The sequence below is a fragment of the Rousettus aegyptiacus genome, unplaced genomic scaffold, assembly GCF_014176215.1.
Source record: "Rousettus aegyptiacus isolate mRouAeg1 unplaced genomic scaffold, mRouAeg1.p scaffold_m13_p_9, whole genome shotgun sequence".
Taxonomy (NCBI): Eukaryota; Metazoa; Chordata; class Mammalia; order Chiroptera; family Pteropodidae; genus Rousettus; species Rousettus aegyptiacus.
In genome coordinates this window covers 54,551,678-55,705,110 of record NW_023416312.1, presented here as the reverse complement: position 1 = coordinate 55,705,110, position 1,153,433 = coordinate 54,551,678, and the positions used below count along the sequence as shown (strand labels likewise).

The 1,153,433-nt window shown below is 34.9% G+C and overlaps 2 protein-coding genes and 7 pseudogenes across 8 annotated transcripts; 6 read left to right on the top strand and 3 right to left on the bottom strand.

The window, feature by feature from the left end:
- Nucleotides 1-31,926: 31,926 nt before the first annotated feature.
- On the bottom strand, nucleotides 31,927-32,358 carry LOC118607734 (annotated as a pseudogene).
- A 182,939-nt stretch (nucleotides 32,359-215,297) lies between these two features.
- DIAPH2 (diaphanous related formin 2) lies at nucleotides 215,298-992,005 on the bottom strand. 7 transcript variants are annotated; one of them, XM_036226381.1, is made up of 28 exons: nucleotides 991,488-992,004; nucleotides 945,525-945,557; nucleotides 942,910-943,086; nucleotides 923,719-923,823; nucleotides 918,792-918,812; nucleotides 823,948-824,087; nucleotides 791,909-791,983; nucleotides 791,756-791,825; nucleotides 788,410-788,546; nucleotides 786,590-786,698; nucleotides 775,247-775,357; nucleotides 770,193-770,311; nucleotides 768,191-768,307; nucleotides 765,867-765,985; nucleotides 762,630-762,694; nucleotides 759,474-759,578; nucleotides 754,507-754,818; nucleotides 752,724-752,838; nucleotides 663,795-663,896; nucleotides 661,908-662,002; nucleotides 629,899-630,000; nucleotides 617,596-617,835; nucleotides 593,648-593,777; nucleotides 499,689-499,813; nucleotides 423,610-423,774; nucleotides 392,261-392,396; nucleotides 357,608-357,703; nucleotides 215,298-215,655 (listed from the first exon to the last, which is right to left on the bottom strand). In XM_036226381.1, the coding sequence occupies exons 1-28, from the start codon at nucleotides 991,617-991,619 to the stop codon at nucleotides 215,591-215,593; spliced, it is 3,318 nt and encodes a 1,105-aa protein (XP_036082274.1). In that variant the 5' UTR covers nucleotides 991,620-992,004; the 3' UTR covers nucleotides 215,298-215,590. The 7 variants fall into 7 exon arrangements, with proteins under 7 accessions (XP_036082274.1, XP_036082275.1, XP_036082277.1 ...); XM_036226384.1 differs by lacking the exon at nucleotides 215,298-215,655 and adding an exon at nucleotides 350,120-357,192; XM_036226382.1 differs by lacking the exon at nucleotides 918,792-918,812.
- On the top strand, nucleotides 470,763-470,881 carry LOC118607973 (annotated as a pseudogene).
- LOC118608545 lies at nucleotides 820,513-820,630 on the top strand (annotated as a pseudogene).
- RPA4 (replication protein A4) lies at nucleotides 820,712-822,430 on the bottom strand. The gene is given in 2 exon segments (XM_016164394.2): nucleotides 820,712-821,222; nucleotides 821,224-822,430. Coding segments are annotated over 2 exon segments (858 nt in total). The 5' UTR covers nucleotides 821,974-822,430; the 3' UTR covers nucleotides 820,712-821,114.
- On the top strand, nucleotides 989,370-989,488 carry LOC118608364 (annotated as a pseudogene).
- A 36,766-nt stretch (nucleotides 992,006-1,028,771) lies between the features above and the next one.
- LOC107520506 lies at nucleotides 1,028,772-1,029,294 on the top strand (annotated as a pseudogene).
- Nucleotides 1,029,295-1,071,506: 42,212 nt separating this feature from the next.
- Nucleotides 1,071,507-1,071,628, top strand: LOC118608463 (annotated as a pseudogene).
- Nucleotides 1,071,629-1,077,870: 6,242 nt separating this feature from the next.
- LOC118608024 lies at nucleotides 1,077,871-1,077,989 on the top strand (annotated as a pseudogene).
- The last annotated feature ends 75,444 nt before the right edge of the window (nucleotides 1,077,990-1,153,433 follow it).

Sequence of the window (1,153,433 nt, the reverse complement as noted above, 5' to 3'; positions counted from 1 at the left end):
CAGAAAAACACTTAACTCACTTACTTTGTGAGGTGGGATAAGAAAAAAAATGCATTGAGTTGTGCTGGAATAACATTTTCTCTACTTTTAGCACAATTTTTAGTGTGGTTACACTGTAAAGCATTACACTGGATTGGGAGGAGGGGGAATAGAAGCATACAAACATGACATGATGATGGCATGGTCCCTGGTCTCAAAAAAAAAACGTGTGGTTTTGTAGAGATGATGATCCGTACATAAGACAAAGTACTTTGGATCAAAAGGGAGACAAAGGCAGTTCTGAATCAAAATCTCTGATATAATGTAGAAGTGTCACTTGTAAATCCCATTGTAGTGACAGAGTTCAGCCTATTCCCATTGGCAAGCCATGTAAAATTGCAATGGGCTTATCAATTAAAGAAAATGATTCACAAGCTGTACTCTGGATTCAAACACAAATATTTATTTCTAAATCAATTGCACTTTGAAGAAAAATATAAATGAAGAGCTTCTTTTATTTTAAAACTTTATTTTAGGTGATGTCATGACTAAAATCATCAGAAATAGTCTTGAAAATATATATATATTCTTAACTCACATTTTACAACTCTAATATTTCAAGTGAAAAATTGGATGAAAGTAAGAAAGAAAGAGAATTCAGTGGCTTTTTGGCTGGAAAACTTTGGCACTCTTCCATGACTTGCCTGTTGCAAGAGCCAGAATTGGATTCAGGAGGAGCTAAAAGCTTCTCCATGCTGCTTCGGTGGCCCAGAGATCCTGGCTTTGGACAGCACCATCTGGACTTATGTGAATGACAAAGTCAAACCTCCCACAATGCATTTGCCCAGCTGGGCAAATCAATTTGAGAGCAAGGGCATAGGCTGTCTCTGAGGCTCCATCAGCTTTCTTCCCTGATAGTGTAGATAGCTCCAAAGTACCACTGCCATTATGAAGAGAGTAAAGTAGCCTTTCCTGTTGCCATGTATTACAAATAGTCCAATTGTGAGTTGCTTTTTTTGGCAGCTATAGTTATTCAGGTTCTTATTTCATCATCTCTTTTGTGAATCAATAAGCCTTCCTTGTATGTAAATCCTAACAAGTGCTTTCTTAGGCAATCCTTCATTAGAAGATTTTCCTGATTGTTTTATAAATCAGGCTAGGGAGCCTAAGCTGAGATCCACAGACTGTATTGTATCCCAAATCTCACTTATCACTTCAGTCTGTTAGGTATTTTAGTATGCACATTTTCTGTTTCACTACTCTTGACAAAATGTAAAGTTCTGAGATCATTGCAATAGATTTTGAAACCAAACAAAAAGGTCGTAAGCCTATATAGGAATCTATGCTTTCATGTTCCATGCCTTCAAAAAATTTTGAAGACCATCTCTAATACCACTGTCGTTTTGTTTTGAACCAAAGATTTCCAGCCGAAATCAAGCTGAGAAAGGAAGACAAACTATTGATACTGTTGCCTCTCCAGTGCAATGGATATCTGCTGATGATGTTTTCTTGTGTAATGAAAATAAAATGTATTCTTTTTCACACCTCTAATTTATTCAGCAAATAGAGATCAATTCTCAAATAAAGCAAAGGGAGTGCCAATGATCAAAAGTGGCATTAGCATGTAACATACTAATTTGAATTAATTTCCAAAAGACCTGCGCAAACTTCTTATACCTTGCTACATCAAGTGTGGACTAGTCCAGCTAGTTGGCAGGTCTCCCAAAATGAACTATCCATAAGCATTTTGAGGTCCTCAAATTGTCACCAGTTATGCCAGAGAAAGCTCTAAGAGACTTTCTCCCCACAGTTTATAAGATTGAATTTTCAAAAATTAAAATAAAAAAGGCTGCTCATTGGGTTTCTTACTCGAACTCACTTTTTGGAAAGTTGAGATTTTATTTTTAACCCTATTGCTCTTTTTGTCCTGGATTGGGCAAGAAAGCTCTAGTCAGTATACATGTAAATAACCTTGAAAATTTGGGGATAATGCTAGATATAATCACTTTATAAGAATGAAATTAATAATAATCAACACACAGACTAAAGTAAGGTTCATAGATAGATTGCATACATGGGAACGCTTGGCTCTAAAAAGGTTGGTAGTCCAAGATGTGCCCTCAGCATTAGGCTAGAACTCCATATAACTATAATCTAATCAATTGTGCTGCAATTTTTCTGAAGAATGTGTCTATACTATATGGTAGTTGCCTGTGTAGAGTCTATTAAAGGAGAACTGGATAGGAAGAAATTGCTTGTGTTAACTAATTCTGTCCAGGAAAGACAGGCACTATATATTGTAGTAATGATAATGATAATTATGGAATCATAAACATTATCCTTTATTGATGTCTAAGTGACTTAATATATGTGAAGCATGTAGAGCAGCGCCTGGCACAATTACATATTCACTGAGTGTAAGCTACAATTATTATGACACTGTAATAGTACAATAAAGCACTCCACTAAGCAATTTATAAACTTTAATTTAAAACTAAAATCTAGAGCTAGCCCACAACCCTACTGCTGTCCTCATCAACCTTCTACCCTACTCCCGCAACACACACAAATACCCATTAAAGCTGATCTTTCACCATCCATCTAATTACACAAGCTGGGACTAGGGACAATCATGGATGCTACATTCTCCTTCGCTCTCCAAATCTCATCCTTCAAGGTGTATTAATTTGATTTCACTTCGCTAATATGTCTAACACTTATTAACTTCTCTATACCTCCAGTGTCACCAGCCTGGTCAAAACCACCATTATCTCCTTCCTAAACCGCTGCAAATAGCCTTTTAGCTGGTTGCTTTGTATTGCTCCTTTTCCCATATTTAAACAGATTCTCCATAGATTAGCCAGAGTGATCTCTTCAAAAGCCAAATCTGATCACTGTCATTCTCTTTAATGACTTTAAATTGTTCTCACACTGCTACTAACTAAATTCTCAACTAGGTCTGTAAAACCCTGCTTATCTGTCCCCTATCTACCTTGTCAATCCCAAATTGCATCACTGCCACTTTTGTTTCACATGCTTCAGCTACACTGGCTTTCTTCTAATTCATAAAAATATGTTTAAAATGAGGACTTGATCTGGAAAAGCAGGGAAGTCCTCGGTTTAAGCTGTGGAACTAGAGAATAAGTAAGTGTTAATTGATGTCAGATAACATGCGGGAGGGGATACTAAGAGGAGGCTATTTCAGGAAAAGAGGACAAGTAACAAGAGAAATAAATAAAAAATAGATAGATAGATAGATAGATAGATAGATAGATAGATAGATGATAGATAGATACATAGATAGATAGATAGATAGATAGATAGATAGATAGATAGATAGATGATTGATAGATAGATGATGATAGATGATAGATAGATAGATAGACAGATAGATGAATAGATAGATAGATAGATAGATAGATAGATAGATAGATAGATAGATAGATAGATAGATAGATAGAGATAGATAGATAGATAGATAGATAGATAGATAGATAGATAGATAGATCGAACGAACCCTGGAGAGAAAATGAGTTTGGTATGTCTAAAAGAGAAAGAGAGTATAGCTTAAGTGTAATGAGCAAGCAGGAAAACAATACAAGTTAAAGCCAGACAGGAAGTTGGGGGTCAAAGTATGTTGACACTATACACCACAACAAGGAATTTGAAAGTGATAATGAATAAATGAAATAAATTATAAGACCTTTATTTTTTGAACTGATCTGGTTCTTAGTTCAAATTTTAAAATATAAGTTTCAGCCTTGTTTTACCCAAATATGAGTTTGTGTTCTTCACTAAGTCATTAATGAAGTCTGTTGGACCTGTCTTGGCAGACAGTAGCCAAGAGATACCAGGGTGCAGAGAAAGAAATGTGTTGCTGGTGGGATCTCAGGTGCACTGGCACAACTGTGTGAGACAAGAATTTTGCCCACATTGTCTGACACAAGCCAATTCTCTTCCTTTTTCAGCCAATAACTATTACTCAACAGTTGAGAAAACAGAACTAACATACAGCTTGCTTAGATCAACCAGTTGAAAAATGTACCTTTAAATTGCATTTGAAAAATAAAGTCAGATGGGGAGCAACTTGGGAGCAAAGAGAAATAAACAAGTTACGTATTTACAATTCCACAATGATGATGGATTTAAACAAATACATATGGGTTGAAGATTAGCAGGCTGTAAAAAGAAAAAGAAAATAAAAAGAAAGAAAAAAGAAAAGAAAAACACACTCCAAAGTTTCAAATGCAGATAAACAGACATAAAAATTAGAACATTTTGATTTGCTGATTTTCAAGATTTCTCAGAAGAAACAAGGATAAAGGAAAATATCTTTTTACAATATTTTCTGAAACACATCCCATCATTTTCCAAACAGATCTCTTCCAACAAAAGTTTGTGATAATATCGAATTATCCATATAATCAAGAAAGACCTTGTTTTCCGTATTTTAAAAATTGAGACTCCAAGGCACTGCATTTTTATGTGGCACCTGCAAGTCACTCAGACAGAACATGAAATGGAACTGAGGTTTCTTGATATCTAATCTACCCTGTTTCACCATTATCATGGAAAATTCCATGGTAATAGGGCTCCTATCCCATTGCTATTAGTACCTGCTACAAAGCATGTTACATAGTGCTTGATCAATAAATATTTGTTAAATGACTGTAAACCTCTCTGCCCCAGGCTTAGCAGTGTCATTTGCTCTTAATTCATTGTCTGGAGTTTCTTCCAACTACCAATAGAGAGCAATATAAAATTTGCCAATATCAGTCTCTTGGAAACTGAATACATAGTAATTTGGCAGGTTGCATTGTCTCAATTACACTTTAGAAAATAAGTTTCTTTTTAGACATCTGTTTGCTTAAAACTCTTGGACTTTCTTAACGGTAGTATTTAAAGATAATTATTTTTAGTTGACATTTTCAATTTTAACAAGGAATGAGCAAACCATGTGTTGTTGTGCTACTCTGTCTTTGCACTCGTATAAGGGAGGTTATAAACTCTGGCATCTGCTAGTAAGATGGAGGCCAAAATCAATCTCAGCTTGTCAGGTCACACCCTTCCAAATATTCACTTTCTACTAACTCCTGGCAGCCTTGAAGAAAGGTCTCACTATGTCCCATAGCTGGAGTCTACCTCATTTATGTCTGGAGAACGGATTTCTCTATCAAAATGGTTATCACTTAGCATATCTTCCAATTTATTAACTCCTGTTAAGAGTCAGTATATATTGACCTGCTATCAATGTACTGAACATGGTACCAGGCACTTTTACACACTTTGCCTTACTTAATCCTCTCAACAATTTTGTGGAATAACTGACACAAATGAATAAACTGAGACTTAAGTAAATGAGTAAGAAGCTTGTAACTTGCCCAAAGACATACAAAGGAAGATTCTAAGCTTTCAGAATTATTGTTTCCTTGGCGACTGTATCATTCTTCTAAAATTAAGTTTGTTGTATTCTTTTTGTATTAGTATAAAAGTAATGCATATTCATGACAGCCATATCTTGACATAGAAACAAGAAAAAAGGAAGAGGAAAAAATGGATGAAAAGCAGTCATCATAAAAATCATTTAGAGACAACTATTGATTAGGTCTTGCTATATGTCTTTCAGGGATTTTTCTATATATATTTTTACAGAACCACAAGGTAGGTAGTTCTATATTCCTATTTTGTCAATTAACAATTAGAATCATACTTTATGATAATAAAATTAGACCATATCATAATCATAATTGTTGCCTAATATTTCATTTCATTGCTATGCCATAATTCATTTAATGAATCTTCTTTTTCATATATTTTTATGCTGTTTCCAATGTTTTGTTATAACAAATCATGCTACAATGAACTTTATTACAACTTTTTTAGCCCACTTCCTTATTAATTTACTTGAGAGAAATTCCTAAACTGGAATTCCTGGATCAAAGTGCATGTATATTTTGAAATCTTTTTAATATATATTCATTGTGTTTCTTTTCTATTATTATTAGTTTCACGTATACAGTACATTTATTAGACATTTATATAGTTTATAAAACAATCCCCCTAATTGCTCTTTCTCTCCTCTGGCTCTCCACCTCTCCATTTACATTAATATTAACTGCATTCCATATGCTGTGCTTCCCAACCCCATGACTGTCTATCAACTACTAATTTATACTTCTTTAACCCTTCACCCCATTTTCCCAGCCCTTCAACTCTTCTCTTTTCTGGCTGTGACCAGATTGTCCTCTATATGGGGGAATCTGTTTATGATTAGTTTGTTCTTTTTTTTCCTTAGATTCTGTTTATAAGTGAAATCATACAGCATTTATCTTTCTCTGTCTGACTTATTTCGCTCAGCATAATAACATCTAAGACCATCCATGTTGTTGTAAATGGTAGAATTTTATTTTTTAAATGACTGAGTAATATTCCATTGTATATATGAACCATAACTTCTTTATCCAGTAGTCTGTTGTTGGGCATTTAGGTTGCTTTAATATCTTGGCCATTATAAATTGTGCTGCCATGAACATTAGGGATGCATATATTGTTTTGGTTTTCTTTGGATAAATGCTCAGAAGTGCAATTGCTGGGTCAAAAGGTATATCCATTTTTAATTTTTTGAGAAACCTCCAGACTATTTTCTATAGTGGCTGTACCAATTTGCAATCCCACCAACAGTACAGGAGGGTTCCCTTTCTCTACATCCTCACCAACACTTGTCATTCATTGATTTATTGATGATAGCCATTCTGACAGGAGTGAGATATATCTCATTGGGGTTTTAATTTGCATTTCTCTAATGATTAGTGACCTTGAGCATATTTTCATATGTCTATTGGCCATCCATATTTCCTCTTTGGAGAAATATCTATTCAAATCTTCTGTGTATTTTTTAATTGGATCGTCTTTAGTTGTTGCTGTTGAGTTGTATGAGTTCTTTATATATTTTGGATATTAACCTCTTATCAGATGTATCATAAGCAAATATCTTCTCTCATTCAGTTGGTTATCTTTTCGTTTTGTTGATGATTTCCTTTGCTGTCCAAAAACTTTTTAGTTTGATGTAGTCCCATTCATTTATTTTTTCTTTTGTTTCTCCTGCCCAAGGAGATATATCCAAAAAGAAATTACTATTAGCAATATTAGAGAGTTGATGCCTATGTTTTCTTCTAGAAGTTTTTGGTTTCGGGTCTCATATTCAAATGTTTAAGCCAATTTGAGTTTATTCTTATATACAGTGTAAGAAGGTGGTCCAGTTTCTTCTTCTTCTTGTTTTTTTTTAAATTTTTTTGCATGTATTTGCCCAATTTTCTAAGCACCATTTAATCAAGAGACTGTCTTTATCCCATGGTATATTCTTGCTTCCTTTGTCACAAATTAAGTGAGCGTATAGGTGTGGATTTATTTCTGGGCTCTCTATTCTATTCCATTGATTAATTACCTGTTTTTATGCCAGTATCATGCAGTTTTGATTACTGTAGACTTGTAGTACAGTATGACATCAGATAGTGCGATACCTCCAACTTTGTTCTTTTTCTCAAAATTGGCATAGATATTTGGGGTCTTTTATGGTTCCTTATAAATTTTAGGATTATTTGTTCTAGCTCTCTGAAAAATGCCCTTAGTATTTTGATAGAGATTGCATTTATTCTATAGATTGTTTTGGGTAGTATGGGCATTTTAATGATGTTGGTTCTTCCTACCCATGAGCACGGTATATGCTTCCATTTATTTGTATCTTCAATTTCTTTTTCAATGACTTATAATTTTCTGAGAACAGGTCTTTTACCTCCTTGGTTACTTTGATTACCAGGTATTTTATTGTTTTTGATGTAATTATAAGTGGGATTATTTTCTGAATTTGTCTTTCTGAAAGTTTATCATTGGCGTATAAAAATGTTACTGACATCTGAATATTAATTTGTAACCTGCTACTTTACTGAATTCATTGATAAGTTTTAACAGTTTTTTGGTGGAATCTTAGGGGTTCTCTCTATATAGTATCATGCCATCTGGAAATAACAAGAGTTTCACTTCTTCCTTTCCTATTAGGATGCCTGTTATTTATCTTTCTTGTCTTGTTGCTTGGCTAAGATTTCCAGTATAATCTTGAAAAGAGTGGTGAAAGTGGGCATCCTTGTCCTATCCATGATCTTAAGGAAAATGCTTTTAGCCTTTCCCTATTGAGTATGATGTTAGCTGAGCTTTAAGTTTGTCATATATGGCTTTTATTATGTTGAGATATATTCCCTCTAGCTCCTCTTTGTTGAGAGTTTTTATCATAAATGGATGCTGGCTATTGTCGAACACTTTTTCTGCATCTATTGATATGATCATATGATTTTTTATCTTTTGGTCTGTTAATGTTGTATATTACATTAATTGATTTGTGGATATTGTACCAATCTTGCATCCCAAGAATAAATCCAACTTGATCATGGTGTATGATATTTTTAATGTATTCCTGAATTCAATTTGCTAATATTTTGTTGAGGTTTTTCACATCAATGTTCATAAGAGGTATCTGCCTATTTTTTTTTTTGTAATGACTTTGTCTAGTTTTGGAATCAAGGTAATTGTGGCTTCATAAAAGGAATCAGAGACCCTTCCCTTTTCTTGAATTTTTGGAATAATTTAAGGAGAATAGGTATTAATTCTTCTTTGAATGTTTGGTAAAATTCACCTATGAAGTCATCTGGTCCAGGACTGTTGTTTTTTGGGAAGTTTTTGATTACTGATTCGATTTTGTTGGTGGTAATCTGTCGGGTTGGATTTACTCTTTCTTCTTTACTCATTCTTGGGAGATTGCAATTTTCTAGGAATGTGTTCAGTTCTTCCAGATTGTCTAATTTGTTGGCATATAATTTCTCTTAGTATTTTCTTATGATCCTTTGTATTCCTGTGGAGTCCGTAGTTATTTCTCCTCTTTCATTTTTTATTTTATTTATTTGAGTCCTCTCTCTTTTTACCATGATGAGTCTGGTTAAGGATTTATCGATTTTGTTTATCCTTTCAAAAAAATCAGCTCTTGGTTTCATTAATCTTTTGTATTGGTTTTCTAGACTCTAATTTGTTTATTTCCAGTCTGGTCTTTATTATTTCCTTCCTTCTATCCACTTTGGGCTTTTTTTGCTCTTCTTCTTCTAGTTCTTTTAAGTGTAAGGTTAGATTGTTTTTTTGAGCTTTTTCTTGTTTCTTGAGGTAGGCCTGTATTGCTATGAATCTTTCTTTTAAGACTGCTTTCACTGTGTCCCATAGATTTTGAGTCGTTGTATTTTCATTTTTCATTTATCTTTGGATATCTTTTGATTTCTTCCTTGATCTCATTGTTAACCCATTCATTGTTTAGTAGCATGTTATTTAGCTTTTATGTGTTTTTTTTCCATTTTTTGAAGGCATAGATTATAAAGCACAGACTCAGAAACACCAGATATATTTTGATTGCTTCAGGGCAATTTTTGTTACAATAAATATTATTAAAATGCCATCTCTGTAGAGAGACAAATACAAAAATGGCCAGTCTGCAGCTGAAGGCCCTTAGCAAGATGGACTCACTACCACTGGTGTCTAACACAACAGGATGCTTAGCATCATCTGTTGCCACAGGATTTTACATGCATCCTGGTTTCCCTGTCAATTCAGACCACTTAATTTAATTTCTCAATTAAGGTTATCTTATTTTTAAACTATAATAGCATAAATAAATAAACAGCATAGAATACAGAAACAAAATTTCTAAGAAATGCTTTTCGTGACCATTTCTCCCTCTCCATTTCCAGAATCAAACATTTACTTTGAATTCTGGTCAGCTTTCTCTTAGGTGACTATAGTCATTTCACAATCCTCCCAACATCCAAATGCATTCCACTACAATAAATCCTGTAGCTCAAGCAATGGCATAAATACCTAATCTCTGTTATATTACTGACATACAAAAGTGAGATATCATAAAGGAAAGTGGAAAATTAAAACAATCAAGATAGATGGAAGTTGAATATGAAAGAAGAAGTACGAGTTGAATCGGTAAGAGGGAACAAAGTTTGTGCTCACTCTCACATAAATGGTGTTCCATCTACTTGACTAGATGGCCTATCCTGAGGGGGTGGAGGAGGGAGGAAGGGAGGGAGGGAGGAAGAGAGCAAGCGAGAGAGAGAGAGAGAGAGAGAGAGAGAGAGAGAGAGAGAGAGAGAGATTTGATTCAAGTTTCCCTGTGAGGTTTCTAAGCTAAGACTTATTTAAGGAACAGCCAGAAGAACAGCTACTTTGAAGAAACAGCTTAATACTCTGAACTTCCCCCCCAACTGTGCTTCTCTCATCTGCGTCCAGGTCTCAACTCTCAGAGGACTCAGGCAACCTCTTCCATCACTGTAGCCAGTGCTCCCCTTCCATGCTTTGCCGCAAGAGCCTGCAGTTGATGTTAGCAAAAATATATATAAAATCAATCTAAATGGAAATAGCCCAGAAAATTTTCAGTATCTCAATTGTTGGAAAAGAAACTGAACACTGGCCATGTTTGTTTCTCTCCTTAGAGAATTCTTTCATTCTGAGTCAAAGGAAGGAGCAGGAAGGACACTGATTGGTTGAGGAGTTAAGCTCTGGATTTTCTTTATCACATTCTCAACAGTACTGCATATATGTATCTCTATGTCTAGTTTTGTATTTTGAAGTTTAACCCCTTTCTAAAAAATACAGAATAGCAATTAAGATGCTGGAGTTTTAAGTCAGACAGAAATGGGATTGAAACAAAGCTTCACCATTTATTAGTTATGTAGCCTAGTAAACATTTAATGCCTTGGAGCTTTAGTTTTCTCATCTGTGAACTGTGAATAATCATTGTATCTACCTCATATAATTACTGTGAATTTTAAGTGACATAAAATAAAGTATGTATTATAATGCCTGGGCCCAAAGTAGGCAGTTAATAAATTATTCATATTGCTGCTGTGGCCACTGCTGTTGTTATTATTACTGTTCTTATTTTCATAGTCACTAGTAACATAAAAGATGTCTTTTTTCAGGTCCCTTCTCCCATTGTATTGCAAGGACAGGTAATAAGTTTCTGACTTATTAGAGGATATATCATACAATCAACCATTGACCCTAGTAAGGTTGTTGATTCATTGTCCCAATATTGTATATTTGGTTGTGTTTGATTATAGTTTCTTGGAAGCTGCTTATCTTTTGCCCAGAACACCAGAACCCTAGAATATTGATTCATCAAATGTGTCATGAGCACCTGATACATACCAGGCATTCTGGGCATTTATATCCCCTGAATATAAAATTATAAGCAGGATGGACATGATCCCTATCCTTGAAGTATTTCTGGTTTGGTTTTATTTATTAGGAGGAGGGATTATGTCAATAGAGAGATAGAGTTGGATATGGTTAAGTGCTATGGTAGAAATTAACAGCAAAAACTAAAAAAGTAAAATCGTAGGAGAGTCTGAGTGAAATGACAGTGTCAGAAAAGCCTTTCTAGACTAATTGTCTCTAGACTTATGTCTTAAAGTATATATAGAAATTATGTAGAGAGAAAAGGGAAGGTTATTCTATACGGATCTAAGAACATGTGCAAAGATGTGGGTTATGAGAGACAAGAGCACATAAAGAAATAGCAAGTAGATCAGAATGACTGTAAAATAAGAAAAATTGGGAAAGAGGGAGGGAGAGTATGATTTGAGAGGTAAGTAATGGCCAGATCATGAACATCCTTAGAAATCATTTTAATGAGTTTGTTTATTGCTCAGAATAAAATACGAAGTTTTGAAGTGGTTTGAGCACCATGATATTAGGGAAGAGACTGTAGTGTTAGAGGGGGAAAAAATTGGTTCACATGCATACTAGTAAAGATGTCACTACAGAAACTCAGGTGAAAAATGGATGAGGCCTGAAAGTAGTGGCAGTGGTGTTAGAGAGGAAAGAACACACTGAACAGAATTTGAAAGTAAATCAAGAAGTTTAGCTATGTCATTTCTGATTATTTCTTGTGTTTTGGTACAGTTAACAAATACTTATTGAGCACCAACGCATTTTATTTATACAGAAATGAATAAGGAGCAATGTCACTGCTTATTAATAGAGAAAATGAGACATACACAATATGTCTAAGGTATGAGAGAAGGGCAAGAGTGGTGGTACAAGCTAAGTGGTACAGAAGTGATGAAAAGGCAGTATCACTTCTAGGTATGGTGATTTGTCAAGTCAGGGAGAAGCCAGGTGGAGATGTTGTCTAATTTATTTTGCGTAGACTAATGCATAAAACAGAATGTCAGGGTTTGAAAAAACTATTTTTTTATTATAAGAAATATTCTGGAAGATATAAGTAATGTCTTAGTGTCTCTAATAAAGAAAATATAGTATGGTAAGCTTATTATTACCAGGAGGTTGCTAGGTGAGTATGGAATCAGATTCAGGAGAATTAACTTGATAGTCTTATTAGCTATGGTCTAAATATTTGTGTCCCCCCAAAATTCATATGCCAAAAACCTAATGTTCCAGCTAATGGTATTAGGAGGTGGAGTCTTTGAGAGGTGGTGTTTGGAAATGAGGCCTTTGGGAGGTGGTTAGGTCATTAAGGTAAAGCCTTCATTAATAGAATTAGTGCTCTTATAAAAGAGGCCCCAAAGAGCTAACTCACACCTACCACCATGTGAGGACACACAATAAATCTGCAACACGAAGAGTCCCCCCACCAGAACCTGGCCATGCTGGCACCCTGATCTTAGACTTCTAGCTTCCAGAACTTTGAGAAAGAAATTTCTGTTTATAAGCCATCCAGTCTCTGGCATTTTGTTATAACAGCCTGGACAGACTCAAAAAGCCTTCCTGAAGCCATGAGAATCAACCACACAAAGATCAAAGGAAAAAGTGTTCCAGGAAGAAGAAACAACACAATTGAAGGCCATGGTGTGAAGTTTGCCCAGTGTGAACTGAAAGAAGCCTGACACACAGCTGGGGTGGAGAGAGTGATGGGGAGAGTAGTGAGAGATGGGACTAAACCTGAGAAGCCTTTTAAGCTATTGTAATATTTTAAGCTATTGTAATATTTTGGACTTCCCCCTAAAGGCAACTGCAATTTTCTGATATATTTTAAAGACTGGCCTGACCTGATCAATTTTTAATTTCAAGATTGCTCTGGCTGAAAGTTGGAGCAGTAATTAGAACGAAACAGGAGTGGAGGCAGGGAGACCAGACAGGAGGCTCTTGGCAATATTCCAAGCAAGGATTGACAATAGATAGTGACCGAGAATATGGAGAGAAATATTTATGTGGCAGAATCCATAAAACCTGGCTAGTGATTGAATAGGGAGTGTGGAGTGAGTCGAAGATGACTCTCATGTATCTGGATTTAGCAACTGTGTGGATAGTGATATTGTTTACTGGTATTGTAAGTGCCAGAACAGAAACAGACTAGTAGGATGGAAAAGATAATGAAAGAGTTCTGTTTGGGACAGGTTGAGAGTCAGTTGCATGTGTGACATTCAAATGGAAATGACAAGTTGGCAGTTGAATAAGCAGATATTAGGGCTCAGAGTGGAGGGTTAGGTTAGTGAGCTCTACTTGAGAGACATAGTTAATTACAGTCTTTTTAATTTCTTCTATAGATAGCTAATATTTATTTTGAACTAATCGTAGTCATTGTCTCTCATAGAAGATAATCTTATTTCATGCTTATGTACTGGTTTCTGTAATCAAGAAAGCTATTATGGAGAAGGTGGTATTTGATCTGGATGTCTGAAAGGCAAAGATGGCGATGAAATAGAGGGCATTCTAGGCAACGACAACAACAACAACAAAAAACTGATTGGTAAAGATGAGTCTTTCAAACTTACTATAGCAGAAGGATTATATATGTACACATTACTATGTGCCCAAAATTATGCTAGACCCTGGGACTACAAGTTGAATAAGGTGTGGGGTCTATACTCCTTTAAGGAGCCCTCCCTCAAATTCCAGGCTAAGTTATGAATGCTTCCTCTGTGTTTCCGGAGTACCGTCTGCTCAGTCTTGTGATTGCAATTCACTATATTATACTGAAAGAATTTGTTTCTTATATCAGCTTCCTCCACTATGACAAGAATTCTTCTTATTTTATTCACCATGTTATCTCCATGTCTAGCATTGTCACTAGTCCTAGTAAACACTCAGTAAATGTTCATTGAAATGAACTGAACTGCAACCAAAGAACTCACAGTCTTGTGGGGGAAACGTGGAAGCTAAAGCTGGAAAGAAACATATCAGAAAAATCTCAATGTCAAGAGAAAGTGTTTGGATTATATTGGTAGGCAATGAGGTGTCACCAAAAGTTTTGAGGTTGAGCTTGATTTTGAAACAATCAAAGTGTGTTTTGATAATATTGATATAGTAGCCACATTAGGATGCAATGGAGAAGGCAAGATGTTAGTCAAAAGGGTATGTAGCACAGCCCGCTGGCACATAGTAGGCACTCAGTAGATATTTACTGAGAAAATGGATTAAAGTGGGGTCATAAAATAAGGGATACATGCAGCTATTAGCTAAGGAATTGGATGCATAATTAGATACCAGGTAGCCCTCTAGAATATTTCTACCAGCAACAGCATTTTGTATATTTTATACTGCTCTAATATGAATCTGTTATAGCAGGGTCTCACTATAGCAGTATAAACTACTTTGTTCCCAAAATCTCTTTTTAAAAGTTATTTAAATGAATTAATTTTAAAGAGATGATGTTATTTTGCATGATTTCTTTGGGGACTTGGGTCATTCGGCTGCATGATTAATACTTTATCAGGAGTCTGCATGACATCAGGCAAAAGACCTATGCACTGAATGTTTCAATTTAGCAAAAAAGAAACAGCTTTAATTGTGATTATTATGTGTAAAATTTTCAGGGATAGCGGACTGGCTATTATTGATCAAAATGGGCATCATTCTGTTCTTTGTTATTTGGTCGTGGAGACTCCTAGACATTCACATTTGATTATAGCTGTTTCACAGCTGTTCTGCTTTCTCTTAACTCGCTTTCTGGTACCAAATATCATAAACTATCAGTCAGAACATCAAAGCATCCTATTTCTAGATTCTTTCAGCCCAGAAGCCCAGTGATAATAAACCGGATTATCTCTGTATCTAATTAATGTGTGGATCCAATTTTTGTGCTATATAGGCTTGGTTTTCCTAAGTCAAGCTTGTGTACCTATATTGCACTTAGCTGAGTTTTAGAACACTGCAATCAAACTGGCCAGTCAAATGGAATGGACTAATTGTATTTAACAAAAAACAATGGAAGAGAAAGGAATGCAAATTTCTCTTTTCATGAGAACCCACTGTCTTATGTAACTACTACATTCTAATGAACGTTGTAAGTTTTCATTATGAAGACATGGTATTTACTTGAAATTAGCTTTAACAAGTCAATACATCTATTCCACCTGAGGGTTATTTTGTGCTGAAAACAGATAGCATTATTTTTTCTAATATTGAAATAAGTGCTTCCACTGCTAAAACAAATGATTTATTTTGACAGAAGAAAATCGACATGTGTCTAATGCAGTTTTATTTTTTATAATTTATTTTATTTGCTTTATATAATTTTATCTCTTTCTTCATGAATAAAGTTAGAATTGGGTTTTTATTATTTTTATTCTGCTTAGCTCTTGTAATAATTCAGATAATTTTGCCTCAAACACATCTTTGCTGGCTTCTGTACATCCATAATGAGACTATTAACCTTAAGTGAGGCCAAGATGGAAAGTCACATGGCTGCTTAAGCTTTCTTTTGTGATTAGATTAGAACATGCCCATGTGTTCAGGCCCTAAAGGTAACCAGGAAGAAAGGGATTACTGAAAATCAGGCAGAGAGTTTACCTAAGAGAGTATCCAACTCTTTTAAACTAGAGAGTGAAAAGTAACTTTTCATCTTCTGTTCTATGCCCATGAGGTAAAATGTACAGTTGACCCTTGAAAGATCCTGGGGTTAGGTTACCAATCCCCATGAAGTCAAAAATCTGAGTATAACTTTTAACTTCTCAAAAATTAACTTCTAATAGCCTTACAGAGAACATAAACAGTTGATGAATTCATAATGTGTACTTTATATATATATTATATACTGGATTCTTACAACAAAGTAAACTAGGGCAAAGAAAATGTTACTAAGAAAGTCATAAGGGAAAATACATTTACAATATTCTTGAAAAAAAACAACTCATAACTCGAGTCTAACCAAAAAGAAACAGCAGATAAACACAATTGAGAAACATTCTACAAAATAAATACTTGGTTCTCTTCAAATATGTCAAGGTCATCAAAGACAAAGAAAGGTTAAGAACTGTCCCAGATTAGAGATGAAAAAGACATAACGAGTAAATTCAACAGGTGATTATAGATCAGATTCTAAGACACAATTTTTTTTTGCTAAAAAAGACATTAGTGAGACAACTAACAAAATCTGAATAAGGTTTAGATTAGGGAATAGTCTTCAGAGCCATTTTGAGGAAAACAAGACTGTTCTTTAAGCAGGATGTTTTTGTAGAGTCAGTCAGCCGTGGAGTCTGCTGACTCAGGAGGAAGTACACCTGGTGTGGGGGCGGGAAATGGAATGTTTTTTGAATAGCTACAGAGTTTCCATGATTGGTTGTTATTTAGAGGTGTTTTGCTGCTTACGCACTCAGTAGGGTATAAGTATGCATTGCAAAATAAACTCAAGGCTGCTGCAGTATTGACTGTGAGCCCTCCCGAATCTATCTCTTGTCTCTATCTTTTCTTTAATCCTCACTCCCCATCTCAGGTCCTGTTCGACCTAGGCCAGCGGGCTCCAGTAGAATAGTATTATATAAGTGTTAGTTTCCTGATTTGGGTGATTGTACTATGGATAGGTAAGAGACTATCCTTATTTTTAAGAAATATACATTGAAATAGGGATAAAGGAACATCAGATCTGCAACTTTTTCTTAAAACATTAGGAAAAATAAAAATGATATATTGATATATAAAATTCTTACACATGCCATACTTATATAGATAGATTACAAAGGTGGTAAGTGAAAAACATGTAAGGAATCTGAGCATCAGGATGAAGGAATGTGGGAATTGTTTGTATTATTTTTTGCAACTTCTCAAGTCTGAAATTAAGTCAGAATTAAAAATGAAAAATTAAAAAAATTTAAAATGTGAAGGAGGAAGATGGTGGTTCTGGGTCTTTTCAATACATCTGATATCACACACTTCTGTGTAGGACCAGCCCTAACATAGTCAACCAAAATGTCACAAATACTTTCTACTCTAAATCAAGCTCAAAGCTCATTATAAGGTTAATTACTCAAGTTGGCAGCCTGGCTTCTTAGCCCAAAGCCACTTTGGCTCTATATACATAAGGACTTCCAGTTAATTTACATTTACATAGCACCTTCCACTTTAGGATGTCTGTGTTTTAATTAAGCTCATTGTTTAAAACATACATGGAAGATTGAAACATAATATGTCTTTTTCACAGATGAGTAAAATGATTCAAAGTATAGCACCATTGTCAGCTAGCGAGCAAAAGTCAGTAACAGAATGACACGCAAGTTTTCTGCCTTTACTTTCTATATATGAAAAGAAACAGTTTTACAACTGGACTTGGATGGACTCTTCCTCTGCCGTGTCTTCTATGGAGCTGATTTAAAACCAAACCACCAAGAATCTAGGTATCCACATTTTTTTTAAGTGTGTTTGGCTTTACATGGTCTGCCATAATGTCTTTCCCAACTGGCCCGATATTCTCTCTTACGGATGCTGTAAGGAAGATTGCAGTGCTGAGTGGAAGGATGGGCTAGATTGCCTTAAAAGTCTCTTCAAAATATAAGATTTTCTAATTCTATGATTTAATTTTGGTGATTCGATTTCATGACTTTGGCTATCAACAGATGAAATTATGTAGACATTCTGCCTTCCATCTACCCTCAGATATATATCAACTCATCCTTATCCAAATTCATCACATCAGTCAATGATTAACCACTTATTTACAGGCGATATTCTACAAAGTTCTAAGGGTTCTGACTCACACATATGAGTAACAGAAGCAGCAGGAATTATAGTAGAAATGGACACATCCAGTTGTCATTGCTTGAGGACACTAAGAGTCTAATCAGCCAACTAACTCTCCATGTCCTGATTTCAAGGCCAGAAGCAACCTTTTGATTATCATTTCGTGTCCCTTATAGAATGAATGATAGAATAAGAATAGGCTTATAATCAAATAAAAATAACAATTATTGAGCTATTTAGTGCTTACTATGTATAAGGCTAAATACTTTACACATATTGACTAACTTTAATTCTCGCAGCAACCCTATTAGGTAGGGACTAACATTATCACTCTTATTTAACAAATGAAAAATCAAGGTATGCAGAGTTTAAGTAATTTTTCCAAGGTCAGGTAGTAAGTAATAACATGGGATTCAAACTCAAGTAATCTGGCTCCAGGCCTATAATGTCTATTATGTCGTAGTGCCACTGTAAGTATGTAGGCTACTTGATAGTTATACTACTTTCTGTAAAGTAATCAATCACCTAGCTGCTTTTAAAACTAAAGCCAAAAAACAATGTGTCTCCTAATAACTTACCAAATAAAACATCTTTAACAGGGTCTGAGAGATTATTATATCTCTTTGGTCAATTCATCTTGCACTCATAACTACTGTTCCAGACCTTATCCATTTCTCTTCAATCTCCATCATCTTCACCTCTCCCCTCACTCACAGAGGATGATGTCACCTTCTACTTTGAGAGGAATAAAAGCTATCATATGTCAACTTCGACATCTTCCCAACATCAAATATATCACCCTACTTCTGTGTGCATCCGGTCATCTTTCAGAGCTGATCCTCTCCTGTGTTTTGTGTCCTATCTCTCTCACCTTCATAGGAAACTTATACCATCAACTACAACTTTTCTATTGTATAAATTTAACTTCATCTTTTTAACTGAATCCTTCCTACTAACTTTCATATAGTCTCAGCCTGTCTAATAAGAACAGCTAAACCTTCTCTCAACTTCACTTCCCCCTCTAGCTATTAAGTTATCTCTCTTTTCCCTTTCTTTCCTACAATTCTCAAAAGAGTTGTCTATCTTTTCTGTTTCTATTTTCTCTCTTCCACTGCTTCCTCAATTCACTCCAATTTAAGTCATACCCACCTCACACTACCAAATCAGCTTTAACTATCACCAATTACTTCCATCTAACTGTAACCAAGTTTTTATTTCTCTAATCTGACCTTTAAATACCTTTTGATGCTGTTGATCACTTCTTTCTTATTGAAACGTTCTCCTGCCCTGACTTCCCTTAGATCATGCTCTCCTGGTTTTCTGCCTATACTTATAGCTGTTCTTTCTCTGTCTTCTTCGCCAACTACCCCTCTACCAGCCATTATATGTTCCTCAAGGCTGGTATGTACCTAGGTGAATATTTTTCTCTTAGCTTGTTTAAAATACATGTGACTACTGAAAGCAAAAATTATAGCTTTGTCTAGTGGGGTTTATATTGTATGTAAATATAGTACTTAAGACAACTATAACACAAAGGATGGTGGAGGGGAGGTGAATGGACCAATGTGGTTTCAAGGTTCTACATTTTTCATAAAGTTAAAGATGTATATTATAATCTCTGGAATAGCCATTAAGATAATACAAAGAGATATAGCTAAAAAAAACAATAGCTAAATTGAAATGGAGTTTGAAAATATTTAACTAATCCAATGAGAGGATAAGAAAGAGAATAGAGGCACCAGTAACGGAGAAGACCCAATAGAAAATAATAAAATGGTAGACTTGAGTGCAACAGTATCCATAATTATATGAAATATTTATTTTAATAAAGTACAATTTATCAAACTTTGCCTTTATGGATGTTTATTATTTGTGCTTCTCTAAGCAGTGTAGCTGAAAGATATTCAAGACTAACTCTGAAGCCCATTTTTATAGCCATTGTGCTGCCTTCCAGTATCTGTGCTCCAGGAGATCTATGCTCTCAATCTTGGTTAAAGAGAACTGTACAGGAAGTCTGCAAAAGAAAAATCCCAGCCTTCCATATAAGATAAGAAATCCCAAGGGTCTTTATAGACTTAAGTTTCTCCATCTGTAAAAAGGGTGTTGGATTAAATACACTCTAAGATCTTTTCACTTCATAAAAACATGATTCAGTAGTACTAAGAATATATAGGAATCCTGACCCAGAAAGCAGATCATAAAACCTGTTTAGTTTAGTATTCCATTCAACTAGTAGTCCAAAGGAATAAGATCTGATTCATTCTATAGAACTATGTATAAGGGATTCTGAAACTCCTCTGGATTTTTATGCAAAACTGGAGTATTCTGGTAATAAGCCCATAGGTTTTTTGTTTGTTTGTTTGTTTGTTTGTTTGTTTTGTTTTGTTGTTTTACTTTGTGTTCATTTATTACAATATTTTGCACTAAAAAGGGAGAATTTAGAGTTTTTTGTACAATTATTTCTTTTGAGGGTGATATTCCTGTTCCAACTTTGTAACGATGTTCTAGAGCACTCTGAATCTCCTTTGAGTATTTGAAAGTAGAATAAGTTTTCTTTGTTTTTTTCCCTTTTTTCCACTTTTCAAACTTTCATCTTCTTTGGCTCTTCCTAATAAAAGCTATAAGCATTCAGTACATGGACATCAAAATGATGCTTAAGAGGTACAATATTTCACAAAGTTTCTTTGTTATATAAGGATTTTAAAAATGTTTATTTTATTGTAGTGAGAATACTTAACATGATATCTACCCTCTTAACAGATTTTTAAGAGTACAATACAACTTTTATTAATTAAAGAACTGAAATGAAATGCTAGTGGCACATTGATGACTACTTCCCCAGTAGGCCTGCTACTTTAATAAATCAGAGATGAGAGACTTGATTTTTTCCCAACTTAAGTGATGATTTAGATCCTACTCTTTTCTTCCATCTAATTTCAGAGTTCTTGTGAGAATACTCATACCTAAGATGTGTAACCAAAATTTGCCTGGAACTCTCTTTGGTATGTTTATTTATTGTAGCAAAAATTCTGAAATCATTTATATGCACTGTAGGACTGAGCAAGTGAGTAGATGTGTTGATGTTGTAGGGAGTCAGAGTTATGACCATAGAAGAAGGGAAATGCAATTAATAGGGAAAGACAATATTGAGATTGGAGGTATCAATACGATATCTTATAAATGATACCACATTATAAATGAGCATATTTAGTATCTAGATCTTGATTTCCAAATATCGTTCCCCATTAAAAGTAACTATGACTTTTTGGAGAAATGGTTGATGTCAGGGTTAGGGAAAGAAAGACACAAGATGAGACTGAAATCTTGTTTTCTTAGAAATTAAGAAAGTAATAAAATACATTTATATATTTCACATATATTGTGATTATACACACACGCATTATATATATAGATATATAATGTATTTTATTACTTTCTTACTTTCTATATATATATATATACACATATATATGTATATATGTGTGTGTGGGTATATATATATATGTATAATGGCAAATATACATAAAATAGGTTTTATGATCTGCTTTCTGGGTCAGGATTCCTATATATTCTTAGTACTATATATATATAGGCAAGTTTTAAAATAACCAGCTTGAAAGGAACCCATCCCCCCATCCTGAACAAATATGGAACAATTTGAGCAACAAAATAAATAAGGAAATAAATAACCCATTGAATCAAATAGAAACATTAGTCCATAGTGACAATAAATAAATAGAGACAGACAGACAGAAAGAGAAAGACAAAGAGGTAAACAGACAAATAGAACTAATAAGTATGGAGAGAACGGTGGATTTAGAAAAGCACCATTTTGTAACCATAGCAGTAAAGATTGGTTAAGGTAAGAATCTTCAATTGATACTAAATGCAAAGTAGCAGGATGAATGAGAAACATGATATTTACATGGTATTAAAATGTCTCCCCATAGCTTGTTTATTAGTTGCAAGGGGAAAATAGTAATTATATATTTTAGAAAACAGATAACACATTGGTCAGTTGATCAAACTTAACCTCATCAATGAAGGCCAGAAGGTAAATGTATGCCTCTGGATGTGCTTCCCTTAAATGGGCTCAGCACTTCCCCTATAGTATGTAGAGAGGTCTCACTTGAATATAATTATGAGGAAACATCAGAGAAACCTAAATTGAATTACATAGTATTTTAAAAAAACTGACCTACATTTTTTTTTAAATGCCAATATCATGAAAACAAAGTAAGGCTTGGGAACTGTTTCAGGTTAAAGACTAAAGAAACATCACAACTAAATGTAAAACATGAGATTGGACAGAATTCTGTACAGGAGGGGGAAAATGCTGTAAATGAACATAAATGAGTCAGCCGACAACAGTAAAATATGCACCATAGGTTAGATAAAATATTTTATCAATATTAAATCTCCTGAATTTGATAACGGCACTGTACTTATATAAAAGAATTTTCTATTCTTAGGAAAGACAGACAATAGTTAAAGGCTTATGAGGCATATTCCCAAATAGTTCAGAAAAAAATGTTTACTTAAATGTGTTTGTATATACATAGAGAGAGAAAGAGAGAGACAGAGAAAGACAGAGGTAGAGACAGAGAGACAAAAACAGAGACAAATGGAGACAGAATAATAAAAGAAATGTGGCAAATTATTAAATATTAGTGAAGGGTAAAGCCAAGTAAAAGCTATCAGAAGTTTTCTTTGTTGTCTTTGCAACTTTCCTGTAATTTTGATATTAGTTCAAAAGAAAACATTTAAAAAATTAACTGGTGCTGTTATTTATCCTAATTTTAAATGATAAATAGAATATATTTTAAAACTTTCTTGCCCAGGAAAATAATTTACTGGGAAATTCTTTTGATCCAAATGTATTCATTTTATTTGCAGTGAAAAGAATGATGAAGTGAAATATGTGAAGCACTGAACACATAGCGATCCACTTAAAAGCAATCCATTAAAAGCTGAGGAAACATTTCCTACTAAGTAGAAGGACACAAACCACAGAACTTTGCTCCTGTGTGCGCGCGCGCACACACACACACACACACACAATCTATTTGTATATCATGTTGTTAACTTTTTTCCCTTAGTTAAAGTCACCGCCTGGATAAACTCTATTAATATTTTTCCTGTAAAACAGAAAGCAGAGCAATAGATTGGGAACCAAGAAGACCTGGGTCCAAGTTCCAGCTCTATCACTTAGTAGTCACATAAGTTTAACTCTCTAACTTCAGCCTTCCCATAAATACAATGGGAATAATGATATGTTCAGGAGCACACAGGTTCTCTGCAATTACAAGTATAGTTTATCCCCTCATGAAAAGTTATGTGAAGCTGGTAGTAAATGTTGGACTTTCACATCTACTTGTATTTCTGTTTAATCTGGTCAATCTTTAGAGTGGACCTTGTCTATAGGAGTTATATATTCCTGAGAGGATTTGAGAAGCTTCTTTCAAAAGTAGTAAATTCTTAATAATCAAATAATCAATTGCAATAAATTCATTAGCTTGTGCATATTAGGGTTATTTTACTTTTTGTGTCTGAAATTCTCCAAGTAATTATGGTGTTGGTCCAGAGAGTGACAATATAGAAAACAAATCTCATTTCCCTTCTGGAGCTTTCTTGAATACTGTTGAGATCTTTCTCTTTCATTTACTGACAAATACATTTTTTTCTTCCTGTTAGCTCTGCTGAACATGTCTTCCTATGAGAAAGAAGAAACTGAATTGTATTCCACCTAAGGCAGCAACAGTTTTGTCACTTAAACTGTGACTGCTGAATCTTGATTCTCAGGACATGGTGAGATAGGGTGGTAGCTTCCAGATTGCTGACTAGCTATTTTCAGACTTATAAATTTGCGGCACAACTAACTTGTAAATCAATGCTTGTATAAATGTATCTGACACCGAAACATAAAAATCTGTCTTTTTAACTACTGAGTCTTGTTCACCTTAAAATTATAATGTTCTCTAATTCTTTATCTTCTCTTCACATTTTCTGCCATTTATGAAACAAGCAGGATTAACTACTAGAGAGAAAATGAAATGTCGGTTATCAATAGCATTTATACACTTTTTTGCATCTTCAATCTCTTAGATAATTTTTCCATCAAAATCTTTGTCCACAGTAGTTTTCTTTAATTGTAACTATAGAGTTTTGTGATGGGGGAAAGCATAGTTTGGAATATTAAGTAGCAAGCTGGGGGAATGAGTGCTGTGGTTCTAATTCCTAACATCAGTGCTTCAATTCAGTCATCTGTAAAATGGGACTAAGGCTACAGATAACATGTAAGTAAAAATTCATGATCATATGCAATGTGATATAAATTCAAAATGATAAGAAATATGCCCTCTAAGATTCTTGATTAGAAGGAAGACTGCTGGATTCAGAAAGCCCAAGGTCCAGGCTAAACTAACTAGTAGATATCAAAGTAATACTCAAAATGCACCAAAGCTGTTATGTGACACTTTAACTACATGGTATAAGAATTAGAAGATGTATTAGTTTTCTCCTGCTGCTGTAACAAATTACCACAAACTTAGTACCTTAAACAATACTAAAATTATATTTGTTTGGATAAATAACCAATAACAGTTATAATGATAACAGTTATAATGATAAAAGAGGTATAGTTCATGATTCAAATAAAAAAAACAAATTTCTTAAAGCCCAGATGCTTATGGTATAATAGATAACACAGAGAAACTAGAAACAGACTATTTCTATACACACAAAGTCAAAATCATTATAGAACCACATCAGTTGTAACTTTAGGCAGAACTAACTAATTGGGGTCCTGGCCCACAACAACGAAAACATGGAAAAATCTTTTCCTGTCAGTGGGCAGAGTTATACCTGCTCAGTTTGACTAAAAGTTAGGGCCAGAATAGTTTAGAAAGGATACTGAAGCCACACATGGAGAAAAAATTCTATAAAAATATTTACATTCATAATCATAATTTCATGGTTCTGAGAAGAACCTGGGTTTCATGCATATATATTAATACTTTCCTCACCCACTATGAGACCTTACAGTTTGCATACCCTTCTGATCTGATAGATCAGAATGATGGATTAAAACCAGAGACTATCACTGAACAAGTACACACAAGAAAAGGAAAAAGCCAACACCTTGGAATTCCTCTCCCTAAACTACCCATATGGCTGGGCTGGCCTTTCAGTTTTTATACTTCCTATTTAAATTTGTCTAAACAGTTCTTGCTGAGGGGCCCCAGAGTCTGTAGAGCCATCAAATCAGCTCTGGTACACAAGGTGAGCAACTTGTACTATACATGCCAGGGTGTAGCAGACAATGGCTTGTCATCATGATGTAATCCTAAGGGGTTGGGGGACTTCATATCTGAGTTACACCAAGGGATGTGCTATGGTAGAAACAGTTTGTGTCCAAGTTTGTATTTTAATGCTGAAGTCATTACACCTGTAAGGAAGACAAAAATCTCAAATATTTTGTTTCATGTAATGTTTTGCTCCAGGAGTACTTGTTTTCCACTGATTCCACTCAGCCACATTGAAGGCTTTGTTTACACTGCAGTGATTAAAATTGATAGCAAAAATTGAAAAAAATGGGAACAGAGCACAGCATGGTAACTCTTCCAGGGTTAGAATTAATATACAGAGGTGTTCATCTTAACTCTATAGAAAAACTAGGTGTGAGTCAAACTATAATGATGGAAATAACTAGTTAATTGAGTCCAACAACTGATCTATCACTATCAAATTCCAAGTGGGTAAAGCCTGGGATTTTTCTCACAAGCTATGTTATTATAGGTATTTGAAAGACAACCTTTCTCCCTAAAATATATTTCTATCTAATTTTTCTAACATGTAGTGTTTATAGTACATTTAATATATCCTTGATAGTTCTTGATACACTAAGCTCTTCACAAAAATATGTTGTTTTTCCATAGACTCCTAAAGGACAGAAATAGAGAAGGTCACCTATTTCTTTACTCTGCTATTTCTTACACTGTCGTTTCTACTAATGTCTAGAATGTCATCTAAGCTGTAAAAGACTGGAATAATTTTGAAGTCACAGGTGAATCTCTGGCCCTTTCAAAATACATTAAAGTTCTTGATAACTGAAACAAACATGTGAATCAAAATTTCAGAAATGTAACCTATAGCACATCCTTACATGCCCCAAATGTTACCATCCCTTACAGGATTAGTAGGTTGCGATCTCTTAATAACAATTTTTTGATATATATGGCATATATATCAAGTACATACTCCTCATTCTAGCAGGGGGAGGCTATGGCCTGAGCAGTAGACAGTGAAACATTGTTTATTAGCTGCTTTCTAGTATAAGAAAAAACAATGACAGCAAAGAAGTATCTAAGAAAACTGTTGAAGGCAAGAAAGCAATACCTGAATGAAGTCAGGACGTTTCTCTTGGTAGTATTGCTTCAGCAGCCAGTTAGAGAGATGAATGCTTTTTCCAGAATATGAGTATCATTGGGTTTAGCCCTATAATCTTCTGATGTCATGGAATAAAGTAATTGAATATGTGCTATTAGACAAGATATAAGAGAGCATGGAAGTTACATCAGGGTTTATTAAAGAAAAACTGGTTTGAGAAAAGACAACTCATGTAAAAAAAAAAAAAGGAAAATACTTCAGAAGTAGGAACATCAATTTGAATGTCACAGAAACCAAAATTGTTATCCCTGAGAATAAAAATACCATTGATAATAAAACTTATTGTTTTGACTTTTCCCAGGATTCACAAAATGAGCTATTGTTATGTAAAAGCTCCAGGGGAAAATGCACACATCTGAACGACTCTCTATACCTCTCCTTCAGTTCTATTATTAACACTCTATGTAAATTTATGAGGACAGAGAAATAAGGCTTAGCAAAGCTACAGAGTGAATGGATTTGTGGAGTGAGCCCTACACTGGATGATTAAGGTAGAGTTGAGAGGGAGTTAGCTGCATATTTTCTAAAGGAAACTAGAAGTTAGCCAGGTGGAATTTTCTGGAACTTGCCTTCATTTTGTGACAAAGAATTATTCTGTTTTAAATAAAGTTAATATATTTGAATGAATGGCAATATTAGAAAGTGAACAAACTATTCCTCAAAGAGTTTTTAAAGAAGAACGATAATCTTCTATCATATTCCAAAAACAAATACATTTTATCCATTCAATAAAGACTATACAATGCTCATGAAATTGCAAGGGAAAATAACAATCTTGACAAGTACAAATGGAAAGGTAAAATGCCAAGCCTCTCTACAATTCTTTTCTTTTTCCAAGTGCTAGAAGAGTTGGCAGACATGCGCATGCAGGGCCCTGATAATAAACAAATGAACACGTTTAACCTCTGGGCCAGATGAGCTGTATGGAAGAGTCATGTCAGATTGTGTGATGTCTAGGGGAAGTCACGTAAGATGTCAGTACAAAGTAGGCTGGTATTCATCAACTATTAGATTATCTAGTTTCTAGAAAATGTATTACCATCCAATTAAGGATTTTCTAAAAAGAGAAAAAAATAAGATAATTTTGTTTCAGTGAGCTATTGCTTTTGGAAAGTGTATTTTATGGAAAGCAAAATTATCGAGTTAGGAGACATTTATGGTGATAATCTAGACAAAGTTGCTAAATTTACAAAGGGTAAACTGAGATCCAGGTAGGGAAAGTGATTTTCTCTAGAAAAAGGAAAAGGCCTTTCCATAGGAAAGCAAAGACCTACCTAACCATTGCTGGATCTACATGTGCTTGGGTAGAGCTTTTTGAGAATGTTCCGACTAGCCTTCCTGAATACTTTTCCAGATTTTCCTTCCCTGAAGACCTCATAATTCTTATTCACAACACAAAATAAAAGCTCCCTGACATTTCTACTCAGAGCATTTTATGAGGAAAGCAGAGCGGATGGTGTAGGTTATATTGATAATACAAAAGAGGCTAAGGTCAAATCAGGGGTGATTCAAATTTACTTATGACCTAATCTCATTTGAAACAAGGTGTGTTCTTCCCATCTGAGCATAGGGCTGTGATCATCTCCTTTCTCTCTTGTATAAAGTACATTTTGCTCAATAGCTATATTCCCATTTAATAATCCAAATTGCTAAATAATCCAGAGTGCTAAATTAAAGGAATTTCATCTGTAATGCTATTAATTATTTCTTCATCATGGAAGAATGCCACCCATAGTCTTAAGCTATGTATTCCATTTTGCTTTTATACTCAATGCTATTTCACTGACAGTTGGAGGAGAAATAGCCTTTCTATGGCAAGAAATACCTCATTCTGCTACTCACTAGCTGTGCAACTTTGGACAATATGCTTAGTTTCTCTGAGTTTCAATTTCCTAATGTATAAAACACAGTTCACAGAAAGAGTTAAATAAGATCATTAAGCAAAAATGCTTGCTGTGTAGTAGGTGTTGAATGTCTACCATAGTTGAATATGAATATTTGAGAAAGAATTATATTCTAATACCAAGCTAGAATAGGTTCATGGAGAATGAAATAAAATAGAAACAGAAAATGTTCTTATTCAGGCTCATAAGCTAATTTAAAACAACGGAGAAGCATAGTAATAAAAATATAAATAATGTAACCCTGCCCTGTACCATAAGCCTGGGTTTACCACTAGATAATTACTTGTTCCTGTATAAGATTATATGTGAATCAAGTATCTTAAGCTGGCACGGCCTTGGGTGCTTTATAGATAGCATGGGTATTAATGGATATTAAAATCATACATGCATATCCATACACACAAGTGCACATATACACATGTACTCATGTATAGGAGCTTGCCATGAGAAACTCTAACCTGATGCTACATTTGGTTTAAACTATGAGGTATTTTATTGTCTGTACCTTTTGATTCTCTACTTGCACCCTCTATACCAGAGGCTATCCTGTTTCTCAGTCAGTGATTATTGGTTTTAAGGAACATAAACCTATTTAAGCAAGCTTAAAGAAAAAGGAATTTAATATAAGCCCACAACAAGCTCATGGAAATCCAAAGGCAACCAATGAAGTCCAGTCAGAATCCTCAAAACTGGAAATTTACCTGTTAAGTCAGAAGCCATGGTTGTTCACTCTGTCTCAAAAAAAATCCTCTCTCATCTCTGCTTCTCTGCCTCCTCTTTCTCTTTCAACTCACTTCCTCTGTTTTCATATGGTCCAATTGAGCTAAAGTAACTACTTAGGTCAATCATCCATTCATTTTCTAACTAGATCTATGCATCTTATTTCAAATTTTTGAGAAAGAGCAGTGGTTATCCAATGGATTGGCATCTTGGGGTGTGTCCAATTAGGTGTTTTGGGGTCTGGGGATGTGGAGCACAAAGTTACTGAAGTACTTCATCCTTGTGAAAGGAACTGGCTATGCTAAAAGAAGTTGGGCAAACAACTCAGCATATCTTTGCTGCTCTCAAAGGCATGACTTTTTAGATGAAACAAACCTGGAAGCCATGAGTTTTTTTTTCCCCAAATGTAATAAGCCTAGAAAATATGGCATTACACACTTATTGGTTTATACTAACCTTGACACGTAAATCATCCTCATCATGGCAGTTACATTAGATCATCAATGAATCATTTTTACCCTAAAAACCTTCTAATCTAATATGTAGGATTCAGTAGTTCAAGTGGTCGAGTTAACCAATCATTAAAATATGTTGTATATCTCATTTTTATTCTCACCCACAATCTTTTCCTTAGGTATGGATTGACTTTTGGTGTTTTGCACTACCTTGCTTGCACAAGCTGCCTCCATAATAATTTCCAGCCTGGGTTCCTTTAAAATGGAATAAAGATTTAAAAATACCTATGAGAGGAAATGATATAATATATGAAATTTGCTTCAAAATAATTGCGGCAGTGGAGTAGGTAGGGTATAGCTGGACAAGATTGGACAGGTATGGATAATTGTTGAAGCTGGGTAATGAGAATACCATGTTAATTATATTAGACTCTTTAATTTTAGATATATTTGAAATTGCCATTAGGAAAGTAAAATACAAAGCGTGAAGCAGTCTGAATGTAGAATCTTCTTATTACAATTTCAGCCATCTTGTACTTTTTTCTCACCCATGCCTAATTTGACAGATTTTTTAGCACTCTGTCTTCATTGAGTCTTACAAAAGCACCCAGCCTAAATTTCATTAAATCAACTCACTTTGCATTCATATTTTGTCAGTTTATATAATATTTAATTAAATCACATAATTACATTATTACGTACAACTGGCATAAATTTGGAACATCAACTAATTTTCAGTAAGCACACAACTCAAATGGTTGAAGCAGAAGTACCTGAGCAAACCAGACATTTCTAACCACACTACTTCTAACCACACACTACTAACCACTAGTAGCTAGTATAACATGACCATTGGTCACTGGGTCTACTAAGTGTCAATTAGCTCAGCAAACTGATTAAGTGAAAGTTTGCTAAGAGAGAATCTACTGTATACCGTACTGATGTTGTTGTTATTTTTATATGTTCTCCTATATTTTTCAAACTTAAATTCTATTCAATTAATCCTTTTTCATAATCTCAAACTTGGGATAGTTGAAGACTTTCTGCTTGCCTCAAATGATCTTCAGGAGTGTAATGGAGGCAGTGGGATCAATTCTTTCAATTACTTAGAGTTGGCAAGCAAGTGGAGTGGGGATGTTTAATTTTCATATTCTTACTATTGTGTTTTTCTGCTTTCTCACAACTCTGTTTTAGCTGGCTGACTTAAAAAAATAGAAGTTAGGTTGTTTTATGGACATGGGCTTTGACAAGAAGCCTGATTACACTTGCTAAGCCTCATAGTAGAAATTTCGAGGAATTAACTAAAATGCTGAGACCAGAGTACCTTACCCAGAGAGACAAAAAATGAATGTACTAGCGGTCCCCAACTTAAAGTTTCTGCAATCACTTGTAGAAATACCTTGAGGAAGTAAGTCAGTTTTTATTGTACTATGCAGGGTGACAAAAGGTGATATGACATCATTTTATTTTTTTTAATAATAAAACTGTAGGGACCAAAATTCCCTCTTTCTCTTTCTCTCTCCATGACACCTTATAAAGCTGATTCCAGAATGAACTAGTCAAACTGCACATTGTGTTTCTTTTATTAAACTCATAGTTGTAGATGTTGGAAAGGGCTGCTTTCCCTTTGTTTAACCACCTTAGTATAACTAACTCATGAACACACAGGAGCAAGGTAATTTACTATTCCATTTTCCATCTTGGTTGTGCAGCAGCAGCATGCATTCTGAGTCACACAGAGTCCGGTCATCAGAATGTGTGCTGTAAGCTCAGAGGGGCTAATAATCAAATTAGGCTGCTAACAAATGGCAATTTATAATGCTGAAACTAATGAGAGGTCAAAGAACTAAACTCTGCAAGAAGTTTTAATTATCCTGTCCTTTGTGACTCCACAAGAACATTTTTAAAGGAACACTGTCACCAGTATTCAACTGGTACTTTTAGTTTCATTAAGAAGATTTATATGACCTATTACACAAAAGGGGAATATGCGCTTTCTTTCCAAGTAGAACAGAGATCTAAAATTTTCTTTTCAGGGCTGGAAAACAAGCACTGTCAGGGTTTGATGTTCAATTAGAATATCATTCGTGGAATCCTTTATTGCCCATAGCACTGATAGATGGAGAAACATGGAGCCTAGCTGCAAGGGAACACTAGCGTGAATAGCATATGGGAAGAGAAGAACTGTAATAAACAAATCAACTGAAATAGACTTTTCTGTCCTTGTTTTCTGTGCCACTTAGCTTCTCTTTTCTTTCTTTCTTTCTTTCTTTCTTTCTTTCTTTCTTTCTTTCTTTCTTTCTTTCTTTCTTTCTTTCTTTTTCTTTCTCTCTCTCTCTCTCTCTCTCTCTCTTTCTTGTTTTTTTTTGTCAGTTTGTTCTGTTTTATTGATGTTTTAATGCTCAGGCCTTGACAGCAAACTTCTGCAGTGGGTACTGTCATTCCTTGCACTGCTATTTCTTGGTCTTCATCTTCCTCTTGTATTTGTTGAGCTGGCAGCACATGGCACACATTTTCTTGGGCTACAGATACAGTAATTTGTACTTCTTGCCTTTGAAGAATTTCCTGAGATTCTTTCTCTGAGTCTTGTTAATAACAAGGAGAACACAGGTAATGTATTTATAAACAACTCAGATCTTGGAGAGATTGGATACCACACCACTTGTCACTTTGGTGACACACAGATAAGACAGCTCCACCTTCAGGTCATCCAACCGTTTCAATAGCTCCTCCTTGCTGCGAAGGTCTCAAGCCCCAATCTTGGCCCTGGCTGCACAAGCTGTTGCTGCAACCACCTGCTCCAAAGGAAAAAGCTTCTTTTCCTTCTTATTCATAATTCCCTCTGTCGTGTATACATCAAATATCACTACCAAAACCACCACACTCACAGATCAAAATGCTCTTCTTTTGGGGCTGCGTTTGAGAGGCTTTTGTTTATTTATTTGTTTATTTGGAGAGGAATGGCAAAATTGACTAACCGAGGAAAGCCACAATATGAACTAAATGTGGAACCTCTCAGGCAAAAATAAAAACAAAAAGCTGCTACCCTTAAAATCTAGAGAAAAGAATAATTCAAAGGCTTTGGAGACATTATCATCAATTGACTATGAACACTGCTGGTCTGGAAAGGCATTTGCTACCAAAGGTAACGTCTACACATCAAGTCAATTTAAGGCCAAAGAATGCATCTGGGCAAGGAGTTTTATCAATTACTGTATTGATGAAATAGCAAATGGAACACACACAAAAAATAGAGCATGTCCATATTATGGGCAGCAAGACAAATAGCCCAAAGCATTGAAGGATCTGGGTATTAAATTAGTTGCCCTATTGTTGAAAAAATGTCAAAGAATAAAAGCAAATCCAACAAAGATATTGGGAACACCTCAAATAACAAAAGCTCTCTTCCTGGGAAAGAAGATAAAATCTTGAAATTCTGCTAAACTTATCTTCACTTGTCATGCTTTACTGCTCCTTCAAATTGTTAGCCCATTGTTTTATGAAACAGTATAGATTAAGGGCTAAGAGCATGGACCCTAGAGTCAAAATAAATTCCAGTTCTATCACTTACTAGCCAGGTAGTCTTGGGCAGGTCATTTTTTTTCTTTCTAAGCCTTAGTATCCTCATTTGTAAAATTGGGATAATAGCAAGACAGCCAGAGTCCAGGCTTGAAACTAAACTGCCTGGGTTCAGCTATCTGTTGCACCATTTACTGGCACTGTGATATTGAGCAAATTGCCCAACTTTTCTGTGGCTCAGTTCCCTCCTCAATAAAATTGGACCAACTGATTGTCAGGACCTCACTAGGTCATTGTAAAAATTATAGAATATGTATAAAACACTTGGTAAAAGATTGATAAATATAACTCATTAGTACTTACCTTAGAAAGGTATTGAGAAGATGAAATAAGATAATGAATGAAAAGCTTTTAAGCTATCTATAGTAAATGCTCAATGAATGCTAACTTTTGTTATGTGTTTTGACTCGGCTACTAGCTTTTATATTCACAAAGGACAAGTCATATATTTTTTTTCATGATATTATAATGATTAGCACTGTGTTATAGTCAAATAGGAGTGACTCAACTATAGCAAAAAGAAAGGAACAAATCCTCATGTAAAAGTAGAAACTCAAATGTAAAAACTGTGGACTCAAGCCATGAGAAGATTGAGTTTATTAAAAATTGATGGCATAGGTCAAATAGCATAATTGAATTTGGCAAATTATAAATATCATCAAGAGATAATTTTGGGTTTGATTTCTTGTGTAGGGGAGGAAAAATAATGTTCCCTCTACCCTTCTGAGTTCTTGGCTGAGACTACCCTGTAATAACAGACAAATTAATATGAGAAAAAAATTAATTATGTACATGTACATCATAAGTATAGGAGCCCCCAAAAGATATGACACTCAAAAAGTGGCCAGATAATTGAGGCTAAGGAAAAGGATAGGAGTCTAGGGCTTCAAAGAAGGAAAAGCAATTCACTAGAAGGTGAGAAGAGCAAATGTTTGGTAAACAAAGTTTACCATCCAATGCAGGTAAGCCTTTTAGGTAAAAAAAAATCTTTGGTAATAGCTTTCTGGTACAGCCTCCTTTAATTTGTAAATTTACTTTATAGACATAAGTTTCCTTTCCAAAAGGGTGATTTCTACTATTTTCAGAGCTTCTCCCACACCTATAATTTCTCAAAATAATCTTTATACTAGGCATATTTTGGGACAATATATTCTGCTACTCTTCACTTGAAAATATTGATAACTACCATAGATAATTCAGTAAAAACAAACAAACAAAAAAATGGCCAAACTGATGATATTATTAGAAACAGCTAGTGGGTAGCTCTCGCACTTGAGATTTCTGTGAATCACCTACAAATTTCATTATGTCAATATACCACTAAAATCTTCCTTTACAATTTATTCATTATACGTATACCACTTGTCAGCACCTAGCTCATTGAGAAGGGAAGGTTTCTGTGGTGAGATGCCCAGTTGGAAGAATACACAAGAAGCTGACATGTGAATGAAATGGCAGGTGCCAACTTTATTGTGTGGAGTGCAGTTCTATTGGGGGAAGTGCAGTCTATTGTGGGGAGTGCACTTCTGCTTCTGCTCTTCTTCTGCTCCCCTTTCTTGTGCTCCCCTTCTGCTCTATAGGGGACTGCATGGCTCCACATATATCAGCATACAATAGCGGCATTCAGTCACACATGCTTGATACAATAAGCTGAGTTATGTTTATATATTTTAGGTGCCCAACTACACTAATGTAGCATTCTAAATCTGGGGTCCTATTCCTAGCCCTGAGCCTGGATCACAGGCAGACCTGGGACCCGCCAGGCCTGGGACACACACCAATTTACTGTTATTTACTTCATATTTTTTCTGCAAATTAACTTAAATTGTTTTTATTTATTGATTTGAAAGACTTTATGTCACTACATTACACTTGTCATAAATAGAAGGCAAGAGTGAAACCAATATATAATGAAAACAAAACAAAGTTTCTTAAAATCTAGCTAAATATTGCCTAGTGGGAGCTCCTAAGTCTGTGGATTTGAGAACTGCTTGTTGTGGTGGTTGTTGTTGTTGTTGTTGTTGTTATAAAGTTTGATTAGAATGTGTCAGAGAAATATTCAAGACAAATTTGCACCAAAGTGAAAACTGAAACAAATTTGAAGGGGAAAGCTTCCCCACTCTGTGATTCAGTATTATTTAACATCTATATACTTTGTTTGCCATCTGAAATAATTTTGTGAGTTCACAAAACACTGGCATAAATGATCAATAAAGAATGGTTCCTGGCTCTCCTAACATAGATATGGCAGTATCTCTTAGTGAAGGGGAATTTTCCACTCGAATTGTTAACCCTGTAATCAGCTCTGTGTTCTGCTTCTGTAAACATGCTTCCTTTCTGTTATCAGCTTCTTGTCCTGTTTCTGTAAACATGCAGATCCACCCTCCCCTTAGGAATGCTTTGTATAGATAACTGATGTATTGACTAAATACCTGTTTGAACTGCCTGTAACCTACGGCAACTCCTGTAGTCTGCAACTGGCTGAGAACAAATTAACCAATCGGCACATGCCAACTGTAACAGTGTGGCTATAGAAACAAAATTTCCCCTAAGTTAGGGGCCCAGATTTTCAGAGCACTAGTTCTTCTGAGACCACCAGCATAATAAAGCTAAGTTTCTCCAAACCTCCGGGTGCTGTTTGATTTCTTGCTGATCTGAGTTTTGAAATTTTTCTGCAACATTTCTGGAAGCCCCAGTGAGTTTCCAAACACACTGGCCCTTTGAGCCGCTGGACCAGTGGCTTGGCTGGGCCAGGGTGGAGGGACTATGAAACGAATGAGGAGGTGTGCCACCTGATGAGTATTCTGGGTTCTCTTTCAGGTAGGCGCCTTGACCCCCAGGTCGGCTGAGTCCCCAACCAGACTCATAGGAGGGATGGATCAACTCATAAGGTAAAGTTCCAGATCAGCCCTCAAACAGGTCTTGTCTCCGGACAAAAGAGGAACTTGATCACCTTCTAGTATTCAGTTTGAAGAGACAGGTCAGGGTCTTTCCAGTGGGGAAAAGACATCGGTGTCTTCCAAGGAAGGGAAGACATAGCCCAAGGTCTTCCAAGTTGTGGGGGGGAGCAATGTTTTAACCTGGTGTATGATTTTTTGAGTGAATGAGCAACTTGACCAGCCTACTGTTCAGGTACAAGTTTGTAGCTCCATGGCTGGGCACCCTTAAGGTCCCCTAAAGGCCACAGAGTTTGTATGGCCTCACTCTGTGGGTCCGTGGTGAACGGCATATGGTCCAGGGTGACATTGGACTAGTGTCCAATTGTGTACAAAGCTCAGTCCACTACAGCTAAGCATCATCTAAGCTCCCTGTTAGGGGACATGGCCAGATGAGCACCTGAATGGTCTCCTTTTTGGAGGCAGCATCCACCCTCGTTTTTCTTTGCATCACTGTCGCAGGGTGGGAAGAGTTTGGTCAACACTAAGAAAAGAGAGGAGAGCTCCATCACCCTCTGGAGGACAACCAAGCACCCTCCAAAAGTTAACAAACAGGTTAAGGAGTGTGGGGAGGTTGTATGAAAGAGTGAATATTGAGCGGCTGAGAAGTGGCCTTACCACAAAAGGATAGTTGAGCCCCCAACCGTATTTCCCTGGTGATCCTGATACGGTTTACGGTGGTACCACTAGATCTCAGTGAAAAGTCTACTCTAGTGGTCCAGGTCGGGGGGTTATACCAACCCACCAACGGTAAGAGGTGCCTGAAATATCCCTGTGAGTGATGTGGCCAGAGAAGGGCAAAGAAAATGATGTCCCCTCCAGAGATTCCCCAACCCTATTTCTCAACCCTTCATGTGCTGTGATTGTTGTCTGTTGCGGCAGACATGGGGAGAAGTTCTTCTAAGCCAACTGTCTTAAATCGTATGTTGAAAAATTTTAAGAAAGGTTTCTCAGAGGATTACGAGGTCAAGCTGAATTCAGGAAAACTTCGTATGCTTTGTGAGCTTGAATGGTCCGCCTTTGGGGTACGATGACCTTCAGAAGGGACCCTAGACTTCCCCACTGTTAGAGCTGTGTACCAGGTAGTGACAGAGACCTCTGGATATCCAGACCAGTTCCCATACATAGACTCGTGGCTGCAAATCACCACTGTAGTGCCTCCTTAGGCCCGGTTCTACACAAATAGGCACGGAAAGAGTAAAGTACTTGTGGTCCGACCAACTCGAGGAAAGAACAAGGAAGAGCCAGCAAAAATCATCCACCAAGGCGACCCCGAGGAAGAACCTACCTTCCCACCGCCGTATATCCCAATAGCTCCACTAACCCTTACACAGCCACTCTATCCCCAATTGCCAGACAGCCCTCCACCATCAGTGCCTTCACCACCTCAACAGCTTCAGTGACCACCCAGCCAAAGTCAACAGCATCTTTGCTTGGCCACTCAGCCAGCCCAGCCATGTGCGGCCCTTCAGATGCCCCTCTGGGAAACATGAGGCCCTTTAGAGACGAGAAAAGATAGTAAATTCCAGCCGGGCCGTACTGTCCTCTACTATCAGCCATTCAGCACAATCGACCTCCTCAGCTAGAAGCAGCACACCCCATCTCATTCGGAGAAACCACACACAATGACTGACCTGCTCACATCCGTATTCCAAATATATCAGCCTACTTGGGACAACTGCTGTCAACTCCTCTTAACTCTCTTCAATACAGAAGAACGACGATGGATTCTGCCAGAAGCGCAAGGATAGCTCCAAGGACAAGCACCAGACAGTGTACTGGACCCTGCAGTATGGGCTTCAGAGGCTGCTCCTGATGCTAAGCCCAATTGGGACTTCAACGTTGCAGACAGAAGAGAGTCTCTCAGCAGGTACTGGCAGGCCATACTGAAGGAGATAAAAGCTGGGGCTAAAAAGCCAACAAACATATCAAAAATGGCAGAAGTACTCCAAAAGCCAGAGGAATCACTCACAGAGTTCTATGAGAGACTGTGTGAGGCATTCTGGGTGTATACCCCTTTTGACCCTGAAATGAAAGAAAACCAACATATGGTCAACGCCGTATTTGTGGCTCAATCTTATACTGACATCCACCGCAAACTTCAGAAATTAGAGGACTTCACTGGGATGAACAGCCAGCTACTGGAGGTCACAAACAAGGTGCTTATGAACCGCAAATGGGAGGCCCAAAAGAAAGCTGATAAGCAGATGAAGAAAAAGGTGTTTCTGCTGGTAGCCTCATTAGGGAACCCAGGCCCAATGCAACAGGCTGCTGCTCCCTCGCAGAAAGGAGAAACCAAAAGAGGACCTCCACTATACCACGACCAATGTGCCTAATGCAAAGAGACTGGGCATTGGAAGAATGAGTGCCCCCACAGTGAGAAAATGCCTGAGGGACCAAAGAAGTTCGATCAACCTCGTAAAGTAAAGTACCAGCCTGAGCCAACCGACCAAGAGCTTATCGGCCTGGCTAAAGAACAGTCAGAATAGGGGTGACCAGGCTCTCTGATCCTAGGCCCCCAGGAGCCCACAGTCGCAATAGAAGTAGGAGGCCAATTAATGACTTTTATGATGGACACTGGCGCTGAATACTCTGTAGTAACAACATCTGTGGCTCCCCTCACAGACCGAACAGCAATTATTGTTGGGGCCACAGGGGGTCGAGACACCTGCTTGTTCTATAAAGCCCATTCATGTCAGTTAGGGGGCCACCTAGTAACTCATGAGTTTCTGTACTTACTAGAGTGTCCCCTTCCCCTTTTGGGTAGAGATTTATTAACAAAGCTTGGAGCAAAAATCACCTTCACCCCCAGGAAGCCCACCAGTCTCACACTGAAAAGCCAACCTACTCTAGTGATGACTGTGACTGTGCTCAACGAGGGAAAATGACGTCTCTATTATTCGGGAGGAAAACAGACAACTCTAACCAGTCTGCTAGAAGAATTCTCTACTGTCTGGGCATAAAAATGGCCCCAAGGTCTAGCCAAAAATTACTCACACATCATGGTAGACCTGAGGCCGGGAGCCAGTCCTGGCACACAGAGGCAATATCCAGTGCCATGGGAAGCATGCCTACGAATTTGGGACCACATCCAGTGTTTGTGCGATATCTAGTTGAGTGTCAGTCACCTTGGAACACTCCGCTCTTGCCAGTGAAGAAGCCTGGAGGGAACAACTACTGTCCTGTACAGGACCTTCGTACCATCAACAATGCAGTGGTCACCATCCATCCAGTGGTCCTGAACGCATACACACTCCTGAGTCTCTTACCTGCCCACACAAGCTGGTTCACCTGTCTAGATATCAAGGATGCTTTCTTCTGCTTCTGGTTATCACCAGCCAGCCAGCCAGCCTTTGTTTGCCTTTGAGTGGGAAGACCCACACACCGGGAGAAAGACTCAACTGACCTGGACTATATTGCCACAGGGCTTCAAGAACTCATCCACCCTGTTTGGCAAAGCACTGGCTGCAGATCTTCCTGCCTTCCCCAGAGAGATTTTAAACTGCACTCTGCTCCAGTACCCAAGGATGCTGCTGGGATGATACTACAGCCTTGCTGGCCCTGCTCTCTTCCATGGGATACAAGATGTCATGGAAGAAGGCTCAAATATGCAAACAGGAGGTCAGATACCTTGGGTTTATCATCTCAGAAGGACATCAGGCACTTGGACATGAGAGGAAATTAGCCATCTATTCAATACCTCAGCCAAACACTAAGAAAGGCATCTGCGAATTCCTGGGGGCAGCTGGATTCTGCTGGATCTTGATGCCAGGTTTCTCTGAAACTGCCAGTCCACTGTATGAGGGCACAGTTGGGTCTGAGAAAGACCTCCTAGAATGGGGCTTCAAACAACAAAAGGCCTTCAGAGAAATAGAGACTTTTGACCAGTGCCCCAGACGTGACACAAGAGTTTAACCTCTTCATACATGAGAAAAATCACACTGCACTGGGGGTCCTCATACAAACAGTTGGGCCATGGCAGCGCCCAATTGCATGTTTATCCAAATGGCTAGATCCAGTGGCTGCGAGATGGCTGCCATGCCTCCGAAATTTGGCTGCCACGGTAGTCCTAGTCAGAGAAGCGGACAAGCTAACACTGGGACAAAATATAAATGTAAAGGTCTCCCATGCTGTTCAATGAACAATCAAGGGCATAGGTGGCTGACCAACACCAGAATAACTCATTATCAGGGATTGCTTTGCAAAAATCCATGAGCCTCCCTCGAGACTATGCAAACACTGAATCTCGCTACGTTTCTACCCACTGAGGAGGGGCCTCCCGACCATGATTGTGAGGAGGTTACAGATGAAGTCTACTCAAGCAGGCCAGACCTGACAGATATTCCTCTTCAGAACCCAGAACTGGTATTGTTCACTGATGGGAGCGGCTTAGCCATGAAGGACAGAGCAAAGCCAGCTACACAATAAAAATCACAGATGAGGTGATCAGAGCTAATGCTCAGCCACAGGACTGGTCAGCACAGTGGGCCAAACTATTAGCACTCATCCAGGCACTGCAGCAGACTGAAGGGAAATGGGCCAATAATTATACCCACTCAAGGTACGACTTTGCTACTTTGCACATACATGAGACCATTTATAAAGAAGGTGGATTACTGATGGAGGAAGGAAAAGAAATCAAGAACAAAGAAGAAATCTTCCAAATGTTGGAGGAAGTCTGGAAGCCTTCCCAGGTGGCAATTATTCACCACAAAGGCCACCAGAGAGGAACCAATCCTGTCAGGTAGGAGAAACCAACTAGCAGACCAAGCAGCTAAGGAGGCTGACAACCAACCAAGTGCTACAATTGGTCCTAAGCCAATCTTCCAGGTTCTCCGGTCACCAGAATTGCCTATCCCAAAAATACACTAAAGAAGAAAAACAGTGGGCTTTAAGTGAAGGGAGAACTAACGGAAAGGAGGGCTGGTGGGAGTTTCCAGGGCAAAGACTCTTTATTCCCACTACACTGGCAGCTCAACTAGTAAAACAGCACCCTGAGTCAATTCACCTGGGTAAGACAACTTTAGAAAGCCTATTAAGCCACTACTATTTTGTATCCAAGCTCCTAACCCTATACACCAAAAGTAGTGCTAGGTGTGTGACTTGTGCACAAAACAACTCTGGCCAAAGGCCAAGGTCTAATCCAGGGGTGCAAACTATGCCATTTGAAGACCTAGAAGTAGACTTTACTGAGGTCAAGCCCTGCCAGGGCCACTGGTACCTGCTTGTATTAGTTTGCACCTACTCCAGATGGGCTGAAGCTTTTCCTACATACACTTAACAGGCACGAGAAGTAGCTAGGGTCTTATTGAGGGAAATTGTTCCAAGAGACGGGGTACCCCCTTCTATAGGACCTGACAATGGACCTGTCTTTGTGTCTGAGATAGTCCAGACTCTGTCCAAAGCTCTAGGAATAAAATGAAAGCTCCACACAGCCTACAGGCCACAAAGTTCAGGGAAAGGTGATTGCATGAACTGGACCCTCAAATCTCCTCTAGCTAAACTTTGGCAGGAAAGCCAGTTATAGTGGATCGACTTGCTGCCTTCAGCCCTACTCTGTGTGCGGTGCACCCCAAGGCCTTCAGGCTACTCCCCATTTGAAATCTTTTACAGGAGACCACCCCCAGTGATAGAGAAATTAAAAGAAGAACATAGATTAATGGCTGACCTAGAAATGCCCTGACATCTTTAGGCCTTAGGAAGGATCCTCTGCCACATCAATTAGGAAACTTTAGAAAGAATTCCTATTCCTTTAGGAAATTGAGTCCACCCCTATCAGCCAGAAGATGAAGTATGGGTTAAAGATTGGAAGACCGGGCCACTCCAGCCAAGCTGGACTGGCCCTCACACTGTTATATGAGCAACTCCCACAGGTATCACCCCGTGGATCCACCGCATCCGGGTAAAAAGAGGCATACCCCTGGGAAACCAGGAAACCTAGACTGAAGAGCCTCTCCCTGATCAGCCCCTCTGAGTAACATTCTGGAGGTAGCAAAAATCTACCTGATAACTTCGGCCCTGCTCTGGCCACCCCTGGAAGCTAGCCAGTTTACTCATGGCAGAAGCTTGAGGATCAACCATCTGAACTATCCAGATGTATTGTTATTATCTTGTAGCCCTAACCCTCTTTAGTATATTTGTCCTGCTGCTTGCTTTAGGTTTGGCCTCAGTAGTGCCCTCCAATTGGACTGAGTCAAAGAATCACTTTAGCCCTGACCTATTTAGCTTACATCTGGATTCTCTTGATTCTTGCATGTTTAAGCTAAACCTCTCAACTCTTAGAAACATGGGAAAAAATCTTATTTTATTAATTTTAATAGGCTTTTATACTCAGGTAATTTAAGTGCTAGTGTCTCTTAGTTCACCCTACAAGGGAAGTGTGGATACCAAATACTTCTATAGAACTTTTAATTTAGCATATCGTCTCTTAAACTTTTCCAACAGTGACTTGGCTAAAGATTGTTGGTTCTGACTATCTCCATCTTCTGCCCTTTACTCAGCTATCCCCATCCCCATCCAGTATTGGGCAACAAGCAGCATGACCGTCCACCCCAAGTATTGGGGAGGCTACCCGTTTGAGCTAATGAATATAGAAAATTTATTTGATTTCCAAATCACTCACATGACTAAAGGTACATTGACAGGACATGCAACTAACCTTTTAATGTCCTACAGAACCAACTTAACTCAAGAGGCCTCTCCTGAATCTCCAATTTGGGGACCAATATCAACTCGTACAGATCTTAAGTTTCAGGCACCTCTTTGTATCAAAAGAAGTCAAGACCCAAGAAAGAGTCGGAATTTAGGCTCCCTTGAAGATTCTCATTGCAATTATACTATAGAAATAGAACCCTCAAAAGATTGGTCTAATTTCCAAGTAGCACAGGCCATTCCATTTAAGAAACCTGTATGGTTCTCATGGAAGCCCAAAATGAAGGCTATAGGGTCATTAAACAAAGGTTCAGGTTACTGTCATGGGAGGCCAAATGACTGCTTAAGCATTTTACCTTGGGAATCTTACTCCGAACCCTCCCAAGAAGAATGCCTGCTCTTACCAATGTATGAAAACATCACTAAATGTGTCTTTATAGATACCAAGAGAAACTTTTTACATTGGGAAAAATAGAACCTGTGGAACACCTCAAACTAATTCCTATGGATCCCTCCAACCCTTCACAGGGTTGGTTCTAGGAGGGACACTTTCAACCTGGGAATCTGAAGACAGTAATAGACCAAATGATCACCTTTTTACCATTGAGATGAGTTTTTGCCTTAGAACTCCAGGTATGTTCTTTCTTTGTGGAACCAATTCATATCTCTGTCTCCCATCTAACTGGACAGAAACATGTACCCTGGTTTACATAGCCCCTAAAATAAACATTGCTCCCAACAACCAGTCTATAACTGGATCTAGCACACACAGGAAGTGAAGGAGCGATTCAATTAATTCCTCTTCTTATCGGCCTTGGCATCGCTACAGGGGTAGGTACTGGAAAGGCCAGCCTAGCCTCCTCCCTGTCTTATTACAAGAACTTATCTAAGGACCTATTTTACAGTTTAGAAGACATATATAAAAGCATTTTCCCTTTACAAAGCCAATTAGATTCCTTAGCAGGAGTAGTTTTACAAAACCAAAAGGGACTTGATCTTCTAAGGGCTGAAAAAGGAAGGTTATGCTTATTTTTAGAAGAAGAATCTTGTGTTTATGTTAATCAATATGGTATAGGTAGAGATGCAGCCAGGAGACTTATAGATAGAACCTCAACAATCTGCCAACAATTGAATGAATCATGGGGGTCTGGTCCAGAATATGGAATTGGGAATCCTGGCTTCTCCCACTTGTGGGTCCTTTCCTCATGCTCTTCATAGCTCTCTTATTTGGTCCCTGCATCCTAAACTGTCTTGTTGTCAGGTTTGTCTCCTCACGCCTAGAGTCCATAAAGTTACAGATGGTTGTAACATCCGCACCACCCTTATACCAGCCCCTAGGCCAGGAAAATCAGGAGGTTGAATGCCCTATAAAAATTTAAAGGGCATCAAAAGGGGGAAATGAAGAGGAATTTACCACTCAAATGGCTAACCCTGTAATCAGCTCTGTGTTCTGCTTCTGTAAACATGCTTTCTTGCTGTTATCGGCTTTTTGTTCTGCTGCTGTAAACATGCATATCCACCCTCCCTTAGGAATGCCTTGTATAGATAACTGATGAATCGACTAAATACTTTCTTGAACTGCTTGTAACCCATAGCAACTCCCTGCAGTCTGCAACAGGCTGAGGACAAATCAACTAATCAGCCCATGCCAACTGTAACAGCGCGGTTATATAAACAAATTTTTCCCTAAGCTAGAGGCCCAGATTTTCAGAGCAATAGCTCTTCTGGGACCGCCAGTGTAATAAACCTGAATTTCTCTAACTCTCCGGGTGCTTCATGATTTCTCACTGATCTGAGTTTTGCAATTTTTCTGCAACATTTTGGTGTAACTCTTGGTCATCTGCATCAAAATCACCTGCACCAAAATCATCTGCATCAGAAATACTTGTGGACACTTGTTAAAAGAAAGGGGAAGTATCTAATGAACCAGTATTTAATCTGGCCACTGGCACCCAGGATATTACATTGTTAAAGAACATCCTCAGATGATTTTTGATGCACAGTAGAATTTGAAAAGCAGGGCTATATTAAAGCAATTACTGAAGAAGGTGGAACCAACCCACTTCTATACCAGGTCTGTAGTTACAGACAAGGCAAAAGAAAAAGTTGAAAGGAAAATTTAGCTAAAGTAGATAATCTGCCCCAGATGGGAAGAATGAGACTCCAGCCTAGGAGGTAAGCACTGCATTTAATTGGAGTATTCTAATACCAGAATGAGGTTTTAAAAAAATCCAGCAATGAGAGAACAAAAAGATCTTTTAAAGAAAGGGATTGATTTACAAGAAAAGATGAAAGGAATTTAAAATGTGGCTTTGCTAAGTGATCACTAAGCAGGGGCATGATAATAGTTTACGAATGTTTGAATCGTATACTAAAAGGAGGAGAACAAAGAGGGATAATTATACATTAAGAGAATGTAATTCACCAAATTCTTATTCCATATAACTCAATCTAAGCATTCCAGCTCTGAATATTGTGTCCAACTTCTGCCCTAAAAGATATACTCTGACTGTCCCCTCCCCCAAAGAGGCCTAAGCATCACTCTAGTGTCTATGCCTTTGAGCAGATACCTCTAAAGGGGAGAAAAATATGCTACCCCCAAATATGGCTCTTTGGCATAAGAATAATTTTGACCCGGTTATTTTGGAGAGACTGCAGACACAGCTAGAAGTTGTCCATTTGTTAGTAAAATTTACATTTACAAAGAAAATCTCCATCTTTAAGAGTAACTCCCTTATAGGTATCAAGAGGAGGATGACTATAAATCACAAAAGAGTTTTATCAATGGAGAAGTCAGTGATTTAAATCTCCATAACAACATTTTACCTCCAGTTTTTGTGCTTTTTCCTGGTCAACTTCTGAAAGCTCTGTGTTGATCGAGAAGAAAAGCTTTTGGTGGCGAGACACCCAGTTGGGAGAATGCACGAGAGGCCAACATGTGAATGAAATAGCAGGCATCAACTTTATTGTGGGGAGTGCAATTCTATTGTGGGGAGCATGCTTCTGCTTCTGCTCTTCTGCTGCCCTTTCTTGTGCTCTCCTTCTGCTCCCCAGGGGACCGCATGGCTCCACATATATCAGAATATAATAGTGGCATTCAGCCACACATGCATGATACAATAAGCTGAATTATGTTTACATATTTTAGGCGCAGGCGCCCTATTACACTAATGTAACATTAGCTGTGAGCCTGGATCACAACCAGACCTGGGACCCATACATCCCATAACCCTCTCCCACCATTGTCAGTTATATTCAACATATAGACTCATTCCGAAGCATTTTCTATTGATTACATTGTTTCCGAATGTGAGTCACACTTTCCTACTTCTTTGCATGTCTATAATTTTTAATTGAACATTGTAAATAATACACCATGATAATTATATATTGTGTCATATTCCAAATATGGTTTTTCATTGCTCTAATAGGCCATTAAATTGCAAGAACTCAAACTTTAAACTCTGTCTCCCCCATAGTGGGTAGTCCTAATATATTTGCTCAGTTTTTATAGCTTCTTGCTATTCTTATTCTGACTTCCTGGAAGTTTTACCTGCGCCTTCACATCTTGGACTTCACTCAAGGATTTGGGCACAGTTTGTATTCATATATTGAGGGTCACCTTCTCTGTAGGCCTTTCACTTACAAGATTTCCTCCCTAAATTTCTCTACCAGCCTCAGACTCTGTCCCCTGATATCTCAAGCTGGTAAGACTTCAGTTTTCTCCCAACATGAGAAGGTTAAGGAACACACACAGATTTATTTTAAAGAAGAAAAGAAGCAAATTTGAAAATCTCCTAGCACACCTAGCATAGTTGTTTTTCAGGGGTACCTTCCTCTCTGTACCCTCACCGTTTGCTCACCAGATTTCCTGGTGTCTCCCCCCAAACATTCATAGTTCAATAGTCAACCAGCTTTAGGACAAAGTTTATGCTCAGATTTTGTGCCTCACTCATTGCATGATTCTCTTGCTTCCAAAATTTCCCCTTTAATTTTACTACTGCTTTTACAGTTTTGAACTATTCTCTGCTATCATAATGCTGTGATTTTTTTACTGCTATAGCCACGGTGTTAGGGAGAGCCATTAGGAAAGAAAATCACAAACTTGTAATTCTTCTTCCTCTGATTGTCGTTTTTCAAGAATAAACTTTTCTACTTCTTGTTCTCTTGGACAACTTCCAGTACTTCAGAATGTTGGGAATATATGTATTCTAGATTTCATAATTATTAATGGCACAAGGTTTCACATAACCACTTTAGTTTGCTGTCATTAATAAAAGTGTTTCAATAAAACAATACTTTGAAAAGGAATTAAAAGAAATTTGTGGGCTCAATGTATCATTAAGAATTTTGATAGCAAATTTGACAATTGGATATTTTTGTTTGTTTGTTTTCACTTATTGGCATCATGTGCACAAAATGTCAAGTCTATATTTGACTTTTTTCCCCATAGCCACAGAAAGAGCCAATTGCTAAGCCAGTCATTAGATTATCCCAGAGATAATCTCATGATATTATAAAAAAAGGTTGATTGCATCAAATCGGTTAAAATATAATTCATTAAAGCACATTGTATATACCAAGAAGCAATTATATGCTTCATCGGCTTATTAGCTCATTTGAAAAAAAAATATTAACTTGACTGAATTCTACAAATTTTCAGTATATACATAGAGAAGATCACAAGCCAATGTAATATCACAAAACGGGGGCTAAAAAGATGATTGCTTTAGAAGCTGAAGTGGTATTTTATATTTTCCTCTCTTAGAAAAATGTGCATTAATTTGGAAAGCTAATTGAAAAAAAAACATTTTAATTTAGGAGGAAAAAAATCCTTTAACTATTCTAGATCTATGTATCAAAGTGAAGTCCTCTTAGGATAGACGTTAATTTTAATATTTGTATTTTTCAAAGTACACATGTGTGTGCACACATGCTCACACACACACACACACACACAGCATTTCTTGATGTTCAACGACTCTGCTTTTCAAATTTACTGATTCCACTTGTGGCTAAAAGTACCATGATATTAATAAGCAAGTGTCACCTCTCCAAGTAGGTAGCAATTCAAAATATCATTCTTTAACATTTCAGATACATAATGCTTATTATCTCTTTAACAAGAATTTTCCCCCACTATTGAAAATTAAGTGCAGATTACAGTGAAAATGCATATAGTCCAATGCCTTGACTACTAATAAGAAAGGCAGCTAGTATGACAAATTCAATTTTACGTAAGGACCAGAATTTCCATTTGTGACCATATTATAGGCAGTCAAAAGATTAGACCATATAACCTTCCCCTGATTCTACTATTTCCTCAGGACTTTTGGAAAAAGAGCTTTCTCTTTTGTGTTGTTTCTTTCCTTGTTTCAGATTTTTTTCTCCACACAGCCAAAGAATTTCCATAATGAAGCCATGAAAAGAAAAGTTTGAAGGGGAAAAGAAATAGCTAATATTTTAAAATAGAAAAATAATCAATATTCTATTTTGCTTGATTTTCCAATACATTTCAGTAAAATACCTTCCCAAAATTTCCTGCAGTTTATACAGAAATAACAAGACCATGTCCATGTTGATTAATTTTTTAAAGTAAGCATACATCACAAGTTATCATATATTACAAAGTGAATCTAACTATGTGCCCGCCATTCACATAAATAAATAAAACATTACCACCTTCACAGAAGCCCCTTCATATTTTTCCTCCCAATTCCCTCTTCCTTAAAGGAAACTACTGTCGAGGTTTCAATCACCATACATAAGTTTTGCTTGTTTTTGACTTTTTTATTTAAATGAAGTAATAAAATGTATATTCTTTTTGTCTGACGTCTCTTGCTCAGTATTGTGTTTTGTGACATTTATGCTGTTGCATTTAAAAAGAATGTTTTCATTGTCATAGCTGTATAGTATTTCATTTTTTAATATGTCAGAATGTATTAATTTTACTATTGATGAACATTGTAGATGCCTCTGTTTTGTATTTTATGAATGGTGTTGCTATGAACATTTTTAAACATATCTTTGGTGAATATGTGCAGTAATCTGTAGGTTGTATACCTGGGAACAAAATTGCTGAGTCACAATGTAGTCTCATTGTTTTCTTTAGTAGATATTACCCTTTGGAGCAAATTTGAATGGTTATTGATAGTTTTTTAGGGAATGATTTGGCCCTGATAAATATAAAAAAAATCTTTCAGGAAGACAGCTATAAAACATTCTCTGATATTCAGGGAAGCATGAATAGAATAGTTAAATGATTCACATTCCTTCAATAAGCTTTTGGTAAGTAATTTAAGATGCCAAGCACTGTGCTAGGCATTGGCAGTATGGCATTGAGCAAACCAGTCTCCATCCTCATGAAATAACTTTAAATTCACTCTATTAAAATCAGTTACATTTAGCAGAAAAAAAAAATAGAAGAATATCTTTGTGACTTGTGTTATGGAATAAATTGTGCATCCCCCATCCTCCAAATTCATATTTTGAAGTCCTAATCCCCAACACTATAGGTTATGACTGTATTGAAAGACCTTTAAATAAATAATTAAGATAAAAGTTGGCCGTATGGATAGGCCCTAATCTAATATGATTAATGTCCTTATAAGAGTAGGAAAAAGAGATTAAGATACAGACATCTGTGCATACAGAGGAAAGACCACGTGAGAGCACAGTGAGAAGGTACAATCTGCAAGCCAAGAGAGAGGCCTCAGAAGAAACCAAACCTTGATCTTGCACTCGAACTTCCAGAGCTAAGAGAAAACCAACTTTTGTTGTTTAAGCCATTCAGTCTGTAATATTTTGTTATGGTAGGCCTAGTAAACTGTAGGGAATGGGAGCTATTGAATAATTTTGAGAAAGAGAATGATATAGTCAGCTTCACATTTTAAATAAACCAGGCTGGCTGTGATATAGAGAAAGGATTTGGCACATAGAAATACTGAAAGCAGGCAGATCAGTTAGAAGATGTTTACTATAGTGCAAGTAAGTTATGAAAAAATCCTGAGCTCATGCACTTGTAATAAGAATGAAAAGTAAAGGGAGGTTTCTGAGCCCTGTAGAATGTAGGTACATAAGTTAAAGACAGCTAGAAGGAAAGAAATGACCTCAGAAAAGGATCTATTAACTTATGAGGGCTTCAGAGTACCTTATTCTTGCTATCCTGTTTCAGTCATAAGGGAGAGAATCACTGCTGCTTGGCCCTACTCTAATTTCTATGATATGGATACATATGAATCCCATATCTATTTTTAAATTACATGGCCTCATGTTTTTCAGATGTTTCTATGAAATCCAGATGGCATCCAAATAACAGTGATTAAATGATCTACAGTTAGGATGACCATATATCCCATTTTGCTAAGAGATAGACTCCATTTATTCCTGATCTCCAAGCATAATTATTATAGTGTATTAATCATAGCACCTCCTTTTGTTCTCAAAAGTGCTCTGGTTTGGATGGTAAATTTTATGGTCACCCTAACTTATAATAGCTTTCTAATTTGACTGTCCTTCAGAGGGAAAAAAATGAACATAAAAAATATCAATAAACTTATCTTTTGCATAAAAATCAAGAGAGATCTGTTCATCTACAAAGGCCTATAAAAATAAAACAAAATGGAAGCTAGATAAAATGAATATAAATGAAACTATTTAATGACATACAATAGACTCGATTAATGGACTTGATCCCCAAATAATTATTAAGTTCTTCCCATTTACTTTTTCTTCCTTTTAATTAAATTTTGTGTAAAATTTAAACCCTTACTTTCTCTTGTTACTTAAAAATTTCAACAGCATGCCCCAAGGCCTTAAAGAGAATTAGGAGGTTCTGACTGGTTGCTAGATCTCTGACTGTTCCCCTTTCAAAGACTGATCCTTCATCCTATCTTCTATAATCCTGTGAAAAACCAAAGCAAGCTTGTTCAGTAGGATTCTTTCTGAAATATCAAGAATTCTGCACTAAATCATCACCTCGTTCATGCTAGGTCCACGTAAGACAGACAGAAGAGAAAGAAGCATAGCAACTTTGTTTTGTGGCACACTTTCTGTCACATCAGGATTGGTTTTGGATACACCCCAAACCCTGTTTTCACAGTTTGACCATAAAGCTAAAATATAATTCTGGCCTGTATAAGCCAATATACATGTGACAGACAAATAGAGTACCAAGGCAAAGAAGATTGGAAGAAAATTAAAATTATATTTTATTATTTCTATCCATCTTATTTCCATAAAAAACTAAGGAAATAAAATAAATATCAGTTTTAATGAATTACAACTGATGTTAGCAATAATCAAAAGAGGAGTAGCCATTATGTTGCCTTTTTTTATTTATTTGTTTTTACTTCTGTTACTAGATATATAGTTTTAAAATAAGAGTCCTGCAAACTCTTCCGAGGTTCGACAGCTCGAATAAGATACTAACTCAAAAGATTAATACTTGGCTCTTTTATCTCTGTAACAGTCTGATGCCTTCAAGCTTTCTAAAATGAAATTGAATTTGAATAAGGATAGCACTCCTGAGGTCTGTAAATTGTCAGTTCTCAAAAGGTTCCTTCTCTGTATTCTATATTCTCTTTCCAAAGCCTTTATGACAGATAATTTAGAACCAATTCTAAGTATAAGATGTAACATGCATGTCAAAAGTTTTCTTTTTAAAGGGACTGATGTGCTCCTCAATTCCATTAAATCTAAAAGATATGTACATAAACTTTATCCATAGAAGGTGTTTTGATATGGTCAGCATGGACATTTGCAGAGGTAATGAAAAGGGCTTCCTTCAGTGTCCCTTAAACCCAGCAGGGCCCAGAAGATGTACTAAACCAGTTACTACCACCGTCTGTTCTATCATTTATTGCATTATACTGTAATTTATCTATTTTTGTATCTCTCCTCCTAGACTCCATGAACTGCTTGAGGGTAGGGTTATTTCCTATTCATCTTTGTTACTCTGGCACCTAGCATCAAAGAAATTCAGTAAATTATTGTTGTATAAGTGAATAGGATCTTATTTTAATTTTGTTAGATGCTATATATAAAACTTAACACTGTGCCTCTTAAGTAGTAAGTTTTCAATAAATGTTAATTGTTACTTGCTATAATGGGGTCAGATGGAGCTGTGCTAAAGCGGATTCCTGCTGGCTATTAAATTTTCAGGAATTTGGCAAGTTGGATGTTAAATTATTGGTAGTTAGAAATAGCCCATGGTAAGAGTACTCACACCATGGAAATTGGCAAATGCAAAAATTCTGCGCACAGCACCACCTCCCCCAACCCCCACCACCAAAGCCAGCTGTTGAACAGTTACCAGCTCACCAACTGAAGTCAGATAACATACTATCCTGGGACTTGAATCCCTCTAAATGTTTCAATGTGCACGTATAATAAAGTCTACATGTTATGTGTGTTAGATTTGAGAAGAAAAAAAAAGGAAAAGAAAAGGGGAGCATATGGGGAAAAGCTGTTGTCCTCATACAATAGTCATTGTGACCATTTATGACACAGTCTTCCTAGTGGACCTAATTTCAGCCAAGAAGAAAGAATTGGCTGATGATCTAAAGAATGACAATTGAATGCCAACCATTAGTATCCCTCAGAAAAAAAAAACTTCACAAGTTATGACATTGACAATATAAAGTTTTTCTGTTTAAGTTCCCCATGATGAAGTACATTGCCTTGAAAATCTGTGAGTTCTTTGTGTAAATTAGGAGTGTTCACATTGAAGCTAGATGAAAATCTGCAGAGATATTGTTGCAGAAAAGTTGCAAAAATCAGATCTGCAAGAAATCAAGCAGCACTTGGAGAGTTGGAAAACTCAGGTTTATTATGCTGGCAGTCCCAGAAGAGCTAGTGCTCTGAAGATCTGGACCAGGAGCTCAGTTGCAAAATTGCTTACATAGAACTTATTTGGTGGGAGCTGATTGGTTAATTTGTCTTCAGAGGGTTACAAAGTGCAGGAGTTGCTATGGGTTGCAGCCAGTTATAAAGAAGGAGTTGCTAGGGGGTATAGGCAGTTTACATTTGTTGCTTTGACAGAACACACAAAAGAGAAGATGAGTCTTTAGTTAATTTTGGGTAAGGCCTATGCATATCTACAGAAGCAGAACAAAGAGCTGATTAGCCTTTTTGAGTGAAAATTCCCCTTCAATATTACAGAGTGATTTCTCACTAGCCGATTTCTCTCTAGCACAGGGGTCCCCAATCCCTATGCCATGGATCAAGACTAGTCAGTGGACTGTTAGGAACTGGGCCACACAGCAGAAGGTGAGCAGCAGGCAAGCAAGGGAAGCTTCATCTGTATTTTCAGCAGCTCCCAAGCACTAGCATCGCTAGCATCGCTACCTCAGCTCCACCTCAGATCATCAGGCATTGGAGTCTCATAGGAGCATCCGGTCCCTGGTGCCAAAAAGGTTAGGGACTGCTACTCTAGCACCTTGCTTCTCAAAATCTAATCTGCAGAACTCTACAGACCCACCCCAGACCTATTGAATTGGGATCTGCATTTTAATAAGAATATCCACTTATTCATATGGAAATGAAAGTTTAAGAAGGCTTTGCTCTACATCACCTCTAAAACCACACTTAACTCTAGGATTCTAGGCCTCTATCATGACTTGATGAAGACATACAATAATGCTTATAATATTTTTCAGGAAATAAAATGTCAGCATAAAACATCTCTACATTAAACTCCAAATACAAGTTCCAAAATAATCTCAATACACTTAATGATAGGCAAAACTCAGCAAGATGAAATTCAAAAGCCAAAGTATGACATTTATGTTTAGACAAATTCCTAAAACCAGGAGATCAGGCAAATCCATAGGACAAAAGGCCTACAAAAGCATTCAGGTGACTGACACACAGGCAATTTATTGCTTATTCTCCTGTCTCATATTCTGAGCTTTCTTCAATTGTTCTCATGGGTTTACATTATTTTGTGAATTTTCTGATGTCACTGCAGGAATATACAATGACTTCCTAAACTAGAACCATTTAGTAAGACCCTTAGTTATGAAGGTAACCAAAGTTTTGTCACCATGAAACTGCCTTTTTGGGATATTGATTGTAAGCTGTTTATTAAGAAACAAGACCCAGGAAGAATCTTGGCTCTTACCCCCTTCCTGCCAAAGAGATTTCAATAGAAAAATCTGCTTCAGGAAGGAAATATTAGCATGTCCACTTGAGCCTAATTTGAATTAAGAATGATAAATAGGAAGGCTTCAGGCAGGGGCCTGTTAACTAGATACCCCCTATGTCCCATTATTTCTGAGTTGCCTAGAAATAATTTGTCTACTTATGTGTTCTGCTTTTCCTCAACTACCTGTAAATCACCCATTCTCACTTCTGAAATCTAAGACCCGTTCCCCTGCCTTTTTTCCTTTGTCCAAAATGTCATATATATCCAATGTTTCCTCACTGTTTTCGGAATTTTCATGTTTATGTGAATTCCCCATGCACATGTATTAAAATTTGATTTTCTCCTGTTAATCTGTCTCTGCTGATTTTTTAGTTCAGCTAGAAGAAATTATAAGGTGGGAGGAAAAGTATTTTTTTAGACCCCATAGTTACAACATCTGCTTCTTTTGGGCTCTCCTTTCCTACCATTAGGCCTAGAACAGAGCTCTTTACTAAGTGGGTGCCCAAGCAATGCTACTGACTGACACTAGTTATCAATAGCATTTTAGATAGTGCCTTTGCTTCTATACTTTTTGGTTACTGCAAAATCTGTGACACGCAACAAAACAAATCCACAATATAAATTATTTATATTGATAAACAGTATATATGATTTGAATTTTAACAAATCAGTTAACAACTGATACATGGCTACAATCTCTGAATAATATCCTGCAACTACTATTTTCAGTTTAAACTTCATACTACAAACTATCAGTATTTCCCCAAAGTGATCAAGTTTATTGACCACTTCTGAGAATCCTTGCCTCTCTTCCTGATCTCTGTTGGGTAGAACAGATTTGGTGAATTTTCTCTAAAGGGTCAGAGACAGTAAATATTTTAGGCATCATGCGTCATATAGCCTCTGTCGTGGCTACTTAAAAAGAGCCATAAAATAGGCAAGCCAATGAAAGAATAAGCATGGCTGTGCTCCACTGAAACTTTATCTACCAAAACAGGTAGGTCATAGTTTGCTGACTCCAAAGTAGAAGATTCTATATCATAAGAAGCCAAAGTCTCCTCTTATATTTACTGCGGGTAAAAATTACTCTAGTTCACATAGATTTGCCCCCTTTTCAACACAGAAACCCATAAAGATCTTTTTTGTTTAATATAACTCAATGAGTATGATCCAGACATGTGTATAGGCAAATGTTGAAAATAATAAAGGCGCATCTGCACAAATATGTCTTTTTCCCCCCCATTACCCCTTCTTTCTTCTTCAGTCCATGTATAAATGCGAAGTTGTGTTCTATTCTGCTGATCTTTCTCAATCTGACTCTGGAGGAGTAGTCACACACTGAAATTCTTCTTTGGCTCTAATAATGGAGATGAGCAGGCCTATGAGTCAAGACTGAGCTAAATTGCCTAAAGTAATCTAGATTGAGAAACATGAAGAAATTTTTGCTTTTATTCCTCTACCAGTTATGCCAGAAGAGTGACCAGTTAGAGAAAGCAGCCTTGCCCTCTCGGGGGAAGAGGGGGCAGTGGAACTAACTAATTCCCTCTAAATCTGTTTAGTTCCAAGTCTGTGATACTCCTTCCCATGACACTACTCATACCAACTTATTTAACCAATTTGAAGATAATTAAGGGCTTGGTGGACACTTACAAAGGAGTTTCATGTGGTCCTATGAAAAACATGTTCTGGCAGCTTTGAACAGTACTACAATGAATTAGAATGTCAGATAAAGGAAGCTGGAGATTGTATCCTATTTTGATTTGGAGATGATATCAGAAAGGCCTTAAAGGTTCTGTTTCAATTTGCAAATTGAGATATACCAAAATCCAAGAAAGACAGTCTTCATCAGTGCAGCATTTTTGCAAGATTAATCCACAAGTTCAGAGTTTCTTTGACCCTTGTGGTGCTTGAGATTGCTTTGCTTCTCCCTGAACACTATGCAATAAAAGGAAGCTGATCAATGAAGAGAGGCCTCTGCTACATGTGAAAAGATAGCTATGGGAAACTAGAAAACCATTTTAATTAGTGGTGAGTATATCTAATATTTTTTCAACATTTTCAATTCAGAATATTTACTCCGCTTAAAACAAAACAAGGAGAGGGGAGGGGGACTTCATTTTAACTTTTGAAATTTTTAGAAACACTGATTTTTGGCTTTGCTCCTGAAGAGATGTAGGAGTTAATTTATTTATTTGAGAAGAGAGACCATACAGAGTCAGATAATCCAGCTGTTATAATTTTGAAGTAAGCATAAATGTTATTTAGAAGCATATTCACTTTGCTGTGTGCCTGCTAGTGAAAGATAGTAGTGAAATCCTCAGCAGAGGCACCAATTTTAGTAATCTTAATAAACCGGAGCCTGAAAACCATCAAGGAGTAGCCACAACTTCTGCAATATAAAGAGAAAGCAAGGGAGAAAACAATGAAAGACAGGGAAAATGTTAATATTCAGTTTATTCTTCGCAAGACATGCATCAACTATTCCCTCGCTTCTCTCTGTAAACATACAAGTGAACATGGGCTACTTCCCCTTTCACTAAAACTGGATGTTGAAAAGAAGCTTCAATCTCATTGACTAATTCAAGCTGTTTCTTTAAATTGAATTTTTTAAACATATGGGCACATAAACCAATCTATATGCAGAACAATTCTTCGAACAGCATGCAAACAATTTGAGATTACATGCTAGATATCACACAAGTGAGTTTTCACAGTACAAAAGAATTAATTCCTTATTAGGACACTTGAGATAACAATACTAAGGAATTGCAGCTCAACTTATTGCTCCTTCCAATTGCTATAGTTTTCTTAGTAGGAGTATAATACCCTCCTTAGCTTCTGGTTTTTTTCCCACCAAATAATTGCTCATGTCTACTTTTAAAAAAATGGTTAATCAATCTTCTCATTTATTTAGTTGTTCAACAAACATTTATTGAGTAACTCATGTATCTAGTATAATCAAAAACTGGGAATAGAGAGATAAATATGGCATATACCCTTTAAAAATTATATCTATAATAGGTATGACAAACATATAGAGAAACTAGTTATATCAAAAAAGAGAAAAAAGGAAATGCTCCCTAATTTGAGATTTATATTTCAACAACAAAATCTTCTTTTCATCACTGTATCACACATCGACCTTGTGTTTTGATTTATTTATGTGTATTACTGGGAAATTCCTCTTGTCAGTCATCTTTCTTGAAAAAAGAAAATTACTAAACCAGGGTCTACCATTGAACGTAGGGCACTGACCAGTAGGATGGTGCAGGTAGGAATGTGGAAGTGGTCTGATGGAACCTGTTAGCAATGATGTGTAAAGTTTGGAAAAAGTTGAGACCTGTAATATGTGTAGTGACAGGGGGGTAATAAACTAGTCGTAAATTATATAAATGTGTAACAGTCAGCACCAAGCTGATCAAGAAGGAAAGGTTCAATGATGAGGCTCCAAGGTGGAAGAATATACAAGAGGCAGACATGAGAATGAAATGGCAGGTATCAACTTTATTGTGCAGAATGCAGTTCTATTGAGGGGAGCACGGTATTGCGTGCACTTCTCCTCCCCTTCTTGTGCTCTCCTTCTGATCTCCAGGGAACTGCGTGGGCTTTTTGTCATATGTCAGAGAACAATAATGGCATTCAGCCACACATGCATGATACAGTAAACTGAATTATGTTTACATATTTTAGGCATAGGCACCCTACTACACTAATGTAACATTCTAAATCTGGGGTCCTATTCCTAGCTGCAGGCCTGGATCACAGACAGACCTTGGATTCAGCTGGGCCTCGCACCCACACTCCACCCCTACAGGATCACAGTGCAGGATCTGGACCAGAGTGCGACCCTTTGGGTCCACAATCTACTTTCCATTCTTGGAGTGGCTTAGCACTGCAGGGCATCACCCTTGAGGTATTCTTTACCCACTGTCTCTCTGGGTTCTGCTCAGCACACAAGGGACATTGTGACATAGTAACTTGTGCTTGTGCCCACATCAATGATAACCCCCATCATTTCACTACCTATTCCATGGCACAAGCTATCTGTGTACCAGGCATCGTCAGGGATGGGAGTCTGACCCTCTACATAATTACTCGGTATGTCTCCCATCTCAGCAGGCTCCACCAGGAGCTCTGCTTGGAACTGCATTCATCCCAATAGGGGGTGCAGGTAACTGGACAGGGGGCTCGCAGAGAACTGCACCCGCTGCTCCAGTAAGCCCCCCATTTCATCAGCATGGGGGACTGTGCAATTCTCATCAAGGAGTCTTCATTTAAGACTGCAGCCACCCCTCCAAGGGTTATGGGATTTTGGGCAATGATGGCCTCACTGGCCAGTAGGGCTGCATATCAGAGACACCACACTTTTGCACTTATTGAAGAATACAGCGCTTTCACGCTTTTCCACAATTGGGACTCAAATCCTATCAGTACCTTCTGGGACTTGTGCTTCTGTCACAAACCTCATCCAAACTCTGTATCATCCATCTGCACCATAAGCAGGAATGGGAGGGCTGGATCTACTACACAAAGAATTTGGGCTTGTGCTACAGCTTGCTTTGTAGCCAGCCTTAAAAGCCTCTTCTACCTTGGGGTTCCAATCCCATTGTGCACCCCATCACATTAGACAGTGCAGGGGTCAAAACTGTAGCAGTCCCAAATAGGTTTGGAGCTGCTTCACAGTCTCAGGTCTGGGATATACCTGTATCTTATCAATCACTACCTCTGGCATTACTTTATCTTACCTGACCAGACAACTTCCAAGAATTTGACAGAGAACCCAGGTCCCTGGACCTTGTCTTCATTGACTGCTCAGCCCCAGTCAGCAAGAGCTTCTCACAGGCTGGTCACTATTGATTATAGTTCTGTAAGACAATCAGAGGTTAGCATTATATCATCAGCATAATGATACAAGTACACTGTGCATGGTCATTTCCACATGGATAACTCTTGAGAAATGAGATCATGGAACAGGGTAGGGATAGAGAAAAATGCATTTGCCAAGTCCACCACATAATGGTATCATCCAAGTTCACGTGACAACTGGTCCATGATGTATGTGACATTCAGCATGGCAGCATGCAGGGGCAGTGTAACCTTACTTGGCTCCCGATAATCCATCATCATGAGCCAGGAGCCATCAGGCTTCTTCACTGGCCACAGGTCAACTGGCTCTCCTGCCAAACAGGTACCCCGGCCTGATCCCTAAGCAGGGAGATAATTGGCCAGCCATACCTCACGGGGTTGTGGATTTCCTGGAAATAGGAGTGAATTGCTGGTCAGGGTGCACCTGATTCCATAACACCAGCAGAACTTCATTAGGTTGCTGTTCTATCTTTCTGCAGCAGCCCCTGCCACAATAAGATCGAACCGTATTTACCTGAGGCTCACTCTCACAGCCAAAGGGGCTGGGTGCTGCTCTACTCCAGCCATTTAGCCACACCTCCATCCATGCACTGGCTGGTCTGGGAGTGCTGTGAGCAGTAGGGCACACAGTTGGGTGGAATACTCCTTGTGTTTCACTTCCACGTCCCCCAACCTAGCCATAGCAGACGTCATTTCATGAATCCACCTATATATGTAAGGGGCCAGCAGTGCTGCCATGGTGCCAAAAGTACTGGGCTGGCCAGAAGTCAAAATCAAGTCCTTCATATGGGTTATAAATACCTCTTCATTGGGGCTAGTGTACTGGGCACTAAACATTATCTGTCACATGCCCATTTCCTGAATTATCTGGACCAGATCTAAGTATGTGGTCCATCTGCTCACTGTCTCTGGCAGATCCCCCAAGTTGGCCCACACTGTCCATGCAGCAGACATGAGCCAGTTAATCAGGGAATGATTTCCTGCACCCCATACCTTACACGTCACATTCTGGAGGCACTTCCTGAGGGATGGTATCACTGTTATGGAGGCCAGCTGAGCCATCTCTTCCAGAGATAATTTGGTCCCTTCAGCCATGTCAGTCCACAGCCAAAGCAGCCACCCTGGAACCGTTTCTCTGGCTCTCTGCTATACTTGTTTTGTCAGGTCCCGGAGTTTTGTGGGGGTGTACTGGATCAAGGTGGTTTGCTTTTTAACCTGGGGGGGAGCCATCGGCTTGCCCCGCTGGGGCCAATGGCTGTTTCACTTCCATCTGCTGCCGTATCACCAGCCGCACCTGCTGTGGTACCGTTGGTGCGCTCCCAGACCGGGACGATGGAAGCAACCCATCAGGACCCTGCAGCATACGTTCTGATGCCACCAGCCACTTTTCCAGCACTTCTTCTTGACATTGCAGCTGCTGCACCTGCTGAGCCTGATCCTGAACCTCCAGGCTGGCCTGCCGCAGTACCGCCAGGAACATCCAGGGCACCCAACTTGCTGCCTCCGGGTGAGCAGTTGGGACATTCGGCTCCAGCAACTCCAGAGTTTTCTGGATGTCTTCCAGACATGGCTTCACTCCATCCCCAGTCCTCCGTGGGTGTTTGCGTAGCCAGATACATGGCCATGGGATACCACTGGGAGGCAGAGGGCTACATGTCCTCCGCCCGGGTTTCCTCAACCCAGGAACCATCCAGAATGCTGGAAGTCATACGCACCTCATCTCGCAGACTATGCAAAGTGTCAGGCAGAGCTGATTGAGAAGAAAAGGTTTGATGGTGAGACACCCAGTTGGAAGAATGCACAAAAGGTAGACATAAGAATGAAATGACAGGCACCAACTTTATTGTGCGGAGTGCAGTTCTATTTCAAGAAGTGTAGTTCTATTGGGGGGAGCGCAGTATTGCAGGCACTTCTCCTGCTTCCCTTCTTGTGCTCCCCTTCTGCTCTCCAGGAAACTGTGTGGGCTTTTTGTTATATGTTAGAGAACACATGTGTGATACAATAAGCTGAATTGTATTTACATATTTTAGGCACAGGCACCCTACTACACTAATGTAACATTCTAAATCTGGGGTCTTATTCCTAGTTGTGAGCCTGGATCACAGCCAGTCCTTGGACCAGCCAAACCTTGGATTCAGCCAAGCCTGACACTTACAGTAACTGATGCAGTACAGGGCAAATTTCCCCAAGGGAGGGGAGACCAAACCCTGTACTGAGAGAAGTAAAGGGTCCTTTGCTGGAGAGTGTAGAAAGAATTCAACACACATGCCAAAGTTAGAGTCAAAAAGAAAGTTTAGTAGAAAAGGGGTAAAACTCCACAGATAGAGTGTGGTCTCCTCTCAGAGGCAAAGAGTGAGAGGGACAGTGAGTGATAGACAGAGTAAAGGCACTGAGAGGGACCCAGAGTGTTCAGGGAACTCAGTTAATATGGCATTCTTTAGTTCCCATTTCCTTTGATATGGACATACAGTGAGGAAGGGGGAAAGTATGTAATGTTAAAAGGTAAGAATGTGTAGAGTAAAAGGCCTGCTGACAGTTCCCAGCCTTTAATCCTTAGGTTCCCCTTTGTTTTAGTCATAGGGAATGACTCTTGGTTCCTGTTTTCCTTTCATAGGTGTGGAGAATGGGTTGTTAGTAAGACAGCAGAAATCTTCCTTTGTTCTGAAGGTGTCTTCCTGGCCTGTCTGCAGGGCTGATCAACACATGGTAGTATCTGATTGTGACTTGATTAACAATTTTAATTCTCTTGTCTCCTCCCTGCATTATAACCACTATGCTATACACCTGAAATTAATATAAAATAATATTGACTCAACTGTAATTGAAAAATAAATATATGTATATAAAAAGATAAATAAATCAATAAATAGATAAATAAATAAATAAATAGATAGATAGATAGATAGATAGATAGATAAAAATTTAAAAAAGATAAGTGTTAAAAAAAAGTCGAGTCCTGAGATTTGTATATGGCATATTTATTAGTGCACAGCAAGAGTTTCAGTTGCTGATTCTTTCTCAGCTCAGTCACCTATACTTTTGCTGATGAGTATAGCCAATGAGGGGAGGAGAAGACAAGAGAAAAGAAAACCTCCTTAAATATTAAGATATTTTATTGTCTAATAAGTGAGTGCTATATAACCAGTATACACTGGTTAGGCATCTGTTCTGATTGCTCACTCGTGTAATATTGCTCCAAGTCTAGGTACCAAACTAACTATACAAAGTGCACAGAGATTTAAAAGAGAATATTTATACACACCGTGGAATATTATTCAGCCTTTAAAAAGAAGGAAATCTTGCCACATGTGACAGCATGGATGACATGGAAGACCTCATGTTAAGTTAAATAAGCCAAACACGGAAGTACAAATACTGCATGATTCCACATATATCAGGTATCTAAAATAGTCAAATTCATAGAAACAGAATGGTCACTAGGAGCAGGCGGTGGGGGTGAGAGAGGAGCTGCTGTTAAATGGGTATAAAGTTTCAGCTATACAAGATGAATAAGTTTTAGAGACCTGTTGTACAACATTGGACCTATAGAGAACAGTACTGTACTGTGTACTTAAAAGTTTGTTAACAGGATAGATCTGTTAACAGGATAAGATAATTTGACTTTCAGAAATTTTATCAACTTTGAGACTCAATCAGGGAAGAGTCAGCTCCAGAGATGAGTCTTTAAAGGTTAAATAGAAGGTAGGTTTGCAAAGGGAGGACTGGAGGCATTCCAGACACAGAGCATAGACTCATTAATAAGAAACATCATAATGAGTGTGAGCAAAAGTACTAGCATCTGACTGTAGATGAAGAGAAATAGGAGATGAGACCAGAAATGGCCATGGGTTGCAAATTATAACTTGCCTTATATAATACTGATGCAGGACAGGGCAAATTCCCTCAAGTTGGGGAACCTCAAGCCTGGCACCAAGCCTGGCTCAGTGCAAGAAAAAATTGAAACACACACCAGAGTTAGAGTAAAAAAAAAAAAGTTTATTAGAGAAGGGTGACCCTGCCTGACCATTTCTTGCTCGAACGAGTTAGTTCCTGACTGCCCTCCCTTCCCCTTCCCGGGACTCTTGGGCTGATGCAGCAGTCCAGAACCCCACTTCAATGATTAAGCTGGTTTCCTTATACTTTGGCAGACAATCAATATTCTCCTTTTGTTCTCTTTCCTTATATGGAATATCTATAGCGGTGTATGAATGCGAAAGTACAAGATTGTATAAAACTGCCTGCCACGTTAAAATTGGGGCTTAGTCTTTGGATAAGAATCCACTGAGCTGGTGCCAGCATCAATAAATGCTGCTCCCTGCTTATAGCCTTGGTGTCTAGTCTCTCTGTTCAAGAATCCCGCAAGAGTAATGCTCCATAGACAGAAAAAGCAAAGACAAGAGAAAACAAAGACAAAAAGCCAAGACTAGAAAAAAGCCACAAGTGTCAGGGAATCCAGTTTATATATTATTTGTAATATCTGTAAATTGTAGTTTAAAAACTTTGTTTATCCATTTTCCTTTGATAATAAAGGCATACAATGAGAAAAGATAAGAATATTTAGCATGAAAAGGCCTGCTGGCAGTTCCCAGTCTTTGAACCATAGGTTCCGTATGGTTTTAGTCATAGGGAATGAATGAGTTTATTTTATGTACATCACAACTTTTTCCATCTTCCCTTCACATTGTGGGAAAATGGTTTGTTAGCAATCCCAAGAACAATCTTCCTTTGTTTTGCAGGTTTCCTCCGGTCTGGCTGTAAAGCTGATCAGTATATTGCAGTCTCTGAATACAGCTTGAATTAACATTTTTGTTCTCTTATCTCCTCCTTACATTAACACATCATGGAGTTTGACCTTTATCCTAAGAACCATGAGGAGCCATTTAAAGACTTAAGCAAGGCAAATTGAGGGTGTGGTGGTCATGTGATCTAATTTGCATTTGAAAAGTTACTCTGGCAGCAGTGTAGAGAATGAATTCGATTGGGCAAAGGCAGGAAGTGAAGATAATTTTGAATACCTGAGAGCTGGAGTTTTCTTGAACGGGTACAGCAGAAGGAACAGGTTAAATGAGTTTTGAGAGGCCAGTAAGGGATAAATGGACTAAAGGAAATTGGAGTTGTCAAGGTAGTGACTGTTTCACTATAGAAAAGAGCAGCTGAAACAGGATTGAGGAAGAAGTGAGGTGCAAATTTTGGAGATTATAACCAGAGAATGAACTGTTGGAGTTTAAAATTTCTTAGGTGGTGTGGTTCAAAGTATGTGTGATATTGTGATTTATAACAAATATATATTTTGGTCTTCAATACAAGATTTCTGGCTCATAGCTCCTAAAACCCTTGACATTTACTAAGCAATAAGAGCAATAGGAGAATACTTTGTTATATTTAGTGCTTTGTCTTTGATTCAGAGCTTGTTATTTATAACAAGCCTCTTTCCACAACAACTGAGTTTATTTAATGAGGTAACTTTTTGAAATCCCCTAAAAATGGGGGGGAGAGCTGGTTGCTACAGGAACCAATCATGATTAGAGGGTTATAATTTTCCATCCCACCACTGATTTCTGGAAAAGGGAGAGACCTGAAAGTTGAATCAATCACCAATGGCTAATGATTTAATACATCATGCCTCTATAACGAAGCCTCCATAAAACTCCAAAAGGATTAAATTTGGGGAATTTCCTTGTTGGTGAACCAGAACACACCCTATGTGCCACCATGCAGAGCCACAAACTCCATGGGGACAGATGTTCCTGTGCTCAGGGCCTCATCCTATATATCTCTTCATCTGACTACTAGTTCATATCCTTTAATATTCTTTGTAATAAACTAGGCATCTTGTGAGTAAACTGGCGTCTTGAGTTCTGTGAATAGCTCTAGCAAATTAGTTGAACCCAAGAAGGGGATCGTGGGAACCTCTGATCTATAGCCAGTTGGTCAGAAGTGCAGGTGACAGCCTAGTGTTGTAATTGGCATCTGAAGTGGGGCAGCCTTTTGGGTCTGAACCATGAATCTGTGAAATCTGATGCTATCTTTGAGTAGATAATGTCAGAGTTGAGTGTAATTGTAGGACACCCAGCTAAAAACAACCATGGAAGTTGAATGCAGAAGTAGACATAGGAACAAAGTTCAAATCTGCAAGAGATTCGCAGTCCTGATTGTGTATCAGATTCACCTCTGGTTTTAGAAGGTATAGAAGCTGGGGCCCCTATCCTGAGAGATTCTGATATAGTAGGTAGAATTCAGGCATATGCACTTAAAAAAAAACTTTCACAGATATTTCTAATGTGTAAGCTGAGTTAGGAAGCCCTGAGCTAAAATTAGATAGATTATCCATATAAACCTTGAATCTCTAGATGACAGGAAAATCTGTAAGGATAGAAAACAGTCTTCACTGAATGTGAGGAAGTGAGCTGGAGAGTTGGAGTAAGGGGCAGGAAAAGGAGACTGATTGTGACATAGCCAGAAGGCAAGAACTTCAAAGGAGCAGGGGTTTTTACTGGAGGGTGAATGATTTAACTCATGGGGAGCAAAAGGTGAAGGTGTAAATCTCACCTCCCAACACTGACTTCCTTTAAACTGGTTCACATAGAACAAAGCTGTTTGCTCATCACCACTTCACCCTTGGCATTTCCAAATTTCAACTTCACTTTATTCTGTGAAAAAATGACTTTAAGGGATGCTCTCATATTCTGAAGCTCTACTTTCCACTTTTCAAAGCTCATTGCCATATTTTAGGTATGTCATTCACTTTGAGTTGACTATAGCTCCTGGGGAGAGTAAAGTGAATCCTGTGGACTTGAATCCAGAAATTTAAAAATATGTACTATTTTCTATAAAGTTCAGTAACCACTTTGCATACCTAGTTTTCAAGATATTTTTTGAAAGAGTATTAGGATGAAATCTTATTAGATAATGCAAATTAGATCATTTTCAGAAAAATGAACCTCTATAGAGTATAGTATGGAGTATTTGGACTAAAAGAAATTCCAAGTGACTATCTCTAGTAGTCATAGTAGTAGTAGTAGTAGTAATGAAGCATTACAGATAAATAAAGAGCATCAATTCTTGTTCATCTAGTATATTTTATTATCTTTTAAATTGCTTTCATGATAAGAGCAACACAAACTCCATGTAAACATATTGAATAATTCAGAGGTATCTAGAGTAAAACTAAATGTCTTCTTTCCATGACACCACTTTTAATGCCCCTCCCCTAGTGTGTATCTCTTTTCAGAAATGTTCCTATGCATTTGTAAAAAGAGAAGTATATATACATAAATATATGTTATGAATTTTTCTACAACTTCTCTTTTTGTTAGCAATATATCACAAATATTCTTCTATGCCAATACATAGAGATCAAACTCATTCTTTTTAGCATGTGATAGCATTTCATATTATGGATGCACAATGTTTTTAAACATATGACCCCTTATTTGGGTGCTTGTTTTAAATTTCTTCCTTTTATAAAAGTAATTCTTCCATTAACTTCCTTGTACACATATTTTTGTGTACATGTGTTAATATTTCTGTAGCATATATTCCTAAAAGGATCAAAGGATATGAATATTTAAAATGTTAATAGAGAGTGGTGTCAGAAATATGGCAGAGTGAGAGACTTTGCCATATCTCTCCCCTTGAAACAACAATAAGCTGAACATCTAAAACAACAACAAAAAAACCCACCCAAACTGCACACCAGCATGTCTGAGTGTGGGATCTGTGCATAAGAAGTACCACAGGTCAGAACCACAGGTCAGAACCCCAGGTGTCGGGTGGTGGAATAGTAGAAACAAAGAAGCTGCCTCTAGTAGCTAGAGCTCCCTGCCGGAGGGGCGGATAGGGGAGAAAGCACTGCGAGCTCCTTGAACAGCCCGCTTGGGAGAACTGGGAGCTCCATGCGACTAGTGGCAGGGCCCAGTCAACAGAGTAGAAAGCAGAGAAGTGCGAATGGCAGAAAAGCGGGGATGGCAGAGAAACAACAGTAGATTTTTACCTGCCATGATTGCAAAAATGAGACTGAGCCACAACCCACATCCCCCAACCCAGAGGGCCCCTCCCCCCATATCCTCTGAGACTGAACACTGTGGAGCCCCAGAGGAATCTGAGCAAACGCTACTGAAACTGTCACTAACTCTGAAAGGGACTGAGAATGAGGGTAGTGAGTGTGATTAAACATATATAAGGAAAAAAAAGACATTATTAAGGCTTTATATAAAACAGGGATCCAAGAGGTTTAGAGGTCACCTACTGGAAAGCAAAAGAAAGGAGCTTTTTTTTTTTTTTGGCAGCAGGCTAAAGAGAGACCTTTATGTAATAAAGCCTCTTTCTGGGGGAAAAAAGAACAGAATACATTTTCGTCAATGCCCAGAGGAGAAATAGTCCACTAACACCATGAACAGACAAAGTGACAAGGCATCTCAGAAAGGAAGAGAAAAGTCTCCAGAAAATAAACTTACAGACATAAATGTGCAACTTAAATGACAGAGAATTTGGAATGGCACTTCAGAAAAAAAACTCAATGAAATCTTAAACGACTAATAGTAACAATTTCAGAAATTGAAAAAACAACTAGATGGGCAGAATGAGTTCTTTAGCAAGGAGAGTGAAACTCTCAAAAAGAACTGAATAGAAATTCAGAAGATAAAATGAAAAATGAAACAGCAAGCTTTGGATGTAGAGTTGACCAAATGGAGGAAGGTATCAGTGATATTGAAGACAGAAATCTAGAAATAAATTAGAAGGAAGAAGAGAGAAACCAAAGAATGAAGAATAATGAAAGAGAAATACAAGAACTAGCTGATACCATCAGGAAAGGAAACTTAAGAATAATGGTCGTTACCGAAGGCGAGGAAAAGTGCCAGGGACTAGAAAGCATTTTCGGACAAATAGTGGGCGAGAATTTCCGAAATCTAAGGAATGAGCTGGGGCTTGGAATTCAAGAAGTTAGCAGAACACCCAATTATCTCAATCCAGAAAGGCCTTCATCAAAACACATTATATTAAAATTACCAAAAATCAATGACAGAATTCTCAGGGCAGCCAGGGAGAAGAAAATGGTTTTATAAAGGAAAATCCATTAGATAGATTATCATCAGACTTCTCAGCACAAACCTTACAAGCCAGAAAGGAGTGGAATCAAATATTCAAACTATTAAATGAAAGGAACTACCAGCCTAGAATAATGTATGCGGCTAAGCTCTCCTTTAGATATGAAGGAGAAATAAAGACCTTTCCAGACGTACAAAAATGGAGGAAATTCTCCACTACGAGGCCTGCGTTACAGGACATACTAAAAGAGGTCAGCTCACCTGAAACAAAATGATGAAAAAAAAAAGCATATTTAGAAGTAAGGTAACTAGCAGGCAAATAGAAACAGAGAGCAACCCTTTCTAAGAACAGGGCATTATAAGCTTAAATAATAAGAAGAGAATTGCTATAGCAAGGTAGTAATGAATGTCAGCATACATAGGGACAAATTGAGACAACAATGACTGAAAAGAGGAGGAATCAAAGATCCAAATTCGCAAAGGGCAATGGAAATAAGGCACACGGAGAAGAAAGTGAACAAATGTATATATACATATATAACTATCCTTTATACTCATAACAGTAAGCACATGCCAAAGATTCAGAACTGAAGTGTATAACATAAAACAAGAAGGAGCAGAGGGAGAGCCCACAAAAGCCAAACAAAATAAAGAAAACAGAAACACAAGGATAAGGAAGCAATGGAAACACCGAGCTACCAGAAAGCAAAAGACAAAATGGGTATAAGAAGAACTCATATGTCAGTAATCACCCTAAATGTAAATGAACTGAACTCACCAATAAAAAGGCACAGAGCTGCAAATTGAACCAAAAAAGAAAACCCAACCATAAGCTTCCTCCAGGAGACACATCTCAGCTCCAAAGACAAATATAATCTCAAAATGAAAGCGTGGAAAATGACATTGCAAGCAAATGGCATTCAGAGGAAAGAGGGAGTAGCAGTACTAATATCGAATGAAATAGACTTCAAAATAAAAGAAAGGTAAAGAGAGGTACTAAGGGACACTTCGTAATGATAAAGAGTATCATACACCAAGAAGGCATAACACTTATTAATATCTATGTTCCCAATCAGGGAGCCCCAAAATATGTAAAGCAATTGCTAACAGAACTAAAGGGAGAAACAGACCAAAACATTATTGTAGTAGGGGACCTAAATACCCCACTATCAGAAATGAACGGATCGTCCAAACAGAAAATCAATAAGGAAATAATATCCTTAAATGACACATTAGACCAACTGGACATAATTGATGTTTATAGAGCCTTTCATTCCAAAACAGCTGCTTATACATTCTTCTCTAGTACACATGGATCTGTCTCAAGGATTGACCTCATACTGGGACACAGAGATAGCCTCAACAGATAGAAAAGGTTTGAAATCATACCAACCATATTCTCTGTTCATAATGCTTTGAAACTGGAGATCAACTGTTAAAAGAAAACAGGAAAAAACACAAATACATGGAGATTGAACAGCATGCTACTGAAGAATAACTGGGTCAGAGAAGAAATAAAAAGAAATATTAAGAGATACATAGAAACGAATGATAATAATAATACAACATATCAAAACTTTTGGGGCATGGCAAAAGTGGTCATAAGAGGAAAGTTTATATCATTACAGGCCTATCTCCAAAAACAAGAACAAGCCCCAATAAACAACCTAATGCTTCATTTTAAAAAAACTAGAAAAGAAAGTAGGAAAAAAATAGCGTAGACGATAGAGGCTCTGTTCCTCCCTCTGGAGACCAAATTAAACTTGTGAGGGAAATAAGGAGCAGCAGCAAGGAAAAATCTCCTGAGATCTAGATGAACAAGTCACACAGCTGGGAGAAATCCAAGAAATCATTCTGCAACAGCAAAAGGTAGGACAGGGCAAGGATGTGGGGCTGCCTGGTTTCAAGCGGCTGAGACAGAGGCTATGGCAGCGGCAGTGGCAGCAGCAGACGTCTCTTAAAGGTGCCACGTCTGCAAGTGAATTTTCAGAGTGACAGACCTGCTTGCTCTGAGCTCCAGTGCCCATTGGGCTGCCCACAGGTGGCACCAGTGATTTCCAGGGACACATTGTCAGAGTGAGGGCCAAAGTGAGAGTCATTCTGTACAGAAGTACTGGCAGTATTCACTGTTCCCCATTGAGCCCTCCCGCTTCCCAGTGCATGGACACAGCACCGCCATAGCCCTAACATCATCAAACTGGATAACAGAGGTCACTCCGCCAAGAGGATTCCCTGAAACCCCGCCTTCCCTAACTCAAGGCCCCACCCAAGCCACATCCAGGTATATCCTCAGCAAGGCAGGTGCTCCTTGCTGACCAGTGCCTAGACTCACACTGGAAGCAGCTGGCCTCGGTTTCTGGTGTGGCCTTTTGAGGCAACTATAAGCATCACATCTGTGGATTGCTTGCTGAATCTTAACAGGTGGCCATGGATGGGTAGAGGCTTGAGCTAAGTTAGGCCTGCGGCTGAACCCCTCTCAGGACAGTACCACTGGACAGACACCTACTTCACAAATCCACACTAATAAGACCAGGAGACTTAGGAGCTTTGCTTAGTACATAGCAACAGACATGGAAAGGCAGTCAAAATGGAAAGACAAAGAAGCAGAAACCATATGAGAGAACAGAACAGAGATCCAGATATAATAAAGTCAAGTAATCTAACAGATGCGGAATTCAAAACATTAGTTATAAAGATGTTCAATGAACTTTTGGGAAGTGTAGAGAACTTCAACAAAGAGATAAACATAAAAATGGAAAATACAAAAGGGAATCAGTCTGAAATGAAGAACACATTATATAAGAAATACATTAAATGGAATAAACAAAGGAATAAACAAAGTGAATAAAGAAAGGGATCAAATACCTTATCTAGATGACAGAAAAGCCAAGCACATGCAGCAGAATGGCACGAAATAAGATGCCAAGACTAAAAATAATTTTAGGAGCATATAGGACACTATTAAGAGTCCAAATATTTGTCTGATCAGTGTACCTGAAGAAAATCAAGATGTTGAACAGCTGTTTGAAGAAATAATGATGGAAAACTTCCCTAACCTGATGAAGGAAATGGACATAAAACCCCAGGAAGTTCAGAGAATTCCAAAAATCAGGGATCCAAAGAGGCCCACACCAAGGCACATCATAATTAAAATGCCAAAGATTAAATACAAAGAAAGTATATTAAAAGCAGCAAGAGAATAACAGATGATTAGTTATAAGAGAAAACCCATAAGACTGGCAGCTGATTTCTCAAAAGAAACTATGCAGGGCAGAAGGGCTTGACACAAAATATTGGACAGGATGAAGACCCAGGATCTACAAACAAGAATACTTTATCCTGCAAATCTATCATTTAGCATTGAAGGACAGAAAAAATAGCTTCCCAGACCAAAAAAAAATTACAGGAAATGTTGGAGGGACTTCTTTAAGAAGAAAAAAGTACAAAAGACTCACTTCAGATTAAAAGATACACACAGACTGAAAAGAAGGGGAAGGAAAAAGATATTGCTTTGATGAACCTAGAAGGTATTTAGGTCAGACAGAGAAAAATAAACACTATATTATTTCATTTATATGTGTAACCTATTGAATAAAAATAACAAACTAATCAAAAAGACTCACAAATATAGTGGACAATTTGGTAATGGACAGAGGGAAGGGGGATTCGGGGCCTGGGAGAATGAGGTGAAAGGTTAAAGAAGTATAAATTAGTAGCTTATGGATGGTCATGGGGATGGGGAGCACAGCATAGGGTATGTAGTTAGCATTAATACGTTGGCTAGGTGGAGGGCCAGGGTAGGGAGGGAGCAATTGGGGAAGATCATTTTATGAACTATAGAGATGTCTAACCAATGTACTGTATACTTGAAACTAATTAAAATAAATAAATTTAAAAAAACTAGAAAAGGAAGAACAAATGTAGCCTAAAGTAAGCAGAAAGAAAGAAATAATCAAAATTAAAGCAGAAATAAATGAAATTGAAAACAAAAACCAAAAAAAAAAAAATAGAAAAAACAAATGCAACAAATTGTTGGTTCTTTGAGGTTAACAAAATTGACAAACCTGTGGCTAGACTCACTAAAGAAAAGAGAGAAAGGACACAAAGAAACAAAATCAGGGATTAAAGAGGGGAAATTACAAGAGACACCACAGAAATACAAAGGATCATACACGAATACTATGAAAAAGTATATAACTCCAAATGTTCTATTTAAGAAAGACTTTCTCGCACTCTAGATTATTTTAAAGATAGGTATTCTTCTATATTTCCTTTGAATATATTGTTGCAGGTTGAGTTCCCCAGTGTGCAGAATATGAGACAGAATTTAGCCTTTCGGATATTTATTAGGAGATGCTCTTGGGACCAATACCCATAGAAAATGGAGGTCAAGGAAACAGAAATTGTCAGAAGAAGAAGCTAAGCTGCCATGCTGGGTCAATGACAATGTCAGCCTGTCTCATGGGCAGCTCTGGGGCTAGAATGGCTATTCAAAATTTTATGGAGTTGGGCTGAGATGACCAGGCTTATGTTTTCCTGTCTTTCATCAGTTACTGGATGTGGGCTGCCCTGGGAAGAGATGTGACCCTGGTTGAGGCAGCTCTTGGCAGCTGAGAAAATTACTAAAGGGGCTGGCATCTGAAGACTGTCTACTGACAGCACTCAGAAACTGGAACAGTAAGTTCTTCATTGAAGAGACATCTGGATAGTACTTCATACTGTCTACCACATAAGTGTAGAGTTTAGAGTCTTTAATCCATTTGGAATTTGTGTTTGTATATGATATGAGGTAGACAGATGTTTGGATTTTCTTATTCAAACTGATAGTCAATTCTTCTAAAATTTGCTTGATAGCCTTTCATTTCCCAGTAAATTTTAAGTCATTTTTTTAAAACTCAGTCAAAACACTCAATTTTAAATCTACATATTTTTGGTGTTTGTTATAACTTAGATACGATGTGGGAATTTCCTATTAAGTTAGAGAAAAAAATAATTGTCTTAGTTCAGGCTACTATAACAAAGGACCATAAACTGAGTGGTTTTTAACAACTAAAAATATATTTCTGACAGTTCTGGAGGATGAAAGTCTGAGATCAAAGTGCTAACATATGTTTGGGTTCTGGTTGTAGACTGCCCCTAACTTATCATTGTATCCTCCTGTGGCAGAAAGAGAGAGGGCTCCTCTCTTCCTCCATTTATAAGGACGCTAATCTCACAATGAGGACTCAACCCTCATGACCTAATTACATTTTAAAGGCCCCACCTTCTAATACCATCCTATTGGGGGTTAGGGTTTCAACATAAATTTTGTGGGAAGTAGACGAGGGTGAGGATGTAAATATACAGTCCATAACAATAATAATAATAAAAAACAGAAGACTGTATCAAATCAAGGGCTATAGTAAAAAAGTATTCTCTCATTTAAATTTTTTAATCATTAAAGTCATAAATCATCAAAACCAGAAGGGAATATCATATCTATTTTCCAGTCTCTTCATATCCCAGATGAGAAAACAAAGGTCTGAAAAGTGGTAGGGGCAGATTAAGACCCAGAACATAAAAGTCTTGATTTCCAGACCAGTGTTAACTCTTCTATACTTGGTTGGTTGCTTCTAATATATCATTTTATAATGTAGGCCCTTGAGGTTTTTTAATATTTTTATTAAAATATTTGTTTATATTTATTTATACTTTCTAATATGTCCTCTAGTTGAAATTAAGAAAACAACATTTCTTTAATTTCTCTAATATAGACTCTTAACAAAGCTCAACTATCTTCTCCCATCCTCTAATCATTTGGGATTTGTGTAAAATTTTTTGTACTAGTCCCACTTTCATAGAAACCACAGAGTAGCAAGTAGAAGGCACACCAAAGGCAGATGATACTATATTGGCTTGTAAGGATAATTGTGAGTTTACTGATAAAAATCAATTTTTATCAGCTCACTTATACTCTATAATAAGGCCACTGTGACACTTACTGCTCAAGGCACATAAGTAAGAGCTAGTGCATATTTGATTTTAATAAATGCTGTCTGTGGGAAGCCTGGACAGGAAAGAACAGATGTTGGGACCATATGATAATAGTGTGGCAGGGTAAAAAAAAAACCTGTGCCTTTATGTGGCACACCTGGTGTTTATGATACTTTCGTAACTTTTATAACTACAGCATCTGGCCCTTTGCTGCTGTTCTTTAATTTTCAAATACCCAGGATCTTATGTCTCTTGCAGTGTAGACATGTCCATCAGAAGAAAAAAAAAGCAATAAATATATCATAAATTGAGAGACTACTGTTTCCCTACAAGGAACTTGTATTAAAATTGTTAGTGAAATCTAAAAATATGAGAAAACATTTAGATCAGCCTCCCAACTCTTACGAGGCAAGAAGGAGTCACTCAAGGATTGCTACATCATGCAACTTCACTGCCAGTTTTCCCGATATTTAAATTTATAATAAAGATAATTAATGAAGAATATCTAAAATACTTAGAGCACTATAGGCTCTAAGTTATGCTACTTACATTCTATTTGATCCAAGTGACGTAGGTTGAGGTAGACAGAAAGAATATAATTCGATGTAACACAAATTTGAATTTTGTTTTTCTCTGAGCTTTAGGGGATGTTCATGTGTCAATAGATAAAAAATATAAAATATTCCATCTAAATTCTTAGCTATTATAATGAGTAAATCAAATTAATAGTATAACTCACCCAAAAGTTGATTTAAAAAAATCACTGGCACACAGCACACACACACACACACACACAGTGCTTTCTGCCAAAGTTCATTTAGTAACTCTTTAACTTTTCTAGGGTCTTCTGGACTAAAACTTAGAAGAAACTTCGGAGTAGTAAATAAGATATAATTTCTATAGTAAGTCATACTTTCTGAAGGTGACATCAATTTTGGCAAGACACTCTTTTTTTCAGAAAACACACCCTACTTGGCTTATTGCGATGATGAACATGCTAGGGTTTGTCAGATATCAAACTTATATTAAAACTTTCATGAATTAGATAGATTTAAGTGAGGAGGAAATCCCTCAGATAACAACCTGAAACCCCTAAATCTGAGATAGAAAACACTCAGTGGGGTAATGGCTCATGGATTTCTTTCTCATTGAGTAGTAGCAACCTTTAACCTGGGCCCTTAGGAGCCCATTCCTAAGCATTTGGAGTTGGTTTACGGGATAAACAAGGAATGACAGACTGGGTACATGAAACAGGAAGAAAAAAGGACTAATTTAAGGATGCATTATCAGGCAGGTCACCACTATGAGCGCTCAATCATGTAGGATCACCTAATTTACCTCATGAAATCAATCCATGACCGTCTATCTAAAAGGAAAAAGTATTTAAGCATCAGCTCTGTTGCCCATTGGCTAAAGGTTGCTCAACAGGGTTTTAACTGTCCCCATCCTGCTTCCAGGTTGCTCCTACTTGGATGTCAAATGCCTTCTTGGAGCATCCCTTGGGAAGGAATCAGAGAAGTCCTGGGCCCAGAAGTGAGAGACATTTGCGGCTAGCCAAAGACAAGGCACTGCCTTGTGGTCCCTTGCATTGAAACTGGGCAAAGCCTATTCGTCACTCAGGTGTGACTGGGTAGGAGATGAAATCAGGGGATTTGAAGTAGTGCACAATAAATGTTCAATATATTCTATGCTGGGAATGCCAGTGAGAAATTATTAAAGTAGTTCAAACTGCTCAAACAGAAGAGCAATTTGGTTTTTACAGCTGTTATTTTTAAACTCCCCCACATAATTTAAACCTGACTGTGAAAGTTTGTTCTCCTTTCAATTAGTATTAATGAAATAATGCCACTGAGATTGGTTACTATGATAAGCACCATGGAACTTATGAAAAATGGATGTTTTTATTAGTATTTTATCCTTATTAGCAAGCAGATTCCACAATCATGCCATTATACACAATTTCGAATAAGCAGCTTCTCATAATTATGAAATATAGAGTTATGGAATCTAATTTAAATAATTCCGCTAATTCTCTGAGGTTTTTAAACACATTTGTGATTTTTTTCAAAACCAAAGATGATAAGTTTACCTTTCATAAAAGAAGACAATTTACTTATCAACAAAATCTTATCATATCATAATTACTAACATGTTTATTTCCCTTTCTGGCATTGATTTTAAATATTTTGAAATTTCTATTACTTAATTTTATGAATATGCTTCACAATACTTCTACTTAGCCTGTTTTCTAAAATTACCCAAGCATATTGCTGAAGTATTAAGAAAGCTGTGGAGGGTTGAGAGATTAATATCTGCCATTTATTGAATCCTCAAAATGTACTAGTCACTGTGCTAAACAAATGCTGTGCATATATATCATGTCACCAAAGAGGTGTCTTTATCCACATTTCACAGATAAGTAAAGAGAAGTTCAGAGAATTTGAGTAGTATGTCCACGGTCACATTGTAGTAATTGGTTTACCTAAGATTCAAACGAATGTCTTTTATTTCATCATTCTGGCTATTATTCAGCAGTTTGCAGCCTCTGATTTAGATGTCTGAAATGGCTAGGGTAGGATCTATAATTCTTGTATACTGAGTCCGTTAGAAATTTGGTCTTTTGGTAAGTATAGCCAAGTGTCTGGACGAATGTGTCAACTGCTCACTCCTTTGCAGATTAGAGCCATGGATACTCTGTCCAATTTGGCTGCCAGGTACTGTCCTTTCCCTTTCAGCTTCAGTCAGAGCACATTGCTTGGCTTTCCTTTGGTATATACCTAGAGCATTCCAGCAGCACGTTATTCCCAAGGTAAGTAATGCATAAAACAACCGTATCTCTTCATCAGTTTTTCATCATCCTTATAAATGTTAATTTTGAGATTTTTAAATAAAGTTTCTAAATACTATATCTCCAATTGCACTAACAATTTGAATTGTCTGATGTTGTTTGGATGTCTTCACAGGAATAGTCCACATGCCCTCTCGATTCACTTTAAACCCATATCACTCACATCCATATTCTTAAATGTTAAATTAAACGATATTCATTAAATTCATTAAGCTCACCCATTTTTTTTAACATATCCAAGTAGGTACATAGATACTTAATTAAATTATTATTCTTTATTTCTCATCCAGTAGAAATCATCCAGCCTAGGCAAAGAGAGTTCGAGACAATATTCCGGGTTCTTTATTTCTAGAACATGTGTGGTAACCACATGTAGCAGAGGACTGCTCCAGTCTCAGCAAATGTTTCTCTATAATTTTTAATGCTTGACCAAATTAGTCTGTATGGCATAAACTAAAACTACTGAAAAATCATGAGCTTAATTAATTGACAGGTAGAATATGTCTTTCTCCATATCCTAGTTCCTGATAGAGCAGTTCGTGTTCAAATGGGTCATCACACCAAGACAGAGGTCAACTCTTTCATCTTATTTTGCTTCAAGTTTCCAATTGACATATGATACCATTTAGTTGTTACAAGAATGATTAAAGCACTATAAAAGTATCTATAGTAATAATTAGCTAACTATACACTGGAAGAACAAAAGATACTTCGAAATTTTGCTTACCTAACTACTAAGCTTTACTCTGAGGCAGGTCAGGGTTCTTTTGCTTTGGCAGGTTGCTAGTGTCATATCCTTGATAGAGCATTGGATATACAGTGGAGAGACTTGAATTACCTACAGAGCAATTCCTGAATTGTGAAATTAAGATTCTTAGTGACAGATCCCAAGAGGAAATAAATGCTTTCTGAGATACTCACATCACTGTCTCAATTCCTTGTGTTGACCCTGACCTATGAGAAGCTATGATCAACCTATAAGTCAAGGCAGCCTAACTGTCATAACAATTAGTTCCAGTATCTGATTGACTATACAGAACAAAATTTTAGTTCTCATTCACCACACAGTTCAAAGCCTTCTACTAAGCCATTTAGGACCCCAGATTCCTCCCATTGTGTGGTCCACCATCCCATAGTGCATCAGAGTCCTCTGCTACATCCTCTGCTTCTGGCTGGGTGACAGAAGAAAAGAGAGAATATGGAAAAGCTTTGCCTGTTTTTAAAAGCTTTAGCCAAGGCATGACATGCATGGCTTCCAGTCACATTCTATTGGCAAGAACTAGTCACATGGCTCCACCTAAATGCAAGAGGACAAAGAAATATAGTCTGATAATATGTCCAAGAAAGGGAAGGAAATGGGTTGTACTTGACACAACCAACCACAACAATAAACACTTTCCAAAATGATGCACTTTCAGAGCACCTGTCTGTTTGCTTCGTAACACATCACATAATGCTGTTATTTTATTAGTTGATTAACTTGAGGTTTACCTGTTGTTGTTTTATTTTTTTTGTCTGCCTTCTCAACAAGAATGTCCTAAGGACATTGACCATATTTGTGTTTTCCACTATTGTAATCCCAGCTTTGGGCATAGTGTCTAGTACTTCATAAACACTTAAAGAGTTGTCAAACTAATGAATGATAATGCTATGGTAAAAGATGAGGGAACAACTATAATAATTCTTTAATTCTAAGATGTACTATCTAATGAATAACATATTTCAGAAGGGTGGAAAATCACCACCCTAATAAATAAACATATTGATAATAAGACATTCAGATTTCACAAACATTAATTTGAAAAATGTATAAAAATTAATGATAATTCTGCCCGATGGGCTCTGAAAAGTTAGACCGGGGATATGCCATTTGAGCTAATGGGAAGATGGCATTGTCAATTTTTTAAAAAAGTTAGGAAAAGACATTTTGGACATGAAGAAAAGCATGCACAAAGGCAATACAGCTTCCTCCCTTTGGGAATGATGAGTAATTTCATACAGTTCAAGTGAAAGGTACTTGAGGGGAGCGACTACAGATGAGTCTGGAAAGGCGGGCTCCAGAAATGGGGTGTCATTAACATCTAAGCAAAGATTGTCAGATTTCTGTTTCACACATTTCTGTTTTCATTCTGGCAGCAGTATGAAGGGCTAGACTAAAGTCAAGGAAATCAATTATGAGGTTCTTGGAATTGTGGGAAGTGAATGGAAGGGTTAGTGTTTGTTACATACGTCAGCTCAACAAAATACAATATGCAAACACAATATCAACTCTTCTTTATAAAGGATAATTACTATAAATTTAAGAAGTAAAGCAAACATTTGTTTTCTAGGATTATTTATTGTAGACGATTTCTCATTACCATATCAAATTAACAAAGCTACCCAATGAAAAATAAAAATTGCTTTGTTATATAGAACTCTTCTCTATAATGATATTCTTTCTAACATCTTATATTGAAACCAGTTTGTCCTCCTGCCTACTTTAACAATTAAGAACATTCCATCTCCATCATCTATTGAACTATTGCTTATATAGAGATGGAGTATTTTACCTTCTTTGTGCCCATCTCCATATGTATCCTTTATTAATTACTTTTTAATGTTTTGTTTTCAGATTTGAGGCATCTCTAACACGCTGTGGGAGAGGGTAAGCCCGTTCCTTGGTTCTTATAGCTGCTGGCATAATTAAAATGGCATGAAGCAGATTAATAGGAGAAATCAAATTTTAATATGTGCACATTGGGAATTCATATAAGCATGAAAAGTTCAAAAACTGTAAGGCAAAATGAGGTGTGTGTGTGTGTGTGTATATATATATATACACACACACATACATACATATATAGATATACATATATAGATATATACCTCATACATAGATATACACTATATATATATATATATATATATATATATATATATATATATCTTTCTGGATTAAGGAGAGGGAGGTAAGGGTCTGGGATTTCAAAGGGAGCTAGGCATTTCACAGGTAGGTGAGAAGAGTTAATGGTTAATAAAACAAATATTTACTGGGCCATCTTGAAACAAAGGGACATAGAGAGAACTTTGATCAAAGGGGCCTTACTAGATTTTTCCTTGTCTGTCACAACTAGTTCAGATTAAACTATAGTTATCTACACTAATAACTCTTTCTTATCACAGGCATTCTATTTTAATCTTTTAGGCACATGGCCAAATTCATCTTTTTTCTTTTCGCATCTGTACTATATTTTGGCTTGCATTTAAACAGTGGTTCCATTATTTTGTTTTACTTTTGTTTATTTAAAGAAAACATTTTTTCATAACATTGCTTGTCTCTTATGTTACATTTCTAAAGTTGTTTTGACCTCCTAAGTCAATTCCACCCATTTTTCTCTGACAGCTTGTAAGGCATTTTCTCCCACAAGATTCTGTTTCCCTAAAGTTTGTTGCCTTATCAGCAATAGGATTAGCTATAAAAATTAAATCAATAAGAACTATTTTTTTTTAGCTGTTCCCTTTAACATATGCTTTGCTTTATATGTTTCTCTCAATCAAGTAAGTACCATTGTGGTACAGTAATATGATGTCCCTTTTATCTTTAAAAATTTTTTCTTTGTTTTATAAAAGTTGGAAACAGCTTTTTTTCTCATTCAGGAGACAATGTTAGTAAAATCTCGATTTTCTAGTTTTCATTTTAGTGCACATGACATTATTATCTTTTTCAGTAGGTCTTAATATTTTGGATTCATTCTCCTTGCCCTGAACTTTTACTGAGATTTCAGCATTGTTAAGCCTTTATTCCACTCCCACATATCTAGCTATTCTTGGTCCACAATCATTCCACTTGGGGTCTAGCTCTGTTATTTTTTACTTAACCTGCGAGTATCATTACAAATATCCTTGCTTATTCCTCCTACTCAATTGCTCTAGCTATGTGAACTTGATTATATTTTAAAAAATGGTGATTTGCTATACTTATGGCTTTTGGGAAAGGAGATGGTGGTGGTGGTGGTGGTGGTGGTAGGGAATCCCTTTAAAATTTTTATTTATTTTAAGAGACATTTTATTTTTGTTTATTTTACAAGGTAGACAAGAATTGCATCTTGTGTGTAGTTTTTCTGCTCTCGATTAAAAGCAACATATTAGTCAATCTTGAAATCACTTGGAAAATAGAGGTTGTCTTAATATCCCCATTAGTGATGTGATCCACCAACATCTTCTAGTGATAAGAGTTAAAAGGGATGTTGCAAATAGCACCTCCTGCTTCTAACAGTTAGCAAAGAACCACCTCCTAAAACAATGAATATACTAAGAGAACACAATACAATCTTCTATGTTCCAACAGTATTTTTATGATATTGCCTTGGACAAGTCCTTGGCTTTAAAACTTTCAATTTTCAGGCAAATGCATCCACAGTATTCATACCCTGAACTGATTAATTGTTTTGATTCATATCCTGAAACAATAGCAAACAGAGATAAAATGTCAGTCACCAATTCAATTGTATTCAACAGATATTTATTGAGTGCCCACTATGTATCCCTAGTGTGATACATGGACTCCAGGATTTCTAGAGGATATTTTAATACTGATGAGGAATATAGAAAAAATCTGGGCTGCACTGTGCTCATCTAGAAAACCTAGAAGTTGTTGGAAGTTTTTAAAATCTTCAAAAACCTCTGAAAAGTGTATCTTAATTTTGCCTATATCTTTCACTTCAACAAAGATCTCCAACACTTGTGAGGGAGGCACAGAAAGCCACAAAAGACCTGTGAGCTACTTAGGTAACATAGCAAAGGAAAGTGAAAATGCTAATGTTTCCTGACTACCTCCCCCTTGCTAAACCTGTGTCACTCAGCTGTAGATAAATATGTGGAAGGTGTTCCCCTACTGCAATGGGATGTGTGTGAATTATTCATCACAGTCGTTTTGTTATTTGGAGCAATTCAGGCAATCAAAGAAATGGGTGGTTCTTATTCACTGGCATCTTTACCTCTCCTTCACAGACCATCACACCTTCACTCACACCTAACATGCATATACATAACCCATTTTTTTGCAAATACAAGAGAGAAAAAATTTTCTTCTACCCTCTTTGATCTCTGGCTGGGCCTAAGAATTAAACAGATTAACAGGAGAAAAGCATACAAATTTATTGAATTTTTACATGTACTTAGGAGTCTTCACAAGAGAATGAAGACCCAAAGAAGGGACCAGAGCAGGAAACTTTTATACCTTTTATACAAAGAAGCAATAAATTTGTGAAGAATTGACATGACAAAGGGGTTTGGGCCATGGGTAATAAACAGTGAACAATTTTGTTTAGATAGCATGCTGGGACCATATCCCTATCTCTGGTGATAAGTATGTCTTCTATTCTCCTGGTACAGGGAAGGTATCTTTCACATGGGAGATTTATCTCCTGCTTTTTGGAGGCCAGAGTGTCCTTCTTTCACTAGCTATTTTATAAGTACCTTTAATAAAAAATACTCAATGTGCTAAACAAAACAAAATCCTGCTACCCAGTGATAACATCTTTGACGTAGATGATGACCTTATCTTTGTAGGGGAGAAAAATCATTTTTACTCTACTTTTGAGTACTTGGCTAAGACCCCAGGTAATAAAATTTGGATTAACAAGAGGAAAACAAACAAATTTATTAACATGTATACCTCATGTATACATAGGAGATACCCGGAGAAAAAATAGTAAACTCTCAGAAATGGGCCAAGCCACCACCTTAAATATTATCTTTAGCTAAAGACAAAAGAAAGATATTATGAAATGGGAGAGGTCAGTTATAAGAGTTTACCAGGAAAAGCACAGTAATCAAAGGTTTGTTATGCAAATTTAATTTTCTACCCTCTCTACTGATAAAATTCTCTTGTGATTTAAAGTCAATTTTCTCTTTCTGATATTGAGAGAGACAATTACAAATGGAGATTTCCTCCATAAATGTAAATGTCCCTTACAAAAGGGTAACTCCTATGGTTTTGGAGACTTTTCTTTGTCTGCTGTTTCTCAAAAATAATCAGCTCAAAATAATCTTTATGCCAAAGAGGTATGTTTTAGGGTTACATATTCTGCTCCCTTCATCATTATGGTCTATAACAGCAGCAAGGTCCCACTAGGATATTTTAAGGGCAGTAGATACAAAAAAATAAGGATCAGAGAGGAAGAATATAGAAGACCCCACTCATGAAAGTAACTGACAGACTGGTTTGTAAATTCATGTGAACCAGTCCTCTGGGGACTCTTAGAAATAACTAGGAGAACATTTGTGGGTTGTAAGGCTGAGATCTTGCTTCACACAGTTGGAAGTTAGCAAGTCAATGAACATCTGGGTTACCTTCCCATACTAGTGTTAAAAAAAAAAGAAAGAAACAATAGGTCCACAATGGAGTCACTTGTGCTAGGCTCCAAGTCAGCAAAGCAAGACTTAATACTTAACCTAACAGCAGTTTCAACTTCTCAGAGGAATGTAACCTTTAACCAGTCAATCTGGAATTACCTGGTCAGCACTAGTGAGGTAATCTGCCTGATAGACCCCTGCCTTACCTCAGGTGACCTTGCCTGAAATAATACATTCATTGCTAGGATAACTCCCTTGCCCCACTTCCTTCTGCCTATAAAAGTCTTCCATTTTGTACAACTCTTAGGAGTGCCTTTCTATCCGTTAGATGGAATGCTACCTGATTAATGAATTGTTGAATAAAGCTGATGGGATCTTTAAAATTTACTCAGTTAAATATTGTTTTATTTTTTTTAACACTAACATATAAAGCATAATGTATAGAGAACTACAAATGAACATTATAATGCTCCAGTTTCAAAAATAATTTAGGCTACAAACTAACCACATTTTCAGAAATGGAACTCTTTAGTCACTCCTTACACTCCTTAAGGAACTCAAAACCCACCCCCATACTCAACCCCAAAACATAAGCACAAAAAAACTAATTTTGTTTAATTTAAAAGCTGCTCCCAAGACTGCATGGTCAGTCTGCACCCCCAGCACCAGGACAAAGTACACTTGCTCTTTTGAAACACTTGGTTTCTGTTACAAAATTAAACCTTTTTTTCTTCATGGTCTCTTGTTGCCTGCAAGAAGAAAATTCTTTCACCATTCAATTTTCAATTTCTCAGTTTCTTTTTGGCAACCTCCAAAGTCCTTATTTCATCCCATAACATTGCCACTTCCTCTTTCTTTTGCGTCCTTCAATCTTCTTTTTATACTTCATCCACTTCCTTGCTGGGAAGTGCCTGGTAACCTAATTTTTCTAGGAACAAAGGCTTTCTTTTGTTTAAAGAATTGCCCCTTGTTAAAATGTAAATTCCCTAGAGAATTTACATTTTAACAAGGGGCAATTCTTTAAACAAAAGAAATTAATTACACCTGAGAAAATTTGGTATTTGAGCAAAAAGTCCTGAAAAGTTTGTATGGGGAGTGGAAACTTGTTGCAAATTCCACATCATTTCTCAATTGCATCCTTTAGGGTAGAGTCCTTCATTTTGCTAAAGCCTTAGGACTTCAAATCTACACACACACACACTCTTTCCTTGCATATTTTCTTGAATTTCATGTCCTTACACATCTCTCCCAAGTTGTTCAGAGACAGAAGCATTTTCCAATGAACACAATAAAATATAGATCCTGCTAGTCCTAGTTGTTTTCTAGGCAAAGAGAGTAAAAACATTTTATGTAAGATGGAAAGATTACTGATTTCTTTATTAAGAATTTTTTTGTCACCTTTATGTAGTTACTAATTTATATCTTCAATAGCTACATGTGTACCTCAGAGATACCATGGGTTTGGTTCCAGACTACCACAATAAAGCATGTCACATGAACTTTTTGGTTTCCTGATGTATAAAAAATTTATGTTTACACAATAATTTATTCTATTGTGTGTTCAATAGCATTATGTCTTTAAAAATGTATTATATATACCATAATTTAAAAATATTTTATTGCTAAAAAAACATTAACCATCATTTGAGCCTTTAGCAAGTTGTAATCTTTTCACTGCAAAGACTCTTACCTGGATGTTAATGGCTGCTAACTGATCAACATGATGGTTGCTGGAGGTTGAGGTGGATGTGGCGATTTCTTAAAATAAGATAACAGTGAAGTTTGCCACATCAATTGACTCGTCCTTCCACAAACAATTTCTGGTAGCATGTGATTATATTTGATAGCATTTACCCACAGTGGAAATTTTTTCAAAATTAGAATCAGTTCTCTCAAACCCAGCTACTGCTTTATCAACTAAGTTTATGTAATATTCTAAGTTCTTTGTTGTCATTTCAATAATCTTCACAATATCTTCACCAGGAGCAGATTCCATCTAAAGAAACCACTTTCTTTGCTGATCCATAATAAGTAACTCCTCATCCATTAAAGTTTTATTATGAGATTGAAGCCATTCTGTCACACCTTCAGACTCCATTTCAGGCTCCACTTCTTGCAATTTTTACCAAATCTGCAGGCACTTCCTCCGCTGAAATCTGGAACCCCTCAAAGACATTCATGAGGGTTGGAATCAACTTCTTCCAAACTCCTGTTAATGTTGCTATTTTGACTCATTCGCATAAATCATGAATGTTCTTAATGGCATCTAGAATGGTGAATCCTTTCCAGAAAGTTTCAATTTACTTTACCAAGATCTGCCCGAGTAATCACTATGTATGGCAGATAGAGCTTTGTGAAAGGTATTGCTTAAATAATAGAAATTGAAAGTCAAAATATCCCTTGATCCATGGACTGCAGAATGGATGTTGTGTTAGCAGGCATGAAAACATTAATATCATTGTACATGCCCATCAGAGTTCTTGAGTGACCAGGTATATTGTCAATGAGCAGTAATATTTTGAAAGAATTTTTTTTTTCTGAGCAGTAAGTCTCAACAGTGGGCTTAAAATATTCAGTAACCTATGTTATAAACGGATGTGCTGTCATCAGGCTTTGTTGTTCCATTTACAGAGCACAGGCAGGGTAGATTTAGCATAATTCTTTAGTGCCCTAGGATTTACAGGATGGTAAATGAGCACTGGCTTCAACTTAAGATCACCAGCTTCTTTATAGCCCCTAACAAGAGAGTCACCCTGTCCTTTAAAGCTTTGAAGCTGGGCATCGACTTCTGCTCTCTAGCTATGAAAGTTCTAGATGGCATCTTTTTCTACTATAAGGCTGTTTCAACTACATTGAAAATCTGTTGTTTAGTGTAGACACCTTAGTTAATTATCTTAGCTAGATATTCTGGATAACTTGCTGCAGCTTCTACATCAGCACTTATTGTTTCATCTTGCATTTTTTTTGTTCTGTTCTTTTAAGGAAAGAAGCCATTCTTTCCTTAAACTTTATGAGCTAACTTCTTCTATCTTTCAATTTTTTTTCTGCAGCTTCCCACCTCTGTCGGACTTCATAGAAATGAAAATAATTAGGGTCTTGCTCTGGATTATGCTTTGGCATAAGGGAATGTGGTGGTTGGTTTGATCTTCCATGCAGACTACTAAAACTTTCTCCATATTGACAATAAGGTTGTTTTGGTCTCTTTTCATATGTGTGCTCACTGAAGTCACACTTTTGATTTCCTTCAAGAACTTTTTCTTTGCAATTACAACTTGGCTAAATGTTTGGTGTGAGAGGTCTAGCTTTTGGCTTATCTCAGCTTTCAATATGCCTTCTTCACTAAGTTTAATTGTTTCTAGCTTGTGGTTCAAAGTGAAAGATTCAATTCTTCCTTTCACTTAAACACTTAGAGTCCATGATAGGGTTAGTAATTGACCTAATTTCAATATTATGTATTTCAGAGAATAAGAAGGCCCAAGTAGAGGGAGAGAGATGGGGAAACAGCAGGTTGGTGGAGCAGTCAGAACACACACATACTTATCAATTGAGTTCACCATCTTATATGGGTGCCAATTGTAGAATCCCAAAACAATTACAGTAGTAACATCTAAGCTTACTGAGTACAGATCACCATAACAATATAATAATAAAAATTTTAAAAAATATTGTGACAATCATCAAAATGTTGTGCAATAGAGACACAAAGTGAGAAAATGCTGTTGGAAAAATGGCACCAATAGATCTGCTCAATACAGAGTTGCTGCAAACCCTCAATTTGTAAAACAAAAAAAAAACCTTAGTATCTGAGGAGTACAATAAAGTGAGACACAATAAAAATAGGTATGTATGCCTGTACACATTCTAGGGTTTCTTTCTACTGAAGAGTTTGATATGATCTTATTGTTCTAAAATTTGAAATAATAATAAAAGTGTTTTTTGGTAATTAGTGAAAAACTGTCTTAATACAGTCTTGAAATAATACCAGAATGACCAGGAAAAGGCCATCATCATGAAAGGGACAGTTCTTGGTCTAGTTTGCAGTAATGAGGACAAGACCTTAGTGGGGGAGCTTAAATTATACTGTTATGTTCTTCAGAAGCAGTGGAGTTGAGAGTAATCCACAGGAATTGTACATTTGTAAACAGAAGTAGGTTAAAGTAATTAATCCTATGTCTTGCAGCTCCAACGTTCTCTCCCTTAAGAGAAATTACCCAGAGTCCAAGGCAGCTAACAGCAAGGCACAATGTTAAAGTGGTTCAGTTCTCTCTGATTTGGGATCTGTTATTTGTTTCAATGTATGTTAATCTGTTTTGTGCAGAGCACATGTTTCAAGCCAAAAAGCAAGTATAAATTTGGTGTAACCTCATATCTTTCCCAGTCAGAGATATTGGAAAATGATTTTAAAGACATGAAGTCATATTTTTAAAAGCAGCTCACTGGAACTATTCAAAAAGCAATTAGATGACATCTTGTAGTGGGAGGGTGGAGCTTCAATAAAATGAGTGGGTGATTTCTCTTAGCACTTATTATATTCCTAGCTTCACCCTTGATGAAACAGAAGCATGAGAAAGAAACTGCCCATTACTGTTTTTTTATCTGGGGTAACTTTGAAGTCATTTTTGAAAATTTCAATGTTATTTAGGCTCCTGGAAAAATAACTGCATTTAGGAGCCTTACTCATATCATGTTAATCCTAGAATTAAATGCTTCATTCATTCATATGTTAGAAAACAACCATCATAAATTCATTCACAGAACAAAATAACAACAAAAAAGGTGGATCTGCAATCTAAGGCTTTGCCAGCACAATATTATGCATATTCCTTTATAGCAAATGTAGGGTGCTAATTATGTGCCAGGCATAGTGCTAAGTGTCCTATATAAGCCAACTCATTAAATACTATAAAATACTCTAACATAGGTATTTAGCCATTGCAATTGAAAATATGAGGCAATTGAGTCTCAAAGAAGTTAAATGATTTGCTCCATTAAATGGTGAAGCTTCTCCAAAGTGGTCCCAAAGCCCATGGAGTCCCATGTATTCATCATAGTATACAGCTTCCCGTGGACATAGCATACTTCCAAGGCACATAAATAAAGCCATATACCAATCTGTGGGCATTAGCATTAAAACTTCTGATCTGACACTGATTAGAAAGAGCCTCAGTCATGTGTGGAAGAGCAGAGTTGGAGTATACTGTGCCCGGAAAACACAGAATCTGTTGGCTTTGCAACAAATTGGAAAAACAGGGACTGTTAGTTCTCAAAGCTTCGTTTGAGGACGGATGTGACCTTGATCTCACTAATAAACCATGCTAACTTCAGTTTTCTCATCTATGACTTAGAAATGGAAACTCGTAATACTTTGAAACAGATCCAGATGATGGGAAATTTCAAGAATCTAGACTCTTATTCTTGAGGTACAAGAGCACATAGTTCTGTATGGAGTTAAATATATGCTCTATGTCAAAACATGGATTAAAAATCTATTCTCCTTTAGGGGTGAAAAAAGGCATTTACCAAGTTTTTCCTCTGCTACTAAATTTCACATTGATGGATATAGCTAAATAGAGCAATGAAAGAATGAAAAGTTCTGTCATTTCCAGGAGTAAACTTTTTGAATTTTCTTTGTTTCCAGACTTAGTCAAAGTTATAAAGTTTTAATAAATATGGAGCTAATAAAATAGTATTATTTTGAACTCTTGCATTGTTAAGCCTATTTTTTGTAATGATTAATGATAAATCATTTTGTAAAGCTTGGGTGATTTATCAACAGAGCAACATATTTTTAAAACAGGTGTTCTGGGAATTCAGAACCTCTGTAATACAAAGTTTTTTTTTTTTATTCTATTATTTGGGGTATTTCCAAATCACCTGCAAATAGGAATAAAAACAAGAAAAATAGAAGATATCTATCCTCAGCTTCTGTTATTTCCATTTTCGTGTGATCTTAATAAATTCAGCTATAAAAAAAAAAACGTGAACTAGAAGTAGAATCTAATTTCGAAAGAGATGTAGAAGCGTTATGTAAAAAAGATTGTGTAGCTTTTATACCAGTATTTTTCTTTTAAGTGTTTAGTCCCTGCTGTGTTATCTTAAAGGATTAAAAAAAAATGAGAGTAGCAAAACCGTGTCTGCACCAGAGCTCAGGTGTTTTTTCTTGAAAATGTGGACTGTTTCCGTGGAATTATATTTTAGAAGGAAGGGTATAAACTTTATTTTAGGTAGAAGATATAAGGTGATATAAAAAAGATCAAGGAGGGGGGAAAAAGAAGCTAATAGCTGCCTACTGAATTACAGTCCTTTGAATTCATAAAATAATAATTTGATAGAAAGATAATTATCATGACTGTACTTTTGTCTCATGATATTTTTAACTTATCTAAAAAGAAAGTGTTAACACAAATGACCAACAATAAAGAAATGCTTAAATTATGATATGCCAATGTGATAGAATATGCTGCAGTCATTATACAAATGTTTTAGAAGAATATTTAATAACAGAGAGATTGTTTATACTGTAAATGAATAAAAATCACAGAATACAGAACTATAAGAGTGTGAACTCAAAATACATAACTAGAAAAAAAAAGAAATGTTAATGTTAACGAGTATTTCTGGTGGTGGTTTTATCTGATCCTTTACACTTTTCTGTATTTCTCAAATATCTTACAATGAAAATTATTCTAACATAAGGGCAAGAATGACAAAATTCTACTTTTTATACTCTTTTTATCTCTCTTTCTGTCAAGGTATATGGCCCTTATACTTGAGAGTTTTGTAAAAACCCAAGCTTGAGACCTCACATTTCACATTGTTTAGCTTTCCTATGTAAAGAAATCCATCGTATTTATAATTACCAGATGTCAGTGTTCGTATAGCTGTTTATTTGTTCATTTATTAATGCAACATTCTCTTATTGAGGAACACAGACATAATAATACCTCACTGTGGAGGATAGTTTGAAGGAGGGAAAACTAAAGATGGGAGACCAATTAGGCAAGGAAAGATACATGCCTAAAACGGGGTGGTTAGTGTGAGAATGTGAAAAAAGGAACAAAGTCAAGAGATATCCTGAGAATTTAAAGAAAAGAGTTTGATAACTTTTTTTATGTGTAGTCATGCCTAATATGCACCAGATAGTCTGCTAATGTAGATTGTATAACAGTCAACAAAACATGCCTTCTCATTCCTCAAACCTCCAAGACAACCTCACTCACTCCTCCTCACTCTCAAATGATGGTCTGGGAAAATAGAAGCAACCAGAAGAGAACTTGATCATAATTCCACCTTCAAATCTACTAATCTCTCTATACCTTATACTAGGGGTCCCCAACCCCCGAGGCCATCGACCAGTACTGGGCCAAACAGCAGGAGGTAAGCAGCGGGTGAACAAGTGAACATATCCCTGGTGCCAAAAAGGTTGGAGACTGCTACATTATACCATATATTCTGCCTTTCCTCCTATTAAAATGGAAGACCTGTCTACCCCTTCATGAGTGTCCTGAATCTCATCTCATCACCTCTTCAAGGACATCAGTCTCGTAAATGTCCAGCTATTCTGCTACATCAAAATCCCTCTCTCTAATGGATGATTCTAAGCATCACATAAATATCCTGTTATTCTTTCATATTAAACAAACATTCCTTTGAGCTCAACACTCACTCTAGCTACCATTCCATTTCTCTACTAAAATTAATAAAAAAGGAAAGAAAAAGCCCTCCAGATAGTTATCTATGGTGATATACAGACTTCCTCTCCTTCCATTCTCTCTAGAAAACAATCCAGTTAGACTTTTATCCTGACAACTCTACCCAAAATGTTCTAGTAATTGTCACCAATGACACCACCACCACCACCAAGTTGTAAGATCCAAAAGCAAGGCCAGTTTCATGACATGCAATCTATGGAGTTGCACACGCTTTGAAGAGCTCAGTGCTTGGCTTAATGCTCTGCTGTTGCCATCCTGAAATTCTTAATAATTTTTAAACAAGGGGCCCCGTATTTTCATTGTTTCACTGGTCCTATATTGCTGGTCCTATCCAAAAGTCATTCTGAGCTTTTTTGTTTGTTTGTTTTTCCTATTTATCAGCATCATTTGGCTCAATTGATCACATATTTCTTTCTCTTTTTTTAAAAAAATAATGTTTTATTTTTCAATTACAGTTGGCACACAATATCAAAATAGTTTCAGGTGTACAATCCAGTGATTAGACATTTATACAACTTACAAAGTGATCACTCCAATAAATCTAGTACCCATTTGACATCATATGAAGTTATTACAATGTTATGGCCTCCATTCCTTATGTTATACTTTGCTTCTTAATCCTTTCACCTTTTTCACCCATTCCCTTAATTCCCTGTTATCTATAAATCATCAAAACATTCTCTGTATCTATGAGTCTGTTTCTATTTTGTTTGTTCATAACATAGTTTTATGAACACCATGTTTTTGATTCTCCCATATTTCTGGCTCTCTTTACCTGGTTAATCCTCATCTTTCTGACCTCTAAAACTTTGAGTATTGCAGAAGTTAGACAAATATATATCTTTGGGCCAGAACTCGCTCCTGAACTCTAACTTTCTATAAGCAATTGTCTACTTAATAGCTCTACTTGGATGCTCCATAGGTAAGATGACTCTCAGTTTGTCTGGGACAGTCATGATTTATAACTATCTTTTAGACATAGTCTTCTCTTTCACACTCAAAAGTATAATGGTTTGTACAAGAAATTAGATAGTCACCCTACCTAGATATCTCAAATAAAAAATGTTCAAAAATGAACTCCTGCTGTTCTCCCAAGCCTCCCACACTCTTCTTGATCTCAAGGAAGGATGTCAGTTTTCATGTAGGTTCTCAAACCAGAGGTTGACTTACTGCGTAGCTAATAAAGATTTCACATCTTTGTATTTCCATGGGTCCTTCTAAGACTGTAAGATCAGGTATGTATTTGTATATGGTTTTATAAAATTTATTAAGTAAGATATAAATTATTCTTATGTTGAGAAGCAAATTTGAAAAAATGATTTGGAAAATTTCTGTAAAACAAATGAAAATTTATTAGACTCTTGATTTAGCTGAATATGTAAGGTATTCTTTTTGTCATTTTTTGAAATTTATTTTTTAAAGCAGAGAGAAAAAATTTGGATAAAAATTAATGAAATACGAAGCAAAAGTGATAAAGATGAGTGATTAAATCAATCGAAATTATTCTGACATTGAGAAGTGAATTGAATCATTTTTTCCAGATTATGCCAAAAGCATTAATTAATTAAGAAGAAGACATAAATTTTGAATAGAAGTAATAAATAGGCTGTTCAATTGTTTGAGCGTCCAAATAGTGAAATGAATCATATGATATTTTTATGAGAAAGATTTACATTTTTTGCTGATTTGGCACAGTGAATTAAGAGTATTATGTTATTTTTCTGGATTAGTGTTATATTTGTGACATTTGACAGCTTTTTGAAAAAAATAAATTACTTATTGTTATATCTCATTCTGTAACAAGTGTAACTGTCTATTGCTACATAATAAATTACCCCCAAATTTAATAACACACATATTATTTCACATCTGTGGGTCAAGAATTCAGAATTGAATTCTGAAAAGAAAAACATGGCTGAGAGAGCGAGACATCCTCAGATCTCTCCCCTCGAAAAAACAATAAGCTAATCATCTAAAACTCAACAATAAACACCCAAACTGCACATCAGCATGTCTCAGCATAGGATCTGCACATAAGAGCTATCACAGGTCATAACCCTGGATGTTGGGCAGTGAACTGGGAGAAATAAAGAAGCTGCCTCCAACAGCCTAAAACAAAATAACAAAACAAACAAACAAAAATACACAATTAGGAATAAAGTGACTATCAGACAAATCAAAGCAGAGAAGTGTAACCTTTACAAAGAACAGGGCATTGTAAGCTTAGATAATAAAAAGAGAATGGCTATAGCAAGATAGTAATAAACGTTCAGCATACATGCGAAAAAATTGTGATAAAAATGACTGAAAAGGGCAGGATTAAAAGATCCAAATTTTCAAAGGGAAAAGGAGATAAGGCACACGGATGAGTGTGGATGAATGTGTGTGTGTGTGTGTGTGTGTGTGTGTGTAACTGTTACCCCCCAAATGGATGAATGTGTGTGTGTGTATATGCTTTTCATATTCATAATAGTAATCACACACCAAAGATTCAGAACTGAAGTATATAACATAAAACAAGAAGAATAAGAGGGAAAACCCACAAAAGCCAACCAAAATAAAGAACAAAGAAACACAAGGATAAGGAAGCAATGGAAACACCGAGCTGCCAGAAAGCAAAAAGACAAAATGGCTATAAGAAGACCTCATATTTCAATAATCACCCTATATGCAAATGGACCGAACTCACTAATAAAAAGGCACAGAGTTGCAGAATGGATCAAGTAACAAAACCTAACCATATGCTGCCTCTAGGAGACACATCTCAGCTCCACAGACACATATAGACTCAAAGTGAAAGGGTGGAAAATGATATTTCAAACAAATGACATTCAGAGAAAAGAGGGAGTAGCAGTACTAGTATCGAAAAAAATAGGCTTCAAAATAAAAAAGGTAAAGAAAAATACTGATGGACAATTCATAATCAAAAAGGGAATCATGCATCAAAAAGACATAACACTTATTAATATCTATGGTCCCAATCAGGAAGCCTCGAAATATGTCAAGCAATTACTAACAGAACTAAAGGGAGAAACAGACCAAAACACTATTGTAGTAGGGGACCTAAATACCCCACTGTCAGATATGGGCAGATCATCTAAACAGAAAATCAATAAGGAAATTAAATTCTTAAATGACACATTAGACCCACTGGACATAATTGACAAATACAGAGCCTTCAATCCCAAAACAGCTGCTTATACATTCTTTTCTAGTGCACATGGAACATTCTCAAGAATCTACCACATACTGGAACACAGAAATAGCCTCAACAAATATAAGAGGTTTGAAATCATACCAACCATATTCTCTGATCATAATGCTTTGAAACTAGAGATCTAACGCAAAAAGAAATCAGAAGAACCACAAATACATAGAGATTAAACGACATGCTACTGAAGAATTACTGGGTCAGGGAAGAAATAAAAAGAGAGATAAAGAGATACATAGAAACTAAGAATAATGATAGCAAAACATATCAAAACTTTTGGGACATGGCAAAAGTGGTCATAAGAGGAAAGTTTATATCATTACAGGTCTATCTCAAAAAAACAAGAATGAGCCCAAATAAACAACCCAATGCTTCATCTTAAAAAAAAAACTAGAAAAGGAAGACAAATGATGCCTATCATCAGCAGAAGAAAAGAACTAATCAAAATTAGAGCAGAAATAAAGCAAATTGAAAACAAAGCGAAAAAAAATCAAGAGAAAAATAAATACAACAAGGAGCTGGTTCTTTGAGGTTAATAAAATTGGCTAATCCCTGCCTAGACTCACTAAAGAAAAAAGAGATAAGACACAAATAAACAAAATCAGGGATGAAAGAGGAGAAATTATGACTGACATCATAGAAATACAAAGGATCATGCAAGAATACTATGAAAAAGTATATAATAACAAATTTAATAACCTAGAAGAAATGCACAAGTACTTAGAAAAATACAACCTACCTAGACTGAATCAAGATCTGGAAAATCGAAATAGACTAATCAACAGTAAAGAAATGGAAACAATCATCAAAAGCCTACCAAAAGGTAAAAGTCCAGGATCAGATGGCTTCACCAGTGAATACGACCAAATATTCAAAGAAGATTTAATACCTATTCTTCTCAAACTCTTCAAAAAACTGAAGAGAAGGCAATACTTCCCAACTCATTTTATGAGGCCAATATTACTCTGATACCAAAACCTGGTAAAGATAACACAAAAAAAGAAAACTACAGACCAATTTCTTTCATAAACACAGATGCAAAAATCTGAAATAAGATACTAGCAAACTGAATACAGCAATATATTGAAAAGATTATATACTACAATCAAGTGGGCTTCATTCACAGAGGTGGTTCAACATATGCAAATCGATTAATGTGATACACCACATAAACAAATTAAAAAATAGGAATCATATGATGCAGAAAAAGTCTTCAACAAAATACAGCATCCATTTTTGATCAACACATTTTAACAAAATATATAGAAGGAAAGTAGCAGAACATAATAAAGGCCATGCATGACAAACCCTCAGTCAACATTATACTTAATGGTGAAAAACTAAAAACCTTCTCTCTAAGATCAGGAACAAGGTAAGGCTCTCCACTATCGCCAGTGTTATTCAACATAACATTGGAGGTCCTAGTAAGTGCAGTCAAGCAGGAGAATTAGATATAAAAGGCATCAAATAGGAAATGAAGACATCAAGCTATCGTTATTTTCAGATGACATGATTATCTATATAGAAAACACTAAAGACTCAACTATGACACTAGTAGAAACAATGAGCAAATATAATAAAGTTTCTAGATACGAATCAATGTTCAAAAATCCATAGCATTCTTATACTCTAATGATAAAGTGTCAGAAAAAGAAATGGACAAAATATTTCTTTTTGCAATTGCAACAAAGAGAATAAAATGCTTAAAATAAATATGCTAAAACATGTGAAGGACCTATATAATGAAACTATAAGACCCTATTAAAAGAAATTGAAGAAGATACAAAAACATGGAAAGATATTCTGTGTTCTTGGATTGGAGGAATCAACATAGTTAAAATGACCATATTATCTAAAGCATTGTACAGATTTAATGGAATCTCCATCAAAATCTCATCTGTGTTTTTTAAAGAAATAAAACAAAAAGTCATCAGATTTGTATGGAAGCACAAAAGACCTGTAATTTCCAAAGCCATCCTGAGACAAAAGAGCAAGGTTGGAGGTATCACTCTGCCTGACTTCAAATTACACTACTAAGAGCCGGTAAACAGAACAGCATGGTATTGGCAACAAAACAAACACACAGACAAGTGGAACAGAATTGAGAGTCCAGAGGTAAACCCATATTTATATGGGTAAATAATTTTGTACAAAAAAGCCAAAAACATACAGTGGAGAAAGGAAAGCCTCTTCAATAAACGATGCTGTGAAAATTGGAAGACCACCTGCAAAAGAATGAATCTAGACTGTTGTCTATAACCACACACCAAAATTAACTCAAAATGGACTAAGAACCTGAATATAAGTCCTGGAAAAATAAAATGCATAGAGGAAAAGATAGGAAAAGAGACAACCATCCGAATGGGAAAACATAGTTGCAAGCAACACCTCTGATAAGAGCCTAATATCCAAAATATACGAAGAACTTACACGACTCAATAACACCAAAAATCAAATAATCCGATCAAAAAATGGGCAGAGGAACTTAACAGACACTTCTCCTTAGAGGACATACAAATGACCAACAAATATTTGAAAAGATGCTCAACATCGCTAGCTATTAGGGAAATGCAAATCCAAACCACAATGAGATACCATCTCACACCTGTTACAATAGCTAAAAACAACAGAACAAATAAAAAACATTGGAGAGGATGCAGAGAAAAAGGTATTCTCATCCACTGCTGGTGAGACTGCAAATTGTTACAGGCACTGTGGAAAACAGCATGGAGGTTCCTAAAAACACTAAGAATTGATCTACCATATGATCTAGCAATCTCTCTGTTGGGTATTTATCCCAAAGACTTGAAAACACATATCCAAAAAATATTTGCACACTGATGTTCATAGCAGCATTATTCACAGTGGCCAGGACATGGAAGCAACTATAGTGTCCTACGATAGATGATTGGCTAAAGACACCGTGGTGCATATGTACAATGGAATATTACTCAGCCATAAGAAGGGATGAAATATTACCATTTGCAACAAAGTGGTAACTCACGGACATGGGTTGTAGACTATTGGTTACCAGAGGGTAGGTGATGGGGAGAGGGAGGAGGTAGACTGGGTAAAGGGGGTCCAATATGTGGTGACAGAAAGAAATCTAACTATAGGAGGTGAACGCACAGGGTATATATATATATGCCTTACTGTTAAAGTGTACAACTAAAACTTATTGAATTCCCTTAACCAATGTCACCATGAAGATATATCTATACGTATATACGTGTGTATATATAGATCTATACGTATATATATGTATACGTATATATACGTGTATATATGTATACACACACATATACATATATATACATATATAATATATATGTAAATTTTAAAAATAAAATAATACATTTGTAGCCTTTGACTCAGTAATTTCATTTCAAGAAATATTAAGGAAATAAATATGCATAACGTTTTATATTCAAAATTAGAGAAGACTAGCAATATTCTCTGTCTTCCTCTTCCTTCCATTATAAATCACTTAGAAATTACAGAAAAACGTTATCATGAAAAGAGAAATCACCTGTAATTCAACTACCTGGAAACAGTCACTCTAATTACACTCTTCTTGGTGTCATTTTCTTCCAAACTGTAGTGTTTTCTATTTGAAGCCCTAAAAATTACCACATACTTAGCGGCTTTAAATAATACAAATTTACAATCTTGCAGTTCTGTGGGTCAGAAGTCAAATGAAGTCTTACTGGGCTAAAATCAACATATTGGCAGGGCTGCATTACTGCTCTAGGAGAGTATTTATTTCCCTTTCAAGCTTCTTGGAGCCATCCACATTCCTTGCCTAATGGCCTCCTTCCTCCATCTTCAAAGCCCACAGTGTAGCATCTCTTTGGGCTTTTCTTTCATAGATATCTCCCTTTAAACACAGCAGGGAAATATTCTCTGTTTTTAAGGACCTGTGTGATTATATGGGGCCTACTCAGATACTCCAGAATAATGTCCCCAACTTAAGGTACTTAAAGATAATCACAGGTGCACAGTTTCTTTTGCCGAGTAAGATAACATATTCACGAGTTTTAGGAATCAGGGCAAGGGCATCTTTGTCAGGGAGGGTGCATTATTGTACCTACCACATAAATGTTTTCATACATATTAAAAATATATTTTCTAAAATTGATAACATATAATTTTATATCTTACTTTCCCTCTACTTATATTTTGAGACTGTCTCCATGTCATTGAATGTTTGTTTTATTTTAATGTGACATTTTAACGCTGAATACTATTTGACTTTAGGATCCTACTGTAATTTATTTAACCATTTCTCTACTGTTGGACCTATAGGTTATTTTTAATATTTTTCAAAAGATAATACAGCACTGTTTACAAATATCTTCTGCATAAATTGTTGCGGATAATTGCAATTAACCTTAGGATAAATTTCGAGAAGTGGAATTATTCAATGGAATATTTTAGGAGGACATCTCTTGAGATAATCATATTGATTCTTTCATCTTCACCAGTCCTCTCTGGGTTCATGTCACTGTCATCTATGGACAGAATAATTACAATATCTACATAGCAGATTTGTTTTCTCTTTAGTTTTGCCACTTTCCATTCTGTTCTTAGATAGCTACTAGAGTGATTTTTCTGAAATGTAGATATGACCCTGTTCCTCTGCTTCATATCATCCCCACCATGTCAACTATTAAATAGTTCTTTATTACCTATAAGATAGACTCCAATATAAGATTGACAAAACTCTATAATATTGATATAAAAATTTGACCTGCAATCTAGGATCATCTTTCTTATGTACTAAAGTACACTCTAGTATTAACTTTATTTTTGGTATCTTTGTGGCAAACTACTTCAGGTTTTGTTTGTCTATATATATATATTTAATTTTGCCTTCATTCTTAAAGGAATCAGGTATGGAATTCTATAATTGATAGTTAAGTTTTTCATCACATGAAAGGCTTCACTCCACAGTTATCTGATTTTCAACACTGCCTTGATTTTCCACAATTTTATCATCATGTATCTAGGCCTAGATTTATTTTCATTTATTTCTTTTGGGGTTTGTTTGGATTCTTGAATCTGTGGATTGATATTTTATTATTTCTAGGAAATTCTCAGTCAAGATCTCTTCTGATGTTCCCTCATATATATATGTTCCCTCTGCCCTTGTCTTTCCCCTTATATTTTCGGGACTTCAGTTAAACATATGATAGAGCTTCCTACTTTACACTTTATGTTCTCATCTTTCCCACTTTTTATTTTGGACTCTCCAGGAGTACTATATATAGTTTTCTCTTATTAGCTATGATTATTTGTCCATCAAGTTTCAGTTTATTCTATTTATTTATTTAGAAATTTACATAATTTCTATTTCTTACTCAAATCTGTCTCAAGTAAACTTGGAAGTATAGTCACCCTATTGAAGAGGTCTCTTTTTTTTTTAATTAACTTTACATTGCAGTATAACATACATACAGAAAAGTATGGAGATTATAAGTAAATGACTTGATGAATTTTCAGACTCAGTACACTTTCATGATCAGCTTCCTCATCAAGAAACAGAACATTGCCCGCACTCCAGAAGCCCCTTTGTGACACTTTCTAGTCACTACCACCAAAGTAACCACTATCCTGACTTATAAACCAAGAGTCCCCAACCCCTGGGCCACGGACCCGTACAGGTCAATAGCCTGTTAGGAACCAATTCACACAGCAGGGATTGAGTGGTGGCCAAGCAAAGCTTCATCTGTATTTGCAGCTGCTCCCCAGCACTAGTATCACCACCTCAGCTTCCCCTCAGATCATCGCGCATTAGGATCATCTCATAGAATCACCAGTCCCTGGTGCTAGAAAGGTTGGGACCAGGGACGGAAACTAATCTAAACAACATAGATCAGTTGTGAATGTTTTGTATATTACATAAATGAGATTATATAGAATATATGCATTTGTATCTGGTTTCTTTTATGCAACATTATAAGATCCTTCTATATTATTTCATATGGCCGTAAGTTATTTTTTCTCCTACTATATAGTATTCAATTGCGTAAGTATATCACAATTTATCCATTCTACACTTGGTATTTAGGAAGTTTCCATTTGGGGGCCGGTGAGCAAATAAACACTTGTTGGTTGTAAACCTAGGGGAGGAATTGCTGTGTCATAGAATACGCATATGGTTAGCTTAAGTAGATACTGCCAAACCATTTTCTGAGGTGATTGTACCCATTTTATTCTCATGAGCAATGAATGAGAGTTTTACTTGCTTTATATCCTTGTCAACACTTTTTTTTTACTTTAGATATTTTGGAGGGTAGACTCATACATTTATATATATATTATCCTCAGTGTAGTTCTTTAGTGGCAGCTATAGGATTTTGTAGTTGATTAAATAGTTATTTAGGAAAATGTTTTTTTAAAATTATAACTGGTTCTGTCTTTTTCTTTAAATTTTTGTTTAAATTTTAGTTCTATCACGTTGTACTCAAATAATGTAATCTTTATTACCTTTACTTTTTGAAATTGGTTTTCTTTTAGAATCTAATATGTAGTCAGTTTTGTAAATGTAAAAGGGATGTTTGAAAGTAATATAGATTCTCTGTAGTGTTTTAAGTTTATGACAGCCTGATTAATATTTAAATCATTTATTTTTTTTAAACTTAATCTGTCTAAAATAGAAAGGACAGATTAAAGATTTCCACTTCAATTGTGTTTCTCTTATTTTCTTGGAGCTAGCACATGTAGTGCAGTGATTCTCAAATTTTAGCATGCATAAAAATCAACTGGAGTACTTGTTAAAATTCAAAGCTCTAGAATAGATCTGAGGTGATGCCAAGAGTTTGCATTTTTAGTAAGCATTCTGATTCAGGTAATGCAGGGACTAAACTTTCAGATACACTAATATAGTGTCTTAGAGGCTCTCAAGTCATAAAGCCTCAGAACCAAATCCCAGTTATGTCCTTAATGGTGAGAACCTTGAAGAAGTTATTGAACTTCTCTGTGCTCAGTTGTTTTTTTTCTGTAAAATGTCTACTAAATAGTTTTGTTCTGAACTTTAAATTAGCTAATTCAAGTTAAATTGTAGCTTAGTACCTGACCACATTATTTATCATTGTGTAAAGGCCCAGATCTCTTATTTTCATATACTATTTTATCAATGTAAAATGACTCTGCCTTATTTATTGAATTCAACTTTGATCATTATTGAGGACCACTTATCCATTTTTACTGCATTTTTCTATTATATTTTTGCCCGTTTAAAAATATTTCTAACTTTTAAAGTACTTTATTTAGATATTGCTCATAAGTTGCAGGTAATTGTTTTTCTTTCATTGATTCAATCTAAAACTCTTACTAGGGGAGTTAACTCATTTACATTTATTTGCTTTATCTTCTATAAGCTCCTTTTGCTTTAGTATTTTCATATTTTCATGCTGTTTACTTTGTTTTATAAATTTTTCTTTGCTTTTGTTTAGGTATTTGGAACAAATTAACCATCTTTTAATTTACCTTGTGTTTAAAAGTTGTACCTATATTTTATCTTATCAATGTTAAGCATGAAACAATACTTCTTGATTTCTCCCCTTCTCTTGACACAATGTCAATGCAAATAGAGCAGTATTTTACATAGCTAAATGTTGATAAGACTGATTTATAAACTTTGGATTTTAAAAATTTCAACCAGGAAATGTCTGGCCTTGTTTACCTCATTTAGTTTGTGTTATATTGACTTTTTTCAGCTCAAAGTTTTCTTCTGAACAATGTTTTATTTTTAAATTTTCCTTTATCTGTTCTTCATGTGACTGGAAATTTTGAGTCCTAGAGCTGTTCTCCATATCTTTTTACATTTTTTTTTTCTGTCCTGGAATAATTTTTTTTTAGTCTTTTAGGATTTGACTCTGACATCTAAACAAAATCAACCTCGTTAAATATTATTTTCCATGTCCCTTATTGTACTCAAAAGGCATTTGCTCACCCCTCACTGAAAATATAATTTGTCTCTGATGTGTAATGTATGTAGATAGAATGGAGCTAATCAAATCACAATAAGCATTGACTCCAATATACAGTTTCTAAGTGTCATAAGCACATCTTATCTTTATATCCCTTATTGTCTGCCTGATTAGTGGAAGATCTCTTTTTGTATAGATGCCCTGAACTTAGCATGGGCTGCCAGCAGAAATAAGGCCCACAGCTTTGCCTCTGCTTACTTCTTCTCCAGCTTCATTTTGTGCCACTCCATAATCTTATACTGAACTTCGTTCACCCTGTCAAATACTCTATCAGTCTACTTTGATTCCAGGTAACAGAAACACTGACTCAAACTAGCTCAAGTACTATGAGAATTAACTCAAAACTGGAGGTTCAAAAGTATGGCAAACTCTACATATAACAGAAATCAATACTGACTTAATTATTATTATAAAACACTTTAATTTATTCCAGTTTTGTACTAGGCTCACCACAGTTTGGTTTCATGTTAAGGCTGGTTATCCTCTGTGTAGCAGGATGATTGCCAATGAAAATAAAGGCTACCAGATTTTTTTAAATTATTCACATTCAACAGGAATGAGAGGAAATTCTCTCCTTGAAGCATGGACTAGGGCTTTTTCTTTAAGTTTTATTGGGCTAAGTTAAGTCAGGTGCCAACTACTGGACAAATGACAGTCACCAAGGGAATGCAACACATTGATTAGCTTGAACGAGTCAGATTCTCCTGAACACCCAGATGCAATTAGATATCTGAACAAAATCAAAATCACATTCAGAATAAGAAAAGGGTAAATAGATGTTGAAGAGGCAATAAACTGTATACCATGGATTCCACTTTCTTCCTCAAATCCTGATCTTTGCACACAGTTTCCTCTGCCCGGAATACTCCTTGCCTCCCTCTTTACTTAGCTTACTTTTACTTATCTTTCAGCTCTCATCTTAAACAAGATTTCCTGCCCAATGCAAACTGCATTAAAGATGTTGAAGGTTATATAGATTTTGTAGATTAAATGCAATTTTGCAGATAGAGTGAGAATAACTCAACAACGTTAGAATTAGTTATGTCTAGAATATATCTTAGGCTTTAGGCAGCACTGTACTCTATGGCTTCATAGGCTGGAGACTTCAATTGAATAATACCTCACTGACTAGGGCAGGGGGTCAGCAAACTATAGCCAATTGGCCAAAGCGAGCCCACCACCTCATTTTGTAAAGCATTATTTGAGCACAAGCACATTTATCTATGTATGGCTTACGAGGCTAAAATATTTACTGTGTGTCCTTTATAGAAAAGAAATATGCCATCCTCTGACTTGGAGAACACAGTGGGACTTTTTTTAGGTCTTCTCTAGCTCAGAGTTCCTACACCTAGGGAAACGACTTGCAATTACCTAGCCTAACAGTAAATAGGAAGGTAACAGTTTTGTTTTGTTTGTTTGTTTGTTTGTTTGCCCCTTTTACTTGCACTTGGTGAGCAAATAGAGAAGTAACCATACTCTGTATAACAATTGATGGGAGAGGGAGTAGGCAGGACTGGAGAGCATAAAAACACCCACGAGACTGAGAAAGCTGAGCAGCTCATACTTAACAGATTCCTCATATTGTTTTGTCATCAGCAGTTGTAGTCCACTGTGGAGAACTGGAAAGTCTATATATCTATCAAGGTTCATGCTGCTTTATCTTCTGTTTTCTTCAATAGTCTCTGAAGTAGTTTCTGAATAGTTGGTTTTTCTATACCTGTTGTCCTTAATAACTTTAAACTATAGATATGTAATCATCAATCGCATTATTGAGCTAAGTGTAACAAGATTTGTCTATACTGATGGCTAAAGGTCTTATGTAGAAAGTATTTACTTAGAAAGTTGCATTTGATTTCTTTTTCCAAATGATGAGCTTTTTGAAGGTAGGGATCATATTTTATACTACTTTTTATGTCTCACCTAGAAGGAGTAAGTGCTAGACTGCTCAATAAATGCTTGTGAATGTGAAATAAAAATAACAGTTTAGATGTGCAATCAAGCAAGATAGAATGCTGTGGCTAATTCATTGTTTTAAGGAGAAAAATAATTCATAACACTTCCTATATCCTGTAATTTTATGTGTTCTCTTATATAAAAGATGTAAGTGAAATAGTAATAAATCCAAAATAAAGCACAGATAAGGACTATTTATGGAAGATTATACCCTTGATCTATAGTCATAGCCATATTCACAAAAGGCTTAGAGACTTAATATGCTTGAATTGCCCTAACTAATAAGGCAACTCTGTGCTCTATTTCTTGCAAATGGCATGTTAAAAGAAAAAAAAGTCAGAACCTGTCAATATCAGAAAGCTTAAGGCCAATTACTCAAAAATATGCAGCCTTTTCGTGAATTCAAAAATGCTTAACTAAAGGTGAATTGTGATTCTAGCCTACAAGATTGGTTCATGAAAGGTAGTAAGGCTAGCATAATAACAACTCTATGATTGAATATGGAGCCCTAGTTGTACTTTGGTTCTTGATTCATTTGCAAAATACATAAAGCTAAAATGTGAATGTAATTATTCTTTTACCATGTACCAGCCACTGTTCAAAGCACTACAAGTGTAATGTTGAATAATACAAGTAAAGTCTATGGCTTTGGGGAGTTTATATTTTATTGGAGCAAGAACATGTAAGTAATAGGACACATTGTAATATAATCAAGTAATAAATGGTAGACCAGGTAAAGTACTGAGTGTTATGAGAGCACAGATAAAAAATATTCAAACCAGAGTGAGGGATCAAGCAAGGTCTCCCTGAGGAATTCCACTATTACCTATACACCTATAAATTAGTTGACGTTAACCCAGCAGGGAGGTAGGTGGAGAGTTGGTGACAGTAGTGGTGAAGAACATCCTAAAGAAAGGGAACAACAAATGAAAAGATCCTGAGGTAGAAACAATAGAGGAAAATATTGGAATTTTTGATGGAAAAGATAATTTTCTAGAAAAATGTGTATTTAACAAAAATAGTTCCAGAAACAGCATGACTAACATGAGATTAGGTTTAAGAGGTAAGCAGAAGTGATATTATGAACAGCTTTATTGATTGTGAAAAAAATTCTAAACCATGTTAACTAGTGCAATGAGAAGTCACAGAAGGATTTTGAGCAGGGTAATGGCATAAATAGATTTGTTTTCTTAAAAAATATCACCTGTTATTATATAGAAACTGAGGAGAAGAGATAGAGCATAGGCAAGATGTCCAGTTCAGATACAATCTACTTCTTCTCCATGCTTTCACTTGTAGGAATATTGTGCATTGTAATCACTACTACCTATGATTATATATGTATACATAAAAACAATGACAGAGAATACACCAAAATATTAACCATGGGATATTGTCCATGGCTTTGTTTTCTTTTTTATACCTATGATAGAGGTCAGTTAGTGATTTATTTGATCCTTTGAATTAGTCAAGAAAGACTGTTATGCTTCAGTAACAAACAACCCCCAAAACTATGACTTAAAACAACAAAAGTTTTTTTTTTTTGCTTGTGTTACATGTTCACCTTGGGTCAAATGGTAGATTTTACTTAATGTATGACTCATTCTAGGACTCAAGCTGACAGAGAAGTCATGATCCAAAGTATTACCCATTGTTGGGGAATTAACTAACTTCTAGAGAGATTCTACATAAAAGTGATGCATATCACCTTTCCTCATATTGAGGAGTGATGAATAATGTAGTCATATAATTGAAAAGAGGAGAATAAATTTTCATGACCCAAAGGTAACCTGTATAATGAGGAAAATTATTTACAAATCATATCTTTTAAGAGTCTAATATCCAGAATACATAAATCTTAAAACTCAACAGCAAAAACAACCCAATTAAAAAACGGCTAAAGGACTTAAATAGACATATCTCCAAGGACAGTATACAAAAGGCAAACAAAAAACATGAAAAGATACTCAACAGTATTAGTCACTAGAGAAAGCAAATCAAAACCACAAAGAGATAGATATCACTTCACACCCACTAAGATGTCTAGAATTTTTTAAAAGGAGAATTACCAGGGTTGGTGAGAATGTAGAGAAATTGAAACCCTCATACATTTCTGGTAGGAATGTCAAATGGTTCAGCTACTGTGGTTCCTCAAAAAGTTAAACATAGAATACCCCATCACCCGGAAATTCCACTCCTGGGTTTATATCTCCAAAGAATTGAAAATAGGTACTCAAATATGTATACACACATGTTCATAGGGAGCACTATTCACAGTAGCCAAAGGTGGAAACAATCAAATATGCATCAACTGATGAATAGAGAAATTTTGGTATTATCTATACAATGGAATATTATTAAATCATAAAAGGGAATGAAGTACTGATACATGCTATAAAGTGGATTAACCTTGAAAACACGCAAGAGTGAAAGAAGCCATTCACAAAAGGTCACACATTGTATTATTCTATTTATATGAAATATCCAGAACATGTAAATCTATAAGAGGTGGAAAGCAGATTGGTTGTTGCCAGAAGCTGGGAAATGGAGAATAATGGCTGAATGGATGTGGGGTTTCCTTTTGAGGTGATGAAAATGTTTTCAAAGTAGATAGAGGTTGTGGTTGCATGACACTGGAATGTACTAAATGTCACCAAATTATTCAATTTAAAATGATTAATTTTGGATAAATGAATTTCACCTTAAAAATTATGACAAGAGCTAATGACTACCACACATCTCTCTAAAAAATATGTTATAAGTGAACTGTAGAATATTTTGAAATATTTAAGGTACAAATAAATTTTAGAATATAAGTGACTCTTCGGGAACTATTTTTTTATGACCATAATTGCCATCTTCCCTTATTGTTCTTTCGTCTCCTATAAAAATATCAGATATCTTCCTACATGTTTATACATTTTAAATTGTTCTCTACACAGGTCAAAGTTAGCAATATATTTTGACTAAGTATCCACTTCCTGAAGATTAGGCTTTTCCTTGTCCCTCTGTATAGAGGCCAGGCTCGATTGCCATCTGAATATTTAAAAAGTCAAAATTAGCAGAATCTTTGTTATAATTTTTCAGGAAGAGCTATCTTTTGGTAGAGGTCAAAATTATTAGAATCCTCGGATCTTGTTCAAAGTGCTACTCTGTGTTTTTTTAATGACATGTTAGCCAGTCTTGAAAAGAAGCCATCAAAAGCAGCTAAGGAATAAAATTTAAAAAGTTATGTGTGCTTTCTTAAGAAAACAGACACCATTGCAATTTCAGACTACAGAGAGTTCATGCTATTCAGACCTTAATATGCTTGCTAATTAAGCATGTACTGATAGAAATCTGATCACCTAAGGTCATTCGGGAATGCATTTTCTGCCCAGAGGTGGTTTGGTGGTGTGGTCAAGCCATAAAATTCATTTTTTTTGCAAAATAAAATGAAAGGTATTTAAATTGTTATAACAGGTCAAAATAATTTATCTAATGGTTCCCCAACCAGTCACTGTCCCATGTAATCTAAGTTGACACTGCTGACAATGGTATTTTCTATATCAAACTTCTTTATCTCAACAAGTGATACACAGAGAATCATTCAAGTGGTATGGCCTGTTCAATATCTGCCATTTCATCTCTGACCAGCCTAATGCAAAGCATTATGGGTATTTGAGAGCAATGGGTCTGAAAGGGTGTAGATAAAGCAATAGGTGATTTTGTATGTGTGTGTGTGTGTGTGTGTGAGAGACACTAAAGGCATGAGGCTAGATGGGAACAGGCTATGATATGATCAACAAAGGGAAGAAAGTGAAAAGAGACAGAAAGGGAAGGCCTAAGAAATTTTTTGAAATTTTGAAAATTTTGAAATGAGATTCAAAATCCTGTTTCCACTCCTTGCTAGCTGTATAACCTCAGACAGTTACTTTACCTTTCCGTGCCTCAGTTTCATCTGTAAAATAGAAATAATAATGCTTAACTCATTTGGTTGACCTAAGGAATAAATGAAGTCAATTCACGTGAAATGCTTAGAATAGCGATTCTCAAACTTCTGTGTATGTCAGAGTTGCTGGGGGCGGGGGTGCTTGCTGAAACAGTGCTGGCTCCCACTCCTTGAGTTTTTGATCCATTCTAGGATGAGAGCTCGAGACTGCATTTTTAACAAGTTCCCAGATAATTCTGATGCCGCCATTCTGGGAATCACTCTTCGCAAACCACTGTTAGAATGATGCTTGGCCTATGGTAAATTAGGAATGACTGTTTTATAAAATTACAGCAATAACAATGTATTAAGCATTTGCTGTATGGCAGGCACTTTGGAGATTATTTTCTATGTATTGCTTCACCTAAGCATTACCACAACTCTCTGAAGAAGGTACTGTGTCCAGCACCTTATTACAGATAAAGAATGAACATCAAAAGGGGTTGGAGAAGTTGGCCAAAGCCCCATACCTTTTAAGTGACAGAGATGTGAATGAATTCAGTCTGCCTGACTCCAGAGATTATGCAGGTGAATGCTCAAATCTGTTACTGCCTTACATCTCAGTAGCGCCTCGACCCTGCCCCAGGTTTGGTTCTGTTTGCTTTGGCACCAAGAAAGTGTATAACTTGCTAGGCTATACTGTACCATTAAAAATGTTCTTGTTTATTCTTCCCCATTATCTCCACCTTATTTTCTCTACCTGCCAACCCTGATCAGGGAGCATTTGCCCAATGCTCACAGCCTATATCTGGAGTGCTCCAGTCTCATCTCTAACACAAATGTTTCCTATTTTTTTCATCAATATCTAGCTCACATGTCATCTTTAGAAACCCCTTCCTGATCATCTCTCTCCCTCTCTACCCCCTCCTCCTACCCTGCTCCCCTCAACCCAAAAGCTGATCACAGCCTTCTGAGCATATAGTAAGGGAGCTAAGAGCACTGGACTGGAATTGAATTCTAAACCTACTTCTATTCCTTACTAGCTGTATGACCTCAAACAAGTTGTTCAACATGTCTGAGCCTCAGTCTTTTCATCTCTAAAACGGTGATGATAATAGTGCCTACCTCAGGGATTGAGAAGATCGAATGAGTTTATCTACATAAAATACTTAACATGGTTTAAAGGATATATACTGTGGTACATAAAAAAACACTCAAAACAATAGCTATTTTTTCATGCCATCTTTACAACATAGTCCATATGTAAAGCCTATACCTTATCACATTGTATTATAACCATCTGTTTCCTTGTCCATGCCCTTTGCTGGGCTAGGAGCTCCCTGAGGATCTCTTTGTCTCCACAGTCTCTATACCAGTCATTCTCATAGTGTGGTCTTATACTGCTTATAACTTCACTGCTTGAGTTTGCCATGAACCCACATCATGGGCCTGAGTCAACTGTGCACTAGGATCTTGTTCCTTTGACTCTTGGACATGTACTTCCATCAGCTACCTTAGCACAGTATGTGATTCTCTAGTGACCCTACCCTATAAAGGGGAACTACTTTTTAAAAAATTATCTACTCTAGTGATTCTCACAGTGTGCTCTTTGGGCCAGTGGTATCAGCATCGCCTGGGAACTTGTTAGATCAGAAACTCTGGAAGAAGGATCCAGCAATCTGTGCTTTCCCAATGCCTGGGCTAGAGTTTGAGAATCACTGCTTTCTCCTGCTTGGTTTAAGAAATGTCTGATTTCCTAAGGGCCTACTGTCTATTTGCTTTCCTTTTTTTTTTCATAAGGCATCTTGTTTCCAAGATTTTTCTAGGGCCCACTCTAGTAACACCATAGTGAAATAGTTATTACTGGACTTGGACTTCATGTCAATGTTACAAAGAGAATAAAATAGAAATCTTAATATCGTATGTAACATTCTTAAACTCCTTAAGTGTCGAGCAAGCTGAGATTTTCTAAGACTGCCATTCCTATGAGAAAAATATCATTTTAACCATCCTTATTGCAATTAATAAAACATCTAAAGAATTAAGGAAAATAAGCCTCTCTCTCCAACAACAACAAAAAACATTCTTTATCGCTAAGCTAACACAGTTGCCCATTGATTTCAAGATATCTCTTAATCACATATTTAACTCTATTGAATTATACTGCCTGTTTATGCATACACAATTACTGACAACTGTAGAGAATTTTAAGTCCTTGAGAGGGTTCAAGAGGTAAATCCTTAGTGAAAAAACAAAGTAGCAACTTTATCAAAATATTGTAGATTTTCTTTCCACACTGCAGTGTGCTCATCAAAACCATTAAACCATGCTCATTTGCATGTGATCTAAGCATAAATCTAGGCTGGTGAGGCTACAGCACCTCATTTTTGGTGATATTTCAGAGAGTATTAAATGGAGAATTAGGACACCTGAATCCTAGGACAGGCCCTTCTGTGGACTAGCTCTGTGACCTTGAGCAAATCACTCTCTCTCTCTCTTTACCATATTTCCCTGGCTATAAAATACAGAGGTTTGAACTGGTGATGTTTAAAACATATAGTTGCTTTAAAATTTCTAAGTGCCCTGAAGGTCAAGATTTAGAGTTAAAGTAATAGTCAAACCTGAGCTCACGTTCTTGTGAATGAAACTACAGGTATACCTCAGAGATATTGCAGGTTTGGTTCAAGACCACTAATAAAGCAAGTATGATAAAGTTAGTTGTAATTGTTTTTCTTGTGCAGAGTCTTGTCTTTGGTTTGTAGGAAACATATGTGAAATGCAATAAAGTGAAGCACAGTAAATCGAGGTATGCCTGTATAGTAACATGACTTGAAACAAGTCTTATTAAAGGTTATGTAAAAGTCACTGGGGATAAGAATAGACATCAGAGTGATGGTAAAGATGGATTCTCAATGAGCTAAGCCTACTTCCTGAATACAGGTTGGACAATCACTAGTCCAAGGACCTCTTAGATTCACCCTCTCTGTTAAGGACCATCCACTCATGCTGTTTAATTTCTAAACCCCTTTCAATAAGTTAGGTGTCCAACATTCTTGGACATCTCTTTCTAGTGATAGTGTCACCAGAAGTTTTGAAAGTAGACATCCTGGGGACCATCTGGAGTTCTTTTGGATTTCCTAAGGAGGTTGTAAGGTTGTTATACCAATTTTCTCTTCATCCTTCAGGCCATTCTGCCTTACAGGCTGCTTCCATGTTAAAAGCCTATGGAGCCTGAGGAGTCACCAGTGTATGCCATTGAAGCAGGTGTCAGAATGATGAACTCTTTTTTCTCATATTCTTTAGTGAACTGCAAAACATTCTTTAGAGCATGTTAGGTATCTAACAGAATTCCAGAAAATATCTTTGAGTCTGGAAACTTTTAGATCATTGAGTATTTAAAGCCTTATATTGGTAAGGTATGAATATGAATTCTTATAATATCCATTCTTAATACATTTTCCCGAAACAATGACCAAAGTAAGAGAGAACTTCTGATTCACTCCCAAGTACAGAAGTAGTTCTATATTAGTCCATTCTCCATGAAACAGCATTAAAAAGCTTTATATTGATATTGCTAATAAAACTATAGTAGAGACATGTCAAAAATTACAATTTTCTGCCCATAGCAATTGGCTTATTCTGTAGAATTTTCTATTGCTACCTTAACTTCTAAATATTTGTTTGGGTACACAGTTGTATGTTTGATACTTCCTAATTTTGTGTGCATGATTTTGGATCATTACCCTTGTTTTACTTCTGGTTTTTATATTTAAATTCCAAAGATTTTTTAAAGCTACTAAATACGAAAACAGCTTCAAGATGAACATAAGCATCTGAGTACCCCAGGATCTGGCGGTTAGACAAACAAATACAGTCTAAGCAGATGCTTGAACAGCCAGGGGAGCCTTAGGCAGAACAGAGTACTCTGACTCCAAGAGATGCTGGCAGAGCACAGGGACCATCGTTTCCTAGCTTATAAGCAGCCTAATCCCCCAATGTTATGCCTCTAGCTTGAGGGTTTTTATTTCAGGCCTCAAAGTAGGTTCTTATAGCTTTTGCCTGGCTTCTCCCAAACCTCTGCCTAAAATGCTCCATCCTCCAGGAAACTATACCAATAAAACCTAATATGGAAGTACAGACTAGAAACAACGGAGGTGAAATCCCAGAAGTTCTAAAAACACTTCCATGAATTTTGAAATAAGTACTTCTTATTTATCAGCCACCTTACAAAATGTTTTACATGGATTATCTAATGTAATCCATACAACAGTTGAGGTGGTAGACACTATTATTTCTCCCATGATATCAACAAGAAAACACAGGCCAAGAGAAGTTAAGTGACTTTCCCAAGTTATCAAAGGTAAAAAGGGATGTAATTAAATAGTCAGATACCAGAATCCATGTGTCTAACCCCTACATGACACTGTCTGTGTGTAGCATGTAAGAGATGTAGTTGAGGGGGCCACTGGTGCAGGACCGAGAATGCTGAAGACTGTCCCAGCATGCTCTGTAGCACTCGAGCTGTGTTCATACAGTGACTATGCAGGGCACTCAATCCCAGGGCTGTGGCTCTGCAGTTCATTGCCCAAATGGTCATGTCACTGTCTCAAGATCATAGCTATGTTGGGAGAGGTAATTCTGCTAGGCACAACTCAGCTGATAAAAATCATTACAGTCAAAAATTGGCCTGACAGGACACAAGTCCAGGTGGAAAGAAATAAGGAAGGAAACAGCAAAGACCTAGATAATTTGAGGAGAGCCTGAGGGTCCATGGGAAGCAGAGAATAGCTTCTACACATCGTTTGCCAAATGCTCCTAGTGAAAGTCTCATTTTAAAAAATCCAGCCAACATACCAATGAACAAGTGAATAAGTGGTTGCTAGCAGATGCACAAAATCATTTTTAAAAAATCCTGCTTTTCTTGCACAGTCCCATCCTTAATGGCTGTTCTTGCTGATTCTATCCTGGCATGCCAAGATTGCTTCAGCGCTTGCCCTTTGAAACACAATTATCTTTCTCAGAGGAGTCCAGAGACTCTGGGTCAGGGAGAGTTCCACAGGCCACCAAGCTATTCTCCCCATGGTCAAGGAAACGGTGTAAACAGAAGTAAGTACCTTCCAGAGGTTTGAAGAAGATGCACCAGGAGGAAAGAGTGGGTCAGATGGGAAAATAATACTTCAGAAAACCCAAAGTGATAGCAGCTCCTCAGGAAGTCCAATGCCTTTACCTCATGTTCCATATAACATGTTGAACTTTGTTCCATGAGCATTAAATCTAGTTTACTTTAGTCATGAGTGCATGCATTAGTAGTTAGTGGCAACATGCTATTGCATTTTTATCTCCAAGTTTATCCTGTTTTGACCTCCTGGAGTATTTCCCCACCATCATTCTGCCCCAAACTCAGTTACGTCTGGAAAACATACTTAACATAGCCTGAACCTCTTTCCTGGAATACCCTGGCTCTCTGCCTTTATGGTATGCTCCATTCATTCACTTGTTGAGTGCCCCGCATAAGCCAGACCTGTACTGTAGTAAGGTACCACCAAGGCTACAAAAGGTAAATAGGCAGTCCCTGACCTTGAAGAGGAGAGAGAGCTGTCAAGACATGTTTTCCAAATTTGAATTTTTCCCAGCCTCAGGAACTGCAAGTACAGATGAGGCCACTTAATGGCAATGGCCCAGTTCTCTGCTGTTTAGTCCCACCTGCTGATGTAGGACTTCAGACTCTGTGCCGATCATGTTAGTGTTTTCAGCAAAAAGACTCTTGCACATGGCAGAGGGAATGCAGTTAGCATTAATATGATGGCTAGGTGGAGGGCCAGGGGAGAGAGGGAGCAATTGAAGGGATTGTTTTATGAATTATATAGAATCTAGCCAATGTACTATATACTTAAAACTAATTTAAGTAAATAATTTTTTTAAAAGACACTTGCAGTTTTTACTTATAGCCCAGCCCCTCCTCTCCATGGGGCTTAGACATGAGCTACATGGGGAGCTGAAATGGGAGGTAATTCTAAGTGGCACAGTATATGGGAGATGCAAACTCAGGTCTATTTGATTACAGGACCTGAAATCTTAATGACTATACTATGTCCATACATTAAGAGTTTTGTTTATTTGTGAAAGTGAACTTTCCGATGAAAATTATTTTATCCTTCCAGTTACACATTCCAAACTTGAGTTAGGAGTGTGGGCATAAGGGACACTGGAGAAAGCCACAAAAAGAGATTAAAGCCCCATGGCCCTATAAAGCCAAGTTTACAATCTCTCTCAGCTGTGGAAACTTAGAATTAGTTTTTTTACAAAGCACTTCCTCATCTGATGGTAGAGAATTCCCAGAATTTGCCAGCAGTAACACTAGACTGACAAGCAGGCTGTAAGCTACTGAGTACAAAGTATTCTATAGCCTTCTCTCAATGTATATTTTTAGATTATTTTTTGTGTAATAACGGTTGCTGAGCCTGCCTGCAGTTCCTTCTTGGAATACATTCTGCCCTATTTTTCTCCACTAACACTCTGGTTTCAAATTCATCTAATTACTTTCCCTTGCGGCATTAAATCAAGTTGGCTTAAAAATGGAGATGACCCAGTGAGTTTAATTATTCTCTAATGTGCCACACTGTGGCAATGGTGTGTTTATGGCATAAATAATGATTGCAAAGGACAGCAAGACTTTTTGTTGGTGTTTATTTTGTTTTATAAAGTCAGCCTTTAAGATTTATCTGAGTTTTAAAACTTGAGTGTCGTCTTTTTCAAGCGATGGTAGACTATAGCAAAGCTGTTCACGCGAAACACATTCAGAATCTTTTTTCGATATCTTTTTTAGAGAAAGAGAATGAGTGTGAATTTTAGGGATATTGAATCAGCTGACATGCCTATTAAGTTAGCTTACCCCAATGACTTCTTTTCCCCCCCAAATTATTGATATGTTGATAAGCATTGGTGCTATTCATTATGGGGTTAAGCTAGAATATAGCAACGTGTGCATTAAAATGAGAGAAAAACAGATTAAAGGGTAGGAAAATAAATTCTATTGGCCTCTTATTATTTGACTGATGTCTTTGAAAAATCAAAGTTTTATTTCTTTTCGAGACCTTCTCAATTTCCCTTTTATTTCATCCTGCAAAATAAGAATGCAATATGGCTTCAAAGATAAGATTCTCAATTCTCTCTAAAACAAGATGGTCATCTCTCAATTGCCGGGTATTATTTTTCCCCAAAATGCAGAAATGAATCCATAGTGAGAAAGGTTTTTCGTTTGTTTGTTTGTTTCTGTTAGCGGCAGATAGACTTTCTGGAAGGGCTTTGTTTACCTGCTTTACAAGGAAGTGGAACCAGTTGCTCTGAGACTGCTTTGAATCACAATGTATCATCAGGCTTTAGTACTCATTTTAGTTAGCACCCACTTTACACTGCAGAGCATGGCAAGGAGACTCTAGAGGTTCCTAGAAGGAGGGCCTCACTATTCAAGAGTAATTTGCTCATTTAATTTTTCATTTACCCAATCAAAACAGAGCATAGTGAAGGAGTTATGTGGAACTGAATCCTTTTAAGATCCTGAAACTCCACTGAGACCAAAGAGAACTGGAGTTAGGAGAAGGGAGGGCAATAGGGGATAGACCACATTCATTTGTGCTACACTCTCTGCTCCACACATCTCAGAGCCTGGCTACCTCTGCCATTCTGTGGCTCTTTTCCTATGATGCCAGAAATTCCCAGCCCTGACAAAGTCAAAAGAGAGAGAGAGAGAGATACTATGATACTGGGATTCCTATATAGATTAAGAATTCTTACAGATTGATAAGCCCTATGGAACAGCATTGTCCTGAAAATTGGAGACATGAGTTCTAGGTCAAGATTTGTTCATCTTTCACCTGGGGACTTCTGAGCCTCAGCTTCCTCATCCTTGAAATGAGAAGGTTGAATAAAAGATGATCTCTGAGGTAGCTTTCAGCTCTAGCATTTTGTAATATTTCTCTACTTCTCATCCTATTCCCTCTTTGGTCTGAAGCAAACCACTGAGTGCAAGAGACTGTCTGTTTCAGTGCCTCTGCCAAAGGACATTTAGGCTATACAAAGCACTGGGGCTCTGCACATATGACCTGAGCATATTACATGGCCAGATCCAACTTTATTTCCTCAGCAATGAACCATTATCCTCACTAAAACTCTATATAAATGTATCTATCCTCTGGGCCAAGGGCTTTAAGCCATGTTATGCCATTCTTCCATTCTGTTTCATGATCTCTTCTTTTTTGGGGGCAGGGGGCAAGGTAATGGGGGTAGTTACACTTTTTCACATGCCTTCAATTTTACAGGTATTTAATAAATACCTGCCAAGTTCCCACTACTGGACTGGAGGTCATAATGGGTTGAAGACATATACTGTATTATATGTATATTTATATGTGTGCGTGTGTGTGTGTGAGTGTGTGTGTGTGTGTGTGTGTGTGTATTATATATAGTCTCAAGAAATATAAACACACTCCTTGGGGGAGAGATGAGATAAATGTATATAGGCCAACCTTTGTAAGTGGACTACATCCAAGACAACTAAATGTCATACTATGTAATGGAGGGCGTATGAGCCATGGACCAGCAGCAAAGAAATAGGAGGTTTTAATGATTTAAGGAAGACTTCACCAAGGATTTAGGGTTACCACTGGCTCTTGAATGTTGGGTGGGTTATGAATAGGTTGAAAAGTGGGAAGGCCTTATGGGATGATGTTGCAACCTGTGGAAAGGTACTCTATTAATTAAAGTTCTTTTGGTTTCAGGCAACAGAAACCATGCAGAGCTTTGCTACTCAAATGTCATCCCTAGACTAGTGGTATCAGTATCATCTGGGAAATTATTGGACGTGAAACATCTTGGGCCCCACTATGGACCTTCTAAATCAGAATGTACAGTTTACCAAGGTCTTCAAGTGAGCCATGCACATTAAAGTTTGCCTAACATTGGAGTAGGGTAATTGTTCACAGCCTTGGATGCATATTGATGTCAAAATCCAGAAATACATAAATCAAGACCACCAAATCAATAAACAGTGTTTAATCAGAGTTCATTGTGCATGTAAGAACAGTTTGTGAACTGGGAGCTTTCAAATTCAGAATGATATGAAGCTGAGGTACATGAAGTTATAGGATGGCTAACAAAGTGAAAATGAAGAAGCAGTTTATTCTTTACAACGATTGGTTATTACGATGGAGGTTTCCAGACAGAAGGAAATTGGTTAAAGTGATTATCTCATACAATTTTTAGGAAGATGACTTATGTTTCTTTTAGGATTGTCAGAGGCACTTACAAGAAATAACCTAAGTTTTGCTAATGTTTATGAAATAAGATAAATTTAGTTTTATTTACATGGCTTAGATGGTTTGATACACTTGGGGAATTTTCAAGTTTGATCTGCATTTTGTATTTAATGTTAATATTGGGATCACCTGGGGAACTTTAAAAAAATACTGGGTCTCACTCCCATTGACCTTAAGCTACTTAAGCTACCTTCAATAGCAGGCAATGAAGGGGTGTGCTTATTGAAATGTCACTGGAATGTTTCTTGAAATTATTGAAGAACCAATTCAAGGAGACTAGGAACTAAAGTAGCTAGAGAGAAATACCAGGTACATTTTATGAATCTTCCCTCTAAAGCAGTGCTTCTCAATGTTAACATTTATCCCTAAACCAATCAGCTTTGGATAGAAGATAGGAGTAACTACTTTATATCCAGGCTCATTTTCAAAGAAGGATAAATTCTGAGCTAGGCGGCTGCTATACAATATGTCTTCTATAACCACCAGGGCAAAAATGAGCATGGAACATACAATCAAACAAGAACAGAGAGCAGAAATTGCTACCTTCCTTCAGTTGAAAGCTTTTTAGCTTAGATAACTACAATCATGCTCATATGTAATCTCATTCCTTCTTTGTTTCATTTGTTTTCTTTAAGATATTTTATAAGTGGTTAATTATTAAAATCTCTAACAGTACAAAACAATATACAGTGAAAAGTAAGTCTGCCTTCTACCCTAGATTATCCACCCCACAGCCTTCTCAGGTTCCCCACACAGAAACAGCCAGTTAAGTCTCTCACATTTGCACCTTTGCAAAGACTGAAGTTTCTAGCTCTGAGTTTGATGCAATAAGCCAACGTCATTTGGAAAGTGTGCTTACTCATATTATTATGGAGAGACTTTCCAGGAAATAAATTATATGTTAACCATTTGAAATAGAAACTTAAGTAGATCAAATTAACATCATAATACTACCTTAGCTTTGTATCATAGGACTTTAAATTTTACAAAGCACTTTTGTATGCATTATCTCATTTGATCTTCATATCGATTCTGTGAACTTCTTCAGGGCAGGTATTTTCCCCTAATCAGCAATTTCTGAGGTTCAGGGAGGTTATGATTCATCCCATAATCATGCTTCTCACCAAAATAAAAGGCCTTCTGAGGTAAAATTGAATTATAGTCAAATATTTATTCTCAACATTTCTCTTAGGAGCCCTCTTGCCCCAGACTGCAAAATCATTCTAGGGTGGGATATTCAACTGCTTTTTACCAACTAAAACATCCCCTGGGTTTTCCCAGGCCCAGCTACTATAATTGACTAACCAAGCTCAGGTAATGATGGCAATACTCTGCAGTTAACTAGAATTTCCAGGTTACCCTGCAGCTTCATGTCCAGGCAAATATCAATTCATTCGACAAATATTTAATCCTACTTTGTGCCATGCACTGTTCTAAACACTAGGGACACAGTGGTACACAAGACAGACAAGGTGCCTACTTTCATTGAGCTTATGTTTCATTGTGCAAAGAGAAGCAAAGAAGAAATGAATATGAATTTTAGAGGATGATGAGTGCTATAAATAAAATAAAACAGAATGATGGGTTATATGATAGAATGACTCATGCACGGCGCTAAGTACTTTAAATTAGAGAAGTGAGGAAGACTCTCTGAGGAGGTGACTTTTGGGCTGATAATTGAATTATATTACTGGAGCTGTTCCATTTGTCAGCTGTGTGAACCTCGGGCAAGTTAGTTAACTTCTTTAAGTATTAGTTTATTCCTCTGTAAAACATGGGTTATATATAGTAGTCTAATGATCGTATTTACCCATGGTGTCATTCTGAGACTTAAAATGAGGTAATATATGCAGAGAATTACAACTTTTAATATGTAAGTGCTCAGCAAAGATTAGTGTGGATTATCCATGATTTCACTTTGTCCTCATTAGCAATCCATTACACTGTGTCTATTTTTTGACTAAGAAAATTGAGATCAGGAGAGGTGAAAGAGGTGAAATGATATTGGATCAATATATTGATAACTTGCCCAGCTTATCTACTTGCAGTTAGAGAGTTATACTAGTGATGCTGCCTTTGAGAGAGTTTGGCAGGCTGAAGACATAGGAGATATATGGACAAGCAACCGTTTTATGCAGTTCAAATCAGAATAGGGCTTGCTATTCCATTTTCAGATTTCTAGAGGGGTATGAAGCAATCATTTTAATGATCTCTAGAAAGAAAGCATCGTTACAGGGGATCAGTGATACTAACTACAGCAGATATAAAGCAACTTCATTACATTAGTTGAAAGTGTACACCATTACTTGCTCTTGAATAAGTAGTGCTCATTCATTAAAGTGAATACTATCCTGTAAAATTCTAGCCTATTTTTTGCTTCTCCCAGTGCATTTTTAATTTAATAGAGTTAGAAAAAAATCAATCACATGTGCTCAAATCATTACATTTTTATATTCAACAGTGTCTGATATATAGAATCTATAAAACTTCTGTTATTACAAACTGATAAGGTGTTATGGTGCATGATAGTTAAACCAATGTTCACAGGAACGATTCACAATCCTAGGACAAAAGAAAAGCAAATTTTTTAGTGAAATAATTGCCTCTAAAGGGGAATGCTGAACGTGTCTCCCTATGCCAGTTATAATATTCCTATTAAAACCCCTAGAATCTGGAATCCTCTTCAGGACAGAATCTGGGTTTACTTTCATCCAGGTCTTTACTGACTCCTTGTCCCAAGTAAGCTCAGGAGCCAATGAGCTGATGGCTTTAAAGTGCACTATATACAGCAAAGATAGTCCCTTTTTGCCATTCCACTTAATAGCTAACACACAGCCCTCATTTGGGGCACTTTACATAGATCAACTAATTTATCATAGCACTCTCACAAGGATAAGTAGTATGTATTAATTTGTTAGAACTGCAATAACAAAATACTACAGAGTGTGTGGCTTAAACAATAGAAATTAATTTTCTTGAAGTTCTAGAGACTGAAAGTCCAAGTTCAAGGAACTGACAGGGTTGGTTTCTTCTGAGGCCTCTCTCCTCTGCTTCCAGATGGCAACCGTCTTACTACCTTTTTACATGGCCTCTCTTCTGCCTGCATCCTCTGGTATTTCTTCCCTTTTTTATAATGACAGCAGCCATATTGGATTAGGGCCCCACCCTAATGGTTTCCTTTTAGCTTAATCACATCTTTAAAGATTTCGGCTCCAAATACAGGTACATTCTGAGGTACTAGGAAGTCAAGATTTCAACATATGAATGGAGGAGGACACAGTTCAGACAATAATATACTATCATTACCTTTCCTTTCAAAATGAGGAAACTGAGGAACTAAGGGATTAGGTATCTTGTCCTAGACAACATACTAATAAGTGGCAGAGCTTACTAGAGATTGGACACCTGAGCTAATACAGTTTTACTCACTAGAGTACCTTGTGTGCCAGAAAGGTGAGGTTCCCTGCCCTACTCCTTGAATACCCCTTTGTAGACTGGTTTCTCTGCAGTTTCTCATTCTATGTAGGATGGAGGCAAACTTATGACAGTATTACTAACTGAATTTTATTATCATTTTGAATTTAGGAGATGAGGAGGGCAGGATAGCATTTATTGATCCAAAGAACAGTTTATAGTGAGTGAGCATTCCCTGGAAGAGAATATCTCTAAAGGACAGCCCCATCTTTCTTAAATCATAATGCCTCTATCTGGAATGCACCAAAATCTGTAAAGAATAGAACTAGGGGATCTTGGCTTCTCTCTCAGGTCTCCTAAAAACCTCTCGGTGGCTGGGTATGTTCTGCATTGGTCTCGCTTTTTTGTGTGTTCAATGAGAAAGAAAAAAGAAAAAGGGCAAGCTTTATCAGACCAGACAGCAAAAGTGACCTGAACCACCTGCAAACTGCTTTAGAGATGATATCATAGAGCTCTGTCTCACTTCTGAACAAGTCACATCCTGTCTGCTTGTTCTGAGCTACTTAAGCTAATCGTTACCAAATTTGCCTGCCTTCATTTTTTTCTGAAGAACTGCTTTTTATGTATTTTTTTTAAACTGAGATATGATTGACATTAGTTTCAGATTTATAATGCAATGGTACGATATTTGTATATATTATGAAATGATTTCCACAAGTTAACACCTATCACCACACATCATTACAAAATTAATTTTTTCTTGTGATGAGAACCTTTAAGATCTCTATTTAGCGATTTTCAAATATACAGTGCAATATTATTAACTATAGTTACCATGTTGTGCATTACGTCCTCAGGACTTATTTATATTATAACTGAGTTTGTACCTTTTGACTACCTTTATCCATTTCATCCATCCCCACCACCTCCATCTCCAGCAACCGCTAATCTGTTCTATCTATGAGTTTAGATTTGTTACTTTTTTTTAATGTTTCACATTTAAGTAAGAGCACATGGTGTTTGTCTTTGTCTGACTTATTTCATTTAGCATAATACCCTGAAGGTTCATCCATATTGTCACAAATAACAAGATTTCTTTTTTATGGCTAAATAATATTCGTGTGTGTGTGTGTGTGTGTGTGTGTGTGTGTGTGTAAAACATTTCATTTATCCATTCATCCATCATTGGAAACAGGTTGTTTCTATGTCTTGGCTATTGTAAATAATGCTGCAGTGAACGTGGAGATGCAGATATCACTGAATAATTGTTTCAAACAGAATATTTTCTTTTTCAAAATAGAAGAAGGAGGTCGAAGAGCAATATAGCTCCCAGTATGAAATTTGCATAAGTCATAAGTGTAAGAAGCCTGCTTGATGCAGGTATGCCAGCACCAATGAAGTGGTTTTGAGAAATATTTTTCAGTGGCTTCCAAGGGCCACATACCTCCAGGTTTGTGGGATAAATCCATGATTATTAAGTGCTTTGAAATGTTAAAGTTCTTTTAGATGTCTAAATGTTACACCTGAAAAGATTTTAAAATGGCCAACTTCCCAAACATTGACTTTTTTGAACAAAGAAGTCAAGAAATTAAGAAATTGCAATTAATAAAATCCATTTGTTAGCCTCAGAACTGGCTTTTTCTGGGTTGTGCTTCTCCCTCTGCCATTGATGAGAAGTAACCTGGCCAGTCTATTTTTGAATTTCCAAGCCGAAAGACTATTAGAGATTAGTCTAACTCCTTCATAAAGCATTGAGGAGCCATTTAATAAGCTCCAGAGGTATGAGGATAGTTTTTCACAATCACTGCCATCTCTCAAGTGCCTAGCACAATGTTTGGCCTATGATAGGTATTCAATAGGTAGTTTCAGATGGGGAAATGATTAGAAACTCCTATGGCTGAAAAGACCTTAAGAAAGGCCCTATGATAAATTCCTCTAACTTTTTAAAAAAACATATTAAATCCTCTACAAAATATACATTTATCCTGTTGCTGAAGACTATCAAAGAAGGAAATTTCAGTCTCTGTAGTAAAGTATTCCAAATACTAATGACCTTCACTGATCAAAAATCTCTAATAAATTCTCTATCCCTCATTTGCCCTATTCAAGTTGATTGTTTCTTTGAAGGCCAATGTTCAATTGCCCCTCTGTCATCTCTTTCTCTAGCTTGAACAAACTTTACCATTTAGTCATCTTTGTTTCTCCTTTAGGACTTGTAAGTTTCCTTGTCCTTTTTAAGTACTAAAATTATGCTGAATGTACAGAGGTGAAATATTAAAATAATTACAAAAGTATAAATGAATTTTAGATAAAAATCTATTTCAAATGCATATATACTCAGAAATGATAAGGATAAGGTTTTTTCTCTTTATTATGATAGTACTTTTGAATGGAAGTTGGGTTTGGCAAGTAAGGGAGAAGTGAAGAGGAGGTTTTTAAGTGTTTTTTCCATTTCCCATATGAATTTTTTTCAGTCTCCCTTACAGGCTATGCTTGACAATTCCCTAGGTGACTGCTATTTCAAATGCATCGTCGTGTCTGTTAGCTGAACTGAAAATTGTCACCTCTCTCTCTTGAGAGTACTACTGCTTAGTAAGACTGAAGAAAAATCAAGAAAATCATTTCTAATTACTATAGTACTGAAGCTGACCAGAAACATCACAAATCCAATCTTATTTTTTCACTGGTGTGGCAGAGCCTTAAAGCTGCAGGCTGCTTTCTCGATTAGCGACAATAGTTGATTTTTAAGACTATATTATAGCTTCTCAGAACAGGATTGTAAATTGTGGGTAAACTGGAGGAGACGATTAAGGAGGTTTCATACCTTAAAGATGAAATGTCATTGGATTTTGTTTATACACCTTGAATATTTCAGAAAATTGAATTTTCATTATGGCTTTGTAGCTTTAGTTTCTACGCCTCAACTCATTCCTATGAGAAAAATAATATGTGTAAAGCACAGTTTGCAAGCTAATACACACACTGAGATGGCAGAGTGGATGCATGGTCTGTCAGTACTGGGTAGCTTCTTGGCATCTTGGTTCTTTTGATAACATTATTTCTGATGGTTCCCTATCTCCAAAGAATACCATCACATGAAAAGGAAAATAGGTGTAGTCCTGTGAAACCACAAAAATATTAAGAAATTGGTTTCCCACTCTTTTTTCTTTGTCAAAATTATACATACACAAAGATTAGTCAGATAATACAATTTAATTCTATAATAAAATAATAGTTCTATAATATATGATTCTATAATAATTTGAAAAATAGTTTTTCTTTGACCTCCTCCATATCCTATATCTTGCTCATTGAAAATAAATCTATTTTTAGTGGTTCTTTTGATATTTAATGTCATTAGTCTAAATCAGCATTGTCCAGTAGAAATATCATGAGAACCACTTATATGAACTCTAAATGTTCTATTAGCAACATTTAAAATATTAAAACATGGTAAAATATTATATTTACACCAATACATCCAAAATATTATTTTAAGATGTACTCAATATTTAAAAAAATAACGATTTTACTTTTTTCATACTAAGCTTTTGAAATACAGTGTGTAGTTAACATTCACAGCATATTTCAAGTTGGACATTAAATTTTCATCAGAAATGTTTGATCTGTATTTAAACTCTCTATAATTTGGAAAAAAAATCACATACCCAAGTTGTTCTATATGCACTTAAAAGCTTTCCAGTAACTGAATTGAGTATAAGATCTTTACATTTTAGTTAAAATTAAATCAATTTAAAATTTCAGTTTCTCATGTGAATAAGCCACACTTCAAGTGCTCCACACTCGTATGTGGATAGTGCCTATTTTATTAGATAATGCAAGTCTAAATAATATGATTATATTGTTTCCTTGCTAGTTTTTAGTTTTTGATATACTTTACTAAGATCCTACTGTTGAAATTAAGATTCAACTCTTTTATCCCCAGCCTCACACAAACGTATAATCATATCTCTTCCCATCTTTCTGTCCTTCCCTAATAATGGCATCATTTGATTAAGTCAACGTTTATAGTTAATAGTTATCTTTCCCCCCCTTATATTTTTATATACGTATTCATTAATGTGTAAAAAACTACTTTAATACATTCAGACATATCAAATATTCTATCAGTTTCTCTTCTTGGCTAAAATATCTTCTATAGTCTTTAGAGTGCAATGTTCCAAGACTGCCTGGAGCCACCATTCTGGGAATTCTCTTTGCCTCTCTTCTTAGTTGGAGCCCATGTGACTTTTATTACCAGCCTTATTCTTTGTTGATTTTCTCCTCCAGTTTGGTGGAGGATATATTAGTTATTTTCTGGAAAAGTTTTCCATGGGAGAGAGAGATTATTTTTTTTGAGATTTTTCATGTTTAAAAATGTGTTCATTCTACCTTCACACTTGATTAATAGTTTGGTTGGGTGTAGCATTTCAGGTTGAAAATAATTTTCTTTTAACATTTTGAAGATCTGTTCCATTGCCTTCTAGCTTCTAATATTGTAGTTGAGAAGTTTTTGCCATTCTGAGTTCAGTTTATTCTCTCTGAAAGCTTGTAGGATCTTCTCTTTGTCCCAGGTATCGTGAAATTTCATGGGGATGTGCTTTGGCAATGCGCTCTTTCAATCTGTAGATTGTTGTCTTTTAGAAGTATGATTTTTTCTTGAATTATATCTTTGATTTTACTACATTTTCTCTGTTCTTTTTTGAAAGTCCTATAATTTCATTATGTTTTCATTCCTTTTTCTATCACTTTGTTTCTTAACTCTACATTCTGAAAGATTTCCAATGATTTTGCCTTTAAAATATCTTATTATTTGGGGTGTTTTTATTTCTGTTATATTTTATAATTTGAGGTTTTTGAAAAATTTCCTGGTTGTGTGTGTGAGTGTGTGTGTGTGTGTATAAGTAAAATTTGTTTTTGTTTCATGGATCTATATATATATATATATATATATATATATATATATATATATATATATATATATATATATCTCACTTCATAGTTTGTTTCTCCCTGGTTCCTTTTGTTCAATATCTATATATGTATTTGTTTGTCATTTCAGTCTCTGTGATTCATATTAGAGACTTCCCTCAAATGTCTGCTTATTCTTGGCTATCCGTTTATATTGAAGAATGAGGAACTAAAAAGCCAATTTATAAGCTCTGAGCCTGTATGTTTCATTGTATTCTGGCTGAGCCATTTCTTTGGGGAACCCTCGATCTCAGTATTTTAGGTGTTTCCTATTATGTTGGTTATATTCACCAAAGAAACACTTCAGATGTGCTGCCTAGGTAATGACGTTATGAGAGATGAGTGGGGAGAGAACACTAGGAATCTCGATATTTAATACTTTTTTTTTCTCAGCTACGACGGGTCACCCTTACACTGAGCCTCTATTTATCCTCTACAGAGAATAAATTCTCAATCTACTCTCAGTGTATGAGAAGGCTTGATCTCCATTGAATTGAGAAGAAAAGGGGATTTGGTAGATCTAATTGTTTTTTAATGTAAAGTTTAGAGTTGGACTTTCTTAGGGTTTTAAATCAGGTATTATTTGTTCATATGCTTTCCAGATTCTAAATTTTACTACTTTGGTCACCTTTTACTGTATGACTTTTAAAATATCCCTTTAATTTTTATAAGAAAGCAAAAGCTAATTTATATTTTTAATCAATCATCTTTAATTTGAAATCCTACATGCCATTTTGTGTGTGTATGTGTGTGTGTGTGTGTGTGTGTGCGTAACCATTGATTTTTCTCAGAGAAATGGTGTATTAAACCCTTTACCCCCTGAATTCCTAACCCAGTTTTTCTTTCATAAAAATTTTCTGCAAATCCCAAGCTGCCATGGTAACATCTACCATCCTGTCTCAGGGGTGGTACACAGTAAGGCAATAGTTCTTGGGTAAGAAAAGGTGACCAAAGACTGTACATAAATGATATTAGACAGAATTAAGTGATTTTCATATTGTATTCAGTTTTTAACTACATATATATATTTAAATTTTAGCTTCAAATAGGGAAACCAATGACAGATGCTAAAGTTGCTCCAATTCCATTCTTCTGAAGTAAGCTCTTTTAATTTATTTTTATCCTAAATCATTTTCAAAATGTCACCAATGAGCTCTACCCTAATAATTCTCAAGTACTACACCAGCATGTAGGTACTATGATGGTGGACAATATGTTTTGTTCTTTCACTTACCTACTTTAGACTGCGGAAAGAGTAAATCTGTTAAGAGACAAATATGTCTTTGCACCTTTCCCAATTTGTCTTCTATAATTCCAAATCTTTTATTTCTAAAGCTATCAAATTTTTATTTTCTTATTATACAGTGGTTTGTTTGATGACTTCCCCATAAACTCTACTTGCTAGATCTTCATAGTAGACTATAAAATATTCAAATGAGCTCAACATATTATTTGCTACTATATCTTGATGCTGTGGACATCAAATTGATTATTTCTGTGAATAATTACTCCCATCAACCTGAGCCCCATCTTCTTATGTACAACCCAAAATTAAAGGTGAAAAAGATGAACTAGTATTGCTACTATTTGTCTAAAATTATTTGAATTGTCAAATATTATCTAGGAGGGATTCTGGTGCTAATAAAGAGCTCCAGAAATCAACCATATGATGTTCAATATGTCTGAGGTAAAGCTTTAACCTTGAGTAGAAATTTTTTTCCATAGAATGTCTAAAAAGTATCTGCAGTAATAGTGGTCTATTTTGAAAGTAATCATGGAAGCTATGCTAACTCTAGAAGTATGTTACTGTACTCATTTCCAAAGAATTATTGGTCCGACTCAAAGAGTTTACAAAAACAATAATATTTCCAACACAATTCACTGTGTACTTGACACTCATTGGCTATTCTATTTAGCTATCTATATCAGAGTCAACAACAGTTGTGACTTAAGTGTTATGTTTATGGACCTATTGAAAGTAGATAGTCATTCCCATAAGTGAGCTAATAAGTCTTTCAAAAGATTAATCATATGTCCAATTTTATTCCAACTTATAGGCAGTCATAGCAAGAGTTGGAGGTTAAAGGTTGGTAATGGTGAGAGATGGTGAGTGGAGCAATTGCTAGAACAAATTCAGACTAAATTTTTGAATTCTATTGCTCATCTTCTTTTCAGCAATAGCTGAAGTTGTCTTTAAGATTGCAATTCATGAGACAGGGACAGATAGGAATATGTTTTATCTGTGATTTTTTTAAAAGACTTTTTAACTTGGATATAACACATCATGCTCTAATACTTTTTGATAACAAAAATGAACTATGATTTCCAAAGTTTGATAACTGAAAAATTGCAATTCATGCAGGAAATTCCACAGCAATTGCTCAATTGGTTTTGTCAAGGTTCACTTTGCTTTGGTCTCACTGTCAGGACTCAAAAGACAGAGAGCTCCTGTAATAAGGCCCAGATAATACCCGTCATCATGCTAAATGACTTGCTCCGAGTCATGAATATACTTTCTTTTGTGCCTTAATATCATCTTTTGCAGAGCTATCCCTGAAGAACAGATAAGTGTCTATGTGGCAAAAACATTGTTTTGGGATAAACTGTGAAAGGCCCATGGTATTCAGATCTACACCAAAACAGAGATACATCACAGCATCATGCTAAACACTATGTTATGTATACCACAGTGAGAAATGGTCTTTATAACAAATGCCACATCAGTAAAGTGTGTCATTTTACATAAATTGCCCATAAAAGATACACAAAACAAAACAAAACAAACAAAACAAAAAAGAGTCCAGATAAACCAAGAGCCCAGAAATGTTTGATTCACCCCAAACGGAATTTCCCTATGGCCAAATCCAGAGTCCTGAATGTGCTACTTACTATACAGTGCAGTAGGACCCTGATTCTTCTGATTCACCTTTGGAGAATCTTTATAATGTCTACTTTCTGACATGGAAAGCTATAGTGAAAGTATACTGCATGTGGTGTGCAGCATAAAGAAGGTTGCTCCTGAGAGACCATTTTGAATAACTGACAGGATATCTTTGGCTGAGTTTTGTTATAACAAATTAGGCAGCACCCAGCCCAGGGCCTGGTGGGTACTAATTGCTCAAGAAATAACATAGAATGGAGGAGGAGGATGGTGATGATGATAAGGATGGTGATATTAGTCTCACATAATCCAACCTGAAGACTTAGACATATTATGATACAATCTATATAAATTTTCTTACAAATATATTTTTAATGCAGAATGTTCCATCTTATGTATGAAATACTGGCCTTTTAAAAAATTCAGTTTTAGAAATATTATTTTGGCCATTCTCTCAACTAAATAGCTAAAAGCAAAATCGGGGAATTTTTGTGTAAATCAAGGGAACTGTAGTTTTAGCCAAAATGATGAAATAGTCTATTAGATGTAAATACTACCTTGTTTTATGTATTTTAACATATATTATATATATGCTATACACACACACACACATCCCCTTTTGAAGGTATCTCTAATTAGAATATATCGTATAATGCTTGGGTACATTTCTAACTTTTTTTCCCACCAAAGAGAGAAAGGGAGAGGGGGAGAGAGGGAGAAAGGGGTAAATGGAGAGAAAGAAAGAGAGAGATAGAGAGAGAGAGAGAGAGAGAGAGAGAGAGAGAGAGAGAGAGAGAGAGAGAAAGCATTAGTAAATGTTGTTGAGGACATATGGCAAATACTTGTGGAGAAGATAAGCTGTTGCTTCAGATAGCAAGGTGTGTTTCTCTCCTTATTCTTTGAGTAGGTTTAGAAAAAAGAAGTAGGGCTTGGAGAGTCCGAAGGAACTTGTTTCAGACTAGCTAGGCAAAGTGAATTGGCTGCCTATGAAAAGGCAGAGTAGGTCTCCACTGTGAGAGAAGTACCCTTGTCACATTGAGCTCCAGTATAAATACCTGGAGGGGGAGACCAAACTTGTAGGATGGCCTTTCGACTATAAGCTATGATTCAGAATAATATTATAAAATTAAAGATTAGTAAACTGTACATAAGCATACATTTTTTAACTAAGTGTATTGGGGTAACATTGGTTAATATAATTATATAATTTTCAGGTATACATTATCATTTGACATCTGTGTACTCTATTGTGTGTTTACCACCCAAAGTCCAGTTTCTTTCAGCTACCATATATTTGATCCCCTTTACCCATTTCACTTTCCCCCTACTCCCTTATATTTGACCCACTTTAACCATCTACCTACCACCTCCTCCTTCACCCTTTGCCCTCTGGTAACCACTAGTCTATAGTTCATCTCCATGAGTCTCTGTTTGTCATGTTCATTTGTTGCTTTTAGGTTTATATCCCACATATAAGTGATATGTGATTTTCAGCTGTTTCAGTCTGGCTTATTTCACTGAGCATGATTATCTCGAGGTCCATCCAAGTTGTCGAAAATGGCAGTATTTTACTTCTTCTTATGGCTAATATTCCATTGTGTATATGTACCCTAGCTTCTTTAGCCAATCATCTATCATAGAATGCTTCAGCTGCTTCCATGCCCTGGCCACTGTGAATAATGCTGCTATGAACATCGATGTGCAAATATCTTTTTGGATATGGATGTTCAAGTTTTGTGGTAAATACCCAGTAGAGGGATTGCTACATCGTATGTTAGATCAATTTTTAGTGTTTTGAGGAACTTCTATACTGTTTTCCATAGTGGCTGTACCAATTTGCAGTCCCACCAGCAGTATATGAGGGTTTCTTTTTCTCCACATCCTCTCCAACATTTGTTATTAATTGTCCTGTTGATTATAGCTATTCTAACAGGTGTGACATGGTATCTCATTGTGCTTTTGATTTGCATTTCCCTAATAGCTAGTGATGTTGAACATGTTGTCAAATATTTGTTGGCCATTTATATGTCCTCTAGGGAGAAGTGTCTGTTCAAGTCTTCTGCTATTTTTTGAGGGGCATACATTTTTTGAAAGACAAAACTAAAACAAAACAAAATCTTAAAAGCTATACACAAATTATCTGATAAGTTTAAGCAAAGATTTTAGTCATAAAATTTTTAAATAAAAGATAAGAATAGTATGCTAAACTTTTTCCTAAAATACATGTTTATAGTTTGTGTCGTATTGCTTGAACTATATGGCTGTGCCACACTATACCACTGCCTGTTGGCAACAAACTTAAATTAAGAATTTGCATTTTTTTCCAGTTAACAATGTGAATATTCCCCTGAAGAGCAGCACTGCAAAATTAGCACTTTGAAGGACCCAAAAAAAATCACACATATTTATCCAGGTACTTAGAGCCTATTTATGAGCAATTATTAGTCAACCTCGCTGTATAAATAAACTATAGTGATCCCTTTCTGCCATTTGCATGTATGTTTGTCTTGTTGGTTGTGAATTTGAGATAATTTGGCCCTGGCACATGTATTGAATCATTTTTTTTCAAGTGCTATACAGATTGCCAAGTATTGAAGAACTTACCGGTTCGCGTGTGGCTCACAAATGCTTTGATTAACTTGTTAATGAGACACATGGAATCTCATTATATGAAAGTTTGTCCTGATGAAAAACTCTTAAGTATATAATGATGAGATTGCACAAATAAGGCATGTTGGGGGCAAAATTAAGAGATATGTGAAACTTCTCTTCTGTGCCCTGCTTTCTTCCCCCTTTTTCAATACCTCAGATCTCCTTCAGTAGCCTTCTTTATCCAAGGACCTGTTCTGGTTCTCTCCTCTCTGTCTGGAATATAGCTTCTCACCCATACCTCACCTAGAGCCTGCCCAGGGCTTCTCTCACTACATTTCCCTAAGGCCCAGAATCAAATTGAAATTGATCTGTCCTGTATCTTCTCTCAAGCTTCTCAGAATTCTTAATGCAGAAGTTTCCAACCTGTCCACTGCAATGCATGTGTTTGATGATATCCACATACGTTACATGACTCCCATTACATACCAGGATTTCTGCAATTCCTTGTACATAATTTGTAATTCTTGCCCACTCAAGAAAGCATATTTGAGTGCAAAGTAAAAGTGGTGATACTATAGTGCTATTGTTGAATGTTCTGTAATTATTTTTATTTTACTCTTTAAAGAAATGTTTTAAACTTTAGAATTTTTTTAATCCATCATATTACTTTTGATACATCACAATTGCCCATGACACATCAATAGTCAAGATACACCAATATGTCAAGACACATGATCACTGTTCTGATGTAACTATGGTAACATGAGAAGGAAGAGAGTAACATTTTAATTATTGGGAGAGATGTTTGGACCTGATAAGGCCTTTTACCAGCTTTTAAATAGTACTAGGTAGTCAGCTTCTTGCTCTGCCAGTGCACAGCATCAATCTTTTTACTTTGAGGCCTTCCATCTTAGTGTGGTTGACAGCTATTAAGTTAATTACCTAGCACACTTTTTTGAAGAATTGACCCCTGTTAGATCTATTTGATTGTAGTTGAAGCTGTCAGAGTTAGACACTGTAACCTCAGCCCGTAGAAAGGTTTGTTGTTGAAGTAAGGATGAGATGAGCCAATTTGTATATGGAGATGACAAGGAAACCAGTTTCTTTATGGGTGGCTAGACAAGAATATGGGAATCCTGAGCACTGAGGTTGCCATGCTTTTTTATGATATGGATAAAAGCAGCAGCAAAACCTGGACTGCAGAGGAAAATAAAGAAAAATTTAGATGACATCTGAGTGCTTATTTTAGTTTTTTTCTTGAAGCCCAGTTACATTTCCTCCATGGGTTTTCTGAGACACTCATTTATCCTCATTATAATCCCCCCACCTTTTTTTTTCTTAAGGTACATTGAATTGTTATTCCATTCCTTTTTTTGGAGTTTTTAAAATGTTTCTTTCAATTACAGTTGACAATATTAATTTAGTTTCAGGTGTACAACATAGTAATTAGACATTCATATAACTTATGAAGCAATCACCCCTATGAGTCTAGTACCCACCTAACACCATACGTACTTATTATTGTATTATTGACTATATTCCCTAATTCTTAAGTGAAATACCTGTAACATAAATGTGTTTATAGTCCTTTTCTTAAAAGGAAAGATCTTCTGGGGTGTGATTTTAAGAATGTGATAAATTCATTTTATTGCTCTTTCCCATTTTCTTGACCAAAGGGGGAATAAAATGTTTATTATCTGTTTACATTACATTTAAAGATAATCATTAAAGGGGAAGGACCACGATATTTTTTGTATCAAGCCTAAAGCATCTGGCATGGCATTATACACATGACAGAACCTAAAAATACTTCATTGTGGTGTATTTGATTACAAAAGGGAAAAACTTAAATTAACTGCAGACTTAGAGAAGAACAAAATAGAGGAAAAGCTATGATCGGAGGAGGTTTGGTAGATTGTATTTTCCAAAAATAGCTGCAGCAATAACTCCTATCCTACATGCTCTCGAGAAAGGTGGCATTATCCCCTCAATATGTACAGTTTAGTTCCACTCCCCTTAAATCTGGCTGTGTTTGTGCCTGGCTTTCAATCAATTATGATGTAGAAATAATGCAACAGGATTTCTGAGGCTAGATCTTAAAAGGTGATGCAGCTTCTGCCTTATTTGCTGGAATAATAACTCTTAAAGCCTTCAGACACCCTATGAGCAGTCCAATAACCCCAAGCCTGCCACACTCAGAGGAAGCCCAAATTAGCCTATGCTAGTTCTCTACATGGAGAAGCACTGGAATTGCACAAAGAGAGAGATGCCTGGTCAGTCCCTTTTCTCCAACCCACCACTGTCTGACTCCAGCCACAGTCCAACTGCAACTGAATGAGAGACTCCATGCCAGAACCTTGCAGTTGAACCCTTCCTGATCCATGGAAGCCATAGGTGTGATAACAGTGTTTTCAAACTCTATGTTTTGAAGTGATTCATTATGAAGTAATAGTTACTAAAACAGGAAATGTAACCTCAAAATCTGCAGTTGGGAAGTTTGAATATGAACTGCATGCATAATCCTGAAGAATAGAAGGCCTCTAGCAGAATTCTATTTATCCATCTCCAATGAGATGGCATAATGGGAAAGCATAATGAATAGATTATAGATGGGAAGCACGATACCAAATCTATCCTAACTAATATTGGTACTCGCAGGATTTGGCTCCTGCCACTTCTTTTAGTCAGTTTTCATCATTTCCTGTTTTTTTGTTGTCATTCTACAGTCATTTGAAGGTTAGTGACAAACAAGGGAACAAAAACATTTGAGGATAAAACCTCAAAGCAAAGGAAATGAGCAAATGCATTATTCTTAGCTGTATTTTTTTTCCTTAAAAATAAATCTAATCTTTCATAAACATAATTCTGGACTGTTTTTTAGAGCAACGTCACTTTATTTAGTGCTTTCTGTATACCTTGCTCCCATATGTGAAATGTGGTGGTAATAAGTCAGATGATAGATTCTATGGTGAAATTGTTTTTGTTACTCAATGATTTTCAGTCTGTAGTGATGTGTAATCACAAAAAAAATATAGACAACTGAAGGGAAGGAAAAGGAATAAGAGAAAAATCAATTTAGATATAATGGCTTATTCTACTAACTTACTAACTCATTTAATAGTTACTATAAATTCTGGTAGTCATATGCCCTTTACAAAATGATTAATTCAGATAGAAGATTTCCTATGACATTCATTGTTATCCCTCTTTGCAGGGTGCCATGTAATGTGTTTTAGATAACTAGGGAGTCTAGAGAAACATTTACGGAGGGATTTGTGGATGAAATGGTGGCTTTGCTGTAGGTGATAGTGAGCAATACTTAAAAGAATTCCCATGCAACCTTCCAACTTTAGAAAGGAAAAAAAATCTTCTTGATATTTTTAGAAATTAGTATGCAGTTACCTACCCTGACCTTCACACTCATAGAAAGCTATCTATTAATTTTCAAAACAGTAATCTAGTTTTAGCTGTTACACTAAGTATATCTACACAGTAGATATAAGTTGTGTTCAATACCTTGTTTTTCCCAACTACATGTGAGGAAAACTTTGTCTAGGAAAATGTATTCTCTAGTGTCCCAGAACATGAAAGATGTAATTTGCCAAATGGCATCCTTGTGATCTGTAAGTTGATGCAGCTTCTCCAAGTGTGTAACTTTCTCCCTGGGAGGAATGAGAGCCCTTGGAGAATTTGGCTCATTAACAATGAAAAAAAAATGTGAGGTTCACTCAATGACTATGGAGCAGAAGTAAAATTTGGTTCTTTTGGAGGAAGTTTGAAATTGGTTTCTGATGACCCCTTTTCACAACTCTGATAGACTGTTGAATCCAAGAAGAAAACACCTTGAGAGTGAAAGTATGTATGGCAAACATTAATGAATACTAAACTAAGGTAGACTTGCACTGCATGGAAATTTAAAATGCAATGGTTCTAGTTAAAATTGATTTCTTCCAGAAAATAAGGATTGGTTCCATTTAAAATAGTATGTAATGGAGAAATTCCCTGACTTAATAACTATATTTCAGTGATAAATATACTCATCCATGAAGCCTGATGTCTATGGTCATTTCATTCTAACTGTCATTATTTTACTTAATTAGCATAGTTTTAAGAATAATCTGGCTAGAAAAGATATACACTGGCTCAGATAAGTTACAGTTGCCATATTTCTAAGCTAGCATGATTTCTTTTCAGCTTCAGCTTCATTTATTTCTTTAGAAGACCTTTTGAAACAAATGACTTAGCCTTGAATGACAGAAATAAGTGAAAACACTGTGTTTCCCCCCACCCATCATCATCTCACCTGCCAGGTAATTGTGTTTATCAAGGTGAAATTCACATAACAGAAAATTGAGCATTTTAAAGTATAAAATTAAGTAGTTAGTATATTCACAATGTTGCACAACTCTCACTTTTATTTAGTTACAAAATATTTAATTACTCTAAAAGGAGACTCCAAACCCTTTAAGCAGCAATTCCCCATTCCCCACTTCCTCCAGCCCATAGCAGCCACAAATCTGCTTCCTGACACTATGGATTTACTTATTCTGGATTGTTCATAAAATTTAAATTAGACAACATATGGCCTTTTGTGACTGTCTTCTTTCATTTAGCTTAATGTTTTCAAGGTTCGTGCACATTGTAGCATGTATCAGTACTCCATTCCTTTTTATGGCTGCATAATACTCCATTGTATGGTGTATCTTTATCCATTCATTTGTTGATGGATATTTGGGTTGTTTCTACCTTTTGATTATTGAGAACAGTGATGCTATTAACATTTATGTACAAGGATTTGTTTGAATACCTGTTTTTTTTTTATTTATTTGGCTATATATCTAGGAGTGGAATTGCTGAGTCATATGGTATTTTCATGGGTATTTTCCACAGTGGCTGAACAATTTTACATTCCTACCAGCAATGTGTGAGGGTTCTATTTTCTCCACATCCTCACTAACATTTCTTATTTTTGTATTCTAGTTATCCTAGTGAGTGTGAAGTGGTATCACATTGTGATTTTAGTTTGTATTTTCCTAATGGCTAATGATGTTGAGGATCTTTTCATGTACTTATTAGTCACCGTGTATCTTCTTTGAAAAAATGTCTATTTAAGTCCTGTGTCCTTTTATAAAAATTAGTTATCTATATCTTTGTTGTTGAGTTATAAGAGTTCTTTATATATCTGGATATTAGACCTTTATCAGATATATGAGCTCCAGGTAATTTTGAAAAGTACTGAGCTAGTTGTAACATTACACATCCTTAGTAACAGACAGTTGGTGGTAATCCTTCATGAAATTCCTGAACCTTCCTCAAAAGAAGAATGGGGTCTAGACCAATGTCCTGTCCTTATATATAGAAAAACGTAAGTGAAAAAGAGAATGTAGCACTTGCATCTCAGAATCTAATAAACATCCTACAATGAAAGGTAGATTGAATTACATATTTGCCATTTCGGTTCAAAAGAAAATGTCTAATTCACCTTTGCCCTGGGTACAATGGAATATGTTTGAACATGAATTGAATCCTTCTTACTTTAGAAAATTAGCGCAATGTAACCAGCTAGAGGAAAGACATTTTCTCATTCATAAGAGAAATGGTTGTAGAAACTAAAAATGTCTAGCCTAGAGATCAGAAAACTTGGGGGATATGGTTGCTGTCTATAAATATATTAAGGGCTGTCATGTGGAAGAGCAATTAAAATTGTTTTCTAAATCCTCAAATGGTGAAATAAAGACAAATGGGTGGAAAAACTTTAAGGAGACAGGTTTTCAATTCTCTAAGCAGGTAAAACTTTCTAATTGTCAAAGCAATCCAAGTCTAGAATGGGCTGCTGTGACAGGAAGTGGGCTTCACATCTCCGCATGCAGGAATGCATAGCTCTTGAGTCAGATAGGTTAGAATCTCAGCTCTGCAATACACATTAGCTGTGTGGCCTGACACATGACCTTAATCTCTTCAGGCCCTAATTTTCTCATACACAAAATGGGGATAATCATGGCTGCCTTATAGTAATGCTATGATGATTAAATGTTCACCCATTGAGTGCAAAGGTGAATAAAATCAACAGCGCTGTTTTCATGGTGTTTTCTCTTTCTTTCTTCCTCTCCTTTTCTTTCTCTCTACTTTTTCTGCACTCTCCCTCTCTCTCCTCATCCTCTTACTTCCTCTTTTCCTTTCTGATCTAAGTGTTCATAGTTAAATTTGCCTTATTAAATATGCATATAATGTAATTCTTTTCTATTATAATAATTAATTATGAGATATTCAAGTAGTAGGTAGATAATTCCTTCTCAGAGATTCTATCTCAGGAACTCAATATTGGGTAGTAAATAGGACTAAATAGCACCATCTCTACTTTCAACCTAGATTGTGTCAATAAGATGCAGATTTAAAAATCAGATGTTAAGTTTGTTTACCTCAGCAAAATAAACAAACAAACTGTTCTCCTTCTACTTCCTTTCCCTTTCCTTCCTGAACTATTCAATCCTAAAACCACCAGAATGGTCCAAGCAAGGTAAGCAACCATACTATGAGGGATAGAGGCAGTTAAAAGTCTTAAATTAGTGTATTGGAAGCAGAATAGGGTAAGAAGGGCATCCACGCATATGGGTGAACAAAAAAAAGGGGTGTCAGAGCAAAAGTAGAGTGAAGAAGTTGCCCTGTAGAGGGACAGCCCAGTAAGAGTTATCCCAGAGAGGAATGTCAGAACCTGAGCCCACTTTGGAGATAGTCTAGTAAGGTCTGTGAGAGCATGAGCAAGGTTAGAAGGAATCCATATTGGAGACAGTGGCAGCAGCATAGAATAGAGTTCATAGCCCAAGTGGGATGATAATATTTTCTCAGGAGAAGTTGTGGCACCAACAATGAGAAATTAGTACCTGCAGAAGAATTTATCAAATAAGCAAATACATTAAAAATAATGGGAACAAGTTAAGATATGGAAAAGGAAAAAAGTAGAATGAAGACTGTGGTGTTGGATTGGAATTAGAATTATTGTTGTGAACTCATGGTTATCAATATACATAAATGGGTAAAATTAAATACAAATGTTAATTTGTGTGTATATGTATATATAGTATATACATACATGTGTTCTCTAGTTCTGTCCATGGAGAGGGCCTGGGAACAGTGACAATGAGCACATCTACCATTCACATCTTGATTAATCAATGCCTTTTTCCACTAAAAGGAACAATGACTCTTTAAAGAAATAGCTGACTTGAGGGGTGGGGCAGGGGAGATACAAAGTGATCATAAAATGTTGTGCTAGAAATTATGAGTTGCTCGAAGAATAACGTAGACATATCTAAAGAACAAAGGAACAAATTTTAATGAATCTCCCATTGGTCAAATCTGGGACAATTTAAACATCAAAATAAATACTGAATTTATAGATGATATGATCCTATATGTAGATAATGCCAATGAACTCACAAAAAGACTACTAGGGCTAATAAAAGAATTCAACAATGTTGCAGCATACCAGATCAACTCCTTAAAAAGAGCTGTTTTTGTTTTTTTAATAAAAATAGCAATGAACAATTAAAATAGGAGTTTAAGAAAACAATTTCATTTATGACACTATCTAAAAGAATAAATGACCAAGGAATAAATTTAACCAACAAGGAGCAAGACTTGTACACTAAAAACTATACAATATTGTTGAAAGATATTAAAATATAAATAAATGGAAATGCATCTTATATCCATGGATTGGAAAACTTAACATCGTTAAGATGGCAGTACTCCTCAAAGCAGTCTGTAGATTGAATGCGTTTCCTATCAAATACTCAAAGGCCTCATTTTTGTAGAAATGGAAAAGCCTGTCCTAGAATTTATATAAAATTGTAAGGGCTCTGAATGGCCAAAATAAATACATAAATAAGTAAAAGGAGAACAAAGTGGTAGGACTCACACTTTCCAATTTCAAAACTTACTATAAATCTACAGTAATCAAAATAATGTGATATTCTGGGAAATGTGGCAGGGTGAGAGACAGCCTTAGATCTCTCCTCTTGAAACAACGATAAGCTAAACATCTAAAACTGAACAACAACAACAAAATACCCAAACTGCACACCAGCACGTCTCAGAGTGGGATCTGCGCATAAGAGCTACTACAGGTCAGAAACCCGGGGGTCGGGCAGTGGACTGTACAAATAAAAACGCTACCTATTGCAGCCTCTGCAGGAGGAGGGGGATGGGTGAAGGTGCGGTGACTTCCCTGAACAGCCCTGTCTGGGAAAGCTGTCAGTTCCACGCAGCTGGCAGCAGGGCCCAGTCATCATGGCAGAAAGCAGAGAAGCAAAACAGGACCACAGAGAAACAACAGTTGATTTCAACCTGCCTTGTTGCAAAACTGAGGCTGAGCCACAGCCCCCAGCTCTCAACCCAGAGGGAAACCCCCATACTCTCCGAGAAAGATCACTGCAGAGCCAAGGGGAATCTGAGCAAATGTTGCCGAAGCTGTCGCTGACACTGACAGAGACTGAAACTGAGGGGAGAAAGCATGATTAAATATCTACAGGAAAATAAAAAGGCATTATTTAGGCTTTATATAAAGTGGGATCCAAGAGATTTAGATGCCACCTACTGGCAACCAAAAGAAAAGTCCCTTCTTTTCAGCAGACTAAAGAGAGAATTTTATATAATAAATCTTTATGGAAAAATAGCAGAATACTCTTCCATTAATACCCAGGTGGAGAAATAGTCCATTAAACTCCATGAACAACCAAGATGACAAGGCATCTCAGAAAGAAAGAGAAAAATCTCCAGAAAGTAAGCTTACAGACACAGAAATATGTGACTTAAATAGCAGAGATTCAGGATGGTATTTCTGAAAAAAACTCAGTGAGTTCTGAAACGAGTCTTACCAACATATTCAGGAATTGAAAAAAAAAACAACTAGATGAGCAGAACAAGGAGATTGAAACCCTCAAAAAGAACAGAATTAGATATTCTGGAGATAAAAAAACATGCTGCAAGAGTTGAAAAATGAAATAGCAAGCTTGGGAAATAGAGTGGACCAAATGAAGGAAAGAGTCAGTGATATTGAAGACAGAAATCTAGGAATAAATCAGAAGGAAGAAGAGAGAAATTGAAGAATGAAAAATAATGAAAGATAAATACAATAACTAGCTGATACCATTGAGAGAAGAAATATAACAATAATAGGCATTACCAAATGCGAGGAAAAGAAGCAGGGACTAGAAAGCAATTTCAGACAAATAGTGAATGAGAATTTCCTAAAACCAAGAAATGAGCTAGAGCTTGGAATTCAAGAAGTCAACAGAGCACCAAATTATCTCAACCCAAAAAGGCCTTCACCAAGACACATTGTATTAAAGTTACTGAAAATAATGAAAAAGATAGAATTCTCAGGACAGCCAGGGAGAAGAAGACGGTAACTTATGAATGAAAACCCAATAGATTATACTTGGACTCCTCAGGGCAGACCTTACAAACCAGAAAGGAATGGCAGCAAATATTTAAACTATTAAGTGAAAGAAACTACCAGCCTAGTATAATGTATCCAGCTAAGCTCTTCTTTGGATATGAAGAAGAAATAACACCTTTCCAAGCATACAAAAATTGAGGGAATTCTTTACTACGAGGCCTGCACTACAGGATATACTAAAAGGAGTCGCTCATCTGAAACAAAATGGCAAAAATAAAATATACAATTAGGAATAAAGTGACTATCAGGAAAATAGAAGCAGAAGAGTGCAACCTTTACTAAGAATAGGATGTCATTAGCTTAAATAACAATAAGACAATTTCTATAGCAAGATAGTAATGAATGTTCAGTATACATAGGGACAAATTGAGATAACAATGATCGAAAAAGCGAGGATTCAAAGATCCAAATTCACAAAAGGGAATGGAGATTAAGCACATGCAGAATAAAATGGATGAATATATCATTACATATTTGTAATGATAACCACACACCAAAGAATCAGATAGAAGTATATAACAAAACAAGAAGAACCAGAGGAAAAATCCACAAAAGCCAACCAAAATAAAGAAAACAGAAATACAAGAACAAAGAAGCAATTGAAACATCAAGCTAACAGAAAACAGAAGATAAAATGGCTATTAAAAGACTTCATCTTTCAATAATCACCCTAAATGTAAATGGAACGAACTCAACAATAAAAAGGCGCAGAGTGGCAGAATAGATCAAAAAACAAAACCCAACCATACACAGCCTCCAGGAGATACATTTCAGCTCCAAAGACAAATATAGAGTCAAAGTGAAAGGGTGGAAAATAATATTTCAAGAAAATGGCATTCTGAGAAAAGTGGAAGTACAGTACTAATATCGGATGAAACAGACTTCTAAATAAGAAAAGGTAAAGAAAGATACTGAGGGACTCTTCATAATCAAAAAGGGAATCATGCACCAAGAAGACATAACACTTATTAGTATCTATGCTCCCAATCGACGAGGCCCAAAATATGTAAATCAATTACTAACAGAACTAAAAGGAGAAACAGACAAAAACACTGTCATAGTAGTGAACCTAAATACCTCACTGTCGGATATGGACAGATCATCCAAACAGAACATCAATAAGAAAATAACATCCTTAAATGACACATTAGACAAACTGGACATAATTGACATATACAGAGCCTTCAATCCCAAAACAGCTGCTTATACATTCTTTGCTCCTGCAAATGGAACATTCTCAAGAATCGATCACATACTGGGACACAGAGATAGCTCAATAAATATAAGAGAGGTGAAATCATACCAACCATATTCTCTGATCACAATGCTTTGAAAGTAGAGATCAACTGCAAAAAGAAATCAGGAAGAACCACAAATACATGGAGATTAAACAACACGATACTGAAAAATAATGGGGTTAGGGAAGAAATAAAAATAGAAATCAAAAGGTACATACAAACGAATGATAAGGCAGTACACCATATCAAAACTTTGGGACATGGCAAAAACTGTCATAAGAGGAAAGTTCATATCATTACAAGTCTATCTCTGAAAACAAGAATGAGCCTAAATAAACAACCTACAACTTCATCTTATAAAACTAGAATAGGAAGAACATATGAAGCCTAAAGTCAGTAAAAACAAAGAAAGAATCAAAATCAGAACAAAAATAAAGGAAACTGAAAACAAAACAAAACAAAACAAAACAAAAATATAAAATAATAAATACACTGAAGAGCTGGTTCTTTGAGAAGGTTAATAAAATTGACAAACCCCTGGCTAGACTCACTAAAGAAAAAGAGAAAGGACACAAATAAAGAAAATCAGGGTTGAAAGAGGAGAAATTATGACTGACATTGTAGAAATACAAAGGATCATGCAAGAATACTATGAAAAAGTATATAACACCAATTTAATAACCTAGAAGAAATGGACCAGTACTTTGAAAAATATAATCTTCCTAGACTGAAATAGGAAGATCTGGACAATCTAAATAGACCGATTAGCAATATAGAAATGGAAACAATCATCAAAAGCCTACCAAAAAGTAAAAGTCCAGGACCAGATGGCTTCACCAGTGAATTTTACCAAATATTCAAAGAAGATTTAATACCTGTTCTCTTCAAACTCTTCCAAAAAATCAAAGAGGAAGAAATACTTTCCAATTCATTTTATGAGGCCAATATTACTCTGATACTAAGACCTGGTTAAGGGTAACACAAAAGAAGAAAACTAAAACTAAAAATAAAATAATAATGTGGTGCTGGAATTATGATAGATATACAGACCAGCAGAACAGAATTGAGAGTCTAGCAATAAAACCATGTCTTTATGGCCTATTGATAGTCAAATAATCATCAAGTACATCAAAAGGTGCTCAGTATCATTAGTTGTTAGGGCAATGCAAATAAATCAAAACCTCAATGAGATATCACTTCATACTCACTAGGATGGCTAAATCAAAACAACAGAAAACAACAAGATTTGGTGAGGATGTGGAGTAATTTAAACCCTCATATATTACTGGTGGCAATGTAAAATGGTTTAGCAACTGTGAGAAACAATACAGGATTTTATCTGGGGACCATAGACATGTTTTAGAACAAGATAGAAGTGGTGGTTGCACAACAGTGTGAATGTACTAAATGTCACTTTGAAATAGTCAAATTTATGTTATGTGAATTTCACCTCAGTGAAAATCAACAAATAGTTTTCAATAGTAATGAATTATTATCCATTGAGTAAAATAGGAAGCCCTGAGTGTATGGTGATATAATTTTAAAAATAAATAAATTAAAAGTTTGATAGGATTTTTACATGGCTTTGTGTGCTTTCCTGTCAAATATTAATATGGTCATTGAAGATGCTTAAATTAAGAGAAAGTGGGTGATGAGTACCTGAACCTCGCTATACCATACATTTCTATAAACCTAAAATTATTTCAAAAAAAATTTCAAAATATGCTAAGGGGAAAAAGATTAAAACAGATGCCTGGTATACATTAATCAAATGAGCAAAATGCACACCATCAATAATGGAGCAAATAGAAATCACATGGCACAAGATAGGATACAGTGAGAAGAATGCAGCATCCACTTCTGTGCTATTCCTGCCCAAAATTTATAACCTGATCTTCATTAGGACAAAAAATCAGACATCCCAGATTGAGGGAGAAACTGCAAAATAACTGACTTGTAATCTCTGAAAGTGTCAAGGTCAAGAAAGTCAAGTCAAACTAAAGATATGTCTCAGGCTCAAAAAGGGTAAGGGTCATGTCATGACAACAAAAGGAAACATCTTATTTTGAACTGGATCCTCTTAGTCTAGGAGACATTTTTTGGGACAACCAGAAAAACTTGAATGGGTTATTGAGAAGTGATGGTAGTAATGAATGTACTGATTTGGGTGGTAATATTGTGGTTATGTAGGAGAATGTCCTTGTTTGTAGAAAATGTGCATTAAACTAGAATTATGGGATTTGAGGTAGCAACTTAGATGGTTCAGGGGAAAAAAAAGTTATTTGTATGGTAATTGCAATTTTCTGTACATTTGAGGTATTTTTTAAAAAATAACAAAACAGGTAGAAGCCTTAAGTCAATTTACTAAAAAAGCTATCCTTTGAGTGCATAAAATGTTTTTCTGCACTGTCTAACTTGTGAGAGTCAGATTGCAGTGACTGGCTGTGACTTGGAGAAACCAGTACTATCATTTATCCTAATCTTTCCTTTCTTGGAATAAGTCACTCATTACCAAGGAAGTGGAGGTGATGGGAGAAGTCAGGAAATCATGATCTTCAGTGCCTAAGGAATGAGCTACATGGAAGAGAGTGGCACAACCCTCCAATCTTGGCTTTGAAGAGAGCAATGATTAGAAGCTAGTGCTTACCACAGCTACCCTAATTGCCTTCTCCCCCCAGTGGCTGGACAATTTTCCTTACACTTTGAGGACAGCTCTGTTTAACAGCATTTAATGTGTTGACTCAACTGGTACCTTGCTATCTTACTGGCAAATCCATCCATTTTCAGGGCCCCAAGCCTGTTCAGTGTAGACTTATTTTCTTTTTAGTTGAGAAAGAGGGAGCTTAGCTTTTTAGTTAGCTTGTCAGAATCTTTTATTAGGATATGGGGTAAGAGCAGGGGACTTTAACTTTGAAAGGTAAGAGAGTCTCATTTCTTAGCATAATGACCAGGGAGCATAAAACAGCCCTGGAGCCACAACATAAAAGTAATGTCTATCAAGTGTGCAGTTAAGCATTGCCTAAGTATAATAAACTGCAGGCAACAGCATTCATCCAGCTACACATGGTCAGATTACTCCCTTATCCTTTTATATTACAGTATGACAAAACCACTTTCAGAGAGAAATTGGGGCTTCTTCCCAGCACTTGCAAAGTTATTATAAGCTTAGCCCCAGCCACGTGGGTTGCAACTACAAACACTGACTCTTTAAAATAAAACTACATTTAAAACTCTCTGCCTTTCTAACTTGACAAACAATCCATGCAGTCAATGGTGGCTCACATTGGTTCCAGTTACCATCCTTTTTTGTACCCTTATTTTATTTCTCATACTATATTAAGAGGTTTTAAAAAAAATATATCCTGTGAAAAGAAAGAACACAGTACTCTCTAAAATCTTTCCCCATTAAGATGCTGGTCCGGGATTGGTAGGAGTCTAGGAGAAGCACAAAAATTGTTTCGATGAAAATGGCCCTTCGAACTTGAATAATTATACCACACTAGCACATTCATTCTCATTTAAACTGTTTCAAAAGTGTGACTTGGTCCTTAAAGCACTCTCCTTGTATTAGATCAAATCACTTCTATACTCAGTTTAACAAGATGTTCTGCATCTTAATAACTAGGCCATATCAAGTCATGACTGAAAAGAATAAATCAGCAAAAACAAGATGTCACTGTTCCAGAAAACCAGAAGCCAGGTTGATGGGAATATGGACAAGTGTCATATTTCCTGATGAAGCCTTTGTTCTAGGAGAGGGATCTTCAAACTACAGCCCTGAAGCCAAAGCCAGCTTGCTACTTTTTGTATTTTATATTGTATTGGAACACCGCCACCCATTATTTTACTTACTGTATAGGGCTGCTTTTTTACTACAATCACAGAGTTAAGTAGTTCCTCACACAGACTGTCTGGCCCTCAAAGACTAAAATATTTACTATCTGGAAAGTGTGCTGACCTCTGTCCTAGAAGCCTCTGGCACATAGTATAGTTCTTCTAATGTCAGTCTGGGTCTCTGGCTCCCTGCCTTGCCTAGCGATGTCAGTCATATCCTCCTTCCCTACATAACTTCTTTAGGAAATCTCACCCAGCCATTAGATGGAAGGGGTAGCTCATGTGACTCCACCTACTGATCGCAGCCAATAGGGCTGAGGATGGAAACCTGGCCCAATTGCCATGAAAATTGGCAAGAGAAACCATTTTACCTGACATTGGTAAAGTTTAAGCCAAAGTTACTATATGGCAAACCACATTAATGTGCAACCTTATGTGATGATGGAAGAGGAGCTGTAAAATTTGCAGTGATGTTTCTATCTACAGAAAAGACAGAGCAGACATGCAGCTCATTTGAGAGACCTCAAGGCCAAAAAGAAACAGAAACAGACCCTCTTTCTCTAAATTTTCTAGTACCAACATCATCTGGCTGTCTTTCCTGTCATGTGGGGCCTACAAGGTCTTCTCTATTCCTTAACCTAAACCCTTTTGTCTAACCTAGCCTGAATTAATTCATGTTTTTGTGTTTTTTGTTTTTTGTTTTTGTTTTTTTTTTTACAAATAATTGACCCTAGACAAAAATACAGGTAGATACTTCTTATTGGTATATAGAATATTTATTGGCTGACTATCATATTGCAAATGTTCTAGATGCTCGAATATAGTTGTGAAAGAAACAAACAAAAACCCCTGCCCTCATAGAATTTCTGTTGTAGTGTAGTATGTATTTGACTAAATTGTCTTGCTTTTCTTTTCTCAGCATTCCCATTTGGGAAAAGGAAATAAAATAGTACCCATCTCATTTGGGTTGTCGAATGACAAAACTGAAACGATTTTGTAATGAGTTTGATATCCTTTATTCAAGAGAAAACAATCCATGGATTTGGGGAGTATAGTGACTCACAAGTAGTGGAACACCCTTCCTGAAGGATTTTGGGCAAGAGCGAGTCTTATAGAGCATTAGAAGAGGCACCAGGGAAACAGGGCATGATTATTTAGCAGGTCCTATTTTCTAGGGCAAGGTAACCTAGATAAAGCTGAGTTGGAGGATTGTGATTGGCATTAGGTTTCTTTGACAGATAAGAGGCTCTTGTAAGTACAGGCTGACTTACATTTAGATTTGTGACATGGGCCAGGCCCCTGAGACGGCCTCCATTTTGTGGGTACTGATATATAAATTAACTTTATCAGAGTTATGTGATGATTAAATGGAATATGCACATATGTATAGAAAGCACATGAGAGTTCCTGGCATTAGGTTTAGGTACAGTAAATGGTGGTGGTTGTTGTTGAAAAGAGAAGCTGAAAGGAAATAAAAGTTATTGCCAGAAGAAGTCTTGTGAAAGAGAGAAAATATGGGCAGGCATTGGTGCAGAAGTATAGAATCCTTTGTATCTTTGACTCTTGTAATCCAGAGAGTAATTATCATTCATCGCTTTGAGTGATGAAGGCAGATCAAGAATCCGCCTTCTCACCTTTCTTTGTGACTCATTTATAAGATTTTGCTCTTTCTTACAGAAAGGCCCAGAGAAATGAAGAGGGAGTTTAACTTTATTCAGTTACCCTCTGACTATGTTTGTGGATGATAGTTATGTTATGGATCCCAAATATCCCTGCCTGACAGAATGAGCCTTTTTATAGCCAATGTCATAACTATTTACAGAAAGGAATGCCAAACATAGGGACCAGAACTGGTTCTAAATAAAGAAAGCTTATTTTGACAGAACCTAAAAACAGTATTCATTTTAAGAATTTTCTTTAATATTTTGTAGAATGGACCAAAGGCATAGGCAACCATCGAGACCAGAGTGGTCTGTGGGTCAGCTGCTTTGGAATCACCTGAGAGAAAGGTGATTTAGAAAGTAGATTTCTGGGGTCCTCCCAACTCATCTATTGAATCAGATTCTCTATTGATGAGGCTCAGGAATCTGCAATTATAGCAAGCTTCTCTGGTATTAATTAAGCTGGCTAAGCTTGAGAATCACTGACCTGAAATGCCACCATCAAAGATTTTTCAGTTTTAGGCTTTCGCCCTTTTTAAAATGTAAATATTTCCAGAAAAGATAATACATTAAGATGTGAATGTAACTACGGTAAGTTAATTTGTATCCAGCTATCCCACATCACAACTCACAGAAAACATGAGTGGAATATGGAGAGAATGTATGATCAGCAAGGCACTGGCACCTGGTAGAGGCATCACATGGGGAGCAAGGGGAAGAGAGCACTGCTTTTATAATTTTTCCACAAGTCTATTCTGCCTCTAAGTACAGTCATCTCTCTTTTTCCAGGAACCCCCTCAGATAGTAAAATCCATGGATGCTCAAGTCCCTTTATATAAAATGGTGTAGTATTTGCATATAACCTACTCACATCCTCCCATGTGCATTAAATCATCTGTAGATTACTTACAATACCTAATATAGTCATGTATGCTTAATATGTTCTGAGATGTATGCTTAACATGTTAGGATATGTTCTGAGAAATTCATTATTAGACAATTTTGTCATCATGCTAACATCATAGAGTGTACTTACACAAACCTAAATGGTATAGACTATTACTGTAATTATATGTGCTATACTTTTACACAACTGGTAAGCTTGTTTACATCAGCATTGCCACAAACATGCGAGTAATGCATTGTGCTATGTTGTTACAACAGCTATGACACCACTGGGAATTGGGAAATTTTTAGGTCCATTATAGTCTTATGGGACCATTGTCATATACATGGTCTATAATTGACCAAAATGTTATGAGACACATGACTGTACAATGTAAGTGCTATGTAAATATTTGTTATATTGTATTATTTAGGGAATAATGACCAGAAAAAGTCTGTACATGTTTAGTACAGATGTAACCATCATAGGCCTAACTTCATGCTATACTTCACCAACGACATAACATATTTTTTTTTGTTGTAATATTTTTGATCCAAAGTTGGTTGAATCCACAGATGAAAAACCCGTGGATATAGAGGGGCAACTTTAAGTGGAAGCTCTTTGATATGCAGTGTCATTCAATCAAAATTTGCACTTGAGTTTGGGTCATGCCTATCTGACAGGGAGCATGTTACTGAGGATGATTTCGATCTTTGCTGTATGTATAAAAGAAGTCCTTTCTAGGTATGGCTGATCTAGCTCACACTTGGTTATGTGAGCTGGAAGGTGGAGTGGGAACCTTTATGCTCTCCTTTACAGGTATTTCCCAGGGAGTAGGGGCAGGGATCCACTATGCACAACTCAAAGTTCTTTCTTCCCTGGATTAAATGGTGACCATTACTGAAAAATCCCAAACCCTATTACTGCCTCTGCCTTCCCTAATGTTGAAGGTTTTAGGGTCTTGTTGTTTGTTTGTTTTTTGTTTTTTTTGTTTATTTGTTTGTTTTTAATCATTAGGGTTGTGGGGAGCAAGCTTCTTTTCTTTTTAAATGCTATCAAGCCAAGCCTTGTGGGCAGATCTGAATGATTATCAGGATTTTTAAATGGACTCTTCTAGTGTGTAGAAGGAACATAATTCCATATCTAATTTTAATTTGCATCCCATGGTCAGGCATGTTGTGTTAAAACATTTGTTAGTGTTTAAAGAGGGGAAGCTGATTATATTGATCCTTCTTGTATAAACTGGCCAAGGTAATCAATTTGGGGTTGTAAAATTTTGATGTTTAAATGCATTACCTTAGTATCATTAAGCACAGTCAATTGTCAACTCCATTAACCCATAGTGTACGGTCTGAATTTAAAATTCATTTCTAGAATGGTGACATAAGGAATGAAGTTTAGCAATTTCCATGCAAGGTAGATCTGCTATTCTCTTATAGGATATTTCCTGTGTTTGCTACTGAAATAGGTAATCATGGGGTCATTGGCATAGTCATAAATTGCCTTGCTGAGAATCTAACCTTCCTTCTTCATCGCATCTTGACTGCAATCATAAGAGAATTAGAAGATTTATATTAAGTTAGTGTTTAGTCAGTTAGTGTACAAGTAGGAAAGCATTAATAGTGGTATCTGTTGTTGCAAATCAACAAGCGATAAACACAAATTTTGTCAGCATGAAGCTACTGAAACACTGAGACAAAGGGCACAATGATTTCCATGGATCAGGAGATGGTTCATGGACACAAGGCTGTTTTGACATGGTGGCATCAAAATCACCAGCAAATCATTCCTTCCAAAGAACTTTCTCTGCCCTTTGCCCATGCAATAGATCTCCTCTATAAGGAAAGAACCTGATTAAATGCTATATCAGTTAGGGTTAGGTATAGCTGTGAGTGATAAGAAACCCTAATTAACAGTGTCTTAAACACACAGGATTTAATCCTCTCACATGAGAAATCTAGAGGTTGACCATCCAGGGCAGGTTTGGAAGTTCCATGAAGTTACTGGAATATAGGTTCCTTCCAGCTTTTAAATCCATCGTCTCCAGATTGTGTCACTCATGCTTATGACCCATGGTGATTGCTTAAACTCTGGCTATCCTGTCACCTTTCAGGCAGTAGGAAGGAAAAAAAAGGCAAAAGTGCACTATTTTTACTTAAGGACACTTCCCAGAAGTCACACATGAAACTTTCCCTTGTACACCTTTGGCCAGAATCTGACCATACTGAGGCACAAGGGAGATTGGGAAATATAGTATTAAGCATGCATTCTGCTAAAACTCAGGATTCTCTTACGAATGGAGAGAATAGATATTGAAAGCCAACTGGCTGTGTCTGTCCTGAGGTGCTGTGTATGTTGGAGGTGAGAAGAGACTGAGTAAAGTATTTTTCTTTTTCCCCTGCCATCGTGGGAAATTGGCTAAGGTAATCAACAATTCCATGTATCAACAACTCTCCATTTCTTCATATCGCAACCAATCTAAAATGTTTACAGTAACCTAAAGAAAATAGAAAAACATCCAGAAATATCCAAGAGAAAGGAAGGGAGCATATATGACATCAGCATTTCTCTTCTAAATGATTTCAAAGCATTTCATCTCACTTGCTTATTTTGTATAGCATAGCCTGGGCATCAGCTCTGTCTCATTTTTACTCTGGTAAGCTAAAAATGTGATTTTTTTTGCAGTGCGTTTGTTATTCTCATTAAAGCACACCAGTTGAGCTATTAATACTTTTAAAGAAAAATAACTTACCCATGATTCAGATACTCTAGAAGGCAGCTACCTACCTATCTTCCTATTGTACTTACCATTACAGATGTCCTGGTAGTCCATGAGAAGTCTCATGGAAACTCAAAGCTTCATGGTGTCCCTTAACTATGTACCTTGGTTTACAAACCCAGTTCGGGGTCATTGGGTTCCCCTGAAATTGAACGTAGTCCTTTTCTTAGGAATTCTTTTTTAGTAAATGAGAATTCTCATTTGTTTGGGAAGGTTTACTGAACACATCTTCAGAAATGAAGAAATCTCAAATAAGGCCGTTTCTCAACCTGTGTATTAGCCATGCTTAATGATTCATCCCAGACAGGCTTCACACAACTTTCTATTATATACTTCTTGACTTTCTCTTTGCCCATTTATGTGTGCTGAGGGAATGCAAATTTAAGTTTTACAGGAGCCTAAGCAAAATCTAATTGAGAAGGTAACTTTCCCGTAAATAATATACAAGGTAAAATAGAAATGATTTAAAAATTATCAGTGTCACATTCATTGATGTGGGTAATCAAGAAATGGCTAGATAGTAAAGCCTCATTATTTTGGGCCATAGTAATTCAGAATTTGTGATTAAATTTCTGCCCAGTTCCAATTCAAATTACCATTGCACTATCTCTGAATGAATGGTTAGCTAAGCAAAGTAATAGTGTAAACAAGATTGCATAGGGGTATGTCTCACCTCGGAGGGATCAATCTCTTTTTAAGGGCTTTGACACATTAATTATTTGCATGCAAATGACTTTTGCTCATCACAAATAAGTCTTATCTAGTCATTAAAACTCATAACAGGACTTTACTTGGAAACATTTCGTTACCAGTTTGTTACAATATATTATGGAAAATAATAAAACTGCATCTAATTTAAAAAATATATATATATAACTTAGACCCTTCCCAAATGGGGATCAACCATTCCTATATTTGACCTGTATCACTGGGATTTCCCTGTGTGTGTGGAGATAGAATTAGCGAGCCATAGGCTGAAACTAACCCATTTATAGATTATATAGATGCCACTATTTCTACAAATGGGCCAACCCGAGGAAAACATTTAGGATCATTTAAAACTACCTGAAATATTTATCAACTCTGAACAAGCTCAAGGAAGGCACTGGTAGGATATTTAGACTTTGATTCTAGTCCAACATGAAGTCGCAGCCAATGATATTAAAAGTATTAGAATCACATTGAAAGTTTTTCTTTGTTTTTGTTGACCTGATCAGCCCAGTCATAAATCAGAACAAAATATCATTTATAATACATTTATAACACATCAGTGGCTTTTTGGTAAAGTAGATCATGTAGTCCAGCTAGTGGATTTGTTATTGAAATCTCAAGAGTTAGTCCCCTTGGCTTAGCAAATAGGTTTACTGGGAAAGCAGTGTTTTATTTTAGTTAAGAGCACAAGACATCATTCGGACTGCAGTTTTCTGCTTTTACCTTAAGAATTTTATTAGTCTCCTCAATTGTAAAATAAGGAATATGTTTCCTACTTTAAAAAGTAAGGGCTTAGCACAGTACCTGGGAAATATTATTATAGCTGTCATTAATGTTAGTGATAATATTTACTGAATTTATGTTGCTAGGTCACAGAACTGAACAACTTTAAAGGGGGCAGATAGTCCCATTGGTTGTTAGTCTTAACAGGCTTAGCCAATGAAGTTCCTCATTCATTGGCCTTTCGCTATTGCATAGTGTTTAAACCTCAATTAACCTTTTAATTCATTGACACTACTTGAAACCCCATTATGAACTGTGTGTGAGTGTAACTGAAACGGTCACTGTGGGACCAATAGTACCTTCCAAAATAAGCACATGTGAAGTGTGTCCTCTGATTAGTGAGCGTAGCCACTATCCAAATTCCTGCCACCTAGACTCTCTATATGCCATGACATACTGTATACATATAAGAAATTCCCAAGCTTACTCCATTTCATTGATTTTGAAGACACATTTATAGAATGATTTCCCAACAGAAAAGCTACATACAGTATCAGCTGAATGGAACAAAACAGCAAAATGAGTAAAAGTCTGTCTAGAGTCAGTCAGCAAAGCACATTCTTTGTGATCTTTTACTGAATGGCAAGCCTTTCAAAAAGCGATGTTTATTCCTCCTCACCATCTTAATCTAACAACACTGAACGAACTATTCATCAATTTTTGCCTTCAGAGGTATTTATCATTATATTACCTACTGGACCAAACCCAGATGAATGTGAGGGATTAAAAGAATGAGATCAGTCCTTTCTCAGACTCTAGACATACAAATTAAGAGGTAGAATTCACCAGATGAGAAGAGTGGAACTGGAAGCTGCACTAACTGGTGTGTATTCTATGAGAAGTTAGATATTTCACAAGTGATTTGATGAAAATAATAAAGTACTGATAATTGGGTATGATTTAATTTATTTTAAGTAAAATCAAAGCAATCCTAATGATGTCATTTTCATTTAGTACTTACATGCCATTAATGCTTTCTTGAATGGCAGCTAGAGGGGCAGGGTTACACACAGAAAACGGGGTAATACTCATAACTCTGGGCATATTTAAAGATAAGGGACTAGAAGTCAACATCCTTTATCTTGTATGTTGCAACTGGGAAAAGAAAGGTGGTTAACTATTGTCTCAGTGTACTCTAAGGCACCTGCTGCCACTAGGCTTTGTCCTGCTTAGAGCTCCTAATTTCATTGTGTTTTCTTACCCTCTCATAGGCACTTCCAACTCCTTCAGGTCTAGAGACCTAACATCTGGACTTTATTCTTAGGGCTTATTTATTACAAAGCAGAGTATAAGAATACCATTCGTTTGTTTATTTCTCTTTTCTGTGCAGGGCCATGTATTTTTGGAATGCCCGTGGACCCACAATGGGATGTATAGATGAATTCATATTAGTTCAACAACTTATATCATGTTGATGTTTAGGAAAATTTTGGACAAAAATTATAAAAAATAGCCTTAGGTAAATGGTTCAGCTCAAACACACACATGTAGAATGACAGTTCCACCTATCCCCCAGGTCACATTATCACTGTGTAATAATGTCTACACGTAGAAGTATTAAGTTTTTCCAATTATGAGATGGGTTAGATAATATTGACCTCCCTTTTCATTGATGGGTTTTGAGGGCTATTAAATTAGCACTTTTTAAAGGGGGTTAATAAGTGCTAAGCAGTAATATAAATAATTTTTACTTAAAACAATGAATAATGGAATCTATGCTTCATTTATCATTTCTGGTACTACAGATATATCAGAGGAAGCTGGTCTTTTTTTTCAGCTTTCATGACAAATGTGAAATTCGGAAATAATTTTTAGGGGTTTTTATACCTTTCTACTCAATCCCTCATTAACCATTATGGTGGGTACCTGCTTGTTTGTTTTCTGTTTGCTCCCCAGCAATCTGTTGGGAAGTAATGGTAAATAAAAGAGTACTCTGATGAAACAGTGTAGGCCTGAGGTTGAGACTGGAGGTTAGGGTGGAAGAGATAAAGGAATGCATTTCTGGGTTCAGTCTGGAAACATAATTGGTAAGCCTGCAGTGAGAATTTCTAGGTCTAAATAAACTCTGACTTGATATTTGTTCCACTTTTCAGAATATACATATAGTCTTCCATCTATGCATGCCTAAGGCTCTGATACCTGTGCAATAATCACAAACTATTTTTCTACCATTTTTACTAGGTAGACCATCCAATCAAGAAAGATGCTGTGTTCCTCATGCTTGAATGATATGACTCATTGGTTGTACTGCAGAATAATGAAGCACTCTTAAGTGAAGGAGTAAATCAGCATCACAAATTCCTTTTCAAAATATTTTGACCCACACTGTTTGGATGGGATCTGTTCATATTACTGTTACTCCCACATCCTTAAAAATATTCAATATTGAGGTATAAAATAATACTTACAAAATAGTAATAAATCATAAAGAACTGTGACACAATAAACTGGTGCTTATACTGTTCACATAATTAAAAATATAAAATATGACCATAAACTTCAATTTCCTGAATGCCCTTCTCTGAACCTATCCCTTAGAGATAGGTAATTACTCCCTCGAACCACGTTTATCAATCCCTTGCATTTTTCATAGTTTTGTCACCTATATTTATATCACTATATAATATCTTTTCATTTTATATACTTTTGAACTTAATTTTTAAAAAGGAAAATAACATTTTCTTCTACCACTTGCTTTTTTCATGAAATATTCTGAGAATCATCCATGTAGTTGTATGAAGCTGTACTTCATTAATTTTCAAACATATGACACAACTTGCCAATTTATTCCAATTTGATGGACTTTTGATTTGTTCCAGTTTGGGGCTACTAAGGACAACAGTACTATTGACATTCTTGTCCACATCTTCAGCTCTGTGTGTTTTACCCATTTCATCATCGTGTTGTTTCTGTTTGCCTTATTGATGTGTAGGATACATACAAATGTGTGTTTTTGTGTGTGCGTAATCTAGATACTAATCATCTGTTCATGTGCTTTTCAAATGTCTTCCCCCAGATTATGGATTGTCTTTACTGTCTTTAGGATGACTTTTGATGAATGGAGTCCTTGCTTGGTTTTAACGAAGCTGAATTTCAACAATCTTTTTCTCTACATTTTTTACATTCCATATCATCTTTAAATATTCTTTTCTTACCCTGAAGGAATAAAAAAACTCTCTTATAAGTCCATTTGAAGACAGATTTTTTGACCTTTATGTTTAAGTCTTTAGTCAACCTGAAAAGGATTTTGTGTATATGGTATAAGATAGGAATCTAATTTTGTTATATATTGCTGTATAACAAACCACCCTGAAACTTAATCTATCGAAACAACAATATGTTATTATCTCCCATGATTCTGGGAATTGAGTTTCATCTGGGTTGTTCTCACATGGGTTCCTCTGATAGTTACTGTCAGATGGTAGCCAAGTCTAGAGTAAACTGAAGGCTTTTTCAGTGATATATTGGATGCCTGCACTGGTCTCACATCTTCTCTTCATATGGTCTCTCCAGGTGGCTGGCTTGACTACTTCACAGAATGACAATCTCAGGGTAGTTAATCTTAGATGTTGGCTAGCTTCCCCCAGGGCAAGTATTCCAAGAGACAGGAAGTGGATACTGCCATTTTCTAAAGGCTCAAGCCCAGAAACTGGCACTTATACTATTCTTTTGTTATAGTCTATTGTTCAGAAAAGTATCACAGCCCATCCAATTTCAATGAAAGGAGAAATAGACCCTACCTCTGGATGAGGGGGAGTTGCAAAGAATTTGAGACCATTTTTAAATGGCTTCGGGATCCAAATTTATTTATTTTTTCCCTATAAAAAACTAATTAATTCACAACACTTTGTGTGGAATCACTACCAACAAAAATACCACTTTATTTATTTATTTTTCAATATTTTAAAAATTTTTATCAAAGAAATGATTTTAATTATTTTTTCCCTGTCTATCTCATCACTCCCACCTCCCCCTTACCCTCTGGTAATCATGATTCTATTGTCCATGTCCATGAGTCTCTGTTCGTTTGCAAAAGATCAGTTTAAACTTAATTTTCAGGGGAGCTTTTTGTCCCCTGCATCCAACACCCAGTTTTGAGATAGGTGATTTTCTTAAGAATCCCTTAGTGTGTGAGCAGGAGTAGCTGTACTTCCAGTTCACCTTTGTACTGGGGACATGGCTTTTTGGAATCCTAGTTTCATACAAGAATAGGAATCTGATAGTAGATTTCCTACCTGATCATCCCTGGTCTTTATCCCTGGCCCCCTGTACCCCACAAGGTTATACAAATTGAAAGCTCAAATTCAGTTTTGTTAATGCCTGCTGAACAAGTGAGCTCACTTCTCTGGCTTCCAGTTATTGTTTTTTTTTTTTACCTCCTCTGCATGTTTCTTGACCACTTACTTATGATTAACTATGTGGGCACGCGCATGTGTGTGCACACGCGCACACGCACACACACACACACACACACACAAACAGCATTGTTGAGCAAAATCAGAAATTAATGAATGTTAGTGTTATAGCAATGAAAAGGGCTGGAGGAAGATAAGAGAATAACCTTGGAAGCTATACTTCAGGAGTGCAGAATTTAGAAGCTGCCATTGCTTCCTTAATCACTGCAATATGCTGATTTGTTTTGTTTTTGCACTGTTATTGTTAGAGAATATGAGATTTCTGTAGCTTACCCCAGGAAGACAGAAAATAGAACACACTCGTCCAATTGCAGTAGATAGTGAACCATAAGTGAATCATTACTATTTCATTGAATTTACAAATAATATTTTTCTAACAAGGTAGTACTTTCATAGAGTAGGGTTTCTTAAACTGCATTTCTTTTTCAATCATCATTACCAGCTAGATGTGAAAATCTAAAGCTGGAGAAAAGATAAATAGATAAGAATTTGTGGCAATTTGAAAGGGTGGTGTTTTGTATTATATTTTTTGTTCTGTGTGTTTTATTGAGAACATTTTTATGTGTTTAAAAAGAAAACCATTAAATTGTATGCTTCAAGGAAAGTCTTATTAGCAAGTAAGTTTTTAAAATAAAACAGTAGGCCTTTTCACATGCCCGAACCTAAAATGAGGTGATATAATGTAGCATTTGCTACGGTCTGAGTGTCTGTGGCTCTCAAAATTCATAGGTTGAAATTCTAACCTTCTCTAATTCTAATTGTTTGTTTGTTTGCTTGTTTGTTTGACAGGGGTGATAAAAGAATGAGAGAGTTTCTACTTCCTAAAATTAGAGAAGGGTGGGAATTTTATTTTTTTTAATTACAGTTGACATTCTATATTATTTTATATTAGTTTCAGGTGTACAGTGTAGTGATTAGACATTTATATAATTTACAAAGTGATTCCCTGATTAGTCTTTTTTTTCCAGAACAAGTGAACATTTATTCTATGATAAAGGTAGTATTTAAGTCATTGGGGAAACAAACTAATCAATAATGTTATTGGTACAATTGGGAAGCCATTGAGAAAACATTAGATCCATACCTCACACTCATATCTAAATAAATTCCAGACAGATGAAAGATTAGTCTTGTACCCACCTAGCACTATAAAAAGTTATTGCAATATTATTGGCTATATTCTCTATGATGTACTTCACATCCCATGACTATTTTCTAACTGCTAATTTGTACTTCTTAATCCCTTCCCCTTTTTCACCCAGCCCAACAAACTCCCCTCCCATCTGGCGACCATCAACATGTTCTTTGTAACTATGAGCTTATTTCTGATTTTTTTTTTATTTTACATGTAAGCAAAATCACATGATATTTGTCTTTCTCTGTCTGACTTATTTCACTCAGCATAATATCCTGTAGGTCCGTTCATGTTGTTGCAAATGTTAAGATTTATTTTTTTTCTTTTTTATGGACTGGCCTCCATAATTTACTTGTAATAGTTAAACAATTACCTTTTGCATTTGAACTGGAAAAAGAAGAAAGTCATTTAATTGCTAGGAATTTTTTTTTCTCATTATACAAAAGCCCTTTCTTCTTGGTAACATAAAAACAGATAAAAATCAACGATTTCATGCACAATAACTCATTTTGCTATTTAAAAGCTGAACTATAAATCCCAAATGTCCTCATAGCATACAAGCATAGGGCCTATTTTCAATATTTTTGAAAACAAAGAAAAAAGGTCTAAGTAAGAGTTGAGATAAGGGAGCTCTTTGTCCTCTTCCAATGTGTTATTTGTGATAACACAGTTGACCAAAGCAATGCAAATCTATAAGATGATTTAGTCATCTTCCTCTTATCTCTCTCCACCTTTCAAGACTTATATATTTACCCCCATATTTGATCTCCTTACTATATTCTTAAAAATGGCTATTGTCATGACAGAGTTGGGTAAATAATTCTGTCTTTCTGGATGAAAGAGAAAGAAAAACATATGAAACACATTAGTCTTGTTCTCTGGTTTGACTCCCAGCTGCTCCTGAGCAGTTCATAGAGAACTAACATGCATTCAATTAGAGAAGTCTGGAGTATTGGGAAGGTCACACAATTTCTGGCAGGTTCTTTACAAACTAAAACCAAGTAATTTATTCACGATGGTATCTATTTCAGTTGTGGAGAGACAGAGTAAAAGAAAACATCGTCTGAACAGTGATTTGGAAAACAGAAATTGTTGGGCTTTGCTCCCAACCTTAATGTCAACTACCTCTACAGTCTGAGTGCTTGTTTCAGTATTCCAAAGATTAATTAGCTTCTTGAATGCTTTGAAAGTGAAAATGTGCTAAATAAACATGGCAGATTGAAGTCAACAGAAAAAAAAAAGAGACTTGAATTGGGGAGGGATGCTGAAGAACAGTTATAGATAATAGATTATTGAATGTTGGTTCATTCTTACTTAGGAACAATAAAAAGAAAATACCTTTAAAGGATATATTGCCTTATGTAAGTCGAAGGAGGGGAGGAATAAGGTTAAAAAATGATCAGAAGCTAATAGAATATTGTGATTCATAACCAGCAACTAGAGGTGAGAGGCTGAGTAAGGACAAGGGTGAACCATATAATAATGTAGAGCAAGTCTCTGTGGCTAGAAAAATAAAACTAATTCTTCAAGAAAGGAAATAGGACACTGATTTTGGGAGGCACAGAAAGCAAGAGACGAGATTGTATAATTAGATGAACTTGCCCCAGAAGAAATAAATTTGGAGGAAGGGGAGGTAGGTGATATTAATGTTGTAGGCAGATAGACACTGTAATATCAAACCAAGGTTGCTGATCCAAAACACACAAACAAACACGATATAGTCAAAACTTCAGGGAATGATCAAAAATGAGATAGAAATTTTACAGCTGTAAGATAATAAGCCAGTAATAAATTGTTACTTATCGAGTTGAAAAGGATAAGAACACGGTAAAATGCTGAGGAGGTGGATGGTGAGAGAAAATAATGTGGTCCAAAATGCAGTTTCAGTCGAATATTGAAAGCAGGATTTCAAAGAGGTATTTGCATGCCCATGTTCATTGCAGCATTATTCATAATAGCCAAGAAGTGGAAGCAACCCAAATATCTGTCAGTACATGAATGAATGAATAAAGGAAATGTGGTATATACATACAATAGAATATTACTCAGCTTTGAACAAAAAATTTCTGCCATGTGCTACAATATGGATGAAACTTAAGAACACTATCCTAAGTGAAATAACCCAATAACAAAAAAAGACAAATACTGTATGATTTCACTTATACAAAACATTTAAAGTAGTCATACATGTAGAAACAGAAAATAAAGTGGTGGTTTACCAGGGGCTCAGAAAAGAAGAAAGGGGACTTTGTTACTCAATAGGTACAGAGGTTTAGTTTTGCAAGGTGAAAATGTTCTAAAATCTGTTGCACAACAATGGGAATATAGTTGATGCTACTGAACTGTACACTTAAAAATGATTAAGATGATAAATTGTCTGTGTGTTTTAATCACAATTAAAACTTTTAAAAGAAGAACGAAGGAGGAAGAAGCTCAAAAAACATTTGTATGTTGGTGCTTATGGACTTTCTGAGCCTGGAACATTACCATGATGTGAATGAGCCTGGGTTATAGGGGATACAAGACCACATAACAGTACAGTTAACCAGCCACCAGCCAACCTAGCAACCAGTCACAGACACGTGCATGAGCCACAGCAGAGATCAGTTAGTTGAGTCCGCAGAAGCACCCAGCTGAAAACAGCCCAAATTGTTGGCCTGTATTTTTGAGCTAAATAAATTGTTGTTTGGGGAAAAAATAAAACAAATAACTCAAAATTCTTCCACTTAGAGGGAACCAATCATGAATTTATATGTTGTGTGTATGTGTTTACGCACATAATAATATTCTGTCATGCGTTTGCACCTTTATTTCTTTAATCCCAATGCCTTATTGTGGGGGTATTTAGCTTGTTTTCAATATTGTGATTTTGAAAATAGCACTGAGATGAGCACTTTTTGGATATATTTTGTGTAAAACCATGATTGTTTTCTTAGGATGAATTCTTAGACATTGGATATCTGGGTGAGAGCTATGTAAATTAAATTACTCAAGTATCTTAAAAGCATTAACTGAGCACTTTTTAAAATGGAGGTGGATTTTCTTTTCACATCTGATCACTAAGTTACAACACTTTAAAAATCTAGCATTGTCTAACTGTAAAAAATCATTTAATTAACTACTTTGGGTGAGCAACTCGAGAAAGAAATCTATAGGCAATGAAAACAGATATTAACGGGGAAATTCTTATTACAAAGAGACACACAAATGCAACCTAAATAGAAAAAAAAAGTTATTTCCTTTTTAATATCTGCCTGGTCTACAAAATGTAGCAGATTTTTCAGTTCCTGTGGTAAAATGCAGTACACATTTGAGTGAGAAACCAGACACTAAGAGCTTTATATGTTAATAATACTATGAGATCCACTAAATTGTGCATAAATGCCCCCAAAACATTTGGTTTTATCCACACCCTTCAATAAATAATATTAGGGTCTATTTGTTATTCACCTTTATCTATCTTAAATGCCAGCCAACCTGGTAGTCCCATTCAGAGGGCCATTCAGATGAAGACTATCATTAAAATGACATGGATCAACATTTTTTTTAATTAAGTAAGGTTTCATTCTGTCTAAATATTTTGGAACTCAAGCAAAAAGAAATCCTTTTCAACTAAGAAGTAGATAGATGTTCAGTCCCTCTTACATCCTTCAATGCAAGTATGACCTGGTTCTTACACATGCCTGTGCATGGGAAAAACAAAGAATGAAATCCTTAGGTACACTAGAGTGCTTAGCTTGTGTGCAACATGATGAGTATAGACTCATATATCTGGATAAAGTTCATTAATGGATGACTTTCTAGGAGACTAATATTTTGAGGGTATTTCTATAAGCATAGAAGGTTTAGTTGCCATCAATAACATGTTTAGTAGAGTTTCAATAATTCTTGGCAATTCTGTGCACATATTCCTTTGAGAATTAGCAGAAATTTGAATTATTATACAGGCAAACAACAACTAGGTCGATCTCTAAGCCCCAGAACTTACAAAGGGTTGCTTAGGAAGTAGCTATTTCTATCAAGTTAGAGAAGCTTGGAAGTGAATGACACCATACTTCCACACAAGTGTCCCTTTCGAATTCCTGGAGTATGTATGTGTGTTGGAGGAGGGTCAGTATATGCAACTAGAAGGGAATCTCCAATGTTATAACAGTTGGGGGAAACAGTCACACTAAACCCCAAGAAAACTGTTTCCACTGCTATTCCCCGAACTTCACACACAAAGCGAATGATGAGAATGAATCATCTGAAGTTATAACAATAGGGCCAAGTCAGTGTGAAATTAAGCGTTGGGGACAAATTTAAAGATGCCGTTTTCAAAAGGACAAGTAGTAACAAGTGTTAGAGAGGATGTGGAGGAAAAGGAACCCTCGTACACTGCTGATGGGACTGCAAATTGGTACAACCACTATGGGAAACAATATGGAGGTTTTTCAAAAAATTAAGACTTGTTCTACCATATGGTCCAGTAATCCTACTGCATATTTACCCAAAAGACTTGAAAACATTTATGTGAAAAGATATTTGCACACTGATGTTCATAGCAGCATTATTCATGGTGACCAAGACATAGAAGTGACCTACAACATATGATTGGATAAAGAAGATGTGGTACATATATGCAATGAAATGTCACTCAGCTTTAAGAAGAGATGAAATATTTCCATGTGTGACAACATGGATAGATCTTGAGATAATCATGCTAAGTGAAATAAGCCAAACATGAAAAGCTGAAAAACACATGATATCACTTATATGTGGGATATAAATCTAAAAGCAGCAAACCAACATGACAGAGACTCATTGACAGTGGACTCATGGTTATCAGAGTGTGGGGGGAAGGGGAAGGCCATAGGGGTAAAAGAAGTCAAATACGTGGTGACAAATAGTTCAAATCCCTATTTGGCCTGGCCCTGACACATATAAACCCTCTTACTAGCAATAAGTTCAAGAAACATGATTTCCTCCTACTTTAGAAAAAATTTTTAAGAGATGTTTTGCTTTAGCATTTATACCTTAAATATGGCATTTAGCAAGACACAAAAACCTCTATTGCTGGTTCTCTCTCTCTGACACACATGTACACACACATATACATGTACTTTCAGAAAGAAGAGAAATTTAAGACGCATAAAAGTTTCTGTGGTATATAACCTGGAAACAGTAGATTTAGGTATTATAAATCTAAGATCTATGATTGGATTCTGTTTCTCCCACCCCCAAATTATGGGGCGGGTGTTTTTAACCCAATATTCTTTTTTATCTTTGAATTTCTCACTTGAGGAACGTAGTGCTTGGATATCCCTGAGATATCTTATTTGTAGATACAGAATAGAATGAGATTATAAGCAAGCAAATCTTTCAAGCACATAAATGGAAAATAAAAGTAAGATAGCACAGTAATTAACACAGATGAAAATAGTTTGTATTTTCCTAGAACTCCTCTGTGTGATAAATTGCCTTAGCTGGAAACTCTATTTTCAAGTTGTAAATCTTCATATGACTAATGACTTCCCTGTGCCTTGGAATGACATTAGAGAACAAATATTAAGATGCTGTTTTTATTTATCTATAAAATTACACCAGAGGAAAAGCATAAAACTATTCATGAAACTATGACCATAAGTTACTACTTGATGTCCATTTCCCCCCCATTAAATTATATAGGTAGCAGTAGGTAGATAGAAATGCAGAATGACTAGGGTTCATAGCCTGTCTTGTCAAGTGGTTAAAAGATTTCCACTAAAGGGACCAATTCATGGAAATATTTATATTAATTTGAATTTTTTATGTATTAAAAATTCAGTTGACTAAGAAGATCATAGCCATCATGCAAATTTCTTTGAAGAGTTCATTTGCCACACCTAAATTGGTATGTTTATTGTAAAATTTTTTTATAAGTGGATATCTCTGGCTTCTCACATGTCAAAAGTGCTTCAGCCAACTGTTAAACTAGAGAATGGTACACCAGAAAAGTATTGCTTCTATTGCTTTCCCTGGGCATTCAGTGTGAACTGCTCCCTCAGTATAAAAATTGCTTGAAGGAATTTAGCTAAGAACATAGAATAGCCTCCAATCATGTCCATGAATTCCTGGGTACCATTCACATTAAAAAAAAATCTTTAATAATCCACAGGCAAGCACTAACTCAATTCCAGCAGAGGCAGACAAAGTCTGGCTTTGATCCACAGGTCAGCAGTTGTTAAATCTTGAGTCTCATTACATCAGTCACCTCATGATGTGGAAGAAGTATGTGGGGCAAAAGGGCATTAACATATTATAGAAAATTTAAAAGTACAAAACTTTTAATTTTGGGAATTTAATCAGACTCTGAATGCCCACCCATCTGGGATGCTGTGAGGGAGATTTCTGTACTGGGTATATCCTCTGAGGACCATTCCAACTTTTTGATTCTATGACTAAGAGGTAGAATTATTAAATATGAATATTTGGGGCATAGTCTTATCCTAATGATTTCAGTACTTTTCTTACATAGATACTTGTATAAATTAGGGTTAAATACCCTAAAGAGGGAATGTTGGATCATATGGTAGATCAATTCTTAATTTTTCGAGGAACCTCCCTACTATTTTCCATAGTGGCTGGACAAATTTGCTGTCCCATCAGCAGTGTATGAGGGTTCTTTTTTCTCCACATCCTCTCCAAATTTGTTATTACTTGTTCTGTTGATTATAGCTATTCTAACAGATGTGAGATGGTATCTCTGTGGTTTTGACTTGTATTTCCCCAATAGCTAGCGATGTTGAGCATCTTTTCATATATTTGTTGGCCATTTCTATTTCCTGTAGAGAGAAGTGTTTGTTCAGATTCTCTACCCATTTTTTCATTAGATCATGTATTTTTTGCTGTTATCGTTACTGAGTCATATAAATTCTTTGTATATTTTGGATATAGGCCCTAATCAGAGGTGTTGCTTGCAAATATAGTTTCCCATTTGGATGGTTGTGTCTTGAACTTGTTGACGATTTCTTTTGACAAGCAGAAGCTTTTTAGATTGATGTAGTCCCATTCTTTTTTTTTTTTTTCTTTTTCTTCCCTTGCCTTTGAGGTCAAATTCATAAAATCCTCTTTAAGTCCAAAGTCCTTGAGTTTAGTTCTAATGTTTTCTTCTATGCATTTTATTGATTCCTGTCTTATATTCAGTTCCTTAATCCATTTAGAGTTAATTTTGGTGTGTGGTGATGGACAACAGTCTAGATTCATTCATTTTACCAGCATCATTTATTAAAGAGGCTTTCCCTTCTCCACTGTATGTTTTTGGCTTTTTTGTCAAAGATTATTTGCCCTTATAAATATGGTTTTGCTTCTGGACTCTCGATTTTGTTCCACTGCCCCATGTGTCTGTTTTGCTGCCAATGCCATGCTGTTTGATTATTGTTGCTTTGTAGTATAATTTGAAGTCAGGCAGAGTGATGCCTCCAGCCTCATTCATTTTTCTCAGGTTGGCTTTAGCAATTTGGGTTCTTTTGTGGTTCCATACAAATCTGATGATTTTTTGTTCTAATTTAAAAAAAATGCTGATGGGATTTTGATAGGGATTGAATTAAATCTATATAATGCTTTAGGTAATAAGGTCATTTTAACTATGTTGATTCTTCCAATCAAAGAACACAGGATATCTTTCCATTTCTTTGTATCTTCTTCAATTTCTTTTAATAGAGTCTTGTACTTTTCATTATATAGGCCCTTCACATGTTTTGTTAAATTTATTCCTAAGTATTTTATTCTTTTTGGTGCAATTATAAAAGGAATTATTTTTTCCACTTCTTTTTCTAACGCTTCATTATTAGAGTATAGGAGCATTGATTTTTGAACATTGATTTTGTGTCCAGAGACTTTACTGTATTTGCTTATTTTTTCTAGTAGTGTTTTTGTAGAGCCTTTAGGATTTTCTATATAGAGAATCTTGTCATCCTCAAATAGTGACAGTTTGACTTCTTCATTTCCTATTTGGATCCTTTTATATCTTTCTCTTGCCTGATTGCACTTGCTAGGACCTCCAATGTTATACTGAATAACAATGGACAGCCTTGCCTTGTTCTTGATCTTAGAGGAAAGGTTTTTAGTTTTTCACCATTAAGGATAATGTTGGCTGAGGGTTTGTAATATATGGCCTTTATTATGTGAAGGTACGTTCCTTCTATATTGATTTTGTTAAAATGTTTTGATCAAAAATAGATGCTGTATCCTGTTGAAGGCTTTTTCTGCGTCTATTCATATGATCATACGATTCTTATTTTTTAATTTGTTTGTGTGGTGTATCACATTAATCAATTTGCATACGTTGAACCATCTCTGTGCCCCTGGAATGAATCCCACTTGATCGTGGCATTTAATCTCTTTAATATGTTGCTGTATTCGGTTCACTAGTGTTTTATTTAGAATTTTTTGCATCTGGGATCATGAGAGATATTGGCCTGTAGCTTTCTCTTTTTGTTTTATGTTTACCGGGTTTTGATATCACAGTAATATTGGCCTCCTAAAATGAGTTGTGAAGCATTGCCTCCTCATCAATTTTTTGGAAGAGTTTGAGGAGAATAGGTATTAAATCTTCTCTGAATATTTGGTAGAATTCACTGGTGAAGCCATCTGGTCCTGGACTTTTACTTTTCGGTAGGTTTTTGATCATTGTTTCAATTTCCCTACTGCTGATCAGTCTATTTAGATTTTCCAGATCTTCTTGATTCAGTCTAGGAAGGTTGTATTTTTCTAAGTACTGGTCCATTTCTTTTACGTTATTAAATTTGTTATTATATACTTTTTCATAGTATTCTTGCATGATCCTTTGTATTTCTGTGAAGTCAGTCATAATCTTCCCTCTTTCATTCCAAATTTGTTTATTTGTGTTTTTTCTCTTTTTTCTTTAGTGAGTCTAGCCAAGGGTTTGTCAATTTTATTAACCTTCTCAAAGAACCAGCTCTTTGTTGTATTTATTTATTTTTCTATTTTGTTATTGTTGCTGCTCTTTTCAATTTCATTTATTTCTGTTCTAATTTTGAATATTTCTTTCCTTCTGCTTTAAGCTTCATTTGTTCTTCCTTTTCTAGTTTTGTAAGATGAAGTGTTAGGTTATTTATTTAGGCTGGTTCTTGTTTTTGGAGGTAGGCCTATAATGATATGAATTTTCCTCTTATGACCACTTTTGCCATGTCCCAAAAGTTTTGATATGTTGTACTATCATTATCATTTGTTTCTATGTATCTTTTGAACTCTTTTTATTTCTTCTCTGACCCAGTTATTCCTCAGTATCATGTTGTTTAATCTCCATGTATTTGTGGTTCTTCGCTATTTTTTTTTGCAGTTGATCTCTACTTTCAAATCATTATGATCAGAGAATATGGTTGGTACGATTTCAACCTTCTTATATTTGTTGAAGCTATTTCTGTGTCCCAGTATGGGGTCTATTCTTGAGAATGTTCCATGTGCACTAGAGAAGAAAGTATAAGCAGCTGTTTTGGATAGAAGGTTCTGTATATGTCAATTATGTCCCATTTGTCTAATGTGTCATTTAAGGATGTTGTTTCCTTGTTGATTTTCTGTTTGGATGATCTGTCCACATCTGATAGTGGGGCATTTAGGTCCCCTACTATGATAGGGTTTTGGTCTGTTTCTCCATTTAGTTCTGTTAGTAATTGCTTTACATATTTTGGGGCTTACCGATCGGGAGCATAGATATTAATAAGTGTTATGTCTTCTCAGCGCATGATTCCCTTTATCATTATGAAGTATCCTTCAGTACGTTTCTGTACCATTTTTATTTTGAAGTCTATTTTGCCTGATATCAGTACCACAACTCCTGCTTTTCTCTGAATGCCATTTGCTTGAAATATCATTTTCCACATTTCACTTTGAGTCTATATTTGTCTTTGGAGCTGAGATGTGTCTCCTGGAGGCATATCTGTGCCTTTTTATTGGTGGGTTTAGTCCATTTACATTTAGGGTGATTATTGACATATAGGGTTTTCTTATAGCCAGTTTATCTTTTGCTTTCTGGTAGCTTAGTGTTTCCATTGCTTCCTTGTCCTTGTGTTTCTGTTTTCTTTATTTTGGTTGGATTTTGTATGTTTTCCCATGCTTTTTCTTGATTTATGGTATATACTTCAGTTCTGAATCTTTAGCCTGTGGTTATGTTATGAGTATGTAAAGGATAGTCGTATATATATATATAACTGGTGTGTGTGTGTGTGTGTGTGTGTGTGTGTGTGTGTGTGTGTATCTGGTGTATATATATACTGGTATATACTGGTATGTGAATGTATATATATATATATATAGATAGATAGATATAGATATAGATATAGATAGATAGATAGATAGTTGTCCTTTTTCTCCTGCATGTACCTTATCTCCATTCTTCTTTGAGAATTTGAATCTTTGCCTTCTGCTTTTAGTCATTGTTATCTCAGTTTTTCTCTATGTATACTGAACATTCATTACTATCTTGCAATAGCAATTCTCTTCTCATTATTTAAGCTTATAATGCCCTGTTCTTAGTATGGGTTGCATTCCTCTGCTTCTCTTTGCCTGATAGTCACCTTACTCCTAATTACATTTTTTGTTTTGTTTTGTTATTTTGTTTTAGGTGAGCTGACTCCTTTCAGTATTTCATGTAGTACAGACTACGTAGTGGAGAATTTCCTCAATTTTTATATGTCTGGAAAGGTCTTAATTTCTCCTTAATATCTAAAAGAGAGCTTAGCTGTATACATTATTATAGGCTGGTAGTTCCTTTCATTTAATAGTTTAAATATTTTATTCCATTCCTTTCTGGCTTGTAAGGTCTGTGCTGAGAAGTCTGATGATAATCTAATTGGTTTTCTTTTATAAATTACCATCTTCTTTTCCCTGGTTGCCCTGATAATTCTGTCTTTGTCATTGATTTTTGATAACTTTAATACAATGTTTCTCGTAAAGTCCTTTTTGGGTTGAGATAATTAGGTGTTCTGTTGACTTCTTGAATTCCAAGCTCCAGCTCATTCCTTAGATGTGGGAAATTCTCATCCACTATTTGTCTGAAAATGCTTTCTAGTCCATGCTACTTTTCCTTGCCTTCAATAATGCCCATTATTTTTATGTTTCCTCTCCCGATGGTATCAGCTATTTCTTGTATTTCTCTTTCATTGTTTTTCATTCTTCTCTTTCTCTCTTCTTCCTTCTGATATATTTCTAGATTTCTGTCTTCTATATCACTGACCCTTTCTTCCATTTGGTCCACTCTATTTCTCAAGCTTACTATTTCATTTTTCAACTCTGGCAGTGTGTTCTTCATCTCAAGGAGTTCTATTTGGTTCTTTTTGAGGGCTTCAGTCTCCCTGCTCTGCCCATCTAGGTGTTTTTATGTTCCTGAACTTGTTGATATGACTTGTTTTTGAATTCACTGAGTTTTTTCAGAAGTACCATCCTGAATTTTCTGTCATTTAAATGGCATATTTCTATGTCTGTAAGCTTATTTTCTGGAGATTTTTCTCTTTCTTTCTGAGATGTCACCTTGGTTGTTTATGGTGTTTAATGGACTATTTCTCCACCTGGGCATTAATGGAAGTATATTCTATAGTTTTTCCAGAAAGATTTATTATATAAAGTTCTCTCTTTAGCCTCATACAAAGAAGACACTTTTGTTTTAGTTTCTAGTAGGTGGTGTCTAAGCCTCTTGGATCCCTGCTTCGTATGAGGCCTAAATAATGTCTTTTTTATTTTCTTGTAGATATTTAATCACAGTTGCTACTCTCAGTTTCAGTCTCTATCAGTGTTAGCAACAGTTTTGGTAACGTTTGCTTAGATTCTCCTTGGGCTCCGCAGTGATCAGTCTCGGAAGGTAAGGGAGTGAGAAGTCCTCTGGGTTGGGAGTTGGGGGCTGCGGCTCAGCCTTGGTTTTGCAACCATGGCTGATAAATATCAACTGTTGTTTTTCTGAGGTCCCGTCCTGCTTCTCTGCTTTCTGCCCTGATGATTGGGCCCTGCTGCTGGCTGCATAGAAGTCCTGACCCTTCCAGGCAGGGCTGTTCAGGAATGTTGCAGCACCTTCCCCCTCCTCCTCCTTCTGCAAGGATATCTGGAGGCTACGAGAGGCAGCTTCTTTATTTTTCCTAGTCTACTGCCTGATATCCGGGTTCCTGACCTGTAAAAGCTCTTATGCACAGATCCCACACTGAGATGTGCTAGTGTGCAGTTTGGGTGTTTTGTTCAGTTTTAGATGTTCAGCTTATTGTTGTTTCAAGGGAAGAGATCTGAGGATGTCTCTCATACCGCCATGTTTCCCAGAATTGACACTTTAATGAATTAGAAGATGCTTCCTTAAGTAGAGTGACAAGGTGTAGCCAGAACTCTATAATGAAACACCTGGGTGAACAGAGTGCAAAAGTCCATTAATTTGTCTATTTTATCATCTGCTTTATTATAATTCATATTCTATTTGATTAAAAATGAGCCTGGTAAGTTCTGGTGATGGAAGAGTTGATTGTATCAGCTAATACTCCTACAGAAAACAACTATAAACTCTAAAAATAAATAAAAACAGCTGCTATTTGAAGGAATTAGACAACAAAGCCTTCAGAAATTGTAGAGTTTTTGATCCTTAAAAAATAAAGAATCATACTGTTTGAGGATCACCTACATATATCTTTTCCCCTGAGACCAGTCACTAGCCGGAACATCATGGGGATAGAAGACAGATTTGTAAGCCCTGCTCCCCACCTATGGCCTTCCAGGATTTCTCCCTCAAATTCCAATCACTATAGGAGCCACAGATTCCATTTTTTAGCATAATAGACAATGACCTTCTTGTGTAAAGGGCAAGATAGTATATACTTAAGGCTTTGTAGACCACATACAATCTCGGTTACATATTCTTTGTTTTCCTTTTTGTTTTCTTACAAACTTTTACAAGTGTAAACACCATTCTTTGTTCCCATTTTTTAGCTTTATGGACCTAAAAAAAGAACAGAATTGGTTAGAAGTCAGTAATTTGCCTATCCCTGATCTAATACCTCAAGCAAATAAGACTGCAGTATCTAATGTGCACATAGTATTCAGATTCCCAGAAGGTGAAGAGAGAATGGAATAACAGAGCATTAGAAAACATAATCTTTAAATTTTTTCCAAATTTGGTGAAAAGCATCAATGTACAAATTCAGTGAACCCCGAGAAGTATAAATTCCTAAAATAAAAAAAAAAATCAAGTACTTCATAATTAAATTACCTCAAGCAAAGATACTTAAAACATCCTGAAAATAACCCTTTTTACAAAATTAACTCAAGTAGACTATGAAATGTTAAGGAAGTAAATCATAATTCCTAAACACTAAAAAAGAATACAAGAAGGCAAAATTAAAAATCTTTAAGAGGAATTTAAATGGAAATTTTTAAAATTAACCCAGAAAAAGATAGGAAAGGAAGAACAGAGAAGAAGTCTAATGGGACCTACTTAAAATAAATCAGAAAGCAAAATAGTAGATTTAAACCCAACCATATCAATAAATTACTTTATGTATAAGTAGACTAATCTCTCCAACTAAAAGGCACAGATTTATAGAATTTTTAATTCATTTTTCAGTTACAGTTGACATTTAATTTTATATTAGTTTCAGGTGTGCAGCATACCGGCTAGACATTTATATAACTTATGATGTGATCTCCCCCAATAAATCTAGTTCCCACCTGGCACTTTACATAGTTATTACAGTACTATTGACTATATTCCTTATGGTATATTATATCCTTATGACCATTTTGTAATTGTCAATTTGTACTTCTTAATCCCTTCACATTTTTCACCCAGCCCTTCAAGCCCCCTCCCATCTGGTAACCATCAGTTTTTTAGACTATTTTTTTAAATGTGACCTTACTCTGTGCTTAGACAGACATTATGTTTTGATGTAATGACAGGTTGAAAATAAAAGTATAGTAAAAGTTACATAGTACAAACAAGCATAAGAATGCTTGTGTCTGTTATTATTAGACTAAGAAAACTTAAAAAGAGGGAACATTACCTGAGATAAAGAGGAAATTTTTATACTATAAAAGTGTTACTACATGACGAAGACTGCAATCAAATCTACTTATGTAGTTAATAATATTGCTTCAGCAGAATCTGACAAAACTAAAGGGTGAAATAGACAAATCCAAAACCATAGTTAGATATTTCAATAACTCTTCTGAGTAAGTGATAGAAACACTAGAGAAAAAAATTAAGGTTATAGAAGGTTTAAATACCAATTGATTTGACTTAATTGATATTTTAGAACAACACACAAAGAACGTACATTTTCAAGTGTCTGTATAATGTTTACAAAGACAGACTGTATACTGGGTCATAAAATAAGTAAATAAATTTCAAAAAATGCAAACCTTACATAATATATTATTTAACCATAATGAAACTAAATTATAAACCAATAACAATATATACAGGAAAATGCCCAAATATTTGAAGATTTAAAAACATACTGGAGTTTATGGCATTTATCCATGTTTTTTTTAAACAAGGAAAGTTAGATAATATTTCAGTTGAATTGCAATGAAATTACAGCATATAAGCATTTATGGGATAAAACTAAAGCAGTACTTCGAGGAAACTTGATAGCTTTACAGGGTTACATTAAAAAGGATAAGAAGTTTAAAATCAACAATCTGAGCTTGCAACTTAAGCTAGAAAAAGAAGGGCTAAATTAATCCAAAATAATTAGAAGGGAGAAAATAATAAAACTAATAGAAAATTCAGTGGATTAGAAATAATCCAAAATGTGGTTCTTTGAAAAGATTAATACAATCAATAAAGCCCTACCAAAATTGATCAACATAAAATAAAGCACAAATTTCCAATATCAAGAATATAAAAGGGGCTATCACTGTAGATCCCTCTGGCATTAAAATAATAAAAATATGTTTTAGTTTCTTAGATACAGTGGATACAATTCTTGAAAAACACAGTTTGCCAAAATTGATATAAGAAAAATAATCTTTACTGAGGCAAGTCATTTATGCTAGGAGCAAATACTGTCTCTCCTTGCAAAGACCACTTCCCCAGTGTTCCAAAAATCAAAAACAAAAAACAAAATTTGCTATATGTATAGATTAGATTTTTTTGTAGAGCTATGTATCTCCTTGAAAAATCCACTACCCAATGCCCCAAAAGCATATATTTTGTATTTTGTAAAATGTTTAGGTGATATTTATGTGGGTATGTTCAACCAGGTCTCTCCTAGGATTACAAAGGTTTCATACTATTCATGGAAGTACTGCTTTTAAGGTAGAAATACTGGTCAGGATTCCTCTGCTTCAGTAGCTATTAAGAGTTCATTTTAGAAGCCTCTTGCCATGTGAAATTCTAGCCAAGGGATAGGGGAGGCATTTTGGCGCATGTGTTTCCTTGTCTCTAGTTTATATAGAGTTGAGTTATTTGTATGATGAAATGTGCAATTTTCTCAGCAGATAAAATCACTTTGCTTTCTCCAAGAGGGTCTTCATTATATTATCTAAAAGTGGTAGGTGTATATTTTTTAAAAAAAAAATTAAATGCCTTTTCAATAAAGGGGTTCCCAAAAGGGTCAAGTATTGTCAAATACACTTTACTCAAATCTTATTCACCAATATCCGTTTAAATGAAAGGTCTTATTTTAATTTGTGAACTCTCAATAAGTAGACACTATTCATTCTAATAACTAGTCACTGAGCACTAACTATATGCAGGGACTGAGGTAGGGAGAAGAACTGACATGCCTGTCCTTAAAAAGCTCACATTTCAGTAATGAGATTTTTTTTATTCATGAATATTAGGTTGTACCATATAATGTTACCATTTTTGTAGGTGAAAACCAATAGAATAATGACAATTTCATATGGATCAACCTTATAAAATCTGAAAAAAAAAGTGTTTAGGCCAATGTAGTCCAGAAGAAAGGTGAGATCACTTTCAGATGGGGTTGTAAGGGAGTGGGAAAGAGATGAAAAGTAGAAAGGTTCTGCCTTTTTGTGACTCATTTGTTTGTTCCTTTTGTGGTCATCATGAAAATGCATTGCCTGCCAATCCAGATTAGACAAATACTTAATTTGTGCTTCAAGGTGCAGAAATGTGAAAACAAGAGGAATGGTATGTGAAAGAGATGGTAGTGTTAGGCCACTCATAATCTTGGCCTGTGTGTAAGACATTATGTGATACTGAAATGTCTCTACTGAGAGTGCTTACTACCTGGGGTGAGGGATGAGGTGCTCTGCATCTGAAAACTAGAGGATCTTTGGGGAATACACAAAACCCTTAAAACTATAAATAAAAGTATTTGTTTTTAGATGGGAATGTTGCATGCATTTTGCGGGGGGGAGTGATGAGTAACATGAAAAAAGAATCTAATGCTCATCAGATTCTCAGAGAGTCTGTAACTCACAATAGCTTAATTACCATAGACATATGTGCACACAGACTTTGGACATGAGTGAGTATACTTGGAGGGAGTTTATGATCAGTGTCTTGATGCCCAGAGAAGGAAAAAAAAAGTCACTTTCAGCAGGAGGAATCAGTCAAAGTTATGGGAGGGAAGTTTGGAATCCAAGGTTAGGAGATTTTCTGTGATGGATTTGGTAAGAAGTATTGAAGTCTAGAAGTATGGCAGTATCAGGGCAAATAGAGATAAGACAGGTGGTGCAAGAGCTGCAGAAATAGAATTGGCAAGATTTGGCAACTTATTAACTGACTGGCCAAGACAGATGGAATATTCCAAGTTGATGCTAAACTTTTTAGCTTGGGTAAATGGGAGGAGTAATTTCCCATTTAAAGGAATCTTAAAGTGTCAAACATTTCTTTACACAAACTATATCTCTGTTTTCTTCTCAGTTTTATAAAGCTGGACTGACACTTCAGGTTTTTAACCCTTTATAATGGAAAATTTCAAACATATACAAAAGTAGAAATAAATGTATATGGAACTAAATTGTACCCATAATCCAGTTTCAATATTTATCAATATCAAAAGCCAGGTGCCCAGTTTAGGAACAACATAGCCTAAAATTAAATTTTCCATGGATAGAGTTTCTTCTATGATATCCCTAAAAGGGTGTGTAAAATTGTATATCTCTGTCCATTTGTAGATACACGCAGAGAAAGGATGCATAGAGTCTGATAGGTTCTATGACATGGCCCCATCCCATCCCCCACCCCCAATCACTCACCTGAAAGGAAGCCTTGCTTGTATAAAAAAGAGAATTTATTTAAGATATGCTCTCTGGAAGCTTGAATGTCAGTTAAGCACTACTTTTGGTAAGTTATTCTGATTCTTCAAAACTAGAGTATTAGAGAGCTCGGACACCAGATAAGTACATTCTCATTGAAGGCCAGGGAGGTCTGGAACATGGAACTATGTATGCACACAGAGGATATGTCTAGATGGGTGTGATCTATAGGCCTGCCTGTGAGCACTGGTTGCTTAGTAAGTATTGAAGTTGAAGGAAGATGGAGAAGAAAGCTGAACAAAGAGATGGTCGTCGATTATATATCATCCCCATTTATTCATTAACAAGTGTTTATGGACAATTTATTATGCACTAGGCACTAGGCTTGGTCCCAGATGTACAGAAACAGTCTCCACTTTTGTATACTTACATTCTCATTGGGAATACAGATGTCACACTAATTATCATAAAAATAAGAATATGTCAATAAACTGTGGTAACTACTAAAAATGAAAGACACAAGGAATAGCATGTACAAATGCTCAGTGTTGGGAATGAGCATGAAACTGTGTCTGCACTCTAAATCATGGCCACAATTAGCAGGACCTAAAATCTTAAGTGTAGCTGATATTCAGATCATTAGAAAAATCATGAGGAAACTTCAGGGGCATATAGGAAGAGGGCATACCCTGTGAACTTTTCTTTTTGAAAACTATGGGAGGCTTTTAAAGTTTTTAGCACACATATTGGAAGGAGAAAAAGTAAGTTGATGTGATCAGATCTACATTTAAAGAAGATAATTCTGCTTGGTATGAACATTAGATTTCAGGAAGGGGTACAAATGCATGGTGAGTGACCAGTTCAGTGGTCATTGTAGAAGTTAAGGTGAAAGATGAGAGATGATGGCTTATGTTAGGGTGGTGATGATGATGATGGAATAAACTGGATGCTGTGGAGTACCTTAGACCACTAAAAAATTTTGGCACAATCCATTGCAATGGAAAGTTTGAGCCTCACTATACATTTATATTAAGTAAAATAGTTTCCTGGTAGTTCAGCTGCTGAGCTAGGATTAAAGCTCTAGGACATGCCAAAAGCCACATAGTAAGTGGCCAAGCCAGGCCTTAAGCATAGACATGTGCTCAGGTGGCATATACAGGATAACCGTGGATTAATTCTGTAAAAACAGTTGATCAAGTAGCCCTATGTAGTCTTATCCTCAATCAACACAAGATATTGACTGTGCACTGTACAGAAAACAGAAGTATCTTACAAAAATAGCCTCTAGTGTACAAAGAAATAAGCACCACCTCAATATGTACAATCCACTTAATGAATACGTTCTAAATATCGAATAGATACTATTGAACATAGCACTTTGCTCTGCAGAATTGCCAAGTTAATTCACAGGGTGGATTTACAGAGGAGTCTGTTTGATAGGTGATTTCTAACTATTGGAATGGGAATATGCAGAAAGTCAATTGTTTTAGGTATAAAAAAAAACAATGATTCTCTTAAACCAAAAAAGTAGAAAATCCCTTGCTATCTCTCATGATTCATCATCTGCCATGGTGTTTTCATCTCTCTTTTTAGGATCTATATAAGGCTGCCATTAATGAATGGGTAATAGACCTTTAAGACTGGGCTAGCTGAATAACAGAATCCAAAAATGCCATCCTCTGAAGACTTTTAGTTTCTGGAGGAGATATATGCACAATTTATCTCATGAGCCTCATGAGGTCTACAGTAGCCCTCTGATTGGTTTGGCTGATCTTGCTCTGCCAATTCTCCAGAATCCCTGGTACCTTGAATGGGTTAGCTGACAGCCGTCTAACTTACCTCTCAGATTACCCACCACCCAGCTGCCTGTCTTCGATCTTCATCCTTTCCTGAATCTTGCCAGCCTCCCAATTCACTGTCTGCCATTTTTGCTGCCCGTTTCTTAGCACGTCTTAGTATCCTTCATGCAACATCATTGAAAATCCATGGAAGGACACCGCAACCAGTGGTTTTCAATCCTGTCTGTGTGTCAGAATCACTAAGTGTGACTTTTTACAAATGGAGATGCCTTGGCTGATTTTGTGTTAGAGTCTCTGGAGGGGGAATCCCAGGAATACACATGTTTAGAAAGCTTCACAGGTATTTTGGAAGCACTGGACCAATGTTTTGGCTTGTGTTCCCCTTAGAGGTTTCAGATTCCCGCAGATGGAAAAAAGGATCAGCATGTTGCACTTTATGCTCCTCTCAAGAATTTAGCATTCCCTTGAGTATAATATTAAATTAGAATAATAGCACTAACCCCAGTTAATGCTATTATAGATACAGAAGAAACATCATTTTCCATTCATGATAACAACTACCATTTATTGCAATCTTAGTATGTGTTAGTCACTATTTTACATATTTTTTTCACAATTTTTTAAATTTAATCTTTTAAATCCCATGAAGATTTAATATTATTTACTTGAGAAAAATGATGCTGAAGAGTTAAACAACTTGCCCAGGAGGAAGTGGCCAGTTAAGATTTGAACCTAGGACTGTCTGATGGCAATATTCATATTCTTAGCAATATGGCCATCATCTCATAATAAACAGGTGGCAGAATTGAGAACAAAACGAAGGTCTCTCTCCTCTTTTGGTTCTTCGGAGCTCACTGTAAGGTGCTTTAGAGTGTGGGCTGAACATCCCCCCTATTGTTGCTGGGGGATTTAGGGCAGATAAGACCTATAGTAGCTGCCCATAAAGAAGAATTTGATCTCACTGGTGAGTCTCAAGAAAATGGTTGTGATAGCAAACCTGAGGCAAAATCGTGTTTTGTACATCCTGACTCTTTTTAGGTTATTTCAGCTGTACCTTTCCAGTTAAAGTCTCAGCCACTTCCCCTATTTTGTTGTGATGCTGTTACTCACTGTGAAACTCCAGCTGACCTGAGATTGCCAATACTACAGGTAAATCTGCTGGCAGCAGCAGAGGTCCCTTGAGTCCATTCTCTTCCTGACCATGATAACTCCCACGGTCTTTTCCCTCTTTGTAAGCATCACTCTGTGTTCACTAGCACAGCCAGATACTTTTGTTCAGACCCAGAAGGAGTGGAACTATTAATTGTTCTAAGAGTCCTCATAATTAAAGGACTCTTATAAAAAGGTACCCCCTCCTTCACGGCTATTAAACCACTGGAATCATGGCAGAGTATTCTGCTAGTTGCAAGAAGTTGATGGATCTGCTGCAGAGTTCCAAGAAGAGGACAAGAAACAAAGGGATTTTTTTTAACAGTTGGGATTCCTGTGGAGTTATTAACATTTGTATCACCAGTTCTATTCTGCTTCATTCACCAGGGACAAATAATACATTAGTTTTGATCCTGATATTCAAAAGAAAGCCATAAGGTGACTAGTACAAAGGCTGCCCATTCTAAAAATCTTATTGGAATGCAGCACACTATTAATTGTTCTAAGAGTCCTCATAATTAAAATAAAATACTTGCTATCATCTTTATTTTTAAATGCAAGACTGTGTTTTAAACATATTCCGTATGTAATGCTTGCACCAAATACTTATAGTAAAATTTGTTTTTAGTATTTCTCATTGTGCAATATACTATTGTGTTCCACAGTATTATAGCCCTGATAAAACACATAATGAACACTTACCAGTCAATAGAAAGGATTTAGTCATTTCTGATTATCTATAGAAATCAGATTATAGCAAAGTGCTTCCTGAACAATCACATCTTAATGTGAGGGGTAAAGCTACAACACAGAAAATGGAGATTGTTCAGTCGGATGGACCATTCAGCCATAGAATGGCCCCATGCAAGGATTAGAGACCTCTCATTTGCCACCTTCTGAAATGCCTCCTTGATCTAGTCTGCACAAATAGAGACATACTGAAATAATTTGACACTGGCAAAGTGTCTGTCAGCTGTCTGAAGTGATAAATGAGGCATATTGAGTTTTCTTTGTCACATCTAGAGACACAAAAGTGGGAAGGGGGATTTTTAGTTAATCTTTCAGGGGAGTCTGGATACAGAGGCTAATACATTCTGAGCTGCATCGGTTTAGAGTGACGCAGCTGGAAAAGATGCAATTTTATGTATAGTTGCTTCTCTCAAGAAACACAGGCGTCTAATTGTCCTCTTCCTGCTATTTAAGTTTACAGATGAACATTACTTTTAAACCAAAGTCAAAAAAGAAAGTCCTATAAAGGCAACAACCCATAACCTTGACTTTTATTTTGTCCCAAGTCTGAAAAACAATTATCTCGAAAGTTTTATCTTTGTCTTCAGAGTTAATCACAATTCTTCTCATGACCATATTAGGAAGCTTTTGGAAATGCCACTTAACCTTCACCTACCAATTTTATAGCCACAAGAAAATAGGCACTATAGGTAGAGGAACCCACCCACTAAACTTGACTGCAGGCTAAATCAAAGTTCTGACAACCTCTGTAAAGGAAGACATGAGTTCTTAGCACATTATTCGATCTGAAAATTTTGATTCAGAGTCATCCTAGGAACCCAGGACTTTAGAGGCAGAAATGATTTCAGTGTAATAATCATAGATTAACTTTTCAAGGCCACTTTTTATTCCAAGTAGATACATGCCAGACTCCTGGTGCAGGGTGGACTATCTTCACACACTTTGGGTTCTATTTAAAATGGAGTCTTCCTGAAGTGAGTCCATGTTTCCTAGAAACATTTATCTAACTAACTCTTTTAACTTATTCTTACCGAAGAGATTATAGGACACTAGTCTCCAAAAACTTATGTTGTGTCAAATATCAGCATAGGTACCATTAGCAGACATCTATGACTATTAATTTCTATTGTTAATTGCCTACCCATCTGGTCAAATGTAAATTCTTCCACCATCTGTTGGGGGAATTTCTGACAGGAGAAAATGAATCTAGCAAACCAAACATTTTCAGCCTATCTTTGGACAAAAACATACCTCTTGTGTGGTGGTTTTCTCCTTCTTTTCTCCCCAGGTTTGCACATAGCACAATTCTGGTTTTGAAAGTAAAATACACACGCACACACACAAACACACACACACACAAATCAGTGACTGGGCTGAAGAAGCAGTATTTAGGACACTATATGCATTCAGCAAGATAGAGCTTTAATCAAACCCAAATATTACATTATCAGTGGCAATGAAATTTGCTCACAAAGCCAGGCACATCAGTGTTTCCACTCCAGGCTATCTTTTTCCTCCCACCTCCCTATTTTTTCCCCTTCTGTTGGCTCCTTAGAGCTGCAGTAAATTATGTGGTGAAATAGGATGAGTTTGAATATTGAGAGCATTAAGATTTCACATTCTGCAGCATAACAATGAACTGCCTTATGTTAGAATTCAAGCTTGTTAGTAAAGTTCACAAATATTATCATCTCCTGTGGTGGCAATTTCCTATCCATCCAGGAAAGTAGGTTTTACTACTAGACCCAATATCCACCATGCCTTGTGAGCTGCAGAAAGGGTCTCTTCACCACGATTCCATATTCTGCACTGCATGACCCAATTCATACTTGGACACGAGGGTATCAGCATCTGTAATGGATTGTATGGTAGTGTCTTTTGACTCACATGAAGGGAAAAGTAGTTCAAAAGGTAATTTTTTCCAGAGGTAAGGCTATTCTAAGGAAGGGGGCCAGTGCCCAGGCACAGGCCTGCAGGACTTGTCAACTGTGTAGAGTGCAGTGATGCCATATTCAGGTCTGAAAGAGAGGCAAACAGGAGGCCTTTCCAGTTACTCATGACTCCATTCAACAGCCTGTCTCTTCAGTAACCTGGGTAGCTACTGATTATCTCAGTTCCATGCTCCAATCCAAGCCTGATAATTTGGGGAAAGTAGAGTTGGAGCATGCATAGCCAGTTCTCAATCCCTTCTCTTTCCTCGCCTCTTTACCTAGAGGGGCTTAGAGTCTTTGAAAAAGCCAGAGAAGAAACATCCTACTTCCTAACCAATGAGGCTAAATGAGGAATTCTTTAGGGGTTAATTTACCCATGTTTGGAGTGAAATGAGAAATAATTTTTATTTTTTTTAAATATTAAATTTCCTAAGACAAAGTTGGTCAGCAATTTTGAGTCTATAGAAAAGGTTACCACTAAGCAAGTAGATTTTTTTCTATTGATTGTCACAATTAAACTCTAAGCCCCTGAAAGCCTGAAATTTGGCACATTTCAAATCTTTATTGAGGGCTAATTGCTACACCTAGTTAGGATATAGATGAAGAAAATGTCTTAAAATTGACAGAGAGATCAGAGATCAGAGGAGAGATAATATACTGATGAGAAAGATGCTTGCATTTTCCTAACTCAAAACTAGGTCTCTAATTAGGGTTTTGACAGGGAAAGTTAACCTCTGCAGGGCTCTGGAATAGAAGTAGATACTTTGATTTCTGATCATTGACCTCAACCTGAATAGAATGTTAACTGTGAATTCCTGCTCTTAGAGAAGTGAAACCTAAGGTAATACAGTGATAGAAGCAAAATATCTTTTTTATCTTCCTGGAAAAAGTGAATATTAGTAACAAAAATGATGCTTTCTCCAGAAGGAGGAATGAGGTTTCTAGGAGTATCTCTAAAAGAATAATGCAATAAGAGTCCCATTGGGAGTGGAGGTGGGGTCTCATCTACTTATTATGTACTACAGAATCTTTGAGAATGCCAAGAATATCACCAAAATTGCTATTTACAGTCAGGTCCCTGGGTCCCAAGGGAGAGATGAGGAAGGTGTTATAGGACTGAGTGGCTTCTGGGAAATTAGGGGCAGAGACTCTTGTGTTACCCTAGGATTCATTCCACCAAGAGAAGGATTTTGCAGACAATATCAGTTCCATGTCATAGTAAATGAGGAGAAATCAGAACATCACTTTGACTAGAGAGGCACTCAGTAGCAGCAGCAACAAAATTTTTCTCTGGTGCCTAGTTACTCCTCTTGATACCGTTCTACTTTTCTATTCTTTTCTCAGCCAAATTCCTCAGAAGAGTAGTCTATTCTAGATTCACTGTCTCCGTTTGCCTCCTTCCCAGTCACTTCTTGATCCCTGCATTTTGGTTTTCTTTCTAACCCCTAGAACCAACCTCACCACCTAAGCATGGTAACTGGTGGCTTGTGTGTCATAAAATACAAGTGCTCATTTTAGTCTTGTTTCATCTGGTTCAACCTCCCATCAGCGCTTGACCTTCTTCCTTCAAGTTCTCTATTAGTTTATGTTACATTGGTCTCTATTCATTTTATTTCTACTGATCTGACCACTCCTTCTCAAAAATTTTGCAAGCTTCTCTTCCTCTGCCAAGTCTTTAAAGGTAGGCATTCCTGAAAGATATCTTCTAGGCCTTATGCATTTTTACTTTCCATGCTCTTCGTAGGCCAGCTCAGACATTCACATGCCCTCAGAAATATAGCTTCATGCCTGACCTCTCTTTTGTAATTCAGTTCCCTTATCTGACTAATTGACATCTCTACTTGGATGTCTTGTGGATACCTCAAACTCCAAACTTGAACATTGAAATCATCTTTCTCCCCCAACCAGCCTCTTGTTTTATATCTCCTATCCTAATAAATTACAGCACCACTGTCCCCCCATTAAATTACCCAAACTGAAAACTGGATACCATCCTTGATTCTTTCTTTTCCCTGTTTTCCTATATCTTAATTGAATATATTTTGCCTCTCAAATCTTCCCAGTCTGTTCTATCCCAATGCCGCTAACATAGCTCAGGCCACCAACACCTAGAGCCTGCCTACTACAACAACATACTCAACTTCACCCCTTCATTCTTCCTTGCTCTTTTCCAACTGGTTCTGCCACATTACAGTGAGAGTGGTCTTTCTCAGTTGTAACCCTGATCATGTCACTCCCTTGTTTATATCCCATATATGGCTTCCTGTCACCGCATAATAGTCTAAAATTTTTATAATGCATTACAAGTTTTCCATTGTGTAGACTTTTCTTACCTACCCAGCCTGATCTCTTACCACATTTTTATCTGTGCTCTACATTCCAGTTATGCATACGTTGTGTTTTTTGTTGTTGTTATTATTGATGTTTTTCAAAAATTGCCAGATTCTCTTTCACCTGGACTTTCATACTTGCCATCTGGTAAGAATCTTTACCTCTACCCCACCTCTTTTGCTCCTAGCAAATGCTTTCATGATTAATCTAAAGTATCATTTACTCAGAAGGGCTGTTATGTTCTATTGCAAAATCTGTTTTCTCCTGCACAACATTTACTACACTTTTATGTAATTATTTGCTTGTTTTTTTGCTACACTGTAACCTCTGTGAGGGTGGGGATCTTATATATCTTATTCATCACTTTATCCCCAGTACCTAACACTAGCGCTCAACAAACATTTGGTGAATGATTGATTCATTATTTGAGGGAGTTACAGTAAAGGAGGTAGGAGAGAACTACTTATGTATTTGTCATCTTGGAAGAGTGGTTAATAGTCAGTGAGAAATGCAAAGCATTACTCAAATATTTCGTGTTTTTTTTTTCTGGAGGAAATGGTTCTAATACTTAGAAAATTAAAAACCTGAAAAAATAAGTCTACTTTGGATTAGAGATACAAAATCATTTTAATAATTGACCATTCAGGCTACCTAAAGACATTTGAAAATGTTATGGGCATGTGGTAGAAAGACTCTCTTCTAGAATCAAGGGCTGCAGAACAGGGATGCAGGTGGTAGAAGTAGATCATAAGTAAGGGGATAATGACACTGATGAGTGCCACTGTAACAGGTTGAGGACACCAGCTGTAGTAGTGGCAGAGAAATCAATGATGAGCACAATAGTTCTTAAAAGCAAGAATTACAGATGCTAATGTCATTACAGTAGAAACTAGAAGCTACTAAAAGTCTTTGGAAAAAGTCTGGTAATTTTTGGAACTACTTGCATTCTTCTGGAATGAAATTTTTGCTTTCATGACAAGAAAACAGTAGGAGACTTTTGGTAATTAGGATTCTTCTCAGGGCATTCTTAATTCCATTCCCCATACACAAACAGAGTGATCATTTCCTCTGAGTGAAGAGGGGGAGAAAGATGGGCCAGCCCTTCTTCTTTGCCTATTCTCTTTCTCCCTTTGAGCTTTCACATATATGACACCTTTTAACCACTCACTCCCCATCCTAGGTTTATGTCTATAGCTAATACAAACTTTTTAAAGAGAAATCTCCCAGTACCCAGTGAATCCTCAACTGCTGCTTACTTTATAAACTCCAAATGGAAAAGAAAACAAACAAACAAAAAAAACAAGCAAGCAAACAAACAAAACACTTCGGGTTGCAAAATAGATGCTGAAAATGGTAAATATACAGAAGAAAAATCAATTTTGGCACCTACAGATTTCTGACTGAGCAATATACTTTCCCTTTATCTGAAGGTATTTGATTTTTGGAACAAAAAAGTTCTAGAGAATTCAAAATAGCATATTGGGCATGTGTAATGCCATATTGTCTTCTGTACCTTTACAAAGACATGCTGAGATGTGTTCCTTTGAATGTTCACACATGTGGCTATTTGAATACATGAATCAAAAGGAAGAGGAAAAAGAAACAGAAGGGGAAAGACCTAGAGGCGATATTAAACACCAGGAAGCAAAATTGATCTTCTACCGTATTTCTTCCAGGAAGCTAGTGTGCTCAAAAACATTGTCCAGAGCAGAAACCAAATCACCTACATTTAATGGTTGGGCTCATCAGCTGTAAAGACCTTTCCAAAAGTTTCATAAAAACAAGAAAAAAAATTCAAATAATAAAAAATGGAAGGGAGGGTGACACATTGTAGTCCTAGAAAATTGCAGTGGCAGCCATTTGATGATATTCTACTTTTAGACCTAGTTTAGGATAAAATTGCTGCCTTACTTCTTAATTCCATATTATGATTGTACCCTTATTTATTGAATGCACTAATGGTATATCTGCCTACTTTTAGAATTATAATCAATATTTCTCCTGAAAAACAGTCATTTGTTAGTAGCAAATGTCATCAAGAATGAGAAAATGTGCTGCTTATTTCTTACACATTCGGCTTCCCCACAGCCATGAGCTAGTCTTCTGAGAAAGTAATGTATATTGGGTGTCCTGTTACACCATGATTCCACGTTAAAACAGCACTGAAAATCCTACAGTATGGGCGATTGTAACTATTATTGTAATCTGGATTTGCATCTCCCTCTCTGCTTTTCTTCTTTGTCTTCTCAAAATCTCTCTTGGTTAATGTAACTGTGTGTTTTTTTTTCTCCTCCTAAAGCTGTCTATTTGTGTCTTATTCTGAAACTTTACCTTAGAGTATATAACTGTCTCAATCTCTCTCTGACTATTATTCTCTTGTTTGCTGGCCTCTGTGCATTTATCTTTTTTTCTGTTTCCTTTCTTGGTGAATTTCTGCTCCCTCTTGGAGGACTGAAGGATAACTCACTTTCTCTGTAAAGCTTTCCACGACCCTCCCTCCCTACTCCATTTACTTGCCTCTCATAGCTCTTTCACATTGGACTGTAATCTGAAGTGAGAAGAGACAGTATAATCGACTAGGTCTGCTATCAGAGCCAGTCACACATAATATCTAATGTGGTTGATGAGCACTAGAAGGAACCCCTGATTAAAATGCCCTCTGTTCCAGTACTGCTATACTCAGAATTTCACTGTCAGCCTAGGCCTATTGCTACTCAAATGAGAAGGAAGGTGTGCTTCTTTCTGCCCACGGTCTCAAGCAATGGCTCTAAACCAATGGTCCATGTGATGGCCTAATAGCTTCCCTGGTAATTTGTTGGGTAGAGGCATATACATTTCCCTGAGCACATGCATCCTTTGCTCTCTGACACTGCACTTCTGTTAGAATGATGTGTCTTAAACTTTGCTGTGTATCAGAATTCTCTTGGGAAGCTTGTTAGAACTACAAATGCCTAGATCCTACCTCAGAATCAAACTTGGGGAGGGAGATGCTTGGTATTTGTATTTATAATAAGCTCCCCAGGGCATTCTGATGCTCAGTCAAGGTTGAAAATCAATCATTAGAGTAGAATTTCTGTAGGTTAAGCACTGATCTCCTCCTGGATCTCATTTAAAGTAAAAATAAATTCTAGAAGAGCAACACAGTAAGAAAAAAAATGGCTTGGCATAAATGGATTTACCATGAGGTTTTATAGGCAGGAAGGAAAGCAGTGACGTGTTTAGCACACGCCGTGTGGTCCACACTGTGCTTCATACTGTATGGCTATTAGGAGAACCTTCCATTCTCATGGCTTTCTGGGTAATGCTCCTTCTTACTAGAGCAACACTTCTGAATTTTCTTCCCACTTATACTCATTTTCATCTCATGAGTAAGGTTGTCAGGTAAAATACAGGATGCCCCATTAAATTTGAATTTCAGATAAATAATAGATGATGCAGGTAGTATAAGTAAGCCCCAAACACTGTATAGGGCTTAAATAATAACAAAAGTTATTATTTATTTGAAATTTAAATTTAATTGCATTTTCTATATTTTTATATGCTAAATCTGACAACTCTACCTATGGGAGAAGGAATGAATTATCTGAATAGAAGCATTGGTCCGTGTTTTGCAATTCAGTAGAACTAAGAGGACATTCTGGGTTAGTTTGCTCTACAGACCCAAATTCTCCTTTAGGTCAGTCATCTCAAAGACTAGATGCAGAGGGAAGAGAACTATTAAGACCATTTGGCTGCAAATCAAACTTATATCCTTGAGTTCACCCTTATCAGTAAAAAAGCTAATATTTTTATCTTCACTTGCCTTAAGCCTGTGCCTTATTTCGAAGTTGGCTTTGAAATCAAATATCTAATATTTCCTCTCTGGACAACCACAATGGTTATCTTATTTACTTTAATCTTAACAGTATCTTTGCTGTAACCCCTTTTTACAGTTAAAAAAAAATAACGGGTCACTGATATAGGCAATGCGAGGAGCAAAATTGAAACTTTCCAACACATAATTTGGCCTCAAGCATTTGATTGGGGCAGATATTTTCATCCCATTATAGTGAAATCGACATCTGAATCTGTGTTTTATTAGGCTATTTATGATATACTAGCCTTTAATCATGAGAAAAAGAAAAATCCTTCATACTAATGGTGCCTTTATCCAGTTTGACAAAAGGAAAAGTGAAGTATTATCCTTCACTCTCATCTTATGCTTTATGAATGCACAAATATATAAAGCTTTATACACACATATAAAATATATATAAACAACAGGGCCACTAACCAAGATAAAAGGCAGGATGCCTAAGGGAAAATTCCCTCACCTCAAACATCGATTAGAAATGCTTATTAGTGGTATTTGATTGACAGTTCACATGAATCCTCTTTAGGCTAGAATGCTTAAAGGCTGTAGGTAGGATGTAGTGCTTCAGAGTAATTTCTAGAAACAAGTGACCTTTGGAATCTAGCATTAGTCAGTTTTAGGAAGAGAAAAAGACCATAGGCAAAAGACCTGTTCAAGATTCATATTTGGATTTATTCAATGGCCCTTTATTTTAAGCCATGAATATAGGTTATGCATAAGTATTAGGTTTCTAAATAAATTAAGGGAAGGTAAGAATAAGCAGGCACTTGAAAAATGATTGCATGTTGACTCTTGAATGTGGATCTGAAAGTGACTGTGTATGTGTATATGTGTATCTGAATCTTTGAGTGATAATGCTGTTGTGTGTGTTCAGATGTTTCTATACATACCTGCTATTGCTTGACCATGTAGCTTGTGAGCTCTCTCTCTCCTCATCTATTATGGTACAAATAAAACAAAGACACCAGATGTCAGTCCTGCTCAGCTAGAGTCACTAATGCAAGTATCTTCAGGCTCGGCCAGTCAAATTATTAAGGTAGCCATGACCACCAAAACGGAAAATATAAAACATCAAAAAATATTGGAAAATTTCAGCCATACTAATTGGTGAGAGTTGATGTTGACATCGTTGCCATAGCCCCATTATCTTTTGTGCCAGGTATTACCCTTGCACATCTGAGTGCTGTTTCTCTACCCCCAGCTTTCAGATTGGGCCTCTTCACTGTCAATTCCTGCTGTACCACAACCAAGGTCACCATTTCCCCTTTGATATTTTTACATCGGATTCTCAATTATTATCTTCAGAAGTAAGCCCTACACCCTCCTCTTCCATTATCACTTATTTTTTTATCATCTTGTAGTTATTCTTCATTTTCTCTGTATTGAATTCTTTTCTAGTTATTACCAGATAATCATTTGCAAATCCCAGGCCTGTTGATGCTCATTGCAGAGAGTTCTCATCCTCTATGCCCACAACTGTGCAAATGTTAGTCCTTAAAGTACATGGCTTTTTTTTTTGCCTCAACTATAGAAAGCTCACTCATACCTCTGTTGCTCAAGCTATTATTCAAATCTATGTGATGCGAACATTCTGGCTTACATAGACCCTGACATAGTATTTCTTGCTGTAGTAAGAGAGGTTCTTTTAGCTGGCCTTGATTTTAAGCAGAAATAAAAATATCTTCTTAGCTAGGGAAGATTTTGTCCATTTCTTAAATGTCCTTATGTGAATGGCTTCTAGCCTTTCCACAGGCTTTGGGGGACCTGAGTCATAGTTTTTCTTTACTATTACATAATACACCATGATTCTTGAGAAAATTGTGAGATATCTTCTCCGGTGCCATCTGCCTTCCTTCCTGAATAATAATAGACACAAAGATAACTAAGCCTATATTGTTTACCAGATGCAGCTACCGTGCTAAGCTCTCCATGTGTATTATCTCATTTAAGCCTCAGCATGATCTTAAAATGTAGAATTTAAGTTCAGGGGTACAGATACCCTTTCTGGCTTATTTCCTGTGGTATCACCAGTGCCAACACAGAGCCTAACACACAGAAGACCCTCAAATTTGTTGAATGAATAAATGAAGTAGGTTCTATTTTTAACTCATTGTTTTACAAATGAAGGAAAAGAGTCTCATGAAAGTTAAGTGACTATCCCAGTGTCAGACAACTAGTAAATGATAGATCCATCTTACTTCAAAATCTGAATTCTTTGCCACACTACTGTGCCTCTTGTCAGTAAGCCTATTCCCATCCATTGCGTAGTGAACAACCCTATGAACTCCACTAGAGAAGCCCAATTGTGCTATCCACCTGAAGACATGCCCAAGTTCCCTTTATGACATCAAAAAGATCTACATCACAAAGGCCATCACCCCTTTCGGCTCATTTATTCTAAGAAATTTCTGGATTAACGTTCCTGTTCGGACCTTAAAGTTTCAGTCCAGTCACTTAAAGAGGTAAATGGGAGTGACAATCCAGGCAATATGACAAGACACTGAAGAAATATTTCTGGTCCAGGACATTTCAACAGGACCTTTTGAATCACAGCACATGGATGGCCTTGTATTTAGGGACGTTGTGAGGCGCAATCATGCTTTCACTACATTTAGCACATTAATGTAGAAATGTGGTGAATGAATCCCTTACTGGTGTGAATAAGGTAAGAAGTAATGCACTGTAGTAAATTATCACACACGGTGGGACACCACAAAGGGTTCTTTAGGAGTGCGGAGGATAGTAGTAGAAAGCTGGATCAGGTAAGGTCCCTACCCTTCATAAGCTTACAATTTAATTGAAGAGTTAAGGCAAATTAAGAGTGAAATCAATTCCATAATTCATGAGCTGTCTCAAGACTATCTGTGATTAACTTCCAGATGAGTAGCTCAGTCAATAGAGGCTGAGTTCAAAAACATGAGACTTTAGTGTCGACTGGGAAGGTATCATTGCTTATGAAAGTAAGTTGCTTCCTTACCTCCTGGTATCTGGCCAATCATTTTCAAAGCACTTACAACTTAAATAGTATCTTTTCTGAATGGACTTCAGAAAATTTATTTATTCGAAACAGTACTCTGTCTCTGTGTCAGAGAAAAGGGGTAAACTTCAGTTAGTGACTTCCCCTGTCTAGATTCTCAATCTCTCTCTCTCTCTCTGTATATATGTGTGTGCATATATATATATATATGCACACATACATATATATATACACATATATATATGCGTATATATATACACACACACGCACCACACACACACACACACATATATACACACATGCATACATATATATATTTATATTTATATATGTGTGTGTGTGTATGTGTCCATTTTAAAAAATTTATGGATGAAATATGCTTCAAAATAACCCAGGAAGTGGTTGGAAGAGAAAAATGAAACAAATTGACTATGGGTGGTTAATTGTAGAAGTTTGGTAATGATTATTGAGAGTTGTTTTCGATATTCTCTCATTTTTTGTATGTTTGAGTTTTTATTAAAAGTTTTATAAAACTAAAACATAAGAACCTATATTTGTGAAAGGCCTTCCAGGCAATTCAGATGTAGTTAGTTTGCAGAGTAGTATTTGGGAGTTAGACAAGATTATCTCTCAAATATTTTTCAGATGAGATATATTGTTTTTGTATGAGAACAATGACACCTTAAATAGGACAAATCAGGAAGTGCCCTCTTGATTAAGGATATATGTTAGTTTTTCTGGGGATAAATTTAAATGTAACCATCAAAGGTGGAGCAAACACGTGAAAAAAAAAATACAAACAGGCTAATACTCTGCATAAAGCCGAGTACAGAAAGTGGTTTCTTTTGGGGGGCAGCAGGGTGGAGATAAGAAATAAAAGTATTTCCAGTCAAGGTAACCAGTAAGTAAACAACCAAGAGGCTCCCTTTGGAAGGGTTAGTAACAGCACCATTCAAATAAAAACAAAGAGTGATGATGCTAATACCTCATAACATCTTTCTAAATGCATCTACATTGTCCATTTGAAGCTCATACCTCACTCATGAGGTCATGGAGGAAGCCAAATGAGATAATTTGGGGGAGGCATTTGAGGATTCCGGGAGGTTGTGTTAGTGTGGCAGGTTTTATCATTCTCATTCTACAAATGTGGCCATGGAGGTTCAAAGAAGTTGAGTCAAAGTTTCTTTTAAGCTGTTTTGATTCTTTAGATTAGTTGAACATATCAGGATTTGCAAAGTCTCAGAACAAGTTTCACCAGTCTAGACACTCTGTAGTATACAAAAATTTTGCTTAAACGAAGAGTGTAGAATTTGAAAACTCAGCATCAGATGCCAGATTTATTTGGTTAATGTAGGTAAAGTTTCTGTCTTAGAATGATAACTGCTAGAAGATTGAGTCTAGGGCACTATCCCAAGAAGTAAGGGAAAAGGTGGCACTGTTCCAGAAATTTGGACCGGTCTAACAGAGAAGCAAATTCACCAGAAGAGGTACATTTATTAAGATCTGAACGTACAAAGCTTGTTTAAAAGGCTTCTTTTGAAACATTTGAGAAAAGGCGTTTCCAGTTGAAAGGCTAAGTTAAGTGAGGTCTTGGGTATAGGTTTCCCTCACTAGGGCTTTGGATGACTGTATGCCTCTCTTCTTCAATTCCTAGGAGTGCCATTTTTCAATCAAATATCAACCTGGAAATTTACCTGTCATCTCACAGAATCATTACCAGCCATTCCTACTCATAAGACAGCAACACAGTGTTGATGCAGTTGATAGCAGCAAGTCTGAAGAGGTATAGTATCTCAACTATGAATTAACTTTTCAATTAATTGAGGGCTAAAGCTTTTCTGATGAGAAGTAAAATTGATCTTCCAAATATTATTAGACTGGAAATGAGGAGACCTGAGTTCTTATCTTAGTTCAGCCTCAATTTGATCTACATTAACATCTTCAGAAAATTTTAAAAGTTGATCCAAGTGTTAGACACAAGTTACAAGTAAGAGCGACATGTTACCATATCTTATTTAATGAAAGTTTATTGTAAATGAACAAGTCACACATGTGTTCTAAAGAACTTGACCATTGTTCATCATATAACAGTAAGCTCTTCTCTCACAGGAGTGTTCTATTACTCTATTTACTGCTCTGCTGTGAGGTTAATGCAGCTATTATGTCTCTGCTTCTACTTTCCCACTACAGACCAATGAGATGGACTCTTTTCGGTCTCAAATTGAAATTTCCCATGAGCAAGGATCTGGTTAGAATTCTTATGCCAATCCACATCATAAGTCATTGGTCAGCTCACATATACTGCCTTTGAGTCTAATGTTAAATCATAATCCAGTTATCTATATAGCAAAGTAGCCAGGCCATGTCGTAACTCATCATCCAGCTTCATTTATTACCTCATTTTTGGAAAATCTTCACACACACTTTTGCTAGAGATTGGAAAAAGAGAGTAAGCAAGGAATAATTATATTTAGTGGACATTCTCTAAACATTTATCAAGTGAATTTTTACCAAACAGGGAGATTTGTACAACAGATTGTTTTATTGAGAAACTTAAAATTGTATGCTGAACAAAAACTTTGAGTATTACCAAAGAAGGAAATTTTCCAATAGTCTTCCTAGTCAAAGAGACTAATGGAAATATGTTCAGAGGATAGGTTAAGATTATCTGTAAAGTATACCACTTTGAAAAGATATTTCTTTTCAAATTTTTCAGATAAACCTTATTTTTTGGCTTTATTTCATTTGCTAGTTGGAACTAAAAAGGAAAATCATAACACACGCACACACACAACTCAATTGAAAAACATTATATTAAAATAGCTTTGCAAACCTGCCAAAAGCTATGTAAATCACTCAGGATTACAGGTACTGCCAATAGCATCTAGACGTTGAAGAATGTCCCTTATATAGCATCAGTTAAAAAGACGGATAAAATAGCCACAATTGAAAAAAAATCCAAATAGAATAGTTGAGCAGATAGAGTAATTGTGAGGCCAATCACTTTTGTGTTCTTCCTGTGGCATGCCTCTTCTCAGATGGACTATAGGGACAACATGTGACATTCAAATCTTTGGAGATTTATGCTGAGTTAGAAAATCATTTGAATTGTCCAGTTGTTCTGTAGTTAGGGTTTTCACTGAGAGAAGCATTAGCCTGTTATGCCTTCATGAAGAGTCAGTTTATGTGGAGTTTACCTGTGCTGGAACCAAGGCAACCTATTACTCACTCTGAGGTTTTTTAAAATGTAGGTCTTTGATGATCCCTTAGCCAAAATGTCCTGAATTTTTTTTTGTGTCTATAATTTTACTGATTGACTCATAAGCCTACAGACAAAGAGTTAATATATTTCAACTCTTGGACCTAGATGTGATTTGAACTGAGGTTTTCCAGTTTGTTCAGGTGGCTCCTCTGTCCAATGCTGGCTCCACTTATGAAATTATTAACAGCATATAGTGCTAAGGAACAACCCATAACACATTACACTAGTCATTCATTCTCCATTACCATCACCAGCAATTTCTTTTTGCCGCTCCTCAATTTCACTTTAAGAACTATAATTGTATACATACCAGAAAGAGTGGGATAAGTAACTTAATTGACGTGCAATTGTTAAGTGGTTAGTGTAAAAGGCATTTGTTGGTTAAGGTGATAGCTAACAAGATTTGACCATGCTGAACTGCAACTTAATGACTTGAACAGGGATCCCACCATGACCATCTGATGCTTAGGGGAATTCAGTGTCATGCTTGTCTGGTCTCCCAGCTGAGGGAAATGATCTAAAGCTTAAGGATTAAGTAGGTAGATTTTGAATCCTATTATCTTGATTTCAGGTCTTCTCTTTAGGGACATTTGAAGTTAGGTCACTCACATACTCCTACAGACACAGTCAAGATAGTGTTTCTTTGGGAGGAAAGTAGAGAAGTTTGGGTCATTGTGATCTGCTCTGGAAAGGAACAGAAGAGACTTATCCTTCCATTGACTTAAATATTAAGTGCTTACTATATGGGCTAGTCACATATAGTAATATGTGATATGCTTTGAGCCCTCAGGAAGCTTACCATCTAGAACAGCAGTCCCCAACATTTTTGGCACCAGGGACCAGTGTTCCTATGAGAATATAATGCCTGAAGGTCTGAGGTGGAGCTGAGGAGGTGATGCTAGTAGCGGCTGCAAATACAGATGAAACTCTGCTCGCTCGGCTGCCACTAACCTCCTGCTGTGTGGCCTACTTCGTAAGAGGCCATGGACTGGTACCAGTCCATTGCCCATGGATTAGGGACCCCTGATTTAGAAGACAAGGTGGGTTTTAATCAAATAATAACACCAATAGTAGTGACAGTATCATCACACACTGAGACAAGTATTTTGAGGAAAAGAAAATGATTCTCTGAAAGCATCTAGCAAATGAAACTGACCTAGGGTAGGGAGTTTGGGAGGTTTCTCTGTGGTCAAGACATTTCAACCAGAATCCAAGATGAGTAGGAATTAACTAAGTGTGTGTTTGTGGGCTATGTAGTATGGGGAGAAGGAAATGCTGGGAATAACATTCCAAATCCATGGAAGAGCATATACATAGGCTCTGTAGCAGGAGAAAGTGGGGTGCGGTCACAAAACTGAGGGAAAGCTAGCATGTCTGAAGCATAGAGAGGAAGGAGAGCGATTCAAGATGAGGCTGGAGAGGTACTCAGGGTCAGACTGTTCAGAGCTTTGTAGACCCTGATAAAGAGTGTGGTCTCTGTCCTAAGATTAACAGGAAACCACTGAAAAGTTTTATTTAGGCAGGTGATACAATTATAATTTTATTTTTCAGATTATGCAGGTATATACATGGAGACTGGACTATTAGGCAGCAATAGTAGAAGTTGGGAGATCAGGTAAGAGGCTAGGGCATAATCTAAGTGAGAGAAAATGGTAGAAGAGGTCCTGAATGGACTAATCAAGGAACTTTCAGTCAATGAATAAATCAGCAAGGAATTACTCTGCATATATCTAAATATGCATGAGTAGCTCTACTCATCATCTTGTAGGGAGAGTCATCTTCAGCCTCCCGCCTCTCTTTTTGGAAGCTTGGCTTCCGTCCAATTATCAAGAATTCCAATGTAATAGAGCTGAGTTAATAAGGTGTTACGTTATTAAAAGTATTAGCATTTAAGGAAATCTGGAGAATTGATTCAAGTGCTGTTAACTAGTATTCTTGTATTGAGTACTATTTCTCAACCTGCGATCCAAACGAGTTAATGTCTCAGACTCCCCTGGGGGTTGGAGAAGTTGAGGGGAGGGACTTATAAAAAGTCAAATTCCTGGGCATTACCCCAAACCTATAAAATCCTCAGGTGCTTCTGATAAACATTAAAGTTTGAAAAGTGCTGATGGGGGTTAATTTGGAGATTGACTCTGAATAAGGCAAATGACTGTGACACCAAAGAAATAAGCAGGCATTCTAGATTAAGATAGTCCTGAGAAAATGTTGAGAAGTGAGAATCAGCCAGTTGACTGCAAGGGAAGAGTAGTCAGTAGATTGACTTCACTAGGGTACAGAAGCCTTCTTAAGAACACTTGGAATCACCTTGAATAGGAGAAGGGAGAAGAGAGGTGACTGTATGCCTATAAGGGCAGTCCCGCCAAGCCTGAGATACACTGCACGAAGCAGCTTCTATAATCCCAGAGTCACCGAATGAGGGGCCTAAAGGACTGCACGTTTGGAATTTCCCTCTTCCATGAAGTAAAGAAAACATTTATACCATTTATTTGGCACATAGCAATAATAGCTAACCTTACTAAATTTATACTATTTGCCAGGCATTTTGCAAAGCATTTTAAATGTGTGGCATCATTTAACCCTCAGAACATCCCCATGAGAGAGATACTATAATTATCCCCATTTTGTAGATGAAGAAATTGAGACACAGAGAGGTAAAATAACTTGATTACAGACACACAGCTAGTAAGTGTCTAAACCAAAATTCTGACCTAAGTCTATCACTTGAGGTTGCACCGTTAGTTACAGTGCTGGGTCATTCACATCAATTCTAACTTATGCCCACAAGCATCGATAGTTATTTAAGTCAGAGCACATTTGTTTTTCTGGACAACCATCTCCAATTATTATATATGATGGAGGCTTGGCCCTGGTGGTCCAAAGGCAATTCAGGCCATAATAAGGCTTGGCTGAGGCCTGGATAAGTACATAATTTCATACAGTGCTCCTCATGTCTTGCTTTGTAGATTGATGATGGTCCACAATGAGTTAAGTGTAGCTGTTGAGAGTAAGCATTTGAGAATATTACAATTTGACAGAGTGTTTTTATGTCTGTTGATGCTAACAACAACAAAAAAAAAATGGGGGTTTTTTTGGAATGCTTTTTAAATTATATTTCATAAAAGTATCTATAGACTGAACATTAAAAACAAATGAAAACAAAAACTGTAGTTCTTCACCCCAAATCGTTTGTGACACATGGGTCTAGTGCGTATATGAAAAATGTAAACAACTAACAATATGAAAGTATTTTCAAGTTCAAGTGTAGATGTAGGCTGACCAGTGGATCTAATCTGACCCTTAATTTTGAGATGGCATCCTCTTACAAGTTACAGAATCAACCCTCTTGAGGATTATTATGATAGATCACAGTGCGAAACCAGCCCTTTTTAAAAGTAGACTTAGATTCTTAGAGGTCATGCACCAAATTCTGGCAATTACTGTCAGTTTAAACATACAAGATGAAAAAAGGAAGTATATAATGAATCACACAGAGGCATATAGAACCTGAGCAGTAAAACTTCGATGGGGTAATAGACAAAATGGTGCGGGGTGGGTGGAAGAAAAGCCTCGTCATTTTCATTGACACTGTTCACAGTGTTGGATGTTAAAAAATCTTAAACACTTCCAATTTGTACTTTTGTAAAAACTGAATAAGACTCAGGGAAAATGATGCAGCAGCATTGAATATGCCTTCCGGTGGCACTGTCCATTCATTCATTCAACAAATATTTAATGTGTACCTATTACTTACCTGTCATTCTGCTTGACACTTATGGATACAAAGAGAATAACCAGATAACATCCCTGTCCTCGAGGTGACAGTCTACTGGAACAGACAACTGTTATTATAAAACTTGATAAGTAATAATAGAACAGTGATTATCAAAGGGCTATATCTTTCAGAATCAGGGTGGAAGAGATATGATTTGAAAGATTAATTTTATATTACCTTATATGTATCAGAGAAAAAAAATAAGCATATTGTTCTTTCAAGACAGAAAATAAAGATTGGTAAAAATTTGGCAGCTGCTAAACATTATAATTATCCAAACCAGGAGGCTGGACTCTCAATTGGATATAAGTGGGAACACCAGTGTCTTTGCAAAGAGCAGGAGAGAGGGAATAGATTGCAGGACATTCTAAATGTTTATCAAAAAGGAACAAAGGTTTAAAAAGGTGAGAAACACTTTTGAATCTAGGTGTAAAGAAAGACTTATGGGAACTATGGAGGCTTAAATGCTACCTGAATTTGGTGGGAAGAAGACAGAAACAATGCATGTCAGGTCACAACAATCTTTGATAAGGAGTCAGAGAAGAAATAAGAAGTGCAGGAGGCAGAGGAAGAAGGGAACCCCTGATGTCCCCCTTCTGAAGCACTTGGACATCCTCAGTAGTTCAAGAACAGTGTGTGCCACCTACAGCAACAGCAGTATTAAAAGCTGCTGCCCTTGAGGCATCTGGGATATAGTGCCATTAGAGCTAGAAGCTCTGGCTTTCAAATGCTGCTCTTTCACAAACAAGACTTGCTAACCTCCATAGACCTCATAGACCTGTTGGGGCCCCAAACAAGACTCTAGATGTAGAAGCATTTTGTGATCTTCCAGGTTTATGTACTTGTGTGTTCATGCCCTGTGAATCACACCTCATGATTGAGTTAACTGATGTATAAGGCACCAAGCCCCTCAGAAGGAAATTAGTGTATGAAAATATTAATAATGATGATTCACATTTGCTTCTGGCTAATTCCTTTCTTTAAAGGCTTAATAACCAAAGGAACCTATACACAATGCCTTCTACTCTTAGAAGTGGGCTACTTTGCCATGTTGTTAGCCACCAAGTACTGTTTCCAATTCAAAAGCAATGTTTTTTTTTTTTAAATCAGTGCTTCTTGCCGAAATCTGGAGATAGATACTTATATAAATGTTCTGTGCATACAATGATCGTCATCTCCATATTGTTTGAGGCAATGTACTAGATCATGATGAGCTATTGGTCACATCTGGTAGACCCCTTAAGGAAACTTTGAGATTGAAATCACTGGTGGAGCAGAGCTCACTGAGAGCAAAAGACGAAAAGTATAGTTTTATAAAAGTTAAATGAGACAATCACTCTCAGCCCAATGTCTTGTAATACACATGGTTCCTTACAATGCAATTCCACTCTTCTGGCTTGAAAGGGCTACATCTGTCACTAGAATCCCCTCCTCCTGATCAATGGCTCAGACCTGAGTCCTTCACAAAGCAAAACCAGGCAACAAGCCAGTTCTATCAAGAATAGAGGTTGGCAAACTCAAGGCAGGCAGGAGTGAGCAGCAATGGGCAAGGATCTCCAAGAGCAAGAGAAAATATTTCACATCAATTTAAGTAGTACTGCTATTCCTACTCCAGGTGCTTCCTGGAGATGTGTAAAGGTAAATCCACAGCAAAAGTCAGAAATGGCAGCCAGCAGGACTGTCCTGAACTGTAACCAGGGAGTAAGCAAAGTTGATCTCTGTATATCTCAACTACCATCTCCTTATCCTGGGCCCTCTCCTAGTCGTCTCAGCTTCCCAGGTTTCAACCAATTCCCCCTTCTCCTTCATATCCCCTGTCCTATGTCCTGTTCCTGAGTTTCTTCCTTAATTCAGTCTAGTACAGTCAGTTTATTACATCCAATAAATTAATAGTTGCTAATGAATATGCTTCTGGACATGGGATTTCTATTTTAAATTAAAGGAGTAATTAAGTGTTGGGGGTGGAATGAGGAACTGCTTCTGGGATTTCTCCCCAGGAATTTCATGGATAACGTGGGCCTAGGATTGCACTATAGGGCAGAATTTCCAGTCATTCGGGGGTACTATATAGAACATGGTGATATATTTTTCCTCTACCTTAGACCAAAAGAACTGAAAGAGTTAGTCACTACAATTCAACATACCAACATTAAAGCAATTATTGTAAATTAGCTTAATAATGCCTCCATATGTGTTCAGATGCAGGTTTTGTTTTAATCCTTTTGTCACTACCAAATAAATGGAGGCTTGTAAATACTGATAAACTTAATTTTTAACAAATTATCTATGCTCAAAGTTTCTGATGCTTTTAATTAAAAAAATTTCCTCGTTATATACAGGAAAGTGTCTGTGTTGTAGCAGTATGAGACATCAGGAGAGCATGAATGAAATATGGGAAGGAAGTGATGGCTAACATGTGGCTGTCTTTTTCATTTCACCCACATATTTTTTATTCTGAAGACAGTAAAATCTATGCTTGGCATGGCTGCTGACTGACTTAAAATTCCCTCCTTTTCATACCATAGATTTTAGACTTCTGTTTCTGGAACATTCCAGCAAGGAATCACTAAAGGAGTACTCCAAAAGATGGAGAACAGTGCTTCTCAAGCTTTAATGTCCACATGAATCACCTGAGAACTTGTTAAAATGCAGATTCAGATTCATTAGTCTGAAGTGATGCCTGAGACGTTTCATTTCTAACAAGTTCCCTAGGGATACTGATGTTGCTTATCCATGAAGCATATTTTGAGTTTCAAGGAACATTTTAGATACAGAGTCTAGATATGAGCTTTTTTTGTCTAGTAAGCAGTGAAAGATGAAGAGGCACTATCTGGATCAAGTGAAAAGCAAAGAAAACAAAAAAGAGGCAGATATGAGGCTGATTGCACTCATACCCCTCAGGGGTTCAAGTTGGTGTGTTTCAAGCTGAACAAACCAGAAAGGCAGTTGTTTTCTCAAGCTAAGTGAGAAAATATGTCTAGTGGTTAAGAGCATGGGTTCTGGAGCGTTATTCCCTGGGTTCAAGTTGTACCTCTATCACTTCCTAATAAGGACTTAATCATGCTACTTTACCTCCCTAAGTGTCAGTTTACTCCACTGTAAAATTTGAATAATAGAACCTATCTCAGGATGGTTGTGAAGATTAAATGTAATGAAGAGCATAATGCCTTAGATTTAAAACCTGTCATAAGTGGTAGTGCTCGTCAGGCTTGAGCTGATCTCATTTAAGTACTTCTGTGCTTCTTTAAAGTGTTAGCCAGCCATGGTAGTGCCATATCTGCTTTTGATGTGACTCTAAAAGCAACTTCAATTGTTTGAGACTTAGGAAAAATTGGTGATTTCGGAATTAAATAATGAACTTCTGGACAAAAGTGCGAAAATGGAAAGAAAAACTCCCTGGCAGGAAGTATGCTTATTTTGTGCTTTGACCCTTGTCACTGCTTCTGCCTACTTCTCTGGCTTGAGAATCATTTGAATGACAAAAGAATGATTTAAAAATAAAACCGGTTAGGGGAACAAGCTGTCATCTGTCTCTGGCAAGAGAAAATGTGGAATCTGGGCGGTTGTCCAGCCTAGGGTAGTCCAGGTGCAAGCGAAGAGAAGAGAGAGAAGAAGACCTGAAGAAAGACATTTCCAAGTCCATCAAGTTCACACAGAGCATCGCTGAGTTGTAGGCGCCTTCCTAAGATAAATAAGGGGCTTCTGATATAGTTGGAAAGATAATGGAGTAAAATACATGCACATACACAGGCAACCATGCATACCAAACTGACAAAGCTCCTGTGAGGACACCTGTTGGTTAAAGTAAAGAGTGTATCTCTGGGGAGTAAAGATTAGTCTAGAACAGACGGTTGGGTTAGACCGTGAAGGTCCTTGAATGTGAAATGTGTCCTGTGGGCAATTTGAAGTTAATGATGTTCTGATGGGAGTGGGAGATATCATGTGTAAAAGAGCATTTTAGGAACATTAATCTGGTAACAGTTTGAGCCATTCAGTTTAACAAACATTTACTGAGTTGTATGTATAGCAGCAGAGTTCAAGGTACAGAGATATGCAAGGAAACAGAAAAAAAAAAGAGAGACAAAATCTATATCCTTTAAGAATTAAAAGCCTTGTCAGGGAGATAGATAGGCTTTAAGTCTTAGTATGGAATAATCTCCAATATAGAGTATTAAGCACAAAAATATAAGGTATTAGACAGTTTGTTTAATATGCTGCCATTTGTTTAAAAAAGATAGAGGAAAGAAGTGGACATTTATATATGTATTTGTATATGTATTAGATGTATCTGCAAGGATACACAAAAGTTCTAATAACAACAGCTGCTTCCAGGGGAGGAAATTATGGCAGCTGGTGGGGAGAAGTGTCACTGTATGCATATTCCTTGATACTCTCTGAGTTTTAAAACAAATGAATGTGTTATCTACTCATAAGTCTTATAGATATATAGTAGAATGATGTGTATGATAGTACTGAAGAGGGAAAAGATGAATTTCAGGTGAGAGAAGTTGAGAAGACTTCTTAGAGCATGTCAGCTAAAGCTGAGTCTTTGGACGGTAGCATTTCTACAGGTGATGGCTTGAGAGGGTGTTATTTCAAGAAGAGGACAGAATTTTCCTTGAGCCACAGGGTTGTTTTGATAGGGGTGGGAGAAACTATTAGATCTGTGCCATCTAACATGGTAAGTACTTGCCACATGTGTTTATGAGCACTAGAAATGTGGCTAGTGGATGTGAATTGAGATGTGCTGTGATTGAAAATACTCATGTTTTTGAAGATAGAATATGAAAAAGAATGTAAAGTGTTTCATTAATAAATTTTATATTAATTACATGTCGAAAGGATAATATTTTGGATATATTGGGTTAAATTAAATACACAGCAGATCCTTGAATAATGTCATTTTGTTATAATGTTGATGAAAAAAAATCAATAACCAGTCAGTGCCTGTCTGTGTGGGTTTTCTCTGAAAACTTCAGTTTCTTCCCACATCCCAAATATGTGGATGTTAGGTTAATTGGCATGTCTACATTGTCTCAGTCTGAATGAGTCTGTTTTTTTTTTTTTTGAGTGGCTCTAGGATGGAAGGGCATCCTGTCCAGGGTGGGTGGGTCCTGCCTTGTGCTCTGAGCTGCTGGGAGAGGCTCTGGCCACCAGAGACCCTGAACTGAAATAAGCAGGTTGAAAAATAATGATCTTAGTTGTTTTTGTTAATATTTGTTAAATGCATATATAGCTCATATTTATTTCAATGTTTAATACTAAAAGTGCTTTGAGTCTTTAGTAGTTTGGCAATGTCTTTGTGACCAGAAATATGCCATAGGAACCTTTGTTTATATCAATTAGCCTTTGATAAAAATATTTTCATTATATATCCTTTTACTTAAAGTCAGAGTTTCCAAGTTAAGTGAGGATTTATTGTATTAAAATCAATACACTTGTCTCTGTTTAGTTTTTTTTTTAATGTAGTGGCTAGGTAATTTAAAATTATATCTGTGACTCATATTAGATTTCTACTGATCAGTGCTTATCTAGAAAATGGAGACTTTCAGAGAATGGTGAGCTAGGTCGGGATGGCTGCAGCAGAGGGTGTATGGATATGAGCGGGAGAGAAGGTTGGAAAAAGTGGGCCAGGCCAAATTATGGAGGGCATTGACTACTCAGCTGAAGAGTTTGGATTTTAATTTTGTATTTATTGGTGAGCCACTACAAGGCTTTGAGTGTGAGAATCAGATGATGAAGTGACTGCTTTGCACAGGGGTGAAAGTATAGTTGACCGTTGAACAACACGAGTTTGAGCTGTGTGGGTCCACTTATACATGGATATTTTTTCAATAAATACCTGCATTGTTTTCAGTCTATGGTTGGGGATCCACAGATGTGGAATGCCAACTGCATGCATTGATCTACACCATTTTATATAGGGGACTTGAGCATCCATGGGTTTTATTATACTCAGGCAGTCCTGGAACCAATCCCCTGTGGATACCGAGGAACAACTAAGTATTTTTTGGGGGAGTCAAAGTTATACTCAGATTCTTTACTGCATGAGGGAGTTTGGTGCCCCTAACCCCCGTGTAGCTCAAGGGTCAACTGTATGGGCAAGAAGAATAGTTACGACAGAAATCAAGGAGTGAGTTACCAGGGTCTAGGGTTGGGTGGTGGCTTTGAAACCAGAAAAAGTCTATGTAAATTATAGCATGAAGGGAGAATTGATAGAAATGAGTGGAGGTATGGATGTCAAAGATAACCAGAAGTTTTCCAATGCTTGTGATTAAAAGCATGTCAGTGCCAGGGATAGACATAATAAAGCCTTGAGAGGAAACTGGATGAGGATTGCCTGGAAGAGGAGATAAATTTTATTTGTGACTGTGTGAGTATGAGGTGGATGGCTGGAAGGTGGGATCAAAGGGATGAGAGAAACATAATTTTGGGTCTTAGTAGAGGTGATCGTGGTGGTCAGATAATTATAATGGTGATTTGTACTTGTATGGCATTGTAATATACAGAATGCTCTCATATACATTTTTAATATTATTATTACAGTAATCCGAGTCTTGAAGAGTTTAAGTAATTTGCCCAAGATTATGTAGTTACTTAGTGGCCAAGGTGACATGTTAAAACTCTATCACTGTTATTGCAAAAAAAAAAAAAAAAGGCCAAGGGAGAATGTAGAAAAGCCTTAGATTCTAGGCTAAACAATTTCAGTTCTCTTAAGCTACTACCTAATTTGAGGGCTGGACCCAGCCCTGGAAAAAGCATCTTAGATTCTCTTCAATTGTTTCGAGTATCATTTTTAGAGATGAAAAACTGAGGCCCTAGGAAGTTAAGTGAAATGTCAAAAATGTCTATTACTAAGATAGATAAGTGGAACTCAGACAAGCACCTATGGTAGATTGCATTATTGTTTCCACATATTCCTTTTTCCTCCTTGTTAAAGAGTGTGTCCCTGCTTCTGCCATGAGCCCTGGCGAATTGATGTGGGCTTGGTTATAGAACTTGCTTTGGCCAATGGAATATGAGCCAAAGTGATTTTTGCCACATATGGTCAGAAGTGGCCGAGTCATGGTGTGTGTCAGCCTTTTCTGTTCTTTTCCTTCTGCTATAAGAGTGGCATGTCCCAAATAATGGCTCCTCCTTCAGCCAGGGTCCTGGAATACAGCAGGCATATGAAGCAGAGCCTCAGATGACCTGTAGTTGCCAAATGGAACTTTGCGATGATAACTGAGGTTTGGGGATTGTTCATAAACACAGTACAACCTAGCCAAAGTTGACTAATATACTACCCCATTATATGGGCTTAATTATATTACAAATGCTCACTTTTCACCTGCTTAACTTCTTATCCTTTAGGTTTCCAATTATATATCATTTCTTTATAGAGGCTTTTGTTGACCACCTGGTCTTATTTAGACCACCTTCCCCACCATACACACATATACCATTATTTTCTCCTACAGTACCTATATTCTTTTCTTTGTAGGCACTTAACACAATTGTACTCACATATAGAGTTGTTTATCATTGGCATGCTCCACTTGACTATAAGCTCATGAGGAGCTGGATCACATCTATTTTGGCTCAATATTATATGGTGCCTCTCACATAGTAGTTGCTCAGTGGATATTTGTGAAATGAGTGATGAACAAATTAATAGCTTATTATTAACATTGTTAAAACCAAAAATGTGGGGGGATGCTGCCGTTAGGAAAGTAATACTCAGGGAGAACCTCCTGTGTGCAAGGATTGAATGCCATTTTATTCTTTTTGGTACCTCTCTTTCAAGGAAACTTTGAAAATAGTGGTACTTTTCAAATCCTTTACAAACAGATTTACTTGCAAACAGACTTCTGTAGCTTGGCAGGTTTCCTGCCTGATACCAGGGAAACCTTCAGTTAGACTAGAAGGACTCCTTTGAAAGAAAAGAGAACTGTTGCCATTGAATACTTAGTTTTATGAAGTAAGAGAGTCACTTGCCCTCCCCTCTGAGTGGTTGATGCAAAGCAGGAAGGAGAGGAAGAGAAAGACTACTGGGAAAAAGGAATTATGCACTGGATGTAGTGGATGCCTTGCTGCTCCAAGCCAGAAAGATCAGGCCTACTTCTCCTTACTTTAATCTGCCAAGAAACAACTCAAGAGGTGGCTCTAGACTGTATCACATTGAGCTGGCAATCAAGAGTTTGAAGGCTTTGTGCAAAACTATCTGCTTCTTCATGACAGAGACATACACACATCTGCATGCTCAGGTGGTGGGATGGAGGAGGAAGTAACAATTCTGTATTTTAGATCATGAAACCTCTTGTGTGGAGAAACCCACAAGATCCCACAACTTGAATTGTTGAAACACACAGTGACGCCTAATGCTGAGTGTATTGTGTCAGTGGGTGGAGTCAGTGACTCATGAGGTCCCTTCGCTATTAAGGAAACCCATTAATTCTGTGACCCTAAAGTTCCTGCCTTCTGTGAATCCAGAACACACAGCCAAGCTAGGTTCCTTAGGCAGGGCAGAAGAGAAGAAGCTTATAGGAGTACACTGCATTTTTAAAAAGTAAAAAAAAAAATGTAGTAAAAAGCAAGTGGCATAATTGCCATGACTTATATCCCATGGCATTTGATAATAACAAGGTTAGTACATTACAAATAAGTTCCACATTTACAACTCTGCCTTGATATTTACACTTATTAAATTGTTTAGGAAGGTGGTTCCTAGATGCTGGCAGCCCATATATAAAACATATTAGCATAATTGGAGTACAGCCAAATCCCTCAGTGTACATTACAAATACTTTTTAAAAGCTTGACCTTGGAGAAAAAAAACTTCCTCCTTGTCTTCAATCAGTCATTAGCTCCTGAAAGCACTGCTCTGAAATCAGCTCATAGTCATCCACAGTTGGGGGAGCTTGTCCTCAACACTGACCTTCAGCAGGCCCTCAGTTTCTAGGACAATGATAAAGGTATGTTCTCACCTGGATGAAGAAATTAGCTATGATTTTCCATTACCTGTACCAAACATTCCTTTTCATTTGCTTAATTCACCTAGAGTTGACACTACACATTAATTCATTGAGCAATTGCTTTGTGTAAAGGGCCAGAGATGAATGAGGCAAGTCATTGCCACTAAGAAACTTACACTTTAGTAAAGGACACAGACAACTAACTCTAGTAGAAGGCAGAATTAAATAGGGGCCATAATAGAAGTATGAACAAATTGCTATGGGAGCATAGATAACACAATTTTTTTTAATGAGGGATGGAGAATTAAGGCTTCAGGAAGGCAACATGGGTTTTTGAAGGATTAATAGGAGAAAAAGGGTAAAGTTGGGTGGTGAGGTCATACCAGACTTAACTGTTGTACGTAAAGTGGCATGAAAGGATGTTTGGGATGTAATCATATGTTTGTTTATCACTGGCAAGTTGCAATGATAAATCTGGCACAGCGTGGACGAAGAGATGGTGAAGAGGCTTGAAAGTTATATTTAAGTCTGCTTCTGGGACCTTTGACGCTCATACCAGTTTTGTTAATTAAAGGGAACAATCAAAAGTTTTTGAAGAGAGCCACAAAAGGCCTTTTTAGGAGGCAATTTCTAGCAGTGTGAAAGATGGGTTGAAGAGGTGAAGTACTGATACAGGGAGACTAACTTCTGTGCCTGTCTGGATATTAGAAGACAGGGAATAATACAAGGTGCTTCTGGCATTTTTAGCCTTAGAGACTGGGAAAACTGTAGTGTGCAGAATGAGATGGACAACCTGGATAAAAGCTGCAGTTTGTTGGAGAACATATTTGGTTGGGAATATACTGAGTTTAGTGTGTGAGCTATTCTTTATGGAAAGAAGGCAATTTTGGGGTTCAGAAGAGGTCTCAGTCATGTGCTGGTGGGAAATTGTCAAAGCCATGGAAATGGCTAAGATGATAGTGGAAGGAATACAAATGAATACTGGGGAGTCTGCCTATATTTAGGGGTCATGTAAAGACAACCAATGATAAAGGGGACTGAGGAATTTTCTGAGTTATGGGAAAAGACAGGGCTGGGTGTATCTGTGGAAAAGTGGGTGAAAACGGGATGAGGATTAAGAGGAATTCATAGGTTTTGGCAATTAGATGGTCAATGGCAGCCTTGGAAGAGATCCATGGAAGGTTGCCATTCTTTAATTGGATGGAGGGGACTTGAGGATGCTTGCAGAGTGAGAGGAAATGAGATGATGGAATGGAATAATGGATATGAAAAGTAAAAGTTCTTTCAAAAGTACAAAGCACCATAAAATATAAGGTCATAGCAAGTCAGCTTTTTATCCCAGATGCTCTGGAGTCAAAAAGGTCATTGACATCTAAAAGGCACTTTCATTTTTTATCATTATACTGAATTCTGCTAAGGAGCCTTATTCATGACCCCTTTCACTGCCCTTTCTTCCCTCCCCCAAGCACCAACATAAGTGCTACTAGTTGTTCAGGCAGGTAAAACACTTCCTTACTTGATTTTTGTCAACTATTATAGGCCGCTCTGCTATTATATGTCATGATTGTACAAAAACTGCTCAAAGAAAAAGTTCATAGTATTTAGGTATTTTTAACTTAACTCCCATTTTAATATTTGGGAAAGCGGAGGGATAATAACAAAAAGGTATTTGCAGGGAGTGGGGGTTGGGGAAGATGGAGCAATTCACAAACCAGTTCCTCTCCCAAAACAAAATAATAGGAGCTAAAACAAAGCCATTCAATGTCATATGTACCCAGTAATTGAATGTATGGAGAAGGGAAGCTTTATGGTTCTTTGAGTAGAAAGGTATTTAGCATAAAGGGAATAGACTAGGGCACAGTTTAGAAGTCTGAGAGATTCCATGGAAAAAATTAAAACAGGAAAATTTGCTGTTCTTCTAAAGTAATAATTGTTCAAGAATCTCTTAAAATATTAACCAAACCTGAACAAGCCTGATCCCATCCGATCTTGGAAGCTAAGCAGGGTCGGGCCTGGTTAGTACTTGGATGGGAGACCAGGTGCTGTAGGCATTAAAAAAAATAAATAATAAAGAGGGGATTGTAAGATGACAAGTTCCTTGCAATCTGTGAGGTCAACCAAGGGTTGCCTCACCTAAATATATATATATATATATATATATATATATATATATATATATATATACACACACACACACACACACACACACACACACACACACATGTGTGTGTATACACACACACACACACATATAATTTAACCAGACACTTAAGAAGTCCTAGCTATGAACTAATTAAAGCTTTCACCATAAATTTTTCTTTATTTAAATTCCTTTCCTGTCATTATGAGAGCAAACCTGAATCAGTATATTTTAATGTCCACTCAGTCTTTGTCAGTTTTTTGTTTCTTTTAATAGCTTTTCAGTGTTTTGCCTTTCAGAATTACTAAAAAGAAAAGAGAAGAAAATGGGAAAGGGAAAGAAAAAAGGAATAAAGAAAGGGGAAAAAAATGCAATCTAGAGAACTTCCCCTTGCCTTTATTACCATAATCACTATAATATTACTGAATAAGTTCTTGTGCAGAATCATGTTCTCATCTGCTCTATGTCTTTATGACTTGATGTTCCTTGTATATACAGCTTGTATGAACGATTCAACAGTACAGTTAATAGGCTTATACCAACTGTCAGAGCTACAGCTGTGCGTATCCATGGTATCACTACTGCAGAGATGAGCTTTCCTTTTTGTGTTCAATTTTTCTGTTAAAAGGATCCCATCAGTCACTTGGGTCTGCAACCTTGGTGTCAGATTGGATCCTCCCTCTCTTCATACCCTCAACTTCTAATTGATTGTCAGTTCTTTAGATGCCACTTGAATCTGTCCCACTGATATGCTAGTTTAGGCCCTCATTATTTATCAAAAGCATTTTTTGCAACAGCCCCCAGTAGAGATGGTCTTTTGTGACCTCTCCCCACTCTGTCCTACACAGAGCTTCCACCATCAACTTTGTTAAGTGCTCTGTATCATTTATTTCCTCAAAAATACCTCAGTATTTCCCTGCCCTTTATAATTCAAGCCTGAACCACACAGCCACTGCTGCCTTTCCTGACACATACTCCAGTTAAACTGTTCTATTCCTTGCACATGCATAACAAAGTTTGTACCTCTGTTCATGCCTTCCCTCCCCATCCTCAAAAAGACCTAAGTTCCATGAGACTAGGGAGCACATCCAGCTATCTGGGTTACTGTTATGTTCTTAGACCTAGCATTGTGGTTGGTGCACAGCAGGTGCTCACTGAATATTGACTGCATGAATAAAAGCTTTGCACTTCTAAGTCAACTTACCCTTTAAATTTCAGTTCAAATGCCACCCCTGCCAAAAAGTCTATACTGATAGATAGCTGCTTCCCACCTTAATACCTACCTCATTTCTCTGAGATTTTTTTTCTGAACTCCCAGAGGTCTTATCTATACCACTCTTATGACATTGATGAGTTTTCTACCACATTGAATTACAATGCTTTTTGTACCTGTGCCATCTCTCTCTAGACTGTGACAGTCCTCAAGGCATTAGCTATGTTTAATTCATAATTGTGTCCTGAAAAACATTATCCACTGAGTGGGCACTCAATGATTAGAATAGCCACACTGGAGGGCTTAACAAAGTAGAGAAGTTGAGGGTTTATTACTATTTCTAATCATATGATAATAGCTCTGTGCTTTGCTCATAGAAATCAAAAGTTGAAAATGCTGCCTGGATCTCAATTAGCCAAAATATCAATGAAAAGATTGGCTGAAACTCTATTAGCTACGATAAAAGGTCATCACGGCTAAAAGTTGAACTCTGGCCAGTTTCCAAGAACTAAGAACAAAGTCATGATTTGCTAATTCTTGAATTTGCAAGTTGTTTTTTTTTCTCTCTCTCTCTCTGCAATGGATACTAACTGTAATAATATTTTATTTGTAGCCATCGGGACCATAGACATCTAAATAAACTCAGTCTGTAAATGGGATCTTTGGCTATAGCTTTCTTTGTATTATAAATCAAAACTATACAGCAAGTTACATGCATTGCATATGTATCAATTTCCAGATTTCCACTTTCCTTTGAGCTCTTGGCATTAAGCTCAAAACTCCCTAGTTGTCAATACTGTTTCTCAGACTCCCTACTAAAGAATTTGGGTACTTGGGTCTCTGAGGGAGAAAAAAAACCAATGTATTTGATTCCTGGAGCAAACCATTCCAAAGGAAACAGTGATCTTGCTGGGTACTTTGGATCATATTGTTTATAGACCTGGTTATTCCCTTGTCCAGCCCTCTGTCTTCAAGTTGGCCCACCTATGATGAAAGATTCTTTTGAGAGCCCTTCAGAGAATAATTATCTATAATCCTTTATTACTCATTCTAGAGTTTTACCCTTCTGAGCATTTGAAGTCCATTTGCTTTTATTCTATAATCAAGAAGAAAAAAATAACTCTTTTTCAATAGAAAATTTCTCTGGAGGATGTAAATCACCCTTCTGAACCGCCTGGATTTTTAAGTTGTGCAAACTCAGGAAAGCACTGCTGAAAAATACTTCAAGAAAATCTCATAATTTCCACAGGTATGTGCGTCTTTGAATACATCCCATAATTTCCACCTGAGCAGGTCCTTATAGAAACACTCTTATACTTCTGTTCAGTTGAAGCTTCTCCTTATAGAACATTCTTACATCCTGTCTTGATACTTCAGTTTGTGCCTTTTCACTCATCCTTAATATCAATTATCATAGGCAGCACAACATTTAATGTATATCTTAACTTTATTGAATAAGTAAGTATGCATTACATATAGATTGCAAGTCATTCTTGGTCCTGTGAAGACAGGTGTTTATTCCCAAGGAAAAATGAGATCATGAATCTACAGTTTTGCTGCTACTGAAATACTTCCGGGTGGCTTGGTATGGGCACAATCTCCCTCAATACACATTCAGAACAGGCTTTGCTGTTACCTCTCCCTTCAGCTGAGGGATTCACAATATCTATAATAAATGTGTAAAGAACCCTTTTGCATCAGAAGTACTTTTGTGCCTATGTTATGAATCATATAAGTCATTTGGTAAAAGACTTCATAAAAGGGACAGAAGAGATACACTAGAGCTCAGAATTGGAACCAGTTGTTTTTTCAAGTTAATTGGCCATAATGGCAAAAGTATCAACTGAATTTTAGAATAGCTTGTTCAGCCATTTAACATCAAAGTATGTAGTAGCCTGTGCAGACAATAGCTTTTAGAGACGAACTTGAATTTGGCTTGAGCACCAAGGATGCATTTTAAAGAGTGAAAAGTACATTTATGTACAATGACTAGTGTAGTGAGCTGAATGGTAGCTCCCCAAAGGTATGTCCATGTCCTAATTCCCAGAACCTGTGATGTTACCTTATTTGGAAAAAGGATCTTTACAGATGTAATTCAGGGATCTAGAGATAAGGAGATTATTATGGATAAACTGGCTGGGCCCTAAATGCCATCAAGTGTCCTTATAAGAGGGAGGCAGAGGTAGATTAGATACACAAAGGGAAAGGTGATGTGTAACGCAGAGAGAAAGTTGGCCACAAACCAAGTAATGATGAGTCACAAGAAACTGGAAGAGGTTGGGAGCAGATTTCCCTCTAAAACTTCCAGAGGGAGTGTAGCCTTGCCAACACCTCAGTTTAGGACCTCTGGCCTCCAAAACAGTAAGAGAGTATCTGTTGTTTTAAGCTATAACATTTGGAGTAATCCGTTACAGCCGCCACAGGAACCTAATACAGATTTTGGTACCAGGAAGTAAGGTCCTGCTAATATCAAATACTTAGAAGTATGGAATTGCCTTTGGAGTTGAGCAATGGGTAGAGGCTGGAAGAATTTTGCTGCATATGATAGAGAAAGCATAGATTGCCTTAAATAGACTGTTTGTTAAAGGTACTTCTGATAAGGGCTCAGAGGCAACTGAGGAACATTTTATTGGAAACTGGAGGAAAGATGATCCTTGTTATATAATGGCAGAAGGGTTATCCGAATTGTCTCCAACAGTTGTATGGAAAGTAGAATTTGTAAGTGATAAACTTGACTATATTGAGCTGAGATTTCCAAGCAAAGTATTGGTGATATGGCCGAGTTTCTTCTTGAGCTTACAGTAAAATACAAGAGGAAAGAGAGAAATTGAGGAAAGAACTGTTAAGCAGCAAGGAACCAGCATTTCATGATTCAGGAAAGTTTGAGCCTATTCAGATTGTAAAATAAGCTAAAATTAGAGACTCACTATTTGAATAGTATGTTCTGGAGATAAAACCAAGGGTGTGGCTGGACAATTTTTGGCTAGTGCTGGAGAGATTAGGTGTTGACTAATGGATCTGTTCAACCATCTCAGAAGCCAGGAATAGAGATGAGGTTATCCAGTAAAAATCTGTGAGGACTCTTTCGTCTCACTATTGAATCAATGTGACATATGTGGGAGGTCCAAAGAGTTTTTGAGAACGTTATACCAGCAGAAATACTTCCACTTTGGCCTGAAAGGGACAGAGACAAAGTGAGAGAAAGTTGTCATACTGCCAAAATTTTACAGACAGGGAACAGGCTGATAAAATTGCATATATGTGCTACCTTTCAATATAAGGTTCACTCCTAGGGCAGAGCTGCAGATACAGTGGCAGAGGCCCAAGCATGGGAGCAGATGCAGAAGTGCAAACCATTGGCAGAGACTCAATCCATGGGCCAAGAGGGCAGAGCTACAGGCCTAAAGAGTGGAGCCCTGAGACAAGAAGGATTATTGTCAGGCCTGGAAACCCAAGGGGATTTTGCTGGCTGAATTTTGACAATTGTCGGGATAGATGTGTTCCATCTTCTCCTTTTTAGAATAGGAATGTCTATAATTATAATTCTATACCTGTCTACCATTGTATTTTGGAAGCAGATGACTTGCTGTTTTGTTTCATTGATCCATAGATGGAGAAGAATTTTGCCCCAGGAATTTTACTTATACCTGATTTAGATGATGTAGATAAGATGTCAGACTTTTAAACTGATGATGTTTGGATAAGATTCTAGACTTAGAGTTGATGCTGTAATGGGTTGAGACTTTTGAGAATGTTGAGATGAAACGAAGATATCTTGCACATGGGATAGACCTAAATTTTGGGGGTCCGGAAGACAGACTGTAGTGGGACAAAAAAGAGATATCCCCATCCCCAGAACCTGTGAATGTTACCTTATTTGGAAAAAAGGGTCTTGCAGATGTAATTCAGTTTAGGATCTTCAGATGAAATTATTCTGGATTCTCTGGGTGAGCCCTAGATGCCAACGTAAATGTGTTCTTATGAGAGGCAGAGAAGATAATGCGACCATAATTCAAGGAATGCCAACAGCCATCAGAAGCTGGAAGAGGTAAGGGAAGATTTTCCTCTAGAGCCTCTGGAGAAAGCACGACACTTGGTTTTGAATATCTAGCCACCAGGAACTTGAGATAGTAAATTTCAGAGTTTGTGGTAATTTGTTATAGCAGTTAAAGGAAACTAATTTAACTAGTAAACAATTTAAGGGTTTTGTACTTCCAAAAAACATTCTAAAGAAAATCTTCATAAATTAGTACTTCTCACATGTGGTAGTAATAAGCCTAACATAAGATGTTAGTATAATTTGCTCCTATATTAAAATTGTGACTATGGATTTATTTTGGGGTGATATTCTTCTACATAAAACAAAACTGCAAATGGCTAGAGCAGGACCATTATAAATCTGGGAAGCAATCCCCTGAACTCAATTACTGAAACTTCATGAAAGACCCTGAAAAGGCTTCATAATGTTTGTGAAAAGCATGTGGGGTTACTCTAAATACAAATATATAATTATCCACAACAGTACTTCATTTTCCCCCCACAAACTAAAAAATAAGGCAAGTTCACATCTGGAAAAGGTGATACACATCAGTGTTTCCACCTTAACCAGCTTGATAATATGGCATGGCAAATACCCCTAAATTTTAGTCAGGGTTAGTATTTTAAAATATCATTTTCCTATAGCCTAAAAATCTATCAAAAGACTAAAGCCATACCACGAATATTTCAGAAAAGACTTTGTGAAGTCCAAAATACACACATTAAGTATATATATAAATTAGTAGAACCTAAATCTTTGTTAAAAAACAGTGATATTGATATGTCTCTTAAAATCGTCTGTGTATGCCTATGTGTGTCTTAAGATGAGAAAAAAAACTGTAAAATCTCAGATACTATTATTCTTTTTGATTTCTCTATTGTAGCAGCTTCAGAGCTTTTTAAAGTATAATATCCAAGTAAGAGTGCACTGGAGGAAAAGGCAGCAGTTTGAGTCATTATACATCTATATAAAGGAGACTGTGAGCTATTGGTCACTTGTTTACTTTATCTCAAGTGGTGACTTGCCAAGCCAGTCTGTTCTTTCTGAATGTCTAGAATGTGCTTTGGAGGAGTAGAAATAAGATTCTCTAAGATATATACATATAAGAAATCTTTTACAAGAATCACAATCACCTGCATGGATTAGTTTTAAAATTGCACTCCAGAGAAGTTATACCACATTATTTCAATGCATATTTGAAAACAATAGACAAGTTAAGTATAACTCTTATTCCCTCATTGATTTAAGAACAGTGTAGGGCCTATTTTTCTCCTAGAGTTGTTTAGGGCAGCATCATTTTAATTTGTTAATATAAGGTAAGTAAGTATGATGATGACCGAGAAGTTCACTTAGTCACCGAGATGTGGAATTATTGTATCAGGAGCTATAAATATATACACATATGTACACATACATACATATAATTTCTTTTTCTTCTTCAGACCACCGAGGCAGAGTTGGAAAGGGAAGTAGAAATACATAAAACAATTGACCTTTTATTTTTCTGCTGCCTCCTGCAGAGAGAAATCTTTTTCTTCTCAGGTCCTCTAGAACTCTATTCCCTGCTGTCAAGGGGGTCATGGGAGAAAGAAGCAATATAAGAAATAAACCACAGAGATTAGGACTCAATATTTACCTTTAAAAATCTAAATAAAAATAATAGAATTTTCAGGTTCATCCCTAGCATAAACATTAAAATGTGAGGGTTTTTTCCCCTCAAAAATAGCCATTTAAAGTATTTTTATAAAGTAGATATATGTGCATCATTAGAAAATACTTCTTTCAATAAAGTTTTGATCACTTTCTCTAACTGCTTCTGTTAAACTGGTTTATTTTTAGCAATGATAAGTGCCTGCAATATCATGCTGAAAATGCTAGCTTAATGATAAATTTAATTTCAGCCAAAGCAGATGAAAATCCATCAGCTCTGACTTGAGATAAGATTCTAAATAACTTGATGGCAGTGAAGCAGTACTTTTTCTGAGATTCTAAAATGGCTTCTCTTACAGAGTTAACACACACATTTTCATTGGCCTTTTCCTTTTCTGTTCAACAGGAATCACAAGAAGACACTGAATAATTCTATTCTTTTTCTTGTTTCTTTTTTAGGGGTGTGGCCTTCAAATTTGAGTAACAGTAAATTTCTGATAGAATGAATGTTTTTGAAAGACTTAGAGCTCTTCAATTTCTTACACTTTTCATCATTATCGTCAGGTCGCTCACAATAAGAAAAAATATGCACTTTTACATTAAAATGGAGCACACATTTTATAATCCTGGTAATTGTGTTCATATTAGTAGAATTGTGGGAGGAGTCTTGCAATAGCTTTACAAATGCAGGCTGTTTCATCCGGCTTAGCTTGATCTTTGCAGAAATGCACTTATTTCCTCTCCATCCCTTGAGTGCATGTTTTGTTCTCAAAATGCTTGATTTTGTTTACTTAAATATTTTTATATTCTTTGGCATCAGGAATCACTTAGATGAGATAGCTCCATTGTGGCGAGAGCGTGACCTTTCCAAAGGTACTCGTCTGTTATCTGTAACAGAAAGAGGAAAAGAACCAAAAACATGGTGAGCTTTAGATCTCAGCTATTACCGGATGTCAGGTCAAAAGAGGGTTTCAAATAGTCCTGAAAAATCACTTCAAATGAATATGTAAATAAGTAACAAGGAACCCAGATCTGAGGAGTTCACGCTGCAGCTGCCAGGCTGAGTTCAAGAGTTCTGCAATCAGCACTAAATGACTTTCCTTGGTAAGTGAAGTCAGAATGATAAAAGAAACGCAAGGATTTCCTCAAGTACAATCCCCTTTGAAATAGCTGGTGACAACAAAATTCCTTGGTAAAGATGTTAAATTGAAAGGATCTATGTACAGTGCCTTTTGTTGGAAAGCACTTAAACTCCCCATGAGTTTTCAATCTGTATGTTGGCTACCTCTAGAGGACACCAGTGTGGGCAGAACAAAAACGGGTTTTATTTTTATTTTTTGCAATGATTGCAATATGTGGCAATCAAACCAGCTATCAAGTCTTTGCCTGATTGCATGATGTAAACAAATTCAATACATTATATAGTCATTATGTGAAATGAATAATGAATTGGTCCCAGTCCCCTCACCCGTCACAGTAAGAATAATCACTGTAGAGATAACTGTTGGCACAAAGCTTGAAAAGGTACATTTTAAAGCATTGAAAGTTGCTGGAAATAGTTTTAGCTTTAATAGGAAAAAGGTTTACAGCTCTGCATTGAGATGATCACTACTATGTTATTGTCACCTGTTTTATGTTCAGCTTAAATGCAATTAATGTGGGTGCAAATCCCTTTCTGACAAAAGCATAATATACTTAGATTCTCTATTTAGAATAAGACTAGGTACATAAAAATAATGACAACCACCAGCACATACATAAACTCTAACACTTTATACTTCTTAATTTGCTGATTTACACAACAACCCCAGAAGTAAGCCCGTTTCATTCTTTCCCATTATCTCTGCCTTAGTGAAGAAGGTTACACAGCAAATCAATGGTATGATGGGGGATTATGATGCAAAGTTAATGCCTAAATATCTGGCCTGCTTTGTTCAGAGGTAAATGTGGGAGTCTCCCAAACTACTACTCATTTCTTCCCTAATGATGATGTGAAAGGAACACATCCTGACTGTCTCATAGGAGGGTGGACTTTGAGAAGTGCTGACATTTTGCTATGGCACCTTTTCCATACGTGCTGGTGACTCTTGACTGACTCCCGGTAGTCTGGGGTCAGCACACAGCAAAGCTAACTGGCTTCCATGACCTTGGTCTCATTAACATCATAGTATGAGTACATTGAACCAACCAGCTATAAGCTTAAAGTACCTTATAATGCATTGTCATTGAGAGGTAAGAAAGAAAGAGGCATTTTCTCTTTTTAGAGATATATGTGAGTGATGGATTATTTGGGAATCCTTTTAAAGATACTATTTAAAAAGTTCATTATTTAGTTTGTGATATAGATCACAATTCAGCTAAAAATGTGAAGATAAAACTCCTAGATAAAGGGCTTATTACTTAGATGTCACTGGTTTGCATACAGATTGGTTTGGGATTTCTTAGAAAACATTTAAAAGTGAGATTAAAATATAATGGTTACCATTGCATTGCAAGGATATAAGCATTCAGTGTTAAAGCTATCAGCTTTGAGAATGATGATGCCATTCACTGAAGATTGTCCCAGATCGACAAAAGGTTTGCGCCTCAGTGGTCTTACACACCAAAGTCAAGCTGGCATTTGCACTCACTCCAGGAATGCCACTGGTACCCCCATACCATCACTCCCTGCCTACTGGATTCAAAAGAAGTACCATGTGCAAAAACTCAGCCTTGCAGGATTAAATGATGTGATGTGAGGATTCACGCCAACCTGCAACTTACTAGTAGCATTTGGTGTGAGAAAACTAACTTATAGGTTAAAATGAACTGAGGAAAGGACATTGAAACTTTTGGAAGGCAAGATAACTGTTGGTTTAGGGTTCAAATCTAGCTCTTGGCATATACAAAAGAGAATTATTCTATATTTTCTGCCTTCCTCCTCTTCCTTTCTTCCTTCATTTTCTCTCTCTCAATTTTTTGGTATCTAATTGGGTCCCTATATTCATGAGATAATTATAAAAGGAAGCAATTCTGTGAAAGTCATCACTTATGTTTTTTAAAATATTAACCTACAACCTTGTTTATGGAAAAATGCCATTAGAAACAATAGCAGCAATAACTGGTATGAATTTTGTGATTTATTTATAATTCTATTGTAATGTTAATACTATTTTAGCTACAAAATACATATTTATACTCTAGACTTGCATGGATCAGGCCACAAGTACAATTTAGAGAATAACATGTGCTATGCCTATACAACATGAATATATATGTGCATCTCTGTTTACATTCTAATAGTTTCCAATTGAAGGATGATGTTTCATGCTTAGATTCATGCCTTCGTTGAAGCAGAGATTGACAATCACTGAATTTTTTGAAATACAAATTCTATATTTATGGTATTAAATACTAATGGGTAAAAACCAGTGACTTGATCCTCATAAAATCAGAGCACATAGTTGGCATCAAATTGATGAGAAAAGAACAGATGTTAGATATTATTGCTGTTAGAGGTGATGGAGTAATTTGGTTGATTGTGAGAGTGACTGCATTTTCTATTTGGAGACATAGATGGAGGACACAGGTGCCCATATGATATAATTTGAAGGCTCCAGGATATCCAGACTGAACCAAATTCACTTTTCTATCCAGTCTGATTCTCCCAACACTACTGATACTAGAATAGTTTATATGGTGAAAACAGGGGCCTCTTCTCTAAAAAGTCAATAGTTTAAAATATATATATATATATATATATATATGATGTGGAAGGCTTTGTCAGTGGCTTTCCTTTCCAATATGCCTGTTGTCTTTTTGCAAATCAAAGAGAGACAGATAGGGGGAGGTGTCTGTGTTTGTATACTTGTTGGGAATATTGTGCAGTGTGATACAGGCAAAAGTATTTCATTAGAAGATGGGGATACATGATTTGTCATAATCTGCTACCATTTCAGTAATGTATGAGGTAACATGGTGAATAAGAAAGCCTAGAGATTCTAGTATATCGTTATGGTCTAGGAATTCATTAAGAGATTCTATTGCTTGCAAACACAAGGATCGATGCAGCAGTAAAGCCTCAGATATTAGTCCTAAGATGGACCTTCCAAATCCACCACAATTGGGTATGCATACCCTAACAGATTCTCTTTACTCACCAAAAGGCTAGTCTTGAAAATATACCCCATATGAAGGTGAAAAGATTATGCTATTACAGAGGTTGACCTGATTATAAAGTTGAAAAGAGGCACATAGTTATATGAAAGTATGCATTCTATGGGAGAAGGATTGCTAAAATTAAAACCATATTCTAATCTGTCATCAAAAGAATATAAAAACAGCTTCCTCATATTCTAAATGTCAGATTAACCAGCTCAAACCAATGTCAAAGTTTTCCCACTGTCTTAAGAGCGAGAAGCTTTATGCTTTTTCTGAGCACAAATTGATTTGACATTCATCATAAAATCTTCCCACATAAGTCCTACATTGAATGAATTAAACCCATTATTGCATTGCTCTAAAATTCATTTATGCCATCATTTCTTCAGCAACTGTATACAAAGCACATCATCCATGAAATAACTGAATGTCACAAAGTTTCAGGTTCATGACTAAACCTACACCACTAATTTCCTTCTTACTGAAAACTTTGTCAAGTGAAGTAACTGAGCAATAAGCATATCATAGATAAGGTTTAAACAAAATGTAATGTGAGATCAAAGGACTCAAGCCTGTGGTATGTAACTTGGGAATGTGCAATTAATCCTCTAACAAAAGTGAGTGTGTGCCAAAGGTACAAGGCATCTTGTATAGTGCATAAGCAGGTCAGGTTAAAACTGAAAAACTGATAAAAAGACCACGTCCATTATTCATTTCCGCCAAGGTTAGGTGTCCATCTGTTGTTTATGATGAAAGAACTGTTTCCTTCCTAGTGCTTCATAGGGATGTAGATGTATCAATATTGACCTAATACAAGGCACAATACTCTCCCAGCAAGGTAACATACAATAAGTGTGCCTGGTATCTACTGTACATTGTGTTACAGAAAATCCAATTTTAATGCAAATTAGTTGGCTAGTAAACAAAGTAAAAGAAACCCTCCATAATTTCCAAAGCTCTTCAAAAGTGAAGGTGTGGCAGACTGACCATCAACGGGTAGGTGTTGTTTCCAGCAAACTGAACTGGAATTATGACTGGATTTATGGACTTTAGGATAAGAATAACCAGAAAATTTTAGATTGCTTCAGGAAATGTCTATTGAGTAACTTCATTCCAAACACTGATGAAAGAATTTATTTTAGATTGTTATACTGATATCTCATATGAACTTCTTAAAATGTTTTCCCTTTTGTCCCATGATTGTTTGTGTTTTTTCTTCCTCTGTGATTTTGGAGATCCTGAATCAATACAACATCTTACTCATTAGAAATGATGAGAAGGTGGCAGCTGAATTAGGTTTAGGCTTAATCTCTTGGTGGAAGACAGCCAATTGCTGTATAAGTTGACCAGTCATTCTCTTCACTCTTACTAGGACAGTGTCTTTTTAAAAGAAAAAAAAATATGTTGAGTTCAAACTACATATACAACTTGGTGTTATAATTTTTCATTTAATATTTTATTGTAGAAATTTTCCATGTCATTAAACTTCTAAAACATGATATTGAAAACATGATTTTTAATGGCCACATACTCTTCTTTTTATATAAATATACCACATTTGGTTAACTATATCTCTGCTGCTGGACATTTAAGTTACTCCCTTTTTTTCTATTATAAAAAGCCTCACAATAAATATTCTTATAGTTATATCTTTACATAGACTATATGTGGAAGTGGCATTATTAAGTGTGCAGAATTAAGTCCAAATTGTACTCCAGAATAGTATTAATTTAAATCAAATTGGTAGTAAGTATATGGATTTGTCTGTCTTAACTTATTGTTGAGTATTAATCTTTTGAAAAATGTACTAATATGAAAAGTGACTAGTAGCATTTACTTCATTCTTCTTTCATTTCTTCAATTCTCAGTGATGTGGAACTTTTCAAATATTATCTATTTATATTTCTTTCTTTAAATGCTGGCTATGTCCTTTGCCCACTTACCTTTTGGAGTATTAGGTTTTTGCTTTTGTTTTATTTTGAACTCTACATATTAAAGATGGTTTCCAATAGAAATATTTATTAGAAATATTTTCCTTAGTTTGTTGATTGTGTTCTGGGCTTTTAGGAACATACGGTTCCATTTTTGTTATTTTTATGTAGCTAAATCTATTGATCTTATGCACTGGCATCTGCTCCTTCATTTTTAAGCTTAGAAAGTCTTTTTCTAGCCAGAGAAATTTGATAATCAATCAATCATTTTCTGCTTCTTTAAGGTTCCATTTTTTTTTTATATTTAGTTATTTAAATGATCTAGAATTTATCTTGCTGTACAATGTCAGATAAGTTTCTACATTGGTTGCTTGTTTGTTTGTTTGTTTTCCTTGCACCGAGGAAATGGGTTGTCCCAGCACCATCTGTTGAATAATTATGAATTTCTACACTGATTCATTATACCTCCTTTATTATAAGTTATCTATACTAGGGTACATTTCTGTTCCATTGACCTAAGTATTTTACCAACCATTTTAGTACCAATAGCTTCTTATTTCATTATTTATTCCTCATAATATGTTTTAATATCTGGTGGAGATAATCATTCATAATTTATATTTTCATTTCAAACATGTACTTTTAGGGCACATTTTGGCATGCTACATTATGCAATCAGCACAAAACATCTTAAAAACAACACAGCTTAAAAAACAAACCCAGTGGGTACTAACTAAGCTATCTTAGTAAGGCTAGGCAGATATTTATTTCTTGAGTATCAATGAGACAAGTGACACTAAAGTCCCTAATAATATTTTGAAGATTTCTCCTCAGGCTCCTCATTTCTCTTTCCCTGTCTTCTAATCACTTTTTCTGCTGGCTGACTACTTTTCTTCTGGAAATCCAGTATAGACCAGCACTAAGAAAAAGAGCATCATCAATTCTACATAGACATTTTACAAATTTTCTTATTCTCATTATTTTTGCCTTGTCAAAAATTTGAATAATTGGAATTAAGTATATATTTTTGTCAGCTGTTGATAAAGTCTAGTGTTTCTAGTTTGTAAATCTAATTTTCTAATATGTTTTATATGTTTTACAAAATTGGCTTCCATTAGACACCACAAGTATTCAATTATATCAAAAATTATTTTATTCCAACAGAACTATATACGAGGGTGCTATGAAAAAATGTATGTCTAGAAACAACCAATTACCTCCACCTAAAAGTTAAATTGTTTTAGCCCAATTTCTAATCTCAATGACATCACAATATTCTTAAAACTAGAAACAGGCAATATTGTGTAATGTGTATCCTTCACTATATGCAAATAAATCCATGCAAAGAAAACAGAAACCCGATTACTATGGTGGTTCAGGTTAGCAGAAGAGATGAAAGTATTTTAACAAGAATGGTGATAGAAAGCAATAATGTTAAAGTAGTTCAGAGGTTACTATGACTATAGACACACAACTCCCATTAACTGTAATTGGAGTTAAGCACATGTAATGATAACGAAATAGACCCCCTAAATGTCTTTCCAATTGGAAAATAAGGAAATATGTTCTAGGAAACAGCATGCTTTTGTGTGGAAAATACAGTATTCTAATTGAGAAGCACAAACTATTTTCACATTGATATTGTTCAGAGTATGAATGTTGGTATTTTTCCTATGCTTAGGGATGTAGATCTGATAGAGGTAACATCTACACAAAGAATGCTTCTTTTTCTCTCTTAGTGCTCAGCATTCATTATATTATTAAAGAAAAAGTCTCAATAGTTGCAATGGATTTATTAATTCAGTAGCTTGTTATCAGCATGAAACTCTGCTGTGCTAGGGGAAAAACAAATTATATTTTACAAAACTGCAGTAGTGAGATTAAATCACTTTTCTATATTTCACTTTCTTCTTATCCTCCCTGCCAGGTAGTAACTCTACTTTCTATCTCTATTATGAACCTCTTATTTTGCAAACTATCAAGTCTTGTAGTTATAAAAGTACGTTATCAAACAAACTCAATTATAGCGACTTTAAAAATAAAAGCACATAGCACAATAATAATGTTACTTCAAGGCATTAAAAATGTAATTTATATTAAGCTACGAATGTAGCAAATATGCAATATTTACTTTTATCTATCATAAACTTGATATTTTTATAATGTACAAATAACTTCTTAGAATTTTAAATGACTAGCATTTACATAATTGGTAACTTGATTACCTCAAAGGATTTTAGTAAAGCATGGCTCAGAAATAAAATAAAATAAGTATATTGTTCAGTATTTCAACTGCCATAGACCTTGCTATTGATTATCTTTGGACATAATGTCAAAGCTAGTGAATGGATTTTTTTTAATGTCCTTGATTTTGTACATTACCATGCATTATGTTTGCTGCTATACTAGGAAATGCAATTGGGCCCTAAGACACGTTTTCTCTCTAGGAGGTTGAAAGTCTGAGGACAATATCTGTGAATCTGAAAAATATGGAAAAAGCAACAAATAAAAATATAAATAGCTGGAAAAGCTCCTAACTAGATTATATATGTGAAACTTATATTGAAGAACAAACTAATAGAGAAACCATACCAACTATCCACTAAGGTATCTATCACAGTGGATTACACATAGCAGTTTCTCAGAAACTGTTTATTAAGTAATTATCCAGTCATTAGCAATGAATCAGGAACTGATCCTTCAATTCACTTTCTGCTATATTGCTTACACACAGGGAATATAATTTGCCATTAATTTAAGGAAAGGAAACCCACCCTTCATTCCTTTTCCTCCTTCCCTTCTACCCTTTCATCCATCCACAAATTCGACTGCTTTAAATATCTGCAGAGTACCGTAATAGGCACCCTCATAAGTTATTAGGGAGGAAAGTATAAATGAACAAACAACTATAACGTAAAACTATATGTCTCATAGCATCAGTTACAGTCTAAATCTGATTGAGGTTCAGAGTAAAGAAAAATCATATCACTTGAGTGCAGGAGTTAGGGGTCTGGGAAAACATCATCCCAATTAGGCCTTAAAAGACAGGTGAAATTTCAACAAGAAAAAAAAATAGAAATCTTGTTTTTATATATCTTATATTTTTGGTTAGGAAAAGAGGGTTCTAGTTCCTTATATTGCTATTCAATTACCATTTTTTTTCCTACTTGGAGGACATGAAAAGCAATGGATATATAAAGGCAGAATCAGAATGTATATACATATTTAATCTTTTTTCTTTTCCTAGGAAAAGGAGGAAAATAATGAAAGCAAATGCAATGAACTGGCCCGATTCATAGAGATAGCTGTTTCCATAAACATGTTATTTTAATTTTAATGATATTTTTAAAAACAATTTTGAATGATTTTCAGAGAAGACAGCAGTCTGTTTTAAGCAAAACAAACAAACATATAAAAAAAAAACCAGAAAAACACCCAGCTGAAATGTTGTCCTCTGGAATCATCTGGTTAGGTTCTGTTGTTTAAGCCTGGATAGCACTATCAAGAGTGGGAGACTAGATGATCAAGGCATACACAGATTGCAGTGACCTGGGCCAAAAGTACTTGGAAAGATGAGAGCTTGAGCAACAATTGGGGTTGGTGCAGATGGAGTAGCTATTAAATGAAAATGTAGATACAGGGTCAATTTATTCCTACCACCTGTCATCTTTGTGCCTTTCTACTCTATATATGACATAGATCCCTATGACTAAAAATATTAGGCACCGGCCATTTCTCTAACTTTGATCATATGATGAAAAATCCTCTGTCATTTTTTTGTGGCAGTTGTTTGTGATCTTCCTGTTTTGTTGCTGACATGCTGACCTAGAATATACTTACCTTTCATCTGCTTTTGTTTCTCAATCACTCTAAGACTATAAATCTACTCTTTTTGTTTTTAACATGTGCAACCTATCTCCTGGGTTTCCATCATCTTTCTGCTGATGGAAATTTCAGAGTAGTCAGCCCAACTCCCCAGCTTCAGTGGTCCCAGGTATTCTGGGGTTATATAATCTAGTTGATTCAATAGTAAGGCAAAAATAGCAGGCTTTTCCGTGCACGATGCCTCTATTTCCCAAAGGACTGGATCGCGGAAAGGTACCATTGGCTATGATTTTGAGGAGAAAAGATATTAATCTATAAGTTACAATGTGTAAGCCTGTAAACAGGTGCTTCCCATTAGTAGTGTTCCCCCTGCTAGCCTATATTTAATTACTTAACCAGTTGTATAGACAAAGGAAACCTGTATGGTTAATATCACAGACACTTTAGCAGCTGCCAGTGCCATTGTTTTAAACTATAAACTGTCCCTTAAGGTAGAAGCCAGTCAGCAACTATTTTATATATGAGCAATTATAACAGCATTAAAACACAGCTTCTCAATGTCATATTCCTAATCAACAGAATTTCCCTTGTAATTTTAGTTTCTAATGCAATCTGTGCACAACCAGAATGCAGGCCAAGTTTATAGATGAGTAAAAATGGCTACTAACTAGCAACTTACCTATAAATCTCAAAGACTCTTTCCTGATTTTCAAGCTTCCTGGAACAAAGCCAATCCTCACATTATCAGACACATGTATAATACGGATGATTGTACATTGATGTTCTTTGCAGCATCGTTTATACCAGTGAAAGTTTTAAATAGCTTATATGTCTATCATGGGATTAGATTAATAAAAGATAGAACTCACATATACTAGGACACAATTCAGCCATTCTAAATCATTATACAGATATACATGTGCTTGACAGAAATAGGTCCATATTAGAAAGTGAAAAAGGCAAGTACAAAAGAGTATATCATATTATTCTTGAAAAAAATATGATTTTTAGAACTTTAGAATGATATATACCAAAAACAAAACAAAACAGTGGATGTCTCTGAATGGTAGAATATTTTTTTTTCTTTTTATATTTTTCCATGTCTGAATATTTTGACACTGAGCATGATTAACTTGGTAAATTAGGGAAACAAAATAGGTAGGATGTAAAATTTTCAGTCTTTAGATATAAAGCACATACTGTTCTCAAAGGAAGAGCCGCCTAGGTTTCAAGAATATGTATTAATTGATTGGTAATTATACCACCACCAAGTATACAATAATGAGAAGAAAAAAAAAAGAAATCAGGTATCATTTTCTGCTCTGCTTAAATAAGGTCCATAGAAGTTTCACTCATCAGAAAGTAAGGCTTACAATAGCCTCTCCTAGAGGCCTCCAAGCCCAGCATCAGCAGTGGCTGACCTTGCCCTGCACTGGAACACCTCCCAAGAGGCACTTAATTGGTGGCCAGTTTCATAGCACCATCCAATCAGCTTTACAAACGACACACATCCAAGGGCAGACTTTGCTGGCACCAAAACCCATCTTAAGTGAATCCCGCTCCATGGGGTTAGTCTTGGCACAAAAGCCTGTTGGCTGTAGTGCCAGACTTTACAGCTAGTCAGCCTGAGGGTCGACCCCAATAGCAATCAAGGCTCAACTACAACAGAAGGGCACATGCAACCCACATGAGAGACACTCCTGGAGCCCCTGGCTCAGGTGACCAGGGAAACTGTGCCACTGGGTCCCAGAGGACACCTACTAAATAAGGCCACTCTACTAAGACTGGCAGATATAGTAGATTTACCTAAGCATAGAAACAAGCATAGGGATGCAGCCAAAATGAGGAGACAAAGGAGCATATCCCAAATGAAAGAACAGTCCTAAATGCCAGAAAAAGAACTAAATGAAATGGAGACAAGCCATCTACAAGATACAGAGTTCAAAACACTGGTTATAAGGATGCTCAACGAACTTGGTGAAGAATAGATTAACTCAGTGAGAACATTAACAAAAGATAGAAAACATAAAAAGGAATCAGTCAGAAATTAAAATTACAATATCTAAAACAAAACACATTAGAGAGAATCAGCAACAGATTAGGTGAAACAGAGGATAAAATCAGCAATCTGGAAGATAAGATAGCAGAAAACACCCAATCAGAAGAGCCAAAAGAAAAAGAATACAAAAAAAAAATGAGGATAGTTTAAGGAGTCTCTGGGACAATATCAAGTGTACCAACAGTCATATCATAGGGGTACCAGAAGAAGAAGAAAGAGAGCAAGAATTCAAAAACCTATTTCAAGAAATAGTGACTGAAAACTTCTAATCTAGTGAAGAAAATAGACATACAAGCCCAGGAAGTTCAGACAGTCCCAAACAAGAAGAATCCAAAGAGACCCACACAAAGACATGCCATAATTAAAATACCACAAGTTAAAAACAAAGAGAAAATCTTAAAAGCAGCAAGAAAAAGGCAGTTACCTACATGTAGCTGCCATAGACTGTCAGCTGCTTTCTCAACAGATACTTTTCAAGCCAGAAAGGATTGATACAGATTATTCAAAGTGACGAAAAGCAAAGACCAAAATCACTCTATCCAGCAAGGCTATCATTTAGAATTGAAGGAGAGAGAAAAAGTTTCCCAGACAAGAAAAAGCTAAAGGAGTTTATAACTATTAAACCAGTATTACAAGAAAGGTAAAAGGACTTCTTTAAGAAGAAAAGATAAAATATGTTAACCAGAAAATAGGGGAAAGAAAATAATTCTCACTGACAAACACTTAAAAGCAGTAGATCGAATAACTATAAAGCTAGTACAAAGGTTAAAAAGCAAAAATAGGAAGATCATGTGTAATTACAAGAATAAATTAAGTGATACACACGAACACACATACACAAATAAAAAAATAATGACAAAAACACAAAAGGGTGTAAGTAAAAATTGTACTGATTTTAGAATGTATTTGAACTTAAGCAAACATCAACTTAAAATTGACTGCTATGAACATAACTTTCTGTATATGAAACAAATGGGTAACCACACAAAAAAATCTACAAGGTATATACAAGAAATAAATAGAAAGGAACCCATACACAGCAATACAGAAAGCCATCGACATACAAGAGAAGAGAGTAAGAGAATAAGGAAGAAACAGAGAACTATGAAAACAATCAGAAAATAAAAATGTCAATAACTACATACCTAACAATAATGACTTTAAATTTAAATAGACTAAGCACAATCAAAAGACATAGGATGGCTGAATGGATAAAAAACAAGACCTGTACATATATTGCCTATAAGAGACCCACTTCAGCTTTAAAGATACACACAGACTAAAAGTAAAGAAACAGAAAAAGATATTTCATGCAAATGGAAAATAAAAACTGGGGTAGCAATACTTATATCAGACAAATTGGACTTAAAATGAATGCTGTAACTCCCCATAAACAAAAGTCCAGGACCAATAGCTTCACAGGTGAATTTTACCAAATATTTAAATAAAAATTAAACCTATCATTCTCAAAGTATTCCAAAAACTCAAGAGGATGAAACCCTCATTTTATGAGGCCACCATTACCCTAAATCTAAAGCCATAAAAATACATTACAATAAATGAAAATTATAGGCTGGTATCCCTGATGAATAAAGGTGCAAAAATCCTCAATAAAATATTAACAAACTGAACTCAGCAATAAATTAAAAAGATCACACGCCATGATCAAATGGGATTCATTCCTGAGATGCAAGTTTAGTTCAATATCCACAAATCAATTAACATGATACACCACATAAACAAAATGAAGGAAAAAAAAACATATGATCATATCAATAGATGCAGAAAAATTATTCGACAAAATCCAACATCTATTTATACTAAACTCTCAGCAAAGTGAGAATAGAGGGAACATACCTCAATATAATAAAAGCCATATATGAGAAACCTACAGCTAAGATCATACTCAACAGTATAAAGCTAAAGCATTTTTCTTAAGATCAGGACAAGACAAAGATTTCCACTTTCACCACTCCTCTTAAACATAGTATTGGAAGTCCTAGCCACAGCAATCAGGCAAGAAAAGAAATAAAAGACATTAAAATTGGAAAAGAAGTAAAATTGTCATTATTTGCAGATGATATATTATATAGGGAGAGCTCTAAATATTCCATGAAAAGCTAGTAGAACTAATAAATTCAGTAAAGTAGCAGGATACAATATTAATATTTGGTAATCAGTTGCATTTTTACACACCAATAATAAACTGACTCTATTCCTTATGCTGTTTTTAACATCCCTATGACTATTTTTATAACTGCCAATTTGTACTTAATCCCTTCACCTTTTTCACTCAGCCCCCAGCCCCTCCTATCTAGGGACCACCAATTTGTTCTCTGTATCTATGAGTTTGTTTCTGTTTTGTTTGTTCTTTTATTTCATTTTTGTACTCCACATATAAGTGAAATAATATAGTATGTGTCTTTCTCTGATAGATATGGTGCACACACACACATACACACATGAATCAGTCAACGATCCTCAAGCAAAATGTGGTTTGTACCTCTAATGGTTATCCACATTTTTTTATTACTAAGTTCTAAGTGTATGACCATATGAGTTCAAATCTTTGATCTGTCACTTCATAGCTATGTTTTCTTAAACATATTTTCCCCTCTGTGAACATGAAAATAGTATTTAAAGACCTACCAAATAGGATAGTTGCAAGGACTAAATGAGACGCTAATGTAAAAGGACCACAATGGCACCTGACACAGAATATGATATAAGAGTCACATTCTAAAGCTTTAGCATCAAGATCTTACTATACTCTTGAAAGTCTAGACAGCTTCATTATGGAGACTATAACATGTTTTAGCCACTTTTGTGACAATGACATAAGATGCAAACATGTTTATAAAAATCTTTTTCAGATTAGCCTATAAAAACATAGAGTTAATTTTTTTAAAAAGGAGGTAATAAAAATCGGTTAAAAAATTTATCAAGGTTTCAACTTCATTTTATGTCATCATGGGCTAGGGTATTTTTATACCCTTGGGAAGTAGTGAAAATCTTTTATAGTAATTTATTTATTTTTCTTATTTCTATCCAGTGGGTAGAGAAATGTTGCCAGGCTGCTTTCTATTACTTCTGTGCTTTAAGATTCCAGTTGTCTGGACAGATTTGTTCCTTAGGGTAGGAAGAGTTTATTTCTGGAGATTCTAGCCTGCTTGAATGATACATTTAGTAAAACTGGTCGCCTATGTTTTTTTCTTCCCTAGGATAGGAGATTTACCAGACAACCTGATGACCTTGAATTTGTTTTCCTATTCATTGGAAAGAGGGAGTCTTCCTTGCCATCATAACCAGGATCTGTATCTATGTCAAGTATATTCTCCTCTGCCCAAAAACTGGCCTGAAATTTATTTCAACAATCCTTTCGTGAACACTGATGATGTGCCTCACCTAGTACCAGAGATAAATGATCCAGTCTCATCTTTCCAGACAGATACTATGTAGTATTTGCGGCATTTTGGTTCAAAAATTAGTCTAATGAGATGTGTTAGGACTTCCTCTGTAGGCTGCTACTCAGTGAGTCAGTTTTAGAACTGAGATTATGTTTTATATCCCCTGATACAAAAACGAAGTCTCAGCCCTTTCCATCAAGATATTCTCACTTAAATGAGGTGGCATATAAAGATAATTAGAATATAGTTACAGTGAAAACTATGATCAAAAGAGCACAGAAAAGGAACACTTAGCCAAGCCTTAAAGGAAGCGTCTCTGGGAAGGCTTTCTAGAGAAGGCAATGTTACAGCTGATTCTTAAGGGATGAAGATTAATTAGACTGGAGGAAAAGTATATTCTAGGCAAAGGAAACACTGTGAGGAAAGGAAGACAAGAGATGAGGAAAAAAAAGTGTGGCTATAAGCAAATAAGTGTTGATTAAAACTAGGGGACTATGGGCTTTGGGGCCTAGAAAAGTAACATTCAGAACATGGATGGTTTCACATGCCATTTTAAACCTCTCAGGCTTTAGATGTGCAATAGGAAGTGAAACCGTTAAGATAGTTCAATTTGGTGATCATATTGTGGAAGGGCTTAAACAGGACAAGAATAAGGGATTAATTGGATATGTAGGATAGAGAAAGAGTTAAAAATCACTAAAATTTCTAGCTTATGATTTTGGAGACTAGAGGTCCTATCAACTAAGATAGGGTATATAGGAGAAGGAGTTATATTTAAGAAGATGATGAGTTCAGTTTGGGATTTTTTTTAAGTTGGAGATGCCTTAAAGATATCCATGTGGAGCTTTACAGCAGCAGTTAAATATTATGAGACCGAGGTTTAGGGGAGAGGTCTGGAAAGAGTATGAGAGACTTGGGAGATTTATTATATAGACTATAACTGAAGCCATCACCCAGGAAAGTATGTAGAGTGAGGATAGCAGTGGGGTGATGATCAATTCTGGGAAATAATGGTATTTAATAGATGAGTCCATGAAGAAAGCAGACAGCAAACATTTAGAGAGGTACAGAATAAAACGTTAGAGCACATGTTATACAAATCAAAAGTTAAATATTTTAAAAAATGGAATAAATAATAATATCACATTCTATAGAAAGATACAATAAAATAAAGACAGAAAACTACCAGCTTTAGAAATATGAAGGTCATTAGGACCATAATGAGAACAATTTCAGTAAGAGGAGCAGAAGCCATATTGTCAAAGGTTGAGGAGTAAATGGAAGCAATGAATATAACTTATACTTGCATTTCCCATGACCCTGAAAGAGGTGATATTATTTCCATAGAGCAAAAACAGGTATCTTGGGACATTTGACTGACATGCCTAACACCATTCTGCTAAAACAGTCCTGCTCATGTTTTTTTTGTTGTTGTTGTTGTTTTACTTAGGGGAGCAGCACTGACTAGGCTCTCCCCTGCTATCCCAGCAGAGACCTCCGAATGGACTACAATGGACATCTGACCTGCTCAAGGGCAGATAATGCATAGGGTGGCTAGTAATACATGCCATGCCTTGTGATGAAAGACACTATTCACATGGTAATAAACCGGTTGAAAGATAAATAAAAAAGAATGAACACACAGAGAAAGTGAAACCCATTTTGTTTCCTAAGGTTTCTAGAGTAAGTTTCTGTTCTAAAAGAGTCCAATATAACAAAGACATGAATTACATAATGCAATGCCTAATGTTGGAGCCAACTGCATTAAAAAAAATAGTCCATGAAGCCCAGTAGGCCATTATTTCAGGGTAAATTTAAAGTTTTGTGTTTCCATTTTTAGGTAAAAAATGTTGACATAAGCATAATCTGTGTCATTACATTATCAGCAACGAGTGTATTGTTCATGGATATATACATTTGTTTGTTCTTATATTATATGAAAGCCAAGCAACATCATGGTGTACTGAACTAAAGAAAGTTTCACAAAATATGATTAAAGAAAAACTTTCAAAGTTGAGTCATTCCAGAGTGTGATACTATTTCACACCATAGCATAGGTAAGCTGGACATAGAAGGACCTGTGACAGAAAAGTCAGTACCATCTTTATGGTGTGAGCAAATGTACAATGAGCATATAGTCTTTGTAGTCCCACTTGCAACTGTTCATCAGCTGTAAATATAGGGGTAAATATGTACTGATTTTTTTTCTGTTTCTGATTCCAGCCATGAATGGATGAGATATCCACATTATGAAAATTTCATTCCTAGCGTTATCATTATGTAAGCAAGACGACTTTACAAAATTATTGAGCTGACACCCTATTAAATCTGAAATTTGAGAGTTGCTCAATACCTGAGATTTCCTTCAATGTGGAGTCTGATGGCCCTGAGTTAGATGACAAAGCCTTAAAGTTATTAATACCATTTTGTCCTATCTACTTATACAATAAAGAGTCTCTGCATTAGTACCAATGATATTAAAATATATAACTAGGCCCAAGGCTAAATCTTTCTACTATTAAATCAAGCACTAAAAGACATATTAATGTCTTTATCTATTTCAGTTTTAATAAAATTGTTAAAGCATAAGGAATTTATGCCTATTTTTTATATTTGTTGATATTTAAGTTACACTATTAAAAAGAGTTTTAAGCTAATTACCACAGACACAAAAGAATTAGATTCCCATTAAGATGAATGCACAGATACTTTTACAACGACTAAAATTTGAGAAACAAGGCACTGACTAATCACTTTACCCAGACTTTCTTCTCTATTTAAGACATCTTTCGACCTATCTTCCAATCAGTCATCTCAAAGAAACCTTACTCCCCAGCTCAAAAAAGCTGCCATGAATTTAAAAGAATACTAACTTCCATACAGGCTGCACCAATTTACAATCCTACCAACAGTGCATGAGTGTTCCCATTTCCTCAAAAAATTAAAAATAGAACTACCATATGACCAGCAATTATACTTCTGGGTATTTATCAGAAGAAAACAAAAAAACATTAATTCAAAAATACATATGTACCCCTATGTTTTTACTGCAGCATTATTTACAATAGCCAAGATATGAAAGCAACTTAGGTGTCAATCAATAGATGAATGGGTAAAAAAAAAAAGAACACACACATGCGCACACAAAATATTGAATACTATTCAGCCATAAAAAATGAAATCTTGATATTTGTGACAACATGGGTGAACCTAGAGAGTATTATGCTAAGTGAAATAAGTCAGACAGGGAAAGACAAATACTACATGATTTCACTTATATGTGGAACCTAAGAGAACAAAACAAATGAACAAACAAAACAGAGGGGATGGGGTGGGAAGATGGGTAAAAAAAGTGAATGGGAATAAGTGTTATAAACTTCCAGTTATAAAATAAATAAATCACAGTGCTGTAATGTACAGCACAGGGAATACAGTCAATACAATTTTAATAACTTTGTATGATGATAGATGGTTACTAGACTCATCATGGTGATCACACATTATAAGTTATATAAATGTCTAATCACTATGTTGTACACCTGAAACTAATATAATGCCATATGCCCAAGTATACTTAAAAAGAAAACAAAACAGGACTAACTTGGGCCAACTCTAATTTGATGTTGTGAAAAAAGATGAAACAATAAAAGTTGTTATAAGTTAACTTCTAAAAGGGCTTTAGAGGGCTCGTAGATAAAAATTCACACTGTAAGATAACACATATGAAGATAAAAAACGAATAGATTAACTGTGAAGGATGTAGTTTAGAGAAATTAGAATATATGTGTAATAAATTTAGCTCTAAAATTTGTGGCAGCTAAAAATGTAAAAGAAATTTATAGATTCCATACTTTCTGTTTTTGTTTTATTTGTTTTATTTATTTATTTTTCCCCAAACCTCTTTCTAGCCAATCAGATTTTCCCCTCTTCTCTACTACTTGCCTTTTAATCTAGTTAGGCTGGCTTCATAACTGTTCCATGAACACACACCTATGCATATTCTAGATTTTTGCTTCTGTGCCCATGTCTGCCTTCTCCCTCCCCTCTATTAAAGTCTGCACATCCTCGAAAGCCTAGTTCAAGTCCCACCTCCCTGAATTCTCTGGCCTTCCATTAATCATTCTCTCCTCTGGACTCCAGTAGGACAAATTTAGCTTGATTACACAATTCAGCTTTTAATTTTAGCCAGTGTCATACTTTTCACTATCATTTCATGTATTGCCTTTCCAAGATGCTAGTTCCATGAGATCAGAGAATATTTCTCTTTTATCTCTTTATTAGCCTTCTCAATACTAAATGGATATTTAATATTTAATATTGGTTCTCTTTCTCTGAAGAAAACTTTTCTGAGGATTTATAGACATAAATGTCATTTGTTCCCATAGATCATGTAGAAAAATACAATTTCTATCAGTATGAAATGTTATACTATATAAATACATCCTTTTTTTCCTAATAATACACAGAGTGAAACACTATTAAAAATACAGGGTATGTATCATGATGACTATCTTTATGAATAGGCCTATTCTGAATCATTGTCACATTCCTGCTTTAAGGACTAGGATTTTTCTTTCAGTTTTTATTTTCCTTGACCTCTCTATAGCACATGACACTGTTGACAATTATGCCTTCTATGAAACTTTTTCCTCTCTTGGGTCGTTTATTACCACTCTCTTCATTTTAGAATCACCTCTATGTCTGATTCTTCCCTATTTTATAAGCCACGATTCTTTTTCTTGTCCCTTATATGTCAGTAATTTTCAGTCTTGCTCTTTCCCATATTATTCTATCCATTCCATGGGCCACTCTCCATGGGTATATTCATCCACTTGCAAACTTCAACTACTTTACTTCCTTTATGCTAATGAATCTTATTTCTACATTTCTTACACTCTAGGCTATAGCTTCAATCATCTTCTAAATATTTCTTCTGATTATTACAAAGCTAGGTCACACTCAAGATCCAAACTGGACTAATTTCCTTTCCTTTGATTCTATTCTCTCTGTTTCATGTTTCCTTATTTTGATAAATGGGGCCATGACACAGGTTAAATTGCTCCTCTCCCCCAGTCTTAAGTTGAAGCCTTAACCACCTATTACCTCACAATGTGGCTTTAGTTGGAGACAGGATCTTCACAGAAGTAACTAAATTAAAGTCATTAGGGTGACCTCTAATCCAAAATGACTGGTCTCATAACAAGGATAAATTGGGAGACACACTCAAAAATGGAGAATGACATGTGAAGAGGAAGGCAGAGATCAGAGTGATGATTCTATAAGACAAAAAATACCCAAAACTTCCAGTAGACCTAAGAGAGGAGTCTGAAACAGATCCTTCCCTAGCACCTTAACTAGGAGCATGATCCTGCTGACACCTTGATCTTGGACTCCTATCCTCCAGAACTATGATACAATACATTTCCATTGTTTAAGCCACTCAGTTTGGGATACTAGCCAACTAATACAGCCATCACATGCCAAACCATAAAAACAAAAGACAGAAAAGAAAAAAGCCCTAGGACTACCTCCCTTTTTTTTTTTCACCCTCACATCCAATAGCTCAACAAGTTCAATTGATTCTGACTCCTGAATCATTTTTGGATCTGTTTCTTCTTCTTCATCATCTCCACTGCCACTCCCTAATGCAGACCTCCTCCCATTGCGTAGGTTCATGTAATGCATTCCTATTGAATCTTTATTGCCTGTAGCCTCAACTCCACCTAATCAACCTTCCATGCTGTTATGAGATTCTGAAAAACAAGCTGGGAATGGCACATCATCACTCATGAAATAAAAAATCAAACTGATTATTATCCAGGCCTCTCATGACAATTCATATTACTAGCTTCTCTTACCTATATTTTAGCAATGTTGAACTGCTTCTCTTTCTTGAATATATCATGCTCTCCTATTGCCTCCATAAGTGCTGTTTCCTTTCCTGAAACATGATTCTCTTCCTATTTCTTTGCCTGCCCAAGATACTCCTACCCATGTGTTAAGATTCAGCTTTAGCTGTATACTGTGATTGTCCCATTCTGTCTGTCTTCCCGCACTTTACTGTGAGCTCTGGAAAGGCAGGAACTTCCATTTGCATCTGTTTCCTTGGTTTGTGGAATATAACAGGCACCCAGTAAATGAGTTTTGAATGAATACAGAAATGAGCATGTTCTTTTGTTTATGAACAGAGAAAGTAAAAATGTTAGAGCATAATAATCATGAATAAGTTTGAATGTATTAAAACTATTCTTTAGGTAAGTCAGTTCAACTTTGGTTGCCTTTTTTTGGTAGAGGGCTGGCCAGATCTGTCTTTCATAGTTGTTCAGGATATACTGCCAATCTTTTAATTTTCCTGTGTGCTTTGAAGCTTCCAATAAGAGAGTTCTATTGAAGACATGTTGGTTCAACAGACATTATAGGGCAGAATTAAATCCATCCTTCCACTCTTTAGATCTTAAAAAACAACAACGACAACAACAACAAAAAAACTTTAAGCCTGTCAACTCTCCTTATATACCTTGTAGGAAAATTAAAAGCAGTCAATTTGCTGCTACAGTCACATAGTGACATAAAAATAAAACACTGAATTTCTACAGAATGCCTAAGTGCTACTTTTTACTCCAATAGCCAAAATCATGCTTGATACCATATTATTTTATGAAGGGAAAGGATTACGTGATCCTCATCTATAGTAGGTTGCAGAGGTTAACACCCCTACCACTTAACATGCCCCCCACACTCTCACCACACACACACACACACACACACACACACACACACACACACACAATCCAGTGAGTTCAGTCATCTCATATTATTATCTCTGGGTGGCAAATACTTAAGTGCACTTTTATTATCTTTAAATGGTAACAAATCCATTCCTTATTCTACATATCTCCCTTTCTTCCTCCCTAGGTAGAGATAGGGCACCAACATAAACACACAGAGCTTAGTTAACACATCATAAAAAAAATGAATTGCCAAAAAATATTCAGTGCTTTCTTGTGAAAACAGCAGCAAGTCCCTTTGGACCACCGCAGTGAAAGTATTTCACTAAATCTTTAATGTGAGTTTACTCAATGGGACTGTGCATACAGGTGTAGGACAATTATTAGATTTGATATCTGAATGAGCTCAGGTTCCCCTTAGAGCCTGACTGCTTCAATGAGCCCATTATTTTGCTTCCACTGCTCCTAGAACTGATCAACTTAATTATTCTGACTAAGGCAACATTTAGGACATGAATTTCTGATTTGTTTTAAACCATGTGGGACATCTAAAAGTGCTTCACTTAAAAAAAATCACAACATAGAAGATATAGCTATGAGGATATGTTAGACACTTGGAAGTAAGGCAGGGCCAAGATCCATGCTAGGCACACAGCTACTGTTTTTCCCAGAATGGCTTCTCTGTTTAGAATACTCCCTGGGACCAGTTAAACCTTAGCAAATTCACACTCTCCTGGAATACTCAAAACAGAAGCATTAATTTGGCAATGGGGGTGGGAGCATGGAGGCAGCTGAAGTTAAACCTTGTGCTCCCTGCCATAATACATTCAGATTCTTAAAACAGCAAATGTGCAGAAGGGCAAATGAAACATTTTGCAGAACAAGCCAATTACAGAGCTTCTTTGGCAAGGTGATTAAGAACAAAAAAAGCCAGAAAATGGGACTAACTTTAGAGTTGATGTGTAAGGAATATGGTCTTTTACAGGTGGAAAGTTAAAGTCAAACTATATCTCTTAATGAAAAGCATGTCAACTTTGAAATATTGGATTTTGACATTAACTTTGGCCAAAGTGGTACATTAGCAATAGTACGTACCCAGGTAAGAAAAAGACACGCTATTTTGACACAGAAATACACTGATTCTGGTAAGTCACAGTTGATTTAGAATTGGCATGCTTTAAAGTAACTCTATCCTCACCAATTCTTTCAGATTATATCAATGACTATTAAATAATTACATGTTTACCTACAGGAAAAGAAGACGTAAAAGTATTACCAGTCTCCGAAATTTTACAGATGCCAGTTTATTTCTCATCAGTGAATGAATCTGTCCCTAAAAAGAATGCAAGTGACATCAAAATGGTCCCCTTTGCCCCTTGCCTCCTTTTACTAATGTTATGGAATGGCTGCTGAGCCTGCAATAAACATGTTTGTGTCTAGTCACATTCCCATCATTTTAAAATCCAATCTGATTCCTTAAAAAAAAATGAAGTCACAGGAGACAAGCGCAAGTCCCTGCTTGAAGGCATTCCCTGACATCAGCCTTCACTTCATACTTCTGCTCAAAATGCCTGATTTGACAAAACACACAGAAAGTCAGGAGACAAGTCTCCACCTCCTCTCCTAAACTGTCTGACAGGAGTCAATAATGATTCTTTCACATAGCTACAATTTAAAAATTTTAGATGAAAGTCTGAGGAGAAACTTTCTAGCTATTCCTTACAATATTTTATTAAAGAGGAGGTATAAAAATGCATTTGCCTTGGTGGGACTGTTCTCCTCCTGTGGTTCAACTCAATACATTTTAGCAGTTGGTAGTTTAAATAACAGAACTTACAGGCTGCCACGCACAGACGCTTTGCATGCCACATGAAAGCAAAGGATTCAGAGATGGAAGCAAAAATAGAAAGGAAAAAAAAGTAGCTTCTCTTTTACAAAAGAATTCCTTTAATAACAGCAGCTGGGAAAAATTTCTCCGACTTGTGTCCTTCTCCTACTATTTTACATAAAATGGCTACCATACTTTTCTTCCTAGGCTACATCTACTGACAGACTGTCAAAAGCAAATAACTTTCCCTCTTATATTGTAATAATCATCTACCGTATTTTTAATGCATTCAAAACAAATTTTCTTATTATATCATCACAGTGACAATCTGCTCTGTACTACCAATTAAAATGATATATTTTAAATATGACAATCATAAAAGCAGTCTATCCATAATTATTATTTTTAGGTTAAATAAAATATCAACATTTTTTATACATGTTTATGTTAACATTTGCAATTTAGTTTTCTGCAATATTTAAACGGAATTGAATTGATGGGAAAACTTAAAAAAAAGAGCAAACTTTAAGACTGGTTCTCTCTTGAGTGGGTTGTCATCCTTACTGCTCACCCTTGACCTTTACCGTATAACAGTAAAGAAAAACTCAGATTTGACATTAGCAAGATGGGCCCATTATTACCTGTCAGCTGTGTCTCTGTGCCCACCAACTGTTACTTACTCAATTTTGAACTTATACTTAATGATTATTTAGAAAGAAAGCATATCTATTTTTACACAATGTGCTGCAATTACAAGGATTAATAAATACAAAAGAATTCACAAGATTTTGACTGTGAATATACTGATTCTGATAAGTCACAGCTGATTCAAAACTGGCATCTTTAAAAGCAACTCTAAACTAACACCACCCATTCTTTCAGATTATATTAATGAGTATTAAAAAGCTATATGATTACCTACAGGAAAAGTAGCCATAAAAGTATTACTGGTTTCTAAAATTTTATAGATGCTAGTTTATTTCTCACCAGTGAATGTATCTGTCCTTACAAAGAATGTAAGTGACATCAAATAGGTCCCCTTTGCCACTTTCTTCCTTTCATTTTAAGACTGTAAATTGGTTAGTGTGAAGGAAGGGGTAGGATCAGTTTCTGTTGTTATATCTTGACACATATAAACTAACTACATATAAATTTGTGCATCTAAACTAATTTGGGGAGCAATGACGATATATCTTTAAATGCCAATTTTCTATAGCTTAAGGCTGGGAGTTTCCTCTCTTAGGAGAAATAGTTCAGAAAAATAATAAAATATAAGTAAAATACGTAAAGTTCCTTCCTGTTGAATTGTGAGAAACAGCTCCAATCTTGTTTCACACTTCCCCTATGTTGAAACTTCCTGGATTTAAAACACACTAAAGGGGAGGTTAGTTGATATTTTGCACCAAATGGTTACTTTCTCTAAGCATCTCCAGCTTCTACAGCATTTTTTGATGCATCATTACATTATCCACTCTGGCATTTGGTACAGTTTTTTCACTCTTAGTCTACCCTTTACCAAGACAGTGAAAACTGCTCACTATTTCATCATAAATCTGAAGATTGATTAGTCCCATATCTTCTCCTTCCTTGGCATAAACATTTCCAAAAACCTCTATCTCTCATCATAGGTTCAAGAAGGAAAGAGTTTTTTTTTTAATTGAAAGATATTTGACATGTAACATCACATAAGTTTGAGATGTACTTTGTTGCTTTAATACATTTATGTATTGTTATATGATTGTTATTATGGTGTTAGCTAGCATCTCTATCATGTCACAAAATTATCATTTGTTTTTTTTATTTTGTGGTGAGAGTAATTAATATCTAGTATCTTAGCAGGTTTGATGTTTATAATAAAATATTGTTGCCTATAATCACTATACTGTGCATTAGATCTCTAGGACTTATCTACTAGTTGCAAGTTTGTCTCTTACATAACATCTCTCCTATCCCACCCCTCTCAGCCCCTGGTTACTCCCATTTTGCTTTTTGTTTTTACGAGTTCAGTTTTCTTCAGATTTCACATATAATTGATACCATACAGTATTTGTCTTAAGCAGAAAAAAGTTTTGATACCACATCAGATCTCATTCACATAGGTCGATAAAGTGTTTTATATATCTATTTTAAAAAGAGCCCTATCAACTTGTATAATAGTTTGGAGATAATCAATGGAACACAGAATTTTAGAGTTAGAAGGGAATTTATGAATTATTAAAGTGAAGTCTAACCCTTCATTTTTTAGATAACGATACTGACTTCCAGAGAAGAGAACTGACTTGTCATAAATACTCTACACAATAAAGATATGAAATTGAGAGGCTTAAAGCAAGGAATGAGCTGTAAGTTAATGAACCATATAACCATAATTGTTATATCATTCATTTATTGGATAATATGGTTAAGCCTTTATAATTTGTATATTTATAGCAAAAACAGCAATAATATACCAAACTATGATCTTCTGATGATCTCATATAATAACCACCTGAAGATGTAATTAGAATAACAATATACTAAAAACTCCTATAATTCTATAATATGACATTTAGTAATTCAGTTATTTGGTAAGGAAAAGTTTACTGGAAAAACGATATATCCTATAATCTGTATTTTGATGGGCCTGAAAAATATTTACATTTTTCATTGTCCATAAAGTTCTTAAGGCAGAGGTCCCTAACCCCAGGCCACGGACTGGTATCTGGCTGTAGACTATTAGAACCCGGGCTGCACAGCAGGAGGTAAGCAGCAGGGAGCAAGCAAAGCTTCATCTGTATTTGCTGCTGCTCCCCATTGCTAGCATCGCTGCCTCAGCTCCACCTCAGATTATCATGAATTAAAGTCTCATAGGAGCACCAGTCCCTGGTGTCAAAAAGGTTGGGGGGCCATTGCCTTAAGGTACACATTTATACAAAGACCCAAAAAGAAAAGAACATAGTTGTTTGGCCTAGCACCTTGGTGAGATGCACTCTGGAATGGACAGTAGCTATGGACACACACACACACACACACACACACACACACACACACGTGTGTGTGTGTATTTGATGTTTGGCACCATGCTTTTATTAAAAGACACTAGACATGAAGTGGAAAAAAATGGCGTAGATGACAAAGGTTTTCTTCATCCCTCTTGTGACCAAATCAAAATTGGGACAGAAACACAGAGCAAACAGCAAAGAAAGTCACCAGGTATCTAGATGAACAGAAGCAATATAACTAGGGAGAGAAATAATTAATCAACCTGCAATGGTAGAAGGAAGGAAGGGGCAAAGACATGAGGCTGCCTGGTACCTAGTGGCTGAGTGGGACAGAGACTGTGGCAGCTGCAGATGCCTTTTAAGTGGCTGTGTCTGTGAGCAGACTTTCATGGTGACAAAATTGCTCACTCTGAGCACCAGCACCAAGTTGGTTGCTTGGGGAGCACCAGAGACTTACAGTGGGACACTGAGTTATTGGAGCGAGCGTTGAAGGTGAAGCTCTCTCCCAGGCAGAAGTGCTAGTGGTATCCACTGTTCCTCTGTTGAGTCCTCCCTGCTTCCCAGTGTGCAGACCCAGTGCTGCCATAGCTGAGAGGGCATCAAACTATAAAAAGAGGTTGCTCAGCCCAGAGGATTATCTGAAACTCCACCTTCCCTAACTTGTGGCCCCGCCCAAGTCACATCCAGATGTGTCCTCCACGAGTCAGGAACTCCTTGCTGAGTAGCAATAAGACACAAGCTGATGACACCTGGCCTCAGCTTCTGTCATGACCTCTTGAAGAAACTGTAAGCACATCTGTGGATTGCTTGCTGAATCTTAACAGGTGGCCCCGGAGGGACACAGACTGGTGCTAAACTTGGCTTGCAGCTGAACCCCTCTCAGGACTGGGCCACTGGGCACCTACTACACAAAACCATGCTAATAAGACCAGGAGACTTAGGAGCTTTGCTTAGTATATAGAAACAGACACAGAAAGGCAGCCAAAATGGGAAGACAAAAAGAAACCATATGAGAGAACAGAAAGGAGATCCAGGCATAATGGAGTCAATCAATCTCACAGATGTAGAATTCAAAACACTGGTTATAAAGACGCTCAATGAACATAGGGGAAGTGAGAACTTTGAAAAGAGATAAAAACATAAAATATTGAAATGGAAATTATAAAAGAGAAACGGTTCAGAAATGAAGAATGTATTATCTGAGATGAAGAAGATACTAAAGGGAATCAATGGAGTGAATAAAGAAGAGGATTGAATCACCTATATAGAAGTTGAGAAAGCCAAAGACATTGAATCAGAATGGCAAGAAAAAAGAAGCCAAGACTATAATAATAATTTAAGGAGCCTATGGGACACAATTAGATGTAAAATTACCCATTTCATAGGGATACCTGAAGGAAAAAAAGAAGTTGAAGAGCTTTTGGAAGAAATAATGATGGAAAACTTCCCTAAACTGGTGAAGGAAATAGATGTACCTCGGGAAGCTCAGAGAATCCCAAACAAGATAACCCCAAAAAGGACCACACCAAGATACATCACAATTAAAATGTCAAAGGTTAAATACAAAGAGAGAATCTTAAAAGCAGCAAGAGAAAAGCAGTTAGTTACCTAAAAAGAAGCATCCCTAAGACTGGAAGCTGATTTCTAAAAAGAAATCTTGCAGGACAGAAGGGCTTGCACAAAATATTCAAAGTGATGAAATCCCAGGATCTACAACCAAGAATACTTTATCAAACAAAGCTATCATTTAGAGTGGAAGGACAAATAAAGAGCTTCCAAGACAACAACAATAAGCCAAAGGAATTTATCAACACCAAGCCAGTATTACAGGAAATGATGGAGGACCTTCTTTAAGAATAATAATAAAAAAAACATGTATCCAAAACATGAATAAAGAATGGTAATAGCTACATTACTATCAACAAGTACCTCAAATGGAAAAGAATTAAGTGCTCCAACCAAAAGATAAAGTGGCTAAATGGAAAAGGAAACAAGACCCCTACATATGGTGCCTACAAGAGACTCACTTCAGATTAAAATACACACGAACTAAAAGGAAGGTGATGGAAAAAGATATTGCTTTGATAGACCTAGAAGGTATTGTGCTAAATGAAATAAGTCAGAGAGTGAAAGACAAATATCATATGATTTCACATACGCGTGGAATCTAAAGAACAAAATAAACAACAAAAATGGAAATAAACTCATGGAGATCATTTTTTGATGGCTACTAGATGGGAGGGGATTTGGGGGGGTTGTTGAAAAATGGCAATGGGATTAAGAAGTATAAATGTATAGTTACAAAATAGACATGGAGATATAAAATTTAGCATAAGGAAAATAGTTAATAATGTTATAATAAATATGTAAGGGGGAAGAGGAGTACGAGATTTAGTAGGGTGATCATTTTGTGTGTTATATAGATCTCTAATTACTATGCTATACAACTGAAACAAAAATATTATTGTATGCCAACTATAATTGAAAACAATTCATTGAACTGTACAATCTAAATACTAGATACTATTGTCTATTGTATTTCAATAAAGACAGAAGAGACACTAGACACGCATAGTTAAGATTGAAAAGTGAAGTAGGTAGGCCAGTGGTGCAATGGATAATGTGACTGTCTACCGATCAGAAGACCAAAAAGTTAAAAGCTCTTCTACAGGTAAATGCAAGTTATAAAAGTCACTGCACTACACTTTCTGGTAATTTCATCACGTTCCCCATCATTGATGGAGTAACTCAAAGCTACTGGTGCCACATTAATGTTCACTATCATTGTTTTTGTCAATCTTTGCTCTAAGCTTAACATTATTTACATACAGTATATGTTTTAGTATTTGAGACAGTGGTCTGTGTGCTGTATGGTTTTACTGTGAGCTGGGTATATTAATTTAGGTGGATTGATAACAAAATGTAATTCAAAGCCAACTGTCTGGTGAACAAATTAAATGAGGACTCTCCTTCATAAAGTGTCTGTTTCCAATTACTCTAGAATCTGAATGAGCCGTACATCATCAATAGAGGTATTTACAACTTGACTAGAAAGCAGTATCTGTTTTCACATTCATTCTTTGTGTTACTTACTGCTGGGTATCTTTGAAAATACTATAAAATACTCTTCCTTTCACTCATTTCAACTCTAATTCTTTTTCTGAACTATTACCTCTTCATCAAAGTTTCTTACTCCTGTGAGCAACAAACATAATGTGGTGAGCAAAAAGAGATGGGTTTTTGTGTATACATGGTTTATCTATGTGAATCTTATAAAATTATAGACCACATTTTCTATTTTTAAACTCTTTACCTTTTCTGCAAAACTCCTTTTCTGTTAAACAAGACAGTTTTCTAATTCACCTTTCTACATGATTCATACCAGCACGCTGTCCTGCCCCTCTACTTTAAAATATTGCTTATCATATTACGTAAAGCATTATACAGATTTAATACAATCCCCATCAAAATCTCATTGGCATTTTTTAAAGAAATAGAACAAAAAAAATCATCAGATTTGTATGGAAGTACAAAAGACCCGAATTTCCAAAGCCACCCTGAGACAAAGGAATGAGGCTGGAAGCATCACTCTGTCCAACTTAAAATTATGCTACAAAGCAACAGTAATCAAAACGGCATAGTATTGACAGAAAAATAGACACACAGACCAGTGGAACAGAATCAAGAGTCCAGAAGTAAACCCATATTTATATGGGCAAATAATTTTTGACAAAAAGCCAAAAACATAGTCGAAGAAGAAAAGCCTCTTAAAAAAATAGTGATGGGAAAATTGGAAAGCTACCTGCAAAAGAGTGAAACTAGACTGCTGTCTATCACCACACACCAAAATTAACTCAAAATGGATTAAGGTCCTGGATATAAGACCTGAAACAATAAAATGCATTGAAGAAAACATAGGAATGAAACTCAAGGACCTTGGACTTAAAGAAGATTTTATGAATTTGACCTCAAAAGCAAGGGAAGTGAAAGCTAAAATAAACGAATGAGACTACATCAAAATAAAAAGCTTCTGCTCAGCAAAAGAAAGCATCAACAAGGTAAAGAGAGAACCATCCAAATGGATAAATATATTTACAAGCAACACTTCAGATAAGGGCCTGATATCCAAAATATACAAAGAACTCATCAACTCAACAACAACAACAAAACAAATAATCCAATCAAAAATGGGCAGAGGATCTAAATAGACACTTCTCCTTAAAGAACATACAAATAGCCAACAAATACATGAAAAGGTGCTTAACATCGCTAGCTATTAGAGAAATGCAAATCAAAACCTCAATGAGATACCATCTCACACCTGTTAGACTAGCTATAATCAACAAGGCAAGTAATAACAAATGCTGGAGAGGATGCAGAGAAAAAGGGTCCCTTATACACTACTGGTGGGACTGAAAATTGGTACAGCCGCTATGGAAAACAGTATGGAGGTTCCTCAAAAGACTAATAATTGATCTACCATATGATCCATCAATTTCTCTACTGGGTATCTACCCCAAAGACTTGAAAATCCATATCCCAAAAGATATTTGCACACCAAGGTTCATAGCAGCATTATTCACAGTGGCCAGGACATGAAAGCAACCGAAGTGTCCTATGACAGATGATTGCCTAAAGAAACTGTGGCCCATATATACAATGGAATATTACTCAGCCATAAGAAGGGATGAAATACTGCCTTTTTGACAACATGGATGGACCTCAAGATAATCATGTTAAGTGAAATAAGCCAGACAGAAAAAGTTTAAAATTACATAATACAACTTATATGTGGGATATAAATCTAAAAGCAACAAATGAGCAGAACAAATAAACTGAGACTCATGAATGTGGACTATAGGCTAGTGGTTACCAGAGGACTATAGCTTAGTGGTTACTAGTGGTTACTAGTGGGGTAGGAGATGCAGGGAAAGTAGACAGGGGAAAGGTGGTCAAATATAGGTGGGTAGGTGGAGGGTGAAGTGGGTAAAGGGGATCAACTATATGGTAGCTGAAGAAAACTGGACTTTGGGTGGTAAACACACAATAGCATATACAGATGTCAAATGATAATGTACACCTGAAAATTACATAATCATATTAACCAATGTTACCCCAATAAACTTAATTAAACATTTTTTTAAAAAAGCAAAAAATAAAATAAAATATTGGTTATCATCTGGTGTACATTTCCAATCTCAATAGTATGCCAGCTTCCACAAAGAAGCTAGTACTGCAATCATCCCAATGCAGTCTTAATAATGTTATATTGAATCAGAGAACATTGTCATAGTTAACATACTTTATTGAACCAATCACCATTTGATGCTTCCATTTAGTACTTGTAGTTCATTTAAGCTTTTCTACACCTCACTTCAAAATTTTCCTTGTTTGTGTTGTATGCTGTATTATGTAGTGCTATGTTAATTTCCTGTTGTTATTGGTCAGCATGCCAAACTTATGCATTTCTTTAAATAAAACTTGAAAAAAATTTATCAGCTTGTTTTAATTGAAATCATTAAAGTAGTAGATAATTTTATTTCAAATTTAGATTCAACTTAAATTGTTGTTATCATTTTTAATTGCTTTGTATCAAATTTTTCGAATACCCTTATAAAGAAATTTTATAGCAACAATATACATTTGCTTAAATGATATCTTTGGCACACTTTTTTTTTAATAGATCTTCCTTAACAATATACTGCTTTCTAAAAAGTTATATGTTTAAAACTCTACTATGAACTATAACACACATTGTTCCTTCTTTTTGTTGGGAACTAGACACTCAAAAGGCACCATGGCAGAACAAATTAGCACTGTATTAAGCAATGAAGAGAACCACCTACTGAATTAATACCTAGTTTTTGTCATGCAAGAATAGAGATAATATTTCAGATCTCAGATGTTTACTATCAAGATTAAGTGAAATCTTCTCTGTAGATTGCCAGGCAACAATATATACAGTACATGGTAGACATTAAAACCATTCAGTTTGTTAGCTGCATATAAATCTGAATTTTAGCTGTGTGTGCTTAATAAACATATTTCAATGTATCAACTTCGGGGAGGAAAAAGAAACAACTATCAACTGACAGGTAAAGGTCAAGAATGAGAATTGAGAGGAAGTTAGAGAGAGTAAACAATAACAAGCTTATGCTTTCTGTGTTTATTTAGTGGGGGCAAAGAATTCATATTGTGAAAGGATTTAAAATGCAGATTGTAGGGATTTATGAGAAAAGATTTCCTCTTTTCTCATTACTATATAATAAACAGTCATCAAAAAATGCCTTATCAACTTATGGTAGATAATGAAGGGAACTAGAGCTTCAATTACATCCCTGATTTATAGATAATGTTGCGACATCACAAACAATGAACATAATATTCTACCACAATCTATTTGCAAAGATGTGTGTATATGTATGTGTTTTAGGGGTATGATGGTGAATCATTTTTCATCCCATTCTTTTTAAATTAGAATGCACTTAAATAACTGTTCTCGAAAGAAAATGCAAATGAACATTAAACTACTTATATTCCTTCAAATTCTCTTCCAATATGTGTCAACATACACACATTAATATAGATGTAATCAGTGTTTATATACTTTTATGTGATCTAACTCTTTTACTTCACAGTGTTTTGCGTGTACATTTCCATGAATTGTCATGTAACGGTACCACCATCAAACTGTTCCTGTTTCCTGAAACCTTACCACCTAACTTTGTGCTTAGACATTCTAGTAGATATATGTTGCTACTTCAGCCCTATTTTAATTTGAATTTCTTTACATGCTAATGAAAACTGTGTGTTTCCATATGATGGTTTACTATGTTTTTTACATTTAAAATTTATGTCTTCACCTGTTCTTCTCCTATGTGAACTGCCTTGTGAACCATGACTACAGGCGTCTTCCATCTTATGTCCAATATCAACATAACCAAGTTTGTTGATTACTCCTCCAAACTTGTCCAACTAAATGACATGGCTACATACCTAATCATCATCAATTGTCATATGCTTTGAAACCCAATATCCAAATGGTCTCAATTCCTCTGATAAATCTCTAATTTTTTTCTAAATCTATTTTTCTCTCTCCCAGACTACTTCAGTATCCTCACAGTTATTTTTGGAAATCCACCAAGAAAGATAACTAAAATACAAACCCAATCATATAACTTCATCTCAAGTTAATAAATCTTTCTTTATTGCTTACAGGATAAAAATAAACTTTTTGAGCATAGCCCAATCTCGCTTGCAGCTCAGCTTCATTTCCCCATTGTTTACTAAATTCTACATCACATCTAAGTAGACTACTCATTCAGAAACAATGAGTAGTCTACTTAGATGTGATGTAGAATTTATATTCCTTCTTGATTTTCTTCTTCCATGTTTTTTGCTCATGTGATTTTGCTCTCTCGTAGGTTCGGATTCCCCTTCTCATCGCTCTACTCAAAATATCTGGGAATATCTTACATATTCTTTAGATTTCATCTACAAAATAATTAACTTCCTGAAGCCTTTTCTGATATTTCCCAATTGGATATGGCTCCTCTTGTCTGTGAAGTCCCAGAACAGTTTATAGCTTTCTCATTTTTCTAGGTATAATAATTATTTATATATTTGTTTGAAACCTATGGAATAGAGTTTGAGTACTGGGATTGCGCCTCATATCTTTCTCTCTGCAAATGCTTTGCACATAGTGGGTATTCAATACATTTTTCTTGAGTTGAATATTCTCCAAGGTCTGAAAATTTCTATAACAGCAAGAGCTTTGTCTTCTGAATGTTCAGAGCATCCCAAATCAGCACATATATGGAATGAATAAAAAGAAAAAACTTGAACACTTATAAAATCATGTAACCAATTATTTCAAAAAAGTTAAATCCCTATTTTCCTAAATACTCCCTACACCCAGTTATGTTTCATAAAAAAAAGGAAACTGTCTAATATTCAAGTCTTGACCAATTCTTTAATTATAAAGGGCCTTTTCTAAAGTACAGAGAGTGCGTGTTATTCATCTTTCTGTCCCTAGCATCTAGCACCATGTCTAGTAAAAAAAGAAGGCACCTGCTGTGGGTGGAACTGTATCCTCTAACAAGATAAGCTATAGTTCTAACCTGTAGTATATGTGAATGTGACATTATTTAGAAATTATTTTTAATATTAAAGTACTCTTTGGAGAATACAAATTAGTATGGGACAACCACAATGAGTTTTGGGTGACTATGGAGGTAAATTTACAGGATTAGGGGGCTGGAGACAATGAACCATAATACAGATCTAAAAATTATTTACAGGGTATGGGCTCATAGTTAAGTGTTGGATATCACTGTAAAAAATAACCTTTGAAAGATCACTTAAAATTACAATGCAGTGAATACCTAGAGAAGATAAAAAATATATACGCATTTAAGATGAATAGAATAATAAATTGACCCAGTGTTATGTAAATGGATATTTGTGGGTGGGATAAAAATGACAGTCATGCAATCATACACCAATTAAAGTGCTGTATCTCTATCTAATGATTTAGATGAAAATGAATACAATGTGTTCTAGAAAACTGTTAGAGAACTCAGAAATTGTCCCTCATGCTTATAGAAACACTGATGTCAGAGATATATGTGAAGAATTTGAACAAAATTCTTTTACAAAATGAGACAGTGGGTGGGGGAAGCAATATTTCTACAGTAAGATATTATTTTACACCATATGCAATTTGAATACAGCTGTATAATAATAAATTTGATATCATAATTCGACATTTTACTGTTTCATCTACATTTCTAAAAGAATACTTATACCCAAAGTAGTTTAAAACTTAAAAAAAATCATATGGGAAAATGGGGCCCACATTATCCATCATATTTTTTGTAAGATTTTGAATCCAGAGTGGTACACATGGCTCATTTAGCCCACAATAATAGCAAGAGCTGCAATTTACTTAACACTTGCTGAGTGTCATGCAATGTGTTAAGTAACATATGTATGTTATGTAAGGATCCCCAGCCCCTGGGCCACGGACCAGCACGGGTCAGTGGCCTGTAAGGAACAGGGCCACACAGCAGGAGGTGAGTGGCAGGGAATGAGCAAAGCTTCATCTGTATTTGCAGCCACTCCCCAGAGCAAGAATCACTGCCTCGGCCCCACCTCAGATCATCAGGCATTAGAGTCTCATAGAAGCTCTGGTCCCTGGTGCCAAAAAAGTTGGGGATTGCTGTATTATACCAGTGATTCTTCAAGCAATCCTATAGAATAAGTATTATGAAGCCATTTTCAAATGAAGAGAGAGTGCCTCCAAGAAACTTAAAAAGCTTACTCAAAATTAAGTGGTGGACATCTGTGAAGTTTCAAAGTCCATAACCTGAACTAGCTTCCATAAGCACTGAGCCTGCATTTCTAGGTCCATGACTTTGACAGAGTAGTACTTTATATAACAATGATGAAGTCAAAAGAAGGGAAAGAACAAGAAGCTTTGCAATCCATAAATGCATTACCATCTTCAATACTAATCCTTTTAACTTCCTTCCTTCCTTCCTTCCTTCCTTCCTTCCTTCCTTCCTTCCTTCCTTCCTTCCTTCCTTCCTTCTTTCCTTCTTTCCTTCCTGGATAAGATATTGATCAACTTTATTCTTTCATTTATCTATTCATTCATTTGTTCAGTGAATGAATCATCCATTCAATAACACTCAGTGAATATCTACTTCAGCAATCTTTAACCAAAAGACCTCAGCTCTCTGTGCCACAAACTTTTCATAAACGAGCTGCCAAATTTTGGTCAAGCATTAATTTAATTTAATTTAATTCGATTCAATTCGATTAAACTTAATTTAATTTGGAAGCAACCTTCAAAACATTGCCTGTTATCTATGAGATTGTTTATTTTTTGGGTGTGTGTGTTTATTTTATTCATTAGATTCCAGATGTATGTGAAATTGTATGGCATCTGTCTTTCTCTGACTTACTCTACTCACCATAATACTCTCTATGTCTATCACAAAATTTCTTTTTCCATCACTTTACTTTCAGATTCTGTTTGTCTTTTAATCTGAAGTGAGTCTTATAGGCAAAATATGTAACGGTCTTGTTCTCTTTTTCATTCGGCCACCCTGTCTTTTGATTGGAGAATTTAATTCTTTATCATTTGAAGTACGCATTGATAGATATGCAGCTATTGCCATTCTTTATTCATATTTTTGATACATATTTTTCTCTTAAAAAAATACCTACATTTCCTGTACTACTACCTTGGTGGTGATGAACTCCTTTAGCTTTTTCTTGTATGGGGAACTCTTTATCTGTCCTTTGTTTCTAAATGATAACTTTGCTAAGTAGAGTAATCTTGGCTGTAGGTCTTGGGTTTTCATCACTTTGAATACTTTGTGACAAGCCCTACTGTCCTGCAAAGTTTCTTTTGAGAAATCAGTTGCCAGTCTTATGGGTGCTCCCTTGTGGGTAACTAGCTGCTTTTATCTTGCTGCCTTTAAGAGTCTTTCTTTGTATTCAACCACTGGCATTTTAATTATGATGTGTCTTAATGTGGACCCATTTGGGTTTATCTTTTTTGGGACTCTCTGAGCTTCCTGGGGTTGTATGTCTATTTCCTTCTCCAGGTTAGGGAAGTTTTCCATCATTATTTCTTGAAATAGCTCTTAAACTTTTTGTTCTCTCTCTTCTCCTTCTGGTACCCCTATGATGCGAATGTTGTTACATTTGATGTTACCCCATAGACCTCTTAAAATATCTTCATTATTTTGGATGTCTTTTTTCTTGTTGCCATTTTGATTGGGTGTCCTCTGTTACCCCATCCTCTGTATCAGTGATTCCATCCTCTGCTTCATCCACTCTGTTGATTCCCTCTAGCACACTCTTCATCTCAGATATTGTATTCTTCATTTCTGACTGGTTCTCTTTTATAATTTCCATCTCCTATTTTATGTTTTTTATCACTTTGTTAACGTTCTCACTGAGTTCTTCTACTCTTCCCCTAAGTTCATTGAGCATCCTCATAACCAGTGTTTTGAACTCTGCATCTGGTAGATGGCTTGACTCCATTGTTTCTGGAGCTCTGTGCTGTTCTTTCATATGAGACCTGCTTCTTTGTCTCCCCATTTTGGCTGCCTCCCTGTGTCTGTTTCTATGTATTAGGTAGAGCTCATAAGTCTCTCAGTCTTAGTAGAGTGGCTTTATGTATTTGGTGACCTGTGGGGCCCAGTGGCACAATATTTCCTGGTCACCTGAGTGAGGTGCTCAAGATGTGTCTCCTGTGTGGGTTGTGTGTGACTTCCTGTTAATGTTGAGCCTTGGTTGTTGTTTGTACATTGATGAAAGGAATTGACCCTTGGGCCGATTGGTTGTGAGGATTGGCTGGTGAGGGGCTGATCCTACAGAGCAGGTTTCACTTTAACATGGTCCTGGTGCCTTCCCAGTCTGCCCTTTGGGTATGTGCTCCTCATTTACAGCCCTGGGTGATTCTCCAGCTCCACTGCTGATGAAAGCACTGGAGCTCAGAGTGAGTGAGTCTGTCAATCTTCCAGAGTGACCTCTGCAGTCAAGATATTTCTCCTGATTATCAATCACCACATGTAGGTGTGGTACCAACATGTTTGCCATCTCTGCCCCCTCCTACCAGTCTCGAGGTGGCCTCTTCTCTGAGTCCCAGTTGTAGGACTTCTGTTCAGCCAGACTTTAGGTGACTCCCAATGATAGCTGTTCTGTAATTTGGTTGTAATTTTGATGTGGTTGTGAGAGTAGGCGAGCACAGCGTTTACCTACTCTGCCGTATTGACAGAAGCCTCTTTTTTTATTTTTAATATATTTGAAAACTAAAAACTTTAGAATACCATACTCATGGTCTATTTAGTCCTGTGATTCTATTTCTGGTGAGAGACGCCAAGGGAGGCCCTGTAGAAAGAAGTGGTTTGTCTTCCTTCGAGTTCCTAACCCTCTCTTTGCTAACCATGTGTGTATGGTGATTAATTGACTTGAATCACTTTACTGTTTTAAACATGCTGGTTCTTTACAATTCTTGGGGTAACCTATTCCATAAGGCATGTACAGTACATCCCCTCCCCATCATTCACCTCTTCAATTTTTCAAGAATACTCTTTACTTCTAATATTCCTGGGTCTGGTAAAACAGTTTTGCATATATCCTATCCAAACCTTTTAGGGTTTCATGATTTGATGGGCTCTGAGCATAGCTTCACTTTAATCATTTTATTTTCCAACAGAAGAGCCCTAATTGTCTTAGCCTTTTTTAACCAGGAATCCTCACCATTAACTAGTTTATTACAAATGCCTTTTCTCGTTGGATGCAGCAGCAGCAGCAGCTTTTTTAAAGGGAGCAGCAAGCAGAAGTTTTTGCAATATTTCATGAAGTCTGAAGGACACTAAGCTTGTACCAAGGAAGTTGAATGTTTTCTGTTTAGATGCCAATCTGGTTCTCTTTCCTTGGATGTTGACCAGCACAATGCTGACTCTGGGGATACAGAGCCTTCAGGAGCTATTTTTTTTTCAGGGAGCAGTTCCTTTTCAAGACTGAAACTGAGAAGTCAGAGCCTGTTAGCCAGTGAATGCAGCCTGTGTTATTTTACCTTCATTTCCACCCCTACCCCTCCCGCCCCCTAAATGTATTACCTCACCCAAACGGAAACTCATCTGCCACTTCCTGGCCCACTTATGAGCCTCAAGAGAGCTCCCTACAGTTTCTCCCTGGTGGTTGACATTTCACTTTCAGTGAGCTCAGAACAACTGCAAACCCTCCTACTTCAGTTTCTTTAACTTTTCGATAGAATAAACTACTTCCTGGAAGTAATTAAAGGGATAATGTTTGAAACTGAAGATGAAATATTAAGTGTAAAATTATCTTCCAATTTAAATAAAATGCTCCACACAGTGAAAGTTATCTTTAAAAAAAAAATTCACCCTTCTTCACATTGATGCAAAGTAGATTGATTATAATAAAAGCCTAGATTTAGACATGCTACTGGCCTCACGTCTTCGAAGGCATAAAGCCAAAGGATTAATCTGCCAAATATCCTAAAATGCATCTGCTTTCATTATCATAAATCCTTCCAATTGGTGCCCCCCCAGGTTGCTTTGAATTCTATATGCCTCTTATATATTTAAACAGCTTAATGTTTATCATTACTTCATTTAAAAAAAACAACTTTATTTACTACTCTGGGAAGCTTTATTAATTTTTATAATACTCCTCTTTCAGATTGTAAAATAAATAAAATAGATTTCTAGTCTTCTTGGATATGCTTCAATTATAGGAGGGCTTATTAGGAATTAAAAAAAATCAATTAGCAGAATTCTAATTTTTTCATAGACATTTCAATAGAAAATAAAGACGAGTTTAAAATTTTGTTGTAGGTAGTTTAGTCCATTAAGGAAATATAATTCTAAGTTTTTTTTTAGGGGACCACTATAACATTAATTGCATAATTCAACTATACTTACTTGGTGGGGGGGTGTCTGTGTACATGTGTAGCACAAAACAATAGTGTTGCAGTAGGTAGTCATAAGCTAGGTGTTTCCCTTGACTACGGCCTAAACGGACATATATTGAGTAATTATAGAGATGTCTTAACATCTACCTTAATTTGAAGTTCTGTGCTGAACACAGGTTGCTTTGTCAATTAAAGTTTCTGAATGATCTGCCCAAATCCCATGTTATGTAAGTATCACAGAGAGAAAATGGAATTTGGACTGAGAGGTCCTAGGGTCAAGTTTTGCTCAGTCTCGTTCAAGCCAGGGAACTAGGAATGAGCCACTTAACTTTCCTAATACTTGGTCTTCTCACCTGCAAAATAAGGATAATAACACTATCTTACTATGTTCACACATTTCCGGTGAGGATCAAGCAATATTGTAAAATTAAAGTTTAAGTTAATAAAGAAGAGCTTACCAGGTAACCATAAAGTTTTATTAAAATTGACTTTATTAACTGCAAGGCCTAAAGATAGACCTTCTTTCAAGGGGATCAGTTTGTATCTTTTCTATTATTGGCTCTCTATTTTATACAATGATCCCCCCTTTAATATATTTATGGCTTATGAATGAATTAATAATTAAAAAACTAAATATTTTTTCCATGCAATCTTAATTATCACAGAAGAAATAGCTTTGTTTTTATTTTACCATATTCTTCTTAGCCTAGGTTCTTCAGCACAAGCCACTCTAATGATGTTTAAAACCGAGATATCAACTGACACTGTCATGATTTGGAAATATCTGCAAAGTCCAATGGGAAGTCTTAGTAAATGTCAGAGTACCTCTAAGGCAAGGCAGATCCTTAGGATGGATAATAATTCCAGAATTTAGTGCTCTACTAAAGATACAGCAGGGTGCTGGGGAGAGGCCTGCTTGAGGCTCAAAGGTCAAGCAGCACAAGTTTAATGCCAAGTAAAGTAAAAGGTCACTTAGCATTGTGATTAGTGATGCTGAATGGATATAGGGTGATGTAACAGATATAGTCAACTAAAACTTCCACTTCAGAAGGTGTCATCATGGGTATTTTCATCCATTCCCCTGCCTTTCTGACAAGTAATTACTTAGAAAAGCCAACAATTGAAAACGCATCCTAGGCAGCAATCAACTGCTTAGTACTCAGTAGTCTACTGTTATTGAGCTGCATTAAAAGGCATTATAGTGGAGGATAACTTACAGACTTTAAGGGAAGAGAAATTATCTCTACACATCCGTTAAGAATGGTCCCACTGGTGTGTCTGTCATTGGCAATTCAATTTTTCTTTTTAAAGGAAAAAAAATACACACATCAAGACAATACAGAAAACTGGAAGAGGAATTGATTTGTCACTAATACTAAATCAAATGATACACATCATCAAATATGGCAGTTGCATAGTGATAAACACTAAAAGAAGGTGGCAAAAAATCTCCAATAACAATATTCCAAAACCAAATTAAAAGGTTCTCCTTCTCATCTGCTTCAAATACCTATAAGAAGTGCTGAGATATATAATAATATGTGAAAGTTAGGCCTACACATTCATCACATTCCTAATACAAAGGACTTGTTGAAATGGTTAGTATAATAAAATCCTTGTTAGTGTAATTGGAGTTGGACCTAAGCGTTTTTCATATAGTATCATCGGGGTCTCAAGAAGAAAGTGAAATCAAAAATAACACATTTGAAAAAGAGAATATACATTTTAACTTAATTATGGATTATTAAGTGAAGTCTAACCCTTCATTTTATAGATGATACTATTCATTTCTATATGTTCTGTCATATTTTTAAAGATTTTATTAAAATATGGGGCTAACATACAATATTGTACTAGTTTCAGGTATACACCATGTTCAATATTTATATTCCTTAGGAAATGATCATCATGATAAGTCCAGCAACCATCTATCTGACACCATACAACGCTAGCACAATATCATTGACTATAGCCCCATGCTGTATACCATATCCCCATGACTTATTTGTGTATCATTTTCTACATGACTATAATTAATCTGGCCAGAGCACTAAAGGATTTATCCTCACAGCTAACTGGATATTTATGCGTATACTACAGTAGCCCTCTCAAGTTTAGGCAGGTTAGATTGCAAGTGACTCGAGGACTTGCTGTCTATGTCTTTGTATCTTTAACACCTAACATGGGGCCTGCCACAAAGTTTGTGGCCAATTAAAGTATGTCGATTTGAATGTATAGAAACTTTGCTCCCATGGGCTCACACACATGTGGAAAAAATAATTAAATAGTTAGTAAGTGAAAATAGATACTTAGGATTTATATGAGACTCTCTTTTTCATGTTTGCATTGGTGGCATTTAGTGCTGTTCTTGGCATGTAGGCAACCCCTTAGCAAACGTTGAGATAATCAGAGTGTCCAATAGAGAAGGTAAAATTTGGTTTAGGTCTTGTGAGGTGGATAGGATTTGAAAAGGTTTGTTCCCAACCTTTCTTAGCATTAGTTTCTAATGGAAATAGAGAGGGACATCCCTTCTCTAACCCCATGCAAATTTCTATGAGCCTATTCTTTCTTAAAGCATGGCCTTTTTTTCCATGAAGTGAAACCTACCCTGATTTTCTGGTAGGTCAACATTGCATAAATGAGAGTTAAAAGTTGGACCAGAGAACAAATGCCAGTGAATATCCATCTTGCTGTAGAGTAGAGCTACTTTTGACTTTGCATCCCTGTGGTTTCATACTATTTATGTATTTTGTTGGTTAAACTTTTACTTTCTTTTTGATCATTTTAATTCAGCAGATATTTACCATGTCTACCACACATGTGAAAACAAAAAAAAAGTGAGTACATAAAATAGAGATATAATACTATAGAATGGATGATTTTTACATTTTTTAAAGCTTTGAATGCCTATGTTCATGGTCAAGAATGTGAGCTGTTGTGACTGCTGTTAGAGAAAATTTCCCCCACTATCAGTCTTTTTTTCTTATATTTCTAGATCAGTTCAACTAAAGAGTACCTTGACATGACAAAGAGAATTGTTTAAAACTTATTATTTCCAACAATTTATCACTGCAAATCAGAATTGTCTCTACATGGTAAAGTAATAAATCAGATGTAATTTTGATGCTGCATCTGATGTAACATAGGAGCTGTAATTTATAACCCCTAATACCACACCTTTTAGTTTGAAGTGGTCTGTATTCCTTGACCTCATAATAAATGTTCTATATTTGAATATATGCATTTATTCTAATAAAATCCCACTCTTATCTTTTATCTCTCTTGGTTAGATGTAAAGTTTTATTTGGAAGTTTTCTCCACTTAAACAAAAAAGTGTTTAAAAGTCATTGCTCTAGTCTCTTCTCCCAAATTTCCCCCAGAGGTCTCTTTCTAAAAACCTCAATTTGATCATGGCCCTCTTCTGCTTTAAACCTGTCAGTGGATCTTATACCACATAAAAATTTAAAAGTCTTTGCAGCAGAACCCTTCTGGGATGCTGTTTAACTCTCAAGCCTCCTTTCTCACCTTGCTCCTTCACATCTGTACCTCCAGCTATATGCTTTGAATTTCTTGTAGTTCTAGGACTGTGGTATAGTCTTCATTTCCCCCAGCTTTTTCAAGAGCTGTACCCAATTCCAAGGATAATGACTATACAGTCTGATCAGCTTGTCTACTAGGAAAAATCACTTTTTATCCTTCAAAGTTCAACCTAAATATAAGCCTTCCTTAATAGTCTGCTTCCCTTCTCCCATGAAGATGTGTCTTTCTACCACTGTGTTCACCCAGCAACCCATATAAATCACCATTATCCAAATCAACAAATTTTAATGTCATTATTTGTTTCCACCTTGGTCTCTCCAACTATATTTTTAGTTATACAAGGATAGCAATGTGTCCTGTCAAGTCTTTGAATCCCTGCTATGTAGGACAGATCTGGTTCATAAATATTAAGTAATATAGACTTGTCAAATAAATAAAAAGTGACTAACTCAGAATTCATTAGTTGCCCAGGGACTAGAGTTGATGTTTACCTTTCTTTAGCAAACTTCTTCCCCATAGATAATCTAAAATTAATAGTATAAAGAAGACTGTAAGGAGAATACTTAAAATGCTTAAGAGAACAAACTTTTCAAACCCCCTCAAGTACTTTATAAGCATCAATTTACATATAAGCAATTGATATGCTAATTACAATTTAGCCATATTTGTTCATTAAAACTGGGTCCTTAAGGACTTGTATGAGGCAATGGTTTGAATGACTGAATCTTGTTAACTTAGAGTTCCTGAACATATTAGAGATAAATAAAAATGCAGTTCCATAAAATTATTCTATAACTCAAATAATCATCTGTGAGTCAGAATGTCCTTTCCAGTTTTACAAGATGCTTTATTAACTACTGTTTCACTTCATTTTATACTACTTAAATCCATTAACTGTTACTTTAAGGATTAAAAAATATTCGCAAGGCTATTGAGAGAGGCTATTATATACTATCATAAAATCCAAATTATTTAGCATGAAATAGAAAGCCCTCTACCAATTACTACCTGTTCATTCTCTCCTATGTATTCCACTTGTGTGTTCTTCTACTCCCTACAACTAAACCTATATCCATCTACACCAACTCCTTGCTTGAAGGATGCTAGGTCTTTTCATAACATCATATTTTTATACATATTGTTGCCTTTTTCTTGAATGCCCTTTGCATGAACTCATCCAAGAACGGCAATGTCTTTTATCCCATGGGCCAAACAACAGCTCCATAATAAAGCTTTTTTAGTCAGCCAAGACAATTAGTCCCCCTTTCTCTGCGTTCCCATAACATTTTACTGAGACATGTTATTTATGACACTGTAGTTATATATTTATGTCTACCTCTATTTGAATGGAGTCTCTGAGTATAGAGAGTGCATGCTATTCATCTTTCCATCCTCAGCATCTAGCACCGTGTCTGATAAAAAAGAAGGCGCCTGTTGTGGGTTGAACTGTATCCTCTTAAAAAGATAAGCTATAGTCCTAACCTGTAGTACCTGTGAATGTGACCTTATCTGGAAATAAGTTCTTTACAGATGTGATCAAATTAAGAAGAGGTCATACTGAATGTAGGTGGGCCTTAAATTCAATGAATGGTATCCTCATTAGGCTAGAGCAGGGGACAGAGAGGAAAGAGAGGACACAGAGAGGAAAGAAGGCCATGTAACAACAGGCAGACATTAGTGTGATGCAGCTGCAAGCCAAGGAATGCCAAAGGATTGCTGGCGACCACCTCAAGAATCAAGAAAAAAGCTCAAATAAATAATCTGACCTTACACCTAAAGGAACTGGAAAAAGAAGAACAAACAAAGTCCCAAATTAGTAGAATAATAGAAATGATAAATATCAGACAAAAATAATGAAATAGAGACAAAAAATAAGCAATGGAGAAGATATTTTCTGAAGAATTCATATCTGAGTTGCGGCCAATGGGCATGCAACTATTTCTTTGTTGCCACTGAAGCTAAGATCACAAATGAGCACTAGGACTCAAGGAGACCCATATTCTTCTTTTCTTCTAGTGACTGGTTTAAGTCAAAACACACACAGAGATGAGAGATATATATTAATGATGCAGACAGTAGAAATACAGATTGCAAAGCATCAAAGAAACACATACCAAATGTCCCACCAGTCTGTTTTTTTCAAATCTTTTAGGAAGAGTTTGGCTGAAACTAATGTATAATATTCTATCTGCTCATAAACCCCACCACAAATGCTGAAAGATCTATAGCTGCCTTGTTAGGAGACCTCTACTAGGTTTATATTGTCTCTTGGTCTAGAAGACCTGTGTGGAATAGACTAGTTTTTGGACCGCTGCTTTAAGTAGCTAGGAGATGCCAAACATTTGATTTTAGTTGTCACATGTACTTAGAGTAAGTGCTATTACTTACATTGTGCCAGGAACTAATTTAAGAATGTTACTAATATAAAATCACTTAACTTCACAACTTCATGAAGTAGATAATCTGATTACCTCTATTTTAAAAATAAGGAAAATGTGATACGGAGAAGTCAAAAAACTTGCCTAAGTCATGTAACTATTAAGTTGCAGAGCTAGGATTCAAATCCAGATGGCTTGCTCTCTGTAGTCCATTTACTACCCACTATTCTAGCCTACCTTTCAGTGAGTTCTTGAACCTTGTAGATGAATGTGGGTCCGGAGCAGGGAATATCTTTAAGCTTTTCTCAATTTCTTGAATTATGGATTTGTTTCAGGTTCCCATCAGACTTCATAATGTCTTCAGTGTCTAAGGTGTGAGAAAGCTTATAGCAGGCACTCTTAAAGTTGTATAAGGGAAGTATGTAGTCTTTGTCTTTTGAGAGCTTAAAAATGAGTTAAGCAAAAGGGCCATATGTAGACCAAAGGAAAACTTAAGGACATTTACAAAGCTTTATATGCATCGAGAGATTGTTCAAGTACCGAGAGGAGTGGAAGAAAGAGATTTGGATTCTGTGCAACAATTCCCTTACAGGTTAGTAGTATCTGTGAGGCAGTAAATCACTAGACACACTGCTATGGATCCTATATGTCTAATTACAGAAAGATGTTCCATTTAAGACAGATTTCTTCAGTTGCCTATGTGCCTGCTAGTTTTATCCACTACGAAAGGAGAATGAGACATTTGTTGGACAATGTACACATCAGTAGTATACCAGGGGAGGCTGGGTAATATGAAAATGAATTTTAATATGTATACATATGATCTCGTGATATAAATACAAGTATATATATACACACACACACACAGACGCATAGACATATATACACATGCACTAACATATAACTAGAAATTGTTGAGAATTTACCATATGCCAGACTCTGTGCTAAATGCTATATGTACATTATTTTATTAATCATCACATCAAGCATGTAATAAAGGTATCATTATTAGCTCCCTTTTACAGATTATAAAACTAAGGTATAAAGGAATAAATTGCTAAGTGGAAATTATCAAGATACAAACCCTGTCTGTCTGGCGCAATAGCCATATAATCTATATTATATATAATTAAAGTTAGCCCTTATGCTTTCTCTTTTTTCCTTAAAACTCTTCTGTGTTTATATTTTCCCAAACACTTTTTTTGACCTACTCATTACATAAAGAAGTCTTTTAAAGTCAGCCAGAGAATAGAATCAAGGATTTAGCGAAATGTCATAAGTTGCAATTTTGTGTTTCAGCATTGGGCCACACTGGACTTGAATACTTTCCCTCTTAGGATTTCTATTTTAGCTTTAAACAACTGCTGCATATATAATATCCCTAGTAAAAGTCCATTGTGTTTGTAATTAAGGAAATCTTAGAAGTTAAAGGCAATAACATTTATCATTGCCATGCCAAAAAAAAAAATCCCTAACACAGAGTATGGTAAAAATGTCTGGTTTATTGTCTGATCTGTGATATGTGAACAATATCCAATTCTCTGTTATGTTTAACAAGGAAAAAATCAAATGCTATAATGTAAATGTTTAATTATCTTAATTAGGATATATTTTGAGGCAATAAATTTCGCATTCTTGGCACACTGTGATAAGCTGAGACGTGTGCAAGGCAACCATACAATAAAAATTAAAATATATTCAGTGCACAAAATAGTAGTAAGAATAACACAAACCCATGTTAATTATTATAAAAATAAACATCATGTTTATGAGCTGAATCGTGTTCCTTCAAATTCCTATGTCAAAACCCTAACCCCTAGTACGCCAGAATGAGACTGTATTTGGAGATAGGGCCTTCCAAGAAATGATTAAGTTACAGTGAGATTGTTAGGGTAGGCCTTAATCCAATATGACTGTTGTCCTTATAAGAAGAGAAAATTAGGATACAGACAACACAAGCAAAGGAATGACCATGTGAGGACACAGCAAGATGGTGACCATCCGAATGCCAAGAAGAGAGAATAGAAGAAACCAAAGCTGCCAACACCTTGATCTTGGCCTGCTAAGCCTCCACAACTGTGAGGAAGTAAATTTCTGTTGTTTATGCCACCCAGTCTGTGGTATTTGTTATGGAAACCATAGCAACCTAATACATATAATAATGATTAAGAAGTCAACAAATATTTCCAGCCCTTCAAAATTCTATGCCTTAAAAGTTCTTTTTCTTTTTGGTTCTTCAGATAGGAATATATATATATTGCTTTTCCATATGGAGTTGTATTATCATTAAAATAAACTTTAGCCATCCTGAGATTTTCTTTTTACTTGGTCTTATAGAAAAGAAGTTTACACTCTCAAAAAGAAAATAGTAATGAGTGAAGAGTGAAATGGATTAGATACTGTATTTTGAAGTGATGGTTCCAGAGTATAAAAACCTATTTCTAAGAGTAGGTATTCTCAAATAAAATTTAGCACTGAATGTTATGATTCCATCCATTTGTAAGTCCACTATTTAATTGAAGCTGTATAAATTGCTGATTCCATTTATTAATTATCCATTTATTTCTGATGTTGACTTACTGATTTTTCATGTAAACTTTTCACATTCTTTTCTCTAGGTATTTACAAAAAAAAATTAGTAGGGTTAAGGTGTCTAGCTTTTTCATTTCTATGGAATGTGGTATATAGTAGGAGGTCAATAAATATTTCATCAATAAATTAATGGATATTTCTCTTTAAGTGGCTTTGTCAATTCCTATACAGTAGTCCTCCTTATGTGTGAAGGATACATTCCAAGACCCACACTGGATGCCTGAAACTGCTGATCATACTGAACCCTATATATACTATTTTTCTTACGCATACATATCTGTGGTAAAGTTTAATTTATAAATTAGGCACAGTAAGAGATTAACGACAAATATAGAAAAGAACAACTGTAAAAATATAGTGTAATAAAAGTTATGTGAATGTGGCATTATTAAGTAAAATAGGGTCACAAGCACTGCAATACCATGGCAGTAGATTTAATAACTGAGATAGCTACTGAGTGATTAAGGGGCAGGTAGCATATACGGCATGGAGATGCTGGACAAAAGGATGATTTATGTTCTGAGCAGGACAGAGCAGGATGGCATGAGATTTCATCATGCTACTCACAACAATGCACAATTTAAAACTTATAAATTATTTATTTCTAGAATTCTCCATTTAATATTTTTGGACTAAGCTTGACCACAGGTAATTGAAACCATGGGAAGTGAAACCATGGACAAGGGGAGGACTACTATAGTCAAAGTCATGAGTTTACAGCTTGGGAGAGAATGCAGAGATCATCTAGTTCCATGACTTCATTTCATGCAAGGAAAAATGGCTAAGGCACAGGGAGCCTTAGTGACCAGATTAAGGTCATACAGCTGTGGACTAAAATTAGTCTTCTGACTAAGTCTATACTCTTGTTATGATCATTAGCTGAGCCAGTGGCTACTTTCACAAATCATTAAATAAGAAATATTTCATACACAACTATGAAATATTTGACTCATTCTAGACACCACACTATAATTTGTTGGCTTTTACCTTCAGAATGCCATTTCTGAAGAATAGAGAGAAGGAAAATGTAGATTAAAAAAAAAATTACTTAGGGAGAAAGTTATGTAGAATAGCCAGTATGGGAGATGGATGCTTTGGGAATAATGAGAGTGAGAAATCCACCTAGGGCTTTCTAAAAATAGCCACTGGCTTAAACAAATTACAAAGAAAAAGGCTTTTAAAAATAACCTAATGATACATCTGTTTTACTGAATCACAATGCAAATTTTAATTTCAAAATCCACACAATAAGACAATAACCAGGAAGTGGTTTATCGTCATTTGCAGTTGTGACAAACTTGAAAACAGGCTTGGAGTGCCTAGGTTGGTGCTACTAGGCAAAACTGGAAAGTAGTTGGCCTTCCACCTATTTTTAAGTACTCCTTCTCTTCCCCTTAATGGATCTGGAAGGCCCTCTTGTTACTCATAATTCCCTAGTTTAAGGGCCCAAGAGGCCCTCTCACCACATACTCCTTGTTCTACACTACTTCTTCCCTTATATCTGCCCCTCAATAAAATATTCCATTCGCTCACAGTGGAGTCATTAATATAGAGGTGTGATATCTTGAAAATAATAGATCGTTTCATTTGTATTTTACAGGAAGTTCTTGTTTAACTAAATGCAATTTGAATTGGGAGAGGATATATGGGAGTCTTTTGGGCCAGATGAAGCTTTCTGATTCCCCTTATCATTCTCTCCTCAGAAGAAAATTTCTTAAGAACTTCACATGCCACACAGATTTCTCTCTAGACTTTTGGGCTCTAAGTGTCGTTATCATAGGTGTGGTAGTGGGAGATGGGCATGAGGAGAGGTAAGAAACAAATTTACTCAACAATCAGTTAAATGTAAGAAGTTTAAAAGTCCATAGAATAAATATTGCTCAGAATCAACAAACATTTGTCTGAAGTCTATATGTGAAAGATAGGTGTTCCCTAACATATTACATAATATGACTTTCTGAAATGGCCATTGCATGTTTAAATAAAAAGCCAATCTGAGAATGTTTTTCGTTGACTTTCAAAAAGAAGACTTTCTTTGAAAACATCTTTAGGCATTATTTTTAATTTTTCTTCATTCTTAGAGATAATTAAAAAGGAAAATATGCATATGTATTTCCCTGGACTTGTACCATTGCTTAAAAAAACTGTAATTTCTGAAGAATACAGGTAAATTATTTTGTAGAATGTGGATTTGTTTGCTGTTTTCTCATAATTAGATTTAGGTTATACATTTTGGGCATGAAAACTTTTAGATTAAAGGAGGTTAAAAAGATATAAATAAACATAACGTTATTTTTTTTCCTTTTGCAAAGGATATTAGTGGGAGTATTTATGAAATTTGAATAAAGTCTATAAATGAGATTAGATTCTATCAATGTTAATTTATCATTGACAAATTTACTGTTGTTATGTAAAAGATTGTTTTAATTTTGAAGCAATACACACTTATGTCTTTAGGGGTAAAGGGGTTTCCTATTGCAACTCACTTTCAAACATTCAGAAAAAAATTAATGCACATATGTATGTATGTGTGTATGGAATAAGAATGATATAACAAAAGTAATAAAATATTAATATTTGGGGAATCTCGCTAAAGGGTATATCAAAATCTTTGAACTATTTTTGCAATTTTTCTGTAAGTCTAAAATTATTTCAAAATCACAAAATTAAAAGCCACAGAATATTTTCAATATATTTATGCACATGTTATTTATATATATATATAGATAAATATATATATTCGTATATATACACATTCAGAAAAGATATGAAAGGCAAGTTTTAACCTGAAACTTTAATTTCTAAGATCCACTTTATAGTAAATTAAACCCAAATACTGAAGCCATTTAGCAATCCAGTCTATTGTCAAATTGAGTCATAGTAAGATGAATAAAAACAAGTTGAATAGAAAGCAAGTTAAAAATCACAAGATATGTCAGAAGCATTTTTAAATTAGTGTCTTTTCTTTTTCTTTTAAAATTTCTCAGCACTTGGGTAAATCTCCACCTATCATTTTATAAATGGGCAGGCGTCTCAATATGGACTTTAATGCACAAATAACTCAGCAAATTTCTAAAATAGATTCTCTTTAAAAATAACAAATTTATGAATTCACTTTATTTCAGTTGTAGGTAAGTTAGTACTTTGTTCAGATAGGTTTCAAGTTCTTATTGTGATAAGAAAAATCTTTCAAAGCAACACAAAGTTTTAGAGTTATGTTAGTCAATTAATTAAATCAGACCATATTCCAGAAGACCAAATTACATTAGTCTTTTTACAGATATCTTTTGTATTCTTTTAAAGGGATCATCTTGCAGAGAACACAAGCGAAACTCTGTGTAGCATACACACACACACAAAGAAAACATTCACAAGAAGTGAGCAAAGTATTATTACTTTGCTTTAAACACACTGTGAACTTTGGATAAATGTGACCTTGTATTTAATCCCTAGTGCCCACACCATTGTACATTCGATTAAATTTGCTTAGAAAATGGGGCCATATCACTACATAGTGGTGTTTTTTTCATGATTAAGAAGAGCAACATTTCTCATAGAGCCCTCCAGACATGTCATTCTTTCCAGCCACAGGCCACTCCTGCTCTTTAGAGTATATTCAAAAAGGAGGCACAAAATGAGAATTCATAACAAAGGGCCTCAGGGAGAATCATGCAGAGTGAGTCATATTGTTATGGGCAGGTTGTAGCACCGTGTAATCAGGAAAGAAGAGAAGAACAAATTCTACAGATTAAAAATGACTCTAAAATTATGTGTCCATGAAAAATGGCATAGGGGGAGTGGGGAGAGAAAGAGGCTATGAATGAATGAATGAATGAATGCATGCATGACTAGGGAGTTTGGCTTTGGATTCCACAAGCACTCTGGCATTCTCAGGTCTGTTCTTTTTCCTAGAAGAGAATGGTTTCTGTTGTCAGGTATTAGAGCATGGGTTTAAATTAAGATCCATTGCAGTGGCCACTTGAGCATTTCCTTCAGCTTTGTTTAGTCCAGACCAGTTCACAAGAATGGATGCTGAACTTACTATAGCTTAGTTTTGATAAGATAAATGTTTGTGTAAGGTAATTATATAAATAAGAATTTTAAAAGGGGAGATAACATGGAGCAACACAAAGATGAAATAATTCAGAATTAGGCAAATCTAAAGTCAATTCCTTGCTCTCATTTAGCAATTACATGACCTTTGGCAACTTATTTAACTTCTTTGGGCCTCTACTGCTTCATCTATAAAATGGTTATAATGGCATCTATGCTGAAAAGATTCTTTGAGGATTAAATGCAGGGTAGTTATTGCCCCACATTGGTACAAAAAATGTTAGTCATGCGGGAGCAAAGGTTGGAATGCTGTGAACTGACATGAGGCATGAAAAATCTGAAGCCTCTCAAAGGATATGCTAAAGCTAGAGTTACTTTGAAGAGGCAAGGCTTATCAGCATCCAATATGATGATTGTTATTAAGGCCTGGGAAGAAATTCAGTCAACAGCACCTGTGCAAGGTAAGAGTTTGCTGGTCATGCTTTGACATATTTTGAAACAAGAGCTTAGATATTTGCTGACAACTCTCAATTATTTACAGGAGACTTTTTAGATTTTGGTCTTTATTCCCTGGCTTCTTTCTATTTTGCATTACACTCATCTTGTTCTGCTTGTTGACATTTATACTTTTCTTGCTCTAGGACAGCGAAAGCTAGGAGAGTAGGTCTATTCAAGTTAACTGGAGAAAACCTTCCTTAACTTATGTGGAGTTTGAGCTAGAAAAGTTATGCATGTGAGCTAGAAAGAAGACAATTTCTTGTTAAGTTTTACCATCAGTCCGAGAGGTGATACCATTGATCCATAGCAAGAATGTGGAAACGGGGACAAAGGATGAGGCATTCACAGGCATTTGGCTCTTTCTGATTTGGGTCCTCACAATCCGATATGATTCTTTCACATGAAGTAGAATGACTGTTATGAACTTGAGCCACATCTATATTTAAATGCTTAGTACTGAATGGAGTTGCAAATAGAAATAATTTGAAGTTGTATATGTTATTACTTCTTCTTAACTTGCATTAGAAAAAACAGTTAACTTCAAGCAAATTGTTCCCTGGTATTTGAAAAAAAAGTGGAAGTGAGTGACATACATAGGTCATAAAGTCCTACTACACAGACAGAAATACATTCACCTTATTGCCTCACTGAAATTGTAATTCTGTACTGCCTAGTGGATGGACATCTTTTATCAGCAGCCTGATGACAGCTATATATACTGCTCAATGGTACACGATGTAACTTGGGTTAGAAAAAAAAAGTGTTTGCAGAAAAAAGAACTCACAAAGTTTTAAGCCTATTTATCAATGTCTCTCAACCGTTTGTAATTTTAATGGACTTTCAATCTAAAGTCAGATACAGACACGTATAGCTGAAGCTAAAATTAATAGCTACATTTTATTAGCTTAATGTAAATTAACACCTGTATGGCAATAATAAGGCAGTCTGCTTTTAGAGACTGAGTTGTGATTTCAATAATTGTTAGTACCAGTATTTGGTAATAAAATTCATTCGGTAGGAAGGAGAGGGATGCTTTGCTTTTAGAAAAAAAAACATTATTTAAATTTCATGCAAATCAATTTCTGTGTTATTATACTGAATTTTCTGGAGAATCACCTTACAGACATAGCTATATGGATTATCCATATATTAAGTCTCATTTGAGAAAACTCTCTAAAATGAATGAAAATAGATCCCCCCACCACCACTGAGAAAGAACTATAACCTTCCATTTTAACTCAGCTAGAAAGGGGAGAAAATAATAAAAATGAAAAAAATGGCTTTTGAATTCAATTTATTCTTTTTTTTTCTCTTAAGACTAAGTTGAAAATTGGATATCCATTTTATCACTGAGAGGGTATTCAAATATTTCTGCTCAATCCCTCATTGCTTCTAAATTCATTCAAAGGCAAGATTATTAATTCCTCCTGACAGAAAAATCAAGATTTAATGAGGAACTGACAGCCCTTAGGAATTACTGGGGAAATTTAATATGATAGTTTTGACTAAATAACGTGCTTTTACATATATGATAAACACATTACACAGACTAATGAACATATAGTAAATGTTAGTTTAGTTGTTAAATTTTAGACAAGTGATTAATTTTATGTGACTATATATTTTTATCAAGTGTCCAAGAAAAAAAAGCTACCTTTGCTCCAACATAGTTATATATTTTGGCAGATGGCCACAATGTTTTCTCGCATTCATTTTTACTTCAACTGCACAGCTATTTTGCCTCTTACTAAGTGATAGGTACTAGAGGAGATAGAGCAAAACAGTGTTTCTGCTTTCAGAATTTTAAATCTAGTGGATGATGAAAATAGGATACAGAGACAACTGTAACACAAAGAAGATTTAAATGCAATGACAGAAGAATCAGGAGTAAAAAGGAGAGGAACATTTGATTTGAGGGTGAATAGGTGATAGTGGTGTATGTGTTCAGGAGGAAAGTCTTTATGAAAGAATTTGTGTTTGCAATGAGCCTTGAAGAGTGAAAATGATGAGGAAAGCCATGGAGGTGAGAAAAGTAAAGTAAAGGGTAGTCAGAGAAAAAGGAATCATTGAGTTGGGCTGGAGTACAGGGTAGAAGAGGGAGGCAGTGGGAAACATAGACAGAAAAGGTCCATTGAAGTTGGTACCATGCAAAGCCTTGAATACCAAGTTGAGTTCATAATGAAGTGTTCATGTTGGTCTCACAAGTAGATTCTAAGTACCTCAGGCACAGAGACTGTTTCAGTATGTCTTGCGTATTACCACAGCAGCCAGGTATGGCATGCTTAGACACAGAGTCGGTCTGCAATAAATACTCAGGGTACTGATTGGGTTGTAAGATTATTTTTCAATGGATTTTTAAATTTTACTTTTTCTTTAATCTTCTTTTTAAAATACATTTTAAATTGTTTTTCCAAGATGAAAACATGAATAAAATGACTCAAACAGTCATTAGAGACCCACCTAAAAGAACACTGCTGCTGAAGCTTAGGTAGTCTGCACAGTCTGGTGCTCCTTGAATCAAACCATTGAAGTAATAACTTGTGGTATATTTTAGAGGAAAACTGACTTCTAGTCAGTAAAAATAACATGGCTTAAGTTATTTTTATTTAAGATTTTAGCTTTCAGATAGCCTCCATAGGAAAATAAAATCAACACTAAAATTGGTATGGAAAATGGAGATGCAGAAAATCTGCATCTTGTGTACTGATTTTATCTCTGGTCTCCTCTCTCAGAGGAACACTCAATGACAAACTAAAAGAAGCTAGTTAACAACTCATTTGAAAATTTCATTTCATTGGCTGTAATGACAGTTGAAATACTTTGGTTTTAAACACTACATATGGTTAACTATCACATAAATAATATTCATTTAAGTACGTGTATTATTAATTTAATATTCTGCTGGCTTTCATTTCTTGGAAGGATATGTTTTATATATTTGGAATGCAATGTAAATAAACTTTACTAGTTTTCCCCCTTCCCTTCATGCTACAATTTCATGTGATAACTATTTGAATCTCTGGGACAGTAGAGGGGTGACAATTCAAAGACTCTGACAGGGAAGGGTACTTATTATGTTTTTGATAAATAATTATAATATGAATTAATATTTCTTCTACACAGAGTCAGTAATACACTTACGAAGAAAGTTCAACAATTATTCTGATAAAGCAGCAAAGCATCGATTTATATCTAAGGCTGCTGATAAATCTGAGAGTAACAGATAAATCATAGTGCCTGACACCAGCAGGTACTCAATGTTTATTAAATGAATAAAATAAAAATATTTCTCATTATTATCGGCTTTCAAGAGATTCAAGAATAAAATAGGTAGAGAAATTTAAAATGTGTTTAGCAGAAGCTCCACTAGAAGTACTGTAAAATGGTGGACATTAAAAATGCTTACTTTGGTCCCACGACCTCTCCAACACTTATTATTACTTGTCCTGTTAATAATAGCCATTCGAAGAGGTGTGAGGTGATATCTCACTGTGGCTCACTCACAAGTCGAGTATAAAACTGAAAGCAACAAACGAACACAGGTTCATGGATATGGATAGTGGATTAGTGGTCACCAGAGAGAAGGGGGGAGGGGTGAGGTAGTGATAAAGGTTAAATATTTGGTCACGGAAGAAAATTTCACTGTGGATAGAAAACAAACAAACAAATACACATATGATGTATTATTGAATTGTACACATGAAACCTATTTGATTTTATTAACCGATGTCACCCCAATAATTTTCATAAAAAAATAAAAATAAAAATGATTCCACTTAATACACTAGACTTACCATTATTTTCTGTTCATATGCTTTAAAATTCTGTGATAGATAAAACGTGAACACATATTATGTGCAGCTTCTTACATCTAGAAGTGTAATCTATTTCTCCACCCTTTTAACCTTGTCTGGCTTTATGACTTGCTTTGACCATTAGATTGCAGTACAAGTGACATGTGTGACTTCCGACCCAGGCCTCAGGAGACTATATAGTTTATAATCTTGACCTCCTATAACACCGCATTGGTCATATAAGAAGCTTGAATTTCCTTCTGGAGAGGCCATGAAACTAAAAGTACTGGGCTGACAGCCCCAGCTAATCACCAGGCATGTGAATGAGTCCACCCTGGCCCATCAGGCCCCAGTAGAGCCTCGCAGCAGAACTGCCCAGTTGAGGCCAGCTCAGACTGCAGAATCATGAACAATTGTTTTAAGCCATTAAATTTTAGGTTGTTTGCTATATAGCAATTGATAATGGATAAACCTTCTAATATTAATATTATTTCTTGAGCCCTTTATTCTTTCTACTCTAACTTGCTTGATTTTATCATTTTTATTTTGATTTCAACCTATTTATTCAGTGTTTCTTGGCTTTTAAAAATGTTTCCTCCTTATCATTTTCTCTACCATATATTGGCTATTTATTTATTTATTTATTTATTTGCTGCGGAGTTTAGCATATATGTTTAAGACCAAGAGGCAGAGTCTTGCGTTCCAGGATACAGAATAGTACAACCATCACTCAAAGCTCCATCAGGTAAGGGGATTATGTCTCCTTTAACCATGGTATCACAGATATGCAAGATGGTGTGAAAGGACAATAGGTTGAACTGTCAGCTTTGAATCTAAAACATACTACCATCAAGAAAGATCCACTCAGAAGGCCTGTTTCTTCATACTTACCAGGTAATTAATAGTGAATCACCCTTTTCTGAGTTGATATCCAGAAAGAATTGCCTTTGCTTAGAAGCACATCAGAATATGAGATTAATTATCAAATCCATGTTTATCTTTACTTACATGTAATACAAGTAATATATCCATAATATATTGAGAGTTCTCCAAACAAACAGTTTAGCCTGATATTCTGGGCCTCTAGACCTATGACTAGTTAAATTATCAAATAAACCTTACCCAGCTTTCTACTTGGAGCCTGAAACACTTACTAATGGCCTTCCAATGGGGAGAGTGGCATAACTGGTTACTGTATGATTATGTCAAAAATTAATAATGCTGTAGCAGCGGCTCCAAGATGCCTAGCTAGCTGCTTAATCTCACGCTTATCAGATAAAAGAATTCACTCTGAATCAGCTCTCTGCTGATTAAATTAAAGTCAGTTAGGCCCATATTGTGCTTCCAAGTAGGCTTATGTGCCAAAACTACCACAAAAACTGATCATCAACTATTTTCTCAACACGTTCTAAAAGATTTCACAATCTCCCTTTGTAACACTCTTTCACAATCTTATGGTAATTTAAATATGATGCATTTTATTTCTCTTAAGAGGAAATGGAAAATGTCTCCTCTTTAGGATTACAGAACCACATTTATCTTTGTTTTTGTGATTATGTCTCTTGCCTGCCTTCCAGTCCAGGATATATATTGGAAAAAAAATCTAGAAAGCAATCAGTGAAGCCAGATTGTCTTGCCTTTGCACACATGCATGTAACACACAGACAAGCAAGTATGAACACTGGAAAAGGTACCCGGCACTCTGGTTTTCCTCCCCTTCCCAGCTCAAGTGTATCATGGCATAGCAATGAAGAATTGTTTACATTCACTTGGGATATGGCAGAAATGAAAAGTCACAAAAAATTTATTTTCGATCATTATATCTTCTTGTTGAGTACTTCAGTAATCTACCTCCTAGTTTTCACATTGAATGTGATATATAGGGAATGTTAACTGGAAAGATGACTTAAGAGAATGAAAGTCTGCTTTCCTCTGTGATGTAAATTTGCTTCCCCTCCCCCCTTCAGTTATATTACAGTACTTTTTTATGACCTCATAATGATTCCTCTAGTATCTATACAACTCACTTCATCCCAATTTTAAAAGTGCTAAATGCAAATGCTGCAGTGAAAAAGTGCTGAGTACTCTGGTAGGTAAGTATTTAAGTGGATTGGGACTCTTGCTAAATATAATTAACTCTCTTCTCTTTTCTTTATCTTTTTGACTCATTTTTTTCTTTAATTTCCTTTGCTTCAGAAACAGAATTCTACTTTGGCATTTAATATTTGGGAGAAAATGTCATGGTCACTTGGGGAGTTAGGTTACCCATGGGGAATGGGCAATTTTTACTATGCCTGTAAGTACTAGGTAGCTATTTTTCTTATCTCCCTGCTCACACTCTTTCCCTTACTCTCTAGCTCTTTTTCTTCAGAGAGCGCTCAAGAAAGATACATGGACTTATGTATATATCTGCTCTAGTAAGTTGAATGCAGTTGTATGAACAATTACTGACAAAGTTACAGAATTATTACAAACATAAAACTTTAAGTATCTATGACTGATGATTAGCAAAGGCACTGAGGTTATGCATCTTCATTTCCAAAGAAATGTCTGAAACAAGGCTGCTAAACCACTATTTTGCTTCTAGACTGTCTTTACAGCTAATATTTGCTTGTCGGGTACCTGCCTTTACAGCTTTAATATTCTGCAGTATCTAATATTTTATACATGATGGGTTTATACATTTATATCTTCTAATCGGGTGCTTGATGATGATCAATTCTCTATTAATAACTTGGTGATAGTGTTATTTAAATTTTCTTTGTATTTTTAACACCTTATTTTTGAAAACATGCAAAACAAATATGTTCCATTAAACCATTCTGAAGGTAACTCTTTCACTTAATCTCAGTAATATGCTAATCACCAGAAAATTCTATTGCAGATTTTGCAAATCAATTAAAAACCATTCAAATCTTGTTTGCATTTGTGCACAAGGGTAAAAGATATAATATTTTATCTCAACTTATATATAAAACGGTCAGTTTCCAGTTGACATTTCCAACTTTTAGAACTCTTGGTTTATTCTTCCCCCATCTCTCCTCCCCCTTTCTCTCTCAGAGTAGGAGTGGGAAACAGAACAAAGATAAAAGAAACAATGGGAACTGTGCCCATTCATCTAAGCCTTAAAGAAATGTAAAGATTTTTCACTCAGATTCTATCAGTGACTCACTGCAGTTCATATATTTCTCTCTCCTGGATTTTGAGTTGAGCCATTTTGAGCAAATATTTGTTAATGCCAACAGCATACTGAGTATGACAAGGATAAAAGACAAGCATTATCTTTAGGGATCTTTTACTGCTAGAGCAGATGGATATTCATGGGGCAATCGCTTAAATGAATACTTTTGGAAAGCAAAATACTTTTTAACCAGTGGCATTTCTTTGCTCATTTTTTTCATCTGTAAATTCAGCATAATTCTAAATAATCTATAATAGAGCAAACATGTAATCCATTTCTTAATGCATTGGTACTGCATCTTTATAATATGGTGAAGATAGTACATGAAGTATAATTTTGTGTATGTTTTCCTCTATTTTACTTTCTCATCCTCCACAGTGCCACCCAATAGGATAGGGTATCAAGACAGAATTAAGTCCAGGTGCAAAAAATTACATTTCTTATTTAGCTGAGTTTGTGAATTTCAGACTTTTTAAAAATTGAGTGCCCAAGTTAAGGAATAAATAAAATAACCTGTCAAAAGAAGTTATGATATACATCTGTCCCTACCAAGAGAGTCTTAATGCAATTGCCAGGTCACCTGTTTGTTCTTCTTAGGCTATTGCTTTAAATCTAAATTATTCTGCTTTCAGAAAATGACACAAACTGGTGTCTGGGTCAAACCTAATGAAACTCAAGCAAATTCCAATTCTGATCCTGTAAATTCTTCCAGCATTTGGCTTTTTAAAACCCCAATACATTTTAAGGTCAGTATCAAGAAAGAAGTGGAAGGAATATATTGTTTTAAGTCAGAATTTAGTCGCTCCCTTTACCCTTTAGAGAACCTTGGACCTTCTGCAGAGACCTCTCTGGAAGATCTACTCGAATCATAATTGAAAATCTGACTGCATTTTTTGGGGGCTACGATGCCTCGCTGCCACGATTACAGCTAAGGCACCATAGAGAGTGGGAAGGACTGGAATCATTCTGACTGCTGACAAATATTTTTGTCCATTGATAGATTTTTTGGGTAACCTATATATAAAGCTATTTAACCTTTTTAATTGGGTTACAAAACCAGTTGTCTTAATGCAATGAACAAGGGATTATTTGTTTCTTTCTCTTTTTTCCTAAGTATATTTAGCAATTGAAAAATAAAAATGGTCAGCGAGTTATAAATGCAAAGAAAACAAAAGGCGAAAACTAAAGACAGACTGATTACAGTTCAAATTAACCTTGCAGGACCAAGACACTGTAAGTGTAGAATCTTAGCGGAGACTTGAATTTATGTATAGGTACAACTTCCTTTATTCAGTGTTTTAGAGACGATCTACTTAGAAATCAACCACAAAGGAAAAGTCAATTTTGTTTATCTTCACTTTTGACTTTATTTGAGCAGGAGTTTCTGGTTAGCACAGCATCCTTTTCAATTTGTTTTGGTATAATGTGCAGCAGATACACTTGATTAATGAACTGATTAGCAACTTCTTTAGTTTTTTTTTTCATTATCAAAGCTGCAGCAAACATTGAAAGTTACTGTCCTCTAATTATGGTATTCTAAAAACTTTAAAAAACAAATCTGCTTTCTTTAAAAGGAGGAACAGAATATATGAGAGATGTCTAATTTCAAAATAGGTTCCTAAGACCTCTCTTACATATAATCCTGTATCTTTTATTTTTCTCAAAGCTGTAAATGTTAAGGAATCCGAAAAAGATTTGGGAATGTGCACTTTACACATAGCCCAAACAACTAGAATTTTTACTGGCTGGTGGGGGAGGGGGACTTTTACAACAAATATAATAGTTAAAATTATACAAAGCAATATAAAGAATATTCTGAATGTTATTAATAACCCAGTAATTTTTAAGGAATACTATGCACAGAAATTACAGAAATGGAATGTTAGATAATTTAGCACAAAAACAAGATAGGCTACATATTAGATTTGATGTATTATTGTTGGCTAACAAATTAATCCAAAATTTAGTGGTACAAAATAAACATTTATTACCTCACAGTTCCTTTATGTTGAGAATCTGGGCTTAGTTTAGGTGGCGCCTCTGGCACAAGGTCTTTAATGCAGTTTCAGTCAAACCATTGGCCAGGGCTTTGATTTTATCTGAAGGCTCAACCAGGGTGACAAAGCAGGATATTGTTCCAAGCTCACTCACATGGTTGCTGGCAGGCAGCGATTCCTGGACATGTGACCTCTCCTTAGATGGCCTAAGTCTCCTCACAGCATGGCAGCTAGTGATTCATGAGAGACAGACAGAGAGAGCATCCAAGATGGAAGCCAGGTCTTTCGTAACCTAATCTCAGCAGTGGTAGTCCATCGATTTTTCCATATTTATTGTGAGAAGCAAGACACTAGGCCCAAAAGGAATGAATATCAGGAAACAGATAATAAGGGACCACCCCAGATGCTCTTTATCACACATACTAATCTGTTAAAATTAAGCTAACAAATCTACTTAAATAAATCTGAGCCTGATTATTGCATCACCTAAGTGGTCTCTGTCCCTTCCAATCTTATCCTTCATATTATTGTCCAATAGAGCATTCAAATATCAGGTATTATTTTGAAATTCTACTACTAAAAAAATCTTTCATGGTTCCCCACTGCATATAGAATACTGTTCAAAATCCCCAGTCATCGATTTGGTCTTCTATGATCTGACTTCTTACTCTAGTCTCACTGTACTGCTTATAAACACTGTATACTTTTCTGCTTATATGCTCCCTCTGAAATACCTCCCACCCTACACTTGCTTCCCTCTCCTATTTTCTTTCTACCTGCTGAAGATTAAACTATTCTTTTAGGACCTGGTCCAAATACTTTTTCTGCCATGAATGTTTCCAAGAGGCCACTACCTAGTAAAATTCAATCCTTCCTTCTCCATATTTCCATTTAATTTGTTTCTTACCTATATTACAGAATTATGAATACATCCATATTAAAATTATTTGCATATAAATTTGTCTCTTCCAGTGAACTGTATGCTCCTTGAAGACAGGGATCATGGCTTATTCATCTTTATTTTTCAAACTCGATAGTACCTATCATAGTGCCTCAGCAGTAAATAAATGTATTTTAGACATCACTCATGTATAATTTTGTATAATTTTTGTATAATGCAGGTCTCTATTGTATCCCACTAATCTGATGACATATTCTTTGTCAACAGTGTTTTATAAGGTTGCGAGGTATATGATCCTCTATCCAATATTTAAACATACTTGAAAAGAGTACAACTGGCCTATTGGATTTACTGGGGAGAGGATGTGGAACCAAAATGCCTTTGAAAGAAGAAGTAAATAATCCAGCGCAGAAATTCTACAAATAGAAATTTATAGTGTGAACTATTTGAAGGCCTTGGTAATTTTATATACTCTGTTCCAAATATTAAATGACTATTAGTTTTGTAGGATATTTGCCATATCGCCATAATATTCTATTTAAAAATAGCTGATCAAAATGTTCAAGATAATTTTCATGGAGTTATAATGTGTTAAGATCAGTCCAACGAATTTTTTTTTTAAACTGAAAGCTGACTCATATAATATTTTGATTCTAAAGAGCCAGAAGTGCTAATGTGGCTTCATATGGTCAGTAAAACATCTGAGTAATTTGATAACTGGAGTTATTATTCATGGAGAATATTACACTGGGTATTCAAGGTAAAAAATGGTACTGTTTTTAAAGAAATTTATTTTGTTTTTGTCCATAAAATGTCATATACTGTAATAGCTGAGCTTGAGTTTCCATTGATGCATTTTAAATCTTATACTCTTTATGATTCACTTAACTAACTGTATTTTCCTCTTAATTTCTCATTTAGTAAACTCCCTGAAATTCTTAGAATTCCTCGGTATTACAAGTGTTTTATTTGTATGGCATATCCATGAAGTGTAAAGCAATTATCTCATTTAGATAGTGCTTTCCCCCTAAGGATGCATAAAAGATTGGAATGAACATTCTTCTCTGTTGTTTGTATAAATTATGTTCACTTATACTACTATGTACAGGGACCATAGTCTTTTAAACATTTTCTACTATTTTAATATTTTCTGTAATCTATAATACTTGCTTGAAATAATGTTTAATAATTGCTATATTAGTAAATATCAAATTATATTCGTACACTCTTATTTTAAAAATATAAAGCTAGCTGATAGTGACCTTGGGTATTATCTATTATTTATTAAGAATAAAAAACAAAACAAAACATATTTATGGCATTTTATAATTTCAGGACTTTCTGTTGATTTTAGAATTTCTAATTTTGCATCTCATATCAAATATAATATTCCTAATGAATCTATTTTTCGCATAAAATGTTTGGAATAATTTTATATCTACAGCAAAGTTGCGAAGATAGTAGTTTTCACATACCCCATGCTCACTTTCCCCTTTGTTACTATCTTACATTAGTGTGGTATGTTTGTCACAACTAATAAACCAATGCTGATACACTGTCCTTAGGTAAGGGTCATACTTTATTCAGATTTCCTTACTTTTTAATTAATGTTCTTTTTCTGTCCTGGGACTTCATTCAGGATACATCAACCTATCTTTTTAAGCTCCTCTAGACAGTGACAGTTTCTTAGACATTCCTTGTTTTTGATGACGTTGACAGTTTTCAGGAGTAATAGTCAAGTAGAATGTCCCTTAATTTGGGATCGTCTGGTGTCTTCCTCATGATTAGACTGAGGTCATATGTTTTAGGGAGGAAAACCACAGAGGTAAAATGCCATTCTCATCACATAAAGGGAACATATCATCTACATATCACTAATGATGTTGACCTTGATTGATTATCTGCCTGAGGTAGCCAATGAACCTGATTTTCATCATTTCTACTTATCCAAAATAAACCAGAGACTTAAAGAGGTAACTAGAAAATTGTCAGGTAAAACTTTACTTCATCTATTTCAATTACATACACATATACTAAGTTCATGAAGATGTTGAATTTTTTTCATTGAAACACTAGAACTGTTGGCTATTTATGGGATGTGCTAAATAGAAAATACTCAAATTTTAAATAAATTTTAAATTAAAAGATTTAAATTAGGATTGTTACACTGAATAGAATTTGTCTTTTGTACAGTTCACCAAATATATAAAACGTTAATTAGCAACTATTATACAACCATTTTATCATATAATTTTGATGTAATATAATTTTAATGTCTTTCATTATGATGCCTGAAAAGTCTCATTTCCAATTGTAGAACATGGCTAAGATACTTATTAAGTAAATGATGTGCATAGTTTATAAGAATAGGTATGAATTAAAACCAGTTTAAAAATTTAAGTACTCCCCACCACAAAGGATTTAGATACTGTAGAAGGGCAGAAGAGAGGATGAAAATAAATACGTAAATTAGATGAAACATGACTAAATGAATGAGGTAATAATTTGTTGAAGAGATAAAAAAGCAGAAGCTGAAAATTTGAAAAGTACATGAAACAAATTCTAGAAAAACTAAGGTACCTGAAAACTATGGAATTCTGTGATTAAGTCAATTAAAAACACTTTCTTTTTTTCATGAAGCAATGAAATCATGTTTATATATACCTAGAGTACAGTTTTAGGAGTTTATTATATAACTTTTTGGGGAGCATATATACATTTATATTGATTCTAGAGCACAAATTGTTTGGTTTTAATTTCTACTCATTTTAATTTAGTTAGATTGAATAGACTTCTCCATGATTCCATGGAGAATAACAGCCTTTATTAGGACACTGTCAAAGGAAATAAACTGGATTCTTCTGAAAATTCCTGGAATAAATTGTTTTTGTTTTTGTTTTTCCTGTTCCAGAAGAAATTCACACAAGATGACTTACAACCATTGTGGTAAAGGCTAGAACCATCAATAGCTATTAAATCTAGTGGAGAAGTTTGATATAAAGCAATATATTTACATGATCTTAAAGTGTCTCCATGCTGCTTGCTTATTAGTTGAAACAGAAAAAAAATAATACCTACTAAATAGAGACACCAGGCAACACATCAACCAGCGATCAAAATGAACATCACCAATAAGGGACAGAGAGACATGGTGTGCCTCTAAAATCCTAAGAACAACATACTTTTCCTATGTATGGAACTGAATGAGCCTGCATAACCTGAATCTAACTATGAGGGAAATCCAAGCTGAGGAACATTCTGTATAATAAGTGACCTGTATTTTTCATATTGAACAAGGTGATGCAATGTAATGAGGAACTGCAAAGGACACTAAACAGACAAGACAACTAAATGCAATATATAATCCTGGACTAGATGGGAAAATGATATGAAAAGTTATCATTGGGACAATTGGAATTAGGGCTATAGACTGTTACTTAGATGAAAGTATTATATTAATGATAAATTTCCTGAGTTTGATAATTTTACTGTGGTTACCTAAGAGAATAATCTGTTCCTGGGAAGTAGTCACTGAAGTATTAAGGAGTAAAGAGGCATAATGAAACAAATGTGGCCAAATGTTTAAAAAGGGAAAACCGAGTAAAGAGCACACGGGAATTTTCAGTGTTATTCTTGCAGTTATTCTATGAATTTGAAATTATTGCAAAATAAGAAATTAGAAAAAATGATGTTTGGGGAACCTTATCGAGAGGGCTTGTGCTAAGAGAAAAATTGATCAATTACTTTACATATTAAATAAAGAAGGAGAAAGCAGACTTTTTCACGTTACTTTCAAGTCATTGGGCTGGCTCATTCTGTAGTAAATCAACTGCCATGTCCTCAGGATAATCCACACAGTCTGTGCAGAGGCTCCTCCTCCTGACACGGAGGAACTAATGTCTTAAGATGGATTTTGTTTTATGCTAAGTGAGGGAAAGAATTATTTAACAGTTTAAGATTGTTTCTAGAGTATCCTAGTGATTTTTGGTTTACTTCTAATTAATCCATTTCTTCGACAACAATCATAAGAGAAAAATGATGCAGTTAAAGCTGCCTGTACTTTTGGATTTAAGATTCACTTTTTAGATGTTGTTACCTTATTTCTAACCCTTCCTCATTGTTAATATTTGCCTGCTGGCATAGCCACTTCCTGTGTTTAAAATTGCCCAGTGCGGGGGTGGGGAGAGCCTCTTTTTGGAAATAATATTGGGCCACAATTCAAGATGGAATCAGATTTAGTGACACTTAAGATTTGGCCTAGACAAGACTGCAAAACGAATTGTAGAAGTTTTACAACTCACCAAACTGCCTCTGCATTCACCCAGGAAAAAATTTTCCAAAGTGTTCAAGCTAGCTTTTGAGAAATATTACAGTTGTAAAATCTGTGACACCAGTAATAGTTGTGCCAAGCATGGGTTTTATTTTAGTAAGTTGTTTACCTATGCCAATGTTTAAATGTACTTCTGTGTAAAAAGATATGGACAATAGTTCTCTTTATAGAAAAATCAATGCACCTAAATAGTAATAAAATATAACAGTGTGTACATGTACATGCATTATGCAAATACAAATAGATCTACACAGGGCCAGATGTGATCTAATCATTCTGGAAGTTCTATTTAGGTATATGATATTTAAAAATGCTGAACAGGCTTTTTCCCTCAGAGTGAAACCATGTATTTCACGTCACTATTAACAAATTATATTTGACATCTAATTTTAAAATGAAGTTACTCTAATCTAAATTAATAGTGCAACAACAAGGATAAGCACTGAAGTCTTTCATAAGATAAAATGGATTTTAAAATTCTAGAGCGTTTTAGTTACAAGTAATTATAAATGCAATTTAGAACACTTAAAATGTATTTCTTTCAATGGTCAATTACATTGGAACAGCTATCGTTCCAAATGGTGATGGATCAATAAATTGTAATAATCATCTCTCTAAAAATTGGATTGCAATGTTTTAATAAGCAGTCTATATGACTAGAGAAGCCTATTTTTTCCAACCCTGGAAATTAACTTCAGCAAAGTACTGTGCTGGCATATAAATTGATGCATATTGATTCACGCATATAATAGATAAATATTATGTGTATATATGTACATACACATAATTATGGCCTTGTATAACAGAATGAGACTCTAAAAGGCATTTAATTTGTATGTTACATCTGTAAAACTTCAGGTAGTAGAGTAGCTTTTACTAGACTACATATCACTTCTCAAAATTATCTCAGATTTGTGATGGCATGGTTTGGGTCTAAGTAGGTTTCTGGATACAGACTACCTTCTCTCAATCCACAAAAGTTATCACTGTTTCTACTATTAGAAACAAACAAACAAATGACAACAACAACAACAACAACAACAACAACAACGAAAGAAAACCAAAAAAAAAAAATGGACAGGAAAGGAAAGGAAAAGAGAAGAAAATGTGAAATGGAAGTGGAAAGGAAGCAAATATGGAAATGTATGGCAGTTAGGAGAAGGGAAGGGAGGGGAGGGAAATTCCCACATTCTTGAATGCTATGAAAACTCACATATACCAGTACATTGGCCATATAAAGAATGACAACCATTAAGAAAATGAATGACTCAAAGTTTGGTCACACCTAATTTTGCCGCCCGGCAAATAATGAATGTAATTTTAATTTAAAAATCAAGGTCAAAAGAACAGATGGTGATGAGAACATGATCATGAATTTGTTATGATTTTTAATGAAACCTTAGTGAATATTTATTTTATATTTTTGGAAATTACTTTTCTACTCATATGGTCAGTACCCCACATACCCTTCATGGGTACTCCTTACCCTGCTCCCCTACACACACACATCTGTTTCAATCAATGACTCCAGACATCCATCTCATTCAAGGTAATAGTTAAAAACAATTCAACTAACTCCACCCTAGAAATGATAATATATTCATTCTTCCTTTTCTCTGATCACAATCTCCTATGCTTTCAGTTCTTTCATATAATGACTCCTACTATACCTATTCTTCATTTTAAAAGGCATTTCTTATTTCTGGACCCCTATACTTTGTTTTAGCTATCAGCCCATTCCTGTCCTCTAACTTCTTTCCCTTTTCAGCTTAGAGCCCATAGTGTATCTGTTGTTTTGTGGCAGATATTAGTGGTTGGCTAACCCAACGACCATTGCCAATTATGTTCTCCCTCACCTTTAGACAGAGTAAATAAAATACCCACTTTATCAGCATCTATTGCAGCAAGACATGTAGAACAATTCTTGGCAATGTGATGCTAGTGAAAGTTTTCTTGATAAAAGCAACAGATAGAGCTGGCATTTCCTTTTCCCCATTCTTTCTGCTTTGAATGTATACAGAATGCCTGAAACCCTGGGAACTATCTTGTGACCACGAATCGAAGGTGAAAAGAATGAAATTCTAGCCCTAACACACTTAAGCCACTTAACCAATGGGAAGAACCACCTACTTCTACATTTGTTATATGAGAATAATAAATGCTTATTTGTTTAAGCCACTCTAAGCTGGGTTAGCTGTTACATCCAACCAAAAGCATTCTTATCCCCTTTCACAATTCCCATGCCCCATTGTACTTCTCTCAAATGTTGCTGACAAAATTCCAACTCTGAATCAACCTTGTAGTCCAACTAATCCCTATATTTCTACCCAAGTTGTTGTAACTAGAGAAAATTACAGCCATATAGATTGATGTCATTATAAATTCATGGACTGCAACTTTAAACCCATCATGCCTTCTGTGTTTGCACAGTCACCTTCCTGACTCACTTTAAATCTATGACCTTATCACCATCATGGCTTCTATAACCACGACTCCGCTGAAACTGTTTGTATCCAAGGTCACCAGCAGCCTATTTATAAAATACAAAGGACGTCTCAATGCTTACTCTCCCTGTTACTACAACCGAAAGATCTCTGCAGTGTCGATGTCAACTACTCCTTACTTATTGAAACTGTCTTCACTGATTTTTATGACGCTTTCCTCCTACCACTCTGACTATTCTTTTATTACTTTAAATGGATTCTAGTTCCCCTGTGAAAGTTTCCAAATTGCCATCTATTTTCTTGAACATTTTAATCACAGTAACTTTTTAAATCATAATAATTTTAAAGTCTATGCAAGTGCCTATACCTAGATCATTTCTAAGTCTATTTCTATTAACTTATTTTTCCCTTGGTTCAGTTTCTTCGTATGCCTATTAATGTTTGATTGAATATAAACATTGTGTATGGAAAAAACTTTAGGAGCTCTGCATAGTATTTTCCTCCAGAGAGAATTCACCCTATCCTTTGCAGGCAGCTAGCTAGAGTAAAGGAAGATCACCTTAATTTAATCACAGAGTAGAATGACTAGAAGTTGAGTTGCAGTCTTTTAAAAATTCAATTCATCCCCAATTCTCAGAGGATAGATTCTTCAGGGATCCCAGTTGAAATCTTGAGGTGCTTCCAGAGACAATATCGTATTTACCACTGTATTCCCAATACTTTTTCCGCCGTATCTCCAAACGCTTAGCACAGTGCCTAGCATACAGCACAATAAATATTTGTTGAATGAATTATCTGGCAATCAGCTGGTGAGCAGCACAGAGAACTATGTGGCTCAGTGTCCTTCCTCTAGCACCATTTTTCTCTCTCTCTTCAGAGTAATCATGTTATAAGAAGTTCCTTATCTCCTTTTCTTGACAGCTCAATTAATGTGATTTTGAGAAATCTATCTCACCTGTATAACTTAAAAAAAGCCAAGTTACCCCACAGTTCCCTACTGGCATGGAGTTGCATAGAAGTAAAGATCAATTCAAATAAAACATGATTGGAAAACAATGTAAATTGCTACTAAATGTTCTCCAAGGACACTGAAGGAAGATTTCACTTATAATGTACAATAAAATTGAAAAACAAAAAATATTTCTATATTTCTCTCTGACTCAATCTTTCACACTCAAGAAAGCACATTCCCAAAGTTTCCTCTCCTATTCCAACATCTATCCTATACAAATGGGGGGAAAAAGCAAATAGCTTTCTCCCTTCCCCAACTCTTGTAAGCTCTGTGGTTCACCACTCTTCTCTCTCTGTATCATCTCTTTATAGTGTTGCTCAACTTAGCCTCTCTAACATATTTCAATTTTCTGTACATCTATTCACACACACACATACCCACACATATATATGTTTGTATATACACATATATGTATATATGTGTATGTATATATGTATATATACACACATATATGTATATGTATATATGTGTATGTACATGTGTATATGTATATACATATGTACATACATATACATATATGTGTGTATATGTATATACATATACATACATATATATACATACATATACATATACATACATACATATATATATATATAAATGATCTGAGAACTGACTACACAAGCAAGAACTCTTTTTCCTTTGGAAGATGGTGCTTGTGGATTGCTAAAGTACATAGTTTTTTTTTTCACTTTCATATTTGTATATGTCTCTTCTTTCAAAATTTTCCTTTGGCAATTTATCTCCATTCTCCCCTCTTGTTTTATTTTAATCTCTAGTTGCTCATCATATAGTAATCCCAGTATAAATCCCCTATAACCAAAAAAAGAGGAATCAAAAGTTTACAAATTTTAAAATTCAATTAGGCTTGCTAAAGAACGTATCATTTAAAGTCTTAAAATGTTCGTGAGTCCTACTGTGAGACTTCACACAGTCTTGATCTATTTCTTCATCCTCTTGTGAAACCTGTTTTTCCTCAAGTACTATTGTTCAAGCCAAAAATATAAAATTCTCTTATTCGATGCTATTGCTTTTAATTATTAGTATCACAAAAGTGTTTTCTGTGCTTCCACTGGAAATGTATAGCATTTTGGTGACATTACTGGTTATCCTAGGGGAGCCAAACCATCATTTATAACATTGCTTCTGTGAGAAAATGCTTTCTGGATTCCAAACAACTGACATCGAAACAAAGTTTTCCCACTTGAGTAATCAGGATTCAAACAATAATATGTCCTACATCTATCTGTCTACAAGTCGTTTGTAAGATTGAGACTGCCTATATTTGAAAAACACATGTTGGTATGTTGCTCTTAATCAGGGGTGCTGGGGGGGGGATATTAGGATTATGAGATTCTATATCTAAATTTCTCTTCTTAGTTTTCAATTACGTTCTTCCATTCTATCAAATTAGACTCATGTCAATCCTAAAGAAAATTCTGTCACTATAACAGGTGCTCTATTTTTAATCTTTTACAAATAATTTTCTACATGTAAAACACTACTTAAGCATTCAGGTTACAGAAACCTCTCAATAATTACAGAAATCACAGTTTTTCAGAACCAAGTAGATGTACAGAGACAGATGTTTTGTTTTCAAAATTCTATCTAAGGAATTAAACATTTTTTCTTTCACTAGCAATGGACCTGATCAACACACTACCATTGAATGTTATTGCCTACAGCAAAAATTAACCTAGGGGCAGTAGAGGAGAAAATGGTCAATAGCTATTTCTAGGGCTAGGGATTATAAAGCCAGTAGCAACTGAAGAATTGGGTAACAAGTGAATGGGAAGTACTCTTGAGAACAGTGCTAAAATGGCTAACAAGAGAATCATAGGTAGAGACAGAAATGAGGGAAAACTGAAATGGGACAAAGGCTTGTGAAACACCCCATAGAAAAGCACAAGTACAGTGGGTTTGATGGACTAGGAAAGATGGAAGGTGAAGTGGCTGTGTTCAAATGAGAGAATTTTAGAGTAGCTAAAGGAATAACAGTTGCAAGTGATAAAATCTAAATTAGTGATCACTACATCCAGGGGCTCAATAAAAGGCTTGAGTCAAAGTTGGCTCCAAGGATTTGAACCTAGGTTGGGTCATCACTATTAGAGATAGAGAAGGTAGAAGGAGTAACATGCTTTGGAGGGAAGGCATACTTAACACTGTGCTGGGACGAATCCTAAAAATGGTATAATATTAAAGGCCTATTCTTATCTTTTTGTTAACAAGTGAGAAATGGATATGATGACACTAGCTTTTGTTTCACATTCCTTCTTCTCAAGTGACCCGATCACAAAACTTTCCATTCCCATGGATTCAAGAAGAGATTCTATTTTAAGACCTCAAGAGCAGTGGCATTTTACCCTTATGTTTGATGGGTCACTTTAGAATAACCATTCAAATCCCTCATGTTCAGTGTCACAATCATCTGTATAAAGCAACCTCTGCATGACTGCTTCCAAGACATTTGTGGAGGCTACAATCCGCTCAGGGGAAGAAAAGCTTTCTCAGGAAAAAACTACACACTCTTGCTTGAGGTCATCTTTGTTAAGAAACAGGTCTGACAAGGCTCCACTGATACTAACTCAACCTGCCATGCCACGGTATAGTTATCTAAAGATGACGATGAACTTCTTTGGACAGTCAAAATTGTGAAGTGATTGCTAGAGGCCTGGTTTACTGACATTGATCAAGGTCAGATGTATGTATTTGAAGTAGGAACTATGAAGCATTTTTCATTTATAGCAGTCATGCAAATTGGTCTACAGTCAACAGGCTTATATGGAACCAAGCTATGGGCAAAAGAGTTTCTATCAAAATATTCAACATATATTTCAGAGCACTAGCATGTACCTAGGCCCAGATATTCTCTGTAACATCCATTTCAAAAGGGCCAAGTCAGATGAAACAGTAGTGGAATATAAGACTGTATGTGGGCTGGTATATTACAGCTCTTTTATGTTTATATTTTTCCTAATCAATTTATAAGATGAATAACTAAAGTAGAAAGAATATAATTTTATATTCTTTGATATCTTAATATCACACTTCAAAGCCACCCTTTGTTTGTCTGTTTGTTCTTTTGTTCATTCATTCAAATATTTCTGAAGAGCCTATTAAGTTCCAAGTGACATGCTTAATGCTAGATCTACAAACATGAATAAGACATTGTGCCCCCATTGTGCTCGGTCTAAGAGGAGAGACAGGCAAGTAAGGGAACCAACATAAAACAGTGTGGAAGTTCACTGAGGACAACGTGATCAAAGTACTGTGGGAGGACTAAGGAGATATATTCAGCCCTCCTGGTGGTAGGGTCAAACTAAGATTTGAAAGATGAGCAGGAGTAGATCAAGTGAAAAGAATACAGAGGGAAGTTTAGGCAGAGGGACACAGTGATCAAAGTTATGAAAAGATGGGCAGGTGAATCAGTGGTCAAGACTGGAAACTGGAATACCATTAAGAAGATTGCTGCAGTAGTCTCAGCAAAGGTTGGTGAGAGGGCAATGGTAGTTAGGAAGGTACAGAGCTGACACATTCAAGAAATATTTATGAGGAAAAAAAGCAGGATGTGGAGATTGTGAGATATGGAAACTTAGAGAAAAGGAATCAAGGTTCATGTCCAGTTCCTAGCCAGAGTGACTGGATGGATGGTGGTGCTGCCAATGAAGAATCAAAAAGGAAAGGGATCTTAGAGAAAAAAAGAAGATTTAATTTTGACTTGTTAAAGTGAAAGTGCCTGTGAGACATCCAGGTAGAATTGTCCAACAGGCATTTGGTTATATAAATTTGAAGTTCCAGGGAGAATGGTGGGCTACAGCTACAGAGTTGGGAACCATACACATGATAGATAAAAACACAAGAGTGGGTAACATCATGCATAGAGACTCTCATGTAGTGTGAGAAGAGCAAAGACTGAGGGTGGAACCTTAGTCAACAAGGGCATTCAACATGCAGGGAGAAGACATATCAGTGATAGAAGAGAAATAGAAAGGTATCAGAAAAACCAGGAAAAAAGTGATGTCACAAAAACAACACTGACATACCATTTTGTAGAGAAATTCACGAACCACTGCTGAGATAGCAGAGATTCTGAATTTTTTTCTGGGGTTGTGCTCTAATGGAGTTATGGCAAGGGTACAATATCTTAATCATCTGTGCATGTCTTTTTCTGGGCTAGTTTCTGGCTTGTAAGTTCTCAATGAATATTTATTGAATGGATGAATGAATGCCTGATAATGTGAAGACTGCATATTGTCAAGTGAAATATTAAGGCACAAAGACAAGAAAAGCATTTAAGCCATTTTTATTATGGCACACGGAGTACTTTCTTGTTGGTCATCAAATGACAAATGAAGATAATGGTAATGATCCAGTCTGGGGGAAGATTTCTCAGGTATAGGAGAATATTCATCACAGCACTTAAAGTGAACAAGCTGTACAGCTCATGCATACTAATTATTAATTCAACATATATCGAACAACTACTATAAATATGTGCCAGACACTGTTCTGGGCACTAGGGAGTCTTTGGATAAGTAAAAAAGTCAGAACTTTCTTCTCTCGTGGAATATTTATTTTTAGTGGAGGAGGAAGAGACAATGAAGAAATAATTCAATGGCAGGTGGTGATAAACGTGAAGAAGAAAAATGAGGTAGGGAAAAGGGGCAAAGACTTGGAGTACTTAGCATACAATTTACACTAAAATCTAGTTGTTGCTGATTTCTAACATAAAGATGGTTAGAGATTTTATTAAAATATGGAAAATGAATTTAAGAACCAAATAATTTGGAGTAAATTACAATAATAGTAATAGTTGGATTATAAAGAACTTAGAAAACAGAAATGAGATGCGTCATAACAACCACAATAGAAAGCAAGAGCTGCTATTTCCAGTAATATTTTTAATGAGAAAATCTGGTTTTGATACTGCTCTGAGTTTACCTGAATAAGTTCTTACCCCAGATCTTTTTCTTTTTTGCCAAACATTGCCCAAAACAGGGGTGGGGTGAACAAGAGAAATTATGTAGACACAACTTCCACAGAATGAACCCTGGGAGTTGTGGAAGTAGAAGAAATAATTTCCCTTGGCAGACTGTATTATTATCAGTACTGGCATCCTTTGACTAATTGGAATTCCAAAGGACATAGATAAACACTTAAGTAAAATAGGATTATGAATTGCAATTGATATGGATGAGCCCTTCCGTCTATTTAATCTTGGTTATTACTCAGGCTTGTATCTTAGGTTACTTAGAATTCTTTCAAATGCATTTCTATACATATCAGGAAGAAAGAGCATTCTAGAGGAGAGTTAGGGACAAAGAAATCCCCCATCAATCGATTTGCCTTTATCTGGTCTAAAACTTCGGTGGTGCAGGAGCGGGGGGGTATGGAGGTGCAGAGGGACAGATAAAGGAAAACATTCAAATTTTTCACTAATATGATTTCTAAATGTATAGGCAATAAGAACAAATGTTTTATAAGAATAGACATCCTCTTTGCCTCTAGGCTGAAATTAATTGTTATTGTTTGTGAAAGCCTGGTGAAACAACAGAGGTTTTCCTCAACCAGCTGCCCTTTTCCTGGGGTCTCCAAAGGCATGAAAGGGAATAGCAGAGCCTTAGGTAACAAAGCAGGCAAGCCCTGACTGAATCTGTTACGTAAAGAGGTAAAAAGCCTTCCATTGGGTGTTTGTGATCCACTCTGACTTTCTGGCACCCTCAGTTCAGGACTGCTGCTCGTGAACAGATAGGCCCCTACAGGAGGCATTACGCAGTGAACAATCAAAATCATCTATTCCCCCAAATAGGAAACAGAGGGGTCCTGAGAAAGAGGGAAATGTATCTATTGATTGTGGTAATGCAGTGATGGTGCTCATTCTCCTAGCAAAAACAAGAATACACGGAATATTAAAAAGGAAACTAAGGACATAAAGTCAGGGTTCCATTTGCCTAAAAGGCATTTTGTACCTCAATAGTCAGTAAAATCCAGTTCCTGTTTTTACCTCACTGAAATACAGAATTAGGCTAACTAAAGTACTAATGAAAGCAGTCATGATTTTTAACCAAATGGACCTCAAATTATGAACTATATAGTTACAAGTATTTGTTGACTGAATGGATCAAAGACTCATTAATCTGCTATGTGAACAATTTCATTATGAAACTTAAAAACTGAGAGTCTATATACTTACTAATCAGGGATATAAGTTCTGTAAAGAGAGGGAAAAGCTTATATGGGGTTCAGGTTTGTCACATGTGGGGATGTGACGGCAATTTGAATGCATGTCAAATCCTGAGATTTTATGTTATAGTAATAGTAGAAAAAGTGCTAGAATAGTTATCAGAGGATGTGAGTTCTAGTGTCAACTAATGAGGTATGTGAAGCTGCACAAGTCTTTAACCTTTAATGTGAAAGGAAGGAGTTGGTAAATGTACTTTAAGATCATTTCCACCTTTGAATTTCTATTACTCTAGGACCTATATGCAAATAACTGTTATTGGCAGATATCCAAATAGTTTATTAATCACAAGCTTCTTCTACGAAGGATACTTAAATATTTCTATCATTAACAGTTCCCATACATTTGAAATTGTTTATAACTTGAAAAGAGAGCGCACAGTTGGTGTTCAATAAATACTTGCAGGTGGAATAAGAATTTATAACTTCTTAGAAACAAATGAAAATTTTCCTGTCCCAGAACTATCACCAGTCACTTAACTTTGGAAGTGAGGCAAGGTAAGGAATGTGTATGTGGGGAAAGGGGAGTGATGAGTGGGGAGGACTTACTATAGAACAAATATTTTCTATAACATCTTCCAAATATATTCCACAAATGCAATGACATTTAATTGTGCTTCATAAGTGAACATAGTCAAAGTAAGATGAAAATGGCTTGTTGATGAAGCAAATAACCATGAAGGACATTTTTGTATCATCTCTATTTTAAATGATTTTGTATCATCTCTCTCTAGTTTGTATCCCACGCTGCTATTGAAGACATCGTTGCTCTTTGTTTTCCATCTTAAACGTCTTCATTTTGTCATAATGAAATCTTTAAGATATATCACATTTTCTTTCTGTCTTTGCTTCTAGGAAGCTCAGAGATACATTTAATGCTCAATAATAGCAAGCATTCTTAATATAAATATCTGGTCTAATTGTCTACAAGTTTCTCTCAAATTTTTAATCTTATTTTCATGGACTTTTGTTGTAAATCACCTGAAATCTTTCTGGGAAGTAGATGAGGGTTAAATTAATGCATACAGAAAAGACAGGAAGGAAAGGAGGAAGGGAGATAGAAAGGAAGGGAGAGGGAGGGAGGGAAAGGAAAGAAGGCAAATTTAGATGGGAAGAGGAAGGCTGAGTCACTAGCCCTTTTAGAATTTAAATATGGGATAATAATTTGGCAAAATGGAAAAAGGTAATTACCTGCTTAGGGTGCAATCAACATGAATCCATGTTCAATCTAGGGGGCAAAAAATTTATGTATGTGGAAATTAGGGTATACTTTAAAATCATGGTCTGAGAAAATTGATTAGAAATAAATCAGCTTTGAGTAATTAATTCCAAAAAAGCACTGTTAATAACTGCTAACTAGATGTGGAATACAGAGACAGATATAGAATGTAAAATTCAGTGCCTTCAGCCATCACTGGGACTACACAGAGCAACAGGAAGTTTAAAGAAAAATAAGATAAAACATTTTTGAAAATGCAACATTTGGAAACTCTTTGAAATTGTACAATTTTAACAGTTTCCTTAAAAAAATAGTCTCTAAATACATCGAAAATCCTTTTTATTTCAATTGGAAAAGACTAAAAGAAAAGAAGGTCTAAGGGTAGCTGAGATTAAAGTAAAACTAAATAACATTCTTGTTATCCATATTGGGTAGGTGAATTTCTTGACTTGCTTTTAGAATGGAACAGTGGGGAAAGGGGGAGAATGAATGTGTGGATAGAATAAAAACAATCTAAGGGGCTGTAGAAAAATGAATAACAAATAAGCTATTTGACAAAGATTGACAGATGGATATCTGGGCCACCTTTTAAACTGTAACCTCTGTTGAAAATTACTGGCAGCCTTATCAATCACAGTCACAAGTATACTTCATCTTCTTAGGCTCACAGAGGGCTATGCACAGACTACTATTCCCTTAAACATTTAAAAACCATTTTAAAGGCATCAAAGCATTTTTAAAAGACAAGACAGAACATTTAGCTGGTGAACAATATGTGGCAATGACTAATCTAGCTGTTCTTGCAGATCCAGGTGACTTAAAATGTATTTGTTCCAGGAAAGCTATCCAAAAATTTGATTTTTTTTTCTTTAAAACAGAGATGCTTTAAATGCAATCAGGGAAATAACTAACTAAAGTAACCCTATAATGAATATCTTCGAAAAGTAAGAAATCCTTGAAGGTAAAAACAAAACAAAACAAAACAAAAAACCTCAACTTCTTAGCTTATTAGTTGGGTAAAATAATATTTTCATTTATTGAGTTTGCTTAAACAGGGACACATTTGCATACTACTGTGAGCAAAAATGAAGTAGCTTGACCTGGCTTTGCATAACTGAAATTGCAGCCATTAAAATGTACTGTTCAGAATATTCAATTCTTTTTATAGGTATCAGGTAATATATAGCTAACTCTCAATTATCTAGGCTAATGGAGAGGAACACTGACATGGCTAATTTAAAATAGCAAATAATCTAGAAATTATTTATGTTGACTTGGAAAGCCACTTTAAATCTAAAATTAACTTTGAGGTATGAATCACTATTCAAAAAGATTAGAAACTGAGCTGGTATCAGGAATCCTGAGGGCTGAGCACATTTCTTTGTGGATTCTCCATGCTTTCTCATTCCTTCTTCTAGAAATGGAGGAGGTAGAAGGTACTCAGCTATTATCTTCAGCTACAAAGGAAAGCTTAATATTAGGAAGGGAAGGAAGGGTCCTGGAGGATGATAGCAAAAAAAAATCTTAAAAAGTCACACATTGTCTCATTTGGGAGTTTCCTAGCTCATTTAAGGAATGAAGGTGGATTCACTGGTAGTCTAATACACAGGATCGAATACATGCTGAAATCCACGGCTTGAGAAACCAACCTGATTAAATGGACACTACTGAGAGAAAACTAGATGGCAATATATATTTAGAAACACACACACACATATGTTTGGAAACATATATATGGAAACACACATACACACATATACATATACATAATTTTAAAACAATTGGAAAGACTTTTTATTAAATTTTGCAAGTGATTTCCAGTAGGAATTAATAAAATATCAAGCTGTTCTAGGGATCCTTTCCCGTCCTGATTTTTCAATGTAGCCCTATGCCATTCCTTTATCTCCTCCATTTTTAGAGCTACATGTAAATAAGCTACTGACTTTAGATCTATATAAGAAATAAATATCAAAATCAAGAACTCACTGTTTATGTAGGTTTATCTCATACTGCCAGTTCTGCTTACCAAAACTAAGATAATATAAAATAAAATTGTCTACTGGACACTTAGAATCCATGCCAATTTCCACAGCAATGAGCATCAGGCCTTTGCATCCATTAAAAATTTAAGAAAAGCTTGATAGCATTGTGACCCCAAGACATCTACTCATGTGATTTGCCATACAAGACTGCATTCCCAGTGCCAGGGTTAGCAGAAATTGGCCCAAACTAACAGTTCCATTCATTTTCAGAGGTACTTGATTTTGCAGGTGAGCAGTTCTATCTCCATTGAGTTCCACTTCTGTGGCTAACATCTTGCTTACCCTGTAACAGACATCTATCTATCTATGCAGGAGTCTGATGAGCATCAGCACTGGGCGTCTTAATTCAGCATTTGGCTCTGTATAAGATTATTTTGCTAGTTTTGACATTGGCCAAAGCTAGAAAAAAAATAGAAAAATTACATTTTTGCCTACAGGGTTTCCTTTAATAGAAATGGGGCTACAGAAATGTGAAAATGATGTTTGCAAATAGAATTTTTAAAAATCATAAAAAGTTATTGGTTTGTGAGAAACTAAGAATATATCTTACAAAAGCCTTAGCTGCTCAAATTTTTATTAGCAATACATTTTAGTAACAATTTATAAAACTGCTATTGTCCCCCTCCCCCCCAAAAAATCCTTGCATATATGTATTTTTAAAGCTGGAGAATACTCTCATCACTTTATCCAGAAAGATGTCCTTTTCACCCCCTCTTTTTTGGTCCTGTCAGTGATTCTCAGCCTTGCAGATGAAAGATACATAAATTATACATCATTGCTATGCTTTCTGAAAGTTGTGAGTGAGATGGTTTGAATTGCTCATTTTTATAATTTCATTGAAAAGGGGAAAAAACAAACAAGAATTGAGATAGACTATTGAGGTCTTTTAAGTAATTTTCTTCTTCAAACCATGGAAACGAACGTTTATAAAATAACAACAAAATTAGACTTGCTGCCTGATCACAATGAATGAGTTCAAATGCTGCATTTACTGAGTTCACATGCTCTGCAATAATTTATTCCATGGTACTGTGAACTAGCATAGTGAAATGTGTTTGAATGGGGACTCTGGGAAAAGCAGTGTTCAAACAACATAAAAAATAATCCAAAAGATGTGGAAGTGCTTCCAATTTTGGGTTATTATGAGTGAAAAAGAAGACAAAAGAAAAATCAAGTAGTAAGAAATTCAAGGAGAAATGGCAAAAAGTTTAATTAGAAAATTCTCTGAAAAGAAATGATGTAATATTTGTAAGATAAATAAACTGCCCTGCCTCTGTGAAGCCTTCTTGGCACACTTCAAACTGCAGTGATTGTGTCCTTCCTTGAGGTCCTATTGCCATAATGGCTATTTTTTTTTTTTGCATTAAAAATGTGAACACATCCTATGATAATGAATTGAGTTGATTCTGAAAATTCTAGGATATACCAGAATCCATAGAGAACATTTTAGTACAAATTTATTGTTGGGCATAATTGTTTTTTTTTTTAAGTCTTCATTCCCCAAGGAAAGAGAGCATGCTCTTTAATTTTATACTTCTCATAATACTAAGCTCATACTATTTCCTCAGTAAATACTATTGATCGAATACATTCCTGTCCTGATGGTTATTTTATATGTATAAGTATGATCCTTCAGAAGTAGAGTTCAATGATCTAGAACCTTTCCAGAATGAGAGGTCCTTTCTTTGTTTTGCTATATAAGGGAAACACATTCAAAGTGGTATTACAAAAGAGTGCTTTACATCAAAACAAGTCCTGTGCCAAAACTGGATTTAACAAATGTTGCTTTTCCATCATTACCTAGCATTCTAGCCCCTTCTGAAGGAAGTTTAAGCTCTGTTAATTGTAAACTGTGCTAGGTATGAGCTATCTGCATTTAGAGAACAAATCCATGGCTTCCTAATGTTTGTTACTTTATAATGTAATGACTTCATATATATTAACCACAGATATGAAAGGATTGCGGTGGGCTAGTGGTAGGGAGCAGTAGGTGCAATTAAAGAGGCAGCACATGCAGGTTTGCTGGCATAACTCTTCATTGCACAGAGTTCCTGACAATGCAAATTAGGCAGGTCTATTAAAATTTTTATCCATTCTCTATATTAGATATGTAATCTCATTAGTTTCGACAAAGGTCAAGAAACTGAAAGTAAATCAGTACATACAGTAGTATGCTTTAATTCCCTTCATTTATAATTAAGATTCTCCATTACAGCATTTTAAAGTCTCATTTTGTCAACTCTAAATCTATTCAAGGAATGAGGAATGAGCAATTCCTTAATAAAGCAAAGTATTTAGATTAAGAGTAGTGTGGTATCTAAGAGGAAGAGTGCAGGATACTAGGAATAAGGGCAGTCCAGATTAAAAGGCCAGTGGGAATAAAGATTTATATGAAAGGTCATGAGTTTTTTTTTTCTTTTTAGATATGGTACATCATCTACTTCCAATTTTAAATGTTTAAAAGACAGAGGAGAGTATAGGGAATTACTTGTGGTAGCGATGGTTTCGATCGGGGATAGGTAGGTGTTACCACAGATAACTGATTGCATGAGGGTGCCGTGAGGGAAGAATGATGCTGACTGGAAAATTCTGCCAACAGGAGCTGCAAAGGGCAATTACATGATCCTCTTCACCACAACCATAATTGCTGGCTCCACAAATCCCACCCTTTCCACTTCTGGCTTCTTTTCACTGGCCCCGGGTTCTCTTCCATTCTCCTCTCAGCAGTCTTCAACTCATCCCCAGTAATCTGACCATAGGTTTCTAAGGGCTGCATACTCTGTTGGAGAATTAGTGGCATCTAAAGCCCAACTTTATGAAAAGTCGCCATAATATTAGTCAACTCTGAATCAGAAGAAGAAGACTGTCTTTTCTAATATGGAGTAAAATGGCTTTATCTGAATTCCACCTCTCCAGCACCACAAACATGGAGATTTCAAGGATGGAGACTTCCTGGAAGATGAAGTCATTGTTTTAACTGTCACGTATACAAAATGATCTCTTGAAACTTCCACCATTTTAGAAAGTTTTCAGATTCAAATATAATTATGATTACCTCTCATAAGAAGGCTAATCAGAACCTCATCAGGAATAAAAGTTACATTAAGATACGAGACCATTTTGTTAAGTACCAGAATAAAATGTCTTTGACAAGTAAGTAGTGTTTCAGTTTTTTCTATAAAAAACTATCGAGAAAAAAATTCTTAATATAAAGCTTTAAAATGTATAACATTTAATTTATATTATAATGAAATGATTGTCTATATTATGTGATATTAGAGGACATATTCCACAGCCATGTATGGTCTCTATCACATATTTCTTTGTTTTTCTTTACGGGTCATAATGTGTAAAAGTGTAAAAATCATTCTTATCTCCAGTCCCATAGGCTCTGTTTGGACCACTAACTGTAGTTTGTCAAACCCTGGTGTATGTATAACACTGTCCAGCACTAGGAAGAGCATATTGAATATTTATTTTAACAAAATAAATGAACGTATTCAATGAATGACTGTATAAACAATGAAGAGATAACAAAGATAGCATGGTTGGTGCTCTTCAAAAGCTAATGGGTAAAGAAATGAGACAACTGGACAGAAGTATATATATAAAACTAATAATAGGGTTAGAAGACTGAGAGGAGGAGAATTGGAATGACCAAATAACGTGTGACATTTGAGCTGACTCTTGAATAGGACTTTTAATGAAAAGTTCAAATGAGTTCTAGGTAGAAATCAGTTCTGATAATTTGAATTAGAGAAGCAATTTGGGTACTCATGGATGAATATATGTAGTCACTTCTGAATCTTTTAGAAAGTCTAAACCAAGAGTTATGTCACATGCTGAGGTTATAATTTTATTTCCATCTAATTCACCACCTGCAAAAATAAATGCCATTAGATAGCCAGAAACATTATGCTGAAAATCAAGGAAGCTATTTTTCTTTGAATGAGAATGATCAATTCAATGGTGTGCTTTTGGTAACATACAAATGGCACCATTAATGCAATGAAATGAACAAAGCATTGTAGCCACAACAAACCTTGGCAGGATGGTTGTTAACTGTAATCAAAGCAGTACATTACCTAAAATAAGAGACAACTGGCAGATATACAAAGCCACACCAACTCAACAAACCATTTATAGTCTGATAAATAGGAAGAACAGTGACAAACCAGAGACCCCAATAGTGAAACAGCACATTAGTATTTATATACAATTTATTTGATATTTTTAGTATGTTAGTACAGAAGTGATGTTGGCTTTAAACTGCTGTCCATTTAGGTTATAACAGAGGTAGGAGTTTTTTTGTTTGTTTGTTTTTGTCTTGTTTTGTTTTTAAAGCAGGAACTTCCTGAAAAGATAATTTGAATGTTCTAGGATTGATGAGTTAAAAAACAAACAACAACAACAAAAAGTCCTACCCCATTTGCTGCATTATGCTTCGGTGATCACTATGGCAGAATTGACCTTTCTTTATTAAATACTGCATATGTTCATTCTTTACATGACATCTAAATGAATTCAAAATGCAGTGAGTCTATTGGATGCTCTTTTATACAGAGAAGGTCATTCAGTTCTTGTTTTCCCTAAATCCAGAGATAATCTGCACAATCTAGGATGTTTATAAAGCTACTCAAATGGTCTATTGCATCCAGTTGTCTTTGCTAACACTGCCTCTGAGTCTTTGGTTTTTCTCCCTATGCAACATGATGATGAATGCCCTTTCCATGGATATTGCCCCCTGTTGAAAGTTACCATTGTCAGAAGCATGGCCTAACACAACTAGTGTCATACTTTATAATGATGATGATTCCAAAAAAGACATGAAACTGAAAAGAGCAGCAGCAGTCATAGAAGAGGAGCCCTGCTCTGCAATGTAAGCATTGCAAGCTCTTTAACTGTAAAATATAACTAGAACTTATAAAGACATAATTGTCCATCACTGTTTGAACTGATAAGGATGACCATTTTATATCTGATCCTCTAGATTTCCAATTAGGAAAGACAATATAGGTAAAGAGTTTCCTGGCATTTGACTAATTGAACTACAATTCCGACCTGTTTATTATAGCCATGTGATATATTTTATACTATGGCAATGTGTCTATTAATGATTCACTTTTAGAGAACCAGATGACAATCTGGTTTAGGTTGCAATAAAGAATGTAGTGGATCTCAAGCTCATCCTTTGGGAACACTAATCCCCGAAAAACTTCAAATTAGGGTAGTTTTTTTTCTGTTACAAGATCTATCTAGGTTTCAACAGAAATGCATTGAATGTGGATTTCTCCTCTCCATTTTATCTGGCATCACTTGCAACACAGAAACTGACCAAGTAATAGTCAATTAGGTTGACTGCTGTCATTGTATATGTGAGAGAAACAGTAAGTGCAGGATCTGCTTCACAAAGGCGGCTCCTGTGAGCAATGACTTATTTATCACAGACATTCATATGGATGCTAGAAAACAGATCCAGGATGCTTGCCTGGCAGCTGACTTACATGAAAAGGACGTCTGAGAGTCAATAAAAACATTATAATTTTCCTTACTGTCATAAAAAAGACTTGCAGGATACCAGAAAGTAAAATAATCTATTCACACAGCATGTATTTTCAAAAGCATCATTGGATCCAGATGGTCAACAATGGGGCAGGGTGGCCTAAAATTGTGACAGGCTGTATATTCCACGTTTCATCAGAAGAGGAAAAAGAAAAGTTAAAAAGCCCCAAAAGCCTAAGGGGGTGGGGGAACCTCTGGGAAGACAAGTAGGCCAAAACAAAACTCTTTCTCCTTCCAGTAAAATTTCTACTATGTGCCTTAGCTATGACGTGAATGAAGTGCTGTGACGAACTTAAGACAATTTCATAGACAATTATCAGATATTATCATAAACACATTCTCCGTTTTACAAGAACTTGAATATAAAGAATAGTTAACAATGAAAGTAGGCTGATCATAATAGAAATATATTTTTGATGGTTTGAAAGGTACTTGGGGGCATTACACTGCCTCGGGGTCATCATTATGCACATCAGTCATCTCACTACTCTGGCAGCTGTGCAAATGTGCTGGGTAACAGAATTCTTCAGTTTAATAAGAGGCTGCCTAACATAGCTGACTCTATTTATTTTGAAAAAGAAAAATTTGAAGCAGACCGAGTGCATAAAATTAGACCTATGGCATTTTAGCCTGTTTTTCCATAAAAATAATTGTTAATGGATAATTATTTCAGTTCTCCTTCCTTTGTGATTTTCTTATTTTTGCTGTTGGGTTCCTCTTAATTTTCTTTCTGGTCTGTATTTGTTCCCTACCTCCTTTTAACTAATTCTTCACTCAGTCTTCCAACTTCTTCATTGACCTGAGCATTCTATCCAGGGCTTCTTTTCTTATTTGGAGAATTTCACTTCTCCATAGACTTCCTATGCCATTGCTTTTGTCATTAAAGTGAAAGTGGGGAGAGAGTGTAAATAAAAAGTTCTGTTTGTCACCTGTTGAAAGACTAGACTGAGAACCAAGAGACCTGAGTTCTAATTCCCACTGTCATTAATTTGCTGTGTGACCTGGAGTAAATCACTTTATCTGCTCTGTACCTAGTTTCCCTCCTCTGGAAAATGAGAGATTTGGACCTGATGATCTATCTCCAAAAGCCCTTCCAGCTCTACCCTTCCCAATCTATGATGTTATTAGCAATTACACAGGATAACAGTTATGCAGAGCAGTTCAAATACATGGAGACCTTGCCTATAGACCTCAGTCTGCAAGTAGATCTGTTTAGAGCATATGTCAACTCATTGTGAATTCTTTTATTATTAGCCCTTGGGAGTGTTTCTACTTAATGTATAGTTTCTTGAGGAAAGAGGCCATCTCTTTCTTTATTTTTTTAAATTATATTTAAGTCACTTTTAATTGGGTTTTCCTGTAACAGTTAAATCTATTCACATGACTGAGGAAGAAGCAAGAAAAGTAGAAATGAAGGTACAGCCAGGAATAAAGAATGTCCATTTATCCTACATTCACTTATGCAGGGTTATTGAGGACCAGGGACACCATTCATAGATATTGATAAAGCTCATATATGCAAAGTTTTAGCTTTGTCTAGACGGCCCTGTATTCTGGGATTCTCATTTTCCTTTCCAGCTTTAGTTTTCTTCAGAGAAGACTTAGCTGATTCCACCCTATTCCTGAGCAGATACACTTTAGGATTAATTTACATATTTACATCTGCCTTTTCTACCAGAGAGTGACCACTATGGACACAGGGCCCTTGTCTATCTTCATTTTCATGACTACTTAACACTCTAAAAAATGGAAAGGGACCATTTCTTATTCCTCGCAGTATCTCCAGCACTTAGGACAACAGTGCCAGGTACTTAGTAACAGTTAATAAATGTTCCTTTTACTTGGTGTTTCCTCATCTCACAGCATTTTCTGTCCATAAAATGTTTGTATAAGTTTATCTCATTTCACTTAAACTATTCTGTGTCTATGTTTTCTATTTAGTTACTGATAATATTCAATTATTTGGAAGTTAACATTTTCCTGTAAAATGTCAAGGCTAATGGGAACAACATTATTTTCAGAAAGAGACTAGATTGACTCATAAGAGAATCAATGTTCACCTCCTAAATAATTCACTGAAACTTACTGCTAGGACTCTGTACTGGGATACTACTTGTAATAGTAGGAATTCGGTTTCTACTTGAAATCAGGACTTTCATAGTAAGAAGCTTAAAAAGCCATGACTTTTGGAAATGCATTTAAAAAGGCAGCTACAAAAATAATAAAAAGTTTTAATAACATATTTATGCTGCTCGAATTCCAGAAGTAAACCTAAAGTGGTATAATAAAAATGACTGTCATAACTTACACTTAACATCAATGATAGAATTTTAGCGAGGGAACTCTATTAAAAAAATTCTCAGAGTCATGCATTAATCTTGCAAAAACAAGAGATAAAAATCTGAAGATCAGTTATAGATGTCAAAATAGTGGTATTTGTTTGGACGACTTTATTTAAAAAGTAGGCTTTCTTTGCATCTTAAACTTTACATTTCTAATATTTAATGATGATTAATTGTAAAGAATACATGTAAGACTGTAATGCAGCTAAATGATGCATTTGTAATTCATATGAAACAACATAATTAGTTCTCCAAGGGTTCATCAATATATTATTCTACTAAACAGAATACTTGAAAGTCCCACTTGAGTTTTAAATGCAATATGAAGCCTTTATTTTAAGCATGGCTTCCTCTATGTAATATTCTCATAATTATTTCCCAGCAACAAGAAATATTAGATTGATTGTTTTTAATCTAGCTGTTAGCCCCTCATGCTACAAAGAAAGCAACTCCATGAATTCATCTATTCCAATACAAAACTGACAGATTTGGGGAGTTATGCTTAAAATAAGAAAAAGAAAATATCTGAGTTCAAAAGTGTTATAAGAGGTAAAAAGTTGAACTAAAATCATTATTTAAAAAGCCTACACTTATTAAAAGCCATAATACATTTCTATTGTTTCCCCCACCATGTTGAAAAATCTCTATCACTCAACATAAAACAAACAAACAAAAAACAAACGAACAAACAAACAAAACCAGATGTGAGTTTTATGTACAGAATTTGGTTCATGGAAATAAATTACCATCTTCCAATATATAGCAACATTTTTGTATATACTAATAAAAACCAAAAGGCCATAATTTTTCATTCTGATACATGCTCCTATATACAAGATAAACTCCTTAACACATATTTGTATTTTAAAAACAGTATCAGTATATGTTGGCCAAACTTTTAGATATGAGTTAATGCAAGTCATACACCTTACACATCTCATGAAAGCTCTACTTTGTCTTGCAGCTACTGTCTTAATTGTCTCTATAAACTCTAAAACTTAAAAAAATACACAGTGCTGTTGAAAAGAGGCTGGATGAGATCATTCAATACATATTTCTTCTAGACTTTCAGGTAATCTGATTTTTAGCTGGTGTTCTTAGTTTATTTAGAAAATCCACGACTACAAAGAATAGCATTTATCTTTGTACAGTGGCTTGTCAATGTGCCTTGCTCTATAGGAGGAGAATCCAAATTAGCAGGCACAAAGCCATAGGGGAGCAGTCACTTAAGTATTGCCAAAATGGGACCAATAGAACTTTTATTCCTGCTGCTGGATTTAGGGAGGGGGCTCAGGCTCAGTCGGGGTGTGTCTGCTAAATTAGTTTCAGACAATGGCAAACTGCAGCATTTCCTGTGCATTAGCCACTTTCTTTATTGAGGGGTAGAAAATAGAAGGTTGGAGTAAAAAGCAAAGAAAAGACAGGGATAAAAAAGTGGGTTCATAAAGACTTGGCATATGTGCAGGAGTGGAAGGAGAAGATTTAAGAATACTTGTCTCAGGATTTCTGGAAGGCACCTGCAAGGACTAAGACTTAAGACTTATGTACATTACCAGAGGACTAATACATGCCATTTCGGTCACTTGCAAACTGTTTGATAATACCTCTCCCATTCTGCCCAAAAGCATCATTGAGTGGCCACAGTGGAAACTATGTACTCATAGACATTGTTACTCAAGACTAGAAGATGTATAACAAGTGGTATTGAAATAATGGACAGAAAAGTACAGTGTAAAAGAGGAGAGAGTTTTTTATTATTAAGCTAAGCAGTTCATTCTTTGGTTATGTAAAGTCCAGGATAATTAGTCTGGACCTTCAGAGGTGCTGTAAGGACAATATTGAAGACTTGAATTCTTTCCCCCAGAGCATAACCGAGAGTCTAGTTTGGTTTCAGGAACCAAACTGGCCCCTTATGAAATTCTCAACAAGTGTCTTGTGCATTGATACACATAACTAGGCACTTAGCCATACTCTTGAGCCAGAATTGCCCTTGTTCAGTTTCAGAGGAGTCCCCTAGGGGGCTGACTGAGTTGGGACCATAGTAGGTTTGAAGCATTTAGGAAAAGATCAGTTTATCTTATACATTGGGGTCTCAGAAGGTGAAAAGCCCCAAGAGACCAACCTGACAATCATACTAACTGTGTTGGGCTTTAACAGCTGCAGAACCTATGAACAGTACCCTGAGAGTAAACAAGAAACAGTTCTCAGCTCATTCTTTTACCCAACTTAATTTTATCCACCATTTTTACACAACGCTTTTTACACAAGACATGTCAGGAATGTCTGATAAAACAAATGTCCAGTGGAAACAGTGGGGAATGTAGCCCTAACAAATAGCTGTCTCACTTCTCCTATCTACAGACCCAGAGTAAACCTATCACTGAATGCTGGGATCACTCTCCTTCGACGCCCCCTCTCGCCCCTCCCCTCCCACTAGTTGGCAGGAGAGCAAGGGGAATTTGGTAAGGACTTTCCTTCATGCTAATTACATTAGTGTGGGACTTTGCTCTATTAACACAGTGGAGACTAAAAGAAAGCCATGTTGATTCATAGTTATGATTATAGTTATTTACCCTCCCAATAACAAAGGAGTCAACAACTACAGATTATTCATTAATGTATCATAATTGTGTGCTTAATTTTCCCTGGCCATGCTATTCTACGTGCCTCATTGACAAAATACAACGTTTGTTTTATTAAATGACCCTACTTCCAGAGACCTAGTCAATTTACAAGTAATGAACAAAGGTGTTTTAGAAGACAAAGAGACAGCTGAATTGATCCCAGAGTATAAGTGGGGATTTAACAGAAATAGGCCTCTCTGATCTATCCATGTCATTTGAACTAATATGAAAACATACTCCTCTCTCCCCTTGGATCCACCTTCTGATATTTGTCATATCCCTGACCCACCCCACACCCAGGACCAGTGACTGGCCTCCTCCTCTCTTGCAGATAGTTCCAGGTTGTTTTTTCTCTAGACATTACCTTCTCGTCTCTCAGATTTGTGACCTGACCCCTAGATGTTAGTATTTTCCCCACTCTATGGGTCAATCTTCAGGGACCTTCTCTGGGGGTTCACTTGACCCACTTTGATCCCAAGACGATCTCAGATACACAACAGTTAACACATTTCGCCTTTTGTAAAATGTACACTTTTTCACATAACAACTCTCAGACTAGGATGCATCTAACAACCAATGATATGCTGTGGTTTAACTGGCAGCATTTCTTTCTTAATGGGACATAAATTAATGTATATCTTACAATCAATATCGTTTTAGATTTAGTTATGTATGGTAAATAAAAGTATAAATGTAGTATCTCAAGTTCCCTGATGTAATGGCTCAATATACAGAATATTTTGTGCATGATGGCTGTAGGTTGCACTGTCCTGTAGAGATTACTTAGAGGTCCCTTCTAAAGAGGTACCTTATATATAGGCCACAATGCTTGGTATCATATGATCCCAATCACAGTAGGTTACATAATGGGTAAGTGCCAAAGGAAAATGTCTATAGACTACTGGGAGAGCTCTTTCTAGCAGGAATCCTCTGTTATGAACCAAACCAACCAAATCTTTCTGAGGAAATTTAATGAGACATACACAGAAAAGAATATAAATGGTAGGTAGCAGCGGATGCTAAGAGAGATAGAGGATGTTAAGCAAAAGTGACATAGCAGTAGAAGCCATGAATAAGCAGACACCTTGATGCAGGAATAACAGAGTACATTCATTGTCAGGGAGCACAAAGAAGAATTCGATGGAAAAACAAAAATGGAGTAGCTGAGTCACTATAACTGCAAAGCATGAGAGTAGATGGATTAGTAAGGCACAAGTGGAGTTAAGTACAACAGACACCTGCTCCTAAAGAAAGGCTACCAGCGGAGTGGTCATTGTGTCACCAGAGCCGCTGTCAGACTGCCAGAGCCACTGCTATAATTGAGACATTCTAGTTTTGATGAGGCACAGTTGGGCAACCATGGTGTTATTTCTTCCCCATGTTTTCTTAAAATTATATCACCTAAGAAAACCTTGGTGTGCTTGTTTCTTGCAAATAGAAAAAAGCTCTTTATACAGTATTAAACAATTGCGAGAAATCAAAAGGAAAAATACAAAGAGAATGTGAGAAAGAATGTGGCAAGAGTTACAAAGTGGCTGTGCCAGAGAAAGGTAGAGGAGGTTAGCCTGGGTGAGCTCAAAAACGTGAGGGGCATGGGCAGGCCAGAAGTAGACAGCCAACTCTATTCTATCTTTTCTTGTTACTCTCCGAAGGAACATTGCTGTGTACTAGTTTCTGCTCAATGATAATATCTTTTTGGGTCCTGGCCAAATCCTAAAATTTGGCTCTCATTCTCTTCAGCAATAACCTCAGGGCAGAGCATGCTAGGCTTGCCTCCCTTCCTCAAATCACCTTAGACTAATCAAACTGGGGCTTCTTTCCAGCCAACAGATCTAACAATATTCCCATGATATCTGAATGAATTTGGTGAAGCCAAGATTTATTTTATTAAGGTACTGTCTTCCTGCCCAACATTCCTTAAATGGATCTTAGCTCCTCAGATTGAGGACTGAAAGAAATTACAACTCAAAGTGGTAATTTTATCTCTATTTTGGAGTTTTTAAATATGAAATAGTATCAGGCTTGTATTTTCATTTATGGAATACAAATTACGAGAATTATTTTCTCCCTTTCTAAGACAAGAATATAATTCGAAGGCTTCTAATTCAGGGTCATGAGGAACTAATTACCCAAATTGGAGTGTACCAATTTGTATCAGGATGTTAGACAGAGAACTATTTTCATTCGTTGTCTTACCACCTGTGAAGTTTGCAAACTAAAATGTGATTATTCTTTCTTCTCTTTTTAATATTGGAATGAATTTAAAACTTGAAATGGTTGTAATTCAAATCCAATTTGTTACTCTTAGTCTTTGTAAGGGTGTAATTCTATTACTGCCTTGAGTATCTGAATTCTAGCAATAACCTTCTGGGATAGTTTCTGCCCCTTAAATTCAATGCTTTTCTTGTACTTCTTTGGTTTTGAAAAGACCAGAGCATGTTTCATTTGAGTGTCTTTGTTGCTTTTCTATGCTTTGACAATATGGAGTGAGCTGTTCTTCTCTTACATTTTGGCTACTTAATAGTCAATGATTTCCTAACATAACAGGATGACACTCCAGGACTGATCGTCACTATGGATATTACTGTGTAAGGGAAGGGATAAAATGAAATGGTAATCTTGGCTCAGGCATGCATTTGTCACCAGGATAAGAAAGAGTTCAAACTGTATGTTTAATATGCGACAGCGTTCCTTTGAAAAACATGCTTACAACAACTTTATCGCCTCTATCTTTCTTACTCTCTCATCACCTTGAATATATTTTGAATCACTTTCTAAGATCTTATTTTTCATGAAATTCATTAATAAAGCTTAATTGTGAGAATTCCTGACTCTTACCCTTTAGACTGGTGGCCTAAAAGAAGTATTTGGCTTTAATATTAGGTCTCAAACTTCCTGGAGGGATCCTGTCAATTATGAGGGTATCACTTAAACACTTTTTTTTGCTTTAACAGTGCCAGTGTGTGTGTGTGTGTGTGGGGGGGGGGTGATTCCAGATGGCCTTTTTGTAATTTAGTCATTTGAGGCGCAATACGTAGATCGATCTACATTAAATTGATTCTGATTCTCACCTAAGTAAACAAGGCTGCCTATTTAGATAAGTCTTCTGTTTCCGAGGAGGGAAAATAAGTAAGTGACTGCCTACTTACACTGGGCTAGGTACATATGTGGTATATGAGTAGGCCAGGCTAAAAACTATTTGTAAAATCAAGCTCTACAAATAATTTCCAGGCAATGCTAACAATGGCCACAGCAATGCACCAAGAAATGGCTATAAAGTTTTCCCCTAGCCTAGATGATTTTACAAGCTGGCTGCAACATGTATATTTTAGGTAACAGATAAGCTCTATGTTGAGCTTGGTTTCCTTTCTTCTAGCGTTCTCATTTTCTCTAGCTCTGGAGTCCAAAAAGGACCCAGAGGACAGTGGTGAAAACAAGGGCATTTTCAAGCCAAATGTTACTCTCTTGGTCTAGAGTAACCACAGAAGAGACAATTTTAGGCAACTAAAGCTATGGCTGTCCTGCAAATTCAAGAAATGGCTCTCAGGAGCTATTTTTCAATAGCCAAAACTACTCATTTGCTTAAGTAATAGCATATGTAACACTGCAGCAAAATGATAATTGCGAAAGACATCACCATTTCCATCAACTTTTTGTTTTAAATTACTCAGAGTATCTCGAATATATATATATATATATATATAGATATATATATATATATATATATATACCTATATATATACGTATATATATACCTATATATACCTATATATATACGTATATATATATACATATATATATCTATATATATACGTATATATATAAGGAAAAGAAGCACAAATTAGATAGTTTCTTTTTCTTGAAAAGAAATGCTGACCTCTATTCGGATTCTGCTAATAGCATTATTTCTCCTCTTTCTGTACACACAGAGGAAGGGACGGGAAGGGTATTGGGGGAAGGAAGTGTTATAATAAAGACCTTTTTGTAGAAGTGTTTTTACACCTTCAATTACCTCATGGCAGGTGCAATGACCACTTTGTGCTCTCTTGAGAACAAAAGTGGCAATTTGTACTTATAAATACATAACTGTATCAGTCAAAATGAGGCCAGCGAAAAATCTGCCCTGAGATATCTAAAGGACACTGAGTTTTGACTCAAATTTACACATAAGTCAATGCCAAATGACAAATTTCAAGCTTTGCAAATTCAGACACTGATCAGGGAATTGGAGCTGCAAAGCCACAAAGCTGAAAGCTTTTGGACCAAGGAATATTCAACAAGGCCGCGAAAAAAATGCATCAATGAAATTTAATCACCTCAAGCAAAAACCAGCAAGGCACAACAAGTATTTGATGAATAAAGAATTCTAATTTCATCTATTCTTTAGACTTCTTGGGAAAATGAGAATGCAATTACTGTCAAATGTTGATGACTGTATTTTCAAAATGGACTTTCAGTTCATTTGAAAAGGTGTGAAATAATGCTACACATTCATATAAAATTTAGTTTATAAATGGTTCCTACATACATTACCACATTTCCTTCTCACTTCAAGGCTCTGCTGTAGGGCAAATACGAAATATACTTATTTTATATCTGGAGGTGCTGACAAGAGGTTTGTCTAATGTAACAGAGTATTATGAACTGCATGTTTGTGTGTCACCCCCACCCCCGCCCCACTCCCAATTCATATGTTGAAGCCTAATCTCCAATGTTATAGTATTTGGAGATGAGGCTTTTGCAAAGTGATTAGGCCATAAAACTGGAGTCCTCATGAATGAGATTAATGTCCATGTAAGAAGAGACATGAGAGAGATGATCTCTCCTTCTCCTTCTCCTTCTTCCTCCTCTCAAGAAGTAAGAAGAACGACGCAGCCAGACACGCCGCAGCCGCACGAAGGCGGCGAGCGAGAGAGAGAGAGAGAGAGAGATACGGAGAAAAACAACACCCCAAGCCCTCGACTTACCTCCCTCCCTCCCTCCCTCCCTCCCTCCCTCCCTCCCTCCCTCTCTCTTCTTCCCTCTCTGTTTCTCACCAGACAGGGTATGTACTGGTACCTTCATCTTAGACTCTAAGCCTCTAAAAATATGAGAAATAAATAAATGTTTGCTGTTTAAGCCACCTAGTCTATGATATTTTTGTTAGAGCAGCCTGAACTAAGACACATAACTAGAAAGCATTAGAATTAGAGATACATATTTTAAAAAAAAATCTAGTGATATTTTCTCTATTCCAGGCTATGAGGACAGAGACTCCCTGTTTAGATATAATATGTGATTATCTTTGGGCTGCATGAGATAGGAAGGCTGGTGGTGTTGCTGGTCATACTGTGAATTGCTTTTGGTATTTACAGTACCACAAGATACACTAGGTTGCTTCCCCTCCCCATCTGATTCAATAAGTTCAATAGCTTAATGTTCTTTAATTACAAATGGACATATGAATTATATGTGTATCTATCTGCCTATACGCAGTTAATATTAATAAGGCTATTCCACTCTATGAAAATAGGTGTGTGCCATTATTTTAGTCTAAGATAGTTTTGTTTCCCCATTTAGTCAGATAAAGTGATGGTCCAGTATAAACTTTTTGAGGCATAAAAAAATATAGCCACACACAAACTTCATTTCTTTATTTCTCTGATTCAAGCTGGTTTTTCCCAGATAACAACACTGTGACTCACTTGCTTTTTCCACCCTTACCATTCTACCTCTGTATGCTTGCTCCTTTAATCAGTAAGCCTTAGGACATAAGCTTAACTGAGCCTCAGGTCTATAATCATGAGGATGATAGGTTTAAGTTGGACTTTACACTGAGGATAACATTTTGGCTTTAGATGTGTTTCAGCCCCAGGTCCATCTAGGCAGAACAACAACCCCACTGGTCACCAGACCAGATAGGATGGCACCATGGCTGATTCCAGAACCGGACACAATGATCAATTACCTCATTCCCCTCTAATCATCCAATCAGTAGTACCCACGACCCCAACACTCTTAGTTTCCATGGCTACTGTTTTTTTCCCTAAATAATCTGTACTCCCCAGAGACCCGAGGAGCCAGGCCTTTGTGCAACTCTCTAAAATAAATCCTTACTTTCTTCACTGCAAAACCTGCATGTATCTGATTGACTTTGACACGTTCAGGCAGACAGACCCCTTTTGCTCCCATAACAAAAATACTGTATAGGTTAAAATAATATCAAGATAGAACCTAATATTTACTTTAAATGACGGCAATATGAACAACCCATAGAAAATAATCTTTCCAAATCATAAAAGATAAATGATATCAACATATTGATTATCTATTGGTATTATAATCACCAGCTACTGTACTGTTTAATATTAATTATTTCGTTTAATCATCAGAACAACTCTACTAGGTAAGCATTGCTATGTACATTTGATGGGTGAGAAAACTGAGTTCAGAAAGATTAGGTAATTTGCCTAAATTCATATAACCAGTAACAGTGGAAAATGGATCAGAATTCAGTTTATCTGATTAAACACTGTTCTTTTTAACCAATATGTCTCTGGTGTTCAAATATCAGTAGTACACAAAATGACGATCTAGGGCACTTGTTAAAATATGGATCCCTGGGCTCCATATACTGTGATTCAGTAGATTTGGGGTAAGGGTCTGACAATCTAAATTTTAGTAAGTTCTGCAGGTAATCCTCATGCTGATGATTTTTTTAACAGACTAACACGGACATACAGTATACCGACACAGCTAATACTGCTTTCTCTGTATTAATTCCACAAGTCTTTTAAAAATAAGTAACATTTGAAGTTTTTTTTTAAACTCACAATGCTTACTGTCTCACTGTAATTGAGAAACTTATCAGAACAGAAATTGTGATGTGATGTGATGCGATGTGATGTGAGGGTATTGGTATTTGCATAATAGCTGCATATGTAAGAAATAGATTTGTTCTGATTCAATGAGGCCAGACAACAGGCTTTCTCTGTAGGTTTAAGTGAAAGGCAGGTAGATAGGTAAGTAGGAGAAGAGAGAAAGGAGAAATGAAGGCAGAAGGGAGAGGGGAAAGAAAAGAGAGAAGGGGAATGGAGCAAAGGACCGAGCTACTTTTAAACATAAATTACTACATTTCTCTCAAAAGACAAATAGGTTCTGATTAATATTTGTGTTTTGACAGATGTGTCTTGTATCTGGTTTTGTTTAGGTTCTTAAATTGATGACAAGGTGCACCATTCAATTGGCAGCTGTGATTAAGAAGTCAGGTAATGAATTCAGTACATATAAAAAAATTCTCTCACTCTCTTTCATCTGGTCCTACCCACCCCACCTTCAACTGGCACTTTGGTCTCTGAACTTAATGCATATCAACAGGAAGAAATGGCTGAACACCATTCTCCAACTCACAAATCTAACAAGGACAAGCTTCATTATTATCTTTTGCTTAATGAAAAAAAATGCAATGATGTTTAGATAATCCAGACACATATATAGTTTTTCAGTCTCAATTATTGTTTTCTTTTTCTTTTTCTGAACTATTAATCTAGTATGAAAAAGCTTCACAAATTAAAAGGCTTTTTAGAAAAGGAATCACTTTTGTCCTCACACAAAAGAACAACAAAAAAGGTATTCCCAAGGACAGAGTCCATTAAAAATCAGATTATTTCCACTATGCTCCCCTATTATTCACCTGTCAGTAAAATATGTCCTCTCATTGTCTCGGTTTGAATGCCTATTTTTATCTGACTGAAGCTATATGGTCATTTTTGTATTTATTACTAAGTTCTTTACGTTTCCTTCCCATTCTGCTCTCCCCACCCCAGAGCATGTTTTTCTGTTCTTAAAAACTGGGGCACATGCCTCTGAGGAGAAAGTACTGCATTATTTCATTCCCACCTTTTCTTCTTTTTTGGCATCTCTGAGGCCTGCTATGCCCAGAAGTGCTTCCACTCAAGCTGGACCATCAAATCAATTATCACAGCAGTCTGCTTTCTAAATATGAATGGCAATGAATGACAACAGGCACGGCAAACTTTCAGCTTTGATTTGTCATTGGCAATGTAAACCTTTTTTTTTTCTTTTTTAGTCCTCTTTTGCTATCTCTCTCAATTTCTCCCAGTGACTCCCTCTCAATCTTGCTCTCTCTCTCACAGTTGTTTGAGAGAGTCCAGCCAGTTGGCCAAATTCTCCTCTCCTGCTGTCTGCAGCTGCATTGTATCAAATCTTCAAATAAAAGCATCACCTTTGTGAGTCAAAGTCACAAGAGAAAAATGGTACTAGGAGCCATTATTGCTATACAATCTCTTCCAGCTAACCTCTGAGCCTGATTATTGCTGTGTCTAAAGAAGCACAACGATGCTGCATCCTTATTCATTTGGTCTGTTTAAAATTCTTGCCTGCTCCAGTATTTCAAGCTTCAACTGTTTTGTGCTTAATGTTACTCATTTCATATCAAGTTCTTGGTTATGTAAAATACTTTAATTTTTAAAATGTTATTATATCCTGGCTGTTTAAAAAGACTGAGAATGCTATAAAGAGAGGGACTGGTTTAAGCAAACTATAACTAGCTTTCATAATGCTGTATGTGGTTATTAATCCATGACTTTTGTGAGGAGGTCTGTGATTTCTAGAATACTATCGTGCCTTAGTTTCTTTTCTGAAACTGGCTGCAATTCTTTTCATTGGCCAATGATGCCATACTTTTATTAACTATAAGTATTGCTTTTAAAAATGAGTTCAAAGCTATAACGTAACTTGAAAATAAGAGGCGAGAGAATAAACTATGCCAACCACTGTTAACCAGAAATTCTGTGCCAGAATCTTAGAAAATAGGTTTCTTGATTTAGTTAAATAATGATGAGTCATGTAACACTATACCTAGAACCAGTTAATTGTTGAATTAAGTTGTTGATTCTGTTGTAATTTAGTCTGCCACAATTGAAAAATAGTCATCACGACCCTATTTTGTGGCATACATACGCTTTGTGTATCACAGGTGGGGAGTAGGGATACAAAAGAGCATGAATTATAATTCCTATCCTCTAGTAACAATCTAATTGACCAGATAAGTCATACGCATATAGAAACAAAAATATAATAAGAGGTAGTATTTGCTAATAAGCACCAAGGGAATTACACAGAATGCACAAATTATGTAATTGGGAGAAGCAGATTATTTCAAAAGAGAGTGATCAATGGTAACTTCATGAGGTAGATGAGATCCGAGTTATGCATGGATGACATTTTCATTGGTAGAGAGTGGGAGAGAGGTTTTTCCCAACGGTCAAGCAAACAGCTTAAATTGATATATTCATTGTTAATTCTTTGAAAATTACTTTTGAGCTCAGAGATGTTTAGTACATTACTGTATAAATAGTTAACTAAAAACAAAGGAAACCTGCATATGGTAGAACAAGGAATATCAGTAAATGGACTGTAACTCTAAGAAATAGAATTTATTCATAGGCTTGAAGGTATGAAATGCTGGGTTAAAAGTGGCTTTCAAGGGACCAGTAACAGCTATAACAAATAGGACTCTAATTCAGGCTGATTAGAGTTTTTATAAGGTAGTTCCCAATCTCTTAAGGGATTCCGAGATTGCTTAATGGTCAATTTCTATTCAGATTTATAAAAAGGCCCTAGGATGAGGTTGGATGCCCTACAGTTGTTGCGATCTGTGACTGGTCCAGTGCAGAGCTGCATCCCTTGGGAACTGTTCCCGGGCTAGTGTCCAAACCTTCTGTATTAGTTTCCTAGGGCTTTCATGACGAATTACTACAAACCGAGTGGCTTAAAACAACAGAAGTATATCCTTTTACAGCTCTGGAGGCTAGATGTATGAAATAAGGTGCTGGAAAGGTTGGCTCTTTCTGGAGGCTCTGAGGGAGAATCTGTTCCATGCCATTCTCCTAGCTTCTGCTGGTTGCCATCAATCCTTGGCATCTTTCAGCTAGCAGTTGCATTACTCCAGTCTCTGCTTCTACCATCACATGGCATTCTTCCCAAATCTCTGTGTCACTGTGTTCTCCACATGGCCTTCTTATAAGGATGCCAGTCATCGAATTTAGGGCTCACCCTAATTCAGTCTGATCTCATCTTAACTTCAATGACATCTACAAAGATCCTATTTTCAAATAAGGTCACATTTACAAGTGCTAGGGGGTTAGGACATAGACATAACTTTTTGGGTGTTACAATTCAACCTAAACCCTTTCATAGCCAATTATTAAAGCATCAGTCTTCTAAGTGGAATTACATGATCCCATCCCAATGATTCATTTCCCACATTTTTTTTTTGGAAACATGAAAGTTCATATGACATCTACACCTAATAAGCTGATTTTCAGTTAAAAAGTAATGTCTAACTTCTAATTTAGTTCAATACCTATTAGAGCTGTCTTCAAAATCTATTCTCTACTTCACATAATAGGTGTAAGATAGTGAACTCAAAGTTATGTTAGGCCCTGTGGAAAGATAAAAAAATAATAAGAAAAAAATTGGTCTCTACTCTTATATCGTTTACAGCCTTGAGGTTTCACAGCATATAATGTTCACATTGGAAAGGATCATAAAGATCATCTATTCTAAACCACTCATTTTATAGATGAGGCCTTTGAGGCTCAGAGAGGTTAACTAATTCACCCAGGGCTCACAAAATTAATTGGGGAAATAGAACATGCAAAGGAAACAAATGAAGGGCACAATTTTAAAGAAACTCTGCAATGGCTAGTATTTTGCTTTCATGTACGAGGTATACACTGAATGTTGATGATGTGCCATAGAGATATTAGATCAAAGTTTAGTGATCAAGTGCAACTCTACATTAGATGCCAAGATTCTACTTTGTTCTGATCTCTGAAGGCTCCCAGGAAGCAAAATGACTCCCTGACCTTTTTTTTTCCTGGGGCATGGGTTTAGCTCAAGTTTCAGTTGCCCGGGGAAGCAACCCGTTTCCAGTAGAAGGTGAGACATGCTCTCATGGCTATGGAGTTCTGCAGGTTGTAATTTTCTGATGACCACAAACTAATAAGAGAGAAGTAGCTCCCAAGGAAGGTGGAGGCCAGGAGGAAGGACTCAGGAATCATAGATTTGCTACAGATAAGAAAACCTTAATGTATGGTTCATTCTTTCCTGTTTCAAAAAGGAAATATGTAGCATTACTAATTTTGAAAAAAAAAAGGCTGTGTTGCCTACTTTAGATACAATCAACAGTTGGAATAACTCGCAAGTCACTTTGTAAGTCAAATCTCTTCTTTCCTTTCTCCTTTTCCAGAAAAAAGCTTGATATTTTTTTTAAATAACCACCAGGAATGAAATTAAAAACCACAAATCACTGTAAAGAACAAGGAGGTCCCATGACATTCTATCATAACCTTAGTGAAGATTTAACAGAACAATAAAAAAAACAAACATGATAAGAAATCCAAGGAAGAAACCAAGAATTTGTTTCTGTTGTTATCTTTTAACCAGAAATAAATCATCAATAAATAAGCCTAGTTTCTCTGAATTCATGGTACTAGCATTTAATCTGACTTAAATAATATAGGGATAAGCTTGGTTCTTGCCTACAAAATGTACAAGATTTAAAATTAAAGCAGAAAAACACCTTTCTCCATGCCTTCTTTTTTGGGGATGCATTGAAAAATTAACTATGCTTCTACTAATATATTCGACATTTCACTCAAAATATTTTTGACGTAATTGCATTTCTCAGAGCTAACTCTAATGACTGCAATTTCAAATTAAGTGATGTCAAGTATACCTATATGCTTACATGTGAATTAACACAAATTTTAGCATCATCAGCTTGAAAACAGAGCTGCAGAGAAACCAAGTAATGTGTTATAGATTAACATAAACAAATTTACATAACCAGAAATTCAAAGTAGACATAGTAGAATGTCACATTTTGGGGGAGATTTTGAAAAAAATTGACAAATAATGCATTATAATTACTATCTCTATAAGTGTATAACTGTGGAACAGAATTTTTGGCTCTACTAGCATAAAGCATTTTGAATTGAATGTTTTAACTGCATGCACGTCAAGCTTCTTCAGGGATCGTAACACAATTGTGACATTAGTAACAGATAATGCTCATGAAATGTTTCTTCTTCTAAGAAAGGTACCATGCAAGCTATCTTTTGAAAACTCCACAAATGAGTACCTAACTAGAAGAGTCACTCTTCCACTTATCACTGACTTATGCCTAGAGAGCTGAGTTTTTGTCCTTTATGAGGTAGCTGAGATGAGCAGCTTTTTAGTGCTTTTTCATTAGAAACTTCATGAAGATCTATAATTGGAAAACAATCCATTACCTAAGCATTAAATCTAAATTCTATAATAGTCCCCACAATTTACTTCAGTGGTCAAATATATACACAGAAATCACTGTGAGATTTCAATAAGACATTTATAGGGAAATATAATTTCACATGATAAAGTCTAAAAGTACTTCATTTTAGTAATTATTTGATTTACCTTCTGAAAACTATACAGATGATTCACTTGCATAACTTTTTTCTGTCTAACACAATGGATTATTTAATCTGAAAAGAATATATGTTTTAAAAATAGTACTACTCGTACAACTGACAAAAGTTAATTCTCCAGCCTAAGTTTTTCTGAAGTTATATCTCATAGTACAAGTTCTGTACAAAAGCACTTTTTAAGCTCTTAAATCTTGGTTGAATTTCAGAATTTCAGTCTTCAGACCCAGTAGACATACAATTTAATTAAGGTTAGGCAAGATGCAGACATAGACTGTACACCCTAGTGACAGAAAGGGACTTTAGCTTAGAGTGTTTATATCTTTGCTATTTCACTTCTATCACAAGCTCAAACTGAATTTTACCCATTTATGCAATTCCTTGGCTAAGGGGTGTGGTTTAAGTGTAAACTTATACTTTTACAATACTAATGTGTTAAACCACTACTCCCCTTAACTTCATGTGAAAAATACAACTACATTTTATAATCAAATCAAGACAGCATAGAAAATTACAGCTAGCATATATGTTTCATGACTTAAACCTAAATTTGACCATGATTGTCTCAGTCTTCATGTTAATGTGATGTGACTTATCTCTAAACAGTCTGAAATTAATGAGAAAATATGGACATTCATTTAGAATTAAAGACTTAGATGACAGGAAATTCACCTTAAGTAGTAATGTATTAGATTCTAACACCACAACGTAAAGCTACAATTGAGCTGAAATTTACATGTAGTATTGTGCAGGTAGGTAGATTTCTAACATCTTCCTGATGACTCATGTATAGTGTTTTATTTTTTGAAAAATGGGTCATGTTGTTCACTTAAGGTTTATAATACTAATGCTATTTTGTGATCGGTTTGGAAAGTCCTACCTACAACCTTTCCTGAAGTGACTGGGAGATGCAGCTTGACAACTGTATTTACTTAGCTAGTATGATAATTAGAATCTAAAACTTGCATTTCAAGACAGCATATCCCCTATATAGCACTGACAACAAACCATTTTCTTGGCAAATAACCGATTGATAGCTCATTTGTAACATGCTTGGAGAAAAACATTAATAAGATAACCATGCCTTTTTTTACTCCGTAATATCTACAGATTATCTCTATAAGTAGCTAAACATGAATAAAAAGGAGCACCTTTCTGGCTCATCAAGGCAATTGCTCAAGCTGTCATTAGCATTACCTCTCTGAAAATGCAGTACAGGACGCAGTGGGCCTTGTCTGCTGCAGAAACTAATGGCACAGAGCTGCCTTTTGACAGCAGGACTAAATTTACATACTTTACATATTCAGTGAGTAAAGGAATAATTTACATTAATCAAATAAGCTATGTTTGGGGGATTCCCCCCTCCCTCATTTGAAATATACCTATGTACATTGTAGGCCTAGTTGCCGACAACAGCATACTAAATGAATTAATTGTGCTGAAGCAAAAAGGGGCCTTTCCTACTTATTTAACCCTACGTGTTTCATAGGGCAATTGTAAATTATGCCTCAGAAGATAAATAGCAAGTCAAGCCTGAAAAGATGAGATGCTCTGGTTTTCATCCTTGAACCTGCTAGACTGACTACCTGTCAGATAAGGTTGAAGCCAGGATTATGCCTTGAAAAGCTGACAAACCATAGACTTTTATCACTAAATCAAACCTGCTGGGTTTAAACTCTGTGAACTTTAATTATCTCACATTTAATTAAAAGAACTAGATTAAACCAAAAATGGAGGGGTGGAGGCTCTGACAAAGGAGAATCAGGGAGTTGTCAGGGATGAAGAGACTTTATTTTCACAAATCAAATTTCTCATTTCTAATAAAGCTGGGTTTACATACAGAGGAGACTCCAGGAATCACTGGGGTGAACAATACTAGAGGTTATCTGGCCCATCCATCCCAGAATGATAATCATCTACCCTGTTCTTAAGAATCCCCACAGGAAGAGGTTCTGCATGCATTGAGAAGGTTTCAAACTGCTAAGGGTACTAAGTCAGTTTACCAGAGATAGAAAAAACAAAAAGTTTTGTACTTCGGCAACTAAAAAACAAGAATAATCTGTGCTCTAAGTGTTGCTTTTATTATTATGGTTCTTTATTTAAGGTAAGATAACATAATTATCAGTGCTTTCAGAGTATCTTATTTCATAATAGTCATAAAAGAGTGAATTATTTAACCAATGCATTGATGCTCCACTTTAGCAGGGCCAGGTAGTAAGTATTTTAGGCTTTGTGGGGCAAAGCTCAATTCCATGCTGTTGTAGCTCCAAAACAGCTATCGATAACATAAATGAATGAATGTGGCTATGTTCCAGAAACCTTTATTTGTGGAAGTTGAATTTCATATAATTTTCATGTCATAAAATGTTCTTCTTTTGAATATTTTTAACCATTTAAAAATGTAAAAACCATTCTTAGATTTCAGGCCAGATTTGGCCTATAGGCCATAGTTTTCCATCTCCTGGTCTAGGCTATATTTAAGTCATTAAGAAAGGGGGAGAGAAAACAATGTAAAACATGTCCACTTTTTGTATGGTTGGAGAAACAAGGACAAAAACGTTAAAAGATTGACAAACAATATAATAAAAGATTGAAGTGTATAGGATAGCTCGTGGGGGCTAAAAGAGTGAGGTTTGGGAGACATGACTTTGTGATAGTTAGAGTAGTCAGAACAGGACTCATGTATTGAGTCCTACTGTAATTGTACCAGGAAGAACTAGTTGGATTTATATGGGTGGAGAAAAAGAAGAAAATAACTCCAGGTGAGAGAAATAATATGAACCAAGACGGAGAAACATGAATTATCAGGATGCATCTGTGGGAAAGTAGAAGGCCTGTCTATGCAGTCTCAGCTGAAAAAAAATTAATTCATTTATTCAATAGGTAATTGTTGATCACTTCTGTGTCAAGCATTATGCTAAATACTAGAGACAGTATGATGAGTAAGACACAATTCTTGCCCTCCAATTACTCACAGTCTTTTGACAAGCAAAAATAAGCAAAACGTTAAAATATAGCCTAGAATGTGGGATAGGATACTTAAACAAAAGAGGAAAGCTATCTGAAAACAACTGTGATAATTTTTAAAGTTATATAAATTCTCAACATTTCATTCATTTACATTTTGGGTAGAGATCTGCAATTTAAGCTGTAAAGGGAATCTAAATGCCAAATAAAAATCTCTTTGTGACTCACCCAAGGCCTGATCATTCAAATGTTCAGATTTAAGTGCCTCCCCTGGAGACATGGCAAAATCACATAAACTTCCTATACGTAATTTATGGGGATGCTTTGAAGATTATAATTTTAAAAGGGATTATTATTTTATTGGTTTGATACACCGGACCTGGGCATTATGTCATTGGCGCTAACAATGTACATTTGCCTATCTGTAAGCCTTTTCAGCATTGAGGTAAATTACTGTGGAAAAGCCTGGAGTGTTTTTCAACAGAGATTTTTAAGAAAAGGATTTATATCTACCTGCATGAGATAGCTCAGGATCAATAATGCCTTGAGCACAGCATGAATTTTCAACTCTATGATTTGAAAACTCTTAAAAGTATTCCAATGAATATTTCCACAAATTAATCACTCATTCTTTAAAAATGTAGTGGTGTTACTAGTCTTATTTGAGACAAGAACAGAAAATTCAGCTACGAGTGTTCCTAGGAGTCTGACCAAAGAAAATCTGAGAGATCTTATAGATCTTTTGCATAACCCCGCAAGTGAAAGGCAACATTTCGAGGAAATAGCAGTGTGTGGTTTGGAATTATACAAATTGGTGTTTAGATTCTGATTCAACAGCTTGCTAGCTGCGACCTTAACCAATCTACTTCACCTCTCTAATCCTCCATTCCTTCTCCTGTAAACTTGAGAAAATGAAACCTAATGTTCAGGAATGTTGTGAAGATGTAGTAAGATGGTTACATATGGCACCTAGGGCAGACCCTAGGCAGAAAGAAAAAGTGACTGAGGGAAATGGATATCTTGTTTCTATGGGAAATTTTCACCATTTGATTATCTTAAAAAGTCATGTTGTACAACCACCCAATCATGTTTAAAGCAGCACTCAGGCAATTTACGTAGCTGATCTTGAATTAGCCCTTGTTGCGCAAGGATGATTTACCACTGCAGAAAAGAATAAACAAAAAAAATTCTTTGAAATGTGCAAATAAATAAATAAATAAATAGGTATTATACTGCACTCAGAACACTGCATAAGCCAAAATCACAAACAGTACATTTAGAATATTGGCTCAGGATAAAAATTAGACTATAAATTATACACGAATCACATTTTTATTTCAGTGGTTATCATGCAGGTCATGATGATTGTGTCACCCAATAAAGGAGTGAACTGGTTATTGCTAGCATTCCATCTCAAACTGCATTCTTTCCTCTTTCTTTGGAAAGTAGTAAGTTAATGAATAGATGCTACTATCTATGATACGGATGTCCTTCACTATTAGAATCTATTGAATTCAGCACTAAATACATATTCATGAATGTGCACTCGTCTCAAAACAGGGATTGAGACAGTCTACTCCATTAAACATAAGTTTATTTTTCTTCCAGGTGTCAGCTAGGGAATCAACATTTTGATCAGTGGCCTTTTCATGATGTTTGTCCTAATGGATGCCACCTGGAAATAAAATCAACTTATGTTTAATGGAACAGGTTTTCTAAGACTCCATTCTGAAAAAGGTATTGTTCCATGAAGAAGTAATTAATGCTGAATATTAGAAATGAACATAGATTTATAAACACAACTCTAGCTTAATTTGGTGCTGATTAAAATAAGAGGTAAAGAAAAACTATATAATTTACATTTTATTATATATTCACATTATATTGTGGTAAGATGCTGGCGCCAATGAATGTGATATGAGTCCCTATCTCCTTACAGTCTTATGTACTTTGAGAACCATTCTATCCTATTCACCTGACAGTGATTGGGAAGAAGACAGCAGTAGCCATGCTCATAAGTCAAGGTGGCCAGAGGCTGACATTCAAACACTGTAATGGCCTAGTATTCTACTCCCTGGTGTGGACGATGCGATGGCAGTAGGGAAACATTGTGGAAAAATCCTAAGTAGGAAATTTTGTTTCTATCTATTTTTTTAGAAGCATTCCCCTGCTAGCTTTGTCTGATTGACAGCTCTTAAAGACTGACCTAATGAACCTTCAGCCTGGGAGCCTTCACACATTCCCTGATATGCAGTGAACTCAAGGTTTACTATAGGCATCATCTCCTAAGCCCCAGTGATCTGACTAAAGTGGCAGTGGCCTCCAAATACTACTGCAAACATTTACTGAAAGCCAATCCCAGCAGGAATGTTGTCAAACTGATTTTTCAGCTTTCATGGTCCCCTGCAAATCAGCTCAAATTACATAGGTCCACGTTTAGATTATGCATCTAGTTATGTCTCCTTACAGAAAATACATGGTCTCTGTTAGGAGTTTCCAAAAGGGGAAAATTATGGTGGATAAAAGCACCAGACAGATACCAGTATATATGCAAATTACCTGCTTATTCCCCTGTAAACTGTGAAATATAATTTAAAGTTAAAAAAATCTATCATTCATCTTATAGTAATTCTATTTTTCCATTTCTTCTTTAGCTATTAGAGCTAACTAATATGTACAACAGGGAAGATAACACATAAGGCTAGGACAGGAATGAGTCAAGACTGTGATTAACGTCAAAAATATGTCTTGCACAAAGGGAGTCCCTGGGTCACATTTAGAAGAATTCTTCTACACTGTGTATCTTAGGTCTTAGAGTATAATTCCACAGGAAAAATGTGGAAACCAGAAACCAGTATACTAGTCTAATGGAAGGAAGACAGTGCATTGGTTTCAAATCTTTGTGTAACAACAATGAAAAGGAATTTGTTTAACTATTAGTAGTTTTTTAGAAATAACAAGTGATTTGCCTTGGAACTGAATGAGGATCATGGGACTTTGGAGTATGGAAGGTGCGATTAACATTTCAAACTTCTGAAACCACTTTTATGATGGACTTCTCATATAAGCTATTCTTAAAATAAATAAAAACATTTATTGCTCTGAATCTTAGATAAAGGTGTGTTCATGAGATCGTACTGTTTAGACAGAATTATAATTTTAACTTTAAATTTTAAATCGTCTTCTATTCCTCTTAGAAGTTAAAATGACTAATCTAAAAAGACTAATTAAAAAAACAGAAATGAAGATATTTTAATTCACAGGTGAAGAGAAAAATACATACACTTTTCTCAAATCACTTCATAAATAAAGTATATTCAATCCAAGATTTTGAACTTGGCAGCAGAAATATATACAAACATACCTACACACACACACACACACACACACACACACACACACACACACACACATTCAAGCTCTCCAGCTATCAAATAAGACAGTGTCTAACCACCACCATGAAACCAAGCAAGTACCAACAGTTTTAGTAAATCTATTTTGCTGAACTTCAACTTCCCCTTCTAGAGCTTTTGTCTGTACTTGCAGCACTGATTTTACCTAAAAGCTCTAAATTCCTTTATTTAGTTTTCATGGTGCCCAAAGGACTTTGATCTATATTTTTTTCTATGGGGGCATAAGAAAAATGTACTAATCATGAGTCAGAGTAGGTGCAGTAAATGGGAGACAGAATTCTTTTTCTTTTTAACACTTCAATAAAGAGTCCAACCAAATTATTTTTAAGTCTCAAAACTATTTAACCGTAGATTGAACTGGGCATTTGTATTTTGTATACTTTCTTACAATTTTGATATATGAGATATGTGAATGATTTTTAAAATAACCCGCTTGTGCTGGTAAACGAGATCTACCTTCATCAGTGTAGTTGCCTTGGGAGTTACAGAATCAAACGATATTTCTATCATTGTGTGAAACATTTGAGAAGTGCCTCTTAGGGATATCTTTAGAGTCAGCTTCACATTCCTTTGAACAGTCTCAGTGACAGCAAATCTTTGATCTTTTACAGTAGATTTGAGTTTTGGAAAATAGATGAGTATTTCAGTGCCAAATAGAATAAATAAGCTTGGCAATTAAGCTGTGTACTACTATTGTTTGGTTAAAAACTAGATTCGACTGTATAGAAACTATACTATATTTCTTCTTTAACTTAAATCATGGCACCCTGAAGAACACTTATTGGGATAAATCAATTCTTGTTGGTTTGGTAACAAAGGAAATATTCATTTACATATAAATAAATGCATAATTGTGTGTGTGCTATGTGTGGGGTGGGTGGGTGGCAGATTCTAAAACTGGACAAGATCATTCATTTTACAGATAAGGAAAAGGAGGCCCAATACTTAATAATATATTCCTAGTAAATTATCCAGTATATAGTAAAGTGCTTATTAAATGGTAAGATATTTTCTATGTAGTCAGAATTGTGGACTATGGACAAATGCACAAAGTATTTTAAAAGTCTTAGAGTGCTAGAGTTATGCATGTAGCAAACATCAGTCCATTTTCCTGCCTTCCCCATACTTCTTTCTCAGAGAATCTGTTCTTCTATACAGGCCCTGGAAGAGGCAGCAATCCTATGCATCATGTGATCTTACCTGTGTCCTGGCTGATTGGACATAAGTTGGACACCTGACCCAAGGAGAACAAATCCATAAGCTAGGCTGGGTCAGTTCAATTCTATCACAAGAATGTAAACTCAAAGAGACCAGTGTCACATATAGATAGGAACTTGAAGCAAGGGTTATACTGTCTCACAGCTGTGGCACGCGTGTTTGAACAAAATAAACCAAAGGAGATGAAGAGGAGACAGAGATGAGTGAGAACATGGAAGGACAGAGAAGCAATTTATATTTCTACATTTCCAGTTTTGGTTCTAGTCCAAGGAGCTCTATGGTTGTTTGCTGTTCTTGGATGAACAAAAGTTGGCATATCGCATCTTTGAATAAATCCCCTTTGTTAAAGCCAGCTTGAGTAGATTTCTATTCCTCATCACCAAGTAAGCTTGAAAACAATGTGCTATTGGACTTTATTCTCCCTTTAGCTTTTTAATTAAAAAAAATTAGAAAAATAAATGTTAAATTGTTCATGGAATGACTGATGCCCAGTGAGATTAAGTGATTCTCTTTAAGTCATTCACGTAGTGGCATGTCAAGGACAAGAAAACAGATCTCCTCACTTAGCACATAGCACCTATCAGCAGAGTTTGCAGGTTCAGAGCACCTTGGAAATATTACTTAACCTCTTCTTGCCTCAGTTCTCTGCTCTACAAAAGGGGGTATAATAAGAGTACTTTACCTAGCCAACAGGGTTGTTGTGAGAATTAAATTAGTTACCATGTGACAAAGATGGCCGAACCTGGATAGGAACCTGACCTAAAAGGCAGCCATCCTAAACTCTTGTGCACTTGGGGCCTGGTGAAAAAAAAAAAGGCAGGGGTAGGCACCAAATAACATGCCTCTCACAGGAATATGGAATTGGGACCCAAGAGTCTTTGTCAGGAAGTAGACCGGGTAGTTAGACCAGGGTATGTAAAGCCACCCTCTAAGCACAAAGTAAGCAAAATACCCCTCCAGAAAGTCCCACAAACTTGTGCTGTGGAGGATCCCAGCCAGAGCCACTGTGACTGTAGAACATGGACCCTATTTCCAGGGACTTAGGTCTAAATATTTCCTGTCCTGAATTCCCCTGAGCCTCGCTGTATTGCCTCAATAAACACTCAGTTTAAATAGCTTTTTGCTCCTTGCAATCAAAAGAGACATAATTAAGTAAAGTGTTTATTAATACCGATATAACTTTTAGTATGAAATTAACAATAATTACATGTACAGGGCTTAGGTGGTAGGGAATGGCCCATATGCTTCTCATTTCAAACAAATTGTCCTAGTGTTCTCACACTGTTGTCCAGCATCACTGACACAATACTCTCAACTCTCTTTCCAGGTAACAGTGCTCTATCACCATCTTATCACCAGGAACTAAATGGTGTTAAGAATGAGTAATTAATCATTCTATATCCATTTAACATCACTGGATTCATTTTAACATAATAGATAATAGTTCTAGCCTACGTTCTTGCAATTAAAATGTGAAAATGTTCTTTACTGAGGTCTTTTACCCTTACATGGCTAATCGAACTCCAGAGCATGTTCTATAATTAGCACACTGAAAATATTTTTTAGAACAGCAACCAGAGCACAAAGGAGAAGAAAATGAAGACTGCTGCAAATTGTAAACAACTTCGGATGATTTATAGGAAAAGAATTCTACAAAGCTTCCTTAATGTCAAGATAAAAGCAGTTTTTCGTGCTATTTAGTCAAAAGATAATTATAAAACTCATTGAACTGAATGAGAACTAGGATTGTCAGACAAATGTTTCTAAGGGGTTAATTAATTCATATGAACCCCATAGCTCAGCTGAAAATGGGCTCATTATTCTAAGCTACCAACTTTGTCTGCATCTTAGTACTGTCCTCCTTTCTCCATCAGATTCACCGTGTTGCACCCCCATCCCCAGTAGCAAACGTCAGGAAAAAGAAATATTTAAAAGGAAATGTGAGCTAAAGGCATTTTACCAGGGTATGTCAGGAGTACAAAGATGTCTGCTGGAACACTGAATTGAAAAGATCATTTATTAGTAAACCATGGTTCATAACATCCCAAAGGGTTCAATATTTTCATTACACACATAAACATACCCCCTCCTCCTTTTCAAATGCCTCATTACAGCCGAGCCTGGAGCCTTTTTCTTAAAAAGCTTTCCTCTGAAATTATTAATAATTCGAAGCTCCCTACAGGCAGAAGGTATTATTACAGTCAAAATGCATCAATATGTATACATACTTACATACTCTCTTTTATGCTATTTTAAATAACAAAGTATTTAGTGGGAACAGTAAAGAATTTATAAGCTATACAAAAAAGCCTAGAGGAAGATGGCAATATCCCAGACACTAAGGAAATGGCTCTTGAAGCTTATTAGGTGAGTGTAGGAGAATATAATAGGATTATGAGTTTTGGTTGAGCTTGTCCATCATTTCAAAATCCCCATAACTAAAGGGAATATCTTCATAGGGGTCTGAATTTAATACCGAAGCTGCTTTATTTAATTCTTCCTATTTTATAATGCTGAGTGCTAATTAGTTCCATCCACTTTCTTCAGGCTTGTCAAGACAGCAAGTTGGAAACCAAGAACTGGCTGAATTATGGATTAACCAGTTCTGTAACAGTATGTTCAAACAACCTAGTTAGTAAGCACAAAAATAAATCCTTATCAGGAAAACTATTTTTGACATGTTAATGAACATTTTAGATATGTAAACTGAAATAAGGAACATTTACTTTCATGTGCATCAAACATAGCCCATTAAGTTCACAATATCCACGATATCCACTACGAAACATGACAAACAAGTTACAAAATTTTTTTGAACAGAGAAACCAATTTTAAAGGCAGTAAAGATGGAGAAATTGAGCCTGACTAGCATGAGTTCCCTCATCTACCTTCACTTTTATTGAACCTGCATTCCAACCTCCCTGAGCTTCCCCATCACTTTCCTACTTTTGGCTTTTCAATCAACTCCTTTCTTCTGCAGCTAGACTCTAGAATCAGCCCCTTAGGGTTACAAATTCTGGAGGTAAAAAGAATGTTAGAGATAAACTGATTCTCTCATTTCACAAGGGCATGAACGGAGATGCAAGGTCAAGTGAAATATTCGGAGGTCATACAAGCTGGGTGACAGCATAGTTGAAACATAAATCTCAGCCTCTTGATTTCCTGTTCAATGTTACTTCACTTCTACTTAATCATAACCATCCCACTCAACCATGCCTGAACTCACTGGCTCACTAGGATGCTGAGCTACCCCTCCAATAACCTGGGATCTCCCTCCCCCAGACATTAACTTTCTTAGCCTTGAGGAATTGAGCTATGATTGAGTATTGACAAAACTCAACTTGGCTGTGTCTAATGTATGCTCTCTAGCATACTCCCAAAGCATGTCCAAATTCCCCTGACCTTCACAAGCTTCCAGTTCTACTTTCCGTTCCTCATTCTTAAAAGATGATCTTGCTTTATGCCTTGTAAGAATGAGTCTGTCTCCCAAGAGTTTCACCATCTGCCTTCACCTGGACATCAATTATTTTCTATTCTGCCCATCTTTGGGGTAGAAACAGCTCCTTTTCCTCCCCATTTAAAGGTGAATGCTCCTATGCTTATTTCCTTCCTTATCAGCACCTTCAATCACTTCCTCTTAACTGTTGGCTTTTTCTTTAAACCCAAACTAATATAAATAATTGATAATAATTAATAATATTAGTTATAACAACTAGATAGTACATACGAAATGCTTATTATGTACCAGGCACCTTTTTAGGCACTTTGCAAGTATTAATTCATTAAATCCTCATTATAACTTATGAGGTAGGTATTATTATTATGCTCATTTTACAGATAATGAAACTGAAGTACAGAGAGGTTAAGTAACTTGCCCAAGATACACAACTAGGAAGTGGTAGTTGCCAGGACTTGAACTCAGATAGCTTAGCTCCAAATTTTGTGCTCCTAAGACTCACACTAGCTCTTTAATATATATCATACGTAAACCATCACTTATTCGCTCTATTACATTGAGCAACTTATTGAAATACATGGAAACTCAGTTTTTTTTATATGTAAAATGATAATCATATTGCTGATCTTGTTGGACTGATATGAGGATAAAGTGAACTAGAGCAGGGGTCTCCAACCCACGGGATGGTGGACTGGTACTGGTCCACGGCCTTTTAGGAACCGGGTCGCACAGTAGGAAGTGAGTGAGCAAAGCTTCATCTGTATTTGCAGCCACTCCCAATGCTAGCATCACCACCTTAGCTCCACCTTAGATAATCAGGCATTAAATTCTCATAGGAGCACAGGTTCCTGTTGCCAAAAAATGTTGAAGAACACTGAACTAGAGAATTTATTTAATCACTGTGCCTAGGATATATAAAACAATCAATAAATGACAGTTGATATAATGATGATGGTATGCTTTATTATGTGTTTAAGAAATCCTTATCAAGCACTGTTCTATGCAGTTTACCAATGTTACCTCATTTAGTCCTCAAAACAACCATGAGGTCAATCCTATTATCATTTCCATTTTATATATGAGAAAACCGAGACAGATAATTAACCTCCCCAAGTTCACAGAGCTAGTAAGTGACAGAACCAATATCTGGACCCAAAGAGTCTAACTCTAGAATCTGTGCTAGGTAGATTCTCTATGTAATAGTTTGTTGTAGAAGGGAAAACTTGAGAAACGCATGTCATGGGAGAATAGAAAAGATGCATATAACCATTGTAAAAATGAAAAGTCTAGTGTAGTGTTCCCCAAACTCATCAACTCAAGAAAATTATCTGGAGATTAAAAATCATAATCCCAGGCCTCATCCCAAGACTACTAAATTTTACTCTGGGAATGGAGACCAGTAGAAGTCAATGGAGAAACAAATCAGATCTCCCTGGAGATCTGATTTAATATACCCATGCTGGTTCCCAGACCTTACTTGTTACCTTTGGATGATACTAGAGAACCAACAAATCATGTTGAAAACTGGTAAATAAGGGAAAAGAATCAAGCATTTTTCCTCCTCTCTGTGTATAAAATATACCTCAATGTAACCAAAAGACTTATTAGGGGACATTTCTCTTTATAGAACTATTCCAAATAAATCAAAAAAAAAAAAGGGAATGATAGGATACCACTCTTCTGAATTAATGGATCTAGGCAATGATCATCAGTGGTTGCTAATATAATAAGAATCAGCCAGCCATTGTGTGCTCCATTATTAAATAACACGTCGACAACTATAAGGATATCTTGACAAAAATATCAAATTGTGAATCTGATCTAGCTTCTATATCTAAGTTTATAGGAAATTTATGGGATGGGAGGATAGGCAAAGATATATGTAAATGATACCAGTGGGATGCAGTAAGCAAAATACAAATCTTATCAGGCAAATGACCTGGTTGCTTCAACAATACCAATAGAAACTTCTAATTAGAAAGAGAGATGGAGAAGTATAGTAACTCTGAGATGACCCATGAATTATCCCCACTCCTTGATATACATGCTCTTGGTGTAGTTCTCTCTCACATTGTTTCTAGGTTGGTTAGTGTGACCAACAGAATATGACAGAAGTGTTGTTATGTCATTTCTAAGGCTAGGGCATAGAAAGTACTGTGGCTGCTTCTTTGTGCTCTCTCCTAGGTCACTCCCTCTTGGGGAAGCCAGCTGCCATGTTATGAAGGGACTCAAGAAGCTCTACAGAGAGGCCTACATTGTGAAGAAGTGAGCTTGGAAGCAGATTTTCCATGCTCAGTCAAGCCCACAGAAAACTACAGCCCTGGCTAACATCCTGAGTGCTTCTTTGTGAGAGACAAGGTGACAGAATCACTCAGCTAAGCTGCTCTCAAATTCCTGACACACAGAAACTTTGAGACAATACTTATAATTTTAAGTCACTAAGCTTTGAGAGTAATTTGTTATATAGCAATTGATAACAAATACAAGAGAGATCTCCTAGTTTAAAAGAAACCTAAGAGGACAATAATAATAAATAGGCCTTATTTTGTTCTTGATTCAAATTGGGGAGAAAAAAAAAGTAGTAGACAAGGAAATGTGAACATTGGATATTTGTTATTAAAGGACATTTAAAAAAATAAGGTACAATATTATTACATGGTTTTGTTAAAAACAATCCTTATATTTTGTGGATACATATAGAAATAGTTATAGGTTAAAAAATGTAATGTCTAGAATTTATTTGAAAATATCCATGGGTGGGAGTATAGAGAGAACAAGACTGAACAGGAATTGATCATTGTTGAAGTTGGGTTGGGTTCATTATATTAACATTCTATTTTGTATATATTTGGAGATTTCAAAATAGATTAAGGGGAGAAAAAAAACCAGACTGACCATCAAGGCCCTACAACAGATGAAGCAATTCCAGCTAAACCACCTAATTAGGAGAGGCAAGTTCCCAATAGACATAAAAGGTCCATCTGTGGGTGCCAGTGCATGCACATTCATACATTGTACATACAGATATATACATATCTTTGTAAAAAGGCCATGTAATTTCTCCCCAGCTAGGCAGAAAATAAGAGCTTGGGGATATTTTTTATTTATCGTTTAGTTTATTTATCATTGAGGTACGCTTTTAAAGTACAAGGGGGATCTGAGCATTTCTGTAGACAAAAAGAAATCAATTTATAGCAAGACATTAAGAAGAAGCAGGTGATAACTTATGAAGCATGATTCTGAAGGAGGTAAGAGGAGTGACATGAGGAACACAAGGTGAGCCTTAGGAAGGGATACTGAGGAAAATTAAGGGAACTTGGGAGATAAGGTCATTTACTGACATTGATAGGTATGAGTTTCAGTTTGAGGGACTGAGGACAGTAGAACAAATCTGGAATAACCACCATGGCATGCGATTCAGTGAACAATGAATAAAGAGATTGCTAAGCAGAAATGAAGACTCAACTAATGCTACAAGCATACTTCATACATAAAAGATGAAGATAATATTTGAGGTTCTTTCACAAGGGCAATGAATTCATTTTTAGTATTTATTTTGTTTTGTTGTTATTGTTTGATTTTTATTTTTAAGAGAAGAGGATTGAGTAGCAACTGTGTTTCAATTGTAACACAATTAACAGGGAGATATGATTCTATATACTATATTCTTTATGTTGTATACATTTTCTCAGGAAAGTTTCCAAATAGCTTGAATAATTTATGATTTTATTTTAATACTTTGTAATAGTATGGAAATATGTAAATATTTCTTTTCTTACTTTATGAAAGTCTGCAAAGTCAAGGGTCAACCAACAACAGCAACGTCAAACAGAAAAAACCTCACATTGGAGAGAAGATATATTTTAATATCTAATTGGGCCATTTACAAAAGAATAAAGACAATCACAAACATTTGTTTCCATGGTCATCTAAAAATCATGCCTCAATAAATAGCTATGGCCACTTAGGAGGGGAAGCTTAGATATAATAATATTGCATAATTTAATAGGACAAATAGCTTTAGAGCAATTCCATTTTAAAATGGAAAAACATAAAATGAGATCTCAGCTATACAGAAACCTCAGAGAATGAATTGATCTGGATAGCTGAGAGTTTATAAATTTTAAATAGCAACACTTTTTAAATTTTATCTATTTTGTACAGTAATGTTTTGAAGATGTGTTTATACACTTTGCTGCCTTCACAGAGAAAATCTACTGAAAATATATCTTTGCTGATTCACATAATTATCAGGGCCATCAAATACTGTGCTGTGCTTTAAATCCAATAAGGTGCTCAGGGCATACTTGAGGTGTACCTGTTTGTTTCTTCTACAAATAGACCAGAACTACTGTTTAAAGTTCTTTCTCGTCTTAAAAATGTTTAAATTTTTATTTATTCTGATGATATAATCAGCACGTGGTCATGAAAGAACATTAAGAAAAGCAGGAAAAAAATAAAAATCACCCATAATACCACTATGTAGCCACAAAGACTGTTACCGTTTCGAAGTTTTTCATTCTGATTTTTTAAGCAATTATATACATATATTTTATTTAGCTGAAATCAATTGCAACCATTTGTATCTTGTGCTTTTGCTTTGTAAAAATGTTACCTGCTTCGATAATTAGTTCATCTCCTCTACTGGCATCAGCATATTAGCTATAATTTCTTATTGCTGCCAGTGGTTCTTAACATATCTGCCCCCTCCCAGTGTTAATACCCTGTTTACCATTTGCTGCAGCAGGGGCAGAAAACAAAATTTGATAAAACTGTGTCTAATAGGAGAGTAAATAGTTTGAACGAGGGACTGAGAAGGCTCTCTTCAGATGAAAGCCAGGGTGCTATGGTTTAGGGACTTTAATATTCCTTTTGCCTACTCAGAGATGCTTTTGTTTCTGCTTACTTCCAGGCTCATGTTCACATTTCAAAGGGATAGATGGGATTTCCAGGTAGCATGAGTCCTGGGATAGCTGAATTTCAGGGAAGTGAAGCGTCACTTGTACTGCAATGATACTGAATACCATAAATCAGATCCATGAATCTGGCCTAGCACCTTTCCAGCACACATCTACACAGACAAGAAAAATCCCACTTAAATTCATCCCTGTGTAGTAAGCAGCAGCAATCTGCATTATCTTTTGTCAGAAGAATGAATAGCTTACAAATCTGTCAACACATCACCATGTATTTGTTTTGATACTAACCCTTAACTATATTGTATTACACTAGATGGAAGTGTATGTAATTAACATTTTTTTCAGTCAAAAATTGACAATTTCATACAGCTCAACATAATAGTTAATTTCACATGTCTCTTGTCCACAATAGATAGTAAATACTTTTTCAGGAAGGTTTACCTTTGTGCCCTCAGGGTCTGGCTCTAATAAATACTGAAAATAGTTGTTTAAAGAAAGTGAAAAATTATCTATCATCTATCTATCATCTATCATCTATCTATCTATCTATCTATCTATCTATCTATCTACCTACCTATCTATCTATCATCATCTATCTATCTATCATCTATCATCTATCTATCTATCTTCTATCCATCCATCCATCCATCCATCCATCCATTCATACATCTACCTATCTAAAATCAGCAATTACATATTTTATGATCTGACCCAGGTAAACAATGCTTTGGACCTGGTAAGTAATAAAGAATTTTTAGTTTACTTCATTTACTTTCTTTTCTTTTTTTGGACAATGTAGTTGATCAACTTTATTCCCCCTTCTAATCACTTATTCTTGTCTATTGCCTGGAGCTGTTCTTCTCATAAGCCTTTCTCCAACCCCAGCTTTTTTGAGATACAATTGACCTATAACCTGGTGTAAGTTTGAGTGTACATGATGATTTGATATACATATATATTGTGAAATGACTCATCACGTGACATAGCTACATTTTGGGGAGTATGTGAGAACATTTAAGATTTACTCTCTTAGCAACCTTCAAGTATTCAATACGGTATTGTTAACTATAGCCATCATACTGTACATTCGATCCTCAGAACTTATTCATTTTCTAACTGAAAGTTTTTACTTTTTGACCAATATCATCTCATTTCCCCCATCCCCAGGCTCTGGCAACCACCAATCTATTCTTTCTTTCTATGAGTTTGGCTTTTTAATATTCCACATCTAAATGAGATCATACAGTATTTGTCTTTCTCTGACTTATTTCACTTAGTATAATGCCCTCCATTTGGTCTATAGTATTATTCAAATTCACTATTTCCTTATTGATTTTCTGTCTGTATGATCTATCCAACATTGAATAGTCCTCTATTATTACTGTATTGCTGTCTACTACTCCCTTCAGTTCTGTTAATATTTGCTTTAAATATTTAGGTGCTCCAATGTTGGATGCATATATATTTATAATTGTTATAGCCTCTTGACAAATTGACCCCTTTATCACTCTATAGTGACCTTTGTCTCTTGTGACTGATTTTGACTGAACGTCTATTTTATCTGATATAAGTATAGTTACTCCTGCTCTCTTTTGGTTACCATTTGCATGGAATACCTTTTTCTATTCCCTTCACTTTCAGCCAATGTGTGTCCTTAAAGCTAAAGTGAGTCACTCATAGACAGCATATTGTTGGATATGCTGTGTCTTTTGACTGGAGTATTTAATCCATTTATATTTAAAGTAATTATTGATAGGTTAACTGTTTGAGGTGTTAACTGTTTGAGGTGTTAACTGTTTTTTGACTGCTTTTTAGTTCCTTTCTTCCTATCTTGCTGTCTTCCTTTATAATTATTTTTTGTAGTAGTATGCTTTAATTAGTTTCTTTTTATCTTTTGTGTATCTATTATAGGCTTTTCCCCTAAGGTCAGCATGAGGTTTACGGAAAACATCTTATAGATATAACTGTCTATTTTAAGTTGATGACAACTTATCTCTAATTGCATACAAAAGCACTACACTTTTATTTCTACTCCCCCCACATTTTATGCTACTGATTTCATTCTTTACATCTTTTTATATTGTACATTAATTAACAAATTATTGTAGCTATGTTTTTAATACTACTGTCTTCTAACTTTTATACTTGAGATAAAAGTGATTTATGCACTGCCTTTACAGTATTAGGGTATGGTGAATTTGAATATATATTTACATTTACCAATGAGTTTTATATTTCTATATTTTGTCCATTGTTATCTTGTGTCCTTTTGATTCAACTTGAAAAAACATCCTTTAGTATTTCTTGTAAGGCAGGTCTAGTGAAGATGAACTCCCGTAGCTTTTCTTTTCTGGGAATATCTTCCTCTTTCCATTTCTGAAGGAAAATTTTGCAAAGTGTAGTATTCTTGGGTGGCAGTTTTTTGAATTTCTTTCAGCACTTTCAATATATAATCCCATTTCCTTTTGGTCTGCAAAGTTTCTGCTGAGAAATACACTGATAGTCCTATGGGGGTTCTCTTATATATAATGAGTCACTTTTCCCTTGCTGCACTTGAAATTCTGTCTTTGACTTTTAATTGATTATAATATGTCTCCGGGTAATCTTCTTTGGATGATCTTGTTTGTAGTCCTTTGAGCTTAATGTACCTGGATATCGACATTGCTCCCGATATTTGGGGAGTTTTCAGCTATTGTTTCTTTAAATAAGCTCTCTGCCTCTTTCTCTTCCTTCTGGAACCCCCATGATGCAAATGTTCTTTCACTTGATAGTGTCCCAAAATTCATGTAGGCTTTCTTTGGCATTTTTCATTCTTTTTTTTTTTTTATTTTTGTCCCTCTGGCTAATTTCAAATGACTTGTTTTCAAATTTGTTGATTCCTTCTTCTGTATGACTGAGTATGCTGCTGAAGCGCTCTATTGAATTTTTCAGTTCTGTCACTGTATTCTTCAGCTCCGGGATTTCTGTTTGGTTTTTCTTTTTGTGTTTTCTACTTCTTTATTAAACTTATCATTTTGTTTATGCATTGTTTTACTGATTTGTTTAATTATTTATCTGTGTCCTCTTACATTTCATTATGTTTCTTTAAGATGATTATTTTGAATTCTTTGTCAGGCAATTCATAGATTTCCATTTCTTTGCGGTCAGTTACTGGAGCTTTAATTATTTTCATTTGGTAGTGTCATATTTGTTCGATTCTTCATGATTCATGTAGCCTTGCATTGGTGTCTGTGCATTTGAAGGGATAAACACCTTTCCCAGTCTCTACAGACTGATTTCAACAGATAAATACCTTATCCTGTCAGTTTTCCAGGTTGCTGAAATTACCTTCCAAATTTCAGTCACGCTATGTTGGAGGCAGGTCACAGGCTGATGCTGGGTCTGCAATTGACAGGCTTGTTAATAGTGTCATGGCAGGTATGGATCCTGTCTGGTCCCTGGGTGGATGGGATAGCCTCCAGTATTTTGTTCAGTAGGGTGGTGCTGGATAAGAGTCTGCTTAAGGATCCACTGTTGGGTCCTCAGATAAAGGGTTTGTTACCAGTGTGTGTGGATGGGTATGACTCCCACCAGGTCCTTGGGAGGGCCTCTGTCAGTCACAAGATAGGTCCCTGGATAGGCAGGACTGGCCATGGTATATAGTCAAGAGTGGGTAGAACCAAGTCCTAGGACTGTTTCAGGATCCACTAATAGGATTGAGGTCTACAGAACTGAGTTTGGAGGCATGGATGAGCTTGTCTCCCACCAGGTCCCTGGACAGGCTGGACTGCTCCCTGGTCCCAGTTGGTGGGTGGCAGGGGAGAGGCTGGAGCTGGGTATAGGTGATTTCAGGATCTCCAGAGATGAAGATGAGAGTGATTCTTTCTGGGTTCCTTGACTGGCAGGACTGCTTGTGAACTACAGCTAGGAGGAGCTAGAGTACATTTACAGGGCCATTTCACAATCTACTGTCAAATTGAGCTTGGTTGCCTTACCTCCAGGGGCTGCAGGACTATAGCTGAGAGGGAATGAAGGCAGTTCACGAGCCATTCAGGGTCCACAGCCAGGACTGAGCTCTGTGGGCCCATTACCTGAGGCATGGGTGGATGTGACTCCTCCTGAATCCCTTAGTATACAGCACTGGTGGCAGGACCCAAGCCATAAGGGCTGGAGCTGAATCCTCTAGGATACTGAGTTGTTTCTGGGTCTATAGATGGGACCATAGTCAGCCAGATACCTAGGTGTAAGCCTGTCTTCTCAGAAAAGCTTTCCATGATTTTGGATTCAACTGGAGTTTCACAATATCCAACATGGATCCCAAAGCTCCCACAAAGGCACTTCTATTTGTGTATGGCCGCCAAATTATTGTCACTGAGGGGGGCTACAAGCAGGGGACCTCCTGTTCCATCACCTTGCTGATATCACTTCCCTACATTTACTTTCTGAATCTCTTTTAGGATGAAGTGCTGATTTATAAGTATATGTGCTATCTGTAAAAAATGTTTATTCCAGCATTACTTATAGGAGTGAAAAACAAAAACAACTTCAATGTCCAATTTAAGGAATTGATTAAGCGAATTACCATATATCCATATAATATAATAATTTGCAACCATTAAAAAGGTGAATTATAAAGAGATTTATTAATATAGGAAAATGCTTACAAAGTTAAGTGAAAAAGTAAAAGGCATAACTGTATATAAAGTATAATGTAAATAATATAAAATATGAATAGAAATACAAGATAGAAGGAAATAAATCAAAATGTTGATAGTGGTTGCTTCTGGATATTGAGACTGTAGGTGATATTTTTTCTTTGTCTTTATATGTTTCCAAATTTTCTACAAAGAGCATATATCGTCTTTTATAATGTAAAACATTTAATAGAGAAAAATATATGATAATACTTGAAATTTAGTCAAGGAAAGAGGAAAAGTAAAAGGGAAATATAGTAAATTTTAAAAATAAATTTATTGAGACAGTTTATTCATTCATTCAATAAATCTTTATTGAGGGCATACTGTGTGCCAGGAACATAAACAATCTTAGACAATACTTTTCATGGGTGACTCAGGGTACTTCAAAAGTCCATTTCCATTTTATTTTGTGTTTAATCTTTTAGAAAATGGAACCGAACCATATCATTTTAGTCGGATAATTCTGGAATACTGGCAAGGGGGTACTGAGCAATTTGTAATCCTATAAGTGATGTCTTCCTTCATGTGGCATACTTCCTTTTTACAGTCATATTCTTTATCATCACAATCAAATATAATAAGGGGACAAGAACCTCTAGCATTTGAGAATAAAAATCCACCCATAGTCATTTCTCTGGATGGCCAAATTCTGAATGACTTCAGCAGGAAATCCTAGTTTAACTGTTAGAGTATGCTGAATTTTTTATTTGAAGACAACCCCTAGATGCTGATAGCTTCTGTTCATAGGTTTCATGAAAGTATAAAGCTAAAACATTAATATTACATTTCTGCTTCTGACAGAGCTATGATAGCTACAGCTCTTTTGATCATGAGACTTAAATATACATTTGGTCCCAGTAATGGACACAAATCAGAATAATAGCATAAAAGTCTTTTTGGAGATACTATTATAAGTGTGAACAAGTTGTATTTCTTTGGTGTATATTTGACTATATGGTTTTCTTTTCTTAAGAAAAAGATATTACTTCTACAGTCCACTTCTAACTAAAATGTTTGAATCTTCAATCTATCAAAGCAACGGAATTAGTGCCATATATTTAAACATTTTTCCTACTTTAAAAAATAATCAGGAAAAAAATTACTATTTTAACTCTTGGAGTTGCTTGTCCTTGATCCAAAATAATTTTTCTTTCCAGAATTTTGCTGCACTAGAACAGCTTAGCCAGGAAAATAAAAACATTTTCAATATTATAGATATAGCGACAAAAAAAGTAAGTCTAAGTGAACTATGAAGGCCAGGGTATAAGCAATATTTTCATTATTAATTTGTAATAGAAGTATTAGGTTTCATTACAATTATTTAGAACCCGGAGTATAGGAAAATGGATACTTTAAAATAATAAAATATCAAATTTACTCTATATTGTAAGAGTTTGACAGGCAATATAACTGAAAGTTCAATAAAATATATTTACTGGTATTAAATACCTCATTAATTCTGGCTTACATTTTAATTGTTCATTACCTTGATCAATTATGGCTATATATTAAACCAATAACATTTTATCTATTTTCATAATAATGACCAATCATAATAAAACTTATCTGTCATCACATCTTCTTAACCATTGAATTGCTAATCAAATTTTACCAAAAAGTCTCAGTTTCTGGGATAAATATTGGAAGATCTCTACGCCCAAAACAATACTTCTCCTTTCATTATAATAAGAGTTTCATAGCTGAGCCACATTTCCTCACAGCCCTGAATGATTCAAGAAGAGGCGGTTAATGTTGGTACAAACTGATTCACCCGGAGCCTTTTCAGTTACTATAAAATTTTTGGATTTTTCCTAGAAGTAATGGGAAACCACTGAAATAAATGGCACTGATTTAATGTAGTAAAAATAATCTTTAAACACTTTGTTCAAGTTTTAAATAATCTTTAAAGCTTTGTTCAAGTTTTAAATAAATATACTTTAAAAATTTCAAAGAAATTCACTATCTCATTTTATCTTTGCAGTCACTGTAGGAAATAAGCAAGGTATCCTCATTGGTGATTAACTTATGGATTTACTTACTGAAGTATAAAAAGTATGCCATCAGGATAAAGAGTCCCCAAGTTTCAATGTCAATACTTTTTCTCTTTGAGGGGTGAGGTGTATTAACAATGGTAGATTTTCAGAGAGATTCTCACTATTTTTAAATTACAAAATTTCTCTTCTTCCTTAAAGGAAAAAAAAGTAGATTATTGTATAGGAGACTCATCCTGTGACTTAAGGCTCTCACTGCAAATGGGCAGTATATCTTAATGAATGATACTAATCACATTAATATTCTGTACTATCGCAAAAAAAAGCAGAGCATGGAGATACATTAATAAAAGATACAGGCTGTAATTATAGCAGTGGAGTATATTTTGAGACATAAGAGCTCCCAGATGGAAAAAGAAGAGGGACAGCGCAGTTGAACGGATCAGAGGAGAAGTTGGCGGGAGGTGTGGACTGCAGATGAGAAAGTCTCAGACATAAACAGCCCAAGAAAAGAGTTGGAAAAAAACGCTAGAAGGGCACCTAGTTTTTACCAGTCACCAAAGGAGCTACATACGTTATATAGGTATATACACAACATAGTTCATTTTACCAAGTCAGATTTTCAGATAGGCTTTCATAATTAAAATCCATCTTCTCTCACCCCACATATTTTAAAAAGAAATTAAGCAGCTTACAATTTTAAAGCCATTTTTTCAAGGGTGTTGGAGATTAAAACTTTATACTTTCGTGGTACATGCAGATATGCCTTTGATTCAAACCATTGTACAAACTGACAATATAACATGATTTTATAACATCTTTGAGGGTTTTTACCTCTCGATACTGGTGTGCAACTTCTATTAACATTAAGGAACAGATTTATAGGTGCTCATCAATGTATGTATATGTCTGAATTTTATTGAAATAAACGGGTCTTATAACCAGTATTTATTTTCAGGCAATGGCGAATTTGAAGAATAGCATAAAAATCTTTTTTTTTAAGCCTAATGTTTATTTATGACCCTTCATCTAGATGTCACTCAAGAAACTTGAACTTATATAATACATAACAATCACTTGATCCACTAGAAAAATAAACAAATAAAAGGCAGCTGCTTTGTAGGCTTAACAATGCTACATAATGCCGAGGATAGAACATCATAAATAGCATAGCCAATTGAAACTGCATAAGCAAATTTAGTAAGTAGAATGTAAGACACAGAACATCATTCAACATTGAGCATTTTCACAAGCAATGGTGAGAGTTGCTAACCCCCCAAATAATGGGTCCTTCTAAAGGGCACCACAGGGGTGGGGGACTCATTCATATATTGGTCCCGCCATCCTTTGTTCCCTTGACTATAGCTCTGCTCCTTCCTTGTCATTTGAGTGGGGATTTAGTCAGATGAAATCCTCTGGGATTATAACAGGAATTGTTTTGTTAAAAGCCTGGTAACCAATTGAAAATACTACCTTCTCCCATCCCTCCCCAACAATCTTCCTTTTGAATGACCATCAACTGTGTCACAAGATAAAATACATTTATTTTGCGTAAGGCTGTTTACTTGTTAGTTAGCCAGGAAATATTATTTAGTTTTATCAATTTAATGATAAAAATCATAAAATAAAATGCATATGCAATAAAAACAGATTATGTAACTAATACCTGTTTTTAAATTGCCTTAGGATAGTTTATGGAATGGTTTGGCCTAAAGCAATACTAAACCATATTTGAAAGCTATTATTATAAATAGGTATAGGCTTTCCTTACATAACCCATATTTATATTTATCAATAAAAGCTGAGACTCAAAGCTTTCAGTAATAACTGTGGAGAAAGCAGGCAAATTTATTATTTGTGATCCCATCTTCATCTTCCCCTATTGCATCTGGGACAACTCTGTAGTACTTAGGTGATATGACTAAATCTTAGTAGTGGCGGGCTCTTCTATTTTAAGTATAAATCTGGCATTTAAAAATACCATAGTAAAAAATTAACACAGAAAATGTCAGGAAATGAAGCAAATTAAAAGATACAGTCAATAACATGCAGTACTGTCAAAGGACTAATAATCCCACTTAAAGAGTGTCAGGAATGGGTAGTAGATTTTTGAAAAGTAGATACCAAAGCAAGAGGAACATTTAATGTCAAAGCATAAGAGATATTTAGAACGCAACAGCCATGACATTAAGTCATCGGTCCTTTGATTACTATTTTTTAATTTGTACAGGTGACACCGATGGGTACAAAAAGCAATAAAAATCTATGAGGTTTTCAAATTACCAGCTTGCATCAGTATCAGTCACAACCAATGCTAGCATGTAAGATTCATTTCCAACTTACGGTATTTATGTATTTCAAAATGAGCTTATTTAGAACAATACAAAGTACAAAAATTGTTAATATATAATGTCTTTTAAAAGCAGGCTTATTTTTTTTATTCTAAAACTTCATTTTCCCTTCCAGTTTAAGGGCAGGTAGTGAGTAATATAAATTACTTATGTGAATTCTGTTTTAATTATCCTAAGAAAAATCATAAATGTCAAAAAAAAGGAATTTTTAGCTTGTTAGTAAGGAAAACATTTATGCTGTAACAAAATACTAATCCCACTGTTCTTCTGATGCAGAATTTGACATTACTAAAAGAGTTAGAAGGGGAGAACACTTTGGCGTACACATTGAGTTTCTCGCTTTAATAATGAAGATGTGGTTCTTTGTAATCTAAAATTAATTTAAAACCAGCAAAAAAGAAGTAATATTCTACTACTTCTGTTTTGTTCTCCTCCATTCAAATTTAACAAGTGATAGCAGCTTTCGGGATAGCATGCACAAAAGATTCAAATTAGATGTGAAAGTTGAATAAGTCGAGTTTGCCTTCTATTATTTGAATGGGATTTAACTTATTTGCTTGATAATCTATTTTTTTTAGAGAATTAGTTTTTTTCTCAATAAAACTTAAGAGTTGCAAAAGCAGTGGCCATTCCATAAACAGTGGGATATTCAAGTTGAAACAAATAAAGCATCTAGTAGATGGAAAAGAAAAATGAAAGAATCACATAAAAGAAATGCTTTGGAGGGAGGGAGCTTAACGAGGCAAACCTCAGCAAAGTCTTCTCCTTCTCTGCCCCAAATGCAAGTTAAATAAGACCTTTTCATTCGACAACAATGTAGTACAATGACCGAAACACCACAGAAAATGTACCAGTGGCTTGTTTTCATTTTAGCTGCATTATTGACATTTTATGGCCTCTGAAGATGTTCCCTGTATCACACACACACAGGTAACAAACTATGTGTCATCTCTAAAGAGCACATCACTGTAATTGTATTCATAGAACCCTTGCTTTGGGTTGTTTTTCTAATAGGAAAGATTGAAATGTAAACATTCATTTATACTTTCTTGCTCAGTCCCCATTATTCCTACAAGCTACATCGTCAACTGATGTGAAATAAGTTGACAAAGAAACAACATGCTCTAAATACATGACTGAAGCATTCACATCATTTAGAAGGTGAAAATCCCAGGAATAAAAGGCTTGAGTCTATCTTAAAGCAGGAACTTCCCTGCAGAAAGAAACAGGAAGAAATGAGGGCACATAATACCATTGCAGTTGTGATATTTCTGAAGTAGGACACTTAGAAAAGGGCACAAGTTATTCATGTTTCTAGAAATGTTACGTTTAATTCCTCTGTGAAAGATTTAGCAGCTTAGTGGAAAGCGGCGCGTGCGCGTGCACACACACACACACACACACACACACAACAAAACAAAACAAAACAAAACAAAACAAAACAAAACAAAACTCCAACCACAAAATAAGAGTCAGCACTACAAGAAAATTTGCTTAAACTAATATTAGAAAGAAAGTATTTCGGAAACAGTAGCCTCTAAAAATCTCATACCCTCAGGCTAGAATAAAAGGTCACTTCTTATTGGTACAACAGCAGCTTTGGGCACACAGTTGGGAAGTGAAATTCTGTGATGAATTCTGCCTAACCACTACTCTTTCCTTTTTACTTTCAATTATACCAGGACATGTACCACATGTTGCAGAGCCCAGAAAAGAAGCCAAAATAAGTCATAATTCAAAATTAAGCTTCTTTTCTATTTAAAAACAAATTTGCCGCATTTAACTTTTATAGTTAAATCAACTAGGAGAACAAAACCTATTTGATGGTCAAGAAACTTAATTAAGTAGTTTAAAAAGTGATGCATAATGCATAATAAAAATGTTTTTGCAAGATTCGATAAAAAAAAATCACAGTCAATAAAAGATGTTATTTTCCAAGGGCTATTCTTCGGTTTAGGTAAACACATAAGAACACATACTACAAAGTCTCACTTTTACTGGTGTTAGCCTCCAAGTTTAAAAAAAAAATGTGAATGGACAGAGGTGAATGTTTTTAAAATATTAGAGAAACTTAATATATCAATTATACTATAAGAAAAATGCTTTTAATTTTTTTTTGTTTCATATGCCTTTGTAATGAAGAACTCTCCTATGACCTGTTCTCCTAAGACCTAATATTTCATTTGAATAAATTTAGAGAGACACAAATTTAAAAACACTAAATTTGCAAATCTACTTATTAAATCCTCAACTTTTTTTTCTTTTCTTTGAACATGTTCATACCTGTTAAGCTGTAAATAACTGCTCATTGTGGTTTGAGGAACTTTTATGAAAAGGTATTTTCCTCTTTAAGGTTTTTCTTTTTTAAGAGTATACTATTTTTTAAGAATATACTATTTGAGAGAAAAACAACTCATCATGTAGACATTTCACAAGTGTCTCTACTAACTGATGAAATTATACACACACACACACACACACACACACACTATACAAAAGGTTCATCATCTACTTGCTGCTTTACTCACTATCAGGAACACTTATAAATTCCAGCAGTGATAACACCATAATTCCAAAAGAGCTGAGAGCCAAGAGTCCATCCAGAACCTTATTGCTGTCTCTTTGAAATTTCCTTCATTGCCCCCTTTCCTGCCACCAAGCCTAGAACAATTTTGCATAAGTGAGAAAGGCTTTATTTGGAGCAGTAAGTAGTATCTTGTTTTTCAGTTTGTTTTCCTAAAAAGAGATATAACTCTGAGACTTAGGAGAAGTAAAACTGACTTCAAACAATGCTGACATAATTGTACTTCCCCATTTTTCTACCAGTTTTTCTTTCCCTCAGCTATTGTGAGGAATATCAGATTGGGGGGACAGAGGCAAGAAACTGTGTTGTGAGATAAAAAAACAGATTTAGCAAGATTCTTCTTAAGCAGCAGAAAGGAATTGAGGAAAGTAGTGTACAAAGGGCCCCAGAACCACAAAGCACGGTAAGCAGAAAAAAGTTAAGAAATTGGAAGCATCGGGATAATCTATAATGCACAGAATTTGTGTGGACAGCATTCAACTTGATCATAATCCTTTTTTAATGCTTTGCATCTTTCTCTGACAGGAAATTTCAGTTCTAAATGAACCATGCAAACTAATCGATACTATATATAGCAACTGCAAAAAGTATTCAAATAGCTAGATGTGATATTTTTCTTTCCATTTATCCTTCCCAATCTGATCCCAACCTGAATTCAACATTTAAAACAGCCTGTAGTAACTTCCTAGAAACTCATTATGTGGGAACTTCATTTCTAAATCTATTTTCTACTTTGAACCATTACCCCAGTCACTAAAGATGGTCATCTTCTTGGTGCCTTTGTGCTGTGGGGTTTTTAGGACTATTAACTAAAGATGTTTTAATGTTCTTTAGAGGTACACAAAAGTTCATTTAAATTTGAACCATAGAATGAAACCTACATAACTAGAAAAGTTTTTTTTTAATCCTTTTATCTTTTCAATTCAAGGTTTGATTCCAATTATCTGTTGAAATGACAAAATGAAACCCACAAATATCTATAAAGCACAGTCATCTCTCAGTAATACTGATATAAACAACTGAGATAATATCATAAATATAACTTGAGTAGATGCCAGAATATTCATACAAAGTCATACTGTTTATCCCTCCTGATGCAAACTTCCCTTGATAAGTTAGCTCCAAATATTCAAAGATAATCAGTTTATTAGGAAATAAGATAAACATGTATACTTTGTATTAATGGCTGTAGGGTTTCTAAAATTCTAACAGGTATTATAACTGGGCACTAAAGATGAATCCATGCACAATATTAACCTTCCAACAACAGTATGAAAATCACATCTTTGTTTTTGTATTTTTTTTTCATTTCTTTGTGTCCGGGATATACATAGACTTTCTGAAACCACTGCAGAGTTGTAAATAATGTATGAAATAATAATAATAATAATAATAATAATAATAATAATAATCCCTGTTCATTGCCCAGGGAGAACTGTATTGCTTGCTGTATAGTACATCTATTTAAGACAAGCAATACAACAAGCCAGTAAACCCAGAAATCTCAAGCTAAAACCTTCCCAAGTGGAAAGGGAAAATAGCATGGATTCTAGAAGTCCCTCAAACAAATAGTTAAATCCTTAGCATACTCCTCTGTACTAGATAGAAGCCCTTAAATTTCAGAAAGATCTGTTCTCCTGAGTAAATCTATGAGAAAGCTTGAAAAGTAATTAATTACTTAATGTTATTCTAAAGAGATCCACTTAATTTCTGTCTACTTCTCCTGTCTTACAGAGCATATTTGCAAAGACTGATGAGAAGATACGTAAAACTTCAACAGCAGGATGTTACTGTCACTCTCTTTTTCCTGTATTTTCTTTAGTAGCATTTAGGATTTTTCCCCTCTAAATAGGAGTAGAACAAATTGCAATTTGAGTTGAGAATGCCAAAGGGGTGGGAGTCAAATCAAGCACAGTGAATGTAAGAATAAGAGTAATGGCATATACAGTTATATTTTGCTTTGTATATAAACTCAACATTTTTCTTTATTTGTTAAGCTGAAACATTACTGAGTAGAGAGGTCATGCGAAGGTAACATACATAGGACATTCAAGTTTGCCCATAGAATAAACTCAGCTTTGATGGAATTCCGTTTACGGTGATGTAGAAGGAAACTTCTATTTCTGTCATCCCCTAAATTTCAACCTTGAGAGATGTCTTTAGGAAAAAATATATTGAAAAGGCTTTCATGTAGATGTAATTTTTTTGATAATTGCAAAGTATTCAACAAGCAGTTATCAAGAGCATATACTATATTATATTGAGTTAAGTGCTTGCTGCTAAAAATAAATCGCAATCTTTTAATAGTGAAAGAGTCAAGCCTTGTAGAATTTTAACACTTTGTATTATCTACATCTTTAAGAGACGTGACACAGACCATAACCTTAAAAGATTTCCTGGAATAGGTGAAGCACTGTGTTAGGTTCAAGGTATCTGGGTTCATGTTTTTGCAAATGCAATAATTCCACAGAATAATACAAGATCTTGAATCTCAAAAAAGGGTACTGTGGCGCTTAAGATGCCCATTGCCCTCTTCTTTCCTTCCTTCACCTTCCACTCCTTTCATTTTAATGGACGTAAGAAAAGGAATGACCAGAGGTAATATTCAAAATGTAATACACAGGAGAGGTATGTCTACGGTTTTCACAAAAATTAGGAGATAGGTAGGGAGTATATTCATTTTCATGTGAAGTTAGCTGCCTTTGGACACTGGGGCAGCAGGTGGAATTGGGCTGAAGAGGAAGCAGAATTTACAATTTCTTATTCTATTTCAAGAAAATACTCAATAATTACAACTGACTTCATATGAGAGAAATAAGCCCATAATCACAACCATCAATTAGAAAAATTATTTCCCTTTAGTTTTGAAAGCAATTAGTTTTCAAGAAAATGTAAGGTACTTATGACAGTCTGATAAATGCCTTGTTGGTTAATGTAGTTACAAATGTGCAGTGTCTACTCATATTAGAGTAGTATCATGTACCTGACATATAGGGACCAAATCATTTATTCCTGAATTGAAGTTTTGTAAATAAGCAGGTAGCTGTGAGGTTAGCTATCAAAATTAGCATGTCTGTGAATGTTTTACATGGAATTAAAACTACCAAGAGAAATTTATTACTGCTTAATAATTGCTTGTCCTAACTTATCCCATATTCCAATATCTAAAGGAAGCCTGCTAAATTCATATTCTTATAAAAATCAACTGAAATTGACCTTATCCCCTACTGGCTGGCAGTGATCACAAATGAAGAAATGTGCAGCAGAGCTGATTATATTGTGTAGGAGAACAGACAAGCAAAAGTGATCAAAATTTCTATAGAGAACATCATCGTGCTTGCTTAGAACAACTTTGCATATAAATAGGGCATAAATGGTATGTGTTCAATTTGTTCTCTAGTTGTCAAAAAGTAATCAAGGACAGGCTACATAATAATCTTCTGTTTCTAGCTTCTCTAATGCAGATCTTATTCATTAATACTTGTATATGTTTGTCCCCAAAGTAAAATTCACTTTCTATAAATAAAAAAAAAATGCAAATGAAAATTATGTAACTAATATAGGTACACACTTCATCATAAGATTCACATGAAGTGATTTTTTAAAGACACTAAATTAAGCAGTCTTAAAAATTAACAGCATTTTAGAAAACAATGAAATCTAGCTTATACCTCACTCTCACCCTAAAACTGTTTTCATTCTCCTAAAACTGTTTTTTCTAAGGTCACCAATGCGGTTTTAATAGTTAAATCCAATAGATCCTTCCAAACCCTTATTTTATGGGCCCTCTCAGCTACATCTGATGCTATTCAGCACCATCTTTTCAAAAAGCTCTATTCTTTTGGCCTCTGTGATACAACACTAGCTTTTATTCACCCCACACATCCATAACCAACTCCTTCGTGCTCTCCTTCATGTGCTCCAGTTTCCACACTAGTCTCATAAATTGGTGGTTCTCAACTTTTGTGGCACATTAAAATAGACTGAATAACTTTAAAAAATATGATTGCCCATGCTCTGATTCTATAGATTTGGATTGTATTGGTTCAGAGAAGAACCAGACACAGGTATTTCTTAGAAGCACCTCAAAGTGATCTCGGTGTGTAGGTAGGGCTGAGAACCGGTGCCACGAACATCTGCTTTCCTCAGAAAACATGGTGGTTTTCCCCATCGTGCTATTCACTTTCCCCAGATTGTCTTACTTTTGTATATTTTACTGTCCCCTGAATGTTGATCAATTCTCTGAGATTGCAAGTATAACCGTCTAGTTACCGTCCAGAGGTAACTAAGCTAACTAACCTACTGAGAACACTAAGTGGCTGCTGGCCTGAGGAGTATTTGATTTGCTTCTTCTTCACCACCATCTCTCCTCCTCTCAAGAGAATCACACATATACTATGATCCACCCACCTCTGACTTTCACCATTTACGAACCAGTTAATTCTAAAGTTGACAAAGAAAGATTTTCTCAAGATGGACCCATCCTTTTTGTCTCCTTCGCCAACTCTCCCACGGCTTCTACCTAGTTAACTAAAGCATATTCTTCCTCCACTTCCATTCTATTCTTTATGAGCCACAAATGTCCTTCATTTTAAACCATGAGACTAAAATTCCAAATTGCATGGCTATGAATCACATACCATATTATAGATGAAAAAGTGCTTTGTTAACTGTAAAGCACTAGCATGCTAAAGTATTTTAACTATATCACACAGCATATACTTAATAAGTACCATTGAATCAAGACGGTGAAAGTCATATATTTGGAAGTAAAACTAGGCATAATAATTTATGAATGGCAACTCCATTCAAGACGCATGAAAGTGTCTAAAGTGATCTGTCAGAATATGGAAGAAATACAATTATCTTTTCATTTTCTAACTACCTTTCTTTCTTTCAAGCCCTAGCATGTAGGTACAAAAGATATTTTTCATTTTTTAATCCATTAGAACCTGGCTCTTGGCCCCCATGGTTCTACTGAAATTGCTCAGGGAAAGGCCAACTATTACTTGCTAGTTAACAAACCCACCCATTCTTCTATTTTCAGTTACCATTCTACTTAACTTTCTGCAGGATATGAATGAGTCTATCGACTTTCTCCATTCTGAAATCTTCTCTACCCTCGGTCTTCCAGGTATCACTTTGTCTACTTCTCCTTTTCTAACCATTTTCCCCCCAGTGTCCTTTGTTCATTCCTCTATTTGCCTCTTAAATATTAGAATTCTCAAACACACTAATCTTGGCCTTCTTTACCTCTCATTGGACATACTAGTCTTGGGTGATCCCAAGGTTTCTATATTGGAGATGTCCCTCAAATCTGTTATTTCCAGTCTCAACCCCTCTTGCTTGTGTGTGTGTGCATGTGTGTGTGTGTGTGTGTGTGTGTGTGTGTGTGTGATTATGTAATCCTTTACTTGAAAACCCCTCTTGGCTCTTCGTTGTTGCAACAAACTTGGCATCGTTGCCAATGTGCCTTCCTGTATCTCCACTGCACATGTTGGCCATTTCCTTTGTCTGAAATGCCCATTCCTCCAATTTTCCTCCAGATAAAACTTCTAGCCAACCTTCAAAACACAGCTCAATGTCATTTTCATCATGCAATCTTTCTTGAATTCTCTATGCAGTTAGTTGCTCTTTTAGCACGTTCTGCATTATATCATAGCATTTATACAGTGTATATATCTATCTTCTCCACAAAACTGAGTTCTTCATGGCAAGACCCATGCTTTATTCATCTTTGCATTCCAGGGCCCTAGCACTGTTGCCTGGCCCCTAGTAGTTGAGCAGTATTTGGACAAATGCCGTGTTTTTGTTTATTTGCTTGCATTATACCATTTTTACTAGATTTTAATTATATATTAAAATATAACAACTATACTAAAGATAAAATGTGGTTTAGCAAAGTAGTCTAAGATTCTAACACTTACAAAATAGAGACTGAGGAGTCTCACGGGAAAGAACTCATGCTGAGGTATAAAAAAAGTAACAACTTGGAATGAATGACCAGCTTAAACTAGCAATAATAAAACAAAAACAAACATAAAACCCCAACATGCCTTGGTCTTTGAAAAAGAAGGAAAATACTAAGCACTACATAGTATCTGTCACACGCTTGTCTTTGGGCCTTGCTGTATGAGGTCAAATCCTATGGAGGTTCAGAGGGCTATTAAAACCGAAGGCTTTTTCTCTAAAGATGTCTGTAAGGATTTGAGGCACAGGTAGTACTGCTTGGTACACTGGGGTAGTGCCACAGTAAAGGAAGAGGGAGGCATTTCTCCCCACTCTGCCACTGGCCGCTGTCAAGCTCTGGCATCATGAAGGCATGACAGTGCCAGCTACAGCAAACAACAGCCGTGGAAATAGACGGTGTTATAGGCGAAGTTTGAGGAACAGTGGCAGGTGACTGCATTTGTGAAATGCCCTCTGAGAACTTCTAGAAACGTTTCAGAGATCCCTTTTAGGCAGCTGAGGTCTCGAATGTGTACATGGAGACAAGAGTTGGGAAAATCTGGGTTTTGTTATTTATGTGAGGTAGAGAGGCCTAGAAAAATGCGGGTTTGTTTTACTGTAAAACTATTTCCCCTAATACTTACAGTTTTTTCTCCTCTGTTGAATATCATTGTTTCTTGTCCCCTATCTATTCTCAAATGGTAAATTATACCTTCTCATTTATACTGTTATCTTGTTGATCCATAAAACTAGGATCATGTGTCTCCTGAGTTTCTTCGTTTTTTTTTTTTTTTTCAAATTTAGTTTTCTCAGTTGCCTGTGTAGTTCTAAAACCAAATTACATTTATTCTGTTTCCTGGTTTCGTTTCTTTAGAATGTTTCTCTTGTGTGCTTTTTTAATGTGTAGAACTATATATCAAAATCTAGTCATAGCCAAAATAGCTAAGTTAGATATCTATTGCTGAGAAGGCTGTTTATATGTACTTACAGCGGGCAAAGAATGAAGAAGTCAAGTTAGTTAAAGGAGGGGAAGCAAGTGCTAAGTATCTATAGCTATTCAGTAATAAAACAGGTGTGGCATTGCATATTTATATTTAAGTGTGCTTTTCACACTTGCAAGGTTTTTCTCTATGTGTGTTTTCTTTTTCCCTCTAAAGCTTACCTTTGCTCTTATAATGGCTAAATCAGGAATGCGGATGGACAATTCTTTACAAAGTGCATTGTAAACATATGGAACTTATTACCTTAAGTGCTAACAAAGGCTGTAACAAGGAGGATCCAGAAAGATTTAGCCAAATTCATAGATGATAGATCCATACTAGGTTATTAAGGAAAACTGAGATGGTCCTTTTATCCGCCAAGCTTCTAGAAAGTATAGTCCATATTCTAGCAAAGGTTCTCAAGAGGTGAGGGGATGGGAGGTTACTCTGACTCCTGTGCTGTATGAGCACACAATTCCTGTCTCATTATGGGACGTATGAGATTGTGCTGCATGGCTTACATTCATGTTTTCCCAAGCAATATGTAAACTCTTTGAGGCAAATGGCCTATTTGGTTTTGTATCCTCAGTACCTAGTACATGACACCCAGGAGGTATTCAACAGATTTACTCAATTGCTGAATGAATACGATCTATCCCTATAGCTTCACCGTCTACTCATTGCTTAGTTCCTGAATTCAGCTCCCTGCTCCAGTCCAATATTGAGAAGATACTCTTAAAAAGTCACTAGAAAGCTCCCAACTGTCAAATTGTTGGTCTTTATCCTTTTGGATTCCACTGTAGTATGTGTCACTGTTGGATATGCCCAAGTCTTAATACTTCCCTCTTCCTTTGCTTCTAGAACAATAGTGTCTTGATTCTCTTCCTACCTGCCCAACTGCTTCTTGTTTATGTTCTTTGGTAGTTCTACTTTTAGCCACTAAGTGGAGGCATTTTCAAGGTTCTGGTTTTGGATCTCTCTTCTCTTAATAATCCCTCTAATAATCTCTTCAATTTCCACACTATAACCAGAAATCTCACAAACTCAACCATCTCGTGATGGAATCTACACCCATATTTCCAGGAAACTTCTGAACATTTGACCTTAACACTGCTATCACTTTCAGTCACCTGCCCAAAATGAAAGGTATCATCTATTAGCATTGCTTTTCCCGATTTTAATAGTTTTTTTTTCTCTCAAAACTCAACTGTCCTCCCAACTAATTACACTCAAAGCCCTAGGATCATCATTGAGCCCTGGTTGCTACTCTTCCCCTAAATTATCTTCTTTGACTAAGAATATGACAGTAGAATCCTAATTCATCACTCATACATACTTCTGTAGATTCAATGTTCTAATATGTAGCTTTGATTATGCATCTCCGCCTAAAAACCTTCAATATATCCCTGTTGCCTAAAGAGCTATATGCTAACACATTAGTCTCTTATTCAAGCATTAGGTGATGTGGCACCAACCTACTGTTCTAGAATCATCGCCTTATTTTTACACTTAATATAGTCTATTTTCTTACTAGCTATAGTATTTGCCATTCTCCCTACTTTTATTTTCATACCTCTCTATTTTTTAAAAGATATTTCATTTGATAAAAATGTCCACTATCTCCAACTCCAACTGCTGAAATCCATACTCATCCTTCCATGCTTTTTTCTATGTGATTCTTTTTCTGATATATCCAATAAGGCATGACATTTCCCTCCTCTGAACTCATATAATATGTTATTAACACCTCTTGCATAATACCTATCATCATCTGCCTTATTCTGTAGTCTTTCTGTACTTTTTATCTTTCCTACAAGACACAAGGGTCTTATAACTAAGGAACTCTTATTACTGCATCTTCAATCTTGTCGAGCATGGTACCTTTCACAGAACAGATGTCCAATAAATTAATGAATGTTTAGGGGCTCATCTAATCTCAGAGTTTGACATCAGCAAAGCTCTAATCTGGACTGATATTCAGCCAGTGGCTACTTATTGCCTGTGTACATTCTGACTAGTTGGGGCTTGTGCTATATCAGTTATTAATATTTTCAATATCACTCCTGATATGATAGTCTCCCTTAAAATGTCTTTTGGTGGCCCTAACAAAAACAGCACACTCAGCTGAATGGGCTGGAGGCAATATTTAGAAACTCCTTCTGAGGTACCTAATGTAGATTGTTCTTGGGGAGGAGATCATAGGCTCAGCATGGAAGATTTGTAATTTAGGCAACTATTTATACCATTTAACATTTTAATTTTCTAATGAAGAATATAGACTATAACCTCATTTTGTTTAAATATGGAATTGAAAACACTACAATGAGAATTGTAGAGCTCTGTATTTTACATATTATTATTTCCATCAATAAGAGATGATAATGGAGATGGCAAGTAGAGCAGTACCTCTTTGCTGTTTGTGATTGACTCTAATTTCAGATTTTGGGCTATTTCTTCTTATTTTACTTAACCTGGAGAAAAGAGCCTTTAAAAAATAGATATATACACACACACACACATACATACATACATATATATGTATATGTATATAGATATAATTTGGTTTTACTGCTTTTATCTCATCATACTGAAGTGGAGATTATTGGAAAGCAGCAACGAAGCCAGTATTGAATGGGGAAAGTGTAACAAGATAAAGTCTATGGGATATTGAAAAGGAACCAAATAAGGTGCCTAAGAAAGTCAATGCAAAAGGGGGCCAGCAGGAAAAGATGATCTAGCTAGGAAAGGTAGAAACAAAGAGGAAATCTGGAAAAGCCACTGGTTCTGTTACTTGTAGAAGGAGGCAAACAGATGGGAGAGTTTTTGGCAGACTTGTCCACTCTGTGCCTGCCCCCGTCCCTCACTTCTAGCTCTTGTACTGATGTCCAAAAAGCTTTACCCATAATTGTCACTGCCTGCTTTCTAGTTTCCTTTTACCACTGGACATTGCATTGGCTGCTGCCAACTGAAATGACTGCCAGGATTAAACAGGCTGATATTTTGACCCTATGTGTTCATGGAGGCGCTCCAGCTACAAACCAAAGGAGATCCCAATTTAGGTTACTTGGAATCAGTACTATAAAATTATGTAGCTTCTGAATATATTCTTGGTGTTTCACAGTCCCTTGAGTACCAAACTCACAGAAACCCCATGGAATGATCATTCTCTCCCAGCAGTCTTTCTGGAGTCAGTTTGAGGTGTGAGACTAATCAGACAGGGGCCTTAGCAAATGTATTTTTAAAATAAACAGACTAGAAGATGATGACAGTTCTTTTAAGGCAAAGAATAACATGCTTTTAGGTATCAGTTGCTTAACAGAGAACTAAATCGTATAAAATTTTTTTCAGTTTGCTTTTCACTGACTATTTATGATCCAATAGTTCAAGAAAGAGCAGTGAAGGTTTCTGTTTTCTTTAAGAGGTGAAAGGAGCCTCCGACAGATGGATTGGCTGCCTCACAGTTACAGATTAGCAGTGCTCCTAACGTTCTGCCATGCAGCATTACCCTAAGAAATTAATATGAATACATAAATATAAATTTTACTTTTCTTTCCTCTAGTCTTCCACGCTTTTTGTAGGCCATCTTCAATGTCTTCATACATACAAAGCAGTCATATCCTCTAACCAAAACACTTCTCTCCTCTCAACCATATCTGACCTCCAGGCTAAACTATCCACTAGGATTCCCAAAAATGTATTTCACCATTGCCAAGAGCTTCCTGAGTAACTCTGCACTGGGCTCCATTTCTTTCACTGGTTTGTTCGAGTACAATGATTTTGAGAGTCTAAATTTCCATTCTAATGATGGATGATAGCTTCAAGTCCAAATACAGAATATGTTTTGAATTGTAGGCTATTCTAGGCAAATCTTATCAATCTAAATACAGTAGAGTTTACATATTTATTACGAATTATTCTTTTTCCATTTACTTCTCCATACAGCTTTACAGCCTATGAAGAGGACCTTTTAAATCAACACACCTAACTTCTCCCTCTACTTTAAGAAAGATAGGAACTAAAAAATATAAAAACTTATTTAGAGGAGAAGGATAGCTTAGCCTATTTGGATTATCCTGAGAGGAGCTTTTATTTACTTCAGCCATAGCGTATAAACAGAGAAGGCAGACAACTTCCTAGATACACTTGAGTGAGGGAGGTTGTTCTGCTTCTTTCATGTTTTTTCTTCCCCGGAGACCAATTTTCATAGTGTGACTTTGTGACTAATCAAAAACACACATGAACATATGTTACAATGCTTTGGAACTTCTGGAAGTCTTGGATTATCTGCGCCTCTCCTCTCTTTATTAACATGGAGAATGGACTGTACTGTCAAACCAAAATGGCCTCTAGGGAAAAAAAAAACATTATCTTATCATTTCCTTACCTGTAAATAGCTAATATGACATCCTCAAGGCCAATTACTTTTAATGATTTAATTACATTTATGGTTTTTAAACCACATCTTCCATTCAAACCACATGCTCATAAAATAACAATTAAAATATTTAATATCAAGCACGGCGGTAGTCTTTGTTTCTGATTTTTTTTTTGCAAAGTCTACAGTTATTTGAAGATATTTTTACCAAGTTGAAACTTGCAATCATGTAGATGTGAAAGCCTGTTGAGACTTCACACATGAACTGAGATCAACTGTTAAAAATAAATCGTGGGGAAGGGTTTTTTTTATTTGTTTTGTTTTTTTGTTCTTTGGTTCTGAACATTCACATTTTACAATGCCATGTGAGCTGGAAGGGGTCTTACCTGGATTCCTCGGAATCCGCTTTCTGCGGTCTCGAAATGCTGCCCCTGACTGTAGGGCTTCTAGAAGATTATCCATCACGCCAGTCTCATCACCCTCTGGAGGAAAGGAGAAATTGGAATTAATCTTGGAGCAATTAAAGTTAAACTATAGGAAAATAAAGAGAAAAACTCCTGTCAGATTTACATAATACCCCTAAATTAAAGACATATATCTGTTTTAACATAATGGGTCCTGTCAGTTTCTGGCACCACAGACTATTTCACTTATTATGCACCATTAAGCAAAATTCATGCCAATCCCACTGTTCTTTCAACTTATAGACCTTGTCTTTTGTATTATTGATGACACGCTCAGTATGCAAATAAACAGTAGCTGATCAGCTACTGCTGCCTTCCTGTTAAGATTCTTCTAAGATATTCCTAAGCAAGAAACCATTGACCCAGCTTAATGCAATCAATGCACAGGGTGTGATTTGATGAAGCAGAGTTACACAAGGTTAAATACTGATTGTATTAATACCTTCAGCATTCAACCATCATCTACGATTATCTCAAAAGACACTATTTGCAAAACACATTTGTATTCAATTCCTACCTAATCCATATCCTTTCTGCATTTCAAAACGCTGACATTGTAAAAGGAAAAGGTGACCACACCATCTGAAAGGCCACATTTTACATTTGAGAAACATTAGCCAGTCTCATCATCATTTTTAGAATGTTGCTGTATTTCTAAGCTTTTCCTAGGGGAAAGAACTGTTAAGAATCCACGAGCAAAGTACTCAAAAGATGTTCTTGGAAATTCCTAATGGAAATGTATGTAGAACATTTCACCTTTGACAACTCTGGCCATCAAAAACATTTTTAAATATGTTAGAGCATCTGTCTGAAGGTGTCAATTTCCAGGAACTCTACTACACAGTTGATAATGCACAGTGAGCTGAGGTCCCTTTTCTAGAAGACCGAACTGATGAGACAGACCCTAATTAGGTGGTTAATCTGCGTGGTAACTAAATATGTGGGTCTGGGGTAGAGAACATTTGTAGGCAAGAGGGTTAAGAGAACAAAAAGAGAGGAGGAGTAAGGGAGAAAAAAAATGTTTCTGAGGCTATTCCAAAGTTAAATTTAAATCTTACTTTGTTTAAAGAATTGAGGATGTGGTATCAGATCACAGAAATAAAATATTCTCTTATGGGGCAAGAGAAAGCTAAAATCTCTTTTGATTATGCCTTGAGATTTCTTCAATATTACAATGATATATTCTACAATGAATTCCCTAGGACAGGATACTGAATGAAAAAAAAATAAAGGGAAACACAAGCATTCTCAGATCTATTATTTGACGAAAGCTTGAAAAATAAAAGGAAAGTAGGATCCTAGTAACTAATGAGGGAAATAGGATTGTGCACTTTTAGGAATATTAAGGCTGCAGACTCAGCTGAACCATCACCCACTCTTTACAATAGAAATAAGAACTGAAAGTAGTTTGGTCTAGCTGGAATGGATCTGGGAAAATTAAATTTTATGTAGTAGGCATTCAACATTTGTCATATCTTTTAATCCTCCCAGCAACACATTGAAATAGGTATTATCTCTGTTTTTTAGCTGGGGATACCGAAACTTAGAGAGTTTATGCACCTTGCTCCAGGTAATACAGCTGGCAGGTGGAGGGGCCCAGGCACAAACCCAGATCAATCTGACACCAAGACCAGCCCTCTTTGCATGACAGCTAGCAGAAGAGGAAATGGACTAGGGATATGGTGGCCAGGTGATGAAAGATCATAATTTTATGATATGAATTTGAACATTTATCTTATAAACCAGGACTGTCCACTAGATATATAATGCATGCCACAAATGTGAGCCACATAAATAATTTTAAATTTTCTAGTAGCCATATTAAAAAAAATAAAAACGCATGAAACTAATTTGAATATATTAAGGAAATATTTATCTCAATATATACAAAATTATATATTTTACGTTTATTTCATCAGACCAAGTCTTAGAAATCTAATGTATTTTTAATTCACCACATTGCACATCAGATTAGCTAGATTTCAAGTGCTCAATAGCTATATGTGGCTCCTGGCTACCATATTGGGCAGCACAGCTATAAGCAATAGGGAACGACTTGATCAGATTTACACTTCAGAAAGACTTTTCAAACAGCACCGTGGTGGATGACTCAAGTTGCTATGGTGGAAAGCTGGAAAATGTTTAGGAGTATAGTGTAATTGTCTAAGTAAGAGATAAAAAACTGAACTAAGGGGAGAGCAGAGTGAATGGAGAGGATGGATATTTTGAAGGAATTAATACAGTTAATAGAATCTCACTGGGAGGGTGAGATCAAGTGGGAGAGAAGGAGTCTAGATGACCAGGGATAAACAGGTTTGAGGAAATGTGACAATTTTTTCCTGAGATTTTTTAAAAGTTATATCTTTAACTTTTACAACACACCAGTGAGAAGTTGAAAATATGAGTCTAGAACCCAGGAGTGAATTCCAGGCTGGAGCTAGAAAATTTGAGTGCCGTTGAAGGATAGATGAGATTACCCTGAGATAGTATATGAGAAGAAGAAGGGTTACAGCATGCAGTTCCCGAGGACTCCAGTTTTTAATAGGAAGTCAGGAGAAGCAGAACTGCAAAGAAGACATGGAAGGAATTTTTAAAGGTTTAGAAATACAGCCAGAAGAGAGCCAGAGTACAACTGAATCTCATGTATCCTTATAAAAATAGTCATTGTAAAGACTACATAGAAAGATGAATATATGTATGTGAGTAAAAACAACAGACTACAAAAATTTGTGTTTATGATTTTACGTAAATGATACACAAAATTAAAATATTTATAACATGATATTATAGATACCATTTCATTAAAATTCTTTCATGCTATTATATTGCATATAGGTTAAAAAGGTGAAAAGAACAAATATGACATAGAGAGAAATTAAAAATAAATCCCTTTGCTTAATTTAGTGGTTGCCATGTGACAACACTGATCAAAATATTATGCTAGATCACTGGTTCTGAACAGTTTTTTCATTATCGTTCTTTTGCCCCAAAGAGCCATTTTAGACATCTTTTTCCTAATTCCCTACTGTTAAAATTTAATACCACAGATATACCACATTATCTGTTATGTCCTGTGACCCTTTAGAAGGCTGTAAACCATTATAATGTCAAAGATTTTTCTCCATTCACCTCGCCAAGAACCAATATTCATCCTTTTGTGGGTCATACTGCCCCTGCTAAATGTTTTTTTTTTTAAGTCAGGTCTTTATAAACATCACTGATGTATTAAAGGAAAGAAATGTAGGTTTCAATCCACCATTACTTTTTCATTTGCTTTATTATAACTTTCAACGGAGCTGAGAGATTTTAATGAAATGTTTAAACCCTAAAAAATGAAGGTTTTATAAATATGTCATAGAAATGGTTTATATTTCAGTTAGTCTTCCTAAAACAAAATGGAAACCAACATGACCATTTGAAAGCATTTATCTTTTATTTCAAATGAATTTCAGTGAATTTTGGTATGTGCTTGAATTATGTGAGGTAGATAGTTCACCTACAATTTCCAAGTTCATAGAACCATTCATTCTTACTTAGCTGTAATTAGTAGTGAATAGCTATTTTTTGTTATTTTGTTTTTAACTTTTTGGTCTATGTAGTCAAACTCAGAGAAAAAATCTTTTGTTTTCTTTTTCATTGAAAGGAAAATATATTTATTGAGTTGCATAGGAAAATGTGCTTTCTTACAATTTATAATAACTATTTTACTGCATTAAAGAATTATTAAGGAAAAAATTGTTAATGCTTTTTAGCCACTAAAATGTTAATATATGGGCATGTCTGAGAAGTAATAATTCAGAGGCAACTTCCTAATCTTTCATCCTGAAATCAGATCACAGACAGTATTAAGGAGCTAGGCAGGCTGTATGCAGTCCTATGGGCTCTGTGTGAGCTACTTATCATTGGGTAAAATGAAAGGCATGAGTTGTACCTTCTATTTCACGTTTCCAACAATGTTGGCCATTCAGTGGATGCTGAATGCCTGCTGATCTCAATGTTCAGCACCAACATTTACCTGTGTTGTGTTGACTTAATGTTTCCAGAAGAGTTTGGAGATGCCACAGATGAAAGTTAGCAATAGGTGAATTAATCATCTCCTACATCTCTGCGCAAGACTATTCCCTACCGGCTAGCACAAACTTATTTAAAGGCTATTCTCTATGGGTTTCTCACATTTTTTCACATTTTGTAGCACAAACATTGATGGTCTTTGTTTTGAACTATCTTTTCAAGGATGTTTTTATAGTGAATAGCCTTGAAAGACATAGTGTCACCCTCCAGAGCAGAAGGCAGTTTTGTTTGCTTTCAAGACTGATTATATCTCCCTTTAGGGCACATATCAGGCAAGTTTGCTTTTAGTCCATTTTAAAAGATTTAGATTACTAAGCCTGAGTTCCTAAGCAGTGAAGCAAACCCACTCTGTGCATAGCATCCTCCTGGGCCCACCTTAGTGTCACCTTATGGGAGTTGTAAGGCAAGGGAAAACAATGAGACCGTGAAGCTCACACTGCTTGTCGTGCCATGAATAACAGAGTTCTTTGACTCTGACCCTGGAGTCTTGTGGTTTCTGCCAACACACCTAAAACTGTGGTAGGCTGACTTGTTAATATGCAAGTAGAGTAAACTCTCTGACTCTTTACCTTTTTTGAAAATACTCTGAGATCTCCTTCCTTTTTTATTAAACATTATTAATTGGAATACTCCTCATTACTCTAGGAACCTAAACACCCAGTGCTTTGTACTTTCCCTCTAAGACTCGACTCCAGTTCATTACTCCTCAAAAATGACTAAAGCCAATACTATAAAAATAATTTCCTTAGATCCTGACAACCTAGGCATAATGGCTTTAATTTACTATTATAGCCTCCTTGAATTCTCAATTGAATAAAGCTTTCCAGAAAAGTTGAGCTGCTCAAAGTTGAAGAAGTTGACATCTACCAATCAGTCTAAAGTGACCCAAAAGAAGAAAAGGCTTCTTATTGAGGGTAGGACCCTACCAAATGAAATACTTATGCAGATTAAATACTTTTCAAAAATAAAACTATGCTCTCTGTGGGCTCAAAGAGTTGAGGAAGACTCATGGAAGAATTAAGGCTTAAGCCTCTGAAAACATTACATTAAAAGGTTGAATAATGATTGATTTAAAGACACTAAAATCGAGATTTATTAATTCCTAGCACATATGCACTTGCTCACTTGCTTGCTATCATATGTGTGTGCATGTGTATGTGTGTGTGTAAGTTTATAAATATTGTAATGCACAGGTCTTGTGCATTGTAATGTAGGTTTGGCGAGTTTTGACAAGCTGCTACAACCGCCACAGTCAAAATATTGAACAATTCTATCATCCCCAACAAGTTTCCTCTTGTTCCCATTATTCAGAGGCAATCTCTGCTCTGATTTCTACCATTACCTATTAGTTTTGCCTGTTCATATCATATAATTTTAAGTGGGTAAAAAGTATTGAGGTCATTTTGAATCAGAATAGCTACCTGAAATTAAATATGCATGGTGTGCATGATAAATCATGAGGAGAACAACAGAGTTGAAAGGTACAGGAGTAATAGTTGGATAGGTAAGATTAGAGCAAAGTTCTAAAGAGACTTAGATATCAAAGTAAGGAGTCTGAATATGCTTCAAGGGACTCTAAAAAGTCATATATCAGTCTTCAATAAGACAGTGATATGATAAAGGTGACAATTAAGATCAGCCTCATGGTAGGTAGTATGCAAAGTGGATCAGAATGGGAGAGAAAACAATTATACATAGAACACAATTTAATTTCCAGGGACAAATATTCTGTCTATAACTCTGGGCAAAGTAAGATGGTTAATTTTGGCATTAACAGTGAAAGACTGAACGGAAAAGTAAAACTGGTTTGTGAGCAAGGTCATGAGTAGTAGTAAATGGAAGTTGACAGTATAGGAAGGCAATGACAAGTGGAGTGCAAGAAAAATTAGTGTTAGATTCAATCTTTTTTATACTATATATTACAGTCCAGATTAAGACCATGCTGCACGATGTATGGCTTTGTAGATGACACAAAACTAGAAGACTGCTCACTTATCCAGGAAGAAGGAAACAAAATCCCTTCTCTAGGAATCTAAAAAATAAATAAATGAAGGCACAGTGCTAAAAAATAGCTCTTATACTTCAACATGGAACAGTAAAAGGTAATAGATGAAGCAAAAGGCAACCATAATATGGTAAAAATAACACATTGTGCTGCAGGACCTTAATCTGTATTGGTAAGAGTAATAGTGTACTGAAATGAGTCAGCAATAAAAGAAGTCAAACCATTTGGCAAAGCACTGTACCAACAGACATGAGAAGAACCTGAACAAGCATCTAGAAAGCCTCTACCTGATGAGAGGTTCCTGTTAGTTTGCAGTTAATTGGAATTGAGTGAAGAATGGAGATATTGGTGACTTGAAAAAAACAACAGATGGTAAGTAGGATAATAGTCGATGAAGTTATTTATAGCCATGGAAAGCATTTAAGAAAATCAAGATACTATATCGAAGAGATTAAAACAAGGCATAAACAGAATGTAAAAAGTTCTAAGGGAAATAATGAAGGCAGATGCTTCTGTTCAAAAGATGAAAATTTCCAAGAGGGAAAAGAGGACACAGGAGCTTAGAAGAAATTACCAGAAACCACAGGATGAACCAGGGGCAGGTAGCGATTACATTATGCAGCAGTTGAAAATTTGTAAAACAAAACAAAATCATTATGTTTCCAGGTTGAGGCATTACACAGTGATACACACCAAAAAGCAAAATTAATCTCAGCACAAATTAAAGTTAAAACTATAGGGGAAAATATTGGTTGGAGAGTTCATTCATTCCATTATCTCCTTGCCAGAACAGGTAATAGTTTCCTATAGTGAGATAAATCTTCAGATCCCTGATAAACTTTATAGTGAATACTACTCTTACTTAATAATTTTAAGGTTAATGTTTTAGGTACATTTTGTCATGGAATAGGTACTGTATTCAGGTCACAAGATAAGTAGATATCCCACTCCAAAGAGGTGAGTGGTGAAGAATGAGGTGATTTCTCCACTAATATCTACATGGGAGGTGCTACCTAAAAGTTGGTCAGGGGAACCAAACTGGTGAATTAACTTTCCCTGATGTATTTTCACTTTAAAAGGAGTTTGTTAACACAAATGAATGAATTTCTAATGGTAGAGTTCCAGTGAAGAAACTTTTTTGGCCAGAGGCACCTTTTTGGCAGTTTGCCTACAGTAAGACAGCTTGATAGCAAATGGTAGTTAAAAAGTGTTTATGCATATTCATTTTTTTTCCTGTTTACCTACAGACTAGAAGATTGGGAGGAGAAAATTATACATTCTATAAATAATCAAATACCCCAAAACCTGGCTGTTAACACTTACCAGAAAACCAATGTTGATGCCTCTGGTAAAATAGCTCACATTCAATATTTTAAATAATTAATATTTCAAAGAGACCTTTGAAATACTCCATGTATCTTATCAGAATCAATCATTTACTAAGGGCATGGAATACTCGTGAAGAAAAAACTAAGCAAAAACAAACTTGGAAAAAAATAAATTTAACTCGATTCAAAACTATCCACAAAAGTAAATCTAAGTTACTATCTGAGAAGATAAAATAAAGACGTCTTTGCAAGTACAAATATTAATAATAACTACCATTTATGGAAAGCTTATTATACATGCCATGCCCTGTTCTAAGGAATATATATTAAATCCTCACGCCAACCGATTTTCCAGGTAAAGAAACTGAAGCATATTTAGCTGATGTAACTCACTCAAGGTCACATAGTTGGGAGGTGACAGAACCCACATTAGAACCTAGGAAGCATGTCTCTAGAGCAGGGGCTGGCAAACTACAGCTGTAGTAGTCAAGTCCAGTCTACCACCCACTAAGAATAGTTTTGACATTTTAAATAGTTTCTAAAAAACCAACAGAAGAATATTTTGTGTTACCTAAAAATTTCATAAAGTTCAAATTTCAGTCCATAAATTTTATTGGAACATAGCCATGCTCAATTCATTATATATTGTATATGGCTGCTTTCACATTGCCACAGCAGAGTTGAGTGCCAGAGACCTTTTAACTTGTGAGGCCTAAAATTCCTATTATCTGTCCCTTTACAGAAAAAGTTTGCTGACCCCTGCCTTAGAGTACATACTGTCAACACTGACATCATGCTAGGTACAAACACATGTGGAGCTCACAATCTGCTTCCGAGGTGCTGAAGGCCCTTGGCAAGCACTGAATCAGTAAAACAAGGACTCACAAGGTGGAAGGCAGAAAAGGACATGAGCAGTCAGTGTAAGCCTACTTGATATGAAGATGCTTCCATTTAGAGGGCCAAACTCAAGGATGAGGCAGGATAAGGAAGCAACGATTATACATATAATTCTATCCGGACTTACATTTAGGAATCCTTGAAGTCTGGTTCCAAAAGAACCGTTCCAAAAAGAGAAGAGAAATTTATCAAAGCCCAGTGGGATACTTGCTTTTCAAGTTTTCATTTCTTGTCTGAGAACCAGCCTCTGACTGACAAGAAGTAAATTTAGCTCCTTTACAGAAGACCTAGCTCCTTACCTGCAGAATTTGACTGAACTGCCACATCACAATATTATAACCTAACGATCTTCATAAGAAATAGAAACATATGCAAAGGAGAGGGAAAGGGATAGCTCAGCTTCCAGAACACCATCATGAGGTCAAGTGTATACTCATATCTTCTTCAGTGCCCAGCACAGGCCCAAATTAAGTGTGGGATGGAAGTGGCTTTTCAAGAATGGCCTTCATGAGAGTGTAGTCAGGCAGTTTTAACAAATGTCACGCACCACAGCAATAAAGGCAGCCCACCACCAAGTATAAAAATGCTGTAAATGGTATAATTGGAACTCTTAATTCCTGATGCTTGGAGTACAGGAAACGAGTGGACATTTCATCAGTTACTAGCCCAACTTTTGAATCAATCACAGTGTTCTTCCTTTGTTTGCCAGATTCTACAGTGGGTCAATTCTCCAGTCAAGTTCCTGCACAACTGCAGTGAGGTCATAAAAATCTAATTCTAATTTTTGCACAGGAACTTAACTGTTGCTTATCGATTTTTAAAGTACAAGGAGTGTCGTGTGTTCTCTGTGTATGTGAGAGACTACCTTATTTTTTGAAGACCCAGAAAAGCCACATTGGTGCAAACTTATGTGTCCTTATTACAGCTATCCCTTTCACATTCAGGAACATATCTTTATTATTTATTATTTTTTTAACATAATAACATTATACACTTTTGCCTTTTGTAAAAAGCAAAAGTAGTTTGATAACAGGCATGTATACCTAGCTAGTTTATCGAGCAGTCTCAAGTCAGTAAATACATAAACAAAATTGTTTTTTTGTTTTCTTCACCATTGCTCCCAGACACATGATGTTCCTTAATGACATCTTGGGAAGAGTCAATAATTTTCTGGTTTCAGTTTAAATATTAATCTTCTCTTTGCTTCACAGTGTTTCCTTCCCCCATTATTGGTTAGTCTTTTGAACCCAGGTTCCTGAAGGGGAGAATGAGAGGCATAATCTGATTCCTCACTCACTCTCCCTCCCCACCGTCTCTTATGGAGCTGTTAGATCCCTCAGTGGGTTGGAATATGGAAGAAGGAAAAGGAAAAGAGGGAATGTCTGTCAACTGGCTACTGTTATAACTCTCTTAAAAAGCATGTTAGATGGCTTGAAGGAAACAAAGTTGGGGGTTTAGTGTAAGGATGTAGGCAGAAGTAAGGAGAAATAAAAAATAGGCTTCAGCAGCTGCATGATCGGGCCTCACAAAGAACTGAAACACCATTCAAGATACAGCCATGACTAACCCTCCAGTTACAAAGACAGCCCTAGTCAACCATTGATGTTATTACTTCAGTACTTTGTTGTCCATTCTCACATATTCGTGCACTCTACCCAAGTACACTTACTCTTAGAATCTGTTTTTATTTTCTCTTCTTCCATTTGGGAACTAATTATCCCTCTTTGTATCTTTGAGCCCAAGCTTCCCAAGAGAAAGTGGCAAACTGATTCATGTAGTATAGAACAGGCTTTTGGGAGGAGTGTTCATAATGAGCTGTCTCTTACAAAATAGGCCAGTCTATAGATGGCTGTCCTTGGTTCAAGAATCTGGCCCAATCTGAAAGTAGGGGAGCATAAAATGGTATAGAGCATGGCCAGCAATATTTAAGAGGCTGCCTGTTGCCAATTGCCTCAGAAAAGGAACTGGAGGTAAGTAGTTCTTATATAGATTATCATAACTCAATAGTGTAATTTATATTAATGTTTCAAAGTGAGAAAAGTAAGTATTTACCTTTAAGTCTTGATCTAAGTCCCTCAATAATTCCTTAAGAGTTCAATAATCTGCTCCAGGAGAGATTCAGTCTGACTCTGAGCATGGCTGAATTCTTTCTACATCAACGAGAATGGATTTGTCTTCCTAGCAATCTCACTACTATCTTCTGATGAAATTGAAACAAGTTGCTAAAAGATTATTTAGAAAGCAGACCAGTGTTAATGAACAGTCTGAAAAGGCTGTTCTATACGGACCTTTCTTTCTTGAACTTTGAGAATTAATCTCAGTTTCAAGGTTTCTGGTTCCCTTCTATGATGGAGAGATAACTTAATTTGCATCCCTGCTACTAACTCTCATTCCCATTTCAGGCCCAAATCATCAGCTACCATCAAATAATGTTATTTACAAAATTTCACATCATTTTAGACTCAATGTGTCTAAGAATGATTTAATCATCTATTTCTCAGCCAAACCACACCCCTAATGACTTAACCCAATTTTCTCATTTCTTATTATCCCCCAGGCTTGGAACCTTTGAATGGTCTCTGGTATTTTTGTGTGTGTGTATCCAAATTCGAACAGTGACTAAGCCATACCACTTCTTTACAAGTAATCTCTCACAGAACTAGATAATGCAAGTCTATCACTCATCCCTTAACCTGGATTATGGCTACATGAATCAACTTGTTGAATTCTGTTTCTAGTCTCTCACATTACTAAACTATAACTTTAATCACATTATCCCCTTTTCCAAGATTCAATGCTCATCAGATCTAATCCAAACTCCAAAAGTCTCATCAATTATTTCCAGATTTTTCTTTGGCTCCTCCAACCACACCAGCCAGGCTACTTCTCTTTATCATATTGTACATATCTTGAGTGCTCATACCTGTGTGTCTTCCCTAATGTGCCTAATTTAAGAAATAAAAGATTAATGTAAATTTTAAAATAAAAAAAGCAACAATAACAAAAAAGTCAAATACCTTATACTTTCAAGTTTAAGTGAATATAGCTTTTGGAAAGATTATTACATAAATGTACTTTAGCTCACCAGATCTATTTAAGGGGTCAAATTCCTAGAGTGAGTGCTTTGGAAACATAAATGACCTAAATTCAGGTAATTTAGATAATTTATACAGATACACATTAACAATATTTTCTCTATTAAATAATTTAAATTTAAATAGAGCCTAATTATATATTTTATTAAATAAAAGAAAGTTGGTTTCCAATTGAAAAAAAATTTAATTTTGAAATAAAGAAATAAATAACTCCTTTAGGCAGAGAGTCATAATAAATTTAACATACTCCTATTACAATTTAATTGAATCCAACATTTAAATAAATAAAAAAGACATATTAAAAATCATATGGCGATTATATTAGGCAGTATTATCTTTTGGTGTTTCAACTAATCAAGGCGATAGTGATTAACCTCTTCATTACTTTATAATGATCATCTGGGAAAAAATAGCTCTTCCAAGTTCAAATTTTCTAAAATTGAAAACCACAGAGCTCCCAAAAACACAGGGCAATAAGGCATAGGGTCCTTTATTAGAGGAAGTCTATAATTAATGATTACTGAATAAATAATATGGATGCCACTGAATTACATGGGAGTCAGTCAGTTAGTAGGAAATGGTATAGAATTACAAAATTAGGCACCAATACCTCAGAGATATAATTATGTCAATTTCTGCACATTATGTAGTTATTTTAAAATAAAGTCATGAATGATAACTGTGTCTAAATAACCTGCCAAAAGCTGGTAAAATCAGGGAAAATACTGGTATTTAAAGATTGTCATTTCTACTAGCTTAACTTCCTAAGTGCTTTCAGTTGATATGTCTACCTGACATCTGCACTGGTTTGCTTTTTCTTTTTAAATTAAAAATCTTCCATGGTTTGTATCATATATTATATTACGAAGTAACTAAGTCACTATTTAGCTACTGTTGTGTAACTACTATTCTCAAATATTGTTGGTTTTATTGAAATGAATACAGCAGTGGTCGGAGACAGACTTGTAAATAGGCACTTAATTTCTTGCTTGTGATTAAGTAGAAAAGATTTGCAATTTTAAATTCGTTTCAACCATGCCTCTTTTCGGGACAGTAGGCTCCAGAAAGGGAAGCAAGGAGGACTAGACACAGTTAATCAGCACTGCTTCAATCCTACCCTCAGCACATTCTTTTTTTAGTTTTTAATTTATTCCTTCAAGCCATCAACACATAACCAATGGGCAATTACTCAGTGGATAGCACTGTGTGAAACAAAGAACTATAAGGCATCCTCTTAAGGTTACATTGCTACAAATTTTTTTTTAATTAAAAAAAACAAGACATATTAAAAGTCATATGGCAATTGTATATTAGGCAATATTACCTTTTGGTGTTTCAAACATTCAAGGTAACAGTGATTAATTGCGTATTTTTTTTCTTTATGTAGTCTAATTTGAAAATTAAGATATTTTTTGGCTAATAAAGAACCTTGCTGGCCAAACCAAGTGAAAATGAAATATTCTGTAAAAATCTTTACTTGTTTAATATACAATATATCTTGAAGAACGGAGAGAAAAATACTCTAGACTTTTGGCTCTTAGAATTATAATAGAACAGCCTACTTTCTATGTTATACTTTGGGCATGGCTCAAGTGTTTGCAGAAGCCAAGGATCTAACATTTAGAAAAGCAAATCATTTTTGTACAGTCCGTATACTGATAAATTACTTCAGATAAATAGGTTAAGAGGAACTGCTGATTGTCTTGAATAAAGTATATTAAATATTGCATTTATTTTGCTTGTCTAGTGAGCAGTAATAATTTTTAATAATTTTTAATTTTTTTTCTTTTTGATTAGGAAAAAAATATTCAAAATCAAATATCTGTTACTCTTCGAAAATGGGGTTAAAAAATGGGGTGGAGAGTGAGGAGGTTACTAAATGCTTCTTGGCAAAGAATTAGGACCATGCAATATTTCATTCTTTTTATGATTTGCTCACCTAAACTCATCAGTGAAATCTCTGTATACTATCTGATTTCATTGGATTGTTTATTCCTTATTTACAGTCTATATCAATAGGGGGAAATTGCTGTCCACAAAGAAATGGTAAGGACTATTTTTCATTCCACTTCTGTGGCGGCTGGTGATTTTTAATATGAGGGAAATTTATCCTCATCTTTTAGAAGGAATACACTACCTATAATCTTAAGACATATAGAATCCTGGGTCTTCAACAGGATTATAATTTTCTATTTCAGGAAAAGGAAGAAAAAAATGCACCATGACTTCTTAAACTAATTATCTACCTTGGGAAGCTTTAAAAATATATTTGTTTTAGTAACTAAGCACTCGCATTAGAACTGTCTTCAACAATGAAGGAAAAGTATATTTATAGAATCTATCTATTGCTGAAAATGTTATGTTCAGTCTAGAAGAAGTTGTTTTAAGGCTCACCCTGAACTGGGGAGTAAACTGAGAAAGAGGTCACTTCCACTTCAGAGCCAAACCTGGAAGAGTCAACATGACCTAGATGGATTAATCATCCTCATTTAAGAGGTGATATGGAGACGGGTGGCTAAGGAAAATTTTATCAACATCCAGCACTATCTAAGATGTGAGACAATGTCTTTAAATCTCATTAGAATGACCAGGGCATATTCACTGAATATGAATGACCAGGGAACAGAAATGAAGACAATGATACATTAACCAGCCAGACCACATTTTCTCTGAAGAAATTCCTTCAAGTGGAAGAACTGAATCCACAGGAGACCATTTCACTGATTAGGTGACTTCATTAAGGCCTGTTTCCCATGGTAGCTCTGCATGACAGGGAGCAGGTTTTCCTATTTGAAATCTCTCTTTTAATGTCAAAAATCCACTAGAAAATATTCTTAAATGTCAAAGTTAGCCAATAAATGATCAACTAAGACACACTTTGAGTTTCATACACAACAAAAAGTGATTAAGTAATAGTTGAGTATTACCTTTCTGTTTTAAGACTTCTATATTTTTCATTAGATTGAATCACAGATTGAAGTTACCATTTTTATAGGCCAAGAAATGGCTGAATGGCAAAATTTCATATGCTTCAAACTAATATTCAGCCATATGAACTCTGAGACAATATTTCAAAATAAAAGAGAGGTTCTTTATATAGACCACTATCTAATTATAGAGTCATACACCTGAAACTTATATAATGTTATAAACCAATGTCACTTCAGTTAAGAAAAAAAGAGAGATAGACAAAAGTGGAAGACTGCACAATGCAGAAGGCTATGTCAATGAAAATATGCATCTTAAAATATTATCTAAAATGCATAATGTGAAAGGCAGAGTCCTTCTAACAGTTCCTATATTCCACAACTCCAGCCTCCATGTTCTAACTCCACATGGGTCACCAATACAAGATCAAGACCAACCAGTGCTCATCACACAGCACACACTTTCGACTATTATCTTCATGATGGCGATATTGCCAATTTTGCACTGAGGTCAGTAATTTCTGCTTGTTTCTCTAAAGCTTGAGAATGGTTTTACAAGATTTCCCAGAACTCTGTCCCTTGCCCCTACTCCAGCATAGGAATGCAAGGCAGCTTATCTTGTCATTTTAATGAAACATCTTTGAGGTATGATTTCGCTGGGGAGAGATTTAGAAATCAAAGTTGAAGTAGGACTTGTGAAAGTAAGTTATGCACTAATGAGCAAAACACAGTATCTTGAACTCATTCTTGTTTTCCTCAGCAAGAATTAATGAATGTTAAGTCTTTATAGATTAGTTAATATACTTAGAGATAGAGAATACATGTCTGTTTTTCTAAAACTTTGATAAAGCCAGTACCTCACTGAGAACTGAATAAATACATTCATTCATGATAGTATTTTTCAGAGAAAAACTCAGTAATATTTGCAAAAAAGTCAAATGTACTTTTTCTATTGCAAGCACATGAAATAATGACAATTGCTTCAATATCACTTATAATATCAATATATCTGCCACGTTTGCACTTTCTTATTAATTGTAATTTTGTGTTTTGTGTATTAGAATTTATCAGATAGGAAAACAAACCAACCAACTCAGTTCAACCAAACATCTAATTATATTTTTCATGCTCTTTGTCATTTTAGTGAGTTTCTTGACAGAGAACGCCAGTATGATTTTTATTAATGTCAGAGAACGCATTTTTCCTTTTTATAAAAGAACCTTTCACATTCAAAATTCAATTTTTTCTCCTTACATTTCAAATATGACACATACAGTAAATAAAATTATTATAATAAATATCAGAGCCAGTGGACCAGTGAGGGAAACTGAGTGTGCTGTGAATATACTGTATACTAAAGAGCATCTGAAATATAAAAATCATTGAACTTTTAAGAAAAAGTAAATAATTCAATAGTTTTTTTTTATTAAAAAAGAGAAATATATGCAATAATAATGATTAACCAGGATATGTCTTCATAGTAGAAAGGACTGACAAATGGACAAACATGATGATAGTTTTCAATAATTTTATGTGGTGGAATATACTGGTTAGAAAAGTCTGATTTGTGTATTTTTTAATCAAGAATATAATTAAGGTTAGGGTTAGAAATAAAACACTTTGAAGTAAAGAAATAAGACATCAAATAATCTCGATTAAAAAAAGGAATAATGATTGTATTCAAGAACAAAGAGACTTGTGAGGAATACAACTGTAGCTGGTGTTTCCCTGGATATTACTCACTATAGAAGGATTATTGGTGCTATCACACTTTCCTTCTCCTGGGACATTTAGAAACATGCTGTCTAAACATTTGTCCTACAGAGATACATGTAGGCATACCTTGAGACAGGGAACTGGCCCGGATAATCTAGAAAGCATCCTAATGTTTTATGAAAACCAAATCACAGAAAACAAATTTCAAAGGATCGATATCACTCTAAGGGAACTCAACATCAACTGCAGTTAACTCAGCATTGACTACAAATAGCCCCAAAGATAATCTTGCAGAATGAAATACTATAAGCACTATTACATTACTTGCAGAGATGTGATATAAACTATCTGTAGATATGATACCTTAGGCCACTGGGGATTAAAAAAGAGAAATAGGAATTTCTTCAGCAAAATATGTGAGAAATTTGAAGCTCTTTGCTCAGAGTATGTAAAGTGTTCATCAGAGGAAAATGTTCAAACTTACTTTTAAAAGAGATGAAAACTATTTCTTAATATATCAGAAGAGGGCTGAAGAAGAGCGTTTCTTCACAGAAGTTCTCAAGGGACAAGCTCCCTTTTTTTTTTTATTTGCTACAGAGATCATGCTGGAATTGATGGGAAAAGACAGACATTTTGAAATAAATAAAAGGTCACTTGCAAGAAGAGATTTTTTTTAGAAGTGGATTCTTGTTAAAAGATTCTCACTTTTATTCAAGTTAAAATGTTCATTTTGTTCCATGAACAAGGGGGTGTGAATTTTGCTTCTTTCATTAACTATATCACTTAGGCAAAGCACAGGGACTACCTGGCTGTGTGACCCATGTAGTCACACAGAGCCCTGTGCTCAGAAGAGCCCCATACTTGGTTTACTACTCCGCTGTTGACCTCTTGAAATTAATAATCTTTGAACACAAGGCCCATATTTTCATTTTTTAATGAGCTCTGAAAATTATGTAGCCAATGCTGGTAAAAATAAAAACCATCTGTAACATAATAAACTGTCTTGATTGATTGTCCATTTCTCAGAAGTTTCTTATTAATATTTGAAAAAGGTTACAAGGTCTTCAAAATGTGGTAGTTACTATTCCTGATAATTTCTTAATGCTATTTTCTTTTCTTTAACATTCATAAAATTATATCAGAGAAGAATTTCCCAGTGGTTAAGTCACTTCTTTTAGAGGCCACACTAACTTTTTCAATCTACTCAAACATGATGTAGTAAGATAATTGTCTCAAAGCTCCAATTATCATTGAAAAGAAATGTTTGGCTGTTGAAAATAAAATTGAAAGCAGAAAAAACTAAAATGGCTTTGGACTGCCTTTCCTCTAAATTCAGATCCGTGGGAGTATGTGGGGCAAAGAAGTCAAACTAAAACAAATGGAAACTCAGACATATTTATTTGCTATCTGAAGAATAGATGAGACCATTCATCCAGAATGAACAAAAGGGCTTAAAGTATGTACAAATAAGGATAATTATAGAACAAGTACACTCATAATTAATAACTAATACAAAGTAAACTTCCTCTTCAAAAGATGTGTTCCTAAACAGTTACATAATTCATTATCAACTCCTTCCCACAACGAAGGACTTCTATTTGAACATACCAGGGCCACTGCTACTTAAGAAATTTGGTAATTCATTTTATAAACTAAATACACACACACAAACACACACAACAAGCAAATGATCATTCTTTAGTAAATCAGTTGCTTGAGCTCATTTTGGTATGTTGTAGTTTGAAAAACACAGCAAGGTCTATCCATCAGAGCCATACCGGACAACACAAAGACTCTGCTGAGTTCCCTGTAAGGTTCCAATGCCAAGGATATCCTCTCACCTTGTCACTGAAAACTACTTGATCTTGACTGATCCTGCCACTAGCAGTAGGTTCAAAAATTATAGGAATGCAAAGTTTGGAGGATAAGCTGCTCATTTGCACATGTACAGTAACCTGTCTTGACCAAATTTAAATAAATAAAACCAAGCTTAAGCACTAGCAATGTGGAGTAGTACAGTAGAAAGAGTAGTGGGCCAAGGAAGGCACTACTCTGGCTCTACTATTTAGCACTAAACTAGCTCTATGCCCTTGAGCAAATGCTGTTAGTGCTTCAGTTGTTCCACCTGTAAAAGATGAGCCTAGTCACTGGACTCTTGGGTTCTGAAACTTCACTGTGCATTGGAATCACTCAGAGACCTTGCTAAAAAAAATAGACTGCTGTCCCCTTATCCTCACCCAGTTTCTTGTTCAGTAGTTCTGGAGTGAGGCCAGAAAATTTGCATTGCTAGTATGTCCCAGGTTATGCCGAAGCTGCTGGTCAAGGGATCACACTTTGAGAACCACTCTCTTAGGAGAATACCAAGAATCTGAAGTACAAGAACCCACTAATTGTGGTAGGGTTTCACAGGCACCTGTCAAAGTGTCACACAAAGATCAGCAGTGTTGTTTCAAATGAAGAAACTCATGCTGAATGATGGCAATGCCTTAATCTGTCAGTTAGCAATAGGAGCGGTGTGGGGCAGAGGGGGTGGATGATCCAGGAGGAATTCAGGAAGTTGTGACCTAAAACTGAAACTAATAAGATTATACAAAGCCTTAAATCAGAAAATAAAACCAGGCAGAATGCAAGGCTCTAATAAACCATCTAATGAAACAATTTGACTTGTAAACAAAGGGACGGGAATCACTTAAAGCAATGAATCAAGACACAGGAGGAACACCTTTGGTGAGATGGGGCTCCAGAAATGAAAGCTCCTGCGAGGTTAATATGACAGCCAAAGGTCCCATGCCTTGGGGTTGGGGTGGGACAAGGATCGGGTTTCTCTTGGCCTAGAAATTTCATAAAGAAACTTTGCCCAAATCGTTTGCCATGTTCAGACAAAGGAAATTCTAAAACATATTTCTGGCAGAAACAGTAAATACACATGGATGGTTTGAAATGCAATACCTGGGTATGTGTAAATAAGACATTAACTGTTTGAAAATACTTATCATCATATTGTCTGGTTCTATGGTGGATTATGAAAGACCTTGACATTAATACTGTATGCCTTTCTACTATCTCAATGGAAGTTAAAAAAGGAGTTATGAAAATCAATTATATTATTACATAGACGCCCACAAATATTTATTTATGGAAGTCTACATAATAATATGTATGTATGCACAAACATGTATACTATAACCTTTGCTATACTTAAAAGGCATCTTTGCTAATGAGTTCAACCAGTAAAACCATATCATATTCACTTTTGAACATATTGAAGTTTTATTGATCTCACACATATTTCCACACCTATTGAAGCCCACAAAACACCTATAAATATATAATGTCCACACAATAAAGAAGTGAGGTCAAAGTTTGATATATTCTTTCTTATCACTCTTCCTAGATAAACACTCCTTTACTCTCAGGGAAAAGAAAAACTTACTAATTATAGCATTCCTGAGCTGTCTCCAGAAAATTAGTAGTTATTAGCTATTACTGAACAGCAAGCACATTCTGGTGTGACAAAAGTACGCGGGTCTATTACAACACATGGGCCATTACAGTTCCAAGTAGATTTTGAATCGACTAAATGTTTTTTTTTTTTTTTTTTTTTAGAAATGGAGGGAAATCAAAAGAGGGCCTCCTATAGTGCCTAATATAATTGTAAAAACATGAAGTAGAGGAAAATGAAAGAAAACAGAAAGGGAATGCTTAATTCCTTTTGAATAGAATGAAATTGCTGAGGCATTTCTCATCACCTAATTTATATGTCAGATTGCTCACAAATCATTATGTCACCCATTAGGAAGCAATGTATCAGGATGAGTGTGACAATACAACAATTCCAAAGAAGGGGAGAGAGGTGCTGAAGAGTGATAAAAAGGCATCATCAACTCAAAACATCTAACCGGTTTTACAGATAAAATCACATAAAAGCATTACATGGGAATCAGAGACCAGTTTCTGAAACTGCTTCCAAGCCCCCCCCCCCCCCAAAAAAAAGCTTATAACAAAGGACTTATATTTTGTGAACTGAAACTTGGTATTTTTGACTATGAGAGATTTAGAGATAGCCAGTGTCCACAAAAAAGTTTGCTTTCCCTACCATATCTGGGAAATAAGTGACTAGCTTTTTATTCCACCATCAAAACAAAACAAAGCAAAAACCTGGTATATGGCCTCATTTTCTGTTTAAATAATATATATATATATATATATATTTTTTTTTTTTTCTTTAAGACATACCACTTTCTGAGTAAATGCTTACGATGGTGCCTCAAGAATATAGACTTGTAGTTTTACTCTGGTATGGAAGCACAATCAGTTCTTGGTTACTTTGTCTTCGAAGAGCCACATCCTTCAGAAGTGCTAAATACTGAAGTCCAGGGCACACAATATCTTTTCCTAAGGTTATAATTATCTATGATTTTAAAAGAAATAACCCATACATTTCCTTATAAAGATGTTTACTTTGTTCCTCTGGGGTTCTAAGATGAGGGGACAAGGGAGGATAGCTTGGGAGCTGCATTGAGAACCCCTCACCACCACTCCCTTTTCCACACATGAGAAGAGAGGTACTTTTTGGGGCTTCATTTCAACTGTCATGGTTACTCAAGTGAAAAAAGACACTGTTCAACATGCTTAAGCCACAGGAACTTACACTAGATTACTTAAAAGTATGGGATGTATATAGTGTGGTGGATGGAGTGTGGTTACAATTAAAGCTTAATGTAGCCATAGTCCATCTCCATAGCTCAAGCTCCATTTCCCCACAAAAGATGATCAGATAGTACTTAGAATAAAGCTGTATTGACTCTTTGAGCAAAGAAAAAGAGATGCAAAAAACAATAAAACAAAGCCTAACAACATAATGGATTCCGGTTATGCCAGATACAGCTCTGACTCAGAACTTGTTGCCTCAAACAAGGAAAGCATCTTTTTAAAAAAAAAAAAAAACACTGGGGAAGACACAGGGGAGGCAGTTTCATATACCATACTGAAGTTTAGTGGAATAAGGTTGGTTAAGCACTCTGTCCTGAGACACACACCTTTCATTTTCAATTGTTTTCAAATAAAAAGAGAGAAAAAAACCCTTTTCCAGTTGGATTGTTTAAATGCACCTGCAGCTACTCCTGTATAGCAAAGGCTAGGCAACTTCTACCTACTGATGCATTTCAAAAAAGGTTCAATTGGCAAAAGAAAGCAAGTGCAAAGTGTTTTTGACAAAAGAGGACTAGAGGGAACACACTGCTTTCACAGAAATACTGTTCTAGAAAATCAGAGGAGGTAACAATTCAAACCAGGAATGCGTATATACTGGTCAGATAAACAGAGAATTTGGAAAAATTCTTCAACTTCAGTCACTTAACTGCATAAAAATATTAGCTTAAAAATTGAGATGGGGGTTACGTTATAAAAAAGAGAGACTAAAACACCCAAACAAAACAATCTATTATGACTTTCAGATTACAGCACAGCCTAATCGAAGCATATTGTGAAAATGTGGTTCTTCCACCATAGAATCATATAGATCTGAAAAGAATCCTCTGGGACCTTGTCCCACCCTCAGCAGGGCTGCGCCTAGAGCTCCTTTAGACCTATACATATTCATCCTGTTCAGCAATGCTCCAAGTAATTCCTAGGCAGCCTTGTCTAGGCTCGGCAAATAGAAAAGGCTAAATCAAATTGAGAAGCTCTAAAATATCTCCTCTGACAAAAGGAGATTTTTTTTTTTTTACACAATGTGCACTTGAAGCAGATAGCAACGCTGGTTCAAACAAATAAGAGCATTATGCCATCCATAGCTGATTTCACATTTAAAAGGAATATTAATTTTTGTTTCCCAAATGAATCATACCATCATCTTCTGAGCTATTATGGACTAGCATATGAAACCCACTGTTCATTTAGATCAGTATTCTAAGTTGAGGTTATAATGTTTTTCTAATAGCATTATACCAAAGGCATAACTGCTTTTTAAAACTAAGATATAGCTTTGTCCCCCATTTTTCCCCACTTACTAGTCAAAATACTCTGTGATAGTTACAGATTGTTTATGTGTGAAAGGAGCAACTTAGAACTGACCAGACATTAAAAAAAATAGAAGTTTTCGTATATAAAAAATATGTGAAAAATTAAAATATGTTATATGCTGCACATGGTCCCGTGTGAATGGATACACACACACACACACACACATACACACACACATACACACACACATACATACATACATATGCAGCAAGGGCCATTATTTCTTACAGTAGAGACACACAGAGAAGGAGAAAGGCTGACAGTTATTAACCCCTTAAATAGGTTAATGGTGCTGAGTCATCAGACAATGATACTGTGATTAGGGTCTGTCGCCCCTGCTCAGCAGTCTGTGGGCACTCAATAAATACTTGTAGAATTAAATTAAAAATCACTGAAAGGTTTTCATCCACAATAATCTTTTTGTCCATTTCGTGTAACAATAGATTTTGTCCTGATTCCGAAGCAGCCTAGAGGCTGAGGGATTCAATGTGGGTAGAATATAATTTTCAAAAAAAAAAAAAAAAAATTAAAATGTCAGAGTCTCAGTTGGGCCCAGTGCAGTTTGTTGGTTCTGTGAATCTGTTAGGTGTAATTACTGACATGAATCTAAACACATGTGACTGAAAACAGAGCCAAATTAATTGCAATGTTGGTATATAACAGCTGTTATTCATTTGACACTTTTCTCTAATAAGACTTAGAATGTTAAAATATGGAACCAAAGCATGTTGCTAATAAATGATTAGGCCACCTACAATGTGTTTTGGTCATTCCTTACACAGCCAATTTGATTGTTTTCACCCACCTGCTCCAATATTTTCATGGATTTCTGCCTAGTAAAGTTACATAAGGCATACATGGTAACCAGCACATATTGTAGGGAAAAGCCAAATCTGTAACTGCCAGCATTACTCATCTTCTACTCATAAGAACTGATGAAATCTTGTTAAATGCTCAAAACTGAAGATAGCTCTTACAGTTATTACAAATCTGAGTTTCTGCATTTAGAATGTAAGAACTCCTAATGAGATCTAAAGTATATCGCCTATCTTGTTTCACATATTTATTTTTGTCTCGTACTTAAAAGAATATGTTTAGTATGTGTAGAAATTTGTTTTACTGCTAATACAGAATGAGAGTTTAGCACTTATTTCCAGTGAACTGATGCCATAAATTTAATTATTTTAGTATGGGGTCAGGAAAAAATTACTAGTGATAAGTGGCTCAAATAGGCTATAGGAAAAAAATAAATAGAAACTTCAGTTATTCTAGAGGGTATTCTGGAATTGGTACAGATGAAGCCCACTCTCTGACACTTGTATATAACAATCACTAATGTTCTGAATAATGGCCCAGAGATAATAACAAAGTCCTAATGATCTATCAGTGATCTACGTATTGTGTGCTGGCTATCTGTACGAAATTATATTTAAGCATTTTAACCTGTGCAAAATGTAAAGCCAAAAATTACTGAGGAGGGGGGTAGTTGGGAGAGTGAACACAGGGTCATGGACTAATAGAGTTCAGAAATACTCCAAATCATAGATTTATGCACATGCCTTTCTATATAATTACAAATCAATCAAAACATCTCTTCCTCAGGCAGTCTAGTCAACCAAGATTTTATTAGAGTGATTATTACCATTAATAGTTTTCCTTGATATGTTCACAGAAACGACTATTATTATTAATGGGATAACAACATGTAACACTTATTAAGTGCTACCTATATGCCAAGCAAGTGCTGACATTTCTGTATATTCTCTAATTTAATTCTTATGAAAATCCTAGGAAGGAGATGCCATTCTTGCCCCTGTTTCATAGGCAAGGAAGCAAAGCATCACAGAGGTTAGGTGAATTGCCCTAAGTTACATTGTTTTGGAATCAGTCATGTATTCAAACTCGGGTCTCTCTGTCTCCAAAGGAAAAGAGGTTGAACTCACTTCAATCGCAGGCTAACCCAATGAAAGATATGTCTGAGATGGTATGTCACTGGGGTCAGCAGAATCACCCAGCAGGGTGCAATTTATCATTGGATGGTTGCTTATGTAAAAGTACCTCATGCACCTCAGAACCTTAAGCCAGTACTTGGACTTAAAAATTCAAGAAGTGCTTATTAAATGAATGGTAACAATATGGCACAGTGTTGCCTAAAATGGGCGTAGGATGCTTCATTAAAATTAAAAAAAAAAAGGCTTGAGAGGGAGGTGAAAAATGGTGTAGATGATAGAGGCTTTGTTCAATCCTCTTGCGACAAAATCAAAGTTGGGACAGAAACACAGAATAAACAGCAAGCAAATTCGCCTGGGATCTAGAAGAACAGAAGCACTACAACTGGGTAGAGAAATAACTAATCAACCTACAACAGTTTCAGGTAGGAGGAAGCGAGGATGCGAGGCTGCCCCGTCTGCAGCGGCTGAGTGAGATGGAGGCAGAGCCTCTTAAAGGGACTGTGTCCCTGAGTGGACTTTTGCTGTGAGAGACCTGCTCGCTCTGAGCATCAGCGCTCGGTCAGCTACTCTGGGGCACCAGGGACTTACAGGGGGACACTGAGTGAATGTTTGAATGAGAGCCAGAGCTGCAGCTCTTTCCCAGGCTGAAGTGCCGGCAGTATCCATTGTTCCTCCACTGAGCCCTCATCAAACTGGATAACAGAGGTCGCTCCGCCCAGAGGGTTCCCTGAAACTCTGCCTACCACAATGCGTGGCCCCACCCAAACTACATCCAGGTGAGTCCTCCATGAGTCAGGTGCCCCTTGCTGAGCAGCACCAAGACTTATGCTGGTAGCAGCTGACCTCAGTTTTTGGTGTGACCTTTTGAGGCAACTATAAGCACAGCATCTGTGGATTGCTTGCTGAATCTCAACAGGTGGCCCTGCAAGGGCACAGGCTTGGGTTAAATTTGACCTGCAGCTGAACCCCTCTCAGGACTGGGCCACTGGACACCTACTTCACAAATCCACATTAATAAAACTGGGAGACTCAGGAGCTTTGCTGAATACATAGAAATAGACACATAAAGGCAGCCAAAATGGGAAGACAAAGAAACAGAGACCATATGAGAGAACAGAACAGAGACCCAGAAACAATGGAGTCAAGCAATCTAACAGATGTAGAGTTCAAAACACTGGTTATAAAGATACTCAATGAACTTAGGAGAAGAGTAGATGAACTCAGTGAGAACTTTAACAAAGAGATAAAATACATAAAAATTATAAAAAGGAACCAGTCAGAAATGAAAAAGACATTATCTAAGATGGAGAGTATACTAGAAGGAATCAACAGTGGATAGAGGATCGAACAACTGATACAGAAAATGGGGAAGCCGAGGACACTCAATCAGAATGGCAAGAAAGCAGCAGAAGCAAAGACTATAATAAAAATTTAAAGAGCCTATGAGACACAATAAAATGTAAAAATACCCGGGTCATGGGGTACATGAAGGAAAATAATAAGTTGAAGAGCTATTTGAAGAAATAATGAGGGAAAACTTCCCTAACCTGGTGAAGGAAATAAACATGCATCTCTGGGAAGTTCAGAGGGTCTCAAAAAAGATGAACCTAAAGAGGCCCACATCAAGGCACATCATAATTAAAATTCCAAAGGTTAAATACAATCTTAAAAGCAGCAAGAGAAAAACAGTTAGTTACCTATAAGAGAGCACCCATAAAACTGGCAATTATTTCTCAAAAGAAACTATGCAGGACAAAAGGGCTTGGAACAAAATATTCAATATGATGGCAACCCAGGATCTACAACCAAGAACTCTTTATCCAGCAAAGCTAGCATTTAGAGTTGAGGGACAGATAAAGAACTTCCCAGACAAAAATAAGCTAAAGGAATTTATCAACACCAAGCCAGTATTATAGGAAATGTTGGAGGGGCTTCTTTAAGAAGAAAAATATATAGCAAAAACATGGATAAAGAATGATAGTAACTACATTCCTATCAACAAGTACTTCAAATGGAAAAGAATTAAGTACTGCAAACTAAAGATAGAGTGGCTGAATGGATAAGAAAATAAGACCCAGAGATTGCCTACCAGAGACTTCAGATTAAAAGACACACACAGACTAAAAGAGGATGGAAAAAGATATTGCCTTGATGGACCTAAAGGCTATTGTGCTGAATGAAATAAGGCAGATAGAAAAATATAAATATCACATGATTTCACGTACATGTGGTATCTAAGGAACAAAATAAACAGCAACAAAAAAATGGAAATAACCTCATAGATACAGAGACTATTTTGAGGGCTACTGGATGGGAGGGGGGTTGGGACGAACGATGAAAAAGGGCAAAGGGATTATTAAGAAGTACAAATGGATAGTTACAAACTAGTCATAAAGATATATAAAGTGTAGCATCATAAGGAAAATAGTTAACAATGTTGTAGTAAATATGTAAGGGGGAAGAGGGATACTAGATTTAGTGGGGTGATCACTTTGTGTGTTATATAGATCTCTACTCACTATGCTGTACGATGAAACTAATATATTATTGTATGCCAAGTATAGCTGAAAAAAACTCATTGAATTGTATAATGTAAATATAAGCTACTAATTGTCTATTATATTTCAATAAAGCTGGGAAAAATAAATAAAATAAATAAAATAAATAAAAAGTCCCAAATTTATACTAAATACCTTAGTTTGCTAAAAGCTCTAAAGACCTGGGGAAATCTTTGCTGTACTGAATAATTTATTTGGGAAAAAGCCCCATAAATTTCCTCTAAAAAACAAACAGAGAATGAAGAGAAAATGTTCTAATTGTAAATAAACATAGATTTCTTGAAATGTTTGCTAATGTAGAGAACAAGGCAATTTAAATAAATATCAGCTAGATATTTTTTTCTCCACAGATAAGGCTTTATTAGATCCATGAAGTATACATACTTGTTTAATGCTGCAATAGCAACTACAAGCTATTTATTAGCATTTGTAAAATATACAGAATGATGGCACCTATATTGTCTAAGTAATTTATATTATCGGGGTGCTTTAATATTAATAGGATCAATTCTATTATTTATGGGTATTCTAATCTAGAATTTTGATTACTAAAATTTAATGTCTAGGGTATGACATTATGAAACAAAATTTTGACCTATCCAGGTCAAAATAATATAATGTGAAATGATCTTATTTTCTTACAAGATATAAATATTTTAAGACTTGGAAAAGAGAAAAAACAATTGCTATTCACCACTAATGATAGAGTTTAAATGTTTAGGTTTATTGTTTAATATCTGATAATTTACTCTCAGTAGATTGATTTATCATCAGATCTAAGGTAGCTCATTATCATCATGCTAGAAGTAAATAGGCAATTCTAACTTACATATAATCTTATATGAGGAACAAAACTGTTCCTGACTAAATAATATTTGCATACAAAACACTCTTGGACGTTCTAATTTTAAAACCCTTTTTAAAAATGCATTTTCTTTTATTGTTTCTTCCAAATCCTTGCAATTAATTTACTGACTTCCATAAACATGAAAAGAGATTTATACACAAATATTATAAATATTTGGTAAGCTTTCTTACTCAACCTACAGATTAATTTATTTTACTGGTCCTTAAGTTAATTATAATCTATACTAATATAATTAAAGGCTGGCAAACACAGATTACACCAAGTACTTTGCATAGTTTATATACTATTATACATTTTAGAGTACGGTTATTGATTTGGCATATTCTTTACTAACATTAGCCTTACGAATTTTATGTTTAAATATGTAGTGTATTACTGTGCATGTTTTAATTATAATTATTTGGGAAATGGTCAATAAATATTGGTTGAATGAATAAAATAACCTAATACGTCAAAAAACATCAATGCATAATTATATATTGGTAAAACATGCTGTTCTAAAAAAAACATTCTTGGCTGTTAGTGAATCTGTTGCTTGCAACTCTCATTGCCTTTTTCTCCATCTCTTTTATGAAAATTTCCCTTTCTGTTACCAGCTTCTTAAACTGCCTCAGGTGTAAACTCCTTTGAACTCAGAATCAGGTATAAGCTAATTCCTCTGTTTTTTTTTTCCACTTTTCACTGTTTTTTTTTTTTCCAGCTACTTCCACCTTCTATTCACCTCTCATTTCTTGTGCTTCTGGCTCACTGCCTTGGTAATTCCTGGACAGCTTCCTACAATCACCCTGGCTCTCCTGCCTCATTGCATCACAACTCCTCTGTCTGACTTGGAAGGCTCTTCACAGTCTTTCCAACAGTTTATCAATTCAAACTCTCCCCTGCCAATAACAGCAATGAGGGTGATGACATCAGATGACGCTTATCAAATATTCAACTATTTATCATAAATTACAGATATCAACATATAATTGAGAAAATAGAGTATAACACCAGTCTCTGTGGGTTACCTCATTTAACCCTTGCAATAAGGAGGGTACTATTATTACATTTATAGATGAGAAAATTGAGGCACAGAGATATGAAATACCTTATCAGAGATTATATGGCTAATTGGTTGTAGATTTGGGACTTGAATTTAGGACCTGTCCTCTTAATTATTTTGATGTACTTTCCTGTGGGCTATTAAACATATCCTACATGAGGCCTGATGCCTTACGTGCTGACATGTGCTGCTGATGGATGACGTTATTGTCTTTTGCTTGACTAGTTTTGCCTCTGCTTAGCCAAATATTACCCATCCTTCATTGTCTAGTTCTATTAATATGCCCAGAGGCTCTACTTAGCCTTCTCCGTGAAACCTTGCATCATTTTACCAGACTTGATTTCTCCTTTTAGATAGTTCTAAGCAACCTCTATTATATATTAACATACAGTTTACTCTTTGCTGGTTCAGCTTTATTTCATCTGAAGGATAGCATAATATGTCACCCCAAAGTATGCCACTTTGTCATAAGGATTATTTAAAGCTGAAGGCAATTAGAAGATGGAGATACAAAGAAAGCTTTCTGCCCTCCCTCTATTTACCTAAAAGCTGGACATGTGTTTATAAAGGTGTCCCTCTTCTCCTCTTTACCAGGCAGGACAGAGGTTAATCACCAGAAACAATTCTAATTAGACACTGATCAGCCCAGAGACAGCACCAGAAGAACATACATACCAAACATTACTAACTAGCCCTTATCTTCCATTAGTTTCCCCATATATTTACCTTCCCATAATTTGCTTCCCTGTAAACTCAAAACCTTTTCCCTCTGTGTTATCTGAAAATGTCTAAAATTGTATTCTTTTGTTAACATGCTACATAAGCCCAAATTCTAACTACCCTGTTGAGTTTCTCATCACCGAATGCTCCCACGTGTATGTGTAATGCATGTGTTAAATAAACTTCTGTTTTTCACTTGTTAACCTTTCTTTGGTCAGTTTAATTTGCAGGGCCCAAGTCAATGACTCTAAAATGGATAAATGGAAAACAGTTTTTCAGCCCTACACATCTCTCTGACAAAACTGTAAAGCACGTAAGGGTAGGGTCTATGTCTGGAACTTTTTCCAGATTCTTCAGTGAGCACAAATGACTCATCAGTAGCTACAAGTATATTCAAGTCCCTGGTTCATAGACTATACTTAATTATCTCTCTTAATCTTCACTAAAACTATATTATTGGAGGTAAACATCATTATTCTATATTATAGATGAAGTAACTGAGGCATGAAGAAATAAAGGAACAGAACAAGCATAAAGTTCTAGTAAGTGTCAGACCTAGAACTAATCTCCACTTTTTTAACATACAGACTTTAATAAGTTTTTAGACACATGTTAATGTTAACAAAATGACTTGTCTTTTTAACTATACAATCATGCTTTTTATCTCCTTTATACTTAAAAAAAGAATACTGTTTCTTATCCTGGCCTTTGCCTTCTGATCCCCAGTTATCGCAAAATAGAGACTTGAATATGGTATTTTTTTTTTATGGATTTAACCTGAAAGATAAAATTCTCTGGCTGTTTGGTTTTCATGGTGTCTTTATTTAATTCTGGGCTCAACTGATAACATCTAGATTACAGAAATCATCTTTTGTGCTTGCTTTATTCTATTATTCTTCTGAATAATTAAATTCTAAAATATTTTTCCTTGATGAATGTATATAATTTTGCATTCCAGATAAATATATCTTACTGTTGGTACTTATTAGCCGTATGGGATCATGGGAGATTTTTTAAAAAAAGAGGGTCTGCAGTTTTGCTAAGTTGATCTGAAAAAAATCTTTCCAGAAAGAGTACATGTGTTTTTCAAGTTGTAATTTTTTTAAGTGATTTTCTTTACCTAAGGGACTCTTGAGTATCTTTGTTAAAATTAAGATCCTCTGGTTCCAATAGTGTGCATCTCTAATCACGTGTGTAAGAAATACCTCTACGCTCTAGATCAGATATATCTCACAGTGGCAGTCAAATGTTCTATATCACCTCTCTTGCAGTAGAAGGGAAAATTAAAATGCTCTTTCAATGGAAAGTGGAATACACTGTTCTAATTGGACACATTTCAAGTTCTCTAAATCACTTTCTGACTGTACCTCATTCTCACATCTCCCATGGATTCACATTTCGTGTAGCTCTACCACACTTTCCCATAGCTCTGAGAATATCTGCAGCTGACTTCCACTTTGTGAACAAGAGCATTTTTATGAGACACTGTCTGAGAAACTGACACTGAGTTCCATCTTGACACTCGACACTGTTCTTATTCTTTTCGGCATCTTTTTACCCAGATTAAGACTACATGTTTCTAATGTCTCTTTTGGAAACATTTATAAGGACTAACAAACTTACACTCTGAGTTTAAAATAATGTTACAATAAATAATAATAAGTATTTGCAACTTATGAGTGACAAATCAAGAATCCCACTCATGCCGAAGTTTGCTATTTGACCAATCTGTAAATAGAGATACCATAACAACACACAAAGATAAATCCTATTTTAAAGTGTGTCTTTCATGTTCAGGTCATTCAGCTAAGCATTTCCATGAAAACTCATTTGGATCTTTATCCAATGTCTTCAATAGTGTTTGAAGAGGTAATTAAGCAAATCTTGACAGATAAAAATATGTACAATAGACACAATCATTTGCCTTTTTCTTTCATTCTTTCATGTGTGTACAGTGTTTTCCAGAAGTTAAATGATGAATGATATTGCATTAGATTGGATGTAGAAGCAGGTATGAGAATCAAGCTGTCTTTTATTAAGACAGACTTGAAGAGATTCACAACATTAATTTTTTTTGGGGGGGGAGGTGGAAAATAAAGCTACTTTTGACAAAAAAATGTTATTTAACATGCAATAGGTTTACTATTGTCATTTTAATAGAATTAATAAATAATTTTCTTACATCTTTCTTTTAATTCTAATATGATAAATGCCAATATATAACCCAAATAAACAAAAGGGTTTGGGGGTCCTCAATAAGTTTTAAGAGTGTAAATGGGTTCTGAGATGAAATACTGTCAGAACCTCTGTTTTGTACTTTACTCTGATACACTCATTCAAACTCATGTTATGGGTTGAATTGTGTAATTAATTAAGGTGAGTTCATACTGGAGTAGGTTGGGTCCCTAATCCAATATGACTGGTATCCTTATGAGAGGAATACCATGTGAAGACACAGACACACAGGGAGAATGCCATGTGAAGATTAAAGTCATGCTGTCACGAGACAAGGTACTACCAGAAGCTAGGAGAGAGGCCTGGGATAGTTCCTTCTTTCTCTAGCACCTTCAGAAAGAGGATGACTCTGCCTATGCCTTGATTTCAGACTTCCGTCTTCTAGAACTATGAGACAATAAGTTTCCATTGTTCTAAGCCACCTCATTTGTGGTACTTTGTTACAGAAGCCCTAGCAAACTACTATACCTTAACTTTAATCATCAAAAACTAATGATTTGTCAAGTTTGTCTAGTCCAAGCCTCTTTTTCGAGTTTCATACACATATATACAATGGCTTTTTAGACATTCCCCATCTTTACAAGTTGTCTGAAAATGAAACATGCTAAAAATAACACTAATCATTATAACCTGCCTGACAAAACCTGCTCCATTCCTAATTTTTTTTTCTTTATAAGGGGTACCACCTTCTTTAATAACTCCTTTTCTCAATTCCCACATCTAATTAATCATTACCTTTTAACAACCCTCTGGTGATAGTTAATTTTATGTTTCAACTTGGCTGGGCTATAGTCTCCACATATTTGTTTAAAGATTATTCTGGATGTTTCTGTGAAGGAGTTTTTGGATGAAATTAACATTTAAACCTGTGGATTGTTAGTGAACCAGAACCAGATTGCCCTCCATAATGTTGGTGAGTCTCATCCAATCAGCTGAAGGCTAGAATAGTTCATCAAAAGACTGACGTCCCTTGAATAAGAGGGAATTCTGCCATCAGATGGTTTTCAGACTTGAACTGCAACACTGGCTCTTCCTTGGGTCTCCAGCCTACCATCCCACTGGAAGATATTGGAGGTGCCAGCTTCCATAATCATGTGAGCTAATTCCTCGAAATAAATCTGTTTCTATATTTACACATTATGCAGAACTCTAATGCACCTCTTTATTAGGGACTTCTCTAACTTCACTACCACTGCATTGGTTCAGGCCACCATTATCTCCTGTCAGGACCTCATACCCTCTGTTTTCTCTGGCCTTTCCCTTTCCAATCCATTCTCTATGCTTCTATCTATATGATCTAAGAAACTTATCTGAGCACAGTGCTTTCCAGTTTACAAACATTCATAGGTTTTCCAGAGCTTTCAGGGTAAAACCATTAGTATAGGCAATAGAATGCAAAATCTGTGTCCTCCCTCTTCCAGCCTCTTTTCTGACTACTCCTCCATGCACATAAGGGAGCTAACTTTTGGCGCTATTCTACAAACTCCTTCACTTCTTAATTGAGGAGTTCCTGTAACTACCCATTGCCAGGCTGTACTCTAATGTTTTTCCTAATCGAGTGATTTTCAGTTAAGATCAGTTCTTTTGATCCCATTTACGAAGTTTGTTTACTAAATGATGTTGATACTACTCTATTTTATCAGCTGTTTACTTTTCTCTTTCTTCTTTTAAAATTGTTGTATTTGTTTCCTGGGTAGAAAAGATAAACTATAATCAATTCTGGAAAGTTTTTAGATATTTTAAAGGTATAAAGAATAAGCTTAATGGGTATAGATATCATTTCAGATTAGCAATTAAGAGACATTACCTCAGAATAATTGATACTGATTAATAATTATAATTTAAAATACATAATAAAATTAATAATTAACTTGGGCCACAAACTATCTAGGTTCAGATTTTGGTTCTATGTCTTATTATCTTTGTGAATTTGAGCAAGTTACTTACTTCTCTGTGCCTCAGTATCCTCATCGTAAAATGAGATAGTAACACTTACCTAATAGAATTTTATGAGGCTTAAGTATGTTCACATATATAAATCTCCCAGCACAGTTCCTGCTACATCATAAGTACTATATGTTTGTGGGGTTTTTTTTCTGTTATTATTACTTGACAATGCACTTAGAAGTGCACAGATTTCATAGCCAGACTACTTGGGTTCTAACCTTGGTTCTAATACTTTCTATTTGTGTGGCCTTGGGCAAGTTCCTTAACTTTTCTAAGCTTCAGTCTCCTTATCTGTAAAATGAGATAATAATAATGCCTCATAGAGATGTTATGAGGATTAATTGAATTAAAATATGTGAAATTCTCAGAACAGTGCATGGCACGTGGTCAACACTATACAATGCTCGTAACTTTTACTATTGGTAATTTTTAGAAATATTAATCATATTACCTTGTTTCTTGTTCAGATTTTGTTTTGTTTTTAAATTCTCTAATCTTCAGTGGCAAAAACTATGCTTTTCCATTCTTAAAGTTTCAGAGTGCAGCAACCCGATGCCAGTACTATATTTACCCTCTCTTCTTTAAAAATAAAATAAAACAAAACAAAAACATCTACCTTTAATATATAGTCATTCCTGCTAACCAAGAAAAAAACTACTTTATGCTACATGGATATCGCAACACTTTGTTCTTAGGCTCACAGCTGAACAAGATGCCTGTCCTTATTTTTTTTTCAATTTGTAACAGTGCTGTCAATATCCATTATGACTTGAAATGTTCAATCCCCCAAGGAAGAGTGTTAATTGTTACTGCTCTGTCAACAGACGGGCGTCAACAAAATGAAATTAGAGCTCTAAGGCTCATCCTCCCTATACCAGTTTTCTCTTTTCATATTACCCTCTTCTTCCCTCACCACTGCCTCATCTAGAACATACTATAATTAAAAAATGAAGAGAAAAAAGACCGTTTCAACAAACATATTACTTTGCATTGGTTAACCAAAACCCTGAGTGTTCAGTGTAGGGTGATAAGAAATACAGATAATATCATGAGAGAAATTTGACACAAGTAACTAATAATATTCTAAATTTTCTAACAAAAACATGATTCTTCATTTTATAGTCTAAAATTAGTTAAGTGAAATTATTTTGCAATTTATAGGTCTTTTCAAAATTAAAAGTACTTCATACCTTTGTTTATATCAATAAGTTGTTTCTTTTTCTTCTGGCGTTCCAACTTTTCTTGTTCAGCTTTTTCTTTTGCAAGTTTTGCCCTCCTAGTCTTTTCTTCCATTTCTTGTCTCTTATTGTTCTCTTTCACTGCTTCCTGTACATATAAACAAAGTTAAACAAACATCCTTCCATTACTTACATATTGAAGAAGTTGTATAATTTTAAAATTACATATACACGTACTCATGTGGGTTCTCAGAGATGGAAAAGTATTATAGTAGCTTCAAGGTGCATGCATATACTTTGAGAGAAATCAGTAATTCTAAGATATTGAAAAAAATTAGAAATAACTCAGGTTTTAATTGACATTACCTGGGGTGCCAGAAAATCATTGACATGAATGTTTACAGAATTAACAATAAATATACTTTCTCCACTGTTGAGACATAAAACAGTTCTGATATACAAGGAAAGATTTAATATGGAAATATGGCTTAGTACAAATTTTACCACTTTATTGTACCGTCTTCCCTTATCCACAGATTGGAGATAAAAAAAAAAAAACTACCTCATAGGATATTGTGAGGAAAAATAAGATACACTTATAAAGTGCTTAGAACACTTAGTCTATGATGATGATGGTGGTAGTAGTTATAGCAGTAACAATTACATCTAATGAGGTAAGGTAATGGAATAATCAGCCATATTATCACAGGAGAGACATCTGTAAGTTCCTTACATACCAAGATCTTTAGAAATGCTGAAACATATTTCAAGCCATTGTCTGTTTTATTTTACATAAATTATTTGTGAAACTCAAGTGAAAGTACATTCCAGTAGATGGTATGGGATAAAGTTGAAGTAAACTGATCAGCTGGAATATTAACTTCCTTTGAGTTCAGAGAATTCACTAATAGAAAGACATATCAACTGCAAGTTTCTTCCATCAAGCTGTTTTGTTTCTTTTTTTCCTATTATGATTGATTAAATATACTTCATAGCATGTACCAACTATTTCGCAAAAACTATTTTGTTCCAGAAACCCTAAAGAAAAGGACTCAATAACAAGAACACATCTACAAGACTTTGCCTGGAGGTGTCTACATTGAAATATTTTTTTCTTCATATTAGAAGACACAGTAGTTTTAAAAAGTCCTGAAAACAGTTTCAGAAAAGCTTTGCCCTCCTTGAATTATCGGTACCTCTCCCTTCTACTGCCCCCATCAGGCTGGCACAAAATGATCTGGCTCCTATAGACAAACTCAAAGACTACCACTTAAAATAAACTGGAATGACAGAAATATAGTTTTAGAGCAAGTTTTCTCAACCTCAGCACTACTGTCATTTTGGACTGCATAATTATTTGTTGTAGAAGCTGTCCTGTGCATTGTGGCATGTTTGGCAGTACCCCTGACCTCTGCTCACTTGATGCTAGTAGCACCCCTCCTCAGTTGTGACAATCAAAAATGTCTCGAGAGATTGCCGAATGTAGCCCAAGTTGAGATCTATTAACCCAGGGGGTTTCACAAAGATAATTTACTCATATGCACATAAAAATGACAAAGTGCTTCCTCTGCTGAACTCAGTTTCTCTCCACAGATGCAGAAACTGCATTGCCGAATGTGTTTAAGTACTAGCCTAAGGTAACACATTTATGTAATTGCAAAGTTAGGAATAGAATTCATATATCTACTCCTGGTTTAGTTTTTGTTTTATTCTTCAAGAAAAACAAAGAGAATGTGATATGACAGCAAAAGCATAAGCAACGAAAGAAAAAATAGATAAGATTTCATCAAAACTAAAAATTTTATCCATCAAAGAACACTGTCAAGAAAGTGAAGAGATAACCCACAGAATGGGAGAAAATATTTGCAAATCATTTATATGAAAAGAATATATAAAAACTCTTACAACCCAACAATAACCCAATTTAATATGAGCAAAGGATTTGAATAGATGATATTTCTGCAAAGAAGATATACATATAGCCAATAAGTACACAAAAAGATGTTTGACATCATTAATCACTAGGGAACAGCAAAGCAAATCCACAGAGAGGTACGATTTCACACCCACCAGGATGGCAGCAACAACAACAAACAATAATAACAAACAATAACAAGCAAGGATGTAGATAAATTGGAACTCTGTATTATTGGTATGAATGTAAGATGGTTGAGTCATTTTGGTAAACAGTTGCTTAAAATGTTAAACAAAGAGTTACAATATGATCTATAATTTCACTCCTATACCCAAGAGAAAACACATGTTCAAACAAAAACTTATACAAGAATATTCATTCATAGCAACATTTTTTCTAATAGCCAATAAGTAGAAAAAACCCATGTGTCCATCAACTGATAAATGGCTAAATGAAACGTGGTATTTATACATATAAAGGAATATTATGCAACCATAAAAAGAATAAAGTATTGATATATGCTACCACATGGATGGACCTTAAAATATTATGCTATGTGAAAGAAGTCAGATACAAAACGCCACATGGTATGATTCCACTTGCATGTAATGTCCAGATTTGGCAAACTCATAGAGACAGAAAATTGATTAGTGGTTATCAGGGGCTGAGGGGTGGGGAGTGGGGAGTGACTGCTAATAAGTATGGAGTTATTTGGGGATGATGAAAACATTCTGGAATTAGATAATGATGATAGTTGCAAAACCCTGTGAATAAAAACCACTGAATTGTATACTTCAAAACGGTGCATTTTATATGTAAATTTTATCTCAATAAAAATTAATAAAATGAAAAAAATAGATGTTTGAGAAAGGCAGGACTGCAATAAAATTGTGACTTAAAAAAAGAGAATGTGAAAAGGCAACATATATGCAGGCTCTGATACTAATAATTTGTATGATCTTTGATAAGTAACATAAGAGGCAAATAATAAAGAAGAGACGAGAGGTTAATGATGTGTATATTTTATTACTGGTCAAAATATCTCTGATTTGGTAAATAGCCCACCTTGGGTGGGCTCTTTTATTATCAATCTAATGGGCTGTTTAGCTGCTGAGTGCTGTCACTTATTATAAAGATGGAAAAAAAAACTGGTAACTTGCATTTATATTTCTTCCTTGTTCTAATAATAACAGTTAACTCTTTCACACAAATATATTATATGCCAGGTGTTTTAGGTAAATGATTTCTAGTCTTCATAGAAAGTCTACAAAATATCTATTATCTGTTCTCATTTTACAGATGATGAAACTTAGGTTTAGGTAGGTTAAGTGACATGCCCGAGGCTACTCAACTACTTAAGTACCAGAACCATGTATGTTCATTTACATGACTATAATGCCTTTCAAGTAGAGTTGCCAGATAAAATACAGGACACACAATTAAATTTGAATTTTAGATACACTATAAATTACTTTTTAGTATTAGTATGCCCCATACAATACTTAAGCTATACTTATACAAAAAAAAAATCATGTAATATTTGGGACGCATTGATACAAAAATTATTCATAAGCCATACAATACCTGTGACAGACTTATACTAAAAAAGTCATGTAATATTTAGGTCACCTTGATACTAAAAAAAGTATTCATGGTTTATCTGAAATTCAAATTTAACTGGGTATCTATTTTTATTTGATAAATCCATCAATCCTACTCCCAGGATTCTGCTGAGTTTTTTATAGGCATCCTTTCACAGACTAAGAACATTTATGCAGAGTAGAATGATTACAAAAACACATACAAAAAAGCCCAAATCTTAACCATATTTTAAGAACAGAATTGTTGATATAGATTACTGATAGGCATTATGGAGTTCAAAGACTTGAATCATACTATTTCTGCAGCATTCTCCATATATTTCTTTCTTATTTCTTGAAAATAGAGTAAAACTAAAAAAAAATAATGTTTATGTAAAAATCTAAACTGATACACTATGGGGTAGAATAAGTCAATAATTAATATCAAATAATTGCTAATTAAGAAATTTGGCATATGTGAACAAGTTAAATTTCTATATGAAAGAGAGGATTGCAACTGGCACTACGAAACCAACATGAATTTAGATATAGGAAACAATGAAATGGACCAAGTAATAGATCCATCAGTTTACATCTCAAATGTTCCAGAAATAGATTTGAAATGGCAGGTGTAATCCTAAAGAGACCAAATGGAAGAGGAAAATAATTTCTGTGGTTTGGCATTAATGAAAATGAATGAAAGCATCTACAAAGGCATATATTTTTCAAGCTACACAGACTGTAAAGTATGACTCTGGTCCTGATGTCATCAGTTCTGCCTTCTTGAAGAGGTCTCACTCCGAAAAGACGACCCTATTTCTCATGGTGTTTTTACTCTTTGGCCCTGGCTTTAGGAAATTAGGGGTGAGAAACATGTGCCTGTTTAATTCTCCCTCCTTAAGAAAAAATAATTTAAAAATAGAAAGGGAAAGCTTAACTATGGTTTCATATCAATAATCTTGAGTTTTATTAGAGTGAAAGATAAGACATTTCAAGGCTTGGTTGAATGCTCCTGAAAATGTGAAATCTGATAGGGAGAGAGCTCTTTTGAGGGCTGAGATATTTTCTCTTCATTCGAATTCTTATAAAACAAAGTCCAAATAATTAAAAGATTAAAAGCAATAGGAGCAAATTTAAGTTCAGGGTTTTTTTTTAAGTCCCTTAAATAATTGACTGTGATTAACAACACTTTATATTTGTCGAGCCTCACTAAACATTTAAAATACTAACTCATGAGTACTTAAATATCATCCTCCAAGGAAGCATCAATCATTATTTCTTAGGGCTGGGAATACTAACTGATTAGATTCTGTCAATGTACAGTACTGTATTCTGTGAAAAGGATGCTAATTGAGAATGTGTCTTGGTAGTAACCTCAAACAAGATAAGAAACATCTACAGAAAAAAAGTCTCAGTTTTACTGGCATATCTATTTTTCAAGAGCCAGTAAAAAGGACAAAAGGAGCAAAATAGATAATGTGTCTAGGATTTACTGCAAAATAGAATCACTAACCTAATTTTAAATCTCTCACTGAAATCTCTATTGCCTCGCTGAGAAATATGAATAAATTAAAAATCTTATTTCCCTTGTGGTACATAATTACTGAATGAGACCTATGGACTAAAAATGTCATACGCAAAAAAAGAAAAAAAAAAGAAAAAAGCTCATGTAAATGTTAAGGTATCCCATTTATTCCAATTAAGCTCTAAGAAATGGATAAAACTGGTTCAGAAAATTCCAAGGGACTCAGATGCCAGCCTCATTCACGTCAACTTCGTTGTGATATCTGAAAACAAAAAACACCATCACTGAAAACCATTCCTTACTTTCATTGTCTTCGATGGTTTACTATCCCAGTGCTGACTGCAGAAGCACTCTGCAAGCACTATGATCTCACTGAAAGCTGAATGTACATTTGAAGGATGGAGAAGTGGAGAAATTGGGAAGGAAAATGGATCTTGGAGTCAGATAAAGCTGGTTTCAAACCCAAGCTCCCATCACTTATCGTAAAAACTGTGTGACCTTGAACAAGTTAGTTACTTCATCTCTTTCAGCTTTAGTTTCCACATATGCAGAATGGAGATACTCAAATCGTCAAATCGTTTGGTTGTTAAATAGATTACGGGAAATAATGTTCATATAAAACACTGAAGTCAATGCCTGATGGAGAAGACACAATACATGGTGGCACTGATTATTATGTGTAATAGAAACAGCTGAAAGTTTGAACTGCAAGAATTTGGTCAAGACATAAATAACAATATGTGTTTTCAATGGTTTATTCTGTATAATCCCCTCCCTCTGTTTTGGTAGTCATGAGGATATGATCTATGAGTAGCAACGTAGCATCTTGACACAGTCTGCCTTCATAAGCATACTGAACATAATTTTTAATTGTACCATTTTACCGGTATCTAAAATATTTTTAAAAATCCATATATTTCACTATTACTTAGTCCTCATGAAAAAAAGAAACCAGAAATTTATTCTTTTCTCTTTTGGGTTTTGGATCATCTTTGGGACCTGTGTGAATATACTTGGCAAGACTTGAGATCTATTATAGTATCAGAAGCTGTAGGAGAGTAGAGTCATATAACCTTAAAAGAATGTAAATTGGAAATGTCCTGTGAACAAATTGATAACTCTGGCGCCAGAGGCATGCTGTGATCACACTGCTGAGTATTTCTTCATTCATCAAGGATGTTAGAAGAATTCACAAATGATACTGAGTCAAATCATTTGGCAACAATATAAAGAAACTTGGTCTGTATTATATTGGGTATCTTTTGATACGCTAAACATATGTGACTGAGATATTATTTTTCATGAAAACGCAATGAAACTGATGAAACTGTCTCCATATTTTTTATCTTGAACTGTCCTAGCACTTGATTCTCTTGGCTTTAACCAAGCGGTGATTTTAGAGGGTATTTTTTTTTCACTTTCTTTGTTTTATGTTAATCACTTCAGAATTTTCATATCTTTCTTTGAATTGCCTCTTTCCAAAATAACATAGAACACTTAAAATTTAAATTAAAGAACTGCTGACAAGGATACTATAAATTTCTATCTTTCCTAGGTAAGCACGATGATTCTAGGGCTTCGTTTTTTATGTATCTTATTGATAAGACTTCTAAAAATTCCTGACCTATCATTTTATGCCCAGAGTAAAAATAATGGGAAAGAGGACATTTTGTTCCTTTGAAGTCAGGACCCATAATCCAAACATTCTAAGTAGAAAAGGATACCCTTGTGAACATAGGATGACCTTTAGGAGATGAGATATCTGATTTAAATCCTAGTGGTCTAACAACTATCACACTTTATCCCTTGGGCCATTTACTAAACTGAGCTAAGCCTCCTTCTCCAATCTGTGAAAGACCTCAACTTCAGTGCTGGTTTGCAATTTAATGAGAAATTGCATATAAAGTCATTAACTATAGTACCTGGCACATAGTGAGTGTTTAATGAATGGTTGTGGTTATTATTATTATTATTATATTATTTCACACTTGGACAATACCAATACCTCATGCAATTCAGGGACTGTACTCCACTTCTCCCAACACAAAAGCATGACCACATATGTTCATGTACACTGGGAAGATGGAAGAATCCTTTTTAATATAGAACCCATAGTTTCAGGTAAAAATATGAAGAAATAAAAAACATATTCTCTCTCATACTCATGAACTTAAACAAATAACAGGAATTGCCTTGAAGAGCCATGAGAAAAAAAGATACAGATAGAATGAACAACAGGAAGTTTGGGGAAAGAATTCTTGTGTTTATTATGCCACATTGGGCAAATCTAAGAAACAAAAACATCCTAGAATATTTTGTTCTGTGGATTAATAATGAAATTCACACATCATCTTGCTTAAGTTTCAACACACCTTATGGGACTGTTGGCATAAACTGAGGAATAAAGTTTCCTGGGGGAAGGTTATGGTTTTTTGTTTGTTTTGTTTCATGTCCATTGTTATTGTTTTTTAACATCTGGAATTAGTTCTATCATCTCCCTGAGAAAATAAAGCACAAACTATAGGTAAAGGCCATTTGATTTGAAAATTAGAAGTTTGCTTCTATTTCTTTTGTGAGTATTTATCTCAGGATGTGGCATCCACTTGGTCTGCCTGAAGGTTTATGGAAGGGTCAGGAGAATTAGCCTACTCTCAGTTCTCCACCCCAGGCCTTGCTAAGTTTTCTTACACTTTTCCTACTTTTACCTATAAGAGGCTGCTGGTCCTGTGGGAAAGTCATTTACTGAAGGATTTCAAATAGAAGATGAATGGTACAACCTTTTTGCTTGCTGGCGGGGCTGTCATTTAATTCCAGGCATAACAGCATGTAAAATAGGTAGAGATAGAAAGGCTGTCCAGACCAGCGAACCATGGTTATAACAGTATTGCTGGTTCCCTATCCCAGAAATATCTTGAGTATGATAATGAATAGGAAAGGCAATTCTATATATGGCGCCTTTTAACCATTCTATATTAAAAAAATCCTTAAAACAAATTCTCCTTCCTTCCCTTCTAGTCTGCTTCATATAGACAGATACCCAACATACTCTTTGAATTATTTTGGCAGTTAGTGACACTTTTGCAATTTTCTGCCCTTGTCTACAATCATAGATAAGAGTTTTGGAAAACACAGGTCCCAGTGTATGTCACCACTAACTGATGTGTGACATGTGGATAAAAATCCTAAAGAATACCAAAAGGCAATAGTAAATCAGGACTCGTATGCTCTTCCAGATCTTTCTCGCTTTCATTTTAAAATGATCATGTCAGGTTACAGATGGGAAAGATATGAGCCAAGATGAGTTTTTTAGCATTTGAACAGAGACTCAAATACCCAGGTTATTTGAAAAAAAAAAAAAAAAAGCCTACATAAGATGGTGGCAAGATCCATGAGATTTTCAACTGCAGCTGGGAACAAATTAAGGCTTTCCATTAAAGAAAGTAAAAAACTTACACTTTAATTAACATAAACCATTAGATATTCCTTTTCTATAGTTTTTCACTGTGTTTAAAGGGCATATCAGATTGAAGGAGTCATGACAAATACTCTGGGCAAAGAACTTTCAGCTGCAGCAACTACATTCTAAGAATCAGTATCTCTAAAGATTGTATCAGTACTACAATACCGCTAAACTTTTTCTTTCTAGAGATTTCCACTTATTATGGTACAAGTTACCTACAGGGTTCCTCTTATGCAAGATCTCATGAATATTTTACTAACCAATCAAATATGATTGTAACTGAGAGGTATAACTTTCTCACTGGGGTAACTGAAACCTTGATCAGCCTACTCCAGTATGTAGGTGTCTCAGTAATGGACACTGAACACATGTATTGATACTGCAGTTAGACAGGAACTAAACTTGTGCTTATTAACCTATATAAATATGATATGAATGATAGAGGTATAATAGGTAACCTGATGAACAAAATCAAACGAAATGCACATTTTCTGCCCTCTTAGATTCCTGATATATTACGTCTCAGTCTTCCCATAAAACAAATTGTTTTTTCTCCACCTCCTTTCAAGACTACACTGCCCTCTCACACTTTAATTTTTGCATTCTTCTAAAGCTCTGTCCTAATCTCTTTCCCTTCCTTTCTGCCTCCTTCTTTCTGTCTATCTGTCAGAGATCCATTTATTCCTACACAGAATCGAAGAAAAGAAAGCCCTTCCAACAGCCAACAATGCTTTATGTGATCTGGCTGCCTACTGCTTCTGTGACCTCATTTACTACTCAGTCCTTCTGTCCCAGCCCTCTTGTCTCCTTTCTTCAGTACCTTTACATTTGCATTACCTCTGCTCTCAGAAAACTCTGTTAAGTCTTTGCTTAAATGTCTCCTCATCAGTGAGGCCTTCCCTGACCACCTTACATAAAATAACCCCTCAACAAACTCCCTAGCTCCCTCTTCTCTACTGTAGTCTTTATAACATAAAAAGGTCAAAACCAAGTGACCTTCAGATACCCTTCACATTTTCCAAGAATTAACAGCTGGGGCTAGTCGATTTATGTAACAATGGTTTTCGGCCTGGGAACTCTCAAAATGTTACCAAGAACATCTCTACACGTAATTCGTCATACACCTACCTCCTATTTCTTTATTGCGGAAAATCTTAGTGGCCCTAAAATAAGCATTACCCACCTTTGAATTGTAGGTTTTTTTCCCTACTCATCCACCGGTTATGGTTCACTGATCTCTACAGTTATTTCCTTAAAAATGCCATTGCTTAGTATTTCTGAGGCCTGGTATCCATGACATTTGTCACAATGACATAGATCAACACTCTGCAGTGAAAACTCACTTGCGTAGAGATTAGTGTTTACAAAGAACCTCCAAAGATTAAAAATATGTGTCCTAATTTTGAAAATGAGTCTGTTTTGAATGAGATGTTTGCAGGATCCACGAACAGCCGTATTACGCAGCTTTTCTGATGATCTTTTGGTTTAAGACAAAACCGTCTCAGGTTCAGGTACAAGGTTTACATGAAAAGTTCCCTGAGTTTATTTTTTATAAATGACTCCCTTTTGGAGAGGGAAGACTCATAGAAGAAACTAATCTGCTGCAGGTGAGGGAGCCAGTTAAGTAAATTCCAGTATATGTTCAATGAAGTAGCCCTCCTGGGTTCAGCACAACCAGCTTACTGCTCAGCCTCCTTAGGAAACAAAAAAATTAATGGATCGTTCACATGCTGTACATATCTGGAGGTCTGACAGACAAATAGATCTTGGCATACCAGCATTTCAGGAAGAGAATTGCAAAGGTAAATTATTGAAAGTGAGAATTTAAAAAAAAAGACTATTATGTGCAAATCCTCTTGGATATTAAACTTGCAGTTGGCTACAAAGCAGTCATGCACCGATAATGAAGGCTTGCTGTGATCCCCAAGGCCTTCTTTTAAAATTTGCCTTACAACTGCAAAAATATATATTCTTAAGTTGGAGGAAAAACTGCCTCTCCCATCACAGTCTGTTAGAATGCTGAAGTCTGATTAGCTAGAGGTTAATCCATAATCTGTAGCATGGAAAAGGTTTCAGATGCTGCAGGTTTCTGCAGACACATTTTTCTTAGTAGGTATTTGAGTATCCTTCTTTCCATCTGAGAAAGAAAAACAATTGAGTTTGACATGTATCTATGGGCTTCTACTTGATTAAAATCTACTAAGCGTTTTGAGCATGTACAGGAAGATAATCTATAAGTTTTTTTTTAATTATCTTGAACCAAAGGAACAAAATAAAACTCTACAAAAATGATACAATATTTTAATAGGAAAAAAGTCTTAAAGAGGTATGGGTGGGGTGAAAGGACAAAAACAAGTGGTATGTTACAGGTCTGAGAGCTGAGTTTACTGCCTTATTACTGTCACCATCTTAGAAGATGGAAGAGGCAGCACAATCAATAAGTTTTTGATGAGAACAATTTGGTGGGTTGAAAAGCACCTTGGAGACTTGGATAAGAATATCAAATTACCTTGACAAGCAGAAATATATAGACTCAGAACAGGAAGGTCCCTCAAAAACTGCTTACTCTGGTCTTCTGCCTGTGAATAGGGTTCCTTGACCTCCCATAGGAACCCGTACAGATACTTAATCACTTAAAAAAAAAATACTTCCTTATATCTAACTAAAAGCTGTCAGTTTCTTAATCTCACGTCTTATCTATTGGTCACTGAGAAATAGAAACCTGATCAATATCTTCCTTAACATTTTTTTTTTTCAGAGAGGTGTAACTTGTCCCCAGGACAAGTGGTGCAGGACAAACCTAAAGGTAATTGTCAAAAGCGATGCAGGAGGATTTTTTTGTAGGATAAAGGTGTGGGTAGGGATAAGGTCAGAGAGGCCCTTAGGAAAATTTGTTTAGACTCCAAATTAAGCCACTCAATACCATTTTCTAGAATAACAACTCTCATCGAGAGTTCTTTCTAAAAAGTTAATAATGTTTAGGTTTTCCTTTGGGTCTTCTCTCTACTTGTTGGACATGACTTTTTTAAATTATAGGCCTCTCCATCCTTATACACCTTCACACACACACACACACAAAGCTGGAACAAAAACCTCAGAGATGGGCTAGACAATATCTAGTGTAAGGATATTCCCAGTTTTTTTTTATGCTCTAATTCTCCTAACATATCATAGCATTTGTTTTCTAACATTTTAAGGTGCAGTCATAAACTTATACGATTGGTTTTGAAATATCTGTTGAAACCATGAATCCTATCATTCAAATAACTACCTTGGGAAGCCATAAACTTACTTTGGTGAGGGTCTTTGTTCTGTGATTGGAACTGCTCTTTCAGAATTAACCTCTGAATCAAATGAAATCAGTCTCATTATTTTAGATTGGCAATATTTTTTGACCAGAGATTTTGTTACCCAGTTTGATCATACATCTTATTTATAAAATTTGGCTCACTATCATTTTTGGCTGTTTTCAAAAATCAAATCCATTCTTAAACTGCAAAGATTTAGTACCTCTGAAAAGATCTAAAGCAAATGCTACTTAATAACCCTTAGGGAAAATCCAAAACAGGCATTTCCAAAATATTTAGGGTAATGTTATTATCTTTCAATTATGATAACGAAGGGGATAAAATTCCTCTGATGTTACATATTTCCAATTTGTCCTTAAAATATAGTCACACCTCATATACTGCTGATTCATGGTTAGTACTTTTCTCCTGAGAATCAAAAATATTTTTTCTAGAGAATTTGTGCATGTTATAAACTTTATGTTATCTGCTTGATGCCCTTAATTATTTTATATTTTATTAAATCCTAAATGAACTTGATCTTATTTCTGAGAGAACATACACATCCAAAAAATATTAATGAAGTGTTAGAAATCCCTCTGGACATATTACCATTGATGTGGGGAGATAGGGAAAGAAAGAAGAGGCCAAGGAAGTAGAAAATTAAGACGAATGCAGCCTTATTTGTATCCAGTGACTTGTATCTTTACTTGGAATCAGGAAACATTCATTCATTGTGTATCTACTACCATATGTTGTCACATATTATTCTAGTTCCTGGGAGATCAACAGTGAGCATTACAGAGAAGACTACTGTACTCCTGGCAGTTAGGCGTCATGCAAAGTAGCACTAGAGTGTTCATACTCTCTTTGTCAATTTCCCAAACTCACTCACCTAGAGCACTGTCTTACTGTCAGTTGAAATAATATTCTAGAGTCTAGAATCTAGATCCTGTTTTCTTGGATGGGGAGCATAGCATTGGGAATGCAATTAGCATTAATATAATGACCATGTGGAGAGCCAGAGGAAAGAAAGAGCAATTCAGAAGATTGTTCTGTAAATTATATATATGTCTTAACCAATGTACTATATGCTTGAAATTAATAAAATAAAATTTTAGAAAAATGAATGTCACATGGGAGGAAATCAAAATCTTAGCAGATAAGGAGAGTTTTTTTTTCCTCCTCTGTTTAAAGGGGCTATATAAAAACCTGAAAAGACATCTGATAAAGAATAAGAGAAGTGCTAAAAATTTGAGAAATGCCAAACTACAAACAAAAGATGGATAATTAGGCTCAGGGAAGATGGGATTAAGGGATATAACTATATCTATGGACATAAATTGGATATTTATTTAAAGGACAAAGCTTATCAGTTATCTTCTATATTTCTAGAAGGCAAAATAACAAAGCCTGAATTTGAATTCTAAGAAAAGAAACTCAGAATTAAAAAGAACTTTACAGTAAGGATGGCACAATAGTGGAACCAAGTCAAGTTATGAACCTGCTTTCTCTAGGAATGTGTTTGAAAGTTTAGCTAGTTAGCTGCTAAAGGGGTTGGGAAATATGCCAGGAGCCTGAGTTATGAGATAAATCCACAGAGAATTCCTCAGTTTGTACTCTAGGATATTTTGGCTGTGTGGGTATATGTGTCTGAGTCATCAATTTATTAAAACAGGATAAATAAAATGGATACACAATTTCATGTCTCTCTTTGATACCATGAATCTGAAGTTGTTATAGCCAAAAAGAGCTGACCTGTGAAAATGTCAGAAAATTGGGTTTGGATGGAATAGAGATCGGAATCAGAGATATTCTGCTTTAAGATTCCCTTTTCAAAACTAGAAATAATAAGAACATTGTTATATAGCTGTGATTGCATTCTGGGAAGCAAGCCATTCCATCTGTAGATGAGCACTGCAGCAACTACGCTCCACAATGTAAAACCCATCTCACTTGTGATTATATCCTTGATCATGACCTAGATTTGGTCAAATATCACTGCTTACTTACTGATGGGAATATTCTTTCCTCACTATGCTAATGATCTACTGCCCTCTACTTTACCTCCTTCCTCCCTGGGTACTATACCATTACTTATAGAGGAGTTTTCTGGCTTCGTCATTAATCTTCTGCTTAAGTTGCCTTATTTGTTGGTATAGAGGGATTGTGCTATTAGGCTTGACATGCTGGACAAATAACTTACTAGGAGATTTAGAGAGTTTGGAGACACATTGGATTTTATATCCTGTACAAAACTTTGCCATAATAAACACCATGTTTTAGATTTGACTTCTTTCAAAGTGAACTTCTCTATGCCTTTTTGACTCATAGGTACTCAAGTACAATAAAATATCAATGTTACTTTCTGCATATTGTGAGTGTTTATACTTAAGTACTTAACAAAGGTAAGTTATAACACTATAATATACTTAAAACATTAATGTGACTAGATTTTATTTTTTAAAACGTATGACTTCTCTTCTTTTAAAATGCAGCAGCTCCCCAAAAGAGAGTAATTGAAATTTTTTATTCTCTTCAAAGGGTCTTTGAAGGTGTCAAGACTTAGAGAAGGTGGAAAGACCAGGTACATGTTTGAAGAATGGTCCTCTAATGATTTGTATCATAAAGAGAAAAAAATCCCAGAGACATAAGTGGGAAAATAGCTGACTATGGATAAATAATGAAGATTTAAGGGGTCATAGTCAGTCACAGGAAATAGTAAATCACAAAGTGATGCTGACAAATGAGAGGTTGAATGCCAGAATATACAAATCAAAGGGAGTAAATATAAGGTACATGCTGTACCTACTGAAAGCTCTACTCAAGAGTTACACGTGGAAAATAGAGTACATTTTAGGATTTCACTATTTAGAGTGATGGGGTGAATGCAGAAAAGTTTAAGTACTTTAGCCAAATTCCTATTGAAACAATGTTGATGAAGAGTCAAAGGAGTCATTAATATAATTAAAGGTTTTGAAAAACTGGCAGAGGGAGAACAGGGTGAAGAGGGAGGACAGATAGAACAGGTAGAGGGCTTTGAAGCACTTAATACAAAAAGCCAGATGTAATTAGATTTCTAGCACAGGAGGAACATGATTATCAGTTACAAATATAGTTACCGATCAATAAATAACATTTGCTGGCTACTTCTATATGCCATACACTCTGCTCTGTGATAAAAATTTAAAGACGAGTGAGATATATTTACTGCATAGGAACTCACAGCATAAAGAAGAAGGCAGATCTGCATATCACCACTTATAATAATGAGTGGAATGCTAGAGCACATTAAAAACATGAAATGAGCATACAAAATAGGAAGCAATTAATTCTCCCTGGAGTCGGAAAGGAGGTATTAGGAAAGATGTAATAGAGAAGGCATCCATTTAATGGGGTCTACAAGGATGAAAATGATTTCATGGTGGAAGAGAGATTATGTGCATGACTGTATTTCAAACAGAGAAAAGGAATAGTGTTTGGGGTAGTTAGAGTGCCAAAGGTTTCCAAATGCTAGTTCAGTCTTTACTGTCACCCATGAGAGGCCATTAAGATTTCTGAGAAGGTAGGTATCCCAATGAGATCTATGTTTTAGAAAGAAATATCTAGCAGTGGCATAAAGACTATTTGGAGGATGCTAGGACTCAAGTCAGATGACTGAAAAGATTGTTGCAGTAGTCCAGGGGAGAGACAACGAATATCAAGACTAGGACAGCTAAAATGAGGATGTTTCAGGCAGAGTCAATATAAACTTGGTACTGAACAGATGTGAATGGTGAGGGAGAAGACATCAAGTTGTGCCATTAACCAAAACAGAGAACATGGAAGGAAGTTGGGAAAAGGTGTAATGAGCTTTATTTTGAACATGCTGAGCTTGAGACAGTTGTGCAGAATCTAGTTAGAGGCATCCAACAAACAATAAACTTGTGTCTAGAGCTGAAGAATAAAAATCACAAGTTGAGAAAGAGTAGAAACTATAAGGAATAGATATGAATTGCCCAGAAAAAAATCTGTAGGACCAAGGATAGATCCTTAGTAATGTTCATATTTAAGACTGAAAGATGGGGACTCAAAGAAATACACTGAGGAGATATTTCAAATGAAAATCAACACCAAGAAATCCTGGCCTCATTATGATAAGAGATTATTCTACTGATGAGGTTAAATGGGTATTGTACTATTATTAGGTAGTGATAGAAAATCTGGAATATAAAGCATATCGTGTGTTCCTAATATAATATGGGCACTACATGTCTTTTGTTTCCAGGGATGTGTAAGTGATATCAGGAATACTGGCTAAGCATGCCTTGGATCTCACACACTAAGGCTGGGTTAAGCCCCTGCAGTCATCTTGCCTAGCATGCAAGATGAGTGCAGTATTTCTGCCTCAGAGACCACATATAAAGAAATGAATGTCACCTGGAAAGGAAAGGGGAAATCAATAACCAAGCTGATGCCACATCTCTTCTAATGAAACTCCAAATTCTTACATTCTCAAAAGCTATCCCGTCGTAAGGAATGGCTGCATTTGAAAGTTGAAAAGCAAGAGATCGTATCTGTTTTCTATGAGCTCTCTATCAGAATTTCTCTTTGACATCCTTGTTTGCATGCTCTATGTCAAGGATACACAAGCTTTTTTTCATAAAGAGCCAGACAGTAAATATTTTTAGCCTTGTGGGTCATATAGACACTGTCTCTACTTAGCACTGCTATTTTTGTGTGAAAACAGCCACAGACAATACATAAATAAATGAGCATGGCTCTGTGCCAATACAACTTTATTTACAAAAATAGAAGACAAGCTGGATTTGGCCCCTGGGTCACAGACTGCTGATCATTGATTTTTTCATGGGGGAGGCCATTACCAGAGGATGCCCAACTGGAAAACAAAGATTGTAAAGCTGGATTGAGAAACTACAACAGGCAGGTTAAGTTGTGGAATGTCCTTGCAGAGGAGGGTGGAATACTCGACCCAGGAAGATGAGGCAGCTTCATACATGACGTTTCCAGAGATACAAGAAAAGCTACCTTTCCCCCAAATATTTCCTGTATTGGCTAGCTAAGCTGCAAGAAGTTCTTGACAGCAGAATTGCTCTCCTGGATTGAGGTGCTGTCCTGAATTTAAAGGGCATGACTGTAACACAGACTGAATAACACATTAGTACTGAATTAGTTTATCAGATGGACTAGCTGACACCTAGCAGAGAACAATGACCAAGGTGAAAGGAATCCAAGATGAACTAAATGTCTTTGTAAGTTCCTTATAGTTTTTCATATTTTTGGCACTGAAAATATGCTTTCACTCCACTACATGCTTCGCTATACATGTCATCTTTTGTCAAAGCTTCCTGCCTATGAACTCATTTTGGGATGATAATTTCTATCTTCCGAAAGAAGGTATCTGAGTTACCTTGGGGAAGAAGCAAACACTGAGGCTGACTTAGTATTTATCCAGAGTACTGTTTTGCTTTGTTTTGTTTTCTCTTCAAGAGGGACAGGTGTTAATTAAAAAGGACAGGAACCATAGCTTTAGAAATAATATTAGGAAAAGGAGGACTTTTTTCATGAATTTCCTCTTTTAAGTTTTGAATTTCACGTATGTGTCTAAAAGTATTCGGTGTGCCATATTTCTAGGTATAGATGCCCCTTTGCATATCCTCCATATTCCAGAAGATAACTTTACAACTTTACAACTTTACTTGCCCTTGGCAAGACTCCTTCTCTCAAATGGGGTAGAATTAGTTTTTACTTCTCCTAAACAGCATAAAGATACACCGCTTATGAAATAGATAGGTTTGTATGAAAAGCATCTAATTATAAGGAGTGAAGTCTAAACAGGAAAACTCAGTAATTCCTATATTTAAGGAAAAAGCTATAATGACAAAATCTAAATCTTAATTTAAAATACTGATTGTACAAGGAACTTTATAACCAATATTTAAAACTTTCAGCCACTGCCATTCTATTTAACACATTTTTCTTTCCATAGCACTTATGATGTTCTAGCAAATTATATAATTTTCCTAATTATGTTTATGGTCTATTGTCTCAGTTTCCCCATTAGAAATTAAGCTCCACGAGGACAGAGATTTTAGTAAACCAAACAGAGCCAGTGGTTAAAACAATGTCTCTAATTTAGATGGCACTCAATAAATATTTGCTGAATGAATGAGAAAAAGCAAGTAAGCGCACCAACGGGTAAAGCAGAACTGTCTTTTATAAGTATATTCCAGCTAAAGACAGAAAATAGGGAAAGGTAACTTGAAAATAAATGAACACTGTTTTCTATTTACATTTCTATTCCCCAAAATTTTTTAAAAAACTATTTAAATGGACACAGTGTGCACTTCACAAATACATCTCATTCATTTGTGTTTTGTCAATTTGGAACTTTTGACAATTTAAACAATGCTAAAGAGCAATGTACTTTTATTCTGTCTCTTTTACAGAAAATGTTAGTTGCTCACCTTAATCCATCCAACATCTCCGTCTTCTAGCTTGCTGGCCATATCCCAGATTGCTTTAGCTACATATTCTTTACACAGTCACATGCTCAGGGAAGGGTACCTACTCCCCTCCCAGGGGTGAATGGTTTAGCGGACGATTTTCCTTGATGATGATTAGTTTAGAGATGGGCATGTGATCCAATTCTGGACCATGAGATTTGAAGAAAAAAATCTGCCCAGCTTTTCTTCTTAATGAAAGAAGCTTCAAGGAAGGCAATACCCCTTTCTTTGTTAGATATCAGATTTGTATGTGATGCCTGGAACAACTGCATTCATTTTGCAACCATGAGCCAACATGCCAAGGATAGCGGAGTGGAAATATTTGGAAAATATCTGAGGTCTTAGATAATATCACTAAACTATTAAATTAACCAATCCTGTAACTGCCTTACAGTCTGTGAGACAGAACATCACTTTTAAAATTCTTAATCTTTTAGCAGGAAATGAAATGGGACATCTCTTGCAGAGTTAATCTTTTTAATAAATCTAGTTAAGTTTTCTTCCTTCCTTTCTTTGCAAAAAGTTCCCTCCCTCAAATCCTGATAATTGCCCTGGCAACTCAGATCCTCTGGCTATTCATAAGGGTCATCAGCCCATTGTTAAGTAGAAATAGTGTTAAATCAGGCAAGACCCTTAGAGTCTGAGGAGGGGGAGGAGACTTTAAGCCAAAAGTCTTTCTTTTTACTCTTTAAAAATATATTAACCAAGCCTATTTCCCTTTACTCACTTAATAGGCAAATCAATAATAGAAATTAATAGATGTATGATTTAAATAATGAGTTTGTATCTTCTTTTCTTTGTCTAGGGATTGAGGTGGCACTTCAGCAGGAAACCCAAGATCCCACCCTGACTGAGGCAGAAAGGGAAAGAGCTCTGTGAAACTCCCATAGGCAGGAACTAAGCCCATTCTCAGCCTGAGGCAGATACAGAAGAGACCTCCTGTCTCTCAATATTCATACTAATAACGGGGTTCATGGCTCCTAGAAAAGAGGTAAGCAAGAAAGTAAGGGGGTTTTGGGTCTGCCTGCAAAGACACTGATGCCATCCTATCTTAGAAGGGGTTCGCCCTAATCCATCCACAATTAAGCAAGGCAGAAGGCATTTTTTTTAACTCAAAGAAATCAGTAGGCAGAGAATTAGGTACCAGTCTAAGCCAGTCACTAGCACCTGTGCAATGAAGACCCCAACAACCTTCAACTCACCTGAGTCCCATTATACCATCCTTTTAATATGATGCATATGCCCGGAAGTTCATTAATATCATTATAACAGACTGAATTCCAGGAACAAACGTGAGCAGAAAGCAAAGTGATTAATCATTGAGTCCTGTCAGTCTTGGTTGTCAATCAAGGAAGCCCACTCCTCTAAGAAAAGTAACCACCCACAGCAAAAAGGGATAAAAACCCTGAAATGTTTGTTACCAGGCCTTTCGAGCCACACTTCTCTTGCCCAAGGCCTGTTACCACGTCTGGAAGTGTACTTTCCTTTCTAATAAAACTTTTCTTTTCTACTGTATTTTGGTGTCTTGCTCGATTCTTTGTTCAAGACATCAAGAACCTGGACAATGCACTTCTTCTGATGTGTGAGAGTAAAACTATATTCTTAAGCTAATTTTAGTTATGCTGTCTGTTACTTGGGAGCCAAAAGTATCCTGATACACTATGAAAAAGAGCAAATACCAAAACACACTAGTCTGTTTAAAGCAAAGTTAAAGCAATTATTTTCAAGTGCTTACAAAAAAACTTGAGAAACAACCTCTACATACACAAGCAGTTATAAATTAATTTGGCCTATGCATTAAAGCCCGTTACCTAAAGAGTTACCTAAAAACATATTTTACCTAAATAAAGCTCAAATGTAATAAAAAGAATATTTCTATGAAAATCATATGCTTTAGACTTTGAATGTAGTATGAAATAATGACTACATAATTAAGATGTATTAAAGAGGCTTAATCTTAAATTGATTTATTTCTAAATCTTGTATTTTAAACTAAGGAACAAGTACTTGGGCAAGTACTCTATGCCATTTGATGAAGGAGGATGGCTTATAATACTAAAAATAACCTTTAAAATAAAGTGTCCAACTTGTTGGAACATCAACCCATATCTCCCATTTTTGGATTATATTGGTCACTACAGTTATGTTTATTATTTTATCAACATTTAATTATTCTTGCTCTTCCTAATCACTGTTGTATTTATGCCTCTAATGTACATGAGACTTAAAAAACTTTTTGCTCATAAACAAAAGACAATTGAGCAAAAACAAATTATACACTATTCCAAACTATACTATGTAGAATATAAAAAAGTTTAGTTCTTTTGTTCACTATAAATAAAATGTGAAAAATAATAAAATGGCACCAGCTAAATTATCATATTGAGTAATCCACTAATCTGAACATGAAATTTATAACATCTTGAAGAATAATGGACTTCAAACATTTTCCATTTCAAAATGCCAAGATTTGGATGGATGAATGTTCTATTCCTTGGCTTCTCAGGAATATCACACCATCTCTGATTTGTCTACAGGCCCCATGAAGAATATAAGAAAATTCTGATTATCATGAGACCAACCACTTGCAGAAAATGAAATCAAAAGTGGTATATGATAAAAAACAGGGACTGTTTGATCATCAGGAATATAACATGTTTCAGATCTAACAACAACTAAAAGGTTTAAGAGGCTGTATTCTATGACTTTGAAATTTGGTTCAAGGATAGAATGAGAAGACAAAAGGAAAGAAATATACATAGTTTAGAAGACTCTCTGATTTTAACTCATACTAATAATTTTGTTAAAGCTTTTTATGATTAAATTACAAACCTTTATATAATAAAAGGTCTGCATTTGTAAACTAAAAGACAGCCTAATTGAGGTAAATGGTTCTTAAACCAAAATAATACAGCAGAGACAGGTAGCAGAATGCTTATGAAACCCTAGTGTGAATGGGCCCAAATGGCAATTCACCAATTACCAATTTAAGACTCCTTGATATAGGGATGTTTGATGAAGGTATTACGTAGAAAACAAAAAGAGAAAGCAAGATATAATTGGTCTATCTGCAGGTGGCTTTCAATAATCAGTGATGGTTAGGAGGGCACCAAAGATCATGCAGTCTGGAAAAGGCGTCATGAAATAAGCCATTTAACATTTTAATCAAAACTGAAGACATAACCAATGGCATTGTACCCTAAATGCTGAAGGCCATATCCATATAGGCATAAGCTGCAAAGATTGTTACAAGTAAATATAAATTTTAGGGTTTACATTTTCACAAGACTTTTATTATTTTAAGAAAACATATTCAGAATCTGAATACATACGTACATATACAGAGAAATGCCTGGAAAGATATATGCCAAGGTATTCAGCTTAATTATCTCTGGGTATTAGAATATCAGTTGATTTTTCCCAAGGGTTTCCAATTGCCTTACAACTTGCACACAAAAATTAAAAAGTTTACCAGCCATATGATATCATCAACATCTTTCAATGATAGCACCTAAAATAATACCTTACGGTGATCAAGCTGATAATTGAAATTATCATTATAATATTAAATTAATGTGACGGATGCATTATTACTTTATCTAGTACACATTTTCCATACTAATTTGAATCATCTCACATGGTTTTCCAAATAAAAATTAAAAAAATATATCTTTAGTAGAAAACCCTAAACAGGGTTTCACATTCTCAGCACTACTGACACTTTAGGCCAGACATTTCTTTGTTGTGTGCGTAGGGAGGGGGCCTGTCTCTGTACAATGCAAGATGTTTTAGCAGCATCCCTGGCTTCATCTCTTCCTTGGTTGCTGACAACCAAAAATGTCTCTAGACCATGCCAAGTGTTCCCTAGGGTGGAGGGTGGGGGACAAAAGCTTCCTTGTGTTAGGACCACTACCCTAAAGCAACACCAGATAAGTTAGTCTTTAAGCAATTGACTTTGCCCCAGGTAATCTGCATTGATTGGCCTATTGCTCAGTACAGCTGTCAGTCATAAGAAGTAACTGAAGCTGGTTACTCTTGTCCAAAGCATATGATGGATATACTTTAGATCACAATAATGACCTGAGAGCTCATTCCCTGGAAATGAAATAGCTGTTTCTTCACTTTGAACTCAGCATGTTAAACCAGAAAATAAGATATGTTTACAACTAAATGTAAACACCAAATAAAGTGAGGAAGTACAAAAAGGAAAAAACTTTAAATGTGAAAGGCAATACAGTAGAAAAACAATGACTGGATCCCTTTCACATGTCACTTCCTCTTTAAAGCCTTCTTTAATCCTACAGAATAAATGCCTCTCTCCTCCATTCTTACACACTCTTTGTATATATGTATCATATTTTATTATTAGTATTTGTTCCTTTTGACAGCCTTTCCCATGAGAATGTGAGCTCTGAAGGGCCAATATTTTGATTTTTTTCTCATCTTTGGTCATTTAATTCATTTATTGTTTTATTAATTTGTTAAGTAATTCATATATGTCCATAGTGATTAGCACTGTGCTTGACCCAGAATGTGTTAATTATATTTCTGATCACAGAGGATATAGAAATGACCACATTACAGAGTGAAATGTGCTAAGATGCAGGTACGAAAGCACACAGAAGGGTTATCTAGGTCAAAGTGAGAGAGTTAGGAAGGGCTTCTTAGATGAAGTGACTTGAAAAGCAACTGGAGAGTAAGTGAGGGAAGGGAAAGGGAGGACACGTGGTGGGCATAGCAGGAAAAAGGAGCTCCATGGGTAGGGTTCCATGGAGTGTCCGACCTCCTACTACCATGTACTAGGGGCTAAGGCATCTTTTCTGATAAAAGATTGATTAGCAAATGGACAAAGAAATGAGGATGAAACAGAATGAAGAAAAACTCAGCAAGCTGAGAGGTAGTACCAGCAGCATCATTAGCCTCTGGTATCTTCCTGCTCAGGTTAACAGGCAGAGACTTTGATAATAGTCAATAGCTTTGGCCAATCTCAAGGCCACTGGAAAAGGTCAGCTTATATATCCTCCTGCTCATGTTATAACTTTTCTACTTCCTGGTGTTTGGACAGAATTCAATAAAAACTTATTTATGTGGAACACTTCGTTGAAAATTTCTATGGGAGGTGTTGCTAGAACTAAAGCTACTGTATTTTGTTTCCTGGTTCTAGTTCTTACTAGACTTTAATTAAAAAAAGTAGGCAGTGAACTGATTTGGTTAATATTTTTGTAAAGTTCGGCCACGCAACAGACAAGAGTCTCACTCATGATTAAACAGGCGTCCTTTATTGAAAAGCAAGCAGTCCCAGGAGAAGTTCTCTGGTCCCGAGGAAAAGGGCCAGAGAAGTTGCACCCGGGCGGGGTCAGGGCAGGGTTTTAAGGGTGGCGTCCAGGAAGGGGAAGATTCAAAAAAGACAAAAGCACAGCACGGGGGCTCTTTCAGTGGTGTGTGGTGTGGCGCCATGAGTATAGTCCTGGCACCCGCGGATTGGTCCATGGGCCTCAGGTGGCTAGCAGGAGGGAGCTAGGGGCAGGGACTTGCCTCTAGGGCCTTTTCTGGGAGCACTGGGCTTACAATTTTCAGTGTTAATTACATTATCTTAGATTTTTAAAAGGCAATATTCATCTTGCTCTAAACAATTTTGACAACTTTTAGAAATATTTTTAGAAACATTTATATTTTTTCAATTTTTTAATGTTAATCTAAAATGTGTGCATCTTTTAAAATTATTTATATGAGTAGGGACTTTTATCGTGTTAGGGATTTGGGGTTTTCTTCAAGTCACGTATGCCATTATTAAATATTCCTTTAATTCCTTATAATATTTAGCTTTTTTATACAAGAAACAATTGTATCAGAAAAATAGAACATCTACTTCTGGTCCAAACTAAACAGTCAAACAGAATACAACAGTTGAGAGGTGACATCTTTTTCTAAAGAATTCGATAATGTCTGTATAATGCAGTAAGGTCAGTTCTCTGGCACACCTAGGAAATGAGGCATTCTGGTCAAATATTCTGCTTAATGGAGTTACTATATACTTTATATGGATTGCCTACTTTCAAAGAGTTGCAATAAATCAAAATAAACCTAAGGCTATGTAGCCTGGGTGGTCCCGGCAGAGCCAAATGGAATTATCTGGGTGTGTGTGTTTAAATAGAGGGAGTTGGTGGCCCCTTAGGGTTCCATTTGCATGAAAGGATTTAGGCCCGTACTTTATTTATCCCTGGTTTCTTGGAAAAGAAAGAAAGATTCATTCCTAGGTGTCTGAACAAATGGGAAAAGAAAGAAAGATTCATTCCTAGGTGTCTGAACAAATGGGAAAAAAAGGGGCAATGGTGGGGTTTATGTTCTTAGAACTGGAAAATTTTTTTAAGCCTCCAAGGAGAAAGGGATCAGGAGAAAAGTGAAAGGAACTGTTTTTATGAAGGTCATGTGAAACATGGCTACTTCTGCTCTGAGCATAACACCGCTCCGGTACTGCAAGGATTGGTGGCAAAACTGGAGCAATAGGAGATGGCAACCTCAGCCCAGATGTAGGCATTTCCATTGAGAGTTAACCTCAAGCAACTCTGTCAGCAAAAGGTATTTTGCAAAAGGGAGCTGGAGTGGTAACAGGTCAGGAGGGCAGGGCTTTGTCTGTTTTGCTCAATGCTATATTTGGATCATTCTAGAATAACAGGCACTCAAATATTCATGGGTAAATGTCAGGTGGTGATGATACCTGTTTTTGAGCCAACAATAGATGACACCAGATGTACTTCTGGGAATAGAGACTTTGCAAGGAGTTAGATTCCTGCTAGTGAGGGTAAAGAAGAGATAACTTGGGATATTTGTATTATTCTTCCTGAGATGATACCCCTTGGAATTCACAGGTGATGAGACCTGGGGACATTTACCTTATAAATAAAATTATACTATTTAAGAGGCACATCAAGGTCTTTGCAGTTTCTCAAGGGCCTCTTCATAATATTTATTCCATTGTATTGGTAAAGCAAAGATGTATTAATTTATGAGGCATCTAATAGTGATTTTGGATGCTGGAATTCTAGATAACGGAGTTTATATTACTATTAAGACTCTGTTAACCCATTTCTTGTTTAGGAAAAAAAAAGTGCAGGTCACTGCCAGCATTAATTGAATTTTACATAAACATGGTCTGACTACTTTTCAATATGAAAATAAAATATAAAAACTGTTCTTGGAGTTACTTCTAAACAAAACTTGTCTCTAATCCTAATGTAACAGAAATGTATACACAAATTGGATTCATCAAATGAATCTTCGGTTAACAACTGTTCGAGAATATTATTGACATCACACATAGGAATGCTACGTTTTCTAGGATTTGACATTTTCAGCAAATGAGAATTACCATATTTTGTAAACGGAAATACCACTACAAAAAACAGAATGCTATAAATAGGATGATCTCATTTGTTTCCAAAGACCATGGATATACTAAGCAATGAGAAAATAATAATAAAAGTGATATATTTCGTGGCAAACTTTTGGGGGTAAGGTTAGCAGTGTAATCTGTGAGTTATCTCAGGGTAAACGCTGCAGCCGTAAGTGCCGCTGGCAAGTATTCTCAGGACAAACGGGAAATGGGTTAAAGAATATATTTGGTTTCTTATGTAAGTCCACAATTTTTATAATACTGCACTGAAGTTTCCTTTAAATGTCAAGTGCTTTGTGAATTGAAGGTTTAAAAATGTGCCAAAATAACTTAGTCTTTTTGGATCAGGAAATACATATGCAATCTTTTTATGTAAAAACTCATCCTCAGTTCTTTAAAGGCAAATTGCCTTTAATGAATGAATAAAATGTTCTATATATTATCAATTTAGTCTTCTGAGTCTAACTAAATGCAGATGCTCACTTTGGCTTTCCAATTAGTTTCAATTTAGACATGATTGAGGCTTTATAAAAAGGAAGATGGCTTGAGAGAGATGAGAGCTTCTCATATTTAAGTATCTCCATAAACCAACATGGCTATACAAGGAGTTCTCAGACAAGTTTAGATTTTAAAAGAACAATTACTTAAGATGGAAAGAAGCACATCCATAATTGAGAATTAAGAGTAACCTCAGTTGTCATAACTCCGCATGCAATAGGAGCTACAGGAATAATTAAGGCGTAATGACGATCACACATTTGCCTTAGAGTCTTCATTCATTTTGATACTGCACTCCCTAAGTTTCTTTTCTAAGGAGCCCAAGTCTTCTTAGGTAGTAGTGGTTCCCAATCTTTTTGGTACTAGGGATGGGTGATCCTATAAGAATCTAATGCCTGATTATCTGAAGTGGAGCTGAAGCATTTATGTAATATTGGGGAGCGGCTACAAATACAGGTGAAGCTTCATTCACTTGCCTGCCACTCACTTCCTGCTGTGTGGCCCAGTTCCTATCTGTGGCCTAGGGGTTCAGCACCCCTGCTCTTAGGCACTTGCTGTTGTCTTATTTTGCTGCTTCCACTCTCCATACAAGACTTTTCCCAGTCTGGGAGGAGAATTCATGGTAAGTGATTATGGTTCATTCAGCCAAACCTTAGATGTTCTGGCTTTTAAGTAACCATAGTTCTTTTGATTTTTGTAAACCACTTTAATTTTCAACAGTTTAAAATTTATAGTTAGGCCACAGGTAAGTAATTCATTTTAAGTCAGGAAATTAACATTATCTTGTCACAATTTTTAGTTTTACTCTGTAATGTGGTGAATAGATTCAAAGTTAGAAGTAGTAAGAGAAGTAGACACAGATGTCAGTCAGGACATCATTGTAATAGTTCAGCTATTATAGAAATGGCGAAGGCCCAGAACCAAAATAGCCTCAGTGGGCTTGGAGAGGAATGCATGGATTCGAAATGTGTTTAGAAGGTAGAAGCAACAGGAATGAACAGTGGCATAAAATTCATCATTTGTAGATATCACTTAGCCTTGTAACACTTAGCCATGTTAATGCTCATTCATGAGCTGTTCGAAAATTGTTAAAGTCTCAGTTTAAAAAAAAAAAGTTAAAGTTTATCAAATGAACTATAGCCAATACTTATTTTATTGAGGGGAAATCTGCAAGCATGATTAGTAGCAAAGGTAACATTTTCTTCAAGTTATATCAATGAATCTAATTCTATAAAGTGTTGTTCCTATATTTCTAGTATATGAGATATAGAAGGAGGACACACACACAACAAATATTTATCGAGTGCCTGGGTAACATATTGTTCTTTAAAAAATAAAACAAAAACACACTGAGGCAGCAGGAAACTGACAGATTTATAAAAGAAAAAATATTTTCTATAATTTATTTGAAGCTATGGAAGTTATTGAAGTATAATACTTTCCTTGAACACTTGCCCAACAGCTGAAATTAATTTTTATGCCCAAGCAAGATACTGCACAGTGGTGAAACATATAAGGTTCACTGATTTTGAATATTCTATTCAAAACATCTCAAAAGAAAAAAGGCTGTGCAGTTGACTATTTGAGCTAGAATGACTGAATCATAAAGGAAAATAAGTAAAAAATATGTTTAGATATTACATAAATATGGAATTTTATGTTCTCCCACAAAATATTTGACTTAAATTTAGGTATGATGAATTAATCTTGCCTATGTTATAAGCAGTTTTTTAAAACTCTGATGACCTCAGAGAAACTAACTAGAGTCTTAATTCTAAATTTAGAAATGTTTCCAATTTTATATATATATATACCACACGCCTTCATGCCAATATACACGACGTTCATCTTGAATAGCTTTAATATCCTCATTAGTGGAATATATAATATGAATGATATGAATAATTAATAGAGCAGTATCTCATAGAAATTATACAATTTTGCCTTCATTAATTCAAATGTGATTATTTTGAAAAAGGTCTTAATCCATAATGTCAACCCCTTTTGTTTAATTCCATTTTCCTCATCCTTTAGAGGATATCTCTCTGAAAAAGATTTTTTGGTATGTGCATTTTGTTTATGCTATGCATGCCAAATAGATCTCCCAAAATGAAACTATGAGCTCATTTGGAAGTAATTTTTTTTTTGTAGCACATGAATCAGAACTCTTATTTTCTTCTCAGCACTACTGGTATTTTATTGCTTTCATCTATAGTCCAATATGCTTTTAGTGTAAGAACCCTGAGGCCAAACACACAAAGCACTAAGAAAACGGGAATTTCTGGAGATTACAATTTTTGTCTCTCTTTCAGGGTTCTTCCTTCCCCTGGGAGAGTGAAATCACTTTAGGCTAACTATGGAACAGGAACGTGGTGGGCACAAATGATTGACTCAAGTTGGTGATGTTGATTTAGGAGTGTTCGGCTTATAGGTCAGGTGTAAAACCCTTAAATCTGCTTGTCAAAGTCTGCTTGTCAACTTCCTATGGATTTTTCCAGACTCTGCCCCAGTGTCACTTTATGAAGCCTTCTCTGGCCAGCTCAGGCAGGGTTAGGCAGTTCCACCTTAGTATTATTATAGTACTCTGACATATTCTTATCAAATTATATTGCATTTACTTATCTTTCACTTATGTACAGAGAAAGATTATTCTCTTCCTTGTATTACTAGACTAAAGCGTTACCAAAATTAAGTTGGTTCTCAATAATAATCAAATGGATGGATAGAGAATGGCTAATACTCTCCATCTATATAACATAGATTACAGGGTGTTTTCACATAGTGGTGAGGAAGATAGGAATTACCATCCATATTTTATAGATGAGGAAACCCATATCCAGAGAGGTTACATGACCAGCTCAAGTTCAAAAGAGCTAATAGGTTGCACACCTAATTTTCATGCCAGTCAGTCAGTAATGATCTATGGATCAAAGTGATAGCACTAGTGTTTTATAAGACAGATAGCAATGACTGGCCAGGATGCATTGAAAGAGCTGGATACCTGTTTTGAAAGCTCTAAAACTCAATCTTAGCAGGTTCTCAAGAAGTTAAATGCACACAAAACCAGACTTCGGAATGTCAACTTATTTACAATGAGAATGATTTGTGACAAATTATTTCCTGTACCTAAGCTACATGCACAGTGAAGCCAGAAGACAAAAAATATATCTTATTTATATATGCAATACACATGACTATCTCCGAAGTTTTGACCATGACTCAGACTACTAAAGAAGGATTACTTCTTAGAGATCAGTAGTATAATCCCTTCATTTTACTAAATGAATGAATGGATGAATGGATGAATGGATGAATGAGAGAGAGAGAGAGAGAGAGAGAGAGAGAGAGAGAAGAAAGAAAGAAAGAAAGAAGAAGAAAGAAAGAAAGAAAGAAAGAAAGAAAGAAAGAAAGAAAGAAAGAAAGAGGAAGGAAGGAAGGAAGGAAGGAAGGAAGGAAGGAAGGAAGGAAGGAAGGAAGGAAGGAAGGAAGGAAGGAAGGAAGGAAAAAAGAAAGAAAAAGAGAAAGAAAAAGAAAGAACAAAATAGCTAGAAAGATAAATGACTTACCTACAGTGACATAGCTTGCTACTGATACCACGAGAGCATAGTATCAGGCCTTAATAATGATATCTTCACATTTTCTTAAAACAAGTTATAATTGCAAAGTTATACAAATATAATTCTTAGCAAGCCTTCTAAACATCTAATATGACTGAAGATAGGCTGTCACACAGAAATTGTCCTTCATCAAATGCTGCAATATTAAAGAAGTATACCATATTCTAATACGTCTGTATTGAGAAGGTGAGGGGCACAGACTGTTTTAGGATCCGATCCATGTTAAAAGAAGGCACTTTTTAATAGGGACTGACAAAATTATATTTCTTTTCTCCATTTACCTATAGACATTGATGTTACAAAAATAATCAACTGGATTTATCTTTTTGATGTGTCAACTGAAGTGTCTTTTCTAGCCCCATTTCTTTTCAACATATTTTTTTCCTCTTTGAAAATAATGCTGGATATTCACATGTTCATGTCATATTTATAAATTTTAAATTTTGAAAATAGATTGACTACACATTAACAGAACACACATTACTACTTATTGGCCAGCTAAAATGTTAAATATATGTTCCATTAAGGGACAAAGAGGAAAGACCAAAATAAGTCCGCAATTTCAGCAAAAAGGAAAACAAGTGATTATACTTACGAAAGTTTTTGGACATAGAACCCAGAGCTGGTAATAACCCAAGCTGGGGTGCTCTGGGCTCCAAGTCCTAAGTCAGCAGATGAAAACGAATGCTTTCCACACACATATTTGTATCTGATAGATTGTACAAGTCACAACAAAATTGAATGATTTCATGGGAAAACATCATCAATTTAGAGAGGGAGCCTTATTTAGCAAAACTGCTCTGAGGACAGAAACATACCTCGAACTGCAACGTGTTAGTTTGCTAACTGATCTTCCTGTTGGAGATAACTGCTAAAATTCCTTCTTTAAAGTACATGAACGTTTGTCTGTTTGATATCATCTACTGTGCATATCTTTCTTTACTAACATCAGAGTCTGTACTCTTCTATTCCTTCACCGATGCAGAGAAGTATTTCCAGAGCATCTATACAGCAAAGCTTTTGTTTCCCTCTAGCATCAGAACTGGCATACTAATTGCTCCCCTCCAATTAATGCTAATATTTATTGTTATGCACAAGAGTTACAGTTTGAAATAAGAGCCCATGCTCTGAAAGAAACTTTAGGTATTCGAGGTCATTTACACAGTCTAATTTAAAATAAGTTCCTCATCTAGAATATGAAAGACATTTGTTCATAAACCACAGCATTTTATTGTATTAACTGAAATATTATTTTAGATATGAATTTTTAAGCTAGCTCAAATTATAATATTATGCTGTATAAAAATTGGCCATTTATGTACCAATTCGTTTTACATAAAATTTCAGTGGAAAAAATCCCATGTATACTTAAAGTTGAAGATAATTCATTTAGGTCCCCATTGTACATTAAGCAAGCCAACATTTTTAAACTATGTCACAGATTTAAAATATCTGTCAATTCCTGTTACAGGGCTATAACATGAAATCAATATGGTCAATAGTTACATAAAATGCCAATAGAAAAAATTATTTAAAACAAAAGCAACAGGCTTTGCAATGCATTAAGACGTATTACTCACCAGAAACAAAGTTCGGAAGTTGCTGAGATCACCAAAAAACTCTTCTATGCTCACTGTCTTAGAGTCAAAAATAAAGTATTCTCCAAGATTCTCATAGAGCTTTACCATATTGTTGTGCATGGTGAGCAGTTTTTCATACTGGTCTCTGGCAGTCTTTGTAAAGCTGTAGCTTTCTGTTAAGGAACATGAACCAACAGTACCTCAAAAGGCAATCACTAGATGTTAAGATTGAATTACATCACCATTTCTGTAAATACTTACATGTCACTTTGCTAGGGTTGCCATGACAAAATGCAACAGATTGGGAATGAAACTACAGAAATTAATTTTCTCATAATTTTGGAGGCTAGAAATCCAATATCAAGGTGTTGGAAAGTTTGGTTTCTTCCGTGGCCTCTCCCCTTGTTGTAGATGGCTGCCTTCTGTGTCCTCACATGGAGATCCCTCTGTGTTGTCAGTGTCCTAATCTCCTCTTCTTATGAGGACACTAGTCACATGGGATTAGGGCCCACCCTTAGAACCTCATTTTAACTTAATTACCTCTTTAAAGGCCCTATCTCCAAATGGTCACATTCTGAGGTTCTAGAGGCTAGGGTTTCAACATTTGAATTTTTCACAGACACAGTTCGGCCCACAACAAATTGCTGGAGTCATTATATCATCTAGTGAGTTTTGAAAAACTATAAATTAGGTACAAGAATTTAATGCATAACGCTGAACAGGTCTGCTAGTACAGGTTTGCTAAATGAAAACACATAAGTATAAATACCCCAAACTGCCTCATATTTTTTTATGAACAAGGTAGGATAGAAACAAACACTAACAAAAAACTTAGAAAAAAGTATAAATTCTTTTAATGTACATATTCTACATAGAGAGGTTACAGTAAATTCTATATGTAGGTAATCAATAAATAGGTGTGTGTGTGTGTGTGTGTGTGTGTGTGTGTGTGTGTGTGTGTGTATCTCCATCCCACATGAGAGGAAGGGAGAGGAAGAAGGAGGAAGGGAAAGGGGAGAGAGAGATTCTGCTATAGTTCTGGAACGTTAATCACTCCAAGGGTTTATTCAAACCTAGATTCCTATTTGCTGAGCCTGAGCTCAAGGACCTGAACACTAATTTCTAACAAGTTCCCAGGTGCTGCTGAGGCTGCCAGTCCAGGATTACACTCTGAGTAGTATGTGTTAGAAAAGCTACTTATCCAGATATTAATTACATCGTTGTTTTACAAATTTTATCAAAAAAGTGGTAACAACCACTACCAAAGCATAAAATGAACCAAATATATAAATGTGTCTGACTAAAGGTATCTCATATATAAATTCACACTTACAGAAAGAAATTATAATATTCTCTTCCTGATTATAGAATATATCTTTTTGAAAATTATCTCCTTAGGGGACTCAGAAATATAAAATCATAAATAAGTGAACTAAAATTTTCAACAACTCAGAAGCAAGTACTGTGAACATTTTGGGGCATTTCCTTCTGGTCTTTCTTCTATTGCTATTAACTTTTTTAAAAAAATATTTAAATTAGTATCAAGTACACAGTACATTGGTTAGACATCTATATAGTTCATAAAACAATCTCCCCAATTGCTCCCTTCCTTTTACATGTTAGTTGATAAAAATGCTTCAGAGAAAGGTAAGCAGGCTAACCATGAAGAATATAGAGAACTAAATCCACCTTCCAAAATTAGAATTAAATTTATTAAAAATCAATAATGATCACAGAATTTAAATATCTTTAAATAGAAAGGTAATAGACTTGGAATTGTAAAAGAATAATAGCACAGTTTGTGACAAGTTATTTTAAAATTCACCACAGTGTATTAATATTTTGTGATAGTATTATTTTATTAGATACTGATAATTGTGTCTTAAAATACTTGATTTCATAATACTTTCTGACTTCTTCAGTGTGTTTTATTATAACCTGGGGCTAAATTTATTTTCCATGGGAAAATAGCTCTACCTATAGAATGGAAGTCAATGGGGAAATCAGATCATTTCTGGAAAATTACTTTGCAGCTGATACTTATGAAATACATCATGATTTTAAAAGTGAGATGCCCCCCTACATATGTTCTTTGTTATGCCACTTAAGTATTAGCATCTGCATTAGCAATCCAACAACCTCTTCCCTGCTAATAAGTGACATTATACCTTTCAACCCTCAAGTTCATTTTGATGTCAACAGAGCTGAAAGAATTAATGCATTTCTGACTCTTCTTTTACCAATGAAAATTATATGTAATACTACATACACATTTTGATTTCATCTCTAAGAATATCACCACTTTTTTTTTTTTTTACTTTTTAAAAAGTGTTAAACATCCTATTTAAGAGTTACGGAAATAAGACAACACCCTTCATTTCTTAGCGTGGAATGAAAGTGAGATTTTTGTTTTCTAGTCTCTCTTCCCTAAATAAAAAAGACTCATGCCAGAGACTTGCGAGGCAGAAACACTTTGCAAAGGTTACTTACTTGTACTCTATTTGCAATGCAAATTAATAAACTGTATATTTCGGAAGCCTCAACATCTGTATAGCACAGAGAAAAAGCCAAAGATAAAAAAGGCAAAAAACTGTTTCCCATTTATCATGGCACAGTTTTTCATGAGCTAAAATATGTCCATGTAGTGATACATGATTTCACAAATTTGTTCTCCTAGAACAAAAACTGATCTCAGAAATTCTGTGTGTGTATCAAACTGAGACAATTTGAAAAATTCTGGGAACAGTTTATCTTAGAAATAATAAATGGACAGCAACCCAATTTCCAAGTCCTTCACTTATCTTCACAGTGATTACTTTTTAAAAGAAATAGCATGAGTCAGCACTGAATCTTTCACAGTTGCAACCATGTTACCTAATTCTTCCTGGGACTGCAGGTAAAAAAGAACTAGACACTATCATTTCTTTTTCATCACTTGATTCCAGCTAATTTTTTTTTTTTTTTTTTTGCTTTTTTTGAGCAGCCACTAAATACGATATACTGGCTGGTACTATGTTAAGCACTGTGATGGATACAATAACATTAAAAAGCCTAATACAGACCCTGAAGAAGTTTATAATCTAGTATTACAAATAATTCTACCATTATCAATTTGCATTTGTATAGCTTTGCCATTTTCGATAAACTTTTCCTCCCATTATGCCCCATGTTCTTCATAACAACCTTACCAAAGAGGCAGAGAAATACCATTATTCACATTTTAGGGTTGTGGAAACTAGACAAAGGCACTCACCTATCTTGGGTTAGAATGTAGTGAAGCGTTGCAGAATATGCCACCCAAAAATATGCTTCTATGGCACAGGGTTTTCTGAGCCCACTGAGAAACAGCAGAGATAGGAAAATTTCTGAGAATACTAAAAATTACCCTTTTGAAAGGAATATTTACATTTATAAAGGAAATCTCCATTTGTGGGGGTGTCTCCCTCTCCTTACCAGGAAGAGAAGGATGAATCAATGTGATGAAGTTGCAGATTTAAATCTGCACAACAAACCTTACTCTTTTTTTTAATGGTGCTTTTCTTGGTAACTCCCCTCCCCTAATAATTGGTGTCCTCACGCCTTTCTTTTGTTTTTAGCTGGACATGGTATTTAGGCTGGTGGTTTAGGCTACCTCAGGGAATTTTAACTCACTTTTACCAGGGTATCTTCCATGTATACATGAGGTATGCATATTAATAAACTTCTGTTTAGTTTTTTTCTTGTTAATCTTTTATTACGGGGGGGGGGAATAAAACTTATGTAAATTAGAAAGAAGTAAAACTGTCACTATTTTTGGATGTCATGATTTTATATATAGAAAACTCTAAAGATTCCGCTAAAAAACTGTTAGAAATAACAAATTAAAGTTTCACGGTACAAAATCAATATACAGAAATCTGTTGCATATTTACACACCAACAACCAACTTAGAAATTCAGAAAAAGATTCATTTATGATTGTGTCAAAAAGCATAAAATAACTAGAAATAAATTTTAAAAAATAGGTGAAAGACTTGCATACTTAAAACTATAAGACATTGATGAAAGAAACTGAAGACACAAAAAGGTGAATATTCCATGCTCATAGATGAGAAGAATTAATCTTGTAAAAAATGTTTATATTATCCAAAGCAGTATAGGCATTCAATTAATCTCTACCAAAATTCCAATGGCACTTTCCAAAGAAATAGAACAAACAATCTTAAAATTTATATGGAACCAAGAAAGATCCCAAATGACCAAAGCAATCTTGAGAGAGAGAAAAAAAAATGATAGAGGCATAATGTTCCCTGATTTCAATTATTTTTACAAAGCTATAATAATCAAAACAGTGTGATATTGGCATAAAAACAGGCACATAGATCAATGGAACAGAATAGAGAGTTCAGAAATAAACCCATGCCTGTATGGTTGATTAATTTATGACAATGAGGCAAGAACACACACGGAATAAGGAAAGTCTCTTCAATAAATCGCATTGGGAAAACTGCAAAAGAATGAAACTAGACCACTATCTTACACCATACACACAAAAATTAATTAAAAAGGGATTAATAACTATAATGCTTTGTATGGGTCCAGAATGAGTATTCCCAGCTAATTATTTAAAGCTAAAAACAATTAAAGTTCATCAAATTCAAGAAGAGTTATATATGTTTGTTTGTTTGTTTTTACCTCCTCCTTACCTGTCTAAAGGAATTCAGATAGAAAATATGTTTCAGGAAGGTAGGCTTAGCCTATTCACCTTAGCATATGTGAATTACGTTTAGCAAACAGGGAAGATCCATGCAAGAGTATGTTTGTTAGATGTGCTCTGTTGTTTCCAGGTGGCCCAGCAAGAATTTACCACATATTTGCTCATTCTCATCTACTTGTGAATTACCAATTTTCCCTTTGAAGTCCCAGAGTCCTGCCTCCCACTCTTTACTCAAGAATGGAATATAAGCCTCAAGTACCTAATATGTCCTTCAGTCCCCTATTCTCATGGAACCCCCACATATACATATGTAATAAATTCGGTTATGTTCTCTTGTTAATCTGCCTCATGTTGATTTGCTAGTACAGTTAGAATTTAGAAGAGCAGAAGAAAAACTACTTTTCCACCCTAGAAGAAGACACAGATGATAAGGTCTTGGTAGTTTTTTTTTTTTTTTTTGGCATCTGACTCCAAAGGCAATGGCAACAAAAACGAAGATAAACAAATGAAAATATATAAAACTATAAAGCTTCAGCACAGTGAAATCATTAATAAAATAAAAAGGTAGCCTACTATATGAAATAATAGACATTTTTCCAAAGAAGACATACAGATGGCCATCAGGCATATGAAAAGATGCTTAACATCATTAATTATCTGGGATGTGCAAATCAAAATCACGATAAGATATTATTTCACACCAGTCAGAATGGCTATCATCAAAAGGACATGAAATAATAAGTGTTGGCGAGGATGTGAAGAGAACCTTCATGCACTGTTGATAGGAATATAAGTTAGTGCAGCTAATATGGAAAACAATATGGAGGTTCCTCAAAAAATTAAAAATAGAACTGACATATGATCAAGCAAATCCACTTCCATGTATTTACCTGGAAAAAAAAACACATTAATTCGAAAATATATGTTAATTGCATTACTTACAATAGCAAAAATACAGAAGGAATCAAAATGCCCACAAACAAAGATGTGATAAGAGCGGTTTGGAGAAACATGATGGAGTGAGAGATGTCCCCAGGTCTCACCTTTTGAAACAGTAATAAGCTGAACATCTAAAACTCAACAAAAAACACCCAATCTACACATCTGCACGTCTCAGTGAGGTATCTATGCATAAGAGTGACCACAGGTCAGAACCCTGGGTGTCAGACAGTGGACTTGGAGAAATAAAGAGGCAGCCTCTTGCAGCCGCTGAAGCTCCTTGAAGGAGGAGAGGTGGAGGTGCAGGTGTGACGGCTTCCCTGAACAGCCCTGCCTGGAAGTGTCAGGACTTCTACACAGCAGCAACAAGGCCCAATTATCAGGGCAGAAAACAGAGAAGTGAAACTGGATTGCAGAGAAACAACAGTTGATTTTTACTGGCTGCAGTTGCAAAACAGAGGATGAACTGCAGCTTCCAACCCACAACCCAGAGGGCACCTCCCCGCATACCTTACGAGACCGATCATTGCGGAGCCCCAGGGGATTCTGAGCAAACACTACCGACACTGTCGCTAACACTGACAGGGACTGAAACTGAGGGTAACAAGCATGATTAAATATCAATGAGAAAATAAAAAGGCATGCTTAAGGCTTTATGTAAAGCAGGGATCCAAGAGGCTTAGACGCTACCTACTGGAAACCAAAAGAAAAATGCCTTCTTTAGCAGCAGGCTAAAGAGAGACCTTTATATAATATGTCTTCTTTCTGTAAAAACAACAGAATACACTTTCATTAATGCCCAGGTGGAGAAATACTTGATTAAACATGAACAACCAACGTGACAAGGCATCTCAGAAAAAAAAAGAGAAAAATCTACAGAAAATAAGCTTACAGACTTAAAAATAAGTGATTTAAATGACAAAGAATTCAGGATGGTATTTCTGGAAAAAAAAAAAAACAGTGAGTTCCAAAAAGAGTCATATCAGCAGTTTCATGAATTGAAAAAAACAACTGGATGTGCAGAACAAGGAGATTGAAACCCTCAAAAAAACAAGAACAGACTGTCTGCAGATAAAAAAAAAATACACTGCAAGAGTTGAAAGATGAAATAGCAAGCTTGGGAAATAGAGTGAAACAAATGGAGGAAAGGATCAGTAATATCAAAGACACAAATCTAGAAATAAATCAGAAGGAAGAAGAAAGAAACTGAAAAATGAAAAATAATGAAAGAGAAATTCGAGAACTAGCTGATACCATCAGGAGAGGAAACATAAGAATAATGGGCATTATTGAAGGCAAGGAAAAGGAACAGGGACTAGAAATCATTTTCAAATGAATAGTTGACAAGAATTTCCCAAATCGAAGGAATGAGCTGGAGCTTGGAATTTAAGAAGTCAACAGAACACCCAATTACCTCAACCTAAAAAGGCCTTCACCAAGGCACACTGTATTAAAATTATCAAAAATCAATGACAAAGACAGATTTCTCAGGGAAGCCAGGGAGAGGAAAATTGTAACTTATAAAGGAAAGCCTATTAGATTATCCTCGGACTTCTCAGCACAAAGCTTACAAGCCAGAAAAGAATGGAATCAAATATTTAAACTATTAAGTGAAAGGAACTATCAGCCGAGAATACTGTATCTAGCTAAGCTCCCATTGAAATATGAAAGAGAAATTAAGACATTTCCAGACTTACAAAAATTGAGGGAATTCTCCACTACGAGGTCTGTACTACAGGAAATACTAAAACAAAATGACAAAAAATACATAATTAAGAGTAAAGTAGCTATCAGGCAAATAGAATTTGCAATCCTTACTAAGAGCAGGGCATTATAAGCTTAAATAATAAGAAGAGAATTGCTATACACACATAGTAATGAATGTTCAGCATACATAGGGACAAATTGAGATAAGAATGACTGAAAATGAGAGGATTTAAAGGTCCAAATTCTCAAAGTGGAATAGAGATAAGGTACATGCAGAAGAAAATGGACAAATGTGTGTGTGTGTGTGTGTGTGTGTGTGTGTGTGTGTGTATATATAAAACTATATTTTACATATTCGCAATGGTAACAACACACTGATTCAGAATTAAAATACACGGCATGAATCAAGAAGAAGCAGAAGCAAAACCCACAAAAGCCAAGCAAAAAAAAAAAAAAAAAAAAAAAAAAGCAAGCAATGGAAGAAACACAACACTGAGCTACTAGAACACAAATACAAAATAGCTGTAAAAAGACCTCATATTTCAATATTCACCCTAATGTAAATGGAGTGAACTTCCCAATAAAAAGGCACAGAGCTGCAGAATGGATTGAAAAACAAGACCCAACCATATGCTGCCTCCAGGAGACACATCTCAGCTCCAAAGACAAATATAGACTCAGAGTGAAAGGGTGGAAAAATGATACTTCAAGCAAATGGCATTCAGAGAAAAACAGAAGTAGCAGTACTAATATCAGACAAAATAGACTTCGAAATAAAAAAGGTAAAGAAAGATACTGCGGGACACTTCATAATGAGAAAGGGAATCATGCACCAAGAAGACATAAAACTTATTAATATCTAATGCTCCTAATCAGGGAGCCCAGAAATATGTAAAGCAATTACTAACAGAACTAAAGTGAGAAACAGATCAAAACACTATTGTAGTAGGGGACCTAAATACCCCACTGTCAGATATGGACAGATCATACAAACAGAAAATCAAGAAGGAAATAATACCCTTAAATGACACATTAGACCAACGGGATATAATTAACATTTATAGAGCCTTCCATCCCAAAACAGCTGCTTACACATTCCTCTCTAGTGCACAGGGAACATTCTCAGAATCTACCACATACTGGGACACAGAAATAACCTCAACGAATAAATATAAGAGGGTTGAAATCATATCAACCATATTCTCTGATCACAATGCTTGGAAAATAGAGATGAACTGCAAAAAGAAAGCAGGAAAAAGCACAAATACATAGAGATTAAACAACGCGCTACTGAAGAATAACTGGGTCAAGGAAGAAATAAAAAGAGAGATCAAGAGATACATAGAAATGAATATTAATGATAGTACAACATGCCAAAACTCTTGGGACACAACAATAGTGTTCATAAGAGGAAAGTTCATATCATAACAGGCCTATCTGCAAAAACAAGAACAAGCTCAAATAAACAAACTAATGCTTCATCTTAAAAAAACTAGAAAAGGAAGAAAAAATGAGACCTAAAGTTAACAGAAGGAAAGAAATAATCAAAATTCGAGCAGAAATAAATGTAACAGAAAACACAAAAAAAGAAAACAATAGAAAAATAAATGCAACAAAGAGCTGGTTCTTTGGGAAGGTTAATAAAATTGACAAACTCCTGGCTAGACTCACTAAAGAAAAAAGAGAAAGGACACAAATAAACAAAATCATGCATGAAAGAGGGGAAATTACAACAGACATTGCAGAAATACAAAGGATCACACAAGAATACTATGAAAAGTATATAACACCAAAATTAATAACCTAGAAATGGACCAGTACTGAGAAAAATACAATCTTCCTAGACTGAATCAAGAACTGGAAAATCTAAATAGACTTATCAGCAGTATGGAAATTGAAACAATCATTAAAAACTGACCAAAGAGTAAAAGTCCAGGACCAGATAGCTTTACCAGTGAATTCTACCAAACATTCAAAGATTTAATACCTATTCTCTTCAAACTCTTCCAAAAAATCAAAGAGGAGGCAATACTCCCCAACTCATGTTATGAAGCCAATATTACTCTGACACCAAAACCTGGTAAGGATTAGACAAACAAACAAACAGAAAACTACAGATCAATATCTCTCATGAACACAGATGCAAAAATCCTAAATAAGATACTAGCAAACCGAATACAGCAACATATTAAAAAGATTATACACTACGATCAAGTGGGCTTCATCCCAGGGGCACAGGGATGGTTCAATATACACAAATTAGTTAATGTGATACACCACACAAATAAATTAAAAAATAAGAATCATTTAATCATATCAACGGATGCAAAAAAAAAAAAGTCTTTGTGAAGATACAATATCCATTTATGACCAAAACTCTTAACAAAATTTGTATAGAAGGAAAGTACCTTAACATAAAAGGTCATTTATGACAAACCCTCAACCAACATTATACTTAATGGTGAAAATCTAAAAACCTTCCCTCACAGATCAGGAACAAGGCAAGGTTGTTCACTATCGACACTGTTATTCAATACAATATTGCGGGTCCTAGCAAGTACAATCGGAGAAGAGAAAGATATAAAAGGCATCCAAATAGGAAATGAAGTCAAACTGTCACTATTTGAGGGTGACATGATTCTCCACATAGAAAACCCTAAAGACTCCAAAAGAACGCTACTAGAAACAATAAGCAAATACAATAAAATTTCTGGATACAAAATCAATGTTCAAAAATCCATAGTGTTCCTATACTCTAATAATGAAATGTCAGAAGAAGTAGAAAAAAACAATTCCTTTTGCAATTGCACCAAAAAGGAAAAAAATATATTTAGGAATAAATTTAATGAAACACATATAAGACCTATATAATGGAAACTATAAGACCCTATTAAAAGAAATTGAAGAAGATAGAAATGGAAAGATATTCCATGTTCTTGGATTGAAAAACATCAACATAGTTAAAATGACCTTATTACCTAAAGCATTATACAGATTTAATGCAATCCCCATCAAAATCCCATTGTCACTTTTTAAAGAAACAGAAAAAAAAATCATCAGATTTGTATGGAAGCACAAAAGATCCCGAAATGCCAAAGCCATCCAGAGAAAAAAAGAACTAGGTTAGAGGCATCACTCTGCCCAACTTCAAATTATACTACAAAGCGATAGTAACCGAAATGGCATGGTATTGGCAGCAAAACAGACACATGGACCAGTGGAACAGAATTGAGAGCCCAGAAGTAAACCCATATTTACATGGGGAAATAATTTTTGACACAGAAAGCCAAAAACATACAGTGGAGAAAGTAAAGGCTTTTCAATCAATGGTGCTGAGAAAACTGGAAAGCTACCTGTAAAAGAATGAAATTAGACTCTTGTCTCTCACCACACACCAAAATTAACTCAAAATGGATTAAGGACCTGAATATAAGACCTGAAACAAAAAAAAATGCATAGAAGAAAAAATAGGAACTAAACACAAGGACCTTGGACTTAAAAAAGGATTTTTAAGTCCTCAAAAGGCAAGGGAAGTAAAAGCTAAAATAAATGAATTGGACTACATCAAACTGAAAAGCTTCTGCTCAGAAAAAGAAATCAATAAGGTAAAGGGTGAACCATCTGAATGGGGAAATATATTTGCAAGCAATGCCTCTTATAATGGCCTAATATCCAAAATATATAAACTCATACAACTTAATAACAACAACAACAATAACAACAAAAACAAATGAGTCAATCAAAAAATGGGCAGAGGACCTGAACAGACACTTTTCCCTAGAGGACATACAAATGGCCAACAAACATATGAAAAGATGGTCAATGTCGCTAGCTATTAGGGAAATGCAAATAAAAATCACAACGATATACCATGTCACACCTGTTAGAATAGCTATAATCAACAGGACAATTAATAGCGAATGTTGGAGAGGATGCGGAGAAAAAGGAACCCTCATACACTGCTATTGGGACTGCAAATTGGTACAACCACTATGGAAAAAAGTATGGAAGTTCCTCAAAACACTAAGAATTGACCTGCCATATGATCCAGCAATCCCTCTACTTGATATTTACCCCAAAGACTTGAAAACCCATATCCGAAAAGATAGTTGCACACTGAGGTTCATAGCAGCATTATTCACAGTGGCCAGTATATGGAAGGAACTGAAGTGTCCTACGAAAGATGAATGGCTAAAGAAGTTGTGATACTTATATACAATGGAAGATTACTCAGCCACAAGAAGAGATGAAATACTGTCATTTGTGACTACTTGGATGGACCTCGAGATAATCATGCTAAGCGAAATAAGCCAGACAGAAAACGTTGAATCACATGATATCACTTATATATGTGATATAAACCTGAAAGCAACAAATGAATAAGACAAACAAAGACTCATGGAAATGTACAATAAACTAGTGATTACCAGAGGGTGGGGGGAGGTGGAGGGAAGAGGTAGAGGAGGTAAAAGGGATCAAATATATAGTAGCTGAAGGAAACTGGACTTTGGGTGGTAAACACACAATGAAATATATAGATGTCAATTTATAATGTATACGTGAAGATTATATAATTGTATTAACCAATGTTACCCCAATAACCTTAATTTTTTAAAAAAGCAAAAAAACAAAAAATAAAAAGATGTGATATACATGCATGTACGCAATCTAATACACTCAGCCATGAATGATGTAATCTTGACATTTGTGACAATGTGGATGGACCTAGAGAGTGCTACACTAAGTGAAATAAATTAGACAGAAAAAGAGAAATGCCATATGATTTCACTTATATATGAAATTCAAAAACAAAATAAATGAATGAACAAACCAAAACAAAACTCATAGGTACAGAGGACAGATTGGTGGTTGCCAAAGGGGAGAGGTGGTTGGGACTGGGTGAAATGGGTAATGGGGATCAAGAGGTACTAACTTCCACATATAAAATAGGTCATGTATAGGATGGTGACTATAGTCAATAATACTATATTGCTAATTTGAAAGTTGCTATGTTGTACATCTGAAACTAACATAGTGTTGTATGTCAGTTATACTTCAATTAAAAAAATCCAACCTGAGATAGCTATAATTCATCCATAGGCATGTACTTAAATAGAAGGTAAATTATTTTCTTTACACTTTTAGTGTATTATCTATTGACTTTTTTTTTTTTGTAACTGTACCTGCCTGAATATAAATTGGTTGAAGTTAAGTGTTATAACCTTTGCCCTCTAACTGATAAAAATAGCTGACGGGGTTTAGAACATGCTACCCCGAAATACAGCACTGTGGCATATTGAATATTTTAAGCTGAAGGCCTTTGAGAAAATGAAAGCAGCAGGAAGGTCACTCTGACCTTCTCTTGGAACTCCTCTCCAGAAATAAGTCATAAGGCCTTATGTGAGAGGGGGTTTCTTATATCCAGAGGAAAGGACCATCTTTATGTCCAAGAGGGAGGTACACGAAGAAGAATTCAAATGAAGGGGACTTGCTAAGTTCCCCCCAGTTTATTACACTTACCTCATACTCTTTACCCTATCATATCTTTCCATGACTCTCCACTCTTTATCAATCCTAGCATAAAAATACTCAGGTCTAATGATTTCTTTGAGTCTTAATTTCCTAATAAAGGCTACCCTGTCACATGAAAGTTACATTCAATAGATTTATATGTTTTTCTCCTGCGAATCTATCTTTGTCAGTTTAATTTTTAGACCCAGCCAGAGACCCCAAAACAGATGAGTGAAACTTCTTCCTCTCCTTCACAGTATTACTCCATCAAACACTTGGCAGAGAAAATTCGTTATCATTATACTTAATCTTGATGTAAAGAGTAATTAACACGGAACACTTGTTCCATTAGAACTGGGATAAGTATTCACAGAGCACTGGGGATGAAGTTTATGTATCTCACAGCTAATTAAGTCAAATCCATTTAAAATTCCTCATCTTTGTAGGCAGTATATGAGTTATGATCTTAATAAAAAAACTTGAAATTTTAAATATCATTACTGCTGGATTGTTGAGAACATGAAAAAATCAGCTTGAGATCCACTTAACCTTAACACAAGCTTTAGTTAGCAACATGACATACTCATTTAAATAAAAGAGAGCCACAAATATACAACCTATTGAAGAATACAGAAAGCATTTCCTCTTTCCATAACCTGTCACACAAGATTCTTCTGAATGCTAAAAAAAATATTAATTTTTCCATGTAATTTGAATACATCATTTTTAGTAAAAAGTTGTGTTTCAAAAAATTTACCTTAAAATAATATTAAGGCATACTAAAGTAGCTGAAATGTACTTACAAATCACACATTATGTAATAAATGTGTCGACAAATACTTTAAAATGTGAAACATTAACAAGAACAATATGGAACGCACATATTAATTTTCATTTGGATTCAACATGGCACTTTAAAATAATCCGGAATACAGACGAAAAATCTTTTAAAAATCAGATTACAAAATATAGGCATAGGGTCTTTAAATAATATAACAAAGATAGCATAGTCAATGAGGACTTTTGAAACAAAGTTTCTAGTTTTTAACATATAGGAGGCAATTATGTTAATGGGAGATGGAACGATTTTGTAATGGCCACACTTTTCCACAGATGGCCTAAATCAGCTGGGTATAAAGAAAATGCTTTTAAATCAGCTTCCAGTTAAAGCTACAAATTAGATGGTTATTACAGAAGTAAGGGGTACACTCAGCACTCTTACTTTTCTCTACTCCCTTTCATTACTCACTCCCTTGTGTCTTTTGTGCATATTTCTTTTCACCCTCCCTTGAAAGACAGAATCTATCTTTGCATTCTTAGACACCCAACAGAGTGATCTTGCCATTAATTTAGTCAAACAAATTTATAAAGTGCCTACTATGTTCCAGGTATCTTCTAGGTGCTGAGGATATAGTAATGAATATTCACATAAAGTCACTAGTTACTGCCTTATGGAGATTACAGTTTAGTGGGAAAACATACATGAAAAAAATACATTTTAAACAATCTAAATTACGAGTAAAGAATTTTGATTGCAAAGCATAGGTTGTTAAAGAGTGTCATATTTGGAAGACCTAGTAGACTTGTTGGGAGTGTGGGTGGGCCATGAGTCTGGTAAAGCCTCTTGGAGGATGAAACATTAAAACTGAGACCTGAAGGGAAAAAGCCAGCAGAAGGAGCACTGGGAGAGGGTGAGTGGAAACTCTGAAAGATATTAAATATTCTAGACATGCGAAGAAGAAAAAAAGGCCTGGAAGCCTAGAGCCTACAGAGTAAGTGGGAGACAGGAGGGAGACAGTTTCTGAGGTATATAGGGGCCAGATTCTACAAGTCTCTTGACATTTTGAATTTTTTCCTCAGAAAAATGTAAGTCACTGAAGAGTTTTAAACAAGGAAGTGATAAGATCAGATGTCTTTTGCATAAAGGCATAAATATGCTAGCTTAAGTTAACCCACATACACACACACAACATACACTAACAATAATAATAAAAAATAAAAAACCTGGGACTAATGGAATATAGAATACTGTCCAAATGATAGTAAGTCTAGTTGGCAGATCCAAACTACTGATGATAATAGGACATATTATATAAATATCCAGTTAAAGTATATTTGGTAAGTTACTAAGAATATTATATAGAATCAAAGGCAGCTAAAAAACAGCAGCTATGAGACAATACATAACTATTGAGATTGGCACATAAATAGTTGTGTTTAGAGTAACAGAAGAGTTATAACATTTTGAGATTGATGTGTATATTTTGGAATGTCAGTATTATTATTTAATATTCAGAGTATGTATACACAGATGTTAATGAGATCAAGTCCTACCTCCAGCCCTGCCTCACATTCAGCTCTCAGTATCATTTATCATGTGGCTACTATGTATAAGAAATTGTGAGAGATTAAGTAGAAAAAAAGAAAGTAAAGTGATAAGACATGGCTTCTAATGATTGCTGAATTTATAAACTAGTGTTGGGAGACAGATAAATAATATCAGAGCAGCAGTAGCAGGAACTAATGTTTACTGAATTCTTAGAAAGAATCAGACATTGAGCTAAATGCTTTAGAAGCCTTATTTTATTTAATCTTCCCAATGGTCCTATGATGCATATATACATACTAATAGTAACTCCATTTTACACATAATGAAATTGGCCTTGGGGAAGTCAACTGACTTTCTCTGTGACATCTCTATAGTAAGTAGTGGATTCAGGGTTTGAACCTGTGTACCCTTCCCCATGACCGCACAATACAAAACTATGCACTTAATCAGCATGCTATACTGCTTCCCTTGTTTGGAAAATAAATAAAAGTGTGTGGCAAAATAAACTAAACTCCAAGAAAGATGTGGAAACACATAGCAAGGAGTGATGCTTACATTATTAGGAAAGGTTTCAGAAGAAAGTAAATTTGCAGTTCCATCTGGAGGTATGGAAAGGATTTCCCTACCCAAAGAGAAGACACCCCAGGCAATGAGAATAACATGAGCAGTGGTATAAAAATATCTGGAGTTATCAAGGAACTTTTACTGTTCTGAGGTAACATAATTTGGGGACACAACGAGATGCAGAGGAGATGCCCATCATGAGTAGCAGAACAAGCCACCCTAATAACATATGCCTCTTTGGCATGAGGGTTATTTTGAGTTGAAGACACTTGAAAAAACAGCAAATGCAGAGAGGCTTTCTCTGAACTCCCCTTATTTGTTTAAGACAGATCCTCCAAAAGAAACTCAATTGTCATAAATCTCCTCCCCAGGGTTTCATCGACCAGAGAAGGTTGCCTTTAATCACAGGAAAGGAGACTATAAGTTGATCTCAAACTTTGTCATACACTATCATGCTTCCAGCTATTTTTCTAAGGTCCATTCATCTTTTCTAAAAATCATTTACTCTCCTCCAAGTAGTCTATAGCCCCTCTCCACTTCCCCTATTAAGCCAGTATATGAGCTCTCAAATCTCATAATCTCATTGTTTGCTTGGGTATTCCCTTTTTCCCTCTGTGATGTCCCTGTGCATATATCAAAAATTAATAAATCTGTATACTTATTCTCCTGTTAATCTGCCTTTTGTCAGTTCATTTCATAGACCTGGTTATTGAACCTCGGAACATAGAGGGCAAGTCTTTCCCTACTTACACCTGGAAAAGTGTTAAATGCATGTTAAAGTTTTCAAGTTTTCTTTGTAGGCAATGAGTGATCAATGGCTTTTATATAGAGGAGTAATATGACCTTACCTGTTTGTAGGAATCTAACTCTGGTGACAGTAAGAAGGATGCTTTGGAGAAATGAGACACTGAACGCTAGGAGAGCACCTAGGAAGCTAACAGAATAGAAAGCAAAGGGTAGATATAAGAAATATGGAGGAGATAGAGACCATGGGATGTGGTGACTAACTACATGTCAGTGGTTAGAAAGAGGGAAGTATTGAGGATACCATTTAGGTTTTCTAGTCCACCTGACTCAGAGTATGCTTGGTGTTTACTTGTTCTTTAATAGGACTTAGGAGACAAGAAAGGGAACATTATTTTGGGCGGGGGAGGAAGGAGGGAAAATAATGACTAGTTTTCAACACAGTGAGCTTGAGATATCTATGAATAGATATCTACATTTGTTTCCCTACATTTATTTGCAAACATTGAGATGGTCATATCTAACAGGCAGTTGGAAGTCAGCGCGTCTTTGGTATCTTGGAGATCAGCTTGGGTGGCAACAGTGAGAACTGCAAAGCAAAGTAAAATGGAGCAAAGACTTCCTCTTTTTCAATCAGATCTAGGTCAGAATGGTGCCTTAATAGTTCTCCCTTAACACTCTTGTTGGTCCAATAAACATCCCCTTCATCTGAATATGTTTGGTCTTGATATGCACCCCTGAAAATAAAGAACATTATGGACTTAAAAAATAAAGAACATTATGGACTTAGCACAGTCTGTGGTAACAGTTTCCAATAATTAAAAAAGATCATTTTACTACAAATGTCAATGAAGCAAAACATGTAGTGTGAATTCTGCCAAAGGATATATCCCTGGGGAACTGAGTTTTATTGTTTTGGGTAGTGACAGAACTGAGTTTAAGACATATTATGACAGACTCAAGAATAACTGTAAATAGTTATAAAATTCGTTAAAAATGGTGATGCCAAGTATCTGAGAATCCCTGTTTCATCATTTTTGTGTGTACTTTGTGATTTTTATTTTTTTTAATTTTTACTACCCAAGTACTTCTGCTATGTCTGATGCTTTAGAATGAAAATCTAGGTAGTTGGAATTGTTCACTGTAAAATAATTCTCTAAATTCTTTGGGCATTTTATTTTTCTAGTTTCCTACATTTGTTTTCAAATGCCTATTTCAGGTTTGGGGATTATTATACTGACTTGTACATAGTTTCCAAACATGCATTTTCAATCCAAGCAGGAGTTTCAAATTCAGCTGAAAATGATTTATTGTTTTTTTTTTATCTTTCCTTAACTAAAATCACCAGCGAGGTAAAGAAGTAGCATCAACAAATAAATAAATAAATAAATAAGCGAGCGCAAAATCTTCTGGACCAAGTTGACTCATCTAGGTAAGAGGTAACTGTGTATTTAAATAACCTGTGAACTGATGTAACATATTTAATCCCTTTTTAGCATGGAAAGGGTGGTCTATAGAATTCACTTCTCACAGAAATGAAAATGGAGAGACTAAAGTAGAAATTTTGTAAGATTCCTTCTAGCTATAAAGGGATAGATTCTATAAGTATTTAGGTTAAATAGAAGCATGAGCATCTTGAGAAACAGCAATTAAAGTGCTTGGATTTCTTTAATGAAGGTACTTGAATATATTATACATGCTAGTTGCTTAATTTTATACTAAATCTTCCTATTCTAGATCAAAAGTAATTGGTGGTAAAATATATATTTTGTAAATTTTTTTTTGTATTTCCTATGATTTCTAAAATAGGGTTAAGGGCCTAATAAGTACTTAGCAAACTCATCCTGAATTTAAGCTATAATATGCTATCTCAAAGGCAGCATTGAAACACTACTTTATGTTTCTAACCCCATGGCTTATTGAGGACTCTTATGTCTTGATTTGGGCTGTTTGCCACCCCTGACATTAGAAGTCTCTCAAAAAGTTGTGTTTTTTTTTTGCACCACATTTCTAGGCTTTCAGTAACTCTTTATCTAATTTTAAGGTTCTCTAAACATATATGCATTTATGTGTATGTATATATATATGTACCTACACATGCATGTAGTATGTGTATATATACATATGTAAGAATTTATTAATTTTACTGCAATGCTAGTAGGTGCTGTGTTTTTTCTAGTATCAATTTAATGTATACCTTAAATATGAAATTGCATTAATCGTGAAAGACATTTTTAGATTATTTCTATAGAAGAAGCTATTCAAATACAGTAGCTTTACTTCCAAATAACATTGTCTTTCTTTTTTTTTTCTTTTGTTGTAAAGATAAAAATGTGCCCTGTGAAATTTTTCTGCTTGAGGAAAACAAACAATAACAAATAGCTTCAGTAGTGTTCAGTCTGTGACATGGATATAAAGAAGGACTGAAAATCTGTGTTTAATGTGTTTGCTGCCTCGAAGTGTTTCTGACATCTCAAAAAATTATGTGATCTTAGGAATCATATATGTTTCAATATCAATGTGTTATTCAAAGCAACTACTTGGACTGAAAAAAGAAGGCAGGATCTCAGATATTTGCACTCCCATGTTCATTATAGAATCATTCACAATAGCTAAGAGGTGGCAAAAATTTAAATGTCCTTCAATATATGAATAAAGAAAATGTGGTATATATACACAATGAAATATTATTCAACCATTAAAAAGAAGGAAATCTGTCATATGCCACAACATAGATGTAACTGGAGAACATTATGCCAAGTGAAATAAGCCAGACAGAGAAGGACAACAAGTACTGCATGATACCACTTATGTGAGGTATCTAAAGTAGTCAAACTTACAGAAGTAGAAAGTGTAATGGTGGCTGCCAGGAGCTTGTGGGGAGGAAAAATGGGGAGTTGCTGTTCAATGGTATAGTTTCAGTCATGCAAGATGAAAAAGTTCTAGAGATCTGTGGCAACACTGTACTTATAGTTACAAATATTGTATTGTATTGTACACTTAAACATCTGTTAATAGAATAGATCTCATATTACATGTTTTTATACCATATTAAAAAAAAAGGCAAACTTCTATTTAGGTCACTACTTCTACACACACACACACAAATACATGATGAATCCAAATTTTTACTTGTATATCTGAATAGTCTCCGGGTTCATCAAAGTTCAAGGTAGAGGGGTCAGTGACTGTCTCCTTCTCCCCTTTCAATTTAGTTCACAAAGACCTTGCTTAGGAGCAAAGGAAGTGTGTGTGTGTGTGTGTGTGTGTGTGTGTGTGTGTGTGTGTGTGTAGAGGGAGGGCAGGAAAAGTACCAGTGGATGTACCTAGATAGACTTTGAGACATATTTGAGAGCTACTTTGTGACAATGCCAAGAGAAGACTTTAAGTGTTAGGCAGTTACCTAGGGAACAGCAATAGAATTAGAGCTATAGTGATAATAATAGTGATAATAGAAACATTCTGTGATTAAGCTGACCATAAGGAGAGGACCTGGCTGGCTCCCTCCTGTGTGCTCTCCCCTTTGTAACACCCAGGTGCCCTGGAAGACATGTTGCTACCTGAGAATGCTGAAAGTAGTCATTGGTGGGTCTAAGGAAATTCCGATGTAGAGATAAGTGCAAACAAGTGGTGTGACACTTATACAATTGTTAATGTATATTTCTATTGTATATTAATACTTGAATCACTCTGATATAAGTTTAGTATTTTTTTTTATTGTTGTTTTTAAAGTGGGTGTTTTCCCTTAGCATCTCAATGTATTCTCATTTTAGTGAGGACAATAGTGGTGGCAGGGATTGAGTTTTACTCATTTATATATATAAACAAAAATACATATCTTTTATCGACAAATGCCCAGGTATTGTCAAGACATAACAGCAAAGTGTCCCAAGATGTTAGATTGTTAGTTTTTTTGCATAAAATGCATATCCAAACACATATTAACTGAACAGCAGATGGCAGAGAAAAAAAATCAGTTAGATTGCAGTGTGGTTTAAATATACTCAGTAAGTTCTGTAAAGATGCAAACCTGGGCATAAGACACACCATATTGAATAAGCAAATGGAATGTCTAATCTGATTCTTTCATCTTTACTGCTTTTGATTTACCCTTTCTCTAAAAATATATTATAATTTTTATCTTGATGCCTTAAAGCTATTTTCTGATGAAAAGGGTGGGGGGCGAAAAGAATATGTTTATATCATAATACATCTTGGGAAATACTTAATCGAGGAATAAAGACTTTTAATGATGTGCAGTGCTTCCTAACACTCATTAGTGAATAAAATTAACTTAGATAAAAATATTAATGTACTAGCAAAAAATGAATATGGCTATATAGTCCAATATATATGAGAAGTTTCTTGAGCTCATCTTATGAATTGAATTAATAGAATATTTATGTTTAAATATTATTCAGCTTATAAATTATTTTCCTAAAGTAAAATAAAAGTAGAAATTAATAAGTATCTCAAAAGAACATTTGGGAAATAATTTAAATATTTGCATATTTACTACTAATTTAGAACTTTCAGTGAAAATTACATTTTATTTAAATTAGATTTAAGCTGAGGTACATAAAGTAAACAGGAGCATTGATAGATTATAGATCAAGAGAAAACAATAAGATAATCTAATACTTAAGGAGCTAATAATATACTTTTAGAGCAAAATGATGATATGATTAAAGGAGACTGCAAAATACTATACATATACATGTTTTGATATTATTACAAAATGAGAATACTCACATGACCCAAGCTAACAAATGGGAAGAAAAGTCATTGCTTCTGGAGGGGCATCTTTGCTTTTTGATGAATTAAGAATAAGTTAAACGGATTGTAGGTAAAGGTATGAAAAAAATGCTATTTAAAAAGGTAATATAAATATTAGAAAAATATTAACTTTGAAAAAAGATTAAATGCCTAACACAGAAATTTCAAAGATGTTTGTCCAAAAAATTAAAGCCAGTTGAACATTCTTATATTTTAGACTGCAGGCACAGACATTGATCATAGTATAATTATTTAGTTTATAAGTGGTGGAGAATCATTCTCGACCAGGTTTTCAAACCGTCCAATTAAACAACTTCCTTCTCTTGTTTTCTTTATTCTGCTCCTGTTTCTTCTGGAAATGACCAAGTAAAAACACCACAGAGACCTCTTTTATGAAAACCCAAAAAGCACTACATACATTGCTCTTCAGGACAGGTGTGCATCAATTACTATGGCAGGCCGTGAGCGAATTTTCGTTATTGTGATGCTGAGCTTAATATATGCACATTTGCCCAACAGGAGGATATTAATCAATCACGGAGAGTCACGGAATACAGCTCAGCACACACAACTGCGGACCACATCTTGCTTTCCTTTGATGCCACTTGGCTGGAACCTTAACTTGAGCAGCAACGTTATCCTTGTGAGACTAAGTTTTGTGCCATTCTGGACAAGCTGAAAATGGTATTGTCACAGTTCATTATAATTTTCATAGCAGCCATCTCACAGGCCTAGGAAGCAAGTCTGTTTTGTATGCATAAAAGAAAGTCCCAAGTCTCGGGCAGGTGGGTAGGTGGTTATTTCTGGCTGCAATTTTGCTAGGTTTCTAAATTTGTCCTGCTTTAATTAGGAGCTATCCTTCTGAGTTATTTTGATGCTAATAATATACGGCTGTCACATTCCTTGTACATGTTCCCAAACAGTGATACAAACATTATTAAATCTAATCAGTGTTTAAGGAGTATTCCATATGCTACCCACTGTGAATCTTTTGAAATGTCATTTTATTGGATAATGTATAATGAAAGGTTGGTATGTACAATGACATGCTTTTGTTCCATCAATGATTTTTACGAAAGATTTGCTACAGATGGTAGCTGCTTTCAATTTATATTTGACTGTATTTATAAAAGAATATTTTATTGATTAGATTTCTATATAATGTATGTTTTAATTCACAAAGCTTTTTCAACTCCAAAGAGGACAATAATCAACTTTCCCTTGACTAAATTAAAGAACAGAAACAATGCTGTAAATGACTAAAATACCTAAAGTAATATTAGGAAGAAAACCTAAGTAATGCAAAGTTTACTCTTGTCTAAGACATCTAAGTGACTGCCCAGACTGGACTACTGCTGTGCATCACACTATAACGTCCTTCCTGCTCTCTGTATTAAGAATCTACAAGTAATAGTCAATCCGGCCATTAAAAATAATTCTAACCAGATGGTCTTATATTCCTGAATGTGTACATATATTTTCTCTCCTTGAGCAATGCTATCAAGTATATTATGTCTCTAAGAAGCAGAGTTGCAGATGCAGACTGTGCACTAAGAAGGGACATCATCAACCTCAGAAGAGTCTGCTCATTGCTCCTATGCACAAAGCAGACAGTGTAACTTCTTCATTCACTTCTTCCATAGCCATGTGCACAAATAGCGATCACCATTAGGGTCACTATCTTTAAACTCTAAGATGACTGACGAATGTTTAAGAAAAACAATTTATTTTTATAGCTTTCCACCACTGCCTGAGAGAATATATAGAAAGAGCTGGCCAGTGCCATTTTCCTCTGGACATTGATAAATTTGAGTCTTAGCTTCATAGGCTTTTTATATTGCACTATGTGTAAGTTCTTCCAGATCACACAAACCTTTGTGTTTGAGTACGGACTATCAAAATATGTCTGTTAGATTAGATAGAAAAACAACAGAAGCAAACATTGAGATGCCATCATTAAAAAATACAAGAGATGAAAAGCAAAAAAATTTTTGTAAAAGACAGATTTTAAAAATTTACTATTTGACTAGTTTATTACACCTACTGTGAATATGGGGGTTGACTGTTTTGTCATTTTACTGATCTTATGATGCTTTCCAATCACTATGGCATTCTTTTCTAAGATATTATTTAATGTTAGTGAGCTATAAAGGGGTTTCTCTTTTTATTTTTCTTTCTCCAAATCTATCTTAAAAAGCACTAGAAGTGTGTGATTTCTTTACTGTTTACTTTTATAGTTAAAAGGACATTCAAAGCCTGGCAGGCAGGTACTGTTTTTTATAGTTAATGAAAGGAATTTTATATGAAATGACAGTTGCATTTGCTACCTGAAAACATTAAGTAGTACACAGACTTTTAGCTACATGAGCTATTTGTTGCTCCTTATTTTTAGCTTCTATATAGAAGTAAACAAGATGCAGCTCTTCTCATAAGCTCCACATCATCCACTGCCAAAGACTTGCCACAACCATTAGGAAAAGCAGCTTCCCTGACAGGAAATAATGGAAATCTTTGGATTACCCATGAAACACTAGTTGTCTCCTTAAATGTTTTATTAAAAGCAGAGTCATCTTTAGGCACCAAAGGGTAATTGTTTCCCCTTAAAGCTGGTTATTAGCAAAGTCAAATTCTAGTATTTAGATTCTGAATATATAAACACGGGCCAAATTGTAGAATTAGGTCCAATAAGTTAACTTGGTTTGGCCTGTGAAGAGCTTTCCTTTTCTATGCTTGCTTTTTTAAGGACTGGGAAAAACTTAAGAATCAATATTAAAAAATTACTACCTGCAAAGATATATCATTATTTACAGCAAATACTAGAGCTGCAAAAGACCTTTTGCTATTATCAACCTATTTTTTAATCTGAAAGAAAATCTCAAAGCACCATCTCTAATTTAACTTTTGATTTTGAGTGGTAGGTTTTCAATTAAAAACGTATTTTTTTCCCCTTGAAAAACTAATCAAGATCAGTAGATTCAGCTGGACTTGCAAACCTTTCCATTAAACCAGAGTGGCTAAGAGTTAGCAGTGCTTTCTGGTGTGTTTTGTTTCCACGTGCCTTCAGGCACACACATGTAATTTTGTGCTTCAAGGAGTTAGCACTTCATGAAAACAGAGATGAACAGTTATAAAACATACACCAGTGCCCTTTGGAAGTAATTAAAAAATGGCCTTTCCCTGTAGCTATTTCCTTTCCTTTTGGCATCGCCCCTTCTATATCCTATGTGTAGCTTCCCCTCTAACTCGCGAAATATATTTTATTTCTTTTGTACTTTTTCCCCAAAGAATCACATGCTTAAACTTACAGGAATTTGTCATTAATAATAGGACTAAGCTTCAAGTACGTTTTTTAAACTGCATTCAAACTAAAAGGAATAAACTCAGAAGAACATTGTCTCTAATTTACAAACTATGTCAACTCTTTTCTGTCTTGAAAGAATGCTTTACAATCTTCAAAGGGGTCTCCAAAGTGAGAAATATAAATAATATGTTTTCATTAAATACAGTGGGACATGTATTTGATGAATACATTAAAATTTAGTTACAATTAAAATTGCAGCTCTACTGCTGTGGGTTTTTGCATTTGACACTAACATTTGTTTATCTGAATACTTCATTAAAATTGTCTCTCCAAAATAAACCAAATATATTTCTAATGATATACATTAGCACAGCATTTGTTTAAATATGCCTAATATGGAAACAATTTCTTGTATGAATTTCAACCAGGACTGGAAGGCAACTTTAAAGATCTGGCAAGTAGAATTTTAAAACACATATCTATGTAAATGCATGCAAAGATATATGCATACATATATGTATGTGAATATGACTATAATTATACATAAGCCCATTTAATTGTTATTTCTTATTCTGAAATGATAATACTCTAAAAGGAAAGAAAACAGAGAGAAAACATACTAATTCTTTAAACATGTTTGATTTGTGCACTAGGGGCTATGATAATGTCTATATGATATGTTACTTGTTTTATTTCAGATTTTTAATGCACAGTAATGGTATGTTTCACATGGCATACTTTGATCTATGACATGTACAGAATGAGTCATGTTCTGAAGCTCTACAAAACACTTCATCCTTAAATTTGTTTCCATACCACTGCAAATGTAATCTTAATTTCCTAGTATATAACATGATTAAGAGGTTAATTCTCCATCTAATACTTTTTTCCAATCTCTAGCTATTAAAAAAATTACATAATGTTATTCTAAATAGTTCAGATAAGAAAATGTGCTCCTATTCTATTAACTTATAAATGATGTCAAAGGATAACTGACAACCATAGTGGACTCATAAATATTAAATGAATTAGTAATGAATATAACATAATATAATGTTTTATAGTATATTATATAATATACTATAAAACATTATATTATATACATGTGTGTGTGTGTGTGTGTATATATACACACACACACACACACACATATATATATCAGGTAAAAGGAAAGATCATTTGCTTGATTCTTAGGTTTTAATGTAAGAAATGTAAGAAATTTTCCAAGAGCTCAGATTTACCTACATACAGTGCAATCTCAACTTGAGAAATAATTTTAAGAGTAACTAATTTGTTCTAGTTTGCCTGGGACTTTCCCAGGTTTTTTTTAGCACTAGGAGTCCTGTGTCCATGGAAGCTCTTTGGTGCTTGGCAAAATCTGCAAGGTTGGTCACTCCAGAGGTAACACTCAAACATATAGTCCCTTAGGCTGTTTAATAATTTAAGGTCTGAATATTTCACAAAAACAAATAAACAGGCTTTTTTTTTGTTAGAAAGTAATGTGTCTCTAAGCATAAAATAACTTTAAAAGAATATATTTAAATATTTATTATGAATAAAATTGATAATATCCTGAGTCCCTACTCTGCACCAAGTGCTACACTAAGCACTAATTCTTTTCTGAAACAATATTATGAAAAATTTATATTAGAGATACTTTAAAGTTCTAATGCTCTATAAAAGAGTTAAATCCATCCAATTAGAACAGGAAAAATGATCATTTTCCAAATTTGATGTGTGTGTGTGTGTGCGCGTGCAGCTATACCCTAAAAATCTCTATGTTACCATGGAGAGGATAAGAAACATAGACTGAAACTCATTTATTGAAGAAGTGGAATAGCAAGCACCAGGGATAGCTAGAGAGTCAAGCAAATTCCTTATCAATTTCTATACAACTTCTTTTTTACTATATTATCTGTTTACTCATCAATTTTAGAAAATTCCCAAGGTTAGAAATGGGAAATAGTCTTGTTCAACATTCTAAATTTAAAGAATTAGAAAAAAAGAGTGTTTTGAGTAGTGTATCAAAGTGTAATGTTTCTCATCTTACCTTTGCCTCAAAATAGAAAAGAAAATACAGCTACCTTTTCTTGAAGACTCTCGTGTTTGAGTGCTTATGAGAAAGCAGTCTATATTTCTGATTCTATTAACAGTGCAAATGAAAGGCTTTATTTAAGTTTAATGTTTCTATAGTTTTACCACTACCCTTTCTTCAATTGTGGGTGATGATTAAGACACTGGTGATGATCTGATATGTTAAAAACTGTAATCAAGTTACAGTGGAATCATTACAATCACCAACAATGTCAGGACATACTGATTCTTAAAATAGAAGGGAGGAGGGGTACAGATAATTATTTTTCCCTTCAGCCACATTCATACCTATAAACAGTAGTACTACCATCACATTTTTACAAATGTGAAAGGCAATATTCTACAATTCTGTTAATTTCCCTCTAGCAGTATTAGCCCAAAATAGGCTCTCACAAAAGGACTATCTAGAATCTACTTCAACATGATTTGATGTTAATACTAATATTTCTCGTCAAATCACTGTATGAGTTTTAACATTGGCTTATTTAACTTGATTTATCATCAAGTAATAATAAGTACAAGAGTATGTCTGTTTATAAACAACTAAACCATGAACGATCATTCATAAGAAAATAAAGTGATATTTCAAGTCTGAATTTTGCCTTGCATTCCCTAAGCAAGAGAAGGTGGGGTATTTTTTTTTTTTTTGCCCTTAAACCTCTTATTTTAAAGCATTCTTACAAAGTTATTTGAGTTTAAAGAAGTTAATCATAAGAACTACTGACAAACAATAGACGGGACTGAAGAACTTATTTTGCAATCAGAAAAGTGGTGGTTGGGCCATCAAACGAACGATGATGTTGTAACATTATCATTGTTCACCTGCCTTAGTTCATTTATTATATATTGTACTCAGAATGGACACAGTAATCCTTCTGGTTCAAGTTCAACATAAAGTCATCCTGAATTTTCAGAAAATAATAGGAGCATTACAATACTCATAATGCAATTCATATTCCAAGCAATTTGCTTTCTCATTTTGCCTAGACACCCTGTACTGGTTTCTATTACCTTTCTGTTTCAATTCGTGCTGTTTCTATTATGGAAGCTAATACACATCTAACTTTTTCATTTGGCATCGACCCCAATACATAAACACATTTGCCCCATCTACACAAGACTGTTGTAAATTTTGCTCAAGGCAAATGGAAACCCAGAGGGAAACTAGTCAATCTGTCAAAACATATTTTTTTCCTTAATGTGTAAATAAAGTTTGTCTAAATAGAGCTTGAGGTACAAAAATAAGAACTGGACCGTCTCCCTTCATCAAATTGCCTATGCTCCCTACCCCTCGTTTACTTGTTTCTTTGATCTTTATATATCATGGGGGTTGAAGACAAGAAAATGAGAAAAGGAGAAACAGAGGGAAAGAAGAAAAAGAGAAAAGTAAAGAATAGAAGGACCATGTATCTTTCTCCATGCGTCTGTGTACCTTCTACATATAAGAAATGATAATCTTTGTATGGAACCCTGGGGTAAATGGATGAGGTTGCTTACATACTAAGACAATAGGCTAGAGGGCACTGGCCACCCTAAGGGCTGACATCTCAAAATATTGAGGCTAAAAGTTTGGGATTCTCTGCTGTAGATCTCCAAATTCTATTCTAGAAAGATGGAAGGTAAACACAGAATCAAATATAACTGAAATGCTTCTTTGTTCTGTGGGGATCACAAACAAATACACACATAAATAATTTAATGGGTGCCAAAGTGATTATTTATGCAAAATTACATGAAGAAACTTAGAATAGACATAAAATCAATAATCATCAGCTTAATAAATATGTGAAGCCGCTTTTTCCAAAGTTTTAAAATGTAATACCCAAGATATATAAAAAAAATATTCTTCTAATCCACATTTTTCTAATTCAATAAAAATTACAATGTATATTCTTCCAATAGGAATGTGTGGTTGGCTACTGCAATAGGCACCTTACACATATCTCTCATTTATCTTCACAACTGAGAGATAGGTAGAAGGGTTATGGTGATGGATGAAGTGTTTATCTAAAGGCAGAACTGAAATTTCAATCTAGATCTCTCTTACTTCAAAGATTATATATATATATATATATATATATATATATATATAATCTAAAGAACGCTTTCTTTTCATGAAATCTTACACAAAAACTCAATTTATGAAACAAATGAAAATGGAGCTGCTCTATATGAGCATGATTGTAGGATAACCTCTGATGCATCTTGGGAAAAATCCAAATCTAGAGCACCTTGGAGTATACTCGGTGAAACAATTGCATTGGAAAATGTTCAAGATGTGAACCAATTTACTTCTAAGGATTCTTCGACTGAAACATTTCACAGCAACCAAAACCAAGCTTGCCTTCCAAGGACCTGGGGCACCACTCACATACATACCTAACATGTTATCTTGAAAATACTAGCTCGAACAACCAGCTTTTATGGTTTCTAAATTTTAACAAACTGAACGATGCATTTAAGCATTCCTCTAAATTCTCTAATACCTTGTCAGTCCAATTCTACTTTTTTTTCCCCTTATAAATTTAAATGCAGAAGAAATCAGCCCCCATAGTAGACAAATATGGGTATTACAGAGACTGCTAGTAAGGCAAACAGATAACACCAGGCCAACTGATAGACCCTTATCTTTACCTCCTAGACAAATACTGTGACCTCTTTTAAGAGTATATTATTAGCACTCTTGACAAATGGCTATCAGTGTTTGCTAATTTCTGACTTAAATGTAACTCAGCAGTACAGATTTTCCATATTATATTTTTCTGTGATGAACTTGACTCATACTTTAACTTATCTAAAGAAAATACATTGTCAAATATTTTACTTTCACTTTTATGGATATATATGATACTCCCGAGATGCTCTTTCTCCATATATCTGAATGACTGACTTCAGTTAGCTCCTTAATTAGATGTCTCCATATCAATGAAGCTTCTGGCTACCCTATCTCAAATACCAACACCACCAACATCCTCTTTCTTGTTTTCTTTCTCTCATGACATTTATCATCTTCTAACATACTCGGTAATTAAAAAAAATTATTTGACTTATAATATAAAATTTTCCTTACTAGTATATAAGCTCTAAGGAGGCAGAAAAACTTGTCTGTTCTGTGTACAGTGGTGTCTCTGGAGCCTAGAACAGTATCTAGCACATTAGTAGGCACTCAATAACTTTTGCTGAGTGGATGAATGAATGAATGATGAGTTAGGTAAGTCACCCTTTATTCTTTTCTATTCTTCAAATCCCATTCATACTGATTCTTTGGTGGCAATACTGTCCCTTGTTAAATTCGGAGTTAGGAAATATAATTTTACTCATGAGTCATTAAGTATTAATCTAGGAGAGGACCAGGTAAAGCAGTATAGTGAAGATGTCTCTAAATTTCTCTCTGGCATTCTTTAGAAATAGAATACCAGCCTAACTTTTGCTTTCCCTTTCCTTTCCCCTCTTTCGCTGCAGGAAGATCACGGTTGCTTGACCAGAAACTTTCTTCTTATATGAAGATCAGAACTAACAGAGAAGAAACAGTTTTGTGAATTCACCATGTCTGGGGCTCTTAAACTGTTTCCTTGGTTTCCTTACCCAAATGGTTCTTTCTCTCAAGGACTCAGAGAGATCCCTCAGAAGAGGAGATGAAATCCTAGACAAATTATCCAAGGTTTTGTATAATTGATACTTAATGCTGTCATCCATGAAAATGGTTGAGAACTGACCAGTATCTAAACACAGTACTTTTTCAGTAGACATAAGAAAAGATGCTGGGAAACATTCTGGCAGCTATATGGGGATTCAGAAAAATATCATTCTGGAAATGCTATTTACAAAGCAATTTCTACAGTAATAATAGCAAAACAAACCATTTTAAAAGTATAACTATAGTTCCTTCAGTTTCTTCTATGACTAAGTTACCTTACTGCTAAAGCCCATGCAACATCAGGAAACATTATGTTTGGCAGGTGCTTCATTATTAATTAAGGCTTGAGATGCATCAATGAAAACTGGGTCTAAAAAAAGTAAAGGTGAGCTGCTATCTGTTAGCAGAGGCTTTTTAACACATAAGAACTATAGGTTGCACAGAAGTGAAGGGAAAATGGAATATAGCAAGAGAACCAAAGTGGAAGGCAGGATTTGAGGAATGAAGCAGCGCTGCCACTTCAAATACTAGGAACTTTAACAAGCACAGTGTGGGAAGACTTGCAACCTGGAAGTGAGTCAAGGTCAGTCTGTAAGACCAGAGTAAGTTAAGCAGTAATGGAATACTGTTTCATTTAATTAGGAAGGTACATGCTTTAGGCCTAGGTCATTCTTTTCCTTTCCGACCTTGCCTCAGTCTTATTTTTTCTCTCATTGCTAAAATGCATGTCTAATAAATGTTTAGACAGTAGTTTAGACTATTTGAAAATGACTCCTTTTCAAAATATCAAAAACCTACTGAAAAGTAAATGACAATATTATTTTTGAGACTCATTAGGCTGAAGGATCTATCTGATCTCCCTTTCAAGCCACCTGGGGTACAAATACCACCCTAATGCCAGGTCCCTGAATGGCAGGAGTGAAAATACAAGGCAGAAACAACTGACCTCTAAAGGGGTTGAGTCATGCCAACCTAATCTTTGATGATGCCTTCTTACAGCTAACAGTATGTGCTAATGAAATTTATACAACAAATGTTTATTCTATTTTCTATTCAGACTGAATCTGAGTTCTATGAAACCTTAATAAATATTAAGAAAAAAGAAGAAAACTTTTTCATGGCTTCAAAATCTCAGACAAAATCTTTTGCTTACAAATCACATTTAATTATGGACTCCTTTCTATCAAATGATCACTCAAATCTCATAAAATATTATTATCATTCTTTTGCAAAAGGGATTCCCTTCTTGACAAAAGGCAAGACTTTAAGGCTAAGAGCAAAGCTGATTTGCTGAATAAGACAGAATGATTAAACCTGAAAGACAAGTGAATGTTCCTAGCTTTTGCACAAATGCTCTTTTCACTCTTCTTTCTCTGTACAATCAGCTATGACTGTTTCTACCATACAGGAATAAACATTTAGCTCCCCATGGCAAGGGGTCTATAACTGGCAAGAACATTCTGGTGAATCGTGCTGGCTTTTTCTTCATGTATGTCCCCTTACAGTAAGGCCATACCCGAAAACTTTATTTACACACATAATAAAAGCTTCTTCCTTAGGCACTCAGGTCTCTGAAAGGGCTGGTCTCAATGAACATTTCCAACCTTATCTTGTACTATCTCATTCACAATTCATTATCTATCCAAAAATCCAATTAAATATAACAATCCACTGCTCCTTAACTTTTAGATTTTCCCACTTCTCAGCTTTTGTTAACTGTCCCTTTGGTATGAAAAGTTTTATCTCTATTCCTACTTCAGCTACATAACTGAAAGTCAGTTTCTTTAAGGTAGAGGATAAAGTTTCTTAGCAAGAATTTATGTACAAATGCTTCCAGGCAGCTGTGCTGATAAAAATAAAAGTACCCATGGGTAAATGGATTTTCGACTATACTCCTCCAAAAAACACCCAGAAAATGAGAAAGGGTATGTGCATATGGTGGTGGCAGGGCGGGGGTTGGGGGAAGGCTGGTGAGAAGATGTTGTTGTAGGATTCCTGACCTTGACTTTTTCTTTCTCCTTCCAGACTGAGCTCATGGTCTTCATAATACTGAATTTGGTTCACGGATGAGGAAAGCCCAGTGTTTGGAAAGCTTCCATTAAATGAGAATAACTGTGGAGATACTTTATGAATGGTAGTAATAGGTGTGCGTGAAAAAGAGCAGTAGTACAGCAAGAGTCAAACTTTCCAGATGTGGTAACAGAAAGCCTATCGCTACCTACCACTACCTCCCCCCACCACCAAGGGTCCTATCCCCTTGTATAACTCTGAGGGCTGAAGAGAGCTATGCTGAATTCTGCTCTATGTACTTCTGCCCTTACACGCTACAACATTGTGCATTCTTGGCTAACTACAGCGGAAACTTTTTCTAGCCTGAGAAAGAAAGAGAGAGGGAGAAAAAGAGCGAAGAAGAGGGACATAGTAGGCTTGAGTGTACTGTCAGCCTGTACCTGGTTGGAAATGCCTTCAGTGGCGCTTGGGCAGAAGACCGTAAATTAATTACACCAGGTTTCTTGATGTTTCTTTTTTTAAAAAAATTACTTTCTATTCAACCTTTCTATTCCACTTATTTTACAAATCTTTCTGGGGCCAGACAGCAACTTGAAAAATGCCACTGGGCATGTGGTTGTTCAAAGCAGCGCCGGTGGGTGGGGGGGGGGGCACTACCCTGTACTACTGGCTGACCTGCCCTAGAGACAGCTACCAGCTTTCTTGCCTCCTATTCTTGGCTATTTTCCCAGCCTGGGATCTCCTAGCTTCTACCTTTGGCTATGGGATTAGACACTGCCTCAGGTCAGTTTAGGAGAGATGATACCTACTGACTTTGGATATTCTCCTCCCATGACTCTTAGACTATGGTTAATGCCCTCCTGCTTTCTGCAGATACTCATTTTCCCCTCTACCTGGTCATCTGGTTGTACTTCTATCAAGGTATGTTTCAGTTACATCGAATTGCCTGCTTTGCTATTTCTCCTTGAACTTGTACACTACTTAAAAACAAATAAAAAAATAACCACTGGTCCTTTCACACGATGAAACAACAAAGCACATGAATTGATACATTACAAAATATAAGCCTACTCTGTTAGCAGCAAAATACTCACTTTACAACTTTGCAATGACTATATAGCATACAAAATGCAATTTCTGAAAAAGACAGCTTCATGTTACTGTTTACATGCAACAGCATCCTTTATTAAAAAGAAAACAGGTATAATAGACACAAATCATAGTGATAGTAAGAATCATGCTATCAACAAACCCATCAAAATGAAATCAAACATCATGAGATGAACACCATCGCAGAGATATGTACAAGTGTTTTTCCCATATGGGTGTCTCTGAGACTTCGGTTTGAATTTACAGAACTAGGGCAACTGTTTCCAGCAGTATATCTATCTGGGCTTTTTTTTTTTCAGTGTTTATTCCATTCTCGGGAATGGTTCACAGAGAATTTTTATGCTGTAACATGAGGGCCTTTCATAATCATAGCTCATTGCAGTCCCAGGTTTTTAATATTGCTATTGTAAGTATTCAAGTTCGACCACTGTGATTTATTTTTGGATCAACTAATTCTGTTGTTAAACACAGTTTTAATGTTTTAAGTAGCTCATACAGTAAATAATATGTTTACAAACAGAAAATCTTTGGACAATGCTTATGGTATATTGGTGTAAACGAATCATGTGTTCTGAGAACAACATCCTCCTTATTAATTGACAATAATAGGCTTGCATTCATGCATAACTTGATAATGTTCTGAATTCTGAGGTATAATATAACCTATACTGTTTATTTATATAGTATCTACAGGTATTCTATTTTTTCCTATATTTAACACCAAGGGTATTGTCAATGCCTTTTTAAAAGTAATCCTATTTGATTTGTTTTTAACTCCTGAGCATTTCAATGAGAATTTCCTACAATCAGGCAGCTTTGCTCATAAGGTCTGCAGGCCTTTAAGGTATGGCATATAACAAACTTTTAACAATTTTGTTCTTTGCCAATTTCACTTATGCCGTATGCATATGAGAATAAAGCTAGACCAACTTTTCCCAAACTACACCATGCTTGAGGTGTTAAAAAGTATTACACACATGCATGCACGTGTGTGCACACATACACACATACATGCCATGGGTAAATGACTTTTAAAGCATTTCATAGCATAACTCCTCTTAGAAATTTACAATAAAGGTAGTATAGTACGTCACGAGAAATTATTCAGTAAACAGACTTGTTGATCTTTGTTTAACCTATAGCATATCCACAACTTATTTCCCAAAGACGATGCCCCTGACTAGTTCCCTCCCACTCCCACACCTTTTCTTTTCTTTTTAAAATTTATTTTAACATCCTGTGGAACGATATTCTGTAGAATACAGTTTGGGAGAACTAAACTCAATAAATAAATAATATTTCCCATGTATAATTTAACATAATTTTAATATCTCGAAACAACAGCATATTACAACCTTCTTTCTCGAGAATGCTAGTTTATCAACAAATATTTTCTGAATAGTATGGGACTAAGAAATAGAGGACAACACTGGGAATTTGTAGCCCTCTCTGTATGTCTTACAGTATATGCAACCTACAGCTGGAAGTTTCCTGTTGGTAGTAAAACAAGCTACTTAATTACTTAAATTTTCACAATTCTCATGCTATCAATATGTATAGAGCAACTCTTCTTGGTTATTTTAAAATATAAGGTAAATGCCAGTTACTAGTATAGTTAATCACTTGGACTTGGTAGGGTACAGATATTAGGTCCTGGTAAAGTTGGGAAGCCTCACTGAATTGTTTTCTCTCTATATATAACTATATATAGTTATTACAGGTATGTTTCTCACTATCAAGAGTATGCATGCTATATCAAAGGAAGAAAATGTATTTCTTTTTACAGTGACAACAAGAGCTGAGGCTTGATGTCTTTAATTTATTCTCATAATGAGTCTGGGGTAGTCTGATTTCCTAAGACTTGTAGGATAAGGTATCTTATTCATGTCCCTAAGTATCAATCTCTATTATTCTCCTCACAGTCTTTTTCTTCAGAAATCCAAATGACAAGACACCTAACATAAATCTTACTGGTATGTTCTGGAGTGTGACTATTTGTCAACCGGTGAATGAATCAAGATGCCATTCAAATCTTTTTCACTGTCATTATCAATAACAATCTGTTACCGAATTCGAATGGGTACTTCACTATTGAATACATCTATTAATCTATATATGTGAGCCATTAACCACCCTAAGAAGCTGTATCACCAAATATATAGAATATTGAGAGTTACGTATAATTTATTCCATGAATTACTAAAAAGAAATTGTCATTTTTAAAGTCATAGAGGTATCAGAAAACTTCCAAAACAAAATCATATGAAAGTTCTTATGAATAGCAAAATATGATATCTCTTCAAATAGCATAGAGTAGCAAATTACCTATTCGATGTTAATCCAATGTTTGTCAGTCTTATAACAAACGATTGGGAACGGAACTCTTCTTACACCACTTATACTTATAATCATGCTTTCTAATTATATTACCAAGCATAGTTCTCAAGCTTCTATTGTTCTAAAAGAAAGAGGTACAATAAACAAATCTTAACTAGTGTTAGAACAAAAAGAAAACTGCTATGGCTTTTTCAATTGGAGTATAATTTAGTCTTGATATTTGATTTTGGATGCATTTTAAATGTATGACATATGGAATGAATTAACTGTAAATGGCATTTATTATGCAGCTTTGATGAAAGTGTCTTAACTGAAATTTTAAAAGTCTGCTTTACTTTGGTTAATACAGTTACATCACCTCCAATACATATGCATAACTCTTCATTCTCAAATTGAAAAACAAAAATATTTTGCTCTAGAGTGACATCTGGCACCCCCTTCATAATATCCATTCTGAATACTATTGTTAGTTGTTTAAAATGAAAATGGCAATGCACTAACATTATATCGGGTGTGTGAGGTTCGAGACCTTGTTTTGTCACCAACAAATGGTGTGACCTTGGACCAAATCTCACAGTATCTCAAAAATGAGTGGAGTTGTACTTGGTGACGTTTAAAGTCCCTGAAATTCAAATCTATGACTCAGATCTTCCCAAAGTATTTTTCCATCAACACATTTTTTTTTAAAAAATAAAGTTTAAGCTATGTGGTCTGTAACACAGGATCTTCTGACTTCCACTTCTAGCATTTTCTACCAGCACCCTCCAAAATGTAACACTTAATTCGGATGGGTTGATGGTAATCCTCACAGGAAACTTCTTCATATTTAAGCCTGAATCATTATGTTTCATGTGTATTCTTTATCATCTTAAAATATCAACAGTATCAGTAATACTAATATCAACATTACTATAATTAATAGCATTAACTATTATTAATGCTAATAATTCAAAGTCCTCAGCCTAAATGAGTTTAAGGATTTATCAATAATTATTATTACTACTGTTTATAAGATACTATGTTCCCCATCTATGAAAGGCTCTTTTTATCTGTCTCATTTGGTCCTCTTATCTAGCTCCTGTTATTTTCCTTCTTTATAGCTCCTTTTCTATTTTACCTCAAAAATGTAGTGAACAGCTCAAAGGAGATAGGCCAGCAAATTAACATTTCTTTTAGCATATGTGGCAGGCATAAACCCAGAAAGAAGGAAGAAAAGAATTCAAAGTTCCTTGATAGTAAATGTGAAAATAACATATATCAAACCTGTAATTTCATAGATTGTTTAATAATAAATTCTATATCCTGGGTCACCTAATGATAAATGTCTATATTTCTGACTTATTCAAATGATTTTTCAAATATGATATCTTAAATCTTATTTAATTTCATTTTATTTTAAATTTAACTAGAGTTAGAGAAGTTATATTGTATTTTTAATAGATATCACTTAAATACTGAAAAAAATAAGGAAAGCATAATAAGACTATGATGACTGTTCTGTTATTAATCAGTATAGTATTGACAATGTCAGATACGTTCAATCCATGTGTCTATTTTAGCCATTCAAAGAATTCATTTACGTCATGTACACTATTTATTCAAACTTCAACTACTTACTAAATTCCAAATGCTAAGCAACAGTATATGAGAATAAAATTAATTTAGTTAAGGTAACAACCAGAAAGGGTTGAGAAAAACAGCATTGTTTCTAATTTAAAAAAATAACATGCCTTAAACCCTCAAAATCATGAGAAGTATGTATAGGACTTAATACTTTCTTTTGACCTCTGAGATGACTATGGCTGTGCAAATGTGTGCTATTTTTGTTTGTCCATAAGACTGACTGAAAAACTTGTTAATTTTCACACCAAACTCAATTCGTTGGTATCCCTATATTATGGAGGGAATAACTGTGGTATATAAACTAAAGGAGTTCCCCAAAGTCATGAAATTCAAAAGAGAATCAAAAAAGCCTTAGTTTTCACAATGAAAACTATCAAATTCTACCCCATCCTTTGTAAGGTGAAAACAAAGTAAGAGTAATAGTAACACTTATCTTGGGAGGAAAAAGTCACTCCAAAGGTAATTTTTGGCAGCTGTCCATTTATCAAAACCACCAGAACCACAGCAATTTTCACTTGTTTTCTGCTTTAGTACAACACCACAGGGGGAAAAGAAATCAGTGTACTACAAATCACTGAAATAAACTGGCAGAGTAGTTTGGGGAATTGTGTAGGATACTTTTACTCACTAGCTCATGTCTGTCACCAGTGGTATTTTCATGAATAAAAATCTACAAGAAAATTGACAAAAAACATATTACTGACAGGTAGTTAGAGCCCCTGTTTCTATATCTACATTATACAAGAAAGAAAATAGTATGTCAGGACAACTTCTTTGCTTTCAATCTCTCCTGCTACCGGTATATTGTTTTTCTTTTTTGTTTTTACTCTTAAAACAAGCAATTCTGTGGGATAGAGAATTTGACATAAGTTGCAGGCTTCTCTTTGGATATGTTCTTTAAGAAAATTATTTCCTAACAGGCCATCTTATAATTCTGTTTTCTCTTATGATTTCTTGCTTGTGTAATTTCTATATGTCAGAGTTGGTTGGCTCATGGTGCTAATGAGGCCAAGGTCATGTGTCTGATTCTTGTATGAGCCAGTTAGCTTTGTAAAACATAATTTTAAAATAGGGTTCTGTAGCCAGTACCTTTACTACAGCCAGCCAGGGTGCAAATTCATGTCACTGGTAAAAAGAGGAAACACAGAAATTTTAGATGGGGGTATAAAGACACTCCGAAGCTTATGTTCTAATGGCAGAAAGTAAAGAGTTTCTTCTTCATATTCAAACCTCATAATGTTCACGTAAACACTGAGGGATCATGTTATAAAAATACAATCACGTCAACTACACACTGGTAATATTTTCAGAATAAACCTACAACATGTGCTTACATATGAGAGAATTTTAAGGTCTCAGAGGGAAAACAAGTAGTACATATGATGGCTATTACATGATTTGGAGATATATGTACTGAGGATGATGTATAATATGGATAATTGCAAAATCTTATACATAAAGGAGACTATAAAGCTGACAACTTTACCTATAGATAAATCGATATTTAAAGATAATGATGTTTCAGCAAGTGATTATTAGGTCTGCTTCCAGCACAGGATTAATGAAGGGAAAGAGGGGAAATTCCTGTAAGTCCTAGTGAGTTTGGAGCCATTCCATTTTTCTTTGTGCTAGGGACAGTTAAATGTACCTAGCCATCATGCTTTGGGACGATTTATCTCAGAATAGTATATGAAACAGACTGGAGGGAGGAAGAGTCTGGAGAAATTGGTTAGACCACTATTGCAATAGTCCCGGCAAGAGGTAATGAGAGCTTATACTAAGGTAATAAGAGAAGGTGACTACATAGATACAAATCTATTGTAGAAGTAGAAATCATAACACATATCAATTTAGTAAGCAATCTCATGCAGTGAATAAAAACCTGAGTTTTCAAGTCAGATGGCATGGGTTTGAACACCAGCTGTTATATTTATGAGTCTTCTGACATAAGGAAACTAATTTCTCTGCACATGGTTGTTCCAACTGTAAAATGGGAATCATAACAACTCTTAATTCATAGAACTGTTCTGAGAGTGAAATGTTAGGTACCTGGCACAGGGCCCAGTACATGCGAAGTGTTAAATATGTCAAAATTATCATTGTTATTAAATGGATGTGGGAGGCAAGGGCGAGAGAAGAGTCAAGAATACCACTAGTGAATGAACTCATATAACTAAGGGGGATGGTGTTAACATTAAAAGAAGAGTTTCTAGAGGGAGCTGAACAAGTTCAGCATTAATTATACTGAGTTTAGGGGTGTGTGAGGATACAGATCTAGGTAAAAGCATGCAGCTAATCATTAGATTAAGGTGTGTGGGGCGTTAAGTAAAAAATGAGAGATAAAACTTAATAGTCCTGTATACTAAATAATTGATTATAGTTCTGGGACTGGAGGAGACTTGCCAAGGAATGGTGAGAAAAAAAGGCAAGAGAAATTGTAATAGCAGATGAAGTGTTTCATGTCCAAAGGCAAAATCACTATGTTAATGAAATAAATAAAATATAAGTATAATGTTATGTACTTGGAAGTTCATACACATTAGTTGAAAATTTCCTAAATTATAAAACTACTCTCCATTTTATAACCTACATATTTTCTAGAGAAAATAATATAATGATGATAGGGTATAACAAAGAGTTTCAAGGTTCAATAAAATATGATATATCTGAATTGTTAAGTACTTTTGATTTTTTTCTTATGGCTGTGCTATAGTTCTATAATTACTTATGTAAAATTAAAAAAAATCTAGTTTGTTTTGCCTTTTGTAACTAATTTGCACATATTCAACTTGAGTAACTCAAAAAACATAACATTATAAAACTCAACAAAGCTCTACAGAAATAATCTCTATCTTCATATTCCAATAAAAAAGTTACAAAATGTTATTCAATGCAGACATAAACTACCTCTTCTGAGTTTGTTTCCTCACCCATAAATTAAGACCAATAGACTAGAATATTTCTAAATTATTTTCCATTCCTAATAAATAAGGATATAGTCTTTATAAAAATCTTGTTGGATAGTCAGACACTGGCTAATAAGAGAAAGCAGGAAGGAAGCCATTTCACCATCAGATAATCCATGGGTGAAAGTCAGGGGCTGTCTGTGACTAGAGAGGTAAAGTCCAGGGTAGACAGCAAGGGTTGCTCTGTGACATGATCAACTGTGAGCCTACTGAGGATAAGAAAGCAAGGAATCCTCAGGCATGGGGGTGACTGGTAGACTACAGATCAGACCTAGCCCAGAAATTCTGCTAAATAGGTTCCTTTGAGGTGTTTTTACAGGATCTCCTCGGTACACAGAAGCTTGCATTCCACTTGGTCTCAGATGCTAAAATTTTACCTTATGTACTTTTAGCACACTATTACCATAGAAGGAATAAAGTAGCTTTTGACATCCAAATATTATCTCTTAAAGTAGCCACTTTGAAATGTAATCACCATTTGTGTACAAATTAAGAACAAACTAAAAAAGACAAGAGAATCAAGAAAATGTGAAACCAAGACAATTAAAAAATGTAGTTTTTCCCTGGAGTATAATTAATTCCAAATGCTTAACTTACAACAAAGAAACAAACACCTAAAAACAATCCAAATATTTTTCAGTGATTCTATAAAAATACCTAAATATTTAAAAAACATTCATTTCCAAAATTTAGTTTTCTCTGTGAAAGAGTAGATCTTCCAATATCTGAATCTCTAGTCATCATATACATTAGATAATAAAAGTAATGTTGACAAAATAGAGAACAAAAATAAAAATTCTAATCCCTGAGCATGAGTGACTAAAAATTTGAGATACTGTGTAGGACACAGAGCTACTGGAATTTATAGTGACATTATACAATCTCTAAGAGTAGAAAATTTGTTGGCCTATGTCATTTGTAGGTTCACATACTTTTTTAACTCTCCTGCTATCACTCAATCTTCTCTTTCTTTAATTAGGAAAAACTTATCTGACTTGTCAGCTACTTCCCACTTCAACAAGCTTGAATGAGTAAGTCCTCTACAATACTGCTCAGCCACATAAACACTCTTTTGTGTTCTTCTTCCTTTTGCATAAATGTCTAAATGGTTTTTGTTTAGTTTATTAAGTAAGGATTTTTATCTTGACTGCTTCCAAGTGTATTCGAACTGATTTACAAATTTAATATAAGAAAATTAAATATAATGTGAAAATAGCATTTCAAGGATAAAAACAGTAGACAACATCTAGAGGGAGTTGAGGGACTAAATGAGCTAATTTTGAAAACTGGTGGCTAAGTTTGAATATAAATTCCCTGACAGCCAGGCTAAAGATTGGTAATTGATCTGGGATGGTACCCAGGCATCAGTATTTTCTAAACGTTCCTCAGGTGATTCTAATGTGTATCCAGGGCTAAGAACCACTGAGTTACAAGAACTTTAATGAGCAATAAGTTAAATGAGATGTAGCCGCTCAAGGTGTTGAGATATAAATAAGCCAACTAATTACCAGAGCAGGAAAGTCTATTAAATAGACAATGTAATGAAGACATAACAGACTACCATTTAAAGCAAGTCAAATTGAAAAGATTAGAGACATGACAGCACATGTTGTATTTGTGATTTATCTTGAGTGTTTCTGCATTTCTAAAGAGATTTAACAATGTCCAGATATGTTGAAAGGTGAGCAATATGAAATTACTGTTTCAACACCTGAGAAGATGATAGACAAATGTTATGTAATTATGGACATTTTAAGTGTTAACATCAACTTAGAAAAAAAAAACAATTTCTACATCCTTAATAAATGCTTATATTTTTCTCTCAACAAGCCTGTATTTGGCTGATAGAGTCCACAATTCATTTGAACAAAAAGAAATAGGTTTACCAAAAAATAACCATGACAGCAGCAGCACCCTGGACCCCAAAATAAAAAGGTATGGTCAGGAAATATCTGGGAAGAATTCTTTAATATAAAAACATTAGTTAACCAAGTAGATGAAATAATGAAGTTATTACAAGTGAAGAAATGCTGCTCACAATCAACCTAGAGGAAATCACCTTTAAAGTATATGGGGGTGTTAAGCAATCAAGGACAGAGAGATTAATAATTTCAACTGCTTGGCTTTCCAATGCTACAGGAAAGTACTACTAGGGTGAAAGATGTTCTTAAAAAGAGAAAATGATGGCTTTTTGAGAAAGAGCTTGGTGTCGGGGGAAAAACAAAAGTAGATCTGGGTTTCAGTTCTGATTTAGTCACTTGCAGACTAGCCATGAAACCATGGGCAAATTGCTTGAACTCTGTATTTCAGGTTTTCACATCTGAAAAAGGGATTCACTGGGAAAACATTAATGATTGTTGAAGTTGAATGACAGGTACATGGGAGTTCATCATGTCACTTCTCTACTTTTCTGTATGCTTAATATTTTCCATAATAACCAAGTTAAAATAATATGTATCATGTGAGGTTAAAGATGAGAAATAAATGTGAAGAGCTCAATCCATTGTAGACACTAAATAAATAAACCTGTCTTCTTTTCCTAATACAGCTTTCATTCTCTTACCTCTCCAATCCCATCCTTGTTTCTTAGAGGCATGCTGTTCAACTATAACACCATCCAACTATCATTACATTGAAGCAATCTACAAAAATTCAACCATGTTTCATTATTTAGGTCTTTGGCATTTGGCTCATAGACTCATTCTCCACATCAAATCCTACTAACATTATTCTGTATGACTCCAGTAGCTCTCATTTCTCTCACTATCACATATTGATAATTTGTCATCACCTGGATGACAAATAAATACTTATCCCACCCCTGAAATCTTAAAAAAAATTTATTCAAGTACAGTTGGCATACAATATTGTATTAGTTTTAGGTATACAACATAGTGATTCATTTATATACTTTATTATGTGATCAGAACGATAAGTCTATCAACCATCTATCAGTTATGATGATATTATTGACTATTCCCTGTGTTGTACACTGCATTGCCATGGCTTACTCATCCAGAAAATGCAAATCAAAACCACAATGAGATACTACCTCACACCTGTCAGAGTGACTACCATCAAAAGGCCAAGCAATAACAAGTGCTGGCAAGAATGTGGAGAAAAGGGAATACTCGTGCACTGTCGGTGGGATTGTAAATTGGTGCATCCACTATTGAAAACAGCACAGAGGGTCCTCAAAAAATTGAAAATAGAACTGCCACATGACCCAGCAATTCTACCTCTGAAATCTTAAACTCAAAATCTCCTGACAGAGTCTCAAGGCCTTCCACCTTCACATATTCTCACTCTCCACAACATCCATTATTTAATTTTACAGAGAATTTTCATTCCTTATTAAATTTATATGTGTGATCTAACTACTCAGAACTGCACTGCTCATGAAATCTCCAACTACAACATCCTATTTTGTGATCGCAATCACACAGCCATTTAAATCCATCTCATTTCCAGTACATCTGCTCTTCACCTGCAGAAATCCTTCTATTTAAGCCATCTATTAGTTGACTCCTAGTCTCCCTTCCTTCACTACCCAGCATGGTCCCATGGTTTACCACTTAAACTATATAATCACTAGCCCTGTCAATTTCCTTCGACTTTCTGCTTCCTTAACTGCCAAATAAATCCCCAACTCTGGACCAATACTGCAAGTACCAGCTCTGCTGTTATACTAGAGTGACTACACAATACTGACGAAAAAATCACACTACAAAGTAGCAACAATACAATTTCAGAATCTCCAACCTCAGCCAAGCCCTCAGCATCATCTATGAGCTCTGTTTTAATGTGCTTAGTGTTTCCTCCTATTCTGCAAGCTAATATTCCAAACTGATGATGTTTCTAAAGTCCTTTAACTAGACTCTCCTAGCCGAACAGAAATTTTAGATCTGCTAAATTAAGTCTTCCTTTCCATAGACAAGATGGTCACCTTTCTGAAGGTATATTGACTTTTTAAACTTCTTTTTTTACAAAGGTCAGATATCAACTTCAAAGAGAAGAGAGCTTAATTCTTTACTCTAAACACTGTGTCATGTACACTCAGATTGTGATAATCTGCATGTTTGTGGTAGCAAGTGAAAGCACCAGACACCACAAAGTATAGAAATGCCTTTCACAATCTTATATGGCTACTGATGTAGGAAGCCTTCTAGGTGTAAGATTACACACACACACACACACACACACACGCACGCACACACACATGCACGCACACACACACACACAGCCCTAGTGTGTAACTAGATACTAAAATTGGGCTCTTCTCATTTTTGACTGAGATGCTAAAGTCAGATAAACATTAGATAGAAAAATGCCTACAGACAGACTTTCATATGCAGAATTTTCAAAAAAAATTCTTAAAATCAGTTTCATGACTTTCATATTTCCTCTATTGGGAGCCACCTAAAAGGGTCAATATAGAGGCAAAGGGGATTTATAAAGAGGTTCTTTGGAAAAAGCTGTTGCTATAACCTGAGAAACTTACCAACGGTATGTATATCTATGGAGATGCTACATCCTTCAATTCAAGCTTAGTGAAGAAGGCTTCCATCAAACTATTCAGAGTATGTTTCCTGAAGTTGGAGGACACAGTAGAGGAGTACTGGACTCATTTCTGCAGAAGCTAAAGTGCCCTGGGCTTATAGCATAGAGATAGCCGGGCTTCAGTTCCTACACTCATAGAGTTTTTCAGGGCAAAATCATGCATGTTTTCTAGGAAATAGAAGTGAGCCCTGTAGGAGAGAGAAATGATCTGGAGCCTATGTTTGAGTCCTGTCCAAGAGGAACATCTGAGAGGGTGGTGCGCACAGACAGAGAATCCTCGTTATAACATTTGTGGCGTGGAGCTCTGAGAAAAGTGGGATAGCAGGGCAGGGGGAATGGCAGGGTGAAGGAAATGCATTCACCTGCTTCAAGGAAGTTGCAGGGCAGGCTCTCCAAACAGGGGAAGCTCCATGTTCCTTCTAAGCATTGCAATAAACTAGCAGAAAAGATTTTACTTTCAACTTTAAATCTTTGAGTTTAGATTGCTAGTACTGCTAGCATGCTAGAGTCTAGCATTCTAATTTCTAGATTGAGATTGTGTTTGCAACTGTAAGAGACTTGAGATCTCAAAGTCATGGGAACTACCTACATTTTCCTTTAGGTAGGTACAAGGAAGGTAATCGCCACAGAAGAAATGTTAAAGGGACACAAACTTGGATTCTGACAATTTTCTATGGATTTTGCATGCTCGATATATGGGTTACAAGTTATAATATGATAGCAATAGCCAAGTGTGTAGTTTCTATCCTAACATCTTGATGTACTATTACAAAACGGTACAATGTAGCTTTTGAAGCAATCATGTAAAATGTCAACCTGACCATGAATAAATCTTATAAGCATTCTAGAAAGCTGAATTTGAAAGGTTCATGTCATGATGCATGAATTACAAGAAAGGTAGAAGTGGAATAATTAATTTAAATAACCAGGCTCACATCCAGATTTCTTTCACTGTGAATCTGATTGTTATACACATTTGCTAGTTTGCTTCACACTTTCTGCAATAAGGACATTGAACTTCTTTTTATATTTTATCGATAAAGAGGCAATCTTTAACAGCTAGGTTAATCACTTTGGCAACACTAGAGACCTTATTTCCTTAACTTATGCCTCTTGATTACCAATAGGATGGTATTTCATTAGTGGAGTTTAATGCTTTCCATCATTCAATAATTATTGAGCACTTGCTCTGTGCCAAGTACTGTACTTGGCAATACGGACAGAGATGAGTAACACACAACCCTTACCCTCTATGTATTCACAGTCTATACAAGAGAACGATACACAAGACATGGCATAGTGTGCATTCCCGCCCCATCCCCACACCCGCCCCCTCTTGCTGTAACTCCAAATATTCACAGCAAGAATTTCCTGGGGACTGGTAAGAGGAAGAACGCGGCTGATGCATGCAGTCTGTCTCTCTACAAAGGCACATAGCAAGTTCATTCACTTATCATGAATCTTGTCACTATTATGCATTGAAAATAAAAATGTCAATAAGAGATGTTCTTATGAATGTGAGAAACACCAGTGTCAATTATTTTACTGTGCCAATATTCAGTCATTATACATTGGAGTGGGCATACTGGTTATTAAAAAAAATTAAAAATAATTTCTTATCAGTTAGTAAAAATCTGCTCTTCCAGCTGACCTAGCCTCTCATTGCCAGATATAGACATGACCCAACAACTAAAAGGTAATCTAACAAGTATAAGCCTTCTGTGTCCTACTCCAGGCTATGATTGCATCCATTTTGATTAGTCAGTTCCCATGACATATGTTAAACATTGCCCATTAGTGCAAAGAAGTGTTAAAATTGGCCAAAAGGTCCTCATTTGAGTATAAATGAACGGAAATGGGAAGAAGGTCCTAAGACATTCATGTCTAGACAGCAGTGTTTCCTTTAAAACACTCATTAACCACTGTCAAAAGTATAAGGGTTTTGAGTGTCAGATGGAACTCAGCATGATTCCCAGCTCTGCAAATCTATTACCTATGTGATCTTGGGCCTTACTCTTTAACCTTACTTTCAAGAATTAAAAATTCCTGAAATGGCTACTTCATGGGCTGTTATCATCATTGTCATGATCATAATTATAATCATGATCAGACAGGTAGACCATGAATGCTGCTCTTATGATGGGGTTAAAAAATCAACTCTAGGACGTGGTTCCATAGTGTAGCAGTTAGCATGTCTGCTTTACAAGCAGAAGTTCCTGGGTTTGAGCCCCAGTGGAGCCACAGTCCATGGTCTACAGGCATGCCACCCTGAACAAGCCTGATGCCGTCTGATCTTGGAAGCTAAGCAGAGTCGGACCTGGTTAGTACTTGGATGGGAGACCACCTAGGAAGACCAGGTGCCATAGGCATAAATAATAATGGTAATGATAATAATGATAATAAAATCAACTCTAAATTAAAGAGAAATTGCTTATCTAAAGCAAATATAGCCTTCCTTATGAATAAGTAAATAGATGATTGCTCAATAGATATTCACACATATGTGCTAACCCTGATTTGGCTATATGATCACATGCAAATTACATAACTGGCTTAGGAACACTCAGTACTTCTAAATTGGATCTGGAAGGTATTTGTCAGCCACCATCTACAACTACGCATCATTACTAAACCTATGTCTGGACATCTAATTATGACATTCTAGTATCTCAGTGGGGAAAAAAAAATGCCAGAAATGTGATGAAACATAAAACATGATAGTATATAAAATTTACTATCTAAATCACAACACAAGACATGACTTTTTTTGTTTTGAAATGCTGAAAAGTTCATTTTGGGGAAAGTAGAAAACAACAGACAAAACTACAAGCACAAATTAATTCAGAGAGTTACTGCTATCATGTCAGAATTATTTTTTATTTTATTTTAGATCGACCATGCTTTTTGTTGAAATTGTCAAAAGCAAAAATATAAAGTACATCTATCAAGAGGACAATAAAAGGAAAGGATAAAGGATGAATTCAGTAAAAGAATGTGCTCTTCTTAATTCAATTGGTCTGTTATTTGGATACATTCTTTCAAAAATGCGCTAAAAGTGGCTACTGGGAATTGTAATTTAGTGCTTCTGGGTGTGATCAGTTGTAGTTGTGAAGGCAAAGGCACATTAAGACAAACTACAGGTTCCTTCTTTTATATATAAGCCCAGCAGGCCTCAACTAGTTTATTGTTGAACTCCAAGAGTGTAATTTGACAAAGTAGTTTTCCCACTCCCCAGACTTAACAACTGACACAATTGAATTCTTAATCAGTAAGTAAAAATTTCATTTTCCATCAGTCTTTTTTTCTTAAAACCAACATACTAATATGGTTTTTGAATCAAAATACACCCCTCTTCCTCAAAGCTAACATCAGAAAAGGCTAGCCTTTCAATAAGTATACACTCGATGCCAATATTGCATAGCATTTAATATTAATGCGATATTTACATTTTGTGGTCTTCTATAACAAGCTAGGAAGCTTTTCATTATACATTTTCCTCACACATTTTAATGAACTTTGTTGCAAATATATGCACAGTGAATTGTGCTTTACCTTAATCTTTCTCATAGGTCCTCTAAACTATTCCTCTACTTCTAGGTAATATATTAATGGTATCCAGAGCTTGAAACGATCTATGATTTTGCCAAGTTTCAAGAAATACTTGAAAAGGGACCACAGAGATCTTGTCAGTAATGAATAAATATAGTAAATAGTAAGGGTGCTAATCTATTAAAATCAAATTCTAAAGATGGATTATGCTATTCCTATGATGTGTTTATACATAAATATATACCGCTTCTTTAAGAAATACTTTATCTGCATGTTTTGTCCAATGTGAGTCTCAATAGTACTATTAAATATAAAACAATACTAATGGTATATAAATAGTTTGACTCTTGGAATGTATCATGAAGGTACAGGGAAGTGGAAAAATCTTTCAATTTAAGAACAACTTAATGCAAAGTCAAAACACATTTTTACATTTTGCTGCCTTTGCTATTTAAACTACTGAAGGAGTACCTGTAAAAGAGTCATTACTCGGTTTAAATTAGTGATAGCTGAAAGCTATACAAAAAGATCTTATGGTTTTAATTTTATTCATCATATCTCTACCTCAGGGACCTGAGGAAATGCAGAGAAGTGCACTGCATATTTATACGGACTCTGGGATCCTAACAGGCTTCCAAATGCCTTGTTTGTTGCAAACTGCTTGTCAAACTATTAAAGAAGTAAAATCTACACTGTAACCCCCTATTGTATATGCAGACTTTCTCTGATAATTAAATCAAAACTATAATTGCAAGGATGAGAAGTGATGTAACATCTAGTATGTCACCACTTTTTCTAGGCAACTGGAAGATATAATGGTTTTAGTAACTGAGCTTTCATTAATTTTTTTTCACTGACAATCATAGCAAACAAATATTTAAACTTTGACTGATTACTATGAACGTTCACTTAAACTTCAGCTTTAACAAATCTACTCTTAAAGTTCTCACCATTCTAGTCCTTAATTATAGCTACCATAATATAATTCTAATCTGGTATAGACCTATGACCTCTCAGATCTAAAGGGCTCAACATTAGAAAGGACTGAGACTAAGAAAGCTTGTGATGATTAAGGAAAAAGAAAACTCCAGGATTTTATACTCGGTTAGAACGAGAGGGAGAAAAATTCCACATCTGTATATCTACATCTACATCTGTTTCAATATATGTATGATGTAGAAATGGATTATTTTGGTACCTACTTTAACTACAACCAAGTCATCGAAAAGGCTCACTCTCTCGTCTTCTTGCTAGTGAATATGGTCACAAGTGATAACAGCACTACAAGTGTCCCAGCCAGACTGGACACAGTGAAAAGCACCCCAAGAATCATATTCTTCAATTTACTTTCACCAGTTACATTCTCTACTGCCACTATCCTTTATAAATCTGGCATGATAAGGAACGCCATCATCAATGGGAAATATGTTATAAAAATTATGCATCTCCAGGGCATTAGAGAATTACATGTTTCAAAAACAGAAGCCTAGGTGGACATTGTCAATAGTCAAAGCTCAAAGAAAAAGACTCAGTTCCTTTTAATCGATATTTCTTATTTTCTTTAATAATTTACTTTATGTAATCAGTGGCCCTTAAGCAAGAAAGATAGGATTTTACATGAAAAATCAGAAGCAAAGTGTGAAATGAGAGGAAAAAAATGCCAGACCCAAGTTAAATTTCTAGTCCAAGCAGCCCCAATAATTGGCTATATTACCTCCTTTGGATTAATTTCTGTGTGCTTTCTTTTCTCGGCTTCAAAACTAGAGGATGAGACAAGATAATCAAATTTCAAAATTTAGAGGAAACTTAGAGTTCATCTTGTACTTTTTTTGTTTTCTAGATCAGGAACCTAAAGTCCAGAGAGGTAAACTGCTCTGTTTTAAGGTACTCGGTAAAGTGAGGAACACAAACAGGAACTTTAGATGACTGTCTTGCATCTTTCTCCTACACATGTTGTTTTGTCAAACAAACTAGCACTGCAGATCACTTCCTCATCTCAGTGGCTGTGATTCTATGGTTGTGACAATATTGTATGCCACGCTAATATACTGCAACTTGTGCCAGGGGCAAAGACAAATAAGAACATGCCTTGGGACTATTTTTCAAAATCATGGCTATCTTTAGGCATCCAGATAACGGAATATTATCCAGCAATACAAAGAAATGAGCCATCAAAGACATGGAGAAACCTTAAATACATTATTACTAAGAAGTAATCTAAAAAGGCTATACTCTGTATGATTTCAACTGTAAGAAAAGGCAAAATTATGGAGACAATAAAAAGCTCAGTGTTTGGTAGAGGTTATGAAGAAGGGAGGGAGAAATAGGAGGAGCACTGAAGATGTCCAGGGCAGTAAAACCATTCTGTATGATACTGCAATAGTGGATGTATGTCATTATACATATGTCAGAAACAAATACATACGTCATTATAGAATATTTGTCTATATTGTTATATATACTATATAACACAAGAATGAACCTTAATATAAACGGTGGACTTCAGTTAATAATAATTTATCAGTATTTGTTCATCTATTGCAACACAAGTATCACACCAATATAAGATGTTAATTATAAGAGAAACTGTGAGGAGTGGAGATGGCATTTGGGAACTCTGTTTACTATCTGCTCAGCTTTTCTGTAAACCCAAAACTATTCTAAAATGTAAAATCTAATGGTTAAATAAAAAGCCTAGTTATAAAGAGCTCTTCTTTTCAAGGAGTTAGAAGGAGGAATGCTAACAATAGAGAAGCATGACCCTGAATCCATATTTTTGGGATGGAATTGTTCAATGGCTACTGTCATTACTACAAATCGTTCCCAGCTGGGGTAACACCACAGATTAGATCAAAATCCCTCACAAGGAGCATTCAAGCTGAGTAGTAGGGTAGTAATGGGAGGGACAGGGATAGTTTCAAAATCCAGGGGGAGAGATGCTGGGAGAGGGACGTCAGCAGACTTATCAGGTGCTATTAAATAAGCTGGGGTCTTTGAGATATACATCTTGAGCTTCCTTATCCTAATTGAAGCCACTCTATCCACTCAAGCCTTCCTTCAAGCTGTTTCCAGGCTCATTTGCTCTCTCTCCACACACACACACACACATCACTGGTTTTATTTGCTTTGAACATTTCAAGGTTTCATTAGGTTTAAGTCATTAGAAGGAAACTGACAACAACCAGTTCTACTTACTGGTAATGATGTAAAAGCCACGAGTAAATATGTGGAATTATTGGCACGGCGGATAAAGTTTCCAAGGACCCAAGTATTCATTAAAATTACCAATGTCAATTTACATGTGAAACAGGGTACTGAGTCAGCAGAAATCAAAAATAACTATTATCCTAGCCTCCAGGTGCCTAATTAGTTAAGCAGACTTTCAGTGCCATTTAAATGTGAAAATTCTCCCTTAAACATAAGTATACTGGAAAATATCTGAGTATCACTGAATAGTATATCATTTAGTTGATGTAAATGTTTCCAAACCTATTTTACACACACACACACACACACGCGCGCGCGCGAGCACCTGTACACACATAGGCAATCTTTTATATCATTGAAAATTGCATGGAAGATCTGGGTTCAAACCCAGCTCTACCATTAACTGGATATGAGATACTGGAAATTTTCATGTTCCCAAGTCTATAAAATGTGACAAGCTTAAAAAAGCAATGTATTTAAATTGGCTAAACACTGTCACTAGCTAATAGTTTATATTCAATCAATGTTAGCTTCTTAATAAACCCTGCCATTCGGATGATATAATTATTGCTTGTTTCTAAGATTCACAAAGCTAAAACACTTATACGTAGAAATACATTCGGAGCCCCATCACAAACAAAAGCTGTTGTTTCTTGTAGCCATTATATTAATGGTATTTAGTTTGTTTGTTTTATCTTTTCTATGCCACATCAATGCAGTGAATATTGCCTTTTATTTGCTGGAGTAGGGGATTACATGTGGCCAATGGAATTCTTGTTACATTCCTATATCATATAAACTCTCTAGTCTATTTGAATTATTTTCCTTGTCTTCATTGACATTTTCTGTACCTATTAATTTATTATCCATGAACTTAATTAAACTTGTTTACTGGTACTCCTTACAGCTCATTAATGAAAATCTTAATTAATTACAGGCCTAGTACTATAAAAACTTCTAATGTAATGAAAGAACCTCTCATATCCCATTGTATTTACATCCTAGAATCATTCCATAGAGGTCCTGTCCAATAAAATATCGATTTATTCATAAAATCATTTAAAAATTATGCTACCTTAAAGTTCTCTATCATAGTTAATTATCTTTAAGGTATCACAAATAAATGTATGATGTTAAGGTTATGTCAAGTGAAATAGCAGATAGGATAATTGTTCACAAATAGGAACCTGAAGTTTTTAACATGAGCATGCACCATTTTATTGTTTATAGTATCCTGCCACTCATACAAGTTTTCACAGACTACAGAATGAAAAATTGTGTCTACATCTACATCTATATCTATTTCCATGCACAGTTCATCCTCCTCAAAAGGCATAGCAAACAGTAATGTATTGGAGTTAAAATCAGACCTGAACTTGACTGTGTTCAGTTGACTTGATTTGTATGATGCTCTATACAAATGCCAGTTGAATGGTCAGAGTACAGGTTCTATGTTTTTGCTGAATTCTCCACTATGATAACAATAGTAGCTAGAACAATTGGCACCAAAGGAGCACCCCATGGTGGTAACCTAGAAAATGCCTCTACTGGGCTTACATGGTGGCAGAGAGCTTCTCAGATGACAACAGTGAATCTTTTCAGAGTTGAGGACTGATCAATAATATTAAAGTCCTATACTTCCGGCTCCTGAATCATCTTATTGTTTGTCAAACATTTTATCCAGGCATTTCTCCTCGGGAAATTTGCTTCGCTAAGAAGTGCTATTATTTAACTTGGCAAATGAAAATTTTAAAGAAATTCAAACAGCAAAGCAAAATAGTCTTCCTTATTGTTATTATAGCATGCAGATTGCACAAGAACAATTATCTGAAACATATAATCAACAGATACTGCAATTGTCTCAGTCATTCACTCATTTACTCATTTATTCAAAAATATTTATTGTTCATGAGCTCTACACAAGGCCTGGTGCTAGGTGCTGTGGGGAACATGAGGCTGTATTTGCAGTCTCTGCCCACACTTTGTAACCCTGTCAGATAATTAAGACACGTGTACAAGTACACCTAGATAGAGATTGCTTATTTAAATCCTTACTGCCATAAGTGAAGACAATAGTTCTAATCATCAGTTTGTACCTTAAATGATAATTACAACATGTTGGGTAGGAACTGAATAGTTGAGTGCAGAGTACATACTTTGTGATTGATTCCTCTCTCCATTTGGTAGCACCTGGTATATTCTGCACACAGTAGGGACTCCATAGATAAGTGTGCAATGTAATAATGGAATTTGCTAATTACTCTCAAATATCACTTTTCTTTTAGATGTTGGTACCCAACAAATGAAAACAAAAACAAAAACAGAAACAAAAACAAACAATGCAGAATTCAAGCAGGAGTCATGGGAAATGTTTTCTGATACTTCCCCTAACAGTCATCATGTGGAAGAAGATCTAGAATTAGTCTGTGTAGTGTCAGAAAGACAAAGGATCAGTGGGTGGAAGTTACAGGAAAAGCAGATTTTGGCTCAAATTCAGAACTCTCTAGTAATTACAGCTGTCCAAAAATGTAGCTAGCTGTTTCAAGAGCTAGTTAGGTCCTTGTCAATTCTCTAGGTACTCAAACAGAGGTCAAAATGATCACTTATCGAAATGTCATAGAAGGGATTCTAGCACTGGATTCAAGCAAAGATGTGAAGTTATGTGTTAATGGGTAGTAGAGGAGCAGTATAACAAACCTGATTAATGGTGCTACCTCTAGAGCTCAACTGCTTGGGTTCAAAATCAGCTCTGCCACTTAGTAGCTATGTAACCTTAGGCAACTTAGCCTTTCTGTACCAGTACTCTCATGTAAACTGAAATTAATTAACATCTACCTCACTGTGGTTAATAGGATTTAAATGAGTTACTACTAGAAAACATTTAGAATAGCATCTGGCATATAGCAAATACTATATAAATGTCTGTTAAAATAAATAACATTGATAATAAGATTGTATCTTAGTATCTACAAGGAATTGTTGAAGGAATTTCCCACATATTATCTTGTTTTATCCTAATTTTTCATCTAGGTCCCAATTCCCTGGCTTTGGTTGATTATTTTCACTTCCTGCCAGCTATGATACTTTTGCATATCCCATTTGTGCCAGTGATGCTATCAGGAATTTTATCACAATTGCTGTGTGCTTGGCTTTTTCCCCAGTCACACTGTGGACTCCTCAATATAGGGACTCTGGCTTGCCATCTCTCTCCCACATTTGCCTGACCATGGGAGATGCCTGATAATTTCAATTCAACTGACAGTTACTCTACCTGGTGCTGACAATGGGAGAAACATGGGACTTAAACACTTCATCTACAATTGATATTTACTGCATCGATTATGATAACCTTTTAAGATTTAGAAAGATAAACATTAACCACTATTTTTAAAACTGAGTAAATTTTAGCAAGAAATGGCAAGTGACTTTCCTAAGATCACATACTTGGTAGAAGTAGGCAAATAATTCTAACCTCAGTCTTATGTTTTTTCCCATTAGACTATACCACCTCAAAAGAAGTGATATTAAACCTTAGGCATAACATTTAGTTAGTATAGTCATTATAGAGAAATGCTATAACCAGAGAAATGCTATAATAATCAACATATCACCATAGCACAGTAAATGTGAAATAAGATATGACATAAGTCTTCTGCAGGATAGGACTTGTTAAAATACTCAGTCGATGCGAATTAGAATAATTTAACAAGCCAGTATACATTGCTCTGGAAGTGGGTAGAGTGTAAATAAGAAAAAAAATGAAGTTCTTTGTAAATGAAATGAATTTACTCAAGTATGTGTAATAGCACAATTCAAGGGTCAGTAATTTGTTTCATTTTACAAATTAATAACAAGGCGAGGAACATAAGAGTAGGCTATTCAAAATAACCCAGGAAGCTGCCAAGAGAAACACTGCACAAACAAAACCTGGCTAGAAATCAGAACTTGCATATTTTCTGCTGGGATCCTTTAATTATGGTAAATTGTCAGGCCCAATGCTGCTTAACTTTTTTAGGCCATATGGTTCATTTGATAAATGACTCCAAATGACACACAAGTTCCTTTTCTTTAGTGACCTGAGAACAGCAAAGCCAATAGGGTGCAGAGAGTTCACTTTCTCATTAGAGGGAGGAGACCATTTTGAGTTAGACCTTTTCAGGTGAGTAAAGTATTTGGGGGTCAAAGTTGGACAACTTGGTTGCACATTAAGTCTTTTAAGTCACATGGGCAGTAATCTGCACATTGAGGTCAGAAGGAAATCAATGGGGTTTGGGTGCCTTAAAAGAGTTATGTATATAAAGTGCCTAATTTATACCCCAGGGAATATCTTATTCACTAAGCAGAAACTGACATGCTGTGACATGAGTTTTCCATTTCACTTAGCTAAAGCAAGTCCTAAGTCCATTCAGTCACTGCTGCTGAGAACATGTAGTTGCAGAAACAGTGTTTCATAGCCAAATTTAATTGTCTGAGAAGTTAAAAAGCTAATGGACTTACTACTTATTAGCAGTGCAACTGGAAGCTTGTCATTTTCTAAGGATTGTCATTCTTCATCTTAATGAGGGCACAAAGACAAAATAATGCTTTAAAAAAACCCAGGACACTGGGTCAGTGGTCAGAGACTAGTTCTTAAAAGTTTTTCTCTATAACCAAAGTAGGTTAATTTTTTAAAAGTAAACAAGACATCTAATGAATTAAAATGTTGTGAAAAAAAGAATATGCAACAGATGGCAAAGCTGAGCAACATTTACTGCACTATCTCACTCGGATCCAGCTGACACACCCCATTACATTTTATATACAACATTCATATTATTGATAACTAGGAAACTCTCTGCAGATTCTTAACATGTACAACATCAGATGGAACGATCAATAATTGGAGAGTTAATTTATATTACAAATCAACTCTGTATACAGTCCAAGTGGCAGCATCCTATGTAAGAAAATCATTTCTTTTATATGTGCACATTTACATTGCAACACATCATTTCTTGGTTTGATAGCAGAAATTAGAAAGTTTATTCTTGTGGATTAGCTGTACTTTGCAACTTCAAAATAAGCTGTTCTATGCCATGGGACTCTTGACCACAGTAAAAGATGTTTCAAAACATAAGTTGTGCTACACTTCAGAAATGTGATTTCGACAAAAATCACATTTCAAGTACATGGATTTGGCTCAAAGAATTAACCTGTCACTTTAGGCAAATACACAAAGTGCCATGATTTTTCTTTAAAGGCAAAGGCAAAACAGATTTGGCAATTAAAAGCTTGTGTTGATAAAAAAAAATCCTACCATGAGTAAAAAAGAAAAACTATAAGCATTTTTTTTTTGCTTTATATGTTACTGACACAACACGAATTGAAATGTGAAATGCTTTACAGATAGAGGGTTAATATGCTATGTTTCTTTCTAAATTTACTCTTTTTCTCCCACTCCACTTTACAAATGAGATTATAGCAGAGAATTATATAGTGAAGAAGTTACAAGATATTCGACCACCAAAGAATCTTTCGTTTGGAGGTAGACAGCAAAGCTGCTTTGTATTAGACATTGTGCCAGATGTCCTCGTGGTGCTCCAATTAGGATGATGACAATCATTGCACTGATTCTCAGGCACTGCGCTTAAAGATAATAGTGTCTAGACAGACTGAATGAAACTCACACTTTCAAAGTCCATCATCAAAATAAATGCTGGTAACAGATCCTTAGGAGACAATATTGTTTGTATAAAACAAAAAAGGATATAGCCAGTATTCGTTCCTACAAAGTTGGTAAAATTCTTTTTTTAAATTAAAAGAATATATTATTTATACTGTAAACTCGTATGAGGCAAGTACGATGACGTATTCTCCATGAGTACTCTAGCTAGGGGTAATCCTAAATGCTCATTTAGAGAACTGGCTAGTTATAACTCAACTCGATAGCAATAATATTATGTACCTAGATTGGTAGCTATATCCAAATTCCTTATCCTGGCCAACAAGGACCTACAAGATCTATTTTCTACCTATTTCTCAGTTTTCATCTTATACTACTTTTCTCTTTGTTAAAGAGCCATACTGGCCTTCTTTCCATTCCTTGAACATAAAATTTATGTTCATTTTAAAAATTTTGAACAAGCTATTTTCCCTGCTCAAAATACTTTTATCTAGATTTTTGCATGGCTGGAAATTTTGTAGATTTTAGGCCTCAGTTCAAATGTCACTTGGACGAGGCCTTGTCTGACCCCTAATCTAAAGTAGCACCCTAGTCACTATCACATAACTTTTATTTCCTTCAGTAGCACTTAGTACCACATAACACTAAATTCCCCATCCTCCCTCCAGCTCCATTCCAATTTAACTTTCGGGAAAATGGGGATCTTGTTTATCTCATTAATCTCTCTACCTGAAGACCCCAGAATAGTGCCTGGCACACAGGAAATACTTGACTTTTTTTAACTAACATTCCTGTTTACAGTATCTTCCTTTTCTTAGTCATTCTGCGTGCCTTTGGTAGATGGATCTTATTAAAGTACCACTCGTCTCCAGGCAACACAATGCTCTAGCTTTCTACCAAGAGCGTGGAGCATGTTTTGAGTGTATCTCTCATCTCCACTACTGTCAGTTCCCTCAAGCTCTTGATATTCTTACTCTGTACTGATCTGGACTGATGGGAAAGTAGAACAAAATAATGGTAGAACAATACTTGCAGAATTAAGACTGATAACACAGGTAGTATACACTGACAACACAGAGTAAAATCATTTTTCAAGAGACAGAAGATTGACCATCTCTGAATTTCTGGAAGGTAGAAGCTGAGGAGGACCAACAGTAACGCAGCACAGAAGCCAGGGAACTGCTCTAAAATATATGTGTGCGAGGGCTAGTTAACAACCTGCTCATATTGCCCTAATGTGTACAGATGTGCACACATCTGTACATGTGTGTATAAGTGGGCAGGAAATAAATAACCACTTTTGCCTCAGTATAGTGCCTTTAAATGTGTGGCATGTTCTGTGTGTGTACGTGTGTGTGTATTTCTGTAAGACATGTGTGTGTAGACAGACTGAAAAAGACGCAGACATATGCATGTGTTCACATACAAAGGGACATTCATCTGTACTGCAAGAACAACAATGTGAGATTGTTAAAGTAAAAAATGAAATAAGGTTTCAGACCTAAGGTAGGATGAAGAAATAAAATACAGCATCACCAGGACAAATATTTTGAAAGTATTTTACAGGAACTGATAAGATCATTTGGATATGGTTAAATTATGGTTGGACCATTCTGTTTATGAAGGCAGCAGATAAGTGTATGGTTACCGTACCTAATAAAATGCCTAGCACATGGCTGATGCTCAATATAATAATAGACTGCAGAAGGCTATTCCCTAAAAAGGAGGGGGGAGTAGTGGTTCTAACACTCAAATGGTTAATGCTCAAACTTGGGAAATCCTGGTTATTTATATGGGATATATGCTAATGGAATTCCAGATAACTGAGATTCTACTGAATACTTGGTCAAAGCATTCCATAGCCTTTAATGCAGAGGATTCTAAAAACATAAATAAATGGCTTATGGCAATTATTTGTGACTTAACTGACAACTTAACAGTGGCATTTTGACTGATTTAGAAATACGGAATCAGTTACAATAGAAGAAAAAATACTAACATAATTCTACATGCGTGCTATTCAAACAGATAGCAAAGTAAAAGAAGAAATGCATGATATGAGTCTATGTATTGTTAATAAAATAATTGGAAGTTTCTAAAGTCACTAACTCCTCTCTGCTGTCTGGGTTTAATGTGTTACACATAATACCTGTTGAGAGTTTAGCCAAATTATGCCATGATATTGCTGCCTCAGTATCCATTTTGTGTAGTCAAGTGGCCTCGAGGGGCCTTAAACTGACACTAGTCCCACTCAAACAGCATGCCCGTGATAAGTACCCACAGAATCGAGAGGCAAATATAAGTTCCTGATATTGTTAGGTAGTCAGTCAGGCATGAGTGACAGGAGGGAAGGAATAGCTCTGTAACCATAGAAACTGCCCTTGAAGAACTTCCTTAAGGACTTATCAGAAACACCTCCCTTTTATAAAGTATAAGTTTGGGGTTATAAATTACCCCAAATTCTAGAACTCAAAGGCCATAAAAGCTGCTTACTAAACCAGTTACAAACAGATGCGCACAAAGTACTGCCCATAACTTCAGCCACATTATAGCATCATTACCATCTCATGACTATACCTGGAAGTTCATGAATCTAATTATGACAGACTGAATTATGGGTAAGCATAGGCACCATAGGCAAGTGTTAGATAGCCAACTGTCAGTCAAGGTGACCTCACATAGGGATCATCTAGGACCTCCCATCATGGCCCAAATATAAACAGATCTTCCCATTTCTGCCTTGTTACAGCATTCCTACCTGGAAACCCGCCCCTCCCTGTGGGGTGTACTGTCTTATCTCTTCACCTCCCAAATTACACAGGGGTGCAGCCTTTCCTAGCGTGGCCTGTCTCCTTCTAAAATGTACTTTCAATAAATCTTACTTTTTCTAAATTTCGTCAACCTGTAATTCTTGGCTGTGTCGGAGGGGAAGAACCAAAGGACAACACACAACACCAACGTCCTCCTCCTTCTCCCCCATGCTGCTGGAGCAATGCTCGATTTCACTTCGTCCCAGTGGTGACAATATGACTTCCTCTGCAGCCTTGTGAGCAAGTTTCCCCTAATGTACCCCTTAGATAATGCTTACCAAAGCCTCACTCTCTTTGGTTTGAATTGTCTGATCTGGCCTTAGCCTAGGAACCCCAAGGCACTCTATTCACAAACCTTAATAAAGGCATGTGCCCCAGGTTGTGCAGCTCTCTCTGCCTGCACTCTGCCCTGACATCCTCAAGTGGCCCAATAAAGTCTAATGTGTACTTCCTCCAAGGTCTGCGAGTTATAAACTTCCTCTACGGCCTTTCCTAGAACTGGCTTACCAACTGACACCCTGGGGCTCTACCTAAAAATGCCAGTTTAACAAAGTCACAACAATACCCTTTTAATCAATGCATAGAATAAATGAATCTAGTCAAAAGGAGCCTTCTTTAAATATTTTTGTAACTTGGCTTCCAGGCCAGTACAGTTTTATGGTTTCCTCTTACCACACTAGCTGTATCTTTTGTTTCCCTACCTTTCTTGTTAAAATTATTCTCATCTTCCCAACTTCTAAATGTTAGGGTACCCCCAGACCTTAGTCACTGAACCTCTCTCTTCTGTCTATACTCGTTAGGTAATCTTTAGTCTAATGGCTTTAAATATCTATGTGATACTGGCTAAGAAATTGTTATCTTTAGTTTGGATCTTCCCCTATATTTTAGGCTCAAACATTCAGATAGTTTAGGCTCTATATCTCTGCTTGGATGCCTAATAATGTCTGAAAATTAACAGATCTGAAATCAAAGTCTTGATTCACCACTGCTACAACTTCCTTTCTTCCTCATCTCTGTAACCATCCTCCTCTTTTCTTTCCTCAAAAGGCTTTCCAACATACCACAAGGTCCTCCATGATTTCACCTTCACCACTCTTTATCCTTCTTACTTTCTCCCTCCCTCACTGCAAACTAGACACACTAGTCTTCCTGCTGTTCCTTGTGCACTTCGAGCAGGTTCATGTTCGAACCTCAGAGCCTCTGCATGGAAAATTCTTCATTCAGTTATTCCCACAAATCATCCCCTCACTTGATACAAATTTCTGTTTAAATGTCGCTCACTCAGGGAGGTCCTTCCTTGATCCATTTATTTAAAAAAAATTATTTTAAAGCATCACCATAATTCTTAATCCTTTGCTCATTTTTTTTTTCTTATCACTTATCACTGTCTGGTATTATCCTACACATTCTTTTTTGACTATCTATTGCAGTAGACAACATAAATAGTGATATGTATATTTTTAAGTTTCTCATCACTGAATCCCCAGTGAAAAACACGGGCCTTGATGCCTAATAGGTATTTAATAAATATTTGCTGAATGAATAGATGAATTTGTTATCAATAGGAATAACCAGTAGGAATAATGTTACAGTATTATGTTATCATCGCTGGTAAAATGAATCGGAAAGGAAACTAATTCAACATTTATGCATTTAATGTTTGGGTGAAACAAGGATGGATACACTATGTGGAATTAGAGATATAAGAACTTTATAGAGCTGAAAGGGATATTCAAGATTACCTAATACAACCCCTTTGTAGTTAAGTATTTATTTGTATAACTTGGAACTTGTATAAATAATTCATTTCCCTGAATTTCTGGGTTGAAGCTAATTTATTGAAAGCTGATACTTTTATTTTCTCTAAAGGAAATGAGTATTGACGCACTTTATGCTTAATAACTTTAAGATTTAAATGCAAAGCAATGACTTACAGAAGAGAAAAACAGGTAATGATCATTCATATGTCCAAAGAGTACTGGATCTATATTAGTATTATTAGCATAAGCACATCTTGGCATTTTATGTTATGAAAAACATAAGTAACAACATATAAAATATGTGCAGAAAAGAAAACAGTGAGGCAATATGCCCTATGTGTAACGTGATTGAGTTAATAAAATTATAGAAATACTCCTTAATTAACATATCAATAATGCTAATCTCATTATTCTTGATATTTCACACATAAATATATACATACATGCACACAAACACCACACACACCACACAATCAAAAGAATTTCTAGGTTTTTATAAACTTGCAATTAAAAGATATGACCTTGTAATCCAAAAGTAGATGTTCTAGTATTTAAAAAAACACATCATTTTAACACCTAAACTTCCTGCAGGCAGCAGGGTTCCTTCTGTATGACTAACCCTTGCCAGCTGTATTTCATTTTTATTTGAAAAGACTGATCCAGTATTTTTACAGCTCTCGATTAAGCTGTTTAAACAAACAAAAAAAAGTAAATGTTGAAAGAGGAAATCATTGTAGTTAAGCTCCACGTAAATGAATAATGGGCCAATCTCTGGTGGTTTGAAAGTTCTGTTTGGATAAATATCTAAATCTATGCGAACCTCTTTAGCTGAAAAGTTCCAGCTCCCACAAGGTTAGTAGAGCTTTAGGTTTTCAACTGAATCTGACATAGCTTTTCAAAACTACCCATATTCAGTCCCTAGCCCATAGCAAAGGCAACTTTGTGGGGGGGAAAAGTTAACAGAGTTTTTGCAACATAAAATATCCTCAGTATTTGGTTTAACTCTAACTTTAAAACCACTAAAAGGAAAAAAAAAAATCAGTAGGCCATGGACAAGACACTGTATGCATTAGAATTGCAATTAATCATATCATCAAGGTACCAAACTGTCAAACAGTTTTAACACCTGTTGACAACCAGGCAGAAGTAAAGATTCATCTTCACCTCTTCCCCGAATTCTTATCCATCATTCACGTCTCAATTCAGCATTACCTTCTCAAGAGAGACTTTCCTAGTCTGTTGATTGGCATAGCATTATAAATCTCTTCCATGTCACTTGCCATGATCTCTGGTGGAGTTGGTTAATTTCTATCTCTTCTAGTACTAAAATCTCCCTGAGGGTAAGCATTATGTAGTGTCTTTGTCCTCACCACTATATCCTAAGAACCCAGCACAATGCATGGCTAGTGAAAATCCCTTTTAAATAAATATTTGTAGAATGAACAAATCCTCAAAAACATCAACTAGGTGAAAGAATTAATATGATAGCTTTTGCTATGGAACATTATAGAGAAGACTTGAGAAGATAAAAGAGCTTTTTAAATTGTAAAATACTATACAAATATCTTGTTATTACTGTGTTACAAATTCAAACTACAAGGCAGTTTTAAATGTATTAGTGAATGTAAAAACAAAACAAAACACTGACTAGAGACATTCATATTCATGCATGAGCACACATGTATGTTCACACACACAGACACACACACTTTTCGAATACTGTTAACAATTCTGATTTTACTCCTTACTTGGTTCAGTAGTTGGCAAGTGGCAAGTATCACCCCATTCAGTCAAATACCATGTAGTAGTTGGAAGCAGGAAGAGGAAGGAGAACAAGAATTACTTGCCTTTCATCTCTTTACAATGCACCTGAACTGTTCGAATGTTTTAGACCAGTATTCTTGATCTTTTGTATATATATTTTATATATATATATATATATATATATATATATATATATATATATATATTTTACTCTCTTTCCTAGTAATAACTCTCATTATCCCAGCCAAATAGGTCTACTTGATGTTCTTTCAACACATTTTTGATATTTAATGATTGAGTCTTCGTGTTTGGTCTGTAACTCTCTTTAAAACCTTCCTCCAAGTTTTCAGTCAAAAGCGATCTTCTGCTGCTCTGAATACCTACTAAGATGATGTATGTGAACACTCTATGCAGACCAAAAAACCTCTATGGATGTACTAGGTTTTATTTTAAAGAGTGAATTTTCCATCATCTATATTGCATTTATCATACCCATAGTGTCTTATAGTTGTTTGGGTATATCGTGGATTCTGTTCACAAACTTATGTGTTTCTGAAATGAAAAATCCATATCTTATTCATTTTTGTACACCAAAAAGTCCCAATGCTTTGTTCACAAGGCACATTCATACATTAAAAGAATGACTAAATAGATGTGTAGGCAAATGGGAGATATAGCCTAGAGCAGAGGGCTAACTTTCTGTGTCAATTATGTATTGGTATCTGAGTTTTTAAATGGATATGTTAGATAACCTAACACATATGTCCCATCATATGGTATCTCAATGCCTATAAGCAAATTAATTATTTTTAACATGCGTTGTGAATTTAAGCTATTTAATTTCATATTATTGGAATTACTGGACAAAATAAAGTTTACTAATAAACAATCCTGCTTGTAAATAAAAAATAGCCTGTAGTGTCTAGTTGATCACTTCAAATCTTAAGTTCCAATTCTCTTTAAACTCAATGCTAGAATATCTGCATACAGTCCAGTTTGGGCAAGTTCTTGCATGCAAAATCATTTTAATATTTATTTAATCAGACATAATTAGTGAGGGGCTTTGGGGGGCTTTGTTTAAATAAAGTTATTAAATAAATTTCAAAGTCAAATAGAATCACATTTTGGATGACCTATGAAAGTATGTAGCAAAACATTTTAAGCTACTACCTCTATAAAATACTCCAACATCCTTGAAATAAAATGTCACCAGAGAGCAAATCATGGATTCATGCATTCAACAGATATATACTTAGCCCGACTTATGTGCCAGGCACTGTGAGTACAAAAGATGATCACCACAAAATCAACATAGTAAACTTCTTCCACACAGAGAGCTTATGTTTCAGCAATTTGAATCTTATGTCCTCTGTGAAGCTGCTCCAAACCACAACTTTCCCTACCTGGTTAACTCTTAATGCTTTTATAAGCAATGCCATGTAATTAAACTTATTAAATATCATCCTTTAGTGACTTATTTCTCATAGGTGTGCTTTAAACTAAAATATTAAGCTTCTTTAAAGCAGAGGGAATATTCTGTACTTCATTTTCATGCTTTAGTCCTATGATACCTACTATATGGCTAGGTTCTGCAGTAGTTAATACATGCTGATTGATAAAATTATGGAAAGAAACTTATTTTTGAACCTAGAGAAATTGTTGGTACAGCCAGTTCTTAATTATCTGTGCTAAGGGGGATAGCTAATACAAAACAAAGGATAATATATAAGTCATTTCCATTAGGCTCTGGAATGCGCTCCCATGCTTAACTTTTCATTTGCATCTCTTGCTTAACTTGAGAATGTATTTCCAACAAAATAATGAAGTTTCATTATTATAACTGTGGCTAAAGCCCGAATGCTGTCTGACCAAAAAGAAGAAAAGGAATATTGAAAATGCCTATTGCATTTTTAGCTTTCACTATACTCATTTAACAATGAAATGTTTGCCACTATCTTCTTTCTGTCAGTTTCACCTCCTTGACATTCCTTTTTGAAAGCAGGAAATACGTTAATCTTAGTTTACAGGTGTCCTAGCACTTAGAGTATCAGTTTTCATGGAGTATGCAATTATCTTCAAGTTCTATTTACTGATTCTTCCATTCTTCTACGGAAGTGAAAAAGGTAGGGATTTGTTTAATACCAAACATCTGGGTACTCATGGAATAAAGTGTAAGCAGTCTGCTTCATCTATAGGTATTTACCACATTTTAAAGAATATGCCTCCTTTTCTCTTTCAGTCAAAAAAAAAAAGTAAACTTAAGATTTAGATTAAAATTAAGAAAAACTTAGATTAAATGAAAATGGATAAAAGCAGACCATGGTTATTTATGAAGAACATTTTCTTTGGGGAAAATTATTTCCCTTTTGTGATAAATGATACCTTATATACTTTTTCCCCCATTTTACAAAGCATGTTCAAAGTCATTATTATACCTAGTCCAATTAACAACATATGTGAAATGGGTAAGTATAATTGACCCTTGATCAACATGGATTTGAACTGCATGGGTCTACTTACATGAAGATTTTGTTACGATAAATACATCATTGGCCCACTGTATCCCTGGGTTTCGCATCAACAGATTCAACTAACCACAGATCGAAAACAGTATTTTCGATCCTCGGTTGGGAATCCATAGATGCGGAGGGCTGACTGCATGCATTGTTCTATGCCATTGTATATAAGGATGCTTGAGCATCCACAGATTGTGGTATCAGTGGGAATGTCCTGGAACTAATCTCTGATGATACCAAGGCACGACTGAGTTTTTGGGGAGTCAAAAATTATATGTAGATTTTCAGCTGCACAGTGGGGGTCAACACACCTAACTCCTGCAGTGTTCAAAGGTCAACTGTATTATTGTTTCACTTTCACAAATGGGGAAACAGCATTTTTCCTAAGTATGCAAAGACCAAGGCTAGAACTTAGGTCTATTAATACTCAGTCCAAATAGCTTTTCATTCAAATAGATTGATAAAAATGTTTTGCATTTCTACAGAACACTAAAGTTAGAAACTACTTATGGGTCAAATAAAGTGGACCGGGTACTAATCGACAGTATGCAAAATGAAATGGGATGGGTCTCTTTAAGTTTTGAGTCAGGTCCATAATAAAGAAATTAAAGAAGACATACAAATGGCCAACAGATATATGAAAAGATGCTCAACATCGCTAGTTATTAGGGAAATGAAAATAAAAACCACAATGAGATACCATCTCACACCTTTGAGAATAGCTATAATCAACAGGACAAGTAATAACAAATGCTGGAGGGGATGCGGAGAAAAAGGAACCCTCATAGACTGCTGGTGGGACTGCAAATTGGTACAACCACTATGGAAAACAGTATGGAGGTTCCTCGAAAAACTAAGAACCAATCTACCATATAATTCAGCAGTGTCTCTACTGGGTATCTAACCCAAAGACTTGAAAATCCATATCCAAAAAGATATTTGCACTCCGATGTTCATAGCAGCATTATTTACAGTGGTCAGGACATTGAAGCAACTGAAGTGTCCTAGGATAGATGATTGGCTAAAGAAGCTGTGGCACATATATACAATGGAATATTACTCAGCCATAAGAAGAGATGAAATGCTGCCATATTTGCGACATGGATGGACCTCGAGATAATCATGCTAAGCAAAATAAGCCAGACAAAAAAAGTTGAAAATCACGTGATATCACTTATATGTAGGATATAAACCTAAAAGCAACAAAGGAATAGGACAAACAAACATAGACTCATGAACATGGACAATGGACTAGTGGTTACCAGAGGGTAGGGGTTTGGGGAGGAGAGGGGAGGTAGATGGGGTTAAGGGGGTCAAATATAGGGGGGTAGGGGAGGGTGAAGTGGGTAAAGGGGATCAAATATATGGTAGCTGAAGGAAACTGGACTTTGGGTGGTAAACACACAATAGAATATATAGATGTCAAATGATAATGTATACCTGAAAATTATATAATTGTATTAACCAATGTTATCCCAATAAACTTAATTTAAAAAAAAGAAATTAAGAGATCAGTAATTGAAGAGTTGTGCACAAATTTGATACTGCCTTAGCAGATATGTAAATGCCCTTTACTAAATGTTTATGAGAAGGTAAAAAGGGGTTGATTCCTTCACCCCATGGAACCATTTTCAATTCAGTTACTCGTGCCTTTCCCTATGCAAACGATATCAATTGATGACTAGGTCACATTCTCCTTCTCTCTGATGATCTTGGGAAAGCTTCACTATAGTTTTTTTTTTTTTTCATCAATTTTTCCATTCTCACCATTGGTGAATGCCCTAGCTTTAAATAAGTAGCTGAGATGTAATCATTTCAAATTAATAATAATTCTAAAGGTTTGTCTTATGTGCTGTGTGTGTTTGTGTGCGTGTGTATCCATCATCAAAGCTCAACTGAATAATTTTAGTGATGTTTATTATATATATCTTTTAATTTCTAACTTCACTCATGAATTGGAACAATGTAATGTTATTCTATTTTACCCTTGCAATACAAAGGAAAGTAGCATTACATGATTACTAAACATATTTATTTGCTTTCTTTTATTACACTAAACATTTTTTCCAGCTTCACTTTATAAAGCTAATTCACTTTCCATAAATTATGGTTTAAAACTAGAAGAAAACAGGGAATGTTCGATGAAAAGCTAAGTTTACTTGCTATAATTTTCATAAGCTATATCTCAAATAGATTCTAACTAGAAATAATCAGACCTCTATTGTAGAAAAAGACAGATATATTTTTCTATATTATGAAAATAGTATATTTAAGATTTTGCTGAAAGAGTATAATACTTGAATAGTTACACTAACATCACTATTATTGCCTATAAACAGTGCATATTTAACATAGCATGCAGGACCTTCAAAATAAAAATTAAGAGTTTGAATAAAGTTCAAATCAAAGCAAAAGGAAACAAACTCATAGATTCCTTGTTACAGTATCCAATTTATGCTCTTGCAAATACTGAAATGGCTTTAAATTATATCTGTATGTGTATAGATGCGTGTACATGCTACATGTTCTCTAGTACACATGCACACAAAAACCATAACCATATAAAATCATTTATTTTTTCAAGCTTCTTTTTTTATATATCATTTCTACTCAACATAAATAAATCCCAGAAAAAGGTTTTAATCACTTAAAATTTAGCTTTTGGTGGGGAAAATGGGAATTTGTCAGGTTGGGGATATATTAACTCTTTCAGACAAATTATGTTCTATTTTATGTTCTAAAAAAGATGCTTTTCCAGATGAGACTCTAGTGGCCTGATAGGGTTTATGCACCCATTTAACTGTGTAGTATATTTTCTTCTCACCATTAGCATCATGCATAAAATGTCTATCAATTCCTTAAACCGAATTCGAAAAATATAGTTCACAGCCTAAACAATTTCAAGCTGAAGTTCAAACAAGCAAGACTCCTCGATAGAAATTTTTTTTTGCTACCTGATCCTAAAAAAAATATGCTGCACTCAGTTTCTTAGAATGTGATTTCTAACAGTTTAAGATATAATTTTTAATACTCTCATTTTAAATCAAAACATAAGGAAGAAATAACACTAGAAATATCTTAGACCCTTTTTTGTCAAATTGAAGTTATGCCGGATAACATTTAGCTAATATTTTCTCTTTACCTGCCAGAATGTTGTTTAACATTAATCATTTTACAATGAACTCTAACCCATTTAAACAGACATTTATTAAGACAGCTTTCTACAAAGCATTGTGCTGGGCTTGTTGTAGAGTGCTCAAAGATGACTGTGAATCTGTACCTCAAAATATTTTATAACTCAGTGTGCAAAGGAGACATGCACATAAGCAGAACGTAGGCAAGCTAGCAAATACAATAATGAAAGTATTAAAATATTATGAGAACACAGGGGACAGGGAAATTAATTTTGATTGCTATCATTAAGGTTTTCGGGAGGAGATGGTATAAATGAGCAGCTAATTTTTAAATTAGTTTATAAACCTTTCAGAGAGAAACTCTTCCCCATTTGAAGAGGATCAGACAAGAAAGAATAGTTTCACAGTGAACAAGTGTGGAATTCATCCCAGATTTCCAAAGTTTTCTGACCTGAGGCAGCACAATACCATTGTCTCCAGCACATGGCTTAAGAGTCTGAAAGACCAAGACTTGAATCCTGGTCTTTTCTGGGGATCCAGAACAGGCCTCCCCAACATGTGTCATTTTTGGCATCCGAATTATTTTGAGCTGAAGGCAATCATGACCCTGTAGACTTAGGAGAAACTTTTACCTTTCACTTTAAGAAGTTAAATTAGGGATCTTATCCATAATAAGAGTTGTCATCAGAAATAACTCCTTATGACCTATTTATAGAGAAGGAACAATTTTTAATAACTTAACATTTGCTCTTCTTATCATCCTAAGAATGATCATCCTCCCCTCTAAAGCCCCAAGGTGATCCTTAGCTCAGAATGTCATATATACCTCATTTTCCCTTTCTATCTCTGACTCTCTCTTGCATGTGAGGTTCCCATACATTTGGTTATCTTCTTTTGTTAATCTGTCTCATGTATATTTAATTATTAGACAATGAGCCAGAAGAACTGTGAGGCTAGTAAAGTTTTCTCCTCCCATACCTTCATTAACTAGACTTATTACATGCTTGAACTTGAAACCTTTGTAGCCTCAATCTTCGCATATTTCAAATAGGGTTAATCGTAGTACCTACCTCATAGGATTGTTTTGGAGATCACTTTGGGTTTTATATGTGTATATTCCGAGCACTGTGGCTGACACATGACATTCAACAATAAGGTGCTATTATTTTTTTATTATCGTTTTGATTTTTGTTATTATAAATTATTACATTTACAGTTACACCTTCAATTTCAAATTAATGAAGAAATAATTGAACTACAAAAACTCCTAAAATGATTATGAAGAATGTGTATTTTAAAGAATGCTAACAATCTTTTTTATAAAAGCAAATATTTTCCCCACATGATTTTCTAAAAACAATTCACTTTACAATGTATGCATTATCTCCATTACTGACCATGCTCTTTTTTGTGTGTGTTTGTTTTGAATTTTTTTTTAAACCTGGATCTTCTATCCCTGAGCAGTCTCCTTAAAAAAAGTTTTGCTTTGAACTTCCTAATTTTTTGAGTTTGAGATCAGCAGGCAGTTGAAGGTAAAGAGAGAGAGTAAGTGGACTTCCTTGCAGTCAAGTCAGTCTAAAGTTCTCGATTTTTCTTCAGGACCTAGAAAATAGCCTGGATGACTACATTCTCTCTCTCTCTCTCTCTCTCTCTCTCTCTCTCTCTCTCTCTCTCTCTCTCTCACACACACACACACGCACACGCGCACACACACGCGCGTGCGCAGTTTTTGTTTTGTCAATTTTATATGGCATTTACATTACAAAATGGGGATTATCATCTCACTAAAATTTTCTATTATCATGTTCTCAAAGGTGATTAATGTGTTTGAATGACAACTTTGAGATTTTTCACCTTTTTAGAAATTATTCTCTTAAGAAAGAATAGCAGAAAAAATGAACATAAATGCAGTACGGTGGAGACCTCAAATCTGTTTTGAATTGTCTTGTAAGGACAATGTGCTTTCTCAGTAACTAGATTTTTAACCACTCCAAATGACTCTCCCTCCTACTATGAGGAAATCCCAGGTGTTGATATTAGTTGACAAGGTGTTAATGTCATTAACATTCTGTCAGCTCTTCTTGTCAATGTGTTAATGGTGCCCCTGCGGCTCAGTCACTCTCTGTCCTCCAGTTGGTGAAATGATTTAGTCAGCAGTCAATCAAAAAGCTAAGCTGATTTGGAGCAATAGACAGCCCTGCTGTTGACAAAATCTATGTGAGTAAATGTGGTAAGATATTTGTCAATAGGATATAAGAAGTAAAGTCAACATTGGGTTTAATGTGTTTTTTAAACAGTGTAGGATGTTAAAACTGGACTATGGCACATATTTAAAAGACTAAAAAGTCTTCTTTTGAGAATGGTCTTTCCTTTTGGGAAAAGGAAGGTGCAGTAAGTAAAAGTGATACTTTGATTTAAAAGAAAAATAAAAAAAACTATCACAGTTATACTGGTCAAGAAGACAAAACCTGCAGAAATTGGAATCCACATATAATGTCAAGTCAAAGAGAACAAGCCTGAAGAAGGCAAGTAATCCATTCACAGTGCTCCCTGTCATGTTTCTTAAACATGGGTTATTTTTCACAGCTTTGAAATCGGATGTGATTCTAAACCTCATCCCACCTACCAATATTTGCAATGGGTGCTGAACACTGACACTGACTACATAATTTCTGATAACCTTAAAAAATTTTTAAAAAAGATGACTTCTAGAAATTAATAAATGAAAAACAACAGGGATAACAGGCACATAACTTTGAGTTGTTGAAGTTATCCTGATTGAACAAACCCAAGCTCACTACAATGACATGGAGACAACTGTGGTCAATTATATCATCAGATATAAAAAATAATAAAAAGAAACATTTTTAAAAACTCAAGTATATATAATTAGGCAATGTCTGATACATAGTATAAACATTCAATAAATGAGAATGAATATAATCATTTTTATAACTTACTAAAAATGAATATAGCCTCTATTTTAATTCACTACACAAATGAGCTTATAACTTCCAATACTATTATGGTGAGCATATTAGCATGAAGAATACTAAGAACTTTGCTTTTTAAAATCAGGAAACAGTAACAGTTTCTCCCCCATGGTTAGCTAGATATTTGAATGTGTGTTTCAATATATACAGTGCTAGAACTTCCCTACTACAATTTATAAGAGAATTTTCCCTATTTCTCCCTGCTTTATAGTCTTATAAAATTGGTTTTGCTTAGTTTTCTTTTTCTACCAATTTTTTGTGCCATGAAGGTGTTCAGAACAGGCCTCCCCAAGATGTGCTACTTTGGCATGTGCATTATTTTGAGCTGAAGGCAATCAAGACCCTGATGGCTCATGAGAAACTATTACCTCTCCCTTAAAGAATTTATATTGGGGGGCTTTCCCTAAGAGTTATTACCAGAAATAACATTTTATGACATATCTATAGTGCAAGACAAACTTCTAATTTCTAAACATTTACTCTTCTCATTGTCCTGTGAATAACTTTTCTCCCCCTGTGAAGCCCCAAGGTATCTGACTTTATCCTTAGCTCAGAATGTCACATATGCCTTATTTTACCTTTCTGTCTCTGAAACTCTCACATTAGGTGGGGTCTCTGAGTCTCTCATGTATGAAGGGTTCACATATATATGTATGTGATTAAATTTGGTTATTTTCTCTTTTTAATCTATCCCATGTTGATTTCATTATTAGACCAGCTGGAAGAAGCTAAAAGGGTAGAGAATATTTCTTCCTCCCCCACAGTCAGAAAAGGTGATTGGATTGGGGTAGAGAAAGGGAGACAGAGGTGATGAGCTACCTTCAAAAGTCATTGGCTATTCTTCAGGATGCAGGAAATAGCTTAGGCCACTCCATTCTTAGGAGAGGTTTCATTCTTTTTTGTCATTGCTATTCAAATTTTTTGACATTTATTTTATAAACAGTGTGTATTATCCCCTTAAAACTTATTACACTTTACATGCGTGCTCTAAAAATGTGATTCAATGTTACTCAGGTTCCTGAGATTTATATAAAGAAAAGTTTTATAACTATCAGCACAGCCTACTACTGTTTAACAATAGCCCTTTTGAAGTGCTAAATAAAAGTAGGAGCTTGAAGGAGATGATATCCATTGTCGCTAGCTATAATATTCTGTGATTAAACACATTCTTACTGAGTGCTTACATCTTGCTAGATGTTGCGGGCTGTGATAGGCATACAGAAATTAACACACCAGACATGATCTTTGCCATGGGGAAACTAAGCCAGAGAAACGTGTAAATGCCAGACTGTCAGCAATTTGAGGTCAAGTTTCCTATCTTGTGCAATGTTGTATTTTTCATGGCTTGGCAAAGCTTAGCATATTATAAGTGTTTAATCAATATTGTGAAAGAGTAAGAGTGAATATTGGATGCTATAGGACTTAGCCCAACCTGGAGATTTGGTGAAGATTCAATCTGTATATTCAATTGCTCTCTCCACCATGCCACTGTTGCTAACTACAGCACTAACGTTTTTCTAAAAGCCCAGAAGAGTGGCACTGTTGTTCAGTTTTTGAACTCATAGTCCTTATAAAGAGATTACTATTTAAGTAGGTGATGTTACTTTCAAGGGAAACTACTCCCATACTTAGGCCTGTAGTTATTCAATTTAAAGGGCCAGTGCCCTGAAGCAAAACCATTTGTTGGCAGAGAACAGAAATACTGGAAAGATTATCCAGTGTAGAGAATCCTATACTAGAAATAGAATCACGGTTCTAATTATAAAGCAGAATTAAGTATCCCACAATAAAATATCCCTCCCTTTTGAAACTACCAGAACAGTAGAAAAAATATTAAGTAGGCATCAGAATTCATTTAACATACATATATACAATTACCATGCATTTTGTTTGTCATTTTCTAGAAGATCAAAACTCTCAATGGATGACCAAGGAGTTTTCCAAAACAAGAATAATTTGAGCAATAGTTCTATCATTGGAATTCATTAATTTGGAGTTTTTAACCAATTCAAGTCAATATTCTAACTTTTTCTCTAAAATAAATTGCTGTGTATATATTTTTAATATGATACACAAAGTTTGAGCCCCATACATTTTAATATAATTTTCAATCCCCTTGTAGACAAATAGTCACACTTTAATGCCCCTCAAATGAAGAATAACCGCTTATCTATAACATACAGATACAGAAGGCTCTGGATTTTCACTTTAAAATGCTTAATTACTTGCATAAAGAGAAATAAGATAAAGAGCCCAAGCCAAGTTCATGAGGGTTTGAAATTTTCTTTTTCTAAACAAGCAACAAAAACTCCTCAATGGTGCAAGCTGTTATGTGGCCACAAGCCAACTGTTGAAGAAAATGATAAAAAGAATAAGAGGATTATAAATTAAATTTAAATATATGAGGCAAGAACCAACATCAAAAATTGAAAAATGTAGGTGGTGTTTCCAGCCACCGAACAATATAACATATTTAGAGGAATAATCTAATCAGCAATAAAGTTACATCTTCACATTAAGTATCTCAATGTGGGCAGTTTTGTAATTTAAGGTTCTATTTTGAGGATTTCCTGTCTTCAATCACCCACAAACTTATATTTCTAATATTCTTATTTACAAAAGTACTCAGTATCACTAAAGAACCAAACAAAACACTGTATTAATTCATGAATCAAAAAACTAAAAATGAAAAAAAAATCACATAAATCTAAACTGCCATTCTCAAGTAACTGTTCAGTACTGTAACTTAGAAGGTGGGCAGGAAAGAAAACATATCGGAGAAGAAAAAGGTAATAGATTTAACCTTGAAACAAGGTGACTGCCATACAGTTGTTGAAGGAATTTACTTATTATCAGATAAAGAATTTACATTATTTATTCCCTCTAGAGATATAAAATAGAGAGTCAATCTGCAGTTCAAGATATTTACTTAAACACAGAAGAAGAGGATATGGCTTTAACTTTTGAAAACCAAAGTAGAAAAAAAACCCCAGCTCTAATGTAGTTTATCTTTAAACACCAGGTTTAACATTAAACAATTCAAGCTAAATGCTATTTCTCAAGTTCTCCTTTCATATATTTCTGTAATTTATATGAATATAATGTATGAAAAATGGGACTTTAAAACCTATTTATTTATCAGGAAATGCTTACTGTTACATAGCCAGCTACTGTAATTTAGTTAAATATATAATCTACTGATCAATTCATCTATTCATCCAGCCATGCATCCATTTTATCCTTCACAATCCTTTGAGTCTACTGATATTAGTCATACTCTGATTGCCCTTGAAAATGCACATATGCCCTCAGAAAAAAACCTGTGCGCTCGCACACACATAAAGAAAAAAAAATCTCTGACCAGAAAAATATTCTCCTGTTGATCACTTCCTTTACACAAATGACTACGTAAGGAGATTCTTTGTTTTGTTTTGTTTTAGGTATAATCAAGCCTCATAATACTTACCTTGCATATCTTGTGGGCCTTCAAATGAAATTCTTCTTTGAGTAACAGCATTGTTTTCTTATATAATTGTTCCCTTGCCTACTCTACCTGGTTCAAAACATCACAAACTAAAATTTATGCTGCTAATAAAAAAAAAAAAGCCTGTACACAAATTTATACAGACAGTACGAATAGACTGGTAAATTTAGAAATAACCACATAGTAAATAGACAGGCAGGCAGGCAGGCAGACACACACACACACACACACACACACACACACACACACACACACACAGAAACTAACAAATAAACAAAATGCTTAAATAAAGGATATCGTCATCTTTTCCACGAACTTATCATGTTCATTTCCTGTCTGAGGGAATTTCTTGATGTCACCTTCCAGATGAACAATTTGTCGTTCCATTCCTGCAAGGTTGCTCTTGAGAATTTGAGCTGAAACTAAAGAACAATGTACAAAGCATTTAGAATATTTTCCCGGGTATTCTAGAAAAGACTAAAACAGTATCAGTTAAAGTATATTTTTAATGTGGAAAGAGTTCCAAGAAGTCAACTCATATTTTTCTGAATTACTGTTCATAAAAATTCTACTCTCCATGAAATAAGTGAAAATGTGTAATATAATATACCAAATCACCATGTTTAATATAAGAATGTCGCCACTTTATACAGACATTAGCTCAAATGAATCTATTTCTGTTTCAATTTATTGATGGAATTCCTAATATTTCATTCCTTAAAATCTAATTTGAAGATTAAAGAGAAACTCAGGTTCAAAGAGATCTCATTTTATTAATGTATGTTCTTGGGTGTATAAATGATTTAAAGTTAAATTGCATAAAAGGATCAAGTATTTTTCTTCTGTTGAAATATCCTGATTTTTATAAAGCAACATCTATGGTAAAAGTTCTATTCTCTAGTACTTTTCATGCTCATAGAAATATGGAAAATAACTGTTAATACATAGAGAATTTAGCAAAATCCAGCAAAAACATATGTGCATACACACTCACAAAACTTCAGTGTGCCCTCAAATACTATCATTAGTTGCTTTAATTACCCCTAACATTCTCTGTACTTTTCTTTTTCTCTCCTCATTGACAATCAATAATTTTAAGTATTTTATTCAAACTGCTCCTAAATACATGCATACTTTCCAGATTTCTCATGATGCCTTCATTTCACAAAGGCACTTTTTTAAAAAAAAACTAATGCTATTCTATAGGTACTCTATTATTGAATGCCTGTCAATTATATATGAAGAAACTTCTATCAGTCTCCAGGCATTTGGCAGGATTCTAGCTGAAAAGAATAGGTAACTATTAGAATTTGATAGGTAGCCTGTGACATTGGTTTTTAAATCCAGACCTCTGAAACACTGTTCTTTTTATTAAAGAACTGTGAAACAGAAATAGAATAATATTACAATTCTTTTTTTTTAAAGTAAATTTTGTTCAGAGGCATGTCAGAATTACAATGAAAAATTCAAGAGCCTGACAAAATCAACCCCCTGGGCCAAACTCTCCTGATACAAATTTCTCACATTGACCACACATCTTTATAACTTAACAAGGAGGGGAGAAATTTCCTTAAATATACATGTAAATTCAGGAGACTGAAAATCAAATAACAACATTAAAAACAAATTATGTTTTTCTTATTAATCTATCAGTTCAAATAGCCCTGTCCAATTTAGTTCTATTTGTTTAGATCCCAAAAAAACCCTGAAAATTATTCTTTATTTGGAGAAGTCTAAGAAAGTTTTGTCTTGCCAAATATTTCCTAATGGCTTAGAAATCATTGCTTGCTTTATTTAAAGAATGAGTTTGCTATGGAAGCAATCATTCTGACTTTAAAAGTGGATTTTTTTCATTTAGGTTTTTTTGTTTAATTTTTGCTAATTATTCAAAAAATTTCTCCTTCCCCATTTACTCGATTGAAAAACTGAAAATATGAAATTGACAAGTTGTTTATGTTATTTAGGTTGCATGGAAGAAATAAATTCATGATAACTTCCTGCAATAAACAAAATGTGTCCAAATGCCAGGTTTAGGTCCCAACAGTAATCCTTCTAAAAGCAATAGTAATTCTAGTAGTAAAAAGGGGATGATGATGAGGATTCATCTTTTGATTGTTCAATACAGAAACAGCCCTGGCAAGTTGCTATGCACACAAAAGTCTAGATATCTCAAATAACAAGAGACAATATTTTTAATCCAGTGAAATTGCTTTTTACCCTAAAGTTAAAATCTGAGTAAAACAATATTTTACAGCCATCTGTCCTCCTCAATTTCATATGTCAAATCCACAGTTCTCTATAAATCCCTCTAGAGCTCTAGTCCAAATTCTCTACCATTTACGGGCACTTTTGTTTGCTTAAGTGATCTTCCACATGTTACCTTCTGCTTTGAAAGAGACTTATTTTTGTTTCACGTACAGAAACATCGAGTCTCTGCTATAAAACCTCAAGCTATTTAATGGCAAGAGTCATATCTAATTTTTTGTTTTTCCCTCAGTACTTAACACATATGGTCCTCATATGTTTGCTGAATGAATATTTATATTTCATGAAGTTTTGGTTCAGATTTAAATTTATGCCCATTTCTGCAACTGAATGTACATATAGAGGTTAGATCATTATGAGTGAAAGTTACCTTATCAACTATGATGTGAGTATGGAAAGGAAGCAGAAAGCTGAAGTCTGTCTAATTATACATAGAGGAGGCAGGGTTGCAGAAGATACTTAGACAAATAGGAAAGTGAGGAACTGGAATAAGAAAGAGAAGTGAGGGACACCTTTATTACACTCCTCTATTCTTCCCTTGTAATAAAGTATTAATATCATGCCTTAACAAAAAAAAAGAATAAAATAAATACTGGAGCTGAAATAATCCAAGGATTTTGGTCCGCATACAAATTGTGGCTGCATTAAACAAACAATACCATTATAGGAAATGTATATCCTTAATTTGGTGGAATTATGGTATCTTAGAGTTAGAAGTTACATTAAAGGGGATTTGGACCTGCCTCTCAAGTTTGGAAAACTCAAGTTCCATAGTGTCATAGTCCATGTTCCTAGAAAACAGCCCCAGACAAAGCTTACATATTAAGGCCTTATCGTGGATGAGGGTAGGGTGTAATCAGAGAAATAGGCATGAGGGAAAAAGGAAAGAAAGCAAATACAGGAGAGTAAGTTACTGAACTAGCCACAGCTGTACAAAAAAATACAGCTGGTTGCTTAGTATCTCTGGTTGCCTCCAGCAAGGCCAACTTCATGGGCATGTGGCCTGTGCAACGGCTCAGGGCCCCATGCTTAGAAGGGCTCTGTACTTTAATGCTTTGTGGTCCCATTTGAAATTCTCAATAGTTTATTAAATGGGGCCCTGCCTTATCATTTGGCATTGGGCCCTACTGATCATGGAGTCAGTCCTGGTCTCCAGGTAAGACAAATGAAACAACTACACCTTGTAAGAGTAAATTAGAGGGCTCCTTCTCATTTTCTATTCTCTCGTTGGTGAAAGTCTCTTTCAAGGGGTGTTAACTTCTTACTCTGGCTAGGAAGCGAGACAAGCACCCCAGGCTTGGAAGTGGGGGATGGCATGGAAGTGATGTTCGGTGAACCTAATGTGGTACATAAACTAGATCTAGAACAGAGGATTCAGTCCATCCTAAGTGGCTTATTCCTTTTTTGATGGTCAATATAATTAGAAAAAGTTTTCTTTACTTACAATCAAAATCAGCATATTTGAACTCTTCTTACTCATCAGACCTCATTTTGCCTAGTAGCCACACTGATCAGGGCTATTCCCTATTTTACAGGAAAGGTGCCCGGAGCATCTTCTTAATCTTCCCAGGCTACAAACACCCAGGTCCTTCAACTAGCCCTCCAAAAGTATAAGGATTAGTCATTATGTAAGCTCTTAAATAATAACTAACATTTACTGATTACTTTGTGCTAGACATAATTGTAAGTAGTTTTATGTATTAATTCACTTAATCCTCAAAGAACTCTATGAAGTATGTTCTACTCTAAAGCAGGGGTATGATAATAAGCCAAATTATGTCTTTTCGGGAAGCTGTAAATGTAAAACAATGTCTAAAATCTGTACCCAGTGGAATAAAGGCATGCCACTTATATGTAGGGACAGGCATGGTCTTAGAAGCAGATTGACCTAGATTCTAATCTCTGCCATACCAACAACTAGTTGGGATACCTTGAGCCAGTCATTTAGCCAATCTGGGTTATCATTTCCTGATTTGCAAAATGAAGATAATAATGTCTTCCATAAAAAGCAGTTCTTTGAGTGAAATGATTTGATAAATACAAAGTTTCTATCATTATATCTGGTACATGATAGGTAATCTATACACATTCATTTCATTTTCTACAATCATTTCCTCTATACACTACCTTACAACAAATCCCTACTGTATAGTGCCATCGAGAATTAAGTAACAATTTTGGTGCCATCTGAACAACAAAAAGGCAGTCATTCCCTACCTGCAACCCTACTATGGCCTGATTTGATTTAATATCTATCTTCTTTCCAATCAAGAGAACTAAACTTAAATTTTGTTATCTTTAGGTTTTACAAGGTATATGGAATTTTAGGTTCGGGAACCAGTGACAATTAAACTAATGAACAGCTAATTTGTTAAGTGATATTAGCAAGTTTCAAACTTAGAGAATATTTCTGAAAATTAAAACCTGTCATCCGTATTTTTCTGGAGACATTTAAAAGTTAGCATATTTTAGCTTTCTAGACTTGTCTAAAAGATAAATTTTTAAAAAGTGTTAAAAAAGAATAACATGCCTGGTTATTTGCCTTGAATACATTTGGTCTAATCTTAAGAGTTGAGAATCAATGTTGATTAGTTAACTATTTAATTAGGTCCTAGCCTACATTCATTCTAACAGCTGAGAGAGAAAGAGTTAGACTGATTGATTTTTACTGAGATTAGGGTTGGGGATGGAGTAGGGTACCTGAAGTTCCAAGAACATTTAAATACCAAAGGAGCGAGAAATGCTTGTCTCCTGCATAGGGTACATTTTTGTGCCTGTCATTATATTAGTTCGCTAATATCAATTAAGGAATGTTTAATGACAGTGCAAACATTTTCTATCTGAGTAAATTCCCACTACAGGCATTTTCAATGACTGATTAAGTCATTCTGGTGGCACTTTAATTTTTTTTCTCTTATTTCATTTTTTACATCTGCTACTGAATTACTAACGCTAAAAATTAAATTATAGCTATCAGGTTCTTTATTATAGCTTTCTTTCTTATACTCCATAAATAACCTTTTAAGCTCAGTATACTTGAGTTATGTGTAGGGAGAAACTTTCCCCACAAATCTTATTTATCTACTTATTTTGCTTGAAAAATATACATCTACTTTTTTCCCAGCTTCAAACAAATATATGAGAGTGGCCTGACCTTCATTCAAACCATTTTAAATGACAAAGTTGCTTTAATTCACAATTTTAAGAAAAGTGTAAGATAAATATTTTAAGTGAGATTGTTTTAATGGAAAGACTCTTTAATTACATAGTATATAAGAGAATTAATATGGATTTAAGGGAGAAAAAAGGACTCTGAGGACATTCTGCAGACCATGTGCAGAGTGTGTAATTTTATGTAAATATAAAAGCTTTTCCAGGAACTTGAAGATATTTTTCCTCTGAATTAAATATTTATATTAATTTTACCCACTGACAAAGTAACGTAGCACTTCTTACATATTTGCTCTAAGAAAGGCCAAGTAAATATTTACTTTAGCAAATCTATATATGGATAGGCCCCAAAATGATTATAAGCACCCTATAATTTTCTTTAACTAAATATATTTAGTTGAAGAATTACTATCAGCCAAGTAGCACAGCATTAAAGTGACCTATCCGGAAAGTATATGTAAAAAAGAAAATGACGTTACAAACAGCCTGAATAACAGGCACACCTGTATTCTTTCTCAAGTGCATTTATAAGTTAATAGTTTCATTTTATATGAATACTGTACATGGAAATGAAGTAAATGTTTTTTGTATAATAAGAATAGCAAAACTCATCACTGTGGGCTTCTCAGGCCTTTGAAAAAAATAAGTGGTAAATGACACCCAAATAAAAAATTCCTATAAAGAAAAAAAATCAATTAGAAAATGACTCATTCTTAGGGGGAGAAAGAACTGCTAAAAAGTCACCTTAACAGAAAACACAATTTAACTAGAATCCATGTTAAATACAATTTAAAAATATATATCCCTAATATGTGTTCACAAGCACCATGACTCACCCCTCTAATATGTGCCCCTGCGGACAAGGTGCAGTTTTCCTGATTGGATTCAGAAAATGGTCTGAACTGATGCTGAGAGCAAAGGAGCTTCCATAAGAAATCATGAAAACTGCTTTATAAATCATACAAATATTTAATTCTAAAAATTTCCCTAAGCATATTTCAATGTCTAGGCTCACGTTTGGATAAGTTTTTACCTGAAAACAGTCTGCATGCATTCTTTTTAAATAAAGAAATTGAGCCTTTTAACAAAAAGAAAAAAAAAAAACATCACTAATAACTGCAGACACTATGGCTCGTACAGACACTATGGCTCAATGGATAGCTGGGGTAAAGGAGAAAGAGAAAGTTTGAAACCTTATGATGAAAGATATACAATCAAAAAATCTGTAGTCTGACCACGGAACCACTGACAACAGACAGTAAAATTACTCATGAAGAATCAGAGTTATTTCACCTGCTATCTCTGCTATGGCTATTATTCTGCCTGCAGCAAATAATATCTGTAAATTTTTAAATCAAAGGCAAAAAAACAAACTAAAAAGCTCCTATTCCTGTCGACAGTCTTAGCTCAAAGCCAGGATTGGGAGGTACATATGCAAGCTGCAGCTTCTATAAAGCAATGCTGGATATAGTCTAGTTGGAATAGTTTGTTCTCATCATGAAGCATCTTTTTTGCAAGCTCATTTGTTTTCCTTGCAATAAAAGATCCCACACTTCAAACCAGAATAATTTTTATGGGACAGGTCAAGTCTTTATTGAGTTGAGGTTGGACAATACTGAATTGTCCTCCCCTGGAGAATTTATGTAAATTGCTGGAACAGTATTCTCCTCAACAACAAAAAAAGCTGGCCAGAACCTTCAAATGCTGATAAATCCTTCATGACAATCCTATACTAATGTCTTCACTTGTCAAATCTATGTAATGCATTCTTCTTTCACCTTGGAATTAGAACACTAGTGGTAAAAGGAGACCTTATGAAAGGAGGCTACTTAATATTACAACAGGAGGGCTTAACAATAAATTAGTACAATTATGTAAAAAAAAAAGGGCTATGGAAAAGGCAGACTTGAGACTACAAAGGACAAAATTTTAATTAAAGAAATCTGAACTTACACATTTGTAATATTTGGAATTTTGGTTTAGTTTTCAGACTTAATCATTCCCATTATTTTTAAAATCACAGGAAAAAAACACTTAGAACACAATTGTATTCAATATTGCCAAAATTCTGCTAAACCAGATATGAGAAATGAACACTGTTTATTTTATACCAAGATAACTATCTGCTTCTGGAAAAAGTATTTGCAAATGCTTTTATCTGAGCAATCACTTAACGACAACTTGACTAACATGCCCTTACTCCTAGTACATTATATTCTTAATAAGGTGTGGAAAGATTATATGGTTGATCAACCATTTTAGTGCTTTCTTCCACATGATATCTGGCAAAATTAAATACATGCAGATAGTGTTGTCACAAAGCTATAATGCTATATTAAAGGAATGTTAGCTTTCTTGAGTATAATTTTTGTGACTGTGGACAAATTTTCCATTAACTATATTCCTGAACTCAGCAGGGAATTAATGGGACTATATGATTTGGTATATTTATTCTTTCACTTGACCAGGTTTTTTCCAGTCTATTGTGTGAGGTCCACAGGTACACACACACACACACACACACACACACACACACACACACACAGAGAGAAAGCAGTCAACTTTCATCCAAACCGAATGCAGGTTGTCACAGTATCAATGTCAGTGTTAAGGTCATAATGCTGGAGTCATTAGAGTCCATTCCACATTAGTGCTGCCAAGATTAGCAGTTCTGCTTGGTAATAGGGTTACAGGTCATAGAAAAGGTGCTCGGAAGGGTATAGTAAGCTTGTGGTTACATTCTCCTTATTAATTAACTGACTGTGGATACTAATAGGATTACTATACGCCCACAGATAAAAGATTGACAACTCAAACTAAAGTAAGGAGAGGATATGATTGTAATAATTATCAAAGTTACTCACCATTGAAGTCAGTTTATAAAGAAAGCAGGGATTTATCTGGGTATTATCATCTCAATAATCTATCATACCTTAAGCAGTTCTGCCTAATAATCAAACAAGGGATTAAAAGAGGAGATGAGGCTCACAGGTGGGGCCTCCTAGCCCATGATACAGAGTTTAGGTTTCCCACTAAGAATAGTAGGAAAAGACTGAAGGACTTTTAAGCAGAAGAAGTTGCTTAAATTTACACTTAAAAAAAAGATAACTGTGGCAGCTATGAAGAAAATGGAAGGAAGGGGTCAAGAATGAAAAGGGGTAGAAGATTTAGGAAACAATTATTATAATCTTGACAGGAGATGAAGGTGGCTTGGAGTAGGAGGACCAAAGATGATTGAAGTATATATTTTAGAGGTACAGTTGACTGGGGTTGGGTAGATGAAATGTGAGAGGTAGGGAAGAGGGAAATGTAAAGAATGATTCCTGGTTTTCTGGCAAGAACAATGGAAACAGATGTTTGTAGGGGAGATTTGTGGGGAAAGATCAAAGATTTAGTTTTGGTCTTACTAAGTTCCAATTCTATGAACCATCTATATTGAGACTGCAAATAGGCAGTTGCATATTTGAACCCAGGGCTCAGAAGAGAGGTCTAAGCTGCACGCATGAAAAAGAAAGGCATTTGCATACAGATCCCACTTTAGAAATAGTTACATTGTTTCATTACACTGCTATGACATAATTTAGTGTAGAGTTAGTTTTCTGGGTAATAATTCCTGTATTCCTGACTCATTCCAAGTACAAACATTTCTAGATGTTAGTTTAGGTCATTTTCTTCTGAGTTATGCTTGTAATTTATCTCTATTTTTCCTCTTTAGTCTGCTTTGTCACTCTAAATTTGCACAGGTGCGATAGATATTTCTATTAAGACTTTTTTTAAGTCTTGCTGCTATACTTCTCTTGAAACAAATGTTGCCAATAACAACCACACAACTAATTGTATTTAGCGGTGGGGGGATTACAGCCAGTCAAAAAGCTGCAGGCCTCTAAGGCACACAGCCATGAAAATATCTGCCCAGATTTCCCCCAAAGAAGAAATGGAAGAGTCAGTTGTTTATCCTTCACGGTGCACATTATTGGCATGTTAACACTGGTACAAGGGGAAGGGTTATGGGTGATTTAGCTAATACAAGGTAGGTTTCCTTTTTCTTTGGTCCCTTTCTCTCATCAGCTCCATTTGAGATATTCACAGGAAGCATGTCTGCTTTCTGACTATAGCTCTACAATCTTCTTTTAGGGTATATCCATTTCTAGCTTTCACTGTTGGTTTTCTTTGAGTGGTTATTGTAATTAATTGCTGATTTTCTTATCAGTGAACTATTCTTTTAAGATGAACAGCAATGCTTACCTGTATTTTAATCAGAACGGACCAATATAACTATCACTCTTGAGTGTATTGATTAGATAGGCATGCTGCACAAAGCTGCTTTAGTTCCCAAGCCATTAATTCTGTTGCTGCCCTGTATGTGATAAAGTTCGTATAGAAGCTCTCCCTTATAATTTTTAAAAAATGAATCTAACTTTCCATCAGTTTCATCCCTCCAGTTAATCAGCAAGTTACATTTGCAACTGTAATCTCTAGCCTTTAGTATTCTAAAATAAAGGTGCAACAATTATGGTCCTTTTATCCAAATTAGTTTGCCGACTCGCAAAGGATACGGATGTTTATTATGGGGCCAGTAACCAATAAGAAAACTCAAATTAGAAATCCAACCAAATGGTCTTTACTTTTAACCTGGGAGAAATAGAAATTAACAGTTTCAGGCATATAAATTTGCCCCCAAATTCAAAAGCACTGACTTTTCAGTACCAAATACGGTTGCCTACTGAAAAGTGGCAGAATAACATTTTTAAAGATGTAATCACAGGGAATTCCATCCATGACACACTACCGAATGTCATTCTGGTAATACTTACTGACAAAATAGATTTAGCCCTGGACATCATGTATGTTCTTCCAAAACAGTTTTTCTAGTAGGTCAAATTCGCCAAACATTATAAAACATTTTTCGATATTAGAAAAATTGTATTCAACCACAATTAATATTCCAAAACAGTTTTTCTAGTAGGTCAAATTCGCCAAACATTATAAAACATTTTTCGATATTAGAAAAATTGTATTCAACCACAATTAATATTCCAAAACAGTTTTTCTAGTAGGTCAAATTTGCCAAACATTATAAAACATTTTTCGATATTAGAAAAATTGTATTCAACCACAATTAATATTCATTTAGATAATGCGGTAAAACACACCTAGCAGGGTGCCCAGGGCATTGAAGATGCTGACTAAATGTCAGGTGACTCAGAACTGGAATCCGAATGAACAACATGTCCTACAGAATTGTCCTCCTAGAAACATACATCCAAAGTAGTCACTAATGGTACCATGAAATCTGGTTCCACACTGTCAGATTTATCTTTTAAAAACTAAAACCTGATTTTGCCACCACAAGGCTTAAAATCTTTTAGTTATCCAGTGGTTGTGCTATGTTATGGCAGAAAAAAACACAGCCTTTGGAGTCAGACATACCTATTTCCACTTTCATCTTCACTACTTATTATGTGATTCTGGGAAAGTTACCTAACCCTTGTGAACCTCAGTTTCCTGATCTGTGAAATGGGGAAAACAACTCTAAACTTGTAAGATTGTCATGATGATTACATTAAATAATGTACACGAAGCTCTTATACACTAGCACATTATAGAACTAGATATATGTGTTATTTTTGTGCTCCTGGCATCTATGGGATCAGTACGTATAAGGCCCTTCAATATATGACTGCCATCTCCTTATCGCTGATTATCATTTAAGACCGTTCTGCCACACCTATTTACTGCTACTGAATTGCCATACTAAACTACCGGTTCATACCTCTCTCTCTGTTCACATTTCCTCCGCCTGGAATGTTTTTCTGCTACCTTGGCCTGATAAACTCCCACTCTTCTCCTCCTTCTTCCCTTCCCCTGTCCTCCTCCTCCTCCTCCTCTTTTAAAGATTATAGCAACTTTTTATTATTTCTTTGTGTAAGTTTTAAACGCAGTTTTTATTTCTATGAAAGTAATACATGCACCTATTTTAAAAAATCTAATCATTCTATAAGTCTGGTTATGAAAACAGCAGTTAACTCTCACCCTCTATTTCCCAGTCCCTAGAGACACCTGCTTTGTTTTAACTGATTAAAAAATATATATTTACCCTCTATATTGAAAAAAAACTGCTAACGTTATAGCTCTTATTTTATTTTTGTTTTTGTTTTCCTAAGCTTCTATTGACATACAGCTGACACATAACATTATGTAAGTTTAAGATGTATAATGTGTTGAGTTGATACATTTATATGTTGCAAAATAATTACCACTATAGCATTAGCTAACACCTACCTCCATTCTGTCACACAGTTATCATTTCTTTTCTTTGGTGACAACATTTAATATCTACCTTCTTAGCAACATTCAAGTATATGACAGTATTATTAGCTATAATCACCATGCTATACATTAGATACCCCAAATGTCAATCTTATATCGAGGTTTGTACCCTTTGACCAGTATCTCCTCACTTTTTCTACTCCTAAACCTAGCAACCACCACTCTTCTGTTTCTCTAGAACTCTCATTCTTGAAGCTAACTCCTCTATGAAGTTTGTCATGACTCCTCCAGATGTAGTAACTCCATTCTCAATGCTCTCATAGTACTTTTGATTCTTTTAGGAATTTTTTTTTACTTCATTCTAATAGTTTACATAGCTACTTCTCTCAAGAGATTTTTAGTTCTTGATATCAGAGTGAGACTTTTAAAAATATCGCCCTATTCTCAGCCTCTAACACCACTGTACCTGCCATACAGTCAGTGCTTAACAAATTTTGTTGAACTGAAACCCCATTTCTCTCATGTATCCAATTAACAAAGTGCTAAGAACACAGTTACAGAAACTCTAATACAATGTTAACGGGGAAAAAAATCACAACTTTTCTAGATGAGAATTAGAAAGAGGCTTACAAATTATTCATAATCTTAGAAGCAGTGACATTAGTTGTAAACTGTCTTTAAGAAAAAGCCTGAAAGAGAAACCAGGATTTTCGGCCAAAGAAAATCATAGTCTTATTTAAAGTGGCACCAAAATGACATAATCCAGATAACCAGAGAAAAAGAAATGATTAAAAACTTTAGTGCAGTAAATGATTATATAGACACTAATGTTAAATTGATGAAAACTTTTTAATAACAAAAAATATTTGTGATTTCTTTCACGTCAAGTGAAAAATCATCACATGAAAGTTTATATACAATGTGATCTTAACTACATAATGTTTTTTATTTTAATAACCTCTCTCAAAATCCTGCATTTTATAGAGAATGATTGCAGGGACTTAGGGTGAGCTGATAGCTTAACAAAGAAGGAAATGAACCTTTTTTAAGTGTGTAGGGAGATTCTCTGAAGCAGCACCTACCCCACCCCGCAAAAAAAAAAAAAAAAAAAAAAAAAAACATTAGGTATGCCTTGGATTCTGAATAAATAAATTACCTTAGAGGCACAGAGGTTGTATTAAATTTGTCTTTTTCCATTAGGCCCAAATAAATATCTGAACTGTGTTATTTAGAATTCTCAATCTATTCAAATATGTTGCTGAAAAGTCCCTCCACCCCCACAGGAAGGGACTATCAGATAGACAAGGACTAGCTACAGACACTTTTGTGCAATTTAAATACCAACTAGTCCCCGTAGTCATGCAAAGAAAAGCTGTTGAAATTTTCATTCATCTATACAGGTGGGAAAACATTAGGCCAAGTAAAGATGAATAAAAAGCACAAAGAATTTAAAGTATTCTGTCAAAAATACATACATCCACATGTATATATATATATATATATACACAATCTGGTCAAAGCTCCTTCGAATTTTTCAAATGCCTCGTGATCATTTAGGAAATAAGGGAAAGGAAAATGAAAATGGTCACAAATATCAATCCCATGAGGTAATGCTTTGTATATTGTATGTCCTCAAATACATGTATGCAAAAATTGTTTGGCTATTCTGGAGTAGGGGTTGGCCAGCTACTGCCCACAGGCCAAATCTTACATGCCACCTGTTTCTGTATAGTTTGCAAGCTACAAATGTTTTCTACATTTATAAGTAGCTGAAAAAAAATTGAAAGAATAATATTTCGTGACACACAAAAAATTGTATGAAATTCAAATTTCAGTGTCCATAAGTCAAGTTTTATTGAAACATGGCCAAGCCCAGGCATTTTCATATTGCCTATGGCTGCTTTTGCACTACAGTGGCAGTCCTCGTGACAAGAACAGCCTGTGGTCTGCCAAGCTTAAAATATTTACCATCCGACTCTTTACAGAATAAATTTGCTGACTGGTATTTTATTATTATTTTTGATTGAAATATAATAGACATAAGACATCTTTGCATTAGTTTTGAGGTATACAATATAATCATTTGATATTCAGTTGACTCTTAAACAATGTAGGGTTTAGGGGTGCTGACACCCTTGCAGAGACGAAAATCCATTTTTAACTTTTGACACCCCAAAAACTTAACTACTAATGGTCTATTGTTGACTAGAAGACCAGTAACATATGTAATCGATTAACATAAATTTTGCATATTAAATGTACTATATATTGTGTTCTTACAATAAAGTAAGCTAGATATAATGTTAAGAAAATCATAAAGAAGAGAAAATATATTTACAGTATTTATTGAAAAAAAAACTGCTTACAAGTGTACCTGCACAGTTCAAACCAGTGTTGTTCAAAGATATGTATTGCAAATTGATCACCACAAAAAATTTACTCAACATCCAACACCTTACATAGTTACAATTTTTTCCTGTGCACGAAGAGACCTTTTCAGATCTACTCCCTTAGCAATTTTCAAATGTAAAACAGTACTGTTAACTATAGTGACATCCGCAGGACTTATCTGTCTTATAGCTGGAAGTTTGTACCTTTTGAAAACCTTCACTCATTTCACCCACTCCCCATTCCCCACCTCTGGCAACCATTCCTTGTTCTAGATTAATAAAAATGAATTATTTGGGGAGACATCAGCAATTTCCTAGTCTAGATTTCTCATGAGGATATGGAGACAGAGAGAAATAAAAAGTGATTGATCAAGTATATACAGCCAGGTCTCTGGATTTCTGGTTCTTCTACAATAACAATGCAACTAAGTCTTTGCAATGATTGTTTCCACCTTTCTGGGGGTAAAATGCATATCATGAATTCCACAAGGTGAAAATGACTACACAAGTTTATTCTGTGAAATGCAGAAATAGAACAAATTATTAATAAGATGAAATAAGATGAAAACAAGCTTTTTAAAAATATACAGTTAGCACAATACCACAGTTAGGATTGAGGCATCCTCAGCAAAATTTATTTTTAAAATCTTAAAATTAAGTAAATAAAATATAAAAGCAACAGATATGTGCAGAAACTCAGAGCCAGGTCCTACAAGCGAGTCAGTATAAAGGAAAAAAAAAAATCAGCCACTATAAAGTAACATAAAATTTAGTCTCGATGGCCAAATTATCACTTTTCAATATAGCACAGATGTATCTAAGTCAAATTCTCCATTATTCCGCCTTATACTTCCTTTTGGATTTTTCTAAAGATCCAATAACTGACCAAGACGTATCCTACTATCTGACCTATTTGCCGTTAACATGGGCTTTATAACACTACTCCAACATATTTCAAGAAGCTGCGAAGTTACATATCCCAGTGTTTCACACACGCACACATGTGCGCCCACACACACACACACACACACACACTCTCATTTCATCCCCATAACTACTCTATGAGTTATAATCTGTTATTATCCCAGTTTTACATATGATAAATCTGAGGCAAAGAGGGATTAAACAATTCCTCAAAGTCATATACCTAATAAGTGGCAGAGCCAGTCTTTGAAGTTATGTGATGTAGTCTGTGCTCTTAACCATTGTGCTCTACTGCCTCTGAGAAATAAAGGCAAGTTTTAGTTAAGATGCATTTACAAATATGGGAAGTAAAAGCTGAACCTGGTACCTAAAGTTCTTTTCAGCTTAATTTAACACATAGCTCCACAGTGTGCTAAAGGCACAATATTGCAATATCAAAGGACAAGGATGTTAGGGAGGAGAAAAGTGCAGTCTCTGCCCTCGTGGAGCTTGTCATTTTGTAGGGAGGTTAAAACAAGCACATAGAACGATGTATAAATCAATGAGAGTGTCAGGTTATAACATACTAAAGAGTGAGTAGGAAGTAAGAACATTTGCAATGGGGAGAGGGTATAATGTATTCCTTGGGATGTGTGACTGTAAATGAAAGGGATGGTTTCCACATTCTCGAGAAGCCGTGAATGAGAAGAGATGATCTGGGCCAATGGAGAATGGGCTCAGGGGGGTTAAGAAGAACAAACAGTTTGGATTGCCGTTAAGGGGGGAAAATGAGAAGATGAGAGTTAAATGGAAAGCTATTCAACTCCATTAAGAGGCTACGGTTAGAATCATGGGATAGCAGATCCTATGAGGTGGACTGTGTTACTTTGGTCATTTATGCAGGACTTGGAATTGGAACAGAGTAAGAGGAAAAGCATGGTGTGAACGACAGAAAGCTAAAGGAGGGGGCTTGAGGAAAAGTGAGGAAATGAGAATTTTAGATAGTGTTTGCTTAAAATGTACAGGTCAGCATATGTGGTGAAAGCGGCTGGTGGGGAACTGTGAGGTTGGGAGAAAAGGAAGAGGACGAGAAAGGGTGAGGGTAAAGTTAGGATGAGGACAAAAGACAGGCTCCATAAGCAAGGATGGCTGTGGATAAAAAGGCACATTTCAAAGCCTGGGACCCTGGATGTACCCATATTCTAGGTGATGACAAATTCTATTTTTTATACGCTTATTATGGGGGAGCTGAAATGGAGAGAAAAATTTCTGCCAATAGATTTGAGGCCAAGGAACTCTGAGGTCAAGCTGTAGAATGGGATTCATTTTAAATGGTGGAGTTATCAACATTCATCTCCTATTTTCTACTAAATAAACATATGAGCTTTGCGTTGCTTTTGTATTATTGTAATTTTCTTCCTTGGAGGATGTTTTTCTTTTGTTTCTTATTTTGATCAAAGGTTGTGTTTAGGAGGGAGCATAAGTCTGAGGAAGAAGGTATGACTACCATAAGGTGGAAATCAGATTTTAGAAGAGCAGTATTTTATTTTCTCTCTGGAGGAATGCAGATTGAAAACAAACAAACAAACACTATGTTTCTGTTCCTAGAATGACATGCACACAAACATCCTGAACGTTTTTTTCCATATTGTCAAAGTAGATAATATAAAAATAATTGGTAATTATTTTGGAATGAGAATAAAGTGGTGTTATAAAAATGTTTTTCAGTTTTTAAATTACGTCGAATTTATAAGTTGCATAGACACACTGAGATATTTTTAACATGGCACTATAAACTCGAAGGCTTTTTCTTTTCTTTTTAAAACATTTTTATAAAGTGTCATGGAGCTCCAGTGAATTATTCCTAATTATATACATGCTGTTTACTTAACATATTTATCTTTAAATGGCCATAGTTATCAGATATGAATACATAATGGTAAAAAAAATACAGTACATCCAGATGTTAAGAGATGAATGAACTATTCCCCTAGTGCAATCCACATATGTTTTGTAAGCCAATTAACTCTCCTTAGCCTCTGGAGAATGCCAATAAGAACCTTTTTAAGAGTAATTTACTCGAAAAGCCAGGAATCATTAATATGCCTCAAAATGTGTCAAAAAGAGCTCAGTAAACAGTCACTTTAGACCTCTGACCTAATGTATGTAATATTCTCAAAATGGATTTTTATTCATTAAAGCAGAGAGAAAATTCATCATGTACCTTTAAGATTAATTTTGATGAAATTCTAAAATTTCACTTGCAGGAGTCTTCAGGGAATGTATAATGAATGCAGGACCTCACAATAACAACCAAAAGAAAGTTGGTCATAGAATCAGAAGAACTGAGTCCCACTTACTTTCCATATGACTTTGGGGGAAAAAAGCACTTAAACCTCTTTGAGCCTCTATTTTCTAACCTGTAAGACGAGAATAATCCACCTGCCTTGCTGACCTCACAGAGTGGTTATAAAGATACAAATACTTTATGAATACTCTTTGTAAATAGTGTTTGTGACATAAAAACTTGAATTAATGATATTAGAAATGTGGCTACTATAAGGAGACTGTGCTTAACAGCAGGATAGGGCCAAAAATGCCCCCTGACTCTTTTAAGATTCTATGTGTAAAGGAGATATTTAGAAAGCAAGGGAAACTTTTCAAGAATGCCTCTATTCTACAGCAGGGATACTATTATTTCTTATAGTTCTATCAACTCCTGAAAATAATTATGGTTTAGGCCCATTGTACATAACAGGAAATTTCTAGGTCCATTTATCGTGATATCTGTGAAGATTTCCTATCTTTTATTTAAAAAGAAATAGCTACCTTACATTTGGAAAAGTTATTTAAGGACAATAATTTTTGGAGCTGCTTCAACACCAGATACAAATCTCTTTCATTCTATAGAACAATGAAGTCTTCTTTGTTTCATTTGCTGCTTCCTATGATTCTTCCCACCATCTAGATGGGAGAATTCCCAGGACCATCCACTCTTTTCTCTATGAATGCTTTATCTTAAAGCATTACTTTTACATCAAGGTATTTGTTATGGGACAGAAAGTGAGGATCCCCAAATCTCTATATCCAAGTCCCAACCTTCTATTTGAGGAATTCTCACATACCAACTAATTAAACACATTCAATTGGGTGTTCCATGTCCTCATACCCAAACCTGGGCAACCACTTTCACCTAGAAACCAAAATCTGGTCCTTATTATCCCATTTTCCCCAGTGGTACCACCATTCTTTCAGCTGTCATTGCTTAAAACCAAAAGCCTCATTCTTTATTTTTTTTTATTAACCACATCCAGCTGGCCATCAATTCTGATCAACCATTATTTTTCGAAATGTCTTTCTGCATCATCTTTGATTCTCCACTTTTCTGAAGCCTATAGCACCCAAAGATTAGACAATTGCAACTGGTCTCCATGCTTTCAACCTCTCTCATAAATGCCTCTGGGATTTTCTTCTTAGAATACTGATGTCACCATATCACCCTTTGATTCTATGAGTTAAAATTAAAACCTTCAATTACATTTGAAGTCCCGAAAGCTACTATAGGTTACAGAATGCAATTAGAAACTAATGAATATAACTAATACCCTGAACAAAATTCAAGACTTTTTTTAGGATAGAATGCATTAAAGTAATACAAATTAATATGAGACTATACTGCTACCCAAATATAAAAAATAGTTAGAATCTCCATGGTGGACATAAAATGAAATCGCTTTTGTAAACTCCAGACATCAGCCTTATTGTCTCTGGGAATTAAAAATGCACCAGTGCATTTTTTGGTAAACATGTGGCCTCTACTATACATAGATGAACAATGGTGTATCCATGTTACACATTACTGCTTTCTCTCTGTGGCGTGAGTTATAAACTATAGTTTATATCAATTATTTAAATATCCAAATCACATTTTATGCAGAGATCCCTCATTGATCTTGCAAAGACCAGCTCTCAGCTACATTTTAGCATGACATACAGAGAGAAATCTCAATTTTCCCAAGATAATCTTGTTTTATTGAATTTCTACAGTTTTGTTTTACAAATTGTTACTAGTGTCACCCTTTAATGAGGAGCAAGGTACAGATATTCTAATTTTATTGGAAATTTTATTCATTTAGGAGGAAAAAGTTCTCTCTATTACTTTGCAGAAATAGAAAAACTATGTCTTATTTACATAATTATAAACTGCTCATTTTCTTTCCTCCATTAGCAGAATATTGCTGCCTAATAAAGGGTATGATCTTAGAAAGAAAAAAGTGAGCATACACTAATGAGTAGTACTAGAACAACAAACAAAGTTGAAAAATTCTTTCTTGCTTGTCTTACGAAGCATCGACAAACTTCGTTTTCTACATGGATTCTCTCCTCACAAAAATAGTATTTTAAAATTTTCTACCATAAACACAGAATATAGCATATGACTCTGGTCATTTTAAGATTCATGACCTTATATTATTTGCGTCAAAAGTTTAAGTATCAGGCAGGAAAACTACCATTCCCACCCTCCGCCCAGATTTGCTCCACACACCCGCTGAATTTTCTCATATAAATTTGAGGCCAAGAGTTAATAATATAAATAGTTTAAGGATGTAAACATTTGCCTAGGAATAAGTTGAGTTTTTAAAAACTGGATCTCAATTTTGCAATCAGTTTTATTTAATCATTCCTTGTATTTGCTAACCTGTAACAAATGGTTGTGTTTTTCTGATTATTGCCTCTTCTTAAGTGATCTAAACAATTTCCTTCTCTTGCTTTAGTGTTCACTATCACACATAACTTTGACATTGTAAGAGGTAGAAAAAAGTAAGAGCTGTTTGAAATAAGTCTTTAAAAACTTTGAATTAGCGTCAACCTAATCAAAACCTTTACAATCACTTTATCGGGGAAATTATATTCCTGCTACCTACTTGAAGGGAGGAAGTACAAATACTTCTCACTGGGGCTGGCCTAGTGCATCACAAAAAGTAAGACTAAATAAATATTGGGTCAAATAAACAAACATGTTACTATCTGACTATCTAACTGTTAGTCGGCTACGAATAAACTACATAAAATCCTAAATAATTAATAGACAAAATGAGGAAATATCCTTAGGTTATTCATGTATGTTGTCTATAATGCTTCAATGATTTTGTAAGCCATATTGTGCTCAGACTGCTTCAGTGCCATAAATAGCTAAGGTATTTTGCTAATGCTGATCATATTAGGTAAATATATAAATGTGATATAAACTTTAATATTAACATTATTTTCTATACTTTTGTCATACTTATAAACATAAAAAACTATTGGAACATGAAGATATATATATATATATATTTCTACTGGAATTTTGAACATAAATATAATCATTGAACCATACTAAACGGCCATTTTGTTGTTGGCCAATAAATCTGTAAGATATAGATAATAGAGCAAACTTTAATTCCATCCTAAGAAGCAGTATTCAACTTCATTGACTGCCTGGATATTTATATTATATGCTTGTAAGCATAAATTCATTTTTTGTCCTTCAAAAACAAGTCTTAGAATGTTTCTGATTACACTGTGTAATTCTTAACACTGAATTTATTTTTGTAGTCTTACATTTTATCAACTACTTTCCAATTTACAGTGGAAAGGACATTTCATTGATAACACCAATAGCAATAGACTTCCCAGTCTTCTTGGGCTATTCTTTAATTCAATCATTAGACACAAGTAAACATTCTGAGATTGGTACCATAATTACACTTTTAGCTCTTCTTGTGGTGGCTGAAAAATTGACTCTTACTGGAAATTACTGTTTGACTATCGCTATGGACACGTAGGCCTTTGATTATAGGAACATAACATTCTAAACAAGCTTTCTGCTTCTGTAACCCCACTTACACACCTGACCTGTGAGATGACAAGTAGTAAATAGAAGAAAAATAGACCTTTGTGTTTAGACAGAATGAAGAATGGGATTTTGGGCTTAAAAACCCTGTACTTTTACATTTCGGAGCTGCTTAATTTGGGGTCTGCATAGCCCTGGCAGACCCAGCTGGCTGAATAAAGAGCGTTTCCTATAGTTCACTGAGTTCTGGTGGTCTGTGTGTCTTTCGGGGGATGGTGGCTACAACATTCTTTCTCTTAGTTCCTAGAAAATTTATAATCTGCCCTGCACCACCTAAGCATTTGAATCTCTTTTATTGGTCTCTAAACGTTTCTTATCTGTAAATATTATCTCTTCAATAAAAATGTAAGTTTCTCTAGAGCAGAGGCATCACATTTGTCTCATAGGATCTACTATTTATGCCTCAATGGAGGCCCTATTTCTCTGATTTTAGAATTGTGATTGCCAAGAAAATTATGCTCAGACCACCATTATATTCTCATTTGCAGATAGTCTGTATGCTGCTGGTAGCATAATATTCATAATAGAGAGAAACAAGACATTTGCCTTCAGTTTTTGTTTGTCCTTATACTTTAGGTAAAATGGCAACAGCCAATGGGAGTTGAGTTTGTCTTAGGGAAACTAAAAACAATTTTCAAGGTATAAACACATGATGACACATTTTTACATTGCAGAAAGGAAATAAAATGAAGGATTTAGAATACAAAGTTAACACTTCTAGTAAATATGAGTGACAAGGTCAATTAATCAGAGTTCGGTTAAAGTAAGTGTTCATAAAACATGATACACATCTTAAATATTTTAAGCGAAAAATTATAAATAAAATACATTTACCATTCTTTTTGATGTAGGGCTAAGACATTCTATTTGAGTTAGACTCCTCTGATTGGTTGTCTACAGAGGCTTGTCTGCATATAACCAACTCACAAAATATTCTCTCTAAACCATCTCTAGATTGGTTTTCAGCTTTAAGTTTCTAGAACTTAAATACATTCATGAAGCAATCTGAGTAAAGAAAGCTTTTGGAACTGGATCCTGTCTTTTAAGTGTGCTCCCCACAGCTGACTAGACAGCAAATTAAAAATGATTCAATCAAGTATTTCCAAAGCATTTAAAATCATTTTCATAAAAATAGCATTTTTTTTCAACACTATGTCTTGGTTCATGTAACATTTAATTAAAGGGCAGAGTTGCACTAACAAGTACAACTGGCACATCCAGGAGGTTTGGAAAATAAGCACAATACACTCATGGTAAGCCAAGATCTCAAACATTACAAGCAGAAGTGCCAGGGCATACTTGAGAATAGCCTACAAGCTGTAAGTAGCCAGAGTGCCCTGGGCATTAGTTAACGCCTTACATCCAGTGAAGTGTCAGCATTGATTTCTCAGGCAACTTGGTTACCCAGAGGTAAAGAGAATTTCTACCATAAAGGTGAGAGAATGACAGAAAGCCCCAAAAGAGATGTATACTTTATGAACCCCTTACTGGGATCATTTTCAATTCTTAGAACATTCACATATTTTAATTGAGAATTTTATAAGACATATCTTTCTAAAAGAATGACTCATGTAAAGATTAAGATGCCACTGATCTTAGAAAAATCTATTCTGCAATATGTATTGAAAAACTGGAAGAGAGCACAACAGATTTCCCTTAAAAGATATACTAGTTCACCTAGAAATAATTTATTGCATTCACAAACACATAACAAAATTCAAGGAAGAGCAACATGCAAAAAATGCATGTCTGTTTAACAATCTTACCCTCAAGATTGAGAGGAGAAAATGAGTTGGTTGTTAGATTTGCACACAATTAGAGAGAAGTAGGGTTATTAGAGGCAGAAAGCGGTTTATTGATGGGCCTTATTGCTCTCAGTCCATAATTGAAACCATTTGCTCCTAATGACCATAATTTCCTCCTTAATCTTGACAGTGCTAAATTACAGCTGGATATATAACGATTTCAATCCTTCTTAGTTTATTAAAGCATAAAAAGATTAAGGAGATACTGAGTGACCTGATGATAGTTAAAGGAAGACCATATCATAATTTTACTGACTATGTGGTGATTATTAGCAAGACTGGCATATGTCACTATAGTCTAATTGAAAATCTTAAAATGTTCAAATCTGGTTACTTTAAGAGACTGACAGCTAACTATTAAGGTAACAGTACAACCTAAATAAATTGAATACCATCATGTTTTATAGTTAACAGTCTACCTTGGTCAGGCAGAGTACATGCTATTCAACTTGACATTCAAGACTAATCTATCCTTGCAGGTTTCATTTTAAACCCAAAAGGATAACAGTTATAATTCCCAATAATTTCCTTTACTTTGAGCTGGACTCACCATCTGTTTTTGAACAACAAAAAACACCAAAACAAAACAAAAAAATCCTTCAGAAATAAGTAACTTCTGCTTCCTGAATTGCTAATGCTGAAATTCTTCCATCCATACCTATATGACCCTACAGATCAAGCTACTAAACTACAAGAAGTTTACTGTAGACTTAAAGTTGTTCATAAGTACTGGGACACTACTGATTTAATTAGAAATATGGGTTTTACTACATCTTAGGGAAAGTTTATCAAATATCAATTGCCCTACATGTTTTAGTAATTAGAACATATACAGTAAAAACGAGAAAGGTAGTATGAACGGTACCAAAAATGATACTTCTAATTTAATCTATATTAATGTTGGTAGATATGTATAATCAAATAAATAAAAACATGTCAGAAAATAAATGAGAAATTAACAGTGTTTGAACTTCGAACAATCAAGTCATGGTGACTATAATGATATGACACGATCTACCATTTTCTACCAAAAAGGTGGTGGTGGTAGGGACTAAAACATTAAAAAAATAAGCTCATATAAGTCAATTTGCATCACTCCCATATGATAAAATAAGAAAAACACTAATAGTGGGCTAAAATCTAGGGAAGGAGAATTGGAAATGAGTGTCTAACTGACAAGAGAACACTGAGTTAAACCATCTAGAAATTAGAGTAAAAAACCAAACCATATGTATAATAACATTTCTTCATTTAAAATAGTAAACATAAAAGGAGAAAAATTCACTTTGGACTCAGAACTAAGGAAAACTCAAAGGCGGGAGTGAAACTAAGATCATTTTGCACTTTTAATAAAACAAAAATCACAGAAGAAAGTATAATCTCCAGACAATTCTCTCAGAACTCATCAGTCACATGATACTACCACCACTGTACTTTATTTTAAGCTTTAGACCTTCAAAAAAACTTATTCTACAATATTATATATGTTGACATGAATTTAGGAGAAAATCAAGAGGTGATTCATATCTAATATGGGTTATCATTAAAATCAACTTTCATTTCTGTTTATGGATTAATCTACCTGCATTTGAAACATTTTGTCTTTCATGAACACGTTTTTCTATTCAGTAAAGTGAGTTTTCTTTTATTTTTCGAATACCAAAATAAACAAAATGAAGGAACCAGCTTGAATTTCCTTAGATGCTTCTCAAAAACAATGTTTGCTTCAGTGTAATACTATGAGATTTGCTACAGAAATGTGAATAACACTTTGATACTGTTGTAGTAACTTCATCTAAATATAAATTCTTTGGTACAAAGCCCAATACAATTTTCATCTCAGTTCAAGAAACTAAGCACTTTTAGACTAAAGACACAGATATTTAATAGTGATCTTTTATGTGCTTTATAGAGTCAGTTCATTACAATCTAAAAACTCAGAAAGAAAAAAAAAGAGGGAGAAAGAAAATCATTTTGTTAAATTGTGGGAGAAGTTTAATACTATTACTTCAGATAAAATTCTGAGCAAGAAATTCATCACTGCCATTAGAATTAATTCCTCTATTTTAAAACAAAATGCACATTATTTAACTGCCTCTCTATTACATCAAATAAATTTTCGTGTATAGCAGAGTTACCTCTGAGTAGAAATGTTAGCAAAAGCAGCTTTGGTTAATAAATTACATATCAATCAACCCTCTCAGAGCACGTCTATGGAGACAAATCTCAACACCTGTGCAAGTAGTATTTTAAGTTGAGCTACACTCTATTAAGGTTTAGAAAATTGTATTTTGTCTTTACTTAGCTGCAAGATGAAACATATATGCAAATAGTTTATAATTTACTATTTATTCTACCTAAACAACATAAGGAATAAAAAATATATATATATATAGATGAGGCTGAACCATACCAAATTGATATTTTAAAGTTCAAAAATGGTTGAGTATCAGCTATAACACACAGTGTGACTCGATACAACATGTTTTTGCTTCGACCATGCCATATGCCTGAAAACTCGAAATCAACGCACTATGCATATCCTCTAAGGGCACTTTAGGCATTGGAAATGGCAGTAAGGATTGCAATGGATGCATTTTTACAAAACGATAAGACTTCAGTGGAGGACCTATTTCAACTTAAATTGGGCCATTTCCTTTTCTCTTTTAATGGCAGCCAGAATTTCAACTAAAGAGACAAGCAAATGCTCACATGAGTCCTATAACTAAATGTAAAAGAAGAAAAAAAAATCCACTGAACTGTTATCAATAGTATTTGCTCCTGCTATATAAATAGATTGTATGGCAAAGCTATTTATAATGTGGTGTGTTGGTGTGTGTGTGTGTGTGTGTGTGTGTGTGTGTGTGTGTGTGTGTGTGTTAGTATCAGGGTTGTTACATTATTGTTTATAATGATATATATATATGTATATATATATATAAACATTATTATCATCATCAGAGTTGTTATGTGTACTAAATTATTATTCACTTGGAGACTAGGGGCAGTGAATGCTTTTTAATGCATCACATTAATTATAATACACACAAAAATATATTTGAAACATCATTTAGCCAATGTAAAAAAAAGAATGCTTTCACAAAAATTGCTTGCAATAGGGGAAGCTATATGTTAACAGCAAATGAGTAAGCTTTGAGGCCACAAGCCACAAAGTAGAGTTTTGAAACATTCAGATACTGGCACAGCTTGTTAGCGCATCGACCTCTCTGTAACCATGCCAACAGTGCCATGGAGTGCCCTCTTCCCGTCTACCATCTGCTCCCACACCACCTCCCCTGCTCTCACCTCATCCCTATTGTACCATGGTCTATCCTGCCCCCACCTGTTAAGTTATTCCACTGGAACTCTGCTATCTGTGCAGTGGGGGAGCAGATGGAGGAACAGACGTGTTTATCAGTAAACCTACATCTTCAGGTGATTGCTCTATTTGCTCTCCTCAAGAACCAAGTTAAATAATGACATTAAAGGTCATCTTAGATTTTTTTTTCCTTCTAAAATTTGTAAGTACTGATAAGGTTATCTTGAAAAAGGGGGCCTGTCAGAATGAAGCTTATGTGCACTCAAGATTTTTAAAATGAACCTCTTTTAACAAAGAATAGCAAAGGAAATAACGTTTTGACAGAAGGAGAGTTACATCTAGGTAGGAGGAAAATGCATTATATAACAAATGTGGCTTGACAATAAATACAGGTGTAATTTTCTACCCTCAGTGTTTATTCTGCAAACAATCTCAAAATAAAACTTGTTCCCCCTTCCTACCATGAAAGGAATATATTCCCGAGAATTTATTGAATACTGCTATAATTTTGCATGCCTGTGGAAAGACCTATTTTCAGTTTTAACTTGTCCTTGCCAATCTTCTAAGTGGTCTATAATTCTCAACGATGAGTATTTTGCAGATGGTAAATCTAATCATTCTGACATCTATAAAAGATATTTAGGTGGTGAGTGAGATGAAAAATGATGGTGCAGAAATATAAAAACTCTATCTCAGGATAACAATAAGGCTACAACTATGGGTAAGCATACACATTCGCCAGGGTAGTTTCTCTTTAGCACTCTACTTCCATTATGCATTATTGATATTCCTTTAAGAAAAAGCGATATATCCCAAATATGCATTTTTGTTCATATTTATTCAATGGATTTCATTATAATTTTAGCTCTGAATCACTAAGAATAAAAATGTGGCTCTAAGATGTGATTTTAAAAACTGATGACAACAGCAGCACTTATAAGAACTTTCATATTATGGGTCCGGTTTTCCTTTTTTATATTTACTTTTCAAACTTTCTGAAGTATTATGGAAGAATACTTGTTTCTCTTTTATTTGTGTTTTTCTCTGAACAGCAACAAAAAATTAATTCCAACATTTACTTCAAAGTGTCAACAAGCAAACTATTGACATTTAATGTTCCTATATAGTAACTAGTATATCCTATAAGAAAAGATAGTCAAATAGTGTAATATATTTATGTATGCTTATTGTCTATCATAGAAAATGCTAAAATATTAAAAGTTTTAAATTTTAATCCCTTCACTATATAAATAATTATATTCCTTTCTCCATGACTTACTTTCAGGAGAAACTGCTAAACACAGGGAACATTTTTTTTTCATGCAGAACCTAGCCTAGGTCAGTCATGCAAAACATATTCATTGTATAATCAGTATATTATATGAAGGTTTAATAATTTCTCTGAAGACTCTCTACTGGAAGTCTATATGCAAAAGGGGCCTAAGATATCCTATTCTTCCTTAAATGAATAACATTGTTTTAAGTATGAGTTACAGTATTCCATAAATAAGGAAATTTATTAGACTATATATTGGATTTGATTTTTATTTTACTTGTTTGGGCAGGTAGTATCCGATTTTTCCTGATTGGTCACAATGCTAATGTTGCTAAAGCCAGTAACATAAAATACATATACATTTGAAATATCTCAGTGACAACTGAGATCATTAGTGTAACTTGTTACGTTTATTTTGCATTGTTACCTTCAAAAACAGGCTCAACTGTCATCTCACATGAAAAGCTTATCTTAACTCCTCAAAACAGAAATTAAGAGTTTTGTCCTTTGTATTCCAAGAGCATACCTTAGGTTTAATTTTTCAGAAATCCTAAATTTATTTTTCTAAAAGTAAGTGTGCAATATTGTTGAATTAACAACAGCAATGGGAAAAAATATGAATTAACGTCTATGTGAAATTGTGAGCAAATACTTGAGTAGTTAGGGTAAGCATAAAATGATGGGAAAATATCTCCTTCAGTCAGAGTGGGGGTAGAACAGTAGCTTTCAGGAAAATGATGTGAGTGTGGTAGCAGTGATAGATTAGTCAGCAGACACACAGTGGAACATGATAACTACAAGCAGAGCAGCTTTGGAATGTGATCAGGAAGGTGGCAGGGTAAGTAACCACGAGAAACCTGGGAACAGAGGTATATTTTCTTCTTTATTATTGCAGGAGATGAGCTCAAAAGCAGGGGACCAAAGGAATTAAGTAGGAGTTAGGGTTTATATGGTAGTAACAAACTATCTCTTTAATGTAGCCTGAAGAAACAAGGCACATTTGAAGCAAGATGACACAATACCATACTTTTCAACATTGTCTTGATATTCTGTACTGAAAAGCATCAAGAGTGGCACAGGAGAGGTGGCAGGCACCACTCTGGCTCTTTTTAATGCAGCTTGAAAGACTTGCATCAAATATATTTCTTCTTCTACATGATATCTGTCCTTCCCAGCCTCTTGGACTCTAACACACAGTATAATATGAATCTTCTAGTGTTAAATGGATTAATATTATTAAACTCAATTTCACATATACTCATTAAGTGTTTATTATATCATGTAAGAGAAATACTGTGTTAGGTATGGCAGAAGTTTCTGTCTCACATATCCCCACTCCCCTTTTCCCCAATTTAGATTCTAGTAGTTGAGACAAGACAATCGAACGTATGGTTTAAGGCAGAAAATCATGAATGCCACAAGAGAATTACAAGAAATGCTTGACTGTTCAAAGGAAGACATCATTACCTCCAGTGGGGGTTATGCCACTGAAGAGAAAAAGCATTTGAGATGGGGCTCAAAGGATGGGTATATTTTATTTATAACATTCAGTTCTTCCATCAGGGTCACACAAATGTCAGCCTGATTCTTCCTTCCTACCCACTCCCTTTGTTCTCTCAACAAATATTTATTGCTTTCTTACGAGAATTTGTAACGCGAGCTAATGATTTTATCTATAACCCATATGAGCCTCCTCTGTATGATTATGAAATATCTTTCATCAGTCAACATCATTTTAAAAGAGGTTTCCTAGAGAGAAAAATGATGGTTACCAGGCTCTGGGAGTTGGAAGAATTGGGGAAATGTTGGTCAAAGAGTATAAAGTTCCAATTAGACAAAATGAATAAGTTTGGAGAATTTAATGAACAGCATTGTGCATATATGTGAATCAAATCAACACACTATATACCTTAAACTTACACAATGTTATATGTTAATTATATATCGACAAAGCTGAAAAAATTTAAAAAGTAAAAAGAAAATAAAACAGGTCTCTCACAGAAGATTTATTAATTGAGGCCTCATGGTATTTGTATTGGTATAATGGCATGCCTTGCTAAGAAATACTACACATGTCTCTCAAGTAAATATGCCACTTCTTGGACTGATTCAGCTGTTAGTTAAAAATTCTTTCAACAGATGAGTTCAGTGAATAAGTCTCTGACATTCTGAGAAAGGGGTGAATCAGTACATGGATAACCGAAAATAGTATAACTTTGGTCTCAAATTTTGATTGCTGAACCTATTGTGGCAATTTCATACTTGTATCTTCAGAGACAAAACATTTTAAGGAGTGTGAGCTATAAATGAAAATAAATTCTAATTTGTCCTCTCCATCAATCAGATATATGTGTCCTATATAAGTGTATGAATCATATGTATACATCCATGTGTGTCTGCATAGGTAAACATATTTTTCCCTACTATGGGAACGTAATTAACTTAGGCAACAGAGGGTAGCAGCTGTATAATAGCACAAACAAGCAGCCAACCCCCCATTATTTATCTAACAGACTTTAATATAAAATACGGGGTTTCTCACACCGCCTTGCATCTCCTTACTGTGCAATCTTATGGCTAAAAGGGCACATGAAGGCCTATTGGATAAATGACAGAAGACTCAGTGGAGGATTTCTTTCCTTAGCCTTCATATTTAATGATTATGTGGCTGATGGTGAGCTAAGAACTTGATTTCCATTTCTCTTTTCCACAGACAGTGATATGATTCACCTCACAGAGCTACCCATGGTTAGAACTAAAAATCAACAGTTTTTGAAACAACCAGAACCTATATCCCTCTTAGTGTACATGAATGATTCATATCACTGTTAATAACAGTTGAATTCTTGCATGACTAGGAAAGAAAAATCTCCTCAATGTGAAATGTTGGCCCAACACAGTAAAAGGCTTTTAAAGCAATCAACTGCTAAGATTCAATGAAACAAAACCACCTATTCAAGAAAGTGATATTACAAGGATCCTGTGAAGAACAGTAGGTCCCTGTTCTCAGAGGACAGATTTAATGAGATTATTATGTTTTCTTTATTCAAGTTGTTATTTACAAAACAAAACTAAAGCTATTAATCTGGATTGCATGCTATATAGACATCAAATATTGGAGATTTGTTTTTAAGCAACATATAGGAGGCTAAACAAACTCCATTGTTTTCATTACTGGAATCTCTAAAATTTGGCCAAGGTTAAACATGTCTTATGTAAACCGTGCTTGTTAAGAAAAACAAAAACCCAATATGAAAATTGATAACATGCATTTTAAAATTTAGGATTTTTTTTTAAGAAAGAAGTTTCTAGGAAAATCATATATATGAAAGACATTGTAATTTTAACACCACATACATGCATATACAATAACACTTTTGTCCTCACTTTTCACTGAAAATGTTTTATTTAAATTCTACAATTAATATAGTTTGGCCTGTGGAATGTCAGAATAGGAGATGACCTTTTACTTATCAAGTAGCATAGATTTTATTCCATGCTCCTACAATTATCTGCTCCCTAGTCTATGGATGCTAGATCCTTTCAAGACTCCATTTCTGTGCACAAGCAATTCTCAGCCCCTTTACTCCTTCCTTTTTACTGGGCAATCTCTTACTTGTCCTCTAAGATCAAGATCAAAAGTCTGCCACTCGGTAAAGATTTCTTGGACTTTAACAGGCAGAGTTGGTTGTTATGTCCACCGTACTCCATAGCACTGAGTTTGATGATACAATATGAGTTAACACACTGTGCTGTAAATTACTTGCTTAGATACCTGTTTCTTTTACTGCAGTGTGGGATTCTAGATGGCATGGTATTTATCTTTGTATCCTCAAGGTGTCTGATATGTAGATGTTTAATAACTTTGATTGAATGAATTAGTGAAAATGAAAACAAAACTACTTTAATGAAATGATTCTCTACAGTAAGAGAAGAGTACATTTGTATATTGCCTAAGTACATTCAGCAATTTAATATTTAATATAGTTAAGAGTTATTGGAAACACTTGTTAAAGATGCAAACCAATATTTGTTGCATCATAGCATCTAATAATGCAAAGAAAAATTCTAAAACATGTCATATAATAGTATTTAGATGGCTTTGGTAACTAATAGCAATTTGATAGGAAATAAAAGAAATGGCTTAGATGTTAGTCTTGATGATTTTAACACCTTAATGCCAAACAGTGTGCATATTTTCACATTTCCATGAAAATGCATTTCTTAATTTTGAGAGCAAATGAAAACAGAAGCATTCATAAGAGAATATATTGAGCAGCAAAGAAAAGGGAAGAACATACAAAGGAAAAAAATCTTCTCTCCTTTGGAGAAATTGAAATGTGATCCATGTTTTCAACTGAAGCTAGATCCTAAAATATGTCTATTATTTTACTATTTTAACACTTCCATTTCATAATCTTAGTAATTAGTCTCAGGTTGCCTTGTTAAAATTCATATGTGCCAACAAGAAAAACAGATGCAATTCCTTTCTCTATAATGAAGGTAATTTCTATAGAGAACAGAATATTTATCTATTATCAAAATTCCATGTGAATTCCAAATGTTTTAAAATTTCTAAACATCACCAACCAAGACAGCATACACACAAAATTAATCATAATAATAGTTGTATAATGTTAAAAATACCCAAATCTTCCTTTCAACTATTTAACCAATACTTTTTTAATTACAAATTTGAAGTTACATAATACAATAAATCAGATAGCTCTTGTGTATCAAGTAAATGAAGCACTTTTTATATAGGTTATCTCATTTAATTTTAACAACAACCTCAATGAAGCAAATGTGACAATTACAGGCATTCAACAGGAGTTGACTTACATTAGGAGATGCTATAAACATGACCAATTCCACACAGCAAGTCACTTGCATAGCAGGAGCTGAAAGTCTGGTCCTAGGACCCTAAATCCTATGGATTCCCCTGACCCACCCGCCTACTTACCAAACACTACTTTTGTCTTTAATAACCCCAATTTGAAAAGAAGAAGATCCATATTATTTAATACCACACAGTTTATTTTGATTTCCTTTTAATGATAAAGGGTAAAATCAGATCTTGATTAAGGCATCTTAAAATTAATATAATACAAACAAATACTCTAGGCTATTTAATTAAGACAAAATCAAAATCAGGCCTCCCTAGCCATGCAGCTAATGTTTTAAGCAAAAACCCAAGCCAAATATTCTAACATACCTTTTTTTTAAATAACTTACAAGATGCAGAACCTAGATCATTACTTATTATAATATATGCCCTGAAATACAGATTGATAACTTTCATTAAATAATATTGTCATGGTGCCCACCCATCATCTGACAGTTTTATATGGACACAAGGGCAAGGTTTCAAAATTTCAAATTTGATTAGGTAGCAAACTAACACAGTCTACAAAGCAAAATACTTCAAACCCAAGGCACTTTAGGCAACAGTGCACAATATGCTAGATGAGACAACTTATTTACACAGTGTTGTTAGATAGCGGCTCTCTAATACACTGTGTAGGAACACAGAAAAGACAGAGCAGAGTTTCTACAAACTGGTGAGTCAGGGGAACAGTACCCAATGTGGAATCCATATGTTCTGAGAATGCAGTACGGCAGTGGCTAGGTGGCAGGATGCAGGAGTTCCGAAAGACTTCAGTTGATTCAGGTGATCCCAACCCTAAGGAAGCATCCCAAAATTGTACCCATTGGCCAGCATGACCCAGGGCTGGCCGACATCTTAATTCCTTGCTCAAAAATGTTTCAAGTTGGTCTACCAAAGGATTCATCTCTTCCACCTCTCACGTATACCACCCTATTACATGCCCCTGATTCTACAATGGAAAATACAGGGGAAATACAATTGTTATAAGGATATTTTGTTTTTGGTACACATCTATTACACATGGTAGTATAAACAGCCATTGAGATGTCCCTTTACAGAAAATGAATAGAATATGCCCCATACCCTCAACTCAACTCAAAAAATAAAAACATTACTGTTTAAATAGAGATAGGTGGAAGTCAATATCTTGTTTAATTAAGTAAATACGTTCTGTTTGTCCAAATAAGGCGAAATGGGATTCAAACAAAACACCCGATAATGCACAAGATTGTAGATTCACTCTTTATGCTGATCTATTTTAATCTCTCTACCCCATGGGCTTATTTTAGTAAAACAATATTTCAGTTTGTCAAAGATAAAGTGCACTGTGCATTGATTTCACTGTCTTGTCCATTTCCTTTGCCAACAGGGACAGAACAGAATTTTAAGATAAGAGTGCTTCATAACAAGTCCAGCCCAAAGTAGCTCCTGGCCTCATCAGAGTTTAATGAGACATTCAATCTAAGAAATAAATTAAATGACATTTTGGGATCATGCTTAATGAAGCAGGCATCTGCAGAAGCTCTAGACCGCAACAGTGTTCTTATAATCTGCGGAGAATAGGGCAGGAGAATGTTATCAATCATCTGGGACAAAATTGCACGCTGTGGAATAGAAACTGTTGAACCTCAATAGCTCCTGGTCTCAATCATGGCCCAGAATTGGTTCCTTGTTATGTCAGTACCACAAAATAGTTTGCACATGTCTATGTTAATTCCATAAGTCAGTGTCTCATATTTCTCACAACCACATAAAAACAATGTTTGTGAAACTCCAGAATGAACAAAGCCAGGATAAATATAATGTTGAAAAAGTAAATTAAAAAATTCATAGAAAATAGTGAAATTTTCCTGTATCAGAAATGAAAGTTAAGTATGGCATGTCTAAAAGAAATACTGAGCAATATTAGTTAAGAAGAGAATTCTGTTCAAATCAGGCTGAAGGAAAAGATAATAAGTGGTCCTAACAATAAGACATAGTTAGCCCATTCTGATAAACCTGCAAACTTGACTGTCATCTACGATTCTAAATCAACAAGTTATTTCACTTAAAATTAAGTAAGAATAAGTTAAAAGGACATCGCTCTTTGCAAATACAAATATGCTGTCATAGTTAAAATTCCGGATAATTTTTGAAAATTATAATCATAGAACTGTAATGAAACAGAGAATGAGAAAGCATTTATAGTAAATATGTGTTAGATGAAGAATTCATAGGAAATAAGGGTCAAAACACTTGATCTCAAGCAATAAATGGACAAGGAACAAAAGAAGTGATAAAGGTAATTTTAAAAATGGAAAAATACTCTCATTCAGTCATAGGAATTTAAATTTCAACAAAAGAGATTACCATTGTATATTTACTGACATAACTTAAAAAGTCTCATTTGTATTTTTACTTTTATAATGAATTTGTGTGTTCATTTCTTTTCATGACCAGCTGTCTCAATCCCTCTTTGAAAGTAGGAATAATATAAACAAAATAGATAAATACTACTGTTTTTGAGGTTGTGGCGAAACTCGTTTATTTAAATCTGATGATAGTACATAATGATACTGTCTTCCTAGAAGACAAATTTTCTAGAAAATTCAAGAGCAGAAAAGTGTTTACAGATCTTGGCATGACTAAAAGAAATGATCAAATCAAAGAAAGATATATAAAGTTAAAGAGGGAAATTATAGTTATTTTTAATAGTGAAAGGTTAAAGGTCTTTGTATCCTACAATACTGATTTGAGGAAGTTTGGCACAGCAATTTGAGTCAAGATTACAGAATAAATAAAAAATAATTATGAAGTAAATGTATCAGTACAAAAGATGCCAGGCTTTAAAATATTGAGTGTAATAAATGCAGATAAAGACGAAATAATTCTATAAACATTGCCTATGGAAAAAGACTGGGAGAAAAAAAAACTTGAAAATGAAGACAAAAGAACTGATCAATGTCCTAGATTCTTGAGAGTGAGGATACTCAAAACATCTTTTAGTTTCCTCAATGTTGTTTAAAAAATATACGCCATAAAAACTGAAATAATGCAAAAGCTTGCATAACAGTCCATTTAATTCTGGGCCAACAGAATGAACATCCTACTCAAAAGATATTTTTTGGAAGAACATTCGTTAGAATATTTTATTATCTTTAAACACTCAAATTCTACACATTCCTCCCTAAATATATACTGCCACAGAAAACAGACTATTATGCACATTAAATTTATATAAAATTTTGTCAAACATTCCCTTTCTGGCAAAAGTAGTGAAAAGAGAAAAGCAACCCTTATCTAATTGTAGCTAATATATCAATTCATTCCAAACTAATCTGAAAACAGAATGAAGCAAATTAAGCAAATTAAATTCCATTCGAAAGTAATTTATTCTTACAAACTCAATCACAGAACTGGTCCACACCTTGAGTTAATCTGCCTTCAGGCAGGTGAATATGTAATCAACAAAAATAAATGGGTTTCTAGTCATTCTTGAGTTCAATTAAGTTTTTGAAAACCAGGATCATGTCTTGTTTACTATTATTTTTTTATCATTTATTATAGTGTTGGTCATATAGTAAATTCCAGATGTGTGGATGGGTGAGTGGGTGGATAGATACAAAATCTATTTGTAGGGAAAGACACCGGAATTTTTTCATTTCCATGGTGGTTTACCCTGGTGGCAAAGTTCTTCCTTTCACAAATTAAAACAAGAATTTGCACACAGCTTACTCTACTAAATATATGGGTGATGGCTGATAAGCAATACTCACTGGAAGTATTTATGTTGCTCCTCGATTTTATGAATAAAATACTACACAGAAGGTAAGATAAATCTTACTATTTCAATTTGATGCCTAAAGACAATAGTGGTCAAATGCTGGTTTTTACATTTCCTACCTTTGTAACTTTGGACAGGTTACTTCTGGTTTTCTAGCCTATAAAATGGGATGATAGTGGTTCTTACCCCATATGAGATTGCTATAAGTATTAAATAGATGCATATGAAGTACTTAGAATAGCTCTGACATATACCACCAGCTCAATAAATGTGAACTGTTACTATCAATGCCATTCTTCTTCTTTTATTCTTGTTACAAACTTCTCATAGACAATCTTAAAAGATGACCATAAGTGATTTCTAAATAAATAGCTTTCAACCTAACTTGGGTTTATATTATGTGTATAACGTTAAAGTATTTCAACTGAACTCTGTAGATATTGTTATATGGTATCTATAATACATGACTGATAATGGTTTTACTATATCATACTTTCCTTAAAAGTGTTTAAACTAAATATGCAATTATCAAGTTCAACTATTAATTTGGTAAAAAACAACAATAAAGATACTACAAGTATGATAAAGGATTGGGTAGCAGCAATGTCAAAATTCAATAAAATGACAGTAGGTTTGATTCATGGTCCAAGAGACTGATGGTGGCAAATATCAGGAGGCAATGAGGAGATAATTGGAGGCCATTATGAGATACTGACGTTAGAGTAAGGGAAATGCCAAAAGACAAAATACAGAGCATGTTTAGAAAACATAAGTAAAGGTAACTGGTAACAAACACAGGGTCACAAGCCACTAAAATAACTTTGCAAAATGATATCATTTCTGCCAAAGATGCTTTTAATATGTCACAAGTATACATTATGCTGAATATGCCTGATCCATAGCATCTTAAAAGCACTGCCTACCCTTGAAAAGTAAGACTACCTTGATTTTTTGGTCAAAGATACTACCTTAAAGTCATCAATCTTTAAAAATTTGATTTAACATAATCTCAGCAGAGCTTAAAATGGGTCAAATGCTAAATGAATATATTTAATTGTTGCTCAGCATCAGAGTAGATATGACTAAGATATATGGATATTATAAATTGACCATATGAATATATACATTATACATGCCTCTATACATTTTTTATGTGTGATCCGAGTCTATCCACGTGTCTATTTAGAAAAGATTTTATGACACAAGTATCCACTTTTCCTCTTAAACTGCACAGTGAGTATAAAACAGCATTTTAAGACTCCACAATAACTATATTCACAATCATTCCAATATTTAAATAGGTTGGTCTTTTTATACCATTTCATTTCCAGAAGTAGTGAAGAGACAGAATTGAAGAATGCCGATAAAAAGGTATACACTTTTATTATACTTGGTCTAGATCTTTTTAAAGGAGGTAACCTTTGAAAAGTAATTAAGTCAAGAAAGGAATGTAAGAGACCATATATTCAGATTTCTTCATGGGTGAAAGAGTATCCAATAATTCAATTCCATAGAAATTAGAGTAAAAGCCAAAGCATTAAGTTGCTATTAATATCAACATGTTTTAAAGTAGTCTTCCTTCTCTAGCCCCTACCCCTGCCCCCGGCCCTGGTTAGAATCAGACCCCAAAACAGTGGTTGGCATGCAAAAGTCCCAGCTTCAGTGCTGAGAGATAAAAAGGAAGGGGAAAAAATAGGCATTGCTTCAATAAAGGGGCTAGGAGCATGGTGTGAAGGAAGAAATGCCCCTACAACAAACTTTCCGTAAATGTTCGCCTGGGAGACTAGAATGTAGAATTATGCCACTGACAAATATTAGTATACATTATAAATATACATCTACATACATAGAACACGTGTGTGTGTGTGTGTGTGTGTATTCCACAGGAATGGAATAAAAGCCATTTAAATTATATATTATGATAAATCAAGTTATTTTATAAGCCTTTTTTGTGATAATTTTATATATACGCATATGTGTATACATAGACACATACACATATGATCATCAAAAAACAACCCTATAGGGTTATTAGATCAAGGATAGCTGACTATTATAACGGGAGATTGCAAAAATAGGATAGGGGGAAAAGTCAGCGGGCACTACCTTCTCATGTACTTGAAAACTGCTGATGACTAGGTTCTCCGGCTCCCTCCTGCTACCCACCCCAAAGCCACCCTCCCAAGCCACCTTTCTCTGCTTGCTAATTCTTTCCCCATTGACTTCCCCTCACCTTTAATAAAGTGTGAACACAGTTCACATGCCCACCTAATATATTTAAAATATAAAGGATACCTCCTGCTTTCCTATCAAAGTGTAAGGGGGATTTGGGAGCTATCAGGGATGGAAATATCAAATGAAGTGTTAGTAAATGGCTGTAATTTTATGATAAAAGTGTGCTACATTGCTGAAACTGTGTACGTAAAGTTTAATATGTTTGATTAAACTCACCGAGTGCTTACTTGTCTATACTCAGCACTGTAGTAACAGATAAAAATGTGTTAGCTGGTGTGGACTGCTTGCCTGAAGCACTTATAATTTTCATGAAATAAAAGATCAGAAGAAACACTATATTTAGGACATCACTGACGATTCCGTAAACTTGTAATGACATTTTATATAAGTATAAACATTTATTGATTATAAATTTAAATACATTAAGTATAAATTAAAATGTATTTGTGCCTATACATGCACAATATATAGTCAAATAAGTTCTAGTTTCTTATACTTTCTTTATATATTATTATGGAAAAGATCTTTGTGATCATAACAATATTGGACAATTTTAGCTTAAAAAAGATTAAAATGTTATATTCCTTACATACACATATATATACACATACATTATGTATACACTTACACACATATGTATGTGTATATCTCTATTTTTTTTTCTTTTTTCCCATCTCACTGAATTGACCAGCATATTTTTGGCAAGACATAGCATCCTTATATTTCTTATACGTATATCTCTCTAGAGCAGCAGTCCCCAACCTTTTTGGCACCAGGGACCAGTGCTATGAGACTCTAATGACTGATGATCTGAGGTAGAGCTGAGGCAGTGATGCTAGCACTGGGGAGCTGCTGCAAACACAGATAAAGCTTTGCTAGCTCCTGTTGTGCGGCCTGGTGCCTAACAGGCCATGGACAAGTACTGGTCTGTGGTCCCAGGGTTGGGGACCCCTGCTCTAGAGTCGACTAAGTTTTTTTTTTTTGAACCATGAGATGAGCTTCTCAACATTCATGAAACATGCACCAAAACCATTCACTTCCATTGTCTTTTGAAGGAAACAAATAGTGTTCAGCCGACTCTCATGAATCTGACAGTCTCTCAGCCTGAGTTCTATAAAGCTCTCTGTCATACAAAAGGAACTGGCTTGCTTCAGAATACTGAATAGTCGTTTCTTTTCTATTTATTTTTTATTCAACTAAAAATACACAAGGCTTGAGAAACACACAGAAGAACTAAAATACTGGTTTTGAAAGACTTTGGTCAAATCAGATTGGCAAATATCTTAGTTCTTGACAGTCAACTTGGGTATGGTTACGGTCACAAAATGACCTGATTACCTGAAAGTTAACCTAAGGGAAAGGCAGATTGAAGGGTAGCAATCATTAAGTGGAAGCTACTAATTTTGTAACTTGTATATATAAATATCACCCTACCCTGCCTCTGGTAAACAAAAGAACAGAAACAATGTCATCAATACTAAGCAAGACACCTTAAATGCATTTTAAAATGTAGATAGATCTCATTTGCTACTACAGAATTCTCTTGGAAAAAAAGTTGACTAATTAAATTTCTTATATATCAAATCAAACATGCTGGTTTGATTTAGGTATCTAACATTCTGGTCAAATCAATGTTAGATACCTAAAGAAAGTTTATAAATATAACTTACACTCTAATCTTATAAGAGATGAATAATCACCCAAATGTTTATCCCTTTCCTGTACCTAGATTATTCTAATTAGAAGTATTTTTAAAATGAAGTATATACATAAATTTAAGTACATACATTTGGTAGGTTTTAAAAAATTTTGAGAAAATACAAAAAAAAAAACAATGTGTAACTGGAGCAGGAAAATTAAATGGAAGGTAATAGAAGTCTACTTCTTTTTGAGGTAGCATGTGGGAATGGTGAGTAAAACTGGCAGGGCCTGCCAGTTTTACTCACCGTTCCCACATGCTACCTGTACTTCCTTTAATGCACCAGAAGAAAAATAAATGCTCTGTATTTCATAAATGTATAGTGAGGACAAATTATAGTCCCCATGTGATATGTTCTAAGGTACATGTAAGGTTATCTGTATATCAATATACTTATGTATATACACGCACAGACACAAATCATAAATTAGAGTATATTTTATAACAGCTATGTGTGATGTAACTCTAAAAAGTTTTTCCAATCTGCCTCATAATCAAATAATGGAATAATGGAGTTATTCATTATAATTCATGGAATCAGTTAAATATTTCATTAAAAACTTTCCATTTGCATTTTCTGAAAGAAAATCAGTTATGCACCAGCTTCAAAAACATTCTCAACATAGAAATCACCTCTTGAATAAACTATACAGTGATATCTGGCCCATTTTCTATATTTTACTCTTGAAAGAAGTTGTTGGCAAAGGGAATAGTGAACATTTTCCCTCTTTCTGTAACAAACTTCCAGTGCTAGCTCATAATGGAAGCATTTCATGTTATTTCTTTCTTGGTATCTCTACCACTTCTCTGTTTATGAACATTTGATGACAAATCCCATGTTATTAGTTTTGTGAATTTCACACCACTAGAACTATATTTTCTTTCAACAAATTTCTGTTAGCATCTTATGATAGCCTAATGCCTATAGTCTTCTGTTATATCCTGCTTAGCTTCAAAACAGATAAGAAGGCAGCAACGGAATTGAATGAAAGAAAATGTAATATTGAAAATCCCCTTTTTTTATTGTTCTTCCTCCATGCACTGCAATATAAAAAAACTACACACACACACACCCACGCACGTGTGCAGATTTTGCTATAACTATATGTATGAGTATAACTTCAATTTTGAGTTTCGGATCCAGTGATAAGTTACTAAGCTTTGCTATTCTGTGCAACTGTCATCATGTGTTTCAGGTGACTAATAGTTTCTTAAGACATCAGTGGCATATTCTTTCATATGTTTTATCCCATAGTTTTTAATTAAATGTAATCAAATCCTGCCAGGATAACTTTGTTCTTCAAAATAAAATAATGACATCGAATAATCGTGTTTTATTTATACTGCATTTTTTTATTTGCCTTTAAATTAACTATCCAGTTAATGATAAAGGCTCTTCTGCTTATAAACATACACTCATGTTTATCATTGCCCCATGGACATCTAGTCCTTTTTTAGAATTAGCATATTAGCTTCCCTTGTATTAATATGTAAAACAATATTTCAACACCAAGGATTTGCAAAATGCTAGGCTGGTGTGGGCCACATTAGGGTTTGTGCTACTTTCTATTTACCAGAAAACTATCTGCTTTTAATCATTTCCCAATTTACCAATGAGACTAGTCAATGGCAATATCTAAAACACACCTCAGGAGACTATGCTACAATTATATTATACTTTAATAGTAAAGTATAAATTTATTATAATCCCATAATTTATATAATGTTTTCAATGTATTTGGATGTTACATATGTTTTAACTATTTCCCAGAGCATATCATTTGCCTTTTAATTTTTTATATTTTCCCCCCTGGATTTCAGAATTTACTAATTGATATACATCTAGTCAGAACCTATAAGCAAAGGTCTGAAACAAGGGTGCATGTTATCTCCCTGTTTGTTTAATCTGTATGCAGAACATATCACACAAAAATCTGGGCTAGCCTCAGAGGAAAAGAGAAGTGAAAACTGGTGGAAAAAATATTAATAACTTAAGATATGCAGATGAGACCATTTTACTGGCAGAAAGTAGCAATAATTTGAAAAGACTTCTGATGAAAGTGAAAGAAAGAAGTGTCAAAGTAGGACTACATTTGAACATCAAGAAGATAAAAATTATGACTACAGAAGAAATACAAAACTTTAACATAGACAATGAAGACACTGATGTTGTTAAAGATGCTGCTTTCCTTGGTTCAGTCATCAATTCAAGTGGAGACTGCAGCCAAGAAATCAATAGAAGGCTGAGAGTCAGAAAGGTGGCAAAGAAAGAATTAGGAAAGATCACCAAGAGCAAAGACATGTCATTAGAACCCAAGGCTAAGATCATCCACACCCTTGTACTCCCAAATAATATATACGGATATTAAACCTGGACAGTGAGGGAAGATGATAGGGGAGAAATGATTTATCTGAATTATGATATTGGAAGACAAATGAGTGAGTCTTAGAGCGAATTATGCCTGAAACATCACTGGAGGCAAAAATGAGGAAAATGAAGTTGTCCTACTCTGGGTACATCATGAGAAGGCAGGGTTTTCTGAAAAAGACAATGCTGACACAAACATAAGGCAGCAAGGAAATAGAACACATATAAGATGGATCGACTCCATAAAAGAAGCCATAGGCGAGTCTACAAGAGTTAAGCAGAGCTTCTGAGGACATGACATTGTGGATATCACTCATTCATAGGGTTGCCAGGAGTTGGAGTCAACTCCAGAGTATATAACACACATAACACATATTTAACAAACTTTACTTGTGGCTTATCCCTAGGCTTTCATGATTAGCAAGCCCTGCCCCTACCCTAAGATCAGATAATAGTCACCTATGTTTTGTTTTCTATCCTTTTTAAGTTTATGTTGTTAACTTATGCTTTTTAATTCATACAGAAGAAGAAATTTATTTTAAGATATGGTGTGAGGTTGGGACCTAACCTCCCCCCATCCAAATTTTTTAGTGATTTTGATTGAACTAAAATAAAAAAATGGGCTTTTAAAACCTGAATCTGGAATCTTTCTTTGCTAATGTAATTAATAAGCTATAAAATTGCTCATTTGCTCACATTTAACTGTGTCTACAATTTTATATTTCATTCGGGCTTAAACTCTATAATAATACTATTTATTCTCTCCCCCTCCATCATGGAGATTCAGGTAAGTTACTCCAGAAGGAAGAACCACTAAAACAAATTCTTCAATTGGAAAACATTTTCTAGGATATTAAATTGGGAATAAGATATTTGACTAAGAATGATATCACTTCCAAGGAGGGAAAAGGGAAGACATAGTTTAAGAATAATATACATATGGAAGGGGAACACACAATATATATATATATGCCTTACTGTTAAATTGTACACCTGAAATTAACTGGATTTCATTAACCAATATCACCAAAAGTAATAATAATGAATTAAAAATTTAAAAAAAAGAATAATATGCAAAGAGAAGCAATAGCATAGAGTTGAGCTATGGAACACTCGCAAGATTTGGAGTCATATGATCTGAGGTTCTAGTCCTGACTGCCACTTACTAGTTTGGGGCACATTACCTAGATATCTGAACTTCAGTTATATCATTCCTAAAATAGGAATAACAACAACTGTGTCCTCATTGTTATTAAGAAAAATGAAGTGTGATAACATATGTAAAAGATGCACTAAAAGCCAAAAAAATTAATGTATGTTCATTATATAAAGTATTATACAAATAAAAATTATTATGATCATAAGAAACTTATTTATATACCAGGCATAAGAACCCATTACATATAAATTTAAATTTTCTACCTGGCTTGATATCCTAATTCCTGCAGAGAAAACAAAACTGGCTAAGCATTTCTTTGGGTCAGACGATAATTTGTAAGGATGTTAAAATCCTGCTTGATAAACAGTAAAATAAAATAAATGCATGTAACGTATAATTAAATACATTATACCAGTACCCATTCCACTCAACTCATCAGCGTAAACTTTACCAGAAAAGGAAATAACTTTTCCAGCACCAGGAGGCAGCCAAGTAGAATGTAATCAATGTCTTTCTTAAATGATACCAATGGGGAGACAACTTAGTGCTAGTACAAGGACAATAAAAGCCTTACATATTTGACAAGACAAATATACTTTTAATTTGCTTCAATAAAATAAAAGATAAGTCGATAATTTAAAAGTGCTTAACTGACTAAAAACAGCATAATGTAGGTAACCAAATGTAGCAACATCATATGAAGATATAGAAAGTTTGAATCTGGTTAAAGAAGAAAAATAAAAATGTAAAGTTAAGGGTTGAGGATAATTTAACTATATAAATGTGTTAATTAGGATAAAGAACAGGTAATCGATTGATTTATTCAGAGCTCTGGACTAAGAATATGGATACTTAGGTCCTAGTTTTAATTCCATGATTTCTTGATAGTGAATTTTGTGTAATCTCATGTCTTCTCTAGGTCTTACTTTTCTCAACTGTGAAATAAGATTAAACTAGAACGGTGTTCCAAGATGTTAGGATTCCAGATAGCATGCCCCCCCCCAAAAAAATGGGGACTAACTTTCTATGCTGCCAAATTAGGCTATTATTTTAAAAGGAAAACACTTACCATTTATCGTCATCACTATAACATAAAAGTAGGATATTTTATCTTGAAAAATGGTGGAAAGGAGAAAGAGGTGGAGGGGTGGGAGGGGGGAGTAAGGGGGTAGGAGAGAGAGAGATCAAAAGATCCTGACAACAGTAAAACAAATTTTCAGAGACCCCCCCCCCTTTTTTTTTTAAATCTTGTTTCTCAGAGCTTTCTCTCTGGTTAATGTGACCCATACGGCCACATCTTTCTTCCATTCTTCCAAATAGTACTGCTACAAGACCTCTAGTCAACCCAAGTTATTGATTACTCTGGGTTCACATATGACTTTTTGTTAATTAACCTTCCTCTTGACTTTCTTTCCTCAACAGTCAGGATAATGTTTCATTCATCTCGTGAACTTACTTGTATACCTGAATTATGTGCCCAGCTTTTATCTTTCTATATCTACCTAATTTGAAATTATTGAGCATCCCATCCTCCTCATTTTGAGAAAAAAAATAGCTATTTTGGCATAGGAAAGAAAGTGTAATCATTCCAACTCCTCTGTCTGTTATTTACCTTTTTTCATTTCTTAGCTTTCCACTAGCACCCTGTCCAGCCCATGCTCATATATATCCATGGAACTCAAAATTGGATTACTAGGAAATGTAAATGATGGTGGCAGTTTCAAGGCAAGAAACAGAAAAATGTAAAAGTTACAATCATTTTACACCTCTCTACAGAGAGAATGCATTCCATATTGCATGATGTGGCATAAATGCGCTTCTATTACCATAACAAAATATTTTGAATTTTTTTAAATATGCACATGTGAATATAATTAAAAATATGTGAAGCATTGTAAATACAAAGTAATTTAGAAAACAACTTTGGTTGCTTTTGCTGAAAAACTAACATCTGTCTGTTATTAAAGTTATGCAGGGCAAAGAATTCAATTTCATTTCTGTGGTGGTTAAACTATGTACTCATTATTGAATAGTCTGAAGTTAAAATCAGTTAAAATGGTATAACAGTAATTTTTCAACATATAAATTTTTCTAATTTCCCTTTCCCTTTTACAAATACATAAAACTACTGAGTAAACAGGAAGAAGTCATAGTAAAGCCTTTTTTTCCCCCACATTCACAGTTAATTATATGGGATAGACTTGTGGTCTATTATTTCTGCTGCCTCTGTTTTGCTCATATCATGTAAGCCCTTCCAATCTGCCTTCAACATCCTCCTGAACCTATTTTGTGGAAGCTTTCCAATAATAGTGTCATCACTAAACTTGAAAGCCTGACATCAGTGTATACTTTGTAACTTCTTTGCGGAAGTTGATGGTACTATTTTATTCTGTAATGTCCTTAAAAAAGACTTTCTTGCTTGACTCCTGAGACACAGAGTGAATTTTGTTTATCCTTTTTCTTTTCTTTTTAAAATATTTTTATTAAAATATAGCTAATATACAATATTGTATTAGGATCAGGTATACACCATAGTTATTCAATATTTATATTCCTAAGGAAGTGATCACTATGATAAGTCCAGCAACAATGTGACACCATTCAATGCTAACACAATATTATTGACTCTATTCCCTATGCTTTACATTCTAATGACCATTTCCTAACTATCAATTTGTACTTCTTAATCTCTTTACCTTTTTCACCCCACTCCCCAAACCCTCTCCTATCTGGCAACTGTCAGCTTGTTCCCTACATGGTAGTTTTATTTTTAATTTGTTGAGGAACCTCCATAATGTTTTCCATAGTGGCTGTACCAATTTGCAATTGAACCAACTGTGCACAAGGGTTCCCTTTTCTCCACATCCTCACAAGCACCGGTTTTTTGTTAATTTATTGATGATGGACATTCACACAGGTGTGAGGTGGCATCTCATTGCGGCTTTAATTTGCGTCTCTCTGATGATTAGTGACATTGACCATCTATTCAGATGTCTATTGGCCATCTGTATTTCCTCTCTGGAGAAATATCGATTCAGGTCCTCTGCCCAGTTTTTACTTGGATTGCTAATTTTTTTGGTGTTAAGTTGTATGAATTCTTTATAAATTTTGGATATTAACCCCATATTGGATGTCTCATTGGTGACTATCTCCTCCCATTTGGTAGGTTTTCTTTTCGTTTTGTTGATGGTTTCCTTCGCTGAGTAAAAATTTTAGTTTGATGTAGTCTCATTTGTTATTTCTTTTGTCTCCCTTGCCAGAGATGACATAGTAGAAAAAAAATAATACTAAGAGCAATGTCAGAAAGTTTACTGCCTATGTTTTCTCCTAGTTTTATCATTTTGATTCTTAAAGTCTTTAATTTATTGGAGTTTATCCTTGTATATAATGTAAAAAGGTGGTCTAGTTTCATATTTTGCATGTATCTATCCAGTTTTCCCAATGCAATTTATTGAATAAACTGTCTTTACCCCATAAATATTCTTTCCTCCTTTGTCATAGATTAATTGATCATACAGGCATGGGTTTATTTCCATTAATCTATGTGTCTATATTTATGATAGTAGCATGTTTTGATTACTACAGCCTTGTAGTACAGTTTGATATAAGGTATTGTAATACCTCCAACTTTTTTTTTTCTTTCTGAAGATTGCAATGACTATTTGGGGTCTTTTGTTACTCCATATAAATTTTAGGATTATTTGTTAAAGTTCTGTGAAAAATGTTATTGGTACTTTGACAGGGATTGCACTGAAGCTATAGATTGCTTTGGGTAGTATGAACATTTTAACAATGTTAATTCTTCCTATCAATGAATACAGTATGTGTTTCAATTTATTTGTATCTTCTTGAACTTAGTACAAGTACAAGTCTGTTACCTCTTTGGTTAAATGTTCCTAGGTATGTTTTTGATATTTTTAATGGAATTGTTTTCTTAAATTTCTTTCTGAAAGTTCATTACTGGTGTATAGAAATACGACCAAATTCTGAATATTATTATTGCAACCTGCTATTTTACTGAATTCATTTATCAATTATATAGTTATTTGGTGGAATACTTAGCATTCTCTATATATAGTATCATGTCATCAGCAAATAATGACATTTTTAATTCTTCCTTTCCCATTCAGATAGCTTTTCTTTTTCTTTTCTAACTGCTCTGACTAGGACTTCCAATACTATGTTGAATAGAAGTGATGAAGGTAGACATCCTTGTCTTGTACCTGATCATAAAGAAAACACATTTAGCCTTTCCCTTTGAGTATGATGGTAGCTGTGGGCTTGGTCTATAAGGTCTTTATTATGTTGATGTATGTTCCTCTATTCTCAATTTGATGAGAGCTTTTATCATAATTGGATGCTGGATTTTGTCAAAGGCTTTTTTTGGTATCTATTGATATATGATTTTTATCCTTCATTCTGTTTATGTGGTGTATCATGTTAATTGATTTGCAAATATTCAACCAACCTTGCATTCCAAGAATAAATTCCACTTGGTCATGGTGTATGATCTTTTTAATGTATTGCTGAATTCAGTTTGTTGATATTTTGTTGAGGATTTTTGCATCTATGTTTGACAGGGATATCAGTGTGTGTGTGTGTGTGTGTGTGTGTGTGTGTGTGTGTGTGTGTGTGTGTTGTGCTGTCTGTTTGGCTTTGGAATCAGGATAATTGTGGCCTTGTAAAATAAGTTTGTGAGACCATATTCTTGATATTTTTTTGAATAGTTTGAGAAAAAAAGGTGTTAATTCGTCTTTGAATGTTTGGCAAAATTCACCTGTGAAGCCATCTGGTCTAAGATTTTTGTTTGTGGGGAGTTTAATTACTGATTTAATTTCGTTAGTAGTAATCAGTCGGTTCAGATTTTCTGTTTCTTCTTAATTCAGTCTTGGAAGATTTTATGTTTCCGAGAATTTATCCATTCCTTCCAGATTGCTGAATTTGTTGGCATATAATTGTTCATAGTATTTTCTTAAAGTCCTGTGTATTTCTGTGGTGTCAGTTGTCACTTCTCTTTCATTTGATTTGATTTATCTGGGGTCTCAGTCTTTTGTTCCTAATGAGTCTGGTTAAAGGTTTATCAATTTTGCTTACATTTCCACAGAACCAACTCTTGGTTTCATCGATCTTTTGTATTATATTTTTTAGACTCAATTTTTTTTATTTCCACTGTGATACTTATTATTTCCTTCCTTCTTCAAACTTCAGGCTTTGTTAGTTATTCTTTCTCTAGATCCTTTAGGTATAAGGTTACATTGTTTATTTGAGATTTTTCATATTTATTGAGGTAGGTCTGTATCGCTAAGAATTTAGTACTGTGTTCACTGTGTCCCATAGATTTGGGGTTGTTGTGATTTCATTTTCATTTGTCTCAAGGTAACTTTTGATTTCTTCCTTGATCTCATTTTTAACCCATTCATTATTTAGTAGCATGTTATATAGCCTCCATGATTTCGTGTATTTTTTCAGTTTTCTTGTAATTGATTTCTAGTTTTAAAATGCTGTGGGCAGAGAAGATGCTTGATATAATTTTGAGTTTCTTAAATTTACTGAGACTTGTTTTGTGGTTTAACATGGGGCTTATCTTGGAAAATGTTCCATGTGGCTTCAAAAAGAATGTATATTCTGCTGTTTTGGAGTGAAATGCTCTAAAAATATAAATTAAATCCATCTGATTTAATGTGTCATTTAAGGATGTTGATTTTCTGTGGGGAAGATCTGTCTATTGTTGTCAGTGGGTTGTTAAATTCCCCTACTACTACTGCATCACTGTCAGTCTCTCCCTTTATGTCAGTTATTTGCCTTATATATTTAGCTACTCATATGTTGGGTACCTAAATGTTTACAAAAGTTATGCCTTCTTTTCGGATTGATCCCTTTATCATTATGTAGCATCTCTCTTTTTCTCTTGTAATAGCCTTTGTTTTAAAGTTTATTTTGTCTGATATAAATATGGCTATACAAGGTTTTAAATTTTTTTCCTTTCCATTTGCATGAAATCTTTTTCCATCCCTTTACTTTCAGTCTGTGCGTGTCTTTCAATCTGAAGTGGGTCTCTTGTAGACAGCGTATGTATAAGTCTTATTTTCTTATTCATTGAGCTACCCTATGTCTTTCTATTAGAGCATTAAATAATTTACATTTAAAGTGATCACTGATACATATGTAATTATTGCCATTTTATTATTGCTTTTACGTTTCTTTTTGTTTTTTGTTTGTATCCCCTTCTTCTTAATGAAGTCCCTTTAACACTTCTTAGAATACTGGTTCAGTAGTGATGAATTCCATTAGGTTTTTTTTTTTTGTTTGTTTGTTTGTTTTAATCTGGGAAGATCTTTATATTTCCTTCAACTTTAAATGATAGCTTTCCTGGGTAGAGTAGTCTTGGTTGTAGGTCCTTGCTTTTCTTCACTTTGAATATTTTGTGCCAAGCCGTTCTGGCCTGCAAAGTTTCTGTTGAGAAATAGGCTGACAGTCTAATGGGAATTTCCTTGTACGGAATTAACTGCCTTTCCCTTGCTGCTTTTAAGGTACTCTCTCTGTCTTTAACCTTTGTTATTTTAATGATGAACCTCTTTGGGTTCATCTGCTTTGGGATACTCTTCTCTTCCTAGACTTGTATGTCTATTTTCTTTGACAGGTTAAGAAAATTTTGAGTCATTATTTCTTCAAATGGTTTTTCAATCCCTTATTCTCACTCGTCTTGTGGTACCCCTATGATGTAAATGTTATTAACATATGATATTGCCCCAGAGGTCCCTTAAACTATCCTTATTTTTAATTTTTCTTCTTTATGCTGTTATGACTTGGTGATTTCTGCTCTCTTGTCTTCTGAATTACTGATTCAATACTCTGCTTCATCTAATCTGCTGTTCATTCGCTCTAGTGTAGTCTTCATTTCAGTTATTATAGTCCTCATTTCTGACTCATTCTGTTTTATTGTTTCTATGTCCTTTTTTTTATGCTTGCTATATCTTTGTTGAAGTTCTCACTAAGTTCCTTAAGCATCCTTATAACCATTGTTTTGAACTCTGTATCTGGTGTATTACTTGCCTCCATTTTGTTTAGCTTTTTTTCTGGAGTTTTTAGCTGTTCTCTCATTTGGAATATGTTTTTTGTTTCCTCATTTTGCCTATCTCTCTGTGTCTGTTTCTATGTATTAGGTAGGTCTGCTGTGTCTGTCAGTCTTGCCAGGGTGGCCTAACGTAGTTGAGTGTCCTATAAGACCCACTGGTGCAGTTTCCTTGGTCACATGAGCAGGATGATACAGGAGCGTCTCTTGTGTGGGTTGTGTGTGCCCTTCTGTTGTAGTTGAGCCTCGATTGCTCTTGGAACATCAGTGGGTGGGACTGACCCTCAGGGCTTACTGGCTGTGAGAATTGGCCATGACCACAGCTTATGAGCTCCTGTGCCAGGGCTGATTCCACAGAGCGAGATTTGCCCAAGCAGGCTCTGGTGCCTGCCAAGACCACCCTTTGGGTATGCCACTTGTGAGCTAATTGGGTGGTGCTCTGTTATGGTTTCAAGCAGACCACCAGTTGTGCTGATTCTGGGCCTCTTAAAAAGGGCTCTTGTGCAGGTTAAGGTCAGCCGCTGCCTGTGACTTGTCCAGGGCTACCTGGTAGGAACTACAAAGTGATCCATTCTTTGTTGCTGCCAGTGCTGGACCCGAACGTGCATGGGAGAGGCCACACTGTGAATCAAGGCCAGCCATCACTAGTACTGGGCCTGGAGCAACTCAGCAAAAGGCCCAGGGAATGCCTAGGCCTGCCACTACCTGCCAGGTATGCATAAGGCTCAGCTGCTGAAAGAACCTTGGGTGGTATGGGTGGTAAAGGAGTTTGTGGGGCAGGATCTCAGGGAGTCACCAACATGGGGCAAGTGGTGTTCAGTGGGTTAATACAGATTCAGAACTGGTGACTGCGCTAAGCCTGGGACTACTCCACAAATATCTCAGAGCCCACTGAAGACAGATACTGACCACCTGGGGCCCATGGACCCCTGAGAGTTGTCAAAGAAAATCTGTAGTGCAGGCCAACAATGGCTGACTGCCAGCCACAAAAAAAAAAGTCTCTGGTAGTGGGCAATTTGGGTGGGAAGAATCCCAGAGAGTCATCGGGATGGAGTGAGTGGGGCTCACCAGGCCAATGAAAATCCAATTTGGCCATATGTTGGGAGGGCTAAGCACATTAAAGATGGAGATTGCCCACTGGCTATATGAGAGGAGGGCTCAACACAGGGACAATGGCAGCTTTCCCTCCATCCCTTACTCTGAAGCACACAATTCAGTCTCTCCCTGTATGTCTCCGGTGCCTCTCTAGCTACTGTCCCTCAGCCAGAGACCAGACTGAGTGCCGGGAAGTGAGAGCCTCTATGGGGGCCCTTTCAGAGGATACCTGGGTTTCCAGCAGCCTTCTTTCTCACCCAGGCAGTTGGAATCCTGCCTAAATTTCATAGCCAGATGTTGTAGGGGCTGCTCTTCCCAGCACTGGTGCTCCAACCTGGGGAGCCTGGTATGGGGCTGGGGCCTCTCACTGTTCAGAAAGACCTCTGCAGCCAAGATATCCCTACTGATTCTTGACCACCACACATGTTTGCAGAGACAGCCCCTTTTGTATTTTGTCCCCTCCTACCATTCTTGTTGTGGCCTCTGCTTTATACCCTTAGTTATAGAACTTCTGTTCATCTAGTCTTTGTATGGTTTCTCCAGGTTGACTGTTTTATATTTTACATGTAATTTTAATGTGGTCATGAGAGAAGGCAAGCACAGCATCCACCTACTCTACCACCTTGACCAGAACCCCTATACTCCCTCTTTCTTAATATTATCTTTGCAAGTTCTTTCAACCCCCATCTTAAGTATAGGCATCATTCTCCAATATATTTTTTCTGCAAGCTCCTCCTCTTCTGTTCCAAAGACTCTTCTTTGAATTCACCTATTGTCTTTTTGGCAGCAACTCCCAAATATCTCTCAAGGTAGACTTTTTAAACTGTATACTTAAAATCACCCAGGGCATGCTAGCACCATTATAAATCCATCATTTTCACACTTCCCTCTTACTCTAGTAGATACCATTTATAACTTCCTTGTTTCCAAAAAGAGCATAAACTTTCAACCATCTTGGCTCAAAGCATTTACTTATTTGATTTTTCCTCTCCCTTGTATCATATTGTCAATTTCCCATTCTACCACTGGACTGTGTACTTCATTCACATTGCTATTGCTACACACTAGTTAAGGTACTCATCACTATCTCACGTGGAAGGCAATCATAGCTACTTAACTGCTTTTCAATCTCCACCCCTTCCTCTGATACATTATCCATAGTTCTATTTCAGAGTGGTAATCTCTATTATATGAATGTCAAGGTTGTGTTGCATAAAGTTACTATTCTGTTAAATATGTATGGGAAAAAATGCAAAAATGTAGGTAGAGTGAGATCTCATAGACAGGACGAGGTCATTACTGGTAACAATCACCTTGGGAAAAGGCATGCCTTTCATTCTAGAAACAGAAATTGAGAGAGTGGCCTTTACATAGACAGGCAAGAGGACATAGCTTTTCTTGGTCTTTTTTCAACTGTCATTAAATCCAGAATGACAGTCCTGAATGATATATATCAAATGACACTCAAAACATGGAAGCAGACCAAAACAGGGGAAAGGAGGAGTCAAGGCAAAGGTCTGTTTTCTCCATAGATCTTCATGAGGAATGGGTCAGGTCCTGTAGACCACATTAACTACAGGGGTCTTAGAATTCCATACTTGGCAAGCCAGTTTATTCAGATTTCTTCTCTCTTCCTTGTTTCTCCCTTAACAAAAGTCTTCATTAAAGTAGTAATGTTTCTCAGTTGTGTTAAAAAAATAAAATTAAGCATCCCCAACCCTACCCCATGCTTGGAATTTCCTGAGCTTCTAAAACAATATGCTAGAAATTAAAAAGTAGCATGAATTATGTAAAATAGCTGATGCCAAATTACTGACAACTCCTTCTTAGAGAACATCTCTTGAAAGGTAAATACATAGAATATTTTTATTGCATGAAGATTTTGTGCAAATTCTCCCCAAACCATTGTGAGAAAGAAAAAAGTATATAATAGTACAGTTGGGTAGATTTTAATTTGGTTTAAAAATTAAATTCAAAGTCTATTAATTATTTGATTGGTGTCAACCCAGTAGGAGGTTTATGGTAGTTAGTCCCAGGCATTTCTTCTTTTTCAACATATCAATGACTCAGAAGGTGTTTAAAGTATACTTGTTAAATGTACAAGTGACACAACACCTGAAGGGATTCTAATATGACAGATGACAGAATCAAAATTCAAAGTTTTTATAACAGGTGGCAGTGCTAAACTGAAACCAAACAAAATTAAATTTAACAAGGATAAACACAATCTTACAGGTAGTCAAAAATATTAATGACATAGGGTTATGGCTTTGAGATAATCTAACTTGACTATGGTTTCTATTTAAAAAAAAATGAATGAGGATTCCAGTTGACTACAAGTCAACACGTGGACATAGCAAAACGAAATTACTATAAAAGTTAAAAAATTTAGTATCATCAATAATCTAAGTTGGGAATCTATACTCTAAATTATATTTAACCTTTGGGCTGGGGAGTAGGCAAAAAAAATAAAATAAAAAAAGCACATTCAAGTAATAGTAAGATATCATTTTAAATTTTTCAGATTATGGCACTGTTATTAGGAGTTTACATAAATATAACCTTACTCAAAACAATTTGACAAATTATATATATATCATCTTTTAAAAGTACATTTTATTTGACACCAAATTTCCACTTTTTGGAATTAATTCTAAGAAAATATTCAGACAACTGCACACATAAAAAAAAAAAAACGGGGAAAAAAGAGAAAATTTGACCTTTAAATCTATAATGTATAAGGCACTGCTCATTTGTGTTCTGCAAAGATCAGACTTGCTTTGGAGTATGAGGGTCACTGATAAATTCTAATAAATGAGAAGGATAGGAACTAACATTCTAGATGGGTGGATAATCAAGGAATAGTTGATAAACCAGGATTATATACCATAGAAAAAGTACTTTGGTAAGTAACAAAATGGAAAGAGCTTCGAATATTTGAATAACTATTATGAGGAAGCCTTGGATTCTATATTGTCACTCAGGGCAAAACTGAGTGAGAGCTTACAAGAAAATAGGTCACAATACAGTATAAAGAATATATTGCTCATAGTACAGAGGCCCACGGGAAGTAAGGAATTCTATGTCATTAAACGTTTCTCTCTCACTTATCTGCTGCATTTGAAAAAGAGATTAAATTAGATGATCCTCTAAAGCCCCTTCCAACAAACAAGATTTCATTATTCCATGAAGTAAGTGTTATCTCAAATCATATGAGAATTACAAGTTTAAAGTTTTCTACCATTTTTCAATCTGCTACTCATTCAAAGTATTACAGTTTGGATGTTGTGAAAACAAAATTCCTGACTACCTTAACAATACTAAGATAGTGTTTTGAGTTCATTTGCCAATCATAACGATTAGTCTCACTGAGCCATATATGCTTTAACCCAGTCTCCCAGGTTCCAGAGGCATCTTTGTAAAATGGCTAGTTATATTTAGAATTTCAGCCTATGATCGTGGAGTAGAGATTTTCTTATGAGAAGCTAAGGAACGAAATCTACCTCATTAAACTATGAGCTAAACAGCTAAATTTTCTACTTTAAAAACTTTCTCCCATTACTCTATGATATGAATGTATATATGCACGTGCGGGTGTAAGTACATATATATGCTCATGTATATTACATATATTTAAACATATGTGCATACATGTGCATGCATGTATGTATGTGTATACGTTTAAGTACATATGTGCATGGGTGTATTGTGTGTGTATGTATATATAAATGACATTACGGTAATAGAATAAAGTTGAAGAAAAAGAAGAGAGAAGTGACAATATAGCCATATGAGATACAAAAACATTGCTTACAGGTAAGACAAGCTACTACTACCAGGTTTCCAAACTGAAAATTAGAGGAAAGCCCTTGTTTGTCAATGACGGGGAAAATGGAAGAAGAGCAGAAGGGGAAAGAGGAAAATAAAAGTGCATGGCCTTCGTGGTAGACAACTGAATAAGAGACTATAATTAGAGGTCCATGGAAGTATGATTTATTCCAACATAACATTTTTTCATGATAATCATCTCATTATTTGGCCACAATTAAAAATATCAGTCAAATAACATTTTCAAAATGGGAAGTTTCACCTGGTAAAGGGTTATAGCACTACAAATCAACAGAAACCAGTCAGAAGTTAATTGTGCACTGACAGATTACATTTTGCTGCTCATTAGTATTGGAAGGTTAGTGTATTCAGTTCCATACGAGAGAATCTACAAAATACAAATAATGTCCATTTTCTTTCTCATTTTTTGTTGTTGTTCATGCAGTACCTATTTATCTTAATGAGTACATGGCTTTTTAAATGATAGCTGTAAAACGAAATAGCACTATTTGCATTTCAGAGTAATCAGTAATATCCAGCTTGAAATTTGTCCAGAATTAAAATGGTGCTAAAGAGAATGTCTCATGCTGATCCATTCAAAATCTGAAATTTTGGCTTTAAAAATCTGCTACAAAAAGATAAAAATGTTTCTCGCATGTGACATTAAAATTTACAATATACCCAGTTTTACATTATGAAAGCAAAAATAAGCAGTGTTCACCTTTTGAAAAAGACTGTAATGTATACAAATTCGACTTCACTTTATTATCACCCAGAACCCACTTAAACCCTTACAATCTGATCTGTCCTTTTCACTCTCCTGAAATTGTCCTTGCAGCATCAGCAATATGACCAAGGCCAACAAATCCGATGACCTACTTTTTCATCCTCAACCCACTTGTTTTGTCTTTATAAGTTTAGATTGTTGATTAATCCCTTCTTCCTGAAATTTTCTCCACCATGGACTTTCTAAACACTGCTTTAGCATGATTCTCCCAACCAGCTTCTCTACCTTTTCCTTCTCTAGCAACATTTATTTCTGTACTCAAATGAGGTGCTCACCCAAGTTCTTTCTTTGACTTTCTTCCTTTCTTATACTCTTCCCTAGGGATCTCTTTTACTACCCTAATTTTACTTATTTCCTTTGATTATACTTGCAAAAAGATAATTATTGATACTCATTCAAACCACATATGTTCACCTACCTATTAGTCAACTGTAGCTATATACTCAATTTATACTTCAAATCAAAGAAGTTCAAAAATAATTTCTCCCCAAATGCGATCTTTACTCTGAACTTAATACATTCTTACTTAAAAAGAAATGGATTAGGTTCTATTTGCTCAGACTATTATGATAAAGTAAAGTAATAATTAGTTCCTCCTTCAGTTTTTCCTCCATCCATTTTATTCATTTCTGTCAGATCAATCATCTCAAAACTATCCCTGATAATATTCCACTGCTACTTAAAATTCTTCAGTGGCTCCACTACTGCTTTATAAAATCTAAACTTCTTAAAATGGCATTTAAGGCTATTCTCAAACTTCTTTTCAGCAGAATTTCTCTTAATACTGTAAATATATCCTATACTTCGCTAATATAGACTACTCACTACTCCTCACATTTACTCTGGATATTCTTCAGCTTGTATCTTGGTATAATTGGTTCTTTCTGCCTTGAAATACAGCCTCTTCCCTTCCTACTATCACGCTTAGCCCCCATCAGCTATACCAAGATTTCAACTTACCGAAATCCCACCAAGGAATTCCACCACTTCCATGAAGCTTTCCCCAGTCCCTAGCTAGAAGTTTCCCTTACTTTCTCTGAACTTCCAAAGTATTTTATGCGCTGGATTTCAGAGCCCATTTTTATTGTTAAGGATACTAACAAATGACAGCAAATAGTGAGAGGCAAAGCAAATAGTAAATGGATAATACATGTCCTTAAAAGAATGTTCATAAACTTTTTACAATAATCCTACAGAATATTACATATTAACATACCATGATCTTTTTATTAAAAAAAAACACTAAGTTTACAGCACATTATTGGTAGCAATCTGTATATTACATAAAGTACTAAGATATTTACCTACTGATATATTTAATATTGTAAAAGACTACCATTGTCATATTAAGTAAAACTAGGAGTGAGATGAGGATATGGCAGAGAAGGCTTTTGTTAAAAGCACATACTCAGAGACTAACATCACCACAAAATTATAGCTTCATACAACCAATAAACATTTAACACATACATATAAGTATTTCCACCATGACCACTAACACCACTTTACTAGGTATATGGTAGAAGCTAGGTTAATCTAAAGTATAGGGTAGTAAAATAAGGGCAAAGAGAAATACGATCCTGTCACAGGATTGCTAAATCATTATCCTGAAAAGCTATGAATATACTAGTCTTTAAAAATTAATAATAATAACCACCCATATCAAAACAATCATCTTTCTTTTCCATATCTTAAAACTCAGTAATCCCATCATATATTTTCTGTGCACCATTCTATGAAAAAACCTTAAACATATCCAAACCTTTAAATTAAATTTGGTTGATAACTCTGTAGTATAGAGAAATATCACTTTATGAGTAGAAAACTGGAGCATTGAATGTTTATGTCATTGGTCGAGGTAAGAAAAAACATCAAGGTTTTCTTATTCCCTATTTAGTGCTTTATTCAGTACACTGGGAGGAAAAGTCCGTTAGCGAGGTGACTTTCTTTTCTTGAAGTAGGTTTTTCAGAGATATAACACAAAAATAATGCTGAAAAAATAAACAAGAAATTCCAAAGGAAAATTATGGATTCTACCGTGATTTCTGAAAATTCAGTAATGAAGGAAAAAGGAGGACCTTATATAAGGGGGAGATGGAAGAAAGAGAGAAAAACAGGGAAAGGAAATGAGGAACAACTGAAGACTTTCATACAGCTGTTTTGTTCTGAGTATGACTTTCTAAGTCAGATAAGTCAGTAAGTTTGGTGAGAAAACTGAAGCCAGCAAAGTATAAAGAAATTCAAATGGACAATTCGAGCCAGTTGAGAAGGAGTGTAACCAAGGAGATAGAACACTAGAATATGATGAGATCTAGGTTCTAATTCTACACAAGCCACGTAATCACTAGGTGATATTTGACAGATTATCGAAACTCTAAGGTCACACATTCCTTATTTGTACAATAAGGTTGGACAACACAGCATCTCCAGCCTGTTCCAGAATAGTACATACATGACTCCAATAGACAGGGTCATACCCAGGTTTTGAAGAAGTATAGGAAATTACCCAAAGCCTATAAAGGTTTTGGGCAGTGCTATTAGATATAAAGGAACAGAATCTAAATTCTCCTCCATTCAACTAATCGTATTTAACAATAATCACTAATAAGACATTTCTTTAGTACAATGTATGCTAAGGAAAAGGAAAATGTAAAAGACTGAAGACAAAGAGGGGGAATAAATGAGCAAGGAATCGGAGAAAAGGAAAAGGTTTTTAAAAACCCAATAAACTAGTCACCCTGGGTCAATGATACATAGATCAAAGGTACTTGACAGCCCTTCTCAAGAATAATATGTTCAGAATAAGAAAAGAGCTTCTTTCTTGGTGCTGAATGATAGAAGTAGCTAGAGGAAAAAATCTCTCATATTGATGGTCACTTTCTAATCTAGAGGTCCCCAATTTTACCCTTCAACTCCCAAAGTCTTGAGGCTCAGGTAATTCCAAAAGCAACATAATAACATACAGAAACTAGTAAGCACTCCATTTGGTGACATCTTACGAACATACCTATGGAAGATAACTCCACCAATTATTCTATAAAGTAGACCAATGATAAACAAATAAACACCAAAGATTTGTTGTCAGTTAATTTACATAGTCATCATATACCTGGAAAGTAACTGACTTTTCACACATCTTCTGTCTGTAAAAATATTTTTAGTTAGGCTGGCACTAATCTTTGCAGTCTTGTCAAATGCTTAAAATGAATTTACCAGAGCAAGTAGCATCTGGCTAAACTAATCATAGGCAGTTGTCAGCTATTTTACCGTAAATCTTAGGCAGAAATGACCAAAGTTGGGGGGAAAGTTTAAAAAGGCAGTGATTCCAACCCAACCAGTACTTTAAGTACAAATATAGCAATCAATCTCCATGCAGGCTGACATCAGTGTTGCAAATAATATCATTTGCCATTCAGGCCCCAACATATTGTCATTGTGGCTGCCAGCAGAATCAAGAAGGCAGCCAAGGTATTTTACTCACAGAGAAGGGAAGAATGCAGTCCTTCAAAAATATTTTAGTTGTTAAAAAATCTTCTAAAAGCAGGGCTCAGATGACTTTTTACATTTTTCTCCTCTTTTGATTTTGCTGACCAAAAATATTTTATATTTTCCTATAATGTCAGTGAGTATAGAGCTATGGCACCACCTATTGTGACATTACTTAAATGCTGATATAAAATGACAGCCTACTAGATACTAGAAAAATAGAATAAAAAATTTAGTGTTCAAAGAAATGTAAATGATTCTTCAACAGTTCCTTCTGAGACCATAATGCCATAAAAGGTGGCTGCAAAATAGAAACTTCAAACCTATTATAACTTGTTTTGAATCTACTGGAAATAGGTTCATAACACAGTTTGTACATATGACTATCTTGACCAGCAGTGGGACCATGGGTATTAACAACATTCTTTCATCCAGGTGGCTGGAAGCTGTGATAATGGTTATTATAATCTCTTGGCTAGAATTCTCCCTCAGAATATTAAAAATAAATTCCTTCCCTCCTTCTTCCCTCTCTCTCTATCCCTCCCTTCCTTCCATAATTATATGCTAGGGTAAGAGGTAGCATATCCTAACTGATACAGTCTTCACTAAGTCACTATTCTCTAAAAGGGGTAGGGACAGCCCTAAGACAGTACACCTGCAAATGTCGCGTTAAACTGGTTCAGGGACCTCTCTTTAATAAATGTTTTTAAAAAGTTATTCTAATTTAGAACTTAAAAAGCAGGATCATTCAAAAATAATTAAAATAACACAATGGGATAAAGTATACACAATTTTACTAAGAGCTGTTTTAAACAAACACATACACTTGGAGAATTAACTCCAGGAATTAGGTTTCTGAAGAATACCATACATGGATAATTCATTATTTAAAAATTTAATGTTTCATGGGGAAACAACTTTAGAGGCATAAAAGAATCAAATTATTTTATGAAAGCTTTTATGAATACTTTTTTTCCCATTAATATCTATGACAACTAAAGATAAATTATTCTTAACCTCCTACTGTGGTTAAAAGCCCTTTCTACAACAAAGGCATATAGCATACTCATCAACATTTCTTACTCAGGTACTTTCCTTCTTCCTAACGCACATGGGAACACAATCCTAAAACTCAGGCACATTTTCTCTCATTTTTCTTTATGGGTCCTAAGACTTCATTTCAAAAGTTTACACTCTGTCTTTGACTATCTGTGGGAACTTAGGTAAGTCTCCCTAAGTTCCAGTTTCTTCATTTGTAAAAAAAAAAAATGGGGAAAATAATTGTGTCTTATCTTACAGTGCATGTGTAAAGCACAAAGAAGATGATGCATATAAAAATTTATTACGTGCCATATAACAAGTGCTTAATAAATGCTACTATCGTTCTACTGCTCAACATTCTGCCTTTTAAAGCTCCTATTCTATTAAACCTTTTTTCTTACTTTTAAAAAACACTCCTAAGAGGAATACTTAGAATTTGTGTATATTCAATCCAAAATTCTCACGGTTGTCAAAAAGATATTCACATATATTCAGATATTCTACATATGCTAGATTTTCAAAAGAAAACTTAAGAGATTATTTATTGTATATCTCATACATTATGATGGTGTGACAGAGCAAATCAAAATCCCAAATGGTGATAACTATGTTCCAGGACTGGGGTGATCTCTGGAGATACAGAAACAAATTAAAGTTCAGTTGAAGAGAATGTGCTTTCAGTTGTAATATTCAAGGAATCTTTGACTTTTAAAATCTTGTAACCAGGAAGTCTAGGTGGAGAGGATATCATACAGATAAAAGTATAGAAGTGTAATCTGTGAATGGTGACTAAAAAGTAATTTACTATACCTGGAGTACATAGTACTTAGTGGGAAGTTTTAGGAGACAATATGAAATGAGGGGACTTGACCTTCAGACCACACTGGTTGGATTTTGATTGTTAAATAGCAGTTATGGTTAGTTCTATACAGATGCAATAAACAGGGGTCCCTGTGAGATATATCTGTTGAAGTATTCAGAGCCCTCATTTCATTATCTAATATAATAATTTTTATAAAGCTTTCTTTCTCTGACTTTTTAAGCAACTTATTCTCACTGGGTAATATTCAGAGACTATATAAAACTGAAAAGAACATTTTAGCTGACTTATTAATCCTTTAGTAAATAAAAAGTTTGAAAAGGAAGGCAGGAGATGCAGATGTTTCTACAAGCGGCAATGATATCCAAGTTATTAGACCTTTCATAAATCCGAACTTGAGAGAGACCATTTCTGATTCAGTTCCTAAGCAACATCAACATCACGTAAAATGTGTGGAAGAAAGAATGGCGTGGATGACAGAAGCTCTGTTCACCCCTCTTGCAACCAAATCAAAGCTGTGATGGAAACACAGAGCAAATAGCAAGGAAAATCACCTGGGATCTAGAGGAACGGAAGCCCTACAACTAGGGAGAGAAATAACTAATCAACCTGCAACAGTTGCAGGTAGGAGGAGGCGAGGATGCGAGGCTCCCCAGTCTCCAGCAGCTGGGTGAGACGGAGGCTGTGGCAGTGGCAGAGCCTCTTAAAGGGGCTGCATCCACAAACAGATTTTCATGGTGACGGACCTGCTCGCTCTGAGCACCAGTGCCAGGGTGGCTGTGCAGGGGGCTCCAGGGATATACAGGAGGACACTGAGTTGTCAGAGTGAGGGCCGGAGGTGAGGATCTCTCCCAGGCAAAAATGCAGGCCTTATCCATTGCTCCTCTGTTGAGCCCTCTTCCTTCTCAGTGTGTGGACACAGTGCCTCCAGAGCTGAGATATCATTGAACTAGATACAAGAGGTCACTCTGCCCAGAGGATTCCCTGAAACTTTGTCTCTCCCAACTCACAGCCCCATCCAAGCCACATCCAGTTGTGTCCTCGGTGAGTACAGGGCTACTTGCTAAGCAGCACCAAGACTCACATTGGTGGCAGCTAGTCTTGGTTTCTGACATGGCTTTTTGAGGCAACTATAAGCACAGTATCTGTGAATTGTTTGCTGAATCTTAACAGGTGGCCCCACAGGGCCACAAGTTGGGGCTAAACTTGGCCTGCAGCTAGACTCTTCTCAGGCTTGTGCCGCAGGACATCTACCACACAAAGCCACACGAATAACACTGAGACACTTAGGACCTTTGCTGAGTACATAGAAACAGACATAGAAATGCAGCCAAAATGGAAAGACGAAGAAGCAGAAACCATATGAGAGAACAGAACAGAGATCCAGATATAATGCAGTCAAGTAATCTAACAAATGCAGAGCTCAAAACACTGGTTATAAAGATGCACAATGAACTCGGGGAGAGTGCAGACAAATTCAGTGAGATCTTTAACAAAGAGATAAAATACATAAAAACGGAAATGGAAATTATAAAAGGGAACCAGTCAGAAATGAAGAATGCATTATTTGAGATGAAGAAGATACTAAAGGGAATCAACAAAGTGGATAAAGAAGAGGATCAAACCACTGATACAGAGGATGGGGAAGTCATGGATGCTCAATCGGAGTGGCAAGAAAAAAGAACTCAAGACTATAATAATAATTTAAGGAGCCTATGAAACAAAATTAAATGTAAAGTGATCTGTGTCATAGGGTACCTGAAGGAGAACAAGAAGCTAAAGACTATTTGAAGAAATAAGGATGGAAAACTTCACTAACCTGGTGAAACAAATAGAGATACAACCTCAGGAAGTTCAGAGAGTCCAAAAAAAAAAAAAAAGAAAAAAAAGAAAAAAGAAACCCAAAGAGGCTCGCACCAAGACGCATCAAAATTAAAATGCCAAAGGTTAAATACAAAGAGAGAATCTTAAAAGCAGCAAGAGAAAAGCAGTTAGTTATCTATAAGGAAGCACCCATAAGACTACCAGCTGATTTCTCAAAAGAAACTATGCGGGACAGAAAGGCTTGGCACAAAATATTCAATGTGATAAAAGCCCAGGATCTACAACCAAGAATACTTTATCCAGCAAGGCTATCATTTTCAGTGGAAGGACAGATAAAGAGCTTCCTAGACAAAAATAACCTAAAGGAATTTTTTAACACCAAGCCAGTATTACAGGAAATGTCAGAGGGACTTCTTTAAGAAGAAAAAATATATAGCAAAAAATATGAATAAAGAATAGTAATCACTACATCCCTATCAACGAGTACCCCAAATAGAAAAGAATGAAGTGCTCCAACCAAAAGATAGAGTGGCTAAATGGATAAGAACATATGCCCCCTACATACGCTGCCTACAAGAGACTCGCTTCAGATTAAAAGACATACACAGACTTAAAAGGAAGGGGATGCAAAAAGATATTGCCTTGGTGGACATAAAGGTTATTGAGCTGAATGAAATAAGTCAGATAGGGAAAGACAAATATTGCCTGGTTTCACATACATGTGAAATCTAAAGAACAAAATAAACAACAAAAACAAAAATAAACTGAGATACAGAGAATATTTTGAGAGCTACTAGATGGGAGTGGGGTTGGGGGATGGTGAAAAAGGGCGAAGGGATTAAGGAGTACAAATGGATAGTTACAAAATAGACATGCAGTTATAAAAAGTGTAGCATAAGGAAAATAGTTAACAATGTTGTAATAAATATGTAATGGGAAGAAGGGTAATAGACTTAGTGGGGTGATCACTTTGTGAGTTATATAGATCTCTAATCACTATGCTGTATAACTGAAATTAATATGTGATTGTATGCCAAATATAACTGAAAAAACTCATTGAATTGTACAATGTAAATATGAGCAGTTGTCTATTATATTTCAATAAAGCTGGGGGGGGGGGGAAGTAAAAAGAAAAAAATCAGGTAAAACACCATCTACATTGACCCTATTGCTGGAAATCACAATAGAAGCCTCAAAAAAAAAATGATTTCTGGATTAACTCATCACATTCCTCAAGATAGTAAATTAACTGGAAGACTACAGAGTTTAAGTAGTTCAAGGTCAAGAAAGGAAAAATGTTTAAGTTATAATTTGTTTTAAGAAAAGAGAATACTCTCCCATTGATTTAAAAATATTTTTTAATTCTGGGAATCTATTTTAAAACTTGTATTCCATAAACTATCAGTATATGAAATATGCAATGGGGCTGTGCTTGATTCTAGACTTCATAAAAAGTTTTATTTGCACATATAAGATATTTGGCATAATAAACATATGTGACCTATTAATTCAGTGAAGCATGGAAAGTTTCTGATTTAAAAATTGATATAAGAACAATTATTACAAATCTATCTAGATCTTTGCTAGGATGGGACCTCTTCCTGTTGTCTGTCCTCTCTTCTGTCTGGCGCTGCTAGACATTCCTGCTCTTCCACTGGAAAACCCTTGTAACTGTTGCTGTGGGAGTAACTCTTCCTACTCTGTCTCTTTGAATGACATGGCTTCCAGACCTACTGCCATCAGAGTATGTCCCTCTTGGATATGTCCCAGTGGAGTATTAGTCTAAATCTTTAAGAATATGTCAGTGAAAGCCTATTTTTACATATTCATATGTTAACTGCAGAATTTTCTAAAAAAAAAAAAATGTTGAAAACTGGAAACAACCTAAATGTCTAATAGGGTATTGGCTATATAGAAACCATGCTACATAATAAAAAGCTACACTACCATTAAAAATCATGAATATATTTAGTGAAAAGGAAAGACAAACATGGTATATTGTAACGCAAGAAAATTGTAGCAAATATATGTATACTTTATTTTCATTTTTGACCGAGATAATCAATTTATTATAATTCACAGAAAAAACATAAACCTAAAAGCCATAAAACAAAATAGTAACAGTGGTCATAGTTAGATCACAGAAAATATTCATTTTTTTTTAACTTTCATAAATTCTCTATCAAAAACATTATTACTTTTGAAATAAGTAAGGAATATGTTTAAAATGTAAATGTCATAGCAGAAAATACTAATCAGCAATTCCTCCCTTCTCCTTCTCTCTTCAATCTACTCCAATCTAGCCCTTTACTCTATCCAAACAGCAGTTGTCAAGGAAAGGTTTTCAGATTCCATATTTAATTCTCAGTCTTCATTGTACCTGACCTCATTTTATTTTACAAATTTGATCACTCTATCCACAAAAGACTTCCTTCAGATGGATTCCAGGGCACCACTTAAATATTATTTTATGTTACTACTCACTGCTCAGTCCCCTTTGTTGGTTCCTCTTCATCTTCCAGACCCCTAAACATTGCAGTGTCTCACAGATCATACTCCAGGCCTTTTTTCTTTTCTATATATAAAAACTCCCTTGGTAATCTCACCTAGTCACAAGACTTTAAATACTATTCATATGCTCGCAGATTTATATAGCCAGCTTGGACCTCTACTGATAAGTCTAGACTCATATTTCCAACTGCCTTTTTGGCATCCATATTCAGAAAACTGATGGGTATAAGACCATTAACATGTCCAAAAGAAATTCCTTGCACCTGAACCTAAACTTGTTCTACCTGAAGTCTCCCTTGTCTCTTTAAAGGATAACTTGCTCTTTCTAGTTACCTTGTCAAAAAATAATGCCCCCCAAAATGAGGATTTGGTCATTTCTGATTCCTCTATTTTTCTTGAAAACAATGTCTAATCAATGTCCAAATCTTTAGCTGCAAAATATACCAAGAATCGAATTTTTTTTTTTTTCAACGCTGCCGCCACCTGGTGCAAGCTATCATAATTACTGCCTGGATTACTGAAAAAGCCTCCTAAGTGTTCTGACTTCTCCGCTTGCTTGCCTATAGATTATTTTCAAAACAGCTAGAGTGATCTTTATAAAATCTAAATTATCAAAACATATTATTTCCCTGTTCAAAACTTTCTGGGGCCTCCTCATCTCAAAGTAAAAGCTCAAATCTCTGCAATGGCATAGGGGGCCCTAACTGCCCCGGGCTTCTATTATCAACCTGACTTTATCTCTGAATACTCTCCCTCTTGCTCACTGAGTTCTAACCACCTGATCTTCTTCCTTTTCCTCAAACTCCCAAAGCACATAACTGCCTTGGGAATTTTGCACATTGCTGTTCTGGGCTAAAGAAACTCATCTCTGACCATTTGTACTCTCATTTTACTTTATGACTCACCATTACGTTTATCATAGATTCCTATGAAATCATTACTTGCCCCTTTGTTCACTGTTTTCCTCCCCACTTCCAGAATGAAAACTCCAGGAATCTAGGTTTTTAAATATTTTCTTCACTGCCATAACCATTGTACCTGAAACAGTATCTGACAGTAGTAGGTAACCAATGAATATTGTTTGAACAAAAGAAAATATAGGGGAATATCTTTACGACCTCAGAGTTGAGTTTCTTAAACAGAATACAGAGTCTAAGCTATAAAGAAAACGATTGATAAAATGGATTATATTAAGATTATTTTAAAATTCTATTTATTTAAAGGCATGGTTTTAAAAAGTGAAAGTAGAAGCCTCAACTGGGATCGGATATTTGTACCACATATTACTGACAGTGGATTAGAATCTACAATATTTAAAGAACTCGTTAATAGATGAAGGAAAAGATAACCCAAAAGCAAATGGGAAAAGACCTAACAGTTTTTCTGAACAGCCAATACAAATCTGGAGTCTCATTAGTGATCAAAGAAATGAAATTTGAAACCACAGCAAGACACCATTTTACAACCACTAGACTGACGAAAATTAAAAAGTTCGACAGTACTAAAAGTAGGCCAGAATGCATAGCAAAGGAAAATACTTATTTCTTGCTATTGACAGTATAAGCTGGTACAACTGCTTTGAAAAAAAATATTTGCTATTATCTCATAAATTTAAAGAGATACATACCCATGACAGCAGTTTTTGATGTGTGGTCTAGGGACACTAGGGTTCTCTGAGGCCCCTTCAGAAGGTCCATGAGGTGAAAACTACTTTCATAATACTATTAAGACGTTATTTACTTTTTTCACTCTCATTCTCAAAAGAATGTGTAGTGGAGTTTACAGAGTCTACATGATATGCAATAGCATCATTGCTTTCATGTCTAATGCAATGTGTGCTTGTGTACGCTTCTGTTTTAAAATGATCCATTTTAATTTCTCCCCAAATAAATATTGATACATTTAACCCATATAAGCAAAAGCTCTTGGAGCCCTGGATTGTTAAGAGCGTTTAGGGGTCTGAGAGCAAAATATTTGAGAAAAGTCGCCCCCTAGAGGTAACTCTGAACAAGTGCATCAGGAGGCAAATAAAACATTGTTCACATCAGCTTGTATTAACAAAAGACTTGGAGCGGGGAGAGGCAACCATATACATATTGACAGAAGAATGACTAAGTAAGTTGTGTTATATCTTTCTAGTGTAAAGCTACATGGCAGGAGAAGTGAAATTCAGGTATGTACACCGACATTGGTAAAGGTCAGAAATATAATGTTTAATGAATGAAACTAATTGCAGGATAATGCATATTTTATGATCCCCTTTATATAATGGATGGTTCAAAACTGAGTAAAAGTAGACAATATATTGTTTAAAGATAACTCATGGTAAAACTATAAAGAAAAAAAGGGGTAATAGACACACAGATCAGGATAGTGGTTACGTCTGGAGGAAGAAGGTAGATAGGAGACACTACAAGACACTGATGCAGTTTCATTTCTTCAGTTGAGTGGTAAGTTCATGAGTTTTTAAATTATGATTATTCTTTATAATTTATATGCTATGTATATGTGTCCTTCTACAATCATGAAACATTTTGTAATTTTTTAATGTCTTTACTAATATTTAAAAAATATAAAAGATTACTGCTTGCCTAGAAGTTTTTTTTCTAGTCTTTCCAAAAGGAAGGGAGTTGGGTCAGACACTATTCAATAGCCCTTGAAGCACTATGTGTTTGTTTTTATTTTCATTTGTCCATTTCTGTATTACATTTTAAACTGCTTTCAAAAAATAGATATGCACATCCTTCAGTCTTTCCTAAATATTTAATTATTGTATCATCTTTAATGCATCAGAATGCTGTCAATAACTGGCCATTTTACTGATACTACTATATATCACAGAATGACATTCAAGGCATGAATAAGCAGCGATATGCATTACATTATGCCAAAGTCTCTTTTCCCCCCCATAGAACAGCATTCCACAATGATATCTTGCCTTTTCCCATATTATTAATTACTTAGTATATAACACATAAGGCAATAGCCGATTAATAAAAATCAGTGTAAAGAGGAATTTTTGATAAATGTATTGTTAAGAAAAAAATCAAATAAAATATTTCGAACTCGATGAAGAATAATATTAACATCTTTTGGGTTATTCTCAAAAAACTCGCAGTATAAACATCTCTCTTAAAATATAGAAAGGGACAATAAAGCAATATAGAAACAGATTTACTATTCCTAAAGACAATACAGAGAGGGAGAGAGAAACACAGGAGGGTGGGGAGAGGAAAGAAAGAAAGAGGGAGGGAGGTTTTATAAGGAGCAATAGTTTCTTTTTACTTTTTAAAACTGAGGTATAATTGACCTATGACATTATATTAGTTTCAGATGTTAAACATACTGTTTTGATATTTGTATATAATGTGAAATAGTCACAAGTCTAATTAATATCTGTTACCACAAATATCCATAGATTTTTTTTCTTATGCTGAGAACTTTTAAGATTTACTCTCTTAGCAAAATTCAAATACGCAATATAGTATTAATGCAGTTTTAATATGCAGACTACCTCATGCATGCTGCCTATACTAGTATGTTCTGAAATTGCATTTGCTCATGAAGAATGGACGTAAAGTGAAATATTCATAAACAAACAAAAAAAGCACAGTTCACAGGTTAAGATTTAGAGAATCTTATTTTGATAATGTTTCTATGGAAACTATTTTATGTCTCACGTGAAACACTAACTCTGTCAACATTCCAAACCTTTTGTCAGTCTTTAGGACCATATCTAAGTGGCAGCTCTTCAGAGAAGCCATCTCTGAGCGGACTATCAGAAGAGCTCTTCCGTTGCATCCACCCCACATTATTACTATTTATTATTACACCCAGTATGTTTCTTTTTTAGCATATAACAAAGGCTATAATATTTTTGTTATTGTCTGTCTCCCCTATGAAACTGTAAGCACTAGGAAGGCAGTGATCACACACCTACCTTGATCACCAATATATCACCTCTGTCCAATATAATCCCTGGCATGTATTCAGCTTTCAATACATGCTTGCTGAAAGGGTGAAATATAATACAGGCAATGTGTTCCCTTCCTGCTTGACTATATACTCTAATATATTTCGCTCTTGTTCTTCTGTTGTCATTTCCATTTTGTTTTTATGATGCCTGGGGTATCATGAAGATGGATATTTGACAGGGGACTATAGAACAAATCCCATGATGTAAATATTCACAGTCTTGTATATCATTCACCTTATAAAATCCTAATCCATCATTCATGTTCAGAAAAGTTGTAAAACACTACTAGTTGAAGAAATAAAGAAGATAACTATAATTTACTCTTAAATGCAAAAAAAAAAAAAATAGCAAACACCTCTAAGAATTAGTGGTCAAGAATGCACAGGAAAGATCATAATAGTCACACATTATCTGAAAAGTTATGTCATTCATGTTAAAATTAGAAAGCCAGTGTGTACAAAAAAGACATACATACATTCCATACATTTTTAAATGGGATGTATTGCTTTGGCTCAGAAATGACAATTTCCGTTTACCTAATGAAACTCAGTCTCTTTTATTGATTAAAAAAATCAAAGTATAGATTAAGAGTGACATCGGAAACATGGTGGAGTGAGAAACGTCCCCGGATCTTTCCACTTGAAACAACAATAAGCTAAACATCTAAAATTCAACAACAAAAAAAAACACCTTAACTGCAGACCAGTACATCTGAGCATGGGATCTGCACATAAGAGCTACCACAGGTCAGAACCACGGGTGTCCGGCAGTGGACTAGGAGAAACAAAGAAGCTGCTTCTCTCAGCACTAGAGCTCTCTGCAGAAGGAGGAGGAGAGAACATACGGCGACTTCCCTGAACAGCGCTGTTTGGCACTGCTGTTCAGTTCCACGCAGCCAGCAGCAAGCCCAATCATCACGGCAGAAAGCAGAGAAGCGGGACAGGACCACAGAGAAACAACAGTAGATTTTTACCGTCCATGGTTGCAAAACTGAGGCTGAGCCACAGCACCCAACTCCCCCCATACCCTATGAGACCAAGCACTTTGGAGCCCCAAGGGAATCAGAGCAAACATTGCTGACCATCGATGACACTGACAGAGACTGAAAGTGAGGGTAGAGAGCACGACTGAATATCTAGGAGGAAAAGAAGGACATTATTAAAACTTTATATAAAGCAGAGATCCAAGAGGCTTAGATGCCACCAACTGGAAACCAAAGGAAAAACACATTCTTTGAAGAGGCTAGGGATCATTATACATTAAATACATCTGGGGGAAAAGAAAAATCAAAAGACACTTCCATTAATGCCCAGGTGGAGAAACAGTCCATTAAATACCATAAACAACCAAGATGACAAGACATCTCAGAAAGAAAGAAATTAAGACATACAAAAATTGAGGAAATTCTCCTCTATGAGGCCTGTACTGCAGAAAATACTGAAAGGAGTTAGCTCACCTAAAACAAAACGACCGAAAGAAAAAGCACATAATTAGGAGTAAGGTAATTAGCAAGCTGCTAGAAGCAAAGGAATGCAATCCTTACTAAGAACAGGGCATTATAAGCTTAAAAATAAGAAGAGATTTGAAATAGCATGACAGTAATGAATGTTCACCATACATAGGGACAGCCTTAGACAAAAATGACTGAAAAGGTGAGGATTCAAAGATCCAAATTCACAAAGAGGAATGAAGATAATGCACTCGTAGAAAAAATGGACAACTGTGTGTGTGTGTGCGTGTGTGTGTATATATATACACACACACGCACACACATACAAATATGTAAAGGATAGTGTGTGTGCGTGTGTGTGTGTATATATATACACTATCCTTTACATATTTGTAATGGTAACCACATACTAAAGAATCAGATTGAAGCATACAAAATAAAACAAGAAGAACCATAGGGAAAACCCACAAAAGCCAATCAAAATAAATAAAACAAAAACACAAGGACAAGGGAGCAATGGAAATACTGAACTACCAGAAAGCGAAAAATAAAATGGCTGTAAGAAGACCTCATATTTCAATAATCACCCTAAATGTAAATGGAGTAAACTCACCAATAAAAAGGCACAGAGTAGCAGAATGGATAAAAAACAAACAAACAAACAAAAAACAAAAAACAAAAAAAACAAAAACAAAAAACAACCATATGCTGCTTCCAGGAGACACATCTTAACTCCAAAGACAAATATAGACTCAAAGTGAAAGGGTGGAAAATGATATTTCAAGCAAGTGACATTCTGTGAAAAGCAAGAGTAGTGGTACTAATATGAGAGGAAATAGACTTCAAAATAAAAAAAAAAGTAAAGAAAGATACTGAGGGACATTTCATAATGATAAAAGGAATCATACACTAAGAAGACATAACACATTAATATCTACGATCCTAATCAGAGAGCCCCAAAATATGTCAAGCCATTACTAACAGAACTAAAGGGAGAAACAGACCAAAAACACTATCTTAGTAGGGGAGCTAAATACCACACCATCAGATATGGACAGATCATCCAAACAGAAAATCAATAAGATAATAACATCTTTAAATGACACATTAGACCAACTGGACGTAATTGACATTTACAGAGCCTTCCATCCCGAAGGAGCTGCTTATACATTTTTTCTCCAGTGCACATGGAACATTTTCAAGGATCAACCACATACTGGAACAGAGAGATAGCCTCAAAAAATATAAGAAGACTGAAATCATACCAACCATGTTCTCTGATCATAATGCTCTGAAACTAGAGATCAAATGCAAAAAGAAATCACGAAGAACCACAAATACATAGAGATTAAACAACATGCTACTGAAGAATAACTGGGTCAGAGAAGAAATAAAGAGAGAGATCAAGAGACACATAATACGAATGATAATGATAGTACAACATATCAAAACTTTGGAGACATGGCAAAAGTGGTCATGAGAGGAAAGTTCATATCATTACAGGCCTATTTTCAAAAACAAAAACAAGCCCAGATGAACAACCTAATGCTTCATTTTAAAAATCTAGAAAAGGAAGAACAAATGAGGCCTAAAGTCAGCAGAAGAAAAGAAATAATCAAAATTAGAGCAGAAATAAAGGAAATTGAAAAAAAATGAAAAAATAAATACAGCAAAGAATTGATTCTTTGAAGTTAATTTAATTGACCAACTCATGTCTAGATTCACTAAAGCAAAAGGAGAAAGGACACAAATAAACAAAATCAGGGAAATTATGACTGGCATCATAGAAATACAAAGGATCATACAAGAATACAATGAAAAAGTATGTAACACCAAATTTAATAACCTAGAAGCAGTGGACCAGTACTTAAAAGAATACGACCTTCCTAGACTGAATCAAGAAGTGGAAAATTTAAATAGACCAATCAGCAGTATGGAAATTGAAACAATCATCAAAATCCCACCAAAAAGTAAAAGTCCAGGACCAGATGGCTTCACCAGTGAATTCTACCACACATTCAAGGAAGATTTAATAATTATTCTCCCCAAAATCTTCTAAAAAAAGAAGAGGAGACAATACTTCCCAACTCATTTTATGAGGCCAATAATACTCTGATGACAAAATGTGGTAAGGATAACACACACACACGCACACACACACAAACTACAGACCAATAAATCTCGTGAACACAGATGCAAAAATCCTAAATAAGATACTAGCGAACTGAATACAGCGACATATTAAAAAGATTATATGGTAGCTGAAGGAAACTGAACTTTATGTGGTAAACAGACAACAGAATATACAGATGTCAAAGTATAATGTATACCTGAAAATAATATAACCGTATTAACCAATGTTACCCCAATAAACTTAATAAATAAATGGATGAATGAATGAAAAATAAAAAGATTATATACCACGATCAAGTGGGCTTCATCCCAGAGGCACAGGGATGGTTCAACATACACAAATTGATTAATGTGATACACCACATTAAGACATTTTTAAAAATAAGAATCATATGATCATATTAATAAATGCAGAAAAAGCCTTCAACAAGATATAGCACCCATTTAGGATCAAAACACTTAACAAAATTGGTATAGAGGGAAAATACCTTAATATAATCAAGGCCACACATGCAAGCCTTCAGCCAACATTATACTTAATGGTGAAAAACTAAAAACCTTCCCTCAAAGATCAAGAACAAGGGAAGGCTGTCTGCTATCACCACTGTCATTTAATATAACACTGCATGTCCTAGCAAGTGCAATCAGGCAAGAGAAAAACATAAGAGGCATCCAAATAGGAAACAAATAAATCCAACTGTCATTATTTGCGAATAACATGATTCTCTACATAGAAAACTGTAAAGACTTCACAAGAACACTACTAGAAACAATAAGCAAATACGGTAAAGATTCTGGATGCAAAATCAATATTCGAAAATCCATAGTGTTCCAAAGCTTCTGCTCAGCAAAAGAAATCGTCAATAAGGTAAGGAGACAACCATCCAAATGGGAAAATATATTTACATGCAATGTCTCCAATAAGGGCCTAATATCCAAAGTATACGAAGAACTCACACAATTTATTAACCAAAAAAAAAAAAAAAAATGATCCACTCAAAAAATGGGCAGAGGACCTGAACAGACACTTCTCCCTAGAGAACATACAAATGGCCAACAAATATATGAAAAGATGCTCAACATCACTAGCTATTAGGGAAATGTAAATCAAAACCACAATGAGATACCATCTCACACCTGTTAGAATAGCTATTATCCACAGGACTAGTAATAACAAGTGTTGGAGAGAATGCAGAGAAAGAGAAACCCTCATACACTGGTGATGGGACTGCAAATTGGTACAGCCGCTATGAAAAACAGTATGAGGTTCCTCAAAAAACTAAGAATTGATCTACCATATGATTCAGCAATCCCTCTACTTGGTGTTTACCTCAAAGACTTGAAAACTCATATCCAAAATGTATTTGCACGCCAATGTTCACAGCAGAATTATTCCCAGTGACCAGGACATGGAAGCAATCGAACTGTCCTACGATACATGATTGGCTAAAGAAGCGGTGGTACATATATAGAATGGAATATTGCTCAGCCATAAGAAGAAATGAAATATTGCCATTTACGACAACATGGATGGACCTTAAAACAATCATACTAAGTGAAATAAGCCAGGTAGAAAAAGTTGAAAATCATGATATCACTTATATGTGAGATATAAATGTAAAAGCAACAAATGAACAGGACAGAGACTCATGTACATAGAGAATGGTTAACAGAGGGAAGGGGGAGGGGGAAAATAATTAATTAACTAATTAATTATTAGTTGAAATCAAAGTATATATGTGCACATGTGTATACACACACACACACACATATATGTGTATATACATATATATGTATGTACGTGTGTGTGTGTGTATACATATAGTTCCAAACCATTAGGTTGTATACTTTGAAGTTCCATATGTTATATATGCTGATAATATCTTATTAAGGCTGGGGAACAAAGGCTTATGAATCAAGTAATTCGCTGAGTCACTTTACTTATTGAAAAAATATAACTTTGATAAATTTACATCATCATTCTTAGTATTCTACTAAATAAAATGGTAGCATAAGCTAATGTGAAATGCTACTACTGCTTCAAGTTATTCTGTATTTAATTTAAGGATAAAAGCCAGGCTAAAATTAAGATTGGCAAATTCCCAGAGGCCAGAAACAAAACAAAACAAAATAAAAAGAAATTCAAAGGTAAAGCTCTGTTAGGGAGCTAAAGACTAGACCAAAATATATATAGAACTACATACAAGCATGAAGACTAGGATTTTCAAGAGAATTTATGTCTTGTATCTGAAAAACTGGATCTGAGCACCCTGAATAAGACAAAGAACCTGGAAAGGTGGTCCCATCTGTAAACCTAGGTCTAGAAAAACTTGTCCCTTGCTAAAGGACATGACAGGGAAATGAGCAAATGATGTCAAGATACAGTAGAAAAGCGGGATCCCATGCCTTACAAACCTGTGTGGGAACCCTTACTGAAAATTATAAAAAACAGGCAAAATTTAGCAGAGGCAGAAAAACAGAAACCATTCCATGTAATAGATACCTCCACAAGCCAGAGAATCTGGAACTTATAAAGAAAGTAATTTCTGCTGAAGGTGAGTTCTCAAGTGAAATTACAAATCCTATGAACAAACGAACCTCTATGAGATAGCAAAAATAACAAAGGATAAAATTCATAACTTAGGGACTAAAGATATCAGAAGGAGGTCTTATTTTTTATTAGTTTTAAAAATTTACTTTTAATTATAGGTTCCAGACAGTATTATATTAGTTTCAGGTTACAACATAGTGATTAGACACTTATAAAACTTAAGTTACAATATATAAATCTAGTACCCATCTGACATCATAGTTATTACAATATTAATGACGATATTTTCTATGCTATATTTTACATCCCCATGGCTATTTTGTAACTACTAATTTGTTCTTCTTAATCCCTTCCCGCTTTTCACCCAGTCCCCCAAACTCCCTCCCATCTGGCAACCATTAAAATGTTCTCTGTATCTATGAGTTTGTTTGTTTTGCTTATTTTGTTCTTTCAAATCCACATATTAGTGAACTATATGGCATTTGCCTTTTTTGTCTGACTTACACCACTCACTCAGCACAATACCCGCTAGGCCCATCCATATCACTGCAAATGATAAGAGTTCGTTCTTTTTCTGGCTGAGTAATATTCCATTGTATATAAGTACCACCTCTTTATCCATTCATCTTTTGATGGACATCAAAGTTGCCCCCATATCTTGGGTATTGTAAATAATACTGCAATAAACATATGGATTCACATGTACCTTTGATGTAGTATTTTGGGTTTCTTTAGATAAATACCCAGAGGTGGGATTACTGGGTCCTTCTTTGTCTGTTGTTATAGCCTGTGTTTTAAAGTCTATTTTGTCTGGTAAAAATTGTTCTTTATTTTAAAATCTCCTTCTAATATAAGAAACACTTATATCAGGAGATTTTAAAATAAATATGTTCAAATGATCCAAGAAATGAAGAAAGAAATGGGCACCATAAAACAAGAGGTGTAAAAAAAAAAAAAAAAAAAAAGATTAGAAAAAAGCAAGCATATCAAACATGGAAAGTATAGATATTAAAATTATGGCACCTCAATAATAAAAATAGAAGAATTCATTGGTCTGTTTCTAAGCTCATTCCATACATTTGTTAATAAATATTTAACGTGTGAGGCACACACTACTGCAGCACAAAGAGGTTGAGAAATTAACCCAATATCACCTAGTTAGCAAGAAGCAAAGAAAGAAATTGCATGTAGGAATTCTGGCTTTAAAGTCTTTACTTAGAGCTACCACACTATATTGCTTCTTAACAGATGACATGAAAAGTTTACTAGATACAGCTGAAAAGAGAATTAGTGAATTGGAAGATAAATACAAGGAATTTTATAATATTAAGGTAACAATAAGAAGAAATGCTAAGAAGAGTTTAAGAAGGAATATTACAAAGGGTTATTAAGAAGAGCTATTAAATGGTGGACACTATGAAAAGACGGTTAAACTTGGGAGAACAGAATAAGAAGGTTGCAAATATATTTTATAAGAATTGCAGATTAAGAGATTAAAACATTACTGAACTGAAGGAGAGTCCTCATAACATAGTTCTATCTCCTCACTGGACCTAACTGGACTTAGTCATGTACCAATGAAAGACAACCGTGTCACTGCATCTGCAGATAAACTGTCCCTTCTGCCTATGCATTTAATAGCACTGTTTTTCTTGCCTTTACTTCTCTTCTCTACTGCCGAATACCTATACCCATAGAGAAGTTTAAGTGTTTCTCCTCTGACAACTATGGACCACATTCATTGCTATCTTAACTGAAATCCTAGAATCAGTATTATATGAGTAATATGGATTTCAGGACAATATAGCTTAAGTTTAGTGCTGTGGTTCTGGTAATCTATGGCCTTAAAACTTGGTTCCAGAATATTATGATTTTAAGAACCTATAATTATAGGACTCTGTATATTTTCTATAGTTCTAGAAAATCAGAACATGTTGCCTATGTGACTTTTAGGTGAATTTCTAAACCTTTCTGAGTTTGGTTTATCCCCTGAAAAAGAGGAAGAAATCATACGAATGTTGCAAATTTTAAGAGCCAACATAAGTAAAAAACATTTACCATGACAGCCTGTTAGTATCCTTCTTCTTCTGATTTGGGGCGGGGGGTAGTAATGTAGCTACCTCCCACATTAGATTGAGTCTTTGAAGGGCAGGGACCCAATCTTACTATCTTTGTGTCACTTTTCAGTATCTAGCATCAAGAATTATGCACAGTATACAATGTTATTTTAACTATGACCATATTTTAATATTCACAATCTTATGAAGAAATTTTCATCAGAAAACCATTATTAATGGTAATCTTTAAATTTTATATTACATGTATATTAAAACATGATAAATGATGTTTAAGATATAGGGAATTTAGTGAAAATAAAATAACGATGGGATCTGTGTGCACTGTAAGAATTAATATTCTTTCTTGTCTACTTCCATAATATCGTCATTCTAATGTAGGACCCTAGCCAGACAATCTAGAAGGACAGAGGAGAAAAAAAAATTTTTCCTTCCCTCTAACGGGTACATTTAATAGAAAGAATTTGGCAGTGAGACTTTGAAATACCAAATGTTATTAATTAATTTGTAAAAGATCTCTCATACTAGAAAAAATTAATCCGATAGAATAGTATTTAAAGAAAATATTAAGTTACTAGAAAAATATATACTCCTTATTTTCTAAACATAATAGTTGCATATTAAACATGATTTACTGATAATCACACTTAGACTAATACTTAAGCCTTATGAGGCAACTATCTGAGGCAACTAAAGACAACCAAAATTGGCACTTTAGAATTAATTGCTGCCAGTAGTAAAAGCATTCATATGTACCCACATAGAACACATTCCCAAATTATGTACTTTTGTGCTACTATGGGCACACAAGCTTCCTGTCTATGCATATATATTGTCCTTCTTTTATTATTCCACCTAAAGAAACAGAGTACTTTGTTAAACAATCTGCAAGTCAGCTTTCACTAATACCAGTTCTATTTTTGCTATAATCTTGTTAAATCTGTGTGCCCCTTTCTCTCACTTAATGCAAAGATGTCTGAGGCATGAGCTCTGCTGGTTACTTTAATAGACCTATTTTTACTGGCATAGGTCTGTACAAGGCTTATTTATTAGTTCCATGGAGAATAGGTAACCTTTCCAGAAGAAAGATTTGGTTTTAAAGATTCACTGTCTTGAGAAATTTTTATGTGTCTTTTTTTTAACCTCTCATTGATTTGCGGTATTCATATCATATGCTTTAATCATGAGCTGCAAAAGAATCAGAGAAAGAAGAGAAGATGAATCTAGAGGAGGAAAATACCCATAATGGGCTCGTGAGGGGGAAATAATGGCAGTATGAAAAATCCAAGAAAAACTGAGCAGCACAGACAGTTTATCTGTATGTTCATGAGTAAATGACGTGGTATAGGGAGGCAGGGAAAGAGGGGCTCATAGAATACTAGGCACCTACACAAAAATCAGGCTCAGTTTATTTAAGATCATGATGATGATGATTCATATTGGAGAGGAAACTTTTACATAACCTAAAAATTCCTATAATGATCCCAAAACATTTGGCCAAGACTACTTTATCTTCAAAGCCAAGGAGGAAGAAAACAGGCCTATTTTTTGAGGGCCTGCTCTCTGCCAGATACTTTGCTGGGCACTCGGTTCTACTATGATCCAACCGTGGTGTACCTTTTCACCCCTATCTTAGGCCACTCTCCTCTTTCTAAGCTGTTTTTTAGCTACACTTCCTTTGCAGGTCCTAGAATATGTTACTCTTTATGCCTTGAGCCCACTTTCCTTGTTATTCCCCCTACCTGGAAAACCTAAATTTCAAGTGATAGAACTCTTTGTATTAAATGATATTTTATTCCTATGGTGAATGCCTCCCCTCTCAAAAAAAAAACTTAGAGAAAAATGTTATTTATAACACAGTTTCCCCCTTGCCCACTCCTCAATCATGTATCTGTGTACATGCATAATACAACGATTTGAAGGACATACACCAACATGACCAGTAGTTATCTCTGATTTAAAGTATTAGGGGTAATTTAAATTAGTTTTTACTATTTCATGTATTAAATTGTTCTATATTTACTGACTCTCCTATAATATTTTTATTTTTATAACCAGGAAATTTTATTTCCCAAAAATGAGACTAATTCAAAAGAAATGCATTTCCTTTATTAAAAATATGTTTGGTACCTGCATATGTGGCTATGCATTTATGTAAAATCTCAAACTGCCCGTTTAACCTTTCAATCCCCACGACACTCACTAATTTTTGGACAGAATTAACCAGTTGTTTGGCTATAATTAATATATTATGTAGTGCTTTTAGAAGCCATTACTCAATTAGTAACAGGAAATGTTTTAGTTTATGGCTCCAAGACAAGCTCAGAGTTTCTTGGCTACAAGGACTAATTAGACTGAAAAAATAACTTTAATCTTTAACTATGTTAATCAGTTTTATTGACAGAGCTAACATTTGTCAGGCAGTTTCTATAATTAAGATCCTCAATATATGATTCCAATAAAATATTTCATAGCATAAAAAGTAATGTATGTTAATTTGAATGTTTACTACATATTAAATCACACTAATATCTATCACTACCACCACAAGTTGAAAATGCATATGCCAACCTTTAGCCCAGGGTGACTTCTAAAGCTGAATTATGAACCCCAACTGAAATAGTGGGGTCGTAATGGAAATGGTGACAACCTTAACTATAGCAGCATGAACAACATTGACTATAATAAAATCCTTGTTCAGATATAACTCACATAAAAAGTGAAACCCAAAGGCTGTGAACAGCTCAGTACATTTAAGCCATTTTTCAACATCTTCGAAATCCATATAATTCTTTATTCTTTTCAAAGCAATACCTGATGGCTTTTCAGACTTCTGTGTTTTGTTTCTAAAAATCTGTATATAGTGATATCTCATATGACTCTCTGTGAAACATTTCCCCCCTTTATCTTCTGCTAGCGCTAGTGCTAATGAAACTTTCATGAAATAAATGTTATCTTTGTCTAGCCTTGCTTTGCATTTTTGATATCCCTAGGAATGGACTCGTTCAGTAAATTCAGAGAAATAATAAAGGGCCAAGCAAATTCTGATTTGCAAAGCTGGTTAAAGTGACTCAGCATTAAAATTCTCCGCGTAAAAAAAAGAGGATGATATTGTTCCACAATAGTTTAATTAGCATGTTTTCCCCTTGAATGTCAAAGGAGTGATTTCTTTTTTCTTCCATGCAAATAATAATAATTAAAAAAACAAGCAAATCAAAAAGCTCTACCAAAAGCAACAGTGAGTCACTATTTCTGTTTAATTAAAGTGTTACAGTACTTGAGGGCTCACAACCACTCATACATCTGCACACTTGGATAGCTGACAGTAAGTAAGCACGGTTGAAGAGAACAATGCTGACAAGCGACAGAGCTGCTGCTCTTGTCTTTAGATACTCCCTTAAGTCCACTTGGCAAAACTTGGAATTCAAGAATCTGGAGAATGATGTAGAATTGATTTAACTCATTAATGTTTCTAGCTGAATCTGGAAATCACTCATGGGAGATAGAGCTCTTCGATTCCTCCCAACTCAGATGTTTGCTTATAATTTAAATATTATAACATTTCAACATGAATATGGTCCTAAACATCATCTCGCAAGTAGCTTCATTAATTCACAATCATTTTCTGTTATTTTAAGACCATGGAGGACCAGAGTAAAGCACAAAATGAAGATGATTAACTGATAATGGTTGTTAGAGAAGGAAAAAAAAGGCTGTTTATAGATATACATTTCCTTTCATATACAATAAATTGTGAATGTGATTTACTCTGCATAAGACTATGTTTAGAGAGAAGTGATTCTCCTGTGATTAACAGCCATAGAAAATTAAATTGTATTTTATAAAATATTTGAACTTCACAAGCCTTTAACATCACATTAAAGCTCACCATACATTTTTTATGTGCTAACTACATTAAATGGCAAACCGTGAGAACTAGTTTTGAAAACAGAAATGCCGATAGAAGACAAAATATAAATATGCTAAATGTCTGACCTTGCTATACACTTGTTTTGAATTCTGCTCAGGCAGAATAAACATTTCTTTATATTTCCTTCCAAATTTAATCTGAAATCACAGTTAATTCTAGAATTTTAATGCTAAGTTGGAGTGTCAATGGTATGACACTGCTTATACTGGAAGAGAAGTCCATTCAGGAAAACATGTGTGTTTTGATAAATAGATACAGGTAATCTCAAATTACCACATAGCTGCATAAAAATATTCCTCATGTTTGTGCAAATTTCTACCCATTATGGTTTCCTCCTCTAACACTCCCATCACATCCCAAATCCAATAGATATTTAAGTTCTGCATTTTTCCAAAACTTCTCTTTGTTTTCCACTCTCGTGACTATAACTTCTCGGCTACAAAAAAAAGAGAGAGATTCCAGGTCATGAAAGACTTGATATTATTATAAAATAAGATTAGAGTGCAAAATGGAAGAGTTTAAATTGTGCTTGTAAATTTTTTTTAATTCTCAAGGCTAAGAAATGTGTTTCTAGGTGTTAATTCCAAGTCCATTAATTTACTAATTAAAGATATGACATTGTGAAAAATTCTGTAACCTTCACTGCTTTTGTAAAAGAGTCCTAAAAAGAAAACAACTAAACAATTAACAGTGGTCACTTTCATATAATTCTCTCTAGAAGAGGGCAATATAAACCAGATAATACTTCTGGTGCCGGAACAACCGTAATTTAAGATTACTTGGTTATCTACATCCAGATGGAGTTTACTAGGCACATATTTGCATTCCCTTTTTCTAGGACTTATTTTGGTGAATAGTATTTCTTAAGGAAGGCTATTAGCAGAGCTAGCTGATGTTTGGCTCACTGCTTTCTGGAAGAACAGTTGTCTACCTTCATTTTTACCAATGCAAAAGCACTGGAAATGTGCTGCACATTGCTACATGGCAATGGTGTCAGGCCTCGCAATATGTTACACCGATAATTAGCACAAAACCCTTGCTTGCAATCTACATGGTCTGTACCTATGTTTAAACTGTATCTATCCATTTCCTGAAATTACCTGCCTGTTTTGATTCCCATCAGAATGATTATATTTCAGTACAAGCAAATATAATCAAAATAGAAACACACACATCAGTCTTCCCTTTAAAACAAACAAACAAACAAACAAACAAACAAACAAACAAACAAAAAACACTGGATACAAGTAGGTATTTTGAGTAAATACTGAGGGAACTTTTAATATTAAAAAAATATGAGGACGAGTTAAAACCATGAAACTATTAGAAGAAAACACCAGGGAAAAGCTCCTTGACATTGGAGTTGGCAATGATACTTTGGATTTGACAACAAAAGCACAAGCAATAAAAGTAAAAATAAACAAGTGGGACTACATCAAATTTAAAACCTTCTGCATGGGGGTGGGGACAATCAACAACATGAATGGGTAACTTATGAAACAAGAGAAAGTATTTGCAAACAATATATTGGATAAAGGATTAACATCTAAAATGTATAAGAAGCTCATACAAGAGCAAAAAACAAAAAAACAAACAAACAAAAATAAATGCAAATAAGCCAACTAAAAATATGGGCAAAGGACCTGAACAGACATTTTTCCAAAGAAGACATACAAATTACCAAAGGTACTTGAAAAAGTACTTAACATCACTAATGTTGATAAACCAAAACTGCTTCATGTATATTAGGATGGCTGTTATCAAAAAGTCAAAAGATAACAAGTGTTGGCAAGTATGTAGAGAAAGGGAACTCCATGTACACTCTTGGCAGGATTGTAAATGTGTACAACCACTATGGAAAAACAGTATGGAGGTTCCTCAAAAAATTAAAAATAAAACTAGTATATGAGCCAGCAATTCCACTTCTGGGTATTTATCTGAAGGAAATGAAATCACTATCTTGTAGAGATATTTGTACGCCTATGTTCATTGTAGCATTATTCACAGTAGCCAAGATATGGAAACATTCTAGGTGTCCATAAACAGATGAACAGATAAAGAAAGTGTGATATATATAAATGTGATATATATAACAGAATATTATTCAGCCCTCAGAGATGAAACCCTGCCATTTGCAACAACATGGATGAACCTGGAGTATATTTTTATAAATTTATCAGTTTACTGTAGTTTTAGAGTAAATCAATGAGTGTTTGTAGTTGCATGATGTCATTGGGTGTTTCTAATTATAGTAATTAATGCTCCAATTAAAATAAAGAATTTACCAAGGTTTATATTGCTTTCCCGGTTTCTCTTAAATTTATGGATACAATTATCATATTTTATAGCTTTTTCAACTCTGTTTTTGATATTACTCTGACTTGTTATGGTGAAAAGAACAAGGGATATGTAAGTAGCTAAAATCTTAGCTCTTATTAACTGCATGACTTTGAGCACTTAATGTTTCTGAGACTCAGTCTCCTTTTCAATAAAACCATGCTTAAGATAGTACTTGGCACTTAGTAAGCTCTTTATAAATGGTTATTATTATCACTATTAGGTATTAGGAAAAATACACGATTAGGTGAATAAACAATAGTTAGCATAAACATTAGCTTTGGGTTTTCTGCTACAAATGAAAGCAGAATCTATTAATTTAAAATGAACATAAAAGAAACGTTTTATCATTTTTATTAGTTATTATAATATTTAAAATTCATGCCTTTTTATTTTTCTCTAAACATTTACTATTAATTACTTAAAATATTCAATTAAAACTATATGTTTTTTTTTCTTTTATTCAATGCTTATACATACTAAGGAAAAGATAATCTAACAAATTAAGATACTGGAATTTTTATGATCAATTCTTAAACATGGAACAATGATTCTTTCACCAAAGCTTATGGATGTCATCCAGAAAAAGAAAAGCCTCTGTGATCATGTTTTTAGGGTATTATTTCTAAAAGACTACAGAATGGAAAAAAGTAAAAGAATATGTAATGGAAATAAGAATAATGACATTGTACATTATTTCAGAAAGCTTAATGATTTAACAAGTGGATTTTGAACTTCATTTTTTTTTAAATGGGACTGAACAAACATAACAAACTTGATCTAATTCATCTGGAATTAATCATCATGCTAGCTTGAATAATAAACCATTATTTATATACGACTCCCTTCTCCTAAGGTATTTCCATATTGAACAACTAATTTTATTAGCATAATCACCTGAAGGGATAAGTAGGCTAAATATGACCATCTTTATTTTTTCAAATGAAGAAACATTATTGTACAAATGAGGATACAAACAATGAAAGGTTAAATTGTCAAATTACAACTCAAAGAGTAGGTAGTAACAAAGTTGAAACTAGAATGTACATGTTATGATTCTCGTCTTTGGACATATTATTTCTAGTATGTGTTTCTTTCAGATATGACTACACCAGAATCCTTTGTCACAGAGCTATTAGCATCCAATAAGTACTCAGTGTTTTTTCTCTTACTATTTTAGTGAATCTTCACATTAAAATGTCAGCTCCATTCTGACAGTTTTACATGGAAATACTGTTAAGGAGTTTGGGGAGTCTAAAATTGGCACAAGTACATATTATATTTCCTGTTTACTAATTTACCTCATCAACTTGTAGAACCTGAATTCCAGAAAAGAAAACCCAATTAAATCCAAGAAATCACACCAGTGCGGTAGCCCCCTATGACTTAGTCCCTGTGTTCGAGCCATGTTAGGAATGTGTAAAAAGTAGAAAATGGAGGCAATTGCTTAGGTAGCTTGGATATTGTTCTTATAATTTCCTGAAACCTCCAACTTGTATATCCCTAAACCTGGCAGATCCTTATCGATGACTCTAGCAAAAGAAGAGGTGATGCTGAAAACCAAAGTAATGGTAAATAAGTTGATTCCCAGATTCCACCAATTTTCCCTAGGGGTACAAGGGAATCACCATTCAGGCCATGAGCCACTTTTTCTTATGACCACTGCTGTGGCAGCAAACAGCTGGTTCATTCTTCATTTCTGTCATTCTTGCCTCTTCCCTTATTCTCCCCTCTCCACCCTGACATTACTACTCAACATCCAGTCCTCTAACTTCTTATGTCAAACATGGCCCTGTGTTTTACTTCAGGAATCAATCAAATTATAACATCTGATGTGTGAAAATTCACTTTTCAACCAACGAGCTTGAATCCACAATGAGATAAAACTGAGCAATAATCCCACATATCCTATTTCCGGACAATGAAGCAAAGACATGGTGATAACAATGACAGCAGTGACAGGCTCTGGTGAAAAATTTAACTCAGGACATGTTAGGATTCAATGATATATAAGACAGCACGATATTGATAACAACTATAGAAAGATCACCCTGAATGTTTACATAGTATATAATGTGGTTGGAAAGTTTTTTTTTTCTTTCTTCTTTTTTTTAATACTAGAGGGCAGACATCTACTCTTAGACTAAAAGGCACTTTGATAAAATCCTTATGTGACATATAACTTGCTGAAAAATAATATTTACAATAACATCAGATCAGCTCTGACAGCAAATGTTTATACAATAAATGTGATCACTACAACCAAGCACATATTAAAACATGAGGAACTTCTGAATTAAAATGTAGTTTCTTTCTCACTTTTCATAAGACATTGGACATTTTAAAAATATGAATGACTCTGACTTCTTAAAAACGTTTTATTCAAGCATGCATACCCTGTGCACATAGGTGACTAGCTGAAGGGATTTTCACAAACTAAACACACACGAGACCAGGATCCAGATCAAGAAAGAGAACATGACCAGCACTCCAGAAGCACTCACATAATCTCTTCCAGTCGCTAACCCACTCCATGAATAACCTTTATAAAGATTTCTAACACCATAGATTAGTTTTAAAGAATATTTTTCAAAGATCTGGTTTTCTACTTGATGTTTAACATGTAAGGAGTTGAAATTAAATATTTGCAAATATATGTTAGTTAATATAAGTATACAATGTGGTTAAATAAAGACAGCGACTAGGATGAAATTGATGTTCAATAAGCATTCACTGAGCTGAATTTACTATATTAGAACTGCGTTAGATTTTACCCTGAAAAAACAAACTTAATGACATCATACATTATTTCAGAAAGCATCATGCCAGGATGCAGCCATAAATATGGCAACCCTTACATTGTAATGCAAGAGAGTACAGGATCAAGCACCAAACTAACATTCAAATAAGTACTGTGGTAGAGGAGGAAAGTAAGAGACCACGGAAAACCAAACCAGTTGGGGAAGACATTGTGGTGGGGTGAGATTTAAGCTGGGGCTTCAAAAAGATACTTAGGTCTCAAAAGGGCTGAGGAAACGGAGTAGCATCTCAGTTTGGAAAAACTGCAGAAGCCTAAGTTCTGAGACAGGCAGGGAAACAGTGTGAGATAGATAAGCTCTGCACATAACTTTCTAACTGAAAAAGACTCTGGGCTGCAAAAGCTAAGGTACCTTGACAAATGCCTATATAAATCTATAAAGAATTGTTCATTTATGTTGAAACATTTTACTCTAATTCAAAGGGCCATGGTCTCTGCTTCCTTTCACTGCTAACTGAAGATATTAGTGTTTTCAACAATTTCGTCTAGAAATGAAAATGAATTAGAGTGTTTCTGTATGTTATGAATTGAAAACACTGGTTGGTAATGACTAGATTACTAGCCAGCAAGAAAACATGAATTTCTTTCCTACGTCCTTTTGACATTTCAGGTTGAAGACATTTTCTATACATGTTTTAGACCTTGTATTTTTCTATTATTTTTTTTTAAAAAATCACTTTGTTAAAAAAAAATTGGGGTGACTGTGAAAGTAAGGAAAAAAAAAGAAATGCAACAAATAGGAAAATTTATGACTTTGATTCCCTAAAACTTAATATTCCTTTAAATTTTATAAGATATTTATGGGATTAATATGATAATTTTTGCTGGATAAATTGCATTCGAAGTTATTTTTTGAACAGTATACATGAAAAAGTCCAATGAAAGCCAAAGAAACAATTTAACTTTTTATTAAAATGCTATAACAGTATAATGTGTATTCAGTTTAACTCAGACTGCTAACACATAAGTAAGGTCAATTCTACTGACATTCTGTCACATTGGTACATTATCTTTCTGTTAGTCTAACTTCCAAAAAGTTAGTCTGAATCTCAAAGTTTAACTCTGCTAAGAAATCCTATAGTTTAATGCTTTCTCATATCTTGGGTCCTATGAGTTACTTATGTTAAATGTTCTAGAAACAGTAGGGTTTTGCTCCATAGCTTAAAGATTTTTCAATAAAACTAACAGTGGACAATAGGAAAGTAAGTTTTTTTTCCAGGTATTAGAATAAAAGGAGTCTCAGCAGTCAGATATTACAATGAGACAGTTGGATGCCATTTGTTCCTGTGAGATTTTTAATCCTTATTGCTCACCATAAACTTTTATGGTTTGGTGGCCTTCATAAGGTCAGGTCTTTTCCAATATTCATTGTTTCAAATTTTATCCTCCTTGAAAGAAGTAAAATACAGACCAGGAAATAGTGTTAAGTCCTGGTGTCCTCTTTATTCTAACTTATCTTGTTTTTCCCTTTTGTATTTACAGTAAACAGTAGTTTTCAGGTTGCTATCACTTATCTGTCAACTTGTCACAATGTTGTATTTTGCAATATGCCTTCTATGCTAAAATGATATGTAATGATACAACTTAGTAAATATTTATTAAGCATTTACTTCTGAGATGCTACACTAGTACTGAGACTATAGGGACAAATTGGGCATATTCCTTTCCACTGAGGAACTCAACCTAAGAGGTATATAGAGAAGCAAATGATTAAATAAAAAATGCAGATGTGGTATGTACTACAGTACTAATAAGTCTAACATGCTGTTGTGATCCAGAAAAAAGAGAGAGTAATTTTGTCCAAATGGTGCTAGAGAGACTGTTGACCACTGTGTATAAAAAGGAGCTTTTACACTCCAGTAAGTCTTTTATTTGGTCTGCATTTACTTTCTATATGTTTTCCAATATGTGAGCATGAATCTCTGCTGTATATTTTAGATCACAAAGGAAGCAAAAATGGAGCTGAAATATATGTAATAAAATAACTCTAGACAAGGTCTGCAAACTTTCATTGACCCTCCCAGCCAGTTGTGTGATTCCTTCATCATTCTGGGCCTCAATTTCTACAATTGTAAAATGATGAATTTGGACTAAATGCCATCTGGGGTCCCTTTTAGCAGGGACTAGATGATCTCTAAACTTTCTACCAGTTTTGGAGTTTCAGAAAACACTATTTTGGCTTTTTCGCTCCCCAACTTTTTTACTCTATTATTTTACTTTTTCCTTTTTATTTCATATATATATGTATATATTTTTTTACCCTACAGTATGTCCTCTAATCTGAACTTTTTTCATTACTAATCCTGTGAAGAAGTCAGAGTAGATAAATAGGTAATCGGAGTTACTTATTATGGCATGGAAAGATGGCAGATATCAAAAGGTATACTTGGCCAATAGAATGTATAATAATTGACTTAATTCATAAGAAATTAACATTGTTTATAGGAAACTTAATCAGTTTTTATTTTGTAGGATGGTACTAATTTAACTGAAACGAAACCCATTTCAGTTTTATGTAAAACCTTAGGATTGATAGTGCCTTCAAACACATTAATATAATTTTTCCCTGTTGAGTGGAATAGTTTTAATTAAACTTTATGAAACCCTTTGGTTTAATCCCTGGAGCTGACCTATAAAACACTAGAGGTTTTAAATCAAACCATAAAAATCCTCAAAACTGAAAATTAAAGCGATAGCCACAAGGGGAGAAAAACAATAAAGGATTTATAAAATATGTCTAGTAACTAGCAATGCTTTATATGCCATATATCTATAATATACAATTATATACACACGTACGTATAATCTTTAAAATTAATCATTGGGGAAATGGCAACTGTGGCTTATCAAATGTATTTTCAATATTGTAAAGGCATCAGCGTCTCTATAGCAACCTTTTTTTTGTTTGTTTCTAAAGATCCATTGGTATGTCAAACATGAATGAGAGGACTTGCAGATTTATAATGTAACTTAAAATAAAATGACAAGAATAATATTATTTTGTTAATTTCACTGGTAAGAAAATTACATTGTACTGTTTGATTCTGAAATTTATAACAGCTATGAGAATATCTACTTAGAAGAGAGTTAGGCTCTCTCCTCCTTCATCCTGCCTACTTGCCTCTCTGCTCTCTGAAATAATAACTAAATAGATAAATAAACAAGTGAAACCAAACTAAAACAAAACCACGTTGTAATTCTTTAGACTATGCTTCATAAATTTGCCCACCCAAGTATCCTTAATAGAAGAGAAGATTGAATACCCCTAGGAATCTGCTGCTAGTGTGAAATTTCTTTGAAATCATTGGTTTTGTTTTAAAAATTCATGTGGATTTTGCATTCTACTTCATAATATGTATCAGTTTGAATGTAGAAATGATGTCTTTTTCCCCACTATCTTTGAGTTGCAGAGTTCTAGGAAAATATGCTAAGTTTATACCATAGCTTTGCTTCTTCCAAGATGCATATAATTTTAGAAGCTCAGCTTTACAGAGAATAAAGGAAATTATAAAATAAAATTTTCCATGGATCTCACATATTTTCTACCTTCAGTATTCCTTTCACATCAGAGTAATATTTTTCTTTGTCAGTTAATTGAGGTCTATGACTTTAGTGATGAACTGAAATGTGTTATATGCCATAGCAGACAGAAAAGATTCTTACTTTATCAAAATAAGGTACTTGGGTTCTAATAATAAAACAACAGAGGAAAAAGAGAGTAGTCATAAAATTGTTCTTTAAATAGGAGTTATATAATTCAGTCATTAACTGAATTAGTTTCATCTTATCTATATCCCTCCAGTTTAAAAAGAAAGGTACTTTTTCATTTTCCCTTTTCAAAGCAATCATTTCACAAGTAGATAGTTTATCATCAAATAAAATAAATTATATAGTTTTGATATCTTTTTATTTTTGCTGGTGGACTAGGAATATATATATATATATATATATATATATATATATATACACACACATACACACACGCACACACACATATATACACATATACATACATATGTATGTATATATACATATATATGTGTATGTATGTATGCGTGTGTGTGTGTGTGTGTGTGTGTGTGTGTATTATACAAAATGCTACTGAAGTTGATAGAATGTGATTCAAACAGGAAGGACGTATATATTAAGCCAACAGGATAAGTTAGACTTAATACCAAGGAAAAGTATTTAACTCTAAGTAAAAGGTAATTGGTTTGTTTCACCATGTTCTTTTTTTCCTGCAGACGAAATTCAAAAGTATTTTCTCCTCAGGCTTTAGTAGCAAAATATTAGGGGAAAAATAAAAATGGATTCTGAACGATTATCTGACAAATGATAGTCAGTTGTCTTAGAGGACAGGGCAGGTGAGATTTTGAGGCATGGGATGCAGCATGAAATTGTACATGGAGACAAGATTATTAGAAAGGAACAAAAATGGCTCAAGAGAAAACATATCTGAGCACACTGAAATGAGAGCTAGAAGGAAATGAAAGAACGCAAGCAGGCAGAATGTGCTTAAGAACTTTTTGAGTTGAGAACTCTGAGTCTGAATTTCATAGGGAAAGAAAAAGAACTAGTAAAAATAATGTGAGAATGGGGATGGCTGTGGCCCAGACAGTGAGATCAGAAGAGGATTTCTCACAAAAGTCTTTTGAATACACTAGCAGAAATAATACACGAAAAACAGAAATAATCAAAATACAACAGAGGGATTTTGCTCTTGAACTGGATAGAAAGGAAGAAGTTGGTAATTTTGGAAAAGAAAAGAAAGGATTTACCAAAAGCTCAGACGCAGGAAACAAATAGAACTGAATATAATACATGCTTAGCTGAGACTAGAAGAAGTAAGGTATCTTTATGATTGTGATGATTCCTCTCTAATAAGGCAATAGCAACAACTATAATATTCATAGTAGTATATCAATTACTACTACTACTACTACTACTACTACTACTACTACTACTGATGATAATAATGAAGATAGTGGTATAGCAACAACTGAATGTTTACTATGTGCTGTACCTTTTACTGCAAACTTTGAACATATTAATTCATTTAATCTTAATGTTACTATCATTCCCATTTTATAAATATGAAAACAAAAACTTGAAAGTTTAAATTACTAGCTCAAGGTTATAGAATTGATAAGTAATAGAGCTAGGATTAGAACTTTATAATATCTAACTCAAAGGGATGTGTTCTGTACACTAGCTTCATCAACAGCAGTAGTGGCTAAAAGTGTTCTAGACATAGATATAGATACACAGATATAGATACAGATTAACAGGTATTTAGACTTAAAATCCAAAGCTGATATTAGCTTCATTACAGATTTCATTACAGTTACTCCAGATTATTTTGATTAAAAATGTTTATCAGATATATTCATGTAAAATATCCTCAATGAAAGAATTAAAAATCACCATTGTAAAATTGGCAGACCGTTATTTATTTAAACATATCCTTGATATGATTCCTCTCAAAATCCTTCTGAAATTGAATCTATATGCTGAACAAATAAAATTTAGAAAAACAAATTCTGGTAGAGGGCAATGAAAAAACAATAATAGCCCTGAAATGAACTAATTTCAGAACTGGTCTTATTTGTAACAGTTCTCAGGTTTCAAATTATAATACAAATTTTCTACATGTTGCTCTTATTCCACATTAGCTGCGTTGTTGGTAAATATGCCTCTAGTCACAAAAGTATGTGCTTTAAATCCAAGGACCAAGAAATAGAAGTTCTTTAGAAAAGCAATTGCTAGAAAGCTGCTATTATAGTTATAGTGAGTATAATTATCCATCATATTATAAAGGTTTTTAATAAAAAAGAAAGCAAATAAATAGTACTGTGGAGTCATAGTTTGTCTCCTAGTGTTATTCTGTTCCTTGTACCACTAAATGTGGCACATCGAATTAAGTTAAAGCAATGTGTTGAGGATTTGATTGACAATACCAGATGAGCAGAGATGATCACTAAACAATTTTACACAAACTATATATTGAGCTTTATAGACACACTGTTTTTCCCTTCAAAGGACACTAACAGATTTATATGCATTGCAATAAACTTGGAAAATGTATATGCTTTTGAGTCCTTATTGAAAGTCCTCAGAGTTATACAGAAATGGAATTACTACAGCACAATTTCAAATGTAAGATTTATAGCATACTTTTCTTATCTAAGAGGGAAAATATACTTCTCCAAATATACTTTTTCAAAACTGTTTCCTTACTCCTCCTTTCTTTAACTTTTCAACTTCTTACAAGAGTAGACAACATTCACTAACCAACAAAGTTAATTAACTTGAATTACAGTCTTGGAGACATTTTTGTTCCCCTTCCCCAAGTTTCTTACTAGTGCAAGTCCTGCCCATTCTAGTCTTTCAATAACTCCCTGCGATCTACTACATTAAAATCAGACTGCTTAGCATGACACCAAAATCTCTGAGATGGCCACCTTACTGCTCCAGCCTTACAGTCAACCACGTTTTTACCTGCCCTAACACATTCTGCCACTGGGCCTTGCTCATATTGTTTGCTCTCTGAAAACCTTGCCCTTTTCCACGTCTGTAAATATCCCGTCCTCATACTTCACCCTTTTTACCTCTTCCATGAAGCCTTCTCTTATCTATCCATTTAAAAGTACTCTCTCATCTAAACTACATTATATTATCTTTCTGTGTAGCACTTCTCATATTGATGCTTCTTTTATAAAGTATTTGTATACATGTCTTTTCTTATCTTCTAGATTTTAAACACACTCGAGTAAAAACTGTCTCACACTCATTTTGATACCATCGAGAGCCCCAAAGTATGGCTCCTTTGTGAACAATATACACTCCAGTGTTTATGAAATGAGTGAATGAACATACTATCTGATTGGAGATCTGAGAGCTTCAAAACCTAGCAGCGTTAAAAAAAATAAAGTTAAAAGTAGGTCATTAAAACACACTATGCTGTCAAATATAAGCCAATAGAAACTATTTCCTTGCTTTTCTTATATCAGTAAAGAAACAAAATTTGATTAATGTTTACAGATTGCTTAATCCTGCCACTTAGAATATAATACTTAGAAAAGGAAGAGTCTGAATGCAGTTAAAAATCAATTACCTTTGCTTGCACTTTCTACATGTTCCAGTTCTTCAGGAAATTTCAGAATATCCTGGTATTTTTCCTCACAAATTTCAGCAAGAAAATGCAAGAGGGTTGTTTTTTGGTCTGCTGATTTAGTATCTCTGATCTGCAATGAAATGACAAAATTTTTAGTAATGCAAATATAGACTTTTTTCTTAAACAAGTAGAATGAATGAATGAACTCAATTCATTATAATTAATTAAAGAAAAATTTGGGGTAGGGTTCTAATGAGATCTAGTAACAATGCTCTGGATTTTAAAATGAACTCCATATTTTAAAAGTGAGAAGGATGACCAAAAAAAAACGTTAAAAATTAACTTTGAATCTGTATTTTTTACAATGTCTAAATTATTATGGTAAAATGAATAATTAATTTCATGAGGAAAGAGTATTCATTTAAGTATTGATAATAAGAATATAAATAAATGTGTGCTTATGTTATCAGCATTCTCCTCTTTGCTTTATCACAGAAATACATTCTTAAAAGCTGATTTGCTTGTGAGGTTATATTTCTTTTTAGCCATCACTGATACAAATTAATGTAAAAGAGTAAGCACATTTTAACCCTCCTTTATTTGCATGGGCCATCAAAAAAGAATAACTGATAACTTCTTATGTGGATTTATATAGAGAATCTGACCACACAGCCGTGATAATATGACAAAGTGTATTTCTCTGCTTACATACTGTATTTCCTTTTCAAAGACACTAGAAAAGAGATCCTACAGTTAGAATGATAAAATTGTTTAAAGCATAGGACAAAAAAAATCTATGATGAGATTCTAAATGTTTTATTTAATATAATTCTCATACTAGACTAAGCTGGAAATGAAATCAGGATTTACTGAAAAACGAAAGATAAATATGGCATAAAGTATCAAGTTTTCTCATTCTATTCGATGTTTTAATTCTATAATCCTTAGATGATGGGTTAGTCTACTGATGTTCATACTGATTCGGGGTTTTTAGCTTTAAGGATTACTCTGTTTAGAATAAATGAGTATTCTTCACAAACAGGTTTATGAAAAGGCTGTGGAGGATATTTAGGTAATTACAGAGTAATTTAGTCCTCATTGTTTTAGTGACTAAGAACAATAAAAAAAAAGATATTTAATCAATCAGGTCCATACTGACTCTGATTTGTGCTACAGCTTTTTAACAACTGTTCATGGCCAAATGAAATGAACAACTTAAAAGAAATACTAGTCAGAAGGCTCAAAAGAAACAGCCACAGGCAACATGATGTTGACAGTTCAAGTGGTCCCAATGATTTATTTTAGAATTTCTGGGATTACTTTATCCTACATAGGTAAAATATTTAAATTTTAGCATTATCATGCTGATCCACCAAACAATTTTAAATACTACAAGGTTGAAATGACACAATTCAAGGACAAGCTATAAGAACAAAAATCTGCAAAATACTCAAGGGCAATTTGTCTCAAGTAAGGCTTGCAGCTGTAGAGAAATCAATGGGAGGTTCACTTTCCAAATAGAGGTCTTTACCTGGGATTACAGTGTTATAAGTTCACAAAGCGTACTGTTTTCAGAGTATGCTGGATATTCCAAATAATAAGAAAATGAACATTTTGTTTTTCTCTTACAGATTGTTTGAATTCCTAAATCCTACAAACATCAGGTGCTTAGGGAAAATTGAAGCTACATCTTCCAAAAAGAAAGGAAGTTGATCTATATTTTATGAACTTTGTGATGACAAATACGCACACACACACACATGCACACACACACAAAATCCACCTAATTTTTCAGAAGGAAATTGCACAAATATATTATATACTTTTTAAAGGCACATAGCCAATACTTGAAAGGAAGACACAAAAATAGAAAAACAACATTGTACTCATATGTCAATTTTATAGATGATTTAAAACTTCAGCTTTTGACATGTACACTTATGAGTTCTTATTTTTGAAAAACTGTTTTTAATCAACAAATGTTTATTCAGAATCACGTCTATTAATTTAATTTCTATAAAGAAATTTAGTAGAGTTGATGGTTGCATTTTAAAAAGATAAAGTATAACATTTCAGTTAAATAAATATCTTGGTATCTTTGTTTAAATCAGAAAGAGTTACAGACAGAGAATGCATTTTTAAAACTGTAATACTCCCTTCAAAGCATGGCAAACGTGGCCAAGCACCTGTCCTGCCAAGCTAAGAAATATCCTAGTTGGCATGGGAGACAAATTGTGAAACCTATGTTGTAATATTTATTTTTTAAATAACCTCACACAAAGAGTCCATTTTAAGGTTCTAAAATGGCAGAGAATAACCATGTCAAAGATGTGTTCTTTTGTATTTTTATCTGTGTATGAACCTTAGACCATTTTAAAATTAAAAATATATATATATTGAAATATAAGGGGAAAGAATGTTTACTTATTAATGTATATTTACTTTGTATTATCATGACTTCAGTCTCTCTTACTGCATTCTACACCATTCACATATTAGCCATTGACTCTCAAGACCTACAGTGTTCAATGTCAGCATATATAGCAACTAAGAACATGTGCCTTCATCCATTCTAATGGCTCATGGCATTTATACAATAATTTGCTCTTCCAAGTGTACTAGTTGGATACATACATCTCTTAGGGTGGTATAAAAGTAATTTATTCTGAGCTTGTGCAAAATCATTTCCAAAGTATTTGGGTAACTTTATTAAGGAATAAAATTGATTTTTACTTAATATCTGGTTAGCTAGAAATTATGTTAATTTATATTAACATCAAATATTCCAACAATAGTTGTCCAGATTGTTTAAGGCTCAGTGGTGACTATACTATAAGCATTTCAAGGTTTGCTCCAACCAGGAGTCAGGTGCTTTTTTGCATAACTGCCTGTGCTTTCCCTCTCTCCTTCTCACCAGCCACTATTAGGCAGGAGTATGAAAGATATAGGACTTCTCTTTATAAGATGCAAACGGCTGAACAAAATGGTTACCCTAAAATCCTGTCTTATATATATTTAAAAAAAATAAAAACACAAACAGCAGTTCCAGAAATTGAAAATCTTTGACAGATTTCAAAACCTTTTATAATATTTTAACAAGCTGAGTTATCGATGAAAACAACAAAAGAGTAATTCACTATATTCACAGATAAAGTGTCATCAGTTAATAAACCATGTAGCAACTTTACTTGTAATCATCTGACCAATGAAGGTTACACATAAAAATTAATAACTGAATTTATACTAATTGTATCTACCTAATCTTTAATAACTTCCTGGAATGGTACATGAATACAAAATATCTTTAACAGAACAACACCTATTTCTATAGCAAATTTTGATCATTTCTCTTTTTTTCTAAAAAATGAGTACTGTACTATGAAAGGTAATATTCTTATTTGACATGTTCAAATACATTTCCAAAACTTCAGTTAGGCAGACAGTAAAATATCTGAAATAACTGCCATGTAAAAGATGTGTTTTTATTTCAAACACTCATTCAAGCCTAAAAATTTGCGGTCTTCCCCTGTCTTTGAAATCAGGCAGTTTGAGCACACAGAAACCAGCACACAGCCTGAGAGCCTGAGACAACATTTTAATCATCTACATCAGTCACATTCAATCTTTCTGTGAAGGACCCCTTCTGTAGGTAATTTTCCCTTCTGCTGAGATTTAATCCTGTTTCTTCTTGCACTGTCCTAAGTGGAAACTGAAAATAACTTACCACTATCTTCTGTATAACCACTTCTCACAGAGTGAGAGTTCCCTTCTCATGTGTCCTGTTCTCTAAACCAAACAACTTCAGTCAATTTAACTTCTGCACACAGATGTTACTTTTCAAATGTTTAATTTTGTCATGGTAAATTAAACAGTTTATTGGTTTTGCATATAAGGCCCTTCTTGAGCTCGCCTTTGCCTATATTTCTATCCTGTTCTCTGCTTCATGCCCTTCTCTTCAGTCTCTTTACAATTACTTGAACATGCCATCAAGTGTCATACCACTGTGCTTCTGTGCACCTTATTCTCTCTCTAGACTTCCCTTCCTTCTCTCTCTTTTTTTTCTATGTGTCTGGTGAATATCTACTCATATTTCAAGACTACTCAACTACCACCTCCTTTCTAAAGATTTCTCTATCTCAGGAGTAATTAATGCCTTCTTTTGCTCTGTTCCTTCACTATAAACATTTCAACATAGTTGTTTCTCCCAGTCAATGTAAACTCTTTTAAGGGTAGAGATGACGTTTTACTATTTTTTTTTTAATCCAGGGTAACTAGGAGGATGCTAGAACATACTAGATAGGCAATAAATGTATCTGAATGTTTTTCTCCACATAAGCTTCCACTTGTATGGGCTTTAGAGCAATACTCCTAAATTAAACTACTTGTGTGTGCATGTACATATCCATATAAATACAGAGGTTGACTACAAAGCTAGACTTTTTCTGGGACAATATGTTTGTTGAGAAGTGTGAGTGAATGGCAGAATAAAGTTATAATGTGCCCCTCAGGAAGTGGAGCATCACACATTTGTAAAGAGAGACAGGTCAGGAGCAAAGCAAATATGAATGTAGAGATACATTTGATGATCCACTGTGAGCTAGGGACTGTTCTAGAAACTAGAGATCAGAAATAAATAACACATGGTACCTTTGAAGTTGACAGAGCTCAGAATTTAGAAGAAAACAAAATTATACAGAACAGAGACAATGCAGGAGAGAACCTTGGTAACAAATGTCGAGGACTGATATAATTAAAATGATAACTAGGGTATATGTAAAAAAAGCAAAAAAGGACAAATTCAAGACACATTGTGAAGACAAACAGGATTAAGTCACTGAAAAAATATTTGGGATGAAGAAAAGGGAAAAATCAAAGATGTCAAAAGTTAAGTTCTGGTGATAGAAGAATGGTTGTAGCATGTCGATAAGGAAAATGATACTCAAGAGTCAAATGGCTTTAGAAAATAGGTAACAGCTCATGTTTTTAAACATAAGTGGTAGCTACGTAGTGATAATCTATGATAAGATGGTCATAGCCATTTTATTCTCTCTGCTTCATTTTACCTTACATGATCTAACCTAATTATGCTTCTTAAACATTCAAATGACCATGTCACTCTCTTTCTTCAAAAAATTCAATGGTTCCCTACAATTTGTACAATAAAGTTCAAATTTCTAATAAGAATAATTATTGAGCACAGATTTTGGAGTCAGACAGAACTGGGTTTCAACTTTGACTCTACCATTCACTAGGTGTATGACTATGAACAAGTTACTTAAACACTCTATGTCTCAGCTTTTCCATCTGTAAAATGGGCCTTGTATATTTATGCTCGCAGACTTATAGAATTGAATAATGTATTATTGTGACCATATCATCATCCAGATTAGCAGTGATGACAGTCTACTCTAGCTTCTCATCTTCACACAGAGTAAGTCATTATCATAACCTAAAAGTCTCTCTGTGCTCTGGCCCTGTTACCACCCTGACCATATCTCTAGCTACTATCCCTCACCACACCCTCCAGCCAAAACTGGCTTCCTAGTGCTGCTCCTTGAATTTACCATTAATACCTCTCTCACTCGGAGCCTTTATGAATGCTTCTTCTCTGCCTAGAAAATTTTACTTTTACTGACCTACATGGTTAGTTCCTTCTCTCTGTCAAGAGCTATAAAAGTCACTTTCTCATTATGTCTGTCTTAGCCACTCTATCTAAAATTGCAGTCTGCTCTCCCAACACCTCTTACCTACTCCCTATTATTTCTCTCCATAGCAATTATCTCAAATAACCTGTGTACTCAATTTACTTACTTATCGTACACTTCTCTATACTAGAAAGTCGGTTACACAAATAGAGGGCTTTTTCTGTCTGCTTTACTCACTTTTGTACAGCCAGTATCCAGAACAATGGCTGGCACACAATCAACACTTAATATCTATTTCTTGAATGCACACATGGGTGGTTTCCTCCCCATTTGTTTATGTTCTTCCTGAACTTAGATGCCCTTCTTCCTTCATCAGATGGTAGCATCCTACTCTTCCTTTAAGGGGTGGGAAACCAACATCGGTTACCCATCTATCACGTGCCTATGGGCCAAGCACTTCAATAAGTGCTTTATGTGTGTCACTTTTTCTTTAACTCTCAAAACAACCCAGTGAGTTAGTTATTAATTATGCCCATTTTAGAGATAAGAAAGTAGGTTTAGAGTACTTAAGTGGCTTGACCTTGGTCATACAGATAATCAAAGTTGGTGCCAGAACACAGCATGGTAACTTGGATACACTGGATAATTAATACTGAAGTGAATTAAGTATCATGGTTGATGAAAAAAGTGTGTGGGGAGGAGTGGACGTGGGGAATGGGTCATTCAGAGAGAGTGGTGTTGATGAGCCATCCTCAACTTCCCTGAAAAGAATAAATTGTTTTTGTTTTTCCATAGTGATTTATATATATTCCAGTTACAGTATTTGTTCCAGAATATATAATTGTGTTTACACGATCATTATCACCTACCAGATAATGAACTTCTTAAAAATGAGCACTTCATCAATTTTGTTCCATAAATGTTCATTGAATGAATAAATGCTAGAGAGAGGCCAAAGATAATTAGTACTGATTTGATGATTACAGAAATCTTCAGTGACCTTCAACACAGTTTCGATACAGTGCCATGGGTACGAAATTAAAAATAATGGAGAGCCAGAAAGAGGAGGTAATGTGTAAGTTTGTTCAAAATATTGACTGCGGATGATAAACTGTGGATGATAACTAGATAAAAGTTAGAGGAGGCAGTAGAGCTGGCACAGGGAAAATGGTGAGGCTAGTGACAAAAGGCATCGTACTTATTTGCCCGGAATAAGTTCAGCATAATTAGGCCTAAGGAGATGAAACGACAGAGGAACTAAAAATTGTAAATCATGAGAAAGAAGAACAGATGGGCACTGACTACTTCATTACTTCTCAAACCGTGGTCCTTGAACCAGCAGTATTAGCACCACTTGGGAATTTGGTAGAAATGCAAATTTGGGGGCCACACAGCAAAGCCGCTGAATCAGAAACTCTGAGGGTGGGCGCCATCAACCTATGTTTTAACATACTAGAAAAAAAATTCTGATATCACCTCTAGGTGATTCAGATGCATGCTAAATTTTGAGAACCACAAGAATTCTTTGAAGGAAATTTCCAGGCAAGAAGATGCTTGGCAATTGTCCACAGCTTGCCTCGACTCTCTCATAATTACTTTTACATATAACAAGTTGAAGTGTCAACATAATTTCAAAGCTTAGTGTCAATTTAAAACTAAGGAGGAATTGTCTACCAATTTGTAATATTTGAAGGACAGAATCACCGTGAATGTTCTTAATTTACATAACAACAACACTAATTTGTATCATAACTTACCATCTACTTATCCAAGAGTAGATGACCTAAGCAATATTGTCCATGCTGTGTAGAGTCTAGATAGATTGTTCATAAGTCTTCTAAACTTTCCCTCTCCTTCCCCTAAAACTATATTGAAATTACACTTACATGATGCTGTAGTATGTCTTGTCTACTATGTATTAGCATAGTGATGGACTAGATAACTCAGCAACTCATTCATGCCTCCCAACTCTAACTCAAGTTGCAGACTCACTTCTGATTGGCATATCTGAATTGTTGCTTAAATATTTACTCAAGATTTTTAAATGAGAATATCAAATTTTAGTTGAAGACAACAAATTTCAATGCTTTCCATAAAAGTCTTGCATTGCAAATATATTTCAATGCCGCCCCTTATGTCAGGGTCAGTGTGTACTGGCTTTAAGGAAACAAACATGTTGACTCAGATGACAAAAAGAGTTTATTCATACGAACCTAGAGAGATCAGAACACAGTGGGTGAATGTAAAGAAAAAGAGGGCAAAAAGAGAAGGCATCATCCTGACCCATAACACAGGCACACTGTGCCTGATGCTGCATTTCCTGTGTTGGCAACCCCATTTGGGGTTGAGATTCTAAGAGTGAGAATGTGTTCATGTATTACTGGACATTATATAGGAACAAAGCCGTGGACCTTATGCTCCTAACTAAAGCAATGTTAACATCCAACTTGCAGAGTGGCCCAGAGAATTATCAACATCAGTAAAGGAGCAAATATCCGGCCAGCTGCATGAAAATGTTGTCTTCCAGAAAGAAGAACATGCAGGAGGAACATCAGGTTTTCTTGCACAAATTGCTGTAGAATCAATATTTACCAGAGACTAAACTAATTTTCATATAAAGTACAGAAGACAGGTAGTAGTAAAACAGTGTAGATATTACTAAAGGAAAAGTTTCAGGACATATTTAAGCAGGTCTACCTTTAAAGTGTATGAAAACGTTAACATGAGATAAAAGTCCATATCCATAGACTGCATCTGAAGGAAGGCCTTTCAGAACCCTTCCCCCATTCTCCCTTAGTGTTTATACAGATGGCCATATGAAACTCAGCAAATTTATCAACAGATCTTGTTCCCAGGAAAAACCATAATTGCCTAACCTATGTCAAGGAAAGAGTTTTGACAGATAGCAACACTACATGATATACATTTATACTAGATTGTCTTTGGAAAGAAAGGAGACAGTGAAATGCAGTGAAGGAATCTGGTTAAATCATTGGAATAAACCCATCTACACTACCAATAAGATTACATAATTCAACTTCATTTCTCTTAGTAAATTTTTTCCCTAATCTTGGCTTCTTTTTCCCTATTATATTTATATGTTCATGGAACAGTTAATATTTAAGCAATCATGAATGCTCCAGTGCATATATCAAAACAGCTACTATTGCTTGCCAGTCTTGATACAACACATGAATTCTAATGTTAGCTTCCTTTATTTAAGCAAAATTAATTTCTGTGCTCTCTGCCAAGGGTTGTTTACAAATTACTGCTTTCTTCAATACCACCACATACTGCAATAACATTGAAAAATATAATGTATTTTTAAGGATTGCAATTACCATAAAGACATTAGCTCTGTAGCTATGACTAGCCAGGTTTAACACTTGCTTTCACAGTTTTATTTCTAAATCTGTTACTAAAAAAATGTTTTTCCGGGCACTACATGACTAGGGCTGACATGAATTTAGCCAAATGGAATTTACAGTAGAAAGATGTCTTAATTCTTTATGTGGGTTCGGTCGTCCCTTTTTTACACTCTTGATGTTGGTATTATAATGGTTTTTCCGACAAAAAGGGAACATATGATATTAAATGTGTAAAAGTCGAGCAACTGAAGAGTTTTACACTTGTTAGCTTAATTTATGGTAGTAATCTGTAAAAGGAGAGCTTAAACTTGAAACCATGACGACATTAAATGGAATAAGGATTCATCTCAATTGTCACCTTCAGTCTCAGCAGGGCATCCGTGGGTGTTAGTTTCCCCAGAGAAGACAAATTTTGCTTTCCTGTTCTTCCTGCTCCACCTCTCAGCATTTTCCCTTCTAACTCTACTTATTCAAGGAGAATTCCCTGCATATGTGCATTAGCCTAAAACAGCTGGGACCAGTGGCAAATCAACAACCATTTGTACTTATTTTAGGAAAGGCCAGAAAGAATTAATGAATTATGTCTATGCTTTAAAAAGAAAAACGGGTCTGGTGCTTTCCAGCACTCTAGGGCAATCAACATGTCTATAGTAGGCTTACCAAATAGAAATTCCCCTTGAGAATAGTTTTAACAAAAATCAAATGATTTTAAATTGGTATAGAAATAGTTTGCAGTTTGCAAGCATGAATATCTCTAAGGTGTTAAGTGGTTTCTTCTCAGAAATGGTTTAAGCATTTAACTAAAAATTTTTTTTTATTGTCATGAGTATTTTACTTAACAAAACTATTTTATATGTATGAAGTTTCAGAATGGGTGGAATAGTTTTAGGTTGTTCCCCCCCCCCTGTATATAGCTTTAAAGATTATCATCACCACCAAAAGAGTATATAGAACTGATCTTGCTATGTATATATACTGTAAATAAATGGCATTTGGTGATTCAACATTGGTGGCTTTAGCTATTTAAGAACAACTCTGAAGGTCTAAGGCAGGTAATATTGCTAAAGTATAACTAGAATTTGAGCAGCAGCTATTTAGGGGTGAGTTATATAACTACGCTGATCTTTATAGCTATATCCATTCATTCATTTTACTACTATATACTATTCTACCATATGAATATAAGTAATTTTAGTTATAGTCTCCTGTTGAACATTTCCATGATCTGGTTTCCATTATCTTTTTTTTTTTGGGGGGGGGTCACTATTACTGATATTATTACAGATAACACTACTGTGAACATGCCTTTATTACAGTAAAATATACGTAAAATAAATTTACCATTTAAACCATTTTAAGTGTACAGTTAAGTGGCATTAAGTACATCCACACTGTACCACCATCAACACCGTATATCTCCAGAACTTTTCCATCATCCCATACTGAAACTGTACCCATTAAATAATAATTCTCCATTCCCCACTCCCCCCATGGCCCCTGGCAATCACTACTCTACTTTCTTTCTCTGTGAATTTGACTATTATAGGTAGCTCATGTAAGTGGGATCATACAATATTTGTCCTTCTATGTATAGCTTATTTCATTTAGTATAATGTCTTCCAGGTTCATAGATATTGTAGAATGTATAAGAATTCCTTCTACTTAAAGGCTGAATAATAATTAATTGCATGTACATAGCACATTTTGTTTATCCAATTATCTGTCGATAGACACTAGGGTTGCTCCCACCTTTGGCTATTGTAAACAATGTTGCCATGAATATGGTATGCAAATAATCTGCTCAAATCCCTGCTTTCATTTATTTTATGGACATATCCAGAAGTGGAATGCTGCATTATATGGTAATCTTATGATTAATTTTTTGAGTAATCACCTTATTATTTTCTAAAATGGCTGCACCATTTTACACTCACACCAGCAATGCACAAGGGTTCCAATTTCTTCATATCCTAACTAACTAACATATCCTGACTAACACTTTTTGTTTTCTGTTTTTAAATAGTAGCCATCCTAATGGATATGAAGCGGTATTTCATTGGTGTTTTGATTTGCATTTCCCTAATTATTAGCTATATTAAGCATCTTTTCATGTGCTTATTGGCCATTTTCTTTAGAGAAATGTCCATTTCTTTTGCCCATTTTTGAATTAAGGTGTTTGTTTTTGTTGTTGCCGAGGATGGGTTGCCTTTTTACTGTTGATAGTATCCTTTGATACTGTGATCATTCTTATACATATCTCCAGAATCCTTATGTAAGAATAAACCTAGAAAATATATGAAGAAGTGGCATTTCTGGGTATTGTATCTTTAGCATATTTAAATGGTACCAAATTATCTTACAAAATAGAGGTACCAAGTTACAGTCTCACCAGCAGTCCTCTTTGACACATATTCTGACTCATATCTGATACTATCTGAATTTAACATTTTTGCTAATTTAATGGTTAGAAAATGATATCTCATTGTGATTTAATTTAATTTAATTGTAGGTGTGAATGTAAAATGGTAGAGACACTTTGGAAAACAGTATTTTTTAAAAAAATTAAGCCTATACTTTCCATATTACCCAGCCATCCCACTCCTAGGTAGTTATCCGAGACAAATAAAATCTACGGCTTGTACATGAATAGTAATAGTAGCATTATTTGTAACAGCCAAAAAATAAGAACAAACCAAATGTCCATCAGCTGATGAATGGAAAAAAATGTGATATATCCATACAACGGAATATTATTCAGCAATAAAAATGAACTACCGAGATACGCCACAACATTATGCTAGGTAAAACTCACATCAAACACAAAGTAACACAAAAGACTACATTACTGAACAGTTACATTTATATAAAATTCTAGATAAAGGGCAAAACTATAGTGACAGAGAGCAAATGAGTACTTGCCTAGAGCGGGGAGTGGGTCCTGACTGTAAAGGGTTATGAGGAAACTGTACAGGTTGATGGAACTATTCCATATCTTAGTTGCAGTGGAGGCTACACAACTATATACAAATAAAATTCATCAAACTGTATATCTAAAGATGAGTGAATTTTTTTATATGTCAGTTATACTTTGGTAAAGTTATTTCTAAAAATTACAAGTTAATTTCAAATCTCTCTTGATCATGAACACATTTCACTTCTGAAATAATTATAACACAAGGTTTCCTAAGGAGATGCTTTCAGAAGCTGACGAGTACCCTGGTCTTTCTCATATACTTCATGAAGGCTAAAGTTTGGAAACACAAAGGGATTCGAATGGACCAGGCTGTGAATAATGAAAAATCTTTGGCATTGTGCATTGGCATCTTTCTCTCAAATCTTCATTTCCCTCAGCATAGGTTTGCAAGTAAAATACTGTTTTAATGTAATTATCTATTTGCTTGAATTTTAAGATTGAGTTCCTTTCTCTAAATAGCCTTTGAATAGCTTATATTTCCTCATAGTAAGTTGCTTAGATCTTAGAGTGATCCCTCATACACATCATTAGTGACTTCCTTCATTCTTATTTATCTGTAAAATTTCATGATATCCTCTTACTCAAAGAAATATTATTTGATTTTTTTTACCCAATTAGTGAATGAGGAAGGGTACAAACATAATGGTCACACAGTAGTACCATTATATTACTGTTTTTGAACAGGTACTGATTTTGTTCAAAATTTAAAAATAATAACATTCAATTATGCTAGAAAGTAGGTAGAAACTTATGAGAAGCAGTATTAAAGATACCTTTATTATAACATAAAAACAAGAGTATTCTGAGAATACAGTTATAAAAAAAGAAATCAGAAAAAAAGAAAACAGAAATAATAAGGTTTTATGTTTTCCCCATGACAGAAGTCAAAAAAAGCAAAATCTAAGTGATTGTTTTGAGTGAGAGAAGTAAGGTACATGTTGTAAAGTACATGGGGCTAATACTGTGCTTTTCCTTTCTAAAGAAGTGGGACTCATTTACAGTATGGGCTATCAATGAACAGAGTATGCTATTATCTTATAGTTAGTTAACCAGTATTTACGGCAGCATAGATTATTTTTTGTGCATGCTATTATATAAAAGTCACCTTCCCCCATCCTCCCACCCTGCCTTGCTTCCCCTATTACCCTTTCTGTCTCTTATTTTTGAATTACAATGTTCTGTATCTGGAAGTTAGCTCATAAGGCCCCAAAGGACTGGAGATGAATGTTTTATTTCTTTTTATACTGGCAAAGCAGCTAGCACAGGGTTCCACAGAAAGTCAGTGCTCAATAAATGTGGCTAACTTGCTACTTAATTACTAGCTAAAAAAGACTTATATGTACAACTAACTGACCCTTGAACAACATGGGTTTGAACTGGGAGAGTCCACTTATACTTAGATTTTTTCCAATAAATATAGTTGGCCCTTTGTATCTGCAAGTTCCGTATCTATGAATTCAACGAATTGCAGATCAAAAACCATATTTTTACTTTCTTAACTGTGGTTTCCCAATCACGGAACAAAAATACAGCTTTTGATACATAGTTGGTTGAGTTCACAGATGCCAAGGGCCAACATTAGATCCAAAAGTTATACACAGATTTTTGACTGTGCAAATGTCTGTACCCCCAACCTCTACATTGTTCAAGAGTCAACTGTATATAAATAGTTCTTAGATTCTCTAAAATTATCACAGAGATAATTATATGTGCAGTTTTATTTGAATATTAACTGCTGCTTTATAAACCCTCTTCCATGGTTATCAGTCCTCTTTTTTAAAGTTATGCCAGGTCTTCATTAATATGGCTTCCTTTGACAGGGAAATCAGTTTGTAAGGTGATTGGTCACATTCACTCACAGAAGTCATAGTTTTTGAACGATAGCCTCATACAGGGTAAAAATCCTCTTCAAACAGAGCTTTCATAGAATAAAAAGGCATTTGTTTTCAAACTTACTAATTATATTCACTAAATGCTGTTCATGTTGTCAACTTTCCCCCACTGTGAGAATTACAAAATCAGTCATAAGATTAAACTCAGAAAATGACTACAGCAAATCACAGAATACTAAGCCAGCTGGGTTCATTTAAATCCTCTATGGAAATACTCTTTGTGGCGAACCTAGTAAGACCTGCAGCTAGTCCCATAAATCATCATTCTTTGTCTGTTCCACAGCTGAAATTGTTTATTGCCACCCCTGATATATGGGAAATTCATCAAGAACCCAACAACAACAACAAAAAGATTATTTTTGTAAACTAGAGAATTATTCATCTCTACTAGCCACACAATCCAACAGAATAGCTAAATCTGTGTATTACAGTTTAGTCACAATGACTTGGACAAGAACAGTTATGGCACAGTATTCAGTTGATTATTTTTTATATCAGTATGACTATAAAATTTTTAAAACTGAAAAAAAAAACAGAGGTATTCATTGTTTCGTTTTCTTGAAATGCATCTTTATTTCATGAGTCATAAACCAAGCCACGTGAGTCTCCTACTGAAAAAAAATTATACCCTTCACTATAGTTTCATATACAATATGTATTTTGGGTATTTTAATAATTATTATAGACAGAAAACTATAATTGGGCAACTCTTACTCTGACTTTTTAAATGCTCTTTACAAGTTTGTCAATTTACTTATTAGAAGAACTATTTAATTCAATTGTTTCTCTCTGGTCATCAATTATGAATATCATCCCTACTTATTTCTTTCTTTCATGCCCTTTATCCTCATTCTCAGTCTCTGTCTCTGATTCTCTCTCCCTCCCTCTCTTCATTTCTCTGCACACACATGCACACACACATACACACACAAACACACACACGCGCGCACACACACAAACACAAACACACACACACACACACACACACACACACACACACACTTTTTATCTTGGTCTGGCTGTCGATTCACTTTCCTTGCTCCTTCCCCTAATGTTAAACTTTCGATAATTGGAATGTCTTCCATTTTGAAAAGGTCATGTGTTTACATAGGGAAGTACAATAACTAGGAATAGCTAGTACAGAGGCAAGTGTGTCCTATATTACCCCTCAAAGCAAATTATCATGATAGATGAGAAGCACATTTAACTGTAACATAGTTCATACCAGGAATAGCAGCCAAGGCTTCACAGTATTAATAATCACAGTTAAAGGCATGGAATGTATGTGTATGTTTGTCTATCTAGAGGACAGAAAGTTTTCACATATATAAGTAAAACAGAAAAAAATGTTGAGAGAAAAAAAAATTCCTCCAAAGGAGTCAGTATTGACAAAGAATATTAATCAAGTCTGCATCAGACAAATTATATTTACAAACTACTGTTCTCTAGAGAATTTAATAAACTGCAAAATGGGGGGGAGTATAATGAAGTTTTCATACAACCCATAATGTTGTAAATGTGATAATACCTAAACAGATGTAATCAAATTCTGAGAAAATAAACAAGTGTTATATTTAACATATTAACTGACTAATTCGCACCAATGAATATAAATTAATGAATATTTCAACTTAGAGAAAAATCTTTAAATAAGCTCATGAGACTTCTGTATTTTCAGGGGCAAGTAAGAGAGTAAAGGTGTTGAGTTTGATGCTTTTAATCAGAGTTCAAGTTTTTTTTAAAAAAAAAAGATATTTAAAAATATGATAGATATATTCTTTCATAACTATATCAGTTTGAAGAAGTACATTTATAAAACTGGTTAATTTCTGTGTCCAACATGATCATATAGTTTTACCCCTGCTGGCATAGCAGTTAGCTTTTTCTACCATCTCAATTTCATAATGTAGGTTACAGAGAATAAGAAAGATATGGCGCATCTCCACATGAGCAAAGCTAGAAAATGGTGAACACTTAGAAAACCTGAGAGAGCTATCTTAGAAGAAAACACTTCTAAAATCAGAAACATACACTACCTTCATTAAGTCTTTCTACTTAAGCATGTAAGAACACTATAGTATAGAAGCAGATAAAGATACTGAGTATCCTCCATCTTAGAAGTAGAAAAAGAGCTGATTTTATAACTGAAGGGAAAAGCACATGGTAGTGTGTTCATGGGATTACAAAATCCGGGAACATGACCATATGTTCCCAACTTTTAGAAAACTGCATTTTTAAAGAAAATTGAGAAAATCAGAAGGGTATGTTTTGTTCAGATTTTAAATGACATGAAGGGGACTGAAGGTGAGGACTCTGGATTGGATTTCAATGCTGGTATCCAAGCATCGTGAGTACTGGAGATATTAGATGACTGAAGGAGTCTTTTAATATTACCATTTGCCTATATGCACAAATCCACATGCATTGAATGATACGTGCCTTAGGATATATAACAAGTAACATATGGGAATGAAAAGATCTCACAGAGAATTATTTCTTTAAAAAAAGAAGTTTAGTGTTCTATAAAATCAAACACGTCTGGACTTGTTGACTTAAGTAATATTAATGCTTGCTGTTTGAAAATTACAAATTTTGGTATATTATTTTATATGATGAACCACAGGAGAGGAAAAAAAAAAACCATGACCCAATTATAGAAACTGAATCTAAAATGTCACCACTAGCATAGTATCACAACGCTGCAACATTTATCTTTAAGCTCAAGAAACTATTCAGTGGTTCTCAATGACGAAAGTCCATTAAGCATAATACAGTAAGATACAATGGACTTAAATATAGGTCAACCATCAAATAACCTGAACAATGAAAATAATTTAAAATTAAGAATGATATCCTGTCCTTATGTCATTCTAGGGTGATGAGTTATTACAGAGGTCAAAAATGGTGAATGTTTTTTGCTTTAGTGTAATATAATGAGGCACATACAAACTCTTAACTTGAAATGTTTGTGTCTACTAGTCATGAATTATGAACAAATGATATAGCGTGTCACTATATTACATGATACCATTTTAAAATGCAAAGTAACATGAAGGAGTGCCTCTGCATTTTGCTGTAGAATTGGATCTTATATCACTGATTACAACCAGTGACTCAGAGAGATTACCAACTGGAAACTCTGGTGCAAATAGCCTCACAGAATGGAAAGTTGGAAAAAAAAAAAACAGAGAGAATGAAGAAAGTTTGGAAAGAGGACCCAACATTTCATCCAACCTCAGACCTGGTAGAGAGTCTCCTTACAGAGGATTTTTCCAAGACAAATTATATCCCTCAAAGCAATTTTCTTTTCAGTCAATTATCAACCACATCGCCCCTCGAATTAAAATAATGCTAAGCACTGTCAGGAAAAAGTATAGTTCAGTGAAGCAAAAGACACCATCAAGTTCTAAAAATAGCTTGAGCCACTGAAACAATGAGTCACAGGAAAAGTTGGATTCTAACTCTGCCTCTGACACTGAGTGATCTCAGGTAAGCCATCTCTCTGGAGAGTAGATCCTCATTCATATAATCTGAGAAGATTAGCCAACCTTACCTACACAATACTTAAATGCTCTGAGAGACTACACATACAAAGCCAAGTGACAGCTCTGTAACTATTCATATTATTGATTTGTGTGTGTGTGTGTGTTGTTTTGTTTTGTTGTTTTTTTGTTTTTGTTTTTGTTTTACAAATATATGGTCTCTACTACCTGGATGTATAAATTTTATTTAGAGGAAGAGAAATTTTCTATTAATATGCCTACAGTTACTTCTAATTCAATTTGAATTTTTTAAAAAGAGAGAGTCCTCATTTTACAAGCTACCAGAGTCAAGAAAATCCACATGTGATTTTCCTCATTTTCAGAACACTGTTAAGTTGTAGAGTTGGTTCTATAACGCTTCATCAAAATGAGCTATGTATCACTATTCTGTTATACTGCAATAAGAGGCACTTTGCTGCAAGGTTTTGGACATAGAAAACCTAGATTTAAGCCAAAATTTGAACATTTAGTAGGTTTTTAATCTTGGAAAATTCACATAAACTCATTGCACTTTAGTTTTCTAATTTTCAAAATTGGGTTAATAATAATTAACCTCCCTGAATCACAAGGAAAGCACTTTATAAACTATAAAAACACACCAACCAAATGTGTGGACTATTGACCAGGATTTATTGATCTTTCCTATGGTCCCTTTCAGTAAATTCCATAGTGGTCATTTTCTAGAATATCTTTGGTTTTAAATAGTCCCATATTTAATTATTAACCCATATTTGAGGATCAACTGCTGGTTTATATTTATAGCAAATAAAACATTTTTATGTTTTTACAAATAAACCATAGTCAACTGTTACACTTGCATGTTCGATAGTTTTTCTGGTAAAAATGTACCTTTTATATCTGTGAGGAACTAAATTTTCTCAGTTAAAAAACATTAACACTTATGCTAAACACTCACAACAAATCCTTTATTTATTCAAACTGCTGAGCTTTCATTCAACAGGAATTTACTGAGGACTTCATATACAATAGACACTGAGGATATAATGTAGAATAAAATAAACATTCAAACGCCATGAGTTGAGTCTCGAAAAAAGAGAATTAAATAGTAACATGTGGACAGTTATAGAACTGTCCTCACAACGTGCAAGGTATTTGTTACGTTTTAAACAAAGAGGAGAAAATGGAGTGTAATTTAGCAGCCAGGGCCCTACCTCTAGGTTCATAACTAAAGTGACCAACTGTCCTGTTTGCCTGGGAGTGTCTCAATTTTAGCACCGAAAGTCCCACAACTCAGTAAAGGCCTCAGTCCTGGACAAACCAGGATAGTTAGTCACTATATCCAGCTTTATGAACCTGACTGAATGGTGTACCCCCACCAAATCCAGGCACCGAAGCCCTACTTCCAATGTGACTGTATTTGGAGGTAATCCCTTAGGAAAGTAATTACAGTTAAACGAGGTCAAAGAGGTAGGGCCTAATCTGATAGTGTTAGTGTCCTTATAAGAGGAAGGGACACCACATCCAGATATCCAGATCTCTCTCTCTCTCTTAAACTCTCTTTTTCCCCCTCTTCCCCCCTTCTCCCCTCTCCCCTCCCCACCCCCAGCTCTCTCTCTGAATAGAAAAAAGGTCTATGGGAGCACCCAGGAAGCAGATGGTTGTCTGCAAGCCAGAAAGAGAGCCCTCATCAAAAACCATCTAGGCTAGCACCTTGACCTTGGACTGTCAAGTCTCTAAAATTAAAACTGTGAGAAAATAAATTTCTGTTGTTTAAGCCACCAGCCTATGGTATTGTTATGGCAACCTAAGCTGACCAATAAACTAACCAAAGTATTTCACTTCTCTGAGCTTCACTTTTGTCATCTGCAGACTGAAGAGGCTAGTCTCGATATATTCTGATGCTAAGATTCTAAGTTTATAAGGGTACAATCCACATTATTTCAGCTAAAAATGCTTAGATACTGAAATTTTTAGAGTACTTAGATACGACTTTTTTTCTTAGGTCTTCTGTAGATTTTCTCTTGGATTACATATTTCCAATTTTTGCTTCCATAGGCAGTAGTCATTTTCCTTACAAATGATATAGTTTGGTAAATTATCTTCTATTTCACAATGCAACTGAACCTATTTCACATTCTTTCTTATGATTTCTATGGGAGAGATGGATGCTTTCCTTTGTATACTTTGAGTGGTGTCTGTAATATTCTGTCACTAATACCATGTGAGGACCTCTACGAAATGAGGCCTTTATATGTTACACATACTTTATATAAATTATGAATCTTAGAAAAAGTAGCACAATTACATTATTACATCAATCCTAATGACAAAGTAAGATATCTAAAGTAAGATTTTCCTCACAGTAAATCTAAATGTTTTCTTCAGGCTCTTCGTATAACACATTTCACATCTGTACAAAAGCACATCATCTTACTGTATCATAATTTATTATGTCTCTCTGTTTAACTACAATGACTAGAAAGCTGTAGTATTGGTGAAGGAGATATTAACTCAAAGCAGAAAAAGCTTTTTGGCTTTCATAAGTTATAAAATAGGCTCTGAATGATTTTCAAAAAACGAATACATAGTTTTGGAGGTAAGGTATCCAAACTAGTATACAAATAACTCAAAATCTTTTTATAACCTGCCTACCAATGTTATCATTTGTTTCCAACATATACTCCATATTCCAGGAAGTATGGTCTTCTAATTATCATCAAACACACGGTTGCTCATAATTGTGTACCATCATTAAAAAGAACTACTACCATCTGTTTAATATTATGGTCTTTCAAAGTAGTCTGACAAAGATCATTTTATTTGACTCTGAAACAACCCTATAAAAATAAACAAGGGTCACTGTATTTCTTCATGTACAAATGAGGAAATGCAAGTTCAGAGAAAGTGACTTAGCCATGAAAATTTTGCTAGTAATTAGCAAAATGGAAGCTAAAATGTAGTTTTTGAGCCCAGTGTTCGCCCATCTTGTAAGGTGATGGCTTCTTTCTTTCATATAACTAAATTCTGCCTATCCTTCAAGATCCTTCTCTTCCAATTTACCAGTACCGCTCATCCCTATGCCCATCACCAAAAATTCTCACCCTTCTCTGAAGTCCTACTAATCTCAATGTAATTTCAATGGCCATTAATTTTCTGTAATCTTCAACAGTGTATTCTCTGACATTACATAATTCTCTGTATGTATACTGTCTGGCTATGCAACTGTACCACAAGCTTCTTGAGATTCCTGTTTGTCTTCTGTATTGTTTGTATCCTCCTGGTGTATCAACCACCTCTTTTGTACTGCCTTTGTTTGAACTTTCCTGATATCACTTCACCTGACACCCTATGCTTGGGTATACCCATCTCTGGTAACATCCCCTGTTAGTGCATGGCCAATCTTCCCCCACAGGTAATCTTGGTAGGTTGTCCCTGTCCTGGAGGTTATCTGTCCTCCCTTGGACAAGGGTTGTTCTTGTAATCCACACTAAGCCAATCAGTTTCTCTTTCTAATTAGAATTTGAATGAAACACAGGGAAAGGAGAAAAATGGTTGGAGCTAACACACCCAAAAGGCAACTTCCTAAAAAGATTTTCTATTAGTTCCTGATCCCTGCATTCTCAAACCTGCGATAGTCCTTGTTCTTTTAAAGACAAAATTCTTCAGCCTCTCCTCAGTTTCTGGATAAGCAACATTATACCCTCTCGATAAATTCCATTTTTTATTTCAATCAGACATTTTCTGTTGCTGACAAAGAAAGATCTTTATCTGATATATCCTCAAAGCTTATTACCTAGGAAGTACTCGGTATTTTTAAATGTTTTGTCTTTATGCATATCATATACGTTATTATATACTGAAAACATAAACAACAAATGACCCTGAGGTGCAACATTGCTATTGGTTAGAATTTTAATAACCAACAGGTAAGTGCGGGCCAAGCTAACAGGGGGGACTCATCTAGCTAGAAACAATTTTTACTGCAGTTCAGCACCTTAATTTGGTAACTCACAAAGAGATAATTCATTGCTGCAAATTAACAAAGCATTGTGTAGTGAGGGTAGTACTTATAGTAATGACATCTTTTAGTGATATTTGACATTTCGGTTAACCCATCTGTTTTCCTGTTCTTCCCAAATATTACAGGAGGCAATTGTGCTCATCCGAATTTTTAATGCTACTTTACTACAAGACACATCAGATAAGTTTAACTGTTTATATCACGGCACTTTTTTAACTAGGTGAATATAATAACATAGTCTATAGCTTCTTGTAAAAAATGGTGGACTGCAGGTTTAAATTCACTGAGAAGGAAAATTATCAGTAGAATAATTTAGGTGGGTAAATGGTATCATTTTAAAAGCACAATCAGTATTCTACAAAGAAAGTTCCTTCTGCTATTTTTTAAGAAAAAAAAAATCACTGAGAAAAATCAATCAAGTAATCTTTTATAAAATAACTGGAATATAACAGCAATTCCAGCTAATCATACATCAGTAGTTAGTTGATTCAGATTTGAAAAGATTACAAACTTAAGCAAACTATTCCTGTGTACTTCAGTAAGTGTCTGTCATTTTAGACATTTACGTCTACTCAGAATCCTTTGTATTCCAGGAACATCCTTTTAATCCTAGATATTATGGGAATATCATGCATGCATATGATATTTCTCTCTCTCTTTTAATAAGTATTTACCTGAAGATAAAACTCTTACTGAAAAATTGGGAGGGGGAGATTTTAAAACATTCTCTCCTTTCTCTTTTAGAACACCTATTACTACTTGATAGTATTTCCCACAAGATTACTTTTTTTAAAAAATTTTATTTGAAGTTGGCAAAAATCTTTATGCCAAATCCTTTGAGTATACCTCTAGCGATAGATGTCAGATCAGCGCTGTGTAGAAGAACTTTCATTTGACAGGTAGATGACAGGAAGAAGCCTCTCTCCAAAATATGAGATGTAACTATAAAATCCTTCTGTGAGATTAATATAATCTTTTGTTCCTGTGCATAAATGACTTATTCATTCTTGCTTCGAAAAAAATAGTTCATGAAATTAATTTGGTGTGAAATTAAGACACTTAAAAAGGTACATATTTATTAATCAGGATATTTTGTTTTAAATGTCATTTTATTTGAATTCAATATGAAATATGTATACGATAGAAATTCTTAATATTTTCTTTTAATTTATGATACTTTCATAATCAACCAAGAATACTTCAAGAGTCACTCACTGTGCATACAGCATATACTCTAAATAAGTATCATCTTGGTAAGAAACAACTTTATTAGTATTCAGTATGTGGTATGCAATACAATACAAAAGTGTCAAATATTTAGTTTTATCCTACAAATCTGGCTATGATTTAGTCCAGTTTATTATGAACATTGTCTCATTCTTTCTGGCATTATCAAATAATTTCACATGTCCCCTGATATCACAAGAAGAGGGAAGAAAAATGTTTTTTTGGCAGAATTTAGCAATGTGGATATCTTTTTCTCTTTCTTTATATCCCACAGAAATAAATCAGGAGTAAGCAAATACAATTCCATTATATATCCTATTATCTACAAATATTATTCGTTATGTCTATCTGAGCTAGAATTACCAGGAGAAAATCATTTTTGATACATATTAAAATGTTTGTCCATGTATATGTAATGCACATCTATTTAATGCATGAATAGAAAAGAAATTTATATCCATTCCATCCATTTCTAGATTTGAGATTCTCATTATAATGTACTTCAAGAACTAAGCACAGTTCTGCAATGTTTTCAGATATGAAAGAAAAAAAATATGAAGAAATGGTGAGATGTCAAATATATATCGCTTGTTTTCAGATTTATTTTTGTCTCCAGCTTTCTTACAGGCCTTCATCTCAGTCTGTTCAGTTTTTTTCTCTGTAACAGATAGATCTTTCCCTTGAATAAGGTAGTTTGCTCTAGTCTAGAAATGGATATACACAAGCACTTGTATGCTCCTCTTTCTTTGTTTACTTTCCACAAAAGTTAAAAATCTCAAAAATGATATATAAAACAGTAGAAAATTAAACAATAAAATGTCACTTGATATTTTAATATTTGGAAATGCACTAGATACCTAATATAAGTTTAGTAACACACTATTTAACAATAAAGAATGTCATTCTCTTAGGGTAGAATAAGCAAAGCACATTCAAAAATAAATTTCTGGCTATTCATCGAATTTCACTCCTCAAATACTTTTTGGAGAGACATAAAATAAGTAAAAGGGACTGAAATACAAGATTGTATCTGCCTTATGAAAGCAAATTTTCTTGATCTACAAACTCCAGTAATATTCGATGAGCCGAGTTCATTACTATACTGCAAAAGAATCTGCACAGTCATGGAGCTTTTACTGAAGTAAGATCTTGAAAAAATCATCTATCTGTTTTAATTGAGATATAATTCACATATGATAAAATTCACCCCTTTTAAAACATACTTTTTTTTTTGACTTATGTACTATTGCTATTTAGAGTGACCTCTCTCATGGACAAAATTATTGTTGTAAATAAGCATTATAAAATGTTATCTTACCTTACAAAGGAAGTTGATCTTAAAACCCAAAGACTGGGCATTTCTTGAGCCTGAGTTCATGTAGTTTCCAACTAGAAGAACTAACTCTAAAAGCTTGTTAAAGCTTTCACTTTTCTTCAGTTCTTCACAGGCAAGAGTTACTGCTATGATGCTTGGCTTGATGTTGTTTATGTGTTCTTCAAACGTGAGTTTAAAAAGAATGCTATTGAGACGGGGCTTCAACATTTTCACTGAGCTCATCTGTAAGATAAGGAATGTTTTATAGGAATAAATATTTAAAGCCAGTTATTTCTCTCTCTAGTGGGGATCATTTTATAGACAATACTGTAAAATTTATGCATAAAATGAGTTCTGTCTGGGATTTAAAAAATATTTTTGTTAGGTTTAGACATTCCAAAAAATATTTTTATCAAAGTTTAAAAAAACTGTTCAGTTTTAAATAACTTAAATCATCTTTACAGCATTAAGATAATATTACTGAAGCTAAACAGTTGCTATTTGTTAACTGCATAATCATTAGTCAACAACAGCATTTAAACTGCCAAAAATCTGCCCCTGAGGCAAACTATGAAAATTTACAAATATGAAATTGAGTTGAGTGAATGTCTGGGTCACAGATCAAAGATGTACATGATGACAGAAAACTACATTTCCTAAAAAATTACCTATTACTATGCTGTTTGAAGTCAGAGAACTAGCTCTGACTGAGCATTTAATTATTTTTAAACCTATGATTTCTATTCATAATATATGCAAAATATTTATATATGCTCTAAAGAATTTCACCTACTTAACAGAATGTTGATGTTCAATAATTAGGTTATGGTAAAATCACATGAACTTACTTTTAAGTACATTATTCAAGAATTACATATTGGTTTTCTTCAAAACAGTTCAACTTGGGTTTTCATTACTTGTTTCACAGTATTGGTATATATTTTCTATTCCTTATGGTATAGCTCCTATACCATAAGACTATAGTCTTTAATTTCCTATAACTCCAAAACATTTCACTAGTTTTCACTCACCAAATGAATTCTGGGAGAGAGGGGGAGGGAGGGGGAGTAGACACACATGGCCATATATAAACACACACAATGAAATGAAATTATTAACAATTCTAATTATATTTATTTTCTGCTTTTTGAATACAAATATCAGGCACAGATTAGGCACTGAGATACCTGTAGAGAATGTGAAAAAAAAATTGAGAACATAAACAAAACTTTTAAGCTACAAAAGCAGCAAATGAGCTGTTGAATAGAGCATATCTGTTCTAATATAAAAGGAAGGCATAGTCCATCATTTTTTAAAATGAACTTCTTCATTAACCATGGGTGTCTGCCTCTCCAAAGATTTACCTTTGCCTTCTGCTAACCCCCTATATGCTTTTGTGATTTTATAGACATATCAAAGTATGCTGGGAATATCTACCTGTTACTATACTTACGTAAGTCTTATCACTAGCTGTTTGATATGGCCAGGGTAATATTATGCAAACCATCCTACTTTTCCTTCAGTGCTCACATGGTAAGTATAAGACACACCACCTTCTCACAAAAGTTCCCAATATAGCCTAAAACTGAAAACTATAGCTAGTGATAAAACCAGCACTTGATTCTAGATGGGTAAACAGAAAACAAGTGCTGGAAAGGTTCACTGAAGGCAGAGAAAACTTTAAATTCTTATGACTGCAATGAAGGCTTCACAGTAGAGGCATATAAATGGATAAAGAAACAGAAGGACAAAGGGAGGAAAGAGAGAGGGAGATGGAGGGGGAAGAAAGGAGAAAGGAACGAAGGGAGAGATTGAGACTGAGATAACAAAGTGAGGCCAAAAGGAAGGTGTAGAAAGAAAGAAGGGTGTAAGAAAAGGTTTATAGGTTAGGAATATATGAGGTATGTACCTACGGGCAGAATTGGGGCCAAAGTATTTGAACGGTGGATGTAAAGGCCACATAATCGGAAGCAAATCACATCAAAGTCTGTGTCTCCATGAACCTGCAAATCTCCTTCTGTATGTTTGTGTGTGAATCTAAGTTTCTAATTGTGTTTTTCTGCCTTTTTTTATTCCTCTGCCACTGACTCCAAATTTCTCCCCATTTTATTTTTTCCTTTCCTGTCACTGGTAACTGGCCACCATTAGCACAGAATCATGTCCTCTATCATTTTATATATTTAGGGAATAGTTTTTTAGTCTCCCTGTTGGTTGAAAACTCCTGAACTAGGTGCTAGCCTTATAAAGCATGACTAGAAGGGCAGGTAAGTGGTGACTAGCACCTCTGGTCTTCTGGTCTTTCCCATCTGTAAAGTAGGGGAAATTCCTGATGATTAGACAGGAGCCAAATAAATGATCCAGAAATATTGCCTTCTTTTTTTTGTCTACCTCTAGAGTTGTAGAAAGGTAGGGTAAAGGGTACAAGATCTCCAAAAAAAAAAAAAAATTGGCTACTATCCAAAAAAAAAAAAGCATTTAAGTGAACTTGATTCACCATACTCTCAAATTCCAAATAGTGTATTTTACTAATAACAAAGACTATTAACTTCCTGTTATGAAAGCTCCAAATCTTGGTTTCATATTCAAATCATGGTAAACACAATGCAATTTAATACTATTCCTCATCTACATTTTAACCTGAAGAATTTCTTAGAATTGTCTCTTAATTTCATGTTCACCATTGAAGCTTAAATTTTATGTAATTCAAGGTTGAATTACTAAAATAGACTGTTTAAATGTGATCCCTCCAGCCTTCTCCTCTAAATTCTTGCATAAATGGTAAAATAATAGTTCTGTGGTAGGGAAAAAAATACTGCTTTCTTGACATTTTGAGTTTTATGTATTATTCCAATATCCAGTAGCATTGGGAAATTCAGTACTTAAGTTTAAGAGGAGATAAATATTGCAGTTGGTAGATTTAAAAGTTATTTGAATAGACGTCGTGGAGGTAAGGTCATTGATGAGAATATATAGAGAAAAGAGTCAAAGACTGTACCTTGTATAGCACCTAGCACAAGATCTTGTGTAAATTATTATTTGAATATTTGCTGATTGTTTTTAAAAGCACTCCTTAGCTCAGGGGTCACCAACCACCCCCTACACCACGCTACCATGGACCAGTACCAGGTCCATGGCCTGTTAGGAACAGAGCTGCACAGCAGGAGGTGAGCGGCAGGCAAGAGAGCGAAGCTTCATCTGCATTTGCAGCCGCTCCCCAGCGCTAGCATCATCACTTCAGCTCCACCTCAGATCATCAGGCATTAGATTCTCATAGGCACACTAGTATCTGGTTCCAAAAAAGTTGGGAACCACTGCCTTAGCTGACTAACCATTTTCAGATCTCTGAAGTAGAACAGATAGATTGTGTATCGAACAAAATTAACAGAATATAGTAATGTTTTACTGTGCTCAAAACAATGTCTTCAGATAAGATGTCACACCAGAAATGCTAGAGAATTAACTTCGTTGAAAAGTCTGATTTCAGAAGAGGCTGTACAGTAGAGGGGGAGTCAGAGTTGTCTTTCGGTCTGGAAAAAATGTAATTCATTTACCCTCTAGAACACGGTTTGGCACATAGCAGGTAATAAATATGATAGGTGATTAAAAAAAATAATTATAAAACGAATGAATGAATGAACATATTCATTCATACAAACAGGAACTCCAATATCAGCAAAGGGCTGGATTGGAAAGAGGATGCCTAGTGTGAAAAGGTATAGTAGCCTGATGCGAGGTAGGAAAAAGGTATCCCATGGAAGGCAATTTGCTAGCATATGGGTCATTCCAATTATACTGCCCAGGCTCAATCTTAGCCCAAATTCAGAGCCCTTATAACTTTTTGGAAGGGTAGTTTTGACATAAAAATTTCCCTAATCCCCAGAGAGGGAGAGAAACCATTTTCTGAATTTTCCAGACCCATATGTAAACTGTAGTTAAAGAAACAGGAACTTCTAAGTTACACAGACCTGGACTTGAACTACAGTTTTGTCAATTTGTAATTGTACTACTTTTAGTGAACGTTACCTGATGTTTCTGAGACTTTATTTCCTCACAAGTAAAATGTATCCTTTAAGTAATTCATGCAAGTTGCAGTAAGACTTAAGTGACATACTATGAGCACACTCCTGTCGTAGTAGCTGACACAGTGTAAGTACTCTAGGACAATAGCTATTGTTGTTATTACCCTCTTTACTCATCCTCAGAAATTCTCAGGTAGAAGGAATCATGATCCCTGATTGTTCCCCTGAATCTGAGGAAAAGTTTCTCTTATTTAAAAGTAAGAAATGTGTGTTACCGGGGATTTGGCGAAGAACAGTGCTTATTATCTATTGAATACACTGTAAATATTGTGCTCTGCTCCCTTTAGCCAGCTTAAATTCATAATAATTTACTATTAGAAATGCTATTACTGAAAATGTGTTATTATAAAATCAAGACCCTATGGAGGATGTGACACTATATTGGGTGCGTCTCTTGACAAGAACCACAAATCAGGTCATACTAACAGAATTTGCCGCAATTCTAAGCATACATTTTTATGAATATTCCAGGGTACACTGATAGACAACAGTTGAATCTCCATTAGAGGATTTGGTATGTAAGGAAGTGTCTTGGATTAGAAATAATAGAAAGCACTGAGCAACATCCCCAGCCACAGATAAAATTATTAAAAGGCTCATGTCTCATAAAGGCATTTGAGCACACCTAAGTGATATAAGTAAATACAACAAAAACTCGCTTCAAATGTATGTTCATTTTCAGTTGTGGTCCCTTGAAGCATTTTAGCTGACTGGCATCCTTTGTTTTATAATTCATTCCTTGAAGTGATGTAGGAGGTTGACCATGGTGTTATATTATGTAAGGGATTTATTTGTGTTATGAGGTACTTGTTTATCAAATCACATCAAGCAGCTATCATTTCTTCAGCTGATCTGTACTATATTAAAAATGCATTGACAGCTTTAGTGAAAGTAGCTATAAGTGGGTTATTTCCCCGAAGAGTTAGACACAATTTTATTTACATAATTTGAATTATACACATTCCACTACCTATATAGCTGGTGAATATTGATCTACTGCCAAACTACCAAAATAATATAGAGAGAAAGAAAAAAGGAACAAGTATAAAAATGATGTGTGAGAGAGGAGGTGGCCACACCTCCCTCCTGCAGTCACATGTCGCTTGCCTTTAAGGTTCTTTCTATCATCCTCCCTTTTTGCACTGCTAAGAAACACACCTTCAACTACCATCATATCTGAGCATAACTGATCTTCTGGTCTCTTCAAAATATAATGTTAAGACTTCAATAGGATTAACAGATACATTTGCAACAAATATACATTTGTTACAAAGTGCTTTCTCCAAACAGTTAAATACGATTAGATGCCATTGCGCATTGAACATACGGAATAATTTTGTATCAGAATAATTTTGTAAGATTATGAAAATGAAGTCAGACTATAGATGGGCGGACTTAAGTTAGACAGCAGGCAGAACTGCCTATAAAAGTTGTGAGATCCAGACTCAATGACTGAGCAAAACTCTGCCTGGTAATATGGAAATAAAATGGGGACACCTGTGATTCTCTGCTAAAAAGAAATTTTTCTTCTTATTCTCTTTTAATAATAACCTCCTCAGGGGCAAGGTTTCTCCTGCTCATGGCTGTACTTTCTTCTGTACACCAAGTACCCGACCTGGACAAAATAATCAATTCAAGTGTACCTGCTACATAGAGTCAATGGCAAATGCTTATATATTAGATGCCAAAAGAGATGAGAGCCATAGTTAATCTATAAAATGAAGCTTTGAAAAAAGAGTGTTGAAAACTGACTCGATAACAGAAAAATAAAGATGTGTTGATAAAAAAAATATATTTGCCCCAAAGATAGTGATATATGGAAATTATGCATCAACAAATGTCTACTCGTCTGGTCTGTAAGAGAACACAGTAACAATGTCTGTCCCGAAAGACATTATAAACTCAGAAGAATCATACTAAGAATTTGAGCAAGGATTTCAAAACATCTTTCTGAAAACAACTGTTTGAGGCCAAAAACGTCCATGAAAACATTGACTATGCTGCTACACTGTTGTATTAGGGGGAAGGGTTAATTTTTGATTTTTTAATTAAATGAAAAGCAATCAATAGTAAAATTGATTGACATCCATAGACTTAATCTGAATACTCACTTTTCAGGTGGTTTTATTGTACTTATTTTATTGCAAAAACTGATGGAAATAAATTAATCCTGTCACAAAATGGATTACTATGAAAAATTAATGAACTAAAAAGGAATATGAATACATGGATTTGGAAATGAATCATAGGGAGTTTTCTTTTGCCTTATCTCAAATTAAACCAGCTTTTTTTCAGATAAAATAAATGCACACAAAAGAGCTAACATTCATATTTAAAGAAAGAATGAAAACAGAAACAATCAAGGTATTACATTCCAAAATGCTGAACATTGAATAAGCACAGATAAAATAAAGAAAAATGTGATTTTCCCAATGAATATGCAAACCTGAATAATGATTTAATGTTAATGGAATAGAGGAGCTAAAATTTCCCATCCAAAGTAATTGCCTTTGATGATATGTGGGAGAAAATAAAAACCCTTTTAAGAATGTCCTTTTCACCTGGTTAAGCTATCTTGAATACAGCTCATAAGCTCTTATATATTTTTTTTTAAATTAGAAAGCATGCCGACTTTATAGTTGTACTTCCAACCATAGGCATTAATCTAAATCTACTCCTCTTTCCTTCATATATTTGTGTAGAAAAAGAAAAAAAATAAGTGTGCTGTTAGCAATATCACATAATCTGTGCTTTTCATTATAAATGTTTTTATGCATAGGGCTATCTCAACATCTTTTTCCTAGGTAATAACTTTAGAATATTTTAATTGAAAAATATAGGGTAATTTTGAAGTCAGAAAAACAAAGTCCCGATTACTAAGAGAACTAATTATTGCATTCTTTTTCTTAGAAGATGAGTTAGTTTAATAGATATACACAGTATGGTTCTATATTCTCAGTGCAAGACAAGTGGGAATTTCCAAAACTCTGAGGATGGAAAACAGCAGAGCTGCAAACACACTCTGAAGAGTCTAAAAGTTCCTGCTGGGGGTTCTAACTGGCAGAGCTTTCAAAGGTCTGTGCTTTTTCTCTGGGAAAGGTACAGCACAAAATTACAAAGATGTACCAGATTCAATTCTGTGGGAGGCAGGTTGGAAGACAAGTCAGTGGGAAGCTATGCAGCCAATCTAGCCCCTTAATGAAAAGGATTATTGATCATAGGAGGTGTGGGAACTAGCATTTCTCTCTTATCAGGAGGTCTGCCTCTAGACAGAGGAAAGGTCCCTGGATTTTTTTGTTTTTTTCTTTTTACTTTTTCTCTTTTTTGGGTTTCTTTTTAACTTATTATATGTGAATACAAGCAAACCCATGATGTGGTTGCTGAAAAAAACCAAAAAGTTTAGAGAAAGCTTTATAGTCCAGTCACTGTCTCAGACATGTTTATTTCTTTCTAAGAGTCAAAACCATATTTTCCCCCCAGTTTTGCAAATTTTATTGTTTTTTTTTTGTTTGATGATGATGATTTTAACGAATCATGCAGGAGTAATATCATTTCTGGCATGTCTAGCCCTAACTGATATGATTCTGTTTTTATCATCCAGGCAGTTATATAATAATGCAAACTCTACCGGGCACTGGTAAGGGTTATAGGAATAAAATCAGGAAAGAGTATTTATTGTTAAAGAACAGAAAAAAAAAAGTGCTTTGTGAGAATTTAATAGGGAGACCTAATTTTGACTGATAGGTAAGTGAAGACATGACCAGGAGAATGAAATTTAAGCTGAGACACGAAGAACAAGCAGGAGAGAGGTAGGCAATGAGTGGGAGTAACAGGGAGTCTCATGCGTAATGGGCCAGAGGCAGGAAAGAGTATGATAAATTTAAAAAAACTGAAAAGTCAAATATAATGTGGCTGAGGCATAATGAGTAAGAAGCCAAACAGCGGGAGATAAAAGTAGGAAAAGTGGCAACTTGTGGTAAGGAGTTTATATTGTTGCCTCAGTGCCATACAACACACTGATGCTTTAAGCAGATAAATATTATGAGGCAACATGAATGCACTCTAGAAATGTCACATCAAGGGCTGTGCTGAGACTGATTTGGAGAAGGGCAAAAGTGTAAATAGCGAAAACAAGCTAAAAGTATATAGTAATGGTTAAAGGGAATGATAATGTTGGCTTTGGGCTAAGGTGGTGACAGCAAAGATAAGCGGACTAGATCTGATGTACATTTTTGATGCAATTAGAAAGTAATTAATGACCTCTCCTAGATCAGTGCCTTATTTAAGGCAGAATTCTGATTGCTGTTTGTTGAAGTTAAGGAAGTAGACAGCTAAAGGAGACTAATGTTTGAAAGAACTGCTGTTAGGACATGGAGAGAGGTAAGTCGGTATCAAGGGACCTCAGGGCCAATGAAGGATTTTTATTCATCCATCTACCCAGCTATCCATTCATCAGTTTTTAGGCAAGGAATGACTGAAGATGATTGTTGTTGTTGTTGTTGTTTTCTAAAAAGAAAGACAGAGTGGAGACTGACAAAATGAAGAGGCAATAGGATAACAGAACTAAAATAGGTGGAGATAATAATGCCCCAAACAGAGATAAGTAAATTAGCATGTAGTAGAGCATCTTACACATACAGCACATACAGCACATACACACCCATCCCAGTACAGGACAGTGGTTAAAAGCATAGTCTATGAAATCAGGCTGCCTGGATTTGAATTTTGCATCTACTATTTACTATGTAACCTTGGACAAGTTCTCCAGCTTGCCTTGGCCTCGGTTCCCTAATCCATAATATGACACTAATAACAGTGTCAGTCTCACAGAGTGGTAAGGAATATATGAGATACTGCATGCAAAATTGCTTAGCACGGTATCTGACAAAGTAACTCCTCAATACATTTTATGTTTCTATCACTAATAATAACAAGAACAATATTAGACATATTAAATAAGGTATCCCTCTTGCCGGGTTTGATAGAGAATAAGTTAATAAAAGATAGGGGTAGAGATAACTTTTTAGGTAGAAGAGATATTAGAAGTTCTGAAGCCTAAGTGTTTTCCCATTTCTCTGGTGAGTAAGAAATTAGGTTGTTTGTAGTAAGTGAAAAGAACGAGGAGTGGAGGGATAGAAGACTGGAGGAGAACAGGTAAGAAATGGTATAGCTGCTATGAAAAAATGAAAGACTATTGAATAGAAACAAGTAAGAAAAAATGCTGAAATGGCAATGAGTCCCACTGAGGTAAAATCTAAAATGTCATAAAGACACCAATTCACTGAGCACACCAAAGAGTGTGTAGGAAGATATAAAGCCACAGAGGCAGAGGCAGAATGAGAATGCTAAAGAGCTCAAGTTTTATTCTGTAAAATCTGGGAGACAATGAAATTTTTTGATACAGATATATGATGAAGAGGTTTTAAGAAGACTACAGTAATAGCTTTGATGGAGGAAAAGAGAAGCAAAACTATCAGTTTGGAGCCTCTCTCATCAGTGCAGATGATTCTACACATTTGCAAAGTTGCCCTAAATGCAGGCTGTGGATAAATTTTAAGGGTTAAAGGTATTTGGGTATACTCACAGAGAAGTATATTTCATTTCAGCATAGAATAGGAGAAATATGTTTTACCATAATTTTTACTTTTACAAATCTAAAATATGCTACTTTAAATCAGAAGCTCACATGTGGGTTTAATAACTGTCCTATAATTCAATAAACATTTATCTATTTCCTATTGTAGATAAAATATTGTCCTAAGCACAGCAAAGCATGCACACTTAAAAAACTAAAGCACAGCATTATTTCAAATTTCTTTTGGCTAGATACAAGGTTATCTAAACTTTATTTGGCAAATACTGATTGACACTGCCTTAGAAAATTTATATATCATAAACTACTTTATAATGTCTTTGACTTTTTTTCCCTGCAGGCACGTAGCTAAAGATGGTAAGAGTGAATAAGACGACCAGGTGACTTCATGCACACAGCCCCAGAATTATTTATGGTTATGTGCATAAACAAGAAATATCTTCCATTTTCTATTTTGCTTTTAGTTCAGAAGGTATATTGCTTTTTATGTCCCCAAACTTCATTTCCTCAGTGTAGTACCAAGGATATGCCTCTTGAAGGACTTGCTTGGCAAACTAATACATCTTCCAAGATAAACTGCATTCAAAAAAAATGGCTTCAGAGAAATTCTGTAGTGTACCTACTGTAAAACTCATAACCATCATGATACAGCTGAATTCTCAGATGGTACATAGCCTAGTTTCAATTATAATATGAATTCAAACAGCTTAGGTTTCAAGTGTGGACTTTGGTCTGGAAAATTTTATTATTTCATATGGCACTAAAGTGTTGTTATTTAATTAATAATATCCAACCAGTTAGTTGATTGATTTACCTAACTCAAAAATGAGAGAAATATCTGCTTCTGGTACATTTACATGCTCTCTCAAATACCAAATATACATTCCTGATTTGCTTTTCAAGGATTGGAAAGAATCCTCCTACATCACTATATGCAATGCCATATCTGAGAATTAATAAAGTCTAAATATGGGCAAGCAGTTAATGATTTTTAAAATTCAAAAGACCAAACCAGATCAATTCGAATACATTACGATTAAAAAAGTTATCCTCATACATTGCTGGTGGGACTGCAAATTGGTACAGCCACTATGGAAAACAGTATGGAGGTTCCTCAAAACACTAAGAATTGATCTACCATATGATCCAGCAATCCCTCTACTGGGTATTGACCCCAAAGTCTTGAAAACCTATATCCATAAAGATATTACATACCAATGTTCATAGCAGTATTGTTCACAGTGGCCAGGATATGGAAGCAATCGAACTGTCCTACGATACATGATTGGCTAAAGAAGCTGTAGTAATATACACAATGGAATATTACTCAGCAATCAGAAGAGATGAAATACTGACATTTGTGACAACATGGATGGACCTTGAGATAATCATGCTAAGCAAAATAAGCCAGACAGAAAAAGTTGAACATCACATGATATCACTTATATGCAGGATATAAACCTAAAAGCAACAAATGAACAGGACAAACAAAGAATCATGGACATGGACTATAGACTAGTGGTTACCAGAGGGTAGGGGGTGAGGGAGGAGGAGGGTGAAGTGGGTAAAGAGGATCAAATATTTGGTAGCTGAAAGAAACTGGACTTTGGGTGGTGAACACACAATAGAATATACATATGTCAAATGATAATGTACACCTGAAAATTTTATAATTGTATTAACCAAATGTTACCTCAATAAACGTAATTTTTAAAAAGTTAGAAAAAACAGGTTATAAAATATTTTGGATGAAGGAAACACAGTGTTTGACTATTAGGACTGATCGTAATTTTAAGTCTTACTAAGCAAATAGAAAATGGTCAAGAAGCCAGGGTAAAGCTGGTAGCTGTACTACAACTGTTTATTCATACAGACAGCAAACTTGTAGCGAATACCTAAATCAAAAAGCTTTTTATCTAAGAAATAAATAAATCACCATGCCCTCTTTCCCACTATTTTTTGAGGCAATTATTTGAATAGCAGGTTTGAGAAGTACTTAAAATATATAACTACATTCTTTAATATATAATTTTTACCTAGTCATCTTTTGTACACCTTAAAATAAAGAGGGGATAAAGAAACATAATACATTTTGATAATGATATAACCAACCACACTAAAGCATGATGTGTATTTGAGCTTTTCTTTCCAGCTGAAACAGTGTATTTAAAGCTTTCCATAAATTAATGACTCTATAGGAAATATGAACATTCTTGTGCTTTTTCTGACATAATATATACCACAGAGTCCCTAGAATATTTATCTAGTTATTACCCTTTTTATTAGCCTAAATGTGGGGGGAGGGGGTAAATGCTGACATCAAGATCTAAATACAAGTAAAAATAGACAATACAATAATATATATATACTATTTTTCATATAGTAATAGGATTAAATATAGACTCTGGTATGGAGGAGTTTTCATGAGATAGTTTGAAATATTTTATAGAATGTAAATTTTAATTTCTTCATTTTTCAATATTATGACAAATGATAGAAAAACAAAGGATGTTATTCTGAAGGCCAATATTATATTAAATTATGTTATTATACAGTAAAAAAATCAACAATTAAAATTCTTTTCACTGTTTCTGACAAGCGTTACTTCCAAGTTGACATATGCTAGATACGTACCACAACTCCAAATTGTTCAGGCTCACAAAGGTCATCATATTCACTTTTCAGCTGTGCTAATTCATTGAGCACCTTCTGCTCAGGAAGGTGTTTTATAAGGTTCTAAAAAGAAATGAGTATAAAAATTTAGCATTTTATTAGTAGAATTATTAAGCATGCATTAACAACTCTAAAAGTGATCAAATAGGTCAGTATATAAATTTCGGACTGTGGTTCTGTTAAAGTACCAGGGTTTCCACACTTTCTTCCTACAAACTTAACCAAAAAATGAACTATAATTTAATGCGAATAAACATATAAATATATCTGATTACTATGTGCTATGGCATATAAATGTTATATAAAAAGATCATATAGCATAAATGGCATGATATAGCAACAAATTGTCTAAACTTCTTGGACTTAAATATATAATTTTAGAATTTATTTTCTATCATGATAATTAGTCAATCCATATAGAAAACAGAAAAATACTATGTAGAAATTAACTCATGCAATAATAATAATAATAATAATAATAGTAAGTCAACTCTTCATAATTGGCAAAATTTGAAATCCTTTTCAATCTTATAAACCACCTTAAGCCTGAAAAACCAATCTCTAATTATTTACAATATCTATATTTAAATACACAATGTATTTTTACTTTAATGGACAATCAGCAAAAGTAATGCATGCTCAAATCTAATGTATAAGGTAATCAAAACTCATTAATTTTTCTCAGCCTAGTTCACCTTGGATTTTGGTACAGTTCTAATTATCACTACATTAACCTGCAAACAACCTTTAAGGGACTTGTATGGGATTTTAAAAAAGACATATGAACAGAAGGCAAGCAGGAAAAAAGATTTAAGAAAGTAGGGTTGACACAGAATGGAAGAGAAGGAAGTTCCAGGGATTGGTGCTTCCAATAAAGCAAACACAGAGCTGGAAAGAGTGATTTAAAAAACTATTTCAGAATTCTGGGTCCTGATTAATACTTACAAAAAAATAAGTATTTCATGAACAGAAATACTGCTGTTCTCTGGTAAGAGAATGACATGCACAAAACAAATACTATTTTCCATTCCTCAGCACCACTATGACAATAGTGCCCAAGTTCTTGGAGGGGCTAGCTGATACCAAGGTAGGCAGGAGGGACCTTGTGGGGCCGTACATTTTGGTTGGTTTGGCAGCTCTCTAATGGACCAGTGAATATGTTTCCCTTGGTTTCAATCCTTTCAAGCTGCAGCAGCTTCCTCTAATGGCATCTACCAGAAGATTTAAATACATAAAAATGTCTTTCCTGCTTTTTGGAACCAAACATTAAAGGAAATCTTTGTTAGATCACTAGCTGACAGTAGAGATAATAAAACCCAAACATCAATAACTACATACAAGAAATGTACACTTTGCAATAATTTTTTGAAAAAGTCACAAGTAAATGCCTACACCCCTCAGAAAGCAAAAATCAGCATCTGTAAGGAATAGGAGACTCACATTTCCAGTGTTGTAATATACTCAAATGTACAGTTCTCAACAATAAAAAAAACATACAAAGTATGCAAAGAAACAGGAAAGTATTGCCTATGTACACAAAAAAAAAGGATCAGTGAATTTGAAGATAAGGGAATAGAAATAATTGTCTGAGAAGCGGGGGGAGGGGGAGGGGGCAGGAGAATGAAGAAAAATAAACAGAGCGTGGGGGAACATCAAGCATTCCAACATATACATCATAGGATTCTCAGGAGAGAAGGGGGCAGGAAAAAAAAAAAAAAACATTTGAAGAAATAACGGCTGAAAACCTCCCAAAGCTGATGAAAGATATAAATTTACATATCCAAGAGGCTCACCAATTCCTAACAGAATATCAAAGAGATTCACACTAGACACTTTCTAATCAAATTGTCAAAACATAGAAAAATAATATTTTAAGCAATAAGAATCAAATTAATTGTCATAGTCAAGGGATCTTCAAAAAGATTAATATCTCATTTCTTCCATGGGAGCCAAAAGGCAGTAGGATAACGCATCTGAAATTCTAAAATTAAAAAAATAATACTAATAAAGAATAATAATTTCTGCTAAGAATTCTATATCTAGCAAAATTATTCTTCATGCATGAAGGAGAAACTAAGCCATTTCCAAACTAAGCCATTTCCAAAAACAGAAAAGAAATAAAGAGTACTTATAAAAGTAAACAAAAAAGCCAATGTTATTGTACTTTTGGTTTGCAACTCTTTTTTATATGATTTAGAAGGCAAATGCATAAAGCAATAATTATAAACTTACATTGATGAGCATACAATTTATAAAGATGTGATCTGTGATAATAACAATATAAAAGGGAAGGGCAGAGATGCATAGGAAGGAACAGTATTTATATATTACTAAAACTAATTTTGTACTATTAAAACTAGGTTGTAAATTTAAGGTGTAAATTATAATCCCTAAGGCAACTGCTAAGAAAACAACTAAAAATTATACAGAAATAAAGATGGGAACAAAACAGCAGGCTATCAAAAAAAATACAAAAATAGATAGTAATAGAGAAATTAAAGAAGAAAAACATGCAGAAAACAACTAAATGGAAGAAATAAGCTCTTCTTAATGAATAATTACTTTAAATGTAAATTAGGTAAACTCTCCCATTTAAAGGAAGAGGTTGGCAGAATTTAAAAAAATAAACAAGCACTGTACATGGTTGGTGAGAATGTAAATTGATGTGGCTGCTATGGAAAAGAGCATGGTGTTCTTCCAAAAAATTAAAAATAGAACTACCATATGATCCAACGATTCCATTTCCAGGTATTTATCCAAAGAAAATGAAAACAGTAATTAAAAAAGATATATATGCACCTCTATGTCCTTTGAAGTATTATTTACAATAGCCAAGACTTAGAAACAACCTAAGTGTCCATCAGTGGATGAATAAATAAAAAAAGATATGGAGTGTGTGTGTGTGTGTGTGTGTGTGTGTGTGTGTGTGTAAAATAAATACTATTAGCCTTAAGAAAAGAATGAAATCTTGTTATTTGCAACAACAAAAATGGACCTTGAGGACACTATGATAAATGAAATAAGTCAAACTGAGATAGATAAATACCATATGAGTGCACTTATATGTGGAATCAAAAAACAAACTATAAAAGAAGCTCATAGATACAGAGAACAGATTGATGGCTGCTGGGGCCCGGGAGTGGGGAGACAAATTAGGTGACAGGGATCAAAAGTATAAACTTTCAGCTATAAAATAAATAAATACATCATGATATAATGTATAATATAGTGATATAGTTAGTAATTCTGTATTGCATTTTCAAAAGTTGCTAAATCTTAAAAGTCATCATATGAAAAATAAAGGAAAAAAACATTTCTATAACTATGTACAGAGACAGATGTTAACTAGACTTATTATGGTGATCATAATAAGTCTTATGGTAATCTTAATATGGTGATCATGCCATGTGTATAGTACACATGACAATGTGTATAGTCATTATGTTATATACTGAAACTAATATGTTACATGAAATTATACTACAATTAAAAATAAATAAAAATAAAAACAAACATATGCATCTACATGGATTCTAAATGAGACTCACTTTAGATAAAAAGATACAAAGATGTTGAAAGCAGAAGAATAAAAAAGGTATTCTATGTAAATAGCAACCAAAAATTGATGCTGAGGTAGCTATATTATTATCAGACAAAACAGATTTTAAATCAGAAAGGTAACATAAGACAAAGACAGATATTTCATATTAATAAAAGTTTTAACCCATCAAGAAAATATCATTATTATAAACACATGCCCACCTAAGAATAGAACTCCAAAATATATGAAATAAAAATTGGCAGAATTTAAAGAAGGAATAGACAGTTCTGCAATAATTGTTGGAGTATTCAACACCCAACTTTCAATAATGCATGAAACACGTAGACAGAATAACAAGAAAATAGAGAACAAGTAGATGGAATAACAGGAAAATAGAGAACTATAAACCAATTATTCTAACGGATATATACGAAACACTATACCCGAAAACAGCAGAATGTACATTCTTTTCAAGTGCTTATAGAATGTTCTTCAAGACAGAACACATGTCAGGCCATAAAACAATTCTTAATAAATTTTAACAGATTGAAATACACAAAGTATCTTTTGTGATCACAATGGAATGTAACTAAAAAGAAATAACAGAAGTACTGGAAAATTCACAAATATGCAGAAATAAACAACACACTCTTGCAACAACTAATGGATAATAAAAGAAATCACAACAGATCAGAAAAATACCTTGAGATAAATGAAAATGAAAACACAACATGCCAAAACTTATGGAATTCAGCAAAAGGAGTGGCAAGAGGAAAAGTTATAGCAATAGACACCTTCATTAAAAAAGAAATGTCTAAAATCAATAACCTAACAATATACCTCAAAGAACTAGAAAAGCAAATTAAAACCAAAACCAGCAGCAGGAAAAAAAATAATAATAAAGATTGGAGCAGAGTTAAAAAAAAAATAGAGAACTGAAAACGAATAAAGAAAAATCGATAAAATTGAAAGTTGATTCCAAAATTGACAAATCTAACTAGATTGAATAAGGAAACAACAAACAACACTCTAATAACTAAAATAAAATTTGGGACATTACTACTAATTTTATAGAACTAAGCAAGGATTATAAGAGGCTACCACAAATAATTGTATGCTAACAAATGCTAACCTAGAAGAAATGGGAAAATTACTGGAAATACACAACTTATAGAAATAAAATGTTTTATAGAAATAAAAAGTATTCCAAGAGGATATTATTAATAATTGTATGCTAACAAATCTCAACCTAGAAAAATGGATAAATTCTTAGAAACACAAACTATCAAAACGGAGTCCAAAAAATTTGAAAATTTGATTAGACCTTTAACAAGTAAGAAGATTAAATCAGTAATCAAACACTTCCAAATAAGGAAAAGTTCAGGGCCTGATGGATTCACTGGGGAATTCCACCAAATATTTAAAGAATTATCAGCAATCCTTTTTAAACTCTACTCACAATGAGATTAACATTTCAAACCCACTAGAATGGCTGTTATAAAAAAAATAAGAAAGAAAGAAAAGAAAAGAAAAAGAAAGAAAAGAACAGAACAAGTGTTGGTGAGGATGCAGAAAAACAGGAATCCTCATCCTCATGCAGTGATGATCTTGGGTTGGAATGCAAAGTGGTACAGCCACCATGAAAACGAGTTTGGTGTTTTCTCAGAGATTAAACATAGAATTACCATATGACCCCACATTGCCACCCTTAGGTATATACCAAAAAAGACCTGAACAGGGTCTCAAACAGATACTTGTATACAAATGTACATAGCATCATTATTCAATAGCCAGAAGGTGGAAACAACCTATTTGTCTATCGACAGATGAATTGACAAAATATGGTACATACATACAAAGAAATATTATTCAACCAAAAAAGGAATGAAGTTTTGATAACACTAAAACATGCATGAACCTTAAAAGAGACACAAAAGGTCAAATACTTTACAACACACTTATATGTGGTATCTAGAGGAGATGAATCTTAGAGACAGCAGAATAGAGGTTACCAGGGCCCAGGGACAGAGGTGAATGGGGAGTTACTGCTTAACAAATATAGTGTTTCTATTTGGGATGATGAAAAAGTCTGGAAATAATGGTGATGGTTGAACAGCAATGTAAATATACTTAATACCAATTAACTGTATGCTTAAAAATGAGTAAATTTATGTTATAAATTTTTCCACATTAAAAAAAAATTGAGTAGGCAATGTATAGCCTAAGTCCCAGGGGAAGCAACTATCAAATGCTCTAGTCTAAGTGCTCTTTCATTCTCTCCATTTATCTTTTCTCTCCTCCCACTCAATTTTGCATTTCCATTAAGCTCTAGACCTGCAATGGCACCTACTGTGTAACTGATGAGACTACAGATTTAAAATACCATGGCCTTTGACTTGAAATACTGATATTGATATAACTATATATGTATAATTAAATAAAATTAAGAACAACCATTATTTTTGCTTCACTAATATGTTTTATAGAATGAAAAGTTAAGTAAGTACCAAGGTATTATTTCTATATTCCAGAATATTTTTTATATTTGCAAATTACTCAATTGGTTTGTAAAATTTTTCTGTTAATGGGGTTTTTTCTGAAGTTTGTTATTAAGAAAAACAAAAAAAATCAGTTTGGTTCCTGCATAATTTTTACTACAGAGAAACTAAATTAGAAAGATTAGGAACATTATTAAAATTATGAAAATATCAGTTCTGCATATTTTGAACTTTCCACCTCAATTTTAAGTTTTAACTGTGATAGAAGTATCGCAGAATGAATAAAGCCTAAAATAAAAATTTAGCTCAGAATATGAAACGTATTATTTTCTTTCTCTTCTAGCTACAGGTAACCTGTTAACTCATCTTCAGGTTGCAAGCTCCACAGTAGGTGACACATTTTTTTTCTTTCTCTGTTCGGCTATATGAAATATTTAATACATTCAGTGGGCTTAGATGTAATCTGATTTTGGATACTGTTTCATGACTGAGTTATAAGCTTATATAACTGCCAATGCTTAGTAAGTTCTATTTGCAACTCAGGTTTGGAATAAAACTAACCCTGTCACATGTGTAACAGACACCGACTGCTGTTATACTACTTATTGCTTAATGAGTCAGCTTCCTCTACAATCCCATGTTGTAAGTGATCAGCATAACCAATGCTTAAATATCCCTATTTTTTTTTACAAACATACTAAACTTTATAGACAAAGGTGTAGTATACATTTGTATGTAATGTTTTCATGCCCGTAAATTCCTGAATAGAAGAGGAAGGAGTTTAAGACAGAGGAGAGAGACATAGGAATACTCATTTGCCTTTACTCCCCCCTTCAGCTACCGATCAGAAGCATGTCAAGAGAAACTGAAAAAATGTAGGGGTTCAAGGCACACTTTGAGACTAATGTGAAAAGTCCTGGGAATCAATCATTAAGTCTATTTCTATGGTGGATGAAGAGGCCTCCTGTGAGAGAAATCTCCTGCCTGACAAAAGGGAAGTATTTATCACATAATCGGGCTGGGCTTGTAAACAAACAAACAAACAACAACAACAACAACAAAAAGCCTATGGTTTGGAAAGGATTGAAGTGATTCTGAGTGCAGTATATTTATTTCACAGATGCATCTCTAGGCCTGGTCCACCCACCCTCAATACAGTCATATGTGTGAGTGCTGTGGAAAGGGGAGCTATGCGACAAGCACTGTTTTAGTACCCTCTAATTAAGTATGTTTAAAAAGGAGAGAAGGGAAGAAACACGTTTCCATACTTTGCCACAGAACACCCTATACCCTTGGCACCTACAGGGCTTCAGTATATAACAGCTGTGCCCCCTCCCCACAGTATTCCCTAGGAGAGGGTTCAAAACAGGAAATGAGGAAAATCACCCATAGTCAGTACATGGAAGCTGGCACATTAGTTCATGGAATGTGTAAGACATTCCCTGAGACCCCTGGAAACATCTAAAGTAGGGGCTTTGAAAGGAGTTGGAGTCCTGAGAGTGAGCAAAATACAGGTGCACTGATGTGGATTGGGCCAGTATTTAAAAATCATATTGCCCAAGGACTCTGCACTTAAAAAATGTAAAATAGCTTTTGACTTTAGGTGCCTTATTAGTAGCACTACATATAGTCTCTAAATAAATTGCAAAGATGAGTTCAGACATCCTCTACACTGGAAGGGGAAAGTCATTCATAATAGCAGAGGCTAGAAATTATAAAATTTTAACTACAACTTAAATTCTAACAAACTGTGAGTTGATAGGCAAATATCCTGATAGGCATAAGCCCTTCCATTTCTCCCTTCTGCTGTTTCCACTTACTACTGAGCATCTTCTTTCAAATATTTCAAAATTTGTGCTTAAAAGATCAATTCTCAGTCAGTATGTAAGTTTCATCCTAGAAAATGTCAATGAGCTGAAGTTCACTAAGAAAACAACAAAGGGGAAAGCAGTAACTATGTTACCAAATGAGCAGATTTTTCTTCATTGTTTATGCATCACAAATTCACTTTCTGATGACTGTCACTGTTATCTGAAGGAATTTCTCCTAACAGACCATGTGCTTTTAACTACTTTTTTACATTTCTGCAATTACTCTACAATACTTCCAAAACTTTATTTCCTTTAAATGTTAATTGCACACTTAAAGGTTAGTTAAGTGGAGGTATTGAACCATAATGTCCTTTCCATCTTGCCAAAACATAACCTTTCCTTTTTGTATTCTATCTCATTAAGTCATTTTAGTAATAAGAGAGCCGAGTTAGGTTCACTATGATTAAGTCTAACATTCCCCACATATACAAGGACAATATTTCTTTTTAAAAGTATATTATCAATTATTTTAAAAGCATTATTATAGTATGTATATAATAATTTATACATATGATATATACATATGTTATTATTTTTATTTATGTGGACAAATATTTTATTTTTTAAAAATTCCAGATAAGCGATATTTCCCAAAGTCTTGGTAAAATCCTTGTGATCTTAACACAATCCTCATCCATTCTGCCTGGTTAAAAAACTAAATCCTTTATCTTTTATAATTTGTAATATGTTTTTCAACTTTTTTATGGCGTATGTATTTAATGTTCTGATAATATATTCATGTGTCCTTTTTCTGTGCTTTGAGTTAAATGGCAAAAACTCTAGTGCCAGGCCTGGTTCTATACTTATTTTGTGTTTCATCCATCCATTCGGCTAATATGTACTGGCTGCCAACTATGCGATTACCATCATGTTAAGCACTGGAGAGCCTGCCTTCACAAAGATTACAGGCCCAAAAGGGCCATATACACACCTGTCCACACAGTGAAACCATAATCAACATATGACTGACAATAATTTGTGTAGCATTTTATCCAAAACACATTTCATGTTAAGTGGTCATGCTACAATTCTCTTCTTTTGGTTTGAAATTCTTAACATTTTTATAACTTCTAAAATAGACTCCAACAGCCTACAATGCTGATTAGCTGAATGAAAATGCAGATGGAGCTTTTCTAGCCCTTTTCATAAAGCCACTTCTTACACACACACACACACACAAATTATTTCATAAAGGGATACACAAGCATAGAAAACCTGACGAGAACATTCAATCTTGGAAGTATAACAATTGTGTCTTACAAAGAGGCAGCCTTTAGAAACCTTTCCTACCTATTTACTCTTCAACTTGGCCCAGGTAGGAAAACTTTTATTAAAGAAATTCTTCTAAGTTCTGAGACTTCACAGTAATTCAGTTCCCTAGAAGGCTAATCGACTCCTCCAGGAAAATATCATCTCAGAACTAATAATACCAAATGAACAGCTCCAGCACTCACCATTCTTACCCATCTTCAAGTTCCATGTTGCTAACTGAAAGTCCTACCCAGCTGTCCCATCATTAACTCAAACTAAACAAATATAAAGGAGAATTCATCCTCATTCTGACCCCTCATCCCTACCTCTTATCAGCTTTTCCTAATAGCCCCATTCTGCCAATCAGACTGCATCTTATCCATCTTCTAAGCTTTCAAATTGGCGATTACCACTCAGTCACAAGTTCTGATGACTCTTCCCAGCAAAATCTCTTTTGCGTTTAAACTTTATTTTACATTATATAACCAAAAATCTAGGCCAGGGAAATCACATGGTATCTAAACACTTCCTAATTGAAGTTCAATTAAATTATTCAAAGTGTTCGAGCTCTGTAGTAGATTAATGGAAATCACAGACATATTTACAACTTCTATAATTATAAAAGAAAAAAATGCGACTACTTCGTACATAAAAAATTCAATTCCCACTGAAATCACAATCCTATTTGCAAAAAAAAATGTATTGCTTAATACAATAATTTATGATGTACAGTTAATCTAAATATAATTACTAAAAGTATTCCTTTGATGCTAATTATCTTCTATTTTGTTTATTCTACTTTGCACTCAAAAACAAAAATCAGAAATCATATTAAACCTAAAAGGTAATTTTAAGAATTAAAAAATATAGAACAGAATGACTCACTATAAATATTGAAAAGCATATGAGGCATATATGCCCATGTCTAAAGGTCCAAATGTAATATATTCTTCCTAAGTATAATACAAATGGTATCCATGTTATTAATATTCTTTTACAACTTATGCCTTTAATGTACTTTAAATTAACATATTTCAAATAAAACATAAAATATCTTATCATAAGAGGCCAAACTAATATTCTCAGGTACATAATAGAATAAATTCGTATTAGTTAAAATAGGTGAGAGATGTACAACATCCTGTTTATGCTACACTCTGCTTTCTTTAGATATCATCTTATCTGGAACATGACAAATGGCCACAAATACAAAGGTGCATTACTATATAATATTATATATAGATGTTTCTAAAGCTGAATCCTACCCAAAGAATCAAGATGCCTATCTGGGATAACTACAGAATTTGAAGAGTGCTAACAGCTTGTAAATGTTGAAATGAGAACAGTGCAATGTGCTTTATGCAGACTACTCTGAAGGACTATCTGGAAATTTCATGCAAGTGTACAGGGATGTAAGTAATGCTACACATAATCATTTCCACTTTAAAAAGTCAGTGCTTCTTTTCCATGATTTTTGTTTGGGTATATGAAATGAGGAAATTCTATGCAGACTATGAACACCAGCACACTAACAGAATGCCCGTATAATTTAATGCCACTACTCCTAGGCAGGTTCGAAGGTAGAAACAATTCACTATCTAGGAAAATAATCCACACAAACACAAGGTTGCTTCTATTTCCAAGATCATTATAGTACCAATAAGTCACTTTAACTAGTTCAAAAGATTTGTAATATAAACTGTCATACTTGATTGGCTAGACTTCAGTATTTACTTCTCTGTTTTCATATAAGTACTGGTTATAGATGCCTACATCCAAAACAAGCACAAAAGTATACAGTTATCCCTATATTAAAGGAACAGAAAGCCAATATGAAATAGCCATACTATACTGGATATTTTGTTATATCAGGTATCCATGTCAACCTCACGACATGTTTTTAAACTAAGCAGAAACAACATTTGGCATCTGTGGAACTTAAAATACACTGACCTGAACATGGTGGCAGATTAGCAGTATTCTAATATGTTTCTCCAGACTTCACAATTAGAGTCATTGAAAGGTACTTTAGAAAAGACTTCTTTTTCTAGATGGCTAGTTACGCTAGTCCATTGAAGAGTCCAATTGACTAGGTACTGCCAGTTTATAGAACACGTAAGTTTCTTTCAAAATGTCTTTAGATAAAAAGATAGTTACCCAGATATGAAGTAAAATTCCCATAGTTTACCCCCTCCACTAAAGGAAATAAAAAAGATAACATTAATCCAGACTGCCCTATCTACCAATCTCTATCTCCAGTGGTCTAAAGTTTTTAGCTTTAATGGGCCTCAAACATAGGATGGTATACAAAGCCTAGACCTTTCACAAGATGAGAGGCAGATTCAGTTCCTTATGTAAATCTAAAACTCTCACAGATAATATCTTCAGTGAATGGCTTACCTTAAAGAAAAAACAAAGCCTACTCACAAAGCAAAACAGTACTGAATCTCATCTGTTTTCCCATGACTCTGGAATTGGGGGTAAGGGGTTTATCCCCTATAACCCTCTAACCATAAAACAGCCTCGATGCAGATTGTGGCCAGAATTTAAATTACTCAGTTATAAAAAAAATGCTAAAAATTTAAACTTAAAGTGATTCCTCTTGGTACTGCTCCCAGACACCTGGCAGTGATTCATGCAAATTTCCAAGAAGAGTACCTTTAAACTTTGGTTTCAAAGTATTTCCACACATAATGATTCAGCAATCATTAGTTCACAATAAGAAATATGGAGAACACAGGAAGAAGCAAGCATTAGTAAGAGTCAATAAAAACAAAGAGAATTAAACTTATAAAGACATAAGACGTAATATTTGAAAAACAATGACTCTCTAGATATAAGAAATATAATTGACACTGGAAATCCACCAGAATTGGTAAAACAGAAGATTATGGACAAACCATAAACAATTAATAAATTGGAAGATAAGTGTGAAAAACACCTGTTGGAGTACAGTACATAAAGACAAAATGTGAAAGAGATGTAAAAACAAACAAATAAAACCCAGATCTGAATGAGAATATTTAAAATATTATCAATTGGATTTACAGAGAAAGGGAATATTTTAAATAAAAGTAGTTAATAATTTTCCAGAATTGATGAAACAGAACAATCTTTAAATTCAGGAAGCCCAATGAATCAGAATAAACAGAAGGATGAATAAAAAAATCTACAGCAAGACACATCATAATGAGACTATAGAACACCAAGGACAAAAGATCAAAAAATAGGATAAGCAGGTTACCACCAGGAAATGTTAATTTGAGTACAGCATGCCTAACAACAATCAAAGCCAAAATATGATGAAATAATTTGCTTATACTACTGAGGGAAAAGAATTTTCAAACTGGAATTATATACCCATTGAAAATACCTTTTAACAACAAGGGTGAAATAAATAGATCATCTAACAAATAAAAAATATTTACTATGAGCAGAATCTCACTACAGGTAATTTAAAAAGAAGTGTTTCAGTAAAAAGTAAAATGATCCTAAAGGTTCTGTCATGCGAAAAGGTATACACATAAGTTAAATATGTGAGTAAATCTCAGCAAATTGTATTAAATGGTAAACATAATGCCTAACTTAATTTTTAAAAATATGGAGCAACAGATAAATTAGGAAGTTGACAAGAAAGGTTTTTGAAAATCTTTAAAAGGGATATAAATAAACACACACATGCCATTTTCAAGGATAGAAAGAAACAAATATCACATGGATCTTAAAATACCCAAATTTGTCCAGGTTATTTCTGCAATTCCAATCAAATACCCTGACAAAATTTTTGTTATTGGAACTTAACGAGCTGATCAAATTTATGTGACTGAATGAAGAGAGAATAGGCAACACATTTCTGATGAACAAGAATGTGGATTGACTTCCCCTATCACATATAAAATCGTATAATTATATAATAATTAATGTGATATTGACATAGGGATAAACAAATGGGCCAATTAATCAAAATTTAAGCCCCCAAAACTGTCACACATACTTAGAAATATGATATATAATGGAAGCAACATTATAAAAATTAGGGGAAAGATGAATTATTTAAAAGGTAATGTTGGGAAAATAATTATATGTAAAAAAATTGAAATCGAAACTGTTCTTCACAGGGTACACGAAAATCAATTTTCGGTGCATTAAAGACTTAAAAGTAAATGACAGTCTCTTTAAAACTTTTTAGAGGAAATATAAGAATGCCTATATGACCTTAGATTAGAAAGAAGTTGTTTTAATCAGACATGAAAACAAAAAGTCCAAAAATAAGGCTGATGAATTATTGTAGGCAGCACATGTAAGGGTCTTGTTTTCATATCCATTCAGCCACCCTATGTCTTTTGATTGGCACATTTAATCCACACAGAGAAAGACAAATACCATATGATTTCACTTATATGTGGCATCTAAAAAATAAAATAAATGAACAAACAAAACAGGAACTCATAGATACAGAACATTTTGATGGTTGCCATATGGAAGTGGGGATTTGCGGAGATGGCTGAAAGTGGGGAAAGGATTAAGAAGTACAAATTGGGAGTTACAAAATAGCCATGAGGATCTAATGTATAGCACAGGAAATATAGTCAATAATATGTGACAAAATTATAAAGAAAAGCAAGGGGATGATGAACCCAAGATTCAGAAAAGTGGTTTCTTCTGGGAAGAAAGGGTAAACAAATGGGCTTCATAGACACTGGTGATGTGAGCATACATTGTTACATTTTATTAATACTAGGTATTGAACTGCATGCATACAGCCACATATCAGAGAAGTAGCCTAAATTATCCTTTTGTGAACTTATGCAATCTTCTGTCCTCAGGTATCCTTGATCACTCTGGTAGAGTTCATATTGCTGCTTTAAAACTTCAGTTTATTACAGGCTTCTTCTGTTCATTTGATTCAATTCAATATGATTTTTTCTATTGAGCCAGTCAGGGACATTTTTCAGCTGGTCATCAGCTGAAAAGTGACTCTTCACATTTGCAATGTCTAGACATACTATTCAGTTTACTTTTCCTCCATAGGCTAAGTAATAATCTCCAAGGTTTAAACTCATCTATTTCAAACATTTTTAAAAAGGAAAAATAATTGTTTTTTTTTTGTGGACCCTTTCAAATATCTCATCCATTTTTACAAGGAGAATTGTCGATTGAGTTTAAACAGAATGAGGTAAGAGACAATCAGAGGATCCTGAACGACTCTTATGTTTAAGGCATTAATTTGTATCACAAACTGAGAGGAGTTAGTTAAACAAAAATTAAAGAAATCATACGACAAATCACAAATTTTGTTTGAAATATTTCCCCCTCAAAGAACTATTCAAATTATCTATGAAAATAACCCTTAAAATATATTTGGACTGGAACACTGAGTTTCTAACAGATATAAAGCTAGTAACAGTCTCCCCTGCAATCCTTAAAAATTGTTTTCCCAACTAGCAACATGTGTTAATGTTTATTTGTAAATATTTGTTGAGCAAATTTAACCACTAAATATAAAGCAATGAATTAGATATGTAGAGAGGATCTGAATATATGCCAATGCCAAATCTCACAAAAACAAAATGATTATAAATCATCGCACACAAGACAATATATCCATATTGGGTAACCAAATACATTTGTTATCCCATGACTGTTTTTACTGTTATTCTTGTTGTTGTTGTTGTTGTTTAGATAGTTTATTGCTTTGGGGAATCTTGGCTTCACTTCAAATGCAGTCCCACTCCAACTAGTTACTCCTATGTGGCTGCTCATTCCATCATCAACTAATTACTTACCCTCTGAGGGTCTGCCCCTTTTATGACACTTGACACAATGGCCCTTATGAAGAGACCTGGGCATAAGATCAGATAAAGGGAGCCAATATGTTAAGGATCTAAGGAAAATATTAGTAAACGTTCCCAAACTCCTGTTTAGGAAAGCTCAACCCTTCACTAAACATGTGGCGTGTCCCTTGTCCAAAGGGGAAGCATATCTTAACACTATATGTATCCCATGCAGCAGCTGTTGTGTTTATACTATTTCGGATGTTCTTCATGGATTTATGGCAACCAATAACAAAAGCTTCCCTAGGTGTGATGCTGCTCATCATCAACAGACATTCTCTTCATCTCAAAGTAGTCAGAATTTTATTTTTTTAAATGATATACAACATAGAAGTTGTATAAAGGGGACATAGTACCTGCTCCCTTTGGATCTATGTGCCAAAATTACTGCTTGCATGCACTTATACAAATGGAGAACACCAATATTCTCGTGGCTGAGCCATGCTCCCCCAAAATAGGCAGCTGAGGCCCAGAGAAACTGTGTACAATAGGACAGTTTTTACCTCTAAGTGCAAAAGAATTTTTAGAGCAAAGTAATCTATGACAAATGTTTAGGACTGGCAGAAATGCCTACCACTAATCATAACTGTATATAAGTATTGTTTTGATACTGTATGAAATCCTTGTACTTACTTTCATAAATATCTTTGGTTCAATAAAGGAGGTTGGGGTGGCTCTTTTAATTCTCAGAAATCACTGAGATAACACACACCTAACCCATCAAAGGGAAATCCATAAATCGGACACACTAAGCTTAGCATGGACTGCCCACCCCCTCCATATAGCCCTGCAGAGAGAGTCAGTCTAATGCTTTCACAAGTCCTAATTTAAAATACCACCAAATCACATGATGTGATAATAACTATCATATAGACAGAACACTGTATCATGATCTGACTGGCCCTAAAAGAACTGAACGAATGACTAAAACAGACAATGCTTCTATAGCGTTCAAAATGTCAGTATCATATGCCAAGATCATTTTCAAAAACCATTCCAAAAAGCTATGAACAAATAGTACATATGAGCAGATGAAGAATGGAATGTCCATGGTGGTATAGAAAGTTAAGAGCATTTCTAAGAGAAGGAGAGGTTTATGTTTTGAAAGATATGAAAGACACCTAAGGGATAGAATGACATGTGAAAAGTCTGGGAGAAAAGCATAGGCAAGTCATGTACAGATTATTCAAAATCAAACTTTTAGAAATTCACCAAACCTTTGAGATTAACTAGAGTTCTCCTACAGTATTTGAAACAAACCAAGAAACAACAAACAAAAAAGAAACAAAAACAGATGACAGTCACTGTTATTGTTTCTTTAATGAAAAAAAAAATGCATTAATGCAGGAAAAAGAAAACCCAGTTGAATCTAGTAAAATACACTGAATTGGAGGGAGCCTAGAGAAAAAAAAGACCCACTAAGAAACAATAATAGTAAAATTCTTGAAGTTATGACAAATAAATCTAGTCCCGTGGCAATGGTAGGTCAGAAAGGATCTAATAAACCTTCAACAAAAAGATCAGTAAGAATACATGATAAGCTGGGATGAGTCTCTGGTGGGGTCAAAGAAGAAGAAGGAATGAGAAGAATTTTAGGAGATAAGGAAGGTATCTTATCTCCTAAAGGAATAAGAATATGAGTTCTATTTGGGATACTCTTTCAAGTGATGGTTGAATGTTCAAGTGGAGAATGACTAGAAAAGGTGAGAGGTTAGGGTTAAGTAAATTGCCAAGGGACTAATCTACATTTGTGTTCAATTTGTTTAGCATTTTATGGTTTGCAAGTTTTTCACATATGCTCATATTTAATCTTTATGATAACCCTGCATTATAAGTACACATCCCTACCCACCTTTTATAGGCAAGACATTTAAGGCTAAGAGAATATAAGTGACTTGCTCAACAAAGACTGCACGGTGTAAGTGACTGAAACCCAAACACAATGCTTTTTCTCTCACCACAATGGGAGCAGAATTTTAAGAATAAACCACTGAAGCACAGAAACTCCAAGGTGATTATATAGCAATTAGTCACAGCACTCAAGAAGAAAAATAGACACCTTATTTGCTTTTCCTGAGAAGCAACTAATTTTTCAACTGTATTCAATTATATGCATTAAATAAAAAATATAAATGAAGGCCAAAATATTTACTTATGTCTTTCTCAAAAAGCTTAAAGATTTGATTTCTTTAAAAAAGGTCCATCATTCTGAATCCTTCATACAGGATAAAATAAATGATGATCTTACTAGTATTTGAACTACACTTTCATTTTACTAAAACACTGCCAATGAATGTAGAAACAAAATCCAATGTCCCTTATATTGCATTAAGTAAAATTAAGTCTATTTCTTGACACATAATTATATATTTCACAACACAAATGATAATGAATGTCTTCTAACATGGAAAGAAGATATTTTAAAAAATAATTTAATTTGTACTCTGACATGTGATGACAGACATTAAACAAACTGTTTAATTAGTAAACATTTTGTGGCCACTTTTTATTCTTGTTGAGCAGGAAACTCCTGAATTTATTTCACCTATCTGCATACTACAGCAAGGAAAATACAGGTCAAATAATAGAGGTAAAAAAAAGAAGAAATAAATCAATGAAGTGGGCTTCTTATGAACTGAGTTATGATCCCAGATTGGCTCTGTGACATAAACCTCTTTAAGCCTCAGTTTCTCCTTCCATGAAATAAGATAATTTATAAAGTTTATTTTAGCCTAAACTTCAGATGGTCTCTAATTCTATGATCAAGATACAAAGGTAAAATTAAATTTGTGTACAATTAGTATAGTTTGGAATAGAACAGTCATACCTTAGGAAATACTTCATAAAAGACAGGGTACCACAATAGGAAGAAAAGGAAAAATAAAACTTTTAAAGCATTACACAAGGTAGAATTATCCCTACTATATCTACTCTCATCTATATGCTCTGTTACTGTTCCTGACAGGTTATCCTGCTTGCAACTTTCCTGTAAAGCCAGACTTATGCAGGCTATACCCCTCTACCAAGCATCCCATTTACTTGATGTCACAGAGTAATCCCAATCTATTATTTCTGGTCAACCAAAAACACTCCTGAAGCTATATTTTAGCACTGTCATCTAAGCTTGTTGGCCCCTCAATATTGAGTATCTTTTGTGATTATTAGAAAAAATACCCAAAGAAGATATATCATAACTAATGATTCAAAATGGATTGCACCATTTCTGATTAACTCTTTAACATGACACATTCTACTACCACCAAACCTTTGGACAAAGTCATGTTTGCAATTTCCGGTACTTTGATTTCTATAAAATGCTGTTCACTAATAATCAAATAAAATATAAATTTCATTAACAAATGTTGGTAATTTTATAAATTCATGATTGCATGTGTTGTTATATATTCTAACTGATTCTAAATATAAAATATGACTCAAAAATTACAACACCACAACCAGTGATGGTGACAAATGAATACTGGTATTAATCAAAAACAGACACAGAGGAGATAAAAATGAGCAGTCATCATATTTGTTTGGAACAAGTATGATTTTAACAATAGATTGAAAATAGCAAACAAGGGCCAAAGAAAACTTTAGTGAGGAAAGGTAACAGATTCCAACAAGCAGTGCAACAAAATAATTATTTATTCCACAATGATGAGAAATGGGAAAGAAATGTTTAATGATTGTTGCTGTCATTGCTAATGTTTCATTTTCCCAGAATTATAAAAATAAACGTAGTGAATACAAGTCGTTATTTAAGAGAAAAAAAATGTTTCCAAATTCTACAATACTAATGCCATGATAGCTTTAATTGATATACTTGTAGCCTTGTAGTGCACGAACACATGCAGACTCACAGCCTGCATAAAACACAGATGGTCGATAGCCACGTAAATAGATCAATGATTACAAAGATGGATTGAAGAGACAAAAAAGAGCTCACTATTACACATGCATGAACTTTCTGACTATAAGAATAATTATACTCTAGAACTGGTTAATTGAGGGAAGTTGAAGAGTCTTTTTTCCCTTCAGAATCAATAGATACCCATCTATCTTTGATGACTTAGGAGTAGTATTGTCTGGAATCAAGGGAATGGATTCAATGACCTTTGCTTCGTTCTAATCATTTTGTCAGAACCCAGCAATAAGTTATAGAGATCATATCATCTATTTTGAGATGTAAAATAGCATTTGGTTACCTGCAGACTCCACATATCAAGTCAATGTTGGATACTTGGAAGGATTTCAGAAAAGTAATACAGCCACTGTAAGTAGAAATTATGTGGGTGGGGAAGAAAGCTGGACTATTCTCATGTGCGTATCATAGAAAGACATCTATGGAGTTTCCAGGTATGAAGGAAGTACTTTAGAGTCGTATTTCACCGAGGGGGTATTAGTAAGTGAGATTAGTGCCCTTTATTTAATGAATGAATGAATGAATGAATGAATGAATGAAAGAAATATGTGTTTAAAATGAAAGAAAGTAAGAAAGCGATGGTAAGAAGAAAGAAGGAAGGAGGGACAGAAGAAAGGAGGGAGGGAAAGGAGGGAAGGGAGGGAGGGAGGGAGGGAGGGAGGAAGGAAGGAAGGAAGGAAGGGGAAAAAGAAAAGGTCAGAGAAAATGAAGCAGGTTGAGGGGAAGCAGAAAACGACACCAGACAGTTACATGACCAGCAGAAAGGCATCTTTTCCTTAAAAATAAGAGTGGCAGACACCAAAAGATAATAAATAGAATACTTGCTTAGGGAATACAGGTGTCTGGTATATATTGTGGCTTGTTTTAAGAAAGAACTGCAAGAAAATAACAACTACTTAAACTTAGTAAGTCACTGCCATTCAGAACATCAAACGTATTTCCCCTGATCTCATTCTCTCATTCATCACTACTTAAAATTCTCTCCTATGCTGGCTTTTGTGACACACCCCAGTACCTGTCACTGTTTCTGATAAGCTGGCTCCTTTTGTTCTGATTTATCTACCTACCAAAATCCATCCCCTCCACCTGTATGGTCTCCAGAAATACAGTTCTTAGCCTTCAGATGTCACTTTTTTCACTATCAACCTCAATAATTTATTTGGTCTTTATACTCCAACAATCACTTCTTTACAAATGACTCCAAAAATCCTTATTTTCAGTCCTACTCTCTACTCTGACTTCCAATACACATTCTAATGTAATATATTTATAAGAGTTTTCACCTCTGCCCTGGAAGTATTTTCTCTCCAAGTTGCTTTGCCTCTTTAATTAGTAGTACAACCATTTGATCTATCACCAAGATTTTTCAATGAATCATTTTTCTAACTTCTTATTTACCCACCTTCCCTCTTTTCTCCACTGCCAATGTATTCCGGGGCTTTACTGTGTCTTATATTTGAAATTACACTTAACTTTCTATCTCTAATCTCTTTTGGTCAAGCCATTTCGGCATACTGCAGCTACATTAATCTTCCTAAACATCTGATCATGCCCAAACACAGCAGCTTGGTATTCAAGTTGTCTATCAGGTATCAAAAAGCCTGATGCTTATAGGGGCTAGGAATGAATCAAAGTGGGTAAATTATAGTGGTGAGGGGCGGAGGGGGAGTTGGGCCTGAGGCAAATGGACAGTATGTGACATTCACTTCTACTGTTTACACACGGCAAAGGCCAAAGAAAATGTATTATGGGTCATTCAAAAATTCTTGTTCTCTATGCCTCTATAATATGACCCTGACAAATATTTTATACACTTTCTCTTTATTGCTACCCTACGTGTATTCTGAGCTGTATCAGAATACAGATATTTTCATTTATATGCCTCAAGCCTTTGTCTACTATTCCCATTCCCTAGCCCTCTCGATCTGAATCTTAATAGTGCTTCAAAGTCCAGATCAAATTCTACTTGTTGCAGGAAGACAACCACAGCCCACCCTAGCCTTTATTTTTAGAGTAGTTTTAGGTTCACAGGAAAATTGAGCAGAAAGTACAGAGAGTTCCCACGTATCTCCTGCCCTCATATGTATAGGCTCCTCCGCTATCGACATCCCTCACTAGAGTAGTACATTTGTAACAATTCATGAACCTACAATGACATGTTGATACTGCCCGAAGTCCATAATTTACATTGGGGTTCACTCTTCCTGTACCTTCTATAGGTTTTGAAAAATGTATGAAATGTATCCACCATTACAGTACCATACAGAATAATTTCACTGCCCTAAAAATCCTCCATGCTCTGCCTATTCATCCTTCCCTCCCCACTAATGACTGGCAACAACTGATAATTTTACCATTACAATATTTTTAAGGGAACCTTCTAAGTCATTTAACTGAGAAACTTCTTTTCTCAAACTTTTTTTTAGTTTTCCTGAGTTACATAACATTACATGAATTTAAGATGCACAACATGATAACTCGATAAACATATATATTGCAAAATGATTTAACACGATAAGATTAGATTACACATCCTTCACCTCTCATAGACATATATATATATATATGTGTGTGTGTGTGTGTGTGTGTATATATATATATATATATATATATATATATATATATATATTCTAGTAAGGACTTTTAAGACTTACTTTCTTAGCTCCTTTCAAATATTTCAATACTGTATTATTAACTATAGCCACCATATGCTAATACATTATATACTCAGGACTTATTCATCTTATAGCTGGAAGTTGTATCTTTGGGTCACTTTCACCTATTATTCCTTTCTCTCCACCCTTGCAAACCACCAATCTATCTCTGTTCCTGAAAGTTTGTATTTTTAGTTCCACATGTAGTGAGATCACATAGCATTTGTCTTACTCTGTCTTGACTTCTTTCACCTAAAATAAAGCCCTAAATGTCCATTTTTGTCAAAAATGGTGGGATTTCCTTCTATTTTATGGCTGAATAATAATCCATTTTGTGTGTGTGTGTGTGTGTGTGAGAGAGAGAGAGAGAGAGAGAGAGAGAGAGAGAGAGAGAGAGAGAGAGAGAGAGAGAGAGAGAGAGAGAAACTTTACCCATTCATCAATTGATGGACAGTCAAGTTATTTCCATGTTCTGGCTATTGTAAAAAAAAATTACTGCAATGAACTTGGGCATCCAGACAGCTCTTTGATACAGTGCTTTTATTTCCTTCAGATATATAGCCAGAAGTATGTTTTGCTGGATCATATGATAGTTCTATTTTAATTTTCTGAGGGATCTCCATACTGCTTTCTATAATACCTATATCAATTTACAATCCCACCAATTGTACAAGGGTTCCCTTTTCTCCACATCCTTGCAAACACTGGTTATCTCTTGTCTTTTTGATAATAGCTATTCTAACAGGTATGAGGTGATACCTCACTGTAGATGTGATTTACATTTCTCTGATGATTAGTAATATTGAGCACATTTCATATTACTGTTGGCCATTGGAATGTCTCCTTTGGAAAAATGTCTATTCAAGTCCTTTGCCCATTTTTAATCAGATTATTTGGTTTTCTGTTCTTGATGCTATGAGTTCCTTATATATATTGGATATTAGCCCTTTATCAGATATGTGGTTTGCAAATGTTTTCTCCCATACTGTAGGTTGCCTTTTCACTCTGTTGATTATTTCCTGTGACAGAAGGCTTTTAGTTTGATGTAGTCCTGATTGCTTGTTTTTGCTTTTGTTCCTTATGATTTTAGTGTCATATCTAAAAATTAATTGCCAAGACCAATATCAAACATCTTTTTTCCGTTTCCTTCTAGGGATTTTATGGTTTCAGGTCATGCATTTAAGTCTTTAATCCATTTCAAGTTAATTTTTTAAGGGGTGTGAGAGAGGGGTCCAGTTTCATTCTTTTGCATGTAAATATACAATTTACCCAACACCATTTATTGAAGAGACTTTACTTTTTTCCCATTCGGTATTCCTGGCTCCCTTATCAAATAATAGTTGACCTTACATGAATAGGTTTACTTCTGGGATCTTGACTCTGTTCCATTGCTCTATGTACCATACGGTTTTGATTATTATATATATATTTTTTAATATAGTTTGATATCAGAAAGTGTAATGACTCCATCTTTGTTCTTTCTTGGAATTCTTTTGGCTATTCACTATCTTTTTTAGTTCCATATGAATTTTAGGAGCTTTTCTATTTCTGTAAAAAATACTAATAGATTCTTGATAGAAATCACATTGAATCTATAGGTGATTTGTGGGAGTATGGATGTTTCAAGAAAATTAATTATAATCCATGAACATGAAATATCTTTCCACTTAATTGTATTCTTAGAATTCACCATTGAAACCATCTGAACCTAGACATTTCTTTGAGAGGTTTTTGGTCACTGCTTTAATCCCCTTAGTCATTATTGTTCTGTTCATATTTTCTATTCATGATTCATTCTTAGTAGGTTGCATGTTACTAGAAATTGATCCATTTCATCTAGGTTACCCAATAAAGTGGCATATAATTTTTATATTGGTCTCACAACCTTCTGTATTTCCGTAGCATCACTTGTAATGTCCTTTTCATTTATAACTTTATTTGTGTGGGTCCTCTTTCTTCTTGCTTAGTCAAGCTAAAGGCATAAGAATTTAATCTGTTTTTTAAAAAATGGCTCATAGTTTTGTTAATCTTTTCTATTGTTGTTCTGTTCTCTATTTCATTTAACTCTGTTGTCTAAATTTTATTATTTCCTTCCTTCTGCCAACTTTGGGCTTATTTTTTCTTATTCTTTGGGGCATAAAGTTAGGTCAAAATCTCTTTCTTCCCTTGACATGTTTATCCCTACAAACTTCCTAGTTAGAATTGATTTTATTCCATTTAATAAGTTTTGGTATATGTGTTTCCATTTTCATTTTTCTCAGGAGATTATATATATATGTATATATATATGTATATATATATATACATATATATATATATATATATATATATATATATATATATTCCCTTTTCTTTTCTTCTTTGATTCATTAGTTGTTCAGGAGTGCATTGCTTAATTTCCAGGTATCAGTGCATTTCCAAGCTTTCCTCCTGTTATTAATTTTTTTTCCATACCACTGTGGTCAGAAAAGATCTTTGGTAAAATTTCAATCTTCTTAAACTTCTTAAACTTTTTTCAATCTTCTTAAACTTACTAAGACTTCTCTGTTACCTATCATATGACCAATCTTAGAGAAAGGTCTGTGCACACTTGAGAAGAATGTGTATTCTGCCCATCAGTTAGATGGACTGTTCTGCATATATCCATTAGGCTATTCAAATCTACTACTTCCTTGTTCATTCTCTGTTTGATCTACCCATTGTTGAAAGTGGATATTGAAGTCCCCAACTATTAATTTATTGTTTATTCATCCTTTTAATTTTGTTAGTATTTACTTTATATATTTAGGTGTTCCATTGTTGGGTTCATAAATATTTGACAATTGTTATATATTCCTGACATAACAATTGTTTTCACACTTTCTTTTTCTTTTTTGCTTAAAGTCCATTGTCTGATATAAGTATAGCAACCCCTGATTTCCTTTGGTTACCCTTTGCTTAAAATATCTTTTTCCAGTCCTTCACTCTTAACCTATGTGTGTCCTTAAAGGTAAGCAAGGCACTTGTAGACAGTGTATCTTTGGATCTTGTTTTTATTTATTGATTTTTTTTTTTTTTACAATTTAGCCATTCTATGCCTTTTGATTACAGAATTTAATCTATTTATCTTTAAAGTAATTACTTTTAGGTAGAACTTTGCTATTGCCTTTTGCTAATTGTTGTTTTGTAGACCCTGTGTTCCCTGTTTCCTCTATTGCTCTTATCCTTTGTAATTTGACTATTTTCTACAACAGTATGTTTCGATCCTTTCATCATATCTTTTGTGTGCCTACTACAGGCTTTTCCTTTATAGTTACCATAAGGCTTATATAAACTATATTTAAAACATCCTATTTTAAGCTGATAACTTCAAAAGCATACAAAAACATTATAATTTTGTTTCATTCCACCTCATATTTTAGGTTAATTAAGGTTACTGATGTTATAATTTATGGTTATGCTTAACAGATTCATTTTTCAACTTTTAAATTAGAGCTGCTGGTGAATTACACACCACCATTACAATATTAGAGACTTTGACCGAATGTATACATCTCATTGCCAGTGAGATTTACACATTCATAGTTTGCTATAATTTAAATTAGCATTTTTTCATTTCAGTTTGAAATACACTTTTTAGCATGTCTTATATAGCAGGTCTAGTTGTGATGAACTCTCTCTGCTTTTGTTTGAGAAAAGCTTTACATTTTCTTCTTTTCTGAAGGACAGGTTTTACAGGTACAGTGGGCTTGGTTGACAGGGTTTTTTCTTCTTCACTATTTTAAATATATAATCATGCAATCTCCTGGCCTGCACTGTTTCGCTTGAGAAATCTGTTGATAGCCTTGTAGGCTTTTGTCACTCTTTTTCATTCTTTATCCTTTTTATTCCTGTGACTGGATAATTTCAAATGACTCATCTTCCAATTCACATATTCTTTTTTCCACTTGATCAATTATGGCATTAAATCTCTCTACTGAATTCTTCAGTTCAATCATTGTATTCTTCAGCTCTAGGATTTCTGTTGGGCTTTTTTTATGGTTACTATTTCTTTGTTGAACTTCTTGTTTTGTTCAAAAAAAGTTTTACCAATTTTGTTTAGTTGTTTGTGTGTCCCTATAGTTCACCGAACTTCTTTAAGAGGATTATTCTGAATTCTATTTCAGAAACTTCATAGATCAACATTTTGTTAGAGTCAGTTATTGGAGATTTATTATTTTCCTTTGGTTATATCATTTTTACCTGATTCTTTGGAGATTCTTGATTTCTTGATTACTTGCATTTGTATCTATGCATCTGAGTAAGTGGACACCTCTTTCAGAATTGACATGCTTGTTTCAGCAGATAAAGATCTTCACTTGTCAACTCACCCTGGGATGTGTCAGCTGGTAGTGAGTGCCTTTGACACTTTCAGGGTATCTAGCAGGGTGAGGCCATTACCTGTTATCTGAAGTCAGAGGGGCTGCCACTGGTTGGGCTCTATGGTTGGGTGATCATTCTGGCTGGGATCCACATTCAAGCGGAGCCACTGGGTGGACTCCCTGATGACGTGGGGCTACTGGCTGTGCTCTTTGGTCAGGTGGGGCCCTTAGCTTGGTTCTGCAATCAACTCTGGTCAGTCGAGATCACAAGCTGTGTTTATTGGCAGGATGGTTCACTGGATGGATTCTGCAATTGGGCAGAGTTATGGGCTGGGCTCTGCCATTGTTCCTGGTCAACTCAGGTTTCAGGCTGTGCTCCTAGAGCAAATGGTGCTTCTGGCTAGAATATGTTCACTTGGGGCTGCTGTGGCTTGCTACTGAGCAGGCCTTAAGGGTGGACTTCATAATCAGGTAAGCCACTGGCTGTGCTCCACTGCTGAGCAAAGTCACTGACTGAGCTCTCTGGTGCAGGGGCCTTCAACTTTATCTCAAAGTTCGGTGGGGCTAGAGACTGTGCTCTGTGGTCTAGCATAATCTAGGTTACTGATTCAGGAGGAGTCACAGGCTGTGCTCCACCATTGGGTGGGGAAATTGTGCTCACTTGCTTGGGCAAGGCCACAGACTGTGTTCAGCAATCATATAGGGTCATAGGCTATTCTCTGCTGCTGGGCAAGGCTAGAGGCTGAACTCTATGGCTTGCTGTTACTGTAATTTGGGCTCTGAGGATGCCCATTATCACTGTTTTGGTCCCCTGGTTATGGAGGGCCAGAGTATGTTCAACCACTGGGCAGGGCTGTAGGATGGGCTCCAAAGCCGCCTGGGTTCTCTGGGCAGGTTTCTTGGACAGGTGAGACTAGAGGATACACTCAGCATTTGTACAGGGCTGCAAATTTTGCTTTTTTACAGGGAAGTAGAATAGTTTTCATGGCTGGTATACCATCTTGACTGGGAACCTAAATCTGGCAGAACCGGCACCTAAACTCCCTGGCAAGTTAGGAACCCCAATTTGGCTCTGAAGATGGGCAGAGCCACTGGCTTGGATCTCTTCTCAGGCAGTGCTAAAAGCAAGAGTGTGGTCTGCCAAGATCTGAGGGTAGGCCCCCCTTTCTTCATCTCTATCTGACTCCCAGTGCTCAAGCCCCACAGATTCCCACAGGGAATCTCCATGAGGTGATGAGCCTTACAGGAAGCATCTCACAAGACTGGGATAGCTGGATATTGACCTATGGTTCTCTTTTCCCAATGAAGAAGCCATATTCCCAGGGTGGCCCCTTCAATGATGTGCTGTGCCTGAAAGGCAAAGAGCAATATATTCAGAACAAAGCTATTCTTCTTACCCTTCTAATGTGGTCCTTCATCTCTGTGGTTTAGGAGGGTGCTTTAGAAACACCCCTGGGTCTGGTATTTTTATAATGATGCCCTTTCTATGGATAGTTGTGAGGGAGAACTGAAGCTGAAAAGACTTATTTCCACCATCCTGATAGGGAAACTTTTCTGTACTAGTTTCTGGCCTTTTTGTTTGTGCCATGAACCCTTTAATACATAGAATACGAAAGCAACCAGTTATATTGAAATAGTCATCAACATATTTACAAACATAAATTGTGATGTAATAGATATGATTCTTGATTAAAGCATTTAAAAATCAGATATAGTAGCAGCTTTAATAACTGGTGTGATTTTGAAATAGTAATGACAATAAGCAATATGTCAAGATAGCTACCACAAATTTAATGCGATATGAAAATGTTTATTATTTCTGTTAGTGACAAAGTTAGAGGTACTGTTAAGATTAGTTTGGTTACTGCCTGCATTGCTAATCAAATTCAATGCCAAATATTAGTAAGAAGTTAAAGAATGTAAGATGTAGTATTTTTCACATCTAATTTCGGAAGCCCCTAAATTTTCTCCATGGGTCCCCAAGGGGGGCTTTGAACCCCTAATTATCAATCTCTGCTTTACACATATCTTTGTAAATTATTCTGCAGTAATATTATACTGCCTTCTATGTTAATCAACTTTTTTTCTGTATATCTTTTGTGAATATGACCATAAACTTCGTACCAATATGAACTTCCTCAGCATTTAAGAATCATTTGTATGTACTCATGTTCTAAAATAGAACGCACTTTTATTTTTCCCTTAAGACTTGAACCACTTTTTTGAAATTGTTAGTTTCATTTCTTTTTCAATGTTCTATATGTGTATCTACAAATATTTCATTTTTACCACTGATACTCTAAAAACAGTTAAACAGTGTTATATTCATCTCTTAATAGAAAGAAATTACACTGAAGCAGATTTTCAAAGCTAAAAAAATGATGCAAAGAATCACCTAAATTTAGTATTCATTATTTGGAAGTAACTCATGACTGCATATATTAAAAGCTCCTTAACAATCTCAAGATATGATGTACTTTTTAAATGTTACTATGTGCTCCTGTAAATAGTTTAGGACATTTCAACTCCTTCCACATAGTAAACTGAGTTTCTACCTTAAATATAGATATTGTGAAATAAAGGAGTCATTAGTATTTTTATTTATTAATAACCTTAACATTTGGCCTTGATCTTGATCGATTATTTTTTTTTCAATGAGACATTTATCCTGCTAAATAACTACAACTTATTAGTTGTCTGGTCAGGAAGAGTCTGTTGGCCCATACTAGGAGAGATAATACTGGTGTTAATTCAAGTCTCGGGAAAGCAATGAGTCCTTAATTATTTTTTTGTTTGTTTTTGTTTTTGTCGTTATGAGGAAACAACAGTACCACATAAGCAACAAAGTATGTTTATGCATGGATGGAGTTTAGCACTGTAATGAAATAGAGCTTACAACAAAGTTAATCTGATGATACATATTTAATAATATGCATTATCGATGTGCTACATGGTAATTAGACATAAATGGCAAACAGCTCCTATGAATGGCAAATTGATGTTACTTTTACATCACTAAAACAAACGTTTCTGGGATGGGAGGAAGAAAGAGGTGCTGGTAATTTCAGTTTTCTATTGCCTGAGGGTACAAGTACTCCTCTGGTGCTGGGAAATCAAATAACTGTTTCAACCCAGGACCTTTCTCCTTACCAGAAGATAGTCAGACATTTGATTTGTCTGGATAAATGCAGTATTAACTTCAATAACTCAGGTGAGTTACTCACCAGTTGTGCCTTGTACCCAAGCAGCACAATTCCAATCATGCATGCTATTAAATTGCATGTTAAGCTGTTTTCTCCTACAAGCAGAACTAAGAAAAATGAGTTTTGATTGAGAAGGGTAAGTAAGAAATGAGAGGAAATTTTAGATATTGAGAAGGAAAGTAGGCTGATGTAGGGGGGGAAAGGCCTCAGTGTTACGCTTTCAACAAAAAGCAGCAACAAAGTTGGTGGGGCAAGGGGTAAAACACAGAGATATGTGACAAAAAGAAAGAGAAAGGCTTAGAAAAGGGAAGAGAGGTCTAGAAGAGAGGAAGAGATGAGGGAAACCCAGGTAAACCCATACATAGCAAAGAGTGATGCAGGGAAGCATAAGGGTGTAACATGCACAAAAGGAGCCTGGCAGGATCTACTTTGGGATTCTCCTTCATTCACCTTCCCAGAGTACAATCCAAAGCTTAGCATAATAATGTGATTTCACAAGCAGCTGTTTTGTCTGAATAGTGGAGAAGATTAAACCAGCAAATTCCAGAATCTAGGCATAATTTACTGCCATCTCTAAATTGTAAGCAATTCATTCCACCCAACTGGACCAAGATTACCCAATTTAAATAGAGAAACAAATATATATTGTTTATGCTACAAGATAAAGTGAAACATTAAAAAGAATCCCAGGTAATACATTTCTATATACACATTTTAAAATCTTGTTGCATATTAGAGGAGCAGTCATAATGAGAATCTTTCTCTTTTTACATTCCCTAAAGAGCTGGAAACATGACTTAAAAAATAAGTTTTTAATGTTACTGAGAAATAAATACCACAGCAGCATTGTGCACATTTATATTCTTATTTATTTACCAAGGCATACAAAAGAAAAACTAGTTTTAAAGGGTAAAATAAATGGCTATATCGATTAATTCTTCAAAATATGGTTCTATTTTCTATAATTTGATTATACAGAAAAGACTAGGAAGCTTAAATTATTGAGTATAGATCAGAAATTTGTTTGCCTTATTGTAGTTTAAATTTAAACCATCCGATTGAAAAAAAAGAGAAAACTAAATCACATTTAGCTTCATGCCTTGGTCATTCTGACTACTGTACAAAGAATCCTGGGACTATAAGGCGCAGGACAAATGTGATCAGCTCTCCATTTCAACTCAGAGAACTATGGACTTGCCAGTTGCACAGAGAAAAACTTAAAGAAAAAAACCACCACAGGGGAATTCTTATCAAAGCGTAATTCTTATTGAGATTAATATAGGTGATATTAAAATAATGAGCCTATATAAACTCATTAAACCTTAATAAATGGTCTTAATAAATATGTCTAGATTTAAAACATATACATGAGGTAAACTGCAATGCAAGCTTACACTACAAAATGGAGGAACTGTAAACAATAATATAAACAGAGCCACTTTAAAACGGAGCCAGGGCTGCCGTGCCAAAGGAACCACCTTGCACGTCCTATGTTTCAAATATTCGAAATGTTAAAACAAGGCAAAATAAGCTTTAAACTGGAGCTAAGTGACCTTGTGCCTCACAAAAGAACTGTTTGCAAAGATAATGAGAAAGCAATTATTATTACTACTGGACTGATGATTACTGGACAAAAAATTTTAAAAGATTATTTGGAATTAACATTGCTGTTATCTGCACCAATAGAAATGCCTTCCGTCTACTAGTGTAATTGTTTCATTTCTTTCTCATAAATATCCATTGCCTTTGTCTCGTAATCGGAAAATTATTTGGGCTTCTCCCTGAATAGCTATTCTTAGAGATCTCAAATAAACTTGTTGCCTCTCACTTTGAAAGGCTTTCTTTTATTTTTAGGTTAACAGAACTTCCATCCTGACACAGCCTGGTCAAATGACAAACACGGGTTCTCTGAGATTTAGAGACCGAGGAAGATATGGCAAAATTATTACAGCATAAATCAGTCAGTCTCCTTAAAATCAAAGCAAATTACATGGCTAAAAACAAACAACAGCAACAAAAAAACTACAATGGCTGACTATGCCTTTCCATGAAAAATCCCTATAGTGTTTCTTTATAGAAATTAAAAGACATACAAAAAATTCTAACAATATGTTAGATCTTGTATAGTGCTTTATTTCAGAAAGCGCTTTATTTGGTTTAATCATCACAGTGACCCTGTGATCTCAGATGAGGACTCGGAGGTGCAGTAAGCTGAAATAGTTTTCCCATAGGAAGCAGAATAATAGAAGAGAGAGAGTGATGCCTTTAGAGTCATGATAGACCTTGTTCTGTATCCCAGCTCCGTTACACTGCCACTTACCAGCTATGTGACATTGAGCAGTCTCGCAAAAACTATTTCCTTATTTGTAAAATGAAGACATTAGTTCTTATCTCATAGGATTGTTGTATAATTTAATGAAATAAAATAGAAAAAGAGCTTAGCATAATCACCAGCACATGTTAAGTACCTAACAAAGGGTAAATTTGTCATTTACCTGTCGATCTTGAGCAAGCTTTTTACCCTGTTGGACTCTCCATTTCTATATACATAAAATGATAATAACAATATGTACTTTACAGTCATTGTTATGATGAAATAAATACATGTAGTTTTCTGTACAGTGAATGACGGGAAATGATATGTCTACATATGCAAAAACTTAAAAAAAGAACATATTTCTAATAAATAGAGCTAGAACCTGGATCGTGTATGTTCAGTCCTCTATCAACACAGCTAGATTCTCCTGATTCTATTATCCAAATATAGAACATTTTTTTTATAACTACATTCTCAAGATAGTAATCTGGAAATACCTGTCCAAAGGAATTTTAAAAGGAAAACATGCAAGTTACCTGAATTAAGGCCTCACTCAACATGTCTTCATTGACCTCCAGAATAGCATTTTTTATATCTTCATATGGCATACGATATGATCCTAGGAAGATGGCTAAAATAAAAATTGAGTTCGTTACAAATAGAACAGCATCAAAATTTTAAATACTTAAGTAATACCTAATTCCCATTTCACAGACTCAAAACATGAAACCTCTGTCACTAAGTTATGGAGTTATAAACAAAAATGTTTCTCATTTGATGGACTACATTACTCAGGTAGGTGAAATGGCCTGCTATCACAGGCTCAAATGTTTACAGTTCATGTATATTTATACACCAAATAAAATTCCTACTAATAGCACTGATGACTCTGTGTTTATGCATTTTACATTGAGCTGATACAAAACAATCCATGAAAAGTTAAAGATTTGATTCCCAGTTGCCCTTTTAATTCAATGTAAAATTTAGTGTGGAGATTGTGAGATGCATCTAACAGAGTACTACTCAGGAATGACAATAAAGTAACCGAATATGAAAAAAAGCATATCAATCCACTTTGCAGTTTTCCGATATAAGAAAGAATTAGTGTCTGAATCATCAATATCTGAATCATTTCTGCTGACATTCACATGATGTACTATTAGTTGCTTTATATGTTGAATCACGATTTCCATCCTCAACTTTTCCTTAATTAAATATATCCTACGTCACATTGGAATCATTTAACAAATTATACCTAGAAAAGCTTACATATACTCAGAAAGTATTCAACAATACGTTCTGCTTTAATCTCCACTAAACATACTTTTTAAAGAAAGTTTGTGTGTTCTTACTACCAGAACATGAATATATTCCTAAGAAATCGTTTCATGAAAAGATTTATATGACTTCACTGGCACCTAAAGACAAAAACATCCTTACTATCTAGGCAAATGATTACCAAGATGGAAACACCAAATGAGATCTCCATAAATGAAATAAATAATGTTGACAAATATCAACTAGCAATTAAGAGCACACTGTGTTTTTTTAAAAGATACTGAACATTCACTTCATAAAGAAAATGTAGGGTCAGGTAAGCAATGTACATATTCACAACAGCTATTAAGAGACTGCTTTTCTGACAGCAATTTTCCTACTGACAAGAGAATGATGAGGTATTTTAATCTGATCCCCCATAGCATATTCTTTAACAAAATAAACTCTTATGGTATCTCTTTGCGTAACAAGAAATGCTTGATGTGATATAATTTCTCATGCACAGTGTTTCAGTATCTTCAGAATACAAAAACAGTCTACTGTGGAGACAAAAAATGCTGAATTCAATACAGAGGGGAGAATCTGTCAAAGTAAAACTTAAGGCCTACTTAAACAAAGATGGGTTTAACTGTCCAAGTTGCTTTAGCAAAAGCATACTTAATGGCTGACTGGTTTGTTAAAAGTTTTAAGGTTCAGTAACCACTTTTAAAGTGCAGTGGTTAACAATTTAACTAGCTCACAACACAATTACTTCAAATACAAAGGAACAGCAGTAAAAGGATTTGCCAAATGTGACTAGTGAATGTTCTAAAACTATCACTCCCATGCCTGGGCGGGAGGAAAAACAGAAACACTCTTTTCAACTCGGTGTCTGTGTCCTCTAACAACGCCTAATTATCAGTACTTTTCAAAGCTTTATTATTCATAAATTTCATCTGATCTAACCAAGGCTAAATTAAGATTATCTCCATTCTGGATAAATGACAAAAAGGCAAATCAAATCATGTATACAGAGAATTTTGTTTCTAGCAGAGGTTAAATATACCTGTTCAAAGAAGTTACAACTCTGTTTAAATACATTCAACAACCCACTCTCACCACCACCATGACCACCATCCATCCCCTAGGCAGCAATTATCACATACACAGATTCTGGGCTGTTTTGGGATTTAAAACTCTTAACTCTTTCACTCTCTTCTTTGCAGGCAGGGTCTTCTTTTCTTCTGAATCTTCTGCCTTCTTTTGAACTGAAAGAAAAATGTTGGTTCATAAACAATAATGGTACTAATCCAAATGCATGCAGTAACATTAGTTAAGTCATATTAACATCATTAATAAAAGCCGTGCCAAAATCAATAAATGTGTTCATTTCATTAGTTTGAGGGAGAGGATAAACATAAAAATATAGACCTGTTTAGAGGTTTCTCTACAAATTAAATATCAGCATTTAAGCAAAAAAGATAAGCCAAATAGAACCAAAAATCAATTGCTACTTCTTAACTAACGTGCAACATTAATTAATTACCCCTTTACCAGGTATCTGAAAGAAGCACTGGAATTAAATATAAAGTAAAATCTCCCTAATTTAGACTAATTGAAGAAAAAGACATGCATTTATCCTAAATGATTTTAAAACTTAGGCATGTCATTAATTCAGTGAAATTGCTTTAAAGTACCTTAGGTAACTTTAACTGCTAAACAGGTCGCCCTATAAAAATTCCTGCTGAGACTGCTTAGAAGAATAGGTATAAACCATTTGCAAGATGCACAACAGTAGCATCCATTGTATACACATAATTAATGAACCTCAGAGATGCGGTCTTTTGAGTTAGACTTGTCTCCCTCACCTTTTTTTAGTACTATTTACTTTCTTTGAACAACAAAAAAAAGAAGATATAATTATGCTGTATTCAGAAGGTAACCCTCTAGTTTGATACAGTAAAAATGACCTGAAACGGTGAGGAGTGGCAATGCTAGAGTGGTTTTAGTTCCCCATTACCCCCATCAGCCCTCCCTCGAATAAGCTATCCCCGAAAACAAAGTGAAAAATAATATGGCTGTCTGCTATGAAAATGAAGCTTCATATCAAATCTTTAAACTCCTCCACTGTACTCATATGTTGGTAGCTTATCTCCTCTAATATAACAATAGGACTGTAGGTATGGGACCATAAAAAAATTGAGAAAAGCCAATATTTTTTTCAATCAAGTAGAGTGACAATGCTCTTGCCTCCATACTCATGCTCCTAAACTTCAATCACTGAATCATATGGCCATAATTCTGCTGCTTATTATTTTTAAAATTATAACTTCACTTTCAGGCAATAATTATTTTGATTATTTTAATTTATCTGACCTTTGTTAAGGAGATTGCAAATGAGTTATTGATTTACTTTAGAGGAAAATCAACACACAATCACAGTATAGTTTTGCTAAGCTATGTGTCCAAAGATGTTAGCATCTGGAAAACTTTCTATACGTGTTACAGAATGCATCAGAATACTGCAAGTCCATTAAGACTCCCTTTGTTTTAACGGTGCAAAATATATGTAAATTAAATAAACTTACTATAAACATAACAGATAAAATAAATTGTCTGAATCCCTAAAGTCCTAACACTTCTAAGCATTACCAGTATGACCAATCTAAAGCGATGCAGAGTTAGCAGACTAGATAGTAATTACTTTGAAAATCATAACCTTATGACAGGTAACAAGTAGTTTGCCATGTTTACTCAACACTGTAGAGTTATTGCTACTACTGGAAAAAAAATGACTTTTAATGTATTTCTTTTAAAATCATCAAAGATGTTATTCAAAGGATCTTTCTAAGAGCATAACTTCTTTCCTATCCAATAATTAGCATTTTCATTTATTCTAATTTTCAAGCTATTTCCAGCTTAAGACAACTCTACATAAAGAAATGACAGTCAATAAAAATAAAAATAATTATCTAAATAGTATTAAAATTACTTCTAGAATCACTCAGTAATTTTGACCCAGTCAAAGAAAACTGTCCTCATCTCTCAGTATGGCTTAAACCCCACTATGGGACACTGGTTAACCAAGCATATATAGAATAAAAATGCTATTGTACAAAGGATATATTAACAGACTGAAAACTAACAGAATCCTGACGAATCTAGACATAGATAATGCTCATTTTGTTTGCTTTCATATTTTTACATTTTTTTTCATTAAAATGTGTTTGAACCTCTCCCCTCTTTAAGAGAAAAGTTGTTTAAAATTAAGAGTAGATGTCTGAAATATCTAGAGGTCAGTTTTTTTTTTTTAGTCCTAATATATTTTCCTAGTATTATGTAATTTGGCTTTATTCTGGGTTCAAGAAATGGTAAAAATTCAATGAAAGGGCACTACTGTTCTGAGAATTACTAGAACAAAGTTAGTTTAAAGTAGCCCCTTAACCAGACAGGCTTTCAGAAATAATCAAGTTTTTTGCCATGATCTGTAGATATTGACCAGTGGCTATTACTGCCTTTGGCTTTCTTGTCTTTAAAAGCATTCCTTACTAATCACAACCAGGAGCTTAGACAGAGAATTTAAAGTGAAGCAATGACATATCCAAACTTACCCACATAGTATTAAAGACTTCATACATTAAAAATTCCTTGCATTCACAAAGACTACAAAATGTCACTTGTCCTAAAATGCTTACATGGTTCTAACGCTTACGAACCTTAAATATTTTATAAATTGATTTAAAAATGAACAATTCTATAACTCAATTAAAGCTTGAATAGACATTTCTCCAAAGAAGACATACAATGATCAATAGGTATATAAAAATACTCTCAGTATCACTAACCATCAGGGGGATGACGTCAAAACCAGAATAAGGTATCACCTCACATCTGTTAAGATGGCTATTATCAAAATCAAACAAACAAACAAACAAAAGAGTTTGTGAGGATGTGGAGAAACTGAAACCCTTCTACACTCTTCATAGGAATATAAAATGGTGCAATCTCTTTGAAAATAATTATGGAGAGTCCTCAAATAATTAAAAATAGAATTACCATATGATCCAGCAAAACCACTTCTGGGCACATATCCAAAAGAACTGAAATCAGAATCTCAAAGAGAAGCCTGCACCTCCATGTTTACTGTAGCATTATCCACAATAGCCAAGATATGGAAACAACCTGTGTCCATTAACAAATGAATGGATGAAGAAAATGTGATATACACACACACACACACTGGAATATTATTCACCCTTTAAAAAGGAGGAAATCCTACCATATACAACAACATGGATGAACCTGGAGGACATTATGTCAAGTGTAATAAGAGAGTCATGGGACAAATAGTGCATGATCCCACTTATATGAGGCATTTAAAATGTCAAACTCATAGAAGCAAAGAGTAGAATGGTGGTCGTCAGGGGCTGGAGGATGGGGGAAATGGGAAGCTGCTATTCAAGTAAAATAAAGTTTCGGTTATGGAAGAATAAGTTCTAGAGATCTGTGGTACGTTGTGCCTATAGTTAACACTATATTGTGCACTATAAAGTCTGTTAAGAGGGTATATCTCATGTTAAATGTGCTTATAAAAATAAAAATTAATTTAAAAACTTAAAAATATAGGATTCTATAATTATTTGAAATTATTTGGCTGTGACTGAAAAGATTATAAGTCTCAACACAAAATCTTCAATAACTAATTTTGTCATCAATGACCCTATAGTACTCAGGTTCATAATGAGACCTCCTGTCAAATGCGATCTCTCCCTGAGCAAATGAAAAACCATATAGCCATTGGGTTTGATGCTGATGGATTAATATGAGCGCATAAATTGGCACTGCTAATCGAGCAAATAATAATGAAACATTAAAAAACACTGTCTGTAGGAAGATAATGATGTAATAATAAAGACATTTTTATTATTACTAAAGATGTGTTAACATCAAGATAGTAATTATCTAAGATAAAATGCCCACTGAGTATTCTTATATTTCCTTTAATACATGGATTTTTGCATGCAATTATACTATTCATTTATTCCTTTACAACTGAGGGATGCTCATTGGCATAAATAAAGTAAACATGGTTATGTTCTTTCCTCAATCTAATTTAGTAAATGTTCAGAAATCTCCTATTAATTTTCAGTATTCCAGTGGATATATAGAACATGTGACAAGATGTTTGTAATTTGTAGCAAATATTAAGATATTATAAATGGGTAACAGTGAACGATTCACATAATACAATTTTTAACTACTTTATCTCAAAATTCCAGTGAGAAAGACTGATTCCTTAAGTTATCATCAACACCATTCATTCATTCATTCATCCAGCCAGCCAGCCAACCAGCCAGCAAATGTTTGTTGAACACCTACACTATGTGTTAGTCTAGATGAGTACACCATGCTATGCAAGACTGAAATGTCTACTCATACTCTTAAATACATGGTCGTATGTAAACTATTAATTATAGAAGCATCTCCAAGTTATCTAACATTTGTAATTTCTTTATCAATAACAATATAGCTTAAATGAATAGATGCATATCACTCAGCAAATTCTCTTTTTATTATTGGAAGCCATGTAGTTCCACATTAGAGAACACTGTATCTCTGAATCAGCATCAACTAATGTTTCACAACATACGATAAAAAATATGGGGAGAAGTAAAAATATGACACTATTAAGTGCACTATATACAAAGCCAGGGTAAACAAAGCTAATAATAGTAGCGTTGAAAACCAAATTGAAAATTTATGTAACTTCATGCATACATATATGTATATTCAACAAGTAAATTCCCAACTCTTGTTTAGCTATATCATACAAATATAAGAATTGCGATCTCCCTGCATAAAAACATATTATATCCAGATGTATAGTTGAAGTAGGTGTTATTTTAACTTTAATTAATAATTCAATGTTAAAATGAGTGTAAATATGACATGGCAGACAGGGAAATTCTATGCTTCCTGTGTGTGATAACTGCAATGATCTTTCTGATTTACTTTCCACTCTTTTTAAATCATCTTTATCCTTGCATTTCTGAAAATATCATTTAAACACGACAGAAAAATGGGCAAAAGAAAAAACATATTAATAATAATAACTACAACAATAACAAAAGTGGTAGTAGTACTAGTAGTAGTAGTAGTAGTAACCACAACCACAATCATCACAACCACCACCAAAATCAACTTTTATGAAATATCTGGCTCTGCAACTAGAAATAATTTAATTTTTGTATCACCTTATACAATAGGGTATTATTATTGTCATTTTACATAGGAGCAAACTAATAAACATAAAAATTGAGTCATTTGCCCAAGATCATAGAGCAAGGAACAAAAAGATGTTCAACCTCACCAGTAATTAGGGAAATACAAATGAAAACGATGAATGAAATACTATATCACAGTCATCAAATTGAAAATAATAAATAAAATAGTCTCATAATCCCAAGTATGGATGAGGACGCAGAGAAGAATTTGAGTATACCAATAATGGTAATAAAAAATTAGGATAACCTTAAAATAAGCATTTATTAATGTTTAATATATTTATGGTGTGCTTACCATAAGTATAACCCGATCTTTCCATTTATAGGTCAAATGGTCAAGGAGACAAGAATATTCACTGCAGCAATGTTTATAACAGTACAAAATTTGGAAACAACCAACATGCTAGGGGTTATGGAATGAATAAACCGTGGGATATTAATATAATAAAATACAGCCCAGCATTTCTATGCCCCATAGCTAAATATTTCAACAAAGACAGATCCCAAACATAACACTGAATTGGAAAAATAAAAGTGGTGGAAAATGCTGCACACAGTATAACAGCATTCAACTAAATGAAAAATAAAACAGATTAATCTTAATACTGTATTGCTTATAGATGAGTGTATTATTCACACACACACACACGTATACATACACACACACATACACACACAAATATAGCAAAAGTATAAAAACAGGGAAGAGATATTCAGCAGATTATTGATAGCACTTGTCCTAGGGGAGTGAGGTAATAGTGGAATTAGTAGACTCCTGGAAAATTCGACTTTATCTCTAATGTTTTACTTCTTCAAAGGCAAAAACTTGTGGTAAATATGACTAAATGCTAGTATTTGTTCACTCTGAGAGGCTGTCGTGCGGGGTGTTTGCTATATTAGCCTTTGCAAATTTCCATTGTTTTCGACATAGAAATAAAAATGATATTACAAAATTACATAAATATACCCATCCCTTTTTATAGTTTATAAATTGTTAGCCTTGGCAATCTCAAGGACCAAATGTAGATAGGAATCAGAGACAATAAGGGAGAGAATAATAAAAAACACAAGTAAAGGTTAGTCAGTTGGGTAAACAAGCACAATTTTGTTTTCAATTGTTTTTGAATCCCTTTGTGAGGAATAACACATTTGTTTACCAAACCGTGAGAGGAAAAGCTGATGCAATATGGAGTACAAGATTGCATGTCTGTCTCTTCTCACAAGCTGCATATTGCAGCTGTGGAGCTTCCCCTCTCTGTGTTGCCTACAGCTGTGCGCCAAGGCGTCCCACAGAAAGGTAGATTTCATTCTGACACCTGTATAGTACATGAAGCCATAGGCAGGGCATTACCAGGAGTGTTCCCCAAGTTTACAGCACATTATACAAGAGTAATGGTTCTAATAGTGGGAATCACACACACATATTTTGTAATGATTTCCTAATTAAGGAAGAAATCTTACTGGTTGTAGTTTAGACAAGAACCCCCCCCAAATCAGGCACTGCATACTACTGCAAATTAACGTCTGCATAACTAATATACTTGTACACCTGTTCATTAAGCCAATTACTGAACACTGCTAAATGTCACCAGAACACTATGTTAAATGATGTGCAATAATTAATGTTGTATATTTTCAATTGGGCCTCGACAGCTCAGTGGGTAATATATATTTTAGGAAGGACAAATAAAGTTCTTAGAGGTTTTAGGAATAATTTCCCTTGTTTGAACTGATAATTTAAATATCAAAACTAAAGTATGGTTCTAACTCCAACCTAGTAAGTGACAAATGAGGTTGTGGAAGTTCCTTCTGCTAACCTTTAACCTATGTGAAATACCTTACTCAAGCTATCCTTAATCCCTGTACCTGTAGGTCGAATCTGGCTTTGTTTATCTGGCCATCTCATGCATGCAGAGAACCCACCATTATGTTAAAGTTCCTAATAGATGTCACAAACCAATAAATCCAGCAATAAACCCCAAGGACTATGCATATCAAACAAAGAAGAATACTAAGAAAAGCATAACATAGGAATCATGATGCTAAAACCCAATACCACTAGGCTAATAGGGCATTACTTATTGAGAATACAGTTTAGATATTCATCCTATCTGGGATTTTCTTTTTTTAATGTGGCCCACCTCAGGCTGGTACAATCCTGCACAAAATCTAGTTTAATGCAGGAGGTGGCAGTTAACCTTGCTGAGCAAGAAAACAAAATAGTACCTCCAAAGTATTTGTAGCCAGGGTGTCAGCAATGTAGGATTGTTTTCAATCTGGGTCTCAGGTGTTACCTGAACATGTCCAGAAGAATATCAGTATTTTAGATCTCCCCAAAGATTTATTCAAATGAAAGACCACTGGCAAACTACATATCTTCAAAGAAACTTCTCATCTTCTGAATGTTTCCACTAGATTGTCTAATAAGTATCTCAGATTTAGCACATCCCAAACCAAACTCCTTATCTTACTCACAATGCTGCTTTTCAGTCTTCTTCTCAGCAAATGGTAACTCAATCCTAATTGTTCAAGAAAAAGAAATGAAGTCATCATTGTCTCCTCTCTAACAGGCCACATCCCCACTCTCTGGCAAATCCAGTATTTTATCACTTCTCATTGCCTCCACTTCTACCTAAGGGGTAGAAGCCAACATTACTTCTAGCCTCGGTTATTGAAGTAGCCTAATAAGTAGTCTCCATTCTGCCTTTCTCCTTCTTAACTCTATCCTGTCAATTAATTAACTAATGTTAGTCCTCTGTTCAAACCCCTCCAATGGCTTCCTATCTTACTCAGAGTAAAAGCCAAAGTCTTTGCAATAGCCTAGGATGCCCTACTTTGCAGTTACTGTCCCCTCCTTAGCTACTCTGACCTCATTTCCCACTACTTTCCTCTCATTCACTCTATTCCAGCCATACTAGCTTCCTTGCATTTCTTCAAATATACCAGAACAATTCCCACAGCAGAGCCTTTGCACTTGTTAAATCATCCCCAGATCTTCTCTCAATTCTTCTAGATCTTGGTTCAATGTTACTTTCTCATAGAATCCTTTTCTGATGATGTGGTTCAAACCTGCAACTCCTCGCTCTTGGCACTCCTTTGTCCCTTTGCCTGCTTCATTTTTCTCCATAGCAATCATTACTATTCGAAATAATACATGTCTTACTGTCTATGCCTTCCTCTCTGATGTAAGCTCTGTTAAAAAGAGGGATCTTGTGACTATTTTGTTCGCTGTCATATACTAGCATGTGGAATTGTGCCTGGAAAAGAACAGGCACTTCAATTATTTTGGCATTCACCCTACATATATATTCTCATTTGTGCACAATAGTGGATGTTTAAGATGTACTTCAGGTTGCAGCACAGAAATGTAGCTCAGGCTTCAAGTAGCATGATGAACAGATAGGAAGAACAAAATAATACACCAAATGGCAGCCTGGTCATAGAGACATATCAAAATATGTAAGTGAAATTCAAATAAGCAAAAGTTTAACCACATACATCTATGTTATAACTAGTGGGAAGGCCTTAAAGATTCACATGCCTAACGAATTCCATTTTCTTCACAATTGTATTATATTTGATACCCATATTTCTTATCACTATTATCAACATATTCACTTTCTTGTTCACCACTTATGATTTACAAAAGAAAGCCAAGTTGCAACAAAATACTAAAATAGCTGCACAAACATTTCCTGTCTAGGCAAAAATGGGAATGCTACAAAAACAGAACTGTTGGTTGGTAAACAGCATTATCACGTCTATAAAAATCCCTGAATTCATTGTATAAAAGGCAACTTAAGAGTTTCAATAAATTATAGCACTGTAAAGGATACACTGACGGTGAAACATATAAAAGTCAAGAGCTACCTAGACATTATATAAGCAAGTAGGCCTCCCCTGGAGCATTCTTAAACCAACTGCAGAGAATTGGAGAGGACTAGTTCCTACAAGACCAATTCAGGTATAGTACTCATACAATGGTTTCTGTAATTTTATTTCTATCCCTAGACTCTTATGATCTGGGAAAATATTAGGTATACATGATGATTAAGAGTATACATACAACCACTATCAGGGCCTGCACTGGATGGATTTTCCTATTAATGATGCAAGGTAGATATTTGTATTGGTCTGTTCTGGCCGCCACAACAAAATACCACGGACTGCGTGACTCACACAAAAGAAATTTTTTCAGTTCTGAAGCCTGGGAAGTTCGAGATCAAGGTGCCGGCAAGGTAGGTTTTATTCTGAGCCCCATTCTCTTGGCTTCAGGTGGCCACCATCTGGCTCTGTGCTCACATGGCCTTTCCTTGGTGCATGTGCAGAGAAAGAGAGAGTGAGCCAGCTCTCTGGTGTCTCAAAAGGACACTAATCCTACTGGAACAGGGCTCCCATGTTTATGACCTCATCTAACCTTAATTACTTCTTAGAGGCCCCATTTCCAAATACAGCCATACTGCGGGGTAGGGCTTTAATATATAAGTTTGGGGAGACACAAACTTTCAGTCCATAATAGTATTGTTATTCCTATTTTACCAGTAAGGAAACTGAGGTCCCCAGAAACTTGCAAAAGATTTCAGAGCAAAGTTAAATGGCAGAGCTGAGATTCAATCCCAGGCTATTTGACCCTAAAGTCTATTTTCTTATCACAAGGCTCTGCCATTCTTCATAGATAAGGAAATTCACAGTTGCCACACACATATATATTACCAAATAGTTCAAGATAAGAGGGTTCAGTGGAGATGCTGAACATACCCCATGGTTTGAAATCTCTCTTAGAGTTCTTCCTTGTGGCCAAACCAAAATGTTTTGCTGTGCCTTCTAGAATACTAAATCAAAGCTGTGGTTTCTTTTACTATGCATGCTTACTATCCTCATTTGCCTGAACTGTAATTCTGAGTTTAGTGGTAATTCCTACAAGAGGTGCTGGGTGTTATTTATTTTATTTTATTTTTTTTTAATTTTTGATAGGGGAAGGTGAAAAGGACTAGAGATGGAGTACTGACTTGGGGTACATGTTCTTACATAATCCAGCCTTGTAAACTGTTTTTTTTTTGTAACTTCTGAATGAAGGACTAGAGAGGCTTAGATATTATGTAAGGGACCCAAAGGTCAGAGAAGTCACCAGATTTAAAAATGGTTGTGCAGAGTGGAGCAATATGCTCACAAAAGGCTTGATAAGGAAGCTCAAGCCAAAAACTTAGCTGGTGAGTCATGATCACCTCCACCTCCACCTCTATAGGCCCTAGAAATGAACCAGGAGAGCCTCTGAAAAGCAGTTGAGGCAAATTCTAGGAACTGTATTAAGTGGGAATTCTGAACAGTCAATAATTTAGGCTTTGTAGGTCATACAGTCTCGGTTGCAACTCTATTCAACTCTGGCATTGTCACGTGAAGGAATCCATAGACAATAAGTAACAAATGCGCATGGTGCTGTTTGAATAACACCTTATTCGCACAAATACGTTACAGGCTGGGTTTGCCTTCTGTAGTTTGCCAACCCCTGATATCATAGGTGCTCATTAAGTGTCTGGTCCCTTACCCCACCCACCTCCTTTTGCAACTGGGGTCAATTGATTCTTGCTTCAACCTTTGGAAATGTTAAAACTTTTCCTTGCAAGATAGCAGCTAGAAGTGCCTTACTATAATTGTTGACTGACAATTTTTTTTCAAACAGTGTTTGCATAATCAAAGATATTTATACTCCTCATGCCTTTTAAATGTGTTAATCTTACATAGATCAGCAATTTGATCTCAAAATGTAACTGTCTCCTATTTATTCTCCATATATTCTCATATGATTTTGCCATATGTCTACATGAAAAATGACTGAAAAAGCAAATCAGCCTTAAAAAATTATAAAATTAGTTTCTACCATCCCATCAATATCTGGGTAGAGTGAGATCTCATAAGGAGATACAATGTTTGGTAATGTTTCACTTAGGATACTTGGGTTTATGATAAGATAAAAAGCTGAATTCTATAAAAAAATACGCATACATCAGCCCTTTGAATTTCATGTAATATGGTTCCCTTACTTTATGTACATAAATATACTACTGAGTATTTCAATTTGGTTTGTTGCTGGCTGAGCTCAATGAGAAACAACCATAGTTACATCATCTGTTTTCCCCTTTCTGATTCCAACTGGTTTCAATTTTGTCTTTCAGCAGTAATTTTTTGAGTTTAAAAAACACATAAGTGCATTCTGTTGAAGGCAACTGAAGCATTAGAAAATTTTTGAGAAAGGTAGGAGGAGTACCTGAACTTTTTTTTTTTTCAATTCAAGTTTAGTCTGCTAGTAACTTTCTATTTGAAAATGGTAAGCAACATTTGAGACTATTTTGGAAATGTGAAAAAAAAATGATAACAAAATTTGAGTAAACTTAAGTTTTTCGAACAGACTCATGACCCTCTTCCTGTCCAATCTAGCATCCTCTGTGTTGTACTACCAAGAATGTAGAATGCCTGACATTATCTCTCTGTGCTTCCCTATTCTCTCATCCACTTGTGATCTGGATTTGAACACACTCATAACTATGGAATCAAAATGTCAGAATCTCTACAGGTAGAGACTTGAAACCTCTATGTCTTAAAAACTCCCCAGGGAATTCTGGATATTAGTAGGGTTTGAAACAACCGCACTAAGGCATATAACAACGGTCTAATAGTTCAATTAACACTCTCTAAATTGAACAGTGCAAATATCATCAACGGTAACCCATGAAGTCCTGTTTATAATTTCTTCTAAAGTTCAGAATCTAATGTTGAAGGCAACAGTTGGTCAAAAACTAGGCTCATAGTAGTAACAAGTAATGAGATGTTAAGAGAAAGTGAAGGATACTTACAGCATACTCTGTTTTTATAGTATTTATTTTTAAATCAATTATCAACTTGAGGGCAAAGATCTTGCCATATATTTCTATGATCTATCACTTTTCTAAGTATATAAAGTTTTAGGAATAAATAAGAATGAATTTTATGCATTAATTAAAAACATGACCATAATACATACTAAAATTAATAACAGGTACCATTGCCCCTCTCCCCTTTTATACATGCAGTTATCACAATGCTAGAAGAGGGGAAAAAACAAGGATTTGCCACTGAAAAGGAAAGCAAAAGGTAGTTAAAGACAAATTTGTCTTTGTTGGATGTGAACATGCTCCTATTTTACCAAGTCACTGAAAACAACCAGAGTAGGTAAGGACTTGGAATATGCAAAAACAGGAGAAGACAAAATATTTTATTCTATGAAACCTGGAGTCTTTAAAAAAGGGAAAATTCAGTCTAACCAAAATCCATAGGTGAGCTAAACAAAATACTAAGAAAGTACACCATAGCTTGGCTTCATTGTTTTTACACACCATGTAGCCATTTTAAAACTTGTTCTTCTTAGACCAAAAATCCTCAAGAAACAAATTCTACTGAAAGTATAAATTTCTAAATAGAATATTCTGTTTATGTCAAGGTTAATTTCAGTTATGTTCCCAGCTAGTAGCATGTTTTTACAACCAGTACACAATGAGAATAATGATAACCTGAATTCAATATGTAAGTAATTTATCTAAGTAAATTAAGTCAACTTCTGTGAAACCTGTCCAATAGGTACATTTTGTTTGATGTTGAATCATTGATGACCATAACTGGGATGTGTGTGTGTGTGTGTGTGTGTGTGTGTGTGTGTGTCATTAAATATATCATAGTTAGGTGGCTTCAGTTTAACAATGAGCTTTCATGAGATACTATATTCTGAAAATGCCAAAAACAGTTTGGACTGTAAACATGTAAGAACTTTTTTAAAAAAGTACTTGGACGAGGACCCGGCAATAAGAAACTGTCTCCTGTGAGAACTATCTTTTAATAATACTATATTTAGTGGTGTTGAGCATTTTTAATATACCTGCACAAGATATATCATAAAACAAGAATATAAGCCTAGTCATTTATTGTAGAATAATTGGTGATTGCCTATTGTGTATCTTTTATTAATCTTTGAGCCCAAGAGCTAGATGATCAAGGGTCCTGTTTTGTTTATAAAGGCATATATAAGATAAAGGCAACATTCAAGATTAAATGTTAAATCTCAGGGCAAAACAATTCAAGTGTATCCTGAATGTATGGCTCCCCATATTCTCTGAAATCTGTAGAATGCAGATAGAGCTATTATCATACAAAGTAAAACACATCTCATAAAGATTAGAATGAAATCTGCATTATGTAAAAAAATATATATATAAAAATAACTCAAATTGAAGACTTTACCAGAAACTTAAAAGAGAAGTAATAACCCAGGTAAGAAACAGCTGCTAATAGTCTCAGACAGCAAATAAATTTGACTGGATCAGGACAGCAACCTGCTGACTCTTTTTCCTAGCAAACTATTTCAAACCTGCTGTGCTCGCCATTAGGCTGGCCTTTACTTCACCTCGGCCTCTTCAGTCCCATCACCATGGGGGCTCATTGTTGCTTTCCTCATGGCTCCCACCAAAGCCTGCTTCTGCTTTTAGCCTAGAATGCTTTGAATCTGAATTTAAGCACTGATTATAACTATAGAGAGAGAGAATAGGAAGTCAGTACATAAAATTTGGAACAAATGTGTCATAAAGAAATATAATCAAATTAAAAGCTTCGAATTGGCTAATAAGAAATGGTAGATTCCTATTTCTTACTGGAAAATTGTACTAAAATATCAGGTAAAAAAAAATAAACTCCAAAGTTGAGTATGACAATATATGAAGAAGAACAAAAGAAACACTAATATATCTGGCTTTCCACTTAGATCTCATGGAAATAAATCTGGTAAGACATTCAAAAGGGCAGAGATTACACCTGATATCCAGTGCAGTATTTTTAAAATAACAAGGCATGCAAGATACAACAGGAGTAATTGAATACAGAAAATGAAATGGTTACACTTATTTAAAATCATCCTTGAAGTTCTGCATTCAAAATATATGCATTTTAACATATTATGGGTATGACAGGAGTCATTATGGATACAGTTATTTCATGTGCTTAATATAGATGAAAAGATTACAGGTTCTAATTTTAAGTGATTTTTGCCTATTGTCTACCTAGGACAAGCCTACCTAAAGATAGATAAGGTATGACGGGACTCCTGAATGACTGCAAAATATCTTGAGTTCACCTCCTTTTACATCTTTGCTGTCACATTGTATCTATCTATTAAGACTCAAATAAAGTACCACTTTCTCTATGAACCTTCTCCAATTACCAGTATATTCTTTGCCTACCTACATCACTGATAAGGTATTTTCCACATGCTGCCTTACTAAATTAAGGCTCATGTAGGCATCTTATTGCCTTCCCTAAGTTACAAGTTCATGGAGAAAACAACATATTTGGTACAACTTTGTTCCCATCCTCTGTCTCACTTACCATAGCATCTAAAATATGATACTCAAGAAATAGTATGTGAATAAAATATATAAACTATTAGAGTGGGAAAATGATGAAGGTGCAGAAAGAGAAATTAGAATTTGATTATCTTCTGTCTTCAAGGTGTAATAAAAGTTTAAGCAGTGATTCAACGGTGAGTGAAAAAGAATCTAAGACAGAAGACTAGACCCTGGAGGATGCCTGAAGACATGGATGCCAGAAGAACAGCCAGTTAGGAGGACAAAAAAAATAATAAAAAAATGTGTGAGAAACAGGAGCACACTGTCCCTACAGCGAGAAAGAAAAATATTTCAATAACAGAAAGGCTTTCATCAACTGTGTCACATAGCAGAAAGGTCAAGCATAGTCTAAGTCCAGAAAAAAAAAAAAAAAGAAAAACAGAAGAAAATAGGCCATTTCAGACCACATACAATTTCAAGAGAGCAGTGACAACAGAAGCCATATCACAGGATGTGAGGAAGAAGTGAATGGAAACAGTGAGTAAAGACTACTTGAGAAGTTCGGTAGGAAAAATAACTTTATAGCATGAAGGAGACAAAAACAATATGATTGAATCCCAACTTTGTACAAGTTTGCCTATTATAAAAAGGCATCTGATTGTCAAATTCAAAAACAGTTTTTATTCCCGAAATGATTTCAGAACAAACCCAGCATACAATCACTTACTGAACAAGATCAATAGAAACTGCACAAAAGAGATTATACTGTTCAACAAACCATGTTGCATCAATATCTATAATGGAATGAGACAAAGCGATACAATGGCCCAAAGCTTCCCAGAATTGCTCGTTTAATGAAATCAACCAGGACAAGAAAGTCCACATAGTTGAGTAAGCAAGTACCACACCCTCTTTTTACTGATGACAAAATAGTATTTTCCAGTTTTATAGGAATCCAAAAGTAGTATGCAGCAATACCAACCAAACTAAACACAGCATTATTGTTTACAGAACTAAATGTTTATACAAGCATGGCCCATAAGGCTCCATCAACATCTATGGCAAAGAAACACAACAACTTCATCTATGTGGGTCAACATATGGATAAAATTGGTATGCTAAATGATAAATACTCCAGAAGCAGCAGCCTTTGCCATTTTTATTAGAATACAAAAGTTACTGAATAACAACAAGCTGCTGATGAAGATTAGAACACTACTTTATCCTATCGAGATTAAACTAAAATATGAAGTATTTATCTACAACATCAGCTGAAGGAAATAAACTGGCTGTCACTCAATTAGCCATGGTGTCCCGAAGGTGTCAAATCTGACCATACACAGATCTCATGGCAATATTAAAGCTTCTCTCTATACCAAGTACAGATGGACCAGTTAGGTGGCCTACCAACAAGACAGCAGGTAGCTTTCTCAACTTACTGACTTCATCTGTAATCTTATTAAGATAAAATATTCAAAGAAAAGAATAAAATTTGCTGGGTCAATTTAGTGACAAATGCATGCTATCTCAAACAATTTCAATGCACCATAATTAAATAAATCGTTAAGTTCCTCGCAGAGGGCAAGGTGTCAACACGGAAACTGAAAGAGTTTCAGGAAATACTCCCTGCCTTAAAAAATTTGATTTTGATTTTGGCAACATGATTGCCAAATTAACATTTCAATTAAATTTTTGTTTTAAGTTTTATTTAAAAGACAATTGCTTATAACCTCTGCATGCCATGCATGAATTATCATTTAGTAATAACATCCAAAGAAAATTTAAAAAAATAATTTACTTTCTAAAATCAGTTGTTATTAATGATGATTATTATGTTATCTCTTATTAAATGAGTGCCTTAGATTACATATCTCCATCTCTTAATTATCATAACAACTTTTCAAGGTAAATATCCCATTTTTACTACTCAAAAACCTAGCCTCCAGGCAGCAAAGTAACTTTGTCTAACAAATGATATATCTGGGATTCAAACTCAAAGGAGTAAAGCTTTCGAGTCCATACTTCCTCCACTACAGTGAGCTGCCTGCCTTAGCATGTTTGCCTATCACTTCATTAAGTGAACTATCATGTATAAAACATGATGCGGAATGACTGGCACTTAGGAAGCTGGATAAATGTCAATCCCTATTCAATGCCCCCCAGTAATCATTTTACAAATACTGTACACATGCAGTCTAACTAAGTGAATTATACAAGAAACAGAGTTCTGTAAAGTTCTAGGTAAGTATATTAGACAAACCAAACTCTATCACTAAAGATGAAGGAAATATCTTATTTAACAAAAATAACAGAACTGATGAGTATGTCCACTGATATATTTTATGGTAATTAAAGCATGATGTACTGACTTAGCTGTTTCCCAAAGGCAAGGATGATTATTTGTTGGCAGTTTTCTGGATTAGCTTTCTAATGCATATGGTCATTATCAGATTGAAAATAAAGAATCTCTATGAATTTGCTTAAATAACTCCAGTAATTTATAATCCACAATAAAAACACACACTCAAAAGATAATATAAAACCTAACCTTCTATACAAAGTGGAATAAAATTTCCTTGGCATAAAATATCTTTGAGAATGAGTTACCTCTTAGCAAAATAAAGAGTATTAAAATAATAACAAAAAACCTGTCAAGTACAATAAGAGAGAAGACATTGCATTTTCAGTAGTTATTAAATGCTAGAGTTTACCACCACATAAAGGTTCTTACAGCTGCATCCTCAATACTTGGCTACATTAAAACCTTTTAAAGCATGTAATCAATGAAACCGAAATGTATAGACACACATAATAAAAAAACTGCTTCAAGCTGATCACTTAAAAAATAAGAGCACCATTCTATTAGATGAGATATGAATTAAGAAGTGTATGTTCTTTGTATTCTTCACTCCTTCCTAGAAATTGCTTTAATCTGAAATTATTTAACAGCAGATATGGGTTATCTTGCTACCTTCCAAATCTATATTAATATATGTGTGTTACATTTATATCCATAATATCATATACCTCCACATAGGAAAGTACTGATACAGGCCTTCCCTCAACCTTCGGATTCATAAACTCTATTTCTTACCTCTTCCACAGGACCTTCAAATAAAGGTGCTCCAATAAGAATTCACATTCAGTCATATGAAAAGTGGTTTGTCTGTTCTCTACATTGGTTAAAGATTAGATAGATAGATAGATAGATAGATAGATAGATAGATAGATAGATAGATGATAGATAGATGATAGGTAGGTAGGTAGGTAGGTAGGTGGGTAGATAGATAGATAGATGATAGATAGATAGATAGATAGATAGATAGATAGATAGATAGATATAGATATAGATATAGATAGATATATAGATATAGATATAGATGATATAGATATAGATATATAGATATATAGATATAGATATAGATATAGATATAGATATAGATATAGATATAGATATAGATACACATATACATATAACAAGTAAGAAACGATCAAGTTATCTTTGACTATTCTTAAGCCTGCCTTCCTGCCTGTGCAAAATTCGGTAACCATTTCTACTGCTTTCTTTAGAGCCTTCAAGAATTATTGCATAGACTATTCATTCACTAATCCATTCATTTATTCTACAGCTATGTACTGTAGTAGGCAGTGTGAATGCAAAAATGATTAAAGCACAACCTCTCTCATGAGAGGGAACAGAAGAATAATTACGACAATGTATTAAGGTGTATGTAAAAGCTATGAATTTACAGTAGTCTCCTGGATTTTTGTTTTGCAGTTTTTTTAACTCCAATTTCTTCTACATATTCATTACTGGGGTTGCCTTTTAAAAATATTATTATGTTTTAATTACACTTGATTTTTTTCCACTACCTATAGGATTACACTTAAGTAATAAGCATGGCATCCAGGGCCTTTCAAAACCCAGCTGGAAATTAAAGTCATAGCCCCCAAGTATCCCAATGCTCCAACCACAACAGAGTATTACCATTCCTGAACAAAGTCAAAAAATCCAAAGCTTATATGTCTTTGCTGAAAGCTCTTTATATCCCACTCCTCAGCCTGAAAACATTTGGCTGGGCTAAAATACCACCTCCTCTAGGATGGGTTCCTGAACTCTTCCAAGCAGAATTAATTACTTCCTCCTCTGGGCCTCTACAGCTTTTGTTCCTAGCATGGATGTGGCACTGAATCTACTGCATTATCATTAATTTAGATACCTAGCTCTGCAATTAAATGTGAGATTCTTAAAGCCATCAGCCATATTTGGATCACCAGAAACTAGTACCAATTTGGTACATAATAGGCATTGAAAAAAAAATGTCTGCTGAATTCAATGAAAGTACTATATTGCCAAACTATAAAAAATTTTAAAATTCTATGCATTAGAAATTAAAATGTATTCTAATTTAACAAATTCCAAGCCACTTTTACATACTTATTGGGCACCAACCTTTATATCCATAATTAAATTGCCACAGTCATTCATTCCTTCATACTGCATTTAATAATGGCGGTTCTATGATTGATTTATGTTTTCTATTTCTATCACTAGCATGAAACTTAACAGCCAGCATGTATTTCCCTGGTAGAACCCATTATTAGTGGCAGATAACAACTAAGATTTTCTTGTGGTAAAATCCCAGTGTCAAGTCACTCACTTTACATGATAAGCAGTGAGTGCTTCTAGAGCCTGAATCAACTGTATGCAGGTAGCTTTCACTTCAATGCCCTCCAGTCCTGAGCTAAAAAATAAGAAACCACACGCATTCACACAGAAGCGCATGTACACTCATTATTAAGGGCCCATTACTAAGAAACTGCTCTATGTACACTGCGCTGATTTTTTTTTCCTGGTCCTCCTCCCACACACTCTTTAAAAAATTCTTTTGTGAATGTAGAGGGAGGGAGATTTGTGAAAGAGAAACTAGAAATTATAACTATTGACCAAACATAGCTCTTGCTTATGAAATCACCTATTGAATCACTCTGCTTCTTCAATAGGTGGCCATAATACTTTTCTCTGTTCTAAAAGTGAATATTAGTAACTAAGTTGGATTAGAAAAAGACTGGACACCATGGTTTCTGTATTCCAGTACCAATGTCTCATGTTTAGAAAACTGCAACATAAGAATAAAGTCATTTTGCGATGTCCCGTGCCCACATAAAAATAGGTCACCTGAGCAGCTGTTTCTGAAAGTATGTCCAAATAGATACCCTGGCTTACAGAGCTCCCACTTAAAAGAACTAAATGTAATATTTTTTGATGGCTTAGTGCACTTCATTGGTTTTCTGTAATATTTTTAAAAACGATTTGAAATGCATTGATAATCTGGTTAAGAAAGTAAGGAATACCAGGAGGCCAAAACCTAAGTAAAAGACAAGCTCATCGGTAAAGTCAGCTTTGACCTTGAGTGAATTTGCTAAACCCAGATGAACATGAGCTTCAGTTTTCAAGGCCTCAAGTATGAGAGAATAAAAACCAAGTTCAGGGCCTGATCAAAGTGAGAAGACTAATAGCAAATGGCTCTATACACACCAGCGGACTACGATTCAGTTTAGCAGTAAATTTAAAATAAACTTACCCATGTCCCAAGAGGCCTGAGAAGAAAATTGCCCATATCAAACTTTTGTGCTAAACGGAGAGTTAAAAATCTTCTTGGAGAATTCTTAGTCAAAAGCCAGTTTTCATACAGCCAAGATTCACACTTCCTCGAGAGTCTAAAAAACCTTAAGCCAAAATTTTGACACAATCCTAGGTTGGTAGCAACCTATCAAATGCAAACATCTATCCTCTGAAGAATATTAACCTGTACACAAGGCCTTAAAAGTACAATAAACAGTATGTTTAATATGTTTAATGAAATAAAAAGAAATTGAAATTACTGATAAAAAGGAAGATACTATTACAATGTCTAAGAAAATCTAGGAAAGAACCAAATAAAATTTCTTAAATTTATTTTTAAAAGGTAATCATTAAAATTTTAAAACTCAGGGGGTGTGTTTAACAATAGAAGAAACAGAGCTTAAGGGAGATTCATGAAGTAGAAGATACAGCTGAAGAAAATTTCCAGAATGTATCAGAAATAAGTAGAAAATGTGAAAGAGAAGTTAAAGAGGAATGCAGCATAGAGTGACAAGGTGAAATTTCTATAATCTAATTTCCAGAAGTTCCGAAAAGAGAAAATGGGGCAGAGGTTACATTTGAGGAGATAATGACTGATAATTTTCCAGTATCCCAAAAATTCCCATGTAAGATAAATAAAAAGAAATCAACACCTAAACATAGTGATGCAAACTCTTTCATATCAAAGATAAATAGATGAACTTAGATCAAATACATAGAAAAGACATTACCTTAAAAAGAATGAATATAGAGTGAGAGCTAACTTATTAACAACAAAAGCCAAAATTGGAGAATAATATCTTCAAGGAAATAAGTACGTAGGATACATAAAGGTATTTTCAAAACAAAAACAAAACAAAACAAACAAGCAAACAAACAAACAAAAAAACCTGGAAGTTTGCCCTCAAGAGACCCTCAATAAAAGAAAATTTCAAGGACATACTTCAACAAAGGAAAATGATCGCAGAATTTCAAAAATATAGGCACGCATGTTGACCAAAGAATGAAAAAGGAGATGTGGGCAAATCTAAACGAATAATGTTTCATAAAACAATTACAACTACTACTTTTGTTGATGATGTGCATATCCTATGCCCTAACAATTTCACTCCCAGGAATACACTTTGAAATAATTTCTGCATAAGACTAGACTAGATGTCTATTGGATAGCTCTTCCTGGAAGCTGATAACCCACAACCCAATCCCATGGTTGTCAAAATCCACCTTGCTCTGAGTCCATTCCTCTTGCTTAACCTTCCCCAGTTATGTTAAAAGTACTGCCATTTTCCCAGCTACATATTCTTAAAATTCCAGAGTCTTTAACTCTTCCCTATTCTCTATTATGTAGCAATAATAAGTTCTCTAGTCCTTGAGATTCTAACTTAAAGGCACCATTTTTATTCATGTCCTCAGGCCCTCTCACCTCATGAGACTCTACTAAACTTCCTTAAAAAGCTTGCTTATACCAGCCTTCTAAGATCCCTCAATGCTTCCAAATTTCTTATCAATTAGTCTGTGTTTCTTAGTCTAATATATGAAGGCCCTTGTAATCTAGTTTAAACATACTTTTCTAATATCATTTTCTCCCATTTCCTCTGAAGTCACATCCCTCCATCTCCAACATGAACTCTGCAGTATAGCCACATATTACATACCTGCTATTGCCTGGGGAAACTGGTATTACAAGCTCCAGGTTTTCTAACATACTATTAATTCTAATAACATTTTTTCCCCTTCTCAGGCACATTAGTAAATACCTGAATCTCATCCATCCTCAAAAGCCCAGCTAAACTTCCTCCACTTTCACGATGTCTTTCACTATCTTCCCTCCCCCTTCTCTTAACCCCTTTAAACTGGCACCACTTTATCCCAGTCTCAATGATAGAACTTTTATATGTTTGAGATATTCTTATTAGTTGTGTGCATGCCTTATTCTTGAACATTAAGTTCTTAGATATAAGGGCCCAAGTCTAACTTAGCCAGCTTTGTAGATCTCACAATACTTAGCAAAGTAACTTTCATGGAGTTCAATAAATACTGTTTGAATTAGCAAATAAATGGGCTTTAACAAGCACATATTTAAGTCATCACTATATTGAAGGCATATAAACTAAATCATGAGCATCCAAAATCCTTGTTGTTCATCAATTTTTACTTTTAATCAAAGTAGCTAATGAGGTAAATGATAAAAAATCAGGTTGACCCATGTTCTTCACAGACTATCTCATCTCAGATGAAATAGGGAAAATCACACTTCTCTAGCCCAGATAGGTGATTTTAATATAGAAATGAGCTATAGAAATGAGGCTGGCTGCATTTTTCATTTTCCTTCTTGTAAGTAAACTATTGGACTAATGATAGAAACCCTACATTATCCTTAAAAATATATTCAGTTATTTAATAGGAATGTCCATCTAATTCAAAGGTTATGGTAGATATATCCTCCCTAAGCTGTTACAATGTCTTTGGTGGTTAGGGGATCAAAAAAAAAAAAAAAAAAAAAAAAACAAGAAAACAAAGACAGTTATATACCACCAAGATGCTAAAGATATAAACATTATCTGAAATGCTAAACCAGACGACAAATATCTATCTCTAGATGTATTTGAGGATACTTGAAATTCCAGATTCTGAAAACATCTGCTAAACATATCCCCCAAACCTACCAAGCCAGCAGCTGTGTGATCTATTCACATATTCCCAACACCACCTGGAAAACTGCAAATCGTACAACCTTGTTTGTAAAAAATAAATAAATAAATATCTCTGCTGAATTTCCACTCTCCCTGTATCATAAAAGTTAATAACCCTGCCAAGGGAAATTGTACAATTAAGAATTAAAATTTTAATGACTTAAATATTCTAATCAGTCTTTGATATCATCTTAATTATATGATAGATGGCCAGAAAGGGAGAAATGTAATTTGCTGCAAAAAATTAAAGTCTTTTTAAATCAATGAGAAAAATGAGAATGAAAACATACTTAGCATTTGTATTGTTCTAGGTATTATTACATAGGACCTAAAACTAAATATAGTGCTTTAAGAATTTATTGAAATTGATGCTTTTTTAAAAAAAAATCATTCTGTATACCTACAAACCATGTCACTTACCTCCTTCATGCCACGTGACTGTAAAATCAAAACACAATATTCTACATAATCTGATTTAAATTCAGCAAGTAACACTACTCAGCGTAATGAATGCACAGCTAATCACTGAGACAGTGTAAAATGCCAAGTTTTCCAAAGATGAGACAAATCAAAGAAAAAGTACTGCAAAAAATCATAAATCAGATGGGCATATTAAATAGGATCCTGAGGCAACAATCTAGTTTAATGTAACACTCAAAGAGCATAACAAAGTTCTATTCCCTTAAGCTAAGTGAACATCTTTGTGTGGTTTCACAAAATGGATACATTTGAAAAAAGTCCAAAGATGACTCCAGTTTCAATCTGAATAAGAGCATTTCCTTTCCAAAAAGGGTAAAAACAATGACAACAAACAAACGTGTTTCAATTATATGGAACTTGTTGACACCTCATGCATGTTAGGTCAATCTAAAATAAATTCTTTTAATACACTCATAATTATGCTGTTACTACTTAATGAACCAAGTAAGCATACATGATTATTCATAAAGCACGAGGCAATAAAAGGAAAGGATGAATGAAAAAGTAGTGGGTAAATATCCAATTCAGACATGTCAAGAAAATGTTTCAAAGAGCAAGTGCTTGATTATCACTGTCATGGTAAAGCAGGTAAAGGTACACCATCAATTCCAAGTTACATTTTAGAGAAAACTTAATAGCTTAATAACTAGGGATTTTAGGGGAAAAAAAGTATTTTGAGAAAAAAGAGGTAAGAGGTATGTATATCTGTTTTCACTACCAGACAAGGCACTGATAACAGAAGAAAAACATGGAATGCCATTATGTTATAAACCTCAAGTTGTGACTTTATGCCTTAACAACCTAATGAGTAATACACCTTACAAGCTGATCTAATGCAGCTTGTTGAGGAGGTAGCACACTCTACTACAGGTTCATTGGAAACACCAGTAATTCAAACAACAATTTTAAAAAAAATAGCTCCCCGCACATTGCCTTGCATATAGTAAGTACTCAATTAATGTCTTGAGTGTAATAAAAGGTATCTAAGTATGTTAACTGGGTTTCTGTTGCTGTAGCTGAGTGTATGCTGACTTCTTAAGGTCAATTATTAAACAATGCAAGAGTAAAAGGAAAAAAAATTTAGAAGCTTAAGAGAAAAGGAATTAAAGAAACAGGGCAATTTCCAAAAATGAAGTAGAACGTTAAATACAGGAGGAGATTTAAACTGAATTTTGAATTGAATTATTCAATTCATGGAATGTGTAGGAGTTAGTCTCACCAAATGTTACTTCCCAACTACTATAAAACTATATTTTAAAAAGTCAAAGAACTATTTACACATAAAGCAAACTCTATGAACCCCCATAATCTGGGAGATTTCTAAAGGCGATAATATAAACTAATTCAAGAAGATTTTTGTCCATCCACAGTCTTCCATAGTAGATTATTAAAGCTATTGTTTAACTGTAACCTTTTGAGGTAGAAGTAGATTCTGTTTTCTCACTAAAATCTCTGTTCTAATTCTGTTTTATATTTTAATTTCTTGTTTAATTAGCTGAATCACAAAAGCAACTCAAATATGGTCATTACATAAGTCGGCAGTATTTTCTTCATATTAGTACAGGTAAGTATTTGCTACTTCCTCACCTTATACACTATTATTTTAAAAAAATTAAGCCTATTAATTACAATTAACCTACCACATGTGGGTTTGAAATCATCTTACAACTCTATCACACCAATAAGACATATGTAAAAGCGAAATCCCATGACTTGACTAAAAATGTCATATTCTAACTACATTTTTAATGCTTTGCATTCTGTTAAATTGAAAGTAACTTGTCTTTTCTTGCATTCCAGTAACTATGAACACACACCAAACATTTAGGTGTTGGGTCTGTCATACAGTTCCTCACTAAAAGGAAGCCAGTTCCTTAGAGAAATAGCTGATCCCAGGGCTATGAAAGGGCAGGTACAACATGAGACTAAAATGTCTTTATAGCAGAAAGCGAGTTGATGCTAAAAATAGGAAGGGGAGGTATGTCTCAAGAATAGCTTGAGGGAGCTCTCTCTGACCAAATCTGGTAAAAACTGAGCACCAAAATAATTCAGCACAGTAATGAGCTATAAACAACTGAAAAATAGGAATGAGTCTATTTTGATAATTAATCAATAAGTAGAAAGAGCAATAGATCAATCAGTCAATTGATGAGAAACGAGAGGTCTTACAGTAGAATCTGAGTGCCAACTGTGTTGAAGGAGGACTGGAACTGGAAAATCATCATTTTACAACCACTATAGTAAGCATTACATAACCTAGAGAAACATTTTGATGAGAAGCAGGATATCTGCATGGTCTTAAAGTGTCTCCCCACAGATTGCTTGCTAATTTCTAGGGGAAAATAGTGACGACATATTGGAGAAATTGTATAATACGTTGATCAGGTGATCAAAACTAGCATCGCCAATGAGGGGCAGACAGATATCGTGTGCCTCCGGATGGGATACCTGATACAGCATCACTCATGTATCATCCAAGCCAAGAATACATATCCTGAATCTAATCAGGAGATTCAAGATATGCATTTTTGAGGAGACGTTAAATATACACAAGATGAAAAACATTCTATTAAAGGAGATTTATATTGTTCAAAAATATACATGTCATAAAAGACAAAGAATGACTGTGGGAATGTTCCAGATTAAGGGAAGCTGAAGAAGAAATGAAGCCAGAGATGGAGATGGGTATGGGGATAGTAAGACAGATGGGGAGAGAGGAGAAGGGGGCATAGGGGAGAGAGGGAGGGAGGGAGGGAGGGAGGGAGGGAGAGAGAATGAGTCTGTGTGTGTGTGTGTGTGTGTGTGTGTGTGTCAGCATGGGGGGTGGGGAGGAATGAATGGTGTCAATGGTAGGTGAATATGAATATGGATAAAGGATATATACAAGTGTTTTTCTGGTAGTATTCTTATTCTTACGGTCTATACATTTGAATGATTTCCAAATAAAAATTTTAAATATAATTCTCTTAATTTTTCTCAGTTTACTATTTTATGGATTATCTTTTAACGAAAATTATTTGAATGACTGTTTAAATGATATTACAATATAAAAGGAAAACCAGAAGCATTAAATCACACCATCACTAATAGTTTGGAATATCAAGGGGATAGAAATTTACATAGCATATATTTTTATTTGTCTACACTGAAAGATAAGATACAAATATTTTAAATATTTCTTATTTATTTTCTTAGAATCACAGAACAGAATCAGATGATCCTTTAAAAATATCTTAATACAGCCTCCTAATTTTTCTATATATAGAACTGAGGTCACACAGTCACGGAGAACCAAAACTAAAACATCATAACTCCTCTTGAGCCTCTTTATCTACTAAAATACGTATACTTGGCTAACATAAAAAAAATCTTAAATATTTCAAGTAAATCCTTTACATATATGTGGCCTATGAAACAGGGTAGAAAGTATATCTTATCTCTGAAATGGTTATAACTGTTATATATTTGACGTGCTTATTTTAAAATAGTTTGTAATTATATTTTCCTTTCTTTACAACCTGCTTTTTCAGATAAAGGGTACTATGTAAACCTAAATAATTAATCTAAGCTTCAAAAATTCATTAAAATCATAGCTAGTTATCACTAATGCCATCCCACTTAAACTGTAATCACTAAATGTACCATCTGAACTAAACGCAATCGAATCCATTTTCATTGGGCTACATCTAACAATGCATAAAGTGATTTTCACTCAGTCATAGGTTTATAAGGTAATTGGTTTGTCAATATATAATTTTCATACTATTCTTGTAAGATAAATAGGTAGTAGCTAGCATAATCCAGATATACAATTTTTTCCATCTTCAGATCTCTCAATCACTCCCCCTCATTTTCTGAGGACGTTAGCAACCGACTTGATCTTTTTGTCCACTCACTTTCTGTTGTTGCCTTCACTGACTTCATCACCCATATCCATGACCTATCCGGCCTTTGAAATTTCTTGTGCTTCATCTCTATCTTTTCCTAAATTCAGCCATAGCCATATTCAATCCCATGGTCATACCAGTCACTAAAAATAACTTTCCAAATCCCAGTTCACTCACAATATCTGATGACCTTTCCTCCTATAATTCCAGCTTAATTGATCAAGTAACCCTGCTGAATCGATCTTTAAATGTCATTGAGACAATCAGTCCTTTGACACACCATCCATCATCCCTCTGTTTTTGCTTCCCTCCCAATATAGTTTCAATTCCATGGTCAAATAAATATTACTAGGCATTAGTGATCATTATCTAACACCCATTCTCAACATATTTTCCTCTTATGTTTCCGCTACCCTTTCTAGACCTCCATTTGTACAGCCAAGTATTTCTGAAAAAAAAAATAACATATCACTCTAAAGTAATAATCATCAATTTCAAACAAATGCTCAAAATTGCACAGCAATGATGGCAACATAATACCAAGAATTCTTTCCAATTTTTCAAATGATCTACTCATCAAACCAACCCACAATGTTGCTAAACTGTTAGGTGATGACCCTGTTGCCTAATTCTTGAGGAAATAGAAATCATCAAGTGGAAACACCCTAATCATGTCACCAGTAAATAGAGTTGCATTTACACTATCTTCTTTACTATTACAAAGGAGAAAAGGATCCTCCTATCAAAGTTAAGTTCTTCCATATATGGATCTAGTACCCCTCCCTATTCACATTTTTCACTTTTTATTTTCTCATCTCTCTCTTACATCCTCAACTTATCCTCCCCAACTCTATTATTCCCAGCAGCATTCAAAGATGCTTTAGCATTCCCCATCCTAACAAAAAAAATTAAAATACCGAAAAAACAATGCTCCCTGCAGATACCACCCTGTGCGTTCTTCCCGAGCCAAGCTTCTCAAGAGTTGTCTAGCCATGCTGCATACAACTCCTTCACCTATTTTACTTTTCGTGTCATGCCAACATGGCATCTGGGTCAAACTCTCTTCTGAAACTTCATAAGGGTATCGAGGATCTCAATGCTGTCAACCCAATGGATATTTTATATTCCTCCTACTTAATCTCTCAGATGACATCCTTCTCCTTGGAACATTTTCTTATCTTGACTCTATGATGCCACATTGTTCTGGCCATACTTTGTTCCATACGCTTTATTGAATCTTCCTTCTTTCTCTGATCTCTAACTGACAGAATACACCATGGCTTGGTTCCATACTTCCTTCTCTTCTCTATGTACACCCTTTCATCCAATGATTTCATCCAAACACATTGTTTTAATATTATCTATGTTATGATGAACTTAAATTATATCTTTGACTATGACTAATCACTGGAATTCCAGATTCAAATCCAACTACTTACCTGACATCTTCACTATAATTTTTGTCTAACAGGTATCTGAAAGCTGGCATGGCTGAAGCAAAACTCTTTATTCCTAACCTTTGCCCCTACCATTACCCAAGTCGTCCCCTTCTCAATAAATTTCGCCATCATCCAGCTGCTCTGGCCAAACAATTATGAGCCTTTCGTGATTCAATTTTGTCTTTTATCCCACACATCCAATTCATCAGCAGGTCTTATTGACGCCATCCTCAAAACATATCTAGAAAGCTACCAAAGCAGTGAACAAAGCAAATTGAGAAAGAGAGGGCTGGTGATGGAGAAAACTCAGAAGAGTGTGGAGTCATGCAAGCCCATAAAATTTCCTCTACAATAGAGGGGGTGGTCAACTATATTAAATGCTGCTGAATGGTTAAAATAATAATTGAAAAGCAAACATTGAAGGTCATTGGTGATCTTTATAAGAAGAGGCTGTGGAATGATGGGGATAAAAGTATGGTTGGAGTGGACTGAAGAAAGAATGAAATGAGAATGTCAATAAAGTAACTAACAGAGAATTCTTTCAAGGGGTTTTGCTCTCCAGGAAGCAGAAAATGGAAACTAGTTGGAGAGGGCTATGAGGTCAAGAGTGCATATTTTTTTCAAAAGAGGAGATACTAGACTATGTTATTAGTGTGCTGCTAAAAATGATCCCTCGCAAAGAAGAAATAAAATAGTGTAGGGAAAGAAGATAAATAACTGAGGGGTGAGAACATAACCCAAGTGGACAGATTACTCTTCCATAGGTGCAGGGACTCTATGTATCTATAGTAATAGAAAGCATTATGGACACAGATGCAAGATAATTTGGCAGATTTCTCAGGGGAAGTTGAAGGGATTCTTAAGTGAGTGCTTCTAGCTATGTCAATTAATTATGAGGCAGGTCATCAGAGTGTGTATATGCCTGTGTGTCTGTGTTGGTATGCACTTTGGGGCTTGAGAAGTGGAGCATGAACAAAGCTGAGAAAGAGAAAAGGTATGAATTAGCTGTGTTAAAGAGAAGATAGTAGGGAATTTACAAGACAGTATTGAGTGTCTATTTGCTCATGTGTAGAATTTAACATACACACACACACACACAGTTTAGTTGATTTTTATTTTCTTTTATTACAAAACTAAGATTTCCTATCATATAGTAAAGTATTTTTGGAAGAGAAAACATTACATGTTTCCTATGTTGCACATCCAAATATAAAACTCTGTTGTTATGGTTCGCAAATGAAATGACAATCTTGTAGACAAACAAGTTATTCATTTTTCTTTACACAAGTCTATTTCTGTGTCGAGACGTCACAAATTAATTTGAAGACATAGAAGCATGCGATTAATATTACACTGTGGTAAAAACTAGGCCCATTTCAAACATGTTTCTATTATTATGTGGTATTATTATAATGGTATTATTCTATTACCATTACATGGTCAGAAAGCATGATGTCTTAATGTCAAGAGTATTTAATTAAAATTATATCAAGTAAGCAAGTTGTATTTACAATACCGGCAGCACTGGCTAAAATTGTTTACCTTCCTTTTAGCATTTTAATTTAGAGCGTTCTAAATGCACATTAGAGAAAGAAAGTCTCTGCTCACTAGATGGTAAGAAGATTTTTTTTCTGTTTTTAATATCTCAATTGTGTTAGTGGTGTTATTTTATTGGCAGTTTATTTACATGCAGCCTTCACGTATGAACCTCAAAATTATTTATAAATATTAAAAGCATATCTATGATTCCCTCCTACTAAATCCCTGCAATGTATCATTAAATTATACTCCAGAAAAGGTTATTTTGGACAACTTACTTCCCCAACAGAAAAAAAAAATGAATGTCAGAATCTATTACTTCATAACCCCCCCCCCACAAACACACACACCTCACTATTTAAATACAAAATAAATTTTTTAAGCTTGATATATCTCAAGCTATAAAACTCCCTCTGCTTTGGCCTTTCAGTTCTCTGCTCCATTTTGACCATACGGAACCTAAAACACTATGGGGCTAAGAAGCAGAAAGGAGTTTTCAAAAAGGCATCAAGTCCTCTCTCTCAAGCAAAAATAGCAAAAGAGTTTGGAGAGATAAAGCCTTTTATGAAAAATGACTCATCGTAGGTTCTTTAAAATCGAAATGCTAAAATTGGTGAAGCTTGCTCACATTCACAAAAAGCATTCACTTACTTGAAAACCTACCAATAGGGACAGCAGTTCTAATCCCAGTAATACTTGCAGCCATAAATTCATGAATTTTATTTTGAAACAAAAATGTTAATTTGGTTTTCCCAGCTTTTATTCCAGATGAAACAAACTAACTTTCATTTTATACATCTAAATAAGTCAATCTGAATTGTCAGAATTAATGTCCATGTATTTTAATCTATAGATATTGCCAGATAGTATGCTTTAAAAGTATGCTTTAAAAATGCAAAATTTAAGGTCGTTTTAAAAAAATAAAAGCATCTTCAACAGATTTTATACCTACTTAAAAATAGCTGGTCAATAAATGATTTGATTTGATATATTTTAGCCAGCTACAGTGAGTTCCAAATTTCAGTGGTATTTTCTAACATAAACTCACTTAAACTTTGCCTCATTGTCAATTTAAGTAGCAAACAAAACAAGATGATAAGAAGCAATTGTTTTTTCCAGCTTAGTGATAATAACTGTTTCATTTATTTTGTTTTTATGGGCCTATTAAAGTTGAACTGACCTCATAAAACAGAAATGATCAGAAATAGTGTTTCAGTCATTTAGGTTAAAACACACATACACACACAAAAATAAGTTGGTATTGTGATAGTAAAACTCAAAGACCAAGAATTTTTATTTTAAAATGCAATATAGTTGAAGGAATTTTGACTAGATTTTATTTAAAATGACTGACTCATACACTTTTTTCTGCATTTTATTTTTGACATTAACAATGGTCCCATATTAACTCAAAGAAAACATGAATCAGCAGCCTGAGAGGGAGAAAATAAACTACTAGCTTCCCACCTCACTTGGAGATGGACTATAGTTCTACATTTAATAGGAAATTTTTCCAAACCACAGCCATTAGCCATGAAAAAGCTCTCCCGAGTTCAAGAAATTCATCTAAGAATTATTAGCAATGTATTCATGGATCAAGAAGAATTCCATTATGACAATATAATAATTATCGTCACAAAAAATAAGTAGTAACCAATGACAATGTTTTCCACATACATCATTCTATTTAATCACACTAATAAATATGTGATAAAGATATTATTATGACTCAGAAAAACTGAGATTCAGAGAGATTAAGGTAGTTGCCCCTGGTCGCATAGCAGCTAAGATTTAAATCCAGATTTCCTGACTTCAAATCATATCCTATCAATTAAACTCTTGCAAGAATAACAACTAACCTCTGTAAGAGCAACAGTCAACAAATTATGTAAGAATTAACCAATAAATTATGCTAATGTCTAGCCCGAAGGCATCATGGCTAGCTAGTCAATGTATAATCTTACAATCAGAGAGAGAAGAATGATAGAACTAGAAAAGAAGATGAACTTACTTAAATAAGTCTATATATTCTTTATTTCTGCTAGTATTTGCTAATTTATATATTTGGAATTCTTTGTTCCTGTACAAATATGATCTGCCCATGCATTGTTGACCTACCCAAGATATGTAGATATTATAATTTTTTTTCACTAATCAATAGATTTATTGCAGAAAATTTATAAGGGGGAAATTCATATAGTTAAGTCAAAATTTCCCATTAATTTATACTTTCCAGTAATCTACAAATAACTAGTTCCAAAGGAAAAACACTAGCTTCTACTAAGGAAGATATGAAGAAATATCCCTGACATTGAAATGCCCAGAACAGCCACCAGTTAAAAAAACAGTCCCTCGTTCCCTGCAAGTAAATGTCTGAAATATAATTGGAACATGCCACCCCTGCTTTAACTTAGGGAAACACTTCACAAGCAGAAATCCAAAATCACTAATGAGTTAGTTATTATAACATTCTGTAGCAAAGGGTTTTCCCTTTTGAATTCTTTCGCACACACATGACCTCATTTTGGCACTGCAGGTGCATAGGTGGGTGACTTCCTGCAGCATCTGTCAGGGTGCCTTAACATAGAGAGCACACAACAAATAGTTACTGTAGAAAAGCATGACCAAAATGGGTGAACAAATGAATGAACCAAAAAGGGACGATACCACCGTGAAAGGATAAGTCAAATATCAGTATATGATTTGTAGGACATTATACATTTGTTGAACACAAAGGATGAACCCTAATGTAAACTAAGGACTTTAGTCAAAAATAATGTCTCAGTATTGATTTATTAATTGTGACAAATGCACCACATTAATGTAAGATGTTAAATAATAAAGAGGAAATTCTGTGGGGGGTTGGAGGGATATACGAGAAATCTGAACTTTCTGTTTCATTTTTCTACAAGCCTCAAATCACTCAAAAAAGAAAATGAATGGTCTATTTTCAAATTAGGAAATGGCAGGCCTGTCTGAAAAGCTAACCTCTTGTTATTATTTTAAAAACAAGGGGGAAAAAAGTGAGAAGAGAAAAAGAAAAAAGAAAGTAGTGTTACTAACACTTCCAATGAAATGTTATCGTCATGACTGCAAAGAGAAAAACAATGAACACCATATGTATTATTTATTACTTGAGTTCTAAGATGTAGCACTGCAAAAGCACCTCCTGTAACATGTACAAAAACATGTCAATCTACATATTAAACTGAAAACCCTCCAAAACAACCCAAATTCAGACTAATAAAGCTGGGATATAGAAGAAATTTGAGTACATTCAATGCAAACACAATTCTCAAGTCATTGGAAAAGACAAACTACCCAGAGGCAGGCTTGCTCAAAGCCCCGACATCTGATGATATAAGCTACGGTTCTGTCACATCAGGAAAGAAGAATATATTTCATCTGAGGACCTGATATATTTCTAGACTACAACATCTACAACATCCCAAGGTAGGAAACGAAGGCTAGTCCAAGGTGCTGTGAGGCCTGTAAGTAGCACTCAAAAAAACGAACTGAGATATATTTGTTAAGTTATATCAACTATGAAAAACCATTGCTTTATCTCTCTCTGTAAACAAACATATCACATGTTTAATAAATGCTTTTTGTGATAATGCCATAGACAGAACACCACCATAGGTACTACATTCTGGAAAAAAAAAAAACAAAATCCTCTCAAATGGTAAGGTTATTTGCCAAGTCTCATCCTACAAAATTTATGACAAGAAAGAATTATGCACTATAGTAGTCCGGTTTATTAGATCAAGAAAATATTACCCTCCTATACAGAGAGAATAGAAAGTAAATGTGTAATGAGATCAGTACCAACAATGCCTCTACACCACACTGTGACTGTCAAGGAATCAACCAAGTTCACCATTCTTCAATAAAGTCTGTGTGCCTGAGCAAGAGAGAAAAAGCAGTGTGCCTGAATTTGACTCACCCGCATGGTGAGATTTTTAGGCTGTGATCTTGAGGGCCACTTTAAAATTTTATATGTTTTGGTTTGATGACATAAATATGATGTACTTGAGTCTTAGGAAATCTGAATGTCCTACACATAGACATGTTTCACTCCACCATTACAAGAGCACCAAGTCAATACATGTACAATGACAGGGAAATCCACCCAGAAAGCAAGAGAAGTGGTCTCAGCTCCAATCACAAATATAAAAGATAAAAGTGGATTGAAATCCTGCTGACACTGTCACACATAGAGACTTGGGAGACTGAATATGAAAATAATAAAGCTAGCGCCATTTGAATGAAAGCCAGAGATAATGAATAGCACTACTTGTATAATTTCTCTTGAGCCTGTATTATAATTGTTATACTCTCCTGTTTTCCCGAAGTAAGTAAAGTAAAACTTTTCTATATAAAGAGAAATTCCAGTTTAAATGGTTCCACCAATTTTCCACAAAAATAAACAATTAAACTTTAGCTTCATCGTAAAATACTTCTCAAAATATTAAAACAAAATTGGAAATTTTGGGGAAAAAGTGCAAACTGCACCAAAAGTGACAAAGGGTTAATGTAAACATATAACAAGATCTTTAAAGAAATAAGAAGAATACTATCCTCATAATACAAAAATGAGTAAAAAACATGAACAATGGACAAAGAAACACAAAAGGTCAGTATGTAGTAAAACTGTTTAACATAATTAGTAAGCAAATAAATGCAAATAAAACAATTAGATCCAGTTTTTCCCTTATCAATTTGGCAAATATTTTTTTTTAATTATGACACCTAGTGTTGTTGATGGTTCTTAATGATTGCCACTCATTTGTTGCTAGGAGGAATGTAAATTTGACTAGCCTTTCTAGAAACAATTTAGCAATACATAACAAGAGTTTAAAATAATGCATACCCTTCAATTACTAATTTCACTAAGAGGTTTACAAAAAGATTAATAAAACAGGACTATTCCACGTGGCATAATTAGATCAAATAACTGAATATGATCTAAATGTTGAACAAAATGGGAATAGTTAAATAAATCATGGTACAGCCTCATGAGAGTTTTATATAGCCATTAAAATCATGTATTTGCCAAATATATTAGGTCCAAAAAAGTAGGATACAATACGTACTATATATAGACGGTAACATACTATTTTACAAAAAGAAAAGGATACAAACAAAGATTTTAAAAGAAAACACCCATTGAAAGAATACATAACAAAATGGTAACATTGGCTATCACTATTAGGTGATAGAAATTCAAGAGATCTTTTTTAAAAGTCTCTTCTATATATTCTAAATGGTAGAAAATGAACATCTATACTAGAAATGGACATGAAGGGAAACACGAAACTATCCCCCAAGGTAACTCTTGTGGGAGAGCAACCCTATGTTGTAGCAACTACAATGTCAAGACGAATAGGCCAGATTACGAGTATTTACAAGAGCAAGAGGTACCTGAAGAGGCAGCAGGAAATACATGTACATGCCTGAGATATAAGCAGTGGAAAGCCCAGTATGATTTCCTAACAGCAGTAATTCAATATAATACACAAAAGATGGAAGGAGGTCATCTATTACCCAGTTAAATGGAAAAGTTGAAAAATTTCAAAGAGAAATTTTTGTTCATCCCAGTGTTTAATTATACTCTATTATCAACCCAAAAATGAAGTATACATTTAATTGCATGAACAACTGGATTTGAATTCTAGATCTACACTTAAAAGTTTAACTACCAGCAAACTACTTAGGTCTGTAAACTGATGTTTCTTCAACTGCAAATTTACGATTAAAAAATACTACGTATAACCCACAAGGAATCAGCTAGCATTAAATAGAGTCAGGTAAATTCATCTAACACATTAGCAGCACAATCTAAATGCTTGACACTCAGAAAGTGTCCTTTGCTATTTAGAAGATTGTCATGTATTTACTAAACCTCCCTAAAGTTAAATAAAGGTTCCAATAAAGCAAAGAGCAGTTACACAAAGAATTAGTCTGACTCATGACCCACCTTTGGTCAGTGAAGTCTCTCCCCAAATGTGCCCTAATAATGAAATGAGGGGGAAAAAAAGTCATATACTTTGTGACTTGTTCAAAGCTGGGACAGAGAGAATGATGGTTATTTCTAAATTTGTTTCTATTCCTATTCTATTTTTCTCACCAACCCTCTGCTCCACTTATACACATTACATGTGTACAAAGGTATGAGTTAGTATTTGGGGCCACCAAATAAGAGAGCACTGAACATGATAAGCACCATACAGAGCTGTTTTTCTGTTAGATGGCATACAGCCCTATGACCCTACATACAAATAATCTGTTTCTTAGAAGTATTCTATAAAATAAATGTATGGACTATTTTGTTCTAATTCCACATCTCAAAACCACTGATTCTTCTTAAAGAATACTGACTTCTATGGCAGTTTCTAAAATGTTTGCACCTGAAAATGTTATTGAAGTCAGATATAAAATAAAAAATTAACATAAATAGTGTATTTCATATAAAATCTAGCCATGTATTTAAATAAGTAATCTACTCTTGAACTTTTTTGAAGGGAGTAGAAGTGGTGAAAATAAGCTTAATTCCTCAAACTTAAGAGTGCATGATTATAAAATGTAGTTTTAAATTCTAAGTGTTTATATAATCTTCAAACCTTGAATTAAGAATAAAAGTATGATTTAAATTAAATGAAATGTCTAATATTCAAATGGATAGTATACATGTAATTTTTTTTCAACTGGCGTTCAATCTATTTTTTAATATTTTTCTCTCCTGCGCCTTCTTTGGTTCTCCTTCTCAAGGACCTAAGCAAACTTAAAACAAATTAATTTCATTGTCTCTTTACATTCTTCATCAAGATTGATAGTTTCTTGGTTAAAGATATCTTAGAACTCCCAAAAAACTAAATCCAAGCTTTTCAACAACCTGGCCAGAGGTACATATTCTAGAATATAATGTGCCAAGATAATCTTGCTTAAAACATTAAGGTGATAGTGAATATCAGTGCATCTCTAATTCAGGAAACTGAAGTCAAACTACTGGTTAATTAAGTTAATTGGTTATATGAAGGATAGCTCCTGTTTCCCAACTTGTATATTTGAAACTTTGTAGAAAATAAGTCCATTTCATTTGATCATACTATTTCATGATATGCAATTTCTTTTTTTTTTTTGCTCCAGAAATTGAGACTTTGCAGAATCAAGAAGTTAAAATACTATTTTAAAATTCTTTATACAGCATGACTCTTGAATTTCTCTTCATTAATTTCATGCAAAAATCATCCCCAATAATGAAGCAGTCCCATAGATCAAGACTATTTATATGAATGTATTCATATTTCATGCTAATTAGTCCCCGTACACGTAATCTCTTTCCCTGGCGTGTCCAGTACATGTGTCTCTGTCCTAGATTGCTCATTAAATCTGCTATAGTTCATTTGAGCACTGCATCACTGTGACTGAATTAGACATTTCAAAATCTAAAGCCTATGATTCCTTACTCTCATGTATTTCTTACAAAATCTTACAAGCAAAGCTCTGGTAGTGTTCTAGAAATAATGCATACAGTAGTCGATATGTTCTGTAAGTGTATAAACAAGGTTATCACAAAACTAGACTGCTCTCCTCAATACCTCCATTGTGCATGCAGGTAATATGCACAGTATCTGACAAGGTTTGAGAAGCAGCAATCCTTATTCTTTTTAATGGGGACCTCTGAGACCAACAATGTCTAGAAAAATACCATGCTCACTGTTACACAGAGACTTTTCCTAGATTATTGTAAATCTAGGCCACACACACACACGCACACCCATTTTTTTAAATTAAGTAACAGGGAATGTTCAGTAGTTACAATGGTAATATATTCCTTCCTGAACTATAATGTTCTGAATCTAGTTCTTTATAAGTGACAGAAGGAGGTTATGTTAAAATAACATAGTGGTGCAGGGTTTCAAGTATGGATTAATTTTTAAATCGTTACATTGTGGTAGTTTGATTTCTATCTTTTTTCTAGTACTGCGTTATGAAAGAACATTGCTAGAGGATGAAGTTTTTTACTTTTGTTTCAGAACCAGTTCTATACAATCCCAAGGTAAGATGTTTTGAAGACTTGACAATTCCATATTGATTTTCACTTTCCTATTTTCTGGAACCCTAGGCTAACAACATTATAAAATTTCTGTCCCGAATATGCCATATGGATTGTTTAAACAACAAATCTATGTCACCTATGTGTTTCTACTCAGAATATGCTTGTAACTATTAATTATCTACATATCAATAATAAAAATTAAATGTTTATTAAAATAATTATATTCTATTTCTCATTTACTTTTAAAATTCTAATTTCTATGTACAAATTCTGACCAAATGCAATCTGGCAATATCTGTACCTTTTTATTTTTAATTTCTAGCAGTAATAAAAGTATGTGCCATTACTGAGTTTAAGTCATAAAATAGTATCACAATCTAAGAAATGCATATACTAAAAATGCCTACTCTACAAAAATTAACAAAATCAATGACTTTGGATTTTGTGTAATTTAAATTTGAAATCTCTATTCAGGAAGATGTGGAAAAGTTAGAACTCTCATACACTGCTTGTGGGAATGTAAAAATGGTACAGCCACATTGGAAGACAATTTGGCAGTTCCTCAAAATATTAAACACAGAATAATCATGGGGCCCAGGAATTCTCAGTCCTAGCTATATCTAAAAGAACTGAAAACAAGCATTCATGCAAGTACTTGTACATGAATGTCAATAGCAGCACAATTCACAATTAAGAGATACACAATATGCAGTGTATCACACAATGAAATGAAGTACTGATACATACTAGAACAAGGATGGACCTTGAATACAGATGCTAAATGAAAGAAGACAGATACAATAGGCCACACAATTATATGATTCCATCTTTATAAAATATCCAGAATAGGCAAATTCACACAGAAAGATTAGTGATTGTGAGGGGCAGAGAGGCCTGAGGATGGGAGAAGTGACTACTAACCAGTTCAAGGTTTCTTTTTGAGCGATGACATTGTTCTAAAAATCAGGTTGTGGTGATGGCTGCACAACTCTGTAGCTATACTAAAACTACTGAATGGTTCAAAAATAAAAAATAAAAACAAGAGAGTATGTATCAAGAAGATCCTATCAAGCATAATTTAAATAATATAAAGAATAAGAAATAGCTAACAGAGAAGGTTGAGAGGTAGTAACCAGAGGTCAAAGAGAGGATAGTTTTAACAAAGTAACAAACATGGGCACCATATTGCTAACCAATGCAAGAGCTGGGCATAGGATGTAGATGTCATTAATGAAGATGATTAGCCATGAAAGAAATACAAAAAAAGACCGTTTAGATGCTACGAAACAGGCACACTGAAACAATTCCATAAACATTTTTTCAGAGATATTCTGTGGAATATCTTGGCATTCTTACTTCTGCAATACAATTAATTTTCTAATACCTTAAGAAGATTAAAGCAATATTTATGCAAATGACAAAGCTTATATATGACATTGCCACAGCTTTTTACATAATACAGCTAGTTAAATTTAAAATTGCATTTTAGAACTTTTCCCATTATTGTTCTGAATCAATTATTTCTTCCTCAAAATAAAGGCCTGGATGTAATTGCATTGAAAGTGAAAAAGAAACATAGGCAAACTCAGTGTTCACAAGTGCCCTGCCTTCTGAAAGCTCTGGTTTCTTTTGGTGTCATTGGAATGCTACTCTTTATGTAGGTCCTTTGTGCAGTGATGAATGAAATGGCTACTGATGCTCTCTAAATAAAAGACTCACTCTCCCTTAACAGAAGCAGGTGCTATTGAAAAGCTACTGTTTGCACAGTGACTTTCCAGACAAAAACTTTACACAAAAGGAACATACAAATAATTCCTGGGAGGCCTCCACTGTGAATCTCTTAGACAACAGCCCAGCTGCAGTAATGCCACATGTGTCATTCTTCAGGTCAGTTTGGTATTGGTGCCTTTTTTTATAACACTACTACAAGCATATTTATAACACATATATCACATAGAATTCAACATTTGGAGTTATATCTCATTACTTGATGAATGTCTGGTATAAGACGTTCATTGCAAACAACCTTTTGGCTGTTGGTGTTTACAGGTTTAATACAATTAAATATTGGCAAGAAATATCTTTATATCACTTTCTCTATCAGCCATCATATTTTATACTGATCTATTATCTTAAAAAGTAGCCATTGACTATACCTTACCTACTTTGCAAAAAAGATGAATTAGATTTGTAGCTTATAAAAACACAAAGCAATATTATTAGTAATGATAATTCAACAATCCATATTAAGGGCTATGTTATTTCTAACTTACTTCTGCATGTAATTTGCACAACTGTTTGTATCTCCACACCTCCACGGTCTCAATTTTGTTAAAATAAACATTAGAATGAATAAAGGTACAGATGACGCTCATGTTTCCACCTGAAATTGTATCAACAGGTTTTTACATCCAATTATTTTGGTACTTGTAAAATTCTTACAGTACTGTGCATGTCTAAAATAAATTATGGGATAAAATAGTGATGGTACTCTGAAACTGAGAAGAAAAATGAATAGCCTTTTTAAAATAATGCCAGAATACAGATACAGTTTTTCAGAAGCTTTATCAAAACTATAATTGTTATTTAGCAAATCTTCATATAAGGTATGCAAAGGAAATTCAGGAGTATTTTTTTAAAAAGGCTAAGCAATGTTTTTTTAAACCTTCTACAAGAAGAAAACAAGCTATGTTGCTTGCAATCCAATAAGACAATTATTAGAAGTTTCAAGAGGAGATCTGATAATCTGGGCAAAGATATTTTTTTTCCAAGCAGTTAGGGGACAGGAAGAAGGTAGAACAACAGTTCTTAGCCAAGAGTTGGAGTTGAAAGATCAAGAGAGCCACCTGCAGTTTGAAGTTCAGAAATAGGAAAATTTCCCCCAACCTTCTGTTTAAAAGCATTGATTCTGGTAACAATCCTCCCGGAGTATCTGATTCAGTTAGACTTGCTTAGGAAAACACAGCACAATGTAACCCAGATGTACTGTTAAAAATAACTCATGTTTTAAATACTAAAATATTTTTAATCTGAATCATTTTTAAATTCATAATTGTTATGTTAATGTATTCAACAAGCACTTGAAACATATTTATTGAGCACCATTACATTGGTTCCTCAACAAATAGCAGATAGACTTGTGTCAAAAAGATTTTCCTATCATTTATGCAACCATATTAGCCTTCCTAAGAACAATCTTCAACTTTTGGGGACACTATCAAAATACAAAGTTACCGTGTTTGTTTTTTTAATGAACCTCCCATTTTTAAGTGGATTATAATGATTCTCATGCGTTTGCATCCCCTCTACTTCTAGTTGGGTATCATAATGTCCTCGTGGCTCATATCGAATACACCCTCTTATAAACCCCAGTTACCATATAAAGTTGTCAGGTAAGAACACAGCCTATTACGACCCATGAGTCTGTCCGGAGTATTGAGGCAATGCCATACTTGGTGTGGGCACCTAAGTCTATGCTGGAGTTTAGAGTCTAAGGATATCAACATTTAGTCAGGGAGAATAGGCTAGAAGCTGAATCTGTCAACAGCTCATAAAACCTAACATGACAGAATATTGAGATTGTTGCCACCACAAGCAAAATTTCCTCGGGTGGCCATGTCAGCTTTCTCAAGAGTATAAACAGCTCCCACCCAATCCAGGATATTAGAAAAATAAAATATAGGAAGTGAAGTCTGAACAACAGTGCTTTTTAAAAAAGGAGTGGTCAGAGTTGATGAGCTGACCCATATTTAACAGATCAGGTCATTCCCAACTTGAGAAGTAAATCAGCTATTTTGAGACAGAAATCAAGAATAATTAGACCTTATCCAGAAAGTGATCATCCAGTTTTCATATTGGCTGGTTGCTTGGTTTCTTTACCTCTGCTCATCAGATCATACTCCGGAGAAATAAATGCAAATACAGTAAAATTACTCAAGTCTGCTACTACAGTATAGCTTTGGTGAATTTATGTTTGAACACAGCTTCACAAGCACTAACAGGGTTGAGGGTGAGAGGGCAGGATTTCATTTGGGTGGAGAAGTGAAAATGACTCACATACAGAAAAAGCTATTCTTGCCTCTCACATCTACACAGACCAAAGTATGTCTTTCCCTGATGTGAGAAAAACCTGAACTGCATCTCTTTCAGAAGGAGTGGCTCTGGAATACGTGTAGATATGGATTACTACTCTTGGGTCTTCATTTGAAGATATTACTGAAGATTTCACAGACACCCGGGGATCTTAAAATCTCTCCATCTCAAAGAGTCGGACAATATTAACTGATAACATTAAAGATAGTATCATAGTTTTAGCAAAAGCTATGCACAAAGTAGAACTATTTTCCAAGTAAAATAGCCTAAACATGACTTAGGGTGTACAGATTTCTAGTCCACTTTGCTTAGCCCTATGATCTAAAGAAATAATGTCTATCTTCCCATGTGAGTTGACACATAAGTAAAGCCCTAGTATCTTGTTGAATGGCAGATGACTAATATTTCCTCCTAGACTAGTGCTTACTTACACATTTTTAGATAGACTATAACTTACAAGAATGAATAATGTGTGTGTGTATATTACATATACTTCTTAAATGAGTGCTTATTGATTGGTACTCATTCCAACTGAAATCTTCCTTCCTTTTGGTGATATTGAAGTAGATTTGTCATCTTTAGCTATGTTTTAGTGGAAAATGCTTTGTGTGTAGTGTCACTGCCAAGATAAGAAATTTAAACTGTTACTTCATCTGGTAAAAAGCAAATTGCAAATAAAATACTGAATCAAAAAATCTTATCTATGCAAACATGGTGTAACCTTTTCTCTTAATGATTACATCCTTAATTCTATAGATATCAATCCCAAATTGCTTTCAATGTAGCCCTCAAAAACATTTAATATTATAGAGGCTAAAATACACAGTCATGGTTGTCATATAACAATAACAAACAGAAAATGAATTGCCTGCATTGGTAATTCTTTTCACTTGATGAAATGTCCTATTACTCAAGAGGAGCAGTAAAATGAAAGAGTTAACAGTATGAGCCATGGAGCCAAACGACCTGGGTTCCAACTCCAGCTCTTTCTCTTACTAGCTGTGTGACCTTGGCTAATTTCTGTAATCTCTTTGTGCTTCACTTTTCTCATTTATAAAATGATGGTATAATCAGTTTTCATTGGGTTATTGTGAGAATTAAATAAGTCGATATGTATAAAAGACCTAGAGCAATGTCGAGCACATAACAAATACAAAGTGTATGTTGGTTGCTATTGTCAGAGCCTTTAGAATAATATAAATCAATTAGCAGGTGTGCAGAAAGATACTAAAACCATGACATTTTCAATACAATTAAACAAAAAATATTAGAAACAATGAAAGAATAAGAAAAATAGCAAGTATACTATATAACTTAAAGCAATTAAAACCTGAAAATAAAATCTGCATCATTCCCAATGTTCACACAGTACAATGAATAAAATAAAAAATACATTAAATAGTATATTCGGTGTGAATGAAATTTGTGATGGCCAAATACCTAACACATCCCTGTATCACACATGCATGTGTGTAATATTTTAAGAAACATATATTTTGTCTGTAAAGATAGCTTTTTGAGAATATTATTCAGAAGTTGAAAATAATTATCTTGGAATGCCAGGATTTCAGATGACATTAATTTTTTTTATTTATGTAATATTTTTTCCAGATTTCCCATAGCAAGCATTAATTTTATCATAAAATAACTTTATTAGAGATTAACTGCCCCTCAATAGTTTTAAAAACCTTATTTTCAGAGAAAAAGCTAACAATGTAAACAACTTCACATGCAAAGAAAAAAAAATCACATATCTGTAAAGACATCTACCTAGAGAATAAATAGAGGCTTTCCTCTGCTAAAGCTCATCTTAAAAGCCTCCTTGCTGATCTTTTCTTATTTCACCTAACAGAAAGAAAATAGTATCACACACATACTCCAAACGAACAGGTGTTCAGGATGGACCCACACATTGTCAACAACAAAAACAGTGTATGTAAAAATGTATAGAGTATTTATAGGAGAACCACTTTCATAGTTCCACATTATCCTTAAAGTAACCCTAAAACCAGGAAGACCTAGTATCATTATCCTTACTTTACATTGGAGGAAACAGGTTCAGACAAGTAAATGGACTCACTTGGTGTCAAAGCTAGAAAGTTACTGAGCTGGGATATCCTATCTCTGTGTCTTCTCATTCCTGGTCCAGTAATAGATTGTACTATCATATTACATGCAATCCATAGCCTTTAACAATCTAATTGCTAGCCTTTACCTCCATTCAAGCTGATTTTGTGTTTGCTTTCACAATTGTTCCCATTATAGTTACACTTAGTGTATGCTTCCATTAGAACAACTATCTTACTATACCATAACTGTTTCTTTACAAGCCTCTTTTCTCATTATACTATAAGCACCATGATCATAGTAATCATGTCATTTCATGTTGGTTCCTCCATGACAAGGGAAAATACTCCGCACAAAGGAAGAACTTAGTCAATATTTTCTGAATGCCTACTCTGTAGTTTAAATGCATACAATACATTCTATTCACCCAGAGCAGGGTATGTTGTTCTTTCAAGTGTCCTGACATAGTAGCAACTAATTACTTACTAATTATTTTCCTAATCAATTCAGATTCTACTTATTTCTTACATTTCGATCACTGAACATTATAATTTCATTTCTAGACCTCAGCAGCATTTGAATTATATTCTTTGGTCTTTGGGAGATTCCTATGTAACATTTACTGTGAACACATTACTCAAGGCTCTCAATATCCATTCATCTAATAATAATTTCTAAGATTTTCTCCACAAAAATCTCTAAGGACACTAAGAAGAATAGAAGATGGTCCCACCCATGAAGATCTCCCATTCTGGGAGAAAGAATACTTTGCTACTACAAATATATATCCAAAAGTTAACTATGGTTAATTAGAAGGAAACCCTGCAAGATGTAGCTACATACACACATACGTACAGGGAGCACTAAGTAAATTAGAAATTGTGTTTCTATGTCAGCTCAAGCAAGGGTTTATTTAACCTATGCTTCAGGTTGATTCTTGCTCGAAAGTATTTCACATAACGTTAACTGTTCCTTGTTAAAATGTATTGATACCAAAGCTGGTGTTAACTAGATAACCTGAACAGAAAAGTGAATGGGTTACCCACAGAACCATATAGACAAAAGCTTAAATTTTCCTTGTTATTTTGGATTTCTTTTTATCTTTTTGATGTTTCAGTTGAACTAGCATTATCCCCATTAGCTTTAGGATGCAGGTAGATTTAAAATACGGGAGTCTTGGCATTAATGATCTGACGTAGTCCCCTAAGGGTCTGTTCCATATAATGATGTGACAATCCTAATCTTTCAATTTTTATAACTTCACTAACAGCTTTATTTTTTTTTTTTAGCAGAAAACTCTTTCTTTTTATGTGTCCACAGAAAATACATCATTAATATTTATAACAGCATCGAAATGGATAAAATCAGTATTGGATGGTTCAAGTAAAAATCTATTAAGGTCTATGACATATTCAGAGGGAGAAAAGTGGGTAAAATGATTTTGATAATTATTCCTGAGAAGCATGTCCTAAATAACCAACTTTTAAATAGTGAAAACACATAATGAACCTTTCTGAAATCTAAAACTAAAATAACACTAGCCTCAATTTAGGGGAGGCAAGTGATGAATTGGGAAATGGATACACAGAGTTAAATAATAGGTTATTGTCAAGGCAATGGATTTTATTTTGGGTGGTGAGATCAGAAAAACTTACTATATTTTGAAAATAACTAATAAACTTAATAAACGAATAAATAAGAGTGGGTTATGCACTACGGGGTTCTGATTAGTCCAATTCTGTGAATTTGAGGTCCAAAAAAAAAATTTAGGATGAATAAAATAGCACCAGCCATACAAAACTAAACACGCTATTACCATATGATATAGAAATCACACTTCTTGGTATTGACCCAAATGACTTAAAAACTTATGTCTACAAAAACAAACCTGAACACAAATGTTAATAGAAGTTTTAACTGCTAAAACTTGGAAGCGATCAAGATGTCCTTCAATAGGTGAATGGATAAACAACCCCTGGTACATCCATGCAAGAGGCTTTTATTCAGTGATGAAAAGAAGTAAGCTATGAGGCCATGAATGAACATGGAACAACAAGCATACTGCTCAGTGTAAGAAGTCAATCTGAAAAGGTTAGACAAAATTTTGGAGACAGTAAAATGACTGGTGGTATCCAAGGGCTTGGAGGGCAGGGAGGTCCGGGAGGGAAAGATGAATAGGTGTAACAGAGGGGATGTTTGGGGCAGTGAAAGCATTGTGTACGATACTGTAATGGTGGAAAGATGCCTTATACATTTTTTAAAACCCATAGAATGCACACAACACAAAGAGTGAACCCTAAGATAAATTATGGACTTTCGTTAACAATAATATATCAGTACTGGTTCATCAATTTTAACAAATGTATCTCACTAATACAAGTTGTTAATAAAAGAGGATATGGTGGGTGGGGCCGGTGAGGGCATACATGGGAACTCTGGATTTTCTGCTCAATATTTTTGCGAACCTAAAACTGCTCTAAAAACTAGTCTGTTTATTAAAACAATAAAAAATAAAAATGGTACCGGCCATTTATGAATGCCTAAACACATGGGCTTATAATGTATGACTAATTTCTCTCTATTAAAGCCAATATATGCTAAGCATGACACAAAAGTATAATACATGAAATATGTTGGTACACTGGTACTGTGGTCAAACGGCAGTAAAGTAAATATACAGTACTCATAAAAAAGCTAAAAACAATCAATAACTGAATCCTATTTTACCACCTAGCTTTGAATGATTGAACGATACTTTTTTAAAATGACCCCAAAGCTTCATAAATAAACATATGTACCTACAGCTTATCCAAAAAAAAAAAAAAAAAAAAAAACCTTGGAAGGAACATATGAATGCATATGTTCATTGCAGCATTATTTACAGTAGCCAAGATATGGAGGCAACCTGGGTGTCCTTCAGTGGAGGAATGGATAAAGAAGAGGTGGTACATCTATACAATGGGATAGTACTCAGCTATAAAAAAAGAATGAAATCTTACCATCTGCAATAACATGGATGGACCTAGAGGGTATTGTGCTGAGTGAAGTCAGACAAAGACAAATGCCATATGATTTCACTTACATGTGGAATCTAGAGAACAAAATAAACAAACAAAACAGAAACAGACTTGTAGATACAGAGAACATTTTGATATTTGCCAGATGGGAGGAGGATTGGGTGTTGGGGATGGGTGAAAAAGGTGAAGGGATTAAGAAGTACAAATTGGTAGTTATAAAATAGCCATGGGGATGTAAACTACAGCATAGGGAATATAATCAATTATATTGTAATAATTATGTATGATGTCAGATGGGTACTGGATTTATCAGAATGATCACTTTGTAAGTTATATAAATGTTTAATCATTCTGTTGTACACATGAAATTAATATAATATTACATGCTAACTCTAATTGAAAAAAAATTATTAAAAAATTAAAACTGAAAAAAAAATATATATATATATATATACGTACTAACTTTTATATTAAAGTTCTAGGACACTAGCTTCTCCTGTTTCATACATGAATAGTCGAATAAAATTAGGAGCTTATTAACATAGGACAACTGTAATTTGTTTCAAATTATTAATTAATCAACTGAAAACATATGGGCATATAATGTCAGTATTAAAGGAAACAGGGCATTTAGGTTCTTTTAGATCTGGTCTTGTGTTCAAAATACAGAAACATATCATAAATGCATAAGTCAGATTAGTAAAGGCAAATGCTAAAACATCTTATGCTAACTAATAACTTCCAACAGCCGTGGCACATAGTAATTTTATTGCTTACCTAGAAAACTAAGATTCTGCTACATTTATGTGTTTCTCTCAGGTCCTGGATCTCAGGTCCTGCCATCTTGACACAAAGCACTAAGTACAATTAAATTGCAGCATATTGGCTCTACTCACATGGCTTTTCCTCCTCCTATTAAGTTTACTGGGGTTTCACAGAGACTGTACCAGTGATCTCAAGAAGGGGCAGTCATATAATTTGAAGCCATACCACTTTAATTTTCTATTTGTTTTATCTCATTATCATCAAAACAATTAAAAAAGGAAAAAGCGGAGGAACTCATTACTAGGAACTACTTGGACCTCCAACTACCATCAGGCTGCACCATAAGCTCACATTGTGATTAAAAAATTAAATTACACAACATAGAGGCTCATGTTATTGTGAACTTAATTAAAAGACCATATATTTCAAATGGATTGAGACAGTACAGATGGCTGTACTGTCTCAAAAAAAAACACTAAAATGAATTAATGGAAACCTACTTTGAACATATAACTATAAAATGAACTAAGAAGGTCCCAAATTACCCTGAGAGAGAGATTTCCTAACCCTTCCCCTTCCTAATCCATTTGAATTACATGTGAATTCAGGTTATACAGTGTTTTATCAAAGTTTTGTTATATGTATGATCTTTGATGTACACTATTTATAATCTTTGAAAAACGAGTTTTCTTTCTTCACCACCACCAACTAAAGGGAAGACAAAGGTAAAAGTTCTAAACTACTGATGTCTAGTAAGTAAAATTCCTACAGGGAAATGGAAAGACTAATGGTAACTATTGTAATCCTTTCCTCAAAGAGCCATATTAAGAAGACTCAGTAATTATCGAGTTTTTTTTTTTTTTGAGAGACATACCTTAGGGTTAAGATTTTATGGTAATTGTGTTTGACAAATCTTAAATTAAACAAGTTCCAATAGACGTACCTAAAAAGTTCCTGCAATTGACCTTAGGCAGCTCCAAGAAAAGTACTAAAAACAGAAGGGGTACACAACTTCATCCTCCGCTTCATGATGGGAACCAGTGACAAACCCCAATGACTCCCAGTTTTGCCAAGGCCAAAAATCAGTCACGTTTAACATTTAGCAATAAGACTCGATCACCAACAGCTTTCTGCTTAGAAACTGAAGTATTAACTCCTGCTCACCATACAACCCTGAAGAACTATGGCAGGAGCTGAGACAACTACAAAGTAGATGGACACAATGACTTAAACGATGCTACATTTTAAGAGATTAAACCAAATTACATTGTGGTGGACAGCTTGGAAACTGTAGAAGCAGTGACAATAGTGAAAGATGCAGCAGCTAACAACTGGGAAGAGATAGAAGGAGCTTGGCAAAGGTATCAATAACACCCCATTCTATGAACAATGGCTGCAGTCTCAAAAGAAAAAAAAAAAAAGACTTCTATGCTCTGACCTTTAAGAATAAACCTGCTTAGAGAGAGCATAAAAGCCATTAATATGATCAGTTCCTTACCAGGAAAGATAAGCAATCTGCAATATACAGCACATGTGTGGTTATAAAGAAAGCTGATTATTTCTTCTAAATTGATTTTTCATAAAGACATGCTAATGACACTAAAATTACCGCTCCAAAATAAACGGATATGAAAGTTAATTTTAATACTACAAAACATGTTTTCATTTTCTGTCAAATTGTGTAAACTCACAGAGGCTAAGTAAGATGTACTCCAAAACAAACGAGAACAACTTAACCTTAAGAAAAGCCAAGCATCAATTTTTTTAAATTAATTAGCCACTGGTGGGTTTGCATTTTATAGAAAGAAAGATTAAATGTCGATTTCACACTTGGCGAGCTGCTCCACCTACAGATCCAAATGAAAACAGAAGAAATTCATCACCAACATATTGACAGCTTGTGACTTCTTTTAAGACATACCTTTTTACCAGAATTCTAGTCTGAGGAGAATATATTCCTACAACACAAAGTTAAAAGTAGGACATGGCATAATTGTTTTACTTACTTCTAACCCAAAGGCTGAATAGCTTTTTAAGACATCTCTAATAACAGAACTATTTAAATATAATTTGCTCAGATATAAAAAAGCAAATAAAAATTGATCAATATAGAGTTTCAGTGTATAAATCTGAGCGTAGATCATTCCAGTTACAGCTATTAATTTTCTCTTACACATATTGTCTGCCGTAGACTGCTAGATGAAGAGGCTTTTTATAAAAGAAATTTTGAGTCAGTTTTTGCTTTAACTGAGAAAGATGTGTTACAAAGCCACCACATAAAAAATGCCATGTTAATAAGTACACAGACACATATTTGCATGTGAGTCATGAAGCACAGATTTACAATTTTTTAAATACAAAAAAAAAAGTAAATTTGACATAAGGTCAGCATACTGGATGATATTTGTTACTATGTGAAGCTTGGAAGGATTGCCAGAAGCCAGGTCACTTAAAAAACAAAGAGTGAATGCATATAGGAAAGACCAATGGAAATTATTGAGTTCAGTCACTTTTTATTGTGCATTCATGAAAATTAAAATGAGGCCTGTGCTGAAATAAAACAACAGGGGATTTGTGTAGGACAGAGCATTTACAACACACACAAATGGCATATCATCAAAAAGCCATTTTAAAAAATTATATTCATTAAAAATGTTCTTTGGTTTATATATAAAACTTGGTATTAGAGAATATTTTAAGCCAAATAAGATAAATTTTATGACTCAAAGACACTTTGGAGCCTAATTTCTGTGTAACTTTCACATTATTTATATATAAAGAAATAGAAGTGCTACTTATCTCCATTCTTGCTAAAATAGTTATTAAAATGTGTTCACTATCCCACCTGTAAAGAAACCAGATTAAATACCGTATTTTAAAAACAAAATCTATTAATTTGAGGATAAATATATCCAATATACAAAATAATAAAATAAAATCAAGTCTATATGTGGGATATGTTCCTAATTCAAGTCCATGCTTCATGTCTAGATAATAATAAATCAAAATAAGAACCAAAAAATACTGACATCCAACACTCGTAACATTCACAATGGACCAGGCCACTATTCTAAAACTTTTAATCCTTTTAACCCTCATGAAAACCTTCATCATGAGGTACTATTACTGCCCCTTCTATTTACAGATAAGGAAATTGAAATGAGGAGGTTTAACCTGCCAGAAGTCACTTACCTAGTAAGGGGCAGTGCTAAGTTCCAACCAAGTGCTCTGACTCCTGAATTCATTCCCTTTAAGCACTACATTGGAGTTGCACAATCTCTTACCCATTGTAAAAAAGTTGATGGCATCTTTCAAGTAAGTTTTTAACTGACAAAGTCTATAACTAGTTCTTGGAGAAAAGTGGTTGAATTTACTGGGTTTAAGTTGTTGAAAAGATGAATGCTTGGGAACTATGACAGGATTAGTAAAAATAAAAGACAAAAATATGATGTTTCATGAAGGAGAGAAGGAAAAGGTTGTAGGGAAAAAATAGATGCAAAGAAAAGTACACAAAAAATGTAATAAGCCTGAAAATTTGAAAAAAAATATATGTGAATTTTATTTTTTTAAGTAAAATTACTCTAAGAAGCAAAGTCTAAAAACAAATCATATTCCCTCTCTAATCCCCAACGAACAGGTTCTCAGATATACTACTTGATTGAAACTGCTTATTTTGCCCATAGATTTCCCTGGGATTCTTTTCCATTATCTTCCTGAACTATTTTCTAACTTTGACCACTGCTTATCACCCCCACTTTTCTACCTCTTATTCTTCTTTTGTCATTAACTGTGGCTATTTCCCATGGTTTCATACTGAGTATCTGTACCCCCTCCTCAGTGATAATCTTAGACAGCTCTCATTTCCACATCTATATTTTTAGTTGCCTAAAATTTATCTCTAATTATACATCTCACGATGTCATAAAAGTAAACACAATAAAAAATGGAAACAGTACACTGCATCACAGAAAGGCTCTTTCCTATTTTTCCATCATTAGGGCCATTCTCTACTTTCACAGGCTTATCGTACAGCTGATCCTATGGTTCCATCCAGAGTTAACGCTCACTGACCCTTTAAGATGTACCTCTTCCTTTCTATGTCCACTGCTATTAATAGTTTATAAGCTTTCATTACATGCCATTGATTGCTAAAATATTTGCATAGCTCACACCCCTCGCAAAGCTTCTCCCTCTCTAGTATTCTCGTTCAACTACCAGATCAGTTCATCCCAAACATCATCCCGTAAGATCCACCAAGGCTCCCTAATGCCAATTAGATACAATCTAACATCCAGAATTCATTTTTGAGGAATGATTTGAGCATTTCTCTGAACCTCATTTCCTCTTGCCACCTCCTTAAATGCATTTCTCACTATTTCTCATAAGCATTCCCTAATCTAAACAATCTGACTAAATTTAAAATTGCCATCCAATATAATTTTTGTAAATTCCTTACCTCTGTGCTTTCAAAAATAAACAACAAAATATTAAGACCTTGGGTATTTGGAATAGTTATCTGTACATATTTCTTTATTTGGGTACGGAATCGTAAAAAAAAAATCACATTTATTGAATGTCTGTCCTAGTGAAGGAACTTTGCCAGGTTATTCTTCATTACAGCGGTCCAAAGTAGTTATTATTAAACAAGATTATACCTAAGAACACACAGTGATGTTAAACCATATGTCCAAGTTCACACAGCAGAAACTAAGTCCACGTTTATGCCAACTACGTTTCCTATTCTTTTGCTTTCCAAACTCTTTCTCTCAACCCAGCTGAAAGCCACAGGTAATCCTGCTGCCCTTCTTAACTCAGCTGCATCTTCTCCTTGCTGTAGCTGCTGTGTGCTGATGATTTTGGAAGCTACAGACAACCAGGCTAATTCAGTAACTTAGAAATGAAGGTATTACAGCCTTTAATTTCTTTAATGCCATCTCTTAGGCCCTGACTTTCGAGGTATGGCAGTCACACTGACAAGTGCACAAAGCGACAGCTGACAGCAGGGGAAAGACAAAATACCTATAAAAAGCAGACACGAAAACTATTAAATGACAGCAGACTGAAACCATGAGCTTCTCCTGTTATTCTCGCTGTGCATTCCTCTCCAACTGAAAACTGACAAGCAAGAACAGAGCAGCTGTCCACCCCCTTTTCTCCATGACTATTTTATGCTCAATGAACACATGAAGAAAAAGGGGGGTATTTATTTCTACTCTCTCCAGTTTTCTCAGATGACCAGGAAAGACTGTGCCACTGGGCCCCACAGGACACCTACTACATAGGGTCACCCTGTAAAGACTGGGAAACATAGCAAACTTAATAATACACAGAAACAGATACAGAGAGATAGCCAAAATGAGGAAACAAAAGAACATGTTCTAAATGAAAGAACAGGAAAAAGCTCTAGAAAAAGAACTAAAAATGCAGGCAAGCAATCTACCAGATACAGAGTTCAAAACACTGGTCATAAGGATCCTTAAGCAACTTAGTGGGAACTTCCACAAAGAGACAGCAAGCATAAAAAAGGGAACAGAAACAAAAAAAAAGTCATAAATGAAGAACAGAATAACTGAAATAAAGAATATACTAGAACTAATCAAGAGCAGATTAGATGAAGCAGAAGATCCAATCAGAATTTTAGAAGACAAGGTAGCAGAAAACACCCAACCAGAATAGATAGATAGATAGATAGATAGATAGATAGATAGATAGATAGATATGAGGACAGTTTAAGGAACCTCTGCGACAACATCAGTGTAACAGCATTTGCATCGCAGAGGTACAAGAAGAGAAAAAACATGGGATTGAGAACCTATTTAGAGAAATTACGATAACCTTCCCTAATCTGGCGAAGGAAAGAGATATACAAGTCCAGGAAGCATAGAGAGTCCCAAACAAGATGAACTCAAAGAGATACACACCAAGACACATCATAATTAAAATGCCAAAGATTAAAGACAAAGACAAAGAGAGAATCTTAAAAGTAGCTAAAGAAAGGCAGTTAGTTACCTACAGTGGAGCTCCCATAAGACTGCCAGACAATTTCTCAACAGAAATTTTGAAGGCCAGAAGGGCTTGGCACAAAGTACTCAAGGTAATGAAAAGCAAGGAACTAGAATCAAGACTACTCTATCCAGCAAAGTGACATTTAAAATGAAAAAGATATAAAAAGCTTCCCAGACAGGAAAAAGCTGAAGTAATTCATGACCGTCAAACCACTATTGCAAGAAATGTGAAGTGCAGCATAGGAAATATAGTTGATAATATTGTAATAACTATGTACAATGCCAGGTGGGTACTAGACTAATTGTGGGGATCACTCTGTATATTACATAAATGTCTATCCACTACACTGCATACCTGAAGCTAATAAAAAATACTACTGAAGGTCAACTGTAATTGAAAATAAAAAAAATAAAAATAAAAATGAACCCCTAAAGGAAACTGGGGGAGATCTTGACCCAGGGCCCAAGTGAGTGTCCCCAAGACTTTCTATCCAATAGCATCACTATGGATAGGCTGATATCAGCACAAAAATATCAGCAATAGCATGTTTCTCAAAGAACTTCTATTTGTTATTATTTGAATATATTAAATTCAACAGTGACTCAGTGCTTTCTGTAGCTCATTTGGTTTATCTTATTTACTATTTATAAGAGCCTTATAAGACAGTTATTATTAAACTCAAGTTCCAGAATCCTGAGCACTGAAGAAGCTAGATAATTTGTTGAAAGCTACAGAGGTAATAAGTAACAAAAACAGGGTTTATACCTATATCTTTTGCACTAAATCTGGGAGTTTCCTTACAATTATAAATCTGCCTTCAGAATCTTAATACCATCTCTGGCAAAGCATATATATATATATATATATATATATATATATATATAATTTTTCTCTTTTCTCTTTAATTATTTATGAGCTGTCCTGCACAAGTCCTAGAATAGAATGTGAAATCCTCAAGGAGAGAGGTCATGTCGAATTTAAAATATATATATATATATATATATTTTTTTTTTTTTCCATTTCCACTGTAATATATGAGTTGGCTCACTGCGTGGACAAAGGATCTAGAATCAGATCTACTGAGATTAAACTGCAGTGCTGCCATTTCCATGAGAGCTTAGGGGAGTTATTAAATCACCTAGAGCTTTACTTTTTTTTTTTTAATTTAGACTTCAAAAATAGTATCTACTTCAGTGTGTTGTGAAGATTAAATGAGAATACACATGACTTGCTTAGCACAGTCAGTGTCTAGCACAAAATAACTTTTCAATAAATATTAGTGGCTATTATTATTATCATTGAGGTCATTCACCTCAGGAAGTACTTCTTTCAGCACTAAGGCTGTCTGTCCTATAAACCTTTCCTGGATAAGGCACAATTAGGGATATCTGTTCTGTGCTCCTGTTGCATCTCAACCCACACTATCACTATACGAAATGGCTGGTGGTTTTGATGTCTATCTCCCCCACTGCAAGAAGAATTCCTAATCTCATCATCTAACAATGCCCTACATGCACACATAAACCCCTTTGCCTGGAATACCGTTACTATCTTTTCTATCTTGAAATCTCATATTCATTCTACAAAAATAAAATTATTACTCCCAGTGTGAGGCATTCTCAATGGTCTCAAAGTTACAATTCCCAGAGCAGCTTTCCATACCTTGAGTATAGTATTCGCCATACTATATTTTTTTCATCTACTCACATATCACCCTAACTAGACTGTGAACTCTTCCATGTCAGAAATCCCATTTTATTCATTATTTTAGGCCCATGCAGAATATAGCAGATACCATAAACAGATACTCAAGAATTATTTGTTTGGATGAATAACGAATCAACAAATGAAGCAAACAAGGACTAAACAATACCTAATGCACTTGTTAAATGAAATTTAAAATGTTATGAACTAACTAGACTTCAGGTCACCATTTATTAATTGCTGTGACTACTATAATTATTATAGAGAAGAGTATTTTGAGAGGAATTCACAACTTCATGGATTACTTCAGTTTCAAGGGATTACAGGAAAGTATATACGTAGGTAGATATTTAGAGTTAGGGCAAATAAGATTTTGTTTCCTGTCTTGAGTTAAGTAGAAATCAGAATCATTTGACAATTTCAGCATAATTATAAGTAATATTCCATGAGCGTAGATTTTAAAAAGTGGTAAAGATTTAGAACACGTCCTCCTTTATTACAGGTTGTAGTTTTCCTCTTAGTACACATTATGTAGGAAAGAGAAAGAAAATAGGAAGAAGGCTGTAAATGGGAAACAAAGGAGAGAGGATAATGCAGACACAAAAATAAAGACACAGCAAAACTGTGTGGTTTACATTTGAAAGTTAAAATGGGAAAGACATACAGATCTTCTTAAGCTCGGACTACAAAGTTGCCTGGCTTTGATTTAAAACTATTCAGCCTGACAATTTTCACAAGCACTAAATTTATTTTATAATAATGAAAATAAGTCCCATAATGTTTTTCTTTGAGAAAATCACTCTCTGCTATTACCGTCTTCCATTTCTTGGTGATTTGGAGCAAATATAACAAAATGAGAATTAGAAATGGTAAGAGAAATTACAACATAGTTTATTTTTGGCCCATTCTCATAAATACATGAGTGATTGGCCTGATACAGCAAATTAAAAGAATACGGAAAAGGTGAGGATATTTAGATCTTGAACTGAAAATTAATGATTTAAATCTTCTATGGAATCAATGTAGTCATATTTTAGGAAAATGTCAATTTTATCTGTTGTCTTTATTCACATCAGGAGTTGCACCAAGTGTAAATGAAACTGCAGTTTTGTTCTCAGACTGTCCTTGCTACACTCTGCACAAGGATGGGCTACATGACATTGATGCAAATGTATAGGCATTCATTACAAATTATCACTTCTTTTCGTTAGAAAGATAATGGATAAAACTTTTAATAACATACTCAAACTTAGATATATATAAAAACATGTAATTCTTAAATACACAAAGCTAAGCCAATGTGCAAATGAGCAGTTAAGTCTATAGATACCTGGATTAGAGTTGACCTACTGAGTGACAACAGACTCTCAGCCAGTGAAACTCATACATATTCACGGATTATCGACTTGTATTATCAAGAACATATTTGTTCGTCAGTCTTTCATTTTACAGAAAAGCATATTATATCTATGAAGTATTTCTCTGATCTTGGAATATTAATTCTGATTTCAAGAAAAAAATAACTTGCATAAAATACTGAAACCAATTAGGAAAATCAACATTCTTCTAAATGCAAAACTACTTAAACCTCTGGCCAAATAGGACTGTCTTGCTAAGCAAGGTGGGAAAAACCAAGGCCACAGGTATAATCTTCATTGCCTAAAACTTCTAGAACCTGCTCCCATTTTCAGGGTTAAAAATAAGGAATAAGCAAAGGTAGAGAGTCCAACAATTATATCCTCCATGCTAACAATAAATACATTTGGCTTGGGGTTTTAAAAACATCATAAATCTCCCCAGCTCTTGCATTTACCTAGTTTTGTATTATGTAAACCAATTTAAAATAAATCTGTATACCCTGAGCATTTCCCCACTGAGGAAGTTCGCTAGAAAACAGCTTGAACCAAAAACCCAATAATGTTGTGAAGAAAACAAAACAAACATATTACCTGCTTCCTATCCTCAAAAAGTTAGAAACGGGTTGAGGACACCAAAGAGAACATTTAAAAGTAACTCAAGAGCATTTAGAAAGCAAAATGCACACCTTAATAGAATGCATATTAAGAAAATGAAAGGCTCCATTCAGGCATGTTAGCTCTCCTCAGTATTCTCAAAGCTGATATCAGGAATAATTAAAAGAGGTAAACAAGATTGTGAAGGAGGTAAGTGCTGTGATTAGTTGAGTCAGAGACATTAAGTATTTAATTTGGAAAAGTAGAATGTGACAGGCACATAAATAGACCATGTAAGTCATGTGCACAAGTGATGACAACCAGATTGGCCTGGGTAAAATAAAATTACAGCTCAAATACACTGAACACTGAGTTTGAAAACAATGGTGTTAGAGAAACTCATAGGCAACAATGCCAGATAACAATAGATATGTGAGGAATTATTAATTTGTGTCATAATCAACAGAGCTATAGGTATTTTTCACTTAAAACAAATTATATATTTTATAAGATGCATAAAATAAGCAAATGTTTTTAATGTTTTATAAAAACTCATGTTTATGGAGACCTGGACCATTAAATTAAGGGCTGAGAGAGAAGAATCAATAATATTCAGTTAAAAGCTGCAGGACTGAATGAATTCTGAAAGTTTTAGCAATCTCAGTTTATTGAAAACGGAAGAATTTTCCATTCTACAGTTGTCAGATCTTTACTTTAAAAGTGAATAATTTGGAAATATTGCTTTCCTATCATTGTTTCTTTTGTAGCCTGTCTTCTACTCACATGGGTCAAAGCCAATCCCTGAGTTGTTTTCTTCTTTTATTTGTCATTAACCTTATCCCCTTCCTTTCTCAAGTGTAATTTTTATTACATGTTAGGGTACATATACAGTTTCATAACAGACATCAACAGAGAGATAATTCCATAAATCACATTCTAGAAATCACTTTTTTTCCTGGGAAAACGAAAACAACTGATACCTACACTAACATTTCATACATTTACTACTTGGTGCTTAGACTGAAGGAATTCATTACTCAAAAATGAAGGAAAACACTCAAGCTTAAGCCACGAAGAACAGTAGTACCAAACGGTCCATAAGAAGAACAGTCAAAAACAGACTCTTAATTACCAGCTTTATAACCTTAAGTAGCTACATTTCTGGCCTACAGTTTCTTTTTCAACAAAATAAGACTGCTGTACTAGAAGTTAGCCAGATAACAGACTCTGTAGGGAAGTTGAACTGGTAGTAATAGTATCCATGGTGTTGACCAGTTCTTTGCAAACAAATGACAAAGAACAGACTACACTCCTGGACTAAAAAAAAAAAATGCCTGCTGCTACTGTAGACAAAAACGGGGCCACATACTAAACCTGACAAGCTCAGGTGAGACCCGCATAGCGGGTCCTACGAACTCAGAGAATAAAAGTAACTACATACGATGGTATGAACATAAAAATTCCTAACTAAAAGTGGATCATGTTGGGGAGTCACAGTCCTAGGCCTGTAGCTTCCTTGACAAAGGTCAGTCTTTACCTTAAGTGAGCCCGCTATTGTTTTGCATTTAAGATAACAGACCTTGAAATATCAGAGTAATAGCCTTTTCCAGACCCCTCAAGGCACAACCTCCCACCAGAGCATGAGACTACAGAACCCTTCATTGTTATCTTGTTGCCCACACCCCATCTCTGTGTGCCGTAAATGTTAATTATTAACTATCCTGTACCCACCAATGTAAAAAGAAGTATATATCTCTCCATTTTACTTTTTATCCAATCCCAGAGATTTCCATTTTGCTTTCTCCCATCCCCTTAATCTGCCACCAGTGGATTTAATGCAACCCTCCTCACATCTCCTCCTTTGATTTTCACCTATAAAAGAAGCTGCAAAACTGCCATTCTCGAGAATTTTCTCAATCCATTGAGATCTTGCTTCCCAGCAATTGTCCTCAGTTTGGCTCAAATAAACATTAATTTTCAACAAGTTTGGACATTTCCTGCATTGACACTATAATAAGCTAAAGTTATTGATAGAGGAAACATGATCACAAGAACTATTATGTCTTGCATGTGGCAAGTACTACTTCTAACACCGTACCTATATTAACTCAATTGTCAAAAAAAAATCTAAGGGGTAGATACTATAATTATCTCCATTTTAGAGATGAAGTGATTGAAATATTAAGTATCTTCTTACCCAAGTTCACACCAGTCACCAAGTGGTAGAAGTGGGTTTTGAACCCAAGGAGTCTGGCTCCAGAGCCAGCTTTCCTAATTCTTCTTCTCTAACCAATCCAGTCCTACTTGTTAGCAGGCTTTGTTTCAATTTTTATCGTTAACATCAACTGATGAGCATAAAATACAAATAAACCAAGCGAAGTTCGCTAATTTTTATTCTATCATAAAGGCCTACTTTTAGCAGAGAAATGCATATAATTGATGTTTCACTTTTATCATCAAAAACAATTAGAAAACTAATATATGAGTTTGGCTTCACTAAACAACAATAAAAATTATTACTAATATAAAAGAAATCCCATTTGTTAAACCAATAAGGATTAATGTGTTCTCAATACTGAGCATTAGCATTTGTTCCTTATGGGGAGAACCATTAAATTGAGTTGGTTCTCTCTAATACAACTGTCATTTTCCCCCCACATCAAGTTTTCTCAGTAAACTATGACAGAAAGCATGTGGGTAAAATAGGTTTTAGTTTTCTTCTCCTTCTTTTGATAAATAGCAGTCTATTTACATATTCTAAACAGAAATAACACAGGGCTTAAAGGCTAATATATTTTAATTACTATCTTTATTGAGATACAGTATGAATTTTCTTCAGAGTATAACTATCTTTATTGACTGGCAAGATACATAGCTGATAAATCATAGGAACTAAAGCTAAGGATGTCTTTTAAGGAAAAAGTATTTGTTTCTTTTTTAAAATGTTGTCATTTAACTATAAATATAGTCTCCCACAATTTACCTGATAAACACTGAGCTGGTCTTAGTGGACAATGACATTTGTAATAAAAGCATTAATTACCTTCGGCATTTTAGCGCTAAATTCACCATCTTACCTTTAATGTTTATGCTATCTATTGAAATATCTTTTCAAAGCAGGAATATCAAAAGCATAGTATTTAATATAATCTAAATGATTGCAATCATCGGATGAAATGAGAAAACCCAACAAAGGACATAAGACATTGAAGAGGGTTAAGAAAATGTAGATGATATTGAGTAGAGGTATAAATACAGCCCTACCTAGAGCTCAAAGTCTTCTGAAGACCCATGAAACTTACAATCTCTCAAGAAATAAAGAATAGCTGTATTCAGAGCTTTGGAGACTCTGAGAGACATCAATAATTATTAGTAACTAAGAGTCTCATAAACTTTATATACTATATAAAGTTTAATGGGATTGACTACTTCAATGAATATCTTGAATTAAAAACTCAAGGTATTGAAGAGTCACAGAGTATGCATCCATTTGCAAATGTGATTCAAAAACCTAAGTTGAAAGATCATTTATACCATGGGACTGTAAGTATGAGGGAATATGATGTCGTACATACCATCCAAGCCAAAGAATTCTGGGAGATAATTCATGATACTTGTATAACTGCTGCGGCTAGGTATCACAACCATAGCATCAAGGATGCATAAATTTAAACTATTTCTCCATATGATACTGTTAGGCAGAGAGACAGACAAGAGCAATGGGGGAATGAAGGCCCAACCCAGCGATCTCCCTTAGGACCTCCCTGAAACACGCATTTTATGGTTAAAAATTACCATTAAGAGGAAGTAAAAACCACAGGACTAACCACCAGTTTAGCCACAAGTGGTTGCACAGTTAGTATATACACTGTCCTTCCTTGACTTTCACCTCTCTATTCCATGATTATAATTTCATACATATGCCCAGAAGTTCATGAATCTAATTATAACAGACTGAATTCCGGGTAACTGCATGCTCAATAGACAAGGGGTTATATAACAGCTAAATGTCAATCAATTGACCTCACGTGCCAATCATCTAGCACTACCCCTGTAACCATCCATCAAGGGCCAATATAAGCTATACTTCCCAAATTCTGTGGGGCTATGGCCATCTCTGGTATAGCCCGTTTCTCTCTTGAATCATACTTAATAAACTTTACTTTTTCTAAATTTAGTTGTGTTGTAATTCTTTACTGAGTCAGCAAAAAGAACCAAGCTCTCTCAGTACCCTCCAGGGGTGACAGTACAACAGGACATACATGTGCACATACCTAAGTATGGACAAACACCCACGGAGAAAGTGATCTTTGTACAGATTAACTTAACAATTTTCTATTCAAAGCAATTTACCTACATAAGTAAAACGGGTAATCCTGGATTTGTTGACACTATATTCACATGTCCTTTGAAGGGTAGCAAAATATGCTGTGCCAGAAAACGCCTCTTTGGCACTAAAGAGGAACAGAATATGCCAGCCCAAAATGTGCCTCTCTGGAATATTGGTTATTTCAGGCTGGTTATTTTTAAGAAACTGCAGTCACAGGAGATCTCTGAAAACTGAGTAGCAATTAGCCTTCTGCAAGAGAAATTTACCATTTGTAAGAATATCTGCCTCTCCTTTCCAAGAAGAGGAAGATGACTAAAACTGCAGAAACTCTTATCAATGGAGAAGGCTAAGACTTTATAGTGCATGAAAACTTTCCCTTTTTCACTGTGCTTTTCCTGATAACCTCCCACTGGCTCCTCACCCACCTGGATATCTTTTGTCTTTAGCTTGAGATGGTATTTAAGGTGATAGCTTAGGCCATTTCAAGGAGTTACTCAGTTTTCCTGGGTATCTCCCATGTTTACAGGAGGTATAAATGTTATTAAATTTTTGTTTGTTTTTCTCCTGTTGATCTTTTTATTATGGGGAGGGAGGATGTGTCAGCCAATAACCTGCGAGGGCAGAGGAAAAATTATTTTTTCTCTCCAACGGCATAAAGATTTTGAAAAGATCGTTTTTGAGAAATACCAGACACAGAAGAAACTCTGAAAACTATGTAGAAGTAACCTTTTTGTAAGATATATTTATATTTATAAGGGAAACTTAAATTTATTAGGGTATCTGACTAATAAATAATAAGAAAAGGTTGATTCTAAATCATAAGAAACTCATACCAATGGAGAAGGCATCTATTAAATCTGTACAACAAACCTTACTATTGTGTTGCCTGGTCACCTCTCGTAACTGGTCCCCCTTTCCCCCAGCATTTTTCTTATTTCTTTAGCTGAAAATGGTATTCAAAGTGGTGTCTTGGGCCATCTCAGGGCTATTGCTCCAGGTAAATGTGAGGTATACATAATAAACTTCTGTTTGTTTTTCTTTTGTTAATATGTCTTTTATCACAGAGGGCCTTGGCCAAGAACCTAGAAGGGTAGAGGGAAAATTATTTTTCCTCCCTTACACCATATACTCATTATATTTTAATATTAGGCTTTTGGAAGTATTATGTTTATTAAAGTCATCTCCTTAGAGAGGGCCAGAGGTGAAATAATAATAATAAAAAAAACTATCGCCACATGCAAACAGCAACTCTCATTTAAGTGGTCAGTAACAAATTTGATTGTTCACAAAATATACTGCAGTAAGTAGGTGACAGGACAATTTTGAACAAGAAAATTTTAAAAAATCCAGTTTTTCTTTATTGAGTTTGTTCTGTGACTTTACCAGCTTAAAGTGTGACTTGTAGATTAAATTGTGATATCTAAATCAAATATCAAAAATACACTGAGGTCAACATAATTCCAAAGCTTTTGGAATATCCATACAATTACACCTCATCAAAATGCATGGCATACATACATAGTCATCGAGGATGATACAACTATAGCAATTTAAACTAAATATGTATTAAATAAGAATTGCAACTGTGCCCACTAAGTTTTGACACTTAACACACACTCTAATTAAGGCAATATTTAATGAACTGCCAGTTATTACTAAGAAAAATAATGAGCAAAATCTGGCCTTATCATTAGACAATTTCTTTAAAAATGTGACAGTACTGCCAATGAAGATTCAACCACCTAGTTAATTTCTGTCAACATTTTACTGGCAAAAATGCCCTAACAGAATCCTTGACCTTCAGTAAAGAGTTTAAATGCATCAAGCACAAATCATTAAGTGTTTTTCAAAAGCATACAAGAGTAATTTTGACAGTTTACAAGGTCATTTTTCAGAAGCATAAATTAATAAAGGTTTCATTCTGTAAAATCACTAACATAACTTTTATTAAATTGTATAAAATTAAAATTAATAAGGTCAGTCATACTCCATGTTTTCTTTAGTAGCATCAAAAATTATGTGACAAAAATAATTTAAATCAAAAATGGTCATTTCTATATTTCTGACCATTACCCTCCATTCTGAATGAAGTAGTCTAAGGATGCAGCTTTTACTGAAGAATTAACTTCCAAAAGAATTACTTGGAATTTCATAGATTCTCAACTATTTGTCTACATTTTTATCTCTAAGTGAATAGTAGAAATACGTAAGCATATAACTTAAGATGGCACTTCATAGAAATCTAGGGTATAAGTACAATAGAAACAATTAAATTAATGATTTGTGTTTTTAAGCCTTTCTCTTTTTCAAGGTTACTTACTTAAATAGGACTGTCTGCTTAGATTAGTTTTGGGTTTTATAAAAATACTTGATTTCTACAATTTTTTCATTAAGACCCAAGACTCAGAACATATGTTTTGCAGGTATTAACTGCCTGAACCAATGTAAGAGCACGTTCAAACAACTCATCTTTAGAGAAGGCTAAGCTAAAACATTTCATTTTGTGGTCAATTGCCTCCTTTGCAAATTATGATGTACATGTGCATCGCCATAATGTATTCTATGTTAATAAAACTTGTCAATTGGCCATAATGAATTATACTTCAAAATGTGCTTGAGAATACCTAGTGAGGCTTCAACTACTGAATAAATCCCTAAATCCTTAACTACAGGCCAGACTGCTCTTGTGAGTTCCAGACCACATGCTTTTCTAGTCGCTGAACATCTCCACCTGAGTATCATATTCAACAGGATCCACCGTTCATTCCTTCTTTCTTTTACCGAAGCTTATATTCCTTCTGTATTACCTCAATAACTGGAACCCCAGGTACCTCCAAAGTTCTAAAATCCAGAGAATTGTGATCTGGCTTCTGGGCACATCAACCCTCAGAAGGGCTTATGCTAACTAAGGTCACTAACACTCTTCATGTTGCCAAAAGATTTTTTGTTGACCTCATCTAACTTAACTTCCCATCAATATTCTACATGATTAAATTAGTCCCTTCTTTCTTCCTAAAATAATTTTCTCTCTTTACTTTTGTGGTAACACATTTTCTTTGTTTTTCTACTTCTTTTGTTGACATTTCATTTGCTGGCTCATCTCTTCCATTGGCCCTTGAAATGTTAGTTTTCCTCAGGGATTAATCCTGGGCCCTCTTTTACCCTGTCTCTACAATTCTTCTTCAGGGAATATGGAAGCTAAAAAAATACTTTTCCTCCTACCTTCTAAGTTCTTCTAGCCAGGTTAATAATTCAAACAACATATAGCACATTAGCAGGAAAAAAATCAAATTTTAATACATGTTCACAGGCAATTCACATAAGCATGAAAATTCTGAAGATAGTGAGACAACATTGGGTATGTATGATATTTTGGACAAAAGAAAAAAGGGAGGATAGAGGTCTTAGACTTAAAATGGGCAATTTGCAGATAGTTGAGGATGGCAAATTCCTGCTATGTAACTCAGAAACAATGAGACACTGGGGGTGATCCGGCCACCAGGCCTTCCCATCCACCATACTCAATTCGAATTAGGCTAAGGTGAATATATGCTAAAATTTCCTTCCTGGAGCAGGACTTTCCATCTGAATCTCTTAGGCAGGAAAGGGGAAAGGTCGCAGGTTTTTTCTGAGTTGTTTGTTTCTTAATAACCAGCTTAAAATCAAGGTCCTAAAAGGTAGTTTTAGGGTGACAAAACTTTGTTCCCCCTTAGTAGGCTCCTCCATTCTCATGGTATTAAATACTATATATGTGTAGATGAACCTCGATCTCTCTCTCAAACCCAGATATTCTTATGAGTTCCAATTTTCTATATCTAACTGTCTATAGGATATAGTCACTTAACTATCTTATATCTCAAACTTAGTAGGTCTGAAACTTGACTTTTGATTTTCCTATCTCAGTAGGTTCTTCACCATCTTAGTAAATGGCACAATCATCTACCACATGGGAAACATATTAGACTTCTCTTTCTGCCTTCTTCGCTGTCTCTCTCCTAAGTTTAATGCCATTAATAACTGCTAATTATACTTTCTAAATATTTAGTTCCCTCTTTTACATACCCACAGCCACTGCTTTAGTTCAAGTCATTAAAATCTCTCAATTAGGCTATTACTAAATAGCCTCCTAAATGCTCTCCCAACAATCTTTCACTTTGCATTCTGAAAAGCAATCTGATAGTACCATCACAAAACCCTAATTAAAAATCCATTAAAAGTTAACCACAGGTCATAGTAAAAAGGTCCTTTACTAACAGATTCCAACCTGTCATCTCCCTCCTATCCGTCACACCACATTTTCCAACCAAATATTTTATACCTTCCTCCCCAACATATGATGCTTTATCATACCTACCCTTGTTTATACAATTTCATCTGCCTTAAAATACCCTTCTCTTTTTGGAAAAAAAAAATTACTTATGCCTCATGTCCCAATTCACATTTTTTCCTCTGAAAACATCTGAATTCATCTTTAATTATTCTTCAGTAATAAAAATATTATTCTTTCATGGTACTTTATAGCAGTTATCACATTGCATTACAGTAATTACTTTATATATAGCAGATACTTTACCTATCTTTCTTTTGAAAAATAATAAGCTCCTTGAGGATGTAAACCATATCTTGTTCATCTCAGTATACCTAACTAACAGAAACACGATAGCATGAGATACAATACTCTCTCCCAAAGAGCCAAGATATTGACTTATGTATTCACCAATAAACCTATAATAGGAGGTGTTTCTCTCTGGATTAGCATGGAATGCCCTCTAGCAGACTATAAATATAGTGTATCATCACACTGGTGTGATAGCATCAGTTCCAAGGTAAAATGCAAAAAAAAAAATTCTACTTTTATAAATACTTTGTTGAAATTTATGAGTCACTTAAAAATAGATATTATGTTTTCTCTTTAAGAAAGTCAATGTAACTTGCATTGTAACGTCTTTTGAGAGCAAAAGAACATAGTAAAGCTGTTGCTAGCACAGGAATAACTGCATAAGGTACAAGCAGTCATGTTATGAACATAATCATTAACTGAATTTTGTAAGGGCAAGTTCTGCTCTAGATATTCTTCCCAACATCTATTCTATGAGGAGTCAATTTCTAGACCTCTTTTCTGATTCCTAACCTGGAGTCCCAGTGTTCTACCCTTTTGCTACCTTCCAAATAAGTCGCCCTCATAAATTCTGCTTGTATGCATTGGTCATATCACTACCAATCCCATTCCCTGAGCTGTAACCAATTATGACCATCACACACACATTACTATAGATGTACAAAATGCAGAGCAAAATAAGATTGCTTGATAACACAAAAACAATAACAAAATATTAAAAGAACAAGAAAACTACTCTTTGGGGGCCGGGCAGGGAGAGAATGGGCAGGTGATTCTGTACCATGCCCCAACCCTGAAGGAAAAAGAAATGTGGTGGTCTGAGATATAACATACGTATTGTTATAAAATGTCACCCATTACTTGAGTTTTGCCAGGTAAGTTCTGTTCTAGATCTCCTCTCAAAATACTTTTATTTAGGAGCAAGTACCAAAGAACCAAAAGGAATGTGGCAGTAACATGGCTGGTGTTAAAAAGAGAAAGTATAGATCCTGTCTACTGTATGCTTTTATTATCTTAGTTATCACTGCTCTTTATCCAATCACATTTTGACAGTTTTACTGAGGTTTAATGTCAACTAACCAGTCAAAATACCATCATCAATAATCTTGTTTAATAGGTTCAAATGGATCCAACCTCGCTATACTTGCCATATTAACATTTCAGGCAAAACAGTGGTCTAACAGTATGCACATCGAGAATATTCACCTATACTTGTGAAACAGATATCTATGAACTTTCAGTTACCATTGCAAACTTCGGGAATTATGAAGACTTAGTTAAGGTGTGGGTCTTAATTTGCTTGACCACCTGGAGATGCAAATATATATTCCAGGTGGAAAAGACGCGGAGGGCAACTCTTTGAAAAGATATTACAGACCAGAATTTTCATTACTTCATTGCCGTATTCTAGGTATTTTAGAATATTTCTTCTTTCTAAAGAAACACTCGTAAGTTGAAGCATAGTAACTGCACTTAAGGTACACTGAAGTTTATATGACCCTACTGCTTTAGATATAGAGAAAACAAACCATTGGTTATATATGTGTTCACATTATACCATAAGTTGTTTCTTCCAGTCATCCATTATGGAAATGCAAGTTTGTATAATGACCTAACTTCTAGAAGCACTACATTGATTAAACAGAAAACCTCTTACAGCTACTAATATGATGCTACTTTATCCCCAGTGAATAGCAAGAAAAATGAAGTGATGATTTATTGTAGAGCTTGATGAAATATTAAAGGAAAAACAATATTGAGGCAATTAGCAAATTCATAAATTACAGTAAAGTACAACATTCTATGTAACAGAATACCTTGGTTTGATTTATCATTCCTCCATTTATTATCTGTGTTATCTTGGGCAAGTTATGTAACTTCTCTGAGTCTTATTTCCCCATATATAAAATAGGACTAATAATACTAATCTCAAAAAGTTATTGAGAAGATAAAATCAGTTAATGCATGTAAGACAATTATAACAATGCTTGGCACAGACTAAATGCTATGTAAGTGCGAGTCATTATTATTATCACTTCTTTCCCAGCCTCCATTTGTGAGTTTATTTATTTAAACTGAATTATCTTTTTTAATGTACAAGACTATAATCATTCACCCAGAGGTCAGGAGGTATGCAAATTCCAATTAAAGATGCAGCATTTTGAAATAAGGGGGTGCTGAGAAAAGAAAAAAAAATGCTGAGATGTATTCTAGATCCCAATGATATTGACATAATTATAGCAAATATAACCCTCCAGGGTGACATTTGCCTTATTTCCAACAAAGAGAAATTGTTAAGCACCCAGAGTGGAATTAGCTTCCTGCTAACAAAAGAAAGGTGGAGAAGAGGAAAGAATGGAGTAGCATAGAGTAGGAAGCACTACAGAAACGGTTCGAGGGGAGCTTGAGGAGTGAAGGCCAGTAAAGTCACGTGCAGTAACTGCCCATCACATGGCCTGCCTGGGCTGTCTCTAGACCTATGACACTGTTGTGCAAATTAGAAGACAGTCTCTCTGTTTAGATGAAGACCTTGGGTACACAGTCTGGCAAATAGAGTCTGTGCCAAACTGCAGCCCAATGGCAGATGCTTGGTAGGACAGCCTTGTGCAATGAACAACCATGATGGAAGTCTTGGCCTTTCAGTATCACGTCCCTAGAAAGAACTAAGAACTTTTTTGGAACACAGGAATGGAAAGATGGGGTCTTCCGAAGCAAGCACAAATTCACTTTTTCTACTGCTTAGTTTTCCACTCTCCCTAGGTTGAGCTTGGTCTTTCTCCCTTTGTTATGAGGGAAGGATTACCTAGCAAACCAGAATTCACATTAGCCTTGGGTATGCATGAAGAACTGAGGTTTTACATAGAAATGCAGACAATTTATATCAATTTAAGGACGTGTTAGTGTGTGCAACTTACATAAGACTAAAACATGTTGGTTACCCTTCTACATACACATGCACACACGACTATACATAAGTTTTAAAATCTCCATTATGACACCATTTCTAGAAAACAAAAAATAACTCCTAGAATTGTGTGGTTCCTTTTACACATTACTAATTCAACATGTCAAGTGATAAACACATTGGAAACAGAAAAAAGATCAGTTACCTAAAAAAATTGGTTTGAAACTTGCTTACATACATTACAGAGGCCCTCCAAAATAATTTCTTTGGGGTTCACTAATCAAATAAACTAAGCTATCTTAGATGCAGGTTAGCATATCTCAATTGCATTATACTTTCCACCTGCACTAGAATGCTATTTGAAAATATCATACAGAGAAGTTACATTATTTTCTAAATGCAATTCTCCAATGCTTTCACAGATGAAGTTATACCAGTGCTAAAATACCTCTGCTAAACTGAAATTAAGTAAAATATTACAAAATTGAAGATATATCAATAGTTATGGATAAAGCTGCAAGTTAAACCAACGCGCTGAGAATTCAGATTTGGTGCTCAGTTTTCTGGGCTATTAAAAGATGAAGAAATAATCAATAATCACAATTGCTTTATTAATTCTACTCATTTCTATAAGATGCTTAAGCATGGAGCACCAAGAAATAGTGAGAGGGCTATTTGGTATCTATCACAAATAGTAATACAGCTACATTAAGAGTATACTTCAAAATTTACATGAAGATTGTCACATATGTATAATCTATTTTGCTAACTTTACCTTCAACTCCTGGAACAAGATAACGCATAACCTTTAAAAATATCCTAGATAGGATATTTTATCCTAGATAGGTTTTATTTCTATCTGGAAAGAGGACTTGGAATATGGTGCTTCAAGTCATTTAGAAGAAGATCCAAAAGAAATGACATACATTTCCTTCTGAACTTGATGGGGTTTTTATTAGTACCATTTCAGTGCCCCTGAGGCACACAGAGAATGTAAAGATATGTCTTAGATCACAGATTTAGTTGGACCGAGAATAAAATTCCCTCTTCAGCAGAGCAAAATTGGTCACTTCATAATTAATTCACACCTAGTACATAGTATGACCCCAGCCTAGAGTAAATCAAAAGAAACACTTAGAGGTGCAATGTCCAGTTGATCAAACTGTTTAACATAGAAAAAAGTAAAAGTTGTCTTTACAGTCAAATTGAAAGAGGTACAAACCTCTGGAGTTGAAGCAAAGGTTAATGTTAAAGCAATACATTTTATTTCCATCTATCAACACTGAACAAATTCAAGCTGCACTGTACTTCCTACCTTTGGAAATATCAGCATAGTACATCCAAAGATGGTTTTATCTTGATTATCACACTGTTTTAATCCTCTCACCACTTTTTCTATTAACACTATTGCCCTCAGCCTTTTCTGGCTAGAATTGGATATTTATTGGACACCCTTTATTTGCTCAAGCCCCACACCTACAAGCGATCACTTATGTTCTTATATTTTTCTTATCCCCTGCACTCAACCCATTAAGTTCAGTTGGCCTCTGCTTCTGAAGTTATGTGTTTTATATTCCCCAATCCATATGCTTTTAAAATTACTTTCTATAACCATCACATGTACTCCTCCACCTAAATAATTCTCTATTATATTACTGTATTTTATCTTTTTTAGAATACTGAATGCTCTCTGAAATTCATATTAATTTAATTACATATTATCATTATATCATCTCTGTTAGACTGTAAATTCTAAGAGAGTCAAGATCACATCTACCTTAATTACAGCTGTATCCTCTCTCAGCCCAAGGTCTAGACTAGCATCTAGCATGGAGTAGGTGCTTAACATATATATTTGTAAATATAAGAATATAGAGAAAATAAATTTACTGATTACTATTAAGAAACTCAGAGTTTCTAGATTATTTATTATATACTTCTTGAAAATAAAAATAAAAAAATAATAAGTTTCTGGGAAAATATACCAGTTTCCTTAAAAAAAAATCATTACCACTTCTATAAAGCAAATGCCTAGTGAAGTGGCTAGCATATTTTACCACCCCTACCAGTCATTATCACAATCTTAGTTTCCCTTTCATTAGATACTCTAATTGCTGTCTTCTCTACTCTCATTTCCAAGTTTCAAAACATATGTCCACTCCAAAGTCTACTGGAACTTTCTGATTATCCTGAGTGGTAGGAAGCAACAAGAGTACTCAGAAAAAAATGGGGCAGAAATAAGAGAATAGCTAAAGTGGAAGGTCTCTAGAAAATACTTTCCATCATTGCATATAGTGGTTCAGTTAACACACAACAGTGTGTCTAAACAACGAAATAGTTGGGATCCTAGAAAATTCTTGAAGGTAGAAGAAGTAGTTATCTTCAGTCTAAATAAGCAAGCATGGCCTAGAGTACAGACATACAGGGATGCTGTTAGAGTAAAACAAGATAAACAAAATCCCTTTCCACCAGGAAGAATTCACACTTACTCATACTGTAGGTCACAGGCCTAATGGAGCAATAAGCATTCTGTGAAAACTAGTATTGCACAGCATATGATAGAAATACAATAAATATTTGTTGAATGAGCAAATGAGACAAGGAGGACAACCTCAGTGGCAGCTTAGAAGAATTGCTAGAATAATGCTGTTATCTCAGTTCTACAGTAAATTAGTCTCTATGTAGGCCAGCATTACTTATTAATATCTATACACAGAAATGTAGCTCCTAAGACCCAAGCATCAGTTGATCCAAGATTTGTGAAATGTGGATGTTTCACTGTGTTGATGATACAGGTATCTGGGTCCACTGAGAGAAGGGAGATGTGCATGTCTGGCGGAAAAAAAGCAGAAGGGAGACTATTTTACAAAGTTTAGTTACACTGAATTCAGACCTATGATAGTACCTGTGAGGTTTATAAAAAAAAAATACTTCTTCTTCCATTAAAATTTATTCTTGAAAACATCTTCAATCACTGCTTAGTAATAGAGATTACCATCGAATATCTCTTGTGAACTGTATTGTCCATACAAGCATACAAGCAACTTCTATACAACGGTTAGCACATTAACATAATAAAACTATTAGATGGTTTAACTCATAGTTGGAGCCCTCACTAAAAGCTATTAGTGCAGCAAAATATTGTCTATTTTGACTGGCAAAGAGCTGTCTAATATTATATGTGTCCCAGTTGCCCACATCTATGTGGTAAGGGAAATAGGTTGCTTTAATTCTATAAATTTCAGGGTACACATCCTTAAGAATGAAGGCATTAATACATCCATTCTTTGTTTTATATTTTGATTATGCAGATATACATAATATAAGTAACAAAGCGGGGCATGCTTTAATTTCCTCTCCAATCATCGCAATGATAAATTTTAATACGTTAAGTAAAATATTAATGTTCGATAAGCAGCTATTCCACAAACTCCAATGTCCTAGAAACTCTTATTTTCTTCATGAAAAAGTTACTTGATTCCAAGGTAAATTCCCGTAATGGTAATGCTTAGGCTAAAATGTGTTCAGAAATATTCAAAGCAACCTGGATCTACATAATTATTGATAGATTCAATTATTCATAATGTGTAACTGTTAATATATTGCAAATGCGCGTTATTAATATCATCATGTCTCAAAGCACATTTAATAACCTCTTTTGAAGATTAAAATTTGAAATATTTTATGTAAAACAATAAAAATAATAAAGTATTTTATGTAAACCATGTTAGCTGGCCTTAATTCAAAATTGGAAAGTGCAGAAAATTCAAAGGGAATGCTTATAGATACCAAACATATTAGTAACCTAGTACTGATGAGCATTAAATAGAATGATTCTTATAAATGATCAGGTGCTTTTAAAACAAAAAATAAAAATAACAGCATGATTTATATTTAATAAGTAATCTGACACAAATTGTTATAAAATGAAGCTTTTCACAACCTTTTAAATGATTTATACATTTTCAATAACTTTTTAAAGCAATCTATTTGAAACAGTATAAAAAATATATGTTGGTAGGTTGACATATTGATTCTTTTCAGTCAAAGGAGCATGCTGTCATGCCTGCAACTGCTACACACTGTCACACCTTCTAGTAGACGTTTGGAAATGACCTTGGAACTCAAAATCCACACTTAGGAAAGTGTTAATATTTGCATTACAGGTGTAAAGAGTAAATTAGGTATTTAGATTACAACACTGCTATGAGTCGCAGGAACTGGAGGCCTTCAGGAAGGTAGAAAAACATGACTGACAGGATCTAACACCATATGGAACCTCCTTTTAGTAAGGGTGGATGGTAGAGAATGACGATCTGTATACACACACACAACAATAGCAAAACATAGTGATATCGGTTTAGAATACTCAGCTTTTAATATAATAGTGAAATAAACTAACAAAATGTCTGGTAGCATTTTCTAATAAAGGAACTCTGAAACACTTCCGACAGCAGTTTCAATAGAAAAGACTTTTTGGTAAGAATTAACACACAATCAGAGGGGTTAAAATAACCACAGCAACTTCTGTTACAGTTTTCTATTTCCTTCCCAAATTGCAAGTGTCACCTTCAAAATTTGATTCTCAAATCAGTACAGTTAGATGCCAAGAATGAATCAAATGTTGTTCAGATTCAGAAGCAACTCAAATAGAAATGTGGATAGTCTGAGAACTCTCCCACAGCCAAAGTATATCACTGAATCAAACTAATTTTCTTCACTGCTGTCACACTCATTCTAGCTTCCCAGATAAACACCAAACCTGTCTAGGCATATGTCGGGCCTGTGGAACAGGACTGCAGTTTCTATGATATATACTTCGTAATATCATAGAAATAACCTAGATTACTAACTATATTAATTGATACCATGCAAATGAACTGGAACCTGGCAGTTTTTATAGAAATTAAAAGCGCTGGGTTAAACTCAGCTTTGCTGTCTACTATCTTTGTGACCTTTAGACAAATCATCTAATCTCCCTGTGACCCAGTTACTTCATCTTTAGAACTGGAGATTATAATATTATCTTATAGGTTTCCCTTCATGAGAATTAAGTGATTTAATACATGTAAAACATTCAGAACAATGTATGGTATGTAACAAATGCTTTATGAGTCGACTCTTTTATGTTTCTATATCCATTCTCCTATTACATAAATGCTGAATTTCCACTTCATATGTATCTTCCTGGTGGTCAGCTGCTTAGTAGATAAGGAATGCAGAGCACCCTCAGTGACCAGCCAACAGAATGCTCACGATCAAACTAAGTCTAGCACAGTTTATCAATGATTTCATTTTGCATGTATTTATTGTAACTCTGACCACATCAATCCTAGTGTTTGTTTGATTCTGACCAACAATATCGCTGTTGCTGCAAGACAGAAAATATGGAAATGGAGAAACTAAGACAATCTACAAAAGAGAGTCTTACAACTTAAATAACACCTCAAACATCATAAAACCATTGGAATTCTTACGAACATGAAGAAATTCAATAGTATTATAGGATTTTCTATAATGTATGGCTCAGGAATCTTAGGGCATGAGAGAATACCTATAAATCATGTTTCCCTTAGGCCAAGAGTCCATTTCCTCTCTAGCAAAAATGTAAAATTATCTTGGAAAAAAAATCTTTAAATAAGCCCTAGTAGATCTGGCCATATGAAGATTGTTCTCACTGCTTCTTTTGCTTCTTATTCCTGGTCCAAGAGGACACAAATAGGCCTGAGCTAAAGACATTGAAATATAATAAAAGACTACTATGAAAAAATTTAGAGTATTCTCCCTTTATTTATGGAGGATAGATTCCAAGACCCCCAGTGGATGCCTGAAACTGCGGATGGTACAAAACCCTATGTACATGTTTTTTAGTATACATACATACCTTTTATAACATCAATTTATAAATTAGGCACAGTAAAAAATCAACAATAACCAATAATAAAATAGAGCAATTTTAACAATACACTGTAATAAAAGTTATGTGAATGTGACGTTATTAAGTAAAATAAGGATCACTTGAACACAAGCACTGTGACACAATGACAGTTGATCTGATAACCAAGAGGGCTATTGAGGGACTAATACGTATGTAAATTTGGACAATGGGTGATTCACGTTCACAGTGAGAGGAAGTTAGACAAAGCAGAACAGCACGAGATTTCATCAGACTACTCAGAGCAGTGCACAGTTTAAAACTTACGAATTGTTTATTTCTAAAATTTTCCCTTTTATATTTTCAGAGCATGGTTGACCAAAAGTAGCTAAAACTGTGGAAAGTAAAACCACAGATAAGGGAGGACTACTATAATTGTCTTTACCTTCTACATATATCCCCAAATGTTCCATACATTAATTCCATTCTATTAAAGCAAACTATGAAAAGCTGCTACATACATCACACAAATACTAAATTATTAAAAAAAAAAAAAAGATTACCCATATAGCTACTTCTAACACTCATAAAAATCAGAGCAAAGTCTGAGGACCATTAACTAGGGTCAAGTCTAACTAATTAAACTTATTTATTGTTAATAATTCTCAAGCAAAGGTTATAAAATATATAAATGTTGAAGCCCAAAAATAACCTGCCTACCAAAAATACTTACAATGGTATTTTGAAAAACATTAAATCTAAGAGAGTTGATAATAATAATTGCTTTAATGTCTCTGGAGGTATAAAGAAATATAGGCTATCCCTGAAACAAAGTGAAAATGATACCATAATATTAGGATAATAATGAAGAGATTTGTACAAAGACTATTTCTCTCAGTAAATCTTAGTTAAAATATATCCAGTTATGTCCCTGAAAACAGCAAAATTAAGAATTTGTTGACTTGTCTTTTTTCTTCTATAAGATTAATGATATATTTTTATATCCTGATCTGGTCAGGTACTAAGTTTCAAAACACTTTTAAAAAGTCTGAAATATTAAACAATTTGGAGCCCTATAGTAGGAAGCTGTTCTCAGGCACTAATATTGCAGAAACAAATACTATCAAGTTCATATCTACTATAGAAAAGGCTGTTTTAAATAGCTGAAAGTTATCTTTGTCATCATATATGTCTACCCATGTCAAAATGTTTAAATTGGCTAAAAGAACCACACCAAGGTCATTAGGTCAATGCTTCCTGAGTCAAATACCTTGATTCTGTAACACAGACACAAACTATACTCCTAACCTGTGTCATCATAAATGTGCACCACTGGTCACAAGAAACATTAAGCAAAAATAGATTAAATTATCAATTTTAAAAAAAATCCCTACCACTGGAAATCAAAAACAGTATCATGCCCTATTAATTATGGTGGGTAGTATTATCTTTATATAAGGACAACTGATATTAGCATACCAAATATATTTCAAGCAGAAAATATGAAAAATCTCACTGCTTTCATAGGTTATATACAAGTGAACTTAAAAAAGAGTACGGCTGATCAGAAGTCATCTCGGGAAATGGTAAAGAATTCTAACTTTTTAAGGAATTTTAAATTCTAAAGGAATCCCTTAGCAAAATTATGCCTCAGTCTGAAATATTCAAAAAGGGCTAGATTTGTGTCCCCAAATCCTGTTTTGAATCAAACAAATTAATTTCCTATAATTATCTTTATATGTGTACAGTTTATGCCCTGAAATAGATTAAGAAATTGTGTAATGCCAAATAATATTATTAATAAAATGAATGTCTAAAAACAATGATAAAAGGATTTTGGAACCATAACCTGATTTATCATATATATATATATATATATATATATATATATATATATATATATATATAAACATTCAATATACAATAAATTATTAAATTTATAAATTCTTAAATCATCAGCATTGAGAAAATAAAAGCATGTGAAATAGAATAAAAATGCCAGTAATGAACAAGAATGGGACCTGATTCATGCCACAAAAGCAAATAGCAAGTAAAACTTTGGAGAGCAGTGATAGCATCTTTATTATTGCCGTTAATGGAACAAAAGATACCTAATCACAGCAGCTTCTCTTTTCAAAGAAAATTTAAAATATCCTAATAGCATCACATGTGACAGAGTAGTCACTTTTGTTGCCTTCTATTAAAAAAAAGTTACATGCTAGGAACCAATATATTTCTCAAACATTGCCAGGAGCATGTTATCAGTCTATTCTTATCACACAAAGCCAGACACAGTGAACTGTCGTAAACCATTCAAATGTTGGGAATGTTGATAATTTAGGAGTTACATTTGCCATCTGAATGCATCACAGTTTGTTTAGCTTCCTATAAAATTAATGTAAATTAAAAGTATGATCCTTAAGCCCCTATCAACAAATGACAAAGAGCATGAAGAAACAGTGTTTGGGAGGCAGGGAGAAATCAGACTAGTATTAATATTTGACCATGCATAAACCAAAGGCAGACCACCCAAACATGGAGAACTTAGCTAAGGAATGCTAGTAACTTCAATATATTCCCACCTGTTCTAGATTCTAGATTGGTTTTATATTGAGAGATGTATTTTGCAACATACTGTAATCAATTACCTAGTGGGAAAATTGATTCATCCAATTCTATCACTTTATGAGTATATTTTTACTGGGTCCAATTAATACAAATACATTATACTCTACATAAGCCAGGTAAGATTGGGTAGGCAAGAATAAGGTACTTCAAAAGACAAGATTGTACATAAATAGCTTAACCCTACCCTGTGGGACAGATAAGTGGATCTTGAACTGAGATTTCTGAAAATAGAGCTCTAATAGACATAGTCATACTACGGAGAGATGCAGTAGTGTTCAAAAGTACAGGCCGTGGATTCAGACTTGTTCTATTGCATCCTATTTCCATGTCTTTGTTCATACACTAAACATAGTAAAGTGGCAAAGCACACAGGTTATGAAATCGTCCTGCTTGAGTTTGATTTCCAGCTCCACTTTGCTCATCTGTAAAATGACCACAATAAAAGTACCTACTGCACAGAAGAAAAAGTTAAATGAAATAATCCATGTAAAACACTTCAAGTACCTGGCAAATAGTAAGTACACAACAAATATTAATACTTGTAATTGTTAACATTGTCAGTTTTGTTATGAGCCTTTGATATTATCTATCTTCATTTTCACAAAACTCCTATTGACAGTTTTTGTTTTGCTGATTATTGATTTTATAGGTGTTCAATAGCAACAACAAGAAATTAACCATTTAATTTCTTCAAGGGTCAAACACCACATTAGGAAATAGATATTTACTTCAGCACACTAAAACTGTATTTATTTAAGTGGGGCAACCCAACATTTTAAAACTTTATTGGCTAAATCAAGCAAAGGCCACTACTGAAAAAAAAATCGAGTTTTCACCTTTGAAAATTTTAACAAAATCTGTGGTAAGATTTAATATATCTATACATATCCTATATCCACCCTTAAATAAAGTGAATTATTAAATTATAGTAACTTAAATGGGCAAATTAACTTTAACAAACCACCATAGCCAGACACAACTACGTGATTTCTAGAATTTAATCTGTTATAAGGATTTTCGAAAGGCGGAGTCTATCATATATTCATACACACACACACACACATACACACGTATGTATGTGTATAGATATGTATGTGTGTGTGTGTGTGTGTGTGTGTGTGTGTGTGTACCTAAATTCTGGGTTAGTATCCATACCTCATTTTATTTGCCTTGGTACTATGAAACTAAGTACACATAACTGTCATTCATTTATTTGTGTGTTTCTTGAACACACTAATACTTGCTAGAAACTGTGGCACTTGCTGGGAAACAATAATAAACAAAATGGAAATACTTCTTCCTGCCTGCAAGAAGTTCAGTGTCTGACTTGGGACACAGAGGAGTAATGACAATTATAATATATTGTGAAGACTGCATTCTGATATATATAAGTGTCATCTAAAGAGAGGCCAAATGAAGAATGAGGAAAGGTGTGGTTAGAGAGAAGCTGCAAAGTCTTCTACGTGTCTGTTCCAGAGTTCAGTCTAAAGGCAATTTAGGAGGAGTAAAGAGGCAAAGTGTAAAGCACACAGGTTGTAAAATCATCATGCTTGAACTTGAGGAGGAGTTCAGATATCCTCTTGAAGACAGTGGGTAGTCAGCGAAATTTCCAAGCATGGAAATACCATGATAATTTACACTTTAAAAAGACAATTCTGATTAGATTATAGAAAAAAAAATGATCACAAGGAAAAAGGAGTGAAGGCAGAGAGCCCAGTTAGGATTCTGTTGAAGTCATCAAGAAGAGTTGTGTCATTGGTAATTACTGAGACATCGAACTGTGTATGTTCATGTGGTAGACAGCTTCTGAAATGGCTCCCCAATGCTCCCTGACTGCTGGTCCTCATGCCCTTAAGAAACTCCCTCCCTATGTGTGTATGAGGGCTAGACCTCGTTAACTGTTCCTAATGATGAAATTAGGCTATAATAGACTGACTTCCTTTTTGTTTTCATTCCCTCTTCACTCCTTGGCATGCATTCTTTGATGAAGCAAACTGCCTTTTGTGAGCTGCACTACTGAGAGGCCCATGAGGCAAGGAACTGAGGGCAACCTCTGGACAATAGCCAGCAAAGAGAATGGAGGTCCTCAGTCCAACAGTCCTAGAGAAATTGAATGCTGTCAAAAATCATATGGATGAGCTTAAAAACAAGTAAGTCCCCCATTCAAGCCTTGAGATAAGACCACAGCCTTGACAACGCCTTATATGCAGCCTTGTGAGGGACTTCGAGGCAGAGGACTCAGCTGAGCTCTGCCAAAATTCTTGAAACTGAGAGAAAATAAATATCTGTTCTTTTAAGCTAGTTAATTTTGGGATAATTTGTTATATTGCCATAGGAAACTAACATTATCCACAATGATAAAATAAAGAGTTAAAATTCTTTCAAAATGATGGTCATGCACAAAAATGTGAACCTGTTTTCCACTGGAATGTATTCCTAGAGGCATGTGTTAACATGGAACTGATATTTTTAAGTTATAGTTTTGAATTTCTTAGGTCATCTCCCATATAGTATCTGAAAGGCACCTAATAACAAAATGAGTTCACTCAATTGACACACCAACCTTACAAAATGTTAAGCATTGTTTTAAAATAACTATATGCTCATAGAAGCAGAGATAAGATTTGTAGTTGCCAAAGGTGGGGGGCGAGGGAAGAGGAGGGGAGTTGGGTAAAGGGATCAAAAGGTACAAACTTCCAGTTATAAAATAAATTAAGTCCTGAGGATGTAATGTTTAGCATGGTGACTATAGTTAACACTACTGTTTTTATATAATTGAAAGTACTAAGAGAATAAATCTTAAAAGTTCCCATCACAAGGAAAAAACAATGTAACTGTGTGAGGTGATTGATGCATATTAACTAAACTTGGTGTGGTAATCATTTTACAATATATACATATATCGAATCATTATGTTGTACATCCTAAAATTATATATTACATAGCAATTATAGCATGATAAAACTGGAAAAATAATAAATAGAAAAGCAAAACAAAAAATCAGAAAAATGATACAAATAAAAAGATAATGACAAAATAATAATAACATCAAAAAGCATAGTTTAAAATTAGGGAAAATTAAGTAACAACCAGATATTACTGAATAATCTATTAAAAAGAAAGCATTAAATTTACTCTCACCAACAAGGACTAATCAACTAAACTTATATATAATGCCTTAGCAAAGCTTCCAGATTTAAACTTCTCTAAATTAAATATATTTCTTAAACAAATCAGAGAAACCTCTTGGTATTACTTCTTATATCATGCAAGATATAGTCTAGAACTGGTTTCAACTGCCATAAATAAACAGTTGGAACAAAACACACCCCTTTGTAGTTTTACATAGCTGTGTTAAAATTATCCACTGGATATCAATGTAAATAATTTCTATTTGCCAAAACAAAACTAATTTAACTGGAATAATAATTCTAAATGTAAGTAAATGTCTGTGTAAATTATAAATGCTATTACCTGAACACCTGTTCTTGTGCCTAATCAATATGTTTATCAGCAAAAATTACTGAATTAGGGAAAGACAGTCTCACTAGGTCACAGCTAAAAAGTATCATATTAAAATGACATGAGGTATCTATAATGTTATGAAGCTAACCTCAAAGGAGCCCCGAGAAAAACTGATCACATTACTTTATGTAGCCTATGTATATTAATATATCTTTACCAAATGCTTAATGACATGAAGACCATATTCTTTCATTCTTTATTAGAAGAAATAGACTCTAAGTTAAACCAATGCTCTAAAATTGATAGATTCTATGTGGACGATTGCTAACAAAAATCTTACAGAAAAAATAACCCTATACCCTTCCATAAATAAATGTACAACTTCCTAGCTGCGGTTTAAGCAATAAAAAAATGTCTTTAGTATCAGGATAACAGGATTATACCTTTCACAAGCTAATGTAAAATATGCGAAACTACAGCATTAAAAATAGACCACTTAACTGCAACAAAATACACAAATTACTAAGGACATAAAAGCCATTAAAAGTCATTGTTATAATGTAGGAAATAGTTGTAACATAGTGATTAAGAACAATCCTGGTTTCAAACGTCAGCTTTGCCACTTACTAGCTATGTAAACAAGACATATTACTTAATAGATCTCCCATAGCCTAAGTTTCTTCACCTATAAAATAATAATAATAGTATCTAGGGTAGGTGTGAGGATTAAATGAGAAATGGATTTAAAATGCTTATCGCAATGCTTATATATAATACCTTAGCAAAGCTTCCAATATTATTCCTATTATTGTGATTATTATGATTCCTACTATTGTTATTAGTAATGATGATGCCAGTAGGAGAAACAGTACAATAACTACATGATCACCAATACCTAAAGATAAAGCCATTCTGAAGTCTACTCATTTAGAAGGCTGAAGATACACTGTCACGATTTCTCTCTACCATTAGTGACTTATAATTAAACAGTGGCATGTATCTCTGGATCACAAATTCCTCGTTTTCCTTCTACAAAAAGAAATTAAGTTTTAATGTTATTTTTTTATTTTTCAATTATAGTTGACATTCAATATTATTTCATATTAGTTTCAGGTGGACAGCACAGTGGTTAGACATTTATATAATTTACAAAGGGATTCCCCCTCAATTAGTCTAGTACCCACTTGGCGCAATACATAGTTATTACAATAGTATCGACTACATTCCCTGTGCTGTACTTTACGCCCCTATGATATTTTGTAACTAGTAATTTGTACTTCTTAATCCTTTCGTCTTTTTCACCCACCCCCTCCCATTTGGCAATCACCAGTTTGTTCTCTGTACATATGAGTCTGTTTTCATTTCATTTGTTTGTTTATTCTGTTCCTTAGATTCCACATATAAGTGAAATCATACAGCACTTTTCTTTCTCTGTCTGACTTATTTCACTTGGCATGATACCCTCTAGGTCCATCCATGTTGTTCCAAATGTAAGGCTTCATATTTTTTATGGCTGAGTAATGTTCCATCTTGTATATACATACCACTTCTTTATCCAATTGTCGATTGATAGGCACTTAGGTTGCTTCTGTATCTTGGCTATTGTAAATAGCACTGCACTGAATGTAGGGTTGCATATATCTTTCCAAATTAGTGTTATGGTTTTCTTTGGATAAAGACCCAGAAGTGGAACTGCTGAATCATATGTAATTCTATTTTTAATGTTTTGAGGAACCTCCAAACTGTTTTCCTTAGTGGTTGCGCCAATTTGCAATCCCACGAACAGTGCACAAGGATTCTCTTTTCTCCACAGCCTCGTCAACACTTGTTGTTTTTTTGATTTATTGATGATAGCCATTCTGACAGGTATGAAGTGACAGCCCTTTGTGATTTTAATTTGCATTTCTCTGATGATTAGTGACATTAAGAGGAAGTGATTTTTCAATGCTAGAACAGGACAACTGAAAATGAATTTATGTCTCAGCATAAGTTAAAACACTTAAAATGTTCCTAATTTAAAAACCTTTGGTAAGGTGATAAAAATAACCAGTTAGTTTATACATAGAAATCCAAAGAATTTTGATCTAATACAAATGATGAAATTATATACAGGTATGTATGGTTTTTAGTTGGCTTCCTGAAAGAATTAAACCTTCTTGGTTTGTTCTCTCTGTATGAAAGTTTATACTACAGAGCATGTATAGTGTGTTATTAAGATGACAAATTATTTGTTTTGCCGTTACGTCTCTCAGGACACTTTAGCACCATCTTATAGGGGTGTGTGCTCTGAGACTGACACCTCATTATTTTCAAGTCAATTCCAAGAATTTCTATGTTATGAAGACAAAGACCAATTAGATTTTACCACTCTGTTTTTTTGTTGTTGTTGCTTTACTAAGTAGAGAAGACTGTATTAGGCAACCAGAGTAGGTATCTTCAAGAGTAGCCAGTTGATTCTAAGACTAAGAAATACAATTTAAAATATGATCCTAGAGGAAAAGTACTTTTACATAAATGCATCTTCAAACTCAGTTCCACCATAATTTTGAAGCTATGCCCAATATTTCAAGCATTGCAAAATGACATTTATATGCATTTGAAATATTTATAACACCTCAATTTTATGTTATTATTAAAGCTAAATTGTGCTATAGAAATATATTTTTGAAGAAGCTAAATTTTATTAACCTCTCATGTTTATTTCTCATATTTCCTCCAAACAACATTAAAACCAAGAATTGCTTACAACTTCCACACACTAACTGTTCTTCGTGGAGCCTCTAGAGAACCCTAGAAATTCTAATTAGAATTAGCCATTATAACCTATGTATTTTATTATTATTTCAAGTTTAGTTAATATTTGCCATCTTCACTTTAATTCTTATACAATGTCACCATTATCTATAATTACTACAGATTTTTAAGGAAAATGACACTCTTATTATAGCCTTGATGTTGATATGTCACCAAATATCATCAAATCAAGTAATAAATAAAACTAAGACATGCAAATTCTAACAGCTTCATATATGATGTATATTCGAAAATAGTAATAGGGCCTTTTCCAGATGCCTCTAATATATATAGATATATAATTGCTTTTCATAATCTAAAGAGTATTTTGAGATATATTTTGTCATACAACATCATTATGGCTTGTAAGAAGAATCTAAACAATATAGGCATGGGATTATATTACAGAGAATAGGAATTTATCCTGGTCAGGATATCATCATATCTTTCCTAGCCTACTGGTAGTTATGCACAATCAATGTCTTCCCATCAACCTGTGAATCCCCATCACTTGTCTGACAAATGCCAGCTCAATAGTCAATCATCGAATTATTGGGCCCCTAATGATTAAAGAACAAAATACCATTTCCTCAGTGTGAAGTCTGCCTTACTGTCTTCACCCACAAGTCTCAACCCAACAGGCTGTGCTTTCGACACAGCATGCTCTTCACGCCCCCACCCCCATACTCTGCTAATGGTGTTCTTTGCCTAGAATGCCTTCTTTCTTTCTTCCCCTATTGGAATTCTACTTAAATATCAAGGTCCATCTCAAATGATACTACCTCTAGGATCTCTATTTGCCCTACTCCAAATTAACTATTTCCATTTTGTGTTACTACGGCTTTTTAAAAAAATATTTGTTAGCATTTAATACAACTTGCCTAAAGGTAGTAAGTACACCTCTTCCTCTCTCCCTTACTAGATGATGAGTTCCCTGTATAGGAACAAGACCTTCTTCATTTCTCTCCCTCCAATTTAGTATAGTGCCTTACATACAGTGGGCACGCTATAGAAATTAAATTAATTAAGAGATACGTTCTCTCCTAAAATAAAATTAATTCAGTTTATAATAAAAAATTAAAAATAAATTTCTTTATAACTCTAAGAATAAGTAACTCAAACAGAAAGTATATTTTAATGGTACTTTCTCACAGTAAATATTTATACATTTAAATGTTATAGGTATCAGAGCGAGCATATTTTAAAACTTCTTTCTATTTAGCAATCCGAATCAACTTAGAACTCCTAAATTAAAACATTTTCTTAAAACATAGATCAGTAATGCTTTACCATGCATTTAGGGAACACTGAGGTGTGAGCTCTCCAAACTCCTTGCAGTAGGAAGAAATTTTCAGAGGCTTTAGAACACTGTGTCTAAGAGATTTGGAAATAGGTCTTAGAAACAATGAGTATGTCACACCTTCCAGGATGCAGCAGAGTGATGCAAACAGCAGCAGAATGGGGAAGAAAGTGAAGCCCTGAAGCTAGGAACACCAGGGCAGTGTGGTTCAGTAAAGCCAGAGCTGCTGGCTGATTTCTTACTGATCCTGCCACCTACTGACCAAATTATGAATCAAGGCACTGCAAGTGACAAGGAACTTCAGCTATTACAGTTAAGATCAATCAACAGTTAAGTGTTATGAAAAGAAATGGCAGTTTTGTGCCATTAAAATTTGTTTTGTCTATATTATGCATGAATGGAATGTGCTGTTATGCTTAATTATTCCTTTAAATGTCCTTTCAGAAATAAATCTTAGTAAAAGTGATAGTACTGAAAGGTGTTCCTGACCTGAGTTGTACTCAAATATTCAAAATTAGGAAAAAAGTAGTAGTAGTATTGCATAGAAAATTCAGAGAATAAGTTAAGAAGAATGGAAACGCAGTATTCTCAGCAGTAAATACATGAGAGCCTTTATACGATTTTTGTTCAGTCTCACGTGGGTTTGATTAGGTTGTAGCAGCAGCCACAGTAACAATTGCTTTTATTGTAACTGGCTCTATCAAGTGTTGCTCTGAAGAGTAGGAAATTCTCTTGCCAAATTAGCAGTTGTATTCAGGATCAATAACAAAAACGAAACATGCACGCACACACACACACACAACAACATCATGCTAAATGAAAGGGAAAAGGGAATTCATATTTACTGAGTGCCTGCTATGCTAAGCACTGTGCTGGGTACTTTAAATATACAACTTTATTTAATTCTCACAACACTATTAGGTAAACATTAGTCTACTCATTTTATGGATGAGAAAATTCAGTCTCAGAGAATACAAGTATCACAGCTGGAATGCAAATATGTGTGACTCCATTTCCTCTGGCTTTTCCCATTATGCAACACTACCTTCGAAATTCTCTAACGAGTTTTATACATACCACTATGTTTCAAACTTCATTTTCTTCATTTGTAAAATAGTCACTTTTAAGGTCTGGACAAACTAAAATTTTATGAAACCTATGATTCTTGGGCAACTTAATACAAATACATCAATAAGTAAAAGAGCAACTGCTCGATACAAAATGTACAAAGAACTAGATGGAAAATTTCACAAAAGAAAATAAATTAAAATTGTCTATGCATAGAAGGAAAGCTGCTCAACTTTACTCCTAATATAAGAAGTAAAAATTATAACACAGATGATTATAATTTTCACCTCTGAGATGAGCAAAGGTTGTGGGAAATAGATACACATATATATTTTTGGTGGCACTTATAAATGAACATGAACTCTTTGGAAAGCAATTTGGTAATATCTATCAAAATTATAAATGTACAGAGCATTTTATCTAGGAATTTCACTATTAAAATTTATCCTATGGATAGATCTTATGTGCACAAAGGTATATGTAGGTACATGTTCACTGAAACATTGGTTGAACTAGTGAAAGACTGGAACTAATCTAAATAATCATTAATAGGGGACTGGTTAAATAAATTAAAATAGGCCGGAACACATCATTCTATGCAATGTGTAAAAGGAACACAGTAGATAAACATAAGCTATTATGGAATAATATCTAAAGACATAAAGTGAAAACAGCAAGAAGTCAAAAACAAAAAATGATAAATATACATATGAGTCTCGAGGCACAGACTGTTTCCAGGAGGCAATGCGAGAAACTAGTGAGAGTGGTTTTCTCTGGGGAAGAAGCTGTAAGTCCGGGATAGAAGGAATATGTTTACCTTGCATCTTTTTGTATTTTCACTATATGCATACCTTAATATAAGCAAGTTTTATTTTTCTGATTTAAAAAAGTGATTATAATAAGTAGTAATCTCTGGAATCATTGAAGAATTCATGAAATGTGAGTCTACTGTAGCAAATAAGAAAAAAAAAATCTAATGACAGGAATTTTTCTAAATGTCAAAATTCTTCAGAATACTCTAATCCCCTCAGATTTCTGTGTGTGTGTTAACTTCAATATATAAGGAACAATAAATACAGCACAAGGACAAACCTCCAGTGTGCAAGATATGATAAAAGAGATGAAAAGAAATAATTTCCATTTCTATTTCTCCCTCTCCCTCCCCATTTCCCTCTCTCTTCTTTCTCCTCTTTATCTTTCTTTCTCTTCCTTTATCTCTCTCTCTCTCTCTCTCTCTCTCTCTCTCTCTGTCTCTCTCTGTCTCTTCCAAAATTTACATCTTCACATACTAAGGAATGTTGTGAAAATTCAGTTGAGTGAATGATAAAGGTGCTAATTCCAAGGACATTGGCATATGAAATACATCAATTTCTTAATTGTAAAGACTCATTCAGACTGAAAAAAATCTGTGTTTAACTAAACTATCAATTCTGTAATAATTAAATAGTAATGTTAATATCAAACATCAAAACCCTACAAACCACAATATTTAATTATGAGATTGACAAGTTACCTATACAGCACAAAAATTAGGTGTGAAATTCACAAGAGGTTAAGGATCTAATCATAAACAAGGTATGCTATTATCAAATCAGTAAAATTTACTTGATTAGGTATCAAATTTTGATACTACTCCAGAAAATCTACTTACAGAAAAAAGCTATAAAATGTCCTAGGAAACCAAATGGACAAGTAGTACGAATGTAAGAGGAAAAACTATTTAAACACTATGGCACCAATCTTATTCCAATTTCATGAAAACTGTGAGCCATTAGCATTCTGTTGCATTATTTTCACTCACATCGGGAATCAACAAATTCACCTTCTCTGCTTCTTGGTAAAAATCCTAACTTTATAATAGAGGGGTGAGGGGTATAACTCACAAATTAAATAATAAAAATAAAACCCATATTTTCAGATGAATAATGACATGTATGCAAAATAAAATTAAAACAAAAAAAAAACAGCTATCCTCCTTTACTTGCTGAATCAATGCAGTTAATATGTTAATCTACTTATGTTTGACTCTGAACATTGTGGAAAGATGACACATATATACACTGCTGGAAATTTCAGCAAGCACTGAATTCAACACATCAGAATAAAGAATTCATATTTAAAACAATAAAACATACCTTTTATCTGGGTAGCAAAATTCAGTGACAATTTTGCAAAGAGATCTGAATTTTCAAACTTGTCCTCCTTAACTTTTAACCAGAAGCAGTTCTCAGATAATTCTTTGGGTTCAATCTGAAACAAAAATAACAAATATACATTTCTAAAATATTACTTCATATTTAATTTTTAAAGAATTCACTTTCATCAAGGTTCAATGACAGTTCCTTTATTCATCTACCTAGTAAATCAATTTTAGGATCTATCAAAATAATGCTTTTTAAGTAAATATTCATTGAGAAAGTCACAGAATTCTATCGGTATATAGAAAAGGTACACAATAGCAATAGGCCATATAGCAATTTACATTTTAAGACATCGTCTACTGAAAAAAAAATCTACAAGAAGAAACTTAAAAATAATTTAGTAACTTCTTCCCTAACTCACATACATTCTTCTTGTTCCTAGATTTTTAAAATTGGAGAAACTAAGATTCAGAAATGGGAATTCCCCATGTTCACTGACTAGGTTGAAGACAATAGCCATACTAATAGTTGACACATGCTTCCTGCCATGTGCCCCATACTGTTTTAAGTGATTTGCATATTTAACTCATCTAATCTAATCCTCACAATAATCCTTTGAGGGAGGAGCTATTATCATCTCCATGTTAAAAATAAGGAAACTGAGCTAGCTCCAGAAAGTTTAAGTGGCTGCCCTAGCTAGTAAACAGCAAAGATTCATTTAAACCTAGGCAATGCAGCTCCAGAGAATTGTACTTTTAGCTACTACACTGAAACCCAGGATTAGAACCATGCATTTTCCAGTACATCATGATGTTTTGTGACACATAAGTACCATTACATTGTACGCTAAATTGCTAAATTAATATATCATTACATTTACACACACTACGCCAACAAATTCTGGATCCTACAGTCCAGTGAATTGTATAAATAATAATAATAGTAATAATAATAATAATAATAATAATAATAATAATAAACCTACTTTCTAAAACCATTTATACTTCATTTACTTTTATGACCAAAGCAAAAGTATATGCTTAACTTTAATACTGATTTAACAATTATTCTGGCCAAATCAATTTACTATGTAGATACTGTCAGGTATCCCCATAAGTATGATCTTAGATGAGTCATTTTCCCAAATGGTGGTCTGGGTAACCATCTTCATTAGAAGATTAGTTCCTAGCGAATAGGAACTGTGTCAATATTGATAATAAGTTTTTTTTACATGATATATTATTTGATAATAATAAAGCAATATAAGATTTAAAAGAAAAAAACTTTCATATATCATATCAAAAAGCAAACAGTTTATGTCACTACTGGATACTGTCACCTATTCCACACTATCAGAAAGTTTAAAACTAAAAAAACTTCATCGTCTAAAAACAAAAATTAATAAGATTAAAAGGCTTAATAAAAAGACTATATTTACAAATGTTATAGTACTTAAAGTGAACAATGGTGAAAGAATCAAAATTAGTTTTCATTTGGTGATATATTTCACTTGTTATTCTCTAACGTCACCCTCACTTTGATTTTTCTTCTGTCTTCTACATTAATTTCAAATTATCTGTGGAGTTTCTAATCCTCTAGGAACTAAACTGAAGGCTGAACAAAATTAAAGTTATATATGAACTCACAAAGGAAAGCAGAGAGTCAGGAGTCATGTTCTCAAATAGTACATAATACTTATATGTAGCAATACAGTTATTCACACGTTAATGATTGACCATGTCTAGACAAAACCAAAAAACTCTAGCTGGAGTATTACCTTTGACCAGTTGATTCGCTTCATGGACACCTCAGGTGTATATATTTTTTTCTGCTTCATTCCAAAAGGCAGATCTATTGGTGCTCCTGGGGGAGGAGGAGGTCCTCCAAGAGGAGGTGGAGGAGGAGGCCCCCCGAACAAAGGTGGCGGTGGTGGTGGTGGTACACCACCAGTCATTCCAGGTAGAGGTGGAGGAGGAGGGGGAGCTCCTCCGGGTAGAGGTGGTGGTGGTGGAGGTGGTGGTGGAGATGGCCCAGCACCTGGCAATGGAGGTGGGCCTGGAATTCCTGATACACCTGAGAGTCCATGCCCCTAAAACAGAAAGAACCCAAAGATTAAATGCTTAAAGTTAAATATAAGAGTGAAGAAAACTTACCAGTAGACATTTGTGCTTTGTTTAAAATTACACACACTTCATTTAATTTAGCAACATCTAAGGGCATAACGACACGAAGAAAAACACTTGCATAGATTTCTGATCAGCATTATTAATTTGACATTGACTACTTCTGCTAATACACTAATGCTAAGAAAATTGTCACACTCAAAGGTTTTGTGAAAACACTCCACCAAAATAATGAAAAATTACCTTTCATTATAAATATATGCAAAGAAGAGGTATTATATATGACTTGGGCCTATTAGACTAGTTGGTTTGAACATGAGATAATTAATACATAAAAGGTCATAAATTTGATTCCCTTGGGGATAATTAGCTTTACACAGAGTCTGTCTCAGAGCACCAGTAACTTAGCTGTCTTCTAATGCCAATAATTAATACTAAGTAACATCCACATGCATATTAATATGCTTATCAATGTTTTATATCTATTATTTCTTTTCATTATACTATAACCCTGCAATGTAAGTAGAGCATTTTTATCTCGCTGTTTATAGATGAGGAAATTGTAACTGCAAAATGGTTAAATGACCAACCAGAGGTCACACAAACTGAAATGCGATTCAGATTTGAATGTTCTTCTCATACCTCATGCAGTCTTTTTTCCACTACAGCAGACTGTCTCCTCATGAACAGGTGTTATTTGCCATGAGGCAAATTAGTTCATACGAATTGGAAAAGAGTATAATTTTTTACTACCAAAAAGAAACTAAAAACTCATTCTCTAACATGAGGGATGACACATGAAGGAGAACACAATATTCCATATTGTGTACTTTTCTGATGATTAACCTGTTCCTGTTTATTTAAACCATTACAGATCGCAGTGGTTCACTTTACAAACCAAATGAAAAGTGAAGTTATTTATTATGAACATTCCTAAGAAACTACATCAATGAACAGATATCTTTTGTAATTAGGACATGACATTAGATTAACTAAATGAAAGGTTTAAAACCAACAAAATTTCTTGGTATAATGTAATTTTTATTTGGACAGCAAGTCTTCTTAATTTCACTAATAATATAAATTTCCTACCTGGACTACTTAATTGTGCTAACTTAGAAATATCTTTATAAAGTAAGTAAAAGGATATTTTTAGAATGATCAACTTAAAGGACTGATCTATTTGCAAGATTACTGAAAATTAACAATCATAAGTCATTAGAATCAGGAAAATGTTTCTCACATTATTCAGTGTACATTGCCCATATATTTACACATATGAATGTTTATGCGTGTATCTACATATATACAACTAAAGTGTTCATACACTTAACAAATAATAACCCTCTTGTGGAATGCAATCCTCTCTTGAGATTAGGAAGAATTAAAGGTGGAATTAAAATATGTAAAATTTTTTTAATTTTATTTTTAAAGCAGGAAAATTAGAGAAAACAGTCTGATTCTTACAATGTTGATTGAGATCAAAGAAATTCTGGGGAAATTTTAAATATTTTTTCTGAAAGTTTGGGATATTAATTTACAAGCTTTGTGTACAAGTGAGTTTGTTGAATAATTTGAAAGGTAAAATGTGCATCCATTTTTATATTAAGACAGCAAAATTAAGTATGTTTATAAATATCAAATTTTGACTCTATTAGATTATATTTATGATATAAAACGTGTGCAACCATAAAAATGTTACTGCTTTAATAGAAAATTTTACTCAAATATATATTTTACAAATTTAATAATCTAAAACATTTATATTAAGTGCCAGCAGGCTTTAAAACTCAATCATATTAGCCCTTTTCTTCTCCCCTCCCTTAAACAATTAGGAATGAAAAGATTAAATTAGGCTACAATAGACTATAGCAAATGAATTTAATATTGGACACAATTCTGAGTCCACTCGAAAGTACTATGTGACTCTGCATTTTTACAGATTAGTTAATTTAATAATAAATAAGCAACTACTCACTAAATGGTAAGGCCACATGCTAGGTGCAGTAGGGCCTTGAATAAGAATAAAGATGTGAAGTAAAGACACTGTCCTCAAGGTGTTTATACTCTGATGGGAGAAACAAAGCAGGCACACAAATATGACATGAGTGGCCTATGAAAGTGATATAGAAGGTCACGGAAATACCTTAATGGAAGCTTTGGTGAAGCTTTCCAATTACTTTACTGAGCTTATCATTAAAGAATATGTTTTGTAGGCACAGGCAAGCATGGGAGGGCATTTCAGACAGAATAATGTAAGTCAGCATCTCTCAACTAAGTTCCATGAAAATACTATTTTCCAGGAGATTTAATAGGTCGTCTGAGATAAAGGGTTCTGTGGTTAAATGTTTGGTAAAGCTGTATGAAAAAGAGTTAGACAGGATTCCTCAATGTAGGACATCTCAGACCCTTTAATATGCTAATAAGTATTGTGAATCTCCAAGAGGAGAATTTCCAGTGTACCAAATTTATTGGACTATGGAATGCTTTCCTCATGAAAAACCTATTAGCATCTCTGTAACTAATGTCTTGGAAATGCTAGCAGAAGGAAGTGTGGAGACAGTAAATTCTAAATGCGCAGGGAGAAAGGTGACTTAGCTGCAACAGAGGCTGCAGTTAGGGGAGCAGTCAGAGACTCAGCTGCAAAGGAGAGATAAGAGAGCCCAGGATAGAAGGCCTAAAAATTCCTGGTAAGGAGATTTTTATTTAATCCTGAATGCAACAGGCAACCTCTGAACATATTAAAGCCTAGAGTGAGGATAATCAGGACAGTGTTTTAAGAAGATTAATTTGCCATTGACAAAAGGATAAATCTGAAGAGGAAGAGACTATAGGCAGAGAGAAAAGTTAGGAATCAACTGTAATATTCCAGGCAGGATGTAATGAGAGTGATCCTAGGTGATTCTGGGTTTTGATGCAAGGGGAAAAGGGAAGAGAAAGAACTGATATCAAACAGTGACCAGCTTAATTTGTCAAGCAGTGGGGTGGGAAAAAGGTAAACAAAATTCCAGCTTCATGATAAGAAAATTGGTGATAACATTTAAACAAATAATGGAGACCAAGCTGGATTGAAGAAATAGGGTTGACCACCAATAATGGGTTCGATTTCAACATGCAGCAGAGCCTTCCCACGTAGAAAGCTAATCAAGAGCTGGAGATATAAGACAAACTCAAGAGACTTGACACCTACTAAAAGGTGACATTTGAATTTATGAAACTGAATGGAATATTAGAGCAAGGACACAGATAAAAAAAAGAGCAAAAGACAGAACATTGGGGAATGTCATCATTTGGGGGTCAAAAACATAAAGAGAAACTGAGTTCTCCGAGATATAAAGGGAAGCCGGGTAATACCAAAAAAGAGAAAGATTTAGTAAAAAAAGATAAGTGAAACAGACTAAGGATAGGAAAAGGCCACTGCATTGAGTAATTCTGGAGTTCTTTGGTGACTCTGAAGTCATTTTTCAGTAGACTAATGGAAACAAACCTAATCAATCAACCAACACCTGAGCATCTATGTTAAGAGATTATGTTACATTTTTTAACATTCATCTAAAACTTAAAATATGTTGAGAGTACTTAATCAGTTCTAAAGTTTAGATATCATAATTAAGATTTTAAGTGTATATGGAAGCTTTTCATCATAGGGAATATAGGTGTAAATGTAAAGTTGATAGGTTTTGAAATTATAGTAGTCAAGATTTAAAGAGATCTCAAAAAGTTTTGGGGATAATTAAAATTAAGAAGCATTTCCATGTTACTTTTAAAAGAAAATACTATGCATCTAATTTTTCAAATCATCATAAAAATTCCATCTTAAAAACAGTTTCATATAATATATTCTGAAGGGAATCAAACTTTTGCCATCCTGAAGCTGCCTTTTTGGGATATTGATTTTAAGCTGTTTAGTAAGAAACAGGACTCAGAAAGAACCTTTGACCCTCCCTCCTTTCCTGCTCAAGAGATTCCCAATAGGAAACCCTGCTTCACGAGGGAAATCTTAGAATGTTTTCCTTAGCCTAATTTAAGTATGATAAATAAGAGGCCTTCAGGCAGCAGCCTGTTAGAGCCCTCTGTGTCCCATCATTTCTGAGGTGCCAAGCAAGAGTTTGCCTGCCACGTGTGTTCCTCTCTTCCTCGACTTCCGGTAAATTGCCCATTCTCACTTCTGAAATCTAAGACTCCATTTCCCCCCTTTTCTTCTTTGTCCGAAATGTCATATATTCCTAATTTTGCCTCACTATCTTCAAAATTTTCATGCTTGTGTGAAATCCCCATGCATAAGTATTAAAACTTTGATTTTCTCCTATTAATCTGTCTCTGTTACTTTATTAGCCCAGCTACAAGAATGTAGAAGGTGGGAGAAAAAGAATTAATTTTTTTTAGCCCCCATAATTCCATTAAAAACACAGGGCAGTTTAAGTAAGTAATGCCTTATTTTTTTATCCAAACATTAAAATGATTTATTGTCCTGGAAAATCAAATCTGTAGTTATTTCAACGAAACTGTGAAGCTGACAAAAGTTTGCTTCTGGTCACTTTTTTCCTTGCATCTAACAAGATAATTTTCTAACACTGAACTCACTGTGACATGACACAAAGTCTATATCTTGTTTCATTACCTGGGTTCGAAGTTGCTGGATTTCTGTTTCAAGCTCTTTGATTTTTTCTTCTTTTTTCTGAAGCTCTGCTTGAGCTTCCTGTCGAGCTGTGAATTCTTCATCAAACTGCAATGATCACCACCATAAATGTACACTTAAAAATATACAGTTTTGAGAAAGCTTTAAACACTATGTATTAAATAAGTGGAGTGTCTCTTGCTTCACTGAATTCCGAGGTCCCTCAAAAAAAAAAAAATCAGAGCTCCTGTTTTTTTGTTTTTGTTTTTGTTTTTTTCATGACAATTAAGCACCCCTATGAGGAATGGGGTGTTGCTTGCCGGTGGTAGTAAATTAGAAATATGCCACTAAACCCAAGGTAAACAAACCCGTTTTGACTTCTGAAAAAAATACAAAACCAAGTTTTAAAAGGGTGAACCGAGAAGTCTTTTTTCATATGTAATAGATTTTTTTTTGTTATTTTGAAAGTTAGGTTTTTGAATAATTCATTTTTTTAATGTTTCATCCCATACTTTCAAATTTATTCAATTAGAAAATGAAACCTAAAAATTAGCCATCAAGCAGTTCAACTCCTTAACTATATTTAATCTTGAAAAGAGATTGCACTTTTAGATCACTCAAATGAAAGTACATTAATATGAATTATAATATTTCTATTATAATCTTAATTGTCTAGCATCTAAAAAGTAGTACTCCATAAAATCTGACAGTAGCATGATATATGCTGTTACGGCATTCTCCTTCCAATGGCTAACCAAAACACTGGTATAAAATGTTACAAGAGGAAAAATGAGAGGTAAAATTACAGTGCGCTAAGCCATCTGCATGGAGAATAGCCATTTACTGCATCCTGCCCAGGCCTAAACTCAGTCAGGGCTGTAAGCAGGCCCAAATAAGTCTGCATACTTAGAGTGAATATGGCTTATGTCCAGCTATAGAACATTTGCCTTTTATGGTCAATATCACTTCTAGTCATTTTAGAAGTCTATACGTTATTCTAATGATGTTATATCTGTTTGTAAGACTGATATATCTAACTGCCTAGAATTGCCTTTAGAGTTCATGAAATGAAAAAAAAAGTATGTGCACTACTAATAAATAGTAATCCTCTCAGTAGATTTGACCTCTGGAAATTATAAAATGCCACTCAGATCCAAGCCTGAAGAAAGAGTGGGTGAACAAATTGCATAATAACAGTGTTTGGGTCAAATCTGAAATACTACTTAGTCAATTCTTTTATTCATCTCTACTTGAGTCCCAGGAAAATGTCCCATAGAGGTTGGTCTAAATCATGTCTAATCTCTCTAAATTTCAAACTCACCCTGAATCCTTTCAGTCAGCAATGACCCTGTTTCCCAGTTCACTGAGAAGATGGAGCTTTTTCAACTTCACTACTATCCATGTTAAGATGTATCTGATTCTATACAACCATCTGCCTTCTCAAATTTAGCTTCTCCTCTGTGCTTCTCAAGCATAGTGTCTATACAAGCACACTGTACAGTTTTCCTCTGAAAGTGATTTGTAATTAGGACATTTGAAGAAAGGCACACAATGTTTCTGCTTGTAATTTAAAATTATCTTAATTTGTAAAACCACAGAAAAAAAATCAATGAAGCCAGAGATATGGGAGCTGGAAAACTTCTTAAAAATCCACTAAACCTCTCCACTTCTTTTAATGACAAAGAAACTGAGATCCAAAGAGAATAAGCAGCTTACTTAGAGTTACAGCTAATTAGTGGAAAAGCAGAGATGGGATCTTACAAGTACTGCTTCTCATTCTAGCCCCACCACCTTTTTTTCACTACTTTATATTGTCTCATAAAATCGCCAAGATTAAGAGAAAGCATACAGATAAACAATGGGAGACCTTATATATTTTCATTCTAAATGTTGGCGATGAGAATAAAGCATCAAACACTGAGATTTCTTTTTTTATTATTTCAGGACTCCTTTTCCCATAACATATGCTTACAGAAAATTTTACCAGGTAGATCATCACAATTTGCTCCAGTCTTGTGGTGCCTAATCACAGAGCCAACAAAAAAATTAAGGGGATTCTGAGATTTTCTAAGGGAACTTTAAATGTGCTACTTAAAACAAGAACATTAGAACTATAAAGGTCTATTAATCAGAAAGTATACATTTTCTTTCAACAATAAAAATGACAGCTTCACACAAACATTTTATGCTCGAGCTCTTAAAAATCTATTCTAGTAACTGAAAGAGCAAAGACATTTCTTCCAATGCCCTGAAGTAACTTCAGTAATACTCTATAATATGATAGCAAAAGTGATTATCTAATCTCCAAGGTAAGTCATAACTTTGAAGAGACAGCAATATGTAAGCACTTTATCTTGCTGTCAGAAGCTGCAAACTGGAGAGCTTTTAGACTTTTGCTTCAATCCTTCTTCCTGCCTCAAACAGGAAGAGAAATATTATACTAAAGCTTCATAAGGTCTAGAACCAAAAAAAAAAAAAAGGCAACGTTTGGTAGAAGCTAATAAAATTGTAACTACGCTTTCATGAAACAATTAAAAGACAATCTGAGAGCTAATTAAAATTAAGATAATCATAAAGCTGGCATTTACATAAGGTATTAACACACAAAGAGAAACCTCAAATTCCAGCAAGCCTACATGAAGCAGTAGCATCGTTTAAAAAATGAAAACTATAAAATTCAAAGAAGGTAGGTCTAAGCACACACACACACAGAGAAAACATTGTGTCATTCTGTTGCTATCAAGAGCACTGACTTTAGAATATAACAGATAAAGATAAGACCAGCTATACATCTCACAATTCTTCAAGGAGCTACCTATTGTAAATGTGAGTTGCAGGAAAGCAATGGAGGAATATATTTTGGTTGATTGATTCTAACTATATTTTTCCATAAACCTAATTTTATTTCATTAATCACTTTATTAGAATATGGCTAGTGTTTTTCTTCCTAATGGATTAAAGGTGATAAGGAAGGAATAGTAGCAAATTTATCATCTCAAGGAAGAAATCAGTATCCCGTGGTTATGTCTGAATCTGGAAACACGGAATACTACGTAACTGAAAACAACATTTATAAGGTCTCACATAAAGAAACAAGGTAGAATAAAATATGAATAAATTGCTAATTTAACAATAACAACTTATATTTTATAACTTTACCTTCTTGGAAAATTCCACTGCTTTTTGTTCACTTTCTTCAACTTTTGCCTTGTTCACACAAGAATCTATTAAGATTGACAAAAATAATTAGAAATTATTGCATCAGACCTCTAGGCAAAAGATGGCTGCCAGCCTATAATTCGACCACGTAGAATTCGACCACTGCTATTACGGGGAAATTGACCTATGTTACACATAAAACATAAAGCACCACATTTTCTTTCTTTCACATACTAACTGAATTCAATGATAGCATTGTTGAGACACAAAACCAAGCATGTAAGCATGTATTTGACTAAATCATAGACATTTTAAAGGTATTCAACTTTTACAATCATAGAATTCTTTAAAACTTGTTTTATAGTTTATTATGTGTGGTAAGATTCCAAAGAATCTATGCTTAAGATTATTGAGACCCAAAATGCGACTGGAAAGAGAGATACAATAACATTCACTAATTTAGGCTTCCTAAAGAAAGATGCCACTTAAATAACTTCTGATTGGAGACAGAATGTTATATAAATAAGAAACACCAAATGCTCCAGAATATAAATAACTGAAGATCCTCTTTTGGAAAATATTCTCATTATTATACATAAGTACCATCTCTTCTGTACCTAGCTATTCCTTTATCCAAAATAAAAACATATGTCTATGCCCAGACTTGTATATGAATGTTATATCAGCTTGATTTATAATAGCCAAAAACTTAGGAAGAACCCAAATGTCTATTAACAAGTAAATGTATAAAGAAATGGCGGTATATCCATATAATGGAATACTACTCAGTTTTAAAAAGGAATGAACTATTGATACATGTAATACAACAAAAATGAATCTCAAAATAATTATGTTGAATGAAAGAAGTCAGGCAAAAAGAGAACACATGTTGTATATTTCTAGTTATAGAAAATTTTAGAAAATAAAACTAAACTATGGTAAGAGAAAGCAAATCATTGATCATCTCAGGATAAGACTACAAAAGAGAATGCAGAAAGTTTCTGGAGTGATAGAGATGTTAATTGTCTTGACTGTGATGATGCTGTTAAATGTACATAAATATAAAAATTTATCAAACTGTGTACTTCAAGGTGGGTAGTTTTCCTCATGTCTAGTATACCTTTTTTGTTGTTGTTTTTGTTTTTTAAGAACTGTGTGACTGGAACAAGGCAACTAAAGAGCAAATTGGTAAATGATGAGATTAAAAATGGGCCAGATAGATATGTGCTATGTTTGCAGTGGTTGATAATGATCAATTTAAATTTCAATCCGAAGATATCAGAACTTAGACAGGAATGTGATCTGATATATAAAAAATATGAGACTTATGGAATTGTGAAATCAGAAGAGACAAGTCCAGGAGATCTCCTAGAAGTTTTTGAAGCACCTACTAATTTTTGTGCTTACATGTGTGTATGTGTATATGCATTCTAATGAAAGTTCCACAGCATTCATCAGCTACTGAAAAAGGCCTCTGACCATAAGAACCACACATATATTTGATCGATCTGAATTTAGAGGTTAAGGAACTGAAGCCTAGGGAAATTAAGTGATTTGTTGACAATCACAGAAATGATACATGGGTCTAAGTGTCTGACTATCCTCTCTCACTTGATCCCTTCCTCTTTCCTCACTCCAATCCTCTTGATGAACAGTACACAATTGTAAGTACCTGGTACAAAGTGCAAAAGAAAATTTGTCTGTGAACACTGAATGAGCTGGCCAAATCAACAGTATGGTATGTGTGCCAACTATGATCTATAATAGATTACAAGTCAATACAAATATTTAGAAATAGTCCTTTACAGCTCTCTCAACAAAATATGAAATGAATTACTGAGTTTATTAAGCTCAATGAAAAATATCCAGTGAGACTGGCATTCGCTATAATTGCTAGGCAAAGTAAACTGGTGCATACTTTCTAAAAAGCATTTCAAAGTTCATACCCTCACTTACAGAAATCAACCCTAAGGAAATGAGAAAAAGGTAAACATTTATACAAAGAACGGTCACATGAGATTAAGTTATAATAGTAAAAACCCAAAAACAATCTAGATGTACAATAAGAAAGGACTAGTCAAAATAATCATGGTATTCCATAAAACAAAATATTATAGACATTTAAAGTCACGTTTTAAAGGTTAACATAGACAAATTTGCACAATATAAATGTTCCATGAAAAATCAACGTATAGACAGATAGACGGGGGAGAAGGGCGAGAGAGAGAGAAGAAGAGGGAGGAGGAGGAGGAGGAGGAGGAGGAGGAAAGGAGGGAAGGAGGGAAGAAGAGAAAGGGAGAAGGAGATAAAATAATGTACTGAGCTGAAAAGTGAGATTGGTGGTTTATTCTGTGACTTACATAAATCTCTAGATCGCCTAGAATAAGTGAGCAGGAGTTTTAAAATCAGAAAAAAATACATGAAAAATAATAATAAGGAATTCATCTCTGGATATTACTGTGAATCTGCTCTGTACTATGGAGTGAAGAATAATATATAATTGGCATTTAACAGCTGTTGTTTTCTTCCTTTAAAGACAAGACAAATGAGTTCATACTTGAATCTTAGCAATAGTGATTTCAATTAGGTATTAATAAAACTGCTTAACTAAAAAGTCAGATAGCATAGCATATTTCACAAGAGATGTTTCACATCATTCAGAGATTGTTACAGAAGGTACAACTAACTACCAGTATAGGATGATATAAGGTCATCACCTCAGCAATACAAGTAGATGAACATAATCATCTCAAATTCTTTCCTAGCTCTAAGGTCTATGAAATATAAATTAATCTACTTTGATAGAATTAAAAGGTCTTAAGTTACTGAAATAAGTCTATATTTATTTTTTCGAACTCGAACACTAATAATATAGCAATATTACTAATTAGACACTATTGTATACATGATTTCTACAAAGCCACTAAGGTACCAGTATAAACCAAATCAGCGGATTTCAGACTCATGTTTCTGAAAAGCAAGGCATTCATATATGATAATAAAATGTTTTTGTGTGTGTGTGTGTGTTGAAACTTATCAAATACATTAATATTTTCAATCATACAGGCAGAACTCTCATGATGATCATAATTAACAATTACAGTGACTGAATATCCAAAAACTGAATGATTTATCAGATACTAATAGAAGAAGTTCAGTGAGAGAGCTATCTTTAAAAAGTGCCTACGATACAGAGGAGAGTAAAACACAAAGGACATTAAGTATTATATTACATACCTATCAGATGAGTTAAATCAATGTCTAATCTTTGCCTATACTTGAAATCTGGGTCCATACCACTGCAGTGCAGCACTATCTGTGAGACACACTCCTCAATTATTTTGTAATACTGTGGCCTGAAAAAGAGAAAGTATCCTTGAATACCTTTTCTACTTAATATGAATCAATTTTCTTAAGAGGTGAGTCAGCATGATAAAAGAACTAAGTCTTTTTCTAACACTATTTAAAAAAGATTTTTCTAGTCATTACATTCCCTTAAGGAGAAATATGCCTATGTTTAAAGATGGTCTGGAAGTTATAGCACAAAACCCATTGTGATGTAATCAACTGTGGACACTTAGTGACTTAATACTCTAGTTTGCAGAGATTCATTCTTGGGTACAAAGATACTTATCAACCTTAACTTACTTAAGCTGTTGTTCCTAAAGGTGATGAAAACAAATGGCCTGTTAGTCCTACAATGGACACAGAAACGTTTCTAGCCTCTACAGGTTCTCAATTTCAATAAGAGATGAATATCTTGGCATTTGGTGGCAAGCAATGATGAATTTACTCTAATACGGGAACTCAAGATTAGCTATAACAGCTTACAAAACTGGACTGAGCCACTCATGCTAGAGACTATTCCAAAGAAACGTGCATATACTTATGCACATATTTTAAAAGATCCATTTGATAGAAGCATACATACTTAATATGCATGACTATAGCCTCAATTTGTTTAAAGTATCAAAGGTTTTAAAACATATCCTAATTCTAAAATCTATCAAAGCAATTCTGGACTTAAAAATGACCAGTTGCACACTTCAAAAATTTTTTAAAGACACTTTTTATATTAACATTTGGGGAAATTTAGCATTTATCAGTAACTAATAAATTCAACAGAGAAAAATCAGAAAGAAATAATACTATAGACAAATTATGACATAAACATCCTTAAAATTAGTGCCCTAATAACCAGCCAACCTACTAAAAGTTTGTAAATCAAACTGAACAGATTCTAATTGTTCTTATATGTATCTCTTCTGTCATGGGGCTGGTATCAAGAATAAGAATAAATAGTAATACATATTACGCATCTGAGGCTCATTCAAGTCATCATCAGGTCTAGGGTAAATAATACTGGATTATAACCAGTCTAGTCAATGACTCCTTGAGTAAACAAGGAACACTCAACTGTTCTCCTCAAAGAAAGGTTAATTATCCCTAAGTAGAATGCAAGTACTTGTCACACTTTTAACTCACATGAATGTTCTCAGGATGAAAAGGATGTCATATTAGAGTAAATTCTCATTTATTCAAAGTTACTTAGAAATGCATGGTTTCACACAAATTATTTCCCTAAGTAACTGCGTACACATGGCCACAGCACCCTTTAATTGCCAGACTTATTTTAGAAAACAACAATCATTTCAAATGCATTATCAGCTTTCCTGCTTTAAAAAAAAAGCAGCATAAAATTCGATATTTCAAACACTTTTTCCTATGTCTCTGTAACATCACAATGTTCAATTATTGTATTGTTCAGAACTTAATAGTTTTTGATGAACTTAGTAGCATTTCGATGTGGTTTTAGAATTGTCATTCTTGTTAGAAAAGTACCTGACCCCATGGAAGCCTTCCTTTTCCTTTAATCATACAGGCTTTGACAAATCAGAAAACCTAGGTTGCTAGAATGTCACACATATTAGAGTGTCAAGAACTAAGAAAGAGTCTCTTTAACAGTTAATATATAAGATCGTGGTCACCAGCTTATAGATAATTTCAGCTACTTAGAAATCTTTCCCTAACTTTCTGGTTTTCAGATTTATCCCCAGTTACTAGACTCTAAAATATCTAATTTTATGAATTATTATCATAACCACTTATTTTGAAGAATTACACTACTGAACATAAGGCTGAAATAGTAGCATTATTATGTTCTTTGATAAGATCGCATCTGTAACTAGATAAGTAAGATAAAACAGAAATAACAGTGAAACCTTACTTAATAAAATGCAGAAGAACTTAAAAGTTTTACCACAGACTTTAGACTTATGGTGCTCCCATAATCTAGCAAAGAAAATTCATCATGGAGTCAGTAAAATCTGTTGGGTTCATTGCTATTAAAGCCCTTTTGCTGGGGTTCCCCTATTTTTATGAATAGAGTCTTTTGGCCCAAGTAAAAATAAATTAACACCATTTAAAAAATGTTACCTCAAAAGCTCTTATACTCTATGTATGTATATGTGCATATACTGCCTAGGCCTCGCTACATCATTAATTTTCCTTCAATATCTAATTCAAATTATACAAATAGTACTCTCGAAACTGCTTCTTACCTGATATAATAATCATTTCTGATGAGCAAAAAATGTTGTAGAATGGATAATAAGTAATTTTCAGCCGCCGTTTCCTTTAACATATTATACAGAAGATGGTATACTTCATTCATATCAGTGAAAACTCAGTAAAGGAAAAATATCAAAGATTCTTGATGAAAGTTGCATTCACTGTTGTATCATTTTGTTTCTCTTACTGTTTCTAAGCCTTCAACTCCATGACCCAGTATTTAAAAGTTTACATAAAGAAATTTCATCTCTGAAATCGTTTTAATCTTTTAATAAAAGAAACAGATTTAAAGAGCATTCCCAAGACCATTTAATCATTAAAACTTTAAATGATCAGTTACTCATTATATTTTAAATTCCAAATTATAGCTGGTACAATTGGAACAGCAATGTCATTAATGAAAATGGTTTTCTCTTGATCTTCCTATGGTTGTGACAGAGGGAAGACCTTTATTATTCGTGAAAGCCACTACTTGCTCTATTTTCACTGCCCCACAAGATAGAAAGTCAATGAGCAATCTGTGGACTAATAAAAGATCACAAAAGCAGTTTTATTGTATACAGATGAAATAATTAAGTATGAAATTATTGTTGTTTGCATTCATTCATGTCTCATTATTTGATAAAAGATGGAGGATAAAGACAATGAAACCTGAAACATTTTCCTTAAGATATAAAAAAGAATGACAGAAGTGTAAATGCTTTTAGTAAACTAGAAAACAGTTTTGGAAAATCGATCTGGAAAAATCAATGTAAAAGAAAGGTAGAAGAGGAGATATAATCCAACATCCTAAAAATAACCTGAAATGTCAACATTTTCTCTGAAGTAGAATTAAGTATATGATGGATTAGTTCTTAGACCCCATAAGGCCCTTTAAATGGCTACAGAATGGATCCACAAATTATGTGAAGTTTGATTATAAGAACAATCTATATAAAGAAAGCAAGCACGATATTTATTAATTGACATACAAAGCATTTAATATTATGGAAACCACTGCAGACTAGAGTCACTAATGATGGATAAGAAATTATGGGAAATTATCCCTTATAATAATGAAATTGTTATTCACTGCACACATATTTATCCAGGATTTATGTGTAACATATTTCAATAGGAGAATTGGAAGAATAAGATAATAAAGAATATTTCTGCCCTCAATCTCATAGGGGCATAATTGTACATAAATAAGACAGATACAAAGAAAGTATTCTAGGAGTTTGAGGAGGGGGATATTACTTCCAGATTTTTTGAGTGGGGAGGTAGGAAGAGGAAAGAAGATATCATAGAGAAAAAGTTTAGCTCAAAGGTCATTTTGGTTCTGAAGTATTTTCCAATTCCCCCAGAATCCTAAGTAAGAAATTTAAGTGGTGTGAAGCAAGTGGGCAGCAATGCTATGGCAACCATCTCTGAGATCTAAAATCATTTCATATAAAATCGTTGCCATAGGAAAACTATATGCTAGTTGTATTTGACTCAAATGCTGCTACCACACAGCATTATTATAGTCAATATCATCACATCTAAACATTTCTTTTTTTGCTAAGGAAACAAAATAATTGGATTGAGAATAAGACATTTATTTGAATTGAATTGTATCTCTGAACCACTCAGTACCATTTAATAAACTGAAAAAGTATATTACCTATAGTCACATATGAACTCCATGAATTCGCCCCACCGCCTGCCAAATCCATAATATGTCCAGTATATTCCCTTAGGCTATTTCTATTCAAGCTACTGAGCAGAATATACTTATAACACATCAAGCCTTTGTGCAGATTTCAATAGAGTCTGTGTAAATCATCAAGACAGTCTGACAGTTCCTCAACATGAGTCTCAAGAAGAGCACCATAGCAAGGTTCTAATATAAATAAATGGATATAAATTGGGCTGGCAGACAAGAATTCTAATGATGGTCCACAAAATCACCCACAAATCCCTTTTTCACAATACATGCAAAATGATTTTTCCTGTTTGTCAAAAGGATATTCCATTTCTGCTCGAATGTCATTGAGACGATGAGATAGTTCAGTTAGGTCGTCCTCTTTGTTCTCATCGAATACTTTCAACTGAATATCAAGCTCATCATTCTCTTTTTGTTTTAGATCCTAATATATAAACATAAAACTTAACAGATGAATAACAGTTTGACGACACCATATTTTGGTAATAAAGGCCAGACACCATTATTAATTTATATATACAGAAGCAATTTCAAATATGAACCTAGGCACTTGGTTTCCTGAAAGTAAATATACTATGTTTTCCTATATTAAAATAGAAGAACCTCTTTGCATTCACTGCATTTTCATTTCATGCCTCAGATTTTGATTATTCACATTAAAAAATTAACAATCACTTTTACAATGAGAAAAAAAAACCTAATTGCTAACAACCCAAATTAAATGTTGTCGTTTTGACTAAACACACTAATCAAAGATCGCAAATGAACTCATGCAGTTAGAACATTCACATATGCCTCTGGCAAAAAAAATGCAAATATAGATCAATTGTATTAATGAAGAACAAATGCAAGGATATACACAAGCACAACAGTCCCAAGTATGGCTTAAAAATTTGTATAAACAAATTTATTTTAAATGATATTTTGTGATTGAAGCAAAAAGGCATTAGGACTTTTCATTGGGCTGCAGATCTAGCCTCCTCCCCCACCTTTCATATTTGCTTAGCCTAATCACAAAATACCAACTTGGGCATCAAAGATTTGTTTTTGTAATACATTATAAGCACATGCATTACAAACCTCTGGTAATTTTCAAAATAATAGTCAACAAAATCTTTGGAAGCATGCCACACTAGAGATTGTTGGGCTTAATATATATCACCTGGAATATCTTTTAATATGTGTCCATTAACTTGCAGCTTTCAAAACCCAAATCGATAATCACAACTGTGGATGCTCAAAGGTGATACCGAAAGTGAGACTAGGATGTTCAGAGCTGAGCTTGAACTCTACAAAGGAATGCAAGCATGGTGTACTTCAAATTAGGTCAATAAAACAAAATAGGATGCATTTCTTGTTTCTATTTTTATTCTACAGAACAATTATAAATGGAGATGTAATGGCTACTACTGAAGCCAAACATATATGTATGCAATTTCTAGATGTTCTTTTGCTAACATTCCCATAATTAATAATTAACTGAAAATTTATAAGAAGAGCAAATGAAAATACTTATTAATATGTTTCTATATAATTTTATATAGAATATGTACCCAATAAAAGCATTTATACTTAGTTTCCTCTGTAGCAATAATGTGCTTTAGGTCTAGATTCCCACTTTGAAAGAAAATGAAGAAATTTATCGAAATGCAAAATTATCTAACATTGTTGGGTCATGTTAACAAGGGATTTCTGAAATCCATCAAGAAAAGAGCAGAAGCCAGACACACCCAATATGCTGGTCATTGCAGAAACAACCTTTAACACATTTTAGAACATGAATCTTTCCCAATTCTTACGTCACATTCTATTTTTTTTTTAGATGCTCACTTGAACACATTCAAATAAGTTTGGAAAATAGAAAAATCCAAGTTAAATACTGTCATTTAATTAATATCAGAACTTTATAAAACATGAAAGCAATATGCATGATGAAAATATTTTTAGTAAAAATAACTGGTTAAATGTTTTTAATTAGGACAACACATTACTTATATAATACATATAGTATGTGAACATATACAGCACAACATAAAAATTTAGACATGTATAAATTCAACTTTTTGTAAATATTGTTTATGAATAGTGTGCCACTAAAATTAATATATATGCATATACACACACCACACACACACACACACATACACATATAAACTTCCATTCAATCAAACGTCCAACATTGAAACATGCATCTGTAAATTATTAAACATTCAAAAGGTTAGTTTTTATATACAACAAATGTGACAAACATTCTATAAAAGAATATTAAAAGGCTTTATATTTTATATTTTACACTAATGTTTTATATTTTACAATGTAGAATATTATAAAATTACTGAATTACACTATCATTAATTATGTGAAATGTTATAAATATATTTCAGTTATTTTTTTATACAGACTGTACTGATATGGAACATTTTGGAGATTCTCTGAAATATAGAGTTCTCTATAATATAGCGTACTTCTAAGGAAATCAAACTCCACTACCAATACATGACTGATTACCACTTAAACAATCAAATTTCAGTCTTTAAAAGAATAAGGAAGGTTTTGTCAGTCTTTTAAAAGAGATTAAGAATGCCTGCTGGCTAGAGACACAATTTCTTACTCCTTTGTTTTCTCACATATTTATCTAATATTTTCTTATTTTACTTAATTAAATAAAAGACAGATGGAGATTTCACAAGAAATCAGTGTAAGTTAACTACAGAGCAAATACTATTTTAAAAACAACTCTTAGCCTACAACTCTTTTATCCCAAATTACTAAAACAAATTTATAAAAAGTAAAATTTTCCACATAAGTGAAGTATAAACTCACTTTAAATACTATGCTTTATCTATAGAGATAAGAGGAGTTTTGAAAAAAAAAAAATTACAGAGTATAATTAAAATAATTATCAATTGTCTTGAGGATTCTGACAATTAACTAAAAAAAAAACCTTTACTATAATATTATGACAGTCCAGGGGTTACTGAAATACTAAGAACTATTCTTACCTATCACTTAATGGTTACAAATAGTAATAATTTTTGATCCACATACCAACTACTAATATTAGCAATGGCCATGTCTAATTTGCTGCTTGGAATACACTATATTCTAGAAAATTAGGGAGCTCCTCTCATTAGAACAGTATATAAAACAAGAATAGGAAAAAAAGGATTTTAAAGACTCATCTATGAATATATTATTAAATATCAGTGCATACATAAAAGCTGTTTAATATTACTAAAATTCTAATAGTTTAGATTTAAATATTTAGTAAATTAATAGTGAATTAACAAGGTAGTTGACATATTAGGTACATCTAGTTTACATTAAAGCATGATTGTTCTGGCCTTTGCTCCACATTGTGATGATAAAACTATAAGAAAAACAACAGCAGCAGTGAAATCTATGGTATTAAAGAATGAATCTCTACTCTCAGGATCTACCTGCCTGAATTCTCTTCTTGTACATTAGAAATATCTGGGATAGCTTTTTGTTTGTTTGTTTTAAACTAAATGTCTCTTCTCCACCCTCAAGAGTTTGACAATCTCTAAGGCGACAGGACCAATGTCTTGGTTGAGAAAAAGAGATATATTTAGCCATATTTCACTCTTTTGTCTTAGGGAGATAAGAAAAAAAAATCTTTGTAGGTTATATTCCAAAACTTCTGGAGGCAGAAATTTGACACTTTCTACTTTTCTCTTGCTTCAGAATCACTGAGATCTGAGAAGCAGGGCATAGTGAAGAGATATGATACTTAAAGAAAAATGTAACTGGAAATACATATTAAGAATAAAAAGAGAGCCAATGGAAAAGTGTAGCTTAGAGACACTGATGCAAAATCCTAGCTGTCACTGTAACCAAAGGAATGAGTTACCATGAGACCACTGAACACAGCAAAATACACCCAAACAAAAGTGCAAATGGTAAGGATAAGAACTACAGTACGTACTCTTTCTGAAAAGATAAGGAGTTAAATAAAATGAGAGTCACAGTTTTCTTGACCAGCCATTCAGTAAGTATAAGGCAGAAAATGAATGTTCCATTATAAATAGACACAGGGAAATGAAAGATGGAAGAGTAATAGCAAGACCTAAAGCAGAAAACATGGTGTGTTAGTAAATGTGTCGAAAATGCTAAGGAGCCCCTATAGCCAGCAAGTGCTCAAAGACAAAATTACTCTCCCAGAAACAAAGGACTAGCCCCAGTGAGGCTAAGCATGGAAACCAATGAGTAGGTAACTCAAAAGCAAACTAGAGTCAGAACTATAACATTATCTCTAGCTACCTAAGGCCACAGACTTTTCCTGAGGAAATATTTGTGGCAAAACAAGAATAAATGTGTTACACACACTATAACTCGTGAATGTGCTTAACTGCATACTGAACCTCTCTACAGGTCACTTAAAATGTCACTTTGATTCATTGTGACCTATTCCTTAGTTTTGAAAGCCATAGATTAAAGAACTAAAGTAGAACTGACAGAAATTTCTAAAACAGATCCAATCATACATCTGATTAAAATGGGTTTCAATAGACCCAGTCACACATTTTTTGATGATGAGTTTCAACTATTTTCAGTTAAGACCATCGGAAGACAAGTAACAGGCACATACTCCACATTAGTTAGTAACCAGAAAACTTCCCTAATTTGAGTATTCCTAGGACCCTAAGTCTTATATACATGCTCATTGACATTTGTTTTGTTTTTCTTTCCTCAGTCCTTTTTTTCCCTCCTTTATTCTTACTTCTTGTTTCTCAGGTGTGATCTGAGTAGCTTAAATGAAAACAAAGACACTAGTGAAGATTTTACTTGTCTTTTCTAACAATGCTATGCTCTTGAACAAAATCCCTCTTCAGTTAACATACTAAATAACATATAAAGTTGCAGTCATTATTTGTATTCAAAAATACATTTATGTGCTCATTTGTCTCAGATTAAGACTATAAAGTTATTTCCAAACTGTTTTTTAACAGTATCATAATTAGAGCAAGTGTTCACATTTAAGAAATATTTTTTTTTCCTTTAGAAAAGTAACTACAGCATTGTAACAAGAATATCATTCTTAAGTAAGGTGCCTAGAACATACTAATCAAAATTCTATGCATACTTATGCTGAATATAAATGAAATCAATATATGAAGACAAAAATAAACACCTCTGGACACCTCAGCAGCTGAATTCTCAATCGTCAGTTGTATGTAAAGACTGATATTACTGCAATATAAAAAAGCTTACGAAATGTCTAATGCTTCACAAAAGAAAATAGCAAGGTGCATTTATTTACTCTGTTGCAAGTACCTTTGTCTAAAGAAAGAAAAATGTTAAAGTTCACCAGTATAATAAATGTGTACGCTCAACTTACTGGTAACATTGTTTTTAGTCCTGAACGGAGGAATTCATTCCTTAAATGTATTCGAAAATCCAGTTCATAAGGGGAAGTGACAAGGGCATTTATAAACTGCATGCAGGCCACCTGCAATTAGAAAGTAAACCTTGTTTTAAAAATTTTTTTAAGAAATATTTAATTAATGCATTCAGGCAATTATTATTCCATTTATTAAGGCATATATACATTTAATATAAGAAATACAAATAGTTTTACAAGTTCAAGGATGGCTATGATTTTATACTCTAAACGAAATTAATGTTTTTAATGTCCAAAATAATTCTAATGAAGGTATGATGGATGGATGGATGGATGGTCAAGTACTGCTATGCTTTGCTAAACAATATGACACAATATTAATCTCTCCAAGAAACTCAAATTTCCAAAAGTATGCATAAAGAGCCCTTTAAAAAGATCATGAAATCTATCTTGCATATCCAGTTGCCCTCAGAGTGCACTTGGCCTCAATTCTATATGATTAGAAATACTTTTCCAAAATAAATTAAATAAAGTTATAAAAGTACCCTGATATTAAACAGACAACAGTGATAACTTGAAGAAATCATTGCATCGATGTACACTCTCTCTATCCTATTATTGAGATGGATTTGAACAAAATTTATAGTATTAAAATACATGATTAAGGTGAAATAATTTACTGTATATAAAAACTGAATTAAGTTAATTAAGATCAACTAGAAGGTACTGTGATACCAACACTAATGTGCATGCATGATAAAGTAAATATAAGAACTTGTTTTCAAGTGAACGTGTTGCATTAATTATATTCACACTGGAAAATGGGTTTTACTTCTGATAATGAGGGCTCCTACTAAAAAGGGGACTTATTTTCCGGTAATTGCAAGGTAAAGGGAATCAACAAATGCTAATTACCAGGTGTTCCATACATTATTAGTGAATAGCATTTTTAGAAAATGCTGCTCAAGTCTAAAGCAACTAGCTAATAGTTTAAGTGAAGAGCTGCACGTTTATATTGATTATTTTTAAAGTATGCAATGAGTAGCAGAGTGTTCAAAGAGCTCACTGCAAGGAACTCCTGGAATATACCAATTTTAATAAAGATATCAAGTATATATAAAGAAGGGGACACAGAAAAATCAATAGTTAGTATGGACTCTACTTCATCTGCTTAGTGTGCCCAAGACCCTAGGGCTTCTTCTGCGCTGGGACCCTGATTTCAGCCTTCCCCCATTTAAAAATCCAGCTGTTCCTGAACATACCTGCTCCTGGATGTCCCACAGGGACCCCAGACTCACCAGGTCAACTCTCTCATTTCCAAGCCTCCATTCCTCCTCTAAGAAACAAGCAATCACGATGCCAAGATTAAATAAGCATAGAGAGAGGGGTTGGCAAACTAGGCCATGGGCCAACTGCAGCGCACAGGTCTAATCTGGGCCTGCTGTCTGTTTGTAAAAATAATGTTTTACTGACTCACCAAAAAAAAATAGTATGGGAAAAACATTATCAAAAAAATTATTTCAAATGTATTTTGACTTGACTACTACTACTACTACTACTACTACTACTACTACTACTACTACTATTATTATTATTATTCCAGACCTATTATTATGATAATTATTTTTCCAAGTAGAAAGAAAAGATTAAAAAGTATATTGCTTTATTTTTATATCTTTATCTTATACATTTAAGATTTTGACAGGGGGAGGGATTAGCCCATTCATCTCATATCCAGGTTCAATAATCAAAAGTTACATGCTTTAAAGCAGATGCTTGAGGTTGTTTCTGACATTACTAGATATCTAAATGATAAGTGAACAATGTAGCCTAATTCCTATGAATGCGCAAATGTCAAGCTAAAACACACGACTGACTAAATATTTGCCATAGACTTGGCATTATTTTAAAAGACATATCAGATAAATTATTATGATGCTTATGCCTTAATAGGTTACTTAACCTTCTTATTTACAATAAGAAAACACTGAAGCCTTCATAGAGTTACAATAGGCTGGGATATGTTTGTATATTCTACATGTCCATAGCTATGTTATCACTGTATTTGCTTGAATAATCCTTGTTATGTTAGAACTATGACATGATCGAACAAGCCAAAGTACATATCCAATCCAAAAATAATAGAGAGAAAAGTTGCCATCTGCTAGGATTGTTTTTGCTAAAAGAAATTCTAGCTTAATGGCTTGTATTAATACCCTATGAGTAAAGAGAACATTTCCATCAGAAACAAGTTAATGAGTTGTACCTTTATACAAATAAAAGCATTTAGATGAGATGATAGAACTAGTAAAAGTCAATAAAATTAACGAATGTATCAACATCAAAATAACTTCACATTTAATAAGGTATTTGGTGCAATGCTATTAAATACTCACTTTATATATAATATGAGAATATATAACTGAATTTTAAAAAGCTGCACCCACTGACTATAGCATAAAATAATTAGGAGACACTGAGTTCAATAAGCAGGTAACAGCACTGTTTTATCAATGTACTATTTATTGTTTATCGAATTGTAATAGATACCCAGTTAATTACAAATAACATAAGACAAAGTCATACTATCATGTCATTTTATAATATACTCTGCTAAAACAATGCTCTTTTATAGAAATATTTATAATGTATAAATGTGAAGGACAATACTCAATTGTCTCCATTCCGCTATAATACTACACAATTACTGCCCTTTTCAGAGGAAAGGAACAAAATCAATTCAAAATCAAAACGATTATCACTATTTATAACTACAAATTTAAATTTTAAAAATGAAATAAGTTTAAAAGGAAAAATATATAATTAATTATAAACATGAAATGCCACTGTGTGGATTCTGAATTTATAGATAAATACAAAACTCCAAACTATTATTATTATATTATTATTATAATTATTATTACTACCAGACATTAGGTGCTTTACATAACTCACCATCTAATCTCATCCTCATAAAAATCATACAAGGTAAGTGTTCCTATTATCCTTATTTCACAGATGATGAAGATGAGGCTCAAAGTAGATAAAAAACTTACAGAAGGTCACACAGCAAGAAAGAAACTCATGATTCTAAACCGCATCATTTTACTGCAAATACAGAGTAATTCCCAGCACATTCTAGTTGCCTCGTGAACTCCATTCATAGATTCACACAGCAAAAGACTTTAAGGATGGGTAAAATAATGCAATTTAATTAGTGGGCCATGTTTAATATAACAGGAATATCTGGCTTTGAAACTATAGGTTAATTAGAAAAACAATTATTATAACAATCCGTTATCTCGTATATAAAGTGGTTATAATATATAATGGGAAGCCAAAATTTAAAAAAAAGAAAGTTAAAAAATAGTTCCTGAAATATGTTACATTCCACTTTTTGTATATATCCTGAACAATGAAGTATGGGCAGCATCCCTTCATCCAAAATAATGGTCTCTCACTCTCATTTACTTCCTGACACCTAACTCCCTACTCAGCATACACGTGCAAGCAGATACACACATACACATACATACACACTCTAGAGCTGTGCTGTTCAATAAGGGAGCCATTTATATTTAAATTAATTACAGTTAAATAAAATAAAAAATCCAGTTGCTCAGTCTCACTAGCCACAGTTCAAGTGTTCAATAGCTACATGTGGCTAGTGGTGACCATACTTGACAGAACAAATACAGAACACCACGGAAAGTTTGACTGGATAGCACTGCACTGGAGACTTTAAAGAAAAAAAGTCTTCTGGCCTTATCTCTAAAACCTGAGCTTCAAAGAAGTACAAAACTGAATAATGAAAATTTCGAAATTGGTACACTCAACTTCCAAGTATGTAAACCCTTAAGAGCATGATTGAACTTCTCAATCTGCTTTCAAAAAATAAATAAATAAATAAATAACTCAACTACAGAGACAGAAATTAAAGAATCATGGGATTTTAAAGCTAGAGAGAACATAAAACACTCTGGTCCAATATCCTCATTTAGAGGTAAAGAGACTAAAAACCTAGTAAAATTAGATGATTTGCCCAAGATCATACAGCTAGTAAGCCACAAAGAATGAACTAGAACTCAGACCTTATGACTTTTAGCCTTAGATTCTTTCTACCACACTACAACATACAAATCTGGCATTGCTGAATACCATTTTTCTTTGTGCTAAAGAAAAAACTTCCCTTGAATTGGAAATCACAAAGTCCATTATCCAGATTCCTTCTGTTACTTAGTTTCTTTATAATAGCTTTAAGTTTCCAAATGGTCTGCTTATCTAGTTGTTTTAATTACAGCTTCCATGATAATTAAAATTTTAAAATCACAAGAAATCTGCAAGTTTTCTCCATTATTATTGAATATGCCAAACTAGGACCATAATTTTGATTTTTAACCAGTAAAAACAATTAGTTTCTGTACTTGCATTTTTATTCAGTAATCTCCTTATGAGGAGATTTCCATATGATAGCTATATAAGCTACAGAACGAATGCATAAATATATACACAAAAGCCATCAACTTTATGCATGTGATAGAACATCTAATAATTTGTGCCATGAATAATTATATACTAAAACTGAATTACTATCAGTTTCCACCATATTATGATCCTTCCTTTACTGTAATGGTACATTCTCTTTCTATAATTGTCATCTGCATTCTTTAATAACATTATTTTATCTTCATCCTGGGGTTTGGGGTGTGATGTAGGGAATGGAACATCACAAAATAGATTGCACACTTTCTAAAAGCAAGGTCCTGTGTTTTCTGTGTAACCCCTAACTGCCCCCAATAAATTGGTTAAACTATAACGGGTGAATAGTACTTCAAGATTTCAAACTTTATTGACATGAAATATATCATTATAAAAAGAAATTGCATTCAATTTCTTACCTAAGTGGTAGAGAGGGAAAATATTTAAACAAAATATCTTCACAAAATTACAGGGAAAATATTAGAACTTTTTAGTTATTTTAACTTATCACCTCTGGAAACTATACAAATATCTATCAGTTTGATAACAATTCATAAAGCTATAGAGTACAATAATTGCCAACTCCAGGGCATTCTCAGACAGATTATCCATACTGCCATTAGCTATGGCAAATTGTGTTTGAAAAATTTTATTGATATTGTCACTTACTTGACCTTATTAAGTACTTTGTTGACATTAACAAGGTCTTTCTTTATCCTATCCCAGCAGGAGTTAGGAAAAAATATGGTTTAAATCAAAATAAACACCAACCAAGAAAGATACAAATGTATAGAGCAAGTTAATTAAGTCAAGAAATGGAAAGGATTCCTTCCAGGTAGGATGAAACCATGTACAACGGTATGGCGATAGAAGTATGAAACAGCATAAAATGTTCAGGAAATTGAGCACAGTGTGACTGAACCAAAAGGTTTATGTAGAAGAGCAGTGAAAAATTAAATTAGAGAGAAAGCAAGGGTCAGATGATGAAGTATTTTTTTAGACAAGGACTAGACTTTAGTCCTAGGGGCCATGGGAAGCCTTTGCAGGCTTTTAAGCAGTGGTATAACAAAAATTGCATCTCAGAAGTATAACTTCATGGAAGATGATTTAAAGGGTGGAGAATGAAGGGTAGGTTACATTTAGGAGTCAAAGGAAATGATAAAATGGTACCCTGAAACAATAATGTCCTGAAACAAAGAAATGGCAGCAGGGGTGAAGGGAGAGGAAGAGAAGTACAACACTAAGGAAGTAGAATTGGTAGGATTTGGTAACTGAGAGAATGGTGGACAAAACAGGAGTAGATTTGAAAATGATTACATTTCTGGTTTATGCTACTTGATGGATTATGTTAAAGTTAACCAGGACTGGGAATACAAGAGAAAGGCAAGTTAAGGTTGGAGAGGGGATTGGACTAGGAAAAAGGATGGGGAAAAGGAAGATAAGTATAGTTAAAGCCACTATTGAATTTGAAACTCAGTCAAGTGGCAGCTGAACATATGGGTCTGTAAGTCAGGAGGAATTTGGAATAAAGAGTTCAGAGAGATTCACCCCATAGAAGTGTTATTTGAAGTCATGAGGACTGCCCAAAAACAATGTTCGGAGTTATCGCTGCCCAAAAAACAATGTTCGAAATGAGCAAAGCAAAGGATCAAATGACTGAAGATCAAGCTCTAGGAATCAGTATATTTAAGGGCAAAGCATAGAGACAGGAGATGCAACACAGAGGTAAAAGAAAAACGAGGGGAGCTTAGTATCAAAAAAATCGAGGGAGGAGAGATCAGATAAAGGAGTGATCAAATAGTGTGACACAGTCCTGGAGAAACCAATATAATGACTTGAAAAATGATTATATTGTACAAATATCTCCATACAAACCTCCACTGCATTAATTCTACTTTAAAAATGGTACTAATATAAAAACTGTTAATATGTAGAACAAGTTTCTTAAGTAATATCGGGCATTCATTCAACACTTAATATTTAGCACACTCACTTTTTCCCAAATTTTCTCCTTATTCATAAGCTGCCGTGCCTTGTTTTATTACAAATGTACCTCTACTGGCACATGATAAATGATTTATCTAAAGCTACTTCCTCATATGTGATAGTATGCATTCAGTGATAGCTAATTTACAAGCATGCTTTGAGTAAAATCTCAACACCTGAGAACCACTGTGAAAAAAAGTCAAGCAACAAAGGATCAGTCCATATACAAGTGTTTGTCCATTTAAGCATAGACATGTGTTTCTGCATGAAATTCTTTCTGAAATGAATTATGTAATTCCCACATTCTTAAGCAAAATATCCTAAATATAACTTATTATTTTTTTGCTAACTCAGGGGCATGATTACACACGTGAGTGAGCTATGATGTTACACAGAGATGCCCTTAGGAGCTACTGAGGCGTTTAGGGCTTCTTGCTCCAAGACTAAATGAAACCAAATGTTGTTAATTTTTGTATTCTAGTTCTAGACTTTATGTTTCTATGTCCTCCTCCCTTGCTTTTAATTTGTCAGTTGTCACTTCTTGATCATCTCAGTTCAACGATCTGGAATAAATACTATTCCAATTTCCCAACCTGTGCTTCTCATCTGCTGTGGATTGAAAACAGATAATTGGGCTCATTAAGACACCATAGGAAAAAAGAGTTAATAGGATCTGATTAAAGGCCAAATGGTCTTTGTCATCATAAGGTTTACTTGATAGATTTGTTGACCTTTTGTAGGCTGCTCAGATTGTTTTAATTTTGCTTTATTTTTTCATTCTCAGTTATATTCCAAGATGATTATCAAATAGGTAAAGTCAGGATAAGTGAACCTACTATACATCAGTGAAGTATATATTTACTCTGTTTTTGTGTACCATATCTAGTGACAGTGTGCACAAAATTTTTATTATTTTTAGCATGCTAAAAACATTTTAAAAATATATTAAATCATGCTAAATCACTTCTGCATACAGCTCCTGAAGCACTTTAAGACATGGCACCTATCAGACCAATATCAGCCTGTAAAAACTGAGCTCTTTATAACACATCATTGGAGATTAACTGTACTGCCTTCTCTTTCCATAAACAACTATTATTAATGCTCAATGTGGCCTAGCTTTCCCTACGGGGCTATGTAGAAATCAATTTCAGCTATATGTTGGTATTACCTCATTTTGTCTTCTTTTGTGAAGTGACTGGCAGACCACTCTGGCTTCAATTTTTACTTACCATAAGTCACTTTCTTGCCTCCCATCCCACCATAATACCGTTTCCTACTCATGCTTCAAGATCCAGTTAAAGCATCACCTCCTCATTGAAACCCTCTTAAACTTTTGCAGGACATACCTAAATTAAACCTTGCCAGGAGAAAAGGAATAGGAGTGTAGAAGGGTTGGTATTTCTACATGATAAAATATTTGAGGGCATAAGTCTATGGCATATTTGGGAAACACCAAGTTTAGTATGGCTAAAATATATGGTACATTTGGGAGAATGACAGGCTCAAAGCTGGGACCACACTGATTAAGATCTTCACCTTTATCAAGGTAGCAATGGGTCATGAGCATACCTTTCTAGAAAATGCTACTATGTTAGAATCAGATTTATCTTTTAAAGATAACTGTGAGTAGTACAGAACATTTGTCTGGAGGGGAAGAATCTATCAGTATAGGGTACTAATTAGGAAATTGTGGGAATAATACTGGTGAGAAGATAAAGGCAGTAGGGATAAAGAGACTGGGATAGATTCATAGTCTGTTCTATAAGATTTGATGATTGATTGGATGCAGGGAACAAAGAAGAATGAGGTCTTGAGGAATATTAAAGATTTGGTAAAAGATGATACATCTATAATTTAAAATTAGAAAGGCAGGAAGAAGAGTAGACTTCTTTTTGGAAGAATCGGGTTAAATGGAAAAGAGAAGTGAGCTCAGTTTTTATAAGAGGAGGTACTATGTAGTGGTTAAGAGCTAGACATTCTGGGATTTGCCTCCTATTCACTTTGTGACCCTGGGAAAGTTATCTAACCTCTATGAGCCTCAGTTGACTCATCTATAAAATGGGGATATTAGTACTATCTCCTATAGAATGTCTGTAAGGTTTAAAAACGAAGTAACATATGTATTTAGTACATTGGCACATGGATTATAAATGCTATTTTTAGTTTCTTATTTTTATGATGTCTATGAGACATCTAGTTAGGTATTTGGACATGTAGGTTTGATTAGAGGGAGAGAGATGAGCTGGACTTATAAATCTAGGGAATCACTAGAACATAGTGGATGTTAGAGCTAGAGAATCAATTGAGAACATTCATGAGGAAAATGAATTATATGTGTGTACATATACATGTATGAGTGTATACATGCAAATGTACATCTGTATGTATGCACAAAAAAAAATGATGATAAAAAAGGACCAAGGATGGAATACAGAGAACAAAATATCTAAGAAGTAAGAAGAAAAAACACATGAAGAAGGGAAAGAGCAGTTAAAGGTAGTCACAGAGTAAGGAAAGAATAGTGGCTGAAAAGCCAATGACTGTTAAATTTTCAAGGATGTGGGTTATCAGTAGTGCCAAGTGATCAGGATTGGAAATAGGACATTGGATTTTGAAATTAGAGGATTACTGTTGATCTTTTTGAGAACTGTGAAAAGGTTGAGTTGTCAAGGGTACTTTGAGAAACAGAAAACAAGTACTGATTCTTTTGGAGATTTGGACTATAAAATGAAAAAGGAAGATGAAAGGCTAATTCAAGAGTAAGTAAGATCAAAAGAAGGTGTTGTAGTATGGGGGAGACTTAAGAATACTACTAAGTTGAAGGGATGTCAAAGAAGAGTATATGAAAATATGTGATTTGTTGTTTTATCTATTTTTTGAACTACTGAAGATAATGAAAATCCTATCAAAGGCATAAAATTTCACTTTAAAGATGAGCTAGAAAACTTCTGTGAGAACTTTATAATGTGTTTTAAAACCCAAAAAAGAAAAAAAAAGGTATATAGTTGTTATTTAAAAATATAATTAGTCCTGTATTTTAACAGAATTACTTCCTGAGACTGTAATAACATTTTAAGAAGTCTCAGGATACTACAGAAATAGAAAAGTCATTCTGTTAAAATACAGCACTAATTATATTTTTTAAACAACAGATTTAAACTTTTGTTTTTCATTCTGCATTCTGAATATATTTTTGAACTTTTAGATGAAATTTTTTCATTCACATGAAATAATCCAAATAAGCAAACCCACTTAACAATTCTTGTGAGAGTAATAGGCTCTGCATATAACAAATGACTAATTTTTGTAGCTCATTAGAATAGGAAATTTCAAATTGTGTTTTGCATATGTTTGCATCTATAATCAGTATTCAACAATTTCTTGAATACCTGGCAAGATGTCTGTGATTCTTCCATATGTTTACTTGTTAACAACTTGCCATTTTATCATTCTATTCAGTCCAGCTTCCTGAAGGCCAGAAAATGTCATTCTCCTCTTATTATTTGGGGTGCACTACTCTATGTCAGAGGTGTCATTTTAAGGTCAGACAATGCAGTATACAAATGTTGACATCTCAAAGACCTGGTTTCAAATCACAACTCTACCCTTCAACAACTATGTGATTTGAGTGAGTAATGAAAATTCTGAATATATCTGAAATGCCTAATTCCTCTTAAACTTTGCAAGACAAATACAAACTCCTACATATGACTGAAAGTCGATGAAATTTAGTTAGGTAAGTCCAACCACCGTAACAAGAACAAAAATTTCAAGAAGTTGGCTAAAAAGATAGTTTTCAAACCTTTCAGCAGAGATATTAAATTTTACTGAGATGAATTTTATAAGAAGTATAATGTAAAGAGGAAAACACTGAAAGTAAACACCCTAATTATTTTTTTTAAATGTAATATACGGGATATAAAAGGCACACCATAAAAGTTTATCCAAACTGCTTATCATAGCTGGAGTAGAAGCAACATTTAACAAATTTCCTTAAATTCTTGGAGGAGGATTATAGTTTTGTAACACCACAGTACTCTCTTTGGACAAGCCAAAGACAAGTACTGTATCTATCTACTCTAGCTTTAAACTCCAGTTTAAAAGGATGCCAATAATTCATAATACAATAAAAAGAGGAAACGAAAATGTTTTACACCAGATAGGAAATTTTCATATTTAAAATACTCACTACTAAATAAGAGTACCTACATAGCTGGGTTGTTATGAGAATTAAATTAGATAATAGATGTAAATTAAAATGTTTAGTCCAGGATCTCACATCATAAGTATGATCAATAAGTATGAGTTCTCATCTCTTAAGAACAAAGTTATCTAGGTCCTTTCCTGAAGTCATCTAAGAAAAGACAGTGAGTCATCTAAAGAAAACATTTAGGCTGGGTCTACATGGGGCTATCTGATACACCCTGACCTAAGAGTTGAAATTCAATCTCCTATTCTGGTGAGTCAGAATTCTAAATGCTGTTTGTATAGCACAGAGAGATGTGTTTACTTTTCTTAAGTATCTACAAAAGCCCACTTGTTAGGATAATGACATTGGCAGAACTGCTTGCCCTCTTGTCCTGATTATTGCTAGGGTTTTAATTTCTGTGGTTTATTACATCGATTACTGAATTTCTACACAAATATTAATGACAATCATAATCATATTTATAATTATCCAAAGTGCTCTGATTTTAAACAAACTGTTACTCTCACAGACGAAACTTTGGCTTTCATGAAGCAAGCAACGGAATGAATTTTATTTTTATGATGTTCCATTCAATTCAAGTGTTAGCTCAAATGGAGTTGGTGTCACACAAAACATATACTCTAAATATAACCCTGGAGAAATTTAAGACAAAATTAACTCACCTGTAATTGCACAGTTTCATGATTTTCTAATCCTTCCACAATTGGTGAAAACCGTTCTCTGTTATTTCTTTCTGCTGCTGCAGATATAGCCCCTAAAAGTTTATCTAAACTATAGAGAAAAATATATAAAAAATTAGAAATGTCTTATACACACATTATAACTATGGATTATCTCTTTCAGTTTTCCGTTTTCTTTTTTCCCCTGGTGCTTGATGTTTAAGAGACCATTACAATTTAAGAACTATGTTCCTGTTCACATACTTCTACAAATCAAATATCAATAGCTTTAAATAATTTTAGGGCATCAAAATGAAAATTCAATTTAAAAATCTTGAGGAAAATAACTTTTCTGGGTGACATTTTATAAAAGATATTTAATGATAAACATTGAAATTTAAAATTTCAAGTTCTGTCATTTCACACAACAGATATTAATATCACTTAAACGCAAAAGGGTATCTACAACTTTTAAAAGTGCATTCAAGTGTAACCCAAGTGTAATTTTATAATAAAGCACTGGAAAGAGTAAAATTTTTTAAAAACTTAAAAACATTAATATTATTCAGAAATGGAACAAGAAAAAGAAAAGCCTGAAAGAGAAAGCCTCAGTAATTAGAGAAGCATCTCTAATTACCTGGCACAAGAAATGTATTTACCTCAACAAAAATATTAGAAATGATCTCTGTACAGTGTCTGAATCAAATTAACCTCGATGTAGAATATTACTCTTTTCAAACTATATCTGAAATTATAATTAAATAATTGCAAGTATACTAGAGCAAGTTGTATTATATGAATTAAATATTAAAAAATCTAATTGACTAGAAAAATATTTCTTACTCATGTATAAATTAATTTTTCTATAAAACCTAAGGAAACACTATTTTTGCATATGTTATCTCATTCCCAGTTTGTTCTCACTGAGCTAAGACAATGTTATATGATAATACTTTGTTTAATGTCTGTCTTTCAGTTTCTAAGGACACTAGCCAAGCACTAAGCAAAATCTCATTTTATTCTAACAGGTATGAGAAAGTTGACATATTTGAATATTCTCAAATCTTTGCATGGCCCTATTCTGATTCAAATTGAAATTATTGCAGATACATAAAGTGTTTATAAAGAATATTTTAGTCCATGCCCTTACCAAGTGTTTCATTTTTTATCACAATGGTTTCTTATTAGCTGAACATATAAATGACATAAAATCTTAAATTTTGCTTCTGATTCAATATTATTTCCATAAGAAGAAAGGATCTAATGCACGGTCGGCAACAACTTGCTGAAACTGGCACTTACATGCACTCTGAAAAATTACCAACAGCCTTTATGTTCTTTCTCCTTAACAGGTTAGTTTATTTCATTCTATGACTAATTGCTTCATTTTTTTACTTACCGTAGGCAGATAAAATAAAAGACTACTATAAAGTAATAATACAAAATAAAAATATCTAGTTAATTCAGTTAAACGAGTCAATTTTTAATGTGCGTGCGTGTGTGTGCGCGCGCGTGTGTCCATGTGTATGTGGTCAAAACTATGCTCTGATTTTTTCTTAGTTTTCTAATAATTGTTTTACATCCAACTAGACAAAATTCTATTCATTCATTTTGAATCCAACTTTGAAGAATTTCCCATTAGGGTTCTGTATAAACCTATTTTTCAAAAGCTAAAACGTAAATAGATAAATAAAAATGCTAATAATTTCCTACGATCCATACTATCTTCATGCAAGTTATCTAAAAAAACAGCAATAAGGTAGGACTTGTCCATTTCTTGTGTTATATCCATGCAGTTAATATAATAACATAGCAATACTTACATGTTCTCTTCCCCAACAATACAAATGGCAGAAAGTATTTTTACTATTTCAGTCATCATGTTGGGTTGTTTAGGGTCAATTGCTCTTGCCAATAGTAAAAGACTTCTTTCATCTCCTAGAATCCTTTGCAATCCAAACTTAAAAAAAAAAAGAACATTCATTCAAAATGTCTTTAGAACATAATTGTAATTTTAAAAACTTACAATGGTTTTCTGAAAACCCATACCTCCACAATAAGTTCTACCTAATTATATAAATGGTGAATGTTCTTAAACAAGCAGCTGTCTCTGTTTTTTTTTAATAACTGCATATTAGAGTGTTTGCCCCTTGATCAGATATGATTTCCATTAGTCTGCCTAAAAATTCCTTAAAGAGTTGGGAGAAATATGCGAACAATCAGAATTTCTTCAACAAAGAACAGGTAAAGCACATACTGATATGATTCTCCAAAGTAATCCTAATTATATTGAGTCTCCCTGGAGATACGTGGAATTCATGGTTAAATTCTCCAACATGTTTGTGTGAAAAATAAAGTTAAACAAAAAGGGTAAAATTTTGAAAAGCTCTTTTGTATACAAATGCCAATTAAAGCAATAAACCTCTGTATAGATTTTCCAATACCTTCTCTCTCTTATCTTCTTCCTTTCAGGCAGTTCTGCTGCATTACAAAAGCTCTGAACCAAAAAAAAAATGGCACTTGGGTTTTATTATTTTTATTTTTTAATAATTAGCTTACTTACTTTGTATAAGGTGACACTGGTTTATGAAATCCAGTAAGTTTCAGCTGAACATTTTAACAGTAAGGCGTGTGTGTGTGTGTGTGTATGTATATATATGTATGTATATATATATATATATATATATATATATATATATATATATATCATGTGTTCACCTCCCATAGTTAGCTTTCTTTCTGTCACCACATAACACTTGGATTTTAGTAAGTGTCACAGTCATCCAGGCAGAGAAGGCATCATTTTAATTTCTTTTCTAGGCTTGAATATGTGTGTACATTATAAGAACGAATAGGTAAAAAGAAATGTTAAAGCCCAAACTTGAGTTTTTACTACATTAAGAAGGTAGTATTTTCTTTGATCTTTGTTCCACAAAATATTTCTCAGATTTCTTATGAAATATGTTTGCGTCATTTACAATCTAATGGTGAAATCTGACATTTCATTGGAGCAAAAATGGCATTTCAAGCTAACCTTTAGTTAAGTACCAAGCATATGAATATATTCCTGGTTCCTTCCTAATTTAACTTCTAAAATAATTCAAGGGTGGGGAAATAGCTAACACTATTAAATGTGACTTTACCAGAGATCATAATAAATAAGGAAATATGGAGAGATGGAAGGATAGACGGACAGAAGGAAGGAAGGAAGGAAAGAAAGAGGGAGGGAGGGAAGGAATGAAGGAAGGAAAGAAGGAAAGAAAAAGAAAAAGAAAAAAAAGAAATAAAATAAGATTAAAAAGAAGCCAAGAAAACAGAAGGGATATGTATGCATATATGTGGCTAGTAGATAATATATAGTAAGGGAAAATAAGTTAAAAACACATGTGCAAAACTAAAAGATAGATGATTACCATGTAACTATCAACTTAAAATAACAGTTTTAAAAATCAATTAGACTGAGAGTGAAATCATTTAAAATTTTTAAATTTCCACTTATTGTTTAAAAGTAGTTGCTAATACATAGGGACATACTGAAAATAAAAAAAAAGTTATGAAAAATGATAGTAAATCATCAATCTAAACATCAGAGCAATATTACAGCAATGGAGGTTAAGAAGCAGTGATATTGTGATATGTATTGTATAAGGGAAGTTTCTGAGGTAGGAAATATAATCTCCTTGGGGCCTACAAATTTTATGGTTAAGTCATTTCAGAGGAAAGTTTTGTTCTTTGCTTATGACAATTTATTCCAACATAAAGTGGATATATCACTGTATATTTTTGTTTTGAATGAATACTTTATGCCTATCGCTTCTCATGCCTATAACTTAAAAGACCCACCATTTATTTGTTATGGGCCCCTATGTACAAGACATTAATGTGTCCTAACTAAAGTATAACCTTATTGTATTATGATCTATGTCAAACCATCACATTCTTCAAAACTATCAAACTCTTAAGTAATAATTCAACTTTGGGAAAAGGCTCTACTGGAAACCTCACATATATGACTTTTTTTAGTGACTACCCTGATTACAGTTACTTAGTATCCTGGGAAACTGTGAGTTGACAACATGAGTCAAAAAGAATGTAGAACAAAGAGTTCTACAATTAATTTTATGGATGAGAAGACTGATAGCCAGAGAAGTCAAGTGATTTGCCAAAGCATGAATTGTATCTCCTTATTCCTAATACAGTGTTGTCCTCCCACTATTTCTTTGTTTTCCTCAACTGAAGAAAAAGATCCATCTTGACATGTGGAAAAGCAATGTTCATTAAGTGCTTTCTTATTAGGCATCAGATTCTGAATAACTTTGTTGTCAAAGACTAAGTGTACAGAAGTGGAAAAATTCTATACTAGCACTGACGGAAATCTTACTGGAAGAAACTTCCAGGAACAGCACAATTAGTATATTATGTATGGGAGTCTTGTATCAAGCAGCAAGCATCTGCTCCACATGCCAAAAAATTCTTCCCTGATACATGTGTGTATAACACATACGTACTTATCTATAGTCCCATACACTTAAAAAAGACTACAGATTAGATAATCTTATTGCATTGGTTATTAAGAGCTATAGAAGACAGTGACAAAATAGTTTATACAAAAAAGACTATAACTTCATAACCTGAGAAAAGACTACTTATAGAAAAAAAAAAACCTTGTCTAGAGTATTTCATAGAGTCCCTCATAATGAAGCAGGTATCATACATACATACAAAAAGCAAAACCACTATCCTGCAAAATGTCTTTTATGTATGTTAATTCACTGACATTAATTGAACGTAAAAGAAAATCTTAACCTTATAATGTTCTTAGCAAATAAGTCAAACCATAGTTTTGAATTTTCCTTTTCAGTGGAACAAAAACTCTGTTAGAAAATGGTATTCAACATATGGCATTTAAATTTTCCTACTACCATAAAACAAAAAGTATTATCTAATTTGAGAACAAGACTTGTATGGTTGCATGATTGCAAAAACCTACCAATAAATGTTTGGTGAAGCAAAATATATTTTAAATAATATTTAAATGAATGATGATTTGCATCATAAAAACCCTTTTACAAGCTGAATAAACACACACTATTTTATCTATTTCATACTTTCATATTGTCAGGCAAGTTCTCACCTTTTGTGACAGAGGCAGAAATAAATAGTACTTACCTTATTATTCATAAATGCTTTGAGGCACTGAATAAGTTTATACTGATTCTTCTTGTCAATATTTTCTTGCCTGAATAAAAGAAAAAAAAAAACATATTATGTTGTGCTTAAAAATTTCCCCTTTGGTATTTATTTTTTCATGTTTATTCTTACTGTTTCTTGTCCAGAAGCTTTTCCAGCACATCCAATAAGAGTCCAAGACCTTCATGACCAAAGTTGTTAACCCAGCTATGAAAAAAACAAAAAATATGTATAGATAAGTTTGTATATTTTAAACATTAAGTATCTAAAATAAAATTTTGATTTTCAAATTTTATAATCCTGTCTTTATATGCTTGTCATTCTTTTTTCTATTCCCATTGTTTCAAGCATCTTCTGTGAGGATAACTTAGAGATCTTCATTTCAATATCAGACTTCTCTTCATATTTTAGATTATCCATTCCACAGCATTTTCTTGGTTGTTTCACCAGCAACATATATTTAAGCCAGAATTTATAAGCTAAATTTATCTCCCTTCATGTCTGTGCTTCTGTAAATCAATATATATCTCTTCCATTCTTCCATAATCTGTTAATAACACCACTATCCTTTGACTCCTCCAGATTTGAAATACTGGCATAATTTTTTGATCCCCTGTCTCTTTCACCTTTGCATTTATTCTGTCGATTCATGCGATAGGTATTTATTGGGTGCCTATGAAGTACCAGGCGCATTCCAGGTGAGAGATATGTAACAGGACATAAAACTAAGTCCTTACCCTCATATAGCTTAGCGTCTAGAAAGAGGGAGCCAGATGATAAGCAGGTAAATATATAATAAAATGTCAGTGCTTTGGTGTTATAAAGAAAAATAAACTTTCATAAATGGAATAAGGAGTGCCAGCATGTTATTTTTTAATATGTGGTCAGGGGAAGATTCTTTGATAAGGTGGTATTTGAGCAGAGCCTTGAAGAGAGGACTTTCCCAGTAGAAAGAATAAAGGCAAATCGGGTATTGAGATGGGAGCTAGTATGGTTGGATTATTCCAGGAACTGCAAGGAGACCTGTTTGGCTACAGCTGAATAAGCAGGCTTGAGAGAGCAGCAGGAGATGAAGTCCCACATATGGTAGAAGGCTGGAAGACTGATCACATAGACCTTACTTTGACTTCCTGTCATCTAGTCGTGAATATTCTACTTCTGGAATGACTCCAACACATGCCCCTCCTCCTTTTCTGCTGTCTCTGCTAATTTTCTAGTTTAGCCCTAGTTACCTTGCCTTTAATGTGTCAGGAGCCTCATGACTAGGGTCACTGCAGTTTCATTTTATTTCTTTTATTCCTTTTACAAAATGCCAGACTAGATTGCATTTAACCAGTCTTCTGTCCAAAAATTTCCCCTGGACTACCTTTGAAGCATATAACGCATTTCAAATCTGGATTCTGATTTATTCTAAACCTATCTTTACAGCCTCAGGCCTTATACCACTTGTTCCAGTAAAAATCAAATTCTCTGCTGGAGTCCTCTTTGCAATTCCCTGCATTACCTCATTTATTCTTTCTTTCCAAAAGGTAACCATAATTCCACCTCTCCAAACCTTTCAGAGCTCAAATTGACTGTCAGTTCCTCCACTAATATTTTTCCCCATAAGTCCTCTATCCAAATATCAGTTGTTTTCCCATCGAACACCTACGTATCTTTATCTCTTATTGTTTGATAATATGATTCTCACCACATGCCTTGCCCACATTTCTGGATTAAAAATTCTGAAGACAGTTATATTATCTCATTTATTTTTCTGTCTTCTACAATATTTAGTAGGGTGGCTTACATATAATCGACACTAAATATTTTCTAATTCAAACTGAAATAAATTTACTGACTTGTGTGGTTAAGAGAATCGGCAGTTTCATAACACCCAGGAACTTCACAAACATAAATTGATATATAGCAGATTCCTATGAAGCAATAATTAATATCTATGCATATTTAAACCATGACTATACTTCCATTTGACAATCTTTAAGCTACATTTCATGTCTACTTAAGGGAAAACTTTTCAACAAAATAGAAGCCTAAATTTCTAAGAAAATTTCAGTAAGAAACATCAGATCACAGAAGAAAATATATTTTTAAATAGCTCAAATATTCAGAACCAATCACATCCAGAACATATACAGAAGCTTATTTTAAACAAATTCTGCTTTAATTTTCATAGTGAAAATGAGAAAAAAAATCAATATGGCATTTTAACGATAATTGGCAGCAAGCTACTATTCAATTGAGGCATGTAATCAACCAGTACAACGACCCATTTTCTCTAAAGACTCCTGATAATCAGTGGGGTAGTGGTAGAAGGATAAAAGGACATCAGCTCTAAGCATAATATATTGTATTTAATCTATCACAGACAGAAATCAGCAGATATCATTACAACATAATATCTTACAGCAACCTTAAAATAATAGAAATTCTAAACAAGTTTTTATATACAGCCTTCGGTTTCTGCTTTGACATTTGGAAAGATAAAATCATCTATGATTATTTAAATTTAACACCTATAAACTGTTTTTAAGATTCTAAATTTTAACTTATATTGTATTTACACCTAGTGCTATTAAAATTATTAGGGTTATTTCTTCCTTAGTCTAGGAAATTGCTTGATACAAGAGCACAATTTAGCTCTGTTCACTTGAAATCAGTCACCTACCTATACATACCAGACTGCTTCAAATTTTGCAGTTTCTGGTTAAAATTACTACTGGTCTGAAAAAAAAAATAGGATACAATCATGAAACTTAAGTATGAGGAGGAGGGCCTATTTATTACAAAATAGGCAGTGAAAACTCTTAACAGAAAATTTTAGGCCAATGGGCAGTAGAGGTCTAATAAGAGTCTGCGGAACTTTCAAAGTAGAGAGAATGAGAGTCCAAGAGAAGCCTGTTACTAGGGAGATGAAATAATTATGATGTAGCATGATGACACCCAAGAGGTTAAAAGGAAGGGGGTGGGAGAGCAGCTAAACAAACTTTTTGTTTCTCTTGCCAGCACCAATTCTGTTTTTCAGGTATCACTTTGTGGCCTCTAGCCAAAAACTACAATCTGTCTCTCATCCTCTATTGCTCTCTCCCTCCCCTGCCCCCATAAGTAGTTTAAAAGAATGTTGGCTACTAGAAGTGGGCAGGAATTTTGACATTGTAATACAAGAAGCATCAATCAGTGGTTCTCAAGGTCTGTACCCCAAAACTGGAGCACCCATATCATCTGGGAACTAGTAAGAAATGCAAATATTTGGACCCTACCCTGACCTATAGCATAAGTAATGCAAGGTGGGGGAGCAGCAACATGTGTTTTAACTGCTCCTCCACGTGATTCTGATGCTTGCTCCAGTTCAAGAATAGCTGATATAGAACAAGGGCTTGCTGAGAAGTGAAAAGAAGCCTTTCTCAGGGAACACAGAGGCTCAAAAATCAGGACATCCTACCAACCATATGGAGCATTCCCACTGCCACAAGACAGAGACCTAGAATCCAGTGAAAAAAAGTATATTTGGTGTATTTAACAGCGTATGCAAATTCCAGCTATGATTTATTCAGTACTAACTGGAATATCTAGAAATATATAGTTTATGACTCGATTTAAAATCTGACTCCAAGATTGCAGATAAGGACAGATAAAGACAAATTTTCTGTAGTTCTCAACTCTGAAATAAGAAATTGTAATTCATCATGATCCGTAAATTTCTAAGAGACATGGAAGCAGCAGAGGAAAATGAAGAATCGGGCAGAAGAAAAAAATGAGAGAGGAGAATAATCACTGATAATTTCTATAACCACTCTGAAACACAAGGGTGTTTTTTTTTTCTGAGACATGATTTATCTATAGTAGAATTCATCATAGTGGCAGAAAAACAGACACACAGACCAGTGGAACAGAATCAAGAGTCCAGAAGTAAAGCTATATCTGTACGGGTAAATAATTTTTGACAAAAGAGCCAAAAACATACAGTGCAGAAAGGAAAGCCTCTTCAATAAATGGTGCTGGGAAAACTGGAAAGCCACCTGCAAAAGAATGAAAGTAGACTGTTGTCTACAACCACACACCAAAATTAATTCAAAATGGATTAAGGACATGAATATAAGGCCTGCAACAATAAAATTCATAGAAGAAAACATAGGAACTAAACTCAAGGACCTTGGACTTAAAGAGGATTTTATGAATTTGCCCTTAAAAGCAAGAGAAGTAAAAGCTAAAATAAATGAATTCCAGGACTATATCAAATTAAAAAAAAATTCTGCTCAGCAAAAGAAATCGTCAACAAGGTAAAGAGACAACCATCTGAATGGGAAAATATATTTGCAAGCAATGCATCCAATATGGGTCTAATATCTAAAATATACAAAGAACTCATGTGACTCAATAACAAAAAATACCAAATGATTCAATCAAAAAATGGGCAGAGGACCTGAACAGACACTTCTTCCTAGGACATACAAGCGGTCAACAAATATATAAAAAGATTTTCAACCTCGTTAGCCATTAGGGAAATGCAAATCCAAACCACAATGAGATACCATCTCACACGTATTAGAATAGCTATTATCAACAGGACAAGTAATAACAAATGTTGGAGAGGATGCGGAGGAAAAGGAACCCTCATACACTGCTGGTGGGACTGCAAATTGGTACAACCAATATGGAGGTTCCTCAAAACACTAATGATTGACCTACCATATGATCTAGCAATCTCTCTTCTGGGCATTTATCCCAAAGATTTGAAAACCCATATCCAAAAAGACATTTGCTCACCAATGTTCATAGCAGTATTATCCACAGTGGCCAGGACGTGGAAGCAACCAAAGTGTCCTATGATAGATGATTGAATAAAGAAGCAGTGGTACATATGTACAATGGAATATTACTCAGCCATAAGAAGAGATGAAAAACTGCCATTTGTGACAACCTGGATGAACCTCGAGATAATCATGCTAAGCGAAATAAGCCAGACAGAAAAAGTCAAAAATTACATGAGATCACTTATATGTGGGATATAAACCTAAAAGCAACAAATGAACAGGACAAACAAACAGAGACTCATGGACATGGACTATAGACTAGTGGTTACCAGAGGGTAGGGGGTGAGCGAGGAGCGGGGAAGTAATTGAGGTAAAGGGGGTCAGGTATAGAGGGATAGGGGGAGGGTGAAGTGGGTAAAGGAGATCAAATATATGGTAGCTGAAGGAAACTGGACTTCGGGTGGTAAACACACAATAGAATATACAGATGTTAAATTACAATGTACACCTGAAAATTATATAATTGTATTAACTTATGTTACCCCAATAAACTTAAAAAAAATTCATCATTTGACAAATGTATAATCATGTGACCCCCAACACAAACAAGATATACATTTCCATCATTCCAAAATATTTCTTCATTTTCCTTTACAGTCAATCCCCTTTCCCTACTCCCAGCTCCCTGGTAACCACTTATCTGATTCGTGTCCCTGTAGTTTTGTTCCTTCCAGATGTCATTAGAAATTGAATCATACAGTATGCAGAATTTTGCATCTGGCTTCTTTCAATAGCATAAATATTATGATACTCAAACATTTTGTTGCATGTATTAGTAGTCCATTCCTTCTTATTTTATGAATATGCCACAATTTATTTATCCATTCATTGGTTAATGAACATCTAGTTTGTTTCCAGGTTTCGATGATTATAAATAAAGCTCTTACAAATATTCACATGTAAGTGTATGTTTTCATTTCTCTTGGGAAGATAACTAGGGGTAGAATTGCTGAGTCTTATGGTAAATGTATGTTTAAGTTTTTTATGAAACTGCCTTCGAAAGTGGCTATACTGTTTGACACTCTTTCAGCAAGTATAATAGTTCCAGTTGCTCCAAATCCTCCCCAGCACTTCATCTTGTCAATCTTTTTAAATTTAGCTATTCTGAAAACTGTTTTCAAAGAAAGAAACTCAGAGGCAAAGTAGTTATATAAATTGCCAAACACCACTCAACAAGTTCTAGGACTCACACTCAGATCTTACTCCAAGGCTCATGTGTATCTGAACCATACCATTAGAAATTACTAACAGGATCAGTACATGATTTTCTATAACAACATCTGGCTAATGGCTCCACCAAATAACTTATGGAAGAAGAATCAGTCATTGTTCCAGAACTGCACTGAAGTTACATCTTCAAACACACACACACACACACACACACACACACACACACACACACACACTTGTATTTGACAGTTTACTTCATTCTTTTTGCTGTGATAAGTACTTTTCAACCCATGCTTCTATCATCTTTTAAAGTCCTAAGCTTCAAAAGAAATCTACCAAATACTGTTAAGAAATAATAGATATCTAGAGACTTAAACTAGAACTTCTAATCAAGATTTAGGTAAGGCAGCTTATGGGAATAGAGCCAGAATGTAGCTTAGGCTCCCTCCTCCCACCCCCTCATAGGCTACATAGTCCACAATATAATTTTTAGGTATTAATGTACTAGTGATTTTATGTTATCATGTTACCTAAAGAATTGTTTCAACATGCTACATATCCACAGTGATGTTTGTAGCCATCACTTGTCAGGTGACCAGGTGGAACAAATGAAACACCCAAACAAAAACAATAGAAAGATCAGTCAGGACAATCAACATATGAGTGAGTAAGAGGCCAGGATTAGATCTGAACACTAAAAGAAGCCAGGATTATCATCTAGGGAATAAGAGGAACTGACCCACAACAAGACAATATTTTCTGACCTTAGGTAAAAAAGCCTGGCTATGTCTATCAGGCAGTACAACATTCAGTACATTGCTCAGTAAGTTAAAAATTCAAGACCTTTCCCAAGTTTATTAAAAGGTCAGGAATATATCACACCGTCCATCAGTGGAATATTCTGTGAGACCACGTGGTGGCATTGTTAAGTACATATGCTTTAGAAGAAGACAGATTGAGGTTCAAGTCCCATCTCTACCATATTCTAGCTGTGTTATTTTTGATCAGTTACATAAACTCTCTAAGTTTGTTTTCTCATCTTTAAAATAGGAATAAGAATAGCACCTATACCCCATAAGGTCTCTGTGGCTACTAAATGAAGTAATACCTGTGAAATAGCACAGAGAAGCTTATAGTAAGATCTTTCTGAAAATTTTAAAAACCAAAAACTTGAATGCTCTTTGAATCTTCCAGCCCAAAATACAGTATGAATTTTAGGCCTAAATTAAAGACTTCTTTTAAATAATGTTAATATTAACATTTTACCATTTGTTTATCGAAAAGTATTTTAATATGAAATATGCAGAAGAATCTAAGACTAGACTTCTTTTAAAAAAGACTTTATAATTTATATATTTGGTACTCATATTATCTCATGTCTTTTGTTTAACTTGTTATTATTCAACTTTATATATATTTCTTACTATATTCAGAGCTCACCAACTGACACTGGAATAGATATAAAAATTACAATGATCAGGAAAAGGGGGACATGGGGAGAGAGTGTATTTATAGGTCATGAATAATCCTGATGGAAAGAATTATGTCAAAATATTTTATCAAAATTATATCAAAATAAAAACTAAGGTTTTGAAACAGAAATGTATCCCAAGCCTTCAGAACTTCTGAGATCATTGATTTTAAAGGGCCTGCTTATACTGATCACCATAATCAAAGGAAAGAAAATCTTATGATTTTCCTGACATGAAAAGCATCAGAGGAGTCACTGAACCATAAATCCATGAGAAAGTGAGATCCTCCCCTCTTTAGCTCTCTGGGGGAAAATAAAGTGAGGAAACCCCTACAAATGTGCCTACTAAATGAAGAAATAAGACTGATTCCTCACGCATACATGTAAAGGAAAATCTTTCACAATTTCCCAAAATTTCAACCTTTCATCCATATATGGAGATTCAGATTCTGAATTATTTAGTTATACTTCATGTAAATATAACTTAAAGATGTAGTGAACGGATGAGTTCAGTACACTATACACAATATAGACAAAGTAGGAAATTGTGACTGCATGTACATTTATGATTTGATTGTCTGGATTCACATCTATCCTTCGAAAGGGTTAAAGCTAAAATTAGAAAGTTCTATCCTGAGTCCCATAAGCTGTAAAGGAAATTGGTCTCATGTGCAAGAGGCCAATATTAGTCATGTCACCCCTTTATCACTGTTTGTGCAGTGCTAAAGGGTAGTATAGAGGGTTATGTGTTCTGTACAAAGGATTTTATTTCTCTCTAATGGTGTTCTATCCCCATATGTAATCTCATACTACAACCTAAATCACTGGAACATCAAATAAAATGAATGATAGTTCAGAGTTTCTTGGGGGAAATTCAGAAAGCTAATCAAATTATAAGTCATGAAATAACTAATTCAAAGGGTTGAGAAGGCTTTAAAGATAACTGTAAATGCTGTTTACATGTTTAAAACCGGGAAAACATCCCATTTTCATACCAATGTTGCCCTTGTAATGTTTTTTAATGCAATTAAAAGCAAATCTTTAAAACCAATGTACCATCCAGTGCAAAAAGCATCATACATTCAGTCCACAGATCAATATCTCCAAACAGTAGCAAAAAAAAACAGTATTGTCAGTCTTTTTAAAAGATGATTTGTTAAATTTCATAGATAATTCCACTATCAATATATACAGCCATTAAATAATAAAATGTTAAAAATAAAATAACACAGATTTGTATATGCTATGATTGCCTTGGTGTCAGTTCAGCAAAAAAAAAAAAAAAAATACATATCTGCTCAGGTTTGTCTACATGAAAGTAACCACAATAGCCAGGGGCATTTGAATGTCCTTGGAAGCTCTTTGTTATGGTAGATTAATGTATAAACTATTTCTGACCAATTAAAAGTATCTATTAGATGTCATACTGCCATTTCCAGACATGTGTGTATATGACTTTAAAGCATAACATTCACTTTCCACTCATTTCACCTAATTCATAGAAAGGTTGAATATGTCAATTTTCCAGTTCTGCCTTTTGGTGGTTTTGACTTTAATGTTGAGATAGATTAAAATTTGCTTAGAAAACACCAAATCAGACATCCAATCTTTCTCTCTATACTCTGGAATTTACTTAAGCAGGTTTTATCTGGCTGCATTTATTCTTCCCATCAGGTCTCACAAGAAAGATCCTGCTGTTTCATGCTACTCATACTTTTTTTTTTAAAGAGTTCCTCATAAAAGAGTCTCGTATTATATGAAAACAAATCCCTCTCATATATTTACAATAAACTGTAAATGCCTGAGTTACATATAAAAATTTCCTGAGGGCAATATTTTAAGTAAAAATTCTCTTGCAAAGAATAAAATTTCTTATCCATTAAAATCAATTTCTTAAGTTCTCAAAACTATTTTGGAGATAGTTGAAATGGCTCAAGTCTAAATTTATTCAAATGCCAAACGGGCTACAGAAAAAATATTTTCCTCCCCACTCTCTTTTAAAATTATTGTTTAAAAAGTAGGAGATAGCCTTCCCACAGAGTAATGATGAAAATGAAATTTACAAAAAGAGGTGAATGAAAATGAACACAGAATCTTTCATCTATAGTAAATAAAGGGGAAGCAGGGAGAAAGAGCTTTCCAAATAGTCAAACAGAAGCTAGTCATACTTTAAATTTTCTTCATATGTTGGAAACTATAAATATAATTATGGTAGGGCACTAACTAAAGTTGCCTTCTTAGTGATATAACTAATCAAACATAATAAAATATTAACTTTCATAAGAAAAATGTATTGGTTCATTCTCCTGAGCTAAGTAATACAGTTAAAATTTTATCGCACACTCCACAAGGCATCCAATTTCTATTAGTTTAGTGGAATTTGGTTAAAATGACCTTACTCCAAGAAATCAAATTCCTAATTTGTAAACTCTGGAAAGGAAACAGAGCTGATCTCAAGCTTATCTGTTGTAAATAAGGTAACAAGTTCTTTGAATGCAAGCAGGAAAACAGAGAAGTATTAGAACATATCACTCACACATTTCCTTTTTTCCTATACCAACTTTCATGTTGTACTGTCTAATTCTCATGGGCAGCAGAGAAGTTAAATGAATTTTCATTCACAGTAACAGGGGTAAGGAGAGTTGAAGGGTAATTACTACTTGATGGCTGAATAACAGAAATGCAACAGTCCTTCTCACCTACCAGATGCAGTTCCAAAAACATAATTAAAGACTCATTACAGAGTGCGATAGATAAGTACGCAAAGATCAAAGAAGTTTAATGTTCACAAATACTTTTAGCACAGGAAAACTGCAACCAAATCAAAAAGAAACATTTATTTGGGTCCTCACTGTGGATATCAAAAAATCTCAGTAATTTCAAATGTTTTATTGTCTCAAAATATGATCTGTAATGGTAATTGTGCTGGTCTTTCTGGTTTATTTTATATAATATTTTAAAGCCTCTTCCCCCTAAAACTAGGAATGATACTTGGAAATTAGGTGTGTGTCTACGTGCACATACATGCACTTGTAATCATATTTAAATATCTTAATATAGTCAGCTTTAATGATTTTTTTTCAAAACATAAACATTTAACAATGAACAGTCAAAATCTTTAATAACCTCACATTAAACAACTTAGGAATTTTAAAGGCTTATCTAAGACAAATTAAGCCAAACATACATGTTATTTTTCTCTTCCACAGTAATATAAAACCATATAAAGAACAACGAAACAATAATAAACATGTACATGACTTATAGAAAAGACCTTTATAGGACTACAGTGAAGTATATAAAGTTTCTAAATAAGAGATATTAGTCCTCAGCTATATTCAACCTGGTTTGCACTCATTTTCAGAAAAATCTAGAAACCTAGCTATTCCTAAAAGATACACATTTATACATTAAATCTTTCAGAACATAAAAATGCATTATAAAGAAAGCATAATGTTTTAATTGATGAAATATCTTTGACCTTCTTCAAAATGGCAAGAACTTTCTTTTTCACTGGAACAGTTAAGATCCAAAATAAACACTAATATTTAAATTAACAACATGGTTTTGTCTTCATTTGCAAACAAACATCATTGAAAGAACACATACTGATAAGAGTAGGTTTACTGGTTGTGAAATCCAAGTAAGTTACTCCATTTGGCTCTTTCATCTTACAAAGAAACTAGAGAACTTCAGTGACTTGCCTTAGATGATGTATCTTGTTAATGGGAAAACTGTGATTGAAATCCACCACTCAATCCTTACATACCTTCCATTCGAACATATTATCAACAGCCAATATGAAAATCATCAATTAGTGGTTACAAGCATTTTGGTTATCTTCTGTTCGTGAAAGAACAGTGGATGAAAGTTAGAGTTTATAAAAATATCGTCAGCTTGTATATTCAAAAGTGAAAGCAATACCACTGAGGTATTTTGTTAAATTATTTATTATGGATTACGTCTTCAAGGCTAGAGAAAGCTTATATAACATTGGATATGTCCAAAAACATACCTTCTGCTTCCTATATACCAATAAATAAGCTACTTGTTCACCATAGATGCAGAGCCCTATCTACTGCATTTCATTACTATGGATTGTAAACACACTAATGAAGTACAGATCTATAAACATTCGCTTCAAAAAATGCAGCAATCTTTAGTAAATATATGGCCTGGCACAGAATACAAGTATTAGGAAGCACCATCAACAAAAAAAAAATAGAACACTCAACTTTAATTTTTGAATTATAGTCTTTGGTTAGCCTTAACTGCTTCATTACCTAGCAGGAATGATGTGGTCAGCCATTTTAAGGTTGCTTCTGATGGGATTCAGGACACACTACTCTCAAATATGGCACACTATAATACTGAATATCTTAAGTAAAGGAATCTGAGAAAAAGGCAAAAGCAAGAAGGTCATGTTGACCTCTTCCGCCCAACCCCTGCCCCTACACACAGTCCATCTTCCTTGAAAGTAAGAGATAAATCTCCCATGTGAATGGTTGCCCTCCCTTTACCAAAAAGAGGGAAGACATTGTTATTACCAGAGATGGGGAATTTAGGGCCAAAAAGGCTATATAAACAAATCTTGATAAACTAACCTTTAACTTCCTAATTACTTCTTCACCATTTACTACCCTAGCCCAAACTCCCTTGTGTTGTCATTTCTTCACAATTTTGTTGTTTGTCTAGCTTTCTGCTCTGTTCACTTCTTTGGGTCTTCATTCCCTTGTGAAGGTTCCCATGTATTTGTAAAAATTAATAAAATCTTTATGTATTTCTCTTGTTAATCTGTTTTTGTCAGAGTAATAATTTCAGACCCACCCAGGGACCCAAAAATGGTCAAGTTAGACCTTTCCCTCCCCTATACTTCCTGCTAAACTTCCTTAACTTCTCTATTCTTTTGTGCTTTGCCTTATTCATTTTAGCTACCTGAATTTTTAATAAACTCAGTGAACTTCTTTTTTCTGAAACAATCATTTCCTCTATCAGTTCATGTCTCTAAATAGAATGAGGTCTGAACTAGAATGTTTACGATAGAAATGTAACATCTAAGCAAAAGATACTGTAAACAAGAAGATGGGCAAATGTCATGAACAAGGAGTGTCAAAGATGACTACAAATAATAAACACAAAGATCAGAGCCAAAATCCTGAATGGATAGATGAACTAACATAAAGAATATACAGAGGATTATACTCAAAAATAGTTGCAAAGGCTAAAGTTCATCAGGACTAAATCAGCTCAACATGTTAAAGGGATTTCTTTAAGTTGAAAAGAAAGGGCACTAATTAGAAATAAGAACACATTGGAAAGAATAAATATCACTGGAAAGGTAAACATATATAATAACAAGTGAATGTATCACTTATAAAGCTAGTAAAAAGATTAAAAAAGTAAAATAACTATGATTATAATAACTAGTAAATGGATACACAACTAAAAGATATAAAATGTGACATCAAAAACATAAAACATAGTGTAGAAGAAGAATAACATTGAGCTTTACAATGGGGTAAAACTTGTTATCACCTTAAAGGTAACTGTTTGATATACATTTATATGTTATTACATAATAAGCCTCATGGTAACCACAAAGCAAAAAACTATATAGTAAATACACTAAAAAGGTCATCAAACCACAAAGAAGGAGAGCAAGAAAAGAAGAGAGAAACTGCAAAAACAGCCAGAGAACAATTAACAAAACAGCAATAATCACATACCTGTCAATAATTAGTTTAAATGCCAAGGAACTAAATTCTACAACGAAAATGAATACGATGGCAGAATTAATTTAAAAAAAAAAATCAATATACTACTTATAAAAGACTAATTTTCAATATAAGGACACACGCAGACTGAAAGTGAATGGATGGAAAAAGATATTCCATGCAAATGGAAATCAAAAGAAAGCTGAGACAGCCATACTTTTATCAGACAAAAGAGACTTTAAAATACTCCAATAAGAGACAAAAAAAGCATTACATAATGATAAAGGGGTCAATCTAAAAAGAAGATATACCATTTGTATGTACCCAGCATAGGAACACCTAAAGATATAAAGTAAATATTAACAGACCTGAAGGGAGAAATAGCATACAATAGTAGTAAGGGAGTTTAATACCTCACATCAACAGAAAGATCATCCAGAAAGAAAATCAAAAAGGAAACATTGGCATTAACACATTAGACTAGATAGATTTAACAGATATCTGTAAAACATTTCATTTAAAATCAACAGATTACACATTCTTCTTAAGTGCACATGGAACATTTTCCAAGACATGTCATATATTAGGGCACAAAACAGATCTTAATAAATTTAAGAGGATTGAAATCATATCAAGCATCTTTTCTGACCACAATGGTATGAAACTAAAACTTAATTATACCAGGAAAACCAGAAGGTTCATGAATATATAGACGTTAAACAGCATGCTATAAACAGCCAATGAATGGGTCAAAGAAGTTATCAAAAGAGAACTAAAAAAACCTTTAGAAAAACAAAAATGGAAATATAATATACTAAAATTTACGGAACATGGCAAAAGCAGTTCTGAAAAGAGAAGTTTGTACCGATAAATGTCTGCTTCAATAAACAACCTCACTTCACACCTCACAAAACTAGAAAAAAGAAGACAAAGCCCAAGTTTAGTATAAGAAAATAAAGATTACAGCAGAAATAAATAAAATAAAGACTACAGAAACAATAGAAAAGATCAATAAAACTAAGAGTTGGTTCTTTTGAAAGATAAACAAAATTAACAAACCTATACCTTGATTTGCCAAGAATAAAAGAGAGCAGACTCAAATAAATAAAATCAGAAATGAAAGATATTACACCCGATACCTGATAACACGAAGAATCATAAGGGACTACTATGAACAATCATATGCTAACAAATTAAACAAACTAGAATGGATAAATTCCTAGAAATATATAACCTACTAAGACTGAATCATGATGAAATAGAAAATCTAAACATACCTATTACTAGTAAGGAGATTGAATCAGTAATCAAAACCCCGCAACAAACAGAAATCCAGGACTTTCCAAGTGAATTCTACCAAGCATTAAAAGAAGAATTAATATGAACCCTTCTCAAACACTTTCAAAAAAAATAGAAGAGGTGAAAGTTCCTCCAAACTCATTTTATAAGGGCAGCATTACACTGAAACAAATTCAAACAAGGGTGCCACAAGAAAATATTCCAGATGAACATAGATACAAAGATCCTCAACAAGATATTAGCAAACCAAATGCGACAACACATTAACAAGATCATACATTATAATCAAATCAGATTTATTCCAGGGATGGAAGAATGGTTCAACATCTGCAAATCAAAGTGATACACCACATTAACAAAATGAAAAATAAAAATTGCATGATCATATAAATAGATGCAGAAAAATCTCCTGACAAAATTCGACATCCATTTAGGATAAAAACTCTGAATAAAGCATGTATAGAAGAAACATATCTCAACATAATAAAGACATATACAATAAGCCCACAGCTATCATACTTAACAGTGAAAAGCTGAAAGCTTTTCTTCCAAAATCAGGACCAAGACAAGGATATCCACTCTCGCCACTTGTATACACATAGTATTGAAAGTTCTAGCCAGATCAACTAGGCAAGAAAAATAAAAGGCATCTAAATTGGAAAGGAAGAAGTAAAACTGTCACTATTTGCGGATGACATTATATATAAATATACATAGAAAACCATTAAGACTGCATCGAAAACCTTAGCACTAATAAAAAATTCAGTAAAGTTGCAGGATCCAAAATTGTTATGCAAAAATCTGTTGCATTTCCATATACTTATAATAAACTATATCAGAGAGAGAAATTAGGAAAACAATCCCGTTTATAATTACATCAACTAGAATAAAATAGCTAGGAATAAATTTACTCAAGGAGATAAAAGACCTGCATACTGCAAACTACAAGACATTATTAATGAAAGAAATTAAAGAAGATACAAATAAATGGAAAGATATTCCGTGCTCATGGATTGGAAGAATTAATACTGTTAAAATGTCTGTACTACACAAAGCAAGCTACACAATGCAATCACTACCAAATTTGCAATAGCTTTTTTTCACAGAAACAGAACAAAATATACCAAAACTTGAATAGAACCATAAAAGACCTCGATTAAGCAAATCAATCTTGGAAAAGAAGAACAAAGCTGGAGGTATTATGTTCCCTTATCTCAAACCATAATACAAAGCTGTAGTATTCAAAACGGTATGGTATTGGCTAAAAACAGACGTACAGATCAAGGGAACAGAATAAAGAGCCCAGAAATAAACCCATCCATAAATGGTCAATTAATTTACAATAGAGGAATAAAGAATATACAATAAAGGGGACAGTCTCTTCAATAAATGGTGTTAGGAATGCTGTATGGCCACATGCAAAAGAATGAAACTGGACCACTATCTTGCACCATATGCAACAATTAATTTAAAATTAGATTAAAGATTTGAACTTAAAACCTGAAACTATTAAATTCTTAGAAGGAAACAAAGACAGTAAGCACCTCGCATAGGTCTTGGTGATGATTTTTTAAATCGGAAATTAAAGCAAAAACAAACAAGTGGGACTATATCAAACTAAAAAGCGCCTGCACAGCCAATGGAACCACCGACAAAATGAAAAGGCAATCTATGAATGGGAGAAGATAGTTACAAATCGTATATCTGGTAAGTGGCTAATATCCAAAATATATAAAGAACTCATACAACTGAATGGAAAAAAAAAAAAAACCTTTATAAATGGGCAGATCTGAATAGACACTTTTCCAAAGGAGACATACACATGACCAACAGGTATGTGAAAAGATGCTTAACATCAGGGAAATGCAAATCAAAACCACAATGAGATATCACCTCACACCTGTTAGGTCTTTACTATTAAATATAAAGACATGTTATGCTCTTTATTGTTAAAAATACTAAAAATAAGAAGTGTTGGTAAGGATGTGAAGAAAAGGGGACCTTTGTGCACCATTGGTAGGAATGTAAACTGGTGCAGCCGCTATGGAGTTGCCTCAAAAACTTAAAAATAGAACTACCATATGATCCAGCAATTCTACTTCTGAGTATTCATCTGAAAAAAATGAAAACACTAATTGAGAAAGGTATGTGCACTTCTATGTTAACTGCAGCATTATTTACAATAGCCAAGACATAGAAACAACCTGCAGTGTCCACTGATGGATGGGTAAAGAAATTATGATAGATATATATAATACACATACACACATTTATATAAATTGTGAAATATACATGCACACACAATGAAATATTATTCAGCCATAAAAAATAAAATCTTGCCTTTCGACATGGATGGACCACGAGGGCATTATGCTAAGTGAAATAAGTCTGACAGAGAAAGAAATACCATATGATCTCTCTTATATGTGGAATCTAAACTGTATCTATAACTAAGCTCATATATACAGAGAACGAATTGGTGGTTGCCAGAGGTGGGGGTGAAGGGTGGGAGAAAAGGGTGAACTGTTCTTTTCTTTTTAGTTTTAATAAGTTGAATAAAGAAAAGACACAATATAAAGCCCCAACCACAACATAAAGGAGAAAGAAAACTTAAACTAACTTAATAGGCATACCTAATTTTTTCATACCTTGCTTTATTGTGTCTCACAGATAGAGCATTTTCATCAACATCAAGGCAAGACTCTCCACTGGCAAAAAGATTATGACTCACTGAAGGCTCAGATGTTCGTTAGCATTTTTTAGCAATGAAGTTTTTTTTTTTTTAATTCATGTATCTAACATTGTTTTGCTGGACATGACGCTATTGCACACGTAATAGACATTTATAACATGACCTTTATACGCACTTGGAAACCAAAAAAAATTGTGACTAACTTTATTACAATATTAATTTTATTGCAGTGGTCTGGAACTAAACCTCCAATATCTTGAAGATATGACTATAATATGTGTCTTTACATCTAAATGATTGGATATGACTATACATACCAGAAGATTTAATTAAATAGCCAATGTTTACACCTAGGTATAAAATGACCATTCATATATTAGCTACAAATGACATATTGGTGACCTGAATTTCAAAAATGCATTGTTTCCAGTAAAATATTTTTCAAAATATCAAATAATTCTTGTCACAAATTTCTAAAAATATAAAGCATAGTCTTCCCTTCAAAAAAAAATAGATAAACGTGATGTCAAAAATGACACCAAATCATACACATAGGGATCAGAGCCAAAAACTTGAATGTATGGATAAGCTCTCTAAAATAAAGAATATATAGTCAAAAACAGTTGATTACTATTATGTAATCTCAAATCGGTTGTGAGCTCACAAACTACAAAGTCCAGCATCATGTTATATATAGCTTCACAGTATGTGTCCAGCATGCTGCTTATATCTCCACAGTACTATTTGATAATTCATATTTACTTAGCATCCCTCACATCGATAAGTTTCAGAAATTTGTTCTTACTCCTTGAAATTAATTCCTCTATAGCTGTATGTTTGTAACTTTCATTACTCCAGTTTTCCAAGATCATTTAAAAGAGTTGAGAAATGCATTAAGGCAAATGCTTGCATGAAAATATTGCCATCAGCAAATTAAGACACAAGATTTCCACATGCAAAGTCATCATTGTAATTTGTAAACAATACAAAAATAATAGCAAAAAACAACAAAATTAATGAAAGGCTCACATAACAACAAATTGGCACAGTGCACACTGAGTTCTATTCCTGGGAGAAAATAATGATGAGTAAATAAACTGACAGGAAAGCTTTTTAAGGTACAAAATATGTCATACAGTTAGAGAATATCTACAGGTCGATGTTCCATACCATTTACACCGAAAAATTTTTCCATTTTCATTGATGCTTATAATGCTAACCTCAACAACATTACAAGATTTTTAAGCATTTTCTATATCAAAGAAAAATTTCTTAATGCTTAATATAGTTTTAATTCTGGATGTATTTCATGATATTGTTATTCTTTGACAAGTGCAAATTCACATATGAAAATTTATGAAAACCCAATTTTTGAAAACTCCATTTAATGAACCAGTTTCACTTCGATACTTTCTGATGAATGCTGAATACACCATCTTAGAAATGAAGTCCAGGAAACTCTCTTGGAAGATGATATCAAGGGTGGTATGGTACTATAGCCTTGCTGCAGAACAGACCTAACAAAGGGGAGTGGGTTGATTCTGGGTACATGAAGGCTTGAGATTCATATTCAGATGGCAGACCACTATGCGTCTCACCTGAACCTGATTACAGTGTACTTTGAAAAAGTACACTGTAAAGTTATACTGCCTTCTAATGTTCTGCTTCCATGAATTCTGTCTCAACAGAAGACTTTCAGGTTTTAAACGGCCTGATTTGAGTGGCAATACACCTATAGCTTTGCTGACCAGGTGGGAAATCTCCCCAAATTAGATGTCCATTATCTAACACCAGTTGAACAGCTGGGGTCATAGAGCAAACGCTGTTATCTAGTGCACACGGATCTTCTTTCAATCGACCACCCAAAGTACTTGCACTCCAGGTGCTAATTAGCATCTTAATTGTGAATGGTCAGCTACCCAGCTCCTATCAAAAGTGCAGCGAGATGATAGATTCCAGAGGGAAAGCCTGGGGTACATTTCTCAAGTACACCTTGATGGCGGGTTTGATTACTGGAAGTTACATACCAGTACTATTATTCTGGATCTTTGTAGAAATATCATGACCTTGATTTCTTTTTTTTAACTCAAAGGCCCCATGTAGGAAACAGACATGCATAGAAATCGCCTGTACCTTATGGAAAACTATCAAAGACTCATTCTACTGTTTTGTGCAATATCTCTCATTTAAGGATCAGCGAAATAAAATTCTGAGCTCAGAATTAGAAAGAATATCCTTCCTGAGAAACAGATGCACTGTCACCTATCAGATAACAGCTATATCTCTCAATACTCTGGACTTTTATCTCCCCTTGGCTACAAAGAAAATTAGAACTATTTTATACTCAAATCATTACCTGGAATTGTCCCAGGCTTTTTGAAAAGTGCCACCTTCCCTCCTTGTTTACTTAAGAGCTTTTATTTTTACACTCATCTTAATAGTAGTGGGTATTTGCATCTCTTATTGTAAGTTGCAATTGCTTTAATAATAGTCCCGTAATAATGAGAAGTATTAAAACTCCAGTATGTCCGAGACCTTTAAATTAATTCATATAAATCAAAATTAAAACAGTTCAAGTGACAAATATTTATAAGCATTTTCTTCCCAAAACAAATTTTGAATATATGAGAAATGCAAAAAGTATATAAAATGTTTTAAAATGAAAGGAACTTATCATCCAATTAAGAAATTAACTTAATTAGTGTGCCTAGGCTCTGCTGCTAGGTTTTATATACCTTTATAATAACATGTCCATTGATAAAATTATAATTATTTTATATAGTTATACACATTGGTTTCCTATTTTAAAATGCATCATTTAAATGAGAAACTACATTGTCTAGCTGGAGATTCATATGTCATGTAATAATAAAATAAATGCTAACATAAGAGCCATCATTTATTCTATCTTATGCCTATAACATTTTCTCCTACTAAAACAATACCTCAGAAACTTGAGTATTTTCTGTTCCTATGTTTTTTAATAAAAATAATATAGGACATATAGATCTAGTTTGCTCCTATTATGAGATATATTATAGAATTTTCCTTAACGTAAACTCTTGTTTTGAAGCTAATATTATATAATTAAAAATTCTATGTCATATATATATGTTTATATATATCTATATATATATTCAACTTAGCTAAATGAACATGGATATGGCTGCCATTAATTCAAATTATTGATCAAGATTTTAAAAGAAAGCATAAAATTTAATATAACTGCACTGAATTTACTATTTCTATTCTATGTAAAAAATGTACTAGGATCTTCTATCGTAATTTATGCATTTAAAAGTTAAAGCCAACAAATTTAAAATACCAATATTAAACAGCCCTGCTTTAGTAGTACTGCTTATAATCCTGCCTTATGAGATACGCTCATAATTTTAAGTCTTATTCACAATTCTACATCATAAAAAATTGTTCTCATTATTCTATTTTTCAGAGGTAGTCCAACACAAAATGTTCTAACAGTATTGATCTGCACCTACCTTTATATTAACTTTCTAAGTAGTGTTAGCTCCTTTGCCAAGCTTTTAATAAGTTTAATACAGGCTGTTTAAATAGTTATTAACACCCATAATTCAGAAAGTGCTTTCTATTCCTACTTTGTATTACTGTTAAGAATCATCTATTTCTATTACAATAATTATGTTAAAATGCACATTTGTTAATATGCTAGAAAAAAATGTTTACATTTAAAGGGAAGTTAGAAAATATCAGGTAAAAACAAATGTTCTAGATGCAATGCAAATGATTACACATACATAAAATCTAAAAGATATTTTATCCATTTTCACCTGCTTGAAAACATTGGCTGAGGAAGCTATCAGCACAGAAAGTAAATATACACACTATGCTATGAGTCTGGCAGATCACTAAGATTCCAAGAAAACAGAAGAAAGTTTCCTAGAGGGGTAAAATACTCCTCAAACTCTAAAGCAATTTCAGCAACAACTCTGTGAAGACTTCTACATACTCATAACTCTGATATTATTATTCAAACCAGTATTTGCTGTTTTTGTCATGTGTTAAGAAACCTTTGTCACAATGATTTATTGCTACACATATCTTTGGATCTTCATAAAATATATTGCCAAAAACCTATACATCCTGTAATGGGATGGTTGGGAATAAAATTGTCCAAACTCATTGGTCATTTCTCAGCAAGTACTGCTAACTTTCATAAACAAAAGTCTGTAAATAACATAATTCTCATTATAAAACACACAGACCATGGTATGAGCAGAATTTAATGCAATTTGTGATGGCAGACTGAGATTTTTATAGTTAAAATTCATGGATTTTTAAGGTGTAAACAGAGTTGTAAACATTCAATTTCATTAATTCACCATGCAGCAGTAAAAAAGCTATTGTATAAAGCACACTATATTGTCTGTAGCTTATGATTTTGGTTCAAATTAAACCAACAGGTTACATTCCCATGTGGAGGAAGTTAGCTTCATTCTTTTTCTTTGATTACATCTAAAAATGCATAGCCACAAAATAGTGCCAGATTAATGCAAATTCATTCTCAGGGCTGGAGAAGCGTGGGTTGTTATTGATGGTGGGTCAATATCCACATCAAATCACACATTATTGTATGTAAATTACACCATACCTGCCATCATGAAACAATAAGAGGACATGAATGTCCCTCTCCCAGAGGAATCTGAAATCTAAATGAGAAAAGCAGACATACATGCATGAAACTATTATAGAGCATAAGCAGGAACAGATGAATATATAGGTTATGAAATAAATGTTGAAGGAATCTATACTAAGAGAGTGATTTGGGATATGGCCGGTTAATAATGGTTTATAAAAGGAATTTTAAAATATTAGCCTTTAGCAGAAAATGATATAATTAAATAACTTTCTTATGGCCTTTATCATCTGAGTGATTAAATACCATATGAATTTGAAATTTATGACTCCATTTTATTTTCTGAATTGACTGTGCTTTGAGAATGTTTAGTAAAGCTATCAGTGTGTGTTTGCGTGTGTGTGTGTGTGTGTGTGTGTGTGTTTATTTATTATTCTAATAGAGACTAAACAAAAAGAAGCCAGTTAAAACTATGGTAAGGAAGGAAACCAGGTATGAGATGGCAATGCCCAGATTCTAATGAATGTAAACTGCTTCCTTCAGTATTTTAAAGGAAATTATAAATACCTGTCTGGAGTTGGTTACATATAATATTTATAAATACAATAAAATAATTAAGTGCTAAGAAATCTTTCAGTCTTATGGAATAACGTTTTTCTCACTTTTCAAAATCATTTCTAATCACTAATCTAGTTCCACTAGCAAACATAATAGGATTGGAGCTAAGCAAAAGAGAAAATAAAACATAGCAGTTTAGAGCTGGAAGGTTCCAATCTCATTTACATATGGCGAAACTGAGGCCCAAAGAAATCACTTACTGATGAGACTAAGGTCAGAGAGTGAGAGATCAAGGACTAGAAATCAGATCTTGTGACTGGCATTCTAGTGTGACTCTATCATATAACATGCTATCTCTCAGAATTTAGTACTACAGAAAAATTTTCTTTATAAAGATAATGAGGCTAACGAAATTTCATTTCATTAAGAATACTTATAAAAATAGATCTATAAGTAGTACATAATCCTCCTTTTACAGATATTCTGAACTAGTCAATGTTTTCAGCTTGATTTTGTTATTTCCATAGTTTTAAGGATAATTTCCCTTTGCCTGACTGCAGTGGGTTGAAGAGTTTTTATCCAGAACCTTAGAATGTGACCTTATTTGGAAACAGGGTCTTTAAAGATATAATTAAGGATGGAGATAACATCATACTAGATTAGGGTGGGCCCTAAGTCCAATTAGAGTGTGTTATGAAACACACAGAAAAGACACAGAGACAAAGAGAAGGAGATATGTGACAAGGGAAACAGAAGTTGGAGTTACTGGGCCACAAGTTAAGGAATACAAAAGCCTTAGGAGGGACCTTGTTGCTGACACCAGGATATCAGATTTCTGGCCACGTGCACTGTGAGAGAATAAATTTCTGTTAACGTTACTCAGTTTTTGGTAACTGTTATGGAAGCTGTAGGAAACTAAAACAATAATATTAAATGATTCCTGTAGAAGTTCAAGGATTTTGTTACTCTTATATAATGCACTGTATATTCAAGATGGTTGGTTTTTATCCTTTTACAGACTTTTTTTCTTTCCTTCTTTTCTATGCAATTTCCTTCCCATTTTACAAATTATTCTCATTCTTGGGTTTATCCTTACACTGGTTTCCTCTTTTCCTGATTTGTTGTTGTTGTTTTTGTTGTTTCATTGTTCTTATTTGCTTATTTGTTTCTGTTCAAAAGGAAGACTATTTAGTCGTTTGCTGTGTAGGTTTGATTATTTATTTGTTGGTTTCCATGAGGGACAGTTTCAAGTAGGGAATGGTTAGATAACAAAATCTTACGGCTGTTGGTGTGTTTAAAACTGATGGAAATAGAAGCTGTCATTCAGACTACGGAATGGTTATAAGTATTTCTAAAAAATAAAAAAGAAAAACGTTTTCTTTTCAATTTGGAAACTCTGGGTTGATAAAGTTAAACATGTTTATTTCAAGCAGAGCTTTTTAAAGCTTTTTATAGAAACAATGCCAATGTTCTCATAAGGGGAAAACACACTGCACCTCCAGAACTTATTTACCCATGTGCTCTAGACATGAATCCCAGCATGCTTGCTTTCTTTTCTTTCTTTTCTTTCTTTCTTTCTTTTTCTTTCTTTCTTTTCTTCTTTCTTCCTTCCTTCCTTTCCTTTCCTTCCTTCCTTCCTTCCTTCCTTCCTTCCTTCCTTCCTTCCTTCCTTCCCTCCTTCCTTCCCTCCTTCCTTCCTTCCTTTCCTTTCCTTCCTTCCTTTCCTTCCTTTCTTCCTTCCTTCCTTCCTTCCTTTCTTTTTTCTTTTTTGAAGTGTAGGTTGAGGAGAGCAGGCCCTTATTCAGAAGAAAGGTTTTTAGACCAGAGACAAATGGTTGACAAAAGTCCAAGGAGAGACCACGCCTTGGAGGTGGCTTACTAGACTGGTAAAAGAATTCTCAGGACACTCAAAGGTGGTGGTTCCTCGTTTTTTCCTCTTCTTTCCAAAACCCACACATACACACACTGGAACACTAGAGGTACTTAGTGGTAGCAGTGTGCTACTTTTTCTCATTCACTCAACTTGTAATGCCACAAGGAATAACACTAAATGCTGAATATACAAGATGAATAAAATAATCCTTGACCTTTAGTAGATCTCCATACAATCGGTACCTGACAGGCTCATGTCTCCTTCTTAGCGGAACACTCCTCAAAGGCATCCTCTGAAGAAACAGTTCTAGGTAGACAACTTCTGAATCACATCACCCTGCCACTCTCTCCCTTACCAAAGGCAAAATTGATTCAGTCAGGGGCATTTAGCTGAACTGTCGTGTGGTAAGCACTTAAGCTCACCTGCAGACTGAGGTGGCCTGGCATGAAAAGGTTTGCTTTGCCCATGCAGAAACATGTGGAGAGCAGAGCCACCCCATTAGGACTCTCACTTGGGCAATACAGAGAAAGCCAGGCAGTTAATACCAGGAAAATAAGCTGACAATGGGACTAGTCAGGGTGATGTTTCATGAATTTCTGCTGCTGAGTTGAGGGAGACTCATGACAAAAATTATCAGTTTCCAGGACTACCTTGGGATGTCAAAGGACCTTCCATATCAGCCTCCATGAGGCACAGTTACACAGCTGTCCCTGTAATTCCTGTGAGATTTCTAGCTCCCTTACTGCAATATGTAACATAGTCTCCCTTCTTCCACCCAAACTTATTCTTTAAAAATCTAGATCAGGTCCTGCCATTACTCTACTTAAAACCCTCTAATAGCTCCCCAGCTGAGAGTGAAAATCAAAGTCCTTCCAATGGTTACCAAGACTTTACATTCTCTGCCTCCAGCCACATTTGCCTCTTTGACATTCCTGGAATAGCATTAGCTCTTGCTGTTTCCCGTTCCTAACAATATTCCTCCTCCGGTGACAACATAGCTCATGTTTTCAACCTTCCTTTAGATCTCTGCTCAAATATCACTAAAGTCATGAAAGCCTGTACTGACCACCTGATATGAAATAGCAACATCTCCCTCCCAGCACAGATCACAATATGACATTATATGTATATATGTATATGTGTGTATAGATATATAGATATTTTTTTTAATTATCTGACTTTTACTAGAATGTAAGCTCCACATGGACAAGCCCCATATGGAAAAGAAGAATTTCTTTTCGTTATCCTTTATGGGATATCCCTCTGCTCTGTAAAAACAAACCACATAATATTAAGTGCTATTCATTGAACTGCTCTAACTTTAGGTATTAACAGAATAAATTAACTCTTAATAGTAAAACAATGTTTTTTTTAATATATTATGTAGTGGTAAATTGAAATAAATATCATATGGATGGCATTTAAATTACTAGAGGTATCGTCCCTAAAGAACAGGACGAAGGAGTCCCAAATTCCACTACACAGAGCCACATGGTCATCAGAAAAAGAGACTTTTCAATGCAATGATATTTATTCTTAAGATACTATACTTCAAAAAAATAAATGCATTTCTTAATAGAACATGTAGATTTTCAGATGATTTTTTTAATCGTTGAAAATACAGACTCAAGAGGTATTATAGTATCATTAAAAATAATCTGCATTATATGGCTAAGTTCTCTACAACTATATAATAAAGTTTTGTTTCTTAAACTGGTAGATGAATACAAAGGTGTTTTCATATTTGTCTTCATACTTTTTGCTGAAAGATTTCATAATGTTTTTTTGTTGTTGTTGAAGTCAGGTAAATTTTAATAAAAGAAATAATGTCAAAATATTTATTATGTAACAAGAATGAAAAGAGGATATTTTGAAAGATGTTCCTTAAGAAGTGGTTAACGGCCCAGGCTCTGGAGACACACTGCCTGAGCTGGAATCTTAGCTCTGACACTTATTAGTCATTAATATTAAAATGGAGCAAATTACTTAAACTTTCCATACTTCAATTTCCTCATCTATAAAATGGGAACAATACTAGTAATAAAGATATCTTGGTTGTATGTGTAAATTTCAAGTTCTTAAAACATTCCCTGGGGACAGTAAATGCTGTATGTGTTTCCTATTACTTTTTAATGGTTTTAAAGATGTTCGTAGTGAGGCATTTGGAGACAGAGTTTGAATTTCAAGAAAAAGGTCTGAGTTAGAAGTACAAATCTAGGCATCACCGGGATACACACTCACATAGACACAGTCTTAGAGCAGTGCCTAGCAGATAAGTACTATGTACATGTGAAAATGTTAACTATTATTATTTAAATATTATTAAGCTTATTTTAATAACAATTTAAGAAGTCAATTGAATTTAAGCTTATTAAAATGACAATATTTAAATGCATATAGCAGGTGTTTCAGCAAAGGTTTAATGAATTAAAATAATTTAGTGGTTACCTTTTTGATTCATCATTATAAAAAGTGGAAACTGGAAAAAATATGACAATTTACATTTCTAAGATTATATTCAAAATCTAAATCTAAATTTAGTAGATAAAAGTAATAAAACAATTGCTAGCAGTTATGACAACAGGAATACTAGTTTTGTCTTGAAAACATTTTCAAATTTATTCATTTAGTTAATTTAGAATCTGCTTCAATATAAATGCATACATTTCATATGCGTATGAGCCATATAAAAACATCCCCAAGTGGACTATAATTATCAATTATGTTCTTCAGGTTCCTCAGGCTTAAATGTTCCTGCCCAAAATAGTTGATAGTATTTTCCCAGGATTTGTATCTTATCCTCAAAAGTTTGGCTCATATACAGGGCAGGACTGGAGAGAACAGGGAGCACTGGCTGTCATTCACCATCTAAAGAAAACTGAAAGAGAAACAGGCACACTAGGTGGATGGTTTAAAATGAATTTTAAAATTCTTCGATCCCTACCATGCAGCAAATATGCAGTAGAAGATAATCTAGCAATTATTTTCTGCTTAAAAATGTTAATTTTTAACATTAACATTAGTAGCCAGCCCTACTCTTTTTCCATTGCAATCCCTTATGGGCAGAAGAATCTCACTAAAGCACAATTTCATTAAGAATAAGGAGCAGAGGGGCTCTGGGATAATTAACTAAGATAAAAAGAACCCCAAGGGACATAGAGCAAGCACAGTTCCCTTCAGAGGATGGGGGAGGGAGAGGGGATGGTCCTGGGCCTAATATTCAGGTGTATATATCACAATATTAGTTACCAGACATAAAGGCAGACAAAAATGGCTTTTCTTGGTTGCTGTTTTCTCAGTTCTGGAGGACTATTTCTAGAGCAGGGAGAAAAGTGGCTATCCAGCCAATGGCCAGTTGAAAAACTGGATCATTTATTAGAACAGTGAGTATAAACTCACAAAAATATCAAATTTTATTCTCAGGGTTCCTGCATTTGTATGAGTGGTATCATAAAAGAATATTACATCTCCTTGACTATTTCTTTCTGCACTCAGATTCTGAGGAAGAAATATGTCCCTCATTGCCTCTCCGCCTGCATGATTTTCCCCAGGGAAAAAAACCTTTTTCAATAAAGATTATCAAACAGGTTTATAGTATGTTAACCATTTATGGTTTTCAGAGTGCTGTTTATGATTTCTTTGCTTTTGAGGGGAAGAAAAGTTAAGTTTATGCCTCAAAATGGTTAAGTAAAAATTGGTGATAAGTTTTTGGTAAGGGCTGAAGATAAGAGGCCATATTCTGATAGTTTTCCTGACAGTATGCGTTACTGGCAATGGTGTATCTAAGAGATTTTTCTCTGTTTTTGCACCTTCTTTGTGTGAGCCAATTAAGATAGGTGATGCTCTATTCTTCTACCTGTCTGAATAACTATATATTTTTCCTCTAATAAAAAGTAGTAACTTGACAGATACCACCTTTATTACATATAACTAAGTGTTTACATTATTCAATTTTTTTAAAGTCTCATATAATTAATATGATTTCTAATGAAATGTATAATTACAACTAGGATATAACATGTTATTGGTTTTATACAGAAAAGAGAAAAATAATTCTTGATAATTAAAATGATTATTACTCAAAAACAAAACAGAAGGCTTTTTCAAGTGTATTTAGGGGAAAAAAATCACACGAAAATTAAGAGCTTTGCAAAAAGCCTTGCTATACATAAAAAAGCACTTAGGACTACAGATAATACTTCAGAACATCGAATGTACAGAAAGTCTGGCATCACCATGCAACTATAAGAGATTGTAATTTAACCCACATATCGCCAACCTCTTATTTGAAATATTCATTAAACAATCACATTTTAAGAAAAAAAAAATCAAAGATGACCATTATTTAAACATACTACAATCTGATTTTTTTTAAAAACATAAGCCTACGGTAGTAAGAGCAAAATGTTCCATAAACAGTAGAACTGAACATTTGCACTCACATATTGCTATCTTTAGTGCATCTGATCAATTACTATATTTAGCAAGAGATAACAATGATTATAATAAACTAAATCTAAATCTAGAAAATAAGCTATGGCCATGCCACCCTGAACAAGCCGAATCCTATCTGATCTCGGAAGTTAAGCAGGGTTGGGGCTGGTTAGTACTTGGATGGGAGACCACCTAGGAAGACCAGGTGCTGTAAGCACAAAAAAAATGGAAAAAAAGGAATTGCAAACTGACAAGGTCCTTGCAATCTGTGAAGTCAACCAAGGGTTGTCTCGCCTAAAGATAGATAGATAGATAGATAGATAGATAGATAGATAGATAGATAGAATCTGAAAATAAGCCTAGTGTAAAAATAGAAAAAAAAAATTTGTCCCTTCACTGGCTCCATGACTCCATCTGTGTTCTCCTTACAAACAGATAGTTCGGAAAGAATAAGCTCCCATGCACTAAATAATAATTTTCGACTTTTTCTGTACCTTTCCTCTCCCAAATTCATCCGATCAGAAGAGTTTTCATTTGCTTGCTGGTAAATCCTACAAAAAATCCAATCAATTTATTCATGGTGATCACCTTCTGAGCTTCAAATAGGTAGTAAAACAGAAAAGTTCAAAGCAGTTGGAAAAGCAGTGAGGTTCCAAAGGATGTCAGTTGGATCTTTTGTTGAGAAAAACCTACTTTCTAAGTCAACAGTTCAGACACACTTCACAACTGGAGGCTAGGGTCTTTGGAAAATGAAAAATCTTCTCGCTGCTTCTATCAGCAGGTTGAAAATGCTCCATATCCACAGTGGGGGTAGATGTGGCCCTCAACCATTAGAAAATCAATGGCTTCCTTGATGGCCTTGGCACTCAGCCTGCAAAGCTTGGTCTGGAGCTGGCAGATGCTCTTGCCTTCATGGTGAGGACACTCATGAATCAAACGCAGCACCTCCTTCCAGTTGAAGTTAAGGTGGGACTCGCTATCCTCTGGAGCCTTATCCACTTTAGATGGAGCAACAGGTGCACTTTCACCAGAGGCCTCTTGGAGGGCTTTATCCCGTATCATGTGCGCATTGACTATTTCCAAAATATGTGAGGTGAACTCGTTTATGTGTTCCAGAATGCGAATCTTCAATACCTCAAGGCTCCTCACCTCTGTAGAACCTCTGAGGATACCGAACCCTTTGGCATACACTCCCACTGGATAAGAAGTCAGCCCCTGCTTTGTTTAATCTCTACTGAGGAAGTGGCAGGCATCGATAGGCTTGGTGGTCATATCATCAATCTTGTAAACAATGTAGTATGCGGCTCTCTCCACCTTCCTGATGATCCCCACAATTGAGACCTGGGAAACCTCTATTCCTCTAACCTTGAAAACACTGTCAACCACAGTGGCTATGAGCAGCTGGTTTAAAGAAAAAGGTATAATGTCATGGATTCGAGACGTGGATCTTGGAGTCCTCAGAGCGGAAGCTGCACCACCCGGAGAGGGCTGGTCATTGCTCCCACTGTCTCCACTCGTGGCAGAGGTGCTACCATGGCTCTCAAACCCATTTTTACTCATCTTAACATCAGTTCACGTGGATGAAGCAGTAGGATTTGGCGCTAGTCAGTGAGTAACTCAGGCGAGCACTGACCTCTTTGAGGGCTACCAAACAATGCATGGCCTGTGACGACGACACCAGCAGCTTTACGGCACTTGTGGAATCAATCAGCTACCAGACTGCAGCTGCCTTCAGTCAATCTGATACATGCTAGCTACATTTTCAAAGTCCCATGTGTAATTTCATGCCTCTCCGCCATCTTATAGAAATGCATTTTTTCTAGGTTCACCACTCACCTCCATTATGCCTAAGTGTCACAACTTTTTCTATAGTCCTTTTTAAAAAGATCAATTTATTCACTCGTTCAATAAACTAACTATTCAAGAGAAATTTCAGAACACATAAGTGAACTACGGTAGAATGCTATAGATAGGGGGAGGCCAGGTGAGATGGGGGGGTGGGAGGGCAGAGGGGACAAGTGGAGAAGCAGCACCGTGGTTACTGCTCTGAAGAAACTCACTTCCTTGTTCAAATCATTAAAACCAGAAGCATACTCCTGCTATAAGCACTTATTAAATATAACTTTATTCATTTGTTCAATCAACATTTCAACAGAAATTTTGGAGCACGTACCTGCACTATGGCAGAGTGCTGTGGGAGTGGGGAGAGCCAGAGGCAAGGGGGTAAGGTGGTGAGGGTGACAGGGTAGGGGGTACATTGAGGGGGTTAGGAGGTTAGGGACAGGGGGAACCACCACCATGGTTACTGTTCTCAAAGAACTCACATCTTTGTTCAAATCATTAAAACCAGAAGCATTCTGGAAGAAACAGCAAGATGGTCACCTTTGAATGCTTATCATATTGAAAGGTAAGTTACATCTTACCACTGCCTTTTTATTTTTTTTATTGTAGAATTATAGTTTTCCAGTTATTCTGCCAACTGCACTATAGGTAAAAATAAATAATAGTTGACCATTGAATGTGGGTCCATTTATACTGCGTAGTTCAGACCTGCACTGTTCAGGGGAATTGGTAGCTGGGAATCAATGCTACCGATTTTCGACTTGGCTGGCAGTCATCACCCCTAATCCCTGTGTTGTTCAAAAGTCAACTGTAATACGATATATTTCAATTTGTACATAAATCTAAATGGAATGTCAGAGCTCCAAATTATTTTAAAGGCTCTGTGGATTGGTCAGAGAAGTACAAGATGTGGCCCCATTACATATTAGGAAAAACAGAAATGAAATTAAAATATGGTTTCTATATACTCTTACCATCAATTTCTGAATTTAAGACCTACCGATTGTGTAAACAGATCCCCAGATACTTTCATATTATACTGAAAATTTATTTTATTTATAAAAACATTTTGGGTGTAATTAATTTCAAGGCTTTTTTATTGTTAATACAGGAACGTCAGTTATTGGAATACATCATTGGTAAGGAACGTCTTAAAAATCCTTTGTAGCTTGGTAATAGCCTAAATGTATAGAGTTTTGAAGACTTTATTAATACTTCCTCTCTTGTATTTGTTGGTTAAAATAATTTCATTTTGTTATTCCAAATTATAGAAATGTATGAGTAATATCAATAAAACTTGTAGAAGAATTAAAATTATATTTACTTCTCAGGTTAAAAAGAAATACTATCATAGAGCCAATATACTGAATTTGTTTTACAAATAAATATATAATCATTATATGAGTACACAGATTTCTATGTAAATATGCTAATTAATGTCTGGATCCATGTTTATATAATCAAAGAGGAATTGACATCCAAGTAATATTTGTGTTTTTAAAACTGCACATTATTAGAGATCAGATTAACTATATTTCTTAAATGTTTACAACCTCATAATCAGACTGTTTTATTAGCTAAGCCTTCTCATCATAAAATCCTGAGGTTCAAATGATGTGACTGATTATATTCCCAACAATTATATACATTACAGGTTGTACGAATTATACCAAAACCATAAGAGTCACCTACCTGACAGGATTGCTGGTTAAAGAAACCCTCAGGGATTCTAGGCAATTAAGAAGTTTCTCATCTGAAATACCAGATCGTAATTCATGAACATATTCTTGGGAAGACAGGGTGCATTCATGTTTGCTGTTTTTCAGCCCTCCCTATATTAAAAGAAAAAAAAAAGATATCATTTAAGACAACAGGTTTAAAAAAAATAACTTTTAAGATAAAATAATACATAAACTGTGCAAATATTTTAGTATTTAAAAATGTGTGCAGAGTGCCAGGCACTTAAAATTTGTGGTCATAGAATTGATGTGGTAAAATCACGTTGTATATATCTCAACACTCCCCTCAGCCTCATTTAAAAGAAAATTACACTGCTGGTGCTCATGATCTGAATAGAATATGGACTTGAGTTGCAAAAAGTATCACTGACAGGAATGCTTAAATTTACAAACCAAGCATTAGGATTAACATTTGCTGGTCCTCCTTAACCCACAGGATAAACATTTATAAATCATCTTACTAATTTTCCTAGCTATTTATGCTGTACTCCCCAAAATACAGTGCACAAAATTTACTGTAAAACATTACCCAAATCTACTGAAATATATCAGAGTTTCATCCTATCAAAAAACAAGTAAAAACAGTTATTAAAATGTAAAACCATATAGTCTCCAAATAGCATGTTAGTTTAAACAATTAGTCTACAAGATTCACCAATTATCAACTATTATTTTCTAACTCTGTTACTCTAGTGTTGTAGGTTAATCTTTAAAAAAGTCACTAAAAGCATTTATCCGATAGTGAGTAGTTTTTAGTTTAATTTCCAATATATGTGGGGTTATTTCCAGAACTCATCTCATCACAGCTCTTTAGCTTCATCACCTTGCTATAACTATGTAAGTAGTGTGGGGTAAAGGCTGGGAGGAAAACATCAATACATTCATTGTACTAATAACTCGAAGTTTCACATTCTAGACTCACATCATCATAACTGCCCCTTTCCTATATTACGACATATTCCACTAAATCGAAACTGTAGCTTGAGTCCCATTTTCTAAATTCAAACAAGTTACACTCGGTTTCTGCTAAGTAACTTAGCTAAAATAAGGAAGGCATTTTTTTTTTCCATTTGGTAGAAGTCATCATTAGAGGATACAGAATTATAAAAATAAACAAACAAACAATGTGTTAATAATGAGAAATGGATTCCCTAGGGCTTCATACTATTTGGCTTTTGATTGAGAATGCCTTCTCAATATAGAAATTGTCAATCATTCATAATGTCTGAATTTTTAAAAATTCCATTAAATAGTAAACGTTAAAGTCTGACAAAGTCTTATGTGTGAGAACTATTCCCTTATAGCTCTGTGGCACTATCACTCCTACAGCACGTCAGACATTAGGGAAGAGGTCATTATTTGTGTCTGTCTCTCTTCTAGAATGGAAGTCCACATATGCCAAGTACCTAACACAGTGAATGGACTTGGTGACCCTCAACAAAAAAGTGTGCTGTTAGTGAATCTGTCCATAACAATTACAGAACAAGGAATACAATTTCATACTTTTAGTTCTCAAATTTTATGTATTGGCTACTGACCTGATTTTTCTTGCTTTGTTAGGATATACAGTAGATGTTCAAGAAGTCTACTGGATATATCACCACATATATGGCACAGTAAGTAAAACCATCACTGTGAAATCATTTTCATATTTCTATAACTTTTTAATCCATCTCTTAAGGCTACAAACTCACAAAGAATAAGAGCAAGTAAACATTTATAGCATAAAATTGGGCAAGTTTATTGTCACATACCACTTTCATATGATCCTCAAACATTTTTTAATGGATAATAAGCCCCTACTGAGCCTCCCCTGGAGGCTTGTATATGAAGCTTATTCTTGTAGAATGACCTTTGTATTTGCTGTTTTATCTTCCTAGAAAACTCTGGCCCCTGACCTCGTCATTGATGGCTCTCATCATTTAAGTTTCAACCCAACAGTCTTCTCCCCACCACACCAAGTATCATCACATTACCATTTTAATCCTCACTTACAGTATTAGCTTTATATAAGTTTAGCGCTTTGTTTACTGTGTCTTCCTCATTAAAACATAACCTCTGAGACAGAAATCTCGCCTGCCCTGTTCACCACCATATCTCCAGATCTTAATACTATTCTTAACACACAGTTAAGTACTCAACACATATTTCTTGAATGGCTGGATGATAAACAAATGGGTGAATGACTACTGAGTTTCGACATGCTGAAGCTTCAAAATTCCTTTCACTTCTAAGTATTACAGTTCTGAGACGTTCCATTGCAATACATTCCGAAATGCTAGTATAGAACAGGTAAATTGAGACAGTGTATGATAGCATGCTGGGGACAGCTCAAACTGCCACTGGGTTTGAATCATGGCCCCCTCACTTACCTTCCAGGTAATCTTGGAGCAGGCTATTGAACTAATCTCTATGAACCTATTTGTTCATCTATGATAAAGGGGTAATAAACACCCACCCCACGTGTTTATTATCAGGATTAAGTAAAACAATGCATATAAAGTGCTTACAACAGCCATTTTCGTATGTGTTGTCTCACAGAGTAAGCTTCTCAAAAAATGTTAGTTCTCTTCTTCCGTGTGGTCACAGCTAAAACACTCTTTACGAACATTTGGGCCAGCCCACCACCTTGGGACTCACCCCTCCCCCAAATCTTAGAAACAAGTTTAAATTATTTAATCTAGGATACTCTGTGGTTATAATGAGTGGAAATAAACAAGCTAATGGAGCAGGACAGAAAATATATAGCCTTATATAAAAAATGCCTTTTATCAAGTTTAGAAGGACTTTGGGGTTTTAACAATTCATATTTGAAAATTGTGAAAACATGATAGCATGTAAAGGCTAGACTGGCCCTTAAAGATCAGCTCTTTTAATATTCTCATTACAGAAATAGAAAATCAGGGTGATTGCCCAAGTTCACATCATTAGTGAGGTTGTGAGAATAAAACACTAATGTTCTAGTCCTCGGGTTACTTACTTCTTTTTCCCCCCACTATATGTCACTTTTTCCCAATATTGAATAAAAAATTAAAACAACAAGTGTTTAGTTCCAAAGTCTCTATAACAAAATGTCAAAGTAGCTTCAGCGTAATCAATATGGTACAAAATAATATTTTAAAAATCACCAAAAAACAAAACAGTGCAATAGATCAAACTAATTCTCACTGTATATAATAAGGTTGTAATACAAGAATGGCTTATTTTTAACATCCTGTTCTAATACTGAACAAAGGAAACAACTAGATAATGGATGGATAATAATCGACATTTTAATTAGCTGCTCTGTATGAGATTAATGAAAATTACCACTGTGCCCATTTGATCTTTAAAAAATAATGCAGATGAAGTTAGCAATTAGCATACATCATGATACTCCAAAGCTGGGTGAACAAAAAGCTTTCCTAATTTGAAGCCATTCCTTAGTTTGAAAATCACTAGGATGGAAACACTTGTCAGTGTGACTGTGCTTGTATTATTCTAAGACACTACACAAAGAACCAAAACATACTTTGGGTCAGTTTAATAATCATATCTCCTACCCTGGTATAAAATGTTAATATCAAAACCAGACGAGCAGTATTCTTAAAGGAGTATTTTAAGTTTTTGAAGAAGAGATACCACTTCACTTCTCATTTTATGTCTGAGCATGCTCTGTCATTATTTAATGTAAATAAAGATTTACTTATAACTTGAAGAAAGGCTTCATAGTTCTAAGCTGTAAAGGTATCTGGCAGCAGACATGAGGCAGAACATATTGATTGTACACAGGTCTTTTAAACTACAGCATGCAGACAAATAGCAATTACTATCAGTGGTGTCATCTTCAAATAGGAAAGACAATATAATTGTTGTGAAACAATCACATTGTTACTATTATTGATCATGATCTGAAACCGTAATATAATCAGGTTTCTTTGGCTATTTTAATCAAGTGAATTTCTTATCTATCATTGCAGTTCTCTGAAAAAGCAATGTCGGAGATTAACAAATTTGGAATTATATCCACAAAAGTTCATGGTATTGTTGAGAGGCTCCTTAAACTTTAAAAGCATAGGAAATCAAAAAGCCATTTTCCTTATCATCAGTTCCTTGAGTTCCAGTAGGAAAAGGATACACAAAAAAAGTGCCTGATCCAAGTCAACCTATTTATTCTAATAGCAATACATTTGGTGGGCTATGCGATTCTGAATGTTAAACTTTAGAGGGTTCCTCTCAAGTTAGAAAAAAAATCTCATAAAGGAAGATTATTAAAGTAATTTATTTATCCAAAAATACAAAATGTATATTAAAATAAATGCATTACAAGATTTCAAATAATTACATATGCAATTTGCAGTGAAAATTCTTTAACTTCCATGAAAAAATGTACCATAAAAGATACTATTTATTATCTGTCACAGTCTGTAAGATAAAAACCTACACAGAAAATTATCACCCTGAGATAACTCCATATAGTGTCATTTCCCATTGTAGGACACATTTTTAACACCTTTTCAGAGGCTGAAAGTAATATGTAAAATAAGAGAACATATCTTAAATTCTAGAACAGAAAAAAAAAGCTTTTTTACAGCCACGTAGATGCATCATAATTCTTCAGATTATACATACCATTTGTTCCAAAAGGATTTGACTAAGTTTATTCAAATATGATTAGCTAAAAAGTTTAAAGAAGGGTATAAGATTTTCCGTGAGAAATCATGTATAGCATACTTACTGAAGCTTCTATATATTAAATATCAGATTAAGCATTTCACTCTCAAATTATAGACTCTAAAACCATCACAGAACAAATACTTAAACTATTCTTTGAGCACATGTTATGCTAGCAATGTCAAGTGCACAAAGAAACTCTAAACATGCATTTAAATTCTGTGGCCCTATTATTTCTTGTTGTGAAACACATTTAATTGATGAAGTATGGAGGAAAATACTTCATAATAACATCAAATAATTACTCAATTAAACACATAATAACTTTTAATTTTAACAATAACTGAGACAAAAGGGTAGTGATGTTGATCCCAAAACACTAAACTTCACTTCTTGTAAAACATTCTTATAAAACAATCTCATTTGATCTTAGATGCTCTCAGACACATCAATAACAAAAAGCTAAACCATTATTAAATGATTTGCTAAGAAAGCTAATTAAAATATTTAATGATATTCAAAATTAGTCAATCTGTATAATAAGCAATCAGTCCAATGTGTTTCTCTTTCATATCAAACATAATAAATGTGTGGTCTATCCATACTTGCCTTTTAAAACTAGTACTTAGCAATTATGGTGGACGGTGTGCATATAGGTGAATAAAACCACGTAAATCTTGAAAACTACAAAGTGTGACTACTAGCATTTTTTACAAGTCCTTATCATCACCCTCAGTACTTGATAAAAGAAAGCTTAAGCATTATGTTTATATTTGATTTGACAAATGCCCTTGAGATATATTAGATAATGAAATGTAAACAGATAGAAAGTAACCCAGGGGTTCTTAACCCTGGGTTCCAATTCAGGGAGTATATAGACTTGGAAAGGGAAAAATAACATCTTTGTTTTCAGTAACCACTAACTTGAATTCAGCATCTATTTCAATTATGAATGTAGACAACAGGTCACAGTATAAGCAGCACCTTCAACTTGGTTGCTGTGACACACAGAAGTCACAGATATTTTCCCATCACACCACATATACCACGTTTGTGTTAGTTTTTCAAAATGTCACTTCTGCTCACCATTTCTTCAAAATTACCCTAGCGATATATATAGAGGCTGACACTTTGTCTTGTTACTTAACAAATATTGTAAAGAAGCATATTACTATGTCTCGATTTTTAATTAAATTTTCTATTTTGAGATCATTGTAAATACACATGTAGTTGTAAGAAAAATGCAGAGAAATCCTTTGTTTCTCTCAATGGTAACATCATGCAAAACTATATTACAATATCATAACTGAGATACTGACAGTGAGAAATCCCACCTGTTTTATTCAGAGTTCCTTAGATTTACTTGCACTTGTTTGTCTATGTGTGTGTGTGGGGGGGGGGTGTATTTAGTTCTCTGCAGTTTGATCACATGTAGATTCATGTAACCAACCACCAAAATCAAGCTACAGAGTAGTTCCATTGCTGCAAAGATCTCTCATGTTGCCCTGTCATAACTACACTCAAATCCCTCTCACAACCCTCCATCCCTGGCAACCATTAATCTATTCTATATTTCTATAAATTTTGTCTTTTCAAGAATGTCATATGCTGGAAATCATGCAGTAGTAACCTTTTGGCATGGCTTTTTTTTTTAATCAGCATGATGGCCTAGAGACTTATACATGTTATTGCACAAATCACTAGTTTGTTCCCGTTTATTGCTGAGTGGCATGCCATGATATGGATATACTACAATTTTTTAACCATTCACCCATTGAGGACATTTAGGTTTTTTCCCCATTTTGTACTTTATGAATAAAACTATTACAAACACTGTGCAAATGTTTTTGTGTGAACATAAGTTTCTATTTCTCTGGAATGTGTCATAATTTTTAAAAATAATTTAATAAGTAGATTTTAATATAATTGGCATTATTTTTAAACCTATGTATTTTATGTTTTACATTTAAAAACACAATTCTGAAAAAGTGCCCATTGGTTCACTGCCAAACAGTCCCATGGCACAAAACAAGTTAAGGACCCTTACTAGCCTGTTTCTGCTATTTTATAATCACACTACATTTATTCTATTCACCACCCTAGGAAGGGAGAGACAACACGCTACTATTTTAAATAGGTTTAATCTCATCTATGCAAATAACTACTTAAGAAAATGAGCAGAATTTGATCAAAGATAATGGCCAATAAGATAACCAAAATATCTGGCATACCCAATTTATTCACTGTACCATTGAAACATAAGAACAATAGTGAAAACTTTTCAGGATTTGTTATGTTGGGCAAAGGCAATAAAAACATTTCAATGTAATGTTTTCCTTTCCTGCTTTACCATTTCTAAGATCCAATTCTAAGAGTAACTTTAGACCCTGTAACAAAGCCAGTTTAATAATATTTTTGTAGATCTAAACATTTCCTACAGCCTAGATAGAAATTACATTTTAAGCAGGTAATGAAGCTATGAATTGTAAATGAAATAAAGCAAAATTCCTTCCACAAAACAAAACCAAAAAAAATTACCCCATATTTTCAAACCCCTAGCTTTCTAAACATTTTAATAAGTGCTATCAGCCAAAATGAACACACCGAATTTTATTCAATTCCTTGTCTACCTACCTCAATAGTTTATCAACAGTAAAATATCTAAAGGATAGGAAAACAAGGAAAAAGTAAAAGATCCGTGATTGACATGTAAATAAATGGAAGAGTGTCTAGCACTGAATGAGAGTCATAGATTTAGATATTAAAAATGCCTTACATTTCTATCACACAAATACCTTTCACAACTGTTCCTATACACCCCTTTATCGGAATCTAACCAACAGGGGAAGATATTACTAAAACTATTTTTCTCTTTTGAAGTTGTGAAAATTGAACAATGGAGAAGTCATGACTTATCTGAGACTATAACTAGCAAATGATTTTTAGAAAGAGGCAGGAACTTAAAATAGTTCCTTTCTGAAGACAGTACAAAACTATCTTCAAGGAGACACAATTTGTTCCCAATGTAGGATTAGAACAAAAAGAGGAAAAGTGGACAAAAAATTTCAGAAATATTCCTTAACTGTCAATAGCTGTGTGAGTTTAGTCAAGTTTTCACTTGACCTACTAGACCTCAGGTTACTTATCTGCAAAATGGGAATAATAAAGTATCCTCAGGGTTGTAAGGATGAAATAAGAATCCAGGGAAAATAAAGTGCCTGGTATATAATATAAACACTCAATGTCTGCTGCCATTATATATTATTTCATCATTAAAATAATGAATACTTTCTTTAAAAATTTTCTAGTGAAAGAAATGATGGTGTTATGAAATTATTAGTTTCTGGTCAAGCTATTCAGGTGGTGCTAAGGTGGGCTGCTTATCTTTCTGAGTTCAGTAAAAAACTTCTATCTAAGGTAGATTAGGGTATTATTTTTAATGGCATTCTGAAGGTCTAGAGAGTTCCTTAAGGTATTTTCAGGGCTCCTTTGGAGGCTGAGGAAGGAATGGGCAAAAAAGATGGCTCATCGAAGGGGTCTCCAGATCCTCTCCTCCCCCAGTAAGGAACACATTTACATGTCTATCTGTTTTATATATTCCTATTCTACATATGGTTTCTTATGGAAAAGATGCTTTAATGTTGAATAAAGTTTTAAGCCCACTGAGCTAGATGATCTCAAAGGTCCTGCCCTTTTGAACCTATGATTCAGAATATGCCACTATTCATATAGTAAAGCAGAAGCTTTTCTTTTTTCAAGTATAAAAATTTAATTGCCATATTTTCTGCATACACATAGATTAGTCAGGTTTCCACCTTTTTTCACGAAATACCACAAAGAGACAGGCGTCTATCTCTTATTGTGCATATGGTGTCCCTTTCCTATTAGAAAATTTCCCCTCAACATTTATTGAGTTCCCATGAGGTTCTAGGAACTGGGAGTACAGAGATAAGTCAGGACATGCCCTTGTCATCAAAGAGCTTACTCTTTGGGGTGGAAATGAGGGACAGTAAGCAGACTGTCATTAACAATGTGGTAAATGCCATAACAGAAGTATATAAGGGGAAGTATGGGAATTTAAAGGATAGACGGTCTGATTCTATTTGGGGAAAGGTCAAAGCAAGGTGTAAAAGGTAAGGACACAGTCATCAAAGCAGACAAGGTTCTTTTTGGCAGAAAGTACAATAAACATTGAGGCATCACCTTGGGTGACTTACTAGTAGATCAATAAACCTGGAGGTGAGGGCTAATGTTGCTCAAACTAGGATACTCAAATACATTCTTAATGGCCTCTGATGTGCATAAAGTAATTTTAAAATTCTGAAGTTTCATTTCTTAAGGTAATATTTACCACCTATAAGTAGATTTTTTTCTGTCACCACCTATTTGACCCCTTTTGCCCCATCTACCTCTACCCTTCCCCTCCCCCCTACCCTCTGGTAACCACTAGTCTATAGTCCATGTCCATGAGTCTCTGTTTGTCCTGTTTGTTGCTTTTAGGATTATATCCCACATATAAGTGATATTATGTGATTTTCGACTTTTTCTGTCTGGCTTATTTTGCTTAGCATGATTATCTCGAGGTTCATTCATGTTGTCACAAATGGCAGTATATCATCTCTTCTTATGGCTGAGTAATATTCCATTGTATATATGTACCGCTGCTTCTTTAGCCAATCATCTATTGCAGGACACTCTGGTTGCTTCCATGTCCTAGCCACTATGAATAATACTGCTATGAACATCAATGTGCAAATATCTTTTTGGATATGAGTTTTCAAGTCTTTGGGGTAAATACCCAGTAGAGGGATTGCTGGATCAGATGGTAAATTCAAGTCTTAGTTTTTGAGGAACACGCAATGCAATATATATATATATATATATATATATATATATATATATATATGCTTGACTGTTGAGCTATATACCTGAAAGTTACTGGATTTCATTAATCAATGTCACCATTAAAAAATAAATTAATTTAAAAAAAAGAATGTGATAAAGCTATGCATGATCTGAATCACTGAGATAACCACGATGTAACCATATCCTGCCATCTAATCTCAGTAAATCTCAGTAACCACCTTTGCACTTAGAATCAAACTGTTACTGAGAAGTATGACTTTCATTATCTCGGGCTAATAAGAACAGAGATGACCTTGGTATGAAAGCAATGCATTTTTACCAAATAAAGACCAACTGGTTAACATTACAGCTTGCTATACTAATCAAAATTTAATTCCAGATGGAATAGAGAAAATTGGTGGTACAATTTGGTCATCCTATAGCATTCTAGGCACAGAACTCAAAAATGCCTGTACTGTAGTATCTTCATCACATTGTGAATAGCATTTAGGTTCAGGAAAACAGAATTTATTCCTTAAAATAATGTTAATTGAAATTTTATTGGTTTTGTATTTTTTTCTTTTATATTTATTTTAAAAGTTATATAAGAGCTATTGACATGGTTTCTATCTTATTTTACATTGTCACATATTTAAACAGTATACACATCAGAGGCTTTGAGAAGGATCTTCCTTTAAAAGGGGTCTATATTTTGCTCAAATTTGAGAAACTGCCATAGGCATGAAGAAGGTACTGGAAGGATTTAGGCTGCTGAGTAACAAATATATCTGTATTGTAAATGATGCCTTGGGCAGGGAGGTGTGTAGAAAAATAGCTGAGAGAGAGAATGAAAGCAGCATATTGTTTAGTCTTTTAAAATCATCAGAGCAGAACATGATGTGCCAGTCATTAACACTTCAGTTAGAAAGAGAAGACTGAATGACGGAGTTGCTTAGCACATAAACTTATTTCACCTAGTAAGTGAATGGGGATGATGAGCAAGGTAAGATGGAGTAACTAAAATGTTTCCCAGGTTTAGGCAACCTCTCTGAGCTAAGTGATAATGTTATCTGCGTTTTTACAGATCAGAAAACTGAAGCTTAGAAAACATGGACAGGGTCCCATTACTAGTCAATGGTAGAGCCTGAATTTGATCCCTGGTCTATCTGACTCTGAGGCATGTATAGTTAACCATTGAGCAATACTTCTTCCATATTAGTATTGATAAAGTTGCATTCACAATTTCCACAGAGCAGGAGGTGAGTGGCAGGCAAGCAAGAAAGTTTCATCTGTATTTCAGCCACTCTCCAGCACTAGCATCACCACCTCAGCTCCACCTCAGATCGCCAGGCATTAGATTTTCATAGGAGCACTGGTCCCTGGTGCCAAAATGTTTGTAGACCAATGCTTTATGTGATCTGACCTCTAAAAAAAAATATTGCAACATTAAAAGTGATAATTTATTTATAATAAAATCAGCTAGTCCATAAATGTTCAGTTTAATTAAAGAAATTGACATCTTTGGGATCAAATAGTATTTTAGTAGGATAGTCTTCTGGCTAGTGTTTAAAAGAATAATGATTTTTAACAGATGATTGGATAAAGAAGTTACGGTTCATATATACAATGGAATATTACTCAGCCATTTAAAAAGGTGAAATACTACCATATGTAACACTATGGATGGACCTAGAGGTTATTATGCTATGTGAAATAAGTCAGACAAAAGAAATACCATATGATTTCACTAATATGCAGAATCTAAGGAACACAAAGAACAAACTAATCAAAAACAGACTCACAAATATAGAGGACAATCTGGTAATGGCCAGAGGAGAGGGGATTTGGGGGGGAGGGCTGAGAGAATGGGGTGAAAGGTTAAGGAAGTACAATTAGTCACTGATAGATGGTCATGGGGATGGGGAGCACAGCATAAGGAATACACTTAGCATTAATGTAATGACTAGGTGGAGAGCCAGAGGAGAGAAAGAACAATTAAGGGGATCATTTTACAAACTATATAAATGTCTAACCAATGTACTGTGTACTTAAAACTAATATTAAAACAAATTTAAAAATAAAGGAATGATTCGTTTGGATTAGTATATGTAACTCTAAAATTACATGGAATTTGTTTTTTGGTTTCATTTCAATAAACTGATTTTTACCTAACAAAGTCAAACATTTGTATTTTCTACAGCAGTGATGGATTTATAGGTTATTCAAACATTTTTGTTATAAATAATTCATCCATGTAGCATGAGAACCAATTCTAGTTCCCAAATATCACAAAATACTGCTTGCTCGAAGCCCTAGCCTAACTTGAAAGAACAACCTAAGAATACCGAGGAAGTATTTAAGCATGTATTCTTCATAGGGTTTTAAATAAAAGTTTAAACAATGTTCTGTCTCATAGGGATATATATCTACTGTTATGGTTATAGGTGATGCTAATAGAAGCAGAAGTATGATAATACCCAATATGATGGCATTACTTCCAGAGATTAGTCACTGTTTCTGCTGGTAGCATTTGTACCTCTGAAGACCTAAGTTGTGAATTTGAACATAAGAAACCATGCATTCCTGTTTCATCAATAGTTATTCTAAATATAACATAACTTCATGGTCACATTTGATGGTGTATTATTTTTAGTCTGTCATTTACATCTCAAAGAAAAAATTAATATAACACTTCAACACACACACACACACACACACACACACACACACACACACACACCTCGAAGGCTCCATTTCCTTCTTCTACCCAATATACAACGTCGGTGTTATATATTTTCAAATTAAGATAACCAGTAATATCTTTATAAACTTGCTCACAAAATGAATAAGCCTTTTGACTTATCGAATATGTTCAGTGTAGGTTTTCTAAAGCAAAGAATAAAAAGTACAACTTGGGATTTTTAAGTGCATCTTTACTCTACAAACACAACAGTTTATAGTACCCAAATCTGACATCGGTCAGAGAGAGGGCTCTGCCGCCATTTCTACCTTCCTTTAAACAAAACAAGACAAAACAAAATGACAACCAAAAAATCAGCCATCTGGAGCTCGGAAGGTTAATGTACTATTTTGACATTTCCAGCTAGTACAGTTAAGGTTGAAACACTTTCAAAAGAGGCTGCTATATGATGTGTGTCTTTGGGAAAAAAAATAAGGAATCTTGAAATAACAAAAAACCTGAAGACTCCTTAGGTTTCTTCAAAAGTTGTGATATGTGATTATGCAGATCTGCTTAGTCAAAGAATATAAGAGTTTTTAGGAGGAACAAGACATTATCCTAAGCCTTGAGTGGAATGTGAACATGCATTAAAATTCCTATCTGGCAAGAGATATTCATGTAATGTCAAAGATTGATCTCATCTCTAAAAGCGTGTTTAGTCACAAATTGCATTTACATGCTAAAACAACCGATACATTACAGTTGGTTTAGTTCTTTAATATAGAGAGAGGAAACTGACTTTGGAATCATGAAGATTTGATTTTTAATCCAGTATCTACTACTTAGGACTGTTTCACTGTACAAGTAACAATTTTTGTGAGTTTCTAACAGAATTGTTTTGAGGGTTTAAATCGATGTAAAGTGTCCAGCTCTATGCTTGACACATAGTTAAGTACACAATGTATATTTCCTGTCTTACCATCATCATCAACATCCAATTTCTTGAGCATATTATATGCCAATCACTGTACCATCTCATTTTATATTTACTATCCTAATCCTTATAAACAACCCTGGCAAAGCAATAATTATCCACAATTTACAAATAATAAAATGTGAAGCTCACGAAAGTTAAGAAACTTACCTATGGTCACACAGCTAGTATGTAGTAGAGATCCAAATTCTTCTCTGTTAGAACTCCTTGCTGGGGCCTACAAAGCCTTCTGTAATTTAGCCCCTACCACCTCTCCAACTTCATCTGACTCCATCCCCCATCTTTACCTACTACTCTCCAATCACACTTGTCTATTATCTGGCACTCAGACACCCCAAGCCCATTCCTACATTAGGGCCTTTGCATGTGTTCCTCCTCCTGCTTAGAAGGCTCTCCTGAATTTGCGGGATGGTTGTCTCCTTCTCATTACTTAAATACCATCTCCTCACATAGGTCTTCTCTGGCAATCTTATATAATATAGCTCACCATTAAAATACCAGCCTAAAAAAAAACCCACATCGTTCTGTTTTAATTTTTGGGGGGCTCTTATTACTATTTGGTATTTTCTTTGTTTACTCATCTATTGATTATCTGTCCTTCTTTACTGTAAGTCCACAGGCAGCAGGGGCTTTGTCTCTCTTCTTACAAACTATATCTCCAATCCATAGCATAGTGCTTTGTATACAGGAGACACTCTTAATAAATTTGTTAAATAAATTAATGGATGAATAGATATACAACCTGAGCTCCTAACTCAGTTGTTTAAATACCCATAAATACACATACACATAAACACAGATGCACACCAGATTTGAAAAGTAGATGAGTTACACATGATTTTTCATAAGACAAATTTGGTAAAATCTGTGGCACATTTATCGCAGATTCTGAAATACTACAGAGTATATCAGATATATTCATTAACCTGCATTGAGAACAAACTTCTTACCTTCAGGTTCCCTCACTTTTAGAAAGCTCTACTCCTCTATGAATCCTGGAAACAAATCTTCAGATTCCTGGTCTTACTCAGACCTGTAGATCAACCCTCCTTCATCACAATGAGACTGAGAAATCAATTCATTGGATCTGTCTGGTCTCCTAACCAGTCAACTTCCCACCTATGTTATTTCAGATGAGCATAAATGTGCTCTGAAAGATCTTGCTAGACTATGTTGGCAATTAAAACACAACACCAGTAATACTAAGAAGGCAGTGTGCTAAAGAGGGAAACTTATTGGAGTGGAAATTATGGTACTTGCTCAGTGATAGTTTGCTTTGTGACATGGGATAAACACAGGTTCTCTGGGTGATTATGTTTCCTCCTCTTATGAAAATGTGGGTTTAAGACTAAAAAACTCTAAGATCACGTGCAGATAGAAAATTCCAGTTTTGTGACAAAAAAAGGCATAAAGATATTTCCTGAAGCCCCTACAAAAGAGTGACTACTATCACGACAAAAAAAAAGGGGTGGGGGGCAGAAGTATATGCATCCCTGAGGACGTAAGTCTTCCCCAAAAGTGATATTCCACTGGGATCTCGAGTCCTGTATGACTTAACAAAATTTCAATTGATTCTCTGTCCCTGAATAGATATCAAAAGTAAACATATTACTTACTCCTGTGATTACTTATTGCTCCGTCATTATTCTCGATAACTTTTTACTTCATTCACCATCCACTATAAGTTTTACTCTTTCAGCAGACTTCCTCAAGGGCACTGACATTTTTGTAATGTTTCACAAAATTCTTTAGGGAAAAAAATCTATTTGTTCAATGAGTGATACACTTACATTACTAGAACTTTACAAAATCCTAGGACTGAGGGAGGTAGCTTCTTTCCTCCAATATTTTTTTTTTATTTACTGAAACACACAAATCTGCATGGTAGGGAGAAGATTTTTATGAGAAATAAGTATATTCATAAATTTATTGATATAGATCTCACAACTACTTTTTGACAATTCAAACAAAATAATATGTGCCATCACCACTAAATATTGCAAAAAAAAAATTAAAACCAGTTGAAATGTTACTGGCATTTCAAAGCATTCAAGAAAGAGAGTTTTTCTTTGAATACAAAAAAATCACTTCAGACTGACACTCCACCTGGTTAAGTCCTTGAAAGCAAAAAAAAAAAAAAAGAAAGAAAGACAAGAAACAAAAATTAAAGGGCAAAAGTTCTACTCTTCTCCCCTCCCCCCCCAAAAAAAAAAACTTGTATGGCTTTATGTGAATCACAGGTTTTTGGTGGTTAAAATATACTGATCTGAAATATCCGCACCCAATATAATCTCTGATAATGTGAATTTTGAAGTACGGGAAATGTTTTTGAGTTCTTAGAAAAGTGTGGTACATATATGAAATATTATTTTTACTTAAGAGATTATTTCAAAAATGCTTTTAACTCTACAGTATTTTAGTTTTCTTGGAAACAAATGACCATTACGCATTGCTCTTATTTTTTATCTCAACCACCAGATTAACTTCCACAATAAACATTAATTGCTTAGTAAACATTTATTAAGCACCCACTATGTGTTAGACACCGGAAATGCCAAGATGTATAAGACAGCCCTTGTCCTCAAAAAGTTCAAAGTCAGATTGAATAGCACTTTGTTTACCAGGAAATTTTTTAATGAAAATGTCTAAATGAGGTTTAGAGATTATTTACATTTGTCACCTAACTCTTCTACTCATCTCAAGATTTCTACTATTTTTAGAAAATACTCATTCTAGATGAGAAAAGTGAGATTAATTTATAGACAAAACTTTACCAAATTCAGAAAAAAAACACAGATTCAAGCAATGATAAAGAAATTCTTTTTCATGCAACTGTTTCTAGCCAATTTCTTGAATGAAAATATCATAAATTAGTAAAAAGCAAAATAGTATAAAGCAAAATGCTTTTATATTGTTTTTAGACTCACCATGTTAGCTCATGTTTTTTTGAAGAATTGGTTCTCTTTCTTACATTTTAACATACTATATGATAAATACAAAAGTATATATGTAAGTGATATGTTAATAAAATTGAAAAAAATCATTCATAAGCCCAATGTCACTTTTTGCTACATTTGGAGAAATCCTGTGGTCAATCTATACTTTGTGTAAGTAACCAATAACTGGGGATATAAAAGTATAAAAAAACTTCTACTTGAAAATTTTAGATTGACTTTAGTTTGGAGTCACTAATGTTAGAATTCTTTTGGAGGAACATAAAATATATTAGAAAAAATATATTGTATTAATCCCTCCAGCATCCCTGTAAGGTTAGACATATTATCCCCGTTTTACAGATTGGGCAAGTTCTTTAATCAAATTTGGCCATGATACACAATGACAAATGGAGCTGGGAATAGAACCTGAGGCATCTGATTTCTAGTCCAGTGTCCTATCCATTAGTCTTTCTCTCATGCCTTTGGCACATCTCATTGTCCTAAAATGTAGCCCTGGATCACTTATTCTCCAAAGTACTGGCTCACTTGTCAAGGCCACAAAGAAACAGACCTTAGAAAAAAATTACTGCTTTAGTTTGGAGACTTAACAGAGTAATGCAATATTACAGGGTAAGAACCCAGCACAGAAAAAGATTCCAAGTGTAGAAAAAGTACACCATGTACCTACTACCTTCAGAATAAGTTGTTTAAGATCCAAATGCGTACATAAAATAAAATATTTTGCTTAATGAATTAATTTGATAATGAAGTACACACAGCTATTCAGAAAATTATGTACTTACTGACACAGATCACAGTTAAAGAAACTAAAAATCCCTGCCTATGTGGTGTGATGAAAGTTCTTTTACAATGCTGGTAACAATATGGAGGCTTGGCATAATCTTTCTAGTAAGAAGCTGTCTGGCAAGAAGAACCAAGAGCCTCAACCCATATGTATTCTCTTTGACCTAGTAGTGCTACTTCCGAATCTACCATGGACATATTCTTAATTGGAAACCAAGCTTTATGCTCTCAGATGCTTATGGCATCACTTTTTAATAAGGACACCTGTAAACAATTTTAAGAGACCAAATATAGGGAAATAGAGAGGTATTCACTTAAAATGGAATATTATGCAGCCATTAAGATGTTTTCTTGATGTGAAAATACATCTTTGAGCCAATGTTATGTGAAATGAGATACAAAACACGATGTACTGTATGATGATTTCAATAATTTAAAAATGCTTCTATCATCAAAATGTTAATTTATGTCAATGTTAATGGTGATTATCCCAGAGTAATAGAATTTTAGACATATATTTTTCTTTTTAAAATTTGCTGTGTTTCTAGATTTTCTTAATTGAACACTATTACTTTTATAATTAAAATACATTAAATATTATTTTTTAAAGATCTACTATCTGTTTGCATCCAATTTACTCAAATACATAGGGTATCGAGACTGAATAAAGAAAAGGAGAGAGTAAAAGGGATAAGGGATGAAAAAATTAAATAATAATAAAGTAGAGACACAAAACAGTACAGAAAAAAATGTACAAAGGAATAGAGAATAATGAAGACACAAAGAAAACTCTTCCCTCATAACAAAGCAGGTACAACCTCAGGATCCTACTTCGACCAAAAAAGATTTGAACCTTTCAACCTCAAACACAAAGAGGATGTTTATTCAAACATGTATCACCTTCTGTTAAAATAAGCTTCAAGACATATCTTTACAAACAGACATTTACAACTAAAACATATTGAGGGGAGCAGATGGTGAAGGTCTATGTATTACATATCACCTGAAGTTCTATACTCAAGCAGAAAAAGAAAAAAAAAAGACCTTTCCTATAAAAGGTTTCCCATATATGTTTCCTTCAGTTAAAAATTCTTTCTCAAGTCTCAATACCCTCTCATCGATTAACACCATGAATGATTAGGACAAGCTGTAGCCTTTGCATTAAAAAATTCAAAGCCACCCAGGATTCTTTGCACAACCCACAGAAAAACAGTCATGTAAAACCAATCAACAGTCTAACAATGAGAACTTTAACTAACTGTAAGGTGATAACATCATTTTAATGGTCATGAATTAGTATAAATGCATATGAAACCAGTCTTCTACCTTTAAATAATATATGTTGACATGACTATGCATATATGCACACATTCACAGTTGTACAGAGAAATTAGCTAAAGTCTACACTCCAGACATGGTCAAGATCACCTAATTAACACTAGCATTAATTGGAACTCTCTAGCTAATGCTCAGTCTTGGGAACTCAAGGTAATTATTCAGTGTCCACTATACATAAGTCACTATGTTAGGTACTATAGTAAAACAGAGACAAACGAGACAGTCTTTGCCTTCAAGGAACTTAAATAGAGAGGGAATGCTTATTAACCTCAGTGAGGTGTCACCATTACAATGATTCATTCATTCAAATACTGAGTTATTCATTTATTTCAAATCATTACTGAAGATGTACTGTGTGTGGCATTTGTGCTTGGTGTTAATGAATTGATGAAGAAGACAGTGCTCAAATCGGAAGCTGAAAATATAAATCTTAAGGAGTTCACAATATTCACTGTAGGCCCAAACCATATAGATTCATTTAATGAATACATACTGAGCACCTTCTATGTGCCAAACACTCTGCAAACTCTAAGGAGGCAGGAGCAAATCAAGTAAACAATGGCCTCTTCTCAGGTAGTTCTTTTCTAGAAATATAAGGAGAAAGAGAATAGCATGGGGGGGGGGGGTGTATGGGACTACACAGGTGGACCCAATCCAAATGTCTAGAAAGGCTTATTAGAAGAATGTTTAAAATGAAAACTGGAGAATAAGCCAGAATTAGAGAACATACAAAAATGTGAGATTTGACAGGTAAGAGAAAATGTTCCTGGAAGAGGGTGTAACACCTGTGAAGACTCAGAAATGGGAGAGAATAGAGTCAGGGAAATGGAAGAAGGTCAACACGGCTGTAGGTGCATGTGTGTGTGTGTGTGTGTGTGTGTGTGTGTGCGCGCGCACGCACAAGCCTCCGTGCGTGAGAATTTGTATGTGTGTGTGTGTGACAGTGCCAGAGGAAAAAAGAGAATGTACTTTCTAGGGAGCAGATACTGGTGAAGAAAATATAGGCCAAGACACGAAGTCCCTTGAAAGCCCCATGAAAGCATTTGGACTCTTCCGCAGAGTGAAATCACTGAGGATTTTTAAACTGGAAGGGGTGACAAGTTTAGATTCATATGCGAAGTAGAAAGGAGGCACGACCGGAAAAAAGATACCAGTTAGGAGACTACTGGCGTAATCAGGCTGGGTGAAGAGGATGGTGGCCTAAACCAGCAAAGAACAGTAGAAATGGGGAGAAAAAGATGAGTTTCAGAAATACTTTTAGAATCAACAGAATATGGTGATGGACTGGAGACAGAATGAGGAAGTACTAGGAGTCAAGAATGAAAGTCAAGTTTCTGGCTCAGACATCTGCATGTATGGCAGTGTCCATTTCCTTAAGTGGAGAATACAGAAGGAGGAACATGTATACTGTTACTGTTTATTTTGTCAGCATTAAGTCAAAATCTGTTTTCTTATCATTTTTTAGATAATTTCTGACATTGTTGATAATAGTTTTTTTGTTTTATTATCCCCATGGAATAAAAGAGAACTATTATAATTGTGCTTTCCCATCACAGCCCTTCAGTGATTGGAGACAAGTATATCCTACCTAAAACTTCTTTCTCTCTTTTCAATTTTCAAACATTTCAAGAATGAGAGAACACATGCAAAACAGTTAGTGTTGTTCCTGGCCCACATAATATGATCAATACAAGTTGTTACCATTATTAATTAGCAGCATTCTTTAGTATTCTTAACATTATTCTAAGAAGCCTGTGCCATTCTCATTTTCTCTCTGCTCCCCTTCAAAATAAATTTGGGGAGAATGTAAAAAAAAAAGTCCTTAAAAATCCCACCACACAAGAAACTAGTTTTTACACTGTCATCTTAATCTTCAAGTACATGCTTATGTTTTACATAATTGAAACCATACATCATACCACACATGTAATTTCTTTTGACCATTATATCAGATTAATGTTTTCACTCTTATATATAGCCAATGTATCATTTTTGTGACTACTTTATATTCTCCCTAAGTGTTTGAATCATAATTTAAGCATTGCCTTCTTCTTGGAATTAAAGTTACCACCCACCCCAGTTTCCGTTAGTATGAACAATTCTGTAAAGCAGTGGTTCCCAACCTTTTTGGCACCAGGGACCAGTGCTCCTATGACACTCTAATGTCTGATGATCTGAGGTGGAGCTGAGGCGGTGATGCTAGCGCTGGGGAGCGGCTGCAAATACAGATGAAGCTTCACTCACTTGCCTGCCACTCACCTTCTGTTGTGTGGTCCGATTCCTAACAGGCCACAGACCAGTACTGATCGGATTGTTTCTTTTTCACACTTATATGTCCAAATTTAAATGTTTCCATTATGCTTTATGCAGTGCTTTGATACAAACAATATGAATCTTGTGTATGAGAAACTTGTAAATATTTTTCTCAGTGTTTTATTTTTGATATTTTCCATACAGTTTAAATTTTATTTATTCAAAGGACTAAATCATTTCTTTCTTAAGTTTAGTTACTTCAAAACTTATAAAGCTTTCACTTTGATATTTACTTATGATCTCTATATATGATTTTGGCATACAATATGAGTTATGGACCTATTTTTCACCAAAATTTAGAGGCAGATTAATGGTATTGGGATGCCTTCTCCTCTCTCCTTATTTTATAGCCTTACAAAATACTAATTCTTCCTTTCTATTAACCTATGAATCAATCATATATTATTGGACTTTCTTTTCACTTACTTATCTACATGAATGTGTGTGCTAATAGAATATCTCCTTTTAATTTTTTTTTGTTTGTTTAACTTCTTATAGGATAGTTCCCTACCACCAAAATATTGCCTCTGGTTCTCAAAATAGTATTTTACATTCTTACCAGTTCCATTTTCCATATATATAATAATCTCATTAAATTTAATAAAGTCAATTAAAATGTCTTTCATTACAATTATTTTAAGTGTATAAATTAATAGAGAAATTTTATACCTTTATAGTTTTTAGTCATTCCAACTAAAATCATATTTTCTTTCCATTCATTCTAGTTTTTTTCTATAGGTCTCAAAGTGATATAGATTTATTTATGTGGATTATATACATCTCCTATGGAGGTGATTCAAATCATCTTATACTTTATTACTATTATGGATGTGATCGTGTTCATTGTTTCTTTAATTGTGTTAAAATATACATAACATAAAAATATACCATCTAACCATTTCATTGTATTTTTTACAAAATATAAAATTAAAATTTTAATATTTAAATTAGGTATACAATCAGCAAATGACTTTATCCTCCTGACTCTCAAAATTCCAAGCTTTAATTGGAGAATGAGACAAAACAACACATGTGACTCCAGTCTCTTTGATCTCTATTCCAGGGTTTTATTGTCTTTAGAGGTATTTTTCAAGTTTTTCTTGGTCGTATCAATCAATCCCCATATCAGACAACAGAAGCAGAGAGAAGTGGACCTATCTGTCACAGTGCAGATGCGTGTTTCATGTTGTTGGCGTGCTCTATCAAGTTTATAAATGGCTACTTCCAAGCAATGACACCTTTAATCAGCAGACTCAGTTATGTCCAGGGAATTCAAAATACTGAGGATCCTCATCACTGCCTGTAAGTGGTATCTACATTCAGCTTTATTTTCCTAAATCTAGGGCCCCAAAATACTTAAAGTAAACATCCCCTGCTGGGCCATAGCTTGTCCTAAACTCTAGCTAACTTGGCATCATGCTAACCATATCCCCTAGGAACTGAATACAGCATCCTATGTTATGAATCCCAAAGTTTAGCAATGATTTTTGTTCCAAAACAGACTCATCATCTGCAACTACAATGATGCCAAAGTTCTGCCTAAAAGATCAAGTAGCTGCATACTAATTATTATGTCAGAAGGCTCCTTGGATAATGTCAGTGGGCCAGATAAAATGCCACTTCCCCACAAATCTTTGAATCTTGATCTCATCTATGGCCATACCACTTGAGATTCAACCAAGTTCCAAAACTGAATCATGGTGGTCAGTTTACCACTCCCTTTCCACCACTGCCTATTACACAGGTAGTCAAAGTAGGCCTCAAGACTAAAACAGCCCAATATATCAGTAGTCCCCAACCTTTTTGGCACCAGGGACCGGTGCTCCTATGAAAGTCTAATGCAGGATGATCTGAGGTGGAGCTGAGGCAGTCATACTAACTCTGGCTGCAAATACAGATGAAGCTTCGATCGCCTGCCACTCGCCTCCTGCTGTGCGGCCTGGTTCCTAACAGGCCATGGACTGGTACTGCACCCCAGGGGTTGGGGACCCCTGTGATATGTAACATAAATAACCAGTATCCACTGTGAATCACTTTCTCCAGTACCCTGAAATGTAAAAGTAAAGCTATCTGGATATGTACTTCAAGGGAATCAAATGAGCATTACCATTTTACATAATATACTATTAAATACCTTTGTACTCATGTAAGATTTTATCACTGATATATTAACAACAAAAAAAAAAGAATTCTTGCATGCATATACTTTAATACAAAAATTTACCTTGACATAATAATAAATCATTTTAATAACAGAAGAAATTTAGCCCTGGTTTTTATAACACACATATGGTTAACTCCCTTTACAGCATAAAAATACTTATATCTTAGTTTCCATATAGAGGTATATCTTACATTATATAGCAAGTTATAACATAAATATTTTCACCTATATTATGTCATTTAATATAACAACCTTGTGTGCTATTCAGGGCTGATAAGAACAGAACAAAGAAAACAAGGCCCAAGCAAGTTGAGTGTGCTGCTGAAAATCATGCAGAAATATCACTGCAAGCAGTAGAACCCAGGTGTTCTGGCTACTCTTTGTTTAGTATTCTTTTCTACATCATGTAACAGCCTTTTTAAAAAATCTGGTTATGTGAATGGGAATGAACTTTCATCTATATAACAAAATTAGCATAATTTTCAATAAATGTGTGAAACACACTTAAGATTACTTGGTTTGGTACTCTCAAAAGATGAGTTTAGTGTGTGGACATTTAACATACACTGCAGGAAAATTTTAGAAATCTATTTATGGATTTTAAGTGTTTCTTTGAAATATAGACAGCATCTCTAGAAATAGTATTTTGGAACTTTCGCTACTATGAAAAAATATTCTATCTTCTTGTTAAGGTAATTGGAACTTCTGAACATTTTTAAAAATAGGTAAATATTATTATTCAGTGTATTTTTTAACTTTCCTATAAAAATAAAAATAATATATACCTGCAGATGATACACAAACTTCCAAAAGTTTCAACAAGTATTAATGACATGTCTTTTACTTTACTAGTTACCTTGAAAACTCAAGTGTAGAAGCCATGTCTTTTGTTTCTTAAAGCTATCCCTTCAACACCACATAACAGGGGCACTCAACAAATACTTGGTGAAAGAGGGAATGAACAAGTACAAGCAGATTTGAATTATTAGAAACCTTGGTGGGTTTTCTTCTCCCTACGTCTGAACTAGTTTTGTTTTGTTTTGTTTTACTATCAGGACAAATAAATATTCAACTCTTCTGAAGAATACAAATCTAATGCATTAGGACCTGTGCTACTGAAAAACACAAACTTTAAAAATGGTGTTACCCCAATAATAAAGCACCACAGAAAGAAAGAAAAAAAGCTCGAATTCTATTTTTAAATCTTCTGCCAATTCATTTAGCAGCCATACAACTTATTTAACTTTGTGAGAACTGGAACATCTGAAAGCAGTTAATAAGACACCTTTTATCACCCAGAGGGCCCAAGCATATAGTTACCTAGAATAGACGCATTTAAATCTGTTGTTGGATGAAAATTATGTAGTAAACACTCCAATTATGATTATTGGTTTCAATAGGTCAGGTATCCAATTATGGCCGGTCCACTTATTAAATGGCATGGAGAATCTGGTATCTCAGTAGCTCCTTATAATCATCTTTCGCGTTTCGATTTAGTCTCCCCTTCTATGCCACACAGGCGCGTGCGCGCGCATGCACATAATGAATTCATTTTTCTTAAGTATTTGTTTTCCCGCATTCTGTTCTTAAAGTAGCCATTGACATTTGGCTGACTGCAATATCTCCATCTCAATACTCCAGTTACAGACAATTGAACCAAAGAGTTTTTCAGAAGTTCATTCGAAATATTATCTAGATTCACTAAGATAAATCTTCAGCAAGGTTCTAAAACTGCCATATTTTGTTATTCCCATGATGTTCTAGAGATTACAATGTTTAAACAACTTGAATTTTTTGCATTAATTATCCTCCATCTCAGTTTGCTTCGGATATTTTTAAAATATTAGACTCTAACTTGCCCACATTGAAAAATGTTCTTCCTGCTTCCTTTGCTTATCTAATCCTTATTCATCATTAAAGATTCAGCTTAAATATCAACTCCTCAGAGATGCCTTCCCTGTACTCCCAAACTAGGCTTCTCTAATCTCCTAGATGTCTCCTTTAAGCACTTAGAATAATTAAAATGAATGTTGGTTTTATATCTGTCTCCCCTGTCTTTGTGTGCATAAAGCTGATGCTATACTAATTTACTGCTGCATCTGCTTGTACAATAGTCGACAGAAAAATGTATGTTTAATAAATGAATACACAAAAAATTCTTTTTTTCATAAGTATGTATCATATTTATTTAGAAACCAGAAGGCTATATAACCCTTGTTCTCATAAACTATATGATAAAATCAATCCTAATTTGAAAAGTTAGGAATATTTTGGATTTTAATTTCAAAGCTAGTAACTCGGCACTCAGTTTTAATTTGGATAAAATGTTTAATTACACTATAGTTTCTCTAATTGATTAAATAAAGAAAAACCATCATACTATACTATTACAGAGAAAATCTAAAGAGAAGATATAAAGCTCTAATTGCCTCAGAAAGATACTCGAAACAAAAGAAGGATGGACTAATCATAAAATATAAAATAAAAAAAAATTAAGAAATTGAAAGTGTGGAACATAGCAAATTAGAGCAATAATTTTAAAGTTAAGAAGGAAGCCTAGACTTAAAGAAAAGATAGCTGTTATAAAATATTCACTCAATGACTTAGTTGTCAATTCAGATGTATCTGAGATGTATCTAAAAACCAAAGATTATGCTTTAAGCCTGCTACTTGGTTATTCAGAGTCTTGGTTATTTTGTTTTTCAATTAATAGCATTTCATTTCAGAGTAGTTCATACAAAACCCAAAATAGAACAAGCCAGGCTAGGAAGGAAAATAAGGTTTGGATTTTTTTTTTACCCTGCATGTGACTACTTTGTACATTTTCATTCATTTCCTTTAACTGCCAAAAAGATAAATGAGTCCATTTGTATTTTTCTTAGTTTCAATATAAATTTTCATACAATATTATTAGACTCTCCCACTGTGATGTAAAGGAAATATCTAGTACAAGTATGAAGACTTACCTTTGGATTAAAACAAATAAGAACACAGGAAGAAATATAATTTCACCAATACTGTAGTACCTACTATTTTCATATATCATATAAGGTGATACCAGCAATGTATTAGTGCTGGTATAGTATGATACAAACCAAAGCTACTCACAATAATTTTAAAGGCACAATTTTTCAATTTCAAAAAAAAATCTAGAGCTAGTATGTAGATCTTCTTTACTTAGTTATCAAAGCAAGCACTAAACATTTAAATCTAGTAGTATATGCATAATATCACATGTGACTGGTGACTTGCCCTCCATTAAACTATGAAACAAAGCAGCTTTCAAAAAGTAAAATCAATAAAATGCTATAGTCTTCAAGTGCAATTAACCCACTTTAGAAGCTATAACTAATAACAGATATAGTAAACAGTAAATGCTTTAGGATGGATACAGAAATATTATGTTCATAACACTTTAAGTTCTAAGGCCATCTCTGAAAAGTAGTCCTAAAATAAGGAACAATAAGACACAGTAGTGAATCTACTTAGCAGTATAGGTATCTTTGAAGTAAATGTGTTTGAATGCATTATTGTGAAATGGGAATGAAGAATATAGTCATTTAACAATTTCGAGAAGAATGTTTCTTAAAACAACGTTTTGGTAAATTGGTAAATTTGATCAGTTTGACCAACCAGACACTTGAATGAGCTTGGAGACACAGGAACCATTTCCTAATGGTCTTTGAAGTGTTCAGTGCCTAGCACACTGTAAGAATTCATAAGGCATTTGGCTGAATTGGAATGAAGTAAAAGAGAAACCGGATGTCTATTTTATTTCAACCTGTTAAGCTGAAGAGAAATTAAAATCACTTAACATTTCAGATTTAAAATATGAAATGGACTAGATAGCTGACATTCTAAAATTAGAAGGATTTTTACAGATAGGTGATATATATTTTGAACTCATTTAGTACTAAAAAAGAATCTGAATAAAAAACTTTAACCATTGTAGCAAATAAAACATCAATCTGTGCTGTGACTCATCTATAGTGGAATTCTTATGATATATATATATATATATATATATATATATACTTCTCTTTTAAAATTCAAATATTCATTAATAATAATGACTATTTGGCATGAATTCATGGAATATTATAATAAAACTAGCTTTTGATTTAAACTTTTCATGACTACACTACTTTTTTTGGTTATTGTTATTGTTTAAACTCATGTTAATAAAAATACTTATAAAAAAGAAGCATCTATATTCCTGCTTCAATAAGCAAATTGTAAGAAACAAAGATCTTGATGCCTTCTTATGGTTTTATCATTATGAATAACACTTCTCACTATAGAATGGGGGGGGGGAGATCTAAGCGAAACCATTACCTAATCTCAGAATTGAGATACATGCAAATCAAACAGCATTTGCTTTATTAAAATTTCTATTCCAATTGCTATTTAAACTAGAATTTATAAATGTAGAAAAAAAATTTGAAAATAACTTTGAATGTTGTATGCCTCAAAGACTGAAGCAATTACTGCGATTAGAAACATAAGGCATAATAATAGTTCCTACAACAGTTCATACAGAGGCAGACACTATGGGCTAAAAATCTGGAATAAATATGGGAAACTGAGGAGCTCCTATGTTTTCCCTTTCTATGCTTTCCCTGTGAATGAAAGGCCAACTGAAAATGAAATGGGGAAAAAGCAGGAAGCATGGCAGTAGCTTAATGTATTTATCAGCTGCATAAAATAATGGTTTAGAGACTAGATAATTGAGTCAAAATGCCTGGGTTGGATCCACTTAAGTAGCTGTGTAACCTTGGGAAAGTTACTTAACTACTCTGTGCCTCGGTTTAGGCCTCTATAAAATGGAATAAAAATACTAATGCTTCATTAGGATATTGTGACAAGTGAATTAAGACATAATACACTTAGAACAATGTTTGGCACAAAGTCAGGCTTCAGTAAAAATTATATATTGTTATTATTATTATTACTCACAAAGTAATCTATCTCTGGATTGCATCTATACTAAATATGAAGAGCTTTTTAGATATGAGATTAATTTGATGTTAATATACCATGTTATATTATGACACTTAATACTGTAAGGATCTGGTCCAGTGGGCATGCGATTACTAATCCAGGAGAACCTTGTTGAAATTGAGTGTAGCATGAACCCTAAGGACAGAAATATCAGAAAATGTCTAGGAATAATATTTCCTAGGTGTTTTGTTTTGTTTTGTTTTTTTGTTTGTTTGTTTTTACTGGAAGAAGAGAAGTGGAAAAATGGGGCTACATCATATGAGTTCCTTTAGTGCTACATTAAAAAAAAATAAAACAATAGCACCTCCTCTGATTATTCTGCCACACTTTCTTAAGAAAGTATTCTGTATTCGTAGAGGCAGAAAAGGTCATTGAGCTATTAAGCAATCTAAAGGTCACTGCATTCTTAAGAACAACCGTATTAGGCATGTTCAAAATGAATAGACAGTATTGGCTCATTATTCATTCACAGGCAGTTTTTGTAAGACTTCACCATGTAATTGTTTTCACCCCAAAAAGATTCCCAATTTCCAGTGATTTCATTCATGAGGAAAAATTTTACCAGGTATCTCCTCCTGACAAATAACAGGAGAGTAAAAGGAGCCAACGTTTAGAGTAGGTAACAAAAAATAAAAGTATCTTGAATAGTAATCATGAAAATAATTTTAAGTCTTTGCCCTACCCAAACAATGGACATCCTTGGGGAAAGAAGCACCTGAACATGAGCAAACCTTCAAAACAGTGCTCATGCTTTACATACCAGATTCAAAGAAGTAAAAAAAAAAAAATGCCTGAGAAGTATATTACATAAAATCAGAAACCTATTATACCAACGTTATAGTCATAAGCGGATAATGTTCTAGATAATACTTCTGATGGCCAAACAAGAAACAAATGATAGTTTTTCTGGCATTTAAAGAAGCTAGAATTTAGGATATCATTCTCTCTGGTATACCTTGATACTCAAAACTCTGAAGGAAAAAATTATCACCACTCCCGTCACTATCATTTATCACTTAAGAATCTCTCAGCCAAGAGGCTTGTGCCCTTTAAGATTCTCTTCAAAAAGGTAAAATAAAAGTAAATGCATTTTACCGTTTACCATCCTCAATTTCCTACTTTTCCTCCCAAAATTATCAGCAATATAGAAATGAAAATTATTTTAATAGCTCAATGTGGACTGATTTTGAGCATAAGGTCAATTTACTTACAATAGGCTGAAAATGCATCGAATTGTCAAACAGCTCAACCTCTGTATCCATTTGTTCAACAAAAATATTTACTATTGCTTGCTGTGGAACATGCATGTTGCTACTAAAGGGACCAAACATTTTACCTTTGGGGATATTGATTTTAAGCTATTTATTAAGGAAAACAAGACTCAGAACTTTTGACCCGACCCCTTTTCCTAAGAAATTCAGGTGGAAACACCTGCCCCAGGAAGGGAACCTTAACATAATCACCTCAGCAATAGACAGGAAGCCTGTTAACTAATCGCCTCCTCCCGATTCCCATGTCTTTTTGTTTTCTGAGTTGTCCAGCAAAAATGTACCTGCCATGTGTGTTCTTTTCCTCAATTACCTCCAACTCACCCATTCTCACCTTTCAAATCTAAGATCCCATCCCCCGCTTCTCCTCTGTCCAAATTAACATATATACTCAATTATACCTGTCTTTGGAATTTTCTTGTTTATGTGAATTGTCCATGCATGTCCATTAAAATATGATTTTCTCTCGTTAATTTTTCTCTTTTAATTTGATTATTAGCCCAGCTGGAAGAACTCAGTAGGTGGGAGGAAAAGTAATTGATTTTTAGTCCCCACACTAGATGCTATAGAAATAAAGATTTAGAATATGCTTTCAAAATCTACATAAGCTATAATTCCCGGTCCAATAGATTAGATTAATAGCGTAGGAAACAAAAGACCAGTAGTTGACAGAGTCATAAAAACAACAACAATAAAATATTCCTGTATGACAACTTACACTTTCATTTAAAATGCTTGGGGAATGGGAGTCTGGAAAGCAAGGCATAATCCCGTTTTCTCTCCATTAATTACTAACCTGGTTACTATACCATAGATAGAGAAGGGGATGATGCTCATTACCAGTCAACCACCAGTCAACTGATACAGGATCATATCACAAGGTAAATGGGACAATACAAATTATCTAATTTAGTTCATTCCCTTGTATAATTCTAGAACATGAAGGGAACCAAAGTTCTGCCACCCCAAAAACTGTGCCTTCCGGGACAGTGATTTTAAGTTGATTATTAAGAAACAAAAGACTCAGAAAGAACCTTTGGCCCTCCCCACCTCTCCTGCCTAGGGGATTTCAGAGAGGAAAACCTGCTTCAGGAAGAGAACCTAAGCATAATAACTTTAGGATTAGACAGGAAACTTCCAAGCAGCAGCCTGTTTACTAGATCCACCCCGCTACACACACACACACACACACACACACACACACACACACACACACCCCCACCCACCCACCCTGTGTCTCATTGTTTCCGGGTTGCCTAGAAAAAATTTACCTACTATGTTGCTCTCTTCCTCAATTACCTATGTATAAATTGCCTGTTTCCCTGGAAATCTCATCACTGTCACCCCTTCTTCCTTATCCAAAATGACATATATAGCCAATTTTACCTGTCTTTGGAATTTTCATGTTTATATGAATTCCCCATGTGCATGTATTACAATTTTGATTTTTTCCTGTTACTCTGTTAATTTGATCATTAGCCCAGCTAGAAGAACTTAGAAGGTAGGAGGCAAAGTATTACTTTTTTTTCTTAGCCCCCACAAACATCTTGTCTAAAGAGCAGACTGTGATCACTCATAAAATAAATAAAACAATAACAGCAAGTAGCATTCATTGAGCACCTGTTACATGCCAGGCACAGTGCTAAGGAGCTTCACACACATCATCTCTTAACTCTTACCAATCTGAAAGATAAGCATTGTCCTCCATGTTAGAGACAGAAAAACTAAGGTTCTGTTTCTCAGAGACTTGCTTATGGCCACACAGCTATTTATAAGTAGAGCCGAAATTAGAATACAGATATGCCTGGTTCCAAAGCTCACACATTCCTTCCACTACACTTCACTGCCTTGTCAACATTCCATTCAGTATCTCTTAAAGCAGCCATGCCAAATCTGGGTATCCTGAGTTATCAATCACTTAGTTATTTTATTAATGTAAAATATGCCTCAAAGTAACTTATTCTTTGCTTCTACCTATTCCTTTTAGCCCTACAGAGAACAAGTCTAACTTGTCTATACCATACTTCTTTAGATACCGGAAATAACAATAAGCCACCACCACCACCCCAACACACACACGCACGCGCGCGCGCACACACACACACACACACACACACACACGATTTTCCTTATATTTTGTCTTTCTACCAACAGAGGCAGCAAAGGATGAGAACCATAGAGTATGGAAAGAGATAAAGGAGTGATAGCAATTAGAATGAAATTAAGCCAATAAGGGCAATGCATATATAAAGGATGCATCTAAATCAGAAACTCCTCCCTCTCTCAAGAAATACTTATTAACATAGCTATTGATTCTACTAGACCTGAATGTTCCAGCAGTCGCAGTGACTATATCATTAAAACAGTCACAATGCAGAACTCAAGTTAGGCACACTGAAAGCAAGTGAAATTTCAGGCAGAGTTCTTACTGTACTTAGAAACATGGGACCAAAATCTGTCAGATTCCCTCTAAAAAAGCTATCTTTTACATAACACTTTAGACTTTAAAAAATACTATTAAAGAACACTAAATATGTAATTAGAAAAATATTTGCACTATTGATTCATTCGGCCAGAAGATTCTGCATTTTCAAATGCAAATTATAATACTCAAGACATGCATATTTTATCATTGCTTGCTTTGTTAAATGTGTGAAATGAGAAACCAGACTAAGTGAATATGAATACAATTGGATAAATTTATATATTTGCTTTAGTTCAAAGTTTAACTGCACTTGTTATTGCACGTTTCATAACTAAGGGTGCTTAGATAAAAAATATATAAAGTGTAGTACTATTATGGAGATCCAAAGAAACACATTGCTTGAAGTTCTTTTCACACTCAACTATAAATGGTGCTTTTGCTTTGATTTATATTTTACATAAGGTGGAGTTAGAGACCAAAACTGAAATAGAAAAAATATTCTTGCCCTATTCAAATCCATGTCAAGAACTTCATTGAAGAAAATTCACCCCAAATAATGCATAATTGGAAATGTATAGTTTCCCTGTTTACCTACATGAAATATTTGTTAATCAGGTTTAATAGAGACAGAAAGGAGAAATTCTTAATCATCTCATTGAAGAAAAGGATAACATATCCTTATCTTTTGAACTTGGAAATGGTGACTCATCGATAAACTGACTTTCTACATACTTAAAAAGAAAACCCACCAAGATGATAATGTTCTTTAATTTATTGATAGCTTTTTTTTTTCACTAGCACTTAGCTTTGGTTTGGGCTAGAAGGATTAATGTTATTTCAATTAGTCAATCTAGTGTCTATGTGACAACCAATCTGTGTATATTTGCAAAGGGTTTAATACCTAAGTATCTCTGAAGAGACAAGTCATCAACTAGTAATACGCCACTTATAAACAAGGACAAGCAATGTTAGACAATTATTATTTTAATTTGGAAGAAAAATTGCAATGCTACCTTAAGATATTTATAGCACCTTCTAACTTAAAAATGTGGGAAGAAAAATGAGAAATTTATGACAAGAAGACAAAAATCTTTTTATAAGGAGAGGTTTTTGCCACTAAAAATGTTTAATGATTAACTGCCTCCAGGATAAGTGGGACCAGCCTATATGTAAAACCAGATTAATGATGGGCTAAGAAGAAATCTGTTTTCCTTACTGAAGTGTTTTAAAATAAATCTTCAAATATTATTTTTCATATTTCATAACCACAACTGAATTATAAGGAGAATGTTAAAGCCTGCTAGCTTTTAAGAGTTCTGGCTTGTGTAATGAATGGTGTGTTCAGTGTTTTCAATGAATGGGGGTTTCAGAGAAGGTTAGTATATTGATGTGAAATAGCACTTCCTCTGCAATCTGCTAAATATCCATGAAAGATCTGTGTGTCAACATAAATTTCCTAGACTCATTTGGGTTTACTGTTATTCACAAAACCATATGAAACTGAACTGTTACCACATACTATAGTGGGTTAGGAAGTTTGATTGCCAAAAACAATTTGGTGTTTAGAGCTTCGGAGTTTATATATAAATCAATGACAATTTTATAATTTACACCAAAAAGATGGGATTTATTTATGTTTTCTTCTTTTGGCTGAAGCTGAACCAAAAACTTGACTTTTCTGAAAATAAAGGAAAAATGAAACAAATGACTTAGTGAAGAATATTAATATCATTTAAAAGGTGTGACACTTACTATTACATTTAAATTGTGCATTTAAGCAAGCGTGTTGAATGAAAAATCAGCCACTTAACCTATGTAAAGCTTATGCATAACTGAAAAGGAATTGATTGAGGTCATTTTAAATGGTTACAGTATGTTTTCATTTAGTGCGTGTAGTCAAAAATTATATATGTGGATTTTGGGTGCCTATTGATAGAGCAGTTTTGAAATTCATCTCTTTACTACTTATGAAATGTTTGCTAATAAAATTAATGGAATAACAAAAAGTACAAAAAGAATACTGAAATTAGTTATCGGCATATTTGGGGGGAGTATGAGAAACTTATGTTTAAACGTTATTCCATCGCTTATTTACTTTGTCAGTTAAGCAAGTAATGTAACCTCTTCAAGCCTCAATTTTCAAACCTCTGGTTACCTACCTCATGGGACAATGTGAAGATTTCACGAATTATGCCACTCCGCTAATGCTAGTTTTTTACCCCTTTCCAAAATACTTCTGAAGCCCCTTCTTATTGACAAATAATTGACATGCTAATTACTAAAAGCTTTTATACATTCAGTGAAACAGGTTTCCTAAGGCCCTCTAGTGGGCAATGCTGGTAGCCTACTCCCAAACGTATTTTTTTCAAAGAACAATTGTGAAATTCGGATTTTTTACTAATTTAGAAGAGCCTTTCCTTCTACAGTCATGTTTTACTAACTTGCATTTTACCCAAATACATGGTCAATAATAACCTTTCCAAAGTTTAGTATACACCAAAGTAGGAAAATGAAACATAAGAAACATGATTAAACTAGTAAATTGGGGAAGTAAGGGTTATAAGATAGAAAGGCCAGCACTATAATACTCATCATGCTCAATTCACTTGATGTAGTTAACCAAGATTGTCATTTCTTACCTCCGCCAAAGTTTATTTCTTTATCCTGAGTCTGTACTTTCAAATCTAAGAAGGCATTCTTTAGTCATACCTTTATTCCATCTCTGTGTTTACTAGGTGAGTGACTTATATAATCAGTTGGCTTCACTTACTTTCAACTTCCTCATCTTTAAAATGGAGAAACTCTACCAATGCACAGGGTTATTGCCAATAATAAATGAAATTATGTATATAAAGCACCTAGTGGGCATTTAATGCATGTCAGTTTCCTGCCCACATGGAACTTCTAGGCCAGTATTCCCAAAGGAGTTCCAATGGGTTTTAAAAGCTATAAGCAACATATAATTCCACAAATACTATATAACTACTATATTCTACTCTGGTGCTGGGGTTGCAGATATAAATTACTCAAACCTAGCGTAGGGCCTGACACCTAGATGCTCAATAAGTGTCTGTTGTGTTTGTTTCCAACTCAAGGAATTTATATCAAACAAGCAAGAGACATAAAACTACCATACGATAAGAAAAGCAAGAAACCTGTGAATGAAAAAGATTTATTAGAATACAAAGAACGGAGTAATTCCAATGGAAGGAAGAGACAGTCTGGGAAACAGTGATGACAATGGAACTTTAGAGTGGCTTGAGGGAGGAGGGCATTCTGTGAATGAGGAACATCATGATGAACAGAGGCAGGAAAGTGTGTAGTGTGCTGGGAAATAATGAATAACAGAGTTAGAGTTAGACAGAGTAGAGTGCTGGATATTCAGATTTGCAAGGTAGTGGGGAGCAGGCAGGAAGGGAATGACAGGTAGTGCAGGTGGAAAGCCAGGCTACTAAGGACACTGCACATGACACTGTACTAGAACATTTCTAGACAATAATGAACAATATGATCAGATTTATTTTTAGAATAATAACTCTGGAGGCAGTTTCAAGAGGTGAGGGGTACTATCTGGAAGGCTCTTGTTAAAGTGCTGGGCTAAAAATATGGAAGTGAGAAGGAAATGGAAAGAAAAATGCATTTTTTCCAGAGACATTTCATTGCTGAGAGTTTGAAATACAGACCAATGAAACACAGTGAGCCAGCTTCATTCACTTCCTGATATCTTTCTCTGGCCTCCTTTTCTCCATTCTAAATTTCTTGACTCCCACTCACATCATGGGCCTTAGATTACCGTACTTGGTAAGAGGGTACTGTAAGCATGAAGATGAAGTGAAGAGGACCTTACAAATGCTTAGAAGTGACCAAAGAACCATGCAAAGAAGCAATATAATTTGTTTCCCTGTGATAAAGAAGAAAGCATGGAAAGTACAAGTACATCTACACACATAGGTCAGTCCCTACCAGACAGCATGCAAAGCAGGGGAAAGAATGAAGAACAAGAGGTTGTGCAAAGGATGATGTTTAAACATGGCTCTGGAGTCTGATTCCTAGATGTGACCCCTGGCCTCACCAGTCAGTGGCCATATGAATTCGAGCAAGTCATTTAAACTCTCTGAGCTTCAAGTTCTTCACTTTAAAATGAGAGATAACAGAAGCCATCTTCTTTAGTTGTTAGAAAGATTATATGAGATGATTTGGGCAAAAGGCTTAGAAGAGCACTGGGCATATAATCAGTAACTGTTATTTGGTGGTAATAATATAGTAAAAATACACCTTCGAAAGGAGTAAAAAGACATTACCCATTAGTAAAAGAGATGTTTCGTTTGTTTTGTTTGTGTGTTTTTCTGACACGGAGAATATATCAGCAATTTATTTTCAAAATGCAGAGTAATTAGTTCCGATTTGTTGAGCCTACAATAGGGTATGACTTAAATGACAGGTAGTCAGAGAATAGAGACAATGGATAATGAATAAGAAAAATAGCATAACCAGAATCATCATTAATGACATGTGATGTCTCCATTCTATTACATATCCAGACTGGAGAAGGAAACCTGATTTATACTCCCCCTCCCCCCAAAAAATGAATAAACGGATGTGGGGAAAGACAATGGCAGAATAGAAAGAAATCTGAGATTGCCAACTTTATTGCAGAACATAGTCCTGAAATGAATCTGAAAGAGCCTCGTTTCCTAATGGGCCAAATGAGAGGTCAACTAAGATCAGTGATTCTCAGCTGGTGAAGGTAAGCTCCCCTACCTCAGGTGAGGAGACACATCGGGATCATGAAGAATGCATTGTTTTCTCCAAAAAAAACTACAGAAGACAGCTCCTCTCACCTGGATTTTCTAAAAGTGCCTTATCAGAGAGGTATGTACCACTTGGTGAGCCACAAGCACTCGTCTAGTGTGCCACATCATCAGGGACATAATGAAAAAAAATCAAGACTCCAGATATTCACTGTCCAATATGGTGGTAGCTACTAGTCTCTGTGGCAACCCATTCATTATTCTAAATGTGGCTAGCTGGAATTGAGATGTGCTGTACATATAAAATACACACCTGATTTTGAAGCGTTAGCACCCCAAAATGTAATATATCTCAATCATTTTTATTGATGACACATTAAATGATAATGTTCTAATTTAAATAAAATATATTATTAAAATGAGTTTCACCATTTTATTTTTACTTTTAAATGTGGCTAGTAGAACATTTAAAATTACATATGTGTTTCAAATTGTATTTCATCTAGACAGCTCTGTCTAGATGAATTTTTTACATTTCTTCTGGTGCAATAATTCTATGCTGTCATGACTCCACTGCTGGAAGGCTAAAATAAAGTATAACTAGTTCTTGCATTTTTGGGGAGAATAATATAAAAATGTTTTAAAAATTCCAAATACACTAAATACCAAACCGAGACTAAAAACCGCCAAATATGAAAGAACATTATAAGCACCAATGTTAATTTTTTAAATATGAAATCGAAGTTTATTACTAAAAAGCATTTGCACGGTGACAGTAGAAAAGAAAATTTCATGTTTAAGGTAAAATATTCTTTATTTCGATTAAACTCTTAATGTTTAACACAATTTGGAAAAAAATAGGTATTTAATTGTTTTAGGGATTAAATTGTTTTAGAAGCCGCTCATTGGCATAGGGAAAAAATGAAGTCTCTTTAAAGTAAAAATGTCAATGTACCATTTTTCTAGGAAGTAATTAAACCAGAGCTGGCAACTGAACACAGATATTTCTCTATAACGTTTTATTTCTTGAATACAGGCAGGACATTTGAGTTATAAGAGGTAAGAACATTCAACTCTATTATAAATCATGACTGAGATAAGTAATATTGAGAAAGGGATATATGTACTGGGAGGAGTATATGTACTGGGAGCAGTATAAAGATTTAGGGGAATGACACTTAAATTTCTCTGACCATGAATAAAAACTTCAGTTTGAGAGTCTGACAGACTTGGTTCAAATCTATTCTGTGTGACTCCAAATTCCATGTTCTTAAGCATTTCATATATCTTCATACGTGTATATTATTATGACTATGGATTTGTATACAAACACATACACGCACTCTTCACCCCTTGGCCAAACTTTTTGAATGAATCATTTACAACCGCTTCCTTGCAAAATGCTCCTGAGCACATATTTGCAAAGATGTATTTATCTACATCATTTTACCCCACTAACATTTTTTCCTTATAAATCCCTTCCTTACAATTTCTCTAAAATATTTAGCCTATATATTTAGAAAAATCTGAAACTATATAAGATGTACATGTAGTACGGATTTTGTTTTTTCTCCCCACTAATTAACAAATGAGAATTACATTCAGCTATGAAGATTCAAATATATAGCTAAAAATTTGATCATAAACATTAGAATCCAAATTTTCTGGTAGGAGAACTACCTTCTCTTTTAGCACATTTAAATCCTGACTTAGGGAAATTCGTTACAATTCTGCATAGGCTTAACTCCAATATTAGAAACATGCCTCTAGGCTCATTTGTACAAGAATTTCTTATTCAGCATCTCAGCTGCACAGTTTTCCACACAGAAATGAGCAGGTAAAAATGGTTGGAACTTCATGATGAGTCAACATTAACATAATTACTTTCCATTTCATCTATTAAGGTACACTGTTTGACTCTCTCATTTCTTTTCATTTCAATCATTCCTTTAGAACACCCACAAAGCCCTGTTAAAGAAATGAAACTTTAGAGGTTACGCTACAGAAACTGAGGTGAGCTAAACAGTTCAAAAGTTTCCCTTAGAAATGATTAAATGTTCCACACTAACATATATGGTGTAATTGTGTACTCTAATATTTCTTTACATCTCTTAAAACAATGTATACAATTAGATAATGGCATGAAAAGTGATTTACTTTGGCATTACAAAATGTGACTATAAAAGAACTATCCTGTTTTGCTTTTGAACAAACAGAACTTAATCTTCCAAATGTGTATTGTCTATCACAGTTATCTCAAGGGCTATATACGCACTATAATTATGCTGCCGCTGCTTAAACATTCTGAACATCCTTTTTGGAAAAAAAGAATTATCTTCAGGGACAGTTTATCACCCAAACAATAAAATATGTCTAATTGCTTCATATTTTAAGGCTAAGATTTGATTAATTTAGTTACCCTTTCTTACACATAAAATTTTGATTATTACCAAAGATTATTTTCACCCTCAGAAGAGGAAGCGTTACCATAGCAAGAATATTTGAGAAAACAACATCTGAGTTCAAATAAAAGCCCCAGCACTTACTATCAAGCAACTTATTGGGCAATTTACTTAAATTCTGAGTCAGAATCCCTCAACTTGAAAAATGAAGATTATAATATCTATTCACAGGCATATAATGATGATATTTGGTAAATAAGATATTTGTAAAAGTATAAGTATGGTGCCTTAATAGGAAGTAAGGGATCGATAAATAAACACACTGTATTCACACTGTGGGAAATAAATTCTAGAAGCCATACATGAAAAACCATAGTAAAGATGTGTTGACAGTGATACAAAAAGTCATGCTCCATTTTAATTACAGAATTATCCTATTTAATACAATATATGCATTCCTGAAAGTAGCATAAAGATTTTTATAACAAAAATCCAAGTCTCTTTTTTACTTACAATAATATGGTCAAGATTTTCGAGCACCTACTATATCCAGGCAATGTTCTAGGCTCTGAAGGAGAAGAAAATACAGTTTTTTTCCCTCAAGAATTGACTAAATAGAGGTTTTACTTTGGTTGATCAACCAGTAGGCTTCACTACCTAATCTTGGAGTTCCCTGGGTGCTCCCTAAGCTACACGCACATGCACGCACATGCGCGTGTGCACGCACACTCTTACACAGTAAGCAATTAGATATAAACATGTTCTTCCATAAAGCTATTTATAAGGTTTCTTTGGGAACCAGTTATTGCCTAACATGACTTATAGTTCAGATTTTTATATCCATACTTCACAAAATAGAACACCCTTACCTAATAATTAAATGATAAAATAATACCTAAAATACCAGTGCCTGTCTTCTCAGTGACATCATTTTACTTTGAAGCACACAAGAAAAGGAATATATTACATGTGAGTTTTGCTTAACCACCATTTTGGCTAGCATGTCTCTATTCTTTATATTAAGTCTACCTGTACTGCTTTAAAATGAAATTAATCAAGTGCCTAATATTGAGAGTTGGGAAAAATAGAGCCATCATAAAAAAATAATATTTTGCAACTATTTTTTTCTATTCTGTAATAACTATAAATAATGGGTCTAGGCCAGCCAGATTACTTAGCCTATCAGAGGAAAGAAGAATAGTTAGTCATTAATTATATTCATTAAATTATGCAAAATCCAAGACTGTTTTGCTAATAAACTAGAGTATAACTAGCTATATAATTACATGGAAATCAATATGCCTTTGAGAACAGTCATTTATCAAGAGAAAATTCATTCCATAACCAAATGACATTTTATGAGTACCTTAAACTCTAGATAACAAAAGTTCTCTCATTAGATTGTATAATTCTATAAGGCAAGGACTCTGGACATAAATTCCTGCCTAGCTTTGAAGGCCCTTAACACCACTGTAGTTAAGACTCCATTCTTAACCACAATGGTTCTATTGAAAAAGCTATGCTAATGTCAAGTGTGATACTCAGACACCACCCTCCCAGTATGATGGAAAGAACTTAGTTTATTGTAGTTAAGCAGATAACCGTATTTATTAATAAATAACATTATTTTGGATAAAAGCAAATATCTACAAAATTTTTAAAAATCCTTTAAACGTAAAATCTAAAACAAAATCTGGCAAGACAATATATTTCCAAGGCAATGGCTATTTAAAATTTATAAAATATAGAAATATCTTCTGCTTTGGCATTAGGCCTGATGGGGTAGGAAAGGGTGAAAGGTAATCAGAAAATGTCCCTGGACCCTTCTCTTTTGGAAAGGTCTTTAAAATCACCAAACATGGATTTTCCATTCAACCCAAGAATATGTAGGTGCTTTTATTGCCCTCCTGGGCTCATCTGAGGAGGGAAGGGAGAGATCTCTTTCTCCTCTATTTGGAAAGCAGAAGGAGAGAATAGAAGGTAAGGTCAATGCTCTGGCTGGCTACACAGTAACAGTACAAACTGAGGGTCCTTGCTAGAGCTTGTCCTGCCCCTCGCTCTCAATCCTCATAGGCTCTCAACACCCAGTGGATTCACTGCACTGATTGGCTACACTGGTTTGGTTTTACCACTTCTTATTAATCTACATAAATGCAACATAGCATAAAAATTAGAGTATTATCGCCAAAGCTAGACTACCCTAGGCTTCAAACACTGGCTCCACCACTTTACTGGATATGGAACTCTGAGCAAGCTACCTAACTTCTGTGGGCTTCAGTTTCCCCATTTGTAAAATGGGAATAATTGTAACTCGTGTTGTTGTGCGGGTGAAGTTAGTCCATGAATTAAAAGCATTTACAACAGTGCTCGACACATAGTAAGTGTCCAATTAATATTAGCTGCCACCATTACATTATTATCATAATTATTATTATTTCCTTACTTCCTAGTACATGCCTTCTTTTGGGATTGGGCCAGTTTCCTCATTACCATTTTTTAAATTCAATTTTTTCTTTCCTCTCCCAGTAACATCCTTTAAAGTCCAATTCAGCTGTCATCTACTCCATGAAGTTTTTCCTGCTGTTGAACAGGCAATTTAACACAGTAATAAAAATGCCTCCGGAGTCAGAAGGATTTCTCTCAGCTCTGCCACTGGCTAGTTATAATCCCTTAGACAAATTATTTAACCTCTCTCAGCTGATCAAACAGGAAAATGTTTACTTCCTTGAAATCAAGATATTTTATCTTTTTTTTCTGTATTCTCTACACCTAATTGTAGTGCTAAATAAATAACAGGAGCTCAATAGATAACTGCAGAATGAACAGTAGCCCTGTCTTTTATGTTTCTTTCCAGCATGTTTTACAATAGAGTATGGAAGAAAAGTTAACTATTTATGACTGAACATATTTTAGTTTCCACTAAGAATTTTTTTTTTGCAAATATGCCCAAAAGTAAAAATAATGTTTACCAAATATGTCTTTTTTCTCTAACTGAGCATACTCCCTCCACCAGATAGCTTATAGAATTTTAGTATTACCACTGGCCCTTGAGAAACCCCATTTTATTCTTCTCTATCCAGAAAATAATCTATTTATTCTCATCCTTTTTGCTTATTGCTAAATCAGCTTCCATCTCCATATGATATACAAGTGATTCCATATTGACTCAATTTTAATAGTATTTGCTATGGCACAGTGTCAAAGTATATGTGAGAGAAAGTTGGAAGACTTTTTAGTTATAAAAGTAATACATGTGCACATTGAAAAATATATCAAATAGCACATAAAGATAAAATGTGAAAAGTAAACATCCCACTTCCCAGAGCAGACCCCTGTTAAGAATGTTTTGTGAACTGTTCTATACATTTTTATAATATAAATCAAGGTACTTTATTTAAATTTATATATATACACATACACACATATACATACATGCACATACACATACATGCACATACACATAGGCACACACCTTTAAAAAAATAGGCTCTTACCATACCTAGTATTTTGTACCTTTTTTCTCAATTATTATATTCCCATTAAAAATGACTGTTCATTGATATTTTGGGTTCTTCTCTTTAAGGAAAATGATAAGATTGTACTTTCCTACCCTTTGAAGTTAGGCGTGGCTATGTGACTTATTTTTGGCTGATGCAATCTAAGTAGACTGAAGGATGGTACTTCCAGATGGAAGTCATTATATATCTTCTACTTCCTTTCATCATCTGGTGGAGCCCAGAATCTCAGTCATATGAGTGAGAATAACATGCGGTAGAGACACTCGATGACATGTAATGGACATAAAGACTTTGGAAATAATGGAAATAAACCTTTGCTGTTTAAAGACACCGAGATTTTGAGGTTAACATTATACACTAGCCTACCCTCACTAATACTACATCTTGAAGTACACTGATATCAGCACATACAGATCTACTGATTAACTGAAATAATTTCATAATACTATTTTCCATGAATGGATGATAATTCACTTGATCAGCAAGTACTTTGTGAGTGTCCGCTATGTCTTAATTATTGCGTAAAGTGCATTAGATAGTAAAGTTCATTCAATTCTCACAGCCAGTCTATGAGATAGGTTCTAATCTCACCCACAGTTTTACAAGTGAGTAAAGTGAGACACATAGAGAGTAAGTTAAAATTGTCCCCAACTGCCCATAGACAGTAAATGTCAGAAACAGAATTCGAACCCAGCTATAGCTCTAGAGTCAATGCTTTTAATCACCAAGTTCTACTGCCTTTCCACATTCCAGGGAAGTAGATAATACATAAACATGTGAGGAAATATCAAATAGTAATAGTGACTATGATGAAAATAAAACAGTAATATGATAGTGAGAGCAACTATATGGTAGGTAGTTAGGAAAGCCTTCTTTGAGGAGTGATACTTAAGCTAAGGCATGAATGACAAGAAAGAGTAGGTAATATAAAAAAATCTTGGGAAAAAAAGCTTTCCAAGCAGAGGAATTGCCAAGGCCCTAAAGTCAAAATGACTGGGTAAATGCAAGAAACAAAAGAAGACTGAGGTGGCTGGAGTGCACTGATCCAAAGGAACAGTAACAGTAACAGCAGATTTCTTTAACCAGTCCTCCCCCGATGGACATATTGCATTCAATATTCTAATACACGCATATTTGCATGTTTGTATAGGATTAAGTGTAGGTTAAATCCCAACAAATGGAATTACTGGGCCAAATTTTGATAGATAGTATGAAATGTCCCTCCAAAAACATGATGGGAAAAAACTGATGCCAACGGTAGATGAAAGTGCTTGTTCCCCATGTCCATTCTTACATTATCATCATATTAGATGTTTTAACCTTTGTTAATTTTAATGTTAGACTTAAAAATATGTTATGTCACTATTGGTTTAATCTACATTTTTAATTATTTGTTTTAAGCACCTTTTATCTATTTATTATTTGTATTACTTTAACTATAAACTGCGTGTTCAAGGGTTTTCCCATTTTTAAATTGGAATTTTAATTTGCTTGTATTTATTTTGTAAAAAGTATTTGCATATTAAGAGCACGAGCCCTTCGTCACATGTATTGCAAATATAATAAGTATCTAACTTTAATGGTATTTTTATCAAATCAAAGTTTGGGAATCAAATAACTGATCTTTACTGAGTTGAGATGGCTCCTCCATCATACATTAAATTCCCATATGAATTAAGGCCTATTGCTGGACTCTCTGTTCAGTTCCAGTAATCCACCTGTCTATACCTAAAACAGAATCAAACTATTTTAATTACTGTAGCTTTAACTCTTTTTTTCTTATTGGGTAGGGTTAGTTCTCCTTCACTACATATCTATTCCATTCTTTTCCTGGCTTTTAACATTATATTGTAAATTTCAAAAAAAAAAGTTTTGAATTTTTATTGGAATGTCATTGAATGTTTCTTATTGTTATAGTAAATAGGACTTTTTCTGCTTAATTTATTATTTGTATATAGAAATGCTATTAACTTTCATTAATTGCAATGGCTACTACACATCACGCCCCCCCCATGCAAAAAATAAGAAAGAATAAGAATAAAGGACTAAAAATTACTGGTGATTGTGTACATCCTTATCTTGTTCCTGACTTTAATGGGAATGCTTCAAGTATTTTACCATTAAATGTAACACTGAGATTTGCTTTGAGATATACACTTCCATCATGTTAAGGAAATAAGTAACTTTTCCTATTGTATTAAACTTTTAAAAATATAATACATGCCTAATTTTATCAAAGAGCTTTTGATAATACACAATGAAGCAATTTGTTCTTCTTTCTGTGTTATTTTTAAAGTCTCAGTTGAATGCATTCACCATATTTCATTTATCTTTCTATTTATACTCCCCCCAAAATCTAGACAGATTATTTAGGCACAATTTTCCCTGGTAACAATGTGCTACCCTTCCATCAAAAAATGCATATGTATATAAATGTCTATGGTTGCTTTCTTATTAACATAAAGCATAACAACTTCACTGTTATTAAAATGAGAGTAGTAAACTCTGTAGTGTGAAAATGGAACCAAAATTTTATATCCTACAAATCAAGGTTTCCCGAAGTCTCCTGTGGGATGGTAGCATCCCATGAGATGATGATAAATGCCAAGATACCACCCACATCCATATAAACAAATACTATCTCAGTGGGTACTGGCATTCAAACATAATATTGAGAGAACTGTCTAGCCAATCTGACTGCTCTTACTGCTGCTGATAACCAAGATGTCTGCCAAATCAAGAAGCTTCTCTCCATAGGTGAGAATCAGGCCGGCTCACTGAGAGAAGTAAAGATGAGAAAAAGACAAAATTCTCATACCATTCTCATTGTTAATTATCTTAAGCTTCACTCCACTCTATACACACAGCGTTTTCAAAGTTTGCTCAAAGGGCTCCTGAGTGTTACGGGGAACCTTTTAGGGATAGATGCAATGTCAACACTGTTCTCATAATAATACTAAGACATTATTTGACTTTTTCACTGACATTCTCTCACACATCTATGGTGGACTTTTCCAGAGGCTACATGACTGGGGATAAATCATCACTCTGATAGCAAATGAAGTGTGTGCCTGTGTGTCCTTATATTTTAAATTTTAAGTCAGTTTTAAATCTAATCAGAAAATATCAAGAGATATCTCACATTTTAAAATTTCTTTCAGATCTTCAATAATATTAAGATTATAAAGGGCCCTAAGACCAAAAAATATGAAAAACATTATAACTTACTGCTCTAAGTGGGCTTTGTCTCTCTAACACAATCAGTTTTGCTATTCTTTGAAAAGTGGCCCAAAAGATCTTTGGGGTTGTTAATTCTGTTTTCAACCTAACAGACTCTCTTCACCTGGACTATAGCATAATATATACATATATTTTTTTTTTCTTTGCAATAGCCACCGTAACTCTGCCAATTTGCCATTCAGGGAATCCTTTTCAAGTCTTTGGTTTGCTCTTTCTCTTTAAATCTTTAGCTAATACTTTCCCCTTCCTTTACAATAAGATATTCAGAACCTTGAAAAAGTATTATATAAAAACAGGTAATAGAGTGAGCTTGGAATATTAGAGGAATGAATTAAAATTATGATCTTACCAAGTCTCCAATTATTGATATAGTTTAACTATTACCTAGTTTTATTTTCTAAGAAAATTTCATTTTAAGCCTTACACCAATATTTAGCCAAGACAATATATCCAACTAAAGGAATGTGTTTTATAAAATATTTTTAACTTACAACACATATTTATCACTTCATTGAAAATAATTCTATTTCAAATGTTTAAGTAAGAATTTTTTCCCCAATAATCCAGACTTTAACTCTTTCACATAATAAGTTCAACTACTCTGCTAACAGCTATGTAGCTCTATAACCAGCTATATAACCTTGGGTAAATCACTTCCCTTTCCCTCTTTCAAAGGAGGGCACTAGAGTAAATGATCTCTTCTAGCTCCAACTGTTTCTGACTGCAAGTCAGGCATGCTTCTCTCCTTGAGCCTGAGTCAGTGCCAGAATTCCTCTCCATGGCAAAGTGTGCACATATTCAACTCAAAGGCAGTATGTGACTCTCACAGATAATGTAAAATGATGGTAATCCACATACAGATAACTGATAGTGAAGTACATCTTTCTATGTTATTATAATTCACTTTTCACCATTAAGGTTTTGTAATAGCCTTTAACCATAAAAACTGTTACATGTTAAATTAACTTTAAATACAAAACTAGAATGAATAGGACTTCAGGAAGCACTACTCTTTTCAGAAGTACTTTATTTGAACACTGGACACAATTTAAAGAATTCTATATATATGAAAAAGTGGTAGAAAGGAGACTAAACGTTATAAAAAAATATTCTGAAGGCCTTTTGGAAGATTAATTCAGAGACTGGATGTGGAGAAGATGAAGATGAAAATACAAGAACCAGTCAGGAATGGATAGATGAGGAATGGTTGACTCTATAGAATTCGGGGAGAGGAATGAGTGAGGGGGACCTCAGGTGTGGTTGGTTGACAGGGTGAATGGTTTTGTGATGTAGCATAATTTTCTACCCACATAAACAGGTCTAATGAAAAACCCACATGAAACTCTCCATGAAGATATACATGGTACAAATTTATGTGACAACATTCTTTAGCAAAATAGTAAATAAAATAAAATAGAAAATAAATGTAGTAATCAAATAATTTACATCAAAATTTTAAAGTTTTTCAAAATGAAAATTGTATTTTGTTAGAAAAGTATTTAATATTTTTGAGGGAGTAAAAAGCTTATTTTAATTATATATAAGCAACTATGTACAAAAGGATCAAATGTCTCACTTTAAGAGAAAAAGCAAAGCAATTGCTAATATACATTTGCTAATATGGAGCATAGGTTTGTGATATGCAGTGTATGTTCATTTTAAACCTCTACATAAATAATTAAGAGAGAAAATCATATGGTCCATGGATCCAATTGTTTACATATGCAAATCAATTGACATTTTCTTAAATAGCTTATGAGATTGGTCTTTTGAGAAAATCAAAAACACTTTGAGGAAAAGCATCCTGATGAACATCTGTAGGTAAATTAAACAAGTTATTTGTCCCTTACAACTATGCATGATGTTATCATCTCTTTCTGAATACATTATCTAAAACTGAAATTGTGAAGCATTTGTTTGTTTGTTTTTTAAGAGCTTATTGCCATGAGCATGGACAGTGGGACTTCTACTTGCAATACAGAGAGCAGATGGGAAGATGTTACCAACTATCAGACTTGTTTTTGTTTTACTCTTCGCATCTGTACCAAAGCATTTCAGTTCCAATAAGTTGATAATTTAAGGACATGCAATTTCCCCCATGTGTGCTCTTCAACTTTGAATGTCTGGTGTTCAGTTAAATTTCATCTGTTTGCAATTTTTTCCCTTACAAGGTATTATTTTTAGCTTCCCAGCCTATCATCAAAACACAAAACCTGACTACCAATCTATTTCTAAATGTTAACTCCTATTAAATCCATTATCATTATAGTCTCCCCAAATATAACCCTCTCCTAAATGTGGTCAAAACAAATTACTGATATGATGCCTTGTCAAAAGTTGAAATCCAGATGTGACTAGGAGATCAGGGCATGGAGGAAAAGATGGAGATATTTATATATCTATTTCTTGTTTTCTCTTAGTTATATCAAAGAATATATAACATATTTATATTTTTTATTACCTAAAAACAATGGTAGGTAAAAAGAAAATTGCTGTGGGTCCCTTTACCTTCTACCTTCATACCATTTCTATAAAGGATGTAAATATGTATTTCTTTAAAATTTTATAAATGTGTATTTCTGTCCTTTATAAATATATATTTCTAACCTTTAATTTATCTTAGAAATGAAATTTAAATATTTCCTCTTTCTAAACTCAGAGTTGATAAACAAGGCAGATATAGAGTTTATTAACTCTATCAATGAATGCTGCACTGGGAACACTATACTGTGTAATGTAATGTAATGCAATGCAATCAATTCAACTCCTTCTTAATCATTTTTCCTTTTGTCTCATTCCAAAACTAAGACAAACCCATTGTTGGAAATTTGAAAAATATAGTTAATATAAAAGAAAAAATAAAATCACCATAAAAATCTCTTTTTTAGCAAAACCATTGTTAATATTTTAGTGCATAGTCTTGTCTTTTTTCCTAAATACAATAGTCTTAAACAAAACTGAGATTATACCGTATGTTATATATGCATTTCGTATCTTGCTTTTATCACTTAGTATATAATGAACATCTTTCATATTATTAAGGTACATAGATTGGTTTCAATTAGCATGTAATTACTTAAATCCTTCTTATTGAGCATAAGTGTTCTTCCTAATTTTTTGCTATTAGAAAAAATGTTGATATGAACATCCATATATAGGTATCATTTTATACATTTGCTTTGTTAGGAAATTTTTTAGATATAGAATTGCAAGATGTCAGTATAAACATTGTTTTGCTTGTGTTTTATTCTGCTACATTGCCTTCAAGAAAGGTTGAACCATCAAGAAATGAGAGTGCATGTTTCAAAGCACCATCACCAATAAGATAATTTTTTAGATTTTTTTTATATCGATTAAATTGCACCATTCTTTTAATAGGCATTTCTTTTATTACTAGTAAGGCTATATGTATGCATACCCAAGCAAACCCATAAATGCCCACACATACCTACATAAGCCCACATGCACATATAACACATACCATGTACATCATCTATATAATTTACACTATGTGAATGTTATGTTCATTACCTTTGTTCATATTCCTATTAGGATATTTATTTTTCTTGTTCCTGAATAAGAATACATTTTAAAGTATTAAACCATTATCAGAATTTTAGAGTTGTTCCAAATTTATCACTTCTCTTTTGATAATGCACACCATGTCCCCAATTGACAAAACTTGTGTAGTTTTTGTGTACTCAAAAATATTTTATGTCTTCTATATCATTATACCTAACTCTTTAATTGTTCTGAAATTTATTCTGATGTACAATGTGAGGTAGAGAATCAATTTATATTTTTTCCTTCAATAAAATCAAATGCTTGTTATACTTTTCCCAACTGATTTGAAATGTCTCCAATATAATTTCTAAAATTAGAAAAATTTTCCTGCCATAACACTCTATTTGGCACATTTTATTCTCAGAAATATACCAGTAGCAGCATTTGTAAATACTAGCCCCTATGTATCTGATTAAACATTTTACAGTATTTGTTTAAAGGTATCAAAACCCACGTTTGAATTACAATGATCCCTTTTAGTCAAACAACACCAGGGCACCCTTTAAGTATTCAAGCTCCCTTTAATTTCATGTACAATCTAACAGCCAGTGGGTAGTAGGAAGGTAGGAAAGAGAGGAATTATCCAGGAAATTAAAGCCAATATTCCTTTGTTTTAATGTTGTATCATTATATAATGATTATTTTGATATTCCTGAAATAAACTGATAATACAAGGAAGTAGAGTGTAATATGAATTTGATGGTCTCATGCTCAGGTCTAAAAGATCATTGTTCATAAGATTTACTGCACTTTATAATCTATACGTAAAGTAAGAAAAAGTAGTATAGAAATTTTTAAAAGTCAAGACAAAAAAAACACAACTTAGCAGGTATATCTTTGATCTTTAAAAGCAGCCAAAACAATGTATTCTACAGGAAAATCTCAAACAGATATATAGAATTTTGCCTGTTGTGAGCCTTGTATGTGGGAGTCTTATGCTACTATGTCTTATGTATATAAGTGGATTATGGAGCTTTAGAAAAAATGTTCAATGCATCTTTAAAGTGTTTCTAAAATGAAAATAACTTTTTTTTAAGAGCTAAAAGTCAGACCCAATACCAGTATGAGTGACAGCAAACTGAGTTACATTCAGGCTCTCATTTTCAAAGGGGATAAAAGCTATGTAATAGAACCAAATAAATACTCCAGTCTTAAAGTTGTGGAAAGGTGACTGACGCTAGATTTAAGATTGAAAATTTGCACTGTGGCCAAAAAGTAACTTAACAAAAAAAAATCATTATTTTAAAAGTTGTTATATATTCTTTAGAGAATTTACTTTAATTCCAATGGTTTTCCATAATTTCAAAAATGTTAAGTATTTTGATTCAATCCCCTGAGATATATGATGTGATCATCATTAGTCACACAACCATCAGCAAATTCAAAAGCTCTATATTCTTGCACCCCACTCCCATGGCTCAAGGACTGCACAGCTTCCTCTGTGTGAGCATTATAAGGAAGTTAGAGATTGAAATCTAGAGTAAAGTAAAAATTCAGTGGGTTCTGCTGTTTAGTCAAAAGGAAAAAGAACAAAGGAAAATACAATAGACCCCCATTATCCACAGAGGATAATGTTCCAGGACTGTAGTGGGATGCTTGAAACTACAGATAGTACAAAGCCCTATAAGTACACATATATATCATTTCCCTTAAAGGAAGCACTTTGTGGCTCCTCTTTGGCATTAAAAAATGGGCAAAGGACTTGAACAGACATTTCTCCAAAGAAGACATACTAATGATGAACTAGTACATGAAAAGATGGACGATATAACTTCTCAAGGAAATCTGAATCAAAATCTCAATGAGATATCACCTCACATGGGTTACAATGGCCATTATAAAACAAAACAAAACACAAACACAAAAACAAGGATGCGAAAAAATTAGAACCTTTGAACACTTATGATGGAAATGTAAAATAGTGCAGCCACTATGGAAAATGGTATGGTGATTCCTCAAATAATTGAAAATAAAAATACAATGTAATCTAGTAATTCCGCTTCTGGGTATATATTTTAAAAAATTGAAATCAGGATCTCAAAAAGATATCTACACTCTCATGTTCACTGCAGCACTATTCACAATAGCCAAGAGGAGAATTCAGCCTAAGTGTCCATCAACAGATAAATGGGTAAAGAAAATATAGTATACATAAAATGGAATGAAAAATAAGGAAATCCAATCTTACACTACAACATAGATGAACCTAGTAGACATTATACTAAGTAAAATTAGTCAATACCAAAAAGACAAATAATGCATGATTCCACTTATATAATGTATTTAAAGTAGTCAGACTCATTAAAGCATAAAGCAGAATGGTGGCTGCTAGAAGCTTAGGGGAGAGGGAAATGGGGAACTGCTGTTCAATGGATATAAATTTCATTTACAAAAGATGAAAAGTTCTAGAGATCTGTTGTACAACATGTGCTTACGGTTATATTTTTCAATCAAAATAATAATTTTGTGAAAAGACAACCCTATAAAATGAGTTGGTCTCCGCAAACATAATCATTCCTACTTGCTGTGCTTACATCCTCTCACGACCACATCAAAAATACAACTAAACTACAGAACAACCATTATTGAGAATCTCCTGAAGTCTACCTGAATGAAAGTCCTATAACTAAAGATATAGAGAAGTCATGTTGAGACTGGTAAAAAGGGTGGAGACATGGAACAGGCTGGTCCCATACCTGTGTGTGTCAGATATCATGTAATTTAAAACAATCAATACAAGAAAATATAAGAGAAAATGGTGAGATATCCTTAAATGCTGATATCCTTAAAAAGTCATAAAATCAAACTCTAGAGTAATCTCAGAGTTCAATGGCAATGATTATTTTTTGATGTTATCTGGATTTCCATTAAAGGGTTTTTTTCCCCTCAACATGGTATTTCAAATGTGTTTCTACATACATTCCTGACAGAACACTATTTGAAAAATGTCTACACTATTGCTTGCTGTGCCGACCTTCCTTTGTTGAATAAATGGCTGTAAAAAATGTTTAGAGTAGGAAACCACTCATGTTGAAAATGTGAAATGTATTCTTTAATGGACAGCTAAGCATCACCACTTCTATGTGAAGTGCATATGCTTTTTTTTTATTTTAATTGAAACTTTTAAACAAGATTTAAACGAGCCTTGTAGAGACATTCAAAATAGGAGGCGGGATGAGGTAAGAATGTGCAAAATTTATCATTAACTTCTTTATTCCACAGCTATGCCTCATTTGAGTTAACAATAAATGCTGCATGAGATTTTGTCTATTAAATATTTGTTAAATTGGCCCCGTTATATAGAAATGAGCGAGTGGGAAGGATGGCACCTTTCTTAAAGTATCAAGGAACCAGTTATGTGTAATACAAATCTATCCAACTAAGAGTGGGCCAAAAAATATACTATTTGTATATCAACTGTTCTTTGAGAAATAATTATTTTTAATTTTTATGAAAAGTAGACTTCAAAAAAGGCTTGCATATTTTTTAAAGTCCATAAAGAGATTTTGTTTGTTTTTTTTTTCTGCAATGCCAAATCTCATCTGTGGTGGACAGTTGCTTTACGGGCACCTTCTTTCCCAATCAGAGTTTCACGGACCATATGTCCTCTAAGTGTCCTTTCTAGGCTAGTATGCTCTTCAGCAGCAAAGCCCATGGTTTATAAAACCTTTAGCTCCATATCAAGTTTTATGAATTCCTGGTATCCTTTTCTGTTGTCTAGCATCATTGACCTCTATTTAGGACTTTTATCTTAGCCTAGACCCTGTTCCTGGGTCCTGGACTCTGTTTCTCAGTGTCCTAGACTATTATTGATTCCTCTTCAACACTGAAGCCAATGTGTCTGGACCAATGACATTTACCTCTATTCCCTGCCCTACTTAAAGTTGTCTACTGGTCTACCTGGATTAGTATTAGCCTGGTTCCTTTCCCAATGAGTCCAGGATGTCTATACCTCTCTTTCCATGTAGCCAAAGTAAAATATATACAATTGATTAACTAAAAACTCAAATGAATTTAATATTAAAGTAGCATGTCCATTTTAGCAGAAACCAGAAGCCAGGAAACGAAGCAAAAGTACATTGGATCATATATACTTAGAACCTATAAAATGTAACTTCTTTAATTTTTCAAATTACAAACCCTGCATGTTCTCATTTGAGTATCAGTGATACATTTCCATACTGGAAAACTGAGGATTTATCTGTAAAATTAAAGTAAAACAAAAATTCTTCAAATGGATTATAGAATACTGAGTTGGAAATTCAAGATATAATTATTAGGTTGTAGTGTAAAATATATGTCCTATAAAACATCCTATAAAACTATGCCTGTATTTATTCCAATGATACTTAGCAGTAACAGCAAATAGAGAGCTCTCTATTCAAATTTTGCTTTCTAGATTTTCCAGGTTTCCAAATTATAGTGATGGTAAATAATGGGAAAAGTCATCAACCAGGGCAGATGCTACATAATTGGAATAGGTAATTTACTTTTTGTGTGATTTGAAGAGCACTGTAAGGTCTTACCTGCCTTCACCTTAACCTAGCCATAAATACCCAGCATCATTCCACGCAATAGATAACATCAGAAAAATTATTTCCAAAGAGCCACTGTTACAACGGCTTCATATTGCATAGGCTTTTCAAAAAAAACACCTCACATTTCCTGTCATTTGACTTCTAGATTAGAAAGTCTTCCTTCAAAAAGAACCACATTCGAGGTCTAAAGTAATGGGATATTTTTAATCTTAAGACAATTTCATCAAATGTGGAAATATCACAGTGAAATACTCCACCCCAAGTGGTTGTGGGCAGCATGGAACCACAAAGAGAGGACTAGCAGTAAAACAAAAATCCAGGCAGAACTTCTCCAGAGTAGACCAAGTTTTCTTCATCATGGTTCCCTCATGTTCTCCAAGACAGAAAATGTCAATATAGCATGTCTTTAGTTTTAATCTACTAAACAATCTAGGTGCCAAATCCTTTCGTGAATAAAGTGAGAAATTGTAATCCTCACCTTTGGCACTCTCTACCCTACTCTATTTCAGTTTTTTTTTTTTTTACCATAACATTTACACCTGAGGTTTTATCTCTGTACAAATATGTATGCACATGGATATATATACATGTATGTGCAATTTTTTCTCTTTGTCCTCACTATAATGTACTTGTAAGCTGCTACACCAATGCCTGAAACATAGTAGGCAGCCAAATATATGTTATTTTAACTATATTGAACTCTAATAGGTTGCCAGTGTTATCATCAGGCAATTCATCTCAGTGTTATCCTACATCTTAGCAGTATGTCATAGATAATAAAGAATTTCAGTGACTCTCCTCATTCCTTATGAGATTAAGGGCTTCCACATCTGGAAATGACATTCTGATAAATTATATGCTTTTCTCAAAAGTTTTAAACTAACTCCATTTAGAATCAGGATATTAGAGCCTCACTGGAAAGACATGCTTTTTCTTACTACCCAGAAGCAATTCCTTTTTCAGAATGATAGTTACCACTTATTTATGCTGAATAAATTATTTTTAAATTTTAGCATATATTATAACTTTATTTTTGGAACACTGGAAAAAATTAACTATGATCATTGTTCTATTAGAATGATGAAGCACTACTTTTGTACTATTTTCCAAAATTAACATGCTTAACTATCCAAAATTCTGACTGCGAAATGATTTATATTTGCTGAATAAATATTAACAGCATTTCATATATTTTGAATACAGCTACAAATTTCTTTCATAAGAGTTTTATAAAATGTGCATTCTTTCTCTTCTTTCATTTTATCAATAAAAAATGATTCTATTCCTTGCTAATTAACAATGTTTAATAAAACACTTCTTTCTACTATCTGTATTTGCTAAATATGCTAAATAGGAAAAGGGAAATGTTGGGACTCTGTGGGGATGAAGAGAAGAGAAAATAAATATGAATACGCTGAGTTTCGCTTCAGATATTTAAATTTGAGAAAATGAGATAAAATAGTGATGCTGTCTAGGTATCTGGAATTATAAGATCAGAAAGCAGGTGAAAAGTTTGGTCAAAGATGTAAATTTAGGAGCATCTACACAAGGCTGCTGATATGAACTCAGCATGGCAGGCAAATTTTAACAGGAAAGCAAATGTCCTTGAACAAAAAATTAGGATTTAGGCAAAATTATTGGGGCAGGAATATGGGAAGCTAGGAAATAGAAACAGGGTAAAGACAGATAGAAAGCAGAGGAGTTTCAAGAACAAATGGGTACTTGGTGGCATCAAATGCCAAAAAGAGTTCAATAAAGATGACATTTGAGAAAAGGCCTTTGGATTTGGAGGCAAAGATAAAGGTCATAGAAAACCTAGGACAAGGCTATTAATAGAGTACATGTGCAGAAATTATGCCTAGGACTTAAATATTCTTTGTTCTGCATGGCTACAGTAATACTACTATTAGACATTTGTTGAGAATAAAAGTAAATTCAATACATCAGTTATATAATGTATGCTGTGAAGCTCCTTTAGCATATTTGAATAAAGAAAAGTAATTAACTGGTTAAATTAGAGGCTAACATGTCAAATTTCCTACGTGAAGTTTTGTGGTTAAGTAAATATAAATGGATATATAGAATCTCCAATGTTTTAAGTTTTAAAATGAAAATATCATGTATTACATATAATTTCAGTTAGTAAAGAAAGTGCCTTTTAAAAAAACTGTGAGTAACAACTGATGATGATTGTAACTACTAGTAGGGATGTGAATTAATCCATCACTTTGGAAAACCATCCGGCATTATGACAAAAGTTGAACCTATGTATGTAAATTATGATATGGCAAATTCAAAGAGAAATGCATAATGTACATAGAAACACATGTACAAAAAAAAGTACTCATAGCAAAAACAGAAATGTCCATCAATATTTGAATGGGTAAGTTAATTGTGATATATTCATATAATGGAAAACTCTAGAGCAGGGGTTGGTAAACTATGGCCGATGGCCCAAATCTAGCCTGCAGCCTATTTTTGTAAATAAAGTTGTATTGAAATACAATTATTATCGTTCATTTACATATTCTCTATGGCTGCTTTTGTGTTACAACAGCCAAAATGAGCAGTCGTGACAGAGACTGTATAATGCACAAAGCCTAAAATATTTACTGTCTGGTCCTTTACAGAAAATGTTTTCGGACCCTGGCTATAAAACAATAAAATAACAAACTGCAGTTACACTCCAGACTGTAAATGACTCTCGCAAGCATGGGTTTGAGTGAAAGAAGTCAGATACAGAAAAGTGGACACTCTATGATTCAAGTTACATAATGTTCAAAAATAGGCAGTACTAAATTACTGTAGTCTCCTCTTATCCATGAGGAATACATTCCAAGATTCCCAGTGGATATCTAAAACTGTAGATAATACCAAATCCTATATATACTGTTTTTTTTCTCATATATATACATATAATAGAATTTAAATTATAAATTAGGAATGGTAAGAGATTAACAATAACTAATAAAATAGAATAATTAAAATATAATAAAAATTACATGAATGTGGTCTCCCCTCCATCTCTCTCTCTTCCCCTCCTACCGCCTCCACTCCCCGCTCTCCCTCCCTCCCTCTCTCTCTCTCAACTAATCTGATAACCGAGATAGCTCCTAAGTGATTAACTTGCAAGAAGGGCATACAGTGTGAAAATGTTGGAAAAAAAGGAATGACTCATGAACCACGTGGGACAGAGCAAGGCAAATCCAGATTTCACAATGCTACACAGAACAGTGCACATTTTAAAACTTATAAATTGTTTATTTCTGGAATGTTTCCATTCAATATTTTAGGACCCGTGGAAAATAAGCCTTGGAAAACAAAACCATGTGTAAGAGGTCACTACTGTATAGTGCTGCAAGTCAAATTAGTGGTTATCTCTGGAGAGGAGGAAAGCAATAGGAATTATGAAGAACTGGTAATGTTCTATTTCTTGAATTTGATCTTGGTTACATGGGTGAATTCACATTGAGATAATTCATCTGAGTTGTATGCTTATGATTTGTGCATTTTGCTGTGTATTCCTTCAGTGAATTAGTTTTTTTTTTTTAATATTTAGAAGGCTCATACACCAAATTATGAATAGCGGTTACCCATACTAGAATATGGGATGGGAAGAATTAGGGACTATATTTTTAATATATATCCTTTTGTATTTTTTAACTTTTTAAATATAAAAAAAACAAAGTAATAAAATTATGTATATTATTATATCTTCATCATGACATAGTTCCATATTTTTATTGACAGGACCTAATACAGTATAGGCACTCAAGTGGCAACAAGAGGTTGGAAACTAAACACCTAAATCACTCAACATCTCTACTTATGAATCAACAATACAAAATACATTTTATACCTATTACTACTCACATTTTAGCTAAAAGTTTCGTAATCTCATGAAACCTTCTCACATGTTTTTAAAACAGGATCTTAATTATCTTTGTCAGATTATAGCTGTTATACATCCCTTATCTTTAGTAATACTGTACATTAACATTATGGTCTTAACCATCCCCTAAAGCTAATTCTCCTCCTTTTCAAAGAGATAAAATACTTCAAGAATTGAAAGTGACATTAAAAAATGGTACTGGCATCTACCAATTGTTGCTGAAAGTAAAGATTTAAGAAAGAAATATTTCTGCATGATTTAATGATTGCTTGCTGTAGCAAAGTTCTTTTGTCTGGTCTCTAGTACAACTCCCTAGAGTGTCTTGTTCAATACACAACAAAACAATGATGTGGAGGTTTTGACAAAGAGCTGTCTCCCTATTGAGGTGGCATTACAGGATAATAGCTGCCTAAGCTATATAATTCGGTGAGATATATTTTAGCATTAAAATATCTGTTAATCAGTTTTTAAAGCTGTGCTGTTCAAAACTCAGAACAATATGTAAAACATTCCTTTACCAAAGGGAATGAGTAATCTACTGTACAGCTTTGATAAATTACAAGAAATAGGTTTATCTCAGAAGACTGGTTATGATTAATATGCAGTTCATAAAGCTCCTTAGCTCTGTACGGTCTCTCTCTAACTGAATCTAATAAAGATAGGTCACGCATTTTTCATATTCTTTTTTCACCCATGACAGATCTCTAATAGGATTTATATGCATTTTATATTAATTGTATTGGAGACTGCACCAACTGCAATAATCCTTCATTTCTTTGCCTTTTTAAGGCTATACATAAATTACGAAGTTTCCATTTTTGTTTGACTGCAGCTTTCACTGACGTTCAACCATGTTAATGATAGAGAGGTAGAGAAAGATTAAGAACCACCTCACCTAGTTCTCTGAAATACGAATTGGTACCAAAGCTTGTAAACACAGGTCTGAGAGCCATTTCAGCTATCCTCTCCCTTGTGTCAGAAGAGCTCAAGTATATACCATCAGTGAAAACCCTGCACTCTGAAAGAGGAAAGGATATGCTTTTAATAACCATCTCACAGAGGGGAGCTGGCAGTAATCCATCGTTCTGATGAAGTATTTCTTCTCTAACCATCTACAGAGACAACACAGGAAATGTAAAAATGAGATAGTGCTACCTAGAATGAAAAACTAAGTGTCCTGGGGACTCAATCTAAAATAGTCCTTAATTTTAACTGCGAACTCAAAAGAGTCTTCACTTATGTCTAGGGAAAAAGAAATGCATCTTGAGAGACTATTTGAATTATAATTGCCGTTAAGAGAAGTGAACAATTATATTTTCATATTCTATATTCTGCACTATGACATAAATAGTGAAAAATTTCATTCTGCAAGAGCATAGCAAGGGATTTGAGAAACTAATAAAATGTTGCTTTATACTCTATCAAAACATTTGGCTATTAGTGAATAGAATCCAATGGAAAAAAGTATGTCACAATCGTAATGATTTTCTCTAGTTGAAATGGACTACATACAAATTCAGTATGTGTATGTCTCTCATACATATAGGAATTGAAAAAAAAACAACATGGAAATCTGTATGACCGATTAAACTTATAGAATTACTTCATATATGTATGTGTGTCTTTGTGTGTATATGTATGTGTGTGTGTGTGTTTGTGTATATATGTAATTTTTGTTCTTGAATTAAGGTTATTTTTCAAATTCGACACCCAATAAAAAAATGAACACAAATTCAGAAGTCTGTTAACTAAAGAAAGGCAACCAAACACACCTGATCCATCTATGAAAGCTATACTACAGACTTCTGCTTCTGGCCATAAAGGAGTAACTACTACTAGACTGGCTTTCCACCTGTAAACAACTAGAAAATTGAGACAAAAATACATGAAATAAGTGTTGTCAGACACTGGACAAGGGACAGCATAGGGCTCTGATCCCTGAGAAAAAGAAACAAAGTGAGCCCTATAGTCACCCCAGTTTTGTATGTGGAAGCACTTTCCACATTATATAGTTCAGGGAAAAGAAAATCATGCAGAGTCCCGCATTTTCACAGAACTGAGAAGGGAAAGATGGGAGATTAGGGAAGCTGAGGCAGCTTGGATTTATTGGGCACAGTACCAAAGAGGAATTCCCACATAAAAATAGTTTCAGGCATGCATAGTGGAGTCTCCTTGAGTTTCTGGCTGAATACCAATCTGGACATGTGTAGAGGAGACTCAATGAGTATGGGCATAGAACACTACCAAAGAATGACTAACTACTAGAAAAGAATAAACTTAACGCCTCCTGGATATCACACAGGACTGGCAGACATTTATGAGTTCTGATCAGCCAGAGTTCAGAGACTTCATGCAGAAGCCAGAAAAAGGCCACATTTAGGAATAGGACTAAACCAGCCATAGAGGAAATTCTACTTTAGGTTTATATAAATAAAGCTTAAAAACAAGTTTTGAAATGATTGAGCTAATCTACATACAAATTAATCACCTGCCAAACAAAGTCTAACACTTTTTAAGATAACCAAATTACAATGTTCAACACTGTCACATTCTAATATCTAGAATCCAGTCAAAAATTACAAGATAATATACTATTCCTGACTTCAAACTATACTACAAAACTGTAGTAATCAAAACATATGGTACTGTCAGTAAAACAGACACATAGACCAACTGAACGGAATTGAGAGCCCAGAAATAAACTGACACATATTAGGGGCCACTAACTTTCAAAAGAGCCAAAATCATACAATGGAGAAAGAAAAGTCTCTTCAATAAATTCTGCTGAGAAGACTGAAAAGTCACAGCCAAAAGAATTAAACTAGACTTTTATCTAATATCATACACACAAATGAACTCAGAATGGATTAAAGACCTAGTATAAGGTATAAAACAAATACATAGATGAAAACATAGGCACTAAACTTATGGACCTTGGTCTCAGAGGAGTTTTTTTTTTTTTAATCTTGACACCCAAAGACTAGGGAAGTAAAAGCAAAAATAAATGAATATAACTACATCAAACTAAAAAGCTGGGTGCAGCCACTATGGAAAACAGTATGGAGGTTCCTCAAAGGATTAAGAAGAGAGCTACCAAGCAACCCAGCAATCCTTCTGGGTATCTACCTGAAAATTTTGAGAATGCTTATTCGTGCAGATATATGTATCCCCAGGTTCACTGTAGCATTATTTCCAATAGCCAGACACAGAAATAACATGAGTGTCTTTTAACAGATGACTAGATGACTAGATAAAGAAGATGTGGTACAAATATGCAATAGAATACTACTCGGCCATAAAAAGATGAAATATTTCCATTTGCAACAGCATGGATAGATCTTGAGAGTATTATGCTAAGTGAAATAAGTCAGATGGAAAAGAACAAGAATCATATTATTTCACTCATCTGTGGAATATAAAACAAAAAGCAACAAATGAACAAACAAAAACAAACTCATAGATACAGACAAAAATGGTGGTTACCATAGGGAAAAAGAGTTTTGAGAACAAAGATGGCAAAGGGGGTCAAATATATGGTAATGAAAGGAAAGTAGACTTTGGTGGAGAGCACACAATACAGTATGCAGATGTTGTATTATCCCAATAAATCTTAAAATTACTAGATAATCAAAGAAGCATGAAAATATGACTCATAAACTGGAGAAAAATCACTCAATAAAAACAATTCCAAGTGACTGAGATGGTGGAAACAGCAGGCAAGAATTTTAAAACAAATATTATTAGTATATTTGAGATTTAAAGAGAACATGAACACAATGAGAAGAATAACAGAAGTGTTAAAAAAAAAAAGAACAAATTGAATCTAGAGTTAAAAAATACCATATCTGAAACAAAAAATTCACTGTATGGGCTTCACAACAGTTTAGACACTACAATTAAATGATAAAATAGAGACTGAGGAAATATGGCAGAGTGAGAGACATCCCCAGATCTCTCCCCTTGAAATAACAATAAGCTGAACATCTAAAACTCAACAAAAAACACCCAAACTGCATACCAGCACGTCTGAGGGTGGAATCTGCGCATAAGAGCTGCCCATAGGTCAGAACCTTGGGTGTCGGGCGGTACATGGGAGAAATAAAGAAGCTGCCTATCACAGCCACTGGATCTCCCTGTAGGAAGAGGGGCAGGGGAGAAGGAGTGGCAAGTTCCCTGAACAAGCCCTGCCTGGGAAAGCTATGAGCTCCTGGGGGCCCAATGCAAGGCCCAGTCATCAGGGCAGAAGGCAGGGAAGAGGGACGGCAGCCACATTTACAAAATCGAGTCTCAGCCACAGCTCACAAACCGCTAACCCAGGGAGCCCCTTCCACCAATACCCTGCGAGAACAATCACTACAGAGTCCCAGGAGAATCTGAGCGAACGCTACCGAAACTGCTGCTAACACTGACAGAGATTGAAACCAAGGGTAGCAATCATGATAAAATATCTACAAGAAAATAAAGGCATTACTAAGGTTTTATACAAAGCAGTGATCCAAGAGGCTTAGACACCACCTACTGGAAATGAAAAACGCCTTCTTTGCAACAGGCTAAAGAGAGACCTTTATATAAGAGAAATCTTCTTTCTGGAGAAACAACAGAATATACTTCCATTAAACATCATGAACAACCAAGGTGATAAGGCATCTCAGAAAAAAGAGAAAAATCTCCAGAAAATAAGCTTACGGACATAGAAACATGCAACTTAAACTAAAAAGAATTCATGATGGTACTTCTGAAAAAACTCAGTGACTTCAGAAACAAGTCAAATCAATAATTTCATGAAACGAGAAAACTAGATGAGCAGAACAAGGAGATTGAATCCCTCAAAAAGAACAAAATAGAATTTCTGCAGATGAAAAACACACTGCAAGAGTTGAAAAAATAAAATAGCAAGCTTGGGAAATATAGTCGACCAAATGGAGGAAAGAATCAGTGATATTGAAAATAGAAATCCGGAAATAAATCAGAAGGAAGAAGAGAGAAACTGAAGAATAAAAAATAATGAAAGATAAATACAAGAACTAGCTGATAGCATCAGGAGAGGACACATAAGCATAATGGGCATTATCGAAGGTGAGAAAAACAGCAGGGACTAGAAAGCATTGTTAGACAAATAGCTAATGAGAATTTCCCAAATCTAAGAAATGAGCTGGAGCTTGGAATTCAAGAAGTCAACTGACCACCTAATTACCTCAACCTAAAAAGGCCTTCACCAAGACATATTGTATTAAAATTATGAAAAATCAATGACAAAGACAGAATTCTCAGGACAGTCAGGGAGAAGTAAACACTAACTTATAAAGGCAAACCCATTAGATTACCCTCGGACTTCTCGGCGCAGACCTTACAACCCAGAAAGAAATGAAATCAAATATTTAAATTATTAAGTGAAAGAAACTACCAGTTGAGAACAATGTAACCAAGTAGGCTCTCCTTTGAATATAGGGAGAAATTAGACCTTTCCAGAGATACAAAAATTGAGGGAATTCTCTACTTCAAAGCCTGCACTACAGGAAATACTTAAAGGGGTCAGCTCACCTAAAACAAAATGACAAAAAAATTCATTATTAGAAGTAAAGCAAGAATCAGGCAAATAGAAGCAGAGGAGTGCAACCCTTACTAAGAACATGGCGTTATAAGCTTAAATAATAAGAGAATTGCTATACCAAGATAGTAATGAACATTCAACCTACATGGGGACAAAAATGAAATAACAATGACCGAAAAGGGGGAGGATTCAAAGATCCAAATTTCCAAAGAGCAATGGAGATAAGCCACACACAGAAGAAAATGGATGACCCTATATATTTAATTAATCATTACATATTTATAATGGTAACCACACACCAACGATTTTGAACTAAAGAATATAACATAAAACAAAAAGAACCAGAGATAAAACCCACAAAACCCAACCTAAATAAGGAAAAGAGAAACACAAAGACAAGGAAGCAATGGAAACACCGAGCTACCAGAAAATAAAAGATAAAATGGCTACAAGAAGACCCTGTATTCCCATAATCACCCTAAATGTAAATGGACTGAACTCACCAATAAAAAGAAACAGATTGCAGAATGGATCAAAAAAACAAACCCAACCATACGCTGCCTCCAGGAGACATATCTCAGCTCCAAAGACAAATATAGACTCAAAGTAAAAGGGTGGAAAATGATATTTCAAGCAAATGACACTCAGAGAAAAGCAGGAGTAGCAATACTAATACTGGATGAAATAGACTTCTAAATAAAAATGGTAAAGAAAGATACTGAGGGACACTTTATAATGATAAAGGGAATTATGCACCAAGAAGACATAACACTTATTAATACCTATGCTCCCAATCGGGAAGCCCAGAAATATGTAAAGCAATTGCTAACAGAACTAAAGGAAGAAACAGACCAAAACACTATCATAGTAGGGGACCTAAGTACACCACTCTCAGATATGGACAGATTATCCAAACAGAAAATCAGTAAGGAAATAACATCCTTAAATGACACATTAGACCACCTGGACATAATTGCCATTAACAGAGCTTTCCATCCCAAAAGAGCTGCTATACATTCTTCTCTAGTATGTATGAACATTCTCAAGAATCAACCACATACTATGACACAGAGATCGCCTCAACAAATACGATAGGGTTGAAATCAGACCAACCATATTCTCTGATCATAATGCTTTGAAACTACAGAGCAACTGCAAAAAGAAAGCAGGAAGAACCACAAATACATGGAGATTAAACAACATGCTACTAAAGACTGCCTGGGTCAGAGGAGAAATTAAAAGAGAGACCAAGAGATATATAGAAATGAATGATAATGATAGTACAACATATCAAAAATTTGGGACACGGCAAAAGCAGTCATAAGAGGAAATTTCATTTCATTACAGGCCTATCTCCAAAAACAAGAATGAGCCCAAATAAACAACCTAACATTTCATCTTAAAAAACTAGAAGAGGAAGAACAAATAAAGCATAAAGTCAGCAGAAGGAAAGAAATAATCAAAATTCAAGTAGAAATAAAAAAAAATTGAAAACTAAACAACAACAACAAAAAACAATAGAAAAAATAAATGCTGGTTCTTTGAGAAGGTTAATGAAATTGACAAACCCCTGGCTACACTCACTAAAGAAAAAGGAAAAAGAACACACATAAACAAAATAAAGGATGAAAGAGGAAAAATTATGAATGACATCACAGAAATACAGAGGATCATAGAAGAATACTGTGAAAAAGTATATAACACGAAATGTAATAACCTAGAAGAAATGGACCAGTACATAGAATAATACAATCTTCCTAGACTGAATCAAGAAGAACTGGAAAATCTAAATAGACCAATCGGCAGTATGGAAACAAAAACAATCATTAAAAACCTACCAAAAAGTAAAAGTCTAGGACCAGATGGCTTCACCAGTGAATACTATCAAAAATTCAAGAAAATTTAATACCTATTCTCCTTAAACTCTTCCAAAAAATTGAAGAGAAGGCAATACTTCCAACTCACTTTATGAGGCCAATATTACTCTGATACCAAAACCTGGTAAAAATCTCACACACACACACACACACACACACACACACACACACACACTACAGACCAATATCTCTCATGAACACAGATGCAAAAATCCTAAATAAGATACTAGTGAACCAAATACAGCAACATATTAAAAAGATGATACACCACAATCAAGTGGGCTCATCCCAAAGGCACAGGAATGGTTCAAAATAGGCAAATCGATTTATGTGATACACCACATAAACAAATTAAAAAATTAGAATCAGATGATCATATGAAGAGATGCAGAAAAAGCCTTCGACAAGATACAGCACTGATTTATGAGCAAAACATTTAACAAAATCAATATAGGAGGAAAGTACCTTAACATCATAAAGGTCCTATATGACAAACCCTCAGCCAACATTATACTTAATGGTGAAAAACAAAAAGCCTTCCCTCTAAGATCAGGAACAAGGCAAGGCTGTCCACTCTCGCCACTGTTGTTCAAGATAATACTGGAGGTCCTAGCAAATGCAATCAGACAAGAGGAAGATATAAAAGGCATCCAAATAGGAAACGAAGAAGTCAAACAGTCACTATTTGCAGATGACATGATTCTGTGTATAGAAAAGCCTAAAGACTCCAGAACACAACTAGAAACAATAAGCCAATACAGTAAAGTTTCTGGATATAAAATCAACATTCAAAAATCCATAGCATTCCTGTACTCTAATAATGAAGTGTCAGAAAAAGAAGTGGAAAATATAATTCCTTTTGCAATTGCAACAAAAAGAATAAAATACCTAGGAATAAATTTAACAAAACATGTAAAATGAAAACTACAAGACCCTATTAAAAGAAATAAAAGAAGATACAAAGAAATGGAAAGGCATTCTGTGTTCTTAAAGTGGAAGAATCAGCATAGATAAAATTACCATATTACCAGAAGCATTAAACAGATATAATGCAATCCCCATCAAAATCCTGTTGACATTTTTTTAAAGAAATAGAACAAAAAATCATCAGATTAGTAGAGAAGGACAAAAAAAAACAGAATTGCCAAAGCCATCTGAGAAAGAAGAACAAGGCTGGAGGCATCACTCTGCCCAACTTCCAATTATACTACAAAGCAACAGTAATCAAAACAGCATGATATTGGCAGAAAAACAGACACACAAACCAGTGGAACAGAATCGAGAGTCCAGAAGTAAACCCATATTTATATGAGCATATAATTTTCTACAAAAAAAGCCAAAAACATACAGTGGAGAAAACAAAGACTCTTCAATAAATGGTGCTGGGAAAACTGGAAGACCATCTGCAAAAGAATGAAATTAGACTGTTGTCTATCACCACACACCAAAATTAACTCAAAATGGATTAAGGACCTAAATGTAAGACCTGAAACAAACAAAAAAAAATGCATAGAAAAAAACATAGGAACTAAACTCAAGGATCTTGGACTTAAAAAGTATTTTATGAATTTGACTTCGAAAGCCAGGGAAAAGCTAAAATAAATGAATGAGACTACATCAAACTGAAAAGCTTCTGCTCAGCAAAAGAAATTATCAACAAGGTAAAGAGACAACCATCCAAATGGGAAAACATATTTGCAAGCAACACCTTGATAAGGACCTAATATCCAAAATATACAAAGAACTCATAAAATTCAATAACAACAAAAAAGCAAACGATCCAATCAAAAAATGGGCAGAGGACCTCAATAGACACTTCTCCCTAGGACATACAAATGGCCAACAAATATATGAAAAGATGCTCAACATCACTATTAGGGAAATGCAAATCAAAACCACAATGAGATACCATCTCACACCTGTTAGAATAGCTATAATTAACAGGACAAGTAATAACAAATGCTGGAGAGGATGTGCAGAGAAAGGAATCCTCATACATTGCTGGTGGGACTGTAAATTGGTACAGCAACTATAGAAAACAGTATGGAAGTTCCTCAAAAAACTAAGAATTGACCTACCATATGATCCAGCAATCCCTCTACTGAGTATTTACCCCAAAGACTTGAAAACTCATATCCAAAAAGATATTTGCACACCAATATTCATAGCAGCCCTATTCACAGTGGCCAGGACATAGAAGCAACCATAGTGCCCTACAATCGATGACTGGCTAAAGAAGCTGAGTAATAATATTACTCAGCTATAAGAAGAGACGAGAAAATGCCATTTGCGACAACATAGATGGACCTCGAGATCATCATGCTCAGTGACATAACCCTGACAGAAAAAGTTGAAAATCACATGAGATCACTTATACGTGGGATATAAACCTAAAAGCAACAATGAACAGGACAAACAGAGACTCATGGACATGGAATATAGACTCGTGGTGACCAGAGCATAGCGGGTGAAAGGAGGGAAGAGGTAGATGGGGTTAAGGCGGTCAAATATAGAGGGGTAGGGGAAGGCGAAGTGGATAAAGGAGATCAAATATATGGTAGCTAAAGGAAACTGGACTTTGAAGAGAATATACATATGTCAAATAATAATGTACACTTGAGAATTATATAATTGTATTAACCAATGTTACCCCAATAAACTTAATAAAAATAAAAAAGAAAAAGAAATTTAAGAAAATATTAAATACTCCTGTTTTTTCTGAAGTTGTTTCTCAAAAATTCTGTAGGATACTATCTATTTAAAACAAGCAGCCCCAAATCTTGTGGTAATCTTTTTACTCTACAGAAAAATTTAATAAAAGGTTTCTATTTATTGGAGGAAAAAAAAAAGATGGGTTAAATAGAAATAATGGTAAGAAATACCAATCTGAAGCACGGAAAGGAAAAATGTCTTAAATAATATCGAATAGCTTCAATGACATGACAATATAAAGTGATCTAATATAGAAAAAAAATCCAAAATGGTGAAGGTCTAAGTCCAAAGAAATATCAGAATAAATGATGACCTGACATTTTCCAAATGTGACAAAAAAAATATCAATTTACAAATGTAAGAATTTCAATAAACACCAAACGAAATGCGCATAAAATAACCCCAAGATACACCATAATCACTGTGTTGAAAAATAATGATAAAGAAAAAATATTAATAGTAGCCAGAGTGAAAGACATAGTTACATAGAGGAAAACAGTTTAAAATGATTGCTGAAATTAGTCAAATACTTAAAATGAGCCAACGATTTATTTTTACCTCAATTACCTTTGAATTATCTGCTTTGGCTTTGAATTATCTACTTATATATTTACCTTTCTGACAAAGAAAGCAACTTATGGTGTGGCTGGTAAAGACTGATGCTTCTAGTCAAAGAACAAAGATGATGTCAGTAAGATATTAAATGGCTATGTCAGGGACAAGATAGGAGATAGAGAAAAACCAGATCCTGGGACATTAATTTCAATTATTATCATGTTCTCAATCTCAGTAACCCATCCTTCAGCAAAGCACAGCTTGATAATTAGAGGAATGGAATAGAAAAACAAAAGGAGTGCATCTTGACATGGGAAAGATCAGGGACTTTGGTATCAGACCTGGACCTGACTCCTGATTCCATCCCACAAATTCAGTGACTTTAGGCAAGGTACTTTCTCACTCTAAGCTTCAGTTTCTTCATCTCTTAGAGCAAAAATTTCACCTACCTCACAGAATTGTGAGGATTAAGTGAGGTAAAGGTAAATGCCTGGTGCATAGTAAGTACTCAAATATTAAAGTTATTTTCTAGTTTCCCTAATAAAAATGATATAAGGGTTGACAGTTTAGTAATAATTATCAAAAGTCTTCAAATAGGCACACTCAGTGACCCAGAAATTCTACATCTTGTAACTAAAGGAAAAAAATTAAACAAGTTCTCAAGGTTGGATAAATAAGGATTTTTGTTTTAGAATTATAATGGTTAAAAACTGAAAACAATCCAAAGGTCTTTCAATAGTGAGATGGTTTAAATAAATTATTGCATATTCATATAATGCATGTGATATTTTTTCCAAAGAGGGGAGGGTCTTTCACTCTGCTCTCTGGAAAGGAACAGTATTTGTAAAGTGACTGTTAATCTTCCTCTCCATGCCCTCACATTCTCCTTCCTCTGGAAGGACAGATTATCTAATTAATGTAATGCTGGGACTCATTATGCCTCCAGTCTCCATGGGGGCAGCAGTATTCCCTTAAAGGTCATTGCACATGCACTGACCTTACTGTTTTCTCCTCTTGACTTAGACCTGCATGCCCCCTGTGACACTATGCGTCGCTCTATCTCTGCTTTATTTCCCCCAAGTAAGCCCAACAGGACCTCCTCCCACCACAAATGGTATACTGTGGAGCCATTAAAAATTATGTAGTTTTATATATTTTGACATGGAAAGACAACCACACTATCTTATTGAATAAAACTGAAAAATGCACACAAACACAAACACTAATACTGCTTTTTTCCTCTAGTGGGATTAAGATACATTATTTTTCAGAGGGAAGGGAGTCTGTTTTCCTAATTTTTTCTACAAGATAATTATACTATTAGTATAAAGGTATTATTTTTTTAAGTGTGGAAATAGAATACAAAGAAAAAAATAACATAAGAACAGTAATAAAATATAAATAGGGAATGAAATAAAAATAGATAATAAGCTAGAGTAACTTCTTTCAACACTTTCCAATAGTTATATAAGATTCTAGAAGCAGGTTTCTAAGTATGCTTTCCTCAAACAAAATTTCTAATATTGTAGAACCTAAACTCCAATAACCCAAAATAACAGAGCTTTTAATATCCTAGGTAAAGTACTATTACTCCTGAAACTATCACTCTATGCAGCAAAATCATGATATAGCAAAATTAGTTCTCATAACAGGTAGTATGTCCCGTAACAGCAGCATTATAAAGAGATTCTACCATAGTTTCATTACGTTTATTCATTGACGAGCATATTTTTTCAAAGCAACCAAACTCATTACTAATAATTTAACTAACACCTCCTTGGAGCCTATTTTAAACTAGCTTTCATTTCAAAATTGTAATGATATTGAAATAAAAAAAAAAAACATTACCAGGCCTACACAAACAAACCTATTTTAAAATATCTAAAATTTAAATAAATTAACATTGAAATGAACAAACCGACTCTAAGTCTCCAAAGTTACATTAAATTTACATACTATTGAAATTATGCTTTTATAGCAACTGAGGTGTTAAACTAACTGCAGCATACAGAATTTCATACAGATCACAGGACTCAGCAAGAATATTCAATCTAATCTGATAGAAAAAGTATCCCCAACCCTATATGTGTTATACAAGTAGTTCCAACTTAAAAGTGGGTTGCACAGTAGTTTCCCCTTACCTTTGGGGAATACGTTCCAAGACCCCCAAAGGATGCTAAAACCACAGATAGTACTGAATCATACACATACACACACACATACACACATACACACATACATATACATATACATATACATATACATATACATATACATATACATATACATATACATATATACATACACTATGTTTTTCCCTATACAGGCATACACTTTACGACTTCTCTTTGGCATATCTGAATTGTCAGCATCACTACTCTTGCACTTTTGGAGCCATTATTAAATAAAGGTTACTTGAACACAAGCACTGCAGTATTGTGACAGCCATCTGAAAACCAGGAAGTCTACTAAGTGACTAACAGAAAGGGAGCATCCACACCATGGTTGCACTGCACTAAAGGATAATTCACGTCTTGGACAAGATGGAGTGAGATGGCTCGAGACTTCATTAAGCAACTCAGAAAGGTGCATAATTTAAATCTTATAAATTGTTTATTTTTGGAATTTTCCATTTAATATTTCTGGACCAGAGTTAACTGTGGGTAACTGAAATTGCAGAAAGTGTAACTGCTGATTGCAGGGAGGGATGAGAAGGGTACTGTATTCTAAAGTGTGTTTGTAAATCAGATGACAAACAATGCTGGGGCACATTTAACAAGAAGAACAAATTTAAGTAAAATACTTAAGTGTAAAGTGTATTCTGAAAAATACAGTTAACCCATAAAATAATGTACTATCATAATAACAGATGTTCTAAGCTCTGAACTACCTTGCAACTGGTGGCAGGGAGGGATGGGTTTAAGAAGCCCTGAAAAATGAGATGCTCACTGGGGAGGAGATGAGCCCTGCCCCAGCTTTGGTAGCAGCAGGACCCCAAAAACAACAAAAGAGAGCCCTAGTATTATACGGTCCAAGCGCCCATGTTCAAAAGGATAAATGAAGTGTCTGTAAAATGAGTAATCAAAGACTTCGTGTAAAAAAGGATCAAAACAATACAGGAAGAGTAACTGTATAAAACCACATAGCAATCAATAAATACTATGAAAGCATTCCTTCAGTTTTGAACTTAAAAATAGAGATTATAGGTCTGCATTTCATTCACCATAAGTAGATTCCCCTACCAGAAACTCCTAGAAGAATAAGGAGCTATTTTCCAGTCGTTGCATATTCTTTCATCTATAATTATCCCTGTTGCCCAACAGTGATTGGGGGAAACCTGCTGGACATCACATCATGGCACCCAGGGAGTACATTTGGGTAGAAAGCAACATAGCATAGCAGTTAAGAGATCAGAGTTTAGCATCTAAACTTGGGCGAGTTAGTTAACTTCTCAGAACTTCAACTTCCTCCTAAACTGGATATAAAAATAATGACCACCCCACAGAGTTATAATGAGTATTAAATGAGGTAATCCATGAAAAACACTTATCACAGTGTCTGGCACACAATGTAAATGATCAGTAAATGTTACTGGATAGTTACCTAGAAAAGCTGGGACAGAGGTGAACCTTTTTATAACATAACTGGTATATTTCCTCTCCCAGTTGATAAGTAGAACTACCAGCTTCCAAAGAACTGCATTCTTGAAGTCTGAAAAATTGTTATTTTCTTCCTTGTGAAATGACACCAGGGCTCAAGTGTCTTTCATCCTATTTTTATGCTTAATTGCCTTCTCTCTCCCCACAAAGTGGTAAGACTTCTTTGCCCCATCAAGAACGGAAACCTCTTTTAAAAATAATATATTTTATTCATGACCGATTATTTTCTTTGGAAATCGATCTCAGAAAAATCAATGTGAGGCAATAGGGGAAACATGCAAAATATATTCCGAATTTTACCAAATCTTTCTGAAAACCTCCCTCTTTCACCTGGTACAATTCTTCTGCAGTTATGCACATAACATTTTTTAATTACAGTAAGTGCCAAATAAGTCATATATTTTTTTCCATGAGCTTTTGTAAGAAAAGCTAAATTCGAGTCTTTCATCCAGCATAATCAGTGATCTATGAATGCATGCTGCATACTTGAAAGATACTTCTTTAAATATAAGAACTAAAGGTTAAAAAAAAAACACTAACCATTCCTGACAGAAACTTTTTGAAAATATATTACATCTAGACTACACTGATGAAGAGTACAATGAATCTTCCCTTGATGAATCCTCATCAAGATCAATTTCTATTCTGTGCAATAACACAGGGATTCTCTTCAAAACCACTGAAGAGCATTGGGCTGTTTTTCTCTCTGTGAAATAACTGAAGACTATTATATTTTTATAGTTCTTCCTTCTGCTGCTAGCTGTCACATCTGTCAATAGCACCTTTCTTTTTTTTTTCTTCTTTTCAAAACACAGCATTAACTAGGTGAGTTGACACCCACGATTCTCTAAGACACACGAATCTTTTTTTTTTGCCTTAATTTTCACAAATGTGGGCAATACTACAAATAGCTGAGATCAGTCAGAATACTAAGTTCCTGATAAGGAGGCCTCCACTGACGACAAAACTGCCATAATTATATTTCAAAAAGCGAGACAGTAAAACCCAATAGATGGGAATCTTAAAAATCAGAAAACATGTTATCACAGAAAAATACATAAAGCAGTAATCAAAGGTGATTTTCTATCAATCACCATGCAGACACCATCTATCAGTGATTCATCTAAACAGCGCAGAAATTAAGCTTTGAATGTTTTAGGGTATGTGATACTACAACGACATGGAAACCTCATTTTTTCTTTGTTTTATTGCTTTCTTATTAGCTCCTATCCTATGACTACTCCAATCCACCAACCAAAATAAAGAAAATTAAACACTCTGAATGAAAGTCAATATAATATTATGTGGGTCTATAACTATCTGTAAGCAGGAATCAACAGAGCATCTGGCCTAGTTAAGCGTATCTGCAAAAGGACATGGGGTATAAGCAACTGTTCTTGTAGCAAGCTTTCAAGCTCAGGGAGGGTGGGATACATCTGTTTAATACCTTCATAAAACGCAAGAAGAGAATTTAGCAACAATGCAAGTTAATGAACAGGCTTTTAAAACACCAAGGCATTGGAGTTACCCTGATAAAGAACAAAAATCTTAATCTCCTGGTCTAACAAATTAAGCACAAGACTAGTTTCAAGTACTAAAAGAAATGCTATCCAATTTCCTTTACCTACCAAAATCGGTATTCATACAAATCTGCACTGTGCAGAAAAGCATTAACATAGCAGGTCTAAGACTAAGGCTTGCTAGAAGAGTGACCCTTGGCTCACATCTGGGAACTGGGTATGGGGGAGTGTTACCATTGCTCCCTAACTGATAAGGATGGTCTTCTGTTCCTGCTTCTACAAATAATGCGGATTATACTAAATACCTACTTCACTTCTGAGCATCTGGAACTTCGGTACATGCTAAACAGAAGACTTCAAGAAAAAATCTTGGGCCCAGACTTCCTGATGGGCTTCCCTCGGCTGGAACACTGCAGATATACTGCTGTATTTTCACTGCTGAGGGAAGAAAGCACTGTATGTGATCCTTCATGGGAGGGAGACAACAGAAGGAAGCCTACCCAGGGACTCCTCCAGAATCTACCTGTACCTTTCCCCTTATGATCTACTTGTGTATCCTTACTATGTCACTATGGTAAATCTTAGCTGCTAGTTGAAGTTGAACTATATTCTGAGTCCTGTGAGTCCTTCCAGCAAATCTCCAGATATGGGAGTGGTCTCAGAAACTATACATGTGAAACTGTTTTGAACGTGGGGAGAATTTTAAAACAACTAATACTTTGGTCCCACTTTTAAATTGTTTATCATCTACTAGGACAGTTGGGAGGTTATGCTGGCGATAAACCAGTAAACACTGATCATTCATTCAAAATGTTAATAAACATCTATCATATTCCTGACAATGTTAGGTAATAGCAGAACAGGAATATAAAAATTAAACACAGCCTCTATATAAAGGAGCTTACAGTAGTAAATGAACTAGTACACAGTAACAAATGATCCTCTTGGAAATCACACTGTCTGAAATACACGAAACAAAAAGACATTAACTATTCCGTCATGGGGATTCTAATTTTCTCTGAACTATAATTTGACTTGCACAATTTACATGCTCCCTTGGGTAATACTAGAGGTATTGATTTTCCTCAAAATATTTCAAAAAGGACAGGGTGGTAGGGCCTAAGATTTTCCAGACTTTCTAAATATTTATTATAGAAGCCTTTCAAGAATTGATCAGCTATCAACTAAGTATCAAGCACTATGCTAGAATTACTTGGAATAGAAAAATAAACACAACCCAACCTTCAAGGATCCCACGGTCTCCTGAGAGACAGAAAAGTAAATAAATCATTAGAATCCCAGGTTATGAGTATGAGATGTTTGCAGGACGTGACATGCCAAATGTAGATGAGGAGCATTTGTAATGATCTCTACCATTACACACCATTATTGTTAGAAAATAAATGTGTGAAAAGGAACTAACAGTTATAACACCTGAATGGCAGAGTCTTAAAATTAATTATAAGATTATTACTACTACCTATACTTTAAAATAGTTATACATTTTCCTTCCTCCAAGTTCTAAACTTAGAAAAACATTTTATCAAGATATTATTTTACCTAATACAAAAGCTAGTATAAAATACCCCCTACAATGGTATCGGTGAATACATTAGTACATCAGGCCCTGGGAAGGTGTTCACAAACATATAATTTTGCATTCCTCCCATTAGAAAAAGTTCCTGACGTTGAAAGTCATGTTTAGTTCTATTTGGCACTACATTGAAAAAAGAACCTAATGTTTTAACCAACTTCCTTTAAACCAATGAAAAACTATTTTTATAAAGGGGAAATAAATCTTGAAATTATTTTTTAATCACTTCATTAAATTTAAACCTCTTTACCTTAAAAAAAATCACCAACTTTTTATTCTCTACACAAAATATTACAATCTCCCATCTTTGAAGACTTCAAAAATACATTAGTTCAAAATCCATTTCTTGGTTCCCACTGAGATTTAAATTACCTGAAACTAATAGCCTCACTGCAAGCGTTCTATTCCATGGCTTGTAAGTTGAATTCACCAGCATGACATCTATGTTTTGTATATGTAAATTCCCCAGGTTTACTATAAATTCATGACATCAACAACACTGGTTGCCTAAAAGATTGGTACTGCTACTGAAACAAATACACAAAATGAGACAGGAAGTAGCCATAATTTTTCCTGCTTGCCTATTTTATTATGGTAATCATGGAAAAAATGGAGATAGGCTAGGGCACAAAAACTAAGATAGCAGCTGAAAGCAGTATAAACTATAAGAAAAAGAAATATTTGCATATAAATCAAAGGAAGCAATAAGGTTTACATCACGGTACATAATATAAAATTATTTTATTACAGAAGGTACTGCTTGCATACTAGCTTCAGTTATTACATTTTCTAAAATTTGGCACCAGCTATATTGAAAGAAAATTTACTAGCAATAACATATACCATATTGACCATGGTTCTCCTTTACCATTTAAATTCTTCCTAATACAATAAGGAATCTGCAAAACGGAACATGAAATTATTACTGGAATATAGTAAAAGGATTCGTGTCATCATCACTGAAAGTAAAGCAGAATGAGGTGTTTTGGTTTGGGGATCCCTTACTTTTTTTTCTATAATTATTTCCTTCCTCTTTTAAATAGCGATGCAAGTAATATTGTCAGTGCTCAAATTGGAATCAATAGTTTATGATTTTTTAAAACACAAATAGAAATTGATCCAAATACATCTGTTATCTTTTCTGTAGTAGGAATTATATTCAGAATAACTAAATTATATTTGTTACCAGTATTGCTTGAAGCTCTTACAAAATCTGCTTATAATCTCAGCCATTCACAACAGATAGGACTAATTCCAAGTTCTAATTACTTGAAACCCCATTCTCCACAGTCCCTTAATTACTCCCTGGTAATCAGGTGAGCACTTACAGTAGGCTACAAACTTCTCCAGAGGTTATCAAGGGGCTATTTAGTTCATATCGGCTGCCAAATTCTTGATTACTATTGCACTAAATAATTTTTATATTATGCAATAGTTAAGTTTTGCTAATGGTGACAAGGCACTTTTTGTACCTTTCTGTGGAAAAGAGCCTGCAAATACAATCATATTTTGTATTAACTCCCTCTGTTTCTTCAAACCAGGTTTCCTCGACCTTGAGAAAGTCTCATTTGACTTTGCTCACCTCCCTGCTGCTCCTCAAGGACATTCTCCTCTGCTCCCTCTATATGTACCATTAGCTTCTGTCCATCCTTCTGCTCTCTAAACTTGAGCGCTCCCGTTTGTCCCTCCTCTCTTTTCTGCCCACTCTCTCCCCCTCAAGTAGCCCCAAATTTTCTAAGGTTTGTACTATGGCTTCTATACAAGAACCCACAAAAGAACAACATTTCCTCTCTCCTTTTACTAATACCTCTTCAGCTTTTCCACTTATATTTGACTACTTCCACAAACCAAATTGATTTTTTGTGTCCAAAACCAAATCCTTTTCACTCCTCAAGTAACAATAAAAGCGGTGGCTAACATTTACTCTTCACAACATACCTTGAAAGTAGATGCTATATTTTGTCAGCCCATTTTACAGATAAGAAAATCAAGATTACATTGTCTGCCAGGATTTAAACCCAGGCCAGCTGGCTCCAGAAGCTGCCTTTTTAACCACAGTTGCTCACCAAATTTGAGATTATCTAACTATGATGTAGTCAGACTTACAAAAATGGCTGTTCTCCAAAATGCACTCAAGATCCAACCAACATTTCCTAGGTCTCCATTCTGCATTGATGATTTCCACCACAATAATCCAGTATTTAGACAGGTCAAATGGACTCACTCCACTGAAGTCCAGCTTTATCATCCAGGTCCTGATGCCACTCACTGCTCTCTAAACTCATGAACCACATACCATCACATCTTCCTCTCCCTTATTAAGCAAGTCCATACATCAGGGGATCCCAACCCCCGGACCACAGACCGGGACCGATCCATGGCCTGTTAGGCACTGGGCCACACAGCAGGAGGGGAGCAGCAGAGACAAGCAAAGCTTCATCTGTATTTGCAGCCACTCCCCAGCACTGGCATGACCACCTCAGCTCCACCTCAGATATCAGGCATTAGAGTCTCATAGGAGCACTGGTCCCTGGTGTCAAAGAGGTTGTGGACTACCTCATTATACATAGTGCAGGGGTATGAGAAAGGGGGGATATGTTTAAGCTGTTTGGCTCTGTGACCACTTGATATTAATTTTTTCAAACTGCACACCTTTGTAAAACCCTGATAGTCAATAGATGAGTTTAGTTTCACTCGTTTAATTGCTGATGCTTATATTCACGGCACTGTTTTTACATATATTTCTGAAATGTTTTAGTGTATAAAGGAGCCTCTTCCTAAAGTGCCAAAGTTAAAAGGACTGGATGATATTTCAATCAATATTGCCAATTCCACACATCTGTAACTATAAGAAATCAAAGGCTAGAATATGTTTCTTGATTCAAACTTATGGACAATCAACAAATTAAATGAGGTATTAATATGGATCTTCACATTTTAATAAAAATAAATGGTTTATTCACTAAGATGATACACACGTTCTTCCTGTTCCAGTATTATTTTTAGCAACATGAGAGAATTCTATATCTGTAATTATGTAATCTGGCTCTATCATTCACAAAGAAAACTGGTACAGCTATGTGAAATGTTAAAACCCCAAATAGCCAGAAAGCTAGTCAATAAAGCAAAATATCTCCTGACCTAGAATCAGTAAGGAATGAGACATTCTGGAAAAAAAAAAACATTCTAGGGAGATTAAAGTTTCCACTGCAATGTACCTATTTTAAGTCTCTTGGCTGAATATGTCTCCTGTGTGCAATGACTATTATGCTTCCCAATGATGTGAACATGTCACAATATACTTTGCATAAAACTGGGATTTTCAGATACAGATGGATGGTACCTAAGGTGAAATGACAGACTAGTGTGCGCCACAAGTTCTACATGTATACAATATCCTTAGAAGTTCTTATGGCACCAGAAGATTTTTTTGTACAGACATAAAACACACAGGATAAAGGAGGGCATCTCACTGGGGAAAGGAGTGGGGGATTTTCCCAGTTGCAAGTGTCCATCCTCAAAATCAAAGGTAGGAGGAGTAGAAGTAGACTTCGCAACCTGTTGACATTCCTCATCTGTAGTTGAGAAGTACCAGAGAGGCAATGTCTTGCAACTTTGCCTCAAAGCCTCTGTGCTCCCTGACCTGCTGATACACAGAGCTCTTTTAAATGTGTCTTATTATATTTCTCACAATCCAGCAACCTCAGTCACTACTTTTAAAGTCCACTAGAAAACTGTTACCAACATCTCTAGTTTGCATCTGTCACTGATGTCTGCAAATCATTGCTGTTCATTTGGTCACTGATCATCTCTATTCTTATCTCCCTTTTTAGTTTTCCTTTTCAGCTTACATGCATGAAGTCTAGGTCTTTCAAGTCAGTTACCAGCCAGAATATGCCTTTCTCTCTTGTCATTAAACCAATGACTTAATCTGTAAAATGTAATCCCTAAGTCTTATCTCTCTCTCCTTTCCATTTTTGTCACAACTCAAATATTCAGGGATTTTCTCACCACCACAGCAGATCCCATCCCACCTCACCCTACTCCTTACTTGTAGAATGATATCTGCTCTGGATATTTAACAAGTATCAAAAGGTTTATACTTGACTTACTACTAAGATTTCACTGTGGTCTGATTTTATGCATTGGACACTTAACACTAAATAAACCTTTGTGAAGAAACGAAATAGTTTGTAAGAGGTTAATACAACTGCAATTTTATAAAATAAAGTGATCAATTTACACACTAGAAAATGCGACCTCCACTCCATTTACAATGAAGGAATTGAAACTTACAAAAAACAAATATGTTTATTAATGATCTACTCTGACACCAGCCCAACTGGACTTTAAGCTCCACAGGGCATTTTTCCCCTATTTTGTTCCCTTAGCAACTAGAAAAATACCTGGCACATTCAATAAGTCTCAGTAAATATGTTTTTTTTAATAAATAATGTAAGAAATATTGAGGATAAAGAGTGGAGCATATAGCATTAAACTATAAGTCATTATCTATACCTCTATTTTCAACAGTATTATTTCTTAAAATTGACATCTATGAGCAAGAGAAGATGCCTAAATTTATAAATATTTTAACACATTCTACTGTTAGTTCTGTCTCTATATTTCTATATAACAGTTTTCCAGGTATGCTGTTTTACCTAAGCTACTCTTTGCATAAGGGAGCTATAGAAAGAGAATCTTAAATAATTTATTAATAATGATTCTTTACAAAAGGAAATTATCCCATGTTCTACCTTCATCAATAAAATGCTCATCTACATTAAGCCTTTTTGTTCTTTCATTTATATGATATAATATTTCTAGGAAAATAGTTTTACTGTAGAACCAAAGAATAATTTTGGCGAATAGGAAAATGTGATTAGAAAATTATTTTTTCCCTAAGTGGCAGCAAGTACTGCCTAAATCATGAAACTTTAGAAAAACTTTACCCTAACTACTCAAGGTAGACTATTTAGTTAGGCAGAAATCAAGTTACAGATATAAAATGGACAGCTGAATGTGATAGAGGTAATAAGGAGAATCTGCTATCAGAAGGGAAATCTTTATGTTGGAATGCTTATGTTCTATCAGTATGGAGGAAATAGATTATAAAGGGCCATCTGACTTTTGGCTAAACTTGATCTTATAGACAATACATACTCTTATAGATGATACAAAGTCAGCTCTGCAATACAGTAATGCCATGATATTGCTGCCCCCCTCACAGCTCCTTGACTACTTTGTCACAGTCTATTTTTCAGTCATGCAGATCTATAGCTAAGTGTAACTATTGCTTTTCATGACCCTTCAATCCAGACCATATTATTCTTGTTTTTACTTAAGAGCAACAGGAATTCCCAATTTCCACCCTTTATCTTATTATATTGGACTCAAAGAAAGCTAATTTAAAGTCCTGATTCAATCTCCAATGAAAGGAAATACATTTAAAATTCTCTCTCTCTCTCACACACACACACACACACACACACACACACACACTCTCTTTCAATAATGGGTATACTAAATTTACATATTGAAATGGATATTTTCTCTAGATTGGGAGTTTAAACACTTTCTTCAAACACTAACCATTTTTTCAAGTATATTAAAGAAATATTCCACTAGTGGAAATTGATTTTATAAGTCAATCAAGAAGAATAAGACTATTTGGATAAATAGAAACATTTAACATCAGGCATTTTATAAAAGAACTACAGTCTCATTAAATAAAGCATATAGGTGATTTATACATTTTCAGTTGCATTGTATGAATAAAAACCAAATTTTCACAAACAATTATAAATGTTGAGTTTTAAAACAGCATCTCTTGCAATCTTAGGATACTTTACCATTAAAGACATCGAGAGAAGTTACCTCCTGAGTGTACACAAAAATGAATATATCTGGTCTTATAAATTACTAATCTGGGCGTTATTTTTGTAACCTTTCAAAATAAGTAAAGCTCTTTTTAAACAGAATTGGGGGGAAATTTTGCAGAACTCATGAAACACCTCTACAAAAGCCTCAGCTAAAGAGCATGCAAGGAAGACAGTTGGAAAAGCATTGCTCTAGATGATCAGACACTATGGCAACCCACATTTCTATATGTAAATGTCATATTTTTTTTCAGAAAAGACATTTGTGGGTATTTATAGATTCATGCTTGATAATAGTTAAGGATAAATCTCCATGACTTTGTAAGAATAGTGGAACTCTGAAAATAAAGATGTCTAAAGGCATCCTGTAAATTAGTATAGCCTTGCTTTCCAATTTACATATTTTTTGTTATCCTTATTTTTAGGACTTTCGCAACATCTCCTGAGAACCAATATTCATTTTATTAACTTTTAATCATTTATAATATGTGAAAAGTATCAAAGTTTTAAATAAAAAATGTAAAAAATAAAGGCATTCTATTTCAAATAGCAATCTGATAGATTTCTTATTTCTGATAAGATACAAATGTAGATTTTAATGTTTAGAATATTCAAAGGCCTATACAGCAATAAATCTAAGGCCCAAAAACAACAGCTACAGTGAATACATGTATTGTGTCAGACGCTTCATTACTTCAAATTCTACTATACTTTTGTAATGTTTTGTTGTTGTTGTTGTTGATAGGAGAAGAGTGGGGAACAGAACTGCTCCTGGATGAGAGTTAATAAATTAGTATGTGTGCAATTACCTCATCAAGTTCTAACCAATGAGATGTTAATTGTTTAAAATCTTTATTGTATGTGTTATTTTCAATAAGTCATTGAAAGGCTTTAACAGAGTTTTTTTTTATAAAGAAGCTTTGGCAGTGAACTAAATTTAAATAAAGAATCCATTAGTCTATACTTGTATTTAAAACAAAAAAATAATAATTATGAAGGGGAAATAAAAGCAAGTTCTACTTTAGAGAAGAATGCCAGATGATAAATGTAGAAAAATGGTGAAATTAAAAATCACCATTTTATAAAACCCCAGTTATAATTCGATTTGAGTAAGAATCAACAGATATTAAAACCATGTGAAATGTTGTTAGGGAACAGGTTTTCCCCACGATCTCTAAGTATAACCTCACATATCACTTCTTAATTACAAAGAAAAATATGGAAGACACCTTCTCGACCAAATAACCACACTTAACATCACCAATAGTGGGGCAAACTGATATCCAGGGGCCTCATGATATGATCTGACATCACCTACACAGCATCCTTGACAAATAAAAAATGTTTACTATGAATCTAATTATGAGGAAACAATCAGACAAATGCAAATTGAGGAACATTCTGTAAAACAGTTGGTTTGGTCTCATCTAAATGTTAATAAAATATTTTTTAAAGTCTAGAGTCTGTCCTCGATTAAAAGTGACTAGGAAGATATGACAGATAAATGTAATACATGATCCTTGATTGGACCCTAGACCAAAAAAAAAAAAAGTCATCGAGTGCATTATTGGGATAGTTGGCAGAATTAGAATACAGGACACATATTAGATAACAGTATTTTATCAGTGATAAATTCTCTGAGTTTTAAAATTACACTATGTTAATATAGGAGAAGGTCTTTGTTCTTAAAAGATATATATTGAACTATTTAGAGGTGAAGTGTTACAAATCAGTAACTAAGATAGAAAAGAGAAAAAAGGAGAAATTTAAAAAGAGAGAAGATACGGCAAATATGACAATGTTAATAATTAAGGGTTTTTGGTACTGAATGTAATATCCTTGCAATCATTCTGTAGATTTAAAATTTTTCAAAATAAGAAATTAGAGCAAATAATAAAATGTGGTAGTGAGTTCCTTATACCTTCAACAATAAAAAGGACAAAATGAGTAACTATAAAATAATTGATCAATTCCTTTAATAAAGGTATTAATCGCCAAAATTCCAAACGGTTAAATAGTTATAGACAAAAAACTTTAAAATATTATGGGTGCTTTTATTCTCCTTCTTAAAATGTGGTAACTCAGAAATAAAATTAAAATTATGCACTTGTATACTCACACGCAATCTGATGTGACATTTTATAATTGGACTACATTAAAAACAAAAGCATGAAATTGTTTTAGTGGCTATTTCAGCCTAGTCATCTGTTTAATAGAAGTATTTTTTTCCAAATGAAGATCTTGCTTCATTTGCAACAGTAATTCAACAGCACTCCCCAAAAGTAATGAAAATTAAGGTTTATAAAATTTCACGAGATTTATTGACACATTTTTCTGCGGTTTTGTGTCCATTCGACATCTCTGGATTTTTCTCCAAATTATTCCTATCTCGTAAATAAGAAAAATGTATCTTTATAAATAGTTACCTATCTGAGACAAGTGAGATTTAGTGTTGTTTCATATCTTGATAGTAATTTCTGTATTGTGTTCATCCAATAATGGAACAGATCATGGATAGTTGTCATTAGATTTTTAAGTTTAAAAATGGCCTATAACTGTTCACATACTCGAACATTACTGAAAATAAGATCATGCTAGAATTATCCAAGACCTCAAATGCTTTTAGATATTGAGTTTACAGTAACCAGGCTGTAATTAAATAAAGTAAGTGTGCCAGGATGGATCAAAATACTAGTTTGCTATCAGAAGCTACAATCTACCAAAAATTATCTGTATCAGTTTACCTCATCATAAAATAGAGATTCATTTCTGAAGGGGAGTGGTACAAAGAGTGGTAGAAAACATGTTAAAAATATAACCACATAGCAAAGAAATGGTTGGATATCAATATCACATTCCTAACAGTGGTTTATGTTAGGGTTATGGGGATATGCGTTTTTTTTTTTCCTCTCCTTAATTCCATTATCCAATTTTCCAAAACATACTGTATTACTCTCAGAATAACAAACTTGAAAAAGGTTTACTTTAAATCATATATTTGATTTAAAACATATACTTAAACATGGCCTTTTCTATTTAAACATTTAGTACTACTTAAAAAATAAAAATAAAAGCCAAATTCTTAACTATTATCACAAACCTTAAAGTACTACTCCAAAAACTTTCCCACTTCTGAATTTGTTTGACCTTATTTTGGAAGCAGTTATTTAACCATTAGTTTATAAATTATATACAATATTCAGCTAGAGAAAAGAGTTCAAATGAAAAGAGAGAAAGATATCATAACTGTGCAGTTTAACATGCAGATATTTTAATGTTTACATAGAAGATTAGGGATAATCCTCATGGCTGCTTGTGCCTTTGCATAAAGAGGTGATTTTAAATGTAGTCTGTGATTTAGGGGCCTTCTTAGAAGACCTGACCTTTTACCAAAGTTATAACTATAACTAGCTTCTAAACTGACACTGAGTAATGAAGGAATGAATACACGCATGCATGCATCACTATAATCTGGCACTAGTTGTTTAGCACTTTCTTCCAAAAATGTGTATTAAGAACTACAGTGAGAACCATTTTTTAATTTTAACAATGATTTCAATGTGTAGTGTGTTTTACAGTGTATAAAGTGCTTCATAACTATATTAGTACGTCAGGGTAGGTACAAATAAAGAGACTTGGGCTCACGAAATGTTGAGTGCTTTATCCCTAAATCACTCTGCCACTAAAAGAGAGAGCCATGAGCCAAACCCCAGGTCTTTGAAGTCCAAACACAGTAATTTTCACCATGATAATTTATGCTATAAGCATCCATTTCATGTGGTGGTTCTCCTGTGGGTACAATTCACTTTGTACACCAATCTGTGAGCTAAAACAACTACAGGTGAACATCCAGGATGTTTCTAGTTGTTGGTGTGATGAAGATCTATTTGTAGAGTTTCCTAGATGATGGGAAAAGAATGAGAGTGGGGTGCTTGTAAATAGATGGGTATTTTTTTCCCATCTATTTACAAAATTCACAACCACTATCAGTAGTAGTGTCGTCAATAGGACGAAGGACTTATGCACACACGCCCACACACACACAGTAAAATGAGAATGAAAGCATTTAGATTGGGTGTGTTATCAAGTAGCAATTATAGTTCCTAGGCCCCAAACTACACAGTTCAAAATCAATTTAAAAAAAGGCAGCATTATATGGAAAAGTTAAAGCAAGTGGGAGAAGAGAAAGCTGAGGGGCCACTTAAATCTGCAAGTACGTAAGAGAGATTGCAGGGGTGGTGATGAAGAATCATTCTCAGTAGAAGTAGGAAACATATCAAGAGGAAAGAGACCTGAACTGCGATAGGAGAAATTTAGTTTATTCTTGGGGAATAAAAGATTTTAAGATAACAGGCTGATTTCCAAGGGAAGATTTCAGTTCTTGAAAAGCATTATGAAAGCAGCTTCCTGATTTCAGTTTATATGCAGTTCAGTGTCAGAGGAGTTGGGAATATGTAGAGACTGAACAAAAGATATTTAATTACTTTATCACTCATGGCCCACTGTTATTTTAAAATGTCTAAGGTATATTAAGACATAGTCCTTGCCCTTTGAGAGTGTATAAGCACTTTAATTACACAATATTAATTAAATAAAACCAATATTTAATTGAAATTAATTATAGAAGGCAAAAGTACATAAGAAAGGTGAACAGCAATGATATAAAACTCAAAGAGTCACAATGTTTAATCTATTTTCAACACAGATAAAATAGCTTAAAAAGAATTAAAGGCCATAGCTGAAAACAGGATTCTTTTTAATATTTATGTTTAGTTCATAAAGCAGCAATATCTCTTTCCTCACATGTAAGTTGCTCAATATGCTGTTCATCTGAGTTGATGTTACCCGTCTGCAAATATCTGCTATGAAAACACATAGACCATATCTACTCAGTCATTTTTGTCCCACAGAGAAACATGTGCATAGAGGTTATAGAGTCAGCTATGCCTAGGCAGGGCTCTCGCTATGCCATCAGTATGACTATAAGCATTCTCCACCAGGTGGAAGATAATCAGCTATTAGAAATCAATGGAGGACTAAATAACAATTTAGAGAAGGTAAGGAACTATAGTGATGATCATTATCCACAACTGCCTGGAATCCACCAAATTCTTAGGTTTCAGCTAAAAGGCCAAGTTCATAGTCAGTCTGACTAGATTCAAGTTCTGGCTCCCCAACTTGTGTGCAACCCCAGACAATGTACTCGCTTTTCTAAGCCTCACTTTCCTCATCCATAAAATGAGGGTGATAATTGTTATGAGGATTAAGTTAGTTTTTACATGGAATTTGTTTAGCACAGTTCCTGGCATTTAGTGTTTTCTAAAGGTTAGCTATTATGTAGTGTTAAATACAACAGAATGAATATTATATACTACATTAGTCTGCTAGGCCTGTCACAACAAAAACAAACAAACAAAAACAAAGAGGAAGTGGTTTAAACAACCAAAATTGATTTCCTTACAGTCCTGGAGGCTAGAAATCCAACAAAAAGCTTTTGTGTCTTTGATTGATGCCTTTAAAATTCATTTTTGTATTCTTTATCATTTTGAGAGGTAATTGTGGTTGCAACTATAATAACATATACAATTAATGTAGTAATCCTGGTATCTGAATTATAGTGACCACAGCAAAAAATAAATAAATAAATACCTTAAATGTTACTAGTCACATGACCATTATTTAGAGATCCAGGCCCACAAAGCATTTCAAACAAGCATATAAACTGGACGCTAATTCAAATTATGAAAATCTGTTGACCACTGACAGGAAATACGTTGGCCATATATACTACTTAAAAGAAAAAAAAATACCTCCATGGGGTAGGGCCAGACCCCAAGAATATGGAGATGGAGGCAATGTCTTTCTGGAAAATTTATGCACAAACCTACAGAAATATATATATGTACACATACATAGCTCAAATGAGAAAATATGTGAAAGGGCTTTAAAACCTCTAAAACACTTTATAAATCTAAGGTGGCATTTTAAAGATGATCCTATTCTGCTCTTATTCAATGTAGCTAATTTGGGTTCAACCAGTCCTTCCCTAACAGATAAGCAGGTAAAAGAAACTTGATTAACTAAAATGGGGGAAAAATCAAATGTGAGGGAAAGTCTCAAATTTGACATTTAGTAAGTAAAGGTACTCTTTATTATTGATCATTATTTTATTGTTTCCAGTTTTATCCTTGCTGATAAGGCTACCTGTATCAAGCATTGTCTCACGAAAAGTAACCTCTGCCATGCCACTTTAAGTTTTATAATGGCAACAGCAAATTTTATAAGTAGCTTTTAAAGGATACATAGTATATAGACTATATGACTCAACAATAAAAGCAAATATACCAAAAAAAAAACACTTATCATATAATTATCTCATGCTAAATGGCCAGTCAAAATTTGTCATAGTTGAAAAGTAAAATAAAAAATAATAATAACAATAATAATAAAATGCAATATGAAACAATCGTTCTATTCATTTTAAATGTCGTATATTAAGCATCAGATTTTAAATGTATTCTTTTACCTGATTATACACACAAAGAAATATCCTCAATAAATTTCTAACATGATCACAATCAAAATACACAGAAAATAAAATTGTGGTGCACAATCCTACATGAAAATTACATCTTTTTGTTTCCAGTATCAGGATATATTATGAAATGTAACTACTCCTTACTCATAAATATTAATGCAATCAATTTACAAAATATATGTCTAAACAGAAAGTCAATATTCATACTGCCTTTTAGACATTTCCAAATGCCCAAGTTAAGATGACTTGCTAATATTTTATAATCTACATTATTTTAGCGTTTCCTAAACAATGAATTTTATCTGGTATGATGAAATAACGTAATTTATGACAATGTACTGGAAGAAAAGAAAGTGATAAGAAATTGTTCTAAAAATGGATGGAGACTTAAATAGTAAAGCATTTCAAAACATGCAGATAATCCCATCGAAAACAAGTCTAATACACAAGCTGGCTTGCAGTATTAAAACATACGGAAACGGGAAGGTAGCTACTCCTTGCACATAATGAATGTGAAATTAGAAAAGACTGAAAATGGAACTTTACCAGTGCTTGTGCTATTTTTAAAAGATCGCTTATAATATACCATACCATCATTATACAGTTTCAGGTCTTATTTTCATCTAATTACCAAATGAGTTTTTCTACTTCATATATTAGTTAAAAATAACTGCATTATTTTATTCTGATTGAATTTAGATTTAATAAAATCACGAAACAAAATATTTTATGGCAGTGACTATCCTACAATTTCTAAACCTGTTAAGAAAACAAACCATCAAATTGGAGAGCACGAAGCCATGTTTTATAATGAAGCAGCTACTTCAAGCTCCAATAATCAATGTTTTGTCTCCCCCTTCTGGACTATACAATTATTTAAAAAAAAAAAACTGAAAAGATTTGATCTTTTTTCACATATTCAAATAATTGGCCTGACACAAATATAACATTACACGAAGCAATCATTAATACACTATTAGATCAGTAAACTAATAAAACTTCAATACCATAATGCAATAGCAGCTCAACAACCCATGAATACATACTGCCACACTTAGTGTTTTTTTATGGACATTATGATTACTAGGTAGATTATAAAAGGGAACACGCCAGTAGCATTTTGAATTTATTACCTTGAGCCTGGCCATGAGCTTATACTTTTAACAGGAACTTCCTTTCAGTATGACCTTCTTCACTAGCCAGGGGGAACAAATTCATTGGGCTCTTCTTTGAGAAAAAAGTCCTGCAATATTCATTCGATCAGTGCCTATGATTCCCATGCCCCAATTAGGGCCAAGAAATCTACATTTGTATCTAACCTTTACCTATGATGGGGCTGTCCTTTTAATTAAGACTATTTAGAAACACAGAAAAAGGTATGAATGTGCCATCTTGATTATGTAAAATGGCTTATCTGCTAAGCAACACTACCAGCCACCAAAATAATTACCTCTTCTCTATCAGACGCCATTGAGTCAACTAGAAGTACATATGGACTTCACTGCCTAGTATAGATATTGAGGCTTCAGTTTATAAACAGGTAAATGTTATTAGAATGATAAACAACATATGTTCAACAGCATTGTGCAGAGAGTATATTCAAAATAGCAAAAGTCAGGTTGAAACAGAATCAAATTATAAAATTCTACTCTTAATGCTACAAAATGTTCTTGTGTGGTGGCTTTATACCTGTTTTTGTGATTTCGCTAATATCTCCTTGACTGACATGTCTAACAATTCATCATCTTTTCCTCCAAACTTAGTCTTGCTCCTGACTTCTCTGGAATGCTCAAGTCACCATCATTTCAGTCACTCATGCTTGTAATTTCAGTCATTGATTCATACATCTCCTCTGCCCTTTTTAATCTGAGGCTGAGATATTTTACTTCCACAGTCTCCTCTCTCTCATCTATACCCTCCATTTTATTCTTACTAACCACTCTCCAGTTCAGGGTGTTATTATTTAAACTACTTCAACAACCCCCAGCTTGATCTCCCTGCCCTAGTCTCTAACCTCTCCAATTTCCACTGCTCCATTAATTTTCTCAAATACAGCTCAGATTTTGTCATTCCATTGCTCAAAACCTTCCAGAATTCCTCACAACTCAGCATACCCCTTCTAAAATGACCTTAATCTACCTTTCCATATTTACAACCTACTACTATGCTTAACCTCAGTTTTTATTCACTTTCATGAGCTCTCCGGGTTGATTATTAAATTCCCCAATACTTCCCTTTGTTAACCCCCACTCCAGCCACAGCGACCTCTTTGCTATTCTTTAAATACTCAAGGCACACCCCTGCCTCCAAGCCGTAGCACTTGATGTTCTCTCTGCCTGTAAAGCTCTTCCATTGATATCTGCATGGCTCTTCCCAGTTGCGTTCATGTCTCTGTTCCAACGTCATTTGCTCAGAGAGTTCACCTATCTAAAATAGCACATCCCTGACCACTCTCAGCTTTCTCATCTTGTTTTTTTCCCTTTTATAGCACTTGCCACTACCAGTCATTACATTTGATATGTGTCTTATTGTCCATCTCCCCTGCTAGATTGTATGCTCCATGAGGAATTTATCAATATGGTCAATTATTCGAGCATCTAGAATAGTGCCTGGTGCATAATAGGTAATCAGTAATATCTGTTCAAGAAAGGAATGAAACTGTGGCTAGAAGAAGTTAACAAGGTCACCTAGAATGACTGAGTGCTGAATCAAGGGTTCAAATCCAGGTCTGACTGATGCCGAAATGAACACTAATCCAGAAACGCCCTACTGCTGCCTTAGGCATTCGATATTAATGTCATTAAATTACCTTATATTTAACATCGTAAGGTCTGGTCATTATAATTCTATTTTCCAATTATCATAAGTAATCATGTCAATTCTATTTTTTTTCTCTGCAGTAGAATAGTGATTTTTCTACCGGTGGATAAATTATTCCTGGCTTGCAGTGAAATCAAATCAATCATTTTAGGTGTTTTCTAAATCTGTTTTATGAAATGTGTTACTGAATTTTTAAAAAATATTTTGGCTGAAAAAGCTGCACAACACTTATTTAGAACTAGAAGCCATTCAAAAAGTCATTTAGTTCTTTCCATCTCTACCCTACTCTAAATTCTCTTCTGCTATTTTAAAATATCTACAGGAAGATATTTTATAATTTCCCTTCATAGATGGTATCTATAATAAATTTTCAACTACTTTATTAAATCTTTAAAATAACATAGTCGATATTTTCTTGAGACCACACATGAATTTTTTTCTCAAAGCCCAACAATAATCTACACTACGTAACACATAGCTTCCAATAAACAGGGGAGGCATTCTCCTTAATCCATCCAGCTAAATCTTTCCCACCATTCTTGATCCAGAATAAATGATATTAAATAGTACACATCTTGAATACTTCTCAAAAAAAAAAACCAAAAAGGCAGCTCATATTCCTACCTAATTCTACCATGCCATCTTCCTGTTCTATGTTTTTCATACCGAGTGTTTTGTAGAAATTAATACCTTTAATGAACAATGTAATTTAGACCTACTATTTGCAAGCTTAAAGAAGCTCACAAATATATGTTAAATATATTAAGTATAAGCAATAAGCTTCAAAACCATCCTGAATTTAGTACTGTTATCCTCATTTTATGAATGGGGAGACTGAAGTTCAGAAAGGTTAACTTATCTAAGGTTACACAGCTAGTTTGCAGCATAGGTCGCTGGATTGTTTATAGTACAATATGTAGCCGAGTGGGAATCTGAACCCAGATCTATTTGCCACTAAACATATGACCCCTACTAAAATTTACATCCTTTCATAGGGTCTACGCTATAGATATAAAAAGACAGACCCATGGGGTTATAGTGTTATTCAAGGCTATAATTACTATAAAGTGTAATAGGAGTATCATAAGAGTAGCCCTTAAGGAACATATAATAGAAGTATAAGATGAACTCAAAAGTGATTCCATAAGAGAGATTAAAAGAAAGTGCTAAATTATTAAATTAAAGATAAATTATTAGGCAGAAATCAGGGGTGGGAATCAGGATAGGCTTCATGGAAAAGCCATTGAGGATGGGAAGAATGTTTACAAAGAAAGGAAAACAGTCTATGCAAAAAACTAGATGACCAAAGTCAGAAGCAAGACCACATGACGTTCAGAGGGTGGTTATATTCAAGTAACAGAGAGTTTTCCAGCCTGATTTCTAAAGTAAAAATTTAAAAGGGGAATAGTGAAAAGTAAAACTGACAGCAGCTCAAGATGAGGAGGACCTCAAATGCCTCTATTTCTGCTCCTAATTATCATCAGAAAGGCAAAAGTCAGGGCCATGAAGACACAGTTCATTACATATTCATTCCATCTTTCCAAATGCAGTCTGGCTTCTATATCATTCATTTATTTGACCAATATATATAGTTTCTAGGCAACCATAATATTTAAAAGTTGTTATTCTAGAAGTTCTTCTCTCTGGAACACTTCTATGAAATTCTTATTTGCCCATTTTATCAATGAACAAATGCCTCCCACCTTTGGAAGATTAATGAGACCATGAAAAATAAGCCATTTAGTACCTGACTTACACTACTGATTTTAAAGGGTTTTTTTTCCACTCTTCTCTGTAGTCTCTGGAAAAAAATAACAAAAAAAAATCTCCCCCATTAAGGCACCCTTCCCACCTAAACTCCAAAACTAATCTCTCACCACTTCCTCTAGAAGGTGATTCCTATTGTTTCATCCTTTATTGCAGGATTTGCAACTCCAATGTAAGAAGCAAGTCATAGAAAAGACAATGATATGAAATAGTTTACATTGCAAATCAGTCATAACATCTATTCCATTATACTGTGTGTCAAAACACTCTCGGACAAGATGAAGCTTTTCCATGAACCATATAGAGCCTGCTGGTCTGCCACTTTGCAGCTTTACCTAACTGTAGCACATCTTTAGGCCCTGCCTTTATAGTGTTTACCTAGCTGTCTTCCCCATTTGACTCAGTATTTTGAGAGCAGAAGCTATGTTCATTGGGGAAGAGAGACATATAAATGATTTATTAAAATAAAATATGTTAAATATTATAACACTATATACACAGTGCTATGGGAAGGAAGGAGTTATCTAGCACAGCTTCTCCTATTAAGATCGACATGAAGCTTAATCTTGATGGATATTTAGGAGCTTGCAGGGCACCCTAAAAAAGAAAAGGGCATTCTAGCTCAAAGAAATAGAATATGCTTGACTTAGAAGTATTATAGAACAGGATGTCAAGGAATTTCCAAGTCTTCCTATACAGATAGAGGACAGGCACATGTAATAATGCAGCTAGAGATGAAATTAGAAAAGGGGGTGGGGTAAGATGACAAAAGGCAACAGGGAGCCACTTGAAAGTTTTAAGAGGAGAAACACATGATCTCTGGTCACAGTGTAGAGCACGCATGAGCCAGGTGGGAGAGGGGAGAGCAAAGACTAGGGGACTACTGATTACCTAGGAGGCTATGGAGATCACAAATGTGTTGTATGTAAACGATGAGTGTGAACTAGAGGAGCTATGTGTGGATTATTAGGGGATAGAGTTGACAGTTATTTAGGAAAAATGATCAACGGAACTTAGTAGCTGGATATGGAGGAATTGGTAATATTTCAATGGCTTTAGGCATAAGCCATTGGATTGTTTATGTTACCAAGACCAGAAAAAAAGGCTGTCTCCAGCTCATGTTAAAATAAGCTCAAGATTCCTCTACCACACAAAACTTCATTATTTAATCCCATCCTTCTATACCTAGCAGTTCATAACAGGTCTTCACTGACTCGCAGGTCTCCTAGGTATTCCCCCACCCCAAACGAATCTTTCTCTATCCTTATCCAGTATTTCTCAAAGTGTGCTCTTCAGCCTACCTTAACAGGACTTCCTGCAGTTCTTGATTTAAAAAAAAAATGCTCAGTTCTTGGCCCTATCCCAGATCCCACAAGAGACAAAAATTGCATTGGATATACTGTCAAGTTTAAGAACCATTAGCCTAATTCATTCTACCTACCTCTATCAAATTTATTTTTCTTAAACCCTGTTGTCCTCGTGTCATTTCCTTGCTCAGACTAATTTCTAATCATCTGCCTGGACTTTAAAATCCTCTTTCAACTTTTTTCTTTTTTTTTTATCTTTCCAATATACATTCTTGTTCCTGCTAACTCAACTTCATCTCTCACTTCCCTCTGCCCTGCCCTGTCCCCAACAGGATTTCCTTCTTTCTCCAAACCTTTGCACTGAATATTACTTCTCTAATCTGGGAGCTTCTTCAGGGTCTCCTCTCCCTAGTCAAATCCCAGTCATCATAACTAACTATTCCAGAAAGCCCAGTTTAAATCCAGAAGTTTTCATGGAACTTTCTCTAATTACTCTAACCCTACTTCTTTCTCCTATTTTTGAATTATAGTAAGTACTCACTTACGTTGTTGATAGTTTCCTGGAAACTATGACTTTAAGCAAAACTATGACATAAAACAAAACCAATTTTCCCATAGGCTAATTGATATAAACAAGAGTTAAGTTCCTAGGGCATCTCATCAATGCTATAATGGAACAATGCCGAACAAAACACCATTATTCAAGGACCTGCTGTGCACTTAAGATTAGCATGCACAATTTAAGGTTTGATTATTTAATAATATGTTATTGAAACTATTAGGTCTTATTCTTATTTTCTAGTCATCCAGTGCACCTAGCACAGTTCTTAGCATATAATATGCACTAAAGAAATATCTGCTGATTTTTTAAATTATCCTGAAAGATTGATGGCTTTTTTCCCCTTGATGTCACATGAATTTAAAAGAAATTAATTTATAAAAGTAAAACAAATATTAAATACATTCGTTATGCTAGAGAAGATAATGATGTCAAAGATGTTTCCTGCCTTGTTTTCTAAATACGAACTGCTTAGTCATGAAGACAAGGTAATTAATTGCAAATACCTCTCAATGACAATAGAGGCCATGTTGGTGTATTACATAATAGAGAAATACAGTGCCTTGAATATAAAACCTTTAAAAGACAGCAACAGAAAGAGTCTTAAAAGTAATGTAGATGATCACTTCAATTTATATAACAACCACAGAGAAATTAACAGGACTTGCCCAAGGTCACAGAGCCGATTAGCAACACCCAGCAAAGACAAGCACCCAGGCCTCCTGACTGAACATCGAGGGTTGTTTTCATTACCCTATGTGCTCAGTGATACTAAAATCAAAGTGAGATATTTTAATAAGAATTCCTGTCAGCATAAACTAATATTTTAGGAGTCTCCCCCTGCCATTCCAAGAAACTAAGGTAACACGTGCAATTTATCAGAATACTAAAGACTGACACAAGCACAGTTCTAAGGTAAAACTTTCTAAGACAAAATATACCAGCATGTTCTAGTTCTAAAACATTTCTCAAACTATAAGAAAAACAGTTACCATAGCAATATTCGTATCACTGCTTTTGTAAAATATACACCAAAGGAAGAACTGAACATATAAAATACTATAAACAAAAATCGCTTAATTCCAAAAAGTGCAAATTTACATCTAAGGGTAAAACATATCTTTTGTACTCACCGTAACTTTACTTCCAACTATCTGCATGCAGTGGTCAACGAAGAGTGGTTATGGTGTAAAAAAAAACAAAACAAAACAAAACAAAACAAATAGCAACAGTATTAGTAATTAGAAGCTTTTCACAGAAGTGTTTAGTAAATTAGTAAATAGCTAACCTTTAAGAGCATACTTTTAATAATTAGATCTAGAGACGAAAACAAATATATCAGTATTAATTTCTACTGTATTTCAATACATTCTGTAGAATAAGGATTCTCAAATAGAAGATTATTACTATTTGAGGATTTCTTTTTTAAATGTACTGTAACGGGATTCTCCTATAGTGCAGTCTCAATATGAAGTAATGCATGATTAAGTATAATTAGGCATCAGCTATTTCACCAACCCACACAGCCCCTCAAATTACCAATAGAATTTTTTTTTTCCCAGAAAATATTTTTTTTCTTTCCCTGTTATAACAGGTATACTATTAAGGTTGAAATAAGGTATTTTAGAATATTAACCTTGCATTTAAAGTCATGCATTAAGAAAACGGAATATTTTATATCATTATAAATTTGAGGTTTATAATTTTCTTTTATATCATACTTAAAAATTACAAGGAAGATAGATTGCTTATGAGTCTAGTTTTCTAGGTCATCCTAGCATTTCTATTATAAGATTAGAGTTTTCTATATAATGTGAAGACAAAGAAGCATTTTGTATTTGAACATGCGGTTATTCATAAGGAGGAAACAGTTCAAAATTGCAACTTTGATTGAGCTTTTCCTAATGGATAAGAGATAAAAGAATTTCTGAAGGGCAGAGTTGTGTTTGAAAAAACAAGAAGTAAAATCACAGCCTTAAACATAATTTTGTGCCAAAATCTAAATATAATCTTTGTTATCAGATTCCTATACTTAAATATCAACCAATGTCCTAAAAAGAGTCAATCCACAATCTAAAACCATTAATCTAATAGCAATAATTACCAATATGTGTTCTATTTTTCAGCAAGTACTTTAAAAAAATAAAATATAACTGAAATCCTATTAAGAATCCTAAATTGAACAGGATACCACAAGAAACAAAAAGATAATGAGTTTCCAAGTAAATTTTTTCAGAGGAATTCACGAATCTCCAAGTAGAGAAGGAGCATTCGTAAAATATTCACTCAACAGACTATTTACAGGCAGTGGTTATTTAGTTGAACAAAAGCCTCTTTGGTGCCATTAACAGTGTTCTGAATTGAAAGATATGCTATTGACCTAAATTATTCATCCCACCAAAAAGACAGAGGTCTTATTTGTCCCTTGTTTATTTAGCACAGACATGAGACTAAAAAAAAAAAACATGAACGTGAGCCTGTCTTGAGAATTAAGACAGGTCTATACCTAGTGAAATGACCAGAATATGGCACATTTAATGATTCATTTGGATTACAGAATGACTGCATTTAGCTAAAGCGTATACAGCGAACAGATTAGATTGGCAAAGAGAAGCTAAGGAAAACCGGTTTGGTCATGTTTGAGTTCAATTGTTTTACCAAATCCAGACCATGCCTGGAAAATAAAACCTGAGAAAGAAAATATCTGATAATGGCAAAAGCAAAGCCATAACACGTTTTTGCAAAACTACACATAGATACACTGCAACTTTTACTGCTTAGTATATGCATTAATCTAATGAATCTATAGATGTATTTGGTAACACTACTTAAAATTATTTCCTATTGAGATTTTTTCAAGTCAATGATAGCTCTCTCAATGGCTCATGTGTCATCAAAAATATAATTTTACACATTTTAAAACCTCAACTTTGTGATTTAAGTTAGAAATAAACTAGTTTCCTAATATTCTAATAGGAACATTGGCATGTGCCAAACTAATGTTAGAATTTCAGTGATTACTTTTTCCTCATAATGGTCTATATAGGTTGTTCTGATATGACATGCCAGATGCCCTCTAAATCACTGACATAGTGTGCCTCTTTCAGGATTATGAATCGGTACGACATCTGCAATACTAACAAAGCTTGGCTTCCCATTTCTTAAAACATGCTGGTGTTTTGAAAACAGAGATTCTTCTGGATTATTTGTGGTCAAATGATGTACATGTACCAACTATCCTAGATCAGGTACAGAACCACACGTGCTACAATGATGAAACAAGCCTAGCTTGCACAGAGAAGAGGTTCTTCTTCACAACTTTATTTGAAGGTCATCCATCACTGTCAGAATTACTCAAGCTACTTTTCTTTTAACATTCACATAACTTTACATTCTCTATTGTGGGACTTCAAGAAGGAAAAACTAGGCAGTCGTTTTATTATCTTTTCATTTCCTTTACATTCTCTTATTCCATGCTAATTTAAGCAAAGTTCATTACATAACAAAAGACTCATTTGCTTTAGAAACAGCTTTTGAGCACATACCTGTGTATAGTTTCATCTTGCTTTACTGTGCTTACCCAGAAACCCAGGAGATGATGGACATTTCTTATTGAGCTCATATTTCATTTGTTTATTTTCCAATTCCAAACAAATCAACTAAGGCAGGTGTTAAAGGGGGAAATGTACAATTTATGTTTAAATTTAACTAGAATTCTCACATATTCTATATGTAACTATAAAACATTTCTCCACCAGGGACTCTAACCCTCAACTTTGTTTTTACTTCAAGATGAAAGTTTTGACTACTTATAAAGCATTTTGATAAAGAAATAGGTACAATAATATCTACTTCAAATGAGAAAACATTTTTAACTAGTGTATCAACATAATGAAAAAGCATTAAAAAAGTAAAAGATTTGCAAGCAGGATGGAAACCTTGGTTACACACAGGCAAACAGCCATACATTAGGTTATCATTTATGCAAAATTTATTGCCATAATCACAAAGAGGTCAAAAGACGAGAGGAATATTTGTCACCAAATGGCATCCCTCTCATATTCAAAAGAAAATGACATACGCAATTTCCTTTGCTTTAACAATGGAAAACACAGTACTAATTAATGTCTCCCCCAAGATGAGAAAGATTTAAAATATACTTATCAACAGGCTTTCTTTCATAATATTTCCTATATGAAAAATATTAGCAAATAAAATGTAGAATCTTCTGTCTCTAATGAAAGTGTTGTATACATGTCTGGTGCTCATATGTATGCTGAATGAAACAAAGGTCATACGCTAAATAGTTACAGTACTGATTTTGAGGCAAACACCTTAAACATAGAATTTTCACTGTCTTTCGAGAAACATTCAATTTCCATTTTTCAAATAAAGCAATTCAAGAGAGCTCATTCACGTTTACCCAAATTTTAGCATTTTAATCTGAAAATGAGCATATAACTTACAGTGTACATTCTTTGGTCATATGAAGAGGAAATGATATTAGAATAAATGAAAACAAGTTCCACATAGCAATAGAATAAAAATCAAAAAGTTAAGGGCTTCATATCATCTCTATCACATTCAATCCTACTTATACAAACAAAACAACAAATGAGCCAGAAACACTAACGAAATCATCTCATTAAAAACACTACATGATTATTCATATATTCTTGTGTAGATTTTGCACTCAGATTTAGTTATACAGATTTACTACTGTATTTGCCTTTAGGTATTTGAAAAATAACACTGAAGGTACACCCTGCATTTTTCTAAAGCATTTTACTGTGAACAATAACTTGAGTGCAAAAATGAGAAGAGATTCATCAGAATTTCAAAGTAAAACCCTATGCATCACCTAATTCTATTGAAAACGACGCTCATGGCAAATTTCACTTATCACTCGAAACATATTTCTGCCCTTGGATACCAGAAACAAATTTAAAAAACATGCTGTTGCTCTACTCTGGCAGAGCTGCAATGCGTTATGTTTAAATAGTTCAGCATTCAGATTTAGCTTGCTTAAAGTACAATATGGAATCAATATGATCGTAGAATTTGGAGCAAAATGCATCAGTAATCACCATTGCAATTACTGTACTGAAATAGCATTAATAGGGTAGCCAAATAATTTTAGAATATATTTTTCAAATGAAGAACTGTTTTCTCCACTGGTCAACTTTTTAAATTTAAAATATGCCTGTCTTAAATGTACGTGTTTGTACATTTATGTGTATAATATATATGTACAGACATATAATACATACATGCATAGTAATTTCATGAACTCTAGATGTGAGAAGATTTTTTTACATAAATGTAAACAATATATTTCCCATTTCAAAAACATTTTTTTTTGACAAAAAGAAAAAAATCAAACCTGGAGACTATTTTTGGAAGTACCTTAGGATGTGACCAAAGCAACATATTCCATTAAAACACTAAGTTTTCCCGCTGATAACAAGTCTTTTCAATGACCCCACTTTCAAATCTTTTGAGAATCAGACAGATTTGATTAAAGTTCCTATTAAGTAACCTTCTTTATATCAAATTAAGCTGTACAATAATAATTACGAGGCAGTTTGCATAGTTAGCATCACGTAAGATAAAAAACTAACAAAACTGCATAATAAAAGTATTGCTAAAATATTCATGCAAGCAGACACCAGACATATAGCTTTAATGTAAACTTAAAACTTGTGACTAGGCTGTATTTGTATCTTCTCTCTCAAAATCCAAAATTTTCATATAACAAACTATATTTCGTTGAATACCTGCAAATTGCCGTCCAATTGTAGTAAGAGCACAAAAACCTCTGCCCCAAGACTCACTGGATTAACTCAGGGCCTTCTATCTTCAGTTAATTTTGTTTATAGTAATGGAAGTCTAATTAGAAACAGTTTTGAATATATACTAAATGTGTAAAAATATATAATTTTGTCCTGAATAGTCTATATGAATACACTGACTCAAAAACTTGAAAATCTGAGGTTGTTTATTTTTAAGCAGATAACACTAAGCTCACTATGTCGGTGCCAGAAAAGTCTCACTACTTACAGATTTGGCTGTAGCAGAAATATACTGGACAACCATCTCACGCTTGGTGATAAAATCTTTGTTTCGTAAAGGAGCTTTTCGTTCTTCATTAAGGTTCATGTCCTCCTATTAGAAAGAACATTGTAAGCATTAGCAAATTTCTGCTAAAGAGTTTCAAAAGTGGTTAATAAATATTCTACCTTAAAATAGCAAGTCATGTTGTGACTTACAACAGTAATCGTTTCTGTGGATCCTTCACTTTTATTTTCCACTCTGGACACCAAAATCTTGTATAAAATTTACCATGGCTCATATTTCTACCAAGTCATATAATGAGCAGAAAGAAAACAATATTTTTCAACTATTCTACAAAATAAATTTGCAGTGTATAGCATAGATATACATCACATAGCCCTAGCAATGCTATTTATTTACCCTGGTAGCCAAAATAAATAACATACATACATTTTGCTATTTGGCATATGCTCCCTTAGGATTACTATTATCTAGAAAAGCAAATATGATTTGTAAATTAATAGGAAATATATATCTATAATATGTCACTGACAATACGTTCATGAGAAGTTGCTAGATTTGGAAAAGCAAAAAAAGAGAGAGGGAGGGTGGGAGAGGGAGAAAGGAAGGGAGAGAAGGAGAGGGTGGAAGGAAGGGGGAGGGAGGGGGAAGAGGGAGAGAGAGAGAGAGAGAGAGAGAGAGAGAGAAAATATAGTTACATGTATTGGGATAACAAAAATCCCTCATTGGAGGGAAAAATATTCAATTATAAGAACACATTATTTTGAGGTTCAATAAGCTATAATTCGGTTGGGAATCTTCCTTTACTTTGTGATACACACATAACCTTTTCACTAGACAAATTATTTTTCTTCATTTTGAAATGCGCGTTAACCCTTGCAAAATTTATTAAGACATTCTTGAGGGGTCACCAAGTTGGAAAGGACTGTGCTTCAAAAACAAAATCGAAAGAAAAGACGACGAATGGGTGAAAATAATTACAAATCATGTCTGATAACAGACTTGTATCCAGAATATATAAAGAACTATTACAAATCAATAATAAAAAAAGAAAAACAATTACAAATGGGCAAAAGATTTGAACAGACATTTCTCTAAAGAAGATATGCAAATGACCAATAAGTACATGATGTTCAACATCATTATTCATTAGGGAAATGCAAATCAAAACAATAAGATACCACCTCACTCCCACTAAGATGGCTAGGATGAAAAAGATAGTAACAACAAATGTTGGTGTGGGTGTGGAGAGATTAGAACTCTGCCACATTGTTGGTAAGAATGTGAAATGATGCAGCCACTTTGGAAAACAGTCTAGCAGTTCCTTTAAAAGCTACACGTACAGTTACTACACGACCCTGCTTATACCCAAGAGAAATGAAAGTATGTCCACACGAAAACTTGTACATACATATTCACAGCAGTATCATCAAAGAGTAGAAGCAATCTAAATGTCCATCAAGTGATGAATGTATAAACAAATGTGGTATGTCCATACAGTGAAATGTTATTCAACCACAAAGAGGAATGATACACTGATAGGTGTTATAGAATGAATGAAGAAATGACATTATGCTAAGTGAAAGAAATCGGTCACAAAAGACCACATATCGCATGATTCCATTTATATGAAATGTCCAGGATAGGCAAATTTAGAGAGACAGAATGTGAATTAGTGGTTGCCTGGGAGGGGAGGGGATGAGTGGATTTGAGGTGTGACTGCTGGTGGGTATGGTATTTCTTTTGGGGGTGATAAAAATGTTCTAAAACTAATTGTTGTGATGGTTACACAGCTCTGTGAATATATTTTAAAAAGCTCGTTGAACACTTTTAGAAGGTAGATTTTATGGTACGTGAATTGCATCTCAATTAAAAAAATATTTTTATCTCTTCACTCTCTAGTAATTCTGGCTTAATCAAGCAAATTAATAGGCAAAGAAAAGTATTAAAATTATTTTAAAGATTCAGATGTGAGAATGCAGGAGGAAAACAAAGGATCCATGAAAAGTAATCAAAGTCCATCTATCTAGTGATTATTAACTTTGTTGACAGCAAGAATCTCATGATCTATATTTGCACCCACTTCGGTGACTCCTATGACAATTCATTCAGTCAATACCCATAAATTTTGCATATATATAAACGTAACCGCCCTTCCTATCACCTCTATCACTGTCTCCACCCCTACCGTTCCTATCTTATCATATTTGTCATTTGTATATCGTACTTGTTATTGACTTACTTGAAAGCAGGAGACAGCTGTTTTCCAATCTTTCTCTTACATAGGCTAGATTTCGCATTGTTGAATTAGTAAAGTCATATAAACGAGGTTGGATAACACTTTTAACATAGTCCACAGATACTCATCTATGTTCTGTGTCAAATTTAACAAACAAGGGACTCACTACCTCTGCAGGCAGCCTGTCCCATCTTAGGGAAGTTTAAGTTTTGCTAAGTTTTCTTTGGATGACTAGATGTGAAACATGTACAACAAAATACTAACAGCATGTTAAGGTGGTGGGACTGTGTCATTATTTTTTCTTCTCTACTTCTAAATTTTGAATCATTTATTTACTAGACACATAGAATGCCCCAGGGACTATGCTAGCCTGGCTATGGGAGTGCAAATTTGAAAGTCTGCCTGTACCCACAAATTAAGTGAATTATCATTTCTGAAACACTTGGAACAATGCCTAACACTTATTAAATACTAACTTTGTTAAACAAAAAATATATAACTCATGGTCTAGTATGGAAAACAGATATGCAAATAAATAATTATAATAGAAGCATGTATATGATGCTTGGGCAACCCAGAGGACAGATGGAAAGGTCAAAGAAGTCTTCGTGAGGCTTTAGGTCTTGAAAGATGAGAAAAGTCTGGGTGAAAGCAGAGACTAGCTAGGAGACCAAAGTGGTCTGCGGTCATATTTGGCTGCCCAACAGCATTTGAACACGTCATCTACATTTTAATATACCCTCACAGTGTCAATCCCACTGAACCAATGAAGAATTCATAAAGACTACATTTGCCAGTCTCCCTTATAACAAGAGTACGGGCATGTGGCTTAGTTTCCACCAATAAAATGCATCTACAGGAGGTGTAGATTCAGAAGTGAACTATGTGAAGAAGCAGGCCGCGAGTAAGCTACCCATTTTGCTGGCATGGGTGGCGACAGAGGTGATGTGGTTATGGAATTAATGGCAGCAGCCAATCTTTTTCATCACGACAGTCTGACCAAGTGGTTTTGGGGTGGCAAAAGCTCCTTAATCAGACTGATTTCAGTTGTGTAGTTCTAGAAGTTATTCCTACAATGTTACCTGGAGCTGGTTTCTGTAACCTTTCTGATTCAAGAGCTACCTAATATCCCTTAATAATATATACACATTTTCTATTTAAACTAGTCCAAGTAGATTCTCTTACATTCAATAATTTGAGCTACTGAAGTAATTCAAGATTCTGAACTAAGAGAGATGGTAGTCAGACTGGACACAGGAATAAACCTGACGACCATGTAAATATTGTTTGAAAGTAGCATTCTCTCTTTTGGGATTAAGTACATCTAAACCAGCTCCAACACATTTTCATGTGATTGGCTTAGCATCCATTATCTGTCTCTCTCAAATCTTTTCCAGTTTGATAAATGAAGGAAGGAAAGGACTTCTACCTCCTTCATCTTAAAATGCTATACTTCTATTAATTCAGCCTCTGATTTTATTATCTTATTAGTAAGCACATCATTCAGCTGACTCATAATGTGTTTGTTTCCATCAAAACCCCTAAGTATTGCTCACATATGCTAGGCTATGTCTCTACTGTCTCAAAACATTCTGGTTAAATTACAGTCTCTGCAAATGTGGTTAGCATAAATCTGCATCCCCCAAGTAGCATCAACTCTGGGCCACCTAAAAAGATTGACTGTATTTGTATCTTCACAGCCTGGCCAAAGAGTGCAGTAGTGCCACCCTCTGGCAATCTCTAGATAGTTTGCTCTCCTTACAGTAATATTCCTGCATTACAATGTACTCCATTCAATGTTTAATGGTATACACTGGTAAGATCATGTCATTGGAGCTGAATGATTTTGTATGGACGTAGTCAGGACAATAGGGGCATATGAGATTATAGACCTCAGAGGAATGTTGTCAAGTTTAAGTATGATCACACAAATGAACCCTGGTGTAGTTAACTAGCCTTCACAAATGCTAGCTATTAGTGTTATCAACGCCTCTTCAGTCGCATTTTTTTTTACCACTTTTAATCTTATCCTTTTCTGTTTTAATAGTGCAACGTTGTTTGTGGTTTTCCTACATACGCGACGCAGTTACACACTTCCATTAACTTACATATGATGCTGTTCTCTCCATCTAGAACAATCCAATCCTCACCACCCTCTCTCTTGATTAACCCCCATCCCATCTCATCCCTCCAACCCCACCCAAACCCATATCTAGCTAACTCATTCTTACACTAATTCTTTAGAGTTCCCCCAAAACACTTCACTTAGAGATGACTTTCTTCATTCTATTCTACCATATTCATTCCCATATTGCAGTAGTTATATTGAAACTATCTGTTAAGTCCCTCTCCTCTAAACTATAAGCTAACTGAGAGCAGAATTTGGGTCTTGATCTTTGTACTCAAACAAAGAACACAGTTCCCGCAATGTACTAAGCATTTAATAAATAGTTGTTGAACCAATGTGATATTTAGGACCTTTTCTCTAAATATTTTAATTTGCTTTATAGCCACGAATGTGTTTTATTCCCATAAATTTCCTCCATAGGTTGATTGGGAACATTTACCATTCATATGAACAGAAAAGATCAAAATGACTCATTTTATTCTTATAGAAATAAGAAGTATACTACTAATTAAGTAGCTAATACTTCCAAATCATTACCTCCAGCTTTATAATACAATCATAAAGTTAAATAGAGCAATACTAATAATTCGATATTAATTCTAAAGAATGTAACTGAATATGAAACTACTAAACGTAAAATTCTTATATTACTCAAAAAACCAAAAGTTTTTAGTATGTTTAATATTTAGTTATTAGCACTTCTACAATACATGAGAAGAAAACAGTATTCTATAGCTTTAAAAAAAATATTGGTCTAAATAATTGACCATTCATATTTTAAGCCTTATCTGTAAACATTAATCATTTTTTTCTCCTTCCACATATGCCATGATGTAATTTTCCCATTACAGACAAATCCCTTCACTTCTTCAGCAAACACTGTTTTCTTAAAGTTATCACTGAGGAGCTATATAAGAATAGTCAAAGGAGAAAGTTAAAAGTTAAACCAGCTGCCTGTTCATTCATTTATATTCTCATTCATTCGTTCTCATTTTCTCTCCTCCCTCTCTCTCCCCATAAGTCTTTAAACAGAAGCAATATAACTAAAAACGTTTTCTTCATCTTCTAACACCATTTTCTAACTCTTACACTGTTTTTCTATTTTGCTTTATAAGAGGTGAATGTCAACCTTTTCCATTTTCACATTTCTTCCTTCCATATAAGAGAAAAGTAATACTTGTTCCTTCTTCACGCAAATTTGCTCTAAATTTCTTTACATTTTCTATAAATTGTTTCTGTTTCTGCAACATGTCTTGATCCCAGTTTAAGGATGGATTTTTCCACCTGTTGTCTTAAAAATATGAATTTGGCTTCATCATCAAATGCTTGCCCTATTCCTTCTATTTCCCAATAGGAATTATTCAAGTTTCTTTAACTGCTATGTTGAAGGGAGCTGTACTCCTGAAGAGAATAACTCAATAATATTCTAGTACCTAAAAATATGCCCTAGCATTAACAGTGATTATAGTTATGTTTGATTATTTTAAGGTTATAAATTAATGGATTCTTATAGCCTCTGTTTAATTTATTCTTTACTAAAGATAGGTTCTATAATTCCTCTAGGTTCTGTGGACAAGAAAGAACTTTTTTTTCTAAAATTCCAGTAAAAGTATCAGGGATTTTCTATATAAATAAATAATTGGCCAATTCTATGTGTCGTTAAATGACTACCTCATGTTTTCAAAAGATCCACTTAACTTTACCTATACAGACTATAGCCATATAACATAAAGAAGCTCAGATGGAAACTAAAGTCCATGGAAAAAAATTGTCTCTATAAACAATATAGAGCCAAAAAGCAGGAAACACAGCATGACATGAAATGACTATTACTGAGTATGGCACAAAAACTCTTCATTTAATTCAAGTCCTGCTGGAGGGATCCAATTTTGAATACCTACATATACCTCTTTACCATCATGAGAGTAAATTAAGAAGATATATTTAGATATTATAAAACGAAATTATTATTTTCACTTTCCCATAATCCTTAATCCTGAGTTCAACGTTCAGTCAGTGGTTCCCTGAGTCGAGATATTACATAAAGGATATTACATAAAGGATCCGCTGGATTTTGTGAAATATTTATCTGTATTTGAAAAAACAAGGAGATAAGCTTTAATATTTAACATAAGAAGAACATTGAAGCCCTCACTGTATCCATAGGTCCAAATGGCACACATGAGGTATCTTAAGGAAAGAGTGGGATACTCATAATGCATATTTGTTCACCGTTGGTGTACTTCAACATACCATAATCTACATGTACCTGGTTAAGTGGATTTACAGGTTATTTTATCTATTCTTAACTAAATCAACCCTCAAAAAGATAAAGTAGAAAAGTGGCTTTAAAAGTTTCCTGCAAAGACAACAGATTGAGAACAATAAGATAATACTAATAATGTAAGCACGAGGGAACAAGAAAATGCTAGACTGTTATACCTCCCACTCATAAGTCTGAGCCTTTCATCAGTCATATAATATGGTAAAAGTAATGAAAATCTAAGACTAAGAAGAAGCTGATCCCACAAGACAAAACATTATTAAAGTAACATTAAAATATGAATGGATATCGATTATCAATGAGGACTATCACTTTATGTGCACACTGTACCATAAAATATTAGCTAATGATAGCAAAAAGCCACCTCGAATTAGCAGACCATTTAAAACTTATTTAATAGCAAAAGGCAAAAAGTCTTGTGACATTTGGTAAACACTTGGTAGAAGCAGCTGAAATAATACATGCAAAACAACATGGAAGTAAACCAGAACACATTCCTCTGTCAACAAACACTGCTAGAAGACACATAGAAATTGTTACTGAAAAATTGCTGAAATGAGTATTAGAAAAATTACTCAGTGTGGGAGGTTTATCATATAGTTTAATGAAAATATTGCTGGTTTTTCTAAACAACTCAGCTTATATTATTTGCTAGATTGTTTCAATAACAAAATATATAATCTACTTTTCTTTGAGTCGCTAATAGAACAATCTAATAGTGAAAGCATATTATGAAAATAAATGATTTGCTTAATAAAAAGATGTTTATTAAAAAACTCTAAGTGGGAAGTATTCCTGAGTAATGCTAAACTCAAGCCTTTGCAAGAAGAATTTGAAACCAAACTACGCAGAATGCTACAGAGTCAAGAATGTAGCTTGTTCTTTAAAAAAAAAGTGAGATAGTTCAAATACAGTAGAATATTACAATATTTTAAATGAGATAGGAAGTGAACATGAAAACATGTTGTACTTTACAGAGGTATCTCTGGTTATCTCAAGACAAACTATTTAAAAAATGCTGAAATTTAGAATGACCTACGCATTTTTCATTCCCAGAAATATAAATGATCCCTTGACAGCTTAACAAATACTAAAAAAGTAACTATTTAAATGAATGTCATTGGAAAAGATACATACTGACAAACTCAACTTCCAGGTGTGGCCCCTTTACCTCTGCATGACTCACTTCCTCCCTCACTTCCTGGGATTAGATGCAATGTTTGAGCAGACATGGGATGAGAGTCTACACATTAAGAATGAAGGAGAAATGCAAACACCCATGTCCCTGATGACATCAGTTGAAGCCCAATTTTTAAAGCCCATTTTGAACCTATTTGTTTAAAAATATAAACATGCAACACTCTAGATTAATTGCAAGAACAAATGACTGTCATCAAGGATGACAGAAATTTACTAGCCATGGTTCAGCAGGATACCTTTAATTGATTCATAAATTGGACTGAGAAAAGTTAATACTATGACTTAATAAGTATTGTTAATACTATGACTTAATAAGTATTGTTCATGTTCCACTAGGACTTTCATATCTTTGTCTGATTTATGTTTCGACTATAACATATATTAAACCAAATATCAGAATAAAATGATCTGGGAACTAAACCTTCTAATTACTTTTTTTAATAACTTAAAAAATGACACTGACATTGTTCTCACTAAAAAGTTATTAACTGTGACAGCAAAGGCTTTTTTGGTGCCATTAATAAATAAAATAAATTCATTTTAAATCATTTTAAAATCTTGTTCATTTCATGCTTTTCTCATTCCTTACTCTGTATTTTATAATGTACATAGTATATTATATACGTACATTTATATAATTTTAAAGAAATATATTGGGGTTACTTGCTCAAAAAAATATATAAACTATAAATACAAACATATATATAAACTATAAATACAAACATATATATATATACTCTTGTGAAATATATATATATGTGTAACACACACACACACACACACACACACACACACACAAAGATACATACGTATAGTTTTTCCCTGACAGGCTAAGAAATCAAAAATTTTAAGGACTACTACACTAGTCAAAAGGCTGACAAACTTTTTCTATAAAGAATCAGACAGTAAATGTTTAGACTTTGAAGGTCAAATAGGTCTTTGTCACAACTGCTCAACTGTGCAGTGGTGGCACAAAAGGAGTCATGGACGATATGTATACAAACGTTTGTGACTGTGTTCAACAAAATCTCATTTGTGAACACTAAATTTCATATAATTTTCAAAAGCCCTGAAATAGTCATCTGTGGATTTCTTTTTCAACTATCTAAAAATATAAAAACAATTCTTACCCTGCAAGCCATACGAAATAAAATCCTAGAGGCAAGGATAGTGTGTCATCTTTCTGTTCCCTGTCCCTAATAAAGTATCTGGCTTTCGGTAGAGAGATGTCAAACTTTTCCATTACGCCAAAATTTTTGTTTGTTTTTTCTTTCTCATAATTACATCTTAGGTTCTGTTCTCCTATATAGCCACTATTAGAACATAAGCTCCTTGAGGGGAGATATTTTCTCTTTCTCTCCTTTATTTTTAATGCCTTAAAAAATAAAGACAGAAAATTCAGAAATGACACTGGATTACATAGTATATTCAGGCAGGTCTTCTCTGTTTCCTCCCTGAGCCCCTGGCACTGGGTTAAGCACACACACTAGCCTACTTCCAGCTGTACTAGTACCGTGGAAATCAATTGTTGACTTGCTTGTCTCCCTGACTAAACTCTGAGCTCTATGGGGGCTAGAGAGGTGTCACATTCATCTGTCTTCCCCTAGCATATAGCATAGGATTTGGCACATTGCACATAGCAACAACTTGTTGTGAAATGTATTCATGCCAATCAATACTAGTAGAGTCTTTCAAACAGTAAAAATATTTTTGGAAAACATTTCTATGTACAAACCAAGAAGAGAGGCAGTGAATTGTGAAGGTTACCAGCTATCATTATAATAAATTTGCAAACCTAGTTCCTTTAATTATTTAGTGTGGGACTCCTAGCCTACTACTCCCTCAGTTGTGAAACCTTTGGTGACAATTAAATTTGGTAAAAAATAAAATAAAATAAAAAGTGACCCAGATTTAGTTACCTTTTAGACCTGTTTATTGGATGTCACTCCTCCTTTCTAAGCTTGTAGGAGTCTGTATAAGAAAATAAAATGTATTGACTTTCTAGTCAATGTCTAGTCATTTCTATGATACTGCAATATACTCAGTCTACTAATATGAAGCATACAAAAAATGGAAACATAACCAATGGAAATCATGCTATCTAGACAAACTCTAAGGATCTAGCCATTTCTGAAAAGTATTGCAATAGCTTGTTATAGATTTTACAATCTAGTTTATAATTTATTTTATGGTAATTTAAACCATTAATGAAAATTACCTATGCTGAGTACATTAAAAGGTTCTCATCCAAAATAACCGATTCCTAAAAGACTGGGTTAGGTGAGCAAGAAACCCATAATAATAATCACCCTAAATGTCAATGGACTGAACTCACCAATAAAAAAGCACAGAGTTTCAGAATGGATCAAAAAACCAAACCCAACCATGTTCTGCATCTAGGAGACACATCTCAGCTCCAAAAACAAATATAGACTCAAAGTGAAAGGATGGAAAATGATATTTCAAGCAAATGGCACTCAGAGAAAAGCAGGAGTAGTAATACTAATATCAGACGAAATAGACTTCAAAATAAAAAAGGTGAAGAAACATACTGAGGGACACTTCATAATGATAAAGGGAATCATGTACCAAGAAGACATAACACTTATTAATATCTATGCTCTCAAACAGGGAGCCCCGAAATATGTCAAGCAATTGCTAACAGAACTAAGGAGAGAAACAGACCAAAACACTATTGTAGAATGGGATCAAAATACCCAATTGTCAGCTATGGACAGATAATTCAAACAGAAACTCAATAAGAAAGTAACATCCTTAAATGACACAGTAGAACAAATGGACATAATTGGAATTTACGGAACCTTCCATTCCAAAACACCTGCTTATATATCCTTCACTAGCGCCCATAGAACATTCTCAAGAATCGACCACATACTGGGACACAGAGATAGCCTCAACAAATATAAGAGGGTTGAAATCATACCAACCATATTCTCTGATCATAATGATTTGAAGCTACAGAGCAACTACAGAAAGAAATCAGGAAGAACCACAAAAACATGGAGATTAAACAACACGCTACTGAAGAATAACTGGGTCAGAGAGGAAATAAAAAGATCAACAGATACATAGAAATGAATGATAATGATAGTATAACATATCAAAACTTTTGGGACACAGCAAATTGGTCTTAAGAGGAAAGTTCATATCATTACAAGCCTAACTTCAAAAACAAGAACAAACTCAGATATACAATATAATGCTTCGTCTTAAAAAAATTAGAAAAAGAAGAACTAATGAAGCCTAAAGTCAACAGAAGAAAAGAAATCATCAAAATTAGAGCAGAAATAAATGAAATTGAAAAAAAAATAGAAAAAAAATACAACGAAGAGCTGGTTCTTTGAGAAGGTCAATAAAACTGACAAACCCCTGGCTAGACTCACTAAAGAAAAAAAAAGAAAGAAAGGACACAAAGAAACAAAATCAGGGATGAAAGAGGGGAAATTATGACCTACATTGCAGAAATACAAATATCACACAAGAATATTATGAAAAAGTATATAACAAAAAATTTAATAACCAAGAAGGAATGGACCAGTATGTAGAAAAATACAATCATCTTCCTAGACTGAATCAAGAACTGGAAAATCTAAATAGAATGATAAGCAGTATGGAAATTGAATTAATCATCAAAAGCCCACCAAAACGTAAAAGTCTAGGATCAAATGGCTTCACCAGTGAATTCTACCAAACATTCAAAAAAGATTTAATACCTATTTTCCTCAAACTCGTCCAAAAAATTGAAGAGGAGGCAATGCTTCACAACTCATTTTATGAGGCCAAAATTACTCTGATACCAAAACCTGGTAAAGATAACACACAAAAAAAGAAAACTACAGACCAGTATCTCTCATGAACACAGATGCAAAAATCCTAAATAAGATACTAGTGAACTGAATACAGCAACATATTAAAAAGATTATACACCACAAATAAGTGGGCTTCATCCCAAAGGCACAGGGATGGTTCAAAATACGCAACTCCATTAATGCAATAAACCACATAAACAAATTAAAAAATAAGAATTATATGATCATATCAATAGATGCAGAAAAAACCTTTGACAAGATAAAGCATCCATTTATGAGCAAAACACATAACAAAATCAGTAATAGAAGGAAAGTACCTTAACATGATAAAGGCCATATATGCAAACCCTCAGCCGACATTATACTGAATGGTGAAAAACTAAAAACCTTCCTTCTAAGATCAGGAATGAGGCAAGGCTGTCCAATATCCCCACTCTTATTCAATATAACATTGGAGATCCTAGCGAGTGCAATCAGGCAAGAGGAAGATATAAAAGGCATCCAAATAGGAAACGAAGAAGTCAAACAGTCACTATTTGCAGATGACATTATTCTCTGTATAGAAAAGCCTAAAGACTCCACAAGAACACTACTAGAAACAATAAGCCAATACAGTAAAGTTTCTGGATACAAAATCAACATTCAAAAATCCATAGCATTCCTGTACTCTAATAATGAAGTGTCAGAAAAAGAAGTGGAAAATATAATTCCTTTTGCAATTGCAACTAAAAGAATAAAATACCTAGGAATAAATTTAACAAAACATGTGAAGGACCTATATAATGATAACTACAAGACCCTATTAAAAGAAATAAAAAAAGATACAAAGAAATGCAAAGATATTTCATATTCTCAGAGTGGGAGAATCAAAATACTTAAAATGACCATATTATCAGAAGCATTATACAGATATAATGCAATCCCCATCAAAATTACATTGACATTTTTTACAGAAAAAGAACCAAAAACAAAAACAAAAAACAAAAAAGGCACACACACACATCAGATTTGTACGAAAGCGCAAAAGACCCAGAATTGCCAAAGCCATCCAGATAAAAAAGAACGAGGCTGGAGGCATCACTCTGCCTGACTTCAAATTATACTACAAAGCATCAGTAATCAGAACGGCATGGTACTGGCAGAAAAACAGACACACAGACCAACAGAATCGAGAGTCCAGAAGTAAACCCACATTTATATGGGCAAACAATTTTCTATAAAAAAGCCAAAAACTTACAGTGGAGAAACGAAAGCCTTTTCAATAAATGGTTCTGGGAAAATTGGAAGGCCACCTGCATAAGAATGAAACTAGACTATTGTCTATCACCACACACCAAAATTAACTCATAATGGATTAAGGACCTGAATATAAGGCCTGAAACAATAAAATGCATAGAAAAAAACATAGGAAGTAAACTTAAGGATCTTGGACTTAAAAAGGATTTTATGAATTTGACTTCAAAAGCAAGGAAAAAGCTAACATAAATGAATGGGACTATATCAAACTAAAAAGCTTCTGCTCAGCAAAAGAAATTGTCAACAAGGTAAAGAGACAACCATCCAAATGCGAAAATATATTTGCAAGCAACGCCTCCGATAAGGGCCTAATATCTAAAGTACACAAAGAACTCATACGACTCAATAACAACAAAAAAACCAACGATCCAATCAAAAAATGGGCAGATGATCTGAAGATACACTTCTCCCTAGAGGACATACAAATTGTCAACAAATATTTGAAAAGATGCTCAACATCGCTAGCTATTAGGTAAATGCAAATCAAAACCACAATGAGATACCATCTCGCACCTGTTAGAATAGCTATAATCAACAGGACACGTAATAACAAATACTGGAGAGGATGGAGAGAAAAAGGAACCGTCATACACTACTGGTAGAACTGAAAATTTGTACAGCCACTATGGAAAATTGTATGGCAGTTCCTCAAAAAAATCTAAGAATTGACCTACCATATGATCCAGCAATCCCTCTACTGAGTATTTACCCTAAAGACTTGAAAACCCATATCCAAAAAGATATTTGCACACCGATGTTCACAGCAGCACTACTCACACTGACCAGGACATGGAAAAACCGGTGTTGTTCAATACATGATTAGATAAAGAAGCTGTGGTACATATATACAATGGAATATTACTCAACCATAAGAAGAGATGAAATACTGCCCTTATCAACAACATGGATAGAACTCGAGGTAATCATGCTCAGCAAAATTAGCCAGACAGAAAAAGCTGAAAATCACATGATATCACTTATATGTGGGATATAAACCTAAAAGCAACAAATGAAAAGAATCAACAAATAGAGACTCATGGACATGGACTATAGACTAGTGGTTATAGAGTGTAGAGGGTGGTGGAGGAGGGGAGAGGTATACGGGGTAAAGGGGGTCAAAAATGGGAGGGAATGGGGGAAGGGTGAAGCAAGCAAAGAGGACCAAATATATGGTAGCTGAAGGAAACTGGACTTTGGGTGGTAAACACAATAGAATATACAGATGTCAAATGATAATGTACACCTGAAAATTACATAATTGTATTAACTCATGTTACCCCAATAAACTTAATTTAAAAAAATATATCTCAAAAGAAAAAGAGAGAGAAAAGAAAAGAAAAGAAAAGAAAAAAGAAAAGAGAAAAAAAGAAAAGAAAGAAAATAAAGGAAGAAAGATAAAGAAAAGAAGACAGGAAGAAAGAAACTAAAAAGAAACCTATGATAGAGGTCAGGGGAGAACAAGTACACTTGTGCTAAGGTACGACACCTGGGGTTCAAAATTAGTCTCTAAAGCGATGAAAGGCAAAAATGAGGGAACAAAATTAAAAGCTTTGGGATTAGTTATGAGAGTTCTAGCAGTTGGAATATGGGATAATTTAGTATTTTTTGCATATAACTATACTATCATTAAATTATGCCAAAAATGCAAAATATATTAATATAAATTACTGAAATAGAAACGAAGTGTAAAACATCAAATTTGCATGTGGAATCATATATTAAACATCATCATTAATAAATGAAGTTGAAAGGAAGAGTGCCTAGAAATTAAATCATCATAAATCATCATAGCCTCATCTTTTGCATATAACAAAACTAATAACCTATATTAGAACACAGTCCTTATTGACATATTTATATGAATCCAATGTCACCAGTGTAAGCTGGACCTCCACTCAATGGATCTTTGTGCTAGCTAATAGAAATTAAATTTCAACTGGAACTTCTAAGACGTCCCTATATGTTTATTTCTTTAAGCTTAAAACGGAAATCACCTATCCCCCCACAAAAAAAAAAAGAACAACTGCATACAAAAGAGCAATAATACTCTAAAGGAAATGTACATGTCCAGAAACATTTCTCTCCTTTCTCTAACTGCATTAATTCAATTTGGATAAAAACAAGTTATCACTATTAAACATTAATATTTCTGAAGCCATATACTCAATGTACAAAAGCCAGTTCAGTTATTCTCGATAAGTTCAAAGGCTTGAACATGATAATAAACCATGATAACTTAAAATGTTGAATAGTTATTCAATTACAGCATTTCTAAGTTCCTTATATTTAAATTGGAAGGGAGGAGATATCTCACTGCTCCTATTTAGAGGCAATTCAAAATGCCTCCGATTAACATGAGAAAGCCTATGAATATGAACCTCATTCAAATTTGAATTTTGGGTTAAAGATGATGTATAATACTAGCATAGTTCAGTCATCCCTTAAAATTACTCCCCAAAAATGTGGAAACAGTATTGTTATTTTGGTACTATTACCTTTATCCACTGTGGAAGATTAGAAAGCATGACTCTGGCCATAGCAAGGGAATAGGAATCTTAAAGAACAATTATAATTTACCCCATGCACGTAATTATAAAAATCATATAAAAACCAATGTTTTTTTTCATTCTTGAAAGTTTTAGTAAAAAAAGCCACTTCCTAATTTTCAATAATAGTAACCATATTCTAAGTACAAAATTCAGTTTTACAAACTATTGACAACACACTGCTAATAAATAGCGTGTGCTCCATAAAATAAACAATCACCTAAAGTTTCAAATTTGGAGCTTTAAATCTGTCGGCAATAGCCAATGATACCATCACTCAGAAGATCTGTCTATAATTGCTTCACTGAGTATCCACAATATGAAAAGTGACACAGCAACACACAGAACAGATGTCAAAGTCAATGAAACATTATATAGTTAACTGGACTAGTTTCAGGACTTTACTTAGCTATATATAAAGAGTCAAGTGATTTTTAAAATGAGCTATTAGTAATTAAAAAAGAGTTACAGTAATCAAATAAAAGTTAATGCTTTTTTAAAATGTCCCACAGTAATTTCAGTTTTAGCCCAATATCTCCTATTATCTACATCTACAAGCCTGTACACTGCTAACCGCTCTTAATAGATATGATCCTCAGGCAAAACAAGTGTTTCAATTATCAGAGTAAGATAGGATTACACTTGAATATCGCCTTTCATTATTCAAGCTTTCACCAAAAGTTTCACCAAAATATTTCAATCATTGCCTAGAAATTGCAAATAATAAATTGTATCAGCAATTTTAAAGAAATTTATTTCTTGTCAAGCAGTTCAAACACACAAGAGGAAAAACAAATCAATGTTGGGGGGTGGAGGTGGATGCATTTCAAATCGGACAGAATGATCAATTGAATCAAATGTTGCTGATAGGTCAATTAGGACGAGAACTGACAATTGACCATGGGATTTGGCAGCATGATGATCTCTGGTGACAGTGATAACAGTTTTGATGGAATGGTGGGATGGAAGCCTGGCTTGAGTGAGTTTATGAGAGAAAGTGAGAAGAGAGAAATGAGAAGTAATGAATGTAAACAAAATTACTGGGAAGTGTTTTGTTTCAAAGGAGAGTAAAAAGAGCAGTAGCTGGCAAGGGAGATAAGGTCAAGAAAAGGTTTTATAAAATGAGACAAGTTGTATGCTGCTGGTAACGGCAGGAGGGGAGAAAATTATTACAGCATGTCCTTGAGTATGTAAGGAGGATAGAACTTCATAAACAAATGCAAGGATTAGAAGATAAAAAGTTCACCTATGGTGACAGGTAGCAAGACAAACTATGTGCCTGCAGATACTAAAAGTTAGGTAGATGTATATGGTAGTAGAAGTTCTCTTCTGATGGCTTCAATTTAATCAGTAAATTAAGCAGCAAGGTCATCAGCAGAGAAAAAAATATATGGATAAGAGTTTTGAGAATTGAACAGCAAAGTAGAAGTGTGAAATAGGCATCTAGGAGCACAGTTGAGGGAATAAATAGCGTAGGGACATAAAAAAATGATCATCTGAAAAACGAGGGCCTTCTTGGGGCTTTGGGAAAATATTGTTTCAGAATCATTGATAGGGCAATAGTGGATTAGAATGGGCAAAAAAAATGAAGGAAGGGAGATAAACTGCTAGGAGGCAAGAGCAGCTGAAGGGAACAAATGTAAGAGTCATTGCAAAAGCAGAACGATGGTATTTGGCAAGCAATTAGAAGTGACTGAGAAAACCAATGGAGTAAAAGATGGCACGTAAGCAACAAGCTTAAGGGAACGTTGGAGTAGGGCAATGCCACTGACAAACTCAACGAACTATTTCAATACTGTAAAAATTAGTAACCAATTGTGAGGTTTGACTGAAGAGAAGAAATAAAAATTTTTAATATTAAACATGTTAATAGTATCAAGGAATGTTTCTGTTTCTGTTGTTGTTATCACTGTTTGGGGTGATTAAGTTAAGGCATCAAAGTGTTAAACTGAGGGGCAATTTAGGTGATTGAGAAATACTAGCAACTGAAAACAGAACAGAACTTTATTTGATAAAGGGAATGCAACATACATTTATAAAGTCATTTATATGGAAAGCTTATATATCAGGCACTATTCTAGGAATATCATCTCCTTTAATCCTAAAGATAACCATACATGGTAGATCTTTTATACCTTTGCTACAGATAAGGAAAATGAAGTATAGAAAGGTTACATAATCTTTTACTGGCAGAGCCAGAAAACAAATCCAAGTCAGAATGACCCCAAAGTCCAAGTTCTTAACCACTAAACAATACATACTTTGTAAAATTAGGAGCCTGGGAGAGGTAACAAAGGTTATTTAGCTTCCGCAGAGAATTTCAGAGGTAAAGATTTTACACAGGTGGAATCATTCCAAAGAATGGCACAGTCCAAGATGTACTCATACCTGTAATTAGTTAAATGTATTGATGCAGAGGTCGGAGTTTCGAAAATCAAGAACTAAGAGCAAAAATGCATGGGGTTATCAACATAATAGTTGAAATCACCAAAATGAATAGCAAGGAAAAAGTCAAAACTATAGCCAGGTGCTATTATCATCAAGGAAGTTCGGCAAATAATAGACTTCACAAGAGAAAGGGGTGTTGGAAGATGGTTCAAAGATGGCATGGAAGGAACAGCAGGAAAAAGTGTACAATGGTGTACCCCAGGACTAGGAGGAAGAGCTGAAGAGGACAAGATTGTCAGGTCTCCTGTCAGGGAGAAAGCTAGATGCCAGCTGTGACTAGATGGAAGGAACAGGCAAGGAAAACTTGAAAGATAAAAGGAATTGAACAACTTTCAACAGTATTTACTGAAGGGCTATTAACTCTTCAAGCCACAGGAGAAAACTTCTGGGGTTGGGGAGAGACGTTTCATAATGGGCAGAGTAGAAGGGTCTACATTTTCAGTGATTCTTAACTTTTTATTTTGATGTGGATGAAAGGACCTTTGAAACTCCTGTGAACATTAATTCTAGATAGCCAAGCCCCCCCAAAAAAATTTACAATAATAACTTGGATACAAATGTAAATGAATGAATCATGAGTCAAGATCTTCAGTTCTTCTCCGGTCAAGCAAATCAGTGTAATATAGCCCAATGCCCCATCTCTCCCCTCTTCTACCATAAACTACTGAATTCTCAAAATATTATATTATCTCATATAAGAAATAATCTAGACCACAAGCTATAAAATATATAAGCAACATGCTAGGAAATGTTGATTGTATGGCTTACTGGGAGGAATTATACAGAACAAACTTGGAGTGTTCTGTTCCCGCTACTGTTTTTATACCTTCTTCCCTCCCAATTCTATTTTATATACCCAACAAGATACCTTGCGCAGCAAAGAGAACTTAGTTCTGTTTTGCTTTATTGAAACAGGAACACAAATTAGTTAATTGAAAAACTAATTTGATATGCCATAGACTAACAAATACTAGAGAACAAAAGACAGCCCTGCTTTTAAGAGCTCATACTCGAAGAGATAGAGAGGTAAGAATGGTTAGCTCAAAAAACAGATACTTTTGAAAATAGTTCTGCTGTATCATCAAGTTTCTGGTCTCTCTTTTCGTGATATAAACATAGTCCATACAAACACACTTATTAAAAACCCAGTGCTCTTCTGGGCACATGCATTTTTAAATTAAAACAAAATTAAGGGTCTACTGTACCATCATTTTTTCGAAGAGATCCAGTACTTCCTTTTCTGACAAATTCAAAGATCGTTCATCATATAATGGCTGAGCTGCTGGAAATTCACTCATTGCGACTTGAGAATCAATAGGATGTTGAATAAGAGGTTTTTCTTTTTTGACAGTAGATTTTCTAAAACTTGTAATTCGGTCACGCTGCAAAGAGAAAAAAATAAGCCATAAGAAAGAGATTGAGTATCACGGATATGAAGAACTGAAACATCAAAACGGCACTTAGTATAATATACATCATTACTGTCTTTTTTGACAAAATGTTATTTTAAGCAGCAAACTCCAGTTAGAGATTGTACTATTTTGACATCTTGAAGTAGCCCTTCAGTCTCAGCAGTCTGGGAGGGTGGGGGTGAAAAGTACAACTCAAAAGTAAAACTTAGTCCCTTGTCATTTGTTTTGCACAGGAAGCAGATGGAAAAAGTCCTGCATCCAAGTCATGTGGTTGTTTCAGGGAGAATGTATCTCCGTTGGCAACTTTGGAACTATGAGGAAAAAGAGAAAGAAAATAAAAGAGCTTCCAATATTCGGTTGTAAGGGGAATTATAGTAATGTTTGTCTTCTTCAAAGTGCCAAAAATTGTGACAAGTACCTGAATACTCTGTCAGTGTAGCATTAGAATATAACGATTAAGAGCACGGATTCTGAAGCCAGGCTACCTGGGTTTGAATCTGCCATTTACTAGCTGAGTAACCTGTGCAAATCAGTTGGTCTCTCTCTGAACTTCTTCACCTCTAAAATAGGGATAATGACTTAATACTAATGATAATACTAATGATTATGAGATTTAAATACATTGATGTGCTTAATGCACTTAGCTTCTATTTATTATTGTTGCTGTTACTATTATTATTATTATTTCCCCTACCTCTGTCTTCCTTCAAAGATGGGACCAACGAGCATCACCTTTTCCATTCCTACAAATACTATTAGGAAGAACTTGCTATTTAATGGATATTGACTCAGAATCACTGATACCATGTACAATCTCTAATAATTAGCTTGCTATTTCACATAAAGTACGTTAACTCCAATTACAAGTAAACAGGCCATTCTGTTTTAAACCACAGAACTTAGACATCAAAAATTAGTAATGACCATAAAACTGAATGTAACTCAGTTTTATTCTGGTTTCTGTTAGGAAGCACATGCGTACATATTGTCAGCTCAAGTTAAACCAGCAGACATATATTAGATCCGAGGACAGCACATCTTCACTGCCTGTTGCTGAGTCCTTATAAATTATTTCAACAATGCAAAAAGCATCACAGAAGTTATTACCATAACCTATGTAAATTTCTGTTGACCCCCATTAAAAAAATACTTTTCATTTTGATTCAAAGAACACTTTTTTAATTAAAAGGTGTACTTTGAAAGAAATATGAGCAGTTTTAGGCAGCTTATTTAGGATTACAAAATTGATTTCAGTACAGAGTTGTTTACAAAAATATTATGAGTATATAAATCATATATAATCATAGAGAGTGGGAAGAAACCTGAAAAATCATCTAGATCAAGTCTCTCGTTTCGCCAAAAAAAAAAAAAAAATGACTCGCTAAATGCATAAGTCCCTGGTTCCTTTCCCAGTGTTCATGTTAAGATTCATTTCTTTGAATCACCTTGAATTTTCAAATTTTCTTTTTAACTCTAAGTAAAATTAAGTTGGTTTAGATATCTAGTATATGGGTTTAGATATATAGTATATCTTCAAACAACTGAAGAAAAAATATTAAGTAATCCCAAATAAGCTGAGTATATATCCAACAGTCAAATTTCACTAAAAGATGTGGTGGACATGAAAGCATTTAAATATGCGATCGACCATGAAATCAACATATCTCTGTTTCTGTCCTTTCATATCACTTAATATTTACTTTCACAGTGCTAGTTTTTTCACTGAGTAACATTATTTTCATATATATTTGATCTTCCACCATGCCCTTCATTTCTATCTAGAAAACTGGCTTTTGTTTTCAGCTGTATCTCGATAAACAAATGAATTTAAGCTACATACTTTCACGTCCTTAAATCACTAACAATATTTTACATTATTTGTAGATAGGTAGCTTCACCAAGTAAAAATATTGGCACTACTTAAAATACCATTTTCTTTAAGTTTAGCTACAAAAGGGCACATTTAAATTTTAAAGCCTAAAAGTTTTAGTAAGTTTTACTATAAGATTCAGCTTAAAAATATTTAAGAATTTTAAATATCTGACTAACATAATAAACTTAACTTTCTATTTTAATTTCTTCCAATATTAATGTTTAACATATTCATGCTCAATTTACTTGGCTATCAAAAAAGGAAACATCTGTGTTTTCTAGACTTAAATTGATAGAGAGATTTAAAAAACTGGTTAAGTTATACATTCAGATGATATCAAAATTTTGTCAAGAGTTCATACAATTGTTTATATTAACATTTAAAAAAGTCACTCTTGATAATTCTTCTCTCCTACTGTGCTTTGTAAACATACAAACATTTTATATCTTACATACATCAATGCTTTAATGTCCACTCACTTTAATAAAAAGGCAACATGCATAAGTAATATAACATGCTACTAAGACCACCTTACCACATCATCTGCCAAAGTTTTTATTTGAATGTTCTATTAAAACCAAAAGAAAAAAAATACCTGTCAATAAGAGAAATTCATAGATACAAGAAAATATCTGAATGACTCTCATTTTTTAGTTTCAACTATTACCAGTTTAAAAGAATTACAAAGTTTAATATATAAACAAATACATTTTTTACAAAAGGAAAAATACTTTTTAAGGATCAAAAATGAAGGTGGGGGCTATTTGTTTTTTAAGATGACACCTATGGTCCCAAAGTCACATTTGAATAAGACTTCTTGACCACAGTACTCAAACATGACAAAAGATATAGCAAAGTCATAAGCCCTTTCAAGTTTTTTTTCAGTTTTAGAATGAATAATCATGTTTTTACAATACATAAATTTTTAAAATTATATGAATAGGAAAAATGTCACATTTAATAGTAATGAAATATAATACAACAGCTCAGTCTAGAACTCAGTTATATCTGATGGATGCTTAAAGGACACCCTTATAAATATTTTGGATAATACTGAACTTACTGATTCTGTTAACATATGCCCATTTCTCAAAAACTCCAATGCATTTTTTTTTGCATGTGGTTTTCTACTTCTAATGCTGAGAATCATTGGAACTGGCGTATTCTAGTTAATAAAATAGAGTGGTTAACAAAAACTACCACATAACAAATATGGGCACCATTATTTGAAGAATTAAAATAAAGCAATACTAAAGTAAGCAAAGTAATTAATGATTTAATAATCTTTCATGATTCAGAAGATATATTTCAAGATCTTACACTAACATACAATGAGCATGAAGGGTAGTTATTATTATTATATTATAAATATGTTGAAGTGCCAACTAAGACATGATTAGGGAAGAACCTGTTTTGTTTAAATTCCTGTTAGGAATTGAAATTAACCCTTCTACTATACCCTATACACTTATTACCTACAATATAAGCTGAATAATGTGCATCAACTTGGTCTTGCATGCTCAAATACCATTTTACTTAAAAAAAAAAATATGGTCTCACAGGTGGTGAGAATTCCATTGAGTTTTAAGGAAGTGAGAATTATTGGTCTCAGGATCTTAAGAAATTGTCTTCAAATACCACCAACCAAATGCTGTTAAAGATCATCCTTACCTGGATCAGCTAGGACAAATACACTATTATGTGTATAGTTCATTTTTTGCTATTAACCCAATGATTCCCTCAGGGATCTACACTTCCACATCTTTGTACTATGTCTTCATCACATCCTATGACACAGATTCCAATCAATCTTTACTGCCTAGGCAAAATAAAAGAAGGGGGATGATCTATACCAGAACTAAAGCCATTTTAAGAGAGATCAATTCACCCTACGATTATCTCCAGCTGATATTTTCTCTAATTTTCCTAGTGGATTACAGAAAACTGTTTTATGCACAATGACAAGCTTCATGACTTCCTGTGATGAAAAATCTGAGTGAGAAATGTCTGAGCCTCAAAAGCGCCTCAACTACCCTGCTACCATCCAGATGTGTACCTGAACCAAATGATTAGATAGATTATGCAGTTATTCAGCAACTCCTGTTTTTCTTTCTTCCATCTTCTGGGTGGTTATAAAATCAAGATTGGAAACACATCTATATCTTCAAAGTGGGGATGTAAATTAAGGTAAAATATAATTTGATTTGGTCAAATTGTCTAAGTTAAGGTACACATATGTCTGCAATGCTTTAAATCTATCTCTCAGTTGTCTATATGTTGACAATGGGAGACAGTAAAAAGAAAAAATATACTACTAGCAATATCTCCACCTTGTCTTACAGGAAGAGACTTGAATATTTTCCTCTTTTCTAAATTAACATTTTTGTCTATATTCTATCACATATTATGGAGTCAGAGACTATTAAAGTTGGATGGACTTTGAGATCATCTGGTCAAAACCCTCATTTTACAAATGATGAAACTGAAGCTTGAAGAGTGCGACTTGCCCAAGGACGACAGATCTGGTTACTACTAGACACTAACTCCTAGTCAACATACAACCTTTTCAGTGAGTACAGTCAAGCTCTAGGATATTAGGATTGAATTACTGAATTAAAACAGTTCATGGTAATCTCAAATTCATAGACACCATCTTAGGTAACTATCTTTTGCCATTACACTGGTGGTCAAGCATCATTCCAAAGAGCATTACCCTGGCAACCACAGTCTTTCCTCAATGCATCTTACATGTCATCCACCAAACTCACTTCGAGCAATATGCTCTATGTTCATCAAGTGGCTAATTAATTTATTATTTTCTATATACAAACTATATGCAAATTTAGATTATTCAGTCTTCCATGATTCTTAAATTTTATCTTCCTAATCATTCTTTAACACTGCCACAATTCTAGGAGTCAGACAATTTCTAGGTGGGTGGCAAGAGGTTAAAAAAAAAGATAAATTAATAACCCAGTAGAAACACTACATGAACACAAAGTGAGCAAAATGTGGTCTCCGAGAGTCACTACAGACTTTAGAATAGGAAGGTAACATTTATTTTACTGGTACTATCTACATTCCACTTATCCAGGCTTAAGACGTCTGTGTCACCTTGGTCTCCTCCTCCATGTTCCACAGCCTCCTAATCATTACCTATGCTTCCATTCCCTCATTGCCAAAATCATCTTCTTAAAGCAAAGATCTGGTACAAGCCACCATCACCTCTTACCCAGATTTCTAGAAAAACCTCCTAACCTGTCTCCCTGCTTCCACCTTAACCCTCCTACAGTTAATTTTGAACACAACAAAATAATACTGTTAAAACAAAATTAGATCATGTCACTCCTCTGCTCAAAACTTTCCAATGGCTATCTATATTTGCTCCAAGTGAAAGTCAAAATCTTTACAATGGCCTACACAACCCTTTTGATCTGCACATTCTCTGTATCTCTCTGACCTGTCTCCTACTACTGTCCCTTTCATTCAGTCAGCTCCAGTTACAATGACCATTGCATGGTTCCTCAATAAGGCAATAAGCCACATGCACCGGCTCTTCTCTGCCTGGAAGGCTCTTTTCCATTATCCATATGACTTACTCCATCACCCCCCTTTTGAGTTTTTGCTCAATGAAGCCTACTCTGGCCATTCTATTTAAACAGAAACACACAATTCTTCTGCACGCTCCTGGCACTCCTGGCCTGCCGTACTGTACACTCCCTTTCCTTGTTTCAATAGGACTTTTATATTTTAATATAGTCTATACTGTATTATTTTTTGTCTGTTTCACCCACTAAAAAATGTGATTTCCATGAGAACAGGGATATTCACCTGTTTGGTTCAGGGATGTACCCCTAATGCCTTAGAGCAGTGTTTGGCACAGGTACATAGAAGCTCAATAAAACTTATAAATGACTATCACATGCCCATTCACATTCAACGGCTCCTCATGACCTACAGAATAAAGAATATCATCCGTAGTATGGCATTCAAAGTCCTGTATTAATCAGCTCTAGGGTATTCTATTTTTTCCCTTCCCTCATGATCTATATGCTATAGAAAACAAAAATAGAAATTCTATTCCCAAATGTATGCCCCAGTGGGTCCTTTTTTTGCACCCACTGTTCCCTCTACCTGAAATGCCATCTAGCTATATACGTTTCTATTTCTAAAGCTATCCGTGAGTTTAATGTTTGGTTATTGAGAAACCAAATGTTGAAAATACTAAAGAAGGATTATTTTATTCAGTGTTTTCTTAAAGAATTTTTTTCCCTAACAGGCATCCTCAAGAATGATAGAGCATCCTCAGGCACATAGGAAATTATATTCACGTACAAAAATTATTGCAATTACTTGTGATAAAGAACCATAAAGAAAAACATTCTGCTCACCTGTGATTTCTTGATTTATAAGCTTCCTTCATCTACAGAGTATATATCTTATATAACTATGCACATTTGACTAATAAGAAAATTTTCTCATAGGTTTCCCTCATGTAAAAAATCTACTTTTATAAATATCTCCTTGATACCATTATTTAGAAATCTTCTTTATAAGTGTCCAGAAAAAATAAACAAATGTCTATTGAAAAGGAAAATCTTTAAGCAGATATGAAGAGTTTTGTATTTCAGAAGAGGTGACTTTTGGCCACTGGACATGAAAAATACATTGAAATTATTGTGTAAGTTACAATTCATTTATCTGCACAATAGAAAATAAAAATTTTTCTGCCCTGCAATTGTCTTTCTATATTAGTAAAAAAAAAAAAAAAAGGTACAAAAGGAGTTAAGAACAATAACAAAAACCAATACCAAAAAGAGTTCTGACAAGAGTAAGTCACAGTCATTTTTACACAAACTGACTTTTAAAACATATATTTTTACATGATTGTATTAAAATATAGTCTAATCAATAATAATGTTCTACAGGGACAAGAACTCAAATTTTATCTGAAGGTAATTTATACAGGTACACACATCTCTTTCACACCCATACATGGAGACATTATGGATTTTACTCCTGAGTACAAACTATAGAGCTACTATGCAGTTAAAAAAAAAATGACCAGAAAAACTTTATTAGAGTCGCAGCCCTGAATAAAAGCACTGATTAAAGTCATTTTAGTAAGTTTTTATTGTGCAAATCTAACGATAATGGTCATTAGGATAAGGGTATATTGCACTAGTAAGTATAGTAACCATATATTTCATTAAAATCAACTCTGGAACAGCAATAAGCTTGTGCATTAGTCAGGCAATCAGAGTTTAGTAAACTTCATTTATGATCAGTTATATTAAATATAACTTAGAACAGTATTATATGAGGATTACATAATTATAAAAGTATCACTCTAGAGTCTTAACCCCTTAAGAATAAGAGAAATGGCTGATTACTTATAAACTCTAATGCTGAAGTTCTGATTGAAATGCAAGAGTCATTATTACAAGAAAATTAAGTTTTGATTTTCTCAGTCAGGGGAAATTAACAAAAACAGCAAAATGTAAAGATTCAACTCTCTATGGATAATGTTACATACTAATACAATGTTTTATAAACATCCTGTAATTACTGTAGCACCACAGAAATTGGACAACTAAATTGTATATAATTCAAAAGTCTTCGGACCAACTCAAAAACTCAGTCACATTATTTGACTATTCTCTTTTAGAGAAAATAAGTTGGCCATCATAATAAAGATGAAGAGTCAATCATTTACCCAGCTTTAAGTTTCTTGCTCTCTAAGAAGGGCAGGGCAACATGACACAGAAAATCATGTTCAATTCAATTGAACAAATATTTGAGCATCTACTATGCACCTGTTCAGAGCTGGCCACTAAGAATACAATCATAAACAAAATAAGCATGAGCTCTTCCTTTATGGAAGTTTAGTTAAACATGAGATGAATGTAAGAACAATCACAACAGAGAAATTCTGAGAACTCTGATAGGGTAGTACCCTAACATAACCTCCATATACTTTGCACGTTAGTACCCTAATATAACCTCCATATACTTTGCACGTTAGAGGGGCCCTTAAGTAAAGCCAGCCACATAAACCACTGATCCAGGGTTTGAAATCTCTAGACAACATCCCTCTAGACAACAACACATATTCAAATTAGAAGCAGTAGCAGAAGGAAGTAGTTACTCTTCATTGGCCTGCCTCCCAATTTTACAGATCCTGTACTTACCCTGAACTTCATAAATCAGTAAAACCCATCAAGACAATTCAAAGCCATTTAATTACCTGATAACCAAGCTGAACATTCTGTTTAGGCACTTGAATATTTTATTACAAATATTTTTTTTAGTTGAGTACCTGTCAGTACTATATATATATATATGTATATGTGTGTGTATGTGTGTGTGTGTATACACACACACATGTAAGAACAATCACAACAGAGAAATTATATATAATATATATATATTATATATAATATATATATATATATATATATATATATATATATAGAGAGAGAGAGAGAGAGAGAGAGATAAACTTTTAGAAATGAGATCAATGTAGAGGTTTGATTCTAAGAAGACTGAAGGAAAGCAAATTTTGGCTTTCAAAATCATTGCACTATTACTGCCTGTATTTAAAATACTCCAAAACATTCTTTCATCTCCTCTCTAAGAGTTAAGGTCATCTTTAGACACCCACACATATTCTTAGGCACTGTAGTCTTCCATCACCATAGATGACAGAAAACAGATCAACTGGCAGCATGCTAGGCACTGGGATTTAAAGAGACATGGCCTTGCCCTCAAAGGACAAAAGCCTAATAGTCAAAAAGATGAGGTTACAGACATTAAGCTCCTATTCTCCACCTTGCTATGTTGTTGTTAGTATCTCAAATTATTCATTTCATTATTGTAATAGAGCAATACTTTTATATTTTTATAACCATAGGATACCATCTCAGAAGTACTGTCAAATCAAAAGCCTCAAATTTTAATCCACCAGAGTTCATGGCTTTTACAAATCAAAATTCTTTCTACCATTTTTATGAAATAATTCCAAAAAGAAACAAAAGAAAACTTCCTTTTGGGATTTTCTTCTCAATATGCTCTTTTGATTTATAACGAACAAAATGTACATGTAGCAGAAATCAAATATGACATCACAGTTTAGGGCTTCAGTTTCCTTCATGAAGCAAAAGGCCATGTCACACTACACTGGATAAATTTCATAAATCTGTCATAACAATATTTGCTCAACCTTGATTTGTCTTGACATGAACTTCAATCTTTAACTTCCAAGAAAGGTAACTATGCAAATCCAGCAGTCTCCTGCGTAACACGTTGCTCCGTTTCAGGGCTAAGGGCAAAGTGTTCAGGAAATGTATGTTTGCCACTTAGGTCTTGAAAAAAGCTTCACACTAATAAACTGGAGGAAGTCACTTAGTACCTGAATTAATCTGAAACAACTGCAGAAATTATCCAGGTTTTTAAGAGTAGTAACTTCTTCTACAGGTATAGAAATCATGTTTATTTGCTTTGTCCTAAACAATTCCAAATGGGAAAATTGTTTGGACATGAAAGTTCTTCTTAGTCCAAGAATAAAAAGCAATAAGAATTAAAGGAAAGCTAGCTTTACACAAATATAAATGTTTCAAATCCCAGCACAGTACCTTGTACATAATACTCTTAGACCAATGAGTTAGCCAAGATGTCCAATATTTAATAAATAACTTTGTACCTTCTCAGTTTAAAAAAAAGACAAATGTCTCAACCAAACAATATGTTTCAGTACCCATTATATGCCCATCACTTTATGTTAGAAGTTTAAGATAGGATTCTGCCCTTAAGGAATCTGCAATTTAACCAGGGAGCGACAACTAACCACAGAAAAATAGATAATGCTAAATAAACTATGAGATTCTGAGGTATGTAGCGCCTCCTCCTCCCGAGCACTATCATACGTCCTTTCTTATTACCTTAATAGCATTAATCACTATCTGAAATTATCTTGTTCACTTATTCATTTGTCTGTGCTATGCTTTCAAGAAAACGAGTTCCCTAACAGCAGAGACCTTAATTTCTCTGATTTATTATTCGCTTTTGGATCTCTAACACTTAGAACAGTAGCAGGTACATAATACCTGCTCAAATATTGGTTGAATAAAGTATTTGGAGAATAAACAGATAAATATAATTTCATTAAACTATAAAGAATTGTACTCTAATTGTTGGGTAGGATTTGAATAGCCAAAAAGAGGGGAAGAGAAGAAAGTCAGACAGAAGGAGCAGCATTCACATTTTACTTTAGGGAAATAGCATTTTAGTTTTGTGAAACGAAGGGTTCAAGTTGAAGGATATTAAATTTTGAATATATAGGTTGGGGACAGAGTAGAGACAGTTTTGAAAACCACAAGGGGTAGTGTAGACTAAGTCTGACAACCACTGAGAATCCTTATGATTTCCTGATTCAGAGACAGATATGGAGAAGGTGGTATTTTCAAAAGATGACTTCAGGTGGTACAGGTCCACAATCTCTTACCTGAGACCCTTGAAGCCAGATGTATTTTGGAATTTGGAGTGTTCCATATTTTAGAATAGAATATATGTGTACTATCTGTTACAAAATATACCCAGCAGAGTCTGCGGTAGCACCCTAAATCAAATGCACTCAGGTTAGTAGTGAAACATGAATAATCTACAAAAAAAAAAAAAAAAGGATAAAGACTAAATACAGCCTCAGGTCAGATTTTGTGGCCAAATGATAAAATTCTGTATTCAGAGCTTTCAGATTTTTGAATTTCAGAAAAGAGTTGTAGGCTGTAATGTTCAGGATAGGCTGGAAAAATAATCAAAAGCTTAAAAGGCAGCTTGTGGGGACCAGCAAGTTTGGTCTATTCTACCTAAATACTAGTTACCATTTCCTGAGCATTTATTATGTGCAGGCACTATGCTAAGAGCTTTACATGCATTGCCTTAGTTAAATCCTCACAGCATTCCTATGATATAAGAATTGACTGTCCTATCTTATATGTCAGGAAATCAAGGTTTGTAGTCATTAACTCATTTGCCTAAAGTCACAAATAAATTGCACAGTTGGGATTCGAATTTCAATTGGGATTAACATTTAAATCTGAGTAGAATCCAAGTTCTAAAACATGTCTACATTCTGAATTCTGTCTGCCAGAGCCTTCATCAATATAACAATAATAGTTAGAACGCAAGTTCTTTTCTCAGTCTTGATCTTTCCATGAACTTTGCTTTGTACTAAAACTTTGCTCTGATTAGGGCAATCACCCCACACACACCCGCCCCCTTCTTCAACTGCCATCTCCTACTCATCCTTTCTGGTCTTAGCTGAGGTTATAGTTGGTCCTGTTATAATCTCCCACAATTTTCAACTTCTTTTGTAACACATTTCACTTATCAAATTACAATTCCCTATCAATGCCTGTCTTCCTTACTATAACATAAATTTGATGTAGTAAAGATTAGGTGTCCCTTAGTCCCCACCGTGTCCTCAGTATTTTGCACTGTTTCTAGCACATAGTTAGCATTTAAAGCTGTCATGACAGCATGAATTGAAGAGCAGGAGAGAAGAGAGAGACAGAGAGATCCAGTTGTGAGCTGACAAGCACTTAGACTAGGACAGTAGCAATAAGAATAAAGAAGATAGTTACTATATATAATTGTGTTTAAAATTACACTTGCTATTTAAGAAATGTACCTAGACATATGATTGTTGTTTGTATTAAATAGAGTAACTTAATATCTGTTGTTGTGATTACTACCTTTATAGCACACAAATAACCTCTAAATGGCTATGATTATCACTCTGGAGATACATCACCTCACAATGACTCGCCATGTATCTACTTCAAGTAGCTTTTATAAATAACCACATCATTTAGTTTTCTGATGTAGCTGCAAAATTAATCTGACAAAACAAAATGACTCACTCCTTTCAAGATTTAAGAGTATAAATTGCCTAAAACTGAAAATTATACCTGAGTTGTGAATAACACGTTATTATAATATACTTTTGGTAGGAAAAGATGCATAAATCAACCAATGATTTAAGTTAATTTCACCATTAGTACTTTTAACTGATAGTCTTGGATCTGCAAATAATTCCTAATTCAGGAAAGGGTTGCGGTCTAAAAGTCCATCTGTATGGCAAGTCCTGTAGCTCCTGGAATACATGTTTCCAAAGGTGCAACAAATAAATATGGACTCCAAAGTGAAAGTAGATAATCCTTTCCCCATGGGAAACAAAAACTGCTTATTTGGACTCATACAAAGGGAACTTTGAAAATAACTATTAGAACAAATATTTAACACTTAAAAACTTAAGCAAAGCATGAGTATAGGGTAGGCAAAAAGGATATAAATTTTCGGAAATCTTAAAAAGGACCTTTAAAACAATATAGGATTAACAAAAAAAATTATTAAATTTTGTAACCTTCATTTTTCCCCCACTGCCTTCAGATTCTATAATGAGTAATGATAACTCCGCTTAAAGCTTTTGTCTCATAGTGTTCCTAAGTTGTTCTTTACTTAGCTTTAATCTAGATAAGAGATTCCATCTAAAGATAGTGACAGATTCTGTCAAAGTAAAATAAAGAACACATTGTAGAAACACTTCATTTATTTCACAGTGTTTTACAAACACTAGCATAACAAATTAACAGGTAGCTTTAAATTTTTGACATTTTTTATGATTTCAGGCAAAGTGACAATTTTATTAGTGTTTATTGTAATAGAACTCAAATTTCTTCTACTCTAACACTGTATTTTCCACAATGGACTCTTCATGTATTTAACTGAGAGGGAGGAAGAACTACAAATAAGTCAGCAACTACACTTAGCCCTTGAGGCCTTGTACGTAGTGTGTAATCGCTATACCAGTTACAATATTAAAGAAACAATTAACTATATGTCCCTTTGCCTGAAAAATTACAGGCAACTAACATAATGATCCTTACACATTTACAGGTCAAAACAAATGATTCAAACTCTTTACTTTTTTTTTTTTAAAGCCTCCAGCACCCGGTATTCCTAGGTGGTCTACCATCCAAGTACTAAAACCAGGCATGATCCTGCTTAGCTTCCGAGATCAGACGAGATCAGTTGTGTTCAGGGTGGCATGGCCACAGACTTTTTTTTTTAATATTGTGAAATCACAGACATTTTTCAGTCAAAAGATTTTGATGCAGAAAACATGGTTTTTTTTTCCTTTCCACTAAGACTTTAAGATAACAGCAGTGTCTCCTATACATCAATATATAGACCACGCTTTGCGTAAAGCCAAAAAATATGAAGGGGCTAGTAACCTCTTCCGCAATTCTTTGACTTTGCAGATGCCAACAAAAGCTCATGACCAACAAAATTAAGTCCTTTCGTGGGGATTCCTAAAAACCCATTAGGGACACATATATATCTCTGCACATCTAAAACTTGCCAGTAAACACTCAGATTATGTACGAGAAGTATTCTTTGATAAAAGAAGTCTAAGTTATGCAGACTAAATTTGAGAAGTTCTAAACTTATTTTAATATTAGTTTTTTTCAAATTTCTATTTTCCTCACTGCTGAGCAATTTGGTTTTATAGCAGTTTAGCCAATTAAGGATTCGAAAGTTTGAAAAACCTTACTATGCATTTGAAAGATTTATAATCAGTAGATCACTGAAATACAAATATAAATGTGCTTAAAGGTTTATAGAATTTCTCTTACTGTGCTATCATGACATCTATCCCACAAATTAATGAGCCAGCACCAGAATCATAGACAGGTGTTTTTTTGTTTTTTGTTTGTTTTTGTTTTTGTTTACAATATTCCTAAATTGAGTTTAATTCAAGTACCATTCTATTTGCTGATAATATTATACTTATTTTAAGCGAAATTAACTATTTAATGGCCATAATCAATACTATTCAAGTTTTCAATGCACATAGAACCTTTATAGCCCTGATTAACACACATACTCGGTTCTCTTATTATATTTTGCTACACAACATTCTCAATGATGGTTGAATTCCCAAATCAGCTTACAAATTTTTATTTAATCTATAACACACCTTTAGATTAGCACTAGTAGTTGTTTTCCACCTGCATCCTCCTTTGACACACTTTCTGTAGAAAATAAACACTAACTCAGAGTGTCAAAAATCTGGAATTTTCCTTTCAGCACATAGGGCTGGCTACACTAGGTACATAAGGACACAGAAGAGAAACGACTGGGCACATATTTCAGTATAAGTGTTCAAAGAGCTCCTGGGATGTCTTAACTGGGAAACAGAGAGCAATTTACAAACCCTTCCATAAAAAAAAAATATTGTCCTGGGATCTAAATTTCTTCATAAAGGCTGCCTCTAGAGTACTTATGGTGAATTTGTTCAAGAGCTTAAACACAAGCTTACTCTACCAACTTGAGAAGTCTCTCCACTTTCAGATATCTATTGAGTTCTGAATGTCTTCAGTTTCCCAAACTATACACAAGCACCTTTCAAGTTTTTAAATAGTGACTATTTTAGTAATGTACTAGAATGACCTCTTCCCTCTCTAGTAATATCATAATAAAATATGCTACGAGAGGCATTTTCTTGCATATGAAATGCAGAAATGAAACTTTACATAGGCCCAAAGCTACAGTGACTAAACACGAACATGTAACTGACGGGGTGGCAAAGTTTTAAAACTCAAGAAGTCAGTCACCAGTAGCCAACAAGGCTGAATGCTTTCCTCAGCTAGAGTGTGCTTTAAAAAACCCAAACACCACAAAAGTGTTATTATTTTGTTCCCAGAAAGTATCTTTCTTGATGTCCCTCCCAGAGTCTTAGTTCTAACGTCGATTACACTATTTATCATAGTATATAATTTCCCACTAGAGAATACAAACTTCCTGACGTAGGGATTGGGTCTTAAATAGTTTTGGATATGGTTATAAATGGGTAAAAGATGGCCTCTGTATATTAGCCCTATGTTGTTTACTTCTTTTTAACAGCTTAGACCCATTTAAAGCCCGCAGGTGCCAAGCTCAAATTTTTACACATCCAATGGTTTTAAATATAGCCCATGTAAGCATATTTTCAGCCATTGAGAGCTAGCCTTGTTTACATACAAGGTGAAACTGCACCCAACATCTGCCAGCCAAAGATAAACCCAACAGTTCTAAAAAGACCCCAACCGCCACTGTCCTTTCAAGCTCTCTGACCCAAAGACTCTCCACTGTGCTGCTGAGTGACATCATCTAGACACATATGTTCCCTCTCTGATCCTCCTCATCCCCAGGAGTTCCCTTGCCCCCCTCCCCTTCTGGGTAGTAGCCCCCTGCTATTGTCTCCAGAAGGTCTCAGGCTATGAGAGGCTTCCCGCACACACAAATCTGCCAAAGTATCATTCAAATAAAGCTTGTTGCATGCTATTGTCATCTCATGGTAATATCCTTTCCCCTTAATCAGCTCCCAAATCCTTCAAACTAACTATATGATACCTTGCCAATGGCCTTTGGAGCAGCCACACATTTATTGAATGAATTACTAGAAGCTATTAATTTCTCACTTTAAAAAGGATCTTTCTCATGTTCAAGAATAGTCCGTCCCACCACTGAAGCAGTCTGTCACATAAAGAACCTGCAAGATAGAACACTGATGAGCACAAAGCTAAAATGGTAAGAAAGAAGGGATAGATAGCCATAATATGGATGCCAATAATAAAAGTATAATTAAATTATTATTTATTGAAAGTTAACTATGTCCCAAGTACCATACTAAGCATTTTACATATTTTTTAAGACTTAATTTATGCAGCAACTCTTGAAGTACATTCTATTATTTATTCCCATTTTACAGGTGGGGAACCTGAGGCTCATAGATACAGTGTTAACTTAGTCATGGCTCATAGCTGCTAAAAAATGGAAACGAGATCATCCAGGTTTGTTATTCTCCAAAGTCTATGCTCTTAAACATTCCATATCAAATAACTGAGAAGTTAATGACAGCTTTAGAAGAATTGGCAGCCAAAGGGGGGCGGGGAAACAGGACTGACAGCATATAATAGATATTCCAGGATAGCACAGCTAATTCAGCTCGAGGGCAAGGGGGTGGAGTTAGGAAGTTAAGTAATAAAAGAAAACAGTATAGAATTTTAAAACCAAGAAAATAAATCTACAGAGAAAAATCTAGATAAGCAAAGAAATAACATCAACCTCAAAGAGTGAAATTAACAGTTAACCTTCAAAACATAGGCATAACATTTACCTAAACATAGTATAAGAAATACCTGTACTCTCTCTGGTTTTCACTGACCATCCAGACTAGCTGATTAGGTTTACCCATATCCCTATCTATGAGGTAGATAAAAAGTGCGTTGGGCGGGGGGATCTTTCAAGAAGGAATTACTACACATACATACCTCTTGAACCTAAATATTCAGAGACCATAAGGGTTTGCTTAGAAAGTAACCTCCCATCACTCCCCTTACCCTAGTTAACTGGTTGCTTATTAGGCAGGAGAATAAAATAACAACAAATAGGTTTTGTTTAAAATCAATGTTTAAATACATTTGAACTATAATACTGAGTCTGAATTTTTCAAAAACACAAATTAGAAACCAAAGAAAGGAATGTCTGGGTCTCTTTTTCCTCTCCTGGGATATAAGGCTTCAAATTCTATCTCCTAATCAAGCTGCCACAATTCATAGAGCAACATTTACATCCTGAGCTTATTGCTGCCCCAGATAGACAGCAACAAGTCCAAGAAATGCAATGGAGGGAGAAACAGAGGGAGAAAAGTGAAAAGAGGAAGAGGGAGGGAAAGGGACAAGAAAAGGGAGGAAAAAAATGAATGAATGGGAATCTCTTAAGCGGACAAATTACAGAGGTGAATACCTAATAAGGAATAGGGTTAACTAATTATGTGTATACTAAAAAGAAAGAAAAAAGAAAAGCTAGACCAAAAGAGAGAGCATCACTGCTACTAATATTAGTACTACTAATTAAGATTCACTAAGTACTATTCTTACGCTTTGGTTTAATTAATTAATCCCACAACACATCTGTAATGTAGGTATTATCCCCATTTTACTGATTAGAAAATGGAGGCACACAGATGTCAGACAAAACCATTTTATAGCATTCTCTGACCTGTATGCAGCATCATCATGCTGGCTAACAATGTAACTTCACAAAGTAACTAGTAAACATAGGACTGTGGTATGGCGTGATCCACCGTGGTACAGGCGGAGGCATCTTAACATATTCAATAGTTCCCTTGGTTGCAAACCAAAGGAAGTTTTTAACCTGGCATCTTAGATCATGTACATAGTTTACTTTCAGAATCTGAGCAAGATCTATAAAACACAAAGGTCATATACCTCCCAGATCATCCACATGAACTTAGCTTGTATGACTTAGCTTGTGTATAAAAGCTATTAAATTTTTTGACACCAATAACGCACAGACCTTTGTTGGCATTCATTAGTCAGCACTTGACTGACCAACTGTAAAATATAAAACAGTAGGCAACAAAATGCACTCTCACAAGTGCAATGGAAGATTTTCCTATGATATTTGCATTTTAAAAATACAGAAGAAAAATGCCATGAAATAAATGTTAATGACCTCTATAAGATGAGTTCTCAATTTGGATTTGCATTAAAAACATTTATTCTCTTTATTTAAATTGCATGGGAAAAAATGAGATACTCACACCCTACATAATAACTCCTACAACAAAGATTAAAAACCTTCCCAGTTTCTGCTTTCATCTACCTAAGTTTAACTCCAGCAACATATAAAAGCGAGTATATTAACTTAATCCTTCAAGGGCTTTAGGACTTCAGCATAAGCTTTGGAGACGGCCAGCAAATAAGAATTCATTCTTTTTGACCTAGCTTTGTCAAACAGAAGCTTCCCTTGAATTCCAGAAAGAAGGTAGAACCACAAACTTAAGTCTTACTAAATGTAATCATGACAGGAGGAAACAAGTATAAAATGAGTTCATGTTTATGATATGCTCCTTACTAGTCTCTACATCTAGTACATTTTAATTCAACCACAGGCTAGTTTTGCGAAAGGGATGGGGGAACCTGGAACTGAAAACAAATCAGAAAGGATACTTCAGAAATATCCATTTATAACTGAGTGGTTTGTTGCGAGCCCTCTAGAAGTACATTTGTCATGAGTAAAATCTGTCAAATTGATGGGAAGTTCTCTGCCAAAATCCAAGTTAATGAGACCAAACACAAATGTTAATATTTGCTCTTAATAAAAAGTGACTTCGATTTTCTTCTGCCTTCCCCTCTCCCTGCCAGCATGAGCAATGAGAATGTTCCAGCTTAAAGAATATGTGAGGTTATGCTAATCAAATAATCCCTAAATCATATTATGAATTTAAAGTATTCTAAAAAAGTTTTAACTGAATTCTTACAAAAATCAAGGATAAAAATAAATATCTTAAATATTGTATGACAAGGCAAAACCTATATGGCTGCTTATTGGAGAGAGACTGAGAAGTATGTTCTCAATCTTTTAAAGTATAAGCGATAAATTATAAGGTTCTCATTGGTACTAAAATTCTGTCTCTGCTATATTTCTAGTAAAAATATGACATGTGCTTGAGCTGGAAACTTTAATATGTGAACTCAAAAGGATGAAATTTTAACCAAGGTTGAAAAGGGTGTTGTAATAAAGAACTAAAAAGAAATAGATATATCATATGACCAGGAAGAGAACAGTTAGGAAACACGTTTGCAAACTGGTAGAAACTATATTTATGAACTTAACCAAGTTCAGTAAAGGAAGGAACCGCCAAATAATTATTGAGTAAAATAAAGGGAGACTGCCAGACTGAGGTTAAGTTAATTGTTGAGGCAATTTTGATCTAAATCCAAGAACTTATACCTAGAAACTAAATTAAAAAGTTGCAAGAGGTTGGTTAACATTCAGCCAAGACTGACCAGGTACTGGGGGCGGGGAAAAGAGAAGAGGGAGCAAAAGAGAACCATAAAAATCTCACTCCTTTTAATTAGCTATGCCAAAATGGTTTGTTTTTTTTAAAATGCGTCTATCTAGGACTTCCACTTCTGCCCGGGTTTAACATACTGCCAAAACAAACATACATACCAAAAAACAAAGGACAACTATTTCAAACAACAGTTTTTTAAGACACTGGACATCAGGCAACAAAGTTCAGTAATCACTGAAAGATGGTGAACGAATGAGGTAAACCCTACAATTGCCCCAGCACACTGCCTTAAGAGGGTATCCAGGTGGTGGCACAGGAAGGGGACCCAGGCAGAGCTCTGCAGATGCCCAAGTTGAGAGGCTGAGAATCCAAGCAGACCAGGCTGCTTGAGTTCACAAGACAGAGTGCCAGAAAGAAGCAAGCTACCCAAAGAGAGAATGCAAGAGATCTCTGGAGGTTCGAATTGTATATTCAGCAGAATGCTGACTGGTGCACATCTGTAAAGAAACTAGCTAAGGATGGGAAGAAAGAACCATCCAAGAAGCTTAGATACAGGACACTGCTTGGCCTTCATACAGAGCTGGGAATACAACCTGTTTCTACTAGCCAGACTGGAAAACTTCATAATTAATAAGGCATTCCATAGAGTTCTCAGAAGGTTCTTGCCTTGTTAGTAAGGGAATGATTTGCCCTAGACTAAACCTCGCTCTGGTCTTGCCAAACAAATCTCAAAAGAAAGACCTAAAAGGACCAACCTGCTTCCAAGGAACAGAACTACTTCCTAGAACCTAATGCTCTACAATAATTATAGTGATATATAAATACCCACCACCTAACAAGGTAAAATTCAGTAAATCTGACATTTAATCAAAGATTGTCGAGAAGGCAAAAAAATCAAAAATATATGACATATAATGAAGAGGAAAAGAAAACCAATCAATCAAAACTGACTAAGAACTGACACAGATTGTTAAAATTACCAGACAAGGGCATAAACATTATTTTTACCTCATATTCCATATGTTTAAAAAGTGGAGATATGACAAACATAAAAAATAATTTTTAAAAAATGGCCTAAATTGAACTTGTAGAGATGAAAATTATAATGTATAAGCAGAAAAATTCACTGGATAGGATTAATGTCAAATTAGACATTGTAGTAGGAAAGATCAGTGCACTTGAACACATGTACTATAGAAACTATCCAAAATGAAACAGAAAAAAAAAGAAACAAAAATGAAAAGAGCATCAGTCATATGGGGGACAATTTTAATTAACCAAATATATGTGTAACTGACATCCCAAAAGAAAAAAAGGGCAAGGAATAGCAAATACTTAAAGATATGATGGCGAAGAATGCTACAAAAAAATTTGGAAAAAAAAAAACTATAAATACATTGATCCAAAAAGGCCAAAGAATCCCAGCACAAGAAACCTGAAGAAAACTATACCAAGGCACATCTTAATCAAATTATTGAAAACTAAGAGATTAAATGTTAAAAGCAACCAGAGGGGGAGAAAGGGCATGTTGTGTAAAAAGATGGGAGAAAATAAACTATGCAAACAAAAGTAAAAAGGCTATATTAACAAACTGGATTTCACAGCAAAAAAATATTACCAGGGATAAATAAAGTCATTTCATAATGATGAAGAGATAAATTAATCAGAAGCATATAACCATTCTAAATGTTTATGCCTGTAATAATAGAGCTTCAAAATACATGAAACAGAAACTGATAGAACTGCAAGAAGAAATCCACAGCTATAATCAGATTTCAATGTCCTTTCCCAATAACTGATAGAGCGACTAGCAGAAAATCAGCAGAAATAGGGAAGACTTGAACATTATCAATCAACCTGATCAGGTTGACATTTTTAGATCATTCTACCCAAAAACAGCAGAATGTACATTCTTCTTAAGTGCATGTGGTATACTTACTGCAAAACAAAGTTTCAATAAATTGGAAAATATTCAAGTCATACAAAGTATAATCTCTGACCACAGCAGAATTAAATTAGAAATCAAAACCAAAAGATTTCTGGAAATTCTCCAAATGTATAGAAACACACGGCTAAATAACAAATGAGTCAAAGAAGAAAGCAAAAGAGAAATGAAAAATTATTTTAAACTAAATGAAAATAAAATCACAGCATATCAGAATTTATGGGATGCCGCAAAAGCAGTAATTAGGAAGGAAATTATTACAAAAATTGTCTAGATTAGAAAATAACAGAGCTGTCAAACAATGACCTTAGCTGCTACCTTATGCAAAAAGAAAAAGAAATGAAACCCAAAGCAAGAAGGAAATCATAAAAGTCAAAATAGAAATCAATGAAACAGAAAAACAATATAGAAAAATCAATAAAATCAAAAGTTGTTTAAGAAGACCCAACACTATGACTTTACTTGTATGGTCTACCGAAATCAATCATACAGAAATGCTTTCACAAAACTGAAGAAAATGGAAACCAATTTTTGGTTTGGGGTCAGGGATGAGAAGGAAAGGGGGCGATTTCCAAGGGCCATAACCCCTTTGGGTTGTGTGTGGTATGTTTACTATCTTGATTGTGGTGATGGATTCACAGGTGTGTACACATGCAAAAGTTAGTAAGCTGAACATTTTAAATGTATATGGTTCACTGTATGTTGATTTCAATAAAACTGTTTAAATAGATTGATAGATAGATAAATGACTATAACCACAATCAACTTATCTCTACTTAAAGTGTGAAAAGAAAATAGAAGTGAATTTATTTTTATTAGAATGTACATATTCAAATCACTTGGTTCCTTTCAAAAATAGTCAACTGTGATTACCATTGCAGATACGCAAATATATGCTAGACTCAAAGCGAAATGTGACCTTGAAAGTGGCTTTCTCATATCTCTTATAAACTAGTTCTGAATATAGTTCCCAAAATTCCAGAAGGCATTTTGAGAAATGGTAGCAGCATCATTACAAAATAAAAACAAAACCCCTATCACCCAGATTAACTATACTGAAGGGACAACAATTAAACATATTTACAAGGATGTGTGGATTTATTATTTTATAGCCTTAGTTTATTATCTGTAGCCTAAGATTTTGTTTAACACTGTGACAAAATAGGTTTTACACCCTAACCAGATGACTGAAAGGATTGTATGGGTAACCCAGATCAGAGGAAAGGTAAACAAATTCAGGTTCTGTGCTTATTTGGGAGACATATCAGAAGACCGAAAAAAAAAAAAAAAAGATTAACTGAAAAGTAAAAGTGACAATTGAGGCACCTTATTTTCATCTAATATGTTGGTGAAATAATTTCTCTGATATTACTCCTGTATTCCACTATGTTTAAAAACACATTGAGTAGCAGTCACTCCCTTAAACCTTAAGCCTTTCTCATCAATAATCAAACATGAAGACATTCTTAATTATGTATAAAACTTCTTGCAAAATACTCTAGGTCAGTGAAGCCTAAAAGAGAAATGAACATGAGGCAAAGCATCACATCACATCTTGTGTGTACCCCACTTCCTCTTAACTATGACTGCTTAAGTCCAACGATGACAGAAAATAAATCTTCACCGTTTAAACAATATTGCCATGTGAATGCATAACAAGTGAAGTATTGCAATAAGTCTCCCAAGAGTGTGACTTTCAATGAGATTTCGTTCCATTAATAGCTTGCATCATTAGTCAATGATGGTTGCCCCCGACTTGAAAATATTTGCTCTGAAATTCACTGTCAAGTGAAAGGCTATTTTGTTGCACAAAAGTAATGATCCGAATAAATGCTTTGCTGCCTAGATCTTTTTTCTTCTGGCTAAAGAGTGATCAAATAACTATCAGAAATAAACTACATGTAAGTCTTCAAATGTAAATTACATATGTATTTTTTTACTGTGTGACATATATTTATCCTATAAAAATACAAGCAAAGTTTTAGTGTAATGGTTTTTTAAAAACAGAACTTTCCACTTCATTATTTAATCATCAATGGCACTTGAAGTCAGAAATTATCTCTTGTTTAATAACAAACTTCTCTGAAAGTTACTTAATATTTTCTTTGCTAGGTCAATAGTCATTACAAACTGATTGATTCACTTGAAAGCACACTATTTTTCATAATAATATGCTTAAACATAAACACAAATGTGTATGTATGTGTACATACACACAGAGACACAGTTTGGAGTGTAGAGAACTTTTGTGGCTCATCTGTTCTGACATGAAGTTTCAAATAGTTTTGCCTACTTTTTCTGCAGAATTCTAGGCAACATTCTTTAAGCAAAATAAACTTGCCAAATCAAAACAATTATCAATCATCATAGGAAAATTACATTGATACAATTTATGTATTCACTCATTCATTCAATATATATTTAATAAATACCAGACATTGTGCTAGGTGCTAGAGATCAAATGGTGTGGGAAAAATGAAACATGATCCATGCTTTCATACAGCTTACAAACTAAGTGGGAAAGATAGACATTAATGAATCACATACACAAACTTATATGATAAATTCGATGAAGGAGAGGTACATCTGCTACGAAAGCATGCAATGGGAACAGATTACTGAGCCAATGAGGTGATGGAAGAACTGAGCTGAGGTCTTAAGGAAGAGTAGAAGTTAATTAGAAAATAAATGAGGGCCATAGAACAGCCTATGTAAAATTCTTAATACAGCAACTTTGGAAGACAGTTTGGCAGTTTCTTACAAAACTAAACACAACTAAACATACTCTTACCATTCTTTGGTATTTACCCAAAGGAGCTGAAACTTATGTCCACACATAAAGCTGCACACTGATGTTTACAGAAGCTTTATTCATAATTGCCAAAATTTAAAAGCAACCAAGATGTCCTTCAGTAGGTGAAGGGATAAACAAACTGTGGCTCATCCAGACAATGGAATACTTTTTCAGAGCTAAAAAGAAATGAGCCACCAAGCCAATGAGAAGACATGAACGAAACTTAAAAGCATATTACTAAGTGAAAGAAGCCAATCTGAAAAGATCACATACTATACGATTCCAATTTTACGACGTTCTACAAAAGGCAAAAGTATGGAGACAGTAAAATGATCAGTGGTTGCCAGAGGTTAGGGAAGAGGAAGGGATGAATAGGCAGAGGACAGAGGATTTTGAGGCAGTGAAAAACTATTCCGTATGATAATATAATACGTATCATTATATATTTGTCAAAACCCATAAAAAGTACAGCACCAAGAGTGAAGCTAATGTAAATGATGGCCTTTGGGTGATAATGATGTATAAATGTATATTCCTTGTTTGTAATAAATGTATCACCCTGGTGCAGAATATTGATAGTAGGGGAGGCTGTGCATGTATGGAGGTAGAGATATATGGGAACTCTCTGTACTTTCTGCTCAATTTTGCTCAGAACCTAAAATGGCTCTAAAAAATTAAATCTATTTAAAAATAAAACACACACACACACAATCATTGAGGCAGGAGCAAGCTTGACAATGCTGCAAAGACCACTGACTGCAAAAACTGAGGAAGACATGCTCTCAGAATAAAGGAAATAAAAACAAAATCAGGAGAGACCCTGAGCAAGGAAACAAGCAAGTGTAGGCTGTGAGTGACTCTGGCTCATCATGCATGAACTTGGAAATATGTATAAGCTGTGCAAATGCACATGCTTGTGCACATGCATGCACACACATGCACACACTCATCAAAGTAGCCAGACCAATTCAAAAGTGATAAGGGAGAAATTATGCATAAAATTTGCAAAAAAAAAATCTAAATGGACTTCAGACGTTGTCCCAAATAAGTTACATGACCATGTAAAAAGAGAACAAAGAAAGTGTACTCTTAGACCAGAAAAACTAAACCTCTTCTATCTTCTATGATTCCTCTTCCATTATAGCAGGAAGTGAATATGTAACATCTAAAATAGATAAGGCAACACATAGTAGTATAAGAATGTTATTTAGGGATAAGGAGAAAACTACCACACAAGACAGTTAAAAGAGTTAAAGAGGATGCCACTGGTGAACAACACTAGAGATAAAGATGAGGCATGTGATGGTTACTACTTATTACAAGCCCTTCTGTTCCACTGACTTTAATTATGTATATACTGTATTTTGATACAAATAAAGAAAAAATAATAATGAAAGATGAGGAAGTAAAAACCAACCTGGCAGAGTTCTGGAAAGGATGAAAAAAATTATGAACAAAACCCACAAAAAAAGCAACAAAAAATAAACAGAATACAACATCTGAAAAACAAAGTTAGGGACATGGTTGGTAAGCTTGCGTAAGTCAAATAAAACAAAATTGCAACAAAATATATTATGGAAAAGATAATAGATATGGAAAACAAAAAAGAACCAGCATAGCGAAGTGATATGGCCAAAGTCACAGAAAAGTCAAGATTAGTACCCAAGCTCTACCCTTTTAAAAACTCTTTGTAATAATAAACCTGCTTATTCAGCAAAGTTCCAAACTCTAAGAATTCAGTTTCTAGCCAGATAAGCACTTAGGTTTGTCAAGGATGTTTCCATTAAGAAGTTTTGTGTTTCTAATTTTTTTTTGTTTTTATTGCAAACTTACTTTTTATAGGAAGTCTACCTTGATTATGTGCAAGAACAGAAAATGCTAGCAATTATGACATTTGACTAGACTGTTACATCTACAACTAATCTAAATCAACACAGCAGCAGTAGAACTAAAAGAAAAAGCAAGTTATTTCTGAAAGGGGAATTTTTAAAAAGTGAGACATATTCTCCTCTATCTCATATATTTTCCCTGACAGTTACCCACTTAAATATTCAGCTAGCAAAGTAACACATAAACATTCAGTTACTTTCGTATCAGCAAAATATTTACCATATACTGGAAAAATTCTAAAACTATTATCCTAACCAGCTGCTAATTTTCCCACTTATCCTACAGTGGAGGGTTGATGACAGGGGTCATGGGGTTGTTATATATGTTATTCAAAAATTGACTATCAGTAGCCCTTCAAATTCTGAATACTAATCTACTCAAAGGAACAAAAAGGAAATTGGAAAATTTTTTGTTCATTAAAAGCAATCGACTCAAATTTAAAATCAGCAGGAAGAATGTAGTAGACAGGACAGTGAAGCAGCAATGTGCAATAAAAATTGTGATATGGCATATCCCTCTGCATATGAATTCTAACCATTTGACTGTGACTATCATACATATGATCATTAAAATTACATAAAGGGTCAATGGCTAAATGTATTATTTTTTTGATACGGCAGGGACAATAGGGCAATCCAGAAAACTCCTTGGAGACACAACTGCTTTATTCATCCTGCCCTGAAGGTTGAGCCAGATCAGAGTAAGCCTTGGTAGTTAAAGGACAGTTCATCTGCATTTAAAAGTACTGTAATATGGGAATGGTTCCAGACTGCCCCTATCAGACTTCACTTGAAATTGATACTTAGCAACCTTCCTACTAAAAACTCTACTAAAAATAAGAAATACTAAGACAAATGTCAAGGTACAGATATATGGAATCCCTCAAGATCACCTAGGAAGACCACAGATGTTCCAGAAAGTATATCCCTAGATAAATTCTTGAAAAATTATAATTACGAGAGCTTAGTCACCATATATTGAAATCATTCCTTTATCATTTCCACAAAATTTTCACATTTGATAAATGCCTTTGTCATGAAAAGTATGTTACAACAAATTAATCTGTGATTAGTAAGTTTTAAAAAATGAGAATACAATCTGCTTGACTACTGTGGTTATTCAATAAATGATTTGAGGGCATGTGATTTGTCCCTCATCGTGCCTAGAAATGGCAGAGACATGCTAGCTCGGATTTCACTTTATAGCATGGAAAATGAGCTTTTACTGCACAGTATTACATAGACATGATAAGGTCCAGTAGGTGGTTAATTTTTAAAAGTTGATTAAAATGAAGAATCATCAAAAGTAAAAATTATCTTCAATACTTTATTGTTACTTTCAACATAAAAATATACACTCATTCATCAATCTTTTGATATAGAGCTAAGGGCCTTAGCTGAAGTTCTGAGCAGTCTTCCTTTCATAAACCACGCCCTTAATGCATTCTCTATTTGCATTTTCTTTAGAAGGGTGATCTTAAAGATACCTGCAAAGCCATAGGAATCCTAGATTTTTGTAATTTTTTTCCCCTGGGCCTTCAGTTGCCTCACCTAGGCTTAATTCAACGGCAATCTTTTAAGCTGTTTTATCAACTCATGGAAAAGACTTCTTTTTAATTTTCATGGAAGGACTTCTCTTCTCACACTCACATTGCATCAATTGCATGATGTTTAATTAAATCATGTAATTATAATGGCAAATACAGCTAGGATTATAGGTTGGGGAACAAATATAACAGACTCTTTGGTAAGCATACAACTACACAGAAATAGAAAGTAGTTTATAAATTATTAGAAACCAATGCTTTTAATGATGGTCATCATTTGCCTCAATGATAAAATTATCTAAGCCTAGAAATTCCATGTCACCATTTGCAGGTAAGAAATGTGAAAAAAAATTATTAGTTAATTACTGTTTATATTAAGCCATTCTGGAATATAATCTTCACTCAAAAGACCATACGAGCAGTCCCACACTTAGGAGAGCCACTATTCTCACCCTATTTGCCTACCCTCAACTCTAGAAGCCTCTCTGTTGCTCTCATGGAAGCAGTTGTGAATAAAGATTAGCTCTGAGAGAGATGGGCTCATAGGTGAATAACGACAAGACTTTAAAAGGAGAAACAGCTTAAAGCCAATTATTCCCAAGGGAGAATGCGAACTGAGGGCGGCTCATATGATTACCTGCTCTTCCAAAACATTGTCCTTTCTCTGTCTGACTTTATTCACTTTCCTGTGCTACCTGCTGGATATTTTACCAATCAATTTTTGTTAACAACCATCTTTTTAAAATTATTAGCACCTCCAGAAATGATTTTAGAATAATTCATTCTTAGACTTAGGAGAGATAAGTTGTATGACAGAAACAAAGAGTTTGAGAAGAGGTGGTAGGTAATTTTGGAACACTGAGAAACAGGGAAGACAGAAGGGAGGTCCCAGAGGGAAGGGTGTCACCTGAAGGGAGGACACTATTATGTGGAAAGGGGGTACAAAAAAGAATTGGGGGAATCCCAAAGCTAAAATTTACCAATTTCAAAATATTGTCTAGGTTCAGCCCTGTACTTATAAGAAGGCACTCTCTCTTCATTGTTCTTATACATAACACAATACTGTACCCAGAGACCATACTCATACTGTTAATAAAACAGCTCATCTGCATGTACATTAAGTATGAAAAAGGGGAGCTACCTCTGGGAACTTAATCTCCTTATATAACATGTTCCCAGAGAAACAATGTTCTCAGATATAAAAACAAAAGAAAAATGTCTTAAAAACACTTTCTGGAATACAGCATGTTCCCAGCATCCACAGTACTAAAGAATATTCACACGGCAAAATTTTAAATGGAGAAGAGATAAAAGGAGAAAGAAACCAAAGTTACCATTTACAAGAAAGTAGTGGTTGTCATTAAATCACTGTGTCACCATGATATGCTACAGCAAAGTGTCAACCTTTGCTAACCTTTGACCCTTATAGAGAAAAAAATCTCAAGCACTCCAAGGATTCTGTTACACCTCAGCCCAGGGATTAGGGAGAGGATATGCTATTTTCTGTCTATTCCTGCTAGTCACAATGTTGTAGGGGTTTGTTTTTTTGTGGGTTTTTTTCAGCTTGCATTAGAAAAAGCAGGTAGGTTTTGGCTATGCTTTTTCAGTCTAAACTTAACCTAACACCCAGGAGATTTTTTACGCTCCTGTAGAGTCATCTTCTCCCCCAAGACAGTAGGGGGAATCTCTGCTCCCTAACAAGATATACCCCAGTAGCTACCAACGTCCCACAATCACCTAAAGTTACTGTATCCAAAAACAAACTCCTCTTCCCACCTACTTCCACTTCATACTCCTTACTCCTTCAGGTATGTCCCTCCTTCTCCCATCCAGATCCCACCCAAATTCAGTCAATTGTCAAGGTCACAGCTTCTAAATCCAAATCTCCCTCCTTTTCTCTATCCCTAGTTCAGAAGTTCATTTATTATCTCTACTCTTATAATAAATTCTCTGGTCTCTCAGCCTCCAATCTCATCTCTTTCCAATAACTTCTCACCTGTTTTAACTTTTGGATCCAGAGTTAAAAACTCAAACACATCCAGATTCTAAGTAGGTGATATATTGAGTGATGAAGTTCAGCTGTAGGAAAGTAAACAACTTGAACCCAGGATGAAATAGTAAGGGGTGGACTATGGCAAATCCAAGAGCCCATGGCCCATTCAAATCAGACAGTTCTTATTCAAGTACAGTGGACTGCTGAAAGATGCATGGAAACATGGGCTCAGAACTACAAAATTACTCTGATGTTTCTAGAGAAGTCAGAATTTTAGATTTATATATGTAAACTCCAATTTTTAAGAGCTGACAAACAAATCAAATTTTAAAAACCACACTGTCAATGCTACAAGCCAAACAAAACAAATCCGTGGGACCGATTTGTGGTTCTCCAACTTTAGAGTACAGAATAATCTAGGCAGCTTATTGATGCAGATTCCTGGGGCCTGCACCAAATGGATTCTCATTCATTAGATCCATTGGGGCTCCAAAATTATGTTTTGCAGCAAGCTTTCCTGATAGCCTTCAGGCAAGAGGTCCTAAACCACTTTTTAACAAATCTGTATGAGAGGGAATCTAGAGGATTAAAGAGAATGAGAAGAATGGGGGGGGGGGGGGAATGGAGACTGCATTCCTAATGCATTTAAAATACTATAAATATTTTCACTTATTGTTCCAGGGAAATACAAGTTGGTATCATATTTGTTTCAACTTTGAACAATAGCGCTCATTCATAAACATATTTTCAGTATGCGAAACCAGTGAGACTTACAAAGAAATTACATTTTTCAATGTACTGGACATCTCAGATCAATAGTATGGCAATGGTTATAATTAGCATCAAAATATAAGGTGGTCTTCTAAAAAATCAGGAACATTTATTCTGTTTACTAAAATGATCTACTTATAATGCATTATTTGTTTTTTAATATTTTAATTGATCCAGTCTATATAAAAATCCTGAAACAAAGTATTCTGTAATCCATGAGTGCATAGTTAAGTCTCCTGTTTTGCATTCTGAATGTATTTTTCCCATGGGGGAATACTGTGGAGGTTTGGAGTAAGGGTGGAGAGAAGTATCTACTGACTCAGTTCCTAGAATATTTTAACCCACTTCCTAGCCTATTTTAACCCAAATTATTAATCTCTGTCTCTAAACTCCAGTCATTCCTATGGCATTAACTGATACTGATATGTATGTTTTATTCTCCTTATAATATTGCAAACTCCTTAATAACAAGCACCTATATTTCACAATCATTCATTCCTATGGCATTAACTGATACTGATATGTATATGTTTTATTCTCCTTATAATATTGCAAACTCCTTAATAACAAGCACCTATATTTCACAATCCGTTATCCTTCAGCATTAAATAGACTATGAGGAAACTGAACTGCACTACAATATGTATCAAATAAAGGAAAAACGTCTATGGGAAAGTGTGTCCTACACTAACGGGCAAAATGGGGGAGGGGCCAGTAGCAGAGGGAAAGTTTCAAGCCCATTATCAGCCCTAACTTTTTGGCAATAAAGTCAGATGGTAGGGCAAGTGGGAGAGGGATTGTTTCCAGCACCATCACATTTACAGAGGTCACAGAGAAAGAATCAAAAGAGACGACTTACTCCACGCATGACTGAGCCACCAAGTCCCAAGGCAACATCAGCAGGAAGGGGAGGAAAATGCCAAGCAATATTTTTGGCTCTAATATAGCAGGGGAGCCCCCAACCAAGGGCCTTTCATTTGGCCATGTATTTGTAACTCAGAGAATTCCTATCCTCAGTTTTGGTGTTTTGAGGGCTCAATAGAGATTTTGCAAGAATTACAAATCTCTCATGAGAAATCCATCTAGCAAAGGATGATTCATGTCTTAAAGACTTATGTCTTTTCAGAATAATATTGTAATCTAACAAGGAGCTTGAAAATTTTTCCAGCCTATACCTTGTGAAATAATGTCTTGCTTCTATAGCTACAAACCACTGAATAAAAAATAATCATTCGCTTTCAGTAAAACACATGATAGGTAATATCTCTACACTCAAGAAGTAGAAAATAACCACAAAACATTCAATTTTGGCCTAAGTATCTTCGCCCTCAACTAAACACTAAATAACAGTTATATACCATAACAGAAAGAGAACTTACTTATATTTTTTAAGGGAGCAGCTAAAACTTAAAACCCTAAAACCCTATATGTGGTTTTAAAGTTTTATGTTCAAATAAACAATCATTAATAACAATGATAATAGACATTTCTTTCACATGCTGCAAATCAGACTTCATGTAAAAACTATATCTGAACACAGATTAACATACTTTCATATCCCAGGTATATGAAATCTTTTGTATATGGACAAATTTTCATTCCTCTGGCTCTTGTCTCGAATTGGACCCCTGTAGTAATAAAAGCTTTAAAAGCTGCAGTAATAAAACTCAGTTGACAGTGTCTCTTAACACAAAGTTAACTTGTTTAAGTGAATTATCTAAGTAGGAGACTCAAGTTCAAATCATAGCCCTAAAACTACTATGCCAGAGTTGTGAGCAATGTTATCTCTTCTTATTTTGTCACGGGGGATTCACACATGAAAATGGAAACAGCCAAATCATGACAACACTTCAGCGAGGATAATTTTACTTAGTTTTGTATATCATAAATCTTGCAGCTTCTCTTGGAATATTCTGGGGACTTTAATTCATCTAGACAAAACACATTCAGTTTGACAGCAGCAGCCTTGTATGCTAAGCTACCTGACCTTTAAAGCAGTATCTATTGGTAAAAAAAAAAAAAGACACAGATCGAGGCACAGATCTACCGAAGAGTAAGCTGGGAGCAAGGTCTAATTAAGCCACTACAACTATAAGTTATTCAAGTGTACAGTATTTACAGTACATATTTCACAAGTTTAAAGATTTCAAATTAAAGTATGCCAAAAGGTATCAGAATTAATAGATGCCTTTATATTTACACTATAAACAGGCCAATTACTATGAAGTTTTGACAAAAGATTTTAAACTTTGTGACATTCCCAATCATAAAAAGTCTACAGTAAGGTCTGATGACATTCATTCCTCTGCTCACTCTACCTGGGTTACAAAAAAAGTTCGAATTATTTAGAGAAGCATTCAGTGCTCACCATGATGGAGATGCAATCTCCCTCCAGATTGACTTCCACCACTCTCACGTGTACCTCTGGGGCTCACTAGACTATTTTTTTAAATTTGCTTTATGTTTCAATTACACTTGACGTACAATATTATATAACTTTCAGCAGTACAACATAGTGATCAGACATTTATATAACTTACGAAGTGATCACCATGACGTCTAGTACCCACCTGATTCCATACAGTTATTACAATATTATTGACTATATTCCCTATGCTGTACTTTACATCCTCGTGACTGTTTTTATAACTGGAAGCAATTTAAGTGCCCATTAATAGACAACTGGATAAAGAAGAAGTGATACACGTATACAATAGAATATTATTTAGACATGAAAATGAAAGAAATCTTACCATGGGCGATAACCTGGATAGACCTGGAGGTTATTACGCTGAGCGAAATAAGTTAGAGAAAGACAAATACCATATGATTTCACTTATATGTGGAATATAAAAAACAAAATGAACAACAAAAAAAAAGAAACAAACTCATAGAGACTATTTTGATGATTGCCAGATGGGAGGGGTGTTGGCAGGATGGGTGAAAAAAGGAAAGGGATTAAGATGTACAAACTGCAGTTAGGCTGGCTCTTAATTCCTCAAATATGCCCTAACTTCCCAGCCCTCCTGACAGCTGCGCATACTGTTCTCACTACAGGGAACACCTCTTCTCCACTCTCCAACACTTTAAGAAAAACTCCCTGTACTTCAAGACTCTTCTATCACCAATCTTTCCATAAAGTCAGCCCTAATACTCCCAGCACTTTTTACCTCTCCAGTAGCATTTCTCACATTCCACCTTGCACCAGAGTGTTGCACACATCAGACTCTCCGACACTGTGTTCCTAGTGGGCAGAGACTATTTATTTTAGCACCCTAGTAACATGTAGCGCAGTCCCAGGGTGGGTTTCTCCAAAACATTTATTAAATTAGATTAAACGTTAAACGAGAAGCATTTCAGAGCTAGGACTTTTCCAACTGAGTAGCTTGCCCAAATGCTCAGCAGTAAATTAACCGTATATAGCTTTAAATAAGACGTTTGTGGACAACTCCCAGACAACTTCTCCTGCTCTATTACTTCTCAGCTAAATCCAACAATGATAAAATGTGTTAGGGTACATTTATCAGACTTTAAATATGGTTTCTGATAAGAGGGAAAATAAAAATATAAAATATTAAGTATATTTTAATAAACTAGAAATCCAGTATAGTTCATTTTTAAATTTAAATATAGCTTTTAAGAAGGTAGCATGCTACCATAAAATACCATGTATTTGGGAATCAGAATCAGTTAACCTGAGACTCATTCTTTTCTGTAAAATGTGGGAAATAACTACACTTATAAGACATGTTTATGATACAAATTAAGTAAGATGGTGACGCAAAGCCCCCAGAAGAATGCCTGAAACATTTTAGGGGCTCACTTTTGAGTCTGTGAAAGTGCTTCATATGATCACTTATATTCAGTTATAAAGCAAGTTCAGTCAGTCTTCCCTCCAAAACCATAACATTTTTAAGTCAACAGCACTTTTTAAAAAATCTGCCTTTACATAACTCTAAACTTGCATACATGATGATCTCCTACTGAGACTGTCCTCCATTGTAACCTTACCAAACTATTCTCCATTCTCCAAGACCCACAAGACCCACAAGTAAATGTGACCTCTGTGAAGTCTCTCTTCTCCGTACCCTGCACAGTATGTGGCATTCCAAGAGCACTCTGTTCATAACTATTTATTATAGGGCTTAACACTTTAGACTTGTATGTCCCTCTTTTCTCACTAGGCCACAAGATCTTCAAGAGTAAGACCTATGTATAGTTGGGTTTATACCCTCAGCATGACGTCTCATATATAATGAGGATTTGACATGTGTGGAATAATTATATACTATAATATACATTTCTAATAAGCATAACTGTGAATATGGCCATGTGCAACACAAAATGCACTGGCTCTCTATGGGAAATTCAGGGTTGAAGAGGAATGAGTTATCATGTCATTATGCAACAAAGAGTTTAAGAAATTATATGGAAAATAAAAGGAAAGTACTTAGAATTCACTGAGAAGAGAAAAAAGGATAAGAGGTTATTCCAGGCAAATGGGACAATGCAGTAGCTTCACTTAAGTAAAGGGGAAAATCAAAAGAGATAAAACAAAATTAGGTAGCTTAACAGTAACCCTAAATATAAAAATAAGCTTGATCCTAACAAGCTGAGTGAGTAGTAGTCACTGACTTTCACTGGTTAAACAGGGATGTTAACCTTGATTCAACTGGATCAGAAATCATAAAGAAAGGTCGGTCGGTAACTAATATTACAGTAATACAGTCTGGTGATAAATGAAGTGAGAGTAAACTTTATTTTGAAAGAGTAAACTTGATAAATACCGTGTGTGTGTGTGTGTGTGTGTGTGTGTGTGTGTATGTCTCTGTGTGCGCGTTTCTGCATATGTTGAGGGAGGGTGACATCATTCTTATTTTCTCTGCCATTAGGAATATTAAAACAACCACTGCCATAAAGTATTCCAGGTTTCAGATGGGTCTCAGAGAAATTAATCAGCAACTTTATGCTATTTCTAGTAGAACCGCATCATAGTTGGGAGATGTCTTTTAGCAAACGATGATATAGCATGAAACTGAGATGTCAGAGTAGCTGGAAAGGTTTGGCCTCAACTGCATTCAGGTAGCAATTGAAGAGTCATATGATTGCCTGCAATTCTATGTGGAGAAGAGAAGATAAAGAGAAATTTTTGAGATGGAAGGCAAGGAAAGCTGTTACTTTTGGCAGTCAACAAATCAAGAGGCAGAAGCTGCCAGAGAAGACTATCTTATGGAATCTAAAATCAGTACAGATAACAAGTTAAAAGTGATCAGCATCAAGAGCTGTCAAGGTATCAAGAAATCAGCAAAAAGAAAAAAGATCCTTTTAAACTCATTAGGATGAGAATGATATGTTTCTTAGGGGTCAGAAATATGTGATAAGAGATATACTTTGCAACTATAATATTCTAAATGGTGCATTCCAGAAGATTTCCAGTAGTGGAGAGAAAGGAAATGAAAATAAAATTGGTGGGAGTCAATAAAACAAAGAATGCCTCTTTGAAGACAGAGATGAACTGACCCATCTCAATACAGAGGGTAGAATGGAGAGTGAAGAATGGCTAAGGAGCAATAAGTATTTTTCATACTAAAACAGAAAGCGATAGGACCTAAAGCAGAGTTTCTCAACCTTGCACTACTTACATTTAGAGTAGAATAATTCCTTGTCATGGGCAGGGGAGGGGGTGGGGGGGCGGGGCAGCATCCCTGACTTCTACGCAGTAGATACCAGTAGCACTTTCCCCATCTGTGACTACTAAACACATCTTCAAACATCAAAATTATCCCCCACTGAAAACCACTGCTGTAAAGAAAAAAAAAACATACTTTTTGGGAAAGAGAAATACATTCTTCGTTATATATTGGTCCAAAACACAAAGCTCTTTAGGTTAGATGAAGTCAAAAACAAACAAAAAACATCAACAAGAATCATATTTGGAGGAAATATGAATCTGTATGAACAGGTAAGATGGATATTAAAAAAATAGAAATGTAAAAATATTTAACCTGCTTAATTATCAGCTTTCCCAGTTATGTTTATATCATTATGTGAGCTTAAGATATCCTTTATCTACTAGTTTCATACTTACTGTACATACTTCTATGAAAAGAATCAACATAGAAATTTTAACTCATTAAGATTAGTGATCATAAGTGTGAAATAGCCTGATTCCAGGCATATACTGGTATATACATAACCTATTCTACTCATCACAATTTTTACAGTTAAAGGATCCCTTTTCCTTTTGGGAAGAGTGATGGTTAAGGCTGAGAGACTAGAACTCATATCACATTAGTGCACTTCCGCATTACCTGACACTTAGGCCCATGGTTTAGGGCTCTATTACTTGTCACACGTCAATGCAAAAATAGTTTGTCACAACACTTTCAGCAGCCTAATTAAAAAAGATAGCACTTGGCTGAATATGCCACACTTTTATAGCAGCCAATCTTTAAGCAAAGGAGACACAGGAAGCAGCAGGCGAAGGTAGGTGGTTCCTGGCATTCCCCTAAACAAGAAACAATGCATATCATGTATTTGTGTCATGGGAGATAGCATTCGTTTTTCCAAAGCAGTTTTACTTCACATGAAATTTCACAAACAGAAGGAGAATGAGGAGGGAAAGAGATAAACTAAAAGATGAAATAGGCAGTATGGCTGCAAAGCTAACTCTCTTCTAGGCTAGCATACAAAGAGAAAAAAATGTGTGCAATATGCAACAGTAGTAAAGTACAGGAGGCCTTGTATTGACATGAACTTATTTAACAGAGGTCAGACTGCCAGACTGTTATTTTTAAGAAGTATGTTTATGTATCCTTAAAATCCACAGCCATATCACTTTTATCCTCATCACTCTTGTCTAACAATGGTCACGTATCTGACCCACTACTTCACAGCAGTGATTCAAAGAATTTTAGCTTTTGTTATCAGTGGCACTAAAATAAATGGCCCAGAATTCTGTCTTCTAAATTACACATAAGCACAGTGCAGGTCTAGGTCAGGTCCAACCATCACCAGTCTAGAGAACCACTAGGTCTTTAGGTCAATTTAGAACTACTCTGAAGTTTAGGGTCTTAGGCACTATAAATCATGGTTAAAAACCTGAGATTTTATAGTCACAGTGGTCTTGAATTCCAAATTCACCACTGTTTATCTTCAGGCAAGTTACTTACTTATATGTTCTGAGCCTTTCTCCTCACCTACAAAATAATGGTTGCGAAGATCAAATGAGGTACTATTGCTGGGGGGACAATATCCACCATTAATCCCTGAGCATACCTACACATTCTTGCTGAGGATGCCGAGACTGAAAGGCCCTGACAGCATTTTCCCCAGGCCATTTCCCACGGCTGTGTTTGTAGCAAGCAACCTTGATGATGAAGTAAGAATATCTCCCCTCCCCAGACATACAGCAGACTTGCTTCTGCTTACTACAAAAGTTGTAAATCCCCTAAATTCAGTGCTCCCCTCCTGTAGTGCAACTCACTACCCGTAGAGACATCCATCCTGGCCCACCTCATAAGACTTAAGAAACTGTTTTATCTCTGACCCAGGAGTCTTGTGTCTTCTGCATTCATCCATGAAACGTGACAGGTGGGTAAGCAGGATTAAATCCCAGACCTTGCACGGTTCTTGACAAATATATGCAAGGCAGTTAGAATAGCTACTGGCACATGAGACTGTCCGTTATTGAGAATCACCTCTGGGCAGTCTCGAGTATTGTACTTGGTCAGTGAATCAAGGCAACTACCCAAGGATTAGGATGACCTAGGGCAGAGCCAGCCTTCTCTAGGGCCCTGCATACAATGCATGGTTAAAACAATGTCAATTTGACCTTCACTGAAATAGGCTAACTCAGACTCCAGAAACGTAACAGTAAAATTAACTGGGATTTTCACCCATTAACGTTCAGCATTAAACAGTCATCTTTCATGACTGTCAATTTTTTGTCTAACTAGAACCTAGATGTCATGCATGTATTTATGTTAGGGCAGATTCATTACTGCTTTCAATAACCTTTCATTCCTACTGTATCAGAACTCACTAGGATCTTGGAAATTCTTTATTTCAACTTCCTTATTTTACAGAATAAACTAGCACCCAGAGAGAAGATAGATAAATGACTTACCCAGAGTCACATTTTTAAAAAGTAGTCAGCTTACTCTGTATATAACCTCTTTAAAATGTCAGAAACTTAAGAAAAAAAAGTTTAATAGGACCAGTTAGATATCTATTCTATTTAGCCTATTTCAACTCTGTATAGCACATGAAATACTCTTAGAGTCTATAAAGTAAATTGTGGAGTCTGAAAACATGAAGTGGTGGTATTAAGATCAAAATGCAGTCTCTACTAGTTTATGACAACATAGTCAGTGATGGGACAAGTGTGGATGGAAAATGCTTTTAAATAAATCTGTCACACTCCATAATGGATTTCACACCCAATGGCCATCCTTCTGTATGTTATTTCTGTGGCCAGAAAATAGGCTATATCATTAATAATATTCATAGTAACCAGTAAAAATGATGAGGAAGAAGATGATCTTCATATTAAGGGTGGAAATTTTTCAAATGGCTAACTTCAGCTTCCATTGTTTAATGTTAAACAGGGTGTAGTTCTAGGAGATAATCTGTGCAAAGATATGCTAATGTTAAGGGTGTAGTTATCCTGTGTTAAGATATGTTAATGGCCAGCCTCTGCTTCTGTAAACCTGCTTGTTTGCTAGAGGAGGTTTTGGGGCTTTTTAAGCTATTCCTTCTAGAGGCTTGGGGCTGATTCTCTAGTGGGGAGAGTCAGTCGCTGGCTGGCTAATAAAGGCTCATAATTAATCTCAATTGGCTCCGTGGGTCTCAAATTTGATCGTACCACAACATTCTGAGTTAGAAACATCCAAGTGATAACATTATTTAGATGCAGGGGGTGGAAAGCAAGAATTTGTAACATAACATAACAATTAGCTACAAAAGAGCTGGTAGAAAGAACATGGAAAATCCGGCCTTGAGTCCTGAACAATTCCTACTTTAAAGTATAATAATGCCTCAATTCCACATTATAAAGAAACGTAGCCACTTGAAAATTAGTATTTGGTCTCAGACCTACTCAGTCTATATAAAAACAGAGCATTTGAATCTCATAGAAATTTACGAGACCATCTAAAAACAGTTTGATGAAGCAAGTATAGGCTACATTGAGGAAGCCTAAGAATTTAGAGATTACAAAACATGGGTACACTCTTCTTTGGTAATACAGATACACGAAAGGCCAAAACACTAGCATGGAAAAAAATCCAGGCATTTTCGTTTTTGGCATTGTAAAATTATTCTTCCCTTTAATATCTTGTTGAAAGACCATAGTTTCTCAACCAAAGGAGAGGGAAAATGTAAGGTAATGAATGCACTGTTAATGAAAAACAAGCTGTGAGGTAAACCTAAGAAAAGATTGTTTCTCCTCACAAATGTTTTATATACACATTGACTTCTGGAAAACATTGATTTTGTAATATGAGGTACTCGGCTGCAGAGTCTATTATTAGAGAAAATGCTTCTGCCAAATTTATTTTAACCCATCTTAACTTGCTATAGGTTCTTGCCTTATATCATGGGCAATGTAAATGAAAATAAATTGAAGTTATGACACTAACTTCCCCAAAATGCAGTCTTATCCATCACAATCTATATCTATATGAAACACTGTGTAACAATAACGTCAAGAAAATTACTGGGAAAAGTACAGAAAGGGAGGAGCTTTAAATAAGAGGAAGTATTGAATATATTGAAACTGTAGCCTAGGTCCTCAAGGACACAGCCCTCTACACTTGAGGGCTGCAATAATTTGAAAGCAAATGGAGCTAGGTTTAGGACAATATACTACATAGATATACACCTTATACATTGTTTTCAGAATCAATGACAAACGGAAAATACCAATTATAAATAAGACATTTAAACTATGTCCTGTGCCTTGCTAAATTTCCTATCAGGTTTGAGAATAAAATCCATCTTAAGTGTAGTAGCTGGCCCATATGGCAGCTTGGTGTGAATTAGAAAAAGCAGCACCCTGAAAACACAGTCTCGTGACGAGGCACATGATTTGTTAAGGTATGTGACCTCTGAGGTCTCTCACCTTTGAGTAGGGCCCCACCATACACAGTGGCCCTGTTCTCTATTACATATTTACTTTTATTAAAGTTTGAAATGTAAGCGCAGAGTCTATACAGAGTCTTGCTTTCTACATATTTCTTCCTAAACAGTTTCAGCCAGCATAATATGCTGAACATGCTATTAAGCATTTGAGATTTTTATCAGTGAATGATTTCAAAGCACATAAGACAACACCCCCATAGCTTTCTCTCCCCTGGGCAAAACAAAAGGAGGAAATAATATCTGTCCAGCCCCAACAATTATCACTCATCTCCTGTTTTGAGGAAAATTGTCCACCTGATTAGGTCAGTAAATGGGCAGCCTAGAAGTTGCAGAGTAAAAACGGATTACTAGTCTAAATCTGCTTAAATCCACAAAGTTCAAGAAATTATATGCCTATCACCTCCCAGCATGATATCAGCACTACATTGCAGTATGGGAAAGCAGTGGTTGCACAATTTCTTTAGTAAATCTGTGAGCAGTCTAGGCTATTTGCCCAAGTCGACTTTTCATACTTATCCACTCCACCCATGCCCACCTCCATCACTTCATTAGTGTAGCCTGGTTTTCAATTTTAATACCATGTTAAATGTCTAAATAAGGAGACTTAAAAGATCACAGTTCTTTGTAAAGGTTTGTTCACCGATTATACAGATTCAGCAACCTAGAGTGTAGGTTAAAAACAAAGAGGCTAAAAAGACACCTCAAGTACCAAAACAGCATTTGTATTGAAATAAAAACCAGAGCAAGTAACATAAGCTTAGTTGTGTGTGTATGCACGTGTGGATCAAAGCTATATGAACTCTTTATCTAGTGAACACATTTCCTTTGCCCAACTATCTACATTTCCCTAGGAGAGAAATACTTACAGATAAACCCACCCCACTTCACAAATTGCAGAATGAAAAATGAATGATTACCCAATCAGTGAGTGGAGTCCGCAGTCTTAATTTCGTCTATTTTCTATGGCACATAGTTAGTGTTCTAAAGAGTCTCTCCACACTTGTACAGTCAACCTTTCCAGAAACTTCTACAGAATTACAGACAGATGTGAACTTAATTGGATGTGATACTTTATGTGGAATAACTTTGAATGAGATTTACCATTAATTTAAAGCTGTATTTGTTTAAGTAGTTCAGTGACATGTTCATTCATTAGGCACACATTAGATTAAAATCTAATTATTTTTTGAGGCCATTGAGGATATTTGATTATGAATTGAGTGTTAGATGATACCAAGGAATATCTTAATTTTTAAAGATGTGACACTGCCCTTAAAGAGATGCGCACTGAATTACTAAGAGTAAGATTACACGATATCTGGGATTTATAGTAAAATACTTTAGCAAGGCAAAAAATTAAGGATGGATGAAGCAAATGTTGAAAATCAAGAGAAATACTGTATATAAGTAATGGATATATGGTGGTTTATGGTGGTTTATTATACTACCCTTTCAACTTTTTAGTATGTTTGAAATTTTTCATACGTTTTATTAAAGTCTTATCAGTCTATATTACAAATAAAGTGAAAACTTTATCTCTTTACAAATCAAGTGAGATTTATTTTATTACAAATAAAATGAAAACTTTCTCTTTCACTTTTAGCTGGATGAAAGACCAAGTCAAGAGCTGATAAAATATCCTAATTTTGAGCAGATCTTAACTGAAGCATGTGGATATCTATCACAGAACAATATTTTTTCCTAAAGGATTGTGCCCAGTGTCTTTTCTTCCTTGAGTGAGTATCAGAATTGCCAGGTGACTGATTCAATAGCTTTTGGGGAACAACTCATTCCTAATGAAGTTTGGGATTCGAACCTAGGCCTGCCTAAATAGCCACATAGAAGCTCCTCGCTTAAAGTAGCATCCCCTACTGTTAGAGGTCCAACAGGAGAAACTGGAGGCCAATTTGCTGGTCTGAATTTGGTAGCGACGTAGCTTACTGTCTCTAAAGCAATACAGAAGAACCTTCACTAAACGAAAGCCTGCGTAAATGGTGACTGGTAAGAGCTGTTCTCCACATTCTTCCACGAGAAAGACACCAATAAATATCCTTTTCCCCAGGCCACCTCAAATAAAGCAAGCAAGTATCAGGATTCAGTTGAGTGCCTGTTCAAGCTACAGCCAGAGTAAATCATTTAGATTGAAACAGATGCAGCTTGATCAGGTAAATAAGTTTTAAATTAGTATGAGCTGACTTCTATTACTTGTATTCATAATAAATAGCTGTGTGAAAATATATCTCAGCCTTCCTTTATATGCATCATTTCAAGCTGTCTTCCACATGGGTGTCTTATACAAGATGTCCACTTAGATATCAAGTAAATAATTATATTTATAAGTCACCTGGCCATCATCTTCGTTTCTTCAGGCTTGAGACAAAAATAATCAAACAACCAAAATCTTAAAGAAGGAACTGGTCTCTTCTGCATGGCAGACTGAATATAGTAATAGAAAAAGGTGGGTCTTCAATAATAATCCCTATGGTACTAGTGATACCCAGTAATATTTAACCAAATGTGTCGATTTGTGTAAATTTGCACATATTATGTATGTACTATTTTCAGAGCATCCTGTTATTTACAGTGTTCTTTAAAACCAGGTTGGAAAAGAATGTGATTTCACTTCAATGACATTTTGCTACTGCCAGAGCTCTTAGTACTCAGGGTGAAATCTAGGTGGAATACAATTATAATTTTCCAAAAAAGAACAAAGAAAGATTTTGAATACTTTTTCACTTTCAGAGATCCCTGAAGCATAATGACTCAGTGTTATATAGCTAACTTTGACAACAGAAGTGATAGCTTTTAAACTTATCTCTCGATTAGACCCCTTAACACATTAGTGACTCAGTTTCCTTATTTGTACAACAGTAGTAAGCTGCCTGACAAGACAGAATGTCATAAATATCTAATGAAAGTTTTTTTAGCAAAAATTTTAAAGGCTTCAAATTTAAAGAAATGGGTAGCCTGGTTCTTTAAAAAAGTACAGTGAAAAAAGTTAAACTGACATCTTACATTAATTCAACAGAATTATTAGTAAAAGGACAGAATGTATAATCCTCCAAATGGACAAAGAAAATTGGGGAGACAACATATACTCACACAATGGTACTTTATACAATAATGTTAGAACTATCAAATTGCAAGAAAGCCATTAAACCTCTCAACCACAATACATTTGATTCAGGTAATATAAGGGGTTAACAATAATGCTCTATATTTGCATAGCAATGTAGAATTTCCTAAATGTCTCCTCATTCATCACTGTTTTATCTAAACCACCTGTGAAGCAAATCAGGCAACATTCTCTCTCACTGACAAACATTGATCAAAGGGCCCAAATTTCTGGTGTTAAATGGCTCATCAGAGATCGCAAGCAAATATAAGATAGAACAAACACTGGAACCCAGAGCCTTCAGCCCATCATTCAGTACTTTTGCCAATAATATGAAGTCTACTAACAACAATAAAAATGCTACTGGGGTCATTATCAGTTTTGACACTGTTTCTCCACATGAAGTTCAAGCTCTGATATCACCAAAGTCCAAACATACAAGGGGGTAGGGTAATTCTCCCAGCCAAAACGCTTCCTGAATTTTAAAATTAGAGAAAGGACACAGAGAATGTACTGATAGGTTCATTTGATGGAGTATACATACTAAGAAAAAAAATGGCACATAAAGGAAACTTATTTTTTAAAAAGCCTCTTTTCAACAATGTACATTTATCAAAATGACTGGCCTACAGGGAAAGAATTCCAAGTTAATAATTTACTGAATAATTTTGTACCCAGGCACTGGCCTGCAAAGTTTTCAAAAGTAGGCATACAGCAGAACCCTTGCCGAGGACTTTAAAAATCTTTGTAAATACAAGATCAGCATATAATATTCAGACTCAAGATAATTAGCTCAGAATGAGGAACCTTCTTCAGTAAGCCAAAGTGAAGGATTAATGGGAAAATGAGAGAATTTTGAGGCACCAGCTAGGCTGTGAAAGACAGGTGAAATAGGGTTGACATTTCAGATTTGGTGAAGATGTTCAGGGTGGGTGGCAGGAGTGTCAATAAAGTGGCAGGATGAAACAGATGCAGAAAAAGATGCCTAGTAAGTGGATGAACATATACATGGATGAGCGATTCGCTGCAATTGGAATCCAGGTCTCTAACTTTAAACTTCACTCTGCTTCTCCTAACTGGTCTTCTTGCCTCCATTCTGCCACCCCTCTCCAAGAAATTCTCCACTGCATTATTCCTTTCTGAAACACAATTGTGACCTGGTCAGTCTCCTGCTTACATCTCTTCGATGGCTTACTATGGCTTTCAGAAAGTTGAACCTCTAACATGGCATACAAATATCCATCATGATCTGGACTCTCTTTTCTAATAGGTCCACCATATGTATACCCTTTGCTTCAGCCATTAACATCTACCTGCAGTTCTGTTATTGGGCGTTATCATTTCTCTCTACTTTGGTATGTTCTTTCAACTTAAAATGCCCTTCCCTCCCATTCTTCAAATAATGGCTTATTCTACAAGCCTTGGTACAAATGTCACCTACTATATAAGCCTTTCCTTACCACACTTAAGCATCCGATTAGATTTAGATGCCTCTCCAGGATGTTTTTACTACACCTTCCTATACATATTCCAATCATTCCTCATCAAATAGCTCTTTAATCATTAATTAACTTCCATCTCCCTCACTCCCTCTCCTTATATCACCAACCCTCAGAATAATGACTAGGCATGCAGTAGGTGCTCAGTACGTTTGTTACAGAAATGAAATCATAAAGCTCAGACTTTATCAATTAAAATCAAAACATGATTTATCCAACTAAAAACAAATAACCAAATACTTAGGAAGTTATATAATAACCAGAATATTACCTTGTTACTTCAGGTTACTCATTGGACTACTAACTAAACACCAAATGCTTCAGAAATTATACAGAAACACAAAGTCAAAACACAAAAACACCAAAGAATGTTAAGCCATTCTACACATTGTGTGTGAGGGTTGTTAGATCTACCATAACACTAGCCTCTCTTAATGGTTAAGTCACTGACCTAAACATGTGGGATTTGGTCATAACATTTCTAGAGTTCTCTTTACTACTTTGACAAAATACTTTCCATGGTTGACATCAAATAACTATTTTAATAATCTAAGATTCATGTTGTTTAATGAGATGCTACAATCTGGGCCTAATCAGAGTTACAAAATACAAAGCTCTACTACTAATGCAGTATTCAAAATGTGATGAGTCCAAAACAAGGTTGCCTTCGTTAAAATGAATCAAAATAAAATGGCCATTATGAGGATGCAGAGGTGAAGACTGAAGCAAAATGTTAAATTTTGACTTAATTCATCTTAAGCAGAAGTCATCAAGTACTGAAATGTCTCTGTAAAAACTAATACCCATCAAAAGCTGAGGATATGAGACTGCAGTTCCTCTCTATAGAAAACATGCCTTTCTTCTCCAGTTTTCCAGAACAATGAAGAACTAAATGAAAACAAGTGAATCACAAGCCTTATACTTTATGAATCCACTACACTATAGTTATTGAGTTAATTTTTCTACATAGTCGAAACTTTCATCTTAGCTAGTACTATACTGACATTGTGTAATTAACTTTTTACCCCCAGGTGCATTATCCTCACTATCAATCACCCACGCGGTCAGTGCTATTTCCCTTCTCCCTTCATCATTGACCTCCTCCTCTCCCAAGTAACTTCAAGGAGAATCAATTGGCATTTCCTTTATTCTCTCGTTGGTAACACAATTCTTATTCTTCTTATTCTTCTGTAGAGTTCTTATGCTAAAAGACACATGCCTTTGAGAAACTGATAAAAGCTATGGGATCCAGAAAAACGCATCATATGCTCAAATTTTTTCACACAATTTCAGGAGTTTAAGAATCACTATCTATCCTCCACAATCACCTACACAAATAATTTCTATTACCATATGGCTCTTTTTTTGTAGTTAATTTATTTATTTTGTATGGTGACAGTGGTTAACGCAATTCAATAAGTTTCAGCTGTACACTTTAACAGTAAGGTGTGTGTGTGTGTGTGTGTGTGTGTGTGTGTGTATTTACACTGTGTGTTCACTTCCCAGTTAATTTCTATATGGCTCTTTTATAAACCCACATGTGCACATGCACACTCACACACACAATTAAGGACTATTACACTGATTAATAACAATACTCAAAACAATAAGATTTAGTCTAGGTAAAGCTTTATCTTACTAGCAATATTTTAATTAAAGAGTCCCAGGTGAACTCTTCTCTAAAAGGCCTTAGAAGAAAATGTACTTCAATAAGACAACTCAAAATAAGGAGTAAGGTATTCATTAAAAAAAAAATAGTCTACAGTCATGCCACCCTGAACATGCCCAATCTCGTCTGATCTCGGAAGCTAAGCAGGGTCAGGCCTAGTTAGTACTTAGATGGGAGACCACCTAGGAAGAACAGGTGCTGTAAGCATTAAAAAAAATAAATGACCAAGTCTTGTTTGGTCAACTTGCTTGCCCCAAATAAAAAGTGCTGAAATATCTTCCTAAATTTGTTTTTATTAACTGACACAGCTGCTAGTAAAAATCATGTAAGACTCAAGTTATGTGAGCAAAAAGAATTTCCCACTGATATTAACAAACTAAGATTCAAACACTTGTTCTCCTACATCAAGCTATGTTTAACATCTAACAGTGTTAGCTAGGAACTGAAAGTGATACCATCTCATAACTATCTAGTTACCTTGTCAGAGCAAGTAAAACATAAAAGATAAAACAGGACAAATGACCAAAGTAAAGGGAAGATTATAATCAAGGTGTTATTTACTAACAGAGATAAGTGCTTTCTTTTGAGATCATACTTCCTAAAAGTGAAAGGTTCTTGCTAGATGTACCAAACCATTTGTGGAAACTATCGGCTCGCTTTTATTTTTACTTAAACTTTTAATCACTGTTTAAACCACAGTTTCATGCTGGGTCAAAAAAAAAAGGAAATATGATCACTTTTACCACAAACTGATAAATTTCAAAATCACAACATTAGAACTTTTAAATATATTAAACTTTGGTGACAGACTCACAAAACTTCTAAATTTCACGACGGTGGCAGCACCAATTAAACCCGGCATAGACAATTCACAAAGACCTTGTGGTTCCATTTCATTTGTAAATAATGGGGTAGCAGGACACATCAAGTAAGTAAATTCTCAATTTGCCTCAAATTATCGTGGAATCGATGAGACTTTAAACTTGTCATTTTATTCTACCCAGGCTTTCCCAAATAAATGGAAGGCTGCATATTTCCTTAAACTATAATGCTCTGACCACTAGTTTTCCAATATGGATAGTCCATAATTTAAAGGCAAATAGGAGGCAAGAGAGGGAAGTATAACAAGTACATCCAAATGGCCAGATGCCATAAGATATGTCTGTAGTTAAAAATCACCATCTCCTTTCTAATTATAATTATAATCAAGTTGCTGGTTAAAACTGAAAACTAGATGAGTAAATTGTGTTTCACAGCTACACTAAGAACGTCCAGACAGGAGCATTTTGCTGAATTTGTGCAGAAAAACCGTTTCCCCTCATGCCACCCGAGTTAGAAAGTTTACCGAAAAAGAGGAACCCTTTTAACTGATGAGTTGAGGAAATTCTAGTATTTCCCAATCTAATAGCGGGCCCCATAGATTTCATTCCCCTGCACATTAAGTCAGTGGCAGGAAATGGACTGCTACCACTGGTTCACACACTCAGGACGGTGAGACTCATACCTTCTTAACCAACTAAGTGGAAGTGCTGTATGCCTATTACACACACGACAGTTGGTGGTACTTCACCCAGCCTCCGACTCCCGCGCTCCCCCCACTCTGCCAAAGAAATGTGTCTTGGGAAAGCACATGGAAAGGCAAGGTGGGGGGCGGGGACGCACGTAGGCGCCTCTTCCTTAGATTTCTGGTAAAGCAGAAAGCCTGGGGGGCCTACGCTGTGTTTTATTTTTGTTTCATAGGATTTGTTTTTTGATTTGTGAGTCCGTGGGTAGCCTCCCAAGTCTTTGGACTGCAAAGAGGAGCCGTCTCCCTGCCCCGACCCTAAGCGTCAAAGAGGCAAAACCCAGCAACTCACAAGGGTGGAAGGGGAATGGAATCGCGCAAAGATTCGCGCCCACAAGTTAGACAAACAACAGACCCTACCCAGTACTCTGGGTCTCCCCAAGTTGGGGTGGGGCCTCTCCCCTTCCCGCACTGCCTCCCGGGTAGGCAAGAGTGAGAAAGGGGTTAAGGGGAGAAGGGGGTGCTCTTCCGCCCCCACGCCGTCTCCGCGCCTCGGCGTGGCCGCTCCTTCGGCGGCTCCCGGAGTTGCACAACGAGGTCGCGGTCACCCTTGGGAAGGGGCCCCGGGTCTCCCGTGCTCAAAGGCAGGAGCCCGGGGCTCTCGCTGTCCCCAAGACCGGCGGGGAGTGCGGGAGCACTCACCAATTTGGGCTTGTTTTTCGTTTCCTCTTCGTTGGCGGCGCGGTTCCCCGTGCTCCGCTTGTTGCTCCGGCCCCCACTGGGTTCCTCGCTGCCGCCTCCCGCTCCCGACGCCGCCGCCCCGGGATGCTCCATCTTTCTCCGGCCCAGTCACCTGTGCCCTGTAACCCCACCTCTCCTCCACTAAGGAAGCCCCTCGGGGCGGTCCCGCTGCCCCGCGCTGATTCGGCAGCACCTCTTCCCGAGGGGGAGTGTGTCTGCCTACGAAGCTGCCGATTTCAGGCCCCCGGTACTCCGGGTTCCCAGGCACCCCAGAAGCCACACGCCGTTGCCACTACTCAGCGCTAGGACAAGCCTTGCCCCTAAGCAGATACAATTACCACGACCGCTGCCACCGCCCTCAGGGCGGTGTTTAGGGTGGAGAAAGTAGTTGGTGCCTATCTCTTTAAGAGGGCCTCAACACACGTGATTCATCAAAGTGCCCGCAGTCAGCCGCCTGGGCGCTGAGAGCTCCTTCGTACTCGCGGTGCCAAGTCGGCCCCAGCTACTGAGCATGCCCGGCGCAGGACCTGGAGCCCAACCAGAGGACTTTAAGCTGCGGTTAAGCACTGATTTCACTTCCTAGGGGCCTAGCGTGAAATGGGAGGCAACTAGTCCAGAGAGAGAGAGGAGGTGCAGCCCATTTTAGAGATGAGGAAACTGAGGCCTGGGAGTATCCACGAGTGTTTTACTGGCAGGTCTACCTAAATATTGGCTTCTCGAGTGTAGGCCAGAGCACCTTCCCGGTCAGAGGTCTTGCTTGGGGTGTGGTCCTGCTCTACGTTCTGTGAGAGGGACTGATTGGCAAGGCAACTGGCATCCCAAAGGAAAACCGCCATGGGGAGTGCTGATTAATTAATTGCCTAGACTGCCAGTATGGGTCAAAGCGGAAAGAGAGGTGCTTTCTGTTACCACGATTGTGTTGCTGCCGAAGAAATACAGCTCCTCCTTTATGCCCATGCTGCTGGATAATAGAAGCAGCAGGCACCCCCTGCTTAATCCCTGAGGGGGTGTGAGGCTCCTTAAGCAAAGCACCTATAGAGAGCTAACAATTGGATCGAGTGCTGTTTTCAGTTTCTGGAACTGCTTTAGGTTTAGGGTTCTTGTGGGGAGTGAATAAGATCATGTGTGTAGAAACTTTAAAAGGTAAATCTCTAGGCAAATGCTAGGTGTTTTTGTGCAGCAGGGCACTGTGTTATCATTAGTCTTTAGTCCTTGAGTTGTCAGGAGGAGGTCCAGGCAATATTTCTTCTATCCTTTTTAAACAGGGCCCTTTAAAAAGAATGTTCATACCAAGATATTAGAGGGGCAGGGCAGAATTTGAATGAACCACCATCACAAAATAAGAGCACATATGCTAAGGAAGCTATCTGAAATCTAAGTTCAGATACCAAGGCTCTAAACATGTCCATACAACTGTTGCTCACATATCTTCCTTTGCTCTTCTCTCCTTCAACCTAAATTCAGCTCTGCTGAATCTAATTTGTTTATGAACATATTTATCGAGTGCATTAGGATAAATGCGACCATGCTGTAGGCATGATGAGGCAATTAACTTGAACAGTAGAGTGAAAAGAATGTTACATATCAAAACAGTTTCAATCCCAGCTTTGTCATTAACTGTCTTTTAAATCATGCAAGTGGTAAACTACCGACGGACAGCAGAGAGAGGGAATACATGCTCCCAGACAGTGTGGACAAGGAGTCCTAAGGTAAATTTGCTTTGTCGAAGGTCCTCTTTGACTTAAAATTTGATGTATATTTTAAATTTGACTCACCGCACATGCATATGCATGCATACACATGATTTAAATTACTTAAATGTCTTCCCTCCTGGAAAGTTGTATAAAAATGAGTTCTGCTGAAAGATGTGACCTGTTTATCCAATGCTTTCATATAATTTCTGTTTGAGAGATGTGGGTCATGGTTGAGGCTCTCCAAGCTCAAATGTTGCTCAATAATCTGCTCAGTAGACATTTATTGAGCTCCTTAGAGTATACCAGGTGATATACAGAGTAATGGGTTAGAAGGATGAAGCAGATACCATTTCTGCCTTTTAGAAACCTGCAGTCTACTGGGAGAGGCAGATTGTTAAAGAACTGCACTTCAGTACAACAGATATGAACAGGGAGCCCTGGAGAGTATGAGGGAAGTACCCACTGGAGTGTCTGACGCTGCGCAACACCTTCCCAAAGAGGATGATGTTTGAGCTGAGTCTTAACTGTCTAAAGTCAGTATTTGTCGACAGCCGTCTGAGTGTTAGGTACTATGCGAGGTATTGTAGGTACAGTGGTGAGCAAGATAGATGTAGTTTGCTCTTATGGAGCTTCCTGATTATTGGGAAGGATATTAAGCAAAAATGTATTGAGAAATTATAAGGCAAAGAAGGAGAGTGAAGAGCATTCCAGGCAAACAAAATAATGATAGCATGTGCAGAGACCCTGTGGTTAGGAAATAGGGGGCAAGGGGCAGGGACTGCTGTTGGCAAGAGAAAAAGCAGAACAGATAAGCAGCTTCCAAATCATGAAGGTCCCTACTTGTAGGTCTCTGGTGTGGTTTTAGAAGGGGGAAGGCTTTGTAATACAAAGACTTCTGTTTGAAGTGTGTAAATAGATGCGTAGATGGCCATTATTTTGAATGTAAGGTTGGGTTTCACTATCCTCAGGCCAGAAGAGGCTACATCTAAAAGCAAATTAGACATGCCTATAAAAGATGCATAATCTTTACCACAAAAGGTGAAAAACTCTTTCCCTGATATGGCTTACATTTGACTTTATTGTGGTTATCACAGCCTCATCTTAATTCATGATGTTTTTTTGTCAGGATTTTGCCCCAGTTAATGTAAACAGTAATTACAAACAAACACTCTTCCTTCAGGCATCATGGTCATTGGCCTCTCCTGGAACTTAACACAGGAAGGAGCCACTACTCTGTTGCAAGGACACATTGTCCACTGATTATGAACTAGGCACCTCACCAAGTGCAGTCCTAGGGCTAATCTGATTGCACTGCATTCCTTTATTTTTATCTTCCTGGGACACACAAATAAGCTGGTGGATGGAGAAACATCTTTCCTCCTTTGCCGAAGAAACAAGAAGGCTATTAGCATCCGTTGGGATATCAAAAGTATATTTTAGACCCACTGACTTTTGGTCTTTCCTTCTGGCCTCTCATGAGTTTAGCACCCAGTCAACATTAAAACAGCAGGCCTGGGGGAAAAGAAAGATAAAAGGCCGCTAGGACCTAGCTTTCTTCAAACTGACCTTAGACCCATCCATTACCTCAGAGGTTTCTGATGATCCTTATGTTCTCTCTCTGACTTTCTGTCTCCCTTCTACTGCATGTTTTCATCTAAACCATCTGTGTCATTAATAGAGAAATGAAAGGAAATGTGGATTAGGCAAATATGTGAAGTAATGCCTTCAGGGTCATGGGAAAATATTTGTGAATTAAAGGCTGCCTAAGAATAAACAAGTATTTATTAAGCATTTATTATATGGTGAACACCAAACTAGATGTCTTGCAGAAGAGAAAGTACCAGACATTCTGCTATACTGTCATTTATGTCTTCCTGAAAAATTTCCTGTTCTGCAAAATTGCACACTAAAAATAACAGGACTTCTGGGGGAAATATGTTTAGGGAAGAGCACTTAAATCCAATGCAAGTTTATAATCAGAGCACTAATGAAAACAATAACTATCCTAATAAAAACATTCACGAGATTAAACCTTCACTGACTTTCATACCTAGCATCACAGTCATTAATGTTTGGTAGTCTTCATGCTTCCTCCTTTCCAGTGTGGGTCCTCAAGGGCATTCACTTTTAATGGATGTCATTTTCATCAGAATCAACAGTTTAATTGAGGAGGACCCAACTTTTTAAAAATACATGGTGAAAGATCTTCACAGTTTCATTATCAACACTCAGAGCTTCACGAGTCACACTGAAGGAGCAGAGTTTTTATGCAGATTCTTCTTTCTTAAAGTCTTCATGTATTGCTGAGACGTCTTAATTATGAGACAGCTTGCTCCTGATCACTTCAAAACTTAAAATGCTAAGACAATTCATTCATGAAGCAGCTGGACTTCCACCTTATTTTGACATCATTCTTCTATTTACCAATTTCTAATATGCTATTCGTGGTACATAGACACTTGTAATGGGACAGACTGTAAAATATAAAATCTCCGCCATCAATGGGTATAAAATCTAGTTGAGAGAATAAACAAGAAGACCAATGTGGGGGACAGTAAGAAAAAATTAACTGCCTCACTCAGAGGTACTGACTATAAATTCAACATAATATGGGGAAAGGGTGAGATTAGTTAGGCCCAGAATAAATGAAATTTTCAAGGAGGAGGGAACACTTGGGCTGCTGAGCTATGAAGTAGATACCAGACTTGAATAGGCAAAGCAAAGAAAGGAAGTAAGGAAAAGACAACATATAGAATGGCCTGGAAACAATACTGACCACTAATGTTGAGGAACCAGTGGGACTTGACTAGAATAGTGAGAACATAGATGTTGAATAATAGTAGGAAACATGGTTATCCCCATAGCGTTTTCCTACTATGTAAACAGATTTGAATGTAAGGTGTAGTGGTAGTAACTGATAAAGATATTTAGCAGAAATGTCATAAAGAAGTATTTTAAGGAGCTGGTTTGGCAGAACAACTAGTCTATGCAGAAGAGGTTGAACACTGATTTTCAAACTTATTTCTGTAATATAGGTTATTTTTTTTAATAAAACATTTCACGGAACATACAACAGATAGAAATCAAGCTTACCTGTTTGAAGTTACCATGAGAGCAGAGACCATATCCCTGCCCATGTCCACTTGGCTTCTCTCTCATCCTCTGATGCCACCCTTTGAGGCACCACTGCTCAACTCTAGCTGAAACTTAAGTCCTGTCAGATAAGGTTGTAAGGGTTGGAACTAGAGTGGCCCCAGAGGAAATGAAGAGAAATAAATGAAAACAGGATATGTTAAAAAAAAAAAAAAGTTCCTCTCCGTGGACGATGTACAGGAAACAAAGAAAAAGAAAGAGTAAAAAGGAATTACTAAAATGTTGGCCCAAGGAAATAAAAACCTAGCGGCACACTGGGAGATTATCTCAACAGGTACTTGCCATTGGCAGGCAGAGTCAGACCAAGGAGGCTAATAACCAGAAATTAAAGAGACTAACTAGGGCAGAATGGGAAAACTAAAAAGGTTCTTGCAGTCACCAACAGAAGAGTTTGGACAGGCTGGTAAAGCAGAGGGTTTTGCAATAAGCAGACAAACGGCTAGATTCTGAAATGCAGCATTGTACATACTGGCAGGCAGGTAGACAACAGAATACAGACAGTCTGATGGCATACAATTGGCAGAGGTTGAAGCAAGCAACAGTATGTAGCTGGAATCCAGTCACAGGGATTGGGGTTAAGAAACCCCTTAGCAATCCCTTAAGAGATGTGGCAAGACAATACTAAGCAAGGCAAAGCACCAAGCCTCAAGGAATCAGCATATCAGATGAAGTCCATGAAGGGAGGCAGACACGGGATTAAAAATGGCACCCATGACACCATTACTTCAAATGGTCTGTGAGATCAGAGTAGGACCAGAAGTGATAGATCCACTTGATGCTAAGCCACCAAACTACTGAAATACTTAAATCCTTTCTGAGTAGGAGCAGGATTGGTCCCAGTGGAGGTGAAGTGGACAACAAGGTTTGGAAACAATACTGACAGGGCACCAAGCATCTAAAACACAGCCCCACAAAAATTAGTCCAAGAGACAATAATGCCAATTTCTCCTTTTCAGGTAAGTATTGAGACTGATAGAGACTTTGAGATTTGTGCTGGCTATAGTTTTATACTGTACGCTGAAAACCAACCCTTTGAATTTTCTCTGGAAAATATGCTTCTAACGAAGAACAGACTTCCCTGTTTTACATTAACCAAAGCCCCAAAGTGATTTTCGAGAGCAGCTTAACAGGTCATGAATGGTAATTGTCTTATCTATATATTGCTAAGACATAAGTGTACTAGTAATAAACAGGGAGAGAAAAACTTTCAGTTTGCATGTTAAATTATGTGGATCAAAGAAACATATTTTTATCAGTATAAACAGTCTTTTGAAGATGAATATAGTTCAAAAGTGAGAGTACAATTATGCAATTACAATCTATTGTCTCTATTTGTGGTTTCTGTTTATTTTCTGACCTTTTCAAAATATAATTAATTACATGGAAATTAAGAAATACATGGTTGATATCTGTAAATGATAACAAGTTTTCATATCTGGACATCTTTAGTTAGGCGAGTCTTAGAAATAGGTTTATTTTTGTTTTATTTATTTTCCCACATGAATTCTAACAGCTTTATTGGGATATAATTCACATTTCATAGAATTAATCCTTTTAAAGTGTGCGATTCATAGGTTTTTAATATAGTCATGGAGTTGTACAACCATCGCAATTAATTTTAGAACATTTATTTTCATTACACCAAAAAAGAATGTCCTGTGCATCATAGGAGGTTGAGCAACACCTCTAATCTCTACCCACTAGGCAACCAGTAATCCACTTTATGTCTCTGTAGATTTGCCTATTCTGGACATTTCACATAAGTAGAATCATACAAAAATGGTGTTTTGTGACTGGCTTCTTTCACTGAGAATATTTTCAAGGTTAATCTACATCAATTTTCATTTGTTCATTATTACCTATTTGTTTCTTAGACACAAATATAAATTAGTTGTTTAAGCCACTTCTCCTGCTACATACACAGTGACAAACATACCTACTTACTATTTCCAAACAATTGTTATTCTCACGTGAGCAATATTAGCTTTATTTTAATGTGCGTATAGTCCTCCAAATGTGTATTGTTCCCAAAAAGAAATCTCATCAGTTTCCTTAATGTCACCAAAGACTGTTCTGACTTTTCTGTTGGCTACCAGCTCTTTAAAGGCAATGTACGGCCTCTGGGTAATTACACTCTCCTGAATCCCATCCTACCTATCTGAATTGTTTTCTTAGCATCCGGCCATCCAATATCAAGAATTATTCTCTTCCTAGACATCTTAGAATCTGCATTCTGGTTCCATGGTATCATTATCCTCCCTGTCACTCAGTCCTGATATTTCAGAATCTACCATAATCTCAATCAATGGGTTTAGGATGTAGTCAAGGCAACTGACAAGTATGCATCTAACTGCAAAAGAATGTTATAGAAACAGAAGTAAGAGAATCGCGAAAGTTTCATGAGAAAGCTGGGTCTTTAAGTAGGATCCCAAAAGGTGGAAATTAGAGGATTAGAAGAAAGGTCATTTGAGGGAGAGGGAACAAAATTTTAATAATGAGATACAAGGAGAGAGACAAAGAGAGAGAGAGAGAGAGAGAGAGAGAGAGAGAGAGAGAGAGAGAGAAGGGGAGGGGGAGGGGGAGGGGGAAGGAAGGAGAGAATGAATATGAGAAACCACATGTATTTTGGTTATTTGGGAGTAAAGTGCATTTCTTTTCCCAAATTTATTCTGTTAACTTCTAGAAAGCTGAACTAGCTTAATTTAAACAGTGAACCACACTTTGGAAAGATGTTTCAAGAGCTTTAGAACAGAAATCCTACATCTCGATTCTGAGTTCTTTGCTCTAGAAAGCACATTGAATTTCTACCTTTAAGACAACACAAAATCATTGCCTCTAAAGACTTGTCTCTGGCTTTACTGAAACTTTCACTGTGTAGGCCTCAGAGGTCAGGATTTTTAGCCACACATACCAGCTTTGCACATCAAAATGATTCACAAGAAAGGGCCTAGATTAGGCGTCCCCAACCCCCAAGTCTATGGCCTGTTAGGAATCAGGCCTCACAGTGAGCAAAGCTTCATCTGTATTTGCAGCTGCTCTCTAGCACTAGCTTCATTGTCTCAGCTCTACCACAGATCGTCAGGCATTAGATCTCATAGGTGCACTGGTCCCTGGTGCCAAAAAGATTGTGTGCCACTGGCCTAGAGGATGAGCCAGAGTGATAGACAGGTGGTCAATATGAACAGGGTTGAGCTAGGACAGAATCAGCATCTCCTGGAAACTTATTAGGACTAACAATTCTTGAGCACCTACTGGATCAGAAACTCTGGTGCGATCCAGAAATCTGTGATTTAACAAGCTTGCCAGGTGATGCCAGTACATACTAAACTTTGAGAACTACTGAGGTAGAAGAAAACGAGTCATGAGCAGGAGGTTACAGGATGGAGGAAAGAGAAAAAAAACAAGGTACCAGCAAGGGAGCTGGAGCTGAATAAAGGAGGGGAATACTGAAGGAGTAGCACACCTAATGATGTCACTGACTGCTGTCCCAAGAACAACTCTTTACTCAGGTGTTTTAAAAGTGCTAAACTGTATGTTTAAAATATAGCAATAAATGGAGTGCAATTGTAGACCAAATGTTGAATGAAAGGCAGAACAGAGTCAGGAGTAAGTGGTATAAGAGCTGGATCAAATCCAAACTGGCAGGAGCTGTCAGGAGCAGAGCAAAGCACAGCAGTGGTAGATGAGCCAAAGAAATGAATTGGTTGCTTCTGATGCTTTTAAGGAAACTCTGATGCTTCTGATACTCAATTCTGTACTATCAGAGAAAAGCACAAGCAGCCCCAAAGAGGGGTTAAGGGGAGGAGACATATTTATGTTTCCAAATTATCTGAGTGGGTGCTTGAAAGAAACAAGACATTTCTTGTAACCTAGGCCCTTGATATTTCAGTAGGGAGTATGGCTTATGAAACTGCCTTATTCCACATTCACAGCCGTCAACTGTGCACGGAATTTGTGACACCAACATAAATCAATGTACCTATAAGAAACAGATATATTTAAATCTGAATAAGATGGTTTTCGAACTAGCCTTTGTCATAATTTGGATATAGTCTCTGAGGAGACTTTGTGGTTATCAGTAACAAAGTCTGTAAGGAGAGGAAACTAATGAGGGTTGTTAGAGTCCCAAGTATTTAAGGTCCAGAACCTGAAGAAACCAACTCATCTTTACAGTGTGGCTTGGGGTGGTGGAGAAGGGCAAGGATGTGGTCAGACAGGAAGGCTTAGCAGGCTCCATTGCAATGCAAGCTTTAGTCAGTGTCTGAGTATCTAGTTGGGCAGGTGGGCCAAAGCAGTGAGGGATCCATGCAATAAATGTCTATGTTCAGCACTAGGCAGATCAGATCCATCTGCATGCATCACAGGCCCAACCTGTAAACTGAGTAGTTCTCAACCTATTTTCCACTGAAACACCTGATAGAAGAAGAAAGACCCTTCATTCAAATATCTGCTTCTTAATTCTCTATTTGCCATATACTTGGAGCACGTTGCTTAATTCCACTGTGCCTGTTTCCTCATTTGTAAAATGGTAAATATTTCATAGTGCTGATGAGGATTAAATGAGATAGTGCATGTCAAATGATGAACTTACAGTTTGCCTCAAAAAGCACTGAATACATTTCAGCTGCTATTGTGAGAGAAAGCACATATTATGGTTTACTCCACCTTTCACAAGATTTTGTGACCTTAACCAAGTAACTTGGCCTTAGTTTCCTCATAAATAAAAAGGTTAAGAATAATACCTCCATCATAAGTTGCTTTGAGAATGAGATTAATTAATACATGTAAAATGCTTATTACAATGCCTGGCACATAGTAAATGCTCAATAAATGTTAACTACAATTATTATTCCTCAAGGTACATATAATTCCCTGAACTCTTTATTGAGGTAAAATTGACATAAACTGCACATATTAAAATGTACAATTTGACAAAATTTATATCCAAAATAGTCAAATTCACAGAAGCAAAGAATAGGATGGTGGTTGCCAGGGACTGGGAGAAAGAGGAAAAGGGTAATTGCTAATCAACAGTTATAAAATTTTAGTTATGCAAGATGAATAGGTTCTAGAGATCTGCTGTACAACATTGTGCTTGTAGATAATAGTGTATTGTACACTTAAAATCCTGTTAAGAGGGTAGGTCTCATTCTGTTCTCACCACAATAAAATAATATTTTTAAAAGACATATGTGTATAATCTTCTACAACTATCACCTCACTCAAGAAAATGAACATATCCATCAGCCCAGAAAAAGTTTCTTCCTGCCTCAGCTTTGCCCCAAGCAAACGCTGATCCACTTTCTGTCACTGTAGGTTAGTTTCCATTTTATACAGTTTTATACGCATGGACTCACATGATATATGCACTTTTTTCTCTGGTTTATTTTACTAAGCATATTTATTTTGAAGTTAATCTATGCTGTTGTATTTTTATTGCTGAGTAATATTCCATTGTGTGGATACACCACAGTTTGTGTACTCAAGTATAAATCTTTGTGTATGCATAGGCTTTCATTTCTTTTCAGAGAATACCTACGAGTGGAATTGTCTGGATCATGTGGTAGGTATATATTTAACTTAAGAAACTGTCAAAATTATGGTGCATCTGTACAAGAGAACCCAGCAACATATGGTCGAATAATTGGTATCAAAAACTATAGATAAATCTCCAGATAATTATACTGAGTGGAAAAAAAAAACTGACAGAAAATAATACTTACTATATGATTTCATTTTCATAATATTCTTGGGAATGCAAAATAATCTTCAGTGTCAGAAAGGAATTAACGGTTGCCTGGGCATTAGGGGAGGTAAACTATAGGGGCAGGAGGGAGAGATCAGAAAGGGCCAGAAGAATCTTCTGGGGCTGAGGTATTTGTTAATGGTCTTGATTGCGGTGATAGTTTCACAAGTATATAAATGTCTTAGGTATCAAATTGTACTTTGGGATTAATTTATTTATGGATACGATTTTGGATACAATTTATTTTATGTCAATAATGCCTCAATATAACTGTTAAAAATGTCTCTGAATAAAAAATATTTTGTAGATATCAAAAAAAAAAAGAAACTGCCAGACTGTTTTCCAAAGAAGTTGTAACGTTTTACATTCCCAGCAGCAATGTGTAAGGGTTCCAGTTATTCTACATCCTTGGCAACACTTATTAAGGAAATTCTTTTTTAATTTTAGCTATTCTGATAGATGTGTGTTGCTACATCATGGTTTTTATTTGTATTTCTTTAATGACTAATGATGTTGAACATTTTTTTCATATGTTTATTGCCTACCTAAATATCTTTTATAAAGTGTCAGCTCAAATATTTTATTTTTTAATTGGGTTGATGGTTTTCTCATTAATGAGTTTTGAGATTCTTCTTGTATTCTGAATGCAAGTCCTTAATCACATATATGCTTTGCGAATGTTTTCTTCCAATCTGTGACTTATTTTCATTCTCTCAACAGTGTCTTTTGAAAAACAGAGGTTTTTAATTTTAGTGAAGTCTAATTTACCAATTTTTATTTTATGGACTGCACACTGGGCATGATATCTAAGAAATCTTTGCCTAACTGAAGTTCAAAAAATTTTTCTCCTATGTTTTTTCCAGAAGTTTTATGGTCGTAGGTGTTACATTTAAGTTTATGATCTCCTTTGAGTTAAATTTTATAATGGTATAAGGTATAGATTGAAATTCTGTTTTTGTTTTTGTATATGGACATCCAGTTGTTCCACTACCATTTAGTGTAAAAGCTATCCTCTCTCCACCTCACACTTTTTTCCATCTCACACCTTTGTAAAAGATCAGTTGTCCATATATGTCTGGTTTTATTTCTGGACTGTTTATGTTCTATTTCATTGATCTAGTTGTCTGTCTTAGGTCATCAATACTATACTATTTTGATTACTATAATTTAATAATAAGTTTTGAAATAGATAGTGTTAGCCTCTCACTTTGCTCTTCTCTTTCAAAGTTGTTTGCCTTTTTGTATGAATTTTAGAATCAACTTGTAAATTTCTTTTTAAAAAAAGCCTCCTGGGGCTTTGTAGGAATGTATTGATTCCATAGCTCAACTTTGGCATCTTTACAAAATTTAGTCCTTTAATCCATGAAAAAATATATCTCTTCCTTTATGTATGTATTTTCTAACTTCTTTCAGTAATGTTTTTCTCTTTTCAGTTTAAAGGTTTTACTTCTTTTGTTAGATCAATTCCTAAATATTTCATAGTTTATATACTATTGTAAATGGTATATATTTTTTAAAATTTTGTTTCCTATATAGTTTATTGCCAGTGTACAGAATCACGATTGATTTCATAAATTGTTCATATCTTGCAACTTTGCTGAACTCACTTGGGAGTTCTGGTAGCTTTTTCTATAGATTCTATTGGTTTCTCAACACAGATAATCATGTCTTCTGCAAATAAAGACAGTTTTACCTAATCCTATCCAATCTATATATATTTCACTTATTTTCCATGCTGGATAGCATAAGCTAGACGCTAGTAATAATGTTGAATAAGAGTGACTAGAGAGTGTTGGATTTTGTCAACTTCCTGATTTCAAAATTTAATAGAAAGCTACAATAATCAAGACTATATGGTACTCTCATAAAAATAAACCAGAAATAAACCAATCACTGGTGGTTGATTGATTTTTAGACAAGAGAAATAGTAGTATTTTCAACAAGTGGTGCTGAGTCAACTTGGATATACACATAAAAAAATAAAGTTGGATCTCCGCCTCATATCATATGTAAAAATTAATTCAAAATGGATCAAACACCTAAATGGAAAAATTAAATCTATAAAACTCTTAGAAGAAAATGTAGCTGTAAATATTTCTGACTTTGGTTTCTTATATATAACACCAAAAGGACAAGCAACTGAAAAAAAAGAAAAAAAAGGTCGATTGAACTTCATTAAAATTAAACGTTTGTGCTTCAGAAGACACCATCAAAAAAGTGAAAAGATAACCCACAGAAAATATTTGCAAACCATATATCTGATAAAGGTGTAGGATCTAGAATATATAAAAAGCTCTTACACTCAACAATAAAAATACAAACAATCCTGTGTAAAAAAGTGCAAAGTATTTGAATAAATAGTTCTCAAAAGAAGATATAAAAATGACCAATAAACACATGAAAAGATGCTCAATATCATTAGCCGTTAGGGAAATGCAAATCAAAACCACAATGAGATATCACTTTGCACCCATTATGATGGCTATAATTGAGAAGACAGGAAATAACAAATATTGACAAAGGATGTGGAGAAGTCGGAACTCTCATACACAGTTAGTGGGGATGTAAAATGATCCAGCTGCTTTGAAAACGTTTGGCAGTTTTTCAAAGAGTTAAACATAGAGTTGCCATATGACTCAGCAATTTTACTCTTAGTTATATACCCAAGAGAATAGAAAATATATGTCCTCACAAAAGCTTGTACATGAATACCCATGCCACCATTATTCATAATAGTCAAAAGATTAAAACAACCCAAATGTCCATCGACTTCTGAATAGATAAACAAAATGTTTTATACCCGTACAATCAATATTATTCAGCCATGAAAAATGAAGAACTCATATGTTACAAAATGGATAAACCTTGAAATCATTATGCTTAAGTGAAATAAGCCTGCCATAAGAAGGTCACGTATTATATGATTCCATTTATATGAAAAGTAAATAAAAAGTCCAAAATAGACAAATCCACAGAGACGAAAGTAGATTAGTGCTTCCCAGGAGTTTGCAGAAGAGAGAGGGGTGGAAGGGGTTGACTGCTAATGGGTATGAGGTTTATTTTTCATATGATAGAAAATGTTCTGGAATTATAGAGTGGGGATGGTTGCAAAACTTTGTGAAAATACTCATAACCACTGAATTGTATACTTTAAAAGGATTATGATATGTGAATTATATCTCAATTTTTAAAAAGACTTTTTGAATAGCGAAGAGCCATAGAAAACAGAGATAGTGTTTCCCTCCGGAGACTACTGCCCATTATAAATGATAAATTCAGGATTCTTCTCTTATAACGAACCCTACTGTATGGGTAGGTATCTTCTAGCCCTCTCTGCATCACCCTGTGGAAATTGAGGCTCAGGAAACTGGTACAAATGCTGATACTCCAGCAACTGGTATTGCTAATAGTAACTGCCCTTTGTCTCTGACCCTGGGGTCTTGTGTCTTCTGCCAACATCTATGAAACTGTGGCTGACTAACTTGTTAACTTGTACATAGGGTAAAATCTCAGATTCTTCATTGACAAGGTCCATAAAATTAATTGAGTTCAACTTTCTCATTTTACATCTTTCAAAGCTAAATCACATATCTATGTATTTCAAGAAAGCTGAGGAAGAAAAAGTGAGAAGAAAAGATTGGTTTCATTATGAAACAGGTTTATCACTCCTTGACAACTTTGTTCTTAAGCTGTTAGCATTTGTCATACCATATTTCTTTTTATTTCATAGATCCATATTAGAGTACCATTTTAAATGTATAACTCCAAAAAGAATTCTCTGACTTTTTCTTGGTAGCATTTACTGATCTAAAACCTTTTTTCACTCCCAATAGCATCTTTGAAGGACTAAAGAAAAAAGAGATCTCTAATGAAGATTCAATGGTGTATGTAGAGATTTGTCATCAGTTTATCCATGGTTACAAGAAGAATGGTGGTATTATGAAAAACAATTTAGAATGCACTGAATATTTCTCAAAGTGTATCATAACTTCAGGATAACTTTTATAAGATAGACATCTGGTAAGTGATATATTACTTGATAATAAGTTGGGTTGTTTCACTACTTTGGTGCCCTGGTTCTTACATATTATTATGGATTGTTCTAGTTCTTGGAAAACAAGATATGTACAGTCTGATTTTTTAACTGTCCTTGGATTTCAGAGTTCTTATATAAAGCCTTGTGTTTAATGATGGCTTATAGTATCCTATTAAGACTGATTTTTAATTTGTATAACATTCTGCAAAGTCATGACCATTGTATTGTAACAAAAAAATTAACATATTTCTGCTGAATTTTTTTTCTACAAATATAAGCACCCCTTTTTTATAACGCTTTTTTAATGTACATGAAATGAGTTTAACACTTTAGGCAAAAAACTAAATAGATGAATGAATTAAACCTTAAAAATAATAAGCTCTAATACTTTATGCAGTATTATTAATTAGGTAATATTCTAGGCTTAATGTATTCCTTTATCTTGGTTGGGTCACCGTGGGTCTAGCTGAATTTGCTCCTTCAACATTTCATTTCATAATAATGTTTAGCACATTTTATTATACTTGCTTGTTTATATTGTTTCCTCTCCTCCAGACTGCAAACTTCTCAAGGATAAAATGTGTTTCCTTTGTGTTTCTGGCCCTAGCAACTATACCAGTGCCTGGAACAGAGTAGGTATTCAGAAGTGGATACTGATTCCCCAGACAGATCAGACCTTTAGAATGGTAAACTACAGTCAACTAGATTTTGCCAAAAATTTGATGAGATATGTTTACAGGGACCTTTCCTTGTATTAATGTGTGAGGAAACATGAAATAATAATTGTTATACACTAGATTGTATCCCCACAAAATTAATACTTTGAAGTCCTAACCCCTAGTATCTCAGACTATTACTGTATTTGAAGATAGGTTTGTTAAAGAGGTAATTAAGTTAAAATGAGGTCATTTGGTTAGGCCCTAATCTAATGACCCCTGCTTTTATAAAAAGAAATTAGGACGTAGACACAGAGAGGGAAGACCATGTGAAGACACAGAGAGAAGACCGTCATCTGAAATCTGAGAAGAGAGGCCTAAGAAGAAGCCAACCCTGATGATACTTTGATCACAGACTTCTCCCTCCAGAATTGTGAGACAATAAATTTCCATTGAAGCTACCCAGTCTGTGGTACTTTGTTATGGCAGCCTTAGCAACTAATATAATAGCTAGCAAACTAATACAATAACTAAAAAATTATTTTGGTAAGTATGGAATTTAAAAAATATATATCATGGTCCTCTAGGAATATTTGTATACATTCCATTAGAGCTTCTCATCCTCTTTGGAAAATATAAATTTAATGTGACCCAATTTTTATTACTTTTCTCTAGAATTTTTTTACAGCTTTATTGAAAGATAATAGACAATTAGTTACTCATATTTACAGTATATAATTCAGTGAGATTTTTTTCAATTATAGTTGGCATACAATAATATATTAGTTTAAGTTGTACAGCATAATGATTAGATATCTGTATAACTCAAAGTGATCACCCCAATAAATCTATTACCCCTTTGCCCCCTTACATATTTATTACAATATTATTGAATACATTCCTTATGCAATATTTTATATCTCCACGACTATTTTGTACCTATTCATTTGTACTTCTTAATCCCTTTGCCCTTTTACAACAGTCCTCCCAACCCACCTCCCGTCTAGTAGTCCTCAAAATATTCTCTGTATCTTTAATTTTGTTTCCATTTTTATTGTTGTTGTTCATTTTGTTCTTTAGATTCCACATGTATGTGAGTTCATGTGGCTTTTGTCTTTCTCTATCTGACTTACTCCATTCAGCATAATACCCTCTGGGTCCATCATGTAATATCTTTTTCTATCCCTTTACTTTTAGTCTGTATATGTCTTTTAATCTGAAGTGAGTCTATTGCAAGTAGCATATGTAAGGGTCTTGTTTTCTTATCCATTCAGCCACTCTATATTCTGATTGGAGCACTTAATTCTTTTTCATTTGCGGTACTTATTGATAAATATGTAGTTACTGCCATTCTTTATTCATATTTTTGATACATATTTTTCCTTCTTAAATAAGTCCCTCCAACATTTCCTGTAATACTTGTTTGGCGTTGATAAATTTCTTTAACTTTTTCATGTCTGAAAAGCTCTTTATCTGTCCTTCCACTCTAAATGATAGCTTTGCTGAATAGCGTAATCTTGGTTGTAGATCCTGGATTTTGTCACTTCGAATATTTTGTGTCAAGCCCTTCATTTCTGACTGGTTCCCTTTTATAATTTCCATTTCCATTTTTATGCTTTTATCTCTTTCTTAACATTCTCACTGAGTTCATCTACTCTTCCCCTAAGTTCATTGAGCATCCTTATAACCAGTGTTTTGAGTTCTGCATCTGTTAGATTGCTTGACTCCATTTTTTCTTGCTCTATGTTATGTTCTTTCATATGGGACATACTTCTTTGTCACCTCATTTTGACTGCCTTTCTTTGTCTGTTTCTATGTACTAAGCAAAGCTCCTAAGTCTCTTGGTCTTCTTAGCATGGCTTTGAGTAGTAGGTGTTCAGTAGCACAGTCCTGAAAGGGGTACAGATGCAAGCCAAGTCTAGCTCCGGCTTTTGCCCCTCCGAGTCTACCTGGTAAGATTTTCAGCAAGCAATCCACAGATGCTGTGCTTACAGGTGCCTCAAGAGGCCATGCCAGAAACCGAGGCCAAGTGCCACCACTGCGGGACTTGGAGCTGCTCAGGAAGGAGTACAGGACAAGCCAAGCACACCACTGGATGTGGCATGGGTAGGGCCTCTCTAGTGTTTTTCTACACAAATTTGCACACACACTGACAATTCCTTATTCTCTGGCTCTCTTCTCTCTAGATTTCATAGGTCTTTTATTTACAGCATAATCTCAGTTCCTGGGTGGAATCACAGTTTATTTCCTCATCACAACTCTTACACTTTCTAAAGCACCTTTAAACTTCTGTGTAAGCAAGGGCTTTCATCTGTTTCTCATGCATTACTAACTTACTAGCATAATATGTATCCAGGAAATGTATCTTAGAAAACTGTGAATGATAAGATACATGGAATTACTGGATACACAAATAGAAGAGTTAGTTCTCTTACGAAATCATATCATTCTTTAAGTTTAACTTTGGAATCAAAATTGACTTAATTTTATCACAGGAAAAGGCCTGCGATAGTAGTCTTTTCAAAGGAGGCGACTGTTTTTATAATATGATTTTTTCTAGAAAAGTTACAAGAGATGAATAGAAATATTCACAGCTGTTCTCAAAACAAAGTAATATGCTACAATCTTTTGAAGTTTCCATATTTCTAACAAAATATACTGAACTCTGCAGAGCCATGCAGATTTCTGCTTTGACAAAATAAAACACGTAAGTTGATTTCTCAGAAGACTATTTCTAGCCATAGCAGAACAGTCATAGGCCATCAATTGAAAGTATATTTCTGGGATTCCATAAGTACACAAATGAATTAATTCTCAAGAATAATCTATTTTACGATGAAGTTCAAATAATATATTTCCAAACATATAATTACCTTTTTTGTGAAGACATAAATGGAAACATTTTCTGACTGAATAATAGACAATGAGTCGAATTGAGATTTTTCTCTTTTTAAAATAAAAATTAAGAGAAACATAAGAATTTTTATCCCTGGAATTATTAATCAAATGAAAGACTAAATATTTAGTGACTTCAGGTAAGATACATTCTCTAGGAAGAGCTGAGTATAAAGTGCCAGATGACCAGCTGAAAAGTGAAAATAAAATCAGGAATTTATGTGTGTGGTGTTATTATTGTTATTGTGTTAACAACCACATTCAATCAACCAAATCAATTTGTTTTTCATCAAGATGCCTATATGTGCTTCCTGGTTGACTTGGGACCAGTTCAGAGGAAAACTGCTCTGCTCTTCATCTTACTGGGTTTATTTTTTCATTTCTAATGAGGGAAAATAGATGGGGTCAATTATACTCTTGCAAAACCTCCCTGTTCCCCACTTTCCCACTAGACCTTCCTACTAAAATGGACAAGAAAGTAGTAACTAGCAACTCGAAGATCAGAACTCTTTGGCTTCATCAATAAGAAAGCCATTCCACTTTAGCTGAATGTTCCCATGATCACACCTTAGTTTATATGAAATTTAGCTCACAAACCATCTGCTTCAGAAGCACTTAGAAAACTTGTTTAAAATGAGGATTTCTGAACACCCCCCCCCACATTCCCTCTAATGATTCTGATTCAGCAGGTCTAAAGTGGAACCCAATAATATTAATTTTCATAAAGCCCCTATGTGATTCTCATGCAAGTGAGCTGTTGACCACACTTTGAAGAATACTACTCTAGACACAAGTATCAGAGTGGGGCATGGTTGAGAGAGCCCTCATTTGAAGTTCTCTATTCTCCTTGTAAAATAAGTGAATTTGTTCGCTTTCCTCCCCTCATCCCATTGGCCACACTTCTGTGCATCCTTCAGTATCTAACCCAAATTAAAACCTTTTATGATAACTTCTCCCCACCCAGTTAATCTTCTGAGTCACTAGGGTATGCATATGTTTATTATGGTACTTATCACACATTGTAACTATTGCATCTGTCTCCTTAAATCTTGCTGTTTCTTTACACCGTCCATGGGTAATATCATTCATGTTCATGGCTTCAACTATCACCAAAAAAACTGATGACTTTACAATGTGGACCCCTAGCTGATATCTCTCTCCTAATCTCCAGATTTGTAGTTCCAATGGTTAACCAGACATCTCTGCTTGATTGTCTATAGGTACCCCATGTCTCAATGTCAGAAACTGAACTTATCTTCTTTCTGTGTCCCTAACCACCCCCACAGACCTGCTCCTTCTTTTCTATTCTTCTAAATGTCACCACTTTGTACTCAGTTGTTGAAACCAGAAACTGAGTAGTCATTTCACATTTCTTCCCTCCTCCTTCCCTCATTCAATAATACTGTCAGATCTTCAGAGATCATTTTCAAATCCATATTCTCCACTCTCCCACTGCCATTGCCTTGGATAAAAGCTAGTTTATTAAAGTATATGGTAGTTTATGGTAGAGCCAGGTCTAAATAAAGATATTACTTGATAAAAAGCAAATAATTATACATATTGATTCTTCAAAAACTTTCCATGGTTATTACCTTCCTAAAGATGTTGAAGGGATAATTAAAGAGGAAGAAGTAGAGAATAGTATGTTAGCCAAATCTTCATATTTTACAGCACAGAGTAAGTATATAATGTCTAAGATCAATAAATCAGGAAAGGGCAGAGCAACAGGTTAAAAATACCAGAAGGCTACAATCAGCCAAATCCAGAATGTAGGAAATTCTTCGGCACAAAACCTGGATTATTAAAAAAAAAAATGAATGGCATCAGAGAATGGAATCAGAGGAATGTTATAGAATACTAGAGGTTTAAGAAACGATGTCAACATAATGCAATATGCTGATTTGGTTTGGATTCTAATTCAAATGAAAAGATATTTTGAGGAAATTTGAACATAGATTGGGTACCGGATACTATTAAGTAATTATGATAAAGGTATTAGGATTATATTTTTTAAATTCTCATCTGCTAGAGACACATACCTAAGTATTTATGGGTAAAAGGCTCTAATGTCAAAGATGTGCTTTAAAATACTCCAAGTCAAACCATATACAAAAATTAACTCAAAATGTATCATAGACCTAAATGTAAAAACTTAAAACTATAAAAGTGCTAGAAGAAAACATAGGAAAATTATTTTAAGTCTTGAGTAAAATATCTTAGTTATACCCAAAACACAAAACATAAAATAAAAAATTGATAAATTGGACTTCATCGACATTAAAAATGTCTGCTATTCGAATGATATTTTCAGGAGAATAAAACAACAGACCAAGGACTAGGAGAAAATCTTTGAAAGCATATATTTGGTAAAGGATTATATAGAGAATATATAACGAATTTCTAAAATTCGATAATAAGTAAATGATTTGATAATAAAATGGGTGTTAGAAAAGAGTTAATGTAGCAGGTCTTATTGCTCACTCTTCACACATCTCCAAGAGAACTTGGAGCCATTACTGATCACTGGACAACTTCTAAAAATGTGGTACTTGAATGGTTCTTTATGTTAATGAGTGAGGATTTTATTGTTTGTGCCTGGAACAATGGATCATGTTATACTATCTTGCCAGAATTACTTTGCACAAACATCAAGATTGGTAATGTGCATCTGATTTTGTTGTTAGGGTCCTGAGTTTTGGATGTCAGCTGGTTGCATAATATGCCTAGGTACTCAACCCTCCATAAAAACCTTGGGCTTTGAGAGTCTTCACATATGTCCCTGTAGTTCACAGCCAGAGAAAAAGTATGTCGTGTGTGACTCCAGATGGGAAAGGGCATGAAAGCCTGTGCCTAACCGCCCTGGATTCCACCCCAATCCATATCTTGTTCCTGTTTCTCTTGCTCTATATACTTTTTCTGTAACAAATGTTATCTGTGGGGAATATCTATTTTGATTCTTGTGTATGATTCTAGTGAATTAGCAAACTTTAAGGTGCTCTTGAGACCCTTGATACAATAGGAAAAGAGTGGGAACAGAAACATCACCAAAAGAAGATATAATAAGGGTGGCTAATAAGTACATGAAAAGCTGCTTCATTACATTAGTCATCTAGGAAATGCAAAATAAACCGCATTAAGATACTATTTTTTACCTATTAGAATGACTAAAATTAAAGAGATTGATCATGCAAGTGCAAGGATGTAGAGGAATTGAAACTCTCATACTCTGCATGAATAAATAAAACAGTGCAATTACTTCGGAGAAACGCTTTGGCAGTTTCTTAAAAAGTTGTAGACATCTATCATACAATTCAGCCATTCCACTCCTATATATTTTCCCAAAAGAAAAGAAAACATGTGTTTGCACAAAGACTTACATATGAATATTCATAACAGCTTTATTTGTGATAGGTAAAAACCAGAAGCAGTCCAAACATCCAGCAAGCAGTGAATAGATAAACTAATCATTGTATATCCATTCGAAGGTCACTAATCAAGAACCAAAATGAAAGAACTTTGGATGTACTCAATATGGATCAATTTCAAAATAATTATATGGAGTGAAGGAAGCCAGACCAAAAGAATACATACTGTATGATTTCATTTATTTAGAATTCTAGAGAATGTCAACTAATCTATAGTGTCAAAAGCAGATCAGTGGTTTCTGGATTAGGTGAGGGGTTCAAGGAGAGGCAAGAGGATGTGAAAAAACTTTGGGGTAAGGGATCTATTTATTCCTTTGTGATGAATCTTTTCATACTTTGTGATGATGCATACATATTTTAAAATTTGTCAAATTGTACAATTTAAATATGTGTGATTCATTGTATGTCAATTACACACAAAAATTATTAAACTAATAAATGCCATTTATGAAAAAAAGTGGCCCAGCATTACAGATTCCATCTTATCTCCTATGTTCCCAGCAATCTAAATTGTTTCCTTTGAAAAGAACAGAATAGAGGTGTAGAGTTTCCAGGCATTGAGCAAGGCCCTGGAGCTGGACAATGGAACTAAAAGCTACAGTTGACCCCTGCCCATGGACTACTGGTTAGCTAGGGAGATAAATCCTGAAACAAAAAGAAACTCTAAGAAAAAGAGAGGGAAGGGTTCTAGATGAAGTAATATTAGCAAAATGTTTATAATCTGTGTAGCCGAATGATGGGTATATGAGATTTATTACAGAAAATGTGTTATTAGCACAAATTAACAGAACTAAACCCCCAAATATTTAAAAGTGGTTGCCTACTTGGAAATGGAACTGGGGCAGCAATTCTTTACTGATTAACTTCATACCCAGTTTGTGCATTGCTTTGTTGAAAAGAAAAACAATTTTGCAAAAAGTCAACATCAGAGATATAAGACATTGTGTGAAATTACTAAGTTGCATAAATCAGTTAATGATTTACATAGTAAATTTAGCCATTTTGATAATCACTTGATTTTTGAAAGCTGGAGTGTTTTAAAATTCTGGTTTATTCTTATTTGTACGGTTTGGGTAAAAGAAAAGGATTCTAAATTTAGAGATTATAAGTACTCAGATATTTCAAAGCTCTTAGACTTTTATTTAAGACTACATAATTCTGATAAAGCTTTATGAGATTAAAAGAATTGTTGACAGATTCCTTATACATATATATATATCATGTATCTTATAGTTCCAGTTGAGAGGTATTTTTTTTATTATATTTGACATCACTATTATCCTTCCTTGCATAAAGGGGGAAAATTTTCAGGAAAAAGGGAGAATTCAAAAAGGAAAAAGTATATCTTCATGCTTTCTCCCCTCTTTGCTCTACTTTGGGGAAGACTTTGACCACCAAAAAAGATTTTTTTTTTAAAGTCTGTGTCTTAAAGTTTATAAATTTCGGAAATTTGGGGTTCTTAGGATTCAGAAAAAGGATTTTGAATTCATAGTGAATTTGAAAGAACTGCTCCAAATGGTACCCTAATTGACTAAAGGAATTAGTTGCCGATATACCTAAGAAGATAAGAGCACAGGAAATGCCACATTGGGTCAAATCAGTGACTCTCTTCAAGATACGAAGGAATAATTCAGTCGAAGTGTGCTGGCTGGAAAATTACTGCTTGACTATCGCCCATGGGAACATAACACTCTAACAATAAGCCTTCTGCTTCTGTACCCCCCACTTGTACAACTGACTTGTGGGTTGACAGTAAAAAGAAGAAAAATAGACGTGTGTGTTCAAACAGGATAAAGAATGGGGTTTAGGGCTTAAAAACCCTGTACCACTACATTTTGGGGCTGCTTAATTTAGGGTCTGCATACCCCTGGCAGACCCAACTGGCTAAATAAAGTGTGTGTTTCCTATAACTCACTGATCTCTGGTGGTCTGTGTGTCTATTGGGGCCTGGCGGCTACAACAGAAGAAACCTGTGCTTTCCCTCCAAAGGAATAACCTAAAATACTTTTTAAAACACCCTGAATATCATAAAACATCCTTTTCATTTGTCACTTGGGATCTGTAATCAGTGAATTTTCCTAAATCTTTCTTTGATGTAGTGGAGGCTGGGCAGCAGAGTGTTAGGGCACAAACTGCAGTCAGACAAACCCGGGCTGGAATTTTAGACCTCGGATAAGCAAATTTTCTGAAACTCATTCTTGCCATCAGTAAAATGCAGATAACTAAATTAACTATTCACAGGTTTGTGACTATTCAATGAGAGAATTCATGTAAATCATTTAGCATAGGGCCTGACAATCAATATGTAGTAAGTCATTATTATTTTGAATTTTCAGCCTGTACATGTTCTTGGTGTTTCCTATTATTAGTATCAGGTCCATTCTATTAATTAAAGATCTTTTTTTATAACAAGGGCGGAGCTTTAAAAAGGTTATTCAATCACCTACATGGTATGATTTTAAGAGTATCAGGAAGATTCTGACCCTCTCATTCTCCTCTCTCCCCATAAATACAGTATGCTCTTCAACTCACTTTCATTCCACCAATAAAGCACCATTTCCTTATTGACTTTGGTCAAAGTTCAAGTCAAAATTCAGGGATGAGTAAGATGGGTATTTTTTTACATTGAAACAATAGGTTGAATGAAGACTCCAAGGCTAATTTTGATTTTCTGGGAAGAAGAGACTAGGAAAGGCAGTGAATGGAGGAGAGTGGGCTAAGGGGTGCTAGTAACTACTAGGAAAATAGAACTCTCTCCTCCTTAGGTCATGGCTAGGGAAACCAGTTAATGGAGTGCAGCTTCCCCAAGAGCCCTGCTGATAAGAATCACCTGTAAATCATTTGTTAAACTAAAGAGACTCCCAGCCCCTTACTTTGGGATTTTGTAAATTTAAGGTAGGGTTAAGGAATCTAAAGGGTTAATCAGCCCCCCCTCCCCCACACAGGGATTCTTAAAACCTGACATATTTGCAAAAGAAAAGCTGGAGAGAGTAGGAGCTCAGAGCTCAGGCTTTGGAATCAGACAACACCTGGGTTCAAATCTGAACTTCCTCTTTAAGGATGACTGCTAGAAAGTTAATTAACCACCCTCAACCTCGGTTTTCATCTCCATAAAGTGGGGATTAAATGAATTAATGTGTACAAGACATTTGTCTCATAGTAGACACTAAAAAGATAGTTGGCATTATTGTTAAGTTTCTTTAGTTTTAATTCTATATTTATATATGAATCCTTAGAGTCACCTGGACAAGGTGCCAAAATGATCAGTGATTTTGTAGAACTTTAGATTTAGAAGTTTGTTTTCTAACATATCCTTATCTTTGAAGCCAGTGTTAGAAAGATTAGCCTCATTGTTGTGATTTGTTGTTGTGGATCACCTTTTATATCTATGCCTTATCATGTAAATTAAGCATTTGGAGTATCTGAGTATTGCTTTCAAATCTTTCATCATGGGCACTGATGTCACCTGTGCCTGGAAAGTTGACTTCAGAGCATCCAAAGGTTTTCAGTCTTAAGCTTTCTCTCTGAGTTCAGCTTGAAAAGGCCAGTAATGCTCTATTTTGAGTTATGGTTTAAGCAAGGCTTTGAAAGAGCTTCAAGGATTGACCTTCAGGTAAGAAGGAGGACCAGGTGTCAGACAAACAGAAATGGACGCATAGGAAGACAATGCCAGCCGAACATTAAAGGCATACTGACAAAAAAGAAAAAAAAAGAAAAAGAAAAAAGAAAAGAAAAAGACCGTGAGAAAACAGACAGAAAGACAGATGACAGTGCCAGATAGAGGAAGGGGAAGGGTGAGGAGACACATAGAGACAAAGATAGAGAAGGCAACAGAGACAGAGAGATAGACATAGGGATAGAGACAGGCAAGCAGACAGAAAGAGAAAGAGACCAAGGCATGTCTGGGATGAAAGCTTCTCTTTTATTAATAAAAGTAGGTTTTATTTGAGGAATTTCCTTAGAAGTTGAAGAAGAGGAAATTCGTTCATTCAACCCAACTCTAAAGTAAGTACTATGGTAAAGGTACCTCTGGGCATTATGTGGAATTACAAGTTTTCCATCCCCTAGCTGGGAGAATAGTGTAATAAGGCAGAATCTGATAAGAGACACTAAAATGCTAACTGCTTCTTAGTTCAGAGAAGGAAAGAATGCCTTCAACTGGAGGCTGGAGGAGGTAGCACTTGAGCTTGACTCTGAAGGATGAATAAGGATTTAAAAAAGGAAGGGGGAGACATTTTTAAACAATGGGAAGGACATTAGTGAAAACTTTGAGCAAGGGAAACAAGGGGCATTTTCAGGAATGAAGGGAAGGTAGAATTTGACTAAAGTTTAGGTTATAAGTAGGTGAATAGTGGGCTAAAGCTAAAAAAAAAATGCGTGCAAGAGGAGTGGTTGAAGGTAAGCCTGAGGGGCAAGTGCAGGTTTTTAGACAAGGGAGTAACAAGTCTGTAACAAGAATTAGGAGGCGGTGGACTGGAAGCCAGGAAGTGAAAATGTGAAGGAGACAATTTTAGGTGTCTTACAGAATGTTTCCCAAACACCCCTCCCTCTCTGTTCCCCAGTGTCCTAGTCATTACTGCTTGGATCACTAATAGTGTAATTCTTGATTGAAGGTAGTGGGTAATCAAATGAGAAATTGGAAAGAACCTATATTTGTAGGTTTCTAATTGGGAGGACGATAATGTTTAGAGGAGAGAGGTTTAGTTTTTGATATGTACTGTTAGAAATGCTAGTGCAACATTTAGACGATGTCTAGGAGATGACTGCATTGCAAATCTGGACATTTGGAGAGAGATTGGTGCTATAAAGCCTGAAGGTGAATTATGAGCACAGAATAATTAGCAGATGGTGTGAGAATACATGTGGCAATGTGAGATGGCTCCATGTCTATTCATGCTGTCCTACTTTGCTTCTGGAGCTAGGGAGAGAGTATTCTGCTGATTTTTACACAACTGATAGGATTAGTTAAAAATGATCGAGAACAGGACCCTACTGTCTCTACATGGGCACTTCCTTCTTTGTTAGCCCTCAGCTCTTCATAAATATGGGGTGGGTGGGTGATTTGTTGTGAATACAGAGGGGGTGAGGCCAGATGCAGAAACACTTGCCTGTCTCAGGACCTGTCATCACCTACTTCTCACCATGGTATCTTTTAATTCCTTCCTCCTTTCTTCCATAACATTGTACCTTTGCTTCTCTTTCTCCCCAAGACCTGTAGAGTGTTTACTCCAAACTTATTATGTGTAAAATATCCCTTAAGCACTTACAAAATGTGTGTAGCTGTGTTCTTTAAAACCTGTAGACTGCAATAGTGGGGAACAGGCGCCTGTATCTTCTGCCAGTAAAACCTCTGTCCCTCTGGGGCTGCTGGATACCTTGAAGCAGTTGACCTAGTGCAGTGGATCTCAATTGTTAAAATACATCAGAATAACCTAGGGAAGCCTTTTAAATGTAAAGAAGCCCAGGTCCACTTTGGTTTTGGGGGTGGGACCAATGGTGGGAAACTTTTATGTTTAACAAGCTCCATGAGTGATTCTTATTCACATTAAATGGGTTACCATCAAATTGAATTATTTCCATCTCTGCCCTTGACTACACGTTGTGCTCCTATAGGTCTTAGGTCTTATTCTCTAGGTGTACTAGCATCATCAATCAAATTAGTGAGCGTAATATTCACAAAGAAGAACAGGTTAAAGTGCATATTCTCAGGCCCCATACCATAGCTACTCTATCAGAATCACTGATGACAGGGCCCTGGAATCTGCAATTTTACAAACACTTGCAGTGCACTAGTCCATAAAATGCACTTTGAGAATCACTGATATAAGTCTGGGAATTTAAAGTTGGCCTCTGTTCGCAAGAGTGATGTGATTTGGAGCATAGTGGAAAGAGGAGGTAGATCTGATCAGCTGTTGAGTCACTGCAGCTCAGTGGACCAAAAAGGTCATGGTTGGAGTCTCAGCTTCAGTAATGTAGTTAGCTGTGGTTACAGCCTAGGCAAATGAGGCCAGATGGCAGCTGGAGAAGACTGCTAATTAATTCCACTTGGTCCAAGGTCAGGCCACCAACTGTCAGACACAAGTTATTTTTTTCATTGGAGAGTATGGATGGGAAGAATACAAAGGATCTGAAATAAAAGTACTTTTCCTTTCACTTCTCACACTCCTTTTGTTTATTTCTCCCAGGGCTTAAGTTGTTTCTTCTATAACAGTATCAGAATTGACTCCTGAATTATTATTCATTGTTAAATTATGTTAAGAATGCATTTGAAACTCAAGAACAAGGTGTACAATATAGACACTATCTGAAAAGACACTAAGACTTTTTTTAAGTGAGAGAGAAATATTTTTTCAGTGATAGTTGAAAAATGAAGGAAATGTTTATATTTGTCACACTGTGTACTTTGTGAAACCATCTAATTATTTTATATTAAGTGTCCTTCAACTGTGAAAAGCCACGTAAGGTAGGACTGGTTGCTTTTCTATTAAAGGGGGAGTGTGCAAGAGGGCATATCTCCTACTAGCAGTTAAACTGAGTTTGAAATTTCCAATTTACTGTGGTTTTCTGTTACTTAGGCCTTTGATGTTAATTATTACCAAAAGTGCTGTCTCCTCTTCCAGTCAGCTAAATGGTAAGCTTCCTGAAAGCAGATGCCTTATCTCAGACTTCTTTATAGTCCTCTATCTAGCACAGGATCATGCACATAACAGGGTCTTAATAAGGGTTTAATTGACAGGAGAGTAGTGAGATAAGAATGAAGGAACTGCACATGTCCACTCCACTCGTGCTTAGTTGTATTCTAAGACATAGAGCAGCATGGGATAAGAGATGACACGATTTTGGCAAATCTGCACCAGCACTTAATATTTATAGTATGCATACTTAAGCTGTGATAAAATTTGAGTTGATTATAGCCGAATCATTATTAGCAAAATTGGTGGAGGATTAAGAAAATTAGCAGGTCTCATTCGTAAGAGTTGAAGAGAAGGAATCACCGTTATGGTTTATAAAAATAAAACTAGCATCTATAGGCCCACATGTATGAGGCATAGAAACTTGAATGAATTTGCCCATTTCCAAAATATTTGTTAGATATGAATTATCTGCTACCTACAGCTATATATATTATTTCATGTGAATCTGTATATAGCATACTAAGGAGAAATTGTTCCCCGTGTAGACAACTGGGCATAGAGGTAGAGCCATTCATGTGTAAAGAAGAGAATTTGACTTTGCATATAGTGATATTTTATAAAAAGCAGATATGTTAATTTTTTTTCTGTCATCTTACTGATACTTTTATTTTTACAATACTTCCCAATAAAGAAAACAAGGTAACTCTGACTTCTGAAAGGCACCAAACTTATACTTTCCTGCTGCTGTAATCATAAACCTGGCATAGAAGGGTTGATGGTAGCCACCATTTGTATGGGAAAGAAAAATGTATTTGTTGGCTTTTTAAGACTTTTAAGAAATAGAAAACGTTATGCAAATTAGTTGCAAATTATTTCATATTTATAGTTTGTTTTCATTCAACTCTCTGAATATTTCTCATAATTTTTATTAAATATCTGCTTCCATCTCTGATTCCAGTTATTTTCTGATAAAATCCTCCTTGAGTGAATCCAGCCCTACTCACAAATGTCAGAATCAAGCTTTGGTCACACTGACAGAAGGGGCCCAAGAAGGAGAAAAGGACCTGAGAACCTAGACAGACTCACAAGTGTCAGGTAGGCAGGGAGGCAAGCAAAATGGAAAGTTCCCAGCAGCAGACATTAGGAAGGGGCCCAGACAGTTAAACAGAACCCAGATGATATGGTGAGGTCCAGAGAGGCCAATAATTGGTATGAAGGGGTCTTGCAACAGATGACAAAGAATAAGCCGTGAAGACTTTGTTTAAGGTTCGAAGCAGACAGAACCTAATCACAAAGAAAGAAACATCTAGTGTGCTAAAAGCACAAGGAATACAGGTAACATTCACTCATTCATTTAATAAATCAACCAAATGTGTTGAGTACCTTCTATTTTCCAGGCACTAATCTGAGAATACAGAGGAGGACCCTTAGCCTAGACTCATGGTATCATGAAAAGCTTCCAAGAGAAGGTGAACTTTGATCTGAATCTTGTAAGAGGTAACCAGGTAAAAGGATGTGGCAGACAGTTTTCATTCTTCCCTTCCTACACACAAACAGAAGTAGACAACATTGTGTCTAGTTTAAAACTACATACTCTGTTATATACCATTCTAGGTATGAGTGACTATGTAAGTAAAAGCCTATCGGATGAGACTTTGTTGAAAATCATTTTTTCCTGATGAAAACAATTTAACTGACAGGTTCTTCACTCTTCCCTTTCTTCATGCTTGGAATGCAGGTATAAAACCTAGAGATGGAATCATCATCTTGCAGCCGCGAGTACAAAAGTCTCATTATAACAATGTTTAAATTAAAAAAATAGGAGTTTCAATCCTTAATGATATCATACAACTTCTATTTCTTTTGGACATTTTGTTTAAGCCATTGTATTTACTTTTTTTTTATTATGTGCCTTTAAACACAATTCTAAATAATACATAGAGTACTAGTGTTTGGTAGTAGAGAGTATAAGAGAAACTTCCCAGACTCATGAAACTTTCAATGGCTTGTACAAAGCTGTGGAGTGAGAAGTCTTCAAGAAGAAGAAACTGTAAGGAGACCAAACTGTTTGGAGTTAAGAAGGAAAAGTGGCCAGAGATGAAATTGGAGAGGTAAGTAGAGACCAGTATTTTATAACTCACATTAAGGAATGCAGACTTTTTTATAAAGCCAGCAGAGTCTCTTATAGATTTTTAAATAACCAAATATTTGCATTTTTGTTAGACTATTTAGGAGTTTTGGGGAGAGGAAGGACCGATGGCAGGCAGACTAGATAGATTTATAATCATCCAGCTGATTAAAAAACAAAAATAAGGTAGTAGAAATGGGAATTATGGGAATTAGAGATAATGATTACAGGTCTCTAGAAGAGAGTCAAAATATATCTAGGTAGAATCAACATAGATCAGATGTGTGAATTTAAAGAGAAGAACATTTCAAGGATGGTTCTTAGATTTCTGCCATGAGTGACCAGATGGTTCACTTTATAGGCACTATGGGAGGAGATGATAGTTAAGTAATGATCCAAACTCTGATACCTCTGATAACCAAAGCAAATTTAAGTATGTTTTGCCAATCGTAAAGGTATCTCTCAGAAGTAGTGGTAATACTGTCTCAGCTCTTAAAGATGATATTTGTATAAACTTATTATTTTCAGAAAATTCCTAAGTAGATAGAGATAAGCATATTTTATCTTTATACATACTATATTTATGCTGTCCTTTAGTATTTCTTAGGACACTGGTAGGAAAAAAAAAAACAAAATATAAAAACAAAAATAAAACAGTAAAAACAGCTACACACTAGAGGAACCATAATAACATTTATTGTTTGTTTCTGTTTTCTATTTCAGCTCAGTTCAAAACTCAGTAAGGAGAAAATTGTGAATGGAAAAGAATAAGAAGGAAAGAAATATGCCATCAGAGACATTTAGCAGATGTTATTTTAATGTGTCTGACATAGCTCCACATAGTTTTACACCTCTATAAGTTTATTGTGATAATGGTGGCAGGGAGTCGCAGGCTCCAGGCACTGCTAAGTAATGACACAATTTTGAGTTTTACTTGATCCTTCCATTAAAATATTTTCACAAAGTCTGTGCTCTCTTCAATCCAACTTAAAGTATTCACATAAAAAGCCCTAGGGAATTAAACTTACTCCTGTTCTTTTCCATCTAAATGTCCTCACTTTAGTTTGGCCAAGTTTGGATAAAGGGCAGAGTAAACTGGCACTTGTTATCAACCCATGTACCTGTCTAATAGTAATAACAGTGATGTCGAAAGTCAAGTAACAATGATTGGAAAAGTTTGGTAGCACTTGAACTTCTCTACTGGATTGCATAAACTGGGAGCCCATATTTGGACAAAGTAACTGGAGAACAGGAATCATTCATTCCATCTTAGTAGGTTTTGGCCTACTGCTGCTACCTTCTGAATATAATGGATCAAAAGGGGTACTTAAAAGACTTAGAAAACCTGCTGTTGTTATAGATATGCTGCTATTCTTAAACAGTGGAAGACTGCTTCTAATACATGAGACGATATTGGTGTGATGGGAGAAAAACAGATGTTTGTGGAATAACTGGGTTCTTATGAGCTAAAAAATATGGATTAGGAAGTTGTTGACTGGTTGCTTGAGCTTCGTTGGCATTTCAAAGGAAAAACTGAAAAATTAAGGACTACTTTACAAAATTTATCTTTTTGGAGGCCATGCTCATAAGTAAATTTGTAAAATACTTTTTGAAGTAAAGTCAGACACTAGGATAGTATTTGCTTAATTATCATTTCAAGGCCCAGAACCTTAGGCATCAAATGTATTTTTAGTTATCTGTTTAATTTACATCTTTCTGACATAGTGCTGCTCAACAGTGTGTGTGTCAGAGGTGGGAGGAGCATATATCTCACACTCTGAGATTGGATAAGACAACACTCTAAGGGGATTTGTTTCCTGATTCCACATTACATTCATCTTATATGCAGAAGGACCAGGACTTACTTGCTTTTAACTTCTCTCTTTCCCTACCACAACCTCATCACAGATGGTTTTCATACAAATGTGCGATCTTTATTTGATTTACCTCAATTGTTGTTTCTACCTGCCATTTTCTAGGATACTTTGCAGAATCTTAAACTATTTGAATGCCAAAGCAGGTTAGTTATATATCCATACAGAATCAAAGCCTCACCAATCAGAAAACCTGGAAAGAAGCGGGTATATGCCTATGAAGGCATTATAGTGATTTGGGGCCAGACCAGATGGTAAGGTAGTGGCCATAATGACAGAAGACGCACACTGTTGACACTTTACATGGAAACAGGAAGTTACAAGGAGAAGCAATAATGCCTTAAGAGTAGTATAACAGAAAGGAAAAGAACAAGAAATAAAGCTGAACTCATAGAAATAACCTCTAATTTGGTTTTTATTATATTTAAAGGCTGTAGAGTGCCATCTGACATTTCTACTAGGAGAAACAATAAATAAAAGGTATGAATAATTCTCATTTATATGTACATTTTATATCCGAAATATGGAAATCAGCCCGTTTGGGAATGAGCATGTCTCACTGCAACATCAGTGAATTCAAATCAACTGGACTGTCAACCTACTTTGAAAGTGTCTTTTTGTTTCAAAGTCTCATTATTTGCCCTTGTAAGAACAATAAACAAATTAGTTTAAAAGGAAATTATGAGATATGTAGGCTCTAAGAATTTGACAAGTTCAAGAGGTAAAAAGAAAGTATTCAAATTTCTTTTTTTTTAAATGGTAGGGGTGTTTATCCCATTAAAAAATCAGAAACAATAACTATTCAATGAACAATTATTGAACACCTTATATGTGTCACTTGGTGATAGGCTACTTACTAGGTATGTTAAAAATGAGAAGCAAGGAGGATATTTCAATCTAGAAGAAAAAGGAGACACCATGCCATAATAGGAAGCAAGGTTTTAGGGCAAATGTAGCCTTTAATCATGTACTATGTAGGTGACTACCTACATAAAGACCACCCCTACTCCACAAGGTAGAAAATAAATAGAAGCCTAGATATGTATTTCCAGTTTCTCCATTCCATTCTTAGATAACGAAGACAATAAAAACATAATTTTAATTGAGAACTTGATAGGACCGAGTGAAAGCTTACAAGCTTTTAAAAAGTCCTGAAATGCTTGGCCTTACAGTATTCTTATGATAAAGCCCATTAATGGCTATGTCCTTAGTACATCCCTTAGGAACCTTTAGTTTCTGCTTAACATTTTTTTTAATAGACAACTTTTTTATAGTGGTTCTACATTCACAGCAAAATTAAGTGGGAAGTGCAGAGAGTTCTCACAGACTCCCTGCCCGCCCCCAACACCCACGGACTCCCTTACTATCAACATCCTGCACCAGGGTGATACATTTGTTACAAATGATGAACCTACATTGACACATCATTATCATCCAAAGTTCACAGTTTACATTAGGGTTCTCTCTTGGTGTTGTAGATTCTATGGGTTTTGAAGAGTATGTAATGATATGTATTCACTTTTGTAGTTTCATACAGAATAGTTTTACTGCCCTGAAAATCCTCTCTGTTCCTCCTATTCATCCTTCCCTCCCACCTAGCCCCAGGCAACCAGTGATCTTTTAACTTTCTCCATAGTTTTGCCTTTTCCAGAATGTCATACAGTTGGAATGTAGCCTTCTCAGATTAGCTTTTCATTTAGTAACATGTATTTAAGGTTTCTTCAGTCTTTTCATGGCCTAATAGCTCATTTCTTCCTAGCATTAAGTAACGTCCCATTCTCTGGTATATCACGGTTTATTTATCCATTCACCTACTAAAAAATATCCTGGTTACTTCCAAATTTTGGCAATTACGAATAAAGCTGCTATAAACATCCTTGCGCAGGTATTTGTGTGGACCTAAGTTTCAACTAATGTGGGTAAATGTCAAGGAGTATGATGGCTAGATTGTATGGTAAGAATGTGTCATTTTATAAAGAACGATAAAATTGTCTTCCAAAGTACTGTACCATATTTCATTCCCATCAGCAACAGGAGTTCTTGTTGCTCCACATCCTCACCAGCATTTGGTGCTGACAGTGTTTTGGATTTTGGTCATTCTAATAGATGTGTTAGTGGTATTCCATTGTTATTTTAATTTATAGTTCCCTAATTACATATAATGTTGACTATGTTTTCATATGCTTATTTATCATCTGTATATCTCCTTTGGGAAGGTGACTGTTCAGATCTTTTGCCCATTTTATCAATCGGGTTGTTGGTTTTCCTATTGTTCAGTTTTAAGAGTTCTTTGTATATTTTGACAGTCCCTTTTCAGATATGTATTTTGCAAACATTTTCTCCTAGTCACTGGTTTGTCTTAATCTCTTGACAATGTTTTTTTTTTTTTTTTTGCAGAGCAGAATTTGTTTGTTTTAATATCAATTCTCTTTTTTCATGGATCGTGCCTTTGGTGTGAATAAAAAGTCATTGCAAAACTGAAAGTCACCTAGGTTTTCTCCTAAGTTATCTTGTAGAAGTTTGATAGTTTTGCATTTTATATTTATGTCTGTAATCCAGTTTGAGGTAATTTTTGTGAGGGGTGAAAGGTTTGTCTAGATTCATTTTTTTTCCTCTGTGGATGTCCATTTGTTGAAAAGACTGTATTTTCTCTATCATATTGCCTTTGCTCCTTCGTCAAAGATCAGTTCACTGTATTTGTGTGGGTCTAATTACGGGTTCTCTATTCTGTTCCACTAATCTGTCTGGTTTTTTTTTTTTTTTAACAATACATCACTGTCTTGATTAATGTAGCTTTATAGTAAATCTTAAAGTCAGATGGTGTCAGTCCTCTGACTTTATTCTTTTCAATGAATACTGTGTTGGTTATTCTGAGTCTTATGCCTCTTCATATAAACTTTATAATCAGTTTGTTGATGCCAACAAAATAACTTGCTGGGGTTTGCTTTACTTTTAAAGCTTTCAATTATGAAACTTGAGCCTGATAAAAGGAATGAGGAGTAGAGATATATCCAAGTAATTCTGCTCAGCATGCCTAATTTCATTTAATTCAGATAACCAAAAATTTCCACCATTGTTTTTCCTGTATAAAACAAGAAACACGCCTTACTAGAAAATGATGATACCTACCAGAATTACTAAAATTAAAAAAAAAAAAAGCCTTTCAAAATTAAGTGTTGGTTGGGATGTGGAACAACTAGAATTATTATACACTGCTGATGGAAGTGTAAATTGGTCTAACCACTTTGGAAAACTGTTTCTCTGTCTTAAATAAAGCTGAGTATATGCTTATCTTATGACTCAGAAATTCCATACCCAATAAATGCATACATATATTCACTAGATGCATGCACATATAAGAAATTTTACAGCAGCATTATATGAGACCAGAAAATAAATGTTTATCATCAGGAGAATGGATACATAAACTAAGGTATATTTAGGTAATTCAATGCTTCATGGCTATGAAAATAAAAAGTACCACAGACAGCAACGTAGTTGAATCTCACAAACATAATGTTGAGTGAAAGCTGTCAGACATAAAAGACTACTTACCCTTTGCAGTTATATAAAGTTCAAAAACACAAACCTAATCTATGATACTAAATAGTAATTATGTTTGAAGAAAAGGGGGATAATGAGTGGGAAGGGGAATGAGAGAGACTTTCTGAGTTTGAGTAATGTTCTATTTCTTGGATTGGGTGATGGTCTTTTCATTCTATGAAAATTCACGGAGCTGTATGCTTGTGATTTGTGTACTTTTTGGAATGCATGTTGTTATATTTCAGTACAAAGATTTATTAAAGAAACTTATAAGCTAAGCAGTTCAGTTGGAGCTACTGAGATCTATAAAAGTTACCAGAATAGCTGACAGGAAGTCTACATTTTTTTCAAACTCTCACTTACTGGGTATCATAAGCCACACACTGTGTTAATCTCATGAGTTTAGGATTGCTATTTTATAGATGAGATGGGATTGGAACTTTGCTGTGTCTGATTTCAAAGCCCGTGCTCATAGCTACTATCAATGTATGCATTGTTTTTCTTGTGCATTGTGGTCACAAAGCTTAGGTATATGTATGTGGTGTATCATTATATCTTTTGAGTAATTCTTCACTTGTTTCAAAACACTATTAATATTTTGCTCAGCATTTGACCACAGCCGAATACTGAGCAGACACATTCGCTGAACTATCTTTGTTGGACATTTATGGATTTTTGTTTTTGTTTTTTTGTTTTTTGTTTTTCCCTCTCAAGATATACTAATTCCAAATCTTTCAGGGTATGCAAGCAGTTTAATTTTTTTCCAGTGTGCATTGACTTGTACGCAGAGATACTAAATTGTATTTGTCACTGTTCATCTGTTGCCCAATGATAACATTTGCTTAGTTCCCAGAAATGTTTTATAATCTCCCCATCTTGAGTAGCTCTAAAATCCATCCCTTTTCGGGTTCTTAATAAATTGATAAAACTGCAACCCCACTGGCCATATGTAGGCCAATAGCACCTCTCTATTAACTTTTATACACACTGAAATTTGGCCATTCACTCTTACCATTAGTTTTCTACCTCTTAAGCACTTTGTAATCCATAGGTAAAGTAGCACACGTTCACCCTTTAGCTGTTGAATTTAATATGTAAGCACCCCCTAGAGGTTAACCATTTGGCTTATCTATTGAATATCATAGGAAATAATTCTCTGACTTTTTTCCATTAAAAATAGTTTGTCCAATATTTTAGTTCTGCTCATGTATTTGTCATTCTTGCTTTAACTGACTAAATGTATCTGACGTAGTCATTATTGAAGACATGTCTTCATAAGACACTTTACAGTATAAATGTTCAACTCATTTTTTCACGTTGCAATAGTTTAGAAAACCATATCAGGCTTTTTCCGCCCACTACCTCCTCCCCCTGAGCGCCAATCCTTCTGCATAATGCTGGCTCTGAGCTCCAGGCTCCTGCTAAGCCAGCACCACCATCGTTTCCCTCCAGTCACCATCATGCTTATCTACCCAGACCTCATTAGCCAAAACGAGATGTTCTTCAACATTTACAAGATCCGGGAGATTGTTTACAGGCTGTGCCTGGGGGTGGAGGGGAAGATGGTCAGTAAGACAGAGAGTAACATTGATGATTCGCTCATTGGTGGAAATGCCTCCTCTGAAGGCACAGAGGGCCAAGGTACTGAAAGCATAGTAATCACTGGTGTTAATATTGTCATAAACCATCATTTGCTGGAAATCAGCTTCACAAAAGAAGCCTACAAGAAGTACAGTAAAGGTTACATGATATTGTTCAAAGGGAAACTTGAAGAACAGAGACCAACAAGAGTAAAATCATCTATGCCAGGAGCTACAGAATGAATCAAGCACATCCTTGCTAATTTCAAAAAAAAACCTACCAGTTCTTTATTGGTGAAAACATGAATCCTGATGGCATGGTTGCTCTGCTGGACTACCGTGAGGATAGTGTGACCCCATATATGATTTTCTTAAGGATGGTCTAAAAATAGAAAAATGTTAACAAATTGGGCTATTTGGAGCTATCGCTGGTCATCATAACAGGTTGCTGCTTTTCATCCACACACCAGGACTAGGACAAATAAGACTGATGTTATCTTGAGGTCTTCATTTATTTTGACTTTGATTTATTTGGAGTGTTTGGAGTAGAGACACTGTTTTTTTTGTTTTGTTTTGTTTTAAGAAAAACATGTCATTTGGGTCATCTAAAAATAAAATGCACTTAAACTCATTTGAGAGAATGCCTTTTAGTTTAATACATATTTAAATACATCCTGTGTCATGTTCCTGGAAAAGCTAGAGCCTGGTTGTAGACCACTACTATAAAGCATAAGACTGTATTCAGGTTACTTCTACAGTGAAAATTACTTCTGGATTGAAATATAAAAACAAAACAAAACAAAAAACAAGAATCAAAAGTCTTAATTCTGAGCTGAAGTAAAGGGAAAGACCATGCTTACAGCACAGTTAACACCGAAAGTGAATTCCTCAGACATTTCATCACCTACAAACAAAAGTAGTTAACTCTGGAAGAGATTACAAAAATAATAAAAAATGACTAATATAGTTGGAAGCAAACAAACAAACAAAAAACTGCATCAGAATTTAAGGTGTACATCTTTGTGGTATAACATACCAATTTTCTTCACTTAATTTTCTAGAGACTAGAGACTTTAACAGAATTGTTAAAGGCCAAAAACAAATAAAGCATTATTTCCTAAGGAAAGGTTTACAAAATTAATAAATGAATTTGACACGGTAGTTAAATTTTTGGTGTCCTTAACATTGTAATGCATAGAATTAGCCCCAAAGACCATTAAGTGATCATTATCTACCTTATGAGGAACAGTAGATCTTCATTCTATTCAGGTAGATGCAGCAAACTAACAAATCTTCCTTTATTATAACATCTAGGTACTAATTATAGACCAGCTACCAAAGTTTAAACTTGTTCAAAGTTAGAAACAATGATACACCCACATACTCTCTCAGCCACCTTTCAGTAACCTGCCTCTTTCAAACCTTGGTAGCTTCAGCTCATGTTATTAGCTTTTACTTTTTTTTTCTTTGCAAGACACTGGGAAAGGTGAAATAGGATAGAAAATCATTACAATTCAAAGGTATTTCTGCATCGCCTGTAGGTTTAATATTTTGACATTTCTCTCATAGGCACTTGGTTATAAATCCAAGTGAATATTTTTTAACCAGTCTTGGAAGATAAATATCTCATCACAACCTGTTAAGCTTTAGTTGTGAAAATGTAATGACAATAACCAGATTTTTATGAAAATTAATCTGACCTAGCACTAAACTGAAATTCCATGTCTGAGTTTTGAAATAAACTTTCTATGGTATTATAGCTAATCTTTGATGACTGTTACATAAATAGCTCTTTTTGCGCTACACCAAATACAAAATACTCTCATTTCCAAATCCCTGAAAAACTATGTGATGACATTGAATAAACAAAAAGCCTTTTAAAAGAATAGACCATTTCTATAATCAAGTCAAATGTAGCATTCTTTTCCCAGAGCTATTTTGCATATTGGGTCATACAACAGTTTTAGTCCTAGTAACTGTCTATTTTGGGAGCTCACCTACGATGTGGTGACATTATGGAAAAAATATGAAATTAGAACTGTAATATGAATAAAAAAGGCAAACATCCAGAGTTTAAAGGATTATATTAGTACTTTGCTACTTTTCATTTATAAAGGTGCTTTTCAAGCACTAATTAATCTGCTTAAAACCCCCGTGAGCATGGCTGGACTAGAAGAAAATCAGAGTTTTGAGGAGAGAAAAGTAAAAGTTTCTAGTGGAGTTATATTTCATAGCTCATCTCCAGGCAGAATCTCCTAAATAGATGTCAATTCAGTTCCTCTTATCTGAACAGTCAGGCTGGTCAGCAGATTAATAAATTCATTTTTACCTGAAACCCTTAGGGATAACCTAAAACATTGTCCCACAGTAAGCCAAAATCTCAAAATTGAGAAATCAAAAAAGCCCAGAACTATCCTGGACATTCATATATCTTCAGGATCAGTGATGGACTGCTATAAACCTTAATATACTGGTTCTGACTAAAATTGGACATATTGCTAAGTAAATAACCAATTGAACTCACCATGATTAATTTCTTACAGGTCAATAATTCCTTTCTGAGTATGGCAGTTTCAATCAAACTTTTGGGGTTAAGAAATACATGTGGATGTCACTGACTGCCACTAGCAGGGGCCTGAAGCACAAACAATAGAGAAGACCAAATAGAAGAGAAGAAGTAGTTGTGGTAGAAAACTATCAACAAATTCTGAAGATGTCAGCTGTAATTTCTACCAATAGCCCAGAGGGCAGGGAGATACATGCATTAACTGTTAAAACAATGGAATGAGTAAGAGTAAATCCAAGAAACAGGTTATGCTGGAAAGTACAGGAAGATTACCACATATAATAGCCAATTTATGGGGCAACAATGTCAGAAACCAAGAAATTGATGTAGATAGAATCTATGACCTTTACAAAAAACAACCCAAGAAATATGTCAAATCCAAGTATGACACTGTGGCAAGGAACAACAGTACAACTGCACACACACAGCAGTTAAACATACACACATGCACACACTCCTAATCCCACATTTTTGTTTTATACTTTTCTATTGCATTATCACTTTCTAACATACATCACAACTGACTTATTATGTACTCTTTCTCTCCCTATAGAATGGAAACTACTAAGGTAAAACATTTTATCTGTTTTGTTTAAAGATATATGCCTAGCATATATAATAGTACCCGGAACATAATAGGATCTCAATAAATATTTGCTGACTGAATGAGTGAGGTGAGTGAGGTTTATAAAATGAGTATGAGATGTTTCCAGAGTGGATGAGTGAAGGGTAAAAAGCATACTGAGCTCTCTGCAGTGTGTTGTTTATTAACTACTGCTTCTATAGTCTTGTAGAAACTATCTTAAAGTACCAGTTCTCCCTAGCTGCTGTTTATTAGACAAATAGAATGGAGACCAGTGTAGCAGAAGTGAGAAAAGGGGAGAGCAAGAGAGGGGTTCAAAAAGTATGCTGAAGGGTGAGAGAGTGAAATATTTTGTAGGGTCCTATTGTGTATTGTAAGGATTTTGGCTTTGACTCAAAGTGAGGTGAGATGCCATTGGATGGCTTTGAGGAGAAGAGTGACTTGATCTTTTTTATCAGAATCTCCTGGGCTGTTGTGTGAAAACTAAACCTAGAAGTAAAAAGGCCAAAGGTGGGAGACCAGTTAAGAGACTACTACAATAATTCAAAACATGGATGATGGTGGCTTGGACCTCAGTGGTAGCAGTTGGTGTTTTTGAGAACTGGTCAGATTGAGGATATATTTTTACAGTCTAGTCAATGAGATTTCTTAATGGATTGAATATGGCACTCAAGAGGAGAAGAACCAGTGAAGGATGATGCCAATGTGTTTGGCCTGAGCAAAAGGAAGGATTGAGCTATCATTCACTGAAATAAAAAGACTTAGTAGGTTGGAAGATCGGGGATGTTAAAAAATGTTTTGGAGATTTTGATATGTTTTCAGATAATATGTTTCTTTCATGGGGCTGGGTACTCATGGTAGTGGATACTAGTCATTTCACTGATGATTGTCTAACTAAGTAAACAAAGCTGTAGGTAGAAGTTTGGGGGTTTGATTTTTGTTTTTACTTCTGAGATTGAATATGACACAGTATAAAGAATATTCAGAATCTCTTTCAAGGAAGGAATAGATTTTATTACAGAAGATTAAAAGTACATTAAAATAAGTTCATTTGGTGTTTTACTGTGATAATTCATCAAGAGAAATTTCATAGTTTTGGTGCCTATCTGTCCTCTTAAATTGATTGATAACTGTAAACTGTAAAGATTAATTACACACACAGACACACACACACACAAGGTGGAAAGCACTAACAAAAACAAGATCAGGGTGACAATCAGCTACACCATATTAAACTAAGAAAGGTTACACACACACACACACACACACACCTCTCAGAAGTTACTGAATGTTAAATCCTAAGGAGTATATTACTGATTCACTCTTGTGAAAAACCTGTACGATCTCAATATGATCAATATTAGGATCTTTGTTAAGCAAAGAAAACAAAAACAAAAACAAAAAACATTTGGAGATACATCCATGTCCTTCGATCCAGGATTCCACTTCTACTAAATTCTTTTGAGGCAGGTAATATTTAAAATGTACACAAAGATTTATATCCTAGAGCATTTCTTCCGGTTTTAGTATAGTAAAAAAAAAAAAGAAAAAGAAAAAGAAAAAAAGAATATTTAAATGTCTAAATCTAGAGTATTTAAATAAATTATGCGCACTCATACAATGGAATACTCTACAGCCAATTCAAAGAATAGTGCTGAAGTATATTTATTAGTACAGAAAAACCTGTCTGACACATTGATCGATACCAACAAATTAGGAAACAGTATTTCATATGACTCCACTTGAAGGGTGGTGGGTTAATCTTATGAATAGAAAAATTCTGTAAGTGTATACTACCAAATGGTAACCAGTTATCACTGGTGGGATTATGGGCAATTCTTATGGTTATTTCTATTTTCTAAATTAAACCTGTAATACTTTTACAATAAAAATGTTTGAATGCATGGAACAAGAAAGATTACAATAAAGTATTTCATGATTTAGAAAGACACACAAGTCTTGTTTTTCCTGGAGACACACCCTGTTCATGCATCATAGGATAAACCTTTAACAGCATATTATTACTGGCACTCCCTGGCTTACAATATTCCTAATTGAAATTAGTATAAGTAATGATTTGCCAAATTAAATATTTAAAACACAAAGAGCCCTTCGAACGTAATAAATATAGTTAAATACTCACATGTCCATAAGATCACTTTCAGGGTTATACCAATTACAGTAATAATTTAAACAAATAACCATTAGTATGAATTCTCTTAGAAACTTCTGTGTTTTTTAGTTAACTTACAAAGAAGGGACTAGAGTGAAAATCTTCGATAGAAACAGAAGAACAGAGAGCTAGTATCTTTGATTTTCTTATTAAAGATCCACTTTTTTTCCCACATTGGCAAGGCAAGTAGTGTGTATATATGGCCAGCTCTAGATTATGCAGGGTCATAAGGGACAGAAACAATGTGGATGATTAAAATCCACTGATAATCCAGAGACCTAATTTCACCTAATAGTTGCAACCACCTCCTGGACAGAACCCTTTAGTCAAGCTGCTAATGAGAAGCATAATTGAGTGGTTTGAGTTCATCTGCTTTCAGTTATCCCTTCCAGGTGCTAATGAACAGTGAAATGGTCAGAAGGCTGTTAGCCAGAGGAAGCGGTAGGAGAAAAAGCAAGACATGGATAACCCAGAAACTGGATAATCAGCCTCAAAATGTTTGCATTGACTGCAGTGAGGATCAGCTATTAAATATCTGCTTAACTAAATTCCGTGAGGATATATGTCATTAAACTACATCTTCACATGAAGGCTTTTAACATATGCATTGTCTGTCTTGGTTAACATGAATTATGATATAGTCTTAGAAATTCTCTGTACTGTGGTGATTTTCATTGGCAGCAGTGATAGAATATTTACTGTCAGAGCACAGCTAATCAACTGCAGACTTCTTCGCTAAATATGGCTGACAGGCTGCTTATGAGTCAGGACTCTGGCAGACAGCCCTGCTTTTAGACCAATGGGAATGTTACTGACTCACTCCCACGTCTTTCTGGGAGAGAATATAAGCATTGCCGGTATCCAAATCATTTTTTTTTGTTATTGTTTCAAAGTCATGTTTCAGTAATCAGCATTTGAAAGTATTGTTATGGTGAACATTTTGTGTTTTATGTTAAGCATTTGGTTTTCAAGAATTGTTGGAAATGTTTTTAGAGTGTGATTATTTTCAAGTATTACACAATAATCTCTAATATTTGCAACTAAAACTGTATCTATGTTTGCTTAGTAATTAAGCTCTCAAATGGTTATGAAAGTAATTTCTCTTTATAAAACTGTAGTTTAGGACAAATTACTTGATACACTCACTAATATTTAGAGCTTCAACTATATCTACACGTGATTATTAATGTAGCTGTCTATAGTGGTAGTGAAAGTGATTTCTATTTATGGCAGTAGTTAAAATCAAAGTACACTGTAAACTATGATATTTGTAAATCAAATTGTATCTGCACATGAATATTAATTGTTTTCTATAGCAATTTTGAGACTGATCTCTACTTATCGCAGTCATTTTGAGTAAATAAGATTTTTAATCATTTTAATATCAACTGTTATTTCTTGATCTTGTCTTATGACAATGTGTCCCTTGGCCCATATTCTGAACAGCAGGGCAAATGAGCTAATTTTACATAATATGAGTATTTAAGCCAGTGACCCCCAATCTTTTTGGTACCAAGGACCGATGTTCCTAAGAGGCTCTAATGACTGATATTCTGGGTGGAGCTAAGGTAGCACTGGGGAGCGACTGCAAATACAGATGAAGCTTTGCTCTGCTCTGTTGCTCACTTCCTGCTGGGTGCCCGGTTCCTAACAGGCCATTGACAGATCCCGGTCTGGAGCCCAGGGGTTGGGGCCCCCGGCTGAAGCGACTTGCATATTCTGGACTACTCCCTAACTTTTTATTATTACAGCTAAAGAAATACTTTTCAATTTAGTTACAGGTAACACTCACCACATTCTACCTAACTGAAAAATACATCTTTAAATCTCTGTTTTAGTAAAAATTTGGGTAACCTCTAGTCCAATTTACTTTTGTGAAATACAATGGCAGGAGTAGATGAATTGTAAAATTAATTTATAATGAGCACTTGTTATGTGCCTGATGTGATAGTAAGTGCTTTATATGTATTGACCCATGTAATACTTGCAAAAACCCATGGAGAAGATGGTACTATTATATCTCTAATTTATTACAGATGAAAAACCAAGATTAAGTAATTTGTCAAAATTCACCCAGAGTTCATAAGTGATAGGTCTCAGATTTAAACCTGAGTAATTGACCTCTGGAGTTAAGCATTGTAATTCCCCATGCTATATAGCTTCACTTAGGTTTCTTTTACCTGAAGTATGTAGGCTGAGTATGACTACATTTTAGCTACTTCAGGATCATCTTCCAACTTTTATTTCTGCTCATTTGGCAAGTGTCTATTGCATTCAAATAGGGCCACAGAAATTCTATTTAGTACATAAACTTTAGATTACTATCTATGTGTTTACCAACTTGATTTCTCTTTCAATTAATCATTCCTGTCTTTCATTTGTTTTAACCTTCCCCATTTTGATGCTTTCAGTTCTCCCATGGACATACATTCTTATTAAACAAACAAACCATAAGGAACTAATTATAATACATTGCATTTACAAAGCACTTTCACATGCTTGCTCTCATTTTGTTCTCACAAGTTTATTTGTGATTTTTTTAAATTATAAAAGCTGCTTAACTGTAGCAGGAGCCTTAGAGTGACAGACTAAGTTATAGAAGTACCCACTGTGGATTCCAACATGTTCAGGCATATCTAGACGCCTAAGAGGGCAGACCTGTCACGGGTTTATTTATATGCGGCTTAAGGACTCTGATATGAGTTATAAAATCTGCATAAGTTGAAACTGACATCTACCCCAAGCACTAAGACCCCTCCTTGAGTTTTGAGAGAATAAGAGCCTTCCCGTGAACAAGAATTCAGTTTAATAGATGGGAAAGAACCAGCTCTGAGGGGAGTTATTATTGAAGTAAACTGGTTTAATCAGAAAAAGAAACGGTCTGTGTTAGAGGGGAAGGGGTGGTTGAGTAGAGCCCAAGTGGATTTGTGCTCTGCTGCAGGCTCAGGGTTAGGGGGGGAGTGCTGCTGGCTCTGATGGATAATAGATCAAATAAAAGAGCTCTAGCATTAGAGTCTTCGTAAGAACTTGAAAACACAAGGCAATGCTATTTGTGGCTTAGTAATACACTGATGTACAAGTAAGGGCAGAAACGACTGTTGGAATGGAATGGAAAAGCAACTAAAGCTACAACATCGTGGCTGACATCCAGAAATATGACAGAATCAGTAATTTCCACCAGGCCACAGGTCTGGAGCAGCAGAGGCAGAGATGACAAATGCCATAAAGAGGAGTAAAACACTCACTAGCCATTCACAAACCATGTGAGTCACTCCTTGATTCTGTTCTACCCCCTTGAATTGGAAGGGGAAATGAATGCCAAAGACACAGCTATTAGAAGCTGAGAGATTGACTAGATGTTACTATTGGACCCTCTTCTTTCCAGTTTCATTTCAGAGTCTGAAGGAACTAAGGTTATGCACACATTATATATATTTATAATCATTTTTCTATCACTTCCAAGACAACCGATCTAGATGACTCCTCATTCAATTGGTCACATACCAATTTTAAGTAAACACAATTCTTAGCCATCTTTTCCCTCATTATTGATTTTCTTTTCTTTTTCCTCATAGATTGTTCTATTATTCCCTCCTTTATCTTACACAACTATTGAGTGCCTAAACATGTAAAGTACCCTACTAGGCCAGGTGCAGAATACAAAGGGTAGATAAGTTACAGGCACTTTCTGCCTAATGAAGGAGCCAGACATACGCACAAAATATAAAATAGCATCCAAAAGATGGAGAAGTTCAGGAATAGTACTGAGAAATGCCTGAATCTACAATCTTTCATGTTCTAGGTCTCAAGTTGGTGGAGGGGCCATTTTTGTGTTTCAGTCTAGTGGCATAGTCAGTACTAGTCCTGCCTGATTGGAGAGCAGGAGAGATAAATGGTTACTTCATTTTTCAAATCTCTTCCATATTTACAAACTTCAGAATTTTTGCTATCTCAGATCATCTTTATGCTGAAGATCATAGATCCAAGGAGCCTCCATTAAACTATGCCTTGGTATGGCAGAAATTTAGATTTAGCCTATGCCTGCAGAACATGGAACCATGAGAGCAAAGCCAGTATGAAGAATCGAATAATTCATATAGAGAGCTTAGTCAAAGAGCATGGAAGATAGGTTAAAAAATAAAACAAGAAGTAAGCAATGTGACTGTAATCAGAATGTTGTCAAGATGGAGGAAGCATGCTGAGAGGCAGGGTAAGGAAAGTGTCCCAGGAAATATTACCTTTATGTGCTAGAATATGGAGGTAGCCACTTTTTGTGAGGCATCTGTGGCCTCATCTATGGGTAGGAAAGGATTTACTAAAACACCAGCCCTGATCAAATTCAATCCATGTTACTATTATTTCCTGAAATTTGGCCAACTGGTTTTAAATATTTTATTTTGGCTCATTTAAATAACAAGAGGTGGTATGTCTACTCCTTATAGACTCTTCTTTTAGAATGAGGTTGTTTTACTGACCTGATCCTCCCTTCCAACTTCAGGGAGACAGGATCATGGAGGATGAAAATTTTGATACTGAATATTAAGGGGAACAGCCCACTCAATCACTTGCTATTTATCAGAGATACTCCTAAAGTTCAGCCATCTAGAAATGCCAAAAATAAATGGGTGAGTGAATATATGTATGACAATCACATGCAAAAGGAAAACTACTGTCAACACTGGTGTCAGATAAAATACAATTTAAGCAAAAACATTTACCAGGACAAAATAAGTTTATATTCATTAAAAAATACAAAATTAAGGTATTTTAGTTATGAATTTTGCACATTAAAAAAAGTAATATCAAAATTCATTAAGCATATGGTGACAATGTTAAAAATAAAAAGAGAAACGAACAGAAACATAATTACGAAAGCTTAACATACCATCATTAGCCTCTAACAAGTGAAAATATGAGGTATAAGAATATTCATATTATTATAATGTGTAATATCAAGAAATTGGAAACCTAAATGTTCATCAAGAGACTATTGGCTAAGTATATCAGGCTAAATCCATACAATGGACAATCATAAAGTCCTTTAAAAATGTGGCGTTTCTCTATGTAATAGTATAGAAGGATGACCTCCTTATGTTATTAAGTGGAAAGAAATTGGAGTAATATGTATAAGATAATGCAATTTTTGAAAAAAAAAAGGCAAAACTACATATAATGTACGTACATACACATTCTCTATGTAAATGCATAGAGAAATGACTGTCAAAAATCATTATCTCTGGAAGAGGAAAAGAGAAACTATCACTTTTTTACTCTCTGTGTACTTAAGTAGTTTGCATTTTACATGCGTGTGCTTGTGTTTTATTTTTGTACATTTAGAAAATAATTTTTAAAAATTATAGATAAATTGAGAAGAACAATAACCATAGACAAAATAAAAACAACTATCCAAGAATTTCTCCTAGGAAATTTTCTGGGCCTTGGAAGGTTTACAGGCTGATTCCTATATAATATAGTCTATTTAAGATAATCAAATATGATTAAAATTATCTGAAGTGGACTTTAGTTTTTGTTTTGCTTTTTAGGGGAGGGTTTCTTGTACATCTTTTATGGCTGTCCAACATCTGAACCTCCTTCTTATGTTTGAGAAATTCCTCACACAGTATTGGGAGAAGGCAGAACTTACTTGCCTTCTACTACAGAAACTAAAAAGGTCAGATGCTATCTTTACCTCTAAATCTTAAGTTATAGACACATGACCTAGGCTAAACCTATCAGATTCTCCCACTAGGGACTAGGAATCTAAACCAAAAAAAAAGCAGGAACAAGGAAGACTTCTTTCTGACAATGGCTATTGGCTGCAATATCCACTATCCAATGGTAGCAATCCCAGCAGTGTGTTCACCAGATTGTTCCAATGGCATAATGACAACAGAAGTGCTGACCCCTATCCTGTGGTTCTTGCCTGGATACTGATCCTAGGCCTTTGAACTTCCTATGAATTCTTTGAAATATACAGCATTCTTCCAATAAACTCTATGTTTTGCTTATATTAACCAGTATCATTTTCTGCTATTTGAAATTAAATCCCCCTAACTGTACACCTGTTCAATATATTTTATAGTCAGGAAAATTCTGGCTCCAAAATGTGAACAAAATATACTAAATTCAAAATATAGATGAAAAATAACTACATAAAATATCAGGAGATCAGATTTGGTATTACATGGAAGTAAAAATCTTTCATACCCATGTAGGGCTTATTTCAAGACTACAGAGGTATTTTTTCCAAGACAAGATATTTATATGTAATATCAATAGATTAAAATTAATTAGTATCTTAATATGTGCCTTAGGTAAAATTCAATACCCACTCCCCTGATTTAAGGATAATTAATAATGTAGTACCTACTATGTACCAGATACTAACTCAGGCACTCTGTTATATATAGGAATAAGATATAATCACCCACTCCACAGAGCCTATGGTCTAATTAAAAGGAAGGTGAATGAACATAATTAAAATACAATGTTAAATGTTTTGATAGAGGTGTGCACACATTAGTGACTCAGCACAGTCAAAGTTTCAAGAAAGGCTTTTCAAATAGGTGATTTTTGCTGTCTGGAGAGGTAGGTCTTAAAAAAAATTAGGCATGTTATTCCTTGACACTAGAAAGGATGAGAGAAGAATAGACAAAGATAAAAATATGTTATATGTGGGGGTAGAGAATAGAAGAGCAAGTTGGATTGCCTAACAATTGCCCTTCCCACTTTATTTCCTCTCCATGACAACCACCATAACCTAAGCCACTAGAATCTCTGGTCTAGGCTAGTGCAAGAGTTGCCTTCTTTCTACTTGTACTTTTTCTCCTTTTCAATTTATTCTCTGCATAGCTAAAACAAATGAGCTTTAAGAACGTAAATCAAGTCATGCCACTCCATACCTAAAATTCTTCAGTGGCCATCCGTCGCTCTTGGAATAAAATAAAAACTTAACTTATCTGCCCCTTTCCCTTCTCTACAACCCCAATCACATCATTTTCCCTGTCCCTCAGTAGGCTAAGTGACCTTGCTTTTCTTTTTGTTCTTGAATATTCTAAATCCTTTTCTGCCTTTGGTCCTTTGGATTGCTACTCTTCCCCCACACCAACTTTCCCCTAATCCCAAACCCTCCATCCACTGCCTATATGCTTTACTTGCCTGTCTCATTCTCATTTTTCAGGTTGTAATTCAAATGTCGTATTCTCAGAAAGACTTTAACTGACCATTCTCTTCCATCTACTCTGTCACTCTGTTTATTTTTATCATCGCGTAATTGTACGTTTCTTGTTCATTGTCCTGCTTCTCCATTAGAATGTGAGTGTCCTGAGTGCAGGAACCTTATCTGCCTTGATCACCTCTATGTCTCTATAACTCAGACTAGTCGTTGGCACATAGTAGGGTCTCAATAAATATTTATTAAATGGATTAATCTCTGCATAGCAAAAAAAAAAAAAACCTTGTAAATAATGCTAATATGCAAATGTCAGACTCGAAAAAATGTGCACTACATAAGCTATGTATAACATTTAAAGGGTTAATATCTATACAATATACATATAGAGCTGCTTTATGTCAGTAAGTAAAAGAATAACAATGAAATCAAATATGCACAAAAGATATATACAGACAATTCATGGAAGAAGTACAAATAACTCCTACACATTAAAAAAATCTTCAACCTGTTGATCATAAAAATAGAATTTTTTAAAATTAGATAACTTTAATTTAAACCTATTACATTGGCAAATATTTATATGATTGTTAATATCTAGTGTTAAAAATCTCATATATTCTTATAAAAGTATATAAATTGGTATAATCTTTCTGAAAGGCAATTTGATATTATCTTTTAAATCTAAATAGTACATACTCTTTGATCCAGCTGTTCTATTTCAGGAATTTTTCAAAATACACAAGTGCTATTCAAAGCTTGAGCAGATATAAGTTTAAGCATTTCTATATGTGGTGGCTTGTACGACCTTGAATTTTATCCTTGTCCTTTTTTATCTTTTTTTTACTTCCTGAACTTCCTGACCCTTCCCCTTGTTAGGCATAGTTGCCTGCATGGTTTGAAGGTAAATAAGCATAGTTATAGTAAGAAAAAAAAAACGTTAATATACACTTTTTGTTGTTTTATTTCATTTTGTTTTTACTTGCAAATAAGTCTGCGGAGAAACAAAAGGGAAGGCCCTCTGGAAAACAGAACATGCAGTTGTTAATGTACAGAGCTTACAAAAAATAATAGAAGAAAAGACCTCCCCTTATGTACCCACTCCACCCCAGTCCTGGGAAGAGATTAGATTAGAGTCTAGGAGTGAGTATGTTTACAGGGGGTAAAGAAAAAGTCCTTGAAGGTGGTCATAGGCTAGGGACAAAAAACAAAAAGACTGGATGTAGGAGTACATAGATGACAGCAGGGACTCAGCATTGAGGAACACCAAGTACTCTATTGGTAGCCACTGTCAGGGAGCCAAATGAAAATTGAATGGATACCAGCAAACATTCATCACCAGTTGTGAGAGAATATAACTATGCCAAAGAGTCATGTCACCTCTTAGCTGTGAAACAAAACTTTCCAACAGAAGTAGGCCCTAAGCTTTTCTGGGGCTCATGCAAACTGTGCCTTTAAATACTTCTCCTTGGCAATAACCTAAGATTCTGGAAAGCCTCCCAAAACAGAGGGGTGGTGGTGGTATAGTAGAGAAAGACCTGTCACTTGTTCTTCAGTGGTACTAGACAGTGGTAGAGAAATCTACTTTTGTAATATGGAGATATAGGTATAGATATAAGTATAGATATATACACCGAACAGTTACTAGACAATATGATATTTTACTTTATATATATATATATTTCTGAATTTTTCAAAATTTTTATAATTAGTATACCTTATTCATATAATAAAAAGGCCATGCTCAAAAAGAACAGAAAAATCTACTAAATAATGCAAATGCTGCATTTTATCTGACTTGATAAGGATAGTAAATTAGGCATTCCTTCAGAAGTACTTAATGTCTATAGCAACTATTTATTAATGTCAATACATACGGAATGCCCAGTCACTTGGGGTCAGGACACCTTTAAAACTAACCAGGGTTCAGTAGGAAACAATCTGTCTACTCCAAAAGATGTTTACTGAATATATTTCAGTACAGCTCTCTCAGCTCCCCATCCTTAAGACCCTTCTTTCAGTGGATATATTTTGCTTATACATTTTTATAGTAGGCATTTTCGGAACTTCTGCTTCTACCCATGATGGATATCTCCTGTGGGATTTGCTTCCCTGCTATAAATAATTAGAAAGATGGACAATATATATGAAACAAATGTTTTCAGACATTGGGCCATAGGCTGTGTAGCGTTTTATCTCTGAGAAGAGGGAAATAAATGAGGTGAGCCCAACAAACATCTTGACTTTCTGGTGAAGATAATTTTTAGATAGTAGCACCAAAAGAGGGAATCTCACTGAGCTAAGGAGAGCAGAATTCAGGGAGGCTACTGCAAATAGAATTTGTGAGGTGCAGTACTGGAGAGAGAGATACACAGAGAAATAGCTCCAGAAATCTACACAGTAGTTTCCTTAAGTCTTTGGCTAAAAACAGTCTACATATATGTGGAGTGAAACTCCATCAGATTGGGCAAAGAAAAACTTAGGAAACGAATAATTACCAGGATTATATAAGCCAAAGAGTTTCAAAAGTTCACACAGAGTTGGGAATAATTTGGTTTCAACTGGCCAGAATGGAGAGACATTGTCATATGTGCAGGGCATTTAGCAGTAATCTCAGAAGATCATACCTTAGTAGCAGTGCTAAAAAAAAGCTTAAAAACAAGCTTCAAAAGCATTAAAATGATCATCATTTTACTTAACTGTCTACCAGAATAAAGTTCTATACTCTTCAAAGAAATACTACAGAAATCTATTACTTAACAACATAAAATTCAAAATGTTCAGCATTCAGTTAAATAATTACTAGATATGTGAAGAAGCAGTAAAATATGACCTATAAGCAGAAGGAAAACAGATGCTGAAATAAGAGATGATGGAATTTGTATATAAGGACATTAAAACATCTATATTTATGTTTCGTACACTTAAGGAGGTAAATGGAAAAATATACATAATAAGAATAGAAATCAAAAATGTGAAAAAGACCCAATGGAACTTCTAGAGATGAAAAATACAGCATCTGAAATGAAATTTTCTTTGGGTGGAATTAACAGCATTGGATATTGCAGAAGAAAAGAAGAGTGGACTTGAAGACACAGTAATAGAAACTATGCAAACTGAAGCAGAGAGACAGACAAAGAGACAGAGAGACAGAGAGACTAAAATAAGTGAAAGGGATCTCAGTGGCCATATCAAGCAGTGCCACTGAGACCCCTTTCACTTATTTTAGCCTCTCTGTCTCTCTGTCTCTCTGTCTCTAAGCAATCTAGTATACTTGTAATTGGAGTCCTAAGACAGTAAAGGGGAAGAAAAAAATTTTGAAGAAATAATGGCTAAATGTTTTCCAAAACTGATGAAAACTATAAATTTACACATCTAAGAAGCTCAACAATTCAAAGTAGGATAAATTAAGTGGACATTTGTGTTTATTGTTCGGCGAATCCTGATTTATGAACTGAATTGTATTCCAGTTCTTCAGCTCTATTTTTCCTTGTTTCTGGCTCCTTGATCTAGTATCTTATCTGATTTCTCAAAACGGATTGCCCTCTCTACCAAGGGAATAATAATGACCATGTTGACAAAAGGGAAGAGATGAATATTATTACTATCCCCATTTGTATACCTTGGAACTCTTCACTTAAGTAAAAGTTCTCTGTAATCTCTGTCACTCTGAGTATGTTGAGTCTTATCAATGACTTTGTATTATTAGGTTTCTTTTATAGTTTGCTTGTTAAAATGACTTTCTAATTCTATTGGAATGTTTTAAATAATAAGAACTGTATTTTATAATTATTTCTATTCCTTGAGTGTTTATTTAGCACCTTGCACATAAGTCAATCAATAAATATAGGCTTATTGATTGATTAGTCCAGTGGTCTTCAAACTCTAGGATGAAACAGAATCACATGGAAGGTTGATAAATCACATATTGCTGGGCCCTATCCCTAGAGTTTATAATTCATTAAATCTGGAGTGGGGCTTGGTAATTTGCATTTCTAACAAGTTCCCAGGTGATGCTGATATTGCTGGTCCTTAAACCACATGTTAATTACTAGACTAGACTACTTTTGTGAAATTCAACTGATGAGAGATTATATATATTTCAAGTCTCTCTTTAAATCTTACTTCTTCCATATAACAATTCCTTCTCCCTCAGAACAACAGCTCCTCTTTCTAACATATATTTCATATCCTCTCTACATCTCTTACAATATTTATCAGTCTTTCTTATTTTTAAGTTTTTTAATCTAATGTGTTTATCTTGAATACTAATTTAGCTGCAGAACTAGCTCTTTAAAAGTATAACAGACCAATTAATAAATTGATATTGTTCCAAATATGTATCATAATGTGTATATTTCTATATTGAAAAAATAAATTGATTATTTTTATAGAAACAACCACGTGATGAAAATGAGGATAGAACTTAAATGTTTTAGTTCCTACTACTTTATATATACTAGGTCAGTGAAGTGTTAGATGGGATTTGTGTCCCTGAATTAAGAAGAGTAACTCCAAGAAGAGATGCCTAATTATTCTTCACTTTCTATCTTAATTACAGTTAGTGGCACATTATAACTGTTGGGAAAGGTCAAACATTCTCCCCAACCCCATCTTCTAAAAGAAACAACTCTAACAAGGGTAAAGAACACATAATTTGAGATTCAGGTGCGAGAAACAAAGAAGTAAAAGTTCAAGTTTCAAGTGTGTTCCCATGCGGAAAGTGTGGTAAGATGAGCCTTCTCTATGTTGGGAACCCCTTGTACTCTTTAAGAAAATAATAATAATAATTAATTATTTTTATGGTGACATTGGTTAATGAAATCCAATAAGTTTCAGCTGTACACTTTAACAGTAAGGCATGCGCGCACACACACACACACACACACACACTGTGTGTTCACCTGGTTTCTGTCACCACATATTTGACCCCCTTTACCCTGTCTACCTCTCCCCTCCACTCTGGTAACCACTAGTCTATTGTTCACATCCATGATGAGTCTCTATTCCTTGTACTTTTTTTTTTTTTAATGTAAAGCCAAGTGAGCATAAGGTTAGTGTCCTGGGCACAAAATACAGTTTAAGCAAGTTCTATTCCAGGTTTTTCTGAGAAGATTTTTCTCTTTGTCCATTCTCTCATTATCACAGTATAAGATCTGAAAGTTGAGGAAAAAGAGGGGTCAAGACCAGGGAGTGGCCCCTGGCAAAAGGGCTAAGAGGTCACCTTTCTTACTTCTAGTCTAGACTCTAGGTTATGATGGGGGTCAGGTAGATAAAGAGTCACTTTCACTCACTTATGGTCCAGCCCAATGTAACCCGAGATCATAAAAAATTTAAGGCCATAGCTCTAACAACAATGAAGTATATGTTTGTCCAGTGTCTCCTGTGTGCTATGTATATTCAGGAACCTCATATAGGGGCAAGTAGCATGATGGAATCTGAAGATTTAGGACCCTAGTCATATTATTTCCCATCAGTGTTATTATTAACATATGTGATGTATTATCTATCCAATTATGTATGGATGAATCCTGTTTCAAGCAAAGTATCTGATTATAACACCTCAAGTAGATGAATTATTTGTGAAAACAAAATAATACCATTATTTTAATTGAACAGGTAAGTTGTTTGTAGGATTCTCTTTATCTTTTAAAAAGAAATTTTGACTGCCATGCTATTTCTATTACAAAGCTTGAGTTTTACAATAGATATAAATATAAAAAGCTGGATTGTTTTCACTAGTATAGGTTCCTCATTATTTTATTCTCCTGGAGAATGTAGCTCTTTTTAAAAGTCTCCTCTTTATTTCTATAAGTTCTCTACATTTAGGTATTACAAAGAATTAATTTATCATTAGCGCCAGCCTATCAATAAAATCATTTTTATGAGCAAGTCTAAATGATCCTATATTATTGTAAAAGAGCACAGTTAGAATAAATTATAATTACATTTCTCTTATACTGAAATGAAAGGTCATTTCCTCAGGTCTTTACTCACACTGAACTATTAAATGTGTATTCTAATAAGCTACATTCAACTTTTTTAATACACCATTTTTATTGGTTTCTTTCTATCCTCCATTTCATTTACTGATCTGTATTTTTGTTTATGCCAGCATCCTCTAATAATGCCATGACTTGCTCAGCAAAATTCTACCGCTTCTGGCAACTGACCAAGCTTATACAATGTGCTTTCACATAAAAGCTTCCTCATTTCAGACTGCTATGTGAACTATTTTGGTAGGAATTTTATAATGCTCCTTTGTAATTAAATGAATGAAAATTAAGGATCCAATTTCAAATTAGCTTGTACAAAGTCATTATCTATAATTCTGACCAGAAAAGCAGTAGGCCCTATATCATTTGAATAACATTACTGGGAAAGGCCTGTCACTTATCCTGAGTCTTAATATCATATTCATATTTGAACACAGGCTAATTATATGTAATAAAATGTAGGGATATATAAAAAGCACAAATCACTTGTCAAGATTCATAAACTATGATAGCATCACAGGCTGCCATGCAATTTGCTAAATATAAATACTACTGTAAATGACCTAAAGCATTTAGAATTACCTCATCATTATGTATTTTGAGAGAAAAATATTTCTGAGGGTTTAAAAATGTTTAGTGATGAACCTGGAGTTTTTAGGTTTTGAAAATTCAAGTGTGGTTATGATTTCTCATTCTTTCTAATAAGAATACTAAAAACCAATTAATCTTTCATAGATCTAAATATAAAAAGGAATCATTTTCCTAAACAGACAACTACTATGAAGTGAAGTGAGAGCCATAGCACGTGTTCCCTGATAACATTCATGATATAACATAATACCTTCTTTTGTATAATATTTGTTAAATATAATTTAAAAGTAGCTGATTTTTCGTCACAATGGCGGAATAAGTAAACATTGTGGTTGTTTCCTCCCACTACCACATCAAAATTCAACTAAACTACAGAATAACCATCACTGAGAATTGCCTGAAGTCTAGCTGAACAAAAGTCTTACAACTGGGGACACATAAGAGAGGCCAACTTGAGACTGGTAGGAGAGATGGAGATGAGAAGCAGGCTGGTCCTGCGGTTGAGAAATGGGAGGGATATCTCAGCTGCAGAGGTCCCCCAAGAGGAGAAATGGGTCCCAGCTCCACACCAGGCTCCCCATCCTTGGGTACCAGTGCTAGAAAGAGAAGTCTCCAAAACTTCTGGATGTAAAAAACAGTGGAAATTGTGGCTGAGTGGAGCAGAGGGTTGTGGAAGTCTCAGGTGCTCCTCTTAGAGGGCCCACACATGGACTTACCTACTGATGAACTCACTCTGAGCTCAGGTGCTGGGGAAGCAGCTCAAAGGGTGCCAGGAACATACAGGGAGGAACCGAATTGTCTGGCTTCAGGGCGAGGGCTGAAGGGACAGCTTTCTCCCAGACAGAAGTGCTGGTGGGGACCACTATTCCTTTGTTGGGCCCTCTCCCACTCAGCGTGCCATATCTGAGTCTTCATCAAATTGGATAATACTAGTTGCCCTGCCTTGCTGACTCCCTGAGATCTTGCCCCACCTAACTTGCGGGGCCATCCAAGTCACTTCATGTGGCTTTTCAATAAAAAAGACTGGTCTTGGTTCATGCTGCACACTTTTCTAAAATTTCTCAAAGCTTCACAAACCTCAAACAAGGAGCATCTGGCCTCAGTGTGCCTTGTACCTTTTGCTGAGCAGCACCAAGCCCCACATTAGCAGCAACCGGCCTTGGTTTATGGCTTGGCCTCTCGAATAACATCCAAGCCCAGTGTGGGTGGCAGCCATCTTTGGATTGGTAGCTCATGATGGGTGGCCCCAGGCATGGCACAGGCTGCTGCTGAATCTGACCAGTGAGTGGGTCCTTCCCAAGAGACCTTGGGACCAGCACGCCTGGCGGCTGGCTTTCAACTGAGCCAGAGCAATACCTAGGGGCATATCTGAGGACTATAAACCCAAAGAGCAGACAGGGCTGGCATCAGAGCTCTGCTAAAGTGAATCCTGCTCTGTAGAGTCAGCTTCTCACCAGCCAGTTCTCACAACCAATCAGCTCAAGGTTCAATCCTATCCCTTAACATACAAACAGAAACCAAGGCTCAACTATAACAGGATGGCCCACACAACCCACACAAGGGATACATGTAGAATATCTGGTTCAGATGACTGGGGAGACTATGCCACTGGGCCTCACAGCACACATACCTCATAAAGCTACTCTACTATGACTGAGAGACATAACGACCCTACCTAATACATAGACACAAACACAGGGAGGCAGCTAAAATGAGGAGACAAAGAATCATGTCCCAGATGAAAGAACATAAAATCTTCAGAAAAAGAACTAAAGAAAATGGAGACAAGCTATCGACCAGATGCAGAGTTCAAAATACAGGTTATAGAGATGCTCAATGAACTTAGGGGAAGAGTAGATGAACTCAGTGAGCACTTTAACAGAGAGATAGGAAACATAAAAATGGAGATAGAAAACAAACAAACAAGAAGAATCAGTTAAAAATGAAGAATACAATACCCGAAATGAAGAATACTTTAGGAGGAATGAACAGTAGATTAGATGAAGCAGAGGATTATATCAGCAATTTAGAAGATAAGGTAGCAGAAAACACCCAATCTGAACAGCAACAAGAAAAAAGAACCTATAAAAATGAAGATCGTTTAAAGGGCCTCTGGGACAACATAAAGCATAACTACATTCACATCATGTGAGTACCAGGAGAGGACATGAGAGAGCAAGGAATTGAAAACCTATTTTAAAAAATAATGATGTAAAACTTCCCTAATTTGGAAAAAGATATAGATTTACAAGCCCAGAAAGTACAGAGAGTCCCAAACAAGATGAACTCAAAGAAGCTCACACTAAGACACATTAGAATTACAATGTTAAAGTTTAAATATGAGAATCTTAAAAGCAGCAAAAGAAAAGCAGTTAGTTACCTAAAAGGGAGCACCCGTAAGACTTTCAGTCAATTTCTGAACAGAAACTTTAAAGGCCAGAAGGGATTGGCAAGAAATATTCAAAGTGATGAAAAAACTATAACCAAGATTACACAGCAAAGCTATTATTTAGAATTGAAGGACAGATAAAGAGCTTCCTAGACAAGAAAAAGCTATACGCATTCATGACCACCAAACAGCTATTACAGGAAATGTCGAAGGACTTCTGCAAGAAAAAGAAAAAGATAAAAGATAAAAATTATAAATAATAAAATGATAATAACTAAATATCTATCAACAATTAGTTCAGGTGTAATTGGATTAAGTGCTCCAATCAAAAGATACGGTAGTTGAATGGCTTAAAAAAAGAACTTACATATGCTACCTATAAGAAACTTACTTCAGATCGAGAGACACATGCGGACTTAAAGTAAAGGGATAGTAGAAAATATTTTGTGAAAATGGAAATGAACAAAAAAAAAAAGCTAATGTAGCAATACCAGATAGGACAGACTTTAAAACAAGAGATAAAGAGGGACCAAGTAATTCCACTTCTGGGCATACGAAGAAACCCAAAATACTACTTGAAAGGGACATGTGAATCCATATATTCATTGTAGCATTATGTACAATAGTGATGATATGGAGGCAACCTGGGTGTCCACAGTGGATGAATGAATAAACAAAAGGTGGTACATATATGCAATGGAATATTCCTTAACTATGGAAAGAATGAAATCTTGCCATCCACATCAACATGAATGGACCTAAAGGGTATCATGCTGAGTGGAGTCAGACAGAGAAAGACATATGCCATATGATGTCACTTATATGTGGAATCTAGAGAACAAGGTAAATGAACAAACAAAACAGCTCGTAAATACAGAGAGCATTTTGATGCCTTGCTTGATGGGGGACTGGGGGATGGGTGAAGGAGAGGGGATTAAGAAATACAAACTGGCAGTTACAAAATAGTCATGAAGATGTAGAATATAGCATGGCAAATATAGTCAGTAGTATTTTAATAACTATATATGGTGTCAGAAGGGTACAAGATTTATCAGGGTCATCGCTTCATAAGTTACTTAAATGTCTAATTACTATGTTGTACACCTGAAACTAATACAATATTGTATGCCAAAAAAATCTATAATTAATACTATAAAGATAATTATGTAATACAGAAAAAAAGTAGCCAAGTGACAATTACAGTGCTAGATAGTTTTCCAAAATGTCAATTTTTAAAATTCATGACTATATATAATAAATATTATATAGTGTTTTTTTCCCTCCTAAAAAAAGTGGAGCCTGCTTATCACTGGGTCATAAATCCAGAAATGCATCTTTTTGCAATTCGCACATGCACACAAAGAGTGAGAATTTCCTAACAACTGACAAGAATTTACCAGTGATCAGTCACTGGTGTCAGAAGTAAGAGGCAGTTAAGGGAGTGCTGGTAAATCCCACCTCCCATGTACATGCTTCTGACAATGAAACGTGATCCCAGTAAAATGAAATAGAAGCAAATGTGTCAACTATAATGATAGTAAAATTAATGCTTGAAGGAGTAGCTCGCTCACCTGGCCCTGCCAATCATGTAGTCATTCCATTTCTATTGATGAGTATTACTTCTATCTACATTTTATATCTCAGAATTTGATTAAAATACCAAAAGTGGAGCAATTTTGGATGATGATCAGCTCCAAGATGTGGCCATGGGAGTGAGTAGCTAAAGATCGACATTAAAGTATTCTTAACTTCCTATGTATTCATCTATTTTTTATAATAAACATTATCGTATATGTGATAGGCAAGATAACCCCAATGACTCCTTTACAATCTCCTCCCCTTAAGTCTGGGTGGTATCTTTGAATGTATGACATTACTCCTGCGATTATGTCATATTTTATAGCAAAAAGGATTTTGTAAATGTAATTGAAAAATCACAGGAACCCTTAATAGAAACTGAACCCTACATAGAGAAAGGAATTTAAAGCATGACAGGGATTTGACACAAGAGAGATTCATCCATTGCTAGATTTAAAGATGAAGGGGCTCACAGCAAGCTACATGAACTCTAGAGTAGAGCACTCCTTGGTTTATGGCAGTTAAGGCGACTGGGACTTTAGTCATAAAGTCACAAAGAAGTACATTATGCCATAATCATGTGAAGTTGGAAGAGGATCCTGAGATACAGATAAGAACACAGCCCAGCTGACACTTTGATTTTAGCCTGAGGGGACACTCAGCCATGTGGTACCTAGATTTATGACCTACAGAATGTGAGCTAATAAATGAGTGTTGTTTTAAGCCACTAAATTTGGGCATAATTTGTTATGCAGCATTAGAAGACTAATATAAGAAACTTTATATATAATAAAATGCACCCATTTTAAATTTATAGCTTGATAAGTTGTGTCAAACACACCACCACAATTAAGATATAGAACATTAACATCATGCCCCAAATTCCCTCATGTTCCTTTACCATCAATCTGAACCCCAGCAGGCAACCACTTACCTGATTCCTGTCACTCTGTTCTTAAATCTTAACTCTCCTCTCTCTTCTCCCCCTTGGGTCACTTGAGCGTAATTATCATTTTTATATCTTTCTAATTTTTTTATAATCACCATCTGAGTACATAGAATAGTCTTTCTAAATACTTGTTAGTTTATTAATTGAAAAAAACTTGCTGTGTACTGGCCCCGTGTCAGGGTTTGTTCTGGGCACTGGGGATATACTAATAAGTAAAATTGTTAGGTTCTAACCCTTGTGTAACATATACTCCAATGATTCAAGAGGTTGATTTGTTTTGTGTGATGTGATTGGCTCCATGGCTATGAGTTCTCTAAACTTCACTGCTGGGACCATCTAAGCCCTATTTATATTAGCTTCACCTCAGACATTTGGATAAAGCTGTCAAAGTAGATCAAGAGTCAAGTTCTCATAATTAAATATCAAGTTTGTTTTGCTTCATGGTTCCATGAATTTGCATATGAGAATTAACTAAGTCTCTATCTTCACTCTTTGTCCAGCATTCAGTTCTGGGTCTGAGGTCTAGCCGTGTCCTTTCAGGAACATGGTTCTCAACTCTAGATGAACACGAAGATCATTTGAGAAAACATTAAAAAGTACTACTGTCTATTCCTTCTCCATTTGGCTTGGGCCTGGGCATTGATATTTGTTCAAAGCTGTAATATATTTATTAATTTTAATTTGCAGCCAAGAAATGAAAATACTTCTCTATTCCTTTCATGGAGTAGTGCCATGTTCTTTGAATGTGTGCCTGTGGCAAGGTTTCTATTTTCTGTTGCCCAGCAGAGATATCTTCTCTACCCTATCTTGTCACTTCTATGGTGACCACTAAAGCCATGTATTGAAAATAGCTTGTAAGAAGGAACGAGCCTGGGTCCTAAGATCACCAAATAAAAGGTCTCTCACTGAATACTGCATTAGGCTATAGTAGGAACTGTTAGTTGCCTACTCAATATCTATTCTCTCCATCCTTACGAACAGAATTTTTATACACTTGAGGTTGTCAATATGTCAAGATAAAACATTTCTATCCTGCTCTGGTCTCCTTTATAGACAGGATTGCTATAAACGAAGATAAAAGCAGAAGTAGTCAGCACTTTTTGAAAGTCTCTTTTAAAAAGTTTACTGTGCCATTCCCCACTTTCTTTCCTTCTTATATGAAAGCAGATGTAAAGGTTTGACTTTCAGCAACCATTATGAAACCATAAGGATGAGGGTCACATATCCTAGGGATGACAAATGAAGACAATAAGGGAGTTTGATTCTCTGATGACATTGAAAGGTACCATATAAGCTCTGGTGTAAAAATCTCCAGATTTTTTAATTATATAAATCAAACAAACAAAAACAAAGCAACAACAACAAAAACAAACAAAACACTTCATGTAAGCCAATATTTGTAGGCCTCTAGCACTAATAGCAGAATATAATTCCTAATTCATATATTCGTAATGTTATACTTCCTGTGCTTTCAGGGATCTTATCTATTGTAACTCGCTGGCTCTCCCTAATACTACTTGTTGATGTATCCGCATTACCTTCTTTGGTTTTGCTTCCTGGATCTCTGTTACTTCCTCATGAATCAGTCTTGTCTCCTGATCCTTGGCCAGGTCCAATTTGGTCTGTCTTGCTTTCAATGGAAATCTGTTACATTTGATCGAAGTTGGAATGAGTATATGGCACTCACTCCAAGGCAGACTCTAAAATGCTTCTCAACTAATGTGAATACACCAACTTGATTCTCTCAGCATGTTTTCTACATCCACTTTTCCCAAAACTAAATTTAGATGATCTTGCCATCTTCATTTTCAGGTGAAAGTGAAAGAAATAGTAGTATATAGGTTATATGATGAACAACACCCTGTGAAATCCATCATTCAAGGAATAAGAAGATTGGATAGTGTGGATTATGATTTATAGTTGGGAAGATGCCACTTATCATCTCTAGGAATATCTGTTATACCTATTGGCTTTGCTCATGCTGTGTAGTATATATTTTTTCCAGGTAGGGTAAATCTCACATTCCTATTAAAGTTGTTTATTTCCTTTGTATATTAATGAAAGTAGGAAAATAATAAAAGATGCTCACAAAATAACTCATAAGTCAGTACCTTTGTTCTCAATCTGGAAGGCTGAAAGTGAAAATGTGAGCTTGTGGTATACAGCATGGTCTGGTTGTTTGAAGAACATCACTTGATGAAAGCAGTGATGAAGGGAGAAGATACACAAACAACTAGGAAAGCCATACCTGTGGGTGGCTCTGTGGCTTCCAATTTGCCCATAATCATTTTGAGAAAGCCATTTGACAATGGGTAGCTTTGGGTATTCACAAATTTAAATGAGAAAAAGAAAATGATAGCATCACCTACTGAAAAGTCAGATCAAGAGAAGTGAATAGATTTTTTTTAGGTAGACATATTCCCTCCAGAGTACTAAAGTTCTTGTACCTGGATGATCTTGCATTTTTGATGTGATTTCATGAGCTCTAGTTTTTGAAGTTGAGTTGGTCAAAATGAACCAGTTTATACAGTGGAGTCCATATGTTTAAAATCCAATTAATAATTATTTTCACCTGACTGGTCTTTTTATTTCCTTGTTAATAGTATTTTAAAAGTCTAAGTTAGAGTTACTCAAATTCTATTAGAAAAAAAAACAGAATAGTTTAGCTAGAGACAATTTTTAATCATTTAATCATTATAAGAAAAAATGAAGTCATGAACAAATGAAAAACACCAACGCTGCCCTCAGACTATTTTAATCATTAGCTTGACCTCTTTAATTATCAAGCTGTTCTTTTTAAAACTGCTGATAGGTAGTTAAACTGACTAATTATTATATTCTTTAATCTGCACGCCAATTTCCAGCCTTGTCTTTGAGCTTTGGGGGCAAATACACACCCAGTATGTTGAGAATCCCCTATAGTTCTTCTGCATAACTGTGGTGGTAGAGGGTAATGAGAAGAAAGGGGAATGATATGTTATCTTATTCTGGGTTCCAATAGCAAGGCCAGGCCCATATTCATCACTACTGCGATAGTACCTAGGTTATTCACTTAATGGTAAACAAAAAAGAAAGCATGGTCAAAGTGTAGCTTAGGGACCAAGACTAGGAGGTCAGTCAGAAGACTAGAGTTGAGGAAGGTTAAGGTCTGGTAAAAATAAGGTGAAAGGCAAGTCACACAACCTGGGAAGTGAAGGACAAGAAACAGATTTAAAACCTCAATTTGCTCTACCTGGAGCTAATGATGGAGCTGAAGTAAAGCTGGAGACTTTTATAGTCAGCTTTAAGGTTGATGTCATTCATAACTGCACTAGAAATTTGAGAATTTAAAACACCAATATCTTTATATTTAAAGTCTCCTTAAGTTCTGGGGAATTTCATCCGGTAGAAGAATTGTAGCCTTCATGGTTTCCACCACTAAGTTTCTTGATCTTTTGTGTGTGTGTGGGGGGGGGGGGGGCTGGTTAATGGGAAAAGAAAAAGAAAGGTGAATAGGTGGGTCCAGGGTCAAGGAGAATAACCAAGCCCTGACATTGATGCCCACAGAAAGTGGCTATCAATGCCAATACCAGTGTCCAAAGGACTGGAGATGACTCTGATTTGCTCAGCATGGCAGCAGCTAAGTAACAACCCTACCATTTCTAGGAATTTATCCTATGGAAATAATCAAGGATATATCCCAAGGGATAACTTTAAATATATTCTTCTCAATATTGTTTACTATGGAGAAAAAAAGTTAAATTCTCAACAAGAAGAAGATTGTTATGTAGGTATGGTGCATACACCCATATAAGGGAGTGTATATCAACCACAAAAATAATATTTTAGAGGAATATTTATTTACAAAGGTAAAGCTAACTTTAGAAAGAAGATTATGTAAAAGTATAATACATAAAAGTAGCAATTTCTCCACACTCTCTATCTCTGTTATCTTGCAGTATTATTTTTTCTAATAGTACTTATTCCTATGGCATACTTTATATTTACTTGTTTATTTTTTATTGTCTGTATCCTTTCCCTTCATTAGAACCTAGTTCTAATGAAGGGCATTGTTTTATTCACTATTGTATCCCCTATTCCTAATACAATGCCTGGTATATAGTGAGTCCTTAATAAATATCTATTTAATGAATGGCTGAATAATTACAATATGTGTTGCAGATGGGCACAAAGTATAGGAGCACAGAAGAATGGCTCAAGTATAGTCTGGACGATGATTAGGGAAGACCTCCTGGAGGAGATGATCTCTGAATCTATATTAAAGCATGTGCAAGAGAAAGTCTTTTGGAGGTGTCCTACTATCTAGTTTATTCTCCACCAGCTCCTGATGCTGAAATCTTGGCTTGGTTCCCTAAGCCTGTTGATATTACAACTTTCCCTCTTTAGTTTACGTCATGCTCCAAAAATCTTTTAATACGATATTATATAGGAAGCTAAGAATCATTAGATATTATTATATGTTGAAATATAATAGGTAAAACTAGATAGAATTACTTTTTGATAAAGTTACTCTCCTTTCCCATATCAGACATTTTAACAATTGAATAATAATATCAGCAACAGTAACGACAACAAAGCAATACCAGCCCATATATTTGCATACCATTCTAACATATATGTTCAGGGCCCTTATGTATATTATATCATTTGAACCTCACAAAAACTCTATGAAGTAGGCAAGGCAATGATAATTATCACCATTTTAATGAGGAGAAAAACAAATAAGAATATGAATCGTGACTTTTCCAGTTTCACAAAATATCTTAAATCTTGGTTTTATGACTTAAAATCTGAAGACACAGTAGAGATTAGGTTAAAAAAAATCTCCAATGGCAACCTGTTTCTAAAGAAAAATAACTACACATGTTGTGTTAATGCTCTATAAAGGTCAGGGGAGGGGCAGGGCAGAGTGAGTGGCACAGGAGACTTTTGCCAAAATATATAAAGTTATTTTTTTCATCATTATTGAATGCTATGATAGAGAAAGTTGCTTAGATTTCATTTAGTTTAAAATTATGTCAATGAAAATGGATTGAGTTCATGTAGTTTCAAGTAAATTTGAATTGAAGAAAATGTTGTAATAAACTAAACCTATCCAAAGATTATTTTTAAGCATGACAAAATATTTGAATGCCACCAAGACGAACAGGAAATATAAGATAAACAAAATAAGAAAGGAAAATAAAATTTCATTTCAAAGAGGTCATTGGCTATCATATTAGATAACAAAGAAAACAAAATGAAAGTATTTAATTTTGGTTATAGGATTAAGAAATAAGATCTATAGTAATAGAATAGGTTTCTTTATAAATTAAATTATTAAAATGTAATCTTTAGTTTTGAATATTGTATCTCAAAAATTAAACTCTGCTCATAAACTGATCAATATATAGCCCCATCTTTATTAAAGAGTTAGATTTATGAATGTTGTATTATATTGAACATTTTATTATTCAATATAAGTGTCACAAATGTAGTACGTGGAATGTGAGCTAAATGCATTTACATTCCAGGTATTACATTGCCAATATTAAAATTGCAGTATTGAGTTAAAATTTTGTTATTAGAATTGAAAGTAGTCATAATCCATTTAATTATTTAAAAGAATTATAATATTATCAAGGGTAATTAAATAGGTTGGAAAATCAATTATATAGGACGCATGTAAAGTTTTAAAATAAAAGAAGCAGTTGACATATATCTAGTACAAATGTACCTGGTTCTTAGCCAAGACAAAAGCACCAAGGTAGTCTTTGCCAAGATTTATGTAAAATAAAATTACATGGCATCTAGTTGTATTGCAGTAATGTTGACATAACAGAGAGTTTAATCTTTTGGAGTAAAAGACAAAAATATTCAAAAGTATATAGAAGTTTTTTTGTGGGTAGAGCTTATGAATACTATATGAAAGTAATCAGACTGAAAACTGATGGAAGAGATTCTCAAATGAAATAGCCTCTATTATATTCCCACACCTTATACCCAGCAAAGCAAAAAGTCTTCTTTATATTGATATACTTGTCATATCATCATAGTACTATGTGAATTTTAAGGTTATTTGGGAATAGTCAAAACATTCTAAAATGTAATTCAGTAAATGTCAAATGTTTTCTACTATATGCAAGAAGAAGAAAGCAGTCCTGAGATAGGCTATGCCCAGAAGCCTTAAAGATATAATCACTTAGAAGTTACTGTTATGGGTTGAATTGTGTCTCCCAATAATTCATAGTATCTCAAAAAATGACCTTATTTGGAAATAGGATCATTGCAGTTAGAATTAGTTAAGATGAGTCATTAGGGTGGGCCCTAATCCAATATGACTGGTGTCCTTATAAAAAGGGTAAATTTGGACACAGACAGACATGAATAGAGGGAAGACAACATAAAGTCATACCAGGAGAAGACAGTCATCTATAAGTCAGGAGACAGGCCTGGAACCTATCCTTTACTCACAGCACTCAGAAAGAACCAACCCTACTGATGCCTTCATCTTATTTCTAGCCTTCAGAACTGTGACACAATCAATTTCTCTTGCTCAAGCCACTCAGTTTGTGGTACTTTGTTACAGCAGCCCAGTCAAATTAACAGTTACCTATATTAAGTTTTATACAAAAACAAATACTGTAAAAAGCCACTTAAATAAACTTTACATTGATTAATCAATGATCATAAAATAAACTACAGAAATGACACAGGATAAGGCCTTTAGTATATATGGTATTTTAGTTTAACTAAGAGAGATCCCTAAACTGACTGGAAAATTCAGTTAAACAAAACCTCAATTTCTTAACCAATCTGGTTTTATAATTCTGTATAGATTTGAGGACCCCTTAAAGAAAACATACCATAGATAGAGTGGTAAACAAAAATCAGCTGTGATCTCTGTTCTCATGAAGCTTATAGTCAAGTAGAATGTGTGTGTGTGTGTGTGTGTGTGTGTGTGTGTGTGTGTGTGTGTTCAAATTGGCCATGGCATGGAAAGGAACAGGAATAGAACCGAAATTTCAGAACTTGTACACATATTATTTTATTTAATTTCCACAAAAATTCAATGAGATTCTTATTATCTACATTTTAGAGATAAAGAAGCTGAAGCAGAGACAATAAACTGAGAAATAGTAGAACTGAGATTCAAACTCAGATCTGTCTAACCTGCAAAATTCTGTTTGTTCCAATAATCTACTTTTCAGAAAGGAAGGGAGAAGGAGAAAAGGAGAATGTATGCACCTACCTAATCCATATAGTACTACATATGTATACTTGGGATTGCATGAACTGTACATGTATAGCTGAGGTAGATCACCACATCTGGGAATTGGATTAAGCCCAAAGATACAATTGTATCTCAACACTGATTTTTTAAAACTTATTATCTAAAAACCAATCTCACTTTTAACACCACGTTTCTGTCAATGACACACATAGTTTCTACTACTTATCCAGACTTTTCAAGTAGACCATAGAGTAATTACTAAGGTATTGATTATGTACATCTTTCCTCCAAGTGTGAATAAAAACCGCTTTCCGTTGATGTTGGTGAACCGGGTAGCCTCAAAAACTTAATTTGTCTGCACCTGGAGATTAGGCTCTGATCCAAAGAGGAACTCATATTGACTAAATTCACAAGCAACATTTCAGAATGCCAAAAATTTGATTGGCAACACAAGACACAACTCTCATGGTGTTGCAGGGACGACACCCGACGGAGGAAATTTGGACACTCAGACAACTTTGTTAGAGGAAGGAGAGTTTATTGGGCCGGCAGAGCTCACAGATGAACAAGCTCTTTCTGGTTAGCTTTCTTACAGCTTATACTTACCTTGGTAGTGTTCCATGCAAGGGATGTGTGGTTCCTTTGCCTGAGGAACCACACATCCCTTGCATGGAACACTACCAAGGTATGTATAAGCTGTAAGGTATATATAAGCTGCAAGGTATATACATGCACCTCCTGACTCAGGATGGGAGGGGGAGTTTCTGGCGCGGGGGCGGGGTGGGGGGTGGAGGAGGGGGGGCAGGCTGCAAGGGGGAAGGAATTTCCGGCCCATCAGTAGGTGTGACAAGTTTCCAGAAAGCCATCTAAAGATCTATAGGGTGTGGTTAATCTACAACCCACTTGAGCAGGTCATTTCTGGAAGTCTTTTCCTTTGCATTTTTCAGATACCTCCTCTCTTAATAGTAGATGGAATGCTCGTGTTGAAGTGACCAAATTGTTCTCTCCTCACAGAAAGCAGGAGGATAGCTTGAGGAGCATGCAAGGAGTATTAGTGGAATAAAATTATGTGTGATCCCAAATATCCCTGAAAGATTAATATGTTTATTTCTGTTACAGGCATATACATGCTAAAGGGCCCATAGTGCCCTATGTGGCCCTCACCCTCTCTCCCCAGGGCAGTGCTAGGATGAGTATTGCCAAGGCATTTGTCATTCTCTTCCTAAATTCCTGTCTGCCAGCCTGCTTTTGCATGGACCCATTCTTCCTTTAGACATGCTAATATATTTTGTTTGTCTTGATGTAGCCAGGGGATCATTCTTTTTCTTTGGCATGTGTTTGCCTATCTATGATGATCCCTTAGGGCTTGATTTTATAGTTTTAGCTCAGAGAGTGAAGGGAACCAAAGTTTTGCCATCCTGAAGCTCTCTTTCTGTGATATTGACTTTAAGTGGTTTATTAAGTAACTAGACACAGAAAGAATCTGCTCAAGAGATTCAAGCAGAAAAAGTCTACTTCAGGAGAGAAATCTTAGGATGCTTACTTTACCATATTTTGAATTAAATATGGTAAATAGCAGGGCTTCAGGTAGGGGCCTGTTAACTAGATACCCCGTGTTCTATTTCTGAGTTGCTTAGCAAGAATTTGCCTGCCTGTGTGTCCTACTCTTCCTCAACTACCTGTAAACTGGTCATTCTTACCTCTGAAATCTAAGACTCCATTTCCCCCCTTTGCTCTTTTGTCCAAAATGTCATATATCTAATGTTCCCTCACAGTGTTGGGAATTTTCATGCTTATGTGAATTCCCCATGCACATGTATTAAAATATGATTGTCTCCTGTTAATCTATCTCTGTTAATTTGATTATTAGCCTAGCTAGAAGAACATAGAAGATGGGAGAAAAAACAGTGATTATTTTTTAACCCCCAAAAGGGTAAACAATTTTTAAGTTTTTGGAAGGTATCTCACTTTTGCCTATAAATACAACTCCCTTCCTTCCATGTACTTTCTACAGTATGCAAAAAACTTTAACTCCCTATTTTTCAGACATGAATTGATTCTTTTGTAGTTTTTGCCTTCTGTGTTTTTGTGAAAATTCCCTGGCTATTTTCAGAGTATACTATGTCACTTTAATAGAAATTTTGAAGTCCTTGAATGCTAGTAGCTTTTCCATATTTTCCTAATGAGCATTCTTATTTATGTGAGAGAGGAAGAGAAAAAGAATTTGTGTACGGGAACCGATTTCAAGTGCAGATAAAACATGGTTAGTAAAAAATGAAAATAAATATTAATTATGAGATGTTTAAATTTTTTCACCTTTTGCTCATATGTATATAAATAATAAATTTTTATAACTATACATGCATATTTTAACTTAATATTGCAAGTTCTTTGCTTTGCTTTGTGAAATATATAGATTCCTGAAAGTTCATCATAAAATGTAGTGCAAAGAGCCCTAGACATGAAGTCAGCAGTCTGGAGGTCTTGGCTTTATATCTGTTAGGGTTGGGTTTGCTGTGTGGCTGCTGACAAACATTTGAACACTTACTGCCCTGATCCTCCTGTAAAATGAGTCATGCTAGGGCAGAACAAAGGTCTTTAGGTTTGGCTGGGATCAGAAATCTGCCTGGCAGAAAGGACAGAGGTGCTAGGATTACCAGGAAGTTCTTATAAAAGGGATAATCCTTGACCTATCTAATTCAAAGAGGATTTGTGGAGAGGGTCAGAAAACTGGGTAAGGGAAACTACTTGGAAAAGAATTAGTTGAAACTTTTTAGAAAGGGAGAGGAAAGATAATGACTTTTCTTCTGACACTATACTTATTTATATCAACAATGCTAAACCTACTAAAAACTCTAGTTTTATCTAAAATTTCATTTTTTCATTTAAAAACCTGTCCAGATTTTCATCATGTACTCATTCTTATAAACTATCACTTCTATGCAGACAACGCTCAAAATTGATCCAAATCATAACTTTTATTTTGAACTACAGAATGGCATTCTTATCTGCCTGTGGATTATCTTGACTCGGGTGCTTATATGCACCACACACTCAGTTTCATTAAAGAAGTTGTCGTCTGCATCAAACTTTCAACTACAGTTTCTTTGCTTAATATCTCAAATATGTAACCACAGAGTTAGTTTAGATTTTTAAAAATCCGCTGCTCAATGATTTGTCAAATTCTGTGTGATCAAATACTACGTCTCTTCCTCTTATTTCCATCCTTTCCTTCCCATTCCTCTTGCATCCATCTTATTTCGGTCCCTTATTACATATTGTGTGGATTATAGTAAGTCTCCTCTCTGTTCCCATCCTTTCACCTGTCTCTAATCCATTTTCCACAGCCCTGGGGAGTAATCTGAAACACACATCTGATCACAGCACTCCTCTGGTTACTCCCCTTCAATGAGCTCCTATTGTCTACTAGTTAAAGTATAGTACAACGAGGCTTTTCATGATCTGGCTCCCATCAGCCTCATATTTCACCACTTTGCTGCAAATATGTTTCAGCCATACTAAGGTACTTGTAGTTCCTCTAATCACCCATGTCATCTCTTGCTTACATATGTTGTTCCTTCTTCTTGGAATACCTTTCCTGCCTTCTTATGTATTTTTTCTGCTTTATGAATTCTTATCAGACCTTCAAGATTTAGCTTAAGGATCATATCTTCCAGGAAGCTTTCCTGAATATACCTCTTTGTGTTTGCATGGATCCCTTGATGTTAAGCTTTTATAACACATTCTATTACAGTTGTTGATTAACTTCTCGGTATCCTTCACTACACTGTAAACTCCTTGAGGACAAGGATTTTGTCTCATTTATCTCTGTATTACCAAAGCTAAGAGAGTACTTGCACAGGTAAATACAAGTTCATTAAATGAATAAATCAATAGAAACTTCATCATTAAAATTCTGACCCGTAGACCACCAGGCAGAAATTGGAACATATGTAACCCAGAGATGAAGGTTTAGGTTAGGGAATCGAAGTAATTTACTAGAATCAAAGTATCAGGCAAGACAAGGTAGTAAGAAACACAATGTGATCATGATTAAGGCCCATGAGATGAGATTAATATGCTAGGAACATAGAACAAAAGCCAAAATCATAAACCAGTGTGAAAATTTAATCTGAGCAAGATTAAGACTGTGATGACCAAAACACAGAAAACAATGCAAGGAGGCTATTGTTGGTAAATCAGTCAAGGCCCTCAGGCTTTGGTGAGAAGCTTTAAGTAATAGACCCCCTCTTGAGTGGTAATATTCAAAAGATATATTAGGCCTGGTTTCTGGGCCTCACATATGACAAGAATTGGGTTAGATAGAAAATCTTAGTGACTCTGAGTTAAATCTAGGGAGTTGGCAGATGCAAATGGATGCTATACTGGGTTAACCACATTTGCATTCAGCATAGCTATGTGAGAATCAGACCAAAGTGTTCCTATTTGTGAAAGCTGAGCATGACACAACATGTGGTTAAAAAAAAAAATCAAAATTGTCACGTTACATTGGCCATTAAAAGGCTTTTATTAATGGTAATTTTCATGGTTAATAAAGCAATTAAGTACCCCCAAGATGTGACCTTATCATACACTTTACATTTTAATTTTAATATATAAATCAATATAAATTGATTTAATTAAGGAAGCTGCATAGTTCTTCCACAACATGACTCACTTTGCTTTTGTAAATAATTCAACTGCCAAGAATTTTGCTATGAGTAGTGTGACTTTTATGAATCTTAAATGATTTTTTTAATGATTGTGGACTGATTCCATATTAAGTATAGATAAAAACACACTGAAATGTGTTTTTCAGGTCTGAAACTTTTTCATTATGCTCTTTGTTACATTTTTTCCACTAGGCATGCTTTCAGGCAATCACATTAGCCTAATTAACTTTCTGTTGCTCCAAAAAGGCTGTTTTTCTTTTGCAAAAACAATAGCTCTTCTACTCTGGAAAGATATAGTAACAATAAAATGTGTAAATAAAGTTAACTGAGTAATTTTTGAAGGGCATTTATGACAGCTTTTGGAAAATACCAATATAGTCTGTCAAATTGCAGTAAAATTATTTGGACTCATCTGTCATACTATTTTATTCATCATGTTTTACACTCTACCTAGAGTATATGCTCTTCGAAGGCAAGATTATACTTGATTTACTGTGCATCACAACTCTTGACACAGTTGGTACTCAATAAATACTATGTAAATGAATGTGGCTTTACATGACAATTTTGGGGCTGCAATGAAGACTAACAATTCACACTTATTTAACATTCTTCACATTCCACCTCTGCAATATTTATAACCTATTCTCCTTCCTCTAACTCTTTAAGTATTAATGCCCAAATGGAAATTTATATGACCTAAGGCTAAAACTATCAAATTTTAATTAAATCTTAGTCATCCATTACAGTGGGTAATTTTCTAAAAATCTTTATTTTATACAGTGTGTTTTTACTGGGCGCAAAAATATATAATTAATATGCATCATATAATTTGAAATACTAAATATTTTTAAACAAAATATTATGCTTCCCTTTTAGAACTTCTTTATTAGAAGCACGGAGTTTATATCTGGGAAAAAAATGGGTCAACTGGTGAATTCATGGGCTTGAAAATGAAAACAACCTTGAGGAATTATCCAAGATATTTCTTGGACACCCACCATAATCTCTTTGAACAGTTCAGACTGTAAAAGTGGAAAATTCTCCAGTAAACTAGTCACAAAGACAAGACAGGGAGCGATATCTTCAAGCGCCGGCTCCCAAAAGAAAAATAATATTGCCGCCAGGATGCAGATAACAGAACTGTCTACCAGGCCCTGTTTGCTATAAGATTTCAGAGTCCCCCAGAAACAACATTTTTGTACCAGACGATAACAGCCAACTTCTGCTTAATCTGCTTAATGTATAACTAGGGTGTAGTTCTAGGAGATGTCCTGTGCAAGGATGTGCTAATGGCTAACTTCTGCTTCTGTAAACCTGCTTGCTTATTTGATGTGGTTTTAGGCTTTATAAGCTACCTCCTCTGGAAGCTTAGGGCTGATTCTCTAGTGGGGAGAATCAGTCGCCAGCCAGCCGGCTAATAAAGGCTCATAATTAATCTCAATTGGCTCCGTGGGTATTAGATTTGAACACACCACAACAAGACCAATTTGTATTAATATTATTTTGAAAGATTTCCCCTACTGAGCAAGTTCCTTTGGTAACCTAGTCTAAAGTTTACCAGTTCTTTATGTGTCACATAAAATCTTCTGAGAAAATGCCAACTTGTTTTCTCTTTTCTATCTTCGATGAAGACAGGAAAAAAATTGCCAGGAACCTTTTTAAAGCACTTTGTGTCATTGATGGAAACATTAAAATTATTCTATGATTTTTTGGCTTTTGTCAACTTACTTTCACTGGCATTCTATAACTCTATGCTTTTGATTTTTCTGTCCCCACTACTTAGAATACTATCTTCTGGTCTTCGAATTTATCGTTCACCGTGTTTTGATTTATTCTAAAGTGTTTATTGGCATTTGTAGTCACTGCTTGAAATAAAAAATTAAAAAAAAGAGATAAACCCTAAGTCTGCCCTTGATGAAGAGTTTGTAATCTAATACATCAACATTAAATAACATAAGGCAAGGACTGACGAACTACAATCCATGGAAAAAATCCAGCCTGCCTCCATTGTAATAAAGTGTTATTGGAACATAGTTGAGCTCACTAATTTACATATTGTCTATAGCTACTTATATCTACAACGGCAGAGTATAGGAGTTGTGATTGAAACTGTCTGACCGACTGTTAAGGGTAGAAAATTTTCAAATGATCAACTTCTGCTTCCATCTTAATGTTAAACAGGATGTAGTTCTAGGAGCTATTCTGTGCAAAGATATGTTAATGTTAAGGGTGTAGTTATCCTGTGTAAAGATATGTTAATGGCCATCCTCTGCTTCTGTAAACCTGCTTGCTTGCTAGAGGGGGTTTTGGGGCTTTTTAAGCTATCCCTTCTAGCCGCTCAGGACTATCTCTTCTAACCCTGCGTGGTAGAGAGTCAGTAGCTGGCGGGATAATAAAGGCTCACAATTCATCTAATTGGCTCCGTGGGTCTTAGGTTTGATCGCGCCACAACCCTACGAAGCTTAAAATATTTAGTATCTGACCTTTACACAAAAAAAGCTTGCTGACCCTTGGTTTAATGATTAAGAATTAACTGAGTGGTCAAGATTTAGTAGGTACAAGAAAGAAGTGGTAGAGGCCTGCACTAGAATAGTGCTTCTCAATCTGTGCAAGGAAGGATGTTTTTTTTTTATTTATTTTATCCCCCAAGTCTATCATGGACCAATACTTTTTGAAATCACAATAAAAATAAATCACTAGAAAGATGAAACAAAGACATACAAACTACAATCCCCAAATTTTTAGTTTTAGATTCAACCGATATAAAATTATTATTATTTTTTAAAATTATTTTGTCAAATTGCAATAAAAGATGCTAATTGCTTGCTCTTAGTTTTGGCACTTATCTCACTATGTACCCATAACAAATAGTTTATATAAGGGCACCAGTTCAAGGATCATACTTTGAATACTCCTAATAGCAGGATTTTTAAGGTATGTAGCTTATCCCAGAATAAATCTGATTTTAAACAATGTAGATTATAGGGTACCTACCACTGAGTAGAAAATGCTGGTACTAGTGGAGTTATAAACATGTGAAATCTATTGGCTAGAAGCACCTGCTCTCTCTCCACATGAATAGTGCCTTGTGTTAAGGAACAGAAATATTCGAGTCCAGGGCCCAAGCTTCCCTCTCCCCAGGAAGGTGCTCTTTGGACAAAGCCAGCTTTAGTTTTTGAGATTTGTTGTTGTCGTCGTTGTTGTTTGCTCAATTCTTCCTTTCCTTAGAGACATAAATAATTCAAAAAGGATGCAGTCAAGTGTTGAGAGCCTGTGAGTCATTCTAACCTTAAAAGGTGACTTTGCATATTTCTGTTCTGATCTATTTGTTAATTTTCCTCATTCATGACCAAATTCTTGTGGTAGAGGTTGAGGTTGCCTAGAGATATTAGACTGTAGACTGCAGGTAAGTGGAAGAAGAATGCATAGGGTGCTATAACTGGGAGGATTTCATGGACAAGATGAGATTAATATGACTACCTATGGTTAGGAATTGTACAGAAAAGTATTCCTGAAGAGAAAATTAAGGCATGCTGCTTAAGCCATTCTAGCTGGACCAGAGAATTATCACTGAGATATGGTGAGTGAGTTAAGGTGAGAAGAACAGATTTATCCTGTGAGCAATGAGAAGCCATTACAAGTTTTTCGTAAGGGATAGGTCATCCTTTTTCAAAATCCAGCTAAATTCCCACTTGCTGAAAGCTATACTTAAAGTTATGTTGTATAAGACTTGATAACATTCTGTTTTCTGTACGTGCACTTAGTTTTCCTTACTAGACCATGAGCTCTTATGGACAGGAAATCTCTTGGCAATGTTATGGGTGGACAATTTTCCAGTAAGCCAGTATTAAATATTTACTTCTGATTCTGTTAACCAGGGTGTGGTAATCTGATCAAGGAGATGCTGTTAACCAGGGTAATCTGATCAAGGAGATGCTAACAGCCAACTGTTAACCAGGGTGTGGTGATCTGCTCAGGAATGTGCTGGTGGCTATATAAACTGCCTCTTCTGGGACCTCTGGGCTAATCTCTTCTAACCCTGCCTAGTAGAGAGTCAGTCACCAGCCGGCTAATAAAGGCTCACAATTCATCTCAATTGGCTCCATGGGTCTTGGATTTGATCACACCACAACAGCTTGTCCTGGAGTAGGCAGTTCTTACTGAATTAGGTGGAAAGCATTCCTTAACTCATTGCAGTCTTATAGGTTGGTCTTTTAATTAGTATCATATATTCTCTCTCTGGAATATTCAATCTGAACCTTGTAGGATTGTAAACTATGGTTAGAAAGTTACCTAATAGTTTCTAGATAATATACTCTAGTTCATACAAGCCAATGCCATGTCTTTTTTAAAAATAGAAATACATGTTTATCTAAAGTTTATACAATCTTGAAACCTTGGTGGGGGATTTAGATATTTGTTGTGAAACGCAGTCTCTGGAAACATACCACAAAATACTCTCTGTGGAAAATATGTTATGAAAGGCTGGCATTCTGTAGAAGTAGATTCCCTGTGAGCTTTACAACACGATTTGCAGTTGTTTTTTAGCTTGTCTTGTGGAACAATCCTGTCGCATCTCAGTGGTTTCTCTTAGTTGCCAAGCTTGAGCTGTAATCAGAAAATCTTGTGGTAGCTCAATTTCTGGTGGGTCGCTTTTAAATTTGGAGTAGAATAAATAATCTACCAAGGACTTTCTCTCCTTTAATGAGGAAAAGTAATGGAAATCAAGTTCTTATAGTTTTCTGTGTCAAAAGTGCCTGACTTTTCTATTCTTTCATCCCCAATCCTGTGTTGAGTGAGCCTCCTCAGTATGCTCACAGTACCCTGTGATTATTCTTTTAAAGCACTTACTACATTGTATTGATATTATGGGCATATGTGTCTATTTGTTATACTTTGTGTAAGCTTTTGTCATGGCAGGGACTGATTTTCAGTCACCAATGGTTAGTGGAGTGTCTGACTCATGGTATCCTGTTAGTCAATATTTGTTGAATTGAACTAAGACAAATAATATAATGATAATAGGTATCGTTGAGTGCAATTACTTTGTACCAAGCATTGCTTTAAGGACTTTATAAGTATTAATTCATTTACCCTTCCCTACAATTCTATTCAAATTACACAAATCAGAAAAATAACAATGAAGCTAAGAATCAGATATGTTCAAGGTTATGAAGCTGGTGAGGCAGGAACCCATAACTCCAGAACTTTACTATGCTATATAAATGTCAGGTGAAAGAAATGTTTTGTCTTCTAATGAAATTGCCTGTACAAAAAAAGCTAATCAACTAAAGATGTATTCTGATTGGCCAAGAGGAGGAGTTTCTTCCTTTCTCTTGGAATTTAGCAATTCTTTTCCATTCCAATGTATTACTTTTTAATATGATTGTTTCACTTTTGAAAATATTTGTGAGGTTGGCTTCTTTTGGATTGAATCTTAATAGCAGATAAATGGAATTAACATGGGTTTTATAGTTGAAGATCTTGCACCTTTTTAATTGAACAATACGTGAGAACAGGTGGAATCTTGAAATTTCAATATGCGTGGTCTAATAAAAATAATATTTTAAAATTACTTGAGCTTTTACTTTTATTTTATTTTATTTTTACTAAGCAAAAAACTTTATTAACCTTTGTTTCAAACTTTATTCCCAGGCTTCTACAACTTAATTAGCTGCACAGAATGATCGTGTATAAGCAAAAACTGAAAAGAACTGCAGTGTTCAAGGGACTTGGCCTTAAAAGTGTTAGAGATAGAGATTTTATCAGATCCATGGACAAAATTTTAAAAAGCGGTCATAATATAAAATAGCAACTCCCAGTAACTTTTTCGAGTTTTATCTTCTTCGAAAGTTGACTCAATTCATCTTACTTTAATCTTGGAAGCCTTATCACAATTCTCCACAAAATCTGGAACTTCATTCATCATCATCCTCCAGTAAAAAGTGATACTTTTCCAACCACACATTGTTTGGGCAGAGGTTCAGCTAATCTCCTTAAACTAGTAGTCAGACTGTCTGTACCAAGCTGGTTTTGTTTGTTCATTGATTTTGTTCTTTAGACTCCACGTATAAGTGGGATCATATGATATTTGTCTTTCTCTGTATGACTTATTTCACTTGCATGTTGTCGCAAATGGCAAGATTTCATTCTTTTTTATCACTGAGTAATATTCCTATATATATACCACTTCTTTATCCAATCATCCAATCATCCATTGATGGACATCCATGTAGCCTCCATATCTTGACTATTGTAAATAATACTGCAATGAACATATGGATTCTCATGTTCCTTTGAAGTACTATTTTGGGTTTCTTCAGATAAATACCTAGAAGTGGTTCTACTGTTGTAGCCGCCAGTCCCCAAAAGACACGCGGACCACCAGAACTCAGTGAGTGAGTTATAGGAAACACTCTTTATTCAGCCAGCTGGGTCTGCCAGAGGTACACAGACCCCAAATTAAGCAGCCCCGAAATGTAAAGGTACAGGGTTTTTAAGCCCAAAATCCCATTCTTCATTCTGTCTAAACACAAAGGGCTATCTTTCTTCTATTCACTACCTGTCAACTCACAGGTCAGGTGCATAAGCAGGGTTACAGAAGCAGAAAGCTTGTTTAGAATGTTATGTTCCTATGGGTAATAGCCTATGTTCCCATGGACATAGCCATGTTCTCATGGACACAGCCAAGGCAGTAATTTTCCTGCAAATAATAAATTTCTAGCAGTCATTTTTCAGCCATTACACTACCCTGAACGAACCCAATCCCGTCTGATCTCGGAAGCTAAGCAGGGTTGGGCCTGGTTAGTACTTGGATGGGAGACCACCTAGGAAGACCAGGTGCTATAGCCATAAAAAAATTTTAAAAAATAGAGATTGTAAGCTGACAAGGTCCTTGCAATCTGTGAGGTCAACCAAAGGTTGGCTTGACCAAAAAAATAAAAAATAAAAAATAAATACCCAGAAGTGGGAAAAATGGGTCCTTCTTTTTCTCTTGTTATAGCCTTTGTTTTAAACTCTATTTTGTCTGGTATAAGTATTGCTACTCCAGCTTTTTGTTGTTGTTGTGTATTTGTTTCCATTTTCATAAAATATCTTTTCCATCCCTTTACTTTCAGTCTATATGTGTCTTTCGATCTGAATTGAGTCTCTTGTAGGCAGCATATGTAAGAGTCTTGTCTTCTTATCTATTCAGCCACCTTATCTTTTGATTGGAGCATTTAATCCATATATATATTAAAGTAATTGTTGATATATGTAGTTATTCCCATTTTATTATCCATATCTTTTATGTTTGTTTTTCTTTTTTTCTTCCTCTTCTAAAAGAAGTTCCTCCAACATTTCCTGTGATACTGGTTTGGTGGTGATGAACTCTTTCAGCTTTTTCTTGTCTGGGAAGCTCTTTATCTGTCCTTTGATTCTAAATGATAGCTTTGTGGGCAGAGTAATCTTGGGTGTAGGTCCTTTCTTTTCTGCACTTTGAATATTTCTTGCCAATCTCTTCTGGCCTGCAAAATTTTCATTGAGAAATCGGCTGACAGTTTTATGAGTTCCTTTGTTGGTAACTAAGTGTTTTTCTCTTGCCGCTTTTAGGATTCTTTGTCTGCAACCTTTGGCATTTTAATTATGATGTGTCTTGGTGTGGGACTCTTTGGGATAATCTTGTTTGAGACTCTCTGGACTTCCTGGGTTTCCATGTCCATTTCCTTCACCAGGTTAGGGAAGTTTTTGGTCATTATTTCTTCAAATGGATTTTCAATTCCTTATTCTCTCTCTTCTCCTTTTGTTAACTACCAATTTGTACTTCTTAACTCAGTCCCCTTTTTCACCCTGCCCCTGTGATGTGAATGTTGTTACATTTGATGTTGTTCAGATTGGTTCTTTTTTTTTTTACGTTTTCTTCCAGGTCACTGATTTCATCCTCTGCTTCTTCTAACCTGCTATTGATTCCTTTTAGTGTATTCTTCATTTCAATTATTGTATTATTCATTTTTGACTAGTTCTTTTTTGTAGTTTCTATGTTTGTTTCTATGCTTACAATCTCTTTGTTGAAGTTCTCACTAAGTTCCTCGGGCATCCTTATAACTAGTGTTTTGGATTCTGTATCTGGTAGATTGCTTGCTTCAATTTTGTTTAGTTCTTTTTCTGGTGTTTTCTCTTGTTCTTTCATTTGGGTCACATTTTTTTACCTCCTCATTATGGCCATCTCTCTGTGTTCCTTTCTATGTATTAGGTAGATCTGTTACTTCTCTCATTCTTAACAGGATGGCCTTTTGTAGTAGGTGTCTTGTGGGACCTAGTGGTGCAGTATCCCTTATGAGCTGGGTGTTTCATCTGTGTTCCTTGTGTGGGCTCTGTGTACCCTCCTATTGCAGTTGAGCCTTGATTGCTGTTGGCACATCATTGGGTGGGATTGACCCTCAGGCTTGCTAGTTGTGAGGATTAGCCAGAACAACAGCATAAGAGCTGCTGGCCAGGGTCTGACCCTCAGTGTGGGATTCACTCCAGTGAACTCTGTTGTCTGCCGAGACCACTCCTTGGGTGTGCTGCTTGTAGGACTAATTGGGTGGTGCTCTGTTGTTGTTTGAAGCTGGTCACTGGCTGTGTTGATTCTGAGGCATCTTGGGAGTGGCTCCAGTGCAGGTCAAGGTAAGTTGTTGTCCATGACTGGCCCAGGGCTACCTGGTAGGAATTATGAAGCAATCCCTGGTTGGTAGCTTCCTTTGCTAGACCTAGGGTGTGCGGGAAAGGCCATGCTACAAATCAAGGTCAGCTGCCACCAATACTGAGCTTGGGGCAACTCAGCAAAAGGCACGGGTCACCCTGAGGCCTGCCGTTGTATGCCAGATGCCCTAATGCTCAGCTGCTGAGAGCCTCAGTTGGTACAAGAGTCGAGTGAGGTAGGTTCTCAGGGAGTCATCAGGGTGGAGTGAGCAGAGTTCACCAGGCCAATGTAGGCTCATATTTGACTGTGTAAGGGAGGGCTCAACACAGGAAATATGGTGACCCCCTGCTGGATCTGTGGGAGGAGGTCTCAACAAAGGGACAATGGTGGTCGTCCCTCTAGTCTTCACCAGAAGCCACATGACTCACTCTCTCCCTCTATGTTTTTGGTGCCTCTTGAGTCACCATTCCTCCTCTAGTGCCTGTGAGAGAGTGATTCTGTGTGCAGGCCCTGTAAGAGGATGCCTGGAGTCTTGGCAGGCTTTGTATCACCCAGATGGATGAAATTTCCTCACAGCCAGATGTTGTGGGGACTCCCCTTTCTGGCCCTTGTGCTCCAGGTTGGGGAGCCCGGTGTGGAGCTGAGACCTCTTGCTCCTCGGGTGGGACCTGTGCAACTGTGATATCCCTTTGGATTCTCAACAACCACACGTGGGTGTGGGGTCAGCTCATTTTGCATCTTCTCCCCTCCTACTGGTCTCTAAGTGTCTTCTTTATATTCTTAGCTATGGACTTCTGCTTAGCTAGTCTTCAGATGTTTCTCTGATTGATTGTTTTATCATTTGATTTAAATTTTGCTGTCATGGAAGGAGGCGAGCACAGCATTTACCTGCTTCAACATCTTGACTGGCTAAATTGTCCTTATTTTTAATTATGTAGATAATACATAAATAAGTTTTCATTGTAAAAAAGTCAAACAATATAATGTGGAAATCACTCTTTATCCCTTTCTCCCACCTCAATTTTTTTTTTCATGGGATTAACTATTTTATTCATTTGCTGTGTATAATTCCAAATAACTTCATTTGTGTTAGTATACTTATGTGCTTTTGTTTCATGTATATGTGTGTCTGCTTTCCATAAACATGCATATTCCATAATATGTTTTTTTTGTTTAACATTATGTCTTAGTTATTGCTCCATGTGAAAACATGTAGATTTATCTCATTCTATTTAACTGTTGTATAGTATTCAGAAGTATAGATAGTAATATGTGTTTTTTTGTCATTAAAGTATAGTTGGCATACAATATTATATTTGTTTCAGTTGTACAATATAGTGATTTGACATTTATATTCATTATGATTCTTCACCACAATAAGTCTAGTAAACATCTGTTTTTACAAATAAAGATTTTTACAATATTATTGACTATATTCCCTGTATTGTATGTTACACATTCCTATGACTTATTTATTTTATAACTGGAAGTTTGTAACACTTATTCCTCCTCACCTTTTTCACCCACCCCCTCACCCCTCCCCTCCGGCAACCATCAGTTTGTTCTCTGTAACTATGAGTGTTTCAGTTCTATTTTGTTTGTTCATTTGTTGTTTTATTTAAGATTCCACATATAAGTGAAATCATACAATAATTGTCTTTCTCTGTCTGACTTATTTTACTTAGCTTAATAACCTCTAGGTTAATCCACGTTGTTGCAATTGACAAGATTTCATTTTTTTAAATTACTCAGTAATATTCCATTGTATATATTTATATTCCACATCTTTATCTACTCATCTATTGATGGACATTTAGATTGCTTCCGTGTCTTGACTATTGTAAATAATGCTTCAGTGAACATGGGGGAAAGATACTTTTTTGAATTAGTGTTTTTATTTTCTTCAGATAAAAACCCCATAAGTGGAATTTCTGGGTCATTTAGCAGTTCTATTTTTAATTTTTTGAGAAACCTCCATACTGTTTTCTATTATGGCTATACCAATTTACAATTTACAGTCCCACCAACAGTGCATAAAGGTTTCCTTTTCTCCACATCATTGCTAATGCTTGTTATTTGTTGACTTTTTGATAATAGCTTTTCTGATAGGCGAGGTGATATCTCATTATAGTTTTGCTTTTCATTTCCCTGATGATTAGTGACATTGAGCATCTTTTCATATGCCTGTTGGCCATCTGTATGTCTTCTTTAGAGAAATGTCTGTTGAGGTCCTCTACCCATTTTTTTTAAAAAAAATCACTTTGGAATTTATTCATATTTATTTTTCTATAATGAGACTTTTAGCCATACAATAAAATTCACAATGATAATAAAAAGAGTTAGAAAATCACAACTGAATAATGCAGCAAATGGTCAATATGGTAAATGCAAACAGATAAACAAGCAAACAAAAAACAATCAGGCTTTGTGTTTGTTTCCAAGCCCTTTTAGACTGGTACTATTGGCAAAACAAGTTACAACATTATGTTATCAGAGAGAGGATGCATATCATTTCTTCAGTTGAAATAAGAAGATTTAACTATGGACCTTCAGAACAGATATTAGGTGATGATGGATGATGTCATTGATAAACACAGGACAAATGTAGAAATAAATTTAATATGAGTACTTTGATCTTCAATAATAAGACATAAGAAGTATCCTGTAGAGGCACTAAGAAAATGTGATCTAGACATACATCTTTTTGGTGGTCCACATAAGAATAGGATCCCAGTAAGAAAATACTTATAGAAATAGATGAAGGTTGGAAAGCATTCTGCTTAAACAACTTTCTATGAATATTACTTCAATAAGCTGAGATTTTAAGAGTGGATAATTTGATGTGGGTTAGTAACATCAGTGTTCTCAGTGCTGACTGACAGTAAAATCATATTTTTTTAGAAATCAACTGAATGTGCGACAAGACTGATATGATATTAGAAAAGTCAGGAAGTACATTCATTGTTTCCTCTTTATTAACTGTCTCTCTACATCCACACATGTGGTCCAAGAGACTCCATAAATTATGTTTGGTAATTAAAATTTTTATAAATTGTTTTTCCATATTCTTCTCTCTTTCAGCATTATATGAGAAAAAAAAGTCCTTTATTTTTTCCTTTTCCAATCCCCTGAACATCTCTCACTGAATTCTCTCTCCTCCAACTCTCAGGGATTATCTAGGTCCTACTTCTTCAGAAGATGAGGCCTGGATTCTTTAAATCATCAACTACTTACACTTGTAACAACAAAGTTATCTATTTTAAACTATATCTCCTTACCTCTCATCACAAATGATTCATGATAGTTCTCTTTTTCCAGGTCAATCCAGGTTAATCTAGATTAACCCTATGTGTCCTTGATCCCCATTTCTCACTAGACTGTGAGCTCTTCTAGGCTATTTATTGTGTTCTGACCTCTTTGGTATTCACCAACAGATGTGGAGGTGGCCTGCCTGTATCCACTGAGCCTTACTAATTTAACGCATGAACCCTTACTTCTTTTTGCCTGCATTTTTCTCTAGTGGCAGTACTGCTCTGCTCACATGCATCTCATGTAGAGGTCCTAGAGAATTAATCACTCTTTTCCCTTGACTAGGGTTAAGTCCTCAATTGATGACTTTTTAAAAAGCTTGTATATTAAGTGAGTAAAGGGGATCAAATATATGGTAGCTAAAGGAAACTAGACTTTGGGTGATAAATACACAATAGAGTATACAGATGTTAAATTATAATGTACACCCGAAAATTAGGTAATTGCATTAATTAATGTTACCTCAATAAATTTAATTTTTAAAAAAATCTCTACGGCTCAGATCCAGTTAATTATTGTTATGAAGGCTGCTATAGACTTAATTATGTCTGCCCACCCTCCCAAAATAAAAGCTTGTTTATAAATAATTCAGCTCTCTGGCCCCTCGGGCAGAATAACTATGAGGCATATGCTCCATACTAATTTCCAGAGTTTACCAGTATAATTAAATCTAGTGATTTACAGTAGTAACTGGTTTAACAATGGACCCTGTCACTTCACTGGTTGCCATCCCTTCCCTATCTCACTTTTCCTCTCCCCTACCTAGGAACTTTCCTGAGATCACTTTCCAGAGAAATAACTTACAAACAAATTGTTGTCTCAGACTTTGTCCCCTGCACATTTTTAAATCAGATTGTCGTTTGTGTGTGTGTGTGTGTGTGCGTGTGTGTGTGTGTGTGTGTTGAGTTGCATGAGTTCTTTATATATATTGGATATTAAACCCTTATTGAATATGTAATTTGCAAATATCTCCTTCCATTAGGTAGACTCACAGAAACATGTTCTTTATTTATTTCCCTGTTGATAAACATTTAAGTTATTTCCTTTCTTTTTAATTTTTAATTATTATTTTTTGCTGCTACAGATAATACTGTAGGACATCTTTAAATGTGGATATTTTGTCTACAGCCATGCTACCCTGAACAAGCCCAATCCTGTCTGATTTCGGAAGCTGAGCAGGGTCGGGCCTGGTATATACTTGGATGGGAGACTATCTAAGAAGACCAGGTGCTGTAGGCTTAAAAATAAAAAAAAATAAGGGATTATAAACTAACAATGTCCACATTTCTCCAGAGTTGATGAGAAGGAATTGCTGGGCCATAGTATGCATGCATTTTTACTGTAATAGACATGGCCAAATTGTCTTCCCAAATGTCTATGACAAGGATAGTAGTTTCTCTACACAAAAAAACAACTTGAAAAAAAAAGACAACTTTAATAAATGAAGAGACATGCCATGCTCCTGGATGGAAAGCCTTGATTTTCTAGAGGTGGCAGTTTACATCAAATTAATCTGTAAGTCATATGCAGTTCCAATTAAAGCTTAACAGAAATTTGTTATAAAATTTGACAAGCTGATTTCATTTTTTTAAGAGGTAGAGAAAATAAGTGAGAAGACTTGAGAAATTTTGAAAACAAAAACTAAAGAGTGGTAATGTTACTGTGAGTAGGTAAAGGAAGTGTTGGTAAAGAGAAGAGATAGGGGTAGATAAGAAATAAAGAAAGGCTATCAAATACATCGGTTCCCATGACATATTATAAAATAAGCCAATAGAATATAATTTTTACATTTAATACTATTTTAAGTATGTAAAATTTGAATATGCATATAAACAAGGACTAGAAGGAAACCTGCCTAAGTGAAAACATTGACTTGGTTAGGTGATGGGATTGTGAACAATTTTTGTTTGGAAGGCAGCCATTTTAATACATATATTTTTGTAATGTACACAATGTAAAGATGATCAAGAACCTTTAAGAAAATCTTATTTTCTTATTTTTGTTATTGTCCCTTCTTTTTCCTTCGCAATATTGCCTATGACAATTAACATTTCATTGATTCAGATGTCATCGATTCTTGCTCTTTTAGAGCAATGTTTTACTCTCTGGAAGCTGTTAAAAGTTTTTTTCTTTATTTTCCGAAATACCACCACAGTATATCTGGGTATGGGTCTTTATTCATACATCCTGTTTAATACCTGATGGGCCTTTTAAATATCATATTTTTCTTTAGTTTTGGAAATTTTTCTTTAGTTCTGGGAATTTTCTTCTATTATTGCTTTGTCTGTTCCTTCTTATCTATTCTTTTTATCTCTTCTTTTTCATTTGACACTGAGGGTAGATGAATGCTTGAACTTCTGAATATATATACTCTATGTCTCCTATCTTTTCTTCCTTGGTGTTCTTATGCATTGCAGTATGAGAAACACATTAGTTTTATTGAGGGAGCTAATGAATAGAGGTGGCCATCTAAGAAAGGCTTCTGGGATATTAAAATTCTGTTTCTTGATCTTGGTCTGGTTACATGCATTTGTTCAATTTGTGAAAATTTTTGAAGCATTAGACTTCTGATATATACACTTATTTCAATAAAGAATTAAAAAAGTAATAACTTCAAAGTTTTTGACCTCAAAAGTATGAAATTGCCATCTGCTGAGATGAAGTGGGCTTCAGGTAGAGTAGGTTTGGAGAGAAGATCGGGAGTTGTTCAGGTTTGAACATTTTTAGATTCAACTATCTCTTAGATATGCAGGAAGAGATGTCAATTATTGTGCTCAATCCTTCTAATAGGTTGTCTACTATAACAAAACACCATAGACTGGGTGGCTTAAAAACAACAGAAGTTTATTTCTCACATTTCTGGAAACTGGAAGTCCATAACCAGAGTGCCAGTATGGTCAGGTGAGAGCTGATAACTTAAAAATAAAAGGACAAAGTGAGAGGCAGCAAGCATTTATGTAAGATAAAAAAAGAGTAGCTATTCTGGAAGCACTGATTCAGGCAGAATCCCAAATGGTGTTCTGAGTTGAAGACTAAAGCAAGGAGTATTTATGAGAAAGAGAAAGGGAACGATTACATCAATAGAAGGAAGGCATTTCTATTGGTGCAGATAAGCTAACATAGTGATTTTAATTCTAAATGGTGTTTTAAATTTTCAGTCCCGTAGTCATTTGTCCAGTAGCTATAGTATCTACTTTCTTGTTATCCATGCAAACAGTTCTTTGGACAAAATGTTGTGTTAGGCCCAGTCCTAAGGTTATTTTGCACTGTTTTAACATTCCAAAAGTTTGAGAAGTGCAAGGTAGTCTCTGGGATGGCAGCTCCAACTTCATTTTAATAAAGTGGCTCTGAAAACTTTTCCAGATCACAACAGTTGACTTCTTGCTATGTCCTCACAAGGTGGAAAGGGCTGAGGAGCTCTGTGGAGCCTCTTTTATAAGAGAACTAACCTGACTCCTGCGGGCTCCACCCTCATGATCTAAGTACCTCTCACAGGCCCCACTTCCTAGTACCATCACATTGGGCATTGGGATTTCAACATATGAATTTGGGGAGGACACAAACATTCAGACCATAGCCTAGGTCAGGTAAGATGAGGACAGAATACTAACCATTGGATTTAGCAATTTGGAATTCATTAGTCATTTTCACGAGAGAAATGTTAATGGAGTTGATGGGAAGTATAGGTAACTTCGCTGTTTGCTGTTTGGCCCAAGATCACGTCAAAAGCAATACAATGGGGTCAAATGTCCTGGCTGCTTCTTCTGTAGGGTTCAAACCTATTATTATTTTGTTGCCCATGGTCTCTGCAAACTCTGTTCTATAAGCACTCCTGAAGCTCTACTCACTTATCAGAAGTCCCTCCTGTGCACTTTTCAGCTGTGGCTTGCTGTCCCCCCACCTTGCCCTTCCCCTCTCCTTCCAGTTTCTTTCTTTATTTTGAACCCATCTGACTTCTATCTTTGGGGCACTTTTTCCTCTTCCTGATCCTTGATAGCACCTGTTGTTATTTCCCAGTGTGTCATAATCACCTTACTCACATTTTGAACTCTTGTTTCTTTACCTATAAAATATGTCAAAGAACGGTCACTTAACTCATGGGTTTATGAGAGTCAAATGAGACTACATAAAGTAAGGTCCTTTGTAAATTCTATACTCTGTAAAAATGTTAATTTCATGTTAGCTCTTAGTTTTATTTTTTTTAAGAGTGATTGAGCTTGTTATTTGGACATATGGACTGTTCTGTTTTCCAAACTATGATTGTTTTCAGTGAGTTTGGATAGCCAGCATTTTAGTGATGACCTACTTGACACTTCCAATTATGATTAGCAGGACTATGGAAGTGGGACCAAAGATATTTAGACTCATTTCTGATCTCAATTTTTTCTGCCAAATGATATGTTGAGTTTAAATCAGTGGATATCCTCATCACCCTTTTGTAAATGTTTATAAGAGTCTTTTCCCATCAAACAATTAGCTTAAGGAAAAGAATTAAACCTCATTCATCGTGGTGTCCTCAGTGTCTTGCAAAGCATTTGGCATGCAGTAGGCACTCATTTCATGTTTATCTTTAACAATTGATTGAACTTTAGCAACTATTCTTGTTTGCACTTACTTGAGGGATATTATTAGTGTGATAAAAGTTTTGCTTAAAAATATTCTAATATTTTACTGGCATATTCATAGAACCGATAGTGTGGGTGTTTGTGGCAGAAAAAAAATGCCTGAATAGGACTAAATACAGTACGGTTGTCTAAATATTAATTATAATTTAAGAAGCTGAAAAAGCTGTATTTACTGATACCTACTATTTATTAACATTGTCTCCAATGTCACAGTAACCCTGAAAGTCTCACATATGTTAAGGCACAGAACTGAAATGCATATTCTTATCTAGCTGACTCCAAAATCAGCTTTCTTAATTCAATCCCTTTGCCTTTAATTTGTTTCAAGCCAAGTAGGTAAGGGGTATCAGCTGGCAGCCATCTCATACAATTTTAATTTTCTGTTGTTGGGAAAGAGTGTTTACCTTTTTTGTTGTTTTGTTTATTCACTTTTTTCTCTGGGAGTTAATGATAAAAGTGAATCTTGATCCTCTTATTCTGTTTTATGCTGGCTTGCTTTCTCTTTCTTGTCTCCTTCTCCTTCTCTTTCTCATCCTTCTTCTCTTTCTCCTTTTCCTTCTCTTTCTCCTTCTTCTTCTTCTTTGGTAATGCTCATTCACACTGAGGCTCTAAAAGTTCTTGCCAGTTTTAATTCCTAATTTTTTCACAGGAAGAAGAGAAATGGCTTTTTTTCCTCAGGACTCTATCTAATTTTAGCATTGTTTATGCAATTACTTTGAAAGTATGTTTTCAAATTGCCTTTAGTCTCTTTGTGTAGCCCTTGTGGCCTAAGCAACAATCAAGATTAAATGTTAATACAGTTAGTGAGAAAAAGAGCCTGATTTAGAAAAATTAAACTAATATTTATGGAGTGCCTACTATGTGCCAGTATAGTTATAGTCACTAGGAGAACACAACAGTGAACAAAACATACAGAAAAAGTAAAGACAAAAAAGGGCGTATTTATATTAAAAAATGATTTAATGACAATAAAAACACATTTTAAAATTCCTCAATAAATGATGTAGTTTTAAATAGGTTATATACATTTGTGGGCTTAATATCTACACTGTAATAATTTTATGTTAAATGAGTAAAACTAAACAGTAATATTACTGGCCCATTTTTTTCTTTTTCTCTTTTGGTTGCCCCAAATGATTTGCTAAGTATATATTTTTCTCTTATCCTTTTTGTAGTAACTATTAATTTAAAGCAATTTGGGGCATTGAATGCTTCCACCTCAATGAAGACTTCTGTTCAGCGTTTACTTGACATTTTTCTTGAGTTATGTATTAGCTCTTTGCCATAAAAAGGAGACTAAATTTTAGTGAGATCTAAGACCTTAGATTTGAAGAAACTGCTTTTTAATACATTGGCAAGAATTTTTATAATTTCACAGTAAGAGTGAATAGAGCCTATTTTGGAGGGTAAGATTTAAAATTCCTTAACACACTAACTTTCATCAACTTTTCTATATGTACCCTGTGAGGAGAGTGAATGTAGAGTGTCTTTTTATTCCTGGTATATTGGTGATGACACATGGCCTTGTCAAAGAATGGCTCTGCAGAGCTGTGCCTGGTAGCTATGCAGCAGTAATAGATGCTTTCCTACTCCTGCTCTATGTAATTCTTCTGACTTACCTTTTTCTCTTCTCTGGTCAACACCTTGCTGCCATCGAACACTTGATTATATATTAGTTCTGATACTACTTCTTAACTTTTCCTTGTATGCTAACCTCACATAAGTTTTAAAGCTCCTGGCAACAGGGGTCAATGTCTTAAAATTAAAAAAAAAAAACACAACTTTTTTTGTTTTAACTTTAGCTTCCTCTTTAACACATGCCACACTGGTAAGCACATAGTAGGAACTCAAAAATTACTTTGGAGTCATTCATTTAGTTAAGATATAAGGATTACAAGCAGTGTGGTGCAGATGAATGAGCAAGAAAATAAAAGTCAGAACTTAAAAGTCAGGAGAACTTAATTCAAAATTGAGCTCTACCATTTACTAGCTATATTATCTTAAGTTTTTCACAATCTAAGTTGTAGTTTCTTCTTTAAAACAAAGGTGCCTAAACTAAATATTGTTTTTCAAATTTCTTTCAATTTATGATCTGGTGATCCATAGAAGAGTCCTCTGTTTCTAATTTCCTACTCATGCCTTCTAGTTATTGAATATTCTGCCATCCTTTGGAACTTATATTTATGCCTCTGCTTGATGATATATAACAATGATTTAAAAAAAAACTTGAATACAGTGTGGTTTGTTCAGTAGAAAATTAGCATATAAAGAATAAAAAGGCCAATTTTTTTTCACAGTCTATTGTTTTTCCAGGCACAGTTACCAATGGTTTCAAAACATATCCCTCAAAGAATAACAAGACTTTTTTCTTCTTAATGCTTTCCCTGATACATTTGCTTTATTTTTAGCTGAATAGAGGATCTGTGTGTTATAGACCAAATTTCCTCAAGCTCGCTTTCTTTTTAATATGTGCAATTTTTCTAATCACAGTTATTTGTGCAAGCAAAACCATGCATACTGATCAGAAAGACAGAAGAATCTGCTAATTTTAGGAATAACTAGACCATAGATTGGTCTATTTGCACGGGGCCTTAGAAGAAATCAATCTGGGATAAATATGTAGAGATCTTAATATGAATCGGTTTCTTGATCAAATAAGAAAAAAATATTAATGAGAAATTACATCTAATCTGCCTCATTTTTCTAATTTATAGAGTTGTTGCAAGGATTTAATGAGATAAGATTAACACATTGATATTAGTTGACCTTGTATGATGCCTTAGACCTCTCTCCTCACTACTGATGCCCATTCTGGGGGAAGGAGAAGGGAGCACTCCTCAGTACCTCTAGGAGCCTTAAATTGCCCTTGGTGAAGACTGCGAAATCTGCATTCCAACCTTGTTTCCTACATTAATTTCTAATCTGATATTCCCAACTGTCTATCAGGAATCATGGATATGATTGTGACCTACTATCACTGCAAAAATCAATAGAATCACAGTCAAATGGATAACCTTTCCCCTGCCCCAACTTTTTTCCTTCCTAAATGTCCTAATTTTTCTCCAAGCCAGTTTTTCCCAGTGCAAAGCAGAAAAAGGAAGATGACTTAGGCTTTGCCTAATACGATCTAAATGCCCAAGAGGGAGCAACATCTAGAAAGACAGCAACTTTTAATATGTGCACTAAGTAAGCTGAAGACTGGAAAGCCAGAGAGGTGAGGCAGAAAAGGAGCTGGAGACAGAAAGGCTTGGAAACTGAATGGTAAAGTCAAGGAAAAGCACTATCCTTCCTATGTGGTTAAAGCACCCTTTATTGGCTAGAGTCTTATTTTTAAAGTCACCAGAGGGTAAAATAAAATTTCCATTAATAAAAATACTTCCTCTTTTTGAAATCTCAAGCCTTGAACCCATCTTAGAATCTTCACTCCTTATAACGTTCTACCAACTCAATGGTACTCAACAAATGCTTGCTAAAACAAACGGATAAAAAACCCTATTGATAATTTATCCCCTAGGATTCTTATACTCATCTTTTTTACCCCATTCCTCACTGTTAATCTAGCCCAAGGCAAATAATATCAAGTCCAAACTCTCCTCTTTAGCATTTTAGTTCCATCATTATTGGACCCCAATCTATTTCCAACTTTATCTTTCCCTACTACCCATCGAGTTCTTTCCACTATGTAAACAAGTCTCTACTCACTCTCTTGGTCATGTTCATTCTTTCGTTTCTTTACTCTTCGTTCTTTGCTCTCTCCTCATTTCAACTTCATCCAATATCCCTTAAAATACAGTTCAAGTCCTATCAGCTCTGTTAAAACTTCTACATGCATACATTTTAATGAACATGAATCTTTTTTTTTAATTCTATTGTAATTCCTGCTGTATTATTCATGTTGGCACTTAATCATTTGTTCTCCTAAATGGTATATGTGTATGACTTTCTAGAGAGTGAATGTGTTTTTGAGAGCAAGACTATATATTATGCTTCTTTTGTGTTATCCACAATGTTAAGCAAAAATGGTTATTGAATAAATGATTCATGTTGGGTACAGAAATGGAAAATAATGGGGGTGCTGGTGAAATAATATAAACCTCAGTTTCACTCTATTATGCAAGAGAACAACGAAATGCATTAGAGACTAAAAAACCCCTTGATGTCCAAAGCTTATAATAATAACACAATATATATAAAGATAATACACAAATGTATACAAAAATTACTGAATACTTCATCTTTACAATATGTAATTCTATATAAAAGACAAGAGAATTGTCTAAAACAAGGATTTTTATGTTGAAACCAATTCAACATATGAAAATTGTTTTTCTTACAAATATATTTGAGAACTTGGAAGGGTATAGATTTATGATTTTTGGAATTTTGAATGAATCCATTAGGTTTTTAATAAAAATAAAATAATCCCTGAAACAATTCATTTTTTGATAAAGTCATCTCCAATGAACTCCTAATGAGATAACAACTGCTGTCTTCCTTCTTTTGAAACTGGAAATTAAATCACTGCCGTTGAATTCAGATTTTGAGGGCAGTAATCTAATTATCCCCACATATCCCAAGGAACAATTTAAAACTTTTATAACTCAAGTCTTGGAGGAAACAATCAAGCCATTGAAGGCAAAAAAAATCTTTGGAAGCTATTATTGGTACGTGAGGTAAAAATAGAAGAAACTTATGATTGTTACAAATTTTATTTTTCAGATAGATAAACTTTCAGCAGAGAGAAACCTTAAATTAGAAAAATGTTAGCTGAACATCTCTGAAGTGGAGACTGGTCTATTGGTCTGAGGATTATAAAATAATAAAATTAGCTCATTCTTAATAAAATGCTAATCTTGAATCAATTCATGAAATTGACATGCGTACCTTTAATAGCTCATTTTCCCTTTTTTCTTTCTCATTTTTTTCCTCCTTAACATTTCATAAATGTCATAATACACATTAAAAATCATAATGCTTCCCCTGTATTTCTGAAATCATTATCTTGGATATTACTGCACAATTTCAAACACTTGAAATACTGACATTGATTGATAAAGTTATTCATAATACATGCCTATTGCTGATTTAATTACTTTAGGGTTAAATGAAGAAGCATTTTAAATGGTGTGCTCTAATGCAGTTCAATTATTGAAAACAAATCAAACAAGAAATATGCTTCAAAAAAGAAAGATGATAAAAGTACAATTTCTCTGAAAAAATTTATTTTTAAATGCAGAATATTTATAAATTAATGGCACACAAAAAAGATGAATTCTTTGTCCTTTCTCTTTAAATATCAGCATCATCAAATATTAAGTATCTGTAAATATCTACTCTAATTGATCTTATGCTTTTCTTTGACCTTGATACATAGCTGGATGTTTCCCTAAATAGCTAAATACCTATTCAGTCCTTCTGCTTTTCTGGCTAACTGATTTCTTCCTGTTGCTAAATCATTCATTCCCAAAACTCTGTTCCCTGTAGGATTTAACCTCTCTTCTCCAAAGTTTCTGTATATGCCACAGCCTATCATACTAATGCTGTCTGTAAGACTTGTCAGTAAAACAATTCTGCAGTCATGGTGGTGCTGCAGCTTTCATTGCAGCTCCAAGCATAATACAGTCAGCTCGTGTCAGGAGATGATGTAAGATGAAGTTTCAGGGCTGTGATAAAAAGGTCTTCAAATCTAAATAGCTTCTGCAAGGCAAATGATTCCATGTTTCTCAGGTAATTGTAACCCTTGAAATCAAACCACCTCTCAAGGTGTGCAATGACATGGTTATCAAATGTTTTAAATGATTTCTTGAGCATCAGAGCTAAAAAGAATGGCATGTTTAGCTTTGTTCAAAATTCATAATATTTGTTATTCAGCCTCTGAACCAGCTTGTTCCTATCATTTGGGATGAGGCTATACAGATGGCAACCACTTGAATGCTTTTTTTTCCCCAGAGAGAGACTGCTGTCCTAGAATTATAGCAGCATATTAAAGAAAAAAAAAATATGCCCTTTAAAAATAAATTTTCCAGCTCCCATGGGATATTATCTTGGGAAAACTTAATACTTTGTTAAAAAAGAGTTCATGAACAACAATATCTTATGTTAGTTAAAATGCTTAGAGTAGAAATTTCCTTGGTTACTCATATGTTTCTAGTTAGAATTTTAAATTTATTTTGCTTTAAATATTTTAAGTAAGATTATATTATGTAATTAATAAGAGCAGTTTTACTCTAAGATGTTTTTCGAACAGTAAACAGTTATTTTGGATGAGGACTACAATACCAAAAAAAAAATGTGGATCTGACCTATACAGAGCTTGTTGTAACCATTAATAAGAGAGATTACAAATTGTACTTTGGTTTAACGTATTTTTAAAAACTTGCCTTGGATGACTATCTGCTTTACTTTTTAATGTTGATGCTTAACATATTTTAATAAAGATTCTGGGTTTTGTTTAATCATAAATTGAATAGATGGGTATAAGGCACATTGATTTCTTTCTCTGTTAACCACACATATGAAGAACATGACTGTTCAAATCAATAGAGCATATCTGAGTCAGTACCGATAACATAGTGATAGTGTCTCTTAATTACAGGCAGAACGCTTAAGAAATGAACAAAAACACATATAAGCCTTTCCCCTTTTCTGTTCTTGTCTACCATGGCATTTACTGTGCTATTTTATTGTTGTTGGTTTGTGCGCATCCCTCTTGCTTTGACTGTGTGCTTCTTCTTAAAGGTAAGGACACTGCCTTTCATCTTTATAACCTCCTCACTCAGCACAGCAATTACCATAACATTAGGTGCTAAAACAGGTCTGCCGATTGACTTAGCATTTTGTGTTATAGACCCATGAGAACAGTGACTCTGTTGAATTCATTTTTATATCTTGAGAACCTAGTACACTTCCTGGCTAAACAAATGTGGAACAGATTAAAAAAATAATTTTATATTTGGTAAATAAGTGTTACATACCTCATCTCATTTTATCTTTTCATAAACTTCATGGACTAGTAGATCGGGGAGTTTATTATTATCCCCATGTGAAGACAAAGATCTAGAGTGATAAATTAACTTAACTTATTAAAACTATTCAGTGAAAGACTTTGCAAAGTAGCTAATTTATGAGATAGTAGTGCCTTTAAGAATAGATCTTAAGGAGGTCTGCTCCCACTCCTAGACAGAAAAAGGAAAATTGCTATGATTACATATGGGTATTGGCAAGTACTTTTTCCTCAGAGATATTTGTGTGTGTGTGTGTGTGTGTGTGTGTGTGTGTGTGTGTGGTGACATTCTTTTAGCTCCTTCAAAGATTGGAGAACTGATTATTTATATACCATCTAATGCTAAATCATTTCTTTTTCATAATCTTCGTGATGCACCAACTAATGTAAGTAAGGTACTTGATTCATTTCTCTGAAACTGGGCTTTTTCTCTTTTAAGGTGGCAGAATATTTGCCACACCTTTTGCAATCATAATTTTTGGTGCAATGGATCCATCGTCGAGAGTCTAAGTGGCAATGGGATCATAGAACTAATATCTGGGGTTGAAAAACTATGTCAATAAGTTTTGATGCAAAATTAGTGTCAGAACATTTTCGGAAAAAAATATTTTAGTTAATGTTAAAGTTGACTAGAACTCTATTTTCAGAAAAGCAAAGCCTTGTGAAGATATCATAAAATACTTTTTCACTTATTACTAAAGGATTCTAAAGTGTACTCTTCCTGAAGTGGTCCATGCTTTGCTTCATCCTCACTTCTAATGGTTTTCCAATAATACAGCAGCTCGATGTTGTCATTTTAAGTGGAACTCCACTTTAATCAAATCTTAGGTTGCTACTCCAGTGTTTGATAAACTCTAGACATTTGTGCCTGCTGCTCTTTTTTCATTGATTGAAAATCTCCTAGCAGGCCACAAAATCCTCTCCTTTTCAGCAATCAAAAAGCATTTGGGCCATTGCCAACATGAGGAAGAAAAGAGAAGTGATTGTGATGGCCTGTCAAAATTAGTGAGCTTTATATCTGGGGGACTTGGTGGGTAGATGGAAATATTTTGCTACTTTCTGAGCTCTTTTCTTTGAATAGATTTTAAATATGTTATGTGAGATTTTTGGGGTGAATTTTAATATATTGTACTTTTTAAAAATTTATTCTTCAATTACAATTGACATACAATATTATATTAGTTTCAGGTGTGAAACATAGTGATTAGATATTTATATACCTTATTAAGTGATCACCCTGAGAAATCTAGTACCCATCTGATACCAATAGATAGTTACTACAATATTATTGACTATATTCCCTATGCTATATTTACATCCCCGTGGTTATTTTATAACTGCCAATTTGCACTTCTTAATCCTGTTCACCCTTTTTACTCATTCCTCCCACCCAATCTAGCGACTGCCAATTTGTTCTTTGTATCTATGAGTTTGTTTCTGTGTTTGTTGTTATTATTCATTTTCTTTGTTTTTTAGATTCTACATATAAGTGAAATCATATGGTATTTGTATTTCTCTGATTTATTTCACTTAGCATAATACTTTCTAGGTCTATCCATGTTGTTGGAAATGGTAATATTTCATTCTTTCTCATGGTCAAGTAATATTCCATTGTATATATGTACCACCTCTTCTTTATCCAATCATCTCTTGATGGATACTTGGGTTGCTTCCATATCTTGACTATTGTAAATAGTGGTGCTGTGAACATTGGGATGCATGGGTCTCTCTGAGTTAGTGTTTTGGATTTCTTCAGATAAATATCCAAAAGTGAAACTGCTAGGTCATAAGGTAGTTCTATTTTTAATTTTTTGAGGAAACTATATTGTTTTCTATAGTAGTCGCAGCAATTTGCATGCACCAATGGTGCATGAAGAATCTCTTTCCTTCACATTCTAACCAACACTCGTTGTTCGTTGATTTATTGATGAGTATGAATCCTAGAGTTCTAAACCTATCTTTCTTGACCCTACGCCAACTCATTTCTAGGAATGAATCTCTTTCTTGGGGATGAGAGGTAAAAGGGTAAATAAAGTTAACAGCTGTTTCTTTCTTCCTTCCATATTTCATCAATTCATCTTTCCTTCCTTCAGATTGGTGAGTGATTATTGCTGGAGAGGAAGAGTTACCTCGAGACCATAGTCAGGTAGGTGGTAGTACTACTGTTGGGGGGAGGTATATGCTAGGGAGGACCAGTGAGGATCCCCTGGGGTAAATCCCAGAGTCATTGGAGACATGGAAAAAATGTCTCTGAAAGGCAGATCTGTCATCCTGCCATATATATAAAGCGCTGGCCCCTGGAAGATGGCAGAGAACCAGAATTCAATGGCATCATTGGGTAGCAGAATCATCAGTAATGATGGTGACCACCAACTCTTAAGGATGAGCCCCTTCTCTCTCCTTTTCCTGTTACTTAGTAAGCTCTGTGATTCCCATGGACTCTGATAGAGGAGGAAGTTCTAATAATGACTGATAGCGAATGCCCTGTAGCTAGGAATGTGAAGGCTCAGAACCAAGTTGGGTTTAATTTAAAAAAGAAAAAAAAAAAGAAAAAAAGAAAAAAAGATGATATTTCTTGTACCCAAGCATTTTGGAACAAATTCAGACCTATCACAAATACATCTAAAAAACTGAAGGATACATCAGTCCTCTGAGAAGTAGGACGGGGGCCAGAAGAGCTTTCAATTTTTAATTAAAATGTATGTGAGCATGTGTGTGTATCTGGAGGAAAGAGAGAATAATTATTTCCTATCAAAGCAAAAGCAAAAGTCATTTTGGGTTGAGAAGAGGATCTGGAGATGCATAAATATCTCCAAGGTCATCTGAATCAGCTCTAAGCCTGATGCAAATTCCTAGGATGACTTTGAGAGCCTAAAGACCTAGATTCAGACATAACTTTGAACTATTTGATTTCTTCTACTCATTATCCAATTCCACAAAGGATGTTTGGAAGTATAAATATTTTATACTATTTCATAAACTGCAATTTTATGACCAATTCAATACCACTGATTTATTCATTCAATATTTAATGAATATTTATTGGTAGCCTATTATGTGTCATGCACTTTCTAGGCACTTCAGTTACGTAAGACAATTAAAAATAAATAAATTAATCCTGCCTCTTTTGCCCATTTTATTTGACTACTTTTTTTGTGCCTCCACATTACTGATATGGGACATCTTGTTGTATTACTGTTGATCCCATTGTATTAAAATAATCTATTTATGCAATTTGAGTTGACAACTTTTATAATACAAAGACAGAAAATAAGAAGAAATGAGAATAATAGATTTGACTAAATAAAAGTTAGAAATTGCACAGAAAGAAAAATAAAACATCAAGGAAAATGATAAAGTGGGGGAAATATTTGCAACATAGATGACATACAGGATTTCTATCTGTAATATATAAAGTGTTCTTTCAAAATACTAATCAACAGATCAATAATCAGTTGAAAAATCTTCAAAGGACATAAATGGAAAATATACTAAAGAAAAAATATAATAGCTAATAGATATACTTAAGTATTTAAACTCACTAGAAATCAAGAAAATGTAAATTTAAGCAACAAGGTATCATCTCTAGCTATCAAATTGGAAAAAAACTAAAAATTAAAAATATCCAATTCTAATTTTCTAACAGAGTTTCTCAACTTTGGCACAATTGACATTTAGGGCAGGATAATTACTTGATGTGTGTGTGTGTGTGGGGGGAGCTATCCTATGCATTGTAGGATGTTTATCAGCTTCCTGGTCCCTACCCACTAGATCCCAGTAACATCCCTTTCCTATCGTCACAACTCGAAATGTCTTTAGGCATTGCACTATGTCTTCTAGGAGGGAAAATCTCTCTTACTTGAGAACCACTGTTCTAAAAGTATGGAGGTACTTGGCATTTTCCCCACTCATCATGATCTCAGTTACTTTCAGATCTGTGCATATTCCTGCTCCAGTGATTTCCTTTCCTACTCTTATCATCATTCATGTTTCTGCTGAGGCTTTTGAGAAATCCTACGTGATCTCTCAAGGTGGGTTTCCAAAGCACCCTGCATTTACCCTGATCTCAGCACTTTTCGTACTGTCTTATATTTTATCTAACTATTTGCTAGTCTTTTCTAATAGACTAAACTCCAAACAGGACCACATCATGACTTTAATGAGCCCTAGAAACTTTTATCTTCATGGGCCTCTTTCTCTATAAAAATATTAAAATTATATTTTATAACTGCATTGATATAAAGACTCATAAAATCAAGCCAGGATTATATGTGTGTGTGTGTGTGTGTGTGTGTGTGTGTGTGTGTGTGTGTATACACACACATATATATATATTCCCTTCTCATTTTAAAAGAAATTAAAACATTTTCATGAACTCCTAAAAAATATTGTGGGTCCTAGGCACTGTTTTTACCATATGTAATGAACAAATTGGCTCTGGCTTCAAAAAGAAAGGAATAGTATGTATCTTGATTATCACTATAAACAATGCCTACTATTCAGTTGTTTAATACATAATTCCCAGATTAATAAATGGATTAAATTTTTGCTAAACAAGTATTTCTAAATATCTGAGCCACAAAAGACTTCAAGATATTTTTAACTGAGTCAAGATATAATAATTTCATGGGATTTTTTTCTAAGTTAATTTCTGCTCTAGTTTTGATGTACATGAAAAATATCCTTCATGCTCTATTATTTATTATTAAAATATTTCTGATATGATTAAAAAATTGAAATAGATCCTTGACCATCTAGCCTTTAACTTCACTCTATTATCAGATACTTGTGACTAAGCTGAAAATATAAGCCCATGATATATATCAGATTATTTATGTGGGTTCTTCATTAATTTTCTATTGACTTTCTTTTATTTTGGAAAATAAGGATATAATAGGTAAATTTGCAAGTCTGGTAAGATGTGTAAAAGTTAACTGACAATTATGAGTCAATTTTACCTTGCTGGCACTTAGAATTGTGATTTTCACAGTTCTGTGAATTTGCAATTTTGCCATTTTACCAAGTCATTAAGAACTGTCAATTTGACCTGTGCTAACCAGTATACAGTCCTTGCCCACGAGGAGTTCAAAGATTACTCTTAATATAATTTCCTTTCTGGTATTAGGATGCATAATTACCTTAGTAATCAAAAGGCTACTAGGCAATTATGGAATAAGAGCAAAATAATTGGTAGTCTTGGAAGAAGAGTGCATCTCAGTCATGTTTCAGCCAAGCAAACTACCTCCGTTCTGCTGTATAGTGCATCTTTCTAGCAAGAGATTATTTATGTCTTCCTGCTCCTTTAAGTGGCGTTCAAATGTTGTTTTTCTACAGCTAAAAATTATGACATCGTTCATCTTTCATCAAATATTTTATATTTTTGAAACATGTTGCAATTACCATGAGAACAGATATTACTCACTAATAGCATTTTTGGTTATATGATATATAATGACATGGCTGAAAAGCTCTTTTATTTCATTAATAACATTTCTCCCTTTGTAGGATGCATAATCTCTGAGCAAATTTCTCATTGTGTATTAAATCCAGCTAAAGAATGAGGATTCTTGTTTGATTCCTGAAGAGATGTGGCTTAATTTGGTTTCTATGTGTCAATTCTCACCTTAATTAAACCACCTCTAATCCTTGTTGGTCAGAATCAATCACTTCTTTCCATGAGCTCTCCCAATAGGGTATTTGTATCTCAATTTGGTACTTATTCAGCTTTAGTTATTTGCCTCACTGGCTTATCTCTGTTACCAGACAGGAGGAGGGACTCTCTTAGTCGTTTTTCTGCTCTCCTAAGTGCCGACCATATGCCTTTTACATAGATCTCAAAATATTTTCCCATTTTTAAATTTATTTTAATTATTTTCAAATATACAGTACATTGGTTAGACATCTATATAGTTCATAAAACAATCCTCCCCACAATTGCTCCCTCCCTCCCCGACCCTCCACCTAGCCAATGTATTCATTCTAGTTGCATTCCCTATGCCATGCTCCCCATCCCCATGTCCATCCATCAGCTACTAATCTGTACTTCTTTAACCCTTCACCCCATTCTCCCAGCCCCCTCCCAAACTCCTTCCCCTCTGTTCATCACCAAATTGTCCACTATATTTGTGAGTCTGTTTTTGCTTAGTTTGTTCTTTTTATTCCTTAGATTCTGCATATAAGTGAAATCATATAGTGTTTATCTTTCTCTGTCTGACTTAAATACCTTCTAGGTCCATCAAAGCAATATATTTTCCCATCCCCTTCCTTATAGTTTGTGTGTCTTTTAATCTGAAGTGAGTCTCTTATAGGCAACATGTAGGGGTCTTGTTTTCCTTTCCATTCATCCACTCTTTTAGTTGGAGCACTTAATTTTTTTCTATTTAAGGTACTTACTGATGGAAATGTAGTTGTTACCATTTTTTATTCTTCTTTGATACATGTTTTTTTTTTTTCTTAAAGAAATCCCTCTCACATTTCCTGTAACATGGGCTTGGTGGTGATAAATTCCTTCAACTTATTTTTGTCCGGGAAGCTCTTTATCTGTCCTTCAGCTCTAAATGATAGCTTTGCTGGATAAATTATTCTTGGTCATAGATCCTGGGTTTCATCTTGTTGAATACTTTATGTCAAGCCCTTCTGTCCTGCATAGTTGTTTTTGTTTTTTTTTTTTTTTTTAGAAATCAGCTGCCAGTCTTATGGGTTTTCCCTCATAAGTAATTATCTGTTTTTCTCTTGCTGCTTTTGATATTCTTTCTTTGTATTTAAACTTTGGCCTTTTCATTATGATGTGTCTTGGTGCGGGCCTCTTTGGATCTCTGATTTTTGGAATTCTCTGAGCTTCCTGGGGATTTATGTCCATTTCCTTCACCAGATTGGGGAAGTTTTCCATCATTATTTCTTCAAACAGCTGTTCAACATTTTGATTTTCTTCGGGTACGCCAATCAGATGGATACTTGGACCCTTAATAGTGTCCCATATTCTCCTTAAATTATTTGTATAGTCTCGGCATCCTGTCTCTTGCCATCCTGATTGAGTGTCCTTGGCTTTCCCATCCTCTATACAGGGCATTTGATCCTTTTCTTTATTCACTCTGTTTATTCCACTTAAGATACTTCTCAGCTCAGATAATGTGTTCTTCATTTTAGACCGGTTCCCTTTCATAATTCCCATTTCCATGTTTTTTTTCTTCTCTTTGTTGAAGTTCTCACTGAATTTAACCAAAAGTTCATCGAGCATCTTTATAACCAGAGTTTTGAACTTTGTATCTGCTAGATTACTTGACTCCGTTATATCTGGATCTCTGTGGATCTCTGTTCTGTTCTCTCATATGGTTTCTGTTTTTATGTCTTCCCATTTTGGCTGCCTTTTCGTGTCTGTTCCTATGTACTAAGCAAAGGTCCTATGTCTCCCGGTCTTATTAGTGTGGATTTGTGAAGTAGGTGTCCAGTGGCACAGTCCTGAGAGGGGCTCAGCTACAGGCCAAATTTAGCTCAAGCCTCTACTCCTCCGGGGCCACCTGTTAAGATTCAGCAAGTGATCCACAGATGTTGTGCTTATAGTTGCCTCAAAAAGCCATGCTGGAAACTGAGGCCAGCTACCTCCAGTGAGTCTAGGCACTGCTTAGCAGGGAGCCCCTGACTTGTCGAGGACACACCTGGATGTAGCTTGGGTGGGGCCTCAAGCTGGGGGAGACGGGCTCTCAGGGAATCCTCTGGGTGGAGCGACCTCTGTTATCCAGTCTGACGACCTCGCAGCAATGGCGACACTGTCCGTGGACTGGGGGTGGGGGGGGGGGTGGTGCTCAACAGGGAACAATGGATACCGCCAGCACTTCTGTACTGAGGTAGTCTCACCTCGGCCCTCACTCCGACAATGTCTCCCTGTAAGTCCCTGGTGCCCCCTGTGCATAGCCGAATTGGCACTGGTGCTCAGAGTGACAGGTCTGTCACCGTGAAAATCTGCTCGTGAAGGTGGCCCCTTTAAGAGGCTCTGATGCTGCCACTGCTGCTGCCACAGCTTCTGTCTCACTCAGCCCCTTGAGATTCGGTCACCCTGCATCCTCACCCCGTCCTGCCTCCTCCCGCTACAGGTGATTTCTTAGATTTCTCCCTGGTCATGTGGCTTGTTCATCTAGATCGCAGGCAATTTTTACTTGCTGTTTGATCCTTGTTTCCATCACAGCTTTGATTTGGTCACCAGAGGGATGAACAGAGCCTCTATCATCTACGCCATTTTGGTTGACCCTTTATCAAAACATTTTTAATAGATTAAAAATAATTGCAAAACTGAAACAGAATTTGTAATTCCCATTATAGCTTCAGACCTTATGCATATTTTAATAAGTTATACATTTTAGCGGTATGAGTGTATGAGTGTATTTGGTAGAACTCCTATGCTAAATCTGCCTAGATATTTTTTTTTTCAAACAGGATTTTGATCAACCGGGCAGCTGTTAGTGTTCACAACCTTATCACTACTAGCAGTAAATTTCTTTGAAAATGCCAAGTGAGGGTCACCAGGCTAATAGATTTATCCAGTATGATATTCTAGGAAATTATGCTATCTAACTCACTAGAAGTTGCTTCAAGGTTAAACACTGAAATATCTAAGTAGATTACAAGGGTGTCTGGAAAATTCTTTTTTCTTGACAGTCTTGCCTATTTCTATATCTGTATTCCCAACTCTGATTACATATTTCTACTTTCCAATGTTAAGATGTCCCTTCTCTACCACTTTTTCTATTTGTAATTAGGATTCTGTAGGTATTTGAATTCTCAGCTAACTGGATATTTAAGAAAAGTTTGCCCTTTCGGCAAGCACTTCTTTGATTCTAAGGAACAAGGAATAAAATCAGGAAGATGAACTTGTAACACTTTATTTGGAAATAGCTTTCTGTAGAGCAAGTGAGCTCTGATCAGAAATTAAAATATTATCACACGGGTGCATGTATACAACTAGCTGATTTGAGACGTCTTGTTAGCCAATGAGAACATATAACTATCCCTCAGTCAGACTTTCTGAAAATATTATCTTTCCTTAGCCACTTCCTTCCTGTCCAGTTATTTACTTAACACAGATCTTCAGTCATCTGGCCAGTTATAAAATACAACACTAGCTACCCAGTTACTCTCTGGCTTCCTATTTATTTTGACAGATCTCTGATCATTGGGTTTATTAAAGGAAAAAACATCATCCTGAAGAAACATAATGTATATAACAAAGTTTCCAGCCTTGAGCCTAAACTGTGCTCAGGTATGTTTCAAAATGTCCTAATAGACTGTAGATATTCCTTGAAGGCAAAGACCATCTCTCTAATGTTTTCTGAGCAGCACCTCTGTCTTCATTGTTACTTTTAGGATTCTGGTTTGACATTTCTCCTGTTTGATTCTTAAATTTCATTTCTCATTTTGGCTTGGTTTGATTCAACAAACCTTCCTTGAACTCCATACTGCATATGTTAGTGTCACTTTGGGGAATCAAAGTGGAAGAGTGCTACAGGCTTGCAAAGTGGGGAGATGAGTCAGCAGCAGCTTTCAGACATAAGATGATAAAGGGATTAAGAAGTGTATTTTGGGATGAGATTGCACCCTCCAGCCATTAACCCACACCTCTGGAATTCTTGGTTTTAGGGAGGGTACTGGATTTATTGTATAAGTAATGGTGATTTAAGTCATTATCTAGTTGGATATTAAATGAAAGAGTAGCTTCAGAAAACTGGAGAACTTGGCAACATTAGGGTATTCTAGCAATCGTTTTTTATATACAACTGTCTTTATTAAAAATCCTCAGTTTGATTTTAACCTGACTGAAGAGGAAAATCAAAGAGAAGGGCAGAGAAACCTTTCCATACCTCTGTGCCAAGGGACTGTATGAGAATTTTCACTCAAGATGTAGCATTGGATTTGATTCAGGAAAATACAAGAGAAGACTATAATTGAGTTCCTATAAAGAAATATATTCTTTAATTCAATGTCATCTTTTACTTACCACGAAGAACATGCCATCGCAGTGTGCCAGTAAAGTAGAATTCTATTATGCTTACCTTGAAGTGCTGTGTGTAATGAAGTCATTGGCAAGCTCTATTTATTTTTTAAAAGCAAGCAAGAGAAAAATAGCAAAACTCTAACCTTATATTTCTATTGATCACAGGATGCAGATCTTATTTATTGTCTCTTTATCTGTCAAGAAATGGGAACATATACCTTAAAAAATGTTAAAACTTTAATCTAGTCCTCTTCTCTTCCTCTGTAGTAAATAAATTCTCTGAGTATTTTAAGAGGTGAAAAGATTAGAAAGAAACTTTTCTTTTGATGTCTAGACACTATTTGGTTAGAAACACAGCAAACATATTTTGCTTTTTAAGATGTGATAAGGGATGTTTTGCCAATGCTATGATAAACTATAACATGTTAATATGAAACTGTTATAGAGTCTTCAGATACTAATACTTTGAATTTTTAATAAATTTTTGTTAAATAAATTTCTTGGGTAAAGCGATATGTTATAACTTAGTTTGATTGTGATCTGTCACATATTCAACCAAGGAATAAATATGTTTTTTAAAATTAAATGATTTAATTCTGTATGATTTCTCAGTATATTACATGTGTAAGTTATACACATTTCTATGCAGGAAAAAGTACTAGAGCAGAATGTAATCTATTAGTAAACAAAATATGAAAAATCATAGTTTTCATATCAATATATTCTTTATTTTCTAAGTAAAAGAAATGTTGTGTCTCTTACTTGGTAATGTTTTGTCTTTGTTTCTTGTTTTACATGTGAAGGATTGGTTATCACAAAGGCTTACTTTGGTGACTGGAGGAAACAGAGATGCCTGAGTTTATATTGTACTGTTAAGCCATTATGTTTCACAGTGGCTTCAGGGAGGAAATAATAATTACTGTGATAATCTGGTGGTTTCTTTTCTATGCAAGTCTAAGTAATTTGGAGGGAGACACTGCACATCAATTGCTGTTTTGTGTCTAGAAGATTCAGTGATTAGCAAGCACCCATATATTCATGGGGAAAGAGTGCAGAGGCATGATTACAGACAATTATTTAAACTTAATCCTCTATGTGTTAAAAATCAAAGGCCCACATAGAATTAGAGATATAATTTTTCCTCTTTTTACAGGAAATGGAAATGTGAGGCAATTTATTTAAATAAAGTATAAAATGTCCTTAAGGAATTGAGGGTAGTCATTAGGTTTTCTTTAATAGGGAAATTATTTTTCTGTCTGTATTATGGTGTCAAGGTTATCTTTCATCTGGAAAATTCTGTGATTTTGCATTGATCAAGAGACTGATACTTCATCTCAAAACTAGTGTATGCAAATTATGATTAAATTTCTGGGTATTAATCTTTTGAATATCATTTTAAAAATAGAGATGATGGTACACTGAGATGATAATTAACTCATTTTGAATAATTTATTTTATAGCTTGAAACTGCGCAAAGCAAAATTAATGTTGCCTAAATTTTCAAACAGATTCTAGTTGAGGTAGCAGTAAGTTCAAGTAATATGCACAGTATTACACAGTAGTCTCCCCTTATTCGTGGTTTTGCTTTCCATGGTTTCAGATACTTGTGGTTCAACCATAGTCCAAAAATATTAAATGAAAAATTCCAGAAATAAACAATTTGTAAGTTTTAAACTGTATGCCATTCTGATGAAACGTTGTGTGATGAAATCTCATGCTGTCCTGTTCTGTTCTTCCTGGGATGTGAATCTTCCTTTTGGCCAGTGTCTCCATGATCTAGAGGCTCCCCGACCTACCGTTACTTAGCAGTCCTCTTGGTTACCAGATTGACTGTCACTGTATCACAGTGCTTGTGTTCAAGTAACCCTTATTTTATTTAATAATTGCCCCAAATGCACAAGAGTAGTGATACTGGCAATTTGAATTTGCCAAAGAGAAGCTGTAAAGTACTTCCTTTAGGTAAAAAGGTGAAAGTTCTGAAGTAAATAAGAAAAGAAAAAAATCGTATACTGAGGTTTCCAATATCTACTGTAAGAAGGAATCTTCTATTTATGAAATTATGAAGAAAGAAAAAGAAACCTGTGCTAAAGTTATAGCTACAGTGTGTGGTAAGTATTTAGATAGACAATGCATTAAATTATGGGTAGAAGACATGAACAGAAAATGTATGCTGGCTGATAGCAGTATGTTGTGCCAGAAAGCACCGAACCTGTAGGAAGATTTCCTAAAGGATCCCCTGAAACAAGTGATGCAAAGCCATTTACTGTAAGAGATGGTTATAAAGATTCATAAATAGGTTTGAACTGAAAAATATAAAAGTTATTGGTGAGAGAGTATATTTACATAACTTTTATTATAGTATAATAATTGTTCTAGTTTATTATTAATTATTGTCGATCTCTTACTATGCCTAATTTATAAATTAAACTATAACATAAGTATGTATATATGTACGGGAAAAAATTTAGCATATATAGGGTTTCATACTATCTTTCGATTCAGGCTTACACTGAGGATCTTGGAAAGTATTGCTCATGGATAAGGGAGACTATTATATATTAAGTGAGAAATCTCATTTAAAAAGTCATACATTTAATGTTTCTTAGTTTATAATATTCATACTAAAATTGATCATTTTTGGACTATAAAATCATTATAATGTTCAAATAATATTTTTATAATACACATATTTTCATTTTTTTAGCTTTGCCAAAGGAAAAAAAAGGCAAATAAATCTACTTTGACTATAGGTAGCTTTTATATTTTAAAAGTTTACAGCAATTGTAATCTTTTTTAAGCTGATGAGTGAATATAATCATCTTATGACTTTCTGATTACAGATTTTAAATAATGGAAGTCATTAGGCATCCTAGGATTTGCCAAGTCAAACAGCACGTTATTGATAGATTATGTTAAATTCTCATATTAAGAAGGAACCCCTTGATTCACTCTTTGTCTATCTATTTATTTTATACTTTTGTATTTTATTTAATTATTTAGTACTTACTATGTGCCCAACAATATTCTAAGCATTTGCAATAATCCTATGAGGCCAGCATTGTTACGATCCCCATTCTATTGAAGAGAAGTATGGTATAATAAAAATAATATTGGTTTTAGCATCAAATAGTGGGTTAAATTTTTAATCCACCACTTACTAGCAATGTGGCCATGGGCATTTAATGTATACTTAGGTCTCTGAACCTCAATTTCCTTTCAACAAAATGAGGGAAGATACTATGTACCTTACAGGGTTACTGTGAACATTAAGAATATTGGAAAACACCTAACACAGTTTCTGGCATATCCTATGTTCTCAACACAGTTTAATTTCCTTCCTGTTCCATTTAGTCTGGTGTTAGTTAGGACTCTTAGTTACAAGTGATGTAAACCTCAGTCAAACAGATTTTTTTTAAAGGAATATGTTCATTCATTTAACTGGAAAATCCAAGTGGATCCACCAATGCCATTAGACTCTCATTCTACCTCTTGGCCCTGCTTTCCACTGTTTTGGCTTATTTTCAAACAGACTATCTTTCATTTCTTTTAAAATCTGAATCAACTTTTTGCCAGTTTGCATCTCATCAGCTTCATGGGCTGGTAACCAATAACACATATCTCTTTGAGTCACTGTTGTTGAAACTGAGCCTCAAAATTTCAAACAATGGAACAAGCTGCTCTGACCATTTGATCCAGCCCAGATGTTCAATGGTACCTACATCTTGCTCTTTCTTGGGACAATATAGTATAGCAGTCCCCCTTATCTGCAGTCTCACTTTCCACAGTTTCAGTCACCTACAGTCAACTATGGTTCAAAAATATTAAATAGAAAATTCCAGAAATAAATAATTCATAAGTTTTAAATTGCACGTTGCTCTGAGTAGCATGATGAAATCTAGCGCCATCCTGCTCTTTGCTGCCCAGGACGTGAATCATCCCTTTGCCCAACAAATCCACACTTTATATCTTACTTGCCAGGTAGTTACTTAGTAGTGGCTGAATTATCAGAGCAACTGTCTCAGAGTTTCACAGTGTTTGTGTTCAAGTGTTCCTTATTTTACTTACAGCTCCAGAGCACAAGAGTAGTGATTCTGGTGTTCAGATATGCCAAAGAGAAGCCTTAAAGTGCTTCCTTTCAGTAAAAAGGTGAGTACAGTATGATAAGATATTTTCAGAGAGAGACCACATTCACATACTTTTGTTATAGTATATTGTTATAATTGTTCTATTGTATTCCTAGTTATTGTCAATTTCTTACTGTGCTTAATTTGTGAATTAAACTTTTGCATAGATATGTATGTATAGGAGAAAACATTGTATATATCTACGGTTTGATATTGTCTGGGCTTCCAGGCTTGCACTGGGGTCTTGGAACATATTCTCTGTGGATAATGAGGGACTACTGTAATAGGTTAGAGTGTGGCAGAGATACACTTAATCTTCCCTCTGCCCAAGGTAGAATCCTAATGGACTGTTCTTTAACATGTAGGTATCTGTGCCCTTTGTCATGCAGGGAATGCACAAAATGAAGTCCTTAGTAAGTAACTAGGGGATTAGTACCAGTTTTATCTCCTGTACTATCTGCTGTTCCCAGAAGTTTGTTAACACTATTTACCTTTGAGCGGAGTGTACAGCTCTTCCAACCCAGTAAGAGTTATGATTATCTGCCTGTCAACCACGCCTTTATTTTCCTGATAGGCACTTATTCAAGGTCAAAAGCAGTAGTCAATGAAATCCAATACCCTAAAGTATTTATAGCAATACTTTAAACTTTGGTCAGCCCAAGGTCTGAATCCTAAGATGGAACAAGAGCAATTTAATAAACTATTACAAAAGAGAGCTTGACAATTTCAAAGCTGGAGGCAGGAGAATCTAGTGTTTCACTTCCAACTGCAATTAACTAGTTCTACTTTTGGGATCTGTTACTTTCTAATACTACTCTTCTAGGTATCAATATCAAGTTTATGAGGAGTATTTGTGTTGCCAGGGACAGAAAACCCAATTCAAACTTGTTTGCATTTATTGACTCACATAATGAAGATGTTCTGGAATGACTGAATTTAAAGGTTCAAATAATAAGAATTCTGTCCCTCTCTAAGCAACTGAACAATTTGAATATAGAATGATAAACACGAGGTGCTATGCTAGAGCAGAAGTAATAAGAATAGAAAGCAAAATGTTCCTTTTCCTTAAAAAAAAATCTAGTACAGTGGGAGACACCAAGTGGGAGCAAAATATGCCACTTTGTCATATTGATTATTTTGCATTAAACTTACTCAAGAAACAGCCAGTGCAAAAAGAACACTCTGACTCTCCTTTGTCTCCCTGAAAACAGGAAATAAATCTCCCATGTGAAACGTACCCTCCCTGTACCAAAAGGATAGAAAACATTCTTATCACCAGAGATATGAAATTTAGGGCCAATGAGGCTATATGAACAAAACTTGTTACTTCTTCACTAATTTATTACCCCAAACTCAAACTCCTTTGTCTTGTCAATTCTTCACAAATTTTTTGTTTCTTTGTCTAACCGGTATAGAAGCTGACTTCTTTGGTCACTTCCTTGAGTCTCATAGTTCTATGAGCTCTCATACATACAGTCTTAAATTTATTTTTCTCTAGTTAATCTGTCTTATGCCACTTTAATTATTAGGCCAGACAAAGGACCTAGAAGGGAAGAAGGGAAAGATTTTTCTCCCCTCCAACACTCCATATAGAGAAATCAGTCTGTATAACATTCAAAACCTTTTAGAAAGAAGAGCATGAGAATGATCTTTGAAAAGGAAGATAAATGGAGAAAGAAGTGGAGTTTTCCTGGAAACATATGTAGCTGAAAAGAGAATTATCTATGTTTCATATATAATTCAATTGCACAGACATGCCATCAGTGTACATTAATTTGCAGATAGATACAGATTTATACACTTTTGAGGCATGGTATCATTTGATGTTCATGAAACACTAAAATCTGGTGTCCTTAATTCATTGAGTCATCCAGTAAGGTAGATTGTCTATGTTGTGTTGGGTGATATGTTCTTTGAAGCCTCAATGAGTATTTGAAATAAATCTTATTAAAGAAGTTGGTAGTTTTTATAATAGGCAGGACTTTAAAAATAGCCTTTAATTCACCAATATGAGATGCCTCCTAAGCTGAAATGCTAAATTTTGTTATGATGACTTTTACGTCCCAACTTTCATGTTGGGAAGATTTAATCACAATCTTTAATCATAAAAATGATGGCAAAATTCATTTGGAAATGTCTTCAGAATTCTCATTAGCAACATAAGGAACATTTTTATTGACTTGATTGAAGGAAAAGATGAAAACTTCCATATATATTCTTGAAAGTGAAGATAAAAGCCTGCTCTTCGACTGATGAAGGAAGACTATTGAGTTTCACTGATCTTTTATTTCTCTCTCCTAAAAGAGTTGCTTCACTTTTCCTTAGTTTGCTTTCCTCTATCAAATAGTAACAATGACTCATTTTGTGGTTGAAAACTAAACAGCCAGACCCTGACCTGAGCATAAGGGGAGGGAGGCCTTTGGATATAATATGTTGCTGTTACTTACAGCTTGGCTTTTTGCTTGCATTTCTTTGTGGCAGACAAATAAATGATACAATCTTGAGAAAGCTTTCAGAATGTCCCAGAGGGCTGTCTTAGATAACTCCAAATCTCTGTTGAATTAAATAAAGAAAGCAATTCTTGTCCATGTGAAAGACAGAGAGGGTAGAGCTGTGTGTTGACCACTGTGGGGATTTTAAGGGTATCTGGGGAAAATCTTTTTCCCTGGGGTATGATCTAAGTTTCATTTTATGGATGATATGTATTGATGCAGCACTGTCTTTTGTAAAGAAGAAAGCCAACTTACTGTTGACTTATGAATCCGAAGAAAAAAGGCAAGGAAAATATAAAGCAGTAGTGTGCTTTTCACCTGTCAAGTCTACATGGATTAGATGTCAAAATGAAGATAACATTTGTCTTGGGAATCACTTTGAATAATTTAGAAATAATATTGAATGATTAACTCCTTATATGTTCTGTCATTCCTGTTCCTACCTGTTCTCACACGATATAACATTATTATACATTAGGCTTTATCCCAAAGGATCCCAAAGTGGTTTACAATCACAGCATACTTTTAAATCAGTCTTGGTCTCCTGGTTGAATAATGTATTTGGAATGACAGAATTATGACTTCTTTGGCAGATCTATGCATAATTCACTAAGAGTATCTGCAGTACAAAAAAAAAGTCAGTTTATATATAATTCTTAATAATGGAAAAATCACTCCCTTGAATTGTATACTTGTCAAACAGAGGGAGAGGGTGAAACAACAATGCTAAGAACATAAAACTTGTGTAAAATTAAAGGAAAAAGGTCACCATTCTGCTCCCAGTAGGGATAAGTTTGTAAAGGATTGGGAAGAGCACTGATGTACATAGTAAGTGACATAGTTTATGTATCTAGATACATCAGTAAGTTATAATACTTTGCCATCTGTTCCAGAATTCTAGCTAGAGTGAAAGGGCTTGTTAAACATACATTAGTCACTCTTCTAAATGAGCAATACCAACCATACTGTCTGTACTATGTATCCTGCTTGCTCATTTGCTGCTATTCAAATGGAAACTGTATTAATTTAAGTGCTACCACTCATTTTCCTCATTTTCATAGACACAGAGATATTAAGAAAAAAAAGGAAAGCAGATGAAACTTAACAAAATCAGTTTGTGTGTGAGAACTTTTAGAGCATATCAGCTAATAAATATCACTTAGAATATAAACTTTATAATAATTTGAGTTCAGCACAATCTTTATTGAGGAAAAAGTTTAAAATGTTTCCTACCTACAACTTTAAGGTCTAATTAAAGATTAAGAGGAATAGAATTTATTAGTTTACCTATCCATGGTATCAAAAATGTAAGACACATGAAAGAAATCATTTCTAAGTCTGAAATTGAATGCCAATATTTATGATGAACTGTTTTGTAATGTAGCTGATTATGGTCAATTTTTCATGAATATTTTGTATTGGTATACTATCATTTTTATCATACTTTCAAAATGATGTGCTTGAAGGTAGAAAAAATGTATTTGAAAAACACTTAAGATTTGGTCTTTTTCACCATACATGTGGCAATTTTTTTTCTAGTTATTACACTGTAGTAAAATTTTAACACCTGTGTATATGCAGGTTCACATACCCTTTTATGTAAGGGTGGGATTTGTGTACATGGTGTTCAAAAGTGCTTAACCCTAAGCACATTGTACGACATTACATAAATGGATTTATAAAGTATAAAGTAGTGAAAATGAAGAGCGCTGTGACAACAGTAAAGAAACTATGGCTCAGCTCTGTACCACCTCTGTTTAAAGGGGATGGAGACTCGCAAAGTTAAATGCTAGTATTTTCCAAGGCATTCTCTGTAATGTGACTGAAAATGTCAAGAAATTAAGATCATCAATGAATAAGGTTAGCATTGGATATTTCAATCTTCAGTTAATAATGGGGCTCATAATTTGCTGGTGATCACCCCCCAAACTTGAAAAGAATAAGGACTGAGCCAAACTCCTCTCTCCTTGTCTATTTCTACAGGATTTTGGTTGTTCAGAAGAGCACAGACCCGAATCCTTAAATTTATCTCTCTCCCTTTCCCTCTCCCTCTCCCCCATTGTATTGGTTCAACTTTAAATGTAAGGGACCCTAATAGTTTATTTTGTAGCTAATTGTGTGAGAGATGCTTTTTATTTTTCATGCTATATCTATCAGTCATCCATTGTTTCTTAACAAATTACCCCAATCCTCAATATAATCTCAGTTTTTGTAAGTCAGGAATTGGTATGCAGCTTACCTGCATGTCTATGGCTCAAAGTTTCTCATAAAACTCCCATCAGTGTCTGCTCAGGCTGCCACCTCAAGGCTCAATTGGAAAAGGGCCAATTTCTAAGCTCACTCACATAACTGTTGACAGGTCTCAGGTCTTTTCTTGGTTTTTGCCCAGAAACATCTTCTCCTTACCATGTGGGCCTCTCCATAGTGCAACTCACAACATGGCAGCTGCCTTCTCTTGGAGCAAAGGAATGAAAGAGGGAGCCCAAGATAGAAGCCATGATTTTTTTTTGTAACCTAATCTCAGAAGTGACATCTCATCACTTCTGCCACATTTTATTTGTCAAAAGAAAGTCTGTAAGTCCTGCCAACACCCAAGAGGAGGGAAATACGGTAAGTGTGGGAACCAAGAGGAGGACATCATTGGGGACCTATGCTTTTAATGTCTTCAAACATAGTCCAATGTGGCTAGTCTGAAATCTTTCTGAAGTTTATTCATCTTTCTTTAAAATTGCATCTGCTATTTTTGACAATATTGAAATGAACTCATCTTGCTAATATATATTTGCCAAAATGAAGGGCAAAGCTGGGTGGCTTTCTTTCCTTTTGTCCATTGGCCTTTTTTTCTTTTTTAAAATAAAGACGATTTTCTTTGTCTTAAACTCAAGTTACTTGCCAAGCATATTGTTAATGGTGTCAGAGATTATTTCATCTGGAAGATAGATAGCAAAGTATATATATATATATATAGAGAGAGAGAGAGAGAGAGAGATTGAGAGAGAGAGAGAGAGAGAGAGAGAGAGAGAGAGAGAGAGAGAGAGAGAGAGAGAGAGAGAGAGCAGTCTGATGTATAGTATTGACAGTAGAGAGCTCGACAGGGAACTTGACCTGCAGCTCTGGTCACCAGGTTCTTGTCTTATGCCACAAAAAAAGAATTCAAAAGCAAGGTGAACATCAAACAAAATAGTGAAAAGCACAGTTTATTAAAGCAAAATCACATACTTAAGAGGAATGTTTGGGAGAACTCAGATTGAGTTGCACCGAGGACATCTGGATTCTGAGTTTTTGTGCTTCTTGGAGGCAGGGCCTGGAGATCTGGTACCAATGTAGCTTCATTGTCTCCTCCCAGTAGGCAAGGAGCTTGGTTTCCTGCTCTTTCTTCCTTATTTGGTGTTTCCAGAACTGTCATAGTATCAGGTAGGTAATGAGAGCCATGATATTTGCAATGCAGTTGACATTATAATGATATAATTAGCCAAAGGTCAGGTCTCAGCCAAAGATGGTGTCTAGGCTGAAAAGAACTGGTTTTGACTTATCTCCCCTTGCTGGAAATAAAACAGGGAGAGGGCTGGATGAAAAAAGGACAAAGGAAAAATTCTGGAGCCTTATTCTGGAGGGGAGGGGATGCCCCTAAGCTACCTATCCCACCTCACTATGACTAAGTATTTACAACCACATAGAAAGCTGAAAATAGCCTGGTTTGGATTTCTGCTCTCTTAGGGTTCTATAAGGAGTTGGCGGAGGTGACTTTTCCACTTATGGAGCAGAGATTTCTGAACCTTTATTATAGTGTGGGAAAAAGTGGAAAATGATGTAAAGAAACAATATTTTTTCCTTCATTTTATATTTTTTTAGTGACCCAAACTGTACAATTCAATTATTTTTGATATATTCACAGATATTTACAATCATCACCAAAATCAATTTTAGAACATTTTCATCACTCCATAAAGAAACCCGTACTCTTTAGCTATCACCTCTCAGGGATCCTTCCTATCCCTTCCAACCCTAGGCAACCAGAAATCTATTTTCTGTCTCAATAGATTTGCCTACTCTGGACATTTCTTATAAAGAGAACCATAAAATATGACGTGTTTTATCTGCCTTCTTTCAATTACAATTATATGTTCAAGTTTCATCCATGTTGTGGCGTATGTTTTTAGCATACCTGTCAAGAGGAGTAGGATTGTGAGAGATCCATGGAGAATCATTTCTCTCCAGACTTACATATGGGTAATTTTTATTTCTTAAGCTATAGTCCCCAGAGTGGGATTCCTTGGTTAAATGATATACTTGTGTGTGTGTGTGTGTGTGTGTGTATTTAAATGGAATATTGCCAGATTACTTATTTTTAAAGGTTGCAGAAATTCATACTCTCATTAGTAACAATGGTGTATGCCCATTTCCAAAAAATATTCTCACCAATATTGAATGTTGTAACTTTTCTCTGACAGTTAATGAGGTCAAACACATTTTCATATTTAGTAGACAATGATCTCTTTTCTCAAATACCTCTTCAAAATTGTATCAGTTAGGAATGCTTTTCATCTCAAGTGTCAAAATATCTGGTTAAGGGTAACTTAAGGAATAAAAACAATTAACCTTATGCCACAAGATATCTATAAGTAAGTGGGCAAGGGATCACACAGTTGTTCAGAAATAGCATCACAATTCCAGGATTTATTTCTTTCAAATAGGCTATCCTTTGTAGGGATCGTTTTAAGAACTATGTAGATGTCTAACCAATGTACTGTATACTTAAAACTAATTTAAATGAATAATTAAAAAAAAACCTTTCTCAGATATTCCAAAACACAATTCACCATTTTCTTAGACTCTTAGTCACGATCATGAATATCAGTTATTGCTCACTGGCTTATTAGTGGATCACAGTGCTGGGCTCCCTTGAAATGGTCTTACATTCACTGTATGCAGTGGGTAAGACCTTGTGCTTAGGGGTGGGGTAACATGCATGGCTGAGACACTGTCTCTACCCTCAAGCAGCTTACAATACAGGTGTAAGCAAGGATATGTGTATTTTTTATTTTGTATTATATATTTTTTTAAATTTATATCTTTCTTTTCAAATTTATTTTAATTATTTTCAAATATACAGTACATTGGTTAGACATCTATATAGTTCATAAAACAATCCTCCCCACAATTGCTCCCTCCCTCCCCGACCCTCCACCTAGCCAATGTATTCATTCTAGTTGCATTCCCTATGCCATGCTCCCCATCCCCATGTCCATCCATCAGCTACTAATCTGTACTTCTTTAACCCTTCACCCCATTCTCCCAGCCCCCTTCCAAACTCCTTCCCCTCTGTCCATCACCAAATTGTCCACTATATTTGTGAGTCTGTTTTTGCTTAGTTTGTTCTTTTTATTCCTTAGATTCTGCATATAAGTGAAATCACATAGTGTTTATCTTTCTCTGTCTGACTTAAATACCTTCTAGGTCCATCAAAGCAATATATTTTCCCATCCCCTTCCTTATAGTTTGTGTGTCTTTTAATCTGAAGTGAGTCTCTTATAGGCAACATGTAGGGGTCTTGTTTTCCTTTCCATTCATCCACTCTTTTAGTAGGAGCACTTAATTTTTTTCTATTTAAGGTACTTACTGATGGAAATGTAGTTGTTACCATTTTTTATTCTTCTTTGATACATGTTTTTTTTTTTTTCTTAAAGAAATCCCTCTCACATTTCCTGTAACATGGGCTTGGTGGTGATAAATTCCTTCAACTTATTTTTGTCCGGGAAGCTCTTTATCTGTCCTTCAGCTCTAAATGATAGCTTTGCTGGATAAATTATTCTTGGTCATAGATCCTGGGTTTCATCTTGTTGAATACTTTATGTCAAGCCCTTCTGTCCTGCATAGTTTTTTTTGTTGTTGTTTTGTTTTTTTAGAAATCAGCTGCCAGTCTTATCGGTTTTCCCTCATAAGTAATTATCTGTTTTTCTCTTGCTGCTTTTGATATTCTTTCTTTGTATTTAAACTTTGGCCTTTTCATTATGATGTGTCTTGGTGCGGGCCTCCTTGGATCTCTGATTTTTGGAATTCTCTGAGCTTCCTGGGGATTTATGTCCATTTCCTTCACCAGATTGGGGAAGTTTTCCATCATTATTTCTTCAAACAGCTGTTCAACATTTTGATTTTCTTCGGGTACGCCAATCAGATGGATACTTGGACCCTTAATAGTGTCCCATATTCTCCTTAAATTATTTGTATAGTCTTGGCATCCTGTCTCTTGCCATCCTGATTGAGTGTCCTTGGCTTTCCCATCCTCTATACAGGGCATTTGATCCTTTTCTTTATTCACTCTGTTTATTCCTTTGTTTATTCCACTTAAGATACTTCTCAGCTCAGATAATGTGTTCTTCATTTTAGACTGGTTCCCTTTCATAATTCCCATTTCCATGTTTTTTTTCTTCCCTTTGTTGAAGTTCTCACTGAATTTAACCAAAAGTTCATCGAGCATCTTTATAACCAGAGTTTTGAACTTTGTATCTGCTAGATTACTTGACTCCGTTATATCTGGATCTCTGTGGATCTCTGTTCTGTTCTCTCATATGGTTTCTGTTTTTATGTCTTCCCATTTTGGCTGCCTTTTCGTGTCTGTTCCTATGTACTAAGCAAAGGTCCTATGTCTCCCGGTCTTATTAGTGTGGATTTGTGAAGTAGGTGTCCAGTGGCACAGTCCTGAGAGGGGCTCAGCTACAGGCCAAATTTAGCTCAAGCCTCTACTCCTCCGGGGCCACCTGTTAAGATTCAGCAAGTGATCCACAGATGTTGTGCTTATAGTTGCCTCAAAAAGCCATGCTGGAAACCGAGGCCAGCTACCTCCAGTGAGTCTAGGCACTGCTTAGCAGGGAGCCCCTGACTTGTCGAGGACACACCTGGATGTAGCTTGGGTGGGGCCTCAAGCTGGGGGAGACGGGCTCTCAGGGAATCCTCTGGGTGGAGCGACCTCTGTTATCCAGTCTGACGACCTCACAGCAATGGCGACACTGTCCGTGGACTGGGGGTGGGGGGGGTGGTGCTCAACAGGGAACAATGGATACCGCCAGCACTTCTGTACTGAGGTAGTCTCACCTCGGCCCTCACTCCGACAATGTCTCCCTGTAAGTCCCTGGTGCCCCCTGTGCATAGCCGAATCGGCACTGGTGCTCAGAGTGACAGGTCCGTCACCGTGAAAATCTGCTCGTGAAGGTGGCCCCTTTAAGAGGCTCTGATGCTGCCACTGCTGCTGCCACAGCTTCTGTCTCACTCAGCCCCTTGAGACCCGGTCACCCCGCATCCTCACCCCGTCCTGCCTCCTCCCGCTACAGGTGATTTCTTTGATTTCTCCCTGGTCATGTGGCTTGTTCATCTAGATCGCAGGCAATTTTTACTTGCTGTTTGATCCTTGTTTCCATCACAGCTTTAATTTGGTCGCCAGAGGGACGAACAGAGCCTCTATCATCTGTGCCATTTTGATTCAAGGATATGTGTTTTCTAAATGAATGAAAAATACTCATAAGCAACAAATGAATGGTCAGATGCTTTAGGAGTTCAAAGATGAGATAGACCACTGGGGTACCTCAGAGAAAGAGTCTAGGTCTGGATCTTGAAGAAAAACTTAATTTTGGTTGGAAAAAGAGGCTCACGGGTACCAAAGTTTTAAAGAGAGGAATTCGTTGGAGATGTGAGAGAAGAAATGAATGGGTCTACCGCACACTAGTTATCTGACCTTGGGTTAGTCACTTAATCTTTCTGAACCTGGCTTTCCTCCTATGTAAAAGTGACAATGGTGGTGATGACCTTACAGCGTTGCTGTGAGGAAAAAATGAGATTATCCACAAAATCTCAGCATAGTACCTAGCACTTTGTGAATGTGCAATAAATATTTCTACTATTAATAACAGATATGAAAGCTATTTCATAAATCACTCCCCTTTGCCACATACAATTTCTTGTTAAGTCTTAGTGACCAGATCTGTGTCATATAACCATTTCTAGAGACTGAAAAAAGCAAGCATTTAATTTCTCTAGTATTTGTGGATAAAAGGCAAGGGAGAACAAAGCTGGAGATAGATTGCTGTTGAGGTAGCCAACTTGTAATGGTTAATTTGATGTACCAATTTGTCTGGACTGCAGTGTTCAGATATGTGATCAAACAGTCTGGATGTTTTTGTGGGGGTGTTTTTGAATGAGATTAACACTTAAATCAGTGGACTTTGAGTAAGGCAAGTTACCTTCCATAATATGGATGGGCCTTATTCAATTATTCTAAGGCTCGAATAGAACAAACACTGACCCTCCTGAGCAAGAGGGAATTCTGCAGCAGGTGGCCTCCAGCCTTGAGTTGTAACATTGGCTCTCTCTGGGTCTTCAGCCTTTTGGTTTTTGGATTTGAACTGTAGCATCAGCTTTTCATTGAGTCCCCAGCCTACAAACTCCTTCAGGAGACATTTCCGTTGCCAGCCTCCATAATCATGTGATGGAGTAAAAGGGGTCAAATATGTGGCAACAGAAGAAATCTAACTATGAGTGGTGAACTCACAATGCAATATATGTATACCTTACTGTTGAATTGTACACTTGAAACTTTTAGATTTTGTTAACCAATGCCACCATAATAAAAAATAAATTAAATTTTAAAAAATAGATCAAACAGGCCATGTAAATTCAAACCACAAACTCATTGTTTAGAGGCAGGTCCATGATTAGGAATCTTTAGAGGAACCTCTCTGCCATACCCCTCCCCAGAAAGAAAGCAAGACAATATAGACAATTCTTTATTTTCTTCTTGTGCCAGTTATTTACGTTCTTCCATTACTTCTCTTTATTAAAATTGTAGCCACTGGAGATCCAGTTTTTGTGAGTAGTTTCTCAGTTTCACTTCCACGCTTCATGAATATACTAGGCTTCATGCCCTATCTCTATCTTTAAAACCCAAAATTCTAAATTGTTGTGACTAGCAACATTCTTTGACACTCCTGCAGTATCAGCTCAAAAGCTTATTTCTCTGGCTTTCAGTTTTTTTCTTCATTCTTTGCCACTGGTGATTTCCTTTCTTTTCATTGGAGCACAGAGATACTTTTAGAAGGATGTCTGTTATATTTTATGCAGAATTCCTAACTGTTTTGTGATTGGGAAATTTTCAGGTTATCTATGTGTCTGCCACATTTGTAGAAATGTAAGTTGAACCTCAAAATTTGTATTATTTTTTTTTCTAAAAAGTAATTCAGGTTTTCTCTTCCTTTTGACAAGGGCCTTAATATGCATTAACCCCATTTTTGCTATTCTGTCATTTCTTTTTCCTAAAGCTCAAAATTAGTTACTATTGTATTTTTATAATAAAATTTTAATTCATTTTACTGACAATTTCTTTATTAAGGCTTTTGTTTTTCTATCCAATGCTTTCCTTCAGATTCTATTTTCTCCCTTTCTCCTTCTGTCCTTTCTCCCTTCCTTTCTTCCTTCCCTTCTTTGCTATCATTCTTGAATGGTACTTGAGGTGGGAAGAACATTTTTCATTCTAAACATATTCAAATATTACTTTGTTTCCTGGTATTATTGCTAAGGAAGAAGCTGCTCAGCCTAATTTTTTTCCTACTTAACGTAATGTCTTTTTATTGATAACTTTATACATATATATATATATTTTTTAATTTCACCTCCCATAGTTAGATTTCTTTCAGTCACCACATATTTGACCCCTTTTACTCTATCTACTTCTCTCCTCCCCTCTTTACTGGTAACTTTTATTATTCTATTTATATATACATATTTTTTACTACATGTCTATGTATATTTATTTAAACTTGTTTTAGTAATCAAAGTGTACTTTCCATTTAAATATTTATGTCTTTAGATTTTGGAAAAACTCCAGTCATAAACTCTACAAATATTGATTCTACAGAATTCTCTCCTTTTTTCCTTCATGAATATCTATTAAAGGAGTGTTGTGGTCTCCCAATCTATTTTCCATATCTTGACCATATTTTTATTTTTGTGTCTTTGTACTTCATACCAGGTGAATTTTTCACTATCACTTTCCAATTAACTAAATTATCCTACCATTTTTCCTATCTATTGACTTTATTTTTTTAAAGATTAGATGTTTCATTTCCATAATTTCTGGTTTGTTCTTTTATACATTTGCTTATTCATATTTCTGTTCTGCTTGTTTTTATTCTATAATTTACTGTTTTTGACGAATATGATTTCTTTTTTTTTTTTTAGTATTCCAAACATATTCGAAATCTTTGTCAGACTAGTCTCTAAAATTACTTGGTAAAAAGAAAAAATTTTATATAAACAAGCAAAAAGAGTCACCTCACTAGACTTGTAGTTCCTTGTAGATGCATCTGCAGGCAGTCATTTATTATTTTTTTAGCCTCCTTTCTAAAGCATGATAAATCCTTCCCAAATCCTTGCTCATTTTCCTTCTTATTTCTACAGCACTTTTAGACCATGTTACCCCACTGAAGGCAAACGCCTGGCCATTCCTACTTTGCTTCTAATACCTAGAACCAGCACAGCAGTAGCTCCAGAACTCCTTATCATTTTTATTTCTGTTTAATTTTGGATCCAGAGAGCTGTTCTTCTTGCTTTCAAGCTTAGTTGTATCTTCTTATTTTTATCTTTATGTATTTTATCTAGAATTTCAATGTGTTTGGAATAGGGGAGATACATCAAATTGTGACCTTCTTATGCCATTTCACCTTAAGCCTTTTTTTTTTGACTATTTGTAATTACACTTTTTACTTTTTTTTCAAAATAAATGAATATAATTTTTTAAGGTGTAAAAGAAAATTTCTTGGACTTTAGATGACCACTGTAGAATTGTTTACTCTTGCTATATTTTAAAATATGGTTTTTGTAAGGAAAAATTTTGAAACTGTGTCATATTTTCCAATAATAAACATTAAACTTTTATATTCCCATATTACTTTTAAACAAAGTATAAGATGCTCAGTGTTCTTAAATGTTTTTTATTATGAAAATTTTCAAATAGACAGAAAAAGAGATTTTATTATAATGAATCTTCATGTATCCATCACCCAGCTTCAACTATTATCACCATCATGCCATGCTTGGTCAATTCATCTATCCTCTCTCTTCTAATTTTTTATTCTTCATTTGTATTGGAGCATGTCAAAACAAACCTCAGCTATGATGTCATCTCAACCATATTCACCTCATTACATATTTCTGACAGATAAGACTTTAAAAATTATAACCACATATTATTATCATCCTGAGAAAAGTAACAGTAATTCATTAATATCATCTAATATTAATTAGATGTTTGTGTTCACTTTTCCATAATGATCTTAAACATGTCTTTTTACATTTGGTTTGTTTGAGTCATAATCCAATCAAGGTTGCATATTGAAGTTGTCTATATCTCTCAAATCTATTTTAATCATTCATAGTTTTTCCTCAACCTTTTTTCATCTATGCCATTTATTTGTTGAATAATTGGGTCAGTTACAGGATATAGTAATTTTGTTTGCAAATTAGTTAGGAACAATTACATTTTTTGAGAAAAAGCTTAATTTTTTTTACGTGTAGGTAAGTTGTAAAATATCTAGGAAGGAGCACTTTGAAAAATATATTTAACCTATCATTTAATATTAAAGTCGAATATTCTGTACTAGTTATATATTGCTGTGTATCAAATTATTCTAAAACTTAGGCAAAAACAATGAACATTTATCTTATAAAGTTTCTGAAGGTCAGAAATTTGGAAGCAGCTCAGCTGGGTAGTTTCTCAGGATCTCTCATGATCTGCAGTTTCTGAAGATTTGACTAGGGCTGTATGATTTTCCAAGATGGCTCACTCACATGGCTATTGGCAGGACGCTTCAGTTTCTTGTCACCTGAATCTCTCTATAGAGCTGCTCATAGCATGGAATGGCTTCTCCAGCCTGAGTGATCTGAGGAGAAAGGGGCTAAGACAAAAGTCATAGTCTTTCATTATCTGATCTCAAAATTACATTCCATCATTTCTGCCATATACTATTGGTTACACAGACCAACTCTGGTACAATATGAGAGGGGAGTGTGAGTTTCATAAAGTGAGCATCCCTTGGGACTATCTTGGTGGCTGGCCACCTGAAATGGTAGTAACCCAGAAAGAAATTGATTTATCATTTTGTCTATCATTGATCTTACAAACAGTGTAATTTCTTTCCTTGTGGTAGGTCCCAGGATAAGGCACTGATATGATAATATTAATGGAAACTTCTGTTTTCAAATTCACTTCACATTTTACATATGGTAAGAAATACTTCTTTGCCATATGAACATTTCTGACACTGAACTTAGTAAAAAGATGCATCTGTCTTCAATATGAGAGACAATAACCTCTAAGAACACTTCCAACTGTACAAGCCTGTTTTTCTATGAGGTGTTCCCTGGAATGATAATTTTACACACAGGGGTAACGTGATTAGGATTCCATGGCATTTCAGAGATGATTTCAGCAATAAAAGTAGATGAAATACTCAGAAAACACAATCATGAGTTATTTGTTAGAGGTTTTTAGGCTATTAAACTCATCAGCATAACATAGTTAATATTCCAGGCATGTACTATTAATGTTATTTTGTCATTATGGAAACAGAAAAAAGAGTACTTGTAGTAATACCATGGGTTTCAAAAATGTCATCAGGATAAAAATTATGCATGCATGAATATTTGTTATTGCTTCTTATTTTAACTATATTAATATGCATACTTACTCATATAAATTTAAGGCATGGCTGAAAGAAATACTGTAGATATGTTAAAGGTGTAATGAACATGTTTTATCAGTAAGTATTCACTAGTTATTTTTTTTTTCATAATTCAAATAATAAGACACTGGAACTGAATGAGACTTTAAAGTGCATATTATTTTATCCCTTCTTTTTAAGACTCAGACAGGTAAAGTGATTTACCACTAACCAAAAGGTGAATTTATAGCTCAAACTTAAGTGGAACTAGACACAAGACACCTGTCTCTTATTTCAGGGATCTTTCTAATATATTGTACCACTAATCAAATCACTAAAAATAAGACATCTTCAGTATCACCAATGAAGTTTTTGTTAAATTAATGGAGTTTATGAGGCAAATATCTATAGCATCAGCATAAAAACAAAAAAAAAATAATTTAAATTCCAACTCAACTCATGACAGTCAAAAAAACATTATTTAAGGGATGGAGAGCCAACTTTTTCTCTTGTTGATATCTGATCTACTGATGGACAAACACCCATACACCAAAAAAAAAATTGTAGCTTTAGTCTTAATTAAAGACCTTGAAGAAATATAAATAGCATTAAATTCCATTTTAATAATCAGAAACCATAAAACAAAATTATAGAATTTCTATATAGTTTCTATTCATTCATTTTTTCCTCTCCTCATCTGCAAAGGATGTAAAGCAGCCTTTTTGAGGACAACATACAATAAAATGAAGAAATTTCAATAGGAATTAGCAAAGAAAGCCAAAATAAAATTAAGAGCAGAAAGTCAAGATCAAGGAACATCAGGGCACAAGAGTCTGCATAATTCCTGAAGATGAGCTTCAAATTTAGCTCTGAGATTCCTGGAAATTAAAGGGGAAAAAAAACCCAGTTATTTTCATGATCTTTAAGATAGCTTTTCAAGTACTAGTTGGATTCTAAAATAAATTCCACACATGGAATTTTCTATTAGGAATACTGAGTGATATAATGGACAACCATTTCAATCTGCAGCAAAATTCATAGTGAGATTCTTGTTGTTTCTTGTATTATGCTTTGAAAATTGCCCTGATGTTAACACACATTTGACTTGAAGTTATTTCTGAAGCTCTAAGGCAGTATAGGCCATGGACATACCATCCTGATAGTCTAGTTTAATACAAGAGTAAGAGAACTGAATATCATTTGGCTAATTCTCTAAAAATATCATAAAATATAGTTATAAAGTACTTTAATCAAAAAGCCATAGAGCTAATACATAAATAATCATTATTGATGTGGTGATAAAATATGAAAGTAATTTCAAAATAATTACTAAAGGAGAAATTATATGATAAAAAGATTTAATAACCTCAGTTTAAGTTATTAGATTATTTCAATAAAATATAAAGGTTAGTGGGGATTGTTGGTGACAAAGAATAAATGCATATAAGCCTTTCATCCCATATAAAGGAGATCAACTGACATATTTTTGATGTTTTTGGAGATATGGATTATCAATGTTTAAAACATACACATAAGCATTTGTAGAATAAATCCAGTGGTGTACTGGAGTTATCTCTGCCGTCAGTTTTATCATGTTAGTACACAGCACAAAAAACACTACAAATCACAGTTTTTTTGGGGGGGTGGGTGGGGAATTTACTGGAAAATCACATAATAATACTATCATATAGAAATTTCACTTCACTAGATTAAAAAGAGAAAATGGTAAGTGAGCACAAGGAAAACTAGAGAAATGAAGAAAGAGTTTTAAAAAGAAATGACACATTAAATCTGGACATATTAAATACTAAAGCATCAAATAGCATGCCCAAATTAAGTCCAAATATATCATTTATCATGATAAATGTGAATGAATTAAACTCTCCTAATATAAGACTAGTATTCTACAATTTGATCCGAAAAAAAATTTAAAAATAAAGTGAAGGACAAAGGTATAGACGGCAAATACAAATGAGAGGAAAGAAAGATTCACGACTTCAACAACAGGCAAAGTAGAATTAAAAGCAAAGAGGATAAAACTACATTGAGAAGACCAATTTTTATGGATAAAGTAATATTTATGTATCAAATAAGATGACATCAAAATACATAATGCGAAAGTTGTTAGACTATACAAGATAGTTGACAAAATTACAGCCATCAGGAAAGATTTTAGCACATTGCTCCTAATCATTAACAAATTAAATATAACTAGCACAAAGAAAAAGAAGATTAATAATTATATCAATTTGATACACACTAATACTATAGAAAATACACTTCTTTATTTTCAAATATCTATAGAGCACTTACCAAAATTGGTCATAGAAGATCTTACTACTTTCCCAAATTGAAAATTGTGTAATCCACATTCTTTGACATTTTGCACAGTTATAAAGAGGAAAAAATGAACCACTAAGCAACTAAGAATCATTCTCATAACTATTGGATCTAAGAGAAAATTAAGCTTACCTTAAATCACTATTTAGAAAAGAATGCAGTCAAAACAGTACTATCAAAATTTATGAAGCCCAAACTGCATTCAGAGAAAACTTACTAGTTTTAAATGCATTTATTATTAAACAGGTAAGAATAAAAATATTCATCTCAAGAGGTTAGAAAAAAGAGCAATATGTCTTACCCTCAAAAAAGGACAGAAAAAAACACTACAACAACAAAAAAAACCCAGAAAAATTAGATAAATAAATTAAAAACAAAGATTTATTAAATAAAATCTATAGTTTTATTGGTAACGATTACAGAAGCTATTTCTTCAAAGTTAGCAATAAAATGGGGAAACTTTTAATAAGGCCAAACAAGAAAAGAAGAAAGAAAGCAATGCAGCAGTAGAAAGTTAAGAAATGATATAACTATGGAGAGCAATGTGCTTTTTTTTCTAAAAACTATTAAATTAGAAAATCTCAATATCATGAATGAGCATTTTGGGAAATACTAACTATTAAAGACAATACAAGTAGAGGTAGAAAACTTGATTATAATTGAGACATCACAGAAATCACCTTGTAGAAACTACCTGCCAAGACAATTTCACAGTAAGTTATTTCAAACATCCAAATAACAGATCATAAAGAAAGAAAAAAACTTCCACGAATTATTTTATAAAGCTAATATAAACTTGTTGCCAATATTTAATAGCACGAAAAATAGAAAACAAATGTCTAACACCAATTGTACATTTTGGTGCAAAAATCCTAAATGACAAAGCAAATTGAACCTAGAAACATATTCAAAGAATAATATTTGCTGATTAAGTAAATATTATAACATTAGTACATAGATGGCTCAATATTAATAAATTGATAATAACTCATAACACATCAAAAAAAGATATTTCAATACATGCTTAATTATCTTTTTTGGAGGGAAAATTCAACTGACATTCCTATAGAAAACTTCTGGTTAAATAGAAATAAAAAGATAATTTCTTCACATGATAAAAAACACTCACATCATACTTAATGAAGAAATACTAGAAGCATTCCCATTAAAATTTAGAATAGGATTGTTCACTATTATCTCTATCATTTAACATATTATGAATATGTTTGTCAATGAGTTTATAAAATATAAATGTACAAATCAAATGTAAATGAAACTAGGAAAATTTTATTATTTATAGGTGGTATAATTCTCTGTCTGCAAGCCCTAGAGAATGAAGTACAGACAGTCCTTGACCTATGGTGGTTTGACTTATGATTTTTTGACTTTATGATGGTGCAAATGCAATGCACATTTAGTAAAAATTGTACTTCAAATTTTGAATTTTGATCTTTTCCCAGGCTAGCAATATGTGATATGATATTCTCTCATGATGGCAAACAACCAATAATCTACAGTGTACTGGACTGCCAGTGATTTTTTGAATATTGTGTGTTGTGTTTTTATATCCCATCATGTCTACAAAATGCCCATCTGTGTCTCCTGCTTCTGGTGAAAATAAAAAAAAAAAAAAGATGGCAATTACTCTTGAAATGAAACTCAATAATTGCCTGGTGTGAAGGTGGGAAGCCATAATTATATAAATTATATGAGATATTCAATACTTTATTATAAAATAAGATTTGTGTTAGATGGTTTTGCCCAACTGTAAGCTAATGTAAGTATTCTGAGCACATTTAAGGTATGCTATGCTAAGCTATGATGTTCGGTAGGTTAGGTGGATTAAATGCATTTTCAAAGTGCAATATTTTCAACTTACAATGGATATATCAGGATGTAACCTCATCATATGCTGCGGAGCATCTGTACAAAAAGGTGATGTTAATATACTAAATAATTATATTTTTTATATTTCGACAATAATCCATTTGATAATAAAATGAAAAACTTCACAACAATAAGAAAAAAATATAAAATATACAATAACAAAGTTAACAAAAATGTGCATTACTCAATTAAAACAACTACAAAACTCTACTAAAGACATAAAAGAAGACTTTAGTAAATGGAGAGACATATTACAGAAAGTATAGCTTTACAGAGAGCTCCATCTATACATGCACGCACTCTCAATTGAAGTCACATCACAGTATTTTGTTATGTATTTAGTATCTATGTGTATGGGGAGAGAGATGTGATGTGACTAGAGCACTATAGAGAATAAACATGAGAAGATAACCAATTAAACTCTGAAAAAGCAGAATAAAAAATTAGTGAGAGATAACTTGTCTACCAGGTATAAAACTTTATTATAAAGCTGCAGAAATTGAAAGAGGTGGCACTGGTGCCAAAATTGAAAGATGAACGGAATAGATACACAGGGCATTTCAAACCAGCAAAGGCATTATTATTCAATAAACAACTCTAAACAAATGGTTAACCATTTGCACAAGAATAAATTCTAGATAAATCGAAGAATAAAACGTACCAAGTAATAGATCTCAGAACATATGAAAAGTTAATATACCACAAAGGTTATTTCAAATTAAATGGTAAAAGAGGAAATATTTAATCTATGGTTCTGGGACAACTGGCTATCCATATGGAGAAATATAAAATTAAGATTCCTATCTCACATCATAAAAAAAAAACGGGTTAAATACTAGAAGAGACATTAGCAAAACAGGAGAACACAAAGGTATAAATATATATATATATTTGACTATATAAAAATGAAAACATTTGGTATGGGAAAAGATCTAATAAATGGATAAACCAATTATGGATTTGAGAAAATCTTGTTACTGAAGATGACAAAGAGTTAATATCTACTGTATATAAGAACTATTACAAAATGAGAAGATAAAGAAAATGCCTCAATAGAAATGATCTAAAAAGGCAAATGACAGAAGAACAAATGCTCTTTTAAAAATGTAAATATGCTAAGCTCGCTGAACATTAGGGAAAAAATTTAATCAAAATAATGAGTTACCATATTACATTAGTTCAAAAACATTTTCTCTCAGTTTTTCATTTCTAAAATTGGAATGTGCCTTAAATGTGATTACATTCTACAGTCACTGTACGCTAGGTAACAGTCATTCTATAATTAGCCCTGCTACACGAACATAGTTGCTGCTCCTAGAGGTATGACTGGATAAATGCAGTCTCTCAGTGTTTCATTCAACAAAATCTTTGGAGACAATAATATGAGTCCTGGTTGTTTTTTGAAAACCTTGTATTGACACTTTCTCATATGATCAAGAAGACTTCAGCATCAAAACTTGCAGACTGGGTGTCATTGGCTTCAAATGAAATCCTGATGATAGCAGAGCACTCTTTTAAGAAATACCTCACCATTAATATTTTTGATGACACAGAAACTAATACTGTGTGCAGAATCCCCCCCCTCGCACATACACACACACATTTTGTTTGCTTTTTTTCTTTCTTATTGTGCTTAATTATATGAATATGGAGAAAATTCTGGAAGGATGCATGCTAGTTATTAACATAGGTTATGAGGGTGAAGACGATATAGGAATATGTCAAACAAATGAGAGAGAAGAGAAAAAGGAAAACGTCACTAAAATTCCAGCTACAGATGCTATATTTATGTTTATGCCTTAGATAAACTTGTACATGTGTGTATGTATATAAAACATAACACATAAATTAAAGGTTATCTAGTTATTTAAAAAGACAGTCCTTAAAATAGACACAAATGGTCAATGCATATATTTAAATTTTACTAGTCATCAAAAAATCAAATTAAAAGGATGACATGATTTTTGCCCATCACAGTGGCAAAGATGAAGAAGTGAAATATGTTACTAATAAATCAGGGAAATGGGAGGTCTTATATGCTGTGAGTGAATATTTATTTGGTCCAACTAATAGGGAGGAAAATTGCAATATAATATTAAGACCTTTGGTCCAGTAATTTCACTTCTAGGAATTCTCTTTAAGGTAATAATTAGAGATGATAACAAATATTAATATTAAATATGTTCAAAGCTGCTCTATTTATCTATCATCTATCCTTTCATTTACCAATATATTCTTTTATATTTTGGTATCAGGATACATATTTGTTAATTACTACAGTAAATAAGGAGAAGGAGAAGGAGGAGGATGGGACCCAAATGTCTAAAAATACAAATGGCTAAATAAATTTGGTACACTTATTCAATAGAATATTATGCAATAATTAAAGTTACATTCACGAATAATATTTTATGACAGAAAAAATGTCCTATTCATCTATAAGGTAACATATTACTTATATCTATTTTATGATTTGAAATTTGTACAATAGATTGAAGAATTCATAGAAAAATTTTAAAAAATATAGGAGTTATTTTGAGTATAGGAGCTATTCATTATTTTTATTTTTTATTTATATTAGATATTTATAGTTAAATTACTATGTATGACATATATATTTCTATACTTTTTATACTTTATAATTAGGATGCAGTGTTCCTTATGTTATCAAAAATGATAAAAACAGAAACAAACTAATATAGATTATGTTATATCACTGAAAAAAGTAAAACATTCTAGTAAAATAGAATGTAGTTCACGAAGAGCGTCCTCCGTTGACAAACTCTCTTCCACAGCTTAATGGCACAATTAAAAATCAGATAAGCCAACTGTTGCAGAGCATTACCATGTTCTTGGCATGAATCTAAGTGTTTTATATGTATTAACTCAGTTAAACCTCACAACAACCTTTGCTTAGAAACTGAAGACAAAGAGATTAAGTAACTTCCCCAAGGTCACACAGCTAGTAAGAGGTAGAGCCTGGATCTGAATCCAGGTAGTTTGGCTCAAGATTCTGGGCTCTTAATCCCCATGCTTATGCCCCTATCACATAAGGAGAAAAACAATAACAAAAAAATCAAGACCAGTGATGTAACCATATAATATAATTGGAGATGGGTGTTGCAAGAGAATTTTGGTTGGATGAATATGCAGTTAAGTAAAATTATCTGAAATAGTTCGTGGCAGCTTAAAGTAGCATATGAAGTAATAAGTAGTAATCTCATTTTTCCCCCCACATTTCAGTGGATACCTAGTAATTATGGGTAGATAATTCAAATGTGTATCACAATAATGCTTACTTCCCTGCTCTGACCCCCACCCACCCACTCTGTTCCTTTTTTCCTTCATTCCTCCCTCATAGAAGCAATTCTCATGTTTTAGTTCAGATTTCTTTTTTAAGGTCTCTACTCTCAACACAAACTCAACAGCTAATTCTTCATAAAATATTCCCTATGCAAGCTGTTGCTTCAGGCTATCTCAGCAAATTTCACCTTCCCAGCCTTCTCCCTTCATCCTTTGCCTACTATATGAGATCACCTATCCATTTCCCACCATGGTGCCAGCCAGGATCTGATGGTGTCTTGCTTTACTATGCTGTCTTGCCCTGGACATAGGTTTGGCTCCCTTTGCTCCAACACCTGTACCTGTGGAATCACAGTCTGCTAAAGCTTAAGAAAGAGTATCCACTGTCCTCACACTAGAAAATACAAAAATGCAAAGTAAATAAATAAGCAAAACATTTCTCCAAAACTAATATATATATATATATATATATATATATATAATTTTCTGAAAGCAAGTTGGTCAATATGATGATCTGGTTGAAAATAAATAGCTGTATGAGTCTCTTATGCTACCATAACAAAATTCCACAAACTAGGTGGCTTAAACTATAGAAATTTATTTTCTAAGAGTTCTGAAGGCTATAAAACCAAAATCAAGATGTCTACACGTTTGGTTTTTCCTGAGGTTTCTTTCCTCGCCGTATAAATGGCTGTCTTCTCTCTGTGTCCTCACATGGCCTTTTCTCTGTGTATATACAGCCCTGGTGTCTCCTCTTCTTCTAAGGACACCAGTTAGATTGTGTTAGGACCCTACCCTTAGGACCTCATTTAACCTTAATTATCTCCTTAAAGATCCTGTTTCCAAATATAGTCAAATTGGGGGGGTAGCGCTTCAACACATAAATTTGGGAAGACACAATTCAATCAATAACAATCATCATAATTACTTTTTTTGGGGAATTGGCTATCTGAGTGCAATATTGAATTTTTTACAACCCTCTATGCATCTTCAAGTATTCTACTTTTTAAAAATTAAATTTATTGAGGTGACATCGATTGATAACATTATATAAGTTTCAAGTGTACAATTTTATTATACATCAGCTGAATGTTGCATTATGTGCTCACCACCCAAAGTCTAGTTTCCTTCCTTCATTATATGTTGGGATTCCATTTCTTTCAGAACATTTTTTCCATGTTGAATTTTTATTTCTAGTTTTCATTAATTTGTGCTTTGCATGAAAAGGAAAAGTTGAAAAGAAACCAAAATGTCCAAAAACAATTTTATTTTATGGTTTATTATATTTTCTTATTGCGAAAACAATACACATTCTATCTGTCCGTCCGTCCACCCATCCATCCATCCATCCATCCATCCATCCATCCATCCATCCATCCATATACATGTGTATATGTACGCAAATACAACCTTGGAAAGTGCTCATAATTCTAACCAGAAATAATGGCTTTTAGCACCTGGATATATGCCTTTCAGATCTTGTCTGACATTTTCTCTACCATTTTATAAAAAGTGGGATATTACCATGTTTGTTCTTTAGTGACCTGTAATAATGTATTTAAGTAATCATCAACTTAAGACCTTTAAGTCGAACACTACCATTACTACTAGTGGTAGTAATAATAACAACACATACAAAATGTCGATACCATTAGAAACTGACTCCTAGGGTTGATATGAGGATTAAATGAAATATAGATTGCAGAAGTGTATTCATGACAATTCCTGATCTTCATTAAGTGGTTAATGAATACTAGTGTAATTTAAAGATTTTTTTTTTGTCTGTCACAGATCTGCGTTTCCAGCATTTTCCTTCATTTTTCTCCTACTGCTTCTATGGCCTTCACCACAAAATATAAAACTGAGCAGATCTTGCAAGAAAGTTCTTGATTTTATGGCTGCCAGATATCTCTTCTTTCAAGGACATTTCCCTGACTCCTCTAAGTTAAGTTAGGTTGCCCTATTATGAGCTTCTGTAACATCTTTGATTCCCTCATCAGAGTACTCACCACAGTTCATTCTTAATGCTTGTTTAATTGTCCTCCTGGCTAGATTATAAGCTTCCTGTTTATGCAGCTTGTTCATTATATCCTCAGCATCTAGTACTGTACTTGGAAAACAGTTGGCACTTCCTCTGCTGGGCTTCTAAGCATGGGCATGTCTTCTCTGCCTTTATAATAGGCTCATTAATTGATCTACTTATCTCCCAGGACTATTGAGAGGACCAGATGAAGCAATGCATGTGAAATAGGTAATATATATAAAGTACTTCACAAATAAAAAGCATTCGAATAATTTGTACATAACCTTGCACAAGGTTAATAAATCTTAATAGTTTAGAAAATTGTAATTGGGTTTTAATGGGCAAATGTTAATGTACATTCTCCACCAATATTAGTAATTATATTCAAAAAACAGGTAGGAGACATTTCTAGCAGTCAAGATCTTTATAGTGTATTTCAATACATGATAAATTCATGAACATTTCTTATCTCCTGGAACAGTCATATATCTTAAAAACTCATCATCATACACATTCTCTGTATTTTCACAGAATTAATCCTGAATAATTAATGAATATAAAAGAGTTAGACAAGTACTGTAGCATGCTAATGATTTGTTTCAATGTCGATTAGAATAAAATAGTCTCTGGTCTGCTAACTTGGAATATGTATTGTATAGTTAACTTTTCATTTACAAATAGGAAATATCTCTAACTATTAAATGAATATATTAAAATAGAAACCAAGCCTTTTGTGAAAGTTATAGTTTGTAGGGAAAAACAGAAATACTTTGATTTGCCAGAATTATTAACTGTATGGAGACAGTTTTTGCAAATATGTTTAGTTTATAGAGCAATAATGTTTACATATTTCCTCAAAAATAGTATATCTCAAGGACTAATGACAGGAATTGTATCAAATGCAAGTCTTAAATCATTTTAAGTAGAATGAATATAAATTTAATGCAAACAGAATTGAAGGGGCAGGTAGCATTCATTTATACTTTACAGATCTCTCAAATGTATATTAAGCCTTGGTTATTCTGCTCCTAAGGATCTTGCTCAGTTTCATTTAAGTCATGATTTATTGGTGCTTGTTCAGAGTTTCAGCCATAAAGTAAAGGTGAAAGTCAATGTAACACTAAATTAAAATTCTTAAAATATGTAGACCGCCTCTCTGAATTTAGCTTAGGAAACAACTTCTGGATTAAAAGATGAGAAAAATAATTTAAGAGTTTATTTAGCCTTGACTTTGTTAAGATTTAACTCCATTTGTATGGAGGGAAAAAAACCTTGTTACAAGGTGCAATTCCCTTATTAAACAGTTGAAATATCATTCATTTAGACCTGGAGAGTATTTTCTAGGCATTGCTATGCATTCATCATGGGGGAGTGCTTCTGTCTGTAGTTATCAAAACCTTTGGTTAGAAAACCTGAACTGAAAGTTCATGGAACTTGTCCTTTTTCATCGTTCATCTGCCCATGCGGCCTAGACTCAGTAGGATTGGTCTTTTCCCTAGGGTGGCATTAGTAATGATTCTACATGATGAGAGCAATGTAAATTGTAAATTTAGTGGGAAAAGCACTGGATCGTAAGTCAGATGACTGAATTTGAGACTTAGTTGCCACTGATTAGCTCTGTGACCTTAAGAATATCTGTATTCTAAATGAGTTTAGAGTTTGTTTTTTAATTTGTAAAATGGTAATAATGCTTACTTTACAGGGCTGTTAAGAGGATGAAGTAAAATGCTGGATGTGTAAGTACCTCATAGACCACGGAATATTATAAAAATACAGATATTATTTTATAGAAGATCAGCAATTTTGTTTCACTAATAAATAAGCTAAAATATTTTGTTCATTTTGTTCATGGGTAAATAGACCTTGCTTTGTATTGTAGCCTATTCATTTCTAAAGGCACTGAACTAATTTTGACGGACTAATTATTTTTTTAAAAAGTCAGTATCCTAGGTAAAATGTGCGTTTACGCACGTGCAAAAAAACAAATTAGTGCTCAATGAATTTCAGATGACTTCTATTTTAATATGCTAAAAAAAACAGATTGTGTGATTCTAAGTTTAGTGTTTTTTTAAATTTTTACAGTGCATTTCTATACTTTAGTTAATCTTGGGTAATTTAGACAAGTGTTAGATATATGTTAGGGAGCATGTTAACATCTAAATTGTGTCTTTAATGCTGTGGTTGTGTTTTCCTCTATAAGTTCTAAAATACCACTTTCACCATAATCCTGCCCTCAAAGCTGTGGTACCTAGTGTTACTAATTTGTCTTCTCAGTAATCAAATCTACTGTTTTCCCTAGTTAAGCACTGAGCCATGAGTAGAGCTGTTATTTAAAAGTTACAAAGGCACAAACCTGGCCCAAGCTTATTCACTTACCCATTTCTAGAGTCAGGAATCTGCCTTTATTGTCACAGACACAGTTAGAGTGCTAGAGCAACAGGCCATAGGAGAGGATGCTGCTGCTAATGCTGTCTCTCCAGTCTGAATCAAAGTCAACTGCCCTCTCAGCTGCCCCTAAGTTGAAGAGGCTGGACCTTGACCACTACAGAACAGCTCAGAACCAGGAACAGGTGGTTGGGAAACCAGCCAAGAATGGTTTTCCTTCGGTGGTTATTTGTCAACCAACTGAAGTTACCCCTTGAGGAAAGAACAAGTGGTGCCAAGAAAGATGGAGTCTTAAATTTCATAATGGTAATGAGACAATCCATCAAAAGTCTTAGACCTTTTTTCCTCAAAAGTCTATACCAGATCCATCTTCCATATGGTTGCTGGTATCTTAAAACAAACAAAAACCTGTGGGCCTGCATTCCCTTGATCTTTTTTCATTGTAAATTTCCTGAAGGCAAATTTCGTAGCTGTCAAACAAAAACACATAATTTTATACAATAAAAATGTAATAGGTATTTCCCATAAGGTCAGGCTAGGAGTTTGTTATTCAGATCCATTCCACTGTCTGAAAACAACTCTGGATAAATCACCTTAAAATCACCGAGGAGTTGAAAAGAGGGTGCAACCTAGCCAGACCAATTTTGAGGAGAAACTTGAATTCAAAGAGACTAGAAGATTATTTGAATACCAAAATTGTTTTTGCCTTGAAGACACTGGTGTAGGAAGGGTGACAGAAGTTGAGGTGCAGAGCACATCCAATGTAAAGACTCTTACAGGATACGTTTTCCTGCATTAAACTGGGTCCCAAAAGGTTATATTTTCAGTATTAGGATGAATTGGAAATAATCTGTTACCTCCTGATTTTCTTCAACCTCAAAGTTTGAAAGCAGTAGAAGGAAAAAGAAGAGGAATAAAATATCCCTGAGAATGTTACCGGAGATTGGGTTCTTGATGTTCCTCACAAGAAAGGATTCAAGGATGCACACCATAGCCAAGCATGCAGCAGATATATTAAGGAAGGATAGTACACTCTCAAGATGGTAAGAGCAGAAAGGCTGGGAGAAGAATAGCTGCCTCAACCAGAGGTGGGATTTGGTCATTATCATATACAAAATGAAAGGGTGGAACATTCAAAGCTTAGAGGTGGTATTATAGGTGTTCCTAGGTGAGTACTAGTGGACCACTTGTTCTCGTTGAGAGCAGGGTATTTTTGTCCTTATTTGGCTCCCTTGGAATTGTCATGAAAACACAGAGGGTGGAGATTTTCTTAGGCTACCAATAGTATTATAATGAACCAAAGGTCACCTGAAGTAGTAAGATGGATTTCCAGAGCCCCTGTGAAAAAAGTACATTTATTAGCTTATTACCAGCCTTAGGGAATCTCTAAAAATAATTTTTAAGGGCAACAACCAGTTAAACAGTTGAAAAAAAATCAGAAACATAGGGAAATTAAAAATAAATCAGATGTGGACAACTTAAATTACATTAATTGGTAATTTTGATGAATATTATGACAAAATCAGACTAATCCATTATAGAGTCCTCTCTCTTAATGCACAAATTGTATAAAGGATATAAATATCATGATCATCATCCTTATATTTCTCAGTATGAGAAATCAGAAATAAATGATTTTTAATAAGTATTGCAGTAGTTGCACATTATATGATTTTCAGTGGAATATTGAGGATTAGCTACTAGCACTTATATTTAATTATGCAGAATTATATGTGTGTGTGTGTGTGTATACTGCTTTAATATAAAGTCTGGTGTTTCTGAAATATATATCTATGATTGGTATATAAACAGATATTTCTAATAATAGTCATATAGAATGTCTCAATTGTCTTCATGTTTCATAATATTTAGAGAATAGTAAAGGATAAATTCATTTTTTATTTTATAAAATCTAATATAGCTAGAGTAGAAAACAAAACCAAACAATTAAAGTGACAATAATGGAGCCTTCACTCAAATCCAGAATAGTTACTATGGTAACTTAAAATTGGAGCATTATAATAAAAGCAGAATGAAAAGATAATTTCAAATGCTATATTAATCTTTTGAAGTAAGGAGAGGGGAGTTGCTGTTTGATAGTTGAAAGAGACACAGTTGCTGTTAAAGCTTCTAAGATGACTGATTTTGTCTCCTTTCTCTTTTATATAAATGTGGAACCTCTAACTTCAGGCATTAACTAGAAGAGAAGTGACTTGTTAGTTTTGCTTGTATCAATCTTTCTAAGACTGATGACAATCACTTCACACAAGCAACTTGTAATTACCTATGGTAATGAAGGGCAGATTGAGTGAAAAAGTGCATTTACAAATGACCTCAAGAATCTTATTTTGATGTTTTTTTTCTACTTTCTCCATCACTAAGATAGAAGTTGTTGGTTCCGAGCTGATCAAGAAGGGAAGGCTTTGGTGGTGAGATGCCCAGTTGAAAAAAAATGCACGAGGAGCCGACATGAGAATGAAACAACAGGCACAAACTTTATTGCAGGGAGCGCGGGCTTCTGCACTAGGAGACTGCATGGGATTTACATATGTCAGAGAACAGTAGTGGCATTCTACCACATATGTGTGGTAAACAATAAGCCGAGTCATACTTGCACAAGTTAGGTGCAGGTGCCATACTACATTAATGTAATATTTTATATCTGGAATTCTATGCCTAGCTGCAAGCCTGGATCACAGCCAGACCTGGGACTCACAGAAGTGCAGACATGGATGCAGACATATTATAAGATATTTAACTAAAGAAGGAAAGAGGGGAAACTTCAGAGTTTGATATACCCATTCCGTAGGTCTCATATTAAAACTACTGGGTTTGTATTATATTAAGCTCACTTTAAAACTTCATGCTAGTGGTACAGTCATTGCCAGAAAGTGGTTGGTGCTAGCACATCTTCCTGGGTTTAAAAACTGAAGATAAGTAGTCAGAAAGGCAGTGACAAAGAAGCTAAACATTAGTAACTCTAATGAAGAAAGAAACCTCAAAAATTAGCACTCCTAATTCCCATAAACAGGGATAAGCCATTCTCTTATTTATGCACACACAATTCTTTCTTCCTCTCTCCCTCCCTCCCTTCTTTCCTTTTTCCCTCCTTTTCTTTCATCCATCCTCTTCTTTCCTTCCCCCTTCCCCCACATCCTCTCTCCTTTTCTTCCTCTCTTCCTTCCACAAATGTTTATCAAGCAACTTCTATGTGCTGTGCCCTGTGTTAGGCTTGGGGGATATACTAGTGAACAATATTGATGTCCTGACTTCATTGACTTTATATAGTCTAGTCCAGCGAGAGATACAGACAATAAACAATTATATAGGTAATAATTACAATTTAGACTAGGGCTAAAATTGAAAAGTATGGGGGCAATAAGAATACATGACAGGAAGAAGACCTAATCTGAGAGGATAGTTAAGATTTTTTTTGAAGAAATGATATTTATATTGATTACTATAGAGTGAATAGGGCTCAGTCAGCTAAAGAGTGCAAGGAAGAACATTTCAGAGGGAGAAAATAAGTGCAAAGGCCTTAGGTGAAGAGGAGCTTAGTGCATTTGAAGCAAAGAGAAGGCCAGTGAGACAGTAATACAGTGACTAAAATAAGATTAGAAATGTACGCAAGAATTTTATAGGCCGTGGTGTGATGTTTCAACACTTTTGTTTTGTTTATTACATTCTATTGCAAGTGTTTGTATACATGATCATGGAGACTTTTTTCCCTTTTCATTTTTGTATCTGAGATATCTAGTGAGGGGGACCAGAATTTGTCACCCCAAAATATGCTGTTTGGTTACTTATTTTAAGCTGGTTATTAAAAAATGAAAGACATGGATAGAACCTTTGACCCGCCTCCTTACCTGCCTAAAGGAATTCAGATAGAAAAAGCTACTTAAAGGAAGGGAGCATCATTTTAGCATCATAATATGAACTAAGTGTAGCAGACAGGGAGAAATCTAGGAAAGCTTGTTTGTTAGACTCCCCTCTGTGCCCCATTGTTTCTGAGTGGCCCAGCAAGAATTCATTTACCACATATTTGCTCTTTTTCATCTAATTGCCTACTTTCCCTTTGAAATCCTAGATCCCTGACTTCCTCTCCTTAGACCAGAATGGCATAAAAGCCTCAACTGCCCAATATGTCTTTGGGCCCCTTATTTTTATGGCACTCCTGAATATACATACATAATCAATTTGGACATTTTCTGTTGTTAACATGTTTCATGTTAATTTGATTATTATCCCAGCCAGAAGAACTTAGAAAGATGGGAGGAAAATTATTTTTTGCATCCCCATATTACTATAGTACCAGGCACATAGTAAGCGGTCTATAAATTCTTGTTGAATTAGTGAAACAAAGAAAAAAATGACTTCCTTATGATTGGAAGAACACAGTCATTATGGAAAATAGGGTTAAGATCTGTGGATGGCAAAGGGGCTTTGTAATAAATTTGACAAGTCCAGTAACAGAAAGTAACCTCACAGGGCGATGATCAAAGTTCATAACTGGGCAGGTCACAGTGGGTAGCCATGCCCCAGGACTATAACTTCTTTAGCAAAAGGTTTATCTTTGTCTTAAGCAAGCCCTGTCTATTGTTATTGTGCACCTAGGTCAATACACCCTTCAAATTACAAAGTCATCCTCTTTTTTCAGACCCCTGGGAGGCATAACCACCCTCAAGGGAGCACATAATCTTATTAATTATCCTGTACTCCACCTTACCTTTTCCCACTGTCATGTAATCTTCCTTAGTTCCTTCCTTAATTCCAAATGCAAAAAAGAAGCAAAACTTTCATTCTTGGGAGCATTTGAGATCTCGCTTCCCAGCAATTGTCATCAGTTGGCTCAAATAAACTCTTACTAAAATTCTCTACAGGTTTGGATGTTTCTTACTTTGACAGATTGGCTCTCATCCCTCTTATTCATGCCTGTCAAGTCACATTTGTTTAAATGACAGGCAACTTTTTTTTCTACAAGCAGAGACTGAGAGAGACTGGTTAGTGAAACAGTGAATTTTTGAACAGTATAGTGCTAAGAGAAAACCGATTTTTCAAGAAAAATGCATTTTTGTTTGTGTAGTTAAAATGTATACCATAGGAAAACTCTGGAAGTCAATGGGGGTGGGTCTATTTGAGCTTTTGAAACTGAAACAAATAAAACTTACTGATTCCCACTTCTAAAATTCACAAACAAAGGACAAAGAATTGACTGCACACCTGGGCTAAAAAAAATGCCTGCTACTATTGTGAATGAAAAAGGGGCCACATACTAAACCTGACAAGCTCAGGAGAGGCTAACATAAGGACTACAAACTCAGAGACAGACAGAAAGTAACCACATAGGATGGGCTGGACATAGTGGGTAGTTATATCCTAGGCCTGTAGCTTGACAAAGGTCGATCTTTACCTTAAGTGAGCCCATCTATTGTTGTTTTGCATTTAAGACATACCTTTGAAATATCAGAGCAATCTTTTGCATAAGCACCCACCAGTGCATGAGACTACAGAACCCCTCATTGCTCTTATTCCCCACATACTAACACCATGTGCTATAAAAGTTAATTATTAAGTATCTTGTATTCACCAATGTAAAAGAAGTATATGTCTCTCCATTTTACTTTTTATCTAATCCCAGAGTTTTTCCTGCTTTTCTTTCTCCCACCCCTTTAATCTGCCACCAGTGAATTTTATGCAACCCTCCTTAGGTCTCCTCCTTTGATTCTAATATATAAAATAAGCTGCAAAACTGACATTCTCTGGAGCATTTTCTCAATCTGTTAAGATTTTGCTTCCCAGTAATTGTCATCAATTTGGCTCAAATAAACTCATTAAAATTCTCTATAGGTTTGGGCATTTCTGATGTCAACACTAGCTTTGCAAAGTCATACATATTGAGGAATCTCAGACCCTCCTCTAAATTTCTATAGCTGTCATTGGCTGTTAGAATCATTTGATACAGAGGTAATGTCATATCTGAACACATTGTGTACATCTTATCTGAACTAGATTATAAATCCTTCCTGGGAAAGACCTTAGGCTTCACATCTCCAACAATTCTTTGAGTAGCTAGTGCTAATTTAGAGTTTTACTGCAATGTGCTTAACAGATTTTATTTCAAGTAATTTTATGACTTGTCATGCCTGACAATAATGGAACAATGCTTGGGTAATATGACTCTATGATCCTAAGACTTGTTTAAAATTCAAGGTGCTAAACATGAAATATTAGTGACTACTTTAACTTCGGCATAAAACTTTTTGGTGTTTGATTTTGATAACAATTTTGTTTTGATTATCTCACAATGGAAAGGCTAAATAAAATGCATATATCTTCCTATACAAGTATTCTTAAAGTTTTTGTATATGTTACCAATATTTTCATTTGCAAGTTTTTAAAAACTAACATGGTCGAATTATACTGTAAAGGAAAAGCTATTAAAATGTCATGTTTTCATTTAATTCCTTGGTGGATTTTAGAGTTGCTTTTGGTTTTGACCTAAGTTTTCAGAGAAATCACATTTGGTACTATATTCAGTACTTCCTCTAAGTTATATGACCACATTAACACAAGATCATCTTACTTTTCTATGTAAAGTAAATTCACTTCGTATAATTTCAGATGAATAAATTCAGCCACCTATTTGAGATAATGTGAAAGAAAAAAATGCTGTAAAATGACACAAAAATAATTTAAACTAGAATCACAATGTTCAGTTTGTTGGCACTATCATGACATTTAGATGCTAGAGTTAAACAATGTGATTCACTAACAATTAAACAGTAACACTCTCAAATGCTATTTTCTTTTGTGTCATAAGTATAAGTGTTACCTGAACCGCAAGAAATTATAGAGGTTCTTTCTGCCCTCATTGTATGTCAAATTATTAGACTATAGGGTTCACAACAACAAAAAACATGACCTGTTGACTGGATTTCAGCATCCCTTCAGCCTTCTAAATCTCACAGGAATTTTTAGCTCCTCTAAATTTACATGACCAAGCAGATGTATGTAAGTAAGGTGTCTATCAGCCTTGGAATTGTTGTGCCCTGATTCGGAACCCCACAAGCCGCAAAGGAAACAAACGCCGATGCAATCACACAAGGGAGTTTTTAGCGAACTAGCTCGGACTCAACTCCATACACAGCCAAAGCAGTGTGCAGGACAAGGGCCCCTTCCTTAATCTTACAGACATATTTAAAGGGAAAAGCCACAGAATGGGGTGACGGGTCTTGGTGTTGCAGGATTGGTAAGTCAAATTTGACCTTTACAAACATTGGTGGGCAGGTAGCCGTAGGGGAGGTCTAACTAGCAAACAATAGAAGGGGAATTCCAGGGCCATTCTTACAGGTTGACTGGAGGGGTGGCTACCGCTTCCATAGCGTCCCCATAGTCATGGTCACACATGCATTCACACAGTAATTTCCAGGAACTGGCTAAAATGTAGGCCCGTCACAAAATGGAGTCACTTTGGTTCTTCATTGCCCCCTTCTTCTGGAAACTAGCTCAAACTTGAGCTCTAAGGGATTCTCTAAGGGATTTAAGCATAGGTACAGAAGCAGAGAGCATGAGTTAACCGCAATGTTACATTTCAGATTCTTCATTATGGGAGAGGTGATTACATCCTCTACTATGTAGTACAAACAGTTTGACAGTATCTGTTCTTTTTTGTACATATGACAGGGTGGTCAACCAGGGTGACCATTGTCTTAAACTCATCAGCCATACCATGGCTTTTAGCTATGTGACTTCTTCAGTGCCTCATAATGGCTTCTCAAAATGGCTCCCGACATCTCCCCCTTTTTTATTATTTAAAATGCCAAAGCTTTCTCAGCTATGGCGCAGATAGACTGTGCCTGTTTTAGGCGACCCTTCACAGGCCTGGGCCTTACCCGTCATTGGCACATCAAAGTCTTGCAATCATGCCCTGTCTTAGGTTTGTCCCAGCCCCTAAGGATTCTTACCCGTCTTTGACTACCAGCCTCTGCTAAATGGGAGATGTATAATTATATTATAGCTCAAACCTGAGCCTGGAGCCTGAGACCATGCATCTCTGCACGAATCTTCAGCAGAGAATTGAAGAAGTATTTCATCAAAGGTAGAAGCAGACATAAGCCTATAATTATGCAAAGGCCCAGGGCTAAAGCTGAGATAAGCAAATGACCCAAAGGAGACCAGGATGGTAGAAAGCTTTTCAGATGTAAGAATTTTGAAGCCTCTTCAGCTGCATCAAACTGAAGGGGTCTCATATCCTGCAGCCCCTGAATTTCTTTATGCAGCTGTATTAAATCTAGGGATGTGTTAGCGTCATGCCAGACACCTTGGAGATGAGAGCACACGCGATCCCATCCATGTTGACTCTCATTATAAATTTTTGAGGTGACACAAATCTACTGATATGCTGCATGGCATTCTAAATGAAATCTCACTTTTAAACTTTGGATTTCATCTCCTAAATACATAACTAAACTGTATAATGCATCAAGCTTCTGTTCTAACTTGTTATCAATATTTTCCCAGGTCCCTAAAGCCACTGTAACATTTTTAGACAAATTATTAACATAATGAGCAGTTTGAACAGTTTGAGATAAAGTGACAGCAGCAGTAGCAGTAGTAGCTATAAGCGACACAAGAGCAGTAATTCTAGCAATAATCAATCCTATTACTCTTTTCTGTCTACTTAAAGCCTTATTGATTTCTTCTAATACCTGTAAACCTCGATCTGCATACCAAGGTCCCGATGTGTTAACAGGTAACATTACAAAAGAGGGTTGATGAAAGACCATTACAATAGTTCCTCCCGGAACAAAAGAAATACAGTTAGTTAAAATGCAATCATTACATATGACATAGAAATTTCTACCTCTTATAGTTACATTAATTTTACCAATTATTAATACATGTGGTGGGGTTACACATGCAGTTATGTTTGTGTCCGCTATCTGAGGGATCCATCCCACAGGGTGTAGTTCTCCCATGGCTGCGCCCAACTTCCAAATATAAATTTGAGGAAATTCTGTATCTGTCCACCATAGTCCCACTGTCCAGCTAGTATGCGCTCCATGTCCTCCTATAATTCCCCATTCTCCCAGACCAGTCCAAGATGTATTGATCTGTTCTAGTCACATTATACCTGGCGGAAGCAGGGACATAGCATCTTTTTCAATGAATGGTTTGTCTGGAAAGCTCCTCCTCCCTTTACTATAATTTCTGGACCTTCCCAGATAGACGGATGTAGAATGGGTGGATCAAGTATGTAGGCCCAATACAATTCTCTTTTAACCAGAGGACTCAATATCATCACCATCATCAGGAGCAATCTCTGGAGGGGGAGAGGTCCCCGCGAACCGGACCAATCTTTCTGGCAACCATCTGGCATTTTCAGCATCCTGTGGAAAAACACAAACATGCCCTCATCCCCATAATAGTACCAGATCAGGGCCATTCCATGCGCCTGTGAGAGGATCCTTCCACCTCACCTGCACGTACGTGGTTTGAGTTTTTGGATGCCAGAAACGCTCTGCTGCAGAAAATCCTTGAGCATCCACAGTTAAAAAAATTCAAGATAAAAAGAGCATGATTTAAACTGTTTTGTGGAGAGACAGGGTATAGCTCTCCCTTTTTTATTTTATTTAATTGATTTTTGAGAGCACCATGAGCCCATTTCACTATTCCTTGACCTTGAGGATTATAAGGAATGCCTGTTTTATGCATGATAGAGAGTTGTGAGCAAAAATGCTGGAATGCCTGATTAGTGTATCCTGAGCCATTATCAGTCTTAATCACAGAGGGTTGGCCTATCATAGCAAAGCATCTGAGGCAGTGAGACATGACATGTTTAGTAGCCTCTCCAGTTTGAGCCATAGCTACAATAAACCCAGAGTACATGTCAACCGTTACATGCACATACCTTAGCTTTCCAAATTCTGGAATATGTGTAACATCCATTTGCCATAACTGGTTAGGCTTCAAGCCTCGCGGGTTGACACCATAATGGGGTACAGTTTGATGTTCTGGGCATGTAGGGCACTGTCTAACAAGTCGATGAGCAGCCTCCCTGGGAATATTGAACTGCCTTTTCAAACGTTGACTATTTTGATGATGCAATGTATGTGACTGTTGGGCAAGCTCCAACTGAGTGAGACCGACTACCTGAGTAGGTCGATCAGCAAGAGCATTTCCTTCTGTTAAAGGTTCTGGGAGTCCTGAATGTGTTCGAATGTGACCCACATAACATGGAGGGACTGGTGCATGCACACATCTTTGCACTTGAGAAAAAAGTTCCCGTACTTGATTATTTTCAGTGTCAATGTAAGCTACTGTTTCTAACACCTGTAAAGCTCTAACAATGTAATGACTGTCTGTGTACAGGTTAAAAGAACACTGAGCCATAAGTGTAAATATGGCAGCCACTGCTCTCAGCTCTACAATTTGAGCTGAGGCAGGAGGTGTATGCTGTATATGTGGCTGACCTTGAATCACATAAGCAAAAGACCTATCAGTAAAAATTACCTGAGTATCCTTTATAGGAGTTTGCTGCATAATCCTAGGAAAAACTAAAGCATGGTTATTTACAAATTGCAACAATCTGTCTCTTGGAAAATGATTATCTATAACTCCAGGGTAGTGAGCAAAGGCAATAGCCTATGCATCATCATTTTGAAATAACCAATCTATTTGTTGTTTAGTAAAAGTAACGCCAATTAAAGAAGGCTCTGTTCCAAAATATTTGCGAGATTCCTCTCAAGCCAGTTGTACTAAGCAAGCAACAGATTTAAAATAAAGAGTTAACACTCTAGCTGGTGACACAGGCAAATGCAACCAAAGCAGAGGAGCGTTCTGCCACAACACCGCAGTGGGCGTGTGTGCGGTAGCTAGGATATAAGTGGCCCATTCCTGGGAGTAGTCTACATAATTCACCTGTTGTTGCTCTATGGACTGTTCTACCTTCTGTAAGGTGAGCCAACCATTTTCTGTTAATTCTCTTTTAGATGTAGGAGCAGGGTCCCCCTTGAGAATGTCAAACAGAGGTTGTAATTCACCCGTGGAAATTTTTAAATACGGTCTAAGCCAATTAATATTACCCACTCTGTCTGCACTTTTTCTGGAGCAATAACTAATCTTTGTTTTTTAAGAGCTTTTTGAAGGTGAGCATAAGCTGCTAGAAGTAGTCCTTCCTCTTTTTCTGCCAAAAGAATGTCATCCATATAATGGATGATGTACACCTGTGGATATGTATGCCTGGTTTTACTCACTGCTTGAGCTACAAATTTTTGACACAGAGTAGGCTTTAATTGTTTTCTCCTGCAATGCTGCGGCCATGGCCAGAGCTTGCGTATCTTGAGCTTGTTGTTCTGTTACAGGACATGTCAAATGAAACCTCTGTATATTATCACCTCTTTGTACTGCCTGATGTAACGTACTTTGTAAAGGCGAAAAAAGTTTAGGCCCCCGAGACTGCTTAACAGCAGCAATGACCGGTTGTGACTCCTCAAACGGAGGCGGAAGATCTATCCTATAGGGGTCTCTGCTAGGTATTTTAAGTGTTTTTTTTTTCCTGATTTTCCAGTTGCAGAGTTAATTGTTGTACTGCACCTTGCAATCCCTGAACAACTTTTTCTAGATCTTTAGTTTTATTACCAGAGCTAACCGCCGCCATGAGGGGAATACAACCTCCTTCATTATGATATTGCGCGGCTTCTTCCTCTAGTTGTTCTGCGTCCTCCAGATCCAATGATTCCTTTCCGTGTCTAGAAAATAAAAACTCAAAGAAAGTCTCAGGGGGTGTCGGTGGCGTGGAAGGCTTAGTTTCATTTTCCTTCCCGGTTGGCTGACTGTCTTCATTTGCTTTTTTCTCTCTCATGCTTAGGATCTAAACTATTTCTAATTAAAGTCCACAAGCTAAAAGTATCTACAGGCACTTTGCCAGATCCGTGGACATCATAATAATCTTGTAGTTTTTCTCCTACCTTTTTCCATGTTTCTAAATTCACTGTTCCTTCCTGAGGGAACCAGGGACAACCTTTTTCTATAAAGTCTAAAAAATTACACAGTTGTTGATGCTCTACCTCAGCTCCTCTAGCCTGGAGCAACGTCATTAGTGACAAAGGGCCAGTAGTGAAACTGGTGGTTACCGTCAGCCTCCACAGGTCCCGCTGAGTGCAGTGGCAGGACGGTGGAGCCTGCCTCAGATGGCGGCAGCCGCTGGCGAGCCCCTCGAGTATTGTGAGCTGGGCCGCCTGGCGGGGGATTCAAAAAAGGGTTCAGGGGATTAGGAGGGGAAGGAAGTTGGGAGGGCTGCTGCCTGTAAAATGGGGGAGAAAAGAGAACCATCTCTTCTGAGCCTCCCTGTAAGATTGGGTACAAGGGGCCTGAGGGTGACGAAGTCTTAGAAGGCTTGTTCTTCTCAGTGCTCGTAGCAACCATGACAGGAGTCTTCTGTGAAGGAAGAAAAGGTTTCAACCAAGATGGGGGGTCTATAACAAGATCTTTCTGTACAGTAATATAAGGGACTTGATTTAAAAACAAGTACAGATATATACACCCCCAATAAAGACTAGAACACTTATGGGCAAGATTAGTCTCAGATTAAAGGTCCCATCGGAAGATGCCATGCACAGCAAATCTAAAAAGAGAGGTAGGTTAAACACGGCGGCGAGGAGGATGGTGATAGAAGGCCACCCACGACGAAACACTTAACAACAAACAGGACAGTTCACAAGCAACAAAAAACAAGTAACAAAAAAACAAGTTACCCAGACGGTCATGAAGACCCCAGATGGTCACGAAGACCCCAGATGGTCTCCCAAGATCCTCTCGAGAGACTCCGACTAGGGACTCAGGACGTCTCCTGAGGCCCCGCGGTTGTGGTCTGTGAGTGAGTCCACTCTACCACTTACTAACCGCACAGAAAAGCAGAAGCTTCAGAACCTTAACACCCGGGTTTACAACACAGAACAGACGTACTCAGACACTTAGACAAAACACTTACCGGTTGGCCAGGCCGGCTGACTCCCTCCGGTGTGTCCTTTCAGGGCTGTGGGTATCCCGGACGAGCCCCCAAATGGACGAGCCCCCAAATGTTGTGCCCCGATTCGGAACCCCACGAGCCGCGAAGGAAACAACCGCCGATGCAATCACACAAGGGAGTTTATTAGCAAGCTAGCTCGGTCCCAACTCCATACACAGCCAAAGCAGTATGCAGTAGAAGGGCCCCTTCCTTAATCTTACAGACATATTTAAAGGGAAAAACTACAGAATGGGGTGACAAGTCTTGGCGTTGCAGGATTGGTGGGCAGGTAGCCGCTGGGGAGGTCTAACTAGCAAACAATAGAAGAGGAATTCCAGGGCCATTCTTACAGATTGACTGGGGGGGAGGGGTTGGGTACTGTTTCCATAGGGTCCCCATAGTGATGGTCACACATGCATTCACACAGTAATTTCCCGGAACTGGCTAAAATGGAGGCCCGTCACAAAATGGAGTCACTTTGGTTCTTCAGAATTTGCTAATAGCTTTGCAATTATCCCTTGTACTTAGAGGGGAGGGAGAGAAGGAGTAGCTAGCATCTGTGGTTCCTTTCATTTCTAATATTTTAATAGTTCCAACAATTATAAGATATAGTTGAGCTGTTCTCAGTGGTGACTGATCAAATGGCAGGATCCTCACTAAGTGCATACACTACATGTGTAGCCACACAAAATCGAAAACACTTGGTCCACACAAACTCCTCTTCATGAATAGTCATAGTGAGCATCTGTGTATTTGTACGATTTCTTTGCTCCAATTCAAAATGTCCTATGAACCTTCTCTCAGTGTGATAAACACCATGTACTCCTTCAAAGCATGGGCTAAAGGTCACTTTCACCATAAGATGATGTTCAACTGTCCCAGGAGGATTAGGAGATTTGTCCATGTTTCTCACTTATTAAGCCTGTGGAGATGACATAAATAGTAGCACCTCAAACAATTTGTTCATGTCCCCATCTGTATGATGCATGACTTCATGTTTCTTCAAAGATCCTCCCCTAAGTGTTTCTGGAAGGTTTCAAGGGATGCCTCATGTGTATTCTTGAACAAATCGGCTTCCACTGAGTGTAGCAGCACCTCCACCAGATAACCTGCTGTGATTCCTTGCTTTTATTTGTCTCCAGTACTTTCTGTTAATAGGAAAACCTATATGAGTGATGCCTATCCACCCAGTAAAGTAAGAGTTTAGGGCTTACCCATAAGTAAAGTTGGGGCTAGGTTCAAGAGATCAATACAAATGACAGTCACATGCTCTACTTAATATCACTGAACCCCTAAGAGGACAAAGACTATACTCCTAGACCATTTTTCCCTCAGGATGAGTGCTTCCAAGAGGTTCCTAAGAACTCATACATTTTTATCAAGATTATTTGACCAGTGTGCCAGATATGTCTGTTCTTTGTGAATTATACACAACCTCAAATTGGGACTCCTGTAATTTTATTTTCAAATGACAAGCAGCATCTTCAAGATGCTTTGATGTAAGATGTGACAAGTGTAAGATTCACCTAAAAAGAGAAAATCACTTTGTGCGATTGGATCACCTAGTGATTCCTGTCCTCAGTTATCTTGGTTGTTTCTTTTCATGTACAGTGACCTCTACCCCTCGCTCTCACCAAACCCAACTGCTTGTACTAACTCAGTCTATGGCAACTCCTGGAAATCTTCCCATACAAACCTTGATGTTTTACCCTCTGTGACCCTGACTCATGGATCAGATAGTGATCCTCAGTGCATTTCTCTCAATCTGACTATCCAACTTCTATCTTACTGGAAATAACCATTATAGCACTTATCCCACTCTATTGTAATTATTCAGCATTGTGAACTGTGTCCCAGATTCAAATACTTTTAGTGATAAGGATTACCAAGTGCTCTTTTCATGAGCCATTTTTTCAGGCCTATACCCACCTTTTAGCTCTCTGAATTGGTAGAGAAATAGCCCTTGAATATGATGATGAAAAATCTGTTTTGCGTGAGAGACGTTAAAGAAATGGATAATGTATATGAACCTCATATTTACATTTTTCTATGAAATTATATCTTTTTCATTTCATTGTTTTATTGAAACATAATTCACATACTATATATTTCACCCTTTTAAAAGTGTATTGAAAACTAATCTTTTTTTTTATAATGGCAGATATATGCAAACATCACCACAGTCAACTTTAGAACATTTTCATCACTTAAAAAAACCCCGTACCGTTTACCCTTCACCTGTATCCCCTCATCTTCCCCAGCCTTAAGCCACCACTAACCTACTGTCTCCACAGATTTACCTATTCTGGACATTTTATTTAAACGAAATCATATAATATGTGTTTTTTTTTTTGACCGACTTCTTTCACTCAGAATAATGTTTTCAAAGTTTATCCATGTTATAGCATATGTTAATACTTCATTCCTTTTTATGGCTGAGTGAATAATATTTCATTATATGGATATAACACTATTGGTGTATTCATTCATCCATTGATGGACATTTGGGCTGTTCCCATTTTTTAGCTGTTGTGAATAATGATGCAATGACCATCTGAGTATATGTACTTACTTGTTGAGTATCCATTTCGATCTTTTGGGTATATATCTGCCTTAACTTTATGAGGAAACCCCAAACTATTTTCCATAGCAGTTGAACCATTTTACATTCCCACAAGCGATTGACAAGGATTCCAATTTCTCTACATTTTCTGCAAAACTTGTTAATTTCTGTTTTTTTTTTTTTTTATCAACTACAGTAGTCCCCTCTTTTCTGTGGCTTTGCCTTCCACAATTTCAGTTAACTGTGGTCAACCTCGGTCCAAAAATATTAAATGGAAAATTCCAGAAATAACCAACTCATAAGTTTTAAATTGAATGTCGTGATGCAATATCACTCTGTTCTGCTCTGACTGGCCCAAGATGTGATTCATCCCTTTGTTCAGCGCATTCAAGCTTTATCAGCTCCCCACCCGTTAATCACATAGTAGCTGGCTTGGTTATCAGATTGATTATTCAAGAAAGAGAGAGAGAGAGCGCATTTTATTACAGTATATGGTTATAATTGTTCTATTTTATCATCATTGTTGTTATTCTCTTACTGTCTCTAATTTATAAATTAAATTTTATCATACACATGTATATATAGGGGAAAAAATGTAGTATATATAGGGTTTGGTATTACCCATAGTTGGAGGTATGTCCCGTACCCCACAGACAGAGGTACAACTATGTAGCAGTCCTACTGGTTATGAACAGGTACGTCATTGTGGTTTTGATTATAATGTCCCTAACAACTAGTGATGTTGAGAATATTTTCATATACTTGTTGGCCATTTGTGTATTGTCTTTGGAGAACTATCTATTTTAAGTCCTTTGCCTGTTTTTAATTGGATTGTCTTTTTCTTTTTGAATTTTAAGTGTTCCTCATATATTCTGAATCTTAGACCCTATCAGATATATAATGTGCAAATAGTTTCTCCCCTTCCATAGGCTGTCTTTTCACTTTTCACTTTTTTGGTAATGGCCTTTGATGCCGAAAAAAAATTAATTTTGATGAAATTGAATTTATCTATTTTTTACATTTCTTGTTCGTGCTTCAGTGTCATATCTGATAATCCATTGCGAAATCCAATGGTCCTCAAGATTTACTCCTATGTTTTCTCCTGCGAGTTCTATGATTTTAGCTCTTATATTTAGATTGCTAATCCATTTTAAATTAATTTTTGTATATGGTATGTGATAGAAGTATGACTTCATTCTTTTGTATGTAAATATCCAGTTATTTCAGCACAATTTGTTGAAAAGACTATTATTCTCTATTGAATGGTCTTGTCTTTCTCTTGTTGAAAATAAGTTGACCATAAATACTTATATTTATTTCCAGACTTTCAATTTCATTCTATTTATCTATATGTCTGTTCTAATGCCAGCACCACAACTACTGCTGTTTTGTAACAAGTTTTAAAACCAGGTAGTGTAACTCCTCCAACTTTTACTCTTCTTTTTCAAGATTGTTTTGGCTATTCTGAGTCTCTTGCAATTCCATATGAATTTTAGAATCAGTTTCTGAATTTCTACAAGGAGACTAGCTGGTATTCGGATAGGAAATATGTAGAATTTGTACATCAGTATTAAGTCTTCTGATCTATGAATGAGAGATGTTTTTTCCATTTATTTACATTTACTTTAGTTTCTTTCAGCAATGTTTTACAGTTTTCGGAGTGTAAGTTTTGAATTTATTTTGTTAAATTTATTCCTAAGTATTTTATTATTTTTGATGCTATTGTAAATTGTTTTCTTCATTTCAGGTTTTCTATTACAAGTATATAGAAATACAATTAATTTTTTTTATGTTGACTATATATCCTACAACCTTGATGACTAAATTTTTTAAATGGATTTCTTATAATTTTCTACATATAAGATAATGTCATGTATGAAAAAAGATGGTTTTACTTCTTTCTTTCCAATATGGATATCTTTTCTTTCTTTTTTGAATTATATTGCTCTGGCTAGAAACTCGAGTGAATTGTTGAGTACAGTGGCAAGAGTGGCATCCTTATCTTGTTCCTGATCTTAGACAAAAACATCCAGTCTTTTTCCATTAAGTAAGGTAGCTGTGTGTTTTTCATAGATACCCTTTATTTGGTCATGGAAGTTCTATTCTTGATGAAAAATTATATCTTTTATTTGTTTATTTAAAAGTTTATTTTATTATAGTAAGAACATAACATGAAATATACCATCTTAACAAATTTTTAAGTGTATAATACATTATTGTTGACTAGCTATACAATGTTATATAGCAGATCTCTAGAACTTATTCATCCTACTTAACTGAGACTATATGCCTATTGATTAGTAACTCCCATTTCCCCCTCCCAGCAGGCTCTGGAAATCATACCATTCCACTATTTAATTCTATCAATTTGACTGTTTTAGATACCCCATACACGCAATATTTGTCTTTCTGTGACTAGCCTAATAAGTTATGTCTTTAACAAATTTTTTTCCTGCCTTTATTGACATGTAATAGACAATTATTAGTTGCCCATATTTATATTGTACAATTCAACGAATTTTTTAAGTTATAGATGACATACAATAATATACGAGTTTCAGTTGTACAACCTAGTAATCAGAGATACAACCAAGTAATCAGACCCACATTACTTACAAAGCGATTACACCACTAAATCTAGTACCCCTGTTCTCCCTTATATATTGATTACATTATTAACCATCTTCCCCATGCTACACTCTACACCTCCATGTTATTCTGCAACTATCCATTTGTTCCTCTTAATCCCTTTGCCTTTTCTTCAGTCCTCCCTCGCCCCCTCCCATCTAGTAGCCTTCAAAATATTCTCTGTATATGTGAGTTTACTTCCATTTTTTCGTTATTGTTATTTTCTTCTTTAGATTCCACATATACGTGAAATCATCCAATATTTCTCTTTTGGACCCATTTCATTCAGCACAATACCCTCTAGGTCCATCAAGGCAATATCTTTCTCCATCCCCTCCATTTTAGTCTATGTGTATCTTGTAATCTGAAGTGAGTCTCTTATAGACAGCATATGTGGGGGTCTTGTTTTCTCATCCATTGAGCTACTCATCTTCTGGTTGGAGCACTTAATTCTTTTTATTTAAGGTACTTATTGATAGGAATGTAACTGTTACCGTTCTTTATTCCTGTTTTGACTCATGTATTTCCAATAATTCTGGCTTGGTGTTTCCCTTAGCTTATTTTTGTCTGGGAAGCTCTTTATCTGTCCTTTGACTCTAAATGATAGCTTTTCTGGATAAAGTGTTCTTGGTTGTAGATCCTGAGTTTTCATCATGTTGAATATTTTGTGCCAAGCCCTTCTGTCCCGAATGGTGTCTTTTGAGAAATCAGCTGGCGGTCTTATGGGTGCTCCCTTGTAGGTAACTAACTGCTTTTCTCTTGCTGCTTTTAATATTCTCTCTTTGTGTTTAACCTTTGGCATTTTCATTATGATGTGTCTTGGTGTGGGCCTCTTTGGGTTCCTCTTTCTTGGGACTCGGAGCTTCCTGGGGTTGTATGTCTACTTCCTTCACTAGGTGAGGGACATTTTTCCATGATTATTTCTTCAACTATCTCTTCAACGTCTTGTTTTCCTTCAGGTACTCCTACGACACCGATATTTTTACATTTAATAGTGTCCCATAGGATCCTTAAATTATTTTCATAGTCTTGGCTTCTTTTTTCTTCACATTCTGATTGAGTGTCCTTGGCTTCCCCATCCTCTACATCCGTGGTCCAATCCTCTTCCTTATTCACTCTGTTTTTGTTTTCGTTTTTGTTTTTTTCCCATCCAATATATTCTTCATCTCAGATAATGTGTGCTTCATTTCTGACTGGTTACCTTTTATAATTTTCATTTCTATTTTTATGAGTTTTTTTTTTTATCTCTTTGTGAACATTCTCAGCGAGTTCATCTATTTTTCTGCTAAGTTCACCGAGCATCTTTATAAGCAGTGTTTTGAACTCTGCATCTGTTAGATTGCTTAACTCCACTATTCTTACATCTCTGTTCTGTTCTCTCATATGGTTTCTGCTTCTTCGTCTTCCCATTTTGGCTGTGTTTCTGTGTCTGTTTCTATGTACTAAGCAAAGCTCCTAAGTCTCTTGGTCTTATTAGCATGGCTCTGAGTAGTAGGTGTCCAGTGGCGCAGTCTTGAGAGAGGTTCAGCTGCAGGCCAACCTGTGCTGCTTCAGGGCCACCTGTTAAGATTCAGCAAGCGACCCACAGATGCAGTACTTATAGTTGCCTCAAGAGGCCACACTAGAAATTGAGGCCAGCTGCCACTAGTGTGAGTCTCGGCTCTGCTAAGCAAGGAGCACCTGACTAAGTGAGGACACACCGGGATGTGGCTTGGGTAGGGTGGTGAGTTGGGGGAAGTGGAGTCATGGAATCCTCTGGCTGAGTGACCTCCGTTATCCAGTTTGATGACCCCTCAGCTATGGTACGGATGTATCCGCTCGCCGGTGGTGGGAGGGCTTAGCGGAGGAACAATGGATACCACTGGCACTTCTGCTGAGGAGAAAGCCTCATCTTTGGCCCTTGTTTCGACAACTCAGTGTCCACCTGTAAGTATCTGGTGCCCTCTGAGCATCCGCCCTGGCACTGGTGCTCCGAGCGAGCAGGTCCGTCACCGTGAAAGTCCGCTCGCGGACAGGGCCCCTTTAAGAGGCATCTGCCACTGCTACCGCCTCTGTGCCACTCAGCTGCTGGGGACCGGGCAGCCTCACTTCCTTGCCCCATCCTACCTCCTCCCATTGCAGGGTGATTTCTTATTTCTCTCCCTAGTTGTATAATGTGTTCATCTAGATCCCAGGTGATTTTCCTTGCTGTTTGCCCTTTGTTTTCATCACAATTTTGATTTTGTCACCAGAGGGATGAACAAGCCTCTATCGTCGATTCTATTTTTTTTTTCTCCAAGAAATTATGTCTTTTAAGTCAGAACATCTGCAATTAAATTTAGACATTTAAAACAGTTTCTCCATTACTGAAGAGTTTCATTGTTTTTCTGGTTAACATTTCAGAGTATAGGAATCTCCTAGTCTTTTTTTAAATTTTGTCCTAATTATTGGCCTGTGGCCAAATTGTGGTCAGATTTATTTTTCTGTCCCCTTATTCTTCATCCACCCTGTCCCCTCCATGTTGCCTATTGGTTTTATTATATACAACATGTGTTCCAATGTAAAATGTTATAATTAGATTTGCAGTGAAGGAGGACTTAGAATACTAAGTGACTTTTCTTACCACTAGCAAACTATAAAATAAGTTAGACTAAAACCAATTGTTGCTGTAATATGTCCCCAAAATACAAGCAAGGAGAAGCTCATCTTTATTCCTGGATCTCTTCTCTTTTTCCTTCACCTTCAGACGTGTTATGTACCTTGTGGCCAAGGTCTCCAGTGCCACACTTTGGGCTATAGCTTGTCCTCATTTCTGACTCAACTCTCTTGAGATCAGAAGCTTCTCTAGGCCAACACAGCAATTATGCTAAGGAAGACTTTGTAAATACACCTACAGAAATTAGCAGAATTACTGCTCAGCAACTTAACCATTTAAGATTACTATTCCAGAAATTAGGTTATGGGAAATATTTCAAAGCTGGTTGATCAATGCAGCATGATAGTTGCTTAGCAGTATTCCAGTACTTGAAGAAGAATAACCCTCATGGACCAGTCAGGAAAAAAAGAACACAGCATTTTGAGGAATTATCTCTGGCTCCATACAAGAAGAAACAATTTAAAAAGGTAACCAGACCTCTTGTTTCAAGCAAAAATGGAGACACGGATATTTTGAATACTAAGGAATACCCAAGCATATATTATGTTAAATCAGTAATGCTTTTAGTTGGAGATAACAGAAAACTTGATGAATAGTGGATAAAGCAAACAAAGGTTTATTTTTCTCACATAAGTCTAACTGACTTCTCAGGGTATAGACCATGGTCTCCATGGGTTCTTCATACCCTTTCAGGTTTCTGCAAGGTCAAAACTATTTTAATAATAATTCTAAGATATTATTTGTCTTTTTCACTTTTGACAATTGTATTGTTCATACCAAAGCAATGGATGCTCAAATGGCTGGCTGCTGAACATGAATCAACAAAAATGGTACCAAACTGTGCTAGTGGTCGTCATTTTATTCTTCATTGCTATGTACTTGAAGAAAAACAAGCCAGATCCACTTTAGAATGCTCTTGAAGAAGCAGTAAAAAGAATATGTGAATTTAATTAAATCTCAACACTTGAATATACATCTTGTTAATATTCTATGGGATGAAATGGGAGAGTTTGCATAAAGTACTTCTGCTATGAACTGGCATTTAATAGTTGTCTCAACAAAAAGGAGCTTGAAAACACATGTCACCAAATGGAGACTTACTACAGTTTCTACTATCTCAGAAATGGAATCTTAACCCAGTCAAATCAGGAATTGACTGATTTGTGCTAGTTAGGCAATCTGCCTGATAGATTCCTGCTGTCCCCTAAAGGAAAGGAACCTTGCAGTAATCAACCAGCCTTTCTGCATACTATGACTTCCTTGTTCCCCCTCCCTTTTGCCTGTAAAAGTCTTTCATTTTGTACAGCTTCTTGAAGCTCCTTTCTATCTGTTGGATTGAATGCTGCCTGATTTGAATCGACTTTTGCTCAAATAAACCTTAAAATGTTATTTTTTTAAAGAAAAGGAGCTTGTGCAATTGACTAATGAGCTGAATTGGCAGCTTTTGTCAAAAAGCATAATTTTTACTTGAAAGAGTGACTGACAAGCAAACTATGGTTACACCAATTTTGGTGTTTGGCAGATATTTCCTTGAAAATGAACAAAGTGAGCCTGTCATTTTAAGGAAGACAACTCAATGTATTTGTTATCAATAATAACATCTGTGTTTTCGAGTGAAAATTAGAGTTTGGGAAAACTTGCATCTGGTACCATTAGCTTGTCAGCTTCCCAACATAAAGACTTTTCTGATAATATCAATGGTGATAGTAACAAAAAATGTGATTCTTTTCATATTTTATAATGAAATCTGTCATCAATTGGATGTCCTGTATAAGATTCAATGAACTACTATTTTTTCAAATGACAAATGAGTGAGTACATCATGTTATAAAATAATGAGTGAGTAAAATATCTATTCAAAATACAAGGTAGACAAATAGACTTTAATATGCCAGAGCATGAAAAGCTCATTGATACTGTCTTCAATTCCATGTTGCAACTTTTTTTTAAACTACCACTTCTTGAATTTCAGTGAAATATCAAAAATAAATATCTACGATTATCTGGAAAGGCCATAAAAATACTTCTTTTTCAAACTACATACCTGGCTGAGGCTAGATTTTCTTCATATAATTGAACCAGAATTACATATCATAATAGATTGAGTGCACAAAGAGTTGAGAATCTAGCTAACCTCTATCATGCCAGATATTGAAGAAATTTTCAGAAATATAAAACATTGCTTCTTTTCTCACTAAACATACTTTTGTTTTGAAAAATATAATGCTCCCGAAATATGTTACCATGTTAACATGTATAGGTATTATTTTTAGTGTTTAAATGAATTAATAAATAAAATGTTTTAAGTCTCTTCATTTTTACTTATAACATGGTAAATAGCAATAGATATATTTCGCATAAATTAAAATTTTGGGGGCCCTCAGTAATTTTCTAAGTTTTTTACTTTGAAATGACTTTAGATTTACAGAAGTGTCACAGAGTTAAAGGAGTTCCTATATAACCTTCATCCAGCTTCCCCTAATATTAACATAGGACATAACCACAGCACCTTTTTTCAAACTGAGAAATTAACATTCTTCAATAATGAGTATGTTTATAAAGAAGTCTGAGATCCATAAATTTGAGATCTGCTGGTATATGGATAAGCAGTTGCTAGTATTGGTTCAGCTGCTCAACAGCAGCATCAAGAGCCCAGACTCTGTTCGTTTGTTTTTTATCGGGATATAATTGACATAAACTTTTTTTTTAACTGAGCTCTAATTGACATGTAAGTTTAAGGTGTTTAACATATTGATTTGGTACACTTATATTAAAACATGACTACATTGTTGCATTAGCTAAGACCACTCTCATGTCACATAATTATCATTTCTTCTAGTAGTGGGAATAATGAAGATCTAGTCTCTTAGCAAGTTTAATGTTTATAATACAGTTTCATTGTTTATAATCACTGTACAGTTGACCCTTGAGCAACATGTGGTTAGAGGTGCTGACCCCTGCACAGTTGAAAATT

What these genes read in the sequence shown, in the direction of transcription:
- DIAPH2 (XM_036226378.1), bottom strand. Translation starts at nt 991,619, where the DNA reads ATGGAGCATCCCGGGGCGGCGGCGTCGGGAGCGGGAGGCGGCAGCGAG. An exon ending in ATGAAACTGTGCAATTACAG is followed by an intron (nt 775,358 to 786,589) that starts GTGAGTTAATTT and finishes TTCTAATTGCAG; the next exon opens with GTGGCCTGCATGCAGTTTAT. An exon ending in TCCAGCAACTTCGAACCCAG is followed by an intron (nt 754,819 to 759,473) that starts GTAATGAAACAA and finishes TTTCTGTTTTAG; the next exon opens with GGGCATGGACTCTCAGGTGT.